The sequence below is a fragment of the Camelina sativa genome, chromosome 4, assembly GCF_030686135.1.
Source record: "Camelina sativa cultivar CO46 ecotype springtype chromosome 4, ASM3068613v1".
Taxonomy (NCBI): domain Eukaryota; kingdom Viridiplantae; phylum Streptophyta; class Magnoliopsida; order Brassicales; family Brassicaceae; genus Camelina; species Camelina sativa.
In genome coordinates, this window is record NC_141883.1 from 29,743,423 (window position 1) to 30,692,899 (window position 949,477).

The following is a 949,477-nucleotide window of genomic DNA, read 5'->3' on the forward strand; positions in this document are numbered from 1 at the left end:
GATCAAAGAGAAATGGATAAAACAATGGAAAAAAGTACAGTATAAGTTACATGAATGTTGCAAGTTTACATACTTAAGAAGAGCTCACTGTAATATACCTATTATTATGTAACCAAACTTTCTATTAGAAATATATACATTTACATAATATTTTTAATTTTGTTATGGTAAATATGTATTCGGGTTACATTATTCATATAAAAGGGGGCAAGCCTCCATTGTTAACTTTCGGAGACAAAATAATCAAACATCTCTTCCAGATCTTTGTCCTTTGATGGTATCAAGCTAAGTTTTCAGGGCTTTGTAGAAGAAATTGGTTTCAAAATAGTAGAACATCTCTTCCAAATCTTTTACTTTTTTTTTTTTTTGCTTTTCCACACTATTACTGCATTATGGAACAAACAGTTTTAGGTAAAAGCATACAAGAGCCGACTTCACTGATCTGAACTACCAAAACCGAGGCCGACTCCAAATCCATCTACCAAGACTTTCCCCAAAATTCGGAAAGTAGAATGAAAAGGGAACATTTTGCTTTGAAAAGGGATAATTAAAATTAGAAAGCGGGTACATTCAACGAGGGCTGGGGCACGGGACGGGTATCCTTGAATTTTTTCATACCTTTTACCCGACCCGACCCTAACGGGTAATAGAAAAAAATTACTCGTACTCGACTCTTAAATAACGGGTATCCGGAAAAACGGGTATCCGGAAAAACGGGTACCCGGAAAAAAATAGTTGACCCTTTAAATACCCGACCCTTTATCCTTACCCGAATAAATGAATATCTGATAAAAAAATTGTCAATAATCGCAATAATAATTTCATATTCCAAAATCCGAAAAAGAAAAATTCATAAATGTATGCAACATATAAGTCCAAAAATTAGAAAATTACAAACTTAAAAAATAAAAATAAAATATTAATTCAATTGGGCGTCGTATATATCATTTCAGTTGGACTAAGTTGAACTTAGACTTTAACTTTAACTCTATAATATATTTATAAATTAATAATAAATAATAATAATACAAAATATTAAAGGGTATTTAGGGTCGGGTAACAAAACGGGTAAAGGGACGAGTAACGGGACGGGTATTGAAAACTAAACTAATACCCTATACTCGTCTTTTACTCATAGGTAATATAATTATAATACCCTTTACTCGACCCTAAAGCTGCAGGTACCTTTTTTCGAGACGGGTACGAGTCGAGTAACGGATCGAATACGGGTATTAGTGCCCAGGCCTACTACATTCAAGCATCCGACGAGGACTTGCTTTTAGAGTTTGGTCCAGTGGGCTTCTCATATTTGTCTTTTTATAAAACACGGATTTGGAGAATCGTTCATGAAGACGGTTGTGTAAGTGTTGCTTTTAGGATTTGGATTTTGGAATATGGTCCCAATGGACTTTTTTTTTTTTTTTTCCTTCCAATGACTTTATTAGAAATCAAAATGCAGATCTGTGTTTACAGCAGAATATAGAATTGTGGACAAGTATTATACAACATATATGGTCTATCACTAATTACTGCCGCTTTAGCTAGAGCATCTGCACAAACATTCTGCTCTCGGCATGTGAAGGAGAATCGTATAGCAGTGAATCGTGTGGTTGGTCCCAATGGACTTATCTTTTTCTCTGAGAATAAAAAAGACTTGATTACCAAAACATAAACATACAAACATACAGGATTACAGATATTTTGTCTATTATAAACTTATATATAGATTTACCATTATAATAAGTAGAAAAAACGTATAAAATAATTTTCACAATGGCATGTCAACAAAACTCATTATTAGATCTCTATAAAATTAAACTATGTATATTTTTATTCCAAATGTCGGAAAATATATATATGTATATATATATTTGTATTTCGAATAGCTTACAAAAGATATCTTGAATCTCTTTCTAAACTATTTTTGTTTTGTTTTTAAGTTCACAAATATGTGTAAGAAATTAAGAAATTGTAAAAACACCACACTTTGACAAATAACAAACGTAAAAAATGTATATCTATGTGATGATCAATACAACATCTAGATCAAAGATGAATTCAGTACCGTATGCTCTACTAGAAAGAACAGAGAAAAAATGAAGTGGTTTGAGGATACGTGTAAATCGTGGACAATAATAACATAAAATACGTACCCAATCTACTTGATAGATTGTCTCGGAAGAAGTCAGTCGTTTGGATCCGTTTACTTTCAGAGTCAACACACGTACGTGTTTTTAGGATAATGCAACCACGAATACGTTTTTTAACTTTTTGGTGTCCAAACATTTTTTTGTTTGGTCGTTACTCGTTATTGCCCAAACCTTTTTAAATCACCAATTTCTTCGGTGGTTATGGTGTTATTGCCGTTTCTGTAATTGTGCCAAAAATAATTTTAATTCATGGCCATCAACATAGTCGGTCATTAGTCTCAAGTAACCAGCTACGTACAGAGATTGGTAAAGAAGGTGTCGCCGACAAATTTAAAATTATTTTGGTTCAACTTCTATAATGGTTATCGAGAAAGTTAGATTCGTTTATTTTGTAAGACTCATAATTATAAGATGTGATATAGTTGGCTTTTGCGAATATTGTGATATGAATTTCGTTACATTGTTAATGCTTTTTTTTTTTCCTTAATGAAATGGGACCGAGGCATACTCGTACGTCTCTATTGTAAGGAGGGTATTCCTATTTTGTTCATGGGGGAAAAAATGATAGCCTCTCGTAATATAAGAGATTTTTTCAACTTTTATGAACATCGAGTAAAGTCGTATTTGGAATTATATTATGTGTCACGAAAAAATGAAAGCCTCTCTATCTACGTACACGTGACTTGACTTATTTGTTGAAGATCAATATGGTCAAGTTCGATTTTTTTTTTTAAAGTACTAAGAATTTGTCGGAGCTTACGATAACGTTCTTCTGATTAGTGAACTAACACTAAAACAATTATCTTAGAATCTACTGTAATATTATACGATGATTAAACCTGTCAACTTTTTGAAATAAAATGTAGTATTGATCAAAACGAAATAAAAATTAGGAGTTTTGGGAGGGGCAATACGAGGGCCCTCACTAATAATAATACATAGACCGATGTCAAGAGCTAAACCTTTTAATTAAGGACAGACCACCGCACATACCGCAGTGCTACCTCTCGTCCCACTTGTCCACATGGACCCCTTTTGCTTTCATTTCTATCAATTATTTTTCCAATTAAAACTCTTTCGTATTAAGTGTTTGAGTTTTCTACTCATACAATACATGAATACATTACTTTTCGATATCATCATTAACATTTATGTTGTTAAATAGTAATATACTAAGGGGAGGTATTGGTTTAGAATTTAGAAAGAATTTTAATGATTTTATGTTCTTGCTGATTGTTAGAATTATAGAAAATTGAAAGGTAAAAATGAAGGATTCTAAGAGATTGTTTAGGAAGTTTTTTAAAATCTTGATGATTTGTTTTTTCTAATCTTGTAAAATCTTTCTATTTGATGAAAGAGTTTTCATGACTTTTGTTATGAAGGAAATGATATAAAATCATAAACCAATAACATAAAATTTGAATTCATTAACAATCCAAGATTCTTTTGTTTTACTTGAATAACATAAAACTTTTAATGACTTTATAAAATTTTTAATCCAATAACACTAGATTTATCAAGATTTTAGATAACTTTTTACAAATCCACAACCAATAACACCAAATTTTTAAAGAGTTTTCAAAAGTCTTGATTGAATAACAACATATTTTACCTAACTTTTAAAGTCATTAAAATTCTTTCTAAATCCTAAACCAATACCTCCCCTAATAATATATGTATATGGTGTTAATAAAGTAATTAAAAATCGAGATTATGTAACATATTTAATTATTTTATTGGCACCATATACATATATTAAATATGTAAAGTAATTAAAAATCGAGATTATGTTGGAGTCGGCAAATGGAAAGTGTCCCCAATAAAGTAATTAAAAATCGAGATTAGGTGCTAAAATAATTAAATATTAACTTCAAATTTGTACATAGAAACCAACAGACTGTTTCTTCTAAAATGGGACTAAAATCGAATAAACTAAATCACCAGTTAGATCTATATTCCGTGCTCAACAATTGAGTTGACTCAAACCATGAAAAACGATTGAGTTGACTCTAATGGAATGACTATCCCTTTTCAAGTTTTCATACGTAAATATAACATATTATTGTATATCATTATCAAACCTATAATAATTTACACAATGGTTAGTTTTCGTTTTTTGGTAGGAAGTTTTTGTTTTTTGTTGTTGACAACTTAAGTAGTTAGAAGTTTTTTTTGGCTAATTTTTTTTTTTTTTGGGATCATATTTGTGTTAATCACCATGGTTAAGTAGCATCGTCAATGGTTCCCGCGAAGGTTAGTTAAATTTTTTTCAGTTAGAATTAAGTTGGTGATGAGATCATTATCGTCGGGACAAAAGTGACGTCATGGCGTCTATACCTCTACCTCACCGATCATGACGTGGCCTTCTCTTAGGTACCCTGATGGCATATTAGCCGACGGCGGCTTTCACTTTACCTTCTTCTCATATATCTTCCATCACCGATTGTTTTGGCGCGTGACAAACACGTCCGGGGAAATCATTCTAATTATTTTAAGTCGAGACTATAGATATTGGTATACAACATTTTTTTATGTCCAAAAATTCGTTATATACTAGGTTAATTTAAATGTTTTTGTAATTATCTTATATCATTGAGATGTCCAAAATATTGATTGATTGATCTAAACCCATTTGATTATATCATTATACCACTGAAACGTCCTAATACGATATAGTCCACAGTCCACACTAGTCAAGTCTCCCGACAATATATTCTAGGGTTTCTTTGGTCCAAGTCCAACAATTTTCCAATCAGAAAGAGTAATAAATCACACTTGTTTTTGTTTGTTTGGTTTTTATAAATCACACTAGTTAAGAATTAAGATCGTGGAGAAACTTAGGATCAAGTAATACGTATTATGAAAATACACACACACGCGCCGTCGGCTATCAGCAGATGAGGAGGATTCAACTCGGACTCAATGCCATTTAATTTGTTTTGTTTGCTTCTTCTCTCTTCCCTATCTTCGCTGTAATTTCCACTCTCCTTCCTAAACAGTAAAAAAAAAAAGTTTATTGTATATATATTTTAAAATTGGGCTAAAACAAAGATAAGCTCATACACATCTAAATTTTTTCTCTCTTACAAACGAAAAAAGGAATTAATAAAGAAGATGGATCAGTCATCATCGACGTTGCTCATAAACCGGAGAAAATCATCATCGTCTCCGACGAGGATACCACCGAAGCAAAAGAGGAAGTCAACGACGAGGATGACTACGAACAAACCCATCAAAGTCCGTTACATATCAAATCCTATGAGAGTCGAGACTTGTCCTTCTAAGTTCAGAGAGCTCGTTCAAGAACTCACCGGTCAAGACGCAGCTGATCTACCACAGGAACCCACCACTTTCCCGGTCGAAGAAAATCTCCACCGTCCATGTGAGTCGTCGGAGATGAACTCTGAGCCGTTGGATGGAGGAGGGATCCGTGAGTACTATTCACCGATGGATGATGATGAAGTGTTTGATGCTCCTCAGATGTCGGCAAGTCTTTCTGGTTTTTTCTCCTCTGGTTTTTACAATGTGAATGCTTTAGGAAGCATTGGTTCTCTCTGAATCCAACCAAAAAAAAAAAAAAAACAATTCTTATTACAAAAATACTATGTAAGTTTCCACACTGAAACATATGAAGAAGCAATCATCTAGTATAGTTTTAGGGTTTTTTCATCGAAATCTATATATAGTTGCTAGCTTGGTGAATTATTTTCGTTTGTGAGTAGAGAGATACATATATAGCAAATTACTGTGGTCATTTCAATCATTTGTTTGTTTTTTTTTATATATATATAATAATCAAAAACCTTATCAGGTGGTTTATATTTGTGTAAATATATAAAGTATCATATCAAATTCCCAGTTTGATGGTAATAATTTTTGTGATCATCAGTTTGATCTCCCATGTGGTAAATTAAATGATCACATATGGAAACAAAAACTACAACCATTTAGAGAGAGCTTTTATGTTATCACGGACTTTAGTAGAACATTTGGATAGATGTTTGATGTATCCCTTTTGATTTTTTAATTTATTTTTGGATTTTAGAAGATAATTTTGGTTGACCCCATCCCTATATATTAAAATAGAAACATTATGGAGAAAAAGCTGATTTGTCGTCGCTAGAGAGTTTCGTATTCAATTTATTGTTTACCATTAGTATTCCATAAAATAACATAAAATTGTCACTGCTATTCAATTTATTTATATACACAATATTTTGCTCCTATAAATTCTAAAATTGGTAAATATTATTTACAAATTGATAAATATTATCCCCTACATATTTTCAAAATTAAATTAATTTCACTATATATTGTAATATAATAATATAACTATATTATGAGATGTGAAAATATATATATTTAAAATCATATCTTCAGAAATATAAATAATGTTATCTTTCTAATAATTTTATAAAGCTCTAATGGTGAAAAAATCAAAGATCATTTGAAACTGGATTAATGTTTATTCTTTTGTTAAAAACAATAACTATATTTGCCAAAAAAAACATATGATCACCAATTAAAATGACATAAATATATTCTTTAATTTGGATAACTATGTAGTTAAACATTATATATAAATATGTAGTTATAGTGTTTTTTTAACCAATAGCTGAGATATATAGGAATCTAATGACCAGTTAAAATTTATAAAATCCAGTGATATAATACCATAACTAAGACCAATTATATAAAGGATCTAATGACCAATTATAGTCTTTCCCCTCACGAAACAATTTTGTAATTTTATTTTTCCATCAATTACGAACACATATATTACTTAAAAAATAATAATATCCAAATTAAAAAAATTCTCCTTAATAAAATACCTTATGATATCTCCTATATAAAATACTCACGCTTTATATCCCATTTTATTACTTTCCCTTCTCTTACTATATTATTTACATTAAATTATCATTAGTATAAATAAGGAATATTTCATTCAATAATTGAAGGAAATCTATACTATTAATTGGGAAATACACTTAAGGGTTAAAAAAAAATCATATCAAATATCCATGTTGCCAAACTGACCTAATTTACATATTAAGAAGAAAAAAAAAATTAAACAACAGAATTATTATATTTTAGGAAATCGTTCAAATTAGTTTCATAATAATCAGGTTATGAGAATTTTGTGTGGGTATATTCATGTATGACAAAATACGGTACGAGAATTTTGGGAACAAGAATTCAAGCAGAACATATGCGGACATACTATTTACTCATATGAATTACGAGGAATGAGGTTTTTTCGGGTCAAAAAAAATTTAAGCATTGCAATCAGACATATTAGACGGGTTTGATCGCACAATTTTTTTTTTTAAATTATGTAAAAATAACTTTGCACGTACGTGCGGGTCCAAACCTAGTCTCTATATAATAGAGCTACGCAATAATACATTTATTTTCGATTATTTTTTAATGATACAAGAATTTTGTTATTTTTTCTTAACATTTAATACTGTATTTTTTAAAACAAAATTTGATACAGTATTTAGTAGAGGTCACATTATTGTAAGGAACTACAATATGTAAGTTACGCTGGTTTCTACGACTTCATGAGTTTCAAAAGTTAAGACAAAAAAAAATAAAATTAAAAAGCTTTTTTTTTTTTTTCTTTTAAGATGATAAATTTTTGTTTCTATTGTATTTCATATACTTGAAAAAAAAAATTCAGCGAGCATTCTGTTTTTAATATGACTCCTCAGTGAATCTTTGTTGAGGCTACCATGGAGCCGATCGATTATTTTCATAAATGTATCTTTGTATTGGTATTTTGCATGTAATTAAATGTGAAACATAGACAAATATATCTTTTAGCTTATAGCACAACTATTTACATTTACATATTGAAATATTATGTACAGAACACATAACATATTCAGAAAATACATTATACCTTAAAAATTAATATATTAATTAAAATATATATATAGATCAAAGGCAAACGCAGTATACGTATTTTTTTCAGTATGTATGTTTTGTGCATGTTTCGCATTTGCCTTAATACAATCAACAAACAAATGAACAATATCTGACGGTAATATTCATCTGATACGAACAACATTATTAAATGGAAACAACAACTTCAGTTTGAACTGTGGATTTGTAATGGTAGTTTGACTATTGTGATGTCTTAAATTGCAAAAACATTCAACGTTTCACAGGTTTTAAAAGTTTCTCTAGAATTGTGATTTGTGAGGCTATGATTCCATATAAAGAAAAAAAAAAATCCCAACGATTTATGAGGTCGCCACTTTGAATTCAAAATAATACTTCTAATCAAATGATTAAACATCTTCCAAGCTTTATCTTTTGAGTTCTTGACCAAAAAGATGACCAACGTTGTGTCGCTTGTTTCGCACGGCCAATAGACCATTTTCAATTGTCAACGAGAAATGGACACATTCATATATAAAATTATTTTCTGTTTGTTTACTTGTCAGTTGTCACCGTCTATTATATTACTGGTTAAGAAATCTAGTTTTGTCATCGAATCAATAAAGTTATATGGACCAAAACGTTTAGCCTATTTTTTTTTGTTCTACATGTTTCATTACAGTAGTTTTTTTTTGTAGATGAGATCACCTACAGACCTCCATCTATATACTAGTTTTCTGTCGAATAATCGTGATTGAATAGTTAGTCCGGTGTGCGACATATCTATACTTTATTTTTCTTGTCATACTGGAAAGTTTTTGATACCTAATTCTTTTTTTAAGGCTATAAATGAAATGCCTTTTGACACATTTTTTACTTTTGTGCAAACACTTCTAGGCAAATTATTTACAAAAGTTCTACTATTTGATTGTGCCGTAGTACATACAACAAACCCAACAGAGGGAATCCTCAAAATTAATTAGCATACCATATTTAATGATTTCTCACTATATTATCCAGTTTTGTTTTTAAACATGTCTCGTTAAGAGTATTTGTTTCTTATGATATGATGTATAACAAATTTAGTGAGTATTGTGAAACACTGAGCAGGACCGACAAACCTCAAGTCTCGTAACTTCCTTCCACGTAGTCATGTCGGTGACGACGAGACGGGAGATATTTGGGTCGGGCCGTCTAGGATTAAATTACTAAATGGACGATACAAATAATACTACAATATGCATGGTTCAATATATTCATGTGAAATCTTCTAAAACCTGTTCTTTAACTTCTTTCCGTTGGTTTGCTTATATTTTTCTCGATAGTTCCAATAAATTTTCACCGACTTTTTTTCCATGAAATCTTTATTTTTCTTCATGTTTGACAACTAAGAAATCCCGGGATGTCGAAAATATGTTTTACCCCAAATTTTCAAAAATGTATTTTTAAGAAATCTATATTATTTGTTTTATTGATTTGTGTTGTTATGCATGTCTTTGTTAATAGGCGTGCTCATCTAAACATGAGAAGGATGCTCAGAAAAATGAAGAGATACACAAAGATACGAAAGCAAACATAAAAACTATGAGAAAGCAAACCTTTCACTAGTTTTATTGACTTTAAAAAACCAAATTAATAATCTTAATCAGAGACTTATTAGCTTCAACAAAAAACATTCAACTCAAAGAAAAGGAGAGAAATTATGGGGCTTTGTCATGGAGTTTCTTCATTGATAGTTCCTAATGATCTTTGCAACCGAAGAGTATGTCCCCAAGGTCCCACTTACCACCCCAATTGCCACAATTATCGAACTCAGAATCATCTGTATCACACAACTCAATGTTAATCATAAGAATCCATATACAGAAAACTCATCAGTCCCCATATTACTTCAAAAAGTTGAGAAGAAGAGGAAACCAAAAATTCTGAAATTACATTACCTGTGTTCTTGTAGCTTTGTTCCCCATTATCTTTATGAAGCATAGAGCTGGCATTACTATTGCCTGAATCACACAAAATACTTTTGAGTTTTGATCCATGAATGTGTTTCTTGATAGCAATGATGTTCTTTGGATATATTAATCAATAGGGAGAGAACGGAGAGATGATGAAAACTAACCACGAGTATACTGAGAAGAGAACCTATTAGAGCCATCACAAGACCTGTGTGGAAAAATCAACCAATTGCAAAAGAAAGCAAAAATGAGTCTTGAGACCATTAAGGAGCATTCCGAGTAGAAAAAAAAAAAAAAAAAAACTGTCTAGCTTGATGTTCTTACCAAAGAATGGGATAAGGAAAGCAGAACAAACAGAGGAAGCAACGAGTGCTGTTCTTAGAAGAAGAAAACACCATATGTTCTCTGACATTCTTGGGGGTAACAGTTCTTCTATACTCCTAGCAAGTGGATTCATCAGGAGAGCGTACTTAGTAAACGGACTCACAACCTGAAAATAGAATAAAACAGAACGAAGAAGGAGTTTTAGAGTAAAACGAAACTTCCAAAGATTTATGGAAAGAAACAAACCGGTGTTGGTTTCTAACCGTAGTCCACTGTGCCACTTTTGAGAAAAATTGATCTTGTGGCATGTTTAGTGTAATCTGAGACAAGGTGGCTTCACCAAACATAAGGTAACCCATGACTGCAACTCCTCCATATAACAAAACACATAAAATGAAACTGCAACATAGCCAAAACAAAAAAAAATCATTAGTAGTTTTAGAATAGGATTGAGAAAAAAACATCAAAAGCTAATATAAGAAGAGTGATGTTTTTGGTATTTACGTTGTGATCACTGCTTTGTTGAATTTGGTTTTATCAGCCATGGATTGGTATATATTTGGGAACACAGAATGGCCTGAATAGCAAAATCCATAAATACCAATAGCAAACGGTATCCCGTTCAGTTTCACAGCTTGCCCGGTGTGATGAAACCCAATTCCCCCCGTTGTACCGAGGAAGAACACGCTTACTGCTATCAAAACGGTTGCAATAACTCCACCAGCTATGTCATCACAAGAAGAAAAAGTGAACTGATTCAAGATTCTTGACTAAAAGGAATCAATTCTATCAAGAAAAGAAAAAGCAGTTGATTTGAGTGTACCTGAGAGGTAGGAAATGATGCGGAGGTCCTTCAACCAAACAGTTGGCAGAACAATGAGAGCAGTTAAGATTCCAAATAAATGTTTAGAGTCAATATTGATACCAAGCCAATCCAAGGATGTACCAGGGAATAGCCCGGTAAGGTTATCCCCTTCCAAAATGATGAATTCAACACAATATGACTACAAAAAAAGTGGACACAGATTCTAGTAAGTTCAAACAGAAACAAGCTTGCTTTAGATCCATGAGTTTTTAATTTGGTAACAGAAAGATCTTCACTTACATAGAGTTCTGTGTACAATAGCATCTGCACAACAAAACACAAAAACAATCGCAGAGACCATAAGAAACTATGATTCTATAGCTGCAGCAGCAAATGCAAAAAACAGAACAGCTGATCCAAATCTCTAAAACCAAAACAACTTACACAGATAAGAATACGACCATAGATCCCAAAAGCTGCTTCTCCAATATCAGGATAAGTGATAATGCCAGTTTTATTCTCGAAACATTCTTTCATCAGAGTAGCAGTGTAACAACAGATAACAGCAAATAAGAGAAGAATCACCATACTAGCCCAACCAGCTTCTTTCACTGTAAAAGGTGTTGAGAGAAGTCCAACTCCGGCCATTACATTAATAGCTGCAACCAACAAATACAGAGTTTACACATATTTTGCTGATAAGCCCAAGAAAATCATAATCATTTATAATTACCATTGAAAATGGTTTGAGTGAAGCTGCAACCATAGCCACCAAGGGCCATTTCCTCAGCAAAGGAGCCTTTATGAGACCAAACTGATTGTGTAGCTGAGGCTTTGTCAGATTCTTCAGTCCTCTGAGGGAGCAAAGGTGCTTTAGATCCAACATCTAATTGACTTCCTAAATTACTTCTGCTTGCTCTATAGAAACTCGGAGGATTACTCCTCAGAGATCCGAAGATCGGTGATGCAGCAATCGTATATGAATCAGTCGTTTCCCTGAAAAAAACAGAACCAATCAAATTTACATAATCACAAATGTGTACCTGTGTTCATCATTACATGATCTCCCTGAAGATTCGAGCTTTACGAAGAGAATGTAAGAAAGAATTACCGAAAGCTCTGAGGCCATTGAACCTGGGAGATGAAAGGTTCATCGTTGTCGTCGTCACGATCAGCATCACCAGGAAGATCTCCGAGATCGCTCTGATCAGTTTCACTGTCGTTCTCGTACTTGCTGCTCTCTTCTAGATCTTCATCGTCTTCGAACGGAAACACGGTTTTTTTCTCCTTATCCATGTTTCTTGAAACAAACCTTTCACCTAATAATAATCGATCTACCGAGAGTAGTATGTATCAAGAACAACCCAACAAGAGAATACAAATCTCACAGACAAGGAAAATATATTTTTGATTGATGTTTTTGGTGACAGAGTGAGTGGGTTCGAGAAGTTTGCAGAAAGGTGGCTAATAGGGAAGGCTGAGTTCTCGAGAAGAGCACAATTGTCCGTTTTTTTTTGGTCTTTTAAGGGATAATATTTTTTTTGTGATTTGATTTGCTCTCTCTCTCTCTCTCTCTCTTCGCGAGTTGATTGCCTTGTTATAAGGCGGGAAGTGCTGACGTGGTGATGATAGAGATTAGAGAAAAGTGATCAGAGTTGAGTTCAATGTTTTGTTTGATCGATGACAAGTGTTGCGTTTGTGATTGTTCGGTCCGGATGGATGTGTTTGCCGTAGCCGGTTTTGAACGTGTTAACCATTTTTTTTCTTTTTTTGTCATCAACGTATTTCAAACCTATTGACAAACAAAAAAAAATCAAAAATCATTATCCGTTCGTTACCATGGAGTATTTATTTTAACTATCCGTGAAATTACTTTTGTTACTTTCTTTGACGAATAATTACTACCATGAATGATGAATGGTGCTGGATTCTTAGGTTTAGTACTTGCATAGAACTCATTCGTTGTTCTAAATCTAAATGTCCCGCAAGAGTCCAAAGAAAAAGATGTGAGTGACTCAAAGTCGACGAGGGAATGGGGTGTAAATGTCTATCGTGTCAGCTAAAAGCCTAAAACATAGAAATACGTTATCTCTCTGTGCTGGCATGTGAAGTTTCTCCAAGTGTCCTACTTCCATATGCTCATTTCCAAATCTAATCATTTTTAACCTTTTTTTTTCTTTAACACAAAAGTATTTTTATTTTGGTCAATGACCTTTTTTTTGTTTTTAATGAAAAGATCTCTCCATGCCTTTGCCACCTTGATATTTTGCTAAAATGGATCATCAACATTTTAATTACTCTACTAAATTTTGGCTTTCAAATTTATACTGTGACTATATTTTATGTTACGTTTGAGAGGATTCCTACGTCTCATAATTCAGTAAACAGTTGATTATGAGATATCATATAACTAACAACTAATGTTGAACTGTGCATAAAAGAAATTAAAATAAGATTTTCATATAATATGAAATTAAATGGACGCAAACTTTTTCTACAGATTCTTATGCTAAACTGTCACACGCTTCCGGTACGTGGCTTATCGATCAGGAAATGCCAAGATACTGAGCCCACCTCACAAGTCACAAGGTCACATCTCCATCATTTGTTTCTCAATATTATCGTTAACATTTGTTACAACATGCAAGAAAACGAAAGAAAGATATCACAATATGGGTCAAGCTCTCAATACCGGTTCGTCCTTTCTCTTTCTCCCACAAAATCACGTCTTCTATTGAATTCATTTATAAATACATACACATATATCTTTCTTTTCTATATGATAAAGATTTAATACATTGTATATTTCAACTAATTTTTCTTTCCCGGGGTAACTTAATTATGGAACGAAGCAAAAGGGAAAGGAGAGGTAGACGTAAAAGACTTGGAAGCAATGGCTGAAAATTGCTACCGCAAACGCTTTGAAGAACAAAATGACGATCAAGAATGGTCTTTCGGCGATTTCTACCGCATTGTTGCTGAAGCTGTCGAGTAATTTTTTATATAATATTCTTCTTATTATCTTTTATTTTTTTTCTTCGGGAATTTATATAAAGCACGATAGGAATCGAGAACGTGAATCGAGAACAGTTAGTTGGTCTCCCTAAAACTCGAGTTTGGACACCACAAAATTATTATAGTTTTGGTCCGGGCGGCTTGTATGTCAATGCTATAAAAATAAAATAGAAAGAATGATAAAGACTCGAGCCAAATTAGTCGGCATCAAGATAATTTGATTATGGTATATAAATGATATTATACATGTGATATGATTATATTTATTTGGGTGCGACAGAGAAATCAACAGAAGACTCGGTGGTACGCAACTTAAGGTGCCAAGTGTTGATAAATTACAGGAAGCTTATGAGGTAAAAATCGCCTTAACTTGCTTTTTGTTTGAATAACAAAACCCTCTGCTGTATACAGAGTCTCTTAGATTTGGTTTACTCTAAACCGAAATAAGATTACAATTGAAACTCAATGTGTTAACCGTGAACAAATTGGTTTAATTAATGATCTTGGTCGGTCTCTTGAAATCGAGCAGAGACACAACCTCGGGGAGGGGAAGAAGCTATCGAAGGACGAGTTTCAGAAGCTTCTTCAGGAGGTTTTGATCGGAGCTGGGTTCACCGGCGTTGGAGGAGTGAAAGAGTTTCTTCTGTTCATCTTCGGAGTTCCTGCGCTCGCCGTCTTCCTCAAGAACCGTATAGCTCCGACGTCCCTATCCAACGATATTTTCATCCCAGCCGTCACCTCCGCCACCGTCTTCCTCCTCGCCAAGCTCAACAAGATATGACTATAATCGTTTGACCTTTTGCGAGCTTTGCTTTGTTTGGATTTGTATTGGCGATTGATTGATGATTATGCGTGTTTGTGAAATATATAGAAAGTTTCACTCTTTTAGTTGATTGATTGTTGAAACTTGAAAGAGAAAGAAATGAACTTATGTTGTTCGACAGAATGCCTCAGTGAGTTTAAAGTTAACTCTGTTTTTTTATTTTTTTTCAGTGAGTTTAAGTTAACGAATTCAGATTGGGGATCTAATTAGTCTAAATTGGTCCATATTGAAAGTATGTTTCAATTTATTTTGTTAGAAATAGATATGTCTTTGTATTAGAGGAAAGCAAGGAGAAGCTAAATATAGAGTATTTGGGGGTCCTGCTTGTTTCTCTAAATTTCAAGGCTTTCATTGGTTTGAGGACATGAACGAGTCTTTTCTTCGAATGTCAAAATTAGTTTTGGAAACTGAAAAGAAAAGATGAAATCTCGGAGACATTTTTTCCCTTTTAACTATTTTTTGGCGATTGGTTTTTTTCTCTGTTTTTCTTTCTTTGGTTTGAAAACATGGTCTAGACAATCAAATCATTCAATCCAATAATGCTGCTATCTGAATAAGATCTTTGCCTCCGACTCAGTTACAATTGAGATCACAGAAACTCGCAGAGGCAAAAGAAAATGACCAATGGGACATATGTTGATGATCTCTTGGGTATTTGTACATCTTTAGGATTGTTGTCTAGACATATCTTATGAGGGCATTCTAGTTACTGATAGCTTACAGGTTTATAAGATAGAGGTTTCCTTTAGTTTAACACAATGAGCAAGGACCAGAGCTATGTTCTAAAAGCATGGGAGGTGACCGTGCGAAAGACCCAGCAAGCAAAGAAGCGGGCAAATAGCGTTTTTGGAACAGTATCGGTAGCACCACATGCAGAGAACGATGCTACAAGTGATGATATTGACGATGAGACCACCACTAACAGGAGCAGCACTGAGGAGTTCTACCATGCTGAGAGGGTGCTTCCCAATGGGGACTACTACACAGGTCAATGGTATGATAATTTTCCTCATGGCAATGGAAAATACCTCTGGACAGATGGTTGCATGTACATTGGTGAGTGGTACAATGGGAAAACCATGGGGAATGGAAAGTTCGGGTGGCCATCTGGTGCCACATACGAAGGAGAGTTTAAAAGTGGTTACATGGATGGTATTGGCACATACACGGGTCCGAGTGGAGACGCTTATAAAGGTCAGTGGGTGATGAACCTGAAGCATGGACATGGTGTCAAGAGTTTTGCAAATGGGGATGCCTACGATGGTGAATGGAGGAGAGGTTTGCAAGAAGGTCAAGGAAAGTACCAATGGAGCGATGGGTGCTATTACATTGGCGAATGGAAGAATGGTACGATATGTGGCAAAGGGAGTTTTGTTTGGACAAATGGAAATAGATACGACGGGTTTTGGGATGAAGGTTTCCCCAGAGGGAATGGGACGTATAAATGGGACGATGGAAGTTTCTATGTTGGCCATTGGTCTAAGGATCCAGAGGAGATGAATGGTACATATTACCCGTCAGGAAAAGAAGGGAATCTTGACTGGGATCCTAAAGATTTGTTTAATAATCTGAGTGAGTACAGTATCTGCAGCGGAGAAAGGGTTCCAACGTTGCCTTCACAGAAGAAACTATCTGTTTGGAATTCTTCCAAGCGTATAGAGAAGCCTAGGAGGATGTCTGTTGATGGGAGGGTAAGTGTTGGCGTAGATAGAGCGTTTGAGAAGATGAATATGTGGGGGAACGAAATCGGTGAAGGAGGTACCGATATGAGGAAGGAATTGGATGCAGAGCTGATGAGATTGGACGCTGAAGGCCTTCAGAGCCTGAAGTCGAGCCCTGTGCCTATGAAACTTCCAAAAGCAGGAAGGAAGCAAGGGGAGACAATATCCAAAGGGCATCGCAATTACGATCTTATGCTTAATCTGCAATTAGGAATCAGGTAAGAGAGACTGTGTCCTGAGTTTTACAATTTGAAGTTTGTTGGTATATATATTTGTTGTCATTTTTAGTGAGTTTTATTCCCCGCAGGCATTCTGTTGGAAGACAAGCTCCAGCGGCATCTCTTGATCTGAAGCCTTCAGCTTTCGATCCAAAAGATAAGATATGGAGGAGGTTTCCGCGTGAAGGAACCAAGTACACTCCTCCACATCAATCTACTGAATTCAAATGGAAAGATTATTGCCCACTAGTTTTCAGGTTAGACCCAAAAATCCCTTTACCTATTTCACATATATACAAATTCTGTTGTATGCTTTAACATGTTTTGCTTATGATTTATTCCCAGGAGCTTGAGGAAGTTATTCAAAGTAGACCCAGCTGATTACATGTTATCGATTTGTGGGAATGATGCCCTTCGAGAACTATCATCCCCTGGCAAAAGTGGGAGCTTTTTTTATTTAACAAACGATGATCGCTACATGATAAAAACAATGAAGAAGTCGGAAACAAAAGTGAGTTCTTTTCAAATTACCGGTTAGAAAGTGTTGGCTTGCTACTACCGAGATTTCAGACTGCATTTACTGAAACTATTTTCTTTCTTTTTGTCTTCCTAATGTAGGTGCTTCTGAGGATGCTTGCAGCATATTACAACCATGTTCGAGCATTTGAGAACTCTTTGGTAATCAGATTCTTTGGTCTACACTGTGTGAAATTGAATGGACCAACCCAAAAGAAGGTAGATACAAGATTTTAACACTTGATTTGGCATGGCTTTTGAAACGATTGATTTGGATTCATACCTTTTGGTCTACATATAATGCAGGTGCGATTCGTCATTATGGGTAATCTGTTTTGTTCCAAGTACTCTGTTCACAGACGCTTTGATCTGAAAGGATCTTCTCTTGGTCGTACAACTGACAAACCTGAATCAGAAATCGATTCAAACACGATCTTGAAAGACCTCGACTTGAATTTCATCTTCAGATTGCAGAAAGTATGGTACCAAGAATTTATAAGGTCAAAAACCATTACACTCTACTTTTACAAAAGTTTGTTTGCGCTTGCCCCATTTCTCATGGCTCATTTCTCACATTACAGGCAAATCGATAAAGACTGCGAGTTTCTAGAACAGGAGAGAATAATGGATTACAGTCTTCTAGTTGGGATTCACTTCAGAGAAGCTTCTGTCGCTGGAGAGCTTATTCCTTCTGGAGCTCGAACGCCTATTGGTTAGCATCTGTCAAATCAAAAATGTTTTTTCTTCCCATCAGCAAAAAATTGAATAATTTATAGAAGCAAAATGATTGTTTCCTTATCTACTACAGGTGAATCAGAAGAAGAATCAGGCCCTCGTCTTTCTAGAGCAGAGGTTGATCAGCTTCTTTCAGATCCTTCAAGGTAACACAACACGAGATCAATACCAACACTTTTAAACTCAAAACAGAAACACATCAACATTGATGTCGGATATGTTTGTATTTGCAGGTGGGCAAGTATAAGATTGGGGACCAACATGCCAGCGCGTGCAGAGAGAACGATGAGAAAAAACGACTGTGAGCTTCAGCTTGTGGGAGAACCTACAGGGGAGTTCTACGAAGTGGTGATGATATTTGGGATTATTGACATTCTTCAGGATTATGATATCAGCAAGAAGCTTGAACATGCGTACAAGAGCATACAGTATGACCCTTCGTCTATATCTGCGGTTGATCCAAGACAATACTCGAGGCGTTTCCGTGACTTTATCTTCAAAGTCTTCACAGATGACAATTGAGAAGGGGTTATATTGTCTCTGGGATATTTAGCTTTCTTGTGTCCCAAGAAAGAGGGATAGATACTTTGGCAAAAGGGCTCTGCAAACGGACGACCTTGCAAAGTATGAAGTATGAATCCCATTTTGTTTGTTTATTTCAAAATTTAATAGATCTTTCTGATTTTTGTATTAATCTTTGTAATCAGTTAAAATCCATAGCAATAAATATTCTTGTTCTTATTCTTTCCTTGTATTAATCTTATGTAACCTTAAACAAAACAACCACAAACACTTTCATTATATAAAAAAAAATGATTTTCTTGTTTGAAATTCTTGTAAATAAAATGGTTTGAAAGTTTAAAGTTATAATATGTTGAAAGTTACATAATTTCCACTAATAGGTTTAAAAAAAAAAAAAAAAGTAGAAAAGTGGGGGGTTGAGATACAATTTGGTTTTAGTTGATAAAATATACTTATTTTACAGATACATTTACACTAAAGTAAATCCGTCAACCACACTAAAAGAAAAAAAGTTGAAGTGGGTGGTGATATATAAAGTATCTTTGATGTGATATGATTATTCTAAAATGGTAATCAAGTATCTTTGATGCACCAACCAAAAGATTCGTTCAAAAACAGAAAAGATTCTGGCAAAAGAAATTATAACTCTTTTCTCCTAAAAATTAAAAGTTTCTTGGTCTAGTAATGAGATGCTGAACAAGACATGAAAGCACAAAAACTTTATAAAAGATAACACAAATATTTGGGTAAATGTAAGTTACGTATGTGATGATGATATCTTTTGTATTCTTCAATAAAGAAATAAGAGTAAAAAGATTCCAATAATTGTTCCCAAGTTCTAACTATTGCTGTTGTTGTCGTTTTCTGTCAAGAGAACTTATGAGAATGAGAGAATCAATCATCTCTTGTTTTCTTCTGCCCCATTTGTCGCCATAGCATTAAACTATATACAGTAAAACCTCTATAAATTAATAATGTTGGGACCAAGACATTTTATTAATTTATAGTGATATTAATTTATCTATAAATTAATAATTATTATTATATAGTGTAAATTAATAATTATTAATTTATAGATATATTTTAATAATTTGAATATTTAAAATTATGAATTGAAACAATTTTAGCAAAATGTAATTTTACTTTTGGTTTTTGTAAATTTTATGGTATTGGAATTGAATTTGTAATATATAGAAAACATTATTAACAATAAATTACAAATACAATAGACAAATTCACTTATACACATGACATACATAAATTCAAATTTATGAATAATAATATCAATTGTTGTATTTTAATAGTCAATCAAAATATCAAAATGTAAATGATGAATATCTAGAAATTGAAAATTTCCAAAAATTAGCTAGTTTTTGGCATGTTACAGAATATTGTATATCATTATAGTTTGAAAATTCAACATAACAATTGTTTTATAGATATGAGTTTTAGGAGAAACATATATTATATATATGTAAATTTACATGATTATTAATTTATGATATTATTGGGACTATATTTTACACGGAGATTTCAAAAAAATTATTATTTTATTATCTTATCAAATTTTGTTATTTTTTACACTGACCCGACTTGGGACTAGCAAAATTTATTAATTTATACTGTTTATTAATTTATAGAGTATTAATTTATAGAGGTTTTAGTGTAGTATACAATTACATTAACGACTGTTTAAACGCTTAAATAATTTAGGTTAACAAATACTATGTGATTACGTATTGTTTGAATTAAACCAAGCACTTGCCATTAATTATTCATTTAATGATCGTTCTGGTATCTGTAAAGGCACACACACATGCGTCAGTCGTCACCAAAACGCACCGCTAAATCTTTTAAAGACGCGATCGCGTTTGAAAGCTAATAAAAACAAGAGAGGAGATCAAAAAATCCATCACCTTTTACAATAACAACAACCAAAACAGCGACGGCGATTCGAGTCCCCAGCGTAGTGGTCGTGCTCTCTCTCATTGATCACTCTTAGAGCTCTCGTGCCGTGTGATCTGAAACGACAACCACCGTTTTGGATTTTTCTCTGCGATTCCGGTGTTCCGTACACTTCACCGCAGGGGATAAATCTTTGCTTCCGTTTTGACTTTTTTTTTTTGAAAAAAAAAAGCGGCAACAGTCGCACGGAGAAAGTAGTGAGTTCGAAAGCCGATCGGCTCTCGGCGTTTGTTTTCGTCTTCTTAGGAGCTTTAATCCATGGCGCTACAGTCTCCCGGCACCGCCGGAGCTTCGTCTTCTCTTTCCCGGCTTCTCTCCTCCGCGAAATTAAGTTCTACTAAGGCTCTCTTCTCTGTTGACTTCGTCGGATCCTACTGTGTTTCCAAAGGGAGTAAACGGCGTAACGAACTCTCCGGGTTTCGCGGCTACAGTCCACTGCTGAAGTCCTCCCTGAGGTCTCCGTTGTCGGTTAAAGCGATCCTTAATTCTGACCAGCCCGCTGGTGTTGCATCGGCTTCGTTTTCTGATCTGAAACCTAAGGTAATCGTGGTTCTTTACGATCCTTGTTAAGCTGGAAGATAGATAAAGCTTGCATATTCATCTGCTGTTGATCTAGGTTTTTTGGTTTTGACTTTTTGGGTATACGAAGTTTTTGTTCGAGTCTTGAACTTAGACACTTGAAATAGAGGTTTAGTTATGGACGTTTGATATGAATTTTTGCTGGGTTTTAATTTTGTTTTAATTGCATCGTCGCAGGTGGCCTACTTGGAAGATATAATTTCAGAAAGGGGAGCATGTGGTGTTGGGTTTATCGCGAACTTGGAGAATAAGGCTACACATAGTATTGTAAATGATGCTCTTATAGCACTTGGTTGTATGGAACACAGGGGAGGGTGTGGTTCTGATAATACTTCGGGTGATGGTTCTGGTTTGATGACTTCTATTCCCTGGGATCTGTTTAACGAATGGGCTGTAAAGCAAGGAATGGCTTCTTTCGATAAGATGCATACGGGTGTTGGAATGCTGTTCCTACCGAGAGATGAAAACATTAGGAAAGAAGCCAAGAAAGGTGAACATATAATAGTTGTATGCGTATTGGTTGTGAAATTGCAGCTCTGGTATCCACTCCAAGCGGTGTTTTTTTTTTTCTATGTTTAACATGTAATATCGTTGACCAAAAAAAAAAAAACATGTAATATCTTCCTTTGCTAAATCATGTTTGACATTTCTCTCCAGTGATTACAAGTATTTTTGAGAAAGAGGGCCTGGAAGTGCTTGCATGGAGAGCTGTTCCTGTAGAACCGTCCATTGTCGGTCATAATGCGAAACAGACAATGCCAAACACCGAACAGGTCTTTGTTAGAATTGTCAAAGACGATAAAGTAGACGACGTTGAACGAGAACTTTACCTTTGCAGGAAGCTGATTGAAAGAGCAGTTGCTTCTGAAAGTTGGGCCTCTGAGCTCTACTTTAGCTCCTTGTCCAATCAGACCATTGTTTACAAGGGAATGCTTCGGTCAGAAGTTCTTGGGTTATTTTACCCCGACCTTCAAAATGATCTATATAAATCTGCTTTTGCCATCTATCATCGAAGATTTAGCACAAATACCAGTCCCAGATGGCATCTTGCTCAACCCATGAGGTTTCTTGGACACAATGGGGAGATCAATACCATACAGGTTATGTCTCTCTTCTGGTCAATTGCTTTGTTGGATCTAAGACTAAGCTAGCTCCTCGTCACTGAAACCGAACAAGTTTTGCAGGGGAACCTAAACTGGATGACATCACGAGAAGCATCTCTAAGATCACCTGTCTGGCATGGACGTGAAAATGATATCCGTCCAATTAGCAATCCAAAGGCTTCGGACTCCGCTAACCTTGACAGTGCAGCAGAGGTATGAGTCATCTAACCTCCAAACTTCTGTTTGACTCTTGTGATTCTCTTTGTAATATCCCCTTCTGGAGGAAAGAAGAAGAGGCGTCGAAAGTGTTGTTTGCGTTTGGGACTAAGCAATATTCTGCATACCTATAACTTGTCTAACTGTTGACCAAAATATAATGTTCTCTGATATTTAACGAGCATTTCATGAAAATAGGAACTCATCTTGCAAGTACATACATTTATGCACTCTTCAGAATAACCACAAGGCCTAGGTTATAGACTCTTTTTTTTATTGCTGCAAGATTCAATGTATTGATGATATTGAAATTGTGCAGCTATTGATAAGAAGTGGCCGGACTCCAGAGGAATCTCTTATGATTCTTGTCCCGGAGGCGTATAAAAATCACCCGACTTTAATGATTAAATACCCTGAGGTATTGATTTGTGTTTGCTCTTTTGGTCTTTATGGATAGTTGCAACTGCAATTGCTTCTTATCTGCTTTTCAACTGCAGGCTGTAGACTTTTATGATTATTACAAGGGCCAGATGGAGCCCTGGGATGGACCTGCTTTGGTATTGTTCAGGTAAGTTGCCTGGAAGTTTCTTGCCCTTGGAAATTTAGTCATGTATGCAAGATTTAAGCTCTTTGCTGCCCTTATTCCTCAACAGTTTTCTTAACTAAGAATAATGTGTACTTACAACTGTTCTAGAAGGCTTGTAAGTATTGATCACTCAGATCTTTCCTACTCTTTTATTGGTTGTATCCACAATTGTGGACTACTGGAGAGCAAATGACCCTGAAGTTAATTTGTCGCTCAAAGTGGTAGCTAGTCTAGCTAGAAAGTCTGTCGCATTTCTTTCTTCTGCTTTCACATTCCAAAACTTAATCATCTTGACTTGTTTGGTGCAGTGATGGAAAGACTGTTGGAGCTTGCCTTGACCGTAATGGACTTCGACCTGCTAGATATTGGCGAACAAGTGATAATGTTGTTTATGTAGCCTCTGAGGTGCGTTTTGTCTTTTACTCTATGTACGTGCTCTTTATCATCTAAGCATGGTGGTAATGATTGCCAGCAGATCATTTGGCTTATGCTTGAAAGTTGAATCTTAAAGCTTTGGTCCTGACAGGTCAGAAAACCAATTTGTTTAATCACTTTGGAAGTTTTTTCGTTTTTCTTTTTTGGAATAGTTATTCCAACTGATTTTTGAGATACGATAACCAGTATAAGATAGTTTCTTAGTGATCATTTAGATTGACATCTAGGAGTGTTTACAATCTCCTCTAGGAAACCAAAAATTTTCGTTGTAGACAGATTTCTATGAAACCGAGTTTATACTTTGCAAAGCAAATAGATGATCGGTTTGGATAAACAGGGGCTCTGTTACCAATTTTTTATATATCTCGGCTGCAGAAGAGTTGCTAAGTGATGCCTTTATACAGGTCGGAGTTCTTCCAATGGATGAATCAAAAATCACCATGAAGGGTCGTCTTGGACCTGGCATGATGATATCTGTTGACTTAGAGAGTGGACAGGTTGGTGCACCAGATCACCGTTTATTGTTCTCATTATTTGTTAACACTCATGCTTTTTTATTTATTTTGTATCTCATTATTAATATTTGAGTTCAGGTATATGAAAACACAGAAGTAAAGAAGCGGGTTGCATCTTATAACCCATATGGAAAGTGGGTTAGTGAAAACTTGCGAAACCTGAGGCCTTCTAATTTTCTTTCGTCAGCAATCATGGAGACTGACGAGACCTTAAGACACCAACAGTAAGCCTTTCTGTTTTGTCTGTTCTATGCTCCCATCATCTGCTGTGGTTATTTATCTAAAATCAGAGCACAAATCTTTTCTTAACTCTTATTCTTCTTGTATACTTGACATACATCTGTTGTGAAGTTGATTTTTTTTCGAAGTACAAAATTCATCAGTGGTTTTCACCAGCAGAATTCAATGGTTTTGAATAATGACGAATTAGACACTAATTTTGGCTATTCATGATATATCTTGACTATGAGGAACTAGGGCGTTTGGCTACTCGAGTGAAGATGTTCAAATGGTAATTGAGTCGATGGCTGCACAAGGAAAAGAACCTACGTTTTGCATGGGGGATGATACTCCAGTGGCAGTATTGTCTCAAAAGCCGCATATGCTTTATGATTATTTCAAGCAGCGGTTTGCTCAGGTTTGTACGTTTCATAAGAGGGCATTTGAACTGCTTTATTCGTCTGATCTTGGTTAACTGAATGCATGATTTGTCTTGGTAGATTATTGAACTGTCCTTGAAATGCTCTTAGTGGTTCTTCACATGGTCTACTTGCAGGTTACAAATCCAGCTATTGATCCTCTTCGAGAAGGATTGGTCATGTCACTTGAAGTTAATATTGGAAAGCGTGGTAATATATTGGAGGTTGGGCCTCAGAATGTTTCACAGGTCAGAATGCCTAAATTTTGGATTTTGTATTGGCTTAGATATATTTGGCTTTTGCAAGATTTCATATTTGTCAAGACTTGTGATTTTATGAGCAGGTCGTTTTGTCTGGTCCTGTACTAAACGAACGGGAGCTTGAGGGTTTGCTCAGCGATCCACAATTAAAATCTCAAGTCTTGCCCACATTTTTTGACATTCATAGAGGAATTGAAGGATCTTTAAAGAAGGGTCTTCTAAAACTCTGTGAAGCTGCAGATGAAGCGGTTCGCAATGGTTCCCAAGTGCTTGTTCTCTCAGACAGATCTAATAATCCGGTACATGAAATTTGCGTTCAATAGTGATTTTAGATGTATGATATGTAAATGTATGATTATCAGCTCTTACAGTGCCCTCCTTTTACATTTAAGTTTTGGTCTACTAACAGCTATGCTCTAGGCTATGATTCCGAACTAGCAGCATTTTTATCTTTGTTCATGCCAAAATTGGAACTGTTGAGGGAAAGAAAGTTATAATGTGAACTTACTAATTCCATATTTCTGGTTGCATTGATGATTTTTTTTAGTGAACTGCTATTGTTGGCATCCTTAGAACGGTGTTCTGTTATGTATTCTCGCTGTTAGTCTTTGTATGCTTCACTGCTATCCAGTTTCCTTCAGTTATTACAATTTTCGTTAAACTGAAGCTCATTATCAGGGTCATACTTGGGTGCTATTTTCTTTTCTAGCTATCTTTACATATTTGTAACTTCACTGTCCATTCCTAAATCAGCAGCCTATCCCTTTTTCAGGAACCAACTCGACCTGCAATTCCAATGCTGTTGGCTGTGGGTGCTGTTCACCAACATCTGATTCAAAATGGTCTTCGGATGTCAGCTTCGATAATTGCAGATACAGCTCAGTGCTTTAGTACGCATCACTTTGCCTGTTTGATTGGATATGGAGCAAGGTTTCTACTTTTCTTTTTCATTGAATTTTTTACCTTATTAGGCTCTTTCTTAACGCACAAAAGCAAGTCACGTGGAGTTCTTACATTGTTTATTCTCTCTTTCAGTCCTTTATGCTAAATGCTAGCACTATCTACAATAGACTCATGTTTATTCTTACGTAGCTTATGATACGCTCGTATTCTTGATTTTAAGTTGAGTGATGATTTGAGAGTGCTTTCCTCAACTGTTAGATAACACATCTATTAAAATGATACGGAATTATGTCTATAACCATTTTCAGTGCTATATGCCCGTACCTAGCACTGGAGACATGTAGACAGTGGCGTCTGAGCAACAAGACCGTGAACATGATGAGAAACGGAAAAATGCCTACTGTAACTATGGAACAGGCTCAAAAGAATTATCGTAAGGTCAGAAAACTTCTAACCATTGACAGAAAAAGAAATTCGAGTGGTGATAAGCCGTTCTTGCATGCCTATATTGTTTGCAAAATTGATTGTAATCTTCCCCTGTTGTAATATCGCAACCGTCTTTATAAGTATTGGAAGAAAGGTATCCTAAGATTCTTTAAATTGCTATCACAGGCTGTTAACACTGGTCTTCTCAAGGTTCTCTCTAAGATGGGCATCTCGTTATTCTCTAGGTTCAGTTTCTGAACCATCTATTTTGTTTTTGACCTTATCACTGTATCTGTTTAACACATGAGCTCTTTCTTTTCAGTTATTGTGGAGCACAAATATTTGAGATTTATGGATTGGGGAATGAGGTTGTTGAATTCTCGTTCCGTGGTAGTGCATCTCAAATTGGTGGATTAACTTTGGATGAGGTCAGCATACCCTAAACCTTTTTATACTAAGATATTTGATGAGTTGCCTGGTTTGAGTACATAAATGTTACTGGAGTATTATTTTACGATATCAACTTAATACCTCTTAGATGTTAAGGTTCTGGACCTCAGTTTAGATGCTATTTTCATCTATAACACTAAACAGAAATACTAATATATGCACACATTTTTTGGCTTCTGTAATAGGCTTATATGCTTAGTATTGTTGTTCTTTTCCTCTCTTGATGTTGCTTTAGTTTTAAATAAGCGACTAGTTTTAACAGATCAATAGCTCAACTGTTGCTGAGAAATATAATTATCAGAGCTAGAGTGGAGTTACATATAGTTCAATGGGAAACTCTGAAGGCAGGAACTGTACTCTTCTCCCTAAATTGTTAGTGAATACTTATGAAGTATTGAGTTTATACATGTTGAAGGTTCTTATAAAGACTGAGATCTCGTCTACTGTTGAATGCTTCTCATATATAAATTTTCGCCCAATTTAAATTTGTTTTTATTACAAAGAGATGCCATTGGCATCTAGTTCCTAATTTCTCCTATATTTTGCAGCTGGCTAGGGAGACGTTAACTTTCTGGGTGAGGGCATTTTCTGAGGATACAGCCAAACGGCTAGAGAACTTTGGTTTCATTCAATTTAGGCCTGGAGGTACTTTTCTGGACTGAAAATGTTTTAGTTATGAGCTTGCATGTCTGTGCACAAATGCATACCCTCCTGTCACAAAGACATATCCTGCTGCCTTTGTATATATGTACAACTATGTCAAGTTAGATAGAGCTTTTCAAGTGTATATAAATTACATAATAAGGTTGCATAAGCACAGACGCACCTTTCTATTTATCTGTTCCTTAAGTGGATTGTATTGCTACTGTTCGTTATCCCATGAAGCTTTCTAGTATTATCTTTGATTTGGTATGTTTTGTTATTTGAAAGGCGAATATCACGGAAACAACCCAGAAATGTCTAAATTACTTCATAAAGCTGTCCGCGAAAAGAGTGAGACAGCCTATGCAGTCTATCAGCAACATTTATCCAACCGTCCTATTACGGTGAGTGCAATAATCTCATCTTCATATCTGATCGTCTGTTCTTTGGAACAAGTGAATATTATTTCTATACATTCTTGCTGTAGGTTTTCCGCGATCTTCTTGAGTTCAAAAGTGACCGTAAGCCTATCCCGGTTGGGAAGGTTGAGCCTGCTTCCTGTATTGTGGAACGGTTTTGTACAGGTGGCATGTCTCTTGGAGCAATCTCAAGAGAAACTCATGAGACAATTGCTATTGCAATGAACAGATTAGGCGGAAAATCCAATTCAGGGGAAGGAGGCGAGGTAATACTCATTTTCTAGTTCAGATTTTGTTCAACTTCAGAAAGCATAATTTACCTCCATAGTCGCTAAAAAATCATCGTCTGATCTTTCTAGGATCCGATCCGCTGGAAGCCGCTTACAGATGTTGTTGATGGGTATTCTTCAACACTGCCGCATCTTAAAGGTCTTCGAAATGGGGATACAGCAACAAGTGCTATTAAGCAGGTAGCGGAAGTCAACTAGACTAGTGGACATTTCATATTAACATGTGTACAGTCTGCTCACTCTGAGGAAGTTACTTGGAACTCTTTTGTTTCCTCCATGGACATTTTTAATGTATACTCTGTCTAATGTTTCCCAAACATCAAAATGACCTTTTGTATTCTCATAGGTTGCTTCAGGACGTTTTGGTGTCACCCCGACGTTTTTGGTTAATGCGGATCAGTTGGAAATCAAAGTTGCTCAAGGAGCGAAGCCTGGTGAAGGTGGCCAACTTCCTGGGAAAAAAGTTAGCGCATATATTGCTAGACTCAGAAATTCTAAACCAGGAGTTCCGCTTATTTCCCCACCCCCACATCATGATATTTACTCCATAGAGGATCTGGCGCAGTTGATCTTTGATCTCCATCAGGTATTTTTCTTTGACTACAAGTATCTTACCAACTTTTCGAGTCAGGGCTCCCTCTGAACAAATTTTAATAATCAGGTCAACCCCAAGGCAAAAGTGTCAGTCAAGCTTGTATCAGAAGCTGGAATAGGAACAGTTGCCTCAGGAGTAGCGAAGGCTAATGCTGATATCATACAGGTATGCACTTCAGATTTTGTGAGAAATCTGATATTAGAGAATTGTATATATTAGTCTTCTGATTATGCAATTCTTTAATCAACATCTTAGCTAATAAGACATGCAATTCTGCCATCAATTTGCTTTTAGTATGCACTCTCTGGGGCAATTCTATGACAGGATATATAATCAGTATAAACTTGGCTTCAGGGACCACTTCCATGTCTCTTCTAGTTTATCTATTAACGATCCTTATTCCATTTTTCAAAAAAATTGTACATGTTCATTTGTGTGTCTTTGAGTTACAGAAACATAGTTATAGAATTATGGATTTGCTTCTTTGTTTACAGATATCAGGGTATGATGGCGGAACTGGAGCCAGCCCTATAAGTTCCATAAAGCATGCTGGTGGCCCGTGGGAACTTGGACTAGCTGAAACCCAGAAGGTATATATACCTTCATAATGAGAATTTGTTATTTTCATTTTGGTTGACCATGTTTATCAACTTCATTCTTTCTGTGTAGTCTCTTATTAACTCCTTGATGTCTATTAATGGCTAAGATTCAATCTTTTGCAGACTCTTATTGGAAATGGACTTAGGGAAAGAGTCATTATCAGGGTTGATGGTGGGTTCAAGAGTGGTGTTGATGTGTTGATAGCTGCAGCTATGGGCGCTGATGAGTATGGATTTGGTACTCTGGCCATGATTGCCACAGGGTGTATTATGGCTCGTATTTGCCACACTAATAACTGCCCCGTTGGTGTTGCCAGTCAGGTAATGTGGACTCTCTTTTTAGTTGTTAATATATATTTTTCCAATTGATAACCATTTTCTGCTAAGATTTTTCTAAATTCGGTTACAGAGAGAGGAACTGCGTGCACGTTTCCCTGGTCTTCCCGGTGATCTTGTCAATTTCTTCTTGTATATTGCAGAGGAGGTAATCTTCGAGAAATTTTCACTTATATATAATTTTCATTGGTTTTAGCACTTAATATTTCATCTAATTTTCGTAGGTGAGGGGGATACTAGCTCAGTTGGGGTATGAAAAATTGGATGATATAATTGGGCGGACAGATTTGCTAAAGCATAGGGATATCTCTCTCGTAAAAACTCATCTTGACCTCAGTTATCTCCTATCTGTAAGTCAAGAACTGTATTTATTGTTTTTATTGTGCATACACCTACCTGCAACCTGTATTGGTGTAAATCTTATTTCTTCTTCAAAATTTTCAGTCTGCTGGGCTGCCAAAACGAAGCAGTACTTCCATTAGGAAGCAGGAGGTTCACTCAAATGGTCCTGTTCTTGATGATACTCTACTTCAGGATCCAGAGGTAAGCATAGTTTCTTACTTGTTGACTCTTGAACTAGACGTTATATTAGTTTCTTACTTGTTGACTCTTGAACTAAACATATTGATTATGTAGCTTATGCACAAATCTCAAAACAACCTTGTTTAGTTGTTTATGACTGCTTTTACTTTAGTAGAGCCTAGACTTTCAAAGAAAGAGGTTTTACTGTATGTATGGTAGAGTAAACTCTTCTACATATGCAAGAATACTCTAATACTTACTTTTTGGTTGCTTCCCAGATAATGGATGCAATTGAGAATGAAAAAACAGTTGACAAAACCATGAGTATATGCAATGTGGACCGTGCTGTTTGCGGTCGGATTGCTGGGGTGATTGCGAAGAAATACGGAGACACAGGTTTTGCTGGACAACTGAACCTAACGTAAGAAAAATACCATCCAAATTATGAATAGATATTTAATGAGATATGCATGTTTTAAACTTTCACAATCCACTATGTACCCCTATAGGTTCACTGGAAGTGCTGGCCAATCTTTTGCATGTTTCCTAACTCCTGGAATGAATATACGTCTTGTGGGTGAAGCCAACGACTATGTGGGAAAGGTGTCTCTCAAATTCAATGTTTTCTTTCGACAATATTTTGGATTAATGGTCTCCTAATATACCCTTTTACCTCACAAGGGAATGGCCGGAGGTGAAGTTGTGATATTGCCAGTTGAATCGACTGGTTTTCGTCCTGAAGACGCAACTATTGTAGGAAACACTTGTCTGTATGGTGCAACTGGTGGTTTCTTATTTGTCAGAGGCAAAGCAGGAGAGAGATTTGCGGTTAGAAACTCTCTAGCTCAAGCTGTAGTTGAAGGCACTGGAGATCATTGCTGTGAATATATGACTGGTGGTTGTGTCGTTGTACTTGGGAAGTAAGTAACACCTCATTTTCTCAGCCTTGAGCCGGAAACCAGAACCTAGAATTTAGTAATGTCTTAAACGCCATAGGTCATAATCGTTTCTCTCTGAAACTGCAGAGTTGGTAGAAACGTAGCCGCCGGGATGACAGGTGGACTAGCATATATCCTTGACGAGGACAATACACTCCTCCCTAAGGTTTAACATTACAAAGTCTGCTAATAGATCTCGAAAATATTTTCTCTAAAGTTTGTGAAACATTAAAATAATCGCAATGAACAGGTGAACAAGGAAATAGTGAAGATCCAAAGAGTGACTTCACCAGTGGGACAAACACAGCTTAAGAGCCTGATCCAAGCTCATGCGGTAACTAACTAATTATCTCTCTTTCTTGTCTATTCACGGATACAAATCATCTCATGAATCGCTCTATTATGATAGGAGAAAACGGGAAGCAGCAAAGGAGCAATGATTGTAGAGGAATGGGACAAGTATCTAGGAATGTTCTGGCAACTTGTACCGCCGAGTGAAGAAGACACACCTGAGGCTAACTCCGACAACATCCTGAAAACAAGCACCGGAGATGAAGAACAGGTTTCAAACACATATGCAGAGAAGTAAACAATTTGATCGTTGGTATCTTTTTCATCTTGAGACTCTTGAGATGTTGCATGAGCTGAATATTCTGACATGTATTTGTACTAGAAGAAAATATAATTCTTGTGTATGCAAAGATATCCATTTTGAAAGTCAGAAAATAACAAAAACTCGTAAAGTCTTGATGGACCATGTATTGCACAACAAATCTTAGTATTGACTAAAGATGAGAATACTCGAGACATGGAGCCAAGAACATGACCAAAATTATATATATACTTTCAGTTCTATTTTTTTTTTCTTGTATTTCTTTCTAGTTTAACTTTAACAAATTTAATTCACATTTTAATTGTTTAGTATACATATAACTTAACTAAAAATGTTAGTAAAACTACTAAATTAGTAACATCAAACAATATTATCTCTTTTGTAGTTCATTTGTTATTTTTAGAGTTTGAATTTATTTGATATGGTTAGATAAGTGAATTTAAATGTAATACATATATTTATAGTTTATTGTGAATTTAAGTTTGTAAATGTGTCTTTTTAATTATTAAATTATACATATCATATAATATAAGTAATTAAGTATAATTATAAACCAATAAAAGCAACACTTTCAAAAATTTGGGTTTATTTTTTATTTCAAAATATAAAATATGTTAAATGAAAGATATACTTTGATGCTGTCAAATTAGTATATATAATTTATGTGACATTTTTATAATAGAAATTTATTATTATTAATTATATGTGTTTGTGCCTCGTATAAAATAGTCTTCTGCATCCGCGACTGGTTGGTATCTTGTTCATCTTTTGTACAGTCGAAGTCCTGGTGGAGATAAGTCTCTCAGTTTGTGAGTTAATTTACGTGACAAGTTCTCCATTTGATTTTGACATGGATTTGGTCTGGATTCGCTTTCTTTTAGTTTGCTCGGTCGTTAATAATAAAACGAAGTCCAGCATGTATGTATTCTTTGTATGCCATGGAATGGTGGGAATATAGTAGTCTGACGATACCCGATTATTAAGAGGGGTTTCGATATTTCTTTACTGTGCTTTAGGATACTCAATTTGGTTTTTCATGGTAAGATGTTATTTAAGTAATCAATATAGAAAAATATAGTGGTCAAACTAAAATTAAATCTAATTGTAGATACGATGAGTTTAGAATAAAAGTTGGTTCAGCTTAGATTATTTTGGTTTTTGTTAAATTCAATATAGATAATTTGAACAGAATTAATCTTTCGTTTTTGTTTTTAGTTTTTACTGATAACTTATTTTGATTAGTCCGAATAAGTTTGATGTTCTCTGGTCAAATTATTGGTAGTCTGTCCACATCGGTAAATATATAAGAAACAAAACATGTAAGACCATACGACTCTTGAGATATATGCATAACCTGAAAATACAATTCTTGTGTATTCAAAGATTTGTATTGTGAAAGAATCTTTTGATTTTCTAACAAAAGAAGAAAAAAGAAAAAGGAAAAAGTCTGTTGAGATTTTCTAGTAATGCATGTACGTTGAACGTTTAATAAAAGTTTAAAAGACACAGTTTGTTTAAAACCGATGTTTGTCCCCAAATGAATGACTGGGTCACGAGAAAGGTACGTGTGTGTTCGTTGACAATATACTCCATTAAGTTTTTTAATGTTTATATTTCTCTCTGTTGTGTCTCATGAGTCATGACAGAGATATAGCTGACACGTGTGAACGTCCGTGTCTTAGCGTCAGTATTATTTTCGTGTCCCATGAAATTTTCCAATCTATTGAATATAGAAAGTTCTTAAAACACCAAAAATAAATCGAAAGTTCTTTTAAGCACCAAAAACCGAAATTGACACGTTCATTGCATACTCACCGAAAGCCATAGAGTAAGAAGATGTCAGCATTTACTAATTTTACAACAACAAAAAATGGCAAGAGAGCGTAAGTTCAGTGCATTTGTGATAGAAATCGTTACGTCTTCTCTTATCTTCCTCTCCTTAACCAACAGTACTATACATTGTATCTTTCTATAAATTATGTGCTATCTCTGCCGTTTATTTTGACTGTTTGTTTTCGTTACGAATGAAAAACTCAGTATTTCGAGATAAAAATGTCAAGAAAATAACAAGTATTTAGCTGTTGTTCAGTCGGTATTCAGCAGTTAATGATGCTTACAAAGTTTATTAGTACTAGATTTAAATCAAACTTTTAAAATCATCTTTTTCACGATTGAGTATTGACGCTCATTTCGTTGGCCCACCTATAACCATCCCAAATTTAAAGCGTCCTTACCTACAAATTATATATCTCTAATACGGAAATAAGTCAAATAATTAACGACCATGGAAAAAGAAAAGAACTGATTTGTAGTTTTTTGTACGTAGATGGAGAAAGAAGGAAAGCAAAAAACTAACTAATTGTCAAAAAAAAAAGAAAAAAAAAAAAAAAAAAAAAAACACTATGAGAAAGTGAAAAACCTTTTCTATATAATAAATCGGAAATAACCATATATAATCTTATATATTACGTTATTATAAGAAAGTTTTCGATGGAGTAAAACGAAAACCAACCTATGTAATCAATTACAGTATGTGAGAACAAAAAAAATTAGCAAGTGAATCGGGAAGCATATACAGTATTGTCAATTACAATATATACGTACGTAAAAGTATAGCATGTATGTATTTGGCCAAATTTTCTAGTAGTATTTATTTCGTGAAGCATTTAATAATCTTTTCCCTATATGTATTTTTATTTAATTGTAACGCTGAAATAAGTAAATAAAACGGTTTCAAGTTTCCTAACGAGCGTCCCCTCCGTCAAATCCTAAGCGATTCAAGAACGTGAGTGCTGATTCCATAACTAATGAGTGGCGTTACATTACTAGTAAATTTTTAAAAATAAAGGAAAAAATAATCGAATATCATTCATATTGCATATCAGCATATGTAAAATTCCATAACGCAAAATTTCAGTGTATAATGCAGAAACACGAATCTGTGATCATTGAGTGCTACAAAATATTATATACGGACTGACGATAAATCTCGTTCTTGCATCGATAGAAAATGGTTTGATTAATTAGAAAATTAGAGATACACTACAAATTTTACAATGACTCTTATCAGAAGATCCCATTTGAATCCCCCAAAGAAGAAAATGAAAAGAAAAATTAAATAAAAAAATAAACAAGGAAAAGATCTAATTTTGAATCAAATGGTCCGGATACTGCATGGATTTAACAGTTATCGTCAAATGAAACAAAAACCCAAAACCCATCAAACGACGACGCATTCACATATGTGCGTTGTGTCATCTGGATCGAATAGCACATTATATTGTCTCGCACTATCATCACATATTCACATTACATGACTATATATGAGTAGTGTCAAAAGAAGAAGAAGAAGAAGAGAGAAGATGAGATTGATGAGGTGGATAACAAATGGCTAAGTAAATAAGCATTAGCATCAGCACCACCGGAATTCCCATCAAAATCATCGGAGGGGGCGGAAGAGGTGGCAGAACGGCCGGAAGAACCGCTAATAGCAACATCACCACACCGATCATAAACATTCCTAGCTATGCTCCTTTTGTATATAAATCTTCTCTTTTCTTTCTATGTTCCTGCACACATATGTGTGTGTGTGTATATAATGTCGTATAGGTTTTCAATAACTTTTTTTTTTGTGTAAGAGAGAAAGACGTTACGGCTTACAAGTGAAGCTCATGCACTGAGCAAAACTATTTGCTTATTCGCCCAATGACAAATACCCTTCTTTTTATTTTTATTTAACATATTTATTTACAAATATTATTAATAAATTAATAGTAATACATATTTCATCTCTCTCTACTTTAGTATAAAAATAGTCTCTCCATTTGAAATAAATGTCAATTTATTTTTTCACACATTGTAAGGAAACAAAAAAAAATCCCTTCAATCAATTTCTATTGTTAATAAAAATTTATAAAGTGAAAATTGGAATTACGATAAAGTAAACACATTTTAAGGAAATGGAATCTAAAGTTATATTGACAGCGCAGGATAGTAAGGCCATCTTTAACGGGACAACTGATCTTAAAGTAATTATAATAATATTATAATTAGATAATAATATTATAATGAGGTAAGAGAGAAAAATATATATATAAATCAAGATCACTGTTCAAGACCAGATCTTACTCAAGACCGTTTCTCCGCTTGTTTCTCTATTGTTTGAGTTTTTTTTATTTTTCTATACTCAAGATCAGTGTAAAAAATGCCCCAATAAAGATGGCCTAATACTTGTCATAAATGACTAAAGTAGAGGTTGTTGGAAAAACAAAACCAAGAATCTAAAATATGGAGGGACGTTTGACAAAGGTAGGCTAGCTACGTATTAACGTGGCGGCTTTAATTAGTTTCCATTAATGTGCATTTAGATGACTGAAACCGTAAGGAGGGGTTGGTGAATTTATAGGAGAGAGTGTGTTTGATACTCTGAATCTGAAAATCAAGTCGTTTTAAGTGTATTTATTTCATCTTATTCCACCATATACATTTAACCCAATTTATTGCGATTGTCCATTTTAGGTCTTTCTCAACGGCTAATCACAAAATATGTTTTATTTATTATTTTTTTTTCCTTTTCCTTCAATTATAAAAGTTTGTTTGTATATAGTGTCAGTGTTGAGGGTTGTTTCTTAGGCAAGTCGGGATCTTAACATCGTTGCTTGTCTATATTACATTTTGTTTTCCATAGTTTCTCTCATAGGTTCTTCTTTTATACCAACGTACCCCATCAAATATTGACTCGAGCTCTTCTCTTTTCTTTTGTAGAGATGTGACAATATATTTTCTATGTTCCATAGTATAAGATGTTTTTGTAAAAAATTATTTGTTTCATTTAAAAAAAAAAAAATCAAAATTTAATACAGATTTTTAATATTGTTTGGTCAATTAAGACCTTTCTAAGTTTTAAAAAATGATTACCGAAAATCATGATACTAAGTATAGAATAGGGTAAAATGAAGGTTAGTTTCATTCGGGTATTGATGCATGCATAGAAATATCTCGCTTTCTTTCAATATCCGAATCAAACCAATCTTGATTTAAATTAATATCAAAGAGAAAACCATCAATAGATATTTTCATATTGATCATCCATATTTTTTATACTTCACTATTTTGTTAAAAATTATAGTTGTTAGTTTAGCATTCCCTCAGTTTGAACATTTAATTTAATTTTATATATATAATACAACTTTCTATACAAATTATAAATGTATTTGACACTTTAAAATCTTTTTAATAATAGGATGAAATTAAAAATTATTTTGTAAAAAGAAACTAAACCAAAACATCGTCTATTTTGAAACAGGGAGTAATGTTCAAATTATAATCATATGTAACCCATAAGAGTTCCAAACATTTGAATTTGTAAAACAAGTACATTCCGTGTCTAGGGATTATATGATGAGTCACGTAATCATCACTTAACGTCGTTATTCACACACAATTTATCCGAACCTTTTGTATTCTTCCCTTTTCTCGAAATGTATCCCTAAGGTTACGATTGAGTCACTAAAGCCCTTAATCTCGTGACCAAACAAAAAATTAATAATAATAATAATAATAATAAAGAGCAGAATTTCAAGACGTATGCTATCAAACTCACTTGTATGTATAGGTGCAGTGGATCTAATTTGTGTGGACAAATTAAATGCCTTCTCGTATGCTTTTTGTTTTGTCGATAGATAGAGACCCTTCGATAAAGCGATGACAAAGATTATTTAATTATTTTTGTTCCTTTTTTCTTACTTGAATATGGTCAAATCTCCTTTCTGTTTTGTGTATTGTCTCAAAACTCGCCTACACTATTCCCCCGGATAAATGATCTCATATCATATGGATGATGATTACAAAGTTGAAGAGCTAAATTTTGAGTGGTTATAACAACATCAATAAAATGTAGTCACCATTTCGTGATTAAATTTAATTTGAAAATGTTTCTTTTAAATCCACTTGTTGGAAAGTTGGAACGTAGTGTGTGAATAGATGCATGCATGATATTTGTGAAGTCAATTCTTCTTTCTTTTTGAATTTTACATAGTTCTTCTATGAGTTATATCATTAGACCGACGATAATGCGCATCCCCAAACTATTTTTCATGATATAACATAAGATAATGCTCACATATTGGTTAGTCGTTACACAATCATGAGTTACAACTCTTTTACCTGCCAGCCGTCGTGCCTACGTACAAGTCAAATTCAAATTTATAACTTCTCTTCATTTGCAAAAAGCAATATTGGCACAGCGATAAGAATGATTAAACACTTGTATATATATGCTGTGATACAATTCACCCAGTGTCGCTATATAGGTTTAGAGTCTAGACCAAATAGTCGATACTATGCACTGCAGTACGTATGTAGACAATTATTATTGGGTGTATAATTGAAAAATGGAATAAATTGATTGATAAGAACACTGCACTGATACACGAAGAAGAAGCATGCTTCTTGTTTTTTCTGGTACATCAACTTTAACAGTCGACGTTCACTGTACGCATGACCAAAGTAAGAGTAGCAATCTTACGTTTTGAAGAAATTATGGGAAAAAGGAAACGAAGGGGAATCAAACTTAAGAAATAAGACAGATCTAAAAAAAAAAAAAAAAAAAAAAAAAATCAGAATTCACTTTTGACCTTATTAAAAGAATCTAATTGTGTGTCGATCGATGGCTTATGACGACCAGATGGCGCATCCACTTAGTCTGTCTCTCGGACATCAAAGGACGATTCCCTATTTTCCAATGTGTAATAAGTAATAACATAGGTGTGGTCCACACCATACCCAATGAAAAATCTAGTTGTACAAACAAACATACATTCATATTAAATAAACAAGTGATCAATGTACTGTAATATGATAAACAGTGTACTTATTACAAATTGTGGCGTTACTGACTTGCAGTTATCAAGTAATTTGCGTCACATTATTAAATATTTCACATTTTCCATTTTATAAGATGTTTCAGCTAAAGATACATATAATAAAATATTTCACATTTTTATAAAAAACAATTTATTTTTAGTATAAAATCAACCAATTATATAAACATATATATATATATATATATCAATATAAATGATCAAAAAATGTTTAGTATATTTAAATTTGTATAGAAAACTTTTTCAAAAAAATATAAAAATAAAGAAAAATTCCTAGACATCTTATAAATAAAACAGGACAGAAAATACTATATTATCAAGTCAATCATTTTCAATATTTTCGCTCGATTTGTTTATATATTTTTAGTAGTTTATACATCCCAGCTTGACCATTTTTGGTTTAATTTAGTTTCTACGTTGTTTTTTCTTTAAGTAATGCATGTATGATGTTTTTCTTTTTTTTTTTTTTTTTTTTTTTTGCTAACTCAGGGGTAATCCTAAGCCTACATAGGCCCAGACTAATCCCCTGGGAAAAGGGCAACCCATGGGTAGGCCCTCTTCCAGGTATTCAAATGGGTCGAAAGCAAGGATCCATACACATGTGGGTGTCCGAGAATTCGTGAGAAAGTTCCTTCCAGCAGGGTTCGAACTCTGATTGTGTTTGCAACCAGAGCCCGTCCTTACCATTAAGCCACGAAGACCGGGACAATGCATGTATGATGTTTTGGAAAACATTTACATAATTTTTGAACGTGGCAATCAATTTAAATATAAACATAAGTGATAGAGTCTTGAGATCTCCTTTTGTCGAGAAGCCATTTTGACCAAAGAGTCTGCCTCTGCCACTTCATTACATTGGCGGGGAACCGGTTTGAAATCAATACATGCAAAGCTTTTCGCCCAACGACATATGTCCTCAATCAAATTATTCGTGACGGTGTATTCTTTCTTTGCGTTTGGATTAAGTCGGTGAGCTCCTAGCGCAGTCTCCTTCCTTTTTTTTACCAGGATTAGAACTTGCCACGCCAAACCGATTGTATCGCATGATAGGAAGATTTATACCTTCCGCAGAAATCGATGCAACCTTGATAACTTAGCGCTTCTAGATAGTTGTATATAGGTTTAAAAGTATATCGTCATCGTATATAACTTCCAAGATTAGATGAAGATTTTTTTTTTTTGTTTTTTTGCTTTATTTGCTAAACAGTTTGGATCCGAAATAAACCCAAATTTGGTTCAATTCAGTAACATCCGATTACAAACTCTTATTAGTTATTTATTACTTGGTAAAATGATGTCAGTATATAATTTCTCGAAAAAGAGTTCGGATTGCAAAAAAATGGAAATAAAGAGAAAGTGAAAAAAAAAAAAGAAGGAAATAGAGATAAGTAAGTACTCATACGTACTTTGTCCAAAGAAAAAGAAAAAATAAAATAAAACTCATACGTACATACAGTATATGTATATAACAAGAAAGCTTCGACTTGATTTTAAAATATTCTTCTTTAATTCATAATGTGACACTGATTAAAAAAAAGAAAAGAATTCTTCTACAAAATAAGAAAAGAAAAAGAAAATTAATTGCTCAAAGAAAGTGATTAAACACTAAATTTACACGAAGTCCTTAAAAATAAAACTCGGAGATCTATCGCATGATCTTACTTGCACGAAACGAAAAGCCCTTAATACACATACACATATCAACACACTTATAGGTATTTGGTGTAATGCATATATGTATGTACATACGGTGCGCAAGTCGCGGACGTCAGGGGTCGAGTGAATCCACGGTAAGGCTGGGCTCATTAGAAGGAGAAAAAGCCAAGAAAACAAGGAGCACCATGAGAAGGAGAGGAAGGAGTAGGAGTGTCGCCGGAGGCGGTGGAAGCGGCGGAAGGAACGGCGGAAGAATCAGAAGAAAGAGAGAGAGAAAGAGAAGAACTGCGACGGATCTTGCTGTGATCAAAGAACTTCCGGTCAAACCCATTGGTTTGGGTGTGACATCAAATCTCAGCCGTTGATCATGAACCCTCATTTTCCATTAGTTTACCAACTAATTTTTTTTTTTATAGAAATGTCTTAGATCCTTCTCTACCTTTTGTGTCTGGCTCTAGTTATATATAGTGGCAATTGGGAAAGTTGAAATGTCTATCTCTCTCTATATATGTAGACATGTATGTATATCTTAGATATTTTGACACCCCAACAAGATTTCAAAATTTTCATAGCTAAATGATGTAAATACAAAATTTAATGACAATCCAAAATATGTATATTTTCAACACTTTTCCTGATTGATTTTTTTTTACTACAACAGTATATTTTTATTTTGTGAAATGTGTATTTATTGGTTTAGGTATTTATGATTATGTTGACAAAAAATATAATATTTTTTAATGTTTTTGATTAGTGGTAATAGTAGTATTACTTTTTTACTTTTGTGGATGATTGTATGTACACCCTATTATTGACCCTGTCCAAAGTAAGAAAAAGACCCCAAGTTACAATAAAATAAAGAAATAATAAAACCCACTTGAGAAAAGTTAGACTAATTAATAAAGGGATTGGGAGTTAGATTTTTGGATTAGAAGGAAGGATATATAAATGCATGTCAAGAAATGTGCAAAAAAGGGTAATTCCAAAGTGCCGGTTTCAGGCAACAGCTGTGATTTATGTCTATATGTCTTGATTCAAATAATCAGCTAATTTCACACTCCTGCCTTGTTTTTACTCTCTTTCTTGTTTGGTTGCTTCAACCATAATTGTTACTCCTTCTGTCTGTAATGAGTCATTACTGTTTTAGCCTCTCTTTTTTCTTCTTCTTTTCATATTTTACCATCCTCATTAGTTTTAAATAAATAAGTAAGTTTTAACTTTTTAGAATCTACAATGTAATCCATTATGTGAATTTAGAAGCTGATAAAAATCTATTGCTTTCGTGAGACTCCATTGTAACAAGTAAATTGTAAAATGTTCAAGTTTAATCTATAGGTACATGATTATGATTAGGTCATGTGCATTGGTTAATCTCTCATCAAGTTTCTCATTAACCAAAATATTATTAAAATAAAAAATAATAATTTTTTATTATAAAAGTTTTTCAAAACAAAAAAGAAAGTTTCTCGAATAAGAACCGTTCTCAATGAGAAACTCTCATAATAATAAAATATTATATCATATTTTATTGTTTCTTTTTTAAGTGAGAAATTTTTATGAGAAATACCCAATGCAGATTCTCTTAGTTGTTATACCGAAACTTCTGGAAGAATAAAAGCTTAAGAAATATTTTACTGCAAGCAACGAGGAAAAAAGGTAGATGCATGAACATCCCAAAGCTATTTAGATGTTTATAGGTATGTTGACGGAGACCGGAGGCTGATGTACTTTTCTGTACATTGTTTTTGGAGTACCCAAGGAAGGAGGTCCTTTTGTCTAAATTCTTCTTCTTGAGAAAATCACAAACTTACAAAAAATAAAACAGTAATATTTAAAATCAAAATAACAACTAAAAATTCATACGGGCTATTAACTAAAATAATTGAATTATGTTGGAAAATAGAAGAAATTCTCATTAATTAGGCAGCAGAAACTTTGTTCCAAAAAAAAAAGGTAGCAGGAACAATTGATTCGAAAGATAATGAACAGAAAACAAATAAATAAGGGGAATAAAAGCTATATACTCAATTTAATTAACTACAAATTTTTAATATAATTTTACAACTAGCCAATTTTAATTCCCTGCAAAAAAATTATGTATCGCACTACGAACAACAAAGTTGATGGTTTTAAATTTTAATGGTTTTAAATCTTTGGTGTAACAATATAAAATGATAATATTAATGAAAATAAATAGAGCATTTGCCGAATTTAATGAGATAGTAAAGCAAGTTGGTGGTGCCAGCAAAAATAAATAAATAAACAAGAAATTTTAATTTTCATTCATCATACAATTTTTGAATTTGGGGGATGCATTGCACCTAACAGCACTGGTTGATATGCTTTCCCGTGGATTTGGCATTTCTTTGGTATTATTATTTGACCATTTGGTTGTTTTTCAACATTTTTCTGTTTTAAGTAGTTTCCTTTTTCATTTGGTCTGCTCGTTCTCAACTTGGTAGGCTTTACAGCTCCGTTGATACAGTCGACCCAGAAAAGTAGTTATTATATTCCCTTTTACAATATTAGGTTACATTTTACAAAAGAAAAAAAAATAAGGGTAAGAATTAAGAGATACATTAGAAAGAAAAAAGATACGTGAGTAATCTGAAGCAAACTGGGCCAAAATTATTTATCCAATTAAGGCCCAAATTTGATCATTCACCTAATCTTATCCTTCCCAATCGTTACCAAAACTTTCGCCTCTGAATTTGGTTTCTCTATAAGTGAATTTGTATCATTTTTCTCTCCCTCGAAGGTTGTGAATATTATGGCTTCAACAAAGACTCGTCTGTTTCACTATATACGAAAGCTTATATTTTGCCAAAAATAAAACCCTCTTGCTTAGGCAGAAGTTCATATAATATAGTATTTCTAAAGTAGTTGGAGTTTTAAAGGAAGACAAGAAACGAACAAATGACATCATTAATTATTGATCATTTACATGAATTTCCACATTTCTCGTACAAGTACAACAGCCTATCACTTAGCTCTTCGGAATTCAGTTTGCAATTATCCATCCAAAGATGCAAAGTATAAAAGAGTCGTTCTCCTTGAGACCTTGAAGAAGAAGCATCCACAAGAACCAACCCATCTTCTTCGACACCATTCAGCACATTTCCAAACGAACAATTGCAAGTATGTAACGATGAAATTTGGACCATCACTTCGGTCTCACCGAGCCTAGTCGCAGAAACTGTTGATGCATAACTTGTGACCCCTTTCTCTGGCTTACCGTTTTGCTCGGTGTAAACGAGATCTCTTGGACCCGAGATTTGAAACGACAGCTCTTCTTTCTTCTTCATGAGCTTTTTAACTTGCTCTTGCAGCTCTGGTATGTACTTCAATGCCTGCGAAACTGTTGCCGAAACACTTAACTGCTTCTGCAAGAGATACACACAAAAGTACACATCGTTCAGTTAATTTTCTTGTATTATTATATAGGCCGATTTTTTAATATTTTGGTTCGTTTGCTTTGAAGAAACATAACATATTACTATTCTTATCAAGATCACTATAGCAAAAGAACAAGGATAAGAATGGTTTTAGAATTTGCAATAAAACATTTGATATTTTGATATATATATAATTCTATTGATGGTTTAGTTTTAGTAAATTTGTAGATGAAAATAAACGACTTTTTTTTTCTTAAGTTTAGAAGTATAGAAATTAAATAATAGTATGAATTAGTGGTTACCGATTGATTGTTGGGCGGAAGACAAGAACGAAGAGATGAGAACATTGTGTTGATCTTCTTGCGACGATCACGCTCGCTCGCGTTGTGATTAAGCTTCCTCATCACCACGGGATTGTCTAGTAATATTCTACGTTTCTCCGACAACACATTCTCATGAGCTACCGTCAAGTCCGGCAATGGAAAATCAAGAAACGTGTTGGTTGCGTCGTCGATCTCATATAAGCTATGATCTCCGTAAGGCCAGCCGAAGTTGGGATATAATGGAGGGACAAGTGCACACATTTTGAGTTAAAGACTGTTTTTTTTTTGTCTCTCTCTCTAGAAGCTGTTTCGGGTGGGATTATGCTGGTGAGTTAGTTGGATTATTTATGTCTCAATTTATATATATACACACACACGGATATATAGAAATAACTCTGTGTTGTTTATGTGTGTTACAATTTATATATATACACACACGGATACATGGGGACGTGCGTTGACACGTGATTGAGCACTTTTTCCTCAAGCAGGAGCATGTTCGAACTTCGAAGAATCACCTGTTGACCTACGGATTCATGCATTTTATACTTTATACATAGAGGTAATATTACAATCTTCATTTTATTTTTGTCAGAATCTTAATGTTCTTATTGGAAAAAAATATCATAATTGTTTATATTAAGGTTATCATCGTAGATTACGTGAAAATGTGAACTAATATAATGAGTTTTAAACCAACAAATCTAAATACCTTTTTTGTGTTATAAATTCGATTTAATAACCAAAATTATTTAGTTAACAACATAACATGTCAAAAGGAACGTACATATGTTTTATAAAGAGATACAGAGTTGTATATCCTCAAAATTTCCAAACATATGTTAGTTACTAAGGAAAATAACATATAAAACAACATTTAAATTTTAAACTAAAAACAAAGAAAAAGCATTATATATGATGCAGCTGGAAGAAAAAGATAGAGACGCTGCTGATACACGTGGATTCACGGGTTTGGTGGCCGTCGACTATTGTGAGGCACGTGCAGATCACGTGGAATTGAGTGACTCCGTAATCATATTTACAAACGCATTGCGTTGCGTCTTATACTCTTGTCTATATTAAATCAAACAACTCAAAAACAAAAATTGTTTATAAAAGACTCTTTCTTTTATTATTTTAGAAAAACTAACTAAAAAAACTAAAGTTCTCTCAAACAATTTCTCTCACAAACTCATCAGTTATACAATATTTCTGTATCTCCTTATATATAAAAATTCTTAGACAAATTTTCTAATCCTCAAAGAAAACTTAACTTATTTTAAATATCACCTAACACAAATATGTATATTTAGCTTTTCTCCTAAATATATTTTTTTTGATTCTCAAGCTATTCCAAGCTTATATCAACATTCACCCCCTTAATCTTGAAGTCACTCTTTTTCAAATCTTGAACACCAATGAACTCTCTCATTTATTTAAACTTAATTTTTCCAAGTGCCTTAGTTAAGATGTCTGCCTTCTGTTCTGTTCCAGGAACATGTTCTACCTCAATCTGCTCATTTTCAACACATTCTCGAATAAAATGATACCTCCTAAGTATATGCTTGCTTCTCCCATGAAACACTGGATTTTTGGTGAGAGCAATAGCTGATTTATTATCCATGAGAAGTGTAACCATCTGACTAGATGACTCGGTAACTTCGCTAAGTAGTTCTTGTAACCATATTGCTTGTTTGGCTGCTTCGGTAGCTGCCATGTACTCCACCTCACAGGAAGACATTGCCACCGTATCCTGCTTCTGAGTGCACCAAGTAATAGGACAGTCACCAAGATAGAAAATATGCCCGGTGGTACTCCTACCATTATCTTGATCCAAGTTATAGCTACTATCATTGTACCCCACAATTCCAATTGTGTTGTTACGAGTGAATGTGAGACCATGTGTGAGGGTTACACGTAAGTATCTTAGCACCTGCTTCAAAGCCGCCCCATGCGATAGTCTAGGAGAATGCATATATCTACTAAGCATACCTACGGGATAAGAGAGATCTGGACGAGTGTGGAGAAGATATCAAAGACATCCAATATTTTTCCTATACTCTGTTTCTTCGATGCTTTGTTCCTTTTCTGCCTTTGAAAGTTTTAAACCTTCATCCATCGGTATGTGAACAACATTGCAGTTTCTCATTCCGGTTTCCTCCAAAATCTTAACTGCATACCTCTCTTGACTCAAAGTAATCCCATTCTCATGTTGACATACCTCAATACCAAGATAGTAAGTTAGTTTTCCGAGGTCACTCATCTCAAACTTTGAGGACATTTCTCTCTTGAACTCTAATATCACACTAACTCGATCCCGTCACCAATAGATCATCCACGTATACAGCTACAAGAATGAGATGCTCCTTTTCTTGCTTTATGTATAAAGACGGTTCTTTGTAACACTTAACAAACTTTAACTCCTTAAGAATCTGGTTCAACTTGTTGTTCCAAGCCCTCGGAGCTTGTTTTAGTCCATAGAGGGCTTTGTTCAGCTTATATACCTTACTCTCGCTCCCTTCTATCACATATCCTTCGGGTTGAGTTACAAACACTGTTTCTCTTAATTTTCCATGAAGAAACGCTGTTTAACATCCAAATGATGTATCTCCCATCCATTTGAGGCTGCAAGTGCAATAATAAATCGAACTGTCTCAATGCGTGCAACCGGAGCAAATACTTCATCAACGTCAACACCATGTCGTTGCACATAGCCTTTTGCTACAAGTCGTGCTTTGTGCTTATTAATACTCCCATCCGAGTTACGCTTCAACTTAAAAACCCATTTCAGACCAATTGTTTTTGACCCATAAGGAAGATCGACCATATCCCAAGTTTTGTTCCTTGTTATGGACTCGATCTCTTCGCCACATGCTGCCTTCCAAGCCTTTGATTCTTTTTCCTCATTGAAATCCCAAGGTTCTTCATTTATCGCCATTAGAAGCTATCACTCTCCGCGTCAGCAAGTAAGACATAATCGTTCAAGTATTTTGGTTTTGCCTTATGTCTCAAAGACACTCGCAACTGTGGTTGCAACTCCAACTCTTCATGTTCTTCCTCATTGCTAGCCTCTGTTTCTATGATTGGACCCTCTTCCTTATCTCTTAGCGTATCACCATTGTTTCTAGATTCTTCTTCATTCTCGAAACTGCTTTCTCGGTTTTGCTCTGTTTCTCCAACGTTCTCTGTTTCTCCTTCTGTCTCGAGATCTCCATATCTCCCAAAGCTCACTTTAACTGTTTCTGCAACTCCATCGGACTCTGTTGTTAACTTATTCCACATTCAACCCTTACTTTCATCAAACAGCACATCTCGACTAACCACAATTTTTCTAAGTGAAGGATCCAATAACCGATATGCTTTTGATCCAGGCTCGGTTCCAAGATGGACCAATACTCGAGACCTATCATCAAGTTTTTTTAGATGAGCTGCTTCATTCTTCGCATAACAAATACACCCAAATACTCGAAGATGGTCAAGTATCGGTTTCTTCCCCTTGGAAACTTCATATGGAGTTACCATTGATAGAGCTCTTATTGAAACTCTATTGATGAGGTAAGTGGCGTGTCGTACTGCTTCTCCCCAAAGATAGTTTGATATCTGCATATGCTTCATTATACTCCTTGTCATCTAAAGCAATGTTCTGTTTCTTCGTTTGACCACCCCGTTTTGCTGAGGAGTATATGGAGCGGTTAAATGTCTAATGATACCAGCATTCTCGCAGAAACCTTGAAATTCAGAAGACATAAATTCTCCTCCTCTATCTGTTCTAAAAGTCTTGATGGTAGTTCCTTGCTCCTGCTCGACTAGTTTCTTGAAACTTTTGACTTTCTCAAAGGCATCACTTTTCTCCTTTAGAAGCAGCGACCACATATAGCGAGAATGATCATCAATCAAAACAAATATATATATCTGTTTCTGGCAGCCGTCATTGGTGTGATGGGTCCGCAGAGATCACCATGTATGAGCTCTAAAGACTTTGATGCACGATACGAGGTAGCTTGAAGAAAAACTTGTCTTGTTTGCTTTCCAAGTAGACATGAAGAACATATGTCCCTTGCAATAGCTATGTTTGGTATGCCACTAACCAATTATTTTGTTATAATCATCCTCATAGTTTCTAAGCCAATCTGTCCTAGTCTTGCATGCCATCTTGTAGAATCACTGATATCCTTTAGTTGTAAGCATCAAGTACTTTCTGCAACTTCCATGGCTACCTTGTAAAGTCGGTTTTTTGATCTCATAGCTTTTACCAACAAGGTACCATGGCGATCATATAGCGTTAAGTAGTCTTCCTTCATTCTAACATCACAGCCAGATTCGGTGGCCTGTCCAAGACTTATGATATTACTCTTCAAGTCAGGAATGAAATATACTTCAGCTAGTACCTTCTTATCACCATTCTTGCTTACAAATAAAATTGAACCTTTTCCTTTGATATCAATGCAAGAATCATCACCAAACCGCACTTTTCCTGTAACCATCTCATCAATCTTTGAAAATAAGCTCTGTTTCCGGACATATGGTTGCCGGCTCCATTGTCTAAGTACCAGATATTCTTGGAGTCGATTTGTGTTTCAAACTTCTTTGGCTCGATATTCTTTTCGTTAAGATAAACTACTTCGTGCATCAATAATCCATCAGCTTCTTTAGTGTCATCTTCTACATTCACTTGTGCTTATTGAAGTTTAAGCAATCTATCAGGACAATCTACAGCAAAATTCCCCAATTTATCACATCGATAGCACATCACTTTGGATGTATCACGATCCTGTCTGTATCCTCTATTCTGTTGATAGCCATAACGCCTTTGCCTCTGCTTCTGTAGGGAAATCTACCTCCTCTGCCTCTGCCTCTGCCTGCACCATAACTCCCTTGATAAGATTGAGACTCTGAGTTAGCATATAACAATTTCCCTTGATCACTAGATTGATCTTCTTCTTCTTCACACATTCTCTCTTCATATGCTTTGAGTCTTCCTACAATATCTTCGAATTTTGTGGTTTTGAGGTCAAGAACTTGTTCAAATGACGTAATGATGTGAATGTATCTTCTTCGTGGTAAGTTCTGCAGAAATTTCTTGACAAGTTTCGACTCTTCAATAATTTCTCCCAAGGCTGCAGACTTTGTTGACAGCTCTGAAAGTCTTCCAGCGAACATGTCGATGGTATCCGACTCTTTCATCTTTAATCTTTCGAACTCGGCCATCAAAGTCTGCAATCTTGCTTCTTTTACTCGCTCAGCCCCAACATATCGTGATTTTATTGCATTCCAAACCTCCTGTGTGGTAGATAGATTTCCTACTTGTAAAACCAAAGCTTTTGGGATGGACTGAAATATAAGAGCTCGAGCCAGGTTATCTTTTTCATCATCACTTTCGCCTGGTTCAACAGCTTCCCATACTTTGTTCACCTTAAGCATCAAGGTCATCTTCATAGTCCACACCGTATAGTTCGTCGGACTTAACATCGGACATTGAAGCGACGAGGAGCTTCCTTCTTTAGCCTTTACTTCGACGATCTCACTCATGATCGAATTAAAAGAAAATTTGATTCAATAAAGCTCTGATACCAAATATTAAATCAAACAACTCAAAAACAAAGATTGTTTATAAAAGACTCTCTCTTTTATTGCTTTAGAAAAACTGACTCAAAAAACTAAAGCTCTCTCAAACAATCTCTCTCACAAACTCATCAGTTATGCAACATCTCTCCATCTCCTTATATATAAAAACTCTTAGACAAATTTCTTAATCCTCAAAGAAAACTTAACTTATTTTAAATATCTCCTAACACAAATATATATATATATATATATATATATTTAGCTTTTCTCATAAATATACTTTTCTTGATTCTCAAGCTATTCCAAGCTTATATCAACAATCTATCTATCTCTATCTTTAATACAATCATTATTTATCAACTAGATCTTATAGTATGGTATAGTGGCTATTGTTTATTCATATGTATATTATTATTGCGAGTGTTTACGATCATACGGCCAAAGCCATTTTCTAGTGTCAGGTCAACTCCGGTCATCTCGGTCAGGTCAAAAGCCTTAGATTCTAGGGAAAATGTCATGAAAACCCACTTTGGGTGTGAGTTCTGTCACAAAAACCCACTTTTCACTCATGGTATACTTTCCCAAGTTTTTTGCTTATGTGTCCACTTTACTTTTACATTTTTGCCCTTACTAACAACTTACCTCTCTTTCTCTCCTTCTTTTCTCTCTTTTTCTCTTCTTTTTTGTTGTTAACACTTTAGCAAAGTAAAATATATTTATTTGTTATCATAAAACAAATTTTCTATTTATTTATATAAAATATGTTATGATTATATATTTTCTACATTTTAAGATACATATTGCTATATTTTTTATGAATTTTTAGATTATACAGTATCCATCAGTCGTTGAACATTTGTTCAATTATAAGTGGATAATCAATTGCAGTATTGTTAATAGATAGTTACTTGTGTTTATTCATACAAAATATACATACATAAATTTGGTTAGATCTTTATCCATAACATATTATCCATAACACAACATAGACCAAATAAGTACAAAACCCTTTAATTCTAAATTTTAAATCCTAGAACATAAACCCTTGAACCTAAAACCAAAACTATTCACTTTAAAAAAGAAAAAACAAAGTTTAGTGGATAGAAAAACTGTGGATAGGTCTCCATGGATTTACAAAGCATATCTAGACATTAAGCTGAAGAATAGCAGTTGAATGGTGGCTATGGATGTGATCATGTGGATATTTTTTTGTGGATACCAATGTAGACAGACCAAAGAATCATCATACAACATCCACACAATTAAATCCATAGACACCATGAGCTCCTTGCTTCATATTTTGTGTTGGTCCAGAAACATATACACTCATAAGTGGTTAATAAACAAAATAAAAATTAACAACATTGATTTATTTAGAACATTGAATATCAATCATGTGGATTAGTAGTTATGGATACTTATCTTATAATATCTTGCTCATTCTTTACATGAGCAGAAATTTGTCCAAGATAAATTAGCCACATAGATTTCTTTTAGCTAAATGTTTTTATACTATTTTTCAGCTAGAAGTAGGTATATTAGAACTTAGAAGTGTCACTAGAAGCATACTACACAATAAACATGGTCATTATTAATCTCAAAGCCTATCCACCAAATTCTGACCACGTGGACAAGCAATCCAGATGAAATTTATTGACAAGTTTGTTGCATGTTCAAACATCACTATAGTTTAGCCACTTAGATGTCTTTTAGCCAAATGTTTTTTTACTATTTTTAAGCTAGAATTAGAGATATTAGAACTTAGAAGTGTCACTAGAAGCATACTACACAACAAACATGGTCATTATTAATCTCTAAGCCTATCCACCAAACTCTGACCATGTGGACAAGCAATCCAGATGAAATTTATTGACAAGTTTGTTGCATGTTCAAACCATAAACCCTAAACCCTAAACCCTAAACCCTAAACCCTAAACCCTAAACCCTAAACCCTATGTTGTGTTATGGATAATATGTTGTGTTATGGATAATATGCTATGGATAAAGATCTAATCAAATTTATGTATGTATATTTTGTATGAATAAACACAAGTAACTATCTATTAACAATACTGCAATTGATTATCCACTTATAATTGAACAAATGTTCAACAACTGATGGATACTGTATAATCTAAAAATTCATAAAAAATATAGCAATATGTATCTTAAAATGTAGAAAATATATAATCATAACATATTTTATATAAATAAATAGAAAATTTGTTTTATGATAACAAATAAATATATTTTACTTTGTTAAAGTGTTAACAACAAAAAAGAAGAGAAAAAGAGAGAAAAGAAGGAGAGAAAGAGAGGTAAGTTGTTAGTAAGGGCAAAAATGTAAAAGGAAAGTGGACACATAAGCAAAAAACTTGGGAAAGTATATCATGAGTAGAAAGTGGGTTTTTGTGACAATACTTTAGGAGAAAGTGGGTTTTCATCACATTTTCCCTAGATTCTATATCAACGAATAAAAGAAAGATGGCGATACCTGAGAATGTTTCCTTACTTTTCTAGTTAGGCCCCTTTAAATCCAAAGATCTAAATGGGCTTCTCTGACGACACCAAAGTAAACTATTAGGTTACATTTACGTCATACATGTCTTAACTTTCGAATGTAGCACAATATATGTGTATCTCTAGAATATGAAGGACTTGTCAAACAGTTCGGAGCATCATGTTAATAATTGGATTGAGTAGCATTCACTATTTTTGTCAACTTACAGGTAGCAACTTCTGGTATATTATTCATACAATACACATTGTCTAGGTCCAAGTTTGTGAAATTCTAAGCAAATGTCAAAAACAGTATAAGACATCTGTTCAGATCAAGAATGATCATGAAGCTTTATTGATCATAGGGTACATTATTTTCTGGTTTTGTACATAAACGACAACATATACACACAAATTATACTACGAAAGAGAAATCAAATGTACAAAACTGCTCAGGAAAAAGCAAAAGCTAAAACTGAAGCCTGAACATGTCTGAACCAATTCTCTTATATGCGTTTTGCTTCAGACCTTCACTCCTATCCGTTGAGCAACCTGTAGAACCAAAAAGATACACAATTCATTTTCAGTTGTCAATAATTTATATTAACTCTTGAGAGATTTGAGGAAATCAGAGAGATTCGTTACCTGTTTAAAGGAAGTAACTTCACTTCCCCATAGCCAAGCATCACAGCCCGCGTCTCTAGCTCCCCATACATCATTCCTACGGTCGTCTCCTACATGAACCGCATCCTCAGGTTTCACTCCTAATAACTCACAAGCTTTCAAGAAGATAGTTGGGTTTGGTTTCTCCGCTTCAACCTGACAAAACAATCAAACACAAAAACCTTTAGTACTGTATATATACACACACTCACTCCGAAAACATTTCAGATCATCTACGAAAAGATACAAAGAAAGAAGTGCTATTACTTCTGCTGAAACAGCTACAGCATCAAACCAGTCTTCACATCTCAGTGCTCTTAAGAGAGGTCTTAACCGAGTATCGAAGTTGGACACAATGGCAACTTTTACACCCGCTTCTTTAATAGCCTTGAACACTTTCTCTGCCTCTGGATCACATAACTTCCACGCCTGTGAAAACCAAATGGAATAAATAGATATCAAGAGAAAGTTACAAACTTCAACGCGTTTCCTCAAGCATATGGAGAAGTAGAAGCGGAGATCAAACCTGTTCTGTAGTAAAATAGCTGTAAAGCTCTTCAAAGTAGTGAGAATCCGAACAGCCTGTTGATTCAGTCACTATATACTGCCAGAAAGGTCTCGCATCATTTACATATCTGCAAACAAAGAATTCATCATAATCAAGAACACCACAACAAATGTAGTTTTCCCAAGTGTCAACTTCAAGCCTGATCTTTTGCACAGAGATGCATCACTAGAGTCGTAATCATGATCAACAATGTAAAAAAAATTCATTCCAAACAAATATAATGCCTCAGATGAAGAGAATTAAATACCTAAGATGAGATCCACCCCATGGCTTCTGATAAGCTCTTCTGTATCTAGTAAGTATCTCAGCCTCCGAGTACTCAACTCCATACTTCTCTCCAATATTCTTGTATATCTACAGAGTCAAAATCACCAACACAGCTCAAAATCACCATCACATTCCCAACATAACAAAGCATTCAATCGCTTTCAAATTGATCAAACCATACACAGAACCAAAACATCAATTCCACTAAATATTCCAATAGTATAAATATACTAAAAGCAATTCCCCATTGAATCAGAAAGAACATAATGAGAGACAGACCTGAGCAGTAGGTTGAGCAGGAACAAGGAGAGTACCAACAGCATCAACAAGCAAAGCCTTGTGCGTGATATCACCGTACAGAGATCTCCTATAATCTTCATACTCCTTCAAAACACTTCCCAATCCGTAAACCCCACCAGTTTCGTCATCCTCAGCCACGACAGCTGAAGATGATGATGAAGCAGAGGAGATCCAACGGCTGACCAATGCTCCCGTTCTCGCGATCCGATCCGTTCCCTGAGTAATCCCACTGGAAAATAGAAGCGTCGTTGCCTTCCTCATTCGTAACGCCGCCATAGCTCTCTCTCGCTCTCCGTGATCTGTTCCGTTATCGTCTCGAGATTATAAAAGGGGAGAAGAAGAAGAAGCGTCGCGTGTGCTGAGAGAATCTTTTTTCACGCATTAGTGTGAAAGTACAACTATACCCTTCCATATCATTATTATCCGCTAATCAGAGAGGAACTGGTGATGTGGCAGATTATTAGTGGCTATTAAAATCATGTTTAGTGTCTCTATGTATCCCACATCAAATGAGTATATAGATAGATATGTACATGATTGATACTATACGAAAGATGGGATAGGGTTTGAACTTTGGTTTTCATAGTTGAGATCCAGATTAAAGGTTCTCTTCACCAATTAAAGTAATAGCTTTATCTTTCTTTCTTTGTTTCTTTCAAATTCGAATCCTTTATCTTATTATATACTATAATGAATCATATTATTTATGTGGTAGGGAAACAGTGTTTTTTTTTTGCATGCATTCATTCTTGATACAAACTTCTACTTGTCTGGCTGATGATATATATTAAATCTTTTTGAAACATCAAATTAGCCAATAAAAGGAATGGATCGGATTCATACAATGATTTATCTATCTTTATTTTTGTATATTTCACATCGCGACAAGTATATTGTTATTATTACCAACTTATGTGGGAAAACGGTTACGCTTCATTTGGATAAAGTTAATCATTCTCAATTCATAATAAGAAAATAAAGTAAGAAAATTGGGGCCTGACCAATTATATGCCATGCAATGTAATATAAGGATACAAATGATGAACCGGTCAATTCTAGAGGGAACCTCTTTCGAAATACGTGGCTTAGAAAATTAACAAACGGACCTACATGTTTGACAAACATGGGCGCCAAACTCAAACATGGGCCAGACGATTAAGTGTGTAGGGTTTTAGGCGAAGGCGATATATGGATTATTTGATTGTTAACAAAGAACCGAACAAGGGAAATGCATGTTCAGTTCCACAAAATTTGTAAAATATAATTTCTGGTTTTGGTTTGTTTCGTGGACTTTTCGGTTACTTTCGTATGGAAGGAAGGACGAACAAAATCAGGTTTTGGGCTATAGTGTTTCTTTGGATGTTGTCCTTATAAAGGACCTTTAGACGTACTATGTCTTTAATTTAGTTGTTAATGCGATACGGTTTTCTACATGTTTTTAGATAGAGTACACACACGACAAGAGTTAAACAAATTGTGGATCTTTTATTAATGTATGAATCTTCGGCACCAACAAAGCTTGTTTGTTGATGATTTTGAATTTTTAAAAAAGATTTAGATTTCAAATTGAGAGTACTTGTCTTTCTTTTAAAATAAAATATAGTACTTTTCATTAGTTTCGAATATACGAATCTGATAAAGAGAAGATATTCTTTATATGTGATATAAGACATCATGATGATATCAAAGAAGATTAGAAAAGTCTGATGATAAGAGAACATAATTGGACCCATTGTGGAGAATTTTGAGTGTCATTGCACTAATTCTTAAAACGACCTAACGTCGTTCATAAGTACTTACAAATCTAATATTCGATATTTCCGAACTTATGTTAAATGAAACCGGATATATACTTCTGCTGTTACTAGCTGTTTTTTTTTTAAATCAAGAAGTTCTACTTTATCATGTTTTTTAAGACTGGTCCAAGTTAATTAATTATTTTTTACCCCGCTTAAATTTAAGATTTGATCCAATTTTCTCTAAAGCATGACATTTGTTATTATTTTTGATATATGAAAAAGGGAACACGTACGTATTTTTTGTGGCTAGGCGAATTTATTATATGATTAGTTCCCCTTATAGACTGTATAAACATGGTTTTTGTAATAAGAAAAAACCCCGTATAAACATGATCTGCAGTATACAATAGTTTTCTATAGGAATATTAAACGCTTAGATAAATTCTCGTTACAAGTATATTGGTCTATAATTTTGGTGGTGATGTGATTAAATGGGCATGAGATTAATAAATTTAGTTAATTCATATGCCATGAATTAGTAGAATTCATCAAATAATATATAAGATATGAAGATGCAGTGGCCCAGTGAGCCTGTTTGATATTCATAATGGTGACGGACCATAATTTTTAATGTTTTTCTTGGTTGAGTAGAACTATCCTCTCTTTTTGTTGTGGAAAACATAATCGATTACATTACATACATACAATAAACTACATCAGCATGACTAAGTGAATTATTGATCGATCAGATACAAATTTAAAATCTCCCAAGTAAGGTCATGTGAATCGTACTTGAGTAAGTCATCAAAGTAAGCAAGTGTGGTTAGTGATCTTGTTGTGTTTATGTAGATCATTTCTCGATTCCTTTAGTATGATAACGCGATCTAAAACATCGGATTATCCTTACGAATATGCATCACAATAAGTAATTCAAGCGTCATAAAGTTAAGTATTCTTCAAGCGTCATATATATATATATATATATATATATAGAACTGCGCATACACACAAACATATACAAAAGGCCACTTACTTTATTTCCACGTACCATCTAAGATACGTTCATAGTACCACTTTATTGTATTAAAATAAGTACTTAATGTGGCCATACGTTATACGGTAACATATCCATGGTGTTTAGCTCCCTTTTCATGGAGAAGCTTCCTGCTCGGTAGATTTTTCTGCGACTTGGGTGCGGCTGCAACATGCGCTGCACTGTCCATAAGCATAGCTGCCGCAGCAACCGTATTTGCAGCCGCCACGGCCGCGTTTGGAGGTCTCCACACTGTTAGTTTCCTCGTTGGGGTAACCACAGCAGCGGATGCAGCCGTAGCTTCCCCGATAGCAGCAACCGTACCTGCACCACTTACCTATGTTGTATCCTACACCATATTGCTGAGGTTCTTTTGCATCCGTTTCATCATTGAGATTCACCGTTTCAGCTGTTTATATATGTAATATATGAGAGGGGGATCATATATGCATGGAATTAAACCATGTTAACGTATATTGCTTACATACAAAAACCACGACGATCCACGTGATATCTATATAGATATCACGAGAGGATATAAAGATGAATAAGATATATATGCTTACTTTGTTCCGAGGGTGTGGTTCTAAACGGGTTTGAATTAGCAAGAGATAAGCAGGTAGCGAACAAAACCAAGACAACAAGAAACTTGTAGCAAGCCATGTTTTTCTTTTGCTAAATTTGCACGTTTTTGGTTGAAGTAGCTAGATCCAAACTTGTTATGTATATTTTGTTGTGATCTGTGAAAGATGTGTGAGCTTTAAGAGCATGTATTTATAGTGTGTCCCGGTTGATGAAAGATGACGCGTATCGTTACGCACGCGCACAATTTATTTTTTAAGAAATAATAAAAGTAATTTTAGATAGTCCATCTTTACTTTAAAACCTGCAGGGGCCGGCTATGTGGCTTTTAATTTACTATTCTTTGTTAATACTGAAAATTTTGGACCCTCGATCTGAAGGAAAACTGAAAAATATATTTCTGGACCATATGCTTTAGCTCCTCTGGCACACCCACATAACAATAGTACATTACCCTTTCTCGATTAAATGTATTGAGATGCATCATCATAGCTTATATATTTGTAGAAATCGCAACTGGAGTGATGGTGCAGTGCTTACTAATTACGTAGAAAGCCTTTGACTTCATTGACATTCTTCATCATACGCTGGTTGTGTACTATGATGGTCTTCCCTAGTACTCGGGCTTTATTTTGTTTGAGTAACCATTTTGGTATCATCAAATATAGAACTTCCCTAAACCTCGATAGAACAAAATTCCAAGCAAACCCTCGATTAAATCTGATTGCGGAAAGTAGAGCAGCAGCCATAGTTTGTAGAAATAAACATTCATAAAAATCATATATACTATTAATATTATAATATCATCAAAAATTCCGCTATAGCACATTTGGCTGCATGAATATGACTCAAATTTAACCGATAATGAGTTATTTCCTGATTTCTGGGTTCAAATCCGGGTTCAAATCCCGGCAGTGGAAGTATTTTTTTGCGACAATCATATTCTACTTTTCAACTTTCAATTCTTTTATAACCTTATGGGAGTGAGACATATTAATTTATGAGATTCGACTTTCATAAGTCTAAAATTGGATAATATAAACTATACATAAAGTGGTAATTCGGATCAATCGTATTCTACTCTTCAACTTTTAATTTCTTCTATAACCTTATAGGAGTGAGACATATTAATTTATGAGATTCGACTTTCGTAAGTCTAAAATTGGATAATATAAACTATATATAAAGTGGTAATTCGGATTAATGTTTTGCAGCTATAGTTTGTAGAAATAAACATTCATAAAAATTATATATACCGTTAATATAATAATATCAACAAAAGTTCCGCTGTAGCATACTGGCTGCATGAATATGACTCAAATTTAACAATAAATGAGTTATCTCCTGATTCCCGGGTTCAAATCCCGGCAGTGGAATATTTTTTTCCGGGTTACAAGCGATAATCATATTCTACTCTTCAACTTTAATTTCTTTTATCACCTTATGGGAGTGGGATATATTAATTTGTGAGATTCTATTTTTGTAAGTCTACGATTGGATAATATAAACTATATATAAAGTGGTAATTCGGATTAACGTACATAACTTTTTAAATTTCTTGCGGTGAATATATACTATTCATTGTCAAACATTGGTGGAGATACCAATCAAGTGTTTTGCAGCTATAGTTTGTAGAAATAAACATTCTTAAAAATCATATATACTGTTAATATACTAATATCAACAAAAGTTCCGTTGTAGCATACTGGCTGCATGAATATGACTCAAATTTAATACTAAATGAGTTATCTCTTGATTTTTGGGTTCAAATCCCGGCAGCGGAAATGATTTTTTGTGATCAAAATATGCAAATTTTTACACATAATATTTTAAAAATATGGTAATTAACAAAATAAAATATACCATTTATTACTGTAAACCTTTTCTAGGATTACAAGCAACAATCATATTTTACTCTTCAACTTTTAATTCTTTTATCACCTTATGGGAATGAGACATATTAATTTGTGAGATTCTACTTTCATAATTCTACGATTGGATAAATAAATTATATAAACTGGTAATTCGGATTAACGTATGTAACTTATTAAATATCCTGTGGTGGATATATACTATTCATTGTCAAACATTGGTGGAGATACCAAGTTTTGCAGTTATAGTTTGTAGAAATAAACATTCATAAAAATCATATATACAATTAATATTATAATATTGACAAAAGTTCCACACTGACTACATCAATATAACTCAAATTTAACACTAAATAAGTTTACTAGCAACAATCGTATTCTATTCTTCAAATATTTTTTTTTATCACTTTATGGGAGTAGGACATATTTAATTTGTGATATTCTACTTTCATAAGTCTACGACTGAATAATATAAACTAAAATGGTAATTCGGATTAACGTACGTAACTTATTAAATTTCCTCAGGTGGTACATACTATTCATTGTCAAACATTGGTGGAGATACCAATCAAGTGTTTTGCGAACCCTAATCTTCGTCGGTTTCAAGTTTCTTCTTTATCCTCAGACTTTTCTAAAGCATAAACATTCAATTAAATATAATTCAATCACTATAACAGAAAAGCTATTATTGCTCAATCAAACTTCGTCACGTATGAACTTGCTCAATGAATTTTTGCCACGTGTAAGTTTTGCTTTTATTTAAAGTCATAATGTTACGTAAGTGTATTGGATAGATCAACTTGGCTTGGAAAGATTGCGGAAAATCGCGCACCACAGAATGATCAGAGTCAATATACGATATATCATAATGTCGAGTGGAGTGTTACGTTCCCGTTATTTTTGTAATTTTAATCACGCATCTAGATTGTGGACCGACTCAAACGTATTAAAATGTTAGGATGATTGTGTTTTCTTTTCCAGTCAAGTTCTTTTTCCAATCGTTTATAGTTAAAGTTAACAACAAAATATTAGTGGATTTTGGTCCATAATTTATTTCAATTGCATCAATCTATTTTTAGAAAAGTTAATTTGGTAAATAACAACACGAAGAAGATCAAGCTTGGTGCTTAGATAATGGTTTTTGGTTCGGTTACGTTATCAGACGAATGTTGAATTTGGTCGTCTAAGCAGTAGTATTTCAGTTCCATCGTCTATACGGGTCGGTTTATATGTTTCCTGTTTCTAATTGTTTTTTCCTTCGTTTAGATCAGTCTTGGTGATATTTCCAAAAGAAGGAAGAGTTTGAATTGGGATTGTGCGATTGTTTTTGGAATCTATAGAAAGCTAACATTATCATTTCGAACGGTGAGTTTGAAGACCAAGAGTTGGACTTTGTGACTACTGTTGGACACGTGTAGGCACCGTATGTTATGTAGAGAGCATGGCATTACACAAGGAACCACAGATAAGAGTTAAGCTGTTGAAGCTTTCGATGCTTGAAATGGCCTTCAACGTTCAACTCTTTTTAATGGGGTTTGACCAAATTAAGTATTATATACATATCTATTTTTAATAATTCAGCTGTTCGATTCTATTTTTCAAGCCAATGATCAAAAAAGATTTTCAATAACACACATTTGTTTTCCGATGTCACTCGAACCAACTATCTATAAACGATTAAAACTTACATATATACATAGTGTTAACTTGATATTCCGAGGATATATGCTGATCAAGTCTTATCTCTTTTTTTTTCTTTCTTCTAATGAGTATATACTATCTCTTCTTTTTTGTCATTTAACATGTCATTAGTTTAATAATGAATACATTAAAACTAAACAGTTATTTGGCAAATAAAGTATTTTACTTCACTAAATATTTTCAGTAAAAAACGAATAACAAAATAAAATTAATAATTCTTTAGAAAAACTGTTTACTGCTAGTGACTTGTGTATAATTGGCTTAATAATTCTTAGTTTACATGTACCCTATATACTGGTTTATTATTGATAGTATATACTTCAATTATCTCATTGTATAATGCAGATTTAAGAAGTTAGATAAGATATTGACTATTAACTGTTTGTAAAGTATTTCTATTTATACCAATACAAAGTATCGTTAGCAAAGTTGAATACTGACTATAAATATAGAATATTACTAGTGTAAAACATATATATCCAAGAGAAATGCTAGATGACAAAACAGTACCCGTTGAAATCGTGATTTTTATTTTATTTGTTGACTAATTATAATGTGAGTATTGACCAAGAGATCGCTGATATTTATAGATGCATATAGTTTTTTTTTTGGTAAAGTATATATGCATATAGTTTAGTTTATAGTTTTGTTGTATTGTTTACATTTGTGACATCGATTAAAATGTGCGAGTAAAATCTACACATGATTAAATCATAAAAATAAAAGAAATTCAATGAATACAAAAAAAAACTAAGTAAATAGGATTCGATGATTACATGAAGGTTCTAATAAGTTTGACAGACAAGTTATAATTAATATATATATATATATATATATATATATATATATATCCAACCTAATCTTTCAAGAATAAAATTATGAATCATTTGCTCCATTGGGATTTGTAAATTTTGGAGATAAGTTGCAGTTTTTTTTTTTTTTTTTTTGAGAAAATCTTCCTTCTTCACCGATTTTGTTATATATTTATCATTATTCAAGAAAGCACTAGACGGTATGTAGATAGTGATCCAGTGCCTAATGCCTAGAACGTCTAGTCGGGGTTTAAACGTTTTTAGGTGGTCTAGACGTTTACAATATAAAACATTATATATAAAATTAGGTAAAAATATATGTTAAAAGAAATAAAAAATAATTTATCATAAACTAAAATTAGAAAAATGCATTTATTTAATTTAGATTAATAACACATGAACATTTATAAATATGTATATGAATATATAACTTAAAATTTTAAATATATACAGTTAAAAATTAGAAATATATATTAAAATAATATTATATAATTTTAGGCGGTCCAGACGATCGTTTAGACGTTTGCTGAGCGCCTAGATCGCTTTCTTGAACACTAATATTTATATAGATTTTTTTCTCATTTTTTCTCACTAATACCAAGATTATAAACTTAATTATGTTTGTGGACCGGCTCCATTATGGAACTGATTTCTTGAAATTACAAGTCTATTTCTTGATTAGATGCAAATTAACTTGAAGATGCTAATAGTCTCTTACAACAACGATAGTCTGTTAAAGCTTTAATTAATATCCAAATAAATACTGTGACTACCCTTTTTAAGCAATCTCAAAAGTAACACTACCAAACGTTTTTGTTTTCTGAGCTATATATATAATATACGTTGTCCGCAAACATACTTAAAGAATCGGAAACGCTTGTAATTTTGTTAAAATACCTGTTTTTCTCTTAATTTCATTTGACGGCATATTCGATATTGAAATTGACAAAAGAGGTATAGATGTTATCATTGTGAATTTTGAATAGAAACAATATCCACCCTATACTAAAGCAGTAAAGCTTAACTAGACGAAAAAACTAGAAATTATAAAACATGTCATAGCATCGAAGCTCGAAATTACCTTTCTCAATCATATTTTATGAGACTTCTCGATCATATCATGGTTTCTAGAGATGTTTAATATGATTTACTTTTTACATTATATATAAAGCGTAAAGAAAAAGAAAAAAAAGATCGCCATAAATATGTCATTATCTTCCCTCACTCGACATAATTGACTGGTTTCTTGTCGCCAAGTTTTGCTTCCCAACTATAAATAGATGTGCTATGCTCATACACTCTTCAGTCTTCATTAACAAACTCACATTCCCTCACCAAACCAAACAAGCTAGCTAAGTGTCTTGTGTGACGAAAACAAAACATGGGAAACCTAAAGTCTCTCGCCCTCTTAGCTTTGCTCTTTTCTCTCTCCCTTGCTGTTTTTGCGGACACATCCACCGATGCCACACATGGTATATATGAACAACTCTATATATATAATTTTCCTTTACACTTTCGCATAATTATGATCGAATATCTATATTCTTGGTATATAACCTGTATACCACACGTGCAGCTAAGGATGATGTGAAACCAAGTACTGACGCAACCGATGCCGTAGAGCCGCAACAACGTGGTCGAGGCGGTTGTAGGTACGGATGTTGCGGCAGCTTCGCTTATGGGCGGTGCAGCGCTTGTTGCAGCCAACCTCAGACTGCGGAAGTCGAAGCCGAGGCCAATGACGTTGTTGTAGAGCCGCAGCAAGGCTGGGGTGGAGGCGGTTGTAGGTACGGATGTTGCGGTGGTTGGTGGGCTGGACGGTGCAGATACTGTTGCAGCCGATCCCAAGCCGAAGAAGCCGAGAATGTTGAGGCCAACGTTGTTGAGCCTCAGCAGCGTGGCGGCGGCGGCGGTGGTGGTGGTGGTTTTGGCGGGGGTCGTGGTGGCTGTAGGTATGGATGTTGCGGTGGGTGGTGGCGTGGACGGTGCAGATACTGTTGCACCAGTCAAGCTGAGGCCAACGAAGTTGTGGAAACTGTTGAGCCCCAGCAACGCCGTGGATGTAGGTACGGCTGCTGTGGAAGCTATGCATATGGACAGTGCAGTGCTTGTTGTTCCAAGAAGATGGGCACGGAGGGAGAGACGAAGAAGGCCGAAGCGAAGCCATAATTTAGCGTGTAACACAAACTCTTTATGTTTGTATGCATGGTTAATTACCAGTACGTACGTCTGTCAAAATAAAAGAAATATAGTGCCTAATCCTAAGAAGGTACCTAGAGCTCAATAATAAAAATCGTGGGTTCCATAATAAGTATTTTGAGTGTCTTTCTCGTGGATGTTATAAATAATAACAACTGTTTTTAATATCAATCATGGATTATAATATTTTCTTTACAATCTCCTTTTTTTATTTGTTAAAAGTTTCCTTTAGAATTTTATTTATGATAAAACATGTAGCTAGGTGAATAATAAACCATAGATTAATATTAAATGGTACTATGTAGATTTCTAACATTTAATATATCCTAAGGGCAACTCCAATGGGGGATATATTTTAGGGGGTTTTAAACTGTTTATTCATATATTTTGTAGTTTGAGGTGATTAAGAACTTTGTGTTTGTTAATTAAAAGTTTTTCCCCCAATGGTAGGTTCTTATTTTGAGTCTCTTAATTTATTTTTATTTTTTGAAAATAAAAAAATTAAATAAGTCATATATGTTTATAAAATTATTGTATTTCATAAAATTTTAAACATAGGAAAACACTAAAACATAATAAAAGATATGTAAAATTCATAGAAAAAAGAAATGCTTAATTGTATTCTCCAAATTTTGCCCAAATATTCTCAACCAAACCAAATTGGTTTGGGTGGTTGTTGATGTTGAACAGGTGGAGTGAGAAGAGATTGTCAAACTTGATTGGAAATTTGGTCACTAACTTGATTTAAGCATTCATTAATGGTGTCATCAAAATTATTGTGTGAAGAAGATGTCATTTTAGAAGAAAAGTGAAATAAAAGATATAGAGTGTTTGATAAGATAGAGAGTGAATTGGTGAGTGTTTGATAAGTCCGAACAATCGTTTTATAGACTTGTATCTCCAAAAATTTGTGATTTAAAATCGTAAGAAAGTTTGTGGTTTGGTGAGATAAAGACAAAACCTGTACTTGTTTGAGAGTGAGTTGGGATGAGAAAATATTTGAAACTTGAGAATAAAGCAGACTAAATATGAGAGTGCTTACAATCAAAAGTAGCCGATTCTAGTTTGCTATATATACAAGTTTATTGAACAACAATTGTGGAAAGAAAAACACAAAACGTGTTCACGGGAAGGAAAAACACAAAGACTTATGTTCTCTTGTGCCGACGTGACAGCTGCTGGTTCACGGGAAGAGCAGAACCACAGACCAGTTTCGTTCTTTTATGCCGACGTGAGATCACAAGGTTCACAGGAAGAGCAGAACGTAAACCTGTCGAGGATAAGCAAACAACACATGAGATAAGAATTAAAAACAGAACAGAACTATGTTATAAGAACATAACCACATTGTAAAACGATTCACTAAACCATTCACAATAAGTGTTACTATTACAACTACCTACCAAGCATTTGTGTTTAAGTGTCACAAACGAAACTATCAACGACAACAACACAACACAACACAACACAACACAACACCTAAAATTCTCACAACCAAACAAGAAGAAAAGACATCAAATCAACAACATCTCCGACAAATCTTTATGTGAATAACTCAAAAACAACAACATTGATTGTAAAAAGAGACACACACTAACCCGTTTCTCTCTTGCTTTATAAACATGGCCAAACTTTAATAGAGTTGAAGCCGATTACAAACACCAAACCACATACACAAGATCAACAAACACAAGAGAACCCAATTATTGCAACATGATAGTAAACCAAAACAGTTTTAAACCAAAACATTTATAAACAAGGTTGTCTCACCTTGTCGGATTAAGACAACACAACATGATAGTAAACCAAAACAGTTTTAAACTGCAAGAAACGCATTCAAAAGAATAACCAAAACCTATTCAAGCAAAAGAACCCACAATAAAACACATCAAGAGAATCTGAAAAACACATCACAAATACGATGGAACATGAGAAACCAACAGAGATATAGGGCAAGAGACCAGTTAGTAACCTGATATTTCTCTCTTCAAACCCTCCCACACATTAATCCTTGTACCTCGACTGCCTGCATCAAAGAGACAAAGGTATTTAATTTCTCTTATATAGAAAGACAGAAAAAATCGGTTAAGAGAAAGAACACTACCTGAAGATATAGGTAAGAGAAGAAAACGATCCATCAGAACCATCACCGACCAGCAAAGCATCCTCCAAGAGGTAAGAATCAAATGAACCAAAGTACAAATTCAGAAACAAAGAAATGAGAACAACCAACTCTAATCCCAAATTTACGAACAAATTCAAATAAACCCAAATCCCTACTAACTATTCGTGAATTCAACATACTACACAGAGAAACTTACCCTTGCTTCCAATTGTTTCAACCTCATCTGGATGACTCGACTCCAAACTCAAATCAATATCATCTGATTCGTCTCCGAGATTAAATCCCTTCCGCTTCCCCTTTCTTCTCCACATTCGCCTCTGATTTCATAGCTGTAACATATCCTTCTCCTTCCTTTTGTCAAGAATGGCCTTCGATCGAGAGAGAAACAACGAGAGAGAGATCGAGAGAGAGAGAGAGAGATCGAGTGAGAAAGAGATCGAGAGAGAAAAAATTGTAATCGTCAAACAAATGTTTTTTTTTTGGTCGGAGAAACAAATGTTTTTTTGGTTCTTCTATTTTTTTGTCCAGCCAACGAACACTCGACACGTACAAGCTCTTAAACCATAATCGAGTATGCACTATTAGAGCCTCTCTTACATTTTTTTCTTTATTCTGATTTTTTTTTTCCTTTTCCACTAAAACCCCTCTTAGAACCCTGCGTTGGGATAACCTAATATTTAAGAATATAACAACTGCTTTATATATAAATTCATGATTTAAGGGATATATATATATATATATATATATATATATCTTTTGATTATATATGTATTATAATGGTGGAAACGCATATTTGTTTTAATAAATTTAAGAATTTGTACATGCCAACGAAAGCAGCATTCACCGATCTAATCTAACCCACCGGCACGTCACTTATAGATATATCCACCCTCGTAAATTTCTGATATTACGCCTCTACTAGTACATACCCTCGCTCAACCTCACGAGTCATGACCGTGCCGTTTCCATTGTACTTGGCCCAATACGAATTGACCATGATCCAGTCCGCAGCCAGGCCCAAAGCGGCGCCTCCTAGCCACGCGTTCGACATGGCGAACTTTGTCCGCTTTGGGTGTTGTATGTGTTCAAGGCTCTCAAGAATCCGCCAAGTGGACTCCTCTTAATGTTATCGCGAGATTCAGACGTCGTCGTCGACGTGTCGTTGAACTAGTAACGTAGGATCCGACGTATGGCCGTCTCCATGACGATAAGGTAATCAACGTTTTTAAAACGAAGCCGGTCGCAAACGCTAGGGGTTGCTTAGAATAGTCAGATATCCGATATTTAAACTGACAAAATAAGGTATTGATGTTAACATTTTAAATAGAAACTCTACCTTGCTAAGTGCTAAAGCTTAACCAGACAAGAAAAAAAAACTAAAAATTAGAAAACATTTCATAGCATCAAAGCTTCTATGTAGGTAAGCATCTTTCTAAATCGGTTTTTAGACTCTTCTATTTCATAGCATTTAAAGATGTTTAATACTCTTTCTATTTCAAACTCGTTGTTAATTCAGGTCTTTTCATCGTATATTAAAATATATATAACTTTTATATTTTGTGTAACTAATATATATTGATTTATTTGATAGTTTTAATAAACTAGAAAAATAAAAATAAAATTAGAAACATTAATTACAGTATTAAAAGCATAAGACGAGAGTAGATATAATATATTATTTTTATATTTTTGTTAAGCGTATATAGAAGTGATCCCCATAAATCTCTATCGTTATCTTCCCTCACTCGACACAATTGACTGGTTTCTTGTCGTCAAGTTTTGCTGGCCAACTATATATATATAGATGTGCTGTGCTCATACATACATTCTTCAGTTCACTAACAAAATCATATTCCCGCAACAAAATCAAACAAGATAACTGTTCTGTGTAACGAAAACAACACATGGGAAACCTCAAGTCTCTCGCTCTCTTGGCTTTGCTTTTCTCTCTCTCCCTCGCTGTTCTTGCGGACACATCCACTGATGCCACACATGGTATATATGTACAACTCTATATTTATAACTTCTCTCTTTGCACTTTCGATCATATTGATGAAATGATGGTCGAATATCTAACTCATGGTGTATATAAACCTGTAAATTACACGTGCAGCTAAGGATGAAGTGAAGCCAAGTACTGAAGCAACCGATGGTGTAGAGCCCCAGCAAGGCTGGGGTGGTGGTGGTTGTAGGTACGGATGTTGCGGTGGTTGGTGGGCTGGACGGTGCAGATACTGTTGCAGCAGTCAAGCTGAGGCCAACGTTAACGAGGTTGTGGAAACTGTTGAGCCACAGCAAGGCTGGGGTGGTGGTGGTTGTAGGTACGGATGCTGCGGTGGGTGGTGGCGTGGACGGTGCAGATACTGTTGCAGCAGTCAAGCCGAAGCCAACGTTAACGAGGTTGTGGAAACTGTTGAGCCTCAGCAAGGCTGGGGTGGTGGTGGTTGTAGGTATGGATGTTGCGGTGGGTGGTGGCGTGGACGGTGCAGATATTGTTGCAGCACTCAAGCCGAGGCCAACGTTAACGAGGTTGTGGAAACTGTTGAGCCTCAGCAAGGCTGGGGTGGTGGTGGTTGTAGGTATGGATGTTGCGGTGGGTGGTGGCGTGGACGGTGCAGATACTGTTGCAGCAGTCAAGCCGAGGCCAAGAAGGTTATGGAAACAGTGGAGCCCCAGCAACGCCGTGGATGTAGGTTATACGGTTGCTGTGGAAGCTTTACAACTGGACGGTGCACTGCTTGTTGTTCCAAGCCGATGGCCACGGAGAAAGTGAAGAAGAAGGAAGAAGCTAAGCCATGATTTGGCATATAACACAAACCCTCTATGTTTGTATGCATGCAATGCATGGTTAATTACCGGTACGTACGTATGTCAAAATAAAAGAAATATAGTGCTTAATCCTAGGAAGGTACCTAGAGCTCGATCAAGAAATAAATAAAAACCGTTGGTTCATATAATACGTATTTTGTTATGTACTCGACTTTTCTCGTGGATGTTATAAATAATAACAACCCTTTTAATATCAATCATGCATTATAATACTTTCTTTACAAAATTTAATTATGATCAACCATATACAAGCTAGCTATCTCAATAAAGAAACCATAGTTTAATATAAATGGTACTTGGTACGTAGACTTGTATGTAATTCTAACTGCTTCTACAATCAAATTATGAATTTAAGGACATATATCTTTTGATTATGGATGAATTATAAATTTGTAATTTATAATGATGGAAACGCATAGTATTTGCATTAGTCAAAATTTATACATGCCAGCGAAAGGAGTATTCACCGATCCAACCCAAAGCGTTCCATCTCTTTCCTCCACCTCACTAATAGATATCCACTTATTCCCATTTTTACCCTCGAAAACTTCTGATATTACTACGCCACTACTACCCTCGCTCAACCTCACGGCCATGCCGTTCCCTTTGTACTTGGCCCAATACGAATGGACCTTCATCCAGTCCACAGGTAAGCCCAAAGCGGCGCGTCCTAGCCATGCGTTCGACATTGCAAACTCTGTCAGCTTTGAGTGTTTCGTGTTCAAACCTACCCAGAATCCGCCACGTGGACTCCTCTTAATGTTGTCGGGAAACCCAGGGAGCCTCTCCGCGAAAACCTCGTAGCTATCGCGAGATTCAGGCGTCCTCGTCGTCGCCGTCGTCGTCGACGTGTCGTTGAGCCAGTACCGTAGGATCCGACATGTGGCGGTCTCCACGACGAGAAGGTAATCACCGTTTTGGCTTAAAACGACGCCGTTTGCAAACGTTAGGTTGCTTAGAAGAGTGGTCACTTGTTTCGTGTTTGGGTCGTACTTCATTAGTCTACCGGTTCTGTCTCCACTCATCATCACCCCTATATAATTCCTGAAATATCAACAATAGTTAGCTCCAAATTCTAATACATCATACCAAATGATAATGATTTTAAGATTAAAATTTTACGTTCTTTACCTCCGTTGATAAACCGAACTGCTGTCGGTAAAGTAGACAATTCCGGTACGTGGATCGATATCCAAACCGTTGGTAAACCGAAGGGGCTCATCCAGCTCACGAGTGGCTACACCTCCTTCTAAGCCAACTTTAAGAAGGCCCATATAAGCATCAGCGATATAAAGGTCACCAGTGGACTCGTCAAAGGAAAGGCCTAACGGTCGTCCGCACACGTGCTCTGTTCGTTGGTGCTCGTGCGATCCCTCACAACCTTCTCTGCATCGAACAAATCTTAAAACATAAAGTGCCAATGAAGTGTAATCCTCTTCCTTCATCACAATTATTTGTTCTTCAGAACTAATTATGCTATTAACTTACTAAACCCCTGAGGTTAATGACAGCTTTATTCGCCGCTCTCTCAGTTCCATTGCTATAGAGTTTTTTTTTTTTTTAAACATGTTGCTTCACAGTTTCAATGTAATTTTTCGAACAAAATTTCTGATTTATCTTATACTACGAGTCTAATAATCTTTAAACGTAAGTCACATCACCATATAAATTAGTGGTATGGTACATGTTAATATATATATTTACATATTTCAATCTATGTGAAAATGTGTCAGATCATTTGTATCTACTATCTACTAGCAAACTTGGACCACTAGAAGTCATTACATTACACATTTCCTAACCAAAAAAAAAAAAAAAAAAGGGTGGTTGTTTACTCATTACTAAAGAGACTCCTAGTAAATAAAGATGATGCATTATATTTTATCACTCATTCTTTAGCTGTCAGCATTTAATTTAGATTTCTTGAAAAGAAGAAAAAAAAACTACAATGTTTCACAACACGCGTGTGAGGAACATCATGGAAGATAAGTATATTCATAGAATATAAAACTAAAGAAGCACCAACTTAATAAAATGGGGTTTGCATGACAAAAAAAAAAAAAAAAAAAAAAAAAAAAAAACACTCAAGTTAGTAAGTTACATATATATATTTACAGTACATGCACATGCAATTGCGTTTTAGAATCCCCAAGAATGGGAACTTCACATGCATGCCCAAATAACAAGATTGTGAGTTAGAAAGTTTATATCTGCAAATTATAATCAACCAAGTTGACCACGTGAAAAAGTTGAAGTACATAGGCAGAAACAAAAGAAGTACCGTTTATTCATTGGTCGGGAATGATAACTAACTGTAATAAATCAAAATTGAATTAAACTACCAAATGTATTCCTTCGTTGTTAAAAATGCAAAGGAGGTACGCAATCTTATCATTATTATTGTTTGATACACAAAGGAAGTAATTTTGTTATTCTGATTTTTTTTTCCTTTCTTGTCACAGTGTCATTCTGATAATCAAGTCAATAATTTCGATGGGACATACGAAGTTGGTGGATACAATTGAAGAACTTAAAACCACAACAAAAAAAAAAAAAAAAAAAAAAAAAACGAGAAAAACAATTGTCCTAAAAAAATGTAACGAAAAAAAAGAAAAAAAAAAAGGGTGCGTACCTTGTTGAGGTGGTGACGGCGAAATCAATCCAACGGCTGTCATTAGCTAGCCACTTAACAATTCGACCGTCAGACAAACCGGTGTAAGGACCGTCGCCGGAGATATCGAAAACAAAACTCTCCGGTCCCGAAGCTCCGGTGGTTGGAATCAGACGGAAATCAGGTAAATGGACAGACATCATAGACTCTCCATCTTTTGGTCTCTCGCCGGAAAAGTCGGTGAGGTTAAAGAGAAGGACGACGGATATCGCCACCACCAAGAAGAGTTTCATCATCTTTGTGTTTGTTTTATGTCTTTGTTGTGTGGTAAGAGTTATTATTATTGTTATATATATATATATATATATATATAGAGTGTCAGAAATAATAAATAGATTTCTTATACATGTCGAATTCGTGTAAATGAAAACTCTTTGGTATTTTATTTAATTTTTCTTTTCTTTTGGGATTCTTGGCATTGTGGATCCGTTATTCTTTTTTTTTTTTTTATGTATATGTTTCTGTTTAAAATTTTCCTTCTTAATTAGTTGGCCCAAAAGAAAAAAAGAAAAGAAAAAGATTTCCTTCTTAATATGACTCTAATTAGGTGAAATGAAACATTTCATTTGGCATATTTTACATGTAAATTGTATGATTGCTTTCAAATGCCGAAAATTGAGGGCCCACAAATCCTTCATTGTTTTAGGACCATCTTTTTTCTACACTCTGTGTTTTTTTTTTTCATTCAATTTTATAAGTTTAGGTCAAGTGTAATTGTTATTCAACCAAATAATTTATGGAAAATAAATTTTCCTTTCCAGAGAAAATTAAATGATGAGGATTGAGAGACGTCACCATTTATAAAATTGAAAACGAATAATAAAAATACCTCGAGATAATAAATAAATGATCTTGTTTGACTTGTGATAGTAATGTAATGTATTAATGAAACATACATTTAGGATTTAGCTTGTAGCAAATAAGAAAATAAAAGTTTTTGTATAAATAAAACATAAATTTTAACCATAAAAAATAAAATAATAACAGACAAAAGAAGTTGGAGGAAGTGAATTGACATGAGAAGGGGCAGTGGGCACAAGAAGCAACTGCATGAGTCCCACTCGGCAACCTATTCGTTGTGTTGCCTTCTGACCATTTTTGTTTTTAATTTTATTTTTTTGTTATTTGCTATCCAATTCAAATCCCTTCCAACTCCAAACAAACAATTCCAAAAGCATCAGAACCAATTAAAAGAAGAAATCTAAAAAGTGATGTGACCTCCTTGTTTACAAATATCCCAATCTAATCTTGCTTATCATGCTTAGTCGACTGCGCAGGCAGGTCCTTAGCACATCTCTACTGGAGAAATCTTTAAAGGTACTCAACAAAAATAAATTAATAAAAAATTTAAAAACTGAAGAAAGAGAAAGAAACGTTGCTAGCATAAGGATTTTTAGAAAGGTTGCTCTACTGATATTACACACATGTCAAACATATAGCAATTATTTCAATAAAAAAATATAAAAAGAAAATTTTTAATTAAAATATTATTATTATTATTTTTAAAGAAACGCATATCGCTTCTAGCGATGGAGATGACCTTAGACTCACTAATTCCGGATTCTTGTGAAGTTTCTTAAATTCAAAAGAAAAAACAAAACTATATAATTTGGATTTTGAAGAAAATAAGACTACTTTAACAAGAAAAAAGAAACCAATATTTCAGTAAATTATAAGATTTTTAAGTTTTAGAGTTATTTTAAATGCATATCTAACTATATACAACAAATACTTTAAGTTTGAACCTTTAATTAAATATCATCAATCCACACACAGTAGAAAGTGTTAATGTAAATGTAACGTAAAGATCCACTAATTATTACATCACAAATTGATAAACTGTAATAATGTCACCGATTAAATCACTTACGGTCGAGAACCCAAACCAGAGCCTACTATCTCTTTCTTGAGCCTCACTTATAAACTTCGTATTCTTCCTTTCACTATCCTCAAGAATCTCTATAAACTCTCCGGTATTGCCGAAAAGTTTCACGCGTGAAACAGCCCCATCTTCAACGTCTTGGTGAAGAACTTTCCAATCGATGAGGTGGATCATGGATAACCTAGAAAATGGAGTTTTCTTGGAATGCAAGGTAACCGAAAAATCCCCCGTCTCGATCCTTCCAATTAAAGTTAATAGCGTTGCCAGGGAGCTTCGTGAATATGTCATGGGTCCCGGCTTTTCGTCCCTAGGTCCAATACCGATGCACAACTTGTTGGGACCTCACATGAAAAGCACGAACGAACCATCTTTGCTTAAGGCAGAGACCATTAGGGAAATGAAGACGGTCCATCAAAAATACTACCCATCATAACTTTTTCACTCTTTTCAGAATATTCCCACATTATGATTTTTTCATTTTACATTAAAAAATTCTGTCTAGTTTAGATGTTAATCTTACGTTACATACATTATATTGAGATACGTACTAAAAATGGATTTTCTTTTAATAAATTGAAATTGTAAACACAATCTTTAGTATAGTTTTTAGCAAGTTTTCAAGATTGTAATAACCACACTCATTAGGAGAATTTTGTTTGTGTTAGCGGTTTGCAATATGTAGAAGTATTTTTGGAAAACCAAAGGTGAAGAGACAAAATACCAAAAGTGGTAGGTATATCGCTACTACCATTGAAGTAGATAGCAACCTCTTCTTCGTCTATATCCATTTGGTTGGCAAAAATAACTTTCTGACCTTCGACATCGTTCATGTCCTTCTCGGCCAATCCTCCTTCAGGCCCTACCTAACCTTCATTATCCCAAATTAACTGCCGCAAAAATACAAACCTCCCCATTTCTTTTCGAAGCTAAGTCCGAATGGCCTCCCATATGTAGGTTTTACCTTATGGCTCGAACCTCGAACAGTTCTCGCTCTTCATATATTTATAAACAAAATTGAAATATATAGCTAAATAATTGTGTTGCGTATATACATTTACACTCTGTAACCAACGTTATTGATCCAAGTGTTTAAATTTTCCAAAAAAAATTACTATGTTTGCTGCGATATAAATATATAATATCGGTTACGTAAGCAAATTGATATAATGATATTTGTCTGCTTTCTGTTAATGGTGCATGACTTCATAAAGGAAACGCTCAACAAGCATTTAAAAATGAGTGAATCTCTTTTATTTTTTATTTTTTCCTATATTGTGAGAAAATCACTTTCTGAAAAGCAAGAAATTAATCTCACTTTGGAAAATAGAAATCAGGAGTTTCATTTTATTTTGTGAAACGGTTTTTTCGTTTATAAATGCGTATACATTGTTTTTACTTTATGACGTGTGTCTCTCTGTCTTAGTTCTGTTTTGAGGTGGAAAGAAAAAGAGTCTGCTTCACGATTTGTAAGGCACTTTACAATTTGTCGTGGTAAGAATCTGCATTATCACATTTAGGAAGTATTTGTTTTCTTACCGGTTAAAACAACCATTAGAAAGTTGTTTAGTCTTGAAAACCTATTTGATTTGCAACCCACAAGATTGTAATTAAGTTGAGACAAGTAGTTAACCGTATCTCATGTTTGACTCACTAATGCATCAAACTCTTCACACATAGCTTGCCGTCAATCCGGATTCTTCATATCGCTCAAAAAACTATCATTGGTTCGCTAAAGGAAGATTCGGAGAAGGAGGCAGCGAGTGTGAGCTCCGCTTAGAAATTCTATTTTTTACTCTTGTTTCCATTGGTTGGTGTCGGTGGGATTTTGTGGCTCGTGTCGGGTGGTGATGTTGCAGTTTCAATATACGTATAAAGTTTCGAAGATTAGAAGTTTCTAAGATTATAATAGTTTTAGAATCCCTTGATTTGCTGTTTAATCAATTACAGTAACATCAAAAAGGAAAATAGAAGATGATGCCGAATCACTTTATATGTGAAGTCCAAATGTAGCCCAATAACATGTCAAGATCAGCCCAATAATCACGCTAAATATATCCCTCATGTAGATTGATGTTTTAATGTTTTAGAGAATATTTTTTCTCAGATTGATTATATTTTATTTTAAGTGGTATAATATTTAGTGGGTTATGTTTTATCTTTCTACCATAAAATAATTATAAATTAGTTTAAAAATAAAAAGCTTGACTTTTTCTTAATATTTGTGAAACTATTGAAGCATCGATCTATGTGAGTATTTTTTTAATTTCTAATATATATTTCCTGATATAAAGATACAAAAATTGTAATATGTGACAGCGTTGTGGAAATTGCATAGTTCGGCAAGATTTATATTACTGCTCTGCTCCTTGAAAAGAGATTTGGTACTATACCCTGATATAATAATACTAATTCCAAACCAACAAAAATACAGATATATAATATAATTTGTTGTGGCGTTAGAAAGGAGTTTATTGCGAGCTTTATAATCAAATGGAGATTTTTTTTGTTGGTAGAGTTACACGAACATAATCATATAAAAAATCTTTATGTATTGTATTATATAAGACGTAACATAAAATATAAAGATTTGGTGTGTAATATTGCCTTTTCATTGGCCTTGTGTTCTATCGGAGGGGCACTGGCCATATACCGTATATTCTGTCCTAACATCGCTTGTAAGGGCATTTTGAATTCGGTTTAAGTATTTTACTGATGAAACCAGAAACCAATTTCGGGGACAAACAAAATAAGGACCATGCTTAGATTTTCAACTTAATATTACACTTAAGAGAGTTAGTATGTAAACATATACATAACCGTTCATCGCTATTGTCAAATGCACAAAACAAAACTGTCATCTGTAAATATTTTTTTTCATAAAAAATCTCTTGTTTAAAAAATGCTAGGTGTTAGTGGTAATAAGAGCATAGCTATTAAATGGCTATTGAAAAAAGCAGTAATCGTAACATAGGAACCTAGCATCTTCGTTTAGGAAAAGCTAATGGTTGTAATTAGAGCATAGCTTTTTCCATAAAATGCCACTTCTATAATATTGAAAACCATAAAGAAGGCTAAAATAAACATTGATCCCTAGAATCATTAGAATCTCTTGAAATAGCCACTAACTTCCCCCCCCCCCCCCCCTTTTTTGATCATCCAAGCAGTACAAATTTGGAATATTTTCCTAGTATTGACTCCAATATCAAAAACTAGTGGCATGTCTAGTATACGCCATTACGTTTGTACCGACACCTTATAAAGAGAGATTTGAGTCAGTCTGTATAGAGGAGGGTTCATGTGTTTGGACTTTGGAGACATCTACAACGCCGAAACATATTTTTCACATAAAATTATATATTCTTCATGCATTACGAAGATTTTGTTGTTGTCTAACGAAAATCACATTGAATAGTATCCAAGAAATGTACTAACTGGATTATGTTAGGACTTAGGATTATGAGTTTCGTGTTAGCAATTTGGTAGATATATTAAAAGCAGAAAAGGTTTCTACTCTAGTTACTTTACATGTAACTAATTTTTAATCCAAAAAAAAATATCAGAGAAAAAAATGACATCGCACAAACGATCGAAGTTATCGGTTGATGCAAAAGTTATATAACTCGAATTGTTTCTTATTATTTTTGTCGACAAGACGAGCTGTTAATATTCTCAAAATAGATCTCAAGGTACGGTCGTATCTTTTAAAAATAATGGCTGAAGTTTGGTTCAACGTATTAAGACCATAACCTTTCTTTTTTAATATATATAATCTAGTTATTGTTTATGATATCACCGTGAACTAACGTGATTCAATACTAATTTATACACACCCAAACAAATAAACACATATACTAATAATAATGTGAGTTTATCGATACATGAAAATATTAACATATTTTGTGAATTATAAGACCGATTGGGTACAACCACCCGTAACACGTATCCATACTCATTTTGTTTTATTAATTGAGTGATTTTAAGCAACATATTATCCATAACGTTAATATATCACACAATTGAAGTCTGAAGTACTCGTAACACGCACCCAACCCGACCCCGACTTGCACTCCAATATTTGCGATTGCTTCTTAAATCTTTACTTTTTGTTTTTTCTTTGTAAAAATTCGTCACTGCTCGAGAAACTTCTTAATGCTTAACTCCCTCCCTAAAAAGTTGTTGTTTTTGTTTTTTAGTATTAGCCAGAAAATAAAAAGTTTTAAAATATATTAACATAAAGCAAAGATGGAGGCCACCAGATACGATCCACCGTATCTTCTCTCATGTCACATGCCAACGTCTCTCTATGCGTTAATAATATTCGTGACATTGACTTTGCATTTATACCAATCTTAAATCTTATAATATTATGCACATGGATATAATTGTGTGCTTAGCCTCAAATAATATCAAAATTACAAGTCAAATACTAAATATTCGCCGAATAAGATTTGATAACTACACAATAGGTTTCTTTCAACCAGTCAAATCATAGAGTAGGAAAATTTCAAAGTAAAGATCGGATGTACTTATTATTATATGTGTAGAACAAGTCAAATATTTACTTTAATTTGTTTGGTTAATTATTAGACGGATTCTAAAAATTGTGATGATAAATTATCGAAAACGTTTTTATCGTCGTTAATCAGTGAGTTCACAATACACATAACACACGACTCATGACAAGATGATAGAGACACAAAGATTCCACCAACTCGTTAATCTCTTTCTTCCTTTTTTAATTATTCTTTTTGATTTTACTGTTGAAGAAGAAGAGAAACAGAAGAAAATGAGCACTACCATGAACGCCAAAAAAGCCCGAAGACAGGAAGGTACTGGTCACCGTCACTCCTATTTCCATATATATCTGCGTGGTAAAAGTTACAATCATCGTAAAAAAAAAATTTGTTTAATGTGAAAGAGAGATACTGCTAAGTTTGTTTGGTTTTATGTAGAACTTTAAAAACGTAGACACAATTAATTATAGACAAAGCTCAACTTGTGTTGACTTACACATTTGTTACAATTTATTTTTTTTAGTTAATGTATGTGTGTGGTCCGATTTACATCCACTTAGTGTTTTCATTTTAACCCCCACTAACTAATTTCATAGACGTCGTCTTCTTCAAATTTGTCTGTTTTGTAAAATTGTAGGGTCAAAAGTTGTGATGATGAAGTTATGAATGTGTTGAAGCGGGGGAGGGGTCCTCTATCATCAAAGAGTCATGGACGGTTCTGCTGAAGTTTCAAGAGACAAGATCTCCATTGAAGATCTATTTGACTATTTTTAGGGTTTTTGAAATTGAAAGTTATGTCTTCCCGACACATCGTGCATTACAATTTCATGATATCTCCATTAATTCATCGAATCGCTTTTTTAGTCAACACCACGATCCTTTGACTCTTGCTTCTTGATCTCTTCGATTGTTGAATTCAATTTTTTTGTTTAAATTCAGTGTGGCGGTAATTAACGACATGTTTGTTAGGCCGAGAGGGACTGTTCTGACCATATAATAAATTCATATTTCAAATATGACTCTCTCTATTTGAAAAAATACGTTTTTGTATGTGGTTATGTTACAAATATTAAAAACTATTCACATAAAAAAAAGTCTCATTTAATCAACTAAAAATGAAATTTTTTTATGTTGACATTTGATTTAGACATGTAATCTATATAATATTAATCGTATAACGATTTTTCTCACATAATTAAATCTTAATTAAGTCAACAATGCTACATATTTTATCACATAGATAAATACTAATATGAGTGAAACTTACATTTATCTTAATCAGGTCAACAATGCAACATGTTAAATTATTACATAGAATAAATAAATATATGAGTGAAACGAGCAAATATAATTTAACTTTTAAGAAACTGAAATAGCCAATAATTTGTTAACAAATAAGATATAAAAAAAAAGCCATTGTCATTTTGTTGCGGAAACGAATACACAAAAAAAATTGACAATATAATAAGAAAATTAGGAAGAAAAAATAAAAGAGAAAAGGAAATGTGGAAAGTGAGATGGACAATATGGAACCCACTAGACCAATAAGAGAGTATGGTAATCGGAGGGGCTTTTCATGTGTCTACCATACTTTGGATACGTGTTCCTAGTCCATATGAAGATGAGGATGGATGGATGGTGATAGTGGCGATGATGGGCATGGCCATGGGAGGCAAATCTTTGGCAGAGAATCAAGTGAACATTGCCATGTCTTTGCCACTACCTAACTGTTGTTAGTAAATTTTCTTAATCCTTTTGTCAACGAATCTTATTGCTAAGTATAATACGATCGCCGGCACGGCGGCACCATTATTTAAACTTTAGGTTACATTTATTTTCTAATTAATATACAGTTCAGGAATTGTATACAAATCAATAATACTTCTAATATCAAGATTACTATTATAATAGTATACTTTAAACATCTAATATTCATCTCTGTTTTTTTTTTTATAATCTCTAATACTAAAAACTTTTTGACTGACTTAATATTACCAATCATATGTGATATTTATCAATATAATTTACTAATTGAATATTATATAATCCTAGACCAGACCACCCACATTTATACTGTGATTAACTGATTATATGATGCAGAACCCATAAAAAACATAGACAAAAACAACATTAGAAAATTACATCCAATAAGTAAATGATACGCAGCATAACACGTCACATCGACTCGCATGAATCCACAAACCCCACAACATAAAATGCAAAAAATAGAAAGAAATAGGGCCGATGATATATATATATATATATATTCAAATTTTCGTGGTCCGACGAAAATCCTTTAACGCTACATCACTCTTTCAGTTCAGGACCATTATAAATTATTTCAAAGTTTTGTGTTATTATATAGTTTAAAAAAAAATGTAATGTTGTAAATAAATACAGTAACAAATCAAACTCAAGGTAAGTTGAAAACATTAAAAAAAAAACCTCAAAAAATTTCAATAACCTTCACCAATTGCAATGCATGTGGTTGTGGTAGTATATACATATTTAAATACCTCATCCTCTTATCTTTTTAAAAAATGAAATAAAAGTCTTTGGTGAAGTAAACAAATCAATTAAAATCTTCGAATAGATTTCTTTTCATTATTTTAATCCATTACCAAAGTTTCCTTCTCTCCATTGTCTCTCCTTAACAAATTATTTTGATCCCTTAAAAACTTTGCTTATTTCGTATAAACCAAAGCTACATCCCAAAATTTTAGTTTTCTTCTCTTCTCGCCCTCTCCGAGATTTGGGGTGAAAAATACAAAGACCCCTTTTTTATCCTCTCCTCCTATCTTAAGCTCATTCAGAATAAAGAGAACTCTCAACATTTCCGGGGGAAGAAAAAAAACGAAAACTTTTCCTTTTTCTTAAAAGAAAAACAAGGAAAGTTGAAAACTTTGCATCCGGGTTTTGTAGATTTTATAGATATCCAGATCTTGAAAAAGGTTTTCGATTTCAATATCAGTAATGGGTATGGAAACAGAGTCACAGTTCCATGTTTTAGCTGTTGATGATAGTCTCTTTGATCGGAAAATGATTGAGAGGTTGCTCCAAAAGTCTTCATGTCAAGGTAAAATTTTTAAAGAAAGCTGTATGCTTTTTTATGTATTGGAGAAAGCTTCGTTTTTTTTTTTTTTTTAATGTGTTTTGGTTCTTGTTTTGCAGTGACTACAGTTGATTCAGGCTCTAAAGCTCTCGAATTTCTTGGTTTGAGAGTAGATGATGAAGACCCAAATGTGCTCTCTACATCACCCCATATTCATCAGGTTCAGTTCTTTTTTTTATCGTTTTACATGATTTCGAAAATTTACAAATGAATTTGTTATTGAAATTTGGTTGTAATTTGTGGTGGCTTTTGGACAGGAAGTTGAAATAAATCTTATAATTACAGATTACTGTATGCCTGGCATGACTGGTTACGATTTGCTCAAGAAAGTTAAGGTATATTTTTCTCAATTTGGGTTACTGTCTTTTCCCATCTCTGGCAAAATTCGTTTTCTAGAAAAAGAAATAAAGTTTCTATCTTTTTGATTTTTTAAAAAAAGTGAGAATGTCAAATGGAGAAAATCTCATTTTAGAATATTGTTCTCCCACCCACTCACAAAAAAAAAAAAAAGTTTTCTTTTATGCCATTGTTTGTATATGATAAAGAACAAATTTTTATTTGCTTCTGAGAAAATTTTACATGATTGTTGTGTATAGGAATCAGCGGCATTTAAAAGCATACCTGTAGTCATAATGTCTTCAGAGAACGTTCCTGCAAGAATCTCCAGGTAATAATAGTCTCTGTTTCTTTAAGATTAAAAAAACTGAGTCTTGCTGATTTGTGAGTTGGAATTAGTCAAGTGGGGTATTATTTGATTCTTTTGGTATGAAGAACATCAAAGTCTTTTTTAACTTGAAAGTACGTTGAAAATTGTGGTTTTTTTTTTAATGCAATGGATCTGGAGTTTAGTGTTGATGTAAGTACTTGTGGTTTCCTCTTTTCCAACAGATGTCTTGAAGAAGGAGCTGAAGAGTTTTTCTTGAAACCAGTAAAGTTGGCTGATCTTACCAAGTTGAAACCACATATGATGAAAACCAAATTGAAGAAAGAAAGTGAGAAACCAGCTAAAGAAGAGGAGAGTGAAATTTCTAAACCGGGGATAGAAGAAGAAGAAGCAGTAATTGAGATCTTGCCTCTCCATCAAGAACTTGAATCCGAACAACTTGAAACGATGGTGAGTAGTAGTAGTAATAAGAGGAAAGCAATGGAAGAAGTGATATCTACGGATCGGTCACGTCCTAAATACAATGATATCACAACCTCGGTCTGACCCTTTGTGTCTTTCTTTCTCAGTTTCCTGCACAACTTCAGTGTTTTTTTATAGGTTCTTTGTAGGAATGCTTCTTCTGGTAAATACAGGGTTGCTATAGATAATGAAGAAGGGAGATAATATGTAGATGATGATGATGATTGGTTGTCACTTGTTATAGTTCATTATGTAAAAATCAGCAAATTCCCATTTTTGTTTATGATTTCTTCTTCCTTGATATTTTTGTTTTGAGTTCTGGATTTGTATATTGTTGCGGATAATGTGAGGCCCATTTAGTAAAGACAACATCAAAGAGTTTGGTTAACAGATCCATTAGTACATAGCTTACAGGTGGGTTAATATCAAAACTAAAAAAGAAAGACTTTGGTTACTTGGTTCGGATAATTTAGGTTTCGGTTTTGGAAAAATAGATTCTTTCAGATAGAACTTATTTCGATTTGGATTTGGGTTCGGATTTGGTTTAGTTTTAGAGAAAAACTTATTTACAGAAATAAACATAAACAGTTAACTTTTAAGGGAATTCTCATAAATACTAGTGAAATACTATTTTTTAGTTTTATTTTTAAAACGTATCATCAAAATATATATATTTTTTCCAAGAATACCATAAATTAAAACTAAATTTTTTAACAATCAAATATAAACCCTATAAACAATAAACCCTACCCCTAAAAACTATACACTAAATTTAAAATTGTCAACCTAAACCTAAAATAAAATAAATGACACCCTTAAATTTGTGTTTGTGGTATTTTTGGAAAAATTAAAAAAAATGTGTCATTTTTATAAAAAATAATAATAGTGGTATTTTTGGAAAAAAATTAAAGGGTCGATTTCTAAAGAATTTCTTTAATTTAAGTCAATATTATAAATATAATATTTTTTTAGTGAATTTCGGTTAAATAAAGTACCATTCAGCTATTATCGACACAATAGTAAAAACTAAAAAGATTAGTAGATCTATAATTCTTTTTCGTTTCAATTTAAGTAAGAGTAAAAAAGAGTGAGAGGAGAGAAATGCGGGAGAAAAAATATTCAGTCTGATTATATTTTAACGGAATTAGGGTTATTGTTATATTAAAATATTAATTCTTCCGTTAACCCTTTCAGGTATTAATTAATAATATTCAGTCTCGTTATTTAACGGAATTAGGAGGCGAAAAGAAAAAAAACCCTTTCAAGTATTATTTAGTTCTTCTTCTTCTTCTAGTTTCTCTCAAATTCTTCTTCACAAAAGCTTTGTTTTCTATATCTTACAAAAATCTTCTTTGTCATCGGTTTCACCAGCTCGAGTCTGCAAGCATCATACGAAACTGTTTTAGTCAGAAGCACCCGAAGATGATGATGAATTAATGATATATGAAGCCAAGTAAGCGTGAAGAATCGAAGACTAGGAATATTCTCGAACCCTTTCCGATGAAAAACAAAAGACCAACAACAACAAGAAATACTCAAAACCAGGTTCGATCATTCGTCCTCTCTTTTTTTCTTTTCTTATCTCCTTCTTTTTCTCTCTTTAACGACGCCGAAGCGGTTCTTTTCTTTGTTTTTTCATATCTTTAAACGACGGCGGTTTCGTTTGTAAAATACTCTCACTAATCCTAAAACTTGTTACCGATTTTGTCGCTAATATATATTCAACCTAACAAATCTTTCACTTTCTTTTTCATTCCTGAAATAGAGAGACTCCTAATCTTTTTTTCTTTTCTTTTTTTCTTCATCAGGTTCCCTCAAACGAAGTTATGAGCGAACCATCTCGTCACAATCTTCTCTCCAGCTCCCTAAGTGATGCTGCAGCTGAGACCGCAGACAATGTATTAAAATTCTTACTTTCTAGCTACACAGTACCCTAAAAAACAATTCATGATTCTCTGTAGCTTATTATTACACTTACACACCTACTCTGCTTCATATCGTGCCATTGTTGTTGTTCTGTTTCAGATTAGGAACAAAATCGACGAATGTATTTGTAAGTACATGAATTTTGAAGAAACGGTGACATATATCCGTGACAATCACAAGATTCCTCACCGTATCACCAAAGAGAGTAATATACCTTATAATTTATATGCCAGTTTGATTACGTGCTTCTTTATTAAATCTTGAACTCTCTTGTTTTCTCTATATATTAGTTTGGGAGGGGCTTCAGAAACTGAGTCCGGAGTTTTTCGAACGCTACTACTTAAACCTCGAAGTATTGCGTCAGATAAAGACGTGCAACAGTTTCCTTCGAACGCAAGCAAGAAAGATGTTGGGTGATGGACAGTTTGATATTACTACTGCACCACGTACGTATTAAAAAACAGAGACCATGCACACTCTACTTTAATTTGGATTGTTTTTACCACTCGATTTTGTTGAAGATTCGCTTATATATTCTTTTGTCTTTGTGCAGCTGCAGTCATGAATTTTCTTAATCAAATTATCTTGGAGGAACTAGCTAATACTCCTTGTAAACCTCTCTTCTAATGATGCATCATATCCAAAGTACATAACTTCTTGAAAATTTGGGTTTGTTTTTTGTTTTGTTTAATGTCTCTTGCATTGTTTTGTGCAGCTGATATGTCGTCAGAGATGAGCCCTTCAAGCTTTGCAATGTTGGCATTGGGTGATACAAATGGTCCAACAGGTATAAAGTCACAAGATTAATATTCCTACTCGAAAAACTCTATTTCTTGCACTTTTGACATCTAAGGAAGTGAACCAGTTGCAGAGTCCTAATGATTAGCAACATCAATTTAATCACTATCACTCTGTTACACCTAATATTTATGCTTGTAAAGAAGAGACTCAATCTTTATCTCCCTCTCACTTCTTCTACTCATGCATTTTTATGAATGATTATCCTTTTCTTGTCCCAATAGGTAACAATCTTGGAACTCCAACCTTTGCACAACCAACTACTGATCAATGGTTAACATCCAATGGTATTATTACCTATAAAGAAAAGACTCGACCTTTCTCTCTTTTTTTCAATATTGATCAGTTTGTTTTGTTTGATATCTATTGCATTGCGTAGCTTATACGTCATGACTGCAGCTGCACGAAAACTCGATTACTTATGTTTCTCTGTTTTATAGTTAACCAGTTGCAGACTCCTAATTGTCAGCAAAATCAATGGTCTACACCTTATGATTTTCCTTGTAAAGACTCAAACTTTCTCTCTTTTATCTATCATTTGTTTTAAGACTTCTACTTAAGCAGTTTTATGAATCACTCTCTTTTTCTTTCCCCCATAGGTAATCTTGGAGCTCACCCCATTGCACCAGCAGCTTCAAATCAATGCCCTATATCTAATGATCTTTCCTGTAAAGAAAAGACTCAACCTTTCTCTCTTTATTTTGTATATGGTTTAAACTACTCTTTTACATTAAAGCATTTCTATGAACCACTCTTCTTTTCTTTTTCCTCCATAGATTACTATCCTGCATTTTCAACAGTTGCACCGGAAGCTCCACCTGTTGCACAACCACCTACTGTACTATGTGGCATGTCTACGTTTGGTTTTGGGGAAAATATTGAAAATGGCGGCTCATATTTCAAGTTCATTGATCCTTCATTAGCAAAAATGCTAACACAACCCGAGTACCCGCTACAAGACCCTTATGGACAACACCAGCCGCCATATCTGCAGCAGAACTTCTCAGTAGAAGAGTTACTGCCATATGGAGTAACCAACAACGAGCTGCCAAACAACAACGAGCTGCAATATAGAGTAACCAACAACGAGCTGCAATATGGAGGAAACAACAACGAGCTGCAATATGGAGTAACCAACAAGGAGCTGCAATATGGAGGAAACAACAAGGAGCTGCAATATGAAGGAAACAAGTCAAACAACAAGGAGCTGCAATATGGAGGAAACAACAACGAGTTGCAAGCAGTAATACCCCAGCAGCAGCAGCATCATCAGGAAAAAAAGACAATGGAAAAAGCAGAGCGACAGAATTTAATACCTGAATCTAAAGATTCAAACAATTTAAATAGTGGTAAGTAGCAAAACCCTTTTTCAACACCACGAGCCACAAAACCCTTATCAAATATCTATATTCTTATGTCATCTCGTATCTTGCTTGTTTGTTTTTCTCTTTTCATTAAGGTGATAGCACAGTAACAAGGGCTCAAAACCAGCATGATCCTTCAAAGGCAACAGCAAAGACGAGGTATCTGAAAGAGAAGAGAAGAGCAACCTCAAAAAAGTGAGATGACGAAAGAAACTTGCAAACAGTAGTGGATTCTTCTTTGGTCATCTCCCCTAGATTAGCTTTCTTGTTTTTTTTCTTGTTATAAACCCACAAGACTTTTTTGGGAAGTTTCTTGCCACATTCATTAGCTTAAGAATCCACAAAGATTGGAGATTTCGAGAAAATCAGTATAGTCTTGCTACATTACAGTAGCTCAAGAACCGTAAAAACAGAAAATTATAAGATCCTCTTTGGTCTCATGCTCCCCAAGAATCTGTCTGAAACTTTTAACGAGAAAGTTCATATAGTACATTCATTAGCTGAAGGATCCAAAACTAATGCAAAGAGAATCAATATTGAATCTATAAATTTTAACGAGAAAGTTCACCACGATCGTTGTACAACGAGAATCCAAAACTTGGAGGTGAGTGATCGAAGTTCTGGCCTAGTGGCCTTTGATACGAAAAGATCTAATTCCCGAGAATGAGGATGACAATTTTCTGATTTGCCTCAACATGAAGCGAGCGAACTGCATTAAGACGCTTACTAAGTGAAAAGCTTTTTATCCCACATCGGAGAAAAAAAACATTCCGTTGTTGTATATAAAAGTGAAGTTATCAACTACTGTACGTCGGGTTCAGTAACGCGGGCTTGTGATCTAAGTGGAGAAATTAAGGTGATGGGACGTTGGATCGATCTTATTGGGCCGGGTTCGGTGTGGGTTATATTCTGGCTCGCCCATTCCAAGTTGGGAGTTTGAGCGAAGGCTTGAGTCGCGTGTCTTCTAGAGTTGGGGAGACCGCGTGAGGCTGGTTTCACAGAGCAGCGTTCACTTCCCGCTCTTGACGGTGGAAGGATTACGAGCCATTGCCTTCCGAGCCTACTATGACCCAATTAGCCGATTCCGATTGGACCATCATTTTTTTACATTTTTTTTTCCCCACAAAATCACACACCAATGTTGTATAATGGAAACAACGATGATCGAAGTTACATAATAAAAATTACATCAGGCGTAACCGGAGGTTTGCAGTTGCAGAACAAACAATGGTGGAAGCTATCGTATGCTTAGTTTTCCAAAATTAAAATAATAAATTGCAAGGTTTAAATAGAAGGGAAACAAAATAAGTAGACCCAATTTGGATAGTTTCGTAATCATCAGAGAGACAGAGACCTATCTAAAATAAATAAAAGTGATTTATTTTCGATTATGATAAAAAGGAAGCTTCCACTATGATGCCGCTCCATCAAATTATCGGTTCTTGGATTTATTATCTTCAATTATTATACCATGATGGGTAACATTCATTGTGTCTCTTCATTTTCTTATTCTTTTATGCAAAAATTTCTGTTGTTTTGTGAAGTATTAACAAAATTATTGGGAAAATTCCAAAATTCTAACTATAATTTTTAGTTAGAAAAGTGTCTAATTATAAAAGCTGACATTTTAAACACCAAAATATAATAAGAGTCATATAATAAATTAATAATAGACCAACCACTGGGTCGGGTTAGTAAAGATCGGGTTGGACCTTGTCTTTTTATTGGTCGAACAGTGACGTGTCTCCTAACTAAATGTCCTAATAAGTAATAACTGGCCAGAAAGAGACGCGGCTGGTGAACAGAATCAATACGTGGCGACGTCTTATTGCCGGAAATATCCTCGCGTGTCCCACGTGCCGAGTTTTCTTTCATGATTCATACTAATATCTTTCTCTCCACCACATGGATCTTGCAGACGCAGTGGTTGCAGGTTTCTCTTCTGCCCAAGTGAGTTGAGCTCGTAATATTTTAGATAGAGAGAGTTAACAATGGCGATGCCTTTAGAAATGGCGATGGTTCAGGGTGGATTTTCACATGTTTGTCCATCGCCGACGAGATCGCCGGTTCTCTCAGAGACCGAGAACGTGTTCATCATTCACATTTTGGATGATCAGTTGTTTATATACATTCTTCATCCTTCCGGATTTTAAAATATTGAATAGTAATTTGGGTTTATTGTAGAGGAAGATAAATATAATGTATAGGTCACTTGTTTGCTCCTTGATATTACTTATTACACGTCTTAGTTTGTGTGTTTCTGCTGATTTTGAGAGAAGGCTTGTGTTATTATTGGTTCTTATTTTCCAACATTGTACTATTTACATCAAAGTGTGATGAGTTACATTCCTTGAGAATCCTGCTGGTTCTGGTTGAGAAATGAGAATCATCATTCAAATAGCTCAAAGATTTACAAGACTAGAATATTGATCATCATCATATCTGGTGATGGTATTCATAGATAGCTTCAAGTGTAGACAACTGTTCCAAGTTGGCATATGAGGAAATTATAAGCAAATAAGTGTAGAATTCACTTTTTTTTTTTTTTTTGGGTAAAAGCAAGAAAGAAGTTGCATCTTGAAATATTCTAAACTAATTTTAGCGCCTTGGGCGTCTTTCTTTACGGATAAGTTACCAAGATTTTATTCTTTTTATACATAAAAAGAAATTAAAATATCTTCTTGTGCCCATCTTGCTTTTGTTTATGATAATGATATTTTTCTTACTTTCAGTTATTTATCTTTATATAATATACATAAATAGTTTTGCTTGTCTTTCTAAAAGGCAAAGTACCAAAAGGATTCTTCAATGAGTGTTCCTTGTGCAATTCAGTTTCCTGTTTATTCTTAATCCCATATAACAGAAAGATATCAGTGCACTGCACACTGCACAGCTCATTTTCACTAGACAATATTTCAACTTTTACTTTGTATGTGTTGGAGCCTGGAATCTGAATATTAAACTTTTTGAGTCTACAGACTACAGATGTAATTGATTATTCACGTTGTAAATATGGGATAAACGAAGAGATCTCGTTCTTTATATTGTTAATATAGATTTCAGCTCAAAGATCAAAATTCAAAACATATCAAGTAAATTAGTCCTCTTTCTATGTAATCAGTTTTTAATGCTGTTTTTACTGTTACGTAATCTAAATAAGCAACTTAGGAAAGTATCACTGTCTTCTGTGTCTATAAAGAATAAAGTTTCTAAGTAATTTTGCTCTGTTTTTATTTCCCTATAAAAAAGTATTATTAGGCTAGTTCACATTTTGGAAGCTGTTATGCAAATTTTGAGGATCTTGACAGTTTACTTTGTTTTTTAGGGGTCAGTCATTATTAATTTTCCGAATTTACGCTCTAAAAACAAGGATCAAATTAGATACTTTCCATAATTATCAAATCAAATCAAATGCGATATCGACGAATCAACATCAACATCGTCTTCTTTAGTGTTTTCACCATCTTCCACCTCTAACTTACATAGACAGCTCCTTTCCACCTGTTTCTTCTCTCTCTCTATCTCTCTCTCTCTCTCTCTCTCTCTCTCTCTCTCTCTCTCTCTCTCTCTCTTTCTCTTTTATATTATTCTCCGACAAAAGAAAAAGTACAAGAAACCCATCAAAAAAGAGTTTAAGAAACTAACATTTGTTCTGCTTCTCTCTGTTCTACTGCTTCGAAACCATTCATGGGTTCCTCTGCTTCTAAAACAACTTCTTCTTCTTCTTCTTCAGCCTCGGCTTTGAATTCATCTCTGGAGACGAAACTCAACTCCAAAGTCTCCTCTTCTTCTGTCGCTAAAGCTTTCACGTTTCCGATGCCGTCGATTCATCATCCACCGGCTAAAAAAGGCGATACGCACCACTTCGTCTCCCTTACGTCCACCACTTACGGTTCTCTTCTCCTCGACGGAGCTTCCGAAAGACAAACATTGCCTCATCTCTCTGTTTCAGGGAAGAGTAGTAACAAGAAGACGACTGAAACAGAGGAGTCACGCGAATCGTTGTCTCCTGACTCAGTGATCAACACGTGGGAGCTCATGAACGGCCTCGAAGAAGATTTCGATACAAGTAAGCGTACTTCCGCCGTAAAGTTTGATTCTTTTTCTAAACCCATCGTGAATCGAGACGTTGGTAGTAATGGTTCTACGTTGAAATTGGACGAATCTTACGAATTCGTAAGAATCGAAGAGGACAATGAAGATTGGAGATTACTGCCTTTTAAGCCTAAGCAACCTCTGTGGAAACATATGTCTGAAGAATCATTTCTCTCTGACTTAGATCCTAATATCATCTCATCTTACAAGAAAGCATTGTCTTCTAAGCAACTAGGCAAAACCAGTAGCACGAAATCCTTCTCTTGCAGCCACTCAAATCAATCGACTCTACCAGAATCTGTGTCTTCGAGTCCGCTGAGTTCTCAGACTTTGGAAGACCTAGAAAAACCAAGATTGCTTGAGACAGAAGATAACAAGAACAAGATAGTATTGTACTTCACTAGCCTCAGAGGAATTCGAAAGACTTATGAGGATTGCTGTTGCGTCAGAACGATACTGAGAGGGTTTCAGGTTGCCGTAGAGGAACGAGACATCTCAATGGACTCCAAATACAGGAAAGAGCTTCAGATCGCACTCGGCGAAGAGAAACCTGTTTGTTTACCTCAGGTGTTCATAAGAGGTATCCGCATTGGTGGGATTGAGGAGATCAAGAAACTCAACGATGGAGGCGAATTAGGAGAAATGTTAAAAGGCTTTCCAGCTTGGGAAACCGTGGGAGCTTGCGATAGCTGCGGAGATGCAAGGTTTGTGCCGTGTACTAATTGTGGGGGTAGTACTAAAGTGTTTGAGGAACAAGAAGATGGGTTTAAGAGATGCGAGGGATGCAATGAAAATGGATTGGTACGTTGTAACAAGTGTTGTCTTTAGTAATTGGATTCGTTTGATTGATGTTTGTGAAATGTGAAAAGATATGACTTTTGACTTTAGATATGTTTGTTTGGTTGTGTTCTTTGAATTATATAATCTTTGTTTTCTTGTATATTGAGTTATTGAAATAGAAGTGATGTCTTTTAATTGCCTCAATTGTTTCTTCACGTTGACGTTTGTAATTTACATGTTAAAAAAAAAAAAAAAAAAAAAACAGTAACTAAACATTTTTTCATATGGATAAGCAAACTGAAAAGTCAAGTGCGCTAAAGTTACAGCTTAAGCCCCTATGACTTTATCACCTGCTTGTTTATTGGCTACCATCCAAGTCTATTGCAAAAAGTCATTCGCTGTCACAGTAACAACGTCACGGGCAAATTTATTACTCAAAACGACAACGGGTCTTGTCATCTTCAATCCACTTCACTCTGCTCAAAGCTTTGCTTCCTTCACCGAAACCGAGAGAGACGATGGAGGGGAAAGGGAAAGAGATAGCTGTTGGACCGTCCATTAGTAAATCAAGTGTAGAGTGTCACAAGTATTACTTGGCGCGTCGAACCACCATGGAGATGCTCCGAGACAGAGGATACGATGTTTCCGACGAAGACATTAACCTTTCACTCCAGCAGTTTCGAGCGCTCTATGGCGAACTTCCTGACGTAGATCAACTCCGTATCTCTGCCAAACACCGCTTCGATTCTTCCAAAAAGGTAATCTGAAGACTGAATTCGATGCTGTATGTGATTTCGGTATTTGCATGTGACTAGCTTTTAGAAAAATTCGAAGTGTTTTCCATTTATTTGATTCAATAAAATACAGTTTACAGTTGGTCTGAAAACTTTGAGAAATATTGTCTGCTTTTCAGACTGGTTCCTAGTTAGGTTTGATTTCATTTGAATTCCTCTGTTTTTGAAACAGAATCGTTGTCTTTTCTGACAAAAAAAAAAAAAAAAACCCAAAGATGTTGTTAAAAGATTATAGATCTCTAACTAGAAAGTTGAAATATGTATATGTTTGCTTTGGTGGTTGAGTTAGTTAGCACTTACCAGTAATCAGTTCGTTAATTGATGAACACTTACTTGTAACTTGTAGGGTTAAGAGTTATAACTTTATATAAAAAAAACATTTAACATTCATCCTACTTTTAAGTTTTAACCTAGCGCCTCTGTCCTTGGCTCCTCTTGAAAAGTCCTATTTTTGTTTGCTGTGTTGTCACTGAAATGACAAGCATAGAGCAATTTTTCTCTGATTTAAATTTCAGATAGCGGTTTTGTTTTGTGGAACTGGTACGGTTAAGGTCAATGAAATGCGAGTCATTGCAGCGGATGTACTTAACCGAGAAAGTATAACTGGATTGATACTGGTTCTGCAAGGTCACATAACAAATCAAGCTCTAAAAGCCGTTGAGCTTTTCATGTTTAAGGTCGAGTTATTCGAGGTATATATATTTATATTGAGTACCGTGTTAGGAGATGTGTTGGTTGCACTTGATTCTCACAGTTGGTTCATAACTTCTTGGTTGTTGCTTGTTGTGTCGTTAGATAACAGATTTGCTGGTTAACGTAACAAAACATGTCTTGAGGCCAAGACATCAGGTTTTGAATGATGACGAGAAGGAATCACTTCTCAAGACATACAGTCTCGAGGAAAAACAAGTAAGCAAGTGCTTTTTGTACATGTGATCATTCATTCTAGGAACTATGAGCCAGTTTTGTTTTGACTTCAAACGTTTTTTTTTTTTTTTGATATCTCCCTATTGTTAGCTTCCTCGGTTATCGAGCAAAGACCCGATTGTGCGATACTATGGACTAGAGACAGGGCAAGTCATGAAGATCACATACAAAGACGAGCTCAGTGATTCGCAAGTTACATACCGATGCGTCGGGTAATCTCGTCTTGTTTATATCTTTAGCTCTCTTTGTGTGTAGAAATTAATTTGTATCACGTTTTGATGTCAAAATCTGTACTTTTTCTGTTTTTTTAACTGTAAGCTTTGTGTTTCCTTTTTGATGTTAACATAAACCAAACAAGTTTGATAATTAATTAATGTTGTGGTTCATATAAATTAATTTATTCGCAACTCTGCATAAGACTTTTCTTACAATTTATACTTTACAAGAACATATGAAAGCACTGGTCAACTATGGACGTTAGTCGAATTTGGCTGATTCATGTCTGACCAATGTGTTAACTTTCTCGGCTTCAAGGCGAAGTCTTCGCTCCTCCCGTCTAGCTGCCTTTAACTGAAGCTCTTGATCCTCCACGGAGAAGGTGCTAGTGTTGCCCATCGTACTGCTGGTTGTATCTGGTGGTTCGCGTACACAGCACAAAATTGAGCCCATGTGGATCAAACTAAAATCTTTGATTAAAAAGATTAATCAAATAGGAAATAAAAAGAAAAATTGTGCCGAAGATAGAAAATTCAAGAACAAATGAGAGAGATTAGAGACAGAGGGTTGGTTTGAAAATTTGAGCTTCACATTTATATATAGTTAAAAAAACTGGAGTGTGACGTCAATAAACAAAACAAATAATTATTATTATTTTCTTATATTAAGTAGGGGTTAATGATTTGAGATTTGAATAGAATTTTAAAGACTTTAAATTTTATGTAGAATTTGTTGTTAATAGATCAAGATTTTGTTAAATTCTGTTAAAGTATATTGTTATTAGTTTGTAATTTGTAAAATGCCATTTAAAATTTTAACAAAATTGGGTTATTGGATTTTCAGAATTTTATAAAGTCAATAAAAAAGTTTGTGTTATTCAATTAGAATAAAAGAATCTATTGTTGATGAATTCAATTATTATGTTTTTGGTTCATGATTTTATACATTTTCTTTACAAAATATAGTCATAAAAAGTATCACAAAATTACTGAGATTGTTTGAAGCATTTTACAAGATATTAGAAAACTAATCAACAAAACTATATAGTACTTTCTAGCAATGTTTAAAAATCTTTCGTTAATTTATTCAATTTTGATGATTTTATTGAAGTTGTCAGCATTATTTATAAAGTATAATCCAATAACACCCCCTAAGATTTTCTTTTGACAAGCTCTAAGAAGTTGTCATTTGATACTATCTTCTTGCGTCATGTGTCATTTTTTCTTTAATATTTTTAGTGTATTTTTTTCAATTGACTTTATATGAAATACATTATATTATTTATATTTATATTAAAAAAATATAATTTGATATTATACATTATAAGATGTTCAATTTATGCTTTAATTTGTGTTGCATATTATCCAAAATAATGATTTTATCTTTTATTTATGTACTTTAATAGAAATAATTAACATGATATGATTATTACATTATCTTTCAATTTGATTCTAACTAAAAGAAGCTAAAGTATATTTAAATATATATATATATATATTTCATTTATAAATGTTTAATATATATAAATTATAAAAATTTAGAGAGAAATAACTAAAGTATATGTCTTTCAAAGAAAAAAATGAATATATATATATATAATTATAATTTTTTTTGCTTGAAATTCTTATCATATATTATTAGTCATAGTAACTATTTATATTTGAAAAAATAATAAATGCATTTATTTATGAACCTTCTCACATATTTTATTAAATTTTATATTCTATCACACATTTTGTAACTCTCATATTAATTTGATTAGGTTGAAATTCCTTTCATATATTTATAGTTATATTTACTAAAAAAAATAATACTCAAAACAACTAATAAGTAATAAATGTTTTTTTGTTGAACTTTCTCACATATTTTAGTAAATTTCATATTCTATCACATCTTTTGTAACTCTCATATTAATAATAATAAAAAATCATTTCACATTCATCCTACTTTTAAGTTTTAACCTAGCTTCTCTGTTATTTGCTCCTCTTGAAAAGTCATATCTTTGTTTGTTGTTGTCACTGAAGTGACAAGCATAGAGCAATTTTTCTCTGATTTAAATTTCAGATAGCGGTTTTGTTTTGTGGAACTGGTACGTACGGTTAAGGTCAATGAAATGCGAGTCATTGCAGCGGATGTACTTAACCGAGAAAGTATAACTGGATTGATACTCGTTCAGTTCTACAAGGTCACATAACAAATCAATTGCTCTAAAAGCCGTTGAGCTTTTCACGTTAAGGTACAAGTTATTCGAGGTATATATCTCTTATATATTGAACCGTACGTATTAGGTCATGTGTTGGTTCGACTTGATTATCACAGTTGGTTCATAACATCTTGGTTGCTGCTTGTTGTGTTGTTAGATAACCGATTTGCTAGTTAACGTAACAAAACATGTCTTGAGGCCAAGACATCAGGTTTTGAATGATGACGAGAAGGAATCACTTCTCAAGAAGTACAGTCTCGAGGAAAAACAAGTAAGCAAGTGCTTTTGTACATGGGATCCGGATCATCCATTCTAGGAACTATGAGCCAGTTTTGTTTTGACTTAAAACGTTTTTTTTTTTTTTTTATATCTGCCTATTGTTAGCTTCCTCGGTTATTGAGCAAAGACCCGATTGTGCGATACTATGGACTAGAGACAGGGAAAGTCATGAAGATCACATACAAAGACGAGCTCCGTGATTCGCAAGTTACATACGGATGCGTCGGGTAATCTCGTCTTGTTTATATCTTTAGCTCTCTTTTGTGTGTAGAAATTAATTTGTATCACGTTTTGATGCCAAAATCTGTACTTTTTTTGTTTTTTTAAACTGTAACTGTTAAATTTGGATTTATCTTGGGCTTCCAACTAAAAACTAATTGGCAATTAATTTATTGACCCTAAACCTTTATATATTAATGATAGTTCCTTCAAACTTCTGATGTGGGACTTAGATTATATATCAACATAAACTTTGTGTTTCCTTTTTGATATTTACATAAACTAAACAAGTTTGATAATTAATTAATGTGTGGTTCATATAGATTATTTTATAAGCAACTTTGCATAAGACTTTTCTTACTATTTATAGTTAACAAGAACATATGAAAGCAACGGTCAACTATGGACATTGGTCATTTGGCTGATTATAAAATCTTCAATTTTTGCTTTAATTTATGTAGCTTATTATCCAAAATAATGATTTTATCTTTTATTTATGTATTTTAATAGAAATAATTAACATGATATGATTACTCCACTATTTTTCAATTTGATTCTAACTAAAACAAGCTAAAGTATATTTAAAAACATATATATATATATATATATATATTTAATTTTAAATATTTAATAGATAAAAATTATAAATATTTAGAGAGAAATAACTAAAGTATATGTCTTTCAAAGAAAGAAATGAATATATATATATATATATATATAATTATAATTTTTTTTTGCTTAAAATTCCTCTCATATATTATTAGTCATAGTAACTATTGATACTTGAAAAAATAATAAATGTATTTATTTATGAACTTTGGTCGAACTTGGCTGATTCTTCCCTGGCTTGACGGCGAAGTCTTTGCTCCTCTAGTATGTCTACCCTTAGCTGAAACTCTTGCGTGAAGGTGCTATTGTTGGTGGTGGTATCTGGATCGCGAAAACAGCACAAAACTGAGCCCATGTGGATCAAACTAAAATATTTGATTAAAAAAGATTAATCAAATATGAAATAAAAAGAAAAATTGTGGCGAAGATAGAAGATTCAATAACAAATCAGAGAGATAGAAACAGATTTTATATATTTTGGTTTTAACCAAAAATGTGTGTTTGCTGTGAAAATAATTAGTGGTTTGAAAAATGGTGCACATTATATATATTTAAAAAAACAGGAGTGTGACGTCAATAATCAAAACAATTTATTATTATTACTATCTTATAGTAAGGTTCTTTTTTGACAAGGTCTAAGAAATTAATATTTGACATTCTTTTTTAGGACATTTATTACTATTTGACATTCTTTTCTTATGACATTTGTTATTTTCTCTTTAATATTTTTAGTGTATTTTTTCAATTGACTTTTTTTTTTCAATTGACTTTATATGACATACTTTATATTTAGATCTAAGACAAAATTTAATTTGATATTATACATTATAAGATGTTCAATTTATTCTTTAATTTGTATAGCATATTATCTACATCATGATTTTCTCTTTTATATTTGTATTTTAATAGAAATAATTAACATGATATGATTATTACATTATTTTTCATTTGATTCTAACTAAAAAACTAAAGTCTATTTAAATATATATAATTTATAAATATTTAATATATATATATATATATATTATAAATAATTAGAGAGAAATAACTAAAGTATATGTTTTTTAAAGAAAGAAATTAATATATATATATATATAATTTGTTTTGCTTGTAATTCCTACCATATGTTATTAGTCATGTTAACTATTTATATATGAAATAAATAATAAATGTATTTATGTATGAACCTTCTCACATATTTTATTAAATTTCATATTTAATCACATATTATGTAACTCTGATATTAATTTGATTAGGTTGAAATTGAAATCATATATTTATAGTTATTTTAAATTAAAAAAAATAATACTCAAAACAACTAATAAATGTATATTTGGTGAACCTTCTCACATATTTTAGTAAATTTCATATTCTATCACATTTTTTGTAACTCTCATGTTAATAATCATATGTATCTTTAAGATACTAAATTTTCTTTTATTGAAATTATCTACTTATGTTATATGTTGACACTTTTGTAACTTCCATAACACTATTAGTATTGTAATGAATGACTAATAACAATTAGAAACATAATAAATATTAAAAAAAATAATTAATATGTATTTATTGCACTTTGTAACTCTCATATAGCTTATGTAATTTCTTATAGATATAAATTGATACAAGGATTAGTGCATTAACTACCTAATTAAATAATCAATTTATAATAGGCTTCTAACTCTAATTTTTCTCATAAAATGATATTTTATTTTCCTTTAATTATAATCATAATCAAAAATAATTTCAAAATATAAAATAATATGATTTTTTATTTTTCTTTTTTTATATAATCAAAATCACAATTTATTGTATATGTATTAATTCTTTAAAATGTAACTCCCATAATTTTTGCGAGGCACATACTCATTTTTAGATGAGACAAGACACAAAGTATTTCATATCTTCTTTACCTTTCGTTTGTACTTTTTTTTTTTTAACATCTTATTTTACTTTATTAATATTGAAACAGAGATACATAACAATTGTTTATAAGACATACACATACATCCAAAAGATTAAAGTTTAAGAAGAAGAAATTACAGTCGAACAAGTGAATTAAACGCTGCTTCCTTGTACAAGCCTTACGCGCTAATAGATTATCAAATCTATTATCTTCCTTCTTCGCCTTCTTCTTTAATTTGATATGATAATCTTGTTTGGCTATCGTTTTTTTGACGAAACTCCATTTAACTTTAAAACGATCAATGGTTGCGATCCATCTGTTACATCGCTTCCCAACAAAACATCTCGATGAGATGACATCTTTCTTGGTTGCAGCTAATGCCCATAATTTCCATTTCCTGAACCTTGTTCCATGTAGAAATATCCAGAAGTTGGCATTGAAAATAATAATTGATAGCCTTCTAAAGTCCTTTGTCAATTGTGATATCCAAGGCAAGAAATTGCCGAGATGTATTTGTAAAATCAGTAAATGTTGTTCAGAATGATTATTTTGTGTATTAATATCCTACTATATTAATTGAGAAGTACAAATATGAAACTAAGCTTAAAATGTGTAAAAAATTACATTCAATTGCCATTAAAAAAACTTAATTAAGATTAATTAATTAATTAAATAAATATAATTAATTAAAAACGAAAATTATGGACACATAAAATAAATTGTACAAAAATAAAATAAAAAATCTATTAGAATCAAAACTAATTCGTATTTTTTTAAAAAATAACATCTAAGATTTTAAAAATCTAATCGAATAAAATCTAAAGTTCATTACATGCAAATGTTTTATTGACAGGTTTTCAATAAACATTTTTAAAATACAAAATTTTTAATATAAGCAAACCAAATTTTTAATCATAAATCTTTATAAATAACATAATAACAAAATAAATTATTAAAAATTTTCATCAAACAAAAAGTTCAGTCTGCGGTTTTCCGCGGGTTAGTACCTAGTTATATTTTATTTCTTTTGATCTATTTGATAAAAAATTAATTCTAGATAATAATTCATAAAATCGAATAAAATTTTAGTTTAAAATTAATATATTTTAGTCACAATATTAATATTATTTATTATTAAATGTATTTTAAAATAACTAATTTATTGACAGAAGATTAGAAAACAAAACAGAATTCAATCTATTTAGATGTTGATGGTGATTCCTCTTGCCGGAAGACGGTTTTGATCAAAATTCAATCTATCAAAACTTCCACATAGTCTTGGATCTAACGAAGAATGCAAAGATTCCTCTACAAACAAGAAGAACCTTCCCATGGATCATTTGGATGCTCTGGAAAAACCGAAACAATCTAGTTTTTGAAGGTAATGTTTTCTTTATCTCAGACATGGTGAAGAAGATAAGGGAAGATGCAGAGGAGTGGTTCTTGGCACAAGAAGCTGACTCACTTGAAGAAAGCCGTGTGAATAAACAGAGAGCCTCTGAAAAATAAGCACTAGGAGGCCTCCTGAAAAACCATGGCTCAAATGTAATGTTGGGACTTCTTGGGATAGAGAAAAAGAATGCAGTGGTGTTGCGTGGGTCTTGAGGAACTCTGAAGGTTTAGTTCTTCTTCATAGCAGAATTTCCTTCGGAAATATCTCATCAAAAGGACAATCAGATTCTCGATCTCTGCTTTGGGCAATAAAAAGCATGAAGAGCCTTGGAGTTTTAAAAGTAATTTTTGGGTTGTAGCCAAAAGAATTAGTATGAGCAATCACTCGTCCTGCTGCATGGCCAAATTTTAAGGTACAATCGGTATTATTACATCAAGCCTTAGCTCTTATCCCAGCTAGGAAAGTAGTGGTGGAAGATAGGAAGTCTAATCTTGGAGCAGCACTCATAGCAAAGAGTGTCATTCCAGATGATCGATCACAATCGTACGTAGCTAGTGGCTATCCCTTTTGGTTACAGGCGGTCTTCGAAGCCGACAGAATCATAGCTTGATTTTGGCATGTATTATGATTGTTTTCGATCTTTTGTATGTGCATAACTCAGCTTTTGGTATAAATATAAAAAATCATTCAGACGAAAAGAAAAAGTTGATGGTGATTCCACGTACATGTGAATGATAAATTAGTTCTTCCGAAGATTAATTAAAGCCCAAGATTTCAAACCATTACAGAGTGATATGAGAGCACTAAAATTTTACTACAGTCCATCTCAGTTCTAGCAAATTTACTAAAATTTTACAACAAATACTCTCTCTCTCTCTCTCTCGCTTTCCCAAATTTGGAAAAATTAGGGTTTCAACAGATACTCTCTCTCTCTCTCTCTCTCTCATCGCCCAAAATTTTCAAAATTGTGACAGGTTTCGTCTTAGTTTGAATCACTCGATTTCAATTGCTTTCTTCTTCATTAAACAAGACACCATTTGTTACCCCTCAAATTGGATTAGAGACGATGAGCGATATCACCGGTGATCTCTCGGCGGTGAGTGAAGCCAAAGGCGGTTCCGACGCCGCCCGGATCTCGGAAGTGAAATCGTGGCTCACTTCTCAGTTCGAATTCGCCGGTAAAGAAGTCCCTAATTTCGAGTACACTCACCGGAGCATCACCCATCTGTATAATCTCGCAACCGTGTCTCAAGCTAAATCTCAGGCTGCCACCATTGTCGCCAACGATTTTCGCCTAAAAGCTTCAGAGTACCGTGCTCAAGGTACTTGCTTTGTACCTCATTTGGTCGCTTGGCTGCTTCGAATTATGAATCTTGTTCTGGGCATTCTCAGTTTCTGATCTGTTTCTATGCTATTGTTCTTCTCTTGGATAACGTTATCACTTTGATTTGAAATAAAGTTTGGTTTTTTTGGGAAAATTTCCCAGTTTCGCTCTGTTTATTGGGTGTGTTTGTTGATGTAGCGGCTAGAATTAGAGAGATATTGGAGAGTGCAGGAATGTCACAAGAGAGTTTACCGTCAAATGTGGTCTCTTCAGCTCAAGTTCTTGCAAATGTGGCTAATTTGTTGAACATACGGGACACTGAACTGAGCAGGTGACCCAACTGTTATCTCTCTCTCTCTCTCTCGTTAGATTTTCTGCTATCTCGAATTGTAAACTGATGCAGAATAAATGTGTATAGTTTCCTTGTAGCAATGGGAGACATTTCTCTGAGGAAGACTGGAGTGGAAGAGAAAAGGGCTAAAGCACAAAAGGAGTCCAATGCTCTTCTTGACTATACAAGGAAAGCGATACAGAGGCTAACGTATTTGAAGAAGTAAGATTCGTAATATAGAAACATATGTATTGAAATTTTAATACAATCTCGCTGGTGCTGCATATGTATTGAAATTTTAATACAATCTCGCTGGTGCTGCATATCTTATGTTATCTTTGTGCGCTGTTACAGAATCCTTGCGCAGCTAGAAGATGATGTAGTCCCTTGTGAATCACAGATGGAGAATTGGAAAACAAATTTGGAAGTAATGGCAGTGAAGGAGGAACAATACATACAGCAGTACAACAAGTATGAGGTAAACGCCTTCTTCTTTCAGTTTTTACAATTCTCATTTGGTAATATAGGTAAACCGAGAATCAGATCTATGCAATCGGGGGTATTTAAGAATCATATACTTTTATGTAAAAAGTGGAACAAACTCTTATCAAGCTGAAACAGGATGGATTAGTTTAGGGATGCTAGTAATTCAAAGATATGATTCTAGGGATAATATTATTTTAAGTTTGTAATATCATAAACACACACTCTGATAAATATCTAGATCGTATAAGAACTGCAGTAGCTACGTATCATTATCATATGATGCAGAAAAAATAGTTTATTAAAAAAAAACTTCAGCATAATGTGAGGTTTTGGTGGCTAATCTGCTTTTAGTGGTTTGCTGTGATTATATGGAGAATTTGGCTCTTTGAAAGAATCTGACAAAGTCAAAATGAATGGTTCTAATGGCAGATGTTACTCAATCGTGTTGGCTACACTCCAAAGATCAGCCACAGAGAGCTGGTAGAAATGGCAGAGCACCGGAAGGAATTGGAGAAGATGACAAAACCTGTACTTGATACTCTAAGAAGCTACCAGGATTTACCTCCGGTAATCTTCATCTTTACTTCTCAAAGCCTTCATTGATCTGCATTATCAGTTTCCTCTTTGTTATATTGGTTCATTTGCTAGTCCCGGTTCACAGTAGATTGCTTACTCATTTCTTCAAACAGGACAAAGCTCTGGCTGCACTAGCAATCGAAGACAAGAAAAGACAGTTTGCATCCGCGGAAAAGTATCTAGAAGAAGTATTACAATCAGCCCTTGAGACAAGCGATGAGTGATCTTTATATAAAAAAACCGGAAAATATATTCTGTTTTTTTTATTTTTTGGGGGTATATAAACGTGCAAGTACTTGAGTGTGTTGCTACAAAATAGCCGAGCAGAAGATAAGAAAGTTTTGAGAGGCTATGCATTGTTTTGTGTAACTTTACCCTTTTTAAAATCTCTCATTGTTTTGATATCTCAAGCTGAGAAGAAGAGTAATAATGTAACAATCTTTTTAATGCTCGGAGGATCTTTTTTTGAAATCATAACTAAAGCCAACAACCTATTTACAGCAGAGAAAGTCAAAATCACTATTGTTTTGGGGGTGGGGTTTCCTGAATCAAATAACTAGAGAGACAAATTTTAAAAACGCGCGGATCCCCTCAAAAACGTAATTCAGTTCGAAAAGTTTACTAAATCGGACCGACGATTAGATTATCGCTACTAATTAGGAAAAAAAAGAAAAGGAAACTACACAAAATTCCGTCTATTATTAGACTATAAAAAAGGGTCGGTCCTATAGAGCAGCTAGAAAGAAAAAGAAAAAACCTAACCCTGTTGCAGCCGCTTGGTCTCCTCCTATCTAGAAAGAATATCTCGAATTTACTTGTACGTTTGTGTCAGTTGATTTGAGCGAGATGGCTGATGCATTCAAGACGACCAGCGAGTCTGGTCTAGATAAAGAATTCGAAGACTTGACGATCAGAGACAACCAAATACAAGTACGTTTTTGTTTCCAATAAAGAAATTTGCCATCATACTTCAAAACCCTTAATAAAGGAAAAACCCCCTTATGTTTTTGTTAATCTCGAACAGGAGAGGATTGTGTTGAAGAGCTCCGATGATGAAATCTTTGAGGTTGATGAAGCGACCGCACGCCAAATATTGACGCCAGCTGCTCTTCTTGTTAAAGACAGTCACGTCAAACAAGCAGCAGTCCCGGTCAAAGGCAAGATCCTCGCGAAACTGATTGAGTATTGCAAGAAACTTGTCGACGGTGCTGTTTCTTCGTCGGGCGAGTATCATCTCAGGAAGTGGGAGGCTGAGTTCATGGAAGTCGATCAAAGCACGCTCTTCCAGATCATGATGGCTGCTTAATGAGCTAAAGATCGAAAGCTTGTATGAACTTACTTGTAAAACAGTCGCCCGCATGATGGCAAATAAAACAGTCGCTGAACTTCGTGAAACCTTCAACATCAGCTACGATGCCACAGACTTGGAAGCAGAAGAAAAGATGCGCCAGGAGCATCCATGGGCTTTTGAATGAGAGCAAAAACCTAGCTTCATTCTCTCTCTATATGACCTTTTTCTATTTCTATCTTTTCTTTTGATCGATCTCAATGATATAATAATAAAGTTATACTAATCAAACCAATGTTTTTTTTTTCTTAACCTTACTAATTAACCTGGCCAATCAAGTTTTTACAATTTCTGTACCTTTTGCACTCACTGACCACCACCTTGAGTAAGAAGATCTTCTACACTGTTTCGTTTTGTATCCAAAGGTTATCTTTAGACGGTCCAACCATATTCACTTGGGCAGCTGTCGATGGAGGAGAAATACACAACAACTAAAAGTTAGAATTCTTAAAACTAACCAACCAACCAAATTGTTTGAGTTCAACTTAAAGGAATCAGAGAATTCTCAAAACCAAACATCACACCCCTGTGAGCCAGTCTTCATTCCAAAGCCATTTTTCATCTTCTTCTTCCTAGGTTTCCATAAGATCCATGAACCAGATCAATCCAGCCCAGTCCAGTGTAATCCAATTTCTTTTCCTTAATACCCTTCTAAAACTCCACCACTTTTATCTGGCATCATCCACGCATCCTAATCACAATGCAGTAGCATCCAACTAGAGACAACTTCTTCAACCAAGCAAGCTAATAGATTCATATGATTCCAGAAGTTCCTTATCCTCATCTAGAATGACGACAACACGTTCTTTCTTATTATGCAACTTCAAAGCTCGAGCCAAATCCGCACGACTGAGTTTGATGATTCTAGACCCGTTTACATAGCTGCACTTACCCTCAGACGCAACAAGTTGAGCCACAATGATATGCTGACCGAATTCCAAATGCACAAAATCCCACAAATCAAATAAACTCTCATACCGAGCAAAATCTAGGGTTGAAAGGTACGACCTTTTAAGTTTTCAACGGGTACCTTGAGAGCTACTCCTTCGACTTCTCTGCTTGCTGCTTACGTTTCTTATCATTCCCTTTCTACCGCCACCGTGACAGTTAAAAAGAAAAGCTCATTGATTTTATTAAATCCGCCGCATCCATTGTATCAGTCTCGTCTTCCTCCCGAGATTCAGTATGATTCGCCGGAGAATCCATGACTGATTTTTTTTTTCTCCGATCTCCTCTTTTTAGCAATTGAAAAGGTTTATTAAGAAGGAGCTAAAAAGAGTCTGATTAACCATCATAATTAATCTGCCAACGTAATCAAATATAGAGCTGCTAATAAAACATGAAACTTAAAATGTATGGGCCTGAGTGTTTAATACGGCCCAAATCAGCTTAACCGAGTCCAATAAACCGGGTAAGAATTAAAAAAAATGTATTTTTACATTTATTCACCCGCATCTTTCTTTGCATTCATCACGAAAAGCTCCAAAATCTCTTTCATTCGTTCAGATTCACACTCTCTTCGGCGAGAAACTGTTAGATCGTTCGTTACTTACTTGTGGTTCCGCCGCCGACTACAAAATCGTACTATTCTAGCTCTCGGAAAATGATCTGCCTAGTTCTCTCTGTCCTCATCACGGCGACTGCGGAGTTCGGTGGGGAGGTATTAGAGACGGAGCTCTGGTGCGTGGCGAAGAACAACGCTGAGGATTCGGCACTTCAATTCAAACGGCCGTTGACTGGGCTTGTGGGCCTGGAGGAGCTGCTTGCGGTGAGATCCAGCAAGGCAGCTGTTAGAATCCTAGTGAGTTTTTACATTTTCTTTAGTTATGGCAAAAAAAAAATGCAAGTTCGATTATGAATTTGACTTTTGCAAAATTGAGAGTTTGATGCTTTTACTGTTTTTTTTTTTTTTTTTTGCTTTTCAGGTCAAGGAGCATGCAAGTCTCCTTCAAGGTAAATTAAGTAACGCACATTTGTATTTTGCCAATTAGCTAGAATTCGAGTAACAGAACAGTGTCAGTCTGTTTTAAGCAATTTCTATTGATCTGAGGTTCTTCTTATGAATACAATTCCTAGTTTTAGAGTGACATCTTTGAGTAGCTCTTTCATTAGTTTCTTCTGGCTTCCAAGGATGAGATAACTTCATTTCTACTCGAGCAATTGTTTATGACCTTGGTACTGGATATGTTGTTCATTTTTTTTTATCTATATGTTGTTGTAGTTTCTGCAGAACATTTAAGAAGTTGCACATCTGAAAATGTTCTCATCCTCCATAGGGCTTCGTTTTACTAAGCATTTTAATAGTTACACTCATGCGGATGCGCTTGCAATCTCGTGGTGCAGTAAGAGACTGAGCAGTGGAAGTATCGCGGATGCCACTTCAACGCAGGCAACAAACTGCTGCACAAGATTTCAGCGGAGCAAGGCGGATGTTGAGCAGCTGCTCGTTGCCTTTTATCATTTTAGGCCACATAATGACTCATCATCTTTAGCTACCGCTTGGTGATTGAAGGTAACCCTTTTGTTTTTTAATCTCTCAACCCTTTCCTCAACCCTCAATTTTATGTAAACTAAAATGGTTCTGCATCTTTAACGGATCCCTGGAATGTAGCTCTCTACTGTCTTACCATTGTCAAGAGTTAACTAGAAAGGCATCAACGTTAGCTGTGTATCATCATGATGTAACTTTTGACTAACATATACATGGTGTTCCATTACACAAAACTATCCAAAGAAGAAAAACAGAGAATGGTTTAGTAATAAAAGAAAGGAGAGTATAGTATAATTTACCGGTTACGCAAACCTTTCCCTTTATGCACAACCACCATTTTCGATCTCTCTTGATTCTACACAAGAAGCGATAAGGTGTTTGAAAACAAAAAAAAAAAAAGACGAAAGAAGCGATGTTTTGACTTTTCTTCCTTATTGTCCAAGTGCCAGGTGGCCTCTTTGACCATCTGCTTCCACAACAATCGATCATTTTCAGGTCAGCTTCCTTGCGTCATATGGAATCTCAAGCTTTACAGTTCCTTTTATACCAATATTGCTTTACAGAAAAACAAATCCAAAGAAAAATTTGACGAGGATTCTGACTTTAAGGAGAAGGCACAACGTGAGAAATTTGCTACGTTTTTATGTTCTGCAGTGTCTCTGTATGCTGGTGCTGTCTGTGTTCCGTCTAAATGTCTTTTTCATTTTTTTTTTGTGCGTTTCTTCTGTACAGGGACTATATACGTCAAAGCTTTGGCTAAGATTTGTGGAATCAGCCGAACTGAGTCTACCAAGGTTATTATGTTCCTCCAAGTTGAGCTTGAAGAGAAGGTAAATAGCTAGACCAGTAATATTTACTTTTAAGCATAATGGAAGAGAGATACATGGATGGGTTACTAATGGAAAATACTTTGATTCATGACAGGCAGAAAGAATTTACAAACCTTATATCCCCTTGCATGGAATTGGCTATCAATGGTTGAAGCAATTGGTGGTGCTTGTGTTGTAAGTTGTAACCATCCAAGACTTGGAGACCCCACTCATGCTTGTCAAGAGAAATGGTGGTGGTTTTTACCCATTGCACAAGATATAGCTGCTCTTTGGTGGGTTAAATTAGTAGTCTATACATACCTCAGATAGATATTTTGATTTTTTGCAGTCTTAACTTGTTTAATCTGTCTGGCTCAGGTATCCGCTTAATGAAAAGAAAGCTGAGTGGGTTATTTATGTAGCAGGTATTGGCGAGCATGAGCACTTTGATAAGTAATTCAAACATTTATTTACTATCTGACGACTTGTGACATGTTTTGATGGAGACTGTCAGAGGTGTTTTTTACTCTAAATCATGCTCTCAGAAAACCAGGATGGCTTCCAGTTCCAGCCAATGATTTAATTTACCCTAGAGCTAGCCATGTTTGTTCCTTGGAGGAGATGGCAAGCGGTTCAGAAATCTGTGTGCGCTGTTACAGAATCCTTGCGCAGCTAGAAGATGATGTAGTCCCTTGGGAATCACAGATGGGGAATTGGAAAACAAATTTGGAAGTAATGGCAGTGAAGGAGGAACAGTACATACAGCAGTACAAGAAGTATGAGGTAAACGCCTTCTTCTTTCAGTTTTTACATTCTCATTTGGTAAACCGAGAATCAGATACAGTAGTATATGCAATTAGATGTGGTGGTGGTGGGGGTATTTAAGAATCATATATTTTTATGTAAAAAGTGGAACAAACTCTTATCAAGCTGAAACAGGATGGATTAGTGTAGGGATTTGTAATATCATAAACACACACTCAGATAAAGATCTAATTGGTATAAGTAGTGCAGTAGCTACGTATCATTATCATATGATGCACAAAAAATGGTAAAACTTGAGCATAATGTGAGGTTTTGGAGGCTAATCTGCTTTGAGTGGTCTGTTATGGAGAATTTGGCTCCTTGAAAGAATCTGACAAAGTCAAAATGAGTGGTTCTAATGGCAGATGGTACTCAATCGTGTTGGCTACACTCCAGAGATCAGCCACAGGAGAGCTGGTAGAAATGGCAGAGCACCGGAAGGAATTGGAGAAGATGACAAAACCTGTACTTGATACACTAAGAAGCTACCAGGATTTAACTCCGGTAATCTTCATCTTTACTTGTCAAAGCCTTCAAACAGGACGAAGCTCTGGCTGCACTAGCAGCAATCGAAGACAAGAAAAGACAGTTTGCATCTGCGGAAAAGTATGTAGAAGAAGTATTACAATCAGCCCTTGAGACAAGCGATGAGTGATCTTTATATAAAAAAACCGGAAAATATATTCTGTTTTTATTTATTTTTTGGGGGTATATAAACGTGCAACTTGTGTGCTTGAGAGACTATCCATTGCTTTGTTTTTTACTCTCATTGTTGTTTTGATATCTCATTGCTGAGAAGAGTAATCATAATAACTAAAGCCAACCTATCAACAGACAAGAGCAGAGAAAAGTCAAAAATAACTATTGGTCTTCTGCGGCTATTTCCTTTACCAAACATATAAGTATAGAGACGAAAAATCCCAAAAAAAAACAGGGGTCTTATGACAATTTAAAAAAAAATAAAGAATTTCTCTTCTTCTTCCTCGAGAAGATATTTTTAAGAAATAAAGATTCACAATCAAAAATGGGTTCAATGGGAAATTTCTTCGACTCCATTGGTTCTTTCTTCTCCGGCGGCGACAAAATCCCATGGTGCGAGCGAGATGTCATCGCTGTAAGTTTCTTCTTCTTTCTCTGAATTTTTTGAAGATGTCTAGATGACATTAATTAACACCGAGTTTTACAAAACTACTGTTTTTCTGGGATTTACGAGAAATTAGTTTGATTTTCTCGATGATTGCTTTGTCCTTTGATCGATCATCTCTTTATTCGAGGAAATAAACCTCTGAATTGAGCTTGAGTAATTTTGATAAAGTTGTGTAGATCGATCGTTACTAGAGAAACAACCCACCCTAGATGTTCAAAATCCTCGTAATCAATCACAAGTAGAAACAAAAATTTCCCGTGGAATTCGTTTATTTGCATTAAAAAAAAAAGTTTGGTTTTTTGTACTCAAACTCAAAGTCATCATCTTTTGTGGAACTTTACCAAATGTAATGTATGATAGCTTCATGTGTTTTCTAAATGCTTTGGCATTTAAGGGGTGTGAGAAAGAGGTAAAGGAGTCCACTACTAATGGTGGTGACTCTGAAGTTAAGAAGAAAGAGAGCATTATGCGTTTATCTTGGGCTCTTGTTCATTCTCGTCAAGCTGAAGATATCCAGCGTGGTATTGACATGCTCGAAGGTTTTTACTTACTTCTTTTACTCTTCTTATTTCTATTTTTTTCCTTTTGATCTTAATCTAATCACACTTGCCAAACTCTCTGCTTTGTGCCTAATGAATGGTGTGTAAAAAGCTTTTACCTTTCATGGTGTGGTGTTGTTAAGTGTTAACTAGAGAATTTGACCAACCCTTTTTGTTTTGTTTGCAGCTTCTCTAGCAACCAGTAGCCCTCCTTTGGAAGACCGAGAGAAGCTTTATCTTCTTGCTGTTGGATATTTCCGGACTGGAGATTACTCTAAGAGCAGGCACCTCGTGGAACGTTGTATTCAGGTTCTTACTTTTTTCCCCACATCCATGAGGTGTTGATGTTATCTACTTCTTGGTTATTCTTTTTATGGTTTGTTTCCGTCTATAGATTCAACCTGATTGGAGGCAAGCTTTGGTCTTGAAGAAAACCATTGAAGACAAGATCGCCAAAGGTAAATTGAAAGCGGTTTTCAATCCTTTTTAACCAATCTGAACAAATGAGATCTGATGTAAAACTTTATTGGTCCTATTTTTGCAGATGGTGTTATTGGGATAGGCATCACGGCAACAGCCGTTGGCCTCATAGCTGGTGGAATCGCTGCAGCTTTGGCTCGCAAGAAATGAGCTAGCTCTTCCTCAGATTCTGTGTGTGCATACAATGAGAAAATGCCATTAAGCTTTTAAACAAGTTTTGTTTTTCCAGCCTTGGATTGGATTTTAAGTTGTTTTACATTTTCCTTACCTTATCTTATGTGCTCTCTTCAAATAATGATTCTCCCACGCATATATTCCAAAGCTGTGATTTGAAACCAATCAACATCTTTATTGTAACTTTGCTAGCGTTGTGTTTTGAAGAAAGATCTGATCTATATGGATTCTTTTGTCCCACACACCCTTACAATGTTGCACCATAGTCTCTACGTAAGTTGGTTAATTGCGAACCAAGTATGTAAAAAGTTTACATTAGAGTTATGTATTTTAGTCTTCAAAAGTGAATATTTTGCTGTTCATATTGATGATATTTAGTGTTTTTCCCACTGATGTTCTATATCTGTATAATAAATGATTTATACATTTCGTGATTGGTTTTATGTTATTATTATATTATTTGTAATTCAGTGGTTATTACATTTTCAAGTGTTATATATCTCATGCTAATAATAGACAGGCCAAAAGAAAAAATTTGTGGAAAAAAGATGGGAGGGGAAAAAATAATACAGCCAAAAAAATGTTTTTATATGAGATGAAAGCGAAGTATAAAAAACAAACACTGGCCGAAGACACTAGATCGGATTTGATTGGGCTCTACATTGTAGAGGTGACATTGACACTCCCATAAATATTGGCTTTTCTACCTTTTACATTTTTATTTTTATTTATTTGTTTTCATTTGTTTTTATATATATGTGTGTGTTTTTATATGATCACAGGTGTTTCCTTATGTAATGTCACAATCTCGTTGTGTTAATCTTTACACAACAATAGATTTGATGTTTCAATTTTAAGTTAGAGACGAAAGACTGATTGCTTCCATTCTAAGTTTACCAATCAATTCAAATCTTCATTATTAAAGCTCTTAATTATTGTCTTTGTTCCCCATATTAGCCTCTTAACTTTATACTGTAATTTCTTGTTGTCAAAACCCAACGTTTTCTTTTACAATCAACTGTAACTTATTTCTAATTTGTAGTTTATTCTCATTAACAAACCAAAAAAAAAGTTGTAGTTTATTCTATATTCTTATTTTAGGTAAATTAGAGCAAAAAAAAAAATTGGTTCAAGGGTTTCAATTTTGAGGAAGGAATTCTCATGTTTCAATTTTGAAAAAAAATGATTCGATAAAAACTTGAGGAAGGAATAATTAATGAGTATTATTTTAGCTTTAATAGTTATTCCAAAAATTAATAGTATATATATATATATATATAATGCGTCCGAAATAATTTACAAATAAAAATTGTGTGTATGTAACTCGTGAAAGATACAAGCGATATTCGACGTCAATAACATATAATTTATTAATTTATATATCACCAGCGATATATCAAGTGGAATTGCATATCGTTTTATACGACGATAGGACAAACACAGCCACACAACAAATATTTAGTAATTACCGAAACTTTTCAAAGGGTAAGAAAAAGAGCGGATATATCACTATATAAGTTTATTTATATACGCGATAAGACATTGCTGATGCAAATACATACAAAAACTTCAATTAAACGACAGTTCTCGAATCACGAATAAAACAAAATCATGTAGAACTATTATTATTGTGATAGGTTTAACATTTCGAGCAACAATTCTCAACCAGTCAGAACATCTCTTTTTTCTTTATTTTTCTTCACCGGAAGACCTCTCCTGCATAACATATACTATATATTGTTTTATCTAGCTAGTGAGTTCGGTTAATTCAGCTATATAAATTCGAAGTGCCTTCAATATAAATATTTTTTTAAGTAACGAGAACATGAACTAGGAAGAAATTAGGGTAGAAATATAAGAAATTAAATGATGGTAAAATGATTAACTAATGGCTTCAACTCCTGAGCAGCTAAATTAATAAACCTAAGTCTTTAATCATATAACGCATGATCTTCTTCGTACTCTCCTTATATGTCCTCATCATTTTCCATATACAAAAATATATAGAGAAGATATATAAGAACTAAATTTAATAAAATATTTTTCCGAGTTTTAATTAATGGTTGAGATATAGAGACCAATAAGGAACTAGAAGTGATGTTGATGATGGTGATGATACATTGTAGATGGGTCATGATGATGATGATGATGATGATGCCGACTCATACCTTCCCTCTGACTGTTATGATCATCCCCTTGATCTCGACCCGGACCCATCTGACCCGTACCAGCTCCAAGATTGAGATAAACCAATCTTGAATCCAAATTGTTATTGCTCCCTCCACTGCTTCCACTATTGTGCTCCTCGTTCATATGAGGGTAAATACCGGCATTGTTATCATTATTGTGATTGTTGCTATTGTTTCCTTCTTCTCGAGATATCACCATTGCAGCGGATTGAACAAGCTCAAGGCAAAGCCTAAGCTTGTTCGGTTCAATGTGAGTCAATCCAGGAACTGCCCCCTTGAACAAGAAATCCGACGTTAGTGTTCTAAGGATATCAAGAGGAGTGATTCCACCAACTGTCCGAACATTAGGATCGGCGTGGTGGTCTAACAGAACAGCCACCATGTCTGGAGAGACCATTTCAGCCGCAATGTGTAACGGTGTTTTCCCTGCGGGACCTGCCGGATAATTCACATCGGCAGCTCCAAGTTCAAGCAAAGCCTTCACAACTTCTCTACTACAGCTTTCAACAGCGTAATGCAATGCTAGTGACTCATCAAGACTAAGTCCTTCTCCCATAACCATCAGCTTCACAAGTTCCACGTCTGATGAATCCAAGGCTCGTCTCATCCTTCTAATCTTTTGATCTTCGAGGTCTTGAGCTACGCTGAGATCATGGTGGTGGTTGTGAGGCATTAGAGAACGGCGAGCTATAGAGGATTTGAGACGGAGCTCTTCAATCTTGGCGACAACATCAATGGGGAGATGTTTGGCTAGAATCTCCGGTGGGAGACCTGATTTAGCAACTAAGTGAGAGCAAGTGGTCCATAATTGATGCATGTCTTGCTTCCTTGATGCTATTAAGACCTTCATCACATCTTCAATAGAGGCTTTCTCCACCATGCTTGCCAATTGTTTCTGCCAATCATACAAAACAGTTCATTTTGATTAGTATGATATAATTCCAAAGAACCGACATAATTTCCACAAGTGGGTTTGATAATTTCCTTTTTTAGGTTATGGTTTTGTTTCTATTAATTAGCTTTCTTAGCTTGTCATCTCAAGTGGATTTTTTTATGGTGGAGTAGGTTTTATTCCTTATCTATATAGATTATCACCGAAATCTCCAAATGAGGAAAATTGAGGGAATAGTGGAATTGGATAAGAAACTAAGACCAAGGAATGAATAGAGATCCAACTACAAAAACATATAGCTCTTCAAAGTTTCTACTTTTAGGAAAATTCTCTTCCGTGCAACAAAACCACCGTCTTCTACTTTCGGAAAATTATCCGACGAAAATGGTTTCAATGCCAAAAAAAAAAGCATACATGAAATTAAGACAAGAACAAAAACAGTTTACCACACATATACATACACGTTTATATGCAATCAAAGGAGTTTTGATAATTAATAAATTTAAGCCAAAACAGTGAAAGAAAACAATCGAAACAAAAGGGTTTTGTGATTTAAAAAATTTAAGCCAAACTGATGAAAGAATAAAATCCAAAAGAAGAAGCAGAACCAAAAAAAAAGAACTTTTCAATTTAGATGTGCATGGAAAATTAAACTTAGTGAAGGCAGAGAGAAAGATAGAGAGAACCTGAGTGAGCAATACGAGCTGCTCGACGCCGAAGTAACGAGAGGCGGCAAGAGTATCAAGAGCAAGATCAACGGCAGCTGAGCAATGCGTGTGCCAACATCCTCTCTCGCCACAATTGGGTCTCGGCTCGTGTTTCTGCGGCACGATCGAGACTTGTCCGCTATAAAGAAACTGAAGAAGCAACAGAAACACCTCGTAACCGACTGAGTTCACTGGTATAACTCCAGCTGGGGCCGTGGAGCCTCTTGTTGGGCTAGCAGGTACGGACCCATGTCGGGTCGGGTCTATGCCTGTCCCCGCTTGCGGTGAGTCGTTCCCACAGAAGAATTTCCGGAAGAAAAGACTCCTAGCGGCGAGGATGCAACGGTGAGCATGGACTAAACGACCTTCGACGCTGAAAGTCACGTCAGAGAAAGCTTGACCGTTGATTAGTAGGTTTAGGAAATCCAACGATAGAGATCTCAAGGATTCTTCAAGGCTGCTCATCCTTTTCTTCAAAAAGTTGTTGCTTCTTGAATTCTCTCTAGAACAAAGCTAGCTAGGGTTTAGCAAGAAGACTTGAAGAAAAAAAAAAGGTTGCCTCCTTTGATTGATTTTGTTGGCTAGTAGAAGATGAAGGTTCGAAAAAGGGGAGAATAAATTTCCCGGGGGAGAAAAGAATAAGCTTTGATCTTCTGAAGCTTCTTGCTCCTCTCTCTCTGAGAAAGAAGAAGAAGAAGAAGAAGAGAGAGAAGGATTCTTTTATTACTTTGTGGTGTTAGATATTTTTTGGACTGATAAGAGAGAGAGAGAGAGAGAGAGAGAGAGAGAGAGAGATTTGAATGGATGAACCGGGCGGCTCAGATATTTAAACTATGTAGGTAAAAATTTAGTAACTATTTTGTCTTGATGCCGGTTACCAAAGCGTTAAAGGAGTATTTTAATTAGTGATTTGGTTACTAAAATAGGAAAATATATATTAAGAAGAAAAAGAATACAAGGTGGGCCAAATCTATTAATGGAATAAATGTATAATTGGAATGAGAAAATTTATAATAATGATCAAGTGTTTAAATAAATAATGAACATCATTAGCACCTGACTAATTAAAATCCTACTTAAATCTCACCGAACATAAGATTTCCAAAACGAGGCGTATGTAATTTAAGTAGGATAATATAATAACTCCAAGATCCTCGGCAATTGTCTTTTTGGCTTGATACACAACATGTGAAAGCCTGAACAAAACACCATGGATATATATATTACATACACATATGTTATAGAACTATGTATATGTAAAGGATGTGTGTGCATGGAGGAGATGGGATAAAATGGTAAAATTGGGAGGGGAAGGTGATGGATAAGAACATAGGCCTAATTTAAGTTAAAAGACAGACAGAAGGAAGGAGTGAAATAAATTTTCATAACTGTTGTGCAATGTGATTTGATGGTTTTCTGTTTGACCGTTGGACCAATCCTCACCATTCTCCTTTTTCCTACTCTTTACTTTACTTTTTTTATTTGCTTTACTTTGTGGTTTTTTTTTTTTTTTTTTTTTTTGGCTAGGTATTAAATATTTCTCTAACCAGAAGATCCGGCGAACAAAACTAATCCCTCGATTATACGAAAGAGCTGGGATATTCTTACAATCTAAGGCATGCACAGTAACCAGCAACATGGAGCTTTTTAACTGAAAAATTCTCTTTGCTAGTTCAGTTGTTGCTCAAATTGGAAATAATTTTGGATTGCTAAACTCATTTTTCTTTTTGATTTTCACATGTTATTAAGTGAGTGATCTTTTGTAAATTACGTTTCTTGTGGATTGAATTATTTATTGACAGTTAAACTTCTTTTAGGATAACTATATTAACATTTTGTATATTAATGGTGATGAAGATGTAAGATGTTAACATTTTGTATATTAATGGTGATGAAGATGTGTTTCATAGATAAAGAGAAATTGCACTAGATCGCAACATAATATAATAACTAAGAAAATGGATCACGACATTTGTCATAATAATACCATCCTTGTGACTAATTTAAACATTACAAAATCCATAATTTTCTTATTTTGTAATATACTATTTTATATAAATACTAATTTTAACAAATGTGTTTCTATTTTGTTATTTAAACATGTGATCCACTAGTTTTAGGCTTTAATTGTTATTTAACGTGTTAAATATTGATATACAAAGAATATCAAATAAATATGTTTTAAATTAAAATTCTAACCGTTTTACCACAAATGTTTTGAGTATTTTTTTCTTTTCTATCAGCTCTTTATTCTTGAAACTATTTTTTTTTTGCTATCAGTTGCTAGTAATTAACACTAGAAATTTGTCGATTGTGAATTAAAATTATAAGATGTCGTTTATACGAAACTTCAACTGAAATGAAGGTACAGTACTTGTTAAAGAAAAAGAAAACTAAATCATATATGCTGGTAAATCATCAAACAAAGCTATTATTCGACTAACATGCAAGAATCAAATCAATCAGGTAGAGAATGAAATTAATGTGAAACATCCAACCACAGAAGTCAAGACGTGGCTCTGATAATGGCGCAGTCGTGGTCCGAACCCATATATTCACCAGTTGAGAAAGCTGTATTTAACTAGTTGGACTGGACTGGACCAATCAAATTAAATTCATTCTTCTTTATAAAAAAAACATATAATAATAACACATGGATGGGAGAGAGTGGGAAGGACATGGAGAAGCGTGTCGGCCGGATCGATAGGGTCCTTCTTGTTTTTTTTTTTTCTTCTATTATTATTTACAAAAAGGTAGTATACGAGTTTTATTATTTGGTCTTTCGTAAATAAAGTTTTCTTATTTCTTCCCAGTGAAATATACATTATTTTGCTAAAAATGTAAGACCTCATATTAACATCTATGCCTTGTTAAAAAGGTCATTTTAGTTATTAGAACTTTTTATTCTTAGATGTAATGAAAAAGATAATGGAATGAAATCTTGTACGAACTATATTTTGTTTTAGTATATCTTTGTTATTTACGTCGTGCGTTTGAGGGGGGGGGGGTGCACGTGCGAGATGATATTTTGAAGAAAAAAAAAGAAGAAGCTATTTGGTTGAAAAAAAAAAAAAAAAGAAGAAGCTATTTGTTTGGTAATTTCAGGGTAAAAAGGAAAGTGAGAAAAAATAAGAGAAAAAAGAATGACAACACACAGAAGGGCACTGACAGTCGTATGATAAGGAAGTGGTTCGATTTGACGTTTGACTTGTCTTTTCATTCTCTCTCTCTTCTTTTCAATTTATACATTTTCATTTTTTTCCTTGTACATTGTAGCCCGTAGTATTTCTTTTGTCAAACACATGAAAAAATGGTTTCTTTTCATTATTAACTCTGTGAAATTGATTTTTGTGTATATCGAAATTAATAAATGTCCTATTTCTCGGGTCTTTTTTTCTACACATCTTACATGTCATATATGTGTGAATGTATATATATATAGGTCAAAGTTTGAAACACACCCTTGTCGTGATTGGCCTAGATTGCGTAAGTCTTGTGTGTTGAGTTTTTCCACTCTGTCTTAGGTCAATTATGGTATTCATTTAATGGTCTTTTACACTATTACTAGCTAGGATTAGTGTTTTATAAAAGACAAAAATATATATTTGGTGGTTTCTAGAATTTGGATAAAGTCCTCAATGTTTTCACCTAGATATTTAAACTGTTGTTTGAGAGCTTATACATTTTGAATAAACCTTGCTGTTCTATATCTACAAACTGTTATGAAAAATACACGAATATAGTCTGGAAGAAATTACAGGTACGTAATTTTATTTTCGATCTGATTTTTTTTTTTTTAAACAAAGAACAGATGGTAATTGGTAAAAGATTGGGTAGTCATCTCAATTAGTTACCAGAGAGTAAATGGGAAAGCGGGTCCTGGTTTTGACGGGATCCTAAAGTTTCGGCTACCTACTATTTGTATATCATACCCATCTTTAGTTTCCTTAACACTCATTTTTTCTGTTATAGATTCCGTAACACTCATTTTTTCTGTTATAGATTCCGTAACACTCATTTTATTTATAGTTTTTTATATTTTTTTATAAAATAAATATTTGTATTTAATAAACTTTAAGTTTAATGTAAAGTAATTAATTGAAAAGTTTACAATAAATCCAAAATGGTTGTAAAATTATGTTATTGCTGATGTGAGTTTCACCCAAACTATATAATCTATGTTCTTTTAAAAAATGAGAAAAATTGTTTAGGTCTATACTCCATCAATATTAAATTAGTAAAAAGAGACAAAGAAGACTCCAAAAATGTGAGCATAATTAGAATTAGTCTTTACTCTACATTAGAGTCCATTTTAGGCTAAATCATTTCTAGTGACCCGACAATTCCACCTATCTTTAGTTATTGTATTGAAATTTGATTATTTTTAAATGTACTCACTAATTATATAAATTAAAGTATATACTATATGCTAATGCATATAGATTCGGATGATTACGCAAAATATTGTTTATGAATAATGATTCTATGTGCATGTTTACGATCAATAATAATTAATCCAAACATAATTTAATTAACAATGAAACCCCACATTGTGTATTTTCATATTCCATATATGCAACTTTCTGAAAACTTTTTAAAAACATATTTAAATTTATTCCCCATTCCTTTTTCTTTCCCTTTCTCTTTTCTTTATCTTAAGAAATTATTTTTCTGTCATTTGCTTGCTTTTTGTTTTCCATACCCCGACAGCATTAATTATTTATTATATTACACGATTAAGGGAAAAGTTAAAAGATGCCACCTAAACATTTATATATTAAATAATTAAAATTGGTACGTGGAGAAATATTGATCACTACATTCCTAAACTACTTAATTTTATCCACTCATAAAATGCTTTTTTCTGTCATTTGCTTGCTTTTTATTTCCTTTTCAAAACACTAAAAGCTTATAGTCTTCGTTTTTCTTTACAAACTTAAATATATAGAATTAAATAATAATTAACTATATATATAATCGAGGTATGTGTGGATTACGTGTAGTCAGAAAATTGTACTAATGAATTATTATCTATAATAAGAACTCAAAGAAACAAGTGAACTATTCACATGGCTAATTAATCCTGTTTAATTTGGCAATCATCACTGTTACAAAACAGTTAACAACTAACGAAATGTTATACGAACAACATGGTTCCACACTATTTTAATGCATTACCAACTTTGACACACCAAACATAAATATATACATTAATTTATTAATAACTTACAGGAAGCCAATGGCCCAACTATATGCGAAGATTATGTATGTAGAATCACACTTGCAATTTAGTTCCTGACCTGAATCAGTGAATCTTAGAATACCTTCGAGAGTTTGCTAAAAGTCAGTAGAAAGTTTGCAATAGTCAAATTATCGAAAATAAATCGAAGACCTTTAATGACATATACTCCAAATACCACCAATGAGAAAGGATACATCAGAGCCCATCATTTCCCTAGCATGCTGACACACTCTCAAGGTCTAGGAAAGTGAAGAACTCTAATAGTTTGAACAAGATTTGAATTAGCTAAGTATATTAGATTTTGTTGGAAAATACAAGCATATATGTACACATGCGTGAGGTTGGGTGTATTATTTTTCTATATATATGTATGTTTGTATTGATACTTTCCCAAAAAGATGACGACAGCTTTGAAAACAGCCGAAAATAACATGAACCTCAAGAAGTTCCACTCTTCAAAGCCGTCTTCAAGTGAAACTCCTGAAGCTGAAACATCAAATTAACAAACTTATATAGGTACCAAATAATTCATATATATAGGTGTCCACCAATAACCCATGTCTATGCTTTGAATGCAAGCCCATTGGCTGAGGTCGCTTTGACTTGTAGCCTACAAAATAAAATTATAGGGTTCTTGCGTATATGATATAAGTATTATTATAGGTATGTATGTGTATATGGCCACAATGGATTCATATATATGCACGAATATATACACTATATATACATAATTTAAAGAGAGAGAGAGAGAGGATGGATTTTAAGTGGAACCCAACTGAATGTTGTGAGCTGGTGATTCAAATGTTGATGGAAAAATCCATAGAGAATGAGAAGTGGATGAGCATAAAAAAATTAGGTTTTTTTGTGGAGGGAGTTGAGTCAAAACACCACCGCTCAAATTCTCTTTTAAGTGGTTGTGGTGGAAAATATATATGATTGTGATGATATTGTCTCTCTTAATGTTTGTGTTGGAGAAAGTCACCAAATATGCTCTCCATTTCTACCATCCATTCGACTACTCCAAAGATTAAAACCTAATTGCAATTATAGAAAAAGACACCCAAGAGAATCGAACTATCAGTCTATTAAAAGATAGTCAAATTATCTGATATTTAAATTCTTGAATATTACCAACAGTATGTGGTTTTATACTGCACATTAATATGTACATATCGCGAGTACTTGAACAAGAGTCTAAAAATAGACCCAAACTTCAATTCTAGATAATAATATATATAGTTATATATATATATATACAGACTAATGTTTCTCTTTAATTATAAAATCCAGTTATCGCTTGATGTCGACAGAAGAAAAATGATCCAATTTTATAGCAATCCAACATTTTTACGAATTCAAAATCCATTAACCTAAAATATATATGCACGCTGTTTTCTGGTACTCGTTTGGTGATAAGATATTAGATTTCTCGAGGAAACTTTTAGAGTTGACAAAAGTCACTTAAAAACATTTGACCAAAATTTTTATGTATTGGCCCCATGATTATATTTAATTCTGGTTTTTGTAACTTTTGTAGAAAGTCCAATATGCTTCAGTTGTTGCAATGTACTAACATGGTCGTTGCCCTAAATCATTGGCGTTTGATATATACATCTACTTGACATTCCTCAATTCGTCTTTTCTCTTCACAGCTATCACATCAACCCGTCTATATATCGTGTGCACCCTCCTCCACATATTAGAATCGGTTCTAGAATTTTTTTTTTTTCTTAATGGGATTTGGAAGGATTATACGTCTTCATTGGATTAAAACAGTTTACCTAATAATCTCGAAGACACTTCGAATCGAATCCCTTGCAATCAACTTGCCTGGTAGTCACACGAACCGACAAAAGTGTGTATGCGTAGTTGATTCCAGTTAAGAATATTCTTGCAAATTTCTCATAATACTAGCCACTAGAGAAACAAAAAAATGCATAGAGATCTTAAAAATATTAAAATATTTTTCTCTGCCATATATTATCTTCTGCGTCACTGCGTGTAAAATAATAAAATACAAACTATCTATAGTTTATTTATAATGATATATGTTTTGCAATTTCTTACCAAAAATAATATGACAATTTCAATTAAACCTTTATAGGATTATGTATGGTAGTCTGTAATCTAATAATAACAGAAGAAGAAATATAATTAGAAAAGATCTCTCCAAGGCTTGGTACAACAATGAATGAGGATTTTTCTAATATTAATTGAAAACATAAAATAAATGAAACCAACATTTATATTTTTCAAAATCATATAAGTATGAGCAGTAAATTTTAGAAAGTATAAAACCCAAATCAATTTGAATTAATCAAAATTATAGGAATTAACGTATCTTCTGATTTTCATTTTTTTGGAATTTAATGGTGCTAATCTTCAGCACCAAGATATATATTTTGGTGATTTTTGTTAGTGTTTTTGGTTGCTACTATCCAGATTTAACTCCGCGCGCATGCATGTTAACAAAAATTTATGTTATTTATAATTTTTATATTTGTGTTACATATGATGTTGAAAAAATTTAAATAGAAATTTCTCACTAATGATCGTTATAAAAGTTTGTTAACCAATTCTTAACAAAGAAAGATAACTCTATACATCATTCTTGACTCTTTTTCAAATCGCTACTTTAACCACTTAAAAGCAACCAAGTACACATATACATGAGCTATTATAACATTATGCACTAACTTCATGATGTGCATACGACAAAGTAGTGACATATTTGTATTATGGGGCACAAGATAAGGCCCTCGCTCTTAATGTCATCCAGATGGAAGATAAGGACAAACTAATCCATCATTTCTAAACCTCTGTAAGATTTTAGTTTAAATTGCAATCTCACACTGGAGTTAAAATTGTATTCCGATATTCTACGGTAATTTTCACGAAAAAAAAAGAAGAGAGGAAAGCCTAAAGATTTATTTTTATGGTAATTAGTTAGATATAAATAATAATCATATAAATGATCATATGGAAAGAAAATAATAATTTAAGAAAACTAGAAAAATGAGGAGATTAGGCGTATCTTTCTTATAATGGGAAAGGGACTTGACAGGAGAAAGCAGATGAAAATTAAAGAGGAGCACACACTTCACACTTGATGAAAAGAAGAAAGCTTGAGTTTTGGAAAGCATTTAACAATTAATTAAATAAACTATAATAGCATTAATAGTCAAGTGGAGATTCTTTTCTGTTGTTAATTTGATCATCTCGGTCCCATTGGCCACAAAAAGTTAAATTAGTAAAATAAAAGGAAACTTTTAAAGTTGGAATTGAAAAAAAAATATATATATATTATATTCATATTTAGTTCACCATCACTAAAATTTTATTTCATGGATCCCACATTATATTTTCCCTCAAATCATCCCAAAAAGAAAATCTTTGGCAATTGTGAGAATCAGATGCAAATAACAGGACACAAAAGATTTGAAACTAAACCATATTTATCATCATACCATAATATATTTGTATAATGCACACATCTATATATAACCTAATTATATCAAATATTATATATATGTGTATATAATTTGGCCCAGAAAAAAAAGGTAGGGGATTCAAAAAAATAGGTGCTTGAGTCATATTGCAGGCCTTTAGGAGACCAGTAACCCATCTGTATAAATTAACACCGAATGCTAAAAGTGCTTATTGTTTTTCTTAACTATAATTATTACCAACGATATGCGGTGTTCAGTTAACAATAGAAAGTTACCATATCTATATATTTACATGCAATTTCACAATATGTTCATTATGTTGCATGTGTGTGTAAAAGGTAGACAAGGAAAGCTGGAATTTACTAGGTTATAGATTGCTGCAGAAGGAGTGTTTGTTAAGGATTGCAGGTGATTTGAATTATGCAGTAAAAGGGAAATTTTATACAAGCTAGTGGTGTAGCAGTAAACGTATGTTGCTTTTTTCAACAATCAAAACATTTTGTTTAGCATAGATATATGTTCAATCCAAATAAGCGAATCAGTCTGAATATAAAGGGGGAAAATATCGTTCCCAAATTTTTTCTTTTTCAAAACCCTAATTAAGCTTATCTTGTTTAATGGTAATATTCTTTCTATATACGAAAAAGTGAGACGAAATATGTTTCTATTTATCTTTTAGGTCCAAATTAAAATGAACTTTTAAGAATGTTTGCGACTGGTGTATAATAAGCGTAATATCGTTTTCCAAATGTAGCACCATATATTCCTATCTGGGTCTAACAAAACATCAACAGCAACCTAATTAACCGGTTGAGCCAATCACATTGGCCAAATAATAATACTCATCATAACATAACATTAATTTTTTTTGAAACATGTACAATAAAATAACTCTTAAAATATGTGTAATTAAAATTTTGTTGGGATGCAAAATGATAAATGACAAGACAAGACAATGGTGTGTTTTATTGCATGTGAAGAGATGTGATGTTGACTTCTATGACTTGACCTCTCAATCTCCTCCTCTCTCTGTCTCTCTTCTGCTCCTCTCTTACTTATTTTTTTTTCTTTGTTCATTTTCTTATACTTTTCACTAATCCGAACATTTTAAATAGCTAGCAAAAAAATCATCCCTCATTCCCTCTTAATTTTCTATAATAGTAACTTTTTATTATCAAAAACGCACCAAAACCAACGCGCACATACATACATGTATGTACATAGAATAGTAAAATTAAAATGAAATTTATATCGTCTTTACCTTATTTTATCTTACGTTTGGAACATTTTTTTACATAGCGGAGAATCTTGAGGACCATTGACTTCAATTTTCTAAATCAAAATTAATATTTTTAAAACGCTATTTTATTTAGTAGGCAATAATTACATGAACTTTTTTATCTATCTATCACATGAGAGGTCTCTTCCTATTATACGATTATGCGAAAATAGCGGCTTTCAAAATAACAGTAGTACGGCCGAGGCGTCTTACTTTAAACGGACTCCGTTTACTTCAAGTCCGTCTCAATTTCTGACACGTGTCAAACACACTTCACTATCATCTGACTAGCAGCTGCTTCTGCTACCACTCCAGTCCCTAACTCAATATTCCAAATTTAATACAATAAACCAATTTTGCTCTGTTTAATGTTATTAAACATCATTAGTCACGTAAACGTCTAAGACAAAACTTTTTTAACTGTGCAATTAAAAAAACTAAAACTATACTATTATTTTTCATATTATACACATTATCAAATGGTAGAAAATCTACACCAGATTTGTTTTTTTGCAATGACCTAAGTCCAACTTTTAACCATGTCTTGAAAGCGTCCATGTTCACGGGCTAGCTAGCTACTTAACTATGATTAAAATTAGCACTCTTAATTGAATTAAAACAGTAGTTATACATGCATTATACTAAATGATCCGGTTAGAATGTAAATACTAATTTATTTGTAGAAGCACTGACTTCCACATGACATGATTAGGCCTACAGCTTAAGTCTCAGTCTCCGTTTCATGCGTCTCTCTCACTCTATGTTAATGTGCAGTGGTATTAAATGAATAATGATGTGAGTGAGCCTTTGCATATATAACCAGAGAGAGTGAGAGACCTTTGTGCTGAACCAAAAGCTCTCACGAAAATTCCTTTTGTTTCGGACGATAGGGAGATAAAGAAAGAGCTAGCTAGAGAGAGAAAAAGTGACAATTGAAACTTGAGAGTTGAAGTTAAGCTAAGAGATACCTGAAACTTTCTGTTTTCTCTGATGACTGTGACCATTGGGCTTTGCTCTTCCCAGGGTCTTTCTTGTCTATTCATGCTTTTTATATGTCGTATTTTCAGTTAACTCTAGTTTATTTATTTTCTCATCATTTACACTGTACATATATTGCATAAAATAATATTTGGATTCGACTAAAGTTTTGCTGTGACGCTCTAATGAAAACATCTCAATATTTTCCTTTATGTATTTTTTTGGGTCAACATCCCAAGATTTATTATCTTACAAATTTCGTATCTTCAAATTATTTGTTTGACAAGACATATACTTGTTTGTTTTGAAATCATAACAAGAAAAACGTACTTATGTGTGTGATTGATACCCACTCAGTAACAATTTTTTTTGCTGGTACGTGATATATATCTACCTAAAGGAAACACATTCTTATAGATCAATATGCTTTTCAAATGAAACTAAATATAACTAGACACAATGACCATAAAATGTTCGACGAGGAATTTTCTTTGTTTTTTTTATCAACCTGTTATTTGAAGTAGTTAAGGTCATGTAAATAACAAATAGATAATGGAAATCTATTGATTTAATTGAAATAGGTAATCTACTTTACATTTGAGAGGCATCAAAGTGCTTTACAATCATTATATGTCCTAACATTGGGGTAATTCTTAAAAAAAAAAAAAAAATCAATAGTGTTTCTCTTATGTTTGATTTTGTTATTAAGAGAACAGAATGGTTTCTAATTAAATACATGTATAATGTATATAAAGTGTTCTATGCAACTCTTTATTAAAAATTAAAGTGTTATATGCATGCAACTGTATAGTTTAAATTCCAAATCACTTGTAGAAGATAGATAAAGGTTTATCTGATATTAATACACTTGACCGATAGAAAATAACTATTCCCATATATCAAAACTTAATCCATAACAGCATTCTTATTATTTATTTTGAATTGCAGTACCCCTAATTATATAGTACGTATGTATATAGTAAATGTTTTTATGTTGTACCACAATTATTCAACTTTGATAACTTTGCACCATATGGTTCACGTGTTATAAAGTTGTTCTTGATTCCAGATATGCTATCAAAGTGTCGATCAATTTAGAATCCAAGGAAAACCCAAAAAAAAAACTCCATAAAGTTAATTTATAAATTACTAAAGTTAGCATAAACTATATATAGTAATGTTGCATTTGTGAACTATATAAATACAAAAAATTCGATACGTAAAATCAGATAAAAGAGTCTATGGCTCTCAATGGTGAAACAAGTTGGTGATTATATTACCTTTATTTTTTTAATCGAGGGGCCAAAGAAAGGTAAAAATAATAATGGCCCGACAAATAAAAATTCGACATGATTTAATTAGGATTTACCATTAAATTTTGGTTGTCACTTTCATAGACTTTTTTCACCAATATCCAGATCCCCCCCCCCCCCCCCCCCCCCACACACACACACTTAACCATTCTATTTTTGGGAATTGAATTTTTATTATTCTACATTCAAGTATCAGTTTAATTATTTATATTAATACCCTTACTAAAACTATTTACCCACCCACCTAATTATATAGATTTTTATTACAGTTACAAATTATGTGGCAAGAAATTCCAAAATAAAAAAAAAGGTACTTCCAGTGATATGATATTCAAATATGCCTTTTCATAAACTGATGAAATGGTGGTTTTTATATTGGGCTAATAAAAGTCCATAAAAGCCCATCTAAACTTTATTTAACAAACTAAACAAAGCATATATAGCCTTCCCGGGAAAGTCACTGTTTTTGATCAATTCAAGTTTGACCCTCTTCCTCTCGAATCCTTCTAACGTATGATATAGATAGATACATCGAATCCTTCAAACCCCCACAAGTTAAAAGACTAAAAGCTTTTGCGTGTTTAAAGAAACAAAAGTAAACATCCGGAAGAAAAGAAAAAAATGGCGAAATTATTCATCAAGCAAGCCGAGCAATACGCAGCAGCACGACCAAATTATCCAATCAAACTCTTCGAATTCATCGCATCGAAAACTCCGTGCCACGACCTTGCTTGGGACGTAGGCGCTGGAAGCGGCTAAGCCTCACGATCGGTAAATTCAATTCCCAGTTGACATGTAATTAGTCTTCAATTTTTTTTTTTTTTTTGTATTATTCAACCTTTATCTAACTATATCATGTTATGTGTTTGATACACTTTTGATTCAAAAATATCAATTTGGACCGTTGTTACTAATTTTAATCTTTCTCAGCTAGCGGGAATATACAAGAAGGTGATTGCTACGGACACGAGTTCAAAGCAACTTGAATTTGCTGCAAAGCTTCCCAACGTCCGTTACGAACTCACTCCACCGACGATGACTACATCTGAGATCGAGAAGCTAGTGGCACCAGAATCATCAGTCGATTTAGTCACAGTCGCACAAGCCCTTCACTGGTTCGACCTCACGACTTTTTACAGCAACGTGAAACACGTGCTCAAGAAACCAAACGGGTTGATCGCCGCGTGGTGCTACACCAATCCGGAGGTTAACGCCACCGTGGACAAGGTTTTCCAGCGGTTTTACGATAGCAACGGGGAGCCCAAGGGTTAAATACTCCCGGCCGAATCCTGCTCCGCCAACATCTTCTCGTGAGAAGCAACAATCGCTAAAATAAGTTCCGTGGCGGCGAGATAGCTGTCCACCTTACTCATCATGGTTACTACTTTGTTGCTCTCTATCTCGTCAATGGAGAGCCCGAGATCGGACTCGGGGAGAAGAGAGTCCCTACGGGATCCCTCCTTCCGCTTCTTTTCAACGAACAAAAGCAGTTCCTCTTTATTCATGACTACCTTTCTTCTGCTCTCCGTCTTATCCATGGGCGAGCGAGAAATAAAATCCTTAGGGTTGGTTGAGAGTTCCATGGATATTTATTTATACAGGATTACTGGGCCCAAAATATTATTTTCTTCTCTGCACCCAGCTTTCTCCATAAATGTTGTTGGTGGGCTCTACGCTGTTCAGTCCAGGAAGAAGCAAAACCTGAGTATATCTCTCTCTATGTTGCAGAGAAGTCAAATAGTAGTAGTATTGTTATATTTTTGGTGTCTGGTGATGTCTTTCTTTTAAGCGGAAGAAATTGCAATGCTTCAACAAGCTTGCCTGTTAAAGCTGATCGATATATTAAGCATTGTAAGATAATATCTAAAAACACTCGGTTTCTACCAGAGACTTTAGTACAACAACTCCTGAAATGGCAACGGGTTGGCAAATCACTCACATTCCATATCTTTTTATGTGCAGTGGCAAAAGCTATATATAAACAGAGGGAATGACTGAGGGACAATGCAACTGAGGTTACAATATTCATGATAATCTGCAATGTGTCTGCTTATTACTATAGTAACAAGTTTCTTGAGACAAAATGTTATTGTAATATGGAAACACTCTGGCTTGCATTACAATTTTGTGTCAAGATCTTGCAGGAGACAGACTTGCAATTTCTCTTCTTTCTTTTTGTTTTCCATCAAACTCCATCTTGACTCCTCTTCATATATCTCTCTTCATTGTTATACCTGCATCTGCAAAGCAACTAGTTGGAGGAGGAAGGAAGCATAATCCAATGAACCCAAATCAGTTTTAGAGCTAAAAAACCTTTCAATCCGAGACATCTTACCTCAACTGTTCACTTTCTTCCTTCCTCTTGTACATTTACCTGTCGCTATAACCAATTTCCTCTATCCCAATTTCTTCCTCTTTACTTTTCCTCTCTCCATTTTCTTCTTTGTCTCTTGACTCTCTTCTTTGCCGAGAACGTTCTAGAGAATACCTCTTATACTCATCAGCACCAATATCTAGACCACCGGCAGACTTTACAATGTTCTCAAAGTATGGTATCACCGTAGCTGCAGCTGCTGCACTACCGTAAGTGGCTGACATATGCTCCTCTATTTCTGGGAGAGAGTAAAAGCTTGCAAAGAGCTTCTGGAAGTCTTCAAGAACTTTTAGAGACCTTTCATTACCACTGTTCTGAAATGGTTCCTTCCAACTTTCTATCATCCTAACCGCATACCCCACGAACTCACAGGCGTTGGCCTCATCTATCTGTTTGCAGCCTTCTCCCTGTGCATCTGGATTAGCTGGTTGTTCTCCCTGCAGGATCACTTGTTTTCCCGGCTGTAGCTGCTCTGCTGGATCAGACACCCGTGTCCTGTCTATGGCCATGCTTTCCTTCAGGGCATTCAGTATTTCCACTTCATCTTTAGCCTACGAACAAAATATTAGAGTTGGGAACAAAGTTACATACTCGCTGACAGGGACATATCAGAATAGATGAATATGATATGTAACTAAGGGGAAAAATGGTCGCATTACCTCCCGAACAATGTCCAGACCGAGGCAGCCTTTTTCCAAGGCATCATCAGCTGCATGAGAGAGTAAACTACTCAAACGGTCAAATCTTCTCCTCTCATCCACAGGTGTTTTCATTAGCTCCCACAGCTCATGCATGTTTCTTAACAAACCCCGTAACTGAAAAGAAATAAGAAAATTAGATCATCAATCCTAACTAGCCATAGTTTGCCTTTTGTGGATTTCCAGAATTTCTTCATTCCAGTGAAAAATGGTACAAGGTTACTGAATAAGAAAGTGCTTTTACTGATCCTGAATGCTATAATGAGAAATCATATACATATACAATAATCAGCAAAGGCCTTGACTGCTGTTCCGACCTGCATGTTACTACATATTTAAAAAAAAAACGAAAACAAAAGAGTAAAAGGTCGCAAAGTGATAACAATGTCTAAATTTTGTCAAAACATATGCTCGGGTGCTTGCTGGGAGAGCTACATAAGCAGCACTAAAAATTGGCTCGTCAAAAAGGTAAGAAAGTGAATATCCTTTCTCAACCCAAAGTGTAAATCAGCAAACTAGCTCATATGTGCACTACTCTATCAGGATAATAAATGGCTAAAGTATAATGCAAAAATCTATGTCAGAATAGTTCCCAAGAATTCATTGATCACCTGAAACAGCCTCCGACATTTCTCCTTCTTCTGAGACTCTACAAGTTTTGTCAATCTAGCAAGAGTAACATCAGAGATGCTTTTTGATACCCCGGTCAAGCTTTTATGGACTTTAATCAAGGCCTCAGGGAAATCAAATGACATTATCTCTGACAACTCATGGATAGCACTGAGATGAGAGTTGACTTTCTGCAGCCGGGCAGCCTGAAATTGAAATAAAGGTAAGTACATAACCACAAACGTTTTGAAACAACAAACCAATGTGTACACATAAATATAGGATCACCTTTTCATTGTGAAGATATTGCAGATGTGCTCTAAGTCCATCCAAATTTATTTGGGTCAATTCGGCAGAGTTGCCAGGATAATCATTTCCTGCTATGTGAGAAGAGATCTCTGCTATTTGTGTCAGTATCACAGAGAATTCTTTCCATATTAGATCTTTCTTTAGCCGCAGATCTTCCAGTACAGGCTTTATAGTGGAGATGCGATGTTTTAAAGTGCCTGCTTTCTTCTCAAACAGAAGGAAAAAAACAACATACATTAGAAAAAACCATGTCTGCTCCCTGTAAAAGAAACAGGTAGTGATGCTAAGAGAGTACCATACCCATGAAAACGAAACTTGTACACCAAGTGCAGACGTGAGGCTAGTAACTTCAGCTTCGGCTTCAGCTAACGAACGCTGTAACTCAGCTCTGTACTTGCGAGTTTCCTCAACCTTCTTAGTGTATATATCCAGACATTCCTGCTCAAGTTCTAGCGCCATCTTACCTCTCTCATTGTAACTTTCACCAATATCGATCCAGAGGTTCTACATCAGCACAAAAACAAATTCCGAACTAATCAAGGAAGGAAAGACACAGTTATCAGAAGAAGGAATCAGCAGAAAGCAATCAGATCAGAAGCATGAACCCTAGCAAAACAAATTTGATACTCAATTGTGTAGTAACTCGCCGGAAATCACATTCGCCGGCAATTCAAAAGGCAGACTAACTCGACATAATTCAGGGAAATTGCTAAGCTACGGAGGAAAGCGAGAGATCTGAGAACATAGGAGTTACCTGCAACTCCTTAAGAAGGGAAGAGCGAGCGGTCGCGGTGGTGCCGGGAAGCGAAGCGCGACTGGTGATCGAAGAAATAGGCGGTGGCGCTACTTGTTCCGGCACCGGCAGATCTACTGATGGTTCAAATTCAGGATTCTCCATCCCGGAACAGAAGGAACAAGAGTGCGACTTGAGCAGCTCCACAAGAAGGGAAGAGCTAGCGGTGGTGTCGAGAAGCGAAGCGCGACTGGTGGTCAAAGATTCAGGCGGTGGAGCTACTTGTTCCGGCGCCGGAAGACCTAGTGATGGTTCAATTTCACGGTTCTTCATCTCGGAAAAGCAAATCGATCTAGGAGGAGCAGAAGATTCGAAAATGTAACTGCCTCTCTGCGTTTGAGTTTGGCGCGATGATGAGAGAGAGAGTAGTAGTAACACATGTTTTGAATTCTTCCTTTGGATCCTGATGGGCCTTTCATATTTACTGGACTTTGGGCCCCTTGTTTTATTAATCCTCTCGCCATTCGCAATCGCACAAATGGCGGCGCCCTTGAGAGCGAGGATCCAGTGACGGGTAGTCTCGGTGGGAACTCAAGGAAAACCGAACCGACTGTTTCGATGTTCGGCCACCGTCAACTGATTTGAGGAACTCCGCATCACACTCATAATGGACGACCTCGACGGCGACGATCGTTTCATCGAAGTCTCCGGTGCCGTTGTAACCGAGGAAGAAGAAGAAGAGGAGCATCATGATACAAAAAAAAAAAAAAAAAGAGAAGCATTTTAATTTAGGGTTGAGTGAGAGATTAAAAAGTTGAATTCAATTATAGGCCTGACCGTAGGCCCATTAAGAACTTCTAATGAGCCCTTTTTACGTTCTTTTTTTTTCCCCTCTAGTGTATGTAGTAGGTTCACTAGAAGAAATTTGTTAAGTTCTGGATTCATTCGTTGTGTTTGATAAGAAATGGAGTATGGGACCGTAAGTGATGATGTCGACGTTAAGAGAAACCCGTGTTCATGTTTTATGTTTTGTAGTTCCAGTTTCGCTGGGGATCTAATCTTTCCCTGAGCCATACACACCGCACGCGTCATTTGTCCTATTCTGTCTTTACCGCACGCACGCGTAAACTACACAACAATCAAAATAGTTTCCAAATTCCAACTCTAGTACAAAATTACACTAACTTATGGACTATTACATTACATCTCTGTTTTACAACACAATTATACTTTACTAGGGTTGGTATGATTTGGGAGTTTTAGTGAGGATTTGTAAATACTAATCCAAATTTTTTACTGTTCTTATTTTTTATCCCAGTTGTTTTGTTTGATACCAACAATTAAACAACATTGAAAGGAACATACATGCCTATCATCCATCAGTCTCGATGATGTTTCGTGGCTATTTCTATCCAACAAAATGCCAAAACACGTTCACACTTCTCAGAACTTGGAAGATATTACAAGCAGCCAAGTATACAATAATACAAATGTGTTTTACAATAATACTATGCGTGAGCAGACGAGGAAGCATCACAAGAACTTTCAAAATTTGTAGCTATATGAAAAGTCATACATAAATGTCGATAGATCCAAAACCCCACCATTATTGAGAAGTGCAAAACCAAAATCTAAAATACCATATCCTTCTTGTTTGAAACATATACAACTGAAATAAGAGTATTCAAATTTGAAACATTTTACCGAGAGTTAATCTCATTGAGTCATTTCCATGTCATGAAGTAACATTCGCTGACTAAATAAAGAGAGCCATGTGGAGTTGTACCTATTCTAATCAACAGAAATCTCATAAAAACTTAATAATAGAACTTAAAGTATTATTGAACTATACTTTCATATTATTTCTGTCGTCCCTAACATTAAAGAATTCATAGAAAGCATTTATACCTCCGGCAGGGAGTTTGATTCTTTAAGCTCAATCATGTTTCTACGCGTTGCTTCTTATAAATTTAAATGCATTGATAAAGTCCATTTACTAACTAACCAATTAAAAATTCTTGTGGTGGTTCGAACATTCTACACGTATGTGTGTGGTTAGGATTCGAGAGAGACTCGGCTTTTATCGTTGGACCTTGTGGTGCATGTATCTTTTTCGTTTACTTCCAATTTAGAATTCGGCGGATTCTATTGGGATTTAGAGTAAATAATTGCTTGTAGAAGGTAAAATATATTCGCATATTTACCAAAAGAAAAAAGAAGAAAAAACATTGAAGATGGGGAGGGTCCATACACTCTAGACCACGAGTCGAGAGTGGAGTACAGTTGGTTGGCGCACTTGCTCTTGACAAATGCTGTGGACATAGTCCCTCCAAAATTTAATTACCATTATTCTTTTTCCTTTGTACCTAAAACTATACACCAATCAAACATCGTTAGAAAGTGTGAAACGTTTTCGGTAGTTAATACATGAAAAAAGATTGTTGACCAAAAATATTTCTGTAATTAGAACGTCGACCAAAACATGTATGATGTATAGTCAATAGTCATAATAGTTTACATCAAATGTGTGATAACATTATGAATAAAAATTCTTACAAGAATATTATCTTCTATCCTTTTTTTTTCCCACGAATATTATCTTCTATTGAGAATATTGAAGTTTTATAAAGTGAGACGATTGATTGGTCCTAGACTCCTAGCTTTCAATTTTAAAGCAATTCGAACTCTGAACCCAAGAACAACTCTGAATCCTTAATCACCTCAATCTCAAGAACAATAGTACTCCTATTAGATTGAGATGATTAAAGGATTAGTAAAAAAAAGTAATTAAGAAGGAGATAATGCATGCTTAATAATTGGAGATAGAGAGAGCTGATTAGTAGATTTCGAGTGGTAAGGATTTTAAGCCATGTGATCTAGTCTTTCTCCTTCTCATCTACTTATTTTTAGCCACCTCAAACGCATCATCAAGTTATTAGTAGATAAATTACTAGTCTTTTTCACCTAAAAGACAAATCTTTCAACAAACGGATGAGTGACACTAGAAACATTTGTTCACATAAGAGAGACGTCTTGTTTAAATTATTGTATAAACCAAAGGTGAGCGATTTAAGTGTTTGCTTAATTGCCGTTATGAAATTAATTAATAATATCCCCACCGCTAAATAGAGATTAGAAAGTAAAATAAATATATTTGTTTATATGAAAAAAAGATAACAAAAATAAAAGAGCAAATATAGTGATGTCACCATCATCAATCAAACAAAATGATACTAATGATGATGATGATCAGATCATTCATCGCTGGAGCTGCTTTGAAGCTCCATCATGCGGCAAAAGTCTTCGAAGCAAACAAAACCGTCGCCGTTTCTATCAACGGTCGCTATCATACGCACACACTCATCTAACGTGCACCGTTCGTCACCGATCACTCCAAAGACTCTGTGCAACTCCTCCGCCGATATTTTCCCGTTACGATCCGCGTCGAAGTACTCAAACACCTCTCTCAGCTCCTCCGTCTCTACAGATCCTTGCCCTGACGTACCAGCTACACGGCTAGCAAGGTCTTCGAGGCTGATACAACCACCATCGTCGTCTCCATCTCCGTCGACTTCTTTAAGCATCAAGCTAACCTCTTCTTGACTCGGCGGTTCAGGGCTTAACCTGCTAAGAAGCGCAGCGAGATCTCCTCTAGAAACAACGCCGTCGTCGTCACGGTCGATGAGTTTAAACGCTTGGACAAGCTCGGTGTAAAAATCTCCGGAGCTTTGAGGGAGAACACTGATGGGAGTAGCGGTTGGACCTGGTTTGATGAGGTTACCGTAGGATCCATCGGAGGAAGAGGAAGAAGCATTTGAGCTGAAGGAAGAAGGCTCAGATCTGGAGACTGAAGCTTTTGATTTGGAGCGGAAGAGACGTTTTGGGCTGATGCGGCTGAGGCTAGCGGCGAGCTTCATTATCGGAGAAGAATATAAAGAGAGATATAGAGAGAGAGAGATGAGTTTTGATTCTTGTTGGCTTTGATCTCTGGTTTGAGAGGAAAGAACGAGGAAGGAAGGGTATTAAATGGGAAGAGAAAGAGAGTAGCCATGGCAGCTTCCACGAAGCTTCCTAGGAGAGAGTAGTGGTTTCGTGTTTTTTTTTTTCCTTTTTTTTTTGATACTTACATATATATATATATACTCTCATGAATCATTCTTTATTTATTTATTTTTATTTGATTTTTTCTTTATTAGGTTGATTACATTTTTTACTACTATAATGACTCTCCGATTCATTAGCCGTTTTTAAAATAGTTTCAACGTATCTGTTGGGTAGGAAACAAATATTACCTAATTTAATTATTTAGTGTTTTTTTGTTTAAAGCTGATTTTTCTCCTAAACATAGTTGGAGTAAAAGAAACAAAAAAAAAAATATGTAATTGTCTGATTACTAGTACATGGGATTATGTTTTGGTGTTTTGTTGGATTCGATTTAAAATTTATGGGTTCTGACATCGTCATTGGTATGCAGGTGCAGTGGTCGTCTAGTCATGCCTCAATGTTTTTGGGGACTATGGTTTAATTTGTACTTGGCGTAAAGTTTGGTTCATGTCTCTTTTTCGTGACACGCGAAAGCATAATCAGTGAGAAAATTGTGGTCTTCTTCTCTTTTTTTTTTGTAGTCGATCAATATTTTGTTCCTTCCAAAAAGGCATATTGTATTGTGTAAATTTCTCAACATTTGCATGAGTCCTTTTTTAGTGGTTACCTCGGCGTGGCCAAACACGTTGTGTGTTCTTTTTTCCGTCAAAGGATTTTTATGAAACCAAAAGTATCGACAGCATTAGCAAAACAATATTAATTCAACTTTTTCGGCTATAAAAAAGTTTGGGAAAAATATCTACAGAACGTAAGACGCACTACTTGGTTTGGTACGGCCGTGACCGCCTTTCGTCTTAAAAAAACAATTTGTGTGTAGAGAAATGATAACAAAATTTGATCGAACCGACTAGTTTATAACTTTATCTCTTGTCATTTCGAAGATATTATAAAATTGCAGCAGATAACAGATTGATACGAGGCAAATTAAGAAAGTCTTTCTATTTTAGCTGCCTTCTCAGTATTTGAAGAAACTTTTATAAGGTTAATATATATATTGGAACTAGAGCCGCCCCAAGTAGTACGTCTTATGAATTATGTATGAATCTCTCTCTACTTAAATCTCTCTAGTGTAGCATTTTTGCAAGCTATGTACTCCTTCGTCCAAAGACAAATTCTTACAATCAAAGCTTCTAGACCATCATTACTAGAGGTTATTTCCCCTAAATTCTCTTATTAAAAATTAATAAAAAATTATAAAAAAAGAGAGAAAGAAAGCAACCTTGCTCAAAGTATTTAGGGAAGCAATGTTTCTCAGCCTTTTTTCTAAATATGTCAGTTTTTTATAAATTATATATTAAAATATATTTTTTTTGAGTAATCGTAAATTGGTTCTCCCGCTGATGATGCTCTAACTAAATAACAACTATTCTCCCTTTGGAAAGTCAAAGTGATTGCTTAATGGATGTTACAGTTTTGGATTCTGCTTCCATCTCCGAGAATTGTGCAAGATTTCAAAGATAGAAAACATGACGCAGAATTAGTGATTCGGATTCATCAAGCATTAGAGCAAGATTATTGCACATACTCGACCAAGGATGAGAACAAAAAATAAAATAAAAAAATGATAAAAAGGTGGAGAGAAGAGACACTAGTATCTCTGCCCAGATTCTTATAGACACTATAGACACTGAATCTCCCACATGTTTTCATATGATTGGTTGTATAAATTAAAAAATAATAAAACAATTTAATTCAATTAAAATATTATTAATTATTTTTCTTGATACCCCAAGTGGTGGTATGTGCAATAAGTATGGTCTTAGAAGAGTTAACAACAACAAAAACATTTTTTGATCTGTGCGTATATCATTTTTGTGCGGGGACCATGCTAATCTACTCCCAAAGAGATGCATATGGTTAAGTGGTTGAAAGAATCATCATGTGATTGACGACTAGAGTTCGAATCTTCATACTACGATTTCAATCATTGTAGGCCACTAGAAGTCTTAAATGGCAAGAGTGCCCTTCTTGTCGGTTGTCACAAGTCTTAAATAGAGTTTAAATGCTGAGACTCCGGCCAGATTATGGAAAAAAAAGAACAAAAAAACATCAATACGAATCTTATTGTATAAGTATTACTTGTAAACGAAGTATCCGTACAATGTTAACGATTACAAGATCTTTAAACCTCAAGGTCGGGGCATGTGACTTGGGCCTAGTATGTACATGTAATATGAAATACTCTTATTCTCGTTGCTAAACAGATGCAAACACAAATGACAATAGGTGTATATCTAAAAATGGAACATGTAGTTGTAGATCAGTCTATCAGAGGTTTTTTTAGCTTTGAGATTGACAATAAGTGGTGCAGTAATCTTTTTCAGCCCAGCAAAGAGCTGGCGTTTTGGGGCAGCAATAACAGCCGCCTTCGAAAACATTGTTGCAATCGCCAAGGAAGCATGCAGACATATCCACTTTGTTTGATCTTCCTATCCTTGCACCTACATATTTAAGTTGAAACACACATCAACTCAACTTTTTGATGGCTCTAAAGCAAAGAAATATTTAGTAAACAGTATATATGAGCTAGACAACTAATTATACATACATTGATGTAGAGCCAATAGAGAAAGCAATAGTATGCAGACGAGAGATGCATGTGATGATTTCATGGTTTGAATATCATTAAGGGATATGATGTTTGTGTGTTTTTAGATATCTTACTGAGTTGTTGTAAAATCCAAAGCGTAATCTTCTATATATATAGAGGAAATAGAGAGCTTAAATCAGGTAATTTATGATAATATATATTTTTCTGCGGTCATGATCTTTGAGCTTTCCAAATATTTCGGTTTGTTTGTTGTAATAGGACTGATCTTAGAAGCTTTGTCAACAGGGAACCTCTTACTTCAAGCTTTTAACAAAACCACTCTCTTGTTCCATGAAAAATCAATAAACGATTGCTTCATGGATATTGCAGTTCAAAATTCAGTTTCATCTGCCAGGATTTTGGAGCTTTCAAAGATCGAAAACATCACGACTTTAGCGATTCGGATTTTATTACTTGTGAAAATGTAACCATACATGATACATTGCAACAATTCTTCCTCAAGACGCTCTCGCACAATTCTTAAACCTCAAGAAGGATGCAATGAGACTTTGGACCAAATTTTGTATTTAAGTAAGGGTCGTCTTATCCTCGTTTCCAAACAGATGCAAAAACAAATGACATACACCGAAAGGCCAAAACAGAGCACATTATTAGTGGTCATAGATACAACTTCATAACCACCCTCAGCTTTCGTTCCTAACTCTCAATATCCCAGGGATCATCAACTGTTTTTGTTGTAAATTGGAGACCAGACGATGACGGTTATATTCTTGATTCATGTGGTTTTCAATTTGTAGATGTCTATGCATAAGCCATAAGATAAGTAAAAAAAAAATGTTCATATTTAAACCATCGTTGCTTTATTCTTCTAGTTGTTTCTAGATGCGTGATTAATGTCAAAGGCGTCAAAAGCAGATCAGATTAAAGACTTTTCAAACCCTAACCAAGCTAGACTTTTTCCTCAAGCAAAACTCGTAAAGCCCAAGAAACTTCAAAGTCCCATAATCACTCTGAACCCCTTATTCCACATTCTATATATAAAACGAAATAAAAGGAATACAAACCACACGAGAAATACTTAAATACACACATTCACAAAGTTGTTGAGTTTCGTTCGATTTGATTTCAATGTCGGGTCTTCTTCAGTTCAATTTTTTCCCAACCGATTTCTATTATCCAAAGCCAAGTCGAGTAGAATGTGTCGACAAGACTAAACCTTGTGTTCAATCAATGTCGACAAACGGATTTAAGAAAGATAATGCAATTGTTGTGGGGATAAAGAACCAAAACGGTTTGATTCTTTATGTCAACGGCGAAACAAAACGGTATGGGTCGTCGCCTGATGATGCATCTACGTTTCTTGAGTCCTTCCTCTCGTAATTATGACTTCGCCAATTAGGCTTTTTATTCATGGGTCATGCCTGTTCTGGATGTTATGTTGTTTGGATTTCTTTTCAATAGATTTTTGTGATTGTAATGTTTATGTTTGTACTAGTTGCAATAACTTATCATACTAATCTTCATTCCCCTTGATAACAGTTGCTATATCATTTTCATACTAATCTCTTATTCGCCCTGATTAAAGCCATCACCAAACAAACAGCAATAATGGAACCAAACTAGGGCTGGGCATTCGGGTAACCCGTTCGGGTTCGGGTATTATCCATTCGGGTTCGGGTAAACGGGTTTAGAAAAATAGAATCCATTGGATATTTTTAGATATATGGGTTCGGTTCGGTTTGGGTACTATCAGGTTCGGGTCGGTTTGGGTTACAAATTTTAGAACCCGATTAGTACCCGAACTACCGGGTACCCGAAAAAATATAATTAAATTTAAATAAATTTAGTTAAATTTTGACTTACACACTACAAAAAAAGCTTATTTTACATCATTTATTTTAAATATCTGCATCACCTTTAAATGATGTAAAAATAATTTGCATCACTTTAATGAATGATTTATATTTTGTTGATGCAAATAATTTGTATCAATTTATTTTAAACTGATGTTAATATTCAAAATATTTGTATCGATTTTTGTAATCGATGTTAATTTGCATCGATTGCAAAAAGTGATTTAAATTTCACATCGATTAATAGAAATGATGTTAATATTTTTGTTTCAATTATAAAAAGTGATGTAAAATATTTATATCATTTATAAATAATCGTTCAAAAAAAATAGTTTTAATTTCATAAATACTTATAATAATTGTATCACTTATGATAACTGATAGTAATATTTGTATCAGTTGAAAATAACCTAAAATGAACGTAATATATTATTTTAAAAACAAAAAAAAAATATATTAGTTTAAATATTTTCAGAAATTTCTGTTCATCCATTAATTGCTATGTCAAAATTTTCTCCTAAAATCACTCCTTTTCAATTGAAATAAAATCTTTGAAAGATTTTTGCAATACATCACTAAAAATAATAGAAATAAACAATCACAAACATGATTTAGCATCACATCTTTTTTCATCAATCTTGAAAACTTTCATTCTTTCTTCTGGTTCTTGTCTTCTACATGTAGTCATGATCATGATTATGAACCTTTGAATTATCATTGTAGTTGAGGACATTTATCTGCAAATTTAGATTACAGTAAAAAGAAAAAAAAATCTAAATTGTAGAATACTTTAACTCAATTAAAACAATAATTGTATGTAGAAAATTTTAGAATATCTTACTTTTGTTTTCCCAAACCGTGAAGACAAATACACAATTCCCAATTTTCTTTCTCGCCTATGATGGATTTAACTGCAAAACTGTTTCGGTTGTTTGTAACAATAACAACGCTCATGATGGATTTGCCGCCTGAGTAATGAACAAAAATGAGAAAATACTGAACAGTTAGCCATAGTTACGAAACGGAAACTCAAGAACAATAAAATAAAGAAGAGGCCAGAGAGAACTGAGAGAGATTTGGTACAAGAAATATTTTTGGAGATAATATAGTAACATTAAGATGGTTGTGGGCAGATAAGAAAGATCGTGGGTGAGAAAAGAAACAAAATCAGATCTTATATATTTTGATATTTTAAAAAGGAAAATTTGTTCATTATAAAAATTTTATTTTTTCAAAATCAGTATCTAAAAAAATCTACGATTGTAAATGAGAAACCCAATTATTAGGTTAGCTAAGATTTGTAATAATCCGAAGATAAAGAAACAATACATACAAAACAAAAAGAAAAATATTTTTTAGTTTTATTAGATATGTAATTTTCTTATATAATAATTAGGATTCAATTTTTTATATATTTATCTTCTAAATTTTCATTAATTTGTTGTCAAAAAATATTTAATTTATTAATGCTATTAATGTAATTTATTTTAGCATCAGTTTTGATTGATGTAAATTTTGTGTCGTTTTAAAAAAATGATTTTATTAAAAATGAATAGATACATCAATTATCTAAATGATGTAAATTTATATGACACAATATAATAGAAATTGAATCAATTTTAATTAATTGATGCCAAAATAGTTAATTATAATATCAGTTGTAATAATTGATGCTAAGTCATATATATTTGCTTCACTTATCAATAAATAATTTAATATTATATCATTTAGTTTTGTGATACAATTTAAGTGATACAACTTACACATTTTTTTGTAGTGACATAACAAAATATTTTAGATATTTTGATTATTTTTGATATTTAGGTATAAAACTAAATGAAATATTCAAAATTATAATCATAATTTTGGAGTAATTGCATTATATTAATGATAAATATTATAAATATGTTTATATGTTCGGGTTTAATAGGTACCCAAATGGGTATCGGATATTACCCGACCCTAACCTGAACTCACGGGTATTAGAAAATAGAACCCAATAGAGTTTTATAGGTAAACCTGTACCCAACCCGAACCCGGTTTTTCAGATCGGATTACGGGTTGGGTATTCGGGTACGGTTTTTATGCCCAGACCTAAACCAAACCAACCCATGTGGCCATGTGGATCGAAGACCATACACATTCGGTGAAAGTTCCACGCGGAACGATTCTATTTCTTTCAATGATATATGGACGAACCTATAATCATTGAGATATGAATTATGAACATAGAGAGAGATTTTTTTCTTCTAAAAGCAATTAAACTATGGCATAGAATAGTGTCTCCCCACCAATTTACATTCCCATTGTAAAAAAAAAACAAACAAACAAAGCCAGAACGTCAAAGAGACGAATAGTTAATGTTATGAACCGAAGAACATAAAACATAAAGGAAAGAGAATCATCGAGAGATCCAATTTTTTTTTAAATGCCCACAAATCAATTAAAAGGGTTTATTTGTTTAACCAAAAAAACCCTCTTACAATCAAATCCCGAAGAAGCTTTTAATAATGTAGAGAGACTCCACAATCAGAAGCAAGCATCCAAGAGACAACAACAGCACAGAGCAGCAATACTGCAAAACAAAAAAGTTACATTGTTCACACCTCAGTTTTTAATTGAACACAAAACAAACAAAAACTTGAACAAGTAAAGTACTCATAAACAAACACTCACAAACCAATAACAAGAGGAAGCAAAATCACAAATCTAGTTTGCTTTTAAACATACAATGTAGTAGTAACCAGTACATGCTAGATGCAAAATTCACTAAACCAACATCAGATTCACACTCTTTTCATGTTAAAAAACAAGAATCAAAGACATAAGGGAATATTCTAAAGTGAAGATATAGAGAGAAGAATATTATAGCTGTAGCACATGCACATATTTTTGATTCCTAACAATCTGTAATGAAATATTCAGATAAGGGAATAAAGTCAAATTATACTAATAAAAATGAGAGTGTGAGAGTGTGAGTGAGTGACTAACCATCCTTCAAGAAAGCCAGGACTGTTGTTCTGTTGTTGGTGATGCTGCGGTGGAGGAGGGTACTGTGGAGCGTACGGTGGAGGATAGCCTTGCTGAGGAGGATAGCCTTGTTGAGGAGGATATCCCTGAGGTGGATATCCCTGAGGGGGATAACCTTGCTGAGGAGGATATCCTTGTGGTGGATAAGCATCTTTCGGTGCTGGATATCCCTCAGGTGGATAACCTAATTACAATTCAGATCCCAAACACACAAAAATCACACATTAAATTCAGCATAATCAACAAACAAAACAAACAGATCTGATGATAAAAATTAACAATTCTATTAATTACTGATCGATTCGAAACCGGAATAAGAAAAAGTAATGGAGATAGAGGGTGACCTTGGGGAGGAGGAACACCAACGGGAGGTTGATTGTACTGGCTCATTGTTCTTCTTCTTGATCTCCTCTTTCTTCGAATTATGAAAAAAAAAAGTCGTAAGAGGAGGAGGAGGAAGAAGGAGATCACACGATTCACGAACCCTAGAGAGAGATCCAAAAGTGTGAGTTGGAAGAAAAGTTTATAGAGAGAGCGATAGAGAAGGAAAAGGAAAAGGAGGAGAGTGTTTTAAGTAAAACGCGTTTTTTATTCTTAATTTTAATTTTGGCAGTTATTTATTTTTCTTGTTTTTATCCATAACTTTAGCGTTCAATACGATGATAAAACGAATCAACAAGATTCACGCGGTTTCTCCACTGTTGTTTTTTCATTGGTTGTTTAATGTTCGTCCTTCTAGACTTCTAGTGTGTTGTGTTGTGTTGTGTCTTAACAAAAAATCTAGTGATGCCTGAATGAATTTGTCAGTATATATTACTTTTGATTTCTACTATAAAGAAGAAAATCAATAACTTATTGACTCTTTGACTTTTAAACATTACTACTAACTTGTTAAAAGATAGTATGTTTTTTGTAACATGATAATTAAATGCATACAAATACCAAAAATAATTGAAATTAGTTTTTCTTCTCTTGTTGATAACAACCATTCAAGCTCAGAGGACTCATAATAGAATAGAAGATAAGCCATCTAATTTCTTCTTTCATATTGAAAAAAAAAAAAAAAAATTATTCTTTCACATTTTTATACAACGGTTCTTATTGTATCCAGTGTTACACAATCATATCCCTCAAATTCTTAATTAGCTCAAAAGTCACTAATAAAGATGGCACCTTATTGAAATAAACTTCAGATCAAGATCAAAACCAATAATGCGCTTTTAATTACTCTCTTTAACTAACTTGCTCACACTTGATGTTCCTACAAATTATGTCCTGTTCGCACATTACCTAAGACGAAGCCATATGCTAGAATATACTTTTGGTAACACGATACACCATTAATCTCATTTCTTGCCCTGGTGAGATAGTTTAGCATGAAGATGATGAGAATATTGATAAGAAAACAATATGCTAAAAAGCACAAGCTGAGAACTACTATAATAATACTGCACGAGCGTTAAAAGAGTGTATTATGTGGGGTTTTATCTGCAAATTAGCAAATGCTAGAAAGAACTTCAATGTGAGTTGAATTTCGAAAACGATGGTACAATATTGCAATAACTAAAAGAGGGATAACTTTCTCTAAATCAGATCACCACACCGATCTAGTCTGGGAAAAAAAAAAGATAACATAATCATATAATCTCCTACTCTTGTTAACTTAAAGAAAGTATACAAACTATCATATTGGTCTAATCCAAGGATGTTCTTTAATTCAATCAAACTCCTCATTAAACAAGATATACAAGTTGAATGATTGATATTGCACGAAACCAATTACAGTGACACACACTTGACAAAATATGGCAGACCCCACAATCATGAGATCAAGCCAAAACCCGAAAATAACATCACTATTGAATATTCCTAGTCATCCTTAATCAATAATAATCTCCTCTAAGATATTTTCCTCTTCTAAATCGATCACAAGAACAACTTGTAAAATTAATTATCGATCAACTACAATATATGTGTAACCAACAACAATCTCTTAAACAAGTCCTACCGTCTTAGTAAGGAGTAGAGCGATGTCTGCTCAGTAACTAAAAAACAAATCATGAGTGGGTTAGGCCCATCTGTAGATAGTGGGCTTATACTGGATTAGGTTTCTTCCCAAGTCCTACCTTATCCTCTTCCGACCGAATTTAAAGATATTTAAAAAAAAAAGAATAAAAACAATTTTAACTTTTAGTGTGAGTAAGCCAACAGGATTGAAACGCAGCAAAAAAAGTCAATAAAAGCCAACAGTAACGCGTCAACACGTGGACGGCAGATTTACTCAAAACCATGTTAGCTATGGGTCCAGACCTGCCCACTTGTCTCTCATCTTTTTAATCATGCCCACGACTTTCCGAACCTTAGCTTCGTCACCGAACCTCACTTTATATATTAACTACTCCTTCCTTCTCATCCTCTTGCAACGTAGGTTCTGCTCATTCATCCTAATCCATTTCGCTTTCTTCAAAAAAAAAAAAAAAAAAAATCAACTTGTGCAAGTAGCATCCAGATATTTTCTCAGCCCCAAGGTAAAAAAGATCTTCTTCTTCTTCTTCTCGATTTTGATGGATGAATCAAGTGATTTGTATCTTCTGGTTTTAGATCTTTGTCATGATCGTGTTGATCCATGAGTTTGACTAGTTTTGAACATATGTGATGATGATCAGTGATTTGATTTATCTTTAGATCTCAAGTAAGCTGTGTTTTACCTGATCGGGAAATATACAGATCTATTGATTTCACTATGCAATCTGGATTTGGATTTTGATCTGAACTTGTTTGTTTTGTTACTGTGTGTGTAGATCTAGAGTTTGTTAAGAATGGCGATGGTATCAGGAAGACGATCTACTCTAAACCCCGACGCACCTCTATTTATTCCAGCAGCTGTGAGACAAGTGGAAGATTTCTCACCGGAGTGGTGGCAATTGGTGACGACTTCGACTTGGTACCATGACTATTGGATCAGCCAGCACCAAGGTGCTGATGGTTTCTATGACAACGGAGAGAATGAGAATGGTGGAGGTCATCAGGTCGATGTAGCTGATCTTCTCCCAGAATCATTTGATTTCGATGACATGGAAGATTTCTTTGACAATGATGCTTCTGCTGAGTTTGATCAAGGTTTCGATGGACAAATGTATTACCAAGCACAACCTTCTGAATTTGGTAAATTGGTTTTATGATTCTTCCCAATATGCAAAAAGCTAATCCAAGAATCAACAGATTTGTGTGAGACTAATTGTTGTTGTTCTATCTATGTATCATCATCAGGGTTGGGAAAGAATGGTGAGATGATTAGGAAATCAACTGGAAACAGGAGTCCTAGATCGTATGTAGAGCCGGCTAAGTATGCGGAGAAGCCAGCGAAATGGGGAAACCAGAGGGTTGCTGCTGCTCCCAGAAACATCCACCAGCCTCGCTGAATAAGAGAGAGGGTTTTGGTTTGTTGTTAAAACTAGTCAGAGCAGTTTGGGTCTGTATCTTATCTTAGCCACCACCAATGTACCTTCGTAATTTTCTGTAACTTTGTACCTTTATGATGTTCATTCCCAACTTGTTGTTATCACAAAAATGTAAAAACATAAAAAAAAAAACAAATGTAAACTTTCAAGAGATATGAGAACTAGAGTTCATTTCCATTAATGCTTAACCAAAAAAGAGACAAAAGTACATTTCCATAGAAAGCAAATTTCGAAGAAGAGTTTAGAGTTGGTTATACTGAATCCGTGATGGCTACAAAGAGGCAGTTGCATCAATAATATATGTTGCTTTGGCTTTAAGACCAAGAGAAACCAATCAATACTCAGATGTAAGAAGAAGCTTTTCACTTGCCAACTACTGAAATGTTGAGTTCTCGACCAACACTGGTTTATTAATGATTTTACAAGCAAAGACGCATTGATTCTTGGAACATACTTGAGACGCTCCTTCCTGATCTTTACCATACGTGTTTGCACTTGCAGACAGTGTCATTGTCAACCAACCACACCAACCTGAGACGCCCATCAACAGAACTCAGACATATTTCTGAATTTTATAACCCGAATTAGTAAAATTGCACCACACTCCACAGGTCGTCGTTTTGACATTTATATGAACTCGAAAGCGTTTTAAAACGCAGCGCGTTGGCATTTATGTTCTTTCCTTAACTGGATTTTTTTTGGCCATATCAAGTCACACTAGCTTTTTTTTTGACGATCAAACCCCATATATTAAATTATCGGAGATGACTTTCTTCGAAAGAGGCCAATTAGGTACCGACGAGCTTACATGGGAAAAACAGAAACCTCGTGCTCTTGCACATTTCGCAAGTTTATCGGCACGGAAATTATCCTCTCGGGAAATATATCTAATACTAAAATTAGCAAATCTATCTCTGAAATGAATAAAATCGTTCAATTCTGATGAAAAGGTCGACCAATCCTCGATATTAGACGTCATCCTTAGGAGGTCTGAACAATCCGTAGCAAAAAGGGCTTTATCCAAGTCCAACGCTAATAAGCACTCCATAGCCCAAATAAGGGTATCTAACTCTGCATGTAATGGGGATAAGCTTCTGCGCGATCCTTTTAGCCCCATGTGCAGGATTCTATCACCGATAGACGCAATCCAGCCATGCCCACTCCTATCCACCTCTGTATGCCAAGATCCATCTATAAAGCATACAATGGATTCTTGAGGAATTGGGATCGAAGGTATGCATGCTTCTACTACCGCTAGTGCTAAGTCTCTGTTATTTGCTCTTCTCCAAACTTCTTCTTCTTGGATAGCTTTCTCCAGTGTATCTTGCGGAGATTCAGAGATATTTTCAAACACTTTCTTATTTCTTGCCTTCCAAATGTACCACATCATCCACGGGAACATTCTCAAGTTTTGATCAGTTGCACCAGAGTCTCTGCCACGCCCATATAGAAAATCGAGGTTGCTATATAGGGAAGATGAAGGGAACACCATAGGATAGGAAGGGATTGTCGATAAAGCCCATACTTGACGTGCTGGGGGGCATTCAAATAGCATATGGTTTATAGTTTCCTCCTCCGCTCCACATCTAGGACAATCTTTATCTCTACCAATATGGCGATAATGCAGGCGTTGACATGTTGCCAAGCACCCAGTCACACATTGCCAAACGAAATGCTTAAGCTTCCGTGATGTTTTTAACTTCCATGCTTGCGCCTTAAGTGTCGTAACACTAGGTCCCTGAGAAGAGAGGTCGCAAGCAAGGCGAGAGATAGCTCTCGCGGCTTCGTATCCAGATTTAACGGTATAATTTCCAGACTTTGTCAGAGTCCAAGAATAGCCGTCCCTCGAGGCATTCAAGCTCGGTTTAATCCCCAAAATAAGGGTAATTTCTTTTGGGGGGAAGAGTTCCCGAAGACGTTCAATTTTCCACTTTTTTGTGTTGAAATCTATCAAGGTGTTAACACAAATCAAAGGATTTCTCTCACTAGTTAAACTTTGGGGTGGCCGTGCTGGCGTATCTGCGATCCATGGTTCAGTCCAGATGCACATATTAAAACCCGAGCTTATGGTCTTACGAATTCCGTATGAAAGAACCTGCTTTGCTGCCAACATGCTCCTCCAGCCATACGAAGGTCGATTTGATACTTGTATCTCTAATGGACTACAATATCGAAAGTATCTCCCTTTTAGAACTCGGCTAAGAAGGGAATCTGGATATCTCAGCAATCTCCATAGTTGCTTTGTCAAAAGGGCAAGATTAAATTCTTCTAGTGTTCTAAAGCCTAGCCCACCTTCCGAAAGTTGAGTACACAATTGCTTCCATGATATCCAGTGTAGTCCTTTACTGTCTGCTTTATTGCTCCACCAGAAATTGGCTATCGCGCTAGTTAGTTTTGAGCATATAGCTTTTGGTAAGAGAAAACACGACATTACATATGTCGGAATTGCTTGCGCCACTGATTTGATCAGGACTTCCTTGCCTCCCTTGGATAGAAATTTCGAAGTCCATAAGTTTACCTTCTTATGGAGTCTATCCCTCACGAATGCAAAGACTTGTGCCTTTGACCCATGAATCTTCTCAGGGAGACCCAAGTATGTACCCATGCCTCCTTCTTGTGCTATCCCAACAATAGATTTGATCTCTTGACGTATATGGGACGGGACCTCGGTTCCAAACATGAGAGAAGATTTGGAGAAGTTAATTTCTTGTCCAGACGCCTCACCATAAAAGCGGATTATATCGATAATTTCCTTGCATTGCTGAGGATCGGCTCTGCAGAAGAATAAACTGTCGTCTGCAAAAAGTAAGTGGGAGACACGTGGGCTTGCGTTCGAAATACGTAAACCCTGGATCTTTCCCTCTCTTTTTGCGTTCCTAATTTGAGCAATTAAGGCCTCAGTACAAAGTATAAATAGGTATGGAGAGATTGGGTCCCCCTGACGAATCCCACGTGTTGGCCTAATTCGTCCCTTGGGATCTCCATTGATCAAAATACGGTAGGAGACGGAAGTAATGCATTGCATTATCCAACCCACCCATTTTTGATCAAATCCCATTTTTTCCATCAAAGCTCTTAAGAAATTCCATTCCACCCTATCATAAGCTTTACTCATGTCCGTTTTTATTGCCATAAATTTTTTCCGGTTGGCCTGATTAGAACGGAGGGCATAGAAGTTTTCTTGAGCAATGAGGATATTATCTGTGATTAATCTTCCTGACACAAAGGCAGATTGGGTCTCAGATATAAGTTCCGGCAAAAACTTCTTGAGACGTAAGCTCAGAATTTTTAAGATGACCTTATAGCTCACATTACACAAGCTAATAGGACGAAATCTTGACATTTCACGAGGTCGTTCTCCTTTCGGGATTAAACATATATTTGTCTCATTTAGCTTGCCATCAAAAATTCCTGAGCTAAAGAAGTTCTTCACCATCTTAGTGAGATCACCTTTGATGGTTTCCCAAAAATTTTGAAAGAACAAAGCAGTCATCCCATCCGGTCCTGGAGCCTTTCCCGGATTTAGGGAAAACAAAGCTCGTTTGACCTCCTCTTCTGAGATTTCTTTTGTGAGATGCTCATTCATGTCAGGTGTGACCAATGTAGGTACATCCTTTATGGCCAATGTGGGTTCGCTCGCATTCGAGGAAGAAAATAGATTGTCAAAATACTCCACCGCTACTTTTTCTATCCCTTCTTCTGTATCAACCCAGACTCCAAGTTGATTAAGGATGCCAGTGATCTTGTTCCTTGCCCTTCTTTGTTTTGTGGAAGCGTGGAAGAATTTTGTATTTTGATCTCCTTCTGCAAGCCAAAGTTCTCTGCTTTTTTGATGCCAATAAGCTTCCTCTTCCCTATAGGCTTCGCAGAGCTGCCATTTTAGGTTGAGGAGAGTTTTCGACGATGCTTGATCATCTCCATATGTCTCATCAATCTTTTCTTGAAGTTCCTTAATCATCTTTTCTGAGTTTGTTTGATTATTTTTCTTCCAAATGGAGATTGCTCTTTTACAATTTTGGATTTTTTTCAAGATGGAACGTTCAACAGAATTGTCGTCCCCTCCCCATCCATCTACCACCGCCTCTTTGAGGCCTGGCTTACCAATCCACCTCTTGTCAAACATAAACCTTCTCAAAAACTTTTTTGGACGTGTAAGAATAGATGCAAGGAGGGGACGATGGTCCGAACCCCACATCTTCATGTACTCCACATTAGTGTGGGAAAATATATTGTGCCACTCTTCATTTCCCATGGCTCTATCCAAGCGACACCGAATCTTACCATTTGACCGTTGACCAATCCACGAAAATTGGTTTCCTTGGTAAGGGAAATCAATGAGCCCACATGAATCAATCATAGCACGGAAGGGTAGAAAGGAGGTTTCCGATCTTTTTTTACCCCCTCTTTTTTCATGATTCCCTGTTATTTCGTTGAAATCTCCAATAATAAACCAAGGCTCAGATCTCGAGACTCCAATACGCATTAGTCTTTCCCAAACATAATCACGATTTCCAGGGACAGGGTCACCATAAATAAATGACATATAGACCCGATTTCCATTAATAATTGTTTCGATATCGATTAACCGGTCATCTAGTAATAAAAACTTTACCGGAAACTCATTCGAATACAATAAAGCTAAACCGCCGCTAGTGCCCTCAGGCTCAACGGTTTGAAGGTTATCTAAACCTAAATCCGCTTGCACTTCTTGCAGATAAAACTTGTCATTTTTGGTTTCCAACAGAAATAAAAAGCCTGGTGAGTACATTACGACACATCTCACGCAGTCGGCGACGAGTCAGTTTAGCTCCCGCCCCTTGGCAATTCCATGCAATTGTTCTCATTTATTAGTTCCGGAGGGAGAATAAAACCCCACCGTACTAACTTTGGAACGATTGATTATAAGCTCTAGCAATGGCACCTTGAGACCGGGACTTAATAAGTAACGTTGCAAGAATAAGCATTCTTTAAAGGAAGATTTTATAAATGATCTCTCATTTAGTGAGGAAGTTATTACGAATTGGCAGATGCTATTGAGCTTTGGATACGTCCTCTTTACTAAACCGTCATTATCCCACTCCAAATAATTTGCAGTAGAGGCCCACCAAAAGGAATCAGTTTGAAATTTTCGGAGACAATCCGGCACGGAACCATGTCGTCGAAGCTTTTGTTCTCTAACGAATGTAGAGAAATCCAGCGATGGGAGCATCAGTATGTTAATCGGTTTTCTCCATGAGGGTGTGTCTAAGGTTGAAGCCCTTGGATTCACCAACTGACACCAGATGTTTGACCGATGAGAAGGGTGAGATCGAATCAGCCGAGTTAACACGAGTTTTATCGCCGACCCCAGATCCGACTTTGTTAAGAGGGTTGACATTCGATATGGTTGTTCCACCGGCGAAGAGCTCACCAGATCTAGAATTAGCTTCAAAAGAGGCATGGGCCAGCGGTTGGAACGAGGTCTATGACATCCCTTCAAACCAAGTGAGACATAAATTGATAAGGATCTGGCCGGTGACAAAGCGGGGTGAAGGGTAGGCCACAACTCATTCTTCATGTAATGAGGTCTCCGTTCCAATGAAAGGGACCAGAGGTAGGTAGGCGGAGATAGTTCCCAATTGAGAGTTTTCAGAAGCTCCTTCACAACTGTGAGAAAGTTTTTCGATCTGAGACCAAAGAGGACAAGAGTGTCAGCACCCAGTTGGAGAGGGAATGGTCTCACGAGGAATGCCGAGCTTGCCTTGGATAACCGGCAGAAGGATAGAGCAGAGTAAGGAAAGATCTCACCAGAAATCATGGTGGAAACAAAGTGGAAATAAGAGGAGCTTAAGAGATTCGAGCAGTCCTTATCACTAAACATGTCTTGTTCTTTCCATGAACAGAGAGGTGAGGTTGTCCTTGAGCCTACGGTCGATAAGTATAGAAAATGACTTAGCATTTAGCTAGAGAAAACATATGTAAGTCTTAGCATAATGCTAAAGTGATTCTTCTGCTTCATATGGGTTGAAAGAGAGAGAAGCGGCTCTGAACAGAGCTGTAGTTGGAGAAGGAGAAGGGAAATAAAAAGTAGTCTTTTAGATTTAGACCGAATTAGCACAGATCCGGGGAAAAACATATAACAGAAGAGGAGAGGAGGACGAAAGGGGCTCAGATCTGTTGTCGGAGATCTAATACATCACTTCGTCTCCGTCCGTACAGAGCACCGCAGGAGAGAGAAAAACCCTTGCCTCTTTTTCATTCTTGTAGGTATCATCTAAATATATTGTCCAAGATTATGAGTTTGTCTAAAGATAACATTTTTTTATTTAAAAAAGGGGGTATATAGTTCCAAATGTTTCTTCTTCCTCCACCAACCCCTCTTTCTATAAATTTTGTTTTCAAAAATAAAAGTTATAGTTATACTTTTTCTAAGATAATGCGAATAAAAATATAGACAAAACATATAATGACCATTGTTATCAAGTCACACTAACTATTAATTACGTAAATGCCCTTTGAATAAACTATTTATTTATACATTCGACGTTTCGTTTCGTTTCGTTTTTTCTGCAAAAGTAAAAAATTTCGAAATCCCGCTCTAAATTTAAATATGGCGCCGAAGAGGAGAGCATCGCCGCTGCACTCTCCTCTCTACCCTATCGGTAAGAACACTCACAAAGCCCTCGACTTAATTATTAATTCCCCCGATACTCGTGTCAGTTAAATGAACCGTCGTGTGTTTTTAATTTGATTTCTCAAAGGTGATTACGAGGTCGCAGTGGATGGTAAGAATTTCACCTGTGAATCATGACTCAAAAGCATTGAAATCAAATTTCCCAGGAACAACAGAGTGCAAATCTCAGGTTCGTGTCCTGGAATTTGATTATTGAATCCATTTTCATCTGTTAATCTTAGACGGCTTCTATGACAAAAAAATGTGTAGCAAATGCTAAAGTTCTCTCTTTTTATCTGCTGCTTAAGTAGTTCTTTTTTTTTTTTTTTTTTTTTTTTTTTTAATGTGCAGAGAAGGGTACAATGGTTTCCGCATATCCGAAAGAACACATGTTTCTTCTTCTTAATCCTCGGGATGAGGATGAGTTTACCAAATCTCATCTTCAAGTAAGTTGGTTTCTGACCAAAATCAGTTGATTTGATTCTTATGAGAAATAAAGGCATTAACTTTAGTAACTTAAACTCTTTCAGGAAGTGTTGAGGTTATATAGCAAAGAGTTACCTGACATGAGATACGCTTCAAACACTGGGAAACAATCTGCGTTTCTTGAGAGATGTGTCTCTAAAGGGTATAAATCTTCTCTTTATCATAAGTTCATAACCTTTCTTTACTTGTTTCAACTTGGACTGAACCCATTTTCTAATGCTCTACTTGAAAATTGCACTTATATTGCAGTAAGTATTGTTCATTGGTTTTGAAGTCCACGCTTGGTGGAGTCTCAGATGAGGTAATTAAGAACCTTTGGTTATTTTCTCTCGTTAGTTCTTCATCAGAAGCAGCTTAGGCCCTGGATGAATCTTGAAGATATGTATTTTCTATGAACTTTTCACAATTTGAAAAATCTTATGCATTTAGGAGTTTGCTGTTTTGTTCCAATAGGCAGAATCTGTTTAATCTACCAATGCATCCCGTTTTAGATTTTCTGCTTTACTGCATCTCAATTGATTATTTGGCGTGTGTTTTTTGTAGATCTTGGCTGCAATCACCTATCAAATAGTCCCTGCTGATACTCAGTATGCTGAGATACCTCTTGCTTCTGTAACATACACACACCAGAAAAAGGTTTGTTTTGGTCTTGACTCTTTGACACTTAATGTTGTAAGTCACCATTTAAACTTCTGCATTTCCTACTGGCAACAGTTTCAGAAATTGTATTGTAATAGCTCTTATTGTGCAATGCTTTTTACCTGAGGTCTTGTCTTTTAATAGTTCATAGTAAATGTCTATATATTGCATACCTGGATTAAGTGTTTCATAGAATTGTACACTTTATTCTCTTCTTTCTGCAACTGGTTTTACACTTTTACAAAAGATTGCTAGGAACCTCATCAAAAAAAGAAGACAAGATGGTTTTTAATTAATGCATTTTCAGGGCTTTGGTAAACTCATCTATGAAGAATTAATGAAGAGACTCCATAGTGTTGGCATCCGAACTATATACTGTTGGGCAGACAAAGAATCTGAAGGATTCTGGCTTAAACAGGTGATTATATGTTTATTATTCTTGGAGTTTATCTTATAGTTTGTTGGATGCAAACTATACCATCTTCTGATGTTCGGTTTCTTGTAACTCTTTACGAATTGTGCAGGGATTTATAAAGTTAGCAGAGGTAGACCACAAAGGAAAAGCAAAGAGGTTGCACATTAAGTCTAATATTAGAAAAGCGTTGTGTTTTCCCGGCGGTTCAACCCTCATGCTTTCTCATTTGAAAAAGGAATCGTCTCTTAATCCTGCAAACCTTGAGATTACCTCTTCATGGAAATATCAGTCTGAGGGATCTTTACAGTCAGCAAGAAATAATGGCACAGGTCCTGTGGCTGGAGATTCAGTTAAACTTGGAGAGAGCTTTGGTGAAAGCGTATATCTTGACTGTAAGCTTTTAAACTATTTTCAATGATTAAGACCCTTATTTTGTTTCAATTGTTTTCATCAAATAGCCTAAGAGAATGTGGATATGGATAGAAGAAGTAACTCACTCATCGTCAAGCATTTGAATTTGTTAAAAATCCTCTGAAGTTTCTGTTATAATGTGCCATAGGTCTCTCTGGTATTAGAAGTCCAATAGACTCGGCCACAGGAAAGGAATACAACAACGTGATTTCTGATCAAGCTACCACAGCTGATAGTGAGACCAAATGTTCCACACCGGGGTTGAAGAGATCTTGGGAAGCTTCACTGTCTTCTTTGCAATCGAAAAGGATTAGGGCAAACCAGAATAATGACTCTGAGATAGCAAAAATAGATTTGACTCTTAGCTCTGCAAAGCAATCGAAAGACGGTTCTTCCTCCGAAGTGGATATAACTAAGGATCCTCTGCCTACAATTTGCAAAAGAAACGTTGTTGAACAATGCAGAGCGGCGACTGGAATAGACGTGGAAGCTCGCCCAGATGGAGAAGACTATAGAATCTTGCTGATGGACATTTGTGATGAAAATAAGAGAGCTTGGTTGACAGAGGTATAGATACATTTCTATGTCATGTGTTCCCTATATTTGTTTTTTTTATTCACCTTATGTTGTCTTCTGAACAGGTAATAAGAAAACTTGGTGGTGTTGTGACCTTGGATGGTACAATGAGCACACATATTGTCACCGGAAAAGTCAGGAAAACTCTAAATTTCTGCACTGCTCTTTGCTCTGGGTTAGTCTCAAATTTACTGACATCATCATATTAGTGAAATTATGTGTAAATCATAGGAATAACGCGGTTTATGGTACATCATACTTGGTTGCAGGGCTTGGATAGTATCACCAAGTTGGTTGAAAGAAAGTTTTCGAGAAGGAAGATTTGCTAGTAAGATGAGACAAACATCTTATGAATTATTGCTCTCTGATGATTACACTTACTAGTAAATCCTAATGCTGACACTTTTTTTTTTGTTTAATAGATGAAGCTTCACACATACTGCACGACGAAGACTACCAGTTGAAATATGATCTTGATCTAAAAAGCACAGTTCTTAGAGCAAAAGCTAGACCAAACTCGTTGCTTAAAGGATATGACATATGCGTTGGATCCAACATTGAGTTACCTATCAAAACTTCATCTGCTATCATAAAATCCGCTGGTGGAAATGTAAGTATTAGTTTACCACTTCTTTCAAGTGTTCCACATTTGAATCCAAAACTTTGTAATTTATTTGGGGAAATCTGCAGGTGATCAGTGGAGTGAAAAAGGTAAAGGAGACATCAAAAACGATATACATAGGGTGCGAAGAAGACACAGTGGGGGCATTATTTGCAGCAAAGAAAGGAATTTGGACATTCAGCAGCGAATGGTTAATGAACTGTGTCATGAAGCAACAACTTGAGCTTCAAGTTCCTCAGTTTGTTGAGTCCTTATGATGATTCGAACTAGAGACCTCTATGATCTTTTTTAGCTTGGAAAAAATTCCACTTTATCTTTTATTTTTGGGTTTTATTATGGAAATGGTAGAGACATTGTAAGAACTTGAATGGGATAGGCTAAGAAGCTCAAGTCTCCCATCTATTCATGTATAAAAACAAAATTGTGTTACATACTTAAAAGTTAAAACGAAGGTTGTTCTAAGTTGTCTGGTCTGGCGTTACCAAGGACTAATTTACTTCTTCAGTTTCTGGACTAGACCGTAATTGCCATTAACACTTTCAAGTCAAAAGTCCAAAATTAGATGGCCAAATCTCCCCAACTCCCCATTTAAGTACTTGGCAAAAAATAAAAGTTTCTTCTTAATCCAAGAATTGTTTATTTATTTAATAATCCCGAAGATTGAAGAAATTACAAGAATGGCCCAACTGATAAGATAAAAACGGCTCCTTTCAATTCAAAACTCCTCCTTTCAGGTTCAGGTTCAGGTTCAGGTTCAGAATAATGTCGTCGTCTCTCTCAAAATCACAACCCCTGCTGCATCCTTCACATCACATGGCGGATCTCTACTCCTCAAAACCACCATCGTCTTCCTCACGGCTATTCTTACTCATCACCTTTCTACCTCTTTCCTTGGCCTGCTTCGCCTTCCTCCTTCAATGGCGAGGTGGAATCAACGATTCAGTTACGCAGTGGTTTGAAGATAACTACAAATTCCCAGGTATGGTCACCGTCTTCGAGGAACGAACCTTTCCCTCTGATTCGAGCTGCGTTTCTCTTCTGGGTCAGAGCCGTACACAGTCGTTTCCTTATCTCCGAGATTGGAAGCTTCCTCACAAGCCAGATCTTAAACCTAAGGTTAGACCTCTTCAATCCAAACTTGATGGGTTTTGATAAATGCTTAGACTTGATTTATTTTGAAATGCTAAGACTTGATTCATTTGATGATGAAAAAAATCGGATTTTTATTGGGTGGTTGTGTAGATATGTATAACGACGAGTACTTCTGCTGGATTAGAGCAGACACTGCCATGGATATTTTATCACAAGGTCATTGGAGTTTCAAACTTTTATCTCTTCGTTGAAGGCACTGCTGCTTCCCCAAATGTGTCTCGAGTTTTGGAGACCATACCTGTGAGAGCTTATATCTGTTCATGAATCCTGATTTTGTCTTTTATGTTTTCCTTCTAATTCCCAGTGACATTATTATTTGTTTTCAGGGTGTACATGTTATATATAGGACAAGAGAATTAGAAGAAGAGCAAGCTAAAAGGTATTATTCTTGTGTCTTGTTTTGTCCTTAAGTTATGGATGTAGAGCTATCTTATCTAGGTAAAGAAAATGGATAATTTTAAGGAACCACCTTGGGTTATATATACAGAGCCTAGACATATTGGTGATTGATTGGTTTGCTCGTGTTTCGCTTCTTTGCATCTTGATATATCAAAAGTGAAATGGTTGTTGTAGGTAGAGGTGTTATTTCATATCATTCATTTGAAGTTCCATCACATTTTTGTTGGTTTTACAGCCGGATTTGGAATGAGACTTGGTTGGCCAAGTTTTTCTACAAACCGTGTAATTACGAATTATTCGTGAAACAAAACTTGAATATGGAAATGGGCATCACTATGGCAAGGGTACTTGTTACGTTTGACTTCTTCACTCAGTCAGTCAGTCACTAGAAAAAAATGATAGAATAGCCAACTTTTTCACATTCTCTCTCCTTTTGCTTGGTACATTAGGATGCTGGTATGGAGTGGATACTGCATCTTGACACTGATGAGCTTGTACATCCTTCTGGAACCCGTGAATATTCCTTGAGAAATTTGCTCCGAGATGTCCCTGCAGAGGTGGATGAAGTTCTCTTTGCAAATTACGTGAGTTAAAGAGTCTTTCAAGACATAAGAATTGAAGTTTTTTATATTTCTTCGGTTTGATTAATTTGGATAACTCGCAAATGTTCTTGTTTCAGGAGAGCAGTGTTGAGCGAGATGATATCAAGGAACCTTTCACTGAGGTACACAACATTATCATATCGAGCTTCCTATATATCTTGAGATGTATGTTCCTATGACTATTATCTTTAACATATCCCAAAGTGTTTTTTTTTTGTGGTTTAACTTGTAGGTATCAATGTTCAAGAAGAATTTTAAACATCTTCCTAGAGATGTTTACTACGGAAATTATAAAAAGGCAACTCGTGGCAATCCAAACTATTTTCTAACGTATGCAAATGGGAAATCTGCTGCTCGGATTCAAGATCATCTTCGTCCCAATGGTGCTCATCGATGGAACAACTACAAGAAGAACCCAAAGTATGTTCTTGTCCTCTCCTCACTTGGCTTAAACATAGACATCCCTTCTCTTGCTTTAGTAATCTGACATTGATCCCATATTTTGTTGTGTGACAGCGTCATGGAACTAGAAGAAGCTTCGATTTTGCATTACACTTACTCAAAATTTTCAGATCTTACTTCAAGACGTGATCGATGTGGCTGCAAACCAACAAAAGAAGATGTCAAGAGATGTTTCATGCTAGAGTTTGACAGAGCTGTGAGCTTGGGATTTGATATATTTTTAGTTGATTGTGTGTAGTCCTTGTTCTTCACATATTTCTATTTCTCCTTTTTCTATCTGCAGGCATTCATCATTGCTTCAACTTCAACTTCAGAGGAAATGCTCCAATGGTACAGAGAAAGAGTTGTATGGACTGACGAGAATATGATCCTAAAACTTCTTAGGAAGGGGATTCTGACTCGTATTTATACACCAATGGTCAGTTAGTTACACAATACAAAATCCAAAACATTACATGACCCTCTTAAGTTCCTTTGATCCCAAAAAAAAAGCTTTTCCATCTTTTTACAGGTTATAATCCAAGAGCTAAAAGAAGCCGGTGTATTCAGCTCAGTGGTTACTTCAGCTCACAACTCTTCAACCTCAGGCATTACTAAGAAATCACCTCAAGCAAATACTAGAAGACTGTTGGAGTTTGATCTTGATGGTGGTGACTCTCAAGCAGCCTCAGCCATACCACCGCAATCATCTCCAAGCTTGGAAACCATCAAAAATGTTCAATTTTGACTTTCTTGAAGATGTTGTTTACAAAGTTGATGTAGGATTAATACAAAAGATACATTAGAGCAGAATTTGTGGATCACATTGGTCATTTATACATATATATATATATATACATTCTATGTATAAAGTTTGTTTTTTTTTTTTTTTTTCTCTTCTGTGTCTGAGTCATGATGTTAGTAGTGAGTGACCAAAGAGTTAACAAAGAGAGTGGACGCGTGGATGTACGCGCGCGCGAGTGAAATTGGGGAATCGCGTTTGTGAAAAGACGCTATTTCTTTGGCGGTTCTTTTCTTTCCCCTTCCTCTCTCTCTCTCTCTCTCGGTTGGGTTGTGTGCCCTTAATTCGATGAACAAGGTTCTTCTTCAGTTAGGTTTCCAGAGCTCCGTCGTCAATTTCGCCAAGTACGGTTCTGTCTAAATCTGTTAATTAATGTTTCGACTTGTTGTATGCTGAATTATCACCTCTTGTTTCAAATTTCGTTTTTTTTTTCTTTCTGGGTTGTTGTTTATCTTCTGAATTATTTGCTGTGTGAAAATTTCGTGATTGATGGTGATTCTAGGTTTCTGGTGGTGCCTCTTAGGAGTTTAAGAGTTGGTTCTTCTATCGTTGGTGTTAGAGTAGGAACAGTAAGTTTCAACAAGAGGCTTATGTCAAATGCTACTGCGGTTAAATCTATACCTTTTTCTATCAACAACAACAACAGCAACAGAAAGGACCTCAAGATAGTTGCAGCAGTTACTGATCAGATGGTTGGTGCTAAGTTTGGGGATTCAGTATTAGATAATTTGGAATTTTTTAATAAGTATTATTTTCTTTTTTGTTTTTCTTGTTGGTTTTTGATGCCTAGGGAAGTGATAGTGATAGAGATGATATGGGAACTCTTCAAGGTGATAAAAAGGAAATTGAGGCGATGACAGTTCAAGAACTTAGAGCCACATTGAGGCAAGTTTTTTATATACTGCTTTTTTTTTTTTTTCATATTGTTGCTGTGGACATGCAAATTCTTGTTCTTTGATGTGAAATGTTTGTGTGTTTGTGTTACAATGGTTTTCGAATATAGGAAACTTGGCCTACCTGTGAAAGGGCGCAAACAAGAACTTATCTCAACGTTACGACTTCACATGGACAGCAATTTACCGGGTATGTTACTGCAACATCAAGAATACACACGTTTCTGTTTCACGCGTGGAATAGCAAAAATGGCACATACTTGTTTGCATTCTAGTGGTCGTGTACGCTCGTTCCATTAAAAATTAGAATGATAAACTGATTGCTCCTCAAAACTGCTATATAGCTTCTGATTATTCTACATTTTCTCTCGTAGTAAAAAACCAAGTCCTTGATAGTTTATCAATTTCAGGAGAAATTTCTGGTTCAGAACAAAAGGAAACTACTACTTCTACTCGTTCAGCAAGTGTCACGATCAAAAGAAAGATCAGAAACAGGGAAGAGCCTGCTGAAGATGACCGCATTAACTCTGAAGCTTATGGCATTGAAAACGGAGAGAAGAGAGTAAAACAGTCTACTGAGAAAATTTTGAAAGCTAAAGTTTCTTCGAAAGCCATCTCCAAAGAACGCCAATCATTGACGAAAACAGGTTTGTCGTGTGTTAAACTAAACACATTCTATGTAATAAATACGGGCATCTACGTAGAGTATTATAAACCATTGCGTGTGCTAATCTTCCTAGGTAAGCAGCAATTTCAGTCAAAAGAAGAAGCCTCATCAACTCTCTCTAGTGAAGTTCTGAAAACCGAAGAAATTATATCATCCCCGAGTCAGAGTGAACCGTGGACTGTACTTGCTCATAAGAAGCCTCAGAAGGACTGGAAAGCTTATAACCCAAAGACAATGAGCCCTCCCTCTCTACCAGAGGGAACCAAGCATGTGAAGGTTATGACTTGGAATGTTAATGGATTGAGAGCATTGTTGAAATTAGAGAGCTTCTCTGCTCTGCAGCTTGCCCAAAGAGAAAACTTTGATGTCTTGTGCTTGCAGGAGACTAAACTCCAGGTCATAATTTTAGGCCCTTCTTAAGTTGTTTCTGCTCTATATTTTCAAACATAACCAAGTTCGATATATCTTGTACTGAAGATATCGATCAATGTTATGACAGATGAAGGATGTTGAGGATATTAAGAAAACTCTTATTGATGGCTATGATCATAGTTTTTGGTCCTGTAGCATCTCAAAACTTGGTTACTCTGGAACTGCAATAATCTCACGGGTAACAGAAGAATGTGCTTATATGTTAGTTAATGCCCATTTGATCTGATATGTTAAGTTACATTGTGTTTTAATCAGTTTGGTCTTTTGACAGATAAAACCACTCTCAGTTAGATATGGTACCGATCTATCTGGATCAGATCATGACATGGAAGGACGCATTGTGACTGCTGAATTTGACTCCTTCTACTTAATTAATACTTATGTCCCTAATTCCGGAGATGGCTTAAAAAGACTGGTACTCCTCATATTTACTGGTTTCTATGGTTGACAGATTATTCGTTTTCTTTTAATTTTAACGAATGGATCCTGTGGGTTTTCAAGTCATACAGGATCGAAGAATGGGATCGAACCCTCAGCAATTACATCAAAGTATGATACTTTCTAGTGGAATTTCTTTATTTTTTTGTATGTGTTACACAAGCTTAATGAACCTTTTGCATTTACAGGAGCTGGAGAAGTCTAAGCCTGTGATCTTGACGGGTGATCTAAATTGTGCTCATGAGGAAATAGACATCTTCAATCCCGCGGTAACTAACTTGGATTCTTCTTTTCTCTCTTGTTTCGTGGAAGACCAATATATCTCGTTTTTCATGCTTTTCCACCAAATCTTTTATTAAGGGGAACATAAGAAGTGCTGGTTTTACAATAGAAGAAAGGCAATCCTTTGGTGCAAACTTCTTAGACAAGGGCTTGGTAGATACCTTTAGAAAGCAACATCCTGGAGTAGTTGGTTACACGTATTGGGGTTATCGCCATGGTGGCCGTAAAACAAACAAAGGTATTTAAGTTTGTTTGATATACATATTCAGATATAATATTTGTGGTTGTTAAACTGGTGAAATGGTGTGAAATCAGGATGGAGACTGGACTACTTCTTGGTGTCGGATTCGATCGCAGCAAATGTCCATGATTCTTACATCCTCCCTGATATTAATGGGAGTGATCATTGCCCCATAGGCCTAACTCTCAAGCTCTGATCTATCTAGAGCTGCACCACTCCTAGTTTTTTTTTTGGGGCTAAAGTTGTAATGGCCTTTAGGGAGAGAATCACATGTTTTGTTTGACAGAGAACTATGGTTATGTGAATCATGAATAATTTAAATATCAGTAAACAAACCCCAAACAATCAGAGTTTTGTCGAATTTGTTGGTATGGTTTACTTTCATTGCCCTCACTGCATTTTGTGTTCACTTAATGGTTTGCTTATGCATTTTGTGTTCACTTAATGGTTTGCTTATGCATTTTGTGTTCACTGCTTCAAGTAAAAAACGATGTTATGTGACGAAATCACATTTTATAAAAACATAAAAACTAAAATACTTAGTAGAGGTCAAGAAGAACAAGGGAGTTTGATACAGAGCACTACAATGATCGAGAGAAAAGTTTGGTTTTGAGTACAAGTCAGAAACAGAAAAGCTAAATGCTTAGTAGATGTGGTCTAGTAGGAACAAGCGTTGCAACATACTCCTCCATGTTTTCAAGGTAATCTAAACTTGTGCGCAAACTAGTTTCAACCGTTCTCATAGTTTTCTCCTCCAAGTTGTATTCGCATAGTTTTATTTCACTTTTACGTGTCCTCACCTTTACAAGCAACAGTCCCGCCTGGTTTATCACAGCTCCTAGCCAAAACGAACCAGCATGCAAACGCGTTGACCTCTCCACATCGGATGCCGTCAGCCTCAAGATCGTGCTCCAAGATTTGATTCGACCATTGTCTTCCTTCTCATGCTCCGCACACCAAACAACCATATCACCACCGTAGCAGTTCTCCACTGCACATAGACTTCCTTTCAACACCTTTAAATGAAAAAAATTTCCACCAGGACCAGAGCAGTAGTTGAATGTCTCTGACACTAGACTAAAGGACAAGATATTTTCGCCGTTTTCAATGGTAGTAGATTCATGTGTATGGAACGACCAGAAGATATTTTCGCCGTTATCAACGGTAGCAGATTCACGAGGATGGAACGACCAGAAGATATTTTCACCCACCAGGATTCCCTCAGGGTTCACACGGCTCAAGCCAATAGATTTCCTCCATGGGAAATCAATCATCTTAGACACACTGGACTTAAGTGTCAACACTTGTGCTAAGGAGATAGTGAGCGGTATCAGAACGATTTTGTGATCGTGAGTTGAGTGGTCGTAACCAAAACCAATCATACTCTGCTGATGCTTGATTCTTCCTACTTTTCTTAATTCTCTCAAAACAGGGTTCCAAACAGCTAAAGAATTGTCTTGAAGCAGCAGGCAAAAGAGTCCATCGCAATGACCGATGACTCTATATATGAAAAGCAAACTTTTCTCTCGATCATTGTACAGTTCAGGCTCTTGTAATACCGTCTTTAGCTTGCGACCTTCATAAGTGCATATGCGCGGTGTTTCCCGTGGCCAACAAACCACCAATAGAAATATCGTACTTTTTTTTTTTTTTTTTTTTGTTAAAAAAATATCGTACTTGGGGCATGATTTTTGTGCTTTATGATGAACCTCTCTTCTCGGAACAACGAACGCCAGCTTTTGCAGACACATCTAAACCTTAGCAAGTCCTTAACCGGAACCCTAGCAAGTATCTCAACGACTATGTCAAAAGCAAGTTCCGTCATCCTCAAGACCTAAACAGTAAAACAAACGATAGAGATATAGAGACAAAACAGATCAGTAGGCACTTTCAAAACTAGAGATCCTTCTATAACACGCCTTTTAAAACACCACGGAGAGAGCTGATTCTAATCACTGATGATTTCTCTGCTTCGCTGCTTATATGACCAAACCCTTGGTTAAGTCCATCTATGTTTATAAGGATGGGATGAGAATATTCAGCTGTATAGGGTTTACGTTTATCCCAAATTCCCAATTCTAGATAGATATGGATCGTTTGTATTAAGCATATGTTACTTTTTTTGTCATTCTCGATCAATTTATAATAAACTAAACTAGATTAGTACCGTGCTCTAACACATGTCGAAATTTCTTTTATTTATATTATAATTTTAGAATAAAATATAAGTTATATGATTGTTTTTAAAAGTTTTTTTTAGATAAAACATTATGCAATAAAATCATATGCTAAATATGATAGCTTTAAAAAAACATCTCTTTTGTAAGTTTTATATTGTTAATTTTGTAGTTTTATGTATGAGATATGATTATATTTGTTGTTTGTTTTTATTTTAATTTTTGAACATGTTTGGTGAAAGTGTTTTAATATGACTCGTGCTTAAGTAAGATTTTATTTTTAACTGCAAAATAAGATCCTGACAATCACAATTAAGTGTGATAAATTGCCAATATTTTATTTCTTTTTATCATAACAATATATATTTTGTAACAATACATGGAATACTAAAGATTTTATTTTGGAAATTGTATAAATCATTGGAATATTCTCTTTCGTAAGATTCTTTGGGATATTCTTAAGTGTATATTGACCAATTAATCTATAACTTTTTTTTTGTAACCAACCTATATTTAATCTATAAACTAGTGTATATTGTAACCAACTTATAAAAATTTTATATAGTCAACAGAAAAAATTGTGTACTCCCAGTTTTATTATATAGGAGATTGCAATATCCTTTTTCTATTTTTTTTTGCTTGATATTTTTATTTATATTTCTTTTAAAAAAATTTAGGCTATAGAGATCAAATAAAAGCATCAACATACATGTTTTCTAACAAATACACTCAAGATCAACACAATTGTACTTCTCTCCATGTGTGTTATGCCATGCATAAAAATGGGAATTCACAGATACTCATCACAAGTCATTGCTTTTATGTTTTGATCAAATCTTACATAGCTGCGACGGAGGAAGTGATGATGGGCTGAGAAGAAGACTTGGTGTTGCTAATGCCATTGCAGACGTTAAAGCCGTACCAAACAGAGTTAGGCAAGAAAAGGTTGTAGTAGAAAGTGACAGATCTGATGGATGAGCCGTAGATTTTAACGTTCTCTGGTTTCCAGCCGTCGGATCCTTGCCTGAGGAGGTAGATATAACAGACGTCGCGCATACACGGTCCCGATATCTTGTATGTGTCTGACGAACACTTTTCAAAAGTCCTCGAGTGTGGATCGTCTAGTCTCTTCACATACACCTGATCCAACAAAGTTTTTTTTTTATTTTTTAAACCAAAATATTAATCCTTCTCGCCAATTGTAATCAAATAAACAAGAGAATTTAACATGTTAAAACCTCTTGAATATGCTGTATGCATCATCGTAACTACAAGTCAATACTAAGATATGATTTTTATAAATGTTTGAAATATTATATTTTATTAATTTTGTAGAACTATTTATTTATAATTATATCGAAGTATTAATTTATCGAAATTAGGAAAGATGAGATTGGTCAAACCTAAGCCATGTTTCTTGGATCTCAAAATCCAGATGTTATCAGCTGGCAAAAACCAAAAATACAAAGCTATTCTAAAAACAGGTTGTCGTGTAAAAAACTCCAGAAAAAAACATTTCAATCTTCAAATATCGAATTTGATTGATTACGGATTAATTTGTTATTGAAGCAATCCAATAAATGAATATAAACAGAGTAACGAAGTTTTTAAAAAAAAAAAAACAGAACAAAAACTGACCTCGTTGCGGTAGACATCACCAAAAGCAATACTGATCTTGTCTCTAGTGTAAGACACCGATGAACAGCTTGTTTTGATGATCACCGTGTACGAACACACACCCGCATTCTGAAAAATTATTCGATCGCAAAATATTTATTAAAAAGAACAAAAAAATGAATCAAATCAGAGTTGTTTCAGCAGTTCATGGATCACACAAATCTTGCAATGATTAAATATCGAAAAAATGGTATCTACCTCTAGCTTTGGTTTAGGGAGAAACGAATCAATCGGACGAGGTTTTGTGGTGATGAATGATCTCGCAGAGGAAGGAGACGCAAAAGAGCATAAAACAACAACAAGAAACAAAGAAATCGCTAATCTGACCATCTCTCTTTTTTTTTTTTTTTTTTTTTTTTTTGTATGTGTGTGAGTTGAAAAAATCTCGGATGGAACAAAATGGTCAGATCTTTAGTTAGTGGATTGGAACAAAAACTAGAGTATTGTTATCTAAGACCGACACGAGGATCACGCTCATATTAATAAATGGGAGAACGAAGTTGATATGCTTTGTATGCTTGTCACAATATCATTGGTTATCTTCTTTTTTGCCAACTAGAATTTAACTGTCTTTTCGTCATTCGAATTTACTTGTCTTTTATGCCTACTTTTGCGCTTTTTTACTCAAAATCATTATAAAAGGAAAACAGTAGTAATTGATAGAAAGGAATATAGCAAAACAAGATTATACTGGTAAAAATGGAACATGATCTTGTAAAATTATCTATAACCAATGAACTTTTTTGACTAGATTATTATTATTATTTTTTAAAAAGTCAATGTATCTTGGAAAAAAGGGAATTTTTTTGATTGACTTGTTGACCAAAATTAAAGAACATTAACCTTTATTATTATCATTTCACTAATTAATTTGAAGGAAAAAGTGTTAAAAATAGTACTGTATATAATGTGTAAAGGAGAGTGGTAAGTATTTCAATCAGCCTCCTGATGGTCCTTATAACTCTTGGTATGGTCACTATAGGATTCCTCTTCTTGACCCTTTTGCTATTGCTATCACCACTGAGCAGTCGTCTAGTGTGAAAATTGAAGAAATATCCGAGTCCTGTACTAATTCGAGTTCTGTTAATCTTCGTCCTATTCCGAAAGAAGTTGTTGACAAGATTCGTATGGTATTGAGTTTATATCCCAAAGGGACGCCTATTACAGAACTACGAGCTGAGCTGACTAAGAGCAACGTGGCTATTGATAAAGATTTCTATGGACACAAGAAGTTTTTTCTAATGTGTATGTAATGTGTAATAGATATCTATATATTTTTTGTTTGTCAAATTAAAGTATAGTACATATATATTTTACCATTCAAACAAATGCAATATTTTACACTTTTTCAAGACAAACAACACACTAAAAAAAAAAAGATCAAAAGACATTACGAAACATTCAATAATTAAAATTCTGAAGCATAGAGAATCATTATTTATTAGTATACTGTGTTTTTAATATTCAAACTAGTTCACCTTGGAACAAACTTTCCTGACCTCACCATCCACGTCTGTCTTTACATCAATGGAACTCATCTTAATCATAGCTTTACCAAACTCATAATCAAACCTAAACCCTAACAAACCTCTAAGACGACTTGCGTACTTCTTCACCACGGCGTTTGTCTCCGCGTCCGACCAAAGCCGTTGGTCTGACTCTAGAATAGCGTTGCCGTCGCGTAAGTTCTTGTAGAAACTTTCATCGAATTTTGAGGGGCTGCCGATATCAAGAGCAACACGTTTTGAACCGTCTCCATTGGGAGGACAAAGAGTCTTGAGCTGTGTAAGAAACGATGGGCTTATGGTTGGGTCGGAGTTTCCGGTCACAGTGAAGTTGTATAGACGGTAACGGAAGAAGAGACAGTCGGTTTGTCCTATTGTATGTGCACCTGTCCTCGTATAGGTTAGATATATATTTATTGAGATATGCTAACTACTTGGAAGGGAAAAGGTGAATATAATGGATCAGAGAAGAAACAAATCATGGCATGTTCAATATGCACAACTAAGTGTGATTAATTACTCTTTAAGATGGCCTAATCGCAAGGATGTCTCAAACTCTACTTATATTTCCTCTGAACGTATGTATATATAGAGTTTTAATATGAAAAAAAAAACCCAACTTAACAAGAAATTAAAAAATAATTATTTTTTTAAGCTAGCTTTAAATATCAAAAAAGATAAATGTAGATTGATAGACAGATAGATGAATAGATAGACATACCGAGTAGAGTAACGAGATCATGAGTATCCAATCCTTTATCTAGAAACTTTTGCTTTTGAATAGCAACAGAGTCAAATGGAGAAGGTAGATTCGATGCTTCCGATGCCAACGAGATTCTCCCGTCTTTACGACCCGTTGGTACTCGCCAGCTTGGTCCATCACTCTTGTTTCCCATACATATATGGAACTCAGGTGATATTAGTAATTGGAAAAATTACCATAGAAATTAAGTGCCCTAACTAGGTTTAGTAAACTTGCATACCAAGTCAACAGAGTCACGAGCTGCAAGTGCAAGTATATCTGCACATGAAACTACTCCTGGACACACAGACTCGAGCTGGGCTTTTGCATCATCGATTACTTCCAGCCCTCTTAGACCGAGATTTGCTAGAGCAGCTTGCTCTGCAGATTTCCCTTTGATCAACACCGAGCCATCACAACCCTAATATATAATATGTCATGTTTAAAGTCAACAATCAATTAACTTGCATATAATTGATACAAGGGAAGTCAAGATTAAATGAGAAAGAAAGGAATTGAAACCTGAACAAAACAGTCATGGAAATGAAGCCTAAGCAAGCCAGGGGAAATTGTGGGATCAGAATCAAAGTGAGACTGAACAGTGGATCTTACTATCGACTCAGCTTTCGGACATGAAGTTGAATAGTAACCATTTTTTAACGATTGGCTTCTCACTTCGTTTCCCAACACCAACACTAACACTATTATCATTACATAACAATACTTGACTCCCATTTTTCTTACTCTTTCTTTTTCTGTTTGATTAATTAGCATGCAATGATGTTCAAGACCCAACTTATAATTATATCCACTCTCACACACATACATATGCCTTTTTGTCTCAATGGAACCGTGTGGGGACACATAGTGCCTACTTCACTTTCCTATTATTTACGGGAATAGTTTTTTTTTATAATTGATTTATATTGGTATATACACTTGGTTGCCACTATGATGGATTAATGGGTGTGGATTTATAATACAGTTTTGATATAATTTTATTCGGAAAAAAACACATGCGCAATTTACGAGTTTCGTGCTAACTAGCTAGTGCTAACGCCCTTTCGAAATTTGTTTTAAACATGAATTTTTTTTATCTTATCAAAAGAAAAAAAAACTTAGGGTGGAAATGGTTGTATTAGGATGAACAAGTTGAAAAAATATGAGTTGAATAAAATTGGCTGAATAGCATTCATCCACTAAATAGTAGATGAAAAAGTTGAACAAATTTCCTTTATAATTTGTTCATAATTACAGCTTTTTTGGTTGAATGGGTTGAATAAGTTTTCCAACTAATGCATCTCAAATGGAAAAAAATTGGATGAATAATCATTCAACCTATTCAACCTATTAATTTAAGTCATCCATTTGCACAATTAATTTCTGAAGAAGAAAAAAACAGTTTAAAGAACAACAAAATACGTCCTTTCAAAAATAGTTATGATTCGTTTGCTTTACTAAAGCGTCTTTTGATCTCACCTCAAACTTTAGCAATCCATGAAATAAGCAAACGTGTTCACAGCTCAATTGAGATATAAGCCGTCACTATTTCCCTCCGTTCACATCAGCCTCTCTTGTAGTTCCTCTTGTTTAGTACAATTATTACACAACCTTCATGATGATAATAGCATGCATGCTATATAGTATTGATAGACTTTTTCCAAGTGTTTTATTATTTATATTACGGAAATTCATTTTATGGTGCTAATTTCCGTTAAATATATTTAGTAGTTCTGTAAGTAATTTAGTGGAGTTATTGATTTGAGATTTGAATAGAGTTTTAAAGACTGCAAATGTTACGTATAATCTATTGTTATTAGAATAATATTTTGTTAAACTCTGTTAAAGTTTAGTGTTATTAATTTGTGATTTGTATAAAGTCATTTAAAATCTTAACAAATTTGGGTTATTGGATTCAGACTTGTATAAAGTCATTAATTTTTTTTTTGTTATTCAATGAAAACAAAAAAATCTAGGATTGTTAATGAATTCAATTATTTTGTAAATAAATAGATTTAAATAAAATATTATAGTAAAACAATTATTTGAGATTTAAAATTCTTTGCGTAAAAAAAATATGTAAGTAAAGTTTATTTTTGTAAAATAAGTTTCACCCGCGAAATATGTGAACTTGGAAAATAATTTAAGTTGGTGTAAAAAGTTTTGATATCTTTTTGTGTTTCTAAAAATCAAATTCACATATTTTATGGATCACATTATTATCTACATCACTATACCATTAAATAGATAAAATAATATTTTTTAGACTAACTGGTTTAATTTAAACTAATCCTAAGTTTAAAAAATGCAATGAGAAAATGTATAAAAGTGGTAAATAAATGATTAATTTTTTATTGTTTGTGAAATGTAATTTACTTAGAATAATTAAATATGTTATGAAATTGATAATTAAATACATTTCTGGATTTTAATTGTTGATAAAATCTTTGATTTTTAAAAACTAATAGAAAAAAACATTGTCTTATATTTGTCAATGACATATTAATGAGATGTAATATTGATGTAAATGATAATGAGATGTAAGGATATTTATTAAAAAAAAGTACAAAAACTATGTGAGCGCAACACATCAGTTTTTATGAGAGTGCTTATCTATTAAGTATTAATATATAGGAGATAAAATCATGATTTTAACTAAGTTTAGTTTTATTTTGTATACATGAGTTGTTTTTCCATTATTTCTGATAAAGATAACAAAAAAAAAAATCAATAGTATCTCCTCTTTACAAATTATGTCTTAAGTACAAACAAATGTCAACATCTAGTAGAAATATATAAACTGTTTTAGACTATGATTAATTAGTAATCATACAACTTTATGACATAAATCATAATCTCTTTTTTTGGGCAAATCATAATTCATAATTCATAATTCATAATCCTATGCTTCCAAGTTTCAATTAAAAGAAAGGTCGTCTAGATCATGAAAACTGTAGTTAGCTACTAATTAAATGATATTGTATTGAATATTGAGATATTTTCCTCTCACTTTGTTTTTTTGACAAAAATATATTTTCCTCTCACTATAAAAGAAGAATTGTGTAATCATAAAAATCTAATCGAACTAACTCATATACTTGTGTTTTTACTCTAGATTTGCGAAGGTAATAATATATAACTCTTACGTAGATTCGAGGTACATTAGCCAAAACTTAGATTTTGGACTACAAGTGGTTGTTGCATTCTTATAACTAATTAATCCTTAAGGCGAAGAAGTACTATTTGATTAATTTGGAAATACATTACAACAAAAAAAAAGCTAATACATAATTTAGCAATTCTAACATTATTTTGTTATGTTCGTTCGTAAGGGACCTTAAATAATGGGGAACTTATGTCATCGTGGGATATCCAAAGATACGTCTAGCAGCAGCTCTTCTGGGAGTGATACATCTTCTTCAAAAATTTCATCTCCGAGTGTTGATGACGGAAGCCAAGAAAGTAGTGATCAAGTTTCATCAGTGTCTCCTACTTCTTCTTCTTCAAGAGTTTCATCTCAAAGTTCCGGTGCTTAAAACCCGATCGAGCAGATAAATTTTTTCATCTTATAAATCGATCAAAACATCTTCGAAATAAATAATTTTTTTTGTCAATTTCATGTAATTAAATAAATGTTTGTTGAAATTTTTATGATAATAACTATATTATTTATTAGATAATCTTTTAAATATGAATTCTGAATTTGTCAATAATTATCTTATATTATATATCACGCTGACGTGCAGTGTTGCTACAAAAATAATTCTAAACAAAATTCTCAATGGCATTATGTTAGTTATATGTCACCTAAGTTATTATGACACAACACAACATAGGTTTGTAAATGCGCTAATCCTAATCTTAAAAGTTTTTAAGGTTTTATTTAACATGACACGGTGTCGTATTACACATGTGGCGAATCATTATTGGTCATTAGTAGTTTTGTAAGTAATATAGCGGGAGTTATTGATTTGAGATTTTAATAGAGTTTTAAAGACCGCAAATGTTATGTATAATTTGCGTGTTATGAATGATTATATTGTTGTATGGATGCCCATTATCGGCTCATTAGTGTAAACCCTACACTTTAATATTGTATCATATAGAACAGAGGAATAATACAAGAGAACAATTCCCTACACCCTAATCGTTATCAGCACGCTCTAATCTTAGCTATTTATCTAAAAAAAAAAAAATTCCATCGGCCAGCAAAAAAATTCAAATCGTTATCAGCACGCTCTAATCTTAGCTAAACATCTTCTTTGGATCTTTTACGATGACCTCTCGGATTATAAGATAAGTGTTCTTTCATACTTTTATAAAGAAATTAAGATATAATTGGCTATTATTAAAATTTTAATTGTTGATGTGCCAAAATTGGTTTAAATTTTATACAAAATTTTGGATTATCATGAATTTTTCACAATATATATATATGTATATATAATTTATTATTATTTATTATAAAATAATTATATTCTTTGGGAAAGCTCTTTAGATTTTATAATAAAATCTTTAGTGAAAAAAAGAAGATATATATATATATACACTATTTTATGTTTTAAGAAGAGATATATATATATATATATATATATAAATGATGCTTAATACTTATTTAACACTCATTTATATGATTGTTTATAAAGTTTGTGAATTAATTTATTTGTTTAATCACAAATTTAAATTTGATTAAAATTAGATATAATATCATGATGAAATATCATGATGAATTATTTTAAATCATATCTCCAACCTTTTTTGGTGACTAAAATGAAAATTTAGTAACAAATTACTAAATAATGATTATTGATCATGTTTTCTTGACATCAATTCTATGAAGAGGTTTAAGACCAAGAATATGACCATAAAAATTCAATGGTTCTTTAGAATAATCTAAAGAAAGTAAATGATTAAAATTCTATAAAAGAATAAAAATCAACTTGATTCCAATTTTTACCAAGATTATATAATTGAAAATGATATCTTTGATGGAAAGATATTAGAAAATACATAATTTATTTGTCACAAAATATTGTTGTCATGTAAGACACAATATAGTGAAAAATATTTTTTAAAAATATTATAATCTCATTTTTTGTGACTGTAAAATTATGAGATGTTGATGTAAATCACATCCTATTGGCTTGGTCTATTCATTGAACTAAATATGACTTTATGCAAAGAAAAAGGAAAATAACACATCAATGATAAGAAAGTTGCTATAAAAGTGGTTATAAATGTGGGTATGATATATATATAAGGTCGTGGTTAAGTCGACTAGTATCTCCACTATAAGTGAATAATAAGTACATGAGGTACTTATCTCATCTATATATGATGATGATGAAAAAAGTTAGTATGAGACAATTTCCACTATTCTACTACAATAATAAGAAGTATTAAACAAAGTATTGAAAGCTCTTGAAGAGTATATATACTATTGCCTATGGGAACATAATTTGATAATTATGTGTTATAATCTCCCAATTAGTTTCAAAGTTAAAAGGGTCTAAGATATAATACATTACCCAATTTGAGAATGTTATTGATTACAAAGTGGAATTCAAATCGAGATTGATAGACATGAAGTGTCATCATCTCGAGGGGGAGAATTCATGAATCCCACCTACAGAGGTGATGGAACAAATATAAGATTATGTTCACACCCAAAATGAGTTTAATCACTCATATGAAAAAGCAAATCTTGAGAATTTGAAAAGTAATCATGTTGAGACAATATGTGAAGAAAATACTTTGAAATCATAAGTATTACCCAAGGCAATAAAAATGTTTTAGAGTTACATGCATTATCTAGAAGATAAAATGCTTTGTGAAAATCTCACTGTTTGGCATGACCGGTTAAGCCATTCCGGTTCAGTAGTGATGCGAAAGAATAATCAGAAATTTTTGAAAAGATTCATTAGAGAACCTAAAGAGTTTTCTTTGTGATTTATTATGTGTGCTGCTTTACAAAGCAAGCCAATTATATGGTTTTCACTGATTCTATGAATTTGGATAATGTCAATTTTCTGCTATACAAAGCGATATTTTGGACTGATCATCCACTATATATGTTTGTTATTAACTTGCAACATGGAGGTTGCGAGAGTCTTTGGTTAATTGACAATGGTGGTGAAACCATGCCAAGTAATTGACATAAATGACTCTATATGTCAAGTAATTCGCATCATGCCAACGAATAATCATGAGTACTCCCTCATTACAATTGGTTTGGGTCAGAAACCATATATCTTCCATCTAAATTTGTTATACATGTTGGTTGCTCCACCAAAGTGATTAAGATGGAATTTGAAAGAATGTTGGAAATATGTTGGATATAAATCTCTCTTGATGATTGAATATCTTGAGATGCAGAGACTGTTGTTTCAGTGAGTTAGTCTTTCCAACATGAGGGGGAGAAAATAAACAGTTGGTAAAGATATATATTGAAAGAAATTATCTAGATCCTCATACTGAGAAATGTGCACAATAATTTCAAAAGATAATTTATTGGCAAAGTTTACAAAGATGCTAAAATCATACAAAAGCCATTTTCTGACCTTGAGAGTGAAAAAAAATCACATCTACCTGCTGTGCTCCAATTAATGTCCTAGAAGGATAAGATCAACTGCTAGTAAGTCTAAAAATGGCATGAAGTGTGATAGACTTATGGTTCCAAATATAAGCATCCTCGGAAAAGAAAATGAGCATGAATTAATATGGCACCGAGGAAGCAAAGAGTTATGAAAAATCTCTAGAAGAGATGTAAACATGAGTAAGAAAGAGATTCAAGTACCTGAGAATCATAATGAAAGGAAATCTCAACAAGTTGAGTCATGTCTCGAAAGAAAAGGAACCAAAAAGGCAAATCGACGTCGTAAATATGTTTGCATGCAATGTTGCAGTTGATGATGTTATGAATAAAAATCGAGGATCATAAACCGCGGTTAATTGAGAAAAGATTTCTTGAAAAGTGTACACAAAGAATGATTGGTTAATCACTGAAAGAGGTAACTATGAAATAGTTCAAGTCTCTTAAAGATATAATATTTGGACTTGTAGTCCTTACACTTGAAAGTGTAAAATGAGTGGGATAGGTGATCTTTGTGAGAAATAAAGTACATGCAGTAGTACAATGATTCTCATAAATACTTGATATTTATTATGAGAGATGCACTCTCATATGGTGGAAGCAACTATGTAGATCTCTTATGCCTTTGAAAATAAGGCAAAACTTGATTTAGTCTATTTAGAAGGTTTTCAAACTATAAGAGATATATCCCTTAAAGTAATTATCTTGCTAATTATATTGCTAGAAGCAATACTTTATAGTTCTCAAGAATATTGTAAAAGCAAGAAAAATGTCTTAATGCTTTTGACACCTTTGGAGAGAAAATGATGACAGTTTATCTCTATGAGAGAATCATGTGTGTTGTTGTTGATCTTAGGGATCTCATAATTGGTTGAAAAATAAATCGGGAACAAGCTAAGTGAATATCGTAGGGTTGTGTAAATCCGAGATTGAACACTCATTGTGATTGTGTTCAAGAAGTATTTTCAAGAAAGTTTAAGGACGTAGGCCTTTGCTGAACCTCGTTAAACCAAAAATTATGTGTGTCTCTTGTCTCTTCAGCACTTACTAGTGGTTCTTGTTAAAAGAAAGGTACAAGAACAAGTGCAAATATGTTGATGATGAAAATGTTATCTAATCTCCAGTAGAGATTTCACATACCAAGGAATATATGGAGAAATAATCAGTGATGAAATATTACTCCTGAAAGATGGAAAAATCAGATTGTATAAGATAATATATTTCATAAAAATTTTTGAGGTTACAGATTTGGCATTTGATGAAAGAAATGTTATCTCAGCATGCTTACAGTTTACATCATCATTCATAGAAAAATGGTCTTGTAGTACCATACTAAGAAGAAGAGTTGAAAGAGAAAGTTTTATAAGGAGATTATGAATAACTCTTATGTATAAGATGATTGTTTGGAAGATTGTATGTAAAAGAAGATTTGGGCTTAAAGTTCAAATAGATCTTCTATATGAAAGGGGTTCAAATGACTTGAAGTTCAATGACCCAGTAGAATATATGATCATCATATGAGTTTGTACCTGAAAGCGCTGTTTATAACAGTTGAGAAAGTTGATTTATATGATCATAGTACATAACCTGAAGATGATGTTTTCAGGGGGAGATATATGATCATAAGCGTGGTTGTACTCTTTTTTCCTTATCATGGTTTTTATCCCAATGAGTTTTTCCTTGAAAGGTTTTTAACGAGACAACAAAAGAACACGCGAAAGATAAACACATGAAAAGGAATACTATGATTCCAATGGTGAAAGACTATCATCTTCAAAGTCTTTGACATACATTGATGAGATTATAAGAAACAAAGATAATGATAAAGATGAGTCACTTGCGAGACCCATGACCAATAGAAGAATGGTGATACACGTTTACTACAGATTCGTTCAAGTGAAGATTTGGCGAACCATTTATCATGGCGTTTCCAACCACTACTTTCAAGAAGCTACTTCATCATATTGTTTTGGTCATTTCGAAGATTTCAAGTGATGTACTCATGAGGGGGAGTAAAAGTGCTCTGCACTCTTTTTCCCTTAACCATGGTTTTTCCAATGGGTTTTTCTGGTAAGGTTTTTAATAAGACAACATCTCATATGCGCATTTGGGACTATATTTTTATAATGGTCATCCAAGGGGGAGTGTTATGGATGATTATATTGTTGTATGAATTCTCATTATCGGTCCATTAGTGTAAACCCTATACCCTAATATTGTATCCCTATATATATGTTATATCCTCTACAATAGAAAATAATATAAGAGAACAATTCCTTAAATCCTTTGTTCTTAACATTGCTGGTATTATAACAATATTTTGTTAAACTCTGTTAAAGTTTAGTGTTATTAGTAGAGATGTCAAACGGGTATGCCCGCGCCCAAACGGACTGACCGTGATGGTCCGCCACAGGCGGCGGGTGACGTACCAGTGCCCATGCCCGCTCTAATAACTTATTAGTTTGTGATTTGTAAAAAGTCATTTAAAATCTTAACAAATTTGGGTTATTGGATTTAGTCTTTTATAAAGTCATTAAAAGTTTTTTTTGTTATTCAATTAAAACAAAAGAATGTATGATTGTTAATGAATTCAATTATTCTGTTATTGATTCATGATTTTATACACTTTCTTTACAAAATAAAGTCATGCAGACTTAAATATAATTAAGTTTAACAAAATAAAACTAAGCTAGGTGTCAACCCGCACTATGTGCGGGATAAATCGATTTAAATAAAATATTATAGTAAAATTACTATTTGAGATTTAAGATACTTTGTGTAAAACAAAATATGTAAGTAAAGTTTATTTTCATTTATTCAAATTTGCGTTTATTTTTTGTAAAATAAGTTTCACCCATGAAATATTTGAACTTGGAAAGAATTTAAGTTGGTGTAGAAAGTTTTGATATCTTTTTGTGTTTCTAAAAATCAAATTCACTTATTTTATGGATCATATTATTATCTACATCACTATACCATCAAATAGATAAAACAATATTTTTTAGACTAATTGGTTTAATTTAAACTAATCATAAGTTTAAAAAATGCAATGAGAAAAAATTATAAAAGTGGTAAATAAATGAATAATTTTTGTATTGTTTGTGAAATGTAATTTCTAATAATTAAATATGTTATGAAATTGATTATTAAACACATTTCTGGATTTTAATTGTTGATACAATCATTGATTTTTTAAAACTAATAAAAAAAACATTGTCTTATATTTGTCAATGACATATTTATGTAAATGATAATAAGATGTAAGGGTATTTATTAAAAAAAAACACAAAGCTATGTGAGCGTGACATATTAACTTTTTGTGACAGTCCTTCTCTATTAATATATAACTAAGTTTAATTTTATTTTGTATACATGAGTTGTTTTTCCATTATTTCTCATAAAGATCAAAAAAAAAAATCAATAGTATCTCCTCTTTTCAAATTATGTCTTAAGTACAAGCAAATGTCAACATCTAGTAGAATATATAAACTGTTTTAGACTCTGATTAATTAGTAATCATACAACTTTATGACATAAATCATAATCTCTTTTTTTTTGGGCAAAACATAATTCATAATCCTATGCATCCAAGTTTCAATTAAAAGGAAGGTCGACTAGATCATGAAAACTGTAGTTAGCTACTAATTAAATGATATTGTATTGAATATTGAGATATTTTCCTCTCACTATAAAAGAAGAATTGTGTAATCATAAAAATCTAATCGAACATAACTCATATACTTGTGTTTTTACTCTAGATTTGCGAAGGTTATATATAACTCTTACGTACGTAGATTTGAGGTACACGCTAGCAAAAACTTAGATTATTGACTACAAGTGGTTGTTGCATTCTTATAACTAATTAATCCTTTACGAACAAAAAAACTAATATATAATTTAGCAATTCTAACACTATTTTGTTGTGTTCGTTCGTAAGGGACCTTAAACAATGGGAAACATGTGTCATTGTGGAATATCCAAAGATAGTGATAAGTCTAGCAGCAGCTCTTCTGAGAGTGATACATCTTCTTCAAGAATTTCATCTCCGAGTGTTAGTAGTGATCAAGTTTCAACGTCTCCTACTTCTTCTTCTTCAAGAATTTCAACGTCTCCTACTTCTTCTTCTTCAAGAGTTTCAACGTCTCCTGCTTCTTCTTCTTCAAGAGTTTCATCTCCGAGTGTCGATGACGGAAGCCAAGAAAGTAGTGATCAAGTTTCAGCGTCTCCTACTTCTTCTTCTTCTACTTCTTTTTCTTCAAGAATTTCATCTCAAAGTTCTAACAGCTGATCGAGCATATAGATCTTCTCATCTTATAATCGATCAAAACATCTTCACAATAAATAATTTTCTTTGGCAATTTCATGTAATTACATAAAAGTTTGTTGAATTTTTATGATAATAACTATATTATTTATTAGATTATCTTTTAACTAAATATAAATTCTGAATTTGCCAATAATTATCTTATATTATATATCACGCATTCACGCTGATGTGTTGCTACAAAAATAATTCTAAACAAAATTCTCAATGGCATATGTTATGTCACCTAAGTTATTATTATGGCACAACACAACATAGGTTTGTTAATGCGCTAATCCTAATCCTAAAGTTTTTAAGGTTTTATTTAACATGACACGGTGTCGTATTGTACACACGTGGCGAATCAGTATTGGTCGTTGTGACGCATAACTGGAATTGCTCTGAAGAATCCGACCTTTTCTCAGGCGACCGAGGGAGACGAAACGAGGGCAACGAATCCGCCATGGCAGCTCGTAAGAGAGCTTCCACGATGTCAGTGTCCAACAAATCGGATCCGGCGGAACCCAAATCAGCGCCACTGGAGCAGAAGATGACCCGAAAGACCGTTGCTGCTTCCGGTGAGGAGTTCCGTCTCGCGCCGCCGAAACTGGGAGTGATCTTTGTGATCGCTACTCTTCTCTGTTCGCTATATCTCTACCTTCTCTGTTTTCACTACAAGGTTGAAGTTGAGCTCAAACGCTCGATTCTGATTAACGCGGGGCTTAGCTTGGTTGGGTTCTTCGTCACACTCAAGATGATTCCTGTTGCTGCCAGATACGTTCTTAGGCGTAACATGTTTGGTTTTGATATTAACAAAAGAGGCACTCCTCAAGGAGATATTAAAGTGTGAGTCTTTTGCTTTTTTAATCTACCTCTCATTAGTTCTTTTGATCAGCTTTGAAAACTGCAATGTCATCACAGGCCTGAATCATTGGGTATTGTTGTGGGAGTTGTCTTCTTGATCGTGGCGATCATATTTCAGTATTTCAATTTTACTGAAGATTCAAATGTAAGTGTGTGCAAGCTTGATGGGTCTTGTTTTGTTGATCTTTGTGGCTGTAGTGTGATTCTCATCATCAGTGTTTTGATGGCTCTGTGTAGTGGCTTGTGGAGTATAATGCAGCACTAGCTTCTATATGCTTCATGATCTTGCTTGGATTTGTAGATGACGTCCTTGATGTGCCTTGGAGAGTGTTAGTTCAAATTCCTCTATCAATTTTCTTTTGATGAAATTCACATGCTTGTCGTTTTTGGTTCACATGGTTCTCTTTCTTGTCAATTACAAACAATAGGAAACTTGTCCTGCCAACTTTTGCTACCCTTCCACTGCTCATGGCTTATGCTGGACATACGACTATTGTTATACCCAAACCTCTAGTTGCTTTTATTGGCTTGGAAGTGCTTGATCTAGGTAATGATCAAGTTAACACTCATTTCATACATGGTTGACTTCTATAGTTATATTTTTGGAGTTGGTAAAATGATTATGATTAGCTCAATAGATGTTTTAATGTGCCAGGACGGATATATAAGTTATACATGGGGTTACTTGCCGTGTTTTGTACAAACTCTATTAACATACACGCTGGTCTGAATGGCCTTGAAATCGGTCAGACTGTTGTTATTGCTGCTGCTGTAAGTCCTATTGTCAATATAGAATGTCTCTGAATTCTTCTCTCCCTTGTTCCTTTTTTGGGTTAAGATATGATTCATCCCAGTTTTTTTGGTAGATCCTGATACACAATGTTATGCAAATCGGATCATCTACTGATCCCGAGTATCACCAAGCTCATGCCTTCTCGATATTTCTTACTCAGCCGCTGATGGCCACGTCATTGGCAATGCTTGCGTACAATTGGTAAAATCGCTCACAGCTAAACGTGCTTTTATTTTGGTGGAAGTGATGCTTTTTTCTGACTATTCTCTGCAATCTTCTGCTGTTAGGTATCCTTCTTCAGTTTTTGTTGGAGACACTTACACAGTATTTGCTGGAATGACTATGGCAGTTGTTGGCATTCTTGGTCACTTCAGGTATACTTCCAAACCGACTTCTCTGACTGAGACTCTGAGGCACATGCACTTCACTATTACATGAAAACTACTAAGTCTCAGATCCATCATATTTGCATCATATATCCAGCTAGTGCATGACCATGCAACTGATTCCCATGCCATCTTTCTCTTCTGTTGCAGTGAAACCCTCCTCATCTTCTTTCTTCCTCAAGTTCTGAACTTTCTATTGTCGCTTCCTCAGGTTTATATCTACTTTTACTCCTCTGTGGCATACTTAAATCGCGTCAACTCATGTTTCAACCATCTAACATAATATATACTAATAATAACTCTGCAGCTTGCTGGGATTGTGAAATGTCCGCGCCATCGTCTCCCGAGGTAACCATCTTTGTGTTCTTTCTTTTTGTAGACTGATTAAAGAACAGACACATCACTCATCTCGTCTTTTGAAAATATCTAGGTATGATACTGCGACTGGTTTACTGACCGGCACAAAAGATGGGACACTCGTCAATGTTTACTTGAGGTTGTTTGGTCCTAAATCAGAAAAGTCACTTTGCATCCATCTTCTCGTCTTCCAGGTAGGTCTCAGTCTCAGTTATATATGTATATCACCACTGTTAATATGTAATGAAATAATAATTGCCATATGTTTGTTTCTACTGCAGGCTTTAGCGTGTGCCTTCTGTTTCATACTTAGACACTTTCTTGCTGGTTGGTACAAGTAAATCTGCAACCTGAAGAATCTTTAGTTGCTCTGTTCTTCAGACAAGCCACAAATAGAGAAACATTTAGTTTAGTTTCTTGTACAATCTTAATATAGCAACTTAATCTTTTTGTTAAGATGGTTTGAACTTTGAAGTAACTCATGTAAACAAAGTTGACTCTTTTGCTTTCGTTAAATGAAATGTCAAGATTCTCAAAGACAATGTATCATCATCATCTTAGCTGCCGATTGTAATTCCCAGTTTAGGTTATAATATAGTTTTAATATTCATCAAGTCGATCCTCTGATTATTCGTCTCTCTATGTGTATCTCTTCATTTATGAATTTCTCTTTTACATAATGGAAATGGTGAAGACATCCTCTGATATGAATGACACCAAGGTAACTTGTCTCAACCTGAGAAGGTTTCAGTTGACAAATTAGGTAATACTAACTATATCTTATGCCTTCTCCTTCTCTTGGTGCAAATGTATACTTCTTCTTCATGAATACTTTACAAATGGTATATATTGGCCATCAGCTTGACCAATTTGTCTTCTTCTTCAAAGATGCAAGCGCATATATTGGTCAAGCTGATGGCAAATCCTGCATCAGGGATGAAGAGAAAACGGCTTTAGCTGCGGAAGTTCTTGCATTGTCAAAAGCTGTCCAAGAGAAGGTAGAGGATGGTTTTGTATTTTGTGGGACAAGGATGAACTTCTTTGGAAGAAGGAGCAAAAGAAGAAGAAAGAGGAGAGAAAAGAGAAGCAGACGAAAGTTGACAAGAAGAGAGAGGAGAAGAATATGAAAAACTGCTGAACTGAAGCAAATTACATTAAGGCTGTCTGAACTGAGCAACAGTTACCATCTACCATTAGATTTAATTTTAGTTGCCAGAACATTCCTAGATGCTTGTCCCATTCCTCTACTATCATTGCTCCTTTGCTGATTCCCGTTTTATCCTATCATAATAGTGCGAATCATGAGAAAATTTGTATCCGTGAAGAGACGGAAAAGAGAGAGAATTAGTTAGTTACCGCATGAGCTTGGATCAGGCCCTTAAGCTGTGTTTGTCCCACTGGTGAAGTCAGTCTTTGGGTCTTCACTATCTCCTTGTTCACCTGTTCATTGCGTTTAATTCAATGTTTCACAAACTTTAGAGAAAACATTTTCGAGATCTATTAGCAGACTTTGTAATGTTAAACCTTAGGGAGGAGTGTATTGTCCTCGTCAAGGATATATGCCAATCTACCTGTCATCCCGGCGGCTACATTTCTACCAACTCTGCAGTTCCAGAGAGAAACGATTATGACATATGGCGTTTAAGACATTATTAAGTTCTTGGTTCTGGTTTCGGGCTCAAGGCTGAGAAAATGAGGTGTTACTTACTTCCCAAGTACAACAACGACACTCCACCAGTCATATATTCACAGCAATGATCTCCAGTGCCTTCAACTACAGCTTGAGCTAGAGAGTTTCTAACCGCAAATCTCGCTCCTGCTTTGCCTCTGACAAATACAGAACCATTACTTTAGTTTCTTGTACAATCTAATACAGTAACGTAATTTTTGGTTAAGATGGTTTGAAGTAACTCATCTAAACAAAGTTGACTCGTTTGTTTTTGTTGAACAAAATGGCAAAAATTCTCAAAGACAATGTGCCATCATCATCCTGAATTTGTATAGATCCCGACAAGATATCAATAACGATTTAAGGATTCTCTCTAACAAGCTAATCTCTAAAGATCTATGTCCATTGTATCTTTCCCTTCATCTTCATCTTCACCATTTCCACTGCTCGTCCAAAGCTTGATGGTGCGGTCATGTGATACAGTGGCGATACACGAGCTATCTGCAGTGATATCGAGCGAGGCAACTTTTGACTCATGCCCTGCTAAGCTTTTGACGAGCGAGAAATCTCTTCCCGACCATATCTGTTACACAAAATGTAAGAAATTAGAATCAAACTATAAGCAGATGAAACACACGATTAATGAAAAAGTACTTAGGAAAGGGACTACAGAAGTACTTACATTGACTCTCGTGTCGTATGAGGCAGTGGCCAGGAAGTAGCCTTCTTGTGGTTCATACTTCACTTGAGACACAAGGTTAGCATGAGCTGGGATAATGTACAGTGACTTTCTCATTCTCAGATCCCAAATACGGCATTGATTATCCTCACCACCAGATGCCAAGTGATAACCATTAGGAGAGAAATTCACTGAGAGTACCTGGAGAAGCATATAAAGCAGAGGAGATTAGAAATAAGGGTTAGTAAATTAAGAGAAGTAGAGTACCAAAGGAACAAAACTAGAATCTTACAGGCTTGATGTGTCCTTGGAAGACAAGAATACTCCTACCAGTGCGGAGATCCCAAACCCGTGCGAGTGAATCAAGCCCAGAAGAAGCTGCTAATGCTCCATCTTGTTGAAATGCAATTCCATAAACACTGCGACTGTGACCTTCTTGCAAAAGCAGCTCTGCACCTGTGTTTATATCCCACAATCTCCATGTTTTGTCAAAGCTGGTTGTTCCCAGGTATCTTCCTGATGGGTGGAAGGCAACACGTGCAAGACGATCCAAATGACCTTCAAAAGTTTGTAGGAGCGTTCCATCAGTTTTCCACAGCTTTGCAGTTCGATCAGCAGAAGCAGTTGCTAGACAATCATCCACAGGGGAGAACACTACATCAGTTGCACGTTCTTTGTGGTCCTTCAAGACAGCGATCTTTTTTGTAACTTGAGGCATCTCCCACAGTTTCGTAACTCCACTTAGAGAACTAGACAAAGAAAAAACAAATTACTAAACAGAGGAGGGATTATGTGTACCACACAAGTCATGAACCTCGAGAATGTGTAATGCAGTTAGAAAGGGAAAATGAACTAGACATGGAGTATGTAATTTATAGAGATAAAACTGTACGCCTAACTAACATCATGTTTTTATAAAGATGTAAGGAATTGAAACTGAGGAAAATCAGCAGGTTCAGTATTTAAGAACAGGATTATTAACATACTTCTCAACTGATATATCAATGAAACTAAAATATGCAGGTAGAATGTAGTCTAGTCCAAGTAATTCTAATCAACTAGAGACGAGCAAAAATGTTTCACACCTAAGAAACTATATGTGGAGAATAAGTAAGTTTGTGCTTGAGTATGAAGGAGACAGAAGAGAGACATACCATGTGGCAAGTATTTTTCCATCGCGAGAGAAGGAGCAGCCAGTAAGAGGACGATCGTCTCCAAAATTACTGCAATCAAGGACCATGTTTCTAGCCTGCTTTAAAGCCCACTTAGTCTCTGCATCCATATCTTCATCTGGATCATCCCTCCGCCGCTTTGCACGCTGAATCCTGACAGCAGCTCTCTTGATAGAAAACTTGGCAATTTCTATTCTAGCCTCTCTAAGTTCCTTTGGACCCTCGGTAAAAAAAGGGTATTCAGGTACATCATCATCCACTTTTTCTTTAGGCGCCGCATCTTCGTCGTGAGCTTCAAGCAGTTTATCCAACTGCCCATTCAAATCAAGCCTACCCATAAGCTGAGCCAACCTAGCTCTTCTCTCCATCTCCTGTTCTCCAAATAGAGTAATGGGCTCCCCAAGTCGTCTAAGGCGATCCCTAACAGATTTGTCATTTGTTGGAACTGCGACAGCAGCAGTACGACGCTTTACCAACAAATCTTGCATTGCCTTTTCCTGTCTTTCTCTGACCTGCCTACTCCCTTCAGATATCTCAAAATGTTCATCGTCTGAATCCGTATCTGAGTCACTGGCTTTCGCTTCACCATTTTGTGAAACAGGTGGCCTAAAAGTAGGTGGACGGGCAACTGGAGGATGTGGCATCATTGGTATTGGGGCCATTGGTGGGGGGAAAGAAGGAGGAACCACAGGTGGTAAGGCAGAGAAACCTGAAAGTTGCAGTAAAAGTGAGACGTCAATTAGTAGAGTTAAGGATCACGAAACCAAAGAAAACCCAACACACTATCAATAATAATTGGAAGAACGAAACAGACAAAACAAACTCTTTACCAGGAATAAGTGAAATAGATACAAGGAATTCAACATCATGTAATGTAACAAAGCTAATGAATTACCTGGCTGTGGAGGTGCTGTGATTTGAGCAGTAGGTGTCAATGACACATTATCTTCCTCATTGGGTTCCATGTTTTCCTTATATCCCCAAAAAAACACCACCGAAACGACAATCTAGAGAAAACCCTGGAAGAACATAGAAGAACTCCAAATCAGTTCTCTGGGCATATACAAAATAAGAAAGAGGGTAGCTTTTAATTCTAAAAATAAAGTATAAGTGCTCTCTGGGGAATTTAAACAAACACCTAGCAGACAAAGTATCAAGCTTCAATAAGGGCATGGATACTCTCGTGTAGTTCAAAAGACACAAAGAACCAAAATTAAAATCAACAGGTTTCAGAAGAAAAAATCGAAACTGGGATAGTAATTTTACCAGGAATTGACGAAATCCACGAATCTCGTTAGTCTCTTCGAAACCCCCAAACACGAGATAGACTTGTCTGCTGCTGCTGCTCAAGCTCCGTGTATCCTGAGAAAAAACCCATAACCTAATCAACAAATCAAATTTGTTAAAAATCCAAATTTACGAGAAACAAAAGAGAAGAAGCTGAATCAGAGATACAAAAACTAGTTCATACCTCTTCGGAGACGGTGTGGTAGCCAAAAACCGGAATAGAAGAGAGAGAGAAGCTGAGATTTTCCGTTTTAGAGAGGTTTTGTTTTGAGTAGACTTAGACCAACTTTCTGAAACGGGTCGGTTCATATTGGGCCTTTTCATAATGGGCTTTTCCTTTTTTTTTTTCTTTTCGGTGACAAATACTACGACGTTTTCTATTTGTATGAATTGTCTTGCCACCCCAAATCCATTCAAGTACTACATTACAATTTTTGATCCAATTTGATATACTCATCGTACATGTGCTGATGTGCACAAAAATGTTTATCTTCATGTTTCTAACTGTCTATTGAATCCTTTGAGTGTTTTACTACTCATTCTGCTAAAACTTGAAATCACATGAGTCATGTACTCATGTATAGTATAGTGTAGCACTGTAACAAATATCCACTCTTTCTGATTATGGTATCTCGCACGTTGTGGTTCTTTGCGATGTTTATATATTTACATGGCAATAAATCGTCGGTGCTGTATCCTATTCGGCTTTCGGATACCATAATTCATATAACTTTTTTATATATCCCATACTTATCTTTTTTTTTTTTTTTTTTGCTTCTAAGTTAATTAACTCTGATTCTGAAGAAACAGAGATTCCAAAGTTTTCTGTGTGTCCCTTATGACTTGATTTACAAAAACATATATACTCGAGAGAGCAGATCCATACGAATCATATCTATACATACAAGGAAAGCTATATTAACTTTGCTGATCTTACGGGATTGACATATTGACCAAACAGCTTCACGGCCAAGTCACCTATAACCATGACGAAACCAACTGCAATTAGAGTAAACCGATAGCTAACCTGAAACCAATCTCCAACACTCCCCCTCAAGTTGGAGCATACAAGTTTCGTATGCCTAACTTGATCCGAAACGATGCGAAGCTGTCTCGACCAAGGGGTTTTGTAAAAATATCCGCAAGCTGAAATTCAGTGCCAACGTGACGAAGAACAAGATTACGACGAACAAGCTCATCACGAACAAAATGGCAGTCAATCTCTATATGTTTAGTGCGTTCATGGAATACGGGATTTGTTGCGATGTGTATGGCCGGTTTACTGTCACAACACACCACCATTGGCTGATCATGTCGAACTCCCAGAGTAAGCAACAACTGTTTGAGCCATAAAAGTTCTGATGTAAGAAATGACATTGCCCGATACTCCGCTTCTGCAGAGGACTTGCTCACGGTTTCTTGCTTTCGAGTTTTCCATGAAATTGGTGAATCACCAAGCTGAACTATATAACCAGTAACAGACCTTCGAGATATGGGACAAGTCGCATAGTCAGAGTCACACCACCCAGTGATCTGAAAATCACCTGTTCGACGCAGCAAAATACCTTGGCCGGGATCAGACTTTAAATAACGAACGATTCGAAGCGCAGCCTCCCAATGATCTTCACGTGGCTGTTGCATAAACCTGGCCAGCATATGAACAGAGAATGCGAGGTCTGGCCGTGTTACTGCCAAGTAGATCAAACGCCCAATCAACCGTCGATACTGTTGGGGCTGAGGAAGAAGAGGTGATTCAGACAACATGAGCTCATGAGTTTGTTCTAGTGGAAAAGTCGCTGGTTTTGCTCCCATCATACCAGTTTCAGAGATGATATCTAACGCATATTTGCGCTGACATATGTATATGCCTGCCGAGTTCCTTGCAACCTCTATCCCCAAAAAATATTTTAGAGGTCCCAAATCCTTCATGTGAAAACATGATGCCAAATAATCTTTAAAATCTTGGTTTGCCTTTGGTGAACTCCCCGAAATTATCAGATCATCAACATAAATCAGTATATTGATCCGAACAGCTCCCCTGGTCAAAGTGAACAAAGAATAGTCGGACAAGGATTGTTTAAATCCATAATTCTTCAATGATGTTGTCAACTTCTCAAACCAGCATCGTGGAGCCTGTTTTAAACCATACAAGGCTTTGCGTAGACGACATACCTTGTTGGGATGAGAAGCAGCAAAGCCAGGAGGTAGCTTCATGTAGACTTCTTCGCGAAGATCTCCATGTAAAAATGCATTGTGGACATCCATCTGATGGATTTCCCAGTTTCGTTTTGATGCAACGTCGAGAAACATTCGCACCGTTCCCATCTTAGCCACAGGGGCAAAGGTTTCACCATAGTCTTCACCCTCTTTTTGTTTGTTGCCAAGTGCAACAAGTCGTGCCTTATACCTCTCAACGGATCCATCAGAGTGATATTTAACTTTGTAGACACATTGACAGCCGATTGCTCGTTTTCCTGGAGGTAAATCTTCTATCGTCCATGTACCATTTTCCTCTTGAGCATCAATTTCGGTTGTCATTGCGTTATTCCAACGGTCATCAGCAACAGCCTCTTTATACGATCTTGGTTCAACGGCTTTTGCAACCGCAGCCATATACGCAACATGAGATTTAGAAAAACGCTTTTTAGAATCCTGTTTCGAAATTGGGTACCGTACCTTGGTGGAGAAAGAATTCGGTGATTCACAAGCAGCAGAATTAACAACATAATCTTTTAAGTGGACAGGAGCTTCTCTCTTTCGCTTACTTTGACGGGGAGGAGGTTGTGCTATCGGACCACCAACCGTCGCTTTCGAACGTTTATTCCGACGAGAACTTGGCCGGTTAACTGGAGCTGCAACTGTAGAGGTTGAAGCTGTCAAATCGGAATCTAGTCTTAATTCCGGTGGCGAGGCTGATCCAGAGGGAGTGAGCACCGGCGAGGTTTCTGCTTCCGTCGTAGCCGCAGGAGAGTCATTGGAAGATGAAGACGTGGTCTCAAATTCACGTGGACCTTGACTTTCTTCATTTGGGCCTGAATATTGTAACGGGCCTTGAGGGACATTAAGATGTTCTTCTTGTAATGGGCCACTAGAAATTGAAGCCCACAACTTTGGTGTATCTTCTTCATCAACGTGAGAGACCTCCATTGTCGAGCTTGGAGAAAATGGAAATTCAGATTCGGAGAAGACCACATCTCGTGAGACAAAAAATTCTTGTGATTCTAAATCAAACAATCTCCAACCTTTTTGACCATTTGGATAACCAACGAACAAACACCGTCGACTTCGTGACTCGAATTTGTCGCCGTGACGTTTTTGATTGTGAGCATAACACAAGCTCCCAAAAACTTTTAAATGTCCATACTGAGGAGGCTTCTTATGAAGACGTTCATACGGAGTTTTGTTGTTCAAAATAGAGCTGGGAGTTCGATTAATCAAGTAAGCCGCTGTTAAAACACATTCGCCCCAAAACTTTAAAGGCAGTTGCGCTTGAAACCGTAAAGCCCTCGCAATATTGAGAATGTGTCTGTGTTTTCTTTCAACCCTGCCATTCTGCTCAGGCGTAGAAACACACGAACGTTCATGAAGAATACCGTGTTCTTGGAAAAACTTTGTTAAACACATGAACTCTGAACCGTTATCACTGCGTATTGTTTGAACTTGCACCCCAAATTGACGCTCTGTTAAAGCTAAGAAATTTTTTAAATGACCAGAAGCCTCACGTTTTTCAGCCAACAAATATAACCAAACTCCTCTAGAATAATCATCTACTATTGTCAGAAAATATTTGGCCCCAGAATGAGAAGTTGTGCGGTAAGGTCCCCATAAATCACAGTGGATTAACTCAAAAATACGAGATGTCTTATTCATACTCAATGGAAATGAAGTTCGAGTTTGCTTTGCGCGGAGACATATATCACACGCTTGATTTAAACTTGAAGAAGAAACAGAAACAGAAATTGCAGGAAGTAAACCGACTACTCTCGCAGAAGGATGACCCATCCTTTTATGCCACAGCTCATACGCCTTCTCCTCTTTCGTAGTGACTGATGCTGCGATCTCCATACTACGAAAGTAAAAAGTTCCTCCTGCTCTAATACCCGTCCCAATCACAGTCTTCAAAGTGCGGTCCTGAACCACAAGAAAGTGATCAGTCATTTGCAAAACACAACGGTTTTCATCCAGCAATTGTCCAATTGAAATCAAATCAGATTGAAACTCCTCAACATAGAAGACTGAATTCATAACCAAATCTGAACTAAGTCTAACTGTCCCTTCTTTCACAGAAACCCTTTCTCTACCATCAGCCAAAATAATTAAAACCGGAGGCATATCTCTTACATTTGTAAGAATATCAAACTTTCCTGTCAAATGATGAGAGGCGCCTGTATCCATAATCCAAGAGGGAACGTTGGACTTACCGGTTAACTTTTCGGTGGGCTCGTCCTTGCCAGCATTGAGGACCCTTTTGATGGTACGCCATTGATCCTCAGTTAAAGTGAGACCCTCACGATCACGATCAGTCACCACATGGTTGGCGTGTTCTGTTACGTCAAGGTTCGGAACACAAACACGGTTAGCATATGCTGCAGACCCGCGTCCTCGACCTCCATTGGAGCTTGCTCCACCACGGCCACGTCCTGGTACAGAACGGCTGCGAGGACGCTCTCCCCACCACTCCGGATATCCAATGATAGCATAACAACTCTCCGATGCGTGCCCTCCACGATTGCAATGTTTACACACCACACCTTTATCCTTGTCATCACTCCGCATTTGAGAGAAGTTTGAGCGTGACCGCATGTGAACAGCAAAGGCACTCACGTCTTGTTGATCCTCCAACCCTTTTGTGCCATTGCGGAGCAAGTCTTCTTCTTGCCTCACAATGTTATACACTTCTTCTAAAGGCTGCACCGGAGTACGAGAAATAAGACTTGATCGCACAGTCCTATACAAAGTATCATCAAGCCCAAAGAGGAATTGATGAACTTTGTCCTCTTCACGATCTCTTTCTTGCAAGGTGCCAAGATCACACACACACTTGCCACACTTGCAGATTCGCAAAGGACGAAACGCAGCCATGCTATCCCAAATTTTTGTTAACTTGCCATAATAATTCTCGATGGACAGCCCCCTTTGCTTGCAGCCAGCGAGTTCAGCCTTGATTTGCATCAGTTTTGGTCCGTTCATCACCGAGAACCGTTTTTGCAAATGATCCCAGAGGTCTTTAGCAACATCTCGATGTGAGATATTCGACCTAAGCACCGGATCGATTGTCATCTTTATCCAAGACACAAGTAGTGCTTGAATCGTCCACCAGTCTTCTAGATCTGGAGATCCTTCTTCAGGTCGGGGAATTGCTCCATTGAGAAATCCAAACTTTTTTCGAGAACACAATGCTGTCTTCATTCCACACGCCCACTCATCATAGTTGGCTCCCTTCAACAGTGGATGTGAGATCACAGCGCCAGGATTATCAGCTGAAGTCAAATCATAGGGTGAGATAGTTCTTCTCACTTCGTTCGTCAGATTCGTCGGGTTCGTGGCAGGAGTGCCATTCGGGTTCGTGGGAAAATTCCCATTCAGGTTCGTCTGAGTCTGTCCGTCCGTCATTGTCGTGAAAAAAAACGATAAGAAAAACCTTTAATTTCACAAAAATGATTCAAGCTCTGATACCATGAAGAAACAGAGATTCCAAAGTTTTCTGTGTGTCCCTTATGACTTGATTTACAAAAACATATATACTCGAGAGAGCAGATCCATACGAATCATATCTATACATACAAGGAAAGCTATATTAACTTTGCTGATCTTACGGGATTGACATATTGACCAAACAGCTTCACGGCCAAGTCACCTATAACCATGACGAAACCAACTGCAATTAGAGTAAACCGATAGCTAACCTGAAACCAATCTCCAACAGATTCTCTAACTACTCAAGTCAACAACAAGTGACTTTATGCTTATATGTGTGTGTTTTTTTTTGTCTTTGACTTAACCTTTCTATTCTATCTTATATATATGTGAAGATTAAGGATGGGAATTATCGTCATACCAATACAAATTAATAAGAGTGAGTTTGGTTCTATACTAGAAGTCTAGAACAGTAGAGAGCAGCATGCATGTTACGATAAATAAAAAACGATCTAATATTTTGCATAGATATTTTTTACAGTTTTAGTTTATTATTTTTCGAATATTCTCATATGATTCTCTTACAAACATGATTTGATCAAGAAATTTGGTAGCCTTTTTCTATCATGTTTCAATAGAGTATAGCTAATTCGGGCAATATTCCAATATAAATCTGAAACGTGACATGCAAAAAGTTATACGAATAAAATGGTGACCCTTACTGTTACCGCTCCTGTTTTACTATCAGTCGCATATAGTTTTTTTTCCACAGTGTTGGTTTCTTTCTGATGTCTCAAAAGTTGGCCAACCCCACAATCTTTTTCCCACACAGTGTAGTTAGTTTTTTTGGTGAGTGGTATCAATCTATCAGTCAAATGAGTCAGTCTGAGATTCAAGATATTGATCCTACCATATCATATTAGTATCCACGTGGCGCAAGCCAAGACATGGCTTAGAGGAGGGGTCCCTAACTCCATAGGGCTCGTGACATTGTTCTCCAAATAAAGGTGGTTCCACTTTGCTGAGACTTTCAAGCACAACCATTAAGACTTGCACTTCTTCTTCTTCTACTACTTCTGGTTCCTAAATCTTGTCTGCTCAATTTCTAAGTCATTTAAATGTCTTTTCGTGTTATCTCTCAAGTCCTTTTCTTCCCCGTGTTTGTTACTTACTTTCTATCTAGTGCAGTGGGTGAGGAAATGGCTCCACTTACCACGTGAAGATAGCTTGAAGATAAACCCTTTTTCTATGTGTTATAACCCTCATAGACAATAACTCACTTGTCACTTTCGTCTTGAAATACTTGGGACTTGATGCTTAATCATTCCTTGTTTTGAATGACTTATATTTTAGTTCTAAGATGAGATTTCCAAGATTTACTAGCTAGTTCATTGAACTTAATTACACAAAGGCTCTATGCTTTGAATCTTGTTAATAATTTTTTTCCTTGTTATTTCACTGTTAATTCTTTCAGAAAGCACTCACAGCATATCTTCTAATGTGTCCCTACTTCTTGAGAAATTGTTCTACGAGGTACTTATTATTCCATTTTATTCCTTATTTTTACTGTTATCGTTTGTGCCCACTAAGACACAAGCTTAGCTTTAAATACTCGTTCACATTTGATATGATCATTGTTTTTATTCTATTTTTTTAGTCTAATCTAATAGTTTCACGACCTTAATTATAGACAAAACTTGTCATATGGGGTGTAACATTATGCCTCTGAAATGATTGTGTTACAAACTTTATGCAAATGCTTATTATCTATTTGGTTATTTCTCCATATAATTCAATAGGGGTCCATAGACGAGTGATTTGTCACAAACTGATTGAGTCTTTATTAAGACATAAATTAAAACAGTTACTGAGTTGTTGCAGAAGACTCTCCAATGGTGTTTCTATGTAGAGATGTAGCTTTCTTGTGATGTAAGAGTACTCTCTCAAATCTTGAAGTTGCGCATGCAGAAGATGGTCATTGTCATTAATCTTAAGGGATCACTTGGCCCTGGCCTTCGTTTCCTTTCAAGCCTTTTTTCCCCCTTTGCAACCAAAATTCAAACTTGTGAAAGGGATAGTGTCTGCCACATGTTATATTATATAAAGAAAACTCAATTGTTGTTTTCATATACCCTTTTCATGACTAGTTGCACACATAAGTGTCACAGTTTTCTCTTAAGAGGTGACCTAAATACCATTTTACATGCTATTTTCGTCATAGGTAACTAATTTATCTGATGCAAGTTTTAAATAGGTTCACGTTAATTCATATTTTTAGCCTTCCATTTTTTTCATTTAATTGTATATATAAGGTTTTATACTTCTGTTATATACATGTGTGTGACCTTTTATTTTAAATATTGCTATATCATTCTTGTGAATACCAATTATATGCATATTTTAAATTGTACATGTAATAAGGTAGTGTGTTAAATTTCACCAGGGGTAAAATATTTTTTGCTTAACTCCCTTGATACCAATAGGTCACCTAATTTTCATTTACTAAATTTCATTATTCCTCAGTGTTATTCTTATTACTGATAATCGAAGTTTCTAGTAATTTTGTAACTTATTACGTCAATTAGCTGGTAAGGGTATTGGTGTATCTGTTGACTTGACTAGTACTAGTACTAGTACTAGTCAACCAATAGACTACAACCATTTGGCTATGAAATATGAAGTTCTAACTTTAAGATATAGAGTTTAATTATAACTTTGCAAGATACTTTATAAAAAATGTTTATATTTTTCCCTCAACAAGTCACACCACTACGAAATTTATGATGGAGCCCATTAGATTTGTAATCCCGACCACATAATATGATTTAGGAAGAGATTATGCCAACATAGTGTTGAAATTTTAATCTCAATATTGTAAGATGAAGAATGGATCCGAGTTTGTCTGTCTCATCATGCTTTAATTTTGACAACAACAATCTAAGAAAAAGAACAATAAAACATAAGGAACAGTAAACTAAGTTACAACATCAATATATCATATTTTGTATTCGCAATCAAATATATCTTGTATGTAAACGTTAGAGTAGATCGTGGATTAATTACGTACAGTCTATAGATGAACGTGCCCTGACTAGTCCAAAACCATGTATATATTCATGGTTTTGAACTTGTCAGCGTATATATACTTAGGTCTAATTTTCTGATATGATAAAACATTAACAAAGGAGCTATTCCTCCACAAGACAAAAAAAAAAACGGGATTAGATTATATAATATGGTGCGTTGCACTAAAACCACATAATTTATTATTAGAATACAAAAAGCTTTATTTTGTTCACACAATTGGTCTTCTTTTGGTTTCTTAATCCTCCAACAAAACCATCAAATGCTATAGTTTTTTGCCTTGAAAATATTATTAAGAAAAGGACAAGTGCTGTGTTTATATATAAATAAGTGATACGATTAGATATTCGAAAATCAAATCTTAATGAATGGTTCTCTTCTCGCGCTTAGAAAAAAGGTTATGTGCAGTATCGTTATTGTTGATTACTCCTATGGGGCTAAGGTTCCACAGTGATTATAGCATAAAAAGGAAAACGAATCATACCTACATATGTTTAAATAAAACCCCTACTCTCTCACAAATTGTGGATTAATAAAGTTGGTTGGCTTGGTTCAAAGAATTTCATGGTAACATACGCACTATCAAACTAGAGGTTCAATTATTTTAAGTACAAATATGTATATTGATTACGTTAGTTAGATAAAATATGGAAACTTAGGCACAAACATAAATAACAATTCTTTCAGTTGCGTCTGAGTTTTCTTTTTTTCAATCCTTACATTGTTAGTAAAATCATAACTTCGCGTGTAATGTAACATCAAATACAAACAAAATATAAGATAAAAATTGGGGTCTAGATTGTAATTAAATATAACTATTAATTATATATGTTTTAATTTTTTGTTTAGTCTAATTACTAGTGAAACTACCTAGTCATGTCCTAAGGTTTGGCCAATGAGATTCATTAATTCCTAAAGGAAAAATCTTTGATATTTAAATCAGATTATAAGATTGCTTTCTCAATGAACAATTCGAGCTATATAGTCACATGCTAAAACACATTCATTGTTAGACAAACTAATTTGTTCTCTTCCCTAAATAGTCACGTAATTTGTCTTCTTACCCTAAATAGTAAATAGACAACTTTGTACAAGTAAAAAAGCATATGTTGAAGATTTGCTTGGGGACTTCTTTGCAATAATTAACCAAAAACCAAATGAAATTAGTCTAATATTTGTTTGGTGATAATGGGAACTCATAGGGTCTACATCACAAGTTTTTTTTTTCCTTGACACGGGTGTACAACTAACACAAGCTATATTAGGCAAATTGGTAAGTAGGTTCAAGACCCAAAAATAAAAAAGTTTTAAAACCTTTTAAGATGAAAAAATTGCAAGCAGAAAGAAGAAGAAGACATATAGTTTTCTGAAACGAAAGAAAGATAATAACCCATCACTGCAGAAAAAGGTATCCCTCTAATAATTGAAGACAATTGTAACCTAATGTCAACGAACTTAGCCAATGAGCCCAAACTCCACCTCGACGTTCTATCTTGGGACCATTTCTCTCTCTCTCTCTCTCTCTCTTTTTTTTTCTAAATATAACTTGAAATTGAGATATCACTAATTATTTACAATGGTGTATATTGGCAATGGATCCTAGGTGCTTATTTAGGTATCTCGACCTCAAATCCGGTTTAAGAAAAAGAATGGAAATTTTAGATACATGTATCATATATAGAGTAATGATTACATTAATACGTTTGTGGATTTGTAACCTTATTTTTGCGGCAATGGTGGTGATTTAATATTATTTATTCATACTTGTGCTCATCATGATGCCACCTAAACAGTCTCAATATGCCCAACTATCTTCTTATTGCAATCTTCACGGCGATTTACCTGTGAAATTAGCAATAAAAAGAGAGAAAAAAAGAAAGAAAGAAACTTTTAAGTGGAAAGTGACACTACAGTGAGACCTGCAAAAAACTCGACAAGTTTGAAATAAACAACTTAAAAGAAGTCACCCACAGAACAATAACCTTTTACAAAGAAGAAACCAACAACTTTGTGTCACTAAATCTATAGAAATGTCAATAATGTTGCTGTACGGAAAGGGTTTCACTTGGGGTCTACAAAAATTCATGGTGTTCTTTGATGATGCATTGATATTCTCTATAACAAGAAATAGGAAGAGAGATACATCATTCATCATACTCGATTTTTCATGATATCGATCGGTTTTAAGTATAGCATGAAGAGAAGGGAATTGTTTGTGCCACTACTAGACTAAAATGCTCTGTTAATAATGTCACAATATAGAAGAAAGTGTGTCTTGCCAGGGTTAGAAAAAGTGTCTTGTGTGTATTTGTCCACTACAGCGACCAAGGTATTGTGAGCTACGATTACAATAACAAAGGTGAATTAGCCAATGCCCCCAATAATTGGGACAATGTAATCATGATAATATTAAAAAAAAAGAAATGCAATAAAGCAAACAGAAAATAGAATGCAACAATGAGCAATGAACAATGAAAGGGTGCTTCTTTAGTCATGTAAAAAGGAGTAATAATGTTGAGACCACTGGTTTTCATTGCACACAAAGTCACATAAGACAGATACACGACGAAGGGTAGTTATTCACTGCGATTCTGTTGACATAATTGGTCACTGTAAACTTTTTTGCTTCATAGACTCCTGTGAGTCATTATATTTGTTGGATGCCACTTACTATTACTCAAAAAGAAAGTAAAGTAGAAGAAAGAATTGAACATTAACATCAGTCTTAAATTTTCAGCACTCCTATTCAAATGAGAAAAGAATCAATACCTTTGATTTTAATTTATTCGCAATGCCTCCTTTGTTCAAACTGTCACTCCTCATTGGCATCTTCTCTGCCTTTACTTCCATTTTTCCCGACTATGTAGGCAAGGCCCCTACATCTTTTAATCTCAAAACAAAAATAACATGACGTTATTGGAAGACACAACACATACTCACAAGTTAACACTATACGTAAATCAAATCTTCTATGTTTATTTATTGCAAGTAGCACACAGTGGCATTGATTTTTCTTTTTGAATTTTCCTTTCATTATAATAATTTTGAGCGCAAAACACATATCACCTCCAACTAAGATCTAATTACTCGTGAAAAAAATATCATGACAAGGCCTTACTTACTTGGTCTTTCAGGACCACCAATAAGTATATATAGCATACAATCTTTTCTATTCCCTGTTCAATATGTCATGCTGACAGTTGAGACTTTTGTAATGAGATAACACAAAGCACTTCAAAATGCAGCTGTGGTACCTTTTTCGTTTCTTAAAGCAATTTACTGCAATCGAAGATACACATGAACAGCCCCAGGGAGTCCTAAAACATGTATACGCAACAAGATTTTTTTTCTCTAAACAATATGAAAAAAAGAAGCTTGGTTGCAACACGTGTTTAGGACAGTTCTGTATCCATCCTGCAAGGAAGTGTAGCCAGTGTTGATGTTTGGTCCTAATGGGTAACTTACTTCCAAGATTTATAGTCAAATTTAAATACTGCATGAACTGACAGGATCAAATGATGCAAAATGATCCCAATAAGCATGATCCAATGAGGTTACCAAACTTGGGTGTAGAGGATAGTGGGCAAGATTGTCTTCTCTCAAACTAAGCTCAAGTACAATGAGACCCAAGTAGGGGCCCTAGAGTACATGCTCTGACAGTGAGCGTAGCGAAGAGACAAATTTATTATAAGAAGAAAAAACTGCAGTAAAACAAGAGTTTTTACCTTTTATGTAGGAAATCTTGGCAGGGAGAGAATGTATGTACCCGGGATGTGAATTATTAACCTACCATAAAAAAGATGAAACTTAGAAGTTAAAAATACTTTTCTAGTAACTTTCACAATATATATAATATGCAAAAAAAAATGAAATAAAATGCCACAAAGATATATTCATTTACAGTAAGAGACAAAAAGTAATGGCAATCCAGCTACATAGTGAACCAAGTATATGACTGTACCGCCCAAACCTTTCCTTTAAATTCCTCTTTCTTTTTCCTGAGAGTACTCTAAACCTCAAGTTTACTTCTACTTCTCTCATATCATTCCGCCTCTTTTTGCATTTTCTCTCAAGAAAGTAGAAATGGGATTGACCTCATCCTTACGGTTCCGACAACGAAACAACAAGACTTTCCTCAGAATCTTCATGATCTTGGTTCTAAGCTGTATACCAGGTAGAACCAATCTTTGTTCCAATCACTCTGTTAGTAACCCAAAAGATCTACCTCCTTCAAATCCTTCAGATATTCGTTCCTCATTAGTTTCACTAGATTTGGAGGGTTACATTAGCTTTGATGATGTCCACAATGCCGCCAAGGACTTTGGCAACAGATACCAGTTGCCACCTTTGGCAATCCTACATCCGAGGTCTGTTTCTGATATTTCATCAATGATGAAGCATATAGTACATCTGGGATCCACCTCAAATCTTACAGTAGCAGCCAGAGGCCATGGTCACTCGCTTCAAGGACAAGCTCTGGCTCATCAAGGTGTTGTCATCAAAATGGAGTCACTTCGAAATCCTAATATCAGGATTCACAAGGGGAAGCAACCGTATGTTGATGTCTCAGGTGGTGAATTATGGATCAACATTCTACGCGAGACTCTAAAATACGGTCTTTCACCAAAGTCCTGGACAGACTACCTTCATCTGACTGTTGGAGGTACTCTTTCAAACGCTGGAATCAGTGGTCAAGCGTTCAAGTATGGACCCCAAATCAACAACGTGTACCAGCTAGAGATTGTCACAGGTATGTCGTTCAAGCTATAGGTCTATATATGGTAGTCTAAAAAAGGCATCTCTTCAGAAGCAAAAATACTGACGACTTAAATAGTTTTGGACTCTAAATAAGTGTGCATAGGCGCAAATGTGAAACATGTACGCACGATTTTAATTTGCACCAAGAAAAAAGTTATATAAACGATATATTTTCCATATTGAATCAGGGAAAGGAGAAGTTGTAACCTGTTCTGAGAAGCGGAATTCTGAACTTTTCTACAGTGTTCTTGGCGGGCTTGGACAGTTTGGCATAATCACCCGGGCACGGATATCTCTTGAACCAGCACCGCATATGGTAAAGTTCTATCTTAAGCATGGCTGCTAGAAAAAGTAACTAGTCAAAATATACTTTCTGATTCTAAGCACGAGTTTCCTGATACAGTCAAATGAATTTTGCTAGGTTAAATGGATCAGGGTACTCTACTCTGACTTCTCTGTATTTTCAAGGGATCAAGAACATCTGATTTCAAAGGAGAAAACCTTTGATTACGTTGAAGGATTTGTGATAATCAATAGAACAGACCTCCTCAATAATTGGAGATCATCATTCAGACCTAACGATTCCACAGAGGCTAGCAAATTCAAGTCAGATGGGAAAACTCTTTATTGCCTAGAAGTGGTCAAATATTTCAACACAGAAGAAGCTAACTCAATGCATAAGGTAAGATGTGAAAGCAATATTAGTTTCTAAAGAGAGCTCTAGATGTTGGTCGTTAACATAACGAATGGTTACCTTGCAGGAAACTGGCAAGTTACTTTCAGAGTTGAATTATATTCCATCCACTTTGTTTACATCTGAAGTGCCATATATTGAGTTTCTGGATCGAGTGCATATTGCGGAGAGAAAACTGAGAGCAAAGGGTTTATGGGAGGTTCCACATCCCTGGCTGAATCTCCTGATTCCCAAGAGCAGTATATCTAAATTTGCTACAGAGGTTTTTCACAACATTATCACAAGCAACAATAACGGACCTATCCTTATTTATCCAGTTAATCAATCCAAGTAAGTGAGCGAAAAATGCCAAAACCATATGCTTCCAATGATTTTATAAACATAGAATTTACTAACCATATCCAACTTTTCTTTTGTTGCAGGTGGAACAAACAAACATCTTTGATAACTCCAAATGAAGATATCTTCTACCTCGTGGCCTTTCTCCCCTCTGCAGTGCCAAAATCCTCAGGGAAAAACGATTTAGAGTACCTATTGAAACAAAACCAAAGAGTAATGAACTTCTGCACAACAGCAAATCTCCATGTGAAGCAGTATTTGCCCCATTACGAAACACAACAAGAGTGGAAATCACACTTTGGCAAAAGATGGGAAACATTTTCACAAAGGAAACATGCCTACGACCCTCTAACGATTCTAGCCCCTGGCCAGAGAATATTCCAAAAGACAACAACAACAAGAACACAGTTATCTCCCATCCAACTCTCAAAGTCAAAAGCAGTCCCCAAAGGTACCACAAGAAGAGCATCAGTACTACTAAAACCAAGAACTGTATAAAACACAAACGTATCCTGTGTCCTTGTAACGGCTCAGGCTAGGCAGCAAGAGATTGAAAAATTCTTTCTTTCTTTCTTTTTTGGTGAAAGAACAAATTTTACAGTCTGAAACAGATTGCAATATTTTTATAGGATCCATAGAATCCTACGCAGTGTCCCTTACATATACAGTAGTAGGATATACTATAAAACTCAAAGACATCATCTTTTTCAATAACATCTTCTCTGTAAGACCCTCTTTATATACCTCTAGCCTCAGCAAACAATTTACAAAAAGCTGAAAACAAATCTCCAAATCAGAACTCACGAAGCGACTTACCTTAAAAGAATCGACCTTGGAATCTCAATTGAGTTCAGTAGCCGCGGGACGGGAGTATCCAAATCCTAATTTCGCGCCTTTGCGCCATGAATAGTCCCGAAGAAGCTTTCTTCTTCTCTCTTCTTCAAATTGTGGAGATTTTTTCAAATTACGCTTCGTCTGTCACACGCACGACACGAGTACAGTAATAATAATACACACGTGTGTGTTTATATATTTTATAAATTTTAATTTAATTAGTTTTCTGGGAAGCAGACGCTCCTCGGAATACTTCTCGTCTTCTTCTTCTTCAATTGGTAAATAATCACAAAAGCCCTAACGGGTACTAGTGTGTTGAAGCTAAATACATTTCACCTACAGATTCCTTTTCTAAAGCCCTAAATTTTCGATTTTTTTGTGATTTTTGAAAAAGAATCGATTTTTTTTTTTTGGATGTCTCCTGCGGCGGTGGAGATTGGTTCTCCGGTTGAAAAATTCTCTTCTTTCTTAAACCCTAATCAAAATTACTCCGAGTTATTCCCGGAGAGTGTTCGCTCTCACGATCAACGAAACATGGACGCTTCCTTCTCCTCCGGGTTTGGAGGTGGTTCAGGACAACACACCAAGTCTCGTCAAAAGCCGAGGCTGGTGAAACTGAGGAAGAACGGTAGATTGGTGAAAGGACCCTCTTTTTCCGGCGAGGTTTTTTCAGGTTTCAATCCGTTTGTGCCGCCCAGTAAAGGTAAAAAAAAAAAAAAAAAACTTGAAGTTGATTTCAATGAAGATCCAGCTTTTGATACTTTGTGAGCTGATTGTTTTTTTGTTTTTGTTTTTGTTAATGTAGGTAGTCTTCATATGAAGAGTGGGAATGATAGAAAGGATAGTGAGTCACCTGGGGATAAATGTTTCGTCTTTGGAGCTAATGGGAATAGTTCTGGTGCAAAAGCTAGTCCAGGTAATGCCACAGTATCTTCTTTTTCTGATGAGGAGTTTAGTACACCTATAGGGGACTCTGTGTTGGGTTCAGAATCTACTGAAGAACATTCAGATAGAGTTGCGGGAAAGGTAGATAATGATAATCCTGAAAACGTCAGACAGTGTAGTGAGAGCACAACTTGTGATGCGAAAACTGGACTTGAGTTTGATAGCAAGTCTAACAGTGTACAGTTTGCTCATGGTAAAAGTAAATTTTTCCATAAAGATGGTCCTGGAATCAACCTGGCTGCTGACATGGAGAAGCTTAATATCAGTGAGTCCAGAGTTCATGGTGGCAGCGACTATGAGGAAGCAAGGAAATCCAATAACATACCTGTGTTTACTTTTGGTAGCGTTGGAAAGCTTGATCCTAAATGTAAAGAAGGTGCGGCAACTTCTGCGTCATGCTCTTTCAGTTCCAATGGTTTTCATGAAGGTAATAATGCAGAGGATGTAAAATTCCGTTCCAAGACTACCGACATAAACAACTTATCAAACACCAGCTTTGGTACAAGAACATCCTTTGAGGATTTGAAGGTACCCGAATGGGATCCTGCTTTGCTTAAGAACAGTCTTTTTCCAGAATTGAGTAGAAAGTCAGTACATGCACGAAGAAATCGTTTGTCCAAGGACAGGAAACCGAAGAACGTCAAGGAAAAAATGAAACAGCGTGAGCCAGATCGTTGCAACAATCAGACTTCTGAGGGAATTCAGGCTCAAGAAAAACTCAACTCCCCTGGATATTGCTCACCGATGGATTATTCTCCATATCAAGGTGAGAAAGCCAGCAATCAATTTTCAACAGAAACTCCTCTAACATCAATTGATCCCGCACATTCAAGCAAACATGACAATTCCCGTTCTAGCAATGACTTTAAGGTTGCCTCAGCCAGGGATTCATCTCACTTCACAGCAGAGGATCATGGAAGTAGTTGTATGCCGAAATTTTCTTTCTCAGCATCCACCTCTCAGGGAACTATTCCACATAAAAAGCTTCAAGCTGTAAAGAAATATAGGAGGAAATTTAATAACAGTTTGTCAAAAAACAATCTTAATGCAACCATGCGAAACAATCAAGAGAATCAACCTGTGAATACAGGTCAAGCCAAAAAAGACTCAGGCTCTACATCGATGATGCCTGATGTCTGTGAGGTTTGGCGACTAAGGTATCATATACTAACTCAAGAACTTGAACATTGGTGCTTTTTGTATATTTTCTCTCTGAGAATTGAGAGAAGTAATTTTGTGTATCAGGGGAAATCAAGCCTACAAAAATGGTCATATGTGTAAAGCTGAGGAATGTTACACTCAGGGTATTAATTCCTCCCCGTCAAGTGATAGTTCAGAATTCTTTGCCAAGCTTCTTGCACTATGCTATGGTAACCGTGCAGCAGCAAGGATTTCTCTTGGAAGACTGAGGGAGGCTATTAGGGACTGTGAGATGGCTGCTTCACTTGATCCAAGCTACATTAAAGCGTATATGAGAGCTGCAAAGTAAGTTTATCACTATCACCTCGAGTCAATTTGTCTTTTTTGGTATTTTCTTAAGCTTTATAGCTTGAATTTAGTAAATCCTGCCAGCTAAGGTTTTAGATAGAATTTTCTTGAAGTTAGCCAAGGAAGTGTATATCTTAAAAATGAAGTTTGTATCTAGTAAATCAATGATTATGTTACTTAATTGAATTTGATTTATTCATATTTCTTCTATGCTTGCTTCAGCTGTCATCTTGTGCTGGGGGAACTTGGATCAGCCGTGCAGTATTTTAATAAATGCATGGAATCCACCTCTACTGTCTGCTTGGATCGACGAAGTACTATAGAAGCAGCTGAAGGTTTACAACAGGCTCAAGTATGCATTCTCTCCTAGCTATATCACTTTCTACCATGCTCTAATCAAATTAATTTTGCCAAAAAATGTGCTGAATCAGCTCATACTTCTGGTAATGTGTAATTGAACATATTTTTATTTTACTTACCGGCAGAGGGTAGCTGAATTTACCAGCTGTGCATCCATATTATTGGAGAAGAGAACACCTGATGGTGCATCTGACGCATTGGTTCCAATTTCCAATGCCTTGTTGATTAGTTCATGCTCAGATAAATTGCTTCAAATGAAGGCGGAGGCGCTGTTTATGGTGAGTAACATTTCCTTTTCAGCTCTCAAAAATTGAATTTTGCTTTCAGTGGACATGATCTTCCCTGTGAATTTGCAGATCCGACGTTATAAAGATGTGATCGAGCTTTGTGACAATACCCTTCCGACGTCCGAGAGAAATTTTGTTTCAGCAGGGATTGGTGGGACGACAAATGTTGATGGACTGGGGTCTACGCATCACAAGCTGATAGTTTGGAGATGGAACATGATTTCCAAGTCGCACTTCTACTTGGGGAACCTTGAGAAGGCCCTTGATATATTAGAAAAGTAGTAAACACTTTTTCTATCTTGTGCTATAATGAATTTATTGTTATGCATGTATTATATTTATTTGTTTGCTTAAAGTGTATGTTTTGCTCCCCAGGAATCAGGGAGAGTGTCGTGAGTCACCAGTTTCTTTAGTGGCCACCATTTCTGAACTTTTACGTTACAAGGTATGCTTTATGTTGGAACTTAGAAATTCTTCATATTTCTGTGTGGTAAAATGTTTTCTTTAACATCAATAGGTCTGATACAAATCTTTCATTATGCTTCTCTGCTGAATACAAATGTTTTTTCCTGCGTTGGTTACATTTACCAAAGTTTTCTTCTGTGATTACAGAACGCAGGTAATGAAGCTGTTCGGGACGGAAAGTATATGGAAGCAGTAGAGCAGTATACTGCTGCACTATCAAGAAATGTTGACTCACGCCCATTTGCAGCAATTTGCTTTTGCAATCGTGCAGCTGCTAATCAGGCCCTAGTCCAAATAGCTGATGCAATTGCCGACTGTAGTCTTGCCATGGCTCTTGATGAAAACTACACGAAGGTATATCATCATATTTTTGCTTTGAACTTGTAAACACGCACACATGACCCTTCCTCTGAGCTAAATAGAATGCTTATGAAGTTTTGTACTGGAATTGCTATAGGAAGGTGCAGTAAGATTCGTTTGTGGAATGCCCATTTCCCTAAAACAATATTTGTGTCTACTCATAGACACACAAATTTTATATATCTCTCAAGTTCTCAAATAAGAACACTCTCACTTAGCTGTATCATGCTTCTTCCAAGATTTTCTCACATCTGACTTGTATAGTTATAACCTTATTTCTTGGAATGTGGCAAGGTACTGAAGCAGCATCTAAACATCGTTGAGGTTTCATTGAAATATCAACCTGACTTATCTTTCCATTTTCAGGCAGTCTCCAGGAGAGCCACATTACATGAGATGATCAGAGATTATGATCAAGCAGCTAGTGATCTCCAGAGGCTTATCAGCATTCTCGTAAAGCAAAGTGATAAGACAAAAAAAACGCCAGAGGCATCTGCAGAGCGTGCAAGCAGCAGGAAAGAACTAAAGCAGGCCCGTCAACGGTTGTCTGTGATGGAAGAAAAATCTAAAGAGAGCATTCCTCTGGATTTCTTCCTCATCATGTATGCTAACGTTTCGCACAGTCAATTATACCATTCATGTTATTGGAGACGAGACTACAATTAATACTCTATGCACTGAATTCCACTATAATTGTATGCTGATATTCAGACTATCTTCTAATCTCGTTTTGCTAATTCGCAGGGGAGTGAAGACAACTGACACTGCTGCTGATATCAAAAAGTCATACCGTAAAGCAGCTCTTAGACATCACCCAGACAAGGTTACCTAGTGTTTTACTGGCTGACAATGGATCCAAATCATTATTTTACATCTGCTGATATTACCTCTTTGATGTGTATTCAGGCTGCACAGATTCTTGTCAGAAGTGAAAGTGAAGGACCGTGGTTGAAGGAGATATTAGAAGAGGTTCACAAGGGTGCAGATAGGCTCTTCAAAATCATTGGAGAGGCATATTCAGTTCTTTCTGACCCAGCTAAGGTTTACTTTCTCGCCTCTTATGCCTACAAACCTTTTAAGCGTGATTCGTTTGTTCCCCATGAACACTTACTCGCAATAGAATATCCTAGGACTTGCCACGTATGATATGTTACTTATCAGGTTTTTGTTTTAACAGAGGTCAGACTACGAACTTGAGGAAGAAATTAGAAAAGCCAAGGCATCTAGAGAAAGTTACAGAAGAAGAAAGGCTGCGGAAGAAAGTAGTCCAACGTATCAGACAAGTGCAACCAGGCGATACTGGAGGGACAGCGGGAGTACATACCGAAATACGCCTTCTTGGTGGTAGAACCCTAAAATTCTAGGTGGCATTAGGAAAAGGAACCCAGTATTCTTTTTTTTGGTGGTTTAAGCAAAGAGGGATCCACTGGATTTCTCCCAGGTGAGTCATTCCAGAGCTGGTGAAGTGTAAAGGGTTGCTACACATCAGTTCAGCAAATGATACCAGCTTGCATACTAAAGAATTGTTTGTTTCAATGGTGAATAGGGCACCTCCTGCGAGGTTGTGACCCAACTACACGTTGTCTGAAAATTTGCTGATTGTACTGTTTGTACTTTGTAACACATTCAAAAGATAAAAAAATGATAAATCTAATTTGGTCTAAACTTATCTTAAAAGTGTCTGAACCTCTCAAAACGCTTTACTGAAACTTGAGTTGTTTGTTAATAGGTGACTTATATTTACATTTATCCAAATATTTCTGTAACCTTTGAGTCTGCTTGTTGTCCAAAATTGACCGCTCTTTTCATGCCTAAGCTTGGTAAAGGAAACACTCTCTTTGTGTCTAAAAGGCTCTCATCTTGTACATTTATGTGTTCTTATGTCGTGTTGGATGAGGTATAAAGCAAACATGGATTTTTTTATTATTAGTATTATTGTAGACAAAAGAGCACACAGAGCAGTTACTGAACACAAAACATTACAAGTCTTCCTTTATTGATACTAATATTTGGACAAAGCCAAAGCTGGTTGCCAAGTAGCTGAAGTGAGCTATAACTTCAGGGCCTGAGCATGGTGACTGATGTGGTCTTCTATGAAGGTGGCGATAAAGTAGAAGGAGTGGTCGTATCCTGGCTGGAAACGCAATAAGAGCGGCGCTTTCACTTTCTTGCATGCCTCCTCAAAATTTCTGGCCAATAACTGATCAGGGTAGAAATTGTCGCTTTCTCCCTGCAATGGTTTGAAGGCAAAGATCAAGCTCGCAAAGTAAGACAGATAACCAGCAAAAACATGGAGTTAATGGGTTTTACCTGATCAATAAGAATTGTGGCAGACAGATTGTGGAACTTAGAGATAAGACAAGTGGCGTCGTATTCCTGAAATTTGCAAAACGAACTATGCATCAAACTTGGGAGATGGATATTGTGTGGCGGCTATATGCATACTGAATTCTTTATAAGTTGTTATTACCTCCCAAGCAGCCTTGTTGTCACCTAGATAATTGGTGAATGCCTTCTGTCCCCAAGGACAATTTATGGGGTTGGCAACTGGTGCAAACGCAGACACAGACTGTACATGTCACAGAGCAAGTGATTAGAATGAAATTATGATATAGGAGAAACAAGAATTTGGTTAAAGCACATTTATCCACCCCCATGAAAGCTATCTAGCTTTTGATTTGAAGATTCTAAGTCTCAAGCATCGTACTCAAAATGAAGTGCCACAAGAAAATTCGAAAAATATTTAGAAGTAAATACCTTGTACTTATCGAGGTTCTTGAGGTATATAGTAAGAGCTCCATGTCCACCCATGGAGTGTCCAGATATAGATGCATTTGTTGTGTCAAGCTGAGAGAAGTTATCACTCAGGAGTTTTGGCAACTCTTTGACAACATAGTCATACATACGCCAATTCTTCCACTTTTCCTGAGTAGCATTGAGGTAGAATCCAGCTCCTAAGCAGAAATCAAACAGGAAAGAAAAGAAAAGTTTATCACCCTTCATTGTAAGAATGACCTGAATACATCAACACTACCAAACCAATAAATCTAAAGCTAAAACTGGTTTGGAATGCAAACCAGAAGAAGCATGTAACACTTGCATACCTACACCAAAGTCGTAACTATCTGCTTCTCCTTCAACATTTAGTCCTCCTACAATATCAAAACCATCACAGAGAGTATTAAAAAACCAAGGGAAGATGATAAATCAGAGTAAAAGACATGACAAACCAAACAAATGAAAATACTATTTGGCTCACTTGGGGAAGTATCTGGAGCAACAAGAGCAATGCCGTGAGTAGAAGCAGCACGTTGAGCCCCAGCTTTAATAATGAAGTTCTCATCCGTGCAGGTGAGACCAGAAAGCCAGTAAAGCACCTGTGAATCAACAAAAAAGGAGAATCATTTCGCTAAAAAAACCAATCAATGGTTCTGAAGTAACATGATTTTTGCATCCCAACATAGATCAAGGCAGTAAAGAATTCAAAAACAATCATGCAAAACTAAAGTCTTCTTCTTTATAAACAATATGGAAGAAACACACAGATAACAACAGTAACTGAGAAAAAAGTCACAAAAGATCCCTCATTTACTGTAGAAACAGATCAAATCTCTACATAGGAGCAAGAATCGAGAAAACTAAAACAAGAAACTGAGATCAGAGTAGTGAGAAAGAAGGAAGTTAAATAACATACAGGAGATTTTTGGGAAGATGAAGCAGAAGGAGGGAAGTAGATGGTAAAAGTCATAGAACATCCTAGTGTCTCACTGCAGTGTTTGTATCTTTTGTTGTAGCCATCGAACATCTTCGTGCTTCCGATCTCCTCCATTCTCTCTCTCTCTCTCTCTCTCTCTCTCTCTCTCTCTGTAAAGTTCAGCAGAAACAACAGAAGCAGCGAAGAAGACGATCGAACGAGAGAGGTCTATCGGTTTCTACAGTAGACTACAGCCCATAGATATTATTCCACAACATAGCCCAATTAAAGAGTCTTGAAAGGCCCATTAATTTTTACCGTTTTAGTCAAGAGCCTCTGCGTCGACCAGAGTGTTTAATTTCATTAAGCAAAAGAAGAGATCAATTTCATTACTAAGTATATGATGATGTATTTATTAGGGTGATCAAATCATTACTATATAAACATTGACATATCAAGAGATAACGCATGGACTTTTTTTTTTGTTTGCGGCGGTCCCATTGATTTATTTATATGTTTTTTCGGTGTAATAATAAATGCCAATATTGAGCTAGAAAAGAATTTCCATAAATGTTGTTCAGATTGTACAATCCAAAAAAAATGGAGGGCATAGTATTAGTATAGATGATAGAGAAAGCGAAGAAGACTGGTACCATAAGAGAGATGGAGTAATTTATTTTCTTGTGCCATTAAATGACTCTATCGGTGTATACCAAGTTAGGCACCTTCCCTTGAATAACAAGAGCATAAACCACAATAATGTTAAAAAATAAAGTCTCTCCCTTTCCTCAACTGTACCCATCAATGCTTATGTCCATCCCTCTCCCTTTGCACATAAGCTTTATCTCTGTATTTAAATTTAACTCATCATCTGCACTGCATGCAAGTTTTATGCTTTTCTTGATATCCATCCCCCAAATCTTCTTCTCATGCGTTTTTTACTTTCTTGATTTGGCAATTCTCATGAGCTGATGATTTTGTGAGAGATCTTTCTTTTTTATGGTTGCCGACACGAAAGGTTTGTTCTTGACTTGTGTTTTTATTTTATATTTAATTGGAGATTCTTGTTTTTGGTAGATGAACAACTCAAAGACGGAGCTAACAAAGTTTTTTTTTTTTTTTTTTGGTATTCCATTAATTTCCATTATTTTATTCCATAATCTTTTCCGCTGCATTGTGTGTCATGTTTGTAGTATCATTACTATTTAAAGGAATTTTGGTTATCTATCTGTATGCATAAATATCTGATTTTTATGATTTGCCCCTTTTTCTTACATGGCAGCAAGAAGCTACAACTCAACTTTTGTTTGGTGAGAAAAATCTGAGTTAGCGAACCAAGAATATCTTAATTCCTTTTGAAACAAGGAGTTGGTTTGATTGGTAACGCCCAAGTTGGTCTCTCTCTTTCTTTTCCTTTTTCAAATCCAAGTTGATTTCTTTGTTCTTTTTGATCCTATAACCAATATATATAAATCTATAGTGGATTGCATAACCACCAGCAAAATACTTCCTAGACATTGTTCCATTGCCTTTGGTTTTGTTTTAATTTCTTGGAGTGGACTGAGAAAAATGGTGGGAAGCATTGAGGCCAAGAGCCTGCAATCAAACGGGTCTGTTCATCATAATGGTCTTAATTTGGAGGAGAAACTTGATGAGTTCCGTCGTCTTTTGGGGAAATCAGACAAGGATCCACTTAGGATTGTAAGTGTTGGTGCTGGTGCTTGGGGAAGTGTTTTTGCAGCACTTCTACAAGAAAGCTATGGAAGTTTCAGGGATAAGTTCCAGATTAGGATTTGGAGAAGAACTGGGAGAGCTGTTGATAGAGCAACTGCAGAACATTTGTTTGAAGTGATCAATTCAAGGGAAGATATCTTGAGGAGACTGATAAGACGTTGCGCTTATCTGAAATATGTCGAGGCAAGGCTCGGTGATAGGACACTCTATGCGGATGAGATATTGAAAGACGGGTTCTGTCTTAACATGGTTGACACTCCACTTTGCCCTCTAAAGGTTGTGACAAATCTGCAAGAAGCTGTGTGGGATGCTGATATTGTTGTTAATGGATTGCCTTCAACTGAAACACGTGAAGTGTTTGAAGAGATTAGTAAGTACTGGAAAGAGAGAATCACGGTTCCAATCATTATCTCTTTGTCAAAGGGTATTGAAACTTCTCTTGAACCAGTTCCACATATCATAACTCCAACAAAGATGATCCATCAAGCAAGTAAGCTTCTTTTTCTTGATTTTGCTCTTTTTGTATTCAGTCTATTTGACATAATCTTGCTTAGTTTTCTTGAATTGGTTATTAATTTTGGTGTTTAATTTGTGGTAGCTGGTGTGCATATTGACAATGTACTGTATCTTGGTGGCCCGAACATTGCTGCTGAGATATACAACAAGGAATATGCCAATGCTAGAATATGTGGAGCTGAAAAATGGAGGAAACCTCTAGCAAAGTTTTTAAGACAACCTCATTTCATTGTTTGGGACAATAGTGATCTTGTGACACATGAAGTAATGGGAGGCCTCAAGAATGTCTACGCCATTGGAGCTGGTAAGTTTCTGTGTGTACACAAAGGACTGAGTGATTACCTCTGGTTTTCACACTTTGATCCTTCGCGTTTTACTTTTTCAGGTATGGTAGCAGCGCTTACTAAAGAGAGTGCTACAAGTAAATCGGTGTATTTTGCTCATTGTACATCTGAGATGATATTTATAACTCATTTACTAGCACAAGAGCCTGAGAAACTTGCAGGGCCTTTGCTAGCTGACACTTACGTGACCTTATTAAAAGGGCGTAATGCGTGGTACGGTCAAATGCTGGCAAAGGGGGAAATAAATAGAGACATGGGTGATAGTATAAGCGGCAAGGGAATGATTCAGGTACTCAATCTGTTAAAACAAGTCTTGAAAGAAGTTTGAAACTTTTTGGAATCTGTTTTACTGATGTGAATGTGGGATTTTTTTGTTGAATAGGGTGTTTCTGCAGTTGGAGCCTTTTACCAATTGCTTAGTCAGTCAAGCTTAAGCATATTGACCTCTGAAGAGAAGAAACCTATAGCCCCAGTCGAATCATGTCCTATTTTGAAGACACTCTATAAGATACTCATCACAAGGTAAATATGAAACCTGAAAGTTTCTAATCTTCCAAAAATGTTAAAGTTTGGTCAGTCAGATTTGGTGTGACATGATGGGAAGTCAGGTTTCTAGCTTTCTTGAATGTTTTGGACTTTTGAGACATTGAATCATATTATAAACTTGCTTCTTCAATTATTTAATGATATGTTGTTCAATTTTGCAGAGAACAATCAACACAAGCTATTCTTCAAGCGTTAAGGGACGAAACATTGAACGATCCTAGAGACCGTATCGAGATTGCTCAGAGCCATGCATTCTACAGGCCTTCCCTTCTTGGTCAGCCTTGATTACTCAATGTCAATGTATAATCCAAATTTGTTGAATCTTATTACGCAGACATACGACATAAATTACTTGTGCCAGCTGCAGATGGTTCATTGAAACATTATAGCTTTAATGAGAGGGATAGTTCCACATCTGTCATATCTTAAATTTGATTCTTGTTTAGTCTCTTGAGTCGATGCAATTCTTGTACTGTATCATTTTCTTTATGATCCATGAGAGTTTTGTGTGCTAAAAAAAAAATTACACTAGAAGAAAGAAAACACACATTTTTAGTTACTAAACATTTATCAACTTCATTATCCCAATAAGCATTCTACTTATAGACTATTTTGAAACACTGCACTCTAAAGCCAAGATAGCTCCATAGAGTCGAACAAACAAAGAGAAGGACTGTTCTGTAAGGCCTAAATGTTAACTATACCAGTGAGATCGGTTATGAGTCCATTCTCTGCTTTGTACAATCGGTTAACTGGAGGTTTAGATGATAGGTCAACCGTTCAAGCAGATCTTCTTTCTTGAGCTTATAGTAATGTGTTACTTTCAGCTCTTTTGCTATGCTTCTTAATTCCTTGCCTGTCTTGTTCTTCAACTCACTTATTGATAATGATTTCACCGAGTCACTTACAATATGTCCTCCGTCTTTCGAATCCAACAATGAATCTACACGCTCTGTAGGAACACTTGGACCCCTGATGTTCCCAGGTGTCGACTGGGCTGACTTTTTAACTGGATCACTATTGATCTTTCCAGCTTTACCTTGTACTTTCTGCTTGATGTTTCTATTACCGCTGCTGTTAGACTGTCTCTGCCTCTTCTTGTTAAGGACTGACCCAGGATTCAACAATGCATTACCCTCTGTTTTTTTCCGTGCCTCAGTAAGCAAGTTTATGATCAACTCGTCTTTAACAGCAGTCTTCACGGCTCCAGGGTGTGATTTCTTTCTTCTCGCGTCGCGTGGGATTTCTTTGCCTTTGTCTGGTTCATCACACATTTCTAAGAGAGACTCTGTGGTAAAAGGTTCAGAAACAGTTACGATGTCTTGTGAGCTATCGCTTTGCTGATGATCCTTCAAAACTTCTCCATCTTCGTTTGTCTCGTTTGACTTTTCCCTCACCTTCTCACTGGTCTCTAAGAGCAATGGTTTCAAAGTGGAACCTCCAATACTCTCTCGGCTAATAGAAGATGAAGATTTACTATCGGGAGCTTGTTTTACAGGATCAAACTCAGTAACCAAGGATGAACAAGAATGTTCTTCAGCTTCCTCAATCTTGCTTGCCAACACAGGGCTAGAAGAAGTATCAGCATCTTCCGCAACCTGTCAATCATTAAATACACACAGCATTTTACTAGAAGCATCCGAGCTGGTCATTGAAGGTCTTTAAGAACAAGAAGTTGCACGAAAACAAGATTCCCATGACAATGGATTCAGAAAAGAAGAAAACTTTACAGACCTCAGCTATTAAAGGATCATTTGCTGCTGTCTCCTGAGGCTTCAATCTTGCCTCTGGCTCTATTTCTTCAGTGTCGTTACTAGAATCTCTGGTCTCAGTAGTTACAACAGTTTGAGCATCGCTGACACTAGATGTGTTTTCATCCTCATCAAGAACCGATTTTGAAGAACTTGTATCAGCAGCATCTGGAAGAACGACACTGAGAGTCTTGTCCTGTAAAAACAACATAACAAGTTTAACTCCTACCCAATCTGTATAAAAAAAAAAAAAAACAAAATCAAAAATCAAAAGTATCTTACAGAATCAGAAGAAGAGCCTGTAGGATGCTGCGAGTCACCACTCCCAGAAGAAGCCGTATCATTCTGAAGCGAGAGTGGATCCTTGTCAAGTTCAACGATCACAACAACATCTTGCTTCTTCTCGTTCAATAACCTCCACACTAGCTCACAGTACCACTCGTTCTGAAAATTCTCTTCGAGCACATCTAAAAAGCAAAAAAAAAAAGGAAGGATTTTTTCTCAAAGAGAATCACAGCGATGATACGAAAACAAAACAAGTAAAGCAAAAATACATGAGTACCTGTTCTGTAATCAAACCAAAATTCACAACCACGCAGTGTCTGCTTACGAAAAGTATCGTCTTTCACAACTACAAGATGTAAATTATTAAAAAAAAAATCAAAACTTTAGTATCAGTCACACAAGGAAAGTAACAGTAAACAATTCAAAGAGCGAAATTTACCAAATGGAGGACCCCAGAGATCATCATCATCATCATCCATGGTGGTCACAACAGTAAACCGCAAAACTCATCCTGTCAAATTAAAATTAAAAAAAAAAACCAACCTTTTTCACACCCACATTTCCAAAATTCTCACTACCAGTAAGAAGAAGAAAAAGACAGTAAAATCTATCTCCAAACCTCGAAATCAAAATGCAAAGAAAAAAAAACCACTGGATGAGTAAACCATACCGGGAAAATAAGAGCTTCTTCTTAGTCCATGGATCTTCAAGAATCTCAGAGATAAAAGCGTGTTTTTTTTCCTAGGGTTTGGAGAAGAGGTCGGCGAGAGAATTTAGGAAGAGAGAGAAAAAATAAAAAAAGGCTGGCAGTGAAAGCGACGAACACTCTTCTGGAAAATATAGAGAGAGTAGAGTGTGTAAAAAGAGTAAAGAGAGAGAGAGAGAAAGGTCGGTTGAAACGGTGAACGGGGATGCTACAAATGGATAACCCAACGGTGGCGCGTGTACCACTCCAAAAACAATAAAGCCGTTTTATAATGAGTTAAACCGTAACAAAATCTCAACCGTCAGATTAGTTGACTCTTTTGTTTGACCATTGTCTGTGTTGGTAAAATATGTTAGTCTGTGTTTGAGTTTACTGTACGCTTCACTGATGTTGGGTTTTTTCAATCCGACGGTTAGGACTAAATGACGAGTCAAAGATGGCCAGAATCGTAATAAAGTGTAAGACCGAGGGTGTCCCCACGAAACTTCGAAGATTGCTTTTTTTTATTATTTGACATCTGAGAGTGACGTCCGTACAGTTTTATTTTTGCTTTTCCAAAGATTTTTAATACGCGTAACCCAAAGTTCTTAACTCGAATTAACTTAAGGGAAGTGTTTTAATTAAGTATTATCATTATGCTTATGCATAGTTTCTTACTTTCCAAAAAGCATTTGAAGCAAAAGTTGGTGTTCTTTTCTTTCTTTCTTTCTTTCTTTCTTTCTTTCTTTCAACCTTTATTTGACGTTTTTATATACATGCGTGTATACAGCAAATAAAGCTATTCTGTATACGTTGATGTGAGAGTATTTTATATGCTATGTGATTTGATTTAACATGTCATCTGGAGAATAACATGTCATTCTCTTTTACAATTCTAAGAATACGCGTTTTTTTTTTTTTTACTTTACGTGTAGGTGTTCTTCTATTTGTAAATTACATAGGCTTCACCTTACGACAAGGAGAGATAATGATGTATACATATCACATTACCTAAAAGCCTAAAACCATAGATATACGAAAAAGTAGATGTATGATCACAAACAAATTCTTTTCAATATACTAATCACATTACGGGGGTGTATTCAATGAGAGATTTTAGAGGATTTGAATTTTTATTAAAATCACATGTTCTTCAACTTGAGATTTTTAAATGTCTTCTCAAATACTATGTTATTGAATTTGATATTTGGTAAAATCATTCAAAATCATTTACAATTCCATGTTATTCAATTGATAATTTTTAAAAGTCCTATCAAATTCATTGTTATTCAAAAGTTAACAATTCTTTTAAAAATCCTCTTGATACTGATTTTGGGTGATTTTCGATTCAATTTCTAGTTGAAAATACCGATAAAACAATCCCACTACTATAGATGTGATTTTGATGGATTAAAAACAAAGAGGATAAAACATTGGAGCATACTCCTTCATCATCGGTCGTTCGTCTGTTCATCAATCTCGAAACACAAAAAAATACAATAGATTTTGGATTAGAACACATATTCGATTGTGAGAAAGATAACGGTTCCGATATAAGATTCTATCGTCTTTTGTTCTTATCCATTTCGTTTCTGCTCGTCTCCATGTTTCTTTGTTGGAGTTGTCTTTGATGTTTGGTCGGATGCTCGGAGATTTCACGCCATGCGCAACACCAGAATGAATTGGAGGAAGCTTCCGAACTACCGAGTCGGGTTTTTGGCGAGGGAAAGAAATATGAGGAGGAGAGAGATAGACCAAGACAAGAAGAATTAGGAAGTAGAGCTTATTTTATTCATGATCTTAAGATTCATGTTCGTTTAATTTCTTATCATCGTAGGATTTCTTTTTACAATAAAAGTTTGGAGTAGCATAAGCTCTCTTGCGGTTGATTATCCATTCTGTTTGTGTTGTTTTGTTGGAGTTGTCTTCGACGTTTATGTTTCTTTTAAGTTTCCATAGGATTATGATATTGCTCAGGCCTGAGAGTGAGAGGAGAACACTTGCTGGTTGCCATATAGTTTTTTTCAAAGGCAAAGGAATCCAACAAAATAAAGAAGAAAACAACAACAACATCATCATCGTTTAAGTCATATGTGTGTGTTTTTTCTTTCTTCCTCGTTTATTTATTCAAATTTCATCAAGTCAAAGATCAATAAAAGATGATGACAAGTGTTGCCTTGAGCTTCACAGCATTCTTGACATCTCCACTAGCTGATCTTCACTTCTGGGTAAAGAAGAGAGTTAGACCTGTGCGTTGAACTCTCTATTGTTTCGTCAGAGGAAGTGTTAAAACAGTCAAACCCAATTTTTCATTTTTTTGTCTAACAATCTTCTAAAATCTCACCAAATCACAAATTATTTATATAAACTTTTTCAAACTCTACCAAATATTCTAAAAACTCACTCAAATATCTCAAAATCTAAAATTTCCTAAATCCTACAAAATCATCCAAAATGTTCTATCCAATACACCCCCCTACGTATTTAGTATCTACTAAACATTTCTTGATAAATAACATTCCTTTATTCAACTGAATATTTTAGTATTTTAAGATGTTTTTGAACTAACCACGTGTTTTGTTTAATGGCATTCAACAGCGAGAGTTTACATTACAACCACAAGTTCGTGTAGAGGATTGGAATAAGTGAAAAAACAAAATTTTGATTCGTGGTAAAAGTAATAAGGATGTGCAGTGCCAGTAGTATCCAAATAAGCAACAAACTTACATATTTGAAAATCACTACCCGGATAACCAAAAAAGAAAAAGATGAACACATAGAAACGTGATCAGGCAGAGTTGGAAGAAGAAGGACCAGAAGGAAGCAGGTCGTAGCCATCGTGATGGTCACAAGACTCCACTGGTATGCATTTGAGGATAACCGCTACAATCATGCTCAATGATCCTATCAAGATTGATAATAACCAATGTTGCCAGCTCAGCGGAACGGTGCTAGCAAATGCTCCAAGAAACTCCACTATGATTACTTGGAACACTACCGTCACTGTCATTACCCATGTGAACACCCAGCTATTGAACATTCCTTTGAACACATTTATCTTCTCTATCTCCCGGCTATTGATCTCATTGAATACCTGTTTTTACACACCGTCTTGATTCATCATGTTACTTATTTTTTATATAAGAGTTGAGTTAGTGTTTTTGTTTCAGAGCGGTACCTGGCAAAAGACGAAGGAGTTGAAGATGACTGTGTTGAGAACGGCTGTGGAGTCAGGCCCATCAAGTTTGAGAATTGACTTGCCTGCGAAATTGAGAATTCCCAAGACAATCAACTGGTAAACGCTTTGACCTGCGATGTTTCTCCACATGGTTTTGGTGATGAAGCTAGCAGTTCTAGCGATTGGTGCGCGTTTCATTAAACCTTCATTGGGAGGTTCTGTTGCTAGAGCCAATGCACCGAGTGTGTCCATGATCATGTTGACCCAAAGCAATTGCACAGCAGTGAGTGGAGCAGATCCTGAATAAGAAACCAAAAGAAACGGTTATTATATATGGCCAAACAACAGGAGAAAGACGGTGTCTGAATGTCGTCTGATGGTACCTGTGATGCAAGCGGAGACGAAGTTGATGATCAGAGCAACAACATTAACAGTTAGCTGGAACTGAACAAACTTCTGAATGTTTATATATACAGCACGTCCCCATCTAGCCACATTTACTATTGTTTTAAAGTTATCGTCCATGATGATCACATCAGCATTCTCTTTTGCAACCTGCATATTGGGAACATTAATCTCAAGTCTTTTTGATAAACAAAACCAGTATTAAGAGAATAATTAGGGGTTACCTCTGTTCCAGCTATTCCCATTGCAAGTCCAATGTCTGCTTCATGCAATGCAGGAGCATCGTTTGTCCCATCCCCAGTCACTGCAACTACCTCTCCAATTTTCCTCAAGTTGCTGACTAAAGTATGTTTGTCCAGTGGCAGAGACCGAGCCATTACCTGAAGGCAGAAGCAAGGGATTTTAAAGATACTTCAAACATTTTCAATAGACAGGTGAACAATAACAATTCATTCTATCAACGAACCTGAATTTTGGGGATAATGTTCCTCATTTCGTGAGGAGACAAATCCCGGAATTCTGAACCTTCTATAGCTAAACCTCCTTCAGTAAATATGCCACATTCCTTAGCAATTGCTTTGGCTGTGCTTATGTTATCTCCAGTGACCATACGGACAGTGATTCCAGCAGCTTGACAAGTCTGAACGGCTTCCCTAACACCCGGGCGTACTGGATCTTTGATACCAACAACTGCTATCATTGTATAGCCTCCATCAGGGAGATCTCCACTAGGAGCTTCATCTAGATCTTTGTAAACCAAGCAGAGAGTCCTCAGAGCCTCTGAAGCAAAACCCTCTATGATATCAGAGATACTCGTAATCCGTTCTTCAGTCAGTGGAACAGATTCCCCACTCGAATCCACAACATTCTCGCACATTTTCAACACTATTTCAGATGCGCCTTTGCAGAAAGCTCGTGCACCACCTCTAGGAAGAGCTATAAGAACAGACATTTTCTTCTTGTCTGAATTGAACGGCTCAATCTTGAGTATCTTATGCTCTTTGCGTTGTGCGCCAAAATCACCACCTAAAAGCAAACCGAATTCGAGTATTGCTCTTTCCGTTGGGGATCCTAGGATCTGAGTGTTTCCATCTTTATCCTTAACAACTTCAGAACCAGTGTTCTGAAATATGCCCTGCAAAAGAATACTCTGAACTTCTTCTGGTAGTTCTAACTGAAAGCCTTCTCCACTTCCCTCTTGCCTCTCTTGAACCTTATCACAGATCCATACTTTGTTGACCACCATGTGATTAGTAGTCAAGGTCCCTGTCTTGTCAGTGCAGATGCAAGTAGAAGAACCCATGGTCTCGCATGCAGCAAGATGCCTCACAAGTGCCCTGTCACTCATCAGCTTCTTCATAGCAAATGCCAAACTTAAGGTCACTGCCAGTGGCAAACCTTCGGGTACGGCAACGACAATGATAGTTACCGAGATTGCAAAGTAGTCAAGTAGCGTCAGTGCATCTTCAGATGACCAGTTGGTGAAGTTACCAGATGTTGCTTTCTCCAAGACAAACCTTATGCACAATACCAAAAACGTAAGCACAGCAAAGCTTAGACCAATTTTACCAATTATTGTTGCAACCCCATTGAGCTTCACCTGCAGAGGAGTCTCATCTTCTCCACCATCAACCAGCGTTTCCATCAACTTTCCCCACTCAGTCCTCATACCAACTGATGTCACCAGCATTTTTGCAGAACCGTTTTGAACTTTGGTTCCTGAAAGCAGAAAAGGCTTCTCTCTACTCACATGTGACGGTTCACTCTCGCCCGATAAGCTTGACTCGTCTATCTCCAAGTTGTATCCAGATATAAAAATCCCATCAGCTGGAACCTGATCCCCAATAGATAGATGAACTACATCTCCAACGACCAAGTCGTGGATGGAGATTTCTTGTCTGTTCCCATCTCTGGTGACCTGGACAATGATCTTCTTCTTCTCTCGATCCAAGTCTCTGAACTGCAAAGATTGCTTGTAGTCACTGATCGCAGTAACCATGACAACCAAGAGTATACTTAACAAAATCCCCGTCCCATCATACATTCCCTGTGGAAATCCTTCTGTGGCAACACCCACGCCTATGGATACTACAGCGCACACCATAAGGATGATAAGCGTTATGTCATGGAGCGCTTCCCAAACAAACATAAAGAAGGATCTGGCTGGTTTCTCAGTGTAACGATTTTCTCCATATATCTTTTCCCTGGTAGGCACTTCACTCGAACGAATGCCTTCAGAGAGAGATACAGATACTTTCTTAGCAATTTCTTCAACTCCACCTTTGTGTAACAAGCTCTTAGTGTCATTTTTGCGAACCATAGATGAAAGTTCATCTGCTTCAATAGAAAATCCGGCTCCCTTAACCTCATCACTGAGGTTGTATTCCGGCCTAGCAACAGCTACAGAAACATACAATGAGAAAAGAAAAGTTAACATAACCGTACAAACTCAGTCACCATAACCATATAATGAGATAAATCTAACAGCATGCATATCTTACCATCAATGAATTGAAGAGCTGCCTTTTGAACATAGAAAGCAACTCGGATCTTCTCCTGATAATGAGTAAAGAGAGTGAGCTAACAGATAAATCACCACAACATGCAAATCTTTGGTCACACTCATACAGGAAACTGAAGAAGAACAAATACATTGCTTGCTTAATTTTCATTAAGTGTTTTAAGACAGTAGAATTCTGCAACACCATTGGAACGTCAATTATATCACTGATCTCATCTCACAAACACGCAACTAAACCTATTGTGGCCAAGATATCTTGGGAACCAGGATTAACAATAGCATCTTAAGTGCTGCTAATCAATCCCCTCACTTTTAAGACCTGAGTTTAAGAATGTAAGCTACAGTTTCTTTTATTCAACAGTCGGATTATAAAACATTTTGCTTTGTTTACAACAGACTGAAAAGTGATTCGATTTCAACGCTAGATAAAAGAAGGAAAGACAATGAGCTCATCATATCCAAAAGAATCCCAAAAATGCTTCTTTATTTGGTTTGCGCAAGTGGGGGGGGGGATAGAGAGAGAGAATAATGGTGATATATATCTCTGTTTCAGAACCTAATGAATACACACACTTGGCGAAGTTTCCTTGTAACTTCCTTAAGCAAAGCAATTGCACACAAGAAGTCACAGAGACTGTCGTCGTACTCGTACCACAAGTCAAAAATTAGATAACAAATAAATATGAATTGAAGAAAAAACAAAAACTGCTAATTATAGATTAAAAAAAAGGCACAAGTATTGAAAATAGAATTCGTCCTTTGGTGTTTGGATCAGTCGCAAAAAAGAAGAGTTGGAAACTAAAAAAAAAAGGGTCAGACTTTTTTTTGGTGGCCTCTCAAATTGGCTCATCCTTGTTAGTAAGCTAGCGACAAGAAAGCATCCATTTGTAAAAAAAACACAGTAGAGGACACTATGTAGTGAGAAACTATACAACTTGATGTCATCAATCATCATATGTGTGTTGGGTTGGCAATTAAAATATTGGTTTCCCTAAATTGAATATTACACAAAGATAACGCCGAAACAAATAAATAATACATCCCAACTTATATTACGTTATGATTAATGCCAACAACAACAAAAAAAAGATAACACAATTACGTTTATAACGATCAAAATATATCATTAAGATACAAATTAAACAGTTTTATAATAATGCTTTCTATTTGCCCCAAACAAAAAAAAAAGACTTTCAAGAAAAGTGTAGAAAAGATGAAAGCAAAAAGATGATGATTAGACATTGAGTTTTAAAATTTAATTCTTTCTTTCTTCACTCAAAAGTGTTTTTTTAACTTTTCTTCACAATGAGTTTGAGTTTTCATGAAAAAAAGAAAAGTCTCCTCATAAACTAACTATATTACTTTTTATTTATGCTATCTCCGTCGTTGTTTATGAACACGACGGCGTTATTAACAGAACTCTAACAAAAAAAAAAAGATAAGAAAAAAAAGAATTGGAACCTGGATCTGGTGCCTCTTGTTCTCGTAGTCAGCGAGCTTATCGAGATCCCGGATGTTACGAAAACGACGAGTACGGTTCTTCACGATAGAGACGGACGACCTCCATCTCTGACGAGCTTCCAGCGACGGGTTCTTAGCGTCCACCTCGAAATCCCTCAGCAAATTAGACATTTCTCACACTCTCACACTCTCTGTTTGTATAGATTAAACTTCGCCGGCGCAAAGGCAGCTGAGAGTCTGAGACTGAGAGAGAGAGAGAGAGAGAGAGAGGATTGAGCTACGGATTGGTTTGAGAGAGAGTTGCTTTTATTGGATTACTCAAACCCGACCCGAAATTATATGCCCATATATTCAAATTTCATTTTGTCTCATTCGTGATTTCGGATGAATTGATCCGACCCGGTCGAATATTTATATTTTACACTTTGGTCCACATAATATGTTTGTGTTGTGATATTATTTTTTTTTTGTGTGTCTTTATCAAATTTGTAACCTCAAAGATCTCTATTCTCTATGCTTTTTTTTATTGTTTATTTTTACTAGTATCTATGTCACGTGAGTAGACTACAGATGCACAATTATATACATTTGTGTTTCCGAGAATAATTAAACAAACTACAAGTAGTACACACATTATATAGTATATGTCTACTAAGATACGATTTTTTTATGGTTTGGCCGGTTATACAAATTGAAGTACTATTATATGATGATGTTTGGACTTTGCAATTGCACAGCACACATGATCAATTACAATTTGTCAAACATTCGGCAGTTTAATTAAACTATAATCACATTTTTAAAAACAATTGATTGGTTAGGAAAAAAAAAACATGTTGCTTTACTTGTTTTTTTGTATTCAAATAATGGATTAAAAAAAAAAAAACCCACTAAAAGGGGAGTGAGATGCGCCCAGCCGCCCACCCGACTATGGAGGAACCAGAGCACTTGACGCTGCCGTGCTACGAATTTTTGTTCTCATTTCCCTTTTCAGTTTTTGGTTCGTAAAGACTTTTTATATGATTCCTTTTTCTCTCACTTTTAAACTTTTTAGGCATATCTTTGGATAAAAAGTTAGATTCTTTTCTCAGTTTATATTTGTATTATGATTTTAAGTATTGATTTAGAACAAACAAATACATGAATGAGGGTATGGTTATGTAGAGGTCGATTACTATTATCTCGAGACTAAATCGTCTGTAAAACATCAAAGCTCAAACCAAGGTTGCTTGAATATATTCAAAAGCATAAAGATTTGGGGTCCCCGTTTGGAAATAGTTTAAAACAGCAAACATGTATTTTGTCAATAAAAATATTCCTTCCCTCAAAACATCCAATTGCAAGGACTCTCTCTTTTACCATTGCAAGAATATTCCAAAAAAAAAAGTACAAAGAAAAGAAATGAGTTATGGAGTAAACACACTCACGGCTTCGGAGAACGTGACATTGTTGATTCAAGCTTGCGTAACCAGTTAACATACTGATCCTGCTCCTTCTTGTTCAGGTGACACAAGAGGAAATTGGTTAGGTCTTCATTGATTCCCTTGGATATTAGATATCGCCGTAGTTCATACGTTAGTTTGAAATCTACTGGCCTACAAAAAGAAAATAACATCGGTCAATGATATCAAACAAATTCAAACAATTTTTGGTAACAAGAATATATAAGCAGCTATTACGAATGGAGATAACAGCTACATATATAACCAATAACAGTCTGCTTCTTTCTTTGTCGATACATAGAAGTGATAGAACAACTACTCCAAGAAGTAAAAGTGTACCAAATGCTTTGAGGTTTCGATGAAGTAATTAACTAACAAGTTCAACCAAGAAAATGCCACTTTTAGATGAAATTGTAAGTCTGCAATGCTAATTACAAGTGAGGGGGAGGAGGATATAATATAATGATTCACCTGAGGAAGTTATCTCTATAAGTAGAAGAAGGAGAAGAAACTAGAGAGCGAGTAAAGCAGGCTCTCTCGACGTCGAAATGAGAACATCCAGATCCTGTTTCGAAAACGCGGCAACCAAAGTGCAAGATAGAGCTGAGTCCAGGCTTTTTGATACACACTTTGGCAAGAGCTTCCCTAGGAAACACTAGATTATCATCTTCTATTATTATTGGTTCTGGCTTCAGTAAAGCAGAGACCACAACCTCCTCGCCTGAATCAAACTCTCTCCTCAGAACAACATCTTGGCTCTCAGGAGAATCCCATTCCAGCTTGAAATCTCCCAGAGAACCAGTCTCAGCACCCTATATATAATGTCTGTACTTAGGCTTTAACAATTGAAAATCCTAGGGTTTATGTGATTCAACATCGAATACTCTAATGTTCCTCAATCCAGAAAAGAAAATAAAAATGAAATTGGAACTGATAGAGTCAGACTCAAACTAATGTTGAGCACCATTTTGATCGAAAACTCAACCGAGACTACACTGAGGGTCTGAGACACAAAGGAGAAGAAGGAGATAGCAATATATACCTGGAAACGAGGGTGAGAGATTTCGTGACGGATTTCAGATTGGAGGATCTTCACCAAACCACCATCTTCAACAGCTTTCAATCCTCGTTTCATAATCGGGTTCAACTTCCTCATCTCTCGAGTCTTTTTTTTTTGTTTTTTTTTGTTTTTTTTGTTTTCTAACTCTTTCCCCAAAATTAGGTTCTCTCAATCTACTGGAACACAAAAACAGAAGTAGACTAAATTAAAACGTGGTCCGGTTCGGTTTTCTACAAAATTAAATATTCGGTTCACAATATACCGTAACAATTTCAGCAGACCGGAGTTTAAAAACGAATTCAGTTACATACGTAATCATGTAATCATGTAATAAAAAATAAACAATAAATTCCATTAAATCATAAAAACCATACAAAATGCTTAGTCCGTTAATCCCCTTTTAGAAATTATACAGTACGAATCAAACGAAGAAGTTAGTTTACAGAAAATATGAGAAGCATGCCCCAAGTTACAGGAAAGCGATCATCTAAGCAATAAAATGCTCATAAAAGAAGATTACGTACTCACGAAACTTGATAAGAAGAAGTCGGCGTCTGCTTCTTCCTTTTTTATCCCACCGAAAAGATACTTCATTTGCATCAGAATTGTATTAACATTATTGGAAAGTTAATATTGACACAGATTATCCTAAAAGAAACTTAGAATTATCCTAAAAGAGCCAAAGCATTAAGGGGTTTACATAGTTGTCATGGCAATAGGTGTTGTTGTCGTTTCCCCAACTTTGTATGGCCATATTCATACAAAGACACTGGACCATGCTCAGAATGTGTATCAATGTTACTTTAATCCTTAGTCCATATTCTATGCATGACACCATATACCAATCACCACTTAACATGTTGCAATTGCATACAATCAGCGCATAGTAGGTTATCGCTAGTGGAGTTAAGATTCTCTTGTGGTTAAATATGAACTCATATTACTATAGTTCAATTTGCATTTACATTGCTCAAAAGAGCTTGGCTGGAAGTAATAAACGCTTGAAATTGGGAGTGTAGATTTTAGGAAAAAAGTGTGCTCAGAGAAAAGAGTGTTGAGATTTTTGAGAGGTGGAGAGAAACTGGTGCTAGATCATTGCAAATTTCGTTTAATTTTGTTTTCCTTATACTTCATCCGTTTCATAATATAGGATGTTTAAAGAAGTTTTTTGTTTCATAATATAGGATGTTTTCAAGTTTCTATATAACTTTTAGATTAGTTTAATACTTTATATTATGCAGTATTGTTTGTGATTGGTTAAATTTTTTTAAAGTGTTCATTTCTTAATCTGCGTGTTTTACTCAAAACATCTTATATTTTGAAACGGAGGGAGTATAAAACATATCCGAAATTATGGGCCTTATATATGCCTTTATAGGGCAATTCAGTTAATTAAAAATCATAGGTCAATTCAGTTAATTAAAAATAATAATGACATACAACATCATAACCAAACATTATTTAAACCTAAGGCCAGTTAGTTTAACTAGATGTTGTTGTTGCGCCTCTGTCTTTCAAGGTTGACCTGGTTGCGGAAATCTGTGGCGTTGCCAACAATGTCCGTCAGTGTATCCCTGTCTGTCTGTCCTAAGCTCGCATTCATATTTTGCTGAGCCCTCTCCACCATATGGACTGGTCCCATAGGCTGCATCTGCCAACCGTATTGTCCAACTATCTCACCGACACTACAAAAATATTACAAGTTAACAAAACAAATCACACAACAACAAAAAAAAAAGAAAAAAACAAAATTACATAATCAAATAATTACAACTTTGGAATTTTGTGGTCTCTCACTACTTCTCCGTTGTCGAGGTCCTCGAGGATACACACCGTGGCTATTTGCGTGTTGGGGCTAACTTCAACTATGTCATTCACCTTCTTTTTTACTTTGTGTGTAGACTGGAAAAACGCTTTTCTACGAAGCTTATTATTTCCGATCATTTTGGAGATGTTATTATAGTGTGGTGATGAAATAATAACATGCTCTCGTTCGTATTTATAGACAAGGCATTGAGAAAGACTTGCTCACCAAGCTGAAAGACTTGCTCACCAAGCTGAGTTCATTTTGTGTGTGTGTGAGAGAGAGAGATTGGCATTTAATGGTTCTTTGAGAATAGATGCATATTTTGTACAGGTACTGTATATTTAGATTTTCGACACTCAAGTATATGGCCGAAGTAATTTGTACGTGTTAAAACTGAAAAGCAATAACCCTATACTACTATATAGTACAAATTAATTAGTCCCCAAACTAATTATCTTATTATAGCATTTGTCAAAATATATCATGTAATATTAGATGAACTAATTAAGGCTGCTCAATAACAACGGTAGGTATTGAATGATTTTATCGACTATATTATTTCAATGGAAGCAACTATTTAGAACATCAACTAAATTTATCGTTAAAAATATCAGAATAACCACACTAATAGTAATTACCAATGCATGCAACCTTCTTATATTTATCATTTTTTTTTCGAAAAAAAAGGAATAACACGTTTTAATTGTATATCGAATTAATAAAATAATCATATAGTCATACACTCTCTCGTATTGTAGAGAGTAACGTCGTCACTATATATATCCCCAAATGGATACAAACATGGACGTAAAGCTATAAAAATAATTGTAGAAACTAGGTTTCCACGATGAATTTGTTTATGGGGGAAAACAAATTTAGTAAAGTAATTTCTCTAGAAAACTGATCTAAGCTTTGAAATTAGAAGAAAGAGAATTGATCTCGAAGAATTTAGGGTTTAGATTGCTAAGAATAAGAAGAGAACTGAATAATTGTCTTTTATTATCGATGTTTTACAATGGAGAAGTCTCTCCCTCTTTATACATATTCATAGATCGCATAATATATTAACTTTCCTTATGAGACGAACTGAAATAAGGAAAGTTGATTTATCTTTTGAGTCGGCCGCCGGGCGAAGTGGAAGTTGGTTCTTCTCCTTCGAGGTTGGGCTTCCTCTGTCCGAATTGAGCTTAAATGACCTAATTGAGTTCTTAACCGGATTCCCAGTTAAATAACCAAATTGTCTTTCTGGTTTAGTTCGGTATGTCGGGGGTGCTAAATCCCGCACCAACAATAATTAAATTAACCTACGAAAAACAAGATATGGCATTATTAAAACCTTCATGATGTATCTTCATTTTTCAAACAGTTCGTAGTTTTAGAGAATTATTTTCTAACTAGACAGAAAAGGACAATGATTCATTCCATAATAATGCAACATTGGCTCCAAAGTATATAGTTTGAGTTTAATTATGAACCGGTATATATATGTAAAGGGTAGTAGAACTAAAATGTGGGTGTCAGTTCACTAAAAACAAACCAAATTTACCATTACGTAATTTTTTTTTTTTTTTTTTTTTTGTTTTTTAACTTTATTAAAAGGGCTTAAACCCAAAATGGGCCTTAAGGCCTGTTAAACAAACACTACATCAGTTACAAAACGGAAACGATCTATCGGCGGCCGGAAACAGATCGTAGAGTTGAAGCCGGGCGGTTAATATATATAAGGCTAAATTAAAATATTCATAAATTTTATGGGTGTCAGCTCATCCTTCACTAACTCCGCCACTGGATGGATATATCCGTGGTGCACAGTACCTGAAACCCACATTACCGCCGTATTCTTTCAGTCACTTGCTATCCTACGCGTATATCTCTGGCACTTCTGTACTTAGACATACAAAAATGAATCAAGCAAATCTACAATATCACATATAATGAAACTTGCAGTGGTCACCGGAAGAAATACTCCCTGAATCCTCTGAAACATCTCTAACAAAAACGCAAAATTTAACAAATATGCATGCGAGATACACGGAGTTGATTAAATTACCAAAGGTAATCATGAAGAGGATGAAATAAACGGCGAAGATAGTAACTGATTTCCTTGCTATGCCCATGATCTTCTCTCTTTATCGTTGGGTCATGAGTTGTCATCATCATCACTATCGATATATCAATATGAAAAGTAACCACTTATTACCTTCCTAATAGCACGATATAGTAAAATCATGAAAACTGACATATATTCTTTTTTTTTTTCTATCTAATTGCATGAGAAACAAAAATTATACAAAAACAGGTCCAATTTCTGTTTTTAAAACACAACACATGCTTAAGTTGGAGATCGAAACATTGCAATGCTCTAAACTTGATTAATCTTTTGGCTTATGAGTCTTGACCAAAAAAGGACGTGCGAGTTGTATATATTCATTTATGAGTTTCTATCCATTTGAATTTTTTAAAAATAAAAATTATACAGCTAATGTCACTTTTAAAATTAAATAATTATATAAATAGATAATGTAGTGGACTTAATGTTTATCTTTTAAAAGAGTATCATAATTTATGCGTCCAAAATATAAGAACTATCACATTTGAGTATAACGTACAATAACATGTAAAAATATTAACCACGTCACATTCAGAATTCAGATCTCTATTACAAATTAAAATCTCTAGTACACATGTTACGTTCGGAATTCGTCTTTGACTGTCTAGATTAGCCGCAAAACAATCGGAACGCTGTCCACAGTCCACATAGTAAACAAACATGTGGATGGATACCAAAACACAATTATAAGGCAACTCAAATAGCACGTTTCTTTTCCTCTTAGTCAGAGTATGTATATGAAAATATAGTCGCAGAAACAAAAGTCGTACTTTTCATTATTTCTTATTACAGATGTATTATCACAAGGACCATTCATAGCCACTTATACAATACATTACTAAAACTTGTGGAAAAACATAACAAAACATTCAAACATACGACGGATGTGTATGTGTTTGTAGTCATTGTGCATCCATTAATTAGGTAGGACTTTAGATCTTATCGGGGAGTATCATCGCAATAGTCGCATAAGCACTTAACATTATTAATGCCTTCTCCCCAACGGCATCTTCCACCTTTAGCTCCTTTGTTCGCACGGCATCTTGTATAACAAATCGTCGGAAATATCCGAGGGGCACAAAACCCAAAACCAACATCACCACCGTATTCTTTCAAGCACTCGCTACCCTGAGCTTCTATCTCTGGCACGTCTGTTATATATACACAAGAACGTAAAATCACATATCATGAATTTGCAATGATCGCAGAGAACTTGTAAAAGAAGCAAGTATGTCAAGAAAAGCAGAGTACGGTTTGCTTACCGGAAATTACCAAGAAGAAGATGAAAAAGACAACGAAGATGCAAACAGATTTCATGGCCTTTGCCATTTTCTCTTTCTTTATCTAACTTTGGGTTTGTTGATATCAGATATGTGCTTAATAACACTTGTGTTTGGTGCTATTTATAATTATCTTTAGGACAAAACCGCTTTGTTTCGTGATATAGAACCGGACCATACCAAAACTAAACCAGTCAGATTCTGTGTTAAATTATTGTTTTCTTCAAAGATATAAGTTTGAATATTTGACCTTTTCATTTTTTTTTTACTTCGAATCGTTCCCACCATCGTTATGAAATTTATGATATATATTGTTATGGTCTTCGCTGTCGATAAGACGATATCGATCACTTAAATCTTCCCACATTTTCTCCCTCTTTTAGCCGGCCACGTCATAAGAGTTTTTGAACTAATCTTCACGTCATCATAATTCATAATTGTTGTCTATTTCGATTTACGGTTGACTACGCTGAGAAAATGTATATTTATTTTGATTTAATCAAAATATCTTATAAATCGGTTTGGACTAGTCACTGAAGAAGTCATGAGATATATATTTTTTTTGATAAACATGTAAATATCATTAGTAATGAATAAATGTTTTACAAAAGGTAATACCTACACAATAGCAGTTTAGGCAAAAAAAAAAAACAAAACTGCTATAGAGTTACAAAAATTTGGGTAGTTAACGGATTCAAAGAAACATTAGATTTCGCCAATGCTTACTTAGTCATCTTGCTGTGATGATGTTGGGTATCTCCCTGTCGAGTATTTTGAAGATAATGGACGGCTGCAAGAGTTGTGGAGAAAGTCATGAGATATTAACTAATATTATATGTGCATTGGAGTATTTTGGTTTCCCCTTACGTACGTAGACTGTGGAACCCCATCTTATTATATCTCATTAAGGTTTTTCAGGGCAAACATGTTTTATATAGTCGAAGGGTCAAAACTCGTATTATATACTGTATATTCCCGTTTACAACGTACTTATACAATTAATATAGCTAACTCTTTCCCCAAAATTAGCTTCTCTCAATCTACAGAACACAAGAATAGGGACTAAAACATGGTCCGGTTCGGTTTGCTTGAAGAATAGACATTCGGTTAACATTATCACCGTAACAATTTCAGTAGACCGGAGTTTAAAAACGAATTCAGTTACTTGCGTAATCATGTAATTAACAATTAATTCCATTAAATCATACAAAATCTTAGTCCTGGGCAAATAAACCAAACCTAATGGACTGAACCGAAACCGAACCGATATCCATTCGGTTATCCGAATCAAACCGAACTTAATTATGTTATAAATATGTTTTTTCGAGAGTCGAATAAATCATACAAAATCAAAATCTTAGTCCTGGACAAATAAACCAAACCTAAGAGCACTCCCATTGGTCATCCCAAGGGGATGTCTTTTATTTTTTTTTAATAATTAAGTGAATAAAAATTAATGTTTTAATCGGTAACTAGGTTCGGACCCGCACGTACGTACGAGATTAATTTCAAGAACTAAGTTAGTAATCAGATTTGCAATATATAATGTATATACGGATTATGTTTATAAACCTATTTTTAGAAGGGTTAAACATTCGGCCATTCGGGTAACCCGTTCAGGTTGGGATATTACCCGATTAGGTTCGAGTAAATGGATTTTGAAAAATAGAATCTATTGGATATTTTTTTGATATATGTATTCGGTTTGGTTCGAGTACTATCGACTTCGGGTCGGTTCAAATTACAAATTTGAGAATCCGATTAGTACCCAAACTACCGAGTAACCAATAATTTTAGATACTTTGACTATTTTTGATATTTAGGTATAAAACTAATTGAAATATTCAAAAATTATAATTATAACTTTGTTTTATTATGAGCAAAGATAAATAAATAAATAAATAAAAACTGTAAGAGAAAAGTGGTATGTCTATTTCTTGATTGAAAACCCATCCCGTCTCATATATATCATGTTTTCCATCTTATAACCGTGATTTTAATAACTGTTTATTTATTTGAGATTGTATATTTAAATTTTTGGAATATTTTAACTGTGATTTTCGTTTGATAATATTTTAACTGTAATTTTTGAATTCAGAATTTTAAATCAAATTTCTTGTTGAGATCTTTTTAAAAATCTCTAAAATTTGATAATATGTTAATTGTAAAATTAAGAAAATCATTGATATATGGTAATGGTAGTCCTATATATTAGGAAAATATATATGAAATACTGAAATTAGGATTTTTAAATATATAGAAAATTATTATTTAAAATAAATATAAAAGTTTTCATTATCTATTATTCTAATTGGTTACTTATGGAAATTTGTTTGAACTATAATTAAGCTCTAAAATTAATGTTTCTTTGAGTTTTATTCGAATTTATATATGGAAATCTATTTGTTATAGATATCTATTAAGACTCAAATTTGGTCTGATTTTTTTTTAAATTAATCTGGTTTGTTTTTTCCAAAGAAAATATGGAAATATCTCATATCTAACCAATATTTTTCTAAAACTTAATCCCAAATTCTTTTGTTTCTTTACCTTGCTAAATTAAATAAGTTTGATTCTTAACAGAAAAAAATATATTTATCATATTTTTTGGGCATTGATGTTTATTTGCCAAACAAAAAAGATTAAAAACCCATTGTTTTAAATCTTAACAATAGAGTTTGGTTAAACTTTTCTTTGATTAAATCTTAACTTTACGTATTACAATATTTCTTCGTTTTATTTCTTGTTCTAACATAGCTAATTTGTAACTTATTATATAAAAACTGTATAAAAAAAGTAATAATTCTTGGTATTTTCCTACATTTTGATTACGTACTTACATAGAAGAAGCTGACTAAAATTATCAAATTTACATAGAAGGTTTGCAATAAGCTGACTAAAATTATCAAATTTACATAGAAGGTTTTTGGATCATTTAAAAAAAAAAATTGTTACGTCAGCGTTTTGTTTTTTTTTTCAGTTTTAATACTGGTTGGTTTTTTTTTTTTGTTAATATTGGGAACCCAAACATTTTTTAATTTGTTAATACTTAATACAATTTGGAGAGAAAACAAAATTGTGTCGACAAATCATATATATAAAAGTAAGGTTTCATTTTCTCCTTATTGGTCTACTTGGCAATGCAATTTTAATAAAAAAACAATTAATTTTCACATTTAACTCATATAATATAAAACTAAAATCATATAAATTTCCCTATAAATTATGCATTAACTTTATTTCTGCACTAAATTATATTAATCAATTGTATTAAAACAAAACAATAAATTAGAATTGTAACTCTCATTTTTCAAAATGTAAATTTTCATCATTTCTCTTCCTATAAATACTCATTATCTTATTCTCTTAGTCTATCACTCTTTCATTCTCTCATCTTCATCCACTACTCTCAAATCTCTTTTTTTTTTTTTTTTTTTTTTTTTTTTTTTTGTATTTTGTTTTGTTATTGTTGTTGTATGGATTATAAAAATCAAATCAAATATCATTGTAAATGCTTAGTTTTAGAGTTTGTATGATATGTATATCTTATATATATATTTTAATCTTTTAAAAGGTTTATCTCCATTTTCTATTTTATATTTACATCTTATAAGTCATTATTTTTATATTTTCTTACAATATTCACCACACAATAAGATCATGAAGTTGAAATGATCCATATCTAATTATCTATTATATCTCTGGTTATCTCACATATTCATGTATTATTTTTAATAATTTATAAAGATCAATATAATATTTAAAGATCAATATAATTATCCATTTATAAAGTCTATTTTGTTTTGTAAAGTCTATCAACTCTATTTATAAAGACTATTTCGTTTTGTGATCCAATTGATAAATCTGCAAAGATCAATATAATATATATATATATATATATATATTTTTTTTTATGATTTGAGGTTTTTGAAAACAAAAAGAACATAATTAAACAATTGGTTTTTGTGTGTTTAATCAAAATAAAAAAAATCCAAAAAAGAAATCATATTCAACTGGAACTTAAATATAAAATAAAATATAATTTTAAAAATACCATTTAACTAAATTCTCTAAAGATGAAACCATTAGTATGAAATCTAGCACTATACATTCTCTCATTCTCTTCTACAATACTTCAAACCATTTTTCATTTTTGATTTCTTAATTATGTTGTATGGGTTGTAAAAAACAAATGAAATATTATTGTAAATTTTTAATGCTAAATTTTAATTTTAGAGACTACATGATATATATTTTACATTGTTCTTATTTTAAAAGATTCATCTCCATTATCTAATTTGGATTATTATCTTATAAGTAATCATTCTCTCCTCCTCTCCCACCAATATCAAATGTTGTTATATCTCATATGTGTTGTAAGAGTTTGATTCTATATTTTAATTTAGAAAGTATTATATATATATATAGATATATTACATTGTTCTATTTTTTAAAGATTCATCTTCATTATCTAATTTGGATTACCATCTTATAGTAACCATTCTCTCCTCCTCTCCCACCAATATCAAATGTTGTTATATCTCATATGTGTTGTAACTTGTAAGAGTTTGATTCTATATTTTAATTTAGAAAGTATTATATATATTTAACATTGTTTTCAATTTTTATTTTATTTATATAAAAATAAAATATTTCTTTTATATTTCTTGCCATTCTAATCTATTCATATTTATTTTTTAAATTTTCATAGTTAAATTTAAATTCACATATGTTGGTTTTAACAAAAAAAATCAACTTTATTTGAGAATTAGATGTTCCTATTCATTTTTAAACGATCAATGTGTAACATAATATATATAAACATTTTGTCTTTCAATCACAAGTTCTATTTCCATTGCTTAACTCTATGGTTAAACTACAATATATGTTGTCCTATTTGTAGGAACAACAACATACTTATTTAATATATTTATAAGAGCAGATGATTAATCGAAATAAACATTTCTCCAAAATTTAGAATTCAATCAGTGTGAGTGTATTTATTACTTTGAAAAACCTTTACATTGAAGTTCATAAAATCATATAAGAAAACTAAAATACTATGTCACTTCAAATTTGGAAGGAAACACTTGGTATTCCTTTTAAAAAAAGTCAAGACACATATAAAAATTTATTAATATTTAACTCACTTTAAAGGCATAAAAGGTCATTTAACTCAAAAATAACTTCTATCCAATAATTCCATACATTCCTCCCACAAATAATATATATATATGTTCAAGATTATATTTAAATATTACATAATTTTTTAGTTAGCTAAACTTATAGTCACATATAGACAATATATATACATAAGAATTTATATTATTTATTAACACCATAATTCGACCCATTATTTGCTTAACTCAAAATTGGTTTCAAAGCCAACTAAAGAAAAACAGAAACGATCTTATTGATATTAGACCAAAACATGGGCATACAAACATAATCACTTACACAGAAGATAATTATTTTTAAAAAATAACTTATTATTGCAACATGAACATATGAAGGGTTTACATAAGCAGTTAATTAGAAAATCTAAAATACAATAAATGTATTAGGAACAATATCAGTCAATGATAAGATTGGATCCTCAAAAGCAAGAAACAATATCCTAATAATTCATAAAAAATAAATGCCATAATTGTACACATCTAAACGAAATGGTATAAACATATAGTGTATAAATACAAGTAACAGCAAAGCCCGTATATGCCTAATTAAAACGAAATAATACAAAACAGAAAACGAAAAACATTAAAAAAAAATAAAAAAATGCTAATTACAGCACAATCCACGCGTTGCCTGGGGAAGCACCTAGAAAAAGGAAAGGGAAAGTTGTTTCTCTTTGATTGCGATCCAAAAAGTCTCTTGGCCGGCGGTTTCTGTGGCTCGGCGACTCAGTCCCCGAATCTCAGTGGTTTGTCGTGGCTCCTTTATCCAATTTGGTTTACGGCTCTGATAGATCGGTAGTTGTGTCGGAGCTCTCCTCTTTTGGGGCTTGCTTCTGAGATCTGGTTTTCCGAGGGTGCATCATTTTATTTCCAGATCTCCTCTTCCTCCCGGGCGTTTTGGTGTGGCCTCAGTTTGGTATGTTAGAAATTTGATAATTTTAGTCAGCTTATTGCAAACCTCCTTCTTCTATGTATAAATCTCCTAAATTATAATTCAAAGTCTGCTTGAATTGAAGACTGCTTGAATAGAATACTGCTTGAATAGAAAGACAACTAATTACTGAAAGAGAAACAATTTTTTAGCCAATTCATGAAACAAAACTTGATTAGTAAATAACAACCACTGATCTTTCAAACGTCTGCTGAATGTATACACATAGAAAAACGTCTTTTAAATAGAAACTCTTACATGAACGTGAAGATTTTTTTTTTTTTTTTGTCATACGAACCTGAAGAATTTACTTTTAAGTTTCTTTGAACTTCTAATTGGCGTGACAACTCTCATTCCTACACAATTAATAAAATGATATTAGTTATATAAAATCAAAAGAGGGTGATCAAAGTCGCCCTTGTAGAAAAAGGTTTTACATTTAAACAAAAAGTTCTCACCTTTAAAAGCTCATATCCTTGCAGGAGAAAAGATATGATTATTGGATAAGTCGTATATGGTTCTCCGCATGATCCAAGTAAGTTTCTAATTTCTTGAGAAATTATATGAAAAACAATTCCTCATGAATTTCGGGTTTGAGAGTTGAGAGATGGTGTAGGCCTCCTTCTATTCGATGTCTTCTTCATCCTGTTTCATATAACGACAATACTGACATTAGTTTCATATTCTGATAAACAATGCATAAGAATAAAGAGAATTAAGCTTGGACACTTTAGATATATTTGCTAACTTATTTCCTTACTAGTCAGTTTTTAATATTTCTTAATGATATATTTGCTAAAATGATTATTTTATATGGACTTCAATTACAAAATTATATATCTATATAATATAAATTAACGTTTGATCAATTTTCATAAAGAGAATAAACCATCTTCATGATCAATGTAAATCTCACTAATTGACCATTATAATATAAGGACATCTAATTTTATGTAATACTAAAATTTGAGATATCACCACCAAAATGAGCAGCAAATTTGTATTAGCCAGTTTAGACTAATCACTAAAATATATACCCCCTCCGTTCCTAATTGTACTTGAATTCTTTTTGTGTGCACCAACTGTACTAGTATATGTCTTTTTCTTAGTTCAATTTATTTGTTATTTTAGTATTGAACAATATTATATATATATATATATATATATTACATCTAGAACTGTGAGAGTTAAATGTTAGATTTAAATTTTGTTAAATAGGATTCACTTAAGTAAACTATTTGAAAAACAGTCCCATATTTATACATATTAGACCAACAAATTATACATATTCGATTTAAATTTTCTGATTTTGCCCTTTAGGTTCGTATCTACTTGATTAGTCTTAGATTAGTTCCACTATGGTAAGTTCATCCTCTTGTTCTTGAGGAGGAGAAAAATCTTATTTCTCAGCAAGTTCATTTTGGATTGAATTTTCATAAATTTGCTCATCTAAATTACTGTTCCACTCACCACTTCCAAACTCTTGCTACAAAACCCAAGCCAACCAAAATGTTCAACACTCCTGTCATCATGTGTTCCATAATTGCATCCATTGTTCTTATTTTAGGTCTTGGTTTCCTCAAAAAAAACTAAACAAACGATGTGCCTTCTACTCTTTTTTCTTTTATTCTACTATCAGCAGCTCTACAACTACAAGTTGCCTCCTCCTCTGAAGAGACTAGGCAGGTCAGAAAAACACAGGAAAAGGCATTCACTAGTAAAAATCGTTTATATAGTTACGGGTACTTGTTACGGAAATAATTGTAAGAAAAAATAGCTACAGTATGTGACAAATTTGTTACAATATATGAGGTAATTTATTTTGTAACTATTTTGTGAGGAATCGTAGATAAATAGTGAGGGATAGTTACCAATACATTTTGTAGTAAAATTGCTACATAATTTGTGACACATCATATTGTAGTGGTAGTTCTCACAACATGAGTTGTCGCAAGATGTAGTAAATCTTTTGAAAATAATTATAAAAAAATAGATTAATAGTATACTTTTGCTACAAATAACTAGTAACTGTTGCAACAATTTTAACGTGTAGCAATTGTCGTCGCAATTTAGCTAGAGAGTGATGTTTGTCGTTTTACGTAGTGAATTAGTGGTGCTCCATATTATTGTGGCAAACCTGCTACGGATTGTGATAAAGGGTCAGTTTTTGATGAGTAAATAATTACTAATTTTTTTTTGTCACAAATCTGTAACAATTTTGTTTTCGCTATGGAAAACAAGCTATATCTACACAATTATTTGTAACTATACAACACAATTTTACTAGTGATTGCAAGATTTGTTGGTCCCTGATTGCAGTAGTCTTGGAGATGATTCCCCTCTTATCCGCTGCTATGTGAAAATACTTTCCACATGGTATGTCTCTCTTCTATCTCCTTCATACTCTCAAGTCGTTTCTATCTCCTTCATACTCTCTTCAATTCCTTACACCTTTATAAAAGTTATTTTGGCCTATAGTTTTATCTTATAAAATAACATATTCCATCTCTAGTGCATTTGCCCTTTCTAACTCGCATCACACATTCTCAAGGTTCATGATTTGTGTGATACACGTAAATTTCTCTTCTCATTAGTAATTGCTTTTTCTTTGTCTAGTTCTCTAAGTGGAGTTACTAAAATGTGGGAGATGCCTCAAGTTACAGACAAGATTGCTGTCTTGAAGGACCACAAAGAACGTGCAACCGATGTAGTGTTCTCCCCTGTGGATGATTGTCTAGCAACTGCTTCTGCTGATCGATTTGCAAAGTTGTGGAAAACTGTTGGAACGCTCCTACAAACTTTTAAAGGCCATTTGAATCGTCTTTCACGTGTTGCCTTTCACCCATCAGGGACATACCTGGGAACCACCACCTTGCACGTGTCTAGTTCTCTAAGTGGCGTTACCAAACTGTGGGAGATGCCTCAAGTTACAAACAAGATTGCTGTCCTGAAGGACCCCAAAGGACGTGCAACTGATCTAGTGTTCTCCCCTATGGATGATTCTCTAGCAACTGCTTCTGCTGATCGAACTGCAAAGCTCTCTACTTACTGATATTGCAGAGAAGGTTCTGCTCTAACCTCGGGATGTCCAACCATGCGATTAAAGCTGCTCAGGAAGCTGTGCAAAAATCTGAGGAATTTGACATAAGGTACATTTCAATTATTTCTCCCCAAATATTCGTGACCAAGATGGACATAGCAGAACTGAAAGATCTTTATTTGGGATCTTGCAGGAGGAGTCCTATATCAATAGCGGCAGTGGTCATTTATATCATAACCCAGCTTTCTGATGACAAGAAGACTCTCAAAGGTTTTTTTGTTTTCTTTCTTTTTCCTGGCGCATTTATTCGAGTAAAGAGTTGAAAGCATCTATGTAAATACTTCTGTAGTTCCTTTCCTAAGTGTATATTTTCTTTTTCTAAGTTTTTCAATCTTCTGTTTCATCTGCTCTTAACTTTGGTTCTAATTTCTTGCATTCTGTTTACCAGATATGGCCGGATTGAAAAGAAGAACTCAAGTTAGTTACCGCGGGATTGAAGATGTCTATTTCCTCATGAGCACAATTTAGATCACCCGTCAAGATCACAGGCTTAGACTTCTCCAGCTCCTGTAAATGCAAAAGGTTCATTAAGCTTGTGTAACACATACAAAAAAATAAAGAAATTCCACTAGAAAGTATCATACTTTGATGTAATTGCTGAGGGTTCGATCCCATTCTTCGATCCTGTATGACTTGAAAACCCACAGGATCCATTCGTTAAAATTAAAAGAAAACGAATAATCTGTCAACCATAGAAACCAGTAAATATGAGGAGTACCAGTCTTTTTAAGCCATCTCCGGAATTAGGGACATAAGTATTAATTAAGTAGAAGGAGTCAAATTCAGCAGTCACAATGCGTCCTTCCATGTCATGATCTGATCCAGATAGATCGGTACCATATCTAACTGAGAGTGGTTTTATCTGTCAAAAGACCAAACTGATTAAAACACAATGTAACTTAACATATCAGATCAAATGGGCATTAACTAACATATAAGCACATTCTTCTGTTACCCGTGAGATTATTGCAGTTCCAGAGTAACCAAGTTTTGAGATGCTACAGGACCAAAAACTATGATCATAGCCATCAATAAGAGTTTTCTTAATATCCTCAACATCCTTCATCTGTCATAACATTGATCGATATCTTCAGTACAAGATATATCGAACTTGGTTATGTTTGAAAATATAGAGCAGAAACAACTTAAGAAGGGCCTAAAATTATGACCTGGAGTTTAGTCTCCTGCAAGCACAAGACATCAAAGTTTTCTCTTTGGGCAAGCTGCAGAGCAGAGAAGCTCTCTAATTTCAACAATGCTCTCAATCCATTAACATTCCAAGTCATATCCTTCACATGCTTGGTTCCCTCTGGTAGAGAGGGAGGTCTCATTGTCTTCGGGTTATAAGCTTTCCAGTCCTTCTGAGGCTTCTTATGAGCAAGTACAGTCCACGGTTCACTCTGACTCGGGGATGATATAATTTCTTCGGTTTTCAGAACTTCACTCGAGATAGTTGATGATGCTTCTTCTTTTGACTGAAATTGCAACTTACCTAGGAAATTTTAAGCACACAAAATGTTTTAAAATACTCTATATAGATGTTGGTATATATTACATAGAATTCGTTTAGGTTAACACGTGACAAACCTGTTTTCGTCAATGATTTCTGTTCTTTAGAGATTGCTTTAGAAGAAACTTTAGCTTTCAAGTTTTTCTCAGTACACTGCTTTACTCTCTTCTCTTCTCTCCGTTTTCAATGCCATAAGCATCAGAGTTAATGCAGTCATCTTCAGCAAGCTCTTCCCTGTTTCTGATCTACATATTAGTGTATTACAAATTTTGCAAAACATATGCCATCTAGATTTTGTGTATGGACTAAAACTAAAACTATGTGTTCTCTCTACAGTGTTGGGGTTTCACTTGTTGGAGGCTAGCCCGACTTGTGTTGCTGAACTTGTCTCAGAGGATGTTCGTGGAGTTGCAATACCGCCACAGATTTGTATTTAAGTTTGTTCGTTTTTATTTATAATGGGAGGGTTTCTCCCTTTTGTTCTACCAAAAAAAAAAAAAAAACTAAAATGCACATATTAATAATCTTTATAAGCAAGATTTGAAAGCTACTAAAAAGTCAACAGAATCAGAGTCAAGAATCTGGACGATAAGCCCAAAAATATTCAAAAGCTTCGAGCCACCTTCTCGTACAAGTCACGAGGCCAGTTCCGGTGTGTGTTGCTTGCAAGAAACCCAGCAATCTGCGGATAGCGATCAGAGGCTCAAGTATCATGACTTTGTAATAAACCAAAACCATTTTTGTGAATTTGTTAATAAATGTACCTTGGATCTCATGGCACGGATCGATCCATCAGTGTCAGGTACATTGTCCAAACACGTTAGTGCAACTTTGAGCAGGTCCGGGACACAAGTCTGGAAGTAAGGTGATGCACTCTGGAACACATCAGCTGTTGCATCGGGCACTCTTGGATCGAGATGAAGGAATGGAAGTCTTGCAATTTCCCTTAAAGCATCCAGATGATTGCCTAATCTACCAAACTTGTGGATTGATAGTATCGCCTCAAGCTCTCTCAGTATGGTTTCTTGTTCCATCACTCGATCTCTTTCCTGGGGACTGTCAGTGGCAGAATAAAAACAAATCCCCTGAGCACATTTTTAACTTGAAGCAAAGTAGTTTTCTAGCCTGAAAAATAATATACCTGACTTCAGGGTAATATTTGTAAGTCTGAAGAATGTCGTTCCCCGCGAGTATGAGCCCTGTTGTTCGGCTTTCACCATCCAACCTTCCACGGGCGAGAGAACAAATGGCTTCAGAAAGACACTTGTTTATAGTCTCCAAGGCAGCCGAAAATGCACCGACTCTCTTCTGTATTTCTATGGACTGGGAAAATGAAAACCATGGTGAAAATTCTATAAAAGACTTAGGCTCCAAACAATGTTAGATGAGAAGTTACTTACTTTGTCATATAATCCAGCTTCCTGACATTGATGCGCAGCTTCAACCAAGAACTGCTGTCGCAATCTAGAATCAGTAAAAAACCTTCCAAGCTGACCTTCTTCACCAGAACCTCTTTCCCCAAGCATAAAAAAAAGGCCACCTTCTCGAAGCAGAATCTCAGTCAGTAGCTGCTTCAGCATTAAGTTTCTCTGCCTCTGTTGATCCATATCACTTCTTCCAGACCAAGCTAATTGCCCCCCACCTACAGTAGCAGCAGCTTGTGCATAGTACTCTACAGTCATTTGGAAATCTCCATGATGCAAAAACATTGACCCATATTGCCTTATCATGCTAGATGCCTCAGCATTAGGATCCATCACACTTAGTTTGTGGCCAGTCCCAGAGCCTTCTGATAAAACGGAATGGTCCACTAGACAAATAGCTATATGAATAGCATCGATATTGTACCCTCCATCTCCTGCTTCTTTGGATAAGTGCATGATAGCTGGTAGCAACTGAATGCTGAGAAGCAAAACATATGGATATACCAAGGGGTCTTTACCATTCTTCGTGTAGTATGAAGGCTCAAATTTATTGAGATAGGCCTGAAGATCATCTAAACTGTACGGTGCAAGGCCATCATTCAGGACCACAGATGAAGATCCACCAGTGACGTCCCTTATGCATGATAATTTGAACCATAAGAAATCTTCAATTGTGTTGAATAGTGTAGACAGATCCCTCAGTATGCGCTCAATTTGCCTACGGGAGCCAGAAATGATGGTGTAGAGTAAAAGTTTCTTCTTGTCATACGAAGTTCGACCCAACCGGTCACCCATTCTTAGCATTTTCTCACATTCTTCTGAAGCAATAGCTGCAGACTCTGCAGCCACCATACCATCTGTGGTAATCCACTCTGTAAGCTGCGGAAAAAAAGATATGTAACGAAAGAGCTGATTCCAAAACTTTTGTATAATATACTAAGATCTAAAGTAGACCTACCAGTGGTGCAAATTGCTGAGATGACCGAGTTGAGCGAGCGATTTCTCTAGCCTCCTCATAATACCCAGTTCGCAAGCAAAAATATATCTGTAGTTTGAGAGATAAATATTACTCATTTCACGTCCGCAATGTAAATATCTATTTCTCAATCATATGGTTATGAAAAAGTTAATAATTCAAAGCACGAGGGAAATAATCCAAAACCTGTTGCCAAGTAGTATCAACAGGAGGCTGCCTACGAGCATCAGCTGAATCGAAATCTAAAATACCATAGTCTCTCAAACGAATCTGCACAGTATAGTAAACAAAAAATGAGAAAGCTAAACAGCCCTATGAACGTTTTCTATGTGTTAAGCACTTTTATGTCTGGGAGACTTACCCGAAGAAATGCACGAATTCTTTGCAAATTTCCAACAGATCCACCAAGAGCAGCCTAGACAGGATTAAAAAAAAAACAAGAGACATGTTAGAATGATTACCAACACTCTTGAAATAGGATTGAAAAATCATGGAACTTTTTAGACAGCATCCAACCATTTCAAGAAGATGGTAATCAAAATATGCATTGACATATTCGTACACAAACAAAAACAACTAAAGAAAAAACGAGAGAGAAATGAATACTTGTGTCGGATGACTCTGAATTGTGTCCATTATATATTTCTCATGCCCACGTTGTAAATGATGTCTTGCACCTATCGCGAGGGACATCCTCTTCGAAACACCCTGGCGAACTGCTGAATCTTCACCTGTTATTGCCTGGAAATTTTTTGTCAACAATCAGAAATCATTTGTATAAATTTAGAAAGCTAGGCAGAAGATAACGATCAGTCAAATATCCTTAAAGAGTGGTTGGCTGAAAGATATAGTTTCCGGTCAAAAGATTACCTGAACAAGCTGCCAGATTTTCTGCATGTTGACTGATTTCCCGCGAGTTACCTCAGCACCAAGAGTATCATAAGCGTCCTTAAAACACATAGCAGGCTATACAAAAGTAACAACTGGGATCAGTAGAATGCACACCCAAACAATCAATATGAGGGTAGCCAGTTTTAATGGCTGCTGCATAAGAGGTAGAGTGCATACCGAACAAAAAGGTATAACAATTTTAGCTTGACTTCTTAAAGTAGTTAGGAAAATGAATATTTTTCAGCTAAAGTGAACCAGTACTAAGTTTTAAGTCAAGGTATAGGAAATCCTTACTCTAAATGGCAAGCCTCGTTCTCTTGAAGTGTTAAGTTTCTTCACAACCTCTCCATAGATGTATGCCTTTTTCTCATGAATGGGTATGTTAGCCAGAGCCACAAGTTCTTTGCCTGGTGTTGAGGACACTCGAGGACTTGAAGCCACCGGCACTAGTTGACCAGCATGAACCTCTCTGCTTGTATCAGTCAAATTCGTTTTAGGTAGCATTGATATTCTGCTGAGGCTCTGAAGGAAGTCGCGTTTTTCTTTTCTCCAATCCTCCTGCCAAGTCAAATTCACATTCAATATTTAGCATCCAAACCCTCTACTATATCTTGTCACTAAGCAAATCATCCATAACCATGAAAAGTCTCTTTAAAGATTATTGATTGCATAGTACAAATGTACAATTGACAACTTTTAAGTAGGAAACAACAAAATATGCGCCTCTGTAATGAGTTATCAATCTTTCTATGCAAAAGCATAACGAGAAGAAACCAAATACTAGGAGGAAAAAGAAGTAACGAATAAAGTTAAAGTGGAAATACGGATAGCAAGAATACAAACCTCCAGCACTTTCATCATGTAGTCATTAAAGCTTCGAACATTATCCTTTTGGGCTTCCTGTATAGCTGATACCATAGCCATTTCATGAACCTAAAACAAAACAATAAACAACACACATCATAATGGCCATGCATCGCCAAGACAATCAATCTATATTATAATATATGTAGTAAACATCCGAGAAACAGAAGTACCTGTTGCAGGTATTCTTCAACGCTCGTCGCCTCAGCAGGGAACACATCCTCAAATGTTGTCTTTGAAGAGTATTTAAAAACGGAAAAAAAAAAATTAAAAAAAACATCACATAATGGCCGAAGAAATTAATCACATTTGAAACGCAGACGGCAAGCTGACAGATGTGTAAGCAAGAAAGCAAGAGATGATGAATTCGTTTGCAAAAAACAAAACTACTTATTCTTATCTCAAGGCAAAAAACACAAAGTAATCCTTCAAGCACATGATAAGCAGAATCAGCTAAGATGGAAAGATAGAATAAGACAAATATTCACCTTGAGCTCAAAAGATTTAAGATCACGAGCTAGTTGCTCTGCATTAATTCCCTCCCGTGCGAGTAGTCTGCATTTACCAACAACAAAAACCAAAAAATACAACAGAATCAACACTTGGTTGTAGACACTAGCTACTCCCATTTGAAAAGTTGAGCAATGAAGGAACGTTTCAATTGTTTTGAAATCTCCCACCCAAATTAGCACTCGGCTTTTAACATATTCAAAACAAAACAACAACTGATTGAAAATATAAAACTGAAGGTGAAGGGGATTTACCTAGTGGCAGCAATAGACTGAGAAGGAGCTTCGTTCCTTAGGGTTTTAGCTTTTAGCTTCTTCGATAATGCTTCCAACTGATCTAAATTTCTCTGATAGCGACACAGACACATATCAATCTTCCTAATCTTAACTGTTGAAACATCTTAACTTCTGGAGAAACCAGTCGGTCGGAGGAGAAAGGGAAAAAAAAAACAGCGGAAAGAACCTGAAGAGGAGGAAATTGAGAAGAAGGAGCAGCTTGCTCCAGAAGCTTCGACGAAGAATGGAGAAGATCAGTCCAACCACTCATCTCTTGGTCGTTCGCCATTGATTTTGGATTCGAGGCTTCCAACTAAACTACGCAGTCGGAGAAGAGACAAAGAGAGAGGGTTTTCGAGATTTAAAACCTTTTTCGCTTTAATTTTATTTTAATTTGTTTTTATGTTTTTACTCTTTCATGACGAAATATATTACCAGTTTACCACTAGTGTGATTTTACTTTTTACCCACACCAGTAAACTGAATTTTGAGCCATTGCCTTTCAATTTCTGGGGTTTTTTTTTTTTCTATTCAATTTGCTTTGTAAACTTCACCGATTAAATTTTTGTGGTTTAGCTATTTTAGCTTGTATTTTTAAGTTAAGCAGCCAATGAAATAAGACAATTTCTAATTTAAAAGCGACACAAAGAATGCTCTTTGTTTGGTCTAGAGGCTTAACAAGTCAAAACGTAGCATTGGCGTTTAAAGAGGCAACATGAGTAAAATGATACACTTGTATGGCGGCGACTCAACAATTCGTGGCTTTACTCGCCGTTATACGACGATATGGAACTAAGAGTGAGAACAAAATATTTCTTACCATAAAAATAGTAATATTCTTTTTTTTCCATGGTTCTTTAAACGCATTACAAGAATCTTATAGCAAAAGGGACTCCAAATCGATTTGAAAAAGACCAATAGCCTCTCTACTAGAGAGGGACAATTGCTTTTGCATCTTCCTCAATATATGGATTTAATATAAGATAGGTTCTCTCTATTGCATGCATAATAGAAGAATAAAAAGAAAGATCTTCAAGGACTTGAGAGGTTTTTGAGATCCTCTTCCTTGGCATACCAGCTTGGTGCTATCTTTGACAGATGTGGATACAAGTCTTTGTATGAATTCCTTATTGTCCCTTCTGCTACTCCTGTCGCTGTCGATATGTCTGCATCATCCCATGTAATTTAATCAGTCTAAAGGTTTTTGATGATTTCAACTCTATACTCGAATAGATGCGCCAAGAAAAAGAAAGAAAACTAACAAACCTTTGAGAGTCTTCTTGTCATCAGAAAGCTGGGTTATGATATAAATGACCACTGCCGCTATTGATATAGGGCTCCTCCTGCAAAGATCCCACATAAAGATATTTCAGTTCTGCTATGTCCATATTGGTCACGAATATTTGGGGAGAAATAATTGAAATGTACCTTATGTCAAATTCCTCAGATTTTTGCACAGCTTCCTGAGCAGCTTTAACCGCATGGTTGGACATCCCGAGGTTAGAGCAGAACCTTCTCTGCAATATCAGCAAGTAGAGAGCTATGAAACCACAAATTCAATGCAGCCAACAAAATCAAGAGTGCCATATTTGAATTAAAGAATACACTAGAATATTCTATACAGGTTCAGACAAACTTACCATGAAATCACCAGCGTGAATAGTGCCTAGTTCCACAGACTGGCCAGTCTCCAGTCCCAATGTTTTAACAATGTAGTCTTTGGCTCGGCCAATTTCCTTCTTTGTTGCCCCATTGGCAATAACGCATATTTCTATACACAAGGTACAGGAGTTTGATTGACTTATGGCAAAGCTATATCATATCAAGAGGTAACCAGACTCTCACTCAAATGAGAAATCTTTGAAATGTACCCTTAATAGTTCGAGGCTTGTCCTCCTGTCGACAGGCAATGTACAGGCAGGCTGCATAAAGTGCATCCTGATTTCTCCCCCTGCTTGACTTCTGATCCTCCAACCTCTTATATATCTCATTAGCCCGATCCTACACATAGCAAACGGCCAACAAAGCTGTCAATGAATACGCTGCGATACCACATATTGACAAGTACGTTCCACTAACATATACACAGACGAACAAGCTTACCTTGATAGTCGCAACAAGTCCCAACCTGGAAAAAACAAATATCAACAAGTGAGTATTCTCACACGGAACAATATAGTGTAAATACACAGCAAAACATGAATCGGGTAATGCACAAACAAACACTCTAAACCAACAGCAGCAACAACACCTCTTCAAATACAGACAAACACAACATAAAAGTGCAAGGGAAGACAAAACTCTCTCAATGAAACATTAAAAAGGAACCTCCTTTTGTTCTGTAACTGACAATGTGGTTTCTCAAACTTGTAAGAATAACGCAAGAGGTGGATTCGTTAACAAGATCCCCAAATAACGAAAGCTGCGTGATATAAATCAAAGAAAACTCATACAAAAACCAATCTCCAAGCGGAAACAACTTTGCATAAACCATGTAATCTCATTAGAAACCAAGTGATCTAAACGTTCCAAATCCAATATCTCAGAAGGGGGATCTCAAAAGGGGAGGGGGATAAACCGAAAAAATCAGAAATGGGACTACCTTTCAGACATAGTGGCGATAGTTTTAAAGGCTTGAATCAAACCACGATCGGAGTTGGAGTTACGGTTCTGCCACCTCCCGAGAGAAGAAGACAAGAAATCACCGGAGGAACCATTGGGCTTGGCGATGACAGTGGTGAGAGCACTATCGGCGAGAAGAGGGTTGGTTGGACCACCGACACGGTTGGGATCGCTGTTGGAAGACTCATTAGCGAAGGTACGCCACTCAGAGGTCTCATCGATGGAGTGAGATTCCAAAACCAAACCACACTCGGAGCAAAGGGTGTCTCCCGCTGAGTGATCGAACACCAACTCCGTCTCCTTCTTACAATCCGTACAATACGCATCCGACATGATTACACAAGAACCCTAATTTTTTTCTTAACCCAGAAAAAAATTAAAATTAAAATCAACAACCCTAAAAAAAATCGAGATCTTAATCGGTTGGTTTACAAGGGTTCCTTTCGATTTCTTCTTCTCTCTTCTTCTTCTTCTTCTACGCGAGTGAGAAAAAAAAAAGGGGGAGACAAAGAAACTAAAACACGAGATGCAACTTTGTGGAGAGAAGGAGAGAAACCGTAGGTTTGTGTCCTAATTTATAGACAAAGAGATAGGGACATGTTTCCCTGCGGTGAGGTGCACCGTGTAGAGTTGATCTAAATCGTTGGTTTTAGTGGGACCTACTAATAATCAATCGGACGGTTTATTGATTTTCTCCAGCGATTGACGTTTGTTTTATTTTTATTTTTTGATATTTGTAATACAATATAGCTTTGCTTGTCCGTTTTAGGAGGACAGAGGAAAAAGAAATAAGTGACTTGTTAGGGAAGTCATACCGGTCGCATGTGTTGGATTTAGTTGGAAGAGTTTTGGAGTGTTTGGATATGTAAATTAAAAAAAAAACTTGGTAGTTGTTTGGATATTGGAAGATTTAATAAAACTGGCATTGAGCTTATGTACAATCTGATTATGACTTATGAGATTATTTGCATGGGTCACACTAATGGACCCTTTTGAACTTGGTTCAATACATAACTAAAATACATAAACCAAATTTTTGGGTAATTTTATACCTGAAATAGCTAAACATTAGTACGTGAGACAAAAAAACTGATAAATTCACTTTTGAAGGTGACACGTTATATATCTATCACCCCTTTTTGTTTTGTACGTGTCTCACCATTGCCGTGCCAAGGTCTGTAGAAGCCTAAAGGTAAAAGATGCTTCACGTATTTTATTTTTAAGAGTGATTTTTTTTGGTTATAAAAGAAAGAAATATTATTATTTTTTAAAAAAACTTTAAAGAGTAAGATATAATAGTTTATGTAAAGTAAAAAAAAAAAAAAAATTTATGTGAATGCTGAGTTTTGTTTCCAAAAATTTCCTAAAACACTACATAAAAAATGCTCAATCTAATTTACAAATAAAAATGTGGCATGTATTTACTTATTTTTTTGGTGTGACTTAAAGCAAATGTCTTTTTTGCAAAGCATAAGGCACGGTTCTGTGTCTCACTGTCACAAAATTTACGGAAATTAATTGTTTGAAATGGAATATGAATGCTTTGGATTTATCATATTTTAAAAGGTTTTTATATTATGACTATAATCTTTTATATTTAAGATATTGCTTTGTAAATCAGAGTAAAATCAAAATGATAATCCTATCAAATGTTATTAACTCAGCTGATCGCCGATGAAAACAACCACAGCTGAGTTAATATACTCAACGTACAACCATTGTTCGTCCTTGAATACTTGAAGTCCAGGAACCTCATTAGGGACGAGGAGTGCGAGTGCCCCTATATCAGTGTGCGCCGGGCCTCCTAAGGCTAATTCCGATTTTGGAGACGGCGGATAGTAATTGATCCTAATCAAATACTCTGCCGTTTCGCCACCTAAACTTTGCGTCAACGCCACGGCTGGTAACCCTAGTCCCTCTGATAACCAACCAAGAATTTTTTCAGCTAGCTTCTTCATATGCCTTGTGTACTCCTCATTCACCTCCCTGTATATATAATCGCCACGTCCCAAATATCAACGAAGATCCAACTTTTGAATTTGACAATTTCTTAAGGAAGCGAAGTTTAACAAAAAAAAAAAAAAATGGAGTCATCTACTTATTATGTTGCCAATTGGTTTTGAAAATTCTAACTCATATTACTATTTTATTAGGAAAGCGTACGTTACCTGTATTGGGGAGGATTCTTCAGCCAATATTTATAGTTGATGATTGAGGGTGGGGAGAGTCTGTGAAACAGATGTTCGTCCCAAGCGTCAATGCCTTCTAGATAGTTCCTCTTGTATCCTTCGAAGTCTTCCTCTTTCGCCACGGCTTTCTTTTCTGCCTCGGGAAGGTCGAAAAACTGCTTACCAACCACTTGCAGCTGCTGCATCAGCTCTGTTGGAATTCCGTGGTTGACCACCTGAAAAACTCCCCATTCTTGGCTCGCTTCCGTCACCTCACGCACCAAAAGCTCTTCATCAGAAATGTTTAGATCAACCACGGGAACGTCGGCGCTTCCTCCGAGAGTTGAGCTCGCCAACTGCTTGCTCAAATATGGGAAAGACGAAGGAGATGTGTTGTAGTTTCTCTCGTCCTCCATTGCTTCACTCTAGTGCCCAAGTTGGTTTTCCTTATAGTGGTAGGTGTGAGAAGGATAAGCGAAGGCTAGAAAGGGCTTAAATAGGGTAAGTACGAGCATCTCAATTAATATTATAAATGGGACCATTATTCGGATGTAACATTTTAGAATTACGAATATCAACAAAAGTAAAGACAACTAGTTGTTGGCAAACGCTGCCACACTCTAATAATTAATTGTTCTCTGAGTTCATCGTATAATTGAAATAACTAGGGCTGGGCATTCGGATAACCCGTTCGGGTTCGGGTATTACCTATTCGGGTTCGGCTAAACGGTTTTAGAAAAATAGAACTCATTGGGTATTTTTAGATATATGGGTTTGGTTCGGTTTGGGTACTATCGAGTTCATGTCGGTTTGGGTTACAAATTTTAGAACCCGATTAGTACCCGAACTACTGGATACCCGAAAAAATATAATTAAAATTAATTAAATTTAAATAAATTTAGACTTATGTGACAAAATATTTTAGATTTTTTGATTATTTTTTGATATTTAGATATAAAACTAAATGAAATATTCAAAATTATAATCATAATTTTGGGATAATTGCATTAATATAATGATAAATATTATAAATATGTTTATATGTTCAGGTTTAATGGGTACCCAAAAGGGTACCGGGTATTACCCGACCCTAACCCGAACCTACGGTATTAGAAAATAGAACCCAATAGGATTTTATAGGCAAACTCGTACTTAACCCGAACCTGGTTTTTCGGGTCGGGTTCTGGATTGGGTATTTGGATACGGTTTTTATGTCCAGACCTAACCTAAATACTAAATGTCACAGATTTTATTTTTATTAGTTGTACATTGCCATATTATATAGATACTTTTGTGAAGTCTGCAGCAATTTTAATATTCCATCAGTGACCAAAATAAAAATATTGCATTGTAGTCTTGTAGATTATTAAAATTGTTGACATCGTATCATACTATCATTTTTCTATCTCCGATGATTTCCATTTACCAAAAATTGAGACATCTGGGCATAAGTGCATAACAACAAGCTAGGTAAACAATCTACGACAAGAAGATGGACTTGTATCCTTCCGGAGTAAAAAGGTAATATGCGCCACCATTCACAAAACTTATAGGGTTTATTTGGTGATTGCGAAAAGGTTAGCTTAAGTAGCGAAGTACGTAGGGATGTGACTTAAACGAGAGAAAAATAAAACAGAAGTAAATCTGAAAAAAATGATATGTTACATTATTACTATGTGTTTGGATAGTAATTGGACAAAAAATCTTTGCACTCTGTATAGTGTAAGATAAAAAAGGCTTTTAACACAAAACCACCGGAGAGAAACAATTACTACGTTAGCTATATAATATGATTATAATCACAATTCAGAGTCAGATCAGCGAGATTCAATATATATGTTTTTTTAGTATATACTGCTTTAGAACAGGTGATGGATTTGCCTGGTGCAAGACTATATATGTCTAAATTGTTTGGACTTTGCATACCATTGATTTTGTAGATATAAATATGATGCGATGATACATGGGTATGAATACATTACAAGAGTCAAGAGTTCCAAATCGCAATGTTTTGGACTTTGGTCTTCGCTACATTTAATTTCTGTAGTGGATTAAAAGCAATTCGATGATACATGTCTAGAATTATATATTGTTGAAAAGGTATATACATATCGATCGTGTTGTGTGGGCAGCATTGGATATCGTTTATATATATAACAAGTGCTGCCGCGATATAACATTACCATGTCCAAAAAACAATAATATATGTCATTATGTCAAGAAACATATGCAATTGCAATTAGAGAAAACAATATACATGCTAGAAAATTTTCTCTTAAGAAACCATAATCAAGAACAAACACATTACACATGGGATTATCGAAACAAAACAAAAAGTTACTTATTCTATCAAATCTATATAGAACCCCTGTTTTATTAAATAAAGGTTGTAAATTCTTCGAAGGATCCAGCCTTAGGATTCAATTCTATCAAATCTGGTTTGATTTAATGGAAAATAAAGTGAAACGGTGATATATAAAGGTTTTGCTTCCAAAGGCAGATTCGTTTTGTGAGCAAGTTTTTGGCGGGGATTAAACTTTGAACACGTCAAGATTCGATCTCTCCATTTAAAACTAAAAAAAAAAACCTAAAAAATTATAATTTATTTTAAATGTTCATGATATTTATGCTGCAAAGTCACATTGTGAATCTTTTCATTTAAGGATCATCCAACTAGATCATTATTTTGTTTTTCTTAATTTTCAAAAGAATATTATATATGTATCCTTGGTTTTTATTAATCTAGACAAGTTTACCAAACTAATTATTTGGTCTACAAATAGTTGGGGTCGGCTCAATAATGGTGGCGGTCATGTGCCAACGCGGGAAGAATAAACAAAATTTATCAAAAAAAAAAAAAAAAAAAAACAAAATTTATCAAATAGTCGTTGTAAAGATGATAAATTGTAGTTCTAAAAGTTATACCACATTTCTAATTTTATTTCACTCGGACGTAATTCAAGATTCCACCATTGACAGTGTTATCAATCAAAATATAAGATAACAAGTCATTATATTTCCAACCCATGCACCATTCAAAAAAGTAATTATCCGACAGTTTCTGACAGTAAATTGGAGCAGAAGAAGAGAAATACAAATCTAACAATTAATCTATCGTCTGAATTTTGTGTAAATCTTTGGAACTTGGAAGGGATGAGATCTCATTGTAATCTAAGTTAAATATTCATTTTAATAATGTTGCAATATTTATGAATAAATAATTGATAAATATACAAAATTCGTTGCATTTGGTAAATAAAATTGGTATAGAGCAAAGCGAATAGCTAGCTCATAAGTCATAATCATATTATGCGAAATCCGTTGTCAAAGCGGTTGTTCTGCGTCATGCACATGCACCACCAAAAAAAGAGAACATATGAACCTTTTTAAAACTTCACGCCGTTTTAGGCCCACGAAACCAAATGCTACGCCGTTTACTAGTTAAACTCGCTTTGACTTTTGACCAAACCCTTGAGTTGACAGCCGTCTCCTCTCTGTTGTTTCCGTGTTCTTACCCGAAACGAGAGGAAAGTCCACTAAACCCCAAATATTAATTAAAAAATGGAATCTAATCGAGATGCTACCTTTCATCATTGTTTCACTCGGTTCCATATATAGTCTGTGTATGTATGCGTATGTATTAAAAAGTCTCTTTGTATCCTCAGAGTCACTCATCTTATCTCTCTTTCTTTCTCTCTGCTTCGTCCCCAAGAAAAGTGAAAAACTAATCTCTATTTTTGTGCTTGAAACGTAACCCCAATCACCAAGATCGATCAGACCAAACCCTTCATCAACATAGAAGATGGTGCAGTACCAGAGATTAATCATCCACCATGGAAGAAAAGAGGAAAGTGGTGGAAGCAGTTGCTGCTACTCCAAGAGAGCTAAACAAATGTTTCGTTGTCTTCTCGTTTTTTCTCTTCTCTCTTGCTGTTTCGTCTTGTCTCCTTACTACCTCTTCGGCTTCTCCACTCTCTCCCTCCTAGGTACTTACTATATCTCTCTCGCACACAACCTCACACTTTTCTTGATTTTTCTATTTGATTTATTACTTATCTCTCTGTTTTTTACTCTTCTCCAGATTCGTTTCGCAGAGAAATCGAAGGTCTTAGTTCTAACGAGCCATTCACTACTCCTCTGTGCTCAGAAATCTCCAATGGTTAGTCTTTTTCTTGCTTTCTTTTTGAAATATCTTATCCTAATTCATTCTTTTACCAAACCCTGAAAAAAAAAACAGAGTTTTGATGTGCTCATCTTAATATTAGAAACAGAGTTTGTGTAAAACTTATTGTTTTTTCTGTTTGTACGCAGGAACCATTTGTTGTGACAGAACCGGTTTGAGATCTGATATATGTGTTATGAAAGGTGATGTCCGAACAAACTCTGCTTCTTCCTCAGTCTTCCTCTTCACCGCCTCCACCAAGAACAACACAAAACCGGAAAAGATCAAACCTTACACGAGAAAATGGGAGACTAGTGTGATGGACACAGTTCAAGAACTCAACCTCATCACCAAAGATTCGAACAAATCTTCAGATAGTATATGCGATGTGTACCACGACGTTCCTGCTGTGTTCTTCTCCACTGGTGGATACACCGGAAACGTATACCACGAGTTTAACGACGGGATCATCCCTTTGTTTATAACTTCGCAGCATTACAAGAAAAAAGTTGTGTTTGTGATCGTCGAGTATCATGATTGGTGGGAGATGAAGTACGGAGATATCGTTTCGCAGCTCTCGGATTATCCACTGGTTGATTTCAGTGGAGATGCGAGAACTCATTGTTTCAAGGAAGCTACCGTTGGATTGCGTATTCACGACGAGTTAACTGTGAATTCTTCACTGGTCAATGGGAATCAAACCATTGTTGACTTCAGAAACGTTTTGGATCGGGGATATACTCATCGTATCCAAAGCTTGATCCAGGAGGAAACAGAGGCCAACGTGACCGCACTCGATTTCAAGAAGAAGCCAAAACTGGTGATTCTATCAAGAAACGGATCATCTAGGGCGATACTTAACGAGAAACTTCTCGTGGAGCTAGCAGAAGAAATCGGGTTCAATGTCGAGGTTCTAAGACCACAAAAAACAACGGAAATGGCTAAGATTTATCGTTCGATGAATACGAGCGATGTAATGATCGGTGTGCATGGAGCAGCAATGACTCATTTCCTATTCTTGAAACCGAAAACAGTCTTCATTCAGATCATCCCGTTAGGGATGGATTGGGCAGCAGAGACATATTACGGAGAACCGGCGAAGAAGCTAGGATTGAAGTACATTGGTTACAAGATTGCCCCGAGAGAGAGCTCTTTATATGAAGAATATGGTAAAGATGATCCTATAATCCGAGATCCGGATAGTCTCAACGAGAAAGGATGGGAATATACTAAGAAAATATATCTACAAGGACAGAACGTGAAGCTTGACTTGAGAAGATTTAGAGAAACGTTAACTCGTTCATATGATTTCACCATCAGAAGGAGATTTAGAGATGAAGTTCCTCGTTTACTTGTTACATAGAGAGATATTATAGAGAAGAAGAAACAGAAGGAAGTGTTTCATTTTGATTTTTTTGTAAAGTTTGAATGACAATTAAATTCATTTTTTCATTAAGATAATACGGTAATTAAATCAATATGTTTGACCACGTTAAGATAATACGGTAAATAAATCAATACATTTGACCAAAAAACAAAATCAATTTATTTTTATAAAATTTTGAAGCTCCGAAATAATAGATTTTGTACGCTTTGTTTCTTTTTTACCTAGATAAATAAAATAATGACTATAAAAAATACAGTATTTGCAGTGGGAAATTTATGAGTACAATTTTGACGAACAAGTGTTCTGTTTTCTAAGGTTTAGGTGATTTATGGAAGCCATCGCAAAATCTGAAGCCCAAGATAGAGAGGCCGAGCGGCCCAGTAATGATGAACAAAAAAAATACTCCACTCTCTCGTTTAGAGCTCCTCCGTGTCTCTCTCACTCTGTCTGAACCCTACTAGTTTCCGATTTCAATCCAAACAACTGAGAGCATGTGCGTGCCAAGGAGGTAACAAGATAAAAATTTCGATTTCAAACCCTATAAAATTGATCTATTTTTTCGTTTTTCTAACCTTTTTAGGGCTGTGAATTTTTTATATATTTTTTGGTAGTATGGTTGCATCTGGGAAGGAGGCAACGATAGCTGTGGAAAGGCTTCTTGAGAGTATGGCTGCAGTGAATGCAAATCTCAGGCAAATGAGTGATGAAGAATTGGTGGCCTGGGAGAGGGTGCTTCAGAATCTTCAGAATCATCTGAATAGAGTGATTGCAGCGCGACAGGAACCTGAGCAGATGTGATCTGTTTTACTGCTTTTTTAACTAGTCAGTTGTGTTCGTGGGTCGAAATTTAAAATTATGCCTTTAGTTTAGTTAGTGGATTCTGAGCTCGAGCTCTTGTAATAATACTATGACTTGAACCTATTTCTTTCTGTAGTAAAAACATATAATTCAATATAATCCTGCGTCTAATTTACATATTTTGTTTTCTCTGAATTTTTTATCGTTATTCGTTAAGATAATAAATCAATTTCTTCTTAATTAATTATTAGGAAACTTTTAAGCACAAAAAGATACTAATATATATATATATATTAATAAATAAACTCAATCGCCGCCCCTATCTCAGCCTTTTCCTTAAAAGTTAAAACTCTTTTCTTTTGGGGTTTCTGGGTTTAGTTTGATCCGGATTACACAGAGATATGGGGAGAGAGAGGGTTAAGATGAAGCTGAAGCTGAAGAGGAGGCCAAAAGAGTTGCCCAGGAAGGTTAGAGTGCTCTGCCATTTCTGCGGAGTTTCTGGGTTTAGTTTGACGAATAAGTGTTCTGTTTTCTAGTGTTTAGGTAATTGTTGAACTAGCTCTTAGGTTATTGATATGGAACCCTAGCCATCGCAAAATCTGATCCTGGAGTTTCTTTTGATTGGTTAGCTATTAGCCTATTACTATAGGGATCCCTATAGCTCTAGGTTCTAAGTTTTGGTCTGTTTAGGTTCATGATTCTACTCTTCAACATAAGTACTATGCTTGTAATCATCAAACCAACCGTTTAAAACCTAAACCCTGACTTCTTCTGGGTTTGCAATCTCTTTCCAGATACGAACAAAGGCCACACAAACAAGAACATGAAGCACTGGTATGTACACAAAATATCCGCAACTCTTGTCAAGTCATGAACTTTTTTTATCTTTCTCTCTGTTTTGATTGGTTCTTACACCACTTGCCTAGTCTATGGAGAGGGAACTCAAGAGATTTAAGGCTTTTGACCAGGTATATATAACTCATTTAACATTTTCCCGTTTCTTATTCTCACGTTTGTCTATTTCTTTCTTTCCACTGCTGTTCATATGAGCTGTCGTTTATATTCCCAGGAGAATGACTGGTAAGGATCTCGACGGTTTGAGTTTCGAGGAGCTGCTAGTACTTAGAAACCATCTAAACGAAGTCATGCTCATTGTGACCAACCAAAAGGTTGTTTAATACACAAATTTATAGGCAGGAAACTGATGAGACGACTTCTTTCTCCTATTAATGAAAATGTAGTTTTAAACATCTTGTTTGAATTTATTACAGGACAAAATAAGGCTCGAAAAGGCAGAAAGGCTGCGCCAACAGGTAAAGCTTTTAAACAGTACATTACCTAACAAAACAAGATTTGTTTGTGAAGTTTTGAATTGATGTGGAAGAAGGCAATGCTGATATTGCGTCTTCTTTGTTTTCTTCTTTTTTCCTTATAGATCCACCATGTTTGATCTTGCAGTATTCTTCTTTCATTTTTTGCAGAAGAAGGAAGCAGGGGATGAGAATGAAGGTACGAGGAGAAGGGTTTTGGTTCCTTGCAGGTAATCTTGTTGTTGCTAAAAAGGATTTTTTTTTTTCTTGGTTGGGTTTGTCCAAAGGTTTAGGTTTCTTTTGTTGAATCAGTACTTGGGGTAAAAAAGTAGATATGGAATCAGTTGTTTTATTGCTGAATCCGATCCTTTCGGTAGAGATCACTTAGGTTCCAAGTTGGTGCAGAAAAACATTGTCTTTCTTTTTTATTCATTGGACCAATTGTGCAAAGGTAAAGCCTGACTTGTTCTGGGTATATATAACAGATCTAGAGAGAGACAAGAGAAACAAGATGATGAAGCAGCACCACCACCACTGGTACCTGTCTATATAATATATGTATATTCACTTGCGGTCATGTCACTTCTTTTTTTGCCTCTCATTGCTTCTGTTATTGCAGTCTCGAAGTCAGATAGAATACGAGAGACGAAAAGCTGAATCCATGCACAGCGAATTCGAGAGATTATGGCTGTTGAAGGAGTAATGACATTTTACACTCTTATTGCTCTGCATAATAATAATGTTTTTTTTAACACTTTGGTTCTTATCGGGTTTTTTTTGAATCCTCCTCACAGGAGAATGAATGGTAGAGAGCTGACAGGTATGACACTCATTGAGCATTACTTACTTCTAGATCAGCTACACCAAGGACTTCGAGGTCTGACTGAGCATCAAAGATGATCAAGAATGGAACAATTTGCAATGCTATGCAAGACTCATGTACAGTGATATGAATGACATGTTTGCATTTTGGTTTGCATATAAGAATAATTTAATATTCTGAATCCATAATGTCATTACAGTTTGACCAAAGTAAAACATTTGGTCTAGTCTTGAATCGATGGTTCAACAAAACAAACACCCAAGAAGAGCAGTTTTGGAAAAATATTCTAAAAATACCAAAATCAATCAATATAGACAAGAGAAAAGAAAAGAAGGGAAAGATAAGTAACATCAATGTGTCTCATTCGCAGTCACATCTCTATAAACTAGTGGATGGGTAAAGACAAGTGCTTTGACATTGAAGGTGAATCTCATCTGCTTCTTAGGTTTCTTGATTAGCTATTTACTCGGGTTAGTTGGAGGATATGATTGAATCATTGAATATACTTAAACCTAAAGCCTTGAACCTTTTCCAGATATGGATGCAGTTCTGAAGATAAGCTGCAGGAGCAAGATAATGAAGCAGGGGTATGTATATATATGTACTTACTTTCTCCTGTCCTGTTTTCAACTATTATCATCAAATGAATTTCTATCTATCTTTGTATTTTATACCTATGTTCTTGCTTACCTTCAATGTTCTCTTTCTTGCAGCTGCGGGAAGAAGTCGAGAGATTACGGTTTTTGATCAAGTATGCCTGCCTGCCTGCCTGCGTTTCCCAACCTTCTTGTTCATTTATCCCTTTTGGTTCATCTGTTTTATTCTTTCACAATTCCAGGAGAATGACTGGTAGGGACGATGGTGTCAGTTTCGCCGAGCTGCTAGCTCTTGAAAGTCACCTTAACGATGTTCGGCGCATTGTCCTGGACCAAAAGGTGAAATACTTTACTTGCTCTCCTTTTATTGAAGATGCCGTAACTCTCAAGAATCTTTTTTTGTTTTTTTAACTATTGGCTATTGCAGGAGAAGATAAAGCTGGAAGAAGATGAAAGGGTAAAGATTCTATTTCATTATTTTGCTGTCTTCTCTTTTAATTGCCTTGTATCAAAACTATGTTTGTGAATCTTTGAGGAGCCTCCGGTTTACCCTTTCCAATTTAAAATCTCTCACATCTTTTTTTTTCCTTCTTAAAGTTCCTTGTTGACGGTTATAAGCTTTCTCATTTTGACATATATCAAAAACCCTACGATTTTGCAGAAGAAGGAAGCAGAGCATGAGGCTAATGGTACGAGAAGAGGTGTTTTGGTTCCCCCTACCAGCAGGTAATCTCTCTGCTAAAGAAATGATTTGCTTTTTGTTCATTAAACCAACCAATTGTGTAAAAATGAAGGCTGACTTGTTCTGCATATATGGATATCTAATACAGGTTGGTAGAAAGACAGAAGAAACCAAATGGTCTAGCACCACTGGTGCGTGTATATTCTCTGATGTTCCTATCACTTTTCTTGTCTCAGTTTGAGTCTTTAAAAATGCTCTTCTTCTTGCAGCTGAACATGAAGAGGGAATTTGAGAGACGAATCTCTGAACCCTTGCAGAGCGAGTTCGAGAGATTATGGCTTTTTAACGAGTAATAACTTAGTTACCATTTCCCTCTTCTTGCTCTGCAAAAGTCTCTGTTTTCTTTTGTTGTCCCCATTTAATTGTGGTTTTTTTTTTCATCTCACAGGAGAATGAATGGTAGAGAGCTCGAGGGTATGACATCCTTAGACCTGACCTTACTTCACAGTCAGATATTAGGAGCTTTGAAAGCTTTGAATGACCAAACGTTTGGACCAAGAGTAGAACAAAGGGCAAGGCAGCGAGGAGAGGTATAAAGTTATCAATGTATATTATAAGTTTTTAGTAGCTAGTATATCCGAATCGCTTTTTCTATTCACACATTTTCTTAGCATGTTTGCCTCACCAACAAGGAGTCAGTCTCTAGGTTAGCTGAGCCCGAGAGATGTTCATTGGACAATGGCAAGGATGCTGACACTTCCTTGCAATTTAGACTTCTTCTCGTTTCAAGGAAGCTCAGAAGGATCCATAATTGTTATCACCGCAAGAGCATGCCAGAGACCTACCTTAAGTAGATTCCTAGACAATGAGCAAAAGTGATGGTGGAGTACTTTAAATGGCTTCTTTGGCACAACACGTTGCGTGGTTCTAGAAGAGAGGAATTCGTTACTCAAAATATACAATAAACAATGATAGATACACATCATACACTAGTATTCGTAGATAGATAAAATTCATGTTTAAAATCTTTTGTCATTAGACTTTCTACTTTTCGTTTATTTTCTTCCATCTCAAATGAAATAGGTTCAAAAACTTATAAAAGTAGAAGTAAAACGACGTGTCAAACGAGTCGATCAAAGAAACCACATGTGTCATGAGATAGTTTGCGGTTTGTTACGTATAGTTAGGTAAACACCATCTTACATCATGAACGAGGAACGATATATTCTCATGTTTGGAACCGCCCAGATATTATCCTAGTTAATCTCTCTTTACAATTTTGTCTTTTCTAATCTGCCTCAACCATAATACTTGTAGCTTAATTAGGATGGTTATGGTGATACGTGCGTATTTATGGGTACTTTGTGGCCTCGCACTTAATCTTTAAACGTATAAACAAAACAAACATGCTTCTATTAAAAAACCAACAACGAAACAGGAAACATGCGTACATATATTTTTACGAACATATATTATTGTTCTTAAAATTTTGTGGTTGGCTAGTTGCTTAACAATCGGACACATACACTTTTCATGTATGATACCTTCTTTTTCTCGATATTCTTTTATTATTCTTATTGATAAACATAGATTCCAGTGTACCTGGGGAGATATTGATGTATATATTAACGTGCTTTTAAATTTCATTATCATCATCACAGTAGTAGTAGCTAGTACTGTCCAATTTTTTTGTAAACATGGATATGTATGTTGTCTGTTTATTTGAAACGTATCCCCATAACACGAATTTATCATGTTCATATTCTTTTACGAGAGTTCAAAATTTCATTAGAGAAATTAAACACAGAAATTTACCAAAAAAATGTTATCAATATATTCAAGGTATACTATAATATATTTGAAATAACAACTATCTTGTGATACGAGGGGTATAGTTAGGTGTCTATATACGCACATATCACTAGCCTTGATTTCCATCCACAAACATATACTATCAAAGTATAATCACGCGCGCACTTAATTAACTTAACTACATATATTATGTTATATACAGTTTAAAATTTAACCTGCAGGAAAACAACTTTAAGCTGCATGGATTATGCATATCGGTAACATTAGACACATGCATGTTGCCTAACATTTGCTAATGTCATTACTTGCCTAAACTTTTGACACATGTGTTTCTTTGTGGTGTTAGTTTACCATTACCATAAAGAAGTGATATTGTTAAAAAACAATGTTATCCCAATTACTTTAGGCAACAATCGTTTTCTTGCATTTATGAACCACGTCACACCGGGACAATATGGAAATCTCTACGACACACCGTTTAAAGCCAACGAATGTTCAACGACTCCAGTTGCGTTGTCCCTTGCCAAATCCGAATGTCAACATATTAAAATTCCAGAAAAAAAAAAAAAAAAAAAAAAAAAAGAGAGCGTCAAACGTAAAATCAAATTCCAAAAAATAAAATCAAAATTTACAATTTGTCGTTAGCCGGGTCCATCGTGGACCTACCCTAATGGACGGTTGAGATAAGAGGATGGAGGCGAGGTTTTGATGATAATGAAAGTAAACAATTTTTTAAGACAAAGAAGACATAGTCGTAGTCGTCTTATCATATTTTTACTTAAAGAAAAAAAAAACCTAAACATTTACATATCGTATATATGTTATTTGTCAACAACTACAAATATAACACATTAGAAAAATAGATAATTTCGATACACATGCCAATCGATGTGTATTGGTAAAAACTAGCTAGTAGTAATATTCTTTTATTACTAGTACTGATATTGTCAAACTAACTCTGTGTTCTCTAATAATGTACGTTAAACTAACAATACATTTTTAATTTTATTGGGACCTCTCAAATGATAGGCAATAAATAACATAATCGCACATCTATATGCTTTAAAAAAAATATTCATGTAAAATGTGTATATAAATACACACACAAATCGGCCACACCTCTTTGAACACTCATCATCACTTTGGTCGGCCGCTTTCTTCATTACTCCTTCCTCAAATATCTCGACACACTTACCAAAATATAACATCCCTCTTAATTATTAAGTGGATCGATTTATCGAGACATAAGAATGGTGCAGTACCAAGAACTCGCTCTTCAGAGAAGCTTCAGCTGCGACACAAGAAAGATCAATCCCGCAACTTCTCCGGCGCGTGGTTTACACGGACGTTCACCGTCCTCTTCCTCTTTGATACCAACCATCCCTGAACACGAACTCTTCCTCGTCCCTTGCCGGAGATGCTCTTCCGTCTCCCTTTCCTCTTCTTCCTCCTCGTCATCCTCTAGGAATATCGGGAAACTCCAGTTGAAGCTTTCTTCGTTCTTGCGTTCTCTCATCAACGTCATTAACATCCCTGCTTGCAAATTCCTCTCTCTTCCTTCTCCGCCGTCTTCTTCTTCCGGCGTTTCTAACCAACTCATCTCACTCGTAACCGGTGGATCCTCTTCTCTCGGGAGAAGAGTCACCGGGACTCTGTATGGACATAGAAGAGGCCATGTCACGTTTTCCGTCCAGTACGATCCGAGGTCTGACCCGGTCTTGCTTCTTGACCTGGCCATGTCAACGGCGACTCTCGTGAAAGAGATGTCGTCTGGACTCGTCAGGATCGCTCTGGAGTGCGAGAAGCGTCATCGACCGGGGACAAAGCTTTTCCAAGAGCCCAAATGGACGATGTATTGCAACGGGAGGAAGTGTGGATACGCGGTGTCCCGTGGTGGCGCGTGTACTGATTCGGATTGGCGCGTGCTGAACACGGTCTCTAGGGTAACAGTTGGAGCAGGAGTGATTCCCACGGCGAAGAGTATTGATGACGTGTCCGGTGTTGGAAGTGGAACGGATCTTGGGGAGTTGTTGTATATGAGAGGCAGGTTTGAAAGAGTCGTGGGGAGCCGTGACTCGGAGGCGTTCTACATGATGAACCCGGACAAAAACGGAGGTCCAGAACTCAGTATTTTTCTTCTTAGAATATAATAATACGAAAATGTCTTCTTAAAAATAATTTGTTGACTTTTTAAAAAAAATTGAAAATGTCTTTAAGTGACGTATTATTATATAGTGAGTGAATGCAATGTTGTGTCATGAAATATATGTAATCGATAGTGATATAAAACTATATAAAAGGAAGAGAGAGGCCCTACGAGAGGGTATCATAGTTTTTTTCTTCTAATTATTTTATATGGTATGTGGTACTTTTTAATTTTTGTATTATAAGGATGTGATTATTAGTTTGTGGTTGCTTATATGCAAGGCATGAAGATCCCCACATGGTCCGTCATGATTAATGCCAATTTAAGATTCTTATTGTCTATACTATAAATTTTTAGTACTCCCTACAATTCAATCAAAATATAAGATGTTTTAGAAAAGTTTTTTGTTTCATAATATAGGATGTTTTCAAGTTTTTATGCGACTTTTAGATTATTTTAGTATTTTATATTATGCAGCAATTTTGTTTAACAACTAAACAATAAATTATCTAGAAAGTGGGACTGCTTTTGAGTTGTAACAATCAATTCATAACCAAACACCGTTTATAGTTTAGCATATGATACCATCAAATTGACGAGTTACACTTGTAACATAATAAGTATAGAATATAGGTAGTTAAGTACTCTTCCGTTTCAAAATATAAGATGTTTTGAATGAAAGCACGCATATTAAGATATAACCACTTTAAAAAAGTTTAACTAATTATAAACACGACTCTAAAACATCCTATATTATAAAACAGAGGGAGTATCTTTTAACGAATCAAATGTATATGAATAATATTTAAGAGAAATTATCAGATGGAAAAGGAATTTAATGTGTAGAAACATAAGAAGTTATAATTATCAGTTTTTGCCAATACTTTGATCTAAAGTGGAAGTAATAAAAGAAGGATTGAAAACGCCTGACAAATGAAACTCTGGTCAAATTTTAAAAGATGAGGAGAAATATAAAGAAATGGAAAATGCAGAGGTGGATGATCGTGAGAAAAAAAAGTGGGTGGGAAAGAGCGTAAAAACCCACAGGCCTTGCCTTTTAGTGGACATAGTCTGAAAAAACTCATCAAAGCCGCAAAGCCAAAAATTCCCTTTTAGGAACTTTCCCTGCATTTTTGGACCACACCTTTTTCATGCATCTCAAGGTTAATTTGTGAGTCTATTCAGTTTCCTAATTTTGTGTGTGTATTTTTGTTGCGGTTAAAGTGAATTATTCAAAAGTTAAGACTACACAAGATAATTAGTTTATTGGTGATTAATCGTGGTTTCTTCTGTTAATCATGGATTTCCAAACTTTTGATCTATTCTCTTTTAAGTTTGAGATAGTATTAATTTTGGCGTATTCACAATCACAAATACTTTTATCTATCCAAGATTCAAACGTGGATATAATAACAGTGTAACATTGTTCTTTTAACCGGGTTGAACCAACCGCATATATAAGAAAACAGGTTAAATTATTTTTACTTTTTTGTTGGTTTACAAAAATGATCAAAATTTTGTGAATGAATCTCTTATTTTTAGATTGTATATGATGATCTGTTATAAAAATCAGAATTGACTTACCCTTCCAAAATAGCTAGTAATTCTAGTAATTCCCTCTAAATCTCAAGAACTTTTTATTATAAAATCGATAATATTAGTGGACAGGGGGCTACGTATACATAAGCATGCATATACATATGAAATAGTAAAATACATAGTTGATTATTCAGATTGCGTATGCCAAAAGAAAAAGATTATTGATTACGAAGACATGTAACCTATACCGCTATACGTACATACATGCGTCATAGCTATATAGAGACAAAAATGTATATGATAAAGTAAAGGTTTTCCCATTAGAAAAGAGAGAAAAATTTCCACAACAATTGTGAAGGAAATGCATGTGCTAGCTTTCTGAATTAACAAAAATAATTAAAAATAATCAACATCATTAAGTAACTGTTTGACATACTTTAAAAAAACTTATCACTAACTCGTACTTAAATAGTTAAATTTGGTAACGGACGGCAAAATTATCGTAAGAGATGTGGCTAGCTATAGCTAGTGCTAAAAAATATTTTTTTTCGTATATACAAATAATTAATAAGGTGTTGCATTATTGAATAAGCTTTGCATGCATATACCTGATTAGCATTACAATACAACAACACATCATGAACACATGCCTTGCCTTAACCATTTTAATATTGACGCTTTTCTCCGGGCAAATCTAATCTGCATCGATCGTGTACACTTTTTCTGCCTTCATAAGTTTCAATGGTCCGATCGATCCTCTCTCCCTATTTTTCTTATACATAACGGATGTATCTCTTCCTCCACTTTTCTTTGGTTGTAATATAAAATGACTTGCGGAAAAAACTAATGTATATTCGAAAAATATATTTCTCAAATCTAACATTTTCTTATGTCAATGTTTTTAATGATTTTTGGTTCTTTAAATCTAAACCAATAAGCAAAATAATGAATCCAAAATATACAGGATATACTGATTCTTATATATATTTTTGAATGAAAAATGCCAACTATAATTAATGCATACTCTTCTTCGTCTTCTACTTTAAAAAAAAAAAAAATTATTTAATGGTTCAATATTATCGTGTAAACATAAATATGCATACTTTCATTTCTGATTAAATATCATATGCTGCAACGGATCGGATTAAATATCATAGAGCAATGCGCTTTTTTGGTTGGCAATCTGAAATCTCTCGTCAAGGCATATAGTATTATAGTATACATTGTTTATGAATTATGAATTTATGATTAGTTAGTGTTTATGTAATCTCTAAGTAGATAACTGATAATCGTTATAGTTATAGTGATCGATCAATAATGGAAATTTTTAGGACGGCGTATTGACTGACTGAGTTGAATATATAAAAAAAAAAATTCCAGTCTTAATTAAAAACTTGAAGTCTTATTGTCCTAATTTTTTTTTATTTTGGATATTTAATGTTATCTACCCCAAAAGCTTCTGTAGCTAGCTTCGATTTAAGAAACGCTAAAATATAATACAAAAAATGTAAGTATATAACGATGGTCTCATATGGTGCCTCAAGAGTCAAGTCCAACCAACCATATATATACATATAGGTGATCGTTGAATCTTAGTGGTAACATGCCTTTGGTCACATAGATCAATCATCATATAGATGCCAACGTGCTCAACACCATATTATAATTCTATAATATCATATATTACAAACACACACACACACACACATATATATATATATATATATATATATATATTTCTTTTTGGTTCAATATTATTATTATGTAATGTTTTAAAAAACTGTATATATAATATTGCGCTTACTAATTAAATTTTGTAAAAGGTTAAAGATTATTGCATGCGGCTGACTTTTATAGCGACTGGCTTTTACTTGATATCAAATAAAATTTATTGATGACCCGTTCATTCACTAGTAGTCGTTCTAGGCTAGTTAGTCATATCGATTTTAGCCATCATTGATTGTTTTTCCATTCACACATTAAACTATACTAATAGAAACGATGGTTGAGTTTCTCACGGCATAGAGTGGTAGATCCTTCAAGTCAAAATATGTCTCATGCATATGCATTAGTGCAATACTAGCTAGTAAACATTCATGAATGTAAAGATTACGAAATACAAATTAAATGATATAGTTCAAAGAACCGAGCTATAAATTAGCCTTTAACACCTAATATTAGAAGAGGCCGACGTGGCTATTGAGATGTTCTCTAGATGTCGTCGAGACTAAATAAAGTGCAAATCAAACAATTTATTAATTGTATTTTGTTATGTCCAATCCAATCCCCCAGTGGTTAATTATATATCATTACAGGTAAGAGAAAATCAAACACCAGACTACCAGAGATCTGAAATATATATCCTCTAAACGTTACCGAACAAACTAATACTTTTTCTTGACAAATTGATCAACTATCTCTATTATTGGTCTTGTAGAGCATATATATTCGTATAAGCACACGTCCACGTATTTGTAACCAGTGATTTAATATTTTTATAAGAAAATAAAACATTATCCTTAATTAGGTCCAGAGTCAACGGTAAAGAAAGGACAACGTAAAAGATATTTTCCATGCATGAGATGAGATATTTTCAAGAGAATATATTATACTCAAGCTTGAGAAACAAATATTTGTGTTGGATCATAAACCGACAAAAACAAGTAGTGATTTTTTCAACCCTAATAATACAGATACTTATTTAACAAATCATAATGCCTGAAACTTATTGATAGAAAGAAAGATACGATCTTTGTATCGTACCCATCATGTTATCACTATAAACAATTAGTGTGTTCCTAAAAAGTGCTCATCGAACCAAGATGCAACTTGATGATAATTACGCTAATTAAACACGTGTATTAACTGTCAAGATAGAAATATCTTCAAGCTGTAAGTACAGATATTTTGATCATTTCTCAATTATCAACTAATTAAGTATGTATAGCTAGCCATAGGTGTGCTAATTAATGGTTTCTTACATTTTTTTATTAAATTCTTTTGGTAAGAAAAATATTGTAATAAGCCCAAAAGTAAATAAAATCAAGCCCATACTGAGCCCAAATCTTATAATCCTTTTCGTTTATTTTTATTTTTTGTGAAGAGCTGAAAAACCTCAGAAAAACCCCTCTTGCTCCTCTGAAGCTGTTTGTTGCCGGAGAAAATGGTGATAATGTTGAAGAAGACGGTGAAGAAAGGTTTAATAGGCGGAATGAGCTTCGCTAAAGACGCCGGAAAAATCAATTGGTTTCCCGGTCATATGGCTGCCGCAACTCGCGCCATCCGCAGCCGCCTTAAGCTCTCCGATCTCGTTATCGAAGTTCGCGATGCTCGTGTCCGTAATCATACCCAAACTATCTATGCTTATTTCGATTCCTTTTTTTATCATCGTGGAAGGATTAATTTGGATTTTGTTTTTGTGTATTTTGCAGATTCCTCTGTCATCGGCGAACGAGGATCTACAATCCCAAATGTCAGCTAAGATACGTATCATTGCTCTGAATAAGAAAGATTTAGCAAACCCTAATGTTCTCAATGTAATTTTGTGTGTGTGTGTGTGGCCCTTGTGTTTTCTCCTCGTTAGTCACTGTGAGGTCGAGTTACTGAGTTTTTTTTTCTTTCTGCAATTTTGTAGAAATGGACTCATCATTTCGAATCCAACCAGCAAGATTGTATTGCCATTAATGCTCATAGCAGAAGCTCTGTCATGAAGGTTAGATCTTTACATCTATTTTGGTGTGTTAAATCAGCAATAGTTTCTGTCACACACATGATTTGATATCCCCAATGTTGCATCGAAAAGTTACCTTCTTTGTATGATTTCGTGTAGCTGCTTGATCTCGTGGAGTTGAAGCTGAAGGAAGTGATTGCTAGGCAGCCTACTTTACTTGTAATGGTGGTTGGTGTCCCCAATGTTGGAAAATCTGCACTCATTAATTCAGTCCATCAAATCGCAGCATCTCGCTTTCCTGGTAGGATATCAGCGTCTCATATGATAGGCAGTAGTAGTATTAACTAGACATTTCATTAGATATTTTCTGAAAAATTTGAATCCCATTTCTCCAAGCATATCTCGTTAGAAGTTCATTTTATTGCATGAACACAATGATGAATGAAATGTAACATGACTGATTTCATTATATGCATTACGTGCATAGTGCAGCAGAGATTAAAGAGAGCTACGGTTGGTCCATTGCCTGGTGTAACACAAGATATTGCTGGTTTCAAGGTAATATTTTTCTTTCTTACTTCTCTTTTTCCTTGTGGATTTAGTTCTTCTGCTCTATGCTGAGAAAGTCCTGTGGTACAGATTGCTCATCGACCAAGCATATATGTTCTAGACTCCCCTGGTGTGTTGGTCCCAAGTATCCCTGATATCGAAACGGGTTTGAAGCTTGCTCTTTCAGGTTCTTATCTATATCTTTATCTTCCTTCTCTTCCTTCTTCCTGTTGCTAGATGGAGTATACTTGGCTCTTAGTTCAGTCAAATATGATACAGTTTAGGTCTTAGAATCTCAGTTCTTAGTAATTAGCTACTCCAGGAGTGTATTCTCTTACTGCATATGATTTCCTCAGCTGAAAGTTATGTTTGCTAAGAACTTTTAAATATAAAATTCCGACATTCAAGGGTCCGTCAAAGATTCAGTAGTGGGAGAAGAGCGGATTGCGCAATACTTCCTAGCCATTCTAAACATTCGAGGGACTCCTCTTCATTGGAAGTACTTAGTTGAGGGAAGAAACGAAGGGTCTCATGCAGACTGCATCAATAAACCAAGCTATAACTTAAAGGATCTTCGACACCAGAGAGCCAAACAACCAGATTCATCTGCTCTGCACTATGTCGGGGTTAGCATAATAACCTTATATCTCGAGCTAGCTGTCCTCCTGATATTGTTCTAACCAATTGAGGTTTCCTGTCATCTACAGGATATGATTTCAGAAGTACAACGTTCACTGTACACAACGCTCTCTGAATTTGATGGGGACATAGTGGATGAGAATGATTTGGAGTGTTTGATAGAGCAACAATTTGAAGTTCTACAAAAGGCATTGAAGATTTCTAACAAAGCATCCGAAGCAAGGTTAATGGTGTCCAAGAAATTTCTCACTTTGTTTAGGACAGGTAGACTTGGTCCCTTCATCCTTGACGATGTCCCTGAAACTGTAATTGACCCGCCCAAGTCAAGACGGGTAGTAGTATTGTAAAATCATTAAGCAAATTGTAACACATTATGCGTGCAGCTTAATATGATGATTCTATTTGTTTTCATTTGAGATTCAATGGCGTTGCAGCAGTAACTCCAATGTATTTGAATGAACAAAATTGAATCATGATAAGATTTGGCATCTGCCAGAAACAATCAAATCTATCTGGTGTCCTCATTTATTGGCCTCAATGAATTCTCGGTACTCTTTCTTCATCTTCACACCCGATATTGTCCTGCATAGACTCGGAAAGTTTAGCCAACGCTTTAACACAACAATAATTTTTACAGTCGTTAAACTGAAAGAACATTTCCCAACCTGAGCATTTCCTTGTTCTTGAAGAATTGTACACATGGAGTTCCCATGATTCCAGCTGCTTCAGCAATTTCTTGATCTTCCTCAATGTCAATCTCAACAAAGTGCACCTCACTGTGATACTCATCGACCACCTGAAAAAAGATGAAGGAGAAATGAACAAATGGTTAGTAAATCAGCCAGCAAGATGTCTTCCAATAAGTTTCATTTCGACTACTGAAGGATTACCTTGTTCAAAATAGGCTTCAGAGTTCTACAGGGGCCACATGTTGGTGAAGTGTATAGTACCAATATAACTCTTGGACTCTCATGGTATAATTTTCTAAGAGCATACTGAGCGCAGGGGAAAAATCACAAGGAAAAAGATGTGAGGCAGAGATAGTGTTCGTAAATAATACGTTAAGGTTAGTATCTTAACAAACCTGTCCCTTATGCTTTGTAAGAGTGACGTCAAACTTTTCTTGGACATCGCGTTGTGTGAATTCTTTCTTGGCCTCTTCAGTTTGAGGCTGTCATATGGTAGAACGTGAAAGGGAGTAAGCCTTGTGAAGTGTGCATAAGATTTAAGATATTTCTAAAAATTTTCTACCTGGTGAAATTCAACAAGAAGATTGTTACTTGTGAGGTATCTCTCGGCCGATAAAGCAGCTATGCATCCTGATCCAGCAGCAGTTACAGCTTGTCTCCATTCATGGTCCTAGAGTGACAAATGGGAGAAAAGCTAACACAATTATCGAACCAGTATGACTTCACAGAGTTAATACCTACATTGAAAGATGGGTAAAAGTTCCAAAGCATAACCTGCACATCTCCTGCAGCAAATACACCTTCAACTGATGTATTTGATGATCCTTCCCGAACTAACACGTACCCCGAGCTATCGAGTTCGACTTGGCCTTCCAATAACTGACTGTTTGGTGAATGTCCTATTCCATAAAACAATCCTTTTGCCTCCAGCTCGGTTTCTTCACCCGTATCAAGTCTTCTGAGTAGAATGCCAGACATCTGTCCCTTTGTATTGCTCAATACGTCCACGGTTTCCGTGTTGTAATGAACTGTGATGTTTGGATTGTTGATCACTCTGAAACATTCGCCATAACCAACCTGTTAAAAAAACACTCAGGGTGTTGAAAAGACTCAACTTACGTTGTGGTCATTAGTCTATAATTCCAAAAGCCAACAAAGGGGATAAACACTATACTGGTTGGTCTCATATCCAAAGAAGTCAAATACATGCAACAGAGAAGACTCAATATAGATATAAAAGTTCTGCCGCAGACTATTCTGATTTGATTTCTTAACTCTAAAGCCTGACAATACACATTTTCTTGATTCAGACATAACACTTTTCAATTGTTTTTCATCAGAAGTCAAAGAAGAGGAGTAGAGCATATATATAAACCCAGAAGCTATTGACAATATAAGAAACTGTAAAAACTCACCTATCTTGCATAGCCTTGGAGGCTCTCAACTGGTCTCTACGAACTAGCAAATGAACATGGCGAGCATATTTTGTAAGGTACAAAGCTTCCTCTGTGGCCGTATCTCCTCCTCCAACCACGGCAAGTACTTGGCCCTTAAACAAAGGCGAAGCTCCATCACAGATTGCACAAGCACTTATCCCCCTACTCCAGAATTCTTCCTCTCGAGGTAGCCTCAGCCTCTTCGCTGTAGCTCCAGTGGCATAAATAATACTATGGCACTTGACCTATAAAAATTAAACCCAAATGGGCAACACCGGATGAGAGCTCAAGCCAACAAAAAACCATTCACCATAGTGGCCGCCAGTTCTAAAAGACTATCGAATAGTAAGAGTGTATGTTCATCAAAGCAATAAAAGCATCTGACACTACATTTAAATGCAACACCAAACCAGCAATCTCCAGCTAATTGGAATCGAAAAAAAAGAGTGATAAACCAAGAAAGATAATCACCTTACGTTCACTACTTTGGACAGTAAAAGGAGCCGTTTTGACACTAAGATATTCAACATCTTCGGGATACAACTCTGCTCCCCACCGCTCAGCTTGCTTCCTCATTCTAAACCATTTAAACACACAAATTGCATCAGAAACTACTAAGAGAATTGAAAATATGTTATTGCCTAATGTCCAAAAAAAAAACTCACCTTTCCATTAAATCCGGACCCGTAATACCGTCAGGGAATCCCGGGAAATTCTCAACTTCAGTGGTCGTCATCAACTGTCCACCGGGAACTCCGCCCATCTGATACCCTTCAAAAACCACCGGCTTCAAATTGGCGCGAGCGGCGTATATCGCAGCTGTATAACCGGCAGGACCGGAGCCTATAATCACTACATTCTCGATAATCTCGCCTGCAATTACACAGAGCTCGACTAACTCGTACAAGAACACTGCCAAAACCTTGAAAGAAACAAGCGAAGAGTAAAGTACCTGAAGAAGAAGGAGAACTGGTGGCGGAGACTCTGAGGCGGAGGGAATCGGAGGAGCGAGTTCTGTTTGGTTGTTGACGGAGGAGGAAGGAGCTGCCGCGACGTGTAGTAGTGAGGACGAAGAGATGAGATGGAGGAGAAAGAGCGGATGATGCGGCGGAGACACGGTGAGTCGAAGACACGGAGGCAATTCCGATGCCTATCTTGGGAGACGCAGCCATGTTTTTTTTTTTTTTTAATTTTGGTTGTGGCCTCACCTCTCACCTCACCTCAGCCTTACCTTACCAGAGACCATACAATTGTCTTTTGGTTTGCGGTTAAAAAAAAAAAAAAAAAAAAAAAAGAAGAAGACCAAAATGTCTGTTGGCGACGGTGCCTCACGCGCCCTCAGCATTATCTCTTCGCTCTCTTAGTCCACAGGCTTAGGTGAGTATATGCCGTTGGATTGAACTGATGAAACGTATGAACGGTGGAGATGTGTGTTGACTGATTTTAGTCTCCCGGCTATTCAAGTGAGGGATAAGCCAATCGCAATTTTTTTGAAGTGGGGGAAGCTGACACTTTTTGAGCCTTTTTCTTTCTCTATTGGGCCATTAATGGGCTCGATTTGGTCTCAACTCTCAAAATTTTTGTGTGTGTGTGTGTTTTTTTTAATAAACTGTTTAAATGATCTCTCGAATTTCGATAATACCCCAAAGGCCCAAACGTCGTCACAAAATTTCCATTCTCTTTAGAATCATTATATTAAAAAAAAAAACATAATCCGACAACAACATTTTTTTTTTTTTTTGTCACTCAAACAACAACATTCGTAAGTCGCTATTTAGGTTAGGACTTAGAAATAAAATAAACTACATATATAGGAAGAATATATTCTACTTACTTCGATGTGAATAGGGTTGAAGTGAAAATCAAACTAAGAGTTGGTGAGGGAAGTGACAAACTATTTTTTTATAAGTCAAGAAAGTTAAGCTGACCAAAAAGAGCAGCCACACACACATACATATATCATATATGAAAGCAAAGCAAAGAGCCTTTATCTTTTTAGTCAGACTAGTGTCTAAATTCCATGCATTTCCTAATGTTTTAGTCAACAATTGTACTTTCATTTGATTTTGTGTTGTATATATTTGTTTTGACGCCACGCCACCACTAAACGTTATTTTCTTACTTTATGGTAAACAAAAAAAAAGACAAATAAGAGAGAAGCGCACCGTTCCTACTTGTCATCCAAACCCGATGGTTTTGTTGCCTTTGCTTTCTAAACTGTTCTTGACTATATAACAACTGTTGCATTCACCTTTCTCATGTAGCTTACTTACCATCTTTACTAGTAAAATTCTCGCATTCAACATTTCAACATTCAATGAGGCTGCTAGAGTTTTAATGTGAGCCCTAAAAGAGCTACATGTCCAAGTAGAGTATATGATGGAGTTTTGTGATCCCTTATACGGTTAAACAAATAATTTCTCGAGGACCTATATGAGTCACTTTTGTTTTACTAAATCATTATAATGTTGAAACGATATCATAGAGCTTGACAAGTGGTGAGGATTTGTAATTTAGTTCTCTTGCTTTCTTTTGTTCTTTTCCTATATATGCGTGGATGGTACGCGCCGTCGAAGGAAAATTGTCGGTAATCCCTTCGATTCGAAACACCAATAGATGACTTGAAATGTGGCATCACTGCTTCTTTGACCAATAGAGAGATCTGAAAAAGGTGATGGATGATTCCTTCATTTTCATGCATTATTTTTTTTTACTAAAGCCGACATTAACTTAAAATTATTTGATTATGTCATGGAAAGAAAAAGAAGAGAATTAGCTTTGGAAACTTTAATCCAACTGAAACTTCGAAAAACTATTTTAATTTGGAATTTCTTCTATTATTTTACTTGCTTTTACGATACGTAAACTTAATTACATGATCAAATTCGTACGACTCTGATGAATCTTACCTTTCACTCAGATCCGTTGAGCCCCAGCTTACTTTTTTTTTTTTTGGTTAAAAGAAATAATATATATATATAAGTTAAGGTGTCGAAAAGTAACGTACAAAGCATGAAAAAGTCAAAAAGATAGTCATCAATTTTGAAAAAATGAACAATTTACATGCTCCTACAAAACAAGAAAGCTAAATTATAACGCAGCAAGACCATAATTATTCTTTATATACGAAATACCAAATTTCCTATCACATTAAAAAACATTTCCTTCAGAATACAACTTCTTCTATGTGGTAATTTTTGCCATGTAATGATCTATATTTTAATATTCTAGAAATTTGTTTTTATTATTGGTACTTGATTACTCATGAGCATAAACACAATTTTACAAATATAGGTAAACATGATGAAGAATATGCATGATTTGCGTTCATCGTTTTTGTAAATTGATAGTACCAGCACACCTAAAAGGGGTCCAAACTAGTTGCTTCATATCACAATATCCTATTTTACCAACATACATAAATATATGTGTATATATTCACACTATAACTCGTGATTTATTTTTTATTTTTTTATTTGTTTCCTATGTCTAATCAAACATACACGTTACTACTAAACATATATTGACAATATTATAACTCGGTTGGTAAATGCAATGACTAATGCAGTTTCCCTGTAAAAAATTAACAAATCACGTATTAAATATTAACTATATATACAAAAATCAAATGCAAATATTGTGTTAGCCTAAACCTGTTAGAGACAAGCGTTTTGTGTTTAAGAAAACAAATTTCGTGGATCCAACGTAAATATGATCAAAATATCAATGGTTGGTTTCAAACCTGAACAAATTACATCACATCAAACATCGTTTTTCTTATAATTTTAACAAAATATTTACAATACAGTTGTGTGTAAGTATATGCATCATGATTATATGCATGTTAGAAACGTATGTTCCTTGAAAAAGGTTCAAAGTATTTATATTCTTGTCTCAACCACCTTATTAAATTTAAGTAACGTCTCTATCTCTTTCTGTGGAGTCGTGTTACGTCTTTCTAGTTTGAGATCTTCTACTATTTGTTCTGTTCAAGAATAGTACTTGTCGACTATGGAAGATGCTGGTTATCATTTACGGTGTAACGATAATATTTATAACGACGACGAGGAGCGTTTGGCATTGCCCATTATGATCGGAAAGCCAACATCCACAGCGGAACCACAGCCGCCGCCTCCGCCATCACCACCGCCACCGTTCTTGGTAAAGACCTATCAAGTGGTGGAGGATCCGACAACAGACGAGGTTATATCTTGGAACGAAGACGGAACTGGCTTCGTCGTGTGGCAGCCGGCGGAGTTCGCTAGAGATCTTTTACCAACACTTTTCAAGCATTGCAACTTCTCTAGCTTCGTTCGCCAGCTCAATACTTACGTACGTATATGCTCCACTCTTTCAATTAAGCAGTTATAACAGTATTTGTGTTGGTTTGAGTTTACTAGCCCTAAATTATTTTCTTCGGTAATTGATCCATATATGAACATTTATTAACTTGGGTGAATGATAAAATGACTACACCTTTTTCCTCTGCTATAAAGTAAAAACACATAGCGAGTGTTATTTTTCTAAATAATAACGTTAAAAACAAAAAAAGGCTGAATAGCATAATATATCTATAATTAACATGCTAGTAAATATATAAAGTAATATTTTTATAGAGGAATAACACTTTTATAGGGGTTTGTACGTGGATTTCCATAATGACATTAATCAGTATGGTTACAAAAATCTTATAGGGGTTCCGAAAAGTAACGACGATAAGATGGGAATTTAGTAATGAGATGTTCCAAAAGGGGCAAAGAGAGCTTATGAGCAATATCCGAAGAAGGAAGAGCCAACATTGGTCACGCAACAAGTCTCATCATCAGGTTGTACCAACAACGACGGTGAATCAAGAAGATCATCAACCGCTTGGGATTGAGCATCACCACGAGGATCAACGGTCTTCCTCCACTTCCTCGTCTTTTGTATACACTGCATTACTCGACGAAAACAAATGCTTGAAGAATGAAAACGAGTTATTAAGCTCCGAACTCGGGAAAACCAAGAAGAAATGCAAGCAGCTTATGGAGTTGGTGGAGAGATATAGAGGAGAAGACGAAGATGAAACCGATGAGGATGCTAATGAAGAAGATGATGGGCTTAAGTTGTTCGGAGTAAAACTTGAATGAAACAAATCGCTAGATGAAACCAGTTTCTTCAGATTGTTACAAGTTTTGCATCACTATATATTGTACTCTTTTAAGACATGCAAGACCAGAATTACATATGTCCGAAAAATCTCGGATTCTGACTGTGTTGTATATTGATTAAGCTTCGTGTTCAAAACATGGTATATCGTGTGTATTAGTGTATAGGTAGACATAAATTAAGAGCACATTTTCTCATATACTTACTAGTTACTGCGAGTTAGGTATCCCGAAAACCCTAACTTCTTTTACACTGCTTATCTTTCGAGAGAATCCTTATTTAGGGTTAATCTATTTGTTGTTTTTGGGTTCACTTGGCAGGTTCTTGGAGATAAATTTTTCATGGGAAGATAAATAATCAATGCATTTGATTATGTTGTCTGGTTACTGATTTCTCCAAATCTAACTTGAATCATCTAACAATGTGTGGCTTGCATACGATTCATCATTTGACTATGCTATCGGGTAATTCTAACGATTACTGGATCAATCATTATTACATAGTTGAGTTTATAAAACCATCTAACAATGTGTGGGGTGGTAGTAAGATTCAAATTTCCATATAAAAATCTACTTTAATTGTCTTACTAAGTTTGAACAATACGTTTATATAGTCATCAAATTAGTTTGAGATCTTCCTAGCCCTTATTCCCTTTAATAATGATTGATACAGTTATTCTCTCAGATTCTTACAAGTCTGCATATATATAATCGTTTAAGACATGCAAGATCAAAGCATGTCGGACAAATTTCGGATTTTGTGCTGTATATTGATAAAGTTTCATCATGGTCAAAATATGAACATCGTGTATATATATAAACATGAAGAGCACAGTTTTCTCATCTATATGCCATATTTACAACCATGTTGAGTAAATGAGATTATGACTTTGATTAGATATCTCTTTGGGCTGTGGCCAGGGTTTTGGTTATACAAGCCGCAATAATGGCATCAGTATCACTGGTTATGAGTTAGCTGCAAAATGATTGAATATGGTCTCAAGTGTGGATTGACTTATGCTGTATTCAGCTACTCCCAACCGATTCCTGCCATAGAAAGAAGCAAATTTCTTTCCTCAGACTTACAAAGACTGATTTATGTGGATCATGGAGTAGAAACAGTTAAGAGAAGAATGTCTTACCGGTTTCTTTCAAGGTGTCCAAATGCATCCGCAAGTGACAATCCTCCTTCTCCAAATGGCAACTGCAAGATAACCCACAGAGAAACATTGAGCACAAATCCAAGAGCGATCTTAGAGCCAATGGGATTTTGTGTTTAATTACCTGGTACTTAATACTCAGTCCATTGCAGCTTTTGAATGTTGCACCGGGGAACGAAGATTGTATGAAAGAATCCAAGGCTGAAAACTTTTCTTTGGTTAGCCACCACTCGGCAAATATTGGAAGTGGAATACCACCTGTGCAGTATTAAACGGATAAAACATATTTTATGCTACAATTCATGAAACAAGGCAAAATCTAAAAATGTATGTAACATGTGTGCTCGTACCATCTCGAAACAGCTGCTCTGAAAACTGGTCATCGAATCGCACATTTTCCTCAGGCATGGGAGGTACTAGAGTACTCACTCTCTGCTCATTACCAAGAGACTTGGCAATGCTTTGTACCATTTCTGGAGACAAACTGATTTCTGATGCTGAAGCCGTATCAGGAGTAATAGAGTCAGAGACGCCTATACAAATTTCGAGATCACCCAGAAAACTTCTAGGCTGCGTAGGAACGTTAAAAAGCCACTGCTGAATCATTTGGCAAAAGTTCTCCAGTTCCACATTGCTGACTTCGTTGGGTTTGACCTAATTTGTAAGACAGCTAACATTATGCAAAAGCTTTGAAAAATGATCCTTCCCACCATTGAAACAAAACAGCATTGTAAAAAGTACCTCTAACTCAAGGTGGTTTCCGTAGCGTGTCTTTAAGTGTTGTGGACTACCTATGCATCTTAGGCGGCCTCCTACCTGTAATTTGAGGAGTATGGTTCTGTGAGGTTGAAAGATTTAAAATCTAACGCCCTAAAGAGTTCAAAAGGAGTTACTAAAATACCATGATCCCGATCCTAGTGCAAAGTGCTTGAGCTTCATTCATGCTATGAGTAGTCAGAATGACCGCTGTCTTTCCACTCCTTGTCGACAAGCGGGATATCACATCCCACATGAATCTTTTAGCAACAGGATCCATACCTTAAGCATTTAACAAAAAACACCAAAAACTTGAGTAGCTAAGAATAGAACAGAAAGGAAGTCCTCGTTAGTGACTCCAAATTCCAACTGGTCAGGCAAGTCAGCCAAAATTTTGATTTGGTTATACCTGTAGATGGTTCATCGAGGATGACAATAGGAGGATCTCCAATCATTGCAATAGCAACGGATAGTTTGCGCTTGTTTCCGCCGCTAAGCGTGAAGGATGGCTTGTGCGAATGTTTTAACAAGTCAAACTCGACTAACTTTTCCATAACCACCTGTTATTAGATAATACATATCAGAATTATACAATTAGGAACTTCCACTAGTTAGATATATAATATACCTAATAGTATAATTGTGGTTTTGGATACATTTTTGAATCTTATCCTAGACGGTAGAGAAAGATGATTTTATTTCAATGTTGTGTTGGTATTTAACTTGGCCAAAACCTACACTACTATTGGGGAATCACAGAACTCATCAAGGCGTGTAAGCAAGCATCAAAAGTCAAATCTGAATATGTACCACTTACATTATCAATTCTATGATCAACTACTCCTTTGATCCTTGCATATAGTTCAAGGTGCTCCTTCACAGTCAAATACTCGAATAACGCATCAAACTGGGGGCAGTAGCCAATCTGAGTAGGAGAGACAAAACAGATTTTAACATTTAATGTTAATTCTACGGACTCAGTGAGATTGTTAAAGTAAATGAATTGACATACATGCTGACGGATAGATTTCGGACTCGCTACTATGTCTTTGCCAAAGACGAAGGCAGTTCCACCAGTTGGGGTTTCTTCTCCTGTTGCACCCAAAGAAGTGAGAATAGTCAATGCTATTGCTTCAGAAATTGCAGTTGTTTATTTAGCTGTCATTAAGTATTTAAGATAACAGCTCCACGAATAGTTTCCAAACACCAAGGAATCACAATATACCAGATAACATAGACAAGGTAGTAGTCTTCCCAGCTCCATTCGTCCCTAAAAAGCCAAAACATTCTCCTGCTTGGACCGAGAAAGTCAAAGACTGTACAGCTACTTTTGGGCTCTGATGTTTGCCACCAGGATATACCTGAAACAGTAGTACTTCAAGAAAAAAGAGAGGAGAATATCTGTTAACTCTTGGCTAAAAAGAGTAGGCTTTAATACCTTCCTCAGGTTCTGTAAGTAGAGCATGGGATTGTCTGTCAACCCCGACATCACCCTGTCTCTTTCCTCTTGCACGTCTATGTCATCCTCCATATCAGCGGAAACGGCTCCAGTCGAATCCTTGAGAAGTGGCTCTGTATAACTAGAACCAGCACCTTGCTTGAAAGCTTTGAAATTCTGCCACCACTCCCCAATTGAGAACGACATCACCTTTTGGACAGGCACGAGCTCAAGCGCAAGCGTCACAAGGAAGTAGAATATACTCTGTCAAATATAATTTCAGTTATACTTCATGTCGCTATAATATAAACCAACTATAATTTTGTGTTTATCCCATGAAAAAAAAATAACAACAGTAGCATATGATGGATCCATTTTCTCAGGTTTTCAAAGAAGTAGGGACAAAATTGTTGAAGAACATGGACGACTCTAACCTCCAAACCAAGGTAACAGATGGACGCTCCAGTGACATTCCATTCGAACACCCCATGACTAGATTTGTCTTTCATTCCCTGCCTTAGAAGTGCTAATGAAGCCAATCCATCAGAGAAGCAAAATCCTGGCGATAATCTGAAGAAGTTCTGTAGAAGCATACGAAAAAGAATCAGTTCCTAGTCTTTTCAAGGCTCACCGAGGTCAAGAAATTAGAAGATTCCACACCTTCAGATATAAATTTGCACTAGCAGTTGCTGGAATAAGGCCCATAACAAATGAGACAACCATAAGGATAAGACCAGAGAAGAAGTGGACCATAAGAATAACATTCTGCGATTACAGCAAAAACATCTATCCATCAGTAAAAAACCTCTAACAGTATGAAGTAACTGAGGAAAAAGAAAAAACAAAAACAATATGGGTAAGAGCATAGGGTAGCTAGAAGTTGCCTGAGCCATGCTATGCTCGGTGAAGAAAAACGTAAGACAGTATGTTGATGATGCAATTGCCAAGCCATACTCCAGGAGCATAATGATAGTCGGAAGAAACCGACCTATTCCAATAAATTGTTCCAGACCTAAGGAAAGAAATCAATCATTTCAGTAAGTTTATAGCAAAGTAGTACAATGAAATAGAAGTTCAAATGCAAATGAAAATCAAAAACCAACTTACCAAAAGCATAGAAGAGGATCATTGCAAATGTTGACGGAAATAAGAAACTGATGAAATCCCATATGTATGTTGATAACCAGTATGAAAGAACAGAAACCTGCAAGCCATAAATGATCATGAGGCCAATTTTAGGATTAAAAGTAAGAACCTGGGACTGATAACATGCTTATATTTGGTATTCCAGAGAAAATTTTACCCCACTAATAAGCTGTTGATGCTTTGCTTTCACCTCCCGCTCCTGAATAAAATAAAATACTTATAGAGAGATTCAGAACAAAATATTGGTAAAAGTAGCACTAAAGAAAAACCTTATGCCAAAACTTCTTGACATTTGACCTTACCTTAACAATGGGAACAGCAAAGGAAGCCGGGATAAATGAGAACGCAATGTTAACAATAATTGCAGCGGAAAAGGCATCCAAATCCTGCATTGAACAGAAAATAAGATCAAAACTACTGGTTCGTGACATTTTGTTGATACGAAGAAAACAATTTTCAGAGAAGACAGGGACATTAGAATCTGATATTTTGTGTCCGAGGAAAAATAAGGTAGAAGCCTGTCGATTTTTCTACAGACTTTTACATTGGTTCCCTCTTACTGACAATCAGTTTGAGAGATCCAATCAACTCTAACCTATCGCTCAAACTGAACATAATTTCAAAAAAATAATAATATTGATACCACAGAGAGGGAACTACTATAAAAAGAAAGACATACATGACGCTGTATGTGCTGAGTTTTTGTTGGGGGCAAAGGATGGTTTCGGGTTTGAATTGTCATATTCTTGTTACCCGTAACAAGTCGGAGAATCGCAGCATGCATAACATTGATGTAGATTGGACCAGCATGCTGACAAGTACCATTGTGTAACACGGTGTATCCTAAACTTCCATCTGGATGCTGGCCATCCATTAAAATTGCCCCATACCTAAAGACACTCACACGTAGCATTTAGCAAAGTCAGTACATAAAACAGTACTCTGTAACATTCCCAAAGAGGTCACCAACGTAGGAAAGTTAAATGTAAAGAAAATAATGTTTTGTCTAAAACAATGTTAACTCTTTGATTAATAACAGTGTAAGGCATGTCTCGCAGAATAAAACAAAATGTTCATTTAGATATTACGAAACAAGAAAATCATACATAACTTTAAAAGCAGAAATTTATATGACCAATGCATCTTTCAGATTGGCACAAATGGATGAGACAAAGGGCCCTCCCAACTTTTAATGCATACGTTAAATCATGAGAACCCTCACTTCTAGCAAAAAAACAGGGGAACAGAATACTAGAAGGCAGCAATATCTGGAGCAAATGGGTTATCTAGCTTAAATTTCACAAAATACAACAAAACACGAATCTGTTAGTGACCTATACATACCTTGACTGGTAGGACTGATCAAAACTAGACATCAGATATTCGCTCATTGAAAGCAGAGTGGGCCCCAACGTGGGACCTACTGCATCAATTGCATCAGCCAATGCCTCTTTTGGATTAGGAAATTTATATGAAGTATTCCTCAAGGGCTGAATCCAGCCTCCTTCGATATATTGTGCAATCTGCATGCATCGAAGAAAAAAATTGAACACAAACAATATTTAGTAATATGGACTCAACCATAGGGCACTGTGATCAAATCATGTAATAAATTTAACAATTGAATGTGTAACAGAACTAGTGCTTGCTGTACTACTTGTAACAAAACCTAAGGTAAATTGTTGACAGCTGCGTAAGAGCAAACCCTCTACATCCAGTAACTCAAATAGTGAAACGAATACGTCAGCAAGCAATTAGTTTTCTTATGCCTGTGTAGAAGTTAAGAGAGTGAAAATGAATTTTGATTTACCAAGATCACGGTGATAGTTACTAGAGCGAGTAAAATAACATGCCACCTAATTTTATTCAAAATGCGAGAACGTGCCATTCAGAGATATCACAAAATATAAATGGGACTCAACAGACCTCTTTGGCAATTGGCTCAGACAGATCAAAAGGAATCGGACCACCACCACCGTTGCCGCTCAGGAGAGGATTAAAATATGCAGTTGTCAAAGTTATGGATTTCTGATCAGGATGTGGCTTGAGCTGAAGAAAAAGAAGGCCAAAAAGCAAGAAAACTGCTGGGATGATGAACTGGAATGCCACTGTTTTGCGGTCTCTGTAAGCAGATCTTGCTCTTTTTATAAACAATGCTTTGCAATGCCGCCAAAACATTGACCTAGATATAATGGAACAACCACAACATTGCATGCTGATGAATCCAATGAAAGTCCAAACTGCAGCAACTATTAATCTGCAAGCTTTTGCAACTGAGGTAATTATAACTCCAGCGCCCTCATTACAACTTGATAGCAACTTAGGTTGCATAATACTTTTCTGATCAGATCCAATGCATAACAGAGAAGCCTTGGTATCAGGAGAGACAAATATCTCCTCCTGCTTCTCCTCGATATCTAAGTTACAACCAGCAACTCTCAGAAACACCTCTTCAAGTGTCGTGACAGATATACCATAACTCTGAATACCAGGATAATCTGAGTCATCAATCTCACTAATCTTAGATCTGTCAACAGAATTCTTCATGCAACTTTCGATTTCTCTGAACATGTTTTCAAAACAAGGCAAGGAAGCCAAAGGAAGCTTGAAAGAAATTTCGTTTCCCACCTGGACAATCATCACTTACAAAGATTACGCAAGAAACGGGCTTTAAACATATATAAAAGTAGTAACAAATTACTCTAGGGGAAATATCTGCAGCTATAAATATGCTATAATATCCATTTTTTAGGAACTCAGGTCACAATTGGAAGATATTAACTAAAAGATGCTCTATTCTAGAAGTTTTGGACCTTTGCAAAGTATCACAGCATGCAGCAAGGCAGACTCATTCTTTCATGTAATGTATTAGTTGTTCAGATGCTCTCAATCTCCTTAGAGAATGTAAGTAATATACCTCACTCACACAGGTTGCTGATGGAATGTGACGATGAACTATACGTGCGGCAACAGAGACAGCAGGAGAAGTCTAAAACATAGATTACCACCGGTTAAAGATGTCCTAAATATAAATATTAACAACATTGACGAAAATGAAAAGAATTCAAACAAACCTTTACAAGCGTAAGAGTGTACCCAACCCCATAGTGATGCTTCAGGAAAATCGAACTGCTTAGCCATAAAAAGCCCCCAAAAATAATTGGTTAAGTGCTTAATGGTTAACTAGAAATTCAGAAAACTATACATGAATAATTCAGTTTATTTTTTGAACAACATGAATAATTCATATGGATCAGAAAAAGAGACAAGTTTTCTTTACTTCTGAAGCACTTTATATGTCTAGTTAAATAGCATAAGCTTGGGGAATCTTTTCTTTAAAAAAAAAATGTCGAACCATCAACACCAAATCAAAACACCTTCTACGACTCATGAGCAACCATTTGAAAAAACCGACTCAATCATATCACTTCATAGTAACCAACTCAAATTAAGCAATCCTATGGTGTGAATGCTTGGTATAATTTGTGTTATTAGCATGCCTTAAAAAAATGCATCGTTGTTCTTCCTAACTTTAAATGAAATAAATTAAATAAAAAACGAAAAGAAGGACAAGCTACAGAAAAAGTCAAGAATAGTTTAGAAACACTTAACCTGCCACAACACTTAAGAGACCCGTTAGCCATGATTCCTATCCGATCTCCAAGTTCTTCAGCTTCATCCATGGAATGTGTTGTCAACAATATTATTCTACCCTTTTTAATTTTCTTAATTAACTGCCATGTAAGACGCATTGAGTACGGATCCATTCCACTGGTTGGTTCATCGAGAATGATCACCTGAAAGATGAAGCATATTCAACGACAACTAACTAGAAGAAACATACGAAATAAGATGTCTTTGTGTTTCCTTCTCACCTTACTGTTACCTATCAATGCGATTCCAAGTGACAATTTCCTCTTCATGCCTCCGGAAAGTGCCCGTACAAGTGTACTAATTTTATCAGACAATCCCACCTGGAAGAAATCAATACCCAAGATCAGACAGCTGTGACTTATACCCAAAATTGAATTCATCTGTCGTCCTCCATAACTATATTACAGAATCAAACTTAGGCAGTCTGAAATTTTAATGCTTGTAGGCCACACTAGCATTAGCAACTAGATTCTATCAAAACGAAATTCAGAAATCCAAGTTTGTGAATGTGGTTTGTTGGAGAGGGAAAATCCACAAAGCTTGTATTTCATTACATACTTACTTCCTCCGCCATATCAACAACTGTGCTCTTCAAGGAACCTTCTTCAACACCTTTAAGAACCGCAAACATCTCCAAGTGTTCTCTAACCTACAGTAGATATAAACCATTCAGATATCATATTCGGATGGAAAAACATCTAATCTGTCATAAGCCTGAAACTTTTGCATAGAATGAAACGATTCAACAAACAAGAGAGGCAGATAAATGTTTCATCTTACAATACATGTTCCTACGTGATATTTAGCAAGTACTCTCGATTAAAGAAGATACAAAAAATGAGAGAAGGATATTAAACGCAACGCACACAACTGGTAGTTGGTTTGTCCCTATGCTAAAAAAAAGTGGCATGATCGAGGAATAGCCACCACAAGCCAGTCACATCACTGAATATATCTGAACATTTTCTCTAACGCTTATGTCTATATCAGATCATCAGGGTTGAATCCACTACAACAAGCTTGAGCCTAGCAGTGGTTTACGTAATTGACAGTTCTGAACAATTTTCTGATCCCTTTCCTTGATCATATTATAAACTAAAGATAATATTATCATGTTGATTCGAATAGCAAGCATCACATCCTTCACTTAGAATAAGACCAGAGAAAAAGAAGGGATTTTCTTTCACTTACTGTCAGTTCTGGAAAGAGGATGTCATGCTGAGGGCAAACACCTAGTTCTTTCCGTATCTCATCCTACCGAAAGAGATTCATATAGTCAGAAACAAGAATGCAAGAATTAGCAGCATACAAAAAGTATTAAAGTGATGCTAGAAAAAAGAAGGCCTATCTAACTATCTTACTAGCTTATAAATCAGAGGTTTTTGGTTATGCAAGAAGATTAGAGATTCAAGTAAGAACAGCAGAAAAAAATTACCATGTTTGTTATAATACTGTTTCCAAATATCAGGGCATCTCCAGACGTTGGGGGAAGAAGGCCAACAAGCATTGATATTGTTGTGCTTTTACCAGCTCCATTATGTCCTTCAAGCAAATGAAGCAAGCTTTAAAGAGAATATCAAGATTCGCAATAGCTTTTCTTCACGTGATTTTCATGCATGGTGTTCATGAAGGAGACCAATATTCATCAGAGACAACATTGAGACGATAAAGCCCGGGAACAGAAAATATCAAAATTGAAACTTTCTTAATATGTTAGCCTCACTATGCACAAGAGCTCGTAAACAATGAATACAAATATCAAACTGACTAAATTAGCCTCACTATGCACAAGAGCTCGTAAACAAAACTAGATCTTTTGTTTGCGAAATCATATAATTTATGGAAATTGTAATGTACCAGGTCCAAATTGTGATGTTTCAGAAAAAAACCAAAAGAATAAATTCAAACTACAATTTCTGAAACATTACAATTTGGACCTGGTACTTTAGTAAGCAAATACAAGTGAGGTTAGAGGAGATGAGAATGTCTAATACACAGGAAAGACATACCCAGAAGTGAAAGTATCTGGTTCTCGTATAATGTAAGTTGCAATGAATTAACTGCACAACAATTTCCCCTTCTTGAGGCATAGACCTTATGCAGATTTCTAACTTGTATGCACCTACAGAGCAAACACTAAAGGTGAATTTAATGTCCAGCTATGTAAAACATTAATTGGATTTTTTGGGTTGGGATAGGAATCAACCTCCCGTCAAGCTCTTGTTGCCTCATTTCCAGGCTTATTGATTCAATAACAGGATCAAAAGGCTCTCCCTGAGTAACCTCTATATTCTCCGCAAACATATTAGCATCGGGATCTGGAATGGGATTTTGGAAGTCTTTTTTCTTTCTCCCAAAACACTTGCTGAAGATGAAGTTCCATGGGTACCGCACACCATTTTCCCTGGGGAGGACCTGAGGAAATAAACTCTTGGATTAGGCCCAAAAATAAACCTCCTGATTACAGTTATTTTTTAACAAGAAACAATATCAAGAACAAAAAATCAGCTCACAAAATACCTTGTCCAGATAAAAACCAAGTGCACAGTAAAGAATAGAGTCGAGTAACATCATTAAGAGGCAGACAAAAAAACTTACTCCAGACGATGCCTACATGAAGATTGACCAAAACAAAGGTTAAGAATAAAAGCAGAATCAACCTTGGCATGTAGCCACAAACATAACTACCATACCCGCCATATATTGCTCCAACGTAGTCCAACATGCGCACGCTCATAATCAGCAAAGTTGATTGACCCGAGAGCAAATGCAGTAGGCGAAAGCAAAGAAGCAACTACCTTCAATACCCTACAAGACCGACACTTAATTTTACATTAATGTATTCTAGAAAAAATGTTTGTGACAAAGATGAGCATAATTTTTGTCTATCCATAATACAGCTGTCACGGAAAAAAAGAAAAGAAAAAAAGCCTAAACATACATGGAGACAGATTCATCGTTTACAGTGTAGTAAGGGAAGAAGGCTCCGAGAAAGGCTAGGGTCCCAACTGCCACAGCTGTCTTTGCTCGAGTGAAAAATGTTGATATCATAAATGAGAGCATGATTGCGCTGACCCCAAATAAAAAGAAGTATGTGAAGACTAGTGTCGTATCACTATACTTAAAGAGACTTCCCATCGTACAAGCTGTGATAATCCCAGAGCACAATGCGAACTGCAGAAGAAAGTCTAGTTAGAAAAGAAAAAGAATACCTCGAACTAAAAGTTATTACATATATCGAAAGAAGTAAAGCGTCTGCTTTTCCCAGCTGAAGTCAATATTGTTGACAACTTGTGGTTTGATCATAGCCATGGGACGAGGCAAACAAAAGTTCACAAGTCAAATTTCAAGCAGAAAAACTTGCCTGCAATGCATAAGTGATAAACCAAGACAAATGAAATATCTCATCCTTCAAGCCCATCATGTAAAGTCCTTCTCTTATTTTTTGTTCCTGCAAGCTCAGAAAGAAAAAAAAGCCTCAGTGAAACAAATATTGGTAGAAAACAAAAACTATTTGTAAACGCATAATATCTATCAGCTGTTTTCCAAAGTAAGCAAAGTACATAAACCCAAACCAACCTTCTCGAAGACAGGGTAGCTGATAAGCCGGGAGATAGGAAACAGAAATCCCAGAAGGTACCTGCTCAACAATTATATAATCATCCAAACCATACAAAGACTCATCAAATACCATACATATATGTACGGAAAACCGAAAGAAAACATAAAGCAGCTGATACATACAACAATCCCATTACGCTTTTGACAATAGACTGAAACTCATCATCAGTATATTCGCGGGTTGGAAATGGAACCATTCGTATCACTGAGGGGCTAAACAGAGTCCATGGCAGCTCAAAGCGTATAGCTGAACCAAAATTTGAATGTGATAATGGCAAGTCGAGATTTTGCTGAGAAGCAAATATAATGAAAGAGTCTACCACCTGCTGAAGCTGCAAAAGGGTATAAGACCAATCAAAACCGGGGGAAAAGCAAGATAAAACCTCCTATTTCAAGAATTTCAATTCAAATCTGATGAGTTGATCTAGTTTACTAAATAGTAACTACTGGTTTACTGTGTGATAATCTACCACCAGATTTGGAGTTTCTTTGAATAACTCTAAATTCCCTATAATAGCATAGTATATATATAGTCTACAGACAAGAATTATTTGACTACTGTACTGCCAAGTAGCTTAATGGGGAGAGCTAAGAAGATAATAGAAAAATTACGGGCGCAGATTAAATGAACTTTCAATGAAAATAAGTAAATGACCATACAGTCAAGAATCCGCTGAAGCTGTATTGCATTGTTGGTATGGAATTAATCCCCATTTCCAGATCATTGATATAAGGTCCATTAGTGTCCATGATCGACTTGACATTAGGGAACCCTGCGAATGCCCATGTGTGGTTCAAGCGGATGCTATAATCAAACGAATGAGGTCCTTGTTCATGGAATACCACTGCTCCTTTTATTTTTGGATTCGAACAGTTCCTAAGAAATCATGATGAGGCTTTATTAGTTTAACATTAAAAAACGAAAAAAGCATAGACAGCTAGTTATAAGACTACGTTACTCGTGAAGATAAAATGCAGACACACTGGACATGTGAAGTCAAAATATTTCCCTTATACCAGTTTTGTTAGTACTATCATCAAAGTTGTAGCATATTGTAACAATTAACCCAAGGAGATACTGCCATTATTCAAGAAATGCTAACCAATTCACAGAATCAACAGAAAGAAAAAATTGAAGGCGAAGAGAAACCAGAGATGAAATTGCCTTCTTATCAGCTCAAACAAAGAACAAAACATACCTCACTTGGCTGCAGATACCATAATCCACAGAGGTTATATAATTTTCAAGCTCTAAGTCATCTTTAAAAATTTTAGTAACAAGCTGCAAACAGAAAACGCAAGGCTCGGTTAACCGTATGACATATGAAGAGTAAACTGAGCCAAAAGATTTTTAAATGGAGCATAAAAAGAAGAAGTGATAGTACCCGCAGTTCCGGGAACTTAAGAGACAAAATGTCGATCATGTTCTTTGTTTCATCAGTGTCAGGTGCAAAAGCTAGATATTGCCCCTCAGCAACCAAAAGCTTCAAAATTTCAGGGAAACTAGGAGAGATGCCTTTGCCCACTTGGACGACCGTATCTTTCTCCAAGTTCCTGCAGTAATCAACAGAAGAAAACGAAATCAAAAATCCAATTTTAGTAATAAAATTTACAAAGAGAGACACAAGTGACAATGTAAGCTTACGAGCGAGCAGGGTGAATTCTGGTGTCAACTTGTGTCCTCACGGCTATCAACAACAACATTACAACAGTCGGAAGCAAAATCTGCCCCAAACAAAATTAAAGAAAAGAATCAAAAATTACGCTGGTTGGTGATCAACAACAACATTACCCAATTCGAACACAAAATTTTCACAAACAGACACAGCAAATTCAATTCAGCGCCTCCAAAATGAGAACAAACAAGACCCAGAAGGAAAGCTCAGACGGACGATCAGTGAAACAAGAGAGAGAGAGAGAGAGAGAGAGAGAGAGAAACCTCAGCTGAAGTAACGAAGGGATGACGAGTTTTGAGGAGCCAATTCTTACGGAGCATGGCCTTCAATTGTATCCTCCAAGTACCCATTTCGTTCCGAGTTGCCCAAATTCCTTAGTAAGTCAGCGCTGAGAACCCAGAACCCTAGAGCAGAGAGATTGAGATGAAGAGATTCTAATGTAATCGAGAAACAAAGGGGAAAAAAGATTGGCTTCCTTCAAGAAGAAACCTTTACAAACTTGGGAAAGCAAAACAATGAAAAAGCAGAGAGAGAGGTGGCGAAGGCTTGGGGCTCACCTCACTGACATTTGTTTCTGCTTCCTTTTTTTCTCTTTTTGCTAATTTTTTTTTTTATCTATGGATTGAAAATTTAATTTATTACTATTATAGTATTATCTATCTCAAAAATCCAAATAACACAAGTGGTGGTCGGCATAAAAAAAAAAACAGTAAAAAATCAAAAAAAAAAAAAAAATTAGGAAACTTGTTTAGTATAAGAGCGACTGACTAAAACAAACAAAAGAGAATTGATAAATTATACCAACCCAAACGAGGTAAGGAAAGATTCGATTAGATTAATGTCACTTAAAGATAATCTTAATAACAGTCGTTGATAAATTAATAATCTTTAGCGTCAATGCCAAGTAGGGGATGGTTCTCATGGGCTCTACATGGTACGTGGAGCATTCTGATTCGTTTATCATTGCTTTGTTTGACTCAATCACGCCAACTAGATTACCAGAAAACGACGACGTTCCTAATTTTGACGATAATTAATTTCAGAAGTTCTTTCAAAGGTTGCCAAGACTAAATAAGAGCAGCCATTAAAATATTCTTTCATTTCTACTACCCAACTCGATCGTCATTATTTTTTCAAATCTTCTAAAAGGTGAATCTACCTTCACTTCCCATGATTAATTGTTGGCATTATGATTAATTGTTGGCATTATAATTGTGCAAAAGAACGCAGGTAGAAGAATTATCGAAAAGCAGACGCACTTCGCAACATGATCAACGACTGTGATTACGAGTTTGTTCATATTCAAGGTAATGAAACACTTGTTCGGAGGCACCGAATAAGACTCAAGTAACTCTTTTTCCCATTAAAATAAACTCTCTTCAAATATCAACGATTGATCTATATTGTGAAGAGGTTTTTGTTCAGGTAAAATTACAATTACTTTACTTTCTTTCCATCTGATAAAAGCTGTTAAAACCGATTTTTTTGTTGTTTCTTTATAGGAAGAAATGTTGAAAGGAGGTTTTGCTTGGCATTACATACATCATTACCATAAAACGATGACGTTCCTAATTTGACAATTAATTAATTTCAGAGGTTTTTCAAAGGTTGTCAAGACTGAATAAGAGCCGTCATTAGAATATTCTTTCATTCCCACTACCCAACTCGATCGTTATTATTTTTATTACAAATCTTCTAAAAGTTAAAGCTACCTTCACTTCACATGATTAATTGTTGGCATTATAGTTGTGCATTTGGTTGTTGGTGTTTGGATTCAGTTTGGTGGCTTTTTTATTTTTAAAAACATAACTATTTGATTTTAATTTTGGCTAACAATAATTTATATTTTTGATTAATATCAAAATGATTCATTTGAGATGATATTTTGACAAGGACATTTTTGATCACATAAGCTATTAAAGACAAATATGAAACTTAGAAATACAAAACCATAATTTATAATTGCTACATGAGCTATGCATTGAGCAAATTGATTAGTTTGTCTTTGAAGAAAACTAGAAAAGCATTGATTTAATTGTCAAATGGATGGTTATAGTTGGTATGCTTTTGATTTTATTTCATTCAGAGAGAAATGATCGAGAACGCGAAAAAAAGGAAGTAAAATAGTGTTTGATTGGCTGAAATTTTTTCGTACATACTCTTTGTTCCTTTATAGCAGATTTATTGAAAAACTATAAAATATAAGGTTATATTTACAATTTTAACATACTAGAAAGTGCAAATAAACTGTCAAACATTAGCAATGTCACATTAAAACAAAACATATTTGGTTAACAAATCTGTTAAGTATTTTTGAGACAAATCCTTAAATACTAGTTTATTATTTAAATGTAAATTTATATACTCAAATATCCAATCCATAAAAAGAAAAAAGAAAAAAAATCCGGTTAAAATGATTGATTATACCACATTTTGTTTTCTCAAATCGATAATATCATTGAATACTTCGAATTTAACAAAACAACGACATCTCATTTGTTTTCAAAGAAATTTTAGATGTTATCAGTTATCACATCTTCAAAATTAAATGAAAAAAAAAAAAAAAAAAAAAAAACCCTTCGTATTCAGTTCAAAAATTCTGTTTTTAACTAATTTTTTTAATCAAAAAAACTAAACGTGAATCAAATGTAAATGACAAATTAGAAGCGGGGGCTATTGGGCCGGAAGCTCTTTTGTGGCCCAGAATCAGATTTGATTTTTTTTTGTTATTATTATTATTTTAAATAGCAATCAACTACTGTCTGAAGTCTGAACGTGTGTTTCATAAATAACCTCCGATTAAAAATTGGAAACGATAAAACCTTTTCATTCGTGCAGCTGTGCTTCGTTGTCTACTTGTCTTGTTCGTCCCCAGTTTCCTCAATCGAACATTATCAACTTGCCTTTTTAATTTCCAGAGAATAATCCTTTACGGTTTTCGATTTTCTCCACAGTTTGGAATCTCTGATTGTTGTTAGCTCGAATTTCTCCGCCGGCGACTTTTCCCGATCAAGTTTGATTCTGAGAATTCGCCAATAGGTAAAATAAGCTGCTGAATATGCACAAAAACCAAACCCCCATCTATTTATATCACTCACCCACATAAAATCTATCAAAAGTATTCGTCTTTCTCTATTGGTTGTTGGTGGGGTATATTCAATACAAGTGATCATTATTTTAGTCTTACTCTTACTTTTTCTTCGATTTCCACTTTTCCAATTTGTTTAGTAAACTTTTTTTTATCTTTTGTTTTTTTAGAGATAGTGGAAGACAAATCTTGACAAACTTGTTTTTGGATCCCTTTCTTGTGAAAACTCGTTTTATGCTTCTGTAGAGAAACTAATAAACTAAAGTCATTGTCATGAATTATGTGACTGCATTTAATGTTTACTTGTCACATTGTTTGATTATGTCTTGTTGTCTCTCTTTCTTGAACTTTCCTTAATGTCTTTTCTTTTTGCGTCTGTCTGTGTCTGTGGATTTAAATATATGTGCAGGTGGAGGGAGCAACATTTTCACCACCAGCACCTTCTAAACAAGTCATTGTGTTTTGGTTACAAATCCTATGGCTACGGGTCAAAGCCGCATAGAGCCCTATCGAACTAAGTCTTTTAGTAGGGAGAGCAGTCTGAGCTCTTCTTTAAGCTTATCACGTAGTTTGCCTCACCTGATTGACAATGACGTCGATGGTGAGAGTGTCTCTGAGGCAGGGGATATTGGGGATCGCTCACTTCGGAGAAGGCATAGTGCTGGTAGAAGCAGCCGTTTGTCTGCTGATGATTTGATTGAACAAGGGACCCTTGATACTTCTCGTCAAGAACAAGATGTATTACATGATCTTCGAGCTTTTAACACAGATTTTGTAGTCAAACCTTTGCCTGAGAACATAACACCATCTCCTTTACCTACCAAGTCTCTCTTGTCCCCTCCTGAGGAAATCGACCGGGTAAGGACAACCTCTAATTTCGTGTAGTTACATTAAAACTGTTATGTGTTCTGGTTTCTTAGTTCCATATTTTGATCTATGATAGCTCGTGGTTTGTACAGGGAAAGGAGGAAGAGTACGTGTTACCAAAGTCCTTGGAATACATTTCATGCCTAATTCACTTGGCTGTTTTTGGGATTTTTGGGGTAAATTCCAGTGGCTTTATTCTTGGGATAGGCTTTATTCTCTGTTGTGCTTTGTTTTGGTTTTAACCATTGTGAATCCCCTCGCTGTCTCCAAATCAACAGGCCATTACGAGATATCTGCTGCAGAAGTTGTTTGGACCAACTGGTGCTCGAGTAACAAGTGATGGGAGCATCTTGTACCTTGATCTTCCCTCCAACATGGTAAAAGCCGCAATCCACTCATCTCATCTTTAATCATAAACCTATCTTTCTTAAGATAAATTCTCTAGATGATATCTTTTAGGTAGGTTCATTCTTGATGGGTTGGTTTGGCGTCGTATTCAAAGCAGATATAGCAAGAGTTTCTGAATTTGTGGCGATAGGATTATCGACTGGTTATTTGGGTAGCCTGACAACATTCAGCGGTTGGAACCAGAAAATGCTGGATCTTAGTGCTGATGGTCAATGGGTATTTGCCGTGCTTGGCTTTCTTTTAGGTAAAAAAAACAAAAAATTCCTTTCTCAAAATCTCCAATCACCTCCAAAGTTGGATGTTACATATTTGCTTACAGCATAAACAACTTTACAGGATTGTTTCTCACGTCATACTCTATAATTCTGGGAGTGGAAACGGCCAAAGGGTTTAAATGGCTTCTTCATAGAAGAGCTTCTTCTGAGGAAAAAAACCCTTGCCTTAAGGTTAACACCTTCCAGAGCCATATCGTGTCCCTGACTCTTATGCTTGTGTTGCTTGTGGCTTTACTCACAGCAAGTTCCATTCTGCTTGTGAAAGAATTTGACAAAGGAACAAGCGAGGCTCAGCTATGGTTAGGTTGCTTAGTTGCAGCCCCTGGTGTCTGGCTCAGATGGTTCTTAGCCCGGCTCAATGGACGTGGACTGGGAAAAGATGGACAACACTTGAGGTGGGTCCCATTTGGCACCCTCATTGCAAATGTAGCTGCAGCTTGCGTTATGGCAGCATTGGCCACTTTAAAGAAATCGGTAATAAACTCTCTCCCTCCCTCTCTATCTCTACCAAACAGATAACAGAAGATAACATTCTTTGTATATATTTTCGGAAACAGGTGAACACGAGAACATGTAACACAGTTGCTTCGAGCATACAGTTTGGTCTGTTGGGATGTCTGAGCACAGTTTCGACCTTAATGGCTGAGTTCAATGCGATGAGAGAAAGTGATTACCCATGGAGAGCCTATGCGTATGCATCTTTTACCATTGCAGTTTCTTTTGCGATTGGAACTGTTATATACTCAGTCCCTGTCTGGACAGTAGGATTCAGTTAGTTGTATCAAAGTCTTTTGCAGATGATGTGTAGATACATAATTGTAACAATTGGTAGAGATGTATGATTAAATCGGTCACAATCAAATTATACCTTGTGCTGAAGTATTAAGAGCAAACTTTTTATACTATAATGGTAACTTTTTTCTGTTTAACACAAAATAAGATGATTCTATATTACACACTGAAAAGTAGTACTGCTGAAAAGAAAGAAAAAAAAAAACACAATCACTAACAAAACCTGTACATTCCAGCTTAAGACCACTGTCGTTACACTTCTCCCAACTTTTTCTCCATAAAAGAGACAAACAGAGATGTCAAGTCGACGAATTCATCACACAAAGGAGAACCAGACATACATAAGTCAAAAGGGAACGGCTCATTTCTCTTGTGGGATGTAGCTGTAAGTGGAACAGCTGGTCTCTGTCTTTGTCACCTGCAGAAGAAAGAGAGACAAAATAAAAATGACGTAAGGAAGATGTCTTGTAATAAACCTCTGAAGTCTGTGGTTTCCATCACAAATATAAATAACTACGAACCTCTGAAGTATGAGAGGATCCTGAAGGAAGAAATGGTGTCCAGAGAATAGGGTCCCCAAGAGGATCCAATGAATTGTAGTTGGTGAGCAATGGAGCAGTTAAGAGAGAGGTAAGTGGGTACATGCTTTTCTGAAGAGACAAAGCAGCTGCAGTAGCAGCACCGCCTAAAGGAACTCCATGACTCACAACTGGTTTCTCTATTGCCTTGCCGTGATTTTTTTCCATATTGATGATGTTACGATTTACATTCTCATCGTTTTCATTAGTGCTGCTTTCTTGGATCTTCAGTACTTTCTCTTCTAGGCTCTTGTAGGCAGGCGACTGAGACAAGATGCTTAAAGCAGAAGAGCTTGATGGTGATGATATTTCTTTTTCTTTTCTCTGAGTGCCACGAAGGACGCTAAGGTTTGGCACCTTGTATGGTTCTGTTGCCTGGGATGTGTGTTCCAGTGTTTTAAGCTCAGTACCAGCATCTTCCACTTTTGCATCCTCTGATGCTTTTGATGAAGATTCTGGTTGGCGGGTTTTGTTGACTCCCCACCACTTTATGTATCCTGTTAGATCGATCTTTCTTTCCAGACAAAAACTACCTAGAAAGTCACCTTCTGTTCCTCGATCATCACCTGCCCCTGTTATTATTAATGATCATGAGTTTTACATGGTATGATGCAATGCAAGCACACATTTGTTCCAATCACGTCAATGTTGTTAGTAACTCACCGTAATGAATGTTACTGAAGTATTCAGGTCCAGGCATACGACTGGCTGATGCATCCCATCGGCTGGTTGGGAATTGCAAAATAATTGGAAAGACAGCAGAAATGTATATCAGGCATGAATGGTAATTGTGACAAAGAAAGGTTAAAAAGACAAAACGAAAGAGTGCTACATCCAAAACAGTGAAGATAGCTTTTCCATATCCCTATACCTAAGAGTAGCATGTAGACTTTTTATATGAAATCAACTAGTGAGATAGTCCACCATGTGTCAATTAATCAAACAGTGATGATCCACAATGTGTAACTAAAGAATTTTCCGTATAGGCATTCACACAAACATAATCACTCTTAAAACCACAGTTCTCGGACAAAACAAAGAAATGGGAACTTAAGCCAATTGTTTTACCTTTGAAGTCCACGATATTTCGCGATTCCCCTTGAGAAACCGCTGCTTTTTCTGCCAAAGGGATATCTAAAGAGTATTAGCAATAAATGGTTCTTAGAAGAAAAATATATTACTTTTAAGTACATACGCACCTACGTAGAGATGCAAGGTATTCTTCTCTCGAGAGACTTTGCATTTCTTCTAAATCCCTGGTATAATCAGTCACCTACGAAAATGAAATATGTAAATGCATGTAGCTAAAAACAATGAAAATTGAAAAGCATGACCCAGAAACGCGTGTAAACATTCTTCTTCCAATTATGCATATATATAGATCATAAAAATTACTAAGGAATCCATATGGTTGAAGAGTATAAACCGCAACTTATAAAGCATACTAGCGTTGCAATCTCACCGGAAAATTTATAAGTGTCCCAGGGCCCCAGTATTTCAAGGCAGCAAGGTCATAAGCTCTAGCAGCAGCCTCTTCATCATCATATGCTCCTGTAAAGTAAGAGTTGGATACTTCAGTCAAAGATAATCAAATTTGATATGCAAAAAACATAATCAACACCTATATAAAGCCTTTAGCTTACCTAGATAAACTGGTGTAGCGATGTTTGCGTCAACCATGAAAGAAGATACAAAGGAAACAGAAAAGATCAGCTTTGATGCTCCAAACAAGAGAAAACTCATTGCAAATGACGAAAGTAATTTAATTAATCGGATGCGTAGAAAAGAAAGGAAGAGAAACCTTGTTTTCCTTTCTTGTTCTGGTTTTGGTTCCAGGTACTCTTATCCCAAAGGTGAGCTTCATAACGACCTGTCCATCTATGTCTGTACTCAACAAATTAAACAAACAAAACGCATCAATCAACCATCTCCTACTGCTAAGATGATACGATTAGAGGAAGCAATTTGATTGATTTCGGATCTACAAGGATCTATCATAAGAACACCCAACTCATTTCTTCTGATTTATGCCTAGTAAATTCCAACTATAAATTTATTACCAAACTTTGTAAAACTCTTGTATTATTGTCTAGGAACCATTCTACCTCCACTACAGAATGATGTCTGGTATTCTTAAAAAAAATCTGATAATAGGTGAATAAAGTTCAGAACAATTAAACCGATTTCTAGATAACTCATCTCTAACCAAAGGCCATATGCATATCCACTTAATCTAAACACTCGCAATTCAAAATCAAACCTATACTCCAATCTCCTAAACCGACAATCCCGATTTGAAGGTAAATTAAAAAAAACCGACAATCCCGATTTGAAGGTAAATTAAAAACCGACAGTACCTGGTGACTCCGCGGTATATAGAACTCCTTTTACCAGCGGTACACGGCGGCATTTTACTAATACGCTCCTTAGCAGTACAACCTCTCTCCTTCTTCGCCTTCTTAAATCCTCTATACAACAACATCTGATCACTCGCCGCCACTGTCTCCGAGCTCTCTCCTCCTCCTCCTCCTCCTCCTCCGCTACATCCAGCCTCTGTCTTAGGTCCGTGATCTGACGACGACACCGACGCCATGATCGGAGAACCTTTTTCCCCCAAAACCAAACCCTAGGCGCACTACGGTTAAGCAAAACGGAGCTTGTTACAGTAGAAGCAAAGAGAGAGAGAGTGAGAGAAATGCGAAAAATTCAACTTTGACTCTTCCTTTTTCACCGAATACAATGATTTTGATTTTTTGTTGAGTCTTTCTTCTTCTTTGGGCAAATCTAAACAACGGCAAAATAAAATAAAACTTACGGAGGTCAAATTTACCATTACGTCCCGATTTTGTTTACCCCTTTTTAACGAAGCGAAAGATAACAAGTGCAACGGCTATGAACGGGGACGAGGGTGTTTAGGTCATTTAGCTGAATAGGTTTTTTTGAGCTGACGTGTAATAATGATGTCTACGTGTACGTGATCTGTTTTTTTTTGGGTTTTTGAGACTGACATTTTTAGAGGCTGTTATGGGAGATGTGATTTCTAAATCCATAAAAAATTGTAAATTCTAGAAATCAAAACACATGAATTTTGAAATAACATGTTTTATCTTTGGATTTGAATCCTTCTATTTTACACTTTCAAATCCATTCAAATTTATTTAAAACATTATGTAGATTTTGAAATCCAAAAACAAATCATTAAATGAATAACATAGGATTTTAACAAGTATTTGTAAATCATAGAACCAATAACACATTATTTTGATAAGTATTTTAAAATCAATGATTGAATAACACATGATTTTTGTCTGGATTTCCAAATCTATTAAAATCATAGAACCAATAACCCCCTCTTAGGCAGTGAATGGTGACTCTCTAATAAGCGGTATTCAAACTTTTTTAGGAAAAAGTAGTTCAGGTCACCAATCACAAAATAATAGGTTATTTGCGTTTTTCTAAAAAAAAAAAACACTGTTGCGGTTTTTGAGGATGAGTATTTATCAAATGACCGCAGTTGTTTTTTAAAAGTGGGTATTATCCAGCGGTTTTAGCAATTACGCACTGGACAAAATAAATTCTGATTATTTTTATTTTTATTTTTTTTACAGCAAAGAGTAATAGTTAACATAGATTTTAATAAACTACTTTATGCCAAATGAGTTTTTTTTTTTTTTAATTTACATAGTTAAAGATTCTCATAAATAATTAACTTTTCAAATGTGTCTTTTTTGGAAAAAATAATAATTTACTTCATTATTTCTTCACAAATTATAAAATAATCAGTTTTTAATATGAAACAAAAGATTTATTAAAAAAACAAAAAAATATAGTCAACTTTTTGACAAAAAAAATTTGATTAAATTATAGCATATATATTAACTAAAATTAACAACTTTAAAAGGAAATTATAGTTTCCATATAAAGTAAATATGAAATAATATTATTTTAAATGTTGCTTAATTTTATAAAAAATATTACTTCATTATTCTTCACAAATTACAAAATAATCACTTATAATATAGAAAAACATATCCAAAAAACTTAAGTCAGTTTTAATCAAAATATAAATTAAAGTTATATCATTTAAAATGTATCATATCTATGTTAACTAGATTTAACAGTTTTACAAGTAAACTATAGTTTCTTCTATAATGAAATTATTTCTAAAATATGTATTTCTTCATTATTTAATAAACAAAATTTTACATGATTAAAACTTTGGTTTTTAAAGTTCATAAATTATAAATAAAAATGAAAATACTATTTCACTAACAATAAAAAGTAAATTTACATTTATAATTATATTAATATAATATATTTGTTTATAATATGTAACTATAATATGTATTATGCACCGCTTATTGTTTTTTCACCAATCAAACATTATTTTGTACCAGTTATTTTAAAATAATTGCACTTGTCCCACAAATATATTTGTTCCGCAGTTGAACTGTACTACACTAGTAAATTTTGTTTGTCTCGCACTACTAAATCCACGGTTACCATTCGGACGGTTAACGTGGAGTGTTTCCTGGTACACTCACATTGTTGTTTTTTTCCTTTGTTTATCAATTCTTAGCTTACAGTGTTTTCTGAATTTTCCTTTTTCTTATTCGTTTGATTCTTCATATTTGCTACCGTTGTAATGACTTACACATCGAATCATTCCATTTTAAAATTCATAATTCAAATTTTTTGAAATGATTGGTTGAATTGAATTTAATGTCTTGTTTCATTGTTCCAATTTGCAATTCAATATGTAACTTTAGCCAAACAATTTTCAGTACTCCAAAACCCAAAATTATTTCCTTTTTCTGAATCGAATTATCATATTATTTGTAGGAGAGAGTACAAGTTTACAAACGATAACATCATATATATATATATACAGTGGAAACTACAACATTATTGTGCCTTCGTGTCTATGAAGTGGACTCGTATCTTCTCCTTTGTTTCTCAGCGATTCTATGTAATAAGAATAACCAACAAAAACATGAAATGTGAGACACCAAATGCAAAATTGAAAAATCATGTGACGGAGTAATTGCTTTCGTATTATTGCTCTCTCATCTCACCCAATTTTTGGCGTATTAGAGGTTCGAACTCGGTCCCAGCACTTCTTTCACCGAAGGAGATAATGTCACGGTACATTTGGTTCGAGGGTTGAATGCCAGCATCACTCATCCATTCTAAAACCTGCAAAACATTCAAAAGCCAGCCCTACTTTTATCTCTGAAACAGCTCGGTATTGATCATTGTTTATCAATTGAAAATAATTTTGCAGGAGATAGAGAAATCACTATTACCTCGATGTATTTCCTCCAGTTTCCAACAGCTAAAACGTGTTCCAATAGTATTGCATAAGTCTTGAGATTGATTTCAACACCAGAGGCTATAATCTTATAGAACAGCTGCGTGTAAAACATTTGGTTTGGTTAAAATACTTGTTTCAATTCTGTAAACAACTTGGCAGAAAGGAAAAAGTCTAATTAGCAGATAAACTAAAAGTTTGTTGCACCTTCATCATTGCTTCCACTTTACCACTCTTCCCGAGAAGATGCAGCATCTGATTTGTTAACCCGATAGAAAGCGATGGCAGGTACGTATCCATCATTTGGATGAGGTCTATTGCTCTTTTCCATTCCTGCAAGCTGCAATGGTGAAAGAAGAAGGAATGATATATTGCTCTTTCTGTCTTCCGAGAAGGTTACTGTAATCTTTAATTAAACATACAACAACAACATACGTGTTACAAGCCGAAAAAATCTCAAAGAAAACCGCGCCAGTGAAGGGGACTTCTTTTTCCTGCATCAAATCCATCAGGACAAAGACATTTGACGGTTGACCTCCCTTATTGAAAGCTCTCATCAAAGCTGAACATGCGATAGAATCTGGTTCTATTCCATTTGCTTCCATTTCCAGGAAGAGATCACAAGCATTTCCCCACTTTTCTGGCGACACAAAACCATCCAAGAGAATTCAGATCCATGGAACACATTTTGTTACAGTTTTTTTAAACAGTCTTGCACTCATGGTATATACCTGAAGCATTGTAAGCATGGAGCATTGAAGTGTACGCGATCACATCAGGTTCGCACCCAGCCAATTTCATCTCGTTAAATATGGTTTCTGCTTCTGTAACTTGACCCTGGAAATTATCACAAAGAATGTGACAGTGTCAAACCATACGAAAATCAGAATTCTATCGAATACATGTCTTCTGCTGAACTCAAACTCTAAGCACTTGCCTGTTTGCTGTAAGCACATAGAACAGAAGAGTACACCTCCTTAGTCAATGGAATACTGAGATCTTTCATCTCCTTCAAGTAACTAATTGCTTCAGGGTATTTTGACATCCTACATGAACCACTTATAAGGATAGTGAAAGTAACAGAATCAGCTTTGACTTTCTTCTTTCTCATAGTCTGATACAATGCAATGGCCTTCTCAAGTTCTGCAGCATTTATATAGCTTCCAATGGCCGAGTTATAGGCTGCTGTATTGAGATTGATACCTCTCGACTGTGCTGCGGAAAGTACAGTTTCAACATTCACCTTTTTCTTAGACCTACTACAAGCAGCCAAAAGAGTGCACACTGAAACAACATTTGGCTTTATGCCGTCTTGTTCCATCTGCCGGAAAATTTCCACAGCTTCAGCTAGAAACCCATTAGACCCATAAGCATCAATCAATGCATTGTAGGTAACAACATTAGGCTTTCTCCTTTCCTTCCTCATCATGAGGAATACCTCCTTTGCCTTTCCAGGTTGACGTGATCTTCCATAAGAATTGAGCAAGCTTGTATAAGAGACCACATCTGGGATAATACCATTCCGCTTAATTACTTCAAAAACTGAGAGAGCATTTTCACTCATTCCATGAACGGCATAGGCACCCATTAAGGCATTGTAGGAAACAATATTAGGTTTCAGACCTTCTGCAAGCATTGCTTCGAACACGGCCCTGCAGTTTTCTATCTCTCCCGTGACAGAGTATAAATGCATAATGCTCGTAAATGTCACGACATCAGGTCGGCATTCAGATCTCTTTTCCCTCATGGAATTGAATACATCAAGGGCTTGGCTACTTTGACCAAGCTTTGAGAGGCAATATATAATGATGTTAAACGTGGTGGTATCCGGACGAACTTTAGCTCCCTTCATAAGCTCAAAATAAGATAGCGCTTTTGAATACTGACGACCACTCTTGTATGCTGACAACACAATGTTGTGAGTGACCAAATCCGGTCCAACTCCGTTATCTGTCATTTTCTTGCATACTTCAAGAGCCTCTCTCCAGTTTCCACTAGAACCACAAGCATTTATCAGATTATTGTAGGTTGAACGACTAGGAGCAATCTGCAAAACCAGAAAAGGATCAAAACCGTATTTAAGCAACACTAACAAGGTAAACTGTGAGAAAAAATAAGAATCAGAGGTTGAAGAGGTTATTCTTAATTGTTGGGCATCAACCAAAAGCCAAAAAAAAAAATTTTTTAAGAGATTGATCAATTTTACTTGCAAGATGAAGACGCAGTATATGCACAAAACCAAAGTTACCAGGCCAATTATCTAATGATCAAACTTCTTTAACACTGTGAGTAAAGAAAAGTTACACACAGCTGCTCGTAACATGTCATCCATAAGATTCATAGCCCAGCGCCACTGACCAGCTCGACCATGGGCATTGATAAGAGCATCATACGTCTCAGCATCCGGTTTGCAGCTACACACATAGCATAACGTTCCCACTAAATTAATCTCCAATAAGAACAATTTCAATAAGAACAATTTCAGATGAAAACTTGAATAAACAAACCTCCATTTCTGCATTTCAAAGAAGAGACCACGAGCCTGATCAACCCAATTATGTCTAGCATGAAGCCTAATCATCATATTGTATATATCATTCCTCGCAGAGTAGTTCTTCTGAATCTTCATCCACTTGAAGACATTCACACAAAGCTCGATACACCCTCTTCTACTAAGCTCCTGCAAAAGTTACAAAATTAAAACTCCACTAAGCTCAATTTCAAAAACATCAATCACTGAAAGACCAATCAAAATCGAGACATACCCTGATAAGAACCGGGAAATTCTTCCTAGCAAACCGGCCGACCCAGGAATTGAGAACGCCGTCAACTTCTTCCCAACGATTGAGAGCCATAAGCCGGTCCAAAACCTCCGATACACTCCAATCTTTCTGAAACCGGTCGTTCTCAACCCGAAGTCGGTAACGTCTCGGAATATCAGCTTTCCTGAACCCGCCGACGCGGACCGAGACCTCATGCTCACCTCGGTCGTAGTTCACAGACACAGATTTCTTCTCCTGGAACGCGTCGGAGGCCTTCGTAGCTCCCGGCTTATCGGCGCGGGAAGATTCCGGCGGAGTGACGAGCTTGAAATTGGTAACGGTAGCCATTAACAACCAAACTAGGAAGGTAGAGAGAGAGAGAGAGAGAGAGCCTTCGGTGGATAAAAGGGATAACATTACACTCACGGCTACGGACCTTAAAAGCCCATCTCCGATGTTTTTCGGCCCATTCATATTCACGGCTACGAGATTTGTGATTTTTGTAGAATTGTTTGGATGTTAATGGTAGCCATATTGATCTTGTTTGAATGTCTCTCTCTCTCGTTAATCCGAACCAACAACAAATTGACTGATCGGTGCACATAAAACCAAGAGCACATGCACGTTCGATCGCTAGAATAAATCGAATTTTGATATCGCTAGAATATAAAACCATATATATATTTAGCTGTATGTACTTCTTTTATTAATGTATTGTTAAATCAGTGTTTTTAACCAAAAAGATTGGTTAAAAGAGTTTTATTCCGCTGATTTCTTTTCCCTTTACGAAGTTTTACTCATTGGGTCAATGTTCTCCCCATATCAACTACTAAAAGATTTTTTGTTTTTTTTTGTTTTTTTTGTTTTTTTTTTAATTTAGGGATGTTCAGATTTGCTTGGACATCACGAGAAAAACGAAACCCTAAAAATAAATTATTAAAGTAGGACATATCTGATTTAAAAAAAAAAAACTAACAGAAATCAGGATAACAAGAAAATACAGAGAGATTAGGGAGGGAAGGGATTTGTGCATTCTTTCTTTTTTGTCTTTCCTTCCATATCTCTCTGTAATTTTCACTTTTAAACTTTCTAAAAAAATTTAAACTTTCTTCAAATTTGAAGAACAACAAGAACCTTTTGATATTTCGTCTTCTCTGATTCCAAGTCAAAGATCCTTTGATTCCATTTCTCCTACTTGCTTTACCTAGATTTCTTTTCCCGCTCTCCTAGGGTTCCTGTTCCTTCTTTCACAATCTCAAGAAGGTTTTTATCGGTTCGTTAATTGATTGGTATTAATGGGGAATTGTTGTGGAACAGCAGGATCGTTGATTCTAAACGATAAACAAAAGAAAGGTTTTAAATTGACAAATCCATTCTCAAACGATTACGGTAACCACCACGATGGCCTTAAGCTTACCGTGTTGAAAGAACCAACGGGTAACGAGATCAAACATAAATACAAATTAGGTCGTGAGCTAGGTCGAGGAGAGTTTGGGGTCACGTATCTATGTACCGAGATCGAGACCGGTGAGGTTTTCGCATGCAAATCGATCTTAAAGAAGAAGCTGAAGACGTCTATTGATATAGAAGATGTCAAGAGAGAAGTTGAGATCATGAGGCATATGCCTGAACATCCTAATATTGTTGCCTTGAAAGAGACGTATGAGGATGATAAAGCTGTTCACTTGGTTATGGAGCTTTGTGAAGGTGGTGAGCTTTTCGATAGGATTGTGGCTAGAGGGCATTACACGGAGAGAGCTGCAGCTTCGGTTATTAAGACAATCATGGAGGTCGTTCAGGTTCGTATAGGGTTTTGTTGTATGAATCTTGTTTGGACATTATTGATCTGTAACATTGCTTGAAATGCACGTTTTGCTGGCCAAGTGACTCAAATTGCATATTTTGGAGTTTTTGGGATTTTTGTGTTTATATGAGGGGGGTAATGTTGGCTTATTAAATGTGTGTTGCAGATGTGTCATAAGCATGGAGTAATGCACAGAGACCTAAAACCTGAGAACTTCTTGTTTGCAAACAAAAAGGAATCCGCATCTTTGAAGACGATTGATTTTGGTCTCTCTGTTTTCTTTAAACCAGGTGATGTATTATTATCATTAGTGGCTTGGGATCAATCTTTAACGGTGTTGGAAGCAATCTTTAACCATTAGTGTTTTGTTTACAGGCGAGAGATTTAACGAAATCGTTGGGAGTCCTTACTACATGGCTCCCGAGGTATTAAGGAGGAGTTATGGACAAGAAATTGACATTTGGAGCGCAGGCGTGATTCTTTATATATTGCTCTGTGGTGTTCCCCCTTTTTGGGCAGGTTTAGTTTGTCAAATCACTTGTTTTTTTTTTTTTTTTTAGTTTTTATAGAATTCTTACAAAGGTAATGACACCTTTTTGCTATCTTGTTTGTTTTAAGAAACCGAACATGGAGTCGCAAAAGCTATTCTTAAATCTGTAGTTGATTTCAGAAGAGACCCCTGGCCCAAAGTTTCTGAAAATGCAAAAGATCTGATAAAGAAGATGCTTCATCCTGATCCAAGGCGTCGTCTTACAGCTCAACAAGTTCTTGGTATCATCTCTGCTTTCATATGCAAATAATATTATTTCTTCCTCATTTGTAATCATTGTTAAGATACTCAATCATCTTTTGTTTACAGATCATCCGTGGATACAGAATGGTAAGAATGCTCCTAATGTATCATTGGGTGAAACCGTAAGAGCGAGGCTTCAACAGTTCTCTGTTATGAACAAGCTCAAGAAAAGGGCACTCAGGGTATGTGTACTAATTTCTTATATATAGTCTAAATTTGTATTTGGCGGTTGGAAGGAGCTTGAAATTTATTACTTTTCCTTCCATAGGTTATTGCTGAGCATCTATCAGTAGAAGAAACATCTTGCATAAAAGAAAGATTCCAAGTAATGGACACAAGCAATAGAGGAAAAATCACCATCAGCGAGCTAGGAATCGGATTGAAGAAACTCGGGATTGTAGTTCCTCAAGATGACATTCAAATCTTGATGGACGCGGTAAGCTATTAAGCAGTTACTGAATCAAAGTTTCACATGAAAAAAAAAATGCATTGACTCTAGCTGGTTTGTTATAACAGGGAGATGTTGATAAAGATGGTTACTTAGATGTCAATGAATTTGTAGCCATATCGGTACACATCAGGAAGTTAGGCAATGACAAGCACTTAAAGACAGCCTTTACGTTTTTTGATCAAAACAAGAGTGGTTATATTGAAATAGAGGAGTTAAGAGATGCTTTGGCAGATAATGTTGATACTACTAGTGAAGAAGTTGTTGAGGCCATTATCCTTGATGTTGATACCAATAAGGTTAGTAGACACTTCTCTATAAAAAAATGAGTTAAAACGCTAAAAGTTTGAATGTACTTGAACCGGAAATTTCTACAGGATGGAAAAATAAGTTATGAAGAGTTTGCAACCATGATGAAAACGGGAACAGATTGGAGAAAAGCTTCAAGGCAGTACTCAAGGGACCAATTTAAGTGTCTTAGTATTAAGTTGATGAAAGATGGTTCCTTGCAGTCTAATGGAGATACAAAGTAGAGCTTGGAATCTGCGACAAAGATACTTATCCATCAGTCGCAGAAGATTGAATTGAATCTGAATCAAAGGGAAGATATATATATTTGTTCTTTCTTTTTGGTGTTTTTTCTTCACTTACAAGTTACAACTTCTTGTTAGTTTCAACGGGTACCAACTAAGCTTTAGGCCTTTATATTGTTGAATGATCGATCATGTGATCAGGAGAAGCCCATTTGTGTATATTAACTTAATTGTATGTGAGGAAAATGAAGATCATTAATTATTTTTTGTTTCATTTGAATTGTGTTATTTTCATTATTTTCTATTACTATTTAGCATATTATATGATCTGCCTTCTGATCGAAACAGAACTAATTCTAATTGTATGTAGATAACATGAAGATCATCACTTATGTATGTTTTGTTTCTAGTGATTTTTTTTTTTTTTTGAGAAAAGGATAGGTGGTTTGTTTCTAGTGAATTTTCTTCAGTTTTTTTTTGTTTGCTCTAAATTTACGACAATTACGTTGGTTAATTCCGGTTATTTCCTATACCTTCCATAAAGTCGTATGTACGTAGTAACAGAACAGAAAATTAGAAATAGTAACGGAATAGAACACCTGATGCAATTTAATTTCCAAAAGAATATTATCATAGTCATCTGATCAACTCAATTCCTTGGCACTATGCACATATCCACAAGTTGCCGTGTGAAGGCGATTTAGGGGATGCAATTGTGATTTTGTGATTTGTGGTCATTCCATAATTTCCGTACCAACTAATTTAACAGACACATCTCTCTTTAGATATAAAAATATTGAAATAGTTGTACACAACACCTCTTCCTCAACTGTTATGGGCGTTTATTTTAATTTTCGCTATTTATTATATCAAACAGTTAGCGCAAGAGCTATGATATATGTGATCCACACTTGAAACCAAACAATTGATGTCTTTCTGTGTTGAAAACAAAAATTGTAGAAATTTTTAATATTATTGCAATATTATGCATAGCTAGGCAGCTAAAGTTTGATGATAATTATCTTCTAATCAATTTTTTTTTGGTTCTATCTAATAAATTCAAAATTTCTGTTACTCATGAGCTTTTTCCCTTATTATGTGCACGTACGAACAAGGTTTTTCTATTATTATAACAAAACCGATTAAAGAACTCAACTATAAATTTGGACCAGCTGTGTATGATTCTATTTGAAATTCCATATTTAGAATATTCTACGATACATATAAATGCCGTTTGCTGTGCATATCCATATATGCATGGACAGAGTAATTGGATGTATATAGATCCTTATCCAAATGCCAACGCAAATGTGAAATATCATATTACTTTTAGTTGTTGCATAAAAACTTACTTGTGCAACAAAGACTATGACATAACAGATATATAGTGTAATGTATTCTTAAGTTATAGATTTTCTATTTCTTTATTTTACGTTTCGTACGTGCTGATTATTTTATTTTATAATTATATGTAAGAACACAATTATATTCGGTGCCGAAATGGCTTCTCTTCATGGCAAAGGCCTATTTCTAAATCAATATATATATATATATATATATATATATATATATATAGAGTTTCACGTCACAATAAAATGTAAAGTTTGATGAATACATGACTAATCAAATTTAAAAGTAAATGTCTTTACTCTTATTTTTCTTTTTATTTTGACGTATCACGGTCCTATACAGCTTTTGTGTCACGGTAGATTTCAAATCCAATTTTTAGAAAATGTAATAAATTTGTGCTTAAGATAGAAATTCATCTCGAAAATATCGCCATTGTAAATAAAATTAAAACTTAAAAACAGTACTGTTTTCCTCGATAATTAAACAAAACAAAGACTCTACAACTCAAAAGCTCGATTAAATAATTCCTAAAATTAATTTTAAGACGTTTTAGGAATATCCATTACCTTAGAGGTAAATTAAAAAGAGAAAAATACTGCAAAAGAATAATATGTATATGAAATCCTAACCAACGACAATTTTAGAAATTCTAAGTATGAACAGGAACCTACAATCAGGGAGAGTTTTAAAACAACTAGAAAAATTTCCCAGAAGTCATGCTTTCGTCCATACCTTTGTGTCTCTCAAGCAAGCTTCACACATGTGACATGCCCTATGATTTATCCGTTTGATGTATTTGTATACATACGTTTTAATTCTATCTATCACATTGAAAGGTCAAATTATATATATTTTAGTCGATAATTTAATTACCTTTCGTACGTTAATCTAGTTTTTACTCAGAACGATATGGATGGGCACTAGTCTTTCCCGTTGATTTAGGGAAGTTCGTATTGTAGTTGTTTAATTAGGACTTTCTTTTTTCAAATAAAATCCGTAAGTCAAACTTTTTTGTTTAACGGAGTTTCGTTTATGTTATAAAATGGAACTGTTTTGTTGGAATATTAAAGTCCGATTAGAACTTGTTACTAATTTTAAGGGTTCACGTCTGATTCTTGCTTTTCTAGAAGAAACACGAAAAGGAGTTTTTTAACTTTTACTGCTCAATCATGTGTGAAACACACTTTGAAAATTTGACCACGTGTTAATATGAAATATCGACCACGGCACAAATTAAAAGAATGTTCAACGGGAGACACATGTGCTTAACTCTCCCTAATTAAATCTCACGTGCATAGCCTAACTTTGCTTCCCATACGGCTATGCGGGTGGTTCGCTAGTAGTTTGAAGTACGACGTTGTTTTAGAGCATGAAAGAAAATAGAATGGCATGTATCATAGTAACCACTAACACATCGGATTCTATCAAAATTTCGCAGTTACTTAAACATGCTTAAGCGAAAATAATAATTGGATAAGTAGCTTCCTACAAAGTCTTCCTGTGCATTGTTTTAAAAAAAATGGGATTGCATGTCTTCGTTTTTAGTGAGACTTCCCCAAATATAATGTAGTAATGTCTTTTGCTACTTTTTTTATTTGTGTGGTGTGAGATCAGATTCATATCCATGCATTAATAAACCGACTTACGTGGATGATGGGATGAACAAACAAAAATATGCATTTTAGTATTCAATTACCATCCGACTTGACAAGCAAACAAACAAATAAAAAGTCTAATATGACGTGGCTGTTTTGAATATATAGACGCCAAATTTCATACTCCTTCGGTTTCAAAATATAGGATGTTTTAGATAAAACATACGTATTAAAAAAGAATTACTTTTAAAAAGTTTAATCAATCATAAATAAGACTGCATAATATTACTCCTAAAAGTTGCATAGAAAATTAGAAACATCTTATATTATAAAACAAAAATATTTCTCCAAACATCCTATATTATGAAACGGATGGAGTATTTTATAATAACGGATAGCCAATGAGACGAAGAAGAAATAAATTGCGGCGGTCACGTGAAGGGTAGTTATCGCCATTTTCAACTGAACGAACCTTCACGAACATATAAGTTCGGTTTTTCTACTAAAATTACGCATATCTTCCTAGTACACGAAATTACGACTATCCTAACAAAAAATAAACTGCTTATTTCGTATTACGTATGTTGTTAATTTGTTATAGCTCATGTCTGTTATTTGGCACGTACATAAATTTTAATTTATGGGAGATTTAGCAACAAAGTCCTGTGTATCATACGGCATTATATATGTTTTGAAGATTAATAAGAACAATTATAAATCTTAATGTTATCATGTTTTCTTTATTACCCATTATGATACATAATTTCTTGGAATAAAAATCCGAAGAGGGTACTGCTCTTAGTCAATCTAACCAATAGTATTCTAGGCGAGACTATTTGAAGGAATAAATCAATTCAATTACCTTAAATCCTTAAGCGATGTTTCTTGCAGAAAATACGATAAGCATGGTCCCGCTAAGAGACAACGAAATCTTTAAAATAAATTTATTTTTAAACAATGGAGATAGATAGAGAGAGTAAAAATATGAAACTCTAGAGGAAGAAAATAAAATAAAAATATAGATGCGCAAAGTAATGTTTACGTGACAATCTCAATTTCACTCCATACCTCGAACTCATTCAAGCATAAGAAACCTAACATTTAATGTTCCTTCTAATTTGCCTATAAATACACGTACGTCCACACTTCTCCAATTTCAAAAACAAAGCAACACAAAGACAAGAATCACAAACATCAAACATTCTCAACCTACCCACAAAAACAACACACATTTCTTTCCTCGAAAAAAAAAAAAAAAAAAAAAAAAACACACCCATTTCCTTATATACCAACCTCAATGGCCCGTTGTTCCAAACTTGTTACCGTTTTCCTATTATGGGCTCTTTTGATGCTCTCATGGTGTGAAGCTTCAAGAATCATCGTTAATGGATATGACCATTCTTACAAAAATAGCTTTATCAAGCGAAGAGACGACAACACGGGATTGAAAAGCTTTGTAAGAGCTTCTTTGCGAACTCCAACCACCGTTACTGTTTCTGACTTTGGAGCTAAAGGAGATGGAATAACTGATGACACGCAGGCATATACATATACACATAAAACTCTTTCTCTTTATTAGCATGTAAAACTGATTTTAGTACTAATGATCCATATCATGCATCGATTAGGCGTTCGTGAATGCGTGGAAAAAGGCATGTTCTTCAAATGGAGCTGTTAATCTCTTAGTTCCTAAAGGGAATACTTATCTCCTTAAGTCTATTCAGTTAACTGGTCCATGCAAATCTATTCTTACCGTTCAGGTAATTACAAAAAAAAAAAAAAAAAAAAAAAAATTGTTATTTGCTAACTAAAAATGATTAGACATGATCATATATGTATGTGATTATTGAAACTAAGCGTTTGGTCGATGGAACGGCAGATCTTCGGGACGTTATCGGCATCTCAAAAACGATCGGATTACAAAGACATATCCAAATGGATAACGTTTGACAATGTTAACGATCTATCCGTTGAGGGCGGCGCCACTGGGGCTGTGGACGGAAACGGCGAAACGTGGTGGGAAAACTCATGCAAACGGAACAAAGCTAAGGTGTGTGTAATATTCATCTACATGTAATCCTTAAATATAAATCGATTTATTGGAGATATTAACACTATTTTGTCATATATGCAGCCATGCACAAAAGCTCCCACGGTACGTTGAAACATATATATATATATATATATATATATATTTTTTTTTTCTAAAAATAATGTTGATATTTTTATTATAATTGGACTGGACATATGTATTTTTTCGTATATATTGCTTATATGCAGGCTCTTACTTTCTACAACTCGAAGAACTTGAGAGTTAATAATCTGAGGGTGAGAAATGCGCAACAGATTCAGATTTCGATTGAGAAATGCTCCAACGTTCAGGTCTCTAATGTGGTGGTAACTGCACCTGCCGATAGTCCTAACACTGATGGTATCCATATCACAAACACCCAAAACATTAGAGTCTCCAAGTCCATCATTGGAACAGGTTATTAGTGTATCCACTGACATCATTTTTTTATTATTTCGTTTGTGATTTTATAAAGAGTTGCTTGCATATCAAGGAAGCTAAATTTCAGGGCTTTATCATGATTTACGGGGGGATTTATCTAAAACAAGTTTCTTAATGGTTGCTTTCTTAATCAGGCGATGATTGCATATCTATTGAAAGTGGATCACAAACTGTTCAAATAAATGACATAACTTGTGGTCCTGGTCACGGAATCAGGTATCAAAGAATTGTTATTTTTGTATACACTAAAAGATATAACCATTCGTAAATATTCACATAAAACTTGCAAATCTAATTTTTTTTTTTATGAAATATGAGCAGCATTGGAAGCTTAGGAGATGACAACTCAAAGGCATTTGTCTCAGGCGTGACAGTGGATGGTGCTAAGCTTTCCGGTACAGACAATGGAGTTAGAATCAAAACTTACCAGGTGAGAAGTTACAAACTAGCCCTTCAATGTTAACTAAACTCTCAAATATGCCCTACTCTTTGTTATTGATTTGAAATTTAATCTAATCCGATCCATTTCAGGGAGGCTCAGGAACTGCTAGCAACATTGTCTTTCAGAACATCCAGATGGAGAATGTGAAGAATCCTATCATAATCGACCAAGAATATTGTGACAAGAGCAAATGCACTTCACAGGTTCACTCTAATCTGACCAAATCTTCCAATATTTGATATCATGGTAATAGCTAGATATTGTTGGATCTAGCTAATCATTTTTACATGTTTTCAGAAATCTGCGGTCCAAGTGAAGAATGTGGTGTACCGAAACATAAGCGGCACAAGCGCATCAGACATGGCAATAACGTTTAATTGCAGCAAGAACTATCCATGCCAAGGGATTCTGCTTGACAAAGTGAACATAAAGGGAGGGAAAGCAACTTGCAGCAATGCCAATGTGGTTGATAAAGGAGCTGTTCTACCTCAATGCAACTCTACTTAATTAATTAGATCTATTACCCAAACACATACATAGATAATATATATACAAAAATACAGATAGATTACAAAGTATACAAAACGTATGATACATATAGATACTTGTGGATACATACATGGACAATGAATTGAAAGATATTGTATTCACTATGAATTATATAGTATAGCATAGGAGGAATACAATGTTCATGCGATTTGTTGTATTATTATTACTTGTATGTTGTATCCTAAGGAATAAAAGGAATACATTCTTTTAAAAGGTTATGGACCTTATCGTATTATTAATATATATGACATTACATTAGAATTTGAGGCCCATGAAAGCCCATTAATATTTTAGAAACCCTAAAAAAAGCTTTGAGTAGCAGCTGGAGCAATATATATATCGTAAATTGCCGCAGCTAGGGCTTTCTCCTTCTCATCACTCAAACAACAAACTCATCGCAGCCTCCTTAAACCTCATCGAAAATGGCGGAACGTGGTGGAGAACGTGGCGGCGCTGAGCGTGCTGGAGACCGTGGTGGTTTCGGACGTGGGATCGGAGGAGGTGGCCGTGGAGATCGTGGAGACCGCGGAAGAGGTGGACCAAGAGGCCGTGGTGGTCGACGTGGAGGCCGTGCCTCTGAAGAACAGAAATGGGTTCCAGTGACCAAGCTTGGTCGTCTCGTGCAAACCGGAGAGATCAAGAAGCTAGAGCAGATCTATCTTCACTCACTCCCGGTTAAGGAGTACCAGATCATTGATAACCTTGTTGGTCCTTCGTTGAAGGATGAAGTGATGAAGATCATGCCTGTTCAGAAGCAAACCAGAGCTGGTCAGAGGACTCGATTCAAGGCCTTTGTTGTCGTCGGAGACGGTAATGGTCATGTTGGTTTGGGAGTGAAATGCTCTAAGGAGGTTGCTACGGCGATTAGAGGAGCGATCATTCTCGCTAAGCTCTCTGTTGTCCCAGTCAGGAGAGGTTACTGGGGTAACAAGATCGGGAAGCCACATACCGTTCCTTGTAAGGTGACTGGCAAGTGTGGATCTGTGACAGTGAGGATGGTTCCTGCTCCTCGTGGTGCTGGTATTGTGGCTGCTAGAGTTCCCAAGAAGGTTCTTCAATTCGCTGGAATTGATGATGTTTTCACTTCTTCCAGGGGATCCACCAAAACTCTCGGAAACTTCGTCAAGGTTTGTTCACTCTTCCTTTAGTTAGAGTTTGCATTTAGATGAAATTTGTTTCTTTTGATTGGTTTGTGGGAATTGCTTTGGAATCGAAATCAGATTGTGTGATGTTTGTGGGAATTGCTTTGAAATCCGAATCACTTTATGTAAAGATTGAACCTTTTTTGGTCAGCTTAGTTAGTTTCATGAGGCCATGTTATCATGTAATCTCTCCCGGAAAGTTATATATAGCTATGTTGATGGAAGTCAAATGATGCTCGACTGTTTATATATATATATATTAGTTGTTTAATGGAATTTGCATCATGTCAAGGCTGACCTTATCTGTAATGAGTTTTCTGAATCTGAATGAGTATGAGCTGCTGCCGTATTGTCATATAACTGTAAATAGATCGTATGATTGTTTTCAGTATTTTTCAACTTGTTTTGCTCTATGGGTTTCACTGATATAACAATGATAATGTGTCATGTGATTGCAGGCTACATTCGATTGTCTTCAGAAGACATACGGATTCCTTACACCAGAATTCTGGAAGGAGACGAGATTTGTTAAATCCCCATACCAGGAGTACACAGATCTCTTGGCGTCCAAGGTTCCTCCTAGCAGCAAAGCGGTGAACGATGTTGAAGACCAAGCCTAGATAAAGCTCCCAGCTATATGGATTTATCCTCGATGAGTTAATTTTGGTTGAACTTTTGGGTAGTATATGTTGCTGGATTGTGTGCACCCTATGTTTTTCATCTGTTCCAAACGATTTACATTTGCTCAGTTTTTCATTTTGGATCCATCTTATTATTAATGTTCTAGTTTTGCTTTTTTATTATGTTGAGAAAAAAAAAGGTTTTAAATCCAGTTTTTTTACTTTAAATTATGTCTACCTTGTTACAATTAGTAAACCAATGTGATAAGCTTTGTTGTTTTAACATCTTTCATTCATGAAAGAAGCAATACTGTTAATTAAGAAAACATTCAAAAAACAGGTTCTGAGTAATTACCATTGAAGTTCATTTAAGTTTTTCCCAGAAAGTCTTAATTTTTTTAATTGGATTTGGTTCTAGAACAGAGGAAAAGAGAGAGACTTTGAAAAGAGAAGAAGTATATATATATATATAAGCAAGTTGACGCTTCCTAGAATTGTAAATTTCTATTTTTTTTTGTAAAAGCTCTGGCGAAATTTCAGCTCAGCTTACTTAATCCGCGGAATCTTCTTACTCTCCCTTTTCTATAGCCGCGGATAAACCCTAGAATTGTTTTCAATTTCAATACTTTTGGATCCTAATTACCCACCTTGTCTGAATTGTTTGTTGTTTTTAAATTGTTGGAAGCTCTTACTTGGGGTAAAAGAATGGGGACTCCGGAATTTCCAGATCTGGGGAAACACTGCTCCGTCGATGTTTGCAAGCAGATCGATTTCTTGCCCTTCACCTGCGACCGTTGCCTCCAGGTCCCTTCTCTCTCTCTCTCTCTCTCTCTCTCTCTCTCTCTCTCTCTCTCTCTCTCTCTCTCTCTCTCTCTCGCTCTCTGTTTTGAATCCCCCACATGCAATGAATCGTTTTTTTTTTTTTAATGTTTGTCGCGAATTGAATGATTTATTATGACTCTTGAGATTTCTGATTCCTATATCCTCGGTCCCTCCTGGGATCTCCTATATTACATGCCCACTAGTTTGGTATAGGATTGAGTTTAATGGAGTTTTTAAATCTCCAAGTTATCACTGCAAATCATTTTGGTTGACTATTGTTAGTTGTTAAGTTATCTTATCATTTTGGAGCTCTTAATTTGACAAAATTTCCACACATGTTGTGAACTCGATTAGGTAAGTAGAGAGTTCTTGATTCAGGAAAACGTATGCTTCCTTGGTTTGGTTGTTTGTTCATCACCCTGTTTCTACTAGAAAATTGCCACTGAAGATTTAAACTTTAGTTTATAGCTTCTCTGTTCTTGCTCTTGTTTTCTCTGAATCTGTTTGTCCAAAATGTTTCTTTGGTTTGGAGGAGACAAGTCTTACATTGGTTTTTGTTACAGGTGTTTTGTTTGGATCATCGAAGCTACATAAAACATACTTGTCCAAAAGGCGACAGAGAAGATGTAACCGTGGTTATCTGCCCGCTATGTGCTAAAGGAGTCCGGTTAAACCCAAACGAAGACCCGAACATAACTTGGGAGAAACATGTCAATACTGACTGTGATCCTTCCAACTACGAAAAAGCCACAAAGAAGAAGAAATGTCCTGTTCCAAGATGCAAGGAGCAACTAACATTCTCCAACACCATCAAGTGCCGGGATTGCAATATCGATCACTGCTTAAAACACCGTTTTGGACCTGATCACTCTTGCCCTGGACCGAGAAAACTCCCATTCATGGGTTTCTTGAGTAGTAGCAGCAGCAGAAAAGAAGCTAAAACAACAAGACCCAACAAAGCTTCTGCATCAACATCTTCATCATCTTCAACTTCGAGATGGTCAAATCTCTTATCTTCAGCAGAAGCAGGAATTAGCAGACTCGGTAACGACATAAGCCAGAAGCTACAGTTTTCGAGCAGCAGCAGCAATGATGGTATCATAGAGGTTTGTCCACAGTGCGGCGCAAAATTCTCTTCAGTTACTAGTCTTGTGGAACATGTAGAGAAAACACATGAGAGGAACAAGAAACAGATTCATGGCAAAGTCACGGTCGATGTTTGCCCCAAATGTAGCAGAGGATTCCGTGATCCAGTGGATCTTGTGAATCATATCGAAAGGGATCACCGAGGTACATCTAAAGCATAGAAACAGAGGCCTTCACAAAGCCACACCCACACATCACAGTTCTTGTGAACAAAGTATTCAACATTGTATTCTTCTCTTCGTTTGACTGTGGATTTAAACAACCAAAAAGAAAATAAAGAGACAGATTCTTTGAACTTCGTTTTCAAGGTCAAAGGACACGCATGGACAATTTAACCTTTCTTAACGAATCTAACGTTGACTTGTATCGTTAGCGAGTTCTCCGCGGGAAATTTTAACCGCTTTCTGCGGTAAAAAAAACGCCCCCCCCCCATGTGAACGTCAACGACGTTAATTATAGTGGCAGCTAACTTAACGGTGCATTAAACTTCATGAATTTATTATTATCAGTACCTTTTTAATTAAATATAAAACGTGTTCTTGTCGAAAGAAATCGATTTAATTTTTAATAACGAATTAATCTTTAGTCTTTAATATTTTGGCTCACAGTGTAACAAAATAGATCATTTGACTCTGTTTAGTACAGAGATTATTTTTCAGGAGGGCATTTATTAAGCGATAATCTCCATAATATAATTATTGTTATCTAGAATGTAACAGTATTTAATTTTTCCACATCATGCTCACACACAACGTGTAAGTATTTTTAAGAACTAATTATAAAGATTATTTGCTTTATTTGCACTGTATGAGCTGGCCAAAAAAAATGCAATAACTACCCCTGTAATACGTTCTGTAATCACAGCCGCTGTTATTCGCATCCAACGGCTGAGATTAATAGATTATTATCTGAAAAGTGTTTTAAGAGAGAATTATCAAAAAAAAAAAAAAAGGAAATAGCAACGAAACGGCAGAAAGTGGAACCCGCGTCGTGCCGTTGAAACGTATCAGAGGGAAGAGCTCAAAGCTTCGCCGGCCGGACGATCCGGTGACTTAATTCTACTGAGAGAGAGAAAGAGAGAAACAATCTTCGCTCTCGGAGATTGAGAGTTTCGAGTTTTTTCCGATCAAATTTTTTTCAGTCATCGGCTGGCTTGGCTTAATCGTGCTGCTTTAGGTAAATTGATGTTTGTTTTTTTATCAGCATTACTTTGAAATTCCTGATCAATTTGGGTATTTTGTCATCTGGGTTTGTTGCAATTTTGTGATCATCAGACTTTTTGTGTAAATTCGATTTCGGGGGAGTCTGGGTTATATATGGGTTCCCGTTTTGATCAATTTCTGTTTTTGGAAATTTCTTCAGGAGGAAGGGGATTGTGTTTGTGAAAGGAGTGCCTCGTTTGAATCATCGAGCTCTGTTTTCCTTCTTGCCCGAGGAAGCTTTAGGGCTTTTTCGGTGGATCAAGAGGGGAAGGGAGGGTTTACACGTACTAAATTGATTCATCAGGACTTTTGATTGATCGTTTTTTTTTTGTGACGAGAATCTGAGAGTAGAGGCAATGAGCTCAGTCTCGGGTGTGATCTCGAGGCAAGTTTTGCCTGTTTGTGGTAGTCTTTGCATTCTTTGCCCTGCCCTCCGTGCAAGGTCTAGACAGCCTGTCAAGAGGTACAAGAAGCTCATCGCTGATATCTTCCCTCGTAATCAGGTTTGTACTTTTTGCCATATTTTGATTTTCCTTCTCGTTTCTGAATTACTGAGAGGGTATATAACTGATGGTTTCATTGCTATTGCCTATTGGAAACACAAAATTGTTAAATCAGCCGCTCTCTGGCTGCAGTGACATTTCAATGATGAATTCATGGAGTAGTTTATGCAATCTGTGTTCCTCAGGGTTGCATAAATATTTTTTTTTAACCTTGCATGCTTTCCTTTTTCTGTGTTAAAGTTTGTCTATCTGCATTTCATTTCGCTTTGAGTCTTTCTCTAGTGAATGAGAGACATTATGTTCTTTGGCACTATAGTAGAAAAGTGGAGCTTCCCTTTTGGTTGTCTTGCTGGGTTGGTTTAACTTATCACTGCTCACATTTCTGACAGGAGGAGGGTCCAAATGACCGGAAGATAGGAAAACTATGTGAATATGCAGCAAAAAATGCTGTGCGTATGCCAAAGGTATAATTTATCCCTGCCAAGTCTAACAACTTTATTTTTTTAAAAAGACTCTTCTGCTGGACTGGAATATGAGCAATTCTTTGACATTTGGTTTCAGTACATATAGTTGAGCCAAAGTACTCGTCTTAGCACTGTTTGAGGTTGCTGTGTTCCCAAATTCAGTTCTCTGTTGTTGAAATTTACGATTTTACAGATATCAGATTCTCTCGAACAAAGATGTTACAAGGAATTGAGGAATGAGAATTTCCACTCGGCAAAGATAGCCATGTGCATTTACAGAAGGCTTCTGGTCACTTGTAAGGAGCAAATGTGAGGTCATCCTTCTTTTGCTTTCTTTACAAACACTTCAAATGTTCTCTTATGTCTAAGATAATTTTTGGCTTAGCATAATAACGCAAGAAATTTACCCAAAACTGTAACCTTTTATGGAAACAGGAATATTTTTTCGGTAACTTGATTGTTCTTTCTTTGTTCTTTTTTTCAGGCCTCTTTTTTCTAGTGGTTTTCTAAGAACGGTGCAAGCTCTTTTGGATCAAAGTCGACAAGATGAAATGCAGATAGTTGGATGTCAGTCTCTTTTCGAATTTGTGAATAATCAGGTCCGCTTCTTACATATTTGATAGAATTCTCTTGTAGCCACACGTTGGGGTGCTATCTGATAGAATGGTCAAGGACATATGAAATAATGATATAGCATGATTGCTACCAAATTTTTCAGAAGGATGGCAGTTCTCTGTTTAACTTAGAAGGCTTTCTCCCAAAGCTGTGCCAATTAGGACTGGAAGGTGGGGATGATGACAGATCGCGGAGCCTGCGTGCAGCAGGACTTCAAGCACTTTCAGCGATGGTAATTCGGTTATGTTTTTATGCTTCTGTAGATACTATTCTTCATTATTGTAAATCTAGAAGTATGTTCTGATGCATTCTGGTCCGTTTATCTATTTCCAGATTTGGCTGATGGGTGAATACTCTCATATCCCCAGCGACTTTGACAATGTAAGTAACTCTCATGTTACGCACTAGTTTCTTTTGTTATCTTCACAGGCATTCTTTGGTTTTGGGATTCCTATATATTATGATTTGTTATCCTGCATCGAAAGCAGTTGATATGTGGTATCTAACAACAGACAAAGTGAAGATTACTCTGTCAGAATTCCTTTCCAAAGTTTTTTGGCTAAAGGTTTAAACTACCATAACAATCTACCAGTCGTGGTTAATTTATATAGAACTGGAAGTTGGATCTTATGGCTAGAATTGTGTCTTAGTAGATAATTAGGTAGTGGATATTATTACAGTATCTCTTAACTGATAAACTCGATATTTGCATGGCAGGTTGTCTCAGCAGTCTTGGAAAATTACGGTCACCCCAAAATATCAGCGAATACTAATGATAGTGGCAGAAAATGGGTGGATGAAGTCTTGAAAAACGAAGGTCATGTCGCTTATGCAGATTCCCTCATAACTGTTCCTTCTTGGAGAACAGTTGTGAATGACAAGGGTGAACTAAATGTCAAAATGTAATTTCTTCTCACGTCAGTTGTGTTTACGTTTGCCTTTTTGGGTTCTTTTCTTTTCTTCAACATCTTTTTCTTTTCAGGGAAGATTCCTTGGACCCTAGCTTTTGGTCCAAGGTTTGCCTACGCAACATGGCCAAGCTAGGTGAAGAGGCCACAACCATGAGACGTATACTTGAGTCTTTGTTCCGTTACTTTGACGAGGGCTGTCTATGGTCAACAGAAAATTCGGTTGCATTCCCTGTTTTAAGGGATCTACAGTTTTTAATGGAAATATCTGGTATTAAGCTCTCGATAGTTTTTATTCATTCCTTCCCACATGATCAGTGCTCTGAAATAGTTCTGCAATTTTGCAGGGCAAAGAACACACTTTCTACTTTCTATGTTGATTAAACACCTTGATCATAAAAGTGTGCTTAAACAGCCAAACATGCAGCTCAACATTTTAGAGGTTACCTCCTCCCTTGCTGAGAATGCAAAAGTTGAGCACTCAGCAGCAATTGTCAGCGCAATAAGTGATATCATGAGGCACTTGAGAAAATGCATGCATTCTTCTTTAGATGAAGCAAATCTGGGAACTGACGTAGCAAACTGTAACAGAATGGTCAGTGTAGCTGTTGATAAGTGCCTCGTCCAACTAACAAAAAAGGTATATTACTACCTTTCTCAGAGCTAGTTCTTTCTCTTCATGTATTCCTCTTAAGAGATGTGAGACTGATCTGTCAATTTCTAAGGTTGGAGACGCTGGCCCAATTCTGGATGCTATGGCTACGATGTTGGAGAATATTTCAGCTGTCACAAACGTAGCAAGAACCACAATTGCTGCTGTTTTTCGCACTGCTCAAATTATAGCCTCTATACCAAATCTGTCATATCAAAACAAGGCAACCTCCCTGTAACATTTAGTGTTATTTGTTCTCTTGTCGTTGAGAGACTAGACCAATATTAATGAAAATGGCTAAGCTTTTATTAATTTTTTCATTTCAGGCTTTCCCCGAGGCCTTATTCCATCAGTTACTTCAAGCTATGGTCCATCCTGATCATAAAACACGGATTGGCGCACACCGTATATTTTCTGTTGTGCTGGTACCTACCTCAGTATGCCCCTGTCCTTCCTCGACCACTACTGATCTTAAGAAAGGAATGGGTCTTCCTCGTTCACTTTCAAGGACCGCGTCTGTCTTTTCCTCCTCAGCAGCCCTTTTCGAGAAGCTGAAGAAGGAGAAATTTTCATCAATGTTAACTTCTGATCAGAGCCAAAAGGAAATGCCTGAGGAAGAATCTGGAAGCAATAGAGGGGAAATCCTTGACAGATTGAAATCTTCATACAGTCAGGCATATAGCAATTGGAATCAACCAGTGACCTCACTCGAAGATAACTCTGTGGATCTTTTAAACTCTGAGCTGGTACATCCTTGCAACCTTTTTTTTTTTGTGAAAAAACTTACTAGAAGAGTAGTACATTTCTTACTGACGATAAATGTGACCCTATAGGCCTATATATATATATATGTAAGTCAGAAAATATCCCCAAGGCTCTCAACATAAGATTCAGGATAAGACCAAAAGTATATATAATAAATGAATACAAGTAGCCTCTTGAAACCGCAATAACTTTTGTACCCTACTTTAACTACGCTTTTAATTATATACATGCTTACAGTTCTTAGGTACACGTTGGATCAATCCCCACTCTAATTTTATTTCGTATATGCTCCTCAGGATGCTGTTTATATAAGGCTAAGTAGTCACCAGATAGGTCTTTTGCTTTCATCAATCTGGGCGCAGTCCATATCTCCGGCAAATACACCAGACAATTATGAGGCGATTGCTAACACCTACAGTCTTGTATTGTTGTTCTCTCGTGTTAAGGTAACATATATTTCATATCACAATACTTTTGCCACCTCTGCACCTGAGTGTTTCTTACTGTTTTTTATCTATGAGCAGAGCCTCACTAGATCGTCTTCTGAATTATTTGCGTACAAAATTTTGTTTAACATATCACAAAATTCGTATCTTTCAGAACTCAAGTCACGACGCTTTGATTCGAAGTTTCCAAATGGCACTTTCTTTGCGAGATATTTCTTTAATGGAAGGAGGTGAGCTTGCATATGTTTTGATTCCTCCCTGAGTTGAACCTTTATCCTTGGTTTTGGTATGGAAATTTTTATGTAGACCCTTATTTTTACTATTCCAGGACCACTTCCTCCATCTCGACGAAGGTCACTCTTTACTCTGGCTGCATCAATGATTCTGTTTTCCTCAAAAGCATTCAATCTTTTTTCTCTGGCGGATTTCACAAAAGTAACACTTCAGGAACCAAGGGTACGTTGATCATTCTGATGAAATTGCTGCCACGTTGATGTTTTTGTTTCTCTTGGAATCATTGCACGACACAGAGAAATCACTTCCCCTTGTTTATTTAACTTCTTCTTCTGCCTGATTCAGCTGGACCCATTCTTGCACTTGGTTGACGATCACAAGTTGAAGGCTGTAAATTCGGATCAGCTAAAAGTTTCTTACGGATGCGAAAAAGATGATTCTTCAGCTTTAGATACTCTTTCCAACATAACAGTCTCTACTGAGCATAGCAGAGGAACTCTCGTCTATGAAATTGTCAAAAGCTTAGAAGAAATGTGCAATGTAAGTTATTTTCTGTCACAACTTCCCAACCAAATTACTCTACCCGAACTAGCATTCTAACAAAAAGTCAACTATATTTAGTCTGAAATGGACAAAATGCGGGAACAGTTGCTCATTGAATTCATGCCAGATGATGCATGTCCACTTGGAACCCGGTTTTTAGAAGACACCCAGAAAACCTATTCTGGAGACGTTAAACCTCAAAAGGTGGTAACAAGTTATTCTGCTTCCCATAGTTTTCTTAAAACCTCAAGATGGAACATCGTATTGAAATATGTTGTGTCTGTCTCTTCAGGACGCGGCACTCTTCTCTCACGAGGATCAAGAATTTGGAGATGGCTCTGAAACCGTAACGAAGAATAATCCTGTAACAGTTTCGGAAATTCCAGACCTCCTGACCGTCAATCAAATTCTAGAATCTGTAAGTTACATGTTCCTTCTTCTTCTTAGAAATTAGATTGCGAAGTCATCATCAAAAGTAACATACGATAAACTATACTTCTTTTGTTTTTCGAAGGTCGTTGAGACAACACGTCAAGTGGGTAGAATTTCCTTCCATACTGCAGCTGATGCTTCATACAAAGAAATGACGCTTCATTGTGAGAATCTATTAATGGGAAAACAGCAGAAGATCTCGAGTCTTTTGAATTCTCAGCTACGACATGAGAGTTCTGTTAACTGCTCTCCACGACAACATGATGAAGAGATCACGACCGCAACTTTTCATCCTATGATCAATTCAACATTTTATACCGAGGTATGTATGCCCTAGCGATAACTTACTGTCTTTTATATACTGTGTACTGAATTCAGATAATCTGCTTGGAAACCAATCTTAGCCTCTGGTTTTTATCTTCCACGATATCAAACTTAGCATCTGGTTTGTATTGATTAATAAATTGGCTTAGGTCGAAGTCCCTTTACTGGCGAAAGAATTCGGCATGAAATCGCCAAGAACCCCAGTGGGAACTATTCAGACACAGTGCTTTGCAGAACTACAAAATAACCCACAAGCATTTAGATTGCCAGCTTCAAGCCCTTACGACAACTTCCTTAAAGCTGCTGGCTGTTGATCATCGGCAGGATCCAAACCATGTTTGGCTTTGAATTCCAGTCAAGAACTCAAACAAAACATAACAAAGCTAGGTTTGCTTGGTTTTTCAAAGTCTTGAGTTGCGTTCTTTTAGATTCCTTAGCATCATAATTCGGAATTGTCTCCGTCGTGCTATGCTTAGATCATTCCTCGTAGGTTTTTAATTTCTGTCTCCTCTTTTGCGTTTTCTTTTATCCAATTTATTTGTTTCCTTTTGGTGTGATGTGTAAAAATTGAAGAAGGCCATCTGGTTTTCACGTGGCCTTGTAATCTAAAGATTCTTTTGATTCTACAACAACAAGATGTACATTGGTTCTTCTATGATCTAATATAATTTGAGTTATAAGGTATGCAAATCAACCATAAGCGATCAATTCATCATAAAACTCTATATAATACACAGAGGAGAAGCACGCATATATAAGAATGCGTTTTTTGTATATGAACTGTCACCAAAGGAAACTATATATCATCATTCATTTGCTCATTTGATTTGCTTAACTTCTTGAAGCATTTCAACCACTTTCTTCATCTTTGGCCTTTTTGCAGGTGTGATGTCTGTGCAAAGCAATGCAACTTTCAGAGCTGCAAGCATCTCTCTTCTCCAAGCAAAGGACACGGTGCTAAGCTTGGCATCCAGTATCTGTTCCGGTGTTTCTCCTCTCGCTGAAGCTCCATGGACCCATTTCACCAAATCTACCCCCTCACCAAACTCTTCCTCGACTGGCGCTCTTGAGGTTAGAATCTCAAGCAACACGACTCCGTAGCTGTAAACATTCCCTGGTGCAGTAACTTGCATTGTGTATGCATACTCTGCGGAATAAAAGGGAAGGTGTTGGATTTTTTTAATGAAACTATTGGTAACAAAAACAAATTAAAGACTTTATACCAGGAGGAATGTAGCCAAAGGAGCCTGCAACTGAGCTAATACTTGCGGTGCCTCGGGAGGGATCCAATAGTTTTGATATTTCAATCTCCCCAAGCACAGCTTTGTAACCACAGTCTAGCAAGACATTGCTCGAGGAAACGTCAAGGTGAATGATGGCGACATGGTGGAGAAACGCTAAACCTTCTGCTACTCCAACAGCTATGGACAGTCTCATTGGCCAATCGGGTTTGTACTCTGGTTTCTTGGTGGACTCATGAATCAACTGAGTTAAGTTACCATTAGGTAAATGCTGATGCAACAAGAGAGCAACATCTTCGTATATAACAAACCCGATCGGTCTAACCAAATGTTCATGGCAAAGTTTGCTGAGTCTTTCGAGCTCTCTGATCATCTTGTTCTGATGATGAGTTATGGCTCTATCCATTGACTTGAGTTTCTTCACCGAAACAATCATCCCCGAAGGCATAACAGCTTTATAAACTGAACTGAAAGTTCCTGTGCTGAGTTTATTTGACTCCTTCATAGCTGCTTTCACAACTGCATCAAGATCAATTCCTTGTTTAAGATTCTCAAGGAAGACATTTCCCGCTATAATCGCCGGTTGCTCATCCTCAACGTTTTCTTCAACATCAACGTTTTTAGCCGCTGCTTTCTCTTGTTTCTCCCTCATCATGAAGAGAAGAACAACCACAGTGACTGATACAAAGACAGCAACACCAGAACCGATCACTGCAAGCACAATCCTGTAAGAGACTCTGTGATTGTATCTCAAATGTTCAAGATCTTCAGAGTATCCACAAGAAGAGCTCAATGGCGCTCCACAAAGCTCTTTATTTCCCGAAAAGCTCGAATTTGGAGACTTTTGAAAGGGAACAAAAACTGGCACTGGACCACTCAAGAGGTTGTTTGAGAAATTAACCTCGATCAAACTCATCATACCTTTTAGTAGCTGTGGTATGGATCCTGTGAGCAAATTGTTAGAGACATCCAATGACACGAGCTTGTCGAGCTTTCCTAACTCGGGAGGCAATGATCCATGAAGATGGTTGAAACTTAAGTTGAGTGCTATCTGCAAATTCCTCATGCGACCAATCTCTGGAGGAATGGTTCCCGTCAAGTAATTTCGACCCAGTTGGAGCTGAAGCAGTTTCACACAGTTTCCAATCTCATTAGGTATGTCTCCTCTTATGGAATTTTGATCAAGAAGCAAGTACTGAAGCCTCTGCATGCTGCAGAGTTCCTTTGGGATAGTTCCGTTGAGTCTGTTGTTGCTCAGATCAAGCTTGTTTAGGTTTCCATGTCCAAGAAACGACTTAGGGATTTCCCCAAAGAGACTGTTGCCTGAGAGAATCAGTTCTTGAAGATTCATGAGCTGACCAAGTTCTATTGGAATGGTTCCAGCAAACCCATTTGCTGCCAAATTCAGCAGAGTAAGATTAGAACACTTCGAGAACTCTGCAACAATCTCACCTGAGAGATTGTTATTGTCTGCTTCAAAGTAGGTAAGTCCACTAATGTTTCCAATTGTCCTTGGGATGACTCCAACAAGCTCATTATTCCCAATTCTAATGCTCGAGAGGCCGCTGCAGTTTCCTACTGCTTCAGGGAGTTCACCGGTCAATCTATTCTGTGTCAAGACCAAAACTTTAAGCTTCCCTTTCTCAAAAATCCCCTTTGGGATCTTCCCCTCAAGCTGGTTCGAGTGAAGATTCAACAATTCCAATTCAGAAACCAAACCTAACCCATTTGGTATCTCACCAACCAAATCATTCTCATAAGCTGTAAACACCCTGAGGTTGCTCAGATTCCCTACCCAGTGAGGTATAGAACCATTTAAGCCATTTCCAGAGACCTGAAAATCCTCTAACCTCTGTAGCACCATAAGCTCATCAGGTATCTCTCCCACAAGCAAGTTATTAGAAATGTTGAATGCTCTAAGGCCTCTAAGCCTACCAAACTCAACAGGAATATCTCCAACGAAACGATTCAGAGACAAATCTAGAAACTCAAGCTTAGACAAGTTGCCAAAAGATGCAGGGATTGGTCCATTGAAGTTGTTACCAGAAAGATCTAGATGCTTTAAGCTTCTGAGGTCAGAGATTAAAGTGACATTACCTCTAAGCTGAAGCCCTGAGAGATTAAGCATCTCAACAAAGGAGTTGTTAGCACCACACTTGATCCCTACCCAAGTACAATAGTCAGTGCCATTGCTACTCCATCCAGGAACTCCAAGCTCTCTACTAATGGCCAACAATGTGGCTTCATCGCTTAGCTGAGCTTCGCAAAACTCAGAATTTGATACAAACCCAACAACGAGAAGAATAGACATGCACCAAAATGCCATCTTTTGGAAAAAAATCAGAGTAGAATAGAATGAATCACACACACACACTCGTCTTGTTGTTCTTCTTCTTCTTCCCACAAACACAGAATTGATTGATTGACAAAACTACCATTGGAATTGTGAAACTTTTTTTAAGCTAACGGAAGAAAAAAGCATTAAAAGAATGTGAGAGAAGGAAAGAAACACTCTTTAGGCCATGAAACCCGGATTAAAGCTCTGGTTTTTCTGAAGTCAAGATAACTGTTTCGGAACAAAAAACCAATCTTTAAGAATTCTGAGGAAAGAAAGAGAAGTGCTTTTGAGTGTGAGTGTGGCTTAGAGACAAACAGAGAGAAAAAGAAAGAGAAAAAAGAGAACAAACCCCATAAATTTAGGGAGAAAAATAGGAAAAATCCATGAAAGAAGAGAGCAAGATCATAGAGAGGAGTAGGGTCTATGAGTATAGTAGTCGTAGTATTAGTAAGAGAGAAGAAGAGCATACATTTTTGTTTAGTATATCACGAAATTATGATTGCAGAACCAAACAAACAAAGATCCTCACTTCCAGAAGAGAGAGAAAGAGAGAGAGAGAGAGACACACACTCTCACACAAAGCAAACGCACTTGCAAAGGAGGGAATTTGTTTTTCTCTTTTTATTTTATTTATTTTGATGATTTTTTATTCAAAAAAAAAGAATTTTTTTTTTAATATTCTGATACAAAAAGTTTTATTTTCATCACGAGACAGTGCAAGTGATGAATGAATGAAAGTTGCATAAATCTTTCTGACACATTTTTTTCTGCTTTTCTTTTGAAATTTAAAAAAAAAAAAAAAAGATTAATAGAGAAAAATGTACAGTGTACGTTTTTTGATAATTCTTTTCCTCTGACGTTATTTCTGTACCATACTGATGATACTGTCACAATGTTCAATACCAAAGTGGTAAAAAGATATTTTTCAAATCTATACTCTTTCTCTTCTATTTTTTACCTTTTTTCAAAATCTATCTTTTTTTTTTTAATTATACCAAGGTAGATTAAATCATGATCCTTTCCTAAGTTTACATTCATATCATTTGGTATAGAAATAGTGAACGATGGAGTAGGATTTGTAAACTATGTGTTTTATAATCTATTTATCGTTAACATCTAAGTTTGACATAGGGAATCTACTTTTGTGTGGTGTGTTTTGTTGATTACTTAAAAGTTAAAAATACGATCGATGTTTGAAGTTACCAAATTTTGTTGACATTTATGGTCCATGGATATAATAATATACTAAGATTAAAGAATCACACGAGGTGGAAGATTGTTATTATTCGCTCTCGAGGAGACACTTACTGTATGTTTAATCAATATATATGATTAATTTCCCGAGTTTGAGATATTAAAAAATGGTTAAACGTAAAATATTTGTTGTGAGATACTCATACTATTACTTAATAAACGATTTGTCAAATCTTGAATGTTGTTAGAAAACATGTTTTCTCATATGTCCGGCCGGAACATCAAGATTAGTATCTTTTGATAATTACATAATATATCTTTATGAATTTTTTTCTCTAAAAACAAAATTTATGTCCTTCATATTAAAAATGAAACGTAACAATTGTACTGGTTTTATATTGGAGCTGCTGTGTCTTAAACTTCCGATGCTCCTCAATAAACGACCCAAAACATCGGAAAATGATGTCGGATGTATATATGATTGTTTATCAATGTCTTTGACTATTTAAATTATTAATTGTTCTGGTTTTTATGTTTATTGTTGTTTTATTATCATTAACGAACAACCCAAACAATAAACATTAGTCATGATACATTGGGAGAAAAGAAAACGAAAATATATCATATTCCACAATGAATCGTATTTCTTCCATGCTTTTATTCAATATTAAGTTGAAGTATGGTTCTGGATTAACGTATGGCCGCCACACTCAAAGTCAATCTGGAATCCATAGAATCATACTCAATTTGGCAAAAACTAAATTTACAAGCTCTGAGTTATATGTTTCTATAAGATTAGTGGTCATCAAATTTCAAAATCAAAAGGATAGGAAGATCAAAATGAACAAACAATATATAAATAGAAAGTAATATAAGATTAAGATGCTGCAAAGAGTTATACTTTCTTTTGAAAAAAATTAATAAAAGGAGCAAATATGGATTGGGAATAAATATAATGAGGAGGAAGAGAGTGGGGTTCACTCACGGGATGGGGTAAAAAAAAAAAGAATGTGGCTCTTACGGTTAGGCAAATTGTAGGACCCTGCTTTGTCTGCCCCGACCATCACCACTCACCACCCCCGTCCCATCGTTTTTTTGTTCTTCTTTCTTTCTCTTTTATTCCTCCTGATTATAATTAGTAACTTTTATAACACACTAGCAAACTAGTTTTACTCTAAATAAAACCAAACTAAATTTCAATCCATGTTCATTTCCAAACCAAATACTCCTTTCTAAGACGTTAAACTTCTGGTTTTGCTTTAAAAAAAAAAAAAACTAACAAGCTCTTTTGGGTATTCACATATACTCTTCAGTCTTCACTATAGTGAATACTATTTTTTCGGTACATATAACTAATGTTCGGTTTATTCTGATTGGACATTCATATTTTTCACTAGATGAGAGTGCTAATTATGCATATACATATTCTTGATTGATTAAACGAAACAGTTAAAAAGACAAATCATAAGATGAGCAGCAAGAAAAAAAAAAAAAGAGAAGACATAATGATGGAAGCACCTCGTCGCTTTAAACTCGTGAAGAAGGGGAGAAAAGAATGTACCTTAATTGTTTTAAAATTTCGCTAGTTTAACCAATGATTACAATGAAAACTAAGTCATTAGCTTATGAATGCCTTACATATCAAACTGACTTTCTGCGTAATCATTTGTGAATATTCATGACTTTTGCTTTCGGAACTCTTAAACGAAGATTTATGCCGAGATTTATGCTCTCATCGTTACGGATTTGTGGGATGCCGAGTACTATTATTATTCATAGTTGTTTAGGCTCACCAACCGTACCATCTAATTAGGGCCTGACTGGTTCAAACGCTGCGGTTGTGGTTGCGGTTGCGGAAGATTGCGGAAGCGGGCGATTGCGGTTTCAAGCGTTATTAAGCGTTTTGAAGGACTGGTTTAGCGGTTTAAAATTGGTGCGTTTGCGGGAGGTTTACGACTGGTTGATCAGCGGGTGCAATAGCGGTTGAAACATAATACATGTGATATATAATATATAAATTTTAAAAACACCCATTTTTTTATTAAACTTGATTTATAATTAAAATTTATTAAAAAAGTACTAAAATAATTATTCAAAAAACAAATAAATTTCATATTGAAATACTTATTCCTTTATGCATTTGGCTTTTCACTAAAAATTTAATCAAATAATTTGATAAATGACAAAACATATGCTTTAGATCGTAGATCTTTTCTCTTTTCTCTTAGATCTTGGCTCAGTAGTTTCATCGGTAGAAATAGTCATGTGAGAGTTGAGATGAGTCACTGGTGATTTGTTTTAATATTTTTTACAAATAATCTTATTTTCTTAAATTTCTGATAAAATATTATATTTATTTAGATTTTTTTGAACTTATGTACGATGTGTCATTAAATTTACATCAAGTTTTTTGGGTTATTGTTAATTAGAATATTATTTAATTCTAATTGTTTATTTTATAATCTCTGCAATCATATTCGTATTTCATTTTTTCTCATCCTTAATGAGTAAAATGGATAGATTGAAGATATAACAAAAAAAAATTCATTATCATTGATTTCTTTTAAGTTTTTTTACAAAAAAAAAAAAAAAAAAAAAAAAAAAAATTCAATCGCAATCGCCCGCAACCGCAAACGCTTGCGGGAGACAGCTTTTGAAATTCAGTGGTTTGAAGCGATTGGAAGCGATTTGGAGCGACTGAGAGCGATTTGTGTAATTGGTTCCAATCGCTAGCAACCGCTACCACCCGCAAACGCAGCGTTTGCGGGAGGTAGCGGGAGAACCAGTCACCACCTTAGTGTTTTGTGGAAAAATGTTCAATTTTATTCCTCATCAGAAGTTCATTTCGAAACCATGATTTCCTAAACCTTCCTTTTTATTCATAGCTTACGATGTAATAATCTATATGTATAAACCTTATAATTATGAAAAGTACAACATTCTACCATTATTGACATTGTTTCTATAAAATTGGAAAAAAACATAGTGGTTTTTATTATGCTAGCTAGTGATGTCGGTATGTTATAAACTTATCTCATGGACTCAGATTATGGTGTTACATATATATATGTATGAGACGAAGATGAAAACGAAAAAAAAAATTACAAGCATAAAAGTACTGGTTTAACCCGTATTATAAATAATGAAATCGAATAAGATACACCGAGCAAGCTAGTTTATCTAGGAGTTATATAAGATTATTATATGTAGAAAAATATAATATATATAAAAAAAACCTAGAGGAAATGTCAAAAGGACATGACTCGGCTGTCCATCTTGTAGTGTACCAAATGGGGCATGTGGAAGGTTGAAGGAAAGTTATCCCCACTTTTTGTTGATTATTTTCATCATTTTTTTCTTTCCTATTGCTTTTTCAAAATAAAGTGATTATATAAAAAAATTCATAGAAATATGTTTTTGGCAGTAATATTGATTGAGACTTAGCTCTCCCTTTATCGGACACATATCATGACCTTTGGATCATGGTCTGTCCCTCTTCTTTTAAGCATTCGTAGATGTCACTTTTCAACATTAATTTTCTTGATAATGGAAAAACAACAAATTCTATTTTCAAACTAGAGTCAATCAAGAGGGCCATGGATCTACTACAATTTCCCCGTTTCGAAAAGTTAAACCGAAACGGAACGGACGTAAATTGGGCCTAAATGTTCTGGGCTATAAACTCATGGGCCTACTGTAGATTTATTATTTATATTGTTTTCATAAATTAGAAGTTTGTATTAAACTAAAACCTTAATTAGAAATAGAATATACGAACAATCTTTTCTTCTCGTTTGATTATTTCCCCCACGACGATGAAATGGGTCGCTAGATACAGAACCTAAAGCCGGCCGATATGGCGATACATAAGACATGACAAGTTTGGAATGTGCCAAAAAAGTTATAGTGTATATATGTGTTACAGTGTGAGTGTAGATTATATATATAAGCGTAGATATATAAGTTAACTAACTTCGATCTAAAATTGTTGGTTTCTATATAGTTGCAGTTAAACTGAATACATGCGTAGTATGCAGGATCTATGAGCACAAGCTAGAGTTGAATTTAGCTGATGAGAATTAAATACTGAGTCGTTGGTTACCCTTAATTTATTGAGAAGGAGGGAGAAAATATTTCTTCATACTTTCTTGTTCTTGGAAGAATTCGTCTTCCACATGGATCCCTTGTTGTTGGTTGACGATTATATACGGATAAAAAAGATCGTTGACTTATCATCAAATATTCACATGACGGGATCCACATTTTCGTATCCATAAATGTTAGCAAGATGTAGAAGACATGAACATGGGAAGACAGCCGAAAGTTGTTGACTCATAAAAAAAGCATATAAAAGATTATGATAAGGGAATAAAGCTCTAGCCGGTTAGTGTCACTCCAGAAGTCATCGATATCTGAACATGTCATCATATATAAATTGATATGATCGATCATAGAATGAAGATTCAATCGATTGAAATCAATTCACTAGAAGAACCATCTCTGAAATACAGTTTTGTACGGCAGAATTACATTAGTATTGTTTCTAAGATACATTGTACCCAAAAGGACAGAGGAGCGCATATACATGTGTATACGTATGTTGTCAAGTTTTTCTAGAATTATTAAATTCAATGAAAGAATCTATTGATACTTTGGAAACATATTTGGTTTTCCAGTAGTATTTGACTCGGAGCGCAAATCACGCCGATGAACCGACACAGAGCATTCGTAATTTCGTATACCTACACATGTAATTAATGATGTAACTAGTTGCTCATTTTTATGTATCCCAAAAGCTAGTTGATTAACATGTAGTATAACATAATTATCACCAAAAGAACCGAAAAGTTGTCTATATTTTGCTTGAGATTCAAATTACGCAAGTACAGAAACTCATTGACAATTTGTTATGGTCATATTTAAATTTGTGTTTAACAACTCATGTCTTGTATATATTCATTGACTTTTATCAGAAAATATAGCCAAGAAGCCAACATCCGATACTTAGAAGTTCATGCATATTTGGCCAAAGAAAAAAAGAAGTTTATGCATATTGATAGAAAGTTACCTTTTATAGTATTTCTCTGTGATCTTTGTCCAAATATATATATATATATATATATATATTTCTCTGTGATATACTATCCACACTAAATGTACAATTCAGCAAATTCATTTTTTTAGACGTGTAGTATGCATAGACTTAAATCTACATGTAATTCTATAATCTTTGACTTTGTAATCGATAAGTATATATTAGCTGAAACAGTTAATAACGTCGGTCACATAACCATTAAACTTATAAACTAAATGAATGATTAAACAATGGCCGTTTAATTATATGTCAACATTTGACGATAAAGCAAATAGCAAGTGGTTTTTGATGAATATGATGAATAATATCGACGGACAGAAAAAAAAAAAAAAAAAAAAAAAAAAATCGACGGACAGTACGTCCACACTACAAACAATGCGGCTAATTTTGTGGGGATATTCTTATTCAACGTGCTAGCTCCTGCTTATATTTGCTATTATCACCTTCGTATTAATACGTACGGTGCATCGCCGTATGCTATAACATTAATATAACTTTTCTTCCATCATTAAATCATTTTATATTTTGAATAATTCCAGAAGACGACGTAAAATTATTAATACGTAGGTCGGCTATATATAGCTCGTAGGAACTTGTGCATATATCACCCATTGTGTAGTAGTTAACCTTTTATAAGTGACAATAAACAATTGCTAGATTTGTTTAGTTGGGCGTCACTTGGCGTAAAAAGCTCACGATGTCTCTCATTGTCTCTCTTTGCTTGGTCTTCCTTTTTTCGTTTTGCCATGGCTCTCATAGCTTGCCTGCGAAACGGACTCCTCATCTTGATGGTAAGACCACTTCGATTAGTGCCTTAATTACTATCATGTAGGTCGATGCATGCTATTTGTTTTCTTTTGGAATGAATAAGAATTCTAGAAAGTAAATGATAATATATCAGGAAAAAAGATAAAACAGTTTGGCTATTTTTGAAATTGACGTGTTGTAAAATTAATTGGTATTTTAGAGTTTTTAAAGATAAAATTGAAAGAAGAAAAAGGATATATATAGCAATATCTTCAGTCACGATCGACCAAATTATATGGCGTTCAAATAGCCAATGTGTTCTTTTCATTAATTTATTTTTTCATCAATAAAACTTAACATTATACCGGATTACCATATTTGAACATGGACTATGATATGGTACTGATACTAATAATACAAACCGTTAGACTATTATTATTTGAAGTTTTGAACGCAACTCCACCAATACCATGTAGATTCATATATTATAGTTTTCACATTTGGTAAAATATGAATTTTTGGTTTACATATTTCTGCAGGGCTTCTCCCTAATGGAAACTTTGAGCAAATTCCTAACAAATCAAACATGAGAAAGAGGCAAGTAATTGGCAAATACTCTCTTCCCCATTGGGAAATCTACGGCCACGTAGAGTTAGTCTCCGGTGGTCCGCAACCCGGTGGTTTCTATTTCGCCGTCCCACGTGGAGTCCATGCAGCTAGGCTAGGAAACTTAGCCTCAATATCTCAATACGTGAAAGTGAAGCGTGGGTTGGTATATTCTCTAACATTTGGTGTCACAAGGACTTGTGCTCAAGACGAGAACATCAGAATCTCAGTGCCCGGTCAGACCAATGAGCTTCCGATCCAAACGTTGTTCAGTACCAATGGTGGTGATACATACGCTTGGGCTTTTAAAGCAACGTCTGACTTGGTTAAGGTCACTTTCCATAACCCTGGTGTTCAAGAAGACCCTAGTTGTGGCCCCCTCGTTGACGCTGTTGCCATCAAGGAGATTTTGCCCCTCCGCTATACCAATGGTATAACTTTCAATTACGGTTCAGTTTTGTTCGTTTTCTCATCTAAACCGGTTTAGTAGAGTTTTATTTCCGGTTTGGTTTAACTATAGTCTATATCTGTATTAAACCGGATTAAACGTCCCACATAGACATTTCTTTCACTTTGTTTTCTTTTGCATTTTGGTCCTAATCTTTTGAATTGTTTTCTCTTTCACCTCTAACTTGTGTACGTAATCAGGAAACCTTGTGAAAAACGGCGGATTCGAGATCGGTCCACACGTATTCAGCAACTTCTCTACCGGAATCTTAATTCCGGCGAAGATACAAGACCTAATCTCACCGCTCCCGGGATGGATCGTCGAATCTCTAAAACCAGTCAAATACATCGATAACCGCCACTTCAAGGTCCCATCAGGTCTCGCCGCAATCGAGATCGTCGCCGGGAGAGAAAGCGCAATCGCTCAGATCATCCGTACCGTAGTCGGTAGAAATTACATCCTTTCGTTCGCGGTTGGGGACGCACACAATGGTTGTCACGGATCGATGATGGTTGAGGCGTTTGCAGGAAAAGCGGCGTTTAAAGTTAAATTCGATTCAAATGGTAAAGGAGCGTTCAAAGGGGGGCGTTTCGCGTTTCGTGCGGATTCGAACCGCACGAGGCTAACGTTCTACAGTGGGTTTTATCATACCAAGCTTCATGATTTTGGACATCTTTGTGGGCCTGTGCTTGACAATGTTAGGGTTGTCTTGGCCCGTTAAAATTAATTTTATTATAATTACATAAACTATAATAAATATACTACATTATTCTCTATTCGTCGAAATTAAGACATTATAAAGTCGGTGTTTCGATTTCAATTACATTTTCTGTATACTTCTGTAAACATATATTTAAATATAAATATTAATGTTTCTTGATCCAATAAATATTGCATGTTACTAATATTGTTGCCTTTCGTATTTGGCAAACAGAAAATAGCATACAATTACATTTACACTAAACAGTCTGAAAGGAGATTTTAAATCTGTTGATCAGATAGATTACATATTAAAAAGATGTAAACGTGACCAAATTAAAAATTAGATTCAACAATATAAATCCACAAATAAAGTCAAACCAAAAGCTTATATTTTCTTTGGACGTAAATTTGACTTGAAGAGCAAATCATGGCGATGATTAATGATTAATCAGCGGAGACCATATGTGGACTGCCTTTCATGTCTCTCTTGTGTACACACACATGCGCATTTAATCGTAAATCTCATTTGACTGTTTTCTTTGTTTAAACGTTAACTTCTTAATATAATATGTTTAACAGCACACACTATATTATTACGTCGATCGCAGATAAAGAACCAAAAAGATAGATATGTTTCTATTACGTTATATATTACAATGTGTATACAGTAATTGCAAACTTAGATGAACATGAACATAAACATTTACCTAGATTTCGAAATTTTCAATTTGTGGTCAGCGTATGTCCATGATGGTGCATCATCTGAATCGAATCCAACGCCAGTTAACAAAAATATGAAATCCACTAGCTAGACTTTCTTAATTATGACATCAATATAGCTCGTGATGAATTACCAATCAAATAGTCTCTCTGTTAACAGAAAACTCGTGCTTGGAAGCTTCGTCACATTTTTTTCAGCGTAACATCTGATATGTCTTAATAACCTCATTTTTTTTTTTATAATCAACCACATCTGATACATCTCACTGCACACACTAAATACAATTGATTTCTGTAAAGTACTAATTAGTAATATATTCGCTCTTTTATAATCGACAGACAATGCGTCATACATTGCGGCTCGTAAGGTGCGGTCTTCAACGTGGTTCGAGTTTCTTCGTATACGTCTACAACAACCTTCTTTACATAAACAACACATTTTATTGTATATTTCCAAAAATGTACATGCTGCTGCTTCCTCTTCGTTTCTTATGTTATTTATAAAATCTCATGTGATAAGTATGACCCCTATATATATAGCCCACATGACCCTCATTGAAATACGCGAACTAATTAATAAGTCTTTAAAATGTCTATCTATCACTCTCTTTGCTTTCTCCTCCTCCTCTCTCTCTGCCATGGCTCTTCCAGCCTCCGACCACAACCACGACCACGTAGAATTCCTCATCTAGACGGTAAGACAATCAAATGAAGTTGTCATATTCATTTTTACATATCAGTTAATCCCATACTTATTACATTTGTGGTTTCCATGCATATATCTATAGGGCTTCTCCCAAATGGAAACTTCGAGCAAACTCCTCTCAAATCACACATGAAGGGTCGACAAATAATCGGCGCTAACTCTCTCCCTCATTGGCAAATCGCCGGCCACGTGGAGCTAGTCTCCGGCGGACCTCAGCCGGGAGGATTCTATTTTCCAGTCCCACGTGGAGTTCACGCGGTTAGACTAGGAAACTTAGGCACCATCTCTCAGGACGTGAAAGTGAAGCGTGGCTTAGTCTACTCTCTAACGTTTGGAGTCACTAGAACTTGCGCTCAGGACGAAAATATCAAAGTCTCTGTGCCTGGTCAGGCCAATGAGCTTCCGATCCAGACCGTCTTTAGCTCAGATGGTGGAGACACTTACGCTTGGGCTTTCAAGGCAATGTCCGATGTGGTTAAGGTCACTTTCCATAACCCTGGTGTTCAAGAAGACCACACCTGTGGACCTCTCTTAGATGTTGTCGCTATCAAGGAGATTCTTCCTCTCCGGTATACCAGAGGTAAATCAGTTAAGCATATCCGGTTTACTTTATATTTGTTTTGTAACTTGCATGGGTCCTTATGTTTTAGCTTTGTGATTAATTCAGCCTGAAACTTTGTTTTTGTCATCTTAGGTAACTTGGTGAAAAATGGAGGTTTCGAGATTGGTCCACACGTTTTCGCTAATTTCTCAACCGGAATCTTGATCCCGGCAAGAATTCAAGATTTGATCTCCCCGCTTCCAGGGTGGATCGTTGAGTCCCTCAAACCAGTGAAATACATCGATAGGCGTCATTTTAAGGTTCCTTATGGACAAGCAGCCGTTGAGCTCGTTGCCGGAAGAGAAAGTGCAATCGCTCAGATCATCCGTACCGTCGTTGGTAAAGCATACATCCTCTCATACGCGGTGGGAGATGCGCAAAACGGCTGTCACGGGTCGATGATGGTGGAAGCGTTCGCGGGAAGAGAACCATTTAAGCTTTCTTATGTGTCAGAAGGTAAAGGAGAGTTCAAAACAGGGCATTTCAGGTTTGTTGCCGACTCGAATCGAACGAGGCTAACATTTTATAGTGCCTTTTATCATACGAAGCTTCATGATTTTGGCCATCTTTGTGGGCCTGTTCTTGATAGCGTTGTTGTTCTCCCGGCGGCTCATTAACAATGTGCCTGTCTTAATTAATTCTTAATAGACTGAATATTTATTTTTATTACAATAAGAAGAAACACGATATTCTATTCGTAAAGAATTTGTGGTTGCACTATACATTTTCTTGTTGTTGTTAGTCTTGTAACTCATACCTTGTGTTGCAGAATATCTAATATGTATGGAAACTGATCAGTGGAAGTTGTTGAATGAAAAAAAAAAAAAAAAAAAGAAGATTGATAGAGATTTCGATTTTTAGATGATTTCGCAAGAATTGTCATTGATATTAACTATGAAGTACTATCTGTGGGACTCGGTTTACCGTCAAGTCCCTGTACAAGAGATTTTGACATTATAGTAGAGATGATTGTACTGGTTGAGCGATGATCCAAGTACTCGGAATCTATAGAAAAAAAAAAACAACGAGCTCTTTAATGTTACGCGTGGAAAGTGATATTGCTCGCCCTCAAGCATATAATATAATGCTCTCTTTTAAAAAAAAAAAATGCACCTTTTTACCAAATGACAATTGGTTTTGTATTAAGACGGTATTAATTATTAGAATAAAAAGTTAGTTCGATGAATAATTTTCCACTCTATAGTGGCTCGTTTAGTAATTTTGAGATGATGTAAATAAATGGAGTTGTATGATCAAAATAAAAACTGGATCGAAGACTTCTAATGTATAATGTACGTAATACTTCGTCATGAAATGTGTTGATGTCTAACGTACGTATGCAATGTTAACTTGTTAAGATATGTGACAAATAAACACATTCATTTTCATGGCTACATCCGATGATTTTGTCAATGTCAATGGAATTTGGTGTCGGCATACATGATCTATATACATAATACATCATGCATCCAGATATTGGTATGGCTAATATATATGACGGATTCAAAGTGAAGTCTGATATTAAAACATAGAAGTTTAATTTTTATATTTTTTTTTACAAAGACCATTAACATAACATGCTCAACTTATATTAATCAGATTTCTTCTGTGGCCTCTTTACTCTTTAAGGAATATATTCATCACGCAAAAATGACTTAAGTTTGTTTGTGCTACGCTGTTGGATTTGAATGACGTGGCTAAACCTAGACCGTCGATAATATTCAGACGTAGACATTAGCACAGTAGATAAATTCCTATATTCCTCTGTATTTTTTTTCTCTGAGTCTCTCTGAGCAGAGAAGAAAAAAACAGACGCCGGAAAAAGCGAGATAGATAGAGAGAGCGAAGAAGACCCACCGGAGACGAAACATCTCAATCCTAATCGAAAACAAAGATGGCCGTCGAGAAATTTAACACGAGGGTGCAAGGTGTTGAGATACTGAAGCCACGTACGGACAGTAGAGACTACCGGATGATTGTCCTCAAGAACTTGCTCCAGGTCCTGTTGATCAGCGATCCTGATACGGATAAGGTTCGAGATCGCTAACGGTGTGAATTCCGATATTTGTTTATTTAATTTTTGGAATTGTTTACTGATTTGATTCTTTTCTTCAAGTGTGCTGCTTCAATGAGCGTTAGTGTTGGATCTTTCTCTGACCCACAAGGGTTAGAAGGACTAGCTCACTTCTTAGGTACGTTGAATTTTTGTTACTTTGGAATGTTACTGGATTTTTGGGATGTGTTACCATCTTAATTCGTGTGCGCCCTTATAGTTATTTGCCATGGAATCATTCAATCTTTGTGCTCTCTCAGTGGTTAAATCTAGTTTCAATATGTTTGTATTGGTTTTTTTTGGTTGTTAGAGCATATGCTATTTTATGCAAGTGAGAAGTATCCGGAGGAAGATAGTTACTCCAAGTACATCACAGAGGTAGTATATATATATATCCATACAATTTTCCGTGATTTGAACTCAAACATACTCGAAGTTTATCTTTATTCCACTCGATATAAGATATATGGAATTTTCTTGGTGTAGCATGGAGGTAGCACAAATGCGTATACAGCCTCTGAAGAGACAAACTACCATTTCGATGTTAATGCTGACTGTTTCGTTGAGGCTTTGGACAGGTACAGTTTGGTGTTTTAATACTCTTGCTAGCTATTCTTCTTTAATCTTTTACCTCTGTAAGATTCTTATGTGGCTGTTTAAATCAGATTTGCTCAGTTCTTTATCAAACCACTAATGTCTGCTGATGCCACCATGAGAGAGATTAAGGCTGTTGACTCAGGTTTGCTCGCTTTTATTCGCTTTACGTTTATCTTGCTGCTGTTTGTGAACTAAACAGGTTATTAACGAGTTTTCTTTATCCAGAGAATCAGAAAAACTTACTCTCTGATGGTTGGCGAATGCGACAGGTATAGCTCTAGTCTAAAGAACAATTATCAGAGTTGGTTGTATGTATATGACTCAATTTTTTTTTTCATTTTCTTGGTAACAGTTACAGAAGCATCTTAGCAAAGAAGACCATCCGTATCACAAGTTTAGCACAGGTCTATGTTACAATTTTCTTACTGTTATTGCTGTTGACTGCCATTCATGGAATGAGATTTATTCTCATTAAAATGAATAGTCAGTTGTGATTCCAGTATTTTTCTCATGCTAAACAAGTGTGGTCTGTGTTTAGGGAACATGGATACACTTCATGTACGACCCCAAGCGAAAGGAGTGGATACAAGGAGTGAGCTTATTAAATTCTATGAGGAACATTATTCTGCCAACATCATGCATCTGGTTGTATATGGGAAGGGTATGTTTTGGTGCTAACGCGAAACTCAAATTTCCTTTTATAAGGAGATAAAAATGTTTAATTAGGTTACACCTGTGCTAATGGTTTTCTCTGAATGTTTTCAGAAAGCCTTGATAAAATTCAAGATCTTGTGGAAGGGATGTTCCAGGAAATCCAAAACACCAACAAAGTCGTCCCTAGATTTCCTGGGCAGCCATGTACTGATGACCATTTGCAGGTTTTTTTTTCCTTCTGTAAATTTAAAAATATATTTTGACATGAAGATGTATCATGTTAGAATGTTTATGAGGTGGTATTTTTGGTGCTGTTGTATTATTTTGGTTTTAGATTCTCGTGAAGGCTGTTCCTATAAAGCAAGGACACAAGCTAGGTGTTTCATGGCCTGTAACGCCTAGCATTCACCATTATGAAGAAGGACCAAGCAAGTACCTTGGCCATCTCATTGGCCATGAGGGAGAAGGGAGTTTGTTTCATGCCCTAAAAATCTTGGGTAGGTTTTCTATGGGGCACACATCAAGTTCAATCCAATCTTTAATCTCCTTCTCTTACTACTTGAAATGTGACAATACTCTTTTGAGGTTCCCTAAAAGATGATTTAGAAATTTTCTTCATAAAATTTTGAAGTTTTAGTTGTCGATGGTATTGAAAAAATATTTTGTTTTTCTGGTATCTCGACATGGAGTTCCCCAACTAATATTTAAATAGAGTAGCGTGGTAGGGTTTTATAGAATCATTTAAAGAAAGTGGGCGTATATGTCTTGTAGAGAGTTACATTCTAGTCACGTGAACAAACTTCTTAGATGGGACAAGTTGCTGCTGTTATTCCGGTAAGAAACATGCTAAATTACTCCATCTAGTAGTCTGGCTTATTTCTTCTTGCTTGCAGGTTGGGCGACGGGACTGTCTGCTGGTGAAGGAGAGTGGACTCTAGATTATTCTTTCTTCAAGGTTTCGATTGATCTTACTGATGCTGGCCATGGTGGGTTTTTCTATTCTATTTTTTCATTTTAGGAAGTTCACAACAGTCTTTCTTCTTTATTGTGTTGAATAGAGAGTATGGTGTGTTTGGTGTTTTGTAACTACTTGATAAATTTCTCGGTTTTCTTCTTGGTGGGTTTACAGAGCATATGCAAGAGATTTTAGGGTTGCTGTTCAACTACATTCAGCTATTACAAAAGACCGGTGTTTGCCAGTGGATTTTTGATGAGGTATGGATATATTAACTTGTCAAGCCACATTTCAATTTATTGCTACTAATAGGTTAAGATTGTAATTTCCATTTTTCTTCCTGTTTTTTGACCGTTTGACTTTTAATATTTGCTAATACATCGTTTATTGCTATTGAAGCTCTCAGCTATCTGTGAGACGAAATTTCATTATCAAGACAAAACACCACCAATGTCCTATATAGTGGATATTGCATCAAACATGCAGGTTATAATTTTAGCTCTTTTGCTTTTGTGTAAGCTTAATTTCTTATACATGCTTCTACCATGTCATCAATCGCTTCTTCAATAAATTGTGCATATGAAGTTATGTAGTGTGGCTAAACTTTTGTAATTTTTGTCTTTAAAGAACTTAAGCTCATCGCTAAGAAATAACAGTTCTTTTAAAATATTCTGTATCCTTTGCAATTACTCGTCAGATATATCCTGCCAAGGATTGGCTGGTTGGATCATCACTGCCTACTAAATTCAATCCAGCTACTGTACAAAAGGTTGTCGATGAGCTTTCTCCTAGTAATGTTCGGTAAGTCTGTGGTCTTTAAGATTTTTACTTTGCATACATTAAATTATTATGGGTAGCTAGCTATAGTACAATAAACATGTGATGAAATCATGGGTTTTCGCCTAAGCTAATTTTACATTTGTTCCATTTATTCTGAAAATAATTGAGGATGGCATGAAGGCTTTTATTGCTATCGATATATGATGGCTAATTCATGTACTGTTCCCACCATTAGCTTTTCTGCAGTTTACTTGACCAATTTCGTCATGTTATTAGAGTTTACTTGTTAAAGCACAACACAGAGGAGTTGTTTCCAAAAAATCTTGCTATTGTTATTGCTTTTGTAGAATTTTATGGGAATCACAGAAATTTGAAGGACAAACTGACAAGGCTGAGCCATGGTATAACACTGCCTATTCTCTTGAGAAGATAACCACCTCCACCATTCAGGTTCACTTTTGATATGTTATACTAGCTTGAAACGTTTCAATAATTTTATAAGCAACTACCACCTCCACTTCAAGTTTTGTTTGAACAATTTTTTCCTTAATATCTTTTTGGATTTGTGTTAAATAATTACAGGAATGGGTTCTGTCTGCCCCTGATGTAAATCTTCATTTACCAGCGCCTAATGTCTTTATTCCTACGGATTTTTCATTAAAGGATGCGAAAGAAAAGGTTCAATTTCACCGCATAAACTTAGATTATTTTAAATTTGTAATGGATGAAGCGGTCATCTTATGTGATCAAGTTCTGGAACAGGAAACCATTCCAGTTCTGTTAAGAAAGTCACCATTCTCAAGATTGTGGTACAAGCCAGATACAATGTTCTCGAAACCAAAGGCATATGTTAAGATGGATTTCAACTGCCCACTTGCAGTCAGCTCTCCTGATGCAGCAGTTCTTACTGATATTTTTACACGGTTGTTGATGGACTATTTGAATGAATACGGTAAGATTTGTTAGATACATCTCTTAATATTTTTCTTTCAACTAGGGATTTTTCTCTAGGCTTTAGTTCAAAGAACTCTGTGCCAATTAAGTGGAACCAAGCTTCTGAAATTGGTAAATATGTCCAATAAGCACCAAAATTTGTCTCATGCAAAATATTTCCATATTACATGCTGTTGGTTGAGCATTTCTTGTACCTTTTGACAATGCCATTCCTACTTCCGAGTTTTCTGCTCTGTTTTGCGTCTTCGCCGTATGTCTTGAAGACAAACGAAAAATAGTGTAAATAAGTAAAATAAAATGACCGAGTACAAAACTTCTATTTTGATGAAACTGTCCCATTATTCTTTACTTTTTTCATGTTGTAGCTTATTATGCACAAGTTGCTGGTCTTTACTATGGAGTGAGCCTTTCGGACAATGGTTTCGAGGTGAGTTTGACATTTACCACATGTTATACTGAATTCTTTTTCTCTTCTGTTTTCTGAGTACCTGTATTTGTTCCCAGTTGACCCTTCTTGGTTATGATCACAAATTGAGGATATTGTTGGAAACTGTTGTTGCAAAGATAGCAAATTTTGAAGTAAAACCTGACCGATTTGCTGTTATCAAGGTAACCATGTCAGACTTCGTCCCTTTTTATAACTTCACTTAATAGTTGAACGTCGGTCTGCTGTACCAGAATGATTGAATCTGTGTTATTCTGTTTCCGTATCCATTACTAGGAAACTGTCACAAAGGAGTATCAAAATTACAAATTTCGACAGCCATATCACCAAGCAATGTATTACTGCTCACTGATATTACAAGATCAAACCTGGCCTTGGACAGAGGAACTGGATGTCCTCTCTCATATGGAAGCTGAAGACGTAGCTAAGTTTGTTCCAATGTTGTTATCAAGGACATTTATTGAGTGTTATATAGCAGGTATCAACATTTTGCTGGGACGTTTTCTGTTTTTGTCTGTCTTTGGTGTTCGAATACTCATATACTTCATTTCAGGTAATGTGGAGAATAAGGAAGCTGAGTCAATGGTCAATCATATTGAAGATGTTCTTTTTAATGAACCAAAACCGATTTGCCGCCCTTTGTTCCCATCCCAGCACCTCACTAACAGGGTTGTCAAGCTCGAAAAAGGAATGAAGTATTTCTACCACCAAGATGGCTCAAACCCGAGTGATGAAAATTCTGCGCTAGTGCACTATATTCAGGTAATTCCTTTTCAGATTTAGAAGGCAGCTTTGAAATCTTTTCTTCGTATTTACCGTTTTTACGTCTTCGTTGGAGTTTGTTCGTGTAGATCTCGGTATTATCTTAGAACATATTTCCAGAGATCTCATATTGTTTTGGCTAACTGTAACTTTGGTCGCCACAAACAGGTTCATAGAGATGACTTTGCCATGAATATTAAACTTCAGCTATTTGGTCTTGTTGCTAAGCAAGCCACCTTTCATCAACTTAGAACAGTCGAGCAACTTGGTTATATCACTGCACTTGCTCAGAGGTACACTGAAATTTTCCTTGTGTCCTAATAGAATCCCCTGAATTTTGTTAAATCGCTTTTTTTTATACTAGGAACGATTCTGGCATCTATGGTGTACAGTTCATTATCCAGTCGTCAGTTAAGGTACCAAACCATTCAGCCATCTCTGTCATATTTTCTAATTAAGGCTCATCTCCTTAAATATCTAGAGGTTTTAAATCTTTAATAGGGTCCTGGACATATTGATTCGAGGGTGGAGTCATTACTGAAGAACTTTGAGAGTAAACTTTACGAGATGACTGATGAGGATTTCAAGGTAAGATTGGCCAACTAGTTAGTGATATTTCTCAGTCAATCTAGCTATGCAATATGATTACTCAACCAGAGCTATTAACTGATATGAATTACTCTTTCTCTAGAGCAATGTAACAGCTCTAATAGACATGAAGCTTGAAAAACACAAGAACTTGAAGGAGGAATCCCGGTTTTACTGGCGAGAGATTCAAAGTGGAACACTCAAATTTAACCGTAAAGAGGCAGAGGTACAGGAAACTGCTTCCTTTTCCTTCTATATTATCTCTTAAACTAAGAAAAACGCCTCTAGGATCAGCACCTGGTTGATTCATGACTCATGCGTATATATATACTTCTTCGAAATGTTGGATCACGTCTGTAATTAAGTTCAAGTAGGTATGATGTTTTTTGAGAGCGACTGATGGATGAGAGAATGGGGTTATTTTGTGGGCAGGTCGCTGCGCTGAAGCAGCTTCAGAAGCAAGAGTTGATAGATTTCTTCAATGAATACATAAAGGTTGGAGCAGAAAAGAAGAAATCGCTGAGCATAAGAGTATACGGGAGCCAGCATTTGAAGGAAATGGCAAGTGACAAAAACGAAGTCCCATCACCATCTGTCGAAATCGAAGACATTGTTGGTTTCAGAAAGTCTCAACCTCTTCATGGGTCGTTCAGGGGATGCGGACAACCCAAACTGTGAGGGCTGATGCAAATCATTTTTTTGCTTGAACAACAAGTGAATAGATTATTACGTTTGTGACGTTTAAGGAATAATAAAATACTTGTGTGAAAAACCTTAAACAGAAATAATTCATGTATTATTCAAAAAGTAGAGAAAAAAAAGTTATGCATATTCTTCGAGAACCAATAGTGAATTGGTGCATTTAAAGTATGGATTTTTTTAAAAGTATATATAAATATATATATATAACATATGCATCAGTTATCAAAAAAAAAAAATAACATATGCATATCAAATAATTTCAAGTATTATTTTAACATTAAAAAAAAACCCACAATCTTGTCGAATTTGGAAAACCACAATCCTGAGTCCCGACTCCATTTTTGCCGACAATTTCTCCACTGTGAAACATATGTTTTCCATATAAGACATACTTAACAAAAAAACATGGGAAAAAAGTATCATGTGGTAATTTGTACAGTTGATAAAAACATCTCTAAACCCTCTCAAACATGGGGTACAATAAAAAAGTGGGCCCATGGTTCGGGAGTAGATATGGAACCTTCTAAAAGACGTGACGGTAGGAACCGTTACACAAGAACTGTAACTTTCAATGTTGGGATGAGCTATATCTTCACAACAAAACATGCCCAAGTAAAATCCTTATGTCCATGTGCAGTTCACATAAACCTAAACAAAACAGAAAATCACAATATATATGGGTCGTTTAAAGAGTGTAAAACATGAAAATATTTTGAGTGTGAGAAAAATAGAATAACGAGAAAATTTGTGAGTCTAAGAGAAGTAGAATAAACATGCCCAAGTAATTATTCAATTGATGTATTTGTGAGGAAATTTTTTGTACTGTATGTAAAGTATTGTTGATTTTACTACTTGTTATTACCTTTATCGTGTATCAGATTTTAAAAAATAATAAAATGTTGGTGTAAAAACCTTAAACAAAAATAACTCATGTATTATTCAAAAATTAAAAAAAAAAAAACATTTAAAGTATGGATTAAAATTAAAATAATAATATGCATCTCAAATAATTCATGTTTTATTTAACGTATTAAAAAAAAACGGTTAAAAGATGGGCCCGAAAGCGCACAGAAATGAAAGGCCCATTAGAGGGAGAGAGAGAGAGGTGTTTGTAAAATTTTCGTGTGCTGAGAGAAGAAAATTCAAAAAATTTGGAAAGGGGGAAATTAAAGAAAAAATAAAATAAAATAAAAAAGAAGAGGAGAGAGCTCATATAACAAACAACAGATCATAGCGCCAACAAACAGTTCAAGCTCAGAGCTCGAGATCGAAGAAGTTTCTAATTTCTCTTCTCTGATCGAGGATCGATTTGGTGATCGTATACAAGGTAATCGCTTATCTTCTCTGCTTCTAGTAATCGTCCGATTTTGGATTTCGCGGAAGGATCGCTCAAGCTTTTTTGAATTTTTGAATGAACTCAGGTTCGAACAAGCTGGCATCTCTCCTCTGATTCTAGGTCAAATCGATTCGCACATACGAGGTAACCATTTCTCTTCTCTGTATCTAGTAAGCGTTCTCTGTTGATCGATTTTGGATTCTGAACCGATCAGCTTAAGGTGTTCGCTGTTTGCGTTTTCCGATCTTCGATTCTGGAGAATTCGTTAGTTTTATCGGTTTAGTCTAGTGATCAGCTTAAGGTGTTTGCTGTTTGCGTTTCCCGATCTTCGATTCTGGAGAATTCGTTAGTTTTATCGGTTTAGTCTAACGATCTGAGGCATAATCTATCGTAGCTCAAGGTTTTATTCCGATTCATGTCCATGTTTCGCTCAAATCTCTGAATCTCACATCTCTCTGTGTTCCACCACTAGATCGATCTGGATTTCGAACAAAATCGTTTAAGGATGTATGTGTGTGTGCGTTTCTGAGCTTTGATTCTGGATATTTTGTTAGGTTTATCAATTTCTGAAGCATAATCTTTCGCAAATGATGTTGTTTCAGCGAAACCTTCACTCAGATCTCTGAATCTTAGCTTCTCTCGTGTCCTTCCCAACTTGGGACTTGTGCGTTTCTGTGTACTCACTGTTGGGACATTGCTTTTTTTCTTTTTCTGATTGTAGAATGGAGAACTTTGATCAGCTCCGTGTTTACGATCAATCAACGTCAACTTTGGAAATGGACGACCTCTCAACTAGGAGAAAGCCAAATGTTTCATTGAGAAGGCGCTCTCGTCACTGGAAAAACTCAAGAGCGAGTGCGGTGAAGATGGTGATAGGAAAGCGATGCTTGATACCTTCGCTCTGTGCCTCAATGACTACTACTCTCGCCAAGAAATCAAGGCACGTGTGTTTGACACTCACGGTGTATCAGCTGAAAAAGTGGGAGCACTCTATGATGAGCTTTTTGGATAGCGTTGACGTCCATGCTTGCGTATTTGAGGCTTATGAAGAGCATTCCCTCCACTGTGCTAGTGTAAGATCACGAAAGGAAGAACTTGGAGAGGTGAGCACAGTTTCTGGTTCTTCTGCAGATATGGCAAATTGGGGCGAACTCTCAGCTGAGGAGAAAGCCAACAGTTTCATTGCCAAGGCGCTCTCGTCACTGGAAAAACTCAAGAGCGAGTGCAGTGAAGATGGTGAATGGTGATAGGAAAGGGATTCTTGATACCTTCGCTCTGTGCCTCAAAGACTACTTCTCTCGCCAAGAAATCGAGGCACGTATGCTTGCCACTCCTGGTGTACGCGCTGAACAAGTGGGAGCACTCTATGATTAGCTTTTCGAAAGCGTTAACGTCCATGCTTATGTATTTGAGGCTTATGAAGCGCATTCCAGCCAACGTGCTAGTGTAAGAGCAGGAAAGGAAGAACTTGGAGAGGGGAGCGCAGTTTCTTGTTCTTCTGGAGATATCGCAAATCGGGACAAACTCTCAGCAGAGAAGGAAGCCAAAAGTTTCATTGTCAAGGCGCTCCGGATGTTGGAAGAGCTTAAAGCCGAGCTCCCCGACAAGATACCAGTCCTATCTGGCTTCGCTCATTGCGTTTTAAGGGGCTACACTCGCAAAGAAATCGAGACATACTTCTCACACAAATATCGTTACACTGTCGCTGAAACGGGAACAATCTATGATGCGATGATACAGCGTAGCGGTGATCCCGATGGAGGTCAGGCTTATGAAAGATACTCTATCGATTGTGCTCGTGTAAGGGAGGAACAGGAAATTGAAGTGAGGAGACTGACTAATAGCACAGCTTCTACTGCTGGAAGAGACGACTGATGGTCCTTTTTCTCGAGAGCTTGGGAAGGTTTGTTTAGTTGCCTTAAAACTAGCTAGTGATGCAGTTTCATCTGTGTTATTTTGCTCTTTTGGATTATGCAGTCTCACATTGACACTCTAACTACAGTAGTAGTTGCTTTTGCTTTTTGCAGAGTGCTCCCGGAAGCAGTACTAGAGCAAGTAAATACTACAAGAGGGCAGAGGTCTATAAAGAAGGTGTCTTTTTCTGTTTGAGAGAGTTTGGGAAGGTTATAATATTGCTTTAGTAAATAATAGTAAAAAGAAAGGGAAAAACTCCATCTATGTGTTGCTTTTGGAAACTCCAAAGATCACTACTACTACTCTCTCTGCCTTATACTCTAGTTGCTTTTTGGTTTGCTTTCTTCTTTCAGTCTTTGGTTTGATATGGTGGAACTTTTGCTGGCTGTGATATAAATAAAAAGATAAACCGACGACTTGATGATTTCTGTATATCATCCCAATTTATGTATATGATCCGCTACGTATCAGTCACCCCACATATGTGATTGATTCGTATATATTCTCATCCCACATGGAAACAGCTAGCTTTTGAAACCTCAAGCTAGCATTTTACTACCAGCTAATATATATAGTCATCTCAAGCTCTGATTGTGTGAATCCCAAGGAGCATCTGCGCGATACCACCGCAATCAACCTCTAGGCTTTGAATTTGAATCGATCCATATATAGTGTTTGATTTTGACACTCTCCAAAATATGATTTGACAGAGAGATCAGATGGTATATTGATATCTGATGCACATTTGTGCCAAGATTTTCTTCGCTTAGGGTTTATTATGCAAGAGGGATATCTGATGCACAGTTTTGCGATGAAGCTTCAGCTCAAGAACAAACTCACATTCTGTTACTTCCGGCGAAACAAATTCAAGAGGCGGTTTATGAGTTTGTTAGAGTGTGTGAGTGAGACTATAAATTGTTACAGATGTCATCAAACTGGGTTAATTCATTTTCAGATTCTCATTCGTTGGGTGAGATAAGTTGTAACAGATCGAGAGAGAGAGAGAGAGAGAGAGAGAGAGAGAGAAAGAGTTAGAGAGAGGGAGAGAGAGCAAATCGGAGAGTTGGTGAGTGATCGGCGAAGATAGTGGATTCCGACGAGATCTCAGACGTACGTACGTTGCGGTTTGCGCTGAACTTTCCTTATTTACATTGCTGTATCCATGGATCAGTTTAGATCTAGAAACTACTTGGATTCCTTCTTCTAATTGCGTAGTTCCAAGTCTGATTTGAGCGTCGATAGAGATACTAGATAGATTTGTCTCTTCTGATTCGGAACTCGACTGTATTCTTTTTGATAGAACTCGCTTCGATCAATTGATAATTCTGGTTTGGGATCCATGCATTTTCATATCATAATCGATGATCGATTCCTTATGTTTGTTGATAATCCGGTTCCATATATGATCAAAACTGGCTGAATCCATCTCGAGAATTGATTGATTTTGTGATAACTGATGAATTTTGGTTTGATTCCAATTGTTTTCTGATTCCAGAATGGACGGACAAGCAGGAGATGGACCAGTGCCACCACAGATCATCCCGCTCGATGGTCAGGATGGAGACGAAGACATTCCCAATGCCAGTGAACTGATTCCCGAAGAGGCCACGACTGAATTGGTTCAACAGGACAATGTGGAGGTGGATCCTCGATCGGACGAAGAGATCGCTACTGAACTGGTTCAAAGCGTGCTAAGCGCATTGGCAGACACCAAAAGAGTAAAACGACCGACATAGACCAACTAAGCATTCACGATGGCTACATGATGTGTTTTTCCAACTTCTACACTCTCGCTGAAATGATAAAGCACATGACGACAAGAGTTGGTATACTAAAGAGTGATGTAGTAAGATGCTTTCTGGGGCTTACACGTGATAAGAACTATGGTATGGCGTATGTGAAGCACTCTTGCGAACGTGCCAAGATAAGAGAAAGATTTGCAGCAGAACAAGCCTTGGTACTGAGGAAAACCCAGGAAGCTACCCCTTCGACCAACAAGCCCAGGAGGAAAAAGAAGTAAGCGAGGATTATGTTTGATCTGGTATGTTCCGCTTTCCCAACACTTTAGGTTCCCCTGGACTTCGTTTCGTGTCAATCTTTTTGCTTCGGTTGGTGTTCTGTGGTGAATTTGGGTTTGTTTGTTGCTTTGCTATGCATCTGTTTACATTCTGGTGAAGTTCATCGCCAGTTTACATTCATCTATTTCTGAATCTCTACAGATCCATATTTCTACTTGTCATTCATTGTTGTAGGGGATGGGATTGGTCCTCTGATTTGTTTTTTTAGACATGGCACGCTTCGAGAAGGCTCATTAGTGTAGACCTCGCTTCATGATATGTATGACTTACGCATTTTTGCAGAGTTTGATAGGGTTTAGAGTAGCCACCCGCCATTCGGTGTTTTTTTAATACCAATTCTGGTGTTTATTGGGCTTTTACTACTCATTGCATGCTTGAATGATTTGATAAAGGATCATGGCGTCAGGCCATTGTTAGATCATGCACACTAGATTTCAGTTTCTCCGGTGTTGTGATGCTTAACGATTCATAATGAATCATGGCCAACAATTGTTTCCCTTTCGGTTTGCTTATTGGCTTCGCTATGCATCTCAGCATCTGTTTACATTCTAATGAAGTTCATAGCCAGTCTATACTGAATCTTGTTAGATCCATTTATCAAATTGTCAATTGTTGTTGTAGTCACTTCATCATGTTATTCGGTTTTTGAATTATGTTTTCTTCTCTCCAACTAGTTGTTTTTGGTTTGCAGTTACTCCCGGAAGCACTGAGGGTCCTTCTTCGAGCAAGTAAAGAACACATAGGGTAAGATTTCTTTTTCTTTTGAGAGTTTGGGAAGGTTTATTGCTTTAATAAAGCTAATGTGTGTTGATTTTGGACCCTCCAGCTACTCTAGTTGCTTCAAGTTTGGTTGTATTCGGGTCGACTATTAATTTCTTCAGTGTTTGGTTTGACTGGGAACCTTTGTTGATATCTGTATATCAGCCCGTTTATGATCCGCTAAATATCAGAATTCAAAAAGGTATTCTTTTGAAAACTTAGCCCATCACGAACCGCTATCTACTATGACCCTCTAAAATCATATTGAAAAAATCTAGAGAGTGAGAGTAGTTCGTTGCTTGGGAAGCTTAAGAGCGGAGAGTTTTGCTTAGACGATGCTTAGGTAATATCATGTACTAGAAATTTAGAATAGCCGAGAAACTGAAAAAGCGAACAAGAACCGAAGCCGAAGATAAAAATTTTATAATCATTTCGATAGTGTCTTTTACAATATAGTGGTTCTAACGATTAAGTTCAGTTCAGTTCAGTTCTTACGGATAATTTAACGCGGTTGCTGATTGACTATTGAATGAATATGGTAAGATTTGATCAATAGTCCTGCATACATCCCTCGGTATTTTCCTTTCAACTAGATATTATTATTACCTCTAGACTTTCCAGGCACTTGTTTTCCTCGGCTTAGTGATAAAGTGAGTTATACGCAAGACCGTCTTAGACGAGAGAGTATCATTTGGTGGCTTGGTGCCGTGGGCGTGGAGTATATTGATCAGAAGAAAGAAGACAAGTCCATGAAGAAACGAGTCAAAAACACAGTATTTCAATTTATTCGTGAAACAAAAATGAAACGATGATAACATTGAATTAGGCCGAATCCTTTTCTTTGGAAACACTCGACAAAACGTTGATGAATTCGGAATAAAAAAAACCATGGATTACGACGAGATGGGAGAGTTGTGGGATTTTTTTTTTTTTTTTTTTTTAAGTTTGTATTCTAGATGGATTCTCAATTATCTTCTCCGATCAGTTTAGATCTATGAATACAAATTTTAAAAAAAAAAAAAAAAAAAATTGCAATCTATATTGGAGAATAACTCCTACAAACTTTGGATGATTGTGGGTCTTATTATTATTTGTTAAACTGAACCCAAAAAAAGAGAAAAAGAAAAGAAGAGAAGGATTAATTAGACTTGCTGAAAATTTGGATCGGGGGCACCGTTTGCCCTTGCTTTCTGATCTCGCCCCACTGGCTCCATCTTCGTAGATCCATCGATAGTCTTCGGGGCCAAAGTCGTCGAACGAATGATGTCCGCAACGCCGCGAGAAACTTCCTCGAGGCTGACAACCTTGTTTCCCACCAACGATGCCATGTGTGCTGCCCCGGTACAACCAAGAGACCTTGAGATCGGATTCGATTCCATTTTTCGACGGGTAAAAAAAAAAAAGAGCTGTGCACACACACACCTAACCTACGGTTTTTCTTAAGTGTTTAATAATAATTTAATTAACTGGAAACCCAATCGCGCAGGGATTCGTTGTGTGCATTCTTCTTTTAAGAATGAGCCCATAACAGCCCATTAATAGATGATGCACAATATCTTATATCTCCCTTTTCTTTTTCTTTTTGTGTGTGTATCCAATATCCATCCTATAAAACAAATCCCATTAAGTAACATAATTTTTTAGATATCTATATAATTACTATAATGAAGTCATTATATAATTATTTGGGTATATAATCCGATAAAAATATGAACTAATAGATGATTTGAATAAACATGCAATTATGTCATCGTATTAATATGAACTAAATCAAAATTTCTGTTGTAAAAATTGATTAATAAGTGTAGATATAAAAACATCAAAGTGGAAAATTCGTTAGTAAATTTCATCCTCGTACTTTATATCCTTTTTTAATAAAAAGGAAGTACACGATATAATTTTTGTAGACTTTATATTTTTAATAATGATTACAAATGGAGATAAATAGGTTATAGATAAGTTATAGATTAATCTATATATTAATATTAATGGTTACACTTAAATATTAGAAATATTCCAAATTGATAGTTGATATATTAATAGTAACAAATAAAATTATGGATATTTCAAACTGTATATTTGGAAGATTTTAGTCATATATCACATTGTTTCCAAAGATCTTTAAAGACAATATTACAAATTTATTTTCCACAGATTTTATCGATAGACCACAACGTTAACCAAAGATATATTACGAAATTGATAGATTAATTGGTTACAAGTTAAATAGTGGGTTACAAGATAGATTACGAAATAAAATTTAACATGTGTTATAACACATGTATTTATCTAGAATCATTAACAATATAAAACTTACAAAATATGTGTTTTTTTCAAGCCTTCATATTTAGCATATGATTTAAATACAATATAAATAAAATGAATTTCAAGTCGTGCTCTAGCACGGATCTTAATCTAGTAGTAGTATATTTTACTATTTTTATACTAAGTAAAAAAAGTAATTAACTCTTTTTAAGTAAAATAAGCATTAAAAATTTAGCAAAAATTGAGTATCATATTATTATTAGGGCATGTTTATAGGGAGATCAGTTTAGGGTGTTCTTAGAGTATAAATATTATGAAAATAATGTAAGATCAGTAGTTAAGAACTTTTGTTAAAAAGTTAGTTATTGGGAGAACATGTTTAAGATCTTAATATTTAATAATATAATATTCTTATAGAAATTTAAGAATGTTTAATAAATACATAGATTAATGTTTAATAAAAAATTTAAGAATGTTTAATACTATTTAATAATATAATGTTTATTAATATTCTTAAACATATTACAATTATAAAAATTTATAAAATAACATTTTAATTGCAAACTTATAAAACTTTTACTAAAATTCAAAATACAATGCCATATTTTTATGAAACAAAAAAAAAACATTGTAAATAAAATTTTTTAAAAAAAACAAACAAACATATTACTTAATTAATTAAACAAGACAAACATTTTATTTAATTAATACATAGATTAATGTCCAAATTTATTCCATATATTTTCAACCAATCTGAAATAGACACGTCACACAAGATCAGACCCAAAAACAGTTCTATAATAAGATCAGTGAGCCTGATCTTAAATTTACTATTCAATTATTTTTATTTTTAAAGTGTCTAAGAACACCCCATGTAATCTCCCTATAAACATGGCCTTACATCTTTCCTTCATGAGATGGCTTGCTTGCCTGGTGGGTCCTACTGAGAATACTACAGCAAGCAAGAATTACTGTTTAGTTGTCTCTTTGGTGAGATAATAAAGAAAAAAAACAAAAATTTTGCAAATTTGCAATTTCACCATAACAGCTCACAGAGACTCAGACTTCGATTTCCAAATTCAGAGCTCTCTTTTGCCATTTGCATTCAAGCTTAAGCAACGTCTTTCCAACCAACCAACAACCGCATTACATCATTCACTTGCCAGACAAACAAATCTCAAATTTTTTGAGTAACAAAACAAATCACAAATCTCATTCAGGTTCTGATTTAGAAGTTTTTGTGGGATCCCTCTTTGATCCGATGTTGGTTCAGGATCGTGCGTCTCCGTCTCCGTCTCCTGCCAAGCCGCCGAAATCTCAGATCAGAGACTTAGCTACTCATCAACAGATCCGACGACGATTCACTGAACCCAAAAACCTAGATTTCTCGACTTGCTTCTCTGAGAATCTCACCAGAATCGCTCTCTTCTCTCTCTTTACCGTCACCATAGTTGCTTTCTTCTTCCTCTACAACACCACCGACACTGCTTCTCTCCTCTGTTTCCAGTCTCAGTCAACTCACTCTCTTCAATCTCTCTCTCGCCCTCAAATCAACTGGAACTCGATCCGTGTCCTCCCAAAGACCTCTCCTTTCGCTAATTTCCTCACTGAGAAATGGATTGTGGTGTCGGTGACCAAGTACCCAACTGAGGAGCTCAAGAGTTTGGTCAAGATTCGTGGTTGGCAAGTTCTAGCGATTGGTAACTCGGTGACCCCCAAGGACTGGAGTCTTAAAGGTTCAATTTTTTTGTCTCTCGATGCTCAAGCTGAATTGGGTTTTCGAGTTTTAGATCACTTGCCTTATGATTCTTTCGTTAGGAAGAGCGTTGGTTACTTGTTCGCTATACAGCACGGTGCCAAGAAGATCTACGATGCGGATGATCGTGGTGAAGTGATTGATGGAGATTTAGGGAAACATTTTGACGTTGAGTTAGTTGGTAAAGATTCTAAGCAAGAACCGATTTTGCAGTATAGTCATGAGAATCCCAATAGGACTGTGGTTAATCCTTATATTCATTTCGGGCAACGTTCTGTTTGGCCTAGAGGTTTGCCGTTAGAGAATGTAGGTGAGGTTAACCATGAGGAGTTTTACACTGAGGTTTTTGGTGGTAAGCAGTTTATACAGCAAGGGATTTCAAACGGTTTACCTGATGTTGATTCTGTGTTTTACTTCACCAGGAAAACGACTTTAGAGGCCTTTGATATTAAGTTCGATGAGCATGCTCCTAAAGTGGCTTTACCTCAAGGTGTAATGGTGCCTGTTAATTCTTTTAACACTCTTTACCATTCGTCTGCCTTTTGGGGGTTAATGCTTCCTGTTTCTGTTAGTTCTATGGCTTCTGATGTGTTGAGAGGTTACTGGGGACAAAGGCTTTTATGGGAGCTTGGTGGTTATGTTGCTGTTTATCCACCTACAGCTCACCGGTTTGATAGAATCGAGGCTTACCCTTTTGCTGAGGAGAAGGATCTTCATGTCAATGTTGGTCGTTTAATAGATTTTTTACTTGTTTGGAGATCAGACAAGCATAGTTTCTTTGAGACGATCCTTGATTTGAGCTTTGCTATGGCTGAAGAAGGGTTTTGGACTGAACAGGATGTGAAATTTACAGCTGCTTGGCTTCAGGATTTGATTGCTGTTGGGTACCAACAGCCGAGATTGATGTCGTTGGAATTGGATCGCCCGCGAGCAAGTATTGGTCATGGGGATAGAAAAGAGTTTGTACCTCGGAAGTTGCCTTCGGTTCATCTTGGGGTTGAGGAGACTGGCACAGTGAGCACTGAGATAGGAAACTTGATTAGGTGGAGGAAGAATTTTGGTAATGTAGTGCTTGTTATGTTCTGTAGTGGTCCTGTTGAACGCACAGCTCTCGAGTGGAGGTTACTTTACGGACGGATATTCAAAACCGTTGTGATATTGTCTTCTCAGAAAAACTCGGATCTTTATGTGGAAGAAGCCAAACTCGACCACATTTACAAGTAAGAATTGCTCAAGATTACTATATATGTTGGTTAAATTCAAGCTTCTGACAGTAAGTTTTGTATGTATATTTCAGGCATCTACCGAAGATATTCGATCGGTACAGCAGCGCAGAAGGATTTTTGTTTGTTGAAGATGATACAATTCTCAATTACTGGAATCTACTTCAAGCTGACAAGTCTAAGATTTGGACTACAGACAAGGTACATACAACAACACTCTCATCAAATTGTCACCTTTTTCTTCGTTATCTCAAGGAAGCTTACTGTTGTAAACCAATCATTTAGGTATCAAAGTCATGGACATCAGTGAAATCGACCGGGAACTCTGATTGGTTTTCTGTACAAGCCGAGCTAGTGAAGAAAACTGTAAGTACAATGCCAGCGCATTTCCAAGTGAACTACAAGGACGCCACCAAGAACAATCATGAGACCTTAACGGTATGCAGTTCAGAGGTATTCTACGTGCCCAAACGACTCGTAACCGACTTTATCGATCTTGTTGATCTCGTGGGCGATATGGACTTGCATTACAAAGTGGCTGTGCCAATGTTCTTCTTGTCAATGGATTCGCCTCAGAATTTTGATCCGGTTCTTGGTTCCATGGTATATAAGAGGAAATCAGCTTCGTTTAACACTTCTTCGAGTCTTTATTCTGCTAAAGCACCTGCGGTTCACCCATGGAGCATATCAAGCGAACAAGATTTCATAAAATTGGTTCAGCAAATGGCTGAGGGTGACCCGCTTCTGATGGAACTGGTATGATGGGCTCAGGGTATAGAGTTTGCAGTAATGCAATGATAGAAACAGAGTTATACAAAGATGTGTCTTTGATTCATTTCTCATTGGTTCCCTTTTCAGAATTTTTTTCTTCTGGGGGTTGTGGAGTAAGTCATGTAATGTTCCATTGTAACCAAACGTTTTGTGAGTGTATAATGTTTTCCCTCAAAAATCAGTCTCTGCTTCATCAATGAATACAAAAACAAATGTTTGAGACAGCTGGAAACAAGGCTGAATTAAAGAGTTATGACACAGTTTTGATCCCACAAAGAAAAGACATTGGCATGTTAAGGAAGCTTGGTGAAAAGATCCTGAAGTTGAGTGTGGCTCACCACCACGCCAAGTTTCTGAGAAATTGCCGTTCTCACTGTTTCAGGGTCCAAGCTCGACAATGTATCCGCACCACTCATGGCAATGTACTCGCTCAAATTATGCAAGATTCCATCTTAAGAAGCAAGAAACAAACGAGCTGAGGAAATGAATATGGTTGATGAAAGGGTGACAACTGAGAAGTTACATCTTACCTTGGGCAACAATGGATTCGTAGGGTGGAGGTTGAGCAGTCCAACTTCCATCAGGTTCTTTCATGTGTCTTCTATCAGAAGCAAAGTGCTTACAGAACAGAGGAGCATGCACAACACGGAAGAACCTGATCTCAACCAAACAAAAAAAAGGACAAACCCAGCTACGTTACAAAATGTTGAATTTTCCCAGCTAAATCATACTGCTCAACATTAAAATGACCAAAACCCTTAGCCGTGCCTTTCATAAAAAGTTTTGCCCGTGATACAGAAAGACAAAGAAGCCGAAGAAGAAACACTTTCAATCTTTGACATGCCTGAAAAGATTACCTCTGGTACTCTGCGTAAAGCTGAAAAGATGGCTGGATAGTTTCAGTCACATATGAGGTCAAGGGTGAAGGGAAGGGCAAAGTCGAATCAAGATCCCAAACCAAAGGCTCAGAATCACTTTCTTTCTTCCTCTGTTCATGCAAATACAAAAACCAAAATCAAGTTTGATTCTAAAAACAAAAATCACTGGCTCACAAACATTTTGATATTAACCTGGACACAGATGACATGATAATCCCACAGTACAATCCCATCAGCTCTGCGACTAGCTTTCTGATGCCATAGTGGAACCTACAAGAACATTTAATCAACATATCAATAATGGACATCAAAACATACACACACTCTGATTACTAACGGAGCACATTCGAATAACACTGAAACAAGACCAAACATAATAAATTACCTACAGTGGAACAAAGGTTATTTTTATAAGAGAAACATGGCTTGCCTGCTTCTTCTCATTCGAGATAAAAACAACAAACAGATCAGAACCCGTTGCATCCGCTACACCATTCTCGCACAACGTCTTGCAGAGCAGATACACGTTCTCTTCACTACAGAAACAAAAAAAGTCAACATCTTTTATCTTTGTGTTCTAGTTCTATCAATAAGTGCAAAATAATCACCAAAGGCAGAAAATTCTCCAAAATAGAAACAAAATCAACCCTCTGAAAAGGGTTTCCTAGAATCGGAGATCATATAAAACATGTAGAAGGTGCCGTTCTATAAGCCTAAATCTATGGAGAGAATTTTGTTTGTAAAAAGAAGAAGAACAATACCAGTAATAAGGAGTGTGCTGGAAACGAGTGGCCTCCATTGCAACATGTTCCGAAGTGACGCTGGACATTTCTTCTTTGAGATTTGATCAGTGTGCTCTTCTCTTATTTTGTATACTTCCCACAAACTTTGATCATCTCTAATCGTCAAAACTGAAAAAAGTGAACCAAGTTGCCTTGGTCCAGTGGTAAAGGGAGAAAAGTCCCGCCACCTGGGTTCAAGTAGCATTGGCCACGGGGGTTCGAATTTTAACATGGTTTTCCTCGGCCCCAGGAGATTGGTTCGAATTTTAACATGGTTTCCCTCGGCCCCAGGAGATTAGTCTTTGGGCGTAGGAAGCCTTTAGAGTTATCAAAAAAAAAACTGAAAAAAGTGTTCGGTACAATTGGGAAAGTGGTGAACGGAGAAGAAACAGAGAATTAAAAAAAAAAAAAACGCAAAACGACGCCGTATCCTTGATAAACCAAACAAGGACGTAGTGAATTGATTAAACCACGCCGGTTAAGGTTTAGGTTTATTCAATTTCGTATTAAAATTAGATTCGGTCGCATTACGACTGAGAAGAGCAGTGACGATGGAGGAGGAGCCAGACGCGAATCATCGTCGCCGGCAGATCTGCAACAGCTGCGATCGACCAAATCCGATCTGTCTCTGCCACGTCATACCGAACGATCCAATCCCAACGAACACAGAGATCATCATCGTCCACCATCCACACGAGTCACGCCACAAGCTCAACACGACACCTCTCCTCACCAAATCCTTAAAAAACGTCACCACAATCCCCACCCGCCGTCTCCGCCGTCATCACATCTCCTCCGCCGGAGAAACCTCGGTCTCACCACCAATAAGAACAATCTACCTCTTCCCTTCTTCTCCTTCCTCTCCCGCCGTCACTATATCCGAATTCAAATCCCTAAATCAACGCGACATCTCAAACCCTCCGCCGCTGAGACTCATCGTATTCGACGCGACGTGGAAACACGCGAGTGAGATGGTGAAGGCTAGCGAAGAGGTTCTAAGAGAAGCAGGAGCGGTTAGAGTGTGTTTGGATACGGGAATAGACGCATCCGTGAGCGGAGGAACCATCTACGACTCGGAGCTTGTGTTGAGGAAAGAACCATTCGGAGGATGTGTGACTACGGCGGAGGCAGTCGCACGGTGCTTGGGAGCTATCGAACCGGACGGTGAAGAAATCGAGAGGAAGCTGATTAGTGTACTGAAAGAGATGGTGAGGTTACAATCTAAGTTCTTGAAGCCCATGAATCCAAGACCTAAGTTATTGAAGAAGAGATTACAGAATCAATCAGCTAACACTTGAACAAGAATGAATGAATGAGTTTTTAGCTCTATCATCTATGATTGTTGATGACAAGTATTATTATTACATTAGTCCATTGTAGTAGTAGTAACTCGTTCTTCTGTATCAATAGTTACGTTATATGAATTTCTCAAATTTATTCACGTTATTAGGGAGTTAACAAAGTCAATCAGTGACTCTTTTTGTGGAACGGATCAAACTTTTATAACTCAATAAAAGAAGAAAAAACATTGAGAGACATGGGACCTTCTTCCATGTGAAGTGAGAAAAGTCATGGACGGTTTTGTGATCATATAACTTTTGGGGGAATTTATAAATGAAGGTGACACCTTTTTAATTACACACTCACTGACTCACATGATATGTTTCTAGGCTTTTCAGCCCTGATGTTTTATAATTCTTAAAGCACATATATAGTACTATTTAATCATCAAAACCGTTTTCTAGATTCGTATCCCTTTTTGTGGTCCATGCATATACGAATTTGGGATCAAAATAAGTCCGAGTCACTGCAGTTTCCATGGAGACGTTTCTTTGTGGTACATAGAATGTTAGTTGATGACTATAAAATGGATAACAAAATATATTGCTGGTTGCTAATCGATATCTTTGGTTGTTGTCACTAATAACTTCAAAGCAAACATTATCTATATTACGTAAGAAAAATTCATCACAAATTTTTACTGATTTCGGAACTAGAGAAAATTCTGAATCAAAAAGATCAAAACTTAGTAGGTAAGAGAATATATCAAACTGCTAAGTTACGATTCCAACTTGGTACGTTAGTGAAGGTTACATGTCACTTAATTACATCTACTTTATTTATCTTACGTTTTCCTTTATGATTGAGTGACCTTCAATTCTAACTTTTATTATAATTTCTTGATGGTGGTAGTACAAGTTATATTAACAATTACATGTTTACGATTTTTCTTTGTTTGTTTACGTGAAGTTGACCCCGGCAACACACAATGATCAAGTATCGTAAGTGTTTTTAACAGCTTAAGACTTTCGTTGATGAATGATGGATAGATTGCAAGGTGAGTTTAGATTCTACTTATAATGTGCATGATTCAAAGTCTGTTATATATATCATATATGGTGTACCATCGGCAGTTGACCCTCGGTGATGTGTATATAAGCTAATTTTTCTACTTCTTATGTGTGGTTGAGACTCTCAAGTCTCAACTTGAGAGGTTTCAAGCGTATCATTTACGAATTACTCTCAAAATGTGGTAGAGTTGATTAGGTGAAAGTTTAAATGCATACTTTTTAGATTTTGTATATTTTAGAAACTTTACTTAAAAAAACACTCACAGCAACAATTGATAATATATTTAACAAATCATTGATGAAGCTGATTCTAAAATCTCCCATGCCATAAAAGAGTGTAGACAAAAGAACGAGTATCACCCATGGGCAAAGCCGGCGCTGAGATTTTGGTGGCTGCAAGCCAGAAAAAAAAAAAAATTGGCTATTTTTTTTTTAAAAGGAAAAATGTAAAAAATGAATCATGTGTGGTTCAAAACTGTGATTTGGTCCTTTTATTAGAAGTAAGTTTCCAGTAGAAGTAACGACTCTTTCATGAAAATTGGGCCGATTAAATACATATAATTTTGGCGGTTACAAGCACTAGCTTGGCTTGCTTGTACCTTTGGCCGGCTCTGCCCATGGATCCATACGTCCATGATTTTTGCAAAAGCCTAAAAGTAGAAAATAAGGCTGTTCTACATTGTATCAGTATTATTATGATTGTTCTTTTTTGTTTGTTGTTGTTGTGTGTAAAAGAGTATATATCATTACGAAGAAATACTCTAGTATACATTAGTTTTTATATACGGAAATTAAAGTGCTCTTATCCTTCAAAAGAAGGATTTCAATCGTGAAAATCACATGCTAAAGAAAAAAGGACATCGTGTCATGCTGAAATAGCGAAATAATGAGACCAATCTCTCCACCAACAATACTTTTTCCTTGTCCAACATTCTATAATAATAAATGTGTATAACGCCTTGCCTTGGGATAGTTTTGTATGTGTCATAGGTGATTTGGTGATATCCTCAGTGACTCCTACGAGGATTGCCCTTAATTTTACCTATGTAGTATTTTTTTTTTTTGACATCACTTATGTAGTATCTTTTCTTACAAACATTTGAATGTATCGTTATTTTGTAAAATGTTTATATATAACTAACTTTTATAAATATGGTTGGTATATATATATTTTTATAGTACTTACGTTTTTTTTTTCAATTAATTATTTTTACTAACTTTAAAGATAATCATTTAAATGCAAACAAGATTAGCTACGTTACGTTTCCAATTATAATGACTAGAAATATATATATGAATATTTGTGTATGATAATTATTTCAATTTTGACTATTCACTAATGATGGTGAACCTAAGTAGTATTTTTCATCATTAATACTATGTTAATTGATTTTCTTTCCATCTAAATAAGTTGGCTATTTATTTACTTTTGTAATAAATTCCAAATTTTTTTAGTAATATGTTACTAATGTCAAGGATGGTTTTGACTTTTTTAAGTTTTGAAACTCCCAAAATTCCAAAAAACAATGTATTAAATATGTGTAATTAAAAAAGTGTGGTAAAAAAAAAAAAGTAAAATCAAAACAAAACATTGGTCGGGGTTGAACGACGACCGACCGGGGATCTAAATCTTCGCCTTAAAAATTTGACTGAGAGCGTCTTTCCTCTCAAACCTCTTCTTCTTCTGTCTATCTAATCTTCTTCCTTCCTTCTTTGTCGTCGGAAGTAATTCATCCAACTCAAATCTCTCTCTCTCTCTCTACTGTAATAATAATAAATCTAAGAAATAAATTAAAAAACGTCACGAAAAAGCATTTTAAAAAAAAACTAAAGAGAGAGAAACGTAATAACACAACACACAGCTCACCTCCTCCTCCTCCTTTTTTTCCAATTATTATTATTATTATTCAATTCAATCTTACCTTCTTTTTTTTTTTTTTTTTTTTCCATTCTTCGTCGTCTTCTTCTTCTTCTTGTTCCCTCGTCTTCTTTGCCAGTTCTTCTTCCTTCATCGTTTCGTCTCCATTTGTCCCCAGTGTCTACCATTTTTTAGATCTTCGTGCCAGGTACTTTCTTTCCACCTCGGATCGATTTGACTAAATCAATGTTAATGGATCATCTGATTTTTTTCGTTATTTTTTTTCGTTTTTTCGATTTGATCATTGTCGTCGTACCTTGCTCTGTTCATGACGTCGATCCCTTAATTTGTTTTTTTCCTGCTGGGTATTCTGACTGAATCATGTTTGATCAATTCATTTTGAAATCGCAAAAAGTTTTGATCTTTACGAAATTAAAGGCTGATCGAACCTCAAAGCCGTTACGTATCTTAACCTCTCTGTAGGATTTTCATGGATCATGAATGTTGCGTGATCTCATATTAGAGAATTACAGATTGTATTGATGTACATTATATTATATTACCAAACTGAGACAATGCTTTTGTGTGTTTCAAGTGTTGCTTGAGATCCCCTCCCTCATCCTAGTAAATTTCAGTTTTTAGATTACATTCTCAATATTTTTTTTTAACTTTTTTTCCGTATATTTTTTTGATCCAACAGGTTCATTGGTGTCTCTAGTAAGTTTTGAGTGTTCTACAAAATGTCTGGTTCAACAAAAGTGTTGGATCCTGCATTTCAAGGAGCTGGCCAGAAACCGTATCCTTTCAGCTACATAATAAACTTCTTTTTTTTTTTTTTTTTTTTGGCTTTAGTATTAGAGATATCTAAGGAGCCAAATCTGATTTTTTATATTTTTTTCTTCTTGAGATTCCTGAATCTTTTTTGGACTGTATGAGCTTGTTGAACTTTAACATTTGTTATTTAGAGGGACTGAAATCTGGAGGATCGAGAATTTCGAGGCTGTTCCAGTACCAAAGTCTGACCATGGAAAGTTCTATATGGGAGATACTTACATTGTCTTGCAGGTTTGGAATTTGACAGCTTGTTCCATATCTTCTTTCAGGACAGAGTAACAACATATGTATCACAAGTGTACGTTCCTTTTATTATCATTATTATTCACATTGTGTTCTGTTTATCTTCCATTTGCGCAGACAACACAAAATAAAGGTGGTGCTTATTTGTTTGATATACATTTTTGGATTGGTAAAGATACAAGTCAGGTACCAATCACCAAGACTCTTTTATTTGGTAACAGCTGTTTTTTGGAAAGGTGAAACAGTGTTGTGCTAACTTATGCTTTGACATTTTTTTAGGATGAAGCTGGAACTGCAGCTGTTAAAACAGTTGAACTCGATGCTGTTCTTGGAGGCCGTGCTGTCCAACACCGGGAAATTCAAGGCCATGAATCTGACAAATTCTTGTCTTACTTCAAGCCATGTATTATTCCGTTAGAGGGTGGTGTTGCCTCTGGATTCAAAACACCTGAAGAAGAGGTGTTTGAGACCAGGTTATATACCTGCAAAGGAAAACGTGCAATCCGTTTGAAGCAGGTTTTAACTTCTTGTACTCTCTTCGCATTAGAACAGTGATATCCAATCCAATGTGCACTAACTCTTCTTCTGTTCCATTTTTTTTTCTTTTGTAGGTTCCTTTTGCCCGCTCATCGCTGAATCATGATGATGTATTTATCTTGGACACCGAAGAAAAGATCTATCAGTTCAATGGTGCAAATTCAAACATTCAGGAGAGAGCCAAAGCTTTGGAAGTCGTCCAGTATTTGAAAGACAAGTATCACGAAGGAACTTGCGATGTTGCGATTGTTGGTAAGCAATTGCAGCCTCTTCCTCAGTTTCCCCTCAAGTCAACAAACAGTATTTGAATGCTTAAAGAATAGGTTTTGTGTATGGCATAGTTTACAGAGATGGTGTTTAAGGTGGAAACTAATCTATATTCATACTTTGCTGGTATAACAGATGATGGAAAATTAGATACAGAATCTGATTCTGGTGCATTTTGGGTCCTCTTTGGTGGTTTTGCTCCAATCGGAAGGAAAGTTGCCAATGATGATGACATTACTCCAGAGTCAACTCCCCCTAAGCTTTATTGGTACTCGTCTTCCCTTTAATTAGAATCCTGTTTGTTAATTTCTCATTTTTTACTTTTCGATATAATACACGCCATTCTGCTGTAGTATCTATTCTAACATTTACTTAATAGAATATATTATGATAGAGTTATTGATTGATATGGTGTTACTACTTTTTTTTAGCATCACTGATGGTAAGGTGGAACCTATAGACGGTGATCTATCCAAATCTATGCTGGAAAACACTAAATGCTACCTCTTGGACTGTGGTTCTGAGGTATTTATCTGGGTTGGCCGAGTAACCCAAGTGGATGAGAGGAAAGTTGCTAGTCAATCTGCTGAGGTAAAGAGTGGAAATTTATTAAAAAATTTCTCTGGCCTTTTAGTATATCTATCTTTCAATCATGGCTTCTCACTTTTTACCTTTCATCTCCAGGATTTCCTTGCTAGTGAAAATAGGCCAAAGGCAACGCGTGTTACCCGTGTTATTCAAGGTTATGAGTCCCATTCTTTCAAGTCTAACTTTGACTCTTGGCCATCAGGCTCGGCCACTCCTGGTAACGAGGAAGGACGAGGAAAAGTTGCCGGTAAAATACCACTGTGAAACTTAAATCACTTAAAAAAAACATAAACAGTCTTTTTAACCTTGACTTACTATTGGCGTTGCACAATTCTCTAGCTTTACTGAAGCAACAAGGTGTTGGGCTTAAGGGCATTGCGAAAAGTGCACCAGTGATTGAGGATATTCCACCTCTGCTTGAAGGTGGTGGAAAGTTGGAGGTCTGTTTGTCTATTTGACTTGTTATCCCTCAATTCTTCACATATAGCTTTGGATATATCCATTTTGATATTTCATTATGTCTATGTATTAGGTTTGGTACGTTAATGGTAATGCCAAGACTCCATTACCTAAAGAAGATGTTGGCAAGCTGTACTCTGGGGACTGCTATTTGGTCCTTTATACTTATCATGCTGGTGATAGAAAAGACAACTATTTCTTGTGCTGCTGGTTCGGAAAGAAAAGCAATCAGGTAATTTTAACATAATCATAAAAAAATGTAATTCTTAATCTTAGTATATACCTATCGTATAATCCTCCATTTCAGTTATTTTTTCTGTTTTATAACTTTTATATATTGGCGATCTTGGTTCTTTTCCTGGTTTTTCCTTGTACTACATTTTATGGCTAAGCTCGAAATTGGTTGTGATTGTAGAAATTTGTATCTTCCAGATGAATGTTGAGAGTAACTATTGTTGGCTTTAAAGATTATTGGTTCCTGATGTTAGTAGTTTATTGTTATGTTAGCTCTATTAATATAATGTTATGGATTTCAGATATCCAACTTCACTTCAGTTTAACCATGTGAACGTTCTGATATTTCTCTTATCCAGGAGGACCAAGATACGGCAATTCTACTAGCGAATACAATGTCAAACTCCTTAAAAGGAAGACCTGTGCAGGTACAATGTTTTCTTTTTATTGAAAGCAATTATGAATAGTACCAAAAAGATTGACTAATGGGGTATTCTTGCAGGGCCGTATATACGAAGGTAAAGAGCCTCCACAATTTGTTGCCCTTTTTCAACCTATGGTGGTCCTAAAGGTATTTGTATATTGTTTACAAGATGAGGGTGAAGTTGATTTCCGTTGCAAGAGTAATACAGTGATTAATATGGTTTACATGAACTTTTTAGGGTGGTTTGAGCTCTGGGTACATAAACAGTGTGGGAGAAACAGGGTCAACAGACGAAACCTACACGCCAGAATCAATTGCACTTATTCAAGTATCTGGAACTGGAGTTCACAATAATAAGGCTGTGCAAGTTGAATCGGTACTTGACTACCTTAAGCTGTTTTCTTTATAAAGTAATAAATTTTGGTTTTCTTGTTTTTGAAATATTGCAATTTGGTAAAGGTGTGTACTTATTATTCAGCTTTCTATAAGTTGTGACTTAGGCGAAACATAATAATCTTTGATTTGTTATATTGACTTGTAATGGTATTGCAATACTTCCATCAGGTGGCAACATCTTTAAACTCTTATGAATGCTTCCTTCTGCAATCTGGTACTTCCATGTTCCTCTGGCACGGAAATCAAAGTGCGCATGAACAGCTGGATTTGGCTGCTAAAGTTGCCGAATTCTTGAAGGTTAGTTTCCGATAGTATTGTGTTGTTTTCAGTTTAGCTTAAATCTTTCCGAATAGGTGCTTTACAGTCTTACATGGAAGTCCTAATAGAAAATGTGTTTGTTTGTAATATTTAATATTAATCATCTTCTCTTTTTGCTAAGTCAGCCTGGGATTACTCTAAAGCATGCCAAAGAAGGAACAGAGAGCTCAACCTTTTGGTTTGCGCTTGGTGGAAAACAGAATTTTACCAGCAAGAAGGCTTCCTCTGATACTGTCAGGGATCCTCACTTATTCTCATTTTCGTATAACAGAGGTGAATATTTTATATGTGTGGTTTTTTACTCATATTTTCACATTATCTTAGAAGTTGAGCATTTCCAGTATTCTAACTGTATCATTCTCTTTTAAATTGTGTCTGCCTGGATCCACGCAGAAAAGTTTCAGGTGAGATATTGGCGAAATTATACAACTTTTTTTTACACGAGATGCTGTTTTGCATATTATTAACAGTATGCTCTGCAACAGGTTGAGGAGATTTACAACTTCGCTCAAGATGACCTCTTGACTGAGGATATATATTTACTAGACACCCATGCTGAAGTTTTTGTCTGGGTTGGTCACTGTGTTGAGACCAAGGAAAAGCAAACTGTATTTGAGATTGGCCAAGTAACTATTTCCTTATCAACTTTGCTTCTCGTTTAGCTTCTCTGTTCTTTTTTGTACTTTTTATTCATTGAGACAGTCTATGGGCAGAAATACATAGATCTTGCTGGATCCTTAGAAGGCTTGTCTCCTAAAGTTCCACTCTACAAAATCAATGAAGGGAACGAACCATGCTTCTTCACCACTTACTTTTCTTGGGATCCCACTAAAGCTATCGTAAGATTTCTTGTCCTTGGTATATGTTCAGTTTCTATTGTTTCAGTGTCTGGAATGAAAAATGTGTCTGTTATCAGTGAATTGCTAGATAGGCACTTGGTGTTGAAGACGGATTTAGCTAAGATAACTCTGATTATTGTACCTCATGGACTTTCCTTTACGTTTACCCTTTTCTATGATTTAGGTACAAGGAAACTCATTCCAGAAAAAGGCAGCGTTGTTATTTGGCACTCACCACGTTGTGGAGGTACTACACATCTGCAAATTCAGTTTGGTTAGGATAATGGAAAACACACTCTTATTACTTTCCGGCTACTTGGATTCATGAGATTTTTCCTTTTTCCACTGCAGGATAAGTCTAATGGTGGGAGCCAAGGACCAAGGCAAAGGGCTGAAGCACTAGCTGCCTTAAATTCTGCTTTTAATTCTTCTAGTAACAGGCCTACCTATTCGGTAAATAACGAAACTCTTCACCAATGTTTCTTAGATATAAATGAAATATCTGTTCAATATTTGATTTTAGTTTACCATAAGTTTACTACAGTAATGGACACTTCAATGACCCTACCTGTACAAACCAATCTATGACCATTTAGCTGCTAATCATCCATCTGGACCTAAACAAATTTCCAGCCTTCTAGTTCAGTCCCATCCTAAATCCAACCAAATTCAGAGAGTATAATTCTTTACAAAATTCTCAATACAATGACTTACAAATTTGTTGCAGTGTAGACTAAAGCTGCTTGAACTCATTAATGGGGTTCATCTTGATTGAGTTCTTCGTTTGTTTTAGCCAAGCCTTACCCCATTACAAAGAAAGCTCTACTTTTGTATGTTTAGCAAGTCCACTTAGACAGTCTTCCATTTTAACTGCAGAGCCAGGACAGATCAAACGAAAGTCACGACGGCCCAAGACAGAGAGCTGAAGCTTTAGCCGCCTTGTCATCTGCATTCAATTCTTCTTCATCATCAACTAAATCGGCTCCACCACCAAGGCCAGTGGGGACAAGTCAGGCTTCACAGAGAGCAGCAGCAGTGGCTGCTCTCTCTCAGGTACTTGTTGCGGAGAATAAGAAATCACCTGATACCTCTCCTACAAGAAGATCCACCAGCTCCAACCCAGCAGATGACACCCCTTTGGGTAAGTTTTTCTCCTTGATTCCACGTGTTAAACTTCGATAACGCAATGGACTAAAACTATCTTCATCCACAGCGGAAGAAAAAGATGAAGCAGAGGCTTTAGAAGGAGCTGGGGATGAGGCCACGGAAGAAGAGGAAGTTTCACCCGCAGCAGATGAACCAGAAGCAAAGCAGGAAACAGAAGAGCAAGGAGATTCTGAAATAGATACAAGTGGAGCAACTTTCACTTATGAACAGCTGAGAGCTAAATCTGAGAACCCAGTGACTGGAATCGATTTCAAACGTAGAGAGGTGAGTAGTTAGTTAGCTACTAGGAGATGGAATCACTCTTGTCTATTACTTAACTAACTTGCTGTTTCTTGTTGTTGTGGTCAATTTACTACAAGGCTTATCTATCTGAGGAAGAGTTCCAAAGTGTGTTTGGGATGGAGAAAGAAGCATTCAACAACTTACCACGTTGGAAGCAAGATCTGCTTAAGAAGAAATTCGACTTATTCTAGCGAGTGTTCATGGCTTTATGTGGATCAGTCAAATTTGTTTTTTTGAAGAGTGTTTTTTGCTTCTCTTCTTCAGTTTTATTTGCTTGGCTCATTAATATTTCTCTCTTGGGTTGGTTTGGGTTTGATTCTTTATATTTTCTTACAGCACAATGAAGATTGAAGTGTCTTTGTAGTGATTGATGATCATAGATTGTAATGAATTGTTATACCCGAGACAGATTTGGTGATTGTGGGTGACATAAATTCTTTGATTTGGATTCTTCCATTGTTGTGACTATTTAAGATCATGTCTAGTTGTACAATCAGATCATCAGATGCTTTATTTTCATTGTTTTATGCTTGTTTGTGAATTACGAGAGGTTTGCTTATGATGTCTATTATTCAAGACAGTTTTGTGATGATGATTGGTGTATTTTTAATAGTTGTTTTTATTCATCACAAAGACACAAACAATGTGTATGACAGCATAAACGTGAGTTTTTTTTTTTTTTTACGTAAATCAATCATTAGTTTTGGTTATTTCTCAAAAACCAATCCTACCCGAAAAAAAAGAAAATCATAAATTAACTCACTTGTCAAGTCATCCGATTCGAGTTCTTTATACAAAATTGGCTAATGAACGAGAGAACTCAACAATGGATAATAGCTCATTTATTATCTTTTCTAAATACTAAAACTGTCAAAAAAAAAAAGCATGAACTTACCAAAAATAGTATGAAAAACTAGAGCTGCATTTGATTGCATCCATGGAAGCTCTTTCTTAGAGCTCATAAGGAAACTGATGAAAGAGGACCATTAAGGATCATTGAAAATTTTCATTTTCTTTATTTATTTATTTTTTTGATCAAAATTTTCATTCTTTGTTGATTACTTGTTTAATTTGGTTTTCTTAAATAAAACATATGAAAAGTATGGGCCTTATGGCCCAATTCATTAATTAAAAACAAATGACATCATTCACCAAAGCAACAACATAAACAAACATTTAAACATAAATGTAGGAAAAATCAGCAGTTAACTAGTTGTTAATGTACTGTGTGCTGCTGTCTCGAATATTTGTCAGAGTAGCACCATCAGTATGTGCCGCGTTCGCGTTCAAATTCTCCTGAACCCTCTTTAACGTTCGCGTTCAAGTACATCAGCAACACTACAAAAATATTAGAGAATAAATCAGTTAACAAAAGAAATCACAAACAAATAAATCGAAACGATAATTATATAATCAAATAGTGTTGTATAACCTTGGAGATCCGTATTCTCTCACTTCTTGGTCCTCGTAGATGACAATGGTGAAAATTTGTGAGTTGGTGCAATTTTCAACAATTGTCAATTGTTGATGTACTGCCCATTTTCTTAGTCATTCCATATCTTCCATATCAAAAAAAAACTTGTTAAGTCCAATGCGAGCAAACAGAAATAACGTTAGTTTCGATGATCTCCTCTGATACCTCAATGCTACAACATATGATGACATGCAAATTTCAAAATTTGTATTTATGGAAATAATTAGCAGCATAGTGTTATTTTGCTTCTCATAATTTTATATTAATTTTGAGTAAAAAATCTGGTGACTGATAATCTTATCTGGTCAATAAACCGTTGTAAGAAACTAATAATTTTAAAATAAAAATCAACCTATAATCTTTCGTTGCAATCTAGTGACGAGCACGCAATGGATTACTTCATCTCTACATACTTGTGTATGTGTTTTTTACATCCTTTATAGTTTTTTCTGTCTTTTTTTTGTGTATATATTTACCATCAAATCATCCACCAGTTGAGATAGATGTATTGTTTCTTTTTTATTTATTAAAAGATTCAAATTTTTATTTTGGTTTGAAATTTGAATTACAAACAAAACAAAAAAGTTTGTTCAGTACTGGATAAACTGGTTCAATTTTATTCTATGACGTTTTTCATTTATTTATCACATGGTTTAGACTTTGTTTAATCGTCAAACTTAGTCTGTTTCGACGCTAGTTGAATTGCCACTCAACTAAACTAACGCTATTTACGGTTTACCTACAAGTGATTGGAGGTCTTACCAAGGATCTTTCCGTTGTAGCCATAAGGTGTAGAAAGTACAACGCGCCAGCCGGCCAATAAAGAGTGGGGACACTCAAGAAATAGAAAGGAACGCTTCAAGAAACAAACGTTTTATTCAAGAAAATTGATTTTTGATTTAATGTGGATATCATTAATCGAAGAGCTTTCAGCTACAAAAGATCTAATTTAGCCTCATATGGATCCTTGTTGAATTCAAAGTCATTAAACCTTTCTCTACGTTCGGTCTATTATACGTGGAATCTACATATATACTTCACGAACAAAACGTTTCTTATTCCATTTAATACTAAGTTTCTTCCATTATTTTTTCTACCTAAAGAAAAAACCTCGTTTTATCAAAAAAAAAAATTATGAACATGAATCTTGCTGATCCATCAAAGTTTACATTTGTTCTATTTTTTATTAAGCTAGTACTCCACCTTCTCGCTATACGTTTCTTCAGGTCAACAAAACAGAAAGGCCAGCTTCCCCCGGGTCCACGGGGATGGCCTGTCATCGGAAACTTGGTCCAAATCAGCCTAAACCGGCCTACTTCCTGGTGGCTCCACCGCGTCATGGAAAACATGAAAACGGAGATAGCTTGCTTCCGTTTCGCACGTGTCCACGTCATCACCGTAACCTCAAGCGAGATTGCTCGAGAAGTGGTTAGAGACAAGGACGAGGCTTTCGCTGACCGTGTGGAATCGTACTCGAGCAAACTCTTAAGCGAAGGCTATAAGGACGTGATATTTTCTTTCTACGGAGAGAGATGGAAGCTACTGAAGAAAATGATGGTGGCCAAACTAATGTCTCCGAAAATGTTGAACAAGTCCCTAAGTGATAGAACCCTCGAAGCCGATAACATCGTCGCTTATGTCTTCAACTTATGCCAATTAGGGTCAACAAAAACTAAGTTAACGTGAGAGACATCACGGGCGTTTATTGCCATGCCGTGATGATGATGATGATGTTTGGCCGGAGGAATTTTGAAGAAGTAGCGACCGAGAACGGTAATGGTCTCGGTCTCGGACCGAAAGAGAAAGAACACATGGACGCAATATATCGATCTCTTGATTGTTTTTTCAGCTTTAACGTAACGGACTACATCCCTTGTCTTCGAGGATGGAACCTAAATGGAAAGGAGGCTGAAGTTAGAGAAGCGGTTGATATAATCAACAAGTGCAACGACCCCATCATCCACGAGAGAATACAATTGTGGAGGGAGAGAGGTGGAAAAGAAACGGAAGAAGATTGGCTCGATATCTTAATCACGCTAAAAGATGACCAAGGAATGTCCTTATTCACATTTGATGAGATTAGAGCTCAATGCAAGGTTAGTGATGTTCACACTATCCTTACAAATAAAATGTGGCTTAATTAAATGTCCAAGAATAATTGCAAAAAAAAAAAATAATAATAATAAAAGAGAATAAGTAATAACCAAAACCGTTATGCATTTTTTGCTATATATAGGATATCAATGTTGCAACAATCGATAATACGATGAATAACGTGGAGTGGACGATAGCAGAGATGTTGAATCATCCAGAGATTCTTGAGAAAGCCACAAATGAATTGGACAGGGTAGTTGGCAAAGACAGACTTGTGCAAGAATCAGACATATCACAACTCAACTACATCAAAGCTTGTAGCAGAGAATCTTTCCGGCTTCACCCAGTTAGTCCGTTCATGCCTCCTCACAGAGCTCGAGAAGATACTACGCTCGCGGGTTATTTTGTCCCCAAAGGTATATGCAACTCATGCATGTAGATGTAAGTAAGGGAAAGAAAAAAAACTATAATACAATTAAATAAAATAAATAAGTTGGCAAACTGCACAAATGAGAGTGTGGGACCACCAGCCAGGGTGGAAGATTCGTGATCGAGCGTATTTCTTAAAATATATGTTAAAATTAAATATCAAAACGGTTTAGATTTATCTTCCTATGGCCGCTATGTCAGGCCATGGGTCAGGCATATATGTCCATGAGTTCACAACCACGCATTCAAAATCTTAGGCGGCAATGCTTGGGCTTTACAAACCATGTGGTATTTATTTGATTGCAATGATAGGTAGCCATATTCTTGTGAGTCGTCTAGGGCTTGGCCAGAACCCTAAGATATGGGACGAACCAGACGTTTTCAAGCCAGAACGACACCTCGATGGACATGGTGGGAACTCAATTAGCGTGAGTTTAATGGAACCAGATATGCGGCTCGTGACATTCGGCACCGGTCGGCGTGGCTGCATAGGCTCTAAGATTGGGACATCTATGACCATCATGTTACTAGCCAGGCTTCTCCAAGGGTTCGAATGGAGCCACCTTCCTGGTACTAGTAAGGTTGATCTCTTTCCTGCTGATCGTAATTCGTTCACCGCTAAGTCTCTAGTCGCATCTGTTAAACCTAGGTTGGCTCAACGTATGTATCCGAAAGTGCAAACAAAGTGAGAATATTTTGATGATGAATCATTGTAAATTTAAATTATTACATATGCCATTAATTGCAAAGAGCAATAAGAGAAAATTGAGAAAGCTTTAAACTTCTACCTAAAAGGGAACTAGGAAAGCTCATCTAAATCCATAGAAAAGCTGGCCACTCCAACTGTTTTTGTAACCATATTCTTTGGTTCTTAGACTAAACCAAACAACACATTTTATAACAATACTAACATTTGGGGATTCATCAAGTCGTACACACTAAGTACCTCAAATCATTAAATATGGATGGTAACGCATACCTCAAATTAATGTAAGTTGAATTAATTCGTAGTTTTTTTTTTTTCGGATTTGGATTACACAACAGTACTACGTACGTACGTACACTCTCATTTATGTGTATATAAAAAACCAAAAAATGTCCTCTTTCTTTACCAAATATATTACTAATATACAGTGATGCTTAATTTAATGATTGGATAAACTAAAAAACTAGAAGAAAGAGAAGAATGAGCGCTTGGCAGGAGGGCGTTCGACAGCTCTCATGAGATTAGCAACTTCAACTACTTTTGCAACCTCTGTCCCTCTCTTTGCCTCTGCCGTCGCTCTTCTCTCCTCTGCTTTCCTCTGTGCTTTGGCCACATTGTTTTGCGTTTTCTCCATCGCTTTCGCTTTTCTTTCCTCTAGCTTCCTCTGCATGCATCGATCCCAAATTGTTAGCTAAACTTATACATACATCATACATGTCTCTGTGTATACATTATCAATCCGACATGAATTCACCATTTAGACGATCAGTTAACCGGCCTTTTTAGTAAATATTTTTCACTATATATATCTTGAATCCCGGAAAGATACGTATAATGCCACAATGTTTGTTGAACTGGAATTATATATGACAATGATGATGCCACGACGATAAACATAAAAACATTAATTAGAAGCTATAATGTGAGATATATATAACCATCTCTCACCTAATTACATACAAATTATGCCACCACACCATACCTAATATTATTTACAAATTTTCAAATGAGAAGATTATGTTTGCAATTCCAAAATGACATATACTGTAGTACTAAACCCGACTCCAAAAAAAAAACAAAGAGGTGATTTTAATACTTTCACTAACTATACTACGAGTATCACATGGTTTAATTATATATTAACCAGCCGACCAACCCAATATACAACAAAATTTAACATATGTTGTTAGTAAATTATGTTAGAAATTAATCATCGTACGTGGGGACCGGAAGTTAATTTAAACCAAAAAAAAAATTACCTCGATTTTCTTCATCCAAGAATTGGCCTTGTTGACTTGTTCATTAACCCAACCGTTAATAACGGCGTCTTCTCTCTTAAACCTGTTATTGATCTTAGCCAGTTTTGCCGTCTGCCACGCCGTTATCTTTGCTTCCACCTCTTCCCTCTTCACCCTTTGCACCGTCGTCGTTCCTACCTGACCCTGACCCAGACCCAACAACCTATTCTCACTTCCAGGATCCAAACCCGGACTCGGATACTGGTCCGGCACAATTGCCAAAGGATTCGTCTCCACTTCATGATCCCTCTCCTCGTGAATCCTCATCAAGTTCAAGTCATGTTGTCTCTCATCTTCACGCTGCGTGACGTTACGAGCCGTTGGTTCGTTGTTTTCCATAGAGGAGCCAGCGATGACTAGAGCGTTGAACTCTCTGCTTATAGTCGTGAAGTTCTCGCCAGAAGAAGCTCCTTCGCTCATGGTCGTTGTTGACCTTGGCGGAGAAAAATAGCCTCGGAAAGCAGGCGGTGGAGGCAACGTCGTCGTCATCGTCCGGGAGTTATCTTCCGGCGTCGGAGTTAATGCGTGGATGTCTCTCACAACAGTCTCCGTCGTCTCATCCCCGTGGTTACTTCTGGCGTCCTGCGACCTTTCTTGACCGTAAAGAGTCATCATAATCTGAGAATTAGGGTTTACGAATTGTGATCGTCAAAGAAGAAGAAGATGATCATGGCCTGATGATCAAAGTAATTTTATATTTTCTGACCTCGAATGGCAAGCTAAAATTGGTTTTTTTGATATTGGCTTTGGTAATGTCAAAGGTTTTAGCTCTGATTTTGATTAGATTAGAGGAAAAAGATCACTACACGACAAAAAAATGGATAAAAAATGTAGAATTCTCAAGAAGTTTATAAATTTAAAATATGAAAAAGGACCACTTCGTGAAAACTACACTGGTCCGGTGTATAGCGACTGCATTTAACCTTCGGAGATGTGCTTTGTCTATTGATCATGATTAGCCAAGAGACGAAAAAAATAATGCTATCAACTAAATATTTTCACATATTCCAATCTAAAAACTAATAAGAGGTAATCGTAATTTCTAAAGGTCGAAATGTACTAGTGATATATGAAGTTTGGTTACGGCGTTACGCATTATAGGATTATTAATTATCTTTTTTGGGAGAAAAAGGATTGACAAGTTTTCTTAATAATTTTTTTGTTTTTGGTAGGAGAGACAGTTTTATAAGAGGTAGTACTAAAACTAATATTAAGAGCGAGTGTCGGCAAGTTTAGACCCTACCACGAAGACAAGAGATATAAAACACATGTCGCTTATAAAGATTGTTGTCGACGTGGCCATATATGATTAGTTGAATATTCCCCCAAAAGAAAGTCACGTATGTCAGCATCATAAAATGAATCTAAATGGCTTGGGGATACCACTTGTGCGTGGCCACGTTTCACATGTCACCATTAATTAAATTCGTAGTTTTCTGATATAAGCTCGGTAGTGATTTTAGCAATTTGTTATATCTGTCTGCTATGTCTTTTCATTATGACGTATTATCAACCACATGTAAATTTTAAATACCCCATACTACAATAATAATATAAGTTAGGGGGTTTTAATCTACGTGTTTCATGTTCCGGCCAAAGGCGGATGTAAATTAAAAGTTTTAGTTTTAGGCAATAGTGTTTATATATGTGGTAAAAAAGTGTGGTATGATTTTGATCGGTCTAATACACAACGGTCACGCTGTAAAACTCAAATATTGAATGGTTTGAAACTCCGCGAACGTTTCTTTGTATGTAAGTTGCAAATAGAAGTGTCCGTGGGTGTCAAAAACGTTTCTTATCCACTATAATTCCGATCAAAGTAATAAAAATTTCTAAGAAAGCATTCATTGGCTCCTTGTTAAAATACATAACATAGCCACTAAAACACATTAAATTCTAAGTGAATGAAGAATGATCGATCAAACACGAATGAAGAATGATCGATCAAATAAATTTAATCAAGCAGTGGAAGTGAAATTGAAGTTGGCAGAGTTTGTTAGTGCGACGGCCCAATAACGCAGAACTAAAAAACCTAATCTACTTCGCACCAAATCAAATGCGGGGTAAATTATCCTCTCACTGAAACCTTCCAAGTAACGCAGAGGCTTCGAGTTGACTCCTCCGTCAACGAAACCCAAACAGATGACGCCATTACTGACACTCACCATTCTTCACAACGACGTCGTGTTATGAATACTCGAAACGGTATCGTTTTTTAGAAAACAAACCTCTTCCTTTTTTTGGTTTGCCATCTATTTTTTTTTTCTTTATTTCTTTTCTATGGCCCTTTAAAAACCTGTGAATACACCTCAATCTACTAAAATTTCGTAAAGCATTTTAGTAGATTGAGTTTGAGTGATTACCAAAAGAAGAGAGTTTATTTTTATTTTTAAAGCAGTAGTAGTAATTGTTGCAACATAATTGTAAAAGTGAAATGAACCAACCAAGGAGATTTTGTTGTAATGCCAACCAAGAAAATCTATGGATTTCAATCACAAATCAAAATTCATAGCATAGATTGGCATGGGAGAGGAGTTATGGGTTTCAATCACAAAGCAAGTCACATCCCACACTTAGAACTACACTAGACTACCCAATTAAAGTTTTCACTTACACACATGGCCTCATACTACTAGAATTCGAATCACACACAAAGCAAGTTACATCCTACACTTAGAACAAATTAGAGTTTTCACTTACACACATAGCTCATACTACTAATATATGATGTATTTCTAGCTCGTGGTTCTAGTCATCAAGCGTGTCGGTTCTGTTCCGCCGTGACAGTTTCTATAGCCGCCTTGAACTAATCCACCAAGCCCAGCAATCCACCAGCTTCTTCCACGACTTTGACATCAAGTTCTTCGTATGCAGCTTCGAATTTGCGCATCTAACTCCGTGGGAACATATCCGCGACGACTTAAGATCTAGACCATATTATACTCCACAAACCAAAAAAAAAACAAAAAAAAACAAAAAATCTTGAGTTCAATTTTGTCTAACTTCTAGCGATATCCATCACTAGTTTACCTTACAACCATACCACACAATTCTACCATAGAGTTTTGTTTTTTATTGTTTAAATTTTGTGCAATTTTTTTCAATTATATTATCAAATTTTCTCAAATAATCATGTCTCAATTTCTTTCTTATGTTGTTTTTGTAGGTTTGGAAGTAGTTAAGCATATATTTCCATCCATAAATGCAAATATGTTTATATCATGTTCAATTGATTCATAAAAAGGTAAAATTAAGTATATTGGAAAATGTTACAATAACCTTTCCTCACTTTGTCTCGGTTAGTTTTAGAACAATAACTAACTTTATTCATAATTAGTTTAAAAACTAAAATATTTTAATTCTAATAAGAAAACAAATATATATATATATATATATGTATACTTAAATTCAATTCTATTCAGCATTTTAGATCTATTTAAAATTGTTAAATTTTCATTCTATCAGTTAAGTAGGCTTTTTCCTCTTGATCGTTTTGTTCTTTTTGTTTGGTTTCTCAAAATCACACTCAATACTACTAACTAATAAACAATCGACCAAATTTCTAACCTCCAAAATATGTCTTTCTAATAATTTATTTAAATAAGGAAAATACAAGTATACAACAACAACAACAACATTAATAAGTCATTAACAGCAACACAACCGAATCCAACTTTATTTCAACCTCCCTAATAAAATTTCTTATTACTTAACTGATTAAATATCATCTTTAACAAAATTAATAAAAATTTGACAAGTAAAAATGTGAACTATTAAAAAATAAAAAAATTAAGAGCCACCTTCTGACTCAAAAAGAGTCTCTATCTATCCTCTCTTTATTTTAATATGACAAGGAACCGCCACCGAGAGAGGCAGCTTCGCCTACACCTAGACAGAGACTCGATCATCTCCCAAGTTGTCTCCTTTTATAATCCACACAAAACAGTATATTCAAATAAGGATTACAAATCGAGACAAAACTTTGGAGAAGATCGAATCTTTTTTAAACTACAATAAACAACTCTGCGCTTTATTTCTCATTCAAGAAACCTTTGAATTGTTTCCTGCAATCCCATTAAAAAAAAAAAAAAAAGCCTTCGTCTTTATCTCTTATTTCAGGGTGTTCATTCTCGAGGTACGAATTGTTTGATTTTGGCCTTATTCTCATTGATACCTTTTTTGTATGTTACGTTACGATTCCTGTCTTTTTTTTTTTTTTTTCCATGAATTCTGCATTTGGGTTTTGACTAAAGTGTTTCCTTTTTTTGCTCATGGGATTCCAATTCCTTGAATTCTTGTTGAAACTTAGATAAAGGTTTGTTTTTTTAATAGATATAATTTGGTTTTATATGATCTCTTATATGTGCTTGTAGTGCCATTGCTCAGGCTGTGTTGTTGTTCTTCTTGGAGGCATAGAATTATCTCTATGGTGAGCCTCTTTGGCTATTTAACTGGGAACTCCGGTTGCTCAATGGATGTTTGCTGATAATTCTGATTCCAAGTTCTATAATTTCTTCTCTTTTTGATGGTTCTTTTTCTCTTTTTATTGTTGTTGTTAGGGAGAAGCTCCAGCTTTTCAAGTGGATCATCTGGAGAACGGACACTCCCATGGCGTCGGTGTAAAATCTGAAACCAATAACACTGAGATATCAGTCGATATCGGTGATCGAACAGTAAGTCCACTTAAGGTTTGTTTGTTTAAAACTTGGTTGATAATGTTCTGATTAGAGGTTTCTTTTGGGAAGTTTGTGATTGGTGGAAATCATGAAAGGAACACTTTTTCCATTGGGGTTCGAATTCATGACAAGAACAGTAACAACTGGTGGGTGTATGTTATGTAGCTTTCTAGAGATTCTGTGGCAAGAATTGTTTCTTTAAATGTCAGGAAGAAATCTTAGAAATTTGAGAATTACTTGGTGTTGTTTGTAGGTTTAGTCCTATTGTGCTTGGGACAGGTCCTAAGCCCAGCAAGGGGTACTCCGCGTCTGTTCTTAAACAAGGTCGGATTTTGGTTATTAAGAGAGGTTCACCTTGCAATGACTCCATCTGGTTCCTCGAGGTTGGTAATTTGTTGCAGCAATTTATGATGTTTGAGAGTATTGTTTTGGAGTTCTCATTTGTTGAAGTTGAAACATTGATAGGTAGATAGTCCTTATGTGCGAGAACAGAAGAAATTACTAAAGAAGGAAGTTGTTGCTTGGAGTAAAGGTGTCAGAGGCAATGCTGAGAAGCCTATTGTTATAAGCGGTCCTTCTGGAGTTGGAAAGGGAACGCTTATCTCAATGCTTATGAAGGAGTTTCCTTCAATGTTTGGGTTCTCAGTGAGCCACACAACTCGATCTCCGAGGTCTATGGAGAGAGACGGTGTTCATTATCACTTTGCTGATAAAAAAGTTATGGAGAAAGAAATCAAAGATGGAAGGTTTCTTGAGTTTGCTTCTGTTCACGGTAATCTCTATGGAACCAGCATTGAGGCCGTTGAGGTGGTAACAGATTCAGGAAAGGTATAAAAGAAAACTTTTGGATATGTAGATGATGCTTTCTGTGCCATTGATTCTTAAACGGTGATGAGTTTCTCTTTTGCTCATCACAGAGATGTATTCTCGACATTGATGTTCAAGGGGCAAGGTCTGTGAGAGCGAGTGCTCTTGATGCAGCATTCATATTCGTATGTCCACCTTCTATGAAAGAGCTTGAAGATCGGCTCCGTGCTAGGTAAAAATCAGGCTTTACAATACGATTTCTTGATATCTTACGTTACAGTTTCCAGGATGATCATTATCAATATATCTATTTTCTTAAAAAAACAGAGGAACCGAGACAGAGGAGCAAATTCAAAAGCGGCTTAGAAATGCTGAGGCAGAGATCAAAGAAGGGAAATCGTCAGGCATTTTTGGTCTTATGTTGTATAATGACAACCTCGAGGAATGCTATAAAAAGCTCAAGGTGAATCACCTTTTGTTAATTGCTCAAAAAGTAGTCATGTTCTGAATGAATAACAGTACCGGCTCTGTTTCCAGAAACTCTTGGGACTAGATGGAGTCTCTCTTGTCAATGGGGTAGAAAGTGAGAAACTGAACACTATGCATAGATTTCTTTTCCATAAAATAAGTAAATGTGGAAACTAATTGCTTTTTGTAATTTTATGATTCTGCAGTAGAAGGGATCAATCTTCCCACCGAGCACACAGTATCCAAAATGGAAGATAAGATCATTGTTCAAGAAACAGGAAAAGAAACTAGGAACAAGTAAGCAGCTAACTGAGCTAAGAATTAATGTTCTTATGTTTTTGATAATCTCTCTGAACTTGTATAAGTTATAATATGACCTTCTGGTAAATGATGGTATGCAGAATTGTGTTGGACTTATCTTCGCTAAATGGAGGGGCACCGGGTAGAACAAGGGGGATTCTTGTCGACACCATTAAGTTTTAAGCTGACAAAACATAAAACTGTTATTTCATTCATTACAGAGCCGTTTTCCCTTGGATTAGATAAGACATTCAAAGAGTTTAAGTGAACGATGATGATGGTAACTAAAGAGTTTGGGATGTTGATGATATTGTTCGTTGTAATTTGGATTGACAAGAATCGAAGAATCAAATTTGAAATTCTTTTAGATGTTGGTTCTTGAGTTGAGGGATCAAATTCAGAAAAGCATAACTTGAACACATGACTCACGATTTGGATGTACAAGAGGCTTGAATGATCTTTGTCATGTATTGGGAAGAAAAAGACAGCAGTTGGTGTCAGTTAACAGTTGCACTTTTAAAAGCAGCCAATGAGATTACAAAGAGGAAAAGAAAAGAAAGAGACGGCCGAAGAACAAGTTGGGACTTTGGAACAAAGTCTCATATGTGTCATGTCCTCTTCATCTTGCTCTCTGCACCGCTCATATACCGCAACTGCTTTTGAATCTTTAGGCTCAGGATCACTCTGGTGGGGCTAAAGTCGGTCGGATTGTAGTATAAGGAAGATTCGTGTAAGCCCACTAATGGTTCTGTCCTGAACATGGTCCTGCTCCACCAGTACAGACACTTGTACAAAAGACTTTAGAATCTGCCAAAACAAACGCGTGGAGTGACGTGCAGTAGTAGTAGTAACTAACAAAGCTTCTCTTTAAACTTCTCAGAGCTTTATTTACTTTGATTATCATGGTGGGACTAACGAGTCCACACGACAAGCCCATGAACGCTTTGAGGTCCATTAAAGATGCAACAGAACACTGCTTCAGCTATTCAGCAAAAGACACTTCCTTTCACAGACTCAAAGATCAAAGCTAAGAAGACCTTACAAAAATTGAAACAAGAATCATCAGCCTTCACTACTACAATTGTTGTTAAATCAGATCCTCAAACTATACACACTTCATTCACTTAAGAGCCTTTATGGCTCGTACAACGATTGACTAGACTCTGACGAGTTAGTCGGTGATGATCTTGCACAAGCAAAAGGCGGTGGTGGTGGATCAACAGACAATGTACCTTCTAAAACCTTCACCACTTCCCCCATTGATGGTCTTAACCGTTCATCCGCCTGAACACACCAAAACGAGATTCTCAAAACCCGCTCGAGCTCCTCTACATCGAAATCTCCTTCTAATATTTTGTCCACAACGGTCTCTTTCCTCCCTTCAATCCATTCTCTATACACCCATTCACTCACTACTCCTTCTGGTTCATATCTACCCGTTACTAGAGCTAAAACCGTCTTCCCAAAATCTTCAACGTCTTTATTTGCAGCACATAAACCGAATCCATATTCAGTTAACTTAGCTTCCAAATCCTCCCCGAGCAGAATGTTTCCACAGTTCAAGTTCCCATGACTGACGAATTCCCTGCATTCTGTGTGGAGGTAACAAAGAGCTTTAGCCACGCTTAAGCAGGTTTCAGTTCTTATTCTCCAAGTTAGTTTCTTGCTTCGTAAAGGGTCAACAATGTGGTCCAGTATTGACCCGTTCTTAGCGTATTCATACACAAGAAATCTCCTGCCTAGCTCGCAGCAATAACCTTCAAGCTTTGCTAAGTTCTTGTGATGCATTGTACCTATCTTTGATGCAGAGCTCCTAAACTTCCTTTCTTCTATTAACGTCGCTTTCATTTCTTGAACCGCAACAAGTTCATTCTCCGGCATAACCCCTTTGAATATCCCTGGTCCTATGTTATGATCAAAGTTACCGGTCATGGCCTTTATCTCATCGACAGAGAAGATCATCACACCTTTGGGATTTGCAGCTTTGGAGAATCGATCAGCTTTCTTCTTAGCTAGCTGCTTCTTCCTCTGGTAGATGTACACAACAACACCAAGCTGAAACCCGAGAAACAGAACAAGTGTAGTGGAAGTTGCACCGATAAGACAAGGAAGACAGATACTGTGAGACTTCGGTACAGTGACTGGTGGTGACTCTTTAGAAACGTTTGGATTAACAGCAATGGGATCCAAACATGTTTTCACATATGATATCGAACTCACAGACGGATCAGAGTAACCGCTGATATAACGAGTCAGCTTCATGCGACATTGAGGATTCCCATCGTTCGTGTAAGTGACTGCAGTACAAGCAAAATCATCTGAACACACCTTCTTGCATCTCTGGGAGCTAATTCCAAAAACAACAGAATCATTAGCAGGGTAGATTCCATACAACTCCAAGTTCTTGAACTTCACCATGGAGAAACCAGATTTGCAGGTTGGCTTCTGATAAGGCACCAAGCATTTAGGATCCGAGAGCGATACAAAAGCGTTAAAAGGGCAAGTGCATCCAGAGGATCCTGAACTGTTAAAGGAACAAACTTGTGATCCACAAGTTGCGAAAACACGACACTGATTCTCAACAGCTTGCCAAACCGGTTTCCAAATCCTTGAATCCTCGTTCCAGGAATACATTCTCAGATTACCATCCCGGTCAAGCCTGAGAAACCTGAACTTGACAGTGTCGTTATGATCTTCCGCAAACACAGACCAAACAGGTCTCATCAGATCTTGATCCTCAAGAAACAGAGCTCCCTCAGAGGTAAGCACAGCACCAATCTTCTTCTTCTTCTTCAAAGCTTCGTTTCCACTTGACCAGAAAGTAATGTTACTCTCCCATCTCAGCTGTAACCTCCCTGAATCCTCTAAATGAAGACTGTAATAGCTCGACCTAGAATTCTCACTAGCAGCTCTAAGCATCTCAAAAGAAGGTAACTTTTGGTTTGGAAGCAAAGTATCAGCAGGAGTATCAAAGCTCTGCCAAACAATCTCTTCTCTATCTTTCAACAACACGAGATTACCATCGTCACGAAGCAAAGCAGAGGATACAGAGAACCGGTTTGTCTTGCTGTTCCAAACCGGAACACCCAAAGAAGAATCAAACAAAACCAATTCTCCATTACTAGTGAGCTCGAAGTAGGAAGTGTTATCAGTAACGTAAACAACAGCTCCAGCAACCCAAACGACCTTACGCTGATCAGAAGGGATATAATCGGAGTTAAACCGGATACCGATACTAAACCGGTTAGGCAAACCGGGTGGGTTGAAAAACCCTAGAGCAAAATCACCATTGTTTGATACCCACAAGGTGTTTTCACCAACAACGAGCTTAGAACCCAGTTGAATCTCTGAAACAACGAACTGAAACGCAAAGAAGAAGACTAGAGAGAGAGACAAAAGCAGAGGTCGAAGCATCTTTTTTTTTTTGTGTCTGGTTCAAAATCCAACAACAAGATACAAGGAAAGAGACTCTGCTTTCATCTCAACATCATCCCCAAAAATCCAAAACCTGTGTTTCAAATTAAAAAAAATCTAAACTTTAGAATGGTGAAATAAAAAAAGATGAACCTCAAAAACTTGAAGAAGCTTAAATTTCAAAAAAAAAAAAAAATTGGACCCACAGTTATATCAAATCACCACCAAGTATCAACAAATTGACTCTGAAGAAATTAAATAGTGTTGTTGACAAAAAAAATTTTGATTTTTTATCTTCAGAGATAAAAAAAAGCGAACTGAACTTTCGAAGAAGAAAGATATGTGGAGGGTATTACAGTAAAGATTGACCATTAAAAAACAGAGACTTTAAGCTCTTGATAAATGGGACCCAAGATTGTTGAGTTTGAAGGAAAAAAAAAAAGCTCCTTGAGTTGAGTGGGTTACTATAAGAATTTCAGAGAATGAAGCTGTGATAAAACAAAATTATATGAAGAGGAAGACAGTGAAGACGCACTATACTAACCACAGTAACCAGTAGGTAGACGAAGAGATTGAAAGAGACGTTTTTTTTTTTTTTTTTCTTTCTTTTTCTTAGAGAGAAACAGAGTTTGAGATCTTGAAGAAGAAGATGATGCCAAGTTGGTTGATAGTAATAATAATGTGAGAAATCAATCTCTGAAGAAGGAGTTTGAGATGAATCTGATAAGTTCTTTTTTTAGAAAGAAGGATGTTGCTTCTCTTCTCTTGTTTGGCCAATGTGAAAAGGAAGAAGTGGTTTATACTTAGCGCCGATACAAAAGAAAACATTTTTTTTTTTGGGGTATGGTTGGTTTTAATTGAACTTTGTCGTTTTCCTTTTACGAGTTGTCTTTTAAAGAAGAAGAATGCAAACAAATAGGAATGTATATATTTTGGATTACATCTTTAACCCAACAACATCTTAAAAAAAGATTCAAAATCCGAACCTAAGTTTTTAAAATCTTGATTGTTTGTTTGTCATAACTGTGACTAATTAGCGAGTTTAGATTGATAGAAGAGCGTGTGTGAATTAGATTAAGGGATGAAAATGGTCAAATTTATCAAGCAAATAAACCATTTTTTAGCGTACATAATCAATGCGTATAAATAATGTGTTAGCCGACTCTCTCTCTCTCTATGAATGAAGTGTAATCAACGAATTTAGTGGTTCATATTCTCTGTTGATTCACACTTATTATCTTTAAGCAGTGGTCCATTGTCGTCATTTGTCTCTTAATTCATCTCTAATTTAATTTGGATATTAACGATAATAATGATAAAGCACCAATAATTCTAGCAAAAAATAATAACGAAAACCAACATACAGTTCTTTTAATGGATGGATTCTTTATGTGATTCCGCATAGGATACCTGTCCGTCGGTACGGAAAACTTATGAGTGTGTTTAGTGTTTAGTTAGCATTTTATATCTCAGTTTTATCACTATATTTGGTTTGTAAATGCGGACCAGGTGCAAATAGCTTTGTTAACGAGGTTCGGTTTTTCCTACTTTCCGGGACCACATCCAGATTTCGATTCCACTAAAATAAGAAAGCAAATACAACCTATTCGCAAATGCGTAAATCAAGCACAACCCTCTTAATTCACCGCTTCGTTCTATAACATGAAATCTTAAGGATAAATCTCTACCCTTAACTAAACTCACACCAAGCCTAGATTCAAACCAAGATAACCTAACCTTGGGCTAAACTCCCCCTGAGCCTAGACTTCAGATCTTCAACTCTCTTGAGCAACCTTCACACACGTCACACCGACGAACAAAGAAGCTTGAACAATACAAGCACCAAACCGCGAAACTAAGCCGCACACAAACACAGAAAACTCTCTAGGATTTATTTTTATCTTTCAGCTTTCTTGTCTCTCTAGGACGTGCCCAAGACCTTCTTATATACCCATCAAGACTTCCTAATTACCATAGGAGAAGATTTCCAAATTTCATAAGAAAAAGATTTTTTCCTTTTTGCTATTTTCCTTTTCCTTGTAAAACTCCAATTTAATTAACCAAAAAAATAGTAGTTTTCATCTTTAATTCATCCTCAAACTATCCTTCAATATTGCTTTCTCAAACTTTATAAAAACTTCTCACATACATAAAACAACAGCAATCTTATATTATGTTTTGAATCACAGTTTTCTTTGTTGTTTTTGTTTCGATAGATTTAGTCGATCTTATATTGTTTCTTCGATCATCAACTTGCAAATAAAAAGATAGCTAGCTATCTTTTTTGTCATTGTTTATAAATTGTTATCCAAATTAGTATAATATATAACTATTCATAAATAATTTAGGATATTTTTCACATATAAATGTTTATGGCAAATAAAAAAATAGAACATTTGGGTATTTCGAGTCAAATTGTTAATAAGTAGTTAAATAAAAAGAGGGGTCAGCTTTGGACAGGAAGGGTTTGACGAGTTGCCTTTGCCTCGGTTGAAGAATTTCGGGCCCTATCAGTCTAGCACGTGTGTGTCTACATTCGCTTTCTTATCTTTTCACTCTTTTTGTTCGAAGCAAAACGCTCAAGTCTTAACGTTCGAATATAAAACTCGCTTGTTGAAAATGAAATAATACTATTTTGACATTTTTCTGCGCTAATACAATTAAAGTACTCGTTTAGAGGGTTGCTAATTTAATCACACGTATCCGAGATTTAAAAAAAAAAGAATTAAGTATATGACACGTTTTTTAATCAGAGAAAGACTTATTAAACTATAGAATGAATCTCGACGTCAAAGCACTTGTTTAGTAGAAGAAATTAATATACTCAGAAAAAAAATTGAAAGTAACTTTCATCTTTTCTATATATTTGTGTGTAGAAATATTACAGAAACAAATATTGATGAACGAGTAGTGGAAGATGAGAGAGATTCCCTTGCTAAGCTTTAAGTTATTTTTCACTTTCAAAAGGAAACTTTTCTTTTAACTTTCTACAGTAGAGAAATAATGCAAAATAGCTTTGTCATAAAGCTCATGCGTTGCATGCAGATTACAAGCCATGAGTGTTATACAAAAAGAAAGAAGTTATTATTGGATTATCAAATGAAAACTGTTTGTCGTCAAAGTCAAATCAAAACTTAAAAGAAATGACAAAAATGGAGATTTGGAGAAGGGGAAACCATGGGGCATGGGATATGCAAACAGAGAGGATGGGTTACGGGTACTGTATCATACGTTCTCTATTCAGAGGGTCCATTCATCACTCAATCTCCCCATTTTAACATGGAGCAGTTGAACAACTTGGACTAATTTGCTCCCTTTTTCGTGTTTTACGTCATTATTATTACTACTTTTCACCTTTTTTTTAAATATATATACTTTTTTTTATGCCAAATTAAAATTCAATATTTAAAAACCCAATAAGCCATATGACAAAAAACGTTTACAGAAAGTAGGATAAATTGACAACAATGTGTAATCCGTTACGTCAAAAAAAAAAGTTGTATAATCCGTTGGAAACTATATAGAATCTAGTATTAGTTAAGTTTGAGACATGGATTGATGAATGCAATTTGTTTCGACGGTTGTAAATCTCAAATTCGATTTCACATTTTTGAAAGAGAACTAGAAAACATACTCCAACCTTCTTCTATTTGAGAAGGTCAATATATAAGTCTTAGTAATCATGGAAGATATATCATCAATCTTCAAATCATCTCTTCTAAATTTCTACTAATCAAACTATACTAATAAAAAATAGGAGCTATAAGCTCTTAATACTGTCCACATAGAATTTTAAACAACCAATATAAATTTGACATATCACTTATTAACATTTTATACAATTTTCAGAATTTTCTATATTAAGAATTATTTTAAACTACCTATCATGATTTGATATGTCATTCATTAACATTTTTTAAATTTACAGAATTTTTTAGAAAAAGTAAAATTTTAAATTTATGGAAATAAAAAACCAAGCACAATATCCCACATCGGCTAGAAATTTTTTAGACAATGGTTCAGAACCAATATAAATAAGATTAATATGCTTCCAACAACGAATGAGCAGGAAAGCTTGATTTATCAGGCGTCCAAGTTTAAAAGTTTTATTTGGTTTAATCTGGTTTTTTATTTGATCAAATTAAAACTTTTAACAGTTTCAAAAAAATATTATAATATTTAAAAGTTCTTAGCTTTTAAAAAGTTTTTAAATATTATAAGTTTTAAATTTTAAAAGTTTAAAATATTATAAATATTGAAAATTTTTAAAAGGTTCAAATTTTATATTTCGAAACCTTTTAAAAGTTTAAATATTATAAATATTGATGCAAAACATAAATTATTTTATTTATCTACATTTATGCTTTTTATTTCTTATGAGCTGTAAAACATATTTTTGTGTATGATTTTATAGATGAGTTGATATTCTTTCATTATTTTTTTTGTTTTTGGATCTAAGGAAGAAGGATTGACATCGCAAGACTTTAATTTGATGTTTGAGTCAAATTTTGAGGTTTAAAGAAGAAATATGGACGACAAACACACATGTTTTATTAGCTATACATAGGCATGACCAGGGTTACGGTTGTCACGGTTAAGGTTTATTAACCATCGGTTATGGTTAGAAATTTTTGTAACCTTAACCAGAATCGTTTACAAACGGTTAAACAGTTACGTTTAAATACGGTTACAGTTCAAGCAGTTACTGTCATATACGGTTATGGTTATTTGATAATATGATAAGGTTGATATTATTTGATGAGAGAATATAATTGATATTATTTATTTATAATTAATATGTTCTTATAGTGTACTCATATTTCTATATATCATATGATTCATATTAAATAAATAATTATTAGTATATTTTATTATGTTTTTAAAATATTATAAACCAAGTAAAGATTTTGGTTTGAGAAGTTTCTAAACGCGTGGATCTAAAACCAAATAAGTATATGGATAAAATTGTCAATAATTGGGTGCATGTGTTGACTATGCTGGTAATCATGAATTTCACAAATTTTATGAGAAAAGAAATTATTTTGTTCTTGGAGTTTGATGGGTTAACAAGTTGTGTGGTAGTATAAAAAAAGGTTTTTCAGTGGAAGAATGTGAAGAAGTTGACGAGGAAGAAGAAGAAAAAGAGTATAACGAAGAACCAAATGGTAAAAGTTACGATGACAATTAACACAAAAATGGGACAATGAAAATGACAAGAAAAAATATGAAGAATAAGAAAACATTGAATAAAAAACACGAAAACATAAGTGGTAGCGATCAATTAAATATGAAAACGAGTTAAATTCATGATTATAAAATTGTTTCGTTTTTCTGGTGGTCAAAGAAAATGGTTTAGAATATGTGAAGTCATCAGTTTGATTTGTCTCGCCTGGACATCTAGTTAAATTTATGATTTTTTATCAGATTTGATTTTATAACACAATCGATTTTTATATTTTAAAAAATTGTGTATCTGAAATTTTATTTTTTCAAAAGTACTAGTATTAGTTTTTTATAAAATAATATTTTATTACTATAATAAATCATATATAATTTTTATCAAAATATATCAAATAAACTGATTTGTAGTGTGACGTCGATTCAAAACTAGTACTGATAAAAAGAAAGAAAACATAGTAAACACAAAGTCCTTAATAAAACTAGGCCTATTATGTTATCTTTCCACGTTACGGGCTCAGTAGTATTCACCTACTAGCTAATTGGGCTTGGAGTTAGGTTTAACTCGCTCCAGTCATGAAACTTTACATTTGTCTTTTTTCCCGACAATGACATCAAATGAATATTATTCGTTAGAAAGAATAGAATTATACTATATTTATTATATATATCGTGTCTATAGTGCATGATGTGCATCTTACGATATTTCATCTATTTGAAACAAGTACATGGACCCCCACAATTGCGATTATTAAAGGAAAAAAGAAAAAAGAGAGAAAAAATGAGGAGCCACAAACAAAGATATCAGAAGAAAAGTTGCATCTACGGTTCGTAACATCCCATATGTCCCAAAATGGACCGAGGTTGGGTTCGGTTGTTTTCTCTTGTTCATATCACTTGACGTATATAGATAGCTTTTTCTTTTAGATATAATTTTGAATTTTCTATATTTCAACATATCTTATAATATTTTTACGTGTATCCTGTAGAAATACATTGCTGTACTGCTATTTTGTCCTGCAAAAGTTCTTGTACCGGAGTTTTTTTTATCATCAATCGCATCGGTAATTTTTTTAACTGTCGATGATACGATTTAATCTGTGGTGTTATCAAAAAATTATATATTCTCTAGAAAATGATGATATATATAATATGAGAAATATTTTGTTCCTCTATTTAATGTCTACACACTCAACATCACCAAACTCTTTGAAAGCGAACATATCTCCATTCAGTAGCCATCTCACCACATGACCTTCTCTTTAAGCTTGTCTCTTGGCACATATATAAACGTTAAAGTATGAAAACGAAGAATAGTATAAGAATCCATAACTTCATATCAATCAATTATTTATTAGGAACGTAACATCTCGACTGTATTATAATTATTCTATGCAGAGATTAAACATCCGAATTCAGTTTCCCATATTGTAGAGATATATTGTAGCTAGTACATTGACGTGTTCATTTCCAAAGAGAACTGAGACGTCATCTGTCTCCTTTTGAATTGCCAAATGGTACCCTTCTTCTGAGATTTGTGAACACTCACGAATTTCATATGAAAATCCATTTCAATAAGACAATATTTTAATTCCTAAATTTCTTCTCAATAATTATGGACCTCGATTGAGTTTTTGTTAGGTACTAATTCAATACAAAATTTCAGCTTTACTTTATTTTCTACCTAATTGTTGATGAAATGAGTTATAACTAGCTAGTACTCACCCTTACTTATATTTTACTAGTACTGTTAGTTAGAATCTACTTAATTAAGTGCGCAAGCTGAAAAATATATCCACCAAACTGTTGACATAAATATGTGAATATTTATTATCTGATAAATGTTTTTGGTTTAAGGTTTTTATAAATAGTGTAAAAATTAGCAAAAATAAATGTTAAATACATTATCTAAAAACACGAAATTCGAATATATTCGTCATCGTGACCGACATATCAAGTGATAACAACTTACAAAACCTACATGTACTGTTGGCATTTTTTTTTGTTTTTTTTTCATATATGTATAATGTATTGTTGGTTTAGAAGATTTTTTTATTTGTGTGAAGGTCATATAGTACCAACGATGTACTTTTAGTCACAAACCTACTCATGGGATGGAAAAGTCACCTTTTAACTATCAACAAAAATTTGTTGCATATATGATAAAATGTGAATTGTAAACATTAAAAGTTTTCATAAATAATACAAAAAACACAAAAAAAAATATGACAATATGAACGAAACCAATGGTGCTAAATCTATCGGCTATCGGAGAGTGCAAAACGTCATCACATAGTTTTTCTTACCACTGTCGTAACATATCTATAATTATGGGGCCTTATCAGCATAAAATAAAATTTAATTACATGAACAAAACCAATGATGAGAAATTAATTGGTTACGTGTAAATGCAACCCATTAGCACAAAACTGAGTTTGAGTTCTACTGCATTGCAAATGCTAGAGAGGTAAATGTTGACCTGAATTTCCTGAAATGAAAAAGCAAAAAATAAAACGAAATCTCATTATTGTTAAGTAACGAGAGAAAATGAAAGCATATGATAAGATAGAGGGGATAGTTGGAAGAAGTTTGCGCCCTGTAGATGCAACAAGGCGATTAGAGTTGGGGACCTTGGGGTAAGTGTTCACGTGGAAATCAAACAAAAGAGAGACTCAGACAAAACACCACAAAGTAAAACACACAAACTCGCATTTTCCCTTTGGCCAAGTTTGGTCACTATCGGGTCCCTTCCATTATTGCTACTACTCCCCTAATTCTCACATACACACACGTGTCACCTTTTCTAAAAACCGATTGTAAATTTTAAAATGGTATTTTAGGTTATATAGAACCTACAGTTAATATCAAGGAAATAGGTTACCACATGTTTATTATTGATCAGTTTTGAATTAGAATTTCTGAAAATTTACATGGTATTAAAGTCCATATTATTGATCCAAATAGGTTTGTCAAATATGATATGTTATAAAACAAAAAAAAATGATATATTAGTGATTACAGAGTAAAATAATATAATTATTAAGCAAATTTGTAGTTATTAAAACATATTATCTTAACAAAAATACTAATGCTAACTGATTACAGTAAAACCTCTATAAATTAATACTCTATAAATTAATAATCACTATAAATTAATAAATTTTGCTGGTCCCAAGTCGGGCCAGTGTAAAAATTAACAATATTCGATAAGATAATAAGATAATAATTTTTTTGAAATCTCAATGTAAAATATGGTCCCAATAATATCATAAATTAATAATCATGTAAATTTTATATATATATATATATATACTGATATAATAGTGTATGTTTCTCCTAAAACTCATTTCTATAGAACATTTGTAATGTTGTATTTTCAAACTATGATGATATCTCTAAAATATTTTATAACATGTCATACAAATAATTAAATTTTAAAGTTTTAATTTTTAGATATGCATCATTTACAATTTGATAATTAGACAGATTATTAAAATATGAAAATTTATATTATTATTATTTATAAATTTGAATTTATGTATGTCATGTGTATAAGTCAATTTGTTTATAGTATTTGTAATTTATTGTCAATAATGCTTTATAAATATTACAAGTTCAATTCCTAAACCATAAAATTTATAACATCCGAAAGTTTAATCTTATTTTGCTATAATTGTTCCAATTCATAATTTAAAAAAAAATAAACAATTAAAAATATATCTATAAATTAATATCACTATAAATTAATAAAATGTCTTAGTCCCAACATTATTAATTTATAGAGGTTTTACTGTGTATGGATTAAATAGTCAATTTAATAACAAAAATATATTTGCTGTTTTTACTTTTTACTTATATCCTTTTTTATATTTTTGAAACAATTATGTTAATTTTGTATTTAATGGTTCTAGATTTCTTTTTGCTATAAACAAGAATGAGAATTTTGTAGCTGATTTAAAATAGCATTCGACCCATATTACTGTACTCATGAGAAGATCGACGCTGTTAAGTTTTTTTTTGGATTAACAATCTTATGAGTGATGATTGGTCATTAATTAGTTAATGTCGGACTCGTTCTATTAATCTTGTTATCCACATGATCCAAAAGTCATCTCTCGTGCATTAGCATGAGGATAATGCTTTTTCTTAATTTTATATACTTTTATTTCCTTATCTGTAATAGGAATATTAATGGATGGAGCATCCACTGAGTATTATATGGAGACGAGAATTTATCATCACTTATAATAATTAGTGAACGGAGTGAAGCCTCGCGAGTGTTCTCCTCCCACTGGACGAGTGATTGAGGTCGTCAAAACTCGAGCAATAATGACATATGATTAATCATTATTATTTCAAATTAGTTAAAGTATGGGATCAGGTAAAAAATAGAAGTTAGATTAACACGATAAACATTAAACAAAATTGCCGACATCAAATTTTTTGCCGACATAAAAATGAAATAACAAAAATTATTACGTCAGTAGTATTCGAATTTAATCGTTACAGAATTTATAAATACATTTGAATTTGAGTGGAAAGCTTTTCCAATAAATCCATCCTGAGACTATTCTGAAAGGCTTTAATCAATAACTTAGACTGTATAAATGTATATAATGGATTTTCGTTCATATATTACTGATGCATCTTAATTATAAACCTTTTACCACTATTAATTTATACTACAATATTAATCTTCTTCTTCTTTAATCTTTTCAAATTGGTTATAAACTTATTATTATAAATTTGGTTTCAATCAACTGAATAATAGATCTTGTATATATACAGACAGTTTTAGGTCAGTACAAAAACATTTGAAAAAACGGTAAGTACAAAAGCAAGCCGGTTTTTACTGTTGGTTTTGTTGGACCACCCTAAACATTTTCTATGGATTACTGAAATTATTTTAAATTTCCTCTCGAGATGCTTTATGTTTAAAAAAAAAAAAGCAAATTATTGAAAGTAAGTAAATTTTCATCTCTTTAAGTTATTATATGACTATTATATAATTTGCAACAACCATAATTATATACAATGATGACATTTCTGTGTTAGTTTATTTTTTTCTCCCTAATATTGTTGATGCAATGTTTTAACCATCATTTGGAAATGGGGATATGTTCTCTGCCGAACCAGAATGAACCCTTTTAAAAGAAACAACAATCAAATTTCAATATTGAATAAGTTTTAAGAAAAACTAAAGTTTAAGCAATCTTCAAAATAAGCTCTTCAATCCAGGCTAAAGATATTAACATCTCAACTTCGTTCAAATGGTTTTGTATTTATAAGTCTAAATAATAACAACAAAATTCAGTAAAAACAAATGATCTGGTAATAGTGACAAAAAAAGCCAATGATGGTGCTTTTCTTACAAAATCTGGAATAACTTATAACTCTATAGTGTAATTAAACAAAATTGGACGAAATAGCTGAAAATTTTATCTGAATATTAAGACTTTAAGAGCAACCAGTGCATCTGCCATTCACTAATTGAAAGAAAAATAAAATTTTGTCAGTTAATAAATGAAATTCAGAAGAATTCATTTGATTTATTTGTTTTTAAAAATAAATAAAAAATCCAAGAAGATTTCATCAGATAAGTTGGTAAATTTTCTTTACTCGGATACTAACTCCAAAATTGATTCTCAAGCTGCCAGCATCCATTGATTTTTTTTTTCATATTTGATTTTTTTTTGTTTTTTTTTTTTACTTTTTTTTTTCGCAAACACTACTCCATGTTAATTTCAATATATAGAGGATTTTTTTATTAACGTTATCCTTCTGTTTAAATTTTGGGTATTAAGTTTTAATAAAACCAATGCTGGCAAAAAAACTACTGTATAATGGGAAATATAACCATATTTCAATTCTCTCTTTAACTTTTTTAACTGTTTTGGAAAATTTATTATATTTGGTGCAGTAGTATAATTGCTTTTCAGTTTTTTTTTTTGTATTGATATAAAAATATCTATTTTACAACATAAGGCCCACTTCTTATTTTCTTCTTCTCATGGTTTATGATTGACTCTCTCCACAATTAAACTGGAATTAAATAAAATATGTCACGTCCGTTCCCCCCCCCCCGTACGCTTGGCGGACGCCAGTTACCTCTTTCTTAAATATCGTTTAATAATCCCTCTCAATTACGCCCCCCCCCCCCCCCCCCCCCCTTCACACTGGCTACTGGTTGCTCCCGTTTACTTTCTCTTCACTTATCACCCCATCCATACCACCGGGTCCACCGGTAACACCCGGTCTCATCCCATTGAAAAACCACGTGTCGTATTGTGCTCATCGCTCAATGTTTTATTCCACGTGTCACAAAGGTTAAAAGAAAGGAGTAAATACGATTTCCTTGTAAGGATAATTTCGGAAATTAATTGTAAAACCTGACGAAGAAAGGAGAGCGTCACCGGAATAAGTGAGCTAGCTCATCAGTAATCGCCACGTGAGCAGACAGAATAGGCTATTTTTTTTTTAATTACGATGTAACTTGACTCACTAGATTGCTAACCCCCATTATTTTAAGTAAGGGGAAATTACTTACTGGGAGAATTTTTTATTGAAACAAAAGGGGGACAAAACAACAAAAAAAGAGATACATACATGCGTGTCCACTTCCTATGTCAGCCAATCATAACCTGCCATATCAGACGATAGAAGTCAGAATGACGATTTTAACCTTAGGTTTTTCTTGTTTTAGTTATGACGTGGAGTTTCCTTATTGGTTGAGGTGATTTTAAAGGGGTTTAGAATAAGAAGATCTCTCATATTGTAATTTGTACTTTGTAGTAGTAAAGCGCTTTTGTCTTTTTTTTTTCTCTTAGGAAAATAATAATGTTATTTAAAAAAAAAATTAGCTTTTCGCTATTGGATAGCGAAATTTATTAAATTTTTTCATTGAACGAAAACGAAGTGTCGAAAAAATTGTTTCTCTATAAAAAAATAAAAATAATAAATATTTTTTATTTTATTTTTGGGGTTGAAATTAAATACTTTTCTAGTGAGATCTGAGCTTGGGAAATGGAGATTGTAGAAGAACAAGCTCTCACCATTTCTTCTTCTTCTCTCTAAATATAAAGACTTCACCCGATTGATTCTTTTATATTCTCTTTCCCAGATTTTTCTCGGGGAAAATTCTTTCTTTTCCTCTCCTCTATCTTCTCTCACTTGTGTTCGTTCGTTCCTTAACACTCCCCTTCTTCTCTTTTTTTTTTTTTTTTTTTTTTTTTTATATTCCTAGATCTATTAGAAACTGATTTCGTTTCACGATTAAACCCATCGAAGTCTTCGTGCAAGATTTGTTTTAATAGAGGATAATAAAAAAAGGTGAGAGATTGTTTGATCATCGGAAGCCTCTAGCTGCTCGATGTGGCTTATGGAATAATTTTTTTTTTTTCCCTCTGTTTCTGATGATTTCAATATTTCTATGTCGTTTGTTATCTCTGTGGATATATATATAAAAAAACGAGTAAATAACATGCACCAAAGATTTATTTGTGTTTTTGCCTATTTGACTTTAGTTTTTCTGTAAAAAAAAAAAAGATCGGATAAAAGATTTTGTTTGTTCTGATCGTTTTTTTTTTGTTTTTCGCTCTCTCTCTGTTCTATTTTTAGAACGTCATCTTTGCTTGATTCTTCTTTGAAATCTGTTTGACCTTGCCTGGTTTTAATTCGTTAAAGACATAGTCTTGTATTTCAGACAAAACCTTCTTCTTGTCTGAAAATGACTTTACCTGTAACTTGAGTATTTCCGATCTAGTTTCTCCAAATCAATGGATAAGAAGAGAATCAGAAAAATATTCTCTTTTTTGGTTTTTCAATATATCTTATGATCGATTTTATTATTAATTTTTATATATATGAGTGGTCTTTTTTTTATTGAGTTTGTGATTCTTTTTTGCTGATGTTTTTTACAGAATCCGATTCCACAGATGGAAGTATGTGCTGTGGATCAGACCGATTAAATCAGATCTTGTCATCAACATCTTCGTCGCCAGTTTCATTTGAGGATAACAATCTTGTTACAAACTTAGTCATGAATCACTTGAGAGTCGAAACAGAGGATACCTTTGCGAGCTTGCTTGAGCTCGCTGCTAACAACGACGTGGAAGGTGTAAGGCTGTCTATTGAGAGAGACCCTTCTTGTGTAGACGAAGCTGGTCTCTGGTACGGTCGTCAGAAAGGTTCTAAAGCTATGGTCAACGATCAGAGGACTCCGTTGATGGTTGCTGCTACTTATGGAAGCTTAGATGTGATCAAGCTTATTGTTTCTTTGACTGATGCTAACGTGAACCGCGCTTGTGGGAATGATCAGACCACCGCGCTACACTGTGCTGCTTCTGGTGGGGCTGTGAATGCTATCCAAGTTGTTAAGCTGCTTCTTGCGGCTGGAGCTGATTTGAATCTTTTGGATGCTGAAGGTCAACGAGCTGGTGATGTTATTGTTGTTCCTCCTAAGCTTGAAGGTGTTAAGCTTATGCTTCAGGAGCTTCTCTCTGCTGATGGATCATCGACCGCTGAGCGTAATCTACGGGTTGTTACAAATGTTCCGAACAGAGGGTCTTCTCCGTCGCATTCTCCTACTGGAGAGAATGGTGGGTCGGGGTCTGGCTCTCCCCTTGGTTCTCCGTTTAAGCTGAAATCGACTGAGTTCAAGAAAGAGTATCCCGTTGATCCGTCTTTACCTGACATCAAGAACAGTATCTACGCGACTGATGAGTTCAGAATGTATTCCTTCAAGGTTAGGCCTTGCTCCCGTGCTTATTCGCATGATTGGACTGAGTGTCCTTTTGTTCACCCGGGTGAAAACGCGAGGAGAAGAGACCCGAGGAAGTTCCATTACAGCTGTGTTCCGTGCCCGGATTTTAGGAAAGGAGCTTGTAGACGAGGAGATATGTGTGAGTATGCTCATGGTGTGTTTGAGTGCTGGCTACATCCTGCTCAATACAGGACACGCCTTTGCAAAGACGGAACAGGCTGTGGTCGGCGTGTTTGTTTCTTTGCGCATACACCTGAGGAGCTTCGACCTTTGTACGCATCCACTGGTTCAGCAGTTCCTTCGCCTCGTTCGAATGCTGATTATGCAGCAGCTTTGAGTCTACTTCCTGGCTCTCCATCAGGAGTCTCTGTCATGTCTCCTCTTTCGCCATCATCAGCCGGGAATGGGATGTCTCATTCGAACATGGCTTGGCCACAGCCGAATGTCCCTGCTCTGCACTTACCTGGAAGCAATCTACAGTCAAGCAGGCTAAGGTCTTCTCTCAATGCAAGAGATATCCCGACAGACGAGTTCAATATGTTAGCGGATTACGATCAGCAGCAGCTTCTCAACGAGTATTCCAACTCATTGAGCCGCTCTGGTCGGATGAAATCAATGCCTCCTTCGAATCTTGAAGATCTTTTCTCAGCAGAAGGCTCTTCGTCTCCTCGGTTTACTGATTCCGCTTTAGCTTCCGCGGTGTTCTCGCCCACTCACAAATCCGCTGTGTTCAACCAGTTCCAACAACAGCAACAGCAGCAGCAGCAGCAGCAGAGCATGTTGTCTCCAATCAACACAAGCTTCTCTTCACCAAAGAGCGTCGATCACTCATTGTTTTCAGGTGGAGGAAGAATGTCTCCTCGGAATGTGGTTGAGCCAATTTCACCAATGAGTTCTCGTGTTTCCATGTTGGCTCAGTGCGTGAAGCAGCAGCAGCAGCAGCAGCAACAGCAACAACAACAACATCAGTACCGTAGCCTTAGCTCCAGAGAGCTCAGAACAAACTCAAGCCCAATCGTTGGTTCACCGGTAAACAACAACAACAACACATGGTCATCATCCAAATGGGGTTCCTCAAATGGTCAACCGGATTGGGGAATGAGCTCAGAGGCGCTTGGTAAGTTGAGATCATCCTCATCGTTTGATGGTGATGAGCCTGATGTGTCATGGGTTCAGTCATTGGTGAAGGAGTCTCCAACAGATGCCAAAGAGAAAGCAGCAACATCATCTTCCTCAGGGGAAAACGTGAAGCAGCCAAATCCAATGGAACCGGTAATGGATCATGCTGGGCTAGAAGCTTGGATTGAGCAAATGCAGCTCGATCAGCTTGTTGCTCAGCAGAACTGAGAGACCAAAACCAAAGCCTCTCTCTATATGTGGTAGATAAAAACCTCTTTTTTACAGGTGGTGGGTGGTTGTGGTAGAAGGGTAACAACAAGATTAACAAAGAAGAGAGGAGAAAGAAGTTTTCTTTGTTTTTGGTCAATTAATTTTCACAACAAAAAAACAGTTTTTTTATTTTATTTAGAGAAGAGAAGAAGAGGAACAAAACAAGAAAAAAGCTTATGGGAAGAGAGGAGAAGAGAGAAAAAAAACCTTCTTGGTTTTTCTTTCTCCCATTTTCAATTTTTTTTTTTTTTTAGGATTTCTTTCTCCCATTATCATTATTATTATTATTGTTATTAATATTATTATTTTTTATAATTATTATTGTTATGACTATTTGTTATCATTTTGTTATAATGAGTATCCTAGAATTAAATTCTATAATCTCTAATCTTGTTAGTTTCTCAGTGTTCTGTGCTTTGTGGGAGAGAACAAGAAAAGCAAATTCTTGTGAGACATGTGTCTAGTACTAGTTGTTAAACGACTCGCTATCTAATTTGCTTATGTGAGCATTAGTGCTATAAATAAATATTTTTGTTTTCGGGTAGAACTGAGTGGGGGCTAATCTAATAAAGGATTTATTTTAGATATCTTGGGGGATGTGGATGTGGTTTTATGGGGCAGGTGACAGTGATATATATCTTTAAATGTAATATAATAAAGATTCTTAAGTAAGTTCTTTACTTTTTGTCAATTCTTGATAACACTGATCAACCACAATTTTTTCACCTTTTTAAATGCTTTGGAATATGCAAATTTTGCTATGTGTTGAGGTGGTGGCCTGGTGGGTTGATTTTAATATTCGGCTAATTCTTATTAACACTACTATACATTATCTAAAACCGATTAAAATTGTTATATCCTTGGTGCAAACAATTTCAATCCTCGAGCTCACGTGATTGTTCTCCTTGGACTCTTTCTTATCATTATTCTTTGATCAGGAAAAAAAAAAAAGAAAAAAACAAAACCAAGATTAGTGCGAACATGTTTATTCATTCTCTGTTCAAATATTTTGTCTTCTATTGCTAGAGTGCTATTAGTATGATGTTTAAGTTGGTCTTTTAACGGGTAATACTTTTCTATAAAGACTTTGAAAAAAAAAAGAGATCAAATGGATTTGGGAAAAGAATAAAAATAGGTGATCGTCACCTTTTTCACTGATTAACTTTCGGTGCATATGTTTGTTCTTAAGTGATTTTCTTTATCACCTTTTTTTATATTTCCAATTAATATTTTAATTTACGAAAAGCTTTGCGGTGATGTGATCATACACATAAAAAATCACAAGACTTATTATATGCGGAGTATCTTATTCAAGATAACACCAAAACCTATTGAGAATATATTATACTCATGAAATATATTTTCTTACGTTTTTATAAGAATTTATTCTTTTTTTTTTTGTAAAAAAATATATTATTTTTTGGATTTAAAAGAAAAAGCTGATTGCGACGCGACTTTAATCAAAACGAAACAGAAAGAAAAAGAAGCATAAACAGAAGGAAAAAAGTAGGGTGAAGAAAAAAACATAGCAGAAGCTAATTCATTCCTTCTTCCCCCTTCTAATTATTCTCTTTGGTATTCCCAAAAGTCTTCAAATTTCACTTTGTTGTTATTCATTCATTCATTCGAAATGTTAATACCAAAATATTTACGAGCAAAATCTACTTTATTAAAAAAGATTTAAGGTTTTTGATATAGTAGTCCTTTTAGGTTAGGATTAGAGGAACAAGCAGCTACTAAGTACTATCTCTCATAACAGAGATCACCCACCTCTCTAACCTAATTTAACCATTTAAACAAAACCATGTCTGTCTAGTGGGTTTAGTCATTAATGGGCTTTAAGCTCTCTAAAAATCCATGTATACGAAAACGTATCCATTAATCAAAACATTAAAAACAATTTAAAGAATAACAAAGCCATTCAAGCATCCCATCTAAAAAATATGACCAGTTTATCAAATCTCATTTTGAGATACAATTTATGGATTAAGTGAAGTTTTTTTGATCAACCATCACTACTACTACGTTGAAGATTACGTGCTATGCGAAGCCATGATGATAAGTTCGAGTGTTAGACTAACCGAGAAAGATGACGAAAGGACTACTAATTAACGAATGTTGAGCCTACTCTAGAAGAGCTGATGAATTCATTAATTATGGAATGTTTCATCGTTTTTAACGTTCCATTATTTATAGCCATTAAGCATTTAGCAAATAAAAACCATCACTCATCTCGACCGACTATATAGTATTCAACTATCCAAATAATTCTTTTTCAGCCAAAGAACAATCAAGTTATTAAAACATAAAAAATTAATATATGGTAGATACACTCATACACGTAAATGGTGATTTTGACCAGGTAAAAATATGGATGGAAACGCGTAAATTACTCCAAGCCACACAATGGAATAATTAAGAATTTCAAATGTGAGGTTCCTACTTCCTAGTTCCTACATTATTGATGTAATTTCTTAATTTTTGTTGGTAAGATACTAATTCTAAATATTAACTTTTTCTAAAAACAACATAACTACCTCCCGTATAAATCCCCTTTAACCTCGTCCAATTATACTCAGACCTGCGAGAAACAAAAATAAAACAAAACTACAAAAAAAAAAAAAACTACAAAAAAAAAACTACCCTTTCAGGTCTCAACTAGCAATGGAGATGAAGAAGATTGCCTGTGGAGTCGTTTTTGCTGCTGCTTCCATGACCGCCGTCATGGCTGCAGAGGTCGGAGCTCCAGCACCAGGACCCGCCACAAACGGAACCTCCGTAGCCGTACCGGCTCTTGGCTCTTTGGTTGGAGCCTCCCTTGTGTCTCTCTTCGCCTACTACTTGAACTAAGCTCTTATTATTTAAAGGAAAACGAAGAAATATTGATGTCTCTTTGTCAATTTCTACTATGTGATCCAATTTTGTGTGTGTTGTTTAGACAGGCATACTGAATAAAACAAAAAGAGGAATTAATTTGATTATGGTCAGTCATGTTTTTATGTAATGCTGATTAATAAAAGTATATATGTGTTTTTCTCTTTTCATTTATTTTCCTTATATTTAGGTATATATGATCTTTAATTACCAAGTTAGGTTTTTTTTATAGGTATATGGTCTTGACGAGTCTTTAATAGAATCATATAAGAAAGTGGAATTAGGAGAGATCTAGTAGAAGATTACCTGGAACTAACGATATTGTTTGTCCCATTTGTTTTTCGGAGTATGCTATAGTAAAGAGACCGTGCGTTGCATACCGGAATGTGATCATTGCTTCCACATTGAATGTATAGATAGATATGGATGGGTAGCTTGATGTTATAATTACCCTTTTATCTCCTTTACATATTTGGTTTTTTTACAAAATAATATTTTAAAATAAATATTTTTAATTAAACAAAATGTTTTTGATATATTCAAATAATTTTTTAAGTGTATCGGAACATCTATATTCTTGGCTAGGAGATAAAATAAATGTATACGTGACATTTCAATCATCATTATTAATAATTCTTTTCTTCTCTTATGTCATGATGTTCAAGTTCAACCACATTATTTACTTATTTTGAGTTGACCACAAAAGTCACTTTTTTCGAATCATTGAACAAGTCGTTCCAAAATCGAGTTCAAACTCTTGCCGAAGAAGTATAGCTAGTGTTTCACTGCGATTTTGCTTGTTCTGTAGTTTGTTTTAAGATGTTTTGGTGGAGAAGGAAAAAGCATGAAGTCAACGAACGACAGAGAATGTTTATGAAGAATGGGAGTTTACTACTTGAAGAGGTCATTGCGATCAGTGATGATGCTAAATCTAATCCTATCAAAAATTTCTCAGCTGATCAGATCAGAGAAGCCACTAACAACTTCAGCCGCGGTAATCTTGTACGCATCGATAGATTCCGACATTACAGAGGTGTGATTGATGACCGTGTCGTGCTTATCAAGAAATGGGCCTATGGAGGATCAATTTACTCTGAGAAGATGTACCGCGACTTAGCGGTTTCATCAATGGTGAGTGGTCACAAAAACTTCCTCAAACTGTTGGGTTGTTGCCTAGAATTCGCTTACCCGGTTCTAGTTTGCGAATATGCCGAGGTCATTACTCGTAGCCTAAGAGGAAAAAGATGTCCGATAGATCCAGCTTTAACATGGAGTATGAGAATTGTTATAGCAAAGGAGATTGCAAACGCTTTAACTTACCTTCACACAGCGTTTTCAAGAACTTTAGTCCATAAAGATATACAACCTTGTCAGATTTTCTTAAATAATAATGGAACACCAAAGTTGGGTGAGTTTTGCAACAGTGTTTTCATTCCAAAAGTTGGGTGAGTTTTGTAGTGGAAGGAACATATGGGTATCTTGATCCCACTTATCTGTCAAAGGGTTTAGTCACTGAGAAGACTGATGTATATAGCTTTGGAGCGTTAATGTTTGTTCTTTTGACTGGCAAAATACCGCGACCATACATTTGGACAAAACAAGATGATTTGTATTCGTCTCTGGAAGATCCAAAGAGTTTGTCTGAATTGGTCAGGGATGGAAGATTTGATGAGGTTGTGGATAAAAAGATGTTGGTAATTGAAGGTAGAGATATAGAGCAAGAGCGATTACAAATCAAAGCATTTCTTGAGCTCGCGTTGAGATGCATTGGTCGTCAAGGGGACGTTCCAAAGATGATTGAAGTGGCCAAAGAACTTATAAGAATTGAGAGATTGAAGGATCTGTCTTGTGGTTCTTAAGGATATCTATTGTGGTTCTTCTGTTTCACATCTTTCTTTAGTCAAAGATACTGATAATAACTTTTTTCTTATTAAGCTCCAAATCATCAGTGAATATGATGCAAAAAATTTGTACTTTTTTAGAATATATTTGTTTTATGTTTTGTTCATCTCCTTTGGAGTAGAATTCTTCGGCAAGGCGCACATCTTCTAACCTGGTAACAATGCGGTATTGCTTATGGCTCATCTATAAGTGCTCATAAAAGTTAAGCTTAGTATTGGTGCTTTTGTTTGTCCAAAAAAAAAAAAAGTATTGGTGCTTTTTTTGTTAAGTGATTGTTGGGGCGTGGCTCTGGTTAAGAGCATCTCAACACAAAGATGTTAGTAATATTTTAATGTGGTTTAGTTATATAAATGTTTGACAAAAAAAACAAAAACAAGTGTCAAATGAGATTCTTTATTACTCAGAAATTCTCAAAATTTTATAATGTAGTTTTTTATGTGTCCGACTTGATTTATGTTTCGTCATAAGTCATAACAGCCTTCGTAATTCTCTCAATTGCAATACTAATTAGTATTGCAATTTGCTTTTCACCTAAAAAAAATTAGTATTGCAATTTGCAACGATGCCTTCATAGTTCCTTCTAATTTGGAATTGGCAATTAAAGTTCGCACGTGTTTTACAGGAAAAAAGGAAATTGTTAGTTATCTTTCGTAAATTAAATATGAAAAGGAGATAAAAGGGAAATTGAGATTACCAATCTCTAATGTGATTTTGAGTCTTACAGAAAAAGGGAAACTGAGGTTGCTTATCCCTTACGGAACAGGAGGAAGTTTTCTCTACATATATGATTCGTAGAGGGTCGCTCCAGGGTATCTGATATTTCGTCTTCACCAAATTGTTTCGATTCTCGAATTTTCACGGACGTGACCAGTGACCTAGAGTTTTTACTTCTTGGAGCCGAAGAAATCAGAGAATTAATTATATTCAATGGCAATGGTGACACCGGAGTTAGAATTCAATAGGTATCTCGGAAAGGGTTCGTACGGTTCCGTGAGCCTCTTCAAGTATACAAAACCACACTCGACGCTCTACACCGCAGTGAAGATTACCGACTACAAAAACGCCGAGTCTCTGGGCAAAGAGTTTCAAATCCTGTCCCAGTTCAAGGGTTGTCCAAGAATCGTCCAGTGCTATGAGGACAGATTGATAGAGAATCTAGACGCTGAGGGTAACATAGAGTACATGATGCTAATGGAGTACGCTGCTGGAGGAAGCTTGAGGACTTTCATGAAGCGATCCAAAGACAAGAAATTGCCTGATCCTTTGATCAGAGAGTTTACTCGTATGATTCTTGAAGGCTTAGCCACCATTCACAAACACGGCTACGTTCACTGCGATCTCAAACCCGGAAACATACTCGTTTTTCCCAAGTGCGTCTACAAGAAGGGCGCGTGGAGATCGTCTTACGAACTGAAGATTTCTGATTTAGGGTTGTCGAAAAAAGATGGAGACATGAAGTGGTGGCATCCTTGTCGTCCGTTTGCGGGAACGGCCATCTATATGTCGCCAGAATCGATTGCTCACGGAGAGACAGGGACAGGACTTGATTTCTGGTCGTTGGGATGTGTGGTGTTGGAGATGTACACTGGAAAGAAACCATGGTGGCATACAAACTTTGACTTGGAGGATCTCAAGAAGTGGTACGCGCCACTGATCCCGAGTGATCTTCCTTGCGATGCAAAAGAATTTATTATGTCTTGCTTCACGTCAAATACTGAAGAGAGAAGAGATGCGTTGACGTTGTTAGAGCATAGCTTCTTGCGTGGGGAAGTTAATAAGGGCACAACGCCTCATGATGATAAGAATGAGAATCCGAGGGACATTGCACTGACATTGGGGAAAGTTGTGAAGAGGCCATCAAAAGTTATTTCAATTTTCAAAAGAGCCGGAGAATTGATGAAGATCATCAAGAAGCAGCCAAGACAACCGAGACACAATTTGCTTCCTGTTCACCAGCCTTGTCCCTTAGCAGAACCATCTCAAAATATTTGGTTTTTCATTTATTGTTCTCTTTGTGTTGTGTTTATCTTGTTAATGCTAGTTTGTTTCTTTGGTTAATTGTTAAAGAAATAATGGCATTAATTGCTCTGTCCTTTTTTTTTTTGTCAATCAATTGCTCTGTTTCATTCATGTGAAGTTTCGATGGTTGGCTGTTTCATTATTAGTGTAAATATGGCATGTGTGAGATGGTGATGGAACCAAAGGTCCAAGAAATTGAGGCTTAGTAAGAAATCAAGAGGCAACGCCAACGCCCAATACTCCTAGCTTAGTTTACACAACTAGTACGTAATAAGTTGTTAAGTATAATAAGCTAATTGAAAATTGGATTTTAGAACTAAATTTTAGAATCGAATTGTTTACCAAGTCTTGAAAGGTATAGAGATTTATTAACTATATATATGTTGATCGTGGCCTCGAACAAGTCGCTACATTCATTCTTAAATCCAAATCTTTAGTTATAAAAAAAAAATAGCAAATGAAGATATTGATTAAATTTAACTCTTATGAAGTTTCATGATATCCGATTCATATCCAAGACTAAGAGTTATATGAATTTGAATCAATTTTTGACATACAGAGAGGTTCTATTTGATTGATTTCAAAAGAAAAATCTTGTTAAAGGATATATCAATTTTAATTTATAGTCATTCTTATTTCTAGTCAAAGAGAAAGTGATGCAGTTCTTGACTATGTCTAATAAATAATTTTGATAAAATTCTAGATTGAATATTAATTAATCTTGTATGTTAATTCAATAAGAGTCCAAAGTGTACATTTTTTTCTTACGTTTTGTTTTTTTTGTGTATAGTGATTGTTTCTTTTCCTAATAATATTTCATATTTATTTTGGTAGATCAACCGATCAGTGTATCCGATGGATAAAGTTTGATGATCAGTAGAATATATATTTTTTTATCAAAAATAACTTTAAAATCTATAAAAAAAAAAAGTATAAAAAATGATAAATGTTGTTGAATAGTAGAAAAAACCTTGAATAAAGTTTGAATAGTAGAAAAAACCTTGAATAAAGTTTATTATTATTATATTATTGTTTGATAAAATTTGATGATTAGTAGAATATATCCTTTATCTTAAATAAATTAAAAACCTTTAATAAGAAACTATACCTTTGATGATAAATCTTGTTACATAGAAAAAATCACACTTTTGAGCAAATTAGTTGCATTTCTACTTGGCTCTTTGTTTTCTTTATTTATTCTTTTTTCTTTTTTTTTGGTGAGATTTTCTTTATTTATTCTGATCACTGAAATTGTCCTTTTATTTTATTTTTAAAATCCTTTCTAATAGAAACCTTATAAAGGTCGATAAGGGTTTTCTTTTTTTTAAAGATGTGGATTGAGGTGTCCCCATCCCATGGATTATGATTGACTTGGTTCGGTTCCAAAATCTTACTTGTGGATTAGTAAATTTGGTTCACTATCAAATCTGTGGAAATTCTTCACAAAATTTGACGACCCGTTTAAAATTATCATTGTAAACTAGGTTTCCACAATAAATTTGTTTAAGGAGGGAAACAAATTCAATAGAGTTATCTCTCTAGAAAATAGATCTAAGCTCTCAGATTGAAAGTAAAGAAGTAGAACTCAAAGGAATTAGGGTTTATTGCTCTAAACAAGAGGAGAACTCGATTATTGTATTTTATTCTAGATGCCTTACAATGGAGAAGTCTCTCCTTCTTTATACATGTTCTAAGATTACAATATATTAACTTTCCTTATCGGACGAAGTGAGATATGGAAAACTGCCTCATTGCTTCAGTCGGCCGCCGTGCCGAAGTGGAAGTCGGCTCCTTCTTCTTCAAGGCTACACTTTGGCCGAACTGACTTCTTGTTGACCTAATCGAGCCCTTAACCGGTTTCCCGGTTAACTAATCAATTAGTATTTCTGGTTTAGCTCGGTATGTCGGGGGTGCTGAATCCCGCACCAACAATTCTCTTTTCTTCTTTTCATGGCTTGGCGATGAATTAGACCAAAGAAAGAAGTGTAATCAATTTTTTTTTTTGGTTTGCATACCGTATTGAACCGGACGAGTCAAGGAGGAGGAGGGAGGGGGTTGTTTGCGTTTGCGGTTCTTTTTCCCGGTTAAATCTGTGGGAATCGTAACCGAAACAGCGAAATGATCCGGTTTAATCAAGCACCGCAGAAATAACCGATCCATACCGGAGAAATGATCCGATTAAACCGATTAAATCTTGCGGAGAAATGATCCGTCTTTTGATTAAATAAAGAAAGTATTTAACGCCGAGACGGTGCGGTGCTCTCCCCGATTGATAGAGAGAGAGAGAGAGAGAGAGAGAGAGCTACACGAATTCATGAAATTGTTGTTTCCAGTTTTACAGTTTTGAGCCGGGGGAAGAGGAGGTTGCCCCCTTTTTCCTTCCATTTGTGTGATAATCCTTCTTGTTCTACATTCATATTATTATTGTCTATCAATAATTTCCTGCTTTGTTACCCTTTTTGGTTCCAATCTTGTGTCGATTTGCGATATCCGTCGTGGTAATGGGTTTTGTTTCAGAAACAAAATCCTTGATTTCATGTAGGTGCATACTGTTATTATCCTTATTAGATCGGTCCTCGTAACTATCAATTTGATTATTCCGATTCTCGCTACTTTAGACTTTTGTATCCTTTTGGCAATTTATTATTCTCAGGTTCTCTATTCAGTGTTGATCTCATGCATATATATCTATTTATAATGAATCATGCGGATGGAAGTACTGTTGCATTTTTCGTTTCGTTTCAAACACTGTTGCTTGCTTCTGATATGGGTACAGCTGTCTTTGTGGTCTTTCATCTTAACCGGTGCTGTGTTTTGTGTATGAGTAGTTAGCAGTTGTGTGCTCGTTACTTACAGTCACTTAAATACACATTTATGCTGGTGAAATATCTGTGTTTGAGTCCCTTTATGTGCTAAGTGCTAACTGATGTTTTTGTTGATGCAGAGCCTTAGCAACAGAAAGCAAACATAAAATGGTCCTAACTAGTGCTCAGCGTATCAAGCGGATGAGATTAGAGGAACAGCCTCTCGAGCTATCTAGAGCAGAGAAAACAGATACATGGAAGATTGTGGATGTAGAGTTTATTTTTATGGAAATCCTATCTCGTGTCTCTGCCAAATCTCTCTCGTCTTTTAAGACACTTAGTAAGCATTGGTGTAAATCCAGTGGTACTAAATACTTTTATGAGCTGCAGTTAGAGAAATCAAGGAAGAATCCCTCGTTCATTGTCTGTCCTATTATGGAGGCAGCAATGAAGTTGTATTTGAGGTATGCAAAGAATTTTAAACATTCCCTCCTCAACACTATTGATCCATCTCAAAGAAGCCAAGAGGACTTCATGTACATGATTTCATCGTTTAACGGACTCATCTGCTGCGTGAATCTCTTTTGTGACGAAGACGTAGAAAGCAAGTTTTCTGATCTGCAGATATGGATATGCAACCCTTGTACGAGGGAGACTCTCCTTCTTCCCCAAGGGAGTCCATCATTTGACTTTGTGCCAAGTGTTGGGGTGGCCTATGGCTCTGACATCTGTGATTACAGAATTTTCCGAATATTCTGCGTTGGAGTGGGATATTATTTCTGTGAGGTGTATTCGTCTAGGAATGGTTCTTGGAAAAACATTGGCTTTGTGCCTCGTCTTCCTATGCGTTCTGGTCTTAGGCCGTTCAGAACTGGTCATATTTTTGTTGGAGGTAAAATATATTGGCTGGTATCTTTAGATGAGCTAGGTGAGATCCTCTCAGTGGATTTGGAAGGAAGATTTGAGGTTATGAACTTGCCTAAGTATTCAGATGATCTAAACGATGAAAACAAGATCACAGAGGCGACCCATCTGCTCATTTTTCAAGGATCTCTCGCATTGGTTGTACTACATCCATGCCAGATGGATATTTGGGTTTGGAAAGACGACGGTGAGAAATATAGTTGGGACCTTGTACTGGCGATTGATACTCCAATCAGAGATGAAGAACTGGTTTTATCTGTAACTTCATTAAAGAACAAGCTCGTATGTGTGAATGAGACACACTGGCGTATATATGATGTGGAGACTAAAATCTGGAGGAAGATAAGGGGCCCTCGTACTGGATTTTGCAATCCTGCTATTTTCCCATTCACCGAAAGCATTCTTCCATGTAAGTTGAGTTTTATATGAATGATACTATGTTTGTTCCTTTGTTTGCCTTCTAATCCGCTTTGATCTGTTGTTTGGTGAATCAGGTAATGGTGGTGTAGGACTAACTGTAGAAGGAACATGAAGAGTATTGGTGTTCTATGATGCAGAGATTTTTGAATTGGAAGGCAATGTGTTTCTCTCAGGAGCTGTCATATTGGTTCAAAACTTTTTGGTTTGTGTCAGTTTGTCTCTCTTTTTTCATTTTCTTTAGACTTGGTTTTGTACAGTTTCTTAAATAAAGATACCAATTAGCCGTGGGTGCTTTGTCTCTGAACAAAGTTTTAATGTTATAAAGTCTTTTCATGTTCCGATGCTATGGTATGGCTCACCTCTTGTTGTTATTTGATATGTTAGTGTGCTGATTTTGAATTCTCCTGTCGGCTCAAAACAACCTTAGTGCCATTTTCTAGAGAAACAAAAAGTTTATGAAAAGAAAACAGAGCATAAACACAAGCAAAACCACGCAAAAATCGTATTAATGCTTAAATTTAATATGTATTTAATCATCATTCAATTAAAATCGGATTTTGATTTGATAAGTCCAAAAGAGTGAAAAGTTTGTTTTTTTTTTTTTTTTTTTCGGCGAGTGAAAAGTTTGTTTTCACCGGCATAGTTTGATTTCTACAGTGGGTTAGATCAAGTAATTACTATTTTGTAAAACAAAATCCATTAAATGCGTCATCCAACGGTCAGAATCCACTAGATGGGTTGTGCAACGGCAGATCTTGCTATTTTCCTTTTTGTTTATGAATATTCCCATATTTTAATGACTACATATATATTTCCTTTTCCTTTTCTTATCTCAACGAATTAATTAATGCGATAATATCTATTTACTTCTAAATCAGAACTCGAAATTTTACCCCTTTTTTTTTTTTACCATCAAAAACCAAAATCCTAAGCAAACTAAGGTCTCTCTATATATATTCGTCGTTCTCTCTAGGGTTGTTAATTCCTGCACTAAAGAGTTTAGATATCAAAGTAGCCAGAGATTGATCAGAGGTTAGAGCGAAATCAATCGAGAACAATACAACGAAAATCTTACAGAAAACGCGAGAAAGTGATCAGAGATAAGCAATCGCAAAACAAGTTGCAGGAGATGGAATTGGTGAAAGTTTTGGGAAAAGGTACTTACGGCTCCGTTGAACTCTTCAGCTACAAACGAAACGACGGATCAACGTCTTTCACCGCAGTGAAGATCATGGACTCTCAAGACTACGATTCGATCGACCGAGAGTTTCGGATTCTTTCGGAACTCAAAGGATGTCCTAGTATCGTGCAGTTGTATGGGAAATCTCTGGTTCAAGGAACCGATTGCAATGGAAACAAAGTTTACAAGATGTCTATGGAATACGCATCTGCTGGTACTTTAACTAATTTCATCGAAAGAAACAGAACAAAGTTGTCTAATTCGGTTATTAAAGACTTCACTCGCATGATCCTACAAGGGTTGGTCTCCATTCATAGTCACGGTTATGTCCATTGTGATCTTAAACCGGATAATCTCCTTCTTTTCCCGATCTACGAGAAAGAAACGTGGAATTGTTCTTACGAACTGAAGATTTCGGATTTTGGATTGACGACAAGGGCCGGAGACGAATCTCATTGCTGGAGAATCGATGAACCGTGGGTGGGAACGGCTATCTACATGTCTCCGGAGTCTGTTCGCGATGGCACCACCGTTGAGAAAACCCTAGATTTGTGGTCGCTTGGTTGCATAGTGTTGGAGATGGTTACCGGTGAGAGGACATGGTTAGGGTTTGACTTAGAGGGTGTTAAGTCTCTTCTCTTGGATGAGATGGCACCAGAGATCCCAGAGACTGTGCCGTGTGACGCAAGGCAGTTTTTGGAGAAGTGTTTCGCAAGAAAACCTGAGGATAGAGGAACAGCTTCGGAGTTGTTGTTGCATCCGTTTTTGATCGGAGATAATGAGAAGATGGGTTCTTCCGCCGCCGGAGAGAGGACGGGGATGGTGTTGAGGCTCAGAAAACCTCCGCCGATATCGAAAGATATTCCAACGAAGCCACTGAAGTTGAAGGTTATTTCACAAAAGCCCCAACAATTTAAGAAAGTCTCAAATAAACCCCGAACGGTGAAGATTCTTCCTCCGAGACCCCCAGTATCAAATTTTGTTCCTGTTCAGTAGTAGTTTGCTGAAGTTTAAACACTATTACTCACTCTGTCAAAAATGTAGAATTTGCAATTTTAAAATTGTATGTGGTATGAAATCTATTGATATGTTTTCAGTTCAAATGAAATTAATTGGTTATATATAATTTTGCGATTTTTCTCCCTAAATCATCAGCTCTAATTTACACTTACACTCGATTAACCCAATTAACTGTATAGTATTTTGTACAATTTCTTTGAGCTTAATTAATTAGCTTTGACTTTGAGGATAAACAACTAGAGAGGTTCAAACACATGGGCTGTCAAAAAGGCCAATTTATGTTTCGACCCATCACAAAGTCGACCACTAAAAATGGAAATCCTTCTTATTTTTGTGTTATGCAATGGCCAACATCAAAGCAACCGTTATTTTATTTTGGGTTTACAAATAAAGAGTTCCGAGTCCTTTAGATCAGAGTTCAAACTGAACATCTGTTCAGGTTCTTGTTCAAGAGCTAGCTCTCCAAAATTTACTAGTATAGCTACTTTAATTAGCACACAATTATAAACCCGGTTTTAAGTTCCTTAGTAATATATACTTAAGGCTTAAGAGCAATATTAATCAATATATAATTGTTGAGAAAAAATAGTATAAATATATATGTAAAGTTGACTCACTTCCCATGCACGAGGGTTCTTATATATTTTATGAGGAAAAATAGATATTAAACAGAAAATAGAAAACTGACGAGAGGGCCGGAGACATATCACATAATCTAGAGAAAGTTCCCCACATACATTGTTAACCATCATCTGAAAAGATGCTCTCACAATACACACACACACACACATATATGTATAGGAATGTTCATAAATGGTGGTCCATTTAAAAGAAACAAGACCCATATCAGTTTCAGACAATAATGATAATCACAAACCCACCAAAAGCTATAATAATACACATGTCACATTTGTATGTATGTAAATCCTTTTATATTGAGAGAGCCCATTCTCTGCATATGTTGTTGTCACCACTTATAAATAAGTCTTACTCTTTCAATCATGTTTTTTTTCTTTCTTCTTAATGCTTATTTTCAAATATCTCATTTTCTTTTTCATGGTAAGATATATTCATACATATCATCCTTATGCGACTCTATAATATATGAACGTTCTAGAAATGTGTATGATGGCGCCTCGATGTTAAACACAATTTTTAATATCGAACTTATAAAAGTTGACTTTGTTGATGCCGGTTTGTAGAATATTGACGGTTAGTTTTAAACTCATTCGTTTGTTGTTCATCATATACATGGGTTGCGTTTTCTATTCGCTAAATCTATTTAGACAGGCATTTATTGGTAAAAAGTAAACACATATATAGAGTCTGTTAAACGCAAAGTCGTATTCATTTGCTAGTAACATTTTAAGTTCTCTTTGTAAATCCATAATGAAGATCACACCGTGAGATATTAATTGGTCTTATCATCATTGTATAAAAAGTTAATAATGAGTTGTGATGTGTTCGATGAAGTGATGGAGAGTTAAGAGTAGATTGTTTTAAAAAACTGAAAGAGACCGGTGAGCTCTTCATGTTGTTTTTAACTCCACTTGCATTTGTTCTATAGCTTTTAATTTTGGGCTTCCTTCATTCTCATTTTCTGTTTTCTTCTACTTTGAAATAAAAATATCTTTAACCATTTATTTTCTATATTATTACTTTGAAGTTCGGTCCTTATATATAGCTGAACATTGTGAGGTCACATATAACGAAAAGGACAAGATATGCTTGTCCCTCAAAATCTAGACTCTCTTTACTCATCTTTCATATTTATTATTTATTACTGGCCAAACAATTCATTTCATCTCACAAAAATAAATAAGGAGGGAATTTGCATACACATATATAAGAGTTGAATCCAAGGAATGGATGTGAGGGCAAGAAAGTGAGAGATATGGTCCCCTCAACAAAAGCCATTAAATCTCTGAGCATATGACTGTGACTTTAATGGCAAAGCAAAGAGGTTTGCAATTGCATGATTCAATGAAGAGTTGCTGTTAGGGTTTGGGAGATTTGTGGGCTTTTAAGTGCATGTTTTTTTGTGGGGTTCAAAATGCCATTCATGGGACCCAATTACATATTGTGAGATTTGTTTCATTTTTTCTTTGTAACCATTTTTTAGATATACATTTACTATATGAGTACTTTATCTACTGTATGTATATGTTTGTTTGTTTTTTTTGAAAATTTTATTTTTCATAAGACTTTAAAAAATAGTATATTATGACAAAAAAAAAAATATATATATATATATATATATATATATATATATATATATATATATGGTAGATAGACACTGATTATGACTCAGGTTTAGACAACATATAGATTTCGATCTAAGAAAACATATGGATTATGACAAAAATATATATATATATCTCTAATTGTGTGTCTAACTAAAGAAGACTAGTAAGATCTAAGAAATTTGAAAAAAAATTGGTTGTAGTAAGACAAAAAAAACTATCTCTAATTGTGTGTCTAACTAAAGAAGACTAGTAAGATCTAAGAGATTTGGAAAAAATTTGGTTGTAGTAAGTTCAATACTATACATTCTCAATATAATTTTTATTTATATAGTTTACTTAAATATCAGAAAATACCCAAAAAAAAAAAAAATTAACATGTATTAAAAGCTTGATATCATAATTTCCGAACGCTCTCTGATAATTTTAAATTTAAAACGCATGTTAGGTTTAAACAGGTTTACACTAATGTGATTGTTTGTGGGAAAATAAAAGAGATGTGGACTCGTCATGTGAAGTCCAAAATCTGCAAAATTATGTATGTAAATTAATGTACTTTGGGACCAGCATTCGCGTGGACATTATTACCATAGTTGAATTTATTTCCTTTCTTACAATAAGTTTTGATTATTCATATATATAATTATAAGCAAGGAAAGAAAGTAACGAAAACAATTTTGATGGATCTTTAAGGGAATCCTGCTGAGAAAATTTGGAAAATAATAAAAATCGCTTACAATATTTAATTTATAATTTTTAGAATTATAAATGACGTTATTCTTTCTATTTTACAAGAGAATAGTTTATCTGTTGACCAAAAAAAAAAAAGGAATAGTTCTATCTATTCACAAATGGATGATCCATATTGGAGTATATAGAACAACAATTGAGAGACGATTCGATAAGTATTATATGAAAACATTGAATACTATTACAGTATAGTCAGCAATCAGCATTGATCTATAACAAATATATTAATTAATCATATGTTTTCAAAATAGTTGGTTTAAATTCAAATATTTAGTCATTTGGTGAAGAACAAGCCTTTACTAACAACTAATTTAACGTCATACGTACTTTGGGTTAATGATGATTTTTCGTCCAACCATTTATAAATCAAATATACTATTTCATAGCAATTTTATTAGATATTTAAATTGAGGATCTCTCCATGGTATAGTGGAGCTGCATGCATGGAATGGGGGTTTGGTTAAATTATAATTCTTCTTTGTATGACATACCAAATGTCATATATACATTTTCTAGATGCTATCCTTTTTACTTGATTTATTATGTTGCCCGGCCCAATTAACATTATATTTACTCTATTCAAAACACATTAGCAATTCATATATGCCTTGGGGGCAAAAAAAAAAATGAGAATCAGGGAAAATTATCAAAAGCAATGGGATCTAAAATTGAATTATTCTTGCAAAAGTATTCAAATATATATATATAGTATTGATGGTAAACATAAAGGGAATATATAGTTCATTAATCAGACGTGGATCAAATCTTGCCGGATGATCGAGTTGATAAGTATCAATATATCACATAAGGAGATCATGTGATCTCCACAAAAACAACAGTTCAATCTTTTAATATGTTTGATTATCTGCTGATGACATCAACTAGTTGATTATTAGCATCATTAAATTATCATGTACATGGACCACCTCTCTCTCCTCTCTCTCTCTCTCTCTCTCTGTAAGATCATCCTTGCATCAGAGAGACAAAACATCCAAGAGACTAAGAATATGGTCCTTGAGAGAGAAGAGCTCTCTTTTAATATTAGGTCTTTCTCTTTTTCCCTCTATTAGTAGTAAAATTCATGTACTTATACGTAGACATAATAACAAAATAGGTCCATGATGTAAAAGAGTACACACCTAACTTCACCTTGCTAATGATCTCTTACCTACAAACTCTCACTCTTTTTAGTACATCTCATTACTCACCATGACCCCATTTCATCTGCTTACGATCAATTTGGTAAGCTTTTTGTCTTAGTTTCAACATTTGCAGGAATCATTTTTAAGAAACAACTAACAAAAAAGGAGATAACTTTGCTGTCGACAAAAAAAAAAAAGGAGATAACTTTGCAAAGAGGATTGATGTGGTTTGATTTTAGAAGAGATGGATGCATGTATATACATATATGTATGTGTGTGAAATTTTGGGAGATTTAGATAGGGGAAGTGGATATAGATTAGAGGTCTCCCTATATATTTATGCATCCGGCCATTTTACTATATTAATTTATCGCACCTACCGTGACACGGTACATATTAACCATCATAGTAAGCTACAACTTAAACACAAGATACATTGTAATCATAGGACTATATATGTCCATTTCCCCGTACCGACGTGTCGTATGCTTCCATAACCTAGTTTAGGTTAATTTATCAACAAAAACTTTAGGTTTATTTAAAAATGCATTGTAGTAAACCATTTTAAGGTTTTATGAAGTTTAGTCTAGAAATTGATTTAAAAAAAAAGTTAACTATATATATTTACATTTATGTTGTAGTCTCTCCTTATAAATTTGCACATGAAAATCTTCATCAACTTAGATAAAAGTTACTGAAATTTCTTCGAATAACTAAAATGGTAAAGCTTAAGTGTTCTATCTCTTTTTTTTTTTTTTTTTTTTTTTTTTTTTTTTTTTTTTGTATTGTATGAAGTCCTGAATATGGGATGAAAAGAGAGAGATAAAACATACAATGTGTATGTTTGTTCTTGGAAATAAAGTTTTTTCTTTTAAATAACAAATGCTTGATTTTTTTTTTTTGAAATTAGTATGAGATTTGGTTGATGGAGATCACTCGCTTGTATATGAAAGTAAAAATATTAAGTTGTATATTTATTCTTTTTGCAAGTGAAATGTGGATCACTCTTAGTCTTATACTAAAGGTGTGGATAAACGTAAAAATACTTACATACGCATGCGGCCATATATGCGCTGGTTAAGTAACAATTATTTACCTTAAAAGAATTTGGGAACCTCTTTAAATTAATGCAAAACCTCATCTCTTGTCTTTCTGTCTCTGAAACTGTCAACCTCATTCGTCTCAAACTCACTCATTCTTCTCTCTCTCTCTCTCTCTCTCTCTTTTTTCTATCTTCCATGGAAGAAACCAATGGACGAAGAGAAACTCACGATTTCATGAACGTCAATGTTGAATCTTTCTCGCAGCTTCCTTTCATCCGCCGTACTCCGCCCAAAGAAAAAGCAGCCATTATTCGTCTCTTCGGCCAAGAGCTCGTCGGAGATAACTCCGAGAACATATCTGCAGATTCTTCTGACCAAACGTCTACCAAGAACGATGAGAGCTCTGAGAATATCAAGGACAAGGAAAAGGACAAGGACAAGGAGAAAGACAGAGACAAAGACAAGGACAAAGACAACAACAACAACAGGAGATTCGAGTGTCACTACTGCTTCAGAAACTTCCCTACTTCTCAAGCCCTAGGTGGACATCAAAACGCTCACAAACGCGAACGTCAACACGCCAAACGCGGTTCCATGACTTCATACCTTCACCATCATCATCAGCCTGACCCTCACCACGTCTACGGCTTCCTCAACAGCCACCACCACCGTCACTACCCCTCGTGGACGTCGGAGCCTAGATACTACGGTGGAGGAGGACATCAAACATCGTCGTATTATTCAAGGAGTACTCTTCCTCCTCCTCCACCTTCTAATATCCCACCGACAATAAACGGAAGTCCATTAGGTTTGTGGCGTGTACCGCCTTCCACGTCAGCAAACACTATTCATCATGGCGTTTACTCAGCTTCACCAGCTTCAGTGTTTAGGACGCATGAGCAAGAGACGACTAAGGAGCCTCACTGGCCGTACAGATTGATGAAACCCAATGTACAAGATCATGTGAGTCTCGATCTTCATCTTTGACAAATTTTTCTTCTTCTTTTTTTAACTTATAGCCGTGATGAGACGAGAAAACAAAAAACAAGAACCGGCATGGTGTGTAGATCTTGAACCTTTATGAGGTTTTCACATTCTAATGCGTTTGTATCATTTAATAAAGGAATAATATTTTGGTTAATTAGTAAGATATATATATGTTCATCCATTTTCCTCTCACGTGTGTGTGAATGATACAATTATTACTTTTTGTTTGTTTTCATCTGTTCATTTCTGAGTTCTGTTATGGCTTCAAGATTCTATATCTTTCAGAGAAAGAGGAACATTAATTAAGAGCCATGGAAGTCATACACACGTACTTTCTCTCTGTTGTTGCAGTCGAGAGAAATCTTAAGTCAATTTGTGTATCTTAACCATTAAAAACCCAAGAAGCCTCTTTAGATGCAAATGCTTTAAGGTCTCTGTCTAATTAAACGATCTTTTACCGAATCAAGAGGCAACGAAGAAAGCTCAAGGATGGGTAAATGCAGATGTTGATGATGATTCGGTGACTGTGGGGATCACTGAAGACAATGGACAAGACAAAAGGGGAGAGAGAGAGAGAGGGAGAGTTGAGAAGTGAAAGTGGTCCATGATTACAAATGTAGAGTTAGCCAAAGAGAGCTTTCACATCTTTCTCAACACAGAGAACCTAAAGCTAAAGCTTTTCCTCAAAAGCTTTCTTCTTTAGTTTCTTTTCAAACCTTTTTTTGGGCAATTCAAAGAGAATCATCAACAAACAAGCTGTATACCATATTTACTTGTTCATTTCTCTACCCATATACTCTCTGATCATCAATACAAAATGGACTTAAAAAAAAAGTTGTTAGTATCAGCGGCACATGACCATGTTTCTTCTTATTGCCTCCATAGAACAGCCTTTGAATGAAGTCTATATGCCCAAGGCCTACAAGAATCAACAAATTATTAATCTTCTATCTGAGAAGAAGCAATGATATCAATCCTCGTACCTAACATCTGACCTTCAATGGATTAAACTAATCAAACATTAAAGACAACCATATATAACTCTACGACTTTTGCATAGACAAAGAAAATTCAAAAGCTTGACTTTTCTAGTTTTGGCAAGACTTCAGTCACAAATATGTGGCATTGCCTCACAGTATGATAACCATAACCACAATACGGATTTTTTTGGCAAAAACTCGTGATGGTTACAGATACATAACGCCTATTTGCTTTAGAATTACCAGCTGTGGTACATTTCATATCAAAGCTAACCGATATATAAAAGTTAAACGACAGCTAATCTTACTCTCTCAAGTCTACTAGAGTGATAATTCCAAAAGAACAACTTTGGATACTCTTTCAGGTAATGCAGTTTACAAGTACTGAGATTGAACAGCAGAAGAAGTACTTTTGTTCTCAAGTTATTTATGTCGCAAAACGTTGTAGTTGTAGCATGATTGCTAATGTGTAACTACCGTAACGCAAGAGGTACGTTCTTATGATACCACCAATTATCCTAAAGCTTTCAAACAAGTCTCAGCAGATTATTGTGATAACAGGTTGCAGAAAGTGACATTGCAAAATTTCTGACCTTAAGTCTTTTTAGTCGCGGAACAGGACAGTCGCTGTCTATTTTACGGGGGAAGGACCAAACGGTGCAAACTCAGCCTGTCAATCAAAAGGAGGAGAGATAAGGTTTTTTCTAGACAAGTCTTATGGATAGTTTTGGAACAAGTTTTTGCAATAAGGATGTATATCACATGGGAACAAAAACACCAAAGACAGAAGAAAAGACATATATGCCCTCATGGGAACAGTTGTTTGGATACAAAACTGCAGAGATTAAACCAGAGAGCACAGTACCTCTGAGAATTACGTGATGCTTTTATCAAATTATGGAAAATTTAAGGATACTCAGTGAATGAATGCTGTCAAAGAGTTAACATCAAGAGCAGCTATAAAAGGACCCCACTAGTTAATGCAATGGAGAAGGAAGCATGTGATGAACAACATGATAAAAGAAGCACATAATAAAGACGTGTGAAGAGCATACACATTATATAACCTTAGGACCACTTTCTCTGCTCTCCTGTTTTTTTTTTCCTTTTATATAAGATATGTAAAAGGACTAGTGGAATTTAAGGAACATCGGCCCACAACCCTAGGAAAGTTGCAACTTGAGGATGATAGTTCGAACAGTACACATCTCAAACCCCTTAAGAAATAAAAACTCAACTTAATCTGTTTTACACAACACTGCAACCTGCCAAAATGGTCTTATTTTGGTGACCAAAAAAATCTACACAAAGTTCCACCTACCCTATAGAGTATAGACCATGTGGTTAATCCTTGGGACTATGATTCTTATACCACTAATTTTCAATAACTACTTGACTTGCACTGTTGATCACTCGGAATCTCAGATGATTTTATGTCAGGATTCAGGAAAAACAAATCAAAAGTTGTATTCATTCATATGCAAGGTAGCCACTGAGAAGACATGGTTCGTGACTGCTTGTAAAATATGACCAGGATGATATTGTATAGATGATAAGAGTATCTTTATACAACACCGTTAAGAATCAAATACCATGGCATTAGTAGCAATGTACAGGGTATAGAAGCAGTTTTGAAGATGGCAAACAAAACCAAAACGTGAAGATGGAGAGGAACTAAAAGACATTATATTTGGTATAACTATGTTGAAGAATTAACATTATAGATGTGGTTCTCAAGAATGTGACTTGAAAAGAAAACCAAATAGAAGAAGAGATACTGAAATAAGCTGCTTTAGCCAGAGGAGTGGGAAAGATTTTCGTTTATATCTGTGCATGACTTCAATTTACCTCTTCTTTTTGAGTTCGAGAGAGATGAGCTTCTTCGATACGGCGGGTGAGCATAGATATTCCATAATGTGAAGCACTTGAAGATGCATAATACGAGGTGACTGTCAGCTGTGCAAACTTCGGAAGTGCATAACCTACCAGATATTATACAAAAACAAAAGTTCAGGTGCTTTCTTGAAAGAAAACAGACAGGCATATACCTAAAACAAAAGCATACGTGCAAGAAGCTACTAAATACCTACTACCACCTGGCATTTGTGCGTTTTAAACAGATAGATGAAAATCCATCTTCTTGATGGTTTACATAATTAATGCAAGTAATTCACCTAAGGGTAATAGTTGCAACTCTACACTGTGCAGCACAACGTGACTCGTATTCTAACCAGACACTAGTGAAAAAATGATCATGGCTCATAAAATTTCTTGCATTAAAAAGCTAAAACTACAAATGTTTCTAAGCGAACAACATATAATGTAAGTTCAAAACACAATTTCTGAAGGCCAATTCACAAAAATTCAGGACAACAAAGACATTTGATCACTAACGCAGGATATATAAACAATAAAATATTTAGGCGCAAGAGAAGCGAGTGAGCCAAAGAAGATTATGCTACCTCCAAACGCAGCTCCTACACCTGAATATACTAGCAGCAATGGAACCTATAAGGAAAAGCAATGAAAATTCATACGAGGTACTGTCAACAGACAAGAAGAAACAGGCAGAATTTCAAAACTAGAAGACAAGGCAAGAGAAAATGCATACCCCCACAAGAAAAGAGAGCCGCTTTGACCCTGGAAACCGATTTTGAAGATAGGGGATCCCTGAAAGACCAAAGAGATAAGTTATACTGTAGAAATGATATATATATGACGACATGAGAATCATGTGATACCTGTATTGAAAGCATGGACGGCACTAAGCAATCCACCAATACCAGAACCAGCCTATATAGCACAGGAGATACCTAGTTAGAAGCAGAGTAGTACAACTAAATGCTCAATCATAAAAATCAATTTCCATGCTATCCAAAAGGTAATGGACTCATGGTATTCCCAACCAAAAAATACTAAAAGAAAAGTCAAAACCCAACAATGTGAATGAAAAATATCGGTGAACTGAAAAAAAATTGGAGAATATGATGCTCTGCACCCAACAAGCTAAGACAAATAATTTCCAGAGAAAAAGCTTAAGCACAATACTGATCAGATACTGCAATAGACCAAATTAACACTAACCTAGAAAAAAAGCCATCTCACAAGTCAATGTGAAAAAAGGTTAAACCTTTACATGGCCAGCAGAAGAAATCAATAATCCCAACGCAATCGCCTAAGATAGAATGAAAATTCTCATTCTCAACCTAATTACATCCAAATTCAGCTGATTGTCCACACAAACCCCAATTACATAACACCAATCAGCTCATATGCTCAGTTAACGAAATAAATAAGACATTTTTTTTTCCACAGAAATCAGCTAAAACAACCACTAAAGAGAATTCCAAAAGAGATGAATGAGATAGGGGGGGGGGGGGGGGGGAATGCTAAAACTGACCACTGCAGCAGCATCGTGCAAAACTGGAGTAACCATCCACTCTCCTTTCTCCTGAGAAGTGTGTTTTTCACAAGAAACATATTCTCATACCCTCTTTAACTCCAAAACCACAAAAACATTGGAAAAAAAAAACTCACTGAATTAGGGTTTAAGAGAGAAAGGCAACGAGGACATCGAGCTGAACCAAGACCAGGATTCATAGTCGGATCATAATCAAGATTCCCACGCCGAAGCTTCTCTTCGTATACTTCTCTCGTTCCCATCCTCTCTCTCTTCTCCGATCACCGTCTCTCCGAGAATGTTCTCCACCGCGTTGCCACGCCCATAACTGAAGCCTTACAGAATTATTAGATAATGGGCCTAATGGGCTTTTTTATTACGGCCCAAATAGACACAGCTACGTCATCGTCATCGTCATCGTCTTCCCCCAAATTCATTCGAGATGCCCTACAAAAATTCTGGCTGCTATCTTCTTCTTCTTCTGCTTCTTCCTCGATTTAGTACAGAAACTGTAATTTTATCAATGTCCTCCCTTTCGTTTCCATCTTCCTCTTCGTCTGCCCTTTTACCTTCCCTGTTTGCTTTTGATTCTTCGCGTATTGTCTCATTGCAACCAAAGAAGCTAACTCGTCTTCAAAGTCACTTCTTTACTCCTAAACAACATGTTTCATTTCCACAGTCTAATGTCTCTGGTTACAGAGCGTTTTGTGTTTCTTCTTCAACTTCCCCACCAGAAGGAACAGTCTCAGTAGTCGATTTCCATGAGAAAGATTGGTCCTTTCTCGAATCTATGGAAACAGACTCCACTGAACATACCCAGAAGATCGAAAAGATCATAAAAGCTGGAGAAATATCAGAATCCTCGAGGGTTTTGGTTTCAATTAGCTCAGAGGCCTTCGTTGATCGTCTGGTGGAATCTTCTTCACCTACTCAGCTCTTGCTTATAGTCCATGACTCCCTTTTTACGTTAGCCTGTGTCAAAGAGAAGTACGACAAAGTCAAATGTTGGCAAGGGGAAATGATCTATGTCCCTGAAAAATGGTCTCCATTAGACGCTGTGTTTCTTTACTTCCTTCCAGCTTTGCCTTTCCACCTCGACGAGCTGTTCAAGACACTCTCTCAACGTTGTTCCTCAGGTACAATGTTTTGACCTTTCTTCACTCTCTCTCTCTGTCTCAGGCTAACAATTGTCTTAGTTTCTAATACATTCCGGTCTAAATGCTTGTATCATCAGGTGCACGAGTAGTAATCAGTCACCCGCAAGGTAGACAAGGCTTGGAGCAGCAAAGGAAAGAGTTTTCAGATGTGGTCGTCTCTGATTTACCTGATGATTCCACATTGAGGAATGTTGCCAAGAGGCATTCATTTGAGCTAACCCAGTTTGTTGATGAGCAAGGACTTTATCTTGCTGTTCTGAAATCCTCCAAACAATAGATTATGTCAAGAGACCATCATCATAAATCATCTTTTGTATGAGATATATATATATATATAAGATTTTTTTTTTTGCCTGTTTGTGTTGTGATGAAAAATACACCCAACCATGGAGAATTATTCATTTTTGAGTAAAACAAAAACCTTTGAAATATGCAGAGATCTTTACATGAAATAAAACAACCAAAGGTATTTTACTGCGTTCTCCATGACGCCAAAACAATCCAAGATATTGTATAAAAACTTTTAGAAGATAGAAAACCTCAATCTGTTACTTGTCGCAAACAAGTTGTACTCTTCACCAACTACGTTCTCTTTCTCCTTCTTACTATTGCCGGTGGTATCACCAAAAACATGATCTCCTGAGAACTGCAACGAGAAATCCCCTAAAATTCCATCTTTTGAATGAGCAGGATTCGACTTACTTCTTGTTGATAGAGCAACCGGGCCACCGAAGTGGAATAAGGAGAAGTTTTCATCACCCTCAGTTTGTAGACCTCCGCTCCTTGGAGTTTTCATCACAGGCATTTCTTTTAATTTCCTCTCATCTGCTTCCTTCAGATAACTGTGCTCTGATGGCTCAAGAGTTTGAGCTTGGTCCACAGTGTTCATTGTGGTGGTTTCAGCAAACGGATGGAAAACTGGAACTGGCCCGGAGTTGAAGAAAGGGGCTGCTGAATGGTTCAATGGGGTCCCGTACTGCACGCATAGAGGGGACTCTCCATTCAGACTGTATCCAAGAGGACCAGTGTATACATAATGGTTAGGATGAGGATATTGCATTAATCCGTTGGCTGGAGCTGCAGACCATGAGACTGGAGCTTGATGATAGTAGCCCATTGTTGTAGGAGTCTGGAAGACTGATGACAATGGTATACTCTGGTTAAGCATTTGGGGAAACATCATGTTTTGTGGCTGGGGCAAATAGGAACCAGTATTAACACTTGGTACCATATTTTCCATGTTTTGGCTGGGAACCATAAAAGGAGTTCCTGCTAATTTGCTCTCCTTGTTGTCAGCTGGAAGGTTGGACATATTCTTAATCCTTAAAACGTCTCTTTCATCAATACTCTTCTCTGTCACTTTCTCTGCCATCTTCTCGTGACAGTCAGGCATATCGTTCCGAATATCCACTATATTCTCCCTTCCTTCAGATTGCGGACTGGCATCTTCGGAATCAGACATTGAGGATGATTCACTGTTTCCGTTGTTTGAAGAAGCTGTATTGCTATCTCCTTCACTGGGACATGAAGAGCAATTGTCTGAACTGGAGGTTCTACTCATCATAGGATCTTTTGAGTACAGGTCATCAATCTTCTGTATTATGTGAACTTCCATCTTCTTGTCTTCCTCGGTTGAACTACTAAAATTCCCATTACCCAACTTATCTGTAGCCTTGCATAGAGACACTATGTCAGCTGACTTCACAACGGAGCTAACATCTTCAGTCTCTTCTGACTTAAATGTTGAACATGCAAGTAAAGATATGTCAGAGTTTGAGCTGTTTCGTGGATGCTTCAGCTCCACGGAGTCCAATACTTTTCTCACATTTACTGGGTCCATCATAGAAGCGTTTTGACTGTTTTTCATTTTGCTTCTTATCTCTCGTCGATGATTTGACTGCGTATACCTATTGGCTCGGTTAAGCTTGGAGACATCCAGATCAGAGTCTGATTTGAAGATTGCTTTGGGTTCTCGCATGCCTCTGGTTGCAGATATATTAGAATCTACCTTTTCCCGGTAACCATTAATGGGTTTGCAACTGCAAGAATTGTAACCATATCTCTCACCAGTCCTGTCGTCTGAACATTGGAACTCCTCATGAGACCTAATGCTATTTGGGCTACCACCAGACTTCGAAGCTTTCACTCTCAAATTTTTATCCGACCCATTGAAGTGTCGTGAAGACATTTCTGATCTATCATTACAGTACCTTGCCTCAGAACAACTGACAAAAGAATCATTCTCTGTATATCTGCCTTTTTCTGACCACCTCAAAGAATGATCAGGCTGAACCTCTTTCCAGAATCTTGCTGTATGATGAACAGGTCTTGGATTTCCTTGCGTAAAGCACCCGTTTTGATCTTCACGATCTATAATCTCCCTATCAGTGCTATCACAATAGTGGGTTTCAGCTCTTGGAGAAGTGCAACCATCCAAACACTCTCCATCTTGATCATCAAGAGATCCAGGTGAAGACAAATCTACATCTCCATTTTCAACTCCTGACTCCTCGCAACTTATGGTTTTGTTATTTTCTTCATCAAGATTTGGAGAACCATCTTCTTCCCTCGACATATTTGGCAGTATTGCTTTATCACTAAATTTTGGATTCTTCTGCTCTTTTTCTCGTTCTTTTTCCTTCAACCTCTCCTTTCTACGAAGTTTTTTCTCCCTTTCTTTAATTCGTTTCCTTTCTTTTCGCTCCTCTTCTTCACGCTTCTCTTTCTCTTCTTCCTCTAGAAGTTTTTCCTGCAAATGTTGAGATGATGGAGTTGTGGGACAGATAAAAGCGTAAGTGTGTTGTTAAATTGCGTAGATTGACTGAATGCGGCGAACAAACAAACCTGCTTCTCCAAGGTGACAATTTCCTTGCAGGCAATATGAACACGTTGCTCTAATAGTTTTGATGAAAGGCAGACAAATATACTGTGTGCATTTTGACGGGCTGTACCTTCCCTAAATGCCTTTTCAACCTAAGATATTACCACGCAAAGATAAAAATGAATACACCTAAATACAGCATAAAAAAACAATGAATGGAAGGTGTACTTAGAGGAAGCTATAACAAACCTGCTCCTTGAAAATAACCGTTGCAGCATCTAGAAGAAACTCTCGAGCAAGTTCTGGACTCTTAGCATGCTTTTGTGGACGCAAGCACTCACCATCAAGCTCATTCCCATCTTTGTCTATCATGACTTCATCCTTATAAATCATTGGAAACACAATGATATTATTTTAACAAGGGGATATAATATCTGCAAAGTTGTAAATATTTGAAGGTTTTGGGCCGCAAAGCTTATGAATCTTCAGTTACCTCTTCTTCCTCAGCCTCTTCAGCATGCTCAAAAAACATTCGAATGCATTCCCCTCTTTTAATTGAAACAAAGCCATCCCCAACCACAAGCCTGGAGTGAACGCATTGTTGGCCTCTCAATGCATGGGCTTTGACGGATATCTCGGAGGAGCGGCCATTTTTTTTAAATGCCCTAAGAGTAATGTAACATTCGTGTAATCCACGAAGATCTATGCCCTTGACTTGGGCACTCCGATCGTTGCCAACATATTTGAACTCGAGGATATCAGATTCACCCTCTCCAGTTCCAATAGCCCACTCGAATTGATGATATCCAGCATTCTCTGTAAAATATTGACTCCAATCTGCTCGGACAGAATCAACGTCCACCTGAGAAAATGCAATTACACTTCTGATTCTACCTTCCAATATAAGCCTCTCCCAGGTATATTGACAAATTTACTCTTTAAAATCAAAGCTCTTGTAGTATAGGAAATAGGAATCTACAAAGTAAGAGGAAAAGGTTAAGAAAGATAAAAGACCTGATACTGAAAGGCTGTATCGGCAACACAAAACCAGTCGGTACATCTTGGTTCTCTCTGCATTCGTTTAAGTTCCTTAAGTTCTTTAAATTCCCGAATAACATTTCTTCTGCAGTCTCTACAAAACTTTTTGCAGTTGAATCTGTAGTTTGAAAGGTCAACATGTTATTAAGGAAAGGAAAAGAAGTCACAAGTCAATGAAAAGAAGAGAAGGAGAACATAACAACTAAGTAATGCATACAATGACTTGACAGGCACATCCCAAAAGTCGAAAATACTGAATCCCTAATCATTATCTAATTTAAAATATGGTCATTTAAGTAGTACGGATTCCTAATACACCACCCTAGTCGGAGAACAAGATCATATCGAAATACTTTTTTAACTGAACGTGTGACAGAACATCCAAGAATTTTGAATCAGCAAATAACAAACCTGTCATTTAGTCTTTCCACGAAATCCTCTTCTTTCATTCTCAAAAGTGACAATCGACTTTCCTCTTCAAGTGCAGACCAAAAATCCACTAATGTATCACAAGAGAGCCTGGTGGTATGCAAAGCACATGTTTCTCTAGTTCCATGACCTTTACCATAACCAGCAATCCCCTGACTTAGCCAAACCCGACCTCCGCCACCACAAGCATCGGGATAAAGCAACTCACGTTCCCTCTCTCGAGCATGGGCACTTTCAAACACCTGCTAGAGCTAATAGATTAGCTAGGTTAAACTGTACCAAACAAACCAAGAATAGGGAAACCATGGATGAAACTTACAGTTTGAAGCCCTTTGAAAGATTTGGCATACAAAAAGCAGTCCTGAAGTGTGAGAGATCCCTCACGTGTAGTGCTGAGACCTCCCCAGCGATGAATAGCAGGGTTCTGGTATGCAACCGTATATCTCTTACTGGCAGCTGATTTACCGTCGGTTTGATCTTTTAATACTTTCCGTTGAGCGGCCCTCCCACTTGCAACAATCTGCGAGAAACCTTCCTTCAGCAGGCGGTGGCATCTGGAACAGCACATATTCTTGCGAGCTTGCTCAAACAAAACCTGCTTATCAATCCTAAGGAGCTCCTCCCTAGCTTTCGGCGACAGCTCACTCCAGAACTGTAACACGAAGTTCATATAAAAATGGGGTTTGGAGTATAGTAAATCATAAGAAAAACGTGAACGCATACACGGTTTAATAAACGAGCATTATAGCCAGAGTATAGAATATGTTAAACAAGATATACAAAAACTAAGACCCAATAATCAAAACCACCAAAGGCTGAATCAAGAGAAACATATCTAGCAAATCAATCACAAGTAACCTAAAAACAAATCATCAAGCAAAAGACTAGGCAACGATCCAATCTGGGCTAAATTCAACGTAAGAACAAAAAAAATCCAGAGAATCGAATCGGAAGAAGAAGAAGAAGAAGAAGAAGTACCTTTTGCAACTGATCGTAGCTAACTCCATCGAAATCGTCAGACCAAAACCTAGAAGAGTAATGCTCATTTCTCTGTGCTAAACCCGGCATCGTTTTACACTTATCTTTGTTCATCAACCAAATGATTCCATAATCCTTTCTCCTCTCACACGGAAGCGTCGCGAAAACTTAAAACCTCAGGAAACCTAATAAAAAAGAGAGCGACTCCGTTCCGATTGAATTCTTCTCGAATCGTGACAACGAAATCAATCCAAAATCGAATCGGGAATAAGCGTTCGATCGAGATCTGTATGTAAGTAAATGGATAATCCGAATTTAAAAATTAAAACCCGGATTACGTCAAATACGAATCCTGAAACGAAGGAAATCGAATCAAGGAAATTGAATTTGGGATTGGGAAAGAGACGCGAAACAGGAGGGTTCGTCGGGGCGATGACGACGAGATTCGCAGCTGAGTTTTATATATTACTGCTGCTGGGTATCAAAAGAGGAGGAGAAGGAGACGGGTTTGTTATTATTATTATAAATAAAATTAAAAAAAAAAACACAAAGTTAGAAAAGAAAAAAAAAACCTAAAATGTGCTTTACTGTTATTTACTTTCTTTACATTCTGGTAAAAAGTGAAACAAATCTACTCATTTTTATTATAATTTTTAATGCCGATATTTAATATTTTTTAACAAAAAAAAATCCCAATGTGTCTCTCTCCTTTTTCCCTCATTTTCTTTTTCTTCCCCCCCCAATTCGAATAAATAAATAAAATCATTTTTCTTTTTATATTTTTAAAAATATAAAGTTGTGGTGGTGAGTTAAAAAAAAAAAAAAAAAAAAAAGAGTTGTGGTGAATGTGGTTTGTTTGGGACTTCAGCTTCATATGGGTTTACTTGTTTAGTGAACTAGTGGGTCAATGTGTGGAACTGTGGATGTCGTCATTGTGTTGTTTATTCATGCTTCTGAGATATATAACACGATTGAAACTTAATAATATTTACTAAAGTTCATATTAAATTCACAATCTTGATATATATAAAAAAAGAAGATAAAAGTATTTTTTTTGGTTGAAATTTTTGATATGCAGAGTGGTAAAAAGAAGTTTCCAGTGTTGGTAACTGAATCGAATGAGAGAAAATGGAAAGATGACTCCCACAAGAATTGAAATGTGTACATTTGGCAAACCAAAAAGTAAGATTGGGGAATAAGATAAACGAATCAAAGAAAGATGCAATTTATGACATTTGTCTCTCTTTACACAAAATGGTTAAACGTATTTAAGATACCTTAATTTCTGATATTATAATCAGATACTAATAATTGTGAAGTTAATTACCGACATAGACATCTTGTTCTCTATCCCACAATATAGTAAACCTATTATTCTAAAAAATATACATTCTTAAATATAGAATCTGATTATCTTTATATATATATATATATATATGTGACCATTTTCTATGTATATTTAAGTAATTATCCAAAATTAGGTCAACGGATTAGATGTATCCAATCTACATAAATCTCTATAAATAAAAAAATTCTTGACAAGAGAAGTAATTTAAAAACTAAAAGAAAATTTTAATGGATTATACTTCATTATAATCTCTCACACAAAAAAAAATATATTTAAGTAAAAATTAATGAAGAAAAAAAAAATCTAACATTTTTCTTGAATTTTAAAATCTCACAACTAATTTAATATTCTTGCATTGACTCCTCAAAAAGTGAGAGTTTTGATTTAAGGCTTAGATACAACAACCAAGAACGAAAGGTGTTTAAAACCAGTGAAAATTATAAGTTACATTCAATAAAATAACAACATCTTATAACCATTCATCATAATTATTCGAATAGAGAAGAGAGAAAAATAGCCATACCAACAACAACAACAAAAGGAAGAGTAATGATGGTAAACTGGTTATTTAGGAAGTAGAATCAGGACCAGCCGGCTTAGAGTTAAGAAGAGGCTGAAGTGCCTTGACAACGATGGTCATGTTTGGTCGAAAATCTGCCTCGTACTGAACACACAAGGCCGCCACCGCTGCCAACTGTTCGACCACCCAAGAAAATAATTCAGTATTACAAAACTAAACCAAAAGGGTCATATATCCTATGTCCTCAACTTAAGATTGCAATGTCACTAGCTTTCAATATGAGACGCATAACTAATATCTAAATGTACTCGGACATTTGGTTACCATGAGAACTACAAAAACCGATCTCTAGGATAACTAGGTATTTCATGCTTACAAGTTAAAGGCCTATAAGTCATAAAACCAATATTATCAAACCAATAAAGACAACGGTTCATATATATATATATATCAAAAGAAATATAGAACGGACCTTCGCGACTGCTTTGGGAGGGAAGTCATTGTTAAGCTTCGGATCTATACATTGTTTCACTTTGTCTTCACTTAGTCTTGGAGTTGCCTATATAACAAGAAGACAAAAGTAAGAGGGCTTAATAAGGATAAATATGGAATCCTTCGAACATATAATATATGTTAATATGTGTACGTACCCAAGTAACAAGACTTTGTTGACCTTTAGGCATGGTATGATCTACGGGTTTTCTTCCTGTCAAGAGCTCCAATAGCACAACACCAAAACTATACACATCACTCTTCTGCGTTATTTGTCCTGTCATTGCATACCTAAGACAATAACACTCTTACGTCATCAAGAACCATCCGATTGTTACGTTTTAAGCAAATGAATTGATTGGTTTATGGTATAATACTCTGGAGCGTGATAGCCGAACGTTCCCAAAACACGAGTAGAGTGAAGCCTAGCCGCGGTATCGGAGGAAGCATTGGTCAAGTTGAAATCAGCCATTTTGGCCACAAAGTCATCAAACAACAAGACATTGCTCGACCTCACGTCCCTGTGGACTATTGGTGGCTGGACCTTCTCGTGAAGGAACTCAAGCCCTTTGGCTGCTCCGTATGCGATCTTCACCCTTTGGTTCCAGTTCAGAACTGGTCCTGGTTCAGCCCCTTGCACTCCCTTTCTCCCTAAAGATTCATTCGATTGATCCATATATATATCACATACGATACACTATAACATATGAGTTGTGAAAGTTGAAATTACGTACCATGTAGTACATCGTGTAAAGAACCTTTGGTTGCAAACTGGTAGATGAGAATGCGGTTATTTGCCTCCAAGCAGTACCCAAGCAACTCCACAAAATGGTCGTTTTTGAGCCGAGATACCACCGATAACTTGCCATTTAAAATAGAAGCTGGTTAGATTAGCAAATACCAGTAGTTTTATCTAAACAGAGAGAGAAAAAAAATCGGTTTTAACCTAATAGGGAACACAATGGTATATGCTTTAAATATTTTAGCCTAATGGTATATGATCCTCGGACCTCGGCCAGAAGGGACTGATTCGGGAAATGAGCTGAACGATAAGTTTTGTAGTATGTAAGTGTACCTGTGAGGTGAAATCGGAGTCGGGTTCTTCAGAAGAGCTAGCATCAAGCTTCTTAATAGCAACAGCTTCTCCCTTAAACTTGCCGCAGAAGACACGTCCATAAGAACCTTCACCAATGAGTGCCTTGTTGCCGAAGTTACCCGCCATTCTGTTCAACTCATCCAATGCAACAGAAGGAATCTCTATGGGCAAAACCTTTGCAGGAGCTCCTGGTCTCGCTGCGTTTGGATTCCTCGGTTCCCCTCTATTCCCACCTATTTCGCACACACGCAGAAACGCAGAACCCAAATGCTCGTGGTGTTAAACTCGGAACATAAAAATGTATGTTAAGGAACGGGTGAGGAAAATTAGGGCACTCACCGCCAAAATTGGGATTCCCGGCTTTGTTAGGAGGGGCTGCATACTGGTTTGCGGGCGGACCGGCGGGTTCCTCATCCGCACCACTGCAACAGAACATATCTTCAGATCTTTTGCCAACACGGGTTTTGTCTTATTGTTCTGTTTCGGTCAATGTCTTTATCTGTTGAAAACATAAGAAAATGTATATCATCAACATGCACATGTTTCCCTTGTTTTAAAATCTAAAAATTCGTTTGTTTATAGAAAAAAAAAGCGAGTTTTGAAACAACAATTTGCAGAACATATTCCAGATCATATCAAGATTGTGAAAAATCTTCGAGAATCAAAACATTATGATTGGTTACCTCGATTCTGCCATTGAATCAATCCAAGAAAATGACGATGATGTAGAGAGTGAATGCTTCAGAAAACCCTCAAAGGAAGGATCCGTATAATCTCAAAAATTTGAATAATGTCGGGGAAAAATAAAATTAGCGAGCCTGAAAGTTTTAGAAATCTGGAAAAAAAGGAGTTTGAGAAAAAGAAGAAAAAAAATTAATGTTGTTAGAATGAATATTGTAAGTCTCTCTGTGTTCCCTGTTTCGCGATAAAGTCGGGAGCAAAAAAAAACACATTCGCTTAATAGTTTTGTTATTTAAATATAACCATTACCAACGTAGGATAATGTTAAGTAGCCTTCACGTCTTGCACGTCCTCTCCGAACCATACTACTACCCGCCTATCTTTGTAATCAATCATTCACATTCCTAAATTCTGACCCATCATTTAGTTGGAAATTCATAATTTATCAGTTTGGTACGTAGAAAAATAATGCTTGGCAAATGAAAAAGTCTCTTAAATCCAAACATTTCTCATGTTCATTATCCTGAACCATATGGTATGATATTGAAAAAAGAAACCATTGATCCAAGAACAAATAAGATCTATCTTTATTTTATTTCCAACAAAACCAAAATTACAAGGCAAAGGTTGTAATATTGCAAACCGTAAAATATTTTTTTCAACCAATCATGGGATAATTTTCATCTCATAGTTATTGAAAAAGAAAGTTGAAGAAAAAACAAAAAAACTGGAATTTCAACTCCTCCCATATGACCAAGAAGCTCTCTCAAGGCTGTTATGTACAACTCATCCGTTTAGATTCAATCAAAATCATCAGAGCTTATTTCTTTATTCTCTTCTTTATTTCCCATTTTGCTTTGGTATCATGACTCATTACTATCACCATTAGCTTATTCTTCTTTCCAAATCCGTCCAGTGACTCGCAACTTGAGTTCCTCTTTGTCACTGCCAGAGAAGTACAGAGCCAAGTTTCTAGGAATGATGAGTCCGTCTTGACTATCACGGACTTTCCTGTGACTGTCTCGGATGCTTCTTGGTATCCCTTGCCATGTCAGTTTACGGCTGTGAGCTCCAACTTCCAAGCTGTAACTGAATTTCTTAGCCTCGTTCTCGTCTCCCATGAACCGTAGAAACGCCATGTACACTGGTGCCATCCCGAGCTGAAACGCCTCAAAGTGTAAGCAGAACTGTCTTCCGAAACAGTTGAAGACCTAAATAGCATCAAATACATTATGATTCAATTCAAGTAGTGAAAGTGCAAGTTCCTTCTCTTATATCTTAAAGATGTGGCAAACAGTATGTGACATGGACGATGGATTCCAAAATCATGACGAGATATGACGAGTGAAAGGGCTATTACGCCAAATTCAATTTAACAATGAGTAGAGAGCTATAAGGGGGAATGTATAAATATAGAATTACCGTAAGCATCCATGTAGCATTCTCGACCTCGTGCGGATTTGCCTTCACATAACGATGGTTGAATGTGCACCCATCATGCATATCAACTTTATGATCATCTTTGAGGTGGTCAACAAGTGTTTGAATATCACCCGTCACTGAACACTCAGAACCAGCGTAAGGACAGTTGTAGGATCGAAACCTGCAATGCTGCTCGTGCTTGAGCTTGCTGTAGTATGGGAAAATGTCATGGCACCCTAAAATTTGGTACCGGCATGGAACTTCCAATGATTCCGCAACCTTCTCAAGAGCCAAGCATCTTATGTTACCAAGCTCGTAGCGGCATGTAGGGCATGTGTTTTGCACTCTCAGTTTGCAGCTTGAACACAATGTGTGGCCATTTGGGCACTATGGGAAACAAACATAGATGTCAACATTAAATAAAGGAGGAACAAAGAACAAAAATCGCAAACAGGAACTAGAAGTAAAAAAGCAATGTTTCATTTCTTCTGGAACAATCACAAACACATTTTTGATTATAGATCTACTACCAAATTAAGGAATGAACCATACTTTACAGATCAAAGAAAGAAAAGAGGCACACCTGATAAATTGGAGGATACATAAGATTTGTACAAACCAGACATTCAAGGAGCTCATATACACCATTGCTCGAGTGGAATTTTCCAATGGAGCCACTACCTGATTTTGCTGGTTTGTTATTAGCCTCAACCTTTGCCATCTTAACCTCATAATCCAAGCCTGTTGAGTTAGATTCTAGGGCTTCTTTCAATGCACTGCCACCAGGAGCCATGGAGAGTTCCAACCTACCCAAATTTCTAATAACTATAACATAAAAGTGCCCTGCTCCTCTCTTGTTGCAGATGATATATACTCCTTTGGATCTTTGTTCTTCTGCAGGAAAAGAATTGATGGCCAAAAGTAAGTTTATATACATCATGAGGAAATGTTAACAATTACCAAAAACCTCGAAAATTTACGAAAGGAAATGTTATCCTAGCCAATCAGGTAACATGTTAGTTCAAAAATTGGAGAAAAGCAGGTTAGAAGTAGTTACCCGGTGCACTAGATCAAGTTCCTTTTCTTTATATCCGGAACAAGGGATCAATAATCTCTAAGCAGTACACCATACTGCAGCAACTCCAGTCATATAGGGTAGGTACAAGCATATAAAACGTAGCAGCCACTTCGTTTGGAGAATAAATTAGCCTTGGAAACTATTGTGATTAAGCTCATTCCCACTTCCCTGCAGTCCGTTTAGATTTCTTCACAATTCCTTTCGAAATGAAACAGTAATGTAACAAGTTAGGCTTTAATAGTAGTAGTATCTTGGTTATTCGCAAATTCAAAGAGAAAATATAAACAATGCTAAAACTAAAAGCTTAAAATTCCAATGTTTACAACTGATTTAGTAGTAACAATCACAGGCTATCAAACATCTAAATTAGAGTAATCAAATGGAATAATCGCAGGCTAATCAAGAAAGAGATTTAATATGAAATACAAACAGACAAGCATCAGAATGAATATTGTTGAACTAACAATGACACAAAGTTCAACCTCAGGATCTCAAACATGGACGAAAACAAAAAAAAACTCAAAAAGGGCAAATTTTTAAAATTTTGAAATCAGATAGAAGAAGTTGTTGGTTAAGACCAAAGTGAAGCTGAATTTGATTTTAAATTGAGAAAAGGAACAGAACCGGATCCGAGAATTTCCCATGGCAAGATTCATCACAAGAATAAGGGACTCAAAAAAAAAAAAAAAAAAAAAAAAAAAAAACCTAGTTCCCTAAATTCCATAGCTTCCTAAGATTGTCTCGATGCTAATTTAAGACCCATTGAAGAAAAATCCCAAATTTGGCAGAAAGAAACTTGAAGAGAGAGAGAGAGAGAAAGAGACATACCCCAAAAGAAGGAATTTGAAGACGGTGGCGTTGGACAAAGGTATTGTGGGTTCAGAGATTCACATGAGGAAAGACGACGATGATTGATGGATGAATCAACGAAGAAGAAATAGAACAGTGAAAGCTGGATTTAGGGGAAGAAGGAGAAAAGGAGGCGATGATAGACTTGAGAGTTGAGTTGAGTTGTATCGTCTCTTTTGTTGTTTGTTTCGATGAATGCCATTAATGGTGTTTTTGCTCATCATCTCTGTTTTTTTTTTTCTTTTTTTTTTTTAACATTAATTACAACACTTTTTTCAAATTCACCTATTTGCTTTTGTTACTTTTTTGGTCCCTTTTTTTTTTTTTTTTAACAAAATCGTTCTTTAGGGGTCAATTTCATCAAATTAAAATGTGGGTGCATGTGGTGGGTCTTTTTAACCTACAAAACAAAGAAATTTGTGTCCTCAATCTCACCATTTTTCAAATGTTAGATCGTTTAGTTTCTTGTTTCATTAATTTTGTCCATCAATTCATATTCACAGTTAAAGACAAAAAGAAAAAATCTTCATTATTTAATTCATGTTATTAATGCGGTAATATTACTGATCCGGTTCAATATTAATCAGGCTAGAACGGTATACGTATCATATTCGATTGTAAATTGGTCGAGCTGTTCCAAAACCAGATGATACATTGACTTGTACATTGCTGCTCCCTAGGACGTAAACAAAACAACATTCACAGCTAACGATGGCTCACAAGCCATCATTCTTTAGCATGTCAAGAACATGTGATCAGTCTTGTGTTATTGTATCTCGCTCGTGCATCTTTTGTAGTCAATGGCATCATCATGCATAAGGAGAAGAACCATATACAAACATTTAAGGAAGTTATAATAATGTGACTGGGCCTGTAACATGGGCCTTTTTTACCCACCAAACTGAGGAAAGTTTTAAGAACGTAAAAGAATCTTGATTCAATTCTCTTCTTCTATATTTATTGAAGAAAGAGTTTTTTTTTCAAATCTTCAAAGACATTCTGGGTAACTCTGTCAGTACAGTTGACTGTGTCCATATATATAGTCCTACGCTCTGAGTCCCGACCGTGAGGCTCACCTTCCGCCATCTAATGTACTTTGTGTTATGGCCACGCCTGTAAGCGCGTGAGTAAGTAGTACCACTAAAAAATGGGACCAACCATTGCTTAAAAAGATGATTTATGAAGACCCCATCATCTCTCTCACTATACGGCTCTCTTCTTTTAATTTTGCACACTCTCCCAAATTCGTTTCGACGTGGTGTGTACAAAGAAAAAGATCCAAAAACACGGCACTACCCCTCTCTGTTTCTCTGTTTCATTGCTCTGCTTCTTGTCTTAAAAGGAAAGAGAAAGAACATGCATGCGAAGACAGACTCTGAGGCAACAAGCATCGACGCGGCTTTGTCTCCGCCGCGTTCCGCCATTAGACCTCTTTACTACGTACAGAGTCCTTCCAACCATGACGTTGAGAAGATGTCGTTCGGCTCTGGTTGCAGTCTCATGGGCTCACCTTCACACCCGCATTACTACCACTGCTCACCGATCCATCACTCCCGTGAGTCATCCACCTCTCGCTTCTCTGACCGTGCCCTCCTCTCTTACAAGTCCGTCCGTGAAGACCGTCGATTCGTCAACGACGGTGGAGACGACAAAACGGACGGCGGAGATGACGACGACGACCCGTTTCGGAATCTGCGCCTCTACGCTTGCTTGCTCCTCTCCTTAGTACTCTTGTTCTCTCTCTTCTCTCTTATTCTCTGGGGTGCTAGCAAATCCTACCCTCCTAAAGTTGTTGTAAAGGTAACTCCTTTCTCACTCGGTGACTCTAAAAGCCCTGAGTTCACTCGTCTAGTGGGAACTAGTGTTTTCTGTTTTTTTCTCCTTAAAAGAAACAGCTTAACTTTTGGAAAATACAAAAATAAATAAAAAGAAGCCAACTATGAATATAATACAAATATAATCTATTGAGAGACAAGTAGACAAATGTGGGTTGATTTGGTTTGGAATGTGATTAGGTGTCAGACTGAAAAATAGACAAGAATGTTGTTGTTGCGCTGCAGGGGATGCTCGTGAGGAACTTATACGTGCAAGCCGGGAACGATCTGAGCGGAGTGCCTACGGACATGTTGTCTCTCAATTCGACAGTGAGGATCTTTTACCGAAACCCATCAAACTTCTTCTCCGTGCACGTCACTGCTTCTCCTATCCTCCTTCACTACTCTAACCTCCTCCTTTCCTCCGGTGAGATGAACAAGTTCACGGTTGGTAGAAACAGAGAAACGAACTTGCTGACTGTGGTGCATGGCCATCAGGTTCCTCTCTACGGCGGTGTCTCTTTCCATCTCGACAGTACTCTTTCCCTGCCGCTTAATCTCACTCTCGTCCTCCGTTCAAAAGCTTACATTTTGGGAAGACTCGTCACATCAAAGTTCTATACAAGGATCATATGCTCCTTCACTCTCAATGCCAACCATCTCCCAACACCTATCTCTCTTCTTCACTCATGTACTCCTTACCACTGACCACACATGTGTGTGTGTGTGTGTTCTAGTACTGTTCTTGTATCTTTGGCCATCAAATATATTCATCCATCAAGTACAACACCACCAACATTGCTACATGTCACAGACAATTACTGATCACATATAACTGACTCTGTTTTATTAGCATTCAAGAGCCAAAGATAATACTAGAACAACAAAACAAGGCTAAACTCCTTAGACCAAACTTAATCTATACATAGGCTATGTACAAATATTCACCTTGAAACTGAATACGAACCTCCTGTATAGAGTTGTTTTGTCTTACAATATCTCTTCAGTTTCTGAGTGACCCCTTTGTTTCTGCATCTACTGCTTATGTGTGTCTCTGAGTAATCTGCATCAGACATTTGATTTATGCTCATCCTCTGTAACTTGGGAGCTTCTACATATCCAGGAATATGGGTTCTCATGGAACTCACAGGCAATGGATTAGCAACTGAAGAAGAATCACAAGTGAGTTGAGAATATAGAGAGTTGAGCAACTTCTCCATATTAGAGGGTTATGCTTTTGTTCAAAGAGTTATGCTTTTGGCTGAAAGATATAGAGAGTTGAGCAACTTCTCCATATTAAAGATTTTCATTTTTGGTCTTTTATTATGGTCTCAAGGTTAGCCTTGATTTCTCCTAATTTAGAATAATAAAGCCCAAACTTAGGGCCCACATATAGGAGGTTCTGTCGGTAGGGCTTACGATCTTTTTACCTCTTCTTCGTCCCTAAAAAATCTCTCTCTTTCTCTCTCTTTCTCTCTCATTACCTTGCTACACACGTTAGCACTTGAGAGGGCCTTCGTAGACCACAAGAAACTACAAGAGGTAGGCGTATTATTACGATACATTCGAATATATGTACAATATTCTCTTGTGATACGATATTATCTGTTTAGGTACTCTCAGCTTGTATAAATACCAATGTTACGTGAATGAATAGATCAGACTTTCCAAAGTATCTCAAAGTTAACGCAGCCATGAAATCGCTGCGGCTGAACGTATCAGAAGATCGTCAAACCATCCATGGACGACACTCACGACCTTCAAACTCAATCAATGCTACTGTAGAAAACATCTCAATTGATGTCATGATGGACATATTCTCTAGATTATCGTCAAAATCTATAGCCACATGTCGCTGTGTATCGAAGCTCTGGGTTTCCATACTCGGAATTCCCTATTTCACTGAGTTGTTCCTGACCAAATCTTGTGCTCTACCGAGGCTATTGTTCGTCTGCCATAAAGACAGTGAGCTGATCGTCTTCTCCACACCTCAGCCTACAAATCCATATGAGAACTCGTCTCCTTTAGCTGCCACTTATCATATGAAAATTCCTTTTGGTAGGTATTGTGATAACATTAGACCTATCCATGGCCTTGTTTTTATTCAAAATGAGCAGAGGTTCAAATTGGCGTCCGTGATATGTAACCCTACCACAAGACAAACCTTAACTTTACCGAAACCAAAGACAAGGAAGAGGTTACATATACTTAGCTATTTTGGGTATCATCCGATGGAGAAACAATTCAAGGTACTTTCAATGACGGAAAGAGATGGGATTTCTGTTGAGCATCAAGTTCTAACATTAGGAGCTAAGAAACTGTCATGGAGAATGATCGAATGTTGCATACCCCATTGTCCTAAGTTTGAGGGGATATGCATTAATGGTGTTTTGTATTACCGTGCTTTCGTAGACATATCTTCAAATATTTTTATGATAGTTTGCTTTGATGTTAGGTCCGAGAAGTTTAGCTTTATTAAAGCAACGGAACCTTTCATCATAGAAGCAAAACTGATTAACTACAATGGCAAATTGGGTTTAGTTATGTCGGAAGGGCGTCAATATATCAGTGGAAAACGTAGACGTTTTGAGATGTGGGTTCTAAAAGACTCCGAAAAACACGGATGGATCAAGAATACTTACGAATTGCCTCCTCTGTGGCAGTATGGAATTACAGTGGAATTATTACATTTTGTTGGGGTGACTGGTACTACAAATGAAATTGTGTTCTCGCCGACGTATCTAGCCGACCTTTTCTATGTTTTATACTACAGTTTCCAGAGGAAAACTATCAGAGTAGTAGAAATCCAAGGAATGGGAGGGTCTAAGAAAAAAAATTGGGTTCAAATGTTTATAGACCATGTAGAGGACGTGAGGCTTATGTAACACTTAAGAATTTGCTTGATGATCAAATATTTTATAACATCTTCTTTTCATATTAAATCAGTATATGATGAATATTTATATATGTATGTTTCCTGGCCGCCAAGGAATAAAGGATCCTTTAGCACAAAATTAGAGTAATAAATGAAGAAGATTATTAATGTATTTTATTAAAGACGAAATTAGTAAAAACAAAATGTTGAGAAGGTTGCTAGCTAAGAAACGTCTGAAGCTGATTCGAAGGAGTTGAGGTTTTCTCAAATCTCAATATTACCATCTATACAATTGGGACAAGATTGTGTGAGTGATACACTGTTGATGAGAAGGTTGCTAGCGTGCGTGGGCATATGGGTAACCCGTTCGGGTTCGGGTTCGGGTTCTGGTAAACGGGTTTAAGAAAATAGAATCTATTGAGTAATTTTAAAGTTTTGGTTTCAGTTCAATTTAGATATTATCAGGTTCGGATCGGTTTGGGTTATAAATTTTAGAATCCGATTACTATCCGAACTACCGGATACCCGAAAAAAATCTTTAAAAATTAGTTAAATTTTGAATAATTTTAGCTAAATTTTGACATATGTAACAAATATTTATTTTAATTATTTTAGGTATAAGTATAAAACTAATTGATATATTCAAAATTATCATTATAATTTTCGATAACTAAATTATATCATGCTAAATATTATTAATATTATAGATATATCTCTATATTTTCGGGTCTTATGGGTACCCGTTTAGGTAAGGGATATTACCCTAACCCAAATCCGAGCCCACAGGTTTAACAATATAGAACCCAAAAGAGTTATTTAGGTATACCTGGATCCAAACCAAACCGTTTTTTTTCGAATTGGGTTCCGGGTACAGTTTTTTTTCCCAGCCTTAGTTGCTAGCTATAAGAAAAAGTATTTCAACTCTAAGAGCAGTTGTTGATACGTTAATTTCAGTTGCATAGGTGAATGATTAGAAACCTAGAAATTAAAATTATCAAAACATGATATAAAAGAAAAAGAACAACGAAAAAACCTGCGCTGATTTATTTCTTCCCAACAAACGAAACTAAATTAACCTAAGCCTTATTATTTAAAATATATATGGTATAGAGTTAATAATATATTTTACAAATAAAAGTATCCATAATAGAAAGAAAAAAAAAAGTCAACAAAATTAGAGTAATAAATTAAGAAGATTAGTAATATGTACTCGTATTTGATTAAAGACGAAATTAGTAAAAACAAAATGTTGGAAAAATCACACAACGGTTAAGGCTGTATTTTTTAAGTTACGAGTTCACAAGAAAAAGCAAAAAAAGGAAAAAAGAATTTTAAAATTTAAAATAAATAAATGACATATTGGTGAATTTGGGGGTTTGATTATGTAAATTAAAGACTTTTACTAACTATATAGACGCTCAGTTTTTTTCCACTACGCTCTCAATAGTCTGTTTGTTGTTTATAGAGGGTTCCGTGAGTATCAAGAAAAAAAAAGAAAGAAAAGAAGATCGTGATCGTGAATCATCACAATGGATTACAGAGAAGAGCAACAAAGAAACCTTACGGGGTCACCTTCGGGAGTCGTCACTGGGTCTCCTCGCTCGGGCGTCGTCACCGAGTCACCTTCTCCTGTCGTCACCGGGTCACCTTCTCGCGTCGTCGCGTCGTCACCTTCTCACGTCCCCGTAGTAGATTCTCCTTCTGAGGTTGCAAACACGCATACGACACCACCGCCGGTGTGGCTTTTGGAGAAGATGGGCGAAGTGAATGGATACGATCCGAAGGTTATCATGGAGAGGAAATTTACTAAGAACGACGTGAGCGTTAGACAAGGTCAACTCTTAATCCCTATAAGTCAGTTGCTTGATTCAAGTTTCTTAGAAGACACGGAACGTACGATGTTGGACACACAGACGATGGCTGTTGATTTCAAAAGTGAAGTCGGATTGAGAACTTCCTTGTATCGCAATTCGTCGTCAGCGACTGAGTTATTTTTGCAGAAAAGGCTAAGGAATGGGGTTTGGGATTTTGTCCTTAACAGAGGATGGAATAAAGTGTTGAAGAACTATAAGTTAGTTGCTGGCAGCCCTTTTCGCCTATGGTCTTTCCGATCTTTGCAATCGGAAGGTAGTATCTTGTGCTTCGGCTTAGACTATGCGGTTCCTGAAAACTCTGATCCGGTAGAAGTTGATGATCCCGCAGAAGTTGATTTGTCCATTCCCAACATCAATTCTTTGGAAGAAACTGATGATTTGTCCCTTCCCGTAGAAGCTGATTTGTTTCTTCTTGGAAGCTTTGCTACCGAACCCATAAACATACGAAGTCCCCTTCCCGACATGGATTCTTTTGAAGAAACTGACAACGTCGTCTCGTCCATTGGAGAAGAAGAGATTGAGAGAAGCAACAAAAAATTTTAATGAAAATCTTGTTTGTATGTTTCGTTAAGTCAAATGGATTTTGTACGTTTCTTTCTTTCTTTCTTTTATTGAAAACCTTGGAAGGATTTTGAGATAACTTACAGAGCAATAGGAAGAGGATTTGTTTTTCATCATTAGCTTATTCTTCTTTCCAAATCCGTCCAGTGACTCGCAACTTGAGTTCTTCTTTGTCACTACCAGAGAAGTACAGAGCCAAGTTTCTAGGAATGATGAGTCCGTCTTGACTATCACGTACTTTCCTGTGACTGTCTCGGATGCTTCTTGGTATCCCTTGCCATGTCAGTTTACGGCTATCAAAGAAATTTATATGCACAAGTGACATTACCAACCGATCATATAAAACCAAATCACTCTGCATCTTCACCATCTTCACTCTGCATTACTATAGCATATTAAAGAACAAGCAGCCTTAACAAATGATGTATGATTGAGAGACCCTTGATATAGAGTGCCCCTTCAGTTAGGCATTTACAGCTGAGTATAAGTAGCAATGCCATCGTTTGGCTCTCATTTTAGGCAATTAAGCATCCTGTATCCTTGAAAAAACAATGAGATTTATGTGATGAACACAATGATTGTTCCCTTTTGATGTTCAGCGGGTAAATCAAGCTATTCGTTATCATGTACACAAGCTCAGGAAGCTATGCATTTGGCAACTTGATGTTGTTGTTACCCATTCAGTTCAAAATTTATCTCCTTGTGTTCACCGACTATCATTTCTAGGAGACTCAGTTAGTGGATTGTATTAGCCCAAGACACTCAAGGTTTACGGATTTATTTTCGTACGCTTGGATGAGTCATTATTAGACAAAAGCAGAGCATACAATATATATTGTTGTACCTTGGACCTCGATAAACAGTTTTATTTCAGATTGACTAGCTAGCACCTATGATACAAGTATGGTATAGACATAGTTAAGGATCTAAGTGGCGCAACTGGCACAGGTGCAGCCCTCACCACAGGTACATCCCTTGGCGGAGGTTTGTGTTTGGGTCTTGGCGCAGGTGCAGGGGTTGCAGCCGCAGTGCTCTCCACACGGGCACAACATGTGCTGATCCCCACCAGATGCTTCCCTCATCTTACACCTACATGTAATGGAACCACGTTTATAAGATCACAACACATCAAAATCCTGGAGCATTATAAAAGACCAACCTGCAGGAATTGCCACCGGGACAGGGAGCAGGGCAACCACAGCGATCATTGCAGCCAGCGCTAGAGCTTCCTTTGCCTGTGTCTGCCATTTTTTTATCTTCTCACTTTTTCAAGCTTCTCTTCCACATTCATCTCTCTCTATATATAAAAAAAGACGCTGAGAGATGCAAAAGGATATGTCTTATGTGATGGGTACTATGTACCATGTGGCAGCTTCTCCTCTAACCTCAGGCGTGACGAAGCATCTTAAATGCAAGCATGCTACGTAACCAACAATATCATTCCAAAAAAGGAGTCGTTGTGTGTTTGGTTGCATCAATAAGTTAATGAAGATTGAAATAGTTGAAAAATATTACCAATCCCAATAAGAGCGTGCTTGTTCCAGGGATCATAGGATCAAAACATATGACACATGTCTCAATGGTTATTACTTTTAACATAATAACATTAGCAACAGAATCGAAATAACATAACAACATTCCAAGACTCTGACACTTTTGCTTTCATTGAAAGTAGAAAAAATTCCAACAAAAGAAACAATGTGTCCACCTATCTACTACTTCTGGAAGATCTCATTCAGGGAACTCCAAGTACCTGAGACACCAAGAACGATACCCAGTAGTAGGATCCCCCAGTCTAAAGCCCGTTGCTTCCACTCCATCTCGTCTTTGAAGACTATCAGATGAAACAAAGTAGGCAACACAAAGCCCAACGCACAGCAGACGCTGCTACCAACCAATGACAAAAAATCTGCAAAGTTCGGCACCAAGAGAGCCACCAACGTCACAACCAAGACTAGCAGCCATCTGAGCCACACGCAGTACATCCCACTCCAGAAACGTCTCTCAACGATCTCAAACACAGGGTTCATCATCAAGGGGAAAGTGAAGAAAAGGTTGATGCAGAGCCCCAGCTGGACAAGACTGCTCACAAGTCCTGCCCCCAAGTTAGCTGTGATGATGTCCATTGTTTCATCCCCAAAAGCCATGTAGCCTAACACACCAAAAGATCCATACATGACAGCGATGAACAGCATGCTGAGAGCCAACACTTTGCCAAACTTGTCTTTCTCCTTCATCTCAGATTCAAGAGGCAAAACCATTCCCACCCCTTCAAAGGCGTAAACAGCCACTCCCATCCCATAGAAAAACACAGACATGCCACCAAAGGCTACAACTTGAGGCCTTTGCTGCATCGTAATCTTCACATCCTCCACAATCACCACAGCCATTGCACCCAAATCAACTACATCAGCGAATATGCTGAGAGGAGCCAAGTGAGTGAGCGTCTTAATAGAATTCAAACCAATCTGAAACGGGAAACATCCCCATATATAGAGACTCTTAGGAGACACACCCATCAAATGCCTCAGACTCAAACTCAGAGTCGTAGTGTTGGTTGAGTTAAAGAGATTAGCTAAAGTAGTACCGATGAAGATAAGGTATCCGACACAAAACCCAGCCTGAGAGAGAATGATAAGAACTTCAACGACGAACCTCCCGACGTTACCGCAAACGGCGAAGCCAAGGTCCCCAAAAGAGGCGATATTGGAGACACCAAGCTTGCGACGGATATAAACAAGAAGCATCATGCAATGGTTGATCAAAGCAGCGACGGAGAAGAGGGTAAGCAAACCCATGAACCATCCGGTACGTTTGAAGGCGTAAGGAAGACCGAGGACACCAGCTCCGACGATAGCAATGAAGACATTGGCGAAAGTCTTGAACTTGCTTGACAAAGGTGGTGGTGCTTCACCGAGAAGAGGTGTGTCTTCCCTCGGCTTTGCTTGGTTACCAAAACCCATCTCCTGATTAGATTAGGAGAGATGGGCTGATTCGATCAAACAACAACTCGGGTTGTGTAATCAAATCGGAGATCTAAGATAAGGCAGAGTGATGAAGATGGATGAAACAGCGGCATTTGCTCCCCCCTCAATGCTATTTAAAGCCCAGACCTTTCCATCGATTTCGCTATTTCAGATGAGATCGTGGTTGAGATTGAGAGTATTGACATGTGTGTGTCCTACTTGGTACGATGAATGCGATTGAATAGTCTGCTCTGTTTTAAGCATCTTTTTAAAAATAAGAAATTCACTAATTTGATTTGTTACCTTTTTCCCCCACATTTTGATTTGTTACTTTTCGGTCCACTTTTTACCAAAATCAACAAAAAAGTATTCTCAAGGGGGGTCAAATTGAACAAAAACATAAATGTGGGAGTCACAATTATTCATGTGTGTTTTACAATAAATCTTCAACTTTGACTGATCTTCAAACGGAAGTAGAGAGCCAAACTATATATACTTTATTTCATTTTATAAGCACCACTTTGTACACAATAAATTATGTATCATAAATTATTACATCCACTATATAAGTGATAAATAATAATGTGCAAAGGTGACCAATTAATCTTCCTTATTATTATTAAAGGTGACCAATATCCACACAAAAAAATATTGTTAAAAGTGAGTGACACTGCTTCTCAAATGGTTAAATTCTCTTGTATGGCTATGAACGATCCGACAATGTTGCCTCCTACGTCCGGGAACGTCTCACTCCCGGGAAGTGGTCGGACTTTACCTTTTCGATCTACTTCCACTGGATACTTTAACAAATGTCCTCTCATGTCTGACACTTCTTCAGCTGCAAACTGGCTCCAGTTCCTCTCTCCCATTGTTCTCACTTTTCTTACACATTCTATACTCTCCGGTTGAGTGAAACAGTCATCTAATGTTGCCATATGCTCTGCCCAAAGCGACATTCTGTATCCGTAGATCTGCAGAGGAAACAAGAAAAAAAAAACCCCAATGATCTAAATTCTAGAACTGGAATATGAACTCGTTTTAGGTTTATCTTTGCATGGTTGTCAGGATTTACCTGACCCCGAGGACCGGAATGTTTCCTTGCCCATGTATGTTGAGGCTGGTAAGCTCCCATTGCAATCTCTGTATCTCTTGTGCCTTCCATTGATCGTTGGTTTATATTTGCAGACCCAATTACTACGTATTCATCATCAACTACCATCCCTTTAGAGTGAACATAGATCATAAATCTTCTGCTTTTCCTACTCAATGCCTGCAACACCATCGGGACTCCTCGTTTCAGCAACATGAGAAAGTTAAGCAGCAGGCATCGGCGTTTAGTTACCTGAGGAGTGTTTGCGTTGCTTGGACTCCCTGTTCCTGAGTTATCGATTCCATCCACCATTTCTCTGTTCCCAAGACAGAAGAAATTGAGGTAATCTTGTGGGCAGAATGCTCCCTCAAGCCCTGTCTCCACTAACGCCTTGTAGATAGTCTCATACATCATCTGCATTGTCTTGTGCTGCAACGATGATAACACTGACATTCAGTTTCATAATCTCCAATTACCCAGACAGAACTCATCTAAGAAACATAAATATTACATGCATCTTCTAAATCGTTTAACTATATTGATGATGTATGAATCCATCATGTGTTAAGAACATATACCATCAAGATTATCTCTAATAGTTTCTACTTAGTTTTGTGATTTCTAATGTCTGATTTGAAAATTGTAAGGAAGAATCTGGCTTAGAAAACCACGCCACAAGTTTTTAATCAGACATACCTGCCAATATAGAATCCTCTGGGTAGCAGCACCGGTTGGAACACCTTCTGGCCACATTGGAATGACAATATACGCAGCAAAGCGTTCATTTGCCCTGATCTTTTCAGCTATCTTCAACGCAATTTCCATAGGAATCAAATTATTCGCACCTACACACCGACATTGTATAGCAATATTAAGAGCCAATGCAACTCAAATAGAATCGGAGACTGAATAAACCTAAAACTAGCACAAAGTAAAGAAGTAGGAGGTCATGGTTGACAAGAATAATTCCATAGATATCATAACATATGACACCGTTTAAGAGATATATACACAAAACTGCCTGATGCCTTTATCTTAGGACAAAATTTTTTATAACTGTACGAGCAAACTTAAGTTTCATGTATTCTTGAAATATAGGAGCAGAGACATATAACCAAACCTATGTCCTTATGCGCATTCCAGTTGTAGGATGACCCAATGAAATACTGATTCTCAATATAAATGAAGTGTTGGGCAGCACGAATGGCTTTGACATACGCTGTGTGTATGCTCATATCAATCAGCACGTTTTTCCCACACACCAAGTTCTATCCAAAACAAAAATCTTTTCATGGATTAGTTTTCTGACACCGAAACATAATGATAGCTAAAGATTCCTTTGCTTTTTCAAGTCACCTTGCACGTAGCATCTTTTGGATCCTTTGGGAAACCTTTCACAGAGTTTGAGTCGATCGAACGGAAAATCTGTATCAAACCCGAAACACATCAGCTTAGCTTGCGTAATATGAACCGCAAATATATTCCTACTATAAAGAAATAATTGTCCAGGTCAATGATTTGGACCAAAATCCAAACTCTGCATGATCTATTATAATATGACACCTTTCACCAACTCTACAGAATAGAATAATCTCAACGTAACCTCTATATAAAGGCTATCCAGAAGGATCTCTTTCATATCAATGGCTAGAGTTTAAGAGAAGAATCGGTACTAGGAAATTGGTGTCAGACGATATGTTGCTAAATGAGTCTAGACACTAATTAGCAAATGTTCATCAAGTACTTCTATTCATCTCTAACTAACATGCAATGCTAAAAAGTGGCGTAAGATCTTAAATAATGGCTTCATAAAACGCTCAATCACTACGGTCTTCTTACAGACAGTAACAGTTTTGATGTTATTACCTGAACATGCCAAGCCTCAGGATCGTTCTCACTAACAGTAGGAGTATCAGAAACTCCTAATATATCTGGAATCCTATCGATCCTTAACAACGCATCGTCATAGGAAGTCTTAAACTTCTTGATCCCGCTAGGCTTCGCAGCTTTCAACCATCTCTCCTCGAAGTTGGTCAGTACATCATACGCAGCTGGGCCATCGATCTTACTGTGTAAGTCATGCCAAGGCTCTCATGCACATTTGCATTGTTTCCTTTTACAATTGAGGCAACTGAAACTAGAAACAGAAACACTTTGTTCAGCCATAATATCTGACATGAGATACCTAACAAGTAACAGCCATCCAACCTATTTCTCTGTCCAAATAAATGATCTTCCCTCTTTCTTCTCAGCTGTCCAAGGATCTCTTACAGAAGCAACTTCATTTTTCCTTCTCGTTTAGTCAGCAACTAGGTGCCAAATGACAAGACACGACGTGGGAGAATGAAGTCCAGAAGCCGCTTCTGTAAACTCTGTAGACAGGCTCTCATATTAGGTTCAACCATAAGGACAAAGTCTCCACGCAGAGAAGTCATTATAAAAGCACACTTGTCCCTAAACGATTTATCATCTAAGGAACTTTATTAGACCCATACAATCCAATACATAAATGTAAAGGGCAAGGATTTTCGAACCTCGAGTCACGGCTGCAGATGGTAATCAAGACTAAAGGCACGAATATCTGAAGGACTACTTCCAGGCCTGAGAAAGATCAAAGCACGTAATTAGTCACATTACACCATAAGTGATCAAAGAAATAAAGTACAACTGTTAGATAGTATCTCTCAACAATCAACTCCACATACTGTGATATTAACTGGAACGCACCTTTTATTTATTGTACCATAGTGAAACTTGACTTTCCCATTTTTCAGATCTTCCAAGTACTGCAAAAACCAACAAAGCAAACATGGTTTTTTAGAAATCTAGTGAATGGGGACTAGAGAGTACGATGAGATTCGTCTCTGTTCTTAATCTTACCAAATTTAAGGTAACATATATAGATGAAAAAGCCAAGGAATCAAACGGTATCTCATCTAGTGCAAAAAGACGGCACTCCAATGATTCTGGACCAGGCGCAAAATGCAGGTTCTTCAGTTTGGCTAGGAATATAACATACGTCTGCTCCAAAATAAGTAGAGACATATAAGCACAATGATGCAAAGAATGAATAAACGTAAATTAGGGATGTTTTTGTATATATAATTACTTGGCCAATAAGAGGAATGTCGAGTTGCGCAAAAGGTGAAATAACTTCCACAGTGGCTCCAGCTTCTTCCCAAGTTTCCCTCATTGCTCCTTGTGCAGCTGACTCTCCAACTTCTAGATAACCAGCAGGAAGAGTCCTGTGTACTCAAAAGACCCAATATTACTATTTATATAAACTTCACACACAACACTAGCAAAAAAAACTCAATACTTTTGTATTGTGTAGCATAAATTATGTACTCAACACAAAGAGAACAAGTGTGTAAGTCGTATATATACCATAGACCGTGTGAAGGTTGAATGTTACGCTTGCAAAGTAAAATCTTTTCTTCATGTTCTATAAGGCAACCTACAACCTGCAATTTCACATTAATCAACCTGATTTATAATGAATGACACAAAAACAAAAAATTGTTGGTAGAATAAAAAGGAACAGTACCATCTTAGGATTCTGATATGCGATTTTGCCGCAATGTGTGCAAATAGCTCTCAATTTCTCTTCACCATCAGGTATCTCATGCTTCGTTGGCCCTCCACACCATTGACAGAACTTTATCTTACGAACATCACCCTAAAACAACAAAACACACCATTGAAGAGACCCAAAAAGCCTAAAGATAAGATCTTTACAGGAGATGAATGAATTAGACTCACAGCTGATTGAACAGAGACGAAAGCTGGAGAATTTGCAACTGGGTCAGTCCCGGGAAGTGAGGAAGACATTCGAATTGGGTTGAAAGATAAGATTCTCCTAGGAGAGCTCGAAGTTACAGAGGAGAAAGTAGAGAGATTGAGAGATGAAGAGATGAAAGAGACACTCGAGGACTTGCGGGTCTTCGTTAATCTCTGTGAGATGGTTAACCCTGATGACCAACCCAAGATCTGAACGGCCTTGAGCATTATACGCACCGGAGCTTCACCGGAATCTCTTCAGTTCCGGCAATAGCTTATTTGTCGATTGACTCTTCTCCCTCAAAAGCCAATCGATTGAAAACGAAATAGTATTTGACATTTGAGGATTGAATTGAATCAATGACTCTTTCACTTAGCCAAAGGTCCGGTTTATTATTATGGTTTCACTTGTTTAGACCAAAACACCGGTTTAACTTGACCAAATAAATCGAACCGGGTCAGAACACACACAGTCACACTCACACATTGCTTGGTTCTTGTGTTGCTTGATCATGTTATACTAAAAAAGTATTTTGGAAAATATTGTTATTAGTAATCAAAACCTATCGAAGTCTTTAATCAGTAGCTTCCTACGTTACACAAAAAATATTATTTGACTGCTAGCTTATCGAGTAAAGATTGATAAGCCACAGTGCAGAGCTTGAACTTTTCTTCAGCTGCTGCCTGTATCAGTTTATAGATTTAAGAATTAGCAAAGAAAAAAAAAACACTTCAATGGAGGTTGAAAAGATTGTGTTTGGTGTTTACCTTGGTAGATTCCTCATGACGATCTGGATGCCATTTTAATGCACAAGTTCGATATCTGATTCCAAAGAAAAGACAACAAGTTTGGTGAGTATAGTTACTGATTTTTATTGTGTGTGTGTGAACTTGGAAGTAAAAGTAACTCACGCATGTTTGACATCTTCTAGTTTTAAGGGACCCCAAGGACTCAAACCAAGTGTTTGTCTATGAGAAGCTTGGAATTGGATTGAATCTGACACTGAACCGCTTGATTTTCTTGAACTATAGCCATCATCTTGTTGTTTTGCCTCTTCTTCTTCTTCTTCTTCTTCGTTTATCTCTTCTTCTTCTTCTTCTTCTTCTTCTTCTTCTTCTTCTTCTTCTTCTTCTTCTTCTTCTTCTTCTTCTTCTCCTCCTTCATAAAATCTATATTTCGATCTCCAAGAGTTGCTAGAGTAATAAGAAGACCATGAAGACTGATACCACCAGTGACGTTCCTTCTCTCTATAGGTTGAATAATAATGATCTCTGGATTTAGTAAATAAGTTTTGGAATATATATTCAAAGTCGTCATCGCAGGAAACAGAACGCCCTACAAAATGTAACACATGTTTCTTTAAATAATATGAGTAATGTATCTAAACAAAATTGCACCTTAACTAGACAATTTCAAAGGATAAGCACTTACTTTTACGCCAACTCTCTGAGCCGTGTTTGCCCTTCTTTTTTTGTTCGGCTTCTCTGGCTTCTTTGGCTTTCTTGGTGGCCTGATGTTAATTACAACCATGACATATACTAAGTCATGATTCATGAACAATCAGACAATATATTAAAGGTACATTGGCGGCTAAGAGACCACATAAGGGTTTTATGTGTTTTTGTAAAGTTTTCAACTCTTAAAAGCAATTAGGCAATGGAAGAAGCAAGCAAAACAAGTGATTAAATTAGCTATTAGATGAAATAGTATAATTACCCCTAAAGGGCTTAAACATGTTTTATACATGATAAATTCTCAATATGTGTACCTCTTCTCTTTCTTGTTTAAGTTGTTCAACAGCACGACGCACTGCTTCTTGATGTTCCCTCAAAAACTTCTTACTTCTCTTCTTCTTTTGAGCATTTGATTTCTGTCAGATATTAAAGAAACCCTAAAAAAAATCAGAACATGTATTCACACGCCTATACAAACTCTTAATCTGCCTTCAAAATCAAAATATAGAGATTGACAGGTAAATTTGATCTAAATCAAATAAGCTAGGCAAACCCACACATGTTGTGAAAAGACCGTCCGACTCCGAAGAACGACGTTTGCGTTCTAAGACGGGAGTAGAATGAAAAAACGCAGTTTTCAGTAGAAAACAATAGCTCTGCGGTCTGCAGATCGCTGCTTTGATGGCGGTAGTAGTGTTCATCTCTGTTGGAGAGTACATAACATTGCGTTCTTTAAACGGACCTTGACTCACACCAAGAAGAGTGTTTTTTTTTAGAGAAGAACAGAGGAGAACAAAAAAAAAAAAGATTTTCCTTTTTTTGAGAATAGAATATTGATATTTACATAATAGTTTTTGCTTGATCTCCAAGGACTGTCTTTATTACATAACAGAGAGAGCTTGGGTGGTTTGGGCCTTGAGTAACTAAACTCACTGGGCTTGTTTCAGTCACAGACAATGTGATTCGCTCTGACCGGTTGAAAAAAAGACAAATCGATGAAAGGCAAAAGCAGGGGATGAGAGATAAAATTTGACAGAACCAGAGGCATAGCTTGAATCTTGTAGTGAGCTTTTGCTTTTGAGCAAAGCTTTAGAAAGTGAAACAATTTTTGAAATTTATTGTAATGAGATATCTCTACGTGTGTGTAATCAAAACCTATCTAACTCTCTATATTATTAGTTCACCGATAGCTTTTCGCATAAAGATTGATAAGCCACACTGCAGAGCTTGAACTTTGCTTCAGCCGCCACCTGTTTTCATATCATCACATATTCATTAACACAAGAGAGAAAACGAAAAAGAAAATAAGCTTATATGGGAAGATTGAACAGAGAGGAGGAGATCTTATTTAGTTACCTTGGTAGAGCCTTGATGACGATCTGGATGCCATTTTAATGCACAAGTTCGATACCTGATCAAGAAAAAAAGAGTTTGATGTAACGTGGTGAGAAATTGAATATACGGTTAGCTTTTGTATATTGACATGAGGTTAACTACTCACGCATCTTTGACATCTTTAAGGTTTAAAGGGCCCGAAGGACTCAGGCCAAGTGCTTGTCTATGAGAAACTTGGTTGCTTGAATCAGACTCAGAGTCGCTGGACTCTGAAGTATAGTCATCTTCCTCTTCATATTCATCTAACCGATATTTTGATCTCCAGGACTTCTTAGAGTTGTTGGAAAACCTTGAAGAGTGATGCCGCCATCGAGGTTCATCCTCTTCATGGGTGAATGAAAACGAGAAACCTCTGGATCCACCAAAAGCGGTTCGGAATACATAGTCGACTTCAAAGTCGTCATCAACTTCACAAAAATCAAAATGCCCTACACAGCGGAACAAAAGTATTGTTAAGAGTATGTAGCCAAACAAAATTGATTCCACAAAATGACATAAATACAGTTTCAACAACGAGACACTTCATAATTATGAAACATTAACAACAATACAGAACAGGTCACAAGTTGAAGAACTGAGTCCATGATGAGCCAGGAATTTCAATAATGAGCCTCAGTCCACGATAAGCCGGAAGTTACTAAACAACCCCAGATTAAGGCCAACAAGCAACACATACAAACTTCATTGGACGACTTTACTTATATTCTCAAGAACTAACATTGATACCTAACAAATTTAAACTTTAAGGAAGCAACAACTTTACTTATATTCTCAAGAATTAACACTGATGACTAACAATTTGAACTTTACGGAAGAAACAAGATGATGATTGTAGAAGCACTGAACAAGCTACATACCTACCGATTGGAAAGAAATAAAGCTAAGACAGTCAGTCACTTACTTTTACCCCAACTGTAGGGGCCGTGTTTGTTATTCTGGTTTCCTTTGGGCTCCTTGGAATACTGTTTTTTGAACCACGAGTTTTGCTTTCGAGAGGAGGGACCATCGTCATCAAACTCATCATGCCAGCTCTGGAATCAAAACATTTAACCAGAGCTTTTTGAGAACTTTAGAAATGAAAATCCCCAGAAGAGCAAATGCACCATAACAAAAGAGCAATAAGAAAAGAGACTAAAACCCAAGACACTACACTTGCATTTCCCTTTTCAAAAATCCCCAAATCCTTCCACTTTTGAACCATTATTAAACTTTCAGTATCAACTATCTAAAACGTTACTTCAGAGCACATAAAGCTCAAACCGTAAACCATATTAGCAAAATGTTGAAACTGGACAAAGAGACAACATAGCTGATGCCAACAGAAACAGTGATTAAAGCATAGACGAAACAAATACCGTAAACATGTTTGCTGCAAAAGCATTCACATTCCGCAATAATTCTTGCTTTTCTCTCATCCTTCTGAACCTCTTCTTGTGAACATTTGATTTCTGCAGATTAGGTAAATAAATCCCAAAAAAATTCAGAAGACCTGTTCCAAACTCTGTAAGCCTAGTAAAATGGTCCCAATTTAGACAAGAAAATCTCTAAAGTCCCAACATTTCGTCTGTATAAGAAAATAAAAAACACAAAATTTTCGACCAGAACAACGTAAATCCACAAATCCATGGAAAATGACATCGAAGAATCCAAAGAATTACAAAAGTAGGAAAATTTAGCTGAGGAATCAAAATTTTAAGGAGGAGAGAGAGATAGAGACTGACCGATTCCCAGGAAGTACGACGTTTGCGTTCTAAGACGGGGGTTGAATGAAAAAACGCTATTTTGAGCTGAGACGAGTAGCTCTGTGGTCTGAGAATCGCTGCTCTAATAGCGGCGTTCATCTCTTTGAGATCGGAGGAGAAAAAGATTGAGTCTTTTCGCCGTTTAAGAGAAGGAGAAACCACAAAAATAAAAAAAAATAAAAAGCCGCTGTGGGTAACGCGACTCGGGCTTGACTCAGTTGGTCTGACCCACACCATAGGCCATTAAAATATTTACCGCCGGTAAAACAAATGAGTGGATGAAAAAAAAGGTTTCTTTTCCTTTTTTTGGTTTATTATCTCTGCCTCACGAGTCACGAGTCACGAGTCACGAGTCACGAGTCACGAGTCACGAGTCACGAGTATGTTTAAAGATCACCGTAAACTGAGTAAAACCACTTGATTTACCCATATGATTTGGATCGAAAACAAAATTGAAATTATTTCACAGTGTATATGATTTATAACCTCGATAAAGCTTTTTTGCTACAATAAGCTAGAGGTCAATTTTAATTTATATATCTTTGACATAATATTGTGTATATATGAAATTTAAACCATTAAATTTTGATCGTAAATTAAAAAATAGATGAATTTGTTACTACAGTACATGGGTTTGATGGTTTCCAACTTTCCATGTACCACATGTCATGTTATTATCCATTCATAGAATTATAGTACGTATAAGTTTTGTTGGATCAAACCAAATTCAGGTGTCCTGAGGTTCTTTTTCAGCCGTCTTTGATTATGGGAAAAGAATCTCCTGGTATTCACGAGGCGACTCGCAATTCAATCATGAAATGTGCTGTCAATACGAGGAAGGATCTGTATGGTAACATTTTGTTGACTGGTGGGACAACAATGTTCCAAGGGATTAAAGAGAGGATGACGAAAGAGATCACTGCACTTGTACCGACTAGTATGAAGATTAAAGTTGATGTTCCGGAGAGTGAGTCTAGTGTTTGGATTGGAGGTTCCACTTTGGCTGCTCTAAGCAGCTTTCATCAGGTAAAAAGATGATATAAAAATATGGGTTTTAAGTTAAATATAATGTGAGTTTTTTGGGGTTGTTATAATGTAAAGTTTGTTATGACTATCTTGCAGATGTGGGTAACTAAGGATGAGTATGACGAAAGTGGAGCGACAATTGTTCACAAGAGATGCATTTAAGTTGTTAGCAATGCTAAACGTAGCGTTCTAATAAAAGTAGCGTTCTATATGCTTTGTTTTGGTAAAATAAATTGTTGTGAGGGATTCCATATCTGTATCTGATTTCTTTGTTTTTATAACTTAATTATGTTGGTGTTGGATTAACCATGGTCATAACTATGTGGGTACAAGCATAATACTTATTATAAGTTTATGTTATAAATTACATATAAAATGCAATAGTATTTAGAACTATCAATTTTTAGTCAACATCTCCAATATGTGCTTAAGATCTATTTTATTTAAAGAAAAGATAAATTAATTGAACTTTTAGTCATTAGTTAATAAATTTAATTAAGTCTTTTACATAATATTTTAAATATGAAATTACAATATAATTAAAATTAAATCATTATTTAAGAGTATAGTTAAATTATAACATTACAAATGGGTTTGATGGTTTCAAGGTTACAAGTGTCGCATTATCATTCCTCTTGAAAAAGATTTGTTTTTAAGTTTTACTTTTTAATAATTTAAAGCTAATTTAGTTTTTATAATCTTATTAGAAAGAAAAAGTTAAAAATTAGGGAAGATTTGGATTTATTTAGAATCCTAATTATATTGTTTTGGTAGGAAAATGCACATTTGAGGGATTCTCTTTTGTAGGAATATAAATTAACACATAATATAGTGTGGAACATTGGAATACGGCCGTGCTAGGAATCAGCATAATCTTTGTATACGGCCGTGCCTCTGTTTATTTCCCAAGTGTTAGTTTATGATTTAATATAATTTAGGTTTTACAGTTCTATTAATGTTAATGAGGTTTTACAGTTCTATTAATGTTAATGTTGTGTGAACTTCTTAACAATGATATTTTAAAACTTTTTGTTGAAACATGTTATGTCTACCTTTAGATAATGTCGGAGTTAGAGGCTATCGTGTGTGACAACGGAACTGGAGTGATCAAGGTAAGGAGAAAATAAAAACACTATTTATTTATCCGTAAGGCTTCTATGATTCAAACACAATTTTATGCATTTACACATTGCGTTTACCAATTACACAAGAAAGGAAATAAAAAGATTTCAGTATTCATTCATAAGCATATTTGCAAAGTGAGAATGCAAACGGGAAAACATTGGTCTTTGCCGTTTACATTTATAGTTTAACAAACAAAATGTTTTTTTTTCAGAGTCTATAAATTAACACAAGATAGGAAATCTAATAGTTAGTGAATTATTTTGAAGGCGGGATTTGCCGGAGATGATGCACCAAGGGCTGTGTTTCCAAGCATCATAGGTCGTCCACGGCACAAGGGGGTGATGCTTGGATATGAACATTCGAAATTTTATGTGGGAGTCGAAGCTCAAGCCAAGAGAGGTATTCTTACACTTAAATACCCAATGGAGCATGGTATTGTTAACAATTGGGATGACATGGAGAAGATTTGGCATCATACTTTCTACAACGCGCTGCGTGTGGCTCCTGAAGAACACCGTGTGCTTCTACTGACTCTCCTCTAAACCCAATGGCCAATCGCGAGAAGATGGCTCAGATCATGTTTGAAACCTTCAATACTCCTGCTATGTATGTGGCCGTTCAGGCCGTTCTCGCTCTCTATGCTAGTGGTCGTACCTCAGGTAAAGTAACTTGAAATAAAAGTTTCAATATATATCGTAAGATTAGACAAATGCAAACAGTCAAACGCAAAGAAGATAATTAAATGTTTATTTTTATTTTTTTAGTCAATTGTTCTCAAAATAAATGTTAATGCAGCAATTGCACTTAAAACAATCCATGACATACTGTGTTATTTTTTTTTGTGTATTTAGGTATTGTGTTAGATTCAGGAGATGGTGTGAGCCACATAGTTCCAATCTACAAAGGTTACTCACTCCCACACGCGATTATGCGTCTAGACTTAGCAGGCCGTGACCTAACCCACTACCTCATGAAAATCATGATGGAACGTGGCTACACATACACCACATCAGCCGAGCGGGAGATCGTCCGAGACATCAAAGAGAAACTCTGTTATGTAGCTCTCGACTACGAGAAAGAACTGAATAAAGCTGCAACATGCGCACAAATCAACAAAACCTACGAGCTTCCCGACGGTCAAGTGATCACAATAGGAGCCGAGAGATTCAGGTGCCCTGAGGTTCTTTTCCAGCCGTCTTTGGTCGGGATGGAATCTCTTATGGTATTCATGAGATGACCTACAATTCGATAATGAAGTCTGATGTTGATATAAGGAAAGCTTTGTATGGAAACATTCTCATGAGTGGTGGCACGACGATGTTCCCTGGGATCGCGGAGAGGATGAGCAAAGAGATGAGTAAGCTTGCACCCGCTAATACGAGAATTAAAGTTGCGATTCCTCTGGCGAGGAAGTATAGTGTTTGGATTGGAGGCTCCATTTTGGCTTCTCTAAGTTCCTTTGAACAGGTAAAAAAGATATGTAAAATACAATTTTTAAAGTTTACTGTGAGTTTTTTTGGGGCTTTTTATAATGTAAAGTTGTGGTGTCTATATTGCAGAAGTGGATAACTAAGGCTGAGTATGAAGAAACTGGAGCGGCGATTGTTCACAAGAAATGCTTATTTTAGCCTTTTTTGTGCTTTCTTCTCTAGGCCTTTGTTCATTAAATAAACTGTTTGAGGGATTTTATAACTTTATGTTGGTGTGGTGTTGGAACAGTGGTCAAGTGTCAATGGACTTGGTTTGTTATCGTTGTTGTTGCTGATAAAAGAAGAACATTTCCAAAACTATTCTTGCGATTATATATGTATGGATTATTGTTAATTAGGGTTATTTTAATTCTTACCTGAAATAAAGAAAACAAAAATTAGTTTATTTAATTTCTTGAGGAACACAAACAAAACGGACCGTGAAAGAGGCGAAAATAGTTTTTTTTGGATCTTATAAGAAAAATTCCAACAATTCTACTAGTCTTTAGACTGGGGAAGATATGATGTTATTCTTTAAAATTAATAATTTACAAAAACGATACCAACAAAATATAGAAAAAAAAATATGCTTATGCAGTTATGCGATAATGAACGACTGCATTGGGTTGGTGCAGGTACTGATCTCACTTTAATTTGGTGTCATGTTGTTTGGGAAAAAGCGTTTCACGTAGCTGCGATTATAACATCTTTCTTTTTTTTCGTCAAAAAAGAATTATATTAATGAGAAATTGTAATCTGATAACCAGACTAGGGGATGAAAACAAGCAGAATAGAAACTGTTTGTTGTACAACTTAGCTTTACTAATACATGGGCTGTATTATTATATGATCTTGGAGTGTAAACAAATTTAATTTGCTCAAAGAATTGTGACCAATGTAAAATATCCTTATAAACTCTTTCTATTGAAGCTATATAAACTGAGTTGTTCATCATCTTGGTTAGTGTCTCACAGTCGCCTTCAAATACAACATTTCTTATTCCCCGGATCCAAGTTTGTTGTAGTGCTGATAGAAGAGCTTTGCCTTCAGCTTCCAAAAGTGAAGAAGTCTGTCCCAAGTCCGATGCTCCCCAACCATTTGAAATTCATGTATTGTTGCGTAGTATCCAGCCACTTTTGGCCGTCTGAGATATGGGATCATAACTCGCATCATAGTTACATTTGAGGAAAGGTTGTGTTGGTCTTGTCCAGTGCATTGACTTTGGTTGTTGAATGTTTGAGTTAACCCGATATGAATTATGTTCAAGTCGAAACCATTCTCTTACATCTGCTTTTGCTCGTAATGCTATATGTTCAGGAGCTTCCGATATTTCTTCAAAAATAAATTTATTCCTTGTTTTCCAAATATGCCAAAGCACCCAAAAAGGGAGAAGCTTTGTATGTGTTGGGAGGTCTTGATCATTTCATAGTGTGAAAATAGCCTCTAAAAAAGATTCACAGTTAATAGAGGGAGAATATAAAATATGGATGGAAATGTTTGCTAATTGCCAAATTGACTCGGCATAAGGACATAAAAAGAGTAAATGATCAATTGTTTCATCATTCTGAAGACATCTTGGACAAATAGAGTCTAAATTCATTCCCCTAGATATTAAACGAGTAACTGTAGGCAGAGATTTAGAGAGTAATCGCCATAGGAAATGTTTAATCTTCGGTAGAATATTAAATTTCCATATTTGTCTTTTCAAGCTTACTGAACCATCCCTATGAATACATCTCTGACGAAAAAAAACAAATCAAATCCTTTTTCATTTTTTATTGTGTATATGATAAATCTCCTTTAAGTACAATATTCAAAAAAAAAAAATTGTAAAAGGAATATGAGATGAATTACTGAATTTTTTTTAATGAAATTAAGATAAAACAAAATTAAACTTTCATAACCTATTCCTGAATATATTTCTTGAGTGTTGTATATATAGTCATTATATACACTATTTTGTGTGCTTCTTTCTAGAGAATTCTAATACATTTGTTTACTGACTTTCAATTTTTTTTTATAAAGATTATTACCTTAGGCTTTAAAAAAAAGAGGGTTGTCACTCGTCAATGATTCCCTAACTTGTATTGTGGTGTATATCATGTAGAAATTTTTAAATATATATATGAACTGTACATAGTTTGGAAAATTAAAAGTTGAAATTATGTAGAAAGAAGAGAAAAAGATCTCTTAATTCTTAACAATTTGGCTACTCCCCCCCCCCCACATTATATAATATGGGTAACATATATATATATATATATAGTACTATTTTTTATTTTTTAATATCTTCATATATATTTTATTAGTACAAAATGTCTTATATTGGTTTGATTCAATCATAATAGTTATTGTAACTCTAAGTTAGAAAAATACTTTGTAATTATAATTATTAAATATGAGTCACCCTGTTTAACAAGCATATACTTTAATTTTGTATCAACTATTTTTTTATTATTAAAAAAAAATACTTAACCTTATCTTAATTTGAAGTCTTAAATCAAAATACTTAACCTTAACTAATCATACTATTACATTATACATGGTTTTGATGGCCCTAGTCACACATGTCGTATAATTATTATTATTTAATATTCAAAACAAAATATGTCTTATGTTCATCTAGTATATTATGTTGGGTTAAAATGGTTACTTTTTAACATTTTTCCAATAAAGTAAAGCTAATCTAGTTTTTATAAAGATACCTATAGGTTAAGCTTTAGACACACATTCATTCACATTTAAATTTGTTAGATATATTTTTTAATATATAGTTGTAAGAAAAAAATATTCAAAACATTAGGAAGATCTGCACTTATTTGGAAGGCTAAAAAATTAAATGCAAATTTGAGGATTCACTTTGGTAAGGAAAAAATTAGTGCTAATAGTGCGGGGGCCCATGCCTCTCTTTATTTTTTTTGTCAACCGATGTTATTGATAAAGCTTGGAAGGATCCATGCCTCTCTTTATAAACGAAGCAATCGACAGGAATTTTTTTTTTTTGTCAAAAGTATTATTATATTTTGTTGCCGAGACTGAGACACAAGGAATAAGAAGAAGAACCACAACAACAACAACATAATATTTGAACGTAAGAGAACGATTGTTCCTCTTTGATCTGATGGTGGTATCCCTAGTTAGCTTCCTCTTTGATTTGTTGTTTTTTTTTTTTTTTTTTTTTAATGAATAATATATAGGGTTCTTTTGATCTAATAATTAACCTTTGACAACATCAAAAACAAAAAAGCAATTAACACCATCCGCTGAGTAATTGATCCTTTTTTTCCACTGCAATTTTTAGATCTTGGTTTCTATAGTAAGGGTATGCATGGAATCCGAGCTAATTTATTAGTATGACTGATTTATGGATAACTGATGAATTTCTCTAGATTTTATTTTCGATATAATATACTTGATATCATATATGGTTTCTCATGACCTTGAAATTAAGAATTCTCAATATAACTAGTTAATTGCTAAGAACTAAAATGATGAATCTCTGTTTTCAAAGTGTTTGTTATATATTTAGTTTTGATTTTTACACTTCACTTTACTGTGTTAGAAACTTCTTAATGAAGATCATTTTTTTTTTTTTTAACATGCTATGTTTAGTAGATAATGTCGGACTCGGGAGACGATGGCATGCCGTGTATTGTGTGTGACAATGGAACAGGAATGGTCAAGGTAAAGGACTAATAAGAAGAAAATAGAAACAAAATTTGCATTTCAAAATATCATAATTTCTCCATTCAAAGATTTTGTTAGTTTTTTTCGTAAAATAATTTCTATCATTATTAAAAACAACCAACAAATGAACTTTTCTATCTGCCGTTTTCATTTACAATTACCAAAGTACAATCATTTCTCTTAAAATACTCCCGGTTTGGGAATTGATTTTTTTAAATTATATATGTACAAATAATTAAACAAGCAATCAAATTAAGTATATTGTAAAACAAGGTCGCAGATCTAATCTTTGGTAAAACATTCTCAAGGCGGGATTCGCTGGACGCGATTCACCAGGTATTGTATTTCCAAGCATTGTGGGTCGTCCAAAACACAAGGGAGTGATGGTTGGAATGTGTGAGAAAGATGCCTATGTGGGAAGCGAAGCTCAAGCCAAGAGAGGTATTCTTACACTTAAGTACCCAATCGAGCACGGTGTTATTAGCAATTGGGATGACATGGAGATGGTTTGGCACCATACTTTTTACAATGAGCTGCGTGTGGATCCTGAAGAATACCCTATACTTCTCACTGAAGCTCCTCTTAACCCAAAGACCAACCGTGAGAAAATGACTCAGATCATGTTTGAGACGTTTAATTTTCCTAGTACGTATATCGCTATTCAGGCCGTTCTGTCTCTCTATTCCAGTGGTCGTACCACAGGTAAGTTACTCTGCCATTCAAGTTTCACAATACTAAGGCAGAACTGCTTTTGATCGTTAATATGTTCAATATATATATATATATATATGCGTGTTTAGGTATTGTGTTGGATTCAGGAGATGGTGTGAGCCACACAGTTCCAATCTACGAAGGGTATGCACTCCCACATGGCGATCATGCGTCTAGATCTAGCAGGCCGTGACCTAACAGAGTATCTCATTAAAATCATGATGGAACGTGGGTACACATACACCACATCAGCGGAGCGTGAGATAGTCAGAGACATCAAAGAAAAACTCTGTTATGTAGCTCTCGACTACGAGCAAGAGATGGAGACGGCTACGTCGAGCTCGGAAATCGAGAAAGCCTACGAGCTTCCTGATGGTCAAGTGATAACGGTAGGAGCTGAGAGATTCAGGTGCCCTGAGGTTCTTTTCCAGCCATCTTTGGTTGGAATGGAAGCTTGTGGTATTCATGAGACGGCTTATAATTCGATAATGAAGTGTGATGTTGATATAAGGAGGGATTTGTATGGAAACATTGTCATGAGTGGTGGCTCGACGATGTTCCCTGGGATTGGAGATAGGATGAGCAAAGAAATAACTGCGCTTTCACCTATTAACGTGAAGATTAGGGTTTTGGCTTCTCCAGAGAGGGAATATAGTGTTTGGGTTGGAGGCTCCATCTTGGCTTCTCTATCTTCCTTTCAACAGGTAAAAAAAAAAACACAATAATAAATTAATAATTGTTTTCAAAGTTGATCATGGAGTATGTCTTTTTTGGGGTCCGGTGTTTGTTAATGTTTAAGTATGTGATGTCTATATTGTAGGCGTGGATAACTAAGGCTGACTATGAAGAATATGGACCGGCCATTGTTCACAAAAAATGCTTTTAAGTTTGTTAGCAATGCTAAACGGCTTTCTATAAGTAGACTTGTTTATTATGCTTTCTTCGTTATTGCTTTTTTTTTAGTAAGATAAATTGTTATGAGAGATTCCATATTGTATCTGATTTCTATGTTTTTTTTTATAATTATATGTTTTGTTAAAAGAACAAAGGGTTTCGTTTGTTTTTTTTTCGGACTATTCCTTTATTTTTTTAAAATATAAAGGTTTTATTCATCTAAAGATAGTGTGCTGATTATTGCTAGAGTTTATCTGGTTCTGACATTATAAAATACAAACTTAAAATTGAGATAGCTAGAATCTTTACAAAATAAAAAAAATAAAAAAATAACAATGAAAGTGATTTGCCTTATAAGTAAAAAAGAAGACAGAAAGATGTAATAAATACTAAACGTGAGAATAATACAAAAGAATGTAAAAAAAATAGTGAGACCAATTTCTAATTAAAGGAAAAAAAAAATTGTAATTAAAGGAAAACAAAAAAAAGAAAAGGTTGAATAAGTCTAAACGACGTCGTTGAGACGCCTGTGTCTGTTATAATGCTTCTGGATGAAAACTCTTGAAGCTCCTTCCATTGTTTTACGCCATGTCTGAATGAGTAATCAAAACAGAGTAGTAGAGGATTGTTTTAAATGGTTTTAATAAAGTAATAAAAAATTACAAAATTGTACTAATAATTAAAAGGGAGCTTAATCATAATTAGTGTAAAGATATAGTAATTAATTACCTTGCCGATAGTTCTGACAAGAGATTTGTTCCTGAGATGTGATTTACCAGAAGCAAGCTGGCGGAGAAACAGAGATCGCCGTTTACTCGCCGGAGCAGCAAGCAAAAGCCGTTTCCTCTCCACCAAGCCAATAACGTTGCTTTCTATATTGTCAGCGTCGTTCTCTCGAGTACTACTCTTATCTTGAGATTTCTTGCGGCGTTTCGTTGACTTTGACTCTTCGACGTCGTCGTCAGGATCGGCGAACTTACGGAGCAATTCGTCGGAGGATTTCTTGTTCACGTGTGTGATTTTGGTCGGATTAGTCTCTGTGAATACAACAAGATCCATCTCGGTCAATGTAGGATAAGAGAGATAAGAGATAGAGTAAAAAAAGAAATTAAAGAGTAGACGATGTGCACAGTTGGGGTTATAAAGGAGGGGTTGAAGAAATGGACCGTTGGGGGGAGGAATAATGGAGAATTATAAAATATAGTGCGTTACATTTATTTAATGTTATAATAAAGTGTTGGGGATATAGCCGTTGAGTAGAGAGAGACATTTGCATGAGATTCTGTGCACTTGTTTGTTTGTTTACTCTTTTTTTCTTTTAAGATTATTTTTTACAGACTTTTTTTTGTTTCACGCTCTTCTTACCAACGACTACGACACTATCTGGTCGGTCCTTTTTGTCCTTTTATGTGACACACCTAAGAACTCGTGTTGAGATTTTATGTTGAAAATACACAAAAAAAAAAAAAAAAAAAAAAAACAAATTTGGACAAATAAATTATCCGAATGAACACCAAATATGAGATTAAGAAGTTTCATTATATAGAAAAAAATAAAATAAGGATGTTTCTTGAGAAATAACATTGAACCTAATTAAAGAGTATTAGCTAGTGAAAACGCTCAAGATTACATTTTGAAAGACAGGAAGAATCTACTTAGTAGCAGCTCAATATTATGATATTAGCTTATCTGCGCGCTAAAGTTTAGAGTATGACATTCCAGATTCCTTAGGTTCACCTACAAATAAACATGGTGATTTTGAGATATAGGTTCTGCAATTTATGAAAGAATATGGAGTAGAATTTGTTAACATTTCAACTCACCCAACAACAATACCGGTCTCACAGAACTTAGGACAAATTGCCCTTCAGACCATGCAACATTCATATTTCTTAAATAAAACTTAAAGCACTGTTCGACAAAGATAAACTTAAATCATCCATGGGACCAAAAGAGAGGACGTGGTAAAGCCTCGATAAACACCTCGAAGCCTCAAATTGACACGTTAGATGATGCCCACGAAGCTGGAAACTCGGATTCCAAGAAATGTACTTTGATTTTGTCGGTAGGAAGCTCGTTCAGAGTTTTGACGGTATGTTTGTGTTGGGTTTTGAATAAGTTTTAAATTATACACTGTTTTGAAGAGGGTCATTTATAATTTACCATTATGTCTTGAAATCAACATGAAGATGAAGTAATGATCTTTAGCCATTTTTTTTTTGTCTTTTTCATTCTTTTTTTTATATATTCACTTGATGATAACATGTTTAATACATTCATTTCCATAAAATGTTTTATCTAATAAAAAGATTTTTCTTGATATAATTTTTGAAAAGCTGAGACATGGTATTAATTTCTTTGAAATGTGTATTTCCTCTCCAATCTAAAATATACTATTAGCCATGTTTATTAAATTTTATTATATCATTAGAAGATGAAAAAGAATACAACGAAAAATTGTACAAAAAATGATAAAATTAAACTAAACCTTTCGATATATGTATTCCCTCTCAAGTCACTATGTTAAAATAATTTCAATATAAAATACTCATTATTTTTACTGATAAGCTCCAGCTAAATCCTCACGCTCATGTGAATCTGATGATAAGCGCCGGCTAAACTAATATTTAAACAGTAAAAAACAGTTTGAAGTCCAATTTTCATGATTTTCATTAAAACTATAAATGTACGTTCACTTTCTGAATTTTAGATCCAAAATTTGTGAAAGCCCAATTAATTGCTGGTTCCTCTACAACTAGAAAAAGCCATGTCTGAGGCTGCTCTACGAAGAGTAGGCAATATTCTTTTCGGACTAAGCTGCTATTTATTATTCCCTTTGTATTACAATGCATGGGTTTTTAGAATTTTTTCTTGTATAGCAATAGATGATTTCTGTATATTTTTATCAATTAATACTAAAAAATTATAAATTTCAAGAATTATTAATTGAAAATTTTAAACTTTGATGAATTACTATTAGTTAATAATTATGAATAATAATGTATTTATTGTTAAACATTAAATATTTTTTTTAATTTATGTGAAAGTGTCAAAAAATTATCTATTCTAATATAGAAGGGAGTAGTTTTTAAAAACTATAGATCTTATTAAATAGACCAAGTCCAACAAAGGCCCAATAATTGATTGATTAAAAGAGATGTCATGTTAAGTTAAACCATTCAAAACTCGTCGGTCCCGGACACCTAAGAACTTATGTCGAGATATTATTAGTTGAAAGAAAAACAAATTGAAATTAGGACAAAAAGATTATCCAAATGTAAGACCAATGAGATTTGGAAGTTTCATAAGAAATAACATAGAACTTAAGAGAATTAGTGAAAAAGCACAAGATTACACTTCCAAGACAGGAAAAATCTACCAAAGTAGCAGCTCAATATTATGATATTAGCTTATCTGAGTGCTAAAGCTTAAAGTATGACATTCCAGATTCTTTAAGTTTACCTGCAAATAAATTTGGTGATTTTGAGATATAGGTTCTGCAATTTATGAAAGAATATGGAGTAGAATTTGCTAAAATTTAATCTCACCGCAACAGCAATACCGGTCTCACAGAACTTAGGAATGCAGATCAACCGGACAAGCTGCCCTTCAGACCCTGCAGCATTCATATTTCCAAAAAAAAAAACTTAAACATAAACTATGATGTTATTTATAGTCGCTGTGTAAGGAGGTTATATACCCTTTATTAAACGGTTGTCATATTTATCTTGATTCCCAACGAAGTAGACATGAGGGCAGGTTTCAATCAAGAAAGGGTCTCTATCGGTGAAAGGATAACAACCTATACGCAAGTGAATCAAACAATAGGACTCAAAAGAGAATATTGTCCCTTATCTTTCTCTTGAGGGTTTAGTTCGAAAAAGTTCATTTGCAGGGGAGGTGAGCTCTTACCAAGGGTATTAGGTGCAGTGGGAGCAAGATGTCTCCACCTCAGCGTTCTTTCAACAAAATCAAGCTTGCTTTTAGCCTCTGAGTACTTGTCAAGGTCATCAATGTTCTGACCAGAAGTTCCAAGAAATCTGCAAAATGTCAAAAGCCAATTGAGGTTTTTAGTCAGATAAACTCAAGCAATTATATCGTTGTATTCAGAGAGATTGTATCCATTATTAATAATAACCACACCTGATATTATCGACATCAAATGAGTGAGGATTTGTACACGATCGAAAGGTGTTGTAAGGTGCGGATCCAGGGAAAAGACATCTGTTCAGAGGCTGAACAGAAGAGAAGGCTTATGAATCAGATTTATAGATAAAAATTCAGTGTTTGGATATTTATCTATGTATGTATCTACAAACCTGCTGAGGCAATGCGAAGTTTGCTGGATCATTCAGGCCTGGCATGATATCTACTGAAACTCCTGCAGCTATCTAAGAAAATCCACAAAAAAAAAAACAAGAATTTGAATTTTCATCTCAATAGAATCGATAACCCACAGGTGAATCTGGTTAAGTGACCTGGTTTAGCATGATATCAATCTCTCTGATGGGCTCATATAGTGTTGATTGATCTTTTGAGGCCAAGTTCTGCAAAAATCAACCAACAAAGATCATAAGTCATAACTGTGGCAGATAAATGAAACAGTATTTGAGAAAATATTAGCATTGAAAGTATGAGTACCTGTCCATTAATGAGTTTACGGGGAAATTCAACAGAGTTTCCAGCTATAACCACATGTACTATCTGTGCTGCAAGGCCTTGTTCCTGTTCAAACCATAATGCATAAATTACAGATTAAGGAAAGAACATATATTGAAGAATCTGAAAGTTAAAAAGTTTGAACCGCCTCATCTCCGAGATGTCCAGTTATATGGTCAACAAGAAGCTGAAATTGCAGGGGATTAGCCGATTTGCTTCCAATGCACAGCCCCGACAATAACACAACATATTTATCTTCCTCTGCAGAACAAAATGGATGTAATATGGTCCATGAGAGATTGTTTAAAGATATGATTGAGCCACGAGGATAGCAAAAGAAAGAGAACACAGCTAGACTTACGTAGATCGATAGGCCGCTCTATCTGAGGCGGTAAACCAGCTTCTAGTACATCCTCAACAAAGAATTCACCAGCACAAGTTTCCTTCCCATGCAAGGCAACAACAACACCTACAATCCAAGGATGCTTCAACATTAATTTTCTCAAAGAACCCGTCGTTTAAGAGAGGTAAGGTCGATCAAAATCTCAAACATTTGCCACATTTTAACAAACGCAAAAACCAATGCAGCAAAGAACATTCACAATCCAATTTGCATACCTGTCACATATATCGCAGGTGAAAGTGCAGAGCCGCCAAGCTTAACTCTCCCACTCTCGTCTTCCAGGATCAGATTATCATCAGGATGCATAAAGTTATGTGGTTTAACAAGCGGAGTAACTGACCTCTGCATTAGTGTTGAATGTACTCAGCAGATTGATTCAACATAGTAGACATAGCGCAAAAAAAAATCCAAGTAAAAGGCTGTACACAGAAACCAACCAACCTCTTTAGAATATTCATCGAGAACACAAGGTTTAAGCTTCATGTGTTTGAACAAGGTTCCTACAATGATGCATTCTTTTCCCTCTTCAAGTCCCAAAACCTTACCAACTGCAAAAGTGGAATTTCACATTTCAGATTTATGATTCAAAAACCTGAGTTACCCAGAAAACTAATACTACCCAATCTGTAATCCCTAAAAATTACTGATTTTTCACCAATCTATATCTAAACCCATGAAAATCCTCAAAATTGCTCTTCTTTGTCCATGAAATCAAAATGAGAGAAACAAAGCACTGACCAGGCAAATGGGGTTTCCAAGTAGGGGCAAGAGAGTAGAGAAGTGTTCTCATGAGATGAAGACGAGCAAAGTAAATCTGACTGTACTGCTGCCCTCTATACATCTCCTTTTGTATCTCGAATCTCTCATCCTGCTTCAATTTCAACAACAACAACAACAACAACAACAAAAAAACTCAGAATCAGAATACAAACCCTAGCTCCGCACACAAATAAAGTAGAAAGAGTCTGAGCACACAAGACTCCCATCGTCTTTCAATTGAAGTAAATATAGAGAAGGGTTTACTAACCAGGTAATTGTAGTCCGATTGCTTCCGTTCGTGAACCTTCTCGGAGTCGATTTCCATAGATTCCATGGCGGGAAAAGTAAAAAAACACTCACAACAACACTGAGCAGAAAAAAAATTCAGAGAAAGGTTTCAACTTTTGGCACTTTTCGACTAGAGAGAGAGAAGAGAGTCTTCCTTCTTTTATCAAATCAAACCCAAACCCGGTTCGTCGTCAAGGGGTTTAATTTAAACCGTAAACGAACCGGATTAACCAGAGAAAGGTTTCAACTTTGGCAGTTATCGAGTCTTCTTCTTTCTTCTATCAAATCAAACCCAATCCCCGGTTTACCGTAAAGGGATTCAATTTAAACCGGAATCTAACCGGGTTAAACCAAAAAACTTCTACCTTTAACTCTCTTTTTTTTTTTTTGATTGAAAGCACAAAAATTCTCAATCTTTTTTTCGTTGGCTTCCTTCCATGTCTCTTTCGCCTGCTTCTTCTTCTTCAATGGCGTTGATAAATGGTTCGATTACGGGTACGTCTGCGGTTCGATTGAGATTTCCAGGCTCAGCTTCACCGTCGAGGAGTTTTGTTGCTGTTGTTCCGGGGGTGAAGGGCAGTTGGAGGAGTTCGTACCGGAGAAGGAGGGGTTTAAGAGCAATGGTGCAGGAAACAGTACAAGGATCTCCTTCTGTTTACGCCAGAGAAATGGAGCGCCTTTCTGCTAAGGAATCGCTTCTTCTCGCTGTAAGACTTGGACTTTAATTACTTGGGTCGATATGTCAAGTTAATGTATTTGTTTTTAGATCTCTTCGATTTCACTCTGCTTTTGAAATCTGGTCTCTTTTACTATCCCTGTTCTATGCTGAGGAACAAAATGGGAATAATTGAGGTGAATTGTGTATTTGTTAGCTGTAATCAAGATATTGGACTTTACCCAATTTAAAAAAAAAAAGAATTTTTGTTTTCTCTTTCTCACAGTCTAGATTTTGAATGATCAGTTAGGAACAGCTCTGTGTTTTGAACTTCTCAAATACTGTTTGTCCTGAAATTAGTCTATGTACACAGTTGAAGGATGCTGGAGGGTTTGAGGCATTAGTTACAGGGAAAACAACCAATATGCAAAGGATTGATGTGAATGAGAGGATTACGAGTCTAGAGCGGCTTAACCCGACTCCAAGACCAACCACGTAGGTGCTTCTTTTACTCTTTTGGTTACAATTTTTTGCTTTTGTTTTTTAGGAGGATAGTTGTCTTTTTATTGGTTCCTATAGCTTTTCAGGTCCCCTTGTTTCGAAGGCAGATGGAATTTTGAGTGGTTTGGGTCTGGAAGTCCTGGTTTACTCGCTGCTCGTGTTATCTTTGAGTAAGTACACTTACCTACTTATCACTTTCTCACTCTTTTTTTATTCAAAGTTTAGAAGTGTTTTGCTATCTGATTGTATTGTTTCAGGAGGTTTCCTTCAACATTAGCTAATTTATCAAGAATGGAGATACTGATCAAGGATGCTAACGCAAAGGCCACCGCAAATATCAAACTTCTGAACTCGGTAACATACTGAAATTCTTTTTCAAAATTTGTTTATATGTAGTATACATGGATTCACAGAGGATGTTACTCACAGTGGCAATAAAAATTGCAGATAGAAAGCAAAATCATTCTGTCATCGAAATTGACTGTAGAGGGACCTCTGAGATTGAGAGAAGAATATATTGAAGGTATGGTCGAATCCCCAACAGTCATTGAAGAAGCAGTTCCTGAACAGCTAAAAGGCGCATTGGGTCAAGCTGCCACAACTTTGCAGCAGCTTCCTGCTCTTATCAAGGATACTTTAACCAGTGGTCTTAGAATTCCCCTGAGTAAGCTACTTTTTTTCATGATTTATACATAAACATTTTCTGCTCACATGTACACTGAACCAACTAGTGTCATTTGCTTTAGGTGGATCCTTTGAAAGATTCTTCATGATATCGTATCTAGACGAAGAGGTTCTTGTAAGTTTTTGCTTAATCCCATGCTCAGAATTTTGTTAGGAGTGGTGTGACGGACTGAGATCGTTGCACTGACCAAGTTTTATCTGGTTTTGGTTGTTTGTTATTTTCCGCAGATAGTAAGAGATACAGCAGGAGTGCCTGAAGTTCTAACGAGGATAGAAACACCATCATCCACTGTTGTAGAAACTCTTGAATACGATAGTTAGATGTTACTAGCCGTTGTTGTTCTTGTTCCTATGTTCTTTGTGTTACTTAAAAGTTACAAGAACCAACCACCAAGTTGGTGTCTGTAAATGTTTGAAGTTGATAACTTTATAACCTTGAGGGTCATCTCCATACATTAAAACATCGTCCTTCTCTTGTGTTCTTTCCTCAGTCTTCTCAATGTTTCCAAGTACAACTTACAGATTCTCTGTTTTGATCTTCATAAACTCTTTCTCTGTAGGAGAGAGAGCTCAGATTTAACATTTTTAGTTATCTTGTTATGTGTGGTTCCATCATCATGCATCATCATCACAATTCACCAACATGACACACACAAACGCGTTTGTAATTGTGGTAACTTGTCGGCTCATATAAGTATTTTTCATGTATTATATTTGCTATCTCGAATTTAAAATTATGGCCCCATTTGTTATTATCTTATGTTAAGTAACTATCAGTCAATCAATCAATATGTATATCTATTTATTCGGTCCATTTGAATAAGCGAAGGATTTTTGGAGTAAAAAAAAACAGTTTAATTTTTTTTTAAACGTGCATTCAACTAATGTTAGTTAAATAAGTTATAGCCAAAGGTAATGATATTTCGTTATAGATTTTCAGAATCCCCTATATATTAATACAGAAATATTCTCACCAAAAAAGCTGATGTGTCGGACTTACAGAGCTCTTGTACTTTTCTAATAAATGTTCTCACTTACAGAGCTTTTGTATTCTCATTATTATTTACATAAATATGTCATTAAAATATACTATGAGACAATGTTTTTTTCTTTTAGTTTTTAAAAATGAAAGACTTAATCAACTATTAAAATCCAAAAATGAATTTAATTATCACTTTCATAACCTATTTAATTATTAAAAGTAAATTACATTTCAAGAAAATATAAACTATTTATTTAATTTTTTTGAAATGCTAAAGTTATTCTCCTATTTTGATAAAGTCTGATGACTATTCAATTATATTTAGAAAAATTAATTGAATAAATTATCACAATAATTATAAAAGTAGATTACATACCACAAACAGTTTAAACTTATTCATCTATTTAACTTTTTGAAATGCAAAACTTATTCTCCAGTTTAAAAAAATCCTATAACTATTCAAGTATATTTAAAATTAATTATCACAATATAATATTAAAAAAAATAACATTTCACAAACAATCTTATAACTATTCACCAATTTAATTTTTTGAAAAACAAAACCTTTTTCTTCCTATTTAAAAATTCCAATGACTATTTAAATATATGTGACTCAGCAATCTTAACATTGTATCCATGTTATTGAATTTTTTAAAAACACTAAACAATCATTTTTCCCTATAAGTTTTCACCAGAACTACACTTTTTGATTATTTACCACTTTTTAATTTATACAGTTGTCTCATTGCATTTTTAGACTTAAGATTAGTTTAAATTAAATCAATTAGTCTAAAAAATATTTATTTATCTATTTAATGGCATAGTGATGTAGATAACCATGTGACCATAAAAGATAAAAAATTGATTTTAGAAACATAAAATACATCAAAACTTTCTCCACTACATTGAAATTGTTTTTCACGTTTAAATATTTCACGGGTGAAACATATTTTTACACAAAATAAATGTAAACTTGAATAAATAAATAAAAAAAAACTTTACTTACAGATTTTGTTTATACAAACAAATCTTAAATCTCAAATAATAATATAACTCATAATTTTTATTTGAATCGATTTATCCGCACTATGTGCGGGTTAGTACATAGTCTTACATTAAAAAAAAAAAGGATTTTCTTAGTACGTTTTTTACATTTTATGATTCATATCTACTAACAAAATGATCCAAACACACTTCATAGATGACCATTATGATTCATATCTATTTTTCTAATGATTCAATTGAGACCTACACTTCCTAAATAATATGGCAATCACATATCAAAATACAAACCAGAGAAGAAAAAAATATGACTAAGAAATAGAACTCGTAATAATCATAATCCCAAATCTCCCCACGATTCACAAGATGATGATCTAAAAGTCAAACTTTCGAGAAAATCAAAAATTAGTTAGCTTCTAGCTAAAAAGCTCGTATAGAAAGAAGAAATAAAAATTTATTTTAAGTTAACCTACTTGAATAAATAGAAATTTAAAAAAATGTTTCCGCTCTAGACGGTTTAATTAGGAGTATTGGTGAGGCTCTGCGAAAACGCTGCCATGTAAGTGGGAGGAAGCATCGGCAGAGTCAATGGCCAAGGGCATATAAGGGAATTCACCTAGCTCCTGAATGAAGCCGTCGTAATCTCCTAAGCCATTCAAGAACCCACCGGAGCTCTCGCCGCCATGTCCGTTCCACGTCATGGACACCATCCCTTCTTCTTCTTCGTCTTCTGCTTCTGAGTTTATGCAGAAACCATGGCTCTTGTTCATGTCATGGACTTGATGATGATGATGATGATCATGATCGTGATGACTTACTCTAGATATCGGGTTTCTTTTGACAACCTTTTGGTGGTGGAGATCGTGGTAATGATCTTGTTTCCCGGTGAGATTCTGGACGATTTCACGGAAGTTGGAGACGTCCGTCTTGATGATCTCCGGTGCGAATATGTGGATGATTCTGATATTTGGTTTCGATTTGGTTAGTGTTTTTGATTGTTTGTGCATGGCTATGGTTGGGATGCTTCTTCGTTTCTGAATAGTGGTAGCTTCAATTTCCATAGTTTTGTAGGCAAAAAAAAATTAGGGTTTATGTGATCAGAATAGAGAGAGAGGGAGTTGGTGAAGTTTTATGCTAAGTGAATTATGATAAGGTTATATATAGGGGAAGAGAGAGAAGAAAATGATAAGAATTAACTTATTTTAGAGTTACAAGTTTTAGTGACAAGTATTATATATTGTTAGTGTTTTTGTTTTTGTCAACTCGTATTTCTAGTGTATATGTAGCAGAACGTACGTAAGATCCTATTGATACTAGTAATAAATAAAGGCAAATGAAATTGAATGATGGCTTGTTGAGATTCAATAGATAAACTATGGTTGGGGTTGGATTAATTAATAAACATATATAAGATTACATTTATATTGGTGAAAGAGATTTGTTAGGCTGTTTCCGAAGACATGAGATTTATGAATCCAAAGGAAGTCCACGGACCCCTCCAGCTAACAAAATCCTCGTTTTGGAATGTCTTAAGACATTACTTCCTTTTATATTTCTTTTAGAATATTGTTAGAGTATCATTGATATTATACGTACCGCGTACGATATATCAAGTAATTTACGGTCATTTTCTGAATTATACAGCTAAATGTGTACACATAGACATAGTGTAAAATGACAATATTAACGTTGGAGTACATATACGAAGGTGACACATCGATACTATATTTTCCAATTGAAATGTATTTTTATTTCAACATAGTCGAACTAAAGTAAAAGTAGCCATTAGTATATTTGGCAATGTGTGTTTAGGTATTAAGCATAAATCCAGATGGCTTCAATTAAATAAATACCTATAGGATCTCAGAAACTTGTCCCCATGTAATGTACACAAACCCAACCACCTTAATGACCTTATCATTTGCAATCTCTAAAGTTCAACATAAAAATACAATTTGTGTGGACCACTACTAAATTAAACCTTATTTTTTAATCTATGATTACAGCCTTAACAACTAGAATCTCAGATACATGTTGATTAACTTATTTTGATGAAATAATATTGCGAAAGAAAATATATATGCAAGGTGTAAACCATATAGACATGTCTTTATAAGAACCACAAAATTAATGCCACAGCTGTTAGTGGTATATACATTTATAAACTCACGCATAATGTTCATGATGAGAGCTTTAAGAACCATTTAAACGAACTTAATTATGATAACTAACAAGACATATATAATAAGATAATAATTACCGTTAGGAAGATAAGAATGTACTCTACTACGTTTCATCACAGAGAAGGAAGATAAGATTGTACGAAATCGGACGTAATGATATAAAGACATGGAAATTGTAGAAACTGGATTTCCACAATGAATTTGTTTATGGGGAGAACAAATTCGGTAAAGTAAACCCTCTAGAAAATCAATCTAAGCTTTGATTGTTAGAAGAAAAGGAATTGATCTTTTAAGAACTAGGGTTTCTATTGCTAAGAACAAGAAGAGAACTCAATAATTGTATTCAATGATGGATGCTTTACAATGGAGAAGTCTTTCCCCATTTATACAAATTCATAAATCGTACAATATATTAACTTTCCTTATCAGACGAACTGAAATAAGAAAAGTTACTCTATCTCTTAGATCGGCCGCCGGGCGAAGTGGAAGTCGGTTCTTCACCCTCGAGGTTGGGCTTCTTCTATCCGAAGTGGGCTTAAATGACCTAACTGAGTACTTAACCGGATTCCCAGTTAAATAACCAAATTGTCTTTCTGGTTTAGTTCGGTATGTCGGGGGTGCTAAATCCCGCACCAACAATTAGTCCTCCCCCCAGTTCTACATATTCAGAATTCAATTTGAATATTTTGAACTATGGAAAAGAAAATATCTGATCTAGACCATAAAGAATCATTTGATTTTACCCGGGATTCCCGCGCCACTTCAACATGAACCGTCCGGACGACACATGTCGTTTGCGTCACATCTACTAGGTCGGAAGTCGAAGAGCCGCATAGGTCATAATGACTCTTCGTAGGGTTGCCGCCCATTCGACTCTATAAATACGCCTCCTCCCTTCGTCATTTCTCATTTTCTGCCAACAGTGAAAGGTAATCTGCTCCGAACTCACATCATGGCTGGCACTTCGGATCCCTCTTTTTCGCCGGAAAGCGAAAGCGGACAATTAATTCGTCGCACCTCCAGACGCGTCACGCAGATCGGAGAATCCAGTAGATCGGGCTCCGAAATCCCATCTCTTCTAACTCGCTGCTCAGCTGGAGCTTCATCATCACAGACTCCCCTACCAGTTCGTCATGAAGACGGGAGTGACGAACTGACTTAAGATGTGTTGTCGCAAGAAAAAGACCGATTCGCGCCTTTAGGAATCTCAATCGAAGATATCGATCCTTTGTTAGACCATAAAGGACGAATTGGAGGCGATAAGAGTTTGAGTTCGATCAAAACCGTGAACGACATGCTGAACGCATGTGGTCTATTTAACAACAACATCACAATTCTGATTCCTCGAGCCGACCAGCGCCCCTGGAACCCGCCGGAAGGGTACATATGCTTGTACGAGGGTTATTTTACTGAATGTCGCCTCCTATTCTCAATCCCAGCATTAATATCGCTCTACACCCAAATACGCAGGATAGCGATCTGCCAATTTGTCCCTGGAGCCATTTGTAACTTCATGGTTGCCCTTACCATAGCAGCCGAAGTCGGAGTTAACATTTGAGTTCAATGCTTTGAGCAACTATCCAATTTCAAGTCATCAAAGAGTCCGCATCGCTGGGAAGTGAATATGAGATCGGCGCACAATTTCCTTGCTGGTCAAAGAGTTTCCAAATTCAAGAAATGGGCGAACCACTACTTTTATGTCCGCGTCGATCAGTACTCGCTCGTTAATCCGTTGGGTTTCCATCGGAGAGTGTGGAATGAAAATCCTGGTAGATTTTATATTTCCAGTAAATTTTAACTTTTTCATGTCTTGCTTCCAGATCGTCCATTTTGCGCAACACGTCTAGCTCCGGACTATCACCCTGTCAGGAACGCTCTACTATCCGGGAACAATCGTCGGTGGGAATTTATTACCCGTATCCGTGTTGAAACAGCGATGGGCAAACCCAGGACAACATTCCCAAGTTTCGCGAGTTCGCTGTGACGAACTGCGGAGCCAGCCGGGTCACGTGTCGTTGAATCCGACAATCTCCAGGTCGTTCGCCGAGAAACCCAGACTTAACTTTTGTTTCATAATACTTGTGGTTTTAGATTTTCAATGCAGATGTTTGGTGAATATTCTTGCTGTTTTAAAGTTTTAACTAATCAAAAAATTATAAAATAAATTAATAAAGGACAAAACAGAAAATTTAATATTTTTTTTAATTTGTGTGCAAAAACTTTAAATGACAATTAAAAAAATTAGAGTGACTAGTGAATATGAATTTGTAAATTTTCAAATCATTAATTGTGACCTAACAACGTAATTGTGGGCGTATATGGGCTTGTCCATCATCTTCACCTCATATATCTTAACGCTAATCGTCTCATGTCTTTTAGCCTAGGATTTAATTTTAAAAAAAAATTATCCACAAATTGTACAAACATTTGAATATCAGACTCTACCAAAAAAAAAAAAAAACATTTGAATATCAGATGTGGGACACAGTCACACAAAAAAAGAGAAACGACCAAACTAATAACAAGACTTGGCTTGTGTGAACTGTCTCTCCTTCAAACACGTAACTACTGGTAAATGGTAATAAAACCCCACTGAGCTTATCTTTTGGCCTCGTGATCTTCGCCAATATTACCAAACGAACCATTAGACTTATGTTATTCTTTGTATATAAACACAAAGGGCAAAATTGAGAAACTACATGTGATTACTGATTAGTGATTCTGTCCAGCCAAAACAAAACTAGCAGATTCTCCGCGTGACATATATATTACAAATTGACAAATCTGTAGAAAATTCAACAAAAAAAATTTAAAATTCAAAAATATTCAAAAGCTCGACAACTTCGTTTATATCTCCCTGCCCCCTCACTCCTCCTATCATCACTTGCACTCTCCTCAGTCTCTTAAATCGAATCGAACTTTTTCGAAGAAGATGAAGGCGTCGATGAGGTTCCGGGAAGAGCAGAAGCCGATTTTGAAAGCTAAGGTCCCTTTGAGTCTTTTAGGATTACCATTTCAATCAGGTATCGTCGCCGGTGAATCAAAGGAGCTTAGTCTCAATCTCTCTACCTTCTTCGAATCTGGTCCATCCTTCAAAATCGCTTACCGTCCCAACGACACGTGGAACCCGTTCTCGGTTATCGTCAAAACCGGTACCGGATCTTTCGGTTCGCCGATCTCTAGCTCCATGCTCATGACCGCCGAGTTCAATCTCGTCGGAAAAGGTAATCCTAGCTTCATGCTTCACTTCGAATCTCGGTTCGGCGATTTCTCCATTAAAAAATCACACTCGTCCTCCTCCTCCTCTGCCTTCTCTGCCTTCAAATCGATGAAGGGATCTGTGTCGGAGGAGGATTCGTCTATTGATGTTCCGGCGGTTAACGGCGGCTACGCCGGAGCATTTAAAAGAGTCACGGTTCTGCCTTCTGCGTGTGCCGGAGATATCGCTGGAATGATCTCCGGTGTTGATGTCGCGGCGAGGACGTCTTTCCCGTTGAGAGGACGCGCCGTCGTGAATTTCCGATGGGGAATTAAGGTTCCGACAGAGATCAAGCATGGTTTTGGTTTTAATCCGACGGCTGAGATTTCGCTTAGGAGAATCCCTTTCTTGGTTATGAATAAAATCGCAATCGAACACGTGGACGGTTCGAATGCTGAACCAACGAATAAACCGGGTCAGGTTTCCGGTTCTGGTTTACCCGGAGGAAGTGCTGACGTGGCTGAGGCTTGTTTGGCTGTGAGACGGCAGATGGAGGAGCTTCGATCGGAGAATTCACAGTTAAAGAGATCCGTGGATGATCTCCGGCAAGAGATTTCAAATGTCCGGCCATTCCCGCCGGCGCCGATGGATTGCGGTTCATCATCGAAGGTCGAGAATAAGAGAAAGACGACTGATTATGGCGGGAAGAAAAATGTCGCTGCGGAGGAACTGAAGAAAGCTTGAAAGGACTTTGTGAATATCAGAATATATATGTTTTTTGAATAATATAATTGTTATGATTATAGCAATATATATTGTTTCCATGCCTTTATATAATAAATATTGTTATGCTTACGGAAACAGATAATTAAAAACATAGTATAATATAATGATTGGTAATAGATTCGAACTAGTACATCAAAATGGTAACGAGTTTAATTTCTTACCAAAAACAAGTTCTAAGAAATCCATCAAAAAAGGGATTTACTTCTTAAAACAAATAATCTTACGAAAACAAAGTATAAGAAATCCATCAAAAAAGGGATTACTTCTTAAAATAAAATAAATAAATAAATGATCTTTGTCGTCGCTCTTCTTTTCGATTCTCACAAACCTCTCAACAACATCTCTTCGTACTTCCTGAAAGATTCAACCTTCTCCAACATGAACCTCTCATGACACTTCGCGATGAACCTATCAGCCAAACGATTAATATCATCATCATCGACATCTCTCTCCTCAACAGTATGATCATCATCAATGTTGTTATACTTATCATCAACCCTCTCTTCTACCCACTCGAGGTAACGATCATGATTATGATAATCCTCAACTTCATAACCACGAAGATAGAAAGTGAAAGGGTCGACAACGGTAGAGGATTCAAGGAAGAACCTGTTGCGATGGTTTTTTTTGGATGACTTTGTTGTTGGGTGAAACATCATCCTGAGTAACCTCTTCTTGTTGAGTTTAGATACGCCTTTCATAATGGATTTGGCACTTGATAGAGACTGTAAGAGACGGTAAAGAGAGTCTTTAATGAGCTTCTTCTTTTTTGGTATATCTTTGATGATGTCTCTCTTTTTTGCTATATCGGTAATGATATTTAGGAACAGAGTTTGGAGTTTGACAGCGGTTGAAGAAGATGATGACCATTTCGGCTGCATGACTAAACCACGAGTTTAAAGACTCTCTCTTACTCTCATATTTTGGTGTGCATTACTCGGTAATTTATAAAGCATTGTAAACCAGGATTTAGACCATATCTCATATCTCTTGTTTAGGTAATGTATATATTTGTCAATATTCTATAGTTTATTCATCTCGTGTATATTTGTCAAGTGTATATATATTTGTTCCATTTTCTTAACATTTATAGTCCCTAATATTTTACTTATACGGCATTCATACAATAGTTTGTTTAAAAGGTATTTGATTGATATCTTCGTAGGATATATCTCAGCGTAAATGCTATCAAGTCTAGAAGACTTACCAATTGGTCAAGCTGCAATTTACGGTAAGAATGATCCTGCATAATGGAACACTGGAAAAAAAAATTAAAACAGAGAACTGAATTCAGTTGAACTTTCCAATCACATAAACCATCAGTGAATCCAGTATATACAATGTACTAAGATAGAGACGTTTTGTTTCTGATTTTATCAAAGATTAGTAGTAATCAAACCTTTAGCTTTGGATGCTCTTAATCCGATATAGTCAATTTGGTATTACTAAAACCCAAGTAAATCCTAAAACTAAAAAAGCATCACAAATCTACTATTTACTTTCTCCGGTTTGACTTCTTCTGCCTTCTAACTGAGGAAACTGGCTCATCTCTGATAGGCACTGGTAAGACGGTTCCTTCGCGTATACCATCCGAATCAGATGACATCTTCTTTACGGTTTTCTGGGCTTCAATGAAAAACGTAATATCTCTTATCTGTACAAGTCCATTATTATCAGGTCAGGTCATACTACCACTCGTGAAACGTTAATAGCAAACCTCAATGAGTTTAGAAGCTTACCTGTTCTTGAAGATCAACTATCATCTCATCTTTTGATCCTAGCAATGCAGCTCCCCTCTCTTCTATCTCCTTGGCCTTCTTCCTCCAACTATCCTGCTCTTTTATAAGTTTTTTATTAACCTGAAACACAATTTTTAAAAAGTTTGATCGTAATCAGTTCATAAGAGAACCTGTCAAGAATGGAATAATAATCGAAAAAGAGAACAAGGCAGAGAGACTCTTACCTCAGTGATACCACTTTTTTCCTCTTCACATTTTTCAGTCTCTTTCTGAAGCTCGTGCATCTTGTTCACAACGATCTGCTCAACTGCTTCGGCGATATTACCTTCCTGCTTGCTTCTCGCCTCAACAATGAGAGATTCATAGTACTGCAAAACCATCAATATACCATTAGGTGGCTACAACTTTATCCTCTATCAAGTTTGTTCATATATAAATAAGAATAGAATGAAACAAACATCAGAAGAAACACTTGCCTGTCGCTGTCCCTTTAGTTGACTTGCAAGAAGGTCATTATACTCGCTTACAATCTGTTCCACAAAAAACTTAGTCAAATAATAAAATTTACAACCACTGAGACAAACTGATGCATTTTCCAGTAAAAAGATAAGACAAAGGGTGATTCGATATCGTACTGAATCAACTTTGCTGTTGTAGATGGCTCCGCTAATTCCTGTATCCTCACTACACTCACAGAGACCACACTCCCCATCATGTGATAGACAACGGGTGTTCATCTCTACTGACTTTCCATCAATTCTTGAATGGTTTAACCGATGAACATAGCTGTCACCAACATAATCCCAGATTTGTTGTGTTCGCAAATCAAGAGAATAGCAGTGATGCGTTTCTTTCCAGTGCCTGATAGAATGCCCTTCCTTGTATCTACAATTGAAAACATAATCCACTGCGAATGAAACTTCCACCTCTAAGGAAGTTATAGATGTAGCTATAATATCAGGTTATCTAAAATCTTATTACAATGGAAATGCAAACTAAGCATTACCTTCCACAACCTAAGAAGCCACAGACAAGGCATGCCCATACGTTCTCTGTTTTCCCACAAATAGAACAGCTTAATATCTCATCTGGTTGTTGACACAATCGACAAACCTACAAAAGAAAATGAGCATATATATTGTTAAGAATTAGATGAATCAGATTCATTTTACACCAGAAATATGCAAAACATTAAAGCTGCAGGGTATAGCTAAGCAAACACTACAAATTAATGACCATCACAAATGCAACACCAACCCACCATATAAACTGAAAATGCACTGAAAGAGAGAGAACAACTAACCTGACAGGACAGATAAGTCCATTTAGAAGTGCAAGAACACTGAAACGAGTGATCACAAAGAGTACTGACTATACCACTGGTGTCGGGATCTAATCTCTCTGCATGAGTCAAAAGTCCAAATATTAAACATACTTAATAACTCGCAGTAAAATAACATAGAAATCGTATTCTTAAGCACAACTCACCAAGACATATTGGGCAAGTAGGTAACTCTGTAAATCCAGCAGGTGCTTCTGCAGCAACCTCACCAAATTCCGTGTGTTCCACCGAAATTACATAAAGAATATGGCAAACCTCAGCCTAAAACACAAGAAACGTTACTTTACACTACAAAGAACACACACACACACACACACACAAAAAAAACGATAATAAGCTCCATATTATAATATACCTCAGAAGGTGCAAATTTTTTCCCATTCAGATCATTGTGGAATCCATCTGCTGCAGATTGATCAGTAAGCGTGACAAGAACACTATATCGATCTTCCATTCCATCGTTCCTTATAATTTCCAAGAAGAACCAAATCAAGACACTACCAGCAACAATCATAGTAGTCCTCAAAAATCAAATCAAGGAATCGGAGAAATGGAGCGTTCGACGAACCTGATGAAGAGGATCTCGGAGACATTAGCGATGCGGGAATCGCAGAATCGGATAAAATCGAGGGAGGAAAAGTAATTGGGAACAGCGACGATGAAGAGAGTGGTGGATCGGGAGCTAGGGTTAGGGAGGGAGCTGTGAGAAGAGTTCCGGTAGAGATGGATCAGACCTTTGCGTTCGGTGATTTTGAGAGACGATGGTTGTGTGAGTTTAAGAGGAGGCTGAGCTCTCTTCGATGCGTAGGTGAAACCTGTGTCTTCTTCTTCAATGGAGATTGGTCGCTCCAAGTCAACTGAATGAACTCTGAGGATGAACATCGCTACAAAGCGGGAAAGAGCTCCACAGAGAAAGCTACTCAAGAGACGATGCTTCTTCTTCTTCCTCTTCTTCTGGTTTTGGGATCTTCTATTTTTTTGGGGGGTTTTTTTTTTTTTTTGCTCTTCTTAATGGGCCCTTGGCGGCTTCATCGGCCCAATATTAACTTCGGCTTAATCGTCCGTTAATTTTATTTCTTTAGAATCTTCATGGTCGTCGTTGGTATTGTATAACGTTTTTATCTTAGCTTATAAGAAGAGCCCAAGAGAACAGAGTCGATTCACCAAACAGAGGCTTTTGTTTGACGATGTGATTATATAAGTGTGATGTATATATTTAAAGATCGACTTACATCAACAAGTCTATACTCATCATATCATATGTATGCACTTATGCACTTTGTTAGAAACATTCAGAAGATGTATATAGGCTTAATTCTCTTTGCATGCATCTAGGTCTCCTCCAAAATGAATCAAGATAAACATTTCGCAAACTAAGACATATCCTTCAAACAAGAATTACTTGTGAAACAAAATAAAAACAAACTCTTTGTCGTCGCTCTTATTTCCAATTCTCACAAACTCCTCGCAAGCATGTCTTGGAATCTCCTGTAAGACTCAACCTTCTCCAGCAAGAACTTCTCATGACACCTCGCGATGAACATATCTGCCAAATGATTAATATCATCAGTACCAATATCTACCTCCTCAACCCCATTAATGTTAATGTTTTCATCGACCCTCCCTTCTAGCCACTCGAGGTACTGAGACTCATGATTATCTTCTTCATCTTCATGACCATGAAGAGATAAAGGGAAAGGTTCAGGGTCAGGGACTACATTGGAGGATCCGAAGAAGATGTTGTGTTGATTGATGGATGACTTTGTTGAATAAAACATCATCATGAACAACCTCTTCTTGTTGTGTTTAGATATCTCGATAAGAATGGATTTGGCTCGGGAGAGATACCGTAAAAGACGATAAAGAGCGTGTGTGATAAGGTTTAAGAATAGGGTTTTGAGTTTCATGGAGGGTGAAGATAGAGAGACTATCTCACACTCTTCTTCTGTGTGCATTAATCGTCAATACCTCGATTATTTATAAGAAATTTTGTTGACGTTTATAACCTTACAAGTCCCTGTTATTTACTTTTTTTTTTATGCATATGACATCATCGTTTATCTTAAAAGCTAATGTACACAATTCCTTTAACTTGTTGCGTGGTTTTTAGAAGAAAATAAAGTGAAAGTCTTCTTTCTTCAAAAATTTTACTAAGGTACGTGTGAGGAGAATCTAGAGATGACACAATCGTGATAAAGAGTTGGTTTCAGAATTTAAACAACTTGCAACTGCCCCCTCCTTAATTTTTATATTAGGTCTTCCCAACAATTTGCATACTGCCAATTTGATAGACTAATAATCGCTATGAATAGTCTGCAATGATGAAAATATATGTGATTTCTTGACATGAGGTAATAGAACGAAACCACCATATTATACTCCTTTTAACTCTAAGCTTCTTAATCCTTTTTTTTATGATAAAAAGATGTAAAAAGTTTTGATCTTTGCATCATACAAACTATAAGACAGAAAACCAAGACAGCTATATATCGTACATAAAATCACAAGTTATTGTTTTACGTGTAGCTTTGGCATATCATATATAACGTGAATAAAATGAAGATTTATTGGCTAAAAAGAGTTAAAGGGAGAAGCAATTGGATTGATTCAATGCGTTGAAGAGTGGTTAACTTTTACTCCAAGGCAAATACTACTATTGTCTAGAGACTAAAATCATTTAATTTACTATACACATCACCACTTATATCAAACCTCAATCATTTGAACATGCATCCATCACCAATGATGTGCTTAAACTTAAAGTGTTGAAGTAGTAGTTCAATTCAGTACAACTCTTTCCTGTAACTGAGTTCATCATATGATCGAATTATTAGTTTTTTTTTTTCTTTTTGTTTGCTCGAATCGAATTAATATAAGACATATTTTTTCTTTCTTCATATAAAGTAAGAAGAGAAAGCCTTATCTGGGCTTTGAGTTCGGCCCATATAATGAAGATAGGAAAGGCCCATATAAAAACCCTCAATGCTGTTGAGCTGTCATCATTCTTATCCACAGACCACAGAGAGAGGAGACGACGGTTCGAGTTCGAGTAGCAGCAGCAGTAAGAGCCTAGGTGCCTCTAGGTGTGTGTGGGGGTGAGAATGACGTGCAGATAAAAGCGCGTGTGATTAGTTAGAATGCGAGAAAATCCGAATCCCATCTTCAACGGGGCTAAAGAAGATCCATCGGCCAATGGACGGCTTTGGTTTATAGGATCATGGTCAGTGGTATGGGTATGGTAAGTGTGTGCTACTCACTTACTCTGCCAAAACCCAAAACTCTCTTTCCTTCTCTCTTTAGATCTCACTCTCTCTCTCTCTCTCTCTCTCTCTCTCTGTGATCACTTTTATGAAAGAGTCTCCTTAGTGGTGGGTGTTTCTCTAATCTCTGTGTTATATCCTCTGTTTCCTCCTACTCTGTGTTTGTTAGAGATAAGTGATTCTTTTTAAAAGTAGATGTAGATTGATTGAAAGAAACTCAAGAAGACAAAAGGGTTCCTTTTTCCAAGTACCCAAGAAAGAAAGAAACCATATTTATTCATCTGGTTCGTGTGTCAGAGATTCTGATAACGTATTCATACAGTTTTGCATTATTGTTAAGTTTGATTGTTCTTGTTTACTTGTACTTAATGAGATTGGTAACAAACTTACAAAACCAGGTTTTCTTTGTTGTTGTCTTATTTGATTGCTCTCATGCAATGAAATTTCATAGATATTGAGATTGAAATCAAGTGAAAGATTTTAGGCTTCTGAATATTTCAGTTTGTTGCTGGTTTAGGTTTGGAACAGTTTGGTAAGAACTGCAATTGTTGTTATATGTTGAACGAGAAAGATAGGAATCTTGTTTTCATGTTCTTGTGTAATGTTAACCTGATTGGTTCTTTGTTTAATCTGGATATAGATGGAGAACGACATAATGATTGTGTTCCAATGAGCTGGTTTAAAATGTTGTGCTTGCAGGTTTCTAGATTGTGTAGTAGCTTTTGGGGTTTATAGACTATGAGAAGAGGTAGAGGGAAAGGGAAGAAGCAGAATGCATCTGCTCGGGAAGATCGTGGGAGCGGTGAAGAAGAGAAGATTCCAGCTTACAGGAGAAGAGGAAGGCCACAGAAGCCAATGAAAGATGATTTCGAAGAAGAGGAGGAAGAGGAAGAAAAAGAAGATGAAGAGATGGTGGTAGAGAAGATAGAAGATGATGAAGAAGAAGAAACTGATGATGGTTCAGTAACAAGTAAAGATTTGAAGAAGGAGAAAAGGAGGAAGATATCTAATGGAGGCAGTAGAGATGTAACTGAAGAAGAGAATGAGTTAGGATCAAAGTCAAGCACTGATGATTCCATGAAATCTACTACGTCTATTGGCTTTAGACAAAATGGAAGCCGGAGAAAAAGCAAGCCGAGACGAGCTGCTGAAGCTGTTGTGGAATGTAATGGAGTTTGAGAAACCTTCTTGTGAACATACTTCACGAGACCACGATGACAAATTAACTTCAAGAAACCTTCTCCTTCTTGTTTTTTGCTTTTCTTACAAGTTATTTTGAAGTTGACAACTTTAGGATCGGAACTCCTTTGGTGAATTATGAGTCAAAAGCATCAATTTGCATTCTCTCTTTAAATTTTTCTTGTCTCTGCATCTGTTTGGTTTATGACATTTGTGTGTCCAAGGATGATCCTGTAACACATGAATTTGGAAGAGACAAGAGAGAGAGAGAGAGAGAGAGATGTGAGATCCTCTCTAATCTTGTATCTCCAATTTTCACATGATTGTGAAGATGCTATAATTGCAAATTGTGTACGTCAGTTAGGCAAAATATTACAGTGAAGCCGTTAAGGGAAGAGAGGTGAGAGGTGAGAGGTGAGAGGTGAGAGCTGAGAGCTGAGAGCTGAGAGCTGAGAGGTGAAAAGTGACAAGAGTGTTATTATACTTCAAAGGTTGGTCAAATTATATGATTATTAGATTTGACTTTTGGTATTAAAACTTTAGATTCATAAACTATAAATATTTTCATTGAAAAATGGCAAAATCTACTAATCATATATTTCTAAAGAAATTTAAACCCAGGTCCAATATAACCCAAATTTCCCCCCCACTTTCATGCAACTAATTAATAGAATAATAATAAGAAGAAGAATTTTTTTCACAGGTATGTGTTCGTCATATTTGACGGCATAAACATAAATCATCATAGTTTCTCAAAATGTCTTTGTTATTCAGATAGAGCCTAGACGTTTTGATGACGTAATTGTAAAAACTAGTCAGGCAGGCTTAGGAGATCAGGTCTTTAGTTTCAGGGTCTAACCAATGCAGCCAAACAAGTGGAAACCACTTTCACTAAATAAAGCTAAGCAAAAAGAACAAATCAAACCTAAACCTATAAAATATTACTATATATTAGTAGATTACAGTTTACACAGACTTTGATGGATGATGTCTATGACTACGATTTAACTTTTCATACCTTTTATTATAACGAAAATCAAGAAAAATCTTACTTTGGACATTGTAAGTTTTAAAAAATAAAAAAAAACCCCAAAATAAAAGCTAAAAATCTGGCTTTAATTTGCAAGAAACAACAAACAAATAGCACGTCAAAATAATAATAGTAAAAACATTTGGTTATATAAATCGCTCATAAACACATGAGAAAGAGGTTTAACAAACAAAAATAGAGTACTGAATTCATTTTATAGGGTTGCTTGCACATCTGCCGACACCAACTAGTTCCCTTGAAGTGTCACATCTTTTGTTGTGTTCCAATAACTGTACTGCTCACATTTCAGTCTTTAATATTTTAACATTTTTTTCAATCATTATAAATTTTGAAATTCACTAGTATTCTTCTTTTAACATGTTCGTTGCTCTTTAACTACTACAGTGTAGCAACCATCTATTTATAGAACTCTGAACTCCTCGGCAGTTTCCTTTTGGTTCCCAATGCTGAGAGTATAGAATCTGTGGAAAGATAGTATTTTTTAAATTAACACGTTTCTGTTATTTTAAGTACAAAGCAATATCAGATTATCAAAATCTGTAAAGTTGGATGTCCTATGCATGAGTCTGAAAATATTGCTCCCTGGTGGCATGCATATAATATATGCTTTCAAAGTATACTAAAATTAAATTTACTACATCACACATGACCCGTCACCATCACGGTTAATTATGGATATCCAAACATTAAAGAGTACCACCCAACTAGGACTCTTTACAAAACACATAAAATCCAAAATTTTATACCTAAAATCCCTGGACAAGATCGATAAAAGTTTAGGGTTTTTTTTTCTTTCAATAAACGCAATAGAAGATTTCTCTAGTCACGGGTTGAGGTTATCCAAACCGGTACAAAAGAGTCTACGTCTATGAAGAAAAATAACAAACTATGCAAATGGGTTAAAAATGGTTACACATATGTCTATAAATTATTCGCATGCGAGATTCAAGAAATGGACAAAAAAGTTTTGAAGCAAACAAAATACTTATTGGTGGATAATTATTTCGAGGATTCTACAAGTACTACTTCTCGTAAACGAGTGTGACTCCAACTAATTGTAGGCAAGATACACAACCAACATACAATGTTCTTAAGCGCGATTTTTAAAACAGCATTGGTCATAAAAATTACTTGTTTCTGCATAAATATGTATGGATTTTGTTTGGCCAATGACGATCGTTTTTATCATATATAGCAGATGTATTGACCAATTTTTGTAAGTGATTCCATTCTATCATAATATAAACCTCCATCATGGGTTAGTCGATTGTATGAAGTACTTGGTGATAATTTGATATATTCGAGATAAACAAAGTTGGTGGTGAGTTTTTTCTTTTTTAATCTTCCAAAAGAAAATGTTGATATTACAACAGCTGGTTGTGGTGCTGCGAACAAAGAAAGTTAGTTTTGAAACGAAGAAGAATCTTTTCTTATCTTGGGACCTGATGAGGGCTGAGGCTGCATATATACAATGCAATTACATATTCTATGTTACAAAAACTATGATTGTCATAAGGCTTCTGGATCTTAGAGTTTATCTTGAGATCTTAATTAGAGTTTCTCTTGAGATCTTAGAGTTTCGTACATCCATTATGGAAGTTAACATTCCGTCTTTTAGTATCTTAACAAGCTTAACATATATTGACGCCAGAAACCATAGATTTGGTGTTGATCTCCTTACTCACCACAACGACGATATCTATATAACGTAATTGGACAAATTTGGAATATCTACCTAAACAAAATTGTGTTTTTGTTTGGGGTTATCGAGAAAAAAAAAAGCTTTAAAAACTCGAGGTATGAAATCATGGTTCTTTTGCATGACTGATCATGTTTATAACAACTTAAACTATTGTTTAAGCTATTTAAAAAACTTGAACTGATTTTATAACTGCTTTTATCATAATCATCTCGACTGACGCCATCTAGATGAATGCCAAGTCCAATTTTTCTTATAAATAGGGTTTAAGAATTCATAATTTTCACATGAAAAAATAAATTGTATTTACATTTGTATATATCTTTGAAATCTATTAAAGAACAGTTCTTTTGTTGACAAAAAAAAAAAAAAAAACAGTTCCTTCTTATTTGAATATATATAAGAAAATCTCTCATATTTCATTTCAAATAAGAGTACTTTCAAATATGCATGTATTTAGTTTTAATGAGTTCATTTTATAATTGTAAAGTTTTTAACTTCATATAAGATTTTCAGTTCAAAATAACCAATTCAAATATTCATGGTAGATTTGCTAGACAACACAAAATATCATCTCCATTTATTGCCAACCTCATAATGCCAATGGTGGACCAAAAGAAAAAACATTGCATTTATTTATTCTCTTGACATAAGAAAAAATGCATTAACTTGTCAAATAATTGCTAGGAAAACCTCTCTATACAAAAAGTTATAAAATGTGAACAGTATAAAGTAAAAAATAAAAAAAAAGAAGTGTGTGTATTTGAAAGACCTCTCCAATGTTCACTTGCTCCAGTTTCTCCAAGTTTAGAAAACTGCTACAAACTCTCTCTCTCTTTCTCTCGTTTTGCTATGTGGTAATAAACAGACAACAGTTTTTGTTTGTCCGTACCGTTTTACTTACTCTCACACTGTCTTTGTCTCTTACTACTCTCGTCTCTTTTTTTTCCCTTCTGTTGTGTTTATATCTTTCTTTTTCTCTAAACCCAAAACAGTCAAAATCAGGGAAGCCAAAATTTTCTTTGCTTTCTTCTCCTTTCGTCCTTTCTTTAAAACCAAAGACAGTTAGGTTTGAGAGAGAGAGAGAGAGAATGAAGAGTAAAACCCTTTTTGTCTGAGTAAGAGGAAACCAAAAGAAAAATGGAGATGGGTTCCAACTCGGGTCCGGGTTTAGGTCCGGGTCAGGCAGAGTCCGGTGGTTCCTCCACTGAGTCATCCTCTTTCAGTGGAGGGCTCATGTTTGGCCAGAAGATCTACTTCGAGGACGGTGGAGGTGGATCCGGGTCTTCTTCCTCTGGTGTTGGGTCAAACAGACGTGTCCGTGGAGGAGGGTCAGGTCAGTCTGGTCAGATACCAAGGTGCCAAGTGGAAGGTTGTGGAACGGATCTAACCAACGCAAAAGGTTATTACTCGAGGCACAGAGTTTGTGGAATGCACTCTAAAACACCCAAAGTCATTGTTGGTGGTCTCGAACAGAGGTTTTGTCAACAGTGCAGCAGGTTCTTATTATCCCAATTCTACCCTTTAGTACTATCGTTTATTTACATGTTTTGCCATTGCCGGAGATATTAGAGTCCGGCCAAGGCTTTCTTTGTTCCACTGTTGTGAATCAAATCTAAAGGCTTTAGCTTTTTGTGATTGTCAGTGTCATATGCTTTTTTGGCTTTAACGTCTTTTTATTTTCATTTTTTGAACTTTACAGCTTCGTTTTGTAACCTGGTCTTGTGTTTTGTTGGACTCGTTGGGCTTATTTTTGGGAATATGTTTACGTGTACTTCTGGATGCTTCTCTTTATTTTTATTTTTGATTTTGTCTTTCTAAATAATCTCATCCAAAGGGATATGAAATGAATGGACAAGAAGAAACCCATTGCCCTCATTTTTGCTTCTTTAGGTCATATCATTATTGAGGGGGACAAAACTAGTGTACCATTGCATCATTGACGTTATCATTGAGGAACTCAGTTACAAGTTTGTGGTTTTTAGATTCTAATTCAAACTGATGACCAAAGCTTATAATGACTTATATAAAGTATAGAACCGGTGGTTAACGTGGAGAGTGTCTTTGTGTTTGGATTGTTCTGTTCTGTTGCTTTTCTTTGAAGTTAACAAGATCTGAATCAATCTCACTCAGGTTTCATCAGCTTCCTGAGTTTGACCTAGAGAAAAGGAGTTGTCGTAGGAGACTCGCTGGCCATAATGAGCGACGGAGGAAGCCACAGCCTGCGTCTCTCTCTGTGCTGTCTTCTCGTTACGGGAGGATTGCACCATCACTTTACGGTTAGATCTTTTTTTTGCTTGACATAATTAAGACCAATACAAGTGATTATTTATCTTTATAATGAGATGTATTTATATGATTGCATGTTATGGGACAGGGAACGCTGATGCTGGAATGAATGGAAGCTTTCTTGGTAACCAAGAAATGGGATGGACAAGTACAAGAACATTGGATACAAGAGTGATTAGACGTCCTGTGTCAGCACCGTCGTGGCAGATCAATCCGATGAATGTATTTAGCCAAGGTTCAGTTGGTGGAGGAGGGTCAAGCTTCTCATCTCCAGATATTATGGACACTAAACCAGAGAGCTACAAGGGAATGGGCGACTCAAACTGTGCTCTCTCTCTTCTGTCAAATCCACATCAGCCACAGGACAACAACAACAACAACACATGGCGAGCTTCTTCAGGTTTTTGCCCGATGACAGTTACAATGGCTCAGCCACCACCTGCACCTAGCCAGCATCAGTATCTAAACCCGCCTTGGGTATTCAAGGATGATGACAATGACATGTCACCTGTTTTGAATTTAGGTCGGTTCACCGAGCCAGATAATTGTCAGATAAGCAATGGCACGACGACAATGGGTGATCAGTTCGAGTTATCTGATCACCATCATCAAAGTAGGAGACAGTACATAGAAGATGAGAACACAAGGGCTTATGACTCTTCTTCTCACCATAATAACTGGTCTCTCTGACTTGTCTTTGCATCAGAGAATCTTCTTACCAATGTTACCATGAACGATCCTGCTCTATCTTATCTTTTGCTCTTCTGTAATCTGCTATTAATAAACCAGACAATTGTTGCCTAAGACTGGCCTTTTGATTTTTATGCTACTTGTTTTGTTTGTTCCATCTCCATGAAATTAGCCATAGCCTCATCAGCTTTGCTCAAACTCAACAATCTTAAACGCTAAATTAGTCTCAGAGACCTATTGATTAACAAAGTGAACTTCCTTAATCCACAAAACTCTAATCACTCACCTTCATAGAGTCGTCCTTTATAGACTTAGTACCCGCGTTTCCTAATGAAACCTCGCATTCTAATCAAAACTTGAACTATAGATATACTCATATACACCAGAAGACGACTGAGCTATGATTCCAACTTTTGATCAGAATGTAATTTGATCTGATCTAATAAAATATAGACATACAGCTTTCCAGCCACCATCTGATCTGCGCTATGCCTTACGATTCTTCTCTTCATAAAAATCTGTTGTCAGCAACAGTAGTAAGACGATGACAGAGACCTTTCTTCAAAAGATCTCTCATCTTCCAACCATAGTGGTAGTCAGAGCTTTGCTACAGAGACCGAAAGAGGGGGTAGAGAGAATAACATAGATGGGCTTCATAATGGGCCTAATAGGCCCACATGAACTTCTACTAGATTCTGCTTATTGGGTTTTTTTATTTCTTTATTGGCTCTCTACTGGGTCGTCGTCTCCTGAAGAACAACGAAAACATCTCTCATTGAGTTCCTTCACTGAATCGCTCTCTTTCCTTGCTTCTTCGATTTCCAAAGGTTAGACTTTTCTGAATCCTTCAATTATTCTCTCTACGTTGTGTTCTGTAACACCTTTCTTCTGTTTGTTATTGATGGATTCCAATTTTTCATTGTATTACGACTTTGTGATGAGTTTTACTGAGCTTCCCAAAACTAGGGTTCTGCTTTTACATTAATCAAATCTCGGGTTTTTCGTTTCAATTCAATGTCTCACTGTATGATTTGTGGGTCTTTAAACCATATTATATTGACGATCTGGTAATGGGTTCATAAGTAAAGTTGTAAAGACTGCGACTTTCAAACTTCAATTTGATAAATTTGATCCAAATCACGCGTCTTCTAGTACATCCCGCATTCAAAATTCACATTTTGTTTTTGTTTTGTTTGATCGTGTTCGTCTGATGAATGTTTTACTCGTGTGCATTAGCTAGAACCGTAGAAAGGAATCATGGATCCAGCTGAAATGAGATATTTGGAAGAAGAGGATGGTCCAATGATGAAGACAATGAAAGGTAGTGTCACTGGTTTTGGTGCTGGGATGATTTACGGAACCATTTTAGCGACTTGGAAAGATGTTCCAAGAGTCGAGAGAAATGTGGCTCTTCCAGGGCTTATCAGAACATTGAAGATGATGGGAACCCACGGGCTGACTTTTGCTGCCATTGGAGGCGTTTACATCGGTGTTGAACAGCTGGTTCAGAACTTTAGGTGCAAGAGGGATTTTTACAATGGTGCTATTGGTGGTTTTGCTGCTGGAGCTTCTGTGCTTGGTTATAGAGGTAATGGTGTTTCTTCTTGTCTCATAGTTGGTTACTGTTTTGTCATTGTGTCAGCAAAGACCATTGTCTCTATGATTAAGTAGTTTGGAATGGTTTTGGGGAAGACCATTTGAAGTTGCTGGAACTAGCAGTATGTAGATTCATAGGTTTTAGGAGCTAAGTAGTCACTGATGGACAAACAACAAAATTGAGTGGCAGTAAAGTAACAAAGAATTGTCAGAGTTTTTAATATCTAGGAAGAAATAATTGTTCCTTGCCTGAAGTTAATGTTATTCGGTATCTAGTGTAGCAAATCTATATGATATCAGAAGTGCCAAGACTATGTTATTGAGTATGTACACGAGCCTCCCAAAATCTCATATATGTAAAGAACGAGAGAGTACATAGCTTTGATTGACCTGATGCTGTAGATTTCTGCATTCTTTTGTTGTTGGTTTATTGATTCTAAATTGGTTTATTACAGCAAGGAGCATCCCCACAGCTATAGCAGCAGGTGCAACTCTAGCTATTACCTCTGCTCTGATTGACTCTGGAGGTCAGACCACAAGAGTAGACACTGGCAGAGAGTACTATCCTTACACCGTAGAGAAAAGAGCTGAAGCTGATTCCTGATTTCTCTTTTGGTGACTGAAACTAATAAGATGTGCATTCGCTGATCCCAAGGCTCTTTGAGATAATATCTCTTCCATGTCCTCTCCTTTTTGTTGATTGTATCCGGATATGTGAATTCATAAAACTCTGTGCTCTTGTTTCCTCATGTTCTTATTTCTGGAGAGTGACTTCCTCACATCTTTTGTCTGAATTTTTCCTACAATAAAAAATCGACTTTGTCTGAAAATGTATCAAAGGTTTCAGCTTTCAGTAATCAGACTTTTGCTTCTGTTAATCTCAAGGTACATACTTCATCTGAACCAACAATAATCGATTTGAACGTGACAAGCATAGGAAACAAACATGGAAACATTTATCCTAATCATAAATCAGACGAAGTGGATTTGGAGATCTACATGTAAAAGCAGAGTTGAACACGTGGCAACGAAGAATTGGCTATCTTAAATTTCCTTGTGGTATGGCTAATCTAGTGGTTCTTGTCCAAGTAACTATCGCATCACAGTGACGAGTTTTTTTTTTCTTTTCTTCCGGAGACCTCTGCAGCAATGGCAGGGATCATAAGCCCTAGCCCTACGGCTCTTTATTTCACCAGGTAATACGAAAGTTGATTCCTTTTGATAAATCGCCAAGTTCTTTAATCTTGGAGTGTTCTCATCACTCAGAGAAAAGTTAACAGCTTTGATTTCTGATGCAGTAATCTTGGTGGAAGACGACTGAAAGCGGTGAGCTGGGCGGGAAAGAGTGTCTCCGGGAAGGTAATCCGCCGGAGACACTTGAGAATTGCGGCGGAGGTGAAATTCGTGAATGCAGAAGAAGCAAAGAAGTTGATAGCCGAAGAAGGTTACTCTGTGGTGGATGTAAGAGACAAGACTCAATTCGAGAGAGCTCATATAAAATCTTGCTCCCATGTCCCTCTCTTCATCTACAACGAAGACAACGATATTGGTAAGAACTCAAACCTTTACTTGAACAAACTGTATGGCATTACTTTTGAGTTCTGAGTGGTTTTGTTTGAGCAAAATTGCAGGCACGATAATAAAGAGGACAGTGCACAACAATTTCTCAGGACTGTTCTTTGGTTTGCCTTTCACGAAAATGAATCCTGAATTCCTTAAGTACGTTAGAAACGAGTTTCCTCAAGACAGCAAACTTTTACTTGTTTGTCAAGAAGGTCTCAGGTTAGTAGATCAAACTCTGGATTCACTGAGTCACCGAGTGTAGTTTGAAGTGAGAATTTTAAAGTTTCTTTTGTTGTTCTTGAAAAGATCTGCAGCTGCAGCTACTAGATTGGAGGAAGCAGGTTACGAAAACATAGCTTGTGTAACATCAGGGCTACAGTCTGTAAAACCAGGTTTGATTCCATTTGGCTTCATCTAAAGAACATTCCTTGGGGGTTTTGGAGATCCTTTGGTTTGAGAAGGATGATGAATCGGATTTACTGGTTGTTGCGTCTTTAGGGACATTTGAGTCGGTTGGTTCAACCGAGTTGCAGAAAGCTGGCAAAGCAGGGCTTATCACAATTCAAGGCCAGATCTCTGCAGTCTTAGGAACAGTGCTCGTCTGTAAGTAAAATTCTACCATACAGTTGAAGAGAATATAGAGAATGTTGTTTGGCCCTTTTGGTTATGAATTAGATTTTGTTGAACTTGCAGGTGCTTATTTGTTCATACAGTTCTTCCCAGACCAAGCAGAGAAGCTGTTTCCTCCAACAAGCTAAGAGGCAAAGACAAAACAACAATTGATCCAGAGAAGTTTTCACATTTTCAGCCTGCTTTGTATGTGTAGATGCTTAAGAGAAAAGATTGAAAAAGAAACTCAAATTTTTAAGATTCCAAGTAGTTACTAAGGATTTATATATATATGGTTTTGAGCAAAGGTTATCTGCTTAAAACAATTGAATGAAATCAACACTTAAAAAGACAAGATTGCGTAATGTTTTTCAAGGACAAAAACGTGGATACATAGAACTAATAAATATGATCAAAGCAGAGAGAAAACCCTACACAATAAAACAAAGCTTTAGGAGTTAGAGAGCGTGCTGTGCAGTTAAGTTCTGATGTCAAAGGTGCTAGCAATCTCTGAGGAACAACGGATCAAGAGAACTCTACAGTGACTGTGACATCCTCCATCGTCATTGGTCTCTTTTAGTCGCCTTGTAGGCAGTAAAGTTGCCGAATATTTCCAGTTGCTGTCACCAAAGAAGCAGATACATATAAATCATTGGATGACCAATGGAGTGAATGAACTAGAATGGGGATGTGATTTGATTACCGTAGAGCCAGTCTTTGAAATGCATGTGGAACGCTGTAATAAGTTCTCGTTTTCGGTTTTCTTCAAGAGGTGTTTCTCTTAAGGATTGCCTTGTCTCTTCCAAGTTCTTAAGCTGCTCAAAACCAAAACACAGTTAAGGGATCAGATGCTGAGATATGGATGAAAAACAAACAAGCAATTTTATATGGAAGAGCCCAAAAAAAACATACGTTTGTCTGCTGCACTGCCTTATATGCATCTGGCAATGGAAATGGATTGTCTTTCGTGGAACCAACTGCCTCGCCCGCAAACCAGTTTGGGATCTGAACCAGAAAAATTAATGTGAGAAATTAACCCATGATCACAATCTTAGTAACCAACATCACTAGTTATTACAGGAAAATTAAAATAAAGAAAAGGGGAATCTTACCAAAAACGTAGTTAACTGGTCAGGGCCTACACATGAAGCCGGTTCAGATTGTTTATCAGAGGCGCCAGTAGGATGTGAGAGTGAGTCATGCGGATCAACTGCTCCCAGTGCCAAGGATTCATTCCATTTGTTAATAGTTGGCTCAATTCCTACCTCGGTCATGTGCTCCTCCAAGTGTGAGTAAAATGTATTATATGGAGCAACCTGGAACAGATCAAGTCATATAGATGCCAACAGTTACAGACAATACATCAGAAGATGTTTCAACTTAAGAAGTGACTCTAACAGCATGTTCAATTGTCCAATTACCATGAACCGCTAATATGATCATGAAGGCTTTTAACACAGAAAAGATATAACCTCAAGTTAAACAAAAATATGTAGTCTATTCACTAATGTCAGATGATTATCAGAGCCGGAAATAAGAGTTGCTAATGCAGCCTGACATAAAACTTGTAAATTAAACCCTCAATCTTAAAGAGACACATCACCTGTAGTTTGTGGTTATCACCAACAATGAGAGGTCGCTGATTGACTCCCAAAAAGAACACACATTCACGGCAATTGGCGATGCAGATTCGTTTGGTAGCTGCAATCACATGAACTCTCTCACAATGCTCAACTCTTACTGCCTGCAGGGATAATAAAATATTATCACTGAATCTTCACCCCTGAACCTCGTTAACCAAAGACTCAAGCAGGAAGGAGTAGATTTATAGTACCTTGCCAGCAGCTCCCAGAACGATAGTAGAATCAGAACATCCATACACAGTTGCATATCTCAATGGTGCTAAAAGATAAATGACAGAATCATGGCAATTGGCAACCTGCAGAATACGCAAAACATGCAATTGACGTGCATACATGAGTGAAAGAAACGGAATGAAGACCTACAACTACAAAATGTGAAGGACTACTGAGTTTAAAATGCAAATTAGTTGTTCAAAACAGACCTTCACTGATCTACCCTTAAGATCGGAAGCCTGCTTGAAAAGTGAAGTCTTAGAGACTCCCTCAATAATACACGGACCTCTCTCGTTCGATGAAACTTTATTAAGAGATACGCCAGACTCTGCCATTCCAGCATCTTGATCGGATGTCCCATTTTCTTTCCCAGAAATTCTGTCAGAAATGGTTTCTAAGGCGGACGCTATGTCTTTTAGAAGCCAATCATTCACTTGAGAAGCAGGAACGGGGACAGCAGGCATATCAGGATCAGAATTCGCAAAAAAAGGAGTAGCTTGGCTTAAAGAAGGTACACCAGATCCCTTATCACCATAATGAACAAGAAACCCAATGTGCTCAAAACTTTCCATAGACAGGACCTGAGGAAGAGATTCAGACCATCTAGCATGAGATATTCCTTCTTTTCATTTCCCATATTATTTGTATTCCAACATAAGTTTTGATATCTATCCAATACAAACAGTTATTAAAAGGTTAGCACATACCAAAGATTCATCTCCTTCTCCCTCCACATGCTCTGAAAGGAGAGTAATAATATTTGTTATGTGCTTATGCAGATACGACAATTGATGAGCTTCTTCATCTGCCGGTGATGGCATAAATCGACGGCTGTTGCTACGAACAAGCTGCATGATGATGGAAACGTAATTAACTTAAAGCTTTTGATATCATAAGCTCAAATACATTATAAAGAAATACATCAACGAGCATCTTCTCAGTTTGAAAAATAACAAAGATCACTTAAACAAACACAAACTACACCCGCCCCATTCAATGTAGTTCTTCAACATTGCTTAATGCTAACGTCCCTAAGTCTAGTGTCTCTAAATTTCTAAACTTGCATTGCAAATTATAGTATAATCCAATGCAAAATCGATTAAAAAAAAAAAACAAACTTTCGGGCCTACCAAATACGTTTTCAGTATCATTTCCCTACCAAATAGATCACAAGGAGCCACATTACATAATTCAGAGAATGTAAAACGTAAAAAAAAAAAAAAAATTGCCTGAATTGGCGATAACGCCGACAAGTATCCATCAAAGGCAGAAGTAGATGGCCAAACATCAGCCACAGCAGCAGAGTCCTTATGCGTTCTAGGCAACAACTTCTTATACGATTGAATATATAGAAACAAAATCAGATCCCTCAAATCAGCTCCAACCGAATCAACTTCTTCAGATTTTTGGGCCAAAACCAGAGGATCATTCTCGCAATGTAACACAGAACCGAGAGTTTCGAGAACGAGACGCGCATTATCAACGGAGATCAAGAGCGCATCGGAAATAGCGGCAGATCCAACGCGGTTATTCGTGGCGGAAGCAGCTAGCTTTTGTTTGATCGGAGCTAGAGCTTGAATCGGGTCGGTGAAAACGAGCTTCTGGATCGGAATAAGGCCGTGCTCGAAAGGTACACGTCTCGGGTGGATGATTGAATTCGAATTCGGAGTTTGAATCGGGTCTGGGTCAGGTGGTGGTGATTGGTCGATGAGTTCTTCCGTCATTATGATTCAAAACCAGAGAATGAAGGAAGAGACAGTTGTGAGGGGAAGTTACAGATCTTTTGAACATCGGACATGGAGAAAGAAGGAAGAGACAAGAAGAGAGAGAGAGAGTGTTATGTTACAGTGTGTGCAACCACATGGTAATTATCATACGCCTTCGTAAGGAATAATGGGCCATAAAATCCGGCCCATTAAGCAACCCTTTGATAAAGTTTATTAGTTTCTTTCTTCTCCGACTCAGTTTTCCACCGGCGACGAGATTTGAAGTCGTCGTTTCAAACAATGGATGATTTGGCTGCTTACTACTCTCACTATAATCTACCGGTGAATGTTCCTCCGCCGCCGCTGGGAATGGCTCCGATTCCGATTACTCCGGCTCATTCTGTCTATCTGCCTGCACACGTGTCTATTGGAGGTCGCGATGAGGTTCGTACGCTTTTCGTGGCTGGACTTCCTGAAGACGTCAAGCCTCGGGAGATCTATAATCTCTTTAGAGAGTTCCCAGGATATGAGACTTCGCATCTTCGGAGCTCAGATGGAGCTAAGGTAAATCCTTTTTTCGGGATTTTGTAATTTGGGTTTAGGGATGATTGGATGATTAAGAGACTGAGAATCTTACTGTGGTTGTTTTGGTAGCCCTTTGCATTTGCTGTGTTTTCGGATCTGCAGTCAGCTGTAGCGGTGATGCATGCTCTCAATGTGAGTACAAATTTCTTCGGAACTTGCTGCTGTTTCAATTTCTAGCTGATGTTTCTACTTATGTGAATGATTGATTTGGGGATATTGCTTAAGACATGTCTCTGAAGCTAATTTAGCCGGAAAGAATGAAAATTTGGGTTTTATATAAGTAAAGTTGGTGTCTTTCTGGTTGTTCTTATTCACCCTAAGTAACTTGAAATCGTTTCAGTTTCAAAATTAGATAGCTGGTTGCATTGTTTTGGCACGAATGAATTTAGCTGTTGCTATTTACTTTAGCTTGAACTAAGAAACTTTAGAAATTTATTTATGAAGACCATTAAGCTATTTTTGTCTTTATTTGTTTCCTTTCAGGGAATGGTATTTGATCGTGAAAAGCATTCTACTCTTTACATTGATCTTGCCAAATCAAACCCCAAATCTAAGCGATCAAGAACAGGCAAGTAGCAGGATTCTTTCTGTTCGGTAGCTCAATAAAAGTTTGATCTTCGCTTATGTGTTTATTTTCTTTTTGTTTTGTGGTAGATGATGGTTGGGAAAGCTTGAAAAAACCCAAGTCTTTGAGCACCACTACTGAATCTGGTAAGATACTAAGATCATTGGCACAAGCCTTTCTGGGGCTTCTAGTGACCTTTTGTATTTTATGTTTCTTGTATCTGAATATGTGTATTGTATTTGTCGTTATGAACTTCACAATCCCCACGCTCATGCATGTTAGCTCTTTCTGGTTTAAGATTTCACACTTGAACTATAAGTGCCGTCAACATGGTTTCACGTTTCTGAAAAGCTCACACTGCACATTCTTGTACATTTGGGCACTAGCAGGTTTTGGCAGCTTTCACACTCCTGGAATGAGTAGTTCTGCTTACAACACAATTGGTTATTCACATGCACAAAGGTCATCGGCACTACTTGAGCACATACTTGTGAATGCGTAGATTCTGTTTCTTTGTTGCACTCACTTTTCTTGTATCTCTTCCCTGAAATCTAACTTACTTAAGGCTTAGCTGAACTGGTCATAGCCCCCATGCACTGGATATGAGAGAGCTTGTTCTTCCTTAGCTATTACCTCAGGAAACTCAATGTCTCACTATATTCTTTTTGTTCGTTCAGTCAAGGAATTGCTAATGTTGCTGGGAGGGCACCGACTACTGGAAAATCTGTAAGCTTCTGCCTATTTTATACTTTCATATGAATATTGCATTCTGTTTGGACAAAAAAACAGTGAGGTAAATTATTTATTACCATTGGACATGACGATCTTTGTTCTTTTGACAGAATAATGTGGCAGATCCTTGTCCAACACTTTTCATAGCGAATATGGGACCAAATTGCACCGAAGCTGAGCTAATTCAAGTTTTCTCGAGGTAAGGATACTCTATTCTTCACGCAAAACTGTAACCACTAGGGATAGTTCATAGTTTTCACTCTTTTTCCTGTCAGATGCCGTGGATTCTTGAAACTGAAGATTCAGGGTACGTACGGAACTCCTGTTGCGTTTGTTGATTTCCAGGTACAGCTCTCGCAATATCTTTTTCTGAAAGAGTAGAGGCAGATCCTATTTTGTTTAAAGAGTGAACTGACTCTGACATGTTTACCTTGATATGTGGGTTTTTCAGGACATCAGTTGCTCAAGTGAAGCACTACATACTCTTCAAGGCACAGTGCTTTACTCATCCCTCACTGGGGAGGGTTTGAGGCTGCAGTATCCTTCACTACTACTCATTTTAATTCTTTGTGTTTTTTTTTTCTCGTGGGACTTTACCGCTATTCCAAGAATATACTTAACAAGCAATATCAGATATGCTAGATCACGGATGGGAATGCGTAAGAAGATTAATTAGTGTGAAAAATGATTACGCTCTGATTCGTAAAGATAAAGTAGAATGCCATGTTAAAACGGCCTAGGTACTGAACTTTGCTATATGCATATGTAGTTACAGTATGCAGATGTATTATTTATCATATTGATTGAAGGGACCATATTGGAAAGCAAGTTTTATGTAAGAGCTTTGAAATGATACATAATTATGGTTCTTTTATACATATACTTCTTGGGTAAAAAGCACTTAGAAAGTTAGAAGGTATTAAAGTGATCCACAGGGTTGCACACAAGTGGTCGAGCCATCTCAGCAGAAAAACCAGAACCTTGGCTCAGATCGACCTTCTGTCAATCAACACTCTTCCAGTCGAAGCGCTGCACCAATGAACCCACACCTATATGCATCATATTCATGGCAAGGGATGCTCCTGGACATCCTCTTCTTCCACTCCCAAACGGAAGGTAACGGAAATTCTGTCCCTTGAACTCCATCTGATGTTCACCTATCTTCTCTTCAGAGCTCTCTAGAAATCTCTCGGGAATAAATCTGTCTGCATCCTTCCATTGTTCTGAATCTCGCATGATTGCATAGACATTTACGAGTACACGTGTTTTTGACTTGACAAGGCACCCGTTCACCTGGCAGTCTTCTGCGCATTCTCTTATGATCAGAGGAGCTGAAGGGTGGAGCCTCAAAGTTTCCCTTAGGACAGCTCGGAGGTACGGGAGGTTAGGAACGTCTGATTCATTGACCAGTCTTTTACTTCCAACAACGGTATTGATTTCTTCTCGTAACTTGTTGAACGCTTGTGGATGGTTTAGTAGTTGCCCCATTGCCCACTGCATTGCTGCTGCTGATGTATCTGTTCCCGCCATAAAAACATCCTACAAAAGTTTCATGCAGCAGAGTTTTATCATATCAGAATAATCAAATTGAAAAATGGATTCTATTGACAGGTGAGAGGAAACATACCAGCAGGAAAGATTTCATGTCATTCCTCGTTAGCTTCATTTCAGCAGTGGGATCTCTGTATGTTTCCAACAATATATCCAAAATATCCTTTCTGGTACCATCTTTAATTGTCGTGTTTGCCTCACGTTCCTTCATAATCCTCTCTACAAGCAGGTCATATTTTTCGATTACAGCCACTAATCTCTTCCCGTTCCCTGAAAAATCCAGTAATTTCAATGGTCCCAACACATCTCCTACACTGATCTTCCCCGCAACCTCTAAACTTGTCTTCACCAGTTTCCTTATCTCTTCCGCTTCATCATCAGTACCTGAACACCTCGTGCTCATCGCCATCCTGCAGATGACATTGTTGGTGTATTTTATGAACTGGCTACTCAAGTCACAAGGCAACCCTTCTCTGCAACACTTAGCCACAGACTCGACCAGCTTCAGTTTCTCTTCCTCACGGATGTCAGCGAATTTCTCCAGCTGTGGAACAGCAAGAAGCTTAGTCATGCACAGCTTCTTCATGAACCTCCAGTAACCTCCATACTGCGCAAGGACGAATCTGGACCCTCTATACTTGAAATACTCAGCAGAACCAAACTCAGGTCTCGAGGAGAAATTAAGCTCTTGCTCCTTGAAAATTTCTCTCGCCACCGAAGAGCTGGAGACCACAACGCACTTAGAAGCACCGAGACGTATCTCTATGAGTGGGCCATACTTGCAAGCTAGGTTCTGGAATGAGACAGGCAATACTTTGCCTATCAAATGAAGGTGACCAATGAATGGTAAAGCTGAGGGCTGTGGCAGCTTCGTAGCAGCCATTGAATCTTGCTTCTTCAAGAACCATTTGAAGAGAGCATAAAGCATGAATGCAAAAACAAAGGATTTGATGAAGATAATAAGGTTAGTGTTTAATTCTGGATCCATTGCAGGTTTTATTGATACAGTTTATAATGTGTGCTTGTATTTATAGTTTTGTAACCAGACACAGACGAATCTTGTTTATTAGATTCTCATTGTAAAGAATACAAACAACAGATGTGACCTTTTACCAAATATGTGCGAGTCTGTGACGTAACATATACGAAAAAATGTTAACTTCAGGATATTGGTATTTTTTAGAAAACACAAGGCCTTCCCACAAGATTGTGACAATTATAGGCAATATATCTCAGGCAAAAAGAACATCTGCAATTTCCACCAACAAAAACAAAATTGGAAACGTCTATACAATCTGTTTTACTTGAATTAAGAAGACATCATCATACATCTCTACTGAGGGAAATTACAAAAAGCCTAAAAGCAAAAAAGGTTCCCAACATAAATCCGTGAACTATCTAACAGTTATCTCCTCCTATGATATTATCATCAGAAGATGAATCTCTTACTATGTCTTATCATCAGAAAAATGATAGAAGCTCCCTGCTATATATCATCAGAGTGATGATTGACCCCTTTCTAGTAAGATATCATCAGAGTAGATGATCTACCACTCTTTTATATCATCAGGAGATGATGTACTCACTGTGCAGGCATACCTGATTCCTAAAAGTCAATATCATCATCGCATCGACATTAGCGTCCGAACCCTTTTCTCCCTTTCTGCTCTCTTAGCACTAGGAGTGCTCTTCATTTTCTGAATCTCTTCCATCACAACCTTCTCGACTTTATCAATAGAGTTGAGGAGCTTCTTCTGTGGAGTGAGGGCATCTTCTTCCCCTGTATTCTCTCTAGTGATATCAAGCAGAATCTGATGGACTTTAGCAGTTGAGGGTGGCCAGGGACGCTTGAACCCAACCGATGGACCAGGAGTGACCATAGAGTAGTCATGCTCGAGCTGAGCACCCGACAATGGTACTAGAGAATCAAGAACCCCAAGCTGTTGTGGAGTTGGAGTCTCAATATCTCGGCCAACGCCTTCTCCCATACGAGCTCTCCTTCTCTCAATAGCCTTCAAAAAGAAGTGTGTAGTTAGAATAAATAGCCAGGCCAAGCAAAGCCTTTTGAACCAAGATACTAATCCCAAATCAGATATAAACAGATTCAAATTGGCTATGTAACTCACCCTAACAACAGCGGAAACATCACGGAGTGGGGTTCTTGGATACCAGGAAGGTAACACAGAAGTTGAGGCACGAGCCCTTCCACGCCTAGTAACACCCAAGCTAGTGTTCTCTCGTCCCTGTGGCGATCTAAATTGAATCTGACCTCTTCTACCACCACCAGCAGTCCGTCGAATACCGAAATTACCCCTGACAAGCCCATCTCTTCCCATCAAAGATCCTTGACCAATCGACCCAAGTCCTGTAGCCTCCGACGGCACTCTCTGAACCGGAGAACCAAACAAATGGTGATGTGTAGCTGCTGGTTCGTCAATTAAAATGCCATTCGAGCGTCTGTTGAGAAACGCGGCTGGGTAATCAACTGGTCTTTCTATTCTATCTCTTGCTTCCGGCATTTTGATTCAGCACCTCTGCGTTACAAATCGAAGCACGAAACCATTAAAACACACAAACCAAATCTTGTTCTCCATTTTTTTAATCTAATGTTCTTAAACTTCATAAACACCAAGAAATGGAGAATTAAAGCCCAGTCACATGACAAAAAAAAAACACCCTAATTCTAAACATTAACAGTTTTATCAAGAGAACAGCATCAAATCAAATCTATATACTACCAGCGACAATCGAAAGATGGAATTTACCTAAATGAATCTTCGATAGATACCTTCGTGAAAGCTCCGACCGGCTTCGTGAATAGTAAAGTGGAGAAGGGGACAAAGGGGAAAAAGAGCTTTTGAGAGAGAAACGATCTGGCAAAAAAAATTTGAGACCATCTTCTTCTTCTAGGCGGGTTTTATAATTGAAAATGAAAATTTTCGAGCTCGCACGTGTCTTAGAGTTTTCACCTGTGTGCAAATTTTTTGAAAATTTTCATCTCACGCGGGATAAAAAATTTCGTCTTTTTTTTTCAAAGCGCACACAAAATTCGTCAAATTTTGTCAGATTACACTTTTGTCCTTCTATCTTTGACTGGGCTTTCGGCCCAATATCTGCGCCTTTACTAGAGACCCATTTAAGTTTTACGTTTCACGATAGAATCCTCACCGTTTTACAGAATCCAACCCGCTGCTTTACCAAATTACCAGAGATAACCGGCGTGCCTATCGATCGGTCCATGATTTTCTCTGATAATCCGGTAACACTAACCAAGAACCCACCTTTAATCATGTAGTTAGACGGATCGAACCGGAGAATTCCATGATTTGGAGTTTGAGTTTGTGACCGACAATGTATAGCCGGTTTTTTTTAAAAAAAAAAGTAAATTAGGTTATGTATATATATATATATGTTAGTTGTAAAAAAAAAAAAGATAAATCGTGTCCGTCTGAACTTAGTTTCTTTTTCCATTAAGACGATCAAAAAGCTTGGGAAGACGATTCTCGATCTCGACGAAAAAGAAGCGAAGAACGTGACTGAGAGGTAATAATAACAGAAGAGGTTATCGTTCCGGTTTTTGTTTCGTTTCATTGTTCTGATTTTTGTGAATTTTGGGGTTTCTGTTTCCGATTTGGTGATGGCGAGTTTCGGTGGTGGTGATATGAATGAATCTTCTGGAGAACCGGAGAGTCTCAGGGGAAGGATTGATCCTAAATCCTTTGGTGATCGTGTTGTTAAGGGGAAGCCTCTGAACAAATCTAAGAAGAAGAAGGAGCGTGATGTTGATGATTTGGTATCTGCTCGTGAGGGTAAGAGACGTCGTCTTAGGGAGGTGAGTGTGCTAACTGATACAGATGATGGTGGTGTTTATCAGCCCAAGACTAAGGAGACGAGGGCTGCTTTTGAGTTTATGCTTGGTCTTATTCAAATTCAATTGGGTGGGCAGCCTCTGAATGTTGTTTGTGGTGCGGCTGATGAGATTTTGGCTGTTCTCAAGAACGATTCCCTCAAAAGCCATGAGAAGAAGATGGAGATCGAGAAACTACTGAACGTTATTTCTGATCAAGATTTCAACCAGTTTGTTACGGTTGGGAAAATTATTACGGATTATCAAGAGGTTGGTGATTCTTTAATTGGCTATGCTAGTGAGGATGATGTTGGTGTCGCTCTTGAGTTCGAAGAAGATGATAAGGAGGAGAGGGATCTGCAGGAGGAAGAAGAAGATGATGAGGAGGATGAAGATGCTGTTGAACCTAACAAAAGTGGAGGTTCCCAGGTGGATGCAAGACATGGAAAGGAGGACACAAGTCTTAATGTTCAGGACATTGATGCCTACTGGCTACAGAGAAAGATATCTCAAGAATATGAGCAGAAGATTGATGCACAAGAGTGCCAGAAACTCGCACAAGAGCTGCTTAATATACTTGCTGAGGGTAGTGATAGGGATGTTGAGATCAAGCTGCTTGAGCACCTTCAGTTTGAAAAGTTCACTCTTGCTAAATTTCTGCTGCAAAACCGTCTGAAAATTGTGTGGTGCACCCGTTGGTCTAGGGCAAGAGACCAGATGGAGAGGAATCAAATTGAGGAGGAGATGACGGGGTTGGGACCAGAGTTGGCAGCGATTGTGGAGGAGTTGCATGTAAAAAGAGCAACAGCCAAAGAAAGGGAGGAGAAACGGGAGAGAGATATCAAAGAAGAGGCTCGACTTCTTAAGGATAATCATTCTGGTGGTGATGGAGACAGAAGCATGAAAAATGTTGATTTAGAGAATGGTTGGTTGAAGGGTCAGCGTCAGGTGCTGGACCTGGAGAGCCTTGCTTTTAACCAAGGTGGTTTCATGAGGCAGAATAAGAATTGTGAGCTTCCCGATCGCTCTTACAGAGTTCGTGGCAAGGAATTTGATGAGGTTCATGTGCCATGGGTTTCTAAAAAGGTTGATAGTAATGAAAAGCTTGTGAAAATAAGCGATATGCCAGATTGGGCCCAACCAGCTTTTAGGGGAATGCAGCAGTTGAACAGGGTTCAGAGCAAAGTGTATGGGACTGCTCTTTTTAAGGCAGAGAACATTCTTCTTTGTGCTCCAACTGGTGCGGGGAAGACCAATGTTGCTGTGCTCACCATATTGCACCAGCTTGCATTGAATATGAATCCAGATGGAACATTTAATCATGGGAATTACAAAATCGTCTATGTTGCACCTATGAAAGCCCTCGTTGCTGAGGTTGTGGATAATCTATCTGAGCGCTTGAAGGATTATGGAGTTACGGTGAAGGAACTCAGTGGGGATCAGTCCCTTACTGGGCATGAAATCAAAGAGACTCAGATAATTGTTACAACGCCAGAGAAGTGGGATATTGTCACCAGGAAATCGGGAGATCGAACTTATACTCAGCTTGTGAGACTTCTTATAATTGACGAAATTCATCTTCTCAATGACAGTCGAGGGCCTGTGCTTGAAAGTATTGTTGCTAGAACGCTTAGGCAGATTGAAACCACAAAGGAGCATATTCGTCTGGTGGGTTTATCGGCAACACTGCCAAATGATGAAGATGTGGCGTTGTTTTTGCGGGTGGATCTTAAAAGTGGGTTGTTTAAATTTGACCGCAGCTACAGACCTGTGCCTCTTGAGCAGCAGTATATAGGAATTAATGTGAAAATACCGTTACGGAAGTTCCAATTGATGAATGAGATTTGTTATCAGAAAGTATTAGCTGGTGCTGGGAAACATCAAGTCCTTATTTTTGTCCATTCCAGGAAGGAAACAGCAAAAACTGCTAGAGCAATACGGGACACCGCAATGGCAAATGATACCCTCAGCAGATTCTTGAAGGAAGATAGTCAAAGTTATGAAATTCTTCAGAGTCTGGTTGGACTTCTCAAGAATAGTGACCTGAAAGAGCTTCTGCCTTATGGATTTGCAATTCATCATGCTGGGTTGACAAGGACTGATCGCCAGATAGTTGAGGATCAATTTCGTTTAGGAAATTTGCAAGTGCTGATTTCCACGGCAACTCTTGCCTGGGGTGTGAATTTGCCTGCTCATACTGTCATTATCAAAGGAACCCAAGTCTATAATCCTGAGAGAGGGGCGTGGATGGAGTTGAGTCCTCTAGATGTTATGCAGATGATTGGTCGTGCCGGAAGACCTCAATATGACCAACGTGGGGAGGGAATCATAATCACTGGATACAGCGAGCTGCAGTATTATCTTCGTTTGATGAATGAGCAACTACCAATTGAAAGCCAGTTCATCTCCAAACTTGCTGATCAGCTCAATGCTGAAATTGTGCTTGGGACCGTTCAGAATGCTAAAGAAGCTTGCCACTGGCTTGGCTATACATATTTATACATCCGCATGGTTCGTAATCCGACACTGTATGGCTTACCGCCTGATGCCCTTGCAAAAGACGTATTATTAGAGGAGAGAAGAGCTGACCTGATACATTCTGCTGCTAATATCTTGGACAAGAACAACCTGATTAAGTATGACAGGAAAAGTGGACACTTCCAGGTTACTGATTTGGGACGCATTGCTAGCTACTACTACATAACCCATGGAACAATAGCTACATATAATGAGAATTTGAAGCCAACAATGAGTGATATAGAGCTTTGCCGTCTGTTCTCACTGAGTGAGGAGTTCAAGTATGTCACTGTTCGACAAGACGAGAAGATGGAACTGGCAAAACTTCTGGATCGTGTACCGATCCCTGTCAAGGAAACACTAGAAGATTCTGATGCAAAGATCAATGTTTTGCTGCAAGTATATATTTCAAAGCTAAAGCTCGAGGGTCTTTCTTTGTCATCTGATATGGTTTATATTACCCGGAGTGCTGGACGTCTCCTACGAGCTATTTTTGAGATTAGTTTGAAGAGGGGGTGGGCTCAACTGTCTGAAAAAGCTCTTAACTTGTCTAAAATGGTAGGGAAGAGGATGTGGAATGTTCAGACACCACTCCGGCAATTTCTTGAAATTCCAAAGGAGGTTCTGATGAAGTTGGACAAGAATGATCTGGTGTGGGAGAGATACTATGATCTATCTTCACAGGAGTTAGGAGAGCTTATTCGTAATCCTAAGATGGGCAGAAAAATTCACAAGTTCATCCGTCAGTTCCCAAAACTGAATCTTAGAGCACATGTTCAGCCGATTTCTCGTTCTGTTCTACAAGTGGAGCTCACCGTGACACCTGATTTTCAGTGGGATGACAAATTACATCAAAATGTTGAACCATTTTGGATAATGGTGGAAGACAGTGATGGTGAAAAGATACTTCATTACGAGTATTTTCTTTTGAAAAAACAGTACATTGATGACGACCACACGTTGAACTTCACTGTACCAATCTCTGAGCCAGTTTCCCCACAGTATTTCATTCGAGTGGTTTCAGACAAATGGCTTGACTCGCCGACTGTGTTACCTATATCTTTCAGGTATCTTATTCTTCCAGAAAAGTATCCACTACCTACGGAGCTACTGGACTTGCAGCCCCTCCCGGTGATGGCCCTAGGGAACCCGTCCTATGAAACTTTGTATCAGGATTTCAAGCATTTCAATCCAGTGCAGACTCAGGTCTTTACTGTTTTGTATAACACAAGTGACAATGTATTGGTTGCTGCTCCCACAGGAAGTGGGAAGACTATATGTGCGGAGTTTGCTATATTGAGGAATCATCTTGAAAGACCTGATTCTGTAATGCGTGTTGTCTATATTGCACCTCTTGAGGGTATTGCTAAGGAAAGGTTTTGTGATTGGGAGAAAAAGTTCGGAAAGGGGCTTGGTTTACGGGTTGTTGAGTTAACTGGGGAGACGGTATTAGATCTTACTCTGCTTGAGAAGGGTCAGATAATTATAAGTACTCCTGAGAGATGGGACGCTCTGTCCCGAAGGTGGAAACACAGAAAATATATTCAGCAGGTTAGTTTGTTCATCGTTGATGAGCTTCATTTAATTGGGGGTCAAGGTGGTCCAGTATTGGAGGTAATTGTCTCAAGAATGAAATATATTTCAAGTCAGGTCGGGAACAAGATGAGGATTGTTGCATTGTCAACTTCCCTTGCAAATGCCAAAGATCTTGGGGAGTGGGTTGGGGCCAGTTCATGTGGCATTTTCAATTTTCCGCCTAATATTCGCCCTGTCCCACTGGAGATCCACATTCAAGGGGTAGACATATTGAGTTTTGAAGCGAGAATGCAGGCGATGACTAAGCCAACATACACTGCCATAGTCCAGCATGCCAAGAACAAGAAACCGGCTATCGTTTTTGTCTCGACCCGTAAACATGTCCGCCTTACTGCTGTGGATCTGACAGCATACTCACACATGGACAACATGCAGAACCCTGAGTTCCTGTTAGGAAAGCTGGAAGAACTAGAACCTTTTGTTAACCAAATTTGCGAGGAAACTCTGAAGGAGACTTTGCGCCATGGTATTGGCTACTTACATGAGGGTTTAAGCAGTATTGATCAGGAGATTGTGACTCAGCTTTTTGAAGCAGGACGGATTCAGGTGTGTGTAATGTCTAGTTCATTGTGTTGGGGTACTCCATTGAAGGCGCATTTGGTTGTTGTAATGGGAACACAATTCTATGATGGACGGGAAAATTCTCATTCGGATTACCCCATCTCCGAGCTGCTCCAGATGATGGGGCGTGCTAGCCGACCTCTGCTTGATGACACTGGGAAGTGTGTGGTCTTCTGCCATTCATCACGTAAAGAGTTTTACAAGAAATTTCTGTATGAAGCCATTCCAGTTGAGAGTCAGTTTCAACATTTCTTGCATGATAATTTCAATGCAGAAGTTCATTCCGGAGTTATAAAAGACAAGCAAGAAGCTGTGGATTATCTTACCTGGAGCTTCATGTACAGGAGGCTTCCCCAGAACCCTAACTACTACAATCTCCAGGGAGTGACCCACAGGCATTTATCTGATCACCTCTCAGAGCTCGTTGAAACCACTTTGTCTGATCTTGAAGTGAGTAAATGCATAGATATAGAGAATGAGTTGGATCTGTTTCCTCTCAATCTTGGTATCATTGCTTCATATTATTACATCAATTACACAACCATTGAGCGATTCAGTTCTCTCTTGGCTTCCAAGACCAAGATGAAGGGTCTTATTGAGATCTTGGCTTCAGCTTCAGAGTATGACTTGATTCCTATACGTCCTGGTGAAGAGGACGCAGTTAGGAGACTCATCAATCACCAGAGGTTCTCGTTTGAAAACCCGAAATGCACAGACCCTCATGTGAAGGCAAACGCGCTTCTTCAGGCGCATTTTTCAAGGCAAAAAATCAGCGAGAACCTGGCAATGGATCAGCGTGAGGTCCTCCTATCTGCAACTAGACTTCTTAATGCAATGGTCGATGTGATATCGAGCAAAAATTGTCTGAATCTTGCTCTGTTAGCTATGGAAGTAAGCCAGATGGTGACTCAAGGCATGTGGAATCGAGACTCCATACTTCTGCAGCTTCCTCACTTCACAAAGGACTTAGCCAAAAGGTGCCAAGAGAATCCGGGGAATAACATCGAAACCGTTTTTGATCTTCTGGAAATGGAAGACGACAAACGCCAAGAGCTTCTCCAAATGTCAGACGCTCAGCTTCTTGACATTGCCAGGTTCTGCAACCGCTTCCCCAACATTGACCTTACATACGAGATTGTGGGCGGCAACGAGGTAAGCCCTGGAAAAGAGATCACATTGCAGGTAATGCTGGAGAGAGACATGGAGGAAAGGACAGAGGTGGGACCTGTGAACGCACCAAGATATCCCAAGATTAAAGAAGAAGGTTGGTGGCTAGTCGTTGGAGAAACCAAGACAAACCAGCTGATGGCCATCAAGAAAACCCCTCTGCAACGGAAGGCGGAGGTGAAGTTGGAGTTTGCAGTACCAGCCGAACCAGGAAAGAAGTCGTATACTCTCTACTTCATGTGCGATTCTTACTTGGGTTGTGACCAGGAGTACTCTTTCACTGTTGATGTCAAAGATTTTGCAGATCAGATGGAAGAATGATTTATGTTTTCTAGTTAGTTTTTTCCTGTCTTTCTTTGTTCTTCTGGTCATTAGCTACTTGTCTGATCTTACCTTTTGTAGTCCAACATTTGAAAGCGAAATAAAAGAACAGATTAAGTCCTATTTTATTGCTTAGGATTTTGTTGAAAGCATATACTTTTCTTCTGAAGAGCTTACATAGACAATTTGGTCTGTTTCGGCTAAAAAATATTCAGACATGACATTGTTTCTATCTTATCCTTCTCTCTGCTGTTTTTTTGGGTCCTATCTATACACACTTTGTTGCGCACTATATTGACTTCTTCTCCTTGTTCATGCACTTGCAGTTAGCTCTGTTCTCGTATAAAATCTGTGTAAACCAACAAAATCCAATTCAATAGGTTTAAACTTAAGACCGGCCCTTTGTTTTTTTTTTCACAATGATAAGGAACTTACCTTGTACTGTCTTTGTAAGTCTTTGATGTAATCAACAGCTAAATCCAACATATCCGAAGTGTTCGTTTGCTGTTTCAACATAAAGAAACCAACATCATTGAACCTAGTCAACGCAAGGGAAAACAATTTGTTTAAGATCAAAACTCATTACAAGAAGTTTCAGAAACTGTACTTTGTCCATGTTAGGAACAAGTTCTTGTAATTTCCTCATTCGCTCGCTTATCCGTGTTCTTCTTACCTGACACAATTGATAAAAGAATTTGGTTTTAGGAAAGAAGACACTTTTCAAGCATTAATTTGACTTTCTATATTTATACTAGACTATGTTTGAAAAGGACTTCTATTGACATGTAAAGATGGTACTTTAACTAGTTTAAATTACCCTTTCAGCGATGCTTCGAGGATGTGTAGCGCAGCCACGTTTTGCTCTTATTTTACAAGGAACAGAATCTTGTAACTGAAGATATTTATCCACTGAAACCATGTCTGAAGCTGTCGATGATGACTTCGGTAGACTCAAATGATGTGACAGTAACTGCATTCGATTCCCGGAGTCACCGTTCTGCACAAACCATCAAAAAAACATCATTCAATTCTCTAGAAATCAAACTCCACTTTCAGCTATTGAGCTATGTATATATGTCTAATGACCAACCAAATAACCAAAATAAACCGGTTAGAGAAGGGATGTACCTGAGCTCCTAGAAACAATTTCCCATCGTCATCAGTTTCTCTTTTAAGGGAGGATAAGTTATCAATGAAGTTGGAAGGATCATTCCAATGGCTATACTGAAAACTCGTCTCGGGTGAGATTTCAGGTATCTGAGAGAGCATTCCAAGTGAAGAAGGTAGCCTTGAAGAGATGCTGCAATGGCGTCTTAATCCGTTGGAATTAGATGGACTCACTTCATCTTCTTCGTAATTTATCAAATTCCTCATTGGACCATAACCTGCTATAGTAGCAAAGTGTAATAGCAAAAACCATCAAACACTTACTAAACTGTTAAATCCAAAGTGCTTACCTAACTTTATAAATTGACAGATCAGATCTTGTTTTAAAAACATTCAAAAATCTTGAATCAAGGATTGAAACATATATATATATATATATATAGAAATATGATTTCAGACTTTCTAAAAAAGGAAGAGAGTGAAACGGTACCGTTTTGGTCAGAGAGGTTAGTGAACATTCCGGCGGGGGAGCTGCTTTGCCGGAGAAGATTGGATTCAACTGGTTTCGTGTGGTGATGATTATTCATACCAAGAAACTGATCCAACCCAATAGAGTTCATCATCCCTTTACTCTGCCTCGGGTAATGCGGCGGCAAACCCAGAAAACTCGACGGTTCAGGCTGAGGCGGCGGGAGAGTGGCGGCGGCGTATGAAACAGAGGTGTTGTTAGTTAACGAAACAGGAGACTTATTATCTTCGAACTTAAGTGAAACACCGAGATCTTCGTTTACGCCATCAGAGGTAACGAATCTAGAAAGCAACCTATCTGAGGAGTCGTCGAAGCCACTCTTGTCTTGGTCAACGAAAGAGGCGAGAACAGAGCTAGGAGCTGATCGAAAACGAAGAAGACCACCGCCCAACCCAGAAGAAGAAGAAGATATGTGATTCGGATCGTAAAGATGATTACTTGAATCCATTAATCAAATATATAAAAAAAAAAAAAAACACGACAAGCTTTCTCCCCTGTTTTGAGTGCTCTGTTTTCTTGACGTTTGAGAAAGAACAAATTTTGGAGAAACTGTTTCTTAAAGTAACTTTTTCCAACGTCTAACTATTGATATGAATCTAAGCTTGTCAAGTTCTTGGTTGTGTGTCACTTGGTTGAGAAGTAAAAAACTCGATCTTGAGGAGCTGTAAGCAGGTGTGTGTTGTAGAAGTAGGATATGGAGAAGAAGATGATGATAAAACCTTGAAGATGAAGCAAAGGGAGAACGGTGAAGAGAGGAGAGAGAGAAAGAGAGACGATTATTTATCGTCTTTTTTTTTTGTTTTTGGGTTTCTGAGTTTCAGAGTCCAACTTTTAATTGCTGAAGATAGCGGCGGATCGAAAAGCAAACAAAACCCAAAATTATAAATTTGAGAAGAAAATAATAAAATGAAAAAGAAAATGTTCAGAGGAGGACGTCGTTTTAAGCCGCCTGTGAAGCTGAGTCACGGAAATGCCTTTTTCATTTTTTATATTTTATTTTAAAATTTTATACAATTATTATAAAATGTGAATGAGAAGAAACTGTAAAATTTTAGATAAATTACATTACTTTATTATACTACTCGAATACAACTTATATATATATAGTATACAAGAAAAGCTAGCATGTGAAGTAAATACCAACCCTAATCAATTTTTTTGACGAGTTACTGATGAACCCGTGACAAAATTATTTCTGCTCTACATTATTTCATTTTTATACTACATTTCCTGTTTTTTTTTTAATTACTATATCATGACTTTCTTTTTTTTGTCATCTATGATATGACTTTAGTTTTTCTTTATTTTTAAAAATATATGTGATGATGTTTCTACGCTAATTAATAACACACGAACAAAAATATCTTTATGTTTGTGTGGGCAATGAAATCCCCTAGTAGGCCATACGATTATAACAAGATCGTATGTTCAATGTTGTGTCGGTAGTTTATAACCGATGTAATAGAATTTTCCAAGGATAGAAAAAAATAATAATAAATAATAAGGGATGTAATATTTGTTTGGTCTTCTGTCCAAAAAAAAAAAAATAGTTAGGGACATTCATTTATAACTGCTTGGTTACCGAATTTTTGTTTTGCTTACTATCCATAATCATAGAGTTTATCCGTCAGCAAACTGTACTGACAAAATCTAATATCGAATTATACAATTTAGAATTTAAGATTGTCCCATCAGAATAACAAAAGTCAGAAGTTAGATCTTAATATAGTTAAGACACAAAAACATCCTTTAAGTAGAAAGAAAATTGTCGGACGTACAGTTTTGTAATAAGAGTCAAAAAAAAAGAAAAAAAAAAAGAAAAAAATTACGTAGCTTTCAGGGTTCTCACGGAACCGAACCCATTATTACAGGTACACTGCTTACGCACACGATCGTGACGGAGGATATTGACGCCGTTAACACGCATTGGGAACGTATCGTAAGCTGGCGTCTGACTGGCCAAGATTTGGTGCACGACTATAATGCATATGTGATATACGCTACTCTTACACACGAGAAAAGATGATAATAGGTACCAAAACTTTAAAAACCTCTCATTGGTCCAGGAAACGATAGAATGACTTGACTCTACGTGAACGATACACACGAGATTACGCCTCGTGATCCAAATCAACGTCCGCCGTCGTTTCACACTTTTCTTTTCTTTTCTTTTTCTTCTTTTTTCCTATCTCATTATAAATCTTATCTTTTTTATATAACTTTAATAATTCACGAGCCTAGCCGCAGCGCCGTCTTTCTAAAATTTAAATCCATCAAAAGTGACCTTGTTTGTATTACCAATATTTCAATTCAGCCCTTTAATGGAAAATTGATACTTTTAAAAACTGGTGTCTAGTGGTTACGGTTTTCTAAAACCAACATATTCGTATCGTATCAATCTGAATTTTTAGCTTTAACATTGTTAAGAACAGGAAAATAAAATAAGAAACCGAAACCATACTTAAATGATAATAATAATAATATCGTTTGATGAACCGAACCATCGAGTGGATTGGGATGAATTGCTTTGAATGTGAATTTATTCTCTATATTAGCTGTTTCACTCTTTTTATATGGGGACTATGGTTTATGTAAGGCCCTATATATATGTGTTTTGTATTCTGTAGATGGATATATATATAGATTGATGACATTGACATAAACTAGCTTACACAATTTAAAAACTGCGAGCTATTTAATAATTAATCAACAAGAAGACAAAATTGTATGCACAAAGCACATGCACATACATAATACTACTACTATTTAAGTATAAGTGATATCTTAAGTTGTTAACATACAATAATATTTCATGGGAATCAAGTACATATGTTGGGGAGAGAAGATATCTATATCATGTGTGATATCTAAAATTTGTACAGGCAATATCTAAACTAAACTAATTTAATCACGAATGTGTGGACATATCGATCTGATCTGATTCGTACATAACAAAACTGCTTCTTTCAAATCACAACAGTATCTCCTCAAAGGAATCTAACAAATATTTTCCAAATCATTACACCCAAATGTTCTCAAGTGCTCTCACTTCGAAACAGGTCATACTCTTTTAGTTTTTGTAAAGTCGTACATAACACAAACTCTTCATTGTTGAAGCTATTTTCGAAAAAAAAAACTCAGTGGTCTCACTTCTAAATGCAATGGATAGAACACGGAAAACACCCAAAATAAAAAAGGAGAAAAAGAAATGGAGATTAAAGATGCAAAATAGGACGTATTAAGAAGTGCAATTTAAAGATTTGGCCTTGTGAAAATTATAAAAGCAAGATCCCGTCCGTGGCTTTGTGGATGGGAACATGGACACGTGAGACCCCGTTAGCTTCTTTCTCTATGGTGTATAGATTTTGTTTTTCTTATTGTTTGATAGTATTTGAATTTTAATATTTTAAAAAAAAAAAAACGATTCCCCAACAATTTATTTATGTTCTGCAAAAAAATAGATTACATTGATAGAAGTGGGGAATCGTGGTCCAGGCTTTGGCTTTTTATAATGTCAACAAGCTCAAAAAAGGGGGCCTTCTCCTATTTTATTTTTTCTTCAAAAGGAACTTCTAAATTAAGCAAGTGTTCCTCTCCTTTTTTAATTTAATTTTCTCGAGTGGGCTGCTAAATTTGGAAGTAATCAATCGTGCTGGGGCAAGATATGTTTTTTTGTCATGAAATCTTTAATTTTTGGTTTATAAAAGTCATACTTTTTGTTGTGAATATGAAACAAAGGACCAACGGTGGGATATGATCGTGTTTGATGTTCTGACAAAAATCTATATTCGAAATAGATTTGATTTTGCCTTTCTTTCATTGCTAACGATCGGTTCTAAATTCATTTCTCGCAACTCCATGCGCAAGAAAGATGCAATCATGCGATTGAGCTTTTTCCTGTTTGTTGATTAACTATTCCATTACATAGTTAGAACCGGTCCACTGAAAAGCATCTGAGTTTTCTTTTTTTCCTGTGAAGTTACTATGATCTTTCAAAAATTTATGTGTCTAATCAAAATCGAATCCAAGTTTTGAAATACATATATATAATTATAAAACCACTTAGTGTTATATTAATATGATTCTCTAGTACTTTTGGAAAGAGAGGATCTATCATGCAAGGACTGTCAACGTAACTTTGTAATTTTTTATTCAAAGTTATAGTTTGAGAGGGTTTTTGAAACAGATATTTATCAATTTTCATGTTCATTATTATCCATATAAGATTCTAGCTAGACAACCAAACGCTCTTCCTTAGGAGACAAGGAATAATATGTGATAATAAAGAGATACACAGCCACTTGATACGGAAATTAACCATAAACCCTTCAGTTAAACTCACCATAGAAACTACTAAAACTCCATTTTGCCTGAGATTAATTAACATACACAATTAATACTACTTCCCTGATTCTTTCAGAAAAGGTTTAGTCCGATTTGATTCGACCTAGACTCTCAGACACAGATCTCATCCTAGGGCGCATCTCCGGGTTCATTTCCGTGCAATTTAAAGCGACATGAATGGTTGCAAGAACCTGTTTATCTTCGAAACGCTGTCGTAGAAGCTTCGGGTCTAAGATCTCAGCCAACAACCTTTCTTCCTTGTGCCACTTCCTCAAAACATTCACGAGTTCTTCTCCTTCGTTTTCAGAGGAACCATTAGGTAACCGACCAGTCAACAACTCCAATAGAATCACACCAAATGAATAAACATCGCTTTTCTGAGATGATTTGCAACCAGAAGAAACTCGGGCTTCGGGTGCAAGGTAAGCAGCTGCGGGAGCTGAGAGCGAGAGTCTTGCGGAAAATGCTTGGTCAATGCTTTGCGTTCTGGTTGATATTGAATCATCAGTGAGTTTAGGATAACCCGAAACCAGACGCGAGAGACCAAAACCTGAGATGTGAGGGTGTTGCTCATTATCTAACAGGATTTTGCTTGATTTAAGGTTGCCGTGTACATACTTTCTCGAACTGTATTCATGTATATACATCAAACCCCGAGCAGTCCCTTGTGCTATACGTAACCTCTCGCCCCAAGAGAGTGGAGGCCGAGTATTTGAAGGTCCACCTACAAGAAAAAATCAAACGCCGTCTCAGAAAACCAGTGATACCGATACGCAATGCCTCATACATATAATGCTAACTAAACTTACCAACGCATACACATACAAACTTACCAACGCACCAAAAAGAAATCTGCTTTATGTCACATTAAACACTCTCTAAAGTACCATCAGCTCACCTAAGTGACCTAACCTACTTAAATTTTCCCATGAAGAAAACAAGACCACACATCACAATTCACACACTATAGTGCTCTATCTAATTCAAAATCTCCCATAGAGAATCAAATCTAGATGTTTGTTTTTTTGTGGTAGGTAGAGAGATCGCTGCTTGTCCTCGACCTCTACTGTAGTTACAATACTCAACACATGTAAACACAGTAAAGCTTTGAACAATAAAAACAAGGAGAAGAAGCCAACAAGTTAGTCAATACAAACACAATCAGACAGAAACAAAAAAAAAACTCTGTACTTTATAGTCCTATCCTATCTACAGAGCAAGTACAAATTAAACCTTGTACTTAGTGGTTGATTCGATTGATGCAGAGTTAGCATTTAAAAAAATTGAAAATTTAATAGCGAGATTAGTGTTTTATTACCATGTAAGGCAGAGTACAAGCTGCCATTGTTGATGAAATCAGTGATGAGAAGCTTCTCGTCCTCTGCATAGTAGTAAGCTCTAAGCCTTACGATGTTAGGGTGATTGATCCTACCAATGGTCTCCACTTCATTCACAAATTCCTTAAACCGCCACGTGGCGTTGCCGTCGCTGAGTCTTCTAACGGCGACAACGGTGGAGGACGATTCAGCCGCCACTACTCTGTACACAATCCCGCTTCTGCTCTTGCCTATCACGTAAGCCGAAGCTCTCAGCAAATCCTCAAGCTCGAGCTCGAATCCTTCGTCAAACGCTACGAATTTACCTTCTTGCCCTTCTTCGTCTAACTCCGAGACCACCGTCGTCGTCGTCGTCTTTGTCTCTGTTTTGAACCCGTCGGAGGAGCTTAGTTTCTTCCGGATTAGCCATACGGAGATAGAAACAGCTCCGATTACAATCGAAACGCCAGAAATCAGAGAAACCGTCACTGATCCGGTGATCTGCTGCTTCTTCTCCTCTTTTGCGTCGTCGTTGCTTATTACGCTAGGGTTTGGTTTCTGGAGTTCCGGCTTCGAAGTGACGGTTTCGATTTCTTCGCACGGCGTTTGCAATGGTAAGCCGCAGAGATGAGAGTTTCCCGCGAACGCGATTGGTCCTTGATTCAACAGAGATCCCACCTGAGGTACTTTTCCGGTGAGATTGTTGTGACTGAAATCTAAGCTGACGTGAACCGGAATTCGACCGTACGACGGTGGAATCTCGCCGGTGAATCGGTTATACGAAAGGTTTAGAGTTCCGGCGAGGCTTCCGAGTTCAGCGAGTGACTCAGGGAGTGAACCGTTGAGATGGTTAGAGGAGAAATCGAGGTGGTTGAGAGATGTCATGGACTTGATTTGGACCGGGATTGGACCGGAGAGTGAGTTGTGAGAGAGATCGATGTACCGGAGCTTGGTTGCTGCGAAGAGACGAACCGGTACGGTTTTGGAGAAATTGTTGTGAGCTAGATCGAGCCGGTTCAGCGAGTCGAGTAAACCGAGTTCTGATGGAATGTAACCGGAGAGACTTTTCCCCAAGAGTACAAGTGAAGTGACTCGGCCGTTTGTGCAGACGATCCCTGACCAATGGCAAGGAGTCGGGTCGGATTCAGACCAGTGGGTCATCACTCGGGTCGGGTCGTTATCGACGGCGGATTTGAGAGCTAGTAAAGATAAACCGTCGGAATTGAGCGAGGAGCAAAAGCTCATGCAGACAAAGATTGAAGAAACAAGAAGTGAAAGAACCCAAAGTAACTTCATTATATCTATTTCTTGTTTGTTATAAAGAAGCAACGAGAAGTTGCTGCAGAGGAAAATGATAAACAGTGAAGACGAAGGAGAAGGATTATAATGGGAGATTTGACCGAGGTTGGTGGATTCTTTTATGGTTTTGATTTCATGTTAGCAACGTGGAGTAATGTAGTCATGAACCTCATGATCAGTTTTTTTGAATTCTTGTGCGTAGGAATATGATTTCAAATGATAATAATATAATATACTGTAAACTTTTTTAAATATATAGTATATTGGGATTTGCGTTTTGGATTTTTGTGGTTCTTTAATTATTTATCTGTAAACGTTTTTTATAAGTTTAGTTATTGATTGATGCAGGTGCCTTGTTGTCACATTTATAATTTTTGTCTTAAAGAGTTGATGATACTGTTACTGTATATAGGGTGTCTAAAGGGTCATTACAACTTAACTACAATATATTAGTACCACTAAGAAATAAAAATCCGGAAAAGATATATCAACCATTGAGAAAAAATTAATTTGCAGTTGTATATTAGTGGAGAATGGTACAGTAATCACCAATCATATGATCATTGAAGAAAAAACATAAAATAAAAATAAAAGTAGGTATCTTTAAATGCTTAAAATCTTTTAACTCATATAGGACACTTTGAGGCTTGAGCCATGAAAAAATTGTACAGTCCTACCAGATCTATAATTATTTTACTTTTTACAAGATATAGCTGTAATTAAAAAAAAGTTTAAAACATGTTTAAGATTAATTTGAAGATAATGGAACTCTATTGTATAATCTTATTACTAAAGGTGGAGGGATCATATGTGTCTAGTTTTGGAGCTATGAATTTGAATTCTGTTGAGAATATTTATTCAAATTAAAGGAGGGAAGAGTGGATTGTGTCAGAGAAAACCATTAACCAACCGACAAAGTAAACCACACACAAAGATGCATTTTGAAAAGAAAAAGAAGCCACTTCTGTTCTGTTCTAATCCTTCTATTCGTATGGGCACTTCTGTAAATAAACACGAGGGGAGTCACATATTCCATTGTTGGGTTTATTATTTCAAGGGTGAACAAACGACCTTGACCCAAAACATAAAGAAAAAATATACAGTAGAACCTATATAAATTAATACTTGTTATAAATTAATAATTTTTTTGGTTTTAAACTGGACTGGGGTAAAAAATGACATAATTCAATAAATTAATAAAATAATATTTTTTTTATAAAATTTTATATAAAATTTTTGATAAATTAAAATCTCTATAAATTAATAAAATATTGCGATTCCGAGTTTATTAATTTATATTGAGGTTTTACTGTATAACCGAACGAAGCCCAAAAGGCCCATAAGGCCATAACGGTTGCGATCCAATCAAAGCGTCCTTCTCTCTCTCATCGTCTCATAAATGAGAGTATTATTTTCTGTCTCTCTCTCTATAAAAATGGTGGCTTTTATTTAACAAACAGAGACGCACTCCACAGCTAACGTTGCTTTCGTCCCACTCCAAATGGCTCTTCTGTAAATCTTTTTACCTCCTTCACACACTCTTACGAAGAAGAAGAAGACTTTTCTTTCTTCAGGAAGCTTTACGAACTTAAAATTCCCCATCTTTTCTTTCTCAATTTTGCGAATTTTCCGAGTCGAACGATTTTGCGAATTTTCTTAACTCGAACGAGTTGATCAAGTCGGTCGGTTCTGGTTTTTCTCTGGATTTCAATTCGGTTATTTCCGGTTAAAGCTTTATTTTTTTCCGATTATGGATCTGACCCAAGGGTTCGGAGCTAGATCCGGCGTTGGACCGGTGACCGGACTTGAATCGCTCAATTTCAGCGACGAATTCCGCCAATTGGTGACGACGATGCCCCCGGAGAATACCGGCGGCTCTTTCACGGCTTTGCTCGAGATGCCTGTGACTCAAGCCATGGAGCTTCTCCATTTCACGGATTCATCGTCTTCTCAGGAGGCCAACATTACCAAACTCGCCGGAGATAATATCGCTCCTCCTCATGACCCTTTCGCGACTTTGACTTTTCCTTCCAACTCCCTTCTCTTGGACCGCGCCGCTCGTTTCTCGGTGATTGCTACTGAGCAAAACGGATATATCTCCTCTGGCGATACTCCGAGCTCTAGCGCGAATCTGGACGGAGGAGTCAAGGCCGAGCCTGCTGAGACTGATTCAATTTCGGAGAATCAGAATTCGAAACACAACAAGAGGAAAGAACGCGAGAAGAAGGTGATACTACCAAATTGCTCAAAATCAAAAACACTTTGATCCAATAACGAGATAGTTTCTAACTCCTTATTTCATTAATTTCTAGGCTAAAAGCTCGATGAAGAAGACGAAGAGCTCCGTTGAGGCAGACAAGTTGCCGTATGTTCACGTTAGAGCTCGTCGTGGTCAAGCTACTGATAACCATAGCTTAGCAGAGCGAGTAAGTAATTTACATTTCTCACAAGTAAAGCATGGTTGTTGTTATATTAGTTTTTTTAATTAGTGGCTACGTTAATTAATCATTAAACTCTTCTTGATTATAGGCAAGAAGAGAGAAGATAAACGCACGAATGAAGCTGCTACAGGAACTGGTCCCAGGCTGTGATAAGGTTTGTCTTTAGATTAGTGACCTTTTTAATCAATAATTACATCTTCATTTGTGATTAAAGACAGAATCTTTCTTTATTAGACCAACCCCCAAAAAAGTGAATTTGAAGATGTGGTTTGATAAGAGGTTAAATCCTTTTCACTTTAATAATATTGTAGTGCTAAGTTCCGCTTATATGAAAAGGAAATTTTTTTGTGGTGTGTCAAAAGACCAAAACCACTAGTTTGGTAATTTCAGTTTCTTGAATATCTTAACTTTATTTTCGTGTGGGGAAGAATATCTCACGGGTCACAACCATTTAGGTTAAGTAGTAGTAGTAATACGGAAGTGATGTGACATTGTTCAATAGATTATTGTTTCGTCTTCCCAAAGTGTATTCATTGAGCTTGAAGCTTACTCCATAAATGACTATAATGGATTTATGATGTGGGAATGCTAGCTGGACTGTTCCCTTGAGGTTATGGGTTGAGGGGACAGATTTTGGTGGATAGATCAAGGTCAGACTGGGTTTTGGGGTCCATCTTTCGATAATAAGTGGCAAAAGTTGCAGGCTTGCAATGGAGGGTGAGGAGTGTAGTATCGTCTCTAAGAAGTTTGGTATCTATCAAGTAGAAAGAGGGTGAGGAGTGTAGTATCCTCACTAATATTGTTATATGCTTTGAGTCCCACATTACCTAATTGGTTGGAAACATGATGTGACACTCCTGCCGACAGCTAACTAATCGATAGATATCTTGGAATTTAGCAGCAATTATTGGTGGAAGGAGATGATGATAGGTGACAACTCTTTAAGAGTTTGTCAAATCTGTGGGGCTCTGGGGCTTGATTGTTTGTTCATGAAATCTTTGATAATTTCTGGAATTCATGTTTCTAAACGAGAGATGTTTGCTCTGGCAAACTAGTAGAGTTGTTGAGATTATAAAAGCCGTTTACGTTTTACATGGTAGGACTAACTTGTAGATTTTTTATGGCTTAAAATTACTTAAGAATTCTAATAAAGATATAGCTGCGTAGGAATTCTTTGCTTCTAAAGTTGTGGCTTGTTCTTCTTTATGGTCTTGACTTACCAGAAAGCTTGGCCTGCAGATTCAGGGAACTGCATTGGTTCTGGATGAAATCATTAACCATGTGCAGTCTTTACAGCGTCAAGTGGAGGTAGAACTTTTTGTTGTTAACTGCAATTAAAAGTAATAAGCTAAGCAATGTGTGATTAGTGCCACAATGTCACATAACTGCTGTTCTTCTTTTCAGATGCTATCTATGCGACTTGCTGCAGTAAACCCCAGAACTGACTTCAATCTCGACACCATATTGGCTTCAGAAGTAAGTATCAATCAACTAATCACATAGGAAAAATTAATGTTGCATGTGATCTTCTTCTACAATAAAACCCTTCAGTTTAATATTGACTAGACAGAGACTTCCCTTTGACCATGTAGCTCGTTTAAACCATAGGGATAATGTTTCTGTAAGTAACCTTTTTAGTTGTATCACAAAAAGAGAAACTTTTGGATATTTATTGATCCAACATTAATCAACCCTATTCTAGACTAGGCTTAAAGAAGAAGAACAACGTGGGGGAAATAAATACACAGACCTTACAGAAATGTAGTACAAACAGAGAGATCAAGGATTCAAAAAAGTATATTGAAAGGACTCATTAGTCCTCTCAATTATATCATACAGAGGGAAAAAAAAGTAGTCAGAAACACGGACCACCTTTGCTCTGTGGTCTATGATACTGTCTTTTTTTATATCCTTGCACAATTATTTTTCTGTGGGTCTCAGTCTTAAAGTTATTGTTGCTTCAAGTTTCACCTATCTACTAATCAAATAATCAAACTTTTGTTTGTCTGCAAATAACTTCTTATTAAATGACCTTCTTCTGTTGCAGCTTGTGCACCATTTAAGAACCATGCCCTACTCATTAAAAACCTTGTTCAGTTAGGATAAATTACAGTACAAGAGAGCTGGCTTGTTGACTAGATAGATAGAGAATCTAGGATGTTAAAATTAGTCATCTCTAAGTGAAGCTGATATGTTTTACGAATTGAGTTGATGATTGAAAATCCAAATCCCTTTTGCAGAGCGGCTCTCTTATAGATGGTAGCTTCAATGGAGAGTCTTATCATCAGCTGCAACAATGGTCTTACGATGGCTACCATCAGCCGGAATGGGGAAGAGAAGAAGATCATCACCAAGATTTCCCAAATCAGGTGAAAATGGAGCTCTAAAGTTGGAAACACTTTGACATGCTTGTGTATATATATAAGAGTTAGTATATCTCTCTAAAGTCTCGATTGTTGAATTAGAGGTAGAAGAAAATGGTTATGATTGTTTCAGGTCTCTCTGTTCATGGCCTTTCTATATATATTTACCAGAATTCAGAATGTTTCCCTTAAAAGAGAAGTATATGAAGATTTGATATGTTACTCTGGCAATACGATGTCGTAGATTGAATATAAGCCAATCTTCGTAAACCGTCTAGTCACCCAAATAATAACCGAACAGAACCGATATCGATCGAACAGAACATTTTTTAAAGCCAAACCGTATATAAAGTGAGAATACCGAATCAAACCGGATAATCGAAATTGAAACCAACATATAATTTCCAATTAAACCAACACAATTTGACAACCAAACTAAATTTCTCGGTTTGGTTCGGTTCGAATTAGACCTTTTTGTAGGTCGTATATAGGTGGAAACTTGACAAATCTGAGTATTTCCTTTTTGCTTATAACAAAAATATCGGAACCAAAGCGATGCCGTCGACGCAGTCCTTGACCGTCGCAGCGAAGACGCTACGGAATCGGATCTTCTCCAGGTCTGGATCTACATCCGCCGGTCCGAGTCGGTGGGCGACACCAGGTCACGAGGAAAGACCCAAGGGTTACTTTATGAACCGGACTCCTCCGGCACCAGGACAGTCGAGAAAATGGGAAGATTGGGAGCTACCTTGTTACATCACGAGCTTCCTCACAATTGTTATCCTCGGCGTCGGGCTCAATGCGAAACCTGATCTTTCAATCGAGACTTGGGCTCATCAGAAAGCTTTAGAGCGCCTTGAGATGGAGAAGCTCGCCACCGCTGGAGATTCGTCCGATTAAAGCATCACCGGAATGCTTGATTTGGGTATGTCTTAGTTCCCAGGGGGATTTGAAGAGTTCTTTTTTTTTTTTTTACCCGTTTGATGACGATCACGAAGACTGGAGAGTTAGGGTTTGGTTTGGCCCTTGAACTTTTGTTTCGATTCTCCTTTGTTTTTGTCGATAATGATGAAATAAGTGTTCTTTTTTAACTGTTTAGACGCAATTGCCTTCATTCTCTACTTCTTATGACATTTCTCAAATTTGGTCACTTTTGATTTTACTCGTTTCTCAGATGATTTGATTCGACTATTGATTGCTCCGTTTGTTGGATGAATAGTTTAAAGGTGAATGGTTTGCTTGACGTTGTGTGGTTCTCTTCCTAAAGGTTATGGCTTGTTTATGTTCGGTTTGCTAATTGCACTCTGTGAAGTGCATAATGGTTAGATAGCTAGTTGAAATTAGTCGGTTCTGAATCTCTTTAGCTAGCTAGTTGACATTAGTTGACTTGCCATTTGCTGTAGTAGTTCGTAGTCAGAAGCGGATAGTATAGCTCTGTCTAGAGAATGAATTGTTCCTCTGTTTTGTAGATATATCATACTTCGAGAAGGCTCATTTAGTATAGCTCTGTCTAGGGAATGAATTTCGTCATGCTATGCGATTATAGTTTTGTGCAGCGTGCGCATTGAGTCTTGTAGTCTTTGAAGTGGTTAAAGTGGAGTTCTCATGGTGTCAACCATTGGTAGGTTCAGCACACTAGATTTCAGTTTCATCGATTAAGGTTAATTAGGATTTTACTGCTCATTGCATCAGTGTTGGATGTTTGAATAGTTCAGTAATGGCTAACAGTTGTTGCTCATTGTATTAGCTGTGTGGATACTGAAATGTGAGCCTTTTTGCAAATACTGAGTTAAGTATAGCATGAGAAGGTTGATCAATTATATATTAAGATAAGTCTCGAGCTGGAATCAATGAAAATTTCACTCAGGTTCAGATTGATTAGGGGTAGACAACATGAGGGCTTATCTCGAATCTCTGCAGGGGTAGACAATTAGAGAACGTTCTATTGACTGGTGCCATTTTTGAGTAGTCTTGCTTCCCAGATCTTCTGATTAGTTTCCTTTAATGTTGCTTGATAATCTTCTCTTTTAAGGATATAGAACTCTAGTGCTGTGTCGGCTCTATAGCAAGCTGTGATGTTTCATCTCTTCCTCTGGTTTCATGCATGACGAATTAAACAATGATAGAGCCTAGGATTTAACAAACTCAGTACCCTCTTGCTCGCATACTTCATGGTTGGTAATTCAGCAAGTAATAATAGCTTTACTTGTTGTTTGCTTTTTTACATCGGGATGGCTATTGTGGTAATTTATTCATTCTCGCTGTGTATGTGTGTCTCCCGAGAGTATGATTCTGTAACAGAAACGATTAGGCTTTGGAAAACGCCATCACTTCACATGGTCTCTTCGCTTGAGGACCCAAGAAGTGTCCACCAGTGTCAAGCCATGTGAAAAACCTTTGTCCTCTTATCTTATTTTCCTCTGTACATTAGATGTTCTCTATCGTAAATTTCAAATTCAGGAAACATATGAGCACTCGTAGTCGTTTGTAATTTGATGTCGGTGTCGGTCGGTGTCAGTCAAATGTTTTTGGACGAAAGGAAAAAAAAAAGGACACAACGGTCATTTATAAAAGAGAAGCTACTTTTTCTTTTATTCTGGTAATGTAAACCGGCTATTCCCGGTAAACACTCGAGCCACCGACACAAACTTCCATGAATCACACGACCACGATTACAGTCCGTACCGAACACGATCCATGTTCTTTTCTATATTTAAATATATTCACCATCCATAACATCCCGCATTCGGATCTTCCCATAGTGAAAGAGACATAGAGAGTGAGAGAGAGTAAGTAAAGTAGCTTTCTTTATTTATTATATGGATTACAGATAGAAGACAGGTAATCTTAGTGACGCAAAGATAAAGACAGGTCAGTGACGCAAATCTGAGAGTAGACTTCACTCTGAGAAGATTAAAGCAACCGGTCTTGAAGAGAAAGACAAGCAAAAATGGGTTTCGTAATGATTTCGATGTGAAACACACCACTTTCTCACAATCTGCTTCTTCTTGTTCTTTTGGGTGTTCTGTTTCTTCTGGACCTACCTTTTCAGGTAATCTTCTTTTCTTTTCCTAGTCCTCATGGTTGTTTCATGCTTTGTTTCTCTCTATCACTCTCTGCAACTTATATATTTTTGGGACACCTTAGAAATTTCAGTTCCTGAGTTTTTATCATATCTAGTTAGTTCAATCATTACTGTAACTCATACAAAATTTAACCATTCTTGTAACATGCCTATGTGAATGCACCCATATGCTGGGACCCCAAAATGATACTGTAGAATCAGACAAAACGTAGCAAGTACCAATTATGTCATTTTCCTACTCCATTATTTGTTATCGTTTTCAGTAACAGGAATATATCTTATCTAGTTGTGTTTTTTTTTAAAATCTATTTGCTCATCTTGCTCAACCAAAATCTAAAGATCATTACTGTTTGAGGATTATCACTGATTTTTTCTTTTCTGTAGGGTTACACAAATCTTCTTGGATAGTTTTCTCGCTTGGGGGAGTTGAATATTGCCTTGGCTGCATAAAAGTATAAGACGAGTTTCATGATGAAGGCAAGAACAGCTAACAATGTCCAGTCTAAGCGATCTACCAAGAGTGTAAGAAAAGATCAAAAGCTGCAGAAGACGAATAGCCAGAAAAGATTGTCAGAACAAGAGAAACTCAAGGACTTGGACGCTAAGGAAGTGTCTAGTACTATCTCTACAGTAGCAAGTGATTCAACCACACAATCAGATCGCTCTGAGGCTTACGAGTCAGTAGATGTTCGTTACTTGGATGATAATAACGGCGGCGCCATTGCCTCTGCAGTGGCTCATCAGGAATCAGATTCTAGCAGAGTTGTGGACAAAACAAGTGGATCGGTTTGTGATTTGGAGAAAGATGTTGATGAACAAGATTGTAAAGATGCTAAGGAAATCGATACAGATGCTCGAGAAGGTAACAATGCTGATGTCTGGGAAGATGCTTCGAACGGTGCTCTTAGTGCTGAAAGTGAGAACGAGGCTGCTGATGTTACAGAGAATAGTGGTGGGAACTTTGAGGACAAGATTGAGCATCTAGAGACGAGGATCGAGAAACTAGAAGAGGAGCTTAGAGAAGTTGCTGCACTTGAGATTTCGCTCTATTCTGTTGTGCCTGACCATTGCAGCTCTGCACACAAGCTTCATACTCCTGCTCGGCGTATTTCTAGAATCTACGTCCATGCCTGTAAGCATTTTACTCAGGGAAAGCGTGCTACGATTGCTAGAAACTCTGTTTCTGGTCTTGTTTTGGTTGCTAAATCTTGTGGGAATGATGTTTCGAGGTAGGGATACTATATTTGAAATGTGAGTGACCTTTCAGGTTCTTGATTTCTTCTCAGTTGTGATCTAAGCAAATGTTTTCTCTTGGTTCTCATTTGTTAGGTTGACCTTCTGGTTATCAAACATCATAGCTCTAAGGCAGATAATTTCGCAAGCTTTTGGTACGTCTCGCATTACACGCATCTCTGAATCAAATGGTGATTCAGGCAAGAAAACAAACCTGAGATGGAAGAATGGTTTCCAACAGCTTTTGGAGGATTGGCAAGAAACTGAGACATTTACTACTGCACTCGAGAAAATCGAGTTTTGGGTATTCTCTAGAATCGTGGAGTCTGTTTGGTGGCAGGTATATATAGTTATAGACCAAATGTAACTAAACTTGAGTTTCTTAGTTAGTTTGTGTAGCATCTCACTTTTTTTCCTTCTTCTCATGTCTTTAAGGTCTTTACTCCTCATATGCAATCCCCTGAAAACGACTCATCAGCCAGTAAATCAAATGGGAAAATGACGGGACCTTCCTTGGGTGATCAGAACCAAGGGACCTTTTCGATAAGCCTATGGAAAAATGCTTTCCGAGATGCTCTGCAACGGCTTTGTCCTATGCGAGGTGCGGGACATGAATGCGGTTGCTTACCTGTATTGGCTAGAATGGTAATCAGATTTTTCATTTGCTTTAATCCAAGCAAAGTCAAGACAACAAAATCATATTCTTATTGTTCTTTAAACAGGTTATGGATAAGTGTATCGGTAGATTTGATGTAGCCATGTTCAATGCTATTCTGCGAGAGTCAGAGCATCAGATTCCAACCGATCCCGTCTCTGATCCTATTCTTGATTCCAAAGTTCTGCCTATTCCTGCTGGAGACTTGAGCTTTGGATCAGGGGCACAACTTAAAAACGCGGTAACCAACACAAAACAGAGTTCGCATTCTTATGGACATTTTAAAGTTTGTAATGTTGACTAATCCACTGATGAAATGGTTCCCTTGCAGATTGGCAATTGGTCAAGATGTCTCACTGAAATGTTCGGCATGAATTCTGATGATTCTTCGGCAAAAGAAAGCGAAGATGATCACGCAGAAAGTAAACCCTTTGTTTTACTAAATGAACTTAGTGATCTTCTTATGCTTCCAAAAGACATGCTTATGGAAAGATCCATTAGAGAAGAGGTTTGTTTGATATATCTATCTCAGTCCCCTTTGTTTCTTTGTTTGTCCTTGATTTATTGGTTTTACAAACAGATGTGCCCATCGATCAGTCTTCCACTCATCAAAAGAATACTCTGCAACTTCACACCTGATGAGTTCTGTCCAGATCATGTACCTGGTGCAGTCCTAGAAGAGCTCAATGCTGCGGAGGTACAAATATATCAAAGTTTGCTGGAATCTATGTGTACTCATATCCAGTAAGTAAGGCTGTTAATATCATTGTTTGTTATATTTCAGAGCATTGGTGATGGGAAGCTCTCAGAAACAAGCTTCCCTTATGGAGCTTCCTCTATTTCTTACATGCCTCCATCGACCATGGATATAGCAGAAAAAGTTGCTGAGGCTGCAGGAAAACTGTCAAGGAACGTATCTATGATACAGAGAAAAGGATACACGAGCGACGAGGAGCTTGAGGAACTGGACTCGCCTCTTTCATCGATCGTTGACAAGGGGAGTGACTTTACAGCTGGCTCAACAACTTCAAATGCAAGATACAAGCTTCTTCGGGAAGTGTGGGGTTTAGTTGAGTGATGATTGGGAGACCAAGTTAAAAAAAGGAAGTAGTATGCGTGTTGCTATGAATTTACGGCTGTTGCTTAGAGAATTCGCCGATACAAGCAACGATAATGTGGAGAGCTTTCTGTACAATTACAGAGATACTCTGTTTTTATGTATCATAAAGAAGCCATAAAGAAGTAAACCCTTTGTTTTATTAAATGAACTTAGTGATCTTAGGGGCTATTGGTTCTATGATTTGAATGTATTTGGAAATCCAAACAAAAATCAAGTGTTATTCAATCATTGATTTTAAAATACTTATCAAAATTATGTGTTATTTGTTCTATGATTTACAAATACTTGTTAAAATCGCATGTTATTCATTTAATGATTTGTTTTTGGATTTCAAAATCCACATTATGTTTTAAATGGATTTGAATGGATTTGAAAGTGTAAAAGAGAAGGATTCAAATCCAAGGATAAAACATGTTATTTCAAAATCCATGTGTTTTGATTTTTAGAATTTACAATTCCATATGGATTTAAAAATCACCTCTCCAATAACAATAGGCTCCCAAAATACATGCTTATGGAAAGATCCATTGGAGAAGAGGTTTGTTTGATATATTTATATCATTCACCCCTTTGTTTCTTGGTTACACACATTTGCATTCACAAGCTTTGTCCTAAGGGAAAGATTTCAAAAGACCCTCTAGTTGATCTACAGAATAAGATCTTTCCAGAAAAACTTTCTACACACGCCTATTCTTTTGTCTCCAGTCCCATGGTTCCTATGGATGTTGTGAAGCCCACAAACCTTTTTTTTTTGTCTCTTGCCTCTTTTTGCCACCGACGCAGAAAAAAAACAGTTAGTTCTCAAAATTTAGATTTGCAAAATGTAAAGATTTTTTACTAATCTTGCATGTGCTAATGTACCATGCTTATCATGATGTATGTAATGCCATGCAAAGCCTCCTTTCAGCATTTCTTCCTGAACAAAAACCTCATCACAATACAAATCGGCCACCAATCTATGATATTTATCTTTCTCATAGCCAATCACTTTCAACTAGAGCTTTTTGTGCCTCTTTCCCAAAATCCATTTTGATTTCTGGAGCATCTATGCCTCTGTGTCACTAAATAGCTTCACTTAACCAATTAAAGAAGAATCTTAGAAGAGAGCTTATTTTAAAAATAAAATAATCCACAAACCTATACGGTTGTCTCTTGCGTATTTTTCCCATATGAGTCACACTCACACCATTAAAAGCTTTTGTAATTCAATTCCAAGCCTATTAGGCAACTTTTGTACAAAAACTAAACCAATTTAATAGTGTATTGCAATGAGATTTATATTGCAATGATATTTTTGAACAGGTAGTTAAATTACTATTACTTTTCATTCCATTTTGATAAAAACTATGTTAAAACCGTTTTTTTTATTTATTATATAGGAAGAAATGCTGAAAAAGGGGTTTGATTGGCATTATATAGCTTGTGATAAGCGCATGGTTATAACCAAGGCAAGACTAGTAATGACATGATTTTAATAACTAATGTTACTTAAAATTACTTATTTAAAAATGAAACAAATATATATGATTTAGCATCAGTTATTTAGGTGATATTTTAATTAACTAATTTGGCATCAATTAAATAAAATTGATTTAACCTTTATTCATTTGTATCATTTTTTTGAAAAAATGATATAAATTATAAATTCACATCATTTAGATAATTGATGAATCTATTAATTTTTATCAAAATCACTTTTTAAAATGATACAAATTTACATCAATAAAAACTGATGTTAATTTACACTAGTGAGAATTAAATATCACTTATGTAAATTGTAATTTACATCATTAAATTTCTAATACAGATATTTATTTATTGTCAATAAAAAGCCAAAGAAAAATTTAATGAATTAAAATAATTACTTATTTTATTAAGGAAGGATTTTTACAATCCACAACTTCTCTAGGAGTGATGAGAAACTATATATTATAAATACTTAAGTTTTGGACCGAAGATGATCGAAGTAGCAAAAGAGATTAAACTGATAGAGCGATCGCTAGATGTTGCATATGTATAAGAACCTAAGTTAAAATCTTTATGTAGTATGAACTACTTGTAAAAAGCTTTGAGTGTTTTTTTCTTCAAGAATGGTTTGGGAGATCCAAATCTATGTGGAAGATAAAAAGTCTTATATAGTGTGATGTATAAAGAAAAGCTTACTGCTTAATGCAATTTGGTTTTGGCTTGAACAAGCATCCTCTTAAGTTCTTTGCCAACTTCAATCATTTTTGGAACTTCTCCTACACAGCCAATGCATCTCAGTGAAAATATGAGGATAGCTTTTATTTGCAATAGCTCTTGTTCCTTGCAGCTTTCCAACACCTCTGGATCAATAATCTCAACAAACCTGTCGTCTTCAATTAACTTGATAGGACAATCCTTTTATAGTTTGTCAACAAGACTCGGGTTCATTGCGGTCAAAAGAGTAAGCATGAATGCTCCAAAGCCATAGACATCAGTATTCTCTGTTACTCTCCCAGTATTCATATAGATGTGATCAAGGTACCCAAATGTTCCCTCTATAACATCTTCAACAAACTTTTCTCCTTCTGGAATCAAAACAGAGTTGTCGAACTCAGTAAGCTTAGCTGTCCCTTTCTCATCCAAGAAGATCTTACACGGTATTATATCTTTGTGGATGATACTCTTTGAGAATGCAGTGTGAAGGTATGTTAAAGCGTCTGCGACCTCCTTCGCAATCTTCATTCTCACATCCCATGGTAAACTCACATCAAATAAATATTTTGATCCATTTTGTGGTCTGCATATTATACTCTCTGCATATTCATAGACTAGAACTGGATAAGGAAACTCAAGACAGCATCCTAACAGCTTGAGGAAATTCTTGTGACCACTAACCATTGATGATATTGCTATGTCACAGCAAGCCTTTCCACTGCCGTGACAATCCTCTTCTACCCATAACTTGACAAGCACGAGGCGGTCTTCCAGCATACCTCTGTAACATTTGTAGCGATTGTAGCGATTAAGCGGGGTACGAACTTTACTGTGGCTGAAGTTGTCGGTTGCATCAAGGATCTGAGAGGCAGAAAAGATTTTGATTGGATTGGATTTTCCGTTGCAATATTCAATGAGCTTTTCTAACAACACCTTGCCGTTCTCATGGACCAACGTCTGCTTTTTAGCGGCCTCTATTGACTTCTTCTTCCTCCACCACCAACCCATCTCAACACTGAAATATAGTAATTGATCAATCATTCAAGGACGAAACGAAATATTCATCTTTCACAAGTTCATGACTTGCTCTTGTGAAAATCTGAGGATGGTTCAGTGGAAACTACTCTTTTATTTTATTAGAGTTCTGAAGCAATTGGGGGAGAAAGGATATTTAGTAATTAAGAAGTCTTGCTTCATTTGACTTATTCCACATTGTTTTCATACAGGTGTGAGACAGAGACACCTGACTTCGAAAAAATCAAAAAAGACTCCAAAGTTGACTTGTTAAAAAAAAGTTGACGCCGAAAATGTGGTCCTAGACCTTTTTAACAAGTCAGTATGTTAAAAAAAAAAAACAGTAAAGCTAGAAAAACAGGTCATCCAGCCATAAAAACATACTGACTTCTCTCTATCTCAGGCCCTTCTGTAGGGAAATGTACATTTATTCATTCTTCCTGAAACAATAAACAAAAAGCACAAATCAGACTATGAAAGGCGTGGTAATTAAAAAAAGCACACTTCTCCAGCTATTTCAAAGTTTGAAATATTATCATCTAGTAGAAAAATGAAAAGTAATGTCAATATCACCTCTTCTCCGTGATGAGAAAGCTATTAAACGCTCTAATCCTTGAATCGTCAGGGTTTTCCAACAGAGCATGCTCTCAAAGGATACACCTTTACAACCTCCATCAGTGATCTAAACGGTAACCTGAAAAGACATGAATTGCGAATATGCATTGTCTAACAAAGAAAACGACTTCATCACTCTTGTATAAGTCGTTACACAAGTGACTGGTTATAAGCCAAGGTACGCGCAAACTCAGCTGCCTGCAGCGACAAAACGTGGAACAATGTTTAACTGACAATAAAAAGAGCTATGATAGCAAATATGTTTGTAATACTCCACACCCATGAATTCTCCTGGTTATACCAGTAAGTGTTCATATTCAAACCTTCATGATGTTCGAAAACATAGCTTCGTCTGCTAATGTTCCTGAAATTAGACTAACTATATGATAGAACAATTATCTATTATAATCAATCCTGTTTCAGCTTGCTAGGAGTTGGTTCAAGTTTTTACAAAAAAAAAAAAAAAAAGTCTATGATTCTTAAATTCAAAATGTATAAAGTTTTACTTCTATAAATGAACGACAGCGTTTTATTAAGGTAGGCAAAGTATACCTTAATACGGCAGTGTTTTATCTAAACACCGTCGCTATACTACTGGGCATGAAACATCCGAAAATTAAATACTAATGGGCTTAATTATTCTGGCCCAATAATGGCTAAGGCACTGTGTCATCGACGATGACACCCCTAGTCATCGTCTTCCAAAAAGATTTATATTTTTTTAAAAAGATGCTCTGGTATATTTAATTAGGGTTATTTGAGTGATCAAGATCTTTGCGCAGCGCAGCGGCTAACAATTTTGGTAAACAGAATGAGTGAGCGTACAAAAGTTTTAGACAAACTTGTAAGAAGTTTTTTTTTTTGCTGGGATCATGTAGTCTCTCGCTCTCTTTAAAAAAGATTGTTGTTACTTCTTCCTGTTGACTTTTTTATTTTCTTGTTTGTTGTTGTTGTGATATGTGATGACGCCGCAGGTTAAGGACAAAATCAATGATTGTCTTGAGAACCTGAGGGAAATGCACGAGATAGAGATCCAACTGCTACCTCCTCATACTTGTGTTGACCCTCAATTCACTACAGTATCTACTCGTGATATCGACTCGTGGCTTTATAGATGGAAGATAACTCGCGGAAGAGATATAGAATACTACACTTGTTTATTCGGCCCCCTGGGTGATACCTGTTCAAGGATGAAAAGTCGCAATGCGTAAGCCGCAAATAATTTTGAATACTACACCCTTTTTTTTGGGAGTTATAAATATTTGGACGTACTCTTTGTCTGATATGTTGTATATTTGCAGGTAATAGAATGATACGTGCGTTACATCTCATCATTGAATACAAAGGGCTAAAACCTCCACCCCGTAAGAACTTTTTAAACCAAGATTAATTAAAAACAAGTGAAAACGGATTTCTTTTGTTGTTATTGTTGTTGTTGTTAATTACAAAATGTATGTGTCCTTGTTTTTTTCAGCGGTTGTAAATGCTGATCCTAAACAACTCCAAGCTCTTTATGAAGAAGATCTCCAGGACGAGTTAGACTTGTTAGAACAGCTTTTGAGACGTATTCGACTGAAGCATCGCGGCCTTATCAAACGAGTTGGACACAAAGTCGTGTACATATGATCCTTAATCTATCAATAATATAAGATTCTTTCTAACTCATCTCTTCGCTAGATGTGTATGTCTTAAAATGACTATGTCATCTCTGTTTCAGTTTAAGCAAGATGCTAAAAAAAAAAAATTGTTGTTTTTAGGAATGGTTTTTTTAAAATATGAAATTAATTTTATTTTTAAAATATTAGACACAAAATCTCCCGAAATTATGCTTCACAAAAGATGAATTACAAAGAAAAAGGTTCACTACAACACCTTGTGCAACCTTCACTCGCACCAGTTCAAGGCATCCCGATTCTCCAATGATACTCTTCATTTGTTCCAACTCTTTAGCAGTTCCTCCGTAACCATATTAACCCGCAACACCTTCAATTAATATAGACTCATGGTCACATCGTCCCTGAAACCATCCAAACCCTGGAGAAGCATCAATAAAGAAGATGCATGTAAAGGATCAATGACTAAGTTCGTCTCTCTCTCTCTCTCTCTCTCTCTCTCTATCTATATATATATATATATATATATATATATATTCAGAGGGTTTTGCTAAATGATATATACCCGCAAGAAGCAATTTATGAGTTTAATGTTACACAGAATAATTGCACATGAAATAAGCAACTCTGATATTTTGCACTTTGATGAAACTCCAAGATGCGTCTTTAGATCCCTATAGATTTGCGACAGAATGGCATCATCCACCGCACCGCAATACCTTGTGCAACCTCCACTTGCACCAGTTCAAGGCATTTCGATTCCACAATAATACTCTTCAAGTGTTCCAACTCTTTAGCAGTTCCTCCATAACCAAGAACATGCAACACGGAATGGACGCATGGTAACATCGCCTGCGTAACCATCCAAACCCTGGAGAAGAATCAAGAAGATGCGTGTAAAGGATCAACGACTAAGTCCGTCCGTCTCTCTCTAGATATATTCTTTCATGGGTTTCTGCAAATGATATACATACCTGGATGATTAGAGTTTCAAGTTTTGGAGATTGCTTAAGCAGATATGGCAGCACTTTCCAACCTCGTTTATTCTTACTCCCAAAATACAAGCTCACCAGTTTGTTGAACACCAGTAGAAATAGTCCACGTTTAACACATCGGGAAATCACCTGCAAACACACACACACACACACTTAGAGAAACACATCGGGAAATCACCTGCAAACACACACACACACACACTTAGAGAATGTCCCACGCCCTTTAACGTTTTTAAGGAAAAACAAAGTTTGGGGGAACTTACATCAGTAAAACCGGGAGATAGATGCAGGGTCTCAATGTTGCTTATCCCTATAAACAGACCAGTTATATCCGGCTCCTTGGCCCTTTCAGAATAACGCAGATCGAGCCTAGCTTCGACTAGGGACTCCAAGTTAACTTGTTCGTACTCAGCCAAGGCATAATCGGAGTAGTCGAGGGACACAAGACTTGGGGCTTCAAATGACATACTATTCATGGTCTCAACTGCAACCTCACAATCGTACTGAAACGACAGTTTCTTCATGGTCCCACTCGATATGCAGTATGGGTATCCTTCAGAGTAACCCCGGACAACCAACTCCTCTAGCACCGGACAGCCAGGAAGAAGCACGTAACACAGATCCTCAGATTCAAAAAAGATTGAATTGATGCAGAGACTCTTAAGCGCTGGAAGAGACAAATCCGGAGGAATTTTCCCAAGATCAATTTTTCTTCCCAGTGTCAGCTTAACAAGCGTCTTGCTCTTAAAGAGCTCAGGGGGCAGAAAGATGTCACCGTATTCCCTATTTGCGGGCTGTTCGAAAACACCAGTTTCAGAATTCAGAACGATTTTATAGAAAGCCTGTATGCTGGTATATTGAAGCTCTTAAATTCACATCTTTGCATATGAACTGAATAGGAATAAAACAGAGCTCCACTTTTTTTCTGTAACCACCTTCATCCTCCAAGACCAAACATTTTCATTTTTTTTCATAAAAGCATGAGATGTCAATAAAGATATTTACAGCTAATATAATAGATGAGTTAAGTACTAAATCTTGTCTTGTCAAGTACGATTTTTTTTTTTGTTGATAAACTTTTGAAGGGGATTTTCTACCCATCATAACGTCAGCAGGAAAAGACCAAAATAAAAATTAGCTAATAAATAGTAGAGTAGCCTTAACATGATAACAATTACAGACCTGTTGACAGAATTCGAGACCACCAAACAAGCACAGCAAGCCAGAATACATCAGAATACGGATTCCCACTGTTGTCATTGTACTATAATGATAAAGGAGAAATGGCGAAATCAATAAAGATGATAATATGGACTGAAAACAAGCATAAACCTAACGTTTCATAGATGATAGAAATCACTGCAGCGCAATAAAGACTAGCCGCTTTTATAAGAAGGCTATATCAGTAAGCTACGAAAGTTTCACAAAATTTACCCTCATTAGTACATGATAAAATACTATGAAGATGTATACCTTTAGAAGCTGTAAGATAAATTCAACAGCTTCTCGAGGGCTTTTCCCCTCAGCTCCCCTAACTCTTGCAATGGCATGTGGAATGGCCTAAGACAAAGCAAATAACAATGAATTTAGATAAAACAGTCAGGAATGTCGCATGCTACTACTACTGCAACAAGAATGATAGATATGACACAGGAGATCCAATCCAAATGTTCCTACGGAGACGTTCTATAACAAAGTCCAAAGTTCAAGAGAAAAAATAGATTCAACCTAACAATAACCAAAAATGCCACGAGTGAAACAGAAGAGCTAACTGTTACAAACCATAGTTTCAGAGGAATAACCATGGAAACCCCCGGAGGTAAGCAGGCTAGGAAGAGAAACAATAAATCAAACCCTCTCTGCAGAACGAAATTTTCCTAAAAAACTGAACACGAAAGGAGCTTTGGGATATTTGCGAACTTAAGCTCATTATTTTCATTGGCTCAACATTCATTTGTGTTCTATTCCACCATGACATAGTAATTAGTTGCCTAATTTTTTTCAGGAGAAACCCAATTTATATACTAAGCAGAGCAGTAACAGTTTTGTGTCATATCGAAAGGACATGTCATAGCATCTCCAGCTAACAGCTGAGATCAATTCGTGACACTATATCAAGCTCATAGCCTACCTTAAATCATTACCTCAAGCACAAAATATTCTGGGAAATCACGGAAGTCATTCGGCCTGAAAGGAGAACATCAGTTTAATGAGAAATCTCCCGCGGGTTACCAAAGAGATGTATAAATATTAAAAGGCACCAATCTCACTTGGGGAGTCCAATCTCTGCATAAAATCTTCTACTATTATAAAACTTTATTAGATGTTGCAAACCCGCCCAGTCAGTCTCCTGTTAAAAATAGAAATGAGCTTAACTCAACATTTGCAGTAAGATTTGTTTCAAAGGACACAAAAAGCAGTGCATGAGACCTTTAGAAAGGTGAAGTTCACAAAAATAAGTTGAAAGATGGCATAGCATGCAGTTTAAACCAATAGACATACAACTCATGAAAGTCTGTTAAACATGCAAGGAATAAATGGGATTAAGATGAATCGAAGATTGATGATAGGAATATAGAGATCAGAGAAAACAAATTCCTCCACTCATTCTTTCTGCAATCTAGTAGATGAATCATTAATTCTGATAAAATTTCAGGTGAATCATTAATTCACCGTGTTCTGTTCCTCTAAAAACATAAACAAGTGCACATTAAAGTTCCTGATCTTATACTTTTAAAGCAGTGCCTTTTGCAATCTCAAAAAAATCTAGTTAAAATTTTGATAATTATACGTCTTTGTCACTTTGAAATATTAGATTGAACAAGTTTAATCATACCTGTGATGCTGTTTTAGCCAATGCGTATTCTCCAGAAAACCTATATATGTCACAATAATATGTTGGAGAAAAGAACTTACATCTGAAAACTGGTATTTGAAAGAAGTACACTAGAGACGGACAAAACCTTGGAGTCAGTGAGAATACTGTTGAGCGCATTCACAATGGAAAATGAGTGTTGTTTCAAAGCTTCAAGTGACGCAATTGCCTGTGCCTGAGCAACAACATCTCCATCCTTCTCTAGTTGATTCACCTGGTCAAAAGTCACAAGTGTGAGAGAGGATTAAACCTAAAGCGTAGTCAACAAACCAGTGATGGATTTTCAGATGGCTACAATTAACAGGACAACACAAGCACACACACAATACAGAAAGACCACATCTACGTAACATAGCTCATGAGCTTCTTGTCATGAACCATGCAGAAAGCCAAAGATGTACACAATTATATTTTCAAGAAGTGTCAAAAAGCAAATCTCTTACCCACATTTGTAGGGGCTGATGAAGTTGAATCTCAGCTATATATTCCATCTCAGGGACAGCTTAATCCAAGTCAAAAGGAGATTCAATGCTACAGAGAAACATTCAATCTCTCAGTTCTTTTTTTCTTGTGGTCGTTGCAAGAAAACTAAACAGACCAGGAATACCAGAAATAGCGTATCACAGCAACCCACCTTGCTTTATTTTCTAACGGTACTATAGCATCAGCATTGTCTTCAACTGCTTCCATCACCATATCCAGACTACTCCTCGAACTGGATTAACCATCCTCGTGTTTGCAGAAAGCTCAAATACGTTAGCCTCAGTATCGCTTTCCCTGTATAGTCAAGAAGAGCACTGGAGTCCTTGTGTGCTTTTCTCCTCCACTCCAGTCTTACAAGCAAGTACCTTGAGCACGGTACTCTGAAGCTTTTAGACGACGATCCTTGGCGACAATGGTGGCTTAGCTTGAGACACGGTGGCGATTATAACCAACCTGGGTAATGCTCCGGTGAGTATACTCGGAATTGGGGACTTCGTTACCGGCGCCTTCGAACTGAGCCACGATTTCACCTCCGAGATCCGGGCGGCGTCAGAACCGCCTTTGACTTCACTCACACCGGTTATATCGCTCATCGTCTCTAATCCAATTTGGGGGAATGAAAAATAAAAATTGGTGTCTCGCTCTCAAACAAGACGAAATGAGTTGGAAATTTGAAAATTTCTGGGCGATGCGATCGCGTTCGTTGAAATTGAAACCCTAAATTTTCCAATTTTGGGAAAGTGAGGGAATGGCGAATTTTGAATTTATCGGTTAGTTTTTTTTTTTTTTTTTTTTTTTTAATGGAAAAAATCAATGAAAATGGAAAAATAAAAATCTAAGTTTGGTTATTGTGTGACTGTAGTAATAATTAACGGTGAAGAAGAAGAAGAAGAATGCGATTGAAATGGAGTGAATCAAACAAGTTGCTGGACAAAATGTGTGAGTATTGAATTAAACACAATCCATATAAAAATAAAAATAGGCTTATATAGTGATAATTGATTATATAATAAGGAGAAATGAAAGCATGACCAAATAACTGATTATATTATATAGTGATAGTTGATGATCATGAAAATTAAGCTTTTAGAATAGATAAATTCCTTTAAATAGCACTAAAAAAGTTTTTTTCCAAATATACCACATTGTAGTTTTTTTTTCCAAAATTACCACAAACACAAAAATTGATTTTTAAGGATATAGAATTTTTTTTTTTTAGGTTTGGGTTGACACATTTAGTTTTAGGGTATAGTTTTTATGGATAGGTTTTAGTATTTAGAATTTAGAAATTAGTTTTTACTAGTATTAGAACTTTAGTTTAATTATGTGGTATTTTTGGAAAAAAATATATATTTTAGTGGTATTTTTGGGAAAAAAAACTAAATTGTGGTATTTTTGAAACAAAAACCTATTTTAGTGGTATTTATGACAATTGCCCTTTAGAATAAGGAGAAATGCTTGCTTACCATGTTCCATTTCCTCATCTTGTTTTTCTTAATGCAGAGGTGATCGAGATGTCGAGCAAGTTAACATTAACTATCTCGTGAATATGCTAATAAGGCTAAAGATTTGAACCGTCAGGTGATTTTTTATACCTTTCATTTCCACAGTGCAATATTGATCACACGGATATGCTCTTCTCCTATTCTCTCATACTGGGAATTAGCTTCAATGTTGATCATATAGGCAAGAACCTCCTTGTCTTCACTTGAGAGACTAGCAACTTTATTTGCTGAGGTAGCTGATAGACGGCTGAGGATGCTGTTAACTCGTGTCATCGTCTTCAAGTCTGATCTTCTTGGATGAGCGGAACCAGAACCATCCTCAAACATATTCTTCAGCTGTCATTATAACCATATAATAATTTAGAAGAATCTGTGTGATATAAATTCAGGTAATGTGTGAAACTTTATGTGATAGAAACAAGTGATCAATCGTACATTCTCATATGATGATGAGCCAGACTCCGCAAGACCTTTCCCCTTATCCTTTGGACCACCGTCCTCCTGTATCAATCAAAAAATATATACATAAGAAAAGAAGTTGCCGCCATCATAATGCGTGAAACAAGTGATAAATCCTACCTTTTTATCTGAGAACTATCTATCTTTTCCAATCTAGACAACAAACTTTGGTTCTGAATAGCAAACACAGCCAATGGTCATACAAAACATCTAAGCCATTTATGTTAGTAAAGATTTTAGATAATATTATTTTTAAAATATCATTTTTTTAAGCTAGTTACATATTAAAACCATATAATTACAAACTAATAAACTGAAATAATCAGGAATTTTAGGTGTATAGTAAAACTGATTCAAATTTGAGTTGATTTAGTATAATATTTATGTAATTATTGATTTTTCAATTAAAGAAGAATTTTAAATATATAATTGATTTTTCAATTAAAGAAGAATTTTTCAATGAGGATGATTCCCAATTTTTTAAATAAATTAAGGCTGTGTGATCATTGAACGTGATGGGCATTTTCTTTCATATGTTGGCTTCACTTGAGGCTGCTAAGAGACATTAACTATTCAATTCCAAGCCTAATTAGGCTCAACTTTTGTACAAAAGCTAACCAATTTAAGGTCATCTCCAATGAAAAGTGGTAAAAAAAAATTAAAAATACAGAAAAGAATAAGAGGAGGTTCTAATTTCGGATCAATAAGAGACACGACGTGTCAGCATCTTGTTGGATGATGGTTTAATACTTAAAAAAAATAGATCGATTATTATTTCTTCTTTCTCTCTCTTTCCCGATAATCAGAACGACAATCGGACGAGATTGAATGGTTTTCTGAGGTGATCGGACGTTTTATCATCATCTCCACCGTGGCCGAGTGTCAACGTCGACTGTGGAGCAGCTAATCAGCCACTCGATTCGTGGAAAACGGTGAGTCTCCTTCACCAAACCGAAGCTTTGCTTGGACCAATCCGGAGATTGTATTATACAATTGTCTTTCTCATGGTACGTTTCTATTTCTGTTTGTATGAATTAGTGTTTACTTTAGGTTTAGAGATTAGGGTTGTTTGATTTTGGAAATTAGGGTTCTGTGAAATCAGTTTATTTATGTGTTCATAGGCATGATTAAACTTAGGGTTGATGAAATTAGCCTTGATTGAAGATGATTTTAGGCATATATTGTTTGTTTCCATCGGTCTTGTCCATTGTTTGGGAGTAGGAGATTCGTCTCAGGTTTATTTTGCTCCCTCTTCTCCCTATCTCTCTCTCTCGCATATGAAAGATCCTGTTTAAAGAAAAAAAGTGTGAGCCTTTAAGAGAAGATTTGGCCTATTTATGTGAGTTTTTGGATTGGGTGATTATGATCTGTTTAGTTAATTAGTGTACATATGAAGTTTCGATTACTGAAGTTGGTGGCCCTCTTTTTTAACTATGGAACTTTTACTTTTCCGGCAAAGTGTTTTCAGTCTTCTGTCTTGAATTGAGAATGGTATTTTCTTTAACTGCCTTTAAAATATAATAAATCACTTGCAGATTCATAAGTTAATATAGTCATACATTTGTACGTTTATGGGAATATACATTTTACGATGATGATCAAGTTCTTGTCTTTTGAATTTAGAATACATTGATTCATAATCAATATCTTTTACAGACTCATTCTACAATCTGGAGGTTGAGTGCAACAACCAACGAGGTAAAGCCTTGTTTTTTTACCATCAACGTTACATACAATTAATATTACGATGTGACTTTCTTACTCATTTTCGACTTTACCAAGGTTGTTTCGAACTCTAGCCCAGTGACTAATGGTGGGTATTTGAACGGAAAAGCCAAAACCAAAGTTAGATTTTGACAACTAAATCAAAGTTAGTTTTGCTTTCTCCTAATGCTCTCTTTTGATTTGCTACGGCTTGGATCCTATCAGAATATGCTTTTGACTTTTTCTCCTTAATTTATTTCCAGATTTTCAAACTCTCTTCTTAGAGATTAATTGAAGTTTAACAGTTTTGACTTTTTCATTACCTTGGTACGTAGGATTGCTCAAGAGTTTCCCGGCTTGATGTGCTTAAGTTGCAGAGAGGATTTTATTAAAGACGATGTCTGCTACAGCATGCTGAATGAGTTGAAGAGCCTTCCAGTTTCCTGTATCTTTTCCTTTTTCTGCTCTAGGAGTTGTAGGTTCGGCTTGGTTCTCCATCTTTGACAACATCCCAGAGATCTTTATTCATGAGTGTGGTTTTCATTCTTGCAGACCAGAACTCGTAATTCTGTCCATCAAAGACTGCAACAAGTTGAGATGATTGCAGGTTTATCGCCATCTCTGATCTCTTTCTGGTTCTATCTTTGGTAACTCTTGTTCTGACTTCTTACTAATGGCAGCTTTACAGCAAGCTGCACCCCCAGCTCCAGTTTATCACTCAATACCTCCTCTAATGGCAGACCTTCCAATGCCTCCACCTCAGTCAGTGGCTCCTCCTCCTCCTCCTCCTCCTACCCCGGCCTCAACCTCTGCAACAGCAAAACCAACAACCAGTCCTCGTCTCAACCTCCACTCAAGAGTCCTATGGCTGGTACTTGGATTAAGTCGAATCAAAGTTTTGATAGTTCTCTATCGAGAAATCAATATCTGAGTGAGAAGACGTTACATTTGAATTTGATTTGGGTTCTATTATCCCCATTTATGATTTGCATTTCCATTTTTACATTTGAATCAATAACTTGTATGTTTAAAAATTTATGAAATGCTAAAATTTCTCAGTTTCTCAATTTAAAATAGACATAATGGTAACTGCACCGGCGGCACCATTAAGGATCTTTTTGCTTCTAATAAATTCGCCTTGAGGAGGACACTAAAAAGAGGGTACTGTATCAATGTTTTCTTTGGAAAATAATTCGATTTGGCCTTATTATTAAGAAACAAAAAGCCCATTAAGCGACGTTACCTTCCGAGTATAAACCGATAAACCGTCCTTAATTGAGATTTTTATACATCAATCTCATAGAAACAATCTTTGCTTGGTGCCCATTTTGTCTATTTTGCCTTTCTAAATTTTTCTTAAAGAAAGCATTTTGGGGTATTCCTCAAGTCTCCAAAGAGAAAGATAGACAGGTGTGTAGAGATCACTCTATTTCGCTAATTCAATAAGTACATCATATCTCGCTATTTCACAAGCTAAGGTTCAATAAGAGTCAAATCACTAAAATCCCAAGGGCCTTTTACGGTGTTTTTGTTTGTTTGTATGCCTCACTATTCTCATCCAATATTTGACTGTATCTTCGCTGGATCCTTCATTCCCATCGGTTTCCAACATGGTTCCTAAGCCCTGCTTGTTCACTGATGCTCCCAGCTCTCACTTGTTCACTGACGATGCTCCCAGCTCTCACTAGTCCACTGATTTTGTTTCCAGCTCTCACTCGTCCACTGATTTTGTCACCAGCAGAAGCTCTGACTTGTCTAACTCCAACTCTTGTAGGGTTGTGTAGGTGTTGAACGATCTTCAACAAGTCCAGAGTAGTTGAAATCTCCTTCTTCATTGCTTCAATAGTTTCAACATCAGCAGGGTCAAGTAGTAGTTCAGCTTGTGCTAAAAGAAGCCAAAACCAAATAAAAATCAGAAGCTTGGTTGAGGAAACAAACACATGCTGTGAAGAGAAGCAGAGAAAAGTAAACAAGTGAGAAGAAGTTACACATACTCTGCTGCTTAGAGGCTTGTTTTTTCATGTTCTTCTTCTTTGATTTACTACATGGATTTGCAGCACTCTTAGGTGGTGGTGGGACTTTCGCAGCTTCTTCTTCAGCCTTGATCAATGTCTTCCTTATACCCGCAACCTGAGACTCGGTCAGATTCAGTTTCTCTGTCAGCTTAGACACCACCTCTTCCAGACTTTTGAAATCACCCACATCATCCAGAATTTTCTCAGTCCAGTTCTTTTCCTCCGGATTGTAATCTATGCTCAGGATTCAAAACAAACACACAGAAACACTGAATTTGAGTATCGAGACACACATGATTCATAAATCAAACACGAATAGAAGAAGAGCGGATAAACATCTCGCAGGATCCATGACAACGCAAAATAAAAAAACACGGAACAACGAGAATCTAGGTTACAAATCACCCAAAATTCGCTGAAATCAAATTTTAATTATCCTAATATGTAAATATCTTCATAACAAATCAAAATCGATCACCACAAATCAAATTATCGATTTCTCCACTAGAACAATCAAATCGATCACCAGATAAACCTCGCCGAGAATCCATGAAAACGCAAAGGAACTCGAAACTACAAGCATAAACGAATCTAAGAAACTTTGAAATCAAAATGATCACTAGATAAACCACAAATCAAATTAATTGATTTCTCCACCAGAACAATCAAATTAATCGATCACCGGATAAAACCACGGCGAAACTCTCGAATTCAAAACGCCAAACTCGGAATTGAATACGAGATCGTACGATCGTTGAGAATCTAAATCAATTTACCTGGAATTTGATTCCGAGAAACTGAGAAACAGAGAACCATATTCATATGCGTTTCCTCCATCTCCTGTAAACTGAGAGAGAGACCCCTTGAGATGAGAAAACGAGAGAGGAAAGAGAAGCGAGAGCGAGAGAGCAGAGAAGAAGAGAGATGATGAAACTTCTTCTCAAGCTACACTACTGCGTCTTGCCGCTATTAACTGTGATTTTCGAATTCCCTCCCTCTCCTCTTACTAGGCGACAAAAGTAGTTACTACACCCTCCTCAATATGGGCCTTTCTTTCATGGACTTTTAAGCCCATTTTTATTCACGTCCACTGGCTTTTTTTTAATTTATTAATCGAATTACAATCCTCCTGATTACTGATAAAATAATTAAGCAAATGGGTCTTACTTTGACAAGTGTGTTATATTTAAGTAACTAGTGGAAAATTGAAGAAAAAAGGGAAGTTTTATTTGTAATTGTGTAAATCTTGGAAACTTGTAATCAAGAAACAAAAATGGAATTTATAGAGATACGTTGTTTTATTTTAATAAAGAAATGAGTCCTTGTTCTTTGTCTAGAGAATCCAACTCAACCAAGTTATAAATTACTTTATACATCATCTTTAATCCAACTTTGTAGATATCGATCAGATTAATTCTCCAAGTTTAACATAAAGACTTTCTCTATAACTTGAAAACAAAAAATACCATATATTTGATTATAATTGAAGAGTTTACAATTGTATCAACGTGTAATTAACTTGATCTAAACCACACTACAACTGTATCAACGTGTAATTAACTTGATCTAAACTACCAAGTAACAAACAAAAGCCTAATATTGTCAACACACTGATCTACTGTACCGGAACAAGATTGCATCCTGGGGGTTTGGGAGGTATTATCTTCAATCTCAGAGGTCTATTCCAAATTTTCTTAAACTGTGGTGGCTTTGGTGGGATAATCTTCACTTTTAGGACCTTCATCGACTTCAACACCACCACCGACTCTCTCTTATCTCCGGCGCCCGTAACACTCAACTTCTTCTGATCAGAAACATTCTGTAGAAACTTATGCTTCAAAAGCTCCGAGGCGCTTCCTCTTTCCAAAGGATCACTTGCGAAACATGTTTGTAAAAACTGCCTTGCGTCCCAAGGAAGAGACTCTGGTATCTCTGGTGCATTCCCATTCAACAAAAGAGATAAAAGCTTCTTAGAATCTTCCAACGGCCATGGCGTTTCTCCGGTATACATCTCCAACACGATACAACCTAATGACCACAAATCTAGGGCTTCCTCCGCGATCCCGTTTTGAACAGATTCTGGCGACATGTAAAGAGGCGTTCCCAAATACGGAGACTCATATTCCCAAAACTCCGAGTCTTCTCCAACTTTTGTCGACATTCAAAATCCGCAATCTACAATTCGTACGAAACGTTGCACCCACAAGTACTAGGAAACACGAGAATGTTTTCGGGTTTGAGATCGCAATGAACGTATCCGTGACTATGGATAGAGACAAGTCCTTCAAGAATCATATAAGTAAAGTCTCTGATCATTGAATCAGACAGTGATCTTGTTTCCATGAGAGTAGTTAAACTTCCACCAGCTGCATACTCCATTGACATCCTGTATACTCTGATTCCGTAATCATCGACACCTCTAGACAGACTTTTCCCGCAAGTTTGCACGATTCTAGGGCAATCTCTGAGTTTAGACAGAATCTGAAACTCTTTAAGGAGAGGTTCGAAGTCTTGTGGGTAGGAGGTTTTCACGGCTTGGTAGTACGGATTCGAGCCGTCGGGGTTGGTGTATCTGACGAGATCGACGGAACCATATGAACCTTTGCCTAAGGGTTTCACAATCTCGATAGACGGAAACATTTTTCACTGCATTCAAACCCTAAATATAAAAATCTAAATTTGGGATTTGTTGAGAAATAAAAGAGAAGAAAATTTAAGAATTTTGTGAATGGAAATCGAAGAAACTATGAGAAGGGTTTCACATTTAAATTAGTCGATAGGAAGAAAAGGAAATTGAAAGATCTGCCGTTGATTCCATCATCAGTTGGATATTAACCGTTAGATCAAGCGTTCCTTACTAAAGTGTTTCACGCCGTTTTGGTCTTTTGCCTCTTTTGGACCTAAAAAAGATTTGAGGGAACAGGCCTGTTACGTGCGCGACAATAAAGGTTTCGGCGGCGAAAGGCGAGGTGATAAATTCTCTCAATAAACACTACCCGACGATAATCATGGACGACGTGATGGATGATTTGCGGCCATAAGTGCGGTTCTACCCGACGATAAACACTACCCGGTCGTCATCGACCCACGAGTGTCGCTGAAATCGCCGCTGAGGTTCTCAAGAAGTGTCAATCACGTCTCCTTGACGAGATCCACCCTACTAACACAATCCAGATATGATTCGTGAATCGTGATATTTGTAACGATTCAATTGATATCTTGCTAGCCTTGGCTGCTCCGGTTTCAAGCTCGTACCTCCTTAAATATGGTTAGATACTTACCCGGTACTCTCGTATTGTTGCTCCTTTAGCAGTAGATGCTATTACTTCTCTTTTAGTTGCTTCGGAAAAGCCAGAGTCATCGGATTTGTGATGTCAAGATTCGTTATTATGAAACTCGTGATACTGCGGTGAAAGCCTTTGGGTTTTGACGGTGGACCAACTCGCATGGAAAACGTCAAGATCGCTCTCATTCAGTTCCAGATGATGATGGATACGACGTGGATCCTCAAAAAAGAAGAAGAAAAGAAGAATCACATATTGGGGATGATTCAAAAGATCAAAGCTACTGGTTGCAATACGATTCTCATCCCCAAGACTATTTTGGTCACTGATCATCTATGGCTTCACTACTTGGCCGTAGCCAAAATCATGGTTATCAAGGATGTAGAGAGAGATGCCATTGAGTACGTTACCAAGACATTGAACTGCTTACCAATCTCCAACATTGAACATTTCACCGCCGACAAGCTTGGCCAAGCTCATCTTGTGGAAGAGTCCTCCATTGGAGATGGAATGGTTTTGAAGTTCACTCTACTCAAAGACATTAGGAGAACTACCCACTCGCTTATCATTCGTAGCTTCGACCAGCTAGTACTATGTACTCTTTTACTTTAAGTTTTTATTTTTGAGAATTCTCTGATTCTTTAAGTTGAACTCAAACAATTTGGTTGGTTGGTTGGTTTTAAGAATTCTAACTTTTAGTTGTGTATTAATATTTCTCCTCCATCGACATTGTGTCGTGTTTCAAACGTTGTCTCATTGTGTGTTGAATGAAACTTAAAAACCAATAAAAATCAATTAATTTAATTATGATATAATATACTTTGTGACTATGTTACTAGTCCGTTCATTAAATTGGTCTTGTAGACTTCAGCAGGGAGAATATAAGAGGCTGTGGTAACCTTTGGATACAAAACAGTGTAGAAGATCTTACTCAAGGAGGTCAGTGCAAAAGGTACAGAAATTCTAAAAACTTAATTGGCCAGGCCATAGTCTAAACTCTTCTTAGACAGACTTTTCCCGCAAGTTTGCACGATTCTAGGGCAATCTCTGAGTCTATACAGAATCTGAAACTCTTTAAGGAGCGGTTCAATTTTCGAAGTCTTGTGGGTATATAGGAGGTTTTCACGGCTTGGTAATACGAACTCGAGCCGTCGGGGTTGGTGTATCTGACGAGATCGACAGAACCATATGAACCTTTGCCTAAGGGTTTCACAAACTCCATAGACGGCAACATTCTTCACTGCATTCAAACCCTAACTATAGAAATCTGAATTTGGGATTTGTTGAGAAATAAAAGAGATGAAAATTTAAGAATTGTGTGAATGGAATAATTGAAGAATTATGAGAAAGGCTTCGAATTTGATTAGTCGATAGAAGAAAGGAAACTAACAAAAAGGAAATTGAAAGATCTACCGTTGATTTCATCATCAATGGGATCTTAACCGTTGGATCAAGTGTTCTTTACTAAAGTGCTTGCCTCCGCTTTGGTTTTGCTTCTTTGGACTTAAAAATATTTGGGGAGAAAAGCCCATTGTTATCATAATTTTATTTTATTTTCCCATATAAATAATACACTTATCATTCACGTCTCTAACAACTTACTAAAAGTTACTGTCTGTTTTAACAGTGAAAGAAATTTAAAATTTTTAATCCGTTTTGGTTTCACGGTAGAGAACTGAATATTGTCAATTTTTATAAATTTTTGTTTAGTAATAATTGATTATATTGTTGATTACTTTCAATTTTGTTTAGTAATAATTGATTATATTGTTGATTACTTTCTAATATATATATATATATATATAATATACATCTTGATATATATGTTTATGAGTATTAAACAAAATATCTCAAACAAAATTGAAAATCTGGTATATTTTTAAAAGCTGATATATTCGATAAATTATACGGTTCAACAAAAAAATAAATTAAATTGAACAAAATTATCACATTTTGTAAAGCTAAGTTTTCTATTCATTCAGATGTAAAATCATTCTAATATTTGTCATAATTGAATCACAACTTAAAATATTATGTCGATATGGAATGTTAATTTCACATTTTTCACTAATTAAGTAAATTGTGTCGTTTTTTAAAATTTTGAATCACAATATATGAATAAAACTTTGATATTTATTATTATTATTATTATCATATGAATTATGTATTAGTTTATTTTTTTTTGAAAATATGATCAAACAAAGATGAAGGAGAGTTTTAACAAAATCTTTGAAATATCTTCAAATTATTTAAAAGAAATAATGTTGACAAATCAGAGTAGAGGGAAATATTTAAGTATTTCCTTAAATAAATAAAATAATTAATCGAATTGGAATTGACTTTGATTTCAATTATTTAATATCCTAAATTACTCTTTCTGATTAAAATTTAACACTTTTTAGATAGAATTTTAATGGCAATTAAAGTAAATAAATGACTGATTTTTTGAACATGTATATACTCTTCTTTTAATAATGAACGATAGACGGGATTTTGTAGTTTCCTTTTTGTTTTCTAATTAGTAGCGATATAGAAAGTACAAATATGTTTTCTAATAATTTACGTGGAAAAACTACCTCATATTTTGTAGATATGATATTAAAATATTTGACTTTTTCCTACAAGAGTAACATACAAGGAATAATAATAAGAAGCTAACGTGTGAAAAAAGCAATAAAAGGAGTTGAATTTATGATATATATGTTCACAACTTGTAAAATAATATAACATGTATGTCCACTTCGAAGACTCTTCTTCAAAATTATATGATTCCCACACGCAGCCTCGCCACATACCTCATATTTTGTTAACTTTTAAATTTCGTATTTTCTTGACTATGCTCAGTTTACAATAAGTCCACTCATACTATTGGGACAAATTGTAATAATTATTGTTATCATCATCTATCTAGAGTTCTCAGATATGTCGACATGTTATATATGTATTAATGGTAGAAAAATGAAAAATGCAATCCTAACTGAATTTTCGTAAACTTACTTAGATTTTTTTATTTATAAATCCGACTAAAGTCAACAATGGCCTTTGGATTTACGAGTATCTTAGAATTCTATTATATGTAGTAAACAGTAAACTGCCTATAGTCCTCCACCCACCAATCATATTATAATGGTTAGAAGAATAATTAAGATTAAAAAAGTATCATTAGAAGTTTACATATATATAAATTTATTACACAACGAAGATCGTTTCAATCTCCATTAATTGTGATTAACTTATATTTATTACCACATTCTGTTCCATTTCTTTCCTTCTCGATTGTCAAATCTAACACTTCATCATGAGCTCTGACAACAGAAATGATGATCACCGGTTCGATTCCGACCGTTCGTTTTGGGTGAGCACGACTTCTTACGATGCCAACAGCAAGATCTTACTCATAACCATCGTTTCCTTCTCTGTTATTATCCTCATCGTTTTCGCTTATCATCTCTACGCAAGATTCGTTCTCCGCTACCACAGATCGGCCTTCCAAGGCCTCTCCTTCTCTGTCGTTTCTCATCCGCCCAAACGTAGCCTCGACACTCTAGAAATCGCTTCTCTCCCAAAGTTCGTGGTTGGAGTCAAGAATGACGTGGCGGGTATGGAATGTTCGGTTTGTCTAAGCTTGTTGGAGGAGAATGATACGGCGAGGATGTTACCGAATTGCAAGCACGTTTTCCACGTAAGATGCGTTGACACGTGGCTAGCGACGCAGTCCACTTGTCCCGTTTGTAGAACTGAGGTCGAGCCAAGTCCAAGGCTTGAGCCTGAACCAAGAGAAGGTCCAGTTGGCGACCGTGCACTGCCGTTGGATTTCACGGCGGAATCTTTGTCCGATAACAAAACTGGCGGGTCATCAATTTCGCGGTTAGATTCATTTCGGAGGATTCTGACAAGGGAAAGATCTTCGAACAGTAATGATCATTCTCGCGTTGACCAAGATCGTGTTTTGGATATAGAACGACTGTGAAATCAGTATAGTATTTATACGAGTATATGTGATTCATGTACAATAGTACTCTTTGTTCCTTATAAATTATTTTTGTGTACTCAATCAAATATTTTGCATGTATAAATTATGACGGCGAACGTTTTGTATGTTACTGTAAGACAGATATTTACACATAGTTTTACAAAGCCGCTGTTGAGTAACGTGTGAAAAGGGAAAAAAGAAAGAGTTGAACTTTGTAATTTGTAAATATACAATCGTGACAAGTTTGTAAGATATTTTCAACGTGTGTCTACATCGAAGACTCTTCTTCAAGTCAAACTATGTGGTTCCCAGTTCCCACACGTATCCTCACAAGCTCACACGTTTAACTTTTTAGTTTTTCGTATTTTCTTGACTGTGGACATTTTACATTATTTCTATTCATATTATTCAGATAAACTGTATTTTCATTTTATTGAATTTATCGTTTTTCTAACATTTATCGGTTGGAGTCCTATTTTATTATATTGTTAAAATAGGACTAACAAAATGTTATGCATGAAATAACAAAATGGTATACGTTAATAATTTAATTTGCACCAAAGAAAACGTTATAAGACTTACGAGAAATTATGATAGACATTCCAATCTATACATACGAGCTAACTACTAATTCACTGTTATCAAATATAGGCAGTTTGGTCTACAAAATATATAAATATAGGAACTTCGATATCTTCCAAACTTACACTATCCCTAAACGTTCAAATCCTATAACCTATAATATTCTATATTTCTATGGTCTACATGACTACAACTGAACTATGAACCTAAAATATAGAAACTCTTTTTGTTGTTTGTGAACAATTTCAAGTTAATTTGGTCAACAATGGTGAAATTTCTAAACCGTCATGAAAGTCTCGCTATCTGCCAAACTTTTCAAAATATGTATCTACTTCATTTTTTTCTCCACCCACCAACTAAAGTATAAGCCATGGAAAAATAACATTAAAATACATATTCTAAAAAGTCCTTTGTTCCTTATATAATACATCAGAAGTTAGTAACCAAGTTTGTTCACTTTTCCTTTCCCATCCACCGAAGAAAGAAGCAAGCTTCACAATGAGCTCCAACGAAAGAGATACTCGCTGGTTCAACTCCGACCACCACTCGTTCTGGCCCAATCCTTCTAACTACGATCTTAACAGCAAGATCATGCTTGCAGCCATAGCTTCTTTATCCGGAGTTATTCTTATCGTCTTTGCTCTTCATCTTTACGCAAGATTCGTTCTTCGCCGCCGTAGAGAAGCTTTCCGTGGACTCCCCGTCATATTCCGCCACCCTTTTGAGATTCCCAAGCGTGGCCTCAATCCCACTGTCATAGCTTCTCTTCCTACTTTCACCGTCGGAGCCGTCATTGACGTGGCTACGTCCGCTACTGAATGCGCAGTGTGTTTAAGCGTGTTAGAGGAGCAAGACACGGCTAGAGAATTGCCCAACTGCAAGCACATATTCCACGTCGACTGTGTTGACAGGTGGCTCTCCACTTGCTCCACTTGCCCTGTTTGTCGGACTGAAGTTGAGCCAAGGCCGAGACTTGAGCCTGAGCCAAGGGAAGGACCAATCAGTACTGCACCGCCATTGTTGGAGGAAGCCAGGCTGAATTTGACGGTGGAAGCAGCACCCTCTTCTTCCTCGGGAAACAAAACAGTTGTGTCCCCTGTTTCGCGACTAGATTCGTTTAAGAGGATCTTGACAAGGGAAAGATCTTCGAACAGGATCAATCATACTTGTTTTGACCAAGATCGTGTAGCGGAAATGTTAGGTCAGAGTATTGGGTCTTTGTACTAGAAGCTGGAGGTTCGTGGAAAAAGGTTGTTCGGCCCAAGAATTACCATCCTCATGCTCCTTCCACAGTAGGACACTTTCTCAATGGATCGGTAGTATATTATATGGCCTGGGTTGATATGGAAACTTGTGCTGTTGTCAGTTTCGACATTACTTCTGAAGAGTTGACTACCATCCTAGTACCTCAGGAGGCCGGGGATGTGGCTCTGCCTGCAGCTAGGATGAAGGCTGGTCTTATCGAGTACGGTGGGAAAATAGCTATTTTCGATCATACCCGCCTCGAAGATAAGTGTTTGGTGGATTTATGGGTATTGAAAGACGCGGGGAATAAGCAATGGTCGAAGAAGAGGCTTTTTTTACAGCCTTGTCAAAAGCATCTAGTCCATGACATTGAACTGATCGTTAAAGGTACAACTCGAGATGGCAAGGTTATCTTGGCACCGGTGGAGATGCATTCTAAGTTCTTTATTTTGTTTTACGATATGGGAAGCAATGACCTGAGTAAGGTTGAAATCAAAGGAGTGCCACACATTTGGTTTGATAAGGACTGCTATTTCGACTTCAAATACTCTATGGATGAGAGTGAGGACGTCATCTACTTGGAAACTTGACCATTGTGACTTTGTTTGTCTAGCTAAGCTGTTTAAGAACAATACAACTAAGTTACATGTTTTTGTTTTTGTCAGGAATTAATTTATTTCTTAGATATGTTAAGGAACGAGCTTAATCTCTTGCTTAAATGCTTTTTGCTTCAAGCAGAATATAATCTTTTGTTTCTGGCTGAACAAAGTGTTACTGTTTCTGGTTTGGATCCATGTTTGTGTAATTAAGTTATTTTGTTACTGTTACTTACTTCAAGACCAAAAGATAGGATACTTATTCAAGTTCAGTACTTTAGAAAACACAAGAACAGAGAAAATTCCATGTCTTATTGGCACATGTAAATGTATCAAATCAAACAAACTGAAAAGAGAAAGAAGATAGCATGCAGCGACACAAAGATACATCAAACGAAAGAACTGAGATTGAAGGAACCCTTCATGTTTGCCAGAGCAGAACTCATATCTAGCTCAAGCTGAAGCTTCTGAAGTTCAAGCTGTTGCCTCAAAGCTGGATCTTCCACTTGCTCTGTTGTTGCTCTGTTCCGTCTGCACAGTCTCCAAACCCTGAAAAGGAACAGACTCAGCGGTTGCTGTCTTTCCTCCATCACTCGCCCCACACCTCTCACCAGAAGCAGCCACTAGCTTAGGCTTATTCACAGCACATGAAGCATGAATATGATAACTACAAGCATAACAGTTATAAGACCAAAACCTACCATCCATAGCTATGTTACAAAGATTGCAGACAAGCTGATTCCCGAAACCAAACTGAGTAAAAGACATAGCAGGAGTACTGTTGTAGACAAGAAGTAGACTATGGAGAGGATGAGACTCATGAACCATGACCTGAGGCAGATGTGCGCATTGAACATGGAGGTCAAAGTCGCACAAAGGACAACAGTAAGAGAACCCTTTACCTCCAGGGGAGCCACATGCGCTGCAGAGGAAGGAGCCGGCGCTGTAAGTTGTATAAGGGACTAGAGTCAAGTGGTGAAGCCCCGCGTGGGAAGGATGTTGCATCCCACGCACTGCGTTACCACATTACTCATGAAGATTGAAGTCACATGTTGAACAGATATATGCTGTTTATCAGAGATGGTTAATTCACAGCCTGAGCAGACAACTGAAGAATCTGTGCTTTTATTTGTCTGAATCTGTTGGAGTTTAAGTGTATGTGGATGGCTCAAATGTTTGTACTCCATTTGAGTTTGTCCCTTTTTGAGTTTAAACAATCTTGTGTGCGTGTTTGGAGTTTGGATCACACAATGACACAATACAAGGTTTCTCTGACTTTGAATTATTCCTAATACTGAGTTATAGTTTATTTGGGTAGGGTAATGAAAATTACAGGAAGTCAAAGGAAGCAGCGTTGACCTTCAGAAAGTCAACTATTTGAGAGTTGACCATTGAAGTCGTCGTATCTCTTTTAACTGTCCTTTGTTTATTATTACTCTTCTAAAATTCTCCATTTCGAATTATTGAGAATACTTTACTAACATCTAGCAACATCCTTTTCTATCAAAAACACAAATTTGTAGACAAGACATTTTTTCCAAGTTGCAATCCAAACAAAATAACATTAATGCTTCACCAAACCGGACTAATATATGGAATTCAAATTTGCACCACAACTATACTATTCAATAGTGAATCATATTAGTAAACCAAACAAAACAACATTAATGCTTCACAATGACTAGTGAGAAGGTGATGCACCAAGCTGAAACGATAATAGAAGAACCAAAACAACAATGACTATTGAGAAGCTGATGCACAAATCTAGTTAATTCTCGGTCGGGTGTGAGTCGGTGTGAGTGTGACCGTCTGAGGTGACGTAGAAACGAAGAAAATGCGTCATAGTTTTATTTATGAAAAACGTTGTTCAAACGAGAGAAAATGAGTGACGTGATTTTTAATTAGACCTCGCTATGGAGTGGTTTGGAGCTTATACTATATGTCTCGTATTAAATTCAATAATATACAAAAATTATAGGAAGTGGTTATAACTCAAATTTGGTGTATGATGATGATGGCTTGTCAATATTATGTATGGTGGGGATAAACTAGTTTTAATTAGGTAGGGCTGTCGTATTATTGATTTTCTAGACTCGATATATCATATATATCTTGTTGATTTATGCACTTAAAATTGTGTGTGTGTGTTTATCAAATCGATTTTTAGACGATACAGCTGAAACTACCAAATATGATTAACGTAAAGTTTGTTAGTTAAGCAACTGTTACTAATATATGATTCACTACTTGTGGGGGCGCAACTTCGAATTCCATAAGTCCAAAATTTGGTGAAGCATTAATGTTGTATCTTTGAAAAATAATATGATTCCCACGTAAAATGATGATATATGTGATTTCCACGCAGCCTCGCTACACACCTCATATTTTATTATCTTTAAAATTTCGTATTTTTCTTAACAATGCTCAGTTTACAATAAGTCCCCCTTCATCTCATACTATTTAGACAAAATTCAAATTGTAATTATTGTTATCATCATCTATCTAGAATTCTCAAGTATGTCGACGCAAATGGAAATATGCAATCCTAACTGAATTTTCACAAACTTACTTAGAAATTTCTGAAACAACAACAAATCCGGCTAAAGTCAACAATGGCCTTAGCATTCTATTTCCATTTTAGCAAACTCATGGTAAAGAACTTCTAGAGGCAACTAAATGCAAAGGTGAAGAGTACAAAGTAATACAAGTCTACTGAAAATAACACGTTTCTAATAGCAAAATACAGTTGTTATCAAGTAGATAACACCGAATTATTTGAAACTAAAAATACTTCAGAGAAGGGTATATCGTTTGTCATTTGAAAACAAATGAGCCCAAATTATTTCAAACAGAGATCCAGTTTTTTGCAGATGGCTCGAGCAACTCATTGATCAGAAGAACTCTTTGCCCCGCTTCAGGCAGATTGCTCGAGCAACACGGACAACACGTGAGTTGGGATCCCTCATGCGCTGCAAATTTATACCAATAACACATGTCAATAGGAGGATTTGTTAGATGCAATTTGTTCTTCAAACAGCTAGTTAAGATAGAAGAGACAGACTCGTGAACCTCAGTAACAAAGCCCCTAAGAAGAAACTCCCATGACAAATAATCAAACGAGCCAAAAAAAAAGTAATCAGAAACAGACTCGTGAACATTACCAACACTCAAATGTATGAAAACATAAAGCACCTAATAGCTGCAACTCATTGCATGAAACAGTAAAAGATTCTAATCTTCGTCTTTTGGTCTTTTTGGACCTTTTTGGTTATAGTTAAAGACTCTAACCATTACTTTTTTTAAGACTAAGACGATAAAATTAATATTATGCCATATTAAATAGAAATCAGTAATCATAGCAGGAAAGGTTGGTTACACCAATAAACCTTAAAACCAGCTGAAGAATCCAAAAACACTCGACTTTGACAGACCAATCTCTTCTCCAACAACGTCCCTTCATAAATAAAACTATGACGTATTTTCTTCGTTTCAACTTGGTATCCTCCTTTTGTAAGGCTTCATGGTAATTTTTTTTTTTTTTAATCTTTTATTGTCATAGTTATAAAACCCTTTCAAAAACTGCATAGAACAAGGGATGAAAATCTCCAATCTCGACCATGATCAAATTGTTTTTGCACATGACGCCAAGTACTACGTAATAATAGTAATATTATTAACAGTATTGAAGCTACTTATATTCGTGTTTCTTTCTTCACTATGCGATATATGTATTTGTATAAATTGATCGTCAATCTGAATGAAAAATTAATTTTCTAAAAAACATGAAAGTGTAAATTCCCGTTGGGTTTCATTTATTTTGCACCAGTTGCAGTGAAACATTATGTAGAAAAACAGTTCACATGATTTTGCTAAAAAAATTGAGACATCAATAAATTAGTACTACTATTAGTTTACAGTAAGTCAGTAACTAGTAACTAACTTATTGAAAAACAGATTGAATACAATTTTAGGAATTATCTTATTTTATCAGTCGTATTCCATATTCCATTTATTCGGCCAAAGTTCAACTGCCTAAACTTAAGGAAACATTCACCAATATATAAGCTGCAAGAGCAAACGCCAGTTAAGTCCTCGATCAATCTACACACACATGTTCTCACACCCAATTACATAGAGCTATGCCCATTATCTGCCAAACTTTCTAAATATGTATCTACTTCATTTTTGTTCTCCACCAACTAAAGTTGCCCAACTGCAAGCACATATTCCACGTCGACTGTGTGGACAGGTGGCTCTCGACTTGCTCCACTTGCCCTGTATGCCGAGACTTGAGCCTGAGCCAAGGGAAGGACCAATCAGTACTGCATCGCCATTGTTGGAGGAAGCCAGGCTGAATTTGACGGTGGAAGCTGCACCCTCTTCTTCCTCGGGAAACAAAACAGTTGTGTACCCTGTTTCGCGATTAGATTCGTTTAAGAGGATCTTGACAAGGGAAAGATCTTCGAATAGGATCAATCATACTTGTGTTGACCAAGATCGTGTAGCGGATCTTGAGAGAGAGACATTGAGTCAACATAGAGATACATGTAATGCATATAAATCACACACACATTAGAAATCTTTAATTTATACTATACCTTCCTTTCTTTTATTAAAAAAACCATTCTCTGTTTTTATTTTTTCCGATAGTTTTGTGTAATGGAACACAATCTATATGTTAGTCAAAAGATACATCATGATACACAGCTAACGTTGATGCCTTTCTAGTTAACTCTTCATAATAGTAAGACAGTACAGAGCTACATTTCAGGGATCCATTAAAGATGCAGAACCATTTTAGTTTACATAAAATTGAGGGTTGAGGAAAAGGGTTACCTTCAATCACCAAGCGGTAGCTAAAGAGGATGAATGATCAGTGTCATTGTCATAATGTGGCCTAAAATGATGAAGGGAAACGACCAGCTGGTAAACATCCGCCTTGCTCTGCTGAAATCTGAGGATTCTTGTGCAGCAGTTGTTGCCTGCGTTGAAGTGGCATCAGCGATACTTCCACTGCTCACTCTCTTACTGCACCACGAGATTTAAAACGCATGAGTGTAACTATTAAAATGCTAAGTAAAACGGAGCAGAGGATGAGAACATATTCAGATGTGCAACTTCTTAAATGTTCTGCAGAAACTATAACATATTGATCAAAATGAAGTTATCTCATCCTTCTAAGCCAGAAGAAACTAATGAAAAGAATTACTCAAAGATCTCACTCAAAACCCATCAAAGTTTGTATTCATAAGAACCTCAGATCAACAGAAAGTGCTTAAAACAGACTGACACTGTTACTCAAATTCTGGCTAATTGGCAAAATACAAATGTGCGTTACTTAATTTTACCTTGAAGGAAACTTGCATGCTCCTTGACCTGAAAACAAAAATAGCAGTAAAAGCATCAAATTTTCAATTTTGTAAAATGTCAAATTCATTATCGAACTTGCATTTTCCATAACTAAAGAAAATGTAAAAACTCACTAGGATTCAGTGAAGTAACAGCTGCGTTGTTAGTAAAGTTACAAGCTTCATCTGCGAGACCGTTCTTCAAGTAATAGTTATTGAAAACATACGACGCCATCTTCACCATATCCGATGGATCGTAACAGAATCCGCCCTCCTGGATCTCACCGCAATCAGCTCCTCCAGGCCCACAAGCCCAGTCAACGGCCGTTTGAAGTGCCGAATCCTCAGCGTTGTTCTTCGCCACGCACCAGAGCTCCGTCTCTAATACCTCCCCACCGAACTCCGCAGCAGCCGCCACCGCCGCCGCCGTGATGAGGACAGAGAGAACTAGGCAGATCATTTTCCGAGAAGCTAGAATAGAACGATTTTGTAGTCGGAGATTTCGCGGCGGAACCACAAGTACGTAACGACCTAACAGTTTCTCGCCGAAGAGAGTGAATCTGAACGAATCAAAGAGATTTTGGAGTTTTCCGTGATGAATGTAAAGATGCGGGTAAATAATGTAAATAAATTCTTTTTTTTTATTCTTACCCGGTTATTGAACTCGGTTAAACTGATTTGGGCCGTATTAGTCTAGTAGAATAATATTTGGGCCTTAACAGACTAGAAAACATTGAATTTCCAAACTTGGAGTCTTCTTTGTTACTTTTCATCTTTCTCATATATCAAATCAAACCATTTAATTTTTTAAAATAAAATATATAACAAAAAATATCATTATAATATCACCATTAGTCCAATGCTTTATACCATACTACCATTTGCTGGAAAAGAAACTCAAAACCCAAATCTTGGAAAAAAATCGATAAAAATTGAAGGATAAATAAACCAAAACCAATCATGTAACGAGAACGTAGTGGTCCAGTCAAGGAAACACATCACGTGAACACTCACAGCTTAGCCTGTTCACACACACGCGTTTCTCTTTCCTCTTCTTTCCTTTAAACTGCATAAGTTTTGTTTTTTATTGACCAGTTCAGAATGTACTTTAAAGGTTACATTTCCAGTAAATCCTAAACGATACATGAGTGGATGTGCCATATAATTAATTTCATCATCTAGATTTCATATGACGTCAACATATTTTTTCGTTACTCTCGTATAGTACTTCAATATCGCAAATAACATATATTCCTAAATATTTAACACATCCGTTGAGACAGAAAAGGGTGTAACAACCAGCTGCTGATTACTCTCTACCACTTTTACAATTTAGAATATAGTTTAATCATAAGTAGAGTTGATGCGAGAATAAACAATAACAAATCAACTAATTCTTTGTACAAAACAACAATTGATGACTTCCCTTCCATCAACCCCCCCCCCCCCCCCCAAACGACATAAAAAATAAAAAAATAAGATACATCAAATTGCATTCATCACAACTTAAAAAATAAAAAATATGTGATTAGAATAAAAAATGTCAAACTTCTGAAATTCTTAACCGAAAGAGATTTTGTAGTCAAGAATTTTTGCTAAGAAGAGAGAGAGAGATGTTGATGATGGTGATGAGGATGATCAATTTATCAGACATTGAGGAGCTGCTCTTTTTCAATAGACGTCATGATGTCGACAGCCGAAGTAGCTCTGGCTCCGGTCACCGGTGAATGATTTGCATTATCCATCGTCTTGAGGCTTTGTTGATTATACACTTGTCGAAGTCTCTCTATTTCTCTCTTCAATGCTTCTTGATGTGCTGCAAAACAATATCATTTTTAATGTTATATTTGCAAATCCTTCTACGTATCGCTAGCTAGGGAGAGTAAAATTATTGGGCGTGCTCATATTGTCAGTGATAATTGAATGCTTGGACAAGAAATAATGAAAAAAAAAAAAAAAAAAAAACTTATAAACACACACATATATATATTCCATAATTTCCCCGACAAATTTACATGAGAATTTAATCCAAAAGTTATGTATATGCAGAGAAATAAGAATTATTTTTCGTATTGATATTTAGTATATAGATTCTTCGAATATTTAAAATGTGGTTTTATAATTTTAGAAAATTAATAGGTAAAGAGTGAATAAGAGAGAGAGAAAGAAAACTTACCGTCTTTGAAAATCTTGTCTTGAGATAAAGCAGCGATTCGTTGCTTGAGAGCACTGTTGTCGACGTTAAGAAGCAAACGCTGATGATCCAAGAACGCAACTCTTGGCGATAACACTGACACTTCCGCCTTTAATTTCAACATTTTGCATAAAAATGATTTAATTAGGTCATAATGATCATCATAATTATTCGAATTGATTAAAACGATATGAATGTGTTTATGTAATGTACCTGCAACGAAGTGACGCTGCGCTCAAGCTCTGATATGTATTGCAGTTTCCTAACCCTTGATCTCTGTGCTGATTGCCGATTTGCTAATATTCTGTAGAACCATTCAGAAATATTTATCTTTAATTTCCGTTAACAATTAAAAACAAATTATATGGTTAAAATTTTGACGCTAATTTTCAGTAATAAAAAAAAAAAAACATTGGTGCATCATAATCAAATCTCAGTTAATTAATATTTGTACGTGCATGCATGATCGTGAATATATATATATATATATATATATTTTTACCTTTTAACCCTTTTGGGATCAAGAATCCGGTTGCCGGAGCTATTGCCTGAATTGTTAGTCGAAGCCGTACCATCATCTGGCTCCGTCTTGCATTGGCTCTGGACTTCATCGTTATTAATGTTATTGTTGTTGTTGTTGTAGTTATTGGTCATGTCATGATTGGAAGGTGGTTCGTTTTTGTCGTCGTTGATGCTATTGGACGGCGTGGACGTGTTTGAGGAAGATCCGGTGGGTCCTAAAATGTTGTTGTTGTTGTTGTTGATATGGGAAGGAGTTTTATGAAGGTTGTCGTCGTCGGTGAACATCAACATGAACTGTTCGTCGTCGAACCTGTCGAAGTGGTGGTTTTCGATGCTGGCATGGTCTGATACGGTTGGAGCTTCAAGAAAAGTGATGGAGTCGCTGATTGAACGACGGTGGTTGCCGCGGCGAGACGCTGAGAAGTCTAGGAATTCGTCTACCCATGAAGGGTTTTGTACGGCGGTTGTAGTGGCTGAAGCGGTTGCGATTGGGGTAGAGAAAGGAGAAAGCTTTTGGGATGAGAAATCAGGCCAATGTGGTGTCATGTTGGGGATTTTGGGAGGTAGTTGTGCCATTTGAAAGAGAGAATTATATCTATCTCTAATGGCAAGATCAGAGGAGAGATCGCAAAGTTTACCAAAGAAAGCAAATCTGAATTTACAAGATTTAGGAAGGGGAAACAAAAAAACCTTGGTTAATTAATTACAAGACAAGATAAACACTAACGTAAACCCAAATTCAGAAAACTAAAAACCTAGATGAAAGACAAAGGAAATTAAAGAAACGAAATTGAGACAAATGGGGAAGTGGAATGAGAGATCAATTAATGTCTCCTAAACCACACAAGAAAGAAAAAGGAAGGAGCGGAAGAAAGGAGAAAACGGAACAAGAGTAACCAAAATGGCTATGTTTAACAAACGGTAGTTATATAAATAGAAGTATATAAAAAATTAAAAGAGAGAATTAATAAAGGAGAGAGTGCATGCGATGAGAGATTCATATCTTATGTAAAAAATGTGATGAAAGAACGAACATAATGAATTCGATGTGATCAAAGTGTTTATTATCTCCCTCTCTGAGTCTGAAGTAGGGTCGTCACATGGAGGGAGAGATTGAGATCGGACAGCTATGAAACAGCTGTCTTTAGAAAGATAGGCTAAGGTCTCTCAACGGTATTACTGGAAAGTCTCCTCCACTGGTTTTGTTTTCTTTCTTCCTTGATTTAAAAAGAAAAAAAAAATCCATGTAAGAGATTTGTAGAAGGAATCAAGCAAGCACGTGTATTTGTGACCCCCCTTCTTTTAAAACTTTGCTTATAGTAGTAGTAGTAGTCTCTTTCTCATTGCTTACAAAATACAAATATAATTATCTGAAGATTAATACATAATCAAATGTTAAGTTATGTTTTCGATGAATAATGCAACAAACTTGGCGGATGGATATGTTTCATATGAATAATTACATGAGTTTATTATACTAGCATACCAATGTTCTCTATAGAAAATGAGTCGGATAATGGATTATATACTAATAACAACGATCGATCTCTTTCTTTCCTTTACCGTGTTAATGGATTATCTTTGTTACTGTGTAATAACTGATAACATGCCAAAAAATCAATGCTACACTGAAGAGAAGAGGATCAGAAACTAAAAAACTAAGAGCAGTGGACGAGCATGGAGAAAGAAAGAGATGAGAGTGAGTGAAATGTTAAATTAAGAAGAAAAAAGAAAAGAAAAAGAAAGAAGAAGGACGAGAATAATGTTGATGTGAGTGTGTGTGAATCCATGTGATTCGTTTTGTGTTCTCTTTTTCTCTATATTTTGCTTTGTGTCCCAGACCACACCCACATGTAGGACACTTGCCACTTTTTTTCTTTGACAAACTTTTTTTCTTTCTTTTCTTCACTCGTATAGTTTCGTATTTCTACTTTTTTTCCGTATTTAATGGAGTATACCGGAATAAATAATGGAACATATTAATGAGCTGTTCTTCTAAATGTGTTGGACATGGTCTCATTTACATATATGTTCATGTTATAATGATAAAATATAAAACAAAACAAACTTAAGGGGAAAATTATGAAATACGAAAATTGTATAGTTTAATAGTATTATATCTAAACATCCAGGGTTAAATTCATAGTATGCAAAAGAAATAGAGAGAAGCTCTAACTACTTGAAATATGCAAGAAAACAGAGTATCTTTAACTACTTGAAAGCTTGAGAAGATTGAAAAAAAGAACACAAAAGTTAATTCACTGCATAAATGTTACAGAAATAACTTGGTGGTTGGTTTCTATAATAGTGCAGAGATATAAGAACAAGAACAACAATGGATAAAAGAGACCCAATTTCAGATTATATTTGTATCTCACGTATCAACCAAGTTGTTGGAGTTCAAAAAAAGTGAAAGATTTGTTACCAATAGAGAAGATTATAGCGTTACCTGGACTGTACTGCATTCCACCTGCATCTTTGGTTGTCACTGGTATCCTAAAATTACTCTGTCCTTAATCCCTGAATCGGGTAATTTTACTAGACCATGGAGACAATGTTAGGCCTTTTATCTTATACACAGCATACTCTATGTTCCTTTTAACTACATTACACATTCTCTAGGTTCATCCACAGAATACCTCGTCTGATTGGTAATTCATGGGTTTTCTTTGGCTAGCTCTCTGAGTGGAGTTACTAAATTATGGGAAAAGCCTCAAGTTTACAAACATGATTGCTGTCTTGAAAGATCATTAATTTTACGCCAAAGAGGGAATATTACAGATACACCTATGACATAATCTACCTCCTGAATCTAGTCTATGAAATACAATCAATTAACATAATCTCCATTTCTAGAAAATACATGCATATCATGAGATCATCTAGATGTGATTAACTCATCAGTACCTACTTTGGTTTATGAGGATGTAAAGACGAACAAGAGAATTATGATCCAAAGTTAATACAGTTTCAACTAACTATATATAATGACACTTGACAAAATGTGATTTTAGCATAAAGGTTCCTTGTAAAAGCTTCAAGAAACTATAAACAAAGAGGTCCATAGAGAAGTTAGTTAGCTGATCTAATAAGAGGTAGATTCTTGCGTCTCCTCTTAGACCGAGCACGACGCCTTAGCATCCACAAGATCAGCAAGAAACCAATCAAAACCAGCTGAAGTGCGAAGACTAGCTTCATACCTGGACACAACAACAACAACAACAAGGTTTGCTAGACAATCGAAGTAAACAAATGTAGCATTAGAAGAAGAAAAAAAACAAGACAAACCTTGGAGATTCTTGAACATGTCCTGAAGATTCACAAAGGTATTAGAATCCTTTAAAGAAGTAGTAGAACCGAGTTTCCTGTCGACAGATTTAAGTTTGGTTCTAGGTTTGTAGATGTAGTTAACATTACCACCCATTACACATGTGTTGGGACAACCAATGCTACTTTCGTACTCATCACTTCCATCACAGCAATCTGAAGACATAACAATAACATAATCATACACCAAGAGAGAGCTTAAACGAGAATCATTCAGCAAACGTATTACTAACCACAGATTCCATCGTTTACACGAGAAGAGTAAACGAACTTTGGTGAACTTCCTATGTTCCTACAGTAGAACTTGCCATTTGGACATGCTGAAGTCCCTGAAATAAAAGGGTAACAAACATTGATGCAATCAATCAGTTAATCAGATTTACATAGCTGTAGAAATTGAGAAACTTTCTAATTATGCATCTAAAAAAAAACACATTTTTCACAATTGAAGTTGTGAAACAGAATCTGATCCGATCAATGGATTCATACTTGTTCTCCTAAGATCTTTAACTGAGCAAGAATTTAAAGTCTCATCTTGGCTCTATGGATTGGAGGAAGAGAAGGGGGAGGGAGTACCAGGCTCATCGGTGCCGTCGAGACAATCGCAGAAGTTGTCGTTGAGACGGTCTCTGTGGAATGATTTGGAGCCATCTTTGCATCTGATAATATCTGATTCGAAATACTTTTCATCTGCCTCACAACAAAGAACAAAGTAACTAAAGAATCAGAGATTAATCGATAGAAAGATAAAAGAGTGAGAGTGATCGAAGAAGTAAACCTAAGGGGTGAACGCCAACGAGGGGAGAGGTCGAAGCGACGGAGACGACGAAGGCGAGTAACGAACACAACACGACGCACTGCAGCAGCATCGTGTTGTGTTCAGTTGACTCGCATTTGGACAAAACCGACGCCGTCTTAAGTAATTCGAGTCCCTCTCTAATCGGACCAAACACAGTTGCCTAAAAAGCACAAAAGCAACAGGATTTGTACGGTTAAGACTTAAGATCGAAGTTGGATACTATTAATTAAATTTGGGCTTTTGAGAATATGTTAGACTTTGGGGGTTTAAGATTATTTGAACCACAAGTGAAAGAACTAATCCGAAAGACTTCAACTAGTTTATGAAGAATGAATCTACTGTAAGAAGCAACGAACTTCTACAACACAAAAGAGTTGGGATTTTGTAGTTTTAAGTGTGCTTGTTGACTTTGACCAAAAAAAAAAAAAAAAAAAGTGTGCTTGTTGACTTGTTTATTCTTTCGATACCCTCTTTTCTAGACTAAGTCCCTTTTTGTAAAATGCGGGTTGAGCTTTTTATGTTGTATATGCCTCCAATTCTTTTGTCATGGCTGATGTAACCGTTGTCTTTCCATCACTTTGGCTAGAGCTTATAAACTTTTTTGTCAAGTCCAAATGTCTAGTAGATATACCAGAAAAATTGTAGTTAACAGTTCTTATAGCTTACACTGTTATGAGGGTATACCAATAAAGTGTACATATCTCGGATGCTCTGTGGTGCCTCTTATCAATGTGGTCAAACTCTAGTCTATCCAACTCAGTAGCTCTTGTGGTGCCTCTTATCAATGTGGTCAAACTCTAGTCTATCCAACTCAGTAGCTCTTATAGTAAGCATCTGATTCCATAGCACCTAAAGCACTAATATCATTTGACTTGGACAAAATATAGACAAGCAAGACTAAAAAAAAAAATCTCCTTGGATTCATTTGTTCAAGTCTTCATGTTTTGGACCTCAAGAATATGAAAAACGAATCCATACTCGGAAGCAAAAGAAGATACTAGATTTTGGATTTGAAGAGCCAAGATGATTGACAATATGACATACATAATATTGTATACTTCTTACAAAACCCAAACCAAAGAATTTGAAACAATATACTTAATCTACACACCCCCTCATCATCCATTCATCCCAGCCTCTCTGTTCAAGTAGTTGTTCTTGTCTTACTTCGTTTCTGTGATGCTCTCAGATAAGCTTCTGCTTTTGTACCTTTTAAGAGTTCCCTGAAAACTTTTGTAACAGTGGTCTGCTCTACACCGTGATGCTCCTTCATGTAATTGATCATCTCAGGAAGAGTGTAGAAATTCTCACAACACAACAAGTAGCTATCTCTCATTTTCTCCTCTTCCATGCTCAAAACGCGACTACTTTGCTGCTCATAAGTATATATATATACGAGAAAATGTATGTGAATCAATCAGTGAGAATTACATAGAATGTAAAATCTAATGTATAGAATCGAGTTTTGTTTGAATTAATTACTTGTGCCTTCGTAGTAGTAGTGGTAACACAGTCTCCTCCATCTGTTTTCTCTGCTTCAGAATTTGTCGCCATTACTCTCTCTCTCTCTATTGAATTGATTTGCTTTGCATTTAGGGTTTTAACATAGGAAGGAAGCGGATACCTCCCTTTTTATAGCCCAATTCAGTGAACGGCCCAGTAAAGCCCAATTATACAATAGTCAACGAGCATTATTAATGGTTTTTAACTTTTTATATTGGTTTCAAGTTTCATTGAACACGCTTGTAGATGATCGAGACAACATTTTAAACAAGACACGACACGATGGAGGAGAAATAAAAATTAGAATTCTTAAAACCAACCGACTTGTTTTATTCAGCTTAAAGAATCATCAGAGAATTCAAAAACCAAACAGGAAAGTAAATAAAAAAATTTAGTGTAAAAACAGAGTACATAGTACAAGCTGGCGGAGGCTACGAATGATAAGCGAGGTAGTTCTCCCAATGTCTTTGAGTAGAGTGAAATTTAAAACCATTCCATCACCATTTGACAATCATCATAAACCGTGTTTTTACGAATCTTGATATCACGCAAATCCACCACAATCTCTGGCTTTTCCGAAGCTATAAGACAAGTAATCGCATCTACAGCTAAAGGAGCAACCTAGAAAGCCTATAGAGCGTACGTAACAGCGCTTGTTCCCTAATTATCAGTTTTACGGACTTTTGAGATTTTATGAGCTATATGGCTAAATGCATTTGCATTTAGCCCAAAAGGCCCATTTATTCACTATGACTAGTATTTGGGAAAATTATTTTTAGCGGTGGTAATTTTCCATCGGAAATTATTTGTTCGATCTACAGCTGCTAGGGTTTTATTTGTTTCTCTCTCTTCTTTTGGAGATTTCTGCTGCAGTAACTCGGATTTGATAACTCTATATGCCGTGATGGCTGGCCAATATGTTTCAAATGATGTTAAGACCTCACTTGGTCCCGTCGGACTCGATCGGGTATGCCCTATTCCAATGCTTTGCGACTCTTTTGGACTTTATTAGTTTCTGATTTGCATCTCAATTCACGTTATATATATACTCTGCTAGGATTTGGTACTTTTATGGCTAAGTGTTTCGACTGTTATTCTAAACCTGCAAGGTATTTATTTTTTTTGTCCAATCGTGTTTCACTTTCAGATGCTTACCAATGATATTCTTGGTGATATAGACGCTGCTACTGTTCTTAGGATGTTGAGGAGGTGGGGGGTCAAAGAACCAGCTACCAATGTATTTGATATAACAAGAAATCCCGTGACAGCTTGCCAGGCTGCTTCAAAAAATATTAAGACCTCACTTGGTCCCGTCGGACTCGATCGGGTATGCCCTATTCGAATGCTTTATGTTTTCGAGTTTTATTCTTAACCTGCAAGATATTTATTTTTTGTCTAATCGTGTTTTTCAGATGCTTATGGATGATATTGGTGAAATGACCATTACAACGGACGCTGCTACTATTCTTAGGATGTTTAGGAGGTGGGGGGTCAAACACCCAGCTACCAAGGTATACTTGATATATTCGTGATGGTTATAATACAAATATACATGCAAAGATTTGTGTTGATATTCTGGGTTTGGGTATCTGCAGAATAGACCAGAGGAAGGATGCGAGGAAAAGTGTCTATCTAAATTGAAAACTCAAGAGTCGTAGATTTACTCAAAAGTATTCTTTTTGTCACATCTTCATTTTTTTTGGAGTTTTGGATACAGAGTTCAGTCTAATTTAGAAAACATGAATGAAGTTTTCATATCTAAGGCCTGAGATGCTTTTTTCTATACTCATTTGAGTGTGCATTTTTTAACATCTAAAGAATGTAGTATGTATGACCTGATAATAATGGATTTGTACAAACCCTCAGGCTTTGGTGCAGCATGCTCCTATAACGAACTAGTTGCTTCTGCAAACTCCTCAACGAATTGGCTAATACCTTCACCCTGCCCATGTTAAAAACCAAAAGAGCTAAATCTTCACAAACAAATCAAGATTAAACAAAAAAAAAAACTGCTAATATTTCATCAAACGAGGCTAGTCTCCCGTCACATGCAGAAAGCTTACAGATTCAGCATTTTTTCAGAGAATAAAAAACCCATAAACCAGCTGAGAAGTACAAGGTTTTGGTAATGGAGTACGAACCAGAAGAGAAGAAGATTCTGGAGAAGGAGCAGAAACTGTAGCTAGCTAATTTGTCATCAAACGAGGCTAATCTCTAGTCATATAACCAGCTGAGAAGTACAAGTAATGGAGTACGAACCAGAAGAGAAGATTCTGGAGAAGGAGCAGTGAGTTCAGCTTGCCACTCACGAAGATTCTGCGAGATTTGGGCTTCCAAAAGAGTAAGGTCACCATGGCGCCCTTCTTTCCTAGCAGCCTGAAGATGACAGAACTTCTCCTGAAGTTCTCTTAGCTTCTCCTCCAAATTCTGATGCGCTGAAGACACACATGTCATCTTCGGATGGTTTGACATCTCCCTCTCCTGATCAAACCAATTCAAAAATCAACTTAAAAACGTGACCACATAACACCTAAATCCCGATTCTCATGAAGAAGGAAACAAATCTTATGAAGAAGGAAACAAACACATTACCTCAGAAACCAAAGCAAACGCAATCGAGTATTTTAGGAAATCAAGATTCAGTTTAGAGAAACTGGCGCTTGGTCTCTCCTTCCTCCGTTTCTGGCAATTTAGTCAACAAACCAAAACTGATAAGTTAATGGAAAGTGTTAAACAAAATTCAAAACAACAACAAAGCAAACAGATTACACATCAGTCCAACCTAAATCAACTAAGACCTAAAACTTTATGGTCTCAACTAAGAAGAAAAAGGATGATCCAGACTCCTAAGAACTATACACCATAGCTTTAAAATTTGACCATCAATAGTTGTGTGCACCATATTTAAGAGTTGTAATCGCATCAGAGAGCATACACTTCAAAATCCTAAGCAGAAACTATCATTTCAATGCACCAAATTTCAATTTCCTAAACATACTAACGAGAAATAGAACCCAGGAGGTCAAAATACTCAAAAGCCTTGGATGATCTAAGCCCATAACAGAACGAAATAACAACACGAACGAATAGAGTAAAGCCCTAGATTATAACTTACTTCCGAAAAAATGAATGCTTTTTTCCTAAACTCGTTTGAGTGTGCATTTTTTAACATCTAAAGAGTGTAGTATGTATGACCTGATAATAATGGATTTGTACAGATAAGAGAGATAACGGTTTTCATTGAAGCCAAGAACCATTTTACCATTGCCTATGAACGACGAGCCAGTTTACTCACTTAGAATATCGGATTAAGAGGACCCAAAAGCTAAGGTTTGAGTACATTTCACCCTCAGAATTGCAAGCATTATCATGCTGAGGGTGAACACCTAGAACAATTTGTAACAGTTTTCTGTTCTCCTACAGTTAGAATAAGACAACAAGACAAAGAAGGGATATATCACTTACCTTCAGTTCTGGAAAGAGGATTATCATGCTGAGGGTGAACACCTATTTTTTTCCGTATCTCATCCTACAGAAAGAGATTGATATAGTCAAATACAAAAACGCAAGAAACAGGGATAACACAGCATAACAAAAAAAAGACAGAAAGTATAATAGTAATGCTAGAAGAAGAAAGCCTACTTTACAGTTACCATGTAGAAGGGGATCTCCAGACGTTGGACGAAGAAGGCCGACAAGCATTGATATTCTTGTGCTTTTGCCAGCTCCATTATCTCCTTCAAGCAATGGAAGCAAGATTGAATGAGAATATCAAGTTTAGCAATATCTTTTTCCAACTTTATTTTTAATTGGTTCTGAAAACTGAAATTGCATGCATGGTATGTTCATGAAGTTATTGTAGAGACCAAGATTCATCAGAGACAGAATAGAGATGATAAAGCCAGGAACAGAATAAAATATGTGCATAAATGCGTTACATAAATGAATTTGACCAAATTAGCTTCACTGAACAATACTAAATAATTTGTTTTCGGACAAGCAGATTCAGATGGAAATTCCCAGCAATACGACGCAAATAAACAGCCAAAACAGCAATATATTCAATCTACAAATTTTCTGAAAAATTACTATTTCGATAAGGTATTCTAGCAAGCAACTATAAATGAGGTTAGAGAAGATGAGAATATTTAATAAACAGTAAAAACATACCCAGAAGTAAAAAAGTATATGGTTCTCATACAATGTAAGTCGTAATGAATGAACCGCACAACAATTTGTATGCAGATTTCTAACTTGTATGCACCTACAGGGCAAACATTGAAGGTGAATTCAATGTCCAGCTTTGAAATACATTAATTGGATTTTTCTTTCTCAGATAGGATATGAACATACCTCCCATCCAGCTCTTATTGCCTCATTTCCAGACACCCTTAGTGACCTCTGTATTCTCCGGGAACAAATTAGTTTCGAGACCTGGAACCCGATAGTGGATGTTACTTTTCTTCCTCCCAAAGCACTTGCTGAGGATGAAGTTCCATGGGTACCGCACACCATTTTCCCTGGGGAGGACCTGAGAAAATGAACTCTTGGGTTACGCCCAAAGGTGTAGGGTATAAGAAACGAGGAGATAACCAATGTTAAGAACGAAAAAATAGTTCACAAAACTGACAGAGAATCACCAGACAAATGAACAAAAAATGTATGAAGGCGACAAGTAACAGAGATGAAATTGCCTTATCAGCTCGAACAAAGAACAAAGCATACCTCACTTCGCTGCAGTTAAGAGGAAAGCTGTATCCAGGCAGACATATTTAAAAGAAAGAGTAGAAATTCACATTTACTATCCTTATAAAGATTGACCTCTGCTGAAAGAAACACATTCATCTTTCTAGAACTATTCATCTTGCTTTCAGTAAAAATAAAACATTGTACCTGCACAGGTTTTCCTTTTAACGAGTTTGACATTGTATTACTATTCGCCAGTCAAAATTGATGTATCTTGGTCCTCCTGGATAAGGAAGAACTCAGACTTTTAGATGGTTGAACTTAATTAAGCTCTGAACTCCATTATCATTATGTTCATAGAGCTAACATAAGATAACAATTACACTGTTAACAGCAGTACCGATACTATTGAGAGCTAAAAATGCAGGCGCTCGCAAATATGAATCAGGTAACAATATAATTTTGAAACATTTACTGATGTCAGTACTTAAATGAAAGATACAAAGCTCTACAACCACAACCAACTTCGAGCTTAGCCTTAAAAAATGTGTACAAGGAAATACCAGGAAGGAACTAATGAGGTAGCCAATATGTAAAAGTATAAATACTGCATTTGCAGTTATAAACAGAGAAACTAACTGAATGCTTTAATTTCCAAACAAACAACAGAAGAAATATTGTCTTCTCCTGAATAGAGCGTTCCAATAATCTTCTATGGGCAACGGAGTCTTGGATTTAAACGTACCAAACCTAAATACATTGGCATAATGAAATATCAAAATAGATATATCCATAGTCATATGTGTTAAATAAAGGGATAACAAAGTAAAATAGAGAAAAAAGACCACCAAATTTCCACCAACAGTAAGCAGCAGAGGTGGAATATCCTCCCTAACTTTTCGCAATGCCCTCGAGCCCAACACCTTGTTGCTTCAGTAAAGGCTAGAGAAGTGGCGCAGTGCCAATAGTAAGTCAGGGATAAAAAGACTGATAAGGGTTTCATTGAATGATTTGAGTTTTACAGTAGTGTTTTACCAGCGAATTTTCCTCGTCCGTCCTTCTTTGTTACCAGGAGTAGCCGAGCCTGATGGCCAAGTAGGACTTGCAAGAATGGGACTGATAATCCTGGATAACACCGGTAACGCATGCATGCATGACCTGCAAGGAAGAGACAACTCAGAAGAGAAAGATGGCATGGAAATCAGTTGCAAGGCCATCCATTAGCTGGATACCTGATGCAATCCATAAAAATAAAGAATATGAAGGCTAGTATCCATGATAGTTTCTATGTAGTAGTAGTAGCAAAGTGCCTTGGAAAAGGTAAGTAGGTTTGGAAAATAAACCTGACGTGACCCCAAAATGCCAACAACTTTGCCGTAGTAATTCCGAAGAAGACTGTCTCCAACACAAAATGAAGAAGGATACCTAACAACAGAAGAGGGAATAGGTAGAAAAATGAATTCAGAGACATTATTAATGAGAGCATATGACTTACTAACAACCACTGGTTGACCGATTTCAAGGCAACTCAAGACAGCTGATCAGAAATTCATGTACCTCCTCAGAAAATACAACTATGGAGGTCAATGGGTGAAACACAGGACAGTAAAAGTAACTAGAGGTTTCCGAAATAGCAATAGTCGTATGTCTAACATAAGCCCTCAATAGTGTTTAAATTAACACTCAAGCGAGAACATGTGAAATTCATCACTCATGTGTTTCATCAAAACAAAATATGGAATAAGTTGAAGTTACGCTCTCAATAGCACAGCACGTCGTCACGGCAATCAGAACTCGGATATATATATATATATATATCTTCCTTGTTACAAACAATAAAATAATCAAGCCTAATCTTCGATATGGGACCACGAATCAAGTAGAATCGAGCAGAAACTGTATTAACTTACCAGAAATAAGAAGGAAGCGCGACCACCGTCACTGCTCCGCCGGATCCCAAATTTAGGGAATGGGGAAAAATTAGAAATAAAAAGAAAAGAAATAAAAAACTTAAAATGACCGACCGACGTTGTTTAGTTCTCTCTTTCGTTTGGCCCAGAAGCCCATCAAAGCCTATTTCGCTGATAGTGAAATTCAGAAACAAAATCGTCAAAAATTCGAAAAACAAATTAGCAGCGCCAAAGTTTGTTAGCTCTCTCTCTCTCTCTCTCTCTCTCATCTTCTCCAATCTTCGATTCTCATCATCTTTGATCTTCGATCGTGAATCGAGTTCTGGAGTTGGATCTGGTAGAGACAATTCGATTCGATCTTCGATCTTCTAAAGCTTTCGACACCTAAACCATGGCTTCAAGTAGAAACAGTACAGTAGCGAACAAAGGTCCTCCGTCCTCTTCGTCAGGGATAAAGGTAAGAAGAAGATTGATAGATTTCATTTTTTCTTAATCGATTCATAGATAATATAGTTTGCTGATGATAATCTGAGTTTCGATCGAATGATTTCATGAAACATTCTTCAATCGCTTTGTTTGGATATGCGCATACTAATTTCCCCCAATCTATATCTTCGATGTTGTGATAATCTGAGTTTCATGCTGATGATAATCTGAGTTTGATCGAATGATTTCATGAAACATTCTTCAATCGCTTTGTTTGGAGATGCGCATACTAACTTCCCCCAATCTATATCTTCGATGTTGTGATAATCTGAGTTTCGATCGAATAAGATCTTAAACCTTCGTCACTCTAATCTTGCATCATCAATTATATGACATCTTCAATCGCTTTTTTTTTTTTTTTCCAGATGGAAGATGCTACTTCAGTTAGCCAGTTCATTGAACTTTTGGCCGCTTTCACAGAAGACAATAGAAAACAAGGTACGGCTACGGACAGCGAGATAATGGCGTCTTTTCTCATGTTGAGGTGTTTCAAAAATCACTATAAGAAACTGGAATCTGTTGAAGAATTGAAACCGTATGGGATGGATTCAAAACTTGCTGAAACAATGTATGAAGGGTTGTTTTCCGTGATGAAACCCACGGTGCGAAACGAATATAAAGCATTACGCAAAATTGCTGCTAAGGAAAGATCACAACAACAGCGTAAGTTGGAAGATGCTACTAGTGTTAGGGAATTTCTCGATCTGCTAGCAGCTCAGAGCCAGCAGAATAAGGACAATGTTTCATGCCAACAAGTTTTCCTGGAATGTGTCCAGAGGTACTCCACTTTCGAAGAAACACTTGACGAATTGAGCAAGCTTATGGATCACACTCAAGCCTGTATACTCATTTACAGTGACATGATGAAAATGAGAACCAACGTCAAAAAAGAATACAGGAGATTACGTTCAGATGCTGCTCAAGTGTCTCCAGCTACCTCACATTCTACATCCTCAACGGTTGCTTCTGCTTCTGGGGAAACAAGTGCACGACGATGTAAGTTGGAAGATGCGCGTACGGCGAGAGACTTTATTGGTATCTTAGCAGGTCAAATCCAACAGAGAAAGGAATCCGCTGCACACCTGGATCTTCTCCTTAAATGCTTACAGGATTACTCTAGTTCACAGGAAACCCTTAAAGAATTGAGCCAGTATATGGATCATCGTCAAGCTACTAAACTATATGACGGTACTATGATGAAGATGAAAAAAGAGGTGGGAGCAGAGTATCAGAGTTTATGTCAACTTAAATGTGATCGTGAAAGAAGTGTACAGCGGAAGCGTAAGTTGGAAGATGCTTCTACTCTGGCAGAGTTCCTTGAGACATTAGCACTCGACAACCAACTGAAAAGGGAAACAACTGCATACGAGGAATTCTTGCTGAAATGCTTCCAGCATTACTCAAATTTGGAGAAAATTGCTGATGAACTGAAACAGGAGAATCTGGATGCAACTGAAGCTAATAGCCTTTATCATCAAATTCAGAGTAAAATGAACATAAAGGTGAGAGAAGAGTATCAGAAATTAGTTCTTGCATCTGCACACAACGAAGACCTCCAGGAGAATTCACAGAATGAGATAGTGCCTCCATTGCTTCCTGATAGTAATTTGGAAGATGCTGAAAGTGCTCTGCAGTTCCTTCAAATACTAAAATTTCAAGTCCAACAGAACAAGGAACAAACAGCAATCCAGGAAGTCTTGCTGAAACACTTCCAGGGTTACTCAACTTTGGAGGAAATTACTCAAGAATTGCAAACGTGTTACAATATGGATGAAATTGAAGCTACCACACTCTATCAAAGGATTGTGGAGAAAATGAAAAGCGAGGTGAAAGAAGATTACCAGAAGTTATGTTCAGCTCGGGCTCTACATCTTGAACAGGAGAACCATCAAGTGCCTCCAATGTTTACTGCTGTTGCTTCTGCATCCTCAAATGACCAGACTGGGAGCTTAAGTCAACCCAGGGATTCAATTCATCAGATATTAGAAACGATAAGTGAAACAATGAAACAGGTATAACTAACGAGTATCATATTACTTAGCAATGAAGAATCTCCTAATTTTTTATATATCATAACGTTGTTCTTTTCAAAAATTTTTCTGAACAGCTGGTGGTGGATTCTAAGAACAAGGATGACAAAGCTCAAAAGACTATTCAGCAGATGATGAAGAATTTCACCAATTCAGAGCACAAACTTCTGACAGAAACAATGAACAAGGTAACATACAATCTTGAAACTAACAAGTATCATATTACCTAAAAGAAGAATCTCCAGATTTTATATACCTAACATGACATTGTTCCTCCTCTCTGAGCAGATGGTTGATTCTAACAAAAAGCTAGATGAAAAGGTACAAACCACTATGCATCAGATGATGGAGAATTCCAACAAACTGACAGAAAAAGTGAACAAGGTGAGAATTAAGTGGTCTTGAAACTTCTATCATATATTACTCTAAAGAAGAATCTCCTAAATTTATATATATACTTTATAACATTGCAGCTGGATGAGAAAATGCAAAAAACAGTGCAACAGATGAGAGAGCTTTACAATAGTTCTCAGAAGAATATGCAGACTTCTCTGACAGAATTTCTTAACACAGAGTTTGATCCGAAGTTTAGGAAAACTATAAATGAGAGGTTTGCTGCTATTGGTCCTGCGATAGGGAAAAAAGCCTTTAGTGATGTGGGGAAAGCAGTAAGTCAGCAGCTGGATGAGCAAAAGCAAAAAACAGTGCAACAGATGAGAGAGCTTTACAATAGTTCTCAGAAGAATCTGCAGACTTCTCTGACAGAATTTCTTAACACAGAGTTTGATCCGAAGTTTAGGAAAGCTATAAATGAGAGGTTTGCTGCTCTTGGTCCTGCGATGGGGAAAAAAGCCTTTAGTGATGTGGGGAAAGCAGTAAGTCAGCTTGAAGAATCTTTTTCCTCAAAGATTAAGGAAAGCAACAAAAGCATCTCTGAACAGTTGTCCCAGCTTGAATCTGCCTTGTCAGCTGCTCAAAGCTTAACCCATGAATTAGCTGATAGCCAAAAGGATCGTCCGTCAAAGATTTTAACTTCTGTTCAGAATTTACAAGATCTATCACAGTGGATTTCAGAGGGAAAGTACGAAGAATCTTTCAGTTGGGCTCTAGATTGCAATGATGCCTCTACAGTATCATGGCTCTGCTCTCAGGTAAAATACTGAAATATATTATTAGCAGCATTACATTATAAATACCATGATTTGTTGACACTAACCATGATCATGGTGGCAGGTTAATATGGATAACCTACCACTAAGTCAAAGGGTTTGTTGTAGGTTGTTACGGGAGCTTACCACTAATTTGAAGAAAAACACTTCCGACAAACTTAAATGGATAGGACATATCATTTCTTCTATCAAAGCAGGTGTCACAACTACTCAGGAAGTTAGTCAGTGTTTTAATTTAGTGAACCAGCGTCTTCATCAGTATATTAGAGAAATTAACTTTGACAAATTTGACGCTGTGGGTCTTCTACCATCTCTGGCTCTGTGAAGGTGTATTTCTATATGTTTGTGTGATACTCTGAATATAATAAATCATTTCAGAACTAATGTGGAGAGTGTTCGCAGGAGGAAGAAGAGCAAGAAGAAGCGTAATCAGAAATAAAGTGGAGAGTGTTCGCAGGAGGAGGAAGCAGAAGGTGATTAGAAGAAGAAACGTGACTTTGGTCACTTTAGACTCTTTGAATACTTGAAAATTTGACTCTTCTTTCCATTTCCTATTTGACTCTTTCCCTTAGACTCTTCTTTCCATTTCCTACTTCAATTTAACGCACATGCTGTCAGATTCATTGAGACTAAGAGCACAAGCTTTAAGCGAAACCCTCAGGCTCAGGCTTTGGTGCAGCATGTTCCTATAACGAACTAGCTGCATCATTCTCCTAGCCTAATTTCAACAGAGCAAAAACTCGTTTTCTCATCAAATTATAGATCAAGGATAAGTACACAACTTCGTTTACAAAATTCTTCCTTGCGGAGGAGAAAAAATAAAATGCAAAAATTTACAAACCCATCTCAGATTCTATAAAGAAAAAGGGCAAAGACCAGACTTGTCCATATTAACACAATACATCAAATCAAAAATGATGATCCTATCTCCTCATCATACAGTCAGAAAGAGAGAAAAAAAAACACAGATGACGATGGCTTTTTTGTAGGATGCCGGAGACAACTTGGAGCTATTGTTGCAGGAGTCTTGAGTTAGATTGAGGAGAGGGCTTGTCTGAAGCCACTTTAAACTGTCCCATCTTTTCGTCAGATTCACTGATTTGGTATTCAAAGAGATGCCACTCGAAGGAACCTGGAGGTTGTGGATCCATATAGTAAGATCTCTTCTGGCCTTCTTGTTCCTTCATCAGTTGCTTTCTTGATTCATGCCAACCTCGTCCGCTGTAATCTGGAAGTGATCTTTGCTTTCGATTTCCGCTATCATATGCTCTTCTAGGTTTGTCAAAGAAGAGCCACTCCCTAATCGTTTCGCCTTCAACCAGTTCAAGATGAAACAACTCTGCAATTGCAAAAAATTAAGGGTCAGACAAAAATAAGAAACTCACATATGGCTTATGTTTTCAAAGAGGTAGAACTAAAAGAAAGAGAAGCTAAATTCGGCTCCAGTGGAACAAATGTTCCAAAGCCCTCACCTGCTGCATTCCATGGGCATTTTGTGTTAACAGCTCCTTCACACACTGGGATGCCAACATTCTTACCCTGAGTCTTTGCACGAAGGGCATCAATCAATAGATTATCTTTCAAACTGATGCCCCCCGGCCTTAAGACAGGTGTTGCGCCAGGCGAATCTTCATTCAGAGCTAGAGTCGCATGGTAGTTACTGCAGTAATCCAGGTACCACTCAGAGCCATGAGCAGGCCTTGTGCAATCCCATAGTGCACACTTGGGTCCGAGAAAAGCAGATGGAGGCACACGGACACTTGATGGAGTGGTAAATTCAGCAAAGTTTTCGATCTCTTCAGAAGAGTCAAGCTTAATGGAAGGGCTGTTATCGAGTTCCTGACGCACTTCTGAGCATATATAATCATACTGAGAAGTTATATCCAGGTTGCTGAGTTTTTGATCATGGAAATCAGGAGCAGTGTTTATGCTTGAATCAAACCCTTCAAAGGCATAATGGAGTTGCTGGCCATGTGTTTCTGTGTTGTTACCAGCATCCTGAGATAGGAAAGGTGAATTTGTACATTAGCAAAAACATTCAAAATTAAAAACAAGAATGAAAAAATATCAAAATTTATATGGAATCAATGGTGTTGCAAATGTCCAGGAAAATCTAACTAACAATCCAGAACCTAGAGACAATAATGCTAAATAGGCTAAGGCAAAAGCATACAGAAGACAACTTGAATGCAGAAACTGTAGCTAGCTAACCTCAACACCACAGGAGAAATTCCCGTTGAAAGGACTTTGACTAAAATGATCAGATGTCCATTCTGGAGGGCACAAGGTTTGAGCGAAACCCTCAGGCTCAGGCTTTGGTGCAGCATGTTCCTTTAACGTACTAGTTGCATCATCCTCCTCGTCTAACTTCAACAGAGGAGCAAACTCAGCAAACACCTCAAGGTATTGGCTAATACCTTCACCCTGCAGATGTTAAAAACCAAAAGAGCTAAATTTCCACCCACAAATCAAGATTAAACAAAAAACTGGAAATTTGTCATCAAACGAGGCTAATCTCTAGTCATATACAGAAACCAGCTGAGAAGTACAAGTAATGGAGTACGAACCAGAAGAGAAGATTCTGGAGAAGGAGCAGTGAGTTCAGCTTGCCACTCACGAAGATTCTGAGAGATTTGGGCTTCCAAAAGAGCAAGGTCACCATGGCGCCCTTCTTTCCTAGCAGCCTGAAGAAGACAGAACTTCTCCTAAAGTTCTCTTAGCTTCTCCTCCAAATTCTGATGCGCGGAAGACACACATGTCATCTTCGGATGGTTTGACATCTCCCTCTCCTGATCAAACCAATTCAGAAATCAACTTAAAACCTGACCACAGAATAACCAAATCCAGATTCTCATGAAGAAGGAAACAAACAAATTACCTCAAAACCAAAGCAAACGCAATTGAGTATTCCAGGAAATCAAGATTCAGATTTGAGAAATTGGCGCTTGGTTTTTCCTTCCTCCGTTTCTGGCTATTTAAACAGCAAACCAAAACTAATAGTTAATGGAAAAGTGATAAAAAAGAGTTCAAAACAACAACAAAGCAAACAGATTACACATCAGTCCAACCTAAATCAACTAGCAAACATACTAACGCTTCAACAACACCAGCTCCCCTTGAGCCTTCCCTAACCAACCAGAGATCCAAAACAACTCCATTTCCTTCTGCCGGGTTCGATCTCTTGGACAGTACTACTACTCGCTACGGAGGTTTGATGGTGGACAGAGAGAAATCCCCACAGCTAGCAAACAAACCTCTGAAAAAATATATTCATAAGCTAACGCTATCTAAAACCTTAGCATCCTATTCATATGATCTATTGATCCAACACACGAAGCAACACAAAGCCGTAAACTAAAGCTAATCGAAGAATCAAAGCATCCTAGACTAGTATTTCAAATCAATAATCAAACTTAATGCTAAGTCTAGTTCACACTCTTCAAACCCTATGATATCAAGTAAACTAAGAAGAAGAAGGATTATTCCAGACTTCTAAGAAAGGATACACCATAGCTTCAAAATTGACCATCAGAAACTATCAGAGAGCATACACTTTAAATCCTAAGCAGAAACTATCAATTCGATATTCCAAACTTCAATTTCATAAACATACTAACGAGAAATAGAACCCCGGAGGTCAAAATACTCAAAAGCCCTTTGATGATCTAACGGATTAGATCAAAATCACAATCCCCTAACAGAGCCAAATAACAACACGAACGAATAGAGGAAATCCCTAGATTATAACTTACTTCCGAAAGGATTCGATTGTTCTGTAGAATCTTATCGTTATGAAGAAACAGGAGTTATCGCGATGAAGAAGAAGAAGAAGGCAAAGTTACACAGCGAAGAAGAGCAATGGATGGATTCATCAGAGGAGGACGATTGCGACCCTCTTTGGTTTGTCTCCTTTTCCCGAAACGCTGCGTTTGATAAATTAAAGTGAGGATTTTTTTTTGGAAAGTTTTGAACAAAAGTTAATAGGGTTTATTATGATTTTTCCAAAACTAAATTCAAAAATTTTAGAATGTCCAAATTCAATAAATATGCATTAACTATATGATTTCTTTTTTAAAAAAATATAGATTTTAAATTATTGAAAAAAGCTATAATAAAGTCTTCCAAATTCTTGTGGATAAGACATAAAAACAAAGCTATAGATGTCATTCAACACATAAAATCGGAAAAAAAAAATTGTTATTGAAATAATCCAAAAATCGAAAAGACCAACTACTAAAATCGATTTAATTAAGGGCATATTCAAAGCTAAAAACTTTCCTAAGATACAAGCTAAAAATTCACCTCCAATGATAAAGTTGTTAATTAAAAGTTCTTAAACTTTTTTCAAAAACTTGCTTTAAACAAAGGAAGAAGAAGAAGCTTGAACTTCAAGCAAAAATCAAATCGTTGTAACAAAGGAAGAAGAAGAAGAATCGTCGAAGCAGAGGGGAGAGGACATAGAGTGACCTGAAGTTGGGGCTGACTACAAGATTGAATACTCAGTTGATGTCGGCTTGTTGGTGCTGTTGCTCTCGGCTCTTCAAATCCGTAGTGATCCTTGAAGTTGTAGATGAAGATGTCTGAACCTCTCTCCAGAGAAACAAACCAGAAATGATCAGCTGCAGAAAAAAGTAAACAAACCCAGCAGCTACATAAGACATGCAAAAAATCCAGTAGCAGTCATATCAAGCTTTTAAGAGAAGAAGAAGAAAATACCTTTAAAAATTCAGCAAGAAAGGGAATAGTAGCGTAATCATACTTATAACCTCCATCGCTTTGAGAAAGAGTTGTTAAAATCCCCTGTAGCATAAGTTTACACAGTGAGAAATGAAACAAAAACTTATATCTCTCACTAATATCAAGAATGATGATCATGACTTGTATAGACTAATAACGGCATTCGTTGGCAACACAAACTCTCATTAAACTTCTTCAGCTAGCTACACAGATTGAACAAAATCACAAGCATAAAGGGAGACCGAATTGAATTTTTAGAAACACAGTAGATTACACCATCGTTAACAGGAATTGGTCAAATGATGCAAGTGTTGGGTTTATTATATACATCAAAATCAAAGCATACTCACCGTTTGGTTAAACTCGTAAAACATCTGTTTGTGGTAGCATAACTACAAAACCATAGAGGAGAGAAAGAAAAATAAAAACTTACGTTTGTAATCTCAAAAAGCTCCAAATCAATATCTTTAGGGCGGATAAGAAGACCAAGCTCACGATGAAAGACAATGGTGTGTAGAATGCCTGCAGCAACAAATCACACCTTCTCAGATTTAAAGTTTCACAAAGTAAATCACACTACAGAACTGAATAAAAAATGACAAATCAGACAATAAGAGTTGCTCGCATCTTCAAACTTTTACTCAAGCTTAGAAAGAAACCACAGATTTATGCATAGTGTTCTCCAAAACTCCCTAATTCGATCCAATTTCTACAGGTTTTAAAATCACTGAGAAATACCTAATCTCGGATCCAAATCAATCAACCAAATCGACGCAAAACCTTACGAGATCGAACAACCACCAAACAAATCCAGATTATAGAAACATGGACTCGATGACTACAAGGATTATTAGACTGATTTTTTAAGCAAAAAACAAAAAAAAACAAAAAGAGGACGAAAGATTTACCAGTTCTTTGACCCTTGACCTGACAAACTTCGCCGAACCAAACTCGAATACAAGAGAGAAGCTTCCGATTTCTCTAAGATTTCTTCTTCTGATTGATTCTCCGATCTGTGTTCTTCGTTTCAATGTCGGAGATAACGAGAGAGAAATTAAACAATGACACGTGCCCTAATTGATATTTTTGATTTATTTTTTTACAGTTTTTAAGTTAACATACTTGCTAACCTTACTAGAACTGAGACATACAACGATTATATGCTTTGAGGAAACAATGATAATAAATCATGGACTAGCTAGCTAAAATATTGTCTTAGAGATTGTGTTCTCATATAAAGTATTCAACCCATAAGTCTTTTATTAGGGGTTTTGTTAACAGATTTTGGCTTGGTGATTATATCTCTGTTTTTTCATTTCTTTCAAGCTGTTTTACTGATACACAGTAAACTAGTTGGCATGAATTAGTTCAGTGTCAAATGTACTTAATTGTAGATATAAGGTGCAATAACTTCTAAGGACATCAATACGTCGTTTCAAAGTCACAAGCCTTGTTTCTTTCCTTTACAGTTTCTACTCGATGTCAAAGTCAACTCTTTTAGTCCACCATCACTGCAATAATCTATGATAATGTGATCATATATATACGTCTCTCAATATCAGAAAATTCAACATAGGTGTACATATCTACTATACATGTAATATATGTGTTAATGAAGAGATTTGTGGAGCCAAGATGGAATATGATGAAAATGAAATGGCAAAGTGTCCTGCAAGATATTGACACAAAATATTAATGCAACACAGAGTTCCCATACCACAATAACATTGGTCTCAAGTAACTTCTAATAATAGTAATAAGCAGACACATTGCAGGCATGAGCATCATGAGTAAGTAGCCTCTATTCAATTCCTCTCTCTCTCTCCCTCTTAATCATGAAACTACCTCTTTGTCTCTTCCTTTTTCTCTTATTTCTTTTTTATCATTTACACTCAATAAAATCTAATCGAGCATAGCCTATAGCTATACTCATTATTCTCCAATATATCTGACCAAACATGTAACAGACTTAAACCCTAATAAATGACCATCCGTACAATGCACCTCTCCCTCTCAAGCAAAGTTAAAAGACCACCTTCTGTTTTGTTCCCCTTTGACTCTATATAACACACAGTAACTCCTCTGTAGCTATTCTTCCTTAGATCCTCAGCAAACTCAAACTCAAATATCTCATCTCTATATCTACGGTTTTCCTCATCCTCCACTCTTATTCTTTCTCACTTATGAGTTAGTTTATACAAACCATTATTATACATAACATGTTTCTTTATATCATGCAGGGGAGTATCATCATCATTCACCACCAGATTCATATCACCTGTCTATTGGGGAATATGAAGAGGACACATTTGGCAAGTTTCAGCAACCGAAGCACAACCAGAGAAGAAGAAGAAGAAGAAGAAGACACTGATGGTGATCACAACAGAGTCATCATGAATCACTACAAGAATTACGAAGCTGGGCTGATCCCATGGCCTCCCAAGAACTACATTTGCACCTTCTGCAGGCGAGAGTTTAGATCTGCTCAAGCACTTGGAGGCCACATGAATGTCCATAGAAGAGACAGGGCAAAACTCAGACAGATCCCTTCTTGGCTATTCGAACCTCAGCACCACATACCAATTGCAAACCCTAACCCTAATATTAGATCTTCATCTTCCGCTTCAACAACACCAGCTCCCCTTGAGCCTTCCCTAACCAACCAGAGATCCAAAGCAACTCCTTTTCCTTCTGCCCAGTTCGATCTCTTGGACAGTACTACTACTCGCTACGGAGGTTTGATGGTGGACAGAGAGAAGAACAAGAGCAATGTATGTAGCAGAGAGCTCAAGAACGGTGTCATGATCGATGCATGTAATTCTATAAGATGTGAGATAAGCCGTGGGGATCTGATGAACCAGAAAGATGATCAACTCATGGGGTTGGAGCTTGGGATGAGTTTGAGGAATCCCAAACAAGTTCTTGATTTGGAGCTTCGACTTGGATACCTTTAGATTCATTTGATTAGTAATTTTAATTAATATAAGCAGTATATGCATGGTATAGCTGAGCAGTGAGCAAGTGATTGTGATTGCATTCAGGCTAATGGAGGTCAGAAAAAAAAAATAAAGTTGAAAAAGCCTCCAAATTTCTATATAGGTTTGTAGTTGTACCTTTTTATAAAGAAATATTTATCCATGATTTTACCAACAGTGTTTACATCTCTTAATTAGAGGCTCAAAGTAATCTTAAAGATGGCTATATGTAAAGTTCCAGTATAATTAAGTGTTATTTTCCTATTTTTTCCAAACAAGAAAACGATATATATGTTGTGTTTTTTTTTAAAACTTGATAATCAGACGATGTCTGTATATTTAAGTATTATATTTATTATTGGTGTTAAATCTATCAATTTGTTGGCCAAAAAAAAAACTATCAATTTATATCATCCTATTTGTAAATTGTATAATAAAATTACGTGCAGTATAGGAGCTAGCTAGGAAAGATTAGAGAAAGTGGGTTGCATGTGTATGAAGTATTAAGAAAGACAAAAAGTGATAAAGATTGCATTATTATAGAGATGGGTTGATACGACACAAACGCATGCGACAAAGTGGTACTATGAATCATATAAAGATGGATGATGATCAATTGACTCATGAATAGTTAATGTTTTCATCTTTTACACTCACCATCACATGTATTAATGCTTCTAGCTTTACATACATATAAGTACTTAATGGTGTATGTGTTAATTAAAAAACTGTCCGATACAAAATGAGGATAGTTTTCTTACTCTTGTTGCGAAAAATGTCTATAAATTATAACAGATTCAGTTTATAGCTGAAGAGCCGTTTGGACATGGAGACTTTTTAATATGAGTTTGCAAATCAAATCAAAATCGAGATGAATAGATCTAAAAATGCTATTATATATGCCATCACCCATCAGTCAAGAGTTCAACAACTCATATCGACCAACAAAATGTTACTATTAAGTTAACACAATTCTGTACTTTTTTTCCATCACATAAAAATACACACGTGTGAGTGTGTGCATGCATATAGGGATTTGTTCCTGCAATTAGTGCTCTTTTGGTTATAAAAATTAAACTCCACATATATCAACTATATAGGTATATACATCTTGTAGAGTCTGTAGTATACGAAACATGAATGAATGTAGAGAGTACGTACAGACAGATCAAGAGCCAAGAATGTAGGAGACAAGGTTAGAAAATTAGAAAACAAGTGATGTGAAAAGGTAACAAGAAAATGGAATGTTTTGGTCAATACATTTGGGATGTTTGTGGATTCCCCATGAACAAATTAAATCTGACATTTTCCATCTTCCCAAACAATTTTAATTTAATATACAATTCATCATCACCTTTCCATTTTTAGATTCGATCACTTTCCACTCTAATCTCTACGTTCCCTTCAATTCTTCCCTTTTCCATGAATAATAATTACAGTGAGTTTATTTGTGTTTGAGTGATGTGAAAGCTAAGAGAATTTCATCATGCACCCTAATATTTTTCTTCTGCTTACAAATTTGCTCCAAAAATTTCTTGTGTTTCTTAAAATAATCACCCACCTTCCATTGAAATTTTATTCACACCCGTACCGCCGTCTTAAATAGATTTGACTCTAACTTCTAGTAATGGTGAGGAATTGATTTGAATAATCCTAGAGATTATTTGGCTAAAACTGCAAAAATTGTAGGTTTTGTTAACTGTCCAATCACATTGACTTCTGTCTCTATCTCAAAATCACATGCTTTTAGTTATGTCTTCTCACCGGTTCATTCAAGAATCTCTTTATTTTGTCTGAAGTGATTGTTCTGAATCTGATTTGAACCGTGTGACATACATAACTCATAATATGATATAACTGGAGTTAAATGTGATAAGAGTTTGTTCATCGGTTCATCCTTCGACCAAAGAAATCAAAAGGAAAAATGAGAAGAATCAACTTAGAGTAAACAAAACAACCGATCACTTGCACCTTTGGAACATCTAAACATCGAAGCACCAGTGGTCTAGTGGTAGAATAGTACCCTGCCACGGTACAGACCCGGGTTCGATTCCCGGCTGGTGCAATTCTTTTGAAAACCAACCCCACCCTCTATGTTTGGGCTTTAACGGCCTTAATGTTTTTCATCTGTTACCAGACTTTTGCCCACATGAATTTAAAAATTGCATATAGCCATGGAAAATTCAAAAATCAGAAATTGAAATTTGTAAACGACGTTGGCACGTTGCAATGCAAATAATAATATTTGAAAAAAAAAAGATTCGAGAAAGTCCAAAGGGAAGTGTAAGTTTTAAATACAAAAGAGACATTTTTGCTCAAGTCAGGCGTGATGGAGAGAAAGAAACCTCCCAAGTGATGTATTGATTTCACCACAAGTTAAGTTCTTATGTCTTCTTTACTTATAAAGCTAGCTATGTCAACAAATATTCTTCAATAATTTATTATCTAAGACGAAAAAGAAACGTATTCAGGGAAACTGCATCTCAACAACATGTTTAAATTACCATGAGCACAACTTACAAGGTTTTAACTGGGATTATGGGAACACACTAACATGTTTTAAAGAATTATTTTTTTAAAAAAATTGCCAAGAATTCTATTCTTTTGATTTTGAATATCTGGTTTTTTCTGGAACACCCAATAAAACTAAAAATATGAAATAAATGGCTTAGCATGGTTCATGTACAAAAATGACATGCATAAAAAAAAGATATCACCAAACATATTGACGTTCTTATATGATAACAAATTTACCAACTAAAACCATATCCGAGTAATTTTAAGAAAACGAGCATTAAGTGAAAGTCACATGCGCACACTATCCTAATCGCATCACACGATTTCCCTCGTGTACAAAATCCATAAGTGCATGATATTAATATTTTTTTGGGTAACATTATTAAAATTCTAATAATCTCCTCAGGTGATTTGAATCCTAGTCTGTACCAGCTACACACTCACTCCATCCATGTAACCAAATATTCCCAAGCCACCTACGCAGATCCAGCACGATCAATCAAAATCTTAAGAGCTTTTAGTGTATTGTTTTGTCATAAAGGGACTCTAATCAGCTTATAATTACGTAATTAATTTAACGATTAGACAACAAGAATGGGTTTCAAAATACATTCATGGCATTAACATTTGTCGGTACATCTTTACCGGCATTTGCCGGTTCACCCGGTCCCCCACACATCACGACAAACAGCAGCAGTTCCGATGTCCGGCGTTCGGCGGAAGAACTTATAAATAACTTTTCTACAATTTTAAAATAATAAAAGAAGATAGAACAAAATAGATTATTAATTGAGTTTGCTTTGAAGCTCCAAGAAACCAAACGTATACACGAATATAAAATAATACGATAAAAAGGGATAGGAGACCTAAGACTACCTCACTACTAAAAATATGGACCTTTTTCTATAGAAATCCACGAATGAAAAGAAAAATAAGTGGAACTAATTAAATTGAAATCGAATAATTGTATAGAAAAAAAATTGAAATCCAATAAAATAAAAATCTCATGTTGCAGTCTCCATGATTGATTGTCTCCCTAGAATCCAACATGTGACCCTCCATTGTCTACCATTCACACCCTTTGGCTCATTCGATAATTTTGGACATTAATTGCATTCTTTTTAGGTATTTGTAGAAATTATAAAACATGATCTCAGTTAATGTTAATGGTGTTAGCAAAATGTTGTTATTTGTAGACAACGCAATTCTTCATATACACTTCCATACTGTATATAGTTCATGATCTATCAACGGACGAAATATAGTGTTTATATGTGAATTCAAAGCTAACGTAAAGCTTGTGAATGGACTAAATGTATTTTATGGATCCGCTACGTACGTACTAACATTAGACAACGTAACATTTGATTCTAGCTTGAGAGATTATAAAAATCAAAAAAAAAATTTAGTGAAGACTCTAGATTGATTAATGGCTCGAGTGATTTGGAGTTTGTATATATTTTCAGCGAGACTTCAAATCAAGATTTTGTAAGGATTTGCGATTTTTTATTAAGCGGAAAAGCTCTTATTGAAGCATTTCAAAATCGGATCACATATTTCGGAAGTATCATCATTTATAGGATTCGTTAATAAATCTTTTTAGACAATAGTGGAAGTTGTGTTCAAGTGTTAAAAAAAAATGTAAGTTGTGTATGACTAAAAATACACAGAAAATGAAATACCCACTATAGCATAAAATTCCAATTCTAATATAGTCAAAACTCCATATATAAGAAGTGGAATATAAAAGAGGAAGATTATGTCATTCGAATTATAGTTTTATAAAATATTACAATATACATATAACCGAAACGATAAGTATGGCTCATACTCTAGTGATGGAGAATTTAAGGATTTTATATACAGAGATGACACAATATGGTAGACCAAAAATAACAAATTAAAATAGTATCATATAATATGTGATTGTAAATAATCATTGAGTGAACATATAAAATAAGTATGCCTAAGAAAAAAAGAAGAAAAAAGACCTCTTCTCTCTCATCATAATGTTCCTTTTATAAAATCCACCCAAAGACAACAAACACTTCTCCATCATCACTTCATTTCTTTTTATTTTTCCTCCATCACCATTTCCTAGTTCGCTCGTGCACATCTCCGACGACGATCCCAATTCTAAAACCATTCCTTCTTCCAATCCTTTCAACATCTCTCAAAAATATCCAACCAACAAAAAAAGGGACATAAGAAACCGAAACAAGGGAACCCTTCTTTCTTTTTGTACGAATAACATAAAAATCATCACTCTTTTTTGTTTGATTCGCCGATGGCATCTTCTGGTAGCGGTACAACGGCGGGATCAGGTTCACCATGCGGTGCATGCAAGTTCCTGAGGAGGAAGTGTGCATCCGATTGTATATTTGCACCGTACTTCTCATCGGAACAAGGAGCAGCAAGATTTGCAGCTATTCACAAGGTGTTTGGAGCAAGCAACGTTTCTAAGCTCTTGCTTAATGTTCCAATCCATGATCGATGTGAAGCTGTTGTCACCATCGCCTACGAAGCTCAGGCTCGTCTTCATGACCCTGTTTATGGCTGTGTCTCTCATATTTTCGCCCTTCAACAACAGGTAATTGACCGGGTAATCGTTAGTGACCCATGATTATTTATAGACTATTTGCTTAGTCACTACATAAATTTAGTGGTGGTTGATTGGTATGAGACTTCGTGCATATGATATTAATTGTTCTCAGAAAATCTTTATGAATTAGTAACAACTTATTTTCCCATCATATCATTTGCTTCACATTAGGGCTTTTATTCTTTTTTTTTTTTGCCTAAATTTATTAAAAGTTCGAAATCTTAATAGTTAAGAGTTTTTAGGAAACGTTACAAATAGGCAATCAGTATTTTCGTAAAACTTTTTTCATGATGTTTTCATTTCGTGTGTTTGTCATTTTCGACTCGTCAAAACCTTGTGTAAATGACACTATATTTTTCCGTTTCATAATTTTTTTTTAGTAAACGACACTATATTCTTTCCGTTTCATAAAAATGGATGTTTCGAATACGACACCATATTCTTTCCGCTTCATAAAGATGGATGTTTTGAAAAATTTGTGAATACTAGTTAACCGCTTATAAAAGTAAACATATATCTTTGGATGCATTTACTATTCTTGGAATATGAATCGCTATAAGTGTAAATTACTTACATATGTCCTAGCTAATATTTAGAAATACCATATCAATTTACATAAAACTGCAACATCTTATTTTCTTAGCACAAAGACATTAAATGAAGAAAAATAGACGATAACTTCATAATAAACGGAAGAAGCATATTCTATATATGTGCTTACAAATTTTGCATAGAACTGGATCAATCTTGTTTAACTTAGAGTTTTATGCGTTTATATATAGATGGCTTACTTGCAAGCGCAAGTCATGCAAATGAAGGCACAGATCGCTGGCCACCAGATGTCAGCCGCCGGAGATCTAAGAAACAGCTCGGAGAGTACTAACCAGTTTATGACGTGGCAACAAATTAGTGGCTCTCCGATCGGTAGTGCATACTCAACACCGTATAACGATCATCATCCTTACTACGGTCATGTAAACCCTAATAATCCGGTCTCGCCTCAGAGCTCGCTAGAAGAATCTTTCAGCAACACGAGCAGTGACGTCACCACAACAGCTAATGTGCGAGAGACTCATCAAACCGGAGGAAGCGTATACGGTCACGATGGTTTAGGTTTTCACGAAGGGTATCCTAACAAGAAGAGATCAGTGAGTTATTGTAGTAGCGATTTAGGTGAGCTTCAGGCTTTGGCTCTTAGAATGATGAAGAACTAAGATAATTTGGTAACGTATGTAGACAGACAGAGAACATAACATTCATGTTCACATGCATGTTATCATCAATAAAGATGTCTTCATCCATGTTTGCTTTGTAGTAGCTGAGGTTCGGCCATTGATCATTAACTGAAAGATTTGACTGGACAGTAATCTTATTAAATCGGTTTAGCTAATTGAAACAGAAATGATTTAGTCCTGATCGAATAAATATCACAAATCGTCTAAACAAAAATAAATAAATCAATACAATTAATAGGTTATAGTAAAAAAAACTAAAATAATTGTTATAGCTAGTTCAAGGGTTTCGAACTTTCGTTTGTTGATCAATATAGATGTTTATTGACTAATGTGATTTTTTTCACGCATGATTGATTATTGCGTCTCTTAAATTGCCCAAAAAATGAGTTTATTAAGTAACAAATTGAGGACTATATCCCACTCGACACTATAATTACTTACATGAATAAAATAAACCTAGGTAATGTCAGAAAGAAAAAAAAAATGTCACACGAATACAGAGAAAATAATATGACGGATAAATTCTATAAGTTATTATTAATAGAAATGCTTCTGTGCAGACTGAGCTTCATCTCCTATGAGTTTGTTTAAGGATTCGCTAAATTTTCATAAGTTAGAAATATAATAATTGTAGACGTGTGCGCGGCGGACCCAAGGGGTTGACTTTAGAAGACACACTTATTCGAAACTTTAAAATATTTCATTTTGATTGGTGTATAATTCATTATCAAATAGCGTTTAGTTGGCTCCTTACGAATTTTGTCTAGTTTCCGTGGAAGATATTAAAAAAAAAGTTGAAGTAATGTTGATTTATAATCAATAAGCAAAAAATATTTGAATTTGTCAAAAAAAATGATATTGTATTGAAATCTAAACTTAACAAAGACATTTTCTTACGTACATATATATGAATTAAAAGTTTTACATCCGTGTTATTAAATGTTAACTAACCGTTTAGTTTTAGCATCTCTATGAAGGCTAAAATCGTAGTATATGACTCTAAACGATACAAATTATATGTATAAGTCAACACTTTCACTATAAAAATATATTAATTTTATAAGGGATGAAACAATAAAGAAAAATTGTTGATAAAGAAAAAAGAATTTGGAGAACATAGGAGGTATGGATGTTATGATTGTCTGTCAGAGAAGCAAATCATCGAAAATCATATCATCTAGTATAAAATTACTAGTAATAGTATATAAATGGACCACGCATTGATAATACATTTAATAAACATGTTTACCTAACATTAACTAAGCAATGTCTTGTTAATTATGATAGCGCCAATCCTCCATAAAAATTGTAGTGGTCCTATAGACAAAATGTCCCCTAAATCGTATGCAACAATCACTTAAATTAAATTCAAATAATGATCTTTAATTAGTTTTACTTTGCCAACTCTAATCAGTCGCATCTAATATTAACCCGATTCCCCACCAAGAAGCTTCGATTGTTGTCATTGTCCACATCTAAAATCACAAGTGCTCTTTTAGTCTTTGTAAAAGGACTTAATGGTTTGTAATCTCGAGGTAACCTAATCAAAAACAGCTTATTAATAGAAGGAAAAGAACAAGTTTAGTTAAACACATGATCAATACTTTACGTAGAGTTTTAAAAAGGATCAAATAATAGCTCACCTGGTTAGTTAGTTTGACAGACATTAATTAAGTCTAGTTAATTTGATAGCCTGTCTTCTGTTTAACATTCGGTAAGCTACTCAAATATTCAGTAAAATTGTAAAATGTTTGATACATGTCTAAACCTTATTATTTTAGCATTAACATGTCAGAATGTTGGTCACTTCAACATGGAAAGTGTAGATTGGAAAATTTCGATAGCTTAACATTTTTATTTTTATTTTACGGGGTCAGAAAGACAATTTAACATCTCAGTACTATTCACAATGAACAGATTTCTTGAAATTTTCACTAACTTTGTGATGAATAGTCAACGATATACATTGACTGGAGTTGGATAACAAAAATGCACCACGTGACCTTATATATGGTATTTTATATATAATACTTAATATTTAGGTGGGATACATCAGAAAATTGTTTACAAACTCCAAACACGTTTATAATCAAAACTTTATTGTGGTTGAGTCGTGAACAAGAATACGGCGACGCCTGTTCTTAGTCAAGACATTTTATGTATGTGCGTACTTAATAAAATAATATCGACCTCTTCGAGCCCATTACCGAAGACAAAATTGTATTCAATTTCTCTCACTCTTTCTACTATTATAAGAATAAAACAGATCAAAAGCTGGTGGTCAAAGCATGATATCATCAATTCACCACTTAGACATTCATCAGGGACGTCTGTTTATTACTAGTTCATTCATATAAAAACTAAGACAAACCAATATAATAATGTTAAAGCAACATTGAGAGAAAGATAAAGCTCATCATAGAGGATTAATTGGATGTATAAAGGTAAATTACTAATTATGGTTATGATGATCAGAGTTCACAGTTCAGAGATAGTTTAATTATTAAGAAAAGGAAAAAAAAGTGGCTACATTACTATTATAAAATGCGTATATTTTAGTACAATGACATGTCGACTGACAGGGAATAAACACGAACTATTGTCTTCTTGTCAAAATCACAATTTGTTTCCTTTTTATTTTAAAAATGGTTAAAAAAGAGACTGAAACGGCTGGAGTTAACACACGTGGGTCCGTAGCTTAAGTACAATCGAAGTCTTTGACCGTTGAACTAAAATCACACACACACACGTGCGGCCTGCACAAGTCGTTTGTTTGTATGACCCACCATCTATTTCTTTCCCCAGGCCATTTAATTAATCAGTGTCATGTGGTGATGAAAGTGACTAGTGTGAGACGTTCTAGGCCCATTTAGTATGAAAAGCTAGCCTAATACGCTTTATAGTAGCAATCAGGGAGTTTTAGGCCCACTTATTTCTTTCAGTCAGCCAGAAATAATTTGAATGATAAGATAATAGTGTTTTTAACATTACTAATTTATAGAATGAAAATATGTCACACCACTCTAACTCACGAGTCACGACTCGTCACTCGTGAGTCACGAGCAGACATATTTAATTTAGAAAATCGTACTATTCTATAACAATTTGACAAAGCAAAACCCTTGACTTACAGAAAAAAAAAACACACACACACACACACAAAAGTTACAACGAAAAAATCGACAACATACATCGTACGTACAAAGTAAGGAAGAACCTTACGTGATTTAATTATAGCCAAAACCTTCTACAACTATATATAGCCAGATATATTAAAACAGTAACAATTCTTAGTTTAGATTCCAATAATATAAAAGGCGGAGATCATTAGGCCCTAGAGTGTCTAAACACACAATTTTTCCAACGCAGTAGCCAGTAGTAAGCTAAGCTGCTTAAGAATTTGTTATTTGTGGTTTCCCAATAATTTAATTGACTCCGATATATAAGCTCAAACTCAAATGGAAACTAAAGGAATAAAAAGACATAATACTCCTATAAAGTAAAATTATACTATATTTACTAATACATATCGGTTCTTGATCGTGTTCATTCATATCTTCACCAAAAAAGACATCACGACTACGGGGTGTACTCAAAACTCGCGGACAGTAGATCATTGCCGCCACCGCCATGACGATGTTGATTAAAAGTGTTCAAATGTTGATCCAATTCAGAATATTTGGAAAATTCACGGATGGTAGAGTTAATTTCTTCACTGCAGCCACTTGAGGAGTTGTAGTAGTAACTCGCTGCCGTGTTATCTCCACCAGCTCCGATGAATGACCTCGTCCCGGTTTGGTTCTGGTGGTAGCATGACGTCATGATATTCTTTAGATCAGAGTATTGCTCCGTTTCCAAACTTCCATTTTGATAATTCGAAGTGGTATGATGATGATGACGACGAAGATGGAGATCTTGAGGTTTTTGAAGATGTTGAGGCTTATTATCTCGATAGCAATTAGAGTTTTCTATGGATGGAGAATCTCTAGCCATCATGCTTTGTGTTGCTTGTTGCTTTAGAATCTCTAGCTGTGTTTGTAGGTTCACAACCTACACATAATACCAAGAAAAACTTAGGATCCATATTTCCAAATTCTGATCCATATATAAATGTCATATCAAAAATTCAAGATAAGGGTTAATAAAGGAAGTTATATGTATTTACTTGTTGTTGAAGGGAAAAGATATGAGAAACGCAGCCATAGATGGGGTCTTCACGGCGAGCTTGAGCTTCATAATAGATTGTAGTAGCGGCTTCGCGTCGATCTTCGAGGGGAAGATGAGAGAGCAATTTAGAAGCATTGCTGGCACCAAACACTTGGTGAATGGCTGCAAAATGTGAAGCTCCTTGTTCATGGCAAAAGTATGGGGCAAACACACATCCTTTTATACATTTCCTTCTTAAGAACTTGCAAGCTCCACAAGGAGAGCCAGAGCCCGTCATTGTGATGACTATGTGTTACTAAGTATATATGTAATGTAGGTCTTTAGTTTGATGAATGATGATTATAATTAACCTTGAGTACCTTTAAGAATGGAGGAGCATTAGCGTAGGGGATAGTTTTATAAATATTTAGATGAAGGTGGGTTTTCATATACTACTAATTACATTCTTTAACCAAAACTTGTCTGCTTAGTGGCATACACGTATCTCATTGTTAATTTTCATTAGTTTTTTCTTGAATTTTTGTTAAGATTAATTTACAATTGATCTAGATTTTTTATTTTGAAACTTGACTGAGACCGCACAGCCTCTTCATTAATCAGTGGATGTATTTAATTTGTGTAACTTATAACCAATGAGCAATGAAACGTATTTTTTCCCAAAGAAGGAGCCAAAAATATAGTAGAGACAACAGAGACATGTATATGGTATGTGATACGTCATACAGTTGAGTAGAGTGTGACACAGACATTTTTTTATTTAAGTAGTCTTCATAATAACGTTTCTAATTTTACGTCATAACTCATACGAATTAATCTATTATATATATATATCTAGTTCAAAATTAAGCTTTTCTCTCATTGTATGGAATTATGATAGATCGATAACCCTGACCCACATACAATATACTGCAAATTTAAATCGTATTTTTTGTTGTCAACAAAACCATTTAATTTTTGTTTTGAGGGATAATTGGAAATAAAGGATCACTAAAAAAAAGTTTTGTCCATATACACATTTTCTTCAAAATTGTCATTTTTACCTAAAATACCCACACAAATTAATAAATCTTAATTTAATAAGTTTCAAAAAGTGAAATATAAGAAAATATGTAGATATACAATTATAGAGGTAATATATTTTTTTACAAAAAACAATAAAAATTTATAAGTTATTTTTCTGATGGATAAAATTTGATATAAAACATTCAGAAAACGTTTTTTACTGTTCTGAAAATACCAGATTTTGTATTCTAACATTTTGTACATGTTATACTAATTTCAGAAAAGGTTTTTGTTCTAAATAGTTTAGTATTCCGAAATTCAAAATTCTACAATATTCAGAGTATATATTCTATGATTTACTCTATGTTCTAAACTTTTTAGTATAAACCTTCTACGATTTATTCTATGCTCTGAAAACGTTAGAATATGTTTTATTCTTTTTACTCTATCTCTGAGAAAATTAGTAGATATATACTACAGAAATATAGAATGTATACTCTGAAAATTTTAGATTTTACAAAATATAGAAAGTGAATATTTGAAAAAGGAAACTAAATATTGTATTTGTTTGTTAGGATTACGTTCTAATTTGAATTTCAAACCTAGAGAAGCTTATGAACATCGAACGCTATTCCCATGTTATGTATATAAGCTCAACGGTAAGTTTTAATTAGATAACCAGTAGATCAAATATCTAAAGTGTCACGTAATGAATGTGTTCCTTAATATCTTAAGTTCTACTTCTATCTGTGTAGGTGACAGGAGAATTACAAGATGATTTGACTTGCTGGGACCAGATGAAGATCCATTACATTGTAGTGTAAGGCAGGTTACGGATGAAAAGGCGACCAGTGTCAAGAAAAGTGTTAGAAAAATGTCTCCTTTAGCATAAGCATTAGAAAAATGCTCACCGTTATCATGAAACTTAACTGAGTATCTTGCTAAGTGAAAATCAATCACCTCAACAGATATTTTAAGAGTATCAATGAAAGACTTCTTAAAATATGTGATAGCAGCTTGAGCTTCTTGTTCATTACGAAATCCAATATAAGCAAATTGTCTACTTCTGCCATCATCACTGCAAAAGCTACGACGGTAATTATATAGAGTGATTCCAACATAAACACACACAACAAATTAGCTGCTGTGAATCTACAAGTATATATACCTTAAACGCATCAATTGCACGTCTGTGATTTCTCCTTTTTGTGAAAAGACATCTCGAAGTCAATCCTCTTTCACATATTCTGGCAAATGCTTAACGATTATCCTCGTTCCTCTTTCACAACTATGAAATACACTGCAAGATGAAGATGAATTTTAAAGTATGGTTATGAGAAGCAAACGAAAGTGAGCTATTTATAGGAGCAAACAAAAAATGATGAATCGCGAGAACAAGATGAAACAAATCAAGAGGTGGACGAATGAAGCTTCGCCCAGATGAGAAAAGGAGGAATAAAGAAACTCACCGTCGTCGATGTCTCTAAAGGGTTACCAACGCGACAACAAGAGGAAGACAGTTACCGACGCCGTCGATGTCTCTAAAGGATTCTTTTTCCGATTTGGTAAAGTAAAAAATGAATAAAGGTTTATTTTGATGGTTTATGAGTATAATAGAAATCTCTTTATCGATTAGAGTTTTTGATGTTAGGAATTTTTAAATTTTTTTTTAATTAGAAGTTTATATTTTTGTTATTTAAATTTATGTAAATTTGAGGGCAAAATTGGTTTTTGATTATTATAAAACCTATATGACCAAACTTGTGAAAATAAAGTATATTTAGACATTTTTTTAAAAAAATATCCTTTATTTCTAATTTTCCCTTCTTTTGAAGTATTATAAATACATGGAGACAACCAATATCTACGTACTTAAGATAGATAAGATCAGGTAAATAGTTGAATATTGAGTTTTTTTAATGGATGGACAAGAAAGTACCCTGAAAGTGATGTTGTTGGTTTATTTTATATAAATTAATTACTATTTCCTTGTCAAAAGGTTACAATAACAAATTACCTTACGTCGTTCTTAATATAAATGGGTTAGTTTAATATTATTTGCATATATGAAAATAGTTGGGCGAGTGTACTTTTAGTTTGAACGAGGACAAAATTTCAAAGTCTAAACCTCAATATAAGGGAACGGTTTAATTTTGTTTCTCATTAAATCATAAGGGAATGCGAGTCCCGGAGACATCAACCTTTATTTCTCATTAGATCATACGTAGAACGTCAGGAAGTAATGGAAATAAGTAAATATATTATATACTAATAATACTATGGAACATCATCTTTAAGTATACGAAACATAATTTTAGTGTTCAACTTCTATCATGTTCCGATTTGTATATACGTCGAGTTTATCCAATTGGTCGAATCAAAAGATAAAGCCACCACTAATTCGTTTTCTTGAGAGCGCTATCAGCTTAACTCTACTAATATAACGACTATGCGTCGTCTTAATATTCGTTTACATGTGCTTAGTTCCGATATCAACAATATACAAATAATACGTTTTTTTCCTTCTACTAAATTGTTAAGAAAATCAAACAAACTAGTATTTAATCTCTGGTACACCGCGGGACAATATTTTTAATTTTAAATTTTAAAATTTATTTTGTATTTATTTGTTATTTTATTAATTTTAAAAATATAAATTTTTATAGGTATTTGATTTTTGTAGTGTTTTCAAGGTTTTAACCCGTGTGGTATATGTATAGTCTAGTAATACATTTATCTTCTGGTACACATTTAAAAGTGTCACCAATTCCACCAATCCCACTCTTATTTAATCCGCAATACACCGCATAACAATATTTGGTTATTTAACCCGCAATACACTGCGGGTTAAATTTGTTACTCAAATGATGTTGTGTCATTAAAACGGAATAGGTCCTACAGTCACCAAACATCTATTAAAATGGATTTTGAGATTTTTATGGGATTAATCATTTAATGCATAGAGTTGTTTTAGGAACAAACAGAATATATATATATATATATATATATATATATATATATATATATATATATATATATATATATATATTCAACCTTTGTATGACAATAAACGTTTAAAATTAGGTTGGTTTAAATAGATCCATTAATTGACTTTCTACAAATGTTATTTTAGGAAAATCTGTAGGGGTTAATAGATGTTGTAAAAATATTTATGGCAATGAACGTATCAAATTAGGTCGTTTTAAATAGTTCATTAATTGAGTTTCTATGAAATATTATTTTAGAAAATTGATAGAGGTTAATGTTGTAAATAAAACAAAATAATTAAGAAAAACTAAAAGAACATAACACAAAATAATGTATTTAAAAAATGTTAATATAGATGATGAATTATTGGGAGTAATTAGTAGTAATTTATTAGCTTACAAAGAGATAATAATTTATAATAGAAAGACATGGAGACAAGAAGCGGCGGCTAAGGGAAAGACAAATTGAAAACTACCATAAATAGTAAATGGAAACCTACTTTTAAGTGGTTATAGCAATACATAGGCACTTCTTGTCTCCATGCTTTCTAAAATAATGGATCACTTTCTTTTCTTGTGGGGGTCTATGCATTGCTATAAACCTAATCTTTAAGTGCCTATAACTACTACATTTAAGTAGCCACCAATCAGTGACTAAATAAAAAATATTTAATTTCTTTCTTTGCTTCGCTTAATTATGAACACTAATTTGAGCCATTTTTTTTTTCAAGGACTTTTATAATATATAAAAATACGAATGAGTAAGTCGTACTTGTTTGGGATCAGTGGAGTGAATAGTGAGGTCCGAGAAATTAACCCAGTGGAGTGAATAGAGAATCGTGTAGAGAGAATCGTGTAGCAACGTCTAGCAACGGGGTTAATAGGAAAAGGTTTTATAATGTTTATAGCTTATGAGTGTTTGATCATTGCAAGGCTTGTGAAAGCATTTGCAGGTCTGATCATTGCAATGCCTGTGAAAGCATTTGCAGCCAATATGATCAAAGAAGTGTATACATTTTAAAATGGTTTTAAGGAGTCGACGAGTGTTAACTTAACCCTTGCATCTAGTTATATATAGATAGGCTTAGTGAGTCAGCTGTAGATCTGTAGAATATGCTAAATTCTTAGCAATATGCACAACCATTTATAACGTATATATTTGAATTTCCAAAAATATGGATGCAAATTTATATTGTTACGATTTCGAAATTAATAGGGAGAAAAAAGTTTAGAATTATCATTAACTAATTGAAATAGTGATAAACTTTGAATTTTGTGGGTAACAAATTTTTGGAAAGATTTGTTTTTTTTGTAGGTGATGAAATAATATTTTTAGAAAATATTTCATTAATGGTGAAAATAAATTTCAGTGTTAGTTTCTAAGAGTTAGAAAGTTCCGAATATCTAATTGTATCCAATTCAAAAGGTTACTAAAATTTAGGTACAGCTTCATCCTTTATGGTATGTAGGATTCGATCGAGAGAATATATATATGAATGATGAAATAAGATTTGTGTTATTCACTTCACAATTTATGGCAAGTAGGCTCTAATTAATGACTTAATTATTTTCTAATCCGATGGTAACACATTTCTCAAAGTATTTGTACTTAAATCCTTTGAGAAATTGTGTGCATAATATGTTCATCATATCATATTATATGTATATTGAGGAGGTAGAAGACCTTCTACATCAAAACTGATCTGGTCACCATTCCTTAGCTTAAGAGCTTTGACTACGTTTATAAAACCACCACCTAAGTATATCGGTTAGTGTCCTTGAGTCAGTTAGTGTCCTTGAGGTTTACAATGAACAGATAAGAGACCTATATTTTGGAGTGTATGTATCTCAACATCAGCCCCTCTGAGCTAGCATGACATGAGTGAAACTTCAATTTTGCAAGTCGTGTCAGAGGGGTTGAAATGGGGGCTTGCAAAGAATCAAAATGATACCGATGAGATTCAGAAGTTGAAAGTAATGGTATGACTCAATTTTTTTTTTCTTTCTTTCTTGGATTGTGTCACAAATACAAATACAAATAGAATCATGCGAGGACTTTTTTTATGAAATATATTATACAACAGTTAAACAAAAAAATAAAGCAACCAAATCGGCTTTAAACTATACAATTGTCTCATGGGTATGAATGTAATCATGTATGATGCATAACAGTTTGGTAAACACAAACCAACCATTAATGACCTATTCTTACATATAAAAAAAGTAGAACCAATCACAGCCAGCTTGCCATTAATCCTTCAAAGTTTCTAAGAAACAAAAATCTCTTCATGCTGTGATACACTGGATCATTTATTCTTAAAATGTTTGCAGACAAACTAAAAACATTACGTTCTACCGAGAGATGAGATTCCATTTCATTTGCATCTCTTCTTGAAGATGCTTTCGTCGATGAAACTGGGAAATCCTTTCAGCACATCTCGCAGAGCGTAGTAATGGCTATCACATTTATGGTCTGTAATGAAATTACCTGAAAGAAGTATCCTCTGAAAATGTTGTCCTGGATCTCTCTTCCATAGACTAAAGTACTCTACTTGTTTTCCTCCTGCGCTTTTCGGGTTTCCTCTTAGGTTCCTCATTAGATAGTAAACCGCCCCCGGTACATATAACTCCTCTGGCACTTTAACAATATCTTTAGTGGTAGTTTCGGAGATCAAAGATTCAGACTGGTTGTTCTTGGATGATGGGATTTCTGGTACGAATTAAGAAAGATGAGATTATGGAGCGTTAAGTACATCATGAAGAATTCTTGTGATACACAGAATTACACAAAAGCGCGTGTTCAAGTAGTAGTTACCAGGAAGTTCTTTCTTGTTTCCGAAGTTGGCATAATCAGAAACTTTTCGAGCTACGTCTTGCACAGAGGTGACAACTTGTTTAGCGTTTGTAACCAAATCTAGTACGCTCTTCCATTCTTCCTTCTCGATAACACTCGTCCTGGATTTACAAATACACAGCAGTAAACAAACAAAATGTAGAAGGGTAATAAAGTTTCAACAAGAGAAGTATTTGTTTACCAATCTGTCTGAAGGATCTCATTCCTCAATCTCGCTAGAGAAGCTGTACTTAGTCTAGGTATAATATCATCCTGTAATTGGTGGAAATGCTGTGAGTTTCAAGAAGAGAGTAGCCTCAGCAAAGTTTGATCAAGAAAAGAGAGTTTCTTTTTGTTCTGACCTGCATTACAATAGTTGTTACAAACTCAGAGCAGTTCTCTGCAAGGTCTTTGGAAACACAAGGAGGTGTTGCATACCCAACGGCTGAAATAATTTCAGCATCAAATCCCAATTCTTCCCTTGGCATTTTCCTGAGCATTATCGCCATTAGCGAAGCTATAGCACCACCGAGAGAATGGCCAACAAGCCTTAGCTTGTATCCCTATGGATCGTTCATTGCAATATAAATCCATCCTTCTCATATCTCACAAACAAAAGAAACGAGAAACAACAATGATTATATCATCACCTCATATTTCTCTAAGCATCTTCTTATAGTTTGCAGTTCGTGGTTAAGGAACCATCGTGCAGACTCAGCGGTTCCAAAATGTGTTGAGTAGCCTTCAAAAGTGACCTCTTCATCGCTTGAAGAGACAATGTCAGTGATAAGATCATAAATTGTATGTGTCCCACGTATTCCAAAAACAACGAGCTTCCTTCGATGATCAACTCCTATGTAATAACCAGGCCTCATAACACTTGAATCTTTCACAAATTTAAGAATGTTATTCTCGCGAAGCATTGTGTTCTTAGCAAGACCAGTCACACTATCTCTGTAACAACCTTTAGCTAACTCGGCATTGTATATGAGATCATAAACCTGAAAAACAATAAAGCTACTTAGAATTTGGTAAAAAGGGAAGTTATCATCTACATGACAATGGTCAGAATTAAATGTTCTTACTGTAGACTCTGAAACAACTTCTACACCCTTGACGTCCTCAAATGGAGACAAGGATGCTTGTCTAAGATATATAAGATAGAGACCAATTGTAAGATCACCAAGAGTCCAACCTTCAATCCCGAGCTTACTCCTCTGAATACTAGCAATGATCTCAGACAGAGATCGAGTACCAGGCGGTGACTTCTCTCCTAGAGATGAGAAAAACACACATCAAACATTGCCTCGGGCATTATGGTTTTTTAAATAAGCACAGTGAATGCAACCATATAATAAAGACCTGTTGGAAGAGCCCATCTACGCAATTGCATAGCTGGCTCAAGTGCTTTTGTGAGCCAAGCTAGGTCCAGTTTCCACTTCCCATCACCTGTATCTTCATCACCAGAGCCATCACTGTCGACTCCTGGTTCAAACCGTCTTATATCCTCTAATCCAGACTTCGAAGAAGCTCTACTAGGTGTTCTCTTCTCTTCTCCCTGTCCCTGTTCTTCTAACTCCTTCTCTACCTTGCCTGATTCTGATAGATGCGACTGAAATCGTTTGATAACATTGTAAACAACTCCTTGATATAATCCACGTCTCTTCTTGAACGGTGAACCTTCTACAACTGAACAAAGGCTGGAAACTTGTCAAGAATCCTTACTAAAATTTCAAAACTTTCATCTCAAACATAGTCAATTCTCAATCTAAACTCTTATTAGAGAAACCATAGAGAGATTGCTTTTGTCCACAAAAACTGAAAAAAGTAATAAAGCGAGAACAGAGCTAAGTCTCATCAATTCAATATTCTCATTCACCAGTGATATCTCAGTGTTTCTACCTACAAACACACTCTATTGGAGGATTATACTAAAAAGGCTTGAAATTTCCAACAAGTTAAAGAGTAATTAGAGCTTACATAAGTTCCATAGACGCCGGTTCAATGCTCTGCTAGCCATTGGCGAAGCTCAGAATTGGCTTTCTCCGGCCAATAATAAAAAAAAAAAATCCTCCTTTCGAAGCCGACGGCGGAGGAGAATAAAAATCTCTAAGTAAGTGAAACTTCGAAGATACGGCGGAGCATTAAGTCGGAGATGATCGGAAAAACCAAAACCGGGGGAAAAGCACACCGACTGGATTGGTTCTTCAAGACTTGTAAATTCAGTAACGAGTTATGGGCTTAATTGGGCCTTTTTTTATTAGTCCATTTTTAGTCCAGTAATTTTAAGGAAACAAAAAAACGGGGCTATCTACGTCTTTGGGTCAAAGACATATATGCTTGCATGCATTACAACAGTAACACACTCTCTTCTTACGTTTAGGGTTTCAAATTCAATGATGGCATCGACCTTTGTATATTATCTAATCTTTCTCTTCCTCCATTTTTGGAATCAGGAGTCTTAATAAAAACATCTGAATACTTTCTGTTTTTTTTAAGAGGATTTTGCAATTGCAAGAACAGAGGATTTCCTCTGTTTTCTTTTATAGAGGGAGGAGAAAAGAGACGAAGTTTAGTGAACAAACCAAATCTTAAATAGTTTAAATAACAAATCCAAATCTCTCATTATTAATTTAGAACATAACAGTCGCCTTAAATCAAAACATTTTGGAACCATGAATATACTATACGAACTTAAAAAAAAAACTTTTATTTTGACATCAAACAATGTCGTCAAACGGCAAGAGTTTAGCAGGAGCAGCAGATTTAGCCTTCTCCTTGTTCAGTTCAACTTTGAGATTCCACAAAGTCAGCTCCAGACTGTTGATGTGTTCTTCCATTTCTTTGACCCGAGAACCATCATCAGTTGCATTCTTCCTCTTCCAGGCCACTTCCTTGAGCTTTTCCTTTAACCAATCTAGCCTGAAGCCTGCTTCCGTTAGCTCTTTCAAATTGCGCAAAGCCTTTTTTACGTCATCATTCGAAAAGCTCTGTGGAGGCTTACGCAGTGTCTCGATGAGGCTGAGGAGGACATCCATGTATGCTGTCCTCACTACTTGGTTCGTCTGTTTGACATCTACTGCAATGTCCGGGTGCTTTGCGAAAATCTTGCTCACTAAAACACCCTGCCAACGAGAAAGTTTTTTTTTTTTTTTTTTTTTTTTTTTTTTTTTTTTTTTTGTTAAAACCAACGAGAAAGTTGCATGGTAGATATCAAAAATGTTTCAAATTATTCTTAGAAAAAATACAAAAATGTTTCCTTAACATATACCTGAGTATAATGAACTTCGAAACCATTGAGATCTAACATCCCCTTCCTAGTTACCTCTTCTACATGAACATTTTCAACTACTTGTAGCTCCACTTTAATGGTCAGTTTGTCATTCTCTAAAAAATCTTCTTCTTTAAGCTTGCTAAGAGGTAATACTTTGGGATAACCCCAGCCTCGGGCCTCATCACAGAACAAGCTGCCTGCTTCTGTAAGACATAGACTTTTGTTATTCATTATGATTATATGATTTATAATTATTGTTCTATACAGATTCAAACACGATAGATAGGAACATTACTAGGTGTTCCAAATGTCTGGAGCTCTTTGCCCGACTGATTCAACAAAACAAAGCGATAACTAACTCTCCTTTTCCATTCAGTTCCAAATGATTTAGTTCTGGCAACATTCATGTACACAGCCAAGTGATCACAGCAATGGTCTCCCATGGGATGAACGGTAACATACCTGAGAAAATAAAAGAAACCTTCGTTTAACTCTACATCTAATATGTTGGATATATATGTTTCCAAATAATTTTTGTTTTACCATTCGCATCCGCCGCATCCGAATAAAGGAGACGATATCTCAGCTTTCTTCTCCGAGAAGTTATCTATCTCAAACGTGAAACTCGTCTGCTTTTGATTCCTCGCATCTGTTTAGAACAGGCTTTGTTGCTTTCAGAAAATTAGACATAAAGAAAAAAAACTAACAAAATCTCAGCAACATACCTGAGATCTTCTGCATTTGATTCCCCATATCTTATCAAACCGCTTTCTTTAGGCTTTGTTTTTCAATCTAAAGATGAAATATTGTAGGGACTACAAAGATTTGTTTTTTTCAAGAGACTTTGAGTTTATATACGTCAAAGAAAACTTGTGTTTATAGATACTAGCTTTTTATTTCTTTATCATTATAAATGAGTATTTTATAGACCTAAATAAAATTAATTATAAAATATCACACCTATTATGTATGTTGGATACCCTCCATAAAAGGTGACAAGTAACAACATATCATTAATATGAATGACATTTACATTTACACACACATATATATTACCATGAATGGGTTAAACAAAGGGAAATGAATTGAAAAGAAATAAATAGAAGAGAAACACAATTTCTTACATTAAAAATCTTAGATTTTTCTAAAAGATTTTTCTAAATTAATAAGTTTTTTTTTTGTTTTCCTTTGCTACTTATTATATTGCCTTCTCTCATAATGAACATAAAGATTTATTCTAAAGATAATCCTGGAAGTCGGTCAATAATTAGATGATGATTTGTCTTTCTTACAAGTTTTATTAAAAACCAGAGATAATATCCAACAAAGTGAAATAGAGTTCTCCGATTTTTCTAAAGGAGAAAGAATTAACGAAACTTAATCATAGAGAAAAGACTAATGAAATAAGGCGCCCCATAAATATAACAAATTAATGACTAACTTATGAGTGTTTACTAACCAAAAAATAATGGCCTTGAATGTATTTTGGTTTTTATTTTTCAAAAACTCATTTTCATACCAATCAAGATTTTAAAATTTTGGTTTTCCTAAAATTTAGGTAAACTATTTTGTTGAAGTCTTCCATTCACGATTCTAGACTTTTAGTCATCCTATAATTTAAGAAATCTAGTTTTTGATTTTTAAGTTAATTTTTCTCAAAAACCAAAAAACATTTTTTTAGACTTTCCATAAACTAAAATCTAAAGACTAAATCCAACAAAAACTGATTTAAAAATTAGCATCCCATTCATGGCCAATATAAGGGAAAAACTTGATTTTCACATCAAAGAATGTCGTCAAGCGACAAAAGTTTAGCATTATCAACAGCAGATTTAGCCTTCTCACTTTCCAGTTCAACTTTGAGATTCGACAAAGTCAGCTCCAGATTCTTGATGCGTTCCTCCACTTCTTCAACCTGACAACCACCATCAAATGCATTTTTCCTCTTCAAGGAAACCTCCTCAAGCTTTGTCTTTAACCAATCTAGCTTGAATCCCGCTTCCGTTAGCTCGCTCAACTCGTTTTGAGCGTCTTCTAGCTCAGTCTTAGAAAGGCCCTGTGGAGGCTTGCGCAGTTTCTGGATAAGGCCGAGGAGGACAATCATGTATGCTGTCTTCAACGCTTGGCTTTTTGGTTTGAAATCTACTGCAATGTCCGGGTGCTTTTCGAAAATCTTGCTCACTGTTTGAACCTGCCAACGGGAAAGGTATATATATTATATATACTTAAACAACAAGAAATCGTGAAACTTCTTAATTAGCATACCTGAGTTAGTGGAACCTCGAACGTTTCGACTTCAGACATCTCCCGCCCAGTTAAATATGCTACTTCAACTACTTTTACTTCTACTTTAACAATCAGTTTGTCGTTTTCCAGACATCCCATTCCTTTAAGCGTGCTAAGAGAGATTATGCCAACACCCTGGGCTGGCTTATGACCGCTGAACAAGGTTGATGTGTCTGTAAGACAAAAACAAAATATACATTTACCTTATCGTCTTCATAAATGAGATATATGATGTCCAACCAAAAAAAAAAAAAGAGATATGATGTTACTTCTCTCATAAATATCCTAACTACATATGGAAGATATGATCATTTAATTTATTACCAATTGTTTTGTAGACAACTTTTCCGAATTGGTTTAAAATAATGAAGCGAAAATTAGCTCTCCTTTTCCATCCAGAATATATGCTTGATGAATAAGGATTCTCAACGGCCAAATACAGCCACAAGCGATTATCATATTTGCTATATCTGGGATAAACTTCAACATACCTGAGAAGATTAAAAAAAAAAAAAAAAAGCAAAGAGTAGGGGACCCTTTTCAGTGCTAAATGATCAAATAGAAATTTCTGTATAACCTAAACATTGATTCTACTCGCTTACCATTCGCATTGACCGCTTAAGAACGTAGGAGACCTAATCGAAGCTTTCCTATGGGAGAAGTTATCTATCATAAACGTGTAACTCGTTTATAACTGTTCACCCAAATCTGTTTAAACGCTTTAATTTTTAGTCTCTTGGATTTTCTTTGAGGAACAAATTCACAAACATAATTCTCATAAACTTGTAACTTGTTTGGTACGTGCTCTCAGAGAATAAAAAGCAAACAAAAGAAGTCAGGAGAAACTATGGAATACCTGAGACACTCATCTCATTCCCCATATCTTATGAAAACGCTTTCTTAATTAGGCTTCGTTTGTCAAGCAAAAGACAAAATTCTTGCAGTGAAATTTTGTAACAAGAATTCTGTGAGCTGTACTCAGCGAAAACCCTATTTATATACACCGGTAATTATGGGCCTAAACGTACAATATTTCACATAATAAAAATGTTGGATAAAATAGGGAGAATTAATTAGTGAAACTTTTGTACGTAATTCAGTATATTTTTATATTAGGATAATTACATGTATTATTTGGGATAAGTTTATATCATTTATGAGATAAGGTCTAGCTAGTGTATACCTATTTTCTGTTGGGTTTGGGTTTGTCTCTTATTATGTAAAACGTTGCGAACTTTTCTTGATAGAGGCAAGATTTATTTCCATATTAGTTTTAAAATTAAAAGAGACTTAGCGTCGTAATATGTAAAAGTATATATATGTCAATCTACCTTTTTACAAATTGGTTTTTAGTTATAAATGATGTACATGAGCTAGTATAATTTGTTAGCGTAAGTAAAATATATTGTCGATCCTATAGTTCTTAGAATCAGATACATAAAGTTAGAGAAGACGTAGCGCAGTAGATAAAAGACATGACCAACCCTCACGATTATATAAATTTATGTTTAGCTGTAAAAAAAAGAGATTGTGTATATTTACAAATCAAAACATAAATATAATGTAGTTTAAAAGTTTAAACCATGTAGTGAAAGACTATTGTTGTGAATGGATCGGATGTCCATCTTGAACAAACATCTCAGATGTGACCGCTTGAAGAAGATGATACATATGCATGTTTGAAGGAAAAGTGATGATGACTAAACAAATGTTGAGACAACGAACAAAGGCAATGCCAAATCCCAGAGATATTTTTGTGGATTAAATTTGATAATTACGACTTCCAACAATGTCGTCAAATGACAAAATTTTAGTAACTTTGGTCTTTTTCTCCTTGTTCAGTTCAAACTTTAGATCCGACAAAGTCAGCTCCAGATTCTTGATGCGTGCCTCAAGTTCTTCCACACGATAACTATTAGCAGTTGCATTCTTCCTCTCCAAGGAAACCTCGTCCAGCTTTGCCTCTAACCAATCCAGCTTGAAACCTGCTTCAGTTAACTCGCTCAACTTATCACGAGCGTTACTTAGCTCAGTCTCAGAGAAGCTCAGTGGAGGCTTGCACAGTGTCTCGATGACGCTCAGAAGAAGATTCATGTACGCTGTCTTCACTACTTTGTCCTTTGGTCTGAAATATTCTGCAAAGTCCATGTGATTTACGAAAATCTTGCTCACTGATGCCAACTGCCAACAAGAAAAGTAACATATAAATCAAAATCATATTTAACAACAAGATTCCGCAAGCTCATAAACATACATACCTGAGTATAAAGAATCGGAAAACCATTAAAATCTAACATCTCCTTCCCAGTTAACTCTTCTTCATAAACAACTTCAACTACTTTTATTTCGACTTGAATGATCAATTTGTCCTGACCCCAGCCTGAGAACTGACTCAAGGAAAAGCTTGGATTCTTCTTCTCAAAAAATCCTTCTTCTTGAAGCTTGTTAACATGCAGTACTTTGGGATAACCCCAGCCTGGGACCACAGCACAGAACAAGTCGCATGCTTCTGTAAGACAAAAACAGATATAGATTTCTCAACCTTTCTTCTTTGGTGGTTGAAGATATAAGTTAATCTTGTGCACACAAACAAAAAAAGAAAGAAAAAGAAGATAAGTTAATAACCAGTTGTTCTTTTGAGCTCTCTGAGCGATTGATTCAGCACAGTGAATGAATAATTAGCTCTTATTTTCCATCCAGTTCGTAATGATTCATGATTTGCAACGTGGAGATACACAGACAAGTAGTCTTCAATAGGGCATCCCTTTGGGTGAACTGTAACGAACCTGATAAAGAAATATACGAAGTTATTGTTGAATCTAGTAAACTAAAAGAAGTGATTTTTTATCGTTTTTACCATTCGCATCCGCCGCTTAAGAATATAGGAGACGATATTGCAGCTTTCTTCTCTGAGAAGCTATCTATTTCAAACCTGAAACTTGTCTTCTCATAATTCTCCATATCTCTTCACAAACGAGGTTACTTATCACTTTAAGACTAACTCTCTCGCAAAATTTTGTTTTTGATATCTTAACACGTGACATGAACCCTTCTCCTCTATTTATAGAAGAAACGAGAACAAAACCAAACTTAATTAATAAAACCTGAAAATTAAATTGAAAAAAAAATATCAAAATTTAAGCAATAATTGACCAAATCTAATTACATCCCTCTTCAATAATGTAACTAGAGTTCTGTAGCAATTTAATTAATTATATTTGTTTATTAAATAAATTAATAGTATATGATAAAAAATTTTAATGCCAGACTACGTAGGGCTGCAATTTTTGCCTTTGAAAAATCCCATGTTGGTATCTTCCTGTACAAGTCAAAAACCCTTTTTTTAGGGCTTGGTTGAGAAACAGAGGAAGTTCTCTGTTTTGCTACAGAGGAGAATAAAAAAATACACAAATTCACAACGTTTAGAGAAACAAAGGGACCGGGAAATTAAAACTTAATAACTGAACATGCTTTTTTCCATATGACACCTTTTGTTGCAAGGAAACTCTGTTTTGGTTTCGTAATGAAACGACCAACATAGTAATGCCAAATTCCAAAGATATTTATGATTACTAATTAGAGCTTAAATGTTTATATTGAAAGAAATAAGATATATATGAAAGATTGTTTCTTTTGTTATTCAATCCTTAAGTTTGGCATTACATTGAGACTTCCCTTTTATAGAGATTACAAGAGTTTAACCTAATGTCTAGAACTATCTATGAAAAAACTAGCTGGCATATTGATTGTGACATGACTTGATCATTGTCGCATGGTTCGAGTGGTGTGAACCTGTTCTTTGTCGTCACTTCCGTACATGCTCCAAGTTGCTGTGCTGACGTTCTGTTCTTGTCCTGTGTTGCAGGTGTATATAGCCGTTGCACAGACCTGGGCTTGGACTCTTGTTTGCAAGCTTCTGCTTTGGTGTTGGGCTTCATCGTCTTGGGGCCTTTTGACAAAACAGTGTCGTTTTGTGCTTTGGTCTTTACATATATCAGTAATTTGTAATGTGTTTTTCATATCTGTGTGATGAGTAGTTTAGCACTTTTTAGCACTATGCAACAAAGGCGTTGCAAAATTAGCATTTTTAAAGTGGTTTCTACAAAATACAATGCTCTTGTTACTTCTGTTGAGCTGAGATCTTGTTCTCCTATATTTACTTCATTCATATAAACATACAGGGTATTCTGCAGCTGCAGCTCGGTTCTCTGTTTTATCATAATTATAACATTTTTCTTTTATTATTCGGATTCTTGAGATTGAGATTTAAGAAAAAAACATACTCAAAGACTTCTGACGCAAGGCTTAGGAAAACACATTAACAAATGAACTTAAATATATTCTGAAGAACAACTTAAAAAGGAGAATGTGAAGAAGGAAGCGATGAACAATAATATTGTCTTCCAGCCTGTTTTCTCTTTTCTTAATCCGATCTTTTCCGTCGAATCAGATTACTCTTAGTTGTCGTAAAGGAAACATAAAATCGTTGTTCAACGAGAGAAAATTAGGTTCAGTATGAGACTTGGCTTTCTCCTTGTCAAGTTCAAGTTCAATATTCGACATCATCGACTCCAGATTCTTAACCTTTTCCTCGAGTTCTTGGACCCGAGCCGCATCAGCATCAAGTTTTTTCTTCCTCTCCGAGGAAACCTCATCAAGATTTGACTTCAACCAGTCTACCTTAAAGCCCACTCCCATTAGATCAATTAACTTGCTGTAAGCCTTAACTAGTTCAGTCTCTGTGAAGCTGTCGGGAGGCTGGTTTACTGTCTTGATTAGGCCGAGGAGATTCTTCATGTATGCTGTCCTCACCGCTTTGGCTTTTGGTTTGATATCTACCGCAAAGTTTGGGTACTTTGCGAAAATCTGGCTCACTGAAGTAACCTGCCAACAACAACAACAAAAATATGTAATTTATGTCAACCAAATCCAAACTTAGGCTGCATCTACTAAAATACCTGGGGGATTCTTAACTTACTTGAGAAGAAAGAACATTGAAACCTCTGAAATCGACCATCTCCTTCCTAGTTTCATCTCCTTGATGAACAACTTCACTAACTCTAGTGTATACTTCAATGATTAGTGTGTTGTTCTCCAACAACTCTTTATCCTGTAACTTGTTAAGAGGTAATGCTGCTCGAAAACCCCAGCCAAGTATCTCAGAGTCAAAAAAGCCACATCGTTCTGTAAAACAATCGAAAGATAAATTAATTCTTAAGTTTTGTTTTTTCCTCTATATCATTGAGCTATATTTATATAGGTCCTGCTTCTTAACAATTCAGACTTGGAAAATAAGTTATCTTACCTGATGTTCTATGGACCTCTTTGCCTGATTGATTCAACATAATGAAGTTCAAACTGGCTCGCCTTTTCCATCCAGGTTGCAATGATTTAGGGTTCGCAACGCACAAATACAAAGACAAGTAATCTTCAAAGCCATCACCCTTGGGACGAACTAGAACATACCTGAGAGAAAGAAAAAAACCCTGATTAAACCCTACTTAGGGATACGTACAAGTTTAATTAGTTGTAGAATGTAGACAATTGGGTTTAAGAAAGCTAATGAGTTAGTTCTTCTTGGTTTTACCATTCGCAGCCTCCGTTTGAGAACACAGTAGACTCTATTGGAAATTTCCTTACGGAGAAGTTGTCTATCTCCCATGTAAAAGTCTTCTGCAACTCTGTCTTATTCATCTCAAAGAGCTTTCTTATTTTTAAGGTTTGGTTCTTCCGATCCAGCTGTGAGGGAATAGAGAGTAGAGACTTGTTTGATTCTTGATATAGGACGGACATTCATACGTCAATCACGTTTTTATATATATCAGAAGCCAAAGAAAAAAACACTTTTGTAATTCCAATTTCCTATTTTGAAAAGGGAATTAAACAAAATCTAAAAGGGTGTATTCAACCTAAAATTTTCAATAATCTAATTTTTAATGATTTTTTAATATGATTTTAAATAAGTTATTATGATTTAATTGTAAAAGGTATCTAAATCCCATTTAAAATCATGAGATTTAGAATTTTTAAATCTCTAAAATTTATTAGAAGTTCTATGGTTTTTTTTCCCAATAACAGTGAATATTTTTAAGTATTTATTTAAATCACTTCAATAATATCAGATTTTTGAATACTTTTTAAAGTTTATATGTTTTTTATAAAAATAACAAATAAGTCCAAATATGTCAAGAGGCCAATGCAGAATGTGGCAAAACCCCAATCAATGTCTAAACAGAGTAATGTATGTTTATACTAAATTTTATTTATTTTCTATGAAAAGCAAAACATAGAATGTAACTATATCAAAGAACATAGTAATATCTTTCAGTTTATTCTTTTATAAACATTTGTCTTCCGCTGAATTCCTAGACAGTTAGTATTTGAAAATAAATCATCATCATCATCTTCCCACGACAAAACATTAGTACCAGGAGTCCCTCTCTTCTGATCAAATTCAACTTTAAGATCAGACAAAGTCTCTTCCAATGACAAAACTTTAGCAGCAGTACTACTAGATTTGGCTTTCTCCTTGTCCAGTTCAACTTTGAGATCAGAATAAGTCTCCTTCAACAGAAAAAATTTATCAGTAGCAGTAGCAGTTTTTGCCTTCTCCTTAACCAGTTCAATTTTGAGATCAGACAATGTATCCTGCAGTAACAAAACTGTAGCAGCATCACTAGTAGATTTGGCCTTCTCCATGTCCAGTTCAGCTTTGAGATCTAACACAATTAGCTCAAGATTCTTGACGTGTTCCTCAAGATGTTGAATCCTACACCCATCAGCATTAGCTTTCTTCCACTCCACGGAAAGCTCCTCAAGTTTTGTCTTCAACCACTCCACCTTGAAACCTACTTCCGTCAGCTCGGTCAATTCGCTATGAACATTGGTAAGCTCAGTCTCTGAGATACTCTGTGGCGGCTTTCCTATTGTCTCAATGACCCTAAGAAGGACATTCATGTATTCTGTCTTTACTACTTGGTTCTTTGATCTGATATCTACTGCTATATCTGGATGCTCATCGAAAACTTGCCTCACTGAAGTAACCTGCCAAAACTTAAAGTTTGAATCTTGTGTGGTTTTGATTAATCAGAAAGATCAAAAACGCAACTCACCTGAGAAGAAAGAACCTGAAAACCATTGACATCAACAGTGTCCTTCTCAGACTTATCTGGATACGCTAAGCAGCTTTGTAAGAGCTTATTAGTGAATGAAGCTGGAAACATATGATATCCTTCAATAACTTCAACAACTTTAATATAGATTTCAATCTTGAATCTGTCATTGTCCAAAAAGATTTTGTCCGCAAGCTTTCTTCGAGGCAACGTCTGTGGAAAATCCCAGCTTAGTGAGTCAGCGCAAAACCATTGATCACCTATTTCTGTTTAAAATACAAAAAAAAAAACAAAAGGGTAAATTTTAAGGCTTCTTCATCTCCAATCAGCTTGATATGATGTATATTGTCTTAAAAACAGACACAAAGAGAGAAGATAAGTTAAACTACCAGGTGTTTTATGGAGTTCTCTGCCTGATTGATTCAGCAAAACAAAGTAAAAATTAGCTTTCCTTTTCCAGTTAATTCCAAGTGATTTAGGATCATCAGGGGACAGGAACAGAGACAAGTAATTATCATCACCACTGCCCTTGGGATAAACTTTTATAATCCTATATAAGAAAAGAACAAAAAGATTCAAGATTAAACTGAAGTGCTTAATTAGCGAGTTTTTACGAAAAACATTATTGGTGAATACAGAGAATGAAATTGAGAAATCTCTTTACCAATCGCAACCACCGCTTGGGAACGGAGGAGAGTTTATTGGAGAGCTCTTTTGGGAGAAATTGGTTACCGTCAAAGTTAAAGCCTTGCGGAACTGCGTCCCCATCTGTTGATTTTTAGGGTTTTGGTATTTCTTCGAGGGAGGAGGAAACGCTTTTGAGATATATTTGTTTGATCCTTGAATCGTAAGGCGAAGATATCTAAACACATATGAATATAAATCTGATTAGTGTGACAAATGGAGACCTTAATAAGATAAACAAAGATAATCCTTATTATCTAGCTACTAAAAAGGTAATTAAAAAAAAAACTTTAATCTAACTATATTTGCAGTCCATGCCATTACAAAATCGTTAAATATTCTTCTATTTTATTGGATGATAGATAATTTTGTAATATTGACAATATCTTATTTGGATATAAAAAAATCTGATGTACATATTGCCATTGATACACTTAAATTTTTTACGATTTTAATTAAGTAATTAATAATACAAAAAAACTTCAACGTAATTCATGGTGGAAAGTTATGTTTGTAACTCACATATCCTTCATTATGGATACAAAACAAAAAAATGCAAAAACACAAAATATATCACTCATAGATATATTCGCAACAAACTAATCTGAAATCCTGATTGACCTAACTAAACAAAATTCGGAGACAAGTGATCATAAGCAATTACTCCCTTGGGATAATTAAACCATAACAAACCGAAAAGAGAATAGCAGCTTAAGGAAAAATAATACACGTGTGTAAAGAACTAGTTACATGTTGAATCTAGACGGATGAGTTGGTATGGTACGGGAACTTCTTTCTTTGAAAGATTATCTCAAGAATTGGTATGTTGGTTGGAATCGGATCAGAACACTTAAACCCAAAACATGATCGAACCAAAAATTAAACGTCAAAAAGTGAGAGATCAGCCAAAACTGGCAAGAGAGATAAAACAGAGAATGAAACCATCAAACATAACTAGGTCTTTGACTAAAGAGAGAATGAATTAACTAGAACTCTTAAAGCAAAAGTAAAACGAAACAAAGGAAACGATAGTAGTCTGATCAAGCAAACTCGTTGACTAACAAAAAATCATCATCACAAAATTTGGCCTTTTCCTTGTCCAGTTCACTTTTGAGATCCAACACCATCAGCTCAAGGTTCTTGAAGCATTCCTCAAGTTGTTGGACCCGAGACCTATAAGCGTCATCTGATTTCTTTCTCGCCAAATAAACATGATCAAGCTTTGACTTCAAGTCCACTTTATAGTTCAATCCCATCAGCTCAAGATTCTTGATGCGTTCGTCGAGTTGTGTGACTACTGACTCATTAGCATCATCTGATTTTTTCCTTTCCAATGAAAGCTCATCAAGCTTTGACTTCAAGTCCTGTTTGAAGTCTAATTGCATCATCTCAAGATTCTTGACACGTTCCGCAAGTTGTTTGACTACTGACCCATTAGCATCATCTGTTTTTTTCCTTTCCAAGGTAACCTCCTCAAGCTTTGTATTCAAACCTTCCAGCTTAACATCTAATTCCATAAGCTCAAGATTCTTGACACGTTCCTCGGTTTGTATGACCCGAGACTTATTAGCATAATATGATTCCTTTCTCTCTGAGGAAAGCTCCTGAAGATTTGACTTCAAACAGTCCAGCTTAGAGTCTATTCCCATCAGCTCAAAATTCTTAACACGTTCCTCAAGTTGTTGAACCCGAGACCTGTCAGCATCTTCTGCTTTTCTCCTCTCCAAGGAAACCTCCTCAAGCTTTGTCTGCAAATAGTCCAGCTTAAACTTCAATTCCATCAGCTCAGGATTCTTGACACGCTCCTCAACTTGTTGGACATGAGACCCATCAGCGTCTGCTTTCTCTCTTTTCAAAGAAAGCTTATCAAGCTTTGTCTTTAACCAATCCAGCTTAAATCCGGCTTCTGTTAGCTTGGTCAAATCACTATAAGCGTTTATTAGCTCAGCCACCGAGAGACTCTGTGGAGGCTTGCTTAGTCTCTCCATGAGGCCTAGGAGGACATTCATGTATGCCGTTCTCACCAATTGGCTCTTGGGTTTGAAATCTACTGCCATGTCTGGGTGCTCTGCAAACATCCAACTCACTGAGCTAACCTATACCAACGACAAAAATGTAATTAAGTTAAGCATGTTGTATACATGAGCGCCAATCATCCAAGATATATATATATATATATATATTGGAAACTCCTTAGTCCTTACTTGAGTATAAGGAACCTGGAAACCATTGATATCTAACATCTCTGTCCCACTTGCGTTTCCTTTATGAACAACTTCAACTACTTGTAGCTCCACTTTAATGATCAGTTTATCATTCTCCAAAAACTCTTCTTCTTTAAGCTTGCTAACAGGCAATACTTTGGGATAACCCCAAGCAGGGACCTCATTACAGAACAAGTCGCATGCTTCTAAAATACATTAATAAACAAACAAATATATATCAACTTATTATTTTCCAGCAACAATATACATAAATATAGTTGAAGATAAGTTTTAAATACCAGATGTTCTTTTGAGCTCTTCGCCGGATTGATTCAACATAATGAATGAATGTTTAGCTCTCCTTTTCCAACCAGGTTGTAATGATTCAGGGTTTGCAACGTGAAGATACACAGACACGTGATCTTTATTAAGGTATCTCTTCGGGTGAACTCTAACAAACCTAAAAAAAAAAGAAAAAGAAAAAAATACAAAGATTAAACCCCATCTTTACTGCTCCAGATCAAACTAGTTAGATACCTTAATGAATATTTTTGTTGTTGATCTAGCTAGTGAATATCTGATTCTTGTAGTTTTTACCAATCGCATCCGCCGCTTATGAATATAGGAGAAGATATGACATCCTTCTTCTCCGAAAAGTTATCTATCTCAAACGTGAAACTGATAGCATATTTCTTTAGGATTTCTTCAACGAGAGCAAATTATCGTTGCATATTTGAACTCTTTATTTTTTGTTTCTTCATTATTTTGTTAGCAGTGGTAAGTACCAAATTGTTGATAACTTAATAAATTATATCATAATATATCTGTGAGTAATTTACATGATCATTTTGTTATTCTCCAATTTTTTTTTCTTTTCTACCACTTTGGTGATATTTAACAAGGCCAAGTCCTATTGATTCAACATGAAACAACATATAAACTTAAATGAAAATGTCGAAAAGTGTGACGCATGTAAAACAGAGAAAGAACCATTATCATAATTCTTGCATGTAAAAACAGAGAGAAAGAACCATCATCATAATTCATAACCAAGTCTTTCCATTTAAGCCGAAATCTATACTATTAGAAATAAAAGATAAAACCAAAATAAAATTAAATTAAATAGAAACGATTGCAAAACTAATAAAACTTGATCTCTACATCAAGCAACCTTAGTGGACCAACAAAAAACCATCGGCAGAGGATTTAGCCTTCTCATTGTCCAGTTCAACCTTGAGATCTGAAACCATCAGCTCAAGATTCTTCACCCTATCCTCTAGTTGTTGTTGGACCTTAGACCCATCAGCCTCTGATTTCTTCTTCTCCAAGGAAACTTCCTCAAGCTTAGACTTCAAGCTGTCCAGCCTCAAGCCATTTTCCATCAGCTCAAGATTCTTCACCCTATCTTCTAGTTGTTGTTGGACCTTAGACCCATCAGCCTCTGATTTCTTCTTCTCCAAGGAAACTTCCTCAAGCTTTACTTCAAACGGTCCAGTCTCAAGCCATTTTCCATCAGCTCAAGATTCTTCACCCTGTACTCTAGTTGTTGGACCTTAGATCCATCAGCATCATACGAGTTCTTCCTCTCTTCGGAAATTTCCTCAAGCTTTGAGTTCAAACTGTCCATCCTCGAATTATTCTCCATCATCTCAAGATTCCACACCCTATTCTCTAGTAGTTGGACCTTAGATCCATCAGCATCATATGAATTATTCCTCTTTAAGGTAATTTCCTCAAGCTTTGACTTCAAAGTGTCCAGCCTCGAACCATTTTCCATCAGCTCAAGATTCTTGACTCGTTCCTCGAGTTTCTGGACCAGAGAAACATTAGCATCACATGAATTCATCTTCTTCTCCAAGGAAATTTCCTTGAGCTTCAATTTGAAACATTCATTCTTGTAGCGGGATTCCAACAGCTCAAGATTCTTGATGCGTTCCTCGAGGTGTTGGACCCGAGATCCATCATCAGCATCTTTCTTAGTCACCAAGGGAACTTCACCAAGATCATTATCTGCTTTCTTACTCTCCGAAGAAAACTCACTAAGCTTTGACTTCAACCAGTCATGCACCTTTACTTCCGCTACTAGCTCGCTAACCTTGCTGCAAGCATTCCTCAGCGCATTTAGCACTTGTTTTTTTGGTTTGAATTCTTCTGCAATTTCTGGGTGCTATGCGAATATCTTTCTCACTAATTCAACCTGCAAAAGGGAAACGTATTTTCGTTACTCACAAAACGAATCTGTATCTATACACAAAAAAAGCAAGACCCTAGAAAGCTAGGCAAGTGATTTACTGATCAAAAACAGAAACAGAGACGGACCAATTTAAAACTTGCCTGAGAAGCATAATCTTGAGAACCGGTAATATCCACAGTCTCCTTCTTCTTTGATACAGCTTTCACAACTTTGATGTAGACTTCAATGATGAGTCTGTCCTCCTCCAACAACCCTTTTTCCCGTAACTTGCTTAGAGGCAAGGCCGTTGCGAAAACGCAGGATGGATCCTTAGCGCCAAACGGATAGAGTGCAAGATCAGCTATGAAAAGACCAAAGAAAAGGTTTAGTCCTATCAAATTTCAAGTTCAACAAGGCCTGAACAAACAATTAACAAGAGTCAGATCCAAAACAAGTCTACTAAAACCAAGTGCCTCTTTTTCTCCGGAAGTTGTCGGAATGACTCATAATAAGATATGACTACAATTGTAAAGAATAAACAACCATAAAAGCTACATGAAGATTTCCTGTTTGAAATATACTAACAGATCTTAATTCATACATCAACTAGACTCTTGATACCCCCCTATATAATGCTTAGGAATCTATACTAGACCCGTTTGTACAAGTTCCGAACAGGAATAACAATATAATTCACCAAAAAGAAAAAAAAGAAAAAAGCATGGAAGGGTATAAAGCATTACTCCGTGATCTGTAGATTTCTTTATCAGATTGATTCAGCAAAGAGAAGTAACAGTAAGCACTCCCTTTCCATTCATTTCCCAATGATTTAGAGTTTGTATTGTATAGGCGCAAGTAATCCTAACAGAGACTATTTCCCTTTGGATAAACGTAGAGAAACCTGAAAGAAGAATATAAAACAAAGATTAATTAAACCTTTTTTTTAATTAAAACCTAGTGCTGCTACTTACAATCGAATTCATCAAGTTTTCGAGAACACGTTATTAATGAATACAGAGAGAAGCTTACCATTCGCATCCGCCACTCACGAATGTATGAGACGCTATCGCATCTTTCTTCTCCGAGAAGTTATCTATCTCAAACCTGAAACAGGGCTTTTGATTCTCCATAGCTGCCTTAAACGCTTTCGTTGTTTTTTTTTTTTTTTAACTTCGAGCAAAGACGAATTTCTCAGAAACTTTATTTTTTAAATTCACGAATAGAAGTCCTCTTTCTATAGAAAAATAAAAACCTTCTCAAAACCCTAGTGTAAAAAGGAAAACTGATATTTGACAAAAAAAAAAATATATATATATATATATAAATAAAGGAAAAAAAAAAAGAAAGGGAAACTGATAAGTAAATAAATTAAATACAATCTATCCAAAACCAAACTTAATACACCGAAAATAATAATTCCTAAAAATAAATAAATAGATAATCATTCCTCTCTTCGTAATATATTCTGACGTCAATATCTCTCTTTAAAATTTTTAATTAAAAAGTAAAGCTACTAATATAAGAAATTTTATATTAATACGAAAAAGGTTCTATGATATTTTTACTCCTTTTGTCCAGTTTCTTGTGGGTGAACTTTGAACAAGTGTTACCATTAAGTTCCCAATAATTTTTAGATTCATACTCATATGTATCAAGAATGAACTTAAGAGCCACACATATTAATTCTATTAGTCCTATTACCTAAGGGCACTAACAAAGACAAATACTTTATTTAGGAGAATTCTTGCACAACACTGTAAACAAATAAAATGGGAAATATTGTTAACAGGCCAAAAACAGAGGAGGAAGATCTTGAGTTGATGGTGATAGTTTTATAATTTAACAAGAATTAAAAGAGACAAACATGTTCTTCTCCTTATACCATTTGCAGATCTCAAACGTGTAAACATGGTGAGGTCAAGGAGAATATGATTTGCTCATTAATTTTGGGATTGGATCAGAACACATGGACCTAAAATATGATCGAATGAAAATTTCCAAAAGTAGCGCAGAAAAAAAGAAAAAGAAATGAAACCATTAAAACTCTAGACTCTTAGAATTCAGAAAGCAATAAAACCGAAGCAAAGGAAAGGCGGGTATTGTCTACTAGAGAAATTCTCTACAAACTTAACGTCTACGTCAAGCAACCTCGTCAATCAACAAAAATCCATCATCAGAAGATTTGGCCTTCTCTTTGTCCAGTTCAACTTTGAGAACACCATAATCACAAGACTCTTGACGCTTTCCTCTAGTTGTTGGACCCGAGACCAATCAGCATCTGCTTTCTTCTTCTCCAAGGAAATTTCCTCAAGCTTTGAGTTCATACAGTCCAACTTGAAGTTCATCAATTCCATGAGCTCAAGATTCTTGAGGCGTTCCTCTAGTTGTTGGACCCGAGACTCGTCATCATCATCTGGTTTCTTCCTCTCCAAGGAAACCTCCTCAACCTTTGGCTCCTTGAATTGCTGGACCCCATCAGCAATTTCTTTCTTGCCCTTCAAGGAAACCGCATCAAGCTTTAACTTCAACCAGTCTATCTTGAAACCTACTTCCTCCAGCTCACTCAACTCGCTGTGAGCATTGCTTAGCTCAGTCTCTGAGTGATTCTGTGATGGCTTGTTAAGTGTCTCAATGAGGTTGATAAGGACATTCATGTATACTGTCTTCACAACTTGGTTTTTCAAGTTTAAATCTTCTGCGATGTCGGGGTGCTCCGTGAATATCTTTGTCACTGGAGTAACCTACAAAGGAAAAATATGTTAAGGCTACTCAGAAAACTTAATTACCTGAGAAGCAAAAACCTGAAAACCGTTATTATCCACAGTCTCATCCTTCTCTAATGATACATCCCCCTCCTTCTCCATCAAAAGCGTCAACATTGTTAATAAAGATTTCAATGATGAGTCTGTCGTTCTCCAAATATCCTTTTTCCTGAAGCTTGCTACGAGCCAAGGAATATCGCCAACCCCAGGATGGAGTCTCAGCGCAAAACTCGGTGCTTTCTTGTCCTCCAACTGCTCCAACTGTGATTATTAAAACCTAGCTTAACTTCTTCATCAGTCATTAAGTCATATGCTTATGTACGTAGCTGCCTCTTCAAAAAACATGAGTATATGCTTCAGATCTGTAGAGCTCTTTGTTGGATTGGAGCAGAACGAAGTAAAAATTAGCAGTCCTTTTCCATCCACTTCTCAATGATTTAGGATTTGCTTGCGACGTTCAGGTACAAAGACAATTTATCATGAAATTTAAAAACTCTATCTCCCTTCGGATGAAGGTTGAGATAGAAACCTGAAACAATATAAAACAATGATTAAATCAGTTTTCATGAGTGCTACGTACAATCGAATTCATCAGTTTTTTAGAACATGTGATATTATGGAATACAGAGATAATAAATTTAATAACAAAATCTAATGAAAGTTTCCGATTAATTCATATCGATTAATTTACCATTTGCATCCGCCACTCACGAACACCTGAGACGTTATGAGAGCTTCCTTTTCCGAGAAGTTATCTATCTCAAACCTGAAACACGGCTTTTGATTCCACATCTTTGATGAAAACGCTTTCGTGGTACACTTTGTTACTTTAGAGAAACGACGAATTTTGGAAATTTTGTTTTGATGCTTTCACACATAATTAAAAGTCCTCCGTTCATATAGGAGGCACTCAAAACCCTAATTAAAATAGAATAATATTATGAACAATAACTTTTTTGTAAATATACTATATTGTTAAGCCCATTCCTATAAATTAACCTAAATATTTAACATCTAATTTGTTTTTTTAATACACTATCGTTAGTCTTTTTTTTTTTAACACCTGAACACTATCGTAAGTCTAATAAAAATTTAGTTAAATTTATGTTTAAATTAAAAGCAGTCCTTGGTTTGTTTTTTAAATAGGATGAAGAGCCATTCCAAATAGAATTAGTTTGTATTAACATGAGCGGCCCTAGTAACATGGTAATACAGTAGTAGATAATATCAAATCAGAAAAATCGAAAATCTTTTAACTTCTAGGACTACAAAATGGAATGTGAAGTTAATATATCATGTAGAGAACAAATTAAAACATAACAAACAGTGAACAGATTAGATTGCTTCTATATAAGTAAAAAAAAATATGACAATTACGAGTCTTGGAAAAGATGACAATTACGAGTAGATTTTCAAGAGTAAAGATAACAATCAAGAGTAAAGAAGCAAAAGCAAGACACAATGATAGAGATAGAGTAGATTGCAAGAAGCAAGACAATGTTAAAGATATAGAGTAGATCGATAAAAATTCATCTCATATGGCTAGAAGCATTGATCATGAATGATTAGCGAGGGTCATGATGGTGGTGAACGCTCATCTTCTTTTGCTTGCTTGGACGACTTCTTGCTTTTCTTCCTCTCGATATCCTGAGACCTCTGTTCTGACTCATCAAAATCCGCCCCTGACGAATGTTCACTAGAGGTCGAGCCCTTACCAGAGCTTGATCCAGAGCCACCAGTACCAGATTCATTAGATTCATAATCATCCAAATCCTTTTCGGAGACGGAGAGGTTCTTCTTCGGTGGTACTTTTATCTTCGGCAGCACTTTCTTCTTCTTCTTCCGGACCTTCCTCTTGGTATCGTTTGTCTTCGGATCCTTTTCGGCTGAAGTCTTAAACACTCGAACAAACTTCAACACTAGCACTACGTCTTCTTCAGATTCCTTTCTCTCTCGCGGATAGCTCTCTATCTCTCACTTTAGATTGCTTCTTACTTCGATCATGAGTCGCATATTTCTTTATCATGCTTTTTTTTTTATCAAATAAGTACATATTCGCGGTAGAGATTATCTGAGTGAGTCTAAATTCCCGCCTTATGTTCTTTACTCACTCGATTGACAAAGTCCACTGAATTTTAGTCGTAGACATCTTCAAAATTCTATATAAAAAAAGAAGTACAAATCAGCAAGAAGATTTATAATTAGTAGTCCACTTAGTTATTATAGTAGGGCATTCTACCTCGTTTTTGTTCTCTTTCTTCATCAAGAGTATATATTAACTAACCTAAGACTTGAAAAGACTTGAGAAACTAACCTTTGACCAAACAGTACTCATTTTGTATAGAACTTTTGACATTTTTGTCAATATTTCTATGTTATGTAAAAGAATTGGATGCATTTTTGCTAATATATCTTACTATTCTATAAAATTATATATTTTTGTCAATATTTCCTGTTTTCGCTAATATACCTCTCTATTTTATAGAATTACATGATTTTCTAACAACTATACACAAAATCTGAAATTTAAAATCCATGTATTTTAAAAATAAAACATGCTATTGACATTGGTATATATATATTTTTCATGCTATTTCAGAAAACATTTTTTACCTAAAGATTATGACAAAAAGCGATTCTCTTTATTCTTTCAAATCTATAGTCTATTTACTAATATTGCCCAACAATTAATTTGGTCCGGGTCTGGTCCGGTCTGGGATAGACGTTGTTTAGTCATGATTATGTAAATAACCGGTTTATACCGGGTATACTTTATTACTTGTATAATACGGCGCCCTGTAATATAATAGTAATAATACTACAGCAAGCTAACAGAAAGAAACAATCTATCATCTTTAGCATCTAATCTCATCTTCTTCTTCATCGCTTCATCATCACGATTTCTTCTTTTTCGATTTCGTTCATTCACGATCACTGATAAGTTAAAGTACGGTGGACTCTTGTGTGTGGTCGTCGACTCTTTCTACTTTTTGTGTGCGTTTGTAATCTGATTCTGAGCTCTCTTTTTTATTTATATTTGGTTGCAATTGAAGCAGAATGAGAGAAGAAGGGAGATGTACAGAGAGGACAGCAGTACAGTCAGATTTACTTTGCTCGTCTTCATCTCATGAGAATACTTAATTAGATATAACTACCCAAGAAAAGAAGTGAATCTTCTTAGAATACTGTTTGTTGTAGTCGCCTCCCAATTCAGTAGGCGGATGATGATGTTCAAGCTTTTGAGGTAGCCCCCAACCATATTTGTTTGGAATAGCTTGTAAGTAAAAACTAGACGATACAGAGGAGGCACTTGATATGAAAAGCAGTCCTTGGTTTGTTTTCTAAATAGGATGAAGAGCCATTCCAAATAGAATTAGTTTGTATTAACATGAGCGGCCCTAGTAACATGGTAGTAGTAAATAATATCAAATCAGAAAAATCGTTAACACGAGAAATGAAAAATCAACAAAACCATGTCTTTCGATTAAAGACGAATCTCTAGACTATTATTGGATTCAGAAAACAACATAAAAATGAAACAAAGGAAACATCTGAGGATATTGTCTAGTAATGATCTCTCTATAATCTAAAAAAACTTAATATCCACATTAAGCAACCTCGTCGTCGACCAACAAAAACCCATCATCAGAAGTTTTACCTTTCTTCTTGTCCAGTTCAACATTGAGATGTGACACCATCATCTTAAGATTCTTCATGCTTTCCTCTAGTTGTTGGACGCGAGACCCATCAGCATCTGTGTTCTTCTCCAAGGAAACATTCTCAAGCTTTGTCTTCAAACAGTCCAACTTGTAGTCCAATTCCATCAGCTCAAGTTTTTTGACGCGCTCCTCTAGTGTTTGGAACCGAGAACCATCAGCTTCATATGATTTCTTCCTCTCCAAGGAAGCCTCCTCAAGCTTTTTCTTCAAACAGTCCAGCTTGAAATCCAATTTCATCAGCTCAAGATTCTTAACACGCCCATCGAGTTGGTGGAAATCAACAACTGCTTTCTTCCTTTTCAAGGAAACTTCATCGAGCTTTGACTGCAACCAGTCCAGCTTGAAGCCTGCTTCCTTCAGCTCACACAACTCACTGCGAGCATGGCTTAGCTCAGTCTCTGAGTGATTCTCTGAAGGCTTGTGAAGTGTCACAATGAGGTTGACAAGGACATTCATGTATTCCATCCTCACCACTTGGTTCTTTAGTTTGAAATCTTCTGCCAAGTCTGGGTGCTCGGAGAATATCTTCCTCACTGAGTTAGCCTACCAAGATAAAGCTAAGTATGAATATGTATACCAAGAAGCAAACCCTATAAAGGAAGCAAAAACAGATCCTTTTTAACTTACCTGAGAAGCAAGAACTTTGAAACCGTTGATATCCACAGTGTCCTTCTTCTCTGATATACCTCCTCCTCCTACATCAGAAGCTTCTACAATTTGAATGTAGACTTCAAAGATGAGCTTGTCGTTCTCGAGAAACCCTTTTTCCTGAAACTTGCTAAGAGGCAAGGTCTTTCGGAAACCCCAGCTTGGGGACTTCTCCTTAAACTCTGTTTGATTTTGAACTATGGAAAAAAAAGAAAAAAAAAACAGAGTTAACTTCTAAATCACATGCCTATATAAATTAATTGAGAATGTCAAATACAAAAAAGAGGAAAAAGAAAGAACAAAAACAAGATCTAGACATGGCCGGTAAGGATATATAGCTTCATTACCAGCTGATCTGTAGAGCTCTTTGTCGGATTGAGTCAACAGAACAAAGTAATAATCAATACTCCTATTCCAACCCCTTCCCAATGATTTAGAATTTGCAACGGACATGAACAAAGACAAGTGATCATCACAAAAAGTCTCTCCCTTCGGGTAAAGAGTGAGATACCTAATAAAAAAATATAAAACAAATATTAAACCCTTTTGATGTTTTGATTAAACCCTTTTAAAATTAGAGCTGCGTACAATCAAATTCATCAAGATTTGGAGAACTCGTACGTTATAGTTGAACACTGAGAGAATTTAAATAACAAAGCTAATCAAAGAACCGATTCTTACCACTCGCATCCACCACTTACGAATGTCTGAGACGTTATCTTAGCTTCCTGATCCGAGAAGTTATCTATCTCGAACCTGAAACTCGGCTTATGACTCCACATATTTGACCTAAAACGCTTCCTTTAGATTTTTGTTACTTCGAGAAAATTACGAATCTCTCAGACGCTCTTTTTGGTGCTATCACAGGTTAGGTTATGCCCTCTCTGTTTATAGAGGAGGCAAAAGAATTAAAAAACCTTCTCAAAACCCTAACTCATAACGAAAAATAAATATATATTTTTTGTTATAATAATAAAGCTTTTTTATAAATATATTGTATTATATGGATGTCCATTATCAGCCCATTAATATGAACCCTAAACCCTAATATGTATCCCTATATATATATTGTATCATATAGAACAGATGAATAATACAAGAGAACAATTCCCTAAACCTCTTGTTATAACCCGTTATCAACACGTTCTAACCCTAGCTACCTAAACAAAAAAAAAAAAAAAACTAGCAGCCGTCGTCAACCTAGCCGTCTGCGTTTTGTGTCGAAACCTTAACCAACAACGTCTACGATCCTCCACCCCTAACAAGATAAGTATATATGGACTATTTACACTTATGGCTGCATGTTTCGTTATAAATTGGGATGAATAATTTATGTATATAGAATTCAACCTTATACTTTTGATATACCCACTATCGGTTGATTCATAGATTCTCTCACATATTAATAATTTTATTATTTACTTAAACTTGTGATCGATTCATGCTCTAATACTGTTATGTGGATCATGCTTTAATTAGTCGTTATTGTGAAGAGGGATCTGTTTGCTAGGGTATATTATTGTTGCTTTATCGTTTGGTTTCATGAGGTTCATTCTCAAACTAAACGCATGATTATTCTATTATTTAGCTTGGTAATATGTTTTTGTCCATCGTTGGTTTGACCGTTCTAGTTCTAATTAACGCCATCTCATTTGTTCATAACAGAACATGTTTTTGATTATTTGGATTTAATTTATTGTTTATTAAGTTTGGTTTGGTACGTATATTATTGGTTTGACAAAAGTGTCTTTTGTCTAAGGAATGATAGATATCTCATGGTGAAGTAAAGATCTACGTATTCATCTCAGTCTCTAGGAACATCATTCATCGAGACGTCTACGTTTTGTTTCAAATATTCCATCCTCTCGACAACGTCTTATTACCGAGATAAGTACAACTAAATTTCTTTTGCATTAGTTAGATTTTATCACCAAATATATCTATGACATATCTACAATTAAATTGATGGTGACAAATTATTGATATAACTTTTAATCTGCCATTAAAAGTTAAAAGAAAAAAAATTTCATGAGATCATTATATGTTATTGTTGGCCATTGGTCATATAGAATTTATTATCATGAAATAATTGTAATAATATAGTTATATTCTTTAGAAAAATGTTTTAGATTTTATAATAAAATCTTTAGTGAGAAAAAAACGTTTAAAAGAAAGAAAATATATATATATATATATATATATATATATATTTATATATAAAGAAATGATGTTTAATAATAATTTAACACTCATTTATATGACTGTTTATCATGTTTGTGAATTTTAATCACAAATTTAAATCTAATCAAAATTAAATATTTTATTATGATGAAATATTTAAAATCTTATCATCCAATCTTGTTTGGTGAATTAATTGACCAACGAGAACTTAATATAAATGCATGATATTTTTGAGATATTAAATAATGAGTAATTTATTTATAAAATATGTTGTTTGATCATATTTTTTTGGCATCACTTCTTTGAGGAGGTTTAAGTCCAAGTATATGACCATAAAAATTTACTTATTCTTCAGAATAATCTAAAGAAAGTAAATGACTAAAAGTGTATAAGAGAATATATACAAACAACTTAATTCCACTTATAACCAAGATTATAATAGAAGATAATATCATTGTTGGAAATATATTAGAGAAAATATATTCTAATTGTCACAAAATATTATTGTCATGTAAGACACAATATAGTGAAAAATATTTTTTGAAAATATTATAATCTCTTTTTTGTGACTGTATATAAAATTATGAGATGTTGATGTAAATCACATCCTATTGGCTTTGTCTATTCATTGAACTGAATATGACTTTCTGCAAAGAAAAAGGAAATTGCCACATCAATGATAAGAAAAGTTGCTATAAAAGTGGTTATAAATGTGGGTATGATATATATATATAAGGTCGCGGTTAAGTCGATAAGTGTCTCCACTATAAGTGAATAATAAGTACATTAGGAGGTACTTATCTCATCTATATATGATGATGATGAAAGAAGTTAGTGTGAGACCATTTCCACTATTCTACTATAATAACGAGAAGTAGTAGAAAAAGTATTGAAAGCTCTTGAAGAGTATATATACTATTGTCTATGGGAACACAATTTAATATTAATGTGTTACAGTCTCCCAATTAGTCTCAAAGTCAAAAGGGTGTAAGATATAATACATGACCCAATTGGAGAATATTATTGATTACAGAGTGGAATTCAAATCGAGATTGATAGACATGAAGTGTCATCATCTCCAGGGGGAGAATTAATGAATCCACATAGAGAGGTGATGAAACAAATTTAAGATTATGTTCACACCTAAAATGAGTTTATTTACTCATATGAAAGAGCAAATCTTGAGGATTTGAAAAGTAATCATGTTGAGACAATAAGCAAAGAAAATACTTTGAAATCATAAGTATTACCCAAGACAATAAAAGTATTTTAGAGATTACATACATTATCTAGAAGATAAAATGCTTTGTGAAAATCTCACTGTTTGGCATAACCGGTTAAGCCATTCCGGTTTAGTAGTGATGCGAAAGGATAATCAGAGATTTCTGAAAAGATTCATTGGAGAACCTAAAGAGTTTTCCTAGTGTTATGTGTGCTGCTTTACAAAGCAAGCCGATTATATGGTTTTCACCGACCCCATGAATTTGGATAATGTCAATTTTTTGGTACGTATACAAAGCGATATTGTGGACTGATCATCCACTATATATGTTTGTTATTAACGTGCAACATAGAGTTTGCGAGAGGATTTGGTTAATTGACAATGGTGGTGAAACCATGCACAGTAATTGACATAAATGACTATATATGTCAAGTAATTCGCATCATGCCAACGAATAATTATGAGTACTCCCCATTACAATTGGTTTGGATTAGGAACCAGATTTATTCCATCTAAATGTGTTATACATGTTGGTTGCTCCACCACAGTTATATAAGATGGAATTTGAAAGAATGTTGAAAATATGTTGGATATGGAATCTCTTTTAAAGATTGAATATCTCGAGAATTTGAGGCTCGGGATGCATAGACTGTTTTAGTGAGTCAGTCTTTCCAACATGAGGGGATGAAAATAAACAGCTGGTAAATAAATATATTGGAAGAAATTATCTTGATCCTTGTACTAAGAAATGTGCGCTAGAAATTAAAAGATAATTTATTGGCAAAGTTTGCAAAGATGCTAAAAGCATGCAAGAGCCATTTTCTGACCTTGAGTGACAAAGTCACATATACCAGCTGTGTTCCAATTGAAATTAATATCCTAGAAGGATAAGATCAACTGCTAGTAAGTCTAAAGATCGCATGAGGTGTGATAAACTTATGGTTCCAAATATAAGCATTCTTGGAAAAGAAAAAAAAGCATAATTTAATATGACACCGAGGAAGCAGAGAGTTATGTAAATCTCTAGAGGAGATTTAGTGACAAAGACATGAGTAAGAAAGAGATTCAGGTACCTGAGAATCATAATGAAAAGAAATCTCAACAAGTTGAGTCATGTCTAGAAAGAAAGGAAACCAAAAAGCAAATCGACGTTGTAAATATGTTTGCATGCAGTGTTGCAGTTGATGATGTTATGAATGAAAATCGAGGATCATAACCGCGGTTAATAGAAAAGTTTTATTGGAAAGTGTACACAAAGAATGATTGGTTAATCATGGAAAGAAATAGCTATGAAATAGTTCAAATCTCTTGAAGAGATAATATTTGGACTTGTAGTCCTTACACTTGAAAGTGTAAAATGAGTGGAACATAAGTGGATATGCATGAGAAATTCAGTACGTGTAGTAGTACAATGATTCTCAGAAAATACTTATGAGAGATGTATTCTCATTTGCTGGAAGCAATTAATTTAGATCCCTTATGAGTTTGAAAATAAGAGTAAGACTTGATTCAGTCTAATGAGAAGGTTTTCAAACTGTCAGAAGTTTCCTTTAAAGTGATCATATTGCTAGAAGCAATATTTTATAGTTCTCGAGAAAAAGTTTTGTAGACTTTTGACACCTTTGAGGAGAAAATGGTGAAAGTTTATCTCTATAAGAGAATCATGGATGTAGATCATTGTTATTGATCTTAATGATCTCATAGTGGGTTGAAAATAAATCGAAAACAATCTAAGACAATATCTTAGAGTTGTGTAAATCCGAGATTGAACAAATGTTGTAATTATGTTCAAGAAGTATTTTCAACAAAGTTTGAGGACGTAGGCATTCGCTGAACCTCGTTATAAGAAAAATTGTATGTGTCTCTTGTCTCTTCTGCACTTACAAGTGGTTCTTGTTAGAAGATAGATACAAGAACAAGTGCAAAATATGTTGATGATGAAAATATTATCTGATCTCCGGTAGAAACAATCAATGATGAAATATTACTCTTGAAAGATGGAGAAATCAGATTGTATAAGATCAGATATTTCATGAAATTTCTTGAGTTTATAAATTTGACATATGATGAATGAGATGTTATCTCAAGATGCTTACTTCATCTTACATAGAAAAATGGTCTTGTAGTACCATACTAGTAAGAAGAGTAGAAAGAGAAAGTTTTACAAGAAGATTATGAATAACTCTTATCTATAAGATTGTTTGGAAGATTGTATGTAATAGAATATTTGGGCTTAAGTTCAAATAGATCTTCTATATGAAAGGGGTTCAAATGACTTGAAGTTCAATGTTGAGGTTCAATGACCCAGTAGAATATATGATGATCATATGAGTTAGTACCTGAAAGCGTTGCTTATAATAGTTCAAGAAAGATGATATATATGATTATAATGCATAACCTGAAGATGATGCTTTCAGGGGGAGAAATATGATCATAAGCGTGGTTGTACTCTTTTTCCCTTATCATGGTTTTTATCCTATTGGGTTTTTCCTTGAAAGGTTTTTAATGAGACAACAAAAGAACACGCGAAAGATAAACACCTGAAAAGGAATATTATGATTCCAATGGTGAAAGACTATCATCTTCAAAATCTTTGACATACATTGATGAGATCGTGAGAAACAAAGATAATGATAAAGATGAGTCACTTGCGAAACCTATTACCAATAGAAGAATGGTGATACACGTTTACTACAGATTCGTTCGTGTGAAGATTTGGCGAACCATTTACCAAGGTGTTTCCAACCACTACTTTCAAGAAATTATTTCATCATATTGGTTCGGTCATTTTGAAGATTTCAAGCGATGTATTCAAGAGGGGGAGTAAAAGCACGCTGCACTCTTTTTCCCTTAACTATAGTTTTTTCCACTGGGCTTTCCTGGTAATGTTTTTAACGAGGCAGCATCTCATATGCGTATGGGACTACATTTTAATAATGGTCATCCAAGGGGGAATGTTATAAATATATTGTATTATATGGATGTCCATTATCGACCCATTAGTATAAACCCTAATATGTATCCTTATATATATGTTGTATCATATATAGCAGATGAATAATACAAGAGAACAATTCCCTAAACTTCTTGTTATAACAAGTTTTTGGTTTTCTTATATAAATTTATATTTTATGTATTTTCTTAGATTTATATATATTGCTTAATAACATTCAAAACCAATGTATGCTTTTTTTTTTAAAATAAGGGACGGGGCGACTATGGTCACCCGTTATTTATTAAAATGAAAGAAAAATTACATTATATTTTATGTATTTTTCTTAGATTTATATTGCTTAATAACATTTAAAACCACACATGTATGCTTATGCAAACTCTCCCACACCCGCAACTAGTGACCCTATAATTACACAATTACGCTGAGCATGGCTCTTGATGTTAATACAAAATCCCCTGGGCCTGCAAGTTGTGAAATGAGCACAAGAGTGATAGATCCCAGACAGTCACACCCCTATAAAACCTGACTGATTAAACGCAAACCAGGACATATGACCATTAGAGGATGAGATCATGAGAATACACCGATTAATTTTAAAACATCTTAAGCGAATGGTCCAAAAACAGAGGAGGAAGGTAAGGTCGCAAGTTGAAATAAAAGACAAATATGTTCTTCTCATACGTGAAAACTTTAGTGAGCTCAAGGCGAGAATTAATTATTTGCTCGTTAATTTTAAGGATAGGATCCTCCATAACACATTATTAACTCAATAATATGATTCAATGAAACAGGTCTTTCTATAAAAGCTGAATCTGTCTAGAGTATTAGTATATCTACATCATCAATCTAGTTGATCAACAAAAAATCATCAGCAGAAGATTTGGCCTTCTCCTTGGCCAGTTCAACTTTGAGATCTGACACCATTATCTCAAGATCCTTGATGCGTCCTTCCATTTCTTTGAACCGAGAACCATCAGCATCATCTGATTTCTTCTTCTCCAAGGAAACCTCCTCAAGCTTTGCCTTCAAACAGTCCAGCTTGGCGTTCAATGTCATCAGCTCAACGTTCACAAAACTTTCATCAGTACCTGCTCTCTTGCTTTTCAAGGAAACCTCATCAAGCTTTGACTTCAACCAGTCTAGCTTGAAGCCTGCTTCCGCCAGCTCACTCAACTCGATCTGAGCATTGCGTAGATCAGTCTCTGCGTGATACTGTGAAGGCTTGTGAAGTGTCTCAACGAGGTTGAGAAGGACGTTCATGTATTCCGTCCTCACAACTTGGTTCTTTGGTTTGAAGTCATATGCGAGGTCAGGGTGGTCGGAGAATATCGTCCTTGCTGCAAAAACCTACCAAGAAAAGAGTATGAATCTATACGCCAAGAAGCAAACACTATAAAGGAAGTGATTAATTATTTTAAAAAACGTATACAGATCCTATAAATTTACCTGAGAAGCAAGAACTTGAAAACCGTAGATATCCACAGTCTCTGTTACATCTTCTCTTTCTCCATCAAAAGATTCTACCATTTGAATGTAGACTTCAACAATGAGTTTGTCGCCCTCAAGGAACAAATCATCCTCAAGCTTGCTAAGAGGCAAGGTCTCGGAGAAACCCCAGGACAGAGAATCTGCATGGAATGATACCTGCTCTTCGACTATGAAAAAAAAAACAGAAAAAGACCCCAAATATATATATATATATATATATATATATATTTATAAATTAGCTTCTTATGTAGATTCGAGACATTTTTATTGATTACTGAAAAAAAAATGAATTAAACAAGATTAACGAATGGAAGGATATATATAACTTAATTACCAAGTGATCTGTAAAGCACTTTGTTGGATTGATCCAACAGAACGAAGTAAAAATTAGCAATCCTTTCCCATCCACTTCCCATTGATTTAGAATTTGTCGGACAGAGGTACAAAGACAAGTCATCATCACAAAGACCATTGTATCCGTTCGGATGAAGGGAGATATACCTGAAAGAATATTAAATTAATTAATTAAAACCCTTTTTAATTAATTAGTGCTACGTCTACGTGCGTACAATCAAATTTATATGATCAATTCTTCGAGAATTTAATAACAAAACTAATTAAAGTTCCGAGTCTTGTCGTTTTTTTACCATTCGTATCCGCCACTCACGAACACGTTTGACATCAGGGCAGCTTCCTTCTCCGAGAAGTTGTTTATCTCAAACCTGTAACATGGCTTCTGATTCCACATCTTTGATGACCTAAACGCTTCTCTTTGATTTTGTTAATTCGAGCAAAATAAGAAATTCTAAGCAGCTTCGTTTCGTATAGTCCCCTTTATCTATATATAGAGGAGAGGACGCAAAAAGAAAATAAACACTTTCTCTAAACCCTAACTCAAAAAGAAACCAATTACGTGATTGTGCGGCTAATCGAACATCTGTTAATGGGCTTTTTGGGCCCATTAATAAAAAGAATACACTAGTCCCTTCAGCGGAAGAACCCTATATATACGTGTGAATACGTCTATTTCGTTATGTGTCACCATAGGTCTTGATGTTAGCCCTCATCATGCGAAAAGATATACACAGTTCTCAACTGTTTCAACTCCTCTCTTTCACCAAAAACAAAACAAAAAAAAGAAATGTTTCAACTCCTCCAGTAAATTAAAATTATGAAATGGACATAAGTACTTGATACATCCCAAAACGCAAACCGGGATTTGATTAGAGAATGAGAACACATCAATTAATTTCAAATCTTCTTAATCTAATGGACCAAAAACAGAGGAAGGTGGTCTCAACTTGATGTTGTTGAGGGTTGAATCAAAAGACAGACATGTTCTTCTTTTGCCATTTGCAGCCGCCGCTAGAAAAATATATGATATGGTGCTATCTTCAATCTTCGAGAAGTACTTTATCGATCTCATACGTGAAAAATTTAGTGAGTTCAAGGAGAATTATTAATTTGCTCGTTAACTTTTGGATTAGATGCCATAACACATAAAGTCATTAACTCAAAAAAAAGATTTTTACGGAAAACATCCAAAGTAGTAGTGCATATAAAAAATGAAAAAAAAAAAAAAAAAAAAAAAAAAAAAAAAAAAAAAAACCATCGACATAGTTAAAAGCAGATATTTCTATAAAAGCCAAATCTCTAGACTATTAGTACCATATCTCTATGTCAATCAACCTAGTCGATCAACAAAAAACCATCAGCGGAAGATTTGGCCTTCTGCTTGCCCAGTTCAACTTTGAGATCTGACACCATCATCTCAAGATCCTTGATGCGTCCCTCCATTTCTTTGACCCGAGAACCATCAGCATCATCTGATTTCTTCTTCTCCAAGGACACCTCCTCAAGCTTCGTCTTCAAACAATCCAGCTTTAAGTCCAATTTCACCAGCTCAAGATTCTTAACACGTTCATCGAGTCGTTGGACATCAGCACCTGATTTCTTCCTTTTCAAGGAAACCTCATCAAGCTTTTCCTTCAACCAGTCCAGCTTGAAGCCTTGTTCCATCAGCTCACTCAACTTGCTGTGAGAATTTTGTATCTCAATCTCTGAGTGATTCTGTGAAGGTTTGTTAAGTGTCTCAACGAGGTTGAGAAGGACATTCATGTATTCATTCTTCACGAATTGGTTCTTTGGTTTGAGATCTTCTGCAATTTCTGGGTGCTTCGCAAACAACTTTCTTGCTGAAGTAGCCTGCCAAGGATCGTAAATAATACATAATTATTGTTTAATCATAAAAGGAATCTGCGTCTATACGCCAAGAAGCAAACCCACATAACTAAAGCACAAAACCAGAAGAAGAAACAGATCCTTGTTGTTAACTTACCAGATAAGCATAAATCTGGAAATCATTGATAATCACAGTCTCCTTTTTCTGATACAACTATGCCGTTTCTATCAACAAGTTCAACGTCACTAATATAGAAGTCAACGATGAGCTTGTCCTTCTCCAAAAGACCATTTTCAATAAGGTTTCTATAAGGCAAGGTCATTGTCCTTCCCCATGAAGGTGTTCTAGCGCAAAACTTGTGGCGTGGTCGTTTTTCATCTGTCGAAAGAAAATCACAAAAAAAAGTTTAAGTCAACTACTTCATTTATCACATGCTTATGTATAGTTGCCGCCTCTTAAAGATCGCAAACATGAGTCGAGCACTTTGCCGGATTGATTCAACATGGAAAAGGATATAATATGACTTCATTACCATTAGGTAGTTGTGATCTGTCGAGCACTTTGCCGGATTGATTCAACAGAAGGAAGTGACATCTAGCTTTCCTTTTCCATCCAGTTGGTAATGATTGAGGATTTGCAAGGTTTAGGAACAAACACATGTAACTATTACAACGACAAGTCCCCTTCGGATGAAGTGTGAAATACCTGAAAGAATATAAAAACAAAGATTAAACTCTTTATTATTATTATGTTTTTGTTGTAAAGCTAACTATTAGATTTTTCTCGTTTTACCATTCACATCCGCCGCTTGTGAATATAGGAGACGTTATTTCAGCATTCTTCTCCGAGAAGGTATCTATCTCAAACCTGAAAGCCCTTGGCACTTGATTCCCCATATGTGATTCAAAAGCTTTCTTAGATTTTGTTACGTCGATCGAGAAAGAAAAAAAAAGATATATATTATGAGAAACCCTCTCTGTTTATATATTGAGGAGGCAAACAAGTAAAACAATTCTCAAAATCCCAACACAAGAAGGAGTAATTTAAGCCTAAGTGATTAGTTACATATTGTTTTATTGATTAAAAAACAATTTGATAATTACGGATGTATAAATAATATTTTTGTACCAAATTAATAATTGTATTTTGTCCTAACCAAAAAGATCATAAGTAATTACGTTGTTTAATTCTATTATTAATTATGTTTTTCTGCTTCTTTAAACATGTTAAGAATGTTTGGTAATTCTATATTTTAAACTATTATAGATAATTTCAATAACTTTTAGTTATTGCCTTCTTGAAGAGTTTAAGTCCAAAATATTACTATTGATATACAAAAATATATTTAAGATACTTTTTTAGAAAAACTATTTAAGATATACATAATTGTATGATATATACAAAACCTTTTTTTCCTCAAATGATATATACAAACCTATAAACTTCTGTAACGCCAATAATACTCAAATCACCGGAATTTTTTTTATTAAGATCGTTACATCAACAAAAAATACCAAAATATATCATTAATGATATTAATTTCCAGATAAGTTTTTTGTTATTATATTAATTTTAGTGAGCCAATGGTATTAGTGTAAAAGGTTTATTAACCCAAATTTAATTTTGAATTCCTCACTAAGTTCTCAGTGGATGCAATAAAAGTTGTAAACAAAATTTTGGTCGGACACATAAGCGAGCTTAATAACGACATAAACTGAATTACCTTAGAGCATCCAAATTAAAGTGGTAAGTTTCTAATAGTAGAGTTTTCATCAATAAAATTATATTCCCTCCGTTTCACAAAAAGTATCATTTTGACACATTGCACACAAATTAATAAAAACTTGAATTATAAATATTTACCCTTATTTAATGAGTAATTAATCATTCAAATTTAATAAAAAAAACTTTGGGTTAAGGGTAGAATAAGAAATTTGATGTAAAAAATTACATTAGAAATATAAAATGACATTCTTTGTGAAACACAAAAATCTGTGTAGAATGATATTCTTTGTGAAACAGAGAGAGTATTAATTTTATTTTAACTTTATTATCTAATTAAAATTTTAAAAATAAATAACGCACACCTTTATTATCTAATTATTATCTTTAGATTCTCAAACATCTCTCCTTCTCTCCTCTTATTGTTTTTATTTCTTTATTTATTTTAAAGATGAAAACCTTGGTGAAAAGCTCCCAGTACTCTGACAACACAATCGAAGTGCATGAAAGTCTAATAAAACTTTTTATTCTCCGTCCAGTCAACCTGTTCCATCAACACAAAATCATCAGCAAAAGATTTGCCCTCATCCTTGTCCAGTTTAACTTTAAGATCCGACACAACCATCTCAAGATTCTTGATGCGTGCCTCCATTTCTTTGACCCGAGAACCATCAGCATCATCTGATTTCTTCCTCTCCAAGGACACCTCGTCAAGCTTTGTCTTCGAACAGTCCAGCTTGAAGTCCAAGTTCATCAGCTCAAGATTCTTAACACGTTCACCGAGTTGTTGGACATCCGCATCTGCTTTCTTCCTCTTCAAGGAAACCTCATCAAGCTTTGACTTCAACCAGTCCAGCTTGAAGCCTTGTTCCATCAGCTCGCTCAACTCACTTTGAGCATTGTTTAGCTCACTCTCTGAGTGATTCTGTGAAGGCTTGTTAAGTGTCTCAATGAGGTTGAGAAGGACATTCATGTACTCCGTCTTCACTACTTGGTTCTTTGGTTTGAAATCTTCTGCCAAATCTGGGTGCTCTGTGAATATCTTTCTTGCTGAAGTAGCCTGCATGCCAACAAGGAAAAATATGTGCATGTTACTCAGAAAGGAAGCAAACCACAAAAGGCACAAAATCAAAAGAAGAAACAGATCCTTTTTAACTTACCCGAGAAGCAAAAACCTGAAAACCGTTGATATCTAGAGTCTCCTTGTTCTCTGATACAACTCTGCCTTCTCCATCAACAATTTCAACACGACTAATGTAGACTTCAACGATGAGTCTATCATTCTCTAAAAACCCTCTTTCCTGAAGCTTTTCAAGAGGAAAGGTGTTTCGGAAACCCTTGCCTGTAAACTTAGCACTGTACAAACCCTGTCCAACTGTGAAAAAGAGAGAGAAAAAAAAAAAAAAAAAAGACAGAAAAAAATTTAACTTCTTCATCAGTCACAGGCTAGCTTATGTATAGGTGCTGCTTCTTCAAGATTCAAACCTTAGTTTAGGCCTATCAAGAACATCCTATAGTTAAGGTAGGCCTAACCTTAGAGTTGGATATCCAAACCAAGTCCACAAAAACCCTTGAGTATAACTCATCACAAAAGCTAAATAAAATGTGTAGGGGTGTAGGGTCTTATAAGCTAAATCTATCTGTACTAGTCCTCCGCCGATATGTATGTAGAAATATACCTCAATTCATACATCCAAGAGAGTAAGAGACTCTTGGTCTCTTCCTATATTCTGAAATCTACACTAGACCGTTTGTAAATTCCAAAAGCGAATAAAATTTTAACAAAAGGAAAACAAGAAAGAAAAACTTTCAAACATGCATGGATATATAAATTTATTACTTGGTGATCTGTAGAGCTCTTTGTCGGATTGATTTAACAGAAAGAATCGAAAATTAGCTTTCCTTTTCCATCCCTTTCCCAATGATTTAGGATTTGCAACGTACAAGAAGATAGGCAAGTGATCATCACAAAGACTATCTCCCTTCGGATGGACGCTGAGATACCTGAATTTTAAATTTTTTATTAGTGCTACGTAGAATCGAATTCATCAATTTTTGAGAACATATCGTTCTAGGATATAAAGAGAAGACAAAAGGAATATAATCAAAAACTATATAGAGATCCGATTCTTCTTTCTCATTTTACCATTCGCATCCGTGACTCACGAATATCTGAGACGCTATCACAGCTTCCTTCTCCGAGAAGTTATCTATCTCAAACCTAAAACTCGAATTCCTCTGCACTTGATTCTTCCCCATTGTTGATTCGAGAGGAAAGGACTAAAATAATCAAAAACTATGTTTCTTACTTTCACAGATAAATTAAAGCCCTCTCGGGTTTATAGAGGAGAGGAGGAGGCACGAACTATATATATATATATATATATATAAGAAAAACTTCTCAAAAACTCTTAACTCAAAAAATGAAACCAATTAAAAGGAAAGAACAAGGAAACCAGTTACCTCTCTCTCTCTTAATTACTAGATAAAAGAAAATTTAATATCAGTAATTAAGTAAAGTGGAAATAATAATTATAGGTTGTCCTAAATTATTAATTATGAAATAAATTACAAAACTTTTATTTAGTTATATACTTTTTAAAACATATAATAAATTTGGCAAAAGGTATTATAATCAATTTGAATATTTATACAACTTCTAATTTTTAAGAAATTTTGGTAAATCTAATATTTAAGTTAGGGTAGATAATTTTAAATGTTTAATTATTGCATTTAAGAGTTTTAGTCCAAAATATAGCTATTGATATCACTGATTTAATTTGTATACAAAAAAATATTTAAGATACTTTATTGAATATTTGATATATACCCTACAGCCCATAATTTCTTATAGTCCCTTTTCCCCAATATATATAGGATTTTTAGGCTTTTTCTTTGTTCCATATTATTAAGTTTCTTTGCACAATTTATATTAATTTAATATTTTTTAACTAATTAAATTCTGCACTATATTTTTATATTGGTTCAATTTTTTCTTTTAAAACGGGAAATATGATTAACCATTCATCACCTAATTTTTTTTCAGACAAGCATATTTTTATATTTTAAACGATAATGTGAAAGAAAAATAATACTTTTATTCCATATGACAAATTGTCAGTCTTGCAAAACACACACCAAACACCAAAAAAAAAGGCCCAAAGAAGAACAATATATTCCAATGGCAAGTTTTCAGGCTTGCATACACAGCAACGTCTCAATTTATCAAGAGAAAAGAAAAAAAAAATGTCATCTTCAAAGCTTTGAAAGTAGAAATAGGTTAAAGAATCAAAGAGGTTATAACATATTCGACACAGTCACACCCCTATAAAACCTGACTGTTAACACGCAAACCGAGATCTGATTAGAGAAAATGAGAACATATCAATTAGTTTCAAACTGGTCCAAAAACAGAGGAATGTCCCAAGTTAATGATGTTAGTACCCTTTATATAATATGAGCGTTGTCGAATCAAAAGACAAATATGTTCTTCTCCTGTTCCCATCTGCATCATTGAGAAGGTATATATCCATCTCATACGTGAAAAATTTAGTGAGTCCAAGGAGAATTAATTTGCTCGCTAACTTTAGGATTGGATCCATAACACATTATTTAAACCCAAATATGATTGAAACTTTGAAAGAAAATATCCAAAAGTGGCGCATATAAAAAACAAATCATAAAACCATATAAGCGGGTCTTTCAGTAAAGCTGAATCTCTTAGACTATTAGGACGATCTCTACGTCAATCAACCGGTTCCATCAACTCAAAATCATCAGCAAAAGATTTGGCCTCATCCTTGTCTAGTTTAACTTTGAGATCCGACACAACCATCTCAAGATTCTTGATGCGTGCCTCCATTTCTTTGACCCGAGAACCATCAGCATCATCTGATTTCTTCCTCTCCAAGGAAACATCCTCAAGCTTTGTCTTCAAACAGTCCAGCTTGAAGTCCAAGTTCATCAGCTCAAGATTCTTAACACGTTCACCGAGTTGTTGGACATCCGCATCTGCTTTCTTCCTCTTCAAGGAAACCTCATCAAGCTTTGACTGCAACCAGTCCAGCTTGAAGCCTTGTTCCATCAGCTCACTCAACTCACTGTGAGCATTGCTTAGCTCAGTCTCTGAGTGATTCTGTGAAGGCTTGTTAAGTGTCTCAATGAGGTTGAGAAGGACATTCATGTACTCCGTCTTCACCACTTGGTTCTTTGGTTTGAAATCTTCTGCAATATCTGGGTGCTCTGTGAATATCTTTCTTGCTAAAGTAGCCTGCATGCCAAGGAAATATTTGTTTCTGTTACTCATAAAAGAAATCCGAATAAGCAACCACACAAAAGGCATGTACAAAACCAAAAGAAGAAACAAATCCTTTTTAGCCTACCTGGGAAGCAAAAACCTGAAAACCGTTGACATCTAGAGTCTCCTTGTTCTCTGATACAAGTCTGCCTTCTCCATCAACAACTTCAACTTGACTAATGTAGACTTCAACGATGAGTCTATCCTTCTCCAAAAACCCTTTTTCCTGAAGCTTTCTGAGAGGCAAGGTCTTTCCGTAACCCCAGCCTTTAGACTTATCAGTATGCCAACCCGGTCCAACTGTGAAACATATACCAAAATAAAAATAATAAGTTAGCTTCTTCATCAATGAAAGAAAAGCGTGGGGTCTTATAAGCTAAATACGATGCGTGAGCTATTTTTACTAGTTCAATGCCGATAAATATGTATAAATAGACCTTACATCAAGAGACTCTGTTTCTCTCCATATGCTGAAATTTCAACAAAAAGAAAAGAAAAAAGTTTCCGACATGGAAGGATATATAAAGGATTTATTACCTAGTGATTTGTAGAGCTCTTTGTTGGATCGACTTAACAGAACGAATTGAAAACTGGTTTTCCTTTTCAATCCACTTTCCAATGATTTAGGGTTTGCATCAAATAGGTACAAAGACAAGTGATCAGTTTGTCTATTTCCCTTCGGATAAACGTAGAGATACCTGGAAAAAAAAAAAAAAAAAACTAAAACAAATTAAATACTAAACCCTTTTTAGGTGTTTTAATTAAAAGAAAATTTTTTTGATTAGTGCTACGTTAAATCGTATTCATCTACATTTGAGAGAAATAAAATTTAATTAAAAACTAGTTGAAGATCCGATTCTTTCTCTTTTACCATTCACATCCGTAGCTCACGAATGTCTGAGACGCTATCGCAGCTTCCTTCTCCGAAAAGTTATCTATCTCAAACCTGAAACTCGGATTCCTCTGCACTTGATTATTCAACCCCATAGTTGATTTGAAAGCTTTCTTAGAGTTTGTTACTTCGAGACCAAAGACTGAAATTATCAAAAACTTTGTTTGTTACTTTCACAGGCCTCGGTTTATTTATAGTGGCACAAACTATATATAAGAAGAAGAAAAAAAACAAAACAAAACTCTTTTTTTAGTGATGAGAAAAGGGAACTTATCATACGAGATATTTTGTTATTATCTCGTATTTTGTTATAACTAACTATACGAGATATTTTGTTATTATCTTAGTTTTAATAGGCCAATGGTATTATTGTAAATATTGTATTAATTAAAATTTTAGTTCTAAATTTCTCTCTAAGTTGTGGGATGTGACAAAAGTTATGAAAATTTTGTCAGAAAACGACCGAGGACTTTTTTTTATCAGCATGTCAACGGAATAGTTCCAATAGCGTTTGAGCTAAACAAATATTTTGTAGACTAAAATTATAGCATTTGAGCTAAATAAAAACGTTGTAGACTAAGGTCCTGTTAGTTTGACCATTTAGTATTTCCATCCAACTGATCCATTTAAACAGTTCATTGAAATGATTCATCTGAATGTCAAATGATCCAACCAACAATGCAAAAAATGGTTCATTTGGATAATGCATCTGCAGTTGAGGGTATTTTTGATATTTTTGAGATTTGGCTGAACCAGCTGCAGTTGAATGGTCCGATCAGACTCATCCAGATTTTTCATAATTTTTGGATGAATTTGATAAAAATAATCCAACTGATTCATCTAAATGCTCCTATAAATGGTCAAAGACGAACATCATTTTTCATCTCCATTGAGATATCCATCTTAACAGAGAAGGGCCTAATTATAGAATGCTTTTTTGAATACGCGATTCCAAAACACGAAAACGGGAAGATGATATAATGTACCTTTCATCACCTAAAATTTTCTCAGACAAACTTATTTTTTATTTATAAACGACATTAATGTGAAAGAAGAATAACATTCCAAATTATTTCCAATGACAAGTTTTTCAGTCTTGCAAACACACACCAAACAAACGAAAGGTCCAAATTCGAAACTGATTTGAGCCATTTTATTTAAAGAAAAGGAGAAATAAAATCTGTCTTCTTCATAGCTTTGAAAGTAAACCAGTCTGAAGAGGTTTCGGTGCTACAACCTCTTTGACTTCACTGTCCTTTGTATCCAATTCGCATGGATTCGGTGGCACATCTATGGCCGGTGAGCAGTTGAAGAATCCATGTGGCTGTGTTTACCCAAAATCCAAAACATTTTATAAGTGACTGTTTGTCTTATAATTTAAGTTTTTTTTTGATTAAATGTTACAGACAAAAAAGATCTGACTAACCATTAGCGTGAAACCAATATGTTCGACGGGCATAACCGGCCAATCTTCAAGTCTAGGAACATGTATAATCCCAAACACGTACCTGTCAAATGAAAATTCCACGTTCAAATAACAAATTTTGGTAGCTAGGAAGTTTTTAAGTGAATCAGCTAAGTGAAAGAAAGATACATACCAAAGAACGACGTCAGATTCTTCCAAGGAGCGATTCTGTTTCACCCATGTGGCAAGACCTTCACCAGCACGTGGGTTTTGGTTTGGGAATTCTCCTCCGGGAAACTTCTCATCAGGGGAGTAACGGGTAACCCAGAGATTGTGCTTCAGGAAAGCGGCTCTTCTTAGAAACTTAGCCTCGGGTCGAGCTAATGGTAAACAATTTGAACCAGGAACAAGTTTGTATCCCGTTAATTGGCCCGTTCTGTTTACAGTCCTCGTGTTCCTTACCTGAAAACACATTACAATGAGTTGTGTTGAATATACATCTTGCATAAGTATGCCATCTATACTTCATCTACAAATCATATTCAATGAAACTCTGAGATGCGTTTTTGGTAATGCAACTCAAGTATGACTATATAAGGACATGACTGAAACTTAGGAATGGTCACGTGATCTCTTCTCCCGAATTCACTCGAGGATGAGACTAGTAGATATTCAAGGATGAAAGAATCATAAGTGGTTCCCGTCTTGATGGTACAAAGACAGGAACGAGCATGGACAATATGAAAATGTGAAAGTTAAACATGCAATAAATTAACGCTTTCAGATGATAAGTAGTAAACGAGATCATGCAAGGTTCGGATTGCTTACAATCCAATGGCGAGCAGAAAAAGGGTCACAGTCACGCGTTGCCTCTGCCTCTGATCTAAGTAACTTCTCCTCCGCATAAAACGCATTGCTGTGGACATTGTTCTCACCAGGCTCGTCAACTCTAGCATTTACCTCAACTACCTACAGATAAAAGAGGATTAAGCTGACTATTGAGTAAAATCACCTGGCAACATGTATCTAAGATTTATTTTCAAGAATTATAGGGACTTCTAAAATTCATATGCTACCAATGCCATTCCTAAAACTGAGAAAATAAACCACATATGTAAGTTAACAACAACAAGAAGAGAAGATCAGCAAAGTAAAGGTACCTGATTAAAAGCTTCACCAGGTTTACAGTCAACAGACATATCCATGCGAGCGATAAAGAAATGTTGATGGACTGGTGCATACAAGCCAGGAGCAATAGTAGTACCGTACTTTCGAGTTTCTCCTGGCTGCAGCGCTCCTAAACTCAGGATCCCAGTAAGTTTTACTTCAGCTTCGATTTTCCCATCCTACAGTTAGACAATGAAGACATAAAATGATATTGGTCTTCAGATATCTAAAAAGATGGTACCATAAATCAGTAAATGAAACTCGGATTCAGCGCTGTAAATCAATGTTCAAGAGTGTTAAGGCTTAAAAAGTTGTGAGCCGTCGTTCTAAACTCAGGATTTATTCTCATGCAGGGACATATCATTTGTCTTCCCTAAAGAAATTATATGCAAATATGACTAATATCTGCTTTACTCTAGAAATGAACAATCACGCATTCCTACTTACCTGGTAGAAGTGCCAGTAAAACCCATACTCGTAGTTAGCAACAGTACATAGAAAAGAGACAGTTAGCCTCCTAGATCTTCGCACTTCGGCTAATCCTGTTCTCCAGTCCTGATGTTTCCACAAGATTCCGTGGTCCTCTTCATGCAGGCAAACACAGTTCTCAATAGTTTCAACTCCACCAGTGAAATTTGTGAAATGGGCATCAAAATACTTGATAGATCCCAGACAGTCACACCCCTATAAAAACCAATTGTTAAACACAAACTGAGATCTAATTGGAGAATGAGAACACACACAAACCACAAAAGAAAAAAAAAAATGATTACAAACCTTCTTAAGCGAATGTGCATTTTTTCCAAGACCATCCTCCCCTGCATCAAAAGCATTTTTCCTGTAATGTGGCTCATTGGGATCGCCATAAGGCACAACCATCTCTACAAAGCTTAGCCTGTGTGCAACAGGCCTTCGACCTCGACTGCCATCAACATATGCTACCGAATGTATGACTAAACCTTCTCTTGGAGTGAACCCAATTCGAAAGTTCCACTGCAAACAAAATGTTCAGCCAATTTAGAAACAAGCTCAAGCATAATCACTTGGTTTCAATTAGGCTATTAATGGAATTCTACCTTCTGCCACTCGACAAAGTAACCCCTAACACGAAAACTTGGACCTTCAGGTTGTATAATTTGGAGAGGCTTCACATCACTTCTGTCAACACCCCCTCTACTTTCACCTGGGGTATAATTCCTCAAAGGGTCAGGTGGGGGGAGTGGCACAAACTTACGGTCTTCAAACTCAATCACCACCATGTTTTGCATGTCTACAAGTACATAAATTCCCTCAACTGGACGAGCATAGCCATTTTCCATAGGGGAATCACTATCAGTCCTACAGTATATAAGGGGCTTTGCAAGCCTACGACTAGGAGCGTCAGCCTCGCTATGATAACCCACACACCTGCACAATACATTTAGAGGCAGACTTAGGGAAATTGTACACCTTAATTGACAACTTTCAGTAGAATCCATGATGTTGTTAACATACCAGGGATCAACCATCACTAGATCCATGTCTTCAATACCTCTCCTCTTCATTGCCTCTATGAACGGAGGGAAGTCTTTGACAATCGCTTCACATTCAGCATATTCAGCCGCATCCTAAAATCACGAGAATCTAAACTGAGAAACTGGAAACTACTGTAGCATATAAAATTCACTTAGAGATCCAATTCCATAAACATACCATGGGTGGCTGAACATCAGGTATAACTTCCGAGGAAACAACTTTTCCCCTGTGATGGCCACCCCGAGTGACAGCATGAACTTCAGACAACTCCACAATCCATACACTTGTCTCATTGGACTTTTGGTTGTAAACAACAAGTCTCGCTCGCCTAGGAGGGAGCTTCATCGGAATGACAGGTCCAGATTTGGTTCTTGGAAGGAGTGAAGGCTGGAACGGAGGGAAAAAGTAAGCATCTGCAAGCGCCACAACATGTTTATCTGGTTCCACTGAAGCCACCTCAATGAAACGCATGCCATCCCTAACCTGACAAAAATAAAATATCAAACAGTTTCAGTAAAATCCAAATAGTTTATCAAAGCTATCACCATAAATCATGCAAGATGAAAAAGAATATAAGGTTTCGGCACCTCAGGGTTGGCACCAGCAGCGCGAACAGTAGCCACAGCAACTGAAATTTCTGCAGCAGATAGAGGATCCAAAGGGTGCTTGGTTTCAGTTCTTGGCATCACAGAAATGCCTGCATTGGACAATGTGATCACAACAGAAATCAGCTTCAAAGAAACCACAATCACAACAGTTAGATCTACGTTTAAACCTCTTTCAGTGTTAAAAAAAAAGAAGCCATCAATTTCACAAGAAAGTAAAAACATCATCAACAAATTCCAGTGAAACAAGAACTCAACCAACTCAAACAAATCACGATCTAATAGATAAGAACAATGATCAAATCAAACGATCAAGATCCAAATCCCAAAAGGCAGAGCGTCTCGTAAGATTAACCTTTGTTAGCAGGTTTCTTGGCAGTATCAGGAAGCGAATCGACAGGGCGGATTATGGACTCCAAAGCAACCTTAGAGGCGCGCTGATCCTCACCGTCGGACCATCCAGAAACGGAATCAGGCGCAGCGGAGAGGAGTTTGGGAGGCGGCGAAGAAGAAGAAGAGCCACCGTGGTGGTGAGGACATGCCGTCGTCTTTTTCGAAGCTGAGGCCATTGAATAGGGTTCACGAGTTCTCCAAATCCACCAAAATCAGTTTCAACACAATCTACTGACATACAGCAAAACCTATCACGATCCGTCGCTTGATCTCTCCACCCCTTCTACAAGCTCGCACTCCCAACCAAGAAGATTCCGATCTCCGATGAGACAGCTAACTAACTACTACTAGTCGACGAGTTTCAGCTCCGTCACTCACAACAAGTCGTTTGGATTCGTCACCGGGATCTCTCTCTCTCTCTCTCTCTTCCCGTGGTGGTGGAGAAGTCAGATCATATACTCTCTCTCTTTCTCTCTACTGATTCAATTTGGTTTTTGTTGATATATGAGTCCAAGCAGAAGCGGCCAAAAAGCCTGATTGTGACCTCTTCCACTTTAACAAGTAGTCTCTCTTATTTATAAAGAGATGTAATTATTAACTTCTTTCTTTTTTTTGATAATAATATATAAATATAGAAATCCAACTTGGAAAACGACGTGGATGCACTATTGTTCTCATATTTCAAATTCACTAATTGGTAACATATTATACGTGTCGAATTATTATTTTACAGAGTTAAACATGTTTTCTTTTGAAAGTTTATTACTAGAAATATATATATATATATATATATATATAAAATCAAGATAAGGAATCAAATCTATTTTAAAAAATGGTAAAGTATATAGAAATCATCAAGAACAAATCTGAGATGATCATGGAAATGGAAAGATATGAAAATATATTAACTTGACTATATAAGCTTATGTCATAATCGGAAATGTTATTATTAAAAATAAGGAAATCAGAACAAATAAGATTTTTAAAAAATATTTGTTGTCAAAAAAAGGTTCACGTGTTTCACCAAAATTATACGCGTGTTTGGTATTGTTCTCCTATAAAGGTTATCAGAAACAGTATTTAGTCTTTAAGAAACAACTAAAATGGAAACATAGCCAAAAATAATAATATTGGAAACGCTTCTTTGGTGGGGGAAGAAAACACACTTGTGTATGTATATTTAATGACGTTAGAACATACAAATTACATGATACTATCAAAAATTTCAATTGTTACTGATCAAAGTGTTTTGATATGTACAAAATATATAAAGTTGCAATATCGATCAATAATTGTCTAAAAGATCGTGGAGTGGACCGCACAAGCACAATCCATGCAATCTTGACCACCAAAGAACCGCTGTCTACGACTTTGTCTATAGACTATAGTGGGTATTACGAGGCTCACATTTTTAAACGAAATTCTTATAATTCTAAAAACGTCCATGACACCTTAATGTCGCTTGCACAGTTTATATATGATTGCCTTCGGTGCAAAACACGTCATGTTATACGTACTATTGAATGTTTTATAGTCTTTGGGTTTGTTTTGTTTCTTCTCAACCCTTCAATGGCCAACAAAACGTGTGGATTTCAAATAGGATGTTCTGCGGTTGTCGTTCTCTTTTGATAAATACCGAAGATGTAGCTCTGATCACATTTCTCTGAACTATACTGTTCATTGTTGTTACGTTACGACTTGCGTGTATGGCTTTCATTTTCACTTCTTCTTTTTTTTAAATCTCTTATTGTTTTTGATAAGATCAATTCTCTCTTGTTCTATGCAATTATTGATAGAAACATATACCAATACAATTATATATTCAAAGAATAATAACAAAGAAGAGTCCGAAGACCTTCACACCCTTCTACTCAATCTCCTTAGCAGAATCGTTAGCTTTACATCTCTGTAACTGCCTAACCTTCTGGTTCCAAGAGCTACAACTCTGTAACTGCATTTAGACTGTATTACGGCTCTATACTTTATGTGGAAGGCCTAATCTTATCCGATACTCGAGGCAATAGACATGCGTACCACCAAACCTTCAGTGGGGTTCAAAACTTCAAATAGAAATAGTAAGTCAAGAGAAGGTTCATAGTCGAACTAGTTGATCCAATGGCTTCCTTCATTTTCTATTTAAAAAAGAATATTTGAAGTATATTCTATCTCTATTTTATCATTAAATTATAAACAATACTTTTAACTTTCTAAATTTATAAATTTTACCCATTTATTTTATAGTAAGCAAATAGTTCAACAAATTATACAATAATGTAAACATTATTATAAATAAAATCACATTGCATAACATCAATTGCAGGATTATTAAGTTGTTAACTTATGCTATGATATGTTTTTTTAACTTTAATGGTGGTATTAAGTTTTATATTGACTATGTTGTTTGTTTTCTATGTAATATAAGTTATTATTGCGTAATAATCTGATTGGAGAAAATGAAAATATGAAAATTTAAATTAATTGGACCATTTTGTAATATTAGGTACAAAATAAAACTAGTTATAATTTCAAGGACCATTTTGTGAATAAAAGGACCACCTTAAAAATATGAAGAGATGAATAGTGTACTGTTTTTTTTTCTGCAAAAGAATAGTGTACCTTCAAATATGAAGATATACACTATTCAATCCTTCATTTTGAAGATGAAAATGAAGCACAATTGAAGAATAGATATATGGGATATTCATTTTCATCTTCAAAATGAAAGCATTCGAAGCATCACTAGAGATGGTCTTATATCAAGCTTTGTAATACAAATAAGCAGAACAACTTTTAAAAATCGGAGAAGTTGAAGGACAAATTACGTGAAATAAAAATTAGAAGATTTCTCACATGAAAACACATTCGGATGCAGAAGAAGAAGAAGAAGCTAATAACATCAACCAAACAATGTCCATAAAGGGTGTCTTTTTTTCTTTTCCTTTTTTTTTTCTTGGTTATAGAGGAAGATAAGAGATCCTTCTTCGCCTATAATACACATTATATTCCGGTGGTGGGACTAAGTTGAATTTTAAAACAGAGCAACCTGAGCACAACGCATAGAAACGAGAATCTTGATTGTTACCAACTCTGACTTTTCACTTGTGGGTGGCTGCAGCTGCTGACTGAGATGAGTCTGTGTCCAGTGATCACAGAAAGTAGTCTGGTGTCCTTCGGGTAACGTCTGGTTCTCCTCTCCTCGGTGCTGGTTCGAACTGCAATCACATTTTTATACACTTAAGTTAGCTTTGATCATTCTTCTACACGAATTTTATTACAGTCACGACATGTGGGTTTTGGGGAAAGACCTGAATGAAGGTGTGGTTCCTGCAGTCGTCGACCTCAAGAATCGAGGCCATGTTCCCACAACGGTAACAATAGTTTGGAGCACTGAATATAGTAACCACCTTTTGCTCCTGTTTGATAGGGAAGACAACTAAAGTGAGCAAAAAATCTTAAGCCTTGCAAAGCTATGCAAAAGAAGGGTTTATAGTTGCATTCTTACGTGAGCCCAGTTGTATCCATCCATAACCAACTGATGAGCTCGGGCAATCAGCTTTAAGCTGTTTGTGTGATTGAATTGTTCGGATATATCCTAGTGAAAGAAATGAAAAAAATGATAAAAGTCAATTAGACACTTGCTTTAAAAAAAGAGAGAGAGTCAGGACCGTTTCAGAGCCATAAGACTTGTAATTACCTGACCAAAGGTATATCCGGCACCACGGGGAGAGATGCCCCAACCACATCGGTCATCGGGGTCAGACCATAATAAGTCACACATCGGCCCTTCATGGGGCACTTCTTGAACTCGATCAAAATTCCTTATGTTGTCAAGGGTCTCGATAGATGGAGATAATCCACCATGAAGACAAAATATTTCTGACTCAACCTGTAATGGAATAACACAATGATTTGATGTAACCCATAAATTTGTGTAGAAAACACTATCTGTTTAGTCAGATAACTCATACATGTAATCTTCCATTCTGTTTTCAGAATACTAACGTCTTGCAATTGCTGTGACACTAGCAAAAGAAATACGACAGCACAGTACAAAGCCAATACTTTAGTTCAAATAATACACCATGACAAGACAAGGAACAGTTCATCTATATTACATGACCAGGGGACTAAGATAGACTTATGTGAACCCCACCAACAAAAAAGTAGAAGAAAGGTCTGAGATATGATAGGTACTAACCAAGGCTGTCAGCGGGAAATAGTCGAAGAGGTCTGTAAAGATTTTCCAAACATTTGCATTGCCATACCTATATCAGCAAACTTCAATGAGTAAGATAATACAATATATATATATATATATAACCAGTATTAGACGCAAGCAATCGGAAGCCTGAAAGATTAACAGAAACAGGACAGACTAAAACACACACACACAAAAGATAGCAACAGCGAAAATAAACACAAGAGTAATGCTAATGATACAAATGAATTACTTGCATGCAATTGACAGCATCTACAAAATAAGGGTTTTTTTCCAGAAGACTCACTTTCGCAGACATTCATCATAAAATCCATAAACCTGAGTAATCTGCCAGACGGAAGACAAGAAGAAAAGCCTGTGTCAGATATAAGAGTAGGATGATAGAAAAGTATAAACCAACAAACAAAACGTATGTTGTAGACAGAACCAACTGTTTATAAGGAAAAATGTATATTAACCAAGATCTAAACGATGGACAATGAATGGAGACACAATGTAGTACTGTATCTAACATCAGAAGGTGGGGGTTTACAAGTGGGAACAGAGTAATAAAAACATAAAGCATTACTTTACCTGACGGCTTTCATGATTTCCTCTAAGAATAGTGATTCGCTGAGGATATCGCATCTTTAAGGCGACTAACAGCTTGAAACAGAATAAAAACGAGAAATTGTATTAGCATACTTCAAATTCAGACCCAAAATATTCACATTGTAAAAAAACAATCCATCATGCAACCAGTATATATATTTACCAATATAAAAGGCCAATTAATCAGCCTACTCATTAACGAGAAAAGAAAAGGAAGTCTGAATATATAATTCTCGTACCGTTACAGTTTCAACAGAATAATAACCACGGTCCACATAGTCTCCCATAAACAGATAATTGGTATCAGGGCACTGCAAAAAGAGAAAAAGGAATATATTGTAAGATTTGTAGAGATACACGGTCAAACAAAAATCAGTACCAGAACCAAAATGCACAAACGGAAGCCTGAAAATACACCTAACTTCTATTATGATTCTCAGTAAATTTTATAAATGTTACCATTCCTCCTATACGGAAAAGCTCAGCAAGATCATGGAACTGTCCATGAATATCACCGCAGATTGTCACAGGGCTTTTCACAGGCTGCAAACAGGAACAGAAAGAGTTAATTAAATTCATGGCTAGTAGCACAATCTACCACACTGAAAATATAATCACCAAGTATGGTGAAAGAATTACTCAACCAAAGAAATATGCAAGACCAAGAACTAACCTGAACGTTGCTTTCATCCATTAAGATCTCCTTGGCTTTCTCACATAATGCTCTAACCTAAAGAAAAATAACACAATACTTCATATGACGTTCACCACTTTAACTTACTAAGGAGATGCAGGATAACCAGTAATTAAACCCTATATAAAAAACATGACTTGGAAATACACTAACAGAACTCAACTTGACACACGAAGCAAACAGGAAAAGCAGTAACAGAAAAAAAAAACGCCCTACAAGTATTGATCCTTGATATCAGCTACTAGTATTGGTCCGTTACTGAGTTGCAATATCTTTCACACCAGAAAAAAAAAACTGTTTCCCTTTAACATTTCTACCATTTCCCACTAATCTAAAAGCTAGTAATGAGAAAAAGATAAAACTCTTATCATCTACATCAAATCACATTACCAGGCACATAAAAACACGAGCTTAGATATTAAGAATCCGATGCAGCTAACACTCATCATCAAACCATTAGAAGCAAGCAAAACCAATTTCTCCAACCGATAAAACTGCGGTGAAAATGAACATCCGTGAGATTATACACAAACGCCAAGATCTAACATTTTTTTCCGAAAGATGTTCATTTCAAATGATAATCGAAACTCTCCAAATCAAATCTGCTAATCCCATACCCGAAGAAACCTCAAACACAGAGGAATAATAAATAAATAAAAACTTTCGACTCCGAAACATAAAAAATAAATAAAAATCAGATCCAATCATCGATACAACCCAAGTCCAAAGTGGAGAAAACGTCAAAGGAGAAAGTTACAGGCACCTGTTGCTCGGAGAGAGGCTTGCACTGCATGAGCTGCGAGATCTGCTCATCGAGATCAATGGTTGCATCCACGGGAATAGAATTCGCGCCCATTCTCGTTAACTTCGTTCTCTCGTTTCGTCCGATCCGGAAACAGGACTAGGTTTCCAAATTAGGGGAAGCCCTAACCCTAAATTGAATGGAATCTGCGTCTTCTTCGCTTTTTCCCCCACTTTTTCTCTCTTCCCTCTCTCTCTCTCTCTCTATGGCTTCTCTGTCTCTTCGCTTTGTGTGCAGTGAAAGAAGATCGAATTTGAGATGGCGCGTGAGGGTGAGAAGCGAGTGGTTTGTAGCTTTCGAGTTCTTTTCTATGATAATATTACCGTAATACCCCTTTTATTTGATTAATTCAATAACCGTAACCGGTTTGAGAATGAAATTATCCGGTTTATCTAAACCGGTTTCTCGCTTATTTAATCATTCGTGAGACGAGGGTTTTGCTTCCTTTTGCCAACGCTTCATCTCTCTCTCTCTCTCTCTCTCTCTCTCTCTCTTTCACACTTGCTCTGCTCTCTCTCTCTCTTCGGCTCTCCGTGATGACGACGATTGATTCCGGTGAATGTATTGGGTCGGAGAAAACTTCGATTACTCGGGATGAATCTGCAGAAGACTCGCTAAAGATCGATTCTTTACCGCTAGTAAAGAACGAAGACTCTGTTGAAGAGATGATAAGCCCAAAGAAGCAAGTAAAGTCTTCGCCTTTTACTTCTCTTTCCGAGAAAGATGATGAAATCATCCATTCGGATTCTATTGAAGTTTCTTTCTCCGAAACGAGTCTTGAGGTAACCGAGGCGATGGATGTGGAGTGTCCTGGAGTCGATGAAACTGGTTCAACGTTTCTTGAAGAGAATAAGGTTGGCGAGGAACTGAAACAGAGTAAGGAAGTATCTGAGATTTCTACAAAAAGCGATCAATTTGGAGATGATGTGCGCAAGATAGAAGATGTTGTTGAGACTGATGGGTGCGTCGTTTCGATCTCTGATGTGAAAGAAAGTTTGAACTTTGAGAAGAAGAAGAAGGGACAAGATTCTGATGTTCAGATGCTTTTGGAGGCTGAGAAGAGAAGATCGTTGGCTGAAATCGAAGGTGGGACAATTTTTAACAAGAAGGTTGATGTGGACACGCTCGCTAGGGCTTCTGAGATTCATAAGATCGAGAAGAATGGGAAGGGATCTAAAGAAAAGCATGAGAAGGTGGAAAGAGTGAGGGTTAAGGATAATGCTTTTGTTGGGAGATCTGTGAATATCGATTTGGTTGATGATACTGCGTTGTTTGATGTTGTTCCTTTCTACAAGAAAGGTAAAGATCATCCTAAAAGACCAGGAACTGATAAGGATGCACCAAGAAAGCATAAGAAGGTTGCAGGGGAGAAACCAATTGAAAAGGGAAATGCTTCATCTAAAGTTTCTGACTTTCTTAACCGTGGAGATTTGAATGGGAAGCAGTCGCGCATTATGTACTCTAGGAAGCAAATGGAGTCGATGAGGTATGCCCACATTGCGGATCAGAAGAAACTGTGGAGTGACATGTATGCTAGGCTCCTACCTGAGCTGGTGACTGAGTACGAAGGTTTAGTTTATTTGAAGAATTACAAGAGTTCAAAGAGTGGCATCAGTATCCTCGGTAACCCTCTACTTACTACTCTATTTTTTTTATCTAATCTGCTGCATTTTGTGTTGTTGCCTGTTGTTAGTTGAACATGTTGAAAAAAACTTTAGGTCTAAGTAAAGTATGTCACTCCAACTTTAGATTACCTTAAGCTATACCTGAATACTCAAATGGGTTTTTCTTTGCTACTGTTTTCTTACTCAAATGGTCATCAAAGACAAATTCAGTCGAGTCTAAGGTTCTTCCCTATATAAGCCGTTGAAATGTGTTTAATTGCCCTCTAGCCTTTTTGACGAGTTGGATGTCTGTTATTTCTGGTCTAGAGCTCTTACCTTCCAGATCTGTTCTTCTTGTATCCATTCTCTCCCACTTCCAGTAAAATGTCGTTTTGATAGGGGCCTTTTGTTTTCTTTTCCACAGGTCCCGTATCGGCTGTACCAAGACGAAACCGTGTGAATATCTTTGTGCATTGAGCTGCAGAAATCTGTCAAAAGTCCTTTGTTTCATAATTCTGTCACAGTCCTTTGTTCACCAATGCCCCCTTTTCTAAGACACAATACATTCTTTCTGTATATAGATTCTTTGGTTCAGATTGTAAAAGGGGTATAAAGAGGTTCTTAGGTTCAAAGTGTGTATGGCTATGAGTTTAGGTTCAAAATTGTACATGTTCGTACAACTTTAATAAAATCAAAAACTTCCAAAGCTAAATCTTTTCAATGGCCCTATTTCTTTTCTGTTTCTATGCAGTATCGTATTTGTTACTACCCAATCACACTCAGAAAGCAAATTTGACCTTTTTTTCTTCATGAGAAAATTTAGGCACCAAAGAAGACGTGACTCTTGAAGAAGATTCTGTTGTGAAAGAGACTGAAGATAATGACGATTACAATAGCATTTTGAGGCCTGCGTTTGCGGTGGATGGAGAACCTGATTTTGATTCTGGACCACCAGAAGATGGGCTTGAATATTTAAGACGAGTCAGGTATATATTTGTCACTCTGTTTCAATCTTTCTGTGTATCTGCATTTTGGCATACATATGGATAAGTTGTTTCCGCATTGTAGGTGGGAGGCAAAGCGAATTCCAAACGTAAAAGTAGCCGAGATCGATGGAAGCAAGTACATACAGAAAGAGCAGAGTGTTTACATGCCACAAATTCCTGAAATCAGCAAATGCCCAGAGCACCTTTTGCCAGTGAAGGAATGGGAGGACTTGTTGCTTTCCGACTTTTCACACCTTCGCCTGGTAAAGTTTCCTTCTAACTTGTATACTATCAGGGTTTCTCTGAGTGGACCATAAGATATGAAAGTGCTATGAGTTTTTTTAACAGGCTTTATTGCAAACTGACAACACATGCGAGGATGAGGTAATATCGTCGAGTCAGTCTTTAGATGAGGTGCTTATGGAGATATTCAAAAAGCGTCTCAACACAGAGAGTGATGAGTCACTTGGTGGGGTGGTGGTTTCAGAGATAGAGGGAATGGACTCAGTGACACGGGTATCAAAGCTGAGAAAGCAGATATGTTTGGTTGAGAAGGAGAGCGAATTGAAGAGTAGTGACTGCAAATGGGTATTAGCATTATGTGCATCAGTGGACACTCCTTTGGATGCAGATACTTGTGCTTGTCTCAGGGCTCTTGTGAGGAAGTGTGCGAGTCTTCGTGCGTTGGAGGTTGTAGACGAACAAGTCATCACCATGGCAAATATGCTCATCACGATCGCAGGCAGATATTTTGGCCAAATGGAATAAGAGAAGAAGTGAGTTTATAAGCAATGCTTTCTTACTTGAAATATGTCAATGTTTAAGAAAATTAGAAAGAAAAAAAAATTACTTTGAACTGCTTTGGTTTATGTATCCATTACTTTAGTTTTAATCGGAAAAAAATCTTCACAGGCTTTATAAATTTCAAAATCTTTCTTTATCATCTTATATAATATTGCAATAAAGAGTAATTATGTCACCTTATAAATGACAACTATACTAATTTGATATTCAATTAGTACAAGATGTACATTTTGTTATTGATGAATTTTGTTTTTGTTTACTAACATGCATATTTGAATTTGGTGGTGGTGGCACAACGACCACACACTAAAACATTCATTCTAGTACTTTATCTGAAGATTAATCCAACAGTTCAGTTTAATTTTCGGTTTTTTTTTTTTAATTTTAAAAAAATGCCGAGAGAGTCCAAAAAGTAAGTCGCCGACATACAATCCAGAAGAAAACAACCAAACCGACACGCAAGTTGGAAACTGAATCCTATATATATACGTAAGATTTGATAAAAACGGGACGCAATCTTTGAGCTTAAATTTTTTTGTTTTGTTTGTCTGATAAAGAAGAGGACGAAACAAGAACCAAAGTCAAAAAAAAAAAAAAAAAATCTATTTTTCTCTGTGAATTTGATTCTATCGCTCTGTACGCAAATAGGCATCGTTCGTTCATTACGTATCTCTCTCTCTCTCTCTAATTTATCTCTGTCCGATCCCAAAAACAAAAAAAAAAGGTAAATTTATCAAAAAGGAATTCTAGGGTTTATCGTTGATTTCGTTGAATCTTCTTCAATCTATCTCTCTCTCTCTCTCTCTCTCTCTGGGGTTTTCGCAATATTTGAATTCGAGCCTGTAAGCTAGGGTTGGTTCTCTCCTCTTTGCGTGATTCTCTTGGCATTTGTGTTTTTGTTATATTCGTTTGAATATATGCTCATGACTAGACTTTTCAATTCGTCTTTGTGTTTGTTGTTTATTATTCTGTGGATTCGCTCGCTTATTTAAAGCTGTTCATAGCTGCTTCTGATTACTTGTGAATTTTTGTTTTTTCTTTCCAGGAGTTCGTTCTTCTATTGAAGATTTTGATTAAGAGTAAAAAAAAAACAAAGGTTTCGTTTTGCTGGGGATTTGCAAGCTAGTTTTTACGTTTTTTTTTTTTATTATGAGTGCATCATGGGCTGATGTGGCTGACTCAGAGAACGCTAATTCTGGGTCATCTAATCAGAATTCTCATCCTTCTCGACCTGCTTATGTTCCTCCACATCTAAGAAACAGGCAACCAACTTCTGACCCTGTTGCTGCTCCATTACCAGCTAACGATCGTGTAGGTTTTGGTGGTCCACCTTCTGGGTCTCGATGGGCTCCTCCTGGTGCTAGTGCTGGTTCTGCTGGTGGTGGTGGTGGTTATAGGGCTGATGCTGGTCGTCCTGGCTATGGCTATGGTGGACGAGGAGGTGGTGGTTGGAACAACAGAAGCGGAGGCTGGGATCGTAGGGAACGTGAAGTTAACCCTTTTGAGAATGATGATTCTGAACCAGAACCAGCTTTTACTGAGCAGGATAATACCGTTATTAATTTTGATGCTTATGAAGATATTCCGATTGAGACCAGTGGGGATAATGTGCCTCCTCCTGTTAACACATTCGCTGAGATTGATCTTGGGGAGGCCTTGAATCTAAACATCCGTAGATGCAAATATGTTAAGCCAACACCTGTACAGCGTCATGCCATCCCTATATTGCTTCAAGGCAGGGATTTGATGGCTTGTGCTCAGACTGGCTCTGGGAAGACTGCTGCTTTTTGCTTTCCAATTATTAGTGGAATCATGAAGGATCAGCATGTGCAGAGACCCCGTGGTTCACGCACAGTTTACCCCCTTGCAGTCATTCTCTCACCAACCAGGGAGTTGGCAAGTCAGGTTGGAGTTCTCTTCCCAATGTCAAGATTCCATTCGCTTTGGTACACCGTAGAAGTTAGTTTCTAATCTATTATTCTGTGATATTTTTGCAGATACATGATGAGGCTAAAAAGTTCTCCTACCAAACTGGTGTGAAGGTTGTTGTTGCATATGGAGGAACACCTATTAACCAGCAGGTATTTTTAATGTGCAAATAGTTTTTATTTTAGATATAGTTTTGTTTTTGTTTCAGCTTTTGACTTCTGAGTTTTTGCTTCATGCGTCTTTCACTGTATGTGTTAATTCTGTTTTCAAACTTCAGCATGTTAATCTCGTGTCTTGTTGTTTGTGCAGCTCAGGGAACTTGAGAGGGGGGTTGATATTCTTGTGGCAACTCCTGGTCGACTAAATGATTTACTGGAGAGAGCTAGAGTCTCTATGCAGATGATTAGATTTTTAGCTCTTGATGAGGCCGATAGGATGCTGGACATGGGTTTTGAACCGCAAATTAGAAAGATTGTTGAACAAATGGATATGCCTCCACGTGGAATTAGACAGACGTTGTTGTTTAGTGCTACTTTTCCAAGAGAGATTCAGGTTAGTTTACTTGTTTCTGTAATCACTTTTTCTTGTTCACCTTCTCGTTGGTTGAAATATAATAATTTGCGAACTTTATCACTCTCGCTCTTATTACCCATTCTTTGACATGTGTGTGATTCTTGTGTTCCATATTTTTTCCTTTCATCTTACTGCTAGTTACATTTTTCTGTATTGGGCTTCAGTCTTAAGCCCCTTCTCTGTCCAGATAAATTCCTGTGGTTCTCTAAAAAAGGGGAAAGAGAAATTGTCTAATATAAACTGAAACTGTATATAATGACGACGATAGACATGGTTGTTCTGCAGAAATTCTGAGAGAGTCTTTCTGGTTTTAAGCTAATTACATGAATTCCAGTTCTGTTGTGATGCTAGCTAGCCTATACATCTGTTTCATGAAATGATGGCCATTGCCATTTAACTGACATGTTGCTGATAGTTCTATATATCAGAGGATTACAATACCACTTGCGTTAATGGATGATGGTGAAACTTTGATGGCAAGCTTTAGATTGATCAAGTTTCATGCTTATGTTTCCTGTGTGATTAAAGCTGCATAATATTTGTTACAAGAATGTTGCTACGTTTGCATAAAATCATTTGCAAGTTTAAATAGATTGACATATTTGTTTCTTTTGCAGAGACTTGCAGCTGATTTCTTAGCAAATTATATATTTTTGGCTGTGGGTAGAGTGGGTTCAAGTACTGATTTAATTGTCCAAAGGGTTGAGTTTGTCCTTGACTCTGACAAGAGAAGTCATCTCATGGACCTGCTTCATGCTCAAAGAGAGAATGGCATCCAAGGCAAGGTAAAACTGATACTCCTCTTTCCTTTGGAAGGAATCGTCTTTTGTTTAGTTCATGATATTTTACATATTTCGACATGCTCTGTCATACTTCTAGTTCTTGATGATTGTGTTCTCTCCATAATTACAGCAAGCCCTGACCTTAGTTTTTGTGGAGACGAAGAGGGGAGCTGACTCTTTGGAAAATTGGCTTTGCATCAACGGGTTTCCAGCAACCTCCATTCACGGTGACCGAACACAGCAGGTTTGTTATTAAATTTAAAGCTTAAAATCTTGTGTTTTAATGTGGACATCATAATCCAGTCGTACCAATTCAGTATTGAGACCAAAAAGAAGATCTCGTGTAGGAATATAGTTCATTGCAACTAAACCTATAACAAAAGTCAAAATCTGAAGGAATCTGTTGAAATTAACTTTTTGGTCATCATTATCAATTAGGAACTAGTGTATCTGACTAAGTTATTGTGTTGCTATGTATGCATTGAAGGAAAGAGAAGTGGCACTGAAGGCCTTCAAGAGTGGGAGAACACCAATTTTGGTTGCAACAGATGTAGCAGCACGTGGGCTTGACATTCCTCACGTGGCTCATGTGGTCAACTTTGATCTACCAAATGACATTGATGACTATGTCCACCGCATTGGACGAACAGGACGTGCTGGCAAATCAGGATTGGCAACTGCCTTCTTCAACGATGGCAACACCTCACTAGCCAGACCGCTCTCTGAGCTGATGCAAGAAGCTAACCAGGAAGTCCCTGCGTGGCTCACTCGGTATGCATCACGCTCCTCTTTTGGTGGTGGTAAGAATCGACGGTCTGGTGGTCGGTTTGGTGGTCGTGACTTTAGAAGGGAAGGGTCTTACAGTAGAGGAGGAGGCGGTAATGATTACTACGGTGGTGGAGGTGGCTACGGCGGAGGAGGCTATGGTGGGGGATATGGCGGTGCTCCAAGTGGTGGATATGGCGGAGAAACTCCAAGTGCTTGGGACTAAGCTGCCAATGTTTTTTTTTTTTTTTTGGTCATAACTTTTGACTATTTTGTTTTTCTTCTACATTCACAGAGAGAGAGAGGGAGAGAGTATGTATTTTCCCCTTACACCTATGAGATTTGTACTGAAGAGATGGATATATAACAATTTGTGCTGTTTTAGGTGTTTTGATATTTTACAGGCTATAGTATTAGGGGTTGTCGTAACTCGTAACAGTCATCAGTTTCACAGTCATCAGTTTCTTATTATCATATGGGTTTGTAGAAGAGTTTTCCCGTTAAGTTAGTTATGGAGAGCATTCCAGAGATAAAATCTATTTAGGCTAATTGATTTCGAGGCAAGGAGCTTTATGACATAAATTTCAAGAACTAAAATAAGTGATAATTTGTAAGAACTATTGTTAGATAATTAGTGGTTTATTATTATTATTATCAAGGTCTTATGTGATGTGATTGTATAATTTTTAGAACAATGAATTTGTTAATTAAATATTATTACTCAAGAGAGTAAAATCGATAAAATGTTATATTCTAAACTAATTCTGCATTAGCTAGGGTTAATTATCCTTGGAAATACCATGGTACTATAAGTACGTAGTTTCTTTTTTAATCATGTATATGATAAGAATTTAATGAGCTATTTTGGAGTAATTAACAGATCTTCATATCAATTTTCAAATGGTGAAAAACAAAAATTAACACGTACACACTGATCTTATTGTAACATAATTAAGAGTGGTTAAATCAGGGCCTAATTACTTTATGGCATCCTTAGCCTCTCCTGCTTTACCCTCTACGAACTCAGCCGTCTTGTTTCCGGCTTCTTTGCCTTTCTCAGTCACATAATCAAACGCTTTCTTAGCTTCCTCCGTCGCCGTCTCATTGGCTTCAATGGTTTTCTCAACAACGTAGTCTTTTGCTTTCTCACCATCCACCAAAGCTTCCTTTGTCTTTTCCGTCATGAAATCTGAAGCTTTCTTTCTACACATACATATATTAATTAACATTCATTACTGACCAGCGGTCTTAAAACATAATGTATATCAAAAATATACTATTTATTTGGTCATGAATTTGAGTCGTTTGTTTTTAAAGACTACTCACAAATATCTTTTACAATATATTTTCGAAGATAAATATTTACTTTTATCATAGACTTATTAAAGTAAAGTTCATTTTTATAAAAGTAGATCGTATTTCAAATGGCAGCCAAAGATCAAAACCGGCTCAGTGGATAAAACTCAATCCTCAACAAAGACCATTATATTACGTTTGGTGATTCTTTATCTGTTTATCAAACTAATATGATGGAATTAACCAAAAGAAAGAAAACAATTCATGTGGAGTACATAAATATACCTGAGAGTTTTTGAGTAATCTAGATAGACTAAATTAGTCACGAGGAAAACTATATATTAAAAGATGTAATATAGACTCACGTGGCGTCGTTGATGTCATCGAGGATGTTGCCGTCACCTTTAACGGCGTACACCAACGACTTCTTGCGCTGAGCAACGACGACAAGTTCACTCTTTCGGCCAAATCCGACGGCACCAACGCTGCTCTGCTTGGTTCCTACGCTGTGGAAAGAAGAACCCATGCCACTGAGAACAGCTCCTGAGAAAGACATCGCCATGAGAGATCTCTTTCAAAAATGTTTTCTAGAAGGTAATAAATAAAAGGAAGAGTTTGTAGATGGAGAAAGTGAGATGAGAAACCTCTAACCTCCAATAGTATCGTTTTATAGATCTCTCGACCAATAAGAATCCAAATTTCCACGTGTCAGTGCTAGATATTTTTGCGCATTGCTATTATCTTTAGCTATCGAATAAGAAAGAGTTTTCGTTCGTTCGTATTTAGCTACGTGTTCTTATTTCTATGGCTACCAACAACAACAAAAAGAGGTCGGCCATCAAGTTGTGGTTATAACCGTTATATACATGTTAGCATTTTTGGCTACCAAAACTTACATGTTAGCAATTTTTGCTACCAATGTTAGCCAGCACTTGTATTTGATTTGCAAATGGCAAGGTTCAACGTTAAGTTGAAAATGTGTGTTAATATATGCATGTGTGTCAATTTAGCCATTATTAGCAACTGACTTAAAACAACTTCTAACTTTTTTTGGTTAACCTACAGTCCATACTGTTAGTTAAGCTGCTAATAGTATATATATTTCTACAAAACCCATACTTCAATGCCTTAGGGCTATTTTATACCAATGTCTCAACAACAACAACGTTATATATATACAATAAGCTAGAAAGGAAAGTTAAATTTTGAGAAATATGAGATATATAGAGCATGTATAATTGAAGATCCTCTTACTTGAAACCAGCAACAAATAAAGGAGCCTATTAGATATGTCCCACATTGGTTAGGTATGTGAACATTGAACAATGTGGTGTTGTTGCAAAGCCACATGACATGTTGACATACCTTAACTTTTGAGCTAGTTTAGGGTGTGATTTAAGTTTCACTTACTAATACTAATAGAACCCTCACATTTGGGAGAGTCATAGTATTAGACAGACATAACCTATGTTTGTTTTTTTTTGTGTCGTCAACAGAGACAATCTAATTATTTGATAGACTTATTGGTAATGTATGTGACGGGGAGATATATGTGGTGGTAATTTTGTTGGTACCATACCATTATTATCCTTCCACATATTGTAAATCTTTGCTTGGAATGGGCTAATGCCATACCATTACATATGTTCGTCACAAAAGAGACGTACGAGCCTATCGATGCTAGATGCTCATCCTAGAACTAGCTCGTTGAAAGACAAATTTTTAACTGCGAGCCATGTCTTATTTCAAGGGTTGATGTGAATTTAATAGAAAAATTACAACAGACTGATCTTATTGTAAAATATTAAACATGAAGAGAGAGAGAAAAGATGGATCCATATGTCTCTACGAGTTTAGGTATTTGAATTAATTGATTTAAAGACCCTACTTTGTGGCATCCTTAGCATCTCCTGCTTTACCCTCAGCGAACTCAGCCGCGTTGTTTGCCCCTTCTTTTCCTTTTTCCTCCACATACGCTGCAGCTTTCTCAGCTTCTTTAGTCAATGTATCTGTGTTTTCACTCGTTTTCTCAACAACGTAGTCTTTTGCTTTCTCACCATCTGCCAACGCTTCCTTTGTCTTGTCAGTCACGAAATCTGAAGCTTTCTTTCTGTATTTGTAATTAAAATGAAACAAAAAGTAATGTTAAACACACAAATCTAAAGCAGCCAACAGAAACGTCCATAAATTTAGGGCTATATCTATAGCTGTCAATTCGGCGGTCCACCCGTGGGCGTTATGGGCGGGTGGTCATGGTTACGACCAAATATAATATGGTCTTAATGGACAAAAGACCATTGGGCGCAGATTAAATTTTAGTTTCTCCGATCATTCTTCTTCATCTCATACTAATTTGGGAAACTCAGATTTTATAAAAAAAACAACAAAATAAAATTCAAATTTTATAAAAGAAATAAAACTCAGATTTTATAAGTGAATAACAACAAAAATAAAATTCAGATTTTATAAAAGAAACAACAAAATAAAATTCAAATTTTATAAAAGAAATAAAACTCAGATTTTATAAGTGAATAATAACAAAAATAAAATTCAGATTTTATAAGTGAAAGCCAACAGAAATAAAAATGGACTGTCCATGGTCATGACCAATTGGAAATAGTCTTAATGGGCATGGACACTTTTTGGACCATTGTCCATTTGATCATGACCATCTTCCGCCCATATAAAAAACTGTTCAAGCGGACACGCCCATTGGTCGATGGACGGACCATTTGACAGCTTCTGTTACACTTATAGGACGGCTTAAGTTTGTGGTATATATTCAAAATAAAATCATAAAAATTAGCTCAAAACAATCAAACTTCCAATAATATATATAAACATTTCCTAATAAAATCCTTAATTACGAGGCAAGATATTAAAAGAAAGAATGTGGACTTACGTGGCCTCGTTGAGGTCATCGAGGATGTTGCCATCGCCGTTAGCGGCGTAGACCAAAGACTTCTTGCGCTGAGCGACGACGACGAACTGAGTCTTTCGGCTAACTCCGACAGAACTAATGCCGCTTTGCTTGGCTTTACTGTGGAAAGAAGAACCCATGCCAGTGAGAACAGCTCCTGAGAAAGACATCGCCATGAGAGATCTCTTTAGGAGCAAAAGATATGAAAGGATGAGTTTTTAGAGGAGGATCGAACAAAGTGAGATGATAAGAATCTATTCTCCCAGTAGTATCGTTTTATAGATCGATAGACCAATTAGACTCCAAAACTACGTGTTAGAGTAAGATATTTTATAGCGTTTTGCTATTATCCGTAACTATGGAATAATAAGATGAGTTTCTGTACGTTCTTTTTTGGCAACGTGTAATCATATTTGTGGTTTCCAAAAAAAGCAAAAAGAAAAAAAAAAAAAAAAAAAAAAAAGCAGGTCGGCCATGAATTTGTGGTTGCATTACATGCTAGCATTTTTGGCAACAAAAAACTTACATGTTAGCAGCATTTGTATTTTTATTTTTATTTTGCAATTTTCAGTACTAAAAGGGTCGTTCTCATTTGCTTCACGTGTATTCACCTTTTGTCTTAATAAAAACAAATGTATGTCGGCCAACAAGTTAATTTGGTTTTGCAAGCCCAAACTACCAAGAGCCTATACAAAATAAACAAACATGGTTGCACAACCTAAATGTAAAACTAATAATAGCCCAAATGACTTAAATCCACTTTAAAATATATTTCATTTTTCCACTTTCAAAAACTATATGATCTAAAAGTTATATATCTTGTTAAAAAATAAAAATATATCATATCCTACAAGAAAGATTTTGGATTAGGCTATAGAAATTTTTTTTGCTATTATTATCAGTCGTTAATTATTTTTTTTCGCTCTAATGCATTTCCTTCTTTTTAATTGGAATCCTGATCCTAGATTTAAAAAAGACAAAATAATCTGACGGACAGTAACATCTCCTAATCCAATGTGAAATAGAAAATGCATAATTTAATATCATAAAATTATATTGAAGTCCAACTTACAGACATAAAAGAACCCTACAAATTTTTTTAACAAACTTTCCTTTTTAACTCTCTCTCGCTGCAATTCCTCAAGTGATTCGGTCTTCTCTAGGGTTATAAATTACAACTCAAGTTACAAGAAACCTAGAGATACGAAACCTAACTCTTCTTACGATGACACCAAAAACAGAGTTCGTGAAGTTCTTGGGAAAAGGTTCGTGCGGATCAGTCAACCTCGTCAAGTACATCAAAAGCGACGACGACAGCTCTTCGCCGCCTTACGCAGCCGTAAAAACCGCTGAATGCGAAGAATACGACACTCTCCAAAGAGAGATTCAGGTTCTATCCAAACTCAAGGGCTGTCGAAGCATCGTCCAATGCTATGGGAATTATACTTTAGAAGAGGATTTTGATGTCGGCGGATTCCGAGTTTACAAGATGGTTATGGAGTACGCATCTGCAGGGAGCTTAACAACGTTCATGGACAGTTACAAAGATAGTAAATTGCCCGATACTCTAATCAGAGACTTCACCCGCATGATTCTCCAAGGATTGGTCTCTGTTCATAGCCACGGTTATGTCCACTGCGATCTAAAACCAGATAATCTACTTATCTTTCCATGTAGAGAGTCTTACAAATTGAAGATTTCAGATTTTGGATCTTCGAGAAAAGTCGGAGAAGATTCGGATTGCTGGGAAGTTGATAACCCGTTTATGGAAACTCCTATTTACATGTCGCCAGAATCAGTCCGCGATAACGTGGCTGAGAAAGCCCTAGATTTGTGGTCGTTAGGGTGCATAGTATTGGAGATGTATACCGGTGTTTATCCATGGTCGGAGATTAATTATAAAGATCTTGCGCCGGTTCTATTGAATGGAGAAGCCCCGGAGATTCCAGAGAGTGTACCGTGTGATGCAAGGAATTTTATAGAAACATGTTTAGCAAGGAACCCTAAGGAGAGAGGAAGCGCTTCGGATTTATTGTTGCATCAGTTCTTGCGTGGTGAACAGAAGATGGAAGATACGATCTCCGGCTCCTCGTTGCCGATTTCAAAGAAGGCCATGAAGTTAACGATTATTCCACCAAAGCCCCCACAGTTTAAACACCTGAAGGTGAAGATTATGCCTCCCAAGCCTCCAGCTTTTAGTTTCATTCCTGTTCAGTAGTGTGTTGAATTCATCTCTGTTCCTTAGTTTAGAACTGAAACTCAAGTTACAGAGTCGATATCTATGAGGTGAGTAAGTTTCTTTACTTGGCTTCACATTTGTAAGCGTTTTTTAGTTGTAAGGTCCCATGTGCTTTTTTGCAATTGCAGATTCTAGGTGACCCTGTACAGCGTACGGTTTACGATGAAATTCATGGTTATGCTGGGACTGCCACCAATCCTTTTCTTGATGACTCTAGCCCAAGGGATCATGTTTTTGTTGATGAGTTTGCTTGTATAGGTATTTATTTTCTTGAAACTTCAATTCAATGCACTTCGTTTGATGCCGAGGTGAAACACTTTGGTACTGACTCTGATGATTCTGGAACTGTGTTTGCTGATTAACAGGCTGCAAAATTTGTGCTAATGTGGCTCCAGATATATTTGAAATTGAAGAAGATTTTGGAAGAGCAAGGGCCTGTAACCAGCGTGGCAACCCAGATTTAATTCAGCTAGCAGTTGAGACATGGTATGTTTATATTCTGTAGATGCTGCAACTGATTGTGTAGTATAATAGTACTCCTTGACTGGTGGGAAGTTTCAGGGGAACTGATTTGGAGACGCCTTATTTGTTTTGTTTTCAGCCCGGTTGATTGCATCCATCAGACTTCTGCTGCACAGTTGTCATTACTCGAAGATGAGATGCGAAGGGTTGAAAGAGTGAATGTAAGACGAGCATTTCTCTTATTGTTCATTGTAAAGAACCACAAGGCATTGCTATGATTTCTTGATTATGTACTCGTTGCTAAACTGTTTGCATTTAAGCCGTTGCTAAATTGTCATTGGTTGATCAGGTTGCTCTGATGCTTTCTGGAACGCGGTCAGGAGCAGTTGATGTTTTCAGAATGGTAAGAAGGGAATAAAAAAACTCTCTGTTCTGTAGCTGAAATGCTCCTAGTCTTTCTCCTTCTACTCCTTAGTCTTTTTATTCCCACTTACATATTGACATTGGCCCATGTTTTCTTCCCTTATGAAACAAGATAGCCTATACTTCTTTATTTATCATCTAATTGATCAATCTTTGAATCCCATTTCAGGCGAGATCTCTATGGGAGAAGAGGCAAGCAAAAGTTTTGGTATGAACTATCAATATCATCAACTTCGAAATCCTTCCAATACTATTTGCATTAATCATTTAGATGAGCATAACTTTGCCTTGTGGCATACCTGTGTTTCAGAATCAAGCTAGAAGTAGAATGATGAAGCGGAAAAACAGAGACGACACACCTTAATATTGGGATAACCTCTGGGGAAAATTTGTGGTTTCAGGGTCATTGCCACTCAAGTCTGGATGACAAGATTTCATACAGTTATAGTAAGCTTTCTTAATCTCCGCCAGTGTAGCATCTGGAAGCTATTTTGACATACCAAAGGCAAGTGATAAAAAAAGTCACAATCTTTGATTTACTTAGTTTTCATATGCCCCACCCCACGTCTAGTACGAAGAGTAACACAGGCTAATTATTTGTAAACTTTCGATAATTGTATATAAATTATTGTTTATTATATCACTGAAATAATGAACAGGGAAGTGTAATCCACTCGTGCCTAATCAAACGCTATACTTCTTTCATATATGCATATAGTGTGAAAATAAGTGCAGACGACCAAAAAAATGTATCTACAACTTCTCATTACAATCATCTTTTCGCCGGTGATTATGGAGAGAGTTTTATTCTTCCTCTTCTTCTTTGGTAGATTTTATTAAATGTAAGAAATGAAAATCGGTGGATCTTATTTTAGATTTGATTAAATTATGAGACGTGTTGAATATGAAAACTGCAAAAGGGTAATAATAGCGATATATTATTTTGGAGACCCATATTATTTTATTCAAATGTGTGGCCATATAGCTAGATGAACTCATAAAAATACAATTTTACAGAGCATTAATTAACAACTGAAGCACTCGATATTTTCTAATGCCATGCACATCATGCAAGGATTTACCCGATACTAGTATATATCATCTATCATCTCTATATATAGACTATACGTATTACGAAATGGGTAACTTAGAGATCTCGCCAGTGGTGAGTGTAGCATGATTATGCATGAACCACGCAAAATTGTTCAAAAGTCCTAATTGTGAATCAAAACACTAGCATACAACTCAGATGAGGATTTATAAGAATATAGGCTTATATTAATCGACTCGAGATCCAAAACTGAAGACAACAAGAAGTGATTAATTTAGGTATATATGTAGAGAACCAACCGATAATAATCTGCTCGAGATTCAAGTGTTCAATAATTGAGAAGGAGATCGGGGAAAAAGAAAAAAAAAGAAGGTCCACCCACGTTTAGCCATTATCAATCTCTCATGATAATCTAAATAAGCCACACAACTGGCGATAGTCGTTTGTTTCTTTACACACTGACATATCAATACTTGTACTATGAGCTCATATCAATTGATATTAATATAAACAGATAAGTTCACTGCTTTTTAGAACAATATGTAACTTTAAAATTTGCAGCAGTAAACAACAAATTTATGTACATGGGAAAATTGTTCAGACTATATAACACCTCGTATATTAATATCAAAAACACCTCGTATATTAATATCAAAAAGATTATCATGTCACATTAGCAGTGGCACTACCAACCTACATATAGTGGGGGAGTCAAATTCTTTATGTGTTAGTTTGGGCTACATATAAAGTCTCACTAATATAGATTTGGGAATTTAAATGTCATTAGTGAAATGACACTAACGAGAGCTTCCGAGAGTAATGGATTTAAGGCAGAATTGACAAGAAAGTGCCGAATTAATTGAGCAAACTCATGTTATAGGCTCACTCATCATATGCATATCTACATTGATTTGTCCCTATCACAATGCTTTATGCCCCTACCTAGCATCCGCCACAATACGGCCAATATCATTCAATTCAACTCTCTACATAAATGATTTCCTAAATACTGAGAGAAAAATGAATATTTCTTTGGTTCGCCAATAATTTATTTAATACTAGATGACTTTAATCTCAAAACCGATTGAAAGCTAATCAGTTTGTTTTGTTTCGAGTAAGGCTACCAAATGGAGATAAAGATTACAAGAAGGTGTGTCAATTGTATATGTTGTATAATCTATTCAAAATTCATATCTGGAAGGTTAGTTATAGGTTTGTTTATATATGCGGTGATAGATTTTGTGTATATGCTTAGGCACTACTTCTCAAAAATTTAAGAATTCAAAAGTTCCAAAATCCAAGAATAAAACTTAATTAAAAAAAAAAAAAAAAAAAAAAAAAAAAAAAAAAAAACAGGAAACAACACAAAGCTTCAAAACTCATCTATACTGTACACAATTTTACAACAGATTATAATTTTCAAAAGAACAAATTTTTTTCCATTAACTCTACTCCATAGGTCTACAACATACAAAAGAGAAGGCTTAGTGGTATTGTTGAAACGTTCTAAAGGGTTACAAAGCAGCATCAATTATAGCATTAACAAAAGAAAATTAGTTAAGAGTTATGGATCACCTTGGCATGATCTTAGTCTTTACATAAAAGCATGAAACTTTCCATGGACTCTTCTTTTTCCATCTTAGTCTTTACACTCGAAAGAATTGTGAATTTTACAAAAACTAAAAATCTTATGTCACTATATTTAATAGTTACACTAAAGGGAAGTAAGTTGATTGAAAGCCTTGATCATTGTAGGGCTTGTGAAAGCATTTGCAGCTCTGATCATTGCAATGCCTGTGAAAGCATTTGCAGCCAATATGATCAAAGAAGTGCATACATTTTAAAATGGTTTTAAGAGTTGCCGAGTGTTAACTTAAGCAATATTCTCAATTATTTATAGCGTATATATATTTGAATTTCCAAAAATATGAATGCAATTTTATATTGTTACGATTTCGAAATTAATAGGGAAACAAAAGTTTGGAATTATCATTATATCATTAACTAATTGAAGAAGTGATAAATTTTGAATTTCGTGGGTAACAAGTTTTTGCAAAGATTTGTTTTTTTTGTAATTGATGAAATAAATAAAAAATAAATTCATTAATGTTAAAAATAAATTTCACTGTTAGTTTCTAAGATTTAGAAGTTCCCAATATCTAAATGTATCAATTTCAAAAGGTTACTAAAATTTAGCAACAGCTCCATCTCTTATGGTATGTAGGATTCGAGAATATATATATGAATGATGAAATAAGATTTGTGTAATTCACTTCACATTTTATGGTAACTAGGCTCTAATTAATGACTTAATTATTTCCTAATCCGATGTTATTTATGTTTTTAAATTTTAATAGGTAGATGAATCCGGAAATATTGGATATTTCCTAAACCACTTACTATTTAAAAGATTTAAAATATGGTTAGTATTTTGTTGATTGGATATCTTTGTATATCGTAATTAGTGTAAATTGTTTAATTTCATTTTTATTTCCAGGCAACTGACGTGTTTGGATACGGGAGTACTTATATGCGAGAATCAATCTAGCAAAACAGGATCCGAATACTTTTAAACCGGGTCGGTTTGGATCCGCGCATCAAAGCCGTATAATCTTACCAATTTGACCTTGTCGTCCTTATTTTGTGATCTCAACAGATTTTTGTTTTAGGGGCACTATATGGTATACTCGTTTATATGTTTTTTCTTTTATTTCTAAGTGTAATCCCAGTATAGATGTTAAAAATTAAACGAAAATTAAGTAATCTCTTGTTTTTGTGTGCATAATCCTAAAAATTATATCTGAAAATAATGAGAATATATAATTACATGAACAAACAGACTAAATATTTTAATATCATATGTAATAAATTGTAGATGAGAAAAAAATCTCTTTATTGAGAAAAATATAATTTCATTATTATTTATAATGTTTTCCATTTCAAGTGGAAAAAATAATAAAAAGAATAAATCTTCTTAGATGGCTATAAATTTTAACAAACCCAAAAATAATAAAATAACTTATGTAATTAACTATATTATAAAAATATAATAAGTCACACCTAGTATATTGATGATACTACAGTGGCATTTAAGCCTTATTTCAGACTTCATATTTTCATGAAGTTTAATTTCTTCTCCATCTAAGTTTTGTACTTAAAACCTCTCGTAAATGTGTTGGGCCATCATATGTGCATCATATTATATTATTTGTATATTGAGGAGGTTAAAACCCACGAGGTGAAAGACCTTCTATATCAAAACTAATCTGGTCGTCATCCCTATGCCTAAGGGCTTTAACTACGTTTTTAAAACCGCTGCCTAAGTATAACCGGTCTCTCGTAACATCTAGCACCAAAGTTACTCTATACTTTTGTCCATTCATCATGTCTAAAAGGTAGTCACTTATTACAAGTTAATGCCTGATGGTAAGATTGGCTTTGAGGTAGTTGGCGTACGCCAATTGAGAATTTCTCTACCGACAGAGAAACTAGAGATCAGCAACTTACTTGAAACAGACACTGCACTAGATACTCTAACTTGAAAATGTTAATTTCACGGAGCTTGATAGATATTTTAAACTGTATCTTTTAGTGTATTAAAACGGCGTCGTTTTTTTTTATAAGTCAGATTTTTGTGTTTAAATAGTAAACCATCATTTATTGGAAAGTTTTTTATAAATTCAAATGTTTTGTGTGAAGAATAATAAATCATAGTCTTTACAAAACTATCGATCTTTAAATTTACAAATATTAAAAGATTTGTTGGTAGTATAAGCTTAATTTACAGGTAAATTATGGGTTTGATTTGAAATATTTTGTATAGAGATAGATATTTTGTGTACTTGCCAGCTAATAAATACACTTTTCGAACATAGATTTATTATTACCAAAGAATAAGAAGGATGTGAAAAAGAAGAACTCATAAAAGTAGGATTGGTAGGTAAAAAAAGATTAAAGAATACAAAAAAAAAAAAAGGAAAAATATAATTTCATGGATGTAAGTGGGTCCAACTTTGACTTTACGTACTCTTACACCGATTAATACGTGCGTGTTAGATATGAGATCCCTTATTTTTTCATATGCCTCACCCCACGTCTGGTACGAAGAGTAACACAGGCGAAGAGCCATATATGAGTTCAATTATTTGTAAAGTTTCGATAATTGTATATCAATTATTATATCACTGAAATAATGAACAAGGAAGTGTAATCCACTCGTGCCTAATCAAACGCTATACTTCTTTCATATCTGCAAGAGTGTGAAAATAAGTGGAGACGACCAAAAAAAAGTATCTACAACTTACTCATTATAATCATCTATTCATCTTTTCGCCGGTGATTCTGGAGAGTTTTATTCTTCCTCTTATTCTTTGGTAGATTTATATATATGTAAGAAATGAAAATCGGTGGATCTTATTTTAGATTTGATTAAATTATGAGCTAGATGAACTCATAAAAATACAGTTGTACAGAGCATTAATTAACAATTGAAGCACACGATATTTTCTAATGCCATGCACATCATGCTTAAATTTACCCTCACCTCATATGCAGTCACAGTTAATGATACACTCACCCTGAAACCATATGCAGTCACATGAAATCTCGAGAAGTGTGAGAAGGTCTTCTTTTTTTACACTCGCATGAAATGTCATTACGTTTTGAAAACGAATAACTGTTTCTGCCTTTCTATGTTTTGCTAATACACATACAGATTGCGCAAAATGTTAAAAGTTTACCAACTTAGTATTCAAGAGTAGGATCAAGCTTAGTACAGAAGGAACCAACAACTAACATATTCTTCAAACCTTTCAAACAGAAACAGAGCTTTTTTGTTATTTACCATAAAACTCTTTGAAACAGAACTTTATTCATATACATAAAAACAAAAGACCCTCTTTAAAGAAAGCAAAAAAACCCTAAAACATTTCTCCATCAACGTTGTCCATGTTGCTGTCTCATCACATACTCAGGATCAGTAGCTCCAGGTTCATGCGTACTCACAGGCTCATCTCCAATCACAATGTTCTTAGTCGTTTGCGCAATCTCAGCTATAGTCTCGCCGATTGCCCCAAGCACTCCTCCCGCCCCAACTCCTTCTTCTTGGACATATCTCTCACTGCCTCTTCCTCCTCCGTATTCCTCTCTGACATCTCTCCTCGCTTCTCCGAGCATTCCTTTTGTTCCATATCCGAAGACATCTTTCTCAGTCCTTCTTTCTCCTCCGTACTCCTCCCCAACATCTCTCCTCGCTTCTCCGGACATTCCTTTTGATCCATAACCGTATACATCTTTCTCACTCTCTCTTTCTTCTCCGTACTCTTCTCCAAAGCCTCTCCTTGCTTCTTTGACAAACCCTGGTCGCTTCTCTTCCTCACCTCCCTCAAAACAAATCCAAAACACACAGTTTATTGAGTTTCTTGTGAACCACGTAACAACATCATACAAAAACATGCATAGAAAATATCTAGCTTAACTAAAAGTTGTGCAATACCTGGTGCATCTCTTGGTCTCTGTGTTGAGCTTCTTCTTTCTTCTTTGCCGTATACCCAACCACCGTATCGGCAGCCACCGCAGCTTTTTCCTTAGTCAAATCCACCGCCTTAGATCCTACTTCCACCGCCTTATGCCCCGCGTACCCCACCGCTCCTTCGACTGTACCAGCAACCGCTTTTGTCCCTTGCACTACTTTCTCTGTGGTGAGATGTGCCGCTGTCCACCCAACCGTAGCCGCTTTCTCAGCTGCCACTCCGACGTAATGTGCGGCTCCTTTTCCTCCTTCCACCGTTGCTTCCTTTACGTACCCAGCCGCTTCACCGGCTTTCTGAACAGTGTAATCTTTTGCTTTAGCTGTCATTGAAGCCGCCTCTTGTCCCTTTTGAGATGCAACGTTCCCAGCTACTTTCCCTCTCTCTGTCACATACTCGGAAGCTTTCTGAGCTTTCTCAGCCGCAATGTCTTTAGCTTCAACTGCTTTCTGCAGAGTGTAGTCTTTTGCTCTCGCAGCCTGTTCAGCCGCCGTGTTTCCCGTTTCCCTTCCTTTCTCCGTCGCATACTCAGAAGCTCTCCGAGCTTTCTCAGCCGCTGTGTCTTTAGCTTCACCAGCTTTCTCCATAGTGTAATCTTTAGCTCTCACAGCTTGTTCCTTTGCCTCTTGTCCTTTCTGAGCCGCCACTTGTCCAGTTTCCCTTCCCTTCTCTGTCACGTAACTGGAAGCTCTCTGAGTTTTCTCACTTGCAGCGCTTCCCGCTTTCTGAGCACCTTGTCCAACACTTTCTTTAGCTTGCCGTCCTTTCTCAGCCACTGTACCTGTTGCACTCCGACCACCACCACCTGTTGATTCTTGACGTTCACGCTCTTTCATCTCCTCACCTCCGGCAGATAAGAACTGAGCATGTCGTGCTTTCTCCCCATGAAAACCATGGGCACCACTCTCTTTTTCTTCTCCTGCTCTGCCACGAGCTTCATGGTCGAAGACAGCAGCAGCTCCTTGGCCACTACCAATATCCTTGAAGTGAGAAACATGGACACCACTGTCCCTCCCTTTTCCCTCCATTTCATGACCACCTCTGCTACGAGCTTCTTGCCCACCATGGCTCAAACCTTCCTTAGCCTTGTTATACCGTTCCTCTGCTGCCCGTATCATATCCATTGACTTCTGCTGAGCATTGGCTCTATGTCCACGTATATCCTCCAGCGACGCCTTCTCATGCTCCTTCTTCCCCGTCGTGCCAGATTCGCTGCTCATCACGAATTTTCCAACGGAGTGAGGCATCTGAGTCCTCTTCATCTTTGTATCCCCTTCTCCTTCATCAGAAACCGGCATGTTACTCCCCTTGTCTGAGAGTGACACGAACTGTGTCTCACCACCACCTTCTGTTTGATGCTTATGCGTATCGGAATCTTTGCCTTGTTCGGCCATGGACTCGAAATGACTCGTCATCTTCGGGACTCTGTCTTTCTCCACCTTAACTTCTCTCTCCGTCACCTTGTTCTCCCTCCTTGCTTGCTCTGACGCCATTTTAAAACTTACACAAATAACTCTCAAGAAACTGTTTTACTTTGACGATGAAAACTTAATAATTCCTGTCTATATTTTTTATACTTCAGATGATTCTTATCGATCTGTTTTAATTCCTGCTTTATAATCAAAGAACCGAAAAGACCAAGTTTTGGGCGGTCATGAAGATTGGGTAAAGGTGTGTGACGTGTTGAGTTCACTATTGAAACGTGTAGAGAGGCACGGTGACTCAGCTTGTGGGAAGGGATCAGTATTGAGCCAATAAATAATCCACGTATCTTTCCGTACATGTACACGTGGAGACTTTACGCTGCACTTTTTGAGTTCTTGCCTCCCAAATGAGTTTTATCGCACTTGCGATATTACATTGTGAGCTTCATCAGGCCCATTTTATCTCTATTATTAGGCCCAAGAAGATCTCTAATTTCTTTCGCTCATTTTGCTAAATTATATGGAAATTTTCATTAATAATCAACTAAATTCTTGGTCCTCCGTTGGATACTACTACTTTATTAAACACAGTCAAGAATCAGGAGACTAAAATGAAAAGATAAACTAAAAATAATTGATTTTTGTTTTTTAAGTTAACTTAATACATTGATCAGACAGAAAAAAAAAACAAGAATTATTTAGGAAGAGAAAAGAGTAGAGTAAAAGAGCACGTTCCACGTATCAGGCAAGCCAGGAAGACACCAGTGGCTACAGTCATTACCAGGATGGTTCCCACTGAAAGCTGAAGGATGAGCATCTTTACGAAGCTGAGAGAGACCCGTTATATCGAGCCAATGGACCGGTTTCCTCAATCTTCTCATCACTTTGTTTAGTACCACCCAAGCCATTGGTGTCCCTCCTGGATACCTCCTCCCGTAGAATGGCTGCGTCTGACTCCTACATGAGTTCATTGGCTCTCCCCAATCCTTTCCCCTACAAAAAAATATCCAACGTAATTAAGTAAAGTAATGTCTATAAATGTCAAGGATTAACACAACAACTTACTCAATTTGACATTAATAAATAGACTTATCAAAAAATATGATTAGATTGATGAAAGTGTATTTACTCGTAATGAGTCGGAGACACGCCGTTGAAGAAGACTTTGGTCTTAGAAGAATCGACGTAAGCATTAACCCATCGAGCCCAAGTGGTCATTCCTTTGTAAAAAGCAATGAGCCGGTTCATGTCTTTGTACAATCTATTTCCATCTTCCATGTAGTCCCACCTGCCAAAAACATCCACACGTACACGTCATCAAATTATTCAAAGTCAAAACTACTAAAAAAAAAAGACAGAGCCAAAGAAAAGAAAAAGAAACGTACGGCTGGATGTGCTCGGTGTGAGTCCACCAATGCCAAGAGTTGAAAATCAAAACGTCCATGCCTCTCCACATGTTGCCTTGCTTAATGGAATTTAGCTTAAGCACTCTCCCAACTTTTTCTACATTCAGATCTACTAAGAACTGTGTTCTGTAAAGCATCAACGTCACTCCGTATTCCTGTGTCAGGTACCATTACAAAAAAGAACCAAATTTAGTTCACTAGATAATGGAGTATATAATTTACGTACATGTGTTATTTTAACTGGCCATGTGCTTTTTTTATCTCAAAATACAGTATCATTTAGGAAAAAAAAAAGAAAAAAAAAACGAATCTCTTTTTGCGTGGCTTATGATCATAAAGATTATAAACATGACATGATATTCCGGGAGATTCTCTTTTTTGGGAAATAGGCCACTAATCACGTTCATCTCTTAAATGCTCTCTCAATTCTCTTGTCCTAATACTATTTTTCTACTACAACATTAATAAAACTATACTATTGCTAAGCAATTAATTATCTTTACATCAAATCAAATGAGCCAAACCAAAAGACACTTTATCCCTTTTTTTTCTTAATTAACTTTATCCTATTTAATACTAAATCATTAAGCGTTAACAAAAGGGATAAATAAAGACTTTTTACCACACTTTCCACACTAAAAGCTACAATGCAAAATCACAACTCAATAAATATCTACTTATTCTAAGTGGGATAATATAAGCTTTTTAATTAAATTTAATAAGATCCATAAATGAAAGAACACAAACCTCGAAGGTAAGTGAAGCAAGACCCTTCTGGCGAAGAAGCGTGTAACGAGTGTTAGGAACCCAAGCATGAATCAGACAAGCAAGAGATTGCCACATGTTTGTGCTCAGTGAATCTCCAACGAACATTATCTTCTTCCCTCTCATCCTCCTCAAGAAATACAACCCATTGAATCTGTAAACCATTACAAATCTCAATTCTAGATCGGCAAGAAAAGAATAATTAAAGAATAAAATATCCAGCTGGTGTTCAAGAACGAACGTTACTTAAAACGTTAAAAAAAAAATACCTATTTACTTCAGTCAAGGAAACTTTGGGTTGAGCTTCGGATTCGGTTTTCAAACCTTTTTGGAGAGTGAAATTATGGGATTTCCAATACATTAATTATTATTGCTCCAACAAAAAGTTTCAAATTTTGAATCCAATAAGGCATAAAATAAAAAGAGAGAACACTACTACTACTACAACTACAACTACACTATCACTATCTAACTTTGAAATTCAATTGAAAAGCTTGAAGTTACCTTTCTTACCAATATGCTTAAATATCTCTGCATATAGCATTAAAACCCCAACAAACAGAACACTTCAAATTTCCAGCTTTCCATATTTATTATTGGGATTTAAAAACAATAAAAAGATTTTGCTTCACAATAGAACAGGGAACAAAAACAAAAAGTTCAATTTATTTCAGTCTAATTAATGGAAAAAACAAAAAAACAGAGCATTGTTCTTGAATCAAAAAAAAAAAGACGGGAATTAAAGAATGTGTAAGGAAGATAAGGAAAGAGAGGAGAAGAGAGAAGAAGGACCTGGGGAGAGAGCAAGAAGATGGTTGCCATCGATACTTAAGATAAGCATTGTCAGGACGACCATACTTCTTACAGTTGAACTGTGGATCTATGAATGGACACTTGTAAGGATCATAAAGTGGGTACTTCACATCATAAACCCAGTTCCCTCTGAACCAATTGCATCTCCCAGAAGCTAGCTCTCTTCTTACTTCTTCTTCTCCATTGTTGCTGCTTGTGTTGTTGTTGATGTAAGCAGATACCGTGGAGAGACAGAGGAAGAAGAAGAAGAAAAAAGAAGGGTTTCCTCGGTAAGTGAAACCCATTTCTCTTTGATCTGAGATTCTCTGTTTTTTTTTACTGGTGAGAGCGAGAGAGCGAGATTGGTTGTGGGAAAAGAGGTGGCTTGGACTGGTTTGTTATATAATACTGTAGTTTAACAAGAACACAAAAAAGAGAGATAGAGAAAGAGAGTGAGATTGTTCACATCACATGGGAAGGGGGAAAACAAGAAACAAGATCCTTTTTATGTCTTTATTCGATTTATAATATGTAATCTTTTTTTTTTTTTTTTTCTTAAAACAAAAATTAGGTACTTCCAAAATATATAACTTCTCCTTTTTTTTACAGTTGTAATATCTTTTTTACTTCTTTAATTTATCTCAAGTCTCAACAGTAATAAAATGTTGAGATTTGCAAATAAGCTGAAACCAAAATTTAAAAGCTAAAACCAAATTTGGTCATTAGCTAAGTAGAAAATGATTGAGAATTTTATTTTAGTTTATGTTATATATATTGAAAACAATCTAAAAATTCTTTTGAGAGAAAAAAAAAAAAAAAAAAAAATCACCTTTCAATTAGTAGAAAATTTTGTTTCTCACTCATTCAGCAAATGATCGAATTATTTATCTTATTCTGTTTATTTTGTAGTACTTCTATGTTTTTAGTAGGAATTTATTCAATTCGTTATAAGTCAAATTTTGTGTTTAAATAGTAAATCATCGTCTATTGGAAAGTTTATATTAAACACAAATATTTTGTGTGAAAAATAATAATCATAATCTTTACAAAACTATCGATCTTTGAAATTTACAAATATTCAAAGATTTGTTGGTAGTATAAGCTTAATTTACAGGTAAATTATGGGTTTGATTTGAAATAAGTATAGAGATATTTTGTGTACTTGCCAGCTAATAAATATACTTTTCGAACATAGATTTATTATTACCAAAGAATAAAAAGGATGTGAAAAAGATAGGATTGGTAGGTAAAAGATTAAAGAATTAAAAAAAAATATAATTTTATGGATGTAAGTGGGTCCAACTTTGACTTTACTCCGTTTACACCGATTAATACGTGCGTGTAAGATATGAGATTATTTTTTCATATGTACCCCACGTCTAGTACGAAGAGTAACACAGGCTAAGAGCCATATATATATGAGTTCAATTATTTGTAAACTTTCGATAATTGTATATAAATTATTGTAGTTCTTATATCACTGAAATAAAGAACAGGAAAGTGTAATCCACTCGTGCCTAATCAAACGCTATACTTATTGAGTTTTTTCATATATGCAAGAGTGTGAAAATAAGTGGAGACGACCAAAAAAAAGTATCTACAACTTCTCATATCATCATCATCTTTTCGCCGGTGATTATGGAGAATTTTCTTTCTTCCTCTTCTTCTTTTGTAGATTATATGTAAGAAATGAAAATCGGTGGATCTATTTTAGATTTAATTAAATTATGAGACGTGTTGAAAATGAAAACTGCAAAAGGGTAAATAACGCGATATATTATTTTGGAGACCCATATTATTTTATTCAAATGTGTGGCCATAAAACAATTGTACAGAGCACTAGTCCATTAAACAATTGAAGCACTCGATATTTTCTAATGCCATGCACATCATGCAAAAATTTACCCAATACTAGTATATATCATCTATCATCTCTATATATATATACTATACGCATTACGAAATGGGTAACTTAGAGATCTCGCCAGTGGTGAGTGTAGCATGATTATGCATAACCACGCAAACTTGTTCAAAAGTCCTAATTGTGAATCAAAACACTAGCATACAACTCAGATGAGGATATATAAGAATATAGGCTATATTAATCGACTCGAGATCCAAAACTGAAGACAACAAGAAGTGATTAATTTAGGTATATATATATAGAACCAACCGATAATAATCTGCTCGAGATTCAATTGTTCAATAATTGAGGAGGAGATCGGGGAAGAACAAAAAAAAGAAGGTCCACCCACGTTTCGCCATTTTCAATCTCTCATGATAATCTAAATAAGCCACAGACACACACAACTGGCGATAGTCGTTTGTTTCTTTACACACTGACATATCAATACTTTTTGAGTACTATGAGGTGTTATATAGTCTGAACAATTTTCCCATGTACATAAATTTGTTGTTTACTGCTGCAAATTTTACAGTTACATATTGTTCTAAAAACCAGTGAACTTATCTGTTTATATTAATATCAAAAAGATTATCATCGCACATTAGCCGTGGCACTACCAACCTGTAGTTGGTAGGATCTTTCTGTGTTAGTTGGGCTAAAGTCGTAAGTCTCACTAATATAGATTTGGGAATTTAAATGTCATTAGTGAAATGACACGAACGGGAGCTTCCGAGAATAATGGATTTAAGGCAGAATTGACAAGAAAGTGCCGAATTAATTGAGCAAACTCATGTTATAGGCTCACTCATCATATGCATATCTACATTGATTTGTCCCTATCGCAATGCTTTATGCCCCTACCTAGCATCCGCCACAATACGGCCAATATCATTCAATTCAACTCTCGACTTAAATGATTTTCTAAATACTAAGAGAAAAATGAATATTTCTTTTGTTCGCCAATAGTTTATTTAATACTAGATGACTTTAATCTCAAAACCGATTGAAAGCTAATCAGCTTGTTTTGTTTCGGGTAAGGCCACCAAATGGAGATAAAGATTACAAGAAGGTGTGTCAATTGTATATGTTGTATAATCTATTCAAAATTCATATCTGGAAGGTTAGTTATAGTTTTGTTTATATTTGCGGTGATGAGATTTTTTGTGTATATACTTAGGCACTACTTCTCAAAAATTTAAGAATTAAAAAGTTCCAAAATCCAAGAATAAAACTTAAAAAAAAAAAAAAAAAAAAAAAAAACAGGAAACAACACAAAGCTTCAAAACTCATCTATACTGTACACAAATTTACAACAGATTATAATTTTCAAAAGAACAAAATTTTTTCCATGAACTCTACTCCATAAAGAGGTCTACAACATACAAAGCTGCATCAATTATAGCATTTTAACAAAAGAAAATTAGTTAAGAGTTATGGATCACCTTGGCATGATCTTAGTCTTTACATAAAAGCATGAAACTTTCCATAAACTCTTCTTTTTCCTTCTTAGTCTTTACACTCGAAAGAATTGTGAATCATACAAAAACTAAAAATCTTATGTCACTATATTTAATAGTTACACCAAAGGGAAGTAAGTTGATTGAAAGCTTTGATCATTGTAGGGCTTGTGAAAGCATTTGCAGGTCTGATCATTGCAGTGCCTGTGAAAGCATTTGCAGCCAATATGATCAAAGAAGTGTATACATTTTAAAATGGTTTTAAGACTCGTCAAGTGTTGTTAAGTTAACCCTTGCATCTAGTCATATATTGATAGGCTTAGAGTCAACCGTAGAATATGCTAAATTCTCAATCATTTATAACGTATATATATATTTGAATTTCCAAAAATATGAATGCAAATTTATATTGTAACGATTTCGAAATTAATAGGGAAACAAAAGTTTGGAATTATCATTATATCATTAACTAATTGAAGAAGTGATAAATTTTGAATTTCGTGGGTAACAAATTTTTGCAAAGATTTGTTTTTTTTGTAATTGAAGAAAAAAAACATCATTAATGTTAAAAATAAATTTCAGTGTTAGTTTCTAAGATTTAGAAGTTCCGAATATCTAATTGTATCAATTTCAAAAGGTTACTAAAAATTAGCAACAGCTCCATCTCTTATGGTATGTAGGATTCGAGAATATATATATGAATGATGAAATAAGATTTGTGTAATTCACTTCACATTTTATGGTAAGTAGGCTCTAATTAATGACTTAATTAGTATTTCCTAATCCGATGTTATTTATGTTTTTAAATTTTAATAGGTAGATGAATCCGAAGATATTGGATATTTCCTAAACCACTTACTATTTAAAAGATTTCAAATATGGTTAGTATTTTGTTGATTGGATATCTTTTTAATTAAGATAATATATCGTAATTAGTGTAAATTGTTCAATTTCATTTTCAGGCAACTGACGTGTTTGGATCTAGCAAAATAGGATCCGAATATTTTTAGACCGGGTCGGTTTGGATCCGCGCATCAAACCCATGGGGCACTATATCATAAAAGGTAAGACCCGAAATTCGAACCCGGGTCCATAAAGGTTTATATCAAAGCTTTAACCATCTGATCCAGCAGCCTTATTGAACATAGACGGGAACTTTAACGTTTATAACCGCGAGAATCTCCCTCCTCTTCTTCTCTTCCTTGGCATCGTTAATGGCATTGTCAATTTTGGCTTCCTCATTCCTTAAATTTTACTGGAAAACAGAAACCCTAGTGATGATGATTGTGATCAAAGAGGAACAAAGAATCCCAAAATTCAAAATTTTAAAAGAATCAAAAAGTTAAAAAATCAAATCTTGGGAAACTACGATGAATGTAAACAATTAGCGATTGGACCAACGGAGGCGGATCTAGATGGAGAAGGAACCACGGCGGAGCAGCCGTTAACGATGCCAAGCAAGAGAAGAAGAGGAAGAGGAGGGAGATTCTCGCGGGCGAATATGGTTATAAACATTAAAGTTCACCAATAATACGAATAAGGCTGCTTGATCAAATGGTTAAAGCTTTGAAAAAACTTTTATGGACCCGGGTTCGAATCTCATGTCTAGCCTTATTTTGTGTCATCTAAGTGGACTCTTGACTAATATTTGTTGATTTAGTCGGCTCTTGACTAATATTTGTTGATTTTGACTTTGAAATCTGCACTTTTTAATGATTGGATATGAAATTTAAATTTTATCTAAGTATAGGTAGAAATTGGCACCTAGAATTTGTACATGTATAAATTGCCATTTTTAATATTGTACAGGTTGAAATTAGCCTTTTTCCCCCACTATATGGTATACAATATACTCGTTTATATGTTTTTTTCTTTTATTTCTAAGTGTAATCCCAGTATAGATGTTAAAAAGTTAAACAGAAATTAAGTAATTTCTTATTATTGTGTGCATAATCCTCAAAATTATATCTGAAAATGCATAATCCTCAAAATTATTCTGAAAATAATGGGAATATATAATTACATGAACAAATAAACTAAATATTTTAATACCATATATACTATATTGTAGATGAGAAAAAAATCTCTTTATTGAAAAAAAAATATATAATTTCATTATTATTTATAATGTTATTTTCTATTTCAAGTGGAAAAAATATTAATTTAAAAAATATTAATCTTCTTAGATGGCTATAAATTTTTAACAAACCCAAAAATAATAAAATAACTTATGTAATTAACTATATTATAAAAATGTAATAAGCTACACCTAGTATATTCATGATATTACCGTGGCATTTAAGCCTTATTTGAGACTTCATATTTTCATAAAGTTCAATTTCTTCCCCATCTAAGTTTTGTACTTAAAACCTCTCATAAATGTGTTGGGCATCATATGTGCATCATATTATATTATATGTATATTGAGGAGGTGAAAGACATTCTATATCAAAACTAAGCTGGTCGTCATCCCTAAGCCAAAGAAGCGGCACATATGATGCCCAAAAAATCAAGGGTGTATCTTGGGATTAGCTTTTCAAAAGATTGTGGGCTTACACTCGGAGAGAACGGGAAGATTGAGATTTTAGGTCATAAGAAGTTTGAAGTTTCTTTGATAAGAGATGAGAGGGGAGGGTTTAATTTAGGGGAAAGTTTTAAAAAGGTAGCCACTTATTACAAGTTAATGCCTAACGATAAGATTGACTTTGAGGTAGTTGGTGCACGCCAATTGAGAATTTCTCTACCGACAGAGAAACTAGAGAAAAACGATACTTCTTTCGTCGATGACTAGGGATGTTAATTTGGGTATAAAACCCCCATTTAATATATGGGTAAGTGTAAAAAATTTTACCCATATAAATCCATATATCAAAAATAGTTTAATGGAATAAAATGGGTTTATCTAACTAAACCCACTTAGTAAATGAGCTTTTATATTATTAAATGGGTATCCATTAAAGATTGTTTTTTTGTTGCATAAAACAAAACGTCACCGTTTTGGTGTAGCGTTAAACAATCTTTTCCATGAGTCCGACTTGAAGATTGAGAGAGAACGAGAGAGAATGAGCGGCGATGAAAATGTTCGCTGCTTAGTTCCGGCAACAATCTCGATTCCGACTTAAAGATTGCTTAGTTTGCTGCTTTTTTGGATCTGGGTCGTCGTGCTCTCTTCAATTTTCGCTCTGGGTCATCTTCCTCTCTTCAATTTTCGATTCCTACAAGGTTAGCCGATTCAAACTTTGCTCCTTGTTAGCTTCTACAAGGTTAGCTTCTAGATTTGAGATTATGTGACTACATCAACTTTCAACTAGTATACATTAAAATGGTGATCTAGTGCAGTGTCTGTTTCAAGTAAGTTATCGACACGTGCTGACTGATTACCCAGAGAATCTTCACAGTCATCGATAAAGATGTTAATTTGGGTAAACCCACCCCATTTTAATCCATCCTATTTTAACCCCACCCTATTTAAGTTCAAACCCATTTAGACTAATATATATTTGAAACTCATTTAACCATACCCACTTAAATATACATTACCTCATTTAGCTATACCCACTTAAATATACATTATACATATATGCAAAAATATATAAAGATAATTCAAAACCAAGTTGGATTGACAACATTTATCATTAAAATCAGAGTCTTGACTTAATGTATACCGTTTTTAATGATAAATGTTGAAATTACCCAGCTGGCATGATCACCACCGTTTTGCATTATCCCTATTTTACCGCAACACCATTCTCTCTCTCTCTTTTTTCTTTACAAGTCTTCTTCAATTTAGAATTTTTTTGTTTTGTCTTCTTTACTACAGTAACGTTCTTGAAATATATGAAATGATGGCATGCATGGTGCTTGGTTCTTGGTTAAATGTAGTTAGTGGTTCCGTAGGTCTGAATGGTACGGACTATTTGGAACGGCGCAGTGGTTAACTAGTAAAAAAATTTCAATTACCAAAAACTACACTACAACAAAGCAACTATGATTTTTAACGAATTGAATACTAGCTTAGTAATCTAATTACTATTAGTAAAATGGACAATTTGAGCCCTTTCAGAGTGTCCACCTCAGCAAAATCATATTCATCTAAGAAATTGCCACATCAGCAACCTATTATTAAACGATACCATGGTTGCTACACCTAAAGAAGTAGAAGAAATCGGCTCTTCCCCTCTTCCTTAAAACGTTTTGCCACGACAAAGCCCTAATAAAAATTATAAAGTAAAGCTCATCCTCTCCCAAAATCCCACAATCTCTAAGATTCAAGCTCCTTTCCATCCCTATGGTTTCCACTATCTCACTCACATATAGCATATGGGTTCATGAAATTGGGAACGTCTCAACTTCCTTTTAGCCTCTCTTAATAACGTCTCACGATCCCTCCACCCTTCCTCTGTTACGTGAAGCAATGCAATCGAATTTACAGTAAAGGTTTTCCTCCATTTAAGCATATTTCTGTTTCATCCGTTTTGGTGACCACAAACCACCTCATCACCGACGTGGGTTTGCCGTTGCGGCTCTAGGTCACTAGAGATCGTTTCAAAATCCGATCTGAACATAAGGTTAACTATTTATATTTCTCCTACTGATTTTCTTCGTACATATTGGCTAAAGAGGATCACCTTATGTAAGAGGATCAACAACCATATATATTATACATATAATTATCTACAAATAGGAGTTTAGTTCCAAGTGACACAATCATCATTTCTTATGTTTTTCTTCAGGTTCTCTCTCGAACCACCACTCTCTTTATGTTAGTAGCTATCATAATATGATGAACAATAGGTCTTTCCCTAGAGGGAGAATTTGTTCCAATACAAAACATTGTGGGATTTTACATTTCATATATAAAAAACAACTGAAGATGCATGAGCTTTGAAGATTTGCTCACAATCACAGATTTGTTCCTTTATTCCACCCTCGCCGCTATGCTGAAGCTAATGTGTTGGACTGTTGGTTAAATACTTAAATCTGTTAAAATAATTTAATATGTGTAGACTGAAACGTGACTTTAAACTTGCACAAAGTATTTGATAAAACCATCAGTACATCGAATGAATCCAAAGCCGTCCGATTCTGGTATGACGGCACAAAATTTGAAATACTTTTCTTACATAGTAATTGTGAGGTTCACGGTTTTAGTCATGGAGTATCCAAAGTTACATATTACAATATATAACAAATTACTACTAATAAAAACGAATAAGTGTGACGATAGGAAAATATTGAAGTATGAGACTAACAGTAATTATTTTAATAAACATGAATTTATGTTTCATATAGACTACAACTAAAAAAAATTGATAAAAAAATTAACAGTATTAATACTATACTCCATGTTTTAATTAAAATATTCCATATATATATATATATATTAAGAACATAAGAGTAAAATTAAAATTAAATTGCCTATTGTATACCGGGCGTATCCCGGCTTTTTCCTAGTCCCCATAAAAAAAAAAAAAAAAGAGAACTATGAGACAGCCTTATCAAAAGGACACCCGTAAACAATTGCCAGCTCTGCATTAGATAGATATATTGAACTTCATTTATGTTTTTTTTTTGGTTCTCATCACTAATCACAGAAGGCTCTGAAGTTTGTAATAATATACCACTACTCATTAATCAAGTAAGAAGAAGAACCCTTTGATGTATTGTTTCAATCATCCTCCACTAATCATATAAGCATATATGCTCACATGATCGAGCATCTAACCTCATGTGGCAACATATAACATTATGGCAATATATAATTGATCCTTTAAATTTACTAATCGTCTAATATTTTCAATTATCCATACATGCATCTTTAAAAGATATTTTATTTAATCAAACTACAATAATTTGCAGTTCTTATAACTTGACGTCTATGTATAAATTTAAAGTCACATCATCGACTGACCAAACCTATTTCCATCAGCATTGTTTTCACGTACCAATTACAGAATTTAATTAACTATTTCATTATAAAGAAAAGTAGTTGTTTACTATAGAAATTTAAGAGTAAAGGTATGTAACTTTAAAAAATTGCGGGTGGGTTGACAAAATAAAAATGCGAGTTGGACGGTAATGCGATCTGTACATATATTCTTTGCTTGCACTGACATTATGATCTTAAATTTGAAAATAAAATAAAAATACTATTGACGAAACATTGGATACCCTTAATTAATAATCATAGTTGGTTAAGCTTAAACAAGCGTGGATTAGCTTTTGGTAAACTGATTAATCGAATAATAATTAAAAAGAATCTGATAATTCTCATGCGTATAGATTATTTATCAAGAATCATGGATCATGGTGCAACAGATACAGATAGAGAATATACCACGACCGCCAATGGACGTATTTGGCAATACGAAAAAGAGATAAATAGATAATTTATAAATTATAATAATTGTCACGTGAAGTTATTACAACTTTCAAAGAACTAACGATTTGACTTAATTTGTTTCATGTGAAATTATAAGCACTTGCAAGTTACAAGGTTAGAAATCTTGTTTTCTCTCGGCACACTCCAAACCAACCATCAAATTTAAAGCCATAATACCTAGACTAAGATCAAGAATCATTCTAAGTACTGTAGTTGATTACGTAATAAAGTATGCTTGCCGACCGGTAAAATTACTAGTAAAAAATAAGATTCCTTCTTTTATTTTATATGAAACCTGAATCTTGTGATTATAATTACCAAATAAGATTCCCCGACAGTGATTTAATGAGTATATAGAAAAACACATCATTAGCAGCTAATTGCACTTATTTGTTTAATCTCCACACATTTCCTCTTTTGTCCACTTTTGATTGGGGTCATTCATGCTCAAACATTACAGTCTGCGCATTGTAGTATGTTTTGTATGTCTCCGGCGGAACAAACAATGTGACATACGTTGAATAAAACAGACTAATTGTGTGATTGGTGTTGTCTTTTGCTATTAATGCAAATAGTGTCCAAATTTATTAATAAATGAAATTTTAAAATATGTGGAAAGTAATACTACTAATATTCCTTTCATTTATAAAGCAAGTGTCGTTTTAGACTAATTTTTCTCTCGGAACTGTCGTTTATGAATTTATGATAATAATAATAATGAAATATATTTCAATTGCTCCTAATTAGTATTTATACAAATGTCAAACCATAGTAAAAATTCTGAAAGCTAATCTTATTTTGAAGTGCACATTTCACCAAAATTGAGAGCTGTTTTTTTTGAACCAAGATATAGTAGTTCACTACTATCGTCATCCATCTCAAGTTTTTTTGGCGGGCTCGAAGTCAAGTTTTTCGAATAAACCGTGAGCCGTCGGTGTTAAAACCCCGTCAACATGATGAGACTCTGTACGTTAGCTGGCATGCATAATAATAACAGTGAAATTAAGAGTCACCCAGCTGGCATGATCACCGTTTTGCATTATCCCTGTTTTACCGCAACACCGTTCTCTTTTTTTCTTTATAAGTCTTCTTAATTAAGACTATTTTGTTTTTCTTTTTTTGCTTGGTGAAATAATGAAGGCGTGCATGGTGCTTGGTTCAATGTAGTTAGTGGTTCCGTAGGTCTGAACGGTACGGACTATGTGGAACGGCGCAATGGTATACTAGTAACAAAAAATACTACTTACCTTATACTACAACAAACCAATTATGAATTTTAAGGAATTGAATATACTAATTTAGTAATCTAATCCCCATGAAAAGGAAAAAGAACTATGAGACATAATATGTGAAAAATTCTCTCTGACACAGTTTTCGAGGTAGAGTTTTTCTACGGCGATCTTCGCTTTTTCTTTTCCTTTTTTCCTTTTTAAGTCGGTGGCGGCCACTACCGGCGACTCTCCTTCCGGCATGGCAAGAAAAAAACGAAAACCTCCTCTTCCTACCAATCCGCTTCCACCTACACCTCTTACTCCTCCTTCCCCCTCCCCTTTACTCCCACGTTCCAGATCCAATGGCTATCTGCATCCCATCCCTGAGAAAGCAGCAGATCAAACTCCACTTGTAAGAGAAGGCAACCCCCAAGACTCGTCGGTGACTGGATATGACGAGAACTTGACTCCTCTAACATGGGCTGAGCGTACCTATGGTGGCTCATCCACACCGAAAAAATGTAGCTCACCTTTTCTCTTGGAATCAGGTGAGCTCTGCGTAAAAATTCCGAACAAGTTTATTGAGGAAAGCAAGCCTCTGTGGCAGAGTTTTGTCGTCGGTCAATTCTATCGCAAAGCTCCCTCCTTTGGCAAAATCAGAGCACTGGTAAACCTTATCTGGAGCAAATGGCATCATGACATCTCTGTCACGAAGCTCGATACACCAAATACCTTCCTTTTCAAGATCCCCAACGCCTCCACTCGACAAAGGGTACTCAAAGAAGGGATTTGGTCCATAGACGGCTCGACTATGTTCGTTGCTGAGTGGACTCCGGGGGTTCAACCGTCAAAACCGGAGTTGAAAACGGCTCCTGTCTGGATTGAACTCCGCCATGTGCCATACGAATTCTACAATCCGCCAGCCATGAGCCGTATTGCCAGTATTGTGGGACACCCTATTTGCCTGCATAAAGAAACAGAGTCAATGACTAATTTCGAAGTTGAAAAGGTGTTCACGGAAATTGATTTGCATAAGCCTCTTCCAGAATTTGTTTGTGCCCAGTTCGAATCAAGGGATACCCGGAAAGTTGCGGTCTCTTGTCCTCACCTCCCCCCATTTGTCCTCTGTGTGACACGGCGGGACATTCTTCAAAACATTGTACTAATGTTCCCCCACTATGCACATGTTGTAAGAAAGCTTACCATACAGAATCATTCTGCCCATGGAGAAAGGACAAAGAGAAGAAGAAGGAACCCTTACCTGATAAAGTACCACTGGTCTCGGGGCCCTCAGAGTCTCCCTCCAAAACTAAGAAATGGGTAAGGAAAAGCTTAGACGAAGCTTCTTCATCGATGAGTTTACAGCCGGGACAAGAGACCATAGCTCTACCTCCTGTTACTAATGATGATGCGTCGAACAAGCAGTACTTAAACCATGATGTTGTCGATCCGTGCCCTGTTCAAGAAAAGATAGATGTGCCTACAGTACACCAATCCGGAGGGTCAGTAATGCTTACAGTGAAATCTCCTACTGAAGTAGTTACCTTGGCTATACCTCCAAACGAAGACCAAAGGGAATTTGTCAAGGTTTTAACCAAAAGTCAGAAGAAGAAGATCAGGGCCAAGCTTAAGAAGGGCCTCATCCATGCAGGAAGGTTTTCCTTCCGCAACTAGTCTCTTTTTTGTTGAAATTTTTTTGTGATGCTGATGTTTTGTTGGAATATACGTGGGATTAATGATCTTGATAAGCAGCAGAATTTTGTTTCGTGGTGCAAACAACATCGACCAGTTTTTGGTTGCCTTTTGGAGACTCATGTCCTAGAACACAACGTGCATGCCGTCATGAAGCGGATTCTGCCAGGTTGGAGTCTCATCCCAAATTACGAACACTCTCATATAGGGAGAATTTGGATAGTGTATAGTAAAGATGTGAGGGTTAATCTCTACAAGAAGTCTCGACAGCACATCACCTGTGGTATTTCCTGGCCAGAGAAAGTGATTAATTTCACAGCTTCTTTTGTCTATGGAGCAAACCTAAGGCACGAGCAAATTTCTCTCTGGAATGATCTAGCTGACATGGCAGCTAACACGCCACTGCGATCCTCCCCATGGCTTGTCACAAGCGACTTTAATCAGACTCTCCTGCCTGAGGAGCACTCACTAAGAAACGACTTCTCAGTATACTCAGGGGGTGCTCGTGAGCTTCAACAATGTATGGACACGTGTGGTCTCTTGGATCTTCCTGCTCACGGTCCCCTTTTCACTTGGTGGAATCATTAGCAGAACACCCCTGTTGCAAAAAAACTCGACCGAATCCTTGGCAACGAGTTCTGGCTTGCTGAGTTCTCGAATTGCATTGCAACGTTCGAAGAACCTCTTTTCTCTGACCACGCATCTTGCTGCATCAGATTCCAAGACAGAGGTCCAAGGATAATTAGGCCATTCCGCTTCAACCACCACTTAATTCAGCATGAAAATTTCATGCACATTGTTCAAGAGTGCTGGAACTCTACTCAAGTGACAGGCTCTCAGATGTACCAAATCACCCAAAAACTTAAAAAGCTTAAAGGTAAACTGAGGGAACTCAACAGAGAAGCGTTTTCTGGGATAGAGAATAGAGTGAGAGGGGTCTTGGCAGACCTGAAAGCAGCTCAATATCACCTTTTCAACTCTCCTTCACAAAAGGCAGCAGCTGAAGAACGCAAGACTTTCCTATCTTGGCAGAATCTGTCTGCAGCTGAAGCAACCTTCCTGCATAAAAAATAAGGTCTCAAATGGATCTCTGATGGGGATGAGAATACTAGTTTTTTCCACAAGAGTGTGGTTATCAAAAACGCTTTCAGTGGTATAAAGAGACTTCGCCTTGAAGACGGCTCAATCATCACTGACAAATCGTCGATAAAGAATGCATGTGTAGAGTTTTATACTTCTCTCTTTGGTGCTTCTAGCAATACTCCATGTCTCAGGACATGCATTCAGTCAATTCACCCTTTTAGGTGCTCCGAGACTCAAAAAACCACCTTGAATAGAGATTTCTCTGCCGCAGAAATAAAGGCAGAATTTTTTGCTCTTCCATGGGACAAAGTGCCTCGCCCTGATGGGTATACAGGGGAGTTCTTCAGGCACTGTTGGGGTATTGTTGGCGAAGAGATCACTCTAGCTGTTCAGAGCTTCTTTCTATATGGTAAGATTGAACCTAGCTGGAACTCCACGGCTGTATCCATGATCGCCAAGACGACAACTGCTGAAACAGTTTCTGAATATAGGCCCATCTCATGTTTGAACGCTATATACAAGGTTATATCGAAACTACTGGCTAGAAGGCTCCAGAACTTGCTCCCTGAGATGATCCAAGAGAACCAGACTGTATTCATCAAGGATCGTCATATAGTAGAAAACGTCCTCCTAGCTTCAGAGTTAGTGCAAGAATATAACAGCAGTGGGATTTCAAAAAGAGGTATGCTCAAGATTGACCTCCTAAAATCTTTTGATTCCATTGAATGGAGCTTCATCATAGACATCTTGACTGCAACTCATTTTTCCAGTAAGTACATCCAATAGATCAGCCAGTGTATCAAAACTACTCGGTTCTCGATCTTTGTCAACGGTGAGCTATGTGGTTATTTCAAAGGAAAGAAGGGTTTAAGACAAGGAGACCCACTCTCCCCTTACCTGTTTGTGATCGGCATGAACATCTTCTCTAGACTCCTCGACCTGAGATATCAAGCTGGCCAAATTGGTTACCATCCTAAAGCGTCAAATCCAAACGTCACTCACCTTATCTTTGCAGACGATGTAATGATTTTTATCGATGGAGAACATTCGTCCCTACGAGCTATTGTTGACCTCCTAGGGTACTTCTCAAATATCTCAGGTTTGGCTCTTAACATAAACAAAACGGAACTCTACCTAGCAGGATCCACCGTGGCTGAACAGAACAGATTCAACTCCTCTTTTGGCTTCTCTGCGGGTAATCTCCCAGTAAAGTACTTGTGTCTCCCTCTGCTCCCGAACCCTCTCACCAGATCTGATTGTGAGCCCTTAATACAAAGAATCAGAAGGAAGTTCCAGTCGTGGCAGAACAGGCACCTATCTTATGCAGGTCGACTGCAACTCCTAACCTCGGTGATTCAAAATATTATCGCGTATTGGTGTGCAGCTTTCATCTTACCAGCTAAGTGCATAAAAGACCTTGAGAAGCTATGTAGAAGATTTCTTTGGTCGGGTGCAAGTGAAATCCCTAAGCAAGCAAAAGTGTCTTGGAGGACAGTGTGCTCTCCCAAATCAGAAGGCGGCCTAGGTCTAAAAGACCTTAAAGAATGGAATAAGGTATTTGGTCTCAAACTCATATGTAAGTTATTCTCGGCTTCGGGTTCTTTGTGGGTTGCCTGGTGTAGGGAAAACAAGCTGAGAAGAAGATGTTTTTGGAGACTCTCTGCCTCAAGTAAGGGCTCCTCTTTGTGGAAACAACTGCTTAAGTTGAGAAACACTGCCAAAACTTTCCTTTCATGCAAAATTGGTGATGGGCGAACCTGCTCCTTCTGGTTTGATATCTGGACTCCGTTTGGAGATTTGATTACTTACCTGGGAAAAGATGGTCACCAGCGACTTGGTTTACCGCTAGATTCCACAGTGGCGATGGCTCATACAGGGGAAGGATGGCGGTTTAGAGGAGCCTGCAGTGACAATACCGAACAACTCTTTATCCACCTAGCTGACACACAAATCTCAGAGGGAACAAAAGACACTTATAAGTGGGCTAGACCGAACGGAGATCCGCTTCCTCGTTTTAGCTTTGCTAACACTTGGGAGATGCTCAAGCCTCCAACCCCAGCGGTGCCCTGGTACAAGCAAGTTTGGTTCTCAGGCTCGATACCTAAGCACTCTTTCATTATGTGGCTCTGCTGTCTAGATCGGCTTCCTATATTGTCAAGACTCAGAAACTGGGGAACAATAGAAGATGATACTTGCTTCCTCTGTGAGATTTACTTTGAAACTAGGGATCATCTATTCCTTCGCTATCCCTACTCCTATGACTTATGGAGATAGTGTCTTCGTAAGCTTCAGCTCCCATTTATGGGATTCACTACTTGGGATTCTTTCCTCATCTCGCTTAGATCCGCCAATAATGACCCAAAACTGGTTATACTTAAAACTACTTGCTGCTCAGGCGGTGGTGTACACTCTTTGGCAGGAAAGGAACGCTCGAATCTTCACTGGCATACGAACACCAGTCGAAGCTCTTTTCCCAAAGCTTGATAGAAGGATTCGCAACACATGCCTGGCTAGGAATCACTCTCTGAAGTTCCAATTATGTTTCACCCGGGTTTGTTCTCCCGAGTTCTGATGTTGTTGTTGGCATCTTACTAAACTATCTATGTAAGCGAAATCCTAAAAAATCAATACCATCTGAAATTTTATGAAAAAAAAAAAGAATTATGAGACAGCCTTATCAAAAGGACACCCGTAAACAATTGCCAGCTCTGCATTAGATATTGAACTTCATTTGTTTTTTTTCGTTCCCTCTCGTATCTATTGTAATTACTAACTATTCATTTATTTCATGTATATGGATTATGGAGTATTAAATAGGCTATTCGCATTTAAAAAAATTACTTTATATGCTTATAACAGTACAATAAATATGGTGGTTTTTTTTTGTTTTTTTTGGCAAAATAAATATGGTGGCTTAAACAAAAGTTTGGCTGGCTTGATAAATACATAGATGCTAAAAAGACGATCTTACCCTCAATCTTCGCTGTCTCTGAGTACGAAGGATTGAATTCTCTACGTGGCATTTTCTGGCAAAACTAATTATTTCTTCTCATATAAAAGTTGGTCAAATTAGTTTAACCAAAGCTCCAAAAGTCAGTGATCTTTGACATATTTTTTTTAATTCATGATTTTTTTTTAAAAATATTCTATTTTATTGAAATAATCAATAGATCTACTTTCTAGAATGTTAATTCTTGTTAGGATTTTTTTTGTTTATAATTTTTTTTAAAAACTGCTAGTTAAAAATACTAATGTTCTCACCAAAAAAAAGTTAAAAAATACTAATGTCTGATTACTATATAATCAATTGAGTCGGCCAATTTAATGCGGGACTTCTTTACAACGACCCCTGAAAGTGGGTTTGATAAATGAAACAAAAAAAACATATACTACAAACAAAGCCTACAATGCAACAAAAATGTAATAAAGATAAAATAGTAACATGTCTGTGGTGCATTAAATATCCTAGCAAGTTTTTTTTAAAATAAAAGTCTAATATGAAACCTTTGCTTATGGCTAGTGTTTAGTAGTAGTAGCCTGTAAATTGAATTAAAAAAAATCTGATATCTGATAGAGTAACATTTTGGGAACATGAGAGTGAACGTGCTTGTATCTGCGTGCCTTGACATTTTGAGCAAAAATAAAATAATTAAAACCATATTATCCCTAACTGCACGTCAGAAAGCATCTATTTAAATACTAATTACACATTCCAGAGTTTTTACGCTTAGTCGCTGACACTTAACCCCTAGATTAGATGCAATGTATTATCATAATTCGTTTCCTTTTCTTTTACAGCAATTAGTTAGCAACAATATGAAAATATATGTAGTTAGCAAAGTGTTAAAATGTTCTAATTTATAGTATTGTGAACATTAAGTTATAATATAAAATTAGTTTTCGAATACTGTGATTTAACCCCAAAAAAAAAAGTCAACTATTCTAGACTATGTAAGTTATAATATAAAATTAGATAAAAATCACCGAATAAATGTCATCAACGAGTTTGACAAAAAAAAAAAAAAAAAAAGTCATCAACGACAAGTAGCCGTGAAGAGAGAGAGAGAGACTCGTGAGATGAACAAAGAAGAAGATCAATGTCATAATCACAGTGTAAATAAAATTTTCGTAATCTTTTTATTAATTAATCAAGATTAATCTCTGAGAATTCCTTATTATTTGATCTGTCTTCTACTTTATTTATTTTTCTTCTCTCTCTCTTCTCTCTGGACTCTCTCAGTGCTTGTTTCTTCAGTCGTCCGGCGTTGTGGTCCGGTGCTTTCTGAGAAGAAGAAAGCCATTAAAGAGTGATGTCTCATTCTAGAAGGCTTTCTTTAGAACCTGCTATAGATTCAATTACTGGTAGATTCCGTGATTTAAAGAGACACGATGATGACGTCGTCAACAAACCTGACTTCAGAGAACTCGATCTGGGTTCTCCTGTCTCTTCCTTAATGCCACGTGGCTCTGCTTCTTCTTCTTCGTCTTCTGCCGCTGCTACTCCTACTAGCAGCTCTGGCTCCTCTTCGGGCTCTGCTGCTTCTGCCAAACCGTCGGTGATGGCCAAGCGTTTCGAGAGTCACTCCGGCGAGATTTCTAGCCCCGGATCCGGAACAACGCCGACGACCACCACAACCCGGAATCTTAAACCGGGTCATCGAAGATCTTCTTCCACCGGTACGCCGTTGATCTTCTCTGGCTCTAGCTACTTTACATCAGCTACTACTACGAGTCACACCTCGCCTCAGGGAGGTGGTAGTGGCGCTACGTCGGCAGTTTCGTCGAGTCCCAGCGTTTTACCTGCCGGAAACATCTGTCCGTCGGGTCGGATCTTGAAAACCGGAATGTCGAGCCGGACCTCAACCAGGACTGAGACTCTCTGTACAGGAACTGGAAATTACGGACACGGAAACGTTGTACGCAGCGGAAGCGGAGGCGGAGGAGGAGGAGGAGGAAAGGCGGCGGGGAACAACGGCGACAACCCGGAGGAGTTGAAGAGATTGGGGAATGATATGTATAGGAGAGGCAAGTTCTCTGAAGCTCTATCGCTTTACGATAGAGCTATTTCGATTTCACCGGAAAATGCTGCTTATAGAAGCAACCGTGCGGCGGCTTTAACGGCGTTAAGACGGTTAGGAGAAGCCGTTAAAGAATGTCTTGAAGCTGTTAGGCTTGATCCTTCTTACTCTAGAGCTCACCAAAGACTCGCTTCTCTTTATCTCAGGTAATCTTGAGACTTTTGTAATGGCTGCGCTGTGTGTTTTGAGTTTTTAAAGACTGAGAATTGAATTGTTTGCTTTTAGATTGGGAGAAGCTGAGAATGCAAGACGTCATATTTGTTTTCCCGGTCAATGTCCGGATCAAGCTGATCTCCAACGGCTACAGACGCTTGAGAAGCATCTCCGGCGATGCTCGGAGGCTCGAAAGATTGGAGATTGGAACACCGCTATTAAGGAAACAGATGCAGCCATTGCAAACGGCGCTGATTCGTCTCCTCAGGTGAGAGAGAGAGAGAGAGAGACTTCATTGCCATAAGATAAGGCGTTTTTGTTGTATTTGCTTTGTAACTAATGGTGATATTTTTGATTGGTTTGGCACAGCTTGTAGCTTGTAAAGCAGAAGCCTTTTTGCGTCTTAACCAAATAGAGGATTCAGATTTTTGTATATCTTGCGTTCCAAGACTCGATCGTCATCATTACCAATCTCAACTGCAAGCTAAACTCTTTGGTATGGTAGCTGAAGCTTATGTGCTCTGTATCCAAGCTCAAGTTGATATGGCATTAGGAAGGTGAGCTTTCGAAACTCGGACAAGTTTTTTTGTTAGTTGCGTGTTTGATTATTTCGGCCGGTGAGCGAGTAAAGATGATAGGTTTGTTGCAGATTTGAGAATGCGGTTGTAAAGGCAGAGAGAGCTGTAATGCTCGACCAGACCAGTCCCGAGGTAACGTCGGTTTTAAACAATGTGAAGATGGTTGTGAGGGCACGTACTTGTGGTAATGAGCTTTTCAGTACGGGGAGATTCTCGGAAGCGAGTGTAGCTTATGGAGACGGTCTGAAGCATGATGGCTCCAACTCGGTTTTGTACTGCAACAGAGCAGCGTGTTGGTATAAACTCGGTTTGTGGGAGAAATCTGTTGAAGATTGTAACCATGCGCTCAAAATCCAGCCTAGTTACATTAAGGCACTTCTAAGAAGAGCGGCTTCATATGGAAAGGTGAGAGACTAGAACTCAGTGTAATCAGCTAATTAACCGAATTTTGGTAGTTTATTTGAATGACATATAGCTTGTTGAAATATATAGCTTGGTCGGTGGGAGGATGCGGTTAGAGATTATGAGTTCTTGAGAAGGGAACTTCCGGGAGACAGCGAAGTTGCAGAGTCTTTAGAGAGAGCGAAAACTGTGCTAATGAACAGAAGCCAAGAGTCTAAAAGCTTAGGATTCAACAACGAAGTTGAAGCGGTTTCGACTTTGGATAAGTTCAAGAGCTCTGTATCACTTCCCGGTAGGTTTAAAACATACCAAATGTCTCTGAAAGGTTGAGATTTCATATGTCTTGCTCAAGTGGATGGAAACATTTTTCTTCAGGTGTCTCTGTGTTTCATTTCAAATCATCATCAAACCGACAATGCGAAGAAATCTCTCCCTTCATCAACACTTTATGTCTCCGGTATCCATTAGTACATTTCTTTAAGGTAAAGAACAGCTTCCAAATAAGCTACACTTGTATATATAACCTATGTTTCTCCTCACTGTTCTAATCGAGGAAATGAAATGTTATTAGGTGGATGTGGAGGAGAGCATGGTGTTGGCGAAAGCAGAGAGTATCAGGAAAGTTCCGACATTTAAGATGTACAAGAATGGAGATAAAGTGAAGGAGATGGTTTGTCCGAGCCACCAGTTTCTAGAGGACTCTATAAAGCATTTTCTCTTATGAATGAGAAAGCCCTATCATCAGTTCTCTGCTTCCCTATGATTCGATGATCAGAAGAGCCTATTTAAAGACTCCGAAAGCAATCTTTGTGAAAGATGGGGAAAGAGCTATTCTATCAAATTCAACAAACTATTCATTCTTTCTTCTATTTTTGATTCTAATTCTTTTTTTTTCTTTTTCTTTTTGGAGTTCGACTCTACTTGCTTTGGCTATATTACATATGAGTAAATGTTCAGAAGGATTCAAGAAATGCAAGCTTCATTGTCTATTTCCACCTCACTTAACTTGTGAATGCTATTTCTCTCATTGGTGTGGTTGGTTCAATCAAACACACCAATGAAACAGAGATCGGAAGTGGAGATGGAAAGAGGTAGAGTGTACTTGAAAACCAAACAGCTTCTGTCTGAGCAATTCAGACATGAAGGGATATATAAAGACTGGATCCATAATAAGGACATATAGTAAGAAGACAGTACTGAAAAATAAATTACAAATACGCAGTGTCGTGAGTCAGGCATCAAATGATGCAATACATTCAAACCAGAGAGATTTGGGACTAAACCATCGTACAAGTAACATAGACATTAATGATACAGGAAACAGAGGAACCCTACGTTTCGCTATTATTCACGGCGCATTTAGTTGTTCTTGATACATAATGACCATGGCTGCCGCTATTATGGGTGCACACATATCAGATCACTGCATCAAGAGCAAAGAGATCTTGTGTCAGATTTGACTAATTTGATTTCACTTCAAGGATAGGAATCCCTTCTACTTTACCTCTGCTATATCTCCACCTGCACCGGCTTTGGCAGAACCGTTCGTCTTATGGGCATCATCTGCTGCATATATAGGCAAAATAAACATTTAAAATCCGCAGCAAAAATATGAACCATTATGAGATAGGGAATCATCTTCTGGAAATGCTTAAAATGTCTTATAGATACATTGGTTTCCAAGCAAAACAAAACACCACATTTGAGTAATGACTAGATACATCCAGAATGGGAAGAAAAAGCCAAAAAATTAACATCATAAAATAAGAGATTGGTTAGGTTCAGAATGAGTATTACCTCCTTCTTCTGGGATGTCAGAAGTCCACAAGGTCAGATTGTCCCTAAGGAGTTGCAATATTAAGGTGCTGTCTTTGTATGATTCCTCGTTCAGAGTGTCAAGCTCTGAGATAGCATCATCGAACGCCTGCTTAGCAAGGTGACATGCCCTGAAGAGAAGAGAAGAAAATAACAATCTCAAATATCCAAAACAATGAGTCTTTACTTTTCTTAGTATATAATAAACACAATCTCTAAACCTTTCAGGTGCGTTCATGATCTCGTAGTAGAAGACAGAGAAATTCAAAGCCAAACCCAATCTGATAGGATGTGTTGGAGGGAGCTTAGCCTCAGCAGCAGTAGTAGCAATCTATAGAGGAAACAAACAAATCAAAAACTAAAAGCAACGAAAAACGGAGAATATCAAGTAATCAATAACACTATAGAGCACAAGTAGATCACCTCATAGGCTTTCAAAGACTGATCAGCAGCCTCTTTCCTCTCATTCCCTGATTTGAACTCAGCAAGATAGCGGTAATAATCACCTTTCCTGCAAAAAAAAACAAACCAATAACAAAATAAAAAAACTTCAGACACATAACTTAAAAACCTAAATTGTTTGTAAAAAGAGCAATATAGAGAGCTTACATCTTGTTGAAGAAGACAGTTGATTCACCCTCAGAAGCCGATGGAATGAGATGCTCATCTAAGACAGACATAATATCAATGCATATGTCTGCAAGCTCTAACTCAACCTTCTCCATATAATCTTTGATCCTCTTTACGTTAACATCATTCCCTTTCACAGCTTCCTTCTGTTCAATCGACGAGAAGATCCTCCAGGAAGCTCTCCTTGAACCAATCACGTTCTTGTATCCCACAGAGAGCAAGTTCCTCTCTTCCACCGTCAGATCAACGTTCAATTTCGCAACATTCTTCATTGATTCCACCATCTCTGTATAAAAGAATCCACATTTTACAATAAATAAATAAAAAAATCGAGACTTTTGATTTCGAAAATCGACAAAAAAAAATCCCAATCAAACCAAACGATTAAAACCCTTTTGATAAAAAACCAAACAGAGAAACAAGGTAGCAGAATTAGACCTGACAACCACACATAGATAGAACCAATTCGAAAAGGAGATAAGAAGATTCTTTTTTTTTTTACCTTCATAGCGCTCAGCTTGCTCAGAGAGCTTAGCGAGGTAGACGAAAGTGTCACGCTCTTTACCAGAAGCCATGGCCGAGATTACTCAAGATTTCAAATTCGAAAAGCTTATGTCTTTTTTGTCCGACTGGATCCCTAGTCTGTCGACGATCGCTGTTCTTTGTGTGTGTTTTGTTTTTTTTTTTTTAACTTTTCCTCCAGAACCAAAGAAAGAAACACAGAGAGAGAGAGAGAGAGACGTGGGGACACAAGCGTAATTAATGCGGGTTTAACGGGGTAATTAATAACAAAACTCAAAAAGGTCAGTGTCTGTAAGTGATTTTATTCATTTATATTATTCCTCGTGGGATCCATTACCCAACTATATCATGACATGTCATCACTCTCTATCCACCAGTCCACTCATTTTATTTGTACTTTATCTTCTCATGATATTTATTTATTTCTCAATTCATATAACTGGATTAAATCTTCTATATTTCATCCCTATCTACTACAATAGGAAAACAAAATTTCATCTTATAAAAAAAATAAGAAAATACCTATCTTGTCTTTTTTTTTTTTAATAATAATTCATTATGATATTTTTGGTCATCTAGTTTTTACACTATATATTAATCAACCAAATACTCTATTGTTTTGAATTTTGTATCTTTTCTTATAAATTGTTTGCTATTTTTTTTTTCATTATTTCACAAATATATATATTTCATAGATATAATAATTGAACGACATGAAAACTTAAGAAATTATCATATACTCATTTAAAAGCAAGCGTACACAGACGAGGGAGTCAGAGATTTCATCACATGATAGGAGGATAAACATATTACGTTACATAGGATAGATTTTAAGGAATGGTACAAAGACGGTTTAAAACTTGCTTAACCGGTGTTTTGCATACCGGCAGCGATACCCTTCATGGTGAGGATAACGGTGTCTTCAAGTCCTGGTGCGTATTCGCTCTTTGGATTGAGCTTCACCAGTTCAGCTGCTGGACTAGACTCCATGTATTCCTTAGAAAGATGCGGCCTGACTTTGACGTGGAAGCTTGGGTCACGGATCTGCTTCAGTGTGTAGGCTTGGCACACGTTCAGTGTCGTGATGTATGGGTCACGTAGCTGCAGCCTTTGCCTTAAGTAAGGGTCACCTTCTAGAATGTCTTTGTGACCTGCGACCTGGCAAGGTAAGAAAGCGTCCGGGTTAGTTTAAGTGCTAAAATAGACTTAAAGCAAGGATCACCTACAAGTTATAGAGACTTTATACCTGGAGTAGGAGGCGTCTGGTCTCTTGGTAGTTAACTCGGAGTTGTTCACCGAATGGCTGAAGTTCTTCAGAGACGAGGAGGCGGTCGTACAGAGCTGCGATTCCTGGATCTCCTTTGGCGAAAACCATTTCGACTAGATCAATTGTGACACGGAAGAAAGGCCATTGGTTGTACATCTCTTTGAGCATGTTGAGATTCTTATTGTCTTTCTGGATCACACGTTTGAATGCCCCTCCAAAACCTAGCCACACGGGTAAGTGAAACCTTGTCTGAGTCCATGCAAAGATCCACGGGATTGCACGCAGTGACTCGATTCCTCCGCTCGGTTTACGTTTAGATGGTCGGCTTCCTATGTTCATTCTTCCATATTCGAGCTCCGGTGTCGCCTATAACACAAACCCAAACAAGAAGTTAAGACTTTCTTTAACTACAATTTGTTTATGAGAGGAGTATTTGTTTTGGTTTAAAGCTTACCAGACGGAAGTACTCAACAAAACGGGGCTCCTTGAAGACAACAGAACGATATTCTTCAGTGGCAATTATAGCCATTTCATCCATAAGGACACGCCACTCTGGCTTAGGGGAAACCGGTGGATGCATTCCGTGCTCAAGTGTAGCAGCCGTGAAACGCTGAAGAGTTCTAAAGCATAAGTGCTCTTCTCCAAAAGACTGTTCGATAACTTCACCTTGAACTGTTACTCTTAACTGCCCATGAATGGTATCTGGAGGCTGAGACAAGATAGCAAGATGGGTAGGTCCACCTCCTCGTCCTACAGTCCCACCTCTTCCGTGGAACATTGTGAGCTTGACTCCATATTCTTTTGCCACCTTCACAAGCTCTTCTTGAGTCTTGTATAACTGCCAAGCCGCAGATAAACGACCAGCATCTTTACCCGAGTCAGAATACCCGATCATGACTTCTTGCTTTCCGTTGATCCGGTTTCTGTACCATTCTATGGAGAAGAGACGAGCCACTGAAGCAGGAGCGGATTCTAAATCCGCTAGCTTCTCGAACAACGGGACAACTCTCAGAGGATGAGTGATCCCGCATTCACGTTGCAAGAGCTCAACAGCAAGGACATCCGATGGAGCAGTGGCCATTGAGATTATATAAGCACCAAAACTATCCGAAGGAAGCTCGGAAATGACTTTGAAAGTGTCCAACACATCTGCGACCTCTTCAGTTCTGGGGAGATCAGGTCCAAAGAGAGGGCGTTTCCCACTTAGCTCAGATAAGAGCCATTCCTGTCTTTTATCCTCTGACCATTCTTTGTAAGATCCAATACCCAAGTGTGTTGTGATAGCATCCAAGACATCGGTGTGTCTGTCAGATTCTTGTCGGATATCAAGTTTCACAAGCGCAAGCCCAAATGTTGAGACTTGGCGCAAGAAATCGAGCAAGCTTCCATCAGCAATAGGTCTGTCACCGCAATCACAGAGCGACCTGTAACAGAGCTCAAGTGGCTCCAAAAACTTTGGAAAGAAACAGAAACAATCAAAGGTTAGAATATTAAAGAAATCAATAGGAAGGAAACAAGAGACAAGTTGATCTTAGGGTGGTTCAATCCATGTTTTGGTTTTAGAAAAATTGGTTACTAAATCAAATCAACTATGCCATTGCTTTTTACAGTTTCAACGTTTAATCAAATATGTGAGTTTTTGGATTATCTGGTTTAAACATCTCTAGTTAATCTGCAAACAGCAAGAAAACACACCTGATCCAAACTTGTGAAAACAGCATCTTCGGGAACGTCTGAAACTCCGCTTGACAATAACTGGCGTGCACGTTCACGTGTGTTGTACAGCTTGTCCCTCACATCTCCAAGAATAGCTCGGTATGGCTCATTTGCAGGGATTTGTTTCCAAAATTCTACATCCATCCAAAAACCAATTATACATCCAGCAAAATATAACAAACTGTTGAGTCTTATATAAAAATTGTCATAGAATGTAACACACCTATATAGTGTTTTGCATCCCTCTTCGCACACCTTTGACGTTCTGCACGCACCCTAAGTTCCTCATTGCAACGCCACATAGACATCTGCAAAAAAACACAAATAAAAACCAAAAGTAAGATCTCTGTCTGGGAGACTACAACCAAGAAAATTAAAAAAAGCAGCAAAGTGATTTAACTTTTCCTTACCTCAAACATAAGATCTTCAATCTGGGAGAAGTAGAGATTAGCAGCCATCATTCTAGCTAATAAGCATACATCTCTTGTGACTTCAGGAGTTACTCGTGGATTTCCTAGATTCAGAAAATGTCTCCACTAATGAGAACCAATTCATGTTTTAAATGGCTAAAGAGAAGAAAGAAGTGAGAGTGTACCATCACGGTCTCCGCCCATCCATGAAGAGAATTGAATGAGAGGCGCATTGTAAGGAACACGCTCGTTGATTCCAATGTTCTTTAAAGCCGTGTCAACACGTCTCAAGAACTTTGGAACTCCTTTCCAGATAGTCTCGTGGAAGTAGCTCATACCCGCTCTCATTTCATCTTGCGGTGTAGGAGGAGTTCTTCGGATTTCATCAGTGCGAAAAGCAGCTTGAATCTGGTGCAACCAAAAACATGAGTTTTTTAGTAGAATTTTCATGCGAAAGAAGCTTCATTGAGTTCTTAAGTTGTGTATGTACCTCTCGTTGCAGAGCTTCATCGAGTTCTTGTTTATCATCAGGAGTAATGTCCTTTGCATATAACTGCGTCAAACAATCACGAATCCTGAAAACATAGAGATGAAAACTCATCATCAGTAAAGTCACACACACACACACACACAGGGCATCAACAAAATGTGGGAACTCAAACAAAGGTTTAACAAACCTTCCAAACTTTTGGAGCAAAGACCGACGAACAGATTGAGTCGGATGAGCAGTCAAAACCAAGTCAACAGTCTGATTCTTGAGAGCATCAAAAACCTCTTCAGGAGTCTTGTTAAGCTGCAAAAGCCTCTTGAGAGTCTCTTCAATGTCGGATTCAGTTGTCGCAGAGGCCTCATCAGCGAAATCGCCTTTCTTGAGTTTCTTAATCCTACGCCTGTAAGCAATCTGGACTTCCTCAGCCAGATTAGCTAAGCTAAGCATGTTGGAGAATGCTTTAGTGACAACAATTGAATCCCCTGGATCCAAACTCGTCAGCATATTCCCAAGCTCCTCTAGCTTATCAGTATTGCGGTTTCCATCGTAATCAGCAGCAACCTCGTAGCATTCTTGAACCTTTTGACACAAAAACAAAAACATAATCTGATTCAGAACACCAAAGCATTAACTGAATAAAACAAATCTCAGTGAGCCATTGAAGCCAAACAAAAATAAGTCTCTAATTAACAAAAACAGAGAATCCTGATGCAAAAACTACTCAATATTTCACTAAAAAGGATTGAACTTTACCGATAAACTAAGCAGATACAACAAACCCACTTGATAATTTACTGATGTTTTAACCCTAAACGTAACTAAAAGTTCAAATTTTTAACACAAACACAGTTCTCTCAACAGAGAAGAAAGAGTGAGAATGATCACTCTGAGAAAGAAAGAAAGGGAACATACGAATTCTCGGACATCCTCGCCATGCAAATCCTGAAGGATATCGAGAAATCGATCGAGCAAAAGAGCATCGTACTCGACAAGCTTGTCGTCTTCAGAAACTTTCCCAGGAGCAAGAAGCCTGAGCTGAGCATCAATCGAAGCCATCTTCTCCAAATTTCTCGCTGCCATCGTTGATGCTTCTCTCTCTATCTCTCTCTGTTTCCTTCTCTAGTGAAATAAAACTGCTTATAGAGTAGAGAGATTCTCAATAATGTTCCAGGATGACACAATCAGAGCAAATCAAGGAAATTATATCCGAAAAAGCTGGAAACTTTTTTAAAAAAGATTCACTTTTTATATAAGTTACGGGAAAAAAAAAAAAAAAAAAAAAAAGAAAAAGAGAGTGGCTGGCGTAGTAGAGTAGAAGAAGCTCGTGAGAAAACCCAAAAAAAAAAACAGGTGGAAAAAGAAGAAGAAGAAGAAGATCGAGAAGGTTCGTTCACGAGGAAGACGATGGGATAGAGAAGGAAGAGAGACAGGTGGATAAATGTTTGATAGCTTTATTTTGATTTTTTCCTAATAATAAAAAGAGTCTTTCTATATAGTCCATTCGATGTGTGTAGTTTGTATCTTTTATTTATAGCCGAAACATATGCTCTATAGTCCATACACTTTTGTTAAAAGAGTTGTATACTCTTTATTGGGAGTTCTAAATTCAGATTTTGTTAGATTTTTTCTTTAATTCAGGTTATGATAGATACTCTCTATCTTGGTCCTCTTAGATTTGATGAAACCGTAGCATATATAAATCTATTGATTTTGTAAAGTTTTTCTAATTTTTATTTTTAAATATTGATTATTTTAATTTTTTTGTGAGGAACAAAAAAAAAAAACCTAAAATCCGTTGAAGGGTGATAAAAATGTAAGTTTCTTAGTTTTTGAATATTATTATTATTTTTTTTAATAATGATTGCGACATATGAATATGATAAAATTTTGAGTTTCAAAAGCAAAATAGACTAATTAAAAGAGTAAAAGACTACGTTATTGTCGTAAACCAGACCAGGAGTTTGCTCTGTTCAAAGTTTTAACTTAACAAATTACATTATGTACTTAACTAAGTAAGTATGTAAAGATAGATCTGTATCTATGATGTCCCCATATGAGAGTGTTAAAACATAAACAAAATGGTGAGAAAATTTATGAACTGCTTTTTATCTTTTGAATGCATGTACGTCCGTCATACGAAATTAGGAACGGGGACCAAACTCTGCATGTATACGCTTCTGATAACTTTTTTAGGGTGGACCAATAACTAATGAGTCCACCAATTCGACTTTTATTTTTTCCTTTTTTTGGCTTCTTTTTTAGTATAGCACGAAACTTAATATCGTTTATTGTTTTTTTGTTTTTTTTTCATCTTATGCTTTTGTACGAAAAGCATTTTAGAAAATGTGAAAAAGCTTACAGATGATTAAGGGGCAAAGGATATGGAATATGCCAAAGGATATGCTGATTTGTTTCATGTTATAGCTTCCTTCTCCTTCAAAGTTTGTATTTGTGAGAAAGGAAAAAAATTGATTTAATATAATAACGGGAGAATTATTTTTCTTTTGAGTCATATCAATCTAACTAGAAAAATCTGTCTAGAAAATGGATTCAAAGTAATAACTAGTTTTTTTACCAACAAGGTTTAGAAAACTATAAACAAAGGTTTAGAAAAACAAAACTAGCTACTTGGGTGCAAAAAAATTGAAGAGGAAAATCCCCAAAAGTTGTGGAAGGAGCCAGAAATATAATTCGACTTTTTGACCTTTTGACTTAAACGTACTACGTCTGTTACGGATAGTTCTTTTTTTTTAATAACTAGTATTCATATTTATATTCTTTTTCTTAGTTGATTCTCGAATCTAAGAACAATCACCAACCAAAGATTCCAACGAGTGGAAATAGAATCATATAAAGTCCTTATCGTATCAATTTATTTTATCATAGGCCTTATCGTATCAATTTATAAATCCCAGACAAATGGAATCATAAAAATAATATACACAGATATAAATTCGCTCATGTTCCATATTACAAATATATCGAAGATATATATATATATATTTTTTTAAAAGTGTGAAGTGTGTATTATATATACAATATATTGTATAATTATATAACAATGCATACTATCACAGATTATATGAGCTTTAGAAAATGTGAAAGGGCAATGGATAATTTGTATGTAACCTTTTAATTTCTTCAAGAGTCGGACAAAAGAAACAAATACGCCAATATAAGTGTTTTTTTCACTAATATGAGGTGTATATCAAATAAGTTTGCTCTCATTTAATTCCTTATTTAACTATAGCCACTAAAAACTTGACCAACCATTCAACCAACATATACATTTTGTCCCGTTTCTCATACATACTTTCTCACATTGAATACGTACGTGATATTTTAAAACTGAGAGAAAAAGACAAGCAGTATCCGACGACGACCCGTATGGCAAAGAAGATTCGTACGTACACATACATTGTTTTGCATGTTTAATTAATTCACATCTTGTAAGATTAACTCTAACCACAAGTTTTATTATATATGTTTTGCAATTTCATCGTCAGTAGTAGCATCGCAGTATTTATTACTTCGAAGCTTAATGTTAAATCCCTCTGCTTTGAATAAAAAGCATAACTAGTCCGATCCGAGCTCACAAGCTTGGCTGCAGATTAAGATTTCAACCGAAGAAGAAATCTTAGCTCATCGGGAAAACACAAGCCACTCATGTGCATACATGATTCATTATTGCAAAGAGAGATATTACATTTTCAGTTTACTATGCTATTTTGAAACGTATTGATATCCCAAAAAAGTTAAGTCCGGTTGTGGAGATGGACAATCATAACTTATTTGATCAGTATAATGTTTGATCCTTATTGGTATGATTGAGCTATAAAAGAAAACAAACAATAAAAGCATAACTTTCTATATGTGAAAATGAAATTTGAGATAGTGGTGGCTGGTGGGAATATATGCTAATTAAATGTTATACGGATATTCTCCGGATATTTTATACGTATGCAAACATATATATATATGTACCGTGTTGTACTGCATCCAATATAATATGTGCATATATATACGTATACGTATACTCATTACTCAAACAAAACTGCATAGTAATTTTATGCTCACGAGTTAACAATTATTTAACTAACATTATATGCTATATATAGGAATATTATGATGATTCAGTATTCAGTATTCACATATCACAAATACGCAATGACGACACACAAAAAAAGTGTAACAAAACTACAAAAGTGATATTTCGTTAGAGATTACGATTGAACCGACCAAATAAAAACGACCTATGACAAACCCAAAAGGTCAAAGCAAACGATATCCGTGCTTCAAAACTCGATTCGAGTGGTCCAAGTTAGCGAGAGAAAGAAACAAAGACGTAGAGGATCTATAGGTGCACGAAGCTTCCTTAATTAGCACACAAAATAATAGTAATAAAAATTAAGCAGATATTGAAACTTGAAAAGTCGGGCACCCTGGGCTCATGTCAAATTAGGCCATGTAAACTCGACCCAATTACAGCCCAATATCAAAAGATGACTTGCAATTTCTTTTTCTTCTTGTTCGATCATATTCATTAGTAACTGAAAATAAACAAAATAATCATGTGATCATTTTTCTTTGTTTTTAATTTTTTTTTTTTATAAACAACCATGATTAAAAAATTTAAACAACGATGATCAAAAAACCAATCAACAATACAAAAGTACTGAATTTCTATCTTTGTAATAAAGAGCTCTTGTTTTAAACTTCAAACTTTTATGAGAACTAGATGGGACAGAATAGTATCAAGCTTGTGTCTTCAGTTTGCTTCCTGGGAAGTGGAGTCTGGCAATGAGAGGCTTCGGTCCTCTCGTCCTGCGGTCGAACCCGCGTACACATACGAACCCTACAAATTTTAATACATTAAACATTTCAGAAGAAGAAGAAGAAAAAAAAAAAAAAAAAAAAAAACAGAATGAAATTGCTATAGGCTTATACAAAATAATTTACCTCTCCAGAAGCATTGCTGTATCTCGTAGGTAGATAAGCCTGAAAAAAAGTTAGGTCGAGTGGTTAGAACAAGTTCCTGGCTCTGATCAACAATAGCATCACATGTCCAACAATGAGAATGTTATTACCTTTGAATATCGAAGTTGTAGAGGTTCCGAAGTAGACTGTTTTCCTAGGTAAATCCCATATCAAATCCCTTGGGACATCGATTGGTTTTAGGCTGGATGCATGATCCGCAAACACCTGGTGTATATAGAATTCATCAGAGGTTAATCAATGCAAATAATTAAATGAACGAGTTAGATATATTGGAGTTCAAGTACTCACTTCGTTAACTTGGAAGTAGGTCCCGTTCAAAGGGAAACTACCTCTCATCGCGGTTCTACACGGAATCTGCAAGAATTTACAGCATTTTATATATATGTTGTAGAAACATAAGAGTAGTTAGTAGCAAAAGGAGTTTGATGCAATTACTCACCAAGATTGTCCCTCTCACAGTCTGAGATTGTGCCTCCTTGATGCTCTTGCAGGAGAAACAAGTCTCTTCATCACAAAGCTTACCATTTGCTTGGGATATACACTTACTTACAGCTGGTTTAATGGAATCAGCCGTCTCACCTGTTTAAAGCCACAACGATTAAGAAACCTTTTGTATCGATCTGATTTCATGATTAAAAAATTTGCAGATCACTAAATAATTGCTAGATCACCTGGCGTCCAAATAGCAAGCAAGTACGAACATGGGTCATCAGGTTCTCTCTTCTCCAACTGTCACAAACACAAACAGCTCGTCAGATTTTAGATATTGACAGACTATAGCATGTGTTCTTCAGTCCTTGTCTAGATATTTGACATACCTCAGCTAGAAGAGGATGTGTGTCTGGCAGTTCATAACTGCAAGATACAGGAAAAGAAAACAGAACCAAGTTATACATAAGTCAAGCTGAAATTTGTCTGCTTCCCAACCCACGAGTAAATATGCTTGGTTTGACACTTAACGATTTACTGTATCAAAGCTTTACTGTATCCGAATTTACTTTTGATTTCATTTCAACCTAAGAGACGATGAATAACAGAGAAAAATGGATACTTACACTTGATGTTCCGTCCTTAATCGGCTGATATTCTTCAGTTTTGGCATTGGGAGGGAAGCAGCTTCATCAGTAAGTGCAACTAAAGCGGTGGACATGTTTCCGACTTGTAGTTCTTTAATGTCTTCCATTATTTTCTTTAAGCTAATGGTAAACGCATCCGTGTTTAGTCTGATGGTAGGAATTTCTTCAGGATCCTCAAAAAAAGCATCTTCAATGTCAGCTTCAATGTCAGCTGATACTTGCTCTGGAGATGCTGGCTCATCGATTATGGGTTCACAAAACTTGAGGCTATTTGCAGTTTCTGAGTTTAATACTTCTGACCCTTGCTCGCTATGCAATGGTTCTGGCAGGTAGAGAGGCATAGGGTTTTTATCAGGTGTCCCCATACCTTTCTCTGTACCGGGTAAAGCAAGCCTTGCACTGAAAGAAAACCAAATGAAAAGTTACTCAATTTTATGTACCATTTCAGAGCTACTTTAGATACGGACCAGTTCTCATTTAAAGGGTTATATTTGAATAAGGGGTTTTTCATAATAATACTAAAGTTTAAGAGAGAACATGTTTCAATACCTTGCAAAAGCACTTGCAAAGTGCTTGCATTCTCCTCTCATAGGACATGCATTGCAGTTTGGTTTTGTCTTTGTGCAAAAGACCTGAAACAGTTATTAATTAGATTAATAGAATCTCATCATCTTAGATATGTGTATATGAGTAATTCATTAATGTATACCTTTCCAAATGTGATCATCTGATAGTGCAGTTCATATCTGTAAAAATATAGGATGAGGCATTAGAATGAGGCATGAACGAGTGTATTAGAATGAGGCATGAAAAAAATAAGTCAGTGTCCTTACAGTGTTTTTATATCGAATTTGCATAGACGGGGCCAGAGATACTTCTGAACAGAGTCAAGAACAGGATACCTGGACAAAACAAACCCCAGTTATTTAAGTGAGAAATTTAAATTTCCAAGTAGGATCATTTGTAGAGTGCTTACATTTCTAGAAGATGCAGCTGCAGTGATTCTGGGAGCGGTTGAAGGGGCACCCATCCAAGTCTAACGGCTATGCGCCCAACATTTGTATCAACCTGTCAATAACTTAAAGATCATGCATCATAAAATTCACTAGAGGGACAACAAGGAAAAAACTGATCCTGACTTACGGGAAAAGCAAGTTGATGTAGCGTAAGAAGCCGCACACATTCCGTGCTTTTGAGCCCCAGACCATTGATGCTCATAAGATATTCTCTGCACATATACAATGCAACTGAATCACTAAAACTCTCTAATTAAGTAGTCATTTTCCTATATTGTGATAAATAACGAGAAAATAATATACTTCAGTCTTTCAAACTTACTTTCCTTTATCCGGTTGAACATCTCTCAACCATTCTAGATCGATACTTCCATGATCTTTGACCAGTCGATCAAGGAAGCTCTGCATTATTAATCATGTTCAAACTCAAATGGTTATCTAGAATGTTCAGACTCATATTTAACTAAAAAAAAAAAAAAAAAAAACTGTACCTGTATCCTTTCTGCAAGTAGGTGGTGCAGACCACGTTTCTTTATTACTTCAGCAACTTCATTGACATCTGCTCTTCTTACGGCCTCCCAGTCTACAGTGTCCATACTTGTTGCTGTTTTTTCTCTTTTGGCTGTTCTATCTTCTGTCTCTCTTCTTAAGATATCCCAATCAAAAGACTTTTTCTTCTCCTTCACACTGCTTGAAACCCCAACTTCTTGCCTTGAATTGTCAGACTGACTCTTTTGATTGGAATCTTCTTGTGAGCCTTGTAGGCCCCGTAGGAGCTTCAGATAGGAAGTATGATACTCTCCTTCTAAGCTGATCTCTGAGCTTTGATCGGGTGGGCTTGACATCGACTCCTCTGAGTCCAAGTGAGTTATTTGAATAGAAGTCGAGCTTGTTCCAACGTCAAAATTACTGTTGGGTACTGAAGTCACGGGAAAGTGTGCAGCAAGTGACATGAAAGCAGAACTAGAAGGAAAATAAAAAATTAGACAAAGATGTTAGTTTTTTGACTTGTTGTTGTCTTGGATTTAGTTTCAAGATAGAACTATGTAGGAGATTATACCTTGAAAGATGGTCAGAGACGCTCTGGGTGAGAAAGACTCCTACAACGGAATCAACAACTGATCCCTTCCAAGGCGTAAAACGTCTATCCCCTGTTAGAAAACCGAAAACCATAACAAGAAGTTAAATGAACCATACAAGTTAGATCAAATACTAATTGAAACCATGTGGTTAGAACAAAAGGACAAGTGTAGTGTATAACCTTGTACAAGATGCATTCGTGCTATAAATGCCTCTGCTCGTCCTCGAAACACTTTACGTTCTTCCTCCCAATATTTGGCCCCATCAGTTCCGTCGCTATTAATATCCTCCAACAGCAGTTTCCACACTCTCTCTGTCTCATCGCCTAAGTCAACCTTTGGTAGTGGGCGCCGTTTTTTAACAGGAGTTGAAGGCACAATTTCTCCAGTACCACCGCCAAAGACTACAATCTGGTTGGTTTGTGATTTCACACACTTAGTGATTCGCTTCTTTTTTCTCACGGTCACCCGTGTATCAACAACAATCTTCTTATCCTTCTGCTGTGGTTTGCAGGTTGGTTTTTCTACTTGTCGTCTTCTCTTTGCAGTTTGTGTAATCGAAACATCAACATGGCGGCTGCGCTTTCTCTTGGGCACCGGAAGAAGCCAACCTTTTGATTCTTGACTCACTAACAGTTTCTGAAAAACAGCGGTCTGACCTGCTTGTTCTGTGTCGGGGTTGGAACGGTTTTCTCCGTGTTCCAGTTCAAAATGTAAGGGTCCTCTCGCATGAGTTGAGGTATCTACAGCTGATGAATCAACTTTTTTCCTCCGCACATATGTCCTGAGTGTCCTGATCGGTGGTTTGCTTTCTTCAGAAACAGCAACAACTTCATCAACATTGTCACTCGGACTCTCCACTGATTCATTCTTTTTTCTCATCAACAATTCCCTGTCTCCTACAGCTGCCGGAGTAGATTGATCCTCAACCTTCTTCCTCCGCACATACGTCCTAATCATCGGTGGTTTGCTTTCTTGAGAATCAGCAACAACAGGTTTCTTAGGAGTTCGTGGTTTAGGTGCTCTTCTTACGGCATTGGTCGATGCCTCTTCCTCATGGATCTTCTTCTTGGGTTTAAGAACCTTTGGTCGATGTTTTTTCTTCGTCTTTGGTGTCTTGATGATATGTTCATCTTCAGCAACTGATCTCCGACTCTCCGTGTCTCCTACATTGACAATGAAGTTTTTCTCAGTCCAAAATAAGATAGAATCAAAACCTGTCAAAGCAAATCTCATTTTCTAATCACACCAGAATCAAAAGCCCTCTTACCTGTACGTTCTGGGATCTGACCGGAGAAACAGAGTGATTCAGTGTCCTTGTTCCCAACAAATCTTCTGCATATGCATCACATCCATAAGCAAATAACCAAAAAGACGATTCTTTGAAATTTCTCTACTTAAAAACCAAAAAGCTCTTACCTTTTCCCCAAATGTTTACCATGAGCTTCCTCCTCCACAGTATTTGAGCCGATCGGAGCAGTCTGCTTCATCGGCGTCTCAGGAATCCATGGATCTTCTTCTCTCATTTGAGAAAAAGTTGTAACTTTCAATTTTTTCCACTGCAGACCAATATTAGAAATTTCTTAGACTTAGAAAACGATTAAATCCATTTGAGAGAGAGAGAGAGAGAGAGAGATCTTTAAAAGTCATTGATTTTAAGCGTGTAGCGACATGAACGATTTACATGAAAGATGACTCTTTTTTTATGATCGCAACAAATTGTTTTATGTAAGAAACAAAAACCAAAAAGTCGTAAGAAATCATACCAGTAGGATCGATGGAGGAGATAAGAGAGAAATTTGTTTCGGTGGTAGCTTTGAGAGGATGAAGATCACCGAGAACCGATCCTTCGTTCTACTCTCTTGGAAACGATCAAGTATAAAGAGCTAAGGTGGACAAGTAATACAGAGAAAAAAAGGAAAAGCTTTTTAGCGTGTGTAACATGTGACTTTGTTTGTTGTGATGACTTCGTTCTTATTTTTTCTTAGCCGTTTGTTTATGCAGCGCCCGAAAATCCGTTTGATTGACAGAAAATATTTTAATAGATTTTTATTTAAAAATAATAATTTGTATCTCTTAGACCATTTGTTATTATTGTTTTTTCTGTCATTTTTTTTCCGTTTTTCTTTTCGTCTACAGATAAATTATATAATTTAAATATATATACACTAAGTATAATTTTGATTTTGTTTTCGGGAAAATGATTTGAAACTTGGTTCTAAAATTATCAATGATCTTTTTAGGGGTTTGTTTCTTCTTATGTTTTCGTAGCCGTTTGTTTATGTAGCACCCAAAAATCCGTTTTTCTGTCATTTTTTTTTCTCAATTTTTCTTCTCGTCTACAGATAAATTATATAATTTAAATATATATATTTTAAATAATTTTACGTCTTATAAGAATTAGATAAGTATGATTTTGATTTTGTTTTCAGAAAAATGATTTGAAACTTGCTTCTAAATTTATTATTGATTTTTAAAAACTTTGTTGTTACAAGACTGTATATTTGTAATGTTGATCGAAAATATGCTATTCTAACAATATTTTCTATTTTTTTCATGTGTTCAAAAAGTTTAATTCGAGATTACAAAACTTATATGATTCGTTCTAGAATTATAATTTTTCAACGATATGGGAGTAGATTGTAGGTGAAGAATCAAGCTGAATTATACGAGGAATCACTTCTATTTTTTTGCTACTTATAAACATAATCACTTTTCTTTACTGTCAAACATCAAGAAAAAAATAACAAATTTATTCAAAAAAAATTTTGCAGGTGGAAGAAAATCATGATGTTGGTGTAATAGTACTAGTAATTACCTTGTAGACTTGGGATAAAATCAACAAACAAATGCTATTCCTAAAGAATCACGTGATCTCCACCCTTGTTCCACGTCACCAATCCCTGCAAAACATAAACACAATATAGACGCAGTTACATATTTCAGCTTTTGATTAGTGTAAAAACAGATTGGGAGGAATTATTTTGTTACACCGCCAACAAGAATTCCACCAAGGGCATTGTTTATTACCGACAGTCACAGTGTTTATGTACAAACAATCAGAATTTACAGTTTTCTATCAACAAAATCGTTATAGGAAAAAAAGAGAGATCATTAGTTACCAGTGTTAAAGCAGTCCAACCATATGAAACTTTTCATCGCTTCACCATCTTTTAAATTAAGGTACTTTACTAACAAGCAGAGCCAGAGGCTTCCAACAATTGACATCTCAACCGTCGTTAAGTATGATGTCTTCTTGACCTGTAACAGCGAGACAGTGGGGCTATGTCTAAAATTGAACTACAGATTTTTCTATTGGACTGTGACATTTTAAATGATGACTGACCTGACCTGACCTGAGAAGCACATTTGACATAGAGATGAGGCTGAACCCGAGGGCACTGAGGCTAACCAAGTCCGGGATAATCCCATATAAAAGAGCACTTGATCTGAATTACTGGCATTAATTTGAACCTTTGTTAGAGCCTTCACCAAAAACTTAGTAGGAGACTGCTGCCACGATCTCCAATAAACCACAAAGCTCATAATTGTTGAACTGATTGCTTCTGCCTACAATATATGTCAAATAGAATGGAGATGATGAGTTAAAACATATTTGACTTTAGAAAATATAAACAACACCATGTCTGAAATATGATCGAGCTACTATGAAAAATTCATCACTATCTCCTTAAACCACTAAAAGCTATCAAACAGAAATAAACACAAGCAAACATCTTAGAGAAGCGTTTTATCATCTTTTTGAAAACAAGGAAAGAACAAATCGGATCAGATCAAACAGTTGCCGCCTTATCGCCTTTGAAAAAGATTCCTACTGCCATGGAGGAGATTTACAGAAGCTTAGAGAAGCAGCAACCAAGCAAAAATGTTATTCAGGTAATCACATAACACAAAAGCGATACACTACTAGGCACTAGCTTTAGATACAAAGCAGGACCATAAAGAACAGAGAAAGAAACCAAATCAAATCTGAGAAAGAAACCAATTAACTAATTTCACCAAAACCTTAGCGCGTCGGGTTGAAGCATGGCTTGTAGGATTGTCTGGTTTATATCACTAGAAGGAGACGTATTCTTTAGCCATCTTGGCTCGTTACTCCATATAATATTTTGAATAGAAGAGGAAGTAGTAGTAGTAGAAGATGAACAGAGGAAGATGGAGAAGAAGACGAACTGGAAATGGTTGAGTAAAACCAAGAGTTGAGATCAACAGAGGAATGGAGTCCGCCGCCGGTGGAGTATACAGCAGCAGCTCCGATCGAGTCCATCACCGCCGTAATCAGGCCGGCGTAATTGATGACCATCTCGTTTTCTTTACTCGTCACTTTCAGATTTTTAGGTCGTAAAAAGAAAACTTCGTTCAAAATAAAATAAAAAAAATTGTAAAAAGAAGAACAAAAAATCTGCATTAAAAATAGAAATAGTAAATTAATGATATTTGTGAGGCTAAAATTGTCATTTTACAAAGTTTCCTAATCTCCTCTAAAAATTTTAAAATGACAAGTAAACAAAACAAAACTGGAGGGAGTATGCATCAAATAATATACTAAAAACATATATAATGGCATACAGAGTTGCAAAAACATATATAGTTTTTTTTTTAATATTTATACTACTACTATTGTATATGTTTAACATTAATAATGGTTAAAAATCAAGAATTAAAAATAATTAAACATAATTTTAATCCGGGACAATTAGTTAAGTATATTTATAAAAATATAGATTTTCTATGATATTTTTTTTATTATCATGTTTGCTGGCTAGAGAACGGTAATTATAGATGTTCGATGTGGTGAAGATCAGCTGAGTGAGCAAATAGGTAAAATCCATAGATAAATTAATAACTTTAAGAAGATTTTAGTTTTTGATTAATTTTTTGGTTAAAATTTTGTGCTAACAATATTAACATACCAAATATAAGCTTAACATACCAAATATAACTTGTGATGTTATTTGCTGTGATGACTTTCTTCTTATCTTTTCATAGCCGTTTGTTTATGTAGCGCGTGAAAATCCGTTTAGTTAACAGAAAAAAACTAATAAATTTTTCTTTAAAAACTATACTAAAATTTATTTTTGGTTAAGGTATAGTCTAATCTGATGCAATCTGAACAAACAATAATGCACCATACATATATTTTTGGGAATATGTGTGGAAAAATAATTATTGTGCTAAAATTTGAATTCATGCAATGCAAGAACACTTTTAAAGTAGGCATGACCAAAACTTAACCGTAATCATATTTTAGATCATCACCGGACATACCCAAACTGTAACCAGATTGTAATCGTATAAAATAGTAAAAATTGTAACTGTTAACCGTAAATATATGGTTAAATTATATTTATTGTAATTATATCAAAACTGTTGGCTAACCAAACTGTAAATTTTAATTATAATTATTTTTAAATATAATAAAATATACCAAGAATTATTTATTTAATATGAATCATATGATATATAGATACATGAGAATTAAAAATAAATAATATTAATCAAATCATATCATATCATCAAATAATATCAAATGTATCGTATTATTCCTACCAACAAAAAAATTTATCATATTATTTCTTATACTTTTATTATATTGATTGGTTAACTATAGTGTAAGATATAACTTAGGAAATGGAGTTTATATAACTATATTATTAGTCTTTTACAGCATACATGTAAATAACACAATTACATTCTAAAATTAGAAAATAAAGTATATCCATTGAAAAAAATCCATACTATATCTTTCTTCTTTAAAACTCGGAAATTATAAAAAAAAAAAGATTCAACATCAATCTCTCTTATCTAATGTTTTGAAAATGTCCGATTATGTATGGCCATTAGTTTAAATAATTGTGATACGAAATACTGTTGAACTACAAATGTTTGCTTCACCATCCACTTTACTTGTATTAGTGGATTTCATTCATCAAAGAAACGCTAGAAGCATAGAAATCTCACCCATTACATCAGGGTATAACTGTCATTTCGCTTCACAAACAAATGCCTAAATTTAGACGCACGGACGAAAATGCTCTATCTCTAATTTTTTGTGGCACCAAAGGCCCAACTAGATAATTTTTTGGAAACGTTCACTTGTAAAAATAGTTATTTGTCAAAAAGATAGATTGTTCAGACTTCAGACGTTGTAAGAAAATTGTATTCCATTAAATAAAAATAAAATAGACGTACTTTTTTTTACTTTTTTTGAATCTTGTTCTAAATCAGGTAGTATTTTAAATTTGGTCAGACTTGTCGATAAATCTACTCGAATACCTTTAGCCATATCCCTCCTTATGTGTGTTGACTGATACAATAATAATTTATAATCGGTTGAATTGAACTATTTGTCATCGTGGTGGTGTCAAACTGTCAATTGACCGATGCCAATTACATTGTTTTTTTTCTTTTCGTGACATAGACTTGAAGCATGTGTAATCAAAGACGGATAAATCAATAAACTTTAATTATTGTCTCCCACTTTAGTTTCACAAACTTTCTCACGCACCCATACAATCCTTAAAGAAATACTTCAGTTGGAACCACCTGATATAATTGTGATCATGTATTAGTACGTACACCAAACCGGTTCAACACTTCATAACCGAATCTAAAACCAAATTATTAGATTCCGGTTTAAATGATGAATTGACAAAAAGGGAAAGAAGCAAATAATGAAAAGAAAATGAGGGGTGGGTGGGAAGACAGATGAATCGCTATCAACAAAAAGAGAAGCAAAGAAAAGATTTGTGGGGGCAAAAGACTAATGCATAAGTGTGCCTTTGAGACTGTGACATTTTTGGCAACTCATGCGTGAAGATGTTTCTTGCCCATTGTTTCGTCTTTCAACATGATTCTTTTAGATATGTATCATCTATTTCTAGGGTTCCTTTAAAAAAAAAAAATTGCGGGTATCAACGTAACTTTCCAAACCAAGTGGTGTTCCACATATAGTGAGATATAGGTTGTCTTATTGATCGAAGACAAAACTTGAGCTAGACAGTACTGACTGGAACATGGTTAATCACTTTATATGTGACTTTTTCAGATACATTAGACTCAGGCCTATTAGAGACCCTATTTCACCATTTTAGTGGCAATATATAAATCATACAGCATACAACATGACAATGTTAGTGATGAGTTCGAACAAATCAGGTAAAACTTTATCACATATTTCTCTATATATGTGACATTTGTAAGTAATTTAGATTTTACTCTTCACAATGTGCAAATCAATCAATATGCAATTGCGCTATTTGATAATGACTTCTTACCATACTATTCTATTGTGAGACTTGCTAGTTTACAAGAAAACATCTTCACTCATAATGGTCCAGCGATTAATATACCGTACACATGGTAATAGTGCAGCTGTATACAGATTCGTATGTTTAACAAGCTGTAAGAAAAAGACGAACTACGTTTAAAGCAACATCTAAAAGAGCCGTACACTGCCACTTGATGACAACCAATATTTTCAATTTAAAACCCTAGATAACGTCAGACAATGTCGATGCCCACTAAATTTCTTACAGATTTTTGGAAAGAGGTAACAGAATCTTTAAACAGTAACCAATCTTGTATGTGTAAATACTGTAGTCGCACAGTATACCTTTACATCTACTTTTTAAACTGTGAATTTGGATTCACAACAGAAATGGAACTGGCAGGGCTTGCATCTTTGACCCATTTCTAGTATGTTTACACACACACATATATATATATATGTATGTATATGTATATATATATATATATATATTCCCAAATTAAGAAATTAGTAGCATAATTTCCACAGAAAAATAAAATAATAAGTAGGATACCACTAAATAGTTATTGTTGTTCCTAAGGTAATTAAAGCTTAGAATGCTTTGTTGAGAACAAAGTTCAAAGAGAATGCTTTGTATAGAACAAAGTTCAAAGAGATTAAGATACACTAAATTATTTTAAATGTGTGATAGAGTGACATGAGGTAATTGAAGCGATTTGGGTACTCGACTGAGTCGTTTTCGAGATCATAACCGAGCCCTAGAGAACGCATAGTGAAAACTCTATACTTCAAGCCAACGGATGAATATCAATTGACCGGTCGTCTTCTTTTGGGAAGCTTTCCATATGTGTACCTTACACCCCCAACAAATTCTTAAGCAAAAAACTTCCCTTAACCCAACAACCACACACAAGGTTTGAGCAACAACCAAAATTGTGTGTCATCTTTTTGTTTATTTGTGTGTATATACGCACACCCATTTTTGTATTCTTTTTCTGGTTTGTTGTTGTTTACGAAGAGGTTTTGGACAAGAGGAGGTACTATTAGTGTTAGACATTTTTGTATTCTTTGTTATGTCTCTTTTCATGAACAAAGACACCGACAACGCTTTTCTTTCTTTAAGAAGTAAAGAAATCACCACACCTATTTTCTAATGTTATTGATTTAAAAGACAATCCAAAATACATATTTTTGCACGTTTCGTTGTTTTGAATATTTCTTCCACAAGAATGAAGTCCATGAGACCGTTTCATGACAATATATATTATCATTTTTTGAACAGTTACGGAAACTTGTAAAAAAAATTAACTTAGTATTTTTAAAGTTCTATAAATTTATTTTCTGTCATGTGGACTATGGAATTGTTTGTGCTTTAAATAGATCGATATTTTCTAAAGTTTATCGCATTCGTTGTAATATAATAATAGACATAGAAAACCAGATGCATTATTAATCGTGTGGGCTCATAAACTTAAAGAATGCCACCCATATTCAAACGAATAAAAAACCTAAGTGTAGAGACAACTTTGTAAACATTTAAAAGTTACAGAAAATAATGGCAACAGAGAAAAAGAATATATTAAAATATTATATCCTAAACAGTCAAAATTTGACAGGTTGGGAAAATAATTGTGTATATGCCTACACAAAGTCTGTCTCGTAACACATCACATGCCCTTTCTTTTGTTCCTTTCTCGTTTCTCTTCATCTTCAGTAGATCACATGGTAGTTAACCAATTTTAGTTTCCTTAAGCTCTCTAAAGTGAAAGAGCAATACATAAATTATTGATGAAATCTTTAACTGGGTGTTGACTACATACTCTATACCTTCGAAGATATGACTGAAAATTTTAAGGATGCATTCACTTATATAATTTAATAGAATCTACTACGATCGCCATTTGAAAAGACTCTACACATGTAAATAACGTTGGGTGAATTATAGATGACCAAAAAACACCTTTATCTTTACCCAAAAAAAAAAACACATTTATGTTTAATTTGCATCTTTGATCATAGTTATAATTTTGAAATTTAAATTTACGACAAGTCAAATATTTTACCAACAGTAATTGTTTCTACGAGATCTAATATATTTTTATTTTCTTCTAATTAAAGTTATAATGGATATGTTCCGTATGAGTATTGTGCATAGGTAAGATCTAAGATATATATTACCAAAACACTATGGTATCTGCCAAAAATTAAATCGATATTGGTTTATAATTATTCTCTATAAAGCTTCATGAATTTCGAGATAAAATATTTTATATAAAAAGTTTCATGACTTTTTGCATATCTATTACATATTGATGGCAATATTGATATATATAGCCGTGGCAACCTTTCGCTAGTTGTCATCACCAAATCAATGAAAATTATAGAATATATTCACTATATTTAATGACGATATTTAATGACAATATTACTATATTGATATGGTTGCTATTTTTCATTGCTATAAACGGTGAAAAATCCATTCACAAATTGTTGTGGATCGAATCAATGGAAGCAACTATCGTTTTTTAATGACGGATTCGTAGCAATTTGGTTACTTGCAGGTTATATATTTAATGACGACATTGCTCTTACGCTTTACTTGCAGTGTTATTATGATTATCTTGAAGTGTTTTATTTTCTCTTAAAATGTTTAAACTAAACGTTTTGGTCTTTCTTTATAATATTATAAATTAACAAAAATGTGGGTGCGTGTTAACTTGACGAACATGACGACGCGTTAATTAGAGATTTCCGAACAGGTCATACTGTGTACTTCCTTCTCTTCAACATGACGTAAATCTCAGTTTTTCTTACTTCCAAATCATTACAACCTTGAACCTCAAAATCATCCTTCCCATAAACCAACCAAACAAAAAAACCCCTGTGATGTTCCAGATCTACGTTATTCCGATTTTGAAAAAAGTTCAATATATATTTGGCTGATCAACCAAATCAAAAATTTAATCTAGTTCAGTTTCACTATATACATATAAATCCTGAAGGTATTGATATGTACAGTCCACACATAGGATCATATTACGTACAATCCTGTTAATGATTTGATTCTGATGGAAAATGATCGTCTCATAGATACATACGTATGTCTATTTAAAATAGCTAGGTATTGAATATAGTGGTTAGTGAGTCATAACCTATTACCTAGTTTTCATGAACCAATCAGGGACATAGATGCTCACTCTACTTTACATCTCGCTCAATTATTATTTTTATTGTATATTATATATTATATTGCAAATCATAGTAAAAATGGAAGGACTAAATCAATCGTTAAATTTTCTTGTTTTGAGTAGGCTTTAATTGGATTTAAATAAAACTGATGTGCAATGTATTTCGGAGAAAAAAACAAGACCCCTAATTAGAATTTAAGCATTAGTGACAAATTGACAACGATTTTGACCCGTAGACACTATTTAACTCCTTCCAGTTGATAACGACGATGACCGCTTGGTTAAACAAATGTCACATATATAATATATGTGAATATCAAATATATGATATATTTAACGAAACCAAATATATTTGAAGATATTAAGTACATTACATATTTTACATGGAAAAATGCAAAGCATCTTATATTTGCGAAAGAAAATAGTTCCAAAAACAATGATGTCTCGGTGAAAGGGGAACAAAATAAGGTGACTACAAGAAGTTTATTTAAGAAAATAGTTTAAATACAATTTAAATTTAACGAGGACAAAAAAGGTGAACCCTACATCGAATTTTAAATAACCAACAGCACTCTCTATCAACAAAAAAATCGATTGAAAGGTTGCAAATATGGGTATATAGAAAGAAGACATCAAATTGCAAGGATATGAACAACACGATGCGGAAAAGAACGATCATTTTTTTCTTTTTTCTTTTTGTTGATATCGAAAAATACTAGAAATAAACAGGAGATCTTATGTCAAACTGTTATAATTGGTCAGCCGAATTTAGTCCGCCTGTCCGGAAAAATTGGATGAACTAGCTAGGCGTGTTAACATATACTATAGTGGTATTGCATACTAATATTTATAAAGTGACCAATTCTATTCTAAGTCGTCGACAAACCAACCCGTATATTTCATTCAACCTGGCCGCCTCGTCTTTCATTCTAAGGCGTGTTAAACATTCGTAGACCACTCAAGACCGTTTTCAGTTCACATTATAAATGTCTTATTTATGTATGTGAGTATGACATGTTCATATCTTTTTTCCAACATCCGTTAGGAAATCTTAAATCTTATGTATTTACACTCACACATAATATACCAACCAATAAACCCTATCAAAAATATAAATATACTGAGAAAAAATATATCTATATATATCTACCTTTAATATTTTTGGTTGTAATCGGTAGAGATTATTATCATACAACACACAATTAGCTTAATTACTTGCACATCTCGAGGTGTGAAAATCTCGAAATTGAACTGTATGAGCTTGAGCCAAAGTCCAAAGTAGTTTCCAATGAAAGAGTAGAATCTTTTCACTATTAAAGATCTTTACAGTGAACGTCCAGTACTAATATCACCGTGAAAAACTCATACTGCTATCCTTGGAAATATTTTAGTCATCAAACCACCATAAAACAGTACAAAATAGTTAAAACGATATACAATATCATTTTAATATTAGTTTCTCCCCTTTTATAATCAATAATTACCACACCCAATATATCCGTTATCACTTATTAGTATGGAAATTAGGAACAAAAAAAATGGGACATAGCCCAAGAGTGAGAGAGAAACGAAAGAAAACAAAATTTGATAGGGGTCCATAACATGTCCTCTCTAGCGTCAACATCATCTTCCATTACTACTATTACTTTCACCCTCTCATCAAACTCACTCAACCTTTCATCTATCTTATTACCTAATATATCAGATCCATAAAACAAGTTGATCCCTTAACCTTCTTCACCAACATCTCTCACTCTCTCTCTCTCTCTACACTCAACAAGATCATATCATGTCCTCTCCAAGAGAAAGAGGAAAGAGCTTGATGGAATCATCAGGATCAGAGCCACCGGTGACACCAAGCCGATACGAGTCGCAGAAGAGACGCGACTGGAACACTTTCGGACAGTACTTGAAGAATCAGAGACCACCCGTGCCGATGTCTCACTGCAGCTGCAATCACGTGCTTGATTTCCTCAGGTACTTAGACCAGTTCGGTAAGACAAAGGTGCACGTACCTGGCTGTATGTTCTACGGCCAGCCTGAGCCACCAGCTCCTTGCACGTGCCCTCTCAGACAAGCTTGGGGAAGTCTAGACGCTTTGATCGGACGGCTGAGAGCAGCTTATGAGGAGAACGGTGGATCTCCGGAGACGAACCCTTTCGCTAGTGGAGCGATAAGGGTTTATCTGAGGGAGGTTAGGGAGTGTCAGGCTAAGGCTAGAGGGATTCCTTACAAGAAGAAGAAGAAGAAGAAGCGAACGTCGGAGATGGGTGGTGGAAGAGACGACTCTTCTTCTTCCTCATCCTCTTCCTTCAGCTTCTCTTAAGAGATTCTCCATCTTCGTGAAAGACTTTTGTGGTAATATATTTCTCCATTGACTATATATGTTTCATTTTATTTTATTGAATATATGCCTTTGCATTCATTTTTACACACATTAAAGAAAGCATATAGACCATTATATATTTGCATATTTTGTTTATTGATCTCTTTATTGGACTCTTATGGAAATTTTTGTCTCACTCGGTAAAAAAATACATCCTTTCTATTGTAGGATTGTCTATGAATCAAAACCCTAACTGGAGAACTAATTAGGCTTTCTATTTCTGTGAAAGTCTTGATCTGATTAAAAATATTATTGATGTTGAGTGCTGATTAAGGGACTTGTTTAGAATTAGATCTTAGGTTTTGAATGGAAGTAGATTTTAGTTTTGGAATTATTGGTAAAATTTTGTTGGATGATTCATTAATTAAATGTTCTAGTATCAAAAGTAAAAAACTTAGACTGATGCATCCCGTTTTTTAATCTACGTATGTGGATTTTAAAGATTTTCAAGTTATCCTCGAGAACTACTCATTCAAGATTTGAAAAAAGCATATGATTTAACCTGTTTAGAAAGAGAAGAGATCTCTATATACGTACATTTTTACCACTGTTGTTTATTTAAATAGTGGTTCAAGTAAAGTAATGATTGGCTCTTGGAATGCATCTCTTTAAAGATTTTTGTAGATTTGGTTCCCCATTGATGATCAAGGGAGCAATTGATTGAACCTTTTTCCCCATTTTATAACCTAAATAAATCGATTAATGATTGAGATTCCATGATTGTTCTCAAAGGTTAGTAAGGTTATCTCGGAATAGAAATTCACACACATACTTTAACGTTTTTTTAATCCATGCTCTAAATTATTGCAGTGTGGGTCTTAGGAGAATTATCTCAATAGTCAATAGGAACAATTCAACCAAATCTTCAACATTAACTGTAATTAAGACTTCAGATTTTAGAGCTTGGATTATGACATGTTAATTGGATCTTTTGTAAAGGCTGTTTGTTGAAAAATAAAAATAAATAAAGGCTGTTTATAACGCTTGAACATTTGAAGTACATATGCATAGGTATTTTCTGAGATAATATATATAATTAGATTTTGTGGGACAATAAGTTTCTCTTTGAATCCATCCAAATTATTTTAAATTTCTTTGATCTCAAACATAATTTCAATCTTAGGTTATATATTATACATATATTCATATTTTGCTGGAATCATCTTTATGCGTCTTCCTTTAGGATATTTGTCACCACAAACTTTGGAAAAGCTTGAAAGTTTGTTTTGTCCCCCGCAAAGCTTTATAGATTTTGTTCAACGATACAATGTACGTAGCATATGTCACAGGAAACATAAGTTATATTTTGGATGAATTGGCATTGAAGTGTGGGTGTTTATTTAGGTCGGACAAGCATGCATGCATCTCGCATAGCTATGGTTTAGACTTTGATTTGTATAGGTTGATCTTTCTGCACCTGAGAATTAATCTAGCTATAAGCGCGCATAATATGTGTTTCGACTTACTGGCAATTAATTAGTGAACTAATCTTGCTACAATAGAAATTGGCAGGATCAGTAAGTCTCAAAGAGGGATCAACTGTAAAAGAGACTTCAAATCTATCTATTGCTGATCAAGAAGTCAAAGTGAAATGGTATCATCAACAAATCTTTCGGCCCATTTTAGCCGCTCCTCGTCCCCTCCACTATATCCGTAGCTCTCTGTCATATTTATCTTCATCCTTATTCTCTTCTTAAGCTCTATTCATCTTTATTCACTTATTACGTTCTTTTTGAATAAGTAAGTGTATAGAGTTTATTATATATTGAAGTCAGGTTTGTTTTGTACTTCTATGTCTTCTCATGTCAGCGTACTTCTATATATGTCTTATATAAGTCCAACATGTATTGGATTTAAATGAAAACAATATTGGTCTATGGTGGAATGAATAGTAGAGTCTGATGACCACCGAATTTGTTTTTGGCATTTTATTATTGTATAGATGGATTTACGTAATAACTTAAGGAAAAACCTAGTATGTTGAAAATTTATAAAACTGGATTAGCCTCAAAACAATCAGTTGGGAAATAGTGAAAAAATGAAAATCTAGTTTCCTGACTAATTAATGCTCCTAACAAATATGAGAAAACCGTAAAATTTAACTTAGTAAAAACAACTAATCATGTTGGTAAATGCCTAAATGGTAATACCAAACGAAAACAAGTTGTTTTGAACATAACGGAAGTAACATTAATTTACGGTGTTATAATATGGTAGGGAAATTCCCATGCAAAAAAAAAATATTGGTAAGGCAATTCAACTTGCATTTTTGTCTTCAGAATAATTCTTTACCGTTTTCTAAGTGTCAATTATACCGTGTAATTAAGAGATTATATGTTTCCCCATTTAGAAATGATAAGTGTGCATATATACTATATATATATATATATATTTTTTTTTTCGTCAAAAATTGCATATATACTATATATGAAAAGAATTTTCGAATTTCACCTAAAAAAATAGTTTAAAGATGGTTCTATGTGTCGCCTTAACAAGCAAAGACATTTTAACTTTTAAGCCTCGATTGTTTTTTATTTACATTTTTATGTTACAATGATTATAGTTGTATGTCTTCTCTCCTCCGCTATCGGGCTCACTCCAACAAGCTTCGCTGGATTTGCTTCAAAAGCTTTGGTATCCTTCTTGAAATAACATAACTCTCATCGTCAGATTACCAGAACAAAGCTCATTTTATTTCTTATGGAAGCAAAGGAATGTGCGTCGTCACACCTAATTAAGAATCACGCGGCCTTTGGCTTCATTCATTGAAGAAATCAGCCGGATCCCCGTATCATAGGAGCATGTCTAGAGCTCCTATCACGAGCTCAATCCCTTCACACGAATGAGGAAACGTATTTGGCCAAATGGTTTCGCCTCATTCCCTTTGTGAAAGTCTTAACCATCTCTTCTCTAAAACATGTACAGTATGTTCTATGCTCTGTTCAATCTTTTGCTCCGTTCTCGAATACAATTTACTCCATCTTTGCAGTTTTTAGAAAGCTTTATTAAATAGAAAAAACAGAAAAAACAAGAAACACACATACATAAACGAAAACATATATAAAAAGACCCTCCTTGGTAAAAAAAAAAACAACTCAAATTAAAATAGTTTTGTGACATATAATCTAAATGAGCCTTATAAGACAACTAAAAAGAAGCCCAAAAATTTCTTAAATATATGATAGGCCCAAGTCCCAACATACTCTCGATCAGTTTATTTGTTTCCCAGTTCTCGTGATCTCAGCTCCTCCTCCTCCTCCTCGCAAGTTTACACCTATATCATGGCATGACCTAACCTAGTGAGATATTCACACAAAATAGTTGTTCCATATATATCCTACGTTACTTTTTACAACCAAAGGAAACCACATATAAATTTGGCTGTACCACCCCCCCCCACCCCCCCAAAAGATATTCAATTAGAAAATCACATATACCGACTAGTGCTACTCCCAAAAAAAGAAAAAAGGAAAAAACAATACTATCATCTATCAAAGCTCGATGACTAAATCCGATCGATGCCGATTTCAGAAAGATAATTTACAATTGAATGTTTTTACCGCAGCATCCTTTTATTTTAATCATTAAGACAAAAACCGTTGGAAAGAACGTGGAGATCGGGTAAGACCGTAAGAGTATATAACATTAAATGATTTTGAAAACAAGAGCATTAAATTCAAACCCACATACGACATGTGGGATTTCTAGAAACTGCTTTGTTAACTGTACAAGATTAAGACGTGAAACGTCATCGATAGATTTGATCGATAAGGGAGGAAGAGGATTTGAAAGAAGAAGAACATAAGACCATGATTAATGGGTTGCTTTCTCCCCAATTCTTTTAATAAAAACAAATAAAAAAATATAAATAGGAGAGAGAAAGTAAAGAATCGTTGCTGCAGTTACTGGCGGAAGAAACGATTCTCGGTGTTTTTTAACACATGTCAATCACTTATTAGTCATATATTAAAATATTAAGTTTTTTTTTCTTTGAGTAACGGTGACACCTTCTCACCACTAAAGATGCTCTAAAAAAGGCAAAACGACATGCAATGCGAGGGAAATGTCGTGACCTCGTGAGAGTGAGACATCAATGGTGGTGGTGTGTGTACTTTGAAGTAAAAACTGTACTACATTTTTACAAAAAAAAGCATCGCATCCCCCCCACTCCCACTTCACGTCACCACTTATCTACTTCCACGTCACTTTCAATTTCCACCATTTTTTTTTTTACGGTCACTAAATTCAAACCCGGGCCCAGGCACACCAAAGCTTCTACTAATTGGTCTATTTCTCCACATTATATTAATTAAATAACGATTTTCTTTTTCCTTTTTTCTATCGTTTTTAGGACGAAATTAAAAATAGTAATATCAGTTTGAGAAAACTTTACAACAACAGAATATAATTCCCAATAATGTTATTGGTGGCCATGAACATACGAAAATATTGGAATGACATGTATAGATTTTAAGAGTCAATGAAATCTTTTTGGACCCCGCTTGTTCGAAAATCGAATTTGATTATTTATTTCTTTATCTTTTCTGTTGGGAAACCCAAAGAGTTGCAATTTTTCGGCTAAGACATAACTGCATCGAATTAGATTTTACTAGTTTCATTGTACACTTTTAAATAAACTCTACGTTCTAATTCTGAGTAACATGAACAATCCAAAAACTCAATTCTAAGACGTTTTTTCACTTGAAGATGAAAGAATCTTGGCTCCATATAATAGGTTTACTATACATTTATTTACAAAATATTAACTTTTGGAAATGTATATTGATTCGTTAGTTGTTATAGTTTCCGTCAATTATATGATACAGTATGTGGGTATTATGAGCTGTTAAGTGCGTTTGATACTTTAATGTCCAAAGTCTAAAAGAAAAGGTGGGCAAAAAATCAAACATTCTTACTTTACTAACCGATAATATATGTTATGTAATCACTTATTCACTTATATGCATTCTCATCATATATAGTAAGTAATATTACTAGTACTACCTCCTCTCCTCATCATGCTTCAGCGTGTGATGATCTCTTTCTCCACATATATAATACGTTTGTATTTATTTAGTGAGCGTGTCTTCGTATATGGTTTTTTTATGCTCGTCTGAAAATTTTCAAAATGTCTTGCGGATTATTTTACCATCCATTGTTTCACGTTTTCCCATTTCATGATTTCATGCGTGCTAATTTAAAGGTAATTTAAATATGCTATACAAATAATTGCTAATTATTATAATGATCATCCTACGGACTTTTATTTAACCGAGCTATGACTACAGCTAAAGTAAATTACCTTTTGTGTCAAGAAAAAAAATAGTTATTTATATAGTTTATGGTTTCGTCGTCTCGTGGACTTGCATTGAGAAAGTGTCACTCGAGAAATCTTCCGTCACGAAACCCCCCCCCCCCCCCCCCCCCTACTCATACCTCCTCGCTCTGATCCAGAACCATGAACCGTCTTTTAGCAAGTACAAATTGTTTAATTTATTTTCTTTCTATAACATGATTTCAACGTATTCTCCATAGATATTTTTGAATTTTACATAAACTAGAATATGTAAACTTTAGAAAACAGTTTAATGTATTATAATTTTTTCTAAGTTAGTAAAACTTGTAGCAACCACAAGTTTATACTTAGCATTGTATTATAATTTTTTCTAAAATAAAATTGTATTACATTAACTATATTGTACGTATATATATATATTATTTATATTCACACACAATGCAATTCAGCCAATTAATAAGCATGTGCACAAAAACATGGTATATATGTAATATGTTACTATGTTAGTGGATCTATATATATAATACAAAGTCGCGTTTATATGTTGACGCATGTGTAAATCACATGTATATGTATGTGTTTTTTGTGACCGGCAAGATGAGTAGGCAAGAGATAATGCGTGCCCTACAAATCTTAAATCTCTCACTTTGTAAGGAAAGAGAAAAAAAAAAAAAAATTAGTTGCGAACTTGCAATCGACTTACTCACTATTGCTTTCGTGATAATGCACATTGAGTTATCCACTAAACTTTCTAAAAAGTTTAAGACTATTTTTAATTACATATATTTTATTTGCGTAAGCAATAATCATATTAATATAAAATCCTTTATAAACAAAACACTATGTTTTCATTTGTAACATAGTGTCCGATTAAAAGACAAAAGTCTATTCATATGACACTCTCTCAACTGAATCAATTCACTATTCTTGGATCTATATTTATCTAAAAATGGAAACCAGTTCAGCTTAATTTTGAGTGGTGGACGTATTATTCTTACGTACCGATTCCAATTATGAATTTTTAAATGTTGGAAAAGTACTTGATTTTTTTTTGTTTTCATTTTTTTTTAAAGATTTGTGAAATTAGCTTGGATCGAGTTAACTAGAATCTCCTGATTAATTATTTGCACTTTTTAATTATATTTATTTATGTAAATGAAACAATCATTATTGAAGTTACGTTATAGGACAAAATAATACTCCATTTCTTGTTTTATTTGTCCTTCCTTTTTTTTTTTGTACCCTTCATCTCTTATTACTTCTAGCCTATTGACACAGTGTATTTTTCAAATATATATGCGGTTATTATTTGGATTTTTTTTCTTGATATCCTCAAATTAGTGAGTTATAATCTTTCAAACAATTGTGTTTAGTTTGAAACTTTTAATAATCTTTTTACCCTCGTCCAGCTCATGAGTCATGTCTATCATCACAGATGAGGTTGGTACAATGGTATTATTATTATTCTAGAGGGGAACGAAGAAAAAATGTTAGATGCATGCACGGGAGAAAGGTAGAATGTTCTTTACAGAAAAATATGCAATCCAAGTGGGAACATATATAGGGAGAGAAAGAGAGTGATTTTAAAAGCTACTTATTATTTGATATGTGATGCTTTGGAACCAATTGTCGTCAAGTAACGGCGCCAATTCCATAATATCTGATCTTGACAAGAAAAAAAGTTGTTATTCCCCCCTAGTAAACTGAGCTATAGACAACACCTCGTAGTAACATTAGTATTTGACAGCTTATAGGATCAGAGTGATTGAAATCTCTAATATTATACCACCCAAAATTTGAAAAGATATGTAAAACATTTTAAACGAGCTTAAAAAAAAAAACACTCCGACACAGCGTGTATGCACCAGAAGACAGTAAAGTACTGAAGTACCCGTACATACCATATTATCAAGATTTCGAAATCCTTTTGAGCCGGATAAGATATGGCAGTGAACTTTATCATATACACCCCCAAGTAAGTAAGTAAAATAAAAGATGATGAGAACACACGAACGAGTAGGCAAAGTATGAATTTGGTTTCTCCATCATCAGATAAGCACGCATAATATACAAATTACTTATGAATACTTTGATAAAATAAAGCACTCAGTTTATACAACAAGTATAATAATATTAAATATTCGATAAAACTATATAGTTATGGAAAAAAAATACATATTTTAAAATCACTTTGCCCGTAACACACATCAAAGAGACATTTTATCCAAATTTTAAAAAATCGAAAAAAAAAAACAGAGAAGAGAAAGAGAGAGAGGAGAATGTCAGTATCACGTGGCGTGGCGCTATCTCATCCCCAACACAAATCATCTCTCTTTCTCTCTCTCTTCCTAAATCTTTGAGTTTGGAGCTTCTTCTTCTTCTTCTTCTTCTCTCATCACTTCTCGCCGCTTCTCATGGCTTCTTCAACCACCACCACAACTCTCTCCGACTTACCTGACGTGATCTTATCCACTATTTCCTCACTAGTCTCCGATTCCAGAGCTCGCAACTCTCTCTCCCTAGTCTCTCACAAATTCCTCGCTCTCGAACGATCCACTCGTTCTCACCTCACTCTCCGCGGCAACGCTCGCGACCTCTCTCTCGTCCCCGGCTGTTTCCGATCCGTTTCTCACCTCGATCTCTCTTTCCTCTCTCCATGGGGTCACACACTCCTCGCTTCTCTCCCTCTCGATCACCAGAGCCTCCTCGCTCTCCGTCTCAAAATCTGTTTCCCTTCCGTCGAGTCTCTCAACGTCTACTCCCGATCACCTACCTCCCTCGAGCTTCTCCTTCCTCAATGGCCGAGGATTCGTCACATCAAGCTCCTCCGATGGCACCAGCGAGCTTCTCAGATCCCTTTAGGCGGCGATTTCGTTCCTATTTTTGAACACTGCTGTGGTTTCCTCGAGTCGTTAGATCTCTCCGCTTTCTATCACTGGACTGAAGACTTGCCTCCTGTTCTTCTCCGTTACGCTGACGTCGCGGCGAGGCTTCTACGGTTGGATCTCTTGACGGCGTCTTTCACCGAAGGTTACAAATCTAGCGAGATCGTTAGTATCGCTAAATCTTGCCCTAATTTGAGAGATTTTCGTATCGCTTGTACTTTTGATCCGAGGTACTTTGAGTTCGTCGGGGATGAGACTCTCTCCGCCGTGGCTACGAATTGCCCTAATTTAACGCTTCTTCATATGGTAGACACGGCGTCTCTGGCGAATCCTAGGGCGATCCCAGAAGCTGGTGGTGACTCGGCTGTCACGGCGGGGACTTTGATTGAGGTTTTCTCTGGTTTACCGAATCTAGAGGAGCTGGTTCTTGATGTAGGGAAGAACGTGAACCACAGTGGTGTAGCTTTAGAGGCTTTGAATTCCAAATGTAAGAAGCTGAGAGCGTTGAAGCTAGGTCAGTTCCAAGGAGTTTGCTCTGCTACTGATTGGGGGAGGCTCGATGGTGTTGCTTTGTGTGGAGGGTTGCAGTCCTTGTCCATTAAGAATTCCGAAGATTTGACTGATATGGGATTGGTTGCTGTAGGGAGAGGATGTTGTAAGCTGACCAAGTTTGAGATTCAAGGGTGTGAGAATGTAACAGTGAAGGGGTTAAGAACAATGGTTACTCTTCGGAGAATGACTTTAACTGATGTGAGAATCTCTTGCTGCAAGAATCTTGATACAACCTCTTCTTTGAAGGCGATTGAGCCGATATGCGATCGGATCAAGAAACTGCATATAGACTGTGTGTGGTCTGGTTCAGAGGAGGAGGTAAAAGAGAAGTTGGAAACAAGCGAAACTAACCACCAGGATGATGATGATGATGATGATGATTACGAGAGGAGCCTGAAGAGGTGCAAGTATTCATCGGAGGCAGAACACTGTTCAACCAGTGATGGGAATGGATTCTTTTCTGAAGAAAGAGTATGGGAGAAACTGGAGTATCTGTCTTTATGGATCAGTGTTGGAGAATTTCTGACACCACTACCTATGACAGGACTAGATGACTGTCCAAATTTGGAAGAGATTAGGATCAAGATAGAAGGAGATTGCAGAGGTAAACGCAGGCCAGCTGAGCCAGAGTTCGGGCTAAGCTGTCTTGCTCTCTACCCAAAGCTCTCAAAGATGAAGTTAGATTGCGGGGACACAATCGGTTTTGCACTGACCGCACCGCCAATGCAGATGGATTTGAGCTTATGGGAAAGATTCTTCTTGACCGGAATTGGGAGCTTGAGCTTGAGCGAGCTAGATTATTGGCCACCACAGGATAGAGATGTTAACCAGAGGAGTCTTTCGCTTCCTGGAGCAGGTCTGTTACAAGAGTGCCTGACTCTGAGGAAGCTCTTCATACATGGAACAGCTCATGAGCATTTCATGAACTTTTTGTTGAGAATCCCAAACTTAAGGGATGTACAGCTTAGAGCAGACTATTATCCTGCGCCGGAGAATGATATGAGCACAGAGATGAGAGTTGGTTCGTGTAGCCGCTTCGAGGACCAATTGAACAGCCGCAATATCATCGACTGAAAACTTATGATTGAGTTACCTATACTGTTATATCTGTATTAACTTCAGAAACTTGTCCATTTTATTTGTATGTGTTATATTTGTTTGTAAAAGGAAAGAGCAAAGCCTAAAATTTGCAATCAATGAAATGATTTCATAATACAAAAAACCATTGTTATTAATAGTAATAGAGTCAATGAAGAATCCGGAGAGATCAGGAGAACAAAACTCGATGAATTTTCTAACACCTTAATCTAACTCTTGTTTCTCTTAGAACAGTAACTGTCTTCACAGCTCGGCCTTATGCTTTGGTTCCGACCAACAATCTATAGCAAGACAAAAACTTTCCATAAACGTCTGTTTACTAAAAAAGACGGTAACTTTTCTAAGAGAAACAAACAACAGTTAGTTTTTGAGAAGTCACAAACCTGCAATAAGCTCGCTTCAGGTATTTTGAGCCGGGCTCCTTTATATGGCAACTATATCAATGACCTGAAAAGCAAGAATTGCAAGAACCAGGTTTACATTTGATGTTTTTGTTTAGTTACCAAGTGTTGTTCTTGTTCAACAGACATACTTTACCATTTGGGACCCCTCTCCAGGGCTGATCTTAGGAGTCTTCATACGCCTACTCCTTATTCCCTCTGTTTCCGGCTCTGCTGTTCCATTTGAGTTAGAACTGCACATAAAAACTGAAACATTAGCCTTCTTACCCATCATAACCATTTTTTCAGCCAAAACCTTATAACCATTGTAAGCCAGACACTAATGACTAATCAAATACCATGACATTTTTGCAGCTATAAACTTCATATGCAGCAAACTCAACAATTGCAGTACATATTGAATTCACCTCATCTGTTTGGTAAGCCAAATACTCTCACGACTTACCTATTCACAGCTCTTACATTGCAGTTGACTAAATAAGGTTATATAATAGGACACAAATCAGAGAAAGAGAAAGGACTTTAATGGATACCATATTACACCTTTTATCAATAAAGATAGTTGACAGAATTTGAGGGAACATGAGGACACCAAAATATTAAGACACAAGTATCATGGAATTTGGAATCTATATATATACACAAAAACTTGGCACTATAAAATTTTATCACTATTGAAAGGACAAATATATTGACAAACAATATTACCTGGAACCAGGAGATCCCTGTTCCTTGATGATTAGCTTGTTTCGTGAACCACTGAGGAAAGAACAAAAGCACCAAAAATTACGTTCATACGTGCATATGCAATTGCTTGGCATAAATAGAAACATAAGATATATATAAACCGGGTGGCAGCAAATATATAAACATAATCAAGAAAACTAAACAAGTATGCTTATCACCTTGAACCGGATTGTAACACAGATGAAGAACCAGACCGTTCCATGGGACTGTTTGGCTCCAATGGTGAAGCACAAGAGTCACTGTCTACAAAACCAGTCTGCCATGCCGTTGAGACATGAGCTAGATAAACTTCCTTGGGTGAGAAGGGTTTTAGCTGACCAGGACATCGCTTAAGGTCGACCAGCATTTCCACACCATCGAGCGCAACCACAACAGACATATGATAACGTGGATCGACACTAGAGGAAGATCCCAGATCACTAGGGAAACCCTGATCAAGAAATTTAACCGAAATGCCAGGTTCTCAGAACCAACCAATGACAAGAGTTATACACAAGGCCACTGGTCATATTTTTTAAAAGTACTTACCACTACAAGCTTACTTTCAAGACGAACAGTATCAGCCAGAACTTTAAAGAGGATTGCTCGAGCACGACAAGAACCATGTTTGATGATGTTTCCTAGCAGTGGAAACCCACGACTTTTAAATGATTGACTCCGTTTTGCTTTTACTACCTGCCAGAAGAAGGAAAATTCCAATTAAAATTTCCCGATAACCTAAAAGAGTATAATGAGGTTGTTGAGATAATGTGATGTTCCTTAAAGTGTCTAATAAATGGATAAAATCTATTTGTTTTCTTTTTTAGAGCCAAATATTTACTGCATGCAGTGCTAAGATAAAATAACAAAATGATATGCATTGTAGCCATGCATCTTTGACGTAGTCATCGATTCTCCCTTGAGTTCACAACTACCAAAGTTAGTCCGCCACTCTTACCAGTTCAGCAGTTTTCTTAATTACTTTAACCGGCTCTGAGTTCAATCCACTGACAAGTCCGTAATATAACAGCTTCAACAACCGAAGCTTGTAATCCTTCTTAAAATCTACACAAATCACACCAGCCTTAAGTCGTTCATGATCCTCAAGAGCATTAATTTCTTCCATTGTAGGAATGCTTTTAGAAAGCTTCAATCTCTCAACCTGTTGAAAAATTTAACAACATACTAAGATAAGCAAATGATTGTTGACAAACAGCAACACGTAACCAAGTATCAATAAAGCTAACTAAGAAATTATTGGACAACGATAATATCAACCTAAAGATAGCTTACCGGGACCACAGAGTAAAAACCACTCGGAATCGGGTAAGGAAACAACCCAGTACTCCAAAGATAATTTGATGCTTCAAAACTTGACACTTCATCTTGATCAAGATTTTTGGGTGATTCTTTGGTATCCGAGGTTTCATCTTGTGATACCAGACATACAGACTGGGATATCTCCTCAATTTCTGAAGGGCTCGAGGTAGGACTTAGAGGTAGTGGTTCTGATGGCCCAGCATAATCTCTTGCCACTTCTACAACCATCTCCTTGAGGCCTAAAACCACATGAGCGTCTCCTTAGCCCATAGGACGAAAAACATAGGTACCAGAATAGTGAGAATCAAACTTCGTGTACCTGTAGCTAGGACCTCAACTTCTGAAGGGCTCGAGGTAGGACTCGGAGGCCCAGCATCATCTCTTGTCTCTTCTACAACCATCTCCTCGAGGTCTAAAACCACATGAGCGTCTCCTTAACCCATAGGTTCCCTCAAGAAAAAACTAAAAAAACGTAGGTACCAGAATAATATGAAGTGTACCTCTAGCTTGGTTCTTCAGGTCAGTTAACCTGTAGAGACAAATAAAAAAACAAGAAGGTAAAGTAAACCTCAATGCTTCCACTTTAATATCTTGGTGCATGATTTAGTAACATACTAATTGGCAATTGGATTCCATATATTCCCCATCAACAGCTTTTAAACTAGTAGTAGACAAATCATCAAAGACTGGCTACAAACTCATTAAGTAGATAATTCCATTTAATAATACTAATACAGCATCAAAACTTACGACATGATGGAGCCTTGAACTGATTCAACAGTTCCTTTGTGACATCCACAACAGTTAGCTCCCATCTCCAAGTCCTCTGTAGCAAAATTCCAAATTCCTGCACAAGTTTTCAAACCCAGATTTGAATATTCAATAAGAGCAAAATCCAACCAACTTCTACCACATAGTTCAAACACACAAGAACACACATAAACCCAAAAAAAAAAATCAAAACTTTGAGAAGAAAAGAGCAAAATAAGAATAAGGGTTTATGAAAAAAATCTCACCGGAAGCAGGTCAACGTTCTCCCAATTCCAAATTCCAACAATCAATCTGATAAAACCGCACTGCGAAAGACGGAACAGAGAATTGAAGATTGACATGATCAAGCAACAAAGAACTATACGTACACACAAGTATATGCAGATAGATTTGCAATAGAGATTGGTGAGATAAAATTGGATTTTTTGGGGGGGTTTTTGATAAAAAGTTTTGATTTTGATGGCGGAAGAGATGCAAACACACAGTTGCTTGCTGGGGTTTTAGGAAAGTGATGGAGCCCCGAAGAAAGAGGAGAGGGAAAAGAAGACAAAGCAAGTCACACGTGCGACGGAATGAGTCACGTGCCGGAGAGACCTATTTCACACACTGTATCTGTATGACTTTATTTTAAGTGATAAGACCAATTTTTCAAGTAATATTCATTTTGCTACACATTGTTTTAAAAGTTGTAAGAATAATTTAGATAGAAAAAAATCAAGATCCGTAAACGAACATCACATATTGAAAGTAAAATTACCGAAAGGATTTGTATACCTTTTACTGCTTGTTCTATCGGATGTAGAGATGTTTGTCTTCAAACAAACCTGATACATATATGAGAACTAGTTTGTTTCAATACCGAACAACAGATTTATGTTAGAAGATTTGTTGCATAATATTGTTAAATCATCAAAGTTGGAAAAAAAAAAACTTTTGATACGAATAATAGATTGTTCATATATATATAAACGAGATGATAGATTATAAAAGAAGAACTGAAGAAGAGGTAGTATTGTAGTAGATGAACAAGTCTAACAAGAGCTTAGATTTGTTATTCATAATAGGCTTCCTAACAAAAGATTAGACTTGTTCATCTACATCTTAAAGTTAAAAAGCCTATTTGATGTCAAAAGAAAAAGAAAAAAAAAAACAAGAAATTAACCAAAATAAGGATGAACTTTTTTGAAAATAGTAGACTTGGAATTCAACAAAAAGATTGCAATAAGAATAACAAAAGACAATTCACCCTCACTAGAATATTGATAAATTCATTATGAGACCTACACATCAACAGCAACAACACATCATCAGAGCTTTGACAGTGCCCAGCATCTTCTCTTTGTTTGTTAAAAACCTGATAGCTTTGTTATCCTCAAATTTATATCATAAACTTTTCGACTGTCAAATAAAACACATTTTGATTTATGGTAGAATTCTATTTTTTTTTTTGTATATGGTATATTTTCATAAAAAAGAAAATAATTTTTTATTTTGACTAAAAATGACATTTTGAATTAGTGCCGTTTGCCACTTGCTTAACTTTTTCTTTTTAAAGGATAAATGACTAAATGAGAATCAATGCATTCAGAAGAAATAGAAGGAAGGAAATCTCTTATATATTTAGTACTTTTGAATAAAAAAATTACACATAATAAAAATTTAACATCAAATGATAAGAATAAAATGACAACTAAGATTACTACATAACCATGTTTTATAGTATGATGGACTGGCAAAAAACAATATATAAATTAATATTAATTTTAAATTTATACTTAAATACAAATACATGTGTTAAAAAAATATTTCATTGAATTGATAAAAGAGATACCCTATTTTGTCGTAATAATTTTCTAAATCTTAAAAAATTACACTCATCTTCCAAAAACATTTTTCTCCAATTACAAAACTTGTGGACAATTTATAACCCAATAAAATTAAGCCCATTAACTATATCATGGGCCTTAAGAAACCCAAAAAAACTCGTTTTAAAATTTTTCGTCTTCCTCTCTAAAACCCTGAATCTCTTCCGCAGACACTTAAACCCTAACTTGTAACTTACTAATCTCTCCGACATACCAATGACCACCGCAGCTCAGCCGCAACCATTACCGGAGCAGGTAACTACTCTACCCAAGACTGTGAACATAGCAATTAAGGCTCTCTTCGAACGTAGAAACGAAAAACGGAAAACGAAGAAGCCACATCAGCTTCTAGAGGAAGACGAATCCGTTTACCTAACCGTAGACCTGAATACGATTCCACAGACGCATCAGAGGAGCGCTTACCGAATCTCCCTTCCGCATCCTCTGATCAACACTACCGAAGACTCGCCGAAGCTCTGTCTCATCGTCGACAACGGAAAAAAAAGTGGTCTCAAAAAGGAGAAAGCAGTGAAGAAGATCAAATCGGAGAACATACCGATCACTACAGTTCTCGAGCTATCGAAGCTTAAATCGGACTATAAATCATTCGAATCGAGACAGAAGCTATGCGATTCCTACGAGAGGTTCTTCTGTGATCGGAGAGTGATTCATGTGTTGCCGAGAGTATTTGGGAAGAAGTTTTTTGGTAGCAAGAAGATTCCTGTGGCTATTGATACGAAGAAGAACTGGAAAGGGCAGATTGAGAAAGCTTGTAGAGGTGCTATGTTCTTCATTAGGACTGGGATTTGTAGTGTCATCAAAGTAGGGACATTGTCTATGGAAAGGGATGAAATCGTCGAGAATGTGATGGCGACTGTGAATGGAGTAGTTGATTCTTTGCCTGATAAGTGGACATACGTTAGATCCTTGCATTTGAAGTTATCTGAGAGTTTGGACTTGCCTATATATCAGACTATGCCTGATGACTTGAAGCTCAAGGTTGATCCTTTTGGTGTTAAGGATGGTGAAGAATTAGTTAAAAGTGATGATATTGATGATGGTAGTAAGAGTTTGAAGAAAAAGAAGAAGAAAGGAAGGATCCATGAGGTTATTGATGACGATGAAAACCAAATGAATTTGGAAGATGATGAAGTTGATGGTGATCTCAATGGTTCTCGAGATAAAAAGAAGAGGAAGAAGATGAGTAGTAGTGAGTCTGAAGTGAGTGAGAAACAAGTGAAGAAATCGAAGCAGAAGAATGTATTGAAGTCGAAAAAGCTAAAGAATGACATTGATGAGTCTGGTGGTGGATTGAAAGCAAAGAAGACTAAGAGGAGGAAAGAAGATTATTGATAAGTATTTTTATTCTTTCTGCTTGAGGTATTTTTTGGTACTGCTTATAATTTAGATACGGTTAAGCCTTTTGTTATCGATTACTATTTAATCAAACTAGTGACTAGTCATGTTTTTGGTTTGTCATTTTTGAGTAGGAAACATATTATTATTACATGTGTTTTGTTTCAAGTGATTCTACTTTATTTTCTAAGAATACAACCTTAGAAGGAAAGTACTTCCAGGATCTGAATCAAGCCTGATCCAGATCCTGGCTAAGTACTCATCCCAAGAAACGGCTAAGGAAGAGAAAAGAAAAAGGTCTCTACTCTTGAAACTCTTAAATGTTAAAAACTTCATCTCTCTGTTATGTCGGATGATGCTATGTTACGGTCTCCTGATGATGTCGAGAACAGAGAGAGCGAGAGCATCGTGTTGATATCATCTGTTGGTTTTTGCCTGCAATTTCCAAACTCAGGTAACTGTATCCCACCTCCGGATATTGATTTCATGCGTTTGACTGATGATACCTCTTCATCTCGGACTCTTTTCTCATTGATCATTGTCTTCCTAATCTGAATAAGGTTTTACCAAGATTACTATATGTTTTTTACCAAAAGTAGTGTTCCTCTAACCAAAAATGAAGGTAGTTACCTCGAGCAGAGGCAGAGTCTTGTTCTTTATGCTGTCTTGGTTGTTTGTGCATAACCCGCTCAACCAGCTAGAAGGTCGCATAAGAAAGTTACCTCCACGATTTGTAATGACCGCCGCGTGTTGATTGAGTACCCTGCAGAAAAAAAAATGCAATTTTAACTCTCTGGTCGGATGTAGAAATCTGAAACATTTTAGGAACTAATACTTGTGTTGTCTATGATTGAATGACCTTGAAGGAACGGTTTTAGAGTTATTGGCATGTCTTAAATCGCCGCTATATGGAATACATCTGGAGTCTATCAAATAGCTTCTTTGTCCACTCATGAAAGCTCCAAACTCTGTTCAAAAGTCGTTTTCATCAAACCTGGTGAAAAGAATGATATATGTCTGCGGATCAAAACTAACGTACCATGGCGAGACAATGATGGCTCGAGCTTCTTACTTCGATACATCTTCAAATCAGAAACATGACAACATTGAAAAAATAAGAACAAAACTGAGATAATCTTAGAGAAACAGACGATGGTGAGATTATGGTGTGAACCTGTAAATGACTTTTGACATGTGCAATACTCAATCCTTTCAGATTCATCATCTGAAGAACCAGTTTTGGTGTCGCTCCTGTAAGTCATACAACAATAACATAATTATTACAAACCACCACAGAGAGAGAACTTGAGGGAGAGAGAGAGAGAGAGAGAGAGAGAGTCGTCGTACTGTGTGGACCGCCTAGTCGTTGAACTGCACGAACGAAGGAGAGATGAAGATCAGGCGTCCAACGAAGCCTAGGCATGTTGGATCGAACATACTGTCTAACGTTGTTACTACTCGTGACTTGGTCTTCGTCTTCAACTGATGACTCTTCTTCATTATTCTTCTCCACCGTCTCTTCTCTGTTCAGGTCAAGATACGTGTAGCATATTCCCGGTGAAGATGTCCCTGCCATGACTCTCCGGCGAGAGTGTCTTATACTAGCTCTCGAGTTCAGTTACTCAAAAACTAAAAACAAAAAAACCCCATGTGAGAGTTTAAATCTCAAGTTATATGTGTATAGTCTCTCTATGATAATTTCGGCGTTGGCTTCAATAATACTATGATTTCCCATATATATAGATACAAGTACACTATATAAGCATTGTTGTATAGTCTTGTTATTTGTCATAAACTATAATATATATATGTAGACAGACATATATATTCTTATCTATGTCATGCATGTTTACGTGTAAGTGTAAGTGTTTTTTATGGAAAAGTGTGTTGGAATCTTCCGTTTGGTGAAAACACATTTGTTATTAGGTTTTGCTTCATTTTTGTTAACAGACCAGAAAAATATCCGTTTGTTCTTTTAGTGACAAAGACGTATAAACTTATCACCTTTAACTTCTTAAAAATAATTTCTCTCTTTTAACAAAAATTGAATATATGGTGTGATTGAACATGAATTCATAGTCCAAAATCTGTATCATTAAAAAAAAAACAGAGATGTTCTGTTTACCTAACATGCCTTTCATATATCATGTGATAAGGGCTAGGCTATTTAAATTGGCTAATTAATCGAATATTTGATACTAAGCATCTTGGTTTAATTAAATTAAATAGTCAAGTCTATATGTATATACAATTGGCAGTCGAATATCTTGTGTCATTAGAATTGTAGTTTTGTGATTAATAAACATTTCAGTCCGACCAAACCACTCTTGCATTTATAACAATTTGCTCTTTAATAATCTCCAATTAAGTTGACCTTTGCCGGGGACTACGCTTTACCTTTTGTCATATTATACCACTTTTTCGAGTTTTTCAAACACAACTTCAAAAGTGAAATAAAATCAGATTAGCATAGAAGAAACTCAAATGGAATAAAAGATTAATCGATCTGAACCGTTTGATTATTCGAATACTGGTACAAATTATTGTCTACCCCAACCGATCGAGTACAATGTGGTGGAATGAAACGTTTATACGCATTTTTTATATATTGATCATTTTTCTCATATACTAATGTTACTTACTACATGACAGTCTTCAATCCCGACGATTGAAAACAAAACTTATAAATCTAAGAGAAGGGGGAGTATTGTCAAATGGCTAAGGATGTGATTCCCAAAGATTCTTGGGTTCACTTATGCACAAAACAGAAGTTGTCTTTTATCGTTTTGGTTTTATTATTAGTGACCCTTTTCAATGAGGCATTGGTTAACACACCAGCTTATAGATGTAACTATATGTTTTTGTATGGCTTACTATTAATTACCAAAGAATTCGTATATAATTCGAGAGATGTAACTATATAGTCTATATAATAACTAATCGTCTTTGATTGTCATTTTTGATTATTCTTTCCAGAGAGCAATCTTTGTCTTTATTGTCATTTTGTGAGTTGATTTAGAATTTGTAAACATATATAAGCTGTAGTAGGCCTGCATTCGGTTCAGTTGTGTTCAGTATCGGTTAGTTTTGATATAGGAATATAATAACCATTTGGATATTTTAGAAATTTCGGTTCGGTTTGGTTTGGTTTCTTTCGGTTCGGTTAGTTGAAGAGATAACCATAACTAACATAAATTATATTGAAATTAACCAAATAAACCTAATATAACCAATGTAACCAAAGATAACTGAATATAACCGAAATTAACCAAAAATATATTACAAAAATATAAAAAGAGGGAAAAATATTGATCCGATTTTACAAAATAGTATTTAACTTTGTAAATTCAAAATAATAACTTTTAAATATATTGATTATTTAAAGTATTTAATTGTTTTGAATGTAGAAATAATTAATATTTTAAGTTTATTTTATAGTTTTGCCTAATACTAAGTATATTATTTTGGATATATTCTAGGTTTTTGGATATTTCGGTTAACCATTTAATTGTTGGTTTGGTTCGGTTCGGTTTCGGTTATTTTGAACACAGGATTTTACTAACTATTGGTTATTGGAGGAACTTCGGTTCGGTTTCGGTTTGATTTTTTTCGGTTCGGTTCTGTCGGTTATTTGGTTACCGGTTATTTTGCCCAGTCCTAAACTGTAGTTAGAAGAAAGACAAATACGTACAAATTTCACTTTTTACAAAATTTAACCGTGTGAAATGAATATAAGGACCTCAAACCCTACACCAAGTTAATTGTAAACCGTCCCAATGCAATTTTCCGACACTCTATGTCTATGCACACACATATCTATACAAGCATTTTGGAACATATATGAAAAACGCGATAGGATCAAATTTCAACGCTCGTAGTCATTAATATAGATATATATGCACAACTTGAGTTTTCTATTTTATATGTGAAATCTTTTACCATGATCGCCTCGATCTTCAAATTTAGTGCCCACATGAGTCTCTACTCTCTACGATTCCTTCTCTCCCATCAACTCTCTCTTCACTATTAATTAAATACTTCGAATATTTGTCCTCTCTTCTTTTCTCTTCTCTCCTCTCTCTATCGAAAGATGAGGAAACAATGTTTTGTCCTAACTTATTTACGTACCGACACTTCATTCACAATTCCTCCCTTTCCCATGCTCTCTTTTGTGGAGTATATACATATACTGTATATTCAAATTGTTTTCTTTTTATAATATAATATTTGTACTATTAATTCCTTTCATCGAGATTGAGTTTATTTGGTTAAGAGAATCTTTTGTCGAGTTCTTTCCAAGAAAATTCCTTTTTTCCATTTCAGCAATTACACCGGTAGAACCTTTTATAAAAAAACAACTAAACCATTACCAATACCGGTCAACAAAGTGGTAATGACTCAACATGATGATGATGATCAGTTTAACAGTCTATCACTAAGAATCATGTCTTTGGTGGTAACCGAATTGAGGTAATCTTAATTACTTTTTTAAAAAACTGAAAAGAACACATTTACACCATTCAACAATTTTAATACAAAGTTAATCAACTTTTCTACAACAGTATATGTTAGTTAATTGATTAATTTTTGATTTTCACATATTCGTAACTAAAACGGTCTTACTGTTTTGTTTTAAAATGTTGCCACGTAAATTTGTACGTTTAACATGCGCAAAGCAGCGAGATCTATACCTATATACTATATTTTAAAATTTGAATAGAAAAGGACGTTGATCCAGTCCAGTTGATGATATATATTTTATCTATATAGTAATGCATGCAAGAAGAAGCTAAAAAATTCTGCATGTTGCCCTAAAGAATCGCCGCAAAATAAGGCACCGTCTTCGAATTCTTCCTCCATCACATGCCTACGTATCTTTTTTTATATATTTATCTGGAGATAAAATGAAAAACACATTGTAGAGTACAAATTAACGTAGGATTGTTAACACGCCGTTTCTCTTCAAAGTTGTTAACATGTTTCACATCAAGACTATACTCCCAAGAATAGTAAAAAGAAAAAAAAAATTCATAACATTTAAGATATCTGAAGTAACGAATCATGATGAAAATCGCAATGCAAAGATTTGAACAGTAGTCTTTCAACCACAGGCTTCAACCAGTCGACTTCTAGACTCTATATGAGTTAGTTTGGTTGTTTTAACATCATGCTCATCATCTCCGAAATTGATAGTTCAGTTTTTTTACACGAGAACCCTAAGGGAACAAGTGGAAAGTTTAATTATCTTCTTTCTTTTGTTCACCAAGCTAAATTATCTAATGACAAAATTTTAGTGAAACGATAGAGCGTGATGGAATGGAACACAGTCTAACGGTGGAGGCAGTATTTGATTATTCTTGGCCTCTTGGGTCTATTTTGCTTTGTGGGGCTTATTAGAAAAGGTCCCTAGAAAAAAAGCCAAAGACGCGCTTTATTCACTATACTTTTTAACACAGTCAAATCACACCCCAGTGAACTTTATTCCGATATCCAAATCAGTCACAACTTCGTTATCAAATGCACAACCTACAAAACTGGGTGTGACCGTGACCCTATTCGTTCTTTCGAGGGATTTTGTAAAAGATTAAAGATGCCATTAGAGAAGTCTATTACCGAAGACAAAAAAAAAAAACCATGAGAAATATTTTGCAATATAGTGAAACTGAGACACCGTATCACAAATTGGTATGTACAATCCCGTCCTTTGCAATATAAAAAGAAGACCCCAAATTTTCAGATTATTTCCCAAAAAGGAATATTTAAAAAATAAAAATCCAAACCCGCCCAAATTTATGTGAAGAAGTAAAGAGAGAGTTGTTATATCAATCAAGTTCTAATAACAGGACCTCTGTATGGAACTCGTCTTATCACAAAGTCATCAGGTGGTTGAAATTCCTCGAGCCAAGTCACGTCTGTCACAACTTCCCCATCCACTTCTATCTCACCTGCTCCGTATCACAATCCCACCAAGTCATAGAATCAATCAGATATTCTAATTCCGGTTTGGCGATTTGAGTTTTTGGGGTTCATTTGGATTGAGTACCCCTTATTATAAGCATTTTCTAATCTTGTGTTTCAGAGTTGTGTTACCTGGTAAGTCTTCTCTTCTGGATTTCCGGAAGTAAGTGCAATGCCTATCATGTTCTGAAGAGTAAGGTGGAGATAAGATGTCAAGAATAGCACAATGCGTGATGGCTTTGAAACAATGAATGTTGCCACCACTTTTCGGATATAATGTTGTTGCTGGGGTTGGAGCCGTCATCTCTTTATCCTTCACCAGTTTAGCGGGTCTTGCTGCTTATGACACAAAAGAGTTTTACAATTAGACCAGAAGAGTGATTGGTTTAAAAATGAGAGAGTAAGGGAAAGACAACATTTACCTTGTGATTGATCATCTGGCTCAGTCAGTTCAGGCTCTAACCAATCATATGACTTCACATGCATTGAACCATAAACGAGCTTGCTTAGCACGGTCATTCCTGGATGGTTATGAAGAGGTATCATAGAGGAAGGTGGCATGCAGAAAATTCCTATCTGTTTTGACAACATAGACAAAACGAACCAGCTGAGAGACATCATTGGTGGGTGGTACAAGAAAGATAGAACCTTTAACTAGAGACAGACTCAGAATTGACTCAAACTGTGTTTACTCATACTTTCTAGATCATTTGTCATAGGCTTTTTTGCAGACTTCAGGCTCATGGCTTGAATGATGGATTCCTGAGGTTCTCTCAAAAACCATGTTTGGATGCCCCCCTATTCCCCTAACTTCGAATATGCGGAAAAGGAGAATATTAAAATCATCTCACGCTACAGAGCATTTGAACCTTGTTGCTCTACTGAAAGTTCGGTTTCTGGCATATTATTCCAAGCAGAAGCATTCCTATACAAACCTAGGAAATTAGATTGGGACTCTTATGCAATGTTCTATCTAAGTCATCTTAAACTAGATCACATAAGATGCACCCTTTCAACCCCACATTTGACTATCTTGTAGTAGCCATTAGTAATCCTTAATAGCTAACTTTTTGATACTAATCAGCCATAGAGCATTCAAATCAGTATGCTTACAGAGAAACTGTCACACTCATGCAAATGAAGATACTTTATTGCTGGGGGAGACTGAAGACTTCCATTGAGAGGACCAGACCTGGTCCGTGCCAATTGAGCTTCCTGCTCGATGCCAACATCAGATGGCTTGATTTTCTCTGAAACATAGATTACAAATAAGGCTATAAGTGCAACAGGGGACCACAGTGTTTAAGACTAAAGTGAGACATAAATATATAATTACTGCCACCAACACCTTAACTACTACACTCAGATAAGGTAATTGCAGAATGATCAGATATACTAATTCACATGTCGTGGGGCCACACAATTCATAAACAAGTCATTGTCACAAGCACTCAAAAGGATGACAATGATGAGCTAAATAACAAATGCTAGAAACTGAAAAAAAACACTGGACAAAGAGTTACGATAAGTGCATATATATATATATATATAATCATACCCAAGACATTGCGAACCTTCTCCAGAGCCTCGTCTGATATTGGTCCGTCTGAAGAGAACGAGGACTTGCAAGTATTGTAAAGCCTCTGAGCAAAGTAAGGCATGATCTGTTACCAAATTCCAAAATTCTCAAGCTAACCACCTACTTCCCCCTTTGTGGAAAAAGGGGCTCCAAACTTCTCAATGACAACAGAGAAAAAGAGCAGTTCCCAGTAATTCTAAACACAACTAATGGATGATACTAAAACTTCATGAAAGATAACCATATTCTTCTTCTTCAAGTCTACAACATACAAACATGTTTTCCCCTGAAACAACAAAGCAAAGAAAGAAAAAAAAAGGATTGATATATAATTCTCAAAGGTATCTCAATAAAAAAAAGATAGCTTTAGTAGGAAACTGCGACTAAGATGAGCATCGTGCACATGGGGTTCAAATCAAACATAAGCATTGGATCACAAAACCACCATTATAACTCAATCACAGAAGATTATAAAAAGTTTCAGAACAAACGACAGTGAAAGACTCAACATTTAGGTTTGGAAACAGGATATAATCGAATTGGAGTATGTAATTAGGAGAATCTCAGAAGACATGATGTAATAATCGGAGATTCGATTTCTGAAACAACCATCATTGAAAAAACAACAGATGCGTGTCAAGAACTAAAAACAGGGAGCCATAAGAAACAAAAGAAGAAACCTGAGGTGAGAGTGGTTGCGTAAGATCCGGAAGAAAGAGAATCAATCTCGGTACAAGTTGAATACGATGAAGAAGAGAGAGCTGAGAGAGAGAGAGAGAGAGAGGTCAGAGTAATGATTTTTTTTTTGCTTTGTCCGTTTATTTTTTTGTTTGAACTTTGAAGTAAAAGAGTAAAAAAAAATATAATAAAAATAAAAAGAGGATCCAATATTCTTAATTGTGTTGCCATATGTGCCCAGAGAAATTTTTCTTCACCAACTAGGAACCCCCAACTACTAAATTTACTAGATTACCCCCTTCTACACTAAACTACAAACCAAACTACACACAATTCATGTGGTTTATGATTATTCTAGTTGAATAATTTTTATTCATTTGATCAAATTCTAATACATAATAAAAATAATTGAATTTTGAATTTTTTGCTAGTGAAATTTTTTTGGTTAAGTTATGAATATTTGGTTTTGTATACATGAGAATTAGTTATGAATATAGTACAAAAGATGGTAAGTTATCTTATGTATCTTTTTGAGTAAATAATTTGGAAGTTATGCTTGAAAATAACAAAATAACATATAGTTTTCATTGGTTATAAAAGTTAGAAAAAAATAATAATAATTTGATAGTGTCTTTTTCTTTGAGAAGTCTTTTATATAAAAAAGTTGGTACATTGAAAAGGTCTTGTTATGTAATTTTGTTAAATCAATCATCCGAGAAAAAAAAAAATAATAATAAAAAGTAGCGTGAAGCTCACGCACGGCTTTTCTATTTTATTCACCCAACTTTTTTTTTTGTTTGTTAAATAATCTGTTCATCTACACAGAGAGAGAGAGAGAGAGAGAAAGAAACCCTAGAATTTGTCAAAAAAAAAAAAAAAAAAGGCGGTTGCAGCAAATTTTTGAGAACGAAGCCATGGCAGGAGTTGGACCTATGACTCAGGATTGGGAGCCCGTCGTTATCCGTAAGAAAGCCCCTAACTCCGCCGCCAAGCGTGACGAGAAAACTGTTAACGCCGCTCGTCGATCCGGCGCCGATATCGAGACCGTCAGAAAATGTTCGATTCTTCTTTATTTTCTTTCCCCCCTGGTTGATTCATTGTCTTAGTTCTGGTTTTGATGTTATCTTAGAGCTTGCGTAGGTCTCTCTCTGGAATATTTCCTTAATTTTGTTATTGGAGCCTTTGAGTTGCGGTTTTGTTCTTGATTAAGCTTCAATAGATGTAACTAGCCATCAACGCCTTGGGGTTATTGTGATTTTCAATTGAATTTTCCGATGTCTTTGTATTGCTGATTTGATTGTTGTTCCTATTAGTTCGATAGCTTAACTACCTCTACTGGTTTGATTTTGCTTCTTGAGTCTTTTTTGTTGTTTCTATGTGAAATTTCTAGTTATGGCTTCCATCTAACATTTGGTTTTGTGTGTGATTAGTCAATGCTGGAACCAACAAGGCTGCATCAAGCGGCACATCTCTCAACACCAAAAGGCTTGATGATGACACTGAGAACCTTACTCGTAAGTCTTAGCTCTCTAATCATTTGCTTTACTTATGGTGAATTGATTTTCCTAATGGCTATTCATTTGCTTTACTTTTGGTGAATTGATTTCCCTAGTGGCTAGATAATGGTAGTCTTAGGCTCTGTAATCTGAGAAAATGAGGGTGATTATGTTTGTCCTGAAATGAGCTGGAATCACAGAGATTTGTTTCATTCTGCTGTATCACCTTAGTCTTGGATAGTTTTAGCTATGAGGAACCTTTTATGTATTGATTTATGCAACTGTGAATCCAGATGAACGTGTGCCCACTGAGCTAAAGAAAGCCATTATGCAAGCCCGAACAGATAAGAAGCTAACCCAGTCCCAACTTGCTCAGGTATTTTATTCATCTCTCTCTCTGTGTTACTTGCTATTACCCCTTGTATGTAACTCGGTTCATGACAAAAATTAAACTCTTGTTTGTTTCTTTTTGTGTAGATCATCAATGAGAAGCCACAAGTGATTCAAGAGTATGAGTCTGGCAAAGCAATCCCGAACCAGCAAATCCTTTCTAAGCTGGAGAGAGCACTTGGAGCTAAGCTTCGTGGAAAGAAGTGAACAAGTCCTAAATGATGTAGTAAGTAACAAGAATCAATGCTTTGATCTAATACCGTAACTCTGCGAAGATGAATCTTTTCTGATGTAAGAAAGCAAAACCGTTTGAATGTTTCTTTGGTTGATGGAATCACTCGTCTCATAAACTCATATCTATAGAAATAACTTGGAAGGTCTTTTCATCACACAATTGAACTGCTTATTGTTGATTTAACATGAACTTATAAACAAATAAAGTACAGAACCCAATATTAGAATTCAGGTACAGGTTCTTCTTCAACTGGAGCAATAATCCATTCACCATCTTCGTTTCTGATCAGTCCTTTGTTCTTCTCCACCCACCAAGATCCTGGCACTAAACACTCATCTTTTAAGAACTCGCATGACTTGTTTACTAAAGCAATACTTCTCTTCACCATCAGTTTAAACTCTCCTTTCTTCCCATTCCATCCAGCTACAACATGTAGCATCGCCTGCACATATATGGAAAATATATGTATATGTTAAAGTTTCTACTCTGTATCGTTGTAGTCGAGATTGACAATATATATGTTAACGTTCTATTCTTACCTGAAGGTTATGCCAATCCCCCGGATTCCTTGAATTTTTTAGGAACGGTGACTTCTTTGTATCGATCACAAAGTTGATTCCCATGTCCACATACCCTAAAAGCCCCCCTGGATATCTAGTTAAGAGATCAATCGTGTTCCTTACATGTAGGATCTTCAAGTTTTTGTGACGCATTGCTTCGTCTCTGAACTCCTTGTTTCCAACTTGTGGACACCCAAAGACAATAGCAGTGACCGGAACATCATCTTTGGAAGCGTTTTCGGCTATATCATAGGCGGCTAGAACAGCCTCTGTAGCTCCCAAGCTATGTCCAGTCAACACAATGCTCGGTTTCTCGTCCTTATACTTCAGTAGAAGCTCTTTGATGCTAGCTAGCAACTGTGACCGTAGACTCAGCTTGGTGAATTTCGATTCGGGTTGATTAGAAGTATAGATTGTGAGCCACCCGAGCATCACCTTGCACCCTTCTTCGTCTTCACTGTCACTATCAAAAGTCGTACCTTCGACTACAGCAGAGTCATCCTTCTCCGGTCCGCGCAGCAATGGGTCAGCTGAAGTGGACCTAGCCCCCAAAACATTGACCCACTCGTAGTTCCTACTCGTTCCCCTCAAAGCTACATAGATCTCACGGCGTCCTAGAGCCTTAGTCCGTTCATCAGATGTGACAGCAATGTAGCCAAACCAGTTAGACTCACGGTCCCAAGCATCTCGTGATTGTGAGCCGAGAAGCAAACCTTGGGGGAGAGCAACGCGAGCTGTGGCGTAGAGGAAGCTTGTAACCTCATAGTCAGAAGGAGATTCGAGCATGACCTTCTCGAAGAAAGACGATTTGCCGTAGCGGCTGGCTCCACAGTACTTGGAGTTTTGGTCGTTGACGAAGGCATCGTAGGTGGCTTGACAAAAGTCTCCGCAACGTAAGATGAGTTCACGAAGTGATTGGTCTAACGGGTCTAAGAGAGTGTCCCAATTTTTTGAGCCTAGGAGCTCTTCCCACGATGTTGTTGTAGCCATTAGAGAAAATTTGTCTGAGTGAGGACTGAGGAGATAATATGACTCTTGGCTCTTGGGTATATAACAAAATTGTTTTTCTTAATTAAGTTCTTTTACTTTATACAAGTGGTTGTGGTGTGATGGTGGGTGTGTGACCCATAGTGATAAAAGGTTATCCATGGTGTTGGAATATTATTGGCATATAGTATATATAACAATCTTCCACATCATTCTCAACCATACAAAAAAAAAAGAGTAGAAATCAACTCAATCAGATAGAGAAAATAAAATTCAACCAACCAACTCAATTGATAGATACACACGAAAAGATACATTTTGTTTGTTTGTTTCTAATCAAACTCGACAACAGGCTTGTCTTCGTCATCGGGAGTGGCTATGACCCAATCACCATCCTCTGTCTTGAGCATGCCTTTGTTTTTCTCGACCCACCAACACTCAGGAACCAAACATTCCTCTTTCAATAGTGAACACGATTTGTTAACCAAGGCTATGTTTCGGTTCACTTTCATCTCGAACTTCCCATTTTTCCCGTTCCATCCCGCTACTACGTGTAACATGGCCTACATCCCACCCCAAACCATAACCGTTAACAATCTCGGTTCTACTTACATATGACTATAGATGGTTCAAATTCAAACGTTAATTCTTTTTTTTGTGTTTGCATGCATTGTTTAAATGTAAAACAAATCAACTAAGAAGAACTAATTCAGATTTCTAAAAATTATTGCAAAATGCAAACGTAGACGAACCTAAATTTTTGTTTAAAATCTGATCATATTCAAATTTACCCTGAAATAAAGCAAATTGAATAGAATGACTTGCCTGAAGGTTATGCCAATCACCAGGATGATGAGTTTCCTTAAGAAAAGGTGAAACTCTCGTATCAATTTCGAGTTTGGTCCCAATGTTGACGTACCCCATTATCTTTGCTGGATACCGCGTGATGAGATCAATTTCATTTTTCACGTGCAATACCCTCACATTGTTATGTCTCTTGATTCTCTCGGAGAATTCTCTGTTGCCAACTCTCGGAGAACCAAACACAATAGCCGTCACTGGCGGCACATCGCTATAGCCGCTTGTAACGTTTTCCGCAATGTCAAACGCTGCGAGAGTCGCAATTGTTGCACCTAGACTGTGTCCGGTGAACACTATGCTAGGTTTCTCGTCCTTGTATAGCTCTAGCAATTCTTTTATCTATTCGTACCAAGTTAGCATTTATACCCAAATCAAACAAACTGAATCAAAATTATTTAAATAGAAAAAAACGTAAAAATAAGTTCAATATAATGTTTTGGTGGTAACGCTAGCAATCAATTTAATTCAAAATTTCACTACCTTGGTGAGAAGCTGTGAACGTGCACTCATCTTGGTGAAGGGTGAGTTCGGGTTAGCTGTCGTATAAATAGTGAACCATCCAAGCATAACCTCAGGACCGTGTCCACCATCCATCAAGAGTTCTTTAACCGAAGTCAACTTTGCTCCCATCACATTGACCCACTCGTAATTCCTCGTTGTCCCACGAAACACAACATAGATCTCTCTCCTTCCAATCTCAGCCGTCCGTTCATCAGACGTGACCGCGATGTAACCGATCCAATTAGTCTCTCGGTCCCAAGACTCACGAGACATGGAGCTGAGGAAGAAGGCCTCGTGGTCGCTGACACGTGCAGTAGCGTAGAGGAACGAAACAACGTCATAGTGTCTCGCATCGTCGAGCATGACTTTGTGGAAGAACGATGGTTTGCCATAACGGCTGGCTCCACAATAGATAGAGTTTTGGTCGTTGATGAAAGTGTCGTAAGTGGCTTGACAGAAGTCACCGGTTCGAAGGATGAGTTGGCGAAGTGAGTGGTCAAGTGGTTCCAGTAGGTTTTGCCAATTGTCTCGACCGAGAAGCTCTTCCCATGTTGGCTCGACCATGATTTGATTTCTTGTGTGAATGTTGTATCTTGTATGTATTGTGTAAATTAAAACACTTGAGATTTTGCTAATATAATCGTGAGAGCCACTTTTAATTTATTTTGAATAATGAAATTATGAACTAATCTTGTGTATATATATATGTCTTAGAATATGCTAGTGTTCACTAGTAAACTGGTCAACACCTTAAATTGAAAAACTATCAAATGTGCCATGAACAATGTTTTTTTTTTTTTTAATCTGTCATAATCGTTTTCTTCTTTCCAAATGTGTCATACCGATGACAATTGGTGAACAACTTAGTTTGGTGGACAACTTTGATCTTTTTAGACAGTTTTAACCCATTCGTTGGATAACTTTAACATTTTTTTACAATTTTAACCTGTAGTAGACTTTTGTGGCTTGTATTTTTTTATTTTGATGGACAATATTTTATGTCATAATGTCAAATATGACACATTTGGAAAGACTAAAAACAATATGGCACATTTGAAATTTTTTTAAAAAAAATATGACATATTTGACAAAAATTCCTATTAAATTAGTATGTTTAATCATTATCACCCAATTAGTATATTTCATCATCTTCATATCAAATTCGATTAATACAGGTTATAAAAAGATGTTACAAAGGAAAATGATTAAACATACTAATTGAGTGATAATGATATTACAAATATAAATAATAATAATGCAACAAAGAGCAAAACTCTATCGCCAATTAATTCACCAATTAATTCACTAATTAATGGGCTATTATTACTTTCAACTACTTTGAGATAAGTAAACCAATAATAAGTAAAATGGAAATATTTAGACAAAAAAGAAAGTAATTGGTGAGCTCTTTGAACCGACAACTTCAATTTGAAGGTCTTCAATTTCTTGTCCTCTATAATGGCGTATAGCAAAGCGACACTTCTCATTCTCCCTCGTTTAACCCCAATGATTTCATCGTCTCTGTTTTTGCTTCAAAGTCGGGAGGAGGGGTCCTCACCGCAATTTCAAGCAAACCTCGCAAACGCCGGCAGGTTCGTTTACTTGTAAGCGTTTTTCGTTTTCTGGAACCTCCCCTTATTTAGAGAAAAATGAAAGTAATTGGTGAGCTTTTTGAACCGACAAACTTCAATTTCTTCTCCTCTAGTGACAAATTCAATTTCTTCAATTTCTTGGCGACAACTTCAATTCCTTCAATTTCTTCTCCTCTTGTGACAACTTCAACTTCTTGTCTATGATATGATGCACATATGATGTACAACACTTGTCTTAGAGGTTTTAAGTGCAAAACTGAGATGGAGAAGAAACTGAACTTTATGAAAATATGAAGTCTCAAATGAGGCTTAAATGTCACTGTAATATCATGAATATACTATGTGTGGCTTATTACATTTATATAGTTAATTACATAAGTTAGTTTATTATTTTTGGGTTTGCTGAAAGTTTACCACTATTTCAATTAGTTAACGATAATTCTAAACTTTTTTCTCCCTATTAATTTCCAAATCGTAACAATATAATTTTGCATCCATATTTTTGAAAATTCAAATATATACGTTATAAATGGTCGTGAATATTGCTAATAATTTAGAATCATGTGTTACATTAATTTGCAAAGATATGTTTCTATTTGTTAAAGAGAAAAAATAATAATAATTATGGTATAAATTTTAGAATTATTATTTGTGAGTCTAAATAGGCCCATTATCAAAGCTAACTTAGAGTCCAAAAATTGGTAAAAGCCCAACAAAGTGATACGACCATACGAACGATATCAAAAGCTAAGGCTACGATGCTCGTCGTCGGTGAGATTTCCCGGCGAAGCGAATTCGGTGTTTCTACGGTGGTTCAACCAGTAGTCTGATTCAGAAAACGCATCTCACAGTAGTCTTTTGATTCTAGCTGGCGATTTCAGTATATTCTCTACCAATTGTATCAATATCTCGTACGGGAATTAGCGATTAACGTAGCTGAGAGCAATGGCTTTGGTCGATGTCGCGATATCTTGTCTCAATTCGATCCGCGAAGTAAGAAATCGGAATTCACTTTTTTTTTTTCCGCGTCTCATTATGCTATCCGTTTTGATCTGCTTCACCTTAATCATTACGATTTCTCCATGATCTTGTTTTGCTCTATTTATGTGTTCTTGGGAAATTTTATAATTACCTTATCATATACTAATCAAGAGTAATATTGGAATTCTCAGTTTTGATTTCAAATGTGTTTGTTTTGCAGATAGAAGAGGAAGTCAAAGATGCCATAGTGTATATTGATGCTGGCTGTACAGAGAGTTTTCAGTTTGCAGGAGCTTACCCTTTGTTCTTGGAACTAGGTGCTCGAGCTGTCTGCAGCCTTGAAAACATGACTTCTCTAGATGCGGTAAGCTCGTTATGCTTGAAATGTTTGTGTGTGTAACATACTGGTTAAGGAAAATATAGTGTTGATCATTGAGGATCTAGATAGAGAATGGGAAGATTGTTATCCATGCTGCATTATTCTGCTTTTTTTTATCAACTCTCAATGGGAAGATTGAATTCTGTTTCCTTTGATTTTACTTATACTACAGTTTGTTATATTTGGCATCCGAGTTTGAATTGCTTTGGCATACTACTTAGATTGTCTTTCTGAAGTTATCCTTCTTTATTTCTTGTAATGTTTCTGTTTGCTTTTCTCCATTCCATACTTTTGGTATAAAGGGGAATTATATTACGTAGAAAGTGAGATATCTTCTGATTTATTTCCTATGATGATGTGACTTCTTGATGCATTTTGCTCTAGGTGGCTGATTGGAATTCAAAGACTGATTGTGCGAACAGAATCGTGATTATGACATCTCGGCTTCTCAATGATGCTCATCGATACATGCTACGGTGTCTAACCACCCATGACGCTGTTCAGCACTGCACAGTATTCACGTCTATTTCAGAGGTGCTCATCATTAACGCTAATCTTTGGTCTCATTCGTTTATTTTATCTCTTCTTTTACCTGGTGAAAAGTTACAGTTCTATTGGCATATCTCATCGTACAATCTTAAGCTATTGACTTATCAGCACTACTGATCCCTTTTCTTCAAAATAATTTTCCATATACTATAAGGCTCTTCAGAATAGGTGTTTGTTTCTTGCGTTACTGTAAATATATCATCTAATTACTTTATTAATTTGAACGTTGTACAGGGATCTCACTCAGCCATTCCTGATTCGCCTCTAGGTCCAGATGCGTATCATGAATACGAAACCTTACTTGTTCAGGATTACAATGAACATACTAAGAAAAGCGACAAAATATCTAAAGACAAAGGGGTTTCTAATTTCTCTTCTGCACTTGAATCCCTTACTATGGAGCCTATCATAAGCGAAAATGTAGATGGTTCATCAGGTGGTGAAGAAGGTTTGGTAGTTTCGGTGCGCCACTTCCCCTTGATTATTTGTCCTTTCACTCCTCGAGCGTTTGTCTTACCTTCCCAAGGATCAGTCGCAGAAGCTTCCTTGTCCCGTCAACATGAGGATTCTCTTAGTTTTGGTTTGCCTCCCATAAGTACTGGATCTATGTCTGATACTGATGATGTTCCACCTGGTGCAACTCTTACCGCACATTTTCTTTACCAGCTGGCTCTTAAGGTAATTAACAATGGAGAAATCGTTTTTATTCATGAAGTACGTGAGCTAGAACACTAGAAGATATCTGTTTCGCTTGTTTGTCATTAATTTAACTTGTTCTGTACCTTTTCTGAAGTTTGTGACCATGTTGTTGCTTTTAAAAAAATTGTAGATGGAATTGAAGTTGGAAATATTTTCACTTGGTGACCTATCAAAGAATGTTGGAAAGATTCTGACAGACATGTCATCAAGTCTTTATGATGTAGGGCGTCGTAAGCGATCTGCCGGCCTGTTACTTGTTGACCGCACACTTGATCTTACCACTCCCTGCTGTCACGGAGATTCACTTTTCGATCGTATCTTTTCATCTTTGCCTCGGGCGGACAGATTTTCTTCACAAGCACAGCTTAAACAGGGGGTCCCAAGCATCAATCGTCCTTCTCTTGATGTTCAAGTGCCGCTTGGGGAACTGCTTAATGAAGAACCAAGCAAGATTCGGGATTCTGGTTTTCCTGTAGGAGTTGAAGCTTTTTTACGTGGCTGGGATTCATACACTTGTGATCCACAAAATGTAGGTCTGCTTAATGAATATGACAAGAAATCTACCACCAACTGGACTGAACTACTAAATGGATCTCTTGTCGCTACTGAATGTTTTAGAGGAACACCTTACTTAGAGGCCATGATTGATAGGAAAACAAAGGATGGAAGTGTACTGGTAAAGAAATGGCTTCAAGAGGCTCTGCGTCGCGAAAATATCTCTGTTAACGTGAGAGCTCGTCCTGGTTATGCTACAAAACCGGAGCTCCAGGCCATGATCAGAGCATTGTCCCAAAGCCAGTCGTCTTTGTTGAAAAACAAAGGGATTATTCATTTAGCGGCAGCTACAGCTGCTGCTCTTGATGACTCTCAAAGTGCCAAATGGGATACTTTTAGTAGTGCGGAGATGATGTTAAATGTGAGTGCTGGTGATACGAGTCAGGGATTGGCTGCGCAAATTAGTGACCTGATTAACAAAAGCGCTGTTGCAGCACTTCAAGCTAAGAAAAATGAGAAAACAGATACCTCATCACGAGGGCTGCTATCTTTTCGTGATGCCCTGCTCCTTACAATTGTTGGTTACATTGTTGCTGGCGAAAATTTCCCTACATCTGGCTCAGGTGGGCCTTTCTCTTGGCAAGAAGAGCATTTTCTAAAAGAAGCCATTGTCGATGCTGTTCTCGAGAATCCATCAGTTGGAAATTTCAAGTTTCTGAATGGGTTGACAGAAGAGCTTGAGGGCCGATTGAATCGTCTCAAGTCCGAGGAAACCAAAGAAAGTCCCGCTGATGATCAATTAGACATTGATGCTCTTGATGATGATCCATGGGGAAAATGGGGTGACGAGGAAGAGGAAGAAGTTGACAATAGTAAAGCAGATGAGTCCTATGACGATATGCAGCTGAAGCTGGATTTGCGTGATAGAGTAGACAGCTTATTTAGGTTTCTCCACAAGTTATCGAGTCTAAGAACAAGGAATTTACCACTAAGAGAAGGCTTATTGGCTTCAGAAAGCAGCTTTTCTGGCGATCCTTCTGGAAACAAAGGGCTACTCTACAGGCTTATAGAAAAAGTGTTGATCAAACAAGAGATACCAGGTTTAGAATACCATTCTTCTACTGTCGGAAGGTTTTTAAAAAGCGGGTTTGGAAGGTTTGGTCTTGGTCAGGTTTGTTAGACCTTTCTCTCTACCTATTATTTTCATCTTTCTCCGATCCTCCACAAGATAGACACTGATGTGTCGGTATTACTACTGCAGGCAAAACCGAGTCTAGCAGACCAGAGTGTCATTCTTGTCTTTGTCATTGGAGGAATCAATGGTCGAGAGGTTAGTTTCTTCACCACAAACAAAATCTCTTTCATATGTCTTAGGCCTAACTATCTTTGTAATAACTGTTTCTGTCACTGTTTCCTCCATTGTCAAAGGTTTTGGAAGCTCAAGAGGCTGTGTCAGAGAGCGGAAGACCGGACATTAATCTTGTTATTGGAGGAACGACACTTCTAACTCCTGACGACATGTTCGACTTATTGATGGGACAGTTCAGCCATTTTTGATCTTTTTCAAAAAAACCTCACTCTCATAACCCCTCTGTTATTAGCTTGTAAAGCTGTATATTAGAAACTAGAAGAACGAAAAAAACCTTGAATATGATCGAATATCGAATGTTAAATTTACAAAACTATAGTTCCATTTTCGTGAGAAAACAAGAGAATTGGATGTGAATTGTGAATAAGCGCGTTTCTAATTCTGTCGCCAAATTATTTACATCTTTGGTCCCTCAATCTTTGCAACATTAAAGCTTTTAAGTTATAAAATGGAGAAATCCTCTTAAAGCTATGTATTAGAAGAAAAAAAACCATGAATATGATCGAATGTTAACTTTACGAAAATATAGTTCCATTTTCAAGAGAAAACAAGAGAATAGGGTATGAATTGTGAATAAGCGCGTTTCTAATTCCATCGCCAAATTATTTACATCTTTGGTCCCTCAAGATTTGCTACATTTATAGAAAAGCTTTTAAGTTAAAGATTGAGAAATCCTCTTAAACCCCCTAAAATCACATTTCACACGAAAAACCTCGAGTGAGTGAAGGAAGGAAGGAAGTGAGAAGAAGAAACAATGGCAGCTATGAAGCTTCTACTCTCTCAAGCTCGCCGCCAAGGTCTAACCAAACCCTTTTCGTCTCCATTCCAACAAATCCCACGACTCTTCTCTTCCTCTCCACCATCCGATTCGAACCCTTCTCCCGATCCAAACGAATCTCGCAAAAAGCCCGTCACAATCGAGCCAGTCTCGTACGCCGCCAAACCCAAAGATCAGAAACCCGAACCAACCAATGCTGAATCGGCGGAGAATCTTCAACCCTCGGAGTCAGCGAACCGTTCGAGCTGGACAAGAGAAGAAATCAGATATGTGAAAGACTCTCAATCGATCAATCCGGTTTCTTACGCTCAGCGTGTGGCTCCGCTTCCTGAGGATCGAGTCGCCGGCGAGGATGAAGGAGAGAGAACTCCGGAGGAGATGGAGAGAGAGAGGAAGAGGATTGAATTAGAGAATCGAGCTAGAAGAAGGTTCTTGAGAGCTAATGCTGTGGAAGAGGATACTTCTTCACTTCCTTTGCCGACTTTGCTTAAACCAGAGCTGAAACATGGAAAGAAACCTATTTTCGATCTCATGGAGGCCATTAGAGAGATTAAGGTCAGGATTCAATTTACACCCACATGATTGATTTCTCAAGTTAGCTGCCATTGTAATAGAATGGAAGCTACACTATTTAGGGTTCTTTAAACTTTTTGTGTCAAAGGATTTATCTTTTTGCTTGTTTCGTAGCTAGGGGACTTAAAATGAGTATTGTAAAGGATGCTTAGATCATTTTGGGATTATTTGACTATATAATGTGAACATAGGACGTCTCATAGAAGGCTTGGAAGCTTTGGTGCGAGCTGTAGATTAGTTAAAAGGGGGCTATGTTCTTACGTAGGGAACTTTAAACGAGTAAATAGATCATGCAAGTTTTGTCTAATGGTGGTACTGTTAAGAGTTATGGATTCTGTAAACTGGTAATGGTTGTTGTTGAGTTGGTTTTCACGTAGAGTGAGGGAGGACAGAACGAGCTTTAACGTGAATATGGACTCGTTAATTTGTTCATTCCTTATAATTCATATATTTTTCCGTTCTGATGCTGTTTTGATCAATGGTTCAGGCCAATGCGAAGGCTAAATTTGATGAAACTCTTGAGGCGCACGTGAGGTTGGGCATTGAAAAAGGCAGATCTGAGCTGGTATTTGCTGCTTTTCTTTTCTCTGGAAATACATAAATCTCTCTAGCCTATTCTTAATCAAAGATCTCAGTCTTTAGCATTTGATTGATTACCCTTATCATTTAATCTGAAAAACAGTTGTTCTCCCTGGCTTTATTTCTAGACTAACTGATATCACTGTTTAAACTGCAGATAGTTCGTGGTACTTTGGCTCTACCCCACTCTGTTAAGAAGGTAAAAGAAATGTCTTTCTAATCCATGATGGAAATTTCTGTTTACCAGCCACTTATATAATACAAGAAATTATCTTCCTTGTTCAGGATGTGAAAGTGGCTTTCTTTGCCGAGGGAGCTGATGCAGAGGATGCAAAAGCTGCAGGAGCTGATGTCGTTGGTGGTCTTGAGCTCATTGAAGAAATCTTGAGTAAGGAACCAATGCATTTTACTTCAGCCTCCTCGGTTAATTCACTTCTGACATCTAGTTGAACATGCATGCATTTGGCTCTGTCATAACTCATGTCATTTCTCGAGACAATCTTTTTGTTTGTTGAAAACTGTGTTCCAATAGTAGATTATTTATCTGTACTTTTAACTCAATCTGCAGAAAGCGGCAAGATCGACTTTGATAGATGTCTTGCAACTCCAAAAATGATGCCCCGTGTTTACAAGGTTCTTGGTTATGAGCACTTATATGAAATTATGTGGAACATGATGGATGCGACATCTTCTCACATAACATACATATGGTTTGTGCTTATTTGCAGATATCAAGGATTCTTAACAATCACGGTTTGATGCCGAACCCCAAAGTGAGTTTGATTATTTCACTCAGCATCTTACTCTAATGAATCAGTTAGTATGCTTACCTCTTGCCCTTAAATTAATTTGAAGGAATATTATACTTGTTGTGTAGCAAGGTAGTGTGACCAAGGATGTTACGAAAGCAGTCAAAGACGCAAAAGCTGGACATACCAAATTTAGAATGGATAAAACTTCTATTCTTCATGTGCCACTTGGAAAGGTGACATCTCTTGCCAAAGACTTGGAGTTTATCTGACTTTCATTACCTTTATTCTTTACAACGACACTTTCCTGAAAACCAGATGAGCTTTCCTGAAGACGCTTTACGAGAGAATGTTGGTGCTTTCATGAACGCCCTTTTGCTAGCAAAGCCAGCCGGATTGAAAAAGAGTAAGTCATACCGGAACTTGTTAACTTTTGTTGAGAGAGATTATTGTTTGGCTGATTAGAGAGTACCTGTCTTTGCTTTTTTTTTTTCTTCTGCAGCTTCAAAATATGCTGGCTATGTCAATGCATTCCACTTATGCAGCACGGTAAGCTTGTAAATCAAACCCAATGTCTCCTTCTAGAAACACGTTTGGAATCCATTAAGCCTAAAAGAATTTGCTTTTGCAGATGGGAAAGGGTTATCCAGTATCGATACAATCGTTATCTAGAGCAGCGGATCTCCATACCAAATTGCAGCTCAAGTGAAGCTAGTAGGCTCCAAATGATAAATCTTAAATTATCCAGGAAAAGTTTGCTAACTGTTTCCAAATGCTGAATCTTTGAAACATTATGATTTGTTGTTTCTTAGGTAGTCTATTGCTCAATTGATCGAATTGGCTTTTGTCTCTTTTAGTCACCTTTGTTGTTACTGTTTTTGAAAGCGCTTATCATCCACTTCTCCATAAAGGCCTTTCACTTGAATAAGGCAACAAATTTTGTCCTTGTTTGTTTCCATTACAACTTCAGTCTCTCAATTAAAAGAAAAAATGTTTGACTAATCAAGTCTCTGATAGCACTAAATATATTGTCAATCCCTTCATACCTATTGACTGATCAATTTAACAATCTACAGTATAACCAAAGTGAGAATTTATGATTTCTAGGCTTGCTCATTTTCCTCATTTAATTTTGGCATTTACGTGGCTTTGGGACTATTCTTTAAGACTGTAATACATTATTTACTGTAAAATACATTGTTTTAGTTGGAGACTAATAAAAAACCACCATTATGTTGGAACGTTGTGATACCTCTTTTCTACAACCTAAAATGCTAACACTCATCCACCTCCACGTTCTACATCATCAGTTTACTTGAGACGGTGAGGAGGATCATGACCAGAATGGTGGATAGGCATCAGAAGTAGTAAATGAATGGAAAAGTAGTAATGCATGTGGATGAATTATCAATTTTAGCTTAGACACCCCAAAAATTCGATTAGTTTAAATTGGAGGGAATTGTTCTGAATTGAACTGATTAAGTAATTAGGTTTGATTCAATTTTTTGGTTAAATTTTAGTTTGGTTCACATAAAAAGTAACGTAAGGTTAAAGAGAATGTTAAAATTTTTTTGCTTGTAATTTCAATTTATATTCCATGATTTAATACATTTTATAAGAAAAATATGAGAGAAAGCATTAAGCTTATGCATGGTGTGATTCAAAAAAGCTAAACATAATCTTGTGTGACATTAAATTATTTCAAACAATATGATTAAATAATTTAGAAGTTATATTTATACCAATTTTTTTTTTGTAAATACTCAGTTAGTGGCTCAGGATTCTATTAGGTTTGATGTAGTTGGGGTAAGATTCAATAATTAAAGCTAACCCATAATTCAATATGAAAAGTCTTTTATATACCATTTGAAATTTTGTGTTAGTTGTTGAAGTTTTGTAGTTGATAATTGTGTTTAATATATAACTGAATACAAAGACTAAACTGGTAAGTTAATTATCCGTTAATCTCTCATTAAACAATGAGGTTACATATATATATTTTTGTACAAGAGTTGATCAACTTTGAGAGTTTTTAAGTTGTTCCACTGAGATTTGACCAAAATAATATGAGATTGAGTACAAAAGAAAAAGAATATTTAAGATAATAAATTCTTTTGGCATATAATTGTTCGTTTGTATACCATTTTCCAAATGTGAGTTTACATAGATATATATATATATATATATGATAACTGACAAACATATCCACCAAGCTAAATATAAATTATTTTATCATTTTAAACTGATATTATATATACAAAAGTAGATTATTTATGAACAACACAAACCCAACATTTTTTGACCAGCTTGTACCAACATTTTTTATAAGTATTTAATATTTTTTATACATATCTTGTACCACATAATGAACATAATGTGATAAATATACACCAATCAGGATTGCGTATAGTTTGTTTAGAGATTTGTACAAACACTTCATCTCGGAATTCACCACGATCTCAAATCGTTATTCTAGAGATGAATCGACCATGTACTTTACAAGCAAATCAAAAAGCTTGATAGCATGGCCGACCAAGTCTCTGTTCATAGTAATGAGAGATGTGGGGATGAGATCTATAAGTGAATTTAATTTGATTTTATTTTTTTTCTAATTTGGTCTATTGGATTTTAAAAAAAATTGATTGTATAAGCTATAATTAAGAAAACAAAATGCTATAATTGAAAATTAATGATGATTTGATTTATGGAATGTTAGTTTCTCGAATATGTCATGGAATTAGAATATATGGAGAATATGTCATTATTAATTTATTTTTCATTTCAGTTAACCATTTAATAAATAATCGATAGAAAATTGTTCAGTTATTAAGATATTATTAACGGACTCATCCCAGTTTGGATTTGTTCGATTGTAAAATCAGACCATAAGAATGATTGTTGGACAATTAGTATCCGATTTGAATCTGTTTAGTAACCATTGGATAACACGCGGAGCTATACTTAATTTAATTTGATTTTAATTTCTCTCTAACTTTCCCTATTCAATTTTTAAAAATTGATTATATAAGCTATAATTAAGAAAACAAAATGCTAGGTTTGAAATCTGAACAAAAAGGTTTACAGCTGTTGTAATGACGATTTTTGAATTACACTAATCAATATATCAAAATATATATTTATTCACTAGCTCCCACGTCCGAGATCATTAACCAATTTCGGTTTTGGTATCGGTTAAGGAAATACCGGAACTGAAAAGGATATTGATGGATATACTGGAGGGTCGGTATATGAGACTATACGAGGGAGTGAAGAAAGTGAAGAAGCATACAATATATTGGTTAATGATCCTCCAAAAGAGATATGATATGTTTAATATGATTATACAATCTATATATATGGTTAAGACTTAAGAAGATTAAATGTTAAATTGTCATGACATGTTGATGATGCCTATATGAGTCCAGGAATCTTTCTTCTCCACTCATAGCAAACAAATTTTGTTTGATTAAGATATGGTGGTTTTATTTAGACTTAAATCAGTTTAACTTTCATTCCTATTACTTAATTTACTCCAGCGTACATCTCGAGGAGTAAGAAGTTACTCTTCACCGTTTGTAATTATAAGCCCATATTGATCGATCTATAACTATGAAAATACCGTTGAATTCACTTACCAAAGTTGTAGAATTTACTTTAAATATACTATAAATGGTGGTTTTTGAACATTGACCAATATAATTGTTTACGTGAGTGATTAGTGAAAAGGAAACTGAAACTTAGAGAAGATGGAGTCATGGAGACGACGAACTAAAGTTTATATATAGAATTCATGATTCGATTTGAACTGTTACACCGTCTCGTCGAAATTATAATGTATTTTTGGAGTCCACTAGTCTTTGTTCTTCCTTAATTCTTCTTTACAACTTTGGCTCACGATACAACTGCAATACCTTTATCAATCCTCTGTTGCGTTATACTAGTCATATAGACTTGGTGTCTTCGACACACTTGGAAGTTGGAAGGAGGACACTTCTTCACATATACAATTGTTCGTTCTACGCGTAATAATGATGATTACTCTTAACAACTTACGTAATCAGCCGTGTCAATTATTAGCTTTACCTCTTAACAGTTTGGTACATGCGTCGAAATCGATATTGGTCTGTTTGATCTAGTCAATAGTCATTGATTTGGTGATTGTTATATAGTTTTTGTTATCTCTTCTTCACAATATTTTTTCGTTATAATCCTAACTTAACACCACTATATGATTATGTGTTCTATTCCTATCCGTTTCATTTTTAAGTATCTTATTTAAGGCAAAACCCAAACATAGATCTTTAAAATAATGGTTCCTATAAGTAATTTTGTAAAAGTGTATTTAAGCCAATAAAACCAAACCACTACTAAAATGGAAAAAGAAAAAAATGTTTGACTAATCTAGTCATAGCACTAAATATATTGTCAAATCCCTCCATACCTATTGACTGATCAATTTAACAGTAGAACCAAAACGAGTGTTATTGAATTCGACGTCGTTTTGGTAGTCATACTCCTCGGCGGGTCTTTTTGATATACTTTGGATTGGACGCGGACGACTCTTAAACTGCTGTCCTGCTTCTCTCATTTTCTACAATTTCGACCGATGTGCTGCTCTTCTCTCGAGTTTTCAAAACCCTAAATTGGGTTAAGTTTTCAGAGCTTTCGTCAATTTAGCCGCCGCCTCTGTTGCGATTAGCAAGGTACGTTTTTTTCTTTGGGTATTGATGGTTTGAGATCACTATCTCTCGTTGGATCCAAGGCATAAAAAAAAATGGAACTTTGAACTCTGTGGCTGCCGCTTCTGAGTCTAGTTATTGAAATTTCGTGTCTTTTCGATTCTTTGTTTTAGGGTTTCTGAGTGGTAATGGATAGAATCAGCCTTTTACCAGATGAGGTTCTTGGGCACATCTTATCCTTTCTCCCCTCAAAGCATGCTGCTTCGACGTCGTTACTCTCTAAGAGGTGGAGGAATGTGTTTGTTTTGGTTCCAAGTCTTAACCTTGATTATGTGCTTGATGAGGCTAGACAATACCGGCATGACCATTCCAAAGATTTCATGGATTTTGTGGAGAGTTTGCTCATTCTGCGAGGCAAGTCGCCAGTAAAGAAGTTCGCTTTGAAGATTCATCTCCCTCATCTATTTGGCATAGACCCATCTCGTGTTCATTGCTGGATTTGCAATGTGCTTGAGCTTGGTGGACTTGTGGATCTTGATCTGTTCGTCACTTTCCAAGGGAAACTTCACCTTGTGCCTTTGTTGATCTTCAAGAGCAAGACACTTGTTAAGCTGAGAGTAGGACGTGGTTTTATACTCAAGCTTTCTCATCAGGACATTTATCTCCCTATGCTTAAGACTTTATCTCTTGACACTGTTGACTTTGAAGGAGGTCATGATGTCCTTGAAACTCTTCTACCTCGTTGCCCTTTGCTTGAAGAACTGGTTCTTGATGATCAGCGTTGGAAAACTCGGTGTGGTTTTGTGTCTTCTCCATCTCTGAAGAGACTACGCATCCGATTCTTTAATGTCCCCATCATCTCTCTTGATGTTCCCAATCTTGTTTACTTGGAACTTTCGTGTATATTTGGGAGCAAGTATGCAAATCTTAACTTGGATTCCCTCATTGAAGCTAGACTCAATCTTTGGGTAGAAGAACGGCGATTAAGGGAACTAAGAGATGGATATGCTCATTTAGATTCTGCTGACCTGATGGATCTCATCACTGCAATCAGAAATGTTAAGGTCCTTCACTTAACTAGTGATGCTCTTGAGGTCAGTCTTCTATTATTTATCTATTGTTGTAACAGTCATTTTCTGCTCAATAAATAAGGATAGACCAAGATTGGTTAGGTTCTGTGTCTTCCTTCACCAAGTCCTGCGGTGGTAGTATGATCTTAATTGGCATTACAGTCTTCTGATGGCAAACTACTGGATCCGTTTAATTGAGTTTCTGATTCAAATATTGTATGACTTGAGTAATGGCCAGCTGATTTGGTTTCCTTGCAGTTGTTTTACTACTCCGGTCAAGATTTACCCATGTTCGACAACCTTGTTTGTCTATCTATCGCAAGTGACAAGAAGCAAGGATGGCAAGTTCTGCCACTTCTTATCAAGAACTCTCCAAATCTTGAAACTCTCATCTTCAAGGTATCTCATGATAGCAGACTGACATATCCTAAACGCCATATATACCGATATGTATATAACTTTGTCTCCTTTATACATCAGGGTCTAGAGCACTACGTAACTTCAAAATGTGGGGATGCATGTGTTTGCTTTGTCACTTGGGAGGGTAGCCGGTCTTGCCTGTCATCTTCTCGAGTGAAGGTGCTGGAGATATGGGGTTATCAAGGAACTCCAAGAGAGCTGAACCAAGTGAAGCATTTCTTAAAGAAGCTACCATGTCTTGAGCTGGTGAAAATTTGTGCTGTAATCAACATCCAAGTGCCCATCGATGTACAGTATCTTTTGAAGCTTCCAAGAGCTTCATCAAACTGCAAGATCGAAGCCATATCTTAACTATAAAAGATAAAAACGCAAAAGCCTATTGAGTATGCTTATGGTTTTGCTAAGTCCTTTTTAATATCTCTTGAATGTGAAGTCTTTGTATTTGGTTTATGACAGAAACCTTGCCAGCAGACATGAGATAAACTGTGTGGAATTGTCAGTTTACTTTTATATATGGAACATTCCTTTTTATAACCCAGGTTTAGAAAAATTCATGAACTTGAAGCAACATGAACCAATCATTGTATCGAAATTACAATTCAACAATATTTATAGTTATGAAAAGAGGACTGAGATTATCTTGGGGTTTCTGTGATCGTTGAAGAATCTCAAACCCTTCCCCATGGAGGTTGTGCAGACAACGTCACAAGCAAGTGACTTAGGAGCTTGTTTCAAACGATTCATGGCGTCTACAAACCTCGGGAGAATTCTCAACACCTCTCACAGACTTAGCCGCTCGAAGTGCTGCCTCGAATAACTCCAAGAACTCTTGTCTCTCCATCGTTCTCGTTCTTGATAGGTCTTTTGTGTGTGTTTGCTCTCTCTCTCTCTCGATCGAATTAGGGTTTGGAAGCAAACGAAAGAGAAGAGACACTGGCAATGGTTAGAATTGGTCTCAGATATGTTTTATATAGAGAGAGTAAGCGCGTTAGACTCTCTAATCCAATTCCAAGTAGGTTTTTGTTCATTAATTTCATGATACTAGTTTATTTAATTTACTTGCTATCCAAGTCCGTTTGAATTTTTTTTTTTTTTTCTTTGTAGTCCTGATAGAGTTTCCATTTTTCTTCATGTGATTATATAATACAGTAGGGACTTATTATTATCAAATCAACTTACACAAACAAAAAGGAAAAAGACTCAGCAAATCAATATCTCAACATACCGAATACAGCCCTGTCTTCTTTTCTTTTTTCTTTTTTCTTTTTTTTTTTTTTTTTTGTTGTTGTATTAAACCCAATATAAATTTATCCATGTTGGGGATAAGCTTGAAAAAGCTTAAGGTTGAAGTTATCCTAATCTCACCGAGTTATGGTTTCCAAAGAAGATTAGGATTAAAACAATATAGGAGTTATCTATTTGTTTTATTAAATAAAAATTGTTAAAAGGGTCTCTCTATATATAAGGAGTTGTTAGGTTGTAATAACACTTGTGAGATTAGAGAGATTAAGATTGCATTAGTTTTGAAAAGTTTCTAAGGCAATAAACAAGAGTTATTCGTTAAAGCTTTGTGTTTGATTCAATATTTGGTATCAGAGCATTGTTGAATCTTAAACAAAATTCGTTTCTCTGCTTCTCTGTTTCTCGGTTCTCTTCTACTAGGTTAAAAGCTTCTATTTTACGGTTAGCTAAGCCTAATTTTTGATCAAGAAACATGGGAGACATCGTTGCTATGGCATCCACACCTAAGGAGATCAGCACTTCAACTCTTCAATGTCCAATGCTTACCGCCACTAACTACACGATGTGGGCAATGAAGATGACAGTAATGTTAAGGGTAAACAAAGTGTGGGAGATGATCGCGACAGGGTTAGCTGATGATGAAAAGATTGATCTCGCCAGAGCTCTTCTGTTCCAATCTATTCCGGAGACGCTAACATTGCAAGTCGGTAACCTAGACACTTCGAAAGAAGTTTGGGATGCAATCAAGTCACGCTATGTGGGAGCTGAGAGAGTCAAGGAGGCCAAGTTGCAAACTCTGATGTCGGAGTTCGAGAGGATGAGGATGAAGGCTACGAATACAATTGACGACTTTGTGGGTAAACTATCTGAACTAGCATCAAAATCTGGTGCTCTAGGGGTGAGCATAGAAGAACCTAAGTTGGTCAAGAAGTTTCTAAATAGCTTGCCAAGGAAAAAATACATCCACATTATTGCGGCTCTATAACAGGTTCTCGACCTTAACAAGACAAGCTTTGTGGACATAGTGGGTAGACTTAAGACATACGAGGAGAGAATCCGTGATGAAGAGGATCAAGAAATTGATCAAACAAAACTCTTGTATGTCAATAACTACCAAGAGAACTATGAACAAGGATGAGGTAGAGGAGCAAGAGGTGGACGTTTCTCAGTTCGAGGAAGAGGACGAGGTCGCAACAACTATCAGAACAAAGACAAATCTACAATTGTGTGCTATCGGTGTGACAAGCAGGGTCACTACGCCTCTAACTGTCCAGATAGGTTGCTTAAGCTTCAAGAGATTCAGGACTCAAGTGAACTGAATGATCAAGATGCAGAGGACTTATTGATGCATGAGGTGGTGTTCCTCAATGAGAAGAAGGTCAACCCGAAAAACTTTGAGAGAAAGATGAATAGGGATAATGTGTGGTATCTCGATAACGGAGCTAGCAATCATATGACTGGAAATCGGAGCTATTTTACTAACCTTGATGAGACTATTACGGGAAAGGTGAGGTTTGGTGACGACTCACGAGTTGACATCAAGGGGAGAGGTTCGATTCTCTTTGTCACCAAGTCGGGTGATCGGAAAGTTCTGGCTCAAGTCCAGTGGATACCAGATCTCAAGAGTAATATTCTTAGTCTTGGACAAGCCACCGAGACAGGGTGTGAAGTGAGAATGAAGGAAAATTATCTCACACTACATGATCGTGACGGAAAACTCTTAGTGAAGGGAAACAGATCGTAGAATAGACTTTACAAGGTTCACATGGAGGCTGAGAGCAATCTGCTACAAGTCACAGAAACTGTTGATACAACTGCAAGGTGGCACGAAAGACTTGGTCATGTCAATGTCAAGACAATGGAGACAATGGTGAGAAAGGAGCTGGTTATTGGTATGCCAAACATGAACTTTCTAAGGAGACTTGTACATCATGCTTGCTTGGGAAGCAAACTAGGAAGTCATTTCCAAAGGCAACCAGTTTTAGAGCTGAACGACCACTTGATTTGATTCATGGGGATCTCTGTGGTCCTATCACACATGCAACCGCGGCACAAAATAAGTATATATTTGTGCTTATTGATGATCATTCTCGTTACATGTGGTCTCTGTTCTTAAAGGATAAGAGTGATGTGTTTGGTGCTTTCAAGAGTTTCAAGGCTCTCGCTGAACAAGAAACTGGAACTTCAATCAAGATGTTTCGAACAGATAGGGGAGGGGAATTTATGTCTTCTGCGTTCATGAAGTTCTGTGAAGAGTCTGGAATTCAGCGACACTTGATTGCTCCTTATTCACCACAACAAAACGGAGTGGTGGAGAGGAGAAACAGAACACTTCTTGAAATGACAAGAAGTATTTTGAAGCAAATGGATGTCCCTAACTATCTATGGGGAGAGGCGGTGAGACATTCCACCTATTTGATTAACAGGGTTGCAACGAGGTCACTGCATGAGAAGGCACCGCACGAGATATTTAAAGGGAAGAAGCCAAACTTGAAACACTTGCGGGTCTTTGGATGTGTCGGATATGCAAGAGTGGAATCACAACACTTGAAGAAATTGGATGACAGAACTCGTGCACTGGTGTATCTCGGAACCGAACCAGGAAGTAAAGCTTATCGGTTGCTCAATCCTTCAACACGAAGAGTAACGGTAAGTCAAGATGTCATCTTCGATGAAACTAAGAGGTGGAACTGGATCAAATCGTATGATGAGACAGAGGTTCCCGGATCTTTCACTGTAAATTTCGGAGACTTTGGTAACAGTGGTTTAAGAGAGAGCGTAGCAGACTGTGAAGAAACTAATAACTCTGAGAATGGAGTCGAGGTGTTAGTAGAGACTCATGAACAAGAACCGGAAGTGGTGTTGCCTGTGTTGAGAAGATCGACTCGACCTAGTGTGAAGCCTAGTTATCTGAATGACTATGTACTTATTGTAGAAGAAGAGGCAGAGCAACTTTTACTCTCTTTGAATGATGAACCTCTAACCTATGAAGAAGCAAAGGAACTAAAAGTATGGAGAGAGGCTTGCAATGAGGAACTGAGTTCGATCGAAAGAAACAAAACATGGAACTTAGTGGAGTTACCAGCTGGAGTTAAGCCAATTGGCTTAAAATGGGTTTCTAGAATAAAACGCAACTCAGACGGGAGCATTAATAAGTATAAGGCGAGATTAGTTGTGAAAGGATATGTGCAGAAACACGGTATCGATTTCGATAAAGTATTTGCTCCGGTGGCACGCCTAGAAACAATCTGATTCATCATTGCTTTGGCTGCGTCTAAAGGTTGGGAAGTACATCATCTAGATGTGAAGACTGCGTTCCTACACGGGGAACTTAGAGAAGAGGTTTTTGTTGCACAGCCGAAAGGTTTTAATAAGAAGGGAAGTGAAGGTTTAGTATACAAGCTAAATAAAGCACTTTATGGTTTGCGTCAAGCTCCACGAGCTTGGAATCACAAACTTAATCAAATTTTTATGGAGTTAAGCTTTGTTCATTGTGCCAAAGAACCTGCTCTGTATCGAAGACAAGAAGGAGAACACTTATTGGTTGTCGCTGTTTATGTTGACGACCTTCTTGTTACTGGTAATAGCTTGAGGCTAATCTGTGAGTTTAAACTGGGAATGTCGTCAAGGTTCGAGATGAGTGACCTTGGGAGGTTGACATACTATCTTGGTATTGAGGTTTTACAAGAAAGTAGTGGAATTACTTTGAAACAGGGGAGATATGCGGTGAAGATTCTTGAGGAAGCTGGCATGAGTGAGTGCAATGCTGTACAAGTTCCAATGGATCCAGGTACTAAGCTTTTTAAGGCTTTAGCAGAGCAGCCCATTAGCGAACACGAGTATAGAAGAGGAATCGGCTGTCTCCGGTATTTGATTCATACTCGCCCTGATCTCTCGTTTGTTGTTGGAATGTTGAGTCGCTATATGCACAGTCCTAAGAAGTGTCATGGAGTAGCGCTGAAACACGTCTTGAGGTACTTACAAGGGACTACAGAGTATGGTCTCACGTTCAAGCGAGGCAACGACTCAGGTTTGGTGGGATATTGTGACAGTAGTCACAATGTAGATGAAGATGATGGTAAGAGTATTGGTGGTCACGTGTTCTGTCTTAATGGTTGTCCGGTTACTTGGTGTTCTCAGAAGCAGGAGACGGTGGCATTGTCCTCCGGTGAAGCAGAGTTTATGGCTGCCACTGAAGCAGTGAAGCAGGCCATGTGGTTGCAGGAGTTACTATCTGAAGTTACAGGAGAAGCACTTAAGAAGGTAACGATTCGCATAGATAACAAGTCGGCTATAGCGCTCACCAAAAACCCTGTCTTCCACGGTCGCAACAAACACATCCACAGGAAGTATCACTTCATCCGTGAGTGCGTTGAGAATGAGCAGGTGGAGGTTGAACACGTTCCGACACTGAGCAAAAGACTGATGTTCTGACCAAACCACTTGGTAGTTTAAAATTTCGAGAAATGAGAGAGTCCATTGGTGTTCATGATGTGTCCGACAAGAACTTCAAGCTTAAGGGGTTGATTGTTGGGGATAAGCTTGAAGAAACTTAAGGTTGAACTTATCCTAATCTCACCGAGTTATGGTTTCCAAAGAAGATTAGGATTAGAACAATATAGGAGTTATCTATTTGTTTTATTAAATAAGAATTGTTAAAAGGATCTCTATATATATAAGGAGTTGTTAGGTTGTAACAACACTTGTGAGATTAGAGAGATTGAGATTGCATTAGTTTTGAGAAGTTTCTAAGGCAATAAACGAGAGTTATTCGTTAAAGCTTTGTGTTTGATTCAATAATCCATTCCAATATATCTGCACTAAGAATTATATCCTTAGAACCTTAATCATCCTAAAATAAATAATGTTCTTCTAAGTGGCTAAACCTAGCAAAAACCAACAAAATGACAGTTAATGAAAAAACCAAACTCAAATTGCTTATGTCTTGGGGTTTAATAGTTTCTTTCTTTAAAACTCAAAACTCAAATCACACAGTTCTTGGGGTTTAATAGTTTATTTCTTTAATTCTAAATTGCTTATATCTTACCCATCAGGGTTTGCTCAAAATGGAATTGTATGAAGATGCCTTAAGAATGGTTAGGGAGATGGGAACTAACTACTGATTTAAAGCCTGATGCTTTCACTTTGTCCAGTGTGTGTGCTTCACGGGTATGGAACTAGTGAAAGGGATTGAGAGTGATGTTGTATATTTGGGATAGTAGCTTGGTTTGATATGTATCATGTATGCAAAACGTGGGAGCTTATGTTTCCGATGTGCAATAACTTGGTGGAAACCTTCTCGTTATCTTTTTTCAGGTGCCAGCGCTTGAGAACAATGTGATGGAAAACTCACTGGGGAGAGGTCTGGTTTTAAACAATATCTTGGTAACACTTTTGAGGGACCTTCGCTTGACCCCGAGGTAAACTCAATGGTGAAGATATGACCTGACATTTTCATGTTCTTTCTCTGTTAATTGGTCTAATTCCACCTTATACGAACGTAACAGGTGGTCTTTAACACCGATGCAGAGCCCATTTAGGTCGGGAGAAACAGAGAAACTGTCTGGTTTATTACAGCAGTACTAAGAGGAGTTAGTCTTTGTAGTTCATCATCGATTCAACTTATAATCACATCTCAAATCAGGTAAAGCATCTTGTCTATCTCTAGGATCTTATCTGTTCTTCCGAGATGCAGAGCCGCTCCTCCTCTTACTCATTCTCCCCTCACTCACTTCTACACCCAGTTGTCACCAATCACTTGATGGATATCACTTCACTATGTCCGATCCGAGATATATTGTGGTTTCCAGCTTTCTGATCACAGAGCTTCCCCTGTTCCGTAGTCTCTTGATTACTGTGTCAGAGATTTTTTTCGACAGAGAGCCTTCCTCTGTGATAAGTCATAACTATCTAAGGTTTTGTGTTTCAAACTTGCATGCTGACATAAACATTACAATCCCCTGTAACTGTAACTGACCGTTGTCATAAATTCCCAATTTTTTTTTTTTTTTTTTTTTTTTTCTGAGATAATTAAAAAAAATCGAAAAAAGCAAACGGTCGAAGCAAACCTAATTAATTTCCTTTTTGGAAAACAAACTTAAATATTTTCCTTTTTGGACCTAATTAAACCTTTTGCTTATAAATATTCTCTCACACATACTCTCTTCTATCAGAAATCCGAATTCTCTGTTTTCTCTGTTCATCGAAACGAAAACCAAAAAAAAAACCCTAATCTATGTTTTCTCCATCATCATCATCATCTTTCTTCTTCTTCTTGATCTCCCGTCCTCTTGTCTTGAGTCAATCCCCAACGATCGTGATTGGTCTCTCCTTCCCCTTGTCTTGAATCAATCTCCAACGATCGTACGTGACTGATCTCCACCCGCTTGTCTTGGGTCAATCCCCAACGATAGATATCTCAGTTCAGGCTCTCCTCTCTCACCCTAAATATCACCGGCGGTGAAGGAGATCGATAACGTCGGAAGAAAGAAATCGGGGGAAGTGAAAGCTAAGAGAGAGAAGGTTTCAATGGCTATTTTTTTGTCGACAGAATCACATCAGCGGGTATTTGTTTTGCTTAGGGTTTACTAATAAACCTTGTTTTACATGATTTGATCTGTTTTTAGGGTTTACTGCTTTTGTTTTTTGATGCAGGCTTGGTCACCACCAGGAGACCACATTGTGTTAACTTGTTTATTGGTGACCACATTGTGGTCACTAATAAAGGTACACATTGTGTTGAAAGATATATGTTCCCCTTCAAGTAGGATGTTATTCGTTTTATTTTGCTGCAGGCTTGGATTGTGTGTTTTTGATGCAGGATCACGTGAAAATGCTTTGAAGAAGTTTGATGATGGTCCATTCTTCCTCGGCGAGTTTAGTTTTGACTTGGCTTGGTCACTCACCGTCTAATTTTGTAAGGGCGTTGTCTCTTACTTCTTTTTTTGTTTGTTTTTGAGTTTGCTTTTCGTTGCTTCTTTTGCTTACTACTAGATGATATATCTTCTTGTTTTGGGATTTCAGGTTTTCAACAGCTTATTCAAAAGGAGTTAATAGGTCTGATGAGGAATCATGATGCAGTTCTTGATGGTTGGTCGGTTATGATCCAAAAGGTGTTAAAAGGTTTGTTTACTTGCTACTTAATTACTACTAAACCTTTGTTTTGCTTAGCTCTGTTGCAGATAAGAAAGAGATGATGATTTCTGGCTCTGCTGCAGATAACGTTTCTCGATGATGATCCATGTAAGAGGATATAGGAAGAGTTGGGGGCAGTGAAGCTACGAGTATCTAAGAGAGAAGGTTTCAATGGATTTTGTCATCATCAGGTACTTACTTAAAGATGCAATTTTCTCTCTAGTTTAACTTTTTCTTTTCTGAAATCTTAATTTCATTGTTAATTTTGGTTATGATTTTTGTTTTTGTTTTGTTTTCAGGGGTTTCCTAGTACTTGTGTATCTGATTCAGCTGCTGATAAGTTTGGAAATCTTTGACAGGTACTTATTACAAAACTTTTGATCTGTTCTTCTGTTTGTTTTTTTTCATTCTTAGTTAAGGTGAGAACTGAATGAAGTTGGATTTTATTTTGCAGGCTTGTCTTGGTCACCGTTTAATTTCTGATTTTGTAAAGATGTTAAGTGTCTCTTCTTTATTTTGAGTTAGCTCTTCTTTGGTTCTTTATTCATGATTTCTTCTTGTTCTGTGATTCATAATTCAGGTTTCAACTGCTGGAAAGGTTGGTTTACTTGCTAGTTGCTACTTACTACTAAACCTTGTTTTGCTTAGCTCTGTTTGTTGCAGATAAGGCATAACAAATTGGTAGATAGACTTTCACACCTCTTGCTCCTTGTTTTGCTTAGATGATGATTCCTGGTTTTCTTGCAGATATCATTTATGGATTGTGATCCATGTAAGATGATGTAAATAGATGGGGGGAAGTGAAAGCTACGAGTATCTAAGAGATAAGGTTTCAGTTACATCATCAGGTACTTGTCGACATGATTAAAACAATAAACAAAAATCCTTTAATTTCCTACAGAATCAAACTGATTTTGAAGGAATGTATAAGTCTTTGACTCAGCAAGCTTCTTCCCTTAACGCCAAAACCTACTGCAAAGGCTCTACATTTCCTCTGTTCTATGTTGCAGCCATTTGTGGACAGATTATCCCAGTGCCCGTAGCATGGTCTCCAAGAGCAAGACACTGGCTAAGCTAGAGACTAAGACACTGGCTAAGCTGAGACTATGACGTGGTTTTACGCTCAAGCTGTCTCATTAAGATTTTTATCTCCCTATGCTTAAGACTTTATGTCTACACTGTTGATTTTGAAGGAGTTCATGATCTTCTACCTCGTTTCCCTTTGCTTGAAGAACTGGTTCTTGAGGATCAGCGATGGAAACAATGCATGGTGTGGTTCTGTGTCTTCTCCATCTCTAAAGAGACTACGCATCCGATTCTTTAATATCCCCATCATCTCTCTTGATGTTCCCAATCTTGTCTACTTGGACTTTCGTGTATATTTGGGAGCAAGTATGCAAATGTTAACTTGGATTCTCAATCTTTGGGTAGAAGAACAAAGATTAAGGGTACTAAGAGATGGATATGCTAATTTAGATTCTGCTGACCTAATGGATTTCGTCGCTGCAATCAGGTTTGTTAAGGTCCTTCACTTAACTAGTGATGCTCTTTGAGGTCAGTCTGCTATTATTTTTTTATAGTTGTAAAACAATCGCTGCTCAATAATAAGGATATCATTTAGATTCTGCTGAACTGGTGGATTTCATCACTGCAATCAGGTTTGTTAAGGTCCTTCACTTAACTAGTGATGCTCTTGAGATTATTTTTTCATAGTTGTAAAACAATCATCTGCTGCTCAATAAAAAGGATATACCAAGATTGGTTTAGGTTCTGTGTCTTCACCTCTTCAAGAGAGATAAATCAAGTGAGGCATTTCTTAAAGAAGTTACCGTGTCTTGAGCTGGTGAAAATTCGTGCTGTAAACAACATCCAAGTGCCCATCGATGCACAGTATCTTTTGAAGCTTCAAAGAGCTGCATCAAACTGCAAGATCCAAGCCATATTTTAACTAAACCAAAAAAAAAGAAGCAAAAGCCTATTGAGTATACTTATGGTTTTGCTAAGTCCTTTTTAATCTCTCTTGAATGTTAAGTCTTTATATTTGGTTTATGACAGAAACCTTGCCATTTTTTATGCAACATTCCTTTTCTTGCCAAGAGATTCTTTAAATTCCAGGTTTAGAAACATTCATGAACTTGAAGCAAACAAGTCATTGTATTGAAATTACAAATCAAGTTATGAAAAGAAGCCTGATTATATACAATAGTCAAAACTGACTAAATCGTCATGATCAGACTGACTAAATCTCTGCTAAGTCATGATCAGATCAGCTGATTGAAGCACCTTCATTCGGCTCTCTTCCTTAAATCTTGCTCTCTCTTGAATCCTTTGAAGCTCCTTCCGAAGCTGCTTGCTTCCCATCTCTTGTCTCTCCATTGTCACGAGCCTCTCTCCATTGATCTCGCCAATTAACACTTTCCTCCTCAAATCCGGATTGTTAGTATCTCCCATGTTGAACAGAATTGAACGGTACTTAGCTTTTTGAGGTCCCATGAAACAACCTAACTTGTGAAACATTGCAGATTCAACAGAAACAGCCACAACGCAAGGATCACAAGCAGCGACTCGTGTCTTCATCTCCGTCTCAACAACCTCAGTAGCAACTTTAGCCAACGATGTTTGAAGAATATCACGCACCTTGTCTCGTTTTGAATCTCCAGTCTTCTTCATTGTTGGGATAATCTTGACCGGAGGAGTTGTTTCTTCATGACGGCTCTGTTCTCTACCCGAAGCGTAAAGAATCTGCAGCCAAAGATTCCAAAGAAGCCTTCCTTCCGATCGAATCTGGGGGTTTTTGTGATCGTTGAAGAATCTCAAACCCTTCCCCATGGAGGACGTTGTGCAGACAACGTCACAAGCAAGTGACTTGGGAGCTTGTTTCAAACGATTCATGGCGTCTACAAACCTCGAAACCTCGGGAGAATGCTCAACACCTCTCACAGACTTAGCCGCTCGAAGTGCTGCCTCGAACAACTCCAAGAACTCTTGTCTCTGCATCGTTCTCGTTCTTGATAGGTCTTTTGTGTGTGTTTGCTCTCTGCCTCTCTCTCTATTTCTCTCGATGGAATCAGGGTTTGGAAGCAAACGAAAGAAAAGAGATACTACTGGGAATTATTGGAATGGTACGTATCAGATATGTTTATGTAGAGAGAGTAAGCGCGTTAGACTCTAATCCAATTCCAAGTAGGATTTGTTCATAATTAGTTTCATGATACTAGTTTATTTAATTTACTTGCTATCCAAGTCTGTTTGAAATTTCCTTTTTTCTTTGTAGTTCTGAAAGAGCTTCCATGTGATTATTTTACAGTGGGGACTTATTATTATTAAAACAACCAACGTATTGAAAAAAAAAAAAAATAGAAGACTCAACAAATAAAAAATCTGAACATTCCGAATGAAGCCATGTCATTTTTTATCTATTCCAATATAATAATGTTCTGCTAAGTGAGTAAACCTAGCAAAAACCAACAAAATCACAGTTAATGAAAACACAAAACTCAAAATTGGTGGGTTATGATTTATGAAATTAATTTCTTGTATTATATCTTTATGCAATTTTTTATAGCCAATTTATTAAGTATCTAATTTCGTGTGGGAGGAAAAATAGATATTAAGATAGAGCGAAGAAATATACTTATTGGCGGGTAGTAAAAGCGTGAAGAGACACATAAGTCAAGTAGCTGACACGTGCCACGGACGGCTAAGCACGCTTTCGCCGGTCGCCGCTAGATTCATATCAGATTCCAAATAACCTTCCCTGGTTCTTATCTTGCCAGGTCAGCATCCGACCCTCGTACGCCTTAAACTCTTCGAAATAATAAATTATTAATTCAAAATAGATCGAATTGAAATATTTTTTTTTTGTTCTTCTCATAAGTGGGGAGTCGTAGTGATCGGAACGCAGGATCGGGTCGGATCTGAATTCGGATTGTACTTGTACCGGACCTTTGTTTCAATGGCGCAGATACTTTCCCCTGTTTGTACGGATCTATTGAAGTTCCAGAACTCAGTTGTTAGCTCCAGATCAGGTGCGTCGTCGCGGTTCTCGGCGAAGACCACCGCCGGTGCTTCTTCTTCTTGGGGCTTACCTCGTTACGCCGGAAAGAAGCGAAGTGGTTCCATCGGGAGGTTGAGAGTTGCAACTGAGGATGCTTCTTCTCTTTCCACCGGTGACGTCGCCGATGATTACTATGCCGTTCTCGGACTCGTAAGTACCCCAAAAAAAAACCTAATTCCAAATCCGATTATTTTGATTAGGGATTTTGAAGTGAAAACAATCCTTTGGATTACATCATTATAACATATAGTTGTCGAAATTTTGAAGCTTTAGACGGGTTACAATCCTTAAGATTCTAAAGATCGTGACTTTAATTTGTTGTGTCAAAATAGCTTCCAGATGCTACACCGGCGGAGATTAAGAAAGCTTACTATAACTGTATGAAATCTTGTCATCCTGACTTGAGTGGCAATGACCCTGAAACCACAAATTTCTGCATCTTCATTAACGATATCTATGAGGTGAGTGGGTTTCTTTACTTGACTTTCATATACACAATGTAATGGTTGGTTAGTAAGGTCCCATGTGCTTTTTTGCAATTGCAGATTCTAAGTGACCCTGTACAGCGTATGGTTTACGATGAAATTCATGGTTATGCTGTGACTGCCACCAATCCTTTTCTTGATGACTCTAGCCCAAGAGATCATGTTTTTGTTGATGAGTTTGCTTGTATAGGTATTTATTTTCTTCAATTTTTTCAATTCAATGCACTTCGTTTGTGGAAAGTGGTGAAAAATTTTGGTACTGACTCTGATGATTCTGGATCTGTGTTTGCTGTTTAAAAGGCTGCAAAAATTGTGCCAATGTGGCTCCAGATATATTTGAAATTGAGGAAGATTTTGGAAGAGCAAGGGCCTGTAATCAGCGTGGCAACCCAGATTTAATTCAGCTTGCGGTTGAGACATGGTAGGTTTTATATTCTGTAGATGTTGCAACTGATTATGAAGTATAATAATACTCCTGGTGGGCACTTTCAGGGAACTGATTTGGAGATGCCTTTTTTTTGTTTTGTTTTCAGCCCGGTTGATTGCATCCATCAGACTTCTGCTGCACAGTTGTCATTGCTCGAAGATGAGATGCGAAGGGTTGAAAGAGTGAATGTAAGACGAGCATTTCTCTTATTGGTCATTGTAAAGAACCACAAGGCATTGCTATCATTTCTTGATTATGTACTCGTTGCTAAACTGTTTGCATTTAAGCCGTTGCTAAATTGTCATTGATTGATCAGGTTGCTCTGATGCTTTCTGGAATGGGGTCAGGAGCAGTTGATGTTTTCAGAATGGTAAGAAGGAAATAAAAACTCTCTGTTCTGTAGCTGAAATGCTCCTAGTCTTTCTCCTTCTACTCTTTAGTCGTTTTATTCCCACTTACAAATTGACTTTGGCCCATGTTTTCTTCCTTTGCGAAACAAGATTGCCTATTATTCTGTATTTTTCATCTAACTGATCAATCTTTGAATCCCATTTCAGGCGAGATCTCGATGGGAAAAGAGGCAAGCAAAAGTTTTGGTATGAACTTTCATCATTCATCATTATTTGAAATCCTTGCAAAGCTATTTGCAATCTTTTAGATAAACATAACATCAACTCGTGCTTACCTATGTTTCAGAATCAAGCTAGAAGTAGAATGATGAAGCGGAAAAACACAGACGAAACACCTTCCTATTGGGATAACCTCTGGGGCCAACAGAATGATTACCAGAAAAGCGGTAAGATTGATGACAGTAAGCTCTCTTGGTCTTTGGTTAATGATCATAACATACATGTTTACTCATTTCGATGTATGTGACAGAGGAAGAAGTACAAGAACGAGCACAGCGAGCGGCCGCAGCAGCTAGGAGATGGAGGGAATACTCACGAAGAGGCGTTGATAAGCGCCCCACCTTCAAACTCCCCGACTCCGCCTGTAAAGGAGACAACTGAAACCACATGGACATAAGTCTCTTATAGTTTATATAGGTAAGTAGGCTTCTTACTAGATTTTATATGTAATAATTTCATTCAGCACAGCCGTACCGGTGTGTCATGTCGCGTTCTAGACTTGTATAGCTTTGTTCTCACATCGATTAAGGAAAAAAAAAAACAAGTGTATTAAAGTAACGTACTCAATTTTATGTATAATATACTTTTCCAACGCCTAGAATATTCGGTTAAAAATGATTCCTTTTTCTCCGTTGAAACTTGAAACAGAGTTTGCCCAAATCTTTGAAAAGCTCACTCAGTGAGTCCTGTCCATTTGTTTTTCCCCGGTTTGGTTCGATTCCAGTTTATTGGAAACAGATCACAGTCAAACCAAACCTGAACCGAACCAAATGTTATTATCAAACTGAAACGAATCAAATTGAAGTAAAATTCGATTGTATATAAAAATTTATTTTTGATCAGTGGTAAATCTTTCTATATATCATGTAATTAAACTCTGATTTGTTTGGTTTGGTATAAGAATTAACTAATAGTTTGACTTGTTGTGATATTCGGTTAATTTAGTTCGATTTGGTTCGGTTTTGTATATATAGATACATTTTTTTTTTGTTAAAGTATATATATATATATATATATATATACATAATATGTTAATCCACACTATATTCATAGTCAAGAATGCTACATTTAAAATTATTATCTAACAATAATTTTTTTAGCAGAAAATAAATAATCTACCATATTTACTAGATATTTAAGTGAATAAGTTTTGTACAGTATTATTTATGTGTATATGTAGTAATTACTGTTTTATGTAAATTAAATGAAATGTGTACTATAAGACTATGTATGTAAATAGATGTTTTTAATTGAATGCTTGAAGAAAACGACTTGACAAGAAAATAAGTTAAATATTATTATTCAACAATATTATACAAGAATTATTTTTTTTCCTAAGAATGTCCATGAAGTCAACTAATCAATTTTCTAATTTGGTTACTTCATTCTCTTGTAAACATAGTGGATTAACATAGTCAAAAAATTCTACATGTAATATTTTTATCCAACCATAGTTTTCTTTTAGTAGAAAATAACTAATCCACCATATTTATTAGATATTTAAGTGAGTAAGTTTTGTGCAGACTATGAATGTAAATAGATGTCTCTAATTGAATGGTTGCAAAAAACGACTTGACAAAAAAAATAAGTTGAATATTATTATTCAAAAATATTATACAAGAATTTTTTTTTCTAAGAATGTCCATGGAGCCAACTAATCAATTATCTAATTTGGATACTTCATTCTCAGGTAAACATAGTGGATTAACTGACTCAAAAAATTCTACATTTAAAATTTTTATCCAACGATAGTTTTCTTTTAGTAGAAAATAACTAATCCACCATATTTACTAGATATTTAAGTGAGTAAGTTTTGTGCAGACTATGGTTGTAAATAGATGTTTCTAATTGAATGGTTGAAAAAAGCGACTTGACAAAAAAATAAGTTGAATATTATTCCATAATATTTTAGTTATTTCAATAGGAAGAAATGCAATAGTTGTTAACATGATTATTGCATAACAATATGAAAATTTTGTTGATTAATGACGTGGCAAAAAATACGATATGACAAGTGTTGAGCATTATTGGATATGATTTTTGGCCCACCACTTAAAAAACCTCATCATAGATTCTTTCATTTCCGACAAGGACGGATATGTTCTTGGTCATTACTCAATATGGTCATCACTACAAAAAAAGAGTCTTTTGTATCACTTAAAGTGTATCTCAAAACTAAGTGATGCAATTTTAAATTACTTATTGATAAGTGAAGTAAATATATACAACTTAGCATCAATTAATTTAAATGATATTATAATTATCTAATTTAACATCAATTAGTTAAAATTGATTCAGTTTCTATTATCTTGTATCACTTTTAAAAAATCGATTCAAAATTAAAATTTACATCATTTAGATAATTGATGTACTTATTCATGTTTGGTGTAAAATCATTTTTTAAAACAATACAAAATTTACATCATTTAAAACTGATGTTAAATAAATTATATTAATATCACTTAAAAATTACATATATATATATATATATATATATATTTAAACGTAATTAGAAGATAAATATTGAAAAAGTTGATTGATCAAAAATTATAGCAGCTACAAAGCAAACCTAGCTGTATCTTTATTTTCTTTTGCCCAAAAAAAAATTGTATCTTCATTTTCTTTGGATTATTAAGGATCCTTATTCATCATCATCAAGTAAGTTGTATGATTTGTTTTGATTGGAATAATACATTTAGTAATCAAAGAGAGAATTAATAAACTAAGGAGTAGAGTTAATAAACTAATCAATATATGTATTAAACCTTAAAATCAGGTAATTAATTGAGTTTATTTTTATCAAGTTAATTTATTTTAAAATTCTAGTTACCATGAATATATTAAAAACGATTAAAAGTTATAAATAATAAATATATTACTCAGACAAAATTATTTTTTATATTATTATAATAATATTGAATTTAACATCAGTTTTTAAATGATAGAAATATTTTACATTAGTTTTGAGACATGATTCAAATGTTTTATATCAATTTAGTAAAAATGATGTTAATCTTATATTATTTTTTGTAATTGATGTAAACAAACATCAATTTTATTAATTGAAGCAAATATTTATTTCAATCGATACAAATTATTAGGATCAACGAAATGTAAATCATTTATTTAAGTGATGTAAATTATTTTTGCATCATTTAAACATGATACAAATATATAAAATAAATGATGTAAATCAATCATTTTTTTGTAGTGCATTGTAGAGAGATCGAGCATACTAATTCTCATTTATTCACATGAATTTTGAAAATCAGAATGATCAAAAACTATTGATACAGAAAAAAGTTCGCATGCATTTTAATAGAATCCCAAAACTTGTGTTATCGTCGAATAGTGGAGGCCACGGCATGAGCCCAAAGCCTTAGATTATCTTTTAAGTCAACTTCCTTAGCCGCCGGCACCGGAACTCTCCACTTTATCTCCATAGTGATCTGTTTTTCCCCTTTTCTTCCTCCACAATGATCCCACGCTTCCGACAAATATGGTCTCGCTACTGTGTTTATATTGCTCTTGTCTTCTTCTTCTTTATTTGTTACTTGCACTAATCCATCATGATCTTTCTTCACTAATCTTTGCAATCCAGGAAGAATCGAAACCAGATCAGAGTCTTTATGGTCTTCCTCGGAAAAGACAAAACCTAGATCCATAAACCCTTTAAGCTCCTCGTACTCCAAATCCGACATACTCTTTCCCTTTCTTCTTCTTCTCACATTGCTCTTCATCATCATCTTCTTCCTCTGAAGATCTTTCTTCTCCGAAAGTACTCTTTCCCTTTCCGCAATCCTAAACTCATTCACTTCTTTCCCGGAGAGAATCGTCTGAAGCTTCATCGGCGTTGCTTTAACGGGTAAGACAGATCTAGGAGACAAGAACAGATCATCTGATGAAGAACTAAACAAACTTGTCTTGGAACTCGTCTTCGTCATCATCATCGTCTCATCACTCATAGCCCTCTCTACAAGAAAGCTCACCGGAAAATTCTTCACATCTTCTTCTCTTTTCTTTGGAATCTCTCTTTCTTCATGCTTCTCTCGACTTTTGCCATTCAGATTCTCTTTGTCTTTCTTGAGAATTAGTCTCTCCGACCAGTTTTGCTCGAACAGTCTCAACAACTCCTCTCCAGCCATTTATTTTATTTTATGTTTTTTAGGTGTTTGGAGAAAGATGATGAATGAAGAAATGGCGTTAGTAGGTATTTAAACCTTGTATTTCAGCTACGTATGTAACATTACCTTTAGCTTCCGAATAATTTACGTGTGGACCCGTTTGTTCCACAACACACTACACTACTAAACAGCGCAATCAAATTCGAATGGGTCAGTCAAACTCATAAAGTCATTATACACCATTATATTGTTGTTGATTAATTAAATTCTTCTTTCCGTTATACAATTCAAATTCTTCAAAAATTATAGATTTTCGTTTGAATGCGTACATGATGTATTCCAAACATATTAAAAGATTTCAAATATATATATTTAAAACGTATATTAAAAGTACATATATTTCCTCTTGGCTCTTCGAAGGTTCGAATATCTTTAGATGTGTACGTGGACGCGGAAGGGAGCGTAAGGAAAAGAGTGGAATTATGAAATAAACAAATAATATATTACTCCCTACATATAGCAACTCGTTATGATTATTAGCAATTATTTTTCATATTTAACATGTGGTAAGACATGTCCATCTCATACCTAAAAGTGACCCACCTATCTCTTTCTGCACTTTAATTGTATAGCTCAACCACAAAACCAAACAAAATAAATAGTTGTTGGTTAGTCTTCGTTTACATATACGTGCTCTTTTAGCTACACTTAAAATGGTAAAGCAGATGGTCAATCTAGGCGTCCAGCCGTCCACAATACTCGGTTCTTAATAAGGAGGAGATTAGTTTTTTTTGTGGTAAGACAGGAGGAGACTAGTTTGATTTTTGTTTTGGAATTCTCCCGTCATAAAAAAAAAAAAAAAAATAGTAAAACTAGGTGGAAAACGAAGTTATCGGGGCTAATCAGTTTTTAATAAGAAAAAAAAATCAATCTAATGGTCAAATAGTTTATATAAAATTAGCCAGGATCCGCCACATATCCACAAGTAGCTGACTCAAGAAAAACGTCGCAAGCTAAACTTTTCATAATCTTGTTCCACGAGTCTCATAGTAACACATTGTGCGATATATACTCAAAGAAATGAATGACTGAGTATCAGAAGAGCCTTCCATTCCATATGGTGTATTAATTTAAACCCTTTTTTTCTTTAATTGAATTCTTTATTCTAGGATTAGAAACAACACTTTATAGAATTTGTTTGGTCTTATTAATTCGTACAATCAAACAGTTTGAAGGCCAAGTCAAATTCCAGCCTTGGTTCTTAATTTACATTTCGTGGTTTTTAAAATACTTGTCCAAAACTTGATTTATTTTTATTACGACAAGTAGGGTTTAACAGATTCAGCTGGATCTATGTGGAATTCTCCGAATGTGGTGACGTGACAACGGACAGGTTGTTTTCCGTGGTCGAAAGTTCATAAAATTGATTATGATTCACTGATCACAAATTAACAATAAATTAGTACTACGCACGATTCAAGCCATATAGGAAATTGTTCCCGATTGTTACAAGGAAATTATTAATTAAATGTTTTAAAGATGAAGATATTCATTCAACAAACACTGTTAATAACAAAACCTAGAGATATTTAAACCAATAATGCTAAATATTTAAATTAAAAAAAAAAAAAAAATCCTAGGCAACTAAGAAACTCTCACACGACATCCGTCAAAGATGAGGGCAAGACGAGGGTTTCAAAACCCTAAGTTAATGCAAGACGAGGGCAAGGCATAGCTTTTGTTGTGACCTAAAGGACCAAAGCTGCAAGTTATTACCTTCTTTAAGACCATTAGCTTTAACTACATGATTCCACTTATACGCCAACAGATACATCACGCTCTCACCCTTCTTCGTCTTCTTTTTCTTGTCCATATCATAATATCCTCTTATCTTCAACTTCCATACTTTTAACCTCGGATCGATCACTTCCACGCTTAAACCTCCTTCTCTATCCCTTTTAATTCTTTTATAGGTCTTTGTCTTTTCATCTAAGTCAGAAAATCGTGGTTCAAAAGCTTACTCATGGGAATAGACAAACGCGACTCACCTCCATCCACGTCGGTCTTAGTCAATGGCTTTTCCATTATTAGTGTCTCCTCCGTGCCTTCCATCTCCATTATCTTCCTCTTTAACCTCTCGGGAAGCTCTCGCTTCGCTTCAAGTTCTTCGTCTTCAACTTGTTGTTGTGGCTCTACATGGACGACGTATTGACTTTCTGGCTTGAAACGACGACAAAGTCGTTTTTTCAGGGGCAGACGCTCTTCTAGGTCATTCTCTATGTTTGTCATTGTTATACTATTCATTCAGGTATTGTAGAATTTTACTTGTGCTTCTATAAACAAAAAAAAAAAAAAAAAAAGAGGAAAAAAAAAACTTTTATAAGAAAAATTAAAGATGGGATAATGTTGAAATCGATAGTTTTGCCTATTGATGTATATCTTCTGATATAAACAAAACATATATATTTGCGACATATATATATATATATTTTTTTTGTTTAAATTACCGCAGGTGTTTGTAAACCAGTTATAACATCAAAATCTTCATTGTAAGATGCCATAGAGGTATAACAACAACAAAAAACTTTTTAAACAGAAATACATTTAACAATCTGAAACCTATCTTTCTCTTAAAAACCGTAGAAACCTAAGAGAGTTTGACAGAGATTTTAAACTGCATCTTGATGAGGTTCCGCGTCGGCCTGCAACGTAAGTTCAAAACAGATCATATGAAGGGCTATCAGATTACTATCAAGACAACTAGAATCCGAAGTTGAAACGGTAGAGAAAGAGCTGCGGGATTGACTTACTTTGGTTGGTATTGAAAACTTTCAGAATGATATATTATCACTCTGTGAGGCTGAACTGAAGGATACAAATATATTATGTATCTACTTGCTCATAGTTGAAGATAAGTAGAAGTTCCAAAACACCGACCCCATGGACATGAACGCTACACGAGCTTGAAGCGGAACTACCCTGTAAATTTCACCTTTCATCAGACCTCAATGTAAAATGCTAATTCCAAGCAAGTACCACACTGATCCTATTATACATATATATAAAGACCCTCCAAATGCAAGTGATATAATGATAGAGAAAGAGAGCCATACCAAAAGTTAAGTATGCTAACGGGGACCCAGAAGCGAAACCCTGCAGAAATCCCAAGACGAGTAAATATACGAACAATGCTATGTAATGGTAAAACTTTAACTCTCTATAATTGGTAACTCACCATATAGAAGTGTTGGAAGAGCATCTTTCTGATACTTGTTTCCCAGCTCAGAGAGCTTTCCCAGCCACAAGTTGTTCCAAGCAAATATAACAGCAATCACAGATGGACCAAGTATCACTTGGTTAAGCAGAACCTAACAAGGGATCAGTAAATGCAGTGAAAAGTATATCAGAACATGTTCTATGTTCTAAGTACAATAAACAAAACAAGTCTAAGAGGTAACAGTACCTTAAGCACTAGATTTGTGGCAGTTGGTTTAGGCAAAGAATGGTCAAGGAATTGATACCATGCATAAGAGCCAGGGCCATATAAGAGAAACCCGTAAGAACTCATCCGCAAGGCACGAATCCAGTCATGTTCTGAGAAAATGTTCCACAACTCCCCCTAAGTAAAAAGATCCAATCACAAATCCTTTAGTCACAAGCCAAGTTCCCACCAATGTACGAAAACACACTTAATAACACTACACACAAATCAAACATAACTTAATAAGAGACTGTACACACTACACACTAATCAAACATACTCTCACAAACATTTTTGGTTATACAAAAGATCCAATTTCATTTTTAAGGTGTATCACTAAATCATACTACTAGAAACTTGGTGAGACGAACCTCGTCAAGCTCAGAAGATGATTGTTTCAGAGCGGCTCTCTTTTTCCATCTCCCAGATAGCTGAGCAATCGTGTCACCGGTGAAAGTGAGTGCGCCGGCCGTCACAGCTTGCTTCAAAGGAAACCGATAACCGCCGGCGTCTCTGCTCACGTCGACGGAATCCGAAGATCCAGAATTCCTTTTTTTGCCTCTATCGCCGGAAGGTTTCTTTTTTCTCCGTTGATCGAATCCATTCCATCCCCAGAAACCACCAGCGCCGCCGTAACCTCCCAATGCGTCCATTAAAAATGATTCCTTTTTCTCCGTTGAAACAGAGAGTTTTGCCCAAATCTTTTAAAAGCTCTGTCAGTCTCAGTGAGTCCTGTCCGTTTGTTTCTCTCCGGTTTGGTTCGATTCCAGTTTTTTGGAAACAGATCAAAGTCAAACCATACCTGAACCGAACCAAATGTTATCAAACTTAAACGAATCAGACCGAAATAAAATTCGATTGTATATAAAAATTTAATTTTGATCAGTGGTAAAGCTATTTATGTAATTGAATTTTGATTTGTTTAGTTCGGTTATGTATGATTCGGTATAAGAATTAACCTATAGTTTGATTTGTTGTAATATTCGGTTAACTTAGTTCGATTTGGTTCGGTTTTATGTATACTATGCACTTAAAACGACACCGTCACGTGAAACCGGTGAAGATGGCGCGTGTTTGTAAATAAACCAAGACCTACAATCGTGATTTTGAAACGCGCGTGTACAATAATAGCGTTAGCCAATTGTTTTCAATTCATCATCATCATCATCGTGGTGGGTAACATACGATTGAACAAACTCAGAAAACTCCGGCGTCTTCGATCAGGAAGAGGAAAAGGGGTTTCTTTGATCATCGAAGAGATTGATTCTTTGGATCTGTCTCCTTCATTCCTTCCTGGGTCAATCGTCGATTCAGCTCCCTATTTGATTTTTTCTCGGTAAAACTCATCCTCTGCATCTAATCTAGTGTTTTCGATTTTGGAAATAGATTGATTCAATTGTGAATTCGACTTGAGGTATTTGATTGATTGGATCATCTCAATTTATCAAGATCCTTTGAATTTAGATTTTGGATAGCTGTAGCTCAGTTTATGAAGATCCTTCTTTTGAGTTATGATGGATGGCCTTTCTTTGGTATAAAGGAACTTGCTTGAATGATTAAAGCAGGTTTTTGTGTTATCTTTTTTCACATTATATTTGAGGAAAGTTTCAAACTTTGTCCTTTATCAAGTTTCTTATAAGCTGATGAATTCCGTATCTTGTTTGTACCTTAGTGATATATATAGTCTACAGGTGTCTTCTTGTGAAATCATATTGAAAGTGTGTTTCTTGTTGTAGGTTTTGGGAAGGCTGCGATGTTGTTTGAGGGGCATACCAGGAAGCCACCATCACTTGTTGATCTTTGCGTTAGGAAAGCCATTGATAATGTTAAGTACATTGGATATGTTGGTGGAGTTGATTTTCATCTCCTTGAACAGATTATGCAACACTGTACACTAGAACAACTGAAGCACATTGAGGATTCTACTCAAGTACGAAGCTTTTCTCACTGACCAATATGGCTCGGTTCTATCTTTTGTATGTTTTGACGGTTTCTTCATCTTAACTTATGCTTTTTCGTTGTTTTGTTGTTTTGCTAGGACACAGATCTTAGTCCAGTCACCGATAATTTTTGGAAGGGATTCTATGAGAAGCACTTTGGTGAAGAGGCCTTGAATGATACTATGGAGGGGATGAAGCGGAATAAAGTTAATTTCAAATGGAGGGATTTATATGAGGTTCTGGTTTATTTTTCAGGTTTTAATGTAGATACATATATAAGTGGTGTTGAATTATAAGATATATGCATATGGTTTCGTGCAGGCAAAGGTTATAAGCGTGCAAGAAAAGGAAAAGGAAGTTGTTGATCGACTGAAACAACGTTACAAGAACGAAGATGAAAGTATGATCTTTTTTACGAATATGTCTTTTCATCTATGGCTGTTGTTAGATCAATAATGAGACGCATGTTCTTAGACCAAAATTTATTCTCCTTCGGTTCCCTTGTAATCGTTTAAAATTATATTTTTGTCAGGAAAACAAAGTCGACAAACTAAGGTCTGCTCGAAAGCTCCTCCAAGCAAAAGACCATTTTGGGGTAACTCTTTTTTTCACCAATATGATTATTTTGCAGCATCTTGTCAGGTCTTGAAGAAACAGTATGCAAAGGCTCCGTGCATATATTGGTTTCGTCCCTCAGGCTCCGTGTACTCTAATGGTTATATTGAACGATTCGTTGCAGGTAATACTGCATCAGGTTACAATCTTGGGCATGTGAAGAGCAACATCATGAAAAAGGCAAAAATAGATCTGTTGAAGAGGTACACTTCAAAAATGCACAATCACAAGGTGTACTTATACGGTTTCTAGCAACAATCTGTTTCTGAATTCAAAATTTCCGATGGTTTTGATTATACAGTCAAGAAGTGAAAAATCTTACTGCCATTAAAAGGAACACGATTCATAAGAGTTCCAGGTATCATCTCCCCGGCAGCATCTATTTATTTATATTGATCTACAATATTTATCCCCCAAACTTGATTGATTGGTTTGATGAATCATTTTTTGTCTAGTGTTCCTACTCCAAAGAGGACTGGCTTATCTGCGAATGCGCCTTCAACTTCGAGAAGCATTCCTTATGGTGGACGAAATCTTACTGAAACTAAAAGGAACACGATTCAAAAGAGTTTCAGGTAAATATGAACTCAGTATCTATATATCTTTATATTGATCCACTTTCTTTATCCTCGAAACTTGATCGGTTTGATGGATCATGTCTTGTCTAGTATTTCTGCTCCAAAGAGGACTGGCTTAACCGTAAATTCGCCTCCAATATCAAGAAGTATTCCTTCTGGTGGACAAAGGCTACCTCCAAGGAAGATGAACAGCGTTCCTGGAACTGCTCCTTCAACTTCGAAAAATGCAGCCTCCAGACAAAAGAACATGTAATGTATAACTTATAAAGCTTTTTTTTACAGATCATTTTTTCTTCAAGTGTATCATTTAAATGCTTTGTTTTCTACTTGTTGCTTTGGCCAAGAAATTTTCACAACAAAAGTCCTTGTAGAATGCAAATCTTTTTATACGGTAAACACATTCTGATAAGAACGCAAACAAGGCGAATAAACACACCTTCAAAGATGGATTGAAGCAAATATATGTTTTATTGTGCCTACAGTATGAGAAATCTTCACTTAAAGAAAGATCAAATCAAGACTGGAGACTCTCTTAGCTTTTGGCTATAGATAATCCAATCTCTTTTATTCTTTGCGGTCTGGTTTGATGTATATAGTATGGACCCTAAAAGGGCCTACGCCTAAACTGAAGTTCCAGCCAAACGTCTTCTTGATGCATTTGAAGTCGAGACTTGACCCAATTTGTCTGACTCTTTCGACTCATCCGTCAACATTCTCTCTCTCACTGGTGTGTAATGCCTCAGCCACACGCCCGTGTACACCTGCAACATTCAACATTTCAATCAAATTGATCCGAACAAACATCTTCCTCTTATTATTCTTGGGAAGAGACTAACTACCTGTTGTGGTCTCATGATCTTGGTGTCAGGATCATCCAGCGACTCTTTCCAATGGGACAAGTATCCAGCCATACGAGGAATCGCAAACAAGACCGTGAAGAACTCTGGTGGAAATCCCATTGCCCTGTTTTAATGGTCCAAGATTGCATATTCAGATGAAGTTGAGAGGAAGTGATGAACACTGCAAACGCATTCAAACTATTACCTGTATATTAATCCAGAGTAGAAATCAACATTTGGATAAAGCTTTCTCTTAACAAAGTAATCGTCAGAGAGAGCTGCCTTCTCAAGTGCAACAGCAACCTGCAGACACCAGAATCAAACATATTCGAAGGAAACATGAACAATTACACTAAATCGAAAAGGTGTGCATCAAGTTTCAGTATAAGCTTGAACTTCTCGGACATAGCGAACCTCAATTAGTGGATCCTTTCCAACAATGGAAAATACTTCATCAGCCAGGTTCTTGATGACTTTAGCTCGAGGGTCATAGTTTTTGTATACACGGTGTCCAAAACCAGACATCTTCCTCTTCCTAAGATGTCAAAGAGATAAGAATACTAATGAAAAGACTTGTCACAAATCCAGAAAACAGAAGCATATAGTTTCAAAAATTGAGTTTACCTGTTTTTCACACCCTCGATGAACTCTGGAATATTTTCAACAGTCCCAATCTCAGCCAACATTTTAAGCACAGCCTAATGGAACCAAAGACATGAATTTCAAAGACCATGGAGCATGCAAATACATCAGAAGATGTAACATACGACTTGAGAATAAATAGCATACCTCGTTTGCACCACCGTGAAGTGGACCATAAAGCGCTCCCACAGCTCCAGCAACAGCAGTGTACACATCAACACCGCTACGAGAAGACATTTCCTAATCAATATATCTCTTATCCAGGTTACTAAGAGTCAAACCAAAGAGTACCTAGAGGCCAGATGTCGAGCAGCAGCAGTGGAGCAGTTCATTTCATGCTCAGCATGCAGTATGAAGAGGATGTCTAAAACCCGAGCCAGTCGAGGATTAGGTTTGTAGGATCTATTTCCCCTGTAAGAAATAGAAAAAAGTGTGTCAATGGATAAGCTACAGGTAATAAGCAACTAAGCTTCCTGTGCTCTGAAGCGTCAAGCGATAATCCCCAAAAATGAAATTAAAAGTTAAGTTTCTAACTAATTCAAGAAGAAAGATTGAAGATACATACAGGGAATCCAACATATAGAGGAAATTCTCTGCATAAGAAAGGTTGCCTGAAGGAAGAACAGGAGGCCTCCCTGCCATCCTCAGATAAGCAGCTGCTGCAATTGTTGGTGCCTGCAAATTGCAAGCACATTTATATACACAAGTTAATTGTAAATTCTTCATACAGAACTCCAGGAAATGCAAAGTCCAAATATGTCTATGCGTGACTAGAAAGATTGACACAATATAGGAAGAAGTAAGGTAACCACTGAAAACAAAAATACCTTTCCAATAATGCGAATAATTTGTTTATCTCTAACTTGTTTTGAATCGTAAATATCCTGGCCCTGCACCCAATAGAGTATTAGTCAACATGTTTTTATACGGACAATTTCAAAAGAGCCAAGTCTTTACACTAGTGAGTGACAAGGCTTAAACCTACCCTAAGAGCAGGATTTGCATCAGGATGAAAGATGGAAAGCGCACTCATTGCACTCACAAGAACTCCCATTGGGTGTGCATCATGAGGCATGGACTGTATAATATCCTGCACAAAAGTTATCAAGTAACTCGAGTAAGATATGATAAATATATTGTTTGATAGCTTTGCATAGAGCACAAAACCCTCAGAAAACATGTACGGATCATTGATTGAACAGACAATGACAATGAAAAGAACAAGCACAGGACAGTTAACTGAAACAATTGATAAATGGAAACCGAAATTCATATAGAAAGGACCAGAGACTTACTAAGACTCCTTGTGGCACAGCTGAGTGCTGTGAAACTGCAAACTCCCAATCAGATAGTTGACTTTCAGAGGGCAGATTCCCATACACTGCCACAAAGGAGGAAACTTTTCATCGAAATCTAATTCGATCCAATCCAAGACTTGAAATTGTGGATATACACATATAAGCCAAATATGATGAGTAACTTAGTTTGCTCTAAAACGGCAATAAAAGCAGCAATACTAAGACATCAAGTTACCAAAGCTGGAAACAACATTATCTAATCCACTTACTGAGAAGATAAGCAACCTCCAGAAAAGTGCTGTTCTCAGCCATTTCCTCAATAGGGTAGCCACGATAACGGAGGATACCTTCATCTCCATCGATATAAGATATCGAAGACCGAACCGGAGCCGTGTTCAAGTAACCAGGATCGTATAATTTAAGCCCCTTGTCCTCCTTCCCCGTAGCTATCTGTCACGCAAACAGACCAAATTCTCAGCACAGAATCAAAACTCAAAAACAAGAAAAAGTTTATAAATTTAACAACTTTTTTCCATACGCTTGATCCCATCATTCAATTCAAACCCAATAAAAAAACAAAACTTTCTACTTACCATGAATTTGTTTTAGAGAAACAGAGTTAATAATACCTTTTTGAGATCAACGGCTTTAACAGTACCATCCTCTGAGACCGGAACTTTATACTTCTTTCCGGTACGTTCGTCTACGATCGTCAGGCTTCCCTTAAGTGATCCATGGGGTGCGGCGGCGACACTCGTATCCGCCGACGTGCAATATCGCTCGATCGCCGGAGAATCCTGTTTCCCTTCCGTCAAATGAGCTGAGAGAACAGCTAGTCGAGCTCTAACTCTATCTGATAACTCCATTAATCAACGATTTCAAACCAAAAAAAAAAAAAAAAAAAAAAATCAAAATTCAAAGAAGAGAGAAGAAAGGGAGCGAAGAAGCAACCATTTGTTTCTTCTACTCTTCGTTAAATAACAACAACACGTGTCTCGATCCCCTGAGGGCAGGAGTATTGACTAGTGTCGACGTGTATGTAATCTTATGGATACAGTTGATATCGAACGGTGGAAAGACACTGGAGACTACCCTCGATTGACCCAACTTGGATTGATCCTCTGCATCTCTAATCCTGTCAGAATTAATATGGGACCCACACTTATCATATCTTACAAAGAGTCTCAATTGCTTACCTCGATTTGCTAAATTCTAATTGTGGGCTTTATGGATAAGCATCTTTCGGCCCAATATTATATAACGTGTTTCTTTCGGTTGACACGGTTCGCCTTTTATTTCCTCCTTAGCTTCTTCACTCGTTTACCATTGGAAGTTTGGAACCAAACCAACATTTCATTACTAGTTAAATTCTAGTTTGAAAACAGTAACAGACCGATCAACTATTACTGTAAACTGTAATCACAATAAAAATGACTAGAACTATACTCTAAAGTCTAAACCAAGATGATATGAACTATGATACAACTACAAAAGACAATTCATGATTTTATGGATGTTCTTTCTATATATTAATAGTCCGAAATACAAAATAAATTAAATAATATAGTTGCCAAAGATATGGTAATAATGTTTTGTATAAATTACTCTTGGTTTGCGTTAGTGTGTACTAGGCTTTTAATCTTATACTACTAAGTTTACGATGGGGAATAAGTCTAGTTAGCTTTTGGTTTTTATTAATGGTGGTGAGAAATGTGAGAGTGAAAGGTATAATAAATGAGACGTTAAAAGCGATGGGTGAAATAGTTTCATTCGTACCTAAAAATGGAATTCTAAAGTTGGTTCTCCTCCCCCACGTGAGGCTCTGAATCTGAGAGTGATAGATAGGATTAGATCTTTCTTTCCCTCCTTCCGTTTTCAACACATGAATTATATCGAACGTTACGTTACACTCTTCTTGTTTTTTCTTTTTTCTTACTGATTGATACAATTCGACGACCACCACACTATTTACTAATATCACTCAATCATATCTCTTTCAATGTGTTAACTTTTACATGTACATCTGAAAGATCTCCATGAATTTTATATAGGATCTACAATAACACAATTTACATCTCTTGTATGAATGAAGTTATTCAAGCATGGCCATATTGAAAATTAGATTTTACTGATATGTATTTTATAAACTATAAACAAAGCCTTTTTCACGCTAAAAATATTATAAATAAGAAAAATTGACAGAGGAAGTGTGTGAGAGAGGCAATGGTAATGCAATATAATTCGCATGCAGTAAGAAAAAGCATGAGAAGAAAGAAAGTAGCTGGATTTAGACAGATGACTGACAAATTATATAATTTTATTTTCTTCTAGTTTCTCCTATTATATATGGTGTATCATGTTAAAATATGTTTAAAACTTTAACCTATCATTTTAGTCACATCACATCAAGATGTGTACGATAAAGAAAACAAAAAAAGATTTATTAGTATGTACCAAAAAAAAATTATCAATCATCTTCTTTTTCTTTGTTCTCATTAGATACGATACGATACGATCAGAGGGAGTCCTAAACGTGAAGTTAAAAAAGATTATTAGTATGTACCAAAAAAAATTTATCAATCATCTTCTTTTTCTTTGTTCTCATTAGATACGATACGATCAGAGGGAGTCTCTGCGATATATAGGGTCCTACATAATGATAGCTGAGCCTGAGAGTATAAAAACAAAATTAAGTTAAATGAGAGTTAATCGCTTTAAAACAAATTTAAGATGGTTTGGTTTGGTTGTTTGAAATCCAAATTTAAAAGATTACTTGTAATTTTCTAGTTCTTAAAATTTAGTTGCATGGTCAGACTGAACCAGGTTTGTGTCGTTTTATCACTTCTTCTTCCACTACCACTGGACACTCCTTGTCCAAACTGCTCCCTTATTTTTTTGTTCAATGCTCTTCTCTATCTATTATAATAAACTTTACTCAATCGAAAACAACAAAACATTGTCTTCATTTGTTATTTTCCATTTGTATACAAACACGTATTTATACACTGATACACACAGCTATGAAGTTGTTCGCTATCCATATTTACACCTAAAACTCATAATGAACTCGAAGTTTTTTTTTTATTACTAGTACAATCCATATTCAAAAATCTGAAAGAAAAAAAAAAAATACTAGTCCTACTAGTACAGTATTATTAAAATAAAAAATAAAATAACAACAACATTAAGGTACATTGCTTAATACACATCAAAATCGACTACTAATAAATTTATTTCCCTAGAAATCATCGTCTACTTTGGGAACAAACACTAATCTTCTCTCTTTTTTTTAGGGATTTGATACAAATATTTAATTCTCTGTTTTTTTTTTCTTCTTCTTTTTGTCGTTTATCTCTCCTTAGAGAACCAATCGTTGATGTAACCCCAGAAACAGAGCAAACTGAAACAGAGCACTTGAGAAGAAACAAGATCTATAATACCGAGAAGAAGCAGCTTGTGATTTCTTCTTTGGTTGCTGCATCAACGTTCCAGCTCCACCACTAGTAATATTCTTCCCGCAGACATCAACTCCAGTCTTAACGACACTGAACTCATCCTCTGGCTTCAGACACAACCCTCTGTTCCCGCTCAAATCCAAATTTTTACTCAACCGTCTTAAGAAACTCGAGTCGAACGGCACGACGCCGATCAGCAAGTTCCTGCTGAGGTTCAGATGGAAAACGTGAGGCAAAGACTCAAACCCAGATGGGATCTCCCCAGTTACTCTGTTGTTAGCCAGAGACAACGAGCTAAGGTTCATGAGCTTGGTGTAACTATCCGGGATCACGCCGGAGTATCCTGAATTCTCGAGTTGGACCTCTTGGAGTTTAGGTAGGAACCCTAACTCAACGGGGAGAGCAACGGACATTGGGTTGTTATCCATTATGAAGTACTGTAAACTCTGAAGTTTCGAGATTCCTTTTGGGAAAGCTCCTTTGAGTTTGTTGTTGCTTAACGCCATGAATGATAAAGAACGAAGCTTTTCTACTCCTTCTGGGATTTTGCCGAAGAGAGAGTTCGAGCTCAGGTCGAGTTTCTGAAGCATACTGAGTTGCGAGATCGTGGGTGGGATTGTACCGGTTAACGAATTGTAGCTTAAATCTAAGCCGACGAGGCTATTGAGATTCCCTAGTTGCAGAGGAATCTTACCAGTGAGCTTGTTGTAGCTGAGATCGAGATGTACGAGGCTTTTCAGTGAGAAAACCGCCGGAGGGATATCTCCGGTTAACCGGTTTTGCGAGAGGGTGAGGATTTGTAAAGATTTGAGGGTAGAGATGCGAGGAGGGATTTGGCCTGAGAGAGAAGGGTTTGATCTGAGGCTAAGCTGTTGAAGAGAGGAGTTAGGGAGGAGCTTAATAGGGAAGATGATTGTGGTTGGGAAGTGAGTGAAGCAGTTGAAAAAGAAGACTGATTGAAGAAAAGGGAGAGAGAAGATTGAAGAAGGGAAAGAAGCAGAGGGTTTACAAGAAGGGTTTGGAGCAGAGCCGAAATCGAGTCGAGAGACGTGTGACAAGTGGTCTGGACCGGTTTTGCACTCAATGCCTGGCCAAGATGAGCCAGGTGCGCAAGGATTTGGGTGGGACTGACGCCATTGTTGATCAGACGACATTGACTCCATGATCTTGAAGAGAGTTTCTGACTCAGATGGAGGCATTGAGGCAGAGACTCTGTTTCCTTGACAGAGGAAGAGTGATGTTATCAGGAGAAAGAAGAGCAGTGAGGAAGGAGATAGAAAAGCTCTCTTCATCGTCATAGGTTTTGGTGTAAGAGAGAGGAGAGAGAGAGAGAGAGACAAAGTGTCTGTGTTTCTTTCTTGGTGATATTATACTGAGAATTCACAAAAGTTCTTTCATTGGTTTTATTTCTCCAATGCAAAGGAGTTGAGAGATGCGATGTTAATTAGAATCTTTGAGAAGAGAGAGGGCATAAAAAGTGACATTAGATCATCATCGAGGAGCATAAACCCCAAAAGAGAAACTTAGGGAAAAGGTTTAAGCTTTCAACGAGTTTAAGTGAAAATGTTTAAGGATTTGGGACAAGACAAGACAGAGACACGTGAACAATCAGAATCTAAACAAGGTATGATAAAAGAGTGAAGACTTAGAAGAAAGCTAGTAAAGAATACGAATAGGTTTTGAGTGTGTGAGACTGTGAGTGATAGAGAGAGAGAGATGCAATTATAAATGGAAGTGATTGAAAGTGACACGTGTGGGGACGTGAGAGACAAAGAGGTAGGGACTCAAAGACATGAGAGATTGGGAAGAGAAAAGAGAAGACACAAATTAAAAAGAGTACTTGATAGGTTTTGTAAAGGGGCCATACACACATGTTTCTTCCTTTATTCAAACACTTTTGTTCGAACCAAATTTTTTTGAGGGACTTGTCTTTGTTGGTGGCCTGGTGGGTAGTCTCGTGAATACGTTAGCTCCTCGAATCTCTCAGGTTCTGTGGAGCGGTTTTCCTGTTTTATGTCTCTGTCCCTCTCTAAATATATGTACAGTATTACGGTGTTAGTTTCTAAATCTAATCATGTGGTATGTTTTTTCATAGTCTATGTGAAAATGTATACTAAAAAAGGAAGTGATTGTGTATGTCTATTGTAAATGAAGATGTTTCTCATATATAGGAAATAAGATGAGACCTAAGTAACTATCATAAATAGTAAGACAGGGATCGACATATTCACATTCAACTGGATTTAGTTTGAAAATTCATAATCTGAATCTAAATACGAACGCACATGATACTACTTCGGACCTGTACGCAGAACGAATGATCAAGATCTAAGCAAACATCAATTTCGAAGTAAACTAGTTTACGGAAACCAAGTCATGGTTAAGATTTGATGTAAGAAGATGACCAATTCGATGGTTGGTTCAAAAGACAACCAACGCACAGCACATGACAATCACAATGTAATAGTTGGTCCAAACTGTTTCAAGATCACCCACAATAGTTTCTTGACTGTTCACAAAAATAGTTTTGATTTTTTTAGTCAATCAAGTATTTTCAAATCATCTTTCCTCTTTAGATATTTGTTTTTATATAAAAATTGATAAGAAAAAGCTCTTGAAAGGTGGTGGGCATAGTATGTCTCTCTATTTACTGTCTTCAATTATTCATGTCTTCTTTTTATTTCAAAATTTCTCTGAAGTTTTATTATTCATAGTTTGAACTGATCCAGACAAAATCATAGTTATTTGTACCTTAATACTACAAAACATCGGAAATAACTCAAAGAGACTTGTTTTTTCGTTGGCTTTTTTTTTTTTTTTTTTTTTTAAACTTATGACTTTACAAATTTGTTATAGTGCAAACCAACTAAAAGTATTGTAACATTTATTATTATTATTATTATTGTTGATTTGTTGATTGATAATATATAAAGAATCAAAATACTTTGTTAACGGTATAAAAATAGAGAACACGTAAATTTGTAAGAAGTACAAAAAAGAAAAGAAAAAAGGTCAAAGTTTTCAAACGTTAAGAAATTGTACTACACTTGGCAATAATGCAGCAGATGTTTTGTAAAAATGTACAATGTATATGATATTTATGTGGTGTGGTGTGTATTATATGTAGTGAAGGATCTATCTAATCTTTAGCCCTGGACTGTGAGTCAGGAGGGGTAATATCAGACACCTACTATTTTACCGTACGGATCTAACTCAAGCATGATCCACATCACATGGCCTCCCTACCCCAAATATTAATCAAAATGGTCGTAAAAGTCACTGTATTAGTAGTACGAGACGCTAAACATCATATTAAACCTAAATCTCTACTTCCCTTATAACACTTGTCAACACCAAGAAAATAACTTTTTTTGTTTTTGTTTTTTTGTAACTGTTTTATGTAATCCACGTAATGCTTTCTGGATCTCTCAGTCCTTTCATCAGTGCTTTACGATTTGACACCACTCTTCCATTTTCATCTCCTTTTGCTTTCTCCACATTTTAGTTTATGTATCTATGCATAGGATAGATATACAATAGTCAATATCATGGGTCATATACTATTATTATATAACCTCATGGTTTCAGTATGCACATGGATGATATTTCCTCAGATTACCCACATGTTATGTTTATGTACAAAGGATGGCTTTTTATGAATCTGTGATTCAGTAGTAGTTAAGTCGTTGTTAAACAACAAAGCATATATTTTGTCGAAATTCTCTGCAAAATTCATGGAGGGGGGAATCTTATGAGAATCTGCAGGTATTTTAATCTGAAACAGGCTCATGTAGAGTGGGGAAAACAATAGTGCTATTAGCTTTCTCTTTAGACTATTTAAACAGCTCACCAATTGTACAATACTCAAATAAGAGAAGGGGCAAAACTGAATCTACATGAGAATTACTGTTGCAAGAGCTCTACACTGTCGACCTCTCTGTCTTCTTTACTTGATGTCCTTGCCTGAATATTTGAATCAAACTCTATTTAAAAAAGAATCCAAGGTCTAAGAAGGACCAGACAAGAAGCTTAAGAAACCATCCTTTGATTTTAATTGATTCAAGAAACCATCTAAGTACAGAGAGTTTTCTGGGGTCATTTGGTCACTCTTTTGTTGAGTAAATCACAAGATTTTCAGCTAAAATAAGAATGATCCATTATCCCTCTTACAACATAAGACAAAAGGGACAAAAGTTGATGGACAAGCTTAAGAGGAAGAGGGAACATCTTTATCAAAAAGCAAAAAGAAAGAAAAACCGATCAAATCCGGATACTGTACCTTTAATTATCATGGGCTCCCTTTTATGGAACAACATGAAAAACTGCAGAAGATAAGGAAAAAAAAAACTTATATCATTATGTTTCTGAAACACGTCTGGTCTTGAGTCTTTAGCATAGCATTTGAGTAGAAGAAGCTTTTTGCTGGTTAGTTGAACATCCTGAGAAAATTGTTTGCATACGCCATTGGCTTCACATCCGGGTGAGGCTGTGACAATATCAAAGAATTAGAAGAACTTTCAAATGAGTCTACATAAATCTATGAAACATTCACAAGAACAATGCTGTGTAAGAGGTATACTACACTCACCACTGCTGAGAATGTAACAATATTTGGCTTCATATCAGGAGCTTCAAAACGAATGAAAGCCCCCTTGTTACCCATCTACAACAATAAAAATTCCATGTTAAGTAAGAACCATGTAATTCGGTGCTGTTTCAAAATTGAAAACGTGACGTTTTGGGTTACCTGATCACAGTAATTTGGCGCAGAGAAGACAGTGATGAGTTTACCGTCATGCTCAACCTCATAGCCTTCATCTTTTACTTCATGTGAGCGGACCAACAACTCTATGATTCATAAAAAACTAACTTAATAGCAATCTCAAGATTAAATTGGCACCAGAGCCCAAACCCAAATAATACCATAACAGCAACTAACCTAGATTATTATCTTGCAAAAACCTCTTTGTCACGTCTCCACCAAACGATAGACCAACCCCTCGCTTGCTTGGGCCTCTTCCAGGGAGAGGTTGAGGATCGCTCCACAGAAGTTCACACATTAGCCCTGAACACTATCATGATTAGACGAAAAAACAGAAAAAAACAATTACAAAAAAAGTTTACAGAAGATGTATATGATGAAACATACCTTCCTCTGGAGGCTCACAGAAACGGTCGATAGCTCTGATGTCTGACAGTTTCACGCCATCAACACTGAACAGACCTCCATGTACCACAAAGACCTTCCCATTTATAACATGAGCCAACGGTAGGTAACAGAAAACCTCAGCAAAGAGATCCACAAATTTTTCACTCAACTTGGATCGAACCTCGCCCTCAAAACCATAAATTTTATTCATGCTCTTGCTTTCGTGGTTTCCTCTGGCTAGATATATGGCTGCAATTTTCAACAAATACGTGTAAATAGCGATGTACAATTTGATTGGGAACTTTCAACCCATCAGACAATAGTAGATCATCTAATCCTTGTCAGTGATAGCAAAAGCAACTAAAACTTGAACATCAAAGAATTATTATAGCAAGGGTTCAGAGAGCTTACATGATGGGCACATGCACTTGAAAGCAAATAGTGTGAGGATAATCTCAACAGAGAATGAGCCTCTGTCCACAAAGTCACCGTTGAAGAGGTATGGATTCTCCTCAGAAGGGAGACCATTGAGCTCGAAGATATTTAGTAGATCATAGAACTGAAAAAAAAACATTCACGTGTCAAAGACACAACACAACACTGACACTACAGCCCCTTCTAGTGCAAAATGGAGCAGAAGGTTAGCCAACAAAATCAAGATATGAGAAGTAGAAAGATTCACATTAAAATCCAATTCCAGAGATATAGTATGGGAACTGGTTTACTGAAAATTTCTACGCATGTAAACAAGAGAACTGAAAGATTGCAGATTCATCTAAGAGAAGAAAAATTATGCTAGGTGAGTAAGTGAAACCAAAGCATACCTGACCATGCACATCACCACATACAGTGATATGTTTGCCATTTGGAACGCTAATGTCGATAAGAGACGGCAGTTCTAGCAAGATTTGTCTTGTTTGTAAGACGATTTGATATGCATACCTACAAATATAATGCCGACTAAGCATGAAGAGATGATCACTGCGTTAATTAAGTAGAGTACCACCAAAAAAAATATGTACCGTTTATGCAATGTTTTTTGGTTCTTGAAATCTTCCATCATCGTTTTCACAAAATCCAAGGAAACTTCCTCTCCCTCAATCCGAGCTCCAGAATACTGTGGCTCAACCTCTACAATGAAATTGAATAGAATATTAGAAGATTGATAAAGGGTTAAAACCTCTACAACAGTGAACATCAGTTTTCAATGAAATGCTAAAAACTACAAGCCATGGACACATTTTACTGGCAAGAGTTAAAGTGTAGCAAAAGAGATATGCCATCTTAACAGAAAAGAAAAGGAGAAATTTGTAAGTCTGCGAAATGTCCACTCCTATTGAGATGGGTTTCACATCAATATCACTGAACTTCTCAATTCTCAACTAAGACTCCAAGAAAGGAAACATATCCAGGCTTTGATATGCATAAAAACGATACACATTGATCCTAGGATGAGGAGTTAACGAAAGAAAAGACACTACTACCAGAGCTACCCCACCAAAATGCCCCTAATACCACCGAAACCAACACCATGAGTATCTCAGTTGTGGCAAATTCCCGGACCGCCACCACCATTACTGCTGCAACAACTGCTGCTAAAGCCGTTTTGGTGGGCATGAACGATGATCTGGGTTTGTTTCCTATTATGTGACAATAGGTAGAAGAATGATTACTAGTCTAAAGCTACATTCAACCATTTGTCAACTACTGAATCAAAGGCATCGCATAACAAGAGACGAAAGAACCAGGGATGACAGAACACACTGCAAGCTATAAGACAACAGAAAAATAAGCAAGCAGATGATGGATACCTATTGTGTGGAAGTCAACGGACTCAGCTACTGAACGCCTTTCGGATACTGGTACGGAGATTGCTTCTTCAAATTTGAGTTTCATCACTGCTTTCTCACATTCTCTTAGCTTTCTTGTGGCATCAGGGTCATTAGGAGAAAGCCTTTTTACCTAAAATATAAATAGCAGACCATGTCCGGAATACTGTAACACGAATCTTTCTCACTCAATAAATAAAGACAGTCCACCACCAAACTGGATTTTCACAGATCACTATCAAGTTTCCTATCACTTGGACAGATCAAAACAATGAAGTTATGACCTTTTTGGGTGACTACAACATTTCATCTTTCGTCATTTGACATTTCTCAACATGAGCGGACTGGCTTACTCAAAAAGTAATAAATAAGACAAGAACTATCAGATGGAGAGCTAGCAAATATAGACGGAAAAAACAAAACTTAAATGGCACAATGCTCGTGCAATAAACATTAACCTGTTGGAAATCCTTCAGGGCGTCCTTGAATTTTCCCATGGCAAGATACGCAGCACCACGCCTGTAATATCCCTGTAAATTCAGTAGATAATCAGTGAATAAGGTTGAATGAACGTGAGAAGAAGAAAAAGCAAAAACTTGTCACAGAATGATACCTTAGAGTATTTTGAATCAACTTCAATGGCCTTTGATGCATCCTGTATCGCACTGCCATATTCCTCCAGTTTCGTGTGAGCAAATGCACGGTTTGCCCAATACACAGCGTTGTTACTGTTGAGTTCAATAGCTTTTGTATATAGATCAATAGCATTGGAGAATTTGTGACCTGTAAGCAACAAACAAAGTTTAGTGACCTGTTCTTAATTCAAAGCAAAAAAGATAGATCCCCATTAAAAAGAGTATTAACTGATTCTGTTAAACGTTTTTAATAAAAAAATACACACCTTTGAAAGCTTCGTTAGCCTGATTTTTGAACTCCTCGGCGTGTAAAACATCAGAATTCTCATTCTTAGTCTCCATGTTGTCACAGAATGAACTTATCTCTTACTGAATCCCTTAATTATCCGGTGAAGCCAGAACTGATTGCCAGAAAAAAGATGTAAAGTCAATGTTCTCTATCTCTTTATCCCCAAAATGCAGAACAACAATAATCATAATCAGCTGGAGCATTTCCTCAAAATCAATAAGTTCTCTACTACACCATCGGGAACTAGTTTAAGAGCTTTTTTAGAGATAGAAAAGCTATTCAACATGAATCAAGTCTAAATTTTTTTGTCATACAACCAGCCGACTGTAGTCATGCAACGAGATTAAGCATAACAGATGAAAGCAAACTGCTTTAGAATAAAAAATCATGCCACAAGAACATTAAGCGAATAGATAAGAAGCCACACACAAAAAAAAAAAGGTGTGAACTTTCATATTCTGCATCGTTTTCATAAACAGCACAGCAACGAATAAATCAGATTCATGGCCGTAAGAAGAAGATTCCTAGGAAAGATCTAGTAATAATACCCAGATAAGAGAAAAAGCAAAACAGGACATCAACACAAGGAAGACAGCGTCTAAGACATGTTTGTCGGAATAATTCAAACACCCAATTATCTAAGATGGGATTCAAACCTGAAAACAAAGCTTCAATCTTGGCGACAAGGGAAGAGGAGGAAGAGGGTTGACGAGTGAGAGACGAGGTTTAAGGGAGAAAAGCTTCAAGTGACCAGAGAAACCCTAGATTGAGTCAAATTAGAGAGTATGCGCTTTGAATCTATTGACAAGAGGGGGTTTTTTGGAATTTTTTTTTAATTTATTTCCCACTAATTTTCCTGTTTTTTTTACCAGTAAATTAAAAACAACTGATAAATAATGTATTATATTTATGACGCCATATATCAATTTTTTGGAGCTATGGAAAGTTTATTTATTTATTCCTTCGTTTGTGTGTGGGCTATAGAGAAATTTTGGATTTTTATCATTCATAGATCTCTGAATTTAAAATTTGGATTTTTTTTTTCTTTTAAACCAAAAGGCCTATCTGATAAGTAATTTATTTATTTAATTTGTTATAAACTTTTAATTTAAGCTTATCTGAGCCAACAAAGTAATTTTTAAAAAGTTGTTGACAAAATAAAAAAAATTAGGAAATAACAAAACACAGAATTGATGTGATAACTTAAAGCAGCGGATCAGCAATGTTCTTCTCTACTATTTGGGTTATAAAGGGAAGTGAAGTGATTTCTGACTTCATCTTTATAGTTTGTCAAAGAGTGTTTGTATTCTTATTTTTCAATTCGAATTTGGTCTCCTAATCAAATTTAGAGCCATCCAAAATAGAATCCGATTTCTTTTTTACTTACGATAGAGAACGTTGCTTCTCTAAAGAAGAACACAAATTTAAACATCTTTTTTTCTTTTTTTTTTTTTACCTTTTATAAAAGTTTTGCTCTATACAATCTACACACATACAAACCAAATAGTAATATTTTCGTGATTCTTGATCCTCCGATCCATCTCAATGCCTTCTTGTTTCCTTTTCAGCCTATTAAAAAAAAAAACACATATGATGAAGTTAAAATCCCAATTTTATGTAGTATTTGATTATAATGTATATCAAAAAAGATATGATGTGTAAGTGTACCGCTTTAATTGCTTTCTCAACAGAATCCCATCCGAACCGGTCAACATAATCTTGAACCGATTTTCTAGCATCAAGACTCATCATCTGTAATACTCTTCTCTGTTCATCTGTATAATTAGCTCCTCCCCCAACATTCATCCCAATCTTGACGTATTGTCTAACGAAATTGGAGTAAATGTAGGCTGCACCACTAAACATTGGTAGCACCAACCACATACAGAACAAAAGCTTCAAGTATGGCCAAAATGGTAGCCTACAAAATGCAATAGAACAGGGAAGAGTTTTTTTTTATATATATTTCTGAATTCGTAACAAAAATTGATTGGGAATGTTATTAATATTATATATAATAATTACCAGGCAAGGATCCTCCAAACTGATAGCTCGAATATTGTTATTAAGGAGTAAATGATCCAATATGTTAGCCATTGTTGATCATCTAACATTGTTGGACTCTCTATTGCTCGAAACGATGCATACCTTAATCATCATCATCACCCATTCAGTTGTTATTACTTTGAAGTCCTTTTTTTTTTCCCCTCATATTACTTTGAAGTCCTTTATAAACAAGGCATTTAGATTTAAATTCACTTACAGAGGATAGAGAAGCATGACTCCAGGCCTGCATGCAACAAGACAAAAAAAAAAGAAGAAGAAAATAATGTTAAATTTTTTAACATATATCGAGTTTAATTATTTTTATCCTATATATGAGACAAAGATTGAAACCTACCCAATGAGAGCATCAAAACGTTTTGCAATCACAATAATGACACCCATTTTTTGAGTTATTTTAATACTCAGTCTATCTCTTCTTTCAATGGAAACTTCTCTCTGAACACAAACGTCTTTAGCACTGTGACGTTGGATATATACACAACAACAGCTTGAATCTTTTTTGAAGCAAGAATCTTTGTATAAGTTAAGGCAACAAGCACAGGCAAAGAATCTCCAACCTGTTAATACGTTAGCATATGAACCCATTTCTCTTCTCTATAAGAAAAAATATAACAAAGTAATTGTTGGTAAATTTCAGACTAATTAGGGAAATCCAAGTCTTGGGTCTAGTATCCCTATCTATCCCTATGAATGATACTTTGCAATATATCTTTGGTAAACAAGATTCTTTTCTTTTTCCACAAGAGTTTGTGATCAAGAAACTACGCACTAATTAATGAGGATTGGACGTATTACACAGTTTTGATTATGATATTTGGTCCACGACTTTGTTAAATTCTGAGTAAATCACATGCCCGCGTCCTTTTAATTTGACGTCTTTATAGAGTCTCTCTTTCTTACCCATTTATATATATATATATACTTCTTTTCATGAAATTGAAGTTCACCAGTGAACGTTTAATTTGATCAAGATTTAACTTTTTTTGTCACCGAGCTAGTAAAAGTAATCTTTATCTAATTCATCTTTCTTACACAAAGTATTTATTATTTACCTTTTTCTTCATTAGTAGTCTATATGATAAAGACTTTTTGCCAATATGAAATTATATTATTTCACGCTAATTAAGTATCCACGAACGAGAATCAGAGCATTCAAATTATTTACTAGCTAGCTTTGAAATTTCATGGTATATTTTCTTAAATTATATGCTTACCACGAAAGTCAATGAAAGCCCTACCAACACTCAAGTTCCTTCTTGAAATGAATTTTGCAAAATTTGAAACTTAAATTAACTCGACATGAATGTGGAAGTGTATATATATGTAGATGCTTTTTCGCTCGTGAATAAAATTAAATTGAAGTAAGTACAATGAAAATGATGAGGTATGGGCAAAACACAAAAGAGTTTCCTTTCGTAACTACAATTAGTTAATGCAAATCTGAGAAAGGGTCATATGGATAATGACTATACATAGGATTAGTCATTCGCCGTACGTGGGTTCTCTCTGCCCTCATTTAACTTTATTAGTTTCGTCTTCTCTAATTATATTGTCGTTTATATGATGTCGTTCTTTGTCTAAATTACGTATATTAAATAACTAATATCCTTAATATTCAAGATGCCGTTGGACTAACTTAATGTCCAAGAATAAGACTCTTCAACATAATAATTTGGAAACACGAAACTAGTTACGCTATATACTTTGGATTGCCATTTTTATCAAGCCAGTTTTGAACATAAACAATTATCTTTTCTTTTGTACATTTATTTACAGTTTGTAATTGGCAAGACAAATATAATTATGAAGTTTTTTATATATATTAAACGTGAATTATGAATGTAAATCATAGTTCAATGTCGTCAACCCGTAAACACAAATTTAAATATATATATATATATATATATATATATTCAAAAAACCTGAAATTTCATTCATTGGTTCGCTTGGTTATTATTAGTTGATAAGTTATATTTAACACCATTCTAAAATTTACGTTGAAAGATTTAGTTAAATTTGAAAATTGATAATAAAAATTATACCAGGTAAATATAATTAAAAGACGTACGTAGGGCAATAAAAAGAAAATGAGAATAAAAATAAGAATTACCAAAAAAGGTAACTTTCCAAAAGGTGATTCTGATGAGAAACAGAGCCCATACCTCTCTTTTTCCCCCAAAACATGAAAGAAAAATTGGATGGTCCTCCTTCAATGCCTGCTCTCCCCACCCAATCCAAACCCAACTCCTCTTCTTTTTTCCTATTTTGATAATTTCTACCACTTAAGTCTTAATCAATTTCAAATTTCAATCTAAATGCATACATAGAGAATTCAAAGGATTAGGTGTGAGAGATAAATTGGCTAAATTAATGCATGTTAGACTAATGGTCCAATTTCTTTCTTTCTTTTTTTGGTCTATAACATTGCAGTTTGAAAAAAACTACCAAACCTTCTGTTTTCTGCAAATGGTTTTTTTATATACTTCCAAAGAAATACTCCTCTAAAAAAAATTATAAACCAAAAAAAAAAAAAAAGTAAAGCACAAGCAGCAGTTAAGTGGTACTGAGATAATAAGAATAGTATCTTTAGGCAAATTACTTAAATCTCTCAGATTTCTTTAATTCCCTTCTCACTTCTCCTTAATTCTTTCTGATCATAATTTTGCAAACCCAGGTATGCTTATTGATGATATGCTTATTGATCATCCAAGTTTGTAAAAAAAAAAAAAAAAAAAAGCATTTCTCTTTATTTTTCCATTCATCAGTTTAGGTCTTTTGATCAAATACAATTTTTTTTTTTAAAACCATTTATTTCTTTTAATAAAAGGATATGCCTTTCCTCATTGAAATCTCTCAGAACTTGCAAAAAAAGACTTGATCGATCTTACAAGCTTTTCTCTCTCTTGTGTGTCGTGTTTTGATTAATTGTGTTTTGTTCATAATTTATACTCTTAGCTAGGGTTTAGATAAATGGAGGGTGGTGCGAGTAGTAATGATGTAGCAGAGAGCAGCAAGAAGATAGGGAGAGGGAAGATAGAGATCAAGAGGATAGAGAACACTACGAATCGTCAAGTCACTTTCTGCAAACGACGCAATGGTTTGCTCAAGAAAGCTTATGAGCTCTCTGTCTTGTGTGACGCTGAGGTCGCTCTTGTCATCTTCTCCACTCGAGGTCGTCTCTATGAGTACGCCAACAACAGGTACATCTTTTTTAGATCTTGATTTTCTTGATTTTTTTTCTTTCTAGAATATAGTTTCGAACCTTTTTTTTTTTTTTGGGTGGCTTTTTCAATCTGTATATGCTTGGTGAGATTTATAGGGTTTTACTAAGTTCCTCTGATGATCAGCTTTCTTTTGAAATCCTCAGATTTAGGGTTGTTTTAAACTAGGGAACCCTAGTTTTGTTTTTGGGGCAAAGATTTGATTACTTTAACTTCTCTCTCTATCTCTTTGTTAAAAAGCTGTGAGGTCTTCTCTGACCATTAATGAGCATCCCCATACCTTGTTCCAGTCACTTTTTTATTTTTCCACAAATCTTTAAAACAGCATCTATATGTATATCTATCTATGTACTAGTATGTCAGTTTCTACAAGACACTTCGATCAATTTGATGGCCCATAAAATTTTATTTCTGCAGATTGATCATTAGATTTCCATCATAGTAATGAAAAAGTAGGGTTCTTGATAAATTATAATATAACTTTTTATCGGGCTATTATTATATAAAAGCTATATGTAGATTCCTTAAAAATTGATTTACTAGGGGAAGACTAGTAGGTGTTTGTCTCCTGACACTTCTCTAATATTTTGGTGATTAATCGGTTTGTTAAATCAAGAATTTTTTTTTTTGGGGACAAAGCTTGCTGTTGAGTCACTAATTAATCATCCATCAATCAACAAAACCAATGAAAACATAAATTTTTTGACTTTTTGATTGTTATTTACTCATTTCTCCACTCCAAGTTGGGAACTTGTCATTTCCATTATTTCTCTATAAGTTTCCAGCTATTTAACAGCTCATGTTCATTTCACCATTTTGGATTATTTGTCTGCTTTCTGGCTAGTGATAATTTTGGGGTTTTTTTTTCATTAGTATTATTGGTTTTTAGCTAGTGGTATTAAGACTATAATGTTAAGGGTGATGTATGACTATGATCTATATTAGTCAAGTCTCATATCATGGATCTAAGTTAAAACTAGAAAATTTGTAGTTACAATGTGAATTTTCACAAAGACTAAAGAATCATTTTCTCACTAACTAATTAATCTATATATACATGATAACGGTGTATAAATGATGACTTAAAAGTACCTTTAATTCAATATCCAACTAATTTGATTAACAAAAGAAGAATGCATTAGGTATGTGGAAAAAACGTGATTTTATATGTTTCTATTATCAAAAATGTAGTTAAGTTTCGTCTTTCAAACACCCTTATGGCTTTAGTGTCTTACTTTTGACATTTATCAACTTCAGCTTTCCATCATACAGCACAATGTGAATTACTTGTATGATGAATATGAAAGCCTAACATATATTTTTTATATAGCTAGCTTTACTATTTTGATATTGCAAAGGATTTATAAATTTCAAGTCGTTGGTACGTATTTAGGCCGAGCCTAATATGTTTTTACCAAAATAATGTATTGGAAAGAAAAAAAGCCACTAGCTTGTTGGTGATCAATAGAGGGAATCTAACTTAACCTGAAGATCACTTATTTTTCTTAAAGCTTAACTAGTAGTGTTTTTGAACCTGATTAGGCATTAGTACTAGCGAAAAATATAATTTGGATTTTGTGTCGTACGTAAATTTTGGACACACTGGGACCAATTCCAGTTAACTAAGAGCAAATGTAATCGATCGATTTCTTTTTCTTTTCTCTTCTTCTCCAATTTCTACTTTTTCTTTCTTTGTGTGTTTTCAAATTAGGACTATATGTAATTAATAGATATAGGCAATAATAACATGAATATCCCAAAAAGAAAAAGGGTCAAAAACAAATCATATGGTACTACTATTACTGGTCCAATCCCTCTATTTTGTCGATCGGTTGAATTTATGGTTATGGCCGGACAATAAAGATCTGTTTCAAAACAGTTAAATACGTTTCTCTGTGTGTGTGCTATTTATATATCCAAAGATATTTTATAGTTTTGTGCGTCTTTGTTTTACTCCTGGTGTGATTAAAGTTTTGACAGTAAATTTTCATCGGTTGTATCCATTATTAGCTAATTAATGAATGATTAAAATTTACAATCTTTTTCCTCTGTGGTGAATGTTTGGTGAAGTGTGAGAGGAACAATAGAAAGGTACAAGAAAGCTTGCTCCGACGCCGTTAACCCTCCTTCCGTCACCGAAGCTAATACTCAGGTTTAGCTTCATTATTATTTTAATGTTCACTAGTTCGTTACTTCTTCTTTAATTATCTGACTTTTTTTTATATGACCGCTTGTATGAACCATGGAATGAAAATTGATGCAGTACTATCAGCAAGAGGCGTCTAAACTTCGGAGACAGATCCGGGACATTCAGAATCTGAACAGACACATTCTTGGTGAATCTCTTGGTTCCTTGAACTTTAAGGAACTCAAGAACCTTGAAAGTAGGCTTGAGAAAGGAATCAGTCGTGTCCGCTCCAAGAAGGTTAAACAATTCATCAATGTCCTTATGCTTTCAATGTATCTTTTTCACTACTCCATCTAATTCTTGCCTGTTATGTTTGCTTGTATCTCCAGCACGAGATGTTAGTTGCAGAGATTGAATACATGCAAAAAAGGGTAAAAGTAAACCCTATCTTCCTTCACAAGTTAACTTACTCTACTTTATTAGCTACTTCTCTTTCTGATCATCGTTGCATTCTAGGAAATCGAGCTGCAAAACGATAACATGTATCTCCGCTCCAAGGTTTTATATATAATTCTCTTTTTAGCATTTTGTTCATTATTAGATTTCGGTAGGACAATCTCTTGATGTGCAAACTCTAAATATCTCTGCAGATAACTGAAAGGGCAGGACTACAACAGCAGGAATCGGGCGCGATACATCAAGGGACGGTTTACGAGTCAGGTGTGACTTCTTCTCACCACTCGGAGCAGTATAACCGGAATTATATTCCGGTTAACCTTCTTGAACCGAACCAGAATTCTTCCAACCACGACCAACCACCTCTGCAACTTGTTTAATTGAGTCCAACATAAGCTCTTTTCTCATGTGAGATTAATCTTATGTATATATATATATTCATGTTATACTTACTGTTAAAAAACTTAAAATTGCAGATGTAACGATTTGAGAGGGACCTAATTTTACATATATTTTGACTAATGTATGTTATGTTACGGCTAAGACTAATAATATACGACAAGATATCCAAAAATAAAAAGGATATCTAGCTGTAGCTAGCTCTATATTTTTTTTTGAATAAAATGTTAAATAGCTAGCTCTATATTGCTACTTAGTGTATTACATATTCAAATCAAAATGTTGATTTGACACAAAAAGAAAAAACAAATGCAAGTTCTACAACACTATTGAGATGCAAAAGCTGCATACGCATAGAATCGATCCCAAGTTACATCTAATTAAAGATCTTTAATTCTAAATTCTAAACTATGGACATGGAAAATATGAGAGATATAGGCCAAACCTTTTTTGCCTCCTGTTTTCAGACTGCAGAGGACACACAGTCTCTTTATTCCTCTTATCAGCTCAGTCACTTTATGATCAATGGATCAAGATCTTAGTCCAGCGTCACGTCATAAGAGGGACAAGAAGGTGAGTAAGATTTTCAACAGCGAGTGGTAGAAGCTCCTGGCTGCCATAGATGCAGTCCCTGGATTCAAGCTCTGCAGTATATGAGACTATATTAGTCCAACGAGAGGCAGAAAGGTCTCTTAGTGTGAATATATATAGCAAAGTAATGGCGCATTAGTACTTCCTCTTATCAAGAAGGAAGCTTGAAGTGAGAAATTGATAAAGTTCTCTGCACCAACTTAAAAGATAAAAGAACATCATAATGTATCTATATAGAACCTTCGCTTGTGATAAAATCTTTTCAGATTTTAGAACAATTGACCTGCTAAATCATTTCATTCTGCGCCAAAAAACCTGAAACAACAGAAATGGCAGAAGATTTGAAAGCAAGTGGAGCTTAGAGTCTCAGTGATGTACCATCTACCAATGACTTCAACCTCACTTACTCAATTCCATTGTCAGCTCCTTCCTAATTAACTTAATGAATGAGGTAATACATTCATTCTTCTCACCATAATTTATAGTAAAACCAAAATATGTTTTCTTGACGCCAAATTCATGTTACAAAGCACCAAAAAATACCTAACTTTTACTGCGACAGAGAAAACAAAGAAGCTACATGTCCTATCATCAATTCATTGACTGAAAACTCTCGTAGCTAAATGTTGTTTGTTGCTCTCTCCATGTGCTCTGGCATCTGTCTTAATCTGAGGAGATTGTTTCCAAACAAAATATAAGTTTTGCATCCTTAATGCAGGATGTGATTAGTTTAAAACAGATCACTTCCACTTAGTGAGCTGCGTTCGGAAAATTTCATATGCTGATGAACAAATCTAGCCTAAATGAATCAATCTAGCAAGGAAGAATTCTTGAAGAAAAAATAATTACAGAGCTAGAACTATAGCACATCTACTTAATGTAATGATAACTCAAACAAGTCTTTATCCTCTGTTCATACATTGATCATTACTAGGAAAGATCACAATTTCAAGATTTTACTCCTTCGAGTTACTTTCAAAATATATTAATTCTGAAAACAGATGCATTGTATCAAAGTTTGAATACTTCTGTTGAAGGAGAGCTAACTTTTGAGTCACATAATAAGTAGTTGGTTAATTCAACCAGTCTGATTTGTTTAGTACACTCAGAAAACGAACATCCTTGGGTAAAGATAAACTTGGATAGAGATACTATTTCTCAAACTCCAAAGATGATGTGTTTCCAAAACCATGACAACCAACTTAATATCATTAATGCAATTCCAGACATTACTAGAGAGAGCCATTAAAGATATTTTAGTCATTGGTGGGTAGAACTTGGGGGTTTTAAACTTGAATGCATGGAGACCATCTTGCAATATTTACTCCACAGAGTTTATTACAGTAACACGACACCACACCACACTTCTGATATGTACTGCCTCCTTCTTTAATGCTAAATCTAAATATTTGCTCCTTCTCTCTCTTTCTCATGGACTTGTCGTTTCTGGAGTTTAATCCAGTTGTTTCCCGTTGGTGCCACATCACTTACTACTTAGGCCTGATTTTAAAAATGCTCATGAACCATTTAATGGAGCAGTTATGACATTGTGTTGGTCTGCAGGCATGTCAATCTACATATGGACTTTGACTTCTCTGTACCTTAGTCTATACATTAAATTATATCTATGCTTGTCCTTTGTTCCAATCTCTTTTAATATTAATGTTATATGATCCTATTTATAGTTTCTTGTTCGGGTTAAAGATATTGTCGTCGTTTCAGTTTAAGTATCTGCTAGCATTTCATTTCATTGGACGTTCTTGAACAGATTGAGAAACAGAGGAGCTACTAAATCTTATTTAAGATCAAGAAATATTTTGAAACAGCAACATTAAATATAAATATTACTAGAGTCTATAGGACACTTAAAACTCTACTGATGAGCACACACATAATAAGATAATTAATTAAGACTGATTTTGATATGAACCAACAAACAAACTGAGACATGAAACTCTCTTAACTTCAGATTCTGGGCTGTAGACGACCTTCATTAGCGAGCTTGAAGGTATGGGCCTGCTTTGTGGCTGCCTTGTTTGAGGAAAGTCCTGCAACAAAGTGGTCTCTAACTTGAGGGGTTGTGAAAGGGAACCTAGTGTTGACCATGGAGTTTAACCAAGACGCTGTGCCTTCACGGTAGAGAGCACCAATGGAATCAGAGCGGGTGTTGGAAAGTGCCTGAAGAAGGTTCATGTGAGGATCAAACCCTGGAATGCTACTGGAGGTACTGACTGTACCAAAAGCTCCTCCAACAGTGCCCCACCAGCCAAGCAAACCCCAAATCAATGTAGGGTGGTTTCTCCAGTAACTACACACAAACAAAATAAACAAAACTTATGAAGTGTGATACTTGATATCATCATCATAAGACAGAGAATGTTTGTAACTTACTCGCATGTTCCAGTGATTGGTGGGAATGGAGCAGGAACAAAAGGAGTTCCAGGAGTGCCAGGATCAATAATGGGAGTTGGTGGGCTTCCTCCAATGATGGGTGTGCCAGGGTCAACAATGGGTGTTGGTGGAGTCACAACGACTGGAGTACTTGGGGGAGGAGATGAGTAATATCCACCAGAAGGAGGATTTGAAGGCGTTGGGTGGGAAGGCGTTGAAGGGTGTGAAGGCGTTGAAGGATGTGAAGGCGTGGAAGGATCATGATGTGGTGTCCCACAGTTACAAGGAGGGGTGTGTGATGGAGTGGAAGGAGTTGGAGTATGAGATGGAGGTGAAGGGTGAGATGGGGTTGGAGTATGTGATGGAGGTAAAGGGTGAGATGGTGTTGGGTGAGATGGAGGTGAAGGGTGAGATGGAGTTGAAGGAGTAGGGTCGTAAGGTGGACTTCCACAGTTAGAAGGAGGCGTGTATGATGGAGTCGCAGGAGTTGGAGTGTAGCTTCCACCGTGTGATGGAGGAGTTCCATGTGAGACTGCATGAATTGAGTGAAAAGTTATGCTTAGTAAAGATTCTTATTACATCGAATGAATAAAAAAAGTTACAATGTGTTCTGTTTTTTTTGTCTTACCAGGGGGAGGAGTTCCTGCATTTGGGTCAGGAGGAGAGTAGTATGTTTTCGCATCCTCGAACCTTATGGAAGCAACAGAAGCAAAGAGCTGCTGTGAGAGTAAAGCAGCAAATAGAGCCCAAATGGCTAAACTCTTCATCCCTCTCATTTCTGATACTCACTGATGATAGACACAAAGAGAACTTTTGCAAATGGTGTTGTGTGTTCCTTGGTGATAGAATAAAAACCGGATACTAAGGTTTTTAAATAGAGGGAAGGAAGCATATCTAAAGGGTTTTTGAAAATTTTTGAAGTAAATACAAACAGGTGGAGGAGTGTGTGGTTAGTTGATGTGTTGCAGGTGCATTTACACTATCCCATTTAATACCCCTGGTGATTGCAATAACACTTAGAATTCTGCAATAATATATTTTTTTAGAAAATGAAGAGTAGTACTACTTAAATTAATCTTTCATGCAAAGGCGTGGACGCGTATGAGAAAGCTGTCTCCCATATGAAATGATTCATCTCTCTATCCGTATTACTATTCACGTTTCAATCAATGACTCAGTAGGTTGTTTATGTTTATTGCAGGACATGTTTGCATCTAAAATGCAAAGCGAGCTCTGAGATCATGTGAAAGCTAATTTAATCCAAGTAAGTTTCCACTCTTAGGGACTTGAGACAGAAGAAGCAAGTGGCCATAAAGACTAAAATCAAGAATCTAGGTAGACTAACGTAGACCCTTTTGTTTTGTGCTTGCTGCGCTAAGGAGATGATTAAATTAGTGGGTTACTTGACGTTAAAAGAGAAGTCAAGCTGCATTTATTACATTTAAGGTTCACTTCTCTCCCTCGACTTCATCTTTATGGAAAGCAAAACCAAAGATTGGATCAAAATCATTTGTAATAGACAGTATGTTTTTTTCCAAGTTTTTTAATTAATTAGCTAAAATTTTGGTTTACCTTTGGCTATTTTTGATATGGGTTTCACCTAAATATATAGTAGTAGTTTGCATTCAAGTGACATTTAAGTTTTGAGTAACAATAAGAGAGTGGTAAATAATACATACAGCGATGCCACTTGTATAGCATGTGGAGATGCAGAGGTCGAAGAGGACCTACCAAAGTAAAATAAAAAATAAGATGAGATGAAACTTTTGATTAGAGATTTAAAAAGGAAAAGAGAGATAAATAAATGTAACATTGTCGGTAGGTTTTAGTGGGTCTGAAATCTGAACCAGCTCCAATGCTTCACATAATAACAATGCACACTCTTTCGCTTCTCTCGAGTTGCTCCTCGATCTGGCTTCTCCAATATTTTTCGAATGTGAATATTTATTTCACCTTTAATCATTTGTAAATAATTTTTCCAGAGATGATGAGTTTTTTTTTTGGGAATTATGACGTTTTTTAATATATGGAACTTTTTTTATTTGATTTATTTCTCTTTTTTATTATTAATAAAACTCTGTACTCAACCACTTTTTCACCATTCTAGATTTTTTTTTTTTTTTGACAATACTCAGTTACTCACCATTCTAGTTTAAAAATCACCAAAGCATCTATAAATGTTTTGAATTCAGAATTAGTTGAATCTGCCAGCTATTCCGCTAAGCGCTAACCATATTGACATAAGCTGGTCCGAGACCGTTTTTAGCCTTTTAGGATTCCGACACACTATTGTAGCTCCCGACCGATTGGTTTGGGACATAGGGGTTACAAACTTGCAATCAATTTTGTTAATACAATTTTTTGATTAATGTCCTCTACTTATGTAGACACTAGACACCACGTGAATATTCATTCATACATCTGATGTTACGGTATATAACATTATACTTGTAACAATTTTGAAGAGAAATAAATCGTCAATTTCCTATACCACATAACTCTTACCGGTTTTGAGAGTAATACAAGAGTGAAGAGTCAAGACTTGACATTTGAAAGTTGTATGTTAGTTGGTCTATCAATTCAAATCCGTTGACACTTGGAGTCAAAGATGCCTTTGGCTAGTAAAATAGATGATTGCTTTCATTATTAGGACAAATACCGAATATTTTCATGTTTATCTTTTTCTTTGTGTCTTATTGTATTAGTTTTTAGAGACTATGCGTATGTATGATGTATCAGTTGATAGGTGAAAGCAATAATACGAAATCGATTGTCTCGTTAATTACACGAATATACAATATATTGGGTACTTATCCCCCCAATAAGGCAATACTTGAAAATTACAAATATTTAATAGCGTTTACAATGGTGAAGTTGGTGCGAACAAAATAGCATCGTTTGGTCGATGTGATTAATGCGGTGATCAAATGTATGCGCAACAGTAAGGAACATTTGATAGAAAGAGTTAGGTGGTTTCCAGTAATGGCTAAAACGGCCCAAAATAAATTACTCCAAAACTAGGGTAACACATATGGACCAAATTGTCTGTTTGTTTTAGCGTTCAAGGCGATCCGACCAACCAAACGAACTAATTGTCCCGATCACTGAAAGAATCAATGTCTTAAACTCTCAAATATAAAACTTAAACATGTCTCGACATACTAATGTAAGTGTGTGCCGATGTATATGCAAAAGTTACAATTATACTTTCGAGTAAAACGTTAGCATTTATTAATATATAAATATATTAATGTTCGCTAACCGATCATATATACAACTATAATTGATTGACGACCATCATACGTTTGTATAATTGTTGTTTTCAATGTCAACATCATCATCGTCATGATGCCTAATTTTAGGCATCTACTTTCCAAGAGCGAAACTATTTTTTAAGATGCTCATAATTTGGTTGATCAAAAGAAAAAAAAAAAGAAAAGATGCTCATAGCTTAATTTATTAAACTAATCTCTTTCTTATTTTGTTGTTTCTATGAGAGGTTAATTTGTTATGCAAGTTAATAACAAAACCGACGACGTAAAGTGCATCATATATGCCTAATGCCGCGACAGTATAAATAATAACTCTCCAAAATTCGTTTAATATAGGTGTGGCCATTTGGGTGTTCGGATCGGATTCAGGTTCGGGTAATTCGGGTTCGGGTTTACTAATATAGGATCCAAACAAGTGTTTATATAATTTCGGGTCGGGTTCAAGTTCGATTCCTATCAGGTTCGGGTTATTTGGGTATTGACTTTAAGAAACCTGTAATGTATCCAAAATATATTGGTTATGGATAGTACCTACTCGAACATATCCAAAGTACCCACAAAAACCTGAAATGTACCCACAAAACCCAAAAAACCTGAAATATAACTGTACAAACAGTTGTATAATCTAACAAATTCAACAAGAAACAGTGAACTAAATCTTAAACAAATGAAACTGAGCATACCATGAAATCTTAAAAAAATAAAACTGAGCATACCATGTCTTGCAAAACAATTCATATGTGATAGTGTGATATCGTGTATAATTGTTCTCGGGTATAAACAGGTATCTTTGGTTCCTCGGGTTCGGTTCGGGTAATACCCGATACTTGTGGTTATTTGAAAACGAAAACCTATTGGTTATTTAGACAGAATTGGTTCGGATCGGATTCGGGTATTTTCGGGTCGGTTCTTCGATTTCGGTTTATTTACCCAGGCCTAGTTTAATATATCATAAGACGTTTTTTCACAAGGAATCTATAACTAGCGACTTCTTAACCAATTATTCCTTATTCGAAATTATCCTCTCTGTTGCGAGCAGAATTAGAAAATTCTATCTTAGGTGCATGAACTATACCATAAAAAAATGAACTGTCCAAATTTCAAGAATTAATACCGTTCACATAAATTATAAATTTTGAAACAAAGTAACGTTCAAGAGTGATACATGTAAAGATAAATGCCCAAAAGTATACACAAAGGACTAAAGGTTATGCGATTATTTGGACGTCTATACACCGTAAGATTAGTTTAATGTATGTGATATAAATAGTTAAATGAATGTACACACACAAATCTCTTTGCAACGTAACTTGGACATAACAGGGGCAAGCCGGCCACAGCAGATCTTTAGGGATTCACGTATAATTTTTAATTTATTTCCAAAGTATAATAGTATTACTCTAATGAAAATTTCGTCAGCAAGTGTGTTTACATACAGTCATATTATTATTATCACGAACAAAAAAAAAAAAAAAAAAAGAAAGATACAGTATTACGAAATTATTAAAGAGGCAGATAGATTATGGGGATCAGATTCATATGTGATACATTCATTTACAAATCTTGGTTATAGCATATTCCAACTTCCAAGCACATGCACTTGTCTCTCTCTCCCCCCCCCCCCCCCCCCCCCCTCTTTTTTACCCAAATTCAACAATAGAAGAAGAAAAATATATACATAATTATTTTTCAATATTCGGAAGTCAACATATAAGCTTTGTTGGTTCTTTCTTAATCAGACATTTGATGAATTCATATAGTATTTTAAATAAACGTAAATTATGGATTATATTCTTTTGGAGATATACCAATAAAATATAAATTTAAGCTATGGTTTGATTTATTTTTTGGCTTCTTTTTTTTTCTTCCAATATTACCACCTAGTCGTTTCAACATTATTCTCGTCTAAAGTTTTTTTAAGAATATGTATTCAGATTTATTAATTCCTAAAATTTCTGTTTTAAGTAAGAAGATACCAAGGAGAAGATATTAGAAAACATATGAAGCAAACCATTTCTATGCATCTGCATAACATGTTTAGTATCACCGTCTCTTTTTTGTTTAATCATGTATCACCGTCTGCTGCAAAACAAATATATTAAGATATTGTAGTCTGAGCTCTAAAGGAACTGTATCTTGAAGATCAATCATGTGTCAGAACTCAGAGCGAACAAGTATGAAAATTTAAAAACAAAGTAAGGGAATTAGAATAATCCCACTTGGTTTGACCTTAACATTCACAAAGAAAAAATCTCTTACTTATAAATACTCAGTTCATAATCCAATACTGTATTATGCAAAACTTGATTAATAATATTTGGTTTAAGTAAACAAACAAAAAATGGTTTTAGAACCAAACTTCGTTCTCTCATGGGTCTTCTTATGCATAGCTGCAACAATCTCCAGCACACTTTTCTTCTTCCGCAAGAAACAGCACCCATTCATATCAAAGAAGATTCAGAAAACGAAGAAGCTTCCTCCCGGAGAAATGGGGCTTCCATGGATTGGCGAAACAATGGAGTTCTACAAAGCTCAAAAAAGCAACAGAGTGTTTGAAGATTTCGTAAATCCAAGGATCATCAAACATGGGAACATCTTCAAGACAAAAATCATGGGATCACCAACAATAGTAGTCAATGGAGCTGATGCAAATAGGCTGATATTATCCAATGAGTTTAGCTTGGTGGTGAGCTCATGGCCTTCATCCTCTGTTCAGCTAATGGGCATGAACTGCATCATGGCTAAGCAAGGCGAGAAGCATCGTGTCCTTAGAGGGATTGTTGCCAATAGCCTAAGCTACAACGGGTTAGAGTCCATAGTACCTAAGCTCTGTGACACCGTTAAGTTTTATCTTGAAACTGAATGGCGAGGCAAGAAAGAGATTAGCCTCTACCGTTCGGCAAAAGCACTTACTTTCACTGTAGTCTTTGAGTGTTTGTATGGGATTAAAGTGGAGCTTGGGATGTTAGAGATCTTTGAGAGAGTTTTAGACGGAGTCTTCGCTATGCCGGTTGAGTTTCCTTGTTCTAAGTTTGCTAGAGCGAAGAAGGCAAGGCTAGAGATAGAGTCGTTTCTTGTTGGGAAGGTTAGGGAGAAGAGAAGAGAAATGGAAGAAGAAGCTGAGAAGCCAAACACAACAACGCTTTTCACAAGGCTAATAGAAGAGTTGATCAAAGGCGTGATTACCGAAGAAGAGGTTGTAGATAATATGGTTTTGTTAGTGTTTGCAGCTCATGACACAACCTCTTACGCCATGGCCATGACTTTCAAGATGTTAGCTCAGCACACAACTTGCCGTGACACTCTCCTTCAAGGTAAACAATCAAATGAATATCAGATATATTTTTTTTCCTATCACCAAAGTCAACTCTAAATTTCTCTCTTGATTCATCTCTTAGAACATGTTCGGATAAAAGCAAACAAAGGGGAAGGAGAACATCTTACAGTGGACGATGTGAAAAAGATGAAGTATAGTTGGCAAGTTGTTCGTGAAACAATGAGATTATCTCCTCCAATCTTCGGTTCCTTTAGAAAAGCAGTCGCTGATATTCACTATGGAGGATTCACAATCCCCAAAGGCTGGAAGGTATAACACATCCATCTCCCCCTAGGTTCTTTAATCTCTAATCAACACTCTGTTTCTTTCAAGAAATACTAATAAATTAAACCTCCGGATCTTTGTTTGAATGCAGATACTTTGGACAACTTATGGAACTCATTATAATTCTGAAATATTTCAAGATCCAATGAGTTTTGATCCAACAAGATTTGATAAGCCAATACAGGCGTATACGTATCTTCCATTTGGAGGTGGACCAAGGCTTTGTGCAGGTCACCAACTAGCAAAAATCAGCATTCTCGTTTTCTTGCATTTCGTCGTGACCCATTACGATTGGTCCTTAGTTTACCCAGAGGAGACAATTAGCATGGATCCTCTCCCATTTCCATCACTTGGAATGCCAATCAAAATTTCTCCCAAGGAGTCATAGAATAGAGACATGAGTATGTTGTAGCCTGTGTATGTATGTATGCAATATTCAAAGTCCACCACAAGTTCTAGACATGTATTGACTCTTTTTATTTCAGTGTAACTAGCACAAGTGCCATGTGTATGTATAAATGCTTTTGCTACGTGAGAATCCTTCTTACAAATTTTATGGATCCTTAACGCACTGCATCACATCAAATAGCAAATAATGATGTACAGGCTTCAAACCTCTTCTCAACCAAGGGTTCAACAAGACATCTCTAAGTTCCACTACCTATCTGATCCAATTTCTTGTCCAAACGAAAATTTGTTTCTAAAGTTGCTCAAGTCTTGTTTTCACATTGAACCAACCAGTCAAAAACAAAAAGTGTGAATGTTTCTTCCTTTATTCCATCAGCCATTCCTTTTAATCTCTCAACTACTCTTCAAAGTTTTCATCATAGGATTTTCTTTTTCTCTTCTTTATCTTCTTTGTTTGGTTTTACTTTTCAACTTATAGTTTTGAACTATAACAATGCAACTAATATATGAAGCAGCCTTCAAGATATATTGAGTCCGTGAACGGAGTCCATACCGTAGCAGCTCAAAGTAGAACAAGATAGAGAAAGAGGAAACATACCAGAAGAAGAATGGAAAAGGTAGGTGAAGATGAGGAGAAGACCATTGAAGAAGCAAACGATTCAATTGACGAGACGAGGAGTGATAAGGAAGCTGAATATATCAGAGGTACAACTGCTGATCAAGTTGATCCAGTAGATTCTAAAGAAGGCTCCACGGGTCCATCTAACTCACACACTGTCTCCTCTATCGATCCTGATTTTAATGAATCTTATACGGAGGACGAAGAGAAGGTTCTCGCGTTTTTCAGACGTCATAGTGGTTTGATACCTGAGGTCACCGAGCGAAACAACTTCCCATCCATGAACAAGTCTGAAAAGATGATACTTCAGTTCCAAGAAGACACTCCTACAGAAACAGAACAAACAAGTGTAGTGTTCCATAGTTTGAAAGATAGCAGTGAGATTTCCGATATTGGTGCAGTCAATCTGAATTCACAGGAAGTAGTAGAAGGAAAGTCATCATCAGCTTCAGGTGAGGATATCGATGATGATTCATCCAGTAACTCAGACCTTGATTCCAGCCTTTCCAAGTATTATTTTGATGGGTCCTTACCGGTTTCGACTTATGTCGAAGAATTTGATACCCATCAAGATGAATCTACTGTACCTAAAGATGAAAATCAGGTTCGCAACTCAAACTAAACAAGTTTATTATGTCACATCGTTCTCCATAAACACCACCAATTCAGTTGTAGCTCTACCCTCTCTCATTTGCATATTAAAACACTATCCTTACATTTTTCAGATGCCTCTACTGCGTCGTAAGCACCCCATGCAGCAACCAACTTCGTGGAAGAATTGTTGTGGACTCCTTCAGCTTCTCCGGGCAGCTAATCCATAATATTCAGACACCAAAAAAAGTTGACCCAGAGAAAACCAAGATTCTGCAATGAATAGATCTATGCAGAATATAAGGAATAAACGGAATAAGCACTACACCCTAGAGGCCAGAGCGACATATTCATAGCAGATAGAGATATGACTCGTTGTTCTAGTACTCATCATATCATGGTTTCTATTAGCAAGTTGCTCTTGTTCTTCATTTTCTTAAGTTTCTAAGCAATGGCTAGAATGTGTGTTAAGTGTAACGAAGCACTGTCAAGCAAGTGTCTCTTTGTTATTCATTCAACAGAAATACAGCAAACTGATGACAAGCCGGTATGAAATGTTTTAACAACCTAAAAGCCAAGGATACATCAATCACGTCAAACAAATAAAAAACCAGAAACATCACAAACTCAACGAAAGCCAGGCAAAATCTTAGGGACCTATATGACCCTGAAACTTCCAAAAGTTATGGTCTTCAGCTAATCCTTCATTCCATACTATCTAATCACATTCCTTTTGAATAGCATATGAACATTGTCGCTGCCACCAAACCAGCAACTCCAACTGAACCAACCACTGTAATTCTCCTTCCAAGAAACTTTTTTCGGTCACCATTACAAGTTACAACCTTTGTATAGCTCTGACTCCATTACTTATTTAGTAGGCTCCAAGATCCTCTCGTTCAATAAAGTTACCTTTTTTCTTCTTCTTCAACAACTCATCCTTCTTCATTGATTCACTCAAAGACCTCGTCCTCTGTCTGCTTCTTCTCGAACTTACAATTCTCCCGTATCCATCACTAATTGCAGTTTAAAGTCAGAGACTTTCCACTGCAATTTGTATAAATCTCTTCATCTTTATGATTACCTTTCTCTCTTATCTCTTCTTCTACTCTAAAGTTTCTCACTCTTCTCCTCCATTACCTTCACTTCCAAAACCCCAAATTCTTCTTTCCAAATCCCTAACTCTCCCTTCTCAATCTCACCGCTCGCTTTCCACAAACTCTCCACTTCCTTCTCATAACTCTCAAAGCTCTCACCTTTATTCGTCAACACTTTCATCAACTCCACCACCTCTGCCGCCGTCTCATCATCTCCACCTCTCAACGCAGTAATGAGATCCTCCGGAATCCGTATTTACCTCGTTCTCAAGCTCTCGTCGATATACCGTAGATTCTAAAACCTTCTTATCAAATTCGAATTCATTACCACAAAAAAAGATCGATTTTTTAGGGTTTTTACCTTTTTAGCTTTGAGTGGAGAAATCGGACGGTTGAGGAATGATTTGACGATCGATCGGGAGGGTAGTTGACAAATATTGCCGCGCACGTTGTTAAAGTTAAAGAGAGACTCCCACTATACAATTTTAAGGGTCAGGCCAAGTTACATTAAGCCCAACTAGAAACATTTTGAGTCGTGTGGTTGTTGTAGCTGTAGCCAAACTAGCAGTAGCCATGCCGGATTTGGTGATTAGTTCATTAACTTATAAACCTAATTATAATGTAACAATGATTTAAGTAAGTCTTAAGAGTTTTTTTTTTTTTTTTTTTTTGAATAAAATGTTAAATTATATATTCAAAGAAAAATAACGTTTTACAGCAGCTTTGTGTGAAAAAATATTGGCTTAGAACATTAAAAAAACCCCCCAAGTTAGCAAAGTTTAAACCATCTCCTCAAAACCGGGTAGCTAGCCAAGTTTGGAGACCCATAGCATAGCGTCGATCGCCCATCCTCTCAATAGCCAGCAGTTGAGCTCTTATTTGCTTGTCAAGCCACGCAATAAGAGTTATCTCAGATGTAGGAGTCTCCCCATGGCTCCGTGCATTGGGCTCTCGACATGTCTACGTATCTATTTTAGTTATAGCAACGGCATGTCTTCATCTAATACAGAACTCACTTTATCAGTGATTATAATTTTTATGCAAGTCTTATGAACTTTTCCAAATTAATGATTTTTTTTGGTTATGTTATGTATATACATTCGATAATTCAAGAATATTTTGTAATGTAATTTGAATAAACAAGGTTAGTAAGAAATTAATATATTTCCGGCTATGTTTGGATTAAAGAGGTCGAAAGTGTTCTCTGTTCAATGTAATAGTATTGTAAAGTCAGAGGAATACGTACTAATGAATCATATAACTTATCCAACTGTGTTTTTTTTTTTTTTTTCATCGCTTTAACTTATAAAAATTGTTTGTAGATGGTAGCTCTCTAGCTAGTACTTTTACACGACTAAAAAGATTGTCTTGTATGTGCAAGGAATAATGTACACATGAACTCTCTATCGTTGGACTGGACCACGGGGGAACTCAAATCCAGTATATATGTTCATCATCATAAACTTATATAAGTATCGACCGACTTTGGAAATCTTTGTTATAAAGCATGTGGAATGAGCTCATCCAAAATTAAAAATGGGCCACGCGTTATATTAACTAAACTTTCTCAATATCATTAATGCCAAATCTCAAATGCAAGTGCTACCTCGTGATCCAATTAAATATCTAGATGACCTCAACAACTAAATAAGTTATGTAACTACACTGATCGATCCCAATATCATTAATGCCAAATCTCAAATGCAAGTGCTACCTCGTGATCCAATTAAATATCTAGATGGCCTCAACAACTATATAAGTTATGTAACTACACTGATCGATCCCTACATTAATGGTAATTTTCGTTAGCGAACACTTCTCATAACTACGAAACGGCTTAAATTAACCAGAACTTAATAATATAGTCCTAATAAATAAAAAGGATTTCGAAGAAAAACAAATGCTGAGATCTCTTTCCTCGTATATCAAATCAAAGCTAATAAAAAAAGAAGACCATGTTAATTAAAAATAATATAAAAGATCAAAGTGGTTTTTTTCTCTTTTTTTTTTTTTTTGGTGAATCGAAGAAAAGAAGAACAATCTTGTGATGTGGTCGGTCATCTTCAACCTCCGAACTTCATGTCTTCTTGATCTAAGCGCTGGAGAAACGAAGTGAGAACTTTAATGGTTTTGATCTGACATTGTAGAGACATAATGTAACCAGCTGTCTCTTCGAAGAGCGCGTCAACACCAAGCGCCGTTCCTCCGGGAATAATCCTCTGCAAAGCCTCAATCTTCTCCTTTACCTCGTCTTCTTCTTCTTGGTAATCTTCACGTACGGTTGCGTTAGTCTCTGACAATCTCCGTTTGGTTCTGCGCTCAAAACCAGCGGCGCGTGATTTCACGGCGGGTGAGCAAGAAGGTGACAGAGAGCGTCTGGTGGTGTCGGAAGTGGCTAGAGTTTCTTCCATTGAAGGAGAGAGAGAGAGAGAGAGGAAGGAATGATGATGAGTAGTTTTGAGAGAATAATGAAAGAAGTTAGGAATGTGGATGTGTGTAAAAGTGTGTGTTGTATATATATTATTTGAGTGATGATGATGATAGACAAAATGGCGTATGGTTTAAATTTAGTCGGTTTAACCTGATTTTACTTTGGTTTATTATTGCTTATGGTTTGGTTTGTTTATGCTTTTTATGTTACATTTTTTTTGGGGTGTACAATACATTAGTGAAGAAGGTTCGGTTATGAAGGAATTTTGTGGTTTGGTTTGTCTAAAAATAACGATGTAAAATTGTGAAAGTCGATAAAATAAATTCTATTTTTAGAAATTGAAAAATTGGTTTAATGGGCGGTATTGGCCATCAAAGTTGGGTCCAGTTGCACGTTAATTTTTATTTTTATTATCCTCGTGTTTCGGATTTTGGAGATTTTTCTTTTTTCATTTTTCTTTTGCTTTTTACTTGGGGTTCCATTTCCAGCAGAGATTTGGATCTTGAAGAAGAGACATGATAGTTCACGCGCCATGTCGACTGGTTTGAGACTTTAGTGGACACGTCACTCACTTAAGTGGATCATGCTCACATGTAGATTGGATTATTTGCTGTTTGATATATGAGATTTTATATTAGTATTTCTATTTTGTTTTACTTATAGCTAGCTAGAGAGGTTTGATCTACTAATTATACATCAATGATTCAATATTTGTATTTATGTCATATGTGTTGCTAAGAGAAGCCGAGAAGGTGTTGTTATTCTTAAAACTTTTTGCTGAAGTTTCATTCCGTATAGGCTGAGCCATGAATATATATATATATACATGAAAACGAAGCAAATAATTCATATGATATATCATAAAACTAAATGACGGCAAAAGAAAGAAAACTTAGAAAAAGCTATACGTTGTTTTGCGTTATTAACAGTGATATACTTTCTACTACATTCAAGATTTTAAGTTAGCATACGTGAGAAAGAAGAGAAAAAAGGAGCTTAAGTTACACAAAATCAATTAGACGACGACAAATGCTAGTTATGCACTTATGGTTTTAGGCCATTCGGGTGGTGCGTAGGATTGTAGTAGTGGTACAGTAAGTAAGTAGAAGCTAGTAAATAACGTAGTACGGACGAAACAAAAATTAGAGCACGGCGCGCGTGGAGATAAGAAGGGGAGAAAGGATCCAGCAAGTAGGACAGGTGCATGGGAACAAGGGAGAGAGAAATGGGATCCACACAACCAAAGAAAAGAAAAGAAAAGAAAGAGAAGGAGAGAGCACATGTGCGCTCACATGAATATCTCCATCTTCGAAGCCCCATTCCCATGTGCCTCCTCCTCCTCTCTTCTAGTCTCCTTAATAACACATTACAGACTGTAAGTAATATAGTAGATGGGATGAGATCGAGATCAAATAGATATATAGATACTCTTTAAGAGATAGATAGATAGATAGTGAACTAGTTCCTTGTTCGTACAATTGAGGAAGAGAGGATCTAAGACCATCATTAGTGGAGTAACCCATCAAAGTTACTCTCACATTAATTTATTATATAAATAATCATAAATTAAGTAAAGTAACTCTTAAAGAACTAATGCAAAATCATCCTATTAGTAGAGAACCCCAAAGAAAATTATTCAAGCATTTAAATAATAATTTTAAAATTTATGTTTATTAATTATCAAATTTTAATTATCTAAAAATGACAAAACAATTATTCAATATGTTTAGTTTCAATTTGTTCTTGTGGTCTAATATCAATACAACAACAAAACAAAAACAAGGATCTCCAATTAGACTTTGTTCTCCAATTTCTGGTTTTGAATACATTGTGTAGTTTGGATCTTTGGAACCCTGCAAAAGTAACCGCAAAACGCTATACTACCACAATCTGATTTGAAACAGGGGGGCTGCAGGGGAAATCACATAACACAGTCAAAGGGATATGAAACCGACACAGGATCTCAAGCAAGAAAACAAGCTGAGAAAGAGTTATATGAGACTAAAGAAGCTTACTGTTAGTTATGGTTCTAGCTCCCTTCACTCTGTGGCAATTGTTGTATATTTAATTACAAAAGAATCTTGGCTTCTACAGTTTACTTTCAACTCCAGAACCCTGCAAATTTTTTATGTTCTTCATATTAGAATATCTTGAAGCACTAGTTTGTGCAGCGTCGAAGCTTTCCTGCAGCCATCTGATCTGGGAATTGAGACCAGCATCACGCAAAGCATTCAAAGCTGAGGTGTAGAGCCTCGCATCAAGCCTGGTTCCTTCAACTTTCATGTCCTGCAACAGCCTCATTAGCTCATCGATCCAGCTGGTTTTTGAGAATACACCAACCATGACTTATACGTCCACATACGACTTAAGTGGTCTAGTACCAAATTGTGAAAAGAGCATAGCTTTCTTAAGAGGTGAGATTACCTTCACCAACCACTTGCAAACGAATAGACAATCCTCTCTCATCCAAACACTGCTCCATTCCGATCACGAACAATGCACTCACCATGTTCTCCCGATTTGAATGAGCAGCCTCTTGAATTCATCTGAGGCACAGAAATCACATAAGCGATTGTCTTCTTCTTCCGTCCCTTCATCACCTTCACATCTCCAATTCCTTCTGCCATGACCACCGTTCCATCCACCAAAGCTTCACATACAGAGTCATATGAATCGTAGCATGCCCATATGTCACCCATTGATCCTCCTCGTATGTGAAATCACTCAACTCCGACTTCGCCAACAGTACATCATCAACGTTCTGTGACGGTTCGTTTCCAATCAAAGCTTCTTCTTTTACTTCTTCTCCAACGGAAGCAACCACATCTTTGTTAATTTGACTGCAAACCAAAAAAAACATTCCAAATTAAGAATTTTAGATGAGTAAAACTAGAAACCAATTGATTTAATAGACAAACACAAGAGGAAGAGGAACGAATCAACACAATTACAAGAGGAAGAGAAACAAATCAACACAATTACAAGAGGAAGAGGAACGAATCAATACAATTAGAAGAGGAAGAGAAACGAATCAACACAATTAGAAGAGGAAGAGAAAGAAACTCTAATCGGATTAATCCGAAATCCTAACAATCAATCCGATTAATCTGAAACCCTAAAAGAAAAACATGCAATCAATCAGACATGAGAAACGAACCTTCTCTCTCCGATTCGTTAGGGTTTGCACCGGTAATTTCAATGGATTCGACGAGAATCCATTGTTTTCTCCGACTTCTTCATCAATCGCCGTTTCTCTCGCATGCGGAAACAAGAGAGAAGGGAGAGAGACAGTCGGGAAGAAAGAAAAAAAGAAATGAGAGAAAAAAAAAAACCCGGTTTTATATTTATTTTCCAACCACTCTCGTCACGCCACATATCGTTCTTGGGGTGTTGCTCGGAATGCTTCCGGCAGTAACGATTCTCGGCTAAATGGACCCATTTTGGATTTTTTATTATTTATTTGGGCCCCAAAAACAAAAGAAACCCAGTGAGAATCGATCAGTAATCATGCTCTAATCCTACTAAAGGGATCACATCCACATAATATCTATCGGGCATGGTGGCCACGTGGCACTCTTTTTGGGTCCCCACCTCACTGAGCTCCTAAATCTGTCCTTCCCATCTTTTTTTATTTGTTTTTGTCAACTCTTCTTTCTTTTTCTTTTTATGTAATAAAAAGACCCCAATCTCCCATAATTCTAACCATGAAAAAACAACAATTTCAATATATATATATCTATAGTATTTGTTTTTGTTGTTCGATAAACGGCCAAAAAACAAGAAGAAATTAAGCCAAGGAAGTTAATGTTATTGGATTCGAAGATAGTGTTATGTTTCTAGAGATATCATATCATGTATACGACTTACATCTTAATACATCAAACCGTTATAGTAAATGTTACTCAGTATTGATTCCGGATTTAGTATTAATACCCTATGAGGCTTTAAACCTTTATTGTGAAACAAAAGTTATACTAAAAAGAATACTGATAACATCTTAATTTTGCTAAGTAAAAAACAGAAGATTTAGTACGATTTAATGGTTAAGAATTTGTCTTTTTTTTTTATAAACAACACTAAAACAAATTTCTGATTTTCTTCTAGGGGTTTTAGTAGTAGTAGTAGTAGTAGTAGTATGATGGTTTTTAGATGCAAGACAAAATAAATAAAAGAGGATGAGGAGGAGGGAGGGTAGAGAACTAAAGATGATGAATGATACTATATGTTTCCAAGGAGGGGACGAAGAGTAGAGGTGTTTGGTTGGTTTCTCGGGATTGAGATTTACAAAAATCGGGTGTCTTTCTCATTTCACCATCTACCAAACTGACACTCACCCCAATTCTAGTATCCATTTATTTATGTATTTGCATTTACATTAAATTTGTTACAAAAATATAACACACTGAAAAATTTAATTTCTTAGCTTTTAGCCCAGCTTTCGCATTCGTCTTGGAATAATCAATTCCAATGTCCTTTTGTATCTTCTTCTTCCTTCTTTTTTTTTTTATTTTTCCTTCCAAAAAGTAACTTTACTTTCATAATGAGAACTAAATATTCATAATCTAGGAAGGGATTAAGACAAGACAAAGATATGTTTTCTTTTTAAGAGTTGAGAAAGGGAGAAGAAATGATTATTTGGTAATGGTTTAGTTACACAATCAAAGGACAGTTGTTAAGAATTCTCTTCTCTTTTTCCTCTAATAAGGATGGGCTAAACAGGTGGGCACACCATGATGGGTGATCTCTGGGACAATGCTTACAGTGTTTTCGGGTCCACCTCAAACGTTTTTTTGTCTCCTTTCTTGGCCTCATTTAGTTTGCACTTATACTTGTCTTATTTTAATTCTAGTAGATGTAGATGTAAGTTGTTTACTTCTCTCTTTTGATGTAAAACATTTTACATCAGAAATATAATTATAACCAGAAAGAAGCAAAAAATAAAAATAAAAGGTGTATATCTCTCGGAGATCGAAATTTTATATTATGTAACACAAAGTTTTCAAACAAGGTTATATTTTATGGCTATGCAATTCATAAAATATGACTCAATTTAAAGCCAATACGTAGAAAGAGTGTTACTGTGTAGTGCTCTGGAGATTAAGACGTGCAGTATAAGATGGGACATGATTAAGATGAAAAATAGGCGAACTCAACTGTTTACACAAAAACATATACACAAATCGTTTGGTTAAAAAAGTTTTGATCAAGTGACAATACAGCTTTCTGTTTCTACTGACATTGGAAGAACAAAGTGGCGCCTGTGAATGTGATATGGGTTCCCACCACCACATGCGTTCGAATTTGCCATGAAAACCATCATCATCATGCGCATCCACCCTGATCCATCCTCTCTAGCCAGCGGTTCTTTTAAACGTGAAAAGCTCAGCAGAACCTTTCTTGTCCATTTTATATGCCAGAATATAACATCCGTTTATTTATCTGTCGCATATAGAAAAAAAATAATAATGGATTAACATTAATAAATAAAAAACATTTTATCTCATATGGTTTTGTATCAGAGAATTTTCTTGTATGATAGACGTTGAAACATACGATGTTTCGTGTTGATCAAAGCTCCCGCTTAGGTGGAGACTAGTACATCTTCGACATACCATACCGAACTGCTCCAACTTTCCGGTGAGCAGAACCACCAGGCGCAGCAGCTGCAGCAGCTGCTGCAACTCCTATTCCGGCGGTTGCCTGTAACAGATTTGTATCGATTATGATCCGGTCACTGATGTTTTCGGCTTTGTTCATTCCCGTTCGAGCCATGATAAACGGGTTGTTATCTATGTTGATGGCTACATCTGGTGCGTATCTATTATACTGAGGTATTTGTCTTGCCTGCTTCTCAGACTCCATAGTTGCTCTTCTCTCTTGCTGCTTTCCCATGGAGACTGTTGCAGCCGACTGTTGTGCAAAGGGGAGATTGGTGCTCCGGATGAATGATCTTGGGTCATAAGCATCTCTGCTAATTCTCCCATTGTCGAAAGGTGCGACAGGGCCCATGAATGTGTTTGGTTTGGCGGCTGCGTATATAGAGATGTTTTACGGTTTATAGAGTTCGGTTTGGAAACATTTCTGTTGGATTCAGGATGAGTGATTAAAAAGTACCTGAGAGGTTTCTTTGAGTTGCTTGTAATGTTGCATGATTAAGAGGAATGTTTTGAGTAGTTTCAGGGTTCAATGTGTTTGTGTTATTCATAAGTTTTGGTTGCCCTCCTCTCGCTACTGTGGTTGAGTGTATGACCGTTGATCTGAAATCATACAAACACAGAGTCAGTAAGGATTCTTTGCATATTCTTTCTTTCGGCAACAATACTAACTAAAGAAGTCTATATAACGAAGTTGACATGATCCTCAATAAAAACTAGTGTTCAACACAAGTATGAGATAGTCATGGTTTCATGATTTCATCTTTTTTATCCTGTTCATGTCAAATGATATTTATATGCAACTAGCATAACAAGTCAGGAACAGAGGATTTACCGGGGAAGAGAGGCATGTTTCCTTTCTAGAGGCGCCACAGGGCCTGATTTACCACTGTTTTCTTCGAGATGCGCAAATTGTCTTCTAAATTGATCAACAGCACTGCAGTAATATACATCAATGTCAGGGATAGGGTGTGACATAATGCTTGTTAAAGAATATAATCAACAAATATTACAACCTTGGGTAGAGGAAACTGGCTTTATCAGCACCGTTCATGTGATCTTTAAGCAGCTGAGGATGGTATTCAAGTATCTCCCTAGAAATTAACTCTCTGATATCATCTTTAGTGACCTTTCTTCTCTCAAACTCAAATTCCATCTTTGTGATGGGCTGACATGAAGGCTCCCTTTCCACTTTTGCTAATCCCTTGAAATATGGGTCAGCAAGTGCCTGAAGCAAGTATAAGGACAAGAGAAGTTTAGCGGGTTATTCCAATAGACCACACATATGCACGATACACACTTCTTAATACAGAAGTTGAAAAGCACCTCTTCAGCAGTTGGCCGGTCTTTTGGATCAAAAGCAAGAAGCTTCTCCAACAACTTTAGAGACAAAGGATCCGCATTTGGAAATTTCTGAGCAAACGGAATGGGTGGCTTTTTCCGCATGCTTGTTAAGTATCTCCTTGCCTTTTCGTTCCTTACCTGCATAATATCATAAAAGCAGGGTATTCATCACTTGTCCTTGCATAAGAGTTGTATAAACTTAAAGCACTCTGTTTACAAGAAGATCAATACCCGCGAGATGGTGTCCAGGGAAGGTGTCCCTAGCAGATCAGTCATTAGATCCAGCTGGTGTACCACATTCTTCCCAGGGAAAAGTGGTTTTCCCATCAATACCTCCGCAAAAATGCAGCCTATACTCCAGATGTCAATTGCGGGTGTATACTACAAAGCCAAATCCATCAAAATTTATCTCCAAGTAATACACCATATTAAAGATGATTGTTATTTAGAGAACAGATGACACACCTTAGAGTAAAAAGATCCACAAAGCTCTGGCGCTCTATACCATCTTGTAGCAACATAGTCCTGTAAATTTGATAGAAAATAAGGTTGAAGAATATCAGGTCCTGCAATGCATTGATTCTTAATTAGAACAACTTCAGTTGAAGAGAAGAATCATATTGTGCAACGTACTGTCCAAAAGATTGTTGTGGGAGTATCATTGAACGCAACCCTTGCCAGTCCAAAATCGCAAATCTTAAGTTTACAGTTTGCATTTGCCAATATGTTCTTTGGTTTCAGGTCTCGGTGGTAGACGTTAGCTGCAAAAAAAAACAATGTACATAAGATATCATAAAACAACAGAAAAAAGTCTCCAGTAGAGTTAAAGTTCAGATATATTGACATGAGCAAATTTCAAAAGGCAAACATTAGGAAACCGCATAAGTCCAATGCATCAATGTATGAAATAGTAGAGTAGGAAGTAAGAGACAAATCTGACAATACACTATAATGAGAAGCTGGATAAAGAGTGTGACCAAGAAAAAAATGGACTACCTGTATGAATGTACTTGAGTGCGCGCAATAACTGATAGAGGAAAAACTGGTAATGCTCTCTAGTCAAATCATCATTGGCTTTGATAACTTGATGAAGATCAGATTCCATAAGCTCGAAAACAACATAAATATCTTTGAATTCTCTTCGGGAAGGAGGAAGCATAATGTGCTTAATTTCAACGATATCTGGATGCCTTAGGAGCCTAAGCAGTTTGATCTCACGTAGAATCCTAGCAGCATCAGATATATGCTCAAAAATATCATGTATCTTCTTGATAGCCACTTTCTCACCGGTAAGGGTGTCAATGGCAGAGCAAACAACTCCATAACTTCCTTTACCAATAACTTCTTGAATTTTAAATCTGTTGGCATCGCCATAGTCAGAGAAGAACTCCATCTCCAGATTATTCTGTTACAAAATAGAAAATCTCAAGTCAGAAAAAAACATTATAAACTGACGGGACGAAACTAGCACGCACGAATAAACAAATCAATTGAGCCACAAAACAATACATAAAAAAAAAAAAAAAAAAAACATTTAAGTTGATGAAGAGTGAAGAAAAGGAACGGAACAAGTAAAAAGTGAAACAAAAAGATTCAGACAATAACAACAGGTCAAACATGATTAGGAACACAACAGATAACAGAATGAAGAAATTGTGGTTAAAGAAGAAGACTAGTGCCTTTTAGGGTTATAAGAGATTGAAGGTTTTTGAGTTCAAAAGCAAGTTTTTTTTCGTTGTTGTTGTTGTTCAAAGGCAAAAGAAAGAAAAAAAAAAAAAGGGATAAATGTTGCTGAAGAAGGGCTGTTATAGACAACAGATCATAATGTGGCGTTTTTGTTATTGTATAGACAATAGATCATCATTGTCATTATGCGTTGTTAGATTGACACTTGTAACGTTTCTTCATCTCAGCTCATATAACAGAAATCAGAATTTGCCCCCAAAAACGGCAAAAAAGATTAAAACTTACAAGATTAACCGAAACACACATAAACAAATATCTCACGGAAGACACAGATATCAGTATTGGATTCAAATAATTTGGCAAAAACAAAAATAAAAAGAGAGTTTTTTGTTTGTTTGTTTTGTGTTCACCTTTTTACGATGATCTTGCTGCATCATGACTCAATTGAAAAAAAACCCGGAATTAAAAAAACCCTAGATTCGATCTGGAATTGTTTTGAATCAGATCAGCCGCATTGGCCCCATCGACCACTGGACCACGAAATCGCGAAGCTAGAATCAGACCTGGTTCTGCTCCTCCGGCAATCCTCCACCGACAAGAGACAGAATCGCAGGCGAATTTCTCATTCACCTCTCAATTTCACGGCCCCCACCCACCACGGAAACAGAGAAAACACAAACCGTGGAATCAAACAACCAAACAAAAAGAGAGCAGGAGGAGGCAGCTCTTAAGATCAATGGAGGAATTGATGAAAGCAGAGTGCGAACAGCAAGAGCATTGCTTTAATCGCACGTTTTCGTCGGCGCGAGATCTGATCACCGACACACAAGGGATAGAGAGAGAGAGAGAAGAGAGAAGGAGGACGAAGAGTGAAAAAAAAAATCAAATGAGAGAGATAAGGAAGGAATCTATCTAGAAGAGGAGAGAAAGAGAGCTGGTGGATTCATTCCATTATATATAGGCAGTTAAACGCCACCGTTTGGTGAGCCATCCAAAAGCAAAACCCATTAGTATAGTAATAAATATAATACTTAGGAGTTAGCAAATAATTTGTTTATGGGTTATCAAGTGTTACATTATACTAGTAGTATAGATGATTTAATTAGCACATTATTGATCAGATCATTATTAGTATATATGTATGATCTAGTATATTCCATCTTTATTGTCATTGTATTCTTTCATATCTTCTTTATCCAACTCTTTTTAACATAAAATTATGATGTACTTTACTTAACATCATCTTCATTATTTTCTAAAGATTTTTTTACCTTATTTGTGTATTGAGTTTCTACTAATTCCATTTATCATTAATATTGAAACTCAATACACAAATAAGGTAAAAAATCTTTAGAAAATAATGAAGATGATGAAATTGGATAAGTACAAACTCTGTTATATATAAAAAAATGTTAAATGCATAGTATTTGATAAATAAAAAAACAGTATTTGATAATAAAAAAATGACCTCTTTAAACGTATCAAATATCTGTGGACTATATGGTTAACAAAAAAAAGTTTGTGCCCAATTATCTCTAACCACCTCTACCTAATTAATGCTACCAATCAAAAACATAACAAATATACAGTAAAACCTCTATAAATTAATACTCTATAAATTAATAAACACTATAAATTAATAAATTTTGCTGGTCCTAAGTCGGGCCAGTGTAAAAATTAACAATATTCGATAAGATAATAAGATAATATTTTTTTCGAAATCTCCTTATAAAATATGGTCCAAATAATATCATAAATTAATAATCATAAATCATAGGCATAAATACTAAGACAATTTTGTAAAATATGAATCTAGTGTTGTTTGTCTTTTCTTAAAGTTGGAAATCTCGTTGGAGTTCATCTCTGATTTTCCTTATTGCATCAAAAACTCCTGGTGTTGTCTTCTCGATTTGCATCCAAAAGTTGTGAAGAGTTCTAGACGCGATAATTGCTTCCTTACGTGTAACTGGTTCCAAAGGTTCCACATTATCGTCTTCAGCTTCTTCATCAACATTAATGACAGAAGCCACAATCTCTTCTAAACTCTGAACTTCTGAGCATGCATCATTTTCACCTGGATAGTCGAGTAGACTATTGACATCCATTTTATTTCGATAACCAAGATTATTAATCACCACTTCAAGTTCCTGCATACCATCTTCACAAACTGATTCCTCTTCTGAATTCCTTGATACGACATCCCTTGAACGAATTTTACAATGTCGAAAACAATTTGCTATTGTCTCTCCATGAACATTAGTTGTCCAAGCAGAGACCGCAAAATTGATAGCATGCAAAACATTGATCTTAGCTGGATCAGATTGTCCCAACTCATATCCTTCTAAAACCTCACGGTAAAATCTCCTTCGATAATGCATTTTAAAAGCTCTTATTATCCCAGCATCACAAGGTTGGATTTTTGACGTCATGTTAGGTGGCAAGAAAAACAACTCAACATTATGTAATCCTTCAATATTTCTTGGATGTGCTGGGCAATTATCTACCACAAACAAAACCCTTCTACCATGCATTATCTGATCAAACTAGCGAATATATTCTTCAAAAATAACACTTGTCATCCAAGCTCTTTTGTTGGCTCGATAATGACAATTCAAGCTATTCATGTTGACATTCTTGAAGCAGCACGGCTTCGCATATTTTCCAATAATCCATAAGGGAATTTTTTCAGTCCCATCCTCGTTACAGCAAATAACAACAGTTAACCTTTCTTTGTCTTGTTTTTTGCCTTCAAGTTGTTTTGTAGCAAGAGAATGATCAGCTTGTAACCTATAAAACAAACCAGTTTCATCCATATTCAAAACATCTTTCTTAGAAAACTTATCTATTTTTCCTCTTATAGCTTCCAGCTTCTTTTCCATGTCTTCAACATCAACTGAACCGCTTTCTCCAAAGCAACGAAACGACTTGATACCGTGTCGTAATTTGAATTTTTCAAGTCAGCCTTGAGAAAATTGGTGCTCAAAATCTTGTTCCGGGTATACAAGTTTCATAGTCACTTTTGCCTTCTCTAAAATTAGTTCTCCGGTCATATTCACACGATCTTGGTATTGAAGAAACCATTCAAAAAGAACTTTCTCCATCTCTGGATATTTTGCTGGTTTGTGACGTTTGATATCTTTTCTGGATTCCAGATTGGTGGAAAGATATTCATCTGATCTTTTGAGTGTGTTTGAGATTGTACCTTGGCTAACTTGAATTTGAAATTTTTCTTGAATCCACAATTGCAACTCTTTTTGAGTACATTTGGTATGATCTCTTTTGTACTCACTCTTTGCGTATTTGGTCTGTCATGGTTGCTTTTGCAACACCTTTTAGATGAGAAGCCATAGCTAAGATTTTGTGTAAAGAAAAAAAATAGTAGACGAGAATAGCTCGTACGTTCACGTTCATGTCTACAAATAAAGACACAGGTTCTATAGAAATATGAATGTTAACATAATTGAATATGTTATATCAAAGCATAAGGAATTTTATATAAAGAAAAATTCTAAAAAAAGTATATGATTTTAAGGAAAAAATTCCAAATTTACATCTAGAAATATTTTAAAAGTTAATGTAGTGAATAATATTGTATTTTGCAAAAATATTTCTATAAATTTATAGAAATATTTTTGCAAAATACAATATTATTCACTACATTAACTTTTAAAATATTTCTAGATGTAAATTTGGAATTTTTTCCTTAAAATCATATACTTTTTTATTAATTATTAATTTATGGATAAATTAATATCACTATAAATTAATAAAATCTCAAAGTCCCCACATTATTAATTTATAGAGGTTTTACTGTATACCATAAATTAGTTCATGGGGGTGTTCTTCATAATGTAAGTATTTTAGTTATAGTGGACAACTCGACATCTTTAATCATATTGTGGACCAAATTATATATGCACTTCTCACAAAATTCCTAAAATATTAACCAAAAACTTAGAAAACAAAAACAATTCAAAAACTGTAAGGAAAAAAGCCAAAAAAAAGATTTCATTTATTTTTTATTTAGATGTTAAACACCTGATTTTTTTTAGGTTGGAAAAAAATAACTCGGCAAGGGTTAAAAAAAAATCCAAAAGTGTAGGAGAGTGACATCGAACCGACGTCCTCAAAATTAATGGAATACAAATTACCATCGGACCACGCCAACTTATTCAGTACACCATTTCCGAGTATAATATATATAAACAATACAAAGACGCGTGACTATATTTTAACAGCTTTTTTTTTTTTAACAACATATTTTAACAGCTATTAAGTGATCTACGAATTTAGTTATGTATCCTAAATCAAATAATATGAAATACATACATTAGAACCAACAGATTTATCCTATAAAACGTTATTAATTAACACTGATTAAGTGTGTTTACTACCTTTGGTTGAAAATACCATTATTTCTTCTCTAACACATATTTATGTGTACAATGTGTACAATTATTTTTTTTTGGCTAACTAGCTGCTTGGCTTTACAATTTATTTTATTTGTTTTGAGAGTTTTGAGTTGATTCTTATGTGTAGTATGATTCTAGTGTTAATATGCTAATATGGAATAACCACATCACACAAGAAGATTAGAATATTAGATTTGAATGGAAATGAGTGGATCGTAAGCTTGTTACGTGAATTATTTTAAAATATAATAAAAATATAAATAGGTTCACACTTGGAGGGGTATGATTGCAATAGGTAAAAGAAATAGATAAATTTTGTGATTTGCTCATGTTTTGCGTTATCAATATTACTTTGCAATTATATAGACAAACCTTTGGATAAAGTTGTGCAAGAAGTAAATGGATGTTCCCACATTTGAAATCGTAACCAAAGAGTATGGTTTTGCCATAGATGATGAACTGACTTTCGATGTCGTTTCAAAGGGGGGAGACCTTCCATGTCTTCGTCTGCTTGGTCTGAGTCGTCGCCAGGAACCTGTGCCGTCACCCTCATCTTTTATTGAACAACATAGAAAACCGGGTATAGTAAAGTATTATATTAACCCATTATTTTTTACCACCGTTTAGGTAGTATATATAGGTAAAGTAAATTGTAAAAATATTCTAAACTAGGTGAAAGAAATAGGGAAAATTTGTGATTTGCTCATGTTTTCCGTTGTCAATATTACCTTTGGTAAGGGCAAGCAAATCTCGAGAAAACCAGTTAAACTTGTAATGGATGGATTTAAACGCTTCGGTTAGTCGGCCACTTCTAATGGAGGTTAGGGTTGCGATTACTTAATTATGAATTTGCTTTTAATTAGATATAAAAACAAAAAGTGTAGGAGAGTGACGTCGAACCGGCATCCTTAAGGTTAACAGAACACAAATTACCACCAGACCACCTCAATTTCTTCAGAATTGTGTCCCAGTATATTATATATATATCGATACAACCACGCGTGGTTATATTTTAACAACTGTTAAATGATCTGTGACGTATGTTAAGGGACGGTTAAGAGAGGATTTGAATTTAGCAATCATTTAAATATCAAATTACTTTAAGTCAAAGTATTTTTCTTCTAATCTAAAAAGATCAAATATTAAACATCAAAATAAAATATAAATAAGGTATTTTTTGGCTTTTTTTTTCCTAAAAACTATAGGTACCAGTTTAGAATTTTAAAATTTTGTATGTGCCTAGATTTTCTAGACGAGTTTAATTACGTATCATAAATAAATAATATGAAATGCATACATTAGAGCCAACAGATTTATCCTATAAAAAGTTTTAGTGGATATCTTTAATCATATTGTGGACCAAATTCAATACACACTTCTCACCCAATTCCTAAAATCTAAACAAAACAATTTAGATAACAAAAAATATCTAAATCTCAAAAGAAGGAGAAAATTAGAAATAGTGAAACCATAGTTAAGAAATCTATACAAAGCATACCAGCTTACAATTTTAAAATTGTGTATGTGCTTACTTTTTCTAGAGGAGTTTAATTATGTATCCTAAATCAAATAATATAAAATGCATACATACGTTAGAGCCAAGCCAACAGATTTATCAAATAAAAAAGTTACTTTTATGTTTCACAAAAATATAATTTTAACACATTTCATACAAATTAAGAAAAGTATGGAATTAAACATGTTTGTTTCTATTTAATAAATGGTTAGTGATTTAATTCAATGAAAAAAGCTTTACATTTAGGGATACAAAAAAATGTAACATTAAAAAGCACCTTAGAAATATAGAATAACACCCAAATTTTTATTCTAAAATGACACATTGTTAAACAGAGGAAGGTCTTCTTCGGACATTTGACGCCACGTCACCTGAGGTGACGCACCACCTAACTCGAGTTGTACTTTACAAGAGAAGAAGAGAGACTTGTCGTCAAATTGTGATAAAACCCAAGCTAATCATTCATTTTGTTCTTTTCTTTTGCGTGCTCTGTTGATTAAAAATCTGAAGTCAAACCAGCTCAAAACGAGTGTAATTTTTTGAATACACAAGATTAATACGGCAAATTAAGTTGCATACTTGCATACCCTTTTACATTGTCACTGTATTAGAGTATCTCCATTCCTTATCTTTAGAGTATGATGTCTCCAAATTAAAAAAAAAAAAACAATAAGAGATGATGTCTTAAATTTAAAGACACCAAACTCATTTAAATAATATTTTTTTTCATTTATGATTTTTTTTTTAATTTAAAGACATTTTTTCTCAAAGATGAGGGATGAAGATGGTCTTAATATTCACGTTTGTCATAAAGAAAATATCTATAATTATCTTTATTTTAAGTTTCAAGTTTATGTTGTAGATCAAATGTTAGTATTTAGTTAAGTGAACATGATTAATTACAACGTGGACCAAATTTAGATTAAGAATTGCAAAAAAAAAAAGAACCTTTAGTTTATCTCTTACGTGGATCAAATGTAGTTTGTGATTTTATGTTGCGGAAGATAACAATATTTCTGACAAAATAAATGAAAATATTTGCAAAATAAAAAAGTAACATTATTGCAGATCATGAAGCTAGACATCAAGCAATACAAATAGATCGATATAAAATCTGCCCTCTATACTCTCAATATTAAATAGACTTCTCCAACCTAGTCACCTATACATTATTGGATTTTGAAAATAAATTTATATATATATATATATATACATCATTGGATTTTGATGGGTAGCTAGATCCGTAAGGTGATGTATATTAGTAAATACTATACTTAATTAAGAGGTACATACATATAAGTATATCATTCTTAACAATGTAATATCTGTAAATTTGAGAATCCTAAGATATTAATGTATTTTGGTGGCTAATGAAGTGCTAATTTTCTACTGTGTCCCATATAACTAAAAGCTCCTTAGTCCATGGTCCCCATTTAAATGGCCAGAATTTAGTGAATAGAGAGAGAGAGAGACGCGTTTCTTTCTATTTTCGAATATGCCAAGACTTTCAGTTTGTCGTCTTTCGTATATTTATGATATGAATGTCACGATTTTCAAAAACCATTCTTAATTTTGTCCATAATGCGATCCCACACTGTTTCAGGTCTTCTTCGCATGGATTTCTTGTTTCGTCAACTCAGGAAAAAAAAAACTCAATGACAGAGAATTATAACTACACAACCAAGAAATGATTCGTTGATTTTCAAGTAGATGTAGACATGTAGTTATTTTCGTTTCTTTTGTAAATAGACGTTACATAATTTTCCTCAGAACAAAAAATATCAAAATCATCATCTCTACTTGAACCTATACATACATGTCTTTTTTTGCCCTAAATGGATTAAAGTCTTTTTGTTTAAACTAGGGAATCTTCGCGCCCTAAAATGGAAACAAAAAGAGAGAGGAAAAGAGAGAGAGAGCGAGAGAGAGAGAGAGAGAGAGAGAGAGAGAGAGAGAGAGAGAGTTCTAATCTCAAATCCTTCTGAGTATGGCGTTTAATTTCCCATCTTTTGTTTTATGATCTTGAGAGTTGATACAAAAGAGAGTGAGAAAGAGAGAGAGAGAGACCAAGTTCGTAATCTAGACCTTCTTCTTCTTCTTCCTCAACCTAGACCTTCTTATTCTTTTCTTCCTCAAAATCTCTTCTCGCCTACACAGCCAAACTCTCAGACCAGAATATCAGCTTCAAAGGGACATTCAGCTGCAGCTTCGGAGGAAAATACTGGGGCTAGATCGGATACTCACAAGAACCCTAACTACAAGCGGATCACACAAGGAGACCTACCTATCCTTATGGTTTTCCCACTTTCAAGCTCCATAGTTAATTTCTTTTATATATATATAAAAAATGTATTTTGTCTTTATTTCACTCTCCTGCTCTTGCTGCTGTAACACAAAACTTTCTATTCCCCTCCAGGATATATATAAACCGGTATCGTTTTTAATTAAAAAAAAAAAAAAAAAAAATCTTCTCGATCGTAATCTTCTTCTTCCTCAATCTCTTTCAGATCAGAATCCAAAGAATGAAGGGGAGCGACATTTCGTGGATGATTCTTAGAATCATCCTTCTGAAGCTCATCATGTACACGCAGACGACTCAGGTAAAAGCTCATAACAATCTTTATGTATACCGAGAATCAGATCAAATAAAGATCAAGGCGCAAACAGAAAATTTAGGGTTTTTTTTTTATGCTCTCAGACCACGTACGTATCTAGAGATCTTAGGTGTATAGCCTGTATTAATAATTTATTAATTAGGTATAAATACTAGAGAGTGAGAGTTTAGTCTAAGCTACGTACATACAGGCCCAGTAATATATATATTTTTTTGTCGGCTAAATAATAAAGACCAAATGGGAACATATTCGTTACAAGAAAGGTCATGAAAAAAACCCACTAATTGCAAACATTTCAATTCAACAGGCAATATGAAAACTAACATACATGATATGGATAATATCCTAATATCAATATATTCTTAGATCTAACATTCCGTCGTTGTTGCATTAATCTAAAAAAAAAAGCGAAATAAAATAGTTACGTGAAACATTTCTTTTACTAGTAGTTTTTATTTCACACGAAAATCGATATATCCATACCTGATAATAGTTATATATATATATATATATATATTTTTTTTTTTTTTTGCTGATTTCAATTTCAAAAGTAAGTATTAATTTCTCACTAAATTAAATTGTAATCCGTAAAAAACTGAAGAGCAATAAAACTAGTCAAATAATAATCACCATGACATAACATTAACCATCAATCATCTGGACACAACATAAGATCCAAATCTTAAAGACATATTTATATGTTTTCAAACTCATAAAAGAACTAAAAAGTTCATAAATCTACCACTTTTATCATAAACATTTTTTGCTTTTAGCTTCTCTTTCTGCATTTTTCCATTCTTCCTTGGGGTCTCTTCTTACTCCTTTTCTTGCAGTCATTAAAAAAGATTACCTATAAAGAAAATACAAACGGGCCAAACCGATATCATTACAAATGTTGGTTCTAGGTAACAGTCCTCTGAGTTGTCACAAAACCAAATCTCAAAGCCTAATTATGACTAACCCCAAAGCCTGAGTATTGCAAAACTCTATCTCCAGTCATATAGAAATACAAAATAGTTCACGTAAGATGAATTTTTTTGATGGGAATCAAATAAAATATTTGTACCTGCACAGGATTGAAAGCAATAATCCATGTCAAACCAGACCTACATACATACTGTCTTTCTTTGAGCCTGGAATGTCATTGATTAACATTTCACTATTAGAATGCACCGGGGATCTAAGACGACTAATACAATGCTTTTAGTTTCACTTCGGTGGAAAGATAAGTTCTTGGATAGGTCTAGAAAAGCTTACTTTAACAGACACTGTTGGCAACGAATCGCTATGATTGTTATACGAAATGTTGCTGCACATTAAGATATAAATAACAAATAAGTTGGTAAATATTCTCTAAATGTATTTTGTTTGACTATGGAACAATATATACAAGGCAGAACTTAGAGACCATACAACACTAGAGGTGAGTCCCTCGCTCTTAAGTAGAAAAGTCAGGTTCCTATAAGACTTTTATTGTTTAACCGCCTGAAAACTCAACTGAACAAGAAAAAAACTGAGAATTGAATTGGAATTTCAAAAACATGCAACAAAAGAATTAGTGTGAAACTCTAAAGGAAAGGAGCACTCACAAGTAATTCTAGAGTTTTCCAATTGAAGTTGATATTTGAACCTTCTCCAAACTCCGAATGTATTGTTTAGAGGTTGCATTTTTTCGCAACAACAACCTATACCACAAAACCTTTAGCTCAGCAAGAAGAAAAAATTGCAGAACAACTGAACATTCATTCTCCAACTACAAAAGTTCATTTTACAGATCATTCAATTCATTCTTTTTTTGACCCATTCTCTTGTTACCAATTCACCACCATATATATAGATTCCCAATAGTCATGAGAAAACATTGCTGAACTTCGTTTATTGAAACTTGTAACAGAGATCGACGCAAACTTAGATTCAGTAGAAGAAGATTACCTTAAAAAAAAATTCTCTGTAAATTTTGAGGTTCACCAACTCTGCTGCTACCCAAAATTTCTTCACAAATCCATTATACCCTCTTCATAAACACAAACAAATTCCGAAGAAATTGATGATAGCGTACAAACCTTTCTGAGCTATTGGAGAAGCTAATCCAGAGATGGATAAGAAAAAAAAAACTCAAAAGCGCAGAACTGAATCACATCTAGAGATGAACGATTCACATCTGATAATAGTTTTTTTTTTTATATCTTCTTCTTCTTTTTTTTTTTTGTGATAAAAATATACTAATATGTTTTATATTTTTGAAATTTAATTTTGACTGGCTTCAGATGAGGTCTATTATTGCATCGGCATACATGACCAACCAGCTTTTTCCCTTCCTCTTCTAATAAATCACACATTACAGGTTTGTTTATTACGTTTTTAGAAAATTTATTTTATTTGTTGTAGTATGTGTTGATTATCATTTATAATTTAATTTCATGTTACTTAAAAATTTTAATTTCTTTTTGTTACAGAAGTCACCGTCAGAGATCCCTAGAACGACTGGAACTAGGGCAAAAAGTGAATGGACAACATATGAATCACACATCAGCGGTGGTCGCCAGTTTGAGATGACTATTCTGGTTTGGAAGGTTGTTTTTTCTTTACCTTTCATGTATTTTATAAATTAAAGTTCTATTATTATATCATCAGCTTTTTTTTTAATAATAGAAAATATAAACATTTCCAGGATCCCCGAAGTGGAAACTGGTGGCTGCGTGTAGGCACCGACTTGGTAGGATACTGGCCTAGGGAACTTTTCACCACTTTAGGCGATCATGCACGGAAAATCGATTGGGGTGGAGAAATCATTGACTCAGAGAGCTTCGGACGACACACGAAGACGCAGATGGACTCAGGGCGTTTCCCCCAAGAAGGGTTTGGAAACGCGAGCTATTTCAGGAACATACAAGTGGTTGATCACACTTGCAGTTTCCAGACGACCCCTGAGTTGTTTACACAGGCAGATACTCCTTATTACGACGTCAAGAAATTGCATAGAGATGAGTTGGGAACTCATTTCTTTTATGGCGGACCAGGATTTGGCCATATGCATTCAGGGGTCGTATCTCTTAGTTTGAGTCAGTTTTTTCTTTATTTATGTTTTAGTTTTTTCATTATCATTTAGTTTCTTTTCTTATTTATGTTTGTTCGGTTAAGGCTTTTGTGTAAAAACACTGTTTATTATGAACATATTGTAATACAATATCTTATATAACATTTCTGATCTAGTTAGATGAATGGTAGCACAGGTTATTTGTGATTGATCACCCCGAAGAACACTGATTCGATGATGATGATGATGATGATGATGATGATGATGATGATGGGCGAAGATTATGATGATCGATAGAGAGAAATAGAGTAAAGAAGATGAATATGGTTTTTGATTCCTTATACAGTATTACCAAAGTGTGCACTAAATAGGTCGTTGTTGCTTCTTCCTATTTAAAATACACCCTCTTTTAATACAACCCTGAATAAATGATTGCAATAGGCTAGATCTCCATTTGTGCTTCATGTGGAACTTCAAACTAGCAAAAGTAAGATGCCTCAGGCATTTAACTAGCAACTCCTTTTTGTATCCCTAAGATTCACCAAACTCAATAATACACTTCTTATAGAAAACAGGTCATCCATTGAAGCTTGTTAAACAGGTCACACATTTTCTAACCATCATCATCATCATCGAATCAGTGTTCTTCGGGGTCACACTCTCTCTTTGTGATGAGATGATGATTTGGGGGGGGGGGGGGGGACAAATACTCTCTCTTTGTCACACTCAATCTCAGGGTCAATACCAAAAATACTTTTATAATGAGGTTGGTCAAGGACTGAAGGGAGCTCGATATTGGTCTGTGAGCGTACGGGTTTTGCAAGGACGATCTAGTTAGTGCACACTCAAAACTATCAGTATTGTTTTTCACCACGCAACCATGGGATTGCTTCAAGCACACTACCACAAACTGAGGGTCCTCATGTGTCTCACGAAAACTAGTAGACATCGTGATGATGCAGGCTCTCTTCATGATGAGCAAAAACAAAACATCACTGCCAGAAATCAGAGTGTAAATCAGCGATCAACAGCAGTGTAACATAGCACGCAACTTTGACAAATTTTCAGAGCTAAAAAAAAAAAAAAGTTCTTCTAAACCATAAAACCTTAAACTGTAGCCAAATTCTACAACATAGCTCTTTAACACACACAAAAGGATATTTTGAGACAAGAGTTTATTGTTTCTTGTTTCTTAAGATATCTATTTTTGATAAAACCGAGATGGTAAATTAATTGATTTTGCAGAATCAAAAAAAAAAAAAAAACTGCAACAAAATCTGCAACCATTCAAAGTTTTTAGGTAGTTTTTGGATTTTGCTTCTTTGAAGATCTATTTTTTTACCATTCAAGATTTTCAAAAAATAGATTTCTTTAAATTTAGGAGTAGAAAAGTTTAAAAAACCAAGAAATCAATTACCAAAATTCAAAATCTAAAATATAAAAACCATAAACCATCTGAACACCGAAACACTAATAAGTAATAACCATTCATTGTCAAACTCCACATTAATGTTGTTTTCATGAATGGTCTTGAAGCCAAATTTTTTTTTTTTGTTTGGTAACGTCTTGTAGTCAAAGTGATTTTACACAAATTTGATATACAATTATTACTATTTATTTCCGATATATAATTATAGAAATTGTAGAATCTTTCTATTTTCCAAAAGGCAATAAAAATAAATGACAACCTTCCTTAGTCAAAAAAAACTTGTATATGGAAGATCCAATTAATGTATAGTAAAAACCAGTGTTCAAGAAAGCGGTCTAGGCGGCCGTCTAGGCGCTAGGCGCTCAGCAGACGCCTAGATGACCGCCTAACCCGCTTAAAATTACATACATTTTATTTTAATATTTATTTTTGATTTTTAAATTATATATAATTAAATTATTATGTTTTATATCTATATACGTAATTATAAATATTTATATGTTGTTAATATAACTTAAATAAATGTATTTTTCTTACCATTGTTTATAATTTATAATTTTTTCATTTTTATAACATATATTTTAATATAATTATATATATATAATGTTTTATGTTGTAAACGCCTAAACCGCCTAAAAACCGTCTAGGCCCCGACTAAGCGTTCTAGGCGCTAGGCGTTAGGTCAACGCCCAGATTCCGCCTAGCGCTTTCTTGAACACTGGTAAAAACATATATAGTAGACAATTCAGACTTTTTCATTCCTATAAAATAAAACTCCACGAAAGAAAAGCAAAAGACCCATAGAGCCTAATTTCTAGATATATTTCAATGGGTCTCACAAAAAGCTGGATAAATGTTTTTCTTATAATAGCATTGACAATTTCGCTTTCCTATGATAATGTTTTGGCTGAGTCAGGTATGTTGTGTTTTGAGAAGATGTTTATGTTTTTTTTTTTTTTTTTTTTTTTTTTTTTTTTTTTTTTAATTATCTTTGATCATTTTGAAGAGAATAGTTTAGTTTTTCTTTGTTAAGTATATATTATTAGTAATAGAAAATTACATGTATATAAGGATTTATAAAATTGAATGTGTATGTATGTGCAGTGATTGAGCCAGCAAAATTTGGTACTTGCATTTTTCAATGTGGAGGAGGTATATTGGATGATCATGCATGCATCAATGACTGTATTACTGTATATGATCGCCCTGGTGGACGATGTGTTGGAAAGCCTCCATGCTGTCGCTGCTTCATATGATATTAAACGATTATGTTCATTAATTAATTGGTGATTGATGTTGAGTTATGCGTTTCTAGTATGGTATATTTTAAGGCAATGCTGATAGATTCACAACACTCTTTCATTAATTCTGTCCGAAGCAGCAATCGTCATCTAATCGGTCCGATTTGACCTTCCACCTCCATAATTCGTCGATTAACATCACCTGACCACCCGAAGCTTCTGTCTGATACCTCCGAGGCTCCGATCTATGCGAGACTTGTGGTTTCTGAATTGTCGTTCTTCGATCCCGTCACGTGGCGGACCTACGTAGGAGGTAGGGAGGTCAAATACAAATAAAGATATTTTTCTACCTACCTAATACTTTATCTGTAGCAAAGTTGGTTTGTCCCTACTTAGCTAACCGACCTTAACCCGAGTTCGACTGCACCCTATTACACTAATAGTTTTTTCAAAACATTTTAACCGTTTAAGAAAACAAATTGCACCCCCGTAAAAAATGTTCCTCGGTCCGCCACGGACGCACCAATATGATATAGCTTCACAACACTCTTTTATTCACAACACTTTTCCTCGTCTGGACTGTATACTATCTTTGATCAAATTGACGTGTAAAATGTGTTGATGCTCTTCTTGGTGAGCAAACAAAACATCAATGCCAAAAATCAGAGTGTAAATCAACCAAACAATATTTTAATTAAATTTCAGTAGACAATAAATGTGAGCATATATATTAGAAGAAGTAGAAATATTTACACAGTCTTTATATAAATGGATCTTAAAAATAAAAATAACATCTATATATTTAATCCGATTGAAATTTTAAGTTTACATGTTAAAGTTCTTAAATCTTACTATTTAGTATTTACCAATATTTTTGCTGCGAATAATTCTTAAATGATTTTGGATGGATTCATAGACTGAATATTGACTGTATAGAGTATTGGGTATTGACCAAAAAAAGACTAAGTATTAAGTAACTGAATGTATACTGAAGATTAATCAATTGTCTTTTTGCGATCACGCTCAAATTTTTTTTCATATTATTTTATCTTGAATGTTTTTCAATGAGGTTACCAACTTACCATTGTAGGTCTTTTCATCTCTTCATTAGCTCTCTCTCTTTTTTTTTTTTTTTTCTCATTTATTATTTTATTATCAAAATTTAAAAGCAACATACTAGAAATCACATAACTTGAAAGTTCAACTACTTATGAATATAGCTAATCATGGGAGCAACAACATCGTGGAGGATTTCCATCACAGTATCCATGCTTGTATCCCACCTTCCCAGTACAGTCATGGAAGCATGCATGATTATCAAGTAAACCTTCACATTTAAAAAGGCATAGACGAGATTCGGCTGGTTCGACCACTGCACATATACACACATACATGTAATTTTCTATTATTAATTCTATATACGTTTAAGAAAAGAAAAATGTGTGAAATTATTGTTGAAGAAGTGATCAAAGATGATTAAAAAATAACAAAAATAAATCAAAATCTTCTAAGAAAACAACATACCTGACCCACCCAAAACGTTGTAATAAGACGATGAAATTGTCAATACCACAAGAAAAACAATTACAGATGTCTTTGTGATAGTACCCATTATATACTAAGAAATTGTGTTCTCTGATTTCTTTTTTTTTTTTGTTAAGAGTTTTGTTTATCTACTTCTCTCCAAAACTCTCACTTTTCTACTGTCTTTGCAAAATTAATTGGATCTTCTATATATATATATATATATATATATATATATATATATTTTGATAAAAGAGAGATTTTTATTTATTTTTCTTATCTTTTTAGAACAGAAAGAATCTCAAAACGATTATAACTGGATACGTCAATATTAATGCAAAACTTAATGTTGGAAAAAATAATTAACTATATCAACATATATTTGTATTGATCACATGCCAATCACCTTGATTGCAACTTGCAAGACCATATAAGACCATTAATGGATAAAAATCATGTGGAGTTTGACTAAAATTGATTATGTATAATTAACTATAAATCTGAGTATCTGACTATTTAAATTAAATTTGACTAGACAATAAATGTGAGCATATTAGAATAAGTAAAATATCTACAGTCTCTTTATAAATGATCTTTTAAAAAATAGAATTAAATCTATAAATTTAATCAAATTGAAGTTTTAATTTTAAATTTTAAAATTTTATTTACCAATATTTTTGCTGAAGTCCATAGACTGAGTATTGATTGAGTAACTGAGCAAGTATACTTAAGATTAAGAAATTGTCCTTTTTGTCATCACGCTCAAATTTTGTTTTCATGTTAGTTATTTGAATGTTTTTCAATGATACGTAGTAGTAACCATGTCTTTATAGTGATTTTTGGAAGGTTGACTATGTAAATCCACATAATTTCAGGAAGTTTTCTCAGTAGAAATTAATTTTAAATTATGATTTGCTGATGTTGTTGAACACTGGAACCCTAATTTGGGGTTGAGATGCTAGGGGAGGAGATGATGGTGTTTAAGATACATCTTGCTTCGTTTCTGTTGATATATATATTTGAAGGGCTATTAAGTTTGGCTTACAATTTATAATTGGTTGGGGGAGGAGACTGCATGTGTTATCTTCTTATATATCTCTCTATTACCTCATTATTTTTGTCCATTCTTATTATCAAGAACTGAAAAGCAACAATTAAGGAAGTTCACCTTTTATATATAAAATCACATACTACAAGAACGTAGAACTTAATGCTTAAGTCGCCAATTACTTATGAATATAGCTAGTCGTGGCCTCACGGGTACAACAACAACGTGGAGGAGTTCCGATACAATATCCATTCTTGTAACCCTTTTTCAAACTACAGTCATGGAAACATGCATGATCATCCAATAAACCTCCACATTTGAAAATGCATGGACCAGATCCGCCCACTGCACATATATACAATTCCACATTAATAATATAATTCTATACATACATTAATATTGCTTTTGAAATGATCAAGGGTAACTGGAAAGTAACCAAAAAAAATTATTCTAAAAGAAACAACATACCTGATATCGCTAAAACGTTGTAAGAAGAAAACGATATTGTCAAGACTGTTAGAAAAACAGTTATAGACCTTTTTGTGACACCCATTATATATACCAAGAAATTTGCGTTCTATGTTTTCTTAGTTTTTTTTTTGTGAAAGGTTGTTTATCTACTTTTTCTACTATATTTTTATTTAATTGGATATATATATATATATATATGATAAAAGAGAGATTTTCATTTATTTTTATTGTCTTTTCAAAATGGAGAGAATCCCAAAACTACTATAACTGAATATATCAAAAGTTAATGATGGAAATCAAAATCATATTTGATTAATGTGGAGTTTGACTAAAATTGATTATGTATCATGCATTGACGATATATTTGATTATTTTAATTATATTTGACTAGATAATAAATGTGAGCATGTTAGAAAAGCAAGTACAGATATTTAGACAGTTTTTATATAAATGGATCTTTAAGCAATATAATCGATTTTTAAAAAACGTAATCTAAAATATTATTTTGTAATCTTACAGTTTAAAGCTTATTTTACCAATATTTTTAATGTTGCCAAATTTGATCAGTTAATGATTTTATAAATGTGTAAGAGAAATAATATGTTCATTCATTCCAGTGCATAAAATGTATAAACATCACTCGAGGGGGGAGACATGAGCTTTCGTCAAAATAAGTTCTGACATATTTAGATCAAAAAACTAACGATTATCTGATCATGTAATTAAGGCCCACATTGTAAATGTTGAGTAAGGCCCATAATATTAATTAATGATCTGATTATTTTTAATCAATATAATTGTTTTATTTGTTATGAGAGAGGGGGGGTATTTAAGTATGATTTAATTTTAGTATTAATAAAGAACCCTTTTTTGTTATCTTTGGTATCAGTATGATTTAATTTCAGTATTAATTTATCTACTCCTTACCATAAAAAAAGAAAAGAAAAAGATTTTATCTACTAAACAGATGTATTATTAAAGTTTTATGATTTATGGTTTTGGAGGAAGAATTTGTTGTCTCTACTTTTTGTTTTTTTTTTTTTAATTTATTGAATATAGATAATTTGTAATAAGTCTTGGGAAAGGTTTTTTGATGTATTCGATGAATAGAATTCGTGTAAGAAACATATTGACCAGAGGACATGTTGATAAATTCGTGTAAATATTAGTAACATATTATCAGATGTCACAATTGTATATGTTTATTAGGTTTGTGTCAACGGGGTTAGGCCTCTCTCTCTCTCTCTCTCTAAAAAACGATTTTTAGAAATCATAGCACTCTAATTAATAAGTAAAATAACATAACTTTTAAACTTTAAATTGTAATTACTTCATAAAATAAATAATTAAATATTAGCCTTTTTCCTCTCTCTCTCTCTCTCTCTCTCTCTCTCTTCTCTTTCTCAGTTTTTGTTTACTGGGGGGTTGTGTAATTTCCCGGCAACGGAAGGAGGAGGAGGAGGAAGAGTGTAAGCAATAAATTCCTCTTCTTCTACGAAAACATTTGCCCTCTCTTCTCTTCTCTTTTTTTTTTTTTTTTGCTTCTCCGATTCTTTCCCTTTCTTTTCTTGTTTTGTTCTCTCCGACTCTCTTAAAGCTTCTTCTTTTATTTCTTGTTAATGGTTTCCTCCATCATCGCAGGTACTACTACTAACTTATTTACTCAATTTCTGCAAAATCGGTTCATATGAAGTTTTTGTGTTATGATTCATATGAAGTTTTTGTATTCCTTTATTTGTTTGATTTCTCCTCTTCATGTAGTTTTGATTGTGATTGTTCTGGGTTTTTTTAAAGCTTTGATTTTTTTTAGTTTCTTGATGTTTTGTCGCCACAAGCAACAAAAGCTTCTCTTTTTTTTTTTTTGTTGTCTATTCATCGAGTTGACCAACGTAACTGAAGAGATTTCATGGTTTTTTTTTCCTTCGATTCTGTTTCTGCTTGTTCTTGATTAGGAAAGACAACAGTAGTAGCTTGTGTTATATCATAAGTTCGAGAACTCATGATCTTAGAAAGTAAAGGTTCTGTTTTTATGTGAATTGTCATAGGATTCACATATATAGTTTGTCTCTGGTTGTTTTGTTTGTAGTTGCAGAAGGCAAAAAGATGGAGCTAGAACCCAAGGAATCACTATCTGCTGGTATCATAAGATTCTTTCTTTGTTTCCTTTTTGTTTTGGTTCTTTTACTATTTGATATCTAATTTATTTGGCTATTGTGTCAAATCTAGACATGCCATCTTTGCTGAGTAGATCATCTGAGACTTTTATTGGAGGCACTAGATATCGTTTTGCAAGTGATCTTAGCATGTTCTCAAGCTCATTGCCTACTCTTTTTCATGATAAGCGTATGTCCTAGCTTCTTTTAGTGATTCAATATGATGGAATCTTGATTTACCTGGATTCACTGCTAATATCTTTTTTACTGTTTTGTTTTTGACAAACTTGCAGTGAATATGACTGATTCAGATAGTTGGCTCTCCTTTGATGATAACTCACCCATTCTGAACAAACTTGCCATAGGTAACTCAGAGAAAGATTCTTTGGAAGATGCTGAACCTGATTCTTTTCTCCCTGAGGATGAAAATGAGCTCCTTCCTGGCCTTATTGATGAGCTTAATTTTACCGGGTTGCCTGATGAACTTGAAGACCTCGAAGAGTGTGATGTCTTTTGCACGGGAGGGGGTATGGAGTTGGATCTTGAATCCCAGGATAATCATGCTGTTGATGTGTCAGGGTTGCAGATATCTGATCGCGCTGCTGCAAATGCATTTGCTCCTCGTAAACGTCCCAATACGTCTGGCAGGGTTTCAGTAGAACATCCAAACGGTGAACATCCTTCAAGGACATTATTTGTAAGAAATATCAACAGTAGTGTTGAGGATTCTGAGTTAAGCGCCCTTTTTGAGGTAACGCATACTTTTCTCATTAGTCTTAACTCATTTACCATCGAGGCTTGCTTGCCTTTGCTGACTTGATTTCTACTTGTCCCCAGCCCTTTGGGGAGATCAGAAGTTTGTATACTGCATGCAAAAGCAGGGGTTTTGTTATGATATCCTACTATGATATCCGAGCTGCTCATGCCGCAATGCGTGCACTACAGAACACACTCTTACGAAAAAGGACACTGGACATTCACTTTTCGATTCCTAAAGTATGGTCTAGGAGAACTATTCTTGCTTTGAAGTTTCAGCTTTCCATTAGTACTTTTCTAATCATCAGGTTACTACCACATGGTAGGAAAATCCGTCAGAGAAGGATATGAATCAAGGGACTCTTGTGATTTTTAATGTGGACACAACAATATCGAACGATGAGCTACTTCAGCTGTTCGGTGCCTATGGTGAAATAAGAGAGGTAATTTATGTTTCTTAGGTCAACTTGTATTTTCAAATGTGCATTTACTATGCAATGGCTTATCTTAGATATTCTTCTCTTTGTTTGGTATTTAATGTATCAAAATCATCCACTGATTGATTCTTTTCTTGTAAATGCAGATTAGAGAGACCCCGAACAGGAGATTCCACAGGTTCATTGAGTACTATGACGTTAGAGATGCAGAGACAGCCCTGAAAGCACTGAACAGAAGCGAGATAGGTGGTAAATGTATAAAGCTCGAACTTAGCCGCCCTGGAGGGGTTCGTCGACTGTGAGTTGCCTGCACTTTGTATATTTCCAAGAACTGAGTATATTCTTATATACACAGTGCACTGAAACTATATGTATGCAGCTCGGTTCCATCACAAAGTCAGCAAGATTTGGACAGACACGAAGTTACAAATTTCTTCAATCAAGTAGGTTCACAAGTTGCTAATTCCCCACCAGGTAATTTCATATTGATCATTTCTTTTTTTCTTTTTTTCTCTCCATTGGTTAGCTTGCCTTGTCAGGAATTCATTCAATCTATTTAACAGGTAACTGGCCAATTGGTAGCCCAGTGAAGGGCTCTCCTTCGCATGCCTTTCCATTGCCACATGGTCTAGGAATGGTCAGGCCAGTTAACTCAGATAATATGCCTGGGCTGGCTTCAATTCTTCCTTCTCATCCCTCTAGCTTTCACGGGTTTTCACCAGTCAATAATAATGACCAAGGGCTATTGAATCATCCAAACCAAACTATCCTGAACAAGGGTTTGATGCACAACGTTTCCTATGGGCAACCCCATTCATTGCCAGAGCATATAGCAGGGGGGATTTCCAACTCCATGAGGTTTGCTGCTCCACACACCTCAGGATTTGGGACTTCATCTGATCACCGCTATCGCTGGGGAAGCCCTCCTCAGCATATGAATTATCCTGGTTACATTGGAGTGTCGTCGTCATCATCATCATCATCTACTGAACGTCCTTTCCCTGTCAGGAGTGGTTTTCCATTTGCTGAGAGACAAGTTTCATTGCTTGGAAAATACCAGCATCATGTGGGCTCTGCTCCCTCAAGCATTCATTTTAATACCCATATGAATCGCTACCCAGGATCAACAGAGATACCCCTTGGATTTGGTGATATGGGAATCAGCAAAAACTACATCAATGCTCATAGAAAACCAGACCTTGGTGTTAGTCTACCGGGAAACTATAGCGAACGGGATTTCACTGGCTTTGGCATGTCTTCAATGCCTACAGCTCCTTTCGGTGGGAATAGAGGATTACAAAGGCCTGAGCCTTTTGCTGAGCAGGGTAGGATCCATAACCAGGAGACTCACAATCAGAATCAGTTCATAGATGGTGGGAGATATCATATTGACTTAGATAAAGTTGGTAGTGGAGATGATATGCGGACTACATTAATCATTAAAAACATCCCAAATAAGTAAGCGTTATATTGATCTCAATCTAAGATCTTCTTTAAGGTACACTTTGTTATATGTTTTAACTCTCAAATGCTTTGTATTTTAAGGTATACTTACAAGATGCTGGTGGCTGAAGTTGACGAAAAGCATAAGGGAGACTATGACTTTCTGTGCTTACCTATAGACGTTAAGGTACTATACTATAAGAGAGTGGACTCATTATGCTTTTGTATGACCTGAGAACTTACTGACGATCAAGCTTTTTTCCTGGATACAGAATAAATGCAACATGGGTCACGCTTTTATCAACATGGTGTCTCCATTGCACATCGTTCCCTTCCAACAGGTTTTTACCTTTTTCTCTTCACTATTGACCATGTATTGTGGGATATGGTAATTTTCCGATTCAGTGGCTTGAGATTGTTATAGTTAACAGATTATACGTACTGTGTGTTTCTGCAGACCTTCAATGGTAAAATATGGGAGAAATTCAACAGTGGGAAAGCTGCTTCATTGGCATATGCAGAGATCCAAGGGAAGTCTGCTCTTGCTTCATGCATGCAGACTCCAAGTCCTATGAAGGAAGAAAAGCAATTGTTTCCAGAAGTCTCCCACCATGATGACGGTCAAGACTCCAATGGTCACGTAAGTTATTAAATACAAAATCCTCTGTTTCTTGATAAATGGAATCAAAATGCAGTCTCTTTAGAGTCTTAAGTCCACCAATTTGAACTTGTATTTATGGATCATACAGGAGCAACTCTTTTCAAGCATATGGAACATAGCTGTGCCTGATTCAGATTGGTCTTACACAACGGATCTTATCGAGAATCTGAGAGAAAACGGTAACTCCAAGAACGTTGCAGAAGAGTCCTCTTAAAGCCACACTAGCTGGAAACTCTAACCCACCATCAATGGTAAACTAAGTGTACAGATCTGGCGCAGTTATGGAAGAAACAGATGTAAAGTCTTAAAAGCTTGTTTTTTCCCACGGAACAAAGTAACCGGGTTTTAGGGATTACTTCACGCCACAAAAAAAAAAACCCGATCTAAAGACATCCCTATTAGTACATTACGATTTATTCAGAACTTGTCCTTGTCAGTAATGTGTATATATAACATCCTCTTGCGTGTACATTATCCTTTCCATGTGAAAGACATGATCAGAATTTAGTTGTCCATTACAATAGATTCGTTATATGTCTCTGTCTCAATTCGTTACCATTACAAAACCGTAACACGACTCTCTCTCCCTCTATCTCAATGTAGACACCTGTCCATATTGTGTCAATGGCGGATCAGACTCTTCTTCAACCTTTCCTAGCCACCAAACCCACTACCGAAAGCTCAACATCGGAATCAGATTCAAGTATTCTTCTACGGATTTTCACTGTAATTCTCGTTGGAGCAATCTCCTTGTGGGCAAACCATGAGGCCTCAAAAGGTTTCTCCATAACTATCATCAACGATGCTAAAGATTCTCCTTCCGGTAAAAGATTCGCCCTCTTCTTCGAATCTGATGACACCGCAGTGCGGATTTTGCTTGATACGAGCTACTTTGTAGAGAGGTTTCTCTACGAGGGTGTTCCTCATCGTCTCCGGAAGCCTGTAAACCACGTGACGGTCCGATTCTGTGGAAACAGCAGTGATGAAGTCGAGAAGTTCTTGGTAACTTCAGGTGCAAGTCATGGAGAGTATGTGATCAGATTAAGCTCATCGTCTTTAATGGAAAGAAGAACGTTTAGCAACGCTGTGGAATCTGCATTGCAACGTTCTATGGTTAGGATATGGCTATGGAGAGACGAGTCGGGAGCTTCGCCGGAGCTTGTCGCCGGCATGGTGGAGTATTTGGCCGTGGAGGGACGAAAACGAAGTCATTTTGGTATGTTAGGTGGTGGGCATTGGAAGGATAAGGAGTCTAAGTCTGTGTCTGTGGTTAGCTTCTTGGATTACTGTGAACGACGTAGCGAAGGGTTCATCCGACGGCTGAACCATGGGATGAGACTTAGATGGAATGATCGGATGGTGGATCTGGCTTCGAGTGGTGCGTGTGATTCACGTAACGATGTGTTGCGTTAGCTTAAGATGGAGGACAGTGGGATGGATTATTGAGAGCCGAACATGACTGGTTCTCGTGCTGTCGTGTGTACACACATGGCTCCACGTCATTATTTATGTGTATATAATTCAACTTCTTTAAAATTTTATCGGAAAATTGATATTTTCTTTCTCTCGAGTGAATATAAGTTTAAAAGTAATGAAGTTAATATATGTTTGGTGACTTTGGTCTTGTTGATTAATCATTATTGGAGCACAATATTGGTGAGTGGAAACTTTTGGTTTTGTTAAGACTATTACTATCAAATTGACCAAGTTCTTGCCAACAAGAGAGTTGTAAGAGTAGGATTAGGGACATAGGGACCTATATATAATATTTTTATGAGCTAGTAATTTGCAGTGTCAGTGTCAAAAGGTCATAGTCACACTAATCAAGGTTTAATTTTAATATTGCAGAGTAATCAAAGGTTTTGACCTCATCAAATACATTGGATTAGATTTCTTTATGTTAAGTTCAAATATCTTTCGGTTCAAAATTATAAAATTTCTCAAATTAATCATCTATTAAGGAAAATGAAAGCAGAATTATATAGTCAAATGTTACTCTTTCTGAATGTATGACTAATGCATATTTGGGCTAATTGAGTTGGTTCATGTCGTTCAAGAAGTTTAAATAAAACAAAAAGTAATAAAAGTTTAACCATTGAGTTACAGAGTAGCATATGTTTTCATTCTTGCTAATTTCTCACTTATAAGCAGGCCTAGCTAGCTTTGAGAACATTCCAAAAAAGGTTGAGATTATAGTTCTTTTGCCACATTATATTTTTTTCTGCAACCAAAATTAAGTTGAAGATAATGAACCAATTTGTTCTGTCTTGAATATATGTTAGAAAAATCTCACATCAACAAGTGTAAGAGATGTAATGTGGTCTATAAGATCAAACTTTCTTGATCTTGCAGATCTAAGAGACGACAAGCAGTTCCAATTGAATTATCCAGCTGCTTGCACAATCTACACAGAACAAATATGTTCTTTTAAAGTTTGTTCTTCATTGTATACGATCAAGAACCATGTTAAGAATCAAACACAACTGGTAGCTAACTAGCTATGATGCTCAAAGTTACATTTTACAATTAGACCAAATACTTTGCAGCCCAATCTGCTAAAGTGTTGTGATGATGATGATGGTGATTTTTCAGAACGTCAAAGCGGTATTTGATGCAGCTAATAAAAGTAATTTTACAACCTCCTACAAAGACTCAAGAGAAAGATTGGTTTATGTCATGTTCTTTGAATGGTTTACTCAAATCTCTAGCTGTGGGATATTTTAAATATTTTTTGAACGACTCTTGCAGATCAAAATTTTGAGATTAGTCGTATGTTTCCTTATTGGAGTTTGATCTTGTAGTAGATAGAGTTGTAGCAGAGTTTGATCTTTTAAGCTAAGTCTCATGCTCATCTATGTCTAAGCCAACATATATAAACCGGATTTAACCGACTAAATCTATTAGGGAGAAGAAACCGAAATTTGGTTTTTGGCTTATATAAGCGAAACCAAATTGAATTAAACCTCAATTCCTTCGAAATGTTCACTCACTTGAACTCTCGATTTATGATGCAAGACCATGTTAACAAATAACAATCATGCTCTTTTATAATCTCGTAGATTGTTTCCCAAAGGTCAAAAACTAAGAAAATAGAAAGGAACATTAGCGTATTTATAAAAGAGCAAAAAAAAGAGAGAAAAATTGGGTTAATAAATTCTGCCATGTATTTTGGCTATACTGTATTTGCTATCTTTAAACCGGTTTTAACAGACTAAAACAGAATCGGAGAAAAATAAACCGGTTATGGTTCTTTGGCTATATAAACAGAGAAACAAAGATTGAATAAAAAATCGCAATTCATGTGAAAGATTGAAAAGCTTCTCTTTATTCTCAAGTTTCCTTTTTTTTAATCTCTCTCTGGTCTTCTCTTTCAAACTAAACTCCATGACTACTACTAACGTCGCCGTTTCTAACCGCGACAATCGTCACAAACCACCGCAAGAAACCAACCAACCGCCAATGTCGTCGCAGTCATCGTTTACGTCACTGCCACGCGACCTCGTTTTGAACATCTTAGTCCGCCTACCAAAACGGTTATACCCAATCCTCTGTTGCGTCTCCAAGAACTTGCGTAGTCTTGTTCGCTCGGATGAGATTCAAGAGACTCGATCTTCCCACGGAAAAGATTCTCTTTATTTCTGCGTCAAGGACGGAACTATAGATGAAGAAAATATTTTTACCTATACGTATCACTGCCACTGGTTCAATCTCCGCAGGGTTGAGAAAAGTAACACTGAGAATGTCCTCGTCTCCGTCGATTTCTCTTTCCTTCCGGAGCCTTGTCGTCGCTCTACTTCCGTCGTCGCCTATGGTCCTGAGATGTTCTTCATTCCCGGAACTAATCATTACTCAACAAGCTTTAGGATCTTTGACACCCAATCTGGAAATGTTCGTCAAGGACCTAGTTTGATAGCGTATCGAACTTACAATTGCGTAGCACTAGTCGGGGGTAAGATCTATGTGATCGGAGGAGGATGCAGAGAAGACGATCCTATAGCGGAAAGCTTTAATCTAAAGACGGAAGCTTGGGAACCAGCTCTGTGTCCCCATGACGAAGAGAGTCGCATATGGATTCATGGGATAGGTGCTCCACTAGACAGAAAGGTTTGTGCTGTAAGCTTAGTCCAAGGCCTGACATGTTACGATACTAGAGATGGTTCTTGTGAGTCATCTGAGTTGCCTTTTGGAATATGGTGGAAGTCAGGAGTTTGTGTTATAGACAATGTGCTCTAAGTTTACTTCTCTAGTTACGGTTTAATGTGGTATGACACTGAACTGAGGCTATGGAGAGTGGTTTATGATTTGGATCTTGGCAAACCTCAAGGCGTTGCAATGGCTGAATACTATGGGAAGTTGGCGTTTCTATGGGAGAAACCAAGTCTTCTTTTTCGTGGAAGCAAAGAGATTTGGTGTAGAATGATTGGCTTGGCTAGGAGTGAAGAAGGATTCAATGGAGCTGCAGAACCGTCTCAACTTCTCCGGATTGTTCCTCGCACCTTTAGTTTTCACCATTGTCTGTCGGTTGGTTGAACTCGAGATCTATTGTTGACAATAAATGTTTAGTACTCTCTTTGGTGTAGAATGATTGTTTTGGATAGGAGTGAAGTAAGGATTCATTAGACTGTAGAACCATCTCAACTTCTCGGTGTTGTTCCTCGAGTCGAGGCTTAATAGATTGCAGCATTATTGTCTTTCTCTTTAGGTTGATACTTGATTGTAAATGATGATATTTTCGTTACTCATTTGATTAAGTTTCAATACAGTTTGCATGTAGTCTCCAGGATTATGAATGTGCTGCTGCACTTAGCAAGTTTTGTGTGATTGTATTTTCACTCGTCAGGTACATAGGAGTTGCTGCTGTTTCTCTTGTCTCTGTCTACTAAACCGAATCTACAGAACAAGTTTATATTTCATAACGATTCTTCTTCAATCTATGATGCAAGACCATGTTAACAGTCATATATGCTCTTTTATAATCTCATAGATTAATTGTTTCCTTAGGGTCAAGAACTAAGAAAATAGATAGGAGCAATAACATATTTATAAAGAGTGCAGGTAAAAAATACGACAAGTAAACGAACCATCGAGTTAATGCTTTTTGAGTTACAATTTACACTTGAGGCAAAACCTTTGTATCTCAACAAAGACATAGGAAACAAAAAGAGAGAAAGATTGGGTTAATTCTGCCATGTATTTTGGCTGCTTACTCAAAAATCTAAATTTCTCACTGGCTTTGGTATCTTTAAAATATTTTTAGTGTGTTTCTTCTATGAAAGACTTTTTGGGATCAAATGTGCACATTTAGTATGAATAGTTACTGTATACAAGTTCTTACTGAAAACAGAGTTATTGTATACAAGTTCTTACTGAAAACAGAGTTATTGTATCCAAGTTCTTAGTTCTTACTGAAAACAGAGTTATAAAAGCTAAGTCGAATACCAAAAAAAGTTATAAACCGGTTGTAACAGATTAAAACTGAATCGGAGAAAAATAAACCGGTTATGGTTTTTTTGGCTATATAAACGGAAACACAAATTGAAAGATTAACAAGATTCTCTTTTATGCTCTCTAGTCTTCTCAAGTTCTTTTTTTTGTTTAATCTCTCTTTAGTCTTCTCTTTCTGATGCAGGGAGCAGCTAGAAGCTTTCCTCTTTACTCTGCTTCCTTTTTTTTCCTCTGTTTTAACATATCAGTTTTCACATTATAATTATGTATTACTTCCTTTTCTTTTTAGTTAAGTTTCTTCTTTTCTAAGTTAGAATAGGCTTTGTATTCTCTATATAAGAGAACAACCTATTACGATGTAAGTCACCTTATTATTGAATTATAATCAAGAGCTTTTAAACTCTAAAACTTCCTTGTTACGGCAGAACTTACGAGTTCTCAACGCATCAAGAGGACATTGTTCTTGGGAATTCTTTGACTAAACAAGGACTTTGTGTTATCGTAGCTACTGCTACACCACTTTCGAACTAAAACTCCATGACTAACCTCGCCGTTTCTAACGGCGACGAACCACCGCCAAAAACCAACCAACCGCCATCATCTTCAATGTCGTCGCCGTCATCGTTTTCTTCACTGCCACGCGACCTCGTTTTGAACGTCTTAGCCTGCGTACCAAAACGGTTATACCCAATCCTCTGTTGCGTCTCCAAGAACTTGCGTAGTCTTGTTCTCTCGGCTGATATATACAAGACTCGATCTTCCCTCGGAAAAGATTCTGTTTATATCTGCTTTATATCTACTCAGACTTATCACTGGTTCAATCTCCGCAGGATTGAGGAAAGTACTACAACTGAAAATGTCTTCGCCTCCGTCGATTTCTCTTTCCTTCCTGAGCATTGTCGTTGCTCTTCTTCCGTCTTCGCCGTTGGTCCTGAGATTTTCTTCATTCCAGGAACTAGTAATGCCTCATCAAGCTTTAGGATCTTTAACACCCAATCTGGAAAGGTTCGTCAAGGACCTAGTTTGCTAGTGAACCGAACGTACAATTGTGTTGGACTAGTCCGTGGTAAGATCTATGTGATCGGAGGATGCAGAGGAGACGGTGTTTCAGCGGAAGTATTTGACTTAAAGACGCAAACTTGGGAAGTAGCACGAATCCCTGAGAGACAAGGGCGTTTCACATGGATCACTCCGGCAAAGGTTTCAGTAGACAGGAAGGTTTGTGCTTTAAGCTTTCATCATGGCATGACTGCTTATGATCCTAGAGATGGTTCTTGTGAGACGTTTGAGTTGCCTAATGACAATTGGTGGAAGACAGGAGTTTGTGTTATAGACAATGTGCTCTACGTTTACTTCTCTAGATTCGGGTTAATGTGGTATGACTCTCAACTGAGGCTATGGAGGGTAGTTTATGATTTGGATCTTGGCAAACCTCAAGGCGTTGCAATGGCTGAATACTATGGGAAGTTGGCGTTTCTATGGGAGAAACCAAGTCTTCTTTTTCGTGGAAGCAAAGAGATTTGGTGTAGAATGATTGGCTTGGCTAGGAGTGAAGAAGGATTCAATGGAGCTGCAGAACCCTCTCAACTTCTCCGGATTGTTCCTCACAGCTATAGTCTTTACCACTGTCTGTCTCTTGGTTAAACTCTGACATCTATTGTAGACGATAAGTGTGTAGTACTTTCTTTGGTATACAATAAATGATTGTTTTGGATAGGACTATAGGAGTTAAGTAAAGGTATCATTTGACTGTAGAACCATCTCAACTTCTCGGTATTGTTCCTCGCGGCTATAGATTGCTGCATTGTCTTTCTCTTTCGGTTCAAACACAATTGATATAATGTTGATACTTGATGGTGAATGATGATGTTTTCGTTAGTCATTTACAGTTTGTGTCTACAGAATTATGAATGTGCTCTGCTGCTTATCAAGGTTTGTGTGTGTGACTGTATCTCACTCAGTTACATAGGCGTTGCTGTGTTTTTCTTGTCTCTTTCTACTAAACCGATTCAAATGAAAGCAAAAGATTATAAGTTTCTCTAAATTAAAGACTCTTTTTTCCAATGTATGATTAAGAAAAATGTCAAAGATGAAGCTCTTTTATAACCTCCAAGATTGTTTCTTTTGAGGGTTCAAGAACTAAAGAAAGACGTAACACTTATTACACCAACTCAAATTATAAACCGATTTTAACCGATTAAAACTGAATCATAGAAGAAATAAGCCGGTTTATGGTTTTTGGCTATATAACCAAATTGAATAAAAATCTCAATTCCTCTGAAAGATTCTCATTCTCTTAAGTCTTCCACTTCAAACTAAGCTCCATGTCTCACCTCGCCGCTTCTAACGCTGACGAACCACCGCGAAAAACCAACCATCCACCGTCGTCTTCGCCGTCATTGTTTTCACTGCCATTGGACATGGTTTTAAACGTCTTAGCACGCGTACCAAAACGGTATTACCCAATCCTCTGTTGCGTCTGCAAGAACTTGAGAAGTCTTGTTCGCTCGAATGAGATTCAAGAGACTCGATCTTTACTCGGAAAAGATTCTGTTTATATCTGTTTCATGGACGTAACCTATCGTCCCATATACGACTACTGGTACGCAGCGTACGCTCTTCGCAGGACTGAGTACAGTACGACTGAGAATCTCTTTGAATCGATAAAAGACTTCTCGAATCCTTCCGAGCCTTTTCGTTCTTCTCACATGATCGCCGTTGGTCCAGAGATCTTCTTGATTCCCGGATCCGACATTCCTTCATCAAGCTTATGGATTCTTGACACCCTATCTGAAGAGTTGCGTCAAGGACCTAGCTTGTTAGTGAAGCGACGGTACAACGGCGTAGGACTAGTTGGAGGTAAGATCTATGTGATCGGAGGATGTAGAGACGGCGATATTCCAGCGGAAATATTTGACCTAAAGACGCAAACTTGGGAAGCAGCTCCGACTCCCGATGAAAAAGAAAGTTGCATATGGAAATATGGGGTAAATGTTACACTAGACAGAAAGGTTTATGCTCTATGTCCTCGTGAAGTGACTACGTATGATACTAGAGATGGTTCTTGTCAGAGATCCGAAATGCTTAATGATGAGTGGCTGGCCACAGGAAAGTGCGTGATTGACAATTTGCTTTACGTTTACTTCTCCAGATTCGGGTTAATGTGGTATGACTCTAAACTGATGCTATGGAAAGTGGTTTATGGTTTGGATCTTGGCAAACCTCAAGGCTATATTGCAATGGCTGAATACTATGGGAAGTTGGCATTTTTATGGGAAGAAGAAAAACAAAGTCTTGTTAGTAGTGATGAAAGCAAAGAGATTTGGTGTAGAATGATTGTTTTGCTTAGGAGTGACGTAGGAATTCATGGGACTTCAGAACCCTCTCAACTTCTCGGGACTGTCCCTCATGGTTATGAAATGTGTCATTGTCTGTCTCTTTCGGGTTAGACATTGTTGATGGTGAACATCAAATACTACTTCCTCTTTGGTCTTAAATAGGAGCCAAAGAAGGGTTCATGTAATGTAACTGCAGAACCTTGTCAACTTACTTATGCTATATAGATTTCAGTACCTGTCTCTTTCATAAAACTGATGAATATTTGAATGTAGTTGATGAGATCAATACAGTTTCTTTACATGATTATTTGAAGGAATGGCAACATAAATGAAATTTTAGTGCCAGTAGTAAAGTATAGTTTTCCTTTTATTTGATTTTTTTTTGAAAACAAAATCGTCAAATAGATTTTGGGGTGCAGAAATAAAGTGTAAGGAATCAAACTGAAGTTACTCTTTTGGGATTAGATTTTTTTTTGTTACGTTCAAATCTCTTTCGGTTCAAAATTATAAAATTTCTCAAATTAGTCATCCATTAAGGCATAATTTACCTAGTCAAATGTTATTCTTTCCAAATGTATGACTATTGACTAATGCATATTTGGGCTAATTGCGTTGGTTCATGCCGTTCAAGAAGTTTAAATAAAATAAAAAAAGTAATAAAAGTTTTGACTTGTGAGAAAGAAAAATATTCAATATTGGAAAGAATTGGCAACATGAATGAAATTTTACAGTCAGTAAAGTATAGTTTTCCTTTTATTTGAAATAAATTTTAAAACAAAATCATCAAATAATAAATTTTTGGGGTGCAGAAATAAAGTGTAAAAGGAATCAAATATTGTCAGCGGAAAATAAATTAAAAACGTGGGCTTTTGGGAGAAAGAAAGAAAGAAAAAAAACACTTTAAACCCTCTTTTTTTGGGTGTATCCGATTCCGTAGCAAACACATCCGAACTCTTGCACGGCGCTCACTAATGTCTGAGAACGCAGCCAACAACAAGAGCATCATGGAGACCAAGATTTGTAAAGACGCCATCGTCTCTGAATTACAGAAGAAGAAAGTTCATCTCTTTTACTGCTTAGAGTGCGAAGAGCTTGCTCGCAATATCGCCTCTGAATCTGACCATATCACTCTTCAATCCATCAACTGGAGGTGATCTTTCTTCCCCCTCCCTCATTTTCTCCGTTCTCTTCTTTGATATGTTTTGATGGGTTTATGTGAGTTTAGGTTCAGTAAAAATCGTATCTTTATTCTGAAATTTGGGTTTAACTCTGCTCAAAATATTCCCTTTTTGTTGTTCTGCTCCAGATTCTGTGTTTTGTTTGTGTGGCTGTTTGATATTTGTGGCTTATATATATTGGATTGAATTGTGTTTTGGTCATTTGTTATATATATATATATATATATATGATTTTCAGGAGTTTTGCTGATGGATTCCCCAATCTGTTTATCAACAACGCACATGGCATCCGAGGACAGCACGTTGCCTTCCTTGCTTCATTCAGTTCTCCTGCGGTTATCTTTGAGCAGATCTCTGTTATTTACTTGCTCCCTCGCTTGTTTGTCGCTTCCTTCACTTTGGTGTTGCCTTTCTTCCCCACTGGCTCTTTTGAGAGAATGGAAGAGGAAGGAGAGGTAGCAACTGCTGTTACCATGGCAAGGATTGTCTCTAATATCCCTATTTCACGTGGAGGTCCGACTAGTGTTATCATCTATGACATCCACGCTCTGCAGGTTTTGTTTATTTTTACTTCTGATTTATCTCCAAGTTTTGCTACATTTATTTGTGGAATTCAGGTTCATCACTCTCTCTCTATATATATGTTCATGTTTTGCAGGAAAGGTTTTACTTTGCTGACCAGGTTCTTCCTTTGTTTGAGACTGGTATCCCGTTGTTGACTAAACGCCTTCAGCAGCTTCCCGAAACTGAGAAAGTTAGTTCATGAAATCTTTGTTAGTTTTATCCAGTTCAGAAGGGGCAAAACTGTTACTGATTGTGTCCCAGTTGTGTTTTTAGTGACTATTCTTTGTGTTTGTTTTTGTCTCCTTCAACTATAGTTGATTCCTTTTGTTTGCAGGTCATAGTTGCATTTCCAGATGATGGAGCCTGGAAGCGTTTCCACAAGCTCTTGGATCAGTACCCCACGGTGTGTAGCTATCTAATCTGATATTTCATTCATCTTCATTTGAACATATTTATGACCTTCACGATATCTAATGGATCTCAATCTTGGATCATAATAGGTTGTGTGCACAAAGGTTCGTGAAGGCGATAAGAGAATAGTCAGGCTGAAGGAAGGTAACCCCGCTGGTTGTCACGTTGTTATCGTGGATGATCTTGTGCAGTCTGGGGGTACACTCATCGAATGCCAGGTATCGTAACCCTCATGAACAATCTCCCTGCATTTTGCATCTACCTATAGCAATCTTCAATGACTTCTTAAACACACAAGTGTTAAGTTAAAAACTAAGGACATGCTTTTATGTCAAACTTAATTAAGTCTTTCATTCTAATTTGTGCTAACATTCCAAGTTCAGACTAGTTTTGATCGAAAATACTTGTCATTTCTTTAATCTGCAGATGATGTTTTATGAGAATCTAGTCTGAAATTGTCAAGAGAATGGCGGTTTCATTCGTCTTAACTGTTTCACTTTCTTTTTTGTCACACAGAAAGTATTGGCAGCTCATGGAGCCGCGAAGGTGAGTGCTTATGTAACTCACGGTGTCTTCCCAAAGAGCTCGTGGGAGCGTTTCACCCACAAGAACAATGGTAAGTATCTGTGTAAGAGTAACTGACTTTGTTCATTGTTCTATTTACATTTTGTTTTATTTTTTAAAACTGAAGTCTGCATTATTGTTTCTTCGAATTAGGATTGGAAGAAGCGTTTGCTTACTTCTGGATCACGGATTCTTGTCCACAGACGGTTAAGGCCATAGGAAACAAAGCTCCTTTCGAAGTCTTGAGCCTCGCAGGATCCATTGCTGATGCTCTGCAGATATGAAGCAATAGAGAGATAAAGCCTGGTTCTTTTGCTCGTTTTGGTGATTTTGCCTTGAACTTGTACTCTTAAAAGAGATTTGCTCCTATCCTAGCTGGTCAATTTATGAAATAATCATGTCACTTTTGCTGAAATAACTAGACACATTGTTGAAACTTCGTACTCTCTTCTTGTTGATTGAATCGTTTAAGTTCAGAAAATTCAAAAAACCCAAACACGTGTGGTTCTGTTGTCCAATATTCCCACACGTGTGGTTCTGTTCTTCAGTATTACCACACGTGTGGTTTTGTTGTTCAATATTCCCACACGTGTGTAATCTCCCGCAAAAGGATAAGTTTTTGTTTTTCCCATAAATGTCTCACCTTTAAACTTCCGGCGGGTGAAAAATGTCTCCGACGATCTTATGCTACTCAGGTGTGACAGTACCGGCGATTTCGTCACCGGCTTCTTATCTCCGATTGATAGACACACAATGTAGTACGATGAGAGAACTCAAGCAAGTTCACGCCAATCTCATCAAAACCGGTTTAATCTCAGATACTCTTGCCGCGAGCCGTGTCCTCGCCTTCTGCTGCGCGTCTCCGTCAGATATGAATTACGCTTATTTGGTATTCACAAGGATCATTCACAAGAACCAATTCGTGTGGAACACTATAATCCGTGGTTTCTCACGGAGCTCGTATCCAGAGATGGCGGTTTCTATTTTCATCGATATGTTGTGTTCTTCTCCGTATGTGAAGCCGCAGAGATTGACTTATCCTTCGGTGTTCAAAGCATATGGTAGACTTGGGCGAGCTCGTGATGGGAGGCAATTGCACGGGAGGGTTATTAAAGAGGGGGTTGAAGACGACTCATTTATACGGAATACGATGCTGCATATGTACGTGACTTGTGGGTGTGTTGTTGAAGCTTGGAGAATCTTTATGGGGATGACTGGTTTTGATGTTGTTGCTTGGAATTCGATGATGATGGGTCTTGCTAAAAGTGGATTGATTGATCAGGCACAGAAGCTGTTCGATGAAACGCCGCAGAGGAATGAAGTTTCTTGGAACTCTATGATTAGTGGGTTTGTGAGGAATGGTAAATTTAAGGATGCGTTGGAGATGTTTCGTGAGATGCAGGAGAGAGATGTGAAACCTGATGGGTTTACAATGGTGAGTTTGTTGAATGCTTGTGCATACCTTGGAGCTAACGAGCAAGGGAGATGGATACATGAATATATAATTAGGAATAGATTTGAATTGAATAGTATAGTTATTACAGCACTCATAGATATGTACTGCAAGTGCGGGTGTATTGAGGAAGGTCTAAAGGAGTTTGAGTGTGCTCCTAAGAAGAAGCAATTATTGTGTTCGAATTCTATGATTCTTGGTCTAGCGAATAATGGATGCGAGGAAAGGGCTATGGATTTGTTCTTGGAGTTAGAGCGTTATGGCTTGGAACCGGATTCAGTCAGCTTCATTGGTGTTTTAACAGCTTGTGCTTACTCTGGGGATGTACATAAAGCTGGGGAGTTTTTCAGATTAATGAGAGATAAATATATGATTGAGCCATCAATAAAACACTACACTTGCATGGTTAATGTGCTGGGTGGAGCGGGGCACCTTGATGAAGCAGAATCATTGATAAAGAAGATGCCAGTGGAGGAAGATGCTATTATATGGAGTTCTTTGCTTGCAGCTTGCAGGAAAAACGGTAATGTTGAGATGGCTAAACGCGCAGCAAACTGTTTGAAGAAGCTGGATCCAGATGAAACTTGTGGTTATGTGCTCATGTCTAACGCATATGCTTCTTATGGCTTGTTCGAAGAGGCAGTTGAGCAGAGGCTTTTGATGAAGGAAAGACAAATGGAGAAAGAAGTTGGCTGCAGTTCGATTGAAGTGGATTTTGAAGTTCATGAGTTTGTATCTTGTGGGAAAAGACATCCTAAATCTACAGAGATTTACAGCTTACTCGGTATTTTAAACTGGGATGTCTCTGCAATAAAATCAGGTTTGCTACTGCTCAGTTCGCTGAATTGTTTGATGCTACAACTAGGATCGGTTACACTTATCTAACAGAGAAATAAGCAACTTCATAGTTCTGATCTTCTGGGGATGTAGCCGAAGATAAGGTATTATACCGATTTCTTATATTGTTAATAATGCATAGTTCATATACAAAAGATACACTCTCTTAAAACCACACCTGATAGTCTTATTCTATAGGTTTCGTCCAGGTCATGCTATCTGAGCAGCAATATAAGCCATGTATGTGAATACAAGATTCCACAAAAAGCTTCCTAGGTGAGCAATTAGCAATCTTTTCTCAAGCCCATTTTAGGTTCCAAATCACTCTTGTAAAGTAGGCATATGGATTGTCCACGCACCAGAGTGAGTATGTTGGTATGATGCTTGTGTTCTGCTGTGCAGCAAGTCTACTAGTCGCTTCTGCTGTTTTTTTGCTACTGAAATAACCGCTATGAGGGTTATTAATATCTTGTCTTCATTTTCTGAGAAATTCTTGCTTTTTGGTATAATAATAAGTTAATGGAGAAACTGGTGATGAAAATATTTTGATGATGTTGCTGGTTGTTGTCAGTCTTGTACATTTGCATATGTCTATATTGTTGGTCGGAGACGTAGTTAAGGCCTATGCATGTGTTGCACTAACAATGGAAATTTATGGCAAGCATGGTTCTGAGTCTTTATTTCTAATCAAAGCCATGGCATGCTTTGCAGTTCACTCTGACCATGTATAGTACCTATGTTGTGTGTGATCAATACAGGGAAGTGTCCAAAAGGGAATATTTCAATAGAAAACTTGATAGAGAAAGTTGATTTGGATATGCACAAGTGATTGTTCCAAATCCAGAACAATCTTTTGGAACTCCGTCTACATGTTCTTGAAGGTTAGTTTATCATTCGGGTTTTCTATGCGTTTATGGTTTATCTACTAAGTTTTCCGTGAGGTAGAAGGAGAAAAAATTCACATATTTTCCTCTTTACTGGCTAGATATAAGTACATGGAAGATAAGCTTCAGGTTCACCAAATATGTTATTCTACCTACAGAACTACAGAAGTATTGATTTTAATTCAAGGTAGTTATATACTGGAAATAGGATAATAGGCTATGATCTTCAAGGAAATAGACGTACTAATGTTTTTGGCATTACTCATGAAAGTATCCAATCATAAACATGAGAAACCGCATGTATCCAATCATAAACATGAGAAACCGCATGTATTTCTCATAAGTATCCAATCATAAACATGAGAAACCGCGTGTATTTCGTAACTCCCCCAGATATTTGAAACCCCAAGAGTTTGAATCTTGTTAGCAAAAGCCTCAAAAATCCTCTAGAGATTTAGAGATTAGATAACATGTTGAAACTGGGATGAGCGTAAAGTAAAATCAGAAGTTGGTTGCAAGCTTAGTTTCCTAAATAATTGCTGGAACGGTACAATTGCAATTGCTATGTCTTGTTATTACTGGATTTGGATCAAGGATAAAATTGTTGTAATATTTGCGTATTAAATTAGAGGATTCTGCTTAAGATTCTTAAACAGTTACTTGTGTTTTTTTCAGTTTCTTCTTTTTACTGTTGCAGGTACAAACTACAGAAGAAGATAAAGCTTCAGTTTTAAACAAACTTATGGTTCTGTCTACCTACAGAAACATCGATCTTTGATTCCAAGGTAAATTAGATAATAAGACTCAGGCACTCTGATATTATGATGAAACGTGGAGATTAGAGAGCTGTATTAAGGTTTCGACATAGCACGCTGTGCAGGCCCCCAAGAGTAAATATCAGAACCGGAGTTTCCATTAGTGAGCAGATTTTGAGGCAGTCCATGAATGTCATCTAAAGGACGGGATCTTCCATTCTGGTAGTACTGCTGGTTTTGCATAGAAGCAGCTTCATCATCGTCCATAGGAAGACGATCAAAAACAGCATTCATGAAAGATGCAGCCATGATAACAACAGGACCAGACGCGATTAACCCACCAACCACTCCTCCACCAACAACCTGTCCTTGAGGTCCGGCTAAGTAAATGGTCAGACCAGTTATTCCAAGTGGTGCTGGTGGAGGCAAGATTGATCCAAGCAATGAGAGGATCTCGTAACGTCCGTGTAATGTCACAATTGCTCCTGATGAAGCTGGTTGCCTTAATGTCACATTGGTGACACAACCATTGGCACTGAGTATGCAGAGACCTCTCTGTTTCCTTCTTGCGAAATCCGATAAAGTCTCACAGATGTCACAACCTGAGCTGATCTCGACGGCATTAGCTCTGAGGGAATTTGGACTGTCGTGAGTCACAATGATTGGTGGTTTGGGCTTGTTTTTGGAGCCAGCGGGTCTGCCACGTGGCCTCTTAGCCATCTCTCCTTCGATTGATGAAACCGGTTGGACCGCTTTGGGTAATGCTTTCAGGTTGCTGTTGTTGTTATTGCCTCTCTCCGTTGCTTCATGGTTCCTCATTGGAACTGACTTGGATCCTACAGAGGTTGGTGTTAGAGCTGTACCTCCAGCCATTGTTATGATTGTTATTATATTTTCAGCTGAAAGATTCAGAGATCTTTGTGAGGAGTTTGTGGGTATAAGTAAGGAGATTTTGGTGAATTATAATATGGTAGAGACACCAAAAGAATGATTGTGAAGAGTAGGAGATGGTTAAGTTGTCACCAAAATTGTGATTAATAGTTAACAAATTATTTTGCAAAAAAAAAAAAAAAAAGTTTCTGGCAGCCTACTTCTCAACAGATGATTATGCATTTGATTCATGATAATTGTCTTCTTTAACAGAGAGATTCATAATAATGTTTAAATCCTTTTTGGTACCAAATGTACATAAAAACTACTGAATACTGATTGATAGTTGGAGAACAACAAAAAAATGAGAGTCATCATCACTCACTTGCAAGTGGTGGGTTTCCAAATTTAAAATCCTGGATCAGTTTCGAAAGCTTCATTCTCTGCTTAAGATTACACCACGATGTAAAATACATAAAGTACATTAACTCAATTTTGTTGTAAACACAAATTTGGTCTTTTATCATGGTTTTTGATCGGATATGGTCCCAGACTGAAACAAAACACAACCAAGGGAACCAGACCACAATGATATAGAAAGTTCAATAAAAAAACCAAAGACAGCTCCCTATTCAAAAGTCTGATCCAAACCAGTTATTAAAAAGCACACCAATATAAGTCTTTCATATAATTTATATAGTTTTCAAGATCCAAGATTCAATACTTAACAACCATTCTGTCTCTTCAGCTCTCTTTTCCTTACTCCTGTAAGAATAATCAGATTAAACTTGTTAGTAAAAACGATCATAGATAGTGTTCAAGCTTATATATAAGCAAAAGAGAAGAAGAGCATATAATAACCTCATCGTCGTCATCATCATCTTCTTCCTTCTTCAGACGGGTGGAGCCACCTTCCTTGATAATAGGAAGCTTCATCGCTCCAAATGGTGTATCAACATCGACATTACCTTTGATAGTGTACCCAGTTCCTTTCCCACGGATCATGTCCCAAAGAGCAGAACCAAAGTCCTTTGGTCGGAAAGTCATTGGCACATTAATCAACCCACTTCCATTTTTGTCAAGCTTGATCGAGTCAGATATCTCAGCTTTCCCAATGCTTACATCACACAACCAAACCTCACAGTCCAAGTCATTGAGCCCCAAGTCAAAGTCATTCATGTTCTGAAGCCTCACGTGGAGGATCGCCACGGTTTCTTCCAAAGAGAACTTCTGGAACTTAATCTTCTCGATATCAACATCCGGTTTCTTAGGAATAGGGATCTCACCACATTTCTCAAGAGGCAATGTCAGCCTTCCCAGAACAGGCACGTCCACAATGAGATCAACCTTGATCCTGTAAGGTATGATCATCCCGGGGTTGATGTCGTTGTAAGTGTTCTTGATGTCAGCATAGATCAAAGTCAATGGTATCTTAACAGTTTCTTCACCATGAGCTTTGAGGGTTCCAGCATCAGGGATCAATCCTGAAACAAGTTTCCTGCCATCGCTCTCGACAAGGTAGTTGACATCGATCAAAGGGATAGGAACTGGATTAGGGTTCTTGACAAGCACATCAACAACAATATCAGCTCTCTCGAGATTGATCTTAGGGATATGAATAGCAGAGACATCAGCAGTAGGCTTCCCAAACCCAATGGTTTCCTCGATTTTCTCACCAATGTCATGAATGAAACCTTTCACCTTATCAAAGAATCCACCTTTCCCTTCTTCGTTTTCCTCGTCCTTATCCTTTTGACTTCTGTCGACGATTTTCACGTCACCCTCATCAGGACCTCTAGTTAGGATCTCCGGTTTATCCTCAGAAGTAGACATACCTACCTACCTAAGCAGCAAACAAACAGTAATCAGTAAGTTGTAAAAGGCTGATGATACAATACAATGCTGATCTTTGATCTGACACTCGCATCACAATAAAGATCTAATCAACTAGGGATCATAACAACATATCCTAGTGGTATGTATAAGCTTAAACCAAACAACAAACAATGCCAAGAAACGATCAGAATGTTGGATCTAAACAAAGATAGAACTAGATCAACCTAAGTGTCAAACAGATCGGTGAAAATAAGGTCAGGATCAGAAAAAAAAAGCTCGATCTAATATCACCAACGTTCGTTATCTCTGATGAAATCAATCATAAAAGTATCAGCACAAGAACAACAAAAACAATCAAAAGAAAAGTTGAACCTGGAGAGTTGGATTGGATGAAATTGAGTTGCAGAGACAGAGACGAGAGCAGAGTAGTGGTGGTGCTCAACCAAAAATGATTGCAGAAGAAGACGAAGAAGATCGTTGAAAAAGTAACTCCCACTCGTATTGGGCTTTTGTTGGGTCCTTAAGGTCCAGTGAGGCCCAAATATTGTTGATGTACACGTGTGTTTTTTTTGTTTTGTTGGTTGACCTATCTGTGCCTTCTAGTAATCTAAGTCCTCGTCTCGGGCGTGTGCCACATAATGCCTATCTCTCTCTCTCTCACTCTCTTTCTTCGAATCGGTGCCATTCTTAGGAATATTTGTTGCGTTTGATTCCTTGAGCTTAAGGTTGCGTTTGAATTTCGTTTAATTTGCAGCCTTAAAATTTCGAGAGAGAGAGAGAGAGAGACGACTGGATTTATGAATCAAAAAAAAAAAAATCTGTGATTGAGAGTGAAATTGAATTTTGAAATGATGAATGCGAATAACAACAACAACAACAACGGGAATAATCCAGGTTATCATAATCTCTGGACCAATGGCCTTATCTGTGCTTTCGAGTTTTGTCAAGGTCCTCGTCACAACAACAGCACAAGTGTACAGTGTTGTTATGATAGGAATAAACAGAATTGTAAATCAGACCAGTTTGGTTCTACTGAAGGAGAAGAGCCTTTGAGGAGTTGCTGGCGAGGAATTGGATGGGATAGGATCTCTGAGCTTGTTAAGACTGTGCAAGTTGATAATGATTGGAAATTTCAAAACATTGGTATAGATGAGGAGGATAAAGCCACAGTTGCTGAGCTTGCTGCTCCTTACTGGGAAAGACCACTTGCTGGTCCGACTTGGTGGTGCCATGTTGATCCTACCCATCCAGGTATTGCCTCCTGGTTGCGTAATGCGCATTGGTTACATCCTGCTGTAAGCCTTGCTCTGCGTGACGAAAGCAAGCTTATTAGTGACCGAATGAAACATATTTTATATGAGGTAGAAGTTTCTTTTCAAGTATGTTTGCTTCTTTGTTTTGTAATGTGAGGACTGTGCTTTGGTTCTACTACAGCTGTAACTGATCAAACTTGTTGTTGTTATATTATATGTTGGTGGTGGATAGGTTCCTGTTAGAGTTGGTGGTGGGCTGCTGTTTGAGCTGTTGGGACAATCTGCTGGTGATCCTTTTATTGAAGAAGATGACATACCTATTGTTTTAAGGTCATGGCAAGCACAGAACTTTCTGGTGACTGCTTTGCACGTTAAAGGTTCTGCCTTGAACATTAGTGTGTTAGGTATTACAGAAGTCCAGGTTTGTTCTTCTCATCTGATTTATTGTTTTCTTTCATTCGTTTGTCAATTAGTCAAAACAGGTTTTTCAGTCTTTTGAGTCTTCTTCTATGCCTTTCTTTCTCTTAACAGGAAATGCTTATTGCTGGTGGAGCCTGCATTCCGAGAACCATTCATGAACTAATAGCACATCTTGCATTCCGCCTTGCACGCTGGGATGATAGGTATTTGTCTTCCCGCGATCTAGATCAAGTTCTAAAAGATTGTATGCAAGCTTTTAGCAATGGATACACGTTTTACCTGGTCTACTTACGATATAGGCGATGAACTTGCCAAGCCTTAGTATTGCTTTGCTGAAACTTGAAAGATGCATCTTCTCCCGTACTAGATTACAGATGTAGATTCGTTATCTGTTTAGTTAAGATATAAGAACCTTTTGATTCTTTTTCATCCTCTGAATTTAAACCAATGATGATTGATATCGGTATCCTTAATGTAGGCTATTCCGGAAGTATATATTTGGTGCAGCTGATGAAGTTGAGTTGATGTTTATGAACAAGTACTTCAACTGAGCCTTCTCTTACTTTGGTATTTTCTTTCTTAGGTGCTCCTTGACATATATGTATAATGAAACAGAATAAACTGTTTTTGTTGATATCAGGAGACTGCACGAGGATCTAAATCTATTCACTACAATCTTGAATCAAGAGATCAGAAAGCTCTCGACCCAGGTAAGGCTTTCTTGCTTGACTACAAGATGAGATCAGCTAGCTAATCTGAAGTAGTGTTATTTATTTCTTCATACAAGTGACTTTATAATCACTACAATATTTTCATGTTCATCATTTATCAGGTTATCCGGGTGAAATGGTCTCTTCATGCTAGAGAAGAGATTGTGTTCGAGCTTCTTCAGCAACTAAAAGGAAACAGAACAAAAGACTTGCTAGAAGGAATAAAGAAGAGCACCCGCGGTATGATCAATGAACAAGAAGCCGTTCGTGGTCGGTTATTCACTATCCAGGACGTTATGCAAAACACGGTTCGAGCATGGTTGCAGGTGAGATTTTCATTTTTGGAGATGATGACCACGCAAGTAGAAAACTCTCCAAGCCATCTTAAATTTGTTTAGTTTGGCTTGGTTAGGACCGGAGCCTCACGGTTACACACAACCTAGGAATCTTTGGAGGAGTGGGTCTTTTGCTTTCAATAGTGACCGGTCTATTTGGAATCAACGTAGATGGGATACCAGGAGCTCAAGATTCTCCACATGCCTTTTTTATTTTCGCAGCTGTTCTCTTCTCCTCAGGCGCTGCGCTGGCGTTCGCTGCTTTACCCTACCTTGGACTTAAGAAGCCAGTGGCAGAAAAGAATGTGGAGACTAGGAAACAAGAGCTTGACGAACTGGTAAAGAAGTTTCAAAGAGAAGCCGAGTCTCATGCTCAGGTCTGCAAAAAAATTCCTCAGAACATAGAACGTACGACAAGTAGTTGTAGAATAATAGTCCATGATCCTAATGGATATGCTCTCTTGGATTGAAATCAATCCGTTTTATGATTTGTAAATTTTAACCCATGGCAAACTCTTTTCTTAAGAGAAACTTCTTTTAACATGGAAAAATCCCAAAACAATAGTATCTAATATGAGTTGTGGCGGTAAGCGAGAAACAGAGCATTTTAAATACTAAACTCAAGACCTAGAGGAGACAAAATAATAGCGGAAAACTACAATAGACATGTGCAGCGAGCAGTATAATTGGGATCTTTGGTCCGATTGATATCCGCGAAGTTGTTTTGGGAGGCAGAAGTGGGAGCCAATTCTCAATGAAAGGAGATATGACCAAAGTGTCTTTAGAGATGCAGCGAATGAGGTTAGTGCTTGGATAGAATTTCAACAATCTCTTTTTATTGTCATGGAAGAAGAGATTCCCTTGCTTGGAAACCGCCACCGGCCTGAAATGCACATCCGCAGGACAAGCGTAAAGATTTGAACACGAGTATAAGCGTATGGAGTAAGTCAAGGTCCATCCATCTTCTTTTTGTGCATCCATGGTCAATATCTCTAGTCTCCAGGGCGAAGTGGCAGTTGTGGATAGAGCTAGACGGCCATCAAGGTTCACAAGCTGCTCCGCGCATATGAATGTAGTGGAATACCGTGTTGAAGGAACATCACGAAACTCTAGTGTGTGAAGATCCAAAGCTAGTAGTTTCAAAAGATCAGAACCTAACCAGTAAATTGAGCCATTCACACAGGCCGACTTCCTTCTGGCATCGACCACATAAGGAGGGGGACGTACTGATCTCCGCCATTCACCAATATTGACATCAAGAACCTCACAGTAATGGTGAGGATCAAAGAACATCCTCACAACTTTAAAGCTCCCATTGACTTTGTCCCTACCAAATCCCATCGCCCACAATGCAGGGAAAATATTGCACCCCTTACCTACGATTTTCAATTCTTCTAAACCAATCAATTCCTTTAAAAAAAAAAAAAAAAAAAAAAAAAAAAAAAAAAAAAAAAAAAAAAATCCCATATATAGACAGACCACATCGACCTCTTCGTCACCTTCGAATCGCGACTCGCTCGTCCGTTCTACTCCTCCAGCAGCAAGGATTTGCCGGCGGCTCTTTCGAAGATTCATACGCCTCTCCGCGAAACTCTTCGATTCCACGATTGATCTCCATCCTTTGGAGACGGCTCTGAATTTGCGGATGGATTTCAACGGCAATCGAAGGATGATTTCTTCCAGTAGATCGGGAACTAGGTAGAAGATCATCGGATTAGGGTTTTGTTCTTCTTCCGACATCGGACCGAATTGAGATGGTTTAATTTTATTTACTTTACCCTTCTGTTTCTTTTTTTTTTGTTTTAAAATCTTTTAATTACTTTCAAAAAAAATTGTTAGCGGATAAAATTAATATCCGGTTTAGAATTTTAATGAACTGTTTACTTTGGTAAATGGCTTATGATTAGTGTTTGCCTAATTATCCTCAAATAGTAATTAAAACATAAGTATACTGTATATGATTAAAATATGCAGCAAAAAGGTCAAAAAAATATGGTAAATGCAGGAATCGAACACGCCACCTATCCTTTCAAAGGTCATATAAACATTACCAACTGATACAATAGATAATTGTTGTACATAGATATTAAATAAAAGATAATAATCAGTACAACAAAGATTCGCCATTGTTGGCACAAGGCACAAAGATCAATTCATGAGGCTAATTATTTTATTTAACGATTAGCTTTAGTTTCCAATATATACAGTTTATAAACATTACACCGAAAGGTTCTTTCAATTTCTCCAAAAATGATTTTGATTTAAGAAAACATTATACTTATTAATGTTTTCTTAAATTAAACATTTGATTACTCACAGTTTCACAGTTTTCGAGTTTTTTCACTTAAATTAATGTGTTAATGATGAGAAAAGAAAAATAAGATAGGATTAACTAACTTAACTACTCGAATATACTTTTTCGATCATTCTTATTCAATAATACAATGATAACATATTTTTGGTCAAACAATATTTAAATGAGATATGATTATATTAATTCCTTAAAACAAATTGTTGTGAATATATAAAGTTAGTTTTTAGTCTGACTTTATTGGTACAATTGAATCATTTTCCCATATAATTTTAATATGTTGACTTCATCAATCAATTTGGAAGAACGTTTTTAATTCTAATTAATCATCTCGAATAATATTTATTTTAATAACTGAATTTAAATAATATGTTAGTCTTTTGCGTTTGTTGGACAATGAAAAGACTAATGAGTGATTTATCAAACAATAATTAAGGAAAATATTTAAAAAATACGAGAGATGGCTATACTTATATAAACGAATATTTCTATAATATAAATAATTAAATAATCTATTTATTTAATAAATTACTAAATTCTTTTAAAAATATTGTTTTATCTGAAAAATAACGATCTAATATATAAACATTTTAGTTAGTCATCATTTCACGAGATGATGTGTATAATAATAAAACTTGGAGGTTCATCCAAGAATGGTCAGTGCATTCAAATCATTGCAGGATCGGTATGAAGTACTTTCACTTTCTAAAGACTTATTGTTTCTTTTCCTCGATGTGATTATTTATTTATTTTTGTGAAAATACACTAGTTTGATCCAATTTTGGTAATTAACACTCCATCATAACTCATTACTAGAATGACACAACTTTTATGTAGAAAGACCAAAAACTCACTAATTTTTAATTTCATTTAGAAAAAGTAATAATAATAAAAAAATGTTTTCAAATATCATTTAAATATATGATGAATGAAAAAATTTATGAAAATATGATGTTTAAAAATATATTTTTAAATATGATTTATAAAAATAAATTATAAAAGTATGATTTAACAATATAATGTATAAAAATAATATTCAGAAATATGATGTTTAAAAATTTATACTAAACGAATATAGTGTATAATAATATTACTAAAGTATGCTTTATGAAAAATATAATATAATGTATAAAAATATGATATTTTAAACTTATTTAAGAAAAAATGTGATTTTAAAAGATATGATGTTTAAAAGTATTATTCAAGATATGATTTATGAAAAATATAATGTATAAAATATGAAGTATAAATTTTGATGTTTAATAATATTTTTAAAATATGATTTCTAAATTAGTTTATGACTTTGTTTTTTTTTATCTGCAAGACAATCATAGCGGTTTAACTTACATTCTAGTTGGAAAATTAAAAATACATACATCATTGAAGAGGACTAACCGGATTAGTGAATTACTGTTATAGCATTTTTCTATTTGATTAGTCTGCAAAGTAAAGAGAATTAGTGAATTACTGTTATAGCTTTTTTAACTGGCCACGTGATGAGAACGTGTCAAAGAATCTAATTCAACTTACAATAATTTAGTGATATGAGAAAGTGAGAGTCACAACAAAGAAAAAACAATACAAGTACGACGCAACAGTTGACAGATTTGCAAGAAAAAAGCTAGTGGTTTTTATGGACGTTAGACTTTGATTAGTAATTCAAAATTCGTATAGCTTTGTCATCTTTCAATAAAGTTTTCACATTCTCATACATAACAAATAACAATGGGTATTGTAATAAGGAAAAATAACGATGTCTGGCTTTAAGCTAAGCCACTAGCCGTTATAATTGAACTTAGTTTTGTCTCTTTCTTATGTCTTACGTCTTCAGTCCATAGAATTACAAAGACATCTCTCTCTCCTTCTCTCGTCACATAAATCTTAAACACATGTTTTTGACTGACAAACGTTCCGTACCGACAAGACAGGAATAATTAGCTCCAAAATATTTAAAAAAAAAGATAAAAAGCCTCCTAAAGTTGCCGCAGCCATCAGTCATCACTCCACATGCTCTTTTGATCATCTGAGAGAGACAGAGCAAATCAAACGTGTGTGATCATCAATCAATTAGTTTGCTAAGTAGAAACGAAACATCTCAAGACTTGAAGAAGCTGCTGTCTCATTCTATTTCTTATTCACCAGTCTTCTCAGGCTTTGTAATGTGAGTATCTGAACTTCTAGGACCAAGAGATTCGTCTTTGGTCTCAACAATCTCCATGCTCGCTGTTTTGCTCCTTCTGTTCCTCCTCTCCTGCCATAACATGAAGATTTTGTATGAATGATGAATACAGAAACATATATATTTATAACAACTGTTACAGCTTTGGACCATCATATACCTTGTGAAAAGGGTGTTCATCGGATTCAAGCATCCGTGCAACCTGACTCATTCTAGGACGTTTCTCTGCTTCAGGATCAACACATCTAAGGGAAACCAAAAGTGCGCGTTTCAGAGCACTTTTACTAGGTCTAGGTTCAAGTCTTGGATCCACAACTTCTTCAGCTCTTCTTGTTCCAACCATCATCTTTAGCCATTCAACAAGATTCACCTGCCAGCCAATACACAGACCGATTCATGATTTTCAAGAAACGAACATATTCATAACCAAGATTTCCAAACAATGTACAAAATCTATACCAATTTTAATTAGTACCTCATTAGCAGGACGGCCATAATCAACTGGATCCCGACCAGTTACAGCTTCAAGAAGCAAGACACCGAAGCTATATATATCACTCTTTTCGTTTAACATACCTGTATTAGCATATTCTGGTGCTACATATCTGAAAAAAAAAACAAAAACAAAAAAAACAGCAATTAAGTCTTTGTAAGGACATCATCTGAGAAGATAATAATGATAACCATGCCTAAGGAAGGTACAAAATTTTGGACTTTACCCAAAGGTACCCATGACTCTGGTTGTGATGTGACTCTCACCCGAGTCCAAGAGCTTGGCCAACCCAAAGTCAGAGAGTTTTGCATTAAACTCATCATCAATCAATATATTGCTTGCTTTTATATCTCTGTGGACCACTTTTGGTTCTATTGCTTCGTGTAAATAAGCAAGCCTGTAAAGTTGTACAAATTGCAGACCCTTTTATTATGCAAGCATTGAACATATCCAACAAAAGCCAAACTGTTTCAAACCACTTACGCTTGTGCAGTACCAGTAATGATCTTCATCCGTGCCTCCCAAGTGAGATTTCCATGTTGCCGCATTGCTCCATGTAGCCATTGTTCTAAGTTACCACTATTCACATACTCATAAACAAGCATCCTGCAATCATCATCATAATTCGAGACAGTAAGATCCTTTTGCTTTGGCAGTAGAACTGTAGAAGTATGTTCAAAATGATAAAATACAAGTGAGACTCACCGATGAACTCCCTCTATGCAATATCCTAAAAGCCTAACAAGATTCTTGTGTCGTACATGACCAATAGCCTCAACTTCTACCCGAAATTCCTTCTCAGCTTGCCCTCTAGCGACCAAAATTTGGAGATGATTATTATGGAAACCAAACATAGGATTTACAAACATGTCATAGTCCAGTTGAGTTGAAAACTTACAGATTGTTCAGAAGCTTCTTTACAGCAACTTCGGTACCATTAACTAGTTTACCCCTATAAACTACTCCATAACCACCCTCTCCAAGAACATTCACTGCAGCAAAACGGTTCGTAGCCAGCTCAAGATCCCTAAGAGTAAACCAGTGTCCCCAACCAAGATGTGATATCTCTGGTAAACCAACCAAAGGAGATGCTGTTACAGGTCCTCCATACTGTCTACCAGCACTTCCAAAGCCTCCTTCTTCACCGGAATGAGAACTACAAGCTCTCTCATGATGATTCACAGAACTACATTGACTCAAAGTATCATTATCACTAGACTTGGTTCTTCCCAAGTGAGACAGCATCGTTTTTCCAGTGGATTTATCATTCATTTCGATATATAAACTTTCAGCGTGAGGATTGTGATTCTGAAACCTAGCCCTGTCCACTCTGATATCTTTGGACTCATGTGGTGTCTGGTTGAAAGGAAACTTGCTTGAGGATCTTTTAGATCTCCGGCGGAATGTGATCCAAAGAGACAAGATGCAGAGAATCATAACTATGAATACTCCAACAACCAAACAAACCCATACCCACAACTTCAACCCCTTCAAACCAAAAAAAGATATCTTCTTGGACATCTCAGCGTTTAAAGAATTCTCAGGTGGCATCTCTGGTCCTGTATCAAGCTGCTAAAACCTTCTCTTATAACCACCTAGACAACAAGAGAGTGTCTGACAGTTAAACACTTGCACACATCATACAAAGACTAAAAAAGAGATATCTTTTTCCACACTTCTCAGTTGACAATTTAGCCATATAATCAACACAGAAACCGTACAAAGTATAAAATCTTGAAAGCAATGGAAGATAACTCAATCTGATGGGTGTGAGTTAAGTAAGAAGAAGGAAAAAAAAAAAACGCACACTTTCTTATTGGTATAAGCAAAAAAATTGCGGCATATCAACAAAACAAGGTATGGGGCATTACGTGTCCCCACGAAAGATGGGAGCTCGAAGAAACAAAAGAGCATCTTTGGCTTTTGAAACCATCGAAAAAAGCATCACTTAAGTTTGAAGCAAGAGACAATCTACAGAGAATCTAATCACATAATGCCATTTAAAGAAAACATACAGGGCAACAACAAACAAAAGAGAGAGCATATAAATTTTACCTTAGAATGTGGGGAGAGATAAAGCTTTGTCCTTTAGATGTTGTATCTTCATCTTAAAACAGAAGGAACGATGAAAGAAAGAAAGAGAATAAAAAAGGCTCCAACTTTTTTTTTATCTGTTTCTGAAGCAGAACCAGAGGAAGATACTGAAATCAATTGGCGTAGATGTACCAATAATGAATTGGAGATTTTGGGCTAACCAGAGATAGATAGATTCATCTAACCCAGAAGGAACTCTCATTAGAGTTATGGTTAAAAACCCCAAAAGAATATATTAATATAACGAGGAAGTGTGTATATATAAATTACACAGTGGTAATGGGTTAATGAGGAAATAAAAAAGTTTGGTGGAACTGGTTAGTGGGAGAGAAGCTTTGTTTGCAATGGAGGAAACAAGAGAGAGAGGGGAGTGAGCAGTGAAGGGAAAGCAAAGACAGTGGATTTGTCAACTGTAACATTTATAGCTGGTTGAAGAAAATAAATTAGATATTTTCACAACTTTTTTTTTTTTTTAATTATCAATATTAACAACCAAAAATTATTGCAAAAAAATTGAAATGGATAGAGAGACAGATATGGGTAGGGGTAAAGCACAAAAGAGGGAATTCCCAAACACACAGGCTTTGGGATTTTTAGGTCAATATTATTCAATATTGTACCTTTTTTTTTTCTTCCTTTCACATGTCAAGGTTTGGATTCTATCAAATTTACATTTTTGTTTTCTAGGTACTTCCAAATATTTAATTATGATATATACGCTTGTTGAAGACTTTATACTATTATTTTTTGGTCGTGGCGAATAATATATGGCATTCAATTGCACACAAATAGAAATTTATGTCTTTGTTTTGGGGAATGTTACAACTCATTAGTCATATGTGTAAGAAACCAATGTGCCTTTCTTGGAGAAAATGAATGAGTTCATTAGAGGAAGAGAGAGATTAAAAAAGCCTTTGATGGAGGCTTTACTTGGACCATAACTTTTGGATAAAGTTTTATGCCAAGAAAATAAATTAAATCTTATAAGCTTTTTAACATAATGATAAAAGATGATTTTGGATATGGTATAATTAAGTCCCTAATAGTAATATAAACATTGCACTTGCTGACTTGCATGTTGGTCGTCGTGTGATTGGTTGATGGTGGGTGGGGGTGTTGTTACAGGCTAAGGCCAGGTTTTGGCAGAGGAAAGAATGGCCAAATTTTTTTCAGAATACTGTTGTTGCCGCCATGTGATCATGTGCTCCTCACGTGTCTTACACCTCCTTTTAGTTAGATTCGTCGTCCTCAAGTGTTATCCCTCCCCAAAGTTTATGTGATTTTGAGGGCAGAAAATGTGATGGGAAGTCAGAAAAGAATGATTAGTCTTGATCAATAATCAATAGTAGATTTATATTATTTCTCCATGTGTGCGAATTTAGGCTATTATTGACACCCATATGTCAAATTTCCTTTTACAAAATAACATCTAGTGACATATATAATGAACCCCCATATGGGGTGATAGCGCAAGTTGACAAGTGTCACTAGAAGAATCTGATCAAGAATTCAAAAGACTTTTAATTGATTTAACTTAAAAGTACAAAATTATGGCATTGAGTTTTGGTAAGGAGGATGAAGTGTTCAAGCTCGATGGAAAACGAAAGAGATTCAATAACCTAACAATTATTATTGAATTTAGCTCTTAACAAGGTAGTTGAAAACTACTTGAACCAAACTAGAGACACATAATTGATGATTTTGCTTTGATTTGTCTCAGCTAGAAACCTCAAGGTATTCTCATTAAAACATTGGTTGGTCCGAGATGTATATATAGATGAATCTCTCGTAGTAAAAAGTTTTGCACAAATCGCATCTATATACATCGAAAAGTGTACTTTAATTCTTCCCCTATCATTTAGCATAGTTGAACTGCACCAATATATAGAAATACAGTGCCAACAAAACAAAAGAATTGTCACATATAGGTAAGCTTCAATCGAATTATTTAAAACAAATCAAATTGTCGTATATACAATTGTATATGTATTGCGTTTCCTTTATGTAGGCCTTTATAGATAAAGATGAAAGATAGATATAAAGAGGAAAAGTTTTTCTTTCGTTTGATTCATCAATTCCTATGTCTGTCCTTTCAAACTTTTCTCCTTTGCTTGACCACCAAAAAAAAGACATAAGCATTCACAACGGCTATTTGGAGACCGACAATCACAAATACGATACCGTATCATAGCTCAATAAGCATATGAACAATAATAAGACAACGTTTCTAGTTCCGTATCAGTTTCGACATCCGAGTCTCAATAATAAGACAACGTTTCTAGTTCCGTTTTAAAACGTTTATGTGAACAAAAACACACATAATTAAAATGTACTACACTACTATGTGTTGTTTTTGTCTAAAACGACTTTTTAACAATGAAACTAATGCAATAATTTACTGGTAAAAAAAGCTTAAGATACTATATACGCAAACTGTTACGGAAGTTAAGGGTCATATCTAAATGATCAAACCCAACATTAAGAGGAAAGCGAAATCCATAAATCCACAAATCCCCAACACACATCAAAGAAGCATGAAAAATACACATTTACATATTTTTCACTCTTAACTTTAATAGATAGGTAACCAAAATCTTCACTAATTATAATTGTAAGTAATCAACAAAGGATAAATTTAACTAAAATTTTCATGTAAGAAATCTTCATCTTTTTTTTTCAAGACAAAAAGTTAGCTTGGTTTTGAGTCTTTTGACTTTAGACTTCAGTTGATTTTTACTCTGGTAAAAATCATCGATAAGCGGAGAACCGACATGAAGGACTCCATGGCCCAATGGATAAGGCGCTGGTCTACGAAACCAGAGATTATCCCCAGTGGAGTCGTTTGTTTTTATTTTGGCGGTTTAGTTTGGTCAGACTCGGAGAGACGTATAATTAAATTATTTTTGTTTTCCAAAATAATATTTGCAAAATTTTCCTGACCTCTCAACGAAATTGAAATTTTGGAATCTCAAAGAGGAACACAGAACAGTAAAGAAACAACAAAAAAATTTGCAGTGGGAAGCTTCGATTTTTTCATGTTATGGCTTTGAACTTCTTCTCCGCTTCTCTTCACCCAATTTCAAATCCTTCTTCTTCTTCTCATCGATTCAATCAGAAACACCTCCTTTCCCCAACACGTGTCCGCTCTGAGAGGAACGAAATCGGCGTCACTGACAACGACAACAACAACGATCCTTCTTCATCTTCCTTCTCCGGTACATGATTCAAATTTCTGATCTTTCCGATAAGGGTTTAGTGGAAATTTGCCAATTTGGGAATTGAGAAAGGAACAAAATTGATTCTTGTTTTGTGTGATTTCTATGTAAAGATTAGATTTTTTTTTCGTTCTGATAAGCATTTGAATTCGTTTCCTTTTGAAGGTTCTTCTTCAACTTCATCTTCTTCATCAGTACGCACACAACTAGATCTCCTTGAACAGCTAACTTCAACAAGTGAAGGTACATTACATTACATGGTTTTGATTAGGTCGTAGTAGAATCATTCACCTGAGGGTTTATTATTAATCATCATCAGGGTACTTGAGTGATGGTGGTGGTGGTGGTAGCTTGAGGGGACTTACTATACGTGACCAACTGGCTGGACTTGTTGGTGACAGAGACGATGATTTCTCCATTCCCTTAGGCAAAAACTTAAAGAAAGTGAGTCCTAAATTCTTAACCACTTCTCAGAAAAGGAACATTAAGAGACAAAGCTACCTTAATGAGGTCTCTCGCAGGAATGATTCTGTTTTCTTTGCTACTATTGGCGCCTTTGTACTCCTTCCTCCTTTAGTGATTCTAGCCATTGCTATCTTAACTGGCTATGTTCAACTCTTCCCATAAGTATTAAAGTTTAAACACTTTTGTCAAAAAAACAAAATTGCATATAGCAGGAGTTGCTTGTAATTACATTTGAAATAATATCCAGTAATGAACATAGCTTGATCTTATTGGTATTATTGTCTACTCTTTGTTTGAGAAGGATTATCCTAAAGGATATTCCTAAAGGTTCTGTGTACAATTATGTTTATACATCTATTAGAGGTTATATATCAGCACAATTTGTGGGTGCGTACCCTAGTCTAGACTTCTTTGTATCATAGAGTATATGGAAATTTTGTTGCTGGTAGTTTCCAATGATGGAAAAGGAGGATTTGGGAGTTCCTAGAATTGCCAAACAGACAATATCCTCACTCAACCTGATGAAGGTGTTCTCAACGGGGAACGTCCAAACTGCTCCATCTGCGAAAGCAATCCCGAGCTCAGGCAGCTTGATGTTCTCCTCTACGCCAGACACATTGAAACAAGGATCAAGGATATGGAAATCTCCAAACACCGGGTACTTCTCTTTTATTTTCTCTGCAAACTTGTTTTTGATGATCTCATATGCTGGCTCTGCGAAATAACTTAAGGTTGTACCCGAATCAATGATGGTTCCACCACCACCATCTGATGAGATGTTCCATGTTTCTTCAGGTATGTCATCAAGAGCTTCACCGTCGACTAGAATGGATTTGATCTGTATATAGTAAAATGACTCCACAGAGTTCTCCTTCCCGTTCACAAAAGAAGTGAAATTCAGATTTGGGTGGTTCAGCAAATCCTTGTCTTCTCCAAAGATCAACTTGCTGCTTACATTGGTGTCGCTGTTTCTATCCACAAGACAGTAGGAAAAGGAATGACCGTAGAGAGAATGAAGTTGAGAAGAAAACGAAAGAGGTCCTCTACCTAACCCAAGCAGACCTGAAGCACCATTGAAGAGACCTCGGTTCCAATGGCCACACCCAAACATCATGTTTTCCACCTTGTACACTGAGCTTTCTCCCTCAGTGGTCATGAGATTAACGGTGAAGGTCTCAACCGCGAAATCTCCTGTTGTGTTTGACCTGTCTCCATACCAGTAGAAATAAGGGCATGATTGGTTATCTGATTCACACTGTACTGGAGGATCGGGTGATGAGATGAGGCTGCATCTAGGGTCATTGCATGTTATGTTCTTGAACGAAGTGGATGATTTGGGGTCATAAAATGCACCGTTTTGATGGAAACAGTCGTAGCAAGGCAGGCATTGGAGCCAGTTTAAATCACTCCCGGTGTCAAGAATTAATGAAAAGTGTTTTGGTGGTGTGCCAACAAGCACATCCATGAAATATTCGCCAGAACCGTGCATCATACCAGACTGAAGAGTTGCTACCAGCTTCCCTGTTGAAGAAGCCTTTGGAGCTCCCACCAAAGAAATATCCGATGTAATCTTCTTCTTAACCTTCTCATATTTCGATTTATTAACCCGTGCGTGAAGCGTCTGAATTCTTGTGAGGTCTTGGATTTTAAGATCAACAACTGAATGTCTTGTTCCCTTTGTTTCTTGATTAATCTCCCTGCGTTTTAGTTGAAGCTTCACCAAATCTCCTGTATGATCCTTGGCAGGTTCATGTTCCATGGAGGAGAAACCGCAATCGTTGCTTGTGGAAGAAGAAACAGAACTGAAACGCATCAGATCTTGGGAATTAAACCCGTCAAGGGATGAAGAGTTATACTCATGTTTCTCTGAAAGAGGTCTACAGTCCCCGGAAAGTGGTGAGACAATGAACAAAATAAGGCCAAGGGATATACTTATAAGTTTGGTCGACATTAAGCTGCTGAGATTATTAGAAATCTCCGGCAACCTATGATAAAAGAAAGAGAGACCTATGAGAGGTACGAGTTATAGATGATAGTCTCTTAAGGACAAAACAGGAGGGAGCTAACAATAAAAGAGCAAGGGAAGTATAGGATTTTTTGAAAGTCAATGGGAATCAAATCGAAGATCAAATTTAAAAAAAAAAAAAAAAATGACAATTCGATATCTATTCGAATGAGACTCTTAAGCCGTAGCATGTCAGGACAAAACAAGAAAAAACAATCGCAAATAATATTTTAGAGATAACAGAATATTGTAGGTGGTGGTCTTCTCTTCAGTGAGACCAGACCGGTTCAAACATGTGGAATCTTTATAAACAAAACATTTCTGATTTGTACGTTTGCGTTGAAATGTGATATTTTTGGTTTAATAGTAGTAGTATCAAACATAATTTGGTAGTACTTCATTAGTAAAACTTGAAATATGTACTTTTTAATAATAGGACTTACTATTATAAACAACCTAATTTGCAGTGTAGTAGTATTGAACTAAATATTTGGTTGAATACATACCCTCTACGTACGTGTTAAAGCTCTTAAGGAAAATTCACATAATTAGATCAAACGCACATCCACATATAATGCGACTTTTTTAACTAGAAAATTATATATCATCATTGAGAGCACTTTAAAATATCAAATAGGTTATTATACTTTAATTGACTGTAGAAGAGTCTTTAAAATTCTAAGTGTGTCTTTGACTGTGACTAACTAACCACATGCATATAAAGTTATTAACAGTTATTCAAATACTTTGTTTAAAAAAAAAACTGAAAGATTGTGGAAACAAGAACCCATGTTGGAAAAACACCAAATCTTTGGAAAACTTAAACATTTGGAAGTTATACTTTTTTCTTTGCAACATTATTCTTGTACTCGAATAGAGCAAGTTTAGGAAAATGTAATCATTTTCACCTAGATGTATTTTTGTAAATGAAGCAAAAGATTCGAATTTGACTTTCACATTTGTATACTGTGTAAGTGCAACGTGTTCCTAACCACACTATGAGCAAACTGATTAACGACATTTCAGTTTGTTATAATCCAAACCAAATATTCATTCCAATTGTGTGCACGTAATTCCAATATATTTCCATCTCTATTGTTCAAAACTACTTTTTTTTCTCTCTCTCTTATTCGCCAGTCATCGGTTCAAATCTACTTTTCGTGTTCAAAAAACAAATGCTACATGTGTTTTGAAAATTTAATATTTCATTTCATCGGTGTTGTTATAGTGTAGCCGATATGTTTGACGTTAAAAAAAAACTTGGCATTGTAGCCAAACTGTTTGTTTTTCTAATATGAAAGCATCACGAGTCAGTGAGATAAGTATTAGCTAGTAAACCGATTAAAACACTCTACATGCATGTACACACGAGAAGACAGGGAGTACCTTCAACTATGTTAATTTTCTAATTCATCTGCATAGTCAATTTTTGTCTTTTGTTTACACATGTTAGAAAGCAGCCTTACTAACCACCTCATGTCAATCACATATTCACATTCGTAAACAACGTTCACCAAATTTGCTAAAAACTAAAAAGGGGTTGACTACATAATAAAACACGATTTGCCATCTCTAATCAGTCACAAAATCTTTTCTCTAACTAATGGTTTTAAGATGACCTCTAAACCTTTAAACTTGATGGTGACGGCTTGACCTAATTATCTACAGCTACCAAAACATTTTTTAAAGATATATAATTGACGAGGCTTATATGATTGTTACGAATCATGCGGTTCACGGGGTCAGACGAAATCATAAAGTTTGGAGGTGCAACCACCAAAACTACGTACATTATTATAAGCTTATATAATTTATATGTACATCTATTCTACATGTTTCGTTTCATTTATTATCTCACCACCCACTTTTCTCACTATAAGGGCATCATTAATGGGAGAACTTTTTTTTGTGTTCTTAGATTAAATATATAGTGAAAATAATGTTAGATCAGTTGTTAAGATCATAGGTAAAAAAAATGGGAGAACTAATTATGGTGTTCTTAGAATAAAGATATAGTGAAATAATATTCTTAAACATATTACAATTATAAAAACTTATAAAATAACATTTAAATTGCTTACTTATATAAAAACAATTATATACTTATAAATTAATATAATATTCTTAAACCTATTACAATTATAAAAACTTATAAATTAACATTTAAATTGCTTACTTATATAAAAGCAATTGTATACTTATAAATTAATATAATATTCTTAAACATATTACAATTATAAAAACTTATAAATTAACATTTAAATTGCTTACTTATATAAAAGCAATTGTATACTTATAAATTAATATAATATTCTTAAACATATTACAATTATAAAAACTTATAAATTAACATTTAAATTGCTTACTTATATAAAAGCAATTGTATACTTATAAATTAATATAATATTCTTAAACATATTACAATTATAAAAACTTATAAATTAACATTTAAATTGCTTACTTATATAAAAGCAATTGTATACTTATAAATTAATATAATATTCTTAAACATATTACAATTATAAAAACTTATAAATTAACATTTAAATTGCTTACTTATATAAAAGCAATTGTATACTTATAAATTAATATAATATTCTTAAACATATAACAATTATAAAAACTTATAAATTAACATTTAAATTGCTTCCTTATATAAATGAAATATTTTTTTTTTCCATAAAATCTCGTCCAATCACATGAAGTCACGTCAAATAAGAACTGGGCTTAGATCAGTTCTACATCAAGAACTAAAAAAAGTGTTCTAAGCCACTATTCATTATTTTTATAATTTTTTTGGGCTAAGAACACCCTTGGTGTTCTCCTATTAATGATGGCCTAACCAAAACTTAATAGAGAAATAATACCCCATTCCACACTATTTTCTTAATTTGTCTTTCTACATATCCAATTATTTGTGTTTTCTCACCTATGTTGTACCAGAATTATCACCTTGCATTGATGTGGTGTCGCATAGCTTATATTTGATGTCACGTTTACTAGATATCAACCAAATTTGAATGTGGTATGTAGGGTTGTGAAAAAATAGTGTTAGTTTTAATTTACCGATTTAAATGTACAGATCTGCTGAAAAGAAATTATATACATGACTGCTCATTGTAGGTAGATATCTGTTAATGAGCGCACTGAGCATGTATGCATTATATATCATACACCTACCAAACTTCGAATTCAATAAATTCTTCCTACTCTGTTCCTTTAGTTTGGTTCTTTAATCAAATTTATACAGAGTACTTATGAGAACAAACAAAAAAAAATAAGCTCAATTAAAGAAAGGGTAAAATATCAATAACGACAATATCTTAAATCTTATGTTCCTAACAAAAAATTGATTCTATACCACCGAATTCGAATAACTTCTAGTACACTGAAATTAACACAGTTGATAATACAAGAATTCATACAAGAATTCTGATCGAGATAGCCGAGGTGTTCTTAAAGGATCTTTACAGACTCGGAGCTCGGAAAATGTCTTTCACCAATCTCGCCTATGGGATGTCTACCATTGGAGAGAGTGACGAACCTTGACGACCCTTTTAGCTGTGCTCAGAGCTATAATAACCTGGCTGTTGATTTCAACGGGAGATTGAGAAAATTGGTGATGAAGTTGAATAGAGAGCTCACTGGAATGAGGATTTTCTTTGCTAATCCTTACGATATCATTTGGGATATTGTGACCAAACCTGATCTTTACGGTCTAGAGGTATCTAGTTCTGCATGTTGCGGCACAGGATTGTTCGAGATGGGATTTCTTTGCGGCCGGAACAATCTGTTAACTTGCAGTGATGCGAATAAGTTCGTTTTCTGGGACGCATTTCATCCCACCGAGAGGACTAATAAGATTGTGTCCGATCACTTTTTCAAGCATTTCAAGAATCTGTTTCACCGATCCTAAATTCCTATTTAATTTCTTCTTTTTTTTTGAATAAAATTCCTATTTAATTTCTTTATGAGTACATTTGCAATTAGTGAAAAATGCAGACGACTGATCAAATAAAGAAGTTGAAAAAAGGTTAGAGAAATAACTGGTTGCTTGAGCAAGAAGTATCAGAAAACCCCCTTCCTCTAGAGTGTTAGAATTGTTGTTTTAGTAATTTCGGGTTAGATAAGAATTTTTTGGTTAAGTAGATCCGTTTAATATCAAAATCAAAAAAAAAATTAAATGGTTAAGTACGTCCTTTTAAATTTTAACGCTGTCCAAGTTTAAATTTCTTTCCTTTTAACATATGGTGCAAGCAAACTATATATCTAAACTATTAAAGTGTCATTACAGATACATCATCATTATTATCTAAAAACAAAAGCAATGGTTTGTTTTATCTTTTTATACAAAGCTCATGAGAAAAGGAAAATTTTACTAGGGTTTAGTGTTGCCATCTATAACAGATCTAAGTTCATCCCAACTTGCTGAGTCTCCGATGAAATCTCCACCGTTGACGTTCCAGAAACTGAGGAGGTTATTATCATTACAAGATGTATATGCCGGTTGATTGAAAGCCACCGTATGTTGGTTCCAATAAGGATGATTATGTGGCTGAAGCGGCGGCTCGTGGGACAAGGAGTCTACTACGCGGTGGCTTGTGTGGTCTGAATCTAAGCTGCTTGTCTTAGAACACGTGTCGGTTAAGGTGATAACTGGTTTTCGGTTTGGTGGTACGATGGTTGGGTTTCTGTGAGACGTGACCCGTTTGAAGATTCTGCATAGTGTCCATACCTCCTGTGAGAAAAACAAGACGGACCCATTATAAATTTATTCCAACTGTAATAATACCTGATAGCAATTTATGAATGCGTGATGCACTTTTGTTATTATTACGACTATCGAATCTTCAAATGCTATAAAGAAATTTCAAATATACATAACTGTCCATTAATTGCCATTGACTCAATGAAAAGTCTGAATTTCACTAAGAGAATCCGATTCTAACAACAATAGGTCAATATGTACTCGAAATTACATAAAACTAATGGATGATATCATTATAGTGGTTATAGTTATGCTGATGAATGGATGAATTCGTTATATCCAAGCTAAATTGTTAAGGAAACGAAACTTAATTCATTGTAGACATTAGAGCTTAATTAGTGATCTTCGTGTGAAACAAAAATTTAGTTGGTCTATTTTTAACAAAAAGGTTAGGGGCCATACTGAGAAGAAAATGTGGTGTAGCTTTCTCAATAGCTCTAGCTCGTTTGGAAATGTGTTCGTGACTGACTTTTTAAAGCACTTAATTAAACGCTAGGAATTTTAGAAACTTGTCTCTTCAAAAATGGACAAGATGGCTTAGCCTAATGAGTGATGATACCTTTCTTAGTTATATAAACGGGTTTTCTTTTTCAATTTTGTTAACAGAACAATGTAGATTAATTACAAAAGAAAAAATATTTAAAACAAAAACAAAAACACTCACAGCTTGTTGAGCTGGCGAGTCGGTTTTTGTGGTAGAGGGGAGGCGGAATTCATGCATCATCCAATCGGTTTTGGTGCCTTTACCGGCAGAACCAAGATAATAAACCAGAGATTTCTTGAGACCCACACAATCTAGTTTGGAGTAAACCGGTTTATCAATACCAGTGGCTTTCCAGAATCCTGAACCGGTGACTCGATTTGGTCTAACGCTATTTCTGTATTTCCTACCTCTCATGCAGAAGAAGTACCACTCCTTTTCCCCGGCGCTGCTCACTCCTGATAAGATCCACCGTAACAGCTCTTATTAATTTCGTAAAAAAATATTTATAGAAAACGAAAACTAAAACAAACTATAAGTCCTAGCTAGTAGTGTATAATTACAATTGCGCCTTCACTACCTAGTTAATTGTGTATGCATGTGTTGCATTTCCAAAGTTTCAATTGGCTAGCAAATTGTGTAATTCAGATTTTGAGTTTTGTATATTACTATATTTGGTCTATGAAGTTTAAATTAATCATCAAGGGTGTTCAAGACAAACTATATTTTCGTTTGGCTTGACACAAACCAAATTTGTTTATGAGCGATCAAAAAATAATCCTAGTCGGCTATCTTATTTATGTAGATATCTAGTAGCTATCTATCGAAATTGAAACCAAGTCGGTTTTTCGAATATACTTTTTGCTATTTTGTATGTGTCTAACTCATAGGAGATCAAATTGGACATTTCTTACTACTGAGCTAATAATCAGTGGTTGGAAAAGAAAAAAACAACTCCATTCAATTGTATGATCCTAAGATAGGATATCAATATATAAAGAATTATAAGAATTACCAATTAAAAAAAATGGGTGATCCGATAAAAAGACTTACTAGTAAGATCCCAAGGATCGAACTTATAGATATCGATCTGTTTAATAAGTTCGAGTTTGATGGGTTTGTTCTCTACTTTTCTTCGAAGATAAAACCCTAAAAGCTCTTCGTCCGTCGGATGAAATCTGAATCCAGGAAGTGGTGCTCCTTCTTCTTCTTCTTTTTCATGATCCCTATCTAAGTTACCTTCGCCACTCATCTTCACTACATCGGCCTCTCTGTAACACCAATCAAGTCTCTCTGTATGAAAAGTTCTTTATGCATATATGTGTGTATATATATAGGGAAACTTTTATCTATTAATGATTATTTCTCTGCCATTTAATTGGTACTCAGTCAATTACGAATGACTTTGACTATTACTATGCACACAACATCTTATAGACTTTCCCAAATATGAAACGGGTTTAATTAATCGTTCTCATTATTTAAAAATTATTAATTCAATGAAGTTTTTTCTTACAATATTTAAATTTTGCGTGAGTCGTTTATTTCTTTTCAAAATATGATACATGTAGAGATAAAACTTGTTCTGGTTGTGTTTAAATATATTTCTTAAAAATAGATAACAAAACCATAAAAAGTGTTATATAATTTAATAATGTTGATATAGATGGCTATTAAAAATTATGCGGAAAAGTCCAGGGAAATGGAAAATAATTAACTCACTGATTGCAACTAATTTATATGTATGATGTAATAAATAATCGAAAATCAAACATGTCGTTGTCCGTAGTTGTTACGTCTACTATATTACAGTAATAATATCAGATTATCAATAAACTGTAAATTCAATACATACGTGTAAGGGATGTCACGTGGTTTGACCATATTAAAATTTTGCAAAATATCGAAGATGTAAAAGGTACTATACTATTAAACAAAGATTTTTATGAATGATAAAACCAAAAGATAACTTTTAAATATGCCTCCTTTATAGACTCCATGCACTATTTTGATAGCCGGGGAGCCAAATACAATGGTAGAAGGTAGACCAAATCGATAGACGATAAATAAAAGTGTACGTGAGTATATATATTTTAGTCAGAGGACGCCTAATTTACTACTTTTCCTGTTATAAATCCAAAACATGTAACAAGTCTTTTGGACCAATCAACATATAACTCTCTGTAGACATATTGTAATAGGCAGAAAACCACAGTATAACGTACGTACGTTTTGAATGATGTACAGGTTACTATTATTTGTTCTTGGGCGGCAACAAATAGCAAATAGTTATTTCACTTTTTTGCCACACCAATATTGTTTTATCCTTAAATATGTACTTAATTTTATCATTTCTAATGACAACATTTTCCACTTACAGTATTACTAAAACAACGTTTACAGTTGCGAATAGGAGCCTTGATAGATCAGAAACTGGTTGAACATAGTAAATCATGCATGATGTAAATATGACGCCTACATGATCTCATAATGAGTCATTAACATTTAACCACTCCACTTAACGTTGGAATGATTAGTAAAATAGTCCATGCCCAAATTATCGTCTTTGATCTCAAAACTAGTATACGTTTTCTTAAACCAATAATAATGAATTTAAGAAAAAAAAACAGTAATGTTAAGAGATTTGATTATTTCCCATGACCATGGTAATGACCATTTCAGCAGACTGCATAATTAATTTCAAATTATAATATATTCATGCATTTTGTGTATTGTTTTAACATAAAAAAAACTATGCACATCAATCATGTATGATGATAGTAAGGATAAATGATGGCATATATTTTTTTTTTTGGTAATGTGGGTTTATTGTAAATTGTAACAGAATAATCATGTTGTAATAAACGAATAAAAGAAAACAAATAAAGGTTGAAAAATCACAAAACAAAAATTAGAAGTTAAATATGTAGAGGACAGAAATCCGTAGATGGGGTTTAAAACGATGGCAGGCATAAAGAAGAAATAAAAACTATCAAAGAAAAGACAAACGATACTATTGTGGCCAAATGGGAAAGTGACGCATTTGATCTATATAAAACATTCAAAGTCCAGATTTTGACTGTTGAATGTTATCATTATAATCCATTAAAAAATACAAATACTAATAAAAGTTGCCACACCAATATTTAGTACCCATCCAATCTTCTTGGGAAGACAAAAACGAAAAAAGATTAACAAAGGTTTTCAAAGAAGAGGAAGAGAGTCAAAGGAACATAATATCCAAGTTTTCAAACTCCATAACTTTTTTGAATTTCTTCGACACGAAAAAGAGAGAAACATTGAATGATGGTATATATATCAGCATCAGGTTTCTATAAAAAGTATGTTCATACTAAAACAAAGAAAAAAAAGGTAAACAACAAGCAGAATTAGCTAGAAAAAAACAACAAGAAGAAACTTATGCATTTTGATATGTGGGATATGAATTAGCACATCATTACGATCCACGAGACACGAGGTTGGTAGAAGCGGCATAGCTCCGGATTGGTGCGGCGAAGATTCTTAACCGCCAAGACTCTGACGCAACTTGTCTTTGTATTCTATCTAGTAAAGTACTTTTTGTTCTTTTTTTGGTCCCCAGAAATTTTTGACCAAAACATTTTGGGCCTCTCCGTATAATGTTTTTTTCTGAATTTTGCTGAAAGGCCCATTACTCAAATCATAAGTGGCTTATTGTTACTGGTTTCGACGCTATTGTATGGAATCTTTGAAATTAAAATGCAATTGAAGTTTAAATTTTTTTTTTTTTTAAACAAAATGAAGACATCATAATTTATGTCGTCTGTTTGGCTAATCAGCCTATCACAATTATTTTGAATCTGTCAAAATTTTAAATCCATATCAGAATAAGATTTTTGAAATAATTTTGCTAGAGAATTGAGATTTCATCTTTGCGGTGCAGTTAAAAGAGAAAGATAGTATACGTTTGAGAAAGATTAGCATGAAGTGTGATCAACCGAGCGGTGTGGGATATGGTCCATTACAGGAGGCACGATGGTCCACGAATAATTGTAACTACGACAACAGAATCAATTGCATATCTAATACGATATGAATCAATAACGACGAACACATAAGATCTTCTCCAAATTTACAAAAGGAGAAACAAATTCTTAGGTGGACGTTGAAAAGATTAAGGTTATGATTATTATCAGCTAACTGATATTTTTGTAGTGTGAATTAAGTAATTTCAGGAATAATTGTAACTCCACCAATTACAACAAAAGATATAAATATGAATATGAATATATAAGCGCCAAAAAACGTGACATGAAGTAGTATATATAAAATCGTTGAGACTCTTCTCTGCCTCGAAAATTAAATGAGACCATTGAACTCGGATGATAAATCACCCTTTGCTTTACATCATATCGTTGATAACACAAACAAAAACATGTAATTTAATTTGGCGCATAGTGAAGACTTGAAGAATAAAACGTCAAAACTAAAGATAATTATCAGGAAAAAAAAAAAAGCCATATGAGAAAAGGTGTCGACAAAAAATAAAACCATACAAAGATGATAGTATATGATTTGACAAAAACACCCTCAAATCATTGTTTTCAGAGTTCTTTTTTTAGATAAGGTACAGATCAGAAATCACCTCTAGAAATCGAGCAATGGATCTCATTCGCTTAAAAGAAGAGAGAGAGATCTATTCTCTGCTCGTGCAGCGTCCCACTGATTCCAACATAATGTCCCAGAACTTGCCACGTGGCGTTCATTACAAAAGATTGCAGTACTGTTGTCCTTAGAGAATCATTATCTCTCTCGCTGTAATATCATATCTTTATGCTCCTGTCACTTTCTGTCTGTACTGTACCCAAAAGAAGTAAAGACCCCTCTCTCTCATCCTCCTTCCTCTCTCTGTTTCTTTCATGTTTTATGAGAGTTTTCTAAAACACTTTCTGCTCTTTGGGTTTTTATCTAGATTGAGTAAAACGAGATAGAGTAGAGAGAGAGTTGTTGGTGTTGGGCGTGGAACTTAGACTTTCCACAGATCAGCTGTATCGATCTTCTCTTTCAACTTCTGATTCGTCCAGAAGCTTTTTCCTAATCTGGTCAGTACTCTGTACTCTTCTTTTACAGTCTTTTATTCTTTCGTTTTAAAAGATGTTTCTATATTTGGAAATAACTATATTTGTAAGCCTTCCTAGATTGTTGGAATATAAAAAAAAAATGTTTATCTGGAGAACGAACTCATGGACTTGCTTTAAATTTAATTATTTTTTAATCATTCTATAATGATTAGAGTAAATAAACTATTGTGACTGAATTATAAAATCCGACTTTATTATGATGCTCCTCCGTGTATCTCTTATTCATTAGGTCTGTTCACTTACATCAAATACTATATTCTGAGGTTAATAAATTAATTTTTTTTTTCTTCTGAAATGTCTCCAGAGATCTGACATGGAAGACCAAGGTTGGGGTTTTGAGGAGAATTATAGTTTGTCCACTAATAGAAGATCTACAAGGTAATATATATATATATATATATTAATCTTTGATCAATTCATTTAGCATTTTCCGTACAAAAAACCCCATCTTATATAGTCTCTGTTATGTCTAGGCCACAAGATGAACTTGTGGAGTTGTTGTGGCGAGATGGGAAAGTGGTTCTGCAGAGCCAAACTCATAGAGACCAAACCGAAACACAAAAACAAGATCATCATGATGGAGCCCTAAGATCCAACACCTTTCTTGAAGATCAAGAAACTGTTTCTTGGATCCAATACCCTCCAGATGAAGACCCATTCGAAACCGACGACTTCTCCTCCCATTTCTTCTCAACCGTCGATCCCCTCCAGAGACCAACCTCAGAGACTGTTAAGCCTACGTCCGGTCCTGACCCACCTCAAGTCATGGATAAGCCTAAGGCCTGTCCTGACCCTCCTCAAGTCATGCCTCCTCCTAAATTTAGGTTAACCGATTCATCGTCAGGGAACATGGAACTAGGAAAGGAACAGTACTCGGTGATGACCATTGGACTTAGCCATTGCGAGAGCAACCCATCCCAGAGCGATCTTGATGTCTCAATGAGTCATGCTCGAAGCAAAAACATCGAAGATAAACTTTATCCGAACGCAAGTTCCTCATCCGGTGGCTCCTCTGATTGCAGCTTTGCCAAGGATATCAAAGAAATGGCTAGTGGAAAAAGCATCACAACAGACCGTAAGAGAAAACACATAATGGACACTGATGAATCTGTGTCTCAATCATATGTATGCTTTAATTTTTAACTCGTGATGATAAGTTCTTGAAAACGTGTTTTTTTTTTTTTTTTCTATCCATTGCTCAGAGTGATCTTGATTGTTTATATAATACGTTTTGTAGGCAATAGGTAACAAGTCGAACCAACGATCAGGATCAACACGAAGGAGTCGAGCAGCTGAAGTTCATAATCTCTCCGAAAGGGTACTTCATCGGTTCGTCTATAAATGATATAATATATAGTTTAATGTTAAAAAGATATCATATAACATTCAGACAAAGAAAACAAATACAAAACTCTGTTTTTTTTCTTCTTCTTCTTTTCTAAATCCAAATAGAGGAGGAGAGATAGGATCAATGAGAGAATGAAGGCTTTGCAAGAACTAATACCTCACTGCAGTAAAGTAAGTTATTCATATATCAAAGTGAATTAGATATGAAGATATTTGAATTTAAAAGTGTAATATTTGGTTTGTTTTTTGCAGACTGATAAGGCTTCGATTTTGGACGAAGCCATAGACTATTTGAAATCACTTCAGCTACAGCTTCAAGTGATGTGGATGGGGAGTGGAATGACGGCGGCTCCGATGATGTTCCCCGGTGTACAGCCTCCACCGTTCATGCGTCAGATGCAGAGCCCGGGACAGTTACCTCGATTTCCGGTTATGGATAGGTCCGCAATTCAGAACAATCCCGGTTTAGTTTGTCAGAATCCGGTACAAAACCAGATATTCTCTGACCGGTTTGCTAGGTTCATCGGGGGTTTCCCACAGATGCAGGCCGCGTCTCAGGTATGGCCAATATGGCAACATATTGATATGGGTTGTATTTATTAATTAATACGAAGCCGTAGGTGCCACTTTAATGTTGAAAACGACTTAGTTTTTAGCTGACACGCTCTGTGGTTTTAAAACTCAGCCGATGGAGATGTTGAGATTTGGGTCACCGGCGGGACAGCAAAGTCAACAACCGCCTGCGCCGACCAAGACCACCGACGGTCCTCGTGTGGATCACTAGGTTTTTTGGGTGGCACTTCTTTCTTCTATTAATTATGGTATGTTTGTTTTTAATAACTTTCTGAACATAAAATTAAAACGTTCAAGGATGTAATATTATAGAGTACGCTTTACGTTATTTTCTGTATATGCGAGTTTTACATATGTCAAAATGACATTTTATTTTCATGTTGGACCCGTGGTATACCACCCCACAATTTTTTTAAAAAAACTTTTGAATATATTATAAATAGATCAAGTTTCTTTGAATTTTAATATAAATATTACATTGTTATATATGTGTTCTCACAGTAATTAATAAAAAAGTTAAGATAGATATTTATTATATATTAAAATAACTCAAATGTGAAATAATCTATATCCGAATATACTTGTTTGGGTACAAAAATTCTAAAACAATTTTTAAAATATATATTTGTTCATAAAAATTCAAATCACATCATATGCTAAAAAGAAAATCTAAAATTTTATTAACTTGATGTATTAAATAGTAATTTAAATAATTAAGTATAAGATTAAATAAAAGTGAAAGGAGAATTATATTTTAATCTAACATATTGCTTTAAATTAGATAGATAGATTTTAGAAAATTAATATTATCAAATAAGGAAATCATTGTGTTTGGTTGTAAGGATTGTAGAAAATTTAGTTGGGACATGTTTGTTTGGATACAAAGATAAGAAAAGATGACACAAAAATGTACTCCAAAAATGTTAAGATAGATATATATAAGTTTTTGTAATCATGAAAATTTTGGAATGCGCTTTCTTTTCTAATCAAATTAAGGATATATACTGTACAACGTGTAATTAACTATGTATGCATTTATCTAAGCTGTCGTTTTCTTTTCCAAAGATTGAACTACCTCAGATAACACCTCTAAATTATACTATAAGATCATACCTATTTTTCCAATGTAGCTACAATTCCATTCAATTTTTATGTTCCCCTGATGATAAACATTCTGTGTCTTTTTTTTTGTTTTTTTATTATAAATAGAAACATTATGTTCATTTATAAGAAACACAGAAAACACTATGAGGGGGGTATTGAATTAGAATTTTAAAAGATTTTGTAGGATTTATGAAATTTTGCATTTTGAGAGAATTCAATGAGATTGTATGATACTTTAGTGGATTTGTTATTATTTTTATTTTAGAAAAGACAAAGTAGTTTGTGATTTTGTGAGATTTATTGGAAGATTTTAAGAGATTCACACACAAAGGCAAATAAGTTCATCGACTTCTCAAACACAAAAGTCATGTCTGTGTAATTTTCTTAGCAAGATGGGGTTTGAGTTTCTCCACATGAGGGTAAAGCAGCTCTCCGATCATTTGCTTTTCCCTCCCAATTGTATCAGCCTGTCTTTGTTGGTTTAATTTCTTCATATCTTTCCCACGACCATAGGATCTGTTATGCTGCATCTGCTGGTTCGAAGAATCTCTTGACAAAGGAAGCATTTGAGTAGATTGATACACATGGGGCACATACGAAACAGCATTGCTATACAACTGTTCTTTTCTGTTTTGCTTATTGTTTCTTGGCGCATTACCACTGGAGGATATGTGACTACTTGAACGTTAGGGTATGATGAATTGATCAGATTTGGGGCGTATGATGGATAAACCATCCCCGTATGAGTGTTTGTGTAGTAGATTGAAGGGTATGTCCCTGGTCTGACAGAAGGTAAAGAAGTGTTTCTTCCTGCTGCCGGCACACTTTTCCCAAATTGAACCTGTAATTGTTAGAAGCAAAAGCTTCTCTCTCACAAAGAACCAAACAAGCGTACTTGTTGCTCTGTTTTATAGAAGATAAAAACAGAGTATTAGTTTATTAATAAACTGAAAGAACTTGTTATTAATCTCAAACTGTAATTTTACATCCACGATACAATAAGTTTATATAGTAAGCAAACAGACACAACATGTGAACATTTGTGTATTGTAGTTCTTTAATCAAACGACACAACTTAATCTAAAAGTCACGACTTTAACATAAACTCAATTATCGATCAACAGTAATTGCATCTGCCTATCTTCCTTCTTTTGAGCAAATAGCCACATAAAGTGGTTTCCCATGAAACATTTGCCCATGAAAAGTTTTCACAGCATCAATAGCTTCTTCAGGTGTTGAGAAGCACACAAATCCAAACCCCTTGCTTTTTCCTTTCTCATCAGACATTAGCTTTGCAGAAGTGATTGTGCCACATTGACTAAAGTGTTTTCTCAGCTCCTCCTCAGTTACATTTACATTGATGTTTGTTACATATATGCAGCATCTCCTTATCCGCAACAATGGTACCGTTCAACTTCTCAATAGCAGCATGTGCAGCATCTTCTTGCTCAAATTGAACAAAACCATAGCCCCGACTCTTTCCATCTTCAAATGTAGCAATCTTACAGGATACAATGTCCCCAAATGTCTTGAACATACCTTGAAAACCTGCATTGTTGACTGATTCAGGCAAATTCTTAACAAAGACATTTCCAACCCCATTGTTCCGAGCATCAAATTCTCGAACTGACCACATGACTCGAATCATTTTTCCATTCAACATACTGTGATTCTTTTTCTCGATGGCATGGTAAGCATCCTGACGCGAAAGAAAGTTAGCGTAACCATAACAGAGCGAACGACCAGTAGAGGAGTCTTTACAGAGACGAACAGAGGTTAGACTCTTAAACTGGGCGAACGCGTCGTAGAGTGTACCTTCGGTGACGCTAGGGTGTAAGTCTCCGACGTATAACGACGCCGGTACCACAGAATTCGATCCCGAAAAAGCATTCCCCGCGGCGGGAAAATGAGCGTATAACGACGCCATTTTTGCCCTGAACCCCCTCTAAACGACGAAAGAGAGAAAGAGAAAGAGAGAGATAGTGAGAAAGAAAGAAAGAAGATGACAAGATTAAAAACGAAACCTTCTTTTTCTGAGAGTGAAAGAACAAAGGAAGAGGATGCCTTTTTTTTTTTTTTTTTTCTTGAGAACTATCCAAAATCTTTTAAAATCACTGTTAAAACACTTTTACAAAATAAATTGTCAAATTTGAATAACAGTAGATTTTATAAGATTTTTATAAATCTATGATTGAATAACAAGATATTTTAAATTACTTTGACTGATTTTAAAGAAATTCTAAATTCAATAATACTGGATTTGGATAGTGATTTAAAAATCATAAATTGAATAACAGAAGATTTTAATAAAAAATAAGAATCTTTTAAAATTCTAATTCAATACCCCCTCTATATCATTTTCTCAAAACACTATACGTCTAGCTCTAAGAAAAACAGATAGTTGATGATAACTTGTCCGGCTGGAGTTTGATATAAATATGTACTTCTCTTGTAGTGTCATATTGTTCGATGAGAAAATACATAAATAAATAACAATGTCTTTAGCCAATAAATTTAAATAATAATGATGCAACCTCTTCTAGTTGATTGTCTAAAAATTATAGAGATGGGAAAGGCAAGTCACATGTGAAAGAGCAGATTTCAATGAAAGTCATCTGTCAATTGTCAAACATCGACATTATAAAAGTTTTAAGCCATGTGCTGGAGTACTGGTCAGAATCTGTTTTAGCAATTATTGAGTTAAATATCTTAGATATTTTCTGCATACTGTTTTTTTTTATGTATAATTTATTCAAACAATTGAAACAGTCGATCGAAAACACTTCTATTATAGCAATATATAGCCAAAGAAATTCGAAAGTGGAACCCGTCAATGGTTGGATGCATACATTCGGACAGACACGGGGTCTGAGACACATATGCTTAATTTAAAATCTTCGTTGAACATCAACATAACATTATTTTAGTGGCAAAAAAAAATAAAAATTAGAACAGTACAAAGATGACAAATAATAGTAGTATATATTAGGTTTACTAGTCTTCAAATCATGTGAATTTGTAAATCATTCACGAATCACTACTAAATATATGTTTGAATCAAAATGCTAAGATGAGTTTCTTTCATTTAGAGTGACTTTTGGTTGGAGCACAAGTCCATGGATATGATTTTAGTGGTTTGATATAATTGTGGCTGATCGACCCGGCCAACATATCTTTTCGCCGTTTCTTTTTCTTTCAATCTTTTTTTCTTTGAATTATGTGGTCCATTTTGTATTTTCAGTTGAAAACAGTGATCGTGTTTGGCAAAACATCAAAGGCTGGTTAACAATTTTCGTTTATTTGTTCGTTGGATGATCGAACATAAGTAAATGCGTCCCTTTTAGTCATTTTCATGGCGTTGCGTGATAAAACAATGATCATGCTTGGTGAAAGTTTTTCTTCAAATTTATAATCACATTGTTACATTAAATATTATCTATATAAAAAAGAATTATTATTTATTTAAGCTGCAAAAATCACTGTCACAATAAAAATCAGTCATCTAGCCCAAAAGTCCGACCCGGAACACATGTATATTGCAAGAATTTTGATACATATCATATTATAATGTTTGAATTTTTCTTGTAATTGAGTAATTTAGTTGTAAATAACAATCCATAGAATTAAAACTAAAAAAAATTGTTTCAAATATTAGTTAATAACTTAATATTAAATGGATGAAAACCGGTTAATTATTATTATTATTATTTTTTTGTCTTCAATTCTTACCAAACTCATGACGTGTTATTGATTTTGAATGTCGACGTATAATTGCATGACACGTGCTCCCTGTTGGACCACTAGTCCTGATAAGTTACGTAACTTATCAAACGTGCCAAAACACGTGATTTCCACTCCCTGAAATTCACACAATATTTGATTTAAAATAAAGGTTGTGATAATAATTAATAAAAATACATTTTAATAATAAATGACTAGTATTTAGAATCTTAAAATAATTAACTAGTAAGAATGTTGAAGTTAAATATTTTACATGTATAGGTTTAAATTAATGATATTGTTTGATTAATAATATCTATATCATCAAATAGTATATTAAGTTCTTTTATTTGGTATAATATATTAGTTGTATTTAGCTCTTTTTAATATTAATTTCTTAAAATTTATGAATTTGTACTACAGTAGATAACAATAAAGTTAACATTTTTGGGTAATTCAACAAGAACATTAATATAAAATTTAATGACAATATTTTAAATTTTTATTATTAATATATATAATAAACAAAATGAAAAAAAAGATCTACAGTCCAATAAGAAAATTATTAAAATAATATTGATAATTGAGGGAGCATTATGCGACAATATAAATTACAACCAAACCTACTTTACCGACCCATACAGAACTCCAAAGCCTAAAATAAAAAATCTCACCTTTTTTTTTCTTTTTCTTTGGTCTCTCTCTCATCTCTCTAGAAGTCTCTCCTCTGTTTTCACCTTGCTCTTTCTCGTTTTCTGGGATTTTGATCTCCCCCCCCCCCCATTGTTTCGCTTGAATTACGCATCCGTTCTCGCCGATCGTCATAGATCTACGTTGATATTTGTCCGGCTGAGTAAAACAGAGTGAAACAAAAAAAAAAAAAAAAAAAAAAACAGAGGGGGGTTTAAAAATCCTGAAGAAAAGAGAAATCGCATGAATTTGTTTGGAGGCCTGATCTTTTCATCTTCGATTTCGAGCCACTTTACGACTTGTCTTCTCATCTTTATTCTTCATTTCTCTCCCCAGCTTAATAGTAATAATAATAATAATAATAGTAATCGTAATTATAATAGTAATCGTTTGATCTATTGAAGAACAAGAATCATGGAGTCCAGAAAAAACTCTGATCGTCAAATGCGTAGAGGTATTGTATTTTTTTTTTACCTCCATCGGAAATTTCGGATTTTTAAATGTTTGTTGATTGTAATCGTTGATGTATATGAAGAATCTAGGGTTCTTGGGTAATTTGGTTTATCTGTTTTTATGGTTTTTGTGTCCTCAATTTTGCCCTCGTGCTTATTTCTCTGTCGGTGACTTGAAGTTTTGTCCTTTTTTTTGGTTTGGTGGGGTTTAAAATCGTTGTTTAATCGTAATTTTGAATTGTTAGTTTATTGGATTTGAACGGTCGTTGATTCGTGCTTGCTGTGTGTGTGTGTGACAGCTAATTGCTTTTCAGCTGGTGAAAGGGTGAAGACAAGGTCACCGTCGGTGATTGTCATCGGAGGTGGTTTTGGTGGAATCTCAGCTGCTCGCACTCTTCATGATGCTTCCTTTCAGGTTTCTAATTTATATACACTACCACTGCTATTTCAAGTTTTAAGAACTGTTTGATTGGGAACTAAATTGTCACGGTGTTTAGGTTATGGTGCTGGAGTCCCGTGACAGAATCGGTGGACGAGTTCACACTGATTACTCATTTGGTTTTCCTGTTGATCTTGGTGCATCATGGTAATAATAGAAACGGCTCTTTATTCTTGTCATTGGATGATGTTTTTGTTATATTTGGTGAAACTTTGTTAACACAGCAACATCGTTTTGTCACAGGCTGCATGGAGTATGCAAAGAGAATCCTCTCGCACCAGTTATTGGAAGACTGGGACTGCCCTTGTATCGTACTAGCGGTGACAATTCTGTCTTGTATGATCATGATCTCGAGAGGTGTGCTTGAATTTGAATATTCCGGCTTTGTTATCTCGATCTTCTATATCTTTTTATTCTTGTTTGACACCTTAAATTAAACTTATACTGCAATTCTTTTGGTTCTGTAGCTATGCTCTGTTTGATATGGATGGCAACCAAGTTCCTCAAGAGTTGGTAACTCAGGTTGGCGTCACTTTTGAACATATTTTGGAAGAGGTATGTCCATCACATTCATTTTATTATTATTATTATTATTCATATTCCGATTCTCGTTTTTGTTGATGTTGCAAGTCTTAGTTTTATGCTCATCTTAACTAGATTCGTCTTTTGCAAATACAGATCAATAAAGTCAGGGATGAGCAGGATGAAGACATGTCCATTTCTAAGGCTTTCTCAATAGTCTTTACTAGGAAACCCGAGTTGAGGTTTGTATACATAATGTCCCCACTTTTTAAATTTCTTTAGTCTATGCACTTTTGGTAAGCTTGGTTTCATGATTGAATTTGAATTTCCACATCCAGGTTAGAGGGGCTTGCACACAATGTACTTCAGTGGTATGTATGCCGCATGGAAGGATGGTTTGCCGCAGATGCAGATACCATCTCTGCAAAGTGTTGGGATCAGGTTAGTTACATTTTTTCCTCTTGAAAGTTAATGGTTTTATCACATACCGTTTCTTGATTTCTGGTTTAACATTCTGAGAATTGTTCAGGAGGAGTTACTGCCAGGTGGACATGGTCTTATGGTTAGAGGGTATCGTCCTGTCATCAACACTCTGGCCAAAGGTCTTGATATCCGAGTAGGCCACAGGTACACCTTGCCTATTTGAAGAGTTTTGGCCATTTACTTAGTGTTTTGCAGTCATAACCTCTGGTGTTTTTCCTTGTCTCAGGGTTACGAAGATAGTAAGGCGGTACAATGGAGTGAAGGTAACGACAGAAAACGGGGAAACATTTGTTGCTGATGCTGCTGTCATTGCTGTTCCTCTCGGAGTTTTAAAATCCGGAACCATAAAATTCGAACCGAAGCTACCTGAGTGGAAACAAGAAGCAATCAACGACCTAGGAGTAGGTATCGAGAACAAGATCATACTCCATTTTGAGAAAGTCTTCTGGCCGAAAGTGGAGTTTCTAGGAGTGGTAGCTGAAACCTCCTACGGTTGCAGTTATTTTTTGAACCTGCACAAGGCCACAGGTCATCCTGTCCTTGTTTACATGCCGGCTGGTCAGCTCGCTAAAGACATTGAGAAAATGTCTGATGAAGCAGCTGCGAGTTTCGCCTTCTTGCAACTCCAGAGAATTCTTCCGGATGCATTGCCTCCGGTACAGCATCTTGTATCAAGGTGGGGATCGGATGTGAATTCACTGGGATCTTATAGCTACGATATCGTGGGAAAACCTCATGATCTCTACGAGAGGCTAAGGGTTCCAGTGGATAACTTATTCTTTGCCGGTGAAGCAACAAGCTCGAGCTTCCCTGGCTCGGTTCACGGCGCTTATTCAACTGGATTGATGGCAGCTGAAGATTGTAGGATGCGAGTTTTGGAGCGGTATGGTGAGTTGGATCTGTTTCAGCCTGTAATGGGTGAAGAAGGACCTTTCTCTGTTCCTCTTCTTATCTCTCGTCTCTAAACTCCCCCATCATTGACTAGAAAGAACCTGAAGTGAAGATGGATTGTCTTGTGTCTTAATTTGAAACTATAATTATTCTCGTGTCGTCGGATCGTTTAAAACATCTTTGGTTTGGTATTCAATAAATTTGAACATTATAATACATCCTTGTGATATTATTTATATATGACAATCATCTTTTAAGAATTCAACTTGTGCTAACTAATATAAACACTAATCTAAAAAGAGGTTAAATTGAACATGAGAAGAAAATAAAGAACGAGATGAACAAAATTTGAATTTCCAGGACCGATGTTGCAAAATAAAAACAACTGTTTGTTGTAAATATGAGTATCTCCAGGGGTATAACGATAACATTTCGTAAATTTTTATTAGATTGGAGAAGATAAGAGTGGCAAAAACAGAGCTTTATCCTCTTCTCTTCTTCTCTGTGAGTATCTTTGAGAACAATGGCGATGGCTATGGCGGTGGTTTCTTTCCCATCTCTACTCAACAAATCAACTTTACCCTCTTCGCTCTTCACTCCAACCTTCCTCCCTGCGAAATCCTCTTCCCTTCTCATCAAATCATCACCCAAAACCAGATTCGTTGTCTCTTCCTCCATGGAAGCTGGAATCGGAGTAATGGGTTCAAAGCTCGGAATGATGAGTTTCTTCGAAGACGACGGCACAGTTGTTCCAGTAACAGTCGTCGGATTCCGCGAAGGCAACATCGTGACCCAAATCAAAACCCTAGCAACCGACGGTTACGACGCGGTTCAAATCGGTTACCGTCGGGTACGCGACAAGAAGCTAACTAAACCGGAAACCGGTCATCTCCTAAAAGCCGGTACGATCCCAATGAGACATCTCCAAGAGTTCAGGCTAACGAACGTGGAAGGATTCGAAACGAACCAGAAGCTCGTGTTCGACGAGATATTCAAAGAGGGGGACCTCGTCGACGTGGCGGGGACGACGATTGGGAAAGGGTTTCAAGGAGGAATCAAAAGGCATCATTTCAAGAGAGGTCAGATGACTCATGGTTCCAAGAGTCATCGTGCTTTGGGTTCGATTGGTGCTGGTACTACTCCTGGAAGGGTTTACAAAGGGAAGAAGATGCCTGGGAGAATGGGAGGGACGAGGACTAAGATTAGGAAGCTTAAGATTGTTAAAGTTGATAAGGAGCTTAATGTTGTTATGATCAAAGGTGCTTTGCCTGGTAAGCCTGGCAATCTTCTTCGTATTACTCCTGCTAAAATCGTTGGACTTAATATTCCCAAGAACTAGTTGAGACTTCAGACAACAACATCAAGACTTGCTTTGTTTTGTAATGTTTGACTTTGTTTGAATCTATATCTATTGTATCCAAATTGCGGAATCTGGATTTTGGTGTTAGAATTGGAGTTTTTGTATAAGTCAATGTTCTTCTTGAATGCGGTGAAATTGTGTTTAGAACTGCGATTATATTCATATTCAAGGATCTTTCCCAGCTCATATTCAAATATTCAAGGAACTAATGTAAGGACAAGAGTAGTCAAGTAGACAAGTAGTGACAAAACAATATTAGGATGACATACTCAAAAAACATATATTTATAGTTTTAAGGGGTTTAAATTGTACATGAGCTATTTATGATAGGAAGAAAAAAATGAACAGATAAATATAAATCTTTATGTTACGTTTTTGGGATTTTAAAGAATGGTTGAGAAGCTCTCAATAGGATCAGATTCTTCAAGCATAGAAGCAGCTTGGAAGCAATCAGTAGCATCAGCTATACGTCCATCAGATTTATGAACCATTCCTAGGTAATACCAAGCTTTTCGGTTTGTTGGATCAATCCTCAATGCATCAGAGAGCAAGCTTCTCGCCACGGGGAGAGTCGGCTGATGATCTTTCCCTCTTTCAGATAGCAATGCTCCAACCGCTACTTTGCAAGGAACCGATGATCCGTCTAGTAATAAACCGTCTAAGAAAGCTGCTAACGCGGGTTTAAACTCCTTTCGTCCTTCCCACATTCGACCTGATCATCCCAAAGATTCAAACCGAATTTGAGTAAATCAAGGAAATGGATTCTAAGAGATTAGTTAAAATGTGTTCTTGTTCTTGCCTTCTGTATGCAGCATTGAAGCAGAGTATTGTTTCAGCTCCCCGGCCTTTTTCAAACAGACTTCCACGTCGTTCCAGTGCGAAAGGCTTGAGTAAAGATAAGCCAAGCCATGCCACACTTCAAACTCATTCACTTTGTCTTCCTCCATCTGTGTTATTGTCAAATGTCTTCAATAAAAGAAGGAAGGTTTTGATTGATGATGTGAATAGATTAGAAAACAAACGAGACTTAGAAACCTGAGAAAGAGTTCTGAGAGGTCCGAAAGACTTCCTCTGCGCTTGAACCAATGCAAGAAGGTAACGATAAGTCTCTACAGCTTCTGTTGGATTTGACTGAGAGATTTTCAGCTTTGCTTTAAGTCTCAAGAGAGGTCCTTGATCCCACTTTGCGGTTTCATCTAAAGCAGCATCGGTCACAACTTCAGCTTCTGAAAACCGTTGCTGAGCCGACAAAACAAGCGCGAGAAATCTCCATCCTTTTAACACCGACCCTCCCGTTGCATCGATGAACTCTTTGGCGTAACGTGACGCGGCTTTTAAGTTCCGTTGCTCAGCGTATTGAACACCTAACTCAAAGATCAAATCAGGATTGTTGTGCTCAAACGCTATAGCTCCATCTAATGCTTTCAATGATTCTGATTGAAGCCGAGACCTTTCGAAATCCGACGTGGGAACCTTAGCTTGCTTCCCTAAACAAAGTCCTAACATCCTCAAACCAACGCCTTTCAAATGCTCATCCATACCTTGTGCATTGTTTATAGCTCTCTGCGCATAACCCGAACCTTCTGCAGCTAAAGAAGGCTCTTCACTGCAAAGCTTAGCAGCTAACAAAAGTGCTACAAGATCATCAGGTTGTTCGTGTTTATGCAGAGACTTTCTAAGAAGGTTAATCGCAGCACTGTTTTGACCAGCTGCACTATATGAAAGAGCCAAAGTGTTCCAACGCTCAATACGGCTATACACACCAGGCATTACTTCTTCAAGCTGCTTAGCGAGAACCGAGGTCTGACTACATAAAGATAACGCAAAGGTAAGGTGCTCAAATACAGACGGATCCCATTTAGCTTTCCCGAGGTTGAACTTCTTTAAAAGAATCATTAGAAGAAGAATGGCTTCTTCTAAGTTGTTTCTAGGTATGTAGGAGCCCTCGATCTGAGAACCTAAGCTCGGGGGACTCGCTTCGACTCCAGAATGTAGAAGAAAGACTGCAAAATCTTTCTGAATCCTTGCACAACAGTCATTATCAAGATTCCATTGGCTTAAAAGAGCGCGTCTATAAGAGGATATTGCTTCTTGGTAGTCACCACATTCTTTCCATAGCGCAGGAAGTAGTTCAACTGCGTGGCTAACGGTTTCTTGAAGTTTGTTGTCCACTTGAGCATCTGGTATCCCTTGCTGGAATATTTTCTCAACAGAATCAAGAACACTCCTGCATTCGTGTGCAGCCTCTGCAAAATAAAACAACCAGCAAGGAAAGATTCAGATTTATAGGTTATATCAAGAAGAACAAGGCCTCAGATTCATCAGATTCACATTTTCTCAAACTGTCTTGTAAATGTAAAAGCAAACAAAATGAGCCTCACAGTTAAAAAAGAGAAAAATTACCGGTTATTCTCCCAAGCTTTTGAAGAGATTTGGCTTTCAAGTAGATAGCTTCAAGGACCAAGTTAGCAGCATGTTGGGAAACTAATTGCTGCGGTTCACGGGGACGGTTTTTCTTAGTAGCTGGTTTCTCAGGAGGTACAGAAACCTGTAACCGCTGGATAGCAGCTTGAAGGTCAATACCTTCAAAGACACGAAGTGCACCTTCTAAATTTCCTCTTTGGTATTCCAATCTACCAAGAAGTGCTCTTGCTTCCTGTAACCACAAAAACAAGCGAGAAATCTAGAGACTACTCCTTTGCTTCCTAATAAAGTTGGTGGTTGATGGGAGTTTGGAAATAAAATAAAAAAACAAACCTCGAAATTGAGAGATAAGCCTTCTCTCAAAGAAGTTTCAGCTTCTTGGATGTTTCCTTCATCAAGCTTTGCTTCAACTTCAGATGTTTTAATGCAAATCCCATTTGCACATAGTTGTCTGATGATCTCATCATCCCCATTCTCGCTAAAATCCGCGGACTGATTACCGAGCATTGTTTCTTCCACCTTTTTAGACTTAATAAACCCGCATCAAAGCAAATTCTCTATCTTTTCAATACTCCATAGATCATACATCCATCGTGACTAGTAGCAACTGCATCACTTGGAACAAATAAATAAAAAACATGATTTTTCTAAGTCAACGCAAGTTCCTTTTGCTCGATCACAATCAAAAACTTTTCCAGAGGTAACAACAAACCAACATTTTTTCTTTCTTGAGACAAAATCCAAAGAAATTGAAATCATTATCTTGAAAGGACCCACCAAAAATGGAAGCTTAAAGGACAAAAAAAAAGAATAACTTTGTCATCATCTTTCTGACTTTTTATTTTTCAAACTTAGTGTAGGAAACATTATAATTACCTTAAAAACAATTCGAGACTACTACCTACATTACATTCCCTTGATCTGTTCATCAGCAAAACTATATATATAATGACAAAAATGAATTTCCTAATTCTTCGTTTGCTCCACATTCAACCAAAAATTAAAAGAGATTGCAATGTGGATCCTTTACAAATATACAAATTCACATTATAAGGAATTTCAAAAACAATGATGAAATCGAAACTCCCATATAATTTCAAAATCGATCAGGAAAAAAACAAAAGCCAATTTCGGGGGGCGAGGGAGAATGAATCTACCGTACCTACGATCATCTGCTTCATGGTTCCTCCAGACACCCGATCGAATCAAGGACGCAAAGAAGATGAAGAAGCTGCACCAACGAATTTTGCGGCGAAAATTCGGATCTGAAAAAAACTTTGAAAAGGGAAAGAAAGAGAGGACACTTTTTTGATCTTTTGGGATTTTTTTTTTTTTTTTAAATTTGGTTATAATAATAAGAAGAATGTGTTTTTTAAAAAGGCGTAACAGAGTCTTAGGAGCCGTACGTGCTTCCGGTGTTGCACAACGTGAACGGGGGAGGTAATAGAAGAAAGAAACACCCAAAACACAACAACACAAGAGACCACTGTTTTGTCTTAAAAGCTCTCTCTTTCTCTCCTCTCTCTTATGTAATTTCGCATGTTCATTAGGGGTAGTATTGTCTTCTTGACGGTTACTTAAGGAACTTGATTGAGATCAAACCTTTTAATTCATTAAGAGGCTTTCACGCACCACTGATGGAAAATAAGTCAAACGAGTCTATTTAGGTGCAGCACAGTCTAATTTATCTAATGGCTTAGCTTCAAAGCCAAATAATCGTTGTTGTGTTTTTTCCACACTACAAAAACCATTATTATTTGTTATATTATCAGAATGTTAAACTCTTATTAAATGAGGAGGACAAACTATGCAAATTTGAATTAATAAATTAAGTCTAACGAAGACAATAACACTTTGGTTCTCAAAGATTTTAGAACAAGTTGTACTACAATTCTTCTTGTTCAATTACACAATAGAGAATGCTTAAATACACAAGAAAATAACTAACTAGTTAAGAACGTGGAATGTGAACAAGAAAACATATTCCCACTCATTAATACTCTCTCTCTCTCATTATATTATGTAAGAGTTACATAAGTTTTTTGATCATACATAATTAAATTAATATAGTTTGTGCGTAGAAATTTAATAAATCTAATAAATTAGAATTAAGAAAAAAGCCTTTTGAACCCAAAAAAAAAAAGGTCTACATGATCTTACATATTGGAACAGGTGGAGTATAGATAACTAAAACTTTAGGCCACTTCTTCTTCTTCTCCCTCAAGTGGTCTCTCATCAGTTTCACCAATACCTGCTTAGAAATTCGAATTTCAGTTGTATCGTTTAGAAATCGTATGGTAGGTGGGTCGGCAAGAGATACACGTTGCAGTCTTAACTTACGCACAACTCTTTCAGAAAAGTTATGGACGTTTCCACTTTCAAAGAGGATACGAATTACTTTTCCGTCAACCGAACAGGTGGATATAGCATGGTATGGTAGCCACAACAAGTCCAGTTGTTGTTCAATTAAGATGGCTCGTTCCCGAGCTTCCCCAACCGTGGAAGGGTCAAATTGCTTCACATTGGTTTGCAATTGGGGACGTAAACCGGAAATAAACCGGCTGGTCAGTTGTTGTTCAGACTCGTGAACGTTGTCGATTTTATCTGACATCATGTCGAAGAATTTTGTAGCATAAGCTTCCACTGATTGAGATCCTTGCTTCAGATTGCGAAATCTCTGTACAAAAGCCTTGCGCACCTTCTTCCACCAAGCTAGAGCTCTTCCGCTAAACCGTGATGATGTTACCATACTGAAAGGATCTTGTCTCTTTTTTTCAGAGGTACGGGAATGATTCTTAAAAAAAATCTTTGGAACCCTATTTATAAACCATAAACGTGCAAAGAGTATGAAGTTGAAAAAGGAAACAAATAATAAAACAAAACAAAAAAAGGAAATGTCTGTTGAATAGCTTAAGTTAGAAGTCATCCTATTCCTAACCAAGATATAAGTTGTCAAGAAGATAAGAATCAGGTTTTGTTTAGGAGTTATCTAATACAAATGTTTTTCTATTAGGAATAGGATTAGTGTTATATAAATAAGGGTGTCGAACTATGACATAAACTTTAAGAGAGTTTGTGAAATTGAGAGCTTTAGTTTTGAGTAAATTTTTGAGTTTTGAGTAAATTTTCTAAAGCTAATAAAAAAAAGTTGTTCTTTGATTTTGATCTCAAAGTTCTGTTAGCATACTTGAAAACTAGAATGTCGAAAATGTAAAATTGAAAAGTTTCAATAACTGAAAGAAGGAAAGAAACTTTGATACGAAAATGTAAAACAAAAAGGAAGAAAAAATGCTCTGTTATTTTTAGCCACTGGTCAATGACGGTCAGCAACTCCGATTGGGCCATTAAAGTGCATTTGGCCCAAAATCAGTTTAGATGTGTTTTTTTTTGCAAACACAGCACATAACACTTACACCAAATCTGGGTGTTTCTTCTTTCTCTATGTCTTTTTTGCCAATAATATACCAGCAACTTCTTCATTAGAAGACTCTTTTATAAATATATAAATGAGAAGAGTTTTAATGACTTTAGCATTTCCTACTTAATGATACTAGTATAACAACAAAAGCGTTAGGTAGCAATTACACTTCTAAGACGATTCAAATCAACATATTCAATCCCCTTAACCCAAATTCTACTTTTCTTTCTTTTCACATTTTATTTATTTATTATTAACTAAAAAAAAAGAAAATCCTCCAAAGTAAATAAGTTTGGAATGGTGAAGCATTTCAATTACTAGCAAAGCGATATTCTCAATTCTGTGGAGAATATAATTGAAGATATGTACCTAACTAGAGTTCCACAAACCCACGTCATTAGTAATTGTTACAAAAGGTGCAAGGACCTCTAGGATTCGAATAATTTGCTAGCTTTTTTTTTTTTGTTTTTTTTTTATTAAAAATTCATCTACTTATCACATTGAAATGTGCAAGCTTGGTTTTTGTTACTAATAGAAATTAATTAACTCAAAGTACATGTACAGTATATGTTAATTTAGTACTCAAATCACTGACTGTCCTTTTCATCACTCTCTTTGGCATTGGGAAACATTTAAGGCCTCCATTCATTTGTCTTAATTCAAAATTATTTTAAGTTAGTTCTTACGTATAGTCAATCATCAAATCATGTATAATTATATAATATTAATTTATATCTATCAAAATACTTCATTGTTATCTTTATTATTATTATTATCTCATATATTATAAATCATGTATTTATCATGTATTTTGTTCTCCGATAGATTAATAAATTTGAATTATTTGTAGTATTATACAATTTATACAGGTACATTATTGCGTGAATTAGTTGTGCATGCATTTATTAGACAAGACCTTGACCTCTTGGCTTAACATCTTAAGTCATCGTATAAAGCTAGAGTTTAGTGGCATCCTTATCAAACAATTGTTAAAAACAACTATCGAAATATTAATACTTTTAAAATTCAGAAAAAATAATATCAATACTAGTATTTATTTACTCATACGATCAGACTCATATATATTGCATGCATAACAAAACTTTTGTATGATGATTATTTTTTAACAATTTTTTTCTTCTATATATAATCTTTTTGCTAAAATATTGGTATATATGTCAGTTGCATGAATATTATTTTGACAACAAGATGTAATATGTTTTTCTTTCTATATGAAAAACCAGAAGTTGGAGAATTTAGAAATAACAGTGTTTTACCCTTTAAATTTTAAAAGTTTAAAGAACACAAATGTGTTTTCTTTGTTCCCGAGGCTGCCAAATGGGTGAGTAGTGGTGACGTCTCGTCGTTGAATTTTCTTTGAGGAGTACATAAGATGGATCCCATTTTCTTTGTCTGTTTAAGTTTGGCCGTATCATTAGCCATGCACATCACGCGATGTAATGAACCATATTTTCCAAGAAATAACATAACGTTAAATTCAGGAGGTAAAAATTCAAAGAATAAATTTTGGTTATTTTCTTTGTCACCAAACAACTTTTTTTTCTTTTTGCTTGCTTGTCATATCTAGATCGATACATATTATAAGTAGATTAGTCGCATTTGGATATACCATTGGGTTGCGCGGGCACGTGTGTGAATTGGAACTTCTTTAGTACTTATCAAATTGTTAGTACGTAACATCATACTGTATACTATGGTTGAATACTTGAATTATATTGTTTTCGGAAAGTTTTTACTTTGAAATTCCAAGTTAGGAATTGGAACTTCTTTAGTACTTATCAAATTGTTAATACGTAACATCATACTGTATACTATGGTTGAATACTTGAATTATATTGTTTGGGAAAGTGTTTTTTTTTTTTTGAAATTCCAAATTAGGAAAAGTTAGGAATTTATATATAATACGCGGTTTTGCTTTAGAATGTTGCACTTTTGTTGATCAATAAATAAATGAATTTCACATACAGATTAACTAAGTCATACATAAATTAAATATACTAATATACTTATATTCGCGAAAATAAAGCACATACGTTATTGTTTATACGTAGCTCTATGATTAAAAAAGCAGCAAATGATTGTAAATATTACGAACAGTCTGGCAATCTAAAGCCTTCTTTGTATTGCTTCACCCCTAAGGTTTACGTTTAGTGAACTAACTTTATACAATCTGTGAAACATGTATAATCCATATATATTAACCACAGTACTTGTGAAATATTAAATTTGATTGCATCAAGATTTTTATTTTTATTTTTGCAGATAAAAGATATGACTGGTGACTTCCTCTATTTCCTATACCCGGCAACCAGAGAAATAAATAAATAAAATGTGTCCTACGTACTTAATTACTTATGCTTAAAAAATATTATAGATATATTGTGTGAAATCTTGTGCTGGAGAGTAATCAATTGAGTCATTACAGATAACTAATGGATAGAGATCAAGCTTGGTAAAACATCAAATGTTATGATACACCACAAAACTTACAAAATCAGTAATTATCAGGACGTAAAAGATTAGAATAGGCACTATCTTATTATACAATAAAGATCAATATGTACGTATACATCATAGTAATATAGTATAATATTTCGGAAAATAAAGTACAAGTTGTGGTATGTGGTTTTGGTCGAAACTTAAGAGTAGTAAGAAATTAATTAACAACAACTCAAAATTAGGATAGTAACGAACAGAAAAATGTAACTATATATACATGTATCACGTAGCTGCTGCTACCACAACAACTCACAAGTCTATAAGTTTCATGATAACTACAATGGCTTTTTCATCATCAATATCAAATCACAAGATTCTAAAAACACTAACGTTTTTGCTGATCGTAAACTTCTTATACCTAATTCAAACCACTTCAGCTGTGACCAGATCCAGTTCCAACTCCCACTTCTCAAGATTCTCGAGACATCGTCAAAGCTCACCATCATCAAGAACCAAACAAGGGTTTCTCGAATCGGTCCAAGAGAGTAAGAACCATGCTCTCTTGGCTCGTTCTCTCGCTTTCAATCTCACGCTTTCCCATAGAACCGCACAAACCCACACGTTTGATCCCATCCACGACTGCCTCGAGCTGCTCGACAACACACTTGACATGTTGTCTCGCATCCATGCGGATAACGACGAAGAAGATGTTCATACATGGCTAAGCGCAGCACTCACGAACCAAGATACTTGTGAGCAGAGCCTTCAAGAGAAATCCAAGTCATACAAACACGGACCCGCGATGGATTTCGTCGCAAGAAACCTGACCGGTTTGTTGACTAACTCGCTTGACTTGTTCTTGTCCGTGAAATCGAAACACCGGAGACTCTTTTCAGAACAGGACTCGTTTACCACGTTCGTAACTTCACCAGAGCAGCGAAGGCTTCTAGAAGCTTCGGTTGAGGAGCTGAAGGTTGATGCGGTCGTTGCTGCCGACGGAAGCGGGACACACAAAACCGTAGGAGAAGCGTTGTTGTCTACGTCATTGGCGAGCGGTACCGGGGGCAGAACCGTAATTCACCTGAAAGCTGGGACATACCATGAGAACATCAACATTCCGACGAAGCAGAAGAACGTTATGTTAGTTGGTGACGGTAAGGGCATAACGGTCATTGTTGGCAGCAGAAGTAACAGAGGCGGCTGGACTACTTACAAAACTGCCACCGTCGGTAAGTTTCAATAAATTTTACTTTTATTTCGATTTAATCTTTATTCTCGGTTCGGTTCGGTTCGGTTCGGTTCGGTTATTGATTTCAAATGATTTGATACGGTTTTGATGGTTTGAAAGCCGCGATGGGAGAGGGGTTCATAGCGCGGGACATAACATTCGTGAACAACGCCGGACCTCAATCGGAGCAAGCGGTGGCGCTCCGTGTCGGAGCAGATAAATCCGTCGTGTATCGATGCTCCGTCGTAGGATACCAAGATTCACTCTACACACACTCTAACCGACAATTCTACAGAGAGACAGATATCACCGGAACCGTCGATTTCATCTTCGGAAACTCCGCCGTCGTGTTCCAGTCATGCAACATCGCCGCACGTAAACCGTTACCGGGTCAGAAAAACTTCGTGACGGCGCAAGGACGGAAAGATCCGGGTCAGAACACCGGGATCTCGATTCAGAACTGCAAAATCACGGCGGAGTCGATGACTTATCTCGGTCGGCCGTGGAAGGCGTATTCGAGGACGGTGGTGATGCAATCGTATCTCGGCGGGTCGATTGACCCGGCGGGTTGGTCTCCTTGGTCTGGTGGTTTTGGTCTCAAGTCTCTGTATTACGGTGAATTTGGGAATTCGGGTCCTGGATCATCGGTTTCGGGTCGGGTTCAATGGAGTGGGTACCATTCGGCTTTGACGATGACGGAAGCCGAAAAATTCACTGTGGCGGGTTTTATTAACGGGGATATGTGGTTGCCGTCAACGGGCGTTAGTTTTGACTCTGGACTTATCAAGTGAAGTGAGCACTCTCGTTTGAATAATTAATATCTCAAACTTTGTTGGTTATATATAGTCATTAATGTTGAATTGTGATTAAAGGTAATGGGTGTGATAAATAATTCTTAACTAATTACACTGTGTGTGTATAAATCATATAGTCCCTTTTCGTTTTATAAATTGTATATTTGGGTTTACACTAAAAAAATGTTCTCCAATTTAAATCTTAATATGTTGCAGAATTGTTTATACTTCTTTAACAAAAAAAAGAATTGTTTATATTTTATACAGTAAAACCTCTATAAATTAATACTCTATAAATTAATAAACACTATAAATTAATAAATTTTACTAGTCCCAAGTCGGGACAGTGTAAAAATTAACAAAATTCGATAAGATAATAAGATAATATTTTTTTTGAAATCTCCATGTAAAATATAGTCCCAATAATATCATAAATTAATAATCATGTAAATATATATATATATATACTGATATAGTAAAGTATGTTTCTCTTAAACCTTATATATAAAAAAATTGTTATGTTGTATCTTCAAACTATAATGATATAAAATATTCTATAACATTTCATAAAATAGCTAAAACTTTTTAAAATTTTCAATTTCTAAATATGCATCATTTACATTTTTATAGTTTGATAGACTATTAAAATACGAGAATTGATATTCTTATTCATAAATTTGAATATTTATGTCATATGTATAAGTGAATTTGTCTATAATATTTGTAATTCATTGTCAATAATATGTTTTAATTATTTCAAATTCAATTCCAATACCATAAAATTTACAACATCCAAAATTCTAATCTTATTTTGCAAAAATTGTCTCAATTCATAGTTTTTTAAAAATTAAACAATTAAAAATATACCTATAAATTAATAATTATTAATTTACACTATAAAATAATAATTATTAATTTATAGATAAATTAATATCACTATAAATTAATAAAATGTCTTGGTCCCAACATTATTAATTTATAGAGGTTTTACTGTACTAATGTTTTAAAGAATCTTCATTTGTTGAAGTAAACGGTAAGAAACATGTAGATTTTACACACTATACATGTAAGTGTAAATTAAACTTCTGTGAATCATTGATAAATTGGATACAAATGACATGGATGTGGATAAGTGTTTAGCCCGTCCATCAGTGGTTTTAAAGCCTGCATCATATAAGTGAGGATAAAGAGATTTTAAAAGCCCATTGTTATAACCATAAATAATCTTGGATTATATGTTTTTTTTTTTTTGGCAAACGGATTATATGTACTCTTCTGTTCTTCTCTTTTGGTCAACTTCTTTCTTTTGTTCGTTTCTGTTAAGGCAAATATTTGGTAGAACGACCGAATTAAATTGTGATATAGTGTATCAGTGTATGTTGTTCAAGTAGTTTTTATAGAATTATTTGGTCAAATGGTTGGTCTATGAATCAATAATATATCTACATAATGTATGATGCTACATACGATGTCTTTGTGGTTTCCGGAGATATTTCATGTATACGCCCAAAACTTATCAAAAGTATATATGATGCAGGTTCTTTTGTATTACAACAAAAGACTTCTAGAGCAAATGTAAAAACAATCTGCAAAACTTATGGAAAATTGGGTATTTTGGTCGTTTAAACCATGCATGATTTGCATCATAATGGAAGGATTTGACCTTCAATTTTAGACCACCATGAGAGTTAGCGTGCATGGTTTATATTGTGCACATATTCCAAATTTATTTGTTTAACTATTAGTAATTAGCTGAGAATGATTTCTTCAAATATAGTTAATTAAATTTGTATGTTTTGATATTGTGGGCATGCAAGTTGAAGGGTGTAAAGATTTTCTTGTTCAAGTCTACATATAAAGATATTGATTGCATGCACTTGCGGTTGCGGGTAGCGGATGCATATAGACGCGTTGGAACTTGTAATTTCGAAGCGAATAGAAAGATTTAAAAGTAAGTTTTATATTGTGTGAGATACTTTACCTACTAACCATAATTGACGAATAGTGTGATAAAGAATAATTAAAACTTTGGGATAATGAATAGTATAAAAGAGATAAATTTAATTAGGGGAAGTGGTCTTTGGTCTTCCGTCTTCGTTTTGAGTATTAAAATCTTGCCTCTCTAACCATAGGCAAGATTGTCCCACCTTTATATTTTTCCACGGTTCCGTTTTCTTTAAAACTCAAATTACAATATTAATCAAATAATAATGAGCTATATAAATAGATATTTGCATGTTCGTGTGTATACGTATGTGTACATTAAATTTATCGATCCCACGTGCAAACCTTTTGTTTCTGTCGATTTATGTAGTTTATTTTTCTGTTTTTAACTAACCAACAAACTTCTCAGCCTAATATATGGTCAATTCTTTATTTTGAGATCTTTCATACGGTCGAGTTCTACAATTTTTTTTATAACATTGGTCTTTCTCTTTCACATTTGTAAAAACCGAGACCTGATCGTCAATCCCGTTTTATTTGTACACCTCTATCTTTGTTGATTTTTAGCTAGAACAATATATTCTTCTTTAACAAAAACAATATATATGTTCTTGAACCACACACAGGTCGACACAACACACATATTTAACGAGTCTATACAAGATCTGAATGATAGAAATTTAAATAGGTTCACCATCCTACAATTCTTGAGTACATGGTTTGGTTCGTCGGATAATTAACACGTTTGAGGGTTTGAATATTTAAAAAAAGGAATGAAAGAAAAGGAGCGCCGTCATGTTATATCTACCGGAGAAAGTAAAAACGGAACCACGTCACGTCAGCAACAAATTACAGTGTAAAGTCGCCGACAGTTGTAACGTCAAGCTTAATCACCAGTCTTCTTCTTTTAACATAACGCAATGAATAAAGCAATACACACACTTCTTTTTTTAACACGAAAAAAATATTGCATCTGAACAAAAAAAACATGGCGTAAGTAATGACGTGTCTTTTTCACACGTTTCCGAAATAACAACGTCAGTAATGATTTTAGAACTACTTTCTTTCTTGAGTTTAACATTTGTCACACTATTACTTAGTGACCAATAGCATTTGTTCTTTTAGTATTTGATTTACTTTTATAGTTGGATGGTTTAATCAACAACCAGTATATAAAGTTTCTTTGCCCCAACGACTAATTATAAAAAAAAATTAAAATTAAGAGGAGAATCAAAGAAAACGAATGGTGTAGACTTGTGCAGTTAAATATTAATTAAAATAATTAGAACAAAAACAAATTAAAAGATAAAGAAGATAAGAGAGAAAGAAAAGTTGGGGGTGGGTAAAGGCCATAGCCATGTGCCTTCATGTGGTGGTTGGCCCATTTAGTGTCCCCACGCTACCACTTCTTCAACTCCTTCTCTTTGTTACTTCTTAATACCTTGTTATTCATTTAATTTGGTTTCACTCCTAAATTATCAATTTTGTAAATTGTTATTTCCTCAAACCTGTTAAACTTTATGATAGATGTAATTATACTGAAAGCTTGTAGAAAACTGTCTGGTATGTTAGGGATTTTGGAGCTGAATTTTGAAGAAGGAGAATGTGATAATGATAAATATACAAAATAATTAATGGCGTGAAAAATACGTCCGGCGGCAAAGTGGTAGGGAGAGAGTGATTAACACAAAAGAGATGGGACTAATGCTAAATTATAGCCTTAACCAAACACAAATCGTATTCCTCAAGTCTCTCTTCTCTTTTTTTTTTTTTTTTTTTTTTTTCTTTCTCTTTTGGCTTAGCTTATAATATTCTCATGAGCTGTCTTTTCAAAATTAGTTAGTAATATATATACCTTAGTGAATATAAAAATAAAGTTTTCATCAAACAATTGAATAATCTCATATTCTACGAGGCGATATACATAACTTGTATATTGGTTGTTGTTGCTCTCTTGCATGGTGAATATTTTGTTATATCTAAGATCACTTTTTAGCACCTTTTATCTTTGATGATGCGAGCGACTAATTGATTAAGTTTATTAATATTTTTTTTTCCTCAAAAGAATCATATACAGTTATTCTTTCAATTGCGTTACTTTACGAACTAACGTATAGTTTTGATACCAAAAAATAAAAAATAAAAAAAATAACGTATATGAATCAGTCGGTTTACAAGCGT

General features: G+C 35.8%; 189 protein-coding genes, 14 long non-coding RNA genes, 3 other non-coding genes and 33 pseudogenes across 407 annotated transcripts; 118 read left to right on the forward strand and 121 right to left on the reverse strand.

Annotated features, from left to right (window-relative positions):
- Positions 1 to 4,954: 4,954 nt before the first annotated feature.
- LOC104782605 (sigma factor binding protein 2, chloroplastic pseudogene) lies at positions 4,955 to 5,981 on the forward strand (annotated as a pseudogene). Its single transcript, XR_015597296.1, has one exon. The product of XR_015597296.1 is annotated as a sigma factor binding protein 2, chloroplastic pseudogene (transcript).
- Positions 5,982 to 9,624: 3,643 nt separating this feature from the next.
- Positions 9,625 to 12,948, reverse strand: LOC104782606 (amino acid transporter AVT1A). The gene is made up of 11 exons (XM_010507582.2): positions 12,235 to 12,948; positions 11,857 to 12,119; positions 11,568 to 11,782; positions 11,424 to 11,447; positions 11,142 to 11,322; positions 10,823 to 11,042; positions 10,582 to 10,717; positions 10,319 to 10,484; positions 10,159 to 10,202; positions 9,980 to 10,042; positions 9,625 to 9,861 (listed from the first exon to the last, which is right to left on the reverse strand). The coding sequence occupies exons 1-11, from the start codon at positions 12,417 to 12,419 to the stop codon at positions 9,766 to 9,768; spliced, it is 1,593 nt and encodes a 530-aa protein (XP_010505884.1). The 5' UTR covers positions 12,420 to 12,948; the 3' UTR covers positions 9,625 to 9,765.
- Positions 12,949 to 13,718: 770 nt separating this feature from the next.
- LOC104782607 (uncharacterized) lies at positions 13,719 to 15,084 on the forward strand. Its single transcript, XM_010507583.2, has 4 exons — positions 13,719 to 13,817; positions 13,976 to 14,114; positions 14,419 to 14,491; positions 14,668 to 15,084. The coding sequence occupies exons 1-4, from the start codon at positions 13,796 to 13,798 to the stop codon at positions 14,917 to 14,919; spliced, it is 486 nt and encodes a 161-aa protein (XP_010505885.1). The 5' UTR covers positions 13,719 to 13,795; the 3' UTR covers positions 14,920 to 15,084.
- Positions 14,668 to 18,895, forward strand: LOC104782608 (phosphatidylinositol 4-phosphate 5-kinase 5-like). Its single transcript, XM_010507584.2, has 8 exons — positions 14,668 to 16,900; positions 16,990 to 17,157; positions 17,246 to 17,411; positions 17,519 to 17,635; positions 17,723 to 17,916; positions 17,998 to 18,128; positions 18,225 to 18,297; positions 18,385 to 18,895. The coding sequence occupies exons 1-8, from the start codon at positions 15,720 to 15,722 to the stop codon at positions 18,671 to 18,673; spliced, it is 2,319 nt and encodes a 772-aa protein (XP_010505886.1). The 5' UTR covers positions 14,668 to 15,719; the 3' UTR covers positions 18,674 to 18,895.
- Positions 18,896 to 20,409: 1,514 nt separating this feature from the next.
- On the forward strand, positions 20,410 to 31,847 carry LOC104782609 (ferredoxin-dependent glutamate synthase 2, chloroplastic). Of its 4 annotated transcripts, none has more exons than XM_087511076.1 (34): positions 20,482 to 21,178; positions 21,395 to 21,707; positions 21,875 to 21,990; positions 22,056 to 22,317; positions 22,402 to 22,533; positions 22,856 to 22,954; positions 23,034 to 23,104; positions 23,431 to 23,527; positions 23,962 to 24,054; positions 24,151 to 24,296; positions 24,550 to 24,709; positions 24,848 to 24,958; positions 25,054 to 25,269; positions 25,743 to 25,900; positions 26,182 to 26,311; positions 26,486 to 26,544; positions 26,622 to 26,727; positions 27,298 to 27,394; positions 27,680 to 27,795; positions 27,879 to 28,076; positions 28,170 to 28,280; positions 28,447 to 28,686; positions 28,762 to 28,860; positions 29,190 to 29,285; positions 29,418 to 29,615; positions 29,704 to 29,778; positions 29,855 to 29,980; positions 30,075 to 30,173; positions 30,431 to 30,573; positions 30,662 to 30,755; positions 30,834 to 31,072; positions 31,178 to 31,256; positions 31,341 to 31,424; positions 31,500 to 31,847. In XM_087511076.1, exons 3-34 carry the CDS (start codon positions 21,959 to 21,961, stop codon positions 31,677 to 31,679), a joined length of 4,146 nt encoding a protein of 1,381 aa, XP_087367202.1. In that variant the 5' UTR covers positions 20,482 to 21,178; positions 21,395 to 21,707; positions 21,875 to 21,958; the 3' UTR covers positions 31,680 to 31,847. The 4 variants fall into 4 exon arrangements, with proteins under 4 accessions (XP_010505887.2, XP_087367202.1, XP_010505889.2 ...); XM_010507587.2 differs by having other exon boundaries at positions 20,585 to 21,178; positions 23,034 to 23,343; XM_010507585.3 differs by having other exon boundaries at positions 20,410 to 21,178; positions 21,875 to 22,317.
- An 8,221-nt stretch (positions 31,848 to 40,068) lies between these two features.
- Positions 40,069 to 40,706, reverse strand: LOC109132721 (protein ORGAN SIZE RELATED 1 pseudogene; annotated as a pseudogene).
- Positions 40,707 to 43,136: 2,430 nt separating this feature from the next.
- On the reverse strand, positions 43,137 to 44,355 carry LOC104784333 (transcription factor bHLH100-like). The gene is made up of 2 exons (XM_010509374.3): positions 43,938 to 44,355; positions 43,137 to 43,623 (listed from the first exon to the last, which is right to left on the reverse strand). The coding sequence occupies exons 1-2, from the start codon at positions 44,217 to 44,219 to the stop codon at positions 43,177 to 43,179; spliced, it is 729 nt and encodes a 242-aa protein (XP_010507676.1). The 5' UTR covers positions 44,220 to 44,355; the 3' UTR covers positions 43,137 to 43,176.
- A 7,993-nt stretch (positions 44,356 to 52,348) lies between these two features.
- On the reverse strand, positions 52,349 to 54,473 carry LOC104782612 (uncharacterized). Its single transcript, XM_010507589.2, has 6 exons — positions 53,800 to 54,473; positions 53,501 to 53,607; positions 53,212 to 53,320; positions 52,953 to 53,114; positions 52,668 to 52,841; positions 52,349 to 52,574 (listed from the first exon to the last, which is right to left on the reverse strand). Exons 1-6 carry the CDS (start codon positions 54,094 to 54,096, stop codon positions 52,545 to 52,547), a joined length of 879 nt encoding a protein of 292 aa, XP_010505891.1. The 5' UTR covers positions 54,097 to 54,473; the 3' UTR covers positions 52,349 to 52,544.
- A 2,012-nt stretch (positions 54,474 to 56,485) lies between these two features.
- On the reverse strand, positions 56,486 to 57,337 carry LOC104782613 (uncharacterized). The gene is made up of 2 exons (XR_015597288.1): positions 57,159 to 57,337; positions 56,486 to 57,001 (listed from the first exon to the last, which is right to left on the reverse strand). It is a non-coding gene; the product is annotated as an uncharacterized LOC104782613 (transcript).
- Positions 57,338 to 62,862: 5,525 nt separating this feature from the next.
- LOC104782614 (uncharacterized) lies at positions 62,863 to 63,928 on the forward strand. The gene is made up of 2 exons (XM_019245013.2): positions 62,863 to 63,030; positions 63,135 to 63,928. The coding sequence occupies exons 1-2, from the start codon at positions 62,940 to 62,942 to the stop codon at positions 63,725 to 63,727; spliced, it is 684 nt and encodes a 227-aa protein (XP_019100558.1). The 5' UTR covers positions 62,863 to 62,939; the 3' UTR covers positions 63,728 to 63,928.
- Positions 63,929 to 67,703: 3,775 nt separating this feature from the next.
- LOC104782615 (uncharacterized) lies at positions 67,704 to 68,908 on the forward strand. Its single transcript, XM_010507593.3, has 2 exons — positions 67,704 to 67,877; positions 67,996 to 68,908. Exons 1-2 carry the CDS (start codon positions 67,787 to 67,789, stop codon positions 68,679 to 68,681), a joined length of 777 nt encoding a protein of 258 aa, XP_010505895.2. The 5' UTR covers positions 67,704 to 67,786; the 3' UTR covers positions 68,682 to 68,908.
- Positions 68,909 to 69,082: 174 nt separating this feature from the next.
- On the reverse strand, positions 69,083 to 71,810 carry LOC104782616 (protein STRICTOSIDINE SYNTHASE-LIKE 2-like). 2 transcript variants are annotated; one of them, XM_010507596.3, is made up of 3 exons: positions 71,344 to 71,810; positions 69,843 to 70,097; positions 69,083 to 69,755 (listed from the first exon to the last, which is right to left on the reverse strand). In XM_010507596.3, the coding sequence occupies exons 1-3, from the start codon at positions 71,616 to 71,618 to the stop codon at positions 69,143 to 69,145; spliced, it is 1,143 nt and encodes a 380-aa protein (XP_010505898.1). In that variant the 5' UTR covers positions 71,619 to 71,810; the 3' UTR covers positions 69,083 to 69,142. The 2 variants fall into 2 exon arrangements, with proteins under 2 accessions (XP_010505898.1, XP_087367204.1); XM_087511078.1 differs by having other exon boundaries at positions 69,843 to 70,112; positions 71,344 to 71,665.
- An 8,247-nt stretch (positions 71,811 to 80,057) lies between these two features.
- Positions 80,058 to 82,317, forward strand: LOC104782617 (two-component response regulator ARR8). The gene is made up of 5 exons (XM_010507597.3): positions 80,058 to 80,854; positions 80,950 to 81,050; positions 81,148 to 81,225; positions 81,487 to 81,557; positions 81,779 to 82,317. Exons 1-5 carry the CDS (start codon positions 80,752 to 80,754, stop codon positions 82,098 to 82,100), a joined length of 675 nt encoding a protein of 224 aa, XP_010505899.1. The 5' UTR covers positions 80,058 to 80,751; the 3' UTR covers positions 82,101 to 82,317.
- A 1,730-nt stretch (positions 82,318 to 84,047) lies between these two features.
- Positions 84,048 to 86,097, forward strand: LOC104784335 (uncharacterized). Its single transcript, XM_087509584.1, has 7 exons — positions 84,048 to 84,147; positions 84,233 to 84,388; positions 84,496 to 84,552; positions 84,658 to 84,729; positions 84,965 to 85,027; positions 85,340 to 85,408; positions 85,517 to 86,097. Exons 1-7 carry the CDS (start codon positions 84,078 to 84,080, stop codon positions 86,095 to 86,097), a joined length of 1,068 nt encoding a protein of 355 aa, XP_087365710.1. The 5' UTR covers positions 84,048 to 84,077.
- Positions 86,098 to 86,914: 817 nt separating this feature from the next.
- On the forward strand, positions 86,915 to 87,208 carry LOC147946332 (signal recognition particle RNA). The gene has a single exon (XR_015597849.1).
- Positions 87,209 to 89,479: 2,271 nt separating this feature from the next.
- On the forward strand, positions 89,480 to 91,183 carry LOC104793041 (uncharacterized protein At5g39865-like). The gene has a single exon (XM_010519318.3). The coding sequence runs from the start codon at positions 89,792 to 89,794 to the stop codon at positions 91,025 to 91,027; it is 1,236 nt and encodes a 411-aa protein (XP_010517620.2). The 5' UTR covers positions 89,480 to 89,791; the 3' UTR covers positions 91,028 to 91,183.
- A 123-nt stretch (positions 91,184 to 91,306) lies between these two features.
- Positions 91,307 to 93,092, forward strand: LOC104784336 (DNA-directed RNA polymerases IV and V subunit 5B). Its single transcript, XM_087511079.1, has 4 exons — positions 91,307 to 91,737; positions 92,289 to 92,465; positions 92,569 to 92,682; positions 92,791 to 93,092. Exons 1-4 carry the CDS (start codon positions 91,498 to 91,500, stop codon positions 92,914 to 92,916), a joined length of 657 nt encoding a protein of 218 aa, XP_087367205.1. The 5' UTR covers positions 91,307 to 91,497; the 3' UTR covers positions 92,917 to 93,092.
- On the reverse strand, positions 93,067 to 93,469 carry LOC147946333 (uncharacterized; annotated as a pseudogene).
- Positions 93,470 to 100,223: 6,754 nt separating this feature from the next.
- Positions 100,224 to 102,713, forward strand: LOC104782622 (AUGMIN subunit 1). Its single transcript, XM_010507612.3, has 6 exons — positions 100,224 to 100,847; positions 101,048 to 101,180; positions 101,268 to 101,402; positions 101,535 to 101,658; positions 102,096 to 102,233; positions 102,356 to 102,713. Exons 1-6 carry the CDS (start codon positions 100,592 to 100,594, stop codon positions 102,464 to 102,466), a joined length of 897 nt encoding a protein of 298 aa, XP_010505914.1. The 5' UTR covers positions 100,224 to 100,591; the 3' UTR covers positions 102,467 to 102,713.
- A 375-nt stretch (positions 102,714 to 103,088) lies between these two features.
- LOC104782621 (SKP1-like protein 1A pseudogene) lies at positions 103,089 to 103,821 on the forward strand (annotated as a pseudogene).
- Positions 103,822 to 105,021: 1,200 nt separating this feature from the next.
- Positions 105,022 to 108,532, forward strand: LOC104782619 (uncharacterized). 38 transcript variants are annotated; one of them, XM_087511083.1, is made up of 10 exons: positions 105,022 to 105,391; positions 105,516 to 105,543; positions 105,812 to 106,102; positions 106,531 to 106,576; positions 106,645 to 106,702; positions 106,814 to 106,911; positions 107,006 to 107,183; positions 107,269 to 107,315; positions 107,405 to 107,673; positions 108,060 to 108,532. In XM_087511083.1, exons 7-10 carry the CDS (start codon positions 107,056 to 107,058, stop codon positions 108,165 to 108,167), a joined length of 552 nt encoding a protein of 183 aa, XP_087367209.1. In that variant the 5' UTR covers positions 105,022 to 105,391; positions 105,516 to 105,543; positions 105,812 to 106,102; positions 106,531 to 106,576; positions 106,645 to 106,702; positions 106,814 to 106,911; positions 107,006 to 107,055; the 3' UTR covers positions 108,168 to 108,532. The 38 variants fall into 38 exon arrangements, 12 of the variants coding, with proteins under 12 accessions (XP_087367209.1, XP_087367210.1, XP_087367208.1 ...); XR_015597304.1 differs by having other exon boundaries at positions 105,023 to 105,391; positions 107,397 to 107,673; XR_015597306.1 differs by having other exon boundaries at positions 105,023 to 105,391; positions 107,436 to 107,673.
- LOC104782623 (mitochondrial fission 1 protein A) lies at positions 108,438 to 110,199 on the forward strand. Its single transcript, XM_010507614.3, has 5 exons — positions 108,438 to 108,808; positions 109,236 to 109,380; positions 109,568 to 109,689; positions 109,775 to 109,838; positions 109,925 to 110,199. The coding sequence occupies exons 1-5, from the start codon at positions 108,719 to 108,721 to the stop codon at positions 110,008 to 110,010; spliced, it is 507 nt and encodes a 168-aa protein (XP_010505916.1). The 5' UTR covers positions 108,438 to 108,718; the 3' UTR covers positions 110,011 to 110,199.
- A 1,749-nt stretch (positions 110,200 to 111,948) lies between these two features.
- On the reverse strand, positions 111,949 to 114,628 carry LOC104782625 (regulatory protein NPR5). Its single transcript, XM_010507615.2, has 2 exons — positions 113,802 to 114,628; positions 111,949 to 113,118 (listed from the first exon to the last, which is right to left on the reverse strand). The coding sequence occupies exons 1-2, from the start codon at positions 114,285 to 114,287 to the stop codon at positions 112,123 to 112,125; spliced, it is 1,482 nt and encodes a 493-aa protein (XP_010505917.1). The 5' UTR covers positions 114,288 to 114,628; the 3' UTR covers positions 111,949 to 112,122.
- An 11,972-nt stretch (positions 114,629 to 126,600) lies between these two features.
- Positions 126,601 to 127,969, forward strand: LOC104782626 (uncharacterized; annotated as a pseudogene). Its single transcript, XR_015597320.1, has 2 exons — positions 126,601 to 126,854; positions 127,014 to 127,969. The product of XR_015597320.1 is annotated as an uncharacterized LOC104782626 (transcript).
- A 37-nt stretch (positions 127,970 to 128,006) lies between these two features.
- On the reverse strand, positions 128,007 to 131,628 carry LOC104782627 (65-kDa microtubule-associated protein 5-like). The gene is made up of 7 exons (XM_010507616.3): positions 130,828 to 131,628; positions 130,374 to 130,577; positions 130,053 to 130,277; positions 129,767 to 129,970; positions 129,117 to 129,272; positions 128,419 to 129,008; positions 128,007 to 128,323 (listed from the first exon to the last, which is right to left on the reverse strand). The coding sequence occupies exons 1-6, from the start codon at positions 131,137 to 131,139 to the stop codon at positions 128,454 to 128,456; spliced, it is 1,656 nt and encodes a 551-aa protein (XP_010505918.2). The 5' UTR covers positions 131,140 to 131,628; the 3' UTR covers positions 128,007 to 128,323; positions 128,419 to 128,453.
- A 2,310-nt stretch (positions 131,629 to 133,938) lies between these two features.
- On the reverse strand, positions 133,939 to 135,574 carry LOC104782628 (putative calcium-binding protein CML35). The gene has a single exon (XM_010507619.3). It carries the CDS (start codon positions 134,721 to 134,723, stop codon positions 134,061 to 134,063), a length of 663 nt encoding a protein of 220 aa, XP_010505921.1. The 5' UTR covers positions 134,724 to 135,574; the 3' UTR covers positions 133,939 to 134,060.
- A 1,387-nt stretch (positions 135,575 to 136,961) lies between these two features.
- LOC109132619 (EMBRYO SURROUNDING FACTOR 1-like protein 4) lies at positions 136,962 to 137,584 on the reverse strand. Its single transcript, XM_019244383.2, has 2 exons — positions 137,459 to 137,584; positions 136,962 to 137,351 (listed from the first exon to the last, which is right to left on the reverse strand). The coding sequence occupies exons 1-2, from the start codon at positions 137,520 to 137,522 to the stop codon at positions 137,191 to 137,193; spliced, it is 225 nt and encodes a 74-aa protein (XP_019099928.1). The 5' UTR covers positions 137,523 to 137,584; the 3' UTR covers positions 136,962 to 137,190.
- Positions 137,585 to 139,824: 2,240 nt separating this feature from the next.
- LOC147946334 (uncharacterized) lies at positions 139,825 to 140,477 on the reverse strand. Its single transcript, XR_015597622.1, has 3 exons — positions 140,398 to 140,477; positions 140,156 to 140,282; positions 139,825 to 140,051 (listed from the first exon to the last, which is right to left on the reverse strand). It is a non-coding gene; the product is annotated as an uncharacterized LOC147946334 (long non-coding RNA).
- A 979-nt stretch (positions 140,478 to 141,456) lies between these two features.
- On the reverse strand, positions 141,457 to 143,129 carry LOC104782629 (uncharacterized). The gene is made up of 3 exons (XM_010507620.2): positions 142,689 to 143,129; positions 142,306 to 142,528; positions 141,457 to 141,889 (listed from the first exon to the last, which is right to left on the reverse strand). Exons 1-3 carry the CDS (start codon positions 142,732 to 142,734, stop codon positions 141,844 to 141,846), a joined length of 315 nt encoding a protein of 104 aa, XP_010505922.1. The 5' UTR covers positions 142,735 to 143,129; the 3' UTR covers positions 141,457 to 141,843.
- A 1,639-nt stretch (positions 143,130 to 144,768) lies between these two features.
- On the forward strand, positions 144,769 to 145,986 carry LOC104782630 (protein EARLY RESPONSIVE TO DEHYDRATION 15). Its single transcript, XM_010507621.3, has 3 exons — positions 144,769 to 144,872; positions 145,146 to 145,509; positions 145,615 to 145,986. Exons 2-3 carry the CDS (start codon positions 145,164 to 145,166, stop codon positions 145,764 to 145,766), a joined length of 498 nt encoding a protein of 165 aa, XP_010505923.1. The 5' UTR covers positions 144,769 to 144,872; positions 145,146 to 145,163; the 3' UTR covers positions 145,767 to 145,986.
- A 5,924-nt stretch (positions 145,987 to 151,910) lies between these two features.
- Positions 151,911 to 156,068, forward strand: LOC104782631 (uncharacterized). Its single transcript, XM_019245019.2, has 14 exons — positions 151,911 to 152,047; positions 152,361 to 152,446; positions 152,546 to 152,647; positions 152,809 to 152,903; positions 152,988 to 153,085; positions 153,193 to 153,244; positions 153,487 to 153,579; positions 153,890 to 154,000; positions 154,107 to 154,389; positions 154,557 to 154,975; positions 155,050 to 155,159; positions 155,254 to 155,312; positions 155,407 to 155,594; positions 155,675 to 156,068. The coding sequence occupies exons 4-14, from the start codon at positions 152,820 to 152,822 to the stop codon at positions 155,861 to 155,863; spliced, it is 1,686 nt and encodes a 561-aa protein (XP_019100564.1). The 5' UTR covers positions 151,911 to 152,047; positions 152,361 to 152,446; positions 152,546 to 152,647; positions 152,809 to 152,819; the 3' UTR covers positions 155,864 to 156,068.
- A 268-nt stretch (positions 156,069 to 156,336) lies between these two features.
- On the forward strand, positions 156,337 to 159,089 carry LOC104782632 (glycosyltransferase-like At2g41451). Its single transcript, XM_010507623.3, has 10 exons — positions 156,337 to 156,722; positions 156,849 to 156,998; positions 157,085 to 157,137; positions 157,393 to 157,501; positions 157,607 to 157,741; positions 157,837 to 157,881; positions 157,992 to 158,179; positions 158,276 to 158,417; positions 158,505 to 158,639; positions 158,733 to 159,089. The coding sequence occupies exons 1-10, from the start codon at positions 156,369 to 156,371 to the stop codon at positions 158,946 to 158,948; spliced, it is 1,527 nt and encodes a 508-aa protein (XP_010505925.3). The 5' UTR covers positions 156,337 to 156,368; the 3' UTR covers positions 158,949 to 159,089.
- LOC104782633 (DNA-(apurinic or apyrimidinic site) endonuclease, chloroplastic) lies at positions 159,073 to 162,316 on the forward strand. The gene is made up of 12 exons (XM_010507624.3): positions 159,073 to 159,346; positions 159,505 to 159,694; positions 159,793 to 159,887; positions 160,006 to 160,085; positions 160,306 to 160,542; positions 160,636 to 160,958; positions 161,062 to 161,172; positions 161,266 to 161,409; positions 161,496 to 161,543; positions 161,621 to 161,701; positions 161,793 to 161,952; positions 162,030 to 162,316. The coding sequence occupies exons 1-12, from the start codon at positions 159,291 to 159,293 to the stop codon at positions 162,149 to 162,151; spliced, it is 1,647 nt and encodes a 548-aa protein (XP_010505926.3). The 5' UTR covers positions 159,073 to 159,290; the 3' UTR covers positions 162,152 to 162,316.
- A 193-nt stretch (positions 162,317 to 162,509) lies between these two features.
- LOC104784339 (F-box/kelch-repeat protein At3g23880-like) lies at positions 162,510 to 163,925 on the reverse strand. Its single transcript, XM_087511774.1, has 2 exons — positions 163,631 to 163,925; positions 162,510 to 163,589 (listed from the first exon to the last, which is right to left on the reverse strand). Exons 1-2 carry the CDS (start codon positions 163,778 to 163,780, stop codon positions 162,591 to 162,593), a joined length of 1,149 nt encoding a protein of 382 aa, XP_087367900.1. The 5' UTR covers positions 163,781 to 163,925; the 3' UTR covers positions 162,510 to 162,590.
- Positions 163,926 to 164,752: 827 nt separating this feature from the next.
- LOC104782635 (embryo-specific protein ATS3A) lies at positions 164,753 to 166,415 on the reverse strand. The gene is made up of 3 exons (XM_010507625.2): positions 166,008 to 166,415; positions 165,771 to 165,878; positions 164,753 to 165,272 (listed from the first exon to the last, which is right to left on the reverse strand). The coding sequence occupies exons 1-3, from the start codon at positions 166,137 to 166,139 to the stop codon at positions 164,970 to 164,972; spliced, it is 543 nt and encodes a 180-aa protein (XP_010505927.1). The 5' UTR covers positions 166,140 to 166,415; the 3' UTR covers positions 164,753 to 164,969.
- Positions 166,416 to 167,233: 818 nt separating this feature from the next.
- On the reverse strand, positions 167,234 to 169,793 carry LOC104782636 (peroxidase 25). The gene is made up of 4 exons (XM_010507626.3): positions 168,579 to 169,793; positions 168,298 to 168,477; positions 168,036 to 168,198; positions 167,234 to 167,700 (listed from the first exon to the last, which is right to left on the reverse strand). The coding sequence occupies exons 1-4, from the start codon at positions 168,882 to 168,884 to the stop codon at positions 167,279 to 167,281; spliced, it is 1,071 nt and encodes a 356-aa protein (XP_010505928.2). The 5' UTR covers positions 168,885 to 169,793; the 3' UTR covers positions 167,234 to 167,278.
- Positions 169,794 to 171,006: 1,213 nt separating this feature from the next.
- On the forward strand, positions 171,007 to 171,751 carry LOC147946335 (uncharacterized). Its single transcript, XR_015596202.1, has 2 exons — positions 171,007 to 171,181; positions 171,389 to 171,751. It is a non-coding gene; the product is annotated as an uncharacterized LOC147946335 (long non-coding RNA).
- A 6,302-nt stretch (positions 171,752 to 178,053) lies between these two features.
- LOC104784340 (uncharacterized) lies at positions 178,054 to 179,105 on the forward strand. Its single transcript, XR_015596203.1, has 2 exons — positions 178,054 to 178,449; positions 178,586 to 179,105. It is a non-coding gene; the product is annotated as an uncharacterized LOC104784340 (long non-coding RNA).
- A 43-nt stretch (positions 179,106 to 179,148) lies between these two features.
- On the forward strand, positions 179,149 to 181,888 carry LOC104782639 (uncharacterized). Its single transcript, XM_010507631.3, has 11 exons — positions 179,149 to 179,797; positions 179,873 to 179,960; positions 180,053 to 180,144; positions 180,244 to 180,362; positions 180,471 to 180,586; positions 180,682 to 180,809; positions 180,896 to 180,982; positions 181,145 to 181,205; positions 181,302 to 181,342; positions 181,425 to 181,545; positions 181,633 to 181,888. The coding sequence occupies exons 1-11, from the start codon at positions 179,415 to 179,417 to the stop codon at positions 181,690 to 181,692; spliced, it is 1,296 nt and encodes a 431-aa protein (XP_010505933.1). The 5' UTR covers positions 179,149 to 179,414; the 3' UTR covers positions 181,693 to 181,888.
- Positions 181,889 to 181,946: 58 nt separating this feature from the next.
- Positions 181,947 to 183,200, reverse strand: LOC147946336 (ferredoxin-dependent glutamate synthase 2, chloroplastic-like). 2 transcript variants are annotated; one of them, XM_087511775.1, is made up of 5 exons: positions 183,060 to 183,200; positions 182,876 to 182,954; positions 182,708 to 182,791; positions 182,536 to 182,632; positions 181,947 to 182,276 (listed from the first exon to the last, which is right to left on the reverse strand). In XM_087511775.1, exons 2-5 carry the CDS (start codon positions 182,927 to 182,929, stop codon positions 182,185 to 182,187), a joined length of 327 nt encoding a protein of 108 aa, XP_087367901.1. In that variant the 5' UTR covers positions 182,930 to 182,954; positions 183,060 to 183,200; the 3' UTR covers positions 181,947 to 182,184. The 2 variants fall into 2 exon arrangements, with proteins under 2 accessions (XP_087367901.1, XP_087367902.1); XM_087511776.1 differs by having other exon boundaries at positions 182,059 to 182,276; positions 182,543 to 182,632.
- Positions 183,201 to 183,235: 35 nt separating this feature from the next.
- LOC104782637 (U4/U6 small nuclear ribonucleoprotein PRP4-like protein) lies at positions 183,236 to 186,441 on the reverse strand. 2 transcript variants are annotated; one of them, XM_010507627.3, is made up of 7 exons: positions 186,343 to 186,441; positions 186,138 to 186,252; positions 185,767 to 185,890; positions 184,854 to 185,580; positions 183,992 to 184,448; positions 183,703 to 183,900; positions 183,236 to 183,603 (listed from the first exon to the last, which is right to left on the reverse strand). In XM_010507627.3, the coding sequence occupies exons 3-7, from the start codon at positions 185,834 to 185,836 to the stop codon at positions 183,409 to 183,411; spliced, it is 1,647 nt and encodes a 548-aa protein (XP_010505929.1). In that variant the 5' UTR covers positions 185,837 to 185,890; positions 186,138 to 186,252; positions 186,343 to 186,441; the 3' UTR covers positions 183,236 to 183,408. The 2 variants fall into 2 exon arrangements, with proteins under 2 accessions (XP_010505929.1, XP_010505931.1); XM_010507629.2 differs by having other exon boundaries at positions 186,138 to 186,233; positions 186,343 to 186,427.
- Positions 186,442 to 196,515: 10,074 nt separating this feature from the next.
- LOC104782643 (uncharacterized) lies at positions 196,516 to 199,974 on the reverse strand. Of its 5 annotated transcripts, none has more exons than XR_015597624.1 (6): positions 199,845 to 199,974; positions 198,605 to 198,665; positions 198,134 to 198,293; positions 198,002 to 198,055; positions 197,649 to 197,761; positions 196,516 to 196,721 (listed from the first exon to the last, which is right to left on the reverse strand). It is a non-coding gene; the product is annotated as an uncharacterized LOC104782643 (long non-coding RNA). The 5 variants fall into 5 exon arrangements; XR_015597627.1 differs by lacking the exon at positions 196,516 to 196,721 and adding an exon at positions 196,812 to 197,218 and having other exon boundaries at positions 197,649 to 197,769; XR_015597626.1 differs by lacking the exon at positions 196,516 to 196,721 and adding an exon at positions 196,812 to 197,218 and having other exon boundaries at positions 198,134 to 198,518.
- On the forward strand, positions 198,763 to 201,411 carry LOC104782642 (cytokinin dehydrogenase 1). The gene is made up of 5 exons (XM_010507633.3): positions 198,763 to 199,629; positions 199,826 to 199,953; positions 200,059 to 200,319; positions 200,399 to 200,661; positions 200,754 to 201,411. Exons 1-5 carry the CDS (start codon positions 198,963 to 198,965, stop codon positions 201,166 to 201,168), a joined length of 1,734 nt encoding a protein of 577 aa, XP_010505935.1. The 5' UTR covers positions 198,763 to 198,962; the 3' UTR covers positions 201,169 to 201,411.
- A 25-nt stretch (positions 201,412 to 201,436) lies between these two features.
- On the forward strand, positions 201,437 to 207,074 carry LOC104782640 (uncharacterized). Its single transcript, XM_087511777.1, has 12 exons — positions 201,437 to 202,207; positions 202,310 to 203,606; positions 203,695 to 203,934; positions 204,160 to 204,289; positions 204,423 to 204,575; positions 204,654 to 204,862; positions 204,960 to 205,029; positions 205,197 to 205,403; positions 205,776 to 206,011; positions 206,154 to 206,232; positions 206,316 to 206,450; positions 206,587 to 207,074. Exons 1-12 carry the CDS (start codon positions 201,919 to 201,921, stop codon positions 206,755 to 206,757), a joined length of 3,216 nt encoding a protein of 1,071 aa, XP_087367903.1. The 5' UTR covers positions 201,437 to 201,918; the 3' UTR covers positions 206,758 to 207,074.
- A 235-nt stretch (positions 207,075 to 207,309) lies between these two features.
- LOC104782645 (S-formylglutathione hydrolase) lies at positions 207,310 to 209,576 on the reverse strand. The gene is made up of 7 exons (XM_010507634.3): positions 209,104 to 209,576; positions 208,669 to 208,786; positions 208,514 to 208,561; positions 208,167 to 208,363; positions 207,880 to 207,978; positions 207,720 to 207,785; positions 207,310 to 207,639 (listed from the first exon to the last, which is right to left on the reverse strand). Exons 1-7 carry the CDS (start codon positions 209,236 to 209,238, stop codon positions 207,460 to 207,462), a joined length of 843 nt encoding a protein of 280 aa, XP_010505936.1. The 5' UTR covers positions 209,239 to 209,576; the 3' UTR covers positions 207,310 to 207,459.
- A 99-nt stretch (positions 209,577 to 209,675) lies between these two features.
- On the forward strand, positions 209,676 to 212,657 carry LOC104782646 (glycerol-3-phosphate dehydrogenase [NAD(+)] GPDHC1, cytosolic). Of its 2 annotated transcripts, XM_010507635.3 has the most exons (6): positions 209,676 to 210,121; positions 210,386 to 211,327; positions 211,436 to 211,657; positions 211,739 to 211,986; positions 212,080 to 212,219; positions 212,405 to 212,657. In XM_010507635.3, the coding sequence occupies exons 2-6, from the start codon at positions 210,673 to 210,675 to the stop codon at positions 212,526 to 212,528; spliced, it is 1,389 nt and encodes a 462-aa protein (XP_010505937.2). In that variant the 5' UTR covers positions 209,676 to 210,121; positions 210,386 to 210,672; the 3' UTR covers positions 212,529 to 212,657. The 2 variants fall into 2 exon arrangements, with proteins under 2 accessions (XP_010505937.2, XP_087367904.1); XM_087511778.1 differs by having other exon boundaries at positions 209,900 to 210,121; positions 211,436 to 211,986.
- Positions 212,658 to 212,792: 135 nt separating this feature from the next.
- On the reverse strand, positions 212,793 to 215,223 carry LOC104782647 (uncharacterized). Its single transcript, XM_010507637.3, has 6 exons — positions 214,950 to 215,223; positions 214,719 to 214,790; positions 214,557 to 214,625; positions 214,277 to 214,461; positions 213,978 to 214,190; positions 212,793 to 213,841 (listed from the first exon to the last, which is right to left on the reverse strand). The coding sequence occupies exons 2-6, from the start codon at positions 214,756 to 214,758 to the stop codon at positions 212,960 to 212,962; spliced, it is 1,389 nt and encodes a 462-aa protein (XP_010505939.2). The 5' UTR covers positions 214,759 to 214,790; positions 214,950 to 215,223; the 3' UTR covers positions 212,793 to 212,959.
- Positions 215,224 to 217,606: 2,383 nt separating this feature from the next.
- Positions 217,607 to 223,025, reverse strand: LOC104782648 (calcium-transporting ATPase 4, plasma membrane-type). Its single transcript, XM_010507638.3, has 7 exons — positions 222,530 to 223,025; positions 221,049 to 221,103; positions 219,014 to 220,947; positions 218,772 to 218,927; positions 218,526 to 218,697; positions 218,143 to 218,441; positions 217,607 to 218,058 (listed from the first exon to the last, which is right to left on the reverse strand). Exons 1-7 carry the CDS (start codon positions 222,698 to 222,700, stop codon positions 217,753 to 217,755), a joined length of 3,093 nt encoding a protein of 1,030 aa, XP_010505940.2. The 5' UTR covers positions 222,701 to 223,025; the 3' UTR covers positions 217,607 to 217,752.
- Positions 223,026 to 223,743: 718 nt separating this feature from the next.
- LOC104782649 (uncharacterized) lies at positions 223,744 to 231,266 on the reverse strand. Of its 2 annotated transcripts, XM_087511779.1 has the most exons (4): positions 231,237 to 231,266; positions 225,014 to 225,171; positions 224,443 to 224,783; positions 223,744 to 224,124 (listed from the first exon to the last, which is right to left on the reverse strand). In XM_087511779.1, exons 2-4 carry the CDS (start codon positions 225,125 to 225,127, stop codon positions 223,953 to 223,955), a joined length of 627 nt encoding a protein of 208 aa, XP_087367905.1. In that variant the 5' UTR covers positions 225,128 to 225,171; positions 231,237 to 231,266; the 3' UTR covers positions 223,744 to 223,952. The 2 variants fall into 2 exon arrangements, with proteins under 2 accessions (XP_087367905.1, XP_010505941.2); XM_010507639.3 differs by lacking the exon at positions 231,237 to 231,266 and having other exon boundaries at positions 225,014 to 225,228.
- On the reverse strand, positions 229,695 to 230,330 carry LOC104782651 (defensin-like protein 195). Its single transcript, XM_010507642.2, has 2 exons — positions 230,211 to 230,330; positions 229,695 to 230,099 (listed from the first exon to the last, which is right to left on the reverse strand). The coding sequence occupies exons 1-2, from the start codon at positions 230,275 to 230,277 to the stop codon at positions 229,888 to 229,890; spliced, it is 279 nt and encodes a 92-aa protein (XP_010505944.2). The 5' UTR covers positions 230,278 to 230,330; the 3' UTR covers positions 229,695 to 229,887.
- Positions 231,267 to 235,875: 4,609 nt separating the features above from the next.
- On the reverse strand, positions 235,876 to 236,928 carry LOC147946337 (uncharacterized). Its single transcript, XR_015597628.1, has 2 exons — positions 236,795 to 236,928; positions 235,876 to 236,692 (listed from the first exon to the last, which is right to left on the reverse strand). It is a non-coding gene; the product is annotated as an uncharacterized LOC147946337 (long non-coding RNA).
- Positions 235,996 to 240,125, forward strand: LOC104782652 (putative WD repeat-containing protein C227.12). Of its 3 annotated transcripts, none has more exons than XM_010507643.3 (7): positions 235,996 to 236,321; positions 236,819 to 236,871; positions 237,976 to 238,022; positions 238,656 to 238,712; positions 238,953 to 239,485; positions 239,570 to 239,646; positions 239,825 to 240,125. In XM_010507643.3, exons 2-5 carry the CDS (start codon positions 236,851 to 236,853, stop codon positions 239,386 to 239,388), a joined length of 561 nt encoding a protein of 186 aa, XP_010505945.1. In that variant the 5' UTR covers positions 235,996 to 236,321; positions 236,819 to 236,850; the 3' UTR covers positions 239,389 to 239,485; positions 239,570 to 239,646; positions 239,825 to 240,125. The 3 variants fall into 3 exon arrangements, with proteins under 3 accessions (XP_010505945.1, XP_010505947.1, XP_087367909.1); XM_010507645.3 differs by having other exon boundaries at positions 237,979 to 238,022; XM_087511783.1 differs by lacking the exons at positions 235,996 to 236,321; positions 236,819 to 236,871 and having other exon boundaries at positions 237,802 to 238,022.
- LOC104784341 (DNA-(apurinic or apyrimidinic site) endonuclease, chloroplastic-like) lies at positions 239,807 to 241,233 on the reverse strand (annotated as a pseudogene). The gene is made up of 7 exons (XR_015596330.1): positions 241,225 to 241,233; positions 241,024 to 241,191; positions 240,606 to 240,928; positions 240,392 to 240,502; positions 240,155 to 240,298; positions 240,021 to 240,068; positions 239,807 to 239,943 (listed from the first exon to the last, which is right to left on the reverse strand). The product of XR_015596330.1 is annotated as a DNA-(apurinic or apyrimidinic site) endonuclease, chloroplastic-like (transcript).
- A 139-nt stretch (positions 241,234 to 241,372) lies between these two features.
- Positions 241,373 to 246,438, reverse strand: LOC104793076 (nuclear pore complex protein NUP93A). 2 transcript variants are annotated; one of them, XM_087511781.1, is made up of 15 exons: positions 246,074 to 246,438; positions 245,866 to 245,957; positions 245,590 to 245,656; positions 245,275 to 245,334; positions 245,081 to 245,170; positions 244,532 to 244,795; positions 244,217 to 244,312; positions 243,953 to 244,087; positions 243,708 to 243,761; positions 243,533 to 243,616; positions 243,329 to 243,415; positions 242,347 to 243,249; positions 242,088 to 242,269; positions 241,711 to 242,002; positions 241,373 to 241,628 (listed from the first exon to the last, which is right to left on the reverse strand). In XM_087511781.1, the coding sequence occupies exons 1-15, from the start codon at positions 246,173 to 246,175 to the stop codon at positions 241,551 to 241,553; spliced, it is 2,586 nt and encodes an 861-aa protein (XP_087367907.1). In that variant the 5' UTR covers positions 246,176 to 246,438; the 3' UTR covers positions 241,373 to 241,550. The 2 variants fall into 2 exon arrangements, with proteins under 2 accessions (XP_087367907.1, XP_087367908.1); XM_087511782.1 differs by lacking the exons at positions 245,081 to 245,170; positions 245,275 to 245,334 and having other exon boundaries at positions 246,074 to 246,241.
- Positions 246,439 to 246,685: 247 nt separating this feature from the next.
- Positions 246,686 to 249,059, reverse strand: LOC104782654 (transcription initiation factor IIB-1). The gene is made up of 7 exons (XM_010507646.3): positions 248,489 to 249,059; positions 247,990 to 248,014; positions 247,758 to 247,887; positions 247,527 to 247,657; positions 247,315 to 247,403; positions 247,153 to 247,229; positions 246,686 to 247,052 (listed from the first exon to the last, which is right to left on the reverse strand). The coding sequence occupies exons 1-7, from the start codon at positions 248,839 to 248,841 to the stop codon at positions 246,919 to 246,921; spliced, it is 939 nt and encodes a 312-aa protein (XP_010505948.1). The 5' UTR covers positions 248,842 to 249,059; the 3' UTR covers positions 246,686 to 246,918.
- A 1,016-nt stretch (positions 249,060 to 250,075) lies between these two features.
- Positions 250,076 to 251,124, reverse strand: LOC104784343 (putative flavonol synthase 5). Its single transcript, XM_010509384.2, has 2 exons — positions 250,677 to 251,124; positions 250,076 to 250,494 (listed from the first exon to the last, which is right to left on the reverse strand). The coding sequence occupies exons 1-2, from the start codon at positions 251,090 to 251,092 to the stop codon at positions 250,164 to 250,166; spliced, it is 747 nt and encodes a 248-aa protein (XP_010507686.1). The 5' UTR covers positions 251,093 to 251,124; the 3' UTR covers positions 250,076 to 250,163.
- A 3,131-nt stretch (positions 251,125 to 254,255) lies between these two features.
- LOC104782655 (xylan glycosyltransferase MUCI21-like) lies at positions 254,256 to 256,294 on the forward strand. The gene is made up of 3 exons (XM_010507647.3): positions 254,256 to 254,662; positions 254,758 to 254,835; positions 254,988 to 256,294. The coding sequence occupies exons 1-3, from the start codon at positions 254,479 to 254,481 to the stop codon at positions 256,199 to 256,201; spliced, it is 1,476 nt and encodes a 491-aa protein (XP_010505949.2). The 5' UTR covers positions 254,256 to 254,478; the 3' UTR covers positions 256,202 to 256,294.
- A 287-nt stretch (positions 256,295 to 256,581) lies between these two features.
- LOC147946338 (uncharacterized) lies at positions 256,582 to 257,202 on the forward strand. The gene is made up of 2 exons (XR_015597321.1): positions 256,582 to 256,733; positions 256,837 to 257,202. It is a non-coding gene; the product is annotated as an uncharacterized LOC147946338 (long non-coding RNA).
- Positions 257,203 to 257,321: 119 nt separating this feature from the next.
- LOC147946339 (uncharacterized) lies at positions 257,322 to 259,411 on the forward strand. Of its 2 annotated transcripts, none has more exons than XM_087511089.1 (9): positions 257,322 to 257,490; positions 257,818 to 257,857; positions 257,950 to 257,991; positions 258,093 to 258,192; positions 258,295 to 258,336; positions 258,505 to 258,563; positions 258,819 to 258,870; positions 258,953 to 259,032; positions 259,128 to 259,411. In XM_087511089.1, the coding sequence occupies exons 2-9, from the start codon at positions 257,847 to 257,849 to the stop codon at positions 259,231 to 259,233; spliced, it is 492 nt and encodes a 163-aa protein (XP_087367215.1). In that variant the 5' UTR covers positions 257,322 to 257,490; positions 257,818 to 257,846; the 3' UTR covers positions 259,234 to 259,411. The 2 variants fall into 2 exon arrangements, with proteins under 2 accessions (XP_087367215.1, XP_087367216.1); XM_087511090.1 differs by having other exon boundaries at positions 257,345 to 257,490; positions 258,096 to 258,192.
- A 27-nt stretch (positions 259,412 to 259,438) lies between these two features.
- Positions 259,439 to 261,526, forward strand: LOC104784344 (uncharacterized). 2 transcript variants are annotated; one of them, XM_087511087.1, is made up of 10 exons: positions 259,439 to 259,579; positions 259,692 to 259,743; positions 259,870 to 259,907; positions 259,995 to 260,091; positions 260,180 to 260,209; positions 260,414 to 260,478; positions 260,583 to 260,625; positions 260,704 to 260,783; positions 260,883 to 261,024; positions 261,106 to 261,526. In XM_087511087.1, the coding sequence occupies exons 4-10, from the start codon at positions 259,999 to 260,001 to the stop codon at positions 261,286 to 261,288; spliced, it is 636 nt and encodes a 211-aa protein (XP_087367213.1). In that variant the 5' UTR covers positions 259,439 to 259,579; positions 259,692 to 259,743; positions 259,870 to 259,907; positions 259,995 to 259,998; the 3' UTR covers positions 261,289 to 261,526. The 2 variants fall into 2 exon arrangements, with proteins under 2 accessions (XP_087367213.1, XP_087367214.1); XM_087511088.1 differs by lacking the exon at positions 259,439 to 259,579 and having other exon boundaries at positions 259,606 to 259,743.
- A 1,635-nt stretch (positions 261,527 to 263,161) lies between these two features.
- Positions 263,162 to 264,592, forward strand: LOC104782657 (protein MIZU-KUSSEI 1). The gene has a single exon (XM_010507650.3). It carries the CDS (start codon positions 263,497 to 263,499, stop codon positions 264,394 to 264,396), a length of 900 nt encoding a protein of 299 aa, XP_010505952.1. The 5' UTR covers positions 263,162 to 263,496; the 3' UTR covers positions 264,397 to 264,592.
- A 4,100-nt stretch (positions 264,593 to 268,692) lies between these two features.
- On the forward strand, positions 268,693 to 271,229 carry LOC104782659 (short integuments 2, mitochondrial). Of its 3 annotated transcripts, none has more exons than XR_015597630.1 (9): positions 268,693 to 268,823; positions 269,035 to 269,265; positions 269,363 to 269,467; positions 269,566 to 269,643; positions 269,761 to 269,902; positions 270,094 to 270,159; positions 270,241 to 270,337; positions 270,559 to 270,776; positions 270,858 to 271,229. XR_015597630.1 is itself a non-coding variant. In XM_010507652.3 (9 exons), the coding sequence occupies exons 2-9, from the start codon at positions 269,095 to 269,097 to the stop codon at positions 271,134 to 271,136; spliced, it is 1,161 nt and encodes a 386-aa protein (XP_010505954.1). In that variant the 5' UTR covers positions 268,693 to 268,823; positions 269,035 to 269,094; the 3' UTR covers positions 271,137 to 271,200. The 3 variants fall into 3 exon arrangements, 2 of the variants coding, with proteins under 2 accessions (XP_010505954.1, XP_087367911.1); XM_010507652.3 differs by having other exon boundaries at positions 270,089 to 270,159; positions 270,858 to 271,200; XM_087511785.1 differs by lacking the exon at positions 268,693 to 268,823 and having other exon boundaries at positions 269,049 to 269,265; positions 270,858 to 271,200.
- On the reverse strand, positions 271,168 to 274,252 carry LOC104782658 (NADPH-dependent thioredoxin reductase 3). Of its 2 annotated transcripts, none has more exons than XR_015597629.1 (10): positions 273,867 to 274,252; positions 273,580 to 273,787; positions 273,386 to 273,491; positions 272,894 to 273,159; positions 272,253 to 272,555; positions 272,041 to 272,148; positions 271,874 to 271,960; positions 271,680 to 271,784; positions 271,455 to 271,585; positions 271,168 to 271,371 (listed from the first exon to the last, which is right to left on the reverse strand). XR_015597629.1 is itself a non-coding variant. In XM_087511784.1 (10 exons), the coding sequence occupies exons 1-10, from the start codon at positions 274,084 to 274,086 to the stop codon at positions 271,311 to 271,313; spliced, it is 1,572 nt and encodes a 523-aa protein (XP_087367910.1). In that variant the 5' UTR covers positions 274,087 to 274,246; the 3' UTR covers positions 271,168 to 271,310. The 2 variants fall into 2 exon arrangements, 1 of the variants encoding a protein (XP_087367910.1); XM_087511784.1 differs by having other exon boundaries at positions 272,253 to 272,532; positions 273,867 to 274,246.
- Positions 274,253 to 276,805: 2,553 nt separating this feature from the next.
- Positions 276,806 to 278,259, forward strand: LOC104782660 (heat stress transcription factor B-3-like). Its single transcript, XM_010507653.3, has 2 exons — positions 276,806 to 277,246; positions 277,609 to 278,259. The coding sequence occupies exons 1-2, from the start codon at positions 276,926 to 276,928 to the stop codon at positions 278,041 to 278,043; spliced, it is 756 nt and encodes a 251-aa protein (XP_010505955.1). The 5' UTR covers positions 276,806 to 276,925; the 3' UTR covers positions 278,044 to 278,259.
- Positions 278,260 to 278,810: 551 nt separating this feature from the next.
- Positions 278,811 to 292,126, reverse strand: LOC104782661 (ABC transporter A family member 1). Of its 4 annotated transcripts, none has more exons than XM_087511787.1 (41): positions 292,070 to 292,126; positions 291,776 to 291,916; positions 291,482 to 291,561; positions 291,222 to 291,390; positions 291,036 to 291,118; positions 290,497 to 290,713; positions 289,960 to 290,168; positions 289,795 to 289,855; positions 289,580 to 289,666; positions 289,157 to 289,389; positions 288,909 to 289,023; positions 288,736 to 288,825; positions 288,422 to 288,630; positions 288,225 to 288,337; positions 287,651 to 287,757; positions 287,407 to 287,469; positions 286,778 to 286,864; positions 286,437 to 286,535; positions 286,174 to 286,358; positions 285,636 to 285,690; positions 285,479 to 285,550; positions 284,488 to 285,189; positions 283,906 to 284,084; positions 283,241 to 283,451; positions 282,864 to 282,947; positions 282,719 to 282,760; positions 282,523 to 282,619; positions 282,300 to 282,427; positions 282,076 to 282,180; positions 281,850 to 281,996; positions 281,416 to 281,679; positions 281,203 to 281,338; positions 280,990 to 281,069; positions 280,795 to 280,902; positions 280,387 to 280,537; positions 280,123 to 280,259; positions 279,963 to 280,037; positions 279,572 to 279,875; positions 279,346 to 279,479; positions 279,204 to 279,265; positions 278,811 to 279,108 (listed from the first exon to the last, which is right to left on the reverse strand). In XM_087511787.1, the coding sequence occupies exons 2-41, from the start codon at positions 291,860 to 291,862 to the stop codon at positions 279,027 to 279,029; spliced, it is 5,649 nt and encodes a 1,882-aa protein (XP_087367913.1). In that variant the 5' UTR covers positions 291,863 to 291,916; positions 292,070 to 292,126; the 3' UTR covers positions 278,811 to 279,026. The 4 variants fall into 4 exon arrangements, with proteins under 4 accessions (XP_087367913.1, XP_087367914.1, XP_087367912.1 ...); XM_087511788.1 differs by having other exon boundaries at positions 292,002 to 292,078; XM_087511786.1 differs by lacking the exon at positions 292,070 to 292,126 and having other exon boundaries at positions 291,776 to 292,052.
- Positions 292,127 to 294,276: 2,150 nt separating this feature from the next.
- On the forward strand, positions 294,277 to 297,086 carry LOC104782665 (uncharacterized). Of its 5 annotated transcripts, XR_015597632.1 has the most exons (9): positions 294,277 to 294,375; positions 294,467 to 294,551; positions 295,010 to 295,458; positions 295,560 to 295,643; positions 295,746 to 295,844; positions 295,927 to 296,119; positions 296,212 to 296,321; positions 296,416 to 296,624; positions 296,708 to 297,086. XR_015597632.1 is itself a non-coding variant. In XM_010507663.3 (8 exons), the coding sequence occupies exons 3-8, from the start codon at positions 295,078 to 295,080 to the stop codon at positions 296,924 to 296,926; spliced, it is 1,389 nt and encodes a 462-aa protein (XP_010505965.1). In that variant the 5' UTR covers positions 294,277 to 294,375; positions 294,467 to 294,551; positions 295,010 to 295,077; the 3' UTR covers positions 296,927 to 297,086. The 5 variants fall into 5 exon arrangements, 3 of the variants coding, with proteins under 3 accessions (XP_010505965.1, XP_010505964.1, XP_087367916.1); XM_010507663.3 differs by having other exon boundaries at positions 296,212 to 296,624; XR_015597631.1 differs by having other exon boundaries at positions 294,284 to 294,551.
- LOC104782664 (AP2-like ethylene-responsive transcription factor At2g41710) lies at positions 297,033 to 300,261 on the reverse strand. Its single transcript, XM_010507661.3, has 9 exons — positions 299,878 to 300,261; positions 299,322 to 299,404; positions 299,164 to 299,172; positions 298,983 to 299,071; positions 298,720 to 298,793; positions 298,589 to 298,639; positions 298,184 to 298,245; positions 297,464 to 298,092; positions 297,033 to 297,360 (listed from the first exon to the last, which is right to left on the reverse strand). The coding sequence occupies exons 1-9, from the start codon at positions 300,111 to 300,113 to the stop codon at positions 297,304 to 297,306; spliced, it is 1,290 nt and encodes a 429-aa protein (XP_010505963.1). The 5' UTR covers positions 300,114 to 300,261; the 3' UTR covers positions 297,033 to 297,303.
- A 2,068-nt stretch (positions 300,262 to 302,329) lies between these two features.
- Positions 302,330 to 306,238, reverse strand: LOC104782666 (pentatricopeptide repeat-containing protein At2g41720). 2 transcript variants are annotated; one of them, XM_010507664.3, is made up of 10 exons: positions 305,597 to 306,238; positions 305,339 to 305,511; positions 305,140 to 305,245; positions 303,769 to 304,878; positions 303,563 to 303,668; positions 303,267 to 303,471; positions 303,039 to 303,171; positions 302,827 to 302,931; positions 302,596 to 302,716; positions 302,330 to 302,485 (listed from the first exon to the last, which is right to left on the reverse strand). In XM_010507664.3, exons 1-10 carry the CDS (start codon positions 306,065 to 306,067, stop codon positions 302,418 to 302,420), a joined length of 2,598 nt encoding a protein of 865 aa, XP_010505966.2. In that variant the 5' UTR covers positions 306,068 to 306,238; the 3' UTR covers positions 302,330 to 302,417. The 2 variants fall into 2 exon arrangements, with proteins under 2 accessions (XP_010505966.2, XP_087367917.1); XM_087511791.1 differs by having other exon boundaries at positions 305,080 to 305,245; positions 305,597 to 305,890.
- Positions 306,234 to 309,445, forward strand: LOC104782667 (calcium-dependent protein kinase 14). Its single transcript, XM_010507665.2, has 8 exons — positions 306,234 to 307,392; positions 307,564 to 307,687; positions 307,773 to 307,916; positions 308,016 to 308,168; positions 308,257 to 308,372; positions 308,459 to 308,626; positions 308,707 to 308,937; positions 309,016 to 309,445. The coding sequence occupies exons 1-8, from the start codon at positions 306,889 to 306,891 to the stop codon at positions 309,169 to 309,171; spliced, it is 1,596 nt and encodes a 531-aa protein (XP_010505967.1). The 5' UTR covers positions 306,234 to 306,888; the 3' UTR covers positions 309,172 to 309,445.
- Positions 309,446 to 313,280: 3,835 nt separating this feature from the next.
- Positions 313,281 to 315,834, forward strand: LOC104784345 (polygalacturonase ADPG2). Its single transcript, XM_010509386.2, has 9 exons — positions 313,281 to 313,656; positions 313,745 to 313,876; positions 313,996 to 314,166; positions 314,251 to 314,271; positions 314,397 to 314,604; positions 314,763 to 314,844; positions 314,950 to 315,058; positions 315,160 to 315,273; positions 315,368 to 315,834. Exons 1-9 carry the CDS (start codon positions 313,414 to 313,416, stop codon positions 315,575 to 315,577), a joined length of 1,290 nt encoding a protein of 429 aa, XP_010507688.2. The 5' UTR covers positions 313,281 to 313,413; the 3' UTR covers positions 315,578 to 315,834.
- A 103-nt stretch (positions 315,835 to 315,937) lies between these two features.
- LOC104782668 (small ribosomal subunit protein uS5x) lies at positions 315,938 to 317,609 on the forward strand. The gene is made up of 2 exons (XM_010507666.3): positions 315,938 to 316,746; positions 317,220 to 317,609. Exons 1-2 carry the CDS (start codon positions 316,042 to 316,044, stop codon positions 317,379 to 317,381), a joined length of 867 nt encoding a protein of 288 aa, XP_010505968.1. The 5' UTR covers positions 315,938 to 316,041; the 3' UTR covers positions 317,382 to 317,609.
- A 30-nt stretch (positions 317,610 to 317,639) lies between these two features.
- LOC104782669 (zinc finger AN1 and C2H2 domain-containing stress-associated protein 11) lies at positions 317,640 to 319,644 on the forward strand. The gene is made up of 2 exons (XM_010507667.3): positions 317,640 to 318,185; positions 318,767 to 319,644. Exons 1-2 carry the CDS (start codon positions 318,087 to 318,089, stop codon positions 319,508 to 319,510), a joined length of 843 nt encoding a protein of 280 aa, XP_010505969.1. The 5' UTR covers positions 317,640 to 318,086; the 3' UTR covers positions 319,511 to 319,644.
- Positions 319,645 to 320,046: 402 nt separating this feature from the next.
- LOC104782671 (protein SEMI-ROLLED LEAF 2) lies at positions 320,047 to 327,066 on the forward strand. 2 transcript variants are annotated; one of them, XM_087511793.1, is made up of 20 exons: positions 320,047 to 320,525; positions 320,712 to 321,054; positions 321,444 to 321,518; positions 321,712 to 321,832; positions 322,003 to 322,117; positions 322,237 to 322,365; positions 322,467 to 322,514; positions 322,851 to 323,035; positions 323,116 to 323,312; positions 323,389 to 323,681; positions 323,767 to 323,916; positions 324,020 to 324,439; positions 324,755 to 324,904; positions 325,059 to 325,134; positions 325,233 to 325,360; positions 325,484 to 325,678; positions 325,760 to 325,885; positions 325,974 to 326,099; positions 326,196 to 326,435; positions 326,587 to 327,066. In XM_087511793.1, the coding sequence occupies exons 5-20, from the start codon at positions 322,070 to 322,072 to the stop codon at positions 326,749 to 326,751; spliced, it is 2,676 nt and encodes an 891-aa protein (XP_087367919.1). In that variant the 5' UTR covers positions 320,047 to 320,525; positions 320,712 to 321,054; positions 321,444 to 321,518; positions 321,712 to 321,832; positions 322,003 to 322,069; the 3' UTR covers positions 326,752 to 327,066. The 2 variants fall into 2 exon arrangements, with proteins under 2 accessions (XP_087367919.1, XP_087367918.1); XM_087511792.1 differs by having other exon boundaries at positions 320,100 to 320,525; positions 321,712 to 321,827.
- Positions 327,067 to 327,121: 55 nt separating this feature from the next.
- Positions 327,122 to 330,760, reverse strand: LOC104782670 (leucine-rich repeat receptor-like tyrosine-protein kinase PXC3). Its single transcript, XM_010507670.3, has 2 exons — positions 327,661 to 330,760; positions 327,122 to 327,584 (listed from the first exon to the last, which is right to left on the reverse strand). Exons 1-2 carry the CDS (start codon positions 330,002 to 330,004, stop codon positions 327,256 to 327,258), a joined length of 2,673 nt encoding a protein of 890 aa, XP_010505972.1. The 5' UTR covers positions 330,005 to 330,760; the 3' UTR covers positions 327,122 to 327,255.
- A 1,306-nt stretch (positions 330,761 to 332,066) lies between these two features.
- On the reverse strand, positions 332,067 to 332,905 carry LOC147946340 (uncharacterized). Its single transcript, XR_015597633.1, has 2 exons — positions 332,772 to 332,905; positions 332,067 to 332,335 (listed from the first exon to the last, which is right to left on the reverse strand). It is a non-coding gene; the product is annotated as an uncharacterized LOC147946340 (long non-coding RNA).
- Positions 332,906 to 336,886: 3,981 nt separating this feature from the next.
- On the forward strand, positions 336,887 to 339,015 carry LOC104782672 (protein TEEBE-like). The gene is made up of 3 exons (XM_010507672.3): positions 336,887 to 337,096; positions 337,592 to 338,089; positions 338,307 to 339,015. The coding sequence occupies exons 1-3, from the start codon at positions 337,003 to 337,005 to the stop codon at positions 338,825 to 338,827; spliced, it is 1,113 nt and encodes a 370-aa protein (XP_010505974.2). The 5' UTR covers positions 336,887 to 337,002; the 3' UTR covers positions 338,828 to 339,015.
- A 1,058-nt stretch (positions 339,016 to 340,073) lies between these two features.
- LOC104782673 (protein TEEBE) lies at positions 340,074 to 341,695 on the forward strand. Its single transcript, XM_010507673.3, has 3 exons — positions 340,074 to 340,223; positions 340,317 to 340,814; positions 340,929 to 341,695. The coding sequence occupies exons 1-3, from the start codon at positions 340,118 to 340,120 to the stop codon at positions 341,450 to 341,452; spliced, it is 1,128 nt and encodes a 375-aa protein (XP_010505975.1). The 5' UTR covers positions 340,074 to 340,117; the 3' UTR covers positions 341,453 to 341,695.
- Positions 341,696 to 342,454: 759 nt separating this feature from the next.
- Positions 342,455 to 349,452, forward strand: LOC104785199 (insulin-degrading enzyme-like 1, peroxisomal). Its single transcript, XM_010507676.3, has 26 exons — positions 342,455 to 342,867; positions 342,952 to 343,027; positions 343,199 to 343,266; positions 343,375 to 343,466; positions 343,554 to 343,627; positions 343,711 to 343,754; positions 343,838 to 343,889; positions 344,024 to 344,146; positions 344,251 to 344,363; positions 344,474 to 344,636; positions 345,033 to 345,125; positions 345,269 to 345,354; positions 345,494 to 345,580; positions 345,792 to 345,895; positions 346,222 to 346,324; positions 346,457 to 346,552; positions 346,637 to 346,826; positions 347,194 to 347,255; positions 347,333 to 347,437; positions 347,550 to 347,751; positions 347,827 to 348,035; positions 348,204 to 348,328; positions 348,400 to 348,451; positions 348,537 to 348,623; positions 348,727 to 348,849; positions 349,056 to 349,452. Exons 1-26 carry the CDS (start codon positions 342,730 to 342,732, stop codon positions 349,299 to 349,301), a joined length of 2,913 nt encoding a protein of 970 aa, XP_010505978.2. The 5' UTR covers positions 342,455 to 342,729; the 3' UTR covers positions 349,302 to 349,452.
- Positions 349,453 to 353,006: 3,554 nt separating this feature from the next.
- Positions 353,007 to 356,484, forward strand: LOC147946341 (uncharacterized). 4 transcript variants are annotated; one of them, XR_015597644.1, is made up of 3 exons: positions 353,007 to 353,685; positions 354,071 to 354,616; positions 355,345 to 356,484. It is a non-coding gene; the product is annotated as an uncharacterized LOC147946341 (long non-coding RNA). The 4 variants fall into 4 exon arrangements; XR_015597646.1 differs by having other exon boundaries at positions 353,102 to 353,689; positions 355,345 to 355,629; XR_015597645.1 differs by having other exon boundaries at positions 353,550 to 353,685; positions 354,071 to 355,329; positions 355,786 to 356,484.
- Positions 356,485 to 358,509: 2,025 nt separating this feature from the next.
- On the forward strand, positions 358,510 to 361,605 carry LOC147946342 (putative glycosyltransferase STELLO1). Its single transcript, XM_087511797.1, has 3 exons — positions 358,510 to 360,653; positions 360,731 to 360,857; positions 360,942 to 361,605. The coding sequence occupies exons 1-3, from the start codon at positions 358,939 to 358,941 to the stop codon at positions 361,416 to 361,418; spliced, it is 2,319 nt and encodes a 772-aa protein (XP_087367923.1). The 5' UTR covers positions 358,510 to 358,938; the 3' UTR covers positions 361,419 to 361,605.
- LOC104782676 (protein N-terminal glutamine amidohydrolase-like) lies at positions 361,574 to 364,437 on the reverse strand. Of its 2 annotated transcripts, none has more exons than XR_015597643.1 (6): positions 363,067 to 363,207; positions 362,695 to 362,841; positions 362,498 to 362,575; positions 362,285 to 362,415; positions 361,958 to 362,082; positions 361,574 to 361,878 (listed from the first exon to the last, which is right to left on the reverse strand). XR_015597643.1 is itself a non-coding variant. In XM_010507679.3 (6 exons), the coding sequence occupies exons 1-6, from the start codon at positions 363,132 to 363,134 to the stop codon at positions 361,721 to 361,723; spliced, it is 666 nt and encodes a 221-aa protein (XP_010505981.2). In that variant the 5' UTR covers positions 363,135 to 364,437; the 3' UTR covers positions 361,574 to 361,720. The 2 variants fall into 2 exon arrangements, 1 of the variants encoding a protein (XP_010505981.2); XM_010507679.3 differs by having other exon boundaries at positions 362,736 to 362,841; positions 363,067 to 364,437.
- On the forward strand, positions 363,639 to 364,533 carry LOC104782675 (tRNA-uridine aminocarboxypropyltransferase A pseudogene; annotated as a pseudogene). The gene has a single exon (XR_015597642.1). The product of XR_015597642.1 is annotated as a tRNA-uridine aminocarboxypropyltransferase A pseudogene (transcript).
- A 2,406-nt stretch (positions 364,534 to 366,939) lies between these two features.
- On the forward strand, positions 366,940 to 374,403 carry LOC104782677 (villin-2). 8 transcript variants are annotated; one of them, XM_087511796.1, is made up of 25 exons: positions 367,113 to 367,163; positions 367,436 to 367,504; positions 367,997 to 368,092; positions 368,262 to 368,361; positions 368,491 to 368,559; positions 368,653 to 368,889; positions 368,985 to 369,162; positions 369,313 to 369,445; positions 369,609 to 369,768; positions 369,862 to 370,012; positions 370,105 to 370,205; positions 370,298 to 370,456; positions 370,818 to 370,886; positions 370,961 to 371,029; positions 371,121 to 371,258; positions 371,447 to 371,575; positions 371,722 to 371,869; positions 371,990 to 372,000; positions 372,082 to 372,222; positions 372,310 to 372,435; positions 372,620 to 372,682; positions 372,787 to 372,888; positions 373,312 to 373,576; positions 373,649 to 373,866; positions 373,962 to 374,403. In XM_087511796.1, exons 3-25 carry the CDS (start codon positions 368,037 to 368,039, stop codon positions 374,073 to 374,075), a joined length of 2,937 nt encoding a protein of 978 aa, XP_087367922.1. In that variant the 5' UTR covers positions 367,113 to 367,163; positions 367,436 to 367,504; positions 367,997 to 368,036; the 3' UTR covers positions 374,076 to 374,403. The 8 variants fall into 8 exon arrangements, 3 of the variants coding, with proteins under 3 accessions (XP_087367921.1, XP_087367922.1, XP_087367920.1); XR_015597637.1 differs by lacking the exon at positions 371,990 to 372,000 and having other exon boundaries at positions 366,940 to 367,163; positions 371,722 to 371,884; XR_015597636.1 differs by lacking the exon at positions 371,990 to 372,000 and having other exon boundaries at positions 367,046 to 367,281; positions 371,722 to 371,884.
- Positions 374,404 to 376,371: 1,968 nt separating this feature from the next.
- Positions 376,372 to 378,654, forward strand: LOC104782678 (dihomomethionine N-hydroxylase-like). The gene is made up of 3 exons (XM_087511801.1): positions 376,372 to 377,454; positions 377,595 to 377,868; positions 378,194 to 378,654. Exons 1-3 carry the CDS (start codon positions 377,077 to 377,079, stop codon positions 378,568 to 378,570), a joined length of 1,029 nt encoding a protein of 342 aa, XP_087367927.1. The 5' UTR covers positions 376,372 to 377,076; the 3' UTR covers positions 378,571 to 378,654.
- A 274-nt stretch (positions 378,655 to 378,928) lies between these two features.
- LOC104782679 (remorin 4.2) lies at positions 378,929 to 381,037 on the reverse strand. Its single transcript, XM_010507681.3, has 2 exons — positions 379,847 to 381,037; positions 378,929 to 379,251 (listed from the first exon to the last, which is right to left on the reverse strand). Exons 1-2 carry the CDS (start codon positions 380,498 to 380,500, stop codon positions 379,051 to 379,053), a joined length of 855 nt encoding a protein of 284 aa, XP_010505983.1. The 5' UTR covers positions 380,501 to 381,037; the 3' UTR covers positions 378,929 to 379,050.
- A 2,694-nt stretch (positions 381,038 to 383,731) lies between these two features.
- On the forward strand, positions 383,732 to 386,503 carry LOC104782680 (guanylate kinase 1). 4 transcript variants are annotated; one of them, XM_010507683.3, is made up of 11 exons: positions 383,732 to 384,020; positions 384,259 to 384,314; positions 384,445 to 384,558; positions 384,631 to 384,707; positions 384,815 to 384,944; positions 385,027 to 385,389; positions 385,479 to 385,600; positions 385,696 to 385,831; positions 385,906 to 385,951; positions 386,043 to 386,133; positions 386,238 to 386,503. In XM_010507683.3, the coding sequence occupies exons 2-11, from the start codon at positions 384,312 to 384,314 to the stop codon at positions 386,317 to 386,319; spliced, it is 1,164 nt and encodes a 387-aa protein (XP_010505985.1). In that variant the 5' UTR covers positions 383,732 to 384,020; positions 384,259 to 384,311; the 3' UTR covers positions 386,320 to 386,503. The 4 variants fall into 4 exon arrangements, with proteins under 4 accessions (XP_010505985.1, XP_087367926.1, XP_087367924.1 ...); XM_087511798.1 differs by lacking the exon at positions 384,259 to 384,314 and having other exon boundaries at positions 383,751 to 384,020; XM_087511799.1 differs by lacking the exon at positions 384,631 to 384,707 and having other exon boundaries at positions 383,755 to 384,020.
- A 618-nt stretch (positions 386,504 to 387,121) lies between these two features.
- Positions 387,122 to 390,442, reverse strand: LOC104782681 (G-type lectin S-receptor-like serine/threonine-protein kinase SD3-1 pseudogene; annotated as a pseudogene). Of its 3 annotated transcripts, none has more exons than XR_015597639.1 (2): positions 390,095 to 390,442; positions 387,122 to 389,644 (listed from the first exon to the last, which is right to left on the reverse strand). The product of XR_015597639.1 is annotated as a G-type lectin S-receptor-like serine/threonine-protein kinase SD3-1 pseudogene, transcript variant X1 (transcript). The 3 variants fall into 3 exon arrangements; XR_015597641.1 differs by having other exon boundaries at positions 390,086 to 390,376; XR_015597640.1 differs by having other exon boundaries at positions 389,757 to 390,325.
- Positions 390,443 to 401,695: 11,253 nt separating this feature from the next.
- On the forward strand, positions 401,696 to 405,259 carry LOC104782682 (zinc finger CCCH domain-containing protein 30). Its single transcript, XM_010507688.3, has 2 exons — positions 401,696 to 402,057; positions 402,648 to 405,259. Exon 2 carries the CDS (start codon positions 402,671 to 402,673, stop codon positions 404,834 to 404,836), a length of 2,166 nt encoding a protein of 721 aa, XP_010505990.1. The 5' UTR covers positions 401,696 to 402,057; positions 402,648 to 402,670; the 3' UTR covers positions 404,837 to 405,259.
- Positions 405,260 to 407,454: 2,195 nt separating this feature from the next.
- Positions 407,455 to 407,922, forward strand: LOC147946343 (arabinogalactan protein 23 pseudogene; annotated as a pseudogene). Its single transcript, XR_015597648.1, has one exon. The product of XR_015597648.1 is annotated as an arabinogalactan protein 23 pseudogene (transcript).
- A 518-nt stretch (positions 407,923 to 408,440) lies between these two features.
- LOC104784348 (serine/threonine-protein kinase ZRK4 pseudogene) lies at positions 408,441 to 409,760 on the forward strand (annotated as a pseudogene).
- Positions 409,761 to 410,498: 738 nt separating this feature from the next.
- On the forward strand, positions 410,499 to 411,784 carry LOC104784349 (mitogen-activated protein kinase kinase kinase 20-like). The gene has a single exon (XM_019244390.2). The coding sequence runs from the start codon at positions 410,582 to 410,584 to the stop codon at positions 411,710 to 411,712; it is 1,131 nt and encodes a 376-aa protein (XP_019099935.2). The 5' UTR covers positions 410,499 to 410,581; the 3' UTR covers positions 411,713 to 411,784.
- A 2,095-nt stretch (positions 411,785 to 413,879) lies between these two features.
- On the forward strand, positions 413,880 to 416,167 carry LOC104782683 (F-box protein At5g49610). 3 transcript variants are annotated; one of them, XM_010507689.3, is made up of 3 exons: positions 413,880 to 414,036; positions 414,618 to 415,810; positions 415,896 to 416,167. In XM_010507689.3, exons 2-3 carry the CDS (start codon positions 414,646 to 414,648, stop codon positions 415,931 to 415,933), a joined length of 1,203 nt encoding a protein of 400 aa, XP_010505991.1. In that variant the 5' UTR covers positions 413,880 to 414,036; positions 414,618 to 414,645; the 3' UTR covers positions 415,934 to 416,167. The 3 variants fall into 3 exon arrangements, with proteins under 3 accessions (XP_010505991.1, XP_087367929.1, XP_087367928.1); XM_087511803.1 differs by having other exon boundaries at positions 413,885 to 414,060; XM_087511802.1 differs by having other exon boundaries at positions 413,896 to 414,211.
- Positions 416,168 to 416,917: 750 nt separating this feature from the next.
- LOC104784350 (mitogen-activated protein kinase kinase kinase 20-like) lies at positions 416,918 to 417,997 on the forward strand. Its single transcript, XM_010509390.2, has one exon. The coding sequence runs from the start codon at positions 416,951 to 416,953 to the stop codon at positions 417,995 to 417,997; it is 1,047 nt and encodes a 348-aa protein (XP_010507692.2). The 5' UTR covers positions 416,918 to 416,950.
- Positions 417,998 to 423,164: 5,167 nt separating this feature from the next.
- On the forward strand, positions 423,165 to 424,349 carry LOC104782684 (zinc finger protein 8 pseudogene; annotated as a pseudogene). The gene has a single exon (XR_015597649.1). The product of XR_015597649.1 is annotated as a zinc finger protein 8 pseudogene (transcript).
- Positions 424,350 to 424,851: 502 nt separating this feature from the next.
- LOC104782688 (uncharacterized) lies at positions 424,852 to 428,880 on the reverse strand. Its single transcript, XM_087511806.1, has 8 exons — positions 428,704 to 428,880; positions 428,567 to 428,617; positions 427,908 to 427,959; positions 427,778 to 427,836; positions 427,629 to 427,674; positions 427,015 to 427,148; positions 425,760 to 425,836; positions 424,852 to 425,105 (listed from the first exon to the last, which is right to left on the reverse strand). Exons 1-7 carry the CDS (start codon positions 428,827 to 428,829, stop codon positions 425,798 to 425,800), a joined length of 507 nt encoding a protein of 168 aa, XP_087367932.1. The 5' UTR covers positions 428,830 to 428,880; the 3' UTR covers positions 424,852 to 425,105; positions 425,760 to 425,797.
- A 105-nt stretch (positions 428,881 to 428,985) lies between these two features.
- LOC104782686 (uncharacterized) lies at positions 428,986 to 430,078 on the forward strand. The gene is made up of 2 exons (XM_010507691.3): positions 428,986 to 429,702; positions 429,801 to 430,078. The coding sequence occupies exons 1-2, from the start codon at positions 429,009 to 429,011 to the stop codon at positions 429,998 to 430,000; spliced, it is 894 nt and encodes a 297-aa protein (XP_010505993.1). The 5' UTR covers positions 428,986 to 429,008; the 3' UTR covers positions 430,001 to 430,078.
- Positions 430,079 to 430,124: 46 nt separating this feature from the next.
- Positions 430,125 to 435,822, reverse strand: LOC104782689 (uncharacterized). The gene is made up of 8 exons (XM_087511805.1): positions 434,990 to 435,822; positions 434,331 to 434,663; positions 433,994 to 434,253; positions 433,559 to 433,700; positions 433,038 to 433,406; positions 432,794 to 432,925; positions 432,568 to 432,696; positions 430,125 to 432,472 (listed from the first exon to the last, which is right to left on the reverse strand). The coding sequence occupies exons 1-8, from the start codon at positions 435,101 to 435,103 to the stop codon at positions 430,247 to 430,249; spliced, it is 3,705 nt and encodes a 1,234-aa protein (XP_087367931.1). The 5' UTR covers positions 435,104 to 435,822; the 3' UTR covers positions 430,125 to 430,246.
- An 814-nt stretch (positions 435,823 to 436,636) lies between these two features.
- On the reverse strand, positions 436,637 to 439,426 carry LOC104782690 (protein CYTOSOLIC ABA RECEPTOR KINASE 4). Its single transcript, XM_010507695.2, has 8 exons — positions 439,129 to 439,426; positions 438,785 to 438,944; positions 438,425 to 438,678; positions 438,084 to 438,210; positions 437,727 to 438,000; positions 437,508 to 437,640; positions 437,330 to 437,416; positions 436,637 to 437,031 (listed from the first exon to the last, which is right to left on the reverse strand). The coding sequence occupies exons 2-8, from the start codon at positions 438,879 to 438,881 to the stop codon at positions 436,906 to 436,908; spliced, it is 1,098 nt and encodes a 365-aa protein (XP_010505997.2). The 5' UTR covers positions 438,882 to 438,944; positions 439,129 to 439,426; the 3' UTR covers positions 436,637 to 436,905.
- A 275-nt stretch (positions 439,427 to 439,701) lies between these two features.
- LOC104782691 (putative E3 ubiquitin-protein ligase SINAT1) lies at positions 439,702 to 442,752 on the reverse strand. Its single transcript, XM_087511091.1, has 5 exons — positions 442,455 to 442,752; positions 441,606 to 441,824; positions 441,132 to 441,442; positions 440,549 to 440,935; positions 439,702 to 440,337 (listed from the first exon to the last, which is right to left on the reverse strand). Exons 3-5 carry the CDS (start codon positions 441,339 to 441,341, stop codon positions 440,017 to 440,019), a joined length of 918 nt encoding a protein of 305 aa, XP_087367217.1. The 5' UTR covers positions 441,342 to 441,442; positions 441,606 to 441,824; positions 442,455 to 442,752; the 3' UTR covers positions 439,702 to 440,016.
- Positions 442,753 to 443,674: 922 nt separating this feature from the next.
- Positions 443,675 to 445,081, forward strand: LOC104782692 (uncharacterized). The gene is made up of 2 exons (XM_087511092.1): positions 443,675 to 444,275; positions 444,536 to 445,081. The coding sequence occupies exons 1-2, from the start codon at positions 443,832 to 443,834 to the stop codon at positions 444,995 to 444,997; spliced, it is 906 nt and encodes a 301-aa protein (XP_087367218.1). The 5' UTR covers positions 443,675 to 443,831; the 3' UTR covers positions 444,998 to 445,081.
- Positions 445,082 to 445,983: 902 nt separating this feature from the next.
- LOC104784351 (F-box protein DOR pseudogene) lies at positions 445,984 to 447,174 on the forward strand (annotated as a pseudogene).
- Positions 447,175 to 450,367: 3,193 nt separating this feature from the next.
- Positions 450,368 to 450,907, reverse strand: LOC104782693 (metallothionein-like protein 4A). The gene is made up of 2 exons (XM_087511807.1): positions 450,759 to 450,907; positions 450,368 to 450,688 (listed from the first exon to the last, which is right to left on the reverse strand). The coding sequence occupies exons 1-2, from the start codon at positions 450,845 to 450,847 to the stop codon at positions 450,526 to 450,528; spliced, it is 252 nt and encodes an 83-aa protein (XP_087367933.1). The 5' UTR covers positions 450,848 to 450,907; the 3' UTR covers positions 450,368 to 450,525.
- A 190-nt stretch (positions 450,908 to 451,097) lies between these two features.
- LOC104782694 (amino acid transporter AVT3B pseudogene) lies at positions 451,098 to 452,807 on the reverse strand (annotated as a pseudogene). The gene has a single exon (XR_015597650.1). The product of XR_015597650.1 is annotated as an amino acid transporter AVT3B pseudogene (transcript).
- A 232-nt stretch (positions 452,808 to 453,039) lies between these two features.
- On the reverse strand, positions 453,040 to 455,657 carry LOC104782701 (phospholipase D beta 1). Of its 2 annotated transcripts, XM_087511809.1 has the most exons (7): positions 455,522 to 455,657; positions 455,012 to 455,080; positions 454,776 to 454,923; positions 454,352 to 454,500; positions 453,908 to 454,084; positions 453,638 to 453,835; positions 453,040 to 453,536 (listed from the first exon to the last, which is right to left on the reverse strand). In XM_087511809.1, the coding sequence occupies exons 3-7, from the start codon at positions 454,888 to 454,890 to the stop codon at positions 453,243 to 453,245; spliced, it is 933 nt and encodes a 310-aa protein (XP_087367935.1). In that variant the 5' UTR covers positions 454,891 to 454,923; positions 455,012 to 455,080; positions 455,522 to 455,657; the 3' UTR covers positions 453,040 to 453,242. The 2 variants fall into 2 exon arrangements, with proteins under 2 accessions (XP_087367935.1, XP_087367934.1); XM_087511808.1 differs by having other exon boundaries at positions 453,638 to 454,084.
- An 89-nt stretch (positions 455,658 to 455,746) lies between these two features.
- On the reverse strand, positions 455,747 to 457,806 carry LOC104782695 (nudix hydrolase 23, chloroplastic). The gene is made up of 8 exons (XM_019245024.2): positions 457,418 to 457,806; positions 457,203 to 457,334; positions 457,043 to 457,119; positions 456,765 to 456,900; positions 456,536 to 456,676; positions 456,383 to 456,441; positions 456,190 to 456,256; positions 455,747 to 456,027 (listed from the first exon to the last, which is right to left on the reverse strand). The coding sequence occupies exons 1-7, from the start codon at positions 457,661 to 457,663 to the stop codon at positions 456,196 to 456,198; spliced, it is 852 nt and encodes a 283-aa protein (XP_019100569.2). The 5' UTR covers positions 457,664 to 457,806; the 3' UTR covers positions 455,747 to 456,027; positions 456,190 to 456,195.
- A 238-nt stretch (positions 457,807 to 458,044) lies between these two features.
- LOC104782702 (uncharacterized) lies at positions 458,045 to 459,698 on the reverse strand. Its single transcript, XM_087509585.1, has 6 exons — positions 459,448 to 459,698; positions 459,205 to 459,306; positions 458,874 to 458,946; positions 458,348 to 458,771; positions 458,204 to 458,258; positions 458,045 to 458,119 (listed from the first exon to the last, which is right to left on the reverse strand). Exons 1-6 carry the CDS (start codon positions 459,607 to 459,609, stop codon positions 458,045 to 458,047), a joined length of 891 nt encoding a protein of 296 aa, XP_087365711.1. The 5' UTR covers positions 459,610 to 459,698.
- Positions 459,699 to 459,918: 220 nt separating this feature from the next.
- On the reverse strand, positions 459,919 to 462,456 carry LOC104782703 (uncharacterized). The gene is made up of 6 exons (XM_010507709.3): positions 462,007 to 462,456; positions 461,641 to 461,733; positions 461,187 to 461,316; positions 460,392 to 460,713; positions 460,247 to 460,301; positions 459,919 to 460,140 (listed from the first exon to the last, which is right to left on the reverse strand). The coding sequence occupies exons 1-6, from the start codon at positions 462,262 to 462,264 to the stop codon at positions 460,066 to 460,068; spliced, it is 933 nt and encodes a 310-aa protein (XP_010506011.2). The 5' UTR covers positions 462,265 to 462,456; the 3' UTR covers positions 459,919 to 460,065.
- Positions 462,457 to 462,792: 336 nt separating this feature from the next.
- LOC104784354 (putative actin-9 pseudogene) lies at positions 462,793 to 463,215 on the forward strand (annotated as a pseudogene).
- A 636-nt stretch (positions 463,216 to 463,851) lies between these two features.
- LOC104782704 (actin-11-like) lies at positions 463,852 to 465,924 on the forward strand (annotated as a pseudogene). Its single transcript, XR_015596204.1, has 5 exons — positions 463,852 to 463,964; positions 464,112 to 464,165; positions 464,445 to 464,837; positions 465,030 to 465,645; positions 465,738 to 465,924. The product of XR_015596204.1 is annotated as an actin-11-like (transcript).
- Positions 465,925 to 468,653: 2,729 nt separating this feature from the next.
- Positions 468,654 to 471,134, forward strand: LOC104782705 (actin-11-like). Its single transcript, XM_019245026.2, has 5 exons — positions 468,654 to 468,738; positions 469,260 to 469,331; positions 469,643 to 470,036; positions 470,135 to 470,749; positions 470,866 to 471,134. Exons 4-5 carry the CDS (start codon positions 470,192 to 470,194, stop codon positions 470,929 to 470,931), a joined length of 624 nt encoding a protein of 207 aa, XP_019100571.2. The 5' UTR covers positions 468,654 to 468,738; positions 469,260 to 469,331; positions 469,643 to 470,036; positions 470,135 to 470,191; the 3' UTR covers positions 470,932 to 471,134.
- Positions 469,266 to 470,089, forward strand: LOC147946344 (putative actin-5 pseudogene; annotated as a pseudogene).
- A 71-nt stretch (positions 471,135 to 471,205) lies between the features above and the next one.
- On the reverse strand, positions 471,206 to 472,119 carry LOC104782706 (uncharacterized). The gene is made up of 2 exons (XM_010507711.3): positions 471,669 to 472,119; positions 471,206 to 471,531 (listed from the first exon to the last, which is right to left on the reverse strand). Exons 1-2 carry the CDS (start codon positions 471,996 to 471,998, stop codon positions 471,445 to 471,447), a joined length of 417 nt encoding a protein of 138 aa, XP_010506013.1. The 5' UTR covers positions 471,999 to 472,119; the 3' UTR covers positions 471,206 to 471,444.
- Positions 472,120 to 474,170: 2,051 nt separating this feature from the next.
- Positions 474,171 to 477,436, reverse strand: LOC104782708 (DNA polymerase delta small subunit). Of its 2 annotated transcripts, none has more exons than XM_010507713.3 (14): positions 477,029 to 477,436; positions 476,740 to 476,869; positions 476,443 to 476,549; positions 476,217 to 476,343; positions 475,960 to 476,067; positions 475,744 to 475,859; positions 475,581 to 475,664; positions 475,418 to 475,486; positions 475,259 to 475,330; positions 475,083 to 475,174; positions 474,852 to 474,979; positions 474,640 to 474,741; positions 474,488 to 474,555; positions 474,171 to 474,401 (listed from the first exon to the last, which is right to left on the reverse strand). In XM_010507713.3, the coding sequence occupies exons 1-14, from the start codon at positions 477,092 to 477,094 to the stop codon at positions 474,345 to 474,347; spliced, it is 1,326 nt and encodes a 441-aa protein (XP_010506015.1). In that variant the 5' UTR covers positions 477,095 to 477,436; the 3' UTR covers positions 474,171 to 474,344. The 2 variants fall into 2 exon arrangements, with proteins under 2 accessions (XP_010506015.1, XP_010506014.1); XM_010507712.3 differs by having other exon boundaries at positions 476,740 to 476,872.
- Positions 477,437 to 477,485: 49 nt separating this feature from the next.
- On the forward strand, positions 477,486 to 479,370 carry LOC104782709 (putative plastid-lipid-associated protein 13, chloroplastic). The gene is made up of 7 exons (XM_010507714.3): positions 477,486 to 477,755; positions 478,077 to 478,198; positions 478,291 to 478,374; positions 478,462 to 478,558; positions 478,652 to 478,868; positions 478,951 to 479,003; positions 479,117 to 479,370. The coding sequence occupies exons 1-7, from the start codon at positions 477,486 to 477,488 to the stop codon at positions 479,207 to 479,209; spliced, it is 936 nt and encodes a 311-aa protein (XP_010506016.1). The 3' UTR covers positions 479,210 to 479,370.
- A 1,541-nt stretch (positions 479,371 to 480,911) lies between these two features.
- LOC104782711 (VQ motif-containing protein 17-like) lies at positions 480,912 to 482,091 on the reverse strand. The gene has a single exon (XM_010507717.2). The coding sequence runs from the start codon at positions 481,931 to 481,933 to the stop codon at positions 481,394 to 481,396; it is 540 nt and encodes a 179-aa protein (XP_010506019.2). The 5' UTR covers positions 481,934 to 482,091; the 3' UTR covers positions 480,912 to 481,393.
- A 3,733-nt stretch (positions 482,092 to 485,824) lies between these two features.
- On the forward strand, positions 485,825 to 487,109 carry LOC104782712 (uncharacterized). The gene has a single exon (XM_010507718.3). The coding sequence runs from the start codon at positions 485,988 to 485,990 to the stop codon at positions 486,996 to 486,998; it is 1,011 nt and encodes a 336-aa protein (XP_010506020.1). The 5' UTR covers positions 485,825 to 485,987; the 3' UTR covers positions 486,999 to 487,109.
- A 12-nt stretch (positions 487,110 to 487,121) lies between these two features.
- On the reverse strand, positions 487,122 to 488,607 carry LOC104782713 (uncharacterized). Its single transcript, XM_087511825.1, has 3 exons — positions 488,540 to 488,607; positions 488,248 to 488,298; positions 487,122 to 487,923 (listed from the first exon to the last, which is right to left on the reverse strand). The coding sequence occupies exon 3, from the start codon at positions 487,919 to 487,921 to the stop codon at positions 487,361 to 487,363; it is 561 nt and encodes a 186-aa protein (XP_087367951.1). The 5' UTR covers positions 487,922 to 487,923; positions 488,248 to 488,298; positions 488,540 to 488,607; the 3' UTR covers positions 487,122 to 487,360.
- LOC104782714 (BRAP2 RING ZnF UBP domain-containing protein 1) lies at positions 487,122 to 491,088 on the reverse strand. 2 transcript variants are annotated; one of them, XR_015597651.1, is made up of 13 exons: positions 490,690 to 491,088; positions 490,477 to 490,585; positions 490,268 to 490,382; positions 490,083 to 490,180; positions 489,786 to 489,892; positions 489,415 to 489,664; positions 489,256 to 489,309; positions 489,004 to 489,147; positions 488,780 to 488,899; positions 488,540 to 488,694; positions 488,248 to 488,298; positions 487,650 to 487,765; positions 487,122 to 487,448 (listed from the first exon to the last, which is right to left on the reverse strand). XR_015597651.1 is itself a non-coding variant. In XM_010507721.3 (10 exons), exons 1-10 carry the CDS (start codon positions 491,001 to 491,003, stop codon positions 488,536 to 488,538), a joined length of 1,470 nt encoding a protein of 489 aa, XP_010506023.1. In that variant the 5' UTR covers positions 491,004 to 491,088; the 3' UTR covers positions 488,330 to 488,535. The 2 variants fall into 2 exon arrangements, 1 of the variants encoding a protein (XP_010506023.1); XM_010507721.3 differs by lacking the exons at positions 487,122 to 487,448; positions 487,650 to 487,765; positions 488,248 to 488,298 and having other exon boundaries at positions 488,330 to 488,694.
- A 226-nt stretch (positions 491,089 to 491,314) lies between these two features.
- LOC104782715 (uncharacterized) lies at positions 491,315 to 492,066 on the reverse strand. The gene has a single exon (XM_010507722.3). It carries the CDS (start codon positions 492,026 to 492,028, stop codon positions 491,576 to 491,578), a length of 453 nt encoding a protein of 150 aa, XP_010506024.1. The 5' UTR covers positions 492,029 to 492,066; the 3' UTR covers positions 491,315 to 491,575.
- Positions 492,067 to 492,852: 786 nt separating this feature from the next.
- LOC104782716 (uncharacterized) lies at positions 492,853 to 494,735 on the forward strand. Of its 4 annotated transcripts, none has more exons than XM_010507725.3 (2): positions 492,853 to 493,359; positions 494,081 to 494,735. In XM_010507725.3, the coding sequence occupies exon 2, from the start codon at positions 494,120 to 494,122 to the stop codon at positions 494,558 to 494,560; it is 441 nt and encodes a 146-aa protein (XP_010506027.1). In that variant the 5' UTR covers positions 492,853 to 493,359; positions 494,081 to 494,119; the 3' UTR covers positions 494,561 to 494,735. The 4 variants fall into 4 exon arrangements, with proteins under 4 accessions (XP_010506027.1, XP_010506025.1, XP_087367952.1 ...); XM_010507723.2 differs by having other exon boundaries at positions 493,121 to 493,489; XM_087511826.1 differs by having other exon boundaries at positions 493,133 to 493,341.
- Positions 494,736 to 497,971: 3,236 nt separating this feature from the next.
- Positions 497,972 to 500,446, forward strand: LOC104782718 (squamosa promoter-binding-like protein 9). The gene is made up of 3 exons (XM_010507727.3): positions 497,972 to 498,809; positions 499,444 to 499,589; positions 499,688 to 500,446. The coding sequence occupies exons 1-3, from the start codon at positions 498,451 to 498,453 to the stop codon at positions 500,287 to 500,289; spliced, it is 1,107 nt and encodes a 368-aa protein (XP_010506029.2). The 5' UTR covers positions 497,972 to 498,450; the 3' UTR covers positions 500,290 to 500,446.
- Positions 500,447 to 500,838: 392 nt separating this feature from the next.
- LOC104782719 (outer envelope pore protein 16-3, chloroplastic/mitochondrial) lies at positions 500,839 to 502,715 on the forward strand. 2 transcript variants are annotated; one of them, XM_010507729.3, is made up of 3 exons: positions 500,839 to 501,116; positions 501,526 to 501,877; positions 502,341 to 502,715. In XM_010507729.3, exons 2-3 carry the CDS (start codon positions 501,547 to 501,549, stop codon positions 502,487 to 502,489), a joined length of 480 nt encoding a protein of 159 aa, XP_010506031.1. In that variant the 5' UTR covers positions 500,839 to 501,116; positions 501,526 to 501,546; the 3' UTR covers positions 502,490 to 502,715. The 2 variants fall into 2 exon arrangements, with proteins under 2 accessions (XP_010506031.1, XP_010506032.1); XM_010507730.3 differs by having other exon boundaries at positions 500,979 to 501,116; positions 501,530 to 501,877.
- Positions 502,716 to 502,831: 116 nt separating this feature from the next.
- Positions 502,832 to 504,364, forward strand: LOC104782721 (rhodanese-like domain-containing protein 9, chloroplastic). The gene is made up of 6 exons (XM_010507732.3): positions 502,832 to 503,081; positions 503,184 to 503,434; positions 503,517 to 503,667; positions 503,755 to 503,840; positions 503,947 to 504,051; positions 504,142 to 504,364. The coding sequence occupies exons 1-6, from the start codon at positions 503,035 to 503,037 to the stop codon at positions 504,204 to 504,206; spliced, it is 705 nt and encodes a 234-aa protein (XP_010506034.2). The 5' UTR covers positions 502,832 to 503,034; the 3' UTR covers positions 504,207 to 504,364.
- Positions 504,310 to 507,702, reverse strand: LOC104782720 (uncharacterized). Its single transcript, XM_010507731.3, has 9 exons — positions 507,143 to 507,702; positions 506,621 to 506,761; positions 506,123 to 506,494; positions 505,892 to 505,996; positions 505,661 to 505,801; positions 505,170 to 505,373; positions 504,970 to 505,062; positions 504,761 to 504,872; positions 504,310 to 504,677 (listed from the first exon to the last, which is right to left on the reverse strand). Exons 1-9 carry the CDS (start codon positions 507,635 to 507,637, stop codon positions 504,634 to 504,636), a joined length of 1,707 nt encoding a protein of 568 aa, XP_010506033.1. The 5' UTR covers positions 507,638 to 507,702; the 3' UTR covers positions 504,310 to 504,633.
- An 89-nt stretch (positions 507,703 to 507,791) lies between these two features.
- On the forward strand, positions 507,792 to 512,169 carry LOC104782722 (uncharacterized). 13 transcript variants are annotated; one of them, XM_087511811.1, is made up of 13 exons: positions 507,792 to 508,183; positions 508,274 to 508,336; positions 508,688 to 508,772; positions 508,859 to 508,915; positions 509,156 to 509,231; positions 509,447 to 509,495; positions 509,612 to 509,700; positions 509,777 to 509,846; positions 509,953 to 510,038; positions 510,135 to 510,617; positions 510,783 to 510,930; positions 511,113 to 511,189; positions 511,282 to 512,169. In XM_087511811.1, the coding sequence occupies exons 1-10, from the start codon at positions 507,920 to 507,922 to the stop codon at positions 510,175 to 510,177; spliced, it is 882 nt and encodes a 293-aa protein (XP_087367937.1). In that variant the 5' UTR covers positions 507,792 to 507,919; the 3' UTR covers positions 510,178 to 510,617; positions 510,783 to 510,930; positions 511,113 to 511,189; positions 511,282 to 512,169. The 13 variants fall into 13 exon arrangements, with proteins under 13 accessions (XP_087367937.1, XP_087367939.1, XP_087367938.1 ...); XM_087511813.1 differs by having other exon boundaries at positions 511,113 to 511,185; positions 511,279 to 512,169; XM_087511812.1 differs by having other exon boundaries at positions 511,113 to 511,185.
- Positions 510,317 to 512,050, reverse strand: LOC104782723 (cytochrome P450 93A3-like). The gene is made up of 2 exons (XM_087511810.1): positions 511,129 to 512,050; positions 510,317 to 511,040 (listed from the first exon to the last, which is right to left on the reverse strand). The coding sequence occupies exons 1-2, from the start codon at positions 512,038 to 512,040 to the stop codon at positions 510,504 to 510,506; spliced, it is 1,449 nt and encodes a 482-aa protein (XP_087367936.1). The 5' UTR covers positions 512,041 to 512,050; the 3' UTR covers positions 510,317 to 510,503.
- Positions 512,170 to 512,282: 113 nt separating the features above from the next.
- On the reverse strand, positions 512,283 to 513,954 carry LOC104782725 (protein POLYCHOME). Of its 2 annotated transcripts, none has more exons than XM_010507736.3 (3): positions 513,818 to 513,954; positions 513,179 to 513,586; positions 512,283 to 513,064 (listed from the first exon to the last, which is right to left on the reverse strand). In XM_010507736.3, the coding sequence occupies exons 2-3, from the start codon at positions 513,569 to 513,571 to the stop codon at positions 512,675 to 512,677; spliced, it is 783 nt and encodes a 260-aa protein (XP_010506038.1). In that variant the 5' UTR covers positions 513,572 to 513,586; positions 513,818 to 513,954; the 3' UTR covers positions 512,283 to 512,674. The 2 variants fall into 2 exon arrangements, with proteins under 2 accessions (XP_010506038.1, XP_010506039.1); XM_010507737.3 differs by having other exon boundaries at positions 513,841 to 513,947.
- A 525-nt stretch (positions 513,955 to 514,479) lies between these two features.
- On the forward strand, positions 514,480 to 521,184 carry LOC104782727 (DExH-box ATP-dependent RNA helicase DExH13). The gene has a single exon (XM_019245027.2). The coding sequence runs from the start codon at positions 514,690 to 514,692 to the stop codon at positions 521,059 to 521,061; it is 6,372 nt and encodes a 2,123-aa protein (XP_019100572.2). The 5' UTR covers positions 514,480 to 514,689; the 3' UTR covers positions 521,062 to 521,184.
- A 15-nt stretch (positions 521,185 to 521,199) lies between these two features.
- On the reverse strand, positions 521,200 to 523,611 carry LOC104782726 (transcription factor bHLH130). Of its 2 annotated transcripts, none has more exons than XM_010507739.3 (6): positions 522,659 to 523,611; positions 522,190 to 522,446; positions 521,879 to 522,058; positions 521,669 to 521,734; positions 521,497 to 521,565; positions 521,200 to 521,410 (listed from the first exon to the last, which is right to left on the reverse strand). In XM_010507739.3, exons 1-6 carry the CDS (start codon positions 523,143 to 523,145, stop codon positions 521,351 to 521,353), a joined length of 1,119 nt encoding a protein of 372 aa, XP_010506041.2. In that variant the 5' UTR covers positions 523,146 to 523,611; the 3' UTR covers positions 521,200 to 521,350. The 2 variants fall into 2 exon arrangements, with proteins under 2 accessions (XP_010506041.2, XP_010506040.2); XM_010507738.3 differs by having other exon boundaries at positions 522,190 to 522,449.
- A 3,275-nt stretch (positions 523,612 to 526,886) lies between these two features.
- Positions 526,887 to 529,995, reverse strand: LOC104782728 (receptor protein kinase-like protein ZAR1). Its single transcript, XM_010507740.3, has 2 exons — positions 528,360 to 529,995; positions 526,887 to 527,765 (listed from the first exon to the last, which is right to left on the reverse strand). Exons 1-2 carry the CDS (start codon positions 529,651 to 529,653, stop codon positions 527,125 to 527,127), a joined length of 1,935 nt encoding a protein of 644 aa, XP_010506042.2. The 5' UTR covers positions 529,654 to 529,995; the 3' UTR covers positions 526,887 to 527,124.
- A 980-nt stretch (positions 529,996 to 530,975) lies between these two features.
- Positions 530,976 to 534,691, forward strand: LOC104782729 (transcription factor bHLH48). Of its 3 annotated transcripts, none has more exons than XM_010507741.2 (6): positions 530,976 to 531,883; positions 531,969 to 532,082; positions 532,186 to 532,251; positions 533,337 to 533,405; positions 533,502 to 533,573; positions 534,338 to 534,691. In XM_010507741.2, the coding sequence occupies exons 1-6, from the start codon at positions 531,407 to 531,409 to the stop codon at positions 534,482 to 534,484; spliced, it is 945 nt and encodes a 314-aa protein (XP_010506043.1). In that variant the 5' UTR covers positions 530,976 to 531,406; the 3' UTR covers positions 534,485 to 534,691. The 3 variants fall into 3 exon arrangements, with proteins under 3 accessions (XP_010506043.1, XP_087367219.1, XP_087367220.1); XM_087511093.1 differs by having other exon boundaries at positions 533,343 to 533,405; XM_087511094.1 differs by lacking the exons at positions 533,337 to 533,405; positions 533,502 to 533,573; positions 534,338 to 534,691 and having other exon boundaries at positions 532,186 to 532,481.
- A 274-nt stretch (positions 534,692 to 534,965) lies between these two features.
- LOC104782730 (uncharacterized) lies at positions 534,966 to 535,551 on the forward strand. Its single transcript, XM_010507742.3, has one exon. The coding sequence runs from the start codon at positions 535,016 to 535,018 to the stop codon at positions 535,358 to 535,360; it is 345 nt and encodes a 114-aa protein (XP_010506044.1). The 5' UTR covers positions 534,966 to 535,015; the 3' UTR covers positions 535,361 to 535,551.
- Positions 535,552 to 536,080: 529 nt separating this feature from the next.
- LOC104782733 (uncharacterized) lies at positions 536,081 to 540,805 on the forward strand. Of its 2 annotated transcripts, XM_010507743.3 has the most exons (8): positions 536,081 to 537,512; positions 537,930 to 538,774; positions 538,875 to 539,118; positions 539,214 to 539,423; positions 539,501 to 539,674; positions 539,765 to 539,941; positions 540,014 to 540,130; positions 540,218 to 540,805. In XM_010507743.3, the coding sequence occupies exons 2-8, from the start codon at positions 538,014 to 538,016 to the stop codon at positions 540,509 to 540,511; spliced, it is 1,977 nt and encodes a 658-aa protein (XP_010506045.1). In that variant the 5' UTR covers positions 536,081 to 537,512; positions 537,930 to 538,013; the 3' UTR covers positions 540,512 to 540,805. The 2 variants fall into 2 exon arrangements, with proteins under 2 accessions (XP_010506045.1, XP_019100573.1); XM_019245028.2 differs by lacking the exon at positions 536,081 to 537,512 and having other exon boundaries at positions 537,515 to 538,774.
- A 139-nt stretch (positions 540,806 to 540,944) lies between these two features.
- On the reverse strand, positions 540,945 to 543,901 carry LOC104782734 (serine/threonine-protein kinase ZRK4 pseudogene; annotated as a pseudogene). The gene is made up of 4 exons (XR_015597652.1): positions 542,717 to 543,901; positions 541,691 to 541,781; positions 541,415 to 541,606; positions 540,945 to 541,317 (listed from the first exon to the last, which is right to left on the reverse strand). The product of XR_015597652.1 is annotated as a serine/threonine-protein kinase ZRK4 pseudogene (transcript).
- Positions 543,902 to 545,141: 1,240 nt separating this feature from the next.
- Positions 545,142 to 545,989, forward strand: LOC147946345 (uncharacterized). The gene is made up of 4 exons (XM_087509586.1): positions 545,142 to 545,207; positions 545,338 to 545,570; positions 545,672 to 545,727; positions 545,838 to 545,989. Exons 1-4 carry the CDS (start codon positions 545,175 to 545,177, stop codon positions 545,987 to 545,989), a joined length of 474 nt encoding a protein of 157 aa, XP_087365712.1. The 5' UTR covers positions 545,142 to 545,174.
- Positions 545,990 to 546,126: 137 nt separating this feature from the next.
- On the reverse strand, positions 546,127 to 551,063 carry LOC104782736 (F-box/LRR-repeat protein At3g60040-like; annotated as a pseudogene). Its single transcript, XR_015597653.1, has 12 exons — positions 550,481 to 551,063; positions 550,290 to 550,377; positions 549,935 to 550,060; positions 549,808 to 549,847; positions 549,242 to 549,321; positions 549,103 to 549,158; positions 548,445 to 548,531; positions 548,154 to 548,235; positions 547,235 to 547,765; positions 546,951 to 547,100; positions 546,542 to 546,847; positions 546,127 to 546,397 (listed from the first exon to the last, which is right to left on the reverse strand). The product of XR_015597653.1 is annotated as an F-box/LRR-repeat protein At3g60040-like (transcript).
- A 1,963-nt stretch (positions 551,064 to 553,026) lies between these two features.
- Positions 553,027 to 555,064, forward strand: LOC104782737 (uncharacterized). 7 transcript variants are annotated; one of them, XR_015597322.1, is made up of 6 exons: positions 553,027 to 553,300; positions 553,950 to 553,991; positions 554,076 to 554,163; positions 554,333 to 554,476; positions 554,550 to 554,604; positions 554,678 to 555,064. It is a non-coding gene; the product is annotated as an uncharacterized LOC104782737 (long non-coding RNA). The 7 variants fall into 7 exon arrangements; XR_015597324.1 differs by having other exon boundaries at positions 554,333 to 554,472; XR_015597327.1 differs by having other exon boundaries at positions 553,027 to 553,225; positions 554,333 to 554,442.
- Positions 555,065 to 555,405: 341 nt separating this feature from the next.
- On the reverse strand, positions 555,406 to 556,952 carry LOC104782738 (uncharacterized). Its single transcript, XM_010507753.2, has 3 exons — positions 556,789 to 556,952; positions 555,992 to 556,246; positions 555,406 to 555,882 (listed from the first exon to the last, which is right to left on the reverse strand). The coding sequence occupies exons 1-3, from the start codon at positions 556,847 to 556,849 to the stop codon at positions 555,587 to 555,589; spliced, it is 612 nt and encodes a 203-aa protein (XP_010506055.2). The 5' UTR covers positions 556,850 to 556,952; the 3' UTR covers positions 555,406 to 555,586.
- Positions 556,953 to 557,627: 675 nt separating this feature from the next.
- Positions 557,628 to 558,652, reverse strand: LOC104784356 (mitogen-activated protein kinase kinase kinase 20-like; annotated as a pseudogene).
- An 806-nt stretch (positions 558,653 to 559,458) lies between these two features.
- LOC104784358 (T-complex protein 1 subunit delta pseudogene) lies at positions 559,459 to 559,908 on the forward strand (annotated as a pseudogene).
- A 2,492-nt stretch (positions 559,909 to 562,400) lies between these two features.
- Positions 562,401 to 563,433, forward strand: LOC104782739 (RING-H2 finger protein ATL40). Its single transcript, XM_010507755.2, has one exon. It carries the CDS (start codon positions 562,595 to 562,597, stop codon positions 563,264 to 563,266), a length of 672 nt encoding a protein of 223 aa, XP_010506057.2. The 5' UTR covers positions 562,401 to 562,594; the 3' UTR covers positions 563,267 to 563,433.
- A 730-nt stretch (positions 563,434 to 564,163) lies between these two features.
- On the reverse strand, positions 564,164 to 571,658 carry LOC104782743 (PLASMODESMATA CALLOSE-BINDING PROTEIN 5). 3 transcript variants are annotated; one of them, XM_087511829.1, is made up of 4 exons: positions 571,176 to 571,658; positions 571,041 to 571,068; positions 570,529 to 570,720; positions 564,164 to 564,947 (listed from the first exon to the last, which is right to left on the reverse strand). In XM_087511829.1, the coding sequence occupies exons 1-3, from the start codon at positions 571,498 to 571,500 to the stop codon at positions 570,549 to 570,551; spliced, it is 525 nt and encodes a 174-aa protein (XP_087367955.1). In that variant the 5' UTR covers positions 571,501 to 571,658; the 3' UTR covers positions 564,164 to 564,947; positions 570,529 to 570,548. The 3 variants fall into 3 exon arrangements, with proteins under 3 accessions (XP_087367955.1, XP_010506061.1, XP_010506060.1); XM_010507759.3 differs by lacking the exon at positions 564,164 to 564,947 and adding an exon at positions 569,648 to 570,104; XM_010507758.3 differs by lacking the exon at positions 564,164 to 564,947 and adding an exon at positions 569,648 to 570,202.
- On the forward strand, positions 564,350 to 565,927 carry LOC147946346 (E3 ubiquitin-protein ligase ATL41 pseudogene; annotated as a pseudogene). The gene has a single exon (XR_015597654.1). The product of XR_015597654.1 is annotated as an E3 ubiquitin-protein ligase ATL41 pseudogene (transcript).
- On the forward strand, positions 565,180 to 565,686 carry LOC104782696 (F-box protein At2g40910 pseudogene; annotated as a pseudogene).
- LOC109132722 (protein VACUOLELESS GAMETOPHYTES-like) lies at positions 565,933 to 566,879 on the reverse strand (annotated as a pseudogene).
- Positions 571,659 to 572,400: 742 nt separating the features above from the next.
- LOC104782746 (basic leucine zipper 34-like) lies at positions 572,401 to 575,605 on the reverse strand. Of its 3 annotated transcripts, none has more exons than XM_087511827.1 (5): positions 575,320 to 575,577; positions 573,737 to 574,973; positions 573,448 to 573,538; positions 573,217 to 573,343; positions 572,401 to 572,856 (listed from the first exon to the last, which is right to left on the reverse strand). In XM_087511827.1, exons 2-5 carry the CDS (start codon positions 574,330 to 574,332, stop codon positions 572,687 to 572,689), a joined length of 984 nt encoding a protein of 327 aa, XP_087367953.1. In that variant the 5' UTR covers positions 574,333 to 574,973; positions 575,320 to 575,577; the 3' UTR covers positions 572,401 to 572,686. The 3 variants fall into 3 exon arrangements, with proteins under 3 accessions (XP_087367953.1, XP_087367954.1, XP_019100580.2); XM_087511828.1 differs by having other exon boundaries at positions 573,737 to 574,969; positions 575,320 to 575,451; XM_019245035.2 differs by having other exon boundaries at positions 573,737 to 575,605.
- A 1,079-nt stretch (positions 575,606 to 576,684) lies between these two features.
- LOC104782744 (glucosidase 2 subunit beta-like) lies at positions 576,685 to 578,338 on the reverse strand. The gene is made up of 5 exons (XM_010507760.3): positions 577,862 to 578,338; positions 577,660 to 577,773; positions 577,317 to 577,412; positions 577,045 to 577,239; positions 576,685 to 576,956 (listed from the first exon to the last, which is right to left on the reverse strand). Exons 1-5 carry the CDS (start codon positions 577,950 to 577,952, stop codon positions 576,829 to 576,831), a joined length of 624 nt encoding a protein of 207 aa, XP_010506062.1. The 5' UTR covers positions 577,953 to 578,338; the 3' UTR covers positions 576,685 to 576,828.
- A 525-nt stretch (positions 578,339 to 578,863) lies between these two features.
- Positions 578,864 to 579,481, reverse strand: LOC104782747 (uncharacterized). Its single transcript, XM_087509112.1, has 2 exons — positions 579,365 to 579,481; positions 578,864 to 579,254 (listed from the first exon to the last, which is right to left on the reverse strand). The coding sequence occupies exons 1-2, from the start codon at positions 579,434 to 579,436 to the stop codon at positions 579,027 to 579,029; spliced, it is 300 nt and encodes a 99-aa protein (XP_087365238.1). The 5' UTR covers positions 579,437 to 579,481; the 3' UTR covers positions 578,864 to 579,026.
- Positions 579,482 to 579,614: 133 nt separating this feature from the next.
- LOC104782751 (T-complex protein 1 subunit alpha) lies at positions 579,615 to 581,250 on the forward strand. 5 transcript variants are annotated; one of them, XM_087511834.1, is made up of 4 exons: positions 579,615 to 580,352; positions 580,533 to 580,712; positions 580,798 to 580,896; positions 580,986 to 581,250. In XM_087511834.1, exons 1-4 carry the CDS (start codon positions 580,290 to 580,292, stop codon positions 581,019 to 581,021), a joined length of 378 nt encoding a protein of 125 aa, XP_087367960.1. In that variant the 5' UTR covers positions 579,615 to 580,289; the 3' UTR covers positions 581,022 to 581,250. The 5 variants fall into 5 exon arrangements, with proteins under 5 accessions (XP_087367960.1, XP_087367959.1, XP_087367961.1 ...); XM_087511833.1 differs by having other exon boundaries at positions 580,129 to 580,352; positions 580,981 to 581,250; XM_087511832.1 differs by having other exon boundaries at positions 580,158 to 580,352; positions 580,443 to 580,712.
- LOC104782750 (transcription factor VOZ2-like) lies at positions 581,045 to 586,093 on the reverse strand. 21 transcript variants are annotated; one of them, XR_015597659.1, is made up of 14 exons: positions 585,982 to 586,093; positions 585,415 to 585,496; positions 585,107 to 585,229; positions 584,917 to 585,013; positions 584,711 to 584,821; positions 584,279 to 584,354; positions 584,111 to 584,137; positions 583,739 to 583,916; positions 583,556 to 583,649; positions 583,039 to 583,119; positions 582,851 to 582,914; positions 581,978 to 582,067; positions 581,527 to 581,866; positions 581,045 to 581,327 (listed from the first exon to the last, which is right to left on the reverse strand). XR_015597659.1 is itself a non-coding variant. In XM_087511844.1 (14 exons), exons 11-14 carry the CDS (start codon positions 582,875 to 582,877, stop codon positions 581,271 to 581,273), a joined length of 396 nt encoding a protein of 131 aa, XP_087367970.1. In that variant the 5' UTR covers positions 582,878 to 582,914; positions 583,039 to 583,122; positions 583,587 to 583,649; positions 583,739 to 583,916; positions 584,111 to 584,137; positions 584,279 to 584,354; positions 584,711 to 584,821; positions 584,917 to 585,013; positions 585,107 to 585,229; positions 585,415 to 585,496; positions 585,982 to 586,093; the 3' UTR covers positions 581,045 to 581,270. The 21 variants fall into 21 exon arrangements, 12 of the variants coding, with proteins under 12 accessions (XP_087367970.1, XP_087367969.1, XP_087367967.1 ...); XM_087511844.1 differs by having other exon boundaries at positions 581,645 to 581,866; positions 583,039 to 583,122; positions 583,587 to 583,649; XM_087511843.1 differs by having other exon boundaries at positions 581,645 to 581,866.
- LOC104782749 (uncharacterized) lies at positions 586,002 to 590,320 on the forward strand. Its single transcript, XM_087511830.1, has 7 exons — positions 586,002 to 586,438; positions 586,833 to 588,479; positions 588,575 to 588,685; positions 588,786 to 588,881; positions 588,971 to 589,648; positions 589,731 to 589,993; positions 590,069 to 590,320. Exons 1-6 carry the CDS (start codon positions 586,373 to 586,375, stop codon positions 589,989 to 589,991), a joined length of 2,859 nt encoding a protein of 952 aa, XP_087367956.1. The 5' UTR covers positions 586,002 to 586,372; the 3' UTR covers positions 589,992 to 589,993; positions 590,069 to 590,320.
- Positions 590,321 to 590,409: 89 nt separating this feature from the next.
- Positions 590,410 to 595,633, reverse strand: LOC104782748 (transcription factor VOZ2-like; annotated as a pseudogene). The gene is made up of 10 exons (XR_015597655.1): positions 595,312 to 595,633; positions 594,837 to 594,925; positions 594,383 to 594,466; positions 594,134 to 594,285; positions 593,419 to 593,589; positions 592,545 to 592,637; positions 592,234 to 592,455; positions 591,878 to 592,090; positions 591,139 to 591,664; positions 590,410 to 591,005 (listed from the first exon to the last, which is right to left on the reverse strand). The product of XR_015597655.1 is annotated as a transcription factor VOZ2-like (transcript).
- Positions 595,634 to 596,234: 601 nt separating this feature from the next.
- LOC147946347 (zinc finger protein 11 pseudogene) lies at positions 596,235 to 597,555 on the forward strand (annotated as a pseudogene). Its single transcript, XR_015596205.1, has 2 exons — positions 596,235 to 596,550; positions 596,644 to 597,555. The product of XR_015596205.1 is annotated as a zinc finger protein 11 pseudogene (transcript).
- Positions 597,556 to 599,372: 1,817 nt separating this feature from the next.
- On the forward strand, positions 599,373 to 599,443 carry TRNAG-GCC (transfer RNA glycine (anticodon GCC)). The gene has a single exon. It is a non-coding gene; the product is annotated as a tRNA-Gly (tRNA).
- A 2,503-nt stretch (positions 599,444 to 601,946) lies between these two features.
- Positions 601,947 to 603,798, forward strand: LOC104782752 (LOB domain-containing protein 16). Its single transcript, XM_010507766.3, has 2 exons — positions 601,947 to 602,485; positions 603,280 to 603,798. Exons 1-2 carry the CDS (start codon positions 602,183 to 602,185, stop codon positions 603,709 to 603,711), a joined length of 735 nt encoding a protein of 244 aa, XP_010506068.1. The 5' UTR covers positions 601,947 to 602,182; the 3' UTR covers positions 603,712 to 603,798.
- Positions 603,799 to 607,231: 3,433 nt separating this feature from the next.
- LOC104782754 (LOB domain-containing protein 17-like) lies at positions 607,232 to 608,259 on the reverse strand. Its single transcript, XM_010507768.2, has 2 exons — positions 607,898 to 608,259; positions 607,232 to 607,782 (listed from the first exon to the last, which is right to left on the reverse strand). The coding sequence occupies exons 1-2, from the start codon at positions 608,174 to 608,176 to the stop codon at positions 607,312 to 607,314; spliced, it is 750 nt and encodes a 249-aa protein (XP_010506070.1). The 5' UTR covers positions 608,177 to 608,259; the 3' UTR covers positions 607,232 to 607,311.
- A 5,851-nt stretch (positions 608,260 to 614,110) lies between these two features.
- Positions 614,111 to 616,951, reverse strand: LOC104782755 (uncharacterized). Its single transcript, XM_010507769.3, has 8 exons — positions 616,702 to 616,951; positions 616,084 to 616,410; positions 615,807 to 615,994; positions 615,372 to 615,722; positions 615,084 to 615,284; positions 614,924 to 614,994; positions 614,704 to 614,843; positions 614,111 to 614,598 (listed from the first exon to the last, which is right to left on the reverse strand). The coding sequence occupies exons 1-8, from the start codon at positions 616,739 to 616,741 to the stop codon at positions 614,264 to 614,266; spliced, it is 1,653 nt and encodes a 550-aa protein (XP_010506071.1). The 5' UTR covers positions 616,742 to 616,951; the 3' UTR covers positions 614,111 to 614,263.
- A 341-nt stretch (positions 616,952 to 617,292) lies between these two features.
- On the reverse strand, positions 617,293 to 618,890 carry LOC104782756 (MATH domain and coiled-coil domain-containing protein At2g42470-like). The gene is made up of 5 exons (XM_019244247.2): positions 618,721 to 618,890; positions 618,539 to 618,644; positions 618,291 to 618,457; positions 617,993 to 618,198; positions 617,293 to 617,846 (listed from the first exon to the last, which is right to left on the reverse strand). Exons 1-5 carry the CDS (start codon positions 618,746 to 618,748, stop codon positions 617,442 to 617,444), a joined length of 912 nt encoding a protein of 303 aa, XP_019099792.2. The 5' UTR covers positions 618,749 to 618,890; the 3' UTR covers positions 617,293 to 617,441.
- Positions 618,891 to 619,706: 816 nt separating this feature from the next.
- Positions 619,707 to 620,413, reverse strand: LOC147946348 (MATH domain and coiled-coil domain-containing protein At2g42470-like). Its single transcript, XM_087511848.1, has 2 exons — positions 620,261 to 620,413; positions 619,707 to 620,186 (listed from the first exon to the last, which is right to left on the reverse strand). The coding sequence occupies exons 1-2, from the start codon at positions 620,378 to 620,380 to the stop codon at positions 619,779 to 619,781; spliced, it is 528 nt and encodes a 175-aa protein (XP_087367974.1). The 5' UTR covers positions 620,381 to 620,413; the 3' UTR covers positions 619,707 to 619,778.
- A 1,629-nt stretch (positions 620,414 to 622,042) lies between these two features.
- LOC104784363 (MATH domain and coiled-coil domain-containing protein At2g42470-like) lies at positions 622,043 to 623,242 on the reverse strand. Its single transcript, XM_010509402.1, has 4 exons — positions 623,139 to 623,242; positions 622,907 to 623,067; positions 622,540 to 622,790; positions 622,043 to 622,462 (listed from the first exon to the last, which is right to left on the reverse strand). Exons 1-4 carry the CDS (start codon positions 623,240 to 623,242, stop codon positions 622,043 to 622,045), a joined length of 936 nt encoding a protein of 311 aa, XP_010507704.1.
- Positions 623,243 to 624,492: 1,250 nt separating this feature from the next.
- Positions 624,493 to 626,209, reverse strand: LOC104782757 (MATH domain and coiled-coil domain-containing protein At2g42460-like). Its single transcript, XM_010507772.2, has 4 exons — positions 625,869 to 626,209; positions 625,587 to 625,747; positions 625,260 to 625,465; positions 624,493 to 625,165 (listed from the first exon to the last, which is right to left on the reverse strand). The coding sequence occupies exons 1-4, from the start codon at positions 626,072 to 626,074 to the stop codon at positions 624,728 to 624,730; spliced, it is 1,011 nt and encodes a 336-aa protein (XP_010506074.2). The 5' UTR covers positions 626,075 to 626,209; the 3' UTR covers positions 624,493 to 624,727.
- A 316-nt stretch (positions 626,210 to 626,525) lies between these two features.
- On the reverse strand, positions 626,526 to 628,257 carry LOC109125109 (MATH domain and coiled-coil domain-containing protein At2g42465-like). Its single transcript, XM_019244357.2, has 4 exons — positions 628,058 to 628,257; positions 627,783 to 627,943; positions 627,394 to 627,659; positions 626,526 to 627,325 (listed from the first exon to the last, which is right to left on the reverse strand). Exons 1-4 carry the CDS (start codon positions 628,159 to 628,161, stop codon positions 626,606 to 626,608), a joined length of 1,251 nt encoding a protein of 416 aa, XP_019099902.1. The 5' UTR covers positions 628,162 to 628,257; the 3' UTR covers positions 626,526 to 626,605.
- Positions 628,258 to 629,117: 860 nt separating this feature from the next.
- LOC104784364 (protein RESTRICTED TEV MOVEMENT 3-like) lies at positions 629,118 to 631,344 on the reverse strand. Its single transcript, XM_087509587.1, has 5 exons — positions 631,332 to 631,344; positions 630,879 to 630,984; positions 630,581 to 630,741; positions 630,282 to 630,487; positions 629,118 to 630,173 (listed from the first exon to the last, which is right to left on the reverse strand). Exons 1-5 carry the CDS (start codon positions 631,342 to 631,344, stop codon positions 629,118 to 629,120), a joined length of 1,542 nt encoding a protein of 513 aa, XP_087365713.1.
- A 109-nt stretch (positions 631,345 to 631,453) lies between these two features.
- Positions 631,454 to 633,584, reverse strand: LOC109125207 (MATH domain and coiled-coil domain-containing protein At2g42480-like; annotated as a pseudogene).
- A 1,009-nt stretch (positions 633,585 to 634,593) lies between these two features.
- LOC104784366 (MATH domain and coiled-coil domain-containing protein At2g42480-like) lies at positions 634,594 to 636,008 on the reverse strand (annotated as a pseudogene).
- A 2,628-nt stretch (positions 636,009 to 638,636) lies between these two features.
- LOC104784367 (MATH domain and coiled-coil domain-containing protein At2g42480-like) lies at positions 638,637 to 640,409 on the reverse strand. The gene is made up of 4 exons (XM_087511851.1): positions 640,265 to 640,409; positions 639,931 to 640,094; positions 639,563 to 639,780; positions 638,637 to 639,478 (listed from the first exon to the last, which is right to left on the reverse strand). The coding sequence occupies exons 1-4, from the start codon at positions 640,363 to 640,365 to the stop codon at positions 638,825 to 638,827; spliced, it is 1,137 nt and encodes a 378-aa protein (XP_087367977.1). The 5' UTR covers positions 640,366 to 640,409; the 3' UTR covers positions 638,637 to 638,824.
- A 6,378-nt stretch (positions 640,410 to 646,787) lies between these two features.
- On the reverse strand, positions 646,788 to 648,215 carry LOC109125236 (MATH domain and coiled-coil domain-containing protein At2g42480-like). The gene is made up of 4 exons (XM_019244251.2): positions 648,078 to 648,215; positions 647,765 to 647,931; positions 647,389 to 647,597; positions 646,788 to 647,289 (listed from the first exon to the last, which is right to left on the reverse strand). The coding sequence occupies exons 1-4, from the start codon at positions 648,176 to 648,178 to the stop codon at positions 646,789 to 646,791; spliced, it is 978 nt and encodes a 325-aa protein (XP_019099796.2). The 5' UTR covers positions 648,179 to 648,215; the 3' UTR covers position 646,788.
- A 904-nt stretch (positions 648,216 to 649,119) lies between these two features.
- On the reverse strand, positions 649,120 to 653,782 carry LOC109125110 (MATH domain and coiled-coil domain-containing protein At2g42480-like). Its single transcript, XM_019244338.2, has 5 exons — positions 653,481 to 653,782; positions 653,175 to 653,338; positions 652,495 to 652,709; positions 651,957 to 652,394; positions 649,120 to 649,452 (listed from the first exon to the last, which is right to left on the reverse strand). The coding sequence occupies exons 1-5, from the start codon at positions 653,591 to 653,593 to the stop codon at positions 649,120 to 649,122; spliced, it is 1,263 nt and encodes a 420-aa protein (XP_019099883.2). The 5' UTR covers positions 653,594 to 653,782.
- Positions 653,783 to 655,039: 1,257 nt separating this feature from the next.
- LOC104784370 (MATH domain and coiled-coil domain-containing protein At2g42480-like) lies at positions 655,040 to 656,618 on the reverse strand. Its single transcript, XM_019244253.2, has 4 exons — positions 656,503 to 656,618; positions 656,169 to 656,329; positions 655,717 to 655,931; positions 655,040 to 655,604 (listed from the first exon to the last, which is right to left on the reverse strand). Exons 1-4 carry the CDS (start codon positions 656,616 to 656,618, stop codon positions 655,080 to 655,082), a joined length of 1,017 nt encoding a protein of 338 aa, XP_019099798.1. The 3' UTR covers positions 655,040 to 655,079.
- A 907-nt stretch (positions 656,619 to 657,525) lies between these two features.
- Positions 657,526 to 663,048, reverse strand: LOC104782758 (amine oxidase [copper-containing] zeta, peroxisomal). 2 transcript variants are annotated; one of them, XM_087511849.1, is made up of 12 exons: positions 662,624 to 663,048; positions 661,198 to 661,493; positions 660,788 to 661,093; positions 660,590 to 660,702; positions 660,172 to 660,502; positions 659,873 to 660,088; positions 659,543 to 659,779; positions 659,089 to 659,274; positions 658,757 to 658,897; positions 658,122 to 658,390; positions 657,950 to 658,031; positions 657,526 to 657,847 (listed from the first exon to the last, which is right to left on the reverse strand). In XM_087511849.1, the coding sequence occupies exons 2-12, from the start codon at positions 661,441 to 661,443 to the stop codon at positions 657,713 to 657,715; spliced, it is 2,262 nt and encodes a 753-aa protein (XP_087367975.1). In that variant the 5' UTR covers positions 661,444 to 661,493; positions 662,624 to 663,048; the 3' UTR covers positions 657,526 to 657,712. The 2 variants fall into 2 exon arrangements, with proteins under 2 accessions (XP_087367975.1, XP_019100581.1); XM_019245036.2 differs by lacking the exon at positions 662,624 to 663,048 and adding an exon at positions 661,571 to 662,209 and having other exon boundaries at positions 661,198 to 661,307.
- Positions 663,049 to 664,414: 1,366 nt separating this feature from the next.
- On the reverse strand, positions 664,415 to 668,137 carry LOC104782759 (serine/threonine-protein phosphatase PP2A-3 catalytic subunit). Of its 2 annotated transcripts, XR_015597665.1 has the most exons (12): positions 667,876 to 668,009; positions 667,092 to 667,148; positions 666,878 to 666,961; positions 666,658 to 666,729; positions 666,401 to 666,472; positions 666,114 to 666,154; positions 665,807 to 665,873; positions 665,577 to 665,630; positions 665,303 to 665,494; positions 665,111 to 665,200; positions 664,914 to 665,021; positions 664,415 to 664,820 (listed from the first exon to the last, which is right to left on the reverse strand). XR_015597665.1 is itself a non-coding variant. In XM_087511853.1 (11 exons), exons 1-11 carry the CDS (start codon positions 667,966 to 667,968, stop codon positions 664,755 to 664,757), a joined length of 942 nt encoding a protein of 313 aa, XP_087367979.1. In that variant the 5' UTR covers positions 667,969 to 668,137; the 3' UTR covers positions 664,415 to 664,754. The 2 variants fall into 2 exon arrangements, 1 of the variants encoding a protein (XP_087367979.1); XM_087511853.1 differs by lacking the exon at positions 665,577 to 665,630 and having other exon boundaries at positions 667,876 to 668,137.
- On the forward strand, positions 667,878 to 671,426 carry LOC147946349 (uncharacterized). Of its 2 annotated transcripts, none has more exons than XM_087511850.1 (4): positions 667,878 to 669,537; positions 670,342 to 670,504; positions 670,587 to 670,767; positions 670,853 to 671,426. In XM_087511850.1, exons 1-4 carry the CDS (start codon positions 668,451 to 668,453, stop codon positions 671,270 to 671,272), a joined length of 1,851 nt encoding a protein of 616 aa, XP_087367976.1. In that variant the 5' UTR covers positions 667,878 to 668,450; the 3' UTR covers positions 671,273 to 671,426. The 2 variants fall into 2 exon arrangements, 1 of the variants encoding a protein (XP_087367976.1); XR_015597664.1 differs by having other exon boundaries at positions 668,352 to 669,537; positions 669,943 to 670,504.
- A 322-nt stretch (positions 671,427 to 671,748) lies between these two features.
- On the forward strand, positions 671,749 to 675,753 carry LOC104782761 (DEAD-box ATP-dependent RNA helicase 37). Of its 2 annotated transcripts, none has more exons than XM_010507779.3 (7): positions 671,749 to 672,032; positions 672,354 to 673,213; positions 673,306 to 673,389; positions 673,547 to 673,789; positions 674,428 to 674,595; positions 674,723 to 674,836; positions 675,080 to 675,753. In XM_010507779.3, the coding sequence occupies exons 2-7, from the start codon at positions 672,458 to 672,460 to the stop codon at positions 675,581 to 675,583; spliced, it is 1,869 nt and encodes a 622-aa protein (XP_010506081.2). In that variant the 5' UTR covers positions 671,749 to 672,032; positions 672,354 to 672,457; the 3' UTR covers positions 675,584 to 675,753. The 2 variants fall into 2 exon arrangements, with proteins under 2 accessions (XP_010506081.2, XP_010506080.2); XM_010507778.3 differs by having other exon boundaries at positions 671,816 to 672,160.
- A 466-nt stretch (positions 675,754 to 676,219) lies between these two features.
- On the reverse strand, positions 676,220 to 677,290 carry LOC104782763 (protein COLD-REGULATED 15B, chloroplastic). Its single transcript, XM_010507780.3, has 2 exons — positions 677,019 to 677,290; positions 676,220 to 676,560 (listed from the first exon to the last, which is right to left on the reverse strand). The coding sequence occupies exons 1-2, from the start codon at positions 677,213 to 677,215 to the stop codon at positions 676,335 to 676,337; spliced, it is 423 nt and encodes a 140-aa protein (XP_010506082.1). The 5' UTR covers positions 677,216 to 677,290; the 3' UTR covers positions 676,220 to 676,334.
- A 1,082-nt stretch (positions 677,291 to 678,372) lies between these two features.
- On the reverse strand, positions 678,373 to 679,810 carry LOC104782764 (protein COLD-REGULATED 15A, chloroplastic). Its single transcript, XM_010507781.3, has 2 exons — positions 679,556 to 679,810; positions 678,373 to 678,763 (listed from the first exon to the last, which is right to left on the reverse strand). Exons 1-2 carry the CDS (start codon positions 679,747 to 679,749, stop codon positions 678,538 to 678,540), a joined length of 420 nt encoding a protein of 139 aa, XP_010506083.2. The 5' UTR covers positions 679,750 to 679,810; the 3' UTR covers positions 678,373 to 678,537.
- A 988-nt stretch (positions 679,811 to 680,798) lies between these two features.
- Positions 680,799 to 681,791, forward strand: LOC104784371 (mitogen-activated protein kinase kinase kinase 20-like). Its single transcript, XM_087511854.1, has one exon. It carries the CDS (start codon positions 680,799 to 680,801, stop codon positions 681,789 to 681,791), a length of 993 nt encoding a protein of 330 aa, XP_087367980.1.
- Positions 681,792 to 682,172: 381 nt separating this feature from the next.
- Positions 682,173 to 682,683, forward strand: LOC147946350 (uncharacterized). The gene is made up of 3 exons (XR_015596233.1): positions 682,173 to 682,298; positions 682,414 to 682,495; positions 682,624 to 682,683. It is a non-coding gene; the product is annotated as an uncharacterized LOC147946350 (long non-coding RNA).
- A 5,874-nt stretch (positions 682,684 to 688,557) lies between these two features.
- On the reverse strand, positions 688,558 to 690,995 carry LOC104782765 (uncharacterized). Its single transcript, XM_010507782.3, has 2 exons — positions 689,243 to 690,995; positions 688,558 to 689,130 (listed from the first exon to the last, which is right to left on the reverse strand). The coding sequence occupies exons 1-2, from the start codon at positions 690,767 to 690,769 to the stop codon at positions 688,684 to 688,686; spliced, it is 1,974 nt and encodes a 657-aa protein (XP_010506084.2). The 5' UTR covers positions 690,770 to 690,995; the 3' UTR covers positions 688,558 to 688,683.
- Positions 690,996 to 691,311: 316 nt separating this feature from the next.
- On the reverse strand, positions 691,312 to 694,220 carry LOC104782766 (protein trichome birefringence-like 39). Of its 2 annotated transcripts, none has more exons than XM_010507785.3 (5): positions 693,664 to 694,220; positions 692,854 to 693,025; positions 692,086 to 692,261; positions 691,830 to 691,988; positions 691,312 to 691,693 (listed from the first exon to the last, which is right to left on the reverse strand). In XM_010507785.3, exons 1-5 carry the CDS (start codon positions 693,966 to 693,968, stop codon positions 691,399 to 691,401), a joined length of 1,107 nt encoding a protein of 368 aa, XP_010506087.1. In that variant the 5' UTR covers positions 693,969 to 694,220; the 3' UTR covers positions 691,312 to 691,398. The 2 variants fall into 2 exon arrangements, with proteins under 2 accessions (XP_010506087.1, XP_010506088.1); XM_010507786.2 differs by having other exon boundaries at positions 693,141 to 694,080.
- Positions 694,221 to 711,387: 17,167 nt separating this feature from the next.
- LOC104782767 (inactive TPR repeat-containing thioredoxin TTL3) lies at positions 711,388 to 714,594 on the forward strand. Of its 5 annotated transcripts, XM_087511857.1 has the most exons (8): positions 711,388 to 711,507; positions 711,635 to 712,618; positions 712,698 to 712,893; positions 712,995 to 713,182; positions 713,275 to 713,608; positions 713,696 to 713,897; positions 713,981 to 714,087; positions 714,177 to 714,594. In XM_087511857.1, the coding sequence occupies exons 2-8, from the start codon at positions 711,705 to 711,707 to the stop codon at positions 714,327 to 714,329; spliced, it is 2,094 nt and encodes a 697-aa protein (XP_087367983.1). In that variant the 5' UTR covers positions 711,388 to 711,507; positions 711,635 to 711,704; the 3' UTR covers positions 714,330 to 714,594. The 5 variants fall into 5 exon arrangements, 2 of the variants coding, with proteins under 2 accessions (XP_087367983.1, XP_010506089.2); XR_015597668.1 differs by lacking the exon at positions 712,995 to 713,182 and having other exon boundaries at positions 713,566 to 713,608; XR_015597666.1 differs by lacking the exon at positions 711,388 to 711,507 and having other exon boundaries at positions 711,566 to 712,618; positions 713,264 to 713,608.
- Positions 714,595 to 714,707: 113 nt separating this feature from the next.
- On the reverse strand, positions 714,708 to 717,044 carry LOC104782768 (14-3-3-like protein GF14 mu). 2 transcript variants are annotated; one of them, XM_010507789.3, is made up of 7 exons: positions 716,553 to 717,044; positions 716,030 to 716,336; positions 715,844 to 715,931; positions 715,642 to 715,751; positions 715,403 to 715,551; positions 715,110 to 715,168; positions 714,708 to 715,028 (listed from the first exon to the last, which is right to left on the reverse strand). In XM_010507789.3, the coding sequence occupies exons 1-7, from the start codon at positions 716,623 to 716,625 to the stop codon at positions 715,026 to 715,028; spliced, it is 789 nt and encodes a 262-aa protein (XP_010506091.2). In that variant the 5' UTR covers positions 716,626 to 717,044; the 3' UTR covers positions 714,708 to 715,025. The 2 variants fall into 2 exon arrangements, with proteins under 2 accessions (XP_010506091.2, XP_010506090.2); XM_010507788.3 differs by having other exon boundaries at positions 715,110 to 715,171; positions 716,553 to 716,887.
- Positions 717,045 to 717,293: 249 nt separating this feature from the next.
- Positions 717,294 to 722,122, reverse strand: LOC104782769 (phosphoenolpyruvate carboxylase 2). The gene is made up of 10 exons (XM_087511856.1): positions 721,368 to 722,122; positions 720,643 to 721,034; positions 720,456 to 720,540; positions 720,151 to 720,373; positions 719,966 to 720,069; positions 719,779 to 719,863; positions 719,535 to 719,689; positions 718,294 to 719,292; positions 717,819 to 718,205; positions 717,294 to 717,730 (listed from the first exon to the last, which is right to left on the reverse strand). The coding sequence occupies exons 1-10, from the start codon at positions 721,533 to 721,535 to the stop codon at positions 717,437 to 717,439; spliced, it is 2,892 nt and encodes a 963-aa protein (XP_087367982.1). The 5' UTR covers positions 721,536 to 722,122; the 3' UTR covers positions 717,294 to 717,436.
- A 2,913-nt stretch (positions 722,123 to 725,035) lies between these two features.
- On the reverse strand, positions 725,036 to 733,046 carry LOC104782770 (DNA glycosylase/AP lyase ROS1). 6 transcript variants are annotated; one of them, XM_010507791.3, is made up of 24 exons: positions 732,651 to 733,046; positions 731,976 to 732,194; positions 731,747 to 731,885; positions 731,443 to 731,527; positions 730,391 to 730,510; positions 730,044 to 730,183; positions 729,895 to 729,959; positions 728,807 to 729,790; positions 728,606 to 728,696; positions 728,037 to 728,508; positions 727,868 to 727,947; positions 727,673 to 727,757; positions 727,506 to 727,597; positions 727,363 to 727,431; positions 727,239 to 727,275; positions 727,079 to 727,161; positions 726,509 to 726,928; positions 726,272 to 726,308; positions 726,125 to 726,182; positions 725,893 to 726,032; positions 725,742 to 725,807; positions 725,543 to 725,657; positions 725,415 to 725,453; positions 725,036 to 725,310 (listed from the first exon to the last, which is right to left on the reverse strand). In XM_010507791.3, exons 6-24 carry the CDS (start codon positions 730,148 to 730,150, stop codon positions 725,210 to 725,212), a joined length of 3,141 nt encoding a protein of 1,046 aa, XP_010506093.2. In that variant the 5' UTR covers positions 730,151 to 730,183; positions 730,391 to 730,510; positions 731,443 to 731,527; positions 731,747 to 731,885; positions 731,976 to 732,194; positions 732,651 to 733,046; the 3' UTR covers positions 725,036 to 725,209. The 6 variants fall into 6 exon arrangements, with proteins under 6 accessions (XP_010506093.2, XP_010506092.2, XP_019100585.2 ...); XM_010507790.3 differs by having other exon boundaries at positions 731,971 to 732,194; positions 732,651 to 733,040; XM_019245040.2 differs by having other exon boundaries at positions 731,981 to 732,194; positions 732,651 to 733,028.
- A 7,588-nt stretch (positions 733,047 to 740,634) lies between these two features.
- Positions 740,635 to 743,415, forward strand: LOC104782772 (protein LIGHT-DEPENDENT SHORT HYPOCOTYLS 10-like). 2 transcript variants are annotated; one of them, XM_010507792.3, is made up of 2 exons: positions 740,635 to 741,461; positions 742,992 to 743,415. In XM_010507792.3, the coding sequence occupies exon 1, from the start codon at positions 740,893 to 740,895 to the stop codon at positions 741,427 to 741,429; it is 537 nt and encodes a 178-aa protein (XP_010506094.1). In that variant the 5' UTR covers positions 740,635 to 740,892; the 3' UTR covers positions 741,430 to 741,461; positions 742,992 to 743,415. The 2 variants fall into 2 exon arrangements, with proteins under 2 accessions (XP_010506094.1, XP_010506095.1); XM_010507793.3 differs by having other exon boundaries at positions 743,002 to 743,415.
- Positions 743,416 to 748,995: 5,580 nt separating this feature from the next.
- On the forward strand, positions 748,996 to 751,503 carry LOC104782774 (F-box protein MAX2). The gene has a single exon (XM_087511095.1). It carries the CDS (start codon positions 749,200 to 749,202, stop codon positions 751,294 to 751,296), a length of 2,097 nt encoding a protein of 698 aa, XP_087367221.1. The 5' UTR covers positions 748,996 to 749,199; the 3' UTR covers positions 751,297 to 751,503.
- LOC104782773 (uncharacterized) lies at positions 751,394 to 755,934 on the reverse strand. 4 transcript variants are annotated; one of them, XR_015597330.1, is made up of 14 exons: positions 755,823 to 755,934; positions 755,313 to 755,362; positions 754,784 to 754,843; positions 754,518 to 754,614; positions 754,268 to 754,296; positions 754,087 to 754,179; positions 753,741 to 754,006; positions 753,406 to 753,609; positions 752,997 to 753,143; positions 752,627 to 752,898; positions 752,430 to 752,480; positions 751,853 to 751,954; positions 751,704 to 751,767; positions 751,394 to 751,601 (listed from the first exon to the last, which is right to left on the reverse strand). XR_015597330.1 is itself a non-coding variant. In XM_087511096.1 (14 exons), the coding sequence occupies exons 4-13, from the start codon at positions 754,580 to 754,582 to the stop codon at positions 751,744 to 751,746; spliced, it is 1,248 nt and encodes a 415-aa protein (XP_087367222.1). In that variant the 5' UTR covers positions 754,583 to 754,614; positions 754,784 to 754,843; positions 755,313 to 755,362; positions 755,823 to 755,910; the 3' UTR covers positions 751,394 to 751,601; positions 751,704 to 751,743. The 4 variants fall into 4 exon arrangements, 2 of the variants coding, with proteins under 2 accessions (XP_087367222.1, XP_010506096.1); XM_087511096.1 differs by having other exon boundaries at positions 751,858 to 751,954; positions 755,823 to 755,910; XR_767072.3 differs by lacking the exons at positions 755,313 to 755,362; positions 755,823 to 755,934 and having other exon boundaries at positions 754,784 to 755,059.
- Positions 755,935 to 756,619: 685 nt separating this feature from the next.
- Positions 756,620 to 757,756, forward strand: LOC104784372 (uncharacterized). Its single transcript, XM_010509405.1, has one exon. It carries the CDS (start codon positions 756,620 to 756,622, stop codon positions 757,754 to 757,756), a length of 1,137 nt encoding a protein of 378 aa, XP_010507707.1.
- Positions 757,757 to 757,882: 126 nt separating this feature from the next.
- Positions 757,883 to 759,533, reverse strand: LOC104782775 (uncharacterized). Its single transcript, XM_010507800.3, has 6 exons — positions 759,107 to 759,533; positions 758,934 to 759,010; positions 758,799 to 758,841; positions 758,619 to 758,727; positions 758,390 to 758,522; positions 757,883 to 758,310 (listed from the first exon to the last, which is right to left on the reverse strand). Exons 1-6 carry the CDS (start codon positions 759,333 to 759,335, stop codon positions 758,092 to 758,094), a joined length of 810 nt encoding a protein of 269 aa, XP_010506102.2. The 5' UTR covers positions 759,336 to 759,533; the 3' UTR covers positions 757,883 to 758,091.
- A 3,856-nt stretch (positions 759,534 to 763,389) lies between these two features.
- Positions 763,390 to 766,205, reverse strand: LOC104782776 (plant cysteine oxidase 4-like). Of its 2 annotated transcripts, XM_087511097.1 has the most exons (7): positions 765,977 to 766,135; positions 765,276 to 765,582; positions 764,831 to 764,967; positions 764,416 to 764,527; positions 764,140 to 764,293; positions 763,850 to 764,053; positions 763,390 to 763,704 (listed from the first exon to the last, which is right to left on the reverse strand). In XM_087511097.1, the coding sequence occupies exons 5-7, from the start codon at positions 764,276 to 764,278 to the stop codon at positions 763,586 to 763,588; spliced, it is 462 nt and encodes a 153-aa protein (XP_087367223.1). In that variant the 5' UTR covers positions 764,279 to 764,293; positions 764,416 to 764,527; positions 764,831 to 764,967; positions 765,276 to 765,582; positions 765,977 to 766,135; the 3' UTR covers positions 763,390 to 763,585. The 2 variants fall into 2 exon arrangements, with proteins under 2 accessions (XP_087367223.1, XP_010506103.1); XM_010507801.3 differs by lacking the exon at positions 764,416 to 764,527 and having other exon boundaries at positions 765,977 to 766,205.
- Positions 766,206 to 766,656: 451 nt separating this feature from the next.
- On the forward strand, positions 766,657 to 768,254 carry LOC104782780 (multiprotein-bridging factor 1a). Its single transcript, XM_087511862.1, has 4 exons — positions 766,657 to 767,030; positions 767,405 to 767,488; positions 767,764 to 767,846; positions 767,948 to 768,254. The coding sequence occupies exons 1-4, from the start codon at positions 766,889 to 766,891 to the stop codon at positions 768,065 to 768,067; spliced, it is 429 nt and encodes a 142-aa protein (XP_087367988.1). The 5' UTR covers positions 766,657 to 766,888; the 3' UTR covers positions 768,068 to 768,254.
- LOC104782779 (phospholipase A1-IIdelta-like) lies at positions 768,202 to 769,807 on the reverse strand. The gene is made up of 2 exons (XM_010507803.2): positions 768,635 to 769,807; positions 768,202 to 768,537 (listed from the first exon to the last, which is right to left on the reverse strand). Exons 1-2 carry the CDS (start codon positions 769,643 to 769,645, stop codon positions 768,316 to 768,318), a joined length of 1,233 nt encoding a protein of 410 aa, XP_010506105.2. The 5' UTR covers positions 769,646 to 769,807; the 3' UTR covers positions 768,202 to 768,315.
- Positions 769,808 to 769,822: 15 nt separating this feature from the next.
- Positions 769,823 to 771,675, reverse strand: LOC104784373 (phospholipase A1-IIdelta-like). The gene is made up of 3 exons (XM_010509406.3): positions 770,984 to 771,675; positions 770,468 to 770,842; positions 769,823 to 770,205 (listed from the first exon to the last, which is right to left on the reverse strand). Exons 1-3 carry the CDS (start codon positions 771,566 to 771,568, stop codon positions 769,975 to 769,977), a joined length of 1,191 nt encoding a protein of 396 aa, XP_010507708.2. The 5' UTR covers positions 771,569 to 771,675; the 3' UTR covers positions 769,823 to 769,974.
- Positions 771,676 to 772,406: 731 nt separating this feature from the next.
- LOC104784374 (sec1 family domain-containing protein MIP3) lies at positions 772,407 to 777,381 on the forward strand. The gene is made up of 7 exons (XM_087511098.1): positions 772,407 to 773,589; positions 773,798 to 773,941; positions 774,341 to 774,490; positions 774,740 to 775,183; positions 775,335 to 776,870; positions 776,961 to 777,029; positions 777,128 to 777,381. The coding sequence occupies exons 1-7, from the start codon at positions 773,542 to 773,544 to the stop codon at positions 777,254 to 777,256; spliced, it is 2,520 nt and encodes an 839-aa protein (XP_087367224.1). The 5' UTR covers positions 772,407 to 773,541; the 3' UTR covers positions 777,257 to 777,381.
- Positions 777,382 to 777,734: 353 nt separating this feature from the next.
- On the forward strand, positions 777,735 to 780,691 carry LOC104782782 (uncharacterized). Its single transcript, XM_010507807.3, has 10 exons — positions 777,735 to 778,401; positions 778,907 to 778,984; positions 779,156 to 779,197; positions 779,284 to 779,386; positions 779,567 to 779,631; positions 779,727 to 779,771; positions 779,876 to 779,983; positions 780,066 to 780,153; positions 780,250 to 780,296; positions 780,379 to 780,691. Exons 1-10 carry the CDS (start codon positions 777,823 to 777,825, stop codon positions 780,454 to 780,456), a joined length of 1,233 nt encoding a protein of 410 aa, XP_010506109.1. The 5' UTR covers positions 777,735 to 777,822; the 3' UTR covers positions 780,457 to 780,691.
- Positions 780,692 to 784,197: 3,506 nt separating this feature from the next.
- Positions 784,198 to 786,450, forward strand: LOC104782783 (F-box/LRR-repeat protein At2g42720-like). The gene is made up of 4 exons (XM_010507808.3): positions 784,198 to 784,450; positions 784,600 to 785,520; positions 785,755 to 785,895; positions 785,977 to 786,450. Exons 2-4 carry the CDS (start codon positions 784,615 to 784,617, stop codon positions 786,265 to 786,267), a joined length of 1,338 nt encoding a protein of 445 aa, XP_010506110.1. The 5' UTR covers positions 784,198 to 784,450; positions 784,600 to 784,614; the 3' UTR covers positions 786,268 to 786,450.
- Positions 786,451 to 787,630: 1,180 nt separating this feature from the next.
- Positions 787,631 to 788,143, forward strand: LOC147946351 (uncharacterized). Its single transcript, XM_087509588.1, has one exon. The coding sequence runs from the start codon at positions 787,631 to 787,633 to the stop codon at positions 788,141 to 788,143; it is 513 nt and encodes a 170-aa protein (XP_087365714.1).
- Positions 788,144 to 796,542: 8,399 nt separating this feature from the next.
- Positions 796,543 to 797,304, reverse strand: LOC104782784 (transcription elongation factor TFIIS-like). The gene has a single exon (XM_010507809.2). It carries the CDS (start codon positions 797,287 to 797,289, stop codon positions 796,543 to 796,545), a length of 747 nt encoding a protein of 248 aa, XP_010506111.1. The 5' UTR covers positions 797,290 to 797,304.
- A 746-nt stretch (positions 797,305 to 798,050) lies between these two features.
- LOC104782785 (chaperone protein dnaJ C76, chloroplastic) lies at positions 798,051 to 800,488 on the forward strand. Of its 2 annotated transcripts, none has more exons than XM_010507810.2 (9): positions 798,051 to 798,499; positions 798,682 to 798,810; positions 798,895 to 799,024; positions 799,135 to 799,255; positions 799,368 to 799,494; positions 799,578 to 799,631; positions 799,819 to 799,857; positions 799,958 to 800,057; positions 800,141 to 800,488. In XM_010507810.2, exons 1-9 carry the CDS (start codon positions 798,248 to 798,250, stop codon positions 800,269 to 800,271), a joined length of 1,083 nt encoding a protein of 360 aa, XP_010506112.1. In that variant the 5' UTR covers positions 798,051 to 798,247; the 3' UTR covers positions 800,272 to 800,488. The 2 variants fall into 2 exon arrangements, with proteins under 2 accessions (XP_010506112.1, XP_010506113.1); XM_010507811.3 differs by having other exon boundaries at positions 799,368 to 799,449.
- Positions 800,489 to 803,114: 2,626 nt separating this feature from the next.
- On the reverse strand, positions 803,115 to 804,107 carry LOC104782786 (uncharacterized). The gene has a single exon (XM_010507812.3). The coding sequence runs from the start codon at positions 804,033 to 804,035 to the stop codon at positions 803,229 to 803,231; it is 807 nt and encodes a 268-aa protein (XP_010506114.1). The 5' UTR covers positions 804,036 to 804,107; the 3' UTR covers positions 803,115 to 803,228.
- A 2,372-nt stretch (positions 804,108 to 806,479) lies between these two features.
- Positions 806,480 to 808,241, reverse strand: LOC104782787 (uncharacterized). The gene is made up of 6 exons (XM_010507813.3): positions 807,867 to 808,241; positions 807,478 to 807,633; positions 807,250 to 807,382; positions 807,128 to 807,167; positions 806,825 to 806,993; positions 806,480 to 806,716 (listed from the first exon to the last, which is right to left on the reverse strand). Exons 1-5 carry the CDS (start codon positions 808,146 to 808,148, stop codon positions 806,906 to 806,908), a joined length of 699 nt encoding a protein of 232 aa, XP_010506115.1. The 5' UTR covers positions 808,149 to 808,241; the 3' UTR covers positions 806,480 to 806,716; positions 806,825 to 806,905.
- A 362-nt stretch (positions 808,242 to 808,603) lies between these two features.
- On the forward strand, positions 808,604 to 810,989 carry LOC104782789 (uncharacterized). The gene is made up of 9 exons (XM_010507815.3): positions 808,604 to 808,831; positions 809,232 to 809,425; positions 809,534 to 809,671; positions 809,757 to 809,835; positions 809,968 to 810,030; positions 810,175 to 810,253; positions 810,352 to 810,408; positions 810,506 to 810,625; positions 810,719 to 810,989. Exons 2-9 carry the CDS (start codon positions 809,249 to 809,251, stop codon positions 810,879 to 810,881), a joined length of 876 nt encoding a protein of 291 aa, XP_010506117.1. The 5' UTR covers positions 808,604 to 808,831; positions 809,232 to 809,248; the 3' UTR covers positions 810,882 to 810,989.
- LOC104782790 (citrate synthase 3, peroxisomal) lies at positions 810,976 to 814,567 on the reverse strand. The gene is made up of 13 exons (XM_010507816.3): positions 814,037 to 814,567; positions 813,677 to 813,857; positions 813,405 to 813,490; positions 813,095 to 813,199; positions 812,937 to 812,999; positions 812,675 to 812,784; positions 812,401 to 812,520; positions 812,257 to 812,332; positions 812,092 to 812,165; positions 811,882 to 812,002; positions 811,673 to 811,770; positions 811,468 to 811,591; positions 810,976 to 811,389 (listed from the first exon to the last, which is right to left on the reverse strand). Exons 1-13 carry the CDS (start codon positions 814,271 to 814,273, stop codon positions 811,249 to 811,251), a joined length of 1,536 nt encoding a protein of 511 aa, XP_010506118.2. The 5' UTR covers positions 814,274 to 814,567; the 3' UTR covers positions 810,976 to 811,248.
- A 1,902-nt stretch (positions 814,568 to 816,469) lies between these two features.
- LOC104782791 (receptor like protein 29) lies at positions 816,470 to 818,697 on the reverse strand. The gene has a single exon (XM_010507817.3). It carries the CDS (start codon positions 818,158 to 818,160, stop codon positions 816,766 to 816,768), a length of 1,395 nt encoding a protein of 464 aa, XP_010506119.1. The 5' UTR covers positions 818,161 to 818,697; the 3' UTR covers positions 816,470 to 816,765.
- A 2,274-nt stretch (positions 818,698 to 820,971) lies between these two features.
- LOC104782792 (serine/threonine-protein phosphatase 5) lies at positions 820,972 to 825,651 on the reverse strand. Of its 3 annotated transcripts, none has more exons than XM_019245042.2 (14): positions 825,421 to 825,637; positions 824,742 to 824,876; positions 824,454 to 824,623; positions 824,299 to 824,370; positions 823,823 to 823,973; positions 823,496 to 823,651; positions 823,034 to 823,142; positions 822,836 to 822,953; positions 822,423 to 822,570; positions 822,012 to 822,260; positions 821,802 to 821,927; positions 821,610 to 821,710; positions 821,451 to 821,525; positions 820,972 to 821,348 (listed from the first exon to the last, which is right to left on the reverse strand). In XM_019245042.2, exons 2-14 carry the CDS (start codon positions 824,815 to 824,817, stop codon positions 821,289 to 821,291), a joined length of 1,611 nt encoding a protein of 536 aa, XP_019100587.1. In that variant the 5' UTR covers positions 824,818 to 824,876; positions 825,421 to 825,637; the 3' UTR covers positions 820,972 to 821,288. The 3 variants fall into 3 exon arrangements, with proteins under 3 accessions (XP_019100587.1, XP_010506122.1, XP_010506121.1); XM_010507820.3 differs by having other exon boundaries at positions 823,493 to 823,651; XM_010507819.3 differs by lacking the exon at positions 823,496 to 823,651 and having other exon boundaries at positions 825,421 to 825,651.
- Positions 825,652 to 826,187: 536 nt separating this feature from the next.
- On the reverse strand, positions 826,188 to 827,404 carry LOC104782793 (HVA22-like protein f). Its single transcript, XM_010507821.3, has 5 exons — positions 827,166 to 827,404; positions 827,028 to 827,054; positions 826,790 to 826,912; positions 826,433 to 826,685; positions 826,188 to 826,333 (listed from the first exon to the last, which is right to left on the reverse strand). The coding sequence occupies exons 1-5, from the start codon at positions 827,210 to 827,212 to the stop codon at positions 826,307 to 826,309; spliced, it is 477 nt and encodes a 158-aa protein (XP_010506123.3). The 5' UTR covers positions 827,213 to 827,404; the 3' UTR covers positions 826,188 to 826,306.
- Positions 827,405 to 828,995: 1,591 nt separating this feature from the next.
- LOC104782794 (agamous-like MADS-box protein AGL5) lies at positions 828,996 to 833,216 on the forward strand. 4 transcript variants are annotated; one of them, XM_010507822.3, is made up of 7 exons: positions 828,996 to 829,505; positions 829,787 to 830,031; positions 832,123 to 832,204; positions 832,316 to 832,477; positions 832,570 to 832,617; positions 832,697 to 832,738; positions 832,831 to 833,216. In XM_010507822.3, the coding sequence occupies exons 2-7, from the start codon at positions 829,802 to 829,804 to the stop codon at positions 833,014 to 833,016; spliced, it is 750 nt and encodes a 249-aa protein (XP_010506124.1). In that variant the 5' UTR covers positions 828,996 to 829,505; positions 829,787 to 829,801; the 3' UTR covers positions 833,017 to 833,216. The 4 variants fall into 4 exon arrangements, with proteins under 4 accessions (XP_010506124.1, XP_010506126.1, XP_087367990.1 ...); XM_010507824.3 differs by having other exon boundaries at positions 829,032 to 829,505; positions 832,570 to 832,611; XM_087511864.1 differs by having other exon boundaries at positions 829,187 to 829,505; positions 829,791 to 830,031; positions 832,570 to 832,611.
- LOC147946352 (uncharacterized) lies at positions 832,024 to 834,219 on the reverse strand. Of its 3 annotated transcripts, XR_015597670.1 has the most exons (4): positions 834,034 to 834,092; positions 833,867 to 833,941; positions 833,481 to 833,679; positions 832,024 to 833,001 (listed from the first exon to the last, which is right to left on the reverse strand). It is a non-coding gene; the product is annotated as an uncharacterized LOC147946352 (long non-coding RNA). The 3 variants fall into 3 exon arrangements; XR_015597671.1 differs by lacking the exon at positions 833,867 to 833,941 and having other exon boundaries at positions 834,005 to 834,219; XR_015597669.1 differs by lacking the exon at positions 834,034 to 834,092 and having other exon boundaries at positions 833,867 to 834,007.
- A 1,176-nt stretch (positions 834,220 to 835,395) lies between these two features.
- LOC104782795 (protodermal factor 1) lies at positions 835,396 to 838,094 on the reverse strand. Its single transcript, XM_010507825.3, has 3 exons — positions 836,646 to 838,094; positions 836,018 to 836,549; positions 835,396 to 835,934 (listed from the first exon to the last, which is right to left on the reverse strand). Exons 1-3 carry the CDS (start codon positions 836,791 to 836,793, stop codon positions 835,592 to 835,594), a joined length of 1,023 nt encoding a protein of 340 aa, XP_010506127.1. The 5' UTR covers positions 836,794 to 838,094; the 3' UTR covers positions 835,396 to 835,591.
- A 3,486-nt stretch (positions 838,095 to 841,580) lies between these two features.
- On the forward strand, positions 841,581 to 843,441 carry LOC104782796 (11,12-secotaxane synthase-like). Its single transcript, XM_010507827.3, has 3 exons — positions 841,581 to 842,603; positions 842,688 to 842,875; positions 842,982 to 843,441. The coding sequence occupies exons 1-3, from the start codon at positions 841,631 to 841,633 to the stop codon at positions 843,276 to 843,278; spliced, it is 1,458 nt and encodes a 485-aa protein (XP_010506129.2). The 5' UTR covers positions 841,581 to 841,630; the 3' UTR covers positions 843,279 to 843,441.
- A 235-nt stretch (positions 843,442 to 843,676) lies between these two features.
- LOC104782797 (uncharacterized) lies at positions 843,677 to 845,051 on the forward strand. The gene is made up of 2 exons (XM_010507828.3): positions 843,677 to 844,521; positions 844,643 to 845,051. Exons 1-2 carry the CDS (start codon positions 843,907 to 843,909, stop codon positions 844,736 to 844,738), a joined length of 711 nt encoding a protein of 236 aa, XP_010506130.1. The 5' UTR covers positions 843,677 to 843,906; the 3' UTR covers positions 844,739 to 845,051.
- A 2,376-nt stretch (positions 845,052 to 847,427) lies between these two features.
- On the reverse strand, positions 847,428 to 848,165 carry LOC104785076 (transcription factor PAR1). The gene has a single exon (XM_010510212.3). It carries the CDS (start codon positions 848,014 to 848,016, stop codon positions 847,669 to 847,671), a length of 348 nt encoding a protein of 115 aa, XP_010508514.2. The 5' UTR covers positions 848,017 to 848,165; the 3' UTR covers positions 847,428 to 847,668.
- Positions 848,166 to 849,691: 1,526 nt separating this feature from the next.
- On the reverse strand, positions 849,692 to 851,524 carry LOC147946353 (uncharacterized). 2 transcript variants are annotated; one of them, XR_015597673.1, is made up of 3 exons: positions 851,194 to 851,524; positions 850,461 to 850,876; positions 849,692 to 850,322 (listed from the first exon to the last, which is right to left on the reverse strand). It is a non-coding gene; the product is annotated as an uncharacterized LOC147946353 (long non-coding RNA). The 2 variants fall into 2 exon arrangements; XR_015597672.1 differs by having other exon boundaries at positions 849,692 to 850,353.
- A 1,617-nt stretch (positions 851,525 to 853,141) lies between these two features.
- On the reverse strand, positions 853,142 to 857,767 carry LOC104782798 (mitogen-activated protein kinase 20). Its single transcript, XM_010507830.3, has 11 exons — positions 857,131 to 857,767; positions 856,031 to 856,439; positions 855,668 to 855,795; positions 855,500 to 855,559; positions 855,266 to 855,415; positions 855,017 to 855,172; positions 854,707 to 854,918; positions 854,526 to 854,627; positions 854,151 to 854,293; positions 853,590 to 854,065; positions 853,142 to 853,475 (listed from the first exon to the last, which is right to left on the reverse strand). The coding sequence occupies exons 1-10, from the start codon at positions 857,155 to 857,157 to the stop codon at positions 853,629 to 853,631; spliced, it is 1,824 nt and encodes a 607-aa protein (XP_010506132.2). The 5' UTR covers positions 857,158 to 857,767; the 3' UTR covers positions 853,142 to 853,475; positions 853,590 to 853,628.
- A 739-nt stretch (positions 857,768 to 858,506) lies between these two features.
- On the reverse strand, positions 858,507 to 860,068 carry LOC104784376 (CENP-B homolog protein 2-like; annotated as a pseudogene).
- A 10,411-nt stretch (positions 860,069 to 870,479) lies between these two features.
- On the forward strand, positions 870,480 to 871,033 carry LOC147946354 (uncharacterized). Its single transcript, XR_015597675.1, has 2 exons — positions 870,480 to 870,645; positions 870,834 to 871,033. It is a non-coding gene; the product is annotated as an uncharacterized LOC147946354 (long non-coding RNA).
- Positions 871,034 to 871,978: 945 nt separating this feature from the next.
- LOC147946355 (defensin-like protein 54) lies at positions 871,979 to 872,682 on the reverse strand. Its single transcript, XM_087511868.1, has 2 exons — positions 872,495 to 872,682; positions 871,979 to 872,342 (listed from the first exon to the last, which is right to left on the reverse strand). The coding sequence occupies exons 1-2, from the start codon at positions 872,580 to 872,582 to the stop codon at positions 872,191 to 872,193; spliced, it is 240 nt and encodes a 79-aa protein (XP_087367994.1). The 5' UTR covers positions 872,583 to 872,682; the 3' UTR covers positions 871,979 to 872,190.
- Positions 872,683 to 873,489: 807 nt separating this feature from the next.
- On the reverse strand, positions 873,490 to 874,173 carry LOC147946356 (uncharacterized). The gene is made up of 2 exons (XR_015597674.1): positions 874,011 to 874,173; positions 873,490 to 873,887 (listed from the first exon to the last, which is right to left on the reverse strand). It is a non-coding gene; the product is annotated as an uncharacterized LOC147946356 (long non-coding RNA).
- A 1,034-nt stretch (positions 874,174 to 875,207) lies between these two features.
- Positions 875,208 to 879,995, forward strand: LOC104782803 (protein MEI2-like 2). Of its 3 annotated transcripts, none has more exons than XM_087511865.1 (13): positions 875,208 to 875,654; positions 876,100 to 876,150; positions 876,240 to 876,356; positions 876,460 to 876,917; positions 877,004 to 877,162; positions 877,249 to 877,365; positions 877,506 to 877,657; positions 877,739 to 877,833; positions 877,923 to 878,817; positions 878,905 to 878,989; positions 879,075 to 879,143; positions 879,260 to 879,442; positions 879,552 to 879,995. In XM_087511865.1, the coding sequence occupies exons 1-13, from the start codon at positions 875,633 to 875,635 to the stop codon at positions 879,675 to 879,677; spliced, it is 2,529 nt and encodes an 842-aa protein (XP_087367991.1). In that variant the 5' UTR covers positions 875,208 to 875,632; the 3' UTR covers positions 879,678 to 879,995. The 3 variants fall into 3 exon arrangements, with proteins under 3 accessions (XP_087367991.1, XP_087367992.1, XP_087367993.1); XM_087511866.1 differs by having other exon boundaries at positions 875,338 to 875,654; positions 876,532 to 876,917; XM_087511867.1 differs by lacking the exon at positions 876,240 to 876,356 and having other exon boundaries at positions 875,338 to 875,654; positions 876,532 to 876,917.
- Positions 879,996 to 880,050: 55 nt separating this feature from the next.
- Positions 880,051 to 881,078, forward strand: LOC104782802 (uncharacterized). Its single transcript, XM_010507839.2, is given in 2 exon segments — positions 880,051 to 880,900; positions 880,902 to 881,078. Coding segments are annotated over 2 exon segments (834 nt in total). The 5' UTR covers positions 880,051 to 880,087; the 3' UTR covers positions 880,923 to 881,078.
- Positions 881,079 to 882,847: 1,769 nt separating this feature from the next.
- On the forward strand, positions 882,848 to 884,138 carry LOC104784380 (F-box/kelch-repeat protein At2g44700 pseudogene; annotated as a pseudogene).
- Positions 884,139 to 885,367: 1,229 nt separating this feature from the next.
- Positions 885,368 to 886,552, forward strand: LOC104784381 (F-box/kelch-repeat protein At2g44630 pseudogene; annotated as a pseudogene).
- Positions 886,553 to 887,232: 680 nt separating this feature from the next.
- On the forward strand, positions 887,233 to 888,357 carry LOC104784382 (F-box/kelch-repeat protein At2g44700 pseudogene; annotated as a pseudogene).
- Positions 888,358 to 889,086: 729 nt separating this feature from the next.
- On the forward strand, positions 889,087 to 891,572 carry LOC104782801 (ribose-phosphate pyrophosphokinase 4). The gene is made up of 7 exons (XM_010507838.3): positions 889,087 to 889,396; positions 889,663 to 889,978; positions 890,083 to 890,178; positions 890,323 to 890,391; positions 890,489 to 890,617; positions 890,916 to 891,015; positions 891,117 to 891,572. The coding sequence occupies exons 1-7, from the start codon at positions 889,218 to 889,220 to the stop codon at positions 891,245 to 891,247; spliced, it is 1,020 nt and encodes a 339-aa protein (XP_010506140.1). The 5' UTR covers positions 889,087 to 889,217; the 3' UTR covers positions 891,248 to 891,572.
- A 58-nt stretch (positions 891,573 to 891,630) lies between these two features.
- On the forward strand, positions 891,631 to 895,977 carry LOC104782800 (pentatricopeptide repeat-containing protein At2g42920, chloroplastic). The gene is given in 5 exon segments (XM_087511869.1): positions 891,631 to 893,238; positions 893,241 to 893,357; positions 893,452 to 893,529; positions 894,012 to 894,134; positions 894,835 to 895,977. Coding segments are annotated over 2 exon segments (1,680 nt in total). The 3' UTR covers positions 893,313 to 893,357; positions 893,452 to 893,529; positions 894,012 to 894,134; positions 894,835 to 895,977.
- Positions 894,989 to 895,765, reverse strand: LOC104782799 (AT-hook motif nuclear-localized protein 16). The gene has a single exon (XM_019244254.2). It carries the CDS (start codon positions 895,763 to 895,765, stop codon positions 894,989 to 894,991), a length of 777 nt encoding a protein of 258 aa, XP_019099799.2.
- A 251-nt stretch (positions 895,978 to 896,228) lies between the features above and the next one.
- Positions 896,229 to 898,224, reverse strand: LOC104782804 (uncharacterized). Of its 2 annotated transcripts, none has more exons than XM_010507842.2 (3): positions 897,971 to 898,224; positions 896,624 to 897,601; positions 896,229 to 896,527 (listed from the first exon to the last, which is right to left on the reverse strand). In XM_010507842.2, exons 2-3 carry the CDS (start codon positions 897,593 to 897,595, stop codon positions 896,522 to 896,524), a joined length of 978 nt encoding a protein of 325 aa, XP_010506144.1. In that variant the 5' UTR covers positions 897,596 to 897,601; positions 897,971 to 898,224; the 3' UTR covers positions 896,229 to 896,521. The 2 variants fall into 2 exon arrangements, with proteins under 2 accessions (XP_010506144.1, XP_010506143.1); XM_010507841.3 differs by having other exon boundaries at positions 896,624 to 897,605.
- Positions 898,203 to 900,859, forward strand: LOC104782806 (uncharacterized). 4 transcript variants are annotated; one of them, XM_087511871.1, is made up of 8 exons: positions 898,216 to 898,582; positions 898,683 to 898,959; positions 899,084 to 899,272; positions 899,383 to 899,474; positions 899,750 to 899,809; positions 899,912 to 899,981; positions 900,104 to 900,307; positions 900,394 to 900,859. In XM_087511871.1, the coding sequence occupies exons 2-8, from the start codon at positions 898,939 to 898,941 to the stop codon at positions 900,784 to 900,786; spliced, it is 1,029 nt and encodes a 342-aa protein (XP_087367997.1). In that variant the 5' UTR covers positions 898,216 to 898,582; positions 898,683 to 898,938; the 3' UTR covers positions 900,787 to 900,859. The 4 variants fall into 4 exon arrangements, with proteins under 4 accessions (XP_010506148.1, XP_087367997.1, XP_087367996.1 ...); XM_087511872.1 differs by having other exon boundaries at positions 898,229 to 898,582; positions 900,380 to 900,859; XM_010507846.3 differs by having other exon boundaries at positions 898,203 to 898,959.
- On the reverse strand, positions 900,833 to 902,228 carry LOC104782805 (F-box/LRR-repeat protein At2g43260-like). Of its 2 annotated transcripts, none has more exons than XM_010507845.3 (2): positions 901,816 to 902,228; positions 900,833 to 901,692 (listed from the first exon to the last, which is right to left on the reverse strand). In XM_010507845.3, the coding sequence occupies exons 1-2, from the start codon at positions 902,054 to 902,056 to the stop codon at positions 900,944 to 900,946; spliced, it is 990 nt and encodes a 329-aa protein (XP_010506147.1). In that variant the 5' UTR covers positions 902,057 to 902,228; the 3' UTR covers positions 900,833 to 900,943. The 2 variants fall into 2 exon arrangements, 1 of the variants encoding a protein (XP_010506147.1); XR_015597676.1 differs by having other exon boundaries at positions 901,553 to 901,692; positions 901,796 to 901,929.
- Positions 902,229 to 904,385: 2,157 nt separating this feature from the next.
- LOC104782807 (putative receptor-like protein kinase At2g42960) lies at positions 904,386 to 908,078 on the reverse strand. The gene is made up of 8 exons (XM_010507847.3): positions 907,355 to 908,078; positions 906,198 to 906,894; positions 906,005 to 906,109; positions 905,783 to 905,905; positions 905,526 to 905,696; positions 905,282 to 905,411; positions 904,967 to 905,176; positions 904,386 to 904,878 (listed from the first exon to the last, which is right to left on the reverse strand). The coding sequence occupies exons 2-8, from the start codon at positions 906,848 to 906,850 to the stop codon at positions 904,759 to 904,761; spliced, it is 1,512 nt and encodes a 503-aa protein (XP_010506149.1). The 5' UTR covers positions 906,851 to 906,894; positions 907,355 to 908,078; the 3' UTR covers positions 904,386 to 904,758.
- A 2,156-nt stretch (positions 908,079 to 910,234) lies between these two features.
- Positions 910,235 to 911,342, forward strand: LOC104782809 (uncharacterized). The gene is made up of 3 exons (XM_010507849.3): positions 910,235 to 910,608; positions 910,774 to 910,851; positions 910,928 to 911,342. The coding sequence occupies exons 1-3, from the start codon at positions 910,434 to 910,436 to the stop codon at positions 911,233 to 911,235; spliced, it is 561 nt and encodes a 186-aa protein (XP_010506151.1). The 5' UTR covers positions 910,235 to 910,433; the 3' UTR covers positions 911,236 to 911,342.
- Positions 911,311 to 913,436, reverse strand: LOC104782808 (aspartic proteinase CDR1-like). Its single transcript, XM_019245045.2, has one exon. It carries the CDS (start codon positions 913,022 to 913,024, stop codon positions 911,438 to 911,440), a length of 1,587 nt encoding a protein of 528 aa, XP_019100590.2. The 5' UTR covers positions 913,025 to 913,436; the 3' UTR covers positions 911,311 to 911,437.
- A 2,748-nt stretch (positions 913,437 to 916,184) lies between these two features.
- LOC104784383 (GDSL esterase/lipase At2g42990 pseudogene) lies at positions 916,185 to 916,994 on the forward strand (annotated as a pseudogene).
- A 332-nt stretch (positions 916,995 to 917,326) lies between these two features.
- LOC104782810 (transcription factor JUNGBRUNNEN 1) lies at positions 917,327 to 919,714 on the reverse strand. Its single transcript, XM_010507850.3, has 3 exons — positions 919,381 to 919,714; positions 918,511 to 918,785; positions 917,327 to 917,816 (listed from the first exon to the last, which is right to left on the reverse strand). The coding sequence occupies exons 1-3, from the start codon at positions 919,577 to 919,579 to the stop codon at positions 917,457 to 917,459; spliced, it is 834 nt and encodes a 277-aa protein (XP_010506152.1). The 5' UTR covers positions 919,580 to 919,714; the 3' UTR covers positions 917,327 to 917,456.
- A 3,178-nt stretch (positions 919,715 to 922,892) lies between these two features.
- LOC104782811 (transcription factor PIF4) lies at positions 922,893 to 925,745 on the forward strand. Of its 8 annotated transcripts, none has more exons than XM_010507852.3 (8): positions 922,893 to 923,179; positions 923,279 to 923,408; positions 923,752 to 923,825; positions 923,921 to 924,572; positions 924,685 to 924,765; positions 924,900 to 924,965; positions 925,047 to 925,352; positions 925,480 to 925,745. In XM_010507852.3, the coding sequence occupies exons 3-8, from the start codon at positions 923,761 to 923,763 to the stop codon at positions 925,576 to 925,578; spliced, it is 1,269 nt and encodes a 422-aa protein (XP_010506154.2). In that variant the 5' UTR covers positions 922,893 to 923,179; positions 923,279 to 923,408; positions 923,752 to 923,760; the 3' UTR covers positions 925,579 to 925,745. The 8 variants fall into 8 exon arrangements, 4 of the variants coding, with proteins under 4 accessions (XP_010506154.2, XP_087368000.1, XP_087367999.1 ...); XR_015597678.1 differs by having other exon boundaries at positions 922,963 to 923,179; positions 924,685 to 924,776; XR_015597680.1 differs by having other exon boundaries at positions 922,963 to 923,179; positions 923,921 to 924,522; positions 924,685 to 924,776.
- Positions 925,746 to 926,836: 1,091 nt separating this feature from the next.
- LOC104782813 (polyadenylate-binding protein 7 pseudogene) lies at positions 926,837 to 929,190 on the reverse strand (annotated as a pseudogene). The gene is made up of 2 exons (XR_015596331.1): positions 927,817 to 929,190; positions 926,837 to 927,312 (listed from the first exon to the last, which is right to left on the reverse strand). The product of XR_015596331.1 is annotated as a polyadenylate-binding protein 7 pseudogene (transcript).
- A 1,508-nt stretch (positions 929,191 to 930,698) lies between these two features.
- LOC104782814 (polyamine oxidase 2) lies at positions 930,699 to 933,884 on the forward strand. Its single transcript, XM_010507854.3, has 9 exons — positions 930,699 to 931,335; positions 931,633 to 931,748; positions 931,831 to 931,919; positions 932,016 to 932,129; positions 932,240 to 932,327; positions 932,451 to 932,536; positions 932,633 to 932,735; positions 932,824 to 932,921; positions 933,004 to 933,884. Exons 1-9 carry the CDS (start codon positions 931,296 to 931,298, stop codon positions 933,740 to 933,742), a joined length of 1,473 nt encoding a protein of 490 aa, XP_010506156.1. The 5' UTR covers positions 930,699 to 931,295; the 3' UTR covers positions 933,743 to 933,884.
- Positions 933,885 to 933,888: 4 nt separating this feature from the next.
- On the forward strand, positions 933,889 to 935,153 carry LOC104782818 (large ribosomal subunit protein uL3c). Its single transcript, XM_010507858.3, has one exon. It carries the CDS (start codon positions 934,192 to 934,194, stop codon positions 935,005 to 935,007), a length of 816 nt encoding a protein of 271 aa, XP_010506160.1. The 5' UTR covers positions 933,889 to 934,191; the 3' UTR covers positions 935,008 to 935,153.
- A 136-nt stretch (positions 935,154 to 935,289) lies between these two features.
- LOC104782817 (protein NPG1) lies at positions 935,290 to 939,000 on the reverse strand. 2 transcript variants are annotated; one of them, XM_087511876.1, is made up of 6 exons: positions 938,615 to 939,000; positions 937,786 to 938,059; positions 937,432 to 937,684; positions 936,064 to 937,274; positions 935,828 to 935,975; positions 935,290 to 935,740 (listed from the first exon to the last, which is right to left on the reverse strand). In XM_087511876.1, the coding sequence occupies exons 2-6, from the start codon at positions 937,957 to 937,959 to the stop codon at positions 935,412 to 935,414; spliced, it is 2,115 nt and encodes a 704-aa protein (XP_087368002.1). In that variant the 5' UTR covers positions 937,960 to 938,059; positions 938,615 to 939,000; the 3' UTR covers positions 935,290 to 935,411. The 2 variants fall into 2 exon arrangements, with proteins under 2 accessions (XP_087368002.1, XP_087368001.1); XM_087511875.1 differs by having other exon boundaries at positions 937,786 to 938,067.
- Positions 939,001 to 943,559: 4,559 nt separating this feature from the next.
- LOC104782819 (putative pectinesterase/pectinesterase inhibitor 16) lies at positions 943,560 to 945,692 on the forward strand. Its single transcript, XM_010507859.3, has 2 exons — positions 943,560 to 944,559; positions 944,679 to 945,692. Exons 1-2 carry the CDS (start codon positions 943,608 to 943,610, stop codon positions 945,347 to 945,349), a joined length of 1,623 nt encoding a protein of 540 aa, XP_010506161.2. The 5' UTR covers positions 943,560 to 943,607; the 3' UTR covers positions 945,350 to 945,692.
- Positions 945,693 to 949,477: the final 3,785 nt, after the last annotated feature.

Excerpts from the sequence above, each read along its gene's own strand:
- LOC104782606 (XM_010507582.2), bottom strand. The coding sequence starts at position 12,419 with ATGGATAAGGAGAAAAAAACCGTGTTTCCGTTCGAAGACGATGAAGAT. Across the intron at positions 11,323-11,423 it reads TATTGTACACAGAACTCTAT|TCATATTGTGTTGAATTCAT; the intron begins GTAAGTGAAGAT and ends CTTTTTTTGTAG. Across the intron at positions 10,203-10,318 it reads TTTCCTTATCCCATTCTTTG|GTCTTGTGATGGCTCTAATA; the intron begins GTAAGAACATCA and ends TTTTCCACACAG.
- LOC104782607 (XM_010507583.2), top strand. The coding sequence starts at position 13,796 with ATGGGTCAAGCTCTCAATACCG. Across the intron at positions 13,818-13,975 it reads GGGTCAAGCTCTCAATACCG|CAAAAGGGAAAGGAGAGGTA; the intron begins GTTCGTCCTTTC and ends TATGGAACGAAG. Across the intron at positions 14,115-14,418 it reads ATTGTTGCTGAAGCTGTCGA|AGAAATCAACAGAAGACTCG; the intron begins GTAATTTTTTAT and ends TGGGTGCGACAG.
- LOC104782608 (XM_010507584.2), top strand. The coding sequence starts at position 15,720 with ATGAGCAAGGACCAGAGCTATGTTCTAAAAGCATGGGAGGTGACCGTG. Across the intron at positions 17,636-17,722 it reads ATGGACCAACCCAAAAGAAG|GTGCGATTCGTCATTATGGG; the intron begins GTAGATACAAGA and ends CATATAATGCAG. Across the intron at positions 18,129-18,224 it reads TGGAGCTCGAACGCCTATTG|GTGAATCAGAAGAAGAATCA; the intron begins GTTAGCATCTGT and ends TATCTACTACAG.
- LOC104782609 (XM_010507585.3), top strand. The coding sequence starts at position 20,897 with ATGGCGCTACAGTCTCCCGGCACCGCCGGAGCTTCGTCTTCTCTTTCC. Across the intron at positions 23,105-23,430 it reads CCTGCTTTGGTATTGTTCAG|TGATGGAAAGACTGTTGGAG; the intron begins GTAAGTTGCCTG and ends TGTTTGGTGCAG. Across the intron at positions 27,796-27,878 it reads TATCCAACCGTCCTATTACG|GTTTTCCGCGATCTTCTTGA; the intron begins GTGAGTGCAATA and ends TTCTTGCTGTAG.
- LOC104784333 (XM_010509374.3), bottom strand. The coding sequence starts at position 44,219 with ATGTGTGCACTTGTCCCTCCATTATATCCCAACTTCGGCTGGCCTTAC. Across the intron at positions 43,624-43,937 it reads TTCCGCCCAACAATCAATCG|AAGCAGTTAAGTGTTTCGGC; the intron begins GTAACCACTAAT and ends TATCTCTTGCAG.
- LOC104782612 (XM_010507589.2), bottom strand. The coding sequence starts at position 54,096 with ATGGCGGCGTTACGAATGAGGAAGGCAACGACGCTTCTATTTTCCAGT. Across the intron at positions 53,321-53,500 it reads TGGGGTGGATCTCATCTTAG|ATATGTAAATGATGCGAGAC; the intron begins GTATTTAATTCT and ends CTTTGTTTGCAG. Across the intron at positions 52,575-52,667 it reads AAGTTACTTCCTTTAAACAG|GTTGCTCAACGGATAGGAGT; the intron begins GTAACGAATCTC and ends TTGGTTCTACAG.
- LOC104782614 (XM_019245013.2), top strand. The coding sequence starts at position 62,940 with ATGGGAAACCTAAAGTCTCTCGCCCTCTTAGCTTTGCTCTTTTCTCTC. Across the intron at positions 63,031-63,134 it reads ATCCACCGATGCCACACATG|CTAAGGATGATGTGAAACCA; the intron begins GTATATATGAAC and ends CCACACGTGCAG.
- LOC104782615 (XM_010507593.3), top strand. The coding sequence starts at position 67,787 with ATGGGAAACCTCAAGTCTCTCGCTCTCTTGGCTTTGCTTTTCTCTCTC. Across the intron at positions 67,878-67,995 it reads ATCCACTGATGCCACACATG|CTAAGGATGAAGTGAAGCCA; the intron begins GTATATATGTAC and ends TTACACGTGCAG.
- LOC104782616 (XM_087511078.1), bottom strand. The coding sequence starts at position 71,618 with ATGATGAAACTCTTCTTGGTGGTGGCGATATCCGTCGTCCTTCTCTTT. Across the intron at positions 70,113-71,343 it reads GCCGTCACCACCTCAACAAG|ATTTGTTCGATGCAGAGAAG; the intron begins GTACGCACCCTT and ends TTATGTTTTAAG. Across the intron at positions 69,756-69,842 it reads AGTTCGGTTTATCAACGGAG|GAATTATATAGGGGTGATGA; the intron begins GTAAAGAACGTA and ends TTGATATTTCAG.
- LOC104782617 (XM_010507597.3), top strand. The coding sequence starts at position 80,752 with ATGGGTATGGAAACAGAGTCACAGTTCCATGTTTTAGCTGTTGATGAT. Across the intron at positions 80,855-80,949 it reads CCAAAAGTCTTCATGTCAAG|TGACTACAGTTGATTCAGGC; the intron begins GTAAAATTTTTA and ends CTTGTTTTGCAG. Across the intron at positions 81,051-81,147 it reads CATCACCCCATATTCATCAG|GAAGTTGAAATAAATCTTAT; the intron begins GTTCAGTTCTTT and ends GCTTTTGGACAG.
- LOC104784335 (XM_087509584.1), top strand. The coding sequence starts at position 84,078 with ATGAATTTTGAAGAAACGGTGACATATATCCGTGACAATCACAAGATT. Across the intron at positions 84,148-84,232 it reads TCACCGTATCACCAAAGAGA|TTTGGGAGGGGCTTCAGAAA; the intron begins GTAATATACCTT and ends TCTATATATTAG. Across the intron at positions 84,730-84,964 it reads TGATACAAATGGTCCAACAG|GTAACAATCTTGGAACTCCA; the intron begins GTATAAAGTCAC and ends TTGTCCCAATAG.
- LOC104793041 (XM_010519318.3), top strand. The coding sequence starts at position 89,792 with ATGGGTTCCTCTGCTTCTAAAACAACTTCTTCTTCTTCTTCTTCAGCC.
- LOC104784336 (XM_087511079.1), top strand. The coding sequence starts at position 91,498 with ATGGAGGGGAAAGGGAAAGAGATAGCTGTTGGACCGTCCATTAGTAAA. Across the intron at positions 91,738-92,288 it reads GCTTCGATTCTTCCAAAAAG|ATAGCGGTTTTGTTTTGTGG; the intron begins GTAATCTGAAGA and ends TTTAAATTTCAG. Across the intron at positions 92,683-92,790 it reads ACAGTCTCGAGGAAAAACAA|CTTCCTCGGTTATCGAGCAA; the intron begins GTAAGCAAGTGC and ends CCCTATTGTTAG.
- LOC104782622 (XM_010507612.3), top strand. The coding sequence starts at position 100,592 with ATGAGCGATATCACCGGTGATCTCTCGGCGGTGAGTGAAGCCAAAGGC. Across the intron at positions 100,848-101,047 it reads TTCAGAGTACCGTGCTCAAG|CGGCTAGAATTAGAGAGATA; the intron begins GTACTTGCTTTG and ends TTGTTGATGTAG. Across the intron at positions 102,234-102,355 it reads GCTACCAGGATTTACCTCCG|GACAAAGCTCTGGCTGCACT; the intron begins GTAATCTTCATC and ends TTCTTCAAACAG.
- LOC104782619 (XM_087511083.1), top strand. The coding sequence starts at position 107,056 with ATGGTTGAAGCAATTGGTGGTGCTTGTGTTGTAAGTTGTAACCATCCA. Across the intron at positions 107,184-107,268 it reads CAAGATATAGCTGCTCTTTG|GTATCCGCTTAATGAAAAGA; the intron begins GTGGGTTAAATT and ends TGTCTGGCTCAG. Across the intron at positions 107,674-108,059 it reads AGCAGTACAAGAAGTATGAG|ATGGTACTCAATCGTGTTGG; the intron begins GTAAACGCCTTC and ends TTCTAATGGCAG.
- LOC104782623 (XM_010507614.3), top strand. The coding sequence starts at position 108,719 with ATGGGTTCAATGGGAAATTTCTTCGACTCCATTGGTTCTTTCTTCTCC. Across the intron at positions 109,381-109,567 it reads TGGTATTGACATGCTCGAAG|CTTCTCTAGCAACCAGTAGC; the intron begins GTTTTTACTTAC and ends TTTTGTTTGCAG. Across the intron at positions 109,690-109,774 it reads TCGTGGAACGTTGTATTCAG|ATTCAACCTGATTGGAGGCA; the intron begins GTTCTTACTTTT and ends TTCCGTCTATAG.
- LOC104782625 (XM_010507615.2), bottom strand. The coding sequence starts at position 114,287 with ATGAGCAGCCTTGAAGAATCCTTGAGATCTCTATCGTTGGATTTCCTA. Across the intron at positions 113,119-113,801 it reads AGCTCGTATTGCTCACTCAG|AAACAATTGGCAAGCATGGT; the intron begins GTTCTCTCTATC and ends TATGATTGGCAG.
- LOC104782627 (XM_010507616.3), bottom strand. The coding sequence starts at position 131,139 with ATGAAGAACCGTGAAATTGAACCATCACTAGGTCTTCCGGCGCCGGAA. Across the intron at positions 130,578-130,827 it reads CCCTTCTTAAGGAGTTGCAG|AACCTCTGGATCGATATTGG; the intron begins GTAACTCCTATG and ends GTGCTGATGTAG. Across the intron at positions 129,273-129,766 it reads AATGTCGGAGGCTGTTTCAG|TTACGGGGTTTGTTAAGAAA; the intron begins GTGATCAATGAA and ends ATTTCTTTTCAG.
- LOC104782628 (XM_010507619.3), bottom strand. The coding sequence starts at position 134,723 with ATGAAGCTCGCCGCTAGCCTCAGCCGCATCAGCCCAAAACGTCTCTTC.
- LOC109132619 (XM_019244383.2), bottom strand. The coding sequence starts at position 137,522 with ATGAAATCATCACATGCATCTCTCGTCTGCATACTATTGCTTTCTCTA. Across the intron at positions 137,352-137,458 it reads TCTATTGGCTCTACATCAAT|GTGCAAGGATAGGAAGATCA; the intron begins GTATGTATAATT and ends TTAAATATGTAG.
- LOC104782629 (XM_010507620.2), bottom strand. The coding sequence starts at position 142,734 with ATGAGCCAGTACAATCAACCTCCCGTTGGTGTTCCTCCTCCCCAAG. Across the intron at positions 142,529-142,688 it reads TGGTGTTCCTCCTCCCCAAG|GTTATCCACCTGAGGGATAT; the intron begins GTCACCCTCTAT and ends AATTGTAATTAG. Across the intron at positions 141,890-142,305 it reads CCTGGCTTTCTTGAAGGATG|TATTGCTGCTCTGTGCTGTT; the intron begins GTTAGTCACTCA and ends TTTGTTTTGCAG.
- LOC104782630 (XM_010507621.3), top strand. The coding sequence starts at position 145,164 with ATGGCGATGGTATCAGGAAGACGATCTACTCTAAACCCCGACGCACCT. Across the intron at positions 145,510-145,614 it reads AGCACAACCTTCTGAATTTG|GGTTGGGAAAGAATGGTGAG; the intron begins GTAAATTGGTTT and ends TATCATCATCAG.
- LOC104782631 (XM_019245019.2), top strand. The coding sequence starts at position 152,820 with ATGGTTTCCGCATATCCGAAAGAACACATGTTTCTTCTTCTTAATCCT. Across the intron at positions 153,086-153,192 it reads GAGAGATGTGTCTCTAAAGG|TAAGTATTGTTCATTGGTTT; the intron begins GTATAAATCTTC and ends CTTATATTGCAG. Across the intron at positions 154,001-154,106 it reads AAGGATTCTGGCTTAAACAG|GGATTTATAAAGTTAGCAGA; the intron begins GTGATTATATGT and ends CGAATTGTGCAG.
- LOC104782632 (XM_010507623.3), top strand. The coding sequence starts at position 156,369 with ATGTCGTCGTCTCTCTCAAAATCACAACCCCTGCTGCATCCTTCACAT. Across the intron at positions 156,999-157,084 it reads GAGTTTTGGAGACCATACCT|GGTGTACATGTTATATATAG; the intron begins GTGAGAGCTTAT and ends ATTTGTTTTCAG. Across the intron at positions 157,502-157,606 it reads TGGGCATCACTATGGCAAGG|GATGCTGGTATGGAGTGGAT; the intron begins GTACTTGTTACG and ends TTGGTACATTAG.
- LOC104782633 (XM_010507624.3), top strand. The coding sequence starts at position 159,291 with ATGAACAAGGTTCTTCTTCAGTTAGGTTTCCAGAGCTCCGTCGTCAAT. Across the intron at positions 159,695-159,792 it reads CAGCAGTTACTGATCAGATG|GGAAGTGATAGTGATAGAGA; the intron begins GTTGGTGCTAAG and ends TTTGATGCCTAG. Across the intron at positions 161,702-161,792 it reads TAGACATCTTCAATCCCGCG|GGGAACATAAGAAGTGCTGG; the intron begins GTAACTAACTTG and ends TCTTTTATTAAG.
- LOC104784339 (XM_087511774.1), bottom strand. The coding sequence starts at position 163,780 with ATGACGGAACTTGCTTTTGACATAGTCGTTGAGATACTTGCTAGGGTT. Across the intron at positions 163,590-163,630 it reads ACAAAAATCATGCCCCAAGT|ATATTTCTATTGGTGGTTTG; the intron begins ACGATATTTTTT and ends AAAAAAAGTACG.
- LOC104782635 (XM_010507625.2), bottom strand. The coding sequence starts at position 166,139 with ATGGTCAGATTAGCGATTTCTTTGTTTCTTGTTGTTGTTTTATGCTCT. Across the intron at positions 165,879-166,007 it reads TCCCTAAACCAAAGCTAGAG|AATGCGGGTGTGTGTTCGTA; the intron begins GTAGATACCATT and ends ATAATTTTTCAG. Across the intron at positions 165,273-165,770 it reads GTGATGTCTACCGCAACGAG|GTGTATGTGAAGAGACTAGA; the intron begins GTCAGTTTTTGT and ends TTGTTGGATCAG.
- LOC104782636 (XM_010507626.3), bottom strand. The coding sequence starts at position 168,884 with ATGTATGTGTGTGAGAGTGGATATAATTATAAGTTGGGTCTTGAACAT. Across the intron at positions 168,478-168,578 it reads TCCATGACTGTTTTGTTCAG|GGTTGTGATGGCTCGGTGTT; the intron begins GTTTCAATTCCT and ends ATTATATATTAG. Across the intron at positions 168,199-168,297 it reads CTCGTGACTCTGTTGACTTG|AGTGATGGACCAAGCTGGCG; the intron begins GTATGCAAGTTT and ends ATGGGAAACAAG.
- LOC104782639 (XM_010507631.3), top strand. The coding sequence starts at position 179,415 with ATGGCAGCTCGTAAGAGAGCTTCCACGATGTCAGTGTCCAACAAATCG. Across the intron at positions 180,145-180,243 it reads CTTGATGTGCCTTGGAGAGT|GAAACTTGTCCTGCCAACTT; the intron begins GTTAGTTCAAAT and ends TACAAACAATAG. Across the intron at positions 181,206-181,301 it reads TTCTATTGTCGCTTCCTCAG|CTTGCTGGGATTGTGAAATG; the intron begins GTTTATATCTAC and ends ATAACTCTGCAG.
- LOC147946336 (XM_087511775.1), bottom strand. The coding sequence starts at position 182,929 with ATGACAGGTAGATTGGCATATATCCTTGACGAGGACAATACACTCCTC. Across the intron at positions 182,633-182,707 it reads GCCTGATCCAAGCTCATGCG|GATAAAACGGGAATCAGCAA; the intron begins GTAACTAACTAA and ends CTATTATGATAG. Across the intron at positions 182,277-182,535 it reads ATTAAATCTAATGGTAGATG|GATTTGCCATCAGCTTGACC; the intron begins GTAACTGTTGCT and ends TCCCTGATGCAG.
- LOC104782637 (XM_010507627.3), bottom strand. The coding sequence starts at position 185,836 with ATGGAACCCAATGAGGAAGATAATGTGTCATTGACACCTACTGCTCAA. Across the intron at positions 185,581-185,766 it reads CACAGCACCTCCACAGCCAG|GTTTCTCTGCCTTACCACCT; the intron begins GTAATTCATTAG and ends TGCAACTTTCAG. Across the intron at positions 183,901-183,991 it reads TCCAAGGACACATCAAGCCT|GTACTCTCAGTGAATTTCTC; the intron begins GTAAGATTCTAG and ends ATGCTTCTCCAG.
- LOC104782642 (XM_010507633.3), top strand. The coding sequence starts at position 198,963 with ATGGGATTGACCTCATCCTTACGGTTCCGACAACGAAACAACAAGACT. Across the intron at positions 199,954-200,058 it reads TTGAACCAGCACCGCATATG|GTTAAATGGATCAGGGTACT; the intron begins GTAAAGTTCTAT and ends GAATTTTGCTAG. Across the intron at positions 200,320-200,398 it reads AAGCTAACTCAATGCATAAG|GAAACTGGCAAGTTACTTTC; the intron begins GTAAGATGTGAA and ends GTTACCTTGCAG.
- LOC104782640 (XM_087511777.1), top strand. The coding sequence starts at position 201,919 with ATGTCTCCTGCGGCGGTGGAGATTGGTTCTCCGGTTGAAAAATTCTCT. Across the intron at positions 203,935-204,159 it reads GCGTATATGAGAGCTGCAAA|CTGTCATCTTGTGCTGGGGG; the intron begins GTAAGTTTATCA and ends TGCTTGCTTCAG. Across the intron at positions 204,576-204,653 it reads AGGCGGAGGCGCTGTTTATG|ATCCGACGTTATAAAGATGT; the intron begins GTGAGTAACATT and ends GTGAATTTGCAG.
- LOC104782645 (XM_010507634.3), bottom strand. The coding sequence starts at position 209,238 with ATGGAGGAGATCGGAAGCACGAAGATGTTCGATGGCTACAACAAAAGA. Across the intron at positions 208,787-209,103 it reads CATCTTCCCAAAAATCTCCT|GTGCTTTACTGGCTTTCTGG; the intron begins GTATGTTATTTA and ends GTTGATTCACAG. Across the intron at positions 208,364-208,513 it reads TAGTTACGACTTTGGTGTAG|GAGCTGGATTCTACCTCAAT; the intron begins GTATGCAAGTGT and ends ATTTCTGCTTAG.
- LOC104782646 (XM_087511778.1), top strand. The coding sequence starts at position 210,673 with ATGGTGGGAAGCATTGAGGCCAAGAGCCTGCAATCAAACGGGTCTGTT. Across the intron at positions 211,987-212,079 it reads GCGGCAAGGGAATGATTCAG|GGTGTTTCTGCAGTTGGAGC; the intron begins GTACTCAATCTG and ends TTTGTTGAATAG. Across the intron at positions 212,220-212,404 it reads TATAAGATACTCATCACAAG|AGAACAATCAACACAAGCTA; the intron begins GTAAATATGAAA and ends TCAATTTTGCAG.
- LOC104782647 (XM_010507637.3), bottom strand. The coding sequence starts at position 214,758 with ATGGATGATGATGATGATGATCTCTGGGGTCCTCCATTTG. Across the intron at positions 214,626-214,718 it reads TCTCTGGGGTCCTCCATTTG|TTGTGAAAGACGATACTTTT; the intron begins GTAAATTTCGCT and ends TACATCTTGTAG. Across the intron at positions 214,191-214,276 it reads CAGGCTCTTCTTCTGATTCT|GACAAGACTCTCAGTGTCGT; the intron begins GTAAGATACTTT and ends TTGTTTTTACAG.
- LOC104782648 (XM_010507638.3), bottom strand. The coding sequence starts at position 222,700 with ATGTCTAATTTGCTGAGGGATTTCGAGGTGGACGCTAAGAACCCGTCG. Across the intron at positions 220,948-221,048 it reads AGCTCTTCAATTCATTGATG|CTGTTGCTAGGCCGGAATAC; the intron begins GTAAGATATGCA and ends ATGTTTCTGTAG. Across the intron at positions 218,059-218,142 it reads ACTCCTTCGTCTTTTGCCAG|GTATTCAATGAGATCAATAG; the intron begins GTACCGCTCTGA and ends GTGTAAAAACAG.
- LOC104782649 (XM_087511779.1), bottom strand. The coding sequence starts at position 225,127 with ATGAGGAAGTTGAACCCGATTATGAAACGAGGATTGAAAGCTGTTGAA. Across the intron at positions 224,784-225,013 it reads TCTCTCACCCTCGTTTCCAG|GGTGCTGAGACTGGTTCTCT; the intron begins GTATATATTGCT and ends CATTATATATAG. Across the intron at positions 224,125-224,442 it reads TATAGAGATAACTTCCTCAG|GCCAGTAGATTTCAAACTAA; the intron begins GTGAATCATTAT and ends TTCTTTTTGTAG.
- LOC104782651 (XM_010507642.2), bottom strand. The coding sequence starts at position 230,277 with ATGGCAAAGGCCATGAAATCTGTTTGCATCTTCGTTGTCTTTTTCATC. Across the intron at positions 230,100-230,210 it reads CTTCTTCTTGGTAATTTCCG|ACGTGCCAGAGATAGAAGCT; the intron begins GTAAGCAAACCG and ends TATATATAACAG.
- LOC104782652 (XM_087511783.1), top strand. The coding sequence starts at position 237,937 with ATGTGCCTTCTACTCTTTTTTCTTTTATTCTACTATCAGCAGCTCTAC. Across the intron at positions 238,023-238,655 it reads CCTCTGAAGAGACTAGGCAG|TAGTCTTGGAGATGATTCCC; the intron begins GTCAGAAAAACA and ends CCCTGATTGCAG. Across the intron at positions 238,713-238,952 it reads GTGAAAATACTTTCCACATG|TTCTCTAAGTGGAGTTACTA; the intron begins GTATGTCTCTCT and ends TTCTTTGTCTAG.
- LOC104793076 (XM_087511781.1), bottom strand. The coding sequence starts at position 246,175 with ATGGCGAACGACCAAGAGATGAGTGGTTGGACTGATCTTCTCCATTCT. Across the intron at positions 245,958-246,073 it reads CTCAATTTCCTCCTCTTCAG|AGAAATTTAGATCAGTTGGA; the intron begins GTTCTTTCCGCT and ends TGTCGCTATCAG. Across the intron at positions 243,416-243,532 it reads TTGATACTACTTGGCAACAG|ATATATTTTTGCTTGCGAAC; the intron begins GTTTTGGATTAT and ends CTCAAACTACAG.
- LOC104782654 (XM_010507646.3), bottom strand. The coding sequence starts at position 248,841 with ATGTCGGATGCGTATTGTACGGATTGTAAGAAGGAGACGGAGTTGGTG. Across the intron at positions 247,888-247,989 it reads GACTTGTTGCGACTATCAAG|GATCGGGCTAATGAGATATA; the intron begins GTAAGCTTGTTC and ends TGCTATGTGTAG. Across the intron at positions 247,230-247,314 it reads TCTGAGGAATTTGACATAAG|GAGGAGCCCTATATCAATAG; the intron begins GTACATTTCAAT and ends GGATCTTTGCAG.
- LOC104784343 (XM_010509384.2), bottom strand. The coding sequence starts at position 251,092 with ATGGAGGACGAGAGAAACTACAACACATCTCCTTCGTCTTTCCCATAT. Across the intron at positions 250,495-250,676 it reads AAGAATCCTCCCCAATACAG|GGAGGTGAATGAGGAGTACA; the intron begins GTAACGTACGCT and ends TTATATATACAG.
- LOC104782655 (XM_010507647.3), top strand. The coding sequence starts at position 254,479 with ATGGTGCAGTACCAGAGATTAATCATCCACCATGGAAGAAAAGAGGAA. Across the intron at positions 254,663-254,757 it reads CTCCACTCTCTCCCTCCTAG|ATTCGTTTCGCAGAGAAATC; the intron begins GTACTTACTATA and ends ACTCTTCTCCAG. Across the intron at positions 254,836-254,987 it reads GTGCTCAGAAATCTCCAATG|GAACCATTTGTTGTGACAGA; the intron begins GTTAGTCTTTTT and ends GTTTGTACGCAG.
- LOC147946339 (XM_087511089.1), top strand. Across the intron at positions 258,564-258,818 it reads AGGGTTTTGGTTCCTTGCAG|ATCTAGAGAGAGACAAGAGA; the intron begins GTAATCTTGTTG and ends TATATATAACAG. Across the intron at positions 258,871-258,952 it reads AAGCAGCACCACCACCACTG|TCTCGAAGTCAGATAGAATA; the intron begins GTACCTGTCTAT and ends CTGTTATTGCAG.
- LOC104784344 (XM_087511087.1), top strand. The coding sequence starts at position 259,999 with ATGACTGGTAGGGACGATGGTGTCAGTTTCGCCGAGCTGCTAGCTCTT. Across the intron at positions 260,092-260,179 it reads GCATTGTCCTGGACCAAAAG|GAGAAGATAAAGCTGGAAGA; the intron begins GTGAAATACTTT and ends TGGCTATTGCAG. Across the intron at positions 260,626-260,703 it reads CAAATGGTCTAGCACCACTG|CTGAACATGAAGAGGGAATT; the intron begins GTGCGTGTATAT and ends TTCTTCTTGCAG.
- LOC104782657 (XM_010507650.3), top strand. The coding sequence starts at position 263,497 with ATGGTGCAGTACCAAGAACTCGCTCTTCAGAGAAGCTTCAGCTGCGAC.
- LOC104782659 (XM_010507652.3), top strand. The coding sequence starts at position 269,095 with ATGGTGATAATGTTGAAGAAGACGGTGAAGAAAGGTTTAATAGGCGGA. Across the intron at positions 269,644-269,760 it reads GCAGAAGCTCTGTCATGAAG|CTGCTTGATCTCGTGGAGTT; the intron begins GTTAGATCTTTA and ends GATTTCGTGTAG. Across the intron at positions 270,338-270,558 it reads TTTGAAGCTTGCTCTTTCAG|GGTCCGTCAAAGATTCAGTA; the intron begins GTTCTTATCTAT and ends CCGACATTCAAG.
- LOC104782658 (XM_087511784.1), bottom strand. The coding sequence starts at position 274,086 with ATGGCTGCGTCTCCCAAGATAGGCATCGGAATTGCCTCCGTGTCTTCG. Across the intron at positions 272,149-272,252 it reads TTGCTGCAGGAGATGTGCAG|GACCATGAATGGAGACAAGC; the intron begins GTTATGCTTTGG and ends TTGTCACTCTAG. Across the intron at positions 271,586-271,679 it reads TGAAGCCTATTTTGAACAAG|GTGGTCGATGAGTATCACAG; the intron begins GTAATCCTTCAG and ends ATCTTTTTTCAG.
- LOC104782660 (XM_010507653.3), top strand. The coding sequence starts at position 276,926 with ATGGAAGATGCTGGTTATCATTTACGGTGTAACGATAATATTTATAAC. Across the intron at positions 277,247-277,608 it reads TTCGCCAGCTCAATACTTAC|GGGTTCCGAAAAGTAACGAC; the intron begins GTACGTATATGC and ends AAAATCTTATAG.
- LOC104782661 (XM_087511787.1), bottom strand. The coding sequence starts at position 291,862 with ATGGGTACTTGGAGGATACAATTGAAGGCCATGCTCCGTAAGAATTGG. Across the intron at positions 279,266-279,345 it reads GACTGAGTATTAAGTACCAG|TTGCCATTTGGAGAAGGAGG; the intron begins GTAATTAAACAC and ends GTTATCTTGCAG. Across the intron at positions 279,109-279,203 it reads GGACACCTTGAAAGAAACCG|GAATCGGTTGGGAGTAGCTG; the intron begins GTAAGACATTCT and ends TTTCTATGGCAG.
- LOC104782665 (XM_010507663.3), top strand. The coding sequence starts at position 295,078 with ATGGCTACGGGTCAAAGCCGCATAGAGCCCTATCGAACTAAGTCTTTT. Across the intron at positions 295,459-295,559 it reads CTCCTGAGGAAATCGACCGG|GGAAAGGAGGAAGAGTACGT; the intron begins GTAAGGACAACC and ends TGGTTTGTACAG. Across the intron at positions 295,845-295,926 it reads TTGATCTTCCCTCCAACATG|GTAGGTTCATTCTTGATGGG; the intron begins GTAAAAGCCGCA and ends GATATCTTTTAG.
- LOC104782664 (XM_010507661.3), bottom strand. The coding sequence starts at position 300,113 with ATGGCGTCGGTGTCGTCGTCAGATCACGGACCTAAGACAGAGGCTGGA. Across the intron at positions 298,640-298,719 it reads TACCTTGCATCTCTACGTAG|AAAAAGCAGCGGTTTCTCAA; the intron begins GTGCGTATGTAC and ends TCCCTTTGGCAG. Across the intron at positions 297,361-297,463 it reads GATCCTCTCATACTTCAGAG|GTGACAAAGACAGAGACCAG; the intron begins GTTCGTAGTTAT and ends TTTCTTCTGCAG.
- LOC104782666 (XM_010507664.3), bottom strand. The coding sequence starts at position 306,067 with ATGAATGGGCCGAAAAACATCGGAGATGGGCTTTTAAGGTCCGTAGCC. Across the intron at positions 303,669-303,768 it reads TATGTGCTTACAGCAAACAG|GGTCAAGTTACAGAAGCAGA; the intron begins GCAAGTGCTTAG and ends GATAATTTCCAG. Across the intron at positions 302,932-303,038 it reads AAGTGGAAGCAATGATGAAG|CTGTTCTATAAGATTATAGC; the intron begins GTGCAACAAACT and ends TTTTACACGCAG.
- LOC104782667 (XM_010507665.2), top strand. The coding sequence starts at position 306,889 with ATGGGGAATTGTTGTGGAACAGCAGGATCGTTGATTCTAAACGATAAA. Across the intron at positions 307,393-307,563 it reads CAATCATGGAGGTCGTTCAG|ATGTGTCATAAGCATGGAGT; the intron begins GTTCGTATAGGG and ends TGTGTGTTGCAG. Across the intron at positions 308,169-308,256 it reads TACAGCTCAACAAGTTCTTG|ATCATCCGTGGATACAGAAT; the intron begins GTATCATCTCTG and ends TTTTGTTTACAG.
- LOC104784345 (XM_010509386.2), top strand. The coding sequence starts at position 313,414 with ATGGCCCGTTGTTCCAAACTTGTTACCGTTTTCCTATTATGGGCTCTT. Across the intron at positions 314,845-314,949 it reads GGTCCTGGTCACGGAATCAG|CATTGGAAGCTTAGGAGATG; the intron begins GTATCAAAGAAT and ends AAATATGAGCAG. Across the intron at positions 315,274-315,367 it reads AGAGCAAATGCACTTCACAG|AAATCTGCGGTCCAAGTGAA; the intron begins GTTCACTCTAAT and ends ACATGTTTTCAG.
- LOC104782668 (XM_010507666.3), top strand. The coding sequence starts at position 316,042 with ATGGCGGAACGTGGTGGAGAACGTGGCGGCGCTGAGCGTGCTGGAGAC. Across the intron at positions 316,747-317,219 it reads CTCTCGGAAACTTCGTCAAG|GCTACATTCGATTGTCTTCA; the intron begins GTTTGTTCACTC and ends ATGTGATTGCAG.
- LOC104782669 (XM_010507667.3), top strand. The coding sequence starts at position 318,087 with ATGGGGACTCCGGAATTTCCAGATCTGGGGAAACACTGCTCCGTCGAT. Across the intron at positions 318,186-318,766 it reads CCTGCGACCGTTGCCTCCAG|GTGTTTTGTTTGGATCATCG; the intron begins GTCCCTTCTCTC and ends TTTTTGTTACAG.
- LOC104782671 (XM_087511792.1), top strand. The coding sequence starts at position 320,908 with ATGAGCTCAGTCTCGGGTGTGATCTCGAGGCAAGTTTTGCCTGTTTGT. Across the intron at positions 322,515-322,850 it reads TCCCCAGCGACTTTGACAAT|GTTGTCTCAGCAGTCTTGGA; the intron begins GTAAGTAACTCT and ends TTTGCATGGCAG. Across the intron at positions 326,436-326,586 it reads ATTCAACATTTTATACCGAG|GTCGAAGTCCCTTTACTGGC; the intron begins GTATGTATGCCC and ends AAATTGGCTTAG.
- LOC104782670 (XM_010507670.3), bottom strand. The coding sequence starts at position 330,004 with ATGGCATTTTGGTGCATGTCTATTCTTCTCGTTGTTGGGTTTGTATCA. Across the intron at positions 327,585-327,660 it reads CTTTGGCTACATTCCTCCTG|AGTATGCATACACAATGCAA; the intron begins GTATAAAGTCTT and ends TTTATTCCGCAG.
- LOC104782672 (XM_010507672.3), top strand. The coding sequence starts at position 337,003 with ATGTCTCTCATTGTCTCTCTTTGCTTGGTCTTCCTTTTTTCGTTTTGC. Across the intron at positions 337,097-337,591 it reads ACGGACTCCTCATCTTGATG|GGCTTCTCCCTAATGGAAAC; the intron begins GTAAGACCACTT and ends ATATTTCTGCAG. Across the intron at positions 338,090-338,306 it reads GCCCCTCCGCTATACCAATG|GAAACCTTGTGAAAAACGGC; the intron begins GTATAACTTTCA and ends GTACGTAATCAG.
- LOC104782673 (XM_010507673.3), top strand. The coding sequence starts at position 340,118 with ATGTCTATCTATCACTCTCTTTGCTTTCTCCTCCTCCTCTCTCTCTGC. Across the intron at positions 340,224-340,316 it reads TAGAATTCCTCATCTAGACG|GGCTTCTCCCAAATGGAAAC; the intron begins GTAAGACAATCA and ends ATATATCTATAG. Across the intron at positions 340,815-340,928 it reads TCCTCTCCGGTATACCAGAG|GTAACTTGGTGAAAAATGGA; the intron begins GTAAATCAGTTA and ends TTGTCATCTTAG.
- LOC104785199 (XM_010507676.3), top strand. The coding sequence starts at position 342,730 with ATGGCCGTCGAGAAATTTAACACGAGGGTGCAAGGTGTTGAGATACTG. Across the intron at positions 344,364-344,473 it reads GTACTGATGACCATTTGCAG|ATTCTCGTGAAGGCTGTTCC; the intron begins GTTTTTTTTTCC and ends TTTTGGTTTTAG. Across the intron at positions 347,438-347,549 it reads ACCGATTTGCTGTTATCAAG|GAAACTGTCACAAAGGAGTA; the intron begins GTAACCATGTCA and ends ATCCATTACTAG.
- LOC147946342 (XM_087511797.1), top strand. The coding sequence starts at position 358,939 with ATGTTGGTTCAGGATCGTGCGTCTCCGTCTCCGTCTCCTGCCAAGCCG. Across the intron at positions 360,654-360,730 it reads AAACTCGACCACATTTACAA|GCATCTACCGAAGATATTCG; the intron begins GTAAGAATTGCT and ends TGTATATTTCAG. Across the intron at positions 360,858-360,941 it reads AGATTTGGACTACAGACAAG|GTATCAAAGTCATGGACATC; the intron begins GTACATACAACA and ends CCAATCATTTAG.
- LOC104782676 (XM_010507679.3), bottom strand. The coding sequence starts at position 363,134 with ATGTCCAGCGTCACTTCGGAACATGTTGCAATGGAGGCCACTCGTTTC. Across the intron at positions 362,416-362,497 it reads ATCATGTCATCTGTGTCCAG|AGGAAGAAAGAAAGTGATTC; the intron begins GTTAATATCAAA and ends TTGCATGAACAG. Across the intron at positions 361,879-361,957 it reads CGAATCCATTGTTGCCCAAG|ATGGAATCTTGCATAATTTG; the intron begins GTAAGATGTAAC and ends TTGCTTCTTAAG.
- LOC104782677 (XM_087511795.1), top strand. The coding sequence starts at position 368,037 with ATGTCTGGTTCAACAAAAGTGTTGGATCCTGCATTTCAAGGAGCTGGC. Across the intron at positions 368,890-368,984 it reads GTGCAATCCGTTTGAAGCAG|GTTCCTTTTGCCCGCTCATC; the intron begins GTTTTAACTTCT and ends TTTCTTTTGTAG. Across the intron at positions 372,889-373,311 it reads GTAACAGGCCTACCTATTCG|AGCCAGGACAGATCAAACGA; the intron begins GTAAATAACGAA and ends TTTTAACTGCAG.
- LOC104782678 (XM_087511801.1), top strand. The coding sequence starts at position 377,077 with ATGATGATGATGATGTTTGGCCGGAGGAATTTTGAAGAAGTAGCGACC. Across the intron at positions 377,455-377,594 it reads AGATTAGAGCTCAATGCAAG|GATATCAATGTTGCAACAAT; the intron begins GTTAGTGATGTT and ends TGCTATATATAG. Across the intron at positions 377,869-378,193 it reads GGGTTATTTTGTCCCCAAAG|GTAGCCATATTCTTGTGAGT; the intron begins GTATATGCAACT and ends TTGCAATGATAG.
- LOC104782679 (XM_010507681.3), bottom strand. The coding sequence starts at position 380,500 with ATGATGACTCTTTACGGTCAAGAAAGGTCGCAGGACGCCAGAAGTAAC. Across the intron at positions 379,252-379,846 it reads CTTGGATGAAGAAAATCGAG|AGGAAGCTAGAGGAAAGAAA; the intron begins GTAATTTTTTTT and ends CGATGCATGCAG.
- LOC104782680 (XM_010507683.3), top strand. Across the intron at positions 384,708-384,814 it reads GACAAGAACAGTAACAACTG|GTTTAGTCCTATTGTGCTTG; the intron begins GTGGGTGTATGT and ends TGTTGTTTGTAG. Across the intron at positions 385,390-385,478 it reads TGGTAACAGATTCAGGAAAG|AGATGTATTCTCGACATTGA; the intron begins GTATAAAAGAAA and ends TGCTCATCACAG.
- LOC104782682 (XM_010507688.3), top strand. The coding sequence starts at position 402,671 with ATGTGCTGTGGATCAGACCGATTAAATCAGATCTTGTCATCAACATCT.
- LOC104784349 (XM_019244390.2), top strand. The coding sequence starts at position 410,582 with ATGGCAATGGTGACACCGGAGTTAGAATTCAATAGGTATCTCGGAAAG.
- LOC104782683 (XM_010507689.3), top strand. The coding sequence starts at position 414,646 with ATGGTCCTAACTAGTGCTCAGCGTATCAAGCGGATGAGATTAGAGGAA. Across the intron at positions 415,811-415,895 it reads CACCGAAAGCATTCTTCCAT|GTAATGGTGGTGTAGGACTA; the intron begins GTAAGTTGAGTT and ends TTGGTGAATCAG.
- LOC104784350 (XM_010509390.2), top strand. The coding sequence starts at position 416,951 with ATGGAATTGGTGAAAGTTTTGGGAAAAGGTACTTACGGCTCCGTTGAA.
- LOC104782688 (XM_087511806.1), bottom strand. The coding sequence starts at position 428,829 with ATGGGAACGAGAGAAGTATACGAAGAGAAGCTTCGGCGTGGGAATCTT. Across the intron at positions 427,675-427,777 it reads GGCTCTCTTTTCTTGTGGGG|GTTCCATTGCTGCTAGTATA; the intron begins GTATGCATTTTC and ends TTTTCCTTATAG. Across the intron at positions 427,149-427,628 it reads TGTAGGAGCTGCGTTTGGAG|GTTATGCACTTCCGAAGTTT; the intron begins GTAGCATAATCT and ends AATATCTGGTAG.
- LOC104782686 (XM_010507691.3), top strand. The coding sequence starts at position 429,009 with ATGCCCTACAAAAATTCTGGCTGCTATCTTCTTCTTCTTCTGCTTCTT. Across the intron at positions 429,703-429,800 it reads CTCTCAACGTTGTTCCTCAG|GTGCACGAGTAGTAATCAGT; the intron begins GTACAATGTTTT and ends TTGTATCATCAG.
- LOC104782689 (XM_087511805.1), bottom strand. The coding sequence starts at position 435,103 with ATGAACAAAGATAAGTGTAAAACGATGCCGGGTTTAGCACAGAGAAAT. Across the intron at positions 433,407-433,558 it reads ATACAGCCTTTCAGTATCAG|GTGGACGTTGATTCTGTCCG; the intron begins GTCTTTTATCTT and ends GCATTTTCTCAG. Across the intron at positions 432,697-432,793 it reads CGGTTATTTTCAAGGAGCAG|GTTGAAAAGGCATTTAGGGA; the intron begins GTTTGTTATAGC and ends GTAATATCTTAG.
- LOC104782690 (XM_010507695.2), bottom strand. The coding sequence starts at position 438,881 with ATGTTCTGTTGCAGTGGTGCGGATGAGGAACCCGCCGGTCCGCCCGCA. Across the intron at positions 438,679-438,784 it reads CGGGAATCCCAATTTTGGCG|GTGGGAATAGAGGGGAACCG; the intron begins GTGAGTGCCCTA and ends TGTGCGAAATAG. Across the intron at positions 438,001-438,083 it reads TTTACACGATGTACTACATG|GGAGAAAGGGAGTGCAAGGG; the intron begins GTACGTAATTTC and ends ATGAATCTTTAG.
- LOC104782691 (XM_087511091.1), bottom strand. The coding sequence starts at position 441,341 with ATGGCTCCTGGTGGCAGTGCATTGAAAGAAGCCCTAGAATCTAACTCA. Across the intron at positions 440,936-441,131 it reads TGTATCCTCCAATTTATCAG|TGCCCAAATGGCCACACATT; the intron begins GTGTGCCTCTTT and ends TGTTTCCCATAG. Across the intron at positions 440,338-440,548 it reads ATGCTACATGGATGCTTACG|GTCTTCAACTGTTTCGGAAG; the intron begins GTAATTCTATAT and ends GATGCTATTTAG.
- LOC104782692 (XM_087511092.1), top strand. The coding sequence starts at position 443,832 with ATGCATGCGAAGACAGACTCTGAGGCAACAAGCATCGACGCGGCTTTG. Across the intron at positions 444,276-444,535 it reads CTCCTAAAGTTGTTGTAAAG|GGGATGCTCGTGAGGAACTT; the intron begins GTAACTCCTTTC and ends GTTGCGCTGCAG.
- LOC104782693 (XM_087511807.1), bottom strand. The coding sequence starts at position 450,847 with ATGGCAGACACAGGCAAAGGAAGCTCTAGCGCTGGCTGCAATGATCGC. Across the intron at positions 450,689-450,758 it reads CCCGGTGGCAATTCCTGCAG|GTGTAAGATGAGGGAAGCAT; the intron begins GTTGGTCTTTTA and ends CATTACATGTAG.
- LOC104782701 (XM_087511808.1), bottom strand. The coding sequence starts at position 454,890 with ATGAGCATACACACAGCGTATGTCAAAGCCATTCGTGCTGCCCAACAC. Across the intron at positions 454,501-454,775 it reads GAATGCGCATAAGGACATAG|GTGCGAATAATTTGATTCCT; the intron begins GTTTGGTTATAT and ends GTCGGTGTGTAG. Across the intron at positions 454,085-454,351 it reads AGAGGATTCTATATTGGCAG|CACAAGACAATGCAGATGAT; the intron begins GTATGTCTGATT and ends TCATCGTTGCAG.
- LOC104782695 (XM_019245024.2), bottom strand. The coding sequence starts at position 457,663 with ATGCTCAAGGCCGTTCAGATCTTGGGTTGGTCATCAGGGTTAACCATC. Across the intron at positions 456,901-457,042 it reads CAACCTTCACACGGTCTATG|GACTCTTCCTGCTGGTTATC; the intron begins GTATATATACGA and ends TTGAGTACACAG. Across the intron at positions 456,442-456,535 it reads TATATGTTACCTTAAATTTG|TACTTGGAAGATCTGAAAAA; the intron begins GTAAGATTAAGA and ends TGGTTTTTGCAG.
- LOC104782702 (XM_087509585.1), bottom strand. The coding sequence starts at position 459,609 with ATGTACTCTCCAACAGAGATGAACACTACTACCGCCATCAAAGCAGCG. Across the intron at positions 459,307-459,447 it reads ACGGTCTTTTCACAACATGT|AAATCAAATGCTCAAAAGAA; the intron begins GTGGGTTTGCCT and ends AATATCTGACAG. Across the intron at positions 458,120-458,203 it reads GTCATGAGGAATCTACCAAG|GCAGCAGCTGAAGAAAAGTT; the intron begins GTAAACACCAAA and ends AAACTGATACAG.
- LOC104782703 (XM_010507709.3), bottom strand. The coding sequence starts at position 462,264 with ATGGTGTGGGTCAGACCAACTGAGTCAAGCCCGAGTCGCGTTACCCAC. Across the intron at positions 461,317-461,640 it reads TTGCAGCAAACATGTTTACG|AGCTGGCATGATGAGTTTGA; the intron begins GTATTTGTTTCG and ends TTTTGATTCCAG. Across the intron at positions 460,714-461,186 it reads CCCCTACAGTTGGGGTAAAA|GGCATTTTGATTTTTGTGAA; the intron begins GTAAGTGACTGA and ends TCCGCTGTGTAG.
- LOC104782705 (XM_019245026.2), top strand. The coding sequence starts at position 470,192 with ATGCACTCCCACATGGCGATCATGCGTCTAGATCTAGCAGGCCGTGAC. Across the intron at positions 470,750-470,865 it reads CTCTATCTTCCTTTCAACAG|GCGTGGATAACTAAGGCTGA; the intron begins GTAAAAAAAAAA and ends TCTATATTGTAG.
- LOC104782706 (XM_010507711.3), bottom strand. The coding sequence starts at position 471,998 with ATGGATCTTGTTGTATTCACAGAGACTAATCCGACCAAAATCACACAC. Across the intron at positions 471,532-471,668 it reads TTGTCAGAACTATCGGCAAG|ACATGGCGTAAAACAATGGA; the intron begins GTAATTAATTAC and ends TTACTCATTCAG.
- LOC104782708 (XM_010507712.3), bottom strand. The coding sequence starts at position 477,094 with ATGGAATCTATGGAAATCGACTCCGAGAAGGTTCACGAACGGAAGCAA. Across the intron at positions 476,344-476,442 it reads TCGATGAATATTCTAAAGAG|AGGTCAGTTACTCCGCTTGT; the intron begins GTTGGTTGGTTT and ends ACACTAATGCAG. Across the intron at positions 475,860-475,959 it reads AGAGCGGCCTATCGATCTAC|AGGAAGATAAATATGTTGTG; the intron begins GTAAGTCTAGCT and ends TTTGTTCTGCAG.
- LOC104782709 (XM_010507714.3), top strand. The coding sequence starts at position 477,486 with ATGTCTCTTTCGCCTGCTTCTTCTTCTTCAATGGCGTTGATAAATGGT. Across the intron at positions 477,756-478,076 it reads AGGAATCGCTTCTTCTCGCT|TTGAAGGATGCTGGAGGGTT; the intron begins GTAAGACTTGGA and ends CTATGTACACAG. Across the intron at positions 479,004-479,116 it reads ATCTAGACGAAGAGGTTCTT|ATAGTAAGAGATACAGCAGG; the intron begins GTAAGTTTTTGC and ends TATTTTCCGCAG.
- LOC104782711 (XM_010507717.2), bottom strand. The coding sequence starts at position 481,933 with ATGGAAATTGAAGCTACCACTATTCAGAAACGAAGAAGCATCCCAACC.
- LOC104782712 (XM_010507718.3), top strand. The coding sequence starts at position 485,988 with ATGAAGGCGTCGATGAGGTTCCGGGAAGAGCAGAAGCCGATTTTGAAA.
- LOC104782713 (XM_087511825.1), bottom strand. The coding sequence starts at position 487,921 with ATGCAGCCGAAATGGTCATCATCTTCTTCAACCGCTGTCAAACTCCAA.
- LOC104782714 (XM_010507721.3), bottom strand. The coding sequence starts at position 491,003 with ATGTTCATCCTCAGAGTTCATTCAGTTGACTTGGAGCGACCAATCTCC. Across the intron at positions 489,893-490,082 it reads GGACTTATCTGTCCTGTCAG|GTTTGTCGATTGTGTCAACA; the intron begins GTTAGTTGTTCT and ends TTTCTTTTGTAG. Across the intron at positions 488,900-489,003 it reads AAAAAAGTGGTATCACTGAG|GTTAATAAAAAACTTATAAA; the intron begins GTAAGAGTCTCT and ends ATTGTGTTTCAG.
- LOC104782715 (XM_010507722.3), bottom strand. The coding sequence starts at position 492,028 with ATGAAACTCAAAACCCTATTCTTAAACCTTATCACACACGCTCTTTAT.
- LOC104782716 (XM_010507725.3), top strand. The coding sequence starts at position 494,120 with ATGAGAAGAGGTAGAGGGAAAGGGAAGAAGCAGAATGCATCTGCTCGG.
- LOC104782718 (XM_010507727.3), top strand. The coding sequence starts at position 498,451 with ATGGAGATGGGTTCCAACTCGGGTCCGGGTTTAGGTCCGGGTCAGGCA. Across the intron at positions 498,810-499,443 it reads TTTTGTCAACAGTGCAGCAG|GTTTCATCAGCTTCCTGAGT; the intron begins GTTCTTATTATC and ends AATCTCACTCAG. Across the intron at positions 499,590-499,687 it reads GATTGCACCATCACTTTACG|GGAACGCTGATGCTGGAATG; the intron begins GTTAGATCTTTT and ends GTTATGGGACAG.
- LOC104782719 (XM_010507729.3), top strand. The coding sequence starts at position 501,547 with ATGGATCCAGCTGAAATGAGATATTTGGAAGAAGAGGATGGTCCAATG. Across the intron at positions 501,878-502,340 it reads TTCTGTGCTTGGTTATAGAG|CAAGGAGCATCCCCACAGCT; the intron begins GTAATGGTGTTT and ends GGTTTATTACAG.
- LOC104782721 (XM_010507732.3), top strand. The coding sequence starts at position 503,035 with ATGGCAGGGATCATAAGCCCTAGCCCTACGGCTCTTTATTTCACCAG. Across the intron at positions 503,668-503,754 it reads GTTTGTCAAGAAGGTCTCAG|ATCTGCAGCTGCAGCTACTA; the intron begins GTTAGTAGATCA and ends GTTCTTGAAAAG. Across the intron at positions 503,841-503,946 it reads GCTACAGTCTGTAAAACCAG|GGACATTTGAGTCGGTTGGT; the intron begins GTTTGATTCCAT and ends TTGCGTCTTTAG.
- LOC104782720 (XM_010507731.3), bottom strand. The coding sequence starts at position 507,637 with ATGACGGAAGAACTCATCGACCAATCACCACCACCTGACCCAGACCCG. Across the intron at positions 505,374-505,660 it reads GTGATAACCACAAACTACAG|GTTGCTCCATATAATACATT; the intron begins GTGATGTGTCTC and ends GATCTGTTCCAG. Across the intron at positions 504,873-504,969 it reads AGGCAGTGCAGCAGACAAAC|CTTAAGAACTTGGAAGAGAC; the intron begins GTATGTTTTTTT and ends GGTTTTGAGCAG.
- LOC104782722 (XM_087511811.1), top strand. The coding sequence starts at position 507,920 with ATGGATGATTTGGCTGCTTACTACTCTCACTATAATCTACCGGTGAAT. Across the intron at positions 508,916-509,155 it reads GAGCACCACTACTGAATCTG|CAGGTTTTGGCAGCTTTCAC; the intron begins GTAAGATACTAA and ends TTTGGGCACTAG. Across the intron at positions 510,039-510,134 it reads GGGGAGGGTTTGAGGCTGCA|ATATGCTAGATCACGGATGG; the intron begins GTATCCTTCACT and ends AAGCAATATCAG.
- LOC104782723 (XM_087511810.1), bottom strand. The coding sequence starts at position 512,040 with ATGGATCCAGAATTAAACACTAACCTTATTATCTTCATCAAATCCTTT. Across the intron at positions 511,041-511,128 it reads ACATGAAATCTTTCCTGCTG|GATGTTTTTATGGCGGGAAC; the intron begins GTATGTTTCCTC and ends AAACTTTTGTAG.
- LOC104782725 (XM_010507736.3), bottom strand. The coding sequence starts at position 513,571 with ATGCCGGAAGCAAGAGATAGAATAGAAAGACCAGTTGATTACCCAGCC. Across the intron at positions 513,065-513,178 it reads ATGTTTCCGCTGTTGTTAGG|GCTATTGAGAGAAGGAGAGC; the intron begins GTGAGTTACATA and ends TTCTTTTTGAAG.
- LOC104782727 (XM_019245027.2), top strand. The coding sequence starts at position 514,690 with ATGGCGAGTTTCGGTGGTGGTGATATGAATGAATCTTCTGGAGAACCG.
- LOC104782726 (XM_010507738.3), bottom strand. The coding sequence starts at position 523,145 with ATGGATTCAAGTAATCATCTTTACGATCCGAATCACATATCTTCTTCT. Across the intron at positions 522,450-522,658 it reads TAACCTCTCTGACCAAAACG|CAGGTTATGGTCCAATGAGG; the intron begins GTACCGTTTCAC and ends TTGCTACTATAG. Across the intron at positions 521,566-521,668 it reads TTGTTCCTAACATGGACAAA|CAAACGAACACTTCGGATAT; the intron begins GTACAGTTTCTG and ends ATGTTGAAACAG.
- LOC104782728 (XM_010507740.3), bottom strand. The coding sequence starts at position 529,653 with ATGAAGTTACTTTGGGTTCTTTCACTTCTTGTTTCTTCAATCTTTGTC. Across the intron at positions 527,766-528,359 it reads CTTGTACTCTGCCTTACATG|GTGGACCTTCAAATACTCGG; the intron begins GTAATAAAACAC and ends TTTTTCTTGTAG.
- LOC104782729 (XM_010507741.2), top strand. The coding sequence starts at position 531,407 with ATGGATCTGACCCAAGGGTTCGGAGCTAGATCCGGCGTTGGACCGGTG. Across the intron at positions 531,884-531,968 it reads GGAAAGAACGCGAGAAGAAG|GCTAAAAGCTCGATGAAGAA; the intron begins GTGATACTACCA and ends ATTAATTTCTAG. Across the intron at positions 533,406-533,501 it reads CTTTACAGCGTCAAGTGGAG|ATGCTATCTATGCGACTTGC; the intron begins GTAGAACTTTTT and ends TCTTCTTTTCAG.
- LOC104782730 (XM_010507742.3), top strand. The coding sequence starts at position 535,016 with ATGCCGTCGACGCAGTCCTTGACCGTCGCAGCGAAGACGCTACGGAAT.
- LOC104782733 (XM_010507743.3), top strand. The coding sequence starts at position 538,014 with ATGATGAAGGCAAGAACAGCTAACAATGTCCAGTCTAAGCGATCTACC. Across the intron at positions 539,424-539,500 it reads TACCTGTATTGGCTAGAATG|GTTATGGATAAGTGTATCGG; the intron begins GTAATCAGATTT and ends TTCTTTAAACAG. Across the intron at positions 539,942-540,013 it reads AAAGATCCATTAGAGAAGAG|ATGTGCCCATCGATCAGTCT; the intron begins GTTTGTTTGATA and ends TTTTACAAACAG.
- LOC147946345 (XM_087509586.1), top strand. The coding sequence starts at position 545,175 with ATGAGTGAGCGTACAAAAGTTTTAGACAAACTT. Across the intron at positions 545,571-545,671 it reads AGGATGAAAAGTCGCAATGC|AATGATACGTGCGTTACATC; the intron begins GTAAGCCGCAAA and ends TGCAGGTAATAG. Across the intron at positions 545,728-545,837 it reads AGGGCTAAAACCTCCACCCC|CGGTTGTAAATGCTGATCCT; the intron begins GTAAGAACTTTT and ends TGTTTTTTTCAG.
- LOC104782738 (XM_010507753.2), bottom strand. The coding sequence starts at position 556,849 with ATGGAGGAAACGCATATGAATATGGTTCTCTGTTTCTCAGTTTCTCGG. Across the intron at positions 556,247-556,788 it reads TTCTCGGAATCAAATTCCAG|ATTACAATCCGGAGGAAAAG; the intron begins GTAAATTGATTT and ends TCCTGAGCATAG. Across the intron at positions 555,883-555,991 it reads ACAAGCCTCTAAGCAGCAGA|CACAAGCTGAACTACTACTT; the intron begins GTATGTGTAACT and ends GGCTTCTTTTAG.
- LOC104782739 (XM_010507755.2), top strand. The coding sequence starts at position 562,595 with ATGAGCTCTGACAACAGAAATGATGATCACCGGTTCGATTCCGACCGT.
- LOC104782743 (XM_087511829.1), bottom strand. The coding sequence starts at position 571,500 with ATGATCTGCCTAGTTCTCTCTGTCCTCATCACGGCGGCGGCGGTGGCG. Across the intron at positions 571,069-571,175 it reads TGTTACTTCACTGAATCCTA|GTCAAGGAGCATGCAAGTTT; the intron begins GTGAGTTTTTAC and ends TTTTGTTTTCAG. Across the intron at positions 570,721-571,040 it reads GCATGCAAGTTTCCTTCAAG|TAAGAGAGTGAGCAGTGGAA; the intron begins GTAAAATTAAGT and ends CTCGTGGTGCAG.
- LOC104782746 (XM_019245035.2), bottom strand. The coding sequence starts at position 574,332 with ATGGCACAACTACCTCCCAAAATCCCCAACATGACACCACATTGGCCT. Across the intron at positions 573,539-573,736 it reads GATCCCAAAAGGGTTAAAAG|AATATTAGCAAATCGGCAAT; the intron begins GTAAAAATATAT and ends ATGGTTCTACAG. Across the intron at positions 573,344-573,447 it reads GCAGCGTCACTTCGTTGCAG|GCGGAAGTGTCAGTGTTATC; the intron begins GTACATTACATA and ends TTGAAATTAAAG.
- LOC104782744 (XM_010507760.3), bottom strand. The coding sequence starts at position 577,952 with ATGCTGCTGCAGTGCGTCGTGTTGTGTTCGTTACTCGCCTTCGTCGTC. Across the intron at positions 577,240-577,316 it reads TGTAAACGATGGAATCTGTG|ATTGCTGTGATGGAAGTGAT; the intron begins GTTAGTAATACG and ends TTATGTCTTCAG. Across the intron at positions 576,957-577,044 it reads CATGTTCAAGAATCTCCAAG|GTATGAAGCTAGTCTTCGCA; the intron begins GTTTGTCTTGTT and ends TGTTGTGTCCAG.
- LOC104782747 (XM_087509112.1), bottom strand. The coding sequence starts at position 579,436 with ATGGCGACAAATTCTGAAGCAGAGAAAACAGATGGAGGAGACTGTGTT. Across the intron at positions 579,255-579,364 it reads CTACTACTACGAAGGCACAA|CAAAGTAGTCGCGTTTTGAG; the intron begins GTAATTAATTCA and ends ACTTATGAGCAG.
- LOC104782751 (XM_087511831.1), top strand. The coding sequence starts at position 580,290 with ATGGCTGGCCAATATGTTTCAAATGATGTTAAGACCTCACTTGGTCCC. Across the intron at positions 580,353-580,442 it reads GTCCCGTCGGACTCGATCGG|GATTTGGTACTTTTATGGCT; the intron begins GTATGCCCTATT and ends ATACTCTGCTAG. Across the intron at positions 580,897-580,980 it reads TCAAACACCCAGCTACCAAG|AATAGACCAGAGGAAGGATG; the intron begins GTATACTTGATA and ends GGGTATCTGCAG.
- LOC104782750 (XM_087511842.1), bottom strand. The coding sequence starts at position 582,877 with ATGATAATCCTCTTTCCAGAACTGAAG. Across the intron at positions 581,867-581,977 it reads CGTTTGCTTTGGTTTCTGAG|GAGAGGGAGATGTCAAACCA; the intron begins GTAATGTGTTTG and ends TGGTTTGATCAG. Across the intron at positions 581,328-581,644 it reads CTCCAGAATCTTCTCTTCTG|GGTGAAGGTATTAGCCAATT; the intron begins GTTCGTACTCCA and ends TAACATGGGCAG.
- LOC104782749 (XM_087511830.1), top strand. The coding sequence starts at position 586,373 with ATGGCTTCAAGTAGAAACAGTACAGTAGCGAACAAAGGTCCTCCGTCC. Across the intron at positions 588,480-588,574 it reads TAAGTGAAACAATGAAACAG|CTGGTGGTGGATTCTAAGAA; the intron begins GTATAACTAACG and ends TTTTCTGAACAG. Across the intron at positions 589,649-589,730 it reads TATCATGGCTCTGCTCTCAG|GTTAATATGGATAACCTACC; the intron begins GTAAAATACTGA and ends TCATGGTGGCAG.
- LOC104782752 (XM_010507766.3), top strand. The coding sequence starts at position 602,183 with ATGGCATCTTCTGGTAGCGGTACAACGGCGGGATCAGGTTCACCATGC. Across the intron at positions 602,486-603,279 it reads TTTTCGCCCTTCAACAACAG|ATGGCTTACTTGCAAGCGCA; the intron begins GTAATTGACCGG and ends GTTTATATATAG.
- LOC104782754 (XM_010507768.2), bottom strand. The coding sequence starts at position 608,176 with ATGACGGGCTCTGGCTCTCCTTGTGGAGCTTGCAAGTTCTTAAGAAGG. Across the intron at positions 607,783-607,897 it reads TCTTTTCCCTTCAACAACAA|GTTGTGAACCTACAAACACA; the intron begins GTAAATACATAT and ends TATTATGTGTAG.
- LOC104782755 (XM_010507769.3), bottom strand. The coding sequence starts at position 616,741 with ATGGCTAGCAGAGCATTGAACCGGCGTCTATGGAACTTAT. Across the intron at positions 615,995-616,083 it reads TAGATGGGCTCTTCCAACAG|GAGAGAAGTCACCGCCTGGT; the intron begins GTCTTTATTATA and ends TCTCATCTCTAG. Across the intron at positions 615,285-615,371 it reads GATGCTTAGAGAAATATGAG|GGATACAAGCTAAGGCTTGT; the intron begins GTGATGATATAA and ends AACGATCCATAG.
- LOC104782756 (XM_019244247.2), bottom strand. The coding sequence starts at position 618,748 with ATGGGGAATCAAATGCAGAAGATCTCAG. Across the intron at positions 618,645-618,720 it reads TCAAATGCAGAAGATCTCAG|ATGCGAGGAATCAAAAGCAG; the intron begins GTATGTTGCTGA and ends TGTTCTAAACAG. Across the intron at positions 617,847-617,992 it reads TCGAAGTTCATTATACTCAG|GGTGTTTTAGTGAGCAAGAT; the intron begins GTATATGTTAAG and ends TCTCGTTGGCAG.
- LOC147946348 (XM_087511848.1), bottom strand. The coding sequence starts at position 620,380 with ATGGGATGTCTGGAAAACGACAAACTGATTGTTAAAGTAGAAGTAAAA. Across the intron at positions 620,187-620,260 it reads TCGAGGTTCCACTAACTCAG|GTTCAAACAGTGAGCAAGAT; the intron begins GTATGCTAATTA and ends TCCCGTTGGCAG.
- LOC104784363 (XM_010509402.1), bottom strand. The coding sequence starts at position 623,242 with ATGGAGAATTATGAGAAGACAAGTTTCAGGTTTGAAATAGATAGCTTC. Across the intron at positions 623,068-623,138 it reads TTAAGCGGCGGATGCGAATG|GTTCGTTACAGTTCACCCAA; the intron begins GTAAAAACGATA and ends TTTCTTTATCAG. Across the intron at positions 622,463-622,539 it reads TTCCGATTCTTTATACTCAG|TTGGCATCAGTGAGCAAGAT; the intron begins GTATGTATGTTT and ends TCTTGTTGGCAG.
- LOC104782757 (XM_010507772.2), bottom strand. The coding sequence starts at position 626,074 with ATGTCCGTCCTATATCAAGAATCAAACAAGTCTCTACTCTCTATTCCC. Across the intron at positions 625,748-625,868 it reads TCAAACGGAGGCTGCGAATG|GTATGTTCTAGTTCGTCCCA; the intron begins GTAAAACCAAGA and ends TCTTTCTCTCAG. Across the intron at positions 625,166-625,259 it reads TCAATGTTCTTTCTTCTCAA|GTTACTTCAGTGAGCCAGAT; the intron begins GTAAGTTAAGAA and ends TGTTGTTGGCAG.
- LOC109125109 (XM_019244357.2), bottom strand. The coding sequence starts at position 628,161 with ATGGGGACGCAGTTCCGCAAGGCTTTAACTTTGACGGTAACCAATTTC. Across the intron at positions 627,660-627,782 it reads AGAACTCCATAAAACACCTG|AAATAGGTGATCAATGGTTT; the intron begins GTAGTTTAACTT and ends TATTTTAAACAG. Across the intron at positions 627,326-627,393 it reads TTCAGGTTCTTTCTTCTCAG|GTTACTTCAGTGAGGCAAGT; the intron begins GTGAGTTGCGTT and ends AAGTTTTGGCAG.
- LOC104784364 (XM_087509587.1), bottom strand. Across the intron at positions 630,742-630,878 it reads ATAAGCGGCGGATGCGATTG|GTTTGTTAGAGTTCACCCGA; the intron begins GTAAAAACTACA and ends TTTTTTTTTTAG. Across the intron at positions 630,174-630,281 it reads TCCAGGTTCCTTATACTCAA|GTTAGCTCAGTGAGTTGGAT; the intron begins GTAAGGACTAAG and ends TCGTTGGTATAG.
- LOC104784367 (XM_087511851.1), bottom strand. The coding sequence starts at position 640,365 with ATGTGGAGTCATAAGCCGAGTTTCAGGTTCGAGATAGATAACTTCTCG. Across the intron at positions 640,095-640,264 it reads GTAAGTGGTGGATGCGAGTG|GTATCTCACTCTTTACCCGA; the intron begins GTAAGAATCGGT and ends TTTTTTTATTAG. Across the intron at positions 639,479-639,562 it reads TCAAAGTTCTTGCTTCTCAG|GCTAACTCAGTGAGGAAGAT; the intron begins GTAAGTTAAAAA and ends TTATCTTGGTAG.
- LOC109125236 (XM_019244251.2), bottom strand. The coding sequence starts at position 648,178 with ATGTGGAATCAGAAGCCATGTTACAGGTTTGAGATAAACAACTTCTCG. Across the intron at positions 647,932-648,077 it reads GTGAGTGGCGGATACGAATG|GTATATCTCCCTTCATCCGA; the intron begins GTAAAAAAACGA and ends ATATTCTTTCAG. Across the intron at positions 647,290-647,388 it reads TTCAAGTTCTTGCTTCTCAG|GTTTTTGCAGCAAGGACGAT; the intron begins GTAAATTTATAG and ends TTTTCTTGGTAG.
- LOC109125110 (XM_019244338.2), bottom strand. The coding sequence starts at position 653,593 with ATGGGGAAGAATCAAGTGCAGAGGAATTCGAGTTTTAGGTTTGAGATA. Across the intron at positions 652,710-653,174 it reads AGAGCTCTACAGATCACCAA|TTGGACAGGGTTTGTACAGT; the intron begins GTAATAAATTTA and ends TCTTTTTCACAG. Across the intron at positions 649,453-651,956 it reads GCATCAAGAATCTTGAGATG|CTGATGGAACAAGGCTTCAA; the intron begins GTTGTGTCGGAT and ends AAGTTGAGTGAG.
- LOC104784370 (XM_019244253.2), bottom strand. The coding sequence starts at position 656,618 with ATGGGGTTGAATAATCAAGTGCAGAGGAATCCGAGTTTCAGGTTTGAG. Across the intron at positions 656,330-656,502 it reads GTGAGCTACGGATGTGAATG|GTATCTCTACGTTTATCCGA; the intron begins GTAAAAGAGAAA and ends TTTTTTTTCCAG. Across the intron at positions 655,605-655,716 it reads TTCAGGTTTTTGCTTCCCAG|GCTACTTTAGCAAGAAAGAT; the intron begins GTAGGCTAAAAA and ends CTTGGCATGCAG.
- LOC104782758 (XM_019245036.2), bottom strand. The coding sequence starts at position 661,784 with ATGGCCTCAGCTTCGAAAAAGACGACGGCATGTCCTCACCACCACGGT. Across the intron at positions 661,308-661,570 it reads CAAGAAACCTGCTAACAAAG|GCATTTCTGTGATGCCAAGA; the intron begins GTTAATCTTACG and ends TGTCCAATGCAG. Across the intron at positions 660,089-660,171 it reads ACTTTGTCGAGTGGCAGAAG|TGGAACTTTCGAATTGGGTT; the intron begins GTAGAATTCCAT and ends TTTTGTTTGCAG.
- LOC104782759 (XM_087511853.1), bottom strand. The coding sequence starts at position 667,968 with ATGGGCGCGAATTCTATTCCCGTGGATGCAACCATTGATCTCGATGAG. Across the intron at positions 665,874-666,113 it reads TATGATGAATGTCTGCGAAA|GTATGGCAATGCAAATGTTT; the intron begins GTGAGTCTTCTG and ends TTGCTGATATAG. Across the intron at positions 665,022-665,110 it reads ATGGATACAACTGGGCTCAC|GAGCAAAAGGTGGTTACTAT; the intron begins GTAAGAATGCAA and ends CCTATCAAACAG.
- LOC147946349 (XM_087511850.1), top strand. The coding sequence starts at position 668,451 with ATGACGACGATTGATTCCGGTGAATGTATTGGGTCGGAGAAAACTTCG. Across the intron at positions 669,538-670,341 it reads GAGTGGCATCAGTATCCTCG|GCACCAAAGAAGACGTGACT; the intron begins GTAACCCTCTAC and ends GAGAAAATTTAG. Across the intron at positions 670,768-670,852 it reads ACTTTTCACACCTTCGCCTG|GCTTTATTGCAAACTGACAA; the intron begins GTAAAGTTTCCT and ends TTTTTTTAACAG.
- LOC104782761 (XM_010507779.3), top strand. The coding sequence starts at position 672,458 with ATGAGTGCATCATGGGCTGATGTGGCTGACTCAGAGAACGCTAATTCT. Across the intron at positions 673,214-673,305 it reads CCAGGGAGTTGGCAAGTCAG|ATACATGATGAGGCTAAAAA; the intron begins GTTGGAGTTCTC and ends ATATTTTTGCAG. Across the intron at positions 673,390-673,546 it reads GAACACCTATTAACCAGCAG|CTCAGGGAACTTGAGAGGGG; the intron begins GTATTTTTAATG and ends TTGTTTGTGCAG.
- LOC104782763 (XM_010507780.3), bottom strand. The coding sequence starts at position 677,215 with ATGGCGATGTCTTTCTCAGGAGCTGTTCTCAGTGGCATGGGTTCTTCT. Across the intron at positions 676,561-677,018 it reads GATGACATCAACGACGCCAC|AAAGAAAGCTTCAGATTTCA; the intron begins GTGAGTCTATAT and ends ATGTATGTGTAG.
- LOC104782764 (XM_010507781.3), bottom strand. The coding sequence starts at position 679,749 with ATGGCGATGTCTTTCTCAGGAGCTGTTCTCACTGGCATGGGTTCTTCT. Across the intron at positions 678,764-679,555 it reads GATGACCTCAACGAGGCCAC|AAAGAAAGCTTCAGATTTCG; the intron begins GTAAGTCCACAT and ends TTACAAATACAG.
- LOC104784371 (XM_087511854.1), top strand. The coding sequence starts at position 680,799 with ATGACACCAAAAACAGAGTTCGTGAAGTTCTTGGGAAAAGGTTCGTGC.
- LOC104782765 (XM_010507782.3), bottom strand. The coding sequence starts at position 690,769 with ATGGCGTCAGAGCAAGCAAGGAGGGAGAACAAGGTGACGGAGAGAGAA. Across the intron at positions 689,131-689,242 it reads GAGACCAAGAGATGCACCAG|GGAGGTGAGGAAGAGAAGCG; the intron begins GTATTGCACAAC and ends ATTTGTTTTGAG.
- LOC104782766 (XM_010507785.3), bottom strand. The coding sequence starts at position 693,968 with ATGGGTTTCACTTACCGAGGAAACCCTTCTTTTTTCTTCTTCTTCTTC. Across the intron at positions 692,262-692,853 it reads TTGCTTCACTTACCTTCGAG|GAATACGGAGTGACGTTGAT; the intron begins GTTTGTGTTCTT and ends TACCTGACACAG. Across the intron at positions 691,989-692,085 it reads CACACCGAGCACATCCAGCC|GTGGGACTACATGGAAGATG; the intron begins GTACGTTTCTTT and ends TGTTTTTGGCAG.
- LOC104782767 (XM_087511857.1), top strand. The coding sequence starts at position 711,705 with ATGTCTCATTCTAGAAGGCTTTCTTTAGAACCTGCTATAGATTCAATT. Across the intron at positions 712,619-712,697 it reads CTCGCTTCTCTTTATCTCAG|ATTGGGAGAAGCTGAGAATG; the intron begins GTAATCTTGAGA and ends GTTTGCTTTTAG. Across the intron at positions 713,609-713,695 it reads GAGCGGCTTCATATGGAAAG|CTTGGTCGGTGGGAGGATGC; the intron begins GTGAGAGACTAG and ends TGAAATATATAG.
- LOC104782768 (XM_010507788.3), bottom strand. The coding sequence starts at position 716,625 with ATGGCTTCTGGTAAAGAGCGTGACACTTTCGTCTACCTCGCTAAGCTC. Across the intron at positions 715,752-715,843 it reads AGTCTTTGAAAGCCTATGAG|ATTGCTACTACTGCTGCTGA; the intron begins GTGATCTACTTG and ends TTTCCTCTATAG. Across the intron at positions 715,552-715,641 it reads ATCATGAACGCACCTGAAAG|GGCATGTCACCTTGCTAAGC; the intron begins GTTTAGAGATTG and ends TCTTCTCTTCAG.
- LOC104782769 (XM_087511856.1), bottom strand. The coding sequence starts at position 721,535 with ATGGCAGCGAGAAATTTGGAGAAGATGGCTTCGATTGATGCTCAGCTC. Across the intron at positions 720,070-720,150 it reads GATGGGCGGAGACCGTGATG|GAAATCCACGAGTAACTCCT; the intron begins GTACACTCTCAC and ends TTCTGAATCTAG. Across the intron at positions 719,864-719,965 it reads TTGAAGATCTTATGTTTGAG|ATGTCTATGTGGCGTTGCAA; the intron begins GTAAGGAAAAGT and ends GTTTTTTTGCAG.
- LOC104782770 (XM_010507791.3), bottom strand. The coding sequence starts at position 730,150 with ATGAGAGAAGAAGATCCATGGATTCCTGAGACGCCGATGAAGCAGACT. Across the intron at positions 727,598-727,672 it reads TACATCAACTTGCTTTTCCC|GTTGATACAAATGTTGGGCG; the intron begins GTAAGTCAGGAT and ends AGTTATTGACAG. Across the intron at positions 725,658-725,741 it reads CCTACTTCCAAGTTAACGAA|GTGTTTGCGGATCATGCATC; the intron begins GTGAGTACTTGA and ends TATATACACCAG.
- LOC104782772 (XM_010507792.3), top strand. The coding sequence starts at position 740,893 with ATGTCCTCTCCAAGAGAAAGAGGAAAGAGCTTGATGGAATCATCAGGA.
- LOC104782774 (XM_087511095.1), top strand. The coding sequence starts at position 749,200 with ATGGCTTCTTCAACCACCACCACAACTCTCTCCGACTTACCTGACGTG.
- LOC104782773 (XM_087511096.1), bottom strand. The coding sequence starts at position 754,582 with ATGGGAGCTAACTGTTGTGGATGTCACAAAGGAACTGTTGAATCAGTT. Across the intron at positions 753,610-753,740 it reads GTTTTTACTCTGTGGTCCCG|GTTGAGAGATTGAAGCTTTC; the intron begins GTAAGCTATCTT and ends ATTTTTCAACAG. Across the intron at positions 753,144-753,405 it reads TTAAGAAAACTGCTGAACTG|GTAGTAAAAGCAAAACGGAG; the intron begins GTAAGAGTGGCG and ends TTCTTCTGGCAG.
- LOC104784372 (XM_010509405.1), top strand. The coding sequence starts at position 756,620 with ATGACCACCGCAGCTCAGCCGCAACCATTACCGGAGCAGGTAACTACT.
- LOC104782775 (XM_010507800.3), bottom strand. The coding sequence starts at position 759,335 with ATGGCAGGGACATCTTCACCGGGAATATGCTACACGTATCTTGACCTG. Across the intron at positions 758,728-758,798 it reads GCCATCATTGTCTCGCCATG|AGTTTGGAGCTTTCATGAGT; the intron begins GTACGTTAGTTT and ends ACTTTTGAACAG. Across the intron at positions 758,523-758,618 it reads TCTAAAACCGTTCCTTCAAG|GGTACTCAATCAACACGCGG; the intron begins GTCATTCAATCA and ends TTTTTTCTGCAG.
- LOC104782776 (XM_010507801.3), bottom strand. The coding sequence starts at position 765,378 with ATGCCTTACTTTGCTCAGAGGCTTTACAATACTTGCAAGTCCTCGTTC. Across the intron at positions 764,968-765,275 it reads GAAGGTTCGCAATGTCTTGG|AGAAAATCAAGCCATCTGAT; the intron begins GTATGATTATAT and ends TCTATGTTTCAG. Across the intron at positions 763,705-763,849 it reads CAGAAGAGAAGACTTACCAG|GTGAGATAGAAGTGGATGGG; the intron begins GTAACACAACTC and ends GATACGGAGCAG.
- LOC104782780 (XM_087511862.1), top strand. The coding sequence starts at position 766,889 with ATGGCAGGAGTTGGACCTATGACTCAGGATTGGGAGCCCGTCGTTATC. Across the intron at positions 767,031-767,404 it reads TATCGAGACCGTCAGAAAAT|TCAATGCTGGAACCAACAAG; the intron begins GTTCGATTCTTC and ends GTGTGTGATTAG. Across the intron at positions 767,847-767,947 it reads CCCAGTCCCAACTTGCTCAG|ATCATCAATGAGAAGCCACA; the intron begins GTATTTTATTCA and ends CTTTTTGTGTAG.
- LOC104782779 (XM_010507803.2), bottom strand. The coding sequence starts at position 769,645 with ATGGCTACAACAACATCGTGGGAAGAGCTCCTAGGCTCAAAAAATTGG. Across the intron at positions 768,538-768,634 it reads GGGATTGGCATAACCTTCAG|GCGATGCTACATGTTGTAGC; the intron begins GTAAGAATAGAA and ends ATATATGTGCAG.
- LOC104784373 (XM_010509406.3), bottom strand. The coding sequence starts at position 771,568 with ATGGTCGAGCCAACATGGGAAGAGCTTCTCGGTCGAGACAATTGGCAA. Across the intron at positions 770,843-770,983 it reads GTTCACAGCTTCTCACCAAG|ATAAAAGAATTGCTAGAGCT; the intron begins GTAGTGAAATTT and ends TGGTACGAATAG. Across the intron at positions 770,206-770,467 it reads GTGATTGGCATAACCTTCAG|GCCATGTTACACGTAGTAGC; the intron begins GCAAGTCATTCT and ends GGTGGGATGTAG.
- LOC104784374 (XM_087511098.1), top strand. The coding sequence starts at position 773,542 with ATGGCTTTGGTCGATGTCGCGATATCTTGTCTCAATTCGATCCGCGAA. Across the intron at positions 774,491-774,739 it reads TATTCACGTCTATTTCAGAG|GGATCTCACTCAGCCATTCC; the intron begins GTGCTCATCATT and ends AACGTTGTACAG. Across the intron at positions 775,184-775,334 it reads TTTACCAGCTGGCTCTTAAG|ATGGAATTGAAGTTGGAAAT; the intron begins GTAATTAACAAT and ends AAAAAATTGTAG.
- LOC104782782 (XM_010507807.3), top strand. The coding sequence starts at position 777,823 with ATGGCAGCTATGAAGCTTCTACTCTCTCAAGCTCGCCGCCAAGGTCTA. Across the intron at positions 778,985-779,155 it reads AAAAAGGCAGATCTGAGCTG|ATAGTTCGTGGTACTTTGGC; the intron begins GTATTTGCTGCT and ends TTTAAACTGCAG. Across the intron at positions 780,297-780,378 it reads CATTCCACTTATGCAGCACG|ATGGGAAAGGGTTATCCAGT; the intron begins GTAAGCTTGTAA and ends TTGCTTTTGCAG.
- LOC104782783 (XM_010507808.3), top strand. The coding sequence starts at position 784,615 with ATGGATAGAATCAGCCTTTTACCAGATGAGGTTCTTGGGCACATCTTA. Across the intron at positions 785,521-785,754 it reads TAACTAGTGATGCTCTTGAG|TTGTTTTACTACTCCGGTCA; the intron begins GTCAGTCTTCTA and ends GTTTCCTTGCAG. Across the intron at positions 785,896-785,976 it reads TTGAAACTCTCATCTTCAAG|GGTCTAGAGCACTACGTAAC; the intron begins GTATCTCATGAT and ends TTTATACATCAG.
- LOC147946351 (XM_087509588.1), top strand. The coding sequence starts at position 787,631 with ATGGGAGACATCGTTGCTATGGCATCCACACCTAAGGAGATCAGCACT.
- LOC104782784 (XM_010507809.2), bottom strand. The coding sequence starts at position 797,289 with ATGCAGAGACAAGAGTTCTTGGAGTTGTTCGAGGCAGCACTTCGAGCG.
- LOC104782785 (XM_010507810.2), top strand. The coding sequence starts at position 798,248 with ATGGCGCAGATACTTTCCCCTGTTTGTACGGATCTATTGAAGTTCCAG. Across the intron at positions 798,500-798,681 it reads ACTATGCCGTTCTCGGACTC|CTTCCAGATGCTACACCGGC; the intron begins GTAAGTACCCCA and ends GTGTCAAAATAG. Across the intron at positions 799,632-799,818 it reads CAGTTGATGTTTTCAGAATG|GCGAGATCTCGATGGGAAAA; the intron begins GTAAGAAGGAAA and ends ATCCCATTTCAG.
- LOC104782786 (XM_010507812.3), bottom strand. The coding sequence starts at position 804,035 with ATGGCTGGAGAGGAGTTGTTGAGACTGTTCGAGCAAAACTGGTCGGAG.
- LOC104782787 (XM_010507813.3), bottom strand. The coding sequence starts at position 808,148 with ATGGACGCATTGGGAGGTTACGGCGGCGCTGGTGGTTTCTGGGGATGG. Across the intron at positions 807,634-807,866 it reads CATCTTCTGAGCTTGACGAG|GGGGAGTTGTGGAACATTTT; the intron begins GTTCGTCTCACC and ends CTTTTTACTTAG. Across the intron at positions 806,994-807,127 it reads GTTAGCATACTTAACTTTTG|GGTAGTTCCGCTTCAAGCTC; the intron begins GTATGGCTCTCT and ends TGAAATTTACAG.
- LOC104782789 (XM_010507815.3), top strand. The coding sequence starts at position 809,249 with ATGTTGTTTGAGGGGCATACCAGGAAGCCACCATCACTTGTTGATCTT. Across the intron at positions 809,672-809,756 it reads AATGGAGGGATTTATATGAG|GCAAAGGTTATAAGCGTGCA; the intron begins GTTCTGGTTTAT and ends GGTTTCGTGCAG. Across the intron at positions 809,836-809,967 it reads TTACAAGAACGAAGATGAAA|GAAAACAAAGTCGACAAACT; the intron begins GTATGATCTTTT and ends TATTTTTGTCAG.
- LOC104782790 (XM_010507816.3), bottom strand. The coding sequence starts at position 814,273 with ATGGAGTTATCAGATAGAGTTAGAGCTCGACTAGCTGTTCTCTCAGCT. Across the intron at positions 812,785-812,936 it reads TTATTCGCATTATTGGAAAG|GCACCAACAATTGCAGCAGC; the intron begins GTATTTTTGTTT and ends TGCAATTTGCAG. Across the intron at positions 811,390-811,467 it reads AGATCATGAGACCACAACAG|GTGTACACGGGCGTGTGGCT; the intron begins GTAGTTAGTCTC and ends TGAATGTTGCAG.
- LOC104782791 (XM_010507817.3), bottom strand. The coding sequence starts at position 818,160 with ATGACGATGAAGAGAGCTTTTCTATCTCCTTCCTCACTGCTCTTCTTT.
- LOC104782792 (XM_010507820.3), bottom strand. The coding sequence starts at position 824,817 with ATGGAGACTAAGAATGAGAATTCTGATGTTTTACACGCCGAGGAGTTC. Across the intron at positions 824,624-824,741 it reads GGCTAACGAAGCTTTCAAAG|GTCACAAATTCTCCAATGCT; the intron begins GTGTGTATTTTT and ends TGTTGCTTACAG. Across the intron at positions 821,711-821,801 it reads TTTGCAAGATAATAATCTAG|AGTTGTTGGTCCGCTCACAT; the intron begins GTTAGTTGCTGT and ends TATGAATCATAG.
- LOC104782793 (XM_010507821.3), bottom strand. The coding sequence starts at position 827,212 with ATGGGTGTCATTATTGTGATTGCAAAACGTTTTGATGCTCTCATTGG. Across the intron at positions 827,055-827,165 it reads CGTTTTGATGCTCTCATTGG|GCCTGGAGTCATGCTTCTCT; the intron begins GTAGGTTTCAAT and ends TGTTGCATGCAG. Across the intron at positions 826,334-826,432 it reads TTGAGAAAGCAATTAAAGCG|GCTGAAAAGGAAACAAGAAG; the intron begins GTACACTTACAC and ends TTTTTTTAATAG.
- LOC104782794 (XM_010507822.3), top strand. The coding sequence starts at position 829,802 with ATGGAGGGTGGTGCGAGTAGTAATGATGTAGCAGAGAGCAGCAAGAAG. Across the intron at positions 832,618-832,696 it reads ACATGCAAAAAAGGGTAAAA|GAAATCGAGCTGCAAAACGA; the intron begins GTAAACCCTATC and ends GTTGCATTCTAG. Across the intron at positions 832,739-832,830 it reads ACATGTATCTCCGCTCCAAG|ATAACTGAAAGGGCAGGACT; the intron begins GTTTTATATATA and ends ATATCTCTGCAG.
- LOC104782795 (XM_010507825.3), bottom strand. The coding sequence starts at position 836,793 with ATGAGAGGGATGAAGAGTTTAGCCATTTGGGCTCTATTTGCTGCTTTA. Across the intron at positions 836,550-836,645 it reads TGCAGGAACTCCTCCCCCTG|TCTCACATGGAACTCCTCCA; the intron begins GTAAGACAAAAA and ends CAATTCATGCAG. Across the intron at positions 835,935-836,017 it reads CCAATCACTGGAACATGCGA|TTACTGGAGAAACCACCCTA; the intron begins GTAAGTTACAAA and ends GTTTGTGTGTAG.
- LOC104782796 (XM_010507827.3), top strand. The coding sequence starts at position 841,631 with ATGGTTTTAGAACCAAACTTCGTTCTCTCATGGGTCTTCTTATGCATA. Across the intron at positions 842,604-842,687 it reads CCGTGACACTCTCCTTCAAG|AACATGTTCGGATAAAAGCA; the intron begins GTAAACAATCAA and ends TTCATCTCTTAG. Across the intron at positions 842,876-842,981 it reads CAATCCCCAAAGGCTGGAAG|ATACTTTGGACAACTTATGG; the intron begins GTATAACACATC and ends GTTTGAATGCAG.
- LOC104782797 (XM_010507828.3), top strand. The coding sequence starts at position 843,907 with ATGGAAAAGGTAGGTGAAGATGAGGAGAAGACCATTGAAGAAGCAAAC. Across the intron at positions 844,522-844,642 it reads TACCTAAAGATGAAAATCAG|ATGCCTCTACTGCGTCGTAA; the intron begins GTTCGCAACTCA and ends TACATTTTTCAG.
- LOC104785076 (XM_010510212.3), bottom strand. The coding sequence starts at position 848,016 with ATGGAAGAAACTCTAGCCACTTCCGACACCACCAGACGCTCTCTGTCA.
- LOC104782798 (XM_010507830.3), bottom strand. The coding sequence starts at position 857,157 with ATGATGCAGCAAGATCATCGTAAAAAG. Across the intron at positions 855,796-856,030 it reads ACTCAAGTACATTCATACAG|CTAACGTCTACCACCGAGAC; the intron begins GTAGTCCATTTT and ends TTTTTTTTGCAG. Across the intron at positions 855,416-855,499 it reads GTGGATCTTTTTACTCTAAG|TATACACCCGCAATTGACAT; the intron begins GTGTGTCATCTG and ends TTGGCTTTGTAG.
- LOC147946355 (XM_087511868.1), bottom strand. The coding sequence starts at position 872,582 with ATGGGTACTATCACAAAGACATCTGTAATTGTTTTTCTTGTGGTATTG. Across the intron at positions 872,343-872,494 it reads CAACGTTTTGGGTGGGTCAG|TGGTCGAACCAGCCGAATCT; the intron begins GTATGTTGTTTT and ends GTATATGTGCAG.
- LOC104782803 (XM_087511865.1), top strand. The coding sequence starts at position 875,633 with ATGGTTTCCTCCATCATCGCAG. Across the intron at positions 876,918-877,003 it reads AGTTAAGCGCCCTTTTTGAG|CCCTTTGGGGAGATCAGAAG; the intron begins GTAACGCATACT and ends ACTTGTCCCCAG. Across the intron at positions 878,818-878,904 it reads ATTAAAAACATCCCAAATAA|GTATACTTACAAGATGCTGG; the intron begins GTAAGCGTTATA and ends TTGTATTTTAAG.
- LOC104782801 (XM_010507838.3), top strand. The coding sequence starts at position 889,218 with ATGTCTGAGAACGCAGCCAACAACAAGAGCATCATGGAGACCAAGATT. Across the intron at positions 889,979-890,082 it reads ATGACATCCACGCTCTGCAG|GAAAGGTTTTACTTTGCTGA; the intron begins GTTTTGTTTATT and ends CATGTTTTGCAG. Across the intron at positions 890,618-890,915 it reads GTACACTCATCGAATGCCAG|AAAGTATTGGCAGCTCATGG; the intron begins GTATCGTAACCC and ends TTTGTCACACAG.
- LOC104782799 (XM_019244254.2), bottom strand. The coding sequence starts at position 895,765 with ATGGCTGGAGGTACAGCTCTAACACCAACCTCTGTAGGATCCAAGTCA.
- LOC104782804 (XM_010507842.2), bottom strand. The coding sequence starts at position 897,595 with ATGTCTACTTCTGAGGATAAACCGGAGATCCTAACTAGAGGTCCTGAT.
- LOC104782806 (XM_010507846.3), top strand. The coding sequence starts at position 898,447 with ATGATGAATGCGAATAACAACAACAACAACAACGGGAATAATCCAGGT. Across the intron at positions 899,810-899,911 it reads GAGTTGATGTTTATGAACAA|GAGACTGCACGAGGATCTAA; the intron begins GTACTTCAACTG and ends TGTTGATATCAG. Across the intron at positions 900,308-900,393 it reads CGGTTCGAGCATGGTTGCAG|GACCGGAGCCTCACGGTTAC; the intron begins GTGAGATTTTCA and ends TGGCTTGGTTAG.
- LOC104782805 (XM_010507845.3), bottom strand. The coding sequence starts at position 902,056 with ATGTCGGAAGAAGAACAAAACCCTAATCCGATGATCTTCTACCTAGTT. Across the intron at positions 901,693-901,815 it reads GAGCGAGTCGCGATTCGAAG|GTAAGGGGTGCAATATTTTC; the intron begins GTGACGAAGAGG and ends TGAAAATCGTAG.
- LOC104782807 (XM_010507847.3), bottom strand. The coding sequence starts at position 906,850 with ATGCCACCTGAGAATTCTTTAAACGCTGAGATGTCCAAGAAGATATCT. Across the intron at positions 905,697-905,782 it reads ATTACTGGTACTGCACAAGC|GCTTGCTTATTTACACGAAG; the intron begins GTAAGTGGTTTG and ends ACAACTTTACAG. Across the intron at positions 904,879-904,966 it reads ATGAACACCCTTTTCACAAG|GAGAGGAGGAACAGAAGGAG; the intron begins GTATATGATGGT and ends ATGTTATGGCAG.
- LOC104782809 (XM_010507849.3), top strand. The coding sequence starts at position 910,434 with ATGGCTTTGAACTTCTTCTCCGCTTCTCTTCACCCAATTTCAAATCCT. Across the intron at positions 910,609-910,773 it reads TTCTTCATCTTCCTTCTCCG|GTTCTTCTTCAACTTCATCT; the intron begins GTACATGATTCA and ends TTCCTTTTGAAG. Across the intron at positions 910,852-910,927 it reads GCTAACTTCAACAAGTGAAG|GGTACTTGAGTGATGGTGGT; the intron begins GTACATTACATT and ends AATCATCATCAG.
- LOC104782808 (XM_019245045.2), bottom strand. The coding sequence starts at position 913,024 with ATGTCGACCAAACTTATAAGTATATCCCTTGGCCTTATTTTGTTCATT.
- LOC104782810 (XM_010507850.3), bottom strand. The coding sequence starts at position 919,579 with ATGAGTGGCGAAGGTAACTTAGATAGGGATCATGAAAAAGAAGAAGAA. Across the intron at positions 918,786-919,380 it reads CGATCCTTGGGATCTTACTA|GAGTGAGCAGCGCCGGGGAA; the intron begins GTAAGTCTTTTT and ends GGATCTTATCAG. Across the intron at positions 917,817-918,510 it reads ACTCGCCAGCTCAACAAGCT|GAGGTATGGACACTATGCAG; the intron begins GTGAGTGTTTTT and ends TTTTTCTCACAG.
- LOC104782811 (XM_010507852.3), top strand. The coding sequence starts at position 923,761 with ATGGAAGACCAAGGTTGGGGTTTTGAGGAGAATTATAGTTTGTCCACT. Across the intron at positions 923,826-923,920 it reads ACTAATAGAAGATCTACAAG|GCCACAAGATGAACTTGTGG; the intron begins GTAATATATATA and ends TGTTATGTCTAG. Across the intron at positions 924,966-925,046 it reads TAATACCTCACTGCAGTAAA|ACTGATAAGGCTTCGATTTT; the intron begins GTAAGTTATTCA and ends TGTTTTTTGCAG.
- LOC104782814 (XM_010507854.3), top strand. The coding sequence starts at position 931,296 with ATGGAGTCCAGAAAAAACTCTGATCGTCAAATGCGTAGAG. Across the intron at positions 932,736-932,823 it reads CTGCAAAGTGTTGGGATCAG|GAGGAGTTACTGCCAGGTGG; the intron begins GTTAGTTACATT and ends AGAATTGTTCAG. Across the intron at positions 932,922-933,003 it reads GATATCCGAGTAGGCCACAG|GGTTACGAAGATAGTAAGGC; the intron begins GTACACCTTGCC and ends TCCTTGTCTCAG.
- LOC104782818 (XM_010507858.3), top strand. The coding sequence starts at position 934,192 with ATGGCGATGGCTATGGCGGTGGTTTCTTTCCCATCTCTACTCAACAAA.
- LOC104782817 (XM_087511876.1), bottom strand. The coding sequence starts at position 937,959 with ATGCTCGGTAATCAGTCCGCGGATTTTAGCGAGAATGGGGATGATGAG. Across the intron at positions 935,976-936,063 it reads CTCTCAGAACTCTTTCTCAG|ATGGAGGAAGACAAAGTGAA; the intron begins GTTTCTAAGTCT and ends ACAATAACACAG. Across the intron at positions 935,741-935,827 it reads TTCAATGCTGCATACAGAAG|GTCGAATGTGGGAAGGACGA; the intron begins GCAAGAACAAGA and ends TGGGATGATCAG.
- LOC104782819 (XM_010507859.3), top strand. The coding sequence starts at position 943,608 with ATGTATCACGTAGCTGCTGCTACCACAACAACTCACAAGTCTATAAGT. Across the intron at positions 944,560-944,678 it reads TTACAAAACTGCCACCGTCG|CCGCGATGGGAGAGGGGTTC; the intron begins GTAAGTTTCAAT and ends ATGGTTTGAAAG.